General features: G+C 42.4%; 2 protein-coding genes, 2 non-coding genes and 2 pseudogenes across 7 annotated transcripts in view; 3 read left to right on the top strand and 3 right to left on the bottom strand.

Annotated features, from left to right (window-relative positions):
• Window positions 1-80,603: 80,603 nt before the first annotated feature.
• On the top strand, window positions 80,604-80,676 carry Trnas-cga. The gene has a single exon. It is a non-coding gene; the product is annotated as a tRNA-Ser (tRNA).
• A 252,877-nt stretch (window positions 80,677-333,553) lies between these two features.
• Window positions 333,554-986,620, top strand: LOC124721613 (elongation of very long chain fatty acids protein AAEL008004-like). Of its 3 annotated transcripts, XM_047246668.1 has the most exons (10): window positions 333,554-333,646; window positions 460,464-460,511; window positions 659,614-659,681; window positions 712,016-712,206; window positions 813,334-813,414; window positions 867,116-867,172; window positions 939,475-939,580; window positions 976,734-976,870; window positions 982,831-983,010; window positions 984,875-986,616. In XM_047246668.1, the coding sequence occupies exons 3-10, from the start codon at window positions 659,621-659,623 to the stop codon at window positions 985,067-985,069; spliced, it is 1,008 nt and encodes a 335-aa protein (XP_047102624.1). In that variant the 5' UTR covers window positions 333,554-333,646; window positions 460,464-460,511; window positions 659,614-659,620; the 3' UTR covers window positions 985,070-986,616. The 3 variants fall into 3 exon arrangements, with proteins under 3 accessions (XP_047102624.1, XP_047102626.1, XP_047102625.1); XM_047246670.1 differs by lacking the exon at window positions 867,116-867,172 and having other exon boundaries at window positions 984,875-986,620; XM_047246669.1 differs by lacking the exons at window positions 333,554-333,646; window positions 460,464-460,511 and adding an exon at window positions 647,234-647,361 and having other exon boundaries at window positions 984,875-986,620.
• LOC124723357 lies at window positions 381,296-381,413 on the bottom strand (annotated as a pseudogene).
• LOC124723301 lies at window positions 539,371-539,488 on the top strand (annotated as a pseudogene).
• Window positions 701,023-701,095, bottom strand: Trnat-agu. The gene has a single exon. It is a non-coding gene; the product is annotated as a tRNA-Thr (tRNA).
• Window positions 986,621-1,113,608: 126,988 nt separating the features above from the next.
• The window catches only part of LOC124721616 (dynamin), a gene marked incomplete in the record, with an annotated part of 99,947 nt that continues 60,122 nt past the window's right edge, over window positions 1,113,609-1,153,433 (bottom strand). For both annotated transcript variants that reach the window (XM_047246675.1, XM_047246676.1), the window contains 3 exon segments: window positions 1,113,609-1,116,862; window positions 1,138,234-1,138,452; window positions 1,144,928-1,145,106. In XM_047246675.1, coding sequence (XP_047102631.1) covers window positions 1,116,721-1,116,862; window positions 1,138,234-1,138,452; window positions 1,144,928-1,145,106 — 540 coding nt within the window.

Genomic DNA, 1,153,433 nt, shown 5'->3' with positions numbered 1-1,153,433 from the left:
GCAGGAAGTATTATATCCTGAGCCTTTCTCATTTTCTAGAGGATCTCTAAAGAGATATTTTGAGAAATACATTAATAAATCTTTGTATTGGGATTAACCGATTCCTTTGCCGTACATACTTAGAATACTCAAGTCCAGACTACCCACCAGTATAAGGAATCAGCTGTTATGTATACATGATAAGGATATAGACTCATTTATGACTACGCTTGTCGTATTGATATAATTGAGGAGGACAATAAAAGGGCAAGAGAAATGTCATATCAAAGAAGAGCAATAGAAGCGAATCCGAGCTGCAACTCGAGTGGGAATGGCAGTAATGGTAATATTAACAATAATCATAACCAACTACACTCTCCGAGGAGACTTAGCAATGGACAAAATGCAAACAATAATTATTACCATAATGGAAACTTTAGTAATGGTGCAGCGAGGGGCTATTTTAGGAATAGTAGGAATTTTAATCGATATAATCCAATGTATGGCAACACAGGACAGTTCTGCCAACACCAGCAGAACGACAACAATAATTACACGAATCAAGCAAGACAACATAGACAGAATTCACCACAACAACCGATAATCACTGAAGTAGCTGAAGAGACAAATACCAATCGGACCAACAATCCGTCAAACTAAACATGACCGCATCGTGCCCCGGAGGAGCGGTCAGGGGATCTGTTACGGGCGAAACAGTAAAATTACAATTGTTAAGATATAATGATGGTGAGCTGTTGACTGAAGAGTTAACAAAGGATTTAATAACGTGTCATAATGACAGATCGAGTGTTCCGGTATCGGAAGTATTTGTTGAAATAGAGGAAGTTCCAACGAATGTGATATTAGACACCGCCGCTTCCGCCAATGTCATCTCAGGCGCTCTTTTTCGGACAATTATTAGGAAGAAGGATGAACGAATTTTGCCAGTACAGAATTGCAAAATCATCGGAGCTGTTGGAGCACGCTCTCCCAATGTCAAAATACAAACACAATTGGAGATGAAAATAGGAAATGTAGCAATAAAATGCACGCTCCTTGTAGTGGAGAAGTTATTAGTGGACTGTATTCTTGGTATTGGGAGTATGCAAGAGTACGACTGTCAGATTGATTTTTTGGAAGGAATAGTTATATTTAGATTAAATGGAGAAGAGATAGCACTGGATTTAAATAGAAAGGAAACGGTGCATGAGAAATATTGTCGCGGTGCCATAACTCAATTAATCGACACTACAAACGGTCGTTGGAAGGAGCTTTCAAAGGATTTGATACAACAGGAGGACTTTAACCAAACAACAATGATAAAAGCTAGTGAGTCAAATCAGCTTACCGGAGAACAAAGGCAGCAGCTTCATTATTTGTTAGAGGCATATGAAGAGATTTTTGATGAGAAACCAGGAATTATTAAAGGGTATATTTGTCACCTACAAGTGAAGCCACATCAGACTTACTGTTACACGCACTATCCGATCCCCTGTCGTTTAAAACAATCCGTTCAAAGGGAGATAAATAGAATGTTAGAATGGAACTTGACTGAGCCATCAACTAGTCCATATTGTTCTCCACTCTTAGTCGTCCTAAAACCTGGAGGTAACGTTAGATTAGTTCTGGATGCGAGAGAGATTAATAAAATAATAGTACCTGTAAGAACTCATCCGGACAATATAGATGAATTAGTTCAAAATTTCCAGGATGTTTCGCACTTAACTAGTGTTGACTTGAGAAGTTCGTACTGGCAGGTCCAAATGGATGAAGAATCTAGGAAATATACCGCATTTATCTATGCTGGGAGAAGTTACCAATTTAGAGTTGTCCCGTTCGGACTTAATATTAGTGCCGGAATATTTATTTCAGCGTTGGATTATGTTCTTGGACCAGAATTGCGTAGTCGTCTAACTGTGTTTTTTGACGACTTATTAATAGCCACGAAAACATGGGAAGAGCATTTGCATATTTTGGAAAGGATTTTTGCTGTTTTCAAGAAAACCGGAATTACAGTAAACTTACAAAAGTCTCATTTCGCTTTACCACAAATTAAGTTCTTAGGACATATGATACATGCGAAAGGTATCCTGCCTACCGAGAAGAAGATAAGTGCAATTCGAAATTTTCCATCACCACGGAATAAAAGACAGCTGAAGGGATTTATACGTATGGCATCGTTCTTCCGTCGTTTCATAAAGACTCAAGCCATGAATTCTGAGGCATTAAACCGGCTTTTACGGAAGGATGTGCCATGACAATGGACTGAAGAATGTGAACCAGCTTTTCGAGACATTAAAGACCAACTCGTTCACGCATCCTTATTATATCACCCTGATATGAATTGTGAGTTCTGTCTGTCCACGGATTCATCGGATGTTGGATTAGGTGCTTGTCTCTTCCAAATAAGGAAAATAAAAGGGGTACCAACATTCTGTCCGATAGCATTTGCTAGTCGAGTGTTATCGCCCTGTGAAAGAGCCTATACGACCACAGAACTTGAAGCACTTGCGGTTATCTGGGCATTCAAGAAGTTTAACTATTATTTATATGGTTCGAAAACGATTGTGTATTGTGACCAGCAATCACTAACCTTTTTGCAAACATGTAAATTATTACATCCTAGACTGTCACGTTGGACAATGACACTACAACAGCACCAATTTAAAATTACTCATGTGTCTGGCAAAGAAAATATTATTGCGGATGCACTGTCAAGATCCCCAGAAGGTTTAACGCCGGAAATAGAATCAGTATATACTTCGGATTTTCCAGTATTACTGTTGCAGGACAATATCTACAAAACTTATTATGTACATCTTTGTAGAGATATGGGAAATTTACAACGAAAAGACCCTCGATGGAAGAAGATAATTCAGCTAAAGGAACAATAAAATTCAAGGGCTAGTTTAGACCATTATAAATTAGTAAATGGAGTATTATTCTTCAAATGTTGGAAGGACAACAATCCACGGTGGTGTGTATGTATCCCGAAGGAATATGAGGAAAAATTAATTAGGTTTACCCACTTATCATGGTGACATTTTGGTGTAATTAAATGTGCCAATAAAATAGGAGCATACTGTTATTTTCCGAATATTCGGAGAAAAGTGCACCAAACAATACAAAACTGTTTACTCTGTCAAAAGGCAAAACCGGATAATAGAGGTACTAAGCATGTTCTGCATTCAATTATTCTACGAGAGCCAAGGGCGTTAATTTCGTGTGATATCTGCGGCCCTCTCCCACGATCAAGAGGAGGAGTCAAATTCATTGTTGGATTCTTTGACGTGTTTACAAAATATGTAAAACTATATCCATTAAAGTGTGCTACTGCCACAGCTGTTGTAGTGAGATTGGTGCGTGACTATCTTCCGCATGTAGGTTTACCGAAATCCATAATTACAGATAATGCCAGAATTTTAACCGGATTTAAATGGAAGCAAACATTAACACAGCTTGGTATTCGACAAATTTTGACATCATGTTACCATCCACAAGGTAGTCCAATAGAACGAGTTTTCCGAGAATTAAACCGATTTATGCGTACATACTGTCACAGTAAACAAACATCATGGGCTGATTATTTGTCAGAATTTGAACAAATATTTAATAATCTGACACATACCTCAACTAACTTTACTCCAACAGAGCTTATGTTTAGTCAGATTGAAAAGAACTTCTGTATAAACCATCTGCCAAAGTATGAATACCAGAATTTAAAATGGGAGGAAAAGATTCGACTCACACTTGTCAATTTAACTAAAAAGGCAATACAACGGAAATTGAGATATGATAAACGGATTCACCGGATTCAGACGTTTCATCTTGGAGAAAAGGTTTTATTGAGGCGACACATCCATTCCTCGAAACTGATGAAGAACATAAAGAAATGGAATCTTATTTATACCGGACCATATGTTATTGTAAATATACCAAATCCTGGTTCATTGGCATATCCCGAATCGAAAAGAATAAAGGGAGTATTCCCGCCGCATAATGATATTAAGAAATTTTTTGAAGGATCGTTGATCTGTGATACCAAATATGGAGAAGAATTTAGAGTGGAATTTGACTATGAGTCGAATGTGTATATAAATATCAAGAAGTTTATGTTGTCTAGAGGATAAGAGACAGTGAGATTACTCCTGTGATAGGTTAAGAGACAGTGAGATTGCTCCTGTGATAGGTTAAGAGACAGTGAGATTACTCCTGTGATAGGTTAAGAGACAGTGAGATTGCTCCTGTGATAGGTTAAGAGATAGTGAGATTACTCTTGTCAGAGGTTAAGAGACAGTGAGATTACTCCTGTGATAGGTTAAGAGACAGTGAGATTACTCCTGTGATAGGTTAAGAGACAGTGAGATTACTCCTGTGATAGGTTAAGAGACAGTGAGATTACTCCTGTGATAGGTTAAGAGACAGTGAGATTACTTCTGTGATAGTTTAGCACAAAAAATTTTAAGATAGGTAGAAGAATTTGTTAATTACTAGTGTTTGTAAGTGTGGACTATGAGCAGAGGCCACAGTGATATACAATGAAAGTGCATCTACATTTCCTCAAGACACGGCACTTACGTGAGAATTGCGTGTGAAACTTGAACAGTGTGGGATATGTAGGTACATACGCTGTGTATATGATGTGCACTGTTCGCACAAGAAAACAAATGAACTGTGAAATGAAGCAACAGTCGATAATGTCACTGTTGCAAACAATTGAAGAAACTCTCTGGTTGCGCGAGAGAAAATTATTATAGTTTTTAGATTTTTCATTATGCCTTCTTTACCAGGAGAATTAATTTAAGAATTTTAATTAACATTTTAAGAATAGCAGTTTGTGTGTTTCATATTATGGACATAATTGTTGAAATATATTTCCATAAATGTTCATGAGAGGATGAAGAAGATTCTGCGAGTGGATGATTTGTTAAATGATCATACGTCATCATTAATGATATTTATTTGCAAGTGGATCTATAAATCAATTAATTATAACAATAACGAAAATTTTTCAAATTATTCCTTTTGTGGAGTCAGTGTCATATGCCTATGTTTAAAATTTTTCATCAGGTGTAAACTTAAATTTTATCCATAATTTCGTAATTGAAAGCAAACCTCGGACAGATTCAGTGCTCCACTTCCACCTGCACTATAACAAAACGAAGATTAGATTAAAATTTTTTTTGAGAGGAATACGTTCGATATGAGCTACAACAAAATTTAAATGCCCACAGTCTATTTGACAATGTTTTGGACAATCAGCAGTTGTAATGCAAAACAACTTTGGTATTGAAGACAAAAAAAAAAATTCGCGATTGTCAGGACTGATGGATGTTCCAGTCTAGTACAGATGGAAGAATATAAGAATCCACTCCGATTTTGAGTTCAACGATGAAATATGGACTTCGTTGCCTTAATCCACTCTCTTCCAGGGATTTATTCAGTCAGAACCTTTTCTTATTCCACTTTAAACCTGTTTCATGTTCAGGTCCCTGACCATCTGTTCCTGAGATCATCTTCCTGTTTCTACGGCACATACCAGCTTCTATCCTGTACCATAAGCCATCGCCTGTCCTCCGTGCCGCCTCCACCAAACACTGTACGTCGCCTACCCGGTGTCCGTACCCAGTGTTCCTGTTCCATCGACTTCAAAACGAGATCACCGGCTACATCGTCGAAAGAAGAATTTTGAAAATTTTTTGAGCAATATTGTAAATTTTTTTTTTGCTATGAGGCACTTTTCCTTCAATCTAATCTATGGAGCTTCTATATATTTCAAAATTACTGGATTTAGGCTTTCCTATCTTCTTTAATACCTGAGCTGGGGTCTATTCTTCCGAGTTTTCCAGGTTTTCCCTGTGAAGGCCAGATCCCAAATGGGTAGACCTTTTTCGTAATTACACCAATTTACATCTTCCCTGGTTATGTACTCGGGATGCGGGTATACCCCGGTACATCTAAAAGCTACAGCTTAGGTATTCTCGTAACTTATTGTCTTAACATGTTACCCATACTCTCTATAGTAGCCGGCCGAAGTGGCCGTGCGGTTAAAGGCGCTGCAGTCTGGAACCGCAAGACCGCTACGGTCGCAGGTTCGAATCCTGCCTCGGGCTTGGATGTGTGTGATGTCCTTAGGTTAGTTAGGTTTAACTAGTTCTAAGTTCTAGGGGACTAATGACCTCAGCAGTTGAGTCCCATAGTGCTCAGAGCCATTTGAACCATTTCTCTATAGTAAAATTCTACTAATTCAAAATGTTCGTCTTTTGAATAAATAACCCAACAAATTTTTTCTGTTAGTTCGCAAAGTGTATTATCATTAACTTTGCTCGCTGCGAGGGGCAATTGTAATATCTCTTTATATTCGATGAATTATTCTGATACAATTCTACCCTTGAATGACGTTTACTAATTTTCTATCTTCATACTCGCAGAATCCATGTGAAAAGTAGTTCATACAATAGCTATGCCATGAGCGCATAAGTATTCTTTGTAGTACTCTCTCTGGTGGTTGTTAGGAAAAAAAAAAAAAGGGAAAGAGAGCTTCCGAGATTGTGTTCGTGCCGATTAGCCTGAGCTTTGTTTTGAAGAACTGTAATCTGATTATTGAGATTTATCACAGAAGATAACTGATACGAACTGTACGATTAAAAAGGAAATATATATAGATTGCTCCTTCTTACAAAATGTGTGTATTTGACATTTGAGAATTAATGATATTTATTGATATTTTGCGTAGTTGTTAATCAGAAGGGAACTTCCGAAAGACTGGATACGAACCTGCATTTAATAATCCAAGGGCTCCATTACTTCTTCGGAAGGTTAAACTTCATCAAAGCCAAATATCCGCTTGATCTGAGGTTTCCCGACTCATTATACAATTCTCCCAAAATTACGAGGCATTTTGTTTGTACAGATTAACAGACTGCCGCAAAACATAAGCCTACAGAGAAGAAGAATCATCGCCTGATTTCATTCTAACAAGTAAAATTTCAGAATCATTTTGAGTGACTGAGCTATGACTGTGTTTCCTATCATGAATGATTGATTGCTCGAACGAATTGAGAGCTACAGAATTACATAGATAGGAGGAAAAATTACTATCGGAACCAGCCGTCGAGATAAAGTGTGTAAACTGTAGATGTTTTCTCGTCTGGATGTGGCGGACGGTTATGCAATGAAAAAAATTGGGAGATCTCAGCTGCCTTCCTGGAATTTGGAGCTTTTAAAAAATAATTACCTTTTTCCGGGAGAATTCGGGAAATCCGGGGGGATTGGCACCAGTAGCTGTGAGCTGTGTTGGAAATACCTATCACTAAGTATTTCATCCATCTTTGCTTTAGCTTCAATAGTATCAACACACACACGCTTCGCCTAACTGGCTCTAAGCACTATGTGACTTAACATCTGAGGTCATCAATGCCCTAGACTTAGAACTACTTAAACCTAACTAATCTAAAGACATCATAAACATCCATGCCCGAGGAAGGATTCGAACCTGCGGCCACAGCAGCAGCGCGGTTCCGGACTGAAGTGCCTAGAACCACACGGTCACAGCGGCCGGCACTTCCCCTAACTGCGGCGTACATGTCGGGGTTACACCGACGTAATATTTTACGTATACTCCACAATTACTCCACGTTTACACCATACATACCTCATGATGTGGACTCATTGCTCGCTACTTTACTTCGGAGACACAGAGCAGTTGCCAGGTGCGTTACAGCCATGCGATGGTTCCTGCTTAGTCACGAACTTCTCGTCCGCAGCTCATGGTCTAGTGGCTAGCGTTGCTACCTCTAAATCACGATGTCCCGGTTCGAGTCCCGGCCGGGTAGGGGATTTTCTGTTCCCAGGGACTGGGTGTTTGTGTTGTCCTCAGCATTCCATGATCATTCGTGGAAGTGACTAGACTGGACTGTACAGATTGGAAATGTGTGCGGGCACTGATGACAGCGGAGTTGAGCGTCCCACAAACAAAACAACACCATCATCATCACGAAGTCCTTCACACCTGTGCGTTCTGCCAGGGCGCGTCATGGACTACAATTTCTCATAGATGGGTAGAGGGGGGAGGAAATTATTCCGGAAAGAAAACTAATGCCGATGTCATCAATTCCAAGAATTCTGATGCTGACAGCAGCGACCTATGTGCTCGTAACCGTAGTTTCGCTACTAGAAACATTTATAAATATACTACTGTTTTTGGTATGTGTCATTTTTCATCTGTTACTAGAAAGCAATTAAATAGAATGTTCCAAGTATTTATTGTCCATCCATCACAAAGTTGCATTTTACAATAATTTATTTTCCTCTTCTAGCTTCATATACGGAATGTAGTTAACTACCTCAATTTTTACCACAGTTTTTAATAGATTTTGAAAATTCTAGAGTTTCATACACTTTTAAGTATGGTTTGTATGCTGTGCAAAATTCATCGAAGAATCTCCCTTACTTATGAAGAAAACTGTACCTTTAGCAACAAATGCAGCCATTAGTAAGTGAAAAAAAATGATGAAATTTCACATGTAAAAAAAATTACTTCGTTATGTTTTTGAACATCCACTGCTATGAGTGTGAATTCTGAATCCTTCCTGGTCATGCTGACAAAGTTTTATGAATTTATTTGTAAAAGTATAGACCGTGGAAATTAAAATGTCCTGTGGTGCCTCTCCTGCTCCAAGTTGGCCCGTTTGACGTTCTACCCCCCTTAAAGTAACACCATTTGACGCACACACTTAACCAAACTTCTCTCGTACGAAAATTATTTGTCATGTTTAAGATTTTTTAAAAAAATAACCTGTTAGCTATAACAGTAGCCACCTGTAAGAGGAATAAAGGAAACTGTGTCTTCCTTTCATAAGGTATCTGGTTGTAGCTTCAAAGGTTTCTTCACAGATTTAGTTTTTTGATTTCAGTTGTCGAATATTGTCAACACCTAATTGGACAGTACGTAACGCGCTAAGAGAGGTGTACAGCGGAAGCGACGAAATTCATGATCTCGGATATCGTTTGATATGTTAAATATATTGATAATATATTTTCAACATGATGATTAATTATAAGTTAATATGTCGTGTTTCTGTAATCTAATTAATCACGGAGAAACAAACACTATCTCTACTTCAACAAATACAATTATTATGTTTGATTTTGATTCCCAATCTGTAATTCTTGATGAGAGAAATTAGGTGGCATAGTAACTTTGCATGCCTCGCAACAAAATTTCTAATACCTGCACGTGCTTAAAAGTAAGGCCTTTGAATTCTTTTTATATTAAACTTTTTATTTTAAACAAAACAAATGTTATTAACATTATACATCTTTATTATTCATGTCTACATATTTGCAGCCCTGTGCCACTGCGTCACGTAACGATGTGCGTGAGAAACGACGTGCTATAACCGAATTTCTAATTCGAAGAGTTCCATGCCTGTTGAACGTGGTTGGTCAGTACAGGGACGGCTCATGCTTGTTGAAGCTGAAATCGTCGTCCTCAGATATGTGGTCGATTGCAGACAAATCTGGTGATCGAGCACGCCAAGGCAACATGCCGACGCTTTGTAGAGAATGTTGGGTGACAATAGCGCCATGTAGGCGAGCGTTATCTTCTTGGGAAGCACCCCTTGGAATGCTGTTCATGAATGGCAGCACAACAGGTCGAATCACCAGACTGACGTACAAATTTGCAGTCCGGGCGTGTGGGATAACCACGAGAGTGCTCCTGATGTCGTACGAAATCGAACACGAGACCATATCTGGCTCGGAGCTGTTCTCGAAGCAGCCGATTTTTAACAGTTCGTTGTGTCACTGTGGTGCAAACTGCTGCTGCAGACGCAGTACGATGGTCTTCCCTTTCGGTAGTGCCAACTGGCCGTCCAGAGCCCGGTCTTCTTGATATCGTACATTCTGGTGATCACCGCTGCCACAAATCATGTTCAGTGGCTACATTCTTTCAAAGTCTTTCTGCAATATCGCAGAAGAAGCTTCCAGTTTCTCGTAGCCCTATTACACGACTTCGTTCAAACTCAGTGAAGTGTTGATAATGACGTCTTCAAAATGGCTCTGAGCACCATGGGACTCAACTGCTGTGGTCATAAGTCCCCTAGAACTACTTAAACCTAACTAACCTAAGGACATCACACACATCCATGCCCGAGGCAGGATTCGAACCTGCGACCGTAGCAGTCGCACGGTTCCGGACTGCGCGCCTAGAACCGCGAGACCACCGCGGCCGGCAATGACGTCTTCGTCGCCTTAAAGGCACTCTTGACTAACATCATCTCACCACGCCCAATCTGAAAGGTATCTAACGCTCAAGACCGTTATAATATGTATTTAAAGCAAATCTGATTTCCATCCTCATTGTGGCACTAGTAGCGCGTCTCTTATGCGACTGGCACGAAATCTGAATAGACATCGTCTTCCAGATGTAGAAACACGCCTACCAACTTTCGTTTATGTCGCACATCTCTTTGGTGTTGCGATTTCTATTTCGCCAGTGTGTTTTCTCAGCTGAGCTTACTAACTTAAGGTGTGCTTACACCCGCGCGCCTCGCGGCTAGTCGTAGTGCGGCTGTAGCGTGCACCGCACAGAAATAGAGGCACCCAGTGAGAACACAGGTGTAAATGGAATCACTCGCATGCATATATTAAGGAAGAAGCATCCTACAAGCGTGCCTCTGCTTGCGTATAGAGCAGGCACAGTCGCACGGCGAATAGGCGCAAGCCGCTTGGATGAACACACACCTTGATGGAGCATGCACCAAAATGCATTAAGAAAAATACACGTGAATGCGGGATGATGTAAGGCAGACCTGGTTCATGTCCTTCCATATTTATGAGTACTGACAAAAGGCTTCATGAGACTGGAATTACCGCCCTAGAAAACATATTCTGATTTACAATGTTTCGAACGAAGCTGCAGAAACAGACTTCTTGCAACTACGACTCTATGTGAGCCGAGGGAATATTTCTTTCTCCTTCTCAGTGTACAGTATACCCTTAGTCACCTTCAATTCTTTCAGGAAGCCAATGCATTCCATACCATGCGCTGGGTGTCATCCATACAGTTGACTCCGATATCAGCGGCAGTACATGTAGTTCCTTCACCATGAGCAGCCATTCTCCATTTCCAGACGTTACTAATCTCTTGCCTGACATAATGCTTCAATTTTTTATTATTCGAAACAATTACTTTACTTTAATTTAGATGTGCGAAGACCTTATCGAGCTTACGCCTGCCATACAAGGCTCTTACATGTTTGTTTGTCGAGTGCATTGTTTGTTGATTTGATATTCATGTTAATCCTAGCTGTGTCCTTTCAAATGTTATCTCGCTATCACATTCTGGGTCTTCCTCTCATTCCATCTATATCGCCCTGCAAAATACTATTCTAGATCGTATATTCTCCATTATTCCTGCTGTATGACGACCAGCCCTGTTTGTAATTTGACGCGTAAACTGGATAAATCGTAGGCTGATGAAAATATTTTAGAACTTTATTTAAGTGTTGATCTGTTTGGAGGAGGTTTCGGTCCATGGTGGTGGCTGGAAGTTGTGGTGGTAAGTTCCTATGGTACCAATCTGCTGAGGTCATCGGTCTCTAGGCTTACACACTACTTAATCTAACTAAACTAACTTACGCTAAGGACAACACACACACCCATGCCCAAGGGGGGACTCGAACCTCCAACGGGGGGAGCTGCGCAAACCGTGACAAGGGGCCTAGACCGTGCGGCGGTGGCTGGAAGTTCCGCTGGTAAGACCGAGCAAGCAGCAACAAAGGGGGGATTAGAGCAGCTACTCAGAGGGTTTTACCCTAATAGCCGTGGAAGGGGTGCCACCAACTCGTCTGTTCTAAGTGAGTGCCCAACTGCTAATAATTTAAGACTTACCAGAGACGGACATTCTTAAACCCTAAATTTAAATTTAAATAAAATTCTTATATACGTTTACGATCTGCAGTTATTCGTGAAAAGTGGTAGAGCACTTCCAAGCATATCAAAATAATCACCGCAATGCGATCCATCTAGCAAAATGACAGCCACAATTTAATCAGGAAGTGCAGTTTGCACGAAAATTCTATGAGACGAAGCGGCCATATAGATGTACATTAATAGACTTTCTGACGTCTTGATATCACTTTTTGCTGTTTCCAAAACCACCGTCCGCGTTTCGACATTCTGTCATTTTCAAAGGTTTCAAAATACGACTCACAACTGGTATCAGAAGATGTGAAAATATGTTGCATTTCACCATTGGTTACAGACATAGTATAAAGAGTAGAATATGGCTTTCTAGATTACTAGTGTTATGTCAATCATACAAAATTGCTCATTAGGTACGTTGTATTCCGTCAACATTCTCATCACGAGACAAGTGCAAACTGCTACTAAAGGACTAATTGGAAGCGACGTGGATAAAACCGCTAGGCTGCGCTAGATACGTGATCACTCTGCTTTTGTTTCTTTACAACTGCGTTTTCATAGTTACATAGTACAAAACAATTTCGACATTAAAAAACTAGTGGAAAATACTTAATAAAGTTTTACAAAAGATATTCCTTCACAAAACAATCCATAACAGATCTTTTGAGTGGTCGAAAATAATATATTGGAAGGGTACGCTGAGTGGTGCTAGGGTACAGAAGGCCAACTTATCTACTAACAAACAATGTTTATATATACAAGTTACAGCATAAAAATTACTAGTATCAACAAAAGTTTATAAAAGTCATTTAATAAGAATTTACAAATTATATAAATGCCAGTTATGGCATGTAGCACTCACTAACTAGGAACAGATGGCGCCCACACATTGCTGTTTCCGCCAATGGGAGCAAATGCATGTATACAAGAAATTCGACTATTTGAGAAAGTGCAATCTTGGAACCCCATACATCATTTCCGCCGACAGCATATGACAACCATCCCAGATTGCCTTATCGACAATCATTGACCTCCAAACATCAGTTTCATTAAAGCAACATCCAAAATATCATAATGTAAAACCAGTGCAATGTTATTGCTAATGGTACATTGGCAATTGTGCTATGTTACATAGCTTGTTCTCTTTTCTTTATGTTACATGCCACAGTTTATTCGCCGGCCGGTGTGACCGAGCGGTTCTAGGCGCTACAGTCTGGAACCGCGCGACCGCTACGGTCGCAGGTTCGAATCCTGCCTCGGGCATGGATGTATGTGATGTCCTTAGGTTAGTTAGGTTTAAGTAGTTCTAAGTTCTAGGGGACTGATGACCACAGCAATTAAGTACCATAGTGCTCAGAGCGATTTGAACCATTTGAACAGTTTCTTCTCCAGAAATCAAATAGAACCCTTACAGATATAGGTATTGCGATATAACAAACCATAGCTGTTACTGTACGTATGACAGTTAAAACAATGAATAAAAATTATAGAGATTAGTAGAGGGTGAGAAAGGACTAGGTTTAGAAATGGCTTCTATGGCCATCCGTCCAGACGACTGCAGCGTCACCTGGCGAGGAATAACTGCTAGTCAGACACACGCACGGTGCATGTTGTATCAGTGAGCGTGCTGTCTGTGTGTAAAATGGGAAGGCGCGCGCTCTATCTGAGTTTGACCGATGGCAGATTGTGACGGCCCCGAGACTAGGCATGAGCTTTTCGGAAACTGCACGACTTGTCGGATATTCGAGGAGCGCTGCGGCGCATGTATTTATCACGTAGCGAAACTAAGGTGAAACCATATCCAGACGTCGTGGGGTTGGACGGCCACCCCTCATCGCAGATGTCGGACGCCGTAGGCTGAGCAGACGGGTAAAACAGGACAGGTGGCGGACTGTCGCGGACTAATATCAGATTTTAATGCTGGGCAGAGTACACGTTTATCGAACACACAGTGCACCAAACACTCGTGACGAAGAGCTTCCGCAGCCGACGAGCCATGCGTGTGCCAATGTTAATACTACGACATCGGCAACTATGAGTGAAATGGGCATGTGAGCATCGCTACTGGACGTTGGCGCAGTGGTAGAGCGTTTCATGGTCAGATGAATCCTGATATCTCCTTCATCATGCCTCTGGATCACGGAGTCCGGGTTCGATTTCCGGCCGGGTTGGGGATTTTCTCTGCCCGGGGACTAGGTTTTTGTGTTGTCATCATCATTTCATCATCATCATCATCATTAGTGACTGTAGGTAGATCGAACTTTGTTAGAATTGGACTGTGTAAAGATTGGGACTTTGTACAGGTGCTGATGACCGCGCACTTGAGCTCCCCACAAACCGATCATCATCACCATCATCATCATCATCATCACCATGCTGATGGGAGGGCGCGAATCAGTCGCCTTCCAGGGGAACAGCACCTTGGCATGTTACTTCGGGACGGAGACAAGCTGGCGGTAACTCCGTTATGCTCTGGCAAACATTTACGTGGGCATCCATGAGTCCAGTGAGCTGTGTGCTGTCCACATGCCACTCCATATCAGTATCCAGTAGCGCCTATGATCTGAGGATGACACGGCGGCCGGTCGCTACCGTTCGGCCTTCATGGCCTGTTCGGACGGAGTTTAGTATTTTTTTAATTGATGAGTCCAGTCGAGCTCGTGTAAGGCACAATGACGGCCAAGGAGTATTGTACACTAGTTGCAGACCACATACACCCTTTCATGACGATCATGTTTCCCGACATCAGTGGCATTTTTCAGGGAGATAATGCGCCGTGTTACAGGGCCAGGAGTAAGATGGAGTGATTCGAGGAACACAGTGATGTGCTGGCCTTCCATCTCGCCAGATCTGAACACGATCGAACACATCTGGGATATAAGTGAAGGTGGAGTCAGAGCACATCGCCTCCTCCCCGGAACTATCCGAAATTAGGTGACTTGTGTGTGCAGATGTGGTGACAACCCCTTCCAATGAAGTACCAAGCTCTCATTGCTTCTATGCCAACGACGCGTCGCCGCGGTTATCCGTGCCAAAGATAAACACACTGGGTCGTAATGTTCTGGTTGCTCAATATAGTTCTTGCATATTGAGTAGTTTTAAGTATTCTATTATGTAATGTGTCAAACCAGATGAGTCATCCACATTAACACTACAATATGTAGCGGTACGGAGGTTTTCTGTTGAGTATTTTGTTTGTTGTTGTTGTTGTGGTCTTTAGTCCTGAGACTGGTTTGATGCAGCTCTCCATGCTACTCTATCCTGTGCAAGCTTCTTCATCTCCCAGTACTTACTGCAACCTACATCCTTCTGAATCTGTTTATTCATCTCTTGGTCTCCCTCTACGATTTTTACCCTCCACGCTGCCCTCAAATACTAAATTGGTGATCCCTTGAGGCCTCAGAACATGTCCTACCACCCGGTCCCTTCTTCGTGTCAAGTTGTGCCACAAACTCCTCTTCTACCCAATCCTATTCAATACTTCCTCATTAGTTACGTGATCTACCCATCTAATCTTCAGCATTCTTCTGTAGCACCACATTTCAAAGGCTTCTATTCTCTTCTTGTCCAAACTATTTATCGTTCATGTTTCACTTCCATACATGGCTATACTCCATACAAATACTTTCAGAAACGACTTCCTGACATTTAAATCTATACTCGATGTTAACAAATTTATCTTCTTCAGAAACGCTTTCCTTGCCATTACCAGTCTACATTTTATATCCTCTCTACTTGGACCATCATCAGTTACTGTGCTCCCCAAACAGCAAAACTCCTTTACTACTTTAAGTGTCTCATGTCCTAATCTAATTCCCTCAGCGTCGCCCGACTTAATTCGACTACATTCCATTATCCTCGTTTTGCTTTTGTTGATGTTCATCTTATATCCTCCCTTGAAGACACTGTCCATTTCGTTTAACTGCTCTTCCAAGTCCTTTGCTGTCTCTGACAGAATTACAATGTCATCGGCGAACCTCAAAGTTTTTATTTCTTCTCCATGGATTTTAATACCTACTCCGAATTTTTCTTTTGTTTCCTTTACTTCTTGCTCAATATACAGATTGAATAACATCGGGGAGAGGCTACAACCCTGTTCACTCCCTTCCCAACCACTGCTTCCCTTTTATGTCCCTCGACTCTTATAACTGCCATCTGGTTTCTATACAAATTATAAATGGCCTTTCGCTCCCTGTAGTTTGCCCCTGCCACCTTCAGAATTTGAAAGAGATTATTCTAGTCAACATTGTCAAAAGCTTTCTCCAAGTCTACAAATGCTAGAAACGTAGGTTTGTCTTTTCTTAATCTAGCTTCTAAGGTAAGTCGTAGGGTCAGTATTGCCTCACGTGTTCCCATATTTCTACGGAATCCAAACTATCTTCCCCGAGGTCGGCTTCTACCAGTATTTCCATTCGTCTGTACAGAATTCGCGTTAGTATTTTGCAGCCGTGGCTTATTAAACTGATAGTTCGGTAATTTTCACATCTGTCAACACCTGCTTTCTTTGGGATTGGAATTATTATATTCTTCTTGAAGTCTGAGGGTATTTCGACTGTCTCATACATTTTGCTCACCAGGTGGTAGAGTTTTGTCAGGACTGGCTCTCCCAACGCCGTCAGTAGTTCTAATGGAATGTTGTCTACTCCCGGGGCCTTGTTTCGACTTATGTCTTTCAGTGCTCTATCAAATTCTTCACGCAGTATCATGTCTCCCATTTCATCTTCATCTACATTCTCTTCCATTTCCATAATATTGTCCTCAAGAACATCGCCCTTGTATAGTCCGTCTATATACTTCTTCCACCTTTCTGCTTTCCCTTCTTTGCTTAGAACTGGGTTTCCATCTGAGCCCTTGATATTCATACAAGTGGTTCTCTTTTCCCCAAAGGTGATCTTTAATTTTCCTGTAGGCAGTATCTATCTTACCCCTAGTGAGGTAAGCCTCTACATCCTTACATTTGTCCTCTAGCCATGCCTGCTTAGCCAGTTTGCACTTCCTGTCGATCTCATTTTTGAGACGTTTGTATTCCTTTTTGCCTGCTTCATTTACTGCATTTTTATATTTTCTCCTTTCATCAATTACATTCAGTATTTCTTCTGTTACCCAAGGATTTCTAGTAATCCTCGTCTTTTTACCTACTTGATCCTCTGCTGCCTTCACCACTTTATCCCTCAAAGCTATCCATTCTACTTCTACCGTATTTCCTTCCACCATTCTTGTCAATCGTTCCTTTACGCTCTTCCTGAAACGCTCTACAACGTCTGGTTCTTTCAGTTTATCCAGGTCCCATCTCCTCAAATTCCCACCTTTTTGCAGTGTCTTCAGTTTTAATCTACAGTTCATAACCAATAGATTGTGGTCAGCGTCCACATCTGACCCTGGAAATGTCCTACAATTTAAAACCTGGTTCCTAAATCTCTATCCTACCATTATATAATCTATCTGAAACCTGTCAGTATCTCCAGGCTTCTTGCATGTATACAACCGTCTTTCATTAGTCTTGAACCAAGTGTTAGCTATGATTAAGTTGTGCTCTGTGCAAAATTCTACCAGGCGGCTTCCTCTTTCATTTCTTAGCCCCAATCTATATTCATCTACTACGTTTCCTTCTCTTCCTTTTCCTACTATCGAATTCCAGTCACCCATGACTATTAAATTTTCGTCTCCCTTCACTATCTGAATAATTTCTTTTATCTCATCATACATTTCTTCAATTTCTTCGTCATCTGCAGAGCTAGTTGGCATATAGACTTGTACTACTGTTGTAGGCGTGGGCTTCGTGTCTATCTTGGCCACAAATCACAATAATGCGTTCACTATGTTGTTTGTAGTAGCGTACCCGAACTCCTATTTTTTTATTCATTATTAAACCTACTCCTGCATTGCCCCTATTTGATTTTGTATTTATAACCCTGTAGTCACCTGACCAGGAGTCTTGTTCCTCCTGCCACCGAACTTCACTAATTCCCACTATATCTAACTTTAACCTATCCATTTCCCTTTTTAAATTTTCTAACCTACCTGCCCGATTAAGGGATCTGACATTCCACGCTCCGATCCGTAGAATGCCAGTTTTCTTTCTCCTGATAACAACGTCCTCCTGAGTAGTCCCCGCCCGGAGATCCGAATGGGGGACTATTTTACCTCCGGAATATTTTACCTAAGAGGACGCCATCATCATTTATCCATACAGTAAAGCTGCATGCCCTCGGGAAAAATTACGGCCGTAGTTTCCCCTTGCTTTCAGACGTTCGCAGTACCAGCACAGCAAGACCATTTTGGTTAATGTTACAAGGCCAGATCAGTCAATCATCCAGACTGTTGCCCCTGCAACTACTGAAAAGGCTGCTGCCCCTCTTCAGGAACCATACGTTTGTCTGGTCTCTCAACAGATACCCCTCCGTTGTGATTGTACCTACGGTACGGCTATCTGTGTCGCTGAGGCACGCAAGCCTCCCCACCAACGGCAAGATCTATGGGTCATTGGGAGGGGTATTTTGTTTATTATAACATAATAGTTGTTGTTTTATTATAAGTGCATGTGCGCCAATTTTATATGTATTTATTGAAGTCGAAGCGTTTATTTTATGAATATTGTGTTTAGTGTTGTTGGAAACAATACCATGTAAGTTTTTACTTCAAATATGTGTCTAGTTCGTAGGATTTGCAATATAAAAAATGGTGGTACATTTCGTGCACTTTATGACATTGTAAGAAAGCCGTGCCTTACGTGGGATTATCTCCTCACGGATGGAAGCGTTAGGCCATTGGAGCATGCTGAGAGTGAAAGGGCTCCTATGCGCAAGGGATAAACGAGAAGAACATACCTGTGTGGTCCACCAGATGATATGGTAGCAAAGTTTTACTGTGATGTCGAACTGTAGGAAGACATAGGATTGGGTAATTTCTTCATCTGATACAACATATTTGAAAGGGCTTCTGTATGGGCCATTGGAGGAGCCGTTAGCAAAGTTTATTTTGATGTCGTGTTATAGGAGGACGAAGGACTTGGTAGTTTACTCATGCTATAGCAATGTTTTGTGAGTTTCCTGTTCTGTGACATCGGAGATGCACTCATATACTTGGTAAAATTCAGCTACAAGTGGCACTTCTAGCTTTCAAACTGCCAATGAATATTTAAATTATTGGGGACTCTACTACCATTCATACTAATTTAAAGAAATATCAATTACTGTTTAATATTTATTATTTTACATCCTTGTTGAAGTATATTTCGTAGGAGCAAAATTTATGAATCGCATGGCCTTATTTTGTGAATAGATCAAATGGTGTAACTTTAAAATTTTGGTACTGCCTGTATTAATTCGCAAATGCTTCCCAGTTTTATCATTTCTGATCACTGTTCTTAACTGAAATTTATTTTTATTAATTAATTGACATAATTCGCCTGTACTTCATTTATTAGACCATAAGATCACAATTCACTGGAGGTTATTTATCTACCTTAGCTATTGCCCTTAAAGCAGATGCGTTCAGCTCGACCCTACGACATCAGCGAGCCACTTACAAAGAGCCGTACGTAGCCCAATACCGATTCTTATTGCTAACTCACACCAATGAGTGTGTAGGAAGAGTAAGAACCTGGTAAGTCGTAAAAGGGGTTTTTCTCGTCCTGGATGTGGCTTTATGTTCAATACCTTTTCGTATTTGGTAAAAATGTAAATGTCGTGTGACTGGGGCCTAACGTCGGGTAGACCGTTCGCCGGGTGCAAGTCTTTCGATTTGACGCCACTTCTACGACTGGTGCGTCGATGGGGATGAAAATGATGATGATTAGGACAACACAACACCCAGTCCCTGAGCGGAGAAAATCTCCGACCCAGCCGGGAATCGAACTCGAGTTCTTAGGATTGACATTCCATCGTGCTGACCAGTCAGCTACCGGAGGCGGACTTGTATTTGGTGATGTAGGTTATGAAAGCAATGTAGGCATTTTTTCATGTGGGCTCCGAGCTCAGAAGCTGCAGCAGTTGCAGGCGTACAAATGTTGGGGAAAGAAACCTTGGAAGAATCTGAATAAGGAATAAGAATGCAAGGCATAGGCGTGTTGTGCCCGAGACTTCGGCAGCTTCGGGAACGCAGTGGAGCAGACTACGACAGCTGCTAGGGCATCTTGGGGCCACGGTGCAACTCGGAGAACTTCATTTCGGTACCTGCAACGGCTTCAACGGTGGCAAAACCTCCCCCATCGGTGTCAGCAGCACAGTAGAGGCAGGAATTATGGCAGGAAGGTTAAGTACTGGCGGCAGCAGCCTGAACATGTTTGAATTTCGCGGTCAGCCGTCAAAGATGAAAGCTAATGAGATTAAACAGTCGCACAGCGTATGTCAATCGTAGAACATTAGTCTGAAGAAATAAATTTTCCAAAATCAGATGGGATTATTGTTGGGTGCTACTGCAAACGTAAAATCAGAAGTCGGAAAAGTTAAAAACGGTATTGAGAGGATACTTGAGGAAAAGTTAGAAGATAATATTAGGAAAGAGGAGGAAAAAATTTTTAAACGAGTGGGTCTTATGGAATCGAAAATGGAAAAGATGCAGGACAAGTTAAGTGCTGTTGTATGCAGAAGCAATATACCCTTGAGAAACAGACCAATCAAGCGGTTAACTGGTTGTCGGGAAAAGTAGCAGAGTGTATGAAAGAGGTTGGAAGTACTAAACTGAGTGTAGAAGGGATAATACATAACGCAGTTATCTAGCGTGAGCAGCAGATTAAAGAAGTACGAACAGAGTTAAAGATGTCAGCAATGAGACAGGTAACTACAATAATTGACGTACCATGGGTGAATCTAGTAGTGCTAAATGTTTTGAGAATGATGGTAAATACCATCCCGCAAATTTTCTAGCAGCTTGCAGAGACTGTTTCTGGTGGAGAATGTCAAACGAGACAAAATTTAGATTGCTAAAAGACAGTTAGAAAGTGGTGCCCAATCTGGAGCAAACGTGATGAGCGATTCGTTCACGAGCTACGAAATGTTTGAAAAGTGCTTTTTGAGTATATTTTGGAATAAGACGAAACTAGCGCGTTTCCAGAATAGTTTATAAATGGACTTAATTTCAAGAACGGCAGTGTTTCCATATGGGAAACCTGTGAACGCGAGATGACTAAATTAATGTATAACAACCAAATGCTGAGGGTCCAACAGAAATCATGGCTAGCGAAGGATGGCTTCCGGAATTTTTACACTGGGACAGTTAGCATGATTCTATTGACTGATTTTTAGAGATCATCGAAAAACAAGAGCAAGCATTAAAATTTGAGCCCCACAATTCTAATATTCTACAGAAAAGTGGTAACAAAAATATGGATCAAAGTAACTGTCAAGATCACATCTAAAATAATAATTTTAACATAAATAATCCGAGTAACAATTATCAGAGGGGATAAATCGAAATAGGAATTTTCGGAATCGAGGTGGGGGTGGACGACGTGAAGGACTGGCGACTCACGGACCGCAAAACCGAGACAGGAGAGGTCGGGAAACTAGGATTAGCCGCATCTCGGGTCCAGAGGTAGCAAAACAAACCAGCTGAAAAAAGGGCCCTATATATACCAAATCAAAGAGTATTAGGGAAATCGGTAACAGGGTGCACATAATGGAAATGGAGATGGTACGATGAGAAAATAAAGTGTGGAGAGATGAGATGCAGTGTGACGGAAACGAAAAAATGGTTCAAATGGCCCTGAGCACTATGGGACTTAACTTCTGAGGTCATCAGTCCCCCCGAACTTAGAACTACTTAAACCTAACTAACCTAAGGACATCACACACATCCATGTCCGAGGCAGGAGTTGAACCTGCGACCGTAGTGGTGGCGCGGTTACAGACTGTAGTGCCTAGAACCGTTCGGCCACCCCGGCCGGCGACGGAAACGAGAAAGTGATAAAAGATAATACATATTGGATAACGATGAGATGGGGCTGGAAATATTATTCTATTTAGGGGAAGAAGTTGTTAATGATGGCAAAAATTTGGGGGGAAAAACTGGAATCGAAGCCTAAAGCAAATTCAAACTTGGGGGCGATTGAGTGTAGAGTGAAATCAACTGATGTGCGATTCAGCATCGGCGATTCTTGTAATGTTAATTTAAATTATGAATGTTATAATACACCGGCGGATGTTCGTAAAGAAGTTTACGAAAGATCATATAATGTATCTCACGGATGCAGACAATGTTGTTGGGGCAGTTAATAGCATGTCGGCGGAACTGAGCAATTCTTTACTAAAAGTATGTGATTATGATATTGTGGGTGGTAAAGTTCAGTGCCAGAATACTGTTGCTGCTGGATTGGGTACTTCAGAAGATGGAATCAATGCATTCATTTCTGTAGAGTGCGTCGATGGAATCAATGCATTCATTTCTGTAGAGTGCGTCGAGCTGAGAGAGTTCTATGAGGAGAAAAACTTGATTGATGTGTTAAAGACAGGTCAGGGAAATATAGTGAGAGTATGGGAAAACTATCGACTTAGGTTCAGATGTTCATACTGAATGGTATGTGAAGCGTAACTTGAATATGGTATTAATGAAAGGAGATCATATGGAAGATATTAAAAACGTTCTGACATCAGTTGTGGATAAAACGGAAATTTAAAGTGGCAAGAGATCTTGAAGGAATAAAAGAAGAAATGGCTACAACGGAAGCATATGATGATTTATTTGACAGAGATAACGAGACTGAATGTGTATGTACTGTATATTTGATGTATGTGATGTAAACGTGAAATAAAAGGAGGATGGTGTGGAGGTGATTCATTTGGAAAGTCCGTGCGTTAGAAAGAGAGGCTGCGGTAATTCAGAACCTGATGGAAATTGAGGCTACAGAGAATTCCGAGGGTGTCCTTTGCAGTAGCGAGAATGATGCTGATGTTGGCAAAGAAATGTTATTAAGTGATGTCTGTAAAGGTAGCGTAGGTGTAGTCTCGTCAGCTTGAGCTAATATTGTGGTCATGTCGGCGGAAGCAAGCGAATTGTTGATCGACAGAGACGGAGGTATTAATTTAAATAATGAAGTTATATTTGTGGAGGTTGAAGCTACTGGAATTTGTGTGACGAGGCAGGTATCTGCGCTTTTATTTCTGTTGAGGGTGGTGAGCCGCAGGCTCTCGACGAAGACGTAGAGTTAGACTGGAGGTCAAAAGTTCTGGATGAATACACTGTATATGACTGGAGGTTGTGGAACCTAACTTATACAGTGTCCAGTCAAATTAATGTGGCCACCTGTCAAAAGCCGCAATAACCACTTTTCGCAGTGCGGACCACTGTGAGACGTGCAGAAGAAAGTCGTTGAGGTTCTGGATGTATCGACAGGGATATGGAGCCATGCCGACTCAAGTGCCGTGGCTAGCTGCGCTAGGTTTCTCAGTGGGAGATCCATGACACGAAAGGCCTGATCGAGGTGGTCCCACAGATTCTCGTCTGGGTTTAAATCCGGGAGTCTGGTGGCCAGGGGACTACGGTGAACCCATCGTCGTGCTCTTCAAACCACGCACATACACTGTGAGCTGTGTGACACGTTGCATTGCACTACTAGGGGAGACCATCGTCCCGAGGAACAAAAACACTGCTTGCATGGGGTGGACATGGTCCCCAAAGATAGACGCATACTTGTGTTGGTCCATTGTTTTTCCGCAATGACGAGATTACCCAGGGAATGCTCTATGGCCTGAACCCTTCCGACGATTGTTGCATGGTGTTTGCTTTCAGACTTTTCATGCCGTAAATGGCAACGTCCATCTGTTCTATGGAGCATTAAACGTGATTCGTCTGAATTGCCACCTGTCACCACTAGGTGGACGTCCATTTTGTAGCGTGCAAATTCCAGCCTTCATCGCCGATGAACAGCAGTCAGCATGGGTGCATGAACCAAGTACCCGCAGCGGAGGACCATATACAGCAACATTCACTGAACGGTCGTTGAGGAGACACTGTTGGTAGCTCCATGGTTCATCTGAGCAGTCAGTAACTCAGCAACTGCACCTCTATTTGCAGGCACACATCTCCGCAGCCATCATTCACCCCTATGATATGTGGTCCATGGTACACCAAAGTTGCCTCGGCGTCAGCTTTCAATAGCGCCATTTTGCCATGCACGGTATATTTTAACCATGGCAGCACACAAACAGTTTACAACCATAGCCGTTTCGGAAATTCTTTCCTCCTTGGCCAAAAATTCTACGATCATGCCTATTTGGACATCAGATAAATCGTTTCATTTCCGTATTACGACAATGGCCGCGCTGTTTTCCCCGTCGCCTCGGTGCATTTTGTATACCTTCCATTTCTAGTGCTGCCACCTGTCGTCAGTGAGTGGCTATTGCACTTTGATATCAAACATTGACGGTAGTCACGTAAATGTGACGGGACTGTGCAACTGTTATACATCTACGTGCAAGTATGAAACGTGTGAGATAGCTATGGAGCTAGAGAAGAGGTGAGGTGTAGAGGAGGGTGATTGAAATATTTAACCAACTGTTTGAGGAAAAAGATGATATGATAAATTCATCAGTAGTTAACATTTGTGCTATGGAAATGGGAGAGAACGGAACAAAATATGAAAACGATTTATTAAGGGAGTGCTGCATGAAAGGGAACGAAATTAATATTGTGCAGCCTACAGATGTAAAGAGAGATATTTATGAATAAAGAAAGTGTGCGTTACTCGAGCCTAAATGTGGTCAAAAATTTTGTGTGTAAAATTGTGAGTCCGTTGGTGAACGAAGAAAGCGAGCTTGAATTTGAGCAGATAGGAAAGCGCACAAAGGTGAGATTCAGAAGCTACTCTCACTGGAGAGAAAAATGTTATGAGAGGCAATGGTGGCAGAATTGCACCTTGCGAAAAAAGAACGTGGAATAAGTATTGATATAAGTATAAATATAAGTGTGCAATTTAGTAAAATTTTGGTAGGATATTTATGTAGTGCATTACTGAATTGTACCATAAGGTAAATGAATGAGGAAGAACGCATATAGGTTCGTGGGGGTAGGTAAATTACACACATCAAAAAAAGTTTTGCATCACCCCGGTGCCCATAAAATCCTGAAGACAGACACTGAGACGTTGTGGACATTGTATCACAGACACACTCCCTTTGACTGTTGGGAGATGTCACTAAACCCGCCCAAAGATGTTAACAACAATGCATGAGCAACGCCTATTAGACGGAGGGAGTCCGACAGCCGATCAGTTCCAGTCATTCCTCCAGCAAGGAGGTACACGGTCTGTAATTAAACCATGCCTAGACGGTCAATACCGCGGTTCGATCGCGTCCGCATTGTTGCTTTGTGCCAGGAATGGCTCTCAACAAGGGAAATGTCCAGGCGTCTCGGAGTGAACCAAAGCGATTTTGTTCGGACGTGGAGGAGATACAGAGAGTCAGGAACTGTCGATGACATGCCTCGATCAGGCCGCCCAAGGGCTAATGCTGCAGTGGATGACCGCTACCTACGGATTATGGCCCGGAGGAATCCTGACAGCAACGCCACCATGTTGAATAACGCTTTTCGTGCAGCCACAGGACGTCGTGATACGACTCAAACTGTGCGCAATAGGCTGCATGATGCGCAACTTCACTCCCGACGTCTATAGTGAGGTCCATCTATGCAACCACGATACCATGCAGTGCGGTACAGATGGGCCTAATAGCATGCCGAATGGACAGCTCAGGGTTGGCATCACGTTCTCTTCACCGATGAGTATCGCATAGGCCGTCAACCAGACAATCGTCGGAGACGTGTTTGAGGCAGCCCGGTCAGGCTGAACGCGTTAGACACACTGTCCAGCGAGTGCAGCAAGGTGGAGGTTCCCTGCTGTTTTGGCGTGGCATTATGTGGGGCCGTCGTACGCCGCTGGTGGTCATGGAAGGCGCCGTAACGGCTGTACGATACGTGAATGCCATCCTGCGACCGATGGTGCAACGATGTCGGCGGCATATTGGCGAGGCATTCGTCTTCATGGACGACAATTCGCGCTCCCGTCGTGCACATATTCTGAATGACTTCCTTCAGGATAACGAAATCGCTCTACTAGAATGTCCAGACATGAACCATATCGAAGACGCTTGGGATATATTGAAAAGGGTGGTTTATGGACGACGTGACCCACCAACCATTCTGAGGGATCTACGCCGAATCGCCGTTGAGGAATGGGGCAATCTGGACCAGCAGTGCCTTGATGAACTTGCGGGCAATATGCCATCACGAGTACAGGCATCCATCAGTGTTACTGGGCATTAGAGGTACCGGTGTGTACAGCAATCTGAACCACCACCTCTGAAGAACTCACTGTATGGTGATACAACATGCACTTTGTGGTTTTTATGAGCAATAAAAAGGGCGGCAATGATGTTTATGTTAACCTCTGTTCCAATTTTCTGTGCAGGTTCCGGAACTCTCGGAACCGAGGTGATGCAAAACCTTTTTGATGTGTGTATAATGAACAAAATCTGATTTAAGACGATCGACTGATCTATGTCTTTTCTGTTGGGAAAAAAGGTAAATTTCAATATCGCGTGGAGGTAAATCATTCGTGGATAGTTTTTTTAGGGTAACGTTATTCAGACATGTACTATTTTGGAGGGGTTTAATAAGTTAATGTGTACAAATGGATCATTAACGACAGTTTTATTTAGCGGGGAAAATATTGATTTAACTGTATAACTAAGAACGATGTAATATTTATATAACGTAGGCTACATGCTTACATTGTCTGGCGGGAGAAATTCTGGTCAGATATACTTCAGTTGGTTTCGGATTTACGCAGGTGCTATGACTGATGTAGATAAATTTGTTGGTAACTGTGTTTAACGAATCTTTTAACACGAAAGTCATGCTTTCTTATGAAGATGTGTCAGAGGAACTTTCGCACTAAATCAAGGGTATTTTGCCTAAGATTTTAGTTCCTTATTATTGGTATTTTGTCTCAGCATGTGTCGAATCCACTGGGGAGGACGTTCAGAGCCTGATCTATAGTGGCACGTTACAGTGTAATTTGACTGGAAGCTATACCTTAGTCGTATTTCGACAGATTTTACTTCTTCAGTGCTAGCGGTGGCTGCAAAGCAACACGTGTATTGAAGCAATGCATCGCAGTTGAAGCTATGTAGATCCACAGTAGATTTTGGAGCATGGACGAGAATGGGAAACGACGCCAGAACTTCGATAAGGTGGTGTGCACACGTATGAAAGTATGGTGTGACGTGGTATTAAAAGAGTTAAGCAAGAAAATATGCTGACTAGCTCAAGACAAGAAGTTGAATGTGTTAAACATTCTTCCAAATATTATTACAGACAACAAGTTGGTTTTTATTCTCTAAGCAAACATTTATTTTAAATAAGTGCAGTTGTGCAAAAGACTCTGATTTTATAGAAACGTTTTGAGAAATGACTTTTAATTAATATATCAGTTTTATTAATTCTCCATTTAATTTTCTTAAACTACGTTACTTAAGTCAGGTGAAGTTGTTCTGTACCACTGGTGCCGCACCAGTTTCAAATACGACAATATTAACTGCTACTGAAGGTGTCTCTTTACCTAACTAAGTGCCACTTAAGTGCAGGTGTATAACTTCAGGTGTATAATGGATAAATCCTGGCTGATGCAAATGTGTCAGACTAGTATTTAAGAGCTGGACAGGTTTGAGGACCTTTGGGTCCACGGTGGCAGCCGGGAGCTCCGCTGGCAAGACCGAGCGACCAGTGCCAAAGGGAGGATTAACGCAGGTACTCAGCAGGTTTTACCCCAATAACCACGGACGCGGTACCGGCAGCTCGCCTGTTCCAAATGAGTTAATCTAGATACTGGCAAGAATTTAAAACTTACAAAAGACAGACATCCTTAAATAAGTTTACGAGGTGTAATTATTCAAGAAAAAATGAGAGCCAAGCACACCAAAATAATCGCTGGAATGCGAAGCATCTAATAAAATGTCAACAACAGTTTTATCAATAAAAACACTAGAAGATGGCGACCAGTTGGATCGCCGAAATATCGAGTCAAGTTGATTTTAGGATCCAGCAGCAAACCCGAAGAGACTTTCATGACTTATTACGCCGGGAAAGCCTACGTAATCACATCAAGTACCACTTGTTCTGACATAATTGTAACTGTTATATTATAAGTGATGTGTGCTAGATTCACATATATTTATTCAAGTCAAATCGTTGATTTGAAGAATATTGTATTTAGTATAGCTGGAAATGTTAGCAACCAAGCTTTTGCATGAAATACCGGGTGGTTATAATTAAACTTTCCCTATTAAACACGTTATAACACGGGAACTAATTGCCGTACGAGCACCAAACTTAGTAGCATTAATGTCAAGGACATGGGGAAGAGACATAATGCAGAATAAACTCAACTGAAACAGTTTTAATGTGCTGCTACGGTACATCATACCATTACATACCGGTATCAATACTGCTACAAAAGCGGCTCAGTATGGCGCCCATTAGTGTCCAGAAGAGTCTGAAAACGCATGATTGCATTCTGCACAGCAGAACGAAGCAAGTCCGTAGGTATGCCGGCTACCTCTCTTGATATGCTGCACTTTAGATCAGCACATGTTCTCTGCCTCGTGATGACTGGGCGTTGTGTGATGTCCTTAGGTTAGTTAGGTTTAAGTAGTTCTAAGTTCTATGAGACTGATGACCATAGATGTTAAGTCCCATAGTGCTCAGAGCCATTTGAACCAAGATCAGCACATGTGTTAATGTTCCCCTGGCAAACCCCGTCCTTCAGTCGGCCAAGCATTTGGAAACGATCGGCTGATAATTCGATCGTTTCCAAATGTGTTCCGGAGAAGCAGGTGAACTTAACGAGTGATGTGCGGTAGAGACCCATCTTGCATGAAAGCTGTTGAGTTCAATGCGTCTCTCTCCTGTAGGGCGGGTATGACATGCTGACGAGGCACATCGCAGTAACGCTGGTCAGTCACACTGCACGTTTTTTGGTCCCTGAGCGCATCCCTGTTCAAAAAAGAATGGGCCAATGATGAACGTATCCGAGAAGCCACACCATACGGTAACATGTTCACCACACAAAGGAACATCATGCACATTGACTGGAGGTGAAGATCCCCACACTCGCAATTCTGTGTGTTCATCTCAACCATCAGAGAAAAATGAGCTTCGCCTGTCCATAGGATGGTCCAGGGTCAGCCCTGGTCATTTAAATCATTGCGAGAAAGTAGAGAGCGAAATCAACAAGCCGTTGTGCGTCCTGTGGTGCAAGCTGCTGTACTATATGGTCCTTTTACGGATACCATTTGAGAATGGTTCGAAGCACCTTGCGTACAGTGGACCGCGGGATATTCAACTGCCGTGACATAGCACGCACTCTGCCTGACGATTGGGAATTGCGCGCAGCGTCGTCTGCCATAGCAACAACGATTTCATCAACCACCTGTGATGCAACCGGTTATCGGCCTCTTCCCGGAACAACACCCAGTTCTCCAGTCGCTACGAACTCCTCCGTCATGCTCCGCACAGCAGGTGGAGAAACAGGACCCTTCAGCAATCTTTCCAGTCAGCGATATTCTCGAAGTGCAGCTACAGCATTACTGTTGTTTTGATAATACGGCTTCACTAATAATGTCCTCCTTCTTTTGTCCAAGCTCATGTTGACACGTCAACAAGTGCGCTGCGACTGGTCAGGTGTCTGAGACTATGAATCACGATGACTGATCACGGCACGTGGTGGCCATAGTTGGTACTGGACGGAGGCGTTGTGACGCATGGAAATCATGCACCCCATACTCTGGACACTGGTGCTACGAACTTTGGACTCGTACGGTAATTAGTTTCCGTGTTATAACGTGTTGAATAGGGAAAGTTTAATTATAACCACCTGGTATACGTCTAGTTTGCAGGATATTTAGTATTAAAATGATTGTGTGTTTTGTGCGTTTTATGACGTTGTAAGAAAATCGTGCTTTTGGTGCGGGTATCTCTTCATTGATGACAGGGGTCGCTGGAGAATGCTGGAAGTAAAACAGCTCTTGGACGTAAGGGAGAAACGGGAAAGACACTCCTGTGTGGACTATCAGAAGAGACGTTAGCAAAGTTATACTATGATTTCGAGCAATAAGAGGACATAAGACGTTGTAATTTACCTCATGTGTTAGGAAAGTTTTGAAGGGACTACTGTATGGGCCATCGGAGGAGATAGTAACAAAGTTTTACTTTGATGTCATGTTATAGCAGGACAAACGACTTGGTAATTTATTTATGCTACAGCAAAGTTTCATAAGACTTTTTAATTGCTGATAACTGCTTATTACTTCAGTATGTTTTTATTAACTAATTCGCATAACATGTCTGTGCTTAATTTATTAGATCACAATTTACTACATATTATGCAGATGTCTCAGCTATTGGGTGTACAGCAGCTGTGTACGGCTCAGTCCTACGACATTAGCCAGTCACATTTTCAATTAGAGATGTACAAAGTCCAGCACCGTTTCTTGTTGCTAACTCACACTACTGAGTGTGTAGAATGAGTAATAAACCTTTGTAAGTCGCCAAGTTCATGCTTTTGTTCTATAGAACTTCGACGATGTTACAGAGTTTATACATAGTTCTTTATTCTTTTTTGTCCTGAACTCCATGATATTTTCATCACGTGTAAGCCCAGAGATTTTCCTTAGAATTTTCCTTTCGAATATTAATAGCTTTTCTTCATCTTTCTTTCAAAATATTAAAGCTTCACACCAGAATAATGCAACTGGTATAACAATTCATACAATTATAGTCGGTGGTGGCTTCAATCTACCCTCGATATGCTGGAAAAATTATACGTTTAAAGCCGCCGGCAGGCATAAAACGTCATCCGAAATGGTACTGAGTGCTTTCTCGGAAATTATTTTGAATAATTAGTTCATGAGCCCACTCGAAGCGTAAGTGGTTGCGAAAGCATACTTGACCTTTTAGCAACAAATAATCCTGGACAAATAGTGAGTATTGTGACGAATACAGGGATTAGCGACCACAAGGCAGTTGCTGCTAGGCTGAATACCGTAACACCTACAACCATCAAAACGAAACGCAAAGCATATCTATTTAAAAAAATGTGACAAAAATGCTCTTAACTCCTTTTTAAGAGACAGTCTTCACTCCTTCCGATCTGATCATGTAAGTGTAGAAAAGTTGTGGAATGTTTTCAAAGAGACAGTATCGACAGCAATTGAGAGATATATACCACATAAATTAATAAGTGATAGTACTCATTCCCTATGGCACACAAAACGGATCAGATCGCTTTTGCAGAAGCAACAAAAAAAGCATGCCAAATTTAAAAGAACGTAAAATCCCCAAGATTGGCAAAGTTTTATAGAAGTTCGAAATATGGCGCGTACTTCAATGCGATATGCTTTTAATAATTTCCACAACGAAATTCTGTCTCGAAATCTGGCAGAAAACCCAAAGGGATTCTGGTTATACATAAAGCACACCAGTGGCAAGACGCAATCAATATCTTCACTGCGCGACAACAAGGGTGAAGTCACTGATGACAGTGCCACTAAAGCAGAGTTATTAAACACGGTTTTCCGAAACTCCTTCACCATAGAAGACGAAGTAAATTTCCTGAATTCCAATCAAGAACAACTGCCAAGATGAGAAACACAGAAGTAGATATCCTCGGTGTTACGAAGCAGCTTAAATCACTTAATAGGGGCAAGGCTTCCAGTCTCCTTTCCCCTTTTTTATCATACACCCCTGTCCTGATACGAAAAATCTTAAATCATTTCTTACTTAATATACTATTTCGTATTACTCTTATATCTTCTTGCTGCATATTACCTTATATTAGTTGTGATGTTGCATTTGCTTTGCTAATTTAGATATGCCTCAGCCTGCTTGGTCAAATTTCATTTATGTCGTTGTTGTTTGTGTTGATTTTTTTGTGCTGCTGCTTTGCCTCGTTCCCTAGTTTATGTATCTGAGCTCAGTAGATTTAAGTTAGCTTAAGAGGGCTATACTATATAAGAAAATGAGTTATGATGAGTTGAGGAAGAAATGCATTGAGAAGCTGTAAGGAAAAGGTCTGGCCAAAGAGTATTGCATAATGAGGCTTCTGGCTGCTGGCCATCTCTGCAAGGACTACACTGGGTCTGCATCTTCGGTGGCAGACTACTATCATAATCTCTACTAAGACTGCAATGGGCATGCATTGTCGTGACCCACCAATTCTATCAATATTCTTCAAGACTTCGACTGATACTGCTGTGGGTCTGCTCTGTTGTGGCCCATTAACAATCTTACGATACCAACTGAAATCTTCATGTCAAGAGTCAGCACTGTCTTTCCGTGGGGAAGACAACACAACTTCTTCAAGACTGCATGGTTGTCCACTACTTACTTGTGCATTTTCATATATTGCTCATCCTTTGTGCGTAAAACTGGCGTAGACTTCTCTTCTGAAGAATTAGTAGGACTGGCTTTAGGGAGTGTGAGGAGAATTTTTACTTTTTTGATCAACAGCATGTTACTTAACCTTTGAGTGCATCTGATCTATTTGATATTGTTAGTATAAAAATTTTAACAACTTAGTCTTGGCCACTGCCCAAAACATTTCGTAAAATTTTTTGAGGGGAGCCAGGGGGGGGGGGGGTGTATGTAATAGCCTGTTTGTATGCTGGCAGCACTACAGACTATGTTAATATCGGTGACAGCGCTCTGCGCCCTCAGCAAGAGATTATGTGTTTGGACGGACTAGCAGTCAGTCAGCGAGTGGATAGAGAAAGGTATGGACATGTTTTTCTTAGTGGAGACACTGTGTTGTTAGGACATGCATTGTAAACTGAGACGCAAGGAAATGTAGGATGATGAATGTTTGATTGGTAACGTTTGGGCAGTGGAATAATTGACAACTACATAATTTTTAGAACTAGATGTCGCATGAATAAGTTAAATACATTGTTTGCTCTTCAACAAAATCTTTCTTTTGCTAACCATAAGCCTCCTAGTAGTTAGAGTCTATAGTGGTTAGAATATTTTTATTTATCTGGCTGTAGCTGCTGTTTGCTGTAATTGCTATAGTTTGTGTTACGAAGATTTTCTGTGAGGTAAGTGATTTATCAAAAAGTATGGGTTATTGTTACGATTTCTTGCAACACAGGGCCATTCTTTTGTGTTAATTATTGGAAGTCATGCTGTCACTGTATAGCAGTCAGATTGCGTTTGGATTGATTAATGTAGGTAATAAATGAATAGGTTAAGTTTGATTTGTCTTTGTCAGGAAAATGTCTGTAGGTCAGTGTTTAAATCATAAAATTAATTAAAGACTTGGTTTCAGCGGAGGGAAGTCTAGTAACGTTCAACCCCTCTGACTGTATCCACAATGGATTAGTTTTAGTTAATTCTCTATCTATCTTCTCGTACATGAGGTTAAATAAAATATGTGAAATAGTATGCCCTTTGTCTCAGTCTAATGTACACTTTAAAATTTTCTGTATCTCCAGTAGATGACTTTGTACAGCATAAAGTTTCGCCTGTACACATTTTGACTAATATGATTAACTTTGAGGGTATTTAAAATTCCCGCATTACATTTTGGGGTGGCTATCTGTGTGGATGATGGATAAAAATAATAAGTGGATATCTACAAGCCTATTAAATTATCACGCCTTGTCAGTGATTTGCATCAGATAGAGTCAATAATCTAATGGGAACGTATTTCTGCGGAAATCGTATTCGTAATCGCAAGTTAGTTCTCCAGTTATGGGGTTCAGTCTCTTTAATAAGCGAATGGATGGGATTTTATAATTTACATCTAGTATAGCAACTCCTCTGTAGTTATCGCACACAATGAGCTAATTCTTCTTAATAATGTGACATATAATGGCGGTCATCCAGTCTGTAGGTATGGTTTCCGTTTTGTAAATGGTTTCTCTTAAAGTGTGCTGTCCTAATTCCTATTGTGGTCTTTTATTTTTTAATAACTCAGCGTATAACTGGTCTTACTCCTCTGTAGTTATCGCACACAAGGAGCTAATTCTTCTTAATAGTGTGACATATAATGGCGGTCATCCAGTCTGTAGGTATGGTTTCCGTTTTGTAAATGGTTTCTCTTAAAGTGTGCTGTCCTAATTCCTATTGTGGTCTTTTATTTTTTAATAACTCAGCGTATAACTGGTCTTAACAACAAAATGGAAACGATTAAATAATTGAGACTTATGCTTACAGAGATTTGATAACTTAGTGTGGCTGACTGAATAATACACAACAGCAGTGAAAAACCAATAGAAGCATTTAGACATTTAAAGAAATGTTTGCACAGTTCAAGTGATGAAGCAGACACACAGACGGTTAAGAAAGAAAACGATGTTCAGGAAGTAATGAGAAATGAGGTATATACAGTAATTCGGGGTATGAGGGAAGGAAATGCGCCAGGAGGTGACAGTGTATCATTAGAAAAAATTAAAGCTGAAGTAATACGATAGATACCTGCAAATTATTTCCAGAATGTTTACAAAGAAGATAATCCGCCAAGCCTCGAACAATACTGTAAATGCTAGCTTTCACTGGAAAATGAGACAAATGTGACACGGAAAAACTACAGACTTATCATCTTCCTCTCCATATTGCACGAAATATTCACTGACATTACCACTGGGGAGGAAAAAAGAATCCTTGAGTTTGATCAAGCAGGAGAGCAAGCTGGCTGTAGCAGCGGTAGTAGCACAGTGGACCATGTGAATGTAGTGGATGAAATTACAGAACGGTATACTTAGTATCAATCAGCCCACTTGATATATCTTTTCGCTAACCCACCCAACAGAAATGGAAGTGCTTAATAATGTCCATGTTGATGTAAACGTGGGAATGTGTCGCGTAGTAAATGTGAACGGAAAAATATTGGTGTCTATGTATTTGGATAATTGAAGGAGAAAGGAGGTAACGCTACCTGGTGGAACAGTGTCAGCGCGCAAAATGTAGATGTAGCTGTACCATTTCACCTGTGATTCATACATTTCGAGCACGCGTTGACTCAGTTTCAACTAAATCTGTACTGTCTGACCTTACGCCAATATACTGAAGAATTTATACGTTGATTCTTCAACTTCCACTAGACTTCATCAGGATAGAGAGAAATTCAAAACTGAAAAAGATATCAGACTTGGAGATACTATATCACAAAAACTTTTCTCAGCAACTCTAAAGGATTTTTTCACGCCTCTACACAAGGAGAAAGTAGAAATACTTGTTAACCGAATACACACAGAACTGCATACATATAGTTCACACAAGCAACAACGAACTGAATGAGTAACAAAGCAAGTTGGCAGAAGGCCTGAAAGTCAGTTATAACAAAAATAAATCAATTTATAAACAAGATAGCGAGAAGAAAACTGTAGCTACTAACACTGAAGTTAGACGGGGTGAATCACTAACTATTGCCACCAAGAATAGCTCCAAAAGTATGATAGGAGCTGAAAAATTTGTGGGACAAATGTTGCATGGGACAACGGGGTCCATATTATGACAGTTGTTTGTTTCTAGATATGGTCGCTTCAGAGAAATGACGGTCAACTTTGTTCTTTTCTTTTTTTTCTAAATGGGATGCTATAGTATGGTACTTATTTTCTAATAGCGGCTATCGAGACGAATACAATGCTGTGTAACAGTAAGGTCTTTGAAGGTCAACGAAGGTCACAAAAGTTGCATGAACGTCCATTTACAGAAGATGTTCGAAGTGATGACCATTAGTATCAATGCAATCCTCTTATCGTGGACTGAGTGGTATTCCTTATAATATAGGCACTTATCAAAGCACATGCTCTGACAATTCTCTCCCGCATATCTTCAGGTGTAGTTGGAACGTCTTTATAAACAATGTCTTTTATGAATCCCCACAAGAAAAAATTAAGAAGCGTCAAGTCCGGCGAACAAGCCGGCCACGACACATTTCCTCTGCGTGCAATGCAATGATTTTGGAATTGTCTCTGCAACTCATTTCTAACCATCAGCGAAAAATGTACAGGGCACCCATCGTGTTGATACCACATTCTGTGCCTTGTTCCTAAAAGTATTTCTCCCAATAACAGACCTAATGTTTCTTGCCGGAATGTGGTGTACTTCCTACCATTAAGATTTTCTTCGATGAAATAGGGGCCTATAACTCTGTCCTGCAGAATCCCACACCATACATTCGCCGACCACGGATTTTAGTGTGCAACTTGTAGCAGCCAACATGGATTAACAGTTGCCCAGTAATGCACGTTATGTAAATTAACATTTCCATGGTTCGTGAATGCAGCCTTGTCAGCAAATAGAATCAAATTAATAAATGCGTCATCCCTTTGAATGTAAAGTTGAGCCCACCGGCAGAATTCAGTGCGTCGCATACAATCCGTACCACTTAATTCTTGGTAGAGACTGATATCGTAAGGATGATATTTATGGCGGTGTAGAACACGAGCAACACTATTCTGGCTCATGCCAAATTCACTTGCGATTTGAAGCGAACTAATACAAGGATCTCGAACCGCCGTGGCAAGAGTACCAGTTTCCATTTCCTTTTTAGTAACTTTCCTTTGCCGGATTTGTTTCCGATCTGTTAAAGATCCAGTTGTTCTCAATTTATCATACACATGAAACTTCCTGGCAGATTAAAACTTTGTGCCGAACCGAGACTTGAACTCGGTCCCGAAATCGAGTCTCGGTTCGGCACACAGCTATAATCAGTCAGGAAGTTTCATATCAGCGCACACTCCACTGTAGAGTGAAAATTTCATTCTAGAAACTTATCATATACATATTTAAATGTACGACGTGTAGGGTGAGTTCGTTGAGAATATGTTTCAGCGTATAAGTCTTTAGCTCTCACTGAATTTTGTTGATATTCTCCGTAAATGAGAAGCATATCGACTTGTACTTCGAAGGAATACATCATTCACATTCACTTGATTCGACTACACTAGTTTTACCGTTTCTATTAGTGGTGTATTGCGAAACCGTCGAAGGGCGTTTACATGTCAATGGTACGTTGCATGTACATGCCGTATTCGGCGAATATTTACTATTTGCGCGATATACGAGCGAGAATTGTCAGAGCATGTGCTTCGATAAGTGCCGAAGTGATAAGGAATACCACTCAGTCCATGATAAGAAGACTGCAGCACTGCATTGATACCAATGGTCATCACTTCGAACACCTTCTGTAAATGGACGTTCATGCCACCTTTATGACCCCCGTTGAGTTTCAAAGACCTTACTGTTACACATCACTGGATTCGTCTCGATAGCCGCTATCAGAAAATAAGTACTACATTATAGCATCTGACATTAGGCAAGAACTTACAATGTAACAAGCTTCAGATATTATAAGTAACAACGCAAGAAAATAGGGAGATCATGTCCATCTGAGGACAAATCACGGAATTATGAAATGGATCCCGTAGTGCAGCTCCAAATGAAATCTGGATGCAGGGAGTCCAATGAAAAGTTAATGTGATAAACTCTGAAAGGAGACAAACTAATTAATCTAATTCTTCAAGGGATGACAACGTGGGAGTAATTCACAAAACAGAATGTGTGAAATAAGGATGCAGTATTGTGAAGAAATCCTCACACTGAGTCAATAATAAAGAAAGAGTTATCTATCGTCTCACGTGAAGCAACTTGATTAGTTCTAAAAAAATGTGCGGTATCATTAAAAAAACCTTTAGTCGGTTTCATGAGATGCAGAGATAATTGCTTAAAACGTTCGCAGACGACGTTCTCGGCTCAATCCAACAGTGTTTCTGTGACAACTGTGATGGTTTCAATTTTTAACAAATATTTTGCCTCAACAAAAATTTTTCCTCGCGATTTGATCAACACCTCAAGAAGTTTGATGCAAAAACTTTGAAACACCTGGTACATGATGCTGTAGATCGATTTGTAAACAGTGGTTAAGTAAGAGTAAAAACTCCTGTTTGAAAACAAGAAATTTGCACAAGTTATAGAGAAACTGAGGAAACGAATAGAACAGTTCGCACATGACAACGGGAGTGGGAAGTGGACTGAATTATTGGAGTGGTTACGAAATTAATTACTCATCCCTGCGTCCGCTAGCAGTGAAACTGTTATGTGACATTGCGTGCGTCCTATCTTGATAAAGCTTGCCGGCCGGTGTGGCCGAGCGGTTCTGGGCGCTTCTGTTTGGAACCGCGCGACCGCTACGGTCGCAGGTTCGAATCCTGCCTCGGGCATGGATGCGTGTGATGTTCTTAGGTTAGTTAGGTTTAAGTAGTTCTAAGTTGTAGGGGACTGTAAGAATGTCTGACATGAATATTCCGAGTGACTGGAGTAATACCAGGAGACCGGATATATGCCACACTGTGGAAAGTGAACTGACCCGAAGTGCCAACTAACAATGCGCAGCACCTGAAAAGATGTTACTGTGTTTATGGAAGCCATTAAAGGTAATGAATCAACTGTATTGTCTCTCATTTGTTTTGCTTTCTCATTACGTTAGCGTTCACATCAACATTAGCGGGCATCTAGGTGATCAAGTACATTTAATTGCCAGATAATCTGGCAATTGACAAACAAGAGAAACGAATTACAAATAGCAAAAATACTATAACACATAATCAGCTGCCAATGAAATTTGCAGGATTGTTTTCACGATTTCTGTATTTGAAAACGATACACGATAATTCAAATAACTCCTTATCGCTATAAAAAAGAATAAAGATGTATAAAAAAAGCCCTCAGTCATTCGTAGGTAGCATACAAGATTTTCAATAAAACTTTCAACAACCGTCTCAGAAGAAACAAACAAGAATATCATTGACTAACAGAGAAGGAGAACGAATTGGTTTCTGAAGTGGGTACTGCACGTTGAACAATGTGTAAGCTGTATGAAATGGGCGCGCAAAGACGCTGTAAATGTGAGTCTGGGAGATTTAGACAAGTATTTTGTCATTACTTCAGTAAAATCTTTGTTTCAATAAGAGGGCAAAATTTTAAACTGTTAAAATGGTTGTGTCAATCGACTCCTTGTTGCAATTGTCTTTATCCTCGGAGCATCATCATCAACTTACAAAACTGGGATAAAGGTCGAAGTTTTCAATTTATGACCAAGATTGTTTTCCTTGCTTCGACTGTAAAAATGCACAACAATATACTCGAAGAACATACTGATGAACTATGAGGATAGTTCAACACCACTGAAACAAAGAAAATTAAATTAGTAATACGTTATCGAAGTAGCGAGTTCGCGTACTTGTAACAACGACGAGTATTTGTGAGACACGAATCGCATACGGACAGGATGTAAAGAAATTGAAACCTGGTTCTCGGTCAATGAGCTGAAATTTTTAGATAACAACGAGAATGAAAGAAATATAAATACACAATGTGATCAAAAGTATCCGGAGACCCCCAAAAACATACGTTTTTCGCATTAGGTGCATTGTGCTGCCACCTACTGCTAGATACTCCATATCAGCGACATCACTAGTCATTAGACATCGTGCGAGAGCAGAATGGGGCGCCCTGAGAAACTCAATGACTTCGAACGTGGTCAGGTGATTGGGTGTCACTTGTTCATACGTCTGTGCGCGAGATTTTCACACTCATAAATATTCCTAGGTCCACTGTTTCCGATGTGATAGTGAATTGGAAACGTGAAGGGGCACGTACAGCACGAAAGCGTACAGGCTAAACTCGTCTGTTGACTGACAGAAACTGCCGACAGTTGAAGAGGGTCGTAATGTGTAATAAGCAGACATCTATCCAGACCATCACACAGGAATTCCAAACTGCATCAGGATCCACTTCAAGTACTATAACAGTTAGGTGGGACGTAAGAAAACTTGTATTTCATGGTCGAGCAGCTGCTCATAAGCCACACATCACGCCGGTAAATGGCAAACGACGCTTCGCTTGGCGTAAGGAGCGTAAACAATGGACGATTGAATAGTGGAAAAAAGTTCGTGTGGAGTGAAGAATCCCGGTACACAATGTGGCAATCCGATGGCAGGGTGTGAGTATGGCGAATGCCCGGTGAACGTCATCTGCGCCGGCCGCGGTGGTCTCGTGCTTCTAGGCGCGCAGTCCGGAACCGCGCGACTGCTACGGTCGCAGGTTCGAATCTTGCCTCGGGCATGGATGTGTGTGATGTCCTTAGGTTAGTTAGGTTTAAGTAGTTCTAAGTTCTAGGGGACTGATGACCACAGCTGTTAAGTCCCATAGTGCTCAGAGCCATTTGACCCATTTTTTTTTAACGTCATCTGCTAGCGCGTGTAGTGCCAACAGCAAAATTTGGAGGCGGTGGTGTTATGGTGTGGTCGTGTTTTTCATGGAAGGGGCCTCGTTGTTTTGCGTGGCACCTTCTTGCTTCCCACTGTTGAAGAGCAATTCCGGGATGGCGATTGCATCTTTCAACACGATCGAGCACCTGTTCGTAATGCACGGTCTCTGGCGGAGTGGTTGTACGACAATAACATCTCTGTAATGGACTGGCCTGCACAGAGTCCTGACCTGAATCCTATAGAACACCTTTGGGACGTTTTGGAACGCCGACTTCGTGCCAGGCCTCCCGGACCGATACCTCTTCTCAGTGCAGGACTCCTGAAGAATGGGCTGCCATTCCCCAAGAAATCTTTCAGCACCTGATTGAACGTATGGCTGTGAGAGTGGTAGCTACCATTAGGGCTAAGCGTGGGCCAACACCATATTCAATTCAAGCATTACCGATGGAGGGCGCCACGAACTTGTGAGCCATTTTCAGCCAGGTGTCCGGATACTTTTGATGACATAGTGTACTATGGGATGAGAAGTGACTCGTGTGAATCGTCAAGCAACAGTCCTTACAGAACTACACGGACAGGTCGAACAGGCGTGGCATAACGTATCCCAGTACAGTCCCCATCTGTGCTATCGACTGGATACCACAGTCAGCACCTGCATTAGCGCCCGTGGAGGCTACACCACGTGTTTCAGCAGGGGTCGCTATCTGATACCTCAGAACCGGTTGTGCAACTGATCTGTAAATGTAATCATTTCATGCACTCCATGTGCACTGCTGCAACAATGAATCTTGAGTGAATTGGAAACCTCTAAAAAGGTGGGCACTGGCATGAAAATAGAGCTGATGACTGATATTTGTAAGAAAGGTCCTAAGCCATGCTCTATTCTCAACCTTTTCGAAATGTAACTTCCAACTTTGTGAGCAGGTGAAAAATCCTGAAAGTACTATGAACAGTATATTTCCAGTGCCGTTTCTCAGTCAACCTGTAGTGCAGTACCATCGGTATCAAATCAGTGATACATGTATTGTAGATAACCATATAAACGGAGCACAGCATTTGCAGTTTCTGCAGAATCTGCTGCCACAGTAGATGAACCTATGGGAACAAGGGCTGTAATAATCTGGATGGACTGTCTGTGCAGGCAACATGGCCAGCAGTACTGCTCACATTATCGGCCATTTTGAATGACATGCCATTAACGGCGGTGTTTTTGCATATCCAACAAAATCATACAAATTTTCTTCGTTTGATTATTGTTTGTGAGATCTATAAGCAAAATGCGCTAAAAAGCAAGGATTTACTTGCTGGGCATTTTAAACGTTTTTGCCGAAATTAAGGACGTATGTAGCTCCGATTAGCAACACAAACTGCCTAAGTGAGCTGCAAAATTCATTAATGTTGGCATTTATGAAGGTCAACCACAAATGGTAATTGTCAAGAAAAAGCAGCAGGCAATATTGAGTTAACTTACAACCACCTTCCCTGTTTCTCTTCCTGAATGATTTCTGTACCTACACCTTGGAAATCACTGAGAAGATACCTTCATATGATCATTTCCTTTGAGAAGGCTCCGTCTTATTGCTTCTTAACGAATGTCTGATTATTACCAATATATGTTGCATAAACGACTTTTAGGACAATAAAGAGCCATTAGGAAGAGAAACTATAGAGACCCAAGAGCCGTGGTGATTTATGTTAGTCATTCAACGTAGAAGGCTATGGCTGTATCGATTTCACTAAATGTTGGAATAGCAATGTGTGTGGTCCTCGTTCTTTCACACCAGTTAGATTAATTATTCACGAGAATATAACACTGTCAGCTATCTTACACATTTTCACGCTGTAGGTTACATGATTAGGAAAGAAATTCCGACCCTAAATTAGAGAGCAAATTGTTCCCATAATTGCATTATCGTGTAGAATGTCTCTGCTGAAATAAACAATTTAATGGCTAAATCTGTGCAGTTGTTTTCACCGCTGTACCATGATGTCAAATGGTTCAAATGGCTCTGAGCATTATGGGACTTAATATCTTAGGTCATCAGTCCCCTAGAACTTAGAACTACTTAAACCTAACTAACCTAAGGACATCACACACATCCATGGCCGAGGCAGGACTCGAACCTGCGACCGTAGTAGTCGCACGGTTCCGGACTGAGCGCCTAGAACCGCGAGACCACCGCGGCCGGCTACCATGATGTCAGTCACTTCATTATTTGATAGTGGCACTTTTCTGCCATTACTTTCACTCCATTTTACATTAGTTATTTGTGTGTGGTTATATAAGGGGCAGTCCAATGAAAACGAGACAAACGAAAAAGTGAGTAAACTGTTTAATATTTCAAAAGTAATCGCCATAACTGTTTATACATTTATACCACTGTCTTGCGTCTGTTTTCTCCGGCAGTGTCAGTTATACGTTAACAGTAAAACACAGCAGAATGAACGAGTTTACAGATGAAAAGTTAGCCGGTATGCTCCTCGTGTTTGGATTCACTGAATACGATGTAAGAGTGGCAAAGCAATGCTATTCTAAACTTTGCCCGTTGTGACAACATTCAAATCAGAATATGTTTACAGCTGTACACAGGTGCTTGTGTTTTGCGTTATGTGCTATGCTGATTGCTTTTTACTGGTACGTGGATAAAATGGACGTCCAGCGGAAAGAGGTAATGCGAATTATCTCTGAAACATTCAGGGCCACATCATGTGCCTTGTTCCCAGTCCTAGTAAACATAAAGTCTCCTAACATTAGGCGATCATAGTTAGCGACAAGAGAATACAGAAAAATCTTAGACAACCCTGAACTTCCTATACACCAAAACCTAGCACCTACAAACAGACTTAAATCTGGGTCACCTTTATGAAAAATCGGCGAAGAACTGCAAGGCTTCAACTCAAAGCCAGATTGTAAATAACTATGGACCGTAGGTGAAAATAAGAACCGAAATTTGGTAGACGACCCCAACAAGAAGTCGAAGAATTCAACTTCCCGAGGATGCTGTGGACACCTGTGAACCGTATCAGAACAAGTAATGATAGATGTAAGCAACTAATGAACAAATGGGGACTCTCTGACAGTCCTGAATGTGTGGTGAAATCCATTCAGTGGACCATATCCTAGCGTGTGAAGTTCATGGCTATGAGGGTGAAATGAAGGACCTATAGAGACACTCTAACTCAGAATATTTGTGATATAGTCCAAGATGCTACTCCAGGCGGGTGTAAAATGAATGTGCGCAACAGAAAATAAGAAACGCTAAAATGAAGATTTGGCCTTGTCTGACTATCCCCTGAAGCAGATCTTAGGATCTCTTAGTTCCATAAATTACAGTCTAAACATAAATTAATGATGAAGGGAACTAATACTACTAAATGATAAACGTTGTTTCTTATTATACGTTTATTGCAGATTAAAAAGAAAAACACCCTTTCTGACAAATGTCTATATTTCCTAAGTAAAATTATTAATCAATTGCCCAACTCTGCCCCTTTTTATGGCCACGCGATTTAACATAAATAACGCGAAATGACTGACATTGTCTACGTACCAAACACTAGATGACACTACATTCAAAGATGATCTACGGTGGTGTGGAACCTTAGTGGAAATAAACTAACGTGACCACAGCTGTTTAGCTTTTATAGCCCTAATAAGCCGACGCAATTTGCGATATCACCGTATGTACTGCGTCCGGTGAGTCGAAGTGATGGTTCTCGTACACGTCTGCAACGATGGAAGAACTCCAACCACAAATAGACTCTTCCAAACACTCAGACGGCAGAAGGCGGTCCTCTGACTAATATACTCTAATACTGTCTTCTCCTCTCTGTGTTCTACAGACGAGAAACGCGAACTCCCAACCAGAAGGACGGAGTTCAGATAACGTCTCAACATAAGTATAGGCAGAGAAAGTGCTCTCAATTACTGAATGCTGCGTACTCAACGACGACTTCCAACCCGGAGGTGAAGTCCAGAATCGTATAGGTTCAGTTCCTAACTGTTCTAACTATAAACTCTGCTGAGAGCAAAGACAGCAAGTCCGTCTGTACCAACAAAAGCTGATATCGGGTGACCGTCAGACATGGGCGCTCACAACAGAAGACCGCGTCTCTCCATCGCTGCCTTCCCAGCAAGGCTTGGCTCCCCACCATCGCAATTCCGAAAACGAATCATATTCCCGAAACCACGGAGTATTCTCCTTCTCTACAGATTCTTCCGAACGCGGACCAACCATATTTTAGTCTTTTGTCGTCCAGCGCGGAAAGTTTGCGAGGAAAAACCTATACTCGTACAATGGTACGCTTCTGAGTAAAAATCCTTGGAAATAATCCAGCTTGCGTGGTTTCCGAGGAGTCGCTTCTTCGTTCCTCTGACCTGCGTCCAAGATTTTCAGCGTTTCCGAAGTATAATTCTTCTGGTTTGGCTACAAAACCGACCGGTCGCGACTCTATTGTGCTCCAGCGCTTAGGTGCTACGACGTCCGTCATGCTATTTCCTGTGTTTAAGCAGGACCAGCACACTTGTGTGGGCCTTCCACCCAGGGCTTCAATTCCACCAGTCGTTTCATTTCCACTCGCGTTACAACATCTACTAGTATAGGCAATCATTCATTACGCCGTTTTTATAGTAAAGACCCTCCGTCACCTTTCATGCAATAAGAGTTAACAATTATTTATAAGACGTACGTGACAATGTCATTCTCCTTTATATTTTCATATACACGATGTGCAACCTATCGCATGATCCCTAATTGTGTATGTAGATCACGGCAAAGTATTTGGATGGGTGCTTGTAAGGTGCGAAATTATAGCCACCTTACAACAGTACAGAATTATATGAATATTTTTAAAGCATATTGTAATTCAGTGCAGAGCTCTAAGAATACTGTAGATCATTTTGTAAATGCCGAACGAGTAGATAATAAATAATAGGCTTTTTCATTGTTTCGAAGGTCGTAGTGACCCAAAATTGAATGACCACGTAAAACTAATTGTAGATTATTTACTTAAAAAGAAAATTTATTAAAATGCCACTTTCTAAAACTAACTAAAAAGCATAAAACAATTTCTCCTACCCCATACAGATTCCCATACAAATAAAATAACCCTTAAAATCAGCGCTTGTGAATTTTTAATAGCTATGACAATAGTTGTAAAATTTAAAACTAGAAACGCTGGGAGCATGATATAGGTAACTGATGCATGTTCAAAATGTTCAAATGTGTGTGAAATCGTATGGGATTGAACTGCTAAGGTCATCCGTCCCTAAGCTTACACACTACTTAACCTAAATTATCCTAAGGAAAAACACACACACCCATGGCTGAGGGAGGACTCGAACCTCCGCCGGGACTATAACTGATGCATGAATAGTTCACCTGAGGCACTGACAATTTTATTGAACTAAAAATGATTGAAATATTGTGTTGTTTTTCTCAACGACAGCTACTCTCTACACTCATTACTATCCGTTGGATGTGGCCAATGTTTTCCATTGTAAATTCTGTGTGTATTGTCATAGCTATTTAAAATTCACAATCACAAATTCTCAGGGCTATGTATTACACTTTTTAACCTGTCACATCTACATCTACATACGTACTACGCAAGCCACTTTACGGTGTATGGCGGAGGGTACCCTGTACCACAACTAGTCGTTTCTTTTCCCATTCCACTCGCTGATAAAGCGAGGGAAAAATGACAGTCTATATGTCTCCGTACGAGCCCTAATTTTTCGTATCTTATCTTCGAGGTCCTTTCTCGAAATGTATGTTGGCGGCAGTAGGATCGTTCTACAGTCAGCTTCAAACGCCGCTTCTCTAAACTTGCTCAGTAGCGTTCTTCGAAATAAATGTCTTCTTCCCCCCAGGGATTCCTACTTGAGCTCGCGAAGCAGCTCCGTAAAACATGCACGCTGATCGAACCTACCCCACAACTCTATCAGCTAACCTCTGAATTGCTTGTTTTTTTAAAATGTTATATTAACAAGTTTTGTAGTTATACTATTATTTTCTGCTTTTTAGTCTTGTGTGTGTAAAATTTTTCAATTGGTTTCAAATATTTTGACAAGACTGCAACAGAGACATCTGGTAAATTTCTGGCATATTTCAGTTTTTCTTCACTTGACACGACCAACATATTGCTTCCTCCAACGTATACCTCGCGAAAAGACAGTGATGAAAAAATTTAGAGGGAATCGAGCTCACACGGAGGCTAACCAGCAATCGTTCTTACCGCGAAACATTCATGCCTAGAGGAGAGAAAGTATCCTCCGTTACACACCTGACAAGACAACGAGTTAATATTGCATTGCCAGCCACTTCTGAGCAACGTTGAAAGTTTCAAGTCTCTAGCTCATCGTAAAGTGAGTTTAAAACCAATAGCAAAATTTGTACAAAATAGACAAGAAAGTGACCTAATAAAAACGTGTTAAAAAGCAGATGCCAGGCAGAGATTCGGTGGAAGAATCTTAAGGAAACGCAAATTGTCCACGAAAAAAGTGGCTTACAGAGCAATTCTTCCACCGATTTGTGAGTATTGTTTTTTCAGTCTGGGACCCTTATCAAGTACGATTAACAGAATGGAGAGAGAATATACAACGAAGAGCGGTACGGTTGGACGGGGAATTGCTTAGTTAACGCGAGAACGTTACGTGGCAATCGCTAAAAAAGAGGTGTTGCGTATCACCAAGAACGCTAACCAGCGTAGAGAGCTGGAAAACATAATATTAAACGTCTCTCGAAGTGAGAAAACGGAGAAATTAGAGCTCGTCGCTACTTTATAGACAGTCGTTCCTCCCACGCACCATTCACGCATGGAACAAAGAAAAGGAAAAGTGATAGCTCTACCAGGGTACCTTCTGCCACACACTGTAATTTGGCTTGCGGAGTTTAGACGCAGATTTAGATTTCGGAGTAATATATATCTATATGTAGATACCACGCGCCTCTCATACCAAAATACTCTAATAACACGGATCTAGAGAACATCGTTCTTGTGAAACACAACTAGCTCTTTACTCACAGGAAGTGTTGAGTGGTACTGACAAGTGATTTCAAATTGATTCCGTATTTCTAGATTTCCAGAGGGCTTTTGATACTGTACCTCACAAGCGGCTTGTAATCAAATTGTGTGTTTATGGAATATCGTCTCGATTATATGACTATTGACGGAAAGCTATCGAGGAAAACAGAAGTGATTTCTGGAGTTCCGCAGGGTAGTGTTATAGGCCCTCTGCTGCTCCTTATCTATACAAACGATTTAGGAAACAACCTGAGCTGCCGTCTTAGGTTGTTTGTTGTTTGCAGATGATGCTGTCGTTTGTCGTCTAGTTAAGTCAATACAAAGGTGTGAAAATTGGCAATTGACCCTAAATAATGAAAAGTGTGAGGTCATCCACATGAGTGCTAAAAGGAATCCAGTAAATTTCTGTTACACGATAAATCAGTCAAACCTAAAGGCCGTAAATTTAACTAAATACATAAAAATTACAATTACGAACAACTTAAATTGGAAAGAACATGTTGTGGGGAGAGCAAACCAAAGGCAGCGTTTTATCGGCAGAACGCTTAGAAAATGTAACAGATCTACTAAAAACACTGCCTACACTGCGCTTGTCCGTCCTCTTTTAGAGTACTGCTGCGAGGTTTGGCATTCCTACCGGATAGGATTAGCGGAGTACTTCGAGGGAGTTCAAAGAAGAGCAGCACGTTTTGTATTTTCGCGAAATAGTGGAAAGAGAGTCACTGACATGATACAGGATTTGCGGTGCACATATTAAAACAAAGGCGTTTTTTGTTGCGGCGGAATCTTCTCACGAAATTTCAATCACCAACTTTCTCCTTCGAATGCAAAAATATTTTGTTGACGTCGGCATACATAGGGAGAAATTATAATCACAATAAAATAAGGGAAATCAGAGCTCACACGGAAAGATATAGGAGTTCCTTTTTTCCGCACGCCGTTCGAGATTGGAATAAAAGAGAATATTGTGAAGGCGGTTCGACGAACCCTCTGCCAGGCACTTAAGTGTGATTTGCGGAGTATCGATGTAGACGTAGATGTGGATGTAGATGAATAACATTCCCGTACAGCCTTAGAAGTATTGTCAGTGGGACTCGGGTTCACCATATAGAGAAAAGGAGCGTTTCCCGAATGGAGATACTGTACAAAAAACAGCAGGTCAGTATTACGAACGCTCGGCTGGCTGGACGGCAGTTAAGGCGTGACTTGTGAAACAGCGAGCAATTGCTAGAGTCAAGTACCGCTAGGAGACCGAGATCACACGGCCACATTCCTCCGCAGCGACGCAGCGCGCCTAAAAACGGCGGCACAAGGCAGTTCACAAGTAATCGTCGCTGAGGCAAGGCATCCCATCTACACTTTGAAGATACGCGAGTAAGGTAAATAGAGATGAAATTTTGTTTATGGTTTACTAGTGATAGGTACACTATAATGTACGTCGAAGTGGCCGAGCGGTCCTGGGCGCTACAGTCTGGAACCGCGCGACCGCTACGGTAGCAGGTTCGAATCTTGCCTCGTTCATGGATGTTTGTGATGTCCTTAGGTTAGTTAGGTTTAAGTAGTTCTAAGTTCTAGGGGATTGATGACCTCATATGTGAAGTCCTATAGTGCTCAGAGCCATTTGAACCATTCGACGGCTTCTCTAAATGGTCGGATTGTGTACGTTTCAACTAAACAGACATTTTTGCAATACCGTCCAGTGGCAATAACCATGTTTTAATGGGCTTGTTGTCAACAGGAGTTCATTCAAAATTGGCAAAGATTTGTAAGAGACCAACGCCTAAATTTTCAGCAATTAAGAAACAGGCGACCGATTTTAGTTGTGGTCGTACTTATCTTGAAAATGAAACTTTTGAATGGCAGCTGAAAGTCCAGCCATAGATGTTAATGTCGAATGCACAGTTTGGTATGAGATAATTAACGACTAAAGGTGTATCACATAGGCATTTCAGAGAAGAGAGTCCAAGAATTTTCTTAAAGGAAGACACCACCATTTGACTTTTTTAGTGTTTATTTAAGTACAACCCAGGTTTCGGCCTTTTATGCCATTTTCAAGTATTTGCTAAAAGAAAAACCCGCATACAGTAAGACCACGTAAAGTTTCAAAAGATGTAAAATGCCTTAAATAATGAATGTAAGTTGGTGTATGACTACGAAATATGAAGTTACATTTAAATCTTTAACATATATTGTAGGACACTTACCAGGTTGTCAAGCTCAAATTTGTCCATAAAATAAGGAAAATATTGCCTCCGCAAGAAATTCCAGATGTAAAACCGCTTTCATGTAACAGATCAGTAAGTAATCGCTGGAGCACGTTATATTGCATGTAGCGCTGTAGTATTTGAATACGAACAGCGCCTGTGCTATGTCCTCAATACGCTGGAAATGATAGTCTGGGTCAGAACAGTGGTCTGCGCATTGTGAGTGCATTATGTCTGAGTTATGTGAATTGGAACGCGGTCAAACTGTTCTGCTCGTATGGTGTGTACTTCGGTAACGAAGGTAGCCAAAGTGTTTGGTGCTTCAAGACGCACCGTATCGAAGGTTTATACCGCATACAGGGGAAGCGGAAAAACAATATCCTCTAAGCCGCAACGCGGGAGAAGGTGCGTGTTGACTAATCTTGATAGATGCTCATTGAAAAAGATTGTGACGAAAAATAAGAGGACTACAGCTGAAAAATTAACTGCGGAACTGAATGTCGCATTCGTGAACCTTGTCAGCATCAAAACCACGAAGGGAACTCCATGAGCAGGGAATTGCAGGGCTAGCAGGAATTCCAAAAACGATCATCATCGTTACCAGAACTTCCCACTATTTTGCAGGAAGAATGGTATAACATCATTTTAAAAACCAGACAGGACTTGTATTTATACATTCCGAGACGACTGGAAGCTGTTTTGAATGCCAACGGGTTTCCTACACCGTATTAGATTGGTAATGTGTAGTATTTTTCGTGTCTCCATATTTTTGTCCACCCTCTGTGTCATGTGTATTGGATGCTGAGCAAAAGCGAATGAGCAATTTGTAAGCAACATTTATGCCATTTATATTTAACTTCATTCACAGAGTGCCTTGGTTCAACCTATTCAACCAGTGTGCTTCATTATCAATGCCCGAATACTTACGGCTCTTACATTCTGCATGCATGCTTCCCACCACTTACAGTTCGTTTTTCAAGTTTTTTGCCAGTTTTTTGTGTCTCTTGTCTTATTTTTTACCACTAAATTTATCTGGGTTGTTTTTAATGTCGGCGATATGAAGTGGAAATGGAAATGAGCGTTTGGCGTCATTGGCCGGGAGGTCCCTTACGGGGCAGGTCCGGCCGCCTTGGTGCAGGTACATTCGACGCCACATTGGGCGACCTGTGCGCCGGATGGGGATTAAATGACCCAGCCGGGAATCGAACCCGGGCCCCTTAGGACGGCAGTCCATAACGCTGACCACTTTTTTATTATTTTTATTATTTTAAATCTCATTTTTGTTCTTTTTTCGTTCGTTGTATCCGCTCGGGGCGGACGTCGCAAGACACCCGTTTCAGTTCGTTGTTGATCGATTGACTCATTTTTTTTATTACAGACGGCAACTAACCCTCTGACCGAACACGCTGAGCTACCGTGCCGGCACCATTCAGCTATCGGGGCTGACGGCGACGTGAAGCACAGATATGTGAATTCATGGACAACAGCGTGAGACTCTCTCTCGTTGGTGTCTCCGTTTCCAGCTCTCTTCTACAGGTTACAAAGCCAATATGAGTGTTTCTTCGAGTAAATCGGACTGCAAGCAAAGAAAAACTGAAAGCATTCTCTTGGCCGGCAACACATGCCGGTTATGGACATTTAAGTATGTCATGTATGCGTGTATGAGATACAAATTTAAAGAGAAAGAGAGAGAGGGAGAGGGGGAGGGAAGAGGGAGATAGACAAGGGAGGGAGAGAGAGAGAGAGAGAGAGAGAGAGAGAGAGAGAGAGAGAGGGGAGGGAGGGAGTGACAGAAAGAAGGAGAGGGAGAGACAGACGGACAGAGAGAGAGGGAGAGAGAGAGAGAGAGAGAGAGAGGGAGGAAGTGCAGAGAAAGAGGGTAAGAGAGGGACTGAATGAGGGAGGGAGGTGGTGAGGGAAGAAGAGGAGGATGGAGAGGAGAGGGGGATGTCAAGATGATGCAGCGTGTGACAACATATGTCCGCAACCATAGACAGCATACTAACAATATTTAGTTTCGTTTTATATATCTTTTTGACTATAGGTTATGGTGACATCCTGACCTGTTGCGTATCCCGAGGTCTAGGTTAGGTCTGATTGTGAGTTGACAAAGGCAACAAATTTAATGTCGTAAAAGTAAGTGCAGTTCGTGTTATAGAGCGTATTTTATGCGCACTGGATCTCGACGATTGGTTTATGTCGTACGGTTTGTTAACGTCAAGTGTGAAAGAAGGCGGGTGGTATTGTGAGCCTAAATATTTTCCATGTCGTAATCCTCAAATGTATAGTCACGTTTAATTTCAGATGAGGCACTTTGTTAGTTCTTGTATTTGACCCTTCCTTGCTGTAACATGTGAAAAAACTAAACCTGTGTTAATAGTGCTTGAGTTGCTCAGACATTTTAAATATTTATGGGATCTTCGTAACGTATTTACGTTCTTCCCATTCGTTAGGGAAGCTGTCAAATTGTTATATCTTTTACACTGCTTTGAAAATTTCTTTTTTGTTACTTAGTTCCTTTCGTGATATTACGTTGCGCACAAACGTTTATTGATTGTTCTGCCGTCATTTGCAAAAGCCTTAGAGCCACCGAAAATAAATTTAATATTGAACTTACTTATATGGAAAAAAATCATTAAATATAACACACAGTAGGCAACGGCAAACTCTTGTTCTTACCTTAGCTCTTTATGTATACTTTTCATACATTTTTATAGCTGTCGCTGAAACAAAACATTAGTTTTGCGGATTTCTTGGTTTAATTTTGGCGCTTCGCTTTGTTTTCTAACTAATCATTTTGAATGTGTTTAGCGATTGGTTTAGGCATTTGCGTTTCTTTTCATATTTTGAATCGCTGTGTATTAGACTAAGTGTGACTTTTATCCTCAGTTTTGTTAAAAATGTTGTACTGAGTGTCTATTTGATATTGCTAGATTATCGGTTCTTGTACATCCAGTACATTGACTGAAAAAATTCTGTTTCGATTTGCAGTATTGTCTGTACTATATTCATTTACATTTTCAGACAAAGACAAGATGGAAATAAACAAATATTGTGTTTATGCATTGTGTAAGAACGGATCCCAAGTCGAGAGTGCTTTATTTACAAAAGTGGCGGCCGAAGGAACTTCCAGCCAACATCTGAATGATACTTTTCGAAACGGTTGACCAAGATCATAAGTACTTAATCTTCCTAATTTTTATTAACTCTTAACCCACCTCAAGTGTTTACTTCCGCAATTCTGACGACGAGAAGTAAGAGAAGGGACAGGCCTGCTCTCATGTTGCAAGGTCTATTTTTGTGTGAAACATTAAGTGTATCTGAGCTCAGATAACACACATTTTCGTAAATGTCCCTTAGTTGGTGTCATAGAACTACTCATCGTAAATGGTTCATCACATTTTCTCCGAGGTTTGCGGTGACGGACGGACTCCAGCAGTGAGCTGGTTATGGTATCCACAATACATGCGCTGTGAGATCTTTTTGTATTTCTTGCTGCTTTGTTCGGTACTCGTTAAGAAAAAAAAATGAGTAAAAGAGACGCCGAGGATTCAAAGACTGCTTCATACACCACCGTGAGTAAATAATAAACAATATCTTACAAAATAATTCAAGGAAATGTAATAAAAAGCAGCATACACTGAGCTGACGAAAGACATGGGATAGCGATATCCACATATACTGATAGCGGTAGGTTCGCGTACACAAGGTATAAAAGGCCAGTTCATTAGGGGAGCTGTCATTTGTACTCAGGTGATTCATGTGAAAAGTTTTCCGACGTGATTACGGTCGCACGATAGGAATTAACAGACTTTGAATGCGCAATAGTAGTAAGAGCCAGAGGCATCAGGTATTCAGTTTCGGAAATCGTTAGGAAATTCAATATTCCGAGATCCACAACGTCAAGAGAGTGCCGCGAATATCAAATTTCACGCATTACCTCTCACCACGGACAACGCAGAGGCCGACGGCCTTCGTTCAATGACCGAGAGCAGCGACATTTGCGTATAGTTGTTAGTGCTAATAGACAAGCAACACTGCGTGAAATAACGTCAGATATCAATGTGGGACGTACGGCGAACATATCCGTTAGGACAGTGCAGCGAAATTTGGCGTTAATGGGCTATGGCAGCAGACGACCGACGCGAGTGCTTTTGCTACAGCACGACATTGCCTGCAGCGCCTCTCGTGAGCTCGTGATCATATAGGTTGGACCGTAGACGACTGGAAAACCGTAGCTTTCGTCAGATGAGTCCTGATTTCAGTTGGAAAAGCTGATGGCAGGGTTCGAGTGTGGCGCAGACACCACGAAGCAAGTCGTAAACAAGGCAATGTGCAAGCTGGTCGTGGCTCCATAATGGTGTGAACCGATAATTGACTGGAAATGGTTATGTTCGGCTACTTGGAGACTATTCATAGCCATTCATGCATTTAATGTTCCCAGTCAAGATGGAATTTTTGTGGATGACAATGCGCCATGTGGCCGGGCCGCAGTTATTCTCTAATGGTTTGAAGAGCATTCTGGACAATTTGAGCGAATGTTTTGGGCACTTACAAGGGGAGGCCACGACGTTTGGAACGCAGATTTACTGTAAACTTCGTACACTCGTAATACTCCATGAGCACAACAAAATGTGTAAGCAGCAGCGCGTACTTTTCGAGCGTTGCTGAGAAAATCGCAAAATAATGTCAGTCGTCGAATATATATCTGTACGTGGCCATGTCAACCATGAAGCGACGGCACGGCAGCTCAGCGTGTTAGCCGGCACGGTAGCTAGCGTGCTCGGTCAGAGGGTTAGCCGCCCTCTGCAATTAAAAAAAAAACTGAGTTCATAGATCAACAAAGAACTTAAAACTGTGTATTACGACGTCCGCCTCGATCAGATGCAACGAACGAAAACGAACAAAATAAAATTAAAAAAAAAGCGTGTTCGGTCAGAGCGTTAGCTTCCCTTTCTAATAACAAAACTGAGCGAACGGATGAACGATCAAACTGAACGGGTGTCATCGGACGTCCGCCCTGAACAAATCCAGCGAACAATATAGAACAAAACGTATTTTTTTTAAAAAAAGTGGCTGGCGTTCAAGCCGCTGGATCGAGTTCCGTTCGTCTGTTTTTTTTTTTCTCAACACAGTCATTTTCTTTACTATTTATGTTACAACTGATATAATGGGAAAAAATACGTGTAATCGGATGAACTTTTATTAAATTTACAATGTTATTTGGCGGTCTACTAATTTTTATTATCACAAATAATATAATATTCATAACTATCGACTAGTAAACAGCCAAACACATAAAGTGAAGCTGAAAATCTATCCTTGTCCGTATCTTCAAAACTGTTCGTATTTAATCGAAAGAGAACGAGAAATTGCTTCTCGGAAGACGCTATTAAAATACACTCGATACTGCATAACCAATTATCAGCGCCGAATTTTAAGGAAATACTGTGTTATGCATGGTTTGTTTCCAAACCGTCTGAAAGAGAGGTTTTTGAAAATGTTAACAATGTTAGTTTTTCCACAGAAAACGTCAAAAGACCTTGCGTATGCGGAAACATAGCATTTATTCAATGAAGCTGGTGCCGTTTAACTTTATGTTTTCCATGTTTATACGAAAAATACCATCCTGCATCTTGTACTCGTAATGTCTAAAGCGACGATTAATTGTACATCTTTCGAAAGCCGTCTGTGGCGGTCAAAACTTGGAGGTAACAAGTCGTTTCGGGATCCTTCCAGGTATAAGGGATTTCTCAAATCACGGACAAGCATACATTTTCGGTATGACTTTATGCATTTGGTCGTTTACTAGTCGATAGTTATGAATATTACTTTATTTGTGATAGTAAAAATTAGTGGACTGCCAAATAACATTGTAAATTTAATAAAATTTCATCCGATTACACGTATTTTGCCCATAATATCAATTGTAATATAAATAATAAAATGACTGTGTTGAAAAAAAAAGCTACGAACGGAACTCGATCCAGCGGCTTGAACGCCAAACACTTTTTTCTAAAAAAAAAAAATAAACTGTCCTATATTGTTCGTTGAGTTTGTTCAGGGTGGACGTCCGACGACACCCGTTCGGTTGGTTCGATGATCCGTTCGCTCAGTTCTTTTATTATAAAGGGCAGATAACGCTCTGACCGAACACGATTTTTTTTAACTCATTTTGTTCGATTTTGTTCGTTGCATCTGCTCGGGGCGGACGTCGTAAGACATCCGTTTAAGTTCGTTGTTGATCGATTAACTCAGTTTTTTTTATTACAGAGGGAGATAACCCTCTGACCGAACACGCTGAGCTACCGTGCCGGCTTTCTGGTCGTTTACTAGTCGATAGTTATGAATATTACATTATTTGTGATAATAAATTTAGTAGACTGCCAAATAACATTGTAAATTTAATAAAATTTCATCCGATTACACGTATTTTGCCCATAATATCAATTGTAATATAAATAATAAAATGACTGTGTTGAAAAAAAAAGCTACGAACGGAACTCGATCCAGCGGCTTGAACGCCAAACACTTTTTTCTAAAAAAAAAAAATAAACTGTCCTATATTGTTCGTTGAGTTTGTTCAGGGTGGACGTCCGACGACACCCGTTCGGTTGGTTCGATGATCCGTTCGCTCAGTTCTTTTATTATAAAGGGCAGATAACGCTCTGACCGAACACGATTTTTTTTTAACTCATTTTGTTCGATTTTGTTCGTTGCATCTGCTCGGGGCGGACGTCGTAAGACATCCGTTTAAGTTCGTTGTTGATCGATTAACTCAGTTTTTTTTATTACAGAGGGAGATAACCCTCTGACCGAACACGCTGAGCTACCGTGCCGGCTTTCTGGTCGTTTACTAGTCGATAGTTATGAATATTACATTATTTGTGATAATAAATTTAGTAGACTGCCAAATAACATTGTAAATTTAATAAAATTTCATCCGATTACACGTATTTTGCCCATAATATCAATTGTAATATAAATAATAAAATGACTGTGTTGAAAAAAAAAGCTACGAACGGAACTCGATCCAGCGGCTTGAACGCCAAACACTTTTTTCTAAAAAAAAAAAATAAACTGTCCTATATTGTTCGTTGAGTTTGTTCAGGGTGGACGTCCGACGACACCCGTTCGGTTGGTTCGATGATCCGTTCGCTCAGTTCTTTTATTATAAAGGGCAGATAACGCTCTGACCGAACACGATTTTTTTTTAACTCATTTTGTTCGATTTTGTTCGTTGCATCTGCTCGGGGCGGACGTCGTAAGACATCCGTTTAAGTTCGTTGTTGATCGATTAACTCAGTTTTTTTTATTACAGAGGGAGATAACCCTCTGACCGAACACGCTGAGCTACCGTGCCGGCTTTCTGGTCGTTTACTAGTCGATAGTTATGAATATTACATTATTTGTGATAATAAATTTAGTAGACTGCCAAATAACATTGTAAATTTAATAAAATTTCATCCGATTACACGTATTTTGCCCATAATATCAATTGTAATATAAATAATAAAATGACTGTGTTGAAAAAAAAAGCTACGAACGGAACTCGATCCAGCGGCTTGAACGCCAAACACTTTTTTCTAAAAAAAAAAATAAACTGTCCTATATTGTTCGTTGAGTTTGTTCAGGGTGGACGTCCGACGACACCCGTTCGGTTGGTTCGATGATCCGTTCGCTCAGTTCTTTTATTATAAAGGGCAGATAACGCTCTGACCGAACACGATTTTTTTTAACTCATTTTGTTCGATTTTGTTCGTTGCATCTGCTCGGGGCGGACGTCGTAAGACATCCGTTTAAGTTCGTTGTTGATCGATTAACTCAGTTTTTTTTATTACAGAGGGAGATAACCCTCTGACCGAACACGCTGAGCTACCGTGCCGGCTTTCTGGTCGTTTACTAGTCGATAGTTATGAATATTACATTATTTGTGATAATAAATTTAGTAGACTGCCAAATAACATTGTAAATTTAATAAAATTTCATCCGATTACACGTATTTTGCCCATAATATCAATTGTAATATAAATAATAAAATGACTGTGTTGAAAAAAAAAGCTACGAACGGAACTCGATCCAGCGGCTTGAACGCCAAACACTTTTTTCTAAAAAAAAAAAATAAACTGTCCTATATTGTTCGTTGAGTTTGTTCAGGGTGGACGTCCGACGACACCCGTTCGGTTGGTTCGATGATCCGTTCGCTCAGTTCTTTTATTATAAAGGGCAGATAACGCTCTGACCGAACACGATTTTTTTTTAACTCATTTTGTTCGATTTTGTTCGTTGCATCTGCTCGGGGCGGACGTCGTAAGACATCCGTTTAAGTTCGTTGTTGATCGATTAACTCAGTTTTTTTTATTACAGAGGGAGATAACCCTCTGACCGAACACGCTGAGCTACCGTGCCGGCTTTCTGGTCGTTTACTAGTCGATAGTTATGAATATTACATTATTTGTGATAATAAATTTAGTAGACTGCCAAATAACATTGTAAATTTAATAAAATTTCATCCGATTACACGTATTTTGCCCATAATATCAATTGTAATATAAATAATAAAATGACTGTGTTGAAAAAAAAAGCTACGAACGGAACTCGATCCAGCGGCTTGAACGCCAAACACTTTTTTCTAAAAAAAAAAATAAACTGTCCTATATTGTTCGTTGAGTTTGTTCAGGGTGGACGTCCGACGACACCCGTTCGGTTGGTTCGATGATCCGTTCGCTCAGTTCTTTTATTATAAAGGGCAGATAACGCTCTGACCGAACACGATTTTTTTTAACTCATTTTGTTCGATTTTGTTCGTTGCATCTGCTCGGGGCGGACGTCGTAAGACATCCGTTTAAGTTCGTTGTTGATCGATTAACTCAGTTTTTTTTATTACAGAGGGAGATAACCCTCTGACCGAACACGCTGAGCTACCGTGCCGGCTTTCTGGTCGTTTACTAGTCGATAGTTATGAATATTACATTATTTGTGATAATAAATTTAGTAGACTGCCAAATAACATTGTAAATTTAATAAAATTTCATCCGATTACACGTATTTTGCCCATAATATCAATTGTAATATAAATAATAAAATGACTGTGTTGAAAAAAAAAGCTACGAACGGAACTCGATCCAGCGGCTTGAACGCCAAACACTTTTTTCTAAAAAAAAAAAATAAACTGTCCTATATTGTTCGTTGAGTTTGTTCAGGGTGGACGTCCGACGACACCCGTTCGGTTGGTTCGATGATCCGTTCGCTCAGTTCTTTTATTATAAAGGGCAGATAACGCTCTGACCGAACACGATTTTTTTTTAACTCATTTTGTTCGATTTTGTTCGTTGCATCTGCTCGGGGCGGACGTCGTAAGACATCCGTTTAAGTTCGTTGTTGATCGATTAACTCAGTTTTTTTTATTACAGAGGGAGATAACCCTCTGACCGAACACGCTGAGCTACCGTGCCGGCTTTCTGGTCGTTTACTAGTCGATAGTTATGAATATTACATTATTTGTGATAATAAATTTAGTAGACTGCCAAATAACATTGTAAATTTAATAAAATTTCATCCGATTACACGTATTTTGCCCATAATATCAATTGTAATATAAATAATAAAATGACTGTGTTGAAAAAAAAAGCTACGAACGGAACTCGATCCAGCGGCTTGAACGCCAAACACTTTTTTCTAAAAAAAAAAAATAAACTGTCCTATATTGTTCGTTGAGTTTGTTCAGGGTGGACGTCCGACGACACCCGTTCGGTTGGTTCGATGATCCGTTCGCTCAGTTCTTTTATTATAAAGGGCAGATAACGCTCTGACCGAACACGATTTTTTTTTAACTCATTTTGTTCGATTTTGTTCGTTGCATCTGCTCGGGGCGGACGTCGTAAGACATCCGTTTAAGTTCGTTGTTGATCGATTAACTCAGTTTTTTTTATTACAGAGGGAGATAACCCTCTGACCGAACACGCTGAGCTACCGTGCCGGCTTTCTGGTCGTTTACTAGTCGATAGTTATGAATATTACATTATTTGTGATAATAAATTTAGTAGACTGCCAAATAACATTGTAAATTTAATAAAATTTCATCCGATTACACGTATTTTGCCCATAATATCAATTGTAATATAAATAATAAAATGACTGTGTTGAAAAAAAAAGCTACGAACGGAACTCGATCCAGCGGCTTGAACGCCAAACACTTTTTTCTAAAAAAAAAAAATAAACTGTCCTATATTGTTCGTTGAGTTTGTTCAGGGTGGACGTCCGACGACACCCGTTCGGTTGGTTCGATGATCCGTTCGCTCAGTTCTTTTATTATAAAGGGCAGATAACGCTCTGACCGAACACGATTTTTTTTTAACTCATTTTGTTCGATTTTGTTCGTTGCATCTGCTCGGGGCGGACGTCGTAAGACATCCGTTTAAGTTCGTTGTTGATCGATTAACTCAGTTTTTTTTATTACAGAGGGAGATAACCCTCTGACCGAACACGCTGAGCTACCGTGCCGGCTTTCTGGTCGTTTACTAGTCGATAGTTATGAATATTACATTATTTGTGATAATAAATTTAGTAGACTGCCAAATAACATTGTAAATTTAATAAAATTTCATCCGATTACACGTATTTTGCCCATAATATCAATTGTAATATAAATAATAAAATGACTGTGTTGAAAAAAAAAGCTATGAACGGAACTCGATCCAGCGGCTTGAACGCCAAACACTTTTTTCTAAAAAAAAAAAATAAACTGTCCTATATTGTTCGTTGAGTTTGTTCAGGGTGGACGTCCGACGACACCCGTTCGGTTGGTTCGATGATCCGTTCGCTCAGTTCTTTTATTATAAAGGGCAGATAACGCTCTGACCGAACACGATTTTTTTTTAACTCATTTTGTTCGATTTTGTTCGTTGCATCTGCTCGGGGCGGACGTCGTAAGACATCCGTTTAAGTTCGTTGTTGATCGATTAACTCAGTTTTTTTTATTACAGAGGGAGATAACCCTCTGACCGAACACGCTGAGCTACCGTGCCGGCTTTCTGGTCGTTTACTAGTCGATAGTTATGAATATTACATTATTTGTGATAATAAATTTAGTAGACTGCCAAATAACATTGTAAATTTAATAAAATTTCATCCGATTACACGTATTTTGCCCATAATATCAATTGTAATATAAATAATAAAATGACTGTGTTGAAAAAAAAAGCTACGAACGGAACTCGATCCAGCGGCTTGAACGCCAAACACTTTTTTCTAAAAAAAAAAAATAAACTGTCCTATATTGTTCGTTGAGTTTGTTCAGGGTGGACGTCCGACGACACCCGTTCGGTTGGTTCGATGATCCGTTCGCTCAGTTCTTTTATTATAAAGGGCAGATAACGCTCTGACCGAACACGATTTTTTTTAACTCATTTTGTTCGATTTTGTTCGTTGCATCTGCTCGGGGCGGACGTCGTAAGACATCCGTTTAAGTTCGTTGTTGATCGATTAACTCAGTTTTTTTTATTACAGAGGGAGATAACCCTCTGACCGAACACGCTGAGCTACCGTGCCGGCTTTCTGGTCGTTTACTAGTCGATAGTTATGAATATTACATTATTTGTGATAATAAATTTAGTAGACTGCCAAATAACATTGTAAATTTAATAAAATTTCATCCGATTACACGTATTTTGCCCATAATATCAATTGTAATATAAATAATAAAATGACTGTGTTGAAAAAAAAAGCTACGAACGGAACTCGATCCAGCGGCTTGAACGCCAAACACTTTTTTCTAAAAAAAAAAAATAAACTGTCCTATATTGTTCGTTGAGTTTGTTCAGGGTGGACGTCCGACGACACCCGTTCGGTTGGTTCGATGATCCGTTCGCTCAGTTCTTTTATTATAAAGGGCAGATAACGCTCTGACCGAACACGATTTTTTTTTAACTCATTTTGTTCGATTTTGTTCGTTGCATCTGCTCGGGGCGGACGTCGTAAGACATCCGTTTAAGTTCGTTGTTGATCGATTAACTCAGTTTTTTTTATTACAGAGGGAGATAACCCTCTGACCGAACACGCTGAGCTACCGTGCCGGCTTTCTGGTCGTTTACTAGTCGATAGTTATGAATATTACATTATTTGTGATAATAAATTTAGTAGACTGCCAAATAACATTGTAAATTTAATAAAATTTCATCCGATTACACGTATTTTGCCCATAATATCAATTGTAATATAAATAATAAAATGACTGTGTTGAAAAAAAAAGCTACGAACGGAACTCGATCCAGCGGCTTGAACGCCAAACACTTTTTTCTAAAAAAAAAAATAAACTGTCCTATATTGTTCGTTGAGTTTGTTCAGGGTGGACGTCCGACGACACCCGTTCGGTTGGTTCGATGATCCGTTCGCTCAGTTCTTTTATTATAAAGGGCAGATAACGCTCTGACCGAACACGATTTTTTTTTAACTCATTTTGTTCGATTTTGTTCGTTGCATCTGCTCGGGGCGGACGTCGTAAGACATCCGTTTAAGTTCGTTGTTGATCGATTAACTCAGTTTTTTTTATTACAGAGGGAGATAACCCTCTGACCGAACACGCTGAGCTACCGTGCCGGCTTTCTGGTCGTTTACTAGTCGATAGTTATGAATATTACATTATTTGTGATAATAAATTTAGTAGACTGCCAAATAACATTGTAAATTTAATAAAATTTCATCCGATTACACGTATTTTGCCCATAATATCAATTGTAATATAAATAATAAAATGACTGTGTTGAAAAAAAAAGCTACGAACGGAACTCGATCCAGCGGCTTGAACGCCAAACACTTTTTTCTAAAAAAAAAAAATAAACTGTCCTATATTGTTCGTTGAGTTTGTTCAGGGTGGACGTCCGACGACACCCGTTCGGTTGGTTCGATGATCCGTTCGCTCAGTTCTTTTATTATAAAGGGCAGATAACGCTCTGACCGAACACGATTTTTTTTTAACTCATTTTGTTCGATTTTGTTCGTTGCATCTGCTCGGGGCGGACGTCGTAAGACATCCGTTTAAGTTCGTTGTTGATCGATTAACTCAGTTTTTTTTATTACAGAGGGAGATAACCCTCTGACCGAACACGCTGAGCTACCGTGCCGGCTTTCTGGTCGTTTACTAGTCGATAGTTATGAATATTACATTATTTGTGATAATAAATTTAGTAGACTGCCAAATAACATTGTAAATTTAATAAAATTTCATCCGATTACACGTATTTTGCCCATAATATCAATTGTAATATAAATAATAAAATGACTGTGTTGAAAAAAAAAGCTACGAACGGAACTCGATCCAGCGGCTTGAACGCCAAACACTTTTTTCTAAAAAAAAAAAATAAACTGTCCTATATTGTTCGTTGAGTTTGTTCAGGGTGGACGTCCGACGACACCCGTTCGGTTGGTTCGATGATCCGTTCGCTCAGTTCTTTTATTATAAAGGGCAGATAACGCTCTGACCGAACACGATTTTTTTTTAACTCATTTTGTTCGATTTTGTTCGTTGCATCTGCTCGGGGCGGACGTCGTAAGACATCCGTTTAAGTTCGTTGTTGATCGATTAACTCAGTTTTTTTTATTACAGAGGGAGATAACCCTCTGACCGAACACGCTGAGCTACCGTGCCGGCTTTCTGGTCGTTTACTAGTCGATAGTTATGAATATTACATTATTTGTGATAATAAATTTAGTAGACTGCCAAATAACATTGTAAATTTAATAAAATTTCATCCGATTACACGTATTTTGCCCATAATATCAATTGTAATATAAATAATAAAATGACTGTGTTGAAAAAAAAAGCTACGAACGGAACTCGATCCAGCGGCTTGAACGCCAAACACTTTTTTCTAAAAAAAAAAAATAAACTGTCCTATATTGTTCGTTGAGTTTGTTCAGGGTGGACGTCCGACGACACCCGTTCGGTTGGTTCGATGATCCGTTCGCTCAGTTCTTTTATTATAAAGGGCAGATAACGCTCTGACCGAACACGATTTTTTTTTAACTCATTTTGTTCGATTTTGTTCGTTGCATCTGCTCGGGGCGGACGTCGTAAGACATCCGTTTAAGTTCGTTGTTGATCGATTAACTCAGTTTTTTTTATTACAGAGGGAGATAACCCTCTGACCGAACACGCTGAGCTACCGTGCCGGCTTTCTGGTCGTTTACTAGTCGATAGTTATGAATATTACATTATTTGTGATAATAAATTTAGTAGACTGCCAAATAACATTGTAAATTTAATAAAATTTCATCCGATTACACGTATTTTGCCCATAATATCAATTGTAATATAAATAATAAAATGACTGTGTTGAAAAAAAAAGCTACGAACGGAACTCGATCCAGCGGCTTGAACGCCAAACACTTTTTTCTAAAAAAAAAAAATAAACTGTCCTATATTGTTCGTTGAGTTTGTTCAGGGTGGACGTCCGACGACACCCGTTCGGTTGGTTCGATGATCCGTTCGCTCAGTTCTTTTATTATAAAGGGCAGATAACGCTCTGACCGAACACGATTTTTTTTTAACTCATTTTGTTCGATTTTGTTCGTTGCATCTGCTCGGGGCGGACGTCGTAAGACATCCGTTTAAGTTCGTTGTTGATCGATTAACTCAGTTTTTTTTATTACAGAGGGAGATAACCCTCTGACCGAACACGCTGAGCTACCGTGCCGGCTTTCTGGTCGTTTACTAGTCGATAGTTATGAATATTACATTATTTGTGATAATAAATTTAGTAGACTGCCAAATAACATTGTAAATTTAATAAAATTTCATCCGATTACACGTATTTTGCCCATAATATCAATTGTAATATAAATAATAAAATGACTGTGTTGAAAAAAAAAAGCTACGAACGGAACTCGATCCAGCGGCTTGAACGCCAAACACTTTTTTCTAAAAAAAAAAAATAAACTGTCCTATATTGTTCGTTGAGTTTGTTCAGGGTGGACGTCCGACGACACCCGTTCGGTTGGTTCGATGATCCGTTCGCTCAGTTCTTTTATTATAAAGGGCAGATAACGCTCTGACCGAACACGATTTTTTTTTAACTCATTTTGTTCGATTTTGTTCGTTGCATCTGCTCGGGGCGGACGTCGTAAGACATCCGTTTAAGTTCGTTGTTGATCGATTAACTCAGTTTTTTTTATTACAGAGGGAGATAACCCTCTGACCGAACACGCTGAGCTACCGTGCCGGCTTTCTGGTCGTTTACTAGTCGATAGTTATGAATATTACATTATTTGTGATAATAAATTTAGTAGACTGCCAAATAACATTGTAAATTTAATAAAATTTCATCCGATTACACGTATTTTGCCCATAATATCAATTGTAATATAAATAATAAAATGACTGTGTTGACAAAAAAAGCTACGAACGGAACTCGATCCAGCGGCTTGAACGCCAAACACTTTTTTCTAAAAAAAAAAAATAAACTGTCCTATATTGTTCGTTGAGTTTGTTCAGGGTGGACGTCCGACGACACCCGTTCGGTTGGTTCGATGATCCGTTCGCTCAGTTCTTTTATTATAAAGGGCAGATAACGCTCTGACCGAACACGATTTTTTTTTAACTCATTTTGTTCGATTTTGTTCGTTGCATCTGCTCGGGGCGGACGTCGTAAGACATCCGTTTAAGTTCGTTGTTGATCGATTAACTCAGTTTTTTTTATTACAGAGGGAGATAACCCTCTGACCGAACACGCTGAGCTACCGTGCCGGCTTTCTGGTCGTTTACTAGTCGATAGTTATGAATATTACATTATTTGTGATAATAAATTTAGTAGACTGCCAAATAACATTGTAAATTTAATAAAATTTCATCCGATTACACGTATTTTGCCCATAATATCAATTGTAATATAAATAATAAAATGACTGTGTTGAAAAAAAAAGCTACGAACGGAACTCGATCCAGCGGCTTGAACGCCAAACACTTTTTTCTAAAAAAAAAAAATAAACTGTCCTATATTGTTCGTTGAGTTTGTTCAGGGTGGACGTCCGACGACACCCGTTCGGTTGGTTCGATGATCCGTTCGCTCAGTTCTTTTATTATAAAGGGCAGATAACGCTCTGACCGAACACGATTTTTTTTTAACTCATTTTGTTCGATTTTGTTCGTTGCATCTGCTCGGGGCGGACGTCGTAAGACATCCGTTTAAGTTCGTTGTTGATCGATTAACTCAGTTTTTTTTATTACAGAGGGAGATAACCCTCTGACCGAACACGCTGAGCTACCGTGCCGGCTTTCTGGTCGTTTACTAGTCGATAGTTATGAATATTACATTATTTGTGATAATAAATTTAGTAGACTGCCAAATAACATTGTAAATTTAATAAAATTTCATCCGATTACACGTATTTTGCCCATAATATCAATTGTAATATAAATAATAAAATGACTGTGTTGAAAAAAAAAGCTACGAACGGAACTCGATCCAGCGGCTTGAACGCCAAACACTTTTTTCTAAAAAAAAAAAATAAACTGTCCTATATTGTTCGTTGAGTTTGTTCAGGGTGGACGTCCGACGACACCCGTTCGGTTGGTTCGATGATCCGTTCGCTCAGTTCTTTTATTATAAAGGGCAGATAACGCTCTGACCGAACACGATTTTTTTTTAACTCATTTTGTTCGATTTTGTTCGTTGCATCTGCTCGGGGCGGACGTCGTAAGACATCCGTTTAAGTTCGTTGTTGATCGATTAACTCAGTTTTTTTTATTACAGAGGGAGATAACCCTCTGACCGAACACGCTGAGCTACCGTGCCGGCTTTCTGGTCGTTTACTAGTCGATAGTTATGAATATTACATTATTTGTGATAATAAATTTAGTAGACTGCCAAATAACATTGTAAATTTAATAAAATTTCATCCGATTACACGTATTTTGCCCATAATATCAATTGTAATATAAATAATAAAATGACTGTGTTGAAAAAAAAAGCTACGAACGGAACTCGATCCAGCGGCTTGAACGCCAAACACTTTTTTCTAAAAAAAAAAAATAAACTGTCCTATATTGTTCGTTGAGTTTGTTCAGGGTGGACGTCCGACGACACCCGTTCGGTTGGTTCGATGATCCGTTCGCTCAGTTCTTTTATTATAAAGGGCAGATAACGCTCTGACCGAACACGATTTTTTTTTAACTCATTTTGTTCGATTTTGTTCGTTGCATCTGCTCGGGGCGGACGTCGTAAGACATCCGTTTAAGTTCGTTGTTGATCGATTAACTCAGTTTTTTTTATTACAGAGGGAGATAACCCTCTGACCGAACACGCTGAGCTACCGTGCCGGCTTTCTGGTCGTTTACTAGTCGATAGTTATGAATATTACATTATTTGTGATAATAAATTTAGTAGACTGCCAAATAACATTGTAAATTTAATAAAATTTCATCCGATTACACGTATTTTGCCCATAATATCAATTGTAATATAAATAATAAAATGACTGTGTTGAAAAAAAAAGCTACGAACGGAACTCGATCCAGCGGCTTGAACGCCAAACACTTTTTTCTAAAAAAAAAAAATAAACTGTCCTATATTGTTCGTTGAGTTTGTTCAGGGTGGACGTCCGACGACACCCGTTCGGTTGGTTCGATGATCCGTTCGCTCAGTTCTTTTATTATAAAGGGCAGATAACGCTCTGACCGAACACGATTTTTTTTTAACTCATTTTGTTCGATTTTGTTCGTTGCATCTGCTCGGGGCGGACGTCGTAAGACATCCGTTTAAGTTCGTTGTTGATCGATTAACTCAGTTTTTTTTATTACAGAGGGAGATAACCCTCTGACCGAACACGCTGAGCTACCGTGCCGGCTTTCTGGTCGTTTACTAGTCGATAGTTATGAATATTACATTATTTGTGATAATAAATTTAGTAGACTGCCAAATAACATTGTAAATTTAATAAAATTTCATCCGATTACACGTATTTTGCCCATAATATCAATTGTAATATAAATAATAAAATGACTGTGTTGAAAAAAAAAGCTACGAACGGAACTCGATCCAGCGGCTTGAACGCCAAACACTTTTTTCTAAAAAAAAAAAATAAACTGTCCTATATTGTTCGTTGAGTTTGTTCAGGGTGGACGTCCGACGACACCCGTTCGGTTGGTTCGATGATCCGTTCGCTCAGTTCTTTTATTATAAAGGGCAGATAACGCTCTGACCGAACACGATTTTTTTTTAACTCATTTTGTTCGATTTTGTTCGTTGCATCTGCTCGGGGCGGACGTCGTAAGACATCCGTTTAAGTTCGTTGTTGATCGATTAACTCAGTTTTTTTTATTACAGAGGGAGATAACCCTCTGACCGAACACGCTGAGCTACCGTGCCGGCTTTCTGGTCGTTTACTAGTCGATAGTTATGAATATTACATTATTTGTGATAATAAATTTAGTAGACTGCCAAATAACATTGTAAATTTAATAAAATTTCATCCGATTACACGTATTTTGCCCATAATATCAATTGTAATATAAATAATAAAATGACTGTGTTGAAAAAAAAAGCTACGAACGGAACTCGATCCAGCGGCTTGAACGCCAAACACTTTTTTCTAAAAAAAAAAAATAAACTGTCCTATATTGTTCGTTGAGTTTGTTCAGGGTGGACGTCCGACGACACCCGTTCGGTTGGTTCGATGATCCGTTCGCTCAGTTCTTTTATTATAAAGGGCAGATAACGCTCTGACCGAACACGATTTTTTTTTAACTCATTTTGTTCGATTTTGTTCGTTGCATCTGCTCGGGGCGGACGTCGTAAGACATCCGTTTAAGTTCGTTGTTGATCGATTAACTCAGTTTTTTTTATTACAGAGGGAGATAACCCTCTGACCGAACACGCTGAGCTACCGTGCCGGCTTTCTGGTCGTTTACTAGTCGATAGTTATGAATATTACATTATTTGTGATAATAAATTTAGTAGACTGCCAAATAACATTGTAAATTTAATAAAATTTCATCCGATTACACGTATTTTGCCCATAATATCAATTGTAATATAAATAATAAAATGACTGTGTTGAAAAAAAAAGCTACGAACGGAACTCGATCCAGCGGCTTGAACGCCAAACACTTTTTTCTAAAAAAAAAAAATAAACTGTCCTATATTGTTCGTTGAGTTTGTTCAGGGTGGACGTCCGACGACACCCGTTCGGTTGGTTCGATGATCCGTTCGCTCAGTTCTTTTATTATAAAGGGCAGATAACGCTCTGACCGAACACGATTTTTTTTTAACTCATTTTGTTCGATTTTGTTCGTTGCATCTGCTCGGGGCGGACGTCGTAAGACATCCGTTTAAGTTCGTTGTTGATCGATTAACTCAGTTTTTTTTATTACAGAGGGAGATAACCCTCTGACCGAACACGCTGAGCTACCGTGCCGGCTTTCTGGTCGTTTACTAGTCGATAGTTATGAATATTACATTATTTGTGATAATAAATTTAGTAGACTGCCAAATAACATTGTAAATTTAATAAAATTTCATCCGATTACACGTATTTTGCCCATAATATCAATTGTAATATAAATAATAAAATGACTGTGTTGAAAAAAAAAGCTACGAACGGAACTCGATCCAGCGGCTTGAACGCCAAACACTTTTTTCTAAAAAAAAAAAATAAACTGTCCTATATTGTTCGTTGAGTTTGTTCAGGGTGGACGTCCGACGACACCCGTTCGGTTGGTTCGATGATCCGTTCGCTCAGTTCTTTTATTATAAAGGGCAGATAACGCTCTGACCGAACACGATTTTTTTTTAACTCATTTTGTTCGATTTTGTTCGTTGCATCTGCTCGGGGCGGACGTCGTAAGACATCCGTTTAAGTTCGTTGTTGATCGATTAACTCAGTTTTTTTTATTACAGAGGGAGATAACCCTCTGACCGAACACGCTGAGCTACCGTGCCGGCTTTCTGGTCGTTTACTAGTCGATAGTTATGAATATTACATTATTTGTGATAATAAATTTAGTAGACTGCCAAATAACATTGTAAATTTAATAAAATTTCATCCGATTACACGTATTTTGCCCATAATATCAATTGTAATATAAATAATAAAATGACTGTGTTGAAAAAAAAAGCTACGAACGGAACTCGATCCAGCGGCTTGAACGCCAAACACTTTTTTCTAAAAAAAAAAAATAAACTGTCCTATATTGTTCGTTGAGTTTGTTCAGGGTGGACGTCCGACGACACCCGTTCGGTTGGTTCGATGATCCGTTCGCTCAGTTCTTTTATTATAAAGGGCAGATAACGCTCTGACCGAACACGATTTTTTTTTAACTCATTTTGTTCGATTTTGTTCGTTGCATCTGCTCGGGGCGGACGTCGTAAGACATCCGTTTAAGTTCGTTGTTGATCGATTAACTCAGTTTTTTTTATTACAGAGGGAGATAACCCTCTGACCGAACACGCTGAGCTACCGTGCCGGCTTTCTGGTCGTTTACTAGTCGATAGTTATGAATATTACATTATTTGTGATAATAAATTTAGTAGACTGCCAAATAACATTGTAAATTTAATAAAATTTCATCCGATTACACGTATTTTGCCCATTATATCAATTGTAATATAAATAATAAAATGACTGTGATGAAAAAAAAAGCGACGAAAGGAACTCGATCCAGCGATCCAGCGGCTCGAACGCCACACTTTTTTAAAGAAAAAAAAAAGAACATTTTGCTCTATGTTGTTCGTTGAGTTGGTTCAGGGCGGACGTCCGATGACACCCATTCCGTTTGTTCGGTGATACGTATTTTTTTCTTTTGTATTTACTTATTTTAAACTCATTTTGTTCGTTGTTGTTCGTTACATTTGTTCGGGGCGGACGTCTTCTCACATTCGTTGAAGTTCATCGTTGATCCATTCACTCAGTTTTTTTTTATTACAGAGGGCAGTTCCCACTCTGACCTAACACGCTGAGCTACCGCGCCGGCTACCGTTCGCTCCGTTCTTTTATTATAAAGGGTAGCTAACGCTCTGACCGAACACCTCGCCGGCACCATTCGGCTGCGGCCGCTTCATGGTTAAAACGGCCACGCACAGATATATATTCGACGACCGAAATTATCTTGCGATTTTCTCAGTAACGCTAGAGAAGTACGCGCTACTGCTTACACAATTTGTTGTCCTCATGGAGAACTACGATTGTACGAAGTTTGCAGTAAATCCGCGTTCCAAACGTCGTGGCCTCCCTTTGTTAGATTGCCCGAGATGAATCACATAGAACATTTATGGGACACAATCGGGACGTCAGTTCGTGCACAAAACCCTTCACCGGCAACACTTTCGCAGTTATGGACGGCAATAGAGGCAGCATGGCCCAATACTTCTGCAGAGGACTTCCAACGAGCTGCTGAGTCCATGCCACATCGAGTTGCTGCACTGCGACGGGGAAAGGAGGTGCGACACGATATTGGGAGGTGTCCCATGACTTTTTTCGCCTCAGTGCAAATATACTAGTAACCAGCAGAATAATTAGCAGCAACGACGCTGCTTATTTGTGGGGATAATGAGTTGAGAAGGAAATGATAACAACATGGTATCTCCCAGAATAGCTACTCTAAACCCTGATCCGTACGAATTAAAAAAATTAAAATTAATTTCTTGGCTTCTTTTCAGTTCTCTGGCTCATATTGACTAGCGTCCTACTCTGGGTGAATCTCCGTTGTCATGGGTGCATTTCGGTTCTGGCACAATACTGCTCTACGAGAAAATTCAGTAGGTCGGCGTTTGTTTTCGCAAAAGCAAGGTAAGCTATTTCGATACATTTATTTATATCGTTTAAATGAACGACGATAGTAATGTTTTCTTAACCTAAGATGCTATAACCACAACTGACACCTTTCTTTTTATTTCTTTTTAAATTATGCCGTCTGTTGTCGAACAGCCGGCCGGAGTGGCCGTGCGGTTCTAGGCCCTACAGTCTGGAGCCGAGCGACCGCTCCGGTCGCAGGTTCGAATCCTGCCTCGGGCATGGATGTGTGTGCTGTCCTTAGGTTAGTTAGGTTTAATTAGTTCTAAGTTCTAGGCGACTGATGACCTCAGAAGTTAAGTCGCATAGTGCTCAGAGCCATTTGAACCATTTTTTTGTTGTCGAACAAGTAACAACCATCACTATCGTGTGGGTTAGTATTTTGTTCAAATTTTACCTTTCACCCCCCCCCCCCCCAATCATACAGGTATTAATTCTGAGCTAAAAAATGTTGATCAAAATTCAGTTTCAATTTAAAAGTGGAAATGATCGTATGGCATTGTTGGCCGGGAGGCCTCACGAGGGGGAGTTCGGTCGCCGTATTGCAAGTCCTCTTTAGTTGACACCACGACGGCGACTTGTGGGTCAATGATGATGAAAATGATGGACACACAACACCCAGTCCCCTGCCGGGAATCGAACCCGCGCCCCATGTATGGTAGGCGGAAACGCTACCGCTACGCAACGGAGGAGGACAATTTGAAAGTATTTATTAGAAACGGAATTTTATTGCTTTTGCTTCTTAGATGCCAACTGGTAAACGAATTTTGTCCGAAAGTGAAATAATCGGTATCTTGAACGAAACGTCATACGTAAGTGACCTGCCTGAACACAACAACGCAAATTTTGATTGCCCATTACCACTGCAGGCGAGTGATGTAAAAAGGAACATTTTCAGAAAAAATCTGCGGTGAAGACAGTAATCTTCGATCATGTTCAGAACTGTGTGTGATACCAAATGAGTCCGATGAAGAGAATCATCGTCCTTTTAAACGGAAGATGGCACAGTGGTGGTGGTTATGGAATAATAAGGATTTTGTTGAGAAGAGTTTTCTTCCTGCAGGTGCTTCATTACAGTGGTGAAGGTCTTGTAAGTTTATTCTACGTATCTTCTAATATTTGATTGTACATCACATATTTGGAATATATTTTTCTTTCAGGACCTAGTGGTACTGAAAAGTTCCTTACACTGTTGGTCTCAGGGTTTCTCTAAAGATTTCGATACTTGCGCATCAGATTTCAGAAATACGTATTCATTACCAAAAAGTGATAAATCATTACTTAGGAATCATGGTGAGCTTAAGCATTTTTTGGTTTAAATTTAATAATAGATGTGATTCTATATTCTAGAATTTCAGTGTATTAGCAGAAATGATTTAATTACTAATCCCGTTTCATCGATGAACAGATATTTTCTTTTGCAGAAGTGCTACTTACAAATACGTGTCAAAAAAACCTATGCCTGTACATTTGAAAAAAATTGTGATTACATCAACTTTAGGTCTTGTAATGAACTCTGAAATATACCGAGGTGCTTCAACTAATCTGGATGGTATAGATCTGGGAGTTCATCCTTCCGTGGTTCCTCGGCTATTACAGAATATTTCTCCTGGAGGCTTCCCGTATTTTGACAGACATTTTGCTAGAGTTGTCTTGTAGAAGAAATTAGTTGATATGGGAAATCATGAAACAGGAACAATTACGACAGACAAGGTAAGAGGGGTAATCTTCCGTGATACTTCACAACTGAAAAGACTAGAACGAATACAGGCTCTTCGAAGTGATAACACAATAGTTTTAGTACAATGGTAAGATAGCAGTCGGGTTGTGATGGCATCTACATGTTCTGGAATTCACTCAGATCACCAGGTGGAACGCTGGTGATAAAAGGAAAAAAATATATGTATTGAGCTTCCATGTTCCTCTGTTGCATGCACACTTCCAGTCAGTGGGTGTGGTGTACATTAGTGATCGTAAAATGGTGTATTTTCACACTTGGTTTGGGACGAGGAAATAGACTTCGAAGGTTTTCTCCATATCCTCGACTTAACTACAGTGAACAGTTGGACGTAATATAGAATAGCCGCAAAACTAAATAAAATCCGCCAGAACGATATTAAGGACTTGATGAAACTTCGATTAGAAATTGACGAAGCGTTACTGGTAACTCCCGTGAAGGAAATATCTGACGTGGACAAACCTGGGGATGAAACAGACTGAGACACGTAAGGGATCCTATTATTGCCATCCTCATATCGCTGTTACTTGCGATGATAAGCGATAACGTGGTTATGATCATTTCCCTGTTATTGATGATCTAAATTCTCGACGAATGTGTCGGTTAACTTCATATAATAGCAGAACCAAAACCCGTTTCGAAAAATGCAATGCATGTTTATGTCTTTTGAGGCATATAAATCGTTTCAAGCAGTGTCACACACAGAAGTAATGTGCTCTTAGTCTGCTACATTATTCATAGTGATTTTTCAATGGTTGTTTTCCAATGACTTTATTTATTTAAATTTGTATTCTAGTTTAGTCGTGAATGAACAAAAATACTTCAAGCAATTTCAGGTACAGAAGGATTATTACCTTAGAGTGTTACATAATTACTAACGATTTTTAATGAATGTTAACCTACCATTTTAATTAATTATTTCAATTTATATTCCTGTATGCATATAGATGAATAATAAAGTATTTCACTACATTTGTACGAGAAAAATACGCACTTCATCTGTAAATCACAGTCCTATGTACTTGTGAAACAATCTGCACAACTTTTATGTATATATCCCAAGATACTGGGATTGTTTCAGTTCTTTTCTCGTAAACGCAAAGAAAAAATAATTTTTTAGCAGTTTTCATGAGCTATTTGTAGACTACAAATCAAATTGATACCAGGATTTCGTGAAAGTAAAAAAGAAAAATTATCATGGATGAAAGCGCTATTCGCGCTGCATTAAAACTCACTCTCACAACGTTACACCGTCCATTCCGTTTCCATAGTATTCATTTTTTTGTTCCTCAGCGTGGCAACAACAGATATTATGAGAGGCAGTCATAATGCTTTAATTATCAACTCGAAAAAATAGAGTTACGTAATTAATTTTCTGTTTGCGGGTAAATGTCTGCAATGATGGTACACAATGGAATCCCTGCGCTATACTACTGTAGCAAGCTGCTACAGGAACCAGAACAAAACTGCGCAAGGCATTGTTAAAATGGAGTATCGTCCTGTAATTCAGTTTCTCCATTTAAAGGGGAATAATGGTCCAGCAATCCATTCTGAGTTGATGGAAGTGTACAGCAGCAATGCACCAACATATGACGTAGTGTTTACGTGGCGCAGACGTATAAAGTATGGTTAATCAAGAGTGAATGATGGACAACTAAATGGCAGCACATACCTCTGTGAACAACCAGGAACATTAAGAGATGTGCAACACCTGGTGTTCCAAGACCGGCGTATTACAACCGAAGTAATAGTGGAAAAGTGAAAATCAATCGTCGATCAGTTTGCCACATCTTGCACGTCTTTTTGAATGCGGCAAATATCGCCGCCCTCTGTGTTGCGTGACAGTTTACACCCATTCAGTAAATTCACCGAGCCGACGCAGCAGCAGAAATGTTGCAGCTGTGTCAGACCAATCAAGACGGCTCCTTTAAGAGACGGGGTGCTTTTGAATGATATAGAAATCGAAATTTTCTATTATTTTATTAAATTCTATCGTCTTTCCTGATTATATTTATATGCACTTTATTGGGTTAAAATGAAATATTACCGGTATATACTAAATTTTAAATTCATGGTCGTGTACTCTGCCACTCCCCCATTATTTGCATTATAATAAACCATTGATATTTCGCAAAACAACTGAAAAGTTTTTGCTTCCAGCGATACTTTTGCGACATGTTGTATATATCTTGGTATCACTGCTAGTTTCCAGCATCTGTAGGCGAACGTTATTGCTCCTGTTTATTTTAGATTTGTTGGAGCGTTTTGTTTACGTCCTACTGAAACTTTGTTATGTAAGTGCTACGGATATTTGTGATTAGAAACGTTCACTAGTGTGCAATAAATACTAACAATGCCACACATCAAGAAATTCGACAAAAGAAATTTCTGGGGTAACTAGTTTACAAACAATAAATACTAACAATGCCACACATCAAGAAATTCGACAAAAGAAATTTCTGGGGTAACTAGTTTACAAACAAAGCAAATCCATACTATTGAGAAAACCTATATATCAGTTCTTCAGGGATTATTTAAATCTTTGATTTAATAGTGATGGTGTTTATAGTAGATCCTAAACCCTTCCTAGTAGTTTCTTGTTCATTTACTTTCAGGTAATTTTCACCATCGCATTGTTTACATTTCGTCACTTCCTTTATCAAAGAAGATGCATCAGTAATCAATAACTGCTTATGAAATTATATCACAAGACCAGAATTTTGCCTATTATGATGAATTAAATGTGGAATTCTACTGCTAGGCAGATGTAGTTTCTTTTAATCGTTTACGTATTAATTTATGTAAAATATGCTTATCTTCCTAGTGACCTCACGCAACAAAAAGAATTTAAGAGTTATTTTTGCTGAAATGTGTAGACATAAATATAATCAATATTCATTCACAAATGAAGTAGGAAGTGCTAAGAAGAATGCCAAGAGTAGCACTGAAGATGAAATGCTGCAGGATTAAGACTATGCTTCAGTAATGTACTGAGAAACATTTTAATATGACACAAATCTTAATTCGCAATTTCTCACAAGCAGTACTTTTCAGAATTTAGGTACACACATCTCCTAAAATTTATCTAATTTTTTTTCTGTAATTTGCAGTTTCCCACACTTATCTAGCAGACCTAAATTTTGTTGTAGGTTCAACTTAAATACAGAGAAATAACATTTTTAATTATGTAAAACATTATAAAAATTAAAGTATGAGATAAAATTTTTATGTCGACTGATATACTTAATGTGCGAAATTAAATAGGTCTAGTATCTCAACCAGTACGGCATAGATGTATGGCAAAAATTTGGTCTCCTCCATATGTGTGTTACTGGATTAGGTACCTGAATTTGAAGAAGCATTTTAGATAGCCAATTTGTAATAAGTGTTCTTTATACACATCAATAGGTTCTGAATTGTTCAAAATACTTGCAAATTGTTCAGAATGTATTCTGCACAAACTGTGATAAACTACAAAACTGTAAAACATATTAGAGAAATAGTGCATGAAAGAAACAGGTGCTCATTTTCATAAAATATGTAGCCGAAATGTACCCTGTGTCCTTAAACGCCTAATCATTGTGGGCGAGTCTTGGATGCCTCTGTACAACTAACAGACAGAGGAGTAAAGCAAACAAGGGTAATATAGGATTTGCAACCATCGAAAAATATTGGTGCCAGAGATGAAAGAAGCGATAAGTTGCATAATTTGGGTTTCTAGTTTTCGTCATTTAGCCACTATGCCATTCATCTTTGTGACTAATGGCACTGAACTGAATGACTGTTTGTACTAAATTATGGCGACGAAATGGACCTGGACCTAGAAGCAGGAGGTTCGCATGGCGTTGACGGAACTGAGTTGGTCGCTTTCGAAAGGTGAGTGCCTACAACTCCTTTTCACAAGATTCTCTGTAATAGTTCTCGGTTGATTTCCAAATCTGTATCAGTACCTTACGAGGTGTGACTTTAGATGTGTGCTGCCCGTCGTTCTTCTGGCGGATGGAAACTCGATTAGACGCGCTTATCGAGGAAGGAAAGTTGTATGTCAACGCTGGTTTTAGCTTCTCTTTTCCTTTCGTCACAGTACTCAAATAACACTGCTACAGCTCTACGATCAATTTGCTCTTATCAAATTTACCTGCTGCAACTGAAATTCGTGAGGAACCCGTCTACAAGCCACGTTCAGATCCAGCGATGAGTTACACTTACGGATTTCAAATTATTTTTCTAAATCCAATAGAAATATTCTGCAGTTTTCAACATGGCTGTTAACAGCAACTGAGAGTGCCTTCAGTTGATAAAATAAACAGCCAATCAGTTGCGAGAAGTTTGTTTGTTTAAACTTTACCTAGGTCTCGATACTACTTTGAGTATCGTCCATAGAAACATGCAGTTACATTGGTTACATTAGAACATGTTACATGAATCATGAGCTATCCAGCTCAACTCACATGCAGCAACTGTAATCGAAATGTCCATTGAAACTGTAGAAGAGAGATAGGTATGGCTATTGAACAGAGACAAACGTCGATAGGTCGACGATGCCTCGTGGCGAAATAGTTTTGACATTTCACGACAAAAGGTCCATAATGCATATACTACTATACTCTGTTCATCATAAGAATAAACCTGATGCAAACATTACGCCATATATTCTTGCGCGGTTGCTTGAATCTCATTGGATTTCGTTTCACGTGGAGCCGAAGCCAAGCTGTGACCAGTACAGTCAAGTACGATCATAATGATACGTTTTATGCTGTGTTACACGCACACAGACTAGAGATAATGCGGGACAACAGCTTTACCGGTGCATTAAACTTGGACAACACTGGCCAGCCAGCGGTCCAACTAGCCTGCAACGACGTGAGCAGTTGCAGTTCAGACGTAAAAAGAGACGAACGAAGAAACAATATAGTTCCGAATGACATTTAATTTTTAAAGAAAATGAATAACACTCGGAGAAACTCCAGCACTACCACGCGCTTCTTAGGTGACCAGACGGAAATCATACAATACACTGGTTCTCACGTGACTAAGTATTCTAATTACAAACAAGAGTGATGAAACTTTCTAACTTAAACATAGGTTAATTTTTCTGAGCAATCTGTGTGTAATGCAAAATCATACTACAGAGATTTCACCGCACTGTTGAGTACTGATGCCACTGAATGTATTAATGACAGTCAGTCGTCTGGTAATCTCTTAGCTCCTTCATTGTCCGAATCCGAGAAATACATTTCAGTTCTGAACGTGTCACCTACTACTTTGATAACGAGCCTATCAACAACAGAACCCACGAAGCCAGCCAGGCGCCGTATTTTCACTTCTTTTATGACGAGCCGTTCTGTATCCCACCAGCGTTCGGCAGTGACATGTGGAAAAGCTGCATGCGTTGGTTCCAGTACGTCTGGCAGCTTAACAATCTTGTTACTTCTCGGGCCAAATCCCGCAACTTGGCTCCAGATCAGTTCTGTTGGGTTCATATTGTAATGGTACAGTAGCAAATGTAAAAATGCAGTATTTGTTTGATGTGCTCGATGCTGTGAAAATGGTTGTTTTTCATGTTTGTACGATGCTTATCTACCTCTGTAGTATAAAACGATTGACATAGTCCAAATAAAGAGGATTTGATTTTTCATTTTTGTTTAAAAATTAAATTGTTATGTTTTCTTAATTTAAGCAACTTTTATCAACAGTTTTTCATAAAATATCGGTACCTAAGAAAATGTACTTGAAATGAAAACAGGAATTTCACGTCCAAAATGTAATTAGAAACAAGAAGACGTGCATTATTCATAAAAAAATGATGATGAGTTTTATAATTACGAGATGTAGGTATTTCAATTTGAACGCGAAAAAAAAGAAGAAAGCTGGGAGAATGAACCAACAAACCATAAATTCCAGGGAGTGGCATTCCATTACGCTACCAGCTGCGCTGCACGTGTTACATACAGTAACTGGGAAAACTTCAAAGCCGATTATCTCCGTAAATTTATGAAAAAATTAAGAACAGCCTATTTCTCGTCGCTTTTAAACCGTATTCCACACGCGTGTTTCACTACGGAACAGAAAGCAGCCTCAGCCATTTTCGTATGCGCATGTACAGTCTGTGACCATACACGATTTTTTAAATAAAAACTACGTGGCTAAAGCGTGATTAAGGAAAACGTTGATGGTTGTTAATACATTTGAATATCTTAAAGTTAAATTTAACGTAACTTAGTATTAATATATCTAATATGTAAGAAGGACCTACTTCCAAGAGCGAAACAACACTAGTATACGTGTGCTACGGTTTCTGACCAATCATCGCGTTGTGTTTGCTTACATCAGGTTTATTCTTATGGTGAACGGATTATAGTAAACATCCATTGCATGTACTGCCTTTCATCAAACTGGTACCTAATCTATACCGCTTTGTGGCGGGATAGGATAAGACTTCGTTTTGTGAAGATGGTTCATTTCGAGTGGGAGTGCAGCTGTCCCTCGCTTACCATATTTACAATACAAACAATCCACCTGTTATGTAAGATACAATGTTGACCCACAACATTATGACCACCAGCTTCATAGCATGCTGGTCCACCGACCGGTGTGGCCGAGCGGTTCTAGACGCTTCAGTCTGGAACCGTGCGACCGCTACGGTCGCAGGTTCAAATCCTGCCTTGGGTATGGATGTGTGTGGTTTAAGTAGTTCTAAGTTCTAGGGGACTGATGACCTCAGATGTTAAGTCCCATAGTGCTCAGAACCATTTGAACCATGCTGGTCCACCTCCGGAACGCAATACAGCAACTATTCTGTGCGGCATTCATTCGACAAGTTATTGGTGGCTTTTCGGAGGTATGTGGTACCAGAAGTCTACGCACAGGGCACCGAATTGCGTAAAATACGAATAGATGATTTGCGGGGGCGCAGTTGACAGCCGATAGCGTACCAAATGTGTTCCATCGTGTTCAGATCAGGCCATTATTATGGCCAAGATATCAAACTGAGTTCACTGCCAATGTCCTCTAACCACTGTAGCACTATTCTGGCCTTGTGACACGGACAGTTATCCTGCTGGAAGATGACATCGTCATCCGGGGAAGATAGCAAGCAAAAAGTTATGCTCCTGAACACCTGTCCCTGTAACTGTGTTGTACTCGGTCGTCAAATCTGCCACGGATTGCACTCTCTCCTGCTTTACAGAATGGGCAAGCCTCCGACCACCACGTACTGTAAGGAGGTGTGCACGTCCAACACCTCGTCGCTTATGCACGGTTTCACCATCCTTCAACCACTTACCATACATACTCATATCACTAACACGCTAACCGACCACTTTGTCATTTCCGAGATGCTCGTTCCTAGACGCTGGGCCATAAAAATCTGCCCTTTGTCACAGTCGCTTATTTCACCATTTGCGGCCTGCATCGTAGACAGAATTATTCCCGAGTTCGAGTCTTAGTCGGGCACACAGTTTTGATCTGCCAGGAAGCTTCATATCAGCGCACACACCGCTGCAGAGTGAAAATCTCATTCTTGAAACATCCCCCAGGCTGTGGCTAAGCCATGTCTCCGCAATATCCTTTCTTTCAGGAGTGCTAGTTCTGCAAGATTCGCAGGAGAGCTTCTGTAAGGTTTGGAAGGTAGGAGACGAGGTACTGGCGGAAGTAAAGCTGTGAGGACGGGGCGTCAGTCGTGCTTGGGTAGCTCAGTTGGTAGAGCACTTGCCCGCGAAAGGCAAAGGTCCCGAGTTCGAGTCTCGGTCGAGCACACAGTTTTAATCTGCCAGGAAGTTTCATATCAGCGCACACTCCGCTGCAAAGTGAAAATCTCATTCTAGAATTATTCCCCATTCGTCTCTGCTTCGCTAGTGTACTTTCCTTGCCACATGTTCCCGCAACGCTGCCAGGTGGTATTTAATCCTACGATGGCAATGATCATAATATTAAGGCTGATCAGCGTATCATGTGGTTGGCAACACTAGTCGCATGACTTCTAGCAAAAAGACTCAATGTAAAGGGAACTAGGGAAGTTTTTGGATATGAAGCTACAATTGGACAGCTCACATAATGAATGTTTAGACAAGTCACTATGAGAATGAAATTTTCACTCTGCAGCGGAGTGTGCGCTGATATGAAACTTCCTTGCAGATTAAAACTGTGTGCCGGAGCGAGACTCGAACTCGGGACCTTTGGCTATTGCGGGCAAGCGCTCTACCATCATTATTTTTTGTTTTTGTTTGTTAAATCTCGGTTTTGTTCGTTACATTTGCTCGGGGCGGACGTCTCACGACACCCATTCAAGTTCATCGACGATCCATTTACTCAGTTTTTCTATTGCAGATGGCTGCTAACCCTCCGACCGAGAACGCTGAGCTACCGTGCCGGCTCCATCTGAGCTACCCAAACACGACTCACGACGCGTCCTCAGAGCTTTAGTTCCACCAGTACCTCGTCTCCTACCTTCCAAACTTCACAGAATTTCTCTTACGAACATGTAAGACTAGCACTTCTGAAACGAAGGGTATTGCGGAGACATGGCTTATCCACAACATATGGGATATTTCCAGAATGAGATTTCGAGTCATGGTCCGGCACGCAGTTTCAATCCGCCAGGAAGTTTCATATCAGCGCACACTCCGCTGCAGAGTGACAATTTCATTCTGGAAACATCCCCCAGGCTGTGGCTAAGCCACGTCCCCACTGTATCCTTTCTTCCAGAGTTGCTCGTCTTGTAGGCTCGCAGGAGAGCTTCTGTGAAGTTTGGAAGGTAGGAGATGAGGTACTGGCGGAACTACAGATGTGAGGACGGATCGTGAGTCGTGCTTGGGTAGCTCAGATGGTAGAGCAGTTGCCGCGAGAGGGAAAGGTCACGAGTTGGAGTCGCGGTCCGGCATACAGTTTTAATCTGCCAGGAAGTGTAAGGCCACTATGAGCTTACTGTACCTAACGGATCAGCTTCTTGTATCATCCTTGCTCTATGTGTTTATCGGCAATAATGAAGGCATTCTGAACTAGAAAGAAACACTTGTGAAAAGTACCTAGTGTTGCAGTTATTCTGTGGGATTAGAAGTCGATCAGTGCTTCTGCACTGGTGCACAAAACTTAAGGACGAAATAAAATTTCACATGATGAGTCATTATGTAAGTAACATAACTCGATGAGACTTCGACAATATTTAGAAAAAACTGCTGCAGTATAGGACACCTGGTAAATAAAATAAATACGCAGTGAGACGAATAGAAATGATACTTTTATGCAAAGACAATAATTACACTGGACTCACAACGATACATGATGGTGCCCTGGACATCAAAAAAGGTGGGACATGGTTCTTAATAGCGCGTGTGACCACCACGGACGGCAGTGAATGCACTGCAATATGTTGTCATGCTGCCACAAAGATGGTAGGGATTTCCTCGGGTAGGGAGTTCCATTCCTCGCCCACCGGGGTTGGCAGCTGCTGGATGGTCGTCGGTGCAGGTGGACATGCTCCAATAAGTCTCCCCAAAGCATCCCACACGTATCGATGTGATTCAAGTCGGGGGAACAGAGTGGCCCGTCCATTCGCCGGATATCATCTCATCCCTAGTAGCTCTTCCACCTGCGCATTTCGGTGCGGTCGCGCACTGTCATCCGCAAAAATGAAGCCAGGACCGAATGCACCGCTAAAAAGATCCGTATTTGGAAGGAATACAGTGTCGCAATAACACTGACTGCCGAGTGTACCGTGTTCAAATATTGGAGGTCGGTACGCAAATGGAACATTATGCTTCCCCACACCATCAGATCTGGAACACCAAAATGATCATGTTTGACATTGTTTCTGGGTGCATTACGTGTTCCCACCTCTCGCCATGTGAGAGTACGTCCAGTGTTGTAGGACATCACCGAGAAGACCATTAACATAGCTTTATCGTATGAAGTTGGTTCAGAGAGCTCTAGAGGAATATCTTCTGCATCGAGGAAGCTCCTCATTGATATTGCCTTTCTGCATTGGTCACTAAACAGGCTTATATTCGCATATGACAATGGAGCAACCTCGATATATATCAAATACTAGTAATAAAAAGTCAAATATAATCAAAGAAAGGGGAAATGAGTACAGGTTGGGTAACAAACGTCTGCAATTGAGTGACAAGCTGTACCCACAAACCAGATTTGTTTTGTCTGTACAGGTAAGTGGTATTCCCTGTGGTGAATATGCACGTAATTCGTAGATAAGGTAAAGAAGTGCGTTAGACCCATAATACGTACGATGTTCAGAAAGTGTCATTTCATTTCACTGCTCTCGGAGAGTATTGCGAGACGTAGCAAATGGTCGACGAAGAACAGTATAAGATCGACAAAGAATCCATATTTCGCAAAAAGAGGTTCACGATGACACCAAACATTGCCCGCAGCTATTGTATAAGAATTTACGGCTGACTTTGCAGTAGGCGTTTTCGTATGAACTATCAATCAATGAAGAAATTGATGAAATGTATGATGAGATAAAAGAAATTATTCAGGTAGTGAAGGGAGACGAAAATTTAATAGTCATGGGTGACTGGAATTCGAGAGTAGGAAAAGGGAGAGAAGGAAACGTAGTAGGTGAATATGGAGTGGGGGAGAGAAATGAAAGAGGAAGCCGTCTGGTAGAATTTTGCACAGAGCATAACTTAATCATAGCTAACACATGGTTCAAGAATCACGAAAGAAGGTTGTATACATGGAAGAATCCTGCAGATACTAGAAGGTATCAGATAGATTATATAAGGGTAAGACAGAGATTTTGGAACCAGGTTTTAAATTGTAAGACATTTCCAGGGGCAGATGTCGACTCTGGCCACAATCTATTGGTTATGAACTGTAGATTAAAACTGAAGAAACTGTAAAAAGGTGGGAATTTAAAGAGATGGGACCTGGATAAACTGACTAAACCAGAGGTTGTACAGAGTTTCAGGGAGAGCATAAGGGAAACAGAAAGGTGGATAGAGTGTATAGAGGGGATATACAAGGGCGATGTACTTGAGGACAATATTATGGAAATGGAAGAGGATGTAGATGAAGATGAAATAGGAGATACGCTACAGCGTGTGGAGTTTGGCAGAGCACTGAAACACCCGAGTCGAAACAAGGCCCCGGGAGTAGACAACAATCCATTGGAACTACTGACGGCCTTGGGAGAGCCAGTCCTGACAAAATTCTATGAGACAGGCAAAATACCCTCAGACTTCAAGAAGAATATAATAATTCCAATCCCAAAGAAGGCAGGTGTTGACAGATGTGAAAATTACCGAACTATCAGTTTAATAAGTCACAGCTGCAAAATACTAACGCGAATTCTTTACAGACGAATGGAAAAACTGCTAGAAGCCGACCTCGGCGAAGATCAGTTTGGATTCCGCAGAAATATTGGAACACGTGAGGCAATACTGACCCTACGACTTATCTTAGAAAGTAGATTAAGGAAAGGCAAACCTACATTTCTAGCATTTGTAGACTTAGAGAAAGCTTTTGACAATGTTGACTGGAATACTCTCTTTCAAATTCTAAACGTGGCAGGGGTAAAATACAGGGAGCGAAAGGCTATTTACAATTTGTACAGAAACCAGACGGCAGTTATAAGAGTCGAGGGGCATGAAAGGGAAGCAGCGGTTGGGAAAGGAGTGAGACAGGGTTGTAGCCTGTCCCCGATGTTATTCAATCTGTATATTGAGCAAGCAGTAAAGGAAACAAAAGAAAAATTCGGAGTGGGTATTAAAATCCATGGAGAAGAAATAAAAACTTTGAGGTTCGCCGATGACATTGTAATTCAGTCAGAGACGGCAAAGGACTAGGAAGAGCAGTTGAACGGAATGTACAGTGTCTTGAAAGGAGGATATAAGATGAACATCAACAAAAGCAAAACGAGGATCATGGAATGTAGTCGAATTAAGTCGGGTGAAGCTGAGGGAATTAGATTAGGATATGAGACACTTAAAGTAGTAAAGGAGTTTTGCTATTTGGGGAGCAAAATAAGTGATGATGGTCGAAGTAGAGAAGATATAAAATGTAGACTGGCAATGGCAAGGAAAGCGTTTCTGAAGAAGAGAAATTTGTTAACATCGAGTATAGATTTAAGTGTCAGGAAGTCGTTTCTGAAAGTATTTGTATGGAGTGTAGCCATGTATGGAAGTGAAACATGGACGATAACTAGTTTGGACAAGAAGAGAACAGAAGCTTTCGAAATGTGGTGCTACAGAAGAATGCTGAAGATTAGATGGGTAGATCACATAACTAATGAGGAGGTATTGAATAGAATTGGGGAGAAGAGGAGTTTGTGGCACAACTTGACAAGAAGAAGGGACCGGTTGGTTGGACATGTTCTGAGGCATCAAGGGATCACAAATTTAGCATTGGAGGGCAGCGTGGAGGGTAAAAATCGTAGAGGGAGACCAAGAGATGAATACACTAAACAGATTCAGAAGGATGTAGGTTGCAGTAAGTACTGGGAGATGAAGAAGCTTGCACAGGATAGAGTAGCATAGAGAGCTGCATCAAACCAGTCTCAGGACTGAAGACAACAACAACAACATCAATCAGAATTCCAGAGCAGTAGGTCTGTATTCAAGACGAACATCATTGCTCACCCTCCATCACAGCAAATATTGATGAACAGCTCATGAGCCGCAAAGCCAGTAGTGATCCGAGCGAAACAGTTGGTGGTACAGAACAACACAGAAGATAAAATGGCTCTGAGCACTATGAGACTTAACTTCTGAGGTCATCAGTCCCCTAGAACTTAAAACTACTTAAACCTAACTAACCTAAGGACATCACACACATCCATGCCCGAGGCAGGATTCGAACCTGCGACCGTAGCAGTCGCGCGGTTCCGGACTAAGCGCCTTAACCGCGAGACCACCGCGGCCGGCAACACAGAAGATATCGAGGTTTCCTCGCAGTGTTGGAGCAAGCAGCCACCTTAGCTGACAAAAAAATTGAAGATAAATTTTAAATTATATGCATTGAAGTTAAACACGACACATTTTATGTATCAGCAACCATGACTTAATATTTTAAACGAGCACTGTAGTGATGCAGTGGTTTACTCAGACGGCTCCAAGCAAGAGGACATAGTTGATTTTTCCATTGTTTTCCCAGATAGAGTCCTCGATTCAGCGTTTTCGATAGTGACAAGTGGAGGTCACGATGTTGGGATCACAAATTTACGTCAGACTTTGTATAGCTTTAGTAGGCCGTTAAAACAAATATAATGTGCAAACAGTAAGGTGCACTACTTTGGAAATTGTGAGAAAATCTCACTAGAAGTTTTACAGGTATATTATTTGATTGATGTATCTGTGCGCACGCTAGACTTCATGGCAGTCAAGTGGTTTTCCTGCTGTTCTCGGTGGTATTAATATTAATCTTAAAAAAAGAAAAATAAATTAGTGAACCATTTATGTTCATTGTAGCTATTCTCCACGTTCTCTACACTTTACTTGGGTCCTGCAAGATGGGAACGAGATAGGGTGGCCAGGCCTTGGCTTCCGACCGCTGCCTGTTTTGTCCCTACCCCTCTCTCTGGGCGCCAGGAAGGTTCCTAAAAATAAAAAAAATTAAAAAAGAGGTTGGTTGAGCGCTTGCCCACCAAAGGCAAAGGTCGTGGGTCAGAGTCCCGGCATGGCACACAGTTTTAATCTGCCAGAAAGTTTCATATCAGCGTGCACCACACTGCATAGTGAAATCTTCGTTCTGTTTATTTTTTGTTGTATTCGTGTGCATCCACTGGATCTATGACCACATTGTTAATCTGTAATATTTTGTATTCGAAATGTTCGTTATAAAAAAGTGTTTAGCGTTCGAGCTTCGTAAGACTAACGTGTACAAGCAACGGTTCGACCCCCACAGTAACTTAATTTTCAATTTATATTTTTTTCATCACTGATCATTTTATTTTATTTATGTGACATCTGAGAGGTAATCTAATTTTAAAAAACCATGCGTATTTGCATGAGGTTTTAGTGAATTTCATGTTATTTGACTACTTACGATTTTAAGTAAATTTAATTATCACAATAAATGTATTTATAACTATCGACAAGTAAATGAAGAAACGCATAGAGTTTTTCTGAAAAGTATGCTTGTCGGGATTTTCCAAATCCCTTATATATGCAATCTGGTAAGACACTCCAAACTACTGTGTACCTCGACGCTTCAAGCTTCAGACACAGGGTCAGCCCCCATTTGACAGTTAACCTGCGTAGTAGTGAGACGTTGCTAATGCAACAAGAATGAATAGTGTAGCTGCAAATTTTATGACTGTCACAGAATTTACACTTATACTAAAAAAATTAACGTCTGACAAGGGGACCCTCCATACTGTAAATCACCGATTTTGAAGCGCTTCAAATATGTTGTAGAGGCACTTACCCTGAATACCTGGCTATCCGGTTTTTTAGCGACGGACCATGGTTTTTGAGAAAATTGATTTTGAAGTTCATTGCGGGCTTTGTATATTTTTATGTTATTAATATTATATTTAAAAAAATTAATAACTGAATACATCTTTACAATTTCGCACACCTTACACTGTTTGATGACATTCTTTGAAATAAAATTGAAAAATTCGGTCGATTTTGAAAAAAGTACACAAGCAGGATTCGAACACAGTACCTCCAGCGAGGTAGCCGCGCACCTTTACGGCTGCGCTAAGCTGACTTTCTCGAAGTACATTTCATGTTAAGGATATACAAAGCGCGCAATGAACTTCAAAATCAATTTTCTCAAAAACCAAGGCCTGTCGCTTAAAAAACCGGATAGCCAGGTACTCAGTGTAAGTGCCTCTACAACATACACTACTGGCCATTAAAATTCCTACACCAAGAAGAAATTCAGATTATAAACGGGTATTCATTGGCCAAATACCTTGTACTAGAACTTAAATGTGATTACATTTTCATGCAATTTGGGTGCATAGATCCTAAGAAATCAGTACCGAGAACAGCCACCTCTGGCCGTAATAACGGTCTTGATGCGCCTGGGCATTGAGTCAAACAGAGCTTCGATGGCGTGTACAGGTACAGCTGCCCATGTAGCTTCAACACGATACAACAGTTCATCAAGAGAAGTGACTGGCGTATTATGACGAGCCAGTTGCTCGGCCACCATTAACCAGAGGTTTTCAATTTCTAACATTCTCCGTGGTTTCTGTTGTTCTATATCGTGTCTCCCTACCACTTTCGCGCAACGACGCTCTGAGCGTGTTTTTTAGGGAATTGACTAGTTTGAACCTGGGACCTGTTGCTGGTAAGGAGACGCCAGACCACACATGACATGTAGAGTTCAGAAGAGTTCAGTGAGACTAGCGATGATATAACCAAATAATGATTTCAGCGTCAGCTCCACTGCACTCCCTGTAAAAGAATCTTAATACTAACTAAATTTAGTGGAATGGGTTCAAGGCTTTCCTATTTTTAGTTAGCTGGTAAAATAACGTCGAAAAAGCGGTTAAGTTTGCCATTGGAAATTTTATTCTACTCACAAAACATTGTTTTTAAATTGCACTATTGATAAAAGGAAATGTTTTAATACAGGATGATAAAAACCAACTGCGTTCAACAAAATTGTGAACGAATATTCCCTGAATGGGTTTCCAAGTTCTACAATGGATCGAAGGATGACCTATGCCATATCACATCTATAATCTAGGTTTAAATTAAGTTTCACAAAAGAGAAAACTATCAAAATGGTCTACAGTGACCCTCAATTATCTTTAATTACTTATCTAACTTGTCGTAAATTACAGTGGCTGATGTGGCTCCTCAATAACTATATAACAGAAAAATCATCACGTTCCAGATTTTTACTTCAAGTGGCAAATGTGAACACCATGAGCTTTAATTGACGATCGACACTAGTATTACGCGAAAAGGGGGTGTAACAGATGAGACTTCTACAGTTGTGAGTGAAGCTTTATGCGCTGTTATGCGGCATCGCGTGCATTCATTATCTTGCCGGTGTTCGTCAGGGGGCGGCGAGCAGCACAGCTCCGCTCACCTCGCCGTCTCAGAAGCAACTCTCTCCTAACTTCTCCTTACTACAATTTACCGAAGTTGGTTTAAAGAAACTATCTGTCTGTGTTTTCATCTCACCAATCAAGGTCTCAATGTTAACCTTAAGCTTCGCCTACAAAAATTCTGTCTATCCAATGAGAAACGTTATACTTTTCGTGGTGGGGCAATGTTTTTAAAGTTTGCAACGTAACAGAGACGCGAAAAAGTCTCACGCTAAAACTTGCAGCTGGTGTGGTCCTTTTTGTGTTATCGTAAGATCTATACTGTTCTTCTGGAGGGCTCTAGCTTTTAACATGGGCTGGGAGCTGGTCCTGACGTAACAGAGACGCGAAAAAGTCTCACGCTAAGGCTCTAGCTTTTAACATGGGCTGGGGGGTGGTCCTAACGGTTAGCGGACGACGTGGGTGTCCGTCCCTTATCGTAGGGCCTTCTAACTTAACACGGTTCTGCTCTCGGCTTCTGTTCTCGTTTCTCCCCTCGGAACTGCGTCTGTCTCACGGTGGGAAGGTATGACATGCATTTAAGCATTCTTGTGTTAGTCTGTGGTATTCCATTTGCTCACTCGTTACTCGTATAACTTTGGTTAATTTAATGTCACGATTTATTCGGAGCTATGTGACATACTACTGGATTTGCTTATCATGTCAGGGTTTTCATGGAACGTGTTGGATTTGCCTGTCACCTTACAAATTGGTGAGATAATGTGCTCGCCATGGCAGCATTCTAACATTTTCTGTATTCAGAAAGGCCTGTACAGGTCCTGCAACATGCGCTCGTGCATTATCCTGCTGAAATGTAGGGTTTCGCAGGGATCGAATGAAGGATAGAGCCACAGCTCGTAACACTTCTGAAATGTAACGTCCACTGTTCAAAGTGCCGTCAATGCGAACAAGAGGTGATCGAGATGTGTAATCAATGGTACCCCATGCCATCACGTCGGGTGATACGCCAGTATGGCGATGACGAATACACGCTTCAAATGTGCGTTCACCACGATGTCGCCAAACACGGATGCGACCATCATGATGCTGTAAACAGAACCTGGATTCATCCGAAAAAATGACGTTTTGCCATTCGTGCACCCAGGTTCGTCGTTGAGTACACCATCGCAGGCGCTCCTGTCTGAGATGTAGTGTCAAGGGTAACCGCAGCCATGGTCTCTGAGCTGATAGTCCATGCTGCTGCAAACGTGGTCGAACTGCTCGTGCAGATGGTTGTTGTCTTGCAAACGTCCCCATCTGTTGACTCAGGGATCGAGACGTGGCTGCAAGATCCGTTACAGCCATGCGGATAAGATGCCTGCCATCTCGTCTGCTAGTGATACGAGACCGTTGGGATCCAGCACGGCGTTCCGTATTACCCTCCTGAACCCACCGATTCCGTATTCTGCTAACAGTCATTGAATCTCAACCAACGCGAGCAGCAATGTCGCGATACGATAAACCACAATCGCGATAGGCTACAATCTGACCTTTACCAAAGTCGGAAACGTGATGGTACGCATTTCGCCTTCGTACACGAGGCATCACAACAACGTTTCACCAGGCGACGTCGGTCAACTGCTGTTTGTGTATGAGAAATCGGTTGGAAACTTTCCTCATGTCAGCACGTTGTAAGTGTCGCTACCGGCGCCAACCTTGCGTGTATGCTCTGAAAAGCTAATCATCTGCATATCACAACATCTTCTTCCTGTCGGTTAAATTTCGCGTCTGTAAAACTTCATTTTAGTGGTGTAGCAATTATAATGGCCAGTAGTGTACAGGGTTATTACACATGATTGAAGCGATTTCACAGCTCTGCAATAACTTTATTATTTGAGATATTTTCACAATGCTTTGCACACACATACAAAAACTCAAAAATTTTTTTAGGCATTCACAAATGTTCGATATGTGCCCCTTTAGTGATTCGGCAGACATCAAGCCGATAATCAAGTTCCTTCCACACTCGGCGCAACATGTCCCCATCAATGAGTTCGAAAGCATCGTTGATGCGAGCTCGCAGTTCTGGCACGTTTCTTGGTAGAGGAGGTTTAAACACTGAATCTTTCACATAACCCCACAGAAAGAAATCGCATGGGGTTAAGTCGGGAGAGCGTGGAGTCCATGACATGAATTGCTGATCATGATCTCCACCACGACCGGTCCATAGGTTTTCCAATCTCCTGTTTAAGAAATGCCGAACATCATGATGGAAGTGCAGTGGAGCACCATCCTGTTGAAAGATGAAGTCGGCGCTGTCGGTCTCCAGTTGTGGCATGAGCCAGTTTTCCAGCATGTCCAGATACACGTGTCCTGTAACGTTTTTTTTCGCAGAAGAGAAAGGGGCCATAAACTTTAAACCGTGAGATTGCACAAATCACGTTAACTTTTGGTGAATTGCGAATTTGCTGCACGAATGCGTGAGGATTCTCTACCGCCCAGATTCGCACATTGTGTCTGTTCACTTCACCATTAAGAAAAAATGTTGCTTCATCAGTGAAAACAAGTTTCGCACTGAACGCATCCTCTTCCATGAGCTGTTGCAACCGCGCCGAAAATTCAAAGCGTTTGACTTTGTCATCGGGTGTCAGGGCATGTAGCAATTGTAAACGGTAAGACTTCTGCTTTAGCCTTTTCCGTAAGATTTTCCAAACCGTCGGCTGTGGTACGTTTAGCTCCCTGCTTGCTTTATTCGTCGACTTCCGCGGGCTACGCGTGAAACTTGCCCGCACGCGTTCAACCGTTTCTTCGCTCACTGCAGGCCGACCCGCTGATTTCCCCTTACAGAGGCATCCAGAAGCTTTAAACTGCGCATACCATCGCCGAATGGAGTTAGCAGTTGGTGGATCTTTGCTGAACTTCGTCCTGAAGTGTCGTTGCACTGTTATGACTGACTGATGCGAGTGCATTTCAAGCACGACATACGCTTCCTCGGCTCCTGTAGCCATTTTGTCTCACTGCGCTCTCGAGCGCTCCGGCGGCAGAAACCTGAAGTGCGGCTTCAGCCGAACAAAACTTTATGAGTTTTCCTACGTATCTGTAGTGTGTCGTGACCATATGTCAATGAATGGAGCTACAGTGAATTTATGAAATCGCTTCAATCATTTGTAATAGCCCTGTATTTGAAACGCATCAAAATCTGTGAGTACAGTGAGTACAGAGGATCCCCTTGTGAGAGGAGGCGAACCGTCGTCTCATACACGTTCATCTTAAGCAGCTCGGACGCTAACCACTTAACCACCACGAACTCTAGTGTCTGGCATCTACGCACAGAGACACCAGTTATATAATAGACGCGTAAAAAATGGTTCAAATGGCTCTGAGCACTAGGGGACTTAACTTCTAAGGTCATCAGTCCCCTAGAACTTAGAACTACTTAAACCTAACTAACGTAAGGACATCACACACATCCATGCCCGAGGCAGGATTCGAACCTGCAACCGTAGCGCCTAGAACCGCTCGGCCACCCTGGCCGGCAGACGCGAAAACTTCTCTTGCGGTTTTCACGGAATTGTCAGAGTAGTGCACCTCACTAGTTGCAAGTTATGTTGTTTTACTGGCCTACTAAAGCTCACCTGCCGCGACTGCCAGAGCGTTCTGCGAAGCATCCAGAGAATGTTCACCAGCAGAGAACTTTGCCCAGAACACTCTAGCGTCCTGTGGTTGATCTACAGAAGCCGGGTAGCGACGCATCGCTCTGCTGTGTATCGGAGCGCTCTGGAATTCACGGTAGGGAGATCTCGATACATGAAGACTGTGCCACGTGAAATTTGCATCCAGTATTCCCGGAAACTACTCACTATGTCACGGCATACCTGTACCTCGTTAATGAACTGCCCGCAGTGAAGTGCTGTGCCGCTCCATTCAACTGCCCAGCAGCGCAAGCATCCAGTAACCGGATGAGTAACGCCACAATTGGTCGGCTTAACGTACTCCGATATAACCCTTTACATGCGCACATTTCACTGTTTCAGGTTGCTTTAACGCTTACAACCTTCTTTCCCCTTTTTTATGATACATCCCTGTCCTAATACGAAAAATCTTAAATTATTTCTTACTTAATATACGATTTTATGATACTCGTATATCTTCTTCTTGGGAATAACGACAATGTTCCGTAGAATCCATACATTTTATAAAAATGGATGTGCGGATATGTGTATGCATGTGTTTTCCACTGGACCGATTTCAACCAAACTTGGCACACATATCACTTACGTCTGGAGATCATTGCTGTCGAGGTAAGAACCACCTACCGATCAAAGGGGCGGGGAAGGGAGTGAAAAAACAGTGTAACCCATTACCCGGAAATATTCATACTTTATTCATCCACTGATGACCACAGCAGTTGAGTCCCATAGTGCTCAGAGCCATTTTTTTTTTTATTCATCCAGTATTTGATAATGAGAGCACTTAGAGATTTGCAACGAACTTTACACTTAATTTCAAACCTTTATGACACTTTTTCTCTCTGTCAACCTGAACAAAATGATGAAAGGAATAAAGTTTATCGGTTACTAAATTTTCGCTGTTCATGCAGTAAAACTTCCGAATAAAGCATGAGGTTTTAATTTATTACTTCTTTGCTACTAACTGCGTTCGCGGCACATTCCACAGACTGCAGACAGTAAGCACATACCCACTGAAAGTGGCAGAAGAGTTATGTTTTTGCACGACACATACTTCAGGAGATGTCACAAACAATTAGATGCGTGAAGAACTCTCGCATCATGCAAGAGGTGTAATTTTTTTTTACTTCGTTGTTTCCAGCTCTGTTCGCAACACTTTTCGTAGACAGTATCCACATCTGTCGCTGAACGTAGCTGCAAAAATATATCATTGTGCGACACGCAGTTCAGGACGTATGACGTCAAATACAGAATGCATGAAAACTGCCGCTTCTTGCATGACATTTAAATTATTACTTCTTTACTACTAACTCCAATCACAACACATTTCGGAGACAGTAGTCACACATACCATTGTACCTGAAAAATTATATTATTGTACAGCACATTGTTCAGGAGGTGTGATGTCATAAACATTGAGCTGGGTGGGAAACTGAAGCTGCAGGGTGTAATTCGCTAGAGATACGGATGAAATACGTGTACAAATACGAGTGAAATGTGTTATATATGTGTGAAATAAATTTGACATGTGCGTACGTGGGAAAAGCCACAGGTAAAATTCTCATGCTAAACCCCTGGAACGATTTAAATCAAATTAGGTACATGTATTAGTTACAATCTGGAAAGGAATACTGTGGAAATCAGAACCACCAGCCTCCAATTGAGGTGAGTGTGATAAAGTGGAGAAAGACGGGGGATGGGGGGGGGAGGGGGAGGAGGAGACGGACAGACGGTGAGGAGAAAGGAGGCGATAGGCACAGAATATAGGCGGTGATAGGCGGAAGGAGATGGACAGAGAGTGGTGGTGGAGGAAGTAGACAGAGATTTAACAGCGATCCCCCTACTGACATTAAATACAGTTGTGACACTTAATTTTTTCTAACGGATTATTTCGGATCTGAGGCAGGACAATATCAGTAGATTTTGCCAAAATCCATAACGACTAGCTTAGGAACAACAATCTATGCTGTATCTGGCAGTTCGCCGTTAGCATAATAAAATTTGAAGTATTTCGATCTTACAGACTGACAGAGTCATTATTGCCTGATTAGACCACATACTATAATAAAATATCTATGAGCGTGAGCAATAAGCGGCTTAAAATGGAATGACTACAAAAAACGAGCTGTAAGAAAGAAAGAAGCTATATTGAGATTAATTGGTGGAAGAATCGTGAGGGAATGTAATTAATTCATAAATACGATAGCGTAACAAACATTCATTGCGCATCTTGTTGATTATTTATCGTCATCCTGGAGCCCTTGCCAGAAGGGATTGATGGAGAAGATGTATGATAACAAAAGGTATTGTCACGTGTTGCTTCGGTCAGCGAAATAGTATCAGGGATATGCTCACCAACTCCAGCGGCAGCCGCTACTGTTAAACATCACTTAGAGTTTTACCGTTAAAACTTCGAGAACGCATGTCCCAGGGTGAGTCGAAAAGATATTACATGGTCCAGCGTCTAATGAAACAAGTAAAAATCAGAGATATTCAAGTTGAAAGGAATATGTTCAAGTTTCCTTCCTTTCATCATCCCTCACAACATTTCATCGTGATCTTTGAATTACTGCCTCACTAACCTTATGGCAACCAGATCATTGGCGTAATTCGAGGACGTGTTCAAAAGTAATGTCCCCGAATTTTCGTGTCAATACTCTTAGTACTTTTTAAATAAGACAAACATTATTAATATTCAAAGCAAATAAGTCTAGTAAACATGGGCTCCAAAATCCATACCTTAAGAGCTATGATCACTTCTTCGTCTTCGTTACTGAGAAACATCTCTTCTACTGCAATTTGTTTGCTTTCCATATATTTGGAGGAGATAGTGTGGAAAAACACAAGAAAAATTGTCCAGTAAACGTTGGCTTCAAAATGCATACCTTAAGAGCTATCAGCACTTATTCAGTGGAAGAGATGTGTTCCACAGCTGCGCAGAGGAGCAAGTACTCATAGGTCTTAAGGCTAGAAGTAAAAGTGGGTCAGTTTTGAAACACAATGGTTTGTCGAGAGCCCTACTCCCCTCCATATTCATCGCAGGACAAAAGGCTCGTATGACTTTTCATCATTTATTGGATTGTACAACTTACCAAAATTTCATCCCCCTAACCCACCTAGAAGTATGAAAAACTTACCTGTTGTGCCTGATTGTCGGGCGACAGTCTTCTCTCAGTACACCACGTGGAAAATAAAAAAATATCCTTATTATTAATATAATGCATGCTGGATGACAGGTCAATGAGAGTGCTGAGAAGAAACTTCCAGAAACTGTGAAGTTTCATGACTAAACTAAGGGTGGAGTCTATATAGTTGACTAAATGACTAGACTCTACAATATTCGAGCAGGCACCCACCGTTGGCCTGCGCATGTCTTTTGTAACATTCTTGACCTTGTCATGATGAGTGCTCAGACAGGTTTTAAGTTACTTATATCCAAGATTTCACGGCGAGACTTCATCCATCCTCAGAGTAGCAAATGAGCTTGCTGGCCACTAAAAACTGCAGACAGCCCTTGCAAGCACATGGTACCGGCGCTGGCTAACCTGCAAATAGAAAGTGTTGTCAAATTCAGGTTTCCTACAGAGAACAAAATGGGAATAAAACATCGCGCGTATGTTTCAACTACATGAAATATCTGTGCAAAAGCTGCCAAGCCAAAACACTTGTCGAATATCTTAACTCTGAGCCCATCCCAGCTTAGACAAGTTTGACCACTCGTTGCTTCCTAAATATTTTAAAATATTTGTAATTCTATAGTGAAATTATTTCTTCTTATGTTTTTGTTCCTTGCCTGCAGTAAGCAAGAAAACACACAGAGCATTCTAGTCACATACTGCATTTTAGAATCTTTTACAAGTACTCTGTACGTACCTTATTTGTCTGAAAAGTAAAAATACTATTAGTACTCGCTTAAACAGTATGTTTTGACTCTCTATCAATCTTTTTATAAAGAACAACAGTATAAAATTGTTCTACTTGCTTGTTTTAAAGTTTTTTGACGAAATATTGAAGAATTTCTTCCGTAAAAATTAAGAAATTCAGCCTTCAGCTACAAGGTGAAAATTTTATTAGTTTACTTAGGTTTCGATGCCGATAATGGTATCTTCTTCAGAACTATAAATTAACCGATACGGACATACGTTACACATTAAAATACATCATCAATCTAATGATTTCATAGTAAAGAAAACCGTGGTACTTACAAAAATTAAATTATTGTGAGGGCGAAACGTTGGTCATCTCACAGAATAAAATTAAAACACAATAAGAAGCATAATCATAAGATTATGTCTGTCAAAACTAAAAATATTAAGAGAAACGTAGACAGAGCTACGCCGGCCATTAATAAGAGTCACACGTAAGCAACGAGGCTCGGCCAGCGGCCAAGCGCATGCGCGAAGCGCAAGCGCAAGCGCTAGAGACAAGCTGTCTTTAAATTACTTATAGTAAACGTAAATTGTAAACAAATTGTGACGGGAAGCAGTCCTACAAATGGACTCACCTACCTATTGGTACAGTACATTAAACAATTTATCTGAGAACTAGCTACAAAGTCAGGGCATGAACATTTACATTCAAATATTATAATAAGAGGGCGAAGCCCCACTACAGTAACTAATAAATTAGTATTCTAAACACAAGTGTGCGAAGCATAAAATATCTTGAACATAAAACAGGCAAATCAAGAAACACCTTACCAACTAGGTGTCATCACTATTACAATACAAAATATATAGACACACAATGTACAATCGCACTATAATAAAGGCACTTCAGTCTGGAACCACGCTGCTGCTACGGTCGCAGGTTCGAATCCTACCTCTGGCATGGATATGTGAGATATCCTTAGGTTAGTTAGGTTTAATTAGTTCTAAGTTTACGGGATTAATGACCTCAGCTGTTAAGTCTCATAGTGCTTAGAGCCATGCATCAGCCATTCGAAGTAGACTGTGGGTCAACTCCACTGGAGTAAAGGTTGAAATGCTTCGAAATAATTTCTATCTTTAGTTGAAGCTGATCATTAAATAAATTTTCTCTGTCAATAATAAGATGTTTAAAAATTTGCAATTCTTCAAGGGTGTCCAATTTACATCTTTTGACTTCATTATGAAAAAGTTATGCGTCTTTTAGAGAGTATGGACCATTTGGATAAAATGTTCAGCAAATGTAGATCCTCGTGTTCCATCACCGCTTTTAGTCGGCAGATGCTCTTTAAACCTAACAGCCAGGGCACTTCCTGTCTGGCCAATGCAATAATAACGGGGACATTCAACACAAGTGATCTTATACACACCTGACAAAAAACGGTTCAAATGGCTTTGAGCACTATGGGACTTAACATCTGAGGGCATCAGTTCCCTAGACTTAGAACTACATAAACCTAACTAACGTAAGGACATCACACACATCGATGTCCGAGGCAGGATTCGAACCTGCGACAGTAGCGGTCGTGCAGTTCCAGACTGGAGCGCTTAGAACCGCTCGGTCACAAGAGGCGGCGCACACCTGACAGATGATTTATCAGTACCTTTATCAAGAGAATGGACTAAATTCTTTTTAAGGTTGTTGGTGGTAGAGTATGAAATTTTATACCCTAGATTTTTTAATAAATGACCTACCTTATAGGATACGTTACCTATAAAGGGAACTGATATGTATTTCGTTACCTCGTCTTAATTGTGGGTACCTGAACTGGAAAGTGTGGTAGTTTTCTTTCGTGTTTTTTTGTTAAACAACTGTCTCACTATACTGGGTTTATATCCATTATTCTGAGCGATTTTTTCGAGGACCTTTTATTCGTTCTGTAAATTGATTGGCGAAAGCTGAATGGAAAGGGCTCGATGAATACTCGAGTGAAAGAAAGCCGTTTTATGGGCCTCAGGATGGGTGGAATCAGCTGGGATGATGTTGCTGGAATAGGTTGCTTTTCGAAAAATGTTGAAATCTATTTTGTTGCCAATAATGCATAGAATCAGATAGAGGTAGTCTAAGGACCTATCAGCTGTCTCATTTTCTTGCGTGAAGCTGATTTTTTCATGGAGGTTATTTAAAGTGGTAAATAACAGTTATAGGTCTTCATGGGAACCTTCAAACACAAACAGCAAGTTATCTACATATCTCGCATAGAAAAATGGTTCAAATGGCACTGAGCACTATGCGACTTAACTTCTGAGGTCATCAGTCGCCTAGAACTTAGAACAAATTAAACCAAACTAACCTAAGGACGTCACACACATCCATGCCCGAGGCAGGATTCGAACCTGCGACCGTAGCGGTCGCTCGGTTCCAGACTGTAGCGCCCAGAACCGCACGGCCACTCCGGCCGGCTCTCGCATAGAAAATTACATTATTGGCCAAGTCTGGGTAATTCCAAAAACACATCTTCTCCAATGCTCTTGATAAAGATACTGATAAATCATCTCTGTCAGGAGTGTATAAGATCACTTGTGCTGAATGTCCCCGTTATTGCATTGGCCAGACAGGAAGGGCCCTGTCTGTTAGGTTTAAAGATCATCTGCCGTCTAAAAGCGGTGATGGAACACGAGGATCTACATTTGCTGAACATCTTGTCCAAATGGCCCATGCTCCCAAGCCTCTAAGAGATGCAGAACTTTTACATAATAAAGTCAAAGGATGTAAATTAGACACCCTTGAAGAATTGCAAATTTTTAACATCTTATTATTGATAGAGAAAATTTACGTAATGTCAGCTGCAACTAAAAATAGAAATTATTTCGAAGGATTTCAACCCTTTCTCCACTGGAGTTGACCCACAGTCTACTTCGAATGGCCGATGCTGTTTCCTATTTGCTTTGTCCCTTTATTATACCGCGGTTGTACGTTGTGTCTCTATGTATTTTGTATTATATTAGTAATGACACCTAGTTGCTAATGTGTTTCTTAATTTGCCTGTTTTAAGTTCAAGATATTTTATGCTTCACACGCTTGTGTTTCGAATACTAATTTATTAGTTACTGTAGTGGGGCTTCGCCCTCTTACTATAATATTTGAATGTAAATGTTCATGCCCTGACTTTGTAGCTAGTTCTCAGGTAAATTGTTTAATGTACTGTACCAACAGGTAGGTTTGTCCATTTGCAGGACTGCTTCCCGTCACAATTCGTTTACAATTTACGTTTACTCTGAGTAATTTTGAGACAGCTTGTGTCTAGGGCTGCCCCTCGCGCTCGCGCATGCGCCTGGCCGCTGGCCGAGCCTCGCCGCGGAACTGCTTGCGACGCCTAGTTTCCTTGTTGCTTACGTGTGACTCTTGTTACTGGCCGGCGTAGCTCCGTCTGCGTTTGTCTTAATATTTTTAGTTTTGACATACATAATCTTATGATTACGGTTCTTATTCTGTTACAATTTTATTTTGTGAGATGGCCGACGTTTGACCCTCAAAATAATTTAATTTTTGTAAATACCACAATTTTCTTTATTATGAAATCATTAGGTTGGTGATGTATTTCGATGTGTAACATATGTCTGTATCGGTTAATTACTAGGTTCTGAAGAAGATACCATATTGGCATTGAAACCTAGGTATACTAATAAAATTCTACCTTGCAACTGAAGGCTGAATTTCTTAGTTTCTGAACAATTCACGGCTGCTGAAGCGCTGCATTATATTAAAGATTTGTCTTCTGTAAAATTTAGATTTAAATGTTCATTTCTGAAAATTTATTTTTGACAGTGTACTATTCATTTCAGAAACAAAATTACCCCTTGGTAACTTGTTAGAATTTTCCTGAACGTATTGTTAACATGACGACACCCAAAAGCGAAAAGAAACGGTAGTTTCCAACTGTGGGTCAAAAATGACCCACTTGGGACCTCAAGGGGTACGGCGAAGTCCGGCACTTTTAGTGTTAAGGCATGCTCTTTAGAACCTAATGATCATTCCTGACACATCCATGAATAGTGATTACTCCTCCTGGAACACCCTGTATATATTGTGAAAAGATATGGTGGAATACGAACAGAGCGTTTTATTTTTCGTGTCTACATACACTCCTGGAAATGGAAAAAAGAACACATTGACACCGGTGTGTCAGACCCACCATACTTGCTCCGGACACTGCGAGAGGGCTGTACAAGCAATGATCACACGCACGGCACAGCGGACACACCAGGAACCGCGGTGTTGGCCGTCGAATGGCGCTAGCTGCGCAGCATTTGTGCACCGCCGCCGTCAGTGTCAGCCAATTTGCCGTGGCATACGGACCTCCATCGCAGTCTTTAACACTGGTAGCATGCCGCGACAGCGTGGACGTGAACCGTATGTGCAGTTGACGGACTTTGAGCGAGGGCGTATAGTGGGCATGCGGGAGGCCGGGTGGACGTACCGCCGAATTGCTCAACACGTGGGGCGTGAGGTCTCCACAGTACATCGATGTTGTCGCCAGTGGTCGGCGGAAGGTGCACGTGCCCGTCGACCTGGGACCGGACCGCAGCGACGCACGGATGCACGCCAAGACCGTAGGATCCTACGCAGTGCCGTAGGGGACCGCACCGCCACTTCCCAGCAAATTAGGGACACTGTTGCTCCTGGGGTATCGGCGAGGACCATTCGCAACCGTCTCCATGAAGCTGGGCTACGGTCCCGCACACCGTTAGGCCGTCTTCCGCTCACGCCCCAACATCGTGCAGCCCGCCTCCAGTGGTGTCGCGACAGGCGTGAATGGAGGAACGAATGGAGACGTGTCGTCTTCAGCGATGAGAGTCGCTTCTGCCTTTGTGCCAATGATGGTCGTATGCGTGTTTGGCGCCGTGCAGGTGAGCGCCACAATCAGGACTGCATACGACCGAGGCACACAGGGCCAACACCCGGCATCATGGTGTGGGGAGCGATCTCCTACACTGGCCGTACACCACTGGTGATCGTCGAGGGGACACTGAATAGTGCACGGTACATCCAAACCGTCATCGAACCCATCGTTCTACCATTCCTAGACCGGCAAGGGAACTTGCTGTTCCAACAGGACAATGCACGTCCGCATGTATCCCGTGCCACCCAACGTGCTCTAGAAGGTGTAAGTCGACTACCCTGGCCAGCAAGATCTCCGGATCTGTCCCCCATTGAGCATGTTTGGGACTGGATGAAGCGTCGTCTAACGCGGTCTGCACGTCCAGCACGAACGCTGGTCCAACTGAGGCGCCAGGTGGAAATGGCATGGCAAGCCGTTCCACAGGACTATATCCAGCATCTCTACGATCGTCTCCATGGGAGAATAGCAGCCTGCATTGCTGCGAAAGGTGGATATACACTGTACTAGTGCCGACATTGTGCATGCTCTGTTGCCTGTGTCTATGTGCCTGTGGTTCTGTCAGTGTGATCGTGTGATGTATCTGACGCCAGGAATGTGTCAATAAAGTTTCCCCTTTCTGGGACAATGAATTCACGGTGTTCTTATTTCAATTTCCAGGAATGTATTTTCAATCCTCTGCCGCTAGAGGGTTCCGAATTGTGGAGCGTAACATGTCATTGCGTGACGTAACTATGTTGCTGCGTAAGAAATAGCGTGCTCTAATCGAGATTCGAATTCTAAGAGTTCGTCCACACATAGAGCTTCCTCTCCTTCAGTATGACAACGCCATTCCACACACGAGTGCTGTGACATTTAATACAATCCGACATCTTAGGTTCGCTGTCATCCGTCATGGTCCGTACCGTCCCGACTTGGCCCCATCTGACTCTTTTTATCTATTTCCAAAACTTAAAGAACACATTCGAGGGCTTCACTTTGAAAGTGATGAAGAAATACAAACAGATGTGTGGTTGTGGCTCTGTCAACAAAGCCAGACATTCTACACTGACAGTATCAACAAACTGGTCTCAAGAGTTTTCACATAAAAAATTCGGAGACATGGTTTTCTGCACTCCCTCGTGTTATGCACTGTGCTGCCTCATCTGTTAACACCTGTTAGTATATGTGAAACACCTCCTAAGCTGCTATTAAACAATACTTTAATTTCTATAACCAATTTCTTTCACTGAACATCCTCAAACGACTGCTGCCTAGGACGCTGAAAACACACATCTCGCCTAAATCTCCTTATCAGCAATCACATCCCTTAATCCTTTCCTAAAAGCTGATTGGCCGCTTCGGCTAGGATGGTTGCGTCGAGACGTGCAGCCCACGAACTATTTGAGACAGAGCATTTAGTGACTTACAACAATCCTTACACATAATATAATATCTTTAGGAAACCTTTTCTCCTTGACAACCCCCACAAAATGATGAAAGGAAAGAATTTATCGCTTACTATATTTTAGCTGTTTACGCAGTAAATGTACTGTATGAAGAACGACGTTTTAATTTACTTCTCTTACATTACTAACTATATTCGCAAAATATTTGGCAGACATTATTAACATATAGCACTTAATGTAGCACCAAAATTGCGTATTTGTACAACACACAATTCAGGAGATATGACGTCATAAACATTGAGATTCGTGAAAAACTGCCGCATCATGTGCAACGTTAAAAAATTTTTACTTTCATGTTACTATACTACTGACCAGTAAAATTGCTACACCAAGAAGAAATGCAGATGATAAACGGGTATTCATTGGACAACAATATTATACTAGAACTGACAAGTGATCACATTTTCACGCAATTGTACAACCACCTCTGGCCGCAATAACGGCCTTGATACGCCTGGGCATTGAGTCAAACAGAGCGTGGATGGCGTGTACAGGTACAGCTGCCCACGCAGCTTCAACACGATACCGCAGTTCATCAAGAGTAGTGACTGGCGTATTGTGACGAGCCAGTTGCTCGGCCACCATTGACCAGACGTTTTTGCAGTCGAACATTTTCTGTATCCAGAAAGGGCCGTTCGGAACCTGCAACATGCGGTCGTGCATTATCCTGCTGAAATGTAGGGCTTCGCAGGGATCGAATGAAGGGTAGAACCACGGGTTGTAACACATCTGAAATGTAACGTCCACTGTTCAAAGTGCCGTCAATGCGAACAAGAGGTGACCGAGACGTGTAACCAGTGGCACCCCATACCATCACGCCAGTATGGCGATGATATGGCGAAGACGAATACACGCTTCCATTGTGCGTTCACCGCGATGTCGCCAAACACGGATGCGACCATCATGATCCTGTAAACACAACCTGAATTCATCCGAAAAAATGACGTTTTGACATTCGTGCACCCAGGTTCACCGTTGAGTACACCATCGCAGGCGCTCCTTCTGTGTATGCAGCGTCAAGGGTAACCGCAGCTGTGGTCTCCGAGCTGATAGTCAATGCTACTGCAAACGTCGTCGAACTGTTCGTGCAGATGGTTATTGTCTTGCAAACGTCATTGGATCTCGACCAACGCGAGCAGCAATGTCGCGGTACGATAAACCGCAATCGCGATAGGCTACAATTTGACCTTTATCAAAGTCGGAAACGTGATGGTACGCATTTCTCCTCCTCACACGAGGCATCACAACAATGTTTCACCAGGCAACGCCGCTCAACTGCTGTTTGTGTATGAGAAAACGGTTGGAAACTTTCCTGATGTCAACACGTTGTAGGTGTCGCCACCGGCGCCAACCTTGTGTGAATGCTCTAAAAAGCTAATCATTTGCATATTACAGCATCTTCTTCCTGTCGGTTAAATTCCGCGTCTGTAGCACGTCATCTTCATGGTGTAGCAATTTTAATGGACAGTAGTGTAATTTTATTCGCAACACATTTAACAGAAAGTATCCAAGTATGTGGCTGAATGTAAGTGCAAAGATGTAACGTTGTACGACAGATAGCTCAGGAGATACGACGTCATAAACATTTATCTGCGTGAAAGGAAACTGCTGGGTGAAATTCGCTAGAAGTACATGTGAGACATGCGTATAAAAGCGAGTGCAAAATGTTAAATATATGTGAAGCATATTGAAATGAGCGTACGCGGACAAACCCATGTGTGGAAACGACATCTAAAACGCCAGGAACCATTTCAAAGAAATTTGGCACACATTTTAGCTACCATCTGAAAAGATATACTGTTTGGGGTAAGAACCACAAGCCTCCAATTAGAGTGGGGTGATGACATGGAGAGAGAAGGAGAAAGAGGAGATGGACAGAGAAAGGAAACAGAAGGAGACGGACAGAAAGAGGAAGGAGGAGGAGATGGACATAGAGAGGAGGAGTTGGATAGAGAGAAGGTAGAAGAGGAGATGGATGGAGAGGAGGAAGGGGAAATGGACTGATAGAGGATTGGAAAAAATACACACCGGACATTTGTTTAAAGAAATCTGTTTAACAACAGAGTACTCTCTGTGCTCTATTTAAGCCTGAAGATATTATTCCATTAGCCTATTAACATATTCTCAAGTAAAAAAAAATTTCGACTTCTATCTCAAAAACTAATTCTTTGTTTTCATATCTCCTTCCAGCAGGTGGTAATTCTTAATAATTGTAACTGGAAAATGGAATATGGAGAATTAAAAATCAGACATTTTGATTTCTATAAGGGAACTTGATGTCATTTTGATACACGAGAAACAAAAAAAGTGAATAATTATTCTTCGACTCCGACCACTCGAAAACCGTGTGAAAAATAAGTTTCCAGTAGCATTTCCATTATCCGGGATACTGATAGCTACACAGACATCTGCGCATGTGTGGTCATTTAGGTCATGACCCAGACTGAAACCTTTTCTACAACATTCTTGTTTACGTGAGTAGTAAATTCACATCGACGTTCTTTCTTTCTGTCCAATTAGTAGTATTCTCTCAACTACCAACAACTTACTAGCTCATAAGTTATCGGATTTCGAGAAGAGCACCCTTTCAAGTCATTCATGTTGTCTGATGTTGAGATGGGAAATGAAGTATCAAAGTATTTATATGAAATTTATACTCAACACACGGTTCATTTGTTTTCCGACGCGTCGTGCAAGAAACCAAGATTTCGACGAAGACCACGGAAGAGATGGAGAGCAGCTATCGTAGAAGTCGATTTCGATGCGAAACCTGTCTGCTAAATTCAGGCCAATGATTTTGCTCTGGCGTTGGTTGTTTGTACTCTTCGCCGATATTGTTCCTCTCAGATCACAGGTTCATCGATCGTGAGGTCTAGTAGGGGAATGTGTCGTACTTGGGCTAGTTCCCAAGGCGTTTTGAAGGAGAAACGTCGCTTCGGCTGCCTCGCTTACGTTGCGAAATTAAGCAGCTCGGTCGATCCGAACGCCCGTGAAGTAGGCTGTAGGTGTGGGAGGGGTTCCTATCAAATTAACTTACGCCTGACGCTCACCCAGTGAACGGGCCGCCCTCATAAATGCATGTCTTTTCTGCTTACTATGCCACCTCTAACAACCTTCTTGAGGCAGCAATATTAAAGTAGTCTTGTCGTATACAATGACAGGACTTCCACTGTAGTATTTCTTTAGCAAAACTCAACTAGCTTGTGCGTTTGGATAATAAATTCAACCATGAACAGCGGACATCCATCCCTCTGTCGTGACAAAATACGTTAACTCTGTGGAACATCAGCTGCTTCATGGTTTGCATCGTCTCGTTCTGTTTTTCCTTCCACAACGAAATACCACCCCTTACATTCCTTTTACTTAAGAAATGAACTTAAGGATACTATGAATGTTCTTCGGCCGTATATTTATCAAGCACACATAAAAGATCACCTATTCCGTTCACCACTCTGTACGGTCCGATACTTTATTTTATCACAACGTCTGATGTTAGTGGTTTCGTACCAAAACAACTTCTGCTATTGCAAAATTAGTATTCTTCCGTAAGCGTTCATGACATTCTTACCTCTTCAGAGAATTATTCAATCAGACCACTACAGATATAATAGCCACAGTGTCTATTAAAACATTAATACCCCATCAAAATCTCACAAAGCTATACTGAGGCAACGGCATTTCTCTTTTCTCGCGGATTTGCTCTTCTCCGAATGCTTTCTCCAGGCGGTACTGGGTGTAATTCACTTCCCTCTCCTTGGAGGCAGACAGTCATACTGTCGGGTGCGAAGGATCTCTCATGGGAGCATATAAGATCAAATTCTCGTTTTCCGACAAGGGCGTCGGATTCATATTCTGCACTGCCTACGAGTGTTCGGTATTAGGGCCAGCTGAGGATTTATTAAAAGATTGCTCCTTGCCTCTCTCTGCGGCATGCATACACTTACCCCGTACAGACCTCTGTTTGCATGGCGATCTCTACCAGATTCGCTACTTCGGTTCGATTCTCGCCGACGTGCATGTTAACTATGTATTTATGAAGTCTGGGCCCTTATAGGACCTTATTAATCCACTGTGGAGAACTACAACGCCAAAATTAATACGGACTGTGAACAGTTCCAATGAGTCGTCGATACTTCGGAAAGATACCGTAATCAATTGAGGACGCCTCCGCCTTGGTATTCGACAATACTTGTCACATTTCCGACAAGAAAAACTCTGTCAGGATCTCAGAGAAATAGTTATAAAGGGCTCCCATCCCTACTTTTCTTGTTTGTTCATTTTTGCTGGTTTCACATCCAGTACTGATCATGGAACTCACTGCTTGGATCGTGTACATCTTATGAAAACGCTCTGCTGCATCTCACCCTATCCTTTCACAGCATATACATCTATATCTACATCCATACTCCGCAAGCCACCTGACGGTGTGCGGCGGAAGGTACTTTGAGTACCTCTATCGGTTCTCCCTTCTATTCCAGTCTCGTATTGTTCGTGCCTCTGTGTGGGCTCTAATCTCTCTGATTTTATCCTCATGGTCTCTTCGCGAGATATCCGTAGGAGGCACCAATATACTACTTCACTCCTCGGTGAAGGTATGTTCTCGAAACTTCAAGAAAAGCCCGTATCGAGCTACTGAGCGTCTCTCCTGCAGAGTCTTCCACTGGAGTTTATCTATCATCTCCGTAACGCTTTCGCTATTACTAAATGATCCTGTAACGAAGCGCGCTGCTCTCCGTTGGATCTTCTCTATATCTTCTATCAACCCTATCTGGTACGGATCCCTCACTGATGAGCAATATTAAAGCATTGGGTGAACAAGTGTACTGTAACCTATTTCCTTTGTTTTCGGGTTGCGTTTCCTTAGTATTCTTCCAACAAATCCCAGTCTGGCATCTGCTTTACCGACGATCAACTTTATATGATCGTTCCATTTTAAATCACTCCTAGTGCCTACTCCCAGATAATTTATGGAATTAACTGCTTCCAGTTGCTGATCTGCTATATTGTAGCCAAATGATAAAGGATCTTCCTTTCTATGTAGTCGCAGTTCATTACACTTCGCCGCAGATCCTCGTATTTCGGTACAATTCCCCATTGTTACAACCTCTCGATATACCACAACATCATCCACAAAAAGCCCCAGTGAACTTCCGATGTTATCCACAAGGTTATTTATGTATATTGTGAATAGCAACGGTCCTACGACACTCCTCTGCGGCACTCCTGAAATCACTCTTACTTCGGAAGACTTCTCTCCATTGAGAATGACATGCTGCGTTCTGTTATCTACGAACTCTTCAATCCAATCACACAATTGGTCTGATATTCCATATGCTCTTACTTTGTTCATTAAACGACTGTGGGGAAGTGTATCGAACGCCTTGCGGAAGTCAAGAAACACGGCATCTACCTGGGAACCCGTGTCTATGGCCCTCTGAGTCTCGTGCACGAATAGCGCGAGCTGGGTTTAACACGATCGTCTTTTTCGAAACCCATGCTGATTCCTAGAGAGTAGATTTCTAGTCTCCAGAAAAGTCATTATACTCGAACATAATACGTGTTACGAAATTCTACAACTGATCGACGTTCTAGGAGGAATATTAGGTATTCAGGGATATGTCAGCAACGAATAGAAGCAAAAAAGTCTAGTAAACATGGGCTGTAAAATGCATAGCTTGAGAGCTATGAGCACCTGCTTATCTCCGCTACAGTGAAACACATCCTTATACTGAACAAGAGCTCATAGCTTTTAAGGTTTACATTTTAGAGCCCATGTTTAAGAGACCTTTTACTCTGAATGATCGTTCTTGTCAGAACCCTGAATACTGACTGTTCCTCCTGGCAAAAACTGTATAAATCACCTAGTGAATAATGTCGGTAGTTCCGGGGGCTTTTCGCGGAAGATTCTGTTGTATACGGCGAAGTTGCAACGCTAGAAATCTGCAGCGAAATGCTGCGAAACCTGCAGGAAGTGGCAAATTACACTTAACATAAACAAATGTAAGGTATGGCGAATGTATAGACAGAAAAACCATTTATTATATGATTACATGAGTTGAGGAGTACGCGTACGGAGCGATTTAAAGTGGAACGACAAAATAAAATTAACTGCTAGTAAAGCAGATTCCAGACAGAGATTCATTGGAAGGAAATGTAGTCCATCAACAAAAGAAGAAGCTTGTAAAATGCTCTTTTGACCAATACTTGAATATTGCTCATCAGTATGGGATGCATACCAGATAGGACTGATAGAGGAAACAGGGAAGATCCGAATAAGAGCAGCAAATTTCGTTACAGTTCGATTAGTAAGTGCTACAGCGTCACGTAGCGGCTCTACCAACCCCAGTACCAGACGCTGCAATAGAGGCGTCCTCCCTCCCGGTGTAGTTTACTGATAAGGCTCCGAGAGCATACATTCCTATAAGAGTGAGTCAATATATTCCCTCGTCATGTATTTACCGCACATTCGAGCCCACAAACAGTCTTACCAGCAATCGTTCATTCCGCGAACCAGTTGTGATTGTAACAGGAAAATGGGGAGCTGACACTGGTACACAAAGTACTCTCCGCACCACAAATAAGGTAGCTTGCGGAGTACAGACGGAGATGTAGATGTAGATCTTTCCTCCGTATCTGCCGAACTTAAGCACGGCGAACAAAAGTTGTCACCCTCAGGAAACATCACGCTGACATGTGTAGCATTGATAATGGTCTCCACACTCTGAGGCAGAGATTCCACACGTTACTTCAGGTATGACTTATGCAGAATCCAGCTGAGGCCACAGCTGTCTATAAAGATCCTGTAGAACTGCCAAACAGTGGGGACATTAACTGCTGTGTTCCACTCGCTGCGGGCCGGCCGCGGTGGCCGTGGTTCTAGGCACTTCATTCCGGAACCGCGTGACAGCTACGGTCGCCGGTTCGAATCTTGCCTCGGGCATGGATGTGTGTGATGTTCTTAGGTTAGTTAGGTTTACGTAGTTCTAAGTTCTAGGGGACTGATGACCTCAGATGTTGAGTCCCATAGTGCTCAGAGCCGAACCATTTTTTCTACTCGCTGCTCCATGGAGTCCCAGAGAAAGAGATTGAGATCGGATGATTTAGCGCGCAGTCGAGGTGCGATAAGGTAGCAATCTAGAATGAAATTTTCACACTACAGCGGAGTGTGCGCTGATATGAAACTTTCTGGCAGATTAAAACTTTGTGCCGGACCGAGACTCGAACTCGAGACCTTTGCCTTTCGCGGGCAAGTGCTCTACCAACTGAGCTACCCAAGCACGACTCAGGCCCCGTCCTCACAGCTTTAATTCCGCCTGTACCTCGTCTCCTACCTTCCAAACTTCACAGAATCTCTCCTGTGAACCAAAGTGATCATAACGTGCACTCAGCCCTGTGAACATGGCTGTTCTCATCTAGGAGGATGGCAGTGGCCACAGGAACCTCATCATGTAGATGTAGAAGAAAGGGCAACACTTGATCACCGAGAATATTGAAACAAGAAATGATGCTAAGTCTCAGACGTCTATGATGTACACTTCACAGCACAAAAAGCGGGCCATCCCTGAATTCCAATGTGAGGCCAGCACCTAACTGTATGCAACCAACATAGCAGATCTGTGTCGCAGATCCTCTAATCCCTCTGCAGTACAGTCGTCAGACTACACACAACGGGTACCACAAGAGACTACTAGAGAACGCTGCTCAATATGGTAGTCAGTCCAGATGTAAACTAGTACTACCATGAAAAAAATATTAGAAAACACGTTATTAGAGATGATACAGTCCTTGACACTTGTAAATTAAACTTCATTACAATAAGTGACACTCCAGAAATATTATCGCACTCCTTAAACGACATGACGAGCTGTAGTTCGTAAACCAAATTTGAATCCACAGTTAATCAAACATAGCTTGCGTGTCTGATCGACGCTCGACTAGACATAAACAGACGTAAAATATCGAAGTGTTCACCAGTATCTGTTTAGAAGACCTAATCTCCGAACCTGGAAATAAATAACGATACGTTTAGCACTGCCCTGTGAACCCCATGAAGCTTGTGTTGTCCCTGAGAAGTAACCGAGAAAGATATGCAATGATGTGCAGCTCACAAGTGTGAAATGCCATCAAGTAAAGTTGTGGTGATGGATGGGGAGTAGAACCCAGTACTATATGAATCATGAACTGAGTACAATCAGACATGAGATATTAAATATGTTCATTAATAACGTAATATTGGAAAGTGAAACGACGATGCAAATGATTTTTGCTCTGGCAGTGATTGGATCCAAGCACCTTTTGCTATTGTCGTGTAGCTACGAATAGACATGAAATATTTATTGTTCCTTCGCCAGTGGTGAGTTGTGCATATGTTCGGCTAGAAGTAACGCAACGAATAGTTCTGTGCTGCCTTAGACTTCAATCCAGCGCATGTCGTCGTTACTGACCACACACGAAGAGGTGTCAACTATCAAATTCTCTTTCACTAGTAATTAGGATCGCCCAGTTCGTAGACAGGTGGAGGAGTCTGACATCGTAAGGAAACAACGAAATGATAAAACAGTATCATCTCGAAGGGTTCAAAGCCAGAGAAAAATTGGAATCGGAGCTCGAATTCCAGTTCATTGCCAATATTTTAAAAATCTCAAGGTCACCTAAAATAAATATTAAATGTCCTATGACCCTACATGACGACAGGTTGGAGAACTAAAAAACATTACAAATGTAAGAAAGCTTAAGAGAGTCAGAGTTTCTGTAAACAGGGACTTCCGCATCTGATAGCCAAGAATACACTAACTCTGTTCCAGTCAGTAGCGAATGGACATGTTTAACGTTGATCTGGAGCCATAGCACAGTCCTGCGCTCTTTACTTGGAGTTACTAGAGATGAAGAAGGTATGTTTGTGGCTGTTAAAAACTGGTATCCCCAGCGGGAATCGAACTCACGCCTTAGCCATTTCTGGCTAGCCTTAATTTAACTAAGCACCGAATCTCGCATGTGTTAGCAACATCTTTCTGTCATAATTGGGTACACACCACACAGCACAAAAAGTGTTGACTTCTACTTGAGCTGCTGTGAATACCTATTTGTGGTCTAGTAGTGAACGTCATGCAGTGCGAAGATAAAGCCATGCTATCGAAACCATCCTTTTCCTTTCCTTTTTAAGCCGTGTTCCGTCTGTCTGCTAAGAGCATCAAGCTAACAGGAGGTCAGATGCAGTTTCGTTCATTTTCTAATCAAACAGTAACAAAAAAATCTTGCAGAAATATGTCTGCGAAAGGGCTCGTGGGTGTGTCATGGTAAGACCAATTTCAGCGCCATCAGCCACCGGCTACTTGATACAGACCGCAGTCTACTCAAGTGATTGCGGCACATAGAGGCTATGATGTCCACCGAGCTCTTCTGCGCTCAATTTAACAAGTATAATATTATGTAATGTTACGTATGATGTAATTCTATATTTCAGCATGATCTGTGACGATTTTGTATGGCATTTTACATAAGCATATTTAACTATGGTCTTATTTTGTTAAGGTTTGTAGCATGGCTCGTACCATGGGACCTTCAATATTTCTGCTTTTTGACGTTATGAGGAACGTCATTTATGCATCAGAAAACGGAATCTAAAACGGAGTGAAGTCTGACACCAGTAACATTGTGTACTGTTTGTGCTTAAAGGCTGAGAGCGGTGGAGGCAATTCGAAACGCCTATATCCTCTATAGAGTCACTACAATCGAAAAAGTCTAATTGTTTCGTTCCACATACGATCGTTTCAAGATAAATTAATCACCGCATTCAGGAAAACAAACAGCATCGATGAAGGACGTTTATGCGATTTACTACTATGGGCAATGACAGTATATCTGATAACTGGCAAGAGTTATGACCAATTACCCTTTGTGCAGCACTTGCCTTCAGTAGTGAAATTGAGATTAAAAGAAGGGAAGGGGGATTTCGGTACAACGTCTCGTAAAAAACGAGATTAGATGCGAAGCAGAATCTTGAAATGGGAAGGATGGGGTAGGAAGTAGTCTGAGCCCTTTCGAAGGATTGATCCTGGCATTTGCCGTAATAGATTTAAGGAAGTCTCCGTAAACCCAAAACAGTACATCCTGATGGCGATTTAAAGTACTGTATGGCAACTTCATAAGGACAAAATAGTGGGTAAACCATAAGAAACGTTATCTCAAACGATGGCCTGTATGTGTCCACAAAATGTTTTGTTATTGATAATCTGGTGGCACAAATAAAGTGTCTTGTATTGTGAACTGCTTCACAGGGACGTGTCCTTCGCTGTAGATTTTTGTTGCCAACAAATGAGATGCCTTGCAGTCGCAGAGTAGCAGATGCGACCTCGCAGGCAGTAGCAAGGAACTTGGTGGGCAAATACGCCTACCACACATCTTTTAATCTGGCACCCACTTGTGTTTACCTCTCTTGTCCTTTATCTATCAACCACAAAGTAAGGTGGTTTTTGCTTTCTTTTGTTTATTTTGTTTTGGCGATTGTGCTTTAAATGTGGCTTAACTAAAAATCAACAAGTAGCTTCTTGCGTGGAATCGAAAAACTACCTGTGCATCAGCAGACGATTCTTGATAATGAGGTGGACAATTTCCCTCATATTTGTGTTCATTTTGTTGAATAACCTAACGGGATGCGCTAATAACATGCACTACATTAATACAAGTGGTGTCTCATCATAATACCATACAAAGAATGGTTATCTGAATTCAATGTGAAGTATTTTGTCATAGTCAAGTACCTTCACTGGACTACAAAGTAAATGCGAGAATGTGGCTATAAGAGTAGTTGATGCATGTAACATAGTTAACAGAATATTCAGTGATACGATTTCATTAACAGGTAATGTATTTTCCATAGCAGTTCCGCAGTATTTTATGTTTATTATCTCTAGATCTACTGGTTACTGGACGTAACGAGACCTCTTATGATGACGAGATTTCTAAAGTTGCCGTTTCGAGTTCGATATAGCTCTTTGTATCTCTGCTACAGAGGAAATAAAATGATAATCTTGCACCTGTTTGGAACTGAGAGCAACTGCCTCTTTACTCTTTACAGTGCGTCGACATTTTCGTGGAGGAAGCGACGAACTGTAGCGTTCATCGCCTCCTCATTGTCTTATAATAGCTAAATCAGATGATTCGCTATAGAGACATCGAAATCAGTTATAGTTTCTGCATGAAGGTAATCTCCCCTATCTGTAAATGTGTATTTGATAAGTCGATGGCACATTGAAGTGGAATTCATTGAGAATTTTTGATTGGTATACCACAAATATATCGAATGAATCTTGCAAGATAATTCTCTGTCATTACAGTAAGTAACAAAACTATCACAGCGTCACCAGACATGTTCCACTACGTTGTCATGACAGTATCACAGTCGTAGCAGGAGGATTACGTTTCTACAAGCAATGTCTTTCTTGAGTGGACTAACGATTTAGGAGTAAATCTTGTGCATCAATTATGCAGCGGCTTAACTAATTTTCCTACGATCTCATGAGGAGTATTCTAGTATTTATGGTGAAGGAGGAAACTGGAAAGTTGCACAGACCACTGCAATACATACGAAAAAATAACAAACGTAATCCACTGAGTTACGGAACCATTTCATTGATATCAACACGGAGCACGAGGTGTGAACAAAAACTTTGTTCAACATTATGAAATAACCTGAAATATATTACCTATTCACATCAAACCAGCATGGATTTTGAAAGCATCATTCTTGTGAGGCACTGCTGGCACATTAATTGCACAACATGCTGCCTACAGGGGTTCACAAATTAATTCCGTATTTATAGAGTTCCAAAAAAGCTTTTGATATCATTCGCCATAAGCTGCTTCCAACCACATTGATTTCCTATAGTCGTCAGTCTCAGTTGTGCGACTAGATTCGTCGGTTTCCTATCTGTAATGTCACAGTTCACAGTAACTGACGGGATGTCACCGAGTGAAATGGAAGTGGTGAATGTGATATCGCAAGTAAAGTAATGTAGAACCACCGCTACTTCTAATATACACTATGTGATCGCAAGTATCCGGACACCCCCAAAACATACGTTTTTCATATTAGGTGCATTGTGCTGCCACCTGCTGGCAGGTACTCCATATCAGCGACCACAGTAGTCATTAGACATCGTGAGAGAGCAGAATGGGGCGCTCCGCGGAACTCAATGACTTCGAACGTGGTCAGGTGATTGGGTGTCACTTGTGTCATACATCTGTACGTGAGATTTTCACACTCCTAAACACCCCTACGTCCACTGTTTCCGATGTGATAGTGAAGTGCAAACGTGAAGGGACACGTACAGCACAAAAGCGTACAGGCCGACCTCGTCTGTTGACTGACAGAGACCGCCGACGGTTGAAGACCGACCGACATCGATACCTCTCCCCAGTGCAGCTCTCTGTGAAGAATGATCTGCCATTCACCAAGAAACCTTCCAGCACATGATTGAACGTATGCCTGCGAGAGTGGAAGTTGTCACCATGGCTAAGGGTGGGTCAGAACCATATTGAATTTCAGCATTACCGATGGAATGCGCCACGAACTTGTAAGTCATATTGATCCAGGTGTCCGGATACTTTTGATCACATAGTGTATTTACGTGAAAAGGAGGCACAGAGCCAGAGCCATACGCTGCAGCCATGCTGGACCGTCCGTCCCGGGCAGATAGGGGGGGGGGGGGCGGGGGAGGGGTGTTGGCCTTCCACCACCGGCTTCCACACTTCGGTCTCGTCTCGGCACCAGCCTGAACCTCAACAACCAGCCGATCAGCCGTCCAGCCTGGCTGGCCCGTCGCAAGCCGTTCGTGCAGGCTTAGGTTGCAAAGCCATGCTCACCCCTTGAAGTATCAAACGTTTCATACTTGGCTATAACATGAGCTGGCATATCAATTTTTGACGTTTCATCAAATACTTAACGAAAAATAAGTTATAGAATACACCCATGATAAACCTAACTACCATAAAATATTTCAGCAAGCTAGCAATCCCACAATGCAGTAAACTGCATTAAATTTCGCCTTAAGAAAATATATATTCTACCAACGTAACTAAGCGGATTGTAAAAGTGAACAGTTTTTGTGACAACCTTGCCAAATGATTGTGTATATGTAGTATATCATTCATATTTTGAGCACTTTAAAGTGTACTGAATGTCTCTGAAACAATAACTGCAGCATGACAGAAATTACGTTCTGCTGAGGCACTTCACTTACATCGCATTGATACACTATTACTCTGTAATTCACAGTTAATTGTTTCGTGAAGGGTTCACAGAATCGCTACAATTTCCCGGTCGTTCCACTCACATATGAAAATCAAAAAAATGAATACCAAAATCTTTATGTGCTAGTTGTAATTTCTCTTATGTTATTACAGTTGTAGCATGATCATTCGTACAGCGGTGCCAACAGAAACTGTTTGCATTCGGAGGAGAAAGACTTTGGTTGAAATGTTGTGGAAATAATGTGCTGCAGTGTAAAAGCGTTTGTTTTAATACTGCGTCCCCAACTCGCCCCCCTGCCCCCTTTCCCCTCCAACATCGAGGGGAAAAAAAGAAAAAACATCCATGACACTGTCTTCCCTAATTCGCTATACCACAAAATTAACTGCCTTCTGTCAACGTTTTAGAAGTCCTTCGTCAATCCCGTTAGGTAATGATCACACAGAGCTCAGCAATATTCCAGAATAGGTCGAACAACTGTTGTGCTGGCAGTTTCCTTAGTACACTTCTTGGGCCTTCTAAGGGTTGTGTCAATAACCCAACATTTATTTCACCTTCGGCACATCTGATGTTCCCCAGTTACGTTGTTTATATTTGTAAACTCTAAGACTTTCGTTAGATCTATAGCAGTCAAATTTGTTTTCCTTATCGATTTCTCGAAGCCTGACAAGACCTTCTTAGTAATCATGTGCAGAATCGCACACATTTTATTGTTTAGGGCCAACTGTCACATTTTGCACTGTGAAGATATATTTTCAACATCATTTTGCAGTTCGCCTTGCTCTTCTAAGTAGTTTAATAAATAGTAGGACTACCTGCAAAATATCTAAGAGAAATGTTCTGATTGAATGCTAAATAGTTTATATATAGCAGGGGGTCTACATCACTTTACTAGCGGAATCAGACTCATCACTTCCACTTCACTAGGTGACAATCGTCAGTTTCTGTGAACTGTGACCTTTCAGACAGGTGATCACGTATATAATCGCACGACTGAGACGATACACCACAGGAAAGCAACGTGGTTGGAAGCAGCTTATGAGGAATGATATCAAAAGCTTGGCTGGAACTATATAAATATGGAATCAATTTTAGAGCCCCTGTAGGTAGTATGTTGTGCTATAATGTGCCAGCATGTGCCCCACAAGCATGATACTTTCAAAATCCATACTGGATTGATATCAATAGGTAATATACACTCCTGGAAATGGAAAAAAGAACACATTGACACCGGTGTGTCAGACCCACCATACTTGCTCCGGACACTGCGAGAGGGCTGTACAAGCAATGATCACACGCACGGCACAGCGGACACACCAGGAACCGCGGTGTTGGCCGTCGAATGGCGCTAGCTGCGCAGCATTTGTGCACCGCCGCCGTCAGTGTCAGCCAGTTTGCCGTGGCATACGGACCTCCATCGCAGTCTTTAACACTGGTAGCATGCCGCGACAGCGTGGACGTGAACTGTATGTGCAGTTGACGGACTTTGAGCGAGGGCGTATAGTGGGCATGCGGGAGGTCGGGTGGACGTACCGCCGAATTGCTCAACACGTGGGGCGTGAGGTCTCCACAGTACATCGATGTTGCCGCCAGTGGTCGGCGGAAGGTGCACGTGCCCGTCGACCTGGGACCGGACCGCAGCGACGCACGGATGCACGCCAAGACCGTAGGATCCTACGCAGTGCCGTAGGGGACCGCACCGCCACTTCCCAGCAAATTAGGGACACTGTTGCTCCTGGGGTATCGGCGAGGACCATTCGCAACCGTCTCCATGAAGCTGGGCTACGGTCCCGCACACCGTTAGGCCGTCTTCCGCTCACGCCCCAACATCGTGCAGCCCGCCTCCAGTGGTGTCGCGACAGGCGTGAATGGAGGGACGAATGGAGACGTGTCGTCTTCAGCGATGAGAGTCGCTTCTGCCTTGGTGCCAATGATGGTCGTATGCGTGTTTGGCGCCGTGCAGGTGAGCGCCACAATCAGGACTGCATACGACCGAGGCACACAGGGCCAACACCCGGCATCATGGTGTGGGGAGCGATCTCCTACACTGGCCGTACACCACTGGTGATCGTCGAGGGGACACTGAATAGTGCACGGTACATCCAAACCGTCATCGAACCCATCTTTCTACCATTCCTAGACCGGCAAGGGAACTTGCTGTTCCAACAGGACAATGCACGTCCGCATGTATCCCGTGCCACCCAACGTGCTCTAGAAGGTGTAAGTCAACTACCCTGGCCAGCAAGATCTCCGGATCTGTCCCCCATTGAGCATGTTTGGGACTGGATGAAGCGTCGTCTCACGCGGTCTGCACGTCCAGCACGAACGCTGGTCCAACTGAGGCGCCAGGTAGAAATGGCATGGCAAGCCGTTCCACAGGACTACATCCAGGATCTCTACGATCGTCTCCATGGGAGAATAGCAGCCTGCATTGCTGCGAAAGGTGGATATACACTGTACTAGTGCCGACATTGTGCATGCTCTGTTGCCTGTGTCTATGTGCGTGTGGATCTGTCAGTGTGATCATGTGATGTATCTGACCCCAGGAATGTGTCAATAAAGTTTCCCCTTCCTGGGACAATGAATTCACAGTGTTCTTATTTCAATTTCCAGGAGTGTATTTCAGGGTATTTCATAACGTTGGAACAAAGTTTGTTCACACGTCGTGCTCCATGTTGATGTCAATGAAATAGATCCGTAACTCAGTGGATTATGTCTGTTTTCTTTCGTATGTATTGCAGTGGTCTGTGCAACTTTAGTCGGCCGCTGTGTCCGAGCGGTTATAGGCGCTTCAGTCTGGAACCCCGCTGGTGCTACGGTCGCAGGTTCGAATCCTGCGTCGGGCATGGATGTGTGTAATGTCCTTAAGTTAGTTAGGTTTAAGTAGTTCTAAGTCTAGGGGACTGATGACCTCAGATGTTAAGTCCCATAGTGCTTAGAGCCATTTGAACCATTTGTGCAACTTTCCAGTCTTTTCCTTCACCACATGATGTCGTAGGTAAAGTGATTAAGCCGCTGCATCATTGATGCACAAGACGCACTCCTAAACTGTTAGCCCAGTGAAGAAAGACATTGCCTGTAGAAACGCAGTCGTCCTGCTACGACTATGTAGTTGTCATGTCAAACTAGTGGAATATGCCTGGTGACGCTGTGATAGTTTTATTACTAACTGGAATGACACAGAATTATCTTGCAAGATTCATTTGATATATTTGTGGTATACCAATCGAAAATTCTCAATGAATTCCACTTCGATGTGCCATCGACTTATCAAATACACATTTACAGATAGGGGAGATTACCGTCATGCAGAAACTACAACTGATTTCGATGTCTCTATAGCGAATCATCTGATTCAGCTATCATAAGACAATGAGGAAGCGATGAACGCTACAGTTCGTCGCTTCCTTCACGAAAATGTCGACGCACTGTAAGGAGTAAGAGGCAGTAGCTCACAGTTCCAAAGAGGCGTAAGAGTATCCTTTTACCTCCTCTGTGACTGAGCTATAAAGAGCTATATCGAACTCAAAACGACAACTTTAGATATCTTGTCATCATAAGAAGTCTTGCTACATCCAGTAGCCAGTAGACCTACAGGTCAGAACAATAAAATACTGCTGACTGTATACCAGTTCGGTTCCTTTCAAGACGGCCGGAGTGGCCGAGCGGTTCTAGGCGCTACAGTTTGGAACCGCGCGACCGTTACGGTCGCAGGTTCGAATCCTGCCTCGGGCATGGATATGTGTGTGATGTCTTTAGGTTGGTTAGGATTAAGTAGTTCTAAGTTCTAGGGGACTGATGACCTTAGAAGTCAAGTCCCATAGTTGGTTCAAATGGCTCTGAGCACTATGGGACTTAACATCTGAGGTCATCAGTCCCCTAGAACTTAGAACTACTTAAACCTAACTAACCTAAGGACATCACACAACACTCAGTCATCACGAGGCAGAGAAAATCCCTGACCCCGCCGGGAATCGAACCCGGGAACCCGGGCGCGGGAAGCGAGAACGCTACCGCACGACCACGAGCTGCGGACAATTACCTCGAAGAGAACGGTCTATTGACACACAGTGAACACGGACTTAGAAAACATCGTTGTTGTGAAACACAACTAACTCTTTACACACACGAAGTGTTGAGCACTATTGACATGGGATTTCAAAATTACCCCGTATTTCTAGATTTCTGACACTCTACCACACAAGTGGCTTATAGTGAAATAGCGTTCTTATGGAATATCGTCTCAGTTTGTGACTGGATTCGTGATTTCCTGTCAGAGACGTCACAGTTCGCAGTAATTGACGGAAAGTCATCGTGTGAAACAGAAGTGATTTCTGGCGTTCCCCAAGATAGTGTTATACGCACTCTGCTATTCCTTATCTATGCAGACGATTTAAGAGACAATCTGAACAGCCGTCCTAGGTTGTTTGCAGGTGATGCTGTCGTTTATCGTCTAGTGAACTCATCAGAAGATCAAGAAATTTGCATAGAGATTTACAAAAGATATCAGAATGGTGCGAAAATTGGCAATTAACCCTAAATTATGAAAAGTGTGATGTCATCCACATGAGTGCTAAAAGGAATCCGTTAAACTTCAGTTACACGATAAATCAGTCTAATCTAAAGGCCATAAATTCAACTTAATACTTAGAAATTACAATTACGAACAATTTAAATTGGAAAGAACACATAGTAAAATTTGTGGGAAAGGGAAACCACTGGCTGCGTTTTATTGGCGAATACTTAGAAAATGTAACATATCTACTAAAGAGACTGCCTACACTACGCTTGTCAGTCCTCTTCTGGAGTACTGCTGCGCAGTCTTGGATTCTTACCAGATAGGTTTAACGGAGTACATCGAGAAAGTTCGAAGATGGGCAGGACGTTTTGTACTTTCGAGAAGTAGGGGAGAGAGTGTTACGAACATGACATAAAATTTAGGGTTGATTTCATTGAAACAGAGACGTTCGTCGTGGCGGCTGGATTTTCTAACGAAATTTCAGTTACCAACTTCCTCTTCCGAATGTGAAGATATTTTTTCGAGCTGACCTTCATAGGGAGAAACGATCATCATAATAAAAAAAAAGGGGAAATCAGGTCACGGAAAAATACAGGTGTTTGTTTTTCCGCGCGCTGTTCGAGAGTGGTATAATAGAGAATTATTGTGAAGGTGGTTCAATGAACCATCTGCCAGGCACTTAAGTGCGATTTGCAGGGATCCATGTAGATGTAGATGTAAACTGCTACTGAAAATATTAATGAAATTGTAATACTGAATACTCTGCTAACTGTGTTACTTGCAGCAACTACTCTCACAGCCACATTGTCGTATTTATGTTGTAGTCCGGTGAAGCTACTTGAGGATGACAAAAGACTTCACACTGAATTAAGGTAGCCATTCGTTGAATGATATTATGATGAGACACCAGTGGTATTAGAGTAGCGCATTTCCCGTTAATTTATTGAACGAAATATACACAAATATCAGAGAAATTGTCAACAATATTTTCCACTTCAGTATCAGCCACATTTAAATCGCAATCGCCAAAACAAAACAAACAAAACCAAACCAAAGAAACCAAAAACTATCTTTCTTGGAGGTTGATCGATAAGGAGAGAGAAAGGTAAACATATGCGGGGGTCAGATTAGAACATGTGTGGTAGGCGTGTTTGCCCACCTAGCTGCTTGGTACTGCCTTCAAGGACTCATTTGGTACTCTGTGACTGCAAGTCATCTCATTTGTTGGCAACAAATGTTAACTGCGAAGGACACATCCCTGTAAAGCAGTTCGTAACACAAAACACCTTCATTGTGCCACCGGATGTATATCAATAACAGTACATTTTGTGAACGTATACAGGCCGTCATTTCAGATAATATTTCTTATGGCTTACCCACTATCTTCTCCTTATGAAGTTACCAAACGGTACATCAAATCACCATCATCCACGCGGAGTGGCCGCGTGGTTTGAGGCGTCATGCCACGGACTGCGTGGCCCCTCCCGCCGCAGGTTCGAGTCCTCCCTCGGGCACGGGTGTGTGTGTTGTTCTTCACATAAGTTAGTTTATGTTAGTTTAAGTAGTGTGTAAGTCTAGGGACCGATGACCTAAGCAGTTTGGTCCTTTAGGAATTCACACACTTTTAAACAAATCACCATCAGGCCGCACTGTTTTAGGTTTATGCTGACCTACTTAAGTCAATTATGGTAAACGCCAGGATCATTCCTTTGAAAGGGCACAGACGATTTCCTTCCCCATTCTTCCCAGCTCAAGATTTTGATTCACATCTAATCTCATTTTCGAGAAGACGGTGTACCATAATCTTTCCTGCTTTCTTTTAAGCTCAATATGACTGCTGAAGGCACGTGTCGACAAAGGTTATCGCTTGCCAGATATCGCATACACTGTCATTGACCATAGTAGTAAGTCACATAAACGTCCTTCATCAACGGCTGCTTGTCTTCCTGAATGCAGTAATTAGTTTATCTCAAAATGATCCTACGTGGAACGAAACAACTTGACTTCCTCGATTGTAAGCACTCCATACAGGAAATACATGTTTCGAATTGCCTCCACTGCTTTCACCCTTTTATCAAGCACAAACAGAACACACTGTCACTAACTTTAAACTTTACTCCGTTTTAAATTCCGTTTCCTAAAGCATAAACGACGCTCCTCATAATGTCAGAAACAAGAAATATTTACGTTCTCACGGCACGAGCCGTACTACAAACTTGAACAAAATAAGACCATAGCTAAATACGCCTATAGCAACATTTCATACAAAATCATCACAGAGCGTTCTGAAACATACTATTATATCATACACAACGTTACATGATGTTATACTTGCTAATTCGAGCGCAGTAAAGTCCCTTACAGATCATATCCTCTATGCTCGACGCACCGCAATCATTTAGGCTTACGCCGTTCTGTATCAAGCTGCCACTGGTGGACGTCGTTGATATTCGTCTTACCATGACAGATAACCACGAGCCCTTTTGCAATTATATTTCCTCAATATTTTTCTATTACTGGCTGTTTAGGAAATGAGCGAAACCGTCTCTGATCTTCTGTCAGCCTGATGCTCTTAACAGACAGGCGGAATATGGCTTAAAAAGGAAAGGAAAAGGATGGTTTTGATATCTTAGCTTAACGTTCACATTGTGTGACGTTGACTACTAGACCACAAGTAGGTTATTCACAACAACAGCTGAAACCTTCTCGAACCGTGTGCTGCGTACTCCATTATGACAAATATACGATGCTAAGACACGCGAAATTCGGTGGTTGGTTAGACTGAGGCTATCTTGTAATGACTAAGGTTTTACCAGTTTTAACAGCCACGAACATACCCTCCTCACCTCCGGTAGCGCCAGGTTAAGCACGAAGGACTGTACTATGGTTCCAAATCAACATGAAACACGTGAAACGTCTCAGTAGAGCCGTTCCTTAAGTCTGTTGCCTCCTGTGACCCTGTGTCTCCTACTTTTTCACACCGCAAGTTTGCGATTTAGTTCTTTAACTACCCAGGGAGGACTGAGCAATAGATATCACACAAATGCGATGCCCGAATGACATGAATACAAGCAACCTGTGTCTGTATCAGCAATTCAATTGATTATGCTCCATATCTTATGTTCAAACTAGATTCCGAACATTTGTCTGTCATGTCCGTCCTTTATTTTACTGTCTGTGTGTCTAAATGTGAACGAATGAGTATTTTTGTGTATATTTGTGGGTTTGTTGGGTAGCAGTATTTGGGTGCAGTGTCGTCTGCTCGGAGAAGAAGTTGCTTGTCCTGTGCTTTGAGTACATGGTGATCAACCTAGGTCCCTCTTACGTGAACAGAGATGTCTAGCCTTTGTGCACATTGGTTGCTTACTGTTGGGTTGGTGGTGGAAACGGCTCCTTTGCTCAGTTCAGTCTGGTGTAATCTGGGGTAGCTTTGTTCAGAACGGCACTGTTTGTCTGGTCGTCGGCGAGTATGGTCATAGGATTAAGTAGATCTTCTACTGAGTTAGAATATGTTGTTAAACGTCTTTTGTAGAAATCGTTGAAAATATTTAATTTCCTTCAGGTTAGCTGAAGTGCCATATTTATTTTTCAGTTCGTATTTGGATTTTGGAGTAGAATCTGTTTGTTTCGGAGTTTATCAGTGGGCGAAACTTCCCCTGTTCCTTTGGAACAGCGGGGTGGAATATCACCAGTAGTGGTGTATAATGTGAGCCAGTATCTCAAAATATTGTGTGAATGTGGTGTGATTGAATCTACATGCATGTGTACTTTTCTTTTTCTGATTTTCCGTATTTTTCTGTTCGGAATTTGTAATCATGTTTATTGATTCGGTTTCAATTTCAGTTGAGCCGACAGATCATTTGAACTTTCAGATTTGAGTGTTTTATACGAATTTGTGAGAGCTGCCTTATTGAGTGGAGGGCCACGTGTGCCGTGAAACAATTTCAGTATTCAAGGTTAGGTCTCTCATGTGTGGCTCGCGATGATTTGATCTTGTCGTGGTTTTAGTAAACATTCCGATGTTCTTAATGTTTCTACTTTCTCTTTCAGTTTGTTTAAATGTGTATGTTAACTTGCAACGTGGAGGGGTCGTCTCTCCGTTTCGGGCGCGATTCATTATCCGTTAATATTACTTCTGTAAACTATTCTAAACGGGTTAGACCTGTTCGAGGGTTCGTGCATGCACATACTGATCGTAAACTGAGGCTTGATCTGCTCTATCGTGTGAGTGTATGAGCAACTGTTTCCCCCACTTTATCCTCTCGCTCCCTCGCCCAAGTTACAGCATGAAGCCCTTTATGTTATCCTATCATCTTAATGCTTTAGTAGCCAGATGCCAGGTTAGAATGTTAACTGACTATCCCCCGCCACCCATTTTAATGCGTTCTTTCAATGAATAAACTTGATTCGTGAAAGTTAACCTCCTGTTTCGTGTACGCTCATTTACAATTGTGTAAGTACCTTTTCTATTTTCAAAAAATTTGATTTTATACTCCTCTTATATGTTCCCTAAGAAGGCCTGTAACCACATAAATTCATGAGACGAGTATGTTGACCTGCAGAGGAACGGTTGATAATTCAAGCCATTGGCATTTCAATTACACTCATCAATTGGCCCAATGAAACTGATATTTCCCATTGAATTAATTATTCGAGTGATGTTCCAGTTTAGTATTCTTAATACATAGGAAGGACTAGGGCTGGTGGTGACCCTGATTTATTATCACAGTTTTGTCTCTAATAGTGGCTTAACCACGCTAAACTACGGATGCTTGCGTAACTTATACGTGGTAACAAAAAGGAAGCAAACTTACTCATGTTCATTCGCTACTAACTGGAACAGGATTGGATTAGTTTTGGCCGTAAGAAGCGAAAGACACTGTTTGCAGAAACTCTAGCTCTTGGAAGCTTCCTTATAGTAGTAATGTTATTCTAGTTCTCGAACCAGTCGTCATGTAAGTTCATACGACCTTATTTCTCATTTTACGTGACCTCGAGATTTCGAAAACATTGGCTCCGTTCCAATTTTTCTCTAGATTTGAACCCTTCGAGATCATTTCGTTTCCTCACGGTGCCAGACTCCTCCGGGTCTCTACGAATGGCTCGAGCCTAATTACTAGTGAAAGAGTATTTGATAGTTCTCCTCGTGTGGGGTCAACAACGAAGATATGCGTGGTGTTGGAGTCTCAGGCAGCACAGAACTATTCGCTACTGATGAAGGAACAATAAATATTTCGTATCTAGCCGTAGCTATACGAAAAGATCAAGAGGTGCTTGGATTGAATCCTTCCCAAACCATTTGTATTGTCGTTTTACTTTCCAATATTACGTTATCGTGAACATATTTAATATCTGACATCTGAATGTGCTTAGTTAATAATTCATATAGGTACTGGGTTCTACTCTTCGTCTATCACCACAACTTTACCTCGTGGCGTTTCACACTTGTGCGCTGCACATTATTGTATACCTTTCATGGTTAGTTCTCAGGGGCAACATAAGCCTCATGGGGTTTCCAGTTCAGCGCTAAACATATCGTTATTTATTTCCAGGTTCGGACATTCGGCCTTGTAAACTGATACTGATGAACATTTCGATATTTTACGTCTCTTTATGCCTACTCGTGTCTCAATCAGACACGCAGTCTTTGTTTGATTAACCGTTGATTCAAATTCGGATCATGAACAACAACTCGTCATGTCATTTAATGAGTGTGATAAGACTTCTGCAGCGTCACTTATTGAAACGAAATTTAATTTACAAGCGTCAAGGGCTGTCTCATCTCTAATACTGTGTTTTGTCTTGTGGTGACCATTGTGTATAGTCAGACGACTGTACCCCAAAGGGTTTCGGCGTTTAGAGGATCTGTGACACAGCTATGTTATGTTGATTGTATTCAGCAGTGGCTGTCAAGTGTACGTAAGCACACTAAAGCGACGAATGATAATTTTTACCAAGGCCGGGATTTGAACCCACATCTCCTGCTCACAAGGCAGATGTGCTAATCACTACGCCACTCCGATGCAGTGGCTCTGCACAACTACGCAGACTACCCTAGCACGCCTCCCTCCTAAATCAAAATTCCCATAAACTCGAAATCTTTGCAGAGGCTCTTCAACTGTATTGGAACAGCATTTCAGCAGCGAAAGAAGAGTGGTAACCTGCCTGAAACCCAGGTATAGGTGGTTTAATCAAGTGAAGCTATATGGTTCTACAGACGTTTTCAAGTTTCAAACATCTATGATGTATTTATGCAAACTAGAGCGACGAAAGAAAATCATTACCAGTTGATTTGATTAAACCACCCATGCTTGAGTTTCAGGCATGTTCCCCCGTCTCGTTCGATATAAGGTGCTATTTGAATACAGCTGGAGAGCCTCTGCAATGCTTTTCGAGTTAAGGGGGAATACCAAGTGGGATTACGCGAGAATGGGAACTTGGATAGATGAGGGATGCGCGCTAGGGTAGTCCGTGCAGTTGCCCAAAGCCACTATGACAGGGTGGCGTAGTGGTTAGCGTATCAGGAGACCCAGTCTCGAATCCCGACCTTAGTACAAATTTTTATTCGTTACATCATTCTGCGTATATACATCATCGAAATAAATACCGTGGCCCAAACCACGAGACGAAAATCATCCTCAAAACACAACAGATAGGCATCACATCTGAAACGTACCCACTTCATACTGCGGGTTAAACGACTCACTGGGACATCAGTGCATTTGACGCTTTGCATCTTTTGAAAAGAGGAAAAGTTGTGACTCGTCGGACCACACTACATGACTCCAGTCAGATACTGTCCAATTTCCGTGTTGTTAGGACCACTGAAACAACTTTATGTGCTGCTGCGAGCAATGCACCAAATCTCCATTTTATGCAGTTCCCTTCGCAGTGTTTGCTCGGAAGATAGTTGAGGTGGACCTGCATTCAGTGGCAGCAGCTATTTCAAATGTGTGTGAATACCTGAGGGACCAAACTGCTGAGGTCATCGGTCCCTAGCCTTACACACTACTTAAACTTAAACTTATGCTGAGGACAACACACACACCCATGCCCGAGGGAGGGCTCAAACCTTCGGCGGGAGGTTCCGCGCAATCCATGACATGGTGCCTTAAACCACGTGGCCACTCCCCGCGGCAGCAGCTATTTCTGTCAGGTTTTAAAACCATTGTCATTAATAAGGCGTGACGCTTATCTATAGCCCATGTCTATTAGGATCCTTTTATGATCATTTCTCTCATGCCGTATTACATGGCTCCGTATGTTACACCATTTATTGTAAACACGTAGGACAGTCCAAGCTGGTGCACCAACAAATGGGAGAAACTCGTCCACAGTGTGGTCTCTGGATGATCCACAAACCCTTGCTCCATTCTGCCGTTCTGTTACCTCTCGACGTCGAACCATCTTATTGAGGTGACTCTACAAAAACGGCTGATTTCACTGCCATGACTCACGTCATCGGTGAAGGGTCACATGACCGCTTGGTACCACCTCTACTTGCACAACGCTGCGAAGCGACCAGTGTACTCTTTTTAAGAGAGAGGTTAATATTTTGCCCGATGAGCTTACATGTTTCCCGGGTTTTCGTAAGCAGTATTGTGGAAAACTACTTGTGAAAGTATTCTTCAATTTCCATTGAATGTACGTGTGATCCACGACCTTCGGAGATTTCGTATGAGTGAGTCACGTTCACAAATGGAACAGTTAGTAAATGTTGACTCCGATTGCACTAGGACAGGCTGAAACCATAGTGTAGTTACGTACTTAGCTTTTGTGACGATCACTATCACTCACAGCGGCTGTAGCTTACGTTGCAGTCTCGATAGCATGCTGAAGGGACAGATTTCCAGTCTCCCCCGTGTCTTGGTATTCCACCAACCGTTATATTTCTTTCAGAATTCAGAGATCTCCCGACTCATATTCTGTTTTACTTGCACCGACTCATCATGCACATACGTTTTTCTCAGATTCAAGCTAAACATTAAAAATTTGTGATTGGAACATCAACATCTACCTTGATACGAGCAATGTATTCAAGCGTCTCCAATAAATCAGCACCGAAAGTGAGACTCCCGTCCACTAGGATCACGCTTGTATCATAAAAATCTACAATTCTGCTCTGTACATCTCTGGCAAGTGTATCATAACGTTTCTCTCTATTAGCTTTCTGCATTGCAAGCCGACTGTCTACAGTATTCGTCAGCGAAACACGGCCAGATTTCAAGCACGTACCTTGGCCAGTTAGCACAGCAGGAGAAAACTCGCCTCGACACTGCGGAAATGAGGTTCTGGAGGATAATTACAAAAACTGGCTGGAGCGACAGATAAACGACTGAGATAGTTCTGCAAGCAATAAGAGGGAAGAAACACCAACTAAGGCCTACAGCCCTCAATGAGCAAAACTCATTGGACTCTTAATTAGAAACTATATTATTTCACAAAACATTTTCGAAGGGAAGATCGTAGAGCAGAAAAGAGGCAATGACTGAAAACATTTTATTTAAAAGTATATATATTATCAGTGAGATGGGCTGAACTTCATACATAGACAGAAACAGAGTTGCTGATGAGAACCTGTGGCTGCAGCCAGAAGAAGAAGAAGAAGATCTTGGTACAGAAAGTGATTGGTCAAAAGAGAGAAATTTTTTACATGGTGCTAAAAGAAAGAATATTTTTACAAAATAAAATAAAAGGAAAGTACAGACGGTAAGCTGAGTTGCTTAAAGCACAAAACGTTGATTTGTTGGGCGTTTAAAATATTTACTTAGGTGAATTAGGCGATGAATATATACACACATGAAAAAAGTTTTGCATCACCTCGGTTCCGAGAGTTCCGGAACCTGTACAGATAATTGGTATACAGATCAACATAAGCATCATTTCCGCCCTTTTTATTGCTCATGACACTCACACACGATACAGCGAGAACTTCAGAGGTGGTGGTCCAGATTGCTGTACACTGCTGTGGTGTTGGGGAAATGTGTTTGTGTAGACTCGACGGAGTGCTAGAATAGGAGAGCAGGGGTGAAATTAAAATGGTTAGTGTCACATTTGCGGATAATGCAGTATATTCGGAGGTGTTCAATACGGAAGAGAAGGATGGAATTTTTGTAAGTTTTTAGAGGGTTCGTGTAGGAGAGGGTAAGTCGATCCGAAAGGCTACGCGGAGTGCGTGGCGTTCCAGAATCTGTAATGGTGTGGGGTGTGTGCAGTTGGAGTGATATGGGGCCCCTGATACTTCTAGATACGACTCTGACAGGTGATACGTACATAAGCATCCTGTCTGATCACCTGCATCCTTTCAGGTCCATTGTGCATTCCGTCGGACTTGGGTCATTTCAGAATTGCTACAATGAGGCTCCGTGAACACTCTTCTGAGTTTAGACACTTCCGCTGCCCACAAACTCCACAGACATTAATATTATTGAGCGTATCTGTGATGCCTTGAACCGTGCTGTTCAGAAGAGATCTTCACCCCCACGTACCCTTACGGATTTATGGACAGCCCTGCAAGATTCGTGGCGTTAGTTCTCTCCATCACTACTTCAGACATTAGTCGAATCCATGCCACGTCGTGTTGCGGCTTTTCTGCGTGTTCGCGGGGCACTACACGATATTAGGAACACGTACCAGTTTATTTGCCTCTTCAGTGTATAACCACCGTACATATCGCTCTTTGACGAAAATTGCTCGCTCTGAGGCGCAAAGTGACATGCGTAAAGGTGATGACGCATGCACACTCTCTGTCTAACTGCGGGCCAGCGGTGTTAGAATGCAGTGATTCAGATAATAGAATTCGCTGTCGCTAGTCATGGCATTTGCAGTAAAATTTCGACTTTGCAAAGACATTAAAGAAGTCACTAGGTTCTACGTCTTATTAAGTTAAAGGTATTCATTCTTTGATAAGTGAATCTCAGAAAGGTCTTGTCGTGACGACGATTTTCGTTGCACAATAGTAAACTGAAATTTCCGTGGAGATACAATGCTCAGCTGTGACTGACTTCATAGGTTGCGAAGGTCAAGTGTGGTGATCATATTGCACGAAACTTTCATGTATGGTACATGTGGTCTCATGAGCAATGCAGGCTTTGCCATAGAGACGTGGGGTTCAGTAGACTTCAGCTTTCTCCATACCCAGCTCATACTTGGCCACATAATAGCCCATGTCTTTATAGGTGGCCAGAAAATTGCATTAACAAAATGCTTCTTCATGATTATTCCTAAACAAGACGAAATGTTATCCACATATTGGTAAAGCTTTCTCTCATTTGCGTTATTCAAAAATTGAAAATAAAGTTGTCACAGAGACTGAAGTCGGTCGTCACTCGTGATCTCTGCTGTAGCTGTGCTTTTCAGCGAAAATGTCTTTGAGGTAAAGGAAACCTGCTTCTCTTCTCCTGCACGTTGTCTGGCAATATGGACCCAGAGGGAGGCTCCTATTGTGAATCTTTACGAAGGGCACAGAAACTGCTTTTAGAACGAGTCCTGCCACAATTCGCCTTGAAAGCAACCTATCAGAAATGTGTTTCATATTATCCATCACTCGGGAAGTTGCAAGTCACCTGCATTATTAAAAGACTACATTGTCCATGCTTCCATCTGCTAGCACATCCTCATCTTTGGTTATGCAACATATCTACGAGCAATATTTAGAAGGCAGAGCACTGACAATCAATGAGTTCGATAGGCGGTTATATTCGAGTTCGCACATCCCTTGTGTATGCGGACATTGGGCACTCACTCTCTTCTTCTTTCCTTTTTACAGTCAGAGTGGAAGACGCTGCTCCTATAGAAGTGCACGCTGACGATTTAGTAAAAGTTCAGACATGTTGTATTGTGAATGATTGGAGACAGTCATTACTCAACATCAGCTTCCATGAATATTAGTGAGAATGTTCCATGCTTACGCTGCGTTGGTGCGATTAAATTTTATACTTCCTTTGTTCCGGTCGAGGCCTTGTCTGAATATACGATTATTTTCTTTTGTTGTCATTCCTTACGTTTACGAACCATTAGGGTCAGTCGAGCAAGTGCTCGCTTAGCATTTCTTGTGAGAAGTAGCAGGTGCGAGCACAAGTTACTGTAAACGATCAGCCTTCTGCAGAAGCCATGCCACTATAAATTAGCTTCAGCAGATGTAATATTTATTATTTTTCTATGAGATTTTCAACTCAGTTAAGACAACTGGAGACTACCAGATCATCCAGAAGCTTGTGAGAGCCATGAAGATATCGAGACATTACATTTCAGCAATTCATTCTTTTGTTATTAGTCGTTAGACCTCACAAACGGCAGTCCCATGACGCATTCATACTTGTGGTTTGTATTAGGACGGTTGAAAAACTTGGATATACTCTGTCTCACTTTAACGAATGGTAAACTCTCCGTCCGAACAGTCCTTGGAAGGCCCAACGGTACCGACCGGCCCAAAGGAGTCACTGGATGCGGATATAGAGGGGCATGTGGTCAGCACACCGCTCTCCCGGCCGTATGTCAGTTTACGAGACCGGAACCGCTACTTCTCAATCGGATAGGTCCTCAGTTTGCCTCACAAGGCCTGAGTGCACCCAGCTTGCCAACAGCGCTCGGCAGACCGGATGGTCACCAATCCAAGTGCTAGCCCAGTCCGACAGCGCCTAACTTCGGTGATCTGACGGGAACCTGTGTTATTACTGCGGCAAGGCCGTTGGTAACGAATGGTAAAGGTCATTTGTATATTCCGTTCCACTGCGAAAGTTTGCTCGCTACTACACACTTCATTATCACTAATCAGATCGCGTTGTTTGCTGAGTCATTGATCAAAGCTTATGAAAAGGGAAATATTTTCAGGGTATTATTACCGGAGTCATATACACTCTTAAATAACTAGAAACTTTATCTGTCTCGCAGTTGCCGGCCGCTGTGGCCGAGCGGTTCTAGGTGCTTCAGTCTGGAACCGCGCGACTGCTACGGTCGCAGGTTCGAATCCTGCCTCGGGCATGGATGTGTGTGATGTCATTAGGTTAGTTAGGTTTAAGGACTTCTAAGTTATAGGGGACTGATGACCTCAGATGTTGAGTCCCATAGTGCTCAGAGCCATTTGGACCATTTGTCTCGCAGTTCCTCTATCAAGGGAACCCAAACAAAGACACTCAGTTCCGTACAGTCCCGGAACAACCTTACTCGATCCTACTTACAGGCTTGAAACGAGCAGTCAGTCGCTACACTGACGAATGAAGGTTAATCGTGGGCAAGTAGGTGAACAGGGAAAGTCATACTACTATCACAACACCGGGAACAGCAAACATTTGAATAGGTTTTTGAAATTTGTGAGGTTCGGTAGCTCAGTGGGTAAGTGTCAGACTTCACCTTTGGAGGTCTGGGGATTTTTCTGTTACATATCGCTTCTATTACTTTAGGCAATGATTTTCGTATGTGAAACGTTGCACCACGATTCGCAGTCCGTATTAAACTGTAGGCCCTCCCTATAACTGGAACAGCAAATCAGTTCGACGGTAGGACGAAAATCAGGCCATATGATCGTCTACAGGACCACGCTTAATAAGCCAAAGCCGTGATAAACTCAACCTTCGGGTTAAGGACTGCTTCTCTTAATCCAAAAAAGCGAAATTCCTAACCAGCATGTACTAGGTATAGCCGTGTAGCTTATAAATGAAATGTATCGTGCACGAAAGACATAAATCCACTTAAGAACCGCGCGGGATTAGCCGAGGCGAGGCGCTGCAGTCATGGACTATGCGGCTGGTCCCAGCGGAGGTTCGAGTCCTTCCTCGGGCATGGGTGTGTGTGTTTGTCCTTAGGATAATTTAGGTTAAGTAGTGTGTAAGCTTAGGTACTGATGACCTTAGCAGTTAAGTCCCATAAGACTTCACACACATTTGAACATTTTATTTTTTTTTTCACTTATGGAAAGAAATATTTACTACTGAAATCGGAGGAAAACAGTTTGCTATTATTAATCATCAGGTTTACCTGTTTAGCAAAAACGTCATTTTTTAAACGAATAGAATAAATTTATTCGGATATCAAGGAAGGCGCTGTCAAGCTGGAATGAGTGAGACATGTGTGTGCGCGCGCGCGGGCGCGTCCAAACAGTGTGAAGCGACAGTGTAACATAACAGTGTGTTTGCTACGTTGTGGCATCTCAAATTTTTTTTCAGGCTAATACTGGGCCGTTCGTCTTCCGATCACATAAATCAGGAAGACAATTTACGCCTCACGAGGGTATACTTTCTGATCTATATTTGAAGCCCTCGCTACTCCTGAGTGTGTGAGCGCTCGGTACAAGACTGTCGTGAACTTGGAGCCTAACACGAGGTCCATTGTGATAGAGACTTAGTACTCGACGTGGACGAGAAGTGTAGGCTGCTTCATAAAATCAAAGTAATGAATCAATGCTGTTGTTGTTGTTGTGTTCTTCAGTCCTGAGACTGGTTTGATGCAGCTCTCCATGCTACTCTATCCTGTGCAAGCTCCTTCATCTCCCAGTACCTACTGCAACCTACATCCTTCCGAATCTGCTTAGAGTATTCATCTCTTGGTCTCCCTCTACGATTTTTACCCTCCACGCTGCCCTCCAATGCTAAATTTGTCATCCCTTGATGCCTCAGGACACGTCCTACCAACCGATCCCTTCTTCTAGTCAAGTTGTGCCACAAACTTCTCTTCTCCCCAATCCTATTCAGTACCTCCTCATTAGTTACGTGATCTACCCACCTAATCTTCAACATTCTTCTGTAGCACCACATATCGAAAGCTTCTATTCTCTTCTTGTCCAAACTATTTATTGTCCGTGTTTCACTTCCATACATGGCTGCACTCCATACAAATACTTTCAGAAACGACTTCCTGACACTTAAATCTATACTCGATGTTAACAAATTTCTCTTCTTCAGAAACGCTTTCCTTGCCATTGCCAGTCTACATTTTATATCCTCTATACTTCGACCATCATCAGTTATTTTGGTCCCCAAATAGCAAAACTCCTTTACTACTTTAAGTGTCTCATTTCCTAACCTAATTCCCTCAGCATCACCCGACTTAATTCGACTACATTCCGTTATCCTCGTTTTGCTTTTGTTGATGACCATTTTATATCCTCCTTTCAAGACACTGTCCATTTCGTTCAACTGTTCTTCCTAATCCTTTGCTGTCTCTGACAGAATTACAATGTCATCGGCGAACCTCAAAGTTTTTATTTCTTCTCCATGGATTTTAAGCTTCCTCTAAGTCTACAAATGCTAGAAATGTAGGTTTGCCTTTCCTTAATCTTTCTTCTATGATAAGTCGTAAGGTCAGTATTGCCTCACGTGTTCCAACATTTCTACGGAATCCAAACTGATCTTCCCCGAGGTCGGCTTCTAGCAGTTTTTCCATTCGTCTGTAAAGAATTCGCGTTAGTATTTTGCAGCTGTGACTTATTAAACTGATAGTTCGGTAATTTTCACATCTGTCAACACCTGCCTTCTTTAGGATTGGAATTATTATATTCTTCTTGAAGTCTGAGGGTATTTCGCCTGTCTCATACATCTTGCTCACCAGATGGTAGAGTTTTGTCAGGACTGGCTCTCCCAAGGCCGTAAGTAGTTCTAATGGAATTTTGTCTACTCCCGGGGCCTTGTTTCGACTCAGGTCTTTCAGTGCTCTGTCAAACTCTTCACTCAGTATCGTATCTCTCATTTCATCTTCATCTACATCCTCTTCCATTTCCATAATATTGTCCTCAAGTACATCGCCCTTGTATAGACCCTCTATATACTCCTTCCAACTTTCTGCTTTCCCCTCTTTGCTTAGAACTGGGTTTCCATCTGAGCTCTTAATATTCATACAAGTGGCTCTCTTTTCTCCAAAGGTCTCTTTAATTTTCCTGTAGGCAGTATCTATCTTACCCCTAGTGAGATAAGCCCCTACATCCCTACATTTGTCCTCTAGCCATCCCTGCTTAGCCATTTTGCACTTCCTGTCGATCTCATTTTTGAGACGTTTGTATTCCATTTTGCTTGCTTCATTTATTGCATTTTTATAATTTCTCCTTTCATCAATTAAATTCAATATTTCTTCTGTTACCCAAGGATTTCTACTAGCCCTCGTCTTTTTACCTACTTGATCCTCTGCTGCCTTCACTACTTCATCCCTCAGAGCTACCTATTCTTCTTCTACTGTATTTCTTTTCCCCATTCCTGTCAATTGTTCCATTATGCTGTCCCTGAAACTCTGTACAACCTCTGGTTTAGTCAGTTTATCCAGGTCCCATCTCCTTAAATTCCCACCTTTTTGCAATTTCTTCAGTTTTAATCTACGAAATTGCTAACTGTTGAAAATTTGTGCCCGACAGGAACGTGCACCCGGATCTCACGCTTAGTGCGAGCGATCAGCTTACCGCATCGGCCATCCGAGCGCGCATCTCATCCGACCCTAATTCCCAGCCTGTTACACACTACTAGTGTAGCGTCACCTGCCCATGAACCACCCACTCGTCATTTCGGATTCCTGCGAAAGATCGGACGTGGTGTACATCCGCACTGAAAGAGTGGATCTTCGGTCGTAGATCTGCCGGTCTGCCGTTACGTGGTTAGTCTTAAATCGTCAATTACCTCCCTGCAGAGCCAACTCTGCGCTCATGGCGTCGTCCTTCATACAGGGGAATCTAACTGCCAACGCCATCTTTCTGAAAATCAGTTATTAACAACTGAATGGAGTTACAACATAACTAAAGTCATCAAGAAATATTTCCGTACCTAAAGCTAAATATCATCTCATTTTTGTGTCTTTCTCGTCTCCAGATCACACAATAAACCATTATACAATTTTTGGCCCATTATTTGATAATTTTATTGCTAAATAAATTATTACACTTCAATTTTACAAAATGTCCTTGAATATGGGCTACTCCATTTCCTCCCCGTTGAGACCCACGTTACATCTTCAGTGTCATGGAGAGACGAAACTACTGTAAATTTAATCTGTGTTTATAGACTTTCGGTTTCGACTCAGCATTACATCAATGTTTTCCAATTAAAATAAATTTTTAAGGGACAATATCATCGCGACAATGTCCGAAGATAATTTTTCCTCTTTAGCTGCAGCTAATTTTAAGGTCCTTCAATATTCTTTCCATTAGCGTGATATTTCTGTATGATACTTTGCCTTCCTTCTGAAAGCGCTGCCACGGTTAAGGACTGCGATTTTTCTACGGGGAAAGAGCTTCAGGAGGCATAGGATGACGAATTTTATTCATGTCAGATGACACTTCAAAACAGAAAATGAGTATGAGGTACGACGTGGAGACAATTTTCAGATAATAAAATAATAACTGTACAGTACATGAGTTTGTGACGAGTTAATATTACTCTTCGTGTGTGTGTGTGTGTGTGTGTGTGTGTGTGTGTGTGTGTGTGTGTGTGTGTGTACTCAATATTTCACATCTTCCTCTCTTTCCACCTGTGCGATATCATTAAATGTCATCTCGTATGTGTGGCCACATAACATAGTGTAAATTATTGTTGACAGAGTTATGACGCTGGAAAGTGATGAGGGGTGAACTCTGATCAGATTCAGAGCCAAAGTTGGAATGATCCCCTGTTGATCCAACATTCCTGCAGTTCGCGTCTCAAATAAAAGTTTATGTGGGAAGGCGAAAATTTTTCCGCCTGGCAAGGAGACAGCACTGAGTGACTGTAGGAGTATAGAAGATGACTTAGACAAATGTTCTAATTGGCGTCATGAATCTCAGCTAGCTCTGAATGTACAAAAATGTAAATTAATGGGGATGAGTAGCAAAAACGAAGCCGTAGCGTTCGCACACAGCATTAGTAGTGCCCTGCTTGACACAATCACGTCGTTTAAATATCTGGGCGTAACGTTGCAGAGCGATATGAAATGGAACGAGTATGTGAGAATTGTAGCGCGAAAGGCGAATGGTTGGCTTTGGTTTATTGGGAGAAATCTAGGGAAGTGTGGCTTATCTGTAAAGGAGACCGCATATGGGACGAGAGCACGACCCATTGTTGAGTACTACTTGAGTGTTTGGGATCGTTACCAGGTCGGATTAAAGGATGATATCGAAGCAGTTCAGAGGCGGGCTGCTAGATTTGTTACTGGCAAGTGCTATGGGGATGTTTCGGGAACTCAAAATGTAATCCTTGGAGGGAAGGCTACATTCTTTTCGAGGAGAACTCCTGAAAAAATTTTGAGAACCGGCATTTTAAGGTGATAGCAGAAAGATTTCGTTGCCCCCAACATATTTTGCGCGTAAGGATCACGAATACAAGATACGGGCAATTAGGGCTCATTCGGAGGCATATAGGCAGTCGGTTTTCCCTCGCTCGACTTGCGAGTGGAACAGGAAAGAAAATGACTAGTAGTGGTACGGGGTACCCTCCGCCACGTCCCGTAAGGTGGACTGCGGACTATCGATGTAGATGTAGATGTATGTTTAATTAAAAAGGACGCAAACTTAGAGTTTAGCGTCCCGATGACGATGACATTAAGATGTTACTGATACTTTTTAAATTTTGTTGTTGTTATATTATTACTTGCTGTCAAACAATATGAGTCCAGTACAACTACATGTGTGTAAAGATTTTATACCACTTTCTAAAGGACTTGAATGAGTTTAATTCTAACGGGTATCTAGAAACAACATACCGTCATGAAATTCTTTGCTTTGGATTATTTATCTACAACGGAAATTTATAAAAAGTATCTCAAAGTATAGAGGCATGTTGTTCCTTAATTTTTGACAATTAAGAAATAGTTAGCTAAACTCAAATATGAACATGTATTCTGTTAAAGTAGGTACAAGAGAAGGACGTCCCAAAACTGCAAACGCGGATGTAAATGTCGAGAAGATGCATGGTACGATATTGGATGACTGACGAGTAAAGATGTATGAACTTGCTCGCACCATAGGAATATCAAAAGAAAGATTATAATATACTGTGCACGAAGAATGCTGAGCAAAACCGTATGTGTGAATGGATATCTAAAAAATGATTGGACAGCTTTAAAATAATCCAACCGATTTTTCTTCAGGCCAATGCCCCTGCCCCCGAATATACTAAACTATCTCATTTCAAGTACAAATTGTTGGAACGCTATGCAGCAGGTTTGGCATCGTTTTATTTCCACATATTCCCACATCTAAATAAATTTGTGGATGTAAAAGTTTTTCGTCCAGTGAAGAGCTGGATATTTTTACAGATCTTTTAAGAAGTTGGACAAAGTGTAAGAAAAAAAGGGTTACTTCAAAAATTAGGTGCATTTTTATTTATAAACAATCTTTCATTACTTGGGAGAGCAATCTGAACCTTCCGCTCAGACTCCATAAATTACGGCACAGTGACATTGAAACTTTTGCCAGCAAAATATGCTTCACCGCCTCATTGTATGCTCATGTAATACCTGAGAGTCGTGGCGACGCCGTTTTCCGTCACTGTGATGGAATGTGGTTGACTTACATTCACAGTGAGAATTGGAACTACAGTTCATGGGGATGCAACACATTAAAACACGATCCAAGCAGAGCACTTCACCACTAGTGATGATTCACAGTTTCGTCTTACCACACAACGACAGACACATTCTGCCGACATTCCTTAGAGAAATATTTAAGCTCCACAGAAAAACAGCTCATGATAAGTGGTCTGAGGCGTCTTGTCACAGTTCGCGCGGCTCCCCCCGTCGGAAGTTATCCTCCCCAAGGCATGGGTGTGTGTGTTGTCCTTAGTGTAAGTTAGTTTAAGTTAGATTAAGTAGTGTGTAAGCCTAGGGACCAATAACATCAACATTTTGGTTCCATAGGAACATATCAAAAATTTCCAGATTTTCATAATTTAAGTGTTTATAAATGGAAGGTATGATGTAGTAGTTGTCGATTAGTCATCATTCCAGTGCAAACACCATTGGTTACGAGGGCCAAGTCGCCACTTCGTTTCCTTCACAAGACTTACTGTGGTCTGTCGCGAAGAGCCATGTCCCTTCCAACGAAATACATATGGTTAGGACTGTCATGCAGGAAGGCGACAACACAGAAGGAAACATCCTTTTCAGACTCGAATCCTGTCCTCTGCTACATGTGAAAACTAGAAACAGTGTTGACCAGGAAATAGTTTATATTTTCTGCCTTAGGAACAGTTAGAGACAGTCGTTAGTATTCAATGTTTCGTTTTCTTTTAGTTAATACCAAAACTTACAGCAATTTTCGTAGGTGTCTGGAGTTATTTCCAAGGTAAGTTTAGAAATGACTGCATTAGCTTAACGTTGCACTTTATAGACATTCTGTACTGAATATAGAGGGTGACTCAAAAGGTTTCGTACAAACTGAAGGTGCTAATGCAAGAGTTTAAATACAACAGGCTTTTAAATGAGCTCTTATGGCCTTGGAAATAATCCTGAGGCATTACAACATATGGAATGCAAGGAATAACAAAGACAATCAATGTATACGTACGTTAGGTTCAGTAAGCATAATGTTCTGTTTCTAAACAATGTTGTATATTAGAGAAGATTTTCAAAATAGCGGCCAACACATTTAGTACAGGCATACCATGTTTGTAAAAAATTCTGGCGTGTTCTACCAAGTACACAAGGCATTGCATGAACCTCATCAGGCGCCGTAAGTATTCCACAGGTAAGTGTTTCTTCGTCGGGAAGTGGTGTCACTTAAACGAGGCTTTTGATATGAACCTTCCCCCCCCTCTCCTCAAAAAAGAGGTGTCAGATCAGATAAGCGAGGTGATCATGCGATTAGACCTCCCATTCCAATCCAACACCTGGGACATATGGCACTGAGTAAGTAGGTAAGCAGTGCCGTTTCTTGGATAAGGGATGCTGCCCCCTCCCCCTATTGTTCTGTTAACTGGTTTTTCATGTCAGCCCTCTCCCATACTCTTCTGAAATAAAGGTCTATTGTTCTCTAACCTAACTATTGTTCTGTTATGAAGTACTTCATCTCATACCCCCCACCTTTCCTCCTGGGTTTCACAGTTCTAGAACAAAGAGTATTGTCTCCTAAGGCCACCCCTTTGACATAGGCCAATTGTCCTATGTTTAATACAACGGGAAATTCAAAATTAGGTGGAAAATTCAAACAGCCCAATTGTAATAGCCCGTTTCCGCTCCCCCACTCGTATAACGTCCCTGTGAAAGGACAACTCTTGTCCTAAGTATGAGAGTGAATCAAAAAGTTGGTTAAGTGAAGAATTTGAAATTGGCACTATCACACAAAGCTTCTTCTTCAATCCACAGCAGTAGTAACTTTCTGTGTCAACAGATGCGAATTCTGCAGCCACTTGAAAAAAGGCCAACATCGATGTTCATATTAGACAGCGTCCTATGGTAGAAGTCTTGAACGCAGAAGGTGAAATGCCCATTTGCATTCATTTTGAAAAAAAAAAAAGTGTAAGGTAATGCTACAATGGAAATCAGCAACATTACACGATTGGTTTGTCACTTTAATGAAGCTGAAGGGAAAACGCCACTGGCTGACAGAACACAGAGCAGCAGGCTGTTGACAGCAATGACTCAAAAATGCATGATTATCGTTGATTGTTTGGAGCAGGGATGCACAATAAATTCTGCCCAACATGTCAGAAAACTCAGACAGCTTAAACTATGTCTTCAGCAAGTTTGCCTAACAAAATCTATGGTGGGTTTCATCTTTTCCATTAAAGTGCCAGATCACACACCAGTCGTCCCAACACTGAAGAGATTGTGAAAACTGGATGAGAAGTCTTGCCTCATCCGCCGTACAGACCTGACCTAGCATCATCAGTCTTCCATCTGTTTGGGCCACTAAAAGAAGCTATTCATGGGATTCACTTTGAAGGTGAGGAGGCCACGAAAACATCCATGCATAAATGGCTTCAGAAGCAGGTCTCTGCACTTTACCACACTGTAACACACGCCCTTGCTAAAAGAGGAACCAAAACTGTGGAAATGGGTAGAGATTATATTGAACAGTCATAAATTAATCATCAATGTTGTGGTTTTCAACCTGTGTAATTGCATTCTTGACAAATAAGAAAGAAAATAAAAAACAGTCCAAGATGGCAAATTGTCATGTTGGAATTCAAGATAAATGGCCAGGGATACTGACCCAGCCTGCATTGTTGCCAAGGGCAAGGTCACCTCCCCCCCCCCCTATTATCAGTTCTAGGACAGAGGGTGTTTGTTTCCCATGCACTTCCAGGCCTATCTGTTAAACAAAGGATGCCAATCTAGGCCCAAATATGTTTTCCACCCTAAAGGTAGCCACCAGTCTGGTGACCTAATTTCAGCGACATGAAAAACCATATAATATGTTTCCCCCAAATTATTATTCATTCAGATGTGCAGGGTCCTGCAGTCATCGTTGTGAAATCACTTTCTCTAAGTATAGAACTCAAGATGGTGATTGTTCTCACCTGACGTTACCCCCATGAGTCTGACATCATAGTTTAAACAATTAAGTCCTCTGTTATGTTATCCTAAGTTTGGGTCTGATTTGTCTCAAATGTAAGTCAATCTGTGATATCTTTAAACAACTGCTGCTTTTATTTAATCCAACACCACAACTTGGAAAGCCTCCTTTCCACAGTATCCAAGTTCATGATCGTCAGGCCGGTCGAGAAATCTGTCACCGCCCCACTCAGGAGCCTCCGCAGTAGTAGGCTATGAGATGAGTCACCACCCACCACTGCCCACAGGGTCGTGCAGAGCAGTCAGAGGCCGGGCTGCATAAGACATAATAGTCGCGCAGCTGGGAGTCAGCTGATGACAGCTCTGTACACAGCGACGCATACTGCCAATTCGATAACTTAAATCGAAATGGAACTTCTGATACCTAACATAAGTATACTGTTATTATGAGACTGCACCAAACACCACAGACTGCATGACTTGAGTTAAAATGATGAAAAACATGAAACCTTTAACTGACATAATTATTCTGCTTGGAAATTCAAAACTAGAGAGATGTACATTCGTCTTCCTGGTGGTGTACACTTGTTCAGTGGCTCAAAGGCCAAAAAATAGTACTTTCAGCTACTATCCTTGTTAACTTCACCACAAAAATTTTACACATGGAATGTATGGTGGCTATTTCACCAGCAGTAATAACCAGCCATTACAGAGCCATAAGACATGTGAACTTACAAGTACCAGGCATGAACCAACAACATTTCAGGGCTAAACACGTTTATCCCTTTAGTGACCAAATTATTTCCAGAAGTTGTAGACTTTTTATGAACACTTTTTTGGGCTAAGAAACCGTTCATAAAATCATAGTTTAAATCTTGAAAGTGAGAGTTTAGCCTACGAGTATAAAAAAATTTGTGGGAACTATTGTTCCCACCGAACTCTGGAGTAACTTCACTTGCTAATTTAAAAAAATATATTTCCTTTATTTTTTAGAACAAAAACATGTTAAACATTACATTTATATTTGTATTAGTTCATACTGTCCTTTGAGTTCACTAAGGTGATGTACTATGGAACTTAGAGAAGCATGGTGCTACACACAAAGGTACACGACAGTTGCTACACATTATCTTTGTTCTCTTTTCTTTGTTCTTGGTGCTACATTGGCGGCATCTTCTGTTTGTTGTACCTTTTGTAGGGAAATGAGTTCCAACTTTCTTCAGACAAACTTCATCTGGTACTCGAGACACAACTCTTTTTGGTGTTTGAAAATGAACAGGCCTTCCTCTTCTCTTACGACTTGAGAAGTCAGAGATAAGCTGCCTTGCCAAGAACAATCTAAATGTTAGCTGGTCTCCTTCTGTCTTCTGTAGCTTCCAAATAACGTAGGAATTGACAACTGCCAAATCCACAAGAAAGAAAAACAGTTTGTGCCACCACTTCCATGACTGACGGCCTACAGCATACCGTTCACACAGCTGATCACAACTATCCACTCCTCTCATTATTTTATTACACTCTGCCACAGTCAATGGGCAGAATACTTCACTTCTGCTTCCACTAACTTACCTTGTAATATTTATGTAATTTTCAGTCAAATCCAGCAAATATACACGAATACTGTCTCCCTCATAAATATAAAAGTAGATAAATACAGCATAAGTCACTTCACACGCAAAAGGAAAGCACACTATCCAAAAAAACGGTGTAGCGTTCGAAACAGTGGCCAGTTTTCACGTGGGAACTGCGCTTCTGCATTGATTGACTCACAAGGTAGAAATACAACAGATTTCGCCTTACTGTTGACAATCTACACATAGTTAGCACACTCTAACAGAGATGGTAGCACAAGTTTGAAGTGGGAACATGGATTACCACTGAACTTACAGCGAAAACAAATAAGTGGGATCTATAGTTCCCACTGGTCACTAAAGGGTTATATGAAGTGATAAAGTGAATCGTAACTACATCACAACATACACAAAAAATAGTGTAATTACATCCACACATGGAAGGTACGATCGAAAACGCCGCCATCTGGGGTATTTACTCAAAGGTTTTTCCTACTGATCTGGATGTTCGGCTAATCCGTGTTTGACATGTGGGGATCTAATGCAAAATATTATATGTCTGTCTATAGTTTTAATTATTTAACGTCGAAATCGACCACGCAAACTCGTGTTCCTATAAAATTCCACCTCAGGGACAAACAAGCAATTAAAATAATTCAAATCAATGTGAATGAATTGGTCTTGAACACTGTCTGAGTACGAAATATCTGGGAGTGACTCTGGACCTTGTTGTTACATATGAGAAACACTGCCAAAACACGTAACACAAAGTGTCTGCCAGAAACAATACAATGCAGAAACTGATAGGTACCACATGGGGATGTCACCCATGCAACATGAGAACTAGTATTCTAGCAATTTGTAACTCTAATACCACCTTTCACGTGGCCATCAGCCAGCACATCCTCAGGTAAAATCAACAAATAGTTTCTTGGCAACAACTGAAGCTCATAAAGGAACACCACAGCAAGCAAGAATCTCAAAGTGTTGGAAGAAATTTCAACATTTGGAGAAGTGTACGGTTCCGAGGAAATAGCTCCCTCTTGGTCATTCAGAGAAGTCGACAACGTGGAAGGTTCTCAACAGACTAGGCTCTAGTACCACGAGATGCAAGACCAACCTACTGTAGCGGGGCCTATCTACGGAATCAACAATTTTTTGTATGTATGGTGATGCGCTGAGAGACAACCATCTACTACAGTGTTTTTCATCTCCAGCTACAAGCACCAAGAGAGGTATAGGGTGCCACTGGTTATAGCAGTCTATCTCATCGGGCATGTATTAATGGCAATTCGATCAGAAAATGATACTCCAGGAACGTTGTAGAGCCCAAGCTACTACCTATCCATCAGGTAACTGCGCATGCCACGTTTCATCAGAACAATGTCCAACCACACGTGATAAGTGAGAAAATGATACTCCAGGAACGTTCTAGAGCCCAAGCTACTACCTATCCATCAGGTAACTGCGCATGCCGCGTTTCATCAGAACAATGTCCAACCACACGTGATAAGTTGCATGCGCTTCTTCGGAGAACATTAGATACTTCTGCTCTCCTGGCCTAAAAATGTTATCGGGAACATCTGACCTTTATTGCCTTGAAAAAGAGGGATCGCTCTCTTTCCTCAACATATTAGTTAAGAGAAGAATGGATGGGTCCTGGATTACGATGTGTATAGTGACACGACAAATATGGACCTCTATCTCCACGCCTCGAGCCAGCACCGTCAGACAAAGAAATCCATGCTAAAATACACACTTCAAAAAAAGGTTTGCATCACCTCGGTTCCGAGAGTTCCGGGACCTGTACAGAAAATTGGAATAGATATCGACATGAACATCATTTCTGCCATTTTTATTGCTCATGAAAACCACACATTGCATGATGTACCACTATACAGCGAGACCTTCAGAAGTGGTGGTCCAGATTTCTGTACACACCGGTACCTGTAATACCCAGTAGCACATCCACTTGCATTGATACACACCTGTATTCGTCGTGGCATACTACCCTCAAGTTCATCAAGGCACTGTTTGTCCAGATGGTCCCACTCCTCAACGGCGATTCGGCGTGGATCCCTCAAAGTGGTTGGTGGGTCACGTCGTCCATAAACAGCCGTTTTCAATCAATCCGAGGCATATTCGATAGGGTTCATGACTGGAGAACATGCTGGTCACTCTAGTCGAGGGATGTCTTTATCCTGAAGGAAGTCACTCACAAGATGTGCACTATGGGGGCGCGAATTGATGTCCATGAAGACGAATGCCTCGCCTATATGTTGCCGATATGGTTGCACTATCGGTCGGAGGATGGCATTCATGTATCGTACCGTCGTTACGGTGCCTTCCATGACAACCAGCGGCGTACGTCGGCAACACATAATGCCACCCCAAAACTGCTGGGAACCTCCACCTTGCTGCACTCGCTGGACAGTGTGTCTAAGGCGTTCATCCTGACCGGGTTGCCTCTAAACACGTCTCAGACGCTTTTCTGGTTGAAGGCATGTGCGACACTCATCGGTGAAGCGAACGTGATGCCAATCCTGAGCGGTCCATTCGGCATGTTGTTGGGCCCATCTGTACCGCGCTGCATGGTTTCGTGGTTGCAAAGATGGACCTCGTCATGGACGTCAGGAGTGAAGTTACGCATCATGCAGTCTATTGTGCACAGTTTGTGTCGTAACACGACGTCTTGTGGCTGCACGAAAAGCATTATTCGACATGGTGGCGTTGCTGTCAAGGTTCCATCGAGCCATAATCCGTAGGTAGCGATCAACCACTAGAGTAGTAGCTCTTGGGCGGCCTGAGAGAGGCGTGTCATCGACTGTACCTGTCATTCTGTATCCCCCCCCATGTCCGTACAACATCGCTTTGGTTCTCTCCCAGATGCCTGGACACTTCCCTTGTTGAGAGCCCTTCCTGGCACAAAGCAACAATGCGGACACGGTCGAACCGCGGTATTGATCATTTAAGCATGGATGAGCTATAGACAACACGAGGCGTGTACCTCCTTCCTGGTGGAATGACTGGAGCTCATCGGCTGTCGGACCCTCTCCGTCTAATAGGCGCTGCTCATGCATGATTGTTTACATCTTTGGACGGGTTTGTTCAAAAATTTTCCAATGTGTGTGAAATCTTATGGGGCTTAACTGCTAAGGTCATCCGTCCCTAAGCTTACACACTATTTAACCTAAATTATCCTAAGGACAAACACACGCACCCATACCCGAGGGAGGGGGCGGGTTTAGTGGCATCTCTAAACAGTCAAAGGGACTGTGTCTGTTATACAATATTCACAGTCAACGTCTATCTTCAGTAGTTCTGGGAACTGGGGTGATGCAAAACTTTTTTGATATGTGTAATTTAGTCCTTAGAGTTAGGATGTTGATAGACAAGTAGAGCGTCGATGAAGAATTATGACACCTACAAATAGTGTTTGCAATGGAACAGAAACCCAGCTCGGCAAGTTAGGCCAGGACTGCAGTCAAAATCAACAACGTCTAAGGAAGAGGATGGCAGTGAGAAAGAGAAGCAAAAAACTGCTTATGCGCATTAAGCTGACACTGTCTCCAGAAGGACTGGTAGACTCTGAAAGCTGCATGTTATAAATGGCTTTCATTCTGTGTATCAGTGTAGGAATGGCAAATCTCTCGCATGACTCAAAGACTTTATAGTCCACGTTTTCGTCTGCTACACAAGTCTTATCTTTGGCTGAGTCGAGAGCACCGAGTTTCGAGTTCTCTAAGGCAGCATATGTACAAACAAAGCACTAAATCTTCTACTTCAGTTGGTTTGCCCTATGCTGTTGACATTGTACTGCTTGCTGACGATTTGTAAAGAATAGCATTTTGGCTTGTATGTTAATTGAGATTGGCATTTCTAAGCTGCGGCATCTAGGTTTATTGGTGAGATCGTTGCTCAGTTGCGTTGCATTGGCGTAATTCCATATCACACGATTTTTCAGGTTCTTCTGCGGGACATAATTTTGAGATTATTTATCTATATGAGTAAGGTTAGGTCTGTTTTGAGATTGCGTCTTTGTTAGAATATACGAGGGCCAATATTTAATTTTCAGAGAGTTATCTGAGGATATAGATCGTCGTTCACGTTACTTCCTCACTCTCTAAACGGTATTAAGGAGATTGTACACTGGTCAACCAGAACATTATTACCGTGTACCTAATAGCTGGTATGTCCATCTTTGGCACGGACAATAGCGGCGACGTGTAGTGGCATGGAAGCAATGAGGCCTTGGTAGATCGCTGAAGGGAGTTAGCACCACATCTGCACACGCAAGTCACCTGATTCATGTAAATTCCGGCGAGGTGGGGGGGGCGGATGAGCTCTGACGTCACGTTCAATCGCAGCCCAGATATTTTCGATTATATTCAGATCTGGTGAGCTGGAGGGCCAGCACAGCAACTGGAACTTTCCACTTTGTTCCTCGAACCACTCAGTTACACCTGGGCTTGTGGCATGTAACATTATCTTGTGAAAAATGCCACTGCCATCGTAAACATGATCGTCATGGGTGTATGTGGGCTGCAACCAGTGTACGATACTCCTTGGCCGTCATGTTGCCTTGCACGAGTTCCACTGCACACATGTTTGCCACGTGAATGTTCCCCAGAGCGTAACAGAGCTGCCGCTAGGTTGTCTCCGTCTCGTAGCACAGTTGTAAAGGAGCTGTTCCTCTGGAAGACGACAGATTCATGCCGTTCCATTGGCATGATGAAGAAGGTATCGGGATTCGTCGGACGATGTTACGCTCTGCCACTGCGCCAACGTCCAGTAGCGATGGTCAAGTGCCCATTTCAGTCATAGTCGTTGATGTGGTGTTAACATTGGCACATGCATGGATGGTCGGCTGCGGAGACCCCCCGTTAGGAGTGTTCTGTGCACTGTGTCTTCAGATATACATGTACTCTGCCTAGATTAAAGTCTGATATTAGGTCCGCTACAGTTCGCCACTTGTCCTTTGTTAATAGTCTGCCCAGGCTACGACGACTGACATCTGTAATGAGGGGTGATCACTTAATCCTACGATATCTGGAGGTGGGTTCACCTTGGTTTCGCCACGTGTTGGAGATACTACACCACTCCTCGAACACCCGACAAGTCGTGTAGTTTCCGAAATGCTGGTGCTGAGCCTTCGGGCCATCACAATCTGCCTTCGGTAAAACTCAGATAGATCGCATTCTATACACGGACTGCACGCTCACTGATTCTACATTCACCGTACATGTGTCCGACTAGCAGTCATTCCTCACCAGATGGCAGTGTGGTCGCCTGGACGGGTTTTATCGGTAGTAATTCGGTGGTAATAATGTTCTGGCTAATCAGTGTATAGCATTAGGGTTTTTTTCGTAAATGTGTCTTGTTGTACAACCACGTGCTTCATGAGAGGACATTTGCATCTACAGTTCATGAATTTTTGTGTCTGTTTTCTGAATAACTGAAGTGAATTTAAAATCTCTCACTAATTGTTTTCCTCCTAGACTTATTTTTCAATCTTACGAGTTTTCACGTTCATTCGCACATGTACTCACCTTTCCATCGTCCATACAAGCAGCACGTGCGAACACAACATACTTAAACTGCACTCAGCAATTTTCAGCCAAACAAGGTAAATACGAACAGCACGGAACTTCAAGACACCTACTGCAGCATAAATGCATCCAGCCTTTACATTTCAGTGACTCATTTTCTTGTCGTTGAGCATGAGGACAGAAATTGCAGTTAAATCTGAATGGTGCGTGTCTTTTCTACAAAGAGAGATGCATTTACACTGATAGGTTGTATTAAGAAGTTTGAAGACCTTCGCTGGATTTATTTTCTTGTGCTTTATGTTATAGGCCCCTTTATATGTTCCATTGTTCTTCAAAAGTTTGCTTACTACCACATATTTCGTTGATAGTAGTCAGATCGCGTTTTTTTCTCATTTAAGGGGCAAATTTTATACAAAGGGGAATATTTTCAGGGCGCTAGTACCGGAGTCGAAACTTTCTACGCACTCGGGTTAAATTATAACAGGGATCAGTGTTCTTCAACACCTAGGTGAACATGGCGTAGAGTGTATTTCGCTCCCATCAACCAGGATGAAAAGGTTGCTTTGTAACGTTAAAGAAGACCTAGGTCTCCGAGAACTGGGTGAGCGCCGCATCCTATGCGAATTTTGCATTTTTTACGTGGGGCAGATTATCATAACCGTCAAGGGAAGGCCCAACGAAGATCACTGAGACATATGACTAAAACAGTCAAGCACATCAGCTGTCATAGAGCAATTCCTGGATATAAATAAGAAATGAAATACTGCGAGACACAAAGAGAATGTGCGTTTCACAGAATAACATTTTAGGCCCTGCAAAACACATGAGCATCAAAAGGTGAAGTGGGCACCGGTAGTCAAACTCTGCAATAAGTAGCGGCGTGATATTAACAATAATACTTCAGAATCTGACTGGAGTCCAGTCAGAGAGTACACATAACAATACAACTTGCAGAAGCTGAAGAAGACGACTAGAACAGTCGTCGAAATATTGTGCATAAAAATGGAATCAACAGTTCGACTAAACACCTGAAAGTACAGAATTAACTCACACTGAGGAGGACGATGATCCCAGTCCCTGTCGGGTCAGTCATATTTAGGTTTTTTATTCTTTCTCGAAATCGTTCCAGGAGCTCGGATGGTTCCTTTTTAAAGGGCACGGCCAACTTCCTTCCCCATCATTCCATACTAGAGCTATAAAACTACCGTATGCTACCGTAATCTATCATAAGTAACCGTAGACTCCGGCAGCTTTCCTGGTACACTTGATCAGTTAAAATCGTATCCGCATTACCTTTACGTTATGTGTGTTGCATACCTATTGGGCGTTACCTCATTTTGCTCACTCTCTTTGCATATGCGATTAGTGTCTTCATCTAGAAACTGAGTGAGGATATATAAAAGGGCCGTGTAACCTACGGAACATTTTTATTCTACATAGTTATCATCCTGTCTGTTACTTACAAATAAACAGTATTTATAGCAAAATTGAAATTGTCAATATTTCATTCATCATTTATTCAAAAATTATTGGTTTGTAACTTGAAACAGAGGGATATTGCAGTAAAAATAAAAAAACTACAGCTTTATCATATAGCGTTAGAAAGCGGAATTTTCCTATGAAAAAGTAAAATTACAAAAAAAACACAAACAAAAACATATCAAACATCGCTTCAGCACTTCGTCGAGCTTATATAAAACATGTTTGTATTATTTATAAACAACTTCTACACTTGTCAATATTAACGCGAAATTCCTGGCTTTGATCATTATGAAGAACGTTCTATTGATTACAAAATAACAACAATAATTACCTATATCTTTTATAATTGTGTGCGTAAACTGTACTTTCATCAAAAGTAATTGCTTTGGTTTCAAAAAAGAGCAGAAGTTATGCTATCAACTAATTTTTATTACTTATTAAATTCAATATACTTTTTGTAAGAATATAAAGTACACAATGAATAAACACTGAACGATGTGCAAAACAAACAAAAAACTAAGAGAACCCGTCGACTTCCAGTTTCTCTCTCATATATTCATTTATATTTCTTTCCCTACCAATGCTATCAGTACTACTAGTAATCCTACAGATTACTGCATCATTTATGTACTGTACCAAAACTACCGAACCGTAGTTTTCGTGGAGCACAAGTCTATTCCCTACTCCGACCTTGTGCTCCGTCTCTAAATGATCTCGTTCTCAGTGGGATGTTAAACTTCAAATCTCTCTTCCTTCCTACAGAACTAACCAAAACAGTGTTCTGCGAATGCTACATTCCAGCGTATTTCATCCTTTACACACTTCACTCCATTAAAAGCTTCATGGCAATGGCTTTCAAAATCTGTTGCAGTTCTCCGAATTGTGTCTACCACAACTGCAAGATGATGCTGTGTTTCTGTACAAGATTTTGCTTACGAATGAAGCATCATTTACAACCAAAGGCCATTCAGTCTTTTTCAATATGAACTGCTCGTCAGTTGATAATCGACGTTGGCTAAGAGAATTGGATTAACAACGATCTTGGTCTGTCAACGTCGCCTGTGTGATTTACAAGAATCGCTTTAGGTGTGTCTGGCTTATTTGATGGGAATCTAAATACCCACAAGCATATAGAGTTCCTAACAGATTTCCTCCCGAAGCTGTTGGAAGACATCCAACTGGACTTGTAAAACAATCCAAGTGGTACCAACATGACGAATGTCCCGGTCATACCACACGGATAATTGCAGGGTTTCTTAATAAAAAATATTGAGACAGTTGGCGTAGTCGTTCGAGAAACACAATATGGCCTATACCATAACTAAATGTTACACCTCTAAATCTTTATACGTGGAGAAAATTAAAACAAGAAGTGTAAAAGGAAACACCGATGTGCTCCGATAAGTCCAGATGAAATTCCACGTGGAGTGTAGTTTGTTCGGAATCACTTTATAGGGCGTGTCAAAAATCAAGCTCAATGTTTTGAATACTTCATATGATACTCATAACAATAAAAGGCTAACTGCACCTGAACTGTTTGCTTTCATTGGAACCAGTAGGATCGGCTTTTGTAGGACTTCCCTGACAATGGGTTGCCGAGCTGCTATCTTTTTACTATCTGATCAAGTTCCACACCTTAGATTGTTGAACTCCTCTTGAAAGCCCCTTTCCAGTCCCATATAAAAAGTTATATAGTTTTATTTAAGAAAACAAAATTGGTGTCATAATTTGAAAACCGTAAATGTCGAAAATTAGTTTTCTACGCCAGGAAGTTCGGCACATTGTCCCCTACAATTTAGCGAAACTTCCTCTCGATTTATTGATCCGCTCTGGATATATTTGGGATTGCCTGTCTTAGCTGCTTCACATTCTGTTATGAAGGGCGTAATTTTGATTCAAAATCGCTCGTAATATGGTTTACGGTACAATCATACGAGGGAAATTCGGAAAGTAAGTTCCGATTGCTCGAGAAATAGAAACCACTGTGAAAATTTAATAAAGCTTTGCACATATGTGTTAGACAGTGTCTCTAGTATCCCTGTCGGTTGCATCACTTCGTCCTTTTCAGTTCTGAGCGCATGATGGGCACAAAAAGTTGCGTTGAAAATAGTGTCTCCCGGCAAGTCGGCGGTCCTGGTGAGAGATTTCGCCTGACGTTATGCAGCCCACATTACAGAACTGTCATACGGTTCCTGCTTCCTGGCAATTCTCGGTCGGAATCTGCAGGGGCAATGAAAATGCTCCTGCAGCGTTTTCGATGGGAAGTGCTTTATCACCCGCACTACAGCCGGTAACTGGCTTCCTCTGTGTTTCATCTCTGCTCACATTAACTACTGGCTATGAAGACAACATTTTCGCACAGACAACGAGCTATAGATGAGCGTACAGAACTGGCGAGAAGCACTGCCTTCTATGACGAGAGTATTGGGAAGTTGGTATATCGCTGCGACAGATGTCCCACGTGGAGCTGCGACTATGTAGAGAAGTAGCTGGAAGGTGGAGCCAACTGTCGCAAATAAAACATTTCTTATTTTCAATGTAGTTTCCATTTCGCGACTGATCAGAACTTACTTTCTGAACAAGCCTTGTATTTACGACTAAACCAGAATCATGCAAGTATACCTGATCGAATAACGTTTGCGTAAATTTGCTAAGTTCACTGACTGGTTGCGTTTACGTGCAGGTTTTGCAAGTCATGCAAGAGTTGCACATTGTACTGGACTCCGGCCCCCAGAGAGAGAAAGAGGCCGTCGACGTCAGCACGTGCACTTTGCCCAGCAGACACACCAAATTGCTGCTAGCGTCGGAGAAAGCGCAACGCTGACTTTCTCAGGTGAGCTTTGGTCTCGCAAGAGCGAATCAGGAACCGCTTTGCCGTACTCTTCCCGACACGTACCACGGAGCTCGAATAACTTTTCTAAATGTTTCTCTTCCTTTGACAAACTCTCATTGTGCAGAAGGTACGTTAACTTTAAGGAGGGACGTGTGTAAAATTGGTAAAAGATGTTCAATTTTTTTTGGCAGTAGACAGTTCTGTAGCATGTTAAAAATATTGTCTCCAGATTCCACAATTTAATTCGTGCTGCAAATGTTGTAATATCTATTTTGTTTCAACCCCACACCCCCCGCCTTTTCTATACAACTCTTTCCTAGTTTGCGATATTTTGTTATTTCCTGCCATCAGAGAACACATCTGTGGAGTATAAAGCACTGTGAGCCCATTTACGATCTGATTAATCATTATTTAGAAAATAAATAATCAGTTGATTAAACACAAAAGCCGAAAGAAAGCTTTAATAACCTCATTAGAAGAGATGCCCAAAGACAACATTTTGCTCATCTGCAGTTGCTAAAATTTCATTACATAATGCTCGTTTACTGTTCAATGATGGCAACAATGAAAGAATCAGAACCCTTATGAGACTAGAATTTTATTCAGCTTGCTTCACTGAAAAGCTATCGAAGAAGACTGATCACGTGCATATTGCTAGATCGGAAATATCAGTAAAAAATATTTCGAAAAGGTCACATCAGAAGGATCAGATAACAAGGAAAGACCTATGTTGTTGTTGTTGTTGTGGTCTTCAGTCCTGAGACTGGTTTGATGCAGCTCTCCATGCTATTCTATCCTGTGCAAGCTTCTTCATCTCCCAGTACCTACTGCAACCTACATCCTTCTGAATCTGCTTAGTGTATTCATCTCTTGGTCTCCCCCTACGATTTTTACCCTCCACGCTGCCCTCCAATACTAAATTGGTGATCCCTTGATGCCTCAGAACATGTCCTACCAACCGATCCCTTCTTCTGGTCAAGTTGTGCCACAAACTTCTCTTCTCCCCAATCCTATTCAGTACCTCCTCATTAGTTATGTGATCTACCCATCTAATCTTCAGCATTCTTCTGTAGCTCCACATTTCGAAAGCTTCTATTCTCTACTTGTCCAAACTATTTACCGTCCATGTTTCACTTCCATACATGGCTACACTCCATACAAATACTTTCAGAAATGACTTCCTCACACTTAAATCTATACTCGATGTTAATTAATTTCTCTTCTTCAGAAACACTTTCCTTGCCATTGCCAGTCTACATTTTACATCCTCTCTACTTCGACCATCATCACTTATTTTGCTCCCCAAATAGCAAAACTCCTTTACTACTTTAAGTGTCTCATTTCCTAATCTAATACCCTCAACATCACCCGACTTAATTCGACTACATTCCATTATCCTCGTTTTGCTTTTGTTGATGATCATCTTATATCCTCCCTTCAAGACACCATCCATTCCGTTCAACTGCTCTTCCAAGTACTTTGCTGTCTCTGACAGAATTACAATGTCATCGGCGAACCTCAAAGTTTTTATTTCTTCTCCATGGATTTCAATACCTACTCCGAATTTTTCTTTTGTTTGCTTTACTGCTTGCTCAATATACAGATTGAATAACATCGGGGAGAGGCTACAACCCTGTCTTACTCCCTTCCCAACCACTGCTTCTCTTTCATGTCCCTCGACTCTTATAACTGCCATCTGGTTTCTGTACAAATTGTAAATAGCCTTTCGCTCCCTGTATTTTACCCCTGACACCTCCTGAATTTGAAAGAGAGTATTCCAGTCAACATTATCAAAAGCTTTCTCTAAGTCTACAAATGCTAGAAACGTAAGTTTGCCTTTCCTTAATCTTTCTTCTAAGATAAGTCGTAAGGTCAGTATTGCCTCACGTGTTCCAGTATTTCTACGGAATCCAAACTGATCTTCCCCGAGGTCGGCTTCTACTAGTTTTTCCATTCGTCTGTAAAGAATTCGTGTTAGTATTTTGCAGCTGTGGCTTATTAAACTGATTGTTCGGTAATTCTCACATCTGTCAACACCAGCTTTCTTTGGGATTGGAATTATTATATTCTTCTTGAAGTCTGAGGGTATTTCGCCTGTTTCATACATCTTGCTCACCAGATGGTAGAGTTTTGTCAGGACTGGCTCTCCCAAGGCCGTCAGTAGTTCCAATGGAATGTTATCTACTCCGGGGGCCTTGTTTCGACTCAGGTCTTTCAGTGCTCTGTCAAACTCCTCACGCAGTATCGTATCTCCCATTTCATCTTCATCTACATCCTCTTCCATTTCCATAATATTGTCCTCAAGTACATCGCCCTTGTATAGACCCTCTATATACTCTTTCCACCTTTCTGCTTTCCCTTCTTTGCTTAGAACTGGGTTTCTATCAGAGCTCTTGATATTCATACAAGTGGTTCTCTAATCTCCAAAGGTCTCTTTAATTTTCCTGTAGGCAGTATCTATCTTACCCCTAGTGAGATAAGCATCTACATCCTTACATTTGTCCTCTAGCCATCCCTGCTTAGCCATTTTGCACTTCCTGTCGATCTCATTTTTGAGACGTTTGTATTCCTTTTTGCCTGCTTCATTTACTGCATTTTTATATTTTCTCCTTTCATCAATTAAATTCAATATTTCTTCTGTTACCCAAGGATTTCTACTAGCCCTCGCCTTTTTACCTACTTGATCCTCTGCTGCTTTCACTACTTAATCCCTCAAAGCTACCCATTCTTCTTCTACTGTATTTCTTTCCCCCATTCCTGTCAATTGTTCCCTTATGCTCTCCCTGAAACTCTGTACAACCTCTGGTTCTTTCAGTTTATCCAGGTCCCATCTCCTTAAATTCCCACCTTTTTGCAGTTTCTTCAGTTTTAATCTACAGGTCATAACCAATAGATTGTGGTCAGAGTCCGCATCTGCCCCTGGAAATGTCTTACAATTTAAAACCTGGTTCCTAAATCTCTGTCTTACCATTATATAATCTATCTGATACCTTTTAGTATCTCCAGGGTTCTTCCATGTATACAACCTTCTATCATGATTCTTAAACCAAGTGTTAGCTATGATTAAGTTGTGCTCTGTGCTAAATTCTACCAGGCGGATTCCTCTTTCATTTCTTAGCCCCAATCCATATTCACCTACTACATTTCCTTCTCTCCCTTTTCCTACACTCGAATTCCAGTCACCCATGACTATTAAATTTTCGTCTCCCTTCACTATCTGAATAGTTTCTTTTATTTCATCATACATTTCTTCAATTTCTTCGTCATCTGCAGAGCTAGTTGGCATATAAACTTGTACTACTGTAGTAGGTGTTGGCTTCGTATCTATCTTGGCCACAATAATGCGTTCACTAAGCTGTTTGTAGTAGCTTACCCGCGTTCCTATTTTCCTATTCATTATTAAACCTACTCCTGCATTACCCCTATTTGACTTTGTGTTTATAACCCTGTAGTCACCAGAAGTCTTGTTCCTCCTGCCACCGAACTTCACTAATTCCCACTATATCTAACTTTAAGCTATCCATTTCCCTTTTCAAATTTTCTAACCTACCTGCCCGATTAAGGGACCTGATATTCCACGCTCCGATCCGTGGAACGCCAGTTTTCTTTCTCCTGATAACGACATCCTCTTGAGTAGTCCCCGCCAGGAGATCCGAATGGGGGACTATTTTACCTCCGTAATATTTTACCCAAGAGGACGCCATCATCATTTAATCATACAGTAAAGCTGCATGCCCTCGGGAAAAATTACGGCCGTAGTTTCCCCTTGCTTTCAGCCGTTCGCAGTACCAGCACAGCAATGCCGTTTTGGTTATTGTTACAAGGCCAGATCAGTCAATCATCCAGACTGTCCCTTGCAACTACTGAAAAGGCTGCTGCCCCTCTTGAGGAACCACACGTTTGTCTGGCCTCTCAACAGATACCCCTCTGTTGTGGTTGTACCTACGGTACGCCTATCTGTATCGGTGAGGCACGCAAGCCTGCCCACCAACGGCAAGGTCCATGGTTCATGGGGAGGGAAAGACCTATGTGAAGGCAAAAATATATACGAGGGTTGGAGCTTTAATAGTAACAACTATTTATTTACAGCTCGTACAAAATAGATACGTGTTTCAAAGTTTTACTGACCTTCAAAGTAGTCACCATCATTATTTATAACCCGTTGCTAGCGATGTGGAAGCCGTAGGATACTCTTATCAGTGACAGTTGTGTTGACAGTTCGAGCGGCGCGGTCTGTTGCCCGACGAATTTGTAGCAGTTCTGAAGCGAATGCCGAGAAGTATTTCTTTCAGTTTAGAAATCGAGTTCAACTTACGAGGGCTTAAGTCAGGGGTATACCACTTAGCAGCCCCATCAGTCAAACAAATCAGTAACAGCTTGCCCTGTACGTGCTTGAGCATTGCTACGCAAAATGATGGTCAGGTCCAGCAGAAAGTGTCATCACTTCTGTCTCTATGCTGTTCATATATATATATATATATATATATATATATATATATATATATATATATATATATATATGGCCGTGGCGAACATTAAGATACTTGTTCCTGGCATCAATGCGAAATTTTTTCACATTTCCCGCAACTTTCCGTTTTTCAATGCGAAAGGAAAATTTTCTGCTGAAAAACTGCAGATGAGAAGGTGAAATTTGCTAGACTTCGCACATACTATACCGCAACTTCCTGTGGTGTAAAATTTTTCAGAGTGCAGCACTGTCAAATTTATTTAAATTTTTGTGAAATTAAAAATTACTACGAATCGTACAAACAGACTTTAAAAGAATGTTGCGAGAGTTATGACACTAATATTAAGAAACTTGTACACAGAGTTGTTTATCGAATTACTGAGAATAATCTACCAGTGTTTGAAAGTAACAAGCGAAGTAATCATTGAGAAAATGTTTCTCATGTGATATAATATGTTCTTAAAGTATCCAGCAATGTCTTGATCAAATTATTTGACAATAAAATGAAAAATTCCTGTTTATAGCCAGAACCATGGACCTTGCCGTTGGTGGGGAGGCTTGCGTGCCTCAGCGATACAGATAGCCGTACCGTAGGTGCAACCACAACGGAGGGGTATCTGTTGAGAGGCCAGACAAACATGTGGTTCCTGAAGAGGGGCAGCAGCCTTTTCAGTAGTTGCAAGGGCAACAGTCTGGATGATTGACTGATTTGGCCTTGTAACAATAACCAAAACGGCATTGCTGTGCTGGTACTGCGAACGGCTGAAAGCAAGGGGAAACTACAGCCGTAATTTTTCCCGAGGGCATGCAGCTTTACTGTATGATTACATGATGATGGCGTCCTCTTGGGTAAAATATTCCGGAGGTAAAATAGTCCCCCATTCGGATCTCCGGGCGGGGACTACTCAAGAGGATGTCGTTATCAGGAGAAAGAAAACTGGCGTTCTACGGATCGGAGCGTGGAATGTCAGATCACTTAATCGGGCAGGTAGGTTAGAAAATTTAAAAAGGGAAATGGATAGGTTGAAGTTGGATATAGTGGGAATTAGTGAAGTTTGGTGGCAGGAGGAACAAGACTTCTGGTCAGGTGACTACAGGGTTATAAACACAAAATCAAATAGGGGTAATGCAGGAGTAGGTTTAATAATGAGTAGGAAAATAGGAATGCGGGTAAGCTACTACAAACAGCATAGTGAGTATTATTGTGGCCAAGATAGATACGAAGCCCACGCCTACTGCAGTAGTACAAGTTTATATGCCAACTAGCTCTGCAGATGACGAAGAAATTGAAGAAATGTATGATGAAATAAAAGAAATTATTCAGATTGTGAAGGGAGACGAAAATTTAATAGTCATGGGTGACTGGAATTCGAGTGTAGGAAAAGGGAGAGAAGGAAACATAGTAGGTGAATATGGATTGGGGGACAGAAATGAAAGAGGAAGCCGCCTGGTCGAATTTTGCACAGAGCACAACATAATCATAACTAACACTTGGTTTAAGAATCATGAAAGAAGGTTGTATACATGGAAGAACCCTGGAGATACTAAAAGGTATCAGATAGATTATATAATGGTAAGACAGAGATTTAGGAACCAGGTTTTAAATTGTAAGACATTTCCAGGGGCAGATGTGGACTCTGACCACAATCTATTGGTTATGACCTGTAGATTAAAACTGAAGAAACTACAAAAAGGTGGGAATTTAAGGAGATGGGACCTGGATAAACTAAAAGAACCAGAGGTTGTACAGAGATTCAGGGAGAGCATAAGGGAGCAATTGACAGGAATGGGGGAAATAAATACAGTAGAAGAAGAATGGGTAGCTTTGAGGGATGAAGTAGTGAAGGCAGCAGAGGATCTAGTAGATAAAAAGACGAGGGCTAGTAGAAATCCTTGGGTAACAGAAGAAATATTGAATTTAATTGATGAAAGGAGAAAATATAAAAATGCAGTAAGTGAAACAGGCAAAAAGGAATACAAACGTCTCAAAAATGAGATCGACAGGAAGTGCAAAATGGCTAAGCAGGGATGGCTAGAGGACAAATGTAAGGATGTAGAGGCCTATCTCACTAGGGGTAAGATAGATACCGCCTACAGGAAAATTAAAGAGACCTTTGGAGATAAGAGAACGACTTGTATGAATATCAAGAGCTCAGATGGAAACCCAGTTCTAAGCAAAGAAGGGAAAGCAGAAAGGTGCAAGGAGTATATAGAGGGTCTATACAAGGGCGATGTACTTGAGGACAATATTATGGAAATGGAAGACGATGTTGATGAAGATGAAATGGGAGATATGATACTGCGTGAAGAGTTTGACAGAGCACTGAAAGACCTGAGCCGAAACAAGGCCCCCGGAGTAGACAATATTCCATTGGTACTACTGATGGCCGTGGGAGAGCCAGTCCTGACAAAACTCTACCATCTGGTGAGCAAGATGTATGAAACAGTCGAAATACCCTCAGACTTCAAGAAGAATATAATAATTCCAATCCCAAAGAAAGCAGGTGTTGACAGATGTGAAAATTACCGAACTATCAGCTTAATAAGTCACAGCTGCAAAGTACTAACACGAATTTTTTACAGACGAATGGAAAAACTAGTAGAAGCCAACCTCGGGGAAGATCAGTTTGGATTCCGTAGAAACACTGGAACACGTGAGGCAATACTGACCTTACGACTTATCTTAGAAGAAAGATTAAGGAAAGGCAAACCTACGTTTCTAGCATTTGTAGACTTAGAGAAAGCTTTTGACAATGTTGACTGGAATACTCTCTTTCAAATTCAGGAGGTGTCAGGGGTAAAATACAGGGAGCGAAAGGCTATTTACAATTTGTACAGAAACCAGATGGCAGTTATAAGAGTCGAGGGACATGAAAGGGAAGCAGTGGTTGGGAAGGGAGTAAAACAGGGTTGTAGCCTCTCCCCGATGTTGTTCAATCTGTATATTGAGCAAGCATTAAAGGAAACAAAAGAAAAATTCGGAGTAGGTATTAAAATTCATGGAGAAGAAATAAAAACTTTGAGGTTCGCCGATGACATTGTAATTCTGTCAGAGACAGCAAAGGACTTGGAAGAGCAGTTAAATGGAATGGACAGTGTCTTGAAGGGAGGATATAAGATGAACATCAACAAAAGCAAAACAAGGATAATGGAATGTAGTCGAATTAAGTCGGGTGATGTTGAGGGTATTAGATTAGGAAATGAGACACTTAAAGTAGTAAAGGAGTTTTGCTATTTGGGGAGCAAAATAACTGATGATGGTCGAAGTAGAGAGGATATAAAATGTAGGCTGGCAATGGCAAGGAAAGCGTTTCTGAAGAAGAGAAATTTGTTAACATCCAGTATTGATTTAAGTGTCAGGAAGTCATTTCTGAAAGTGTTCGTATGGAGTGTAGCCATGTATGGAAGTGAAACATGGACGATAAATAGTTTGGACAAGAAGAGAATAGAAGCTTTCGAAATGTGGTGCTACAGAAGAATGCTGAAGATTAGATGGGTACATCACATAACTAATGAGGAAGTATTGAATAGGATTGCGGAGAAGAGAAGTTTGTGGCACAACTTGACCAGAAGAAGGGATCGGTTGGTAGGACATGTTCTGAGGCATCAAGGGATCACAAATTTAGTATTGGAGGGCAGCGTGGAGGGTAAAAACCGTAGAGGGAGACCAAGAGATGAATACACTAAGCAGATTCAGAAGGATGTAGGTTGCAGTAGGTACTGGGAGAAGAAAAAGCTTGCACAGGATAGAATAGCATGGAGAGCTGCATCAAACCAGTCTCAGGACTGAAGACCACAACAACAAACATAATGACAACATGTACAAAATTTGGTTCAATTATTTCTCAAACAGTAAATGTTACATTAGCTTATATGTACCCACGTATATTCCCCATGTTCCCCTTAAGTGTAACAACTTGTCAACACCGCGTACATAGGAGCATCATTCAGTTGGGGAAATCAAGCGGGAAGAAGCACCTGTCGACTGTTTTTAGGAACCATTCTGACACTCAACGTAAGTGTTTATGGTAATAATGTGGAGCATGGATTGCTTGAAACATTTGTTTCATTATTGTAGGGGACTTGGAGTCCAACCAAACCACAACGGAAACATTTGAATACCACCTGAGATGAGATACAGAAAAAAAAACTCATAATGGAGGAAGGACGGTTTCTCTCCAATTTTAGCACCCAAATGACTACGAGCGAAGTTTTATCGAAGTCACCTTCACAGTTTACTCTGAGGAGACAGTTAATGTGCGTTCAGAATAACTTCACCAAGAAGTGACAAGGAATACGTCATTCGATGCCCATACATATACCGACTCTTGATCTGTGTTGTTCCACAGCTGAATTCACAGCGACCTTCCGGAAAAAAATGTAGTCATCACAAAGAAATTGACTTTTCCGTGAAATAGCTCACACAAATTGTAAAAGGCTTGCAACCAACACAATTCACCGTTATGTACTCGCTAATGGACGTAGCACGTCAAAACAAGACCATGACAAAGGTCGATCAAAAACTGGCAAATGACCCCAGATATGAATCTAAAAACCCCAGGCTCAGAGACAGAGCATAGGTCACGATTTCATACGACCCGACGAATACATTTCTGGACCAGACTAACATCCAAAGGTCAATCTGGCGATTTCAAGAAGGAACTCAATTTTGCTACAGCTTACCATATAGGGCACTAAATGCATTGGATAGGTCAAGGATTAGAGTGATTCAGTGCAATGATAACCTGAAGTGACGTGAATGTGTAAATGGAGAGCCACTTTGTGAATCAATCAGCAAATCTCAATTACGTGGGCCCATTACGGTTAATATATGATTTCTTTTTTGTCATAATTTGCATCGATTTTGTGTTCTTTTTCCCTTAACGAACCTAGAGAACAGTAACAGTTTATAATAAAGTAGAAGCAAGCTTAGCGTCCCGTCGACGACGAGATCGTTAGAGATGGTGACACATGTTCGGTTTGGAGGAAGGACAGGGAAGAAAAGTGTACATGTTCTTTTCAAAGGAACTATCCCGTCATTTGCCTTAAGTGACTTAGAAGACCACAGAAAACTTAAGTCCGGATGGCTGGACGGAGATTTGAACCGTCGTTCTCGAGAATGCGAGTGCAGTGTCAAAATACTGCGGAACCTCGCTCGGTAACTCAGAACAAGTAAAATGTAACAAAAATTATGACATAAAATTATACAAAACGAGTATAAGATTTCATGTAAACAACATCATATCACAAATAAAAAGACAAAAAGCAGCTAGTATGTTCGTCGGAGACCAGGAGAAGCGTTCCCGGCCGAGTACGTGCAACTGTGTGTGAAGCATCCAACTTCCGTTAAGGTCAGGAGTGTGATGTCCGTGATAGGTCCAGGCAGATCGCACATCGCTGAAGGGGCAATAAGGCAAGAACATTACAAAGAAATTCTTGAAAAGGAACTTTTCTCCCAAATAAATGAGTGGTACCCTAATAAAAATGCCATTTTTATGCATGATGAGGCACCTTGCCACAAAGCGAAAATTGTCTCCAAATATTTAGAAGAAAAGCAACTGAAAGTGTTCCCCAGGCCAGGAAATAGCCTTGATATGAATCTCACTGAAAACATATTGGATATTGTTAAGTAGAGGATAAGGAAATTTACCATAACCACCAAACAAGATCTCACGGACAAACTACAGAAAATCTAGACCATTAAAATGACATGTGAAAAGTTGATAAACACTATGACAAACAGGTTAAAAGTATTTATCAAGAGCAGAGACATGCACACAAAGTGTTGAATGTTCGAATGTAACCTGTACATGGATGTAAATGTGTAATAAATGTAAAATTTGGACAAAAAGTATCTTTAATCTAATGATTTGAACACGTTCATATTTTCAGTATATGTACAGGATGAAGAAAAATGCCGCACTTGGAGGTCGGCATGCGATTCTTTATCCAAATTCAAGACAAAATTTACCTATCAGTATCAGATCGGGTTGCTTTTGAAAAATGTATGAAAACGAGGAGCTGACGACGCTGACACATCGTGCACCGCGTTGTGATGTACAGATGAACGTGCATCACGCTGTAATTCATTACAAGTTCTCGTAGCTCACTCAGCAGACTACTGGGATTACATCCAGCATGGAGCTATGGTTCGAATCCTTGACAGGTTCCTCTTTTTATTTTTTAGACGTCCGTTCCCTAGTTCTCGTCGTTTATTAGCAGGACATCATTTTGTCACTTGACAACAGCCTATCACATGAGAGTGGGATCCATTAAACTGCATGCATGTGTCTACTAACAACGCAGTGCGCTACCATATCTGGTCCTGTCCATATGGCATTCGATATGCTTTTGGTGCTGGGTACATCGGTTAACCAAGCTGCTGCTGCACGTGCATATGCTGCACGAAGGCGTCATCCCGATAACAATGGTTTTCGCCGCCTGGAAAAAATGGTTCAAATGGCTCTGAGCACTATGGGACTTAACTTCTGAGGTCATCAGTCCCCTAGAACTTAGAACTACTTAAACCTAACTAACCTAAGGACATCACACACATCCATGCCCGAGGCAGGATTCGAACCTGCGACCGTAACGGTCGCGGGGTTCCAGACTGTAGCGCCTAGAACCGCTTGGCCACTCCGGCCGGCTCGCCACCTGGAGCAACGGCTTCGAGTAACCAGAAATCTTCGTCCACAAGTGATGGCGAGAGGTCGTCCAAGGACTAGAGGTACTCCACAAACAAAGGACACGATTCCTGAAACCTTTCACTAATTACCTCGGCAAAGTACCCGTGATATTTCAAGGCAGTTCCAGATATCTCGAAGACTGGCTACTGAAATGTTGCACTATGGAGAACTGAATCCATATCAGTACACGTTAACTTAATACAAGCGGCCAGAAGACCGCATTCGATGAGTACAGTTTTCTAAACGGCTTTTGCACCAGGTCGAAGATAACGGATGTTTTATAAATAACGTGATATGGACTGACCAATCTAGCTTAAATCGAGAAAGTATTTTCGACCTCCAGAACAGCCATCATTGGTCGGAACACCTATGACCGTGGCTTTCAGCACACTTTAGCATAAACTAATGGGCTGCAATCGTGGTAGGAGTGCTTTTGGGCCCTTACCTATTGCCGGACAAGTTGAATGCGACGTACCTTTCTTTCCAATACTTTGCCTCACGCGTCAGAAAACGTTCCACTTGGCGTTCGGCGATAGCTATGGTTTCAGCATGATGGTGCTGGCACAACTATGTGCTGTTTTGTTTCTTCCTCACAGTCGGTTTTAACAGAAAACAGGCAAGTTGTATTTATGTTTTATCGGACTATGATTGGAATACTACTATGGAATCTGCGCTATCTGAAACTCTGCAATCCTATCTGTTCACAGATTAAATGCGCGAAATTCTCTCACTGAAGCTAATGTCCTCACAGATCCAGTAGCAGGAACGGTCTCTCATATCCTGTATACCAATGATGCCAACCGATTCACCAAACTATTTTAAGCGACTTTAATTCCTAATCAAGCTTGCGTTGGTAACAATTAGTAAGGCTCGAGGTCAGAGGCAGGGGGGGGGGGGCGGGAGAGGAGATGGATAGAGAGGGGGAGGACGAAATGGCCATGGCGGGAGGGGAAGGAGATTCACAGAGAGAGGGGGGAATACGAGGTGGAGAGAGATAGGTGGGAGGAAGAGATGGACAGAATGTGAGGTGAGGAGATTTCGACGTATATCCAATTACTTTACATATTTACCAACTGCGAAGCATTGCCGGCTCGCTTGTATACAAAAATAAAAAAACACATATGCGAGGGTCATTCAGTAATTAAAGAGGCAAATTGGTCTGGACAAAAAGGCGTTTATTTTTACAAAACAACACTTTTTCCACTTTCCCACATAATCCCCTTGAACATTTATGCACTTGTTCCTAGAGGCTACAAGCTTTTTTATTCCCGCTGCAAAGAACTCTTTATCTTGATGCTTGAACCAGTTTCCCACAAACTTTTTCACGTCGTCGTTGTCCTGGAACCTCTTCCCACATAATGCCTCCTTCAGTGCACCAAACAAATGGAAAGCACTATGTGCTAAATCATGACTGTAAGGGGGGCTGAGGCAGTACTTTCCAGCCCATTTTGTCGGGGGTTTCACGGGTTAGTTGAGTAATACGAGGACGTGCGTTGTCTTGCTGGAGAATATGCTCTCCTCTGAGATCCACGACGTCTCTCTCTCATGGCTGGCTTCGCCTTGTTTAAAAGCAAATCCGAGTAGTATTGGCTGTTCATTGTACAGTGCTCTTAGAGATAATTACAAAAAACTGGACCTTCAGCACCCCAAAACACCGTCAACATGACTTTTCCTGCTGACGCTTGCGTTTTGAATTTTTTCTTCACAGGTGAGTTGGTGTGCTTCGACTCCATGCTTTGTCTTTTTGATTCTTACTCATAATAGTGAACCCAAGTTTCATCACAAGTTAAAATTTTGTTGGGTAAGTGCTCATCTTATTTTTCATAACGTTGCTTTAGCTCTGTGCACACTCTCAACCTTGTTTCCTTGTGTAGCCGCGTCGACTCCCTTGAGACCCATCTTGCACATGTTTTGCGGTACTTCAGCTTGTTACAGATAATGTTATGAACTGTACCAGTACTAACTTGAACCTTATCAACTATTATTTCCACAGTCACTCGGCGGTCGGCACGAATAATGTCATCAATTCGACTTTCAAGTGAGGGAGTTGAAACTGCAACTGGTCGGCCAGAACGGTGTTCGTCAGTCACTGAGTCGCGAACATTTTTGAACTGCTCTGCCCACTTGTAAAAATTTGCGCCATTCATACAAGCTTCACCATAAACTTTCGATATTCTACAGTTTATATTCACAGGTTTCTCGCCTTCAGCAAGTAAAAAACGAATAACAGAACGTTGTTTAACTAATGTTGACGTTTTAAGCGGACTCGCCATCTTCAAATGTATTTTTGAAGTTATAAGCAAAACGATGTTAATACATCAGCTGATCAGGGCTCATCCAAGTGATGCCAGCATAAAGCCACAAAAGTACCAAACTTGCCCTACAAACAGTTTTTTTCCCCAGGCCAATTTGTCTCTTTAATTATTGAATGACCGTCGTAATACAAAATATAATGCTGCCACATCAGTCCTGCCGTATGAACAGCACCTAGAAGCTATGGCAGCTTGCGTTAGGACAAAATAACTCGATAAAATGATACAGATTAATGGAAATTTGGTTGTGGAACTGGCCTAGAAGTTAAACAATTATCTGGGTGCAAAACTGTCGAAATTGTGAAGTTTTTGTAGCAACAATCATAAAATGTCAGATACTGAGACCAGAGAAGAAACAAGAGTAAAATTTTATAAACTTGAATCTTCGAGTACTATTTCATGGTAGTGAATTCTGAGCTCCCATAAAAACAAATTTAGTTAAAAACAAAGGGTGCGAATTACAAAAGTCCACAGCAGCAGCAGCAGCAGTGCCTAGTTCGTATGCAACATTTAGTTTAGTCGTTTACGTACATGCTTTTCAGGAGAAGTGAATAGAAACAATATATTTATCTGTGTTCAGTAACGTGAGCAGACCTTCTAGTGTAACGATAGCAAAGATCAGTGTAAGAGAGTAATCAGATTGGTGACTTCTTGGGTCAGTAGTACTGTACATTTCCTGATGTATAGCTGAGCACACATAGAGAATGATATGGACTGTGACACGGATGCACGGGGAATTAACCACTGTCCATAAATATTTGGAATCTGCGTTGGCCCACGGCCGGCAGACATCAGGCTGCTGCCTGGGCGGCAGTGACGTTGAGGCATGTGGGGCGAAAGCTTTGGCACCTCTACCACGCCTTATGTCGTCCTTGAATCCAGATGTCGCAGCAGCTTCCGATACACGCTGACCTGGCAGGTTCATCTTTACATCAGGTTTAGTGGCGAACACTGGCAGGGTTGCGAATCTTTGGACAGATGGTGGAAACTGGTTCTGCCACCGTTGTCACCTCACGTCTTAAAAACAGGTTTGAAGTCTTACCCATTAATGAGAGAACGACTGAACCTGTGCGGAACTGCTTCTCTCTCGCGACTGGTTCATTCCCATGGAAGGTATCTACAAGCGCAGAGGATGGGTTTCTTGTTCACTGGCACCTCCAACATTAGACAGGGGACGGAATCCCTCAGGAAACTAGTACGCAGGTTGGGAATGTAGGTCAGGGTCCAATCGGCATTTTTGCTGTGGGGTCTCGTCCTAAATGTGGAGGGTGCTCTGACGGTGGCTAGTGAGCGCAATGGATACTCTCGGCTGCAAATAATGGCTCATGTTAGCACGAATGATGCCTGCTCTTTGGTTTCAGATGCAATCCTCTGATCCCATAAGCGGCTGGCTTAAATGGCGACAAAAAACAAGCTTCTCACGCGGAGCAGATACTGAGGTAGCATCGTTCACACTACCGATCGGGGATCTCTGGTTTGGGGGCGCGTGAATGAGTTATACCAGAGTCTCAGAACAACCTGTGACGACCTTGAATGCGAATATCTCAATCTCCACTGTAGGGCAGAGCTCTTTTGCACCCTCTTATTGGGTCTAGAAGCAGCTACTAGGGTGGCAAAGTACGTGTGGTGTACACTTACGGGTTTCTTAGAATAGAGTAAATGCTCCACAGGCCAGATAAATTACGTACTGACTTCATAAAGTTGAGAATAACAGCCCTTTTAATTGGGTCGGGTAGTATTCGTCATTGCAGATACGAGAAAGGTAACGTCACAACAGTGTCAGTCCTATGAAGGAGCGTCCATGCAACGGTTCTAGAACTAATCTTATTGATTAAAACTAAAAATGTCTCCATAGCACTAAAAACAAAAAAATGGGGAATAGTAACTGAATATTAAATTTTTCTTGGACTGTATACCGCAAAATTTGTATGAACACCGATGGTGGAAACCTGCTTACTGCCGTAAATCATATGACAATATCTAGGGGGGGGGGGGGGGGGGGGGGAGTTACTTATACATATTCGGAACGTCTGGATTTAAGTGTTAAAGATGGATTAAACACGATAATCAGGTGTTTCTATAGAGTCACTGCCTCAGTATCCCTAGTGGGGTGTATATCACACAGAAAAACTGGGAGACTCAAGTAACTAGGGACAAGGATTTGTGAAATATTTCTCTAAATGCCTTTAGCAGCTGATAAGAGAACCAACTCGTGAGTGTAACGTCTTAGATCTCCAAGTTAAAAAATAGCTCGAACTTTTATATTCAGTTAACGTAGAACACGGTATCCGTTGACATAAAGCGGCTATAGCGTCACTGGCTACAGGTGTCAATGGGAATGTTATGAAAAGTAGGAAAATATTTTCGGTATATAGAGGCGACAACAAACAAGTTAGATATTTCCTTAACAGTCAGCATCAAACATTAATCTCTGAGACTGAAAAAGTTAAAAATAAATGGACAACATTCAAGAGTATTGTGCAGTGTACATTAGACAGGTATGTGCTAACTAATAATGTGGGGGATGGAAAAGCCCGGCGGTAGTTCAGCAATCATGTTAGAAAATTTCTCCGAAAGTAAGACAGAACTTCACAACCGATTTAAACGTAGCCATTTGTTCTTTGATTAACAAAAAGTGGTTCAAGCCAAAATGAGTACATGGAGAGCCATGCTTAAAACGTTTGACACATTCGAAAGTACAATATTGGCTAACGATATGACAAAAATTCACAAGATGTTATGTTCGTACGTTAAGTCACTAACCGGATCAAAGCCTACTATCCAGTCGCTCAATGACCATACTAGCACCGAAACGAAAGGTGACAGAGAGAACGTCGAAATACTCGTATTAAATTCCGTTTCCCGGTATTTTTCACTGTGGAAGGCCACACTACGATTCCTCGTTTCAATACTCGTACGAACATCATAATGATATACACAGAGGTAAGGAACCGCTTGATATAAAATCAACTCAAATCGTTCAAAAGAGGACAAACGATGGACCTTATGGGATACCTATAGGATTATACATAGATTACGCCGAAGAACCTGCTCCTCTGCTAGTATATGTATCGTAGGCCACTAGAGGACGACGCGTCCCAAGTGATTTGACAAATGCACGAGTCATTTCCGTTTCAATGGCGGATCGTAGAACAGGTGCACAGAACTATAGCCCTTTATCACTGACCTTAATCTGTTGTAGAACTTTGAAATACGTTTTGCGTTTGCCTTCTGTAAAAATCAGTATGAATTTTGTAAACAACTACCTTGTGAAATGCAGCTCGCCCTACTTGTCCACGGAACCCAGAAGGCATTAGATACGGACAGTACCAAGTTTATTATCTTTCGGAAGGCGTTCGGCACAGTTTTGCACTATGGTGTGATGAATAAAAGCAACCGCGGCGAATATCAGACCAGCTATGTTACTGGAATTAGGAGTTCCTGGATAATGTAACACAGCATTTCGTTCTTAACGGAAAGAAACCTTCAACGTAAAAGTCCACGGTCGAACACAATTAAAGAGTCACTTATTTGAAACCCTATAATTGTCTCCCATTGCGAAATAGAAGTTTGAGAATTGGCTCTAAGGTACCTACAACCTTCCTCTGTAGTGGTGTAAAAGCGTGGCACCCTGCGACGTCACTCTCGGGCTCGGCGACACTTCTGACAGCTAGTTATCGACGCATGAGAGAGGAAGCCCAGAGATCAGAAGTTCATGACAGGTGTAAGGTGGGTTATTCATGTCACATTGGCAGTAAATTTCACCACAATTCTACCCAACGCCCAATGGACGTGTCACCCGACGGGATGGTCGTCACTCCCTCCCCCTTCATTTCCCACATCTCACCCCTTATCTTCGCGCCTCTGCGGTTGAGGTCAGAACCACAACGGCTATCGTTGACATCAAATGGTTCAAATGGCTCTGAGCACTATGGGACTTAACTGCTAAGGTCATCAGCCCATAGAACTTAGAACTAATTATACCTAACTAACCTAACGACATCACACACATCCATGCCCGAGGCAGGATCCGACCCTGCGACCGTAGCGGTCGAGCGGTTCCAGATTGTAGCGCCTACAACCGCTCGGCCACTCCGGCCGGCCCGTTGACATCACTTTGTTTCCTTACGGGTGGCCGAAGAAAACATTTAAGACATACCACCGCCCTAAATCGACACGAAAAGGAGATGGCATAAAGCGGATCAATGAAACCATCCCTTCCCTCGGAGCGTTGATTCCCACACATTTGGCGGTCAATAACGATTGTTGACAGATGTGCAAAAGAATGACGTTCATGGCAAATACTGACACTGCTGACACGCCCAAGATGATTCAACCCATCTGTAAGGGCATCGTGGGGCAATAACCCCACTGAACATAGTCGCGCCCCTTTGGAGCGTAGTACGACCGCTGTTTTTGCTCTGGTATACAGGATGCCACTTCTAGGGACTGTTCAAAACCATTCGACGAAATATGAAAGTGATCCAAAGCAGCAAAGGGTGTTTACACTTTTTCTGACTACATGTTTTGCGCGCACCTGTGGTGTGAACATGTGGGACAGGAGGAGATGGAGGGGGGAAGGGAAAGATGCTACAGTGTCATGTGCCTGCAATAAAACTGCAAAGTGTCCCTCTGACACTTCCCAGTTCGGCAACACCCTTGGTACCACTTGCTCACCTTTTTTGAGAACTTTAAAAATGTACTTTTAGAGGGACCTCGACATCCATTCGCCTGAATGGTGCTCCGCTGTTGCTCCACCGCCAGCTGGATGCATGCCGAATCTAAGGAGTGTCAAAGGGGTTGCCTGCCCTCAGGCACTAGAGCAGCAACGGAAAGCGTGTGGATGTCTGAGACAAATGAGATCACGCTCAATGGGGCTGCAACTCTACACGACGTCCTGTTGCTCATCGCACTGCGAACTGTCGTTTTCGAAGACGAAATGTTTGGGGATCAACATCCCAAAGGAAGGGGTCGTTTCACTGACGTCCTTTATGACACCTCCTCAGGCCTGAGACGTAGTGTGTCTGAAATGTTTTTCTCAGCCAGTCGTAAGAAAACCGCTTTATCTCAGCACTGACTGTCGCAGTTTTGACGTCCGTCAAAGAGTTGTCAAAAGAAGGGATTGAAACTGGGTAAGAGGGCGTGTGATGACCTTTTCATTTTGCGTGGCATTGGGAAGAATTGTGGTAAAATTTGGTACCAATTTGACATCATTAACACTCCATATACATCAAATGAACTGAGCTTTGGCCTTTTTCCGCATGTGTCGACACCGCACTGTTTCAAGCGTCGCCTAGCCCGGCGCCACTCTATTACAGAGGATGGTTGTTGGCACCTTTGAATCAAACTTCAAACTTTTGGATCGTAATGGGAGACAATTAAAGGCTGTCAACAAAGTGGCCCTTTAATTGTGCTACGCACTGTAGTTTTCGGTGTACCACAGGGAAGTGTTAATTAATTAGTTAGTTAGTTAGATGTTCCATATAGCATTTGAACAATTCTTTTCTCGAAACGATTTGGAACGAGTCAGTTTACAGGATATGGATATATAATTGGTGTTAACATTAATGAACACATAATCTTTTTTAGTCCTATTCTTCTAACTACAATCAATTAAGTTTCCTTTTTATTTTTTATTTTTATTGGATATCAGATTTTAGGCAGAAATTCTTCAATGGAATAGAAGGAGTTGCCTAAGAGAATTGGTTTAAATTAGATGTAAAACTTGATTCACTGCCTGTAAGGTATTTCATGTTATTGGCTAAATGATCAAAAAATTTTGTTGCTCGTCTCAGAGTCACTGTCACCTTTAACAATGGTCTTTTTTCCTTCTATATGGGATCATTACTGTTTAAAATATACATAACCGAGATTGCAGATAATTTCGGAAGCTGCGTGTGATCGCTGTTGTCTATAGAGGAGCTGCAATGCTATTAATCGTAGCGAAATGCAGGAACACCTGAAGACGATCAAAGTTTGATGCAGTGAGTGGCGGGTGATCCTCAACATAAACGAATTTGACTTATTTCTCACAAATAGGTGGAAACATCTGTCATTTTGTGGTTGCACTATCATCGAATAGTCAATGGAAAGAGATACATTCATTAAATATAGGAGTGTATGACTACAGACGGATTTAAAGAGGAACAACCGCATAAAACTAATCGTAGGAAAGGCAGGTGCCAGACTGACAATGGCTGAAAGAATCCTCAGGAAGTGTAGTCCAACCACGAAGGAGGTAGCTTTAAAATCCCTCGTTCGATCGTAATTTGAGTGTTGGTCCTCAGTCTTGGTCTCTTAAGAGGTTGTATTCACAGAAGAAACAGAGATCCAAAGAACGGCACCGCGTTTCTAACGAATTTGTTTAGAAAGCACGAAATCTTCCCGGAGATGCTCAACAAACTCATGTGGCAAACGCGGCAAAAGAACCGTTGTACATCACCTTGTGATATACTGCTAAAATTCCGAAACTGTACCTTCATAGAAGAGTCAGTGAACATTTTGTTTCCTCCTACATAAAAGGCGTGTCATAATTAATAGCGGAATCTGACACGTGCGAAAGAGCAGAATAAAAAATTTAAATACTTTCCAGTGAACATGTGAACTTTTCGATTACGTTTCCATCTCACTGGGCTAGAATTTCGCCCATGGCACATAGTTGGCGAATGTGGTAAACGTATGCTGCGGCACCGGCACATTTTGTACTGATTTAAGACATCCTCTAATGTACCAATATGACCCAAGATAGATACGTATGTCGAGCAGGACCCGTACCTTGGCCTGCAAGATCACTTGACATCAGTCGACAGCATTTTTTGTTTGGGGTCAACTCAGGAGTATTGTGTAGTGTACAGCATTCCAGCTCATACAGTTCGAAGGACCAGTGAATGTAAAAGGTTACTGCAGAGACGAGTACTGTATTGCACCCAAATATGAGGACAACACGCGGTACACCACTTTGAACAGGATCGCCCATACAGTAAATTGTGACATGTAACGTGGTGATGACGAATGAATTTCCTCTGAAGAGTTACAAGCCGTCTGGCTTACCTCCTTCTATTTATATGCTAAATTCATCTGCCCCTTGTCACGACTGGCAATGGACACTTTACTTTCATCATTCTAAAAGTCTCATGACTTTATTTAATGCTGGAGAATGTATTTTATAAAACTGCAGTGGGTGTCGGTCGAGGCTTGTAGTTCCATTATAAGAATGCGTGAGAACCGCTCAGTTCGCAAACAGCTCTGAAAGCAACAGGGGCGACCACCTGAGATGGCTCACCGACCTCCCCTGTCAATCAAGCTAAGACGGGGTTCGCGGTATTTGGCACGATCGGCCACAGTCTAACATAACAGTCGCGACATTCAGTCTCGGTTTTGTTACAGTGTTTGCATTGCCTCAAGCGGACAGCAAAGGACACTTACGAATAAAATACCGGATGAGTGCGAATACTAACGTTCATATTGATTCGTAACACAGTTTTTACAATGAGCACTGTATGTAATGCCATAAAAATCGATAATAACTAAGAAATTATGCCACATTTGTCATTCTTTAGTTTCCTAAGTACCCTGAGAGGTAGGAAATGATACATTATATGATAGCTTATTTACTATTCTCTACTAACGTACAGATATTGACTTATAATGTCGTTTTCCTTTAATAACAAAAAATTGCTAGCAAACACCAGAAGACCTGACCTTCTGCAGCAAGACATTACGTATCTACCCAACAAAGCAGAGCCCTGTTCGCTACAAATGTTCAAATGGTTCTAAGCTCTATGGGCCTTAACATCTGAGGACATCAGTCCCATAGACTTAGAACTACTTAAACCTAACTAACCTAAAGACACCCCATACATCAATGCCCGAGGCAGGATTCGAACCTGCGACTGTAGCAGCAGCGCGGTTCCGGACTGAAGCACCTAGAACCACTCGGCCACAGCGGCCGGCTGTTCGCTACACTTTCAGCCAAACCAGTGAATGTGGATCATCACACAGGAATTCTAAACTGCATCAGGATCCACTGCAAGTACTATAACAAGTGAGAGATGAGAAAACTTGGATTTCATTGTGGAGCGGCTGTTCGTTAGTCACACATCACGCCGGTAAATGCCAATCGACGCCTCGCTTGCTGTAAGGAGCATTGGACGACTGAAGAGTGGAACAACGTTGTGTGGAGTGACGAATCATGATACACAATGTGGCGATCCGATGGCAGGGTGTGGGTAAGGTAAAATTCGGTGGCGGTGGCGTTATGGTGTGGTCGTGTTTTTCATGGAGGGAGCTTGCCCACCATGTTGTTTCGCGTGGTACTGTCGCAGCACAAGCCTACATTGATGTTTTAAGCACCTTCTTGCTTACCACTCTTCATAATGCGCGGCCTGTGCCGGAGTGGTTACACGACAATAACATCCCTGTAATGGACTGGCCTGCACAGAGTCCTGATCCGAATCCTATAGAACACCTTTGGGATATTTTTGAACGTCGACGGCGTGCCAGGTCTCACCGACCGACATCGATATCTCTCCTCAGTGCAGCACTCCGTGAAGAATGGGCTGCCATTCCCCAAGAAACCTTCCAGCACCTGACTGAACGTAAGCCTGTGGGGGTGGAAGCCGTCATCAAGGCTAAGGGTGGGCCAACACCATATTGAATTCCAGCATTACAGATGAAGGGCGCCACGGACTTGTAAGTCATTTTCAGCCAGGTGTCAGGATACTTTTGATCACATAGTGTAGATAGGGGTACTATGTTTTTGAAGCAATTTTTTCACAATCGTTCAATATGGTAGTAGGCTACTTTTCTAAATGCTTCAGATATGCGTTGAACTAACATGTAAACCGAAGAATAAATAAAAAAAGGATATCTCGATTCGCTAAAACATCAAACATGTGTCTTTTCTGTACTTGAACTTTGGGATGTCAAGCACAAAAATTTCAAACTGCTTTGAATGAGAAAATCAATCTCAGATAGGAAAGAAATGGGAGAAAACGCTTGGAAAAGGAAGAACTACGTAAGGACTGACATGGTGCTGAAGAAATCACTATAGAACGACCTTAATCTCAACATAATCATAGCACCATCATCGTCATTAGAAGACTGACGTAAAGAACAATAAAACTAATTATCGCGATGAACTGAGTTAAGTGCAAGTGACGGGGTTACGACCTCAAAAGTCTACAATTTCAAACGCACACATACGCACGCAATCACACACATACACATACAGGGTGTTACAAAAAGGTACGGCCAAACTTTCAGGAAACATTCCTCACACACAAAGAAAGAAAATATGTTATGTGGACATGTGTCCGGAAACGCTTACTTTCCATGTTAGAGCTGATTTTATTACTTCCCTTCAAATCACATTAATCATGGAATGGAAACACACAGCACCAGAACGTACCAGCGTGACTTCAAACACTTCGTTACAGGAAATGTTCAAAATGTCCTCCGTTAGCGAGGATACATGCATCCACCCTCCGTCGCATGGAATCCCTGATGCGCTGATGCAGCCCTGGAGAATGGCGTATTGTATCACAGCCGTCCACAATACGAGCACGAATAGTCTCTACATTTGGTACCTGGGTTGCGTAGACAAGAGCTTTCAAATGCCCCCATAAATGAAAGTCAAGAGGGTTGAGGTCAGGAGAGCGTGGAGGCCATGGAATTGGTCCGTCTCTACCAATCCATCGGTCACCGAATCTGTTGTTGAGAACCGTACGAACACTTCGACTGAAATGTGCAGGAGCTCCATCGTGCGTGAACCACATGTTGTGTCGTACTTGTAAAGGCACATGTTCTAGCAGCACAGGTAGAGTATCCCGTATGAAATCATGATAACGTGCTCCATTGAGCGTAGGTGGAAGAACATGGGGCCCAATCAAGACATCACCAAGACATCACCAACAATGCCTGCCCAAACGTTGACAGAAAATCTGTGTTGATGACGTGATTGCACAATTGCATGCGGATTCTCGTCAGCCCACACATGTTGATTGTGAAAATTTACAATTTGATCACGTTGGAATGAAGCCTCATCCGTAAAGAGAACATTTGCACTGAAATGAGGATTGACACATTGTTGGATGAACCATTCGCAGAAGTGTTCCCGTGGAGGTCAATCAGCTGCTGATAGTGCCTGCACACGCTGTACATGGTACGGAAACAACTGGTTCTCCCGTAGCACTCTCCATACAGTGACGTGGTCAACGTTACCTTGTACAGCAGCAACTTCTCTGGCGCTGACATAAGGGCTATCGTCAACTGCACGAAGAATTGCCTCGTCCATTGCAGGTGTCCTCGTCGTTCTAGGTCTTCCCCAGTCACGAGTCATAGGCTGGATTGTTCCGTGCTCCCTAAGACGCCGATCAATTGCTTCGAACGGCTTCCTGTCGGTACGCCTTCGTTCTGGAAATCTGTCTCGATACAAACGTAACGCTCCACGGCTATTGCCCCGAGCTAATCCATACATCAAATGGGCATCTGCCAACTCTGCATTTGTAAACATTGCACTGACTGCAAAACCACGTTCGTGATGAACACTAACCTGTTGATGCTACGTACTGATGTGCTTGATGCTAGTACTGTAGAGCAATGAGTCGCATGTCAACACAAGCACCGAAGTCAGCATTACCTTCCTTCATTGGGCCAACTGGCGGTGAATCGAGGAAGTACAGTACATACTGACGAAACTAAAATGAGCTCTAACATGGAATGTAAGCGTTTCCGGACACATGTCCACATAACATCTTTTCTTTATTTGTGTGTGAGGAATGTTCCCTGAAAGTTTGGCCGTACCTTTTTGTTCAAATGGTTCAAATGGCTCTGAGCACTATGCGACTTAACTTCTGAGGTCATCAGTCGCCTAGAACTTAGAACTAATTAAACCTAACTAACCTAAGGACTTCACGCACACCCATGCCTGAGGCAGGATTCGAACCTGCGACCGTAGCGGTCACTCGGCTCCAGACTGTAGCGCCCAGAACCGCACGGCCACTCCGGCCGGCTACCTTTTTGTAACACCCTGTCTACATACACACGGGACTAAAGCGGTCTTAATTTTTTCTTGATGTAACATTTACATTCAGAGGAACGAAGGATACAAACAAATCAAACGTTGAAGTTAATTCTATATTCATTGACGTTTGGTCACTGAAATTTACTCCTAGCACATGAAAAGCTTGACACTTTTAATTTCGGCAGGTGGCCTTAGGGTGCACAGAACTTTGAAGCTATTTCCACAGCCGTATCTCCGTTACTTTAAATACACACTAGGTATTCAGCTAAAAAATATAATTTCGTAAAATATAACTTTCCTCCAAAGGTTGTTGGACTGATGCACTCCCCACGCCGATATGTAGCATTGTACTATGTTAGATCACCGAACAATAGCAACAAAAAACCACATGCGTGTCGAAAGTAACAGTAATAGCAGGTTGTGAGAAAAAAGACTGATAACTATTTGAGTATTGTAAACCAGTGTTGAGATTGTGTTACAGTGCAGTAGCTGGGTCATTTGCCGTATGTTTCATAAGAAGCAAAACCATTGTAACACAGGCAAGCAGCGGTGTTTGCAGTACGGTGTATCCTAGGTCTTCCCGTGAAGGAAGTGTAGGTTTCACACTTCACTGTAAGTTTCCTGGAAGAGAGACAGACATCTGTATGTACCAGGAAAGGCGGCCATAACGCGCGATCACCGCCGGCATCTCTCTCTTAACAGTCTTGGCGCAAGACAATAACAAACGGGGTGAAACTTCCTGGCAGATTAAAACTGTGTGCCTGGCCGTGACTCGAACACGGGACCTTTGCCTTTCGCGGGCAAGTGCTCTACCATCTGAGCTACCGAAGCACGACTCACGCCCGGTCCTCACAGCTTTACTTCTGCCAGTATCTCGTCTCCTACCTTCCAAACTTTCTGAAAAACTCAAATTTATACTTGTACAAGCAGTGAAGAGCTTTTTTTTTTGTTTTTTAATAGAGAGAAAATAAAAGCACACCGATGATCATGAAACTTCAGCGAAACATATGTGGTTAATAGAAGAAAAGTGAAATTTGAGTTTTGTCAAGGTCAACAAAAATGGCTCTGAGCACTATGGGACTTAACTTCTGAGGTCATCAGTCCTCTAGAACTTAGAACTACTTAAACCTAACCAACCTAAGGACATCACACACATCCATGCCCGAGGCAGGATTCGAACCTGCGACCGTAGCGGTCGCACGGTTCCAAACTGTAGCGCCTAGAACCGCTCGGCCACACCGGCCGGCTCAAGGTCAACAACTTCCAAAAAAATTTATTGCATTTTTGTATTGCTGACGTATTTTTTCAGACGTTTTTGGACATGAAAAGAACATTGCGGCATAAAAAACCCAAATTCGAGTCCTACAGGATTGTTTAAATCATATTCAACTGCCTTTACTACACTGTTACCAGCGCTACCGGCAAACTTACTTAAATCATTTAATTGCACATATAAGCAGTTTTCCATTCGTATAACTTTGCATATATTCGCATACTGTTTACCTGACAGCTCTTTTGTGTCATGCGCATTCAATTTTTTTAAACAGATTTGGCGCTTCACATAATTATTATCCAGTTTATCAAAATACTGCCAAATTTCGCTTTAGTAGGCTCCATTCTGTCTGCTGATTCAGTAACTCTTCCGCTTAAAGTTTTTTGAAGAACAATGTAAAAAGAAACAGGTAAGTAGAGAGTCTTCAGGACAGTGGGATTCCAACTGAAGACGAACGAAAGGTTGTCAAGGTTGGGGAAGCGTCGCAAATGTTTTCTTACATTAACTCTGTCGCTCGAACGCACACCGCTCGTTTATTACAGCTGGCCTGTTGGTGTTCGCGCGTTGGGACTGACTCATGCTACCAAAATTTTGGGTAAATGATAAAAATGTAATATATCATTACTGGACCATTCGACATCATGTCGGCTATAAGTTACTGATATGGGTAAAAGCATCAGCTGGAAATTATTAAGTGAAAAAGTATCGGCACTGAGATGAAAGGACTCGATACAGAATAGGTGTTGCTACTTTTTGCGTGTCCCAAGCCACAAGCTACCTGATGCCTTCTACGCTGTGGACTATAATATGCACAGTCGTGGACAAAACGAACGAGACCCCTCGCCTTTTCGTTATGCGGATCCGCACAGCTATAAAGTCTGCTACACAGCATAACAGGCACGGCGACCAAGTGCTACCAACATACTATGCACACGCATGAAATTGAAAAACTATTCGAAAGTGTCAGACTGTTTTCAATCATGTGTAAGACTATATTAATGTTGATTAGTGTGTTAACCACAACACCTAAATATAAAATATAAATGAAAGAAGGAACGCTAATTAGTATGAACTGTACTAATAAAAATGAATTTCAGCTTATCGAGATAAGATAACTGTTTTAGTAAGACAAAGTACCCCAGAGCTTCTTTCCAGTCGCTCGGGACTTTACGCATTCAGCTGCGACATGGTCTGTGTCAACGTTCAGACCAGTCATACTGGATTACCGTTGCTGACCTACCATGAAAGTGTGCAAACTTAGCAATGCGTGAAGATTCATAACGAAATTCAATTAAAAATCATTCAGTGCCACACTTAAATCAATTCAATTATTGACGTAAGCGGAAAAAGTAGGCGTAACAAGTATGAAACTCTACAAGTTTCATATCGACAGCCACAGGGCGCCGGTATAGAATAAAGGTAGCAATAAAACGTATTGGGGGCGCGAGAATTTCTTAAAATTCCTTTACTGATAGTCTATCAGCCTCCATCGAGATTAGAACCGAAAACAAACCAGACCTCCCTTGCAGTAGCAAACACCTTTCGCTACGCTAGCAGACAACCCAGGCAAACAGTCCTCTATTATTACCCCAGACATGAATAAGCCGACAATTTTGCAATGAAAATAGCAAAATGATCTGCAGTTTCTGTTGCATAGAGCTTTCTGGACTCAAAAACATGAATTGTCTACCTTTATGTCACCGCTTATGTGACAATCATTCGGGATGTTTATCGAAATAACTAAAAACTGTTATTAGCGAGTAAATTTAGTAGGATTATTCTGCACCACCCCAGGAAATGAACGGCGACGTAGCTGTCAAACGTATTCTACAATGTTTAGAATTCTCCATTAGACGTGCCCCAGCCAGAAAACGTTCATTAGCCGAAGTGTTCCTTAAGGTAGCTAGCAATGGGAATGCTCGCACATCTAAAACGCGGTGGCATTAATAGTGGGATCTGAATTACTACGTGTATAGGAAAATGGATTTTATTTGCATTCTGTAAACGTGATTTGGATCGAAAGCGTAGCTACGATTAATATGCTGATGTATCGACTGCAACTGGATCATTTTGAATAAAGACTAGGAGAAATTATTATACTGCCCTCATCTTCAGTAACTGTGGTACCTATATTCGTTGTTAGAACTTCGTCACGCAAATCGGTAAAAATAGAACCCTACTAGTCTCACTTTCTTGACCGTCTAACTGTCTACCCAACCCTTAAAACCCGTTTACCTCGAGTACGGGTGGACATAATAAGCGGAAATGTATCGTACTTCCTGCAGTATACGGTCCCTTTGTGGTGTAAAAAAGTGATCTATGTCAACGCAAACTAAAGATACGGCCGTTTATGTAAAGAAAGTTTATGGGAAAGGTCAAAAAATGCCTCTAAGAACTATGTCACCAAACTGCTTCGGTCATCAGTCCCCTAGATCTAGAACTACTTCAACCTACATAACCTAACACACATCCATGCCCGGGGAAGAATTCGAACTGACGGCGCAAGCAGTCGCGCGGTCCGCGATATGACGACGTTGAGCGCACGGCTAACCCGCGCTGGCAAGCTGTTGAAATCATCTGGTGTTACTAAAAAGTTATTCACTTCTGGTGAATGGTTTTCTGCGCAGTTCATTTAAAAAAGAGTAACTAAAATATATTTGATGTTACGGAAGAGGAAGGACGCCTAATTCATTTCCCCTTGTATTTATTCATGATGTTAGATTCGCAATCTGAGCATACGTACTATCCATAATCAAACTTTAGATCCAAGTCATAGTCACAGATATGTGAATACAACACATTGGCTTACACTTGAGGTATTTCGTTTCCCACGAAGTGGTGGCAGACGATGCTGTGGCGTCTTCGAAGCGCGAGTTTCTCCAGTGCTAGCTATCTCAGCACATCAGCTGAGCAAACTTGCATAGCATGTTGGTAGCACTTCGTCGCCTTGCCTATTATACTGTGCGGCTCAGCATAACGAAAAGGCGAGGGGTCTCGCTCGTTTTGTCCACGACTGTACATACTAATTTGTGCAGGCGTCTTCTGTTGGAGAACAAAAGATTAGTCCTGCAACGCCGGCCACCCGTAAGGAAACAAAGTGATGTCAACGGGCCGGCCGGAGTGGCCGAGCGGTTCTAGGCGCTACAGTCTGGAACCGCGCGACCGGTACGGTCGCAGGTTCGAATCCTGCCTCGGGCATGGATGTGTGTGATGTCCTTAGGTTAGTTAGGTTTAAGTAGTTCTAAGTTCTAGGGGACAGAAGTTAAGTTCCATGGTGCTCAGAACCATTTGAACCATTGTCCTACAACAACCTAGTCGACAGTTCAAATTATACCGTCATGATAAATAATATCTTTCGGTGACAACTGGCTGAACTGCTGGTGTTGACAGCTCTTCTTCCTGTTCCGATCTGCTAATGAAAGCGAGCTCCACGAGTCCATTACTTGTGGCACTGCAGCGATATATTTCCTCAGATATTACGTGTGAGTTTCGTCAAAACATTTGTAAAGAAAAGGAAATGAACGACTGTTGCTGTAAAGGTAACGTTTTCCTCCCATTCGCAAAAACAGTCACAGATCGCATCAGCAGAGTACTCAGAAGACGCGATATTGACACAGTGTTTAAACTAACAAGAAAGGTGCGCGAATATTTGAACACTGCAAAGGAGCTACGCCCGCTTTCGACAGCAGGAGTGTATAAAATCTCTTGCGTATACGGTCAAGTGTACATAGGGACTACAAGAATAAGCATTAACACCCATCTTAAGGAACACAAGAGCAGTTGTCGTCTGGGCAACAAAATTTATTTCTCCCATAATAAAGTTTTATCATGATCTTATCAGTACTATGCTAGGATGTACAGAGAGGCCATAGACATGCAAAAGCACAAAAACTAATTTAACAGGAAAGAAGACGGTTCGATTTTGATATGTTAACGGTTGTAGTGCTAAATAAAAGAGACAGTGCCAACACTTTACCTCTGCAAACTCCATAAACTTCGGCTGGGACTCGCGAGCTTAGATAGCTGTCTGATGGCGTTACGAACCGACCGACAGCATAATCAATGCGAAATGCTGAGCTTGTTTGAGACTGTAACAGCTTTCTGAGTCGTTATAGGCTGTGTTGATGTCTTCAGCACTGGATGATAAAATATTATACAGAGAAATACGCCGCGGATTACGGCCTAATACCCATAAAACAAATATCACCAAATCGAAAGCAGCTCTTTTCGAACCATGCCTTGCGTATATTATCAAACTAGAGACAGCATTTTTTGTTTGTGGAAATTTACATCTACATGCATTCTGTGAAAATCATTGTGGAGTGCGCGACAAAAGTGATAATTTCGTAAGGAAGTTGATGGCATTTTATTGATGAATCTTCTCCCACAGTAGGCAACGGCCTTGCCGCAGTGGATACACCGGTTCCCGTGAGATTACCGAAGTTGAGCGCTGTTGGGCGTGGCCGGCACTTGGATGGGTGACCATCCAGGCCGCCATGCGCTGTTGCCATTTCTCGGGGTGCACTCAGCCTCGTGATGCCAATTGAGGAGCTACTCGACCGAATAGTAGCGGCTTCGGTCAAGAATACCAGCATAACGACCAGGAGAGCGGTGTGCTGACCCCACACCCCTCCTATCCGCATCCTCCTCTAAGGACGACGCGGCGGTCGGATAGTCCGGGTAGGCCACTCGTGGCCTGAAGACGCAGTGCTTTTTTTTTCACCCACATTACGCATCAGTCCCTGAAATTCTTCTCTATGAACAGTTCTTTGATGAGAACACTGGCTATCTATCTGGAGCTCAAACGACCCAGTTTCTACTTCCTCCTAATTAAGAGGATTACATGGCAGTCCAAATTCCGTAATAGGTGTCACCAGGGTCTATAATGAACATACTGTCGCTCATCACTCACTTTTAAAAGAAAACGTGTGTTTCACCTGGCCAAATAACACTTTATCATTTCCTCGCAGTCTAGCTTTGATGATGAGACTGTGGCTCATTACAAGGCATAATGCAGAACAGAATGAGAGAAATCTAGACATACAAGAAATTTCGTTATGATAGTCACATCAAGCAATAAAATAGGAGTAATACAGGAGACAATCTAAGAGGAGACTGGTAGAACCATAGGTTCATGACGAAAAAATGTGTTCTACTTTTTGAGTTATTTCATATGTTCAAGGACAACTTAGTATCTATAGAACTAACATGAGTAGCATCTCTACCTAGTTCCAGGGGCATAGTTCAAGTTTCCACCGCTAGTCAGCGCATCTGTCACGCGACTGCACTCACTGGCCATGGTGACAAATTAGAAAGCCGAAGGTGCCGAATGGCGGGAAAGTAAAAAATTCAAAATGGCGTTGGTGTGGAAGATAATCTGGCTGCAGTAACCTGGTTGCCTGAACCAAGAGTCAAAAATGTCCATTTTCAGGACCCCAGAGCTTATGATAGGATATCTACAGTAAGGTGTTGATCAGTAACTAAAATTGCTACTGCAACTGGCACCAGCAGCAACGAATCAGATACGGATTGTTCCTGAAACGGCATATGACTTTTGGAATCATATTAAGACACTCATACAACAAACAAACAAAAATTGGGCATCGCCTCTTTCCCATACGCTCAGGCTGATCAGAAGGATGGAATGAGTCTTTATTTTGGCATGATCTCTGTCACCAGTCCGGGCTACTCCTTTAGAGCAATGGGAAGGCAAGGAAGTTTTATCCCCTAGTTCTATAAACTAGGTAGTGAGTACGCGACAACTTCAGCAATATCGGCGCCCTCCGAGCGTTTATTTTTAAATGTAGACAGTATCTTGTCTAAGTGACGATTAGATTATCTGCTAAAGGAGTGGATAAAACATTATTTTTGAGCGTCATCGCACAGGAAGAATAAAAAGTAATATTTAATTTATTTAGCTTAGAAATTATACACTTGTTTTTCTGCTAATCTGTTCTGTAACTACACATTTCAGGTTCCATTTTTTTTTTATTTTAATCTGCAGTGAAATAAAAAACGTAGCCTGATTTAACATTATATTTTTAAAACTTGTGAAAATCGTCTATCCGTCTCTATTATACATTGCCTGACAAAAGAAGTGAGACACCCACAAGACATGGACGTATGTCAGTGTAACTTGGTATACATACCATCGGCGGCTGTATAAATGATCAGAGCTGTCTGTGACAGGTGGAACGGCAACCAGAATGCAGTAATGTTGTTTGCGTTTAGTGCTGTTACCAGACATGCTGGGGTATATCATTGGTGTGAAGTCACACGATGAGCGATAACTGTGAAGGACACGGAGATACCACATACCCGGATGAGACAGCGTTGTTAACAACTGACAAAGTTTAACAGGGCATTTTTGTGGGTCTCTGTTTGGCCGGCTGGTCGAGTCGTGAATATCCACATTTGTTGGCCATTTGGATGTGACACTGGTCCGATGTTGGATGGCAGGGTAACAAAAGGGTCGGCATACTGGTCGTCAAGGTTCCAGTTGACTACGTCCGACTACCACATAGGAGGATACTTGTACTGTGCACCAAGCACATCGCAACCCCTTCACACCTTCGCCTGCAATCTGAGAACAAGTAATGGACGCTTTGCAACAGTCTGTCATCCCACACCAGTAATCAGAGACTAGCAGCAGCCAGAATAAGGAATTACCATCCCATACATGGGCTGCCGTTAACACCATAACACAAATGGCTGCGTTTGGAGTGGTGCCATTACGGGGAAGTATGGGGCACTAAGGAATGCCATCGCATTGTGTTCATTGACAAATCGCGTTTCTGCACTACCCTGGATGACCACCGTCGGCACGTATGGCGACGACCTTGGGAGGGGTCCTAGTTTTACAATAGTCTACAAATGTACAGCGGTGTTACTTTTATCAAGATGGTGTGGGGAGCCATCAGGTATAACTTCAGATCACGGCTGATAGTGATAGAGGGAACCCTCATGGCACAGCTGTACATCATAGATATCCTGTCTCCTCATGTGTTACCTCTCAGTATCCAGGATGCTAAGGACCAATTACAACACTAGGAGACCAGCTTACCTCAGGAGAGGATAGAAGGACTTTACGACACTCTTCCCAACCGAAACCGAGGATGTATCCAGGTTAGAGCAGGTGCAGCTTCATTCTGATCAACATCTACATCTACATTTAAACTCCGCAAGCCACCCAACGGTGTGTGGCGGAGAGTATTTTACGTGCCACTGTCATTACCTTCCTTTCCTGTTCCAGTCGCGTATGGTTCACGGGAAGAACGACTGTCTGAAAGCCTCCGTGCGCGCTCGAATCTTTCTAATTTTACATTAGTGATCTCCTCGGGAGGTATAAGTAGGGGGAAGCAATATATTCGATACCTCTTCCAGAAACGCACCCTCTCGAAACCTGGACAGCAAGCTATACCGCGATGCAGAACGCCTCTATTGCAGAGTCTGCCACTTGAGTTTGCTAAACATCTCCGTAACGCTATCACGCTTACCAAATAACCCTGTGACGAAACGCGCCGCTCTTCTTTGGATCTTCTCTATCTCCTCCGTCAACCCGATCTGGTACGGATCCCACACTGATGCGCAATACTCAAGTATAGGTCGAACGAGTGTTTTGTAAGCCACCTTCTTTGTTGATGAACTACATTTTCTAAGGGCTCTCCCAATGAATCTCAACCTGGTACCCGCCTTACCAACAATTAATTTTATATTATCATTCCACTTCAAATAATTCCGCACGCATACTCCCAGACATTTTACAGAAGTAACTGCTATCAGTGTTTGTTCCGCTATCATATAATAATACAATAAAGGATCCTTCTTTCTATGTATTCGCAATACATTACATTTGTCTATGTTAAGGGTCAGTTGCCTATCCGCTGCAGATCTTCCTGCATTTCGCTACAATTTTCTAGTGCTGCAACTTCTCTGTATACTACAGCATCATCCACGAAAAGTCGCATGGAACTTCCGACACTATCTACTAGGTCATTATTATATATTGTGAAAATCAAATGGTCCCATAACACTTCCCTGTGGCACGCCAGAGGTTACTTTAACGTCTCTTCAATCCAGCCACACAGCTGGTCTGATATTCTGTAGGCTCTTACTTTGTTTATCAGGCGACAGTGCGGAACTGTATCGAACGCCGAAAAAGTGGGTTACGGACGGAAAAGACCCACCGTGATTTAACAGCGCAATTCGGAGAATGCTCAGGAAGCTCAGGAAGCAGAGACAGTTGCACTCGCGGTACAAGAAAAATCGGGAGAACGAGGACAGGCAAAAGTTAGTAGAGACTCGTGCTGCTGTAAAAAGAGCGATGCGTGAAGCATACAGCTACTACCACCGTCATACCTTAGCAAAAGACCTTGCTGAAAACCCAAGGAAATTCTGGTCTTACGCAAAATCGGTAAGCGGATCGAAGGCTTCCATCCAGTCACTCACTGATCAGTCTGGCCTGGAACGGAAGACAGCAAAACGAAAGCTGAAATTGTAAGTTTAGCATTTGAGAAATCTTTCACGCAGGAGGATCGTACAAACATACCACCATTTGAGTCTCGTACAGATTCCCGTATGGAGGACATAGTGATAGACATCCCTGGGGTTGTGAAGCAGCTGAATGGGTTGAAAATAAATAAATCGCCAGGTCCTGATGGGATTCCAGTTCGGTTTTACAGAGAGTACTCTACTGCATTGGATCCTTACTTAGCTTGCATTTATCGAGAATCTCTTGCCCAACGTAAAGTCCCGAGCGACTGGAAAGAAGCGCAAGTGACACCTGTATATAAGAAGGGTAGAAGGACGGATCCTCAAAATTACAGACCAATATCCTTAACATCGGTTCGTTGCAGGATTCTCGAACATATTCTCAGTTCGAATATAATGAATTCCCTTGAGACAGAGAAGTTGCTGTCCATGCTTCAGCACGGCCTTAGAAAGCATCGCTCCTGCGAAACGCAACTCGCCCTTTTCTCACATGATATCTTGCGAACCATGGATGAAGGGTACCAGACTGATGCCATATTCCTTGACTTCCGGAAAGCGCTTGACTCGGTGCCCCACTGCAGACTCCTGACTAAGGTACGATCATATGGGATTGGTTCCCAAATATGTGAGTGGTTCGAAGACTTCTTAAGTAATAGAACCCAGTACGTTGTCCTCGATGGAGAGTGTTCATCGGGGGTGAGGGTATCATCTGGAGTGCCCCAGGGAAGTGTGGTAGGTCCGCTGTTGTTTTCTATTTACCGGATAGGGTGGATGGCAATGTGCGGCTGTTTGCTGATGATGCTGTGGTGTACGGGAAGGTGTCGTCGTTGAGTGACTGTTGGAGGATACAAGATGGCTTGGACAGGATTTGTGATTGGTATAAAGAATGGCAGCTAACTCTAAATATAGATAAATGTAAATTAATGCAGATGAATAGAAAAAAGAATCCCGTAATGTTTGAATACTCCATTAGTAGTGTAGCGCTTCACACAGTCACGTCGATTAAATATTTGGGCGTAACATTGCAGAGCGATATAAAGTGGGACAAGCAAGTAATGGCAGTTGTGATGAAGGCAGATAGTCGTCTTCGGTTCATTGGTAGAATTTTGGAAAGATGTGGTTCATCTGTAAATGAGACCGCTTATAAAACACTAATACGACCTGAATGAGATTTTCACTCTGCAGCGGAGTGTGCGCTGATATGAAACTTCCTGGCAGATTAAAACTGTGTGCCCGACCGAGAGTCGAACTCGGGACCTTTGCCTTTCGCGGGCAAGTGCTCTACCATCTGAGCTACCGAAGCACGACTCACGCCCGGTACCCACAGCTTTACTTCTGCCAGTACCTCGTCTCCTACCTTCCAAACTTTACAGAAGCTCTCCTGCGAACCATGCAGAACTAGCACTCCTGAAAGAAAGGATATTGCGGAGACATGGCTTAGCCACAGCCTGGGGGATGTTTCCAGAATGAGATTTTCTGCCAGGAAGTTTCACTAATACGACCTATTCTTGAGTACTGCTCGAGCGTTTGGGATCCCTATCAGGTCGGATTGAGGGAGGACATAGAAGCAATTCAGAGGCGGGCTGCTAGATTTGTTACTGGTAGGTTTGATCATCACGAGAGTGTTACGGAAATGCTTAAGGAACTCGGGCGGGAGTTTCTGGAGGAAAGGAGGCGTTCTTTTCGTGAATCGCTAGTGAGGAAATTTAGAGAACCAGCATTTGAAGCTGACTGCAGTAAAATTTTACTGCCGCCAACTTATATTTCGCGGAAAGACCACAAAGATAAGATAAGAGAGATTAGGGCTCGTATAGAGGCATATAGGCAGTCATTTTTTCCTCGTTCTGTTTGGGAGTGGAACAGGGAGAGAAGATGCCAGTTGTGTTACGAGGTACCCTCCGCCACGTACCGTATGGTGGATTGCGGAATATGTATGTAGATGTAGATGTAGATGAAGTCGTCAGTGTTGTCACAACACTGCTTATCAGACTCAAAAATGTCCTGTGTCGTTTGATGTTGTGGCTCCCAACTGCCGTAACTCAACAAAACCCTGCCAGAACAGACTATAGCTGCCCGTTTTCAGCTGAAGCAGTTTCTTTCATTACAGTGATTCGTGGTGTGATTCTTATGTTGTCAACCAAGACCTACATCTGAATTATGAAGTTGCTCGAAATCAAATCATCATTCGTACTATTTCAAATGATACTGGAGACGAATTTTCAGTATAATTTCATGCAAATCAAATTTATAATTTATTGATTGAACCGAGATGACATCGGGCAGAACAAAACAAAAATAACCATAAAAAGGTTTAAAATAAAAATCAAGGAAAATGTAGATAATGTGCATGTACTAAAAGATTGGATTTGATTGCTAGATTACAAATCTTTGATTCTATCAAGGCAAGATAGTTCGTAAGCTCCCGAGGTATTTGTATCAATGTTCTAAATAATTAATATTAATTACAACGTTTTCAGTTGAGCAATGCTCTTATATGAGGCTTCCTAGGATTGTTAAGAGAATGTGACAATCTTTCCCAAGCAGGTTACTGGTTTAAGCTTTTTAATCCAACATTCAGAGATAACCTGAGTAGAAAATCACACAACATTACAGTTAATCGTAACAAAATGGTGTTAAAGGAAATTAGTGGAATAGTAATTACCTAAAAAAGTAGCAAATGTATAAAAGTGGCAACATATTCCCATTTTGTGTTTCCACTCGTTTTGGTCTACAAAAATTTAACTATTCTTGATGTTTTGGTAGAAATTTTGCCGCACATACGTAAGGAATGTGCAAAGATATCACGCTGACCAAACAATAAATGTGGGGGAATCTAACAGCTTCATAAATCTCTGTGTGTGTGTGTGTGTGTGTGTGAGTATACACGCGAAGAGGAATGAGCTAAAAAAATAAAAACATTCAAAAAAAGATACAACAAAAAGGGAAGTTCGAAAATTAAAAATTTAACTTTCTGTATCGTATCAGTTAGTGTGCGAAATACCAATGAATAATCGTATCAACTAGTTTGAGAATTATGAATGTAAGTGCTATTTTGGTTTCGATATCAATAAACATAATGCGCGTAAAACTGTCGAGATACCTTCTGTTTCGATGATAAGTTGACTGATTGATATGTAAAATTGTCAAAAATTTCGGTTTCTGCCAGAGTATTAATTTCCATCCCTTTCTTTGCATGATATAGGATTTGGTGATTATCGTATAAGTTTCAGGACGTATGTTTGTTGGGTATCAGATGCACTTTGAATGCACTTCTGACTATTTTCGTTGGATTTCGTGTGTTGTATCAATCAAATACAAAAATTCCTTCCAATTTGGTCTGTATCATGTCACAAACGTCACGTCCAGATTTATATATTCCTGATTAATTTAATGGCTGTGTCCTACAAGTGACTTGTCTTACAATATTTTTAATTTTGTTTTCGTTGCAAAATCCAGTTTACCTTGTCATAAATTTAAAAGTTTTGTTACTTTATTTGAAATGTTACCACAATACAGAAGAACTACGAAATTCATCTTCTATTTATCTACCTCTCTCTCTAGAGTAATCTCATTGGTGGCTGACTTTGGCTTAAGTTTCGGATTTTTTAAAATACATATTTCAATTATTTGCAATTTAAAATCGTTCATTTTCGCTAAATTTCAAAGAATTACTATTTCTTTGTTAATATCGTACTCATCAAACCAAAAACTTGTCCATATCACTGCATTGAAGTAGTGTTTATGGCTCACTGGGACGCAAGATCAATTAGTGACTTATGTGTCTGTAGTTGTTGGCTTCGAACCAATTCCACATTTGTGTATTGAATCCTTTTCATTTAATGTATCATGGGAAAAGATAATACAGTTACTTATTTCGGCTTGACTGCTTTATATCATCCTATTGCTTATTTTATTTAGTTTTGAATACATATTAGCAATGTCTTCCTCTGTACCATTCAACAGGACAGAGGTGTCACAGACAAAACATTTCTAATAAATGACTTCGTCAACGTTTGTTTATATTCCTCAAAACAATTTTCTTCAATGTGATCACCACTAGATCACCAGCTCCAACATGAATATAATTAATGAATGTGTCAGCTAAGGTTCTTGCTATAGAGTTTCCCATGGCTAAGCCATCTGATTGTATTTATAGCAGTTATAAGAAAGATTAAGCTGCAATAGTTGAATAAGTAAACAGATTTCACTCAGACATAGCTTCTTGTGATTAGTTATATAATTTTAAATTAAATCTATGCTTTCTGTAATGGGAATATTCCTGTGAAGGTCATTAACATGGAAAGAAACCAGTTTACTATTGTTAGGAATACCAGTATTTTTGATTTGGTCAGTTAATCCTTGCATATCCTTTACTTTGTATTTCTTCTCATATATATACATTTTGTTGAGTGAAAAATTGATTTCTTATATAACGTATAGGAGGGGCCATAAATAATATTAACAATAGGTCAGAGAAGCAAGTCTTTTATGGTTTTTTGTTGTGCGCACAATATTGGGACTATGGGGTTCATAATCATGCATTCCCTTACTTTTTTATCAATGAAGAAGAAATTGCGTTTCTTAGGAATTTCTTGATTTGTGGATGAATTTGTTCATAGGATCATCTTGTAGCTTATTCATATATGCCTTTTTAAAAACTTTGTAAATTTTATTTTTATGTACATCATTTTGTATTATAACCAAAGTGTTAATTTTGTCAACTTTTACACCTGTTTCATCATGATCATCTATTTTCGTGTTTAAATATCGCAGTGAGCATTGGTCAGTTCATACTCCGTAATTGTCTTTGTTGTCATACTTCATTTGCACTGACATTATTTTGAGAATTTTAGAAGTAATTTTGTTTTTGTCTGCAATGGATAGTTGTGCCATGTATAAGGCTATTTTTGTATTAACTATTATATTTTTTATCACACTACTCTGTAGTCTTGGAAGGTATATTTATTTGGTTATCTTTATGAGTTCTCTTTATCTGGCTGTGACCTATGAGATTTTCTTTTTTCGTATACCTCCGTCTAACTACCTTATTCCCAACATGCGCATAATCACCGACTAATTTTATTATTATGTAACATTGCAGCTCATAGAAAATTCTGACTAGCTCTAGGTGTATCAGATACAACTGACAGTTGAGCCACATCTTATGCTTTAAGTTTGGTCTAATTTCATGTCTGGACCACATACTTTCACTGTACCTTTTCACTTGTGTAGCGACTATTGATACAAGCTTAATTTCAAGTTCACAGATTTTGAGGTTATTTGAAACTTGAGGCTCTGCTTTTTAAACCTAAGCTATTCAACGGCCTTTAAAAGTTTACTTTTCGTGCACTGGGTTTTATCCATGACTTCATATTCAGTCTGAGTGGGAAGAAAGGGGCATTCATGCAAAGGGTGTAGCGCTGTGGTACCCTCAGTGAAGAAGACTTGTGGAAATAGTAGGTGGAAGCTACCCCTTATTTTGTCACAGCGAATAAGAGGTGCTTCTGGCTGCCAATAAATGTTAACAACACCGCTGACAATTTCTAAAACGAAAATTAAATGCAAAAGCTTGAATCACATGAAGAAAGCCGTTAATGTAAATATAAACAAAAAGTCTTATATGAAAGGAGACGGATAATTTCAATCAATTTTATGTTGGAGCGTTAAGTGTCAATTATGATCTAATGGTATTTACGTTCACTGTCCTTATTCTGTATGCCTGGGTTCGAGTAGCTGTCATCTCCGCATGACGTTAAAATGGCGAAATTTCACCGTATCGATAGTCCCTTTGCACATCCGCAGAGGGTCGCCCGACAGACGTGTCCCTGCGGCATTAGGTTTCTTGAGATGCGGACGGATGCGAGTCCCCACCAATAGAATGGTCCGCATCGGTGATTTCGTCGTCCTGCTCATCCCAGCTGATATTATTGGGGTGCTCCAAATTACCCTGTGCGGCATTGATGTGTGGCATCTGTGGATATTTCGCAGCCTTAGACTCCGCCGCAGAAGGGGTGTCGGGCTCCTGAGCGGATGCGTCGTCTGAACGACATGACATCTTTTCACTGTCCGAATTCATATGGTCAGCGACATCCGAAGCTTGTGGTTCCAACTCAGACAGGTCCATAGTGTTAGACTCATCTGGGGTCCCAAGAGGAGAAGGGAGCGTCTCCGCAGAGTTTAGTCGACACTTCTTGCGGTTCTTTGGCGAGCGTTGTTTGCGGGCCCTAACCTCGGCCTCTGGTGTTGGTGAATCTTGTATCTCCTGCTGCCTCGCCGCCGCCACAACGCCCTGGGGTCGTTCCACTTCAGCTTCCATGCCTAGCGTGATACTGTCATCCTCTATCTGCACCACCTGTAGTGTCCGGGATTGGAGGTTGGTCAGAGCCATTCCTTCTTCAGTGGGGCCCAAAGGCGCCTCTATCAACTACGGTGTTGGTTCGATAATGCGCTCCGACATCGGCGCCACCTCCCCGCGAAGCGCCGTCACGTAAATCATCGGCAGTGACGTTGGTGTAGCCGGATTCTGGAAGTCTCCGCTGGGGAGTTGCACGAGTCTCCTCTGCATACACGCAGATCGAAGATGTCCTTCACCACCACACCCGGAGCATGTCCGGGGCTGTCCATCATAGATGACAATAGCTCTACAGCCGCCGATGTTTATGTACGATGGCACATATTTCGTAAGGGCAATTCGCACCTGTCGGACACCATTGAGCACTGGATACGTGCTAAAACTTGCCCAACGTTCGGCCGTATGACTAATAACTCTGCCGTATGGCTGGAGTGATTCAGTGACCAATGATTCGGGTACCTCGAAAGGCAGCTCGAAGACCCGAATCGTACGCAAGCCCAGGCCCGAATGAGCTATTAAAACTTCGCCAATATGACCAACGGAGTGTCGGAATTGGAATCCTCGTGTGGCGTTTTCAATGATTCTATCGCATGCTGCGTCGTCAATCATATTTACGTAAAGAGTGCTGCTCACAATTGATAAGTTAATTCCAATAATCTCCGTGCAATTAAGATGCACTTCGTCCCTCAAGAAACGTTCGATTTCGAAAGCCTTCGGTCTTGCATACTCGTTACAGAACGTGAACTGTATCGTGGTTTTTCGGAAATTGTGTGCCATTGCGTTCGATTCAAACAGTAACACACGCGAGTGACGACGGTGTAAATACCGCTTCTTCCGCGAACGTTCGCAGCCGGGAGATACACAAGTCCGAGCTGCGCTGCGGCCAAAGGCGGACTGTACCAACTGAGCTACCCATGCACGACTCACGACCAGTCCTCACAATTTTACTTCCGCCAGTACCTCGTCTCCTACCTTCCAAACTTCACAGAAGTTCTCCTGCGAAACTTGGTAGAGCAATTGCCCGCGAAAGGCAAAGGTCCCGAGTTCGAGTCTCGGTCTGGCATACAGTTTTAATCACCAGGAAGTTTCAAAATCAGCGCTCACCCCACTGCAGAGTGAAAATTTCAATCTGGAAACATTCCCCAGGCTGTGGCTAAGCCATGACTCTGCTATATCCTTTCTTCCAGTAGCGCAGTAGCGCTAGTCCTGCAAGTTTCGCAGAACTTCTGTGAAGTTTGGAAGGTAGGAGACGAGGTACTGGCGGAAGTAAAATTGTGAGGACAGGTCATGAGTCGTACTTGGGTAGCTCAGTTGGTAGAGCACTTGCCCGCGAAAGGCAAAGGTCCTGAGTTCGAGTCTCGGTCCGTCACACAGCTTTTATCTGCCAGGAAGTTTCAAAATCAGGGCACACCCCGCTGCACAGTGAAAATTTCATTCCAGAAGCCATTTTCCTTCTGAAGAAATAGATAGGGTATATTTAGAGTGCTTGCTATTGCTGTTTAATTTACGAAAAGAGCGGATGATTCAATACAACTCTATCAAAAATCAATTACGCTTGTTCAGCGTTGTGGTAACAGTTCAGCACTATCATGGAAGAGGAGTGTTCCTCAAACAATTCTGACAGTAAAACTGTATGCCGGAATGGGGCTGCTCCGGTAAACAGTTTCACTCTGCCAAGACGCTTCGAATCAGAGCAAACTATGCTGCAGAGTGAAAAATCATTCTGGAAGTATTCTGGCAATAATGTAACAACAATATGAGATTTTACGTTGTCTTGCTACAGGAAGATCATCTGCGTGCTACAGTAGCGGAAGAAACCGATGCGTATGAATTGACAGTAGGTTCCTGTGGTTCAAATGGTTCAAATGGCTCTGAGCACTATGGGACTTAACATCTTAGGTCATCAGTCCCCTAGAACTTAGAACTACTTAAACCTAACTAACCTAAGGACATCACACACATCCATGCCCGAGGCAGGATTCGAACCTACGACCGTAGCAGTCCCGCGGTTCCGGACTGCAGTCCCTAGAACCGCGAGGCCACCGCGGCCGGCTAGGTTCCTGTGTCTGTCGCTGGTATGAAATGATGTCAGGCCGCCCAGAAGCCCATTTCATAGCATGTAAACATCTCGCACGCGATAATAGATTTGAAATTATGTTTAAAGATTGTTAGATTTCGGTAAGTGCTCTAATACTAAAACACTGATGAGTATAGTCTAGTAAATTTGCGCACTGTTAAGAAAAAGCTAGTTTTTCACGCATCTCAGTGTTTATGAACTGGTATCTCCTAATGTGTGTCGTACAATGACATAATTTTGTAGGTACTTTCAGTGGTATGTGTAGATACTGTCTGAAAAATGCGTTGGGGGTAGGGCTAGTTATAAAGGAGAAATAAATTAAAATGTCATGCCTTATGCTGAAGTTTTGCTGCTCCCAGTATCCAGTCCTCCCGCTGGTGGATCCAGCTCCGAACACAGAACACATCTTCGGACGTAACGCGTGGTTGGTCCACCTGCGAGTCCTATCCCATATGTGACGGGTGGTGGATCGACCTCTGAACGTCGGTCTTGATGTACAGCGCGAGGCGGATCCACACTCGAGCGCTAACTAGGGGCTACTGCGGGTCCTGGGAGCTATCTGCGACATATGCACACACACAGACAAATAAAAAACACAGCAAATGCAGTGAAAATGTGGAATATGTGGGGGGGGAGGCGACTGGATGCAACCAAGTATAGTGCTATTGCTATACTACGTCTCACGATCAGAAAAACAGTAAATTTGCACTAGGTGTTGGCAACTGTACTACATTTACAAGTAGTTTTACAACACAGAACGGGGGGTTATGTCATGATCGCATGGGTAGAAGTGACATAAAGGATCGATAGAACTGCGAAAAATTATGGAAAATACGAATAAATTCAGGGAAAATACTCTGAAATGAGGGGAAATTGACGAATTAATTGTGTGTCTTCTGGTTGGCGAAGAACAAATCTTGTACATGGGAACAAGTATGCGACAGCAAGAGGTATCCGAGAAAACGTCTACATGGAAGCGAAGGGAACCAGGGAAACTGTTACTTTTTTCCGTAGAGGCAGCATTCTACTGTATGTCTATTGGGGTAACAGTGATACATGCGAGTTGACTACAGTAGTTGACGCTTTTAAGGAAAACAGAAGCATCTGCCTCTAAACTTACATTCATCTGCGTTAAAGGATGACAGAGAATGGATGGGGTGATCGATTGAGATGGAGCTGTAACGAGGTAGGATTTAATGGAAGACTGATGATGCATTCTAGAGAGGGAGGGAGATGTTGTCGCAGGTGATCTGATCATTTTTTGCGCTGTTCTGTCAGGATGCATCAGTCACGTGACATAGCCTGTGTTCGACTCGTATGCAACCACGTGTTCTGTATTTGACTTAGAGCACTGTCTACTTGCGATCGTTAACAGCAAAATTCTCCGTCATCAGAGGACTTCCAGCTCATGTGTGATGAAACGTGACCATCCTGTTTCGACACATTCCTCTAAACGAACGAAGATTCACGCGATGTACTCCATTCCCTTGTCGCATCTTGGGTATAAAATGGAGACTTCAGTTTCATAACTAAGATGATTCTTAGTTAGCGATGGGTGTTTGTGAGAAACTGCAATCCCCACGTATACATCTGCTTGACAGATGTTCTGTTTACAGAGTTATTGGCGGCATGACATGTAATTTCACATGTCGGACGCCGCTGCTATGCGTTTATCTGTTTACTTGTAAGAGGTATTCTCCATTACTAACGATCATTTTATATAGGACTGATGCGAGCATAGCACAATTTCTGAACCGTGATCGGAGGTGAACAGTGGACGCTACAATCTCTGGAAAGCTACATTGTGCTCGTTCAAAGAGAATCGATATTTTAAGGAAGTAGTTTTTTATTTTTATTTTACAGTTTGTTACCACAGTTTATTGTAGAGAGACCTGCAGGAAGGATGTATATGTCATGCGTTGAAAATATGTTTCTTACATTGGAATGTTAACAGCGCTGCATTCCACGTGACTGATAGGTCGGAAACTGAAGCGATCTAACATCATAGCCTGTTTTAAGTGCAGAAATGTGTAGTCTTAGGAATACGAGTGTTTATGTTCATTCTTACCAGTACCCTCGTGGTACTGATCCCAGACAATAGAACAACACTTTCAAATTGATGGTGCAGTTGATTTACGTAAAATGCTTCCAACTCCATCCTTCTGTAGCTCCAAATTGCGTAAAAATCACCCGTTTCTTCTTCTTCTTAACCGTCTGCTATTACATCACAGCACTTTCAAATCTAATACAATACACCGATAAGGGGTGCTAACCTCCTCGATATGGGCGCGTCTGGAGAGATCTTGTGCACATGGATGGGCGAGGATTCGACAAGCTCCATTCATTCACGAGACGCGGAATGTAGCCGTCTACTTCTGATGAGCTGCAGATTAAATCGGTACCGATGCTGCAGAGCGGGTTGGCCAAGACAGTGCGAGGGGGTCTTTCAGTCCCCAATTTTATCCTAAGACTGCGAGAATGCTCTGTAACACCCATCCACATAGAGATAGATCGTAAATTATGCACTATACTCGAGGTGCTAGAAATGTGTAGAGTGCTGTCTGGTATACTTTGATGATGTATATGTTCGTGAATTAACAATGAATGGACGTACTGCACAGTTATCTATCTACATTCTCAATTATACTCGCAAAGTAGAGAAGGGACGGTTTAGCCATTATACAGAAATTGGGTAACATGCTGTCGCATTACTGGTCGGTGTTGACATTATTGTACCATTGCTAAAATTGTTCGCACTATCAACTGTGATGTTTATTATTACAGTACATCGACGGCATCTTTTCCACCCCATCTGTCCTCTGGTGCACTGTTGGTCACCACATAATGATTGACTGACATCGCTTGTTTTGAGATGGATAAAGAGTTTTGGTGGAGGGGCAACACCTTCTGGGGATGGCTAGCACCGAAACAGTGATCATGTACATGATTGTAATATGAGCAATCAGTCGAAACGGAACACAGAGCCATCGGCTATTCCGTCACTGTGACAGATGAGTTTAAATGAAGAGGTTGACAAACACCTTCGGACTGCAGTTTGGAAACTCTCCACAACGCGGCCAAACTCTTCCAGTTTCCTTAAGTTGTGACTGTCTTTTATTTAAAATCATCCAGTGTGTGTGATGTGTTGTGGTAGCAGCAGTAACAACATGATTTACACCATGAGACGTCTAGTTTTCTGTGAGAAGCAATGGATCAGAACGTGCTAATATCAGTTTAGAACCTGACACGGACCTTGAAGTCGTGGCGGAAAAACAAAATGTACAAAGCGTGTTACGGCAGAAGAAATCAATGTTTCAAACAACAACACAGGGTCACAGGGAGCGTCTTTTGGGACTTATTGTATAGTTTGTGGGATACGGTTATCCTCATGCAGTAAAGACGGTGCAACTTTACACTGGTCTGTGCAATAGATCAGTACCTGTATAATTAATAGGACTGTCACACGTGCTTGATGTCAGCACGCAGGCGGTATTTGTTTTCGATGTGTGGGAGGAGAGAGATGCTGTAAGAATCTTGTGGAGCTCTATATTGGATGAAGTTAGAGTAGTTTTTATAGTTCGTAATTTTTCTCAGTTGGATGGTACAGGATAACGATGACAGCATATTGGGGTGATAGACGTGAATGGAACCTGAGAGACGCGGATCTACTTTAGACTGCAGTATCTGTATGAAGCTTGGGGACGCTCCACAATGCAGTAGTAAAATCCTCGTCTTTTTCCCAGTTCCCGTACCGTCTTTTGAACTACCTCGTGTTGCAGGAGCAGGCTTCATTTAGCACTGACCTTACACATCGTACACTGTTGGTGGAGCTACGACAGGTTGTTCCCATTTCCACCGAATGGTCAAAACACGGTCTTGTCGCATTAACTCAGGTCATTCTGTTTCCACACGGGTTGCAGAAATTGGTGGATATAGCTCTCTCTGACTTCTAACTTCAATTGGAACGATCACATGCGCAAAGCTGCAGATATGGCAGCAGTTGTAAGAGGTACAGGAACTATCCAAAATTTTACTGTAGCAGATAGGTTCGAAAAAGGTGACTCATTTCGAGATATGAGAGTGCCAGAAATATGACTCACTAGTGGCTGTAATCATTAAAGGAATTCTCCATCGGATAGAACGCAGGTATGTAGTTGAATGGAAAGACTTGATACTAAATTACAGACATCATTTCTACCGGAAAGCTTAGCACTAGAGATCTGGAAAGCTAGTGTGCATTTCTTACGACCTCCATCAGCACACCATCTAATGATTGTGATCCTTCTCAATCAACCATCGCCTATAAACCAGTCGATATATCACCAAAACTCTAACAGTGGCATCGAGACAGAATGTGTTACGAATACTGGAGTAATATCTAGCAGTGGCGTGAGGGAGTTGCAAATACCGGTTTCATACCATGTTCCTTATCCGAATCACTCTAAATTCGGTAAGTTTATTACGACGTTGCACCGTCAGCGACGTGTAACCGCACTGTTGGTCTGATAATATACACTTTGGTCAACACTGTCTATATTCAGTGTGGTGGTATTTGTCTGGAAAAGCCACATCATTCGGAGGTAATGACAAACCTCAATTTATAAAGCCAGTATAGCTTTTAACATGGATACTTGTATGCACCTATAGAACCAAGACCGCCTGTGACAGTAATATAAAGTAAATGTTGCGATCGTGTTTTTTTAACGTCTGGCGGTTTGTAAGACGATTACGCCTCTCTTCCTAAGACACAGTGGTACCACTCGCAAGAAACATTTATGAGACATATCCACCCATCGTTGATTTTTGGTCAGTATTACATCGTATCACCAGCAATCACTTATTGGCCAAGTACACTACTGCCCATTAAAATTGCTACACCACGAAGATGACGAGCTACAGACACGAAATTTAACCGACAGGAAGAAGGTGCTGTGATATGCAACTGATTAGCTTTTCAGAGCATTCATAAAAGGTTGGCGCCGGTGGCGACACCTACAACGTGCTGACATGAGGAAAGTTTCCAACCGATTTCTCATACACAAACAGCAGTTGACCGGCATCGTCTAGTGAAACGTTGTTGTGATGCCTCGTGTAAGGAGGAGAAATGCGTACCATCACGTTTCCGACTCTGATAAAGGTCGGATTGTAGCTTATCGCGATTGCCGTTTACCGTATCGCGACATTGCTGCTCGCGTTGGTCGAGATCCAATGACTGTTAGCAGAATATGGAATCGGTGGGTTCAGGAGGGTAATATGGAACGCCGTGCTGAATCCCAACGGCCTCGTATCACTAGCAGTCGAGATGACAGGCATCTTATCCGCATGGCTGTAACGGATCATGCAGCCACGTCTCGATCCCTGAGTCAACAGATAGGGACGTTTGCAAGACAACAACATTCTGCACGAACAGTTCGACGACGTTTGCAGCAACATGGAGTATCAGCTCGGAGACCAATGGCTGTGGTTACCCTTGACGCTGCATCGCAGACAGGAGCACCTGCGATGGTGTACTCAACGACGAACCTGGATGCACGAATGGCAGAACGTCATTTTTTTCGGATGAATCCAGGTTCTGTTTACAGCATCATGATGGTCGCATCCGTGTTTGGCGACATCGCGGTGAACGCACATTGGAAGCGTGTATTTGTCATCGCCATACTGCCGTCTCACCCAGCGTGGTGGTATGGGGCGCCATTGGTTACACGTCTCGGTCATCTCTTGTTCGCACTGACGGCACTTTCAACAGTGGACGTTATATTTCAACTGTGTTACCACACGTGGCTCTACCCTTCATTCGATCCCTACGAAACCCTACATTTCAGCAGGATAATGCACGACGGCATGTTGCAGGTCATGTAGGGCCTTTCTGGATATAGAAAGTGTTCGACTGCTGCCCTGGCCAGCACATTCTCCATATCTCTCACCAATTGAAAACGTCTGGTCAATGGTGGCCGAGCAACCGGCTCGTCACAATACGCCAGTCACTACTCTTGATGAACTGTGGTATCGTGTTGAAGCTGCACGGGCAGCTGTACCTGTACACACCATCCAAGCTCTGTTTGACTCAATGCCCAGGCGTATCAAGGCCGTTATTACGGCCAGAGGTGGTTGTGCTGGCTACTAATTTCTCAGGATCTATGCACCCAAAATGCGTGAAAATGTAATCACATGTCAGTTCTAGTATAATATATTTGTCCAATGAATACCCGTTTATCATCTGCATTTCTTCTTGGTGTAGCAATTTTAATGGCCAGTAGTGTATATTGCTTCCTAAACCGTTTTAGGCCTGGTAATGTGTTGTGCGTTTGGTGTTTTCATAGTTTTGTCCACCCCCTGAATTACAGTTCCGTTTAGGAATGGATCGTCGGAAAAATGACTGCTTTCAAGCCTATGTAAGAGCTGAGTTAGTCTACTTTTATTCTTGACCGTCTCCACAGGAGGAAAATTTAAAGTTTTCAGGAATACGCGTGGATTCTTACCTGTTCTTGAGTTTCCATAACATTGCGGTAGTCTTTATTCATGCACTTGCCAGTTACTATTTTTCAAAGCATTTGTTATATTCTCGCGAAACGTACACAAATTTACCCCTATTTGTGGTCGTCTGACGCTTTCTGTCTTCGTCACTTCTTCAGCATACTCTGCTATCTAGTCATCTACAGTCGTATTTTATGTATTGAGCGTTTTTACTTGATGTCTGTTGTGTGACAGCTTATCTCGGTATCCATCCTGTCGTCATCCATACGGCGACTCAAAGGTGGAACCGTAATACGTTCTTACCCTATGAAAAAATTTCGGATGATGAAATTCAGTGTTTCCATCTATGCGTCACCGTCTCTCAGTATTAGTATCATCACTGAGTGACTCTAAACGTCCATACGAGAGGCTTAGTAATGTGAAGTTCTCTGAGTTAAGTGCGAATTCTACATTGTCGTTTTCAGGTAGGTAACATGTAACTCAGTTTCCCTCACAACTATATGCAACTTCTAGTTACTGTAAATGCTTATCTGCTTTCTGTTGGGAAAATGTGTTAGTACGAAATGCAAAGTACTAATACTACTATCGCAGCAAATCACTTATCTTTACGTCCCAGTCGTACAGGCGGATCGTCATCAACAATGTATTAGCAGTATTCCGAGGAAGCATACGTGATTCTGTGACATTGTTACAAACTTTCAGGGATGACAGAAAAGCCGGCCAGTGTGGCCGAGCGTTTCTAGGCGCTCCAGTCTGGAACCGCGCGACCGCTACGGTCGCAGGTTCGAATCCTGCCTTGGGCATGGATGTGGGTGATGTCCTTAGGTTAGTTAGGTTTAAGTAGTTCTAAGTTCTAGTGGACTGATGACCTCAGATGTTAAGTCTCATAGTGCTCAGAGCCATTTGAACCAATATATACAAAAACAAGGAAAAAAGTGCAGTATAAGTGGGCTCTAAGGTGCATGCATTAAGAAATATGAGCACTTCTTAATCTTTGTTATTGTGAAACACATCTCTTCTACTGAATAAGTTCTCAGCTCTTAAGGCACGCATTTTAAGGCCCACGTTCACTGGAATTTTTGTTTTGTTTTGGTTCATACTACCTCCTCCCAAAATATGGAAAGCAAAGAGCTTGCAGTAGGAGATGTCCAGTGTCAAAGGTATCAGAACGACTTTCGCTTATAACTTTCTATTCGGTCATTTCCCAACCAGGGTCCCTTAACTCAAAGCGATATATTTACTTTCCTCTCTCACCTGCGATACCCAGATCTGACATATCCGACAATGTGATTTGCGTTCTCAACTCGTATATTGATGACGCAAGGAATGACGTCGAGTTTCACCCACAGAATTTCGGAAATTTTTCGGGGATATTTTCTGTACACGCCATCCAAGCTCTGTTTGACTCAATGCCAGGGCGTATCAAGGCAGTTATTACGGCCAGAGGTAGTTGTTCTGGGTACTGATTTCTCAGGATTTATGCAACCAAATTGTGTGAAAATGTAATCACATGTCAGTTCTAGTATAATATATTTGTCCAATGAATACCCGTTTATCATCTGCATTTCTTCCTGGTGTAGCAATTCTAATGACTGGTAGTGTATTATACTTAGCAGTGGGGGATGCATGAAAGGTTCGCCTTGAGCATCAGGCTTATAAAGTATGTGTTTGTGTTCCGACATGTGCAAAGGAACTGCCTATGTCCAGTCGTAAGGAAGGTATGGATTTGACGTGGAATACAGTGATAGCAAAGGTAAGAGTATGTCGAGCCATAAGAATGGTACAGATATTTCTATTTCCAGAGCCACAGCTGTCGGCAGGGTGTATTTCAGATACTTCACTCATTGTCGAATGTCGTTCAACTGAAACAGCAGTCGTAACATTTACTTGTAAGTACAGCGATCAAATATATATGTGACCGATTTTCTAGGACGATTATGTCTAGGGGTGTGTGGTCCACTGGCGGTGGCTTGTGGTGGGAATGATTCACGTTTTCCATTAACAGCAAGAGCCGTCTGAATGGAAAGACCTGTTGGGATGCAGGAATGTAGTTGACTTAACCATATCATCCTCTATACGGCCGAATAGCGATCTAATACTTAATATGTGTTGGACAGCTTTCGTTATTGTGTGGAAATTTGAGAAGGTTCAGTATGGACATGTGTTTGCGCTGGATCATTATTCCCTTCCATGTAAATTGTCCAATTGACAGCTTTTTCACATTTCCTCGTCTTTGTTTGGTTGAGAGAACATCATCTGTGGTGTGTGTGGAGTGCATCTAGCAGTTGAAAGACGGGTGGAGGACAAGATTGCTGGTTCTCTAGACATGAGAAACACCTTAGTCGACTTTGTAAATTATAAGGATGATTTGGAATCTCTTACATCACCAACATAGGTATTCGTAAGTGGAAATATCAGTTTCCTCTATTTTTTTCGAGGTTTCACGTAAAGTTCTTCACAGACAGGATAAGTTTCTAGTTACTCAGTAATTTACAGCAAGCTCCACTTCGCTAAAGTTTCGGCTTTCTAGAGAATTAATTTCCAGTCTATATCTTCAGAATTATACTGTGCGAGCGATATTTCTGTGTGCTTCATATGGAGAAGTATCGCGAAAATGGAATGATATGCTGGCAAACGAAGTGAAATTACATATGTTTTTGTAATTCTAGAGTCTGGAGTTTGGTGTAGAAAAGCAGGTAAGCAAGCAGGTCAGGACCAGAAACAGTAATGCGTTTGTGCCGAGGGGAGCCGACTTAAAATTTGTAGAACAATTTGGAGAGTGATTTCAGTCCACTGAGGGCACTCTGGTCACGTGTCGGCGGTGGATGGCTGACCAACCTTGCAGGAAACATCTAGTGCAGTGAGTAGTATACGTACAGTGCATGTGCTTATGGTGTCTGTCTTCGCGGTATATGTACGAGAGTTTGACTGTCAATAGCTATATGAATGAAGTAAAAGGGTCCATTTTGTATGGTGCAGGATACGAATAGCATCCTTATTACATCGACACGGTATATGGTCATATATTGCAGGGTTGGAGATCGGTTTCACGCTCTAATACTCAATCTCCCGCCCTCAGTGGCAGAGCAATATTATTGCCACTGAAAGCCTTCTCTGCAGGAAGAAAAAAAAAAAGGCGGGCAGTGCTTCCACACCAGCAACATCAGTAATTTGGCGGGTAAATTTAATGAGAGCCAATCATAATGCTCCATTCATTCACAAGACACTCTTTGTGCTGGGATGTAGGAGCCTCTACATAGTGGTGAGAATGTTTACCATTTCTGATATGTTTGTTGAAAGCAGGTCTTAACGATTTCCAGGAAGCGTAAAACATGATGGATGGGGTGCCATGTTAGGATCATCAGGAGGAATGCATTCGGTGTTATTCTGCGCTATTTTCGTAAGCAGATTCTGTTAGGGCAAGAAGTTCTATGCAGACAACCTGAGACACCACGAAACCTCCTACAAAAGCAACTGTTATCTATTTCTGGGACACTTTACGATTTCTGTGAGGAGCTGATATGTGATGGGCGGCCTCTGTCATTATAAGCATCAGGAAGAATGCATTTGGTGTTATTCTGGACTATTTTTGTTAACAGTTTCTGAAAGCAATGCAGAAGATTTCTTTAGCGCATGCAGAGGGGGACTTGATTGTTATTTACATAGACATGAGACATCAGTATAACTTTTAACTGCACCTGCACATGTGAGCAGCTAAACAGACATCTCTTGGTTGGCTATTAGGCCTGTGCTGGACCGGCAGGTACACATGGTGGCTGGGTAAGCACATCCACAGCCAGAGGCGTCTTGTGTGTCCCATTAGGATTGCTAGGAACAATAAACCCTGAGCTATTCTGGGAAGTATTGGAACAGATTTCTATGGCGCTGGACCCGCAGCTCTGCGTCATTGTGCCAGCAACGGTACCAAGATGAATTCGACAGGAATTTCACAGGTCTCAAGTATGAAAGAGATGCTGCTGTCTGATGCTTGCAGGACCCAAATGGACACCTGTGCCTGGCTTGGCAGCTGACGGTGGTGTCATCACTTTGTGGGGGCCGATGGTGCATCCCCACTCCTGGACGCATGTGCAGAATCAGCGGCGTCAGCATCGAGCTTCAAGTGGCAGGATGTGTTTTTATTAGCAATCTTTTGTTTAAACTATATTCCAACTATATTCCAACTATATTCCGACCAATAGGATGCTGCGAATTAAAAAAAACTACCCCATACATGTGAAGAATATCGATTTCATTAATTTGCATAAATTTTTTATATCAACATGGTGTTAACAGTACAATAGTTATGGGGAGGTTGTGTGTGAGTGGCTGACATGGAGCAGAATGGCAGGTTAAGTCCAGAACATTAGGGTAATTTGCATAATTTTAATGTAAAACGCAGTACAATAGTTTAAGAGGGTGGGTGAGGAGTAATACGCCATAAATGACGTTCAAAAACATCTGAAATTCAAAAAGTGTATGAGAAAATGGTGGAGGGACATAACTAAATACTTAATTTGGTATCAAAGGTGGTACAATAGTTTAAGGAAATGGGGTGACATGGAAAACCACTTAACAGAACAATAGGTTAAGTGCCAAATAAGGGCCAAAACATTAGGTTAAGACACCCAGAGTACAGCACCGAACGTTAAGTTACACAACATGTTTGCCCCATGTAGTTACTTCTTACAAGACCTACATGTTTCCAAACAGCAGAGAATGATGAGCAAGAGAAATCCAACCACCAGAAACTGAATTTTTTTATAAATAAACAATATACCCTTCAATTTCCTGTTGTGAGAGCCTTCCTCTCCACAAAAGAGCCACCAATTTCCATATATTCCATATACTGCGTTGAATCCCCTAAATTGTTTAAATAAACAATATTCCACACACTGTATAAATTGTTTAAACAATATTACATACACAGCAATCGATTTCTTGACAAGTTCCTTAACTAAATCAATAAGTTATATTCCATATACTGCCATAAATAATTAAATAATATTCTATACATTGTATAAATTGTTTAAACAATATTCCACACACTGGAACCAAATTCCCTCCATAGGGCCGATCAACTGAGTCTTTTTCCTGCCAATTTCCAGGAGGGAGGGTGGGAAAGGGTTTACCAGGGGGAGAGAGGTTAATTAATTCATAAATTTAGTTAAGTAGTCAATCAAATTGATAAGAGTGGGATGGGCTATTCCAGTGACTCAGACCTGCAAGTGTACCTGTAGTTAACAAGGGGGGAGGTTTCCTGAGGAGGAGGAGGAGGAGGAGGAGAGGGAGGGGACTGGGGAACCATAGGTTAAGTGCCTGTCAATCAAAAGGATGGATCCTTTTAGCAAAAAAATGGTTCAAATGGCTCTAGGCACTATGGAACTTAACATCTGTGATCACCAGTCCCCTAGACTTAGAACTACTTAAACCTAACTAACCTAAGGACGTCACACACACCCATGCCCGATGCAGGATTCTAACCTGCGACCATAGCAGCAGCGTGGTTCCAGACTGAAGCACCGAGAACCGCTCAGCCACAGCAGCTGGCCGATCATTTTAGCAGAACAGTAGGTCAATCAAAGGAGAACAGTACGTAAAGTACATGTAAACCACAGGAGAACAATAGGTTTGCCCCTGAGTGCATACCTGCCCCTGATGTAGGCAACCCGCACTAACAAAATGCGCTGAAACATAGTTTGGCCTACTACTAGCCGTAACTCGACTTGTGCCCATTTGAAGCCTCTAATCATCAGATATTTTACCATATCGATGCTTATCTGGGTAAAAGTTTTGGTTTTGCTGCTTGTAAGAATGCAGCAACTCATTTCTTGTCCCGGAAGATATTGCCTGCTAGAGTGGTGATGATTTACACGGTGAAGCCAGGAAGTAGACGGGCACGAATTGGATTTTCGTAGAGAACATTGTTGTGAATATTAATATGTACAGCGTCCATTGTGTATATTCAATAGTGTCTTCTTATGGCAGATCCCAGGAATTTCGACCCCACTGGAATAATGACCAGGCATTATGTTAATGAGCAAAGCGGTTTAAAAGGGGTGCTGAAATACTCACATAAATAGATGCAGACCATAGAGACACCGCTCTTCTACAGAAAAGGTAAAAAATAAAAATGATACTCATAGAAAATCCATAACCAAGAGGACATTAATACTCCACTGCCACCATAAGAGGTCACATTTTAATATTCTGCCGCCACTTTGACGCAGGTGTTTTAATAATATTTATTGCATAGCGAAGAACTAAGTATTATAATTCTATGATTTTACTAAACTTTTGTAATTCTTATAAAACGTCGCCACAAATAATAGTGATAGAAAAGATCCAATAAAAAAGTAATTCCGCAAATAAAAAATAAATCACAACCACTTACATATTCAGCTAATTGCACTGAACAAAACAAAAATATGTAGCAATAAATATGTTCTTTAATGCCTCTTCTGCTAACCCCTCCTTGTTATTTCTTGTTTTAAAACTACTGTACGTTTCCTGTAATCTTTCTGGTGTCTTAGGGCTGAACGACAACATTGTTTCACAATCCGTCTCTTTTTAAATCTTCTGTGGTTGAAGGGAAACATTACTCTTCTGTCCAGAATTTAAATGTAATTGAAACCTGGGAAGTGTTTCAATAAATTTTAAGGCAGTTATTAAGAAGCCACAGGTGCATCATGTGCACAATGTGTACAACGCTGGTGTTTTGTTGGAGTATTAAGTTCTTGTTAACGCTTAGGTTTTTATTAAAAAAGGTTGTTTACTTTAATGGCTTTCAAATAATGTAGTTTTTATTTACTGCGATTGCTATTTAGATTTTTACTTCTCATCTTGAGGAAGAAGTCTCAAATAATTTTTTTCTTTTATTATTATTTAATTACCCTCGCCCTATATTGGCAGGGGAGTGGGCTTTGAATCGTACAACATTCAGGACTTCAGCCAAGAGCTTTTAAAAAATATAACAAAGACGAAAACAAACTTTATTAAAAGCTGAAAATTTTACAGCTGGTTTTAAAAACTATACAAATGATGGATTTTGCTAGCGTTTGCATGAAAAGCATTAAGACTATTGTCTTTTTCAAAATTAGAAGACTAAAAGATAAGCAAAATATATACATATACAAACACATCACAGATAGGTCACTCTTGTGGAAAAAAACAGCGCTGCATTTTCATTTAAACGCTAAAGGAACTGCACTGGGAGAAAGAGAAGAGCCAGGCAAGTACGAACGGACTACAAGCCATAACGTACGCAAATAATTGTGTAAGCAGATAATAATCACGTCAGTAACGTATTTCTTATGTTTTCAGGGCCCCATTTGACAGTTCACCAAGAAATGTGACAGGTCTTTAGAATTTTGTGTAATATTCTTTCTAAGCAGCCACATAACTATGTTTAGGTATATTAGCCAACCGCTATACTATTGCACTTGGCTTCTGGTGACCGTTATCGGAAGTACCCGGTGATGTTACAGTAAACGTGTACAGTGGTGACTAAGGAGATCGCATTAATGGCTCTAAGCACTAGGGGACTTAACACCTGAGGTCATCAGTCCCCTAGATTTAGAGCTACTTAAATCTAACTAACCTAAGGACATCACACACGTCCATGCCCTAGGCAGGATTGAAACCTGCGACCGCAGCAGCAGCGCGGTTCCGAACTGAGGCGCCTAGAACCGCTCGGTCACAGCGGCCGGTGAAAACGCATTACTCTGTGAAAGGTTTCAAGACAGTTGTGCATATACTATCGAGTGTTTCGGCGTCTCGCTATAAGCCGACTGCAGTGCCCTCATTCCAACGTGCAGAGATGTTTCACGTACGACGCCTGTCAGAAGCTAGCAGCTTACAAGGCAGATTTACCGCCTGTTGCCCCGCGGCATCTGCCGCAAGACGGCTGTGTGCGCTTCCTCTGACAAGGGAACCTCCCCATCGCACCCCCCTCAGATTTAGTTATAAGTTGGCACAGTGAATAGGCCTTGATAAACTGAACACAGATCAATTGAGAAAACAGGAAGAAGTTGTGTGGAACTGTGAAAAAATAAGCAAAATATACAAACTGAGTAGTCTATGGGACACATAAGCATCATAATGGACAATGTGAGCATATGAGCGCTGTGGTCCCGTGGTAGCGTGAGCAGCTGCAGAACGAGAGGTCCTTGGTTCAAGTCTTCCCTCGACTGAAAATTTTACTTCCTTTATTTTTGCATAGTTATTATCTGTCCGTTCGTTCATTGACATCTCTGTTCACTGTAATAAGTTTAGTGTCTGTGTTTTGCGACCGCATCGCAAAACCGTGCGATTAGTGGACGAAAAGACGTGCCTCTCCAATGGGAACGGAAAACATTTGATCGCAAGGTCATGGGTCAACCGATTCCTCCACAGGAAAACACATCTGATATATTCTATACGACACTGGTGACGGCATGTGCGTCACATGACAGGAATATGTTGTTGACCCACCTAACTTGTACACTTGGCGAATGGGTAAAAGATTCTTCTACCTTGCCCGATTTAGGTTTTCTTGTGGATGTGATAATCAGTCCCAAAAAAGTGATGAAAACATAAGAGTTTGTCACATAAACTGGAAATAACAAATTAAACTTTTCAGTCGATGGAAGAATTGAACCAAGGACCTTTCGTGCCGCAGCTGCTCACGTTACCACGAGACCACAGCGCTCCCGCGTTCCGATCGTCCTTTATGTTGCCTATGTTCCCTTGAACTACTCAGTTTGTATATTTTGCTTATTTTTTCACAGTTCCACACAACTTCTTCCTGTTTTCGCAATTGATCTGTGTTCAGTTTTTCAAGGCCTGTCCACTGTGCCAAGTTATAACTAAATCTGAGGGGGGTGCGATGGGGAGGTTCCCTTGTGAGATGAGCGTAACAATGATGCACTCTGATGAAATTAAGCTCGCCGTTATTTGCAGCAGCTGCTCAAAACGATGTTTTCCCATTGCAAGAGAAGCCTGACACCTTCTGAATCCATTACCAAACATTCGATGGATTTCAGCTGCCAGAATTTGGGAAATGACTAGCCGAAGACTGTCTTCTAACTCTTGGAGTTTATGGGGATTTTTTGCATGTGATGTACCTTCTAACATTCGCTAAGATAAAAATTACATGGATTTAGATTCGGAGAACGAGGATGGCAGTCAACCATCCTATCACCGAAAACATTATGTATTACCTCTGTTGGTCCATCACGACCAGGGGACATCGGCTGGTACGTACTTTTCAGTGTCAATAACCTTTACGAACAGCCGTACTCTTTAAGTTATTTTATTTTATTCTGAAAGCAAACAGTTTCGTCAGTTCATTTTGCCATTTTCAGGCCTCTGCATAATGAATACAAGCAGTAATACACTCCTGGAAATTGAAATAAGAACACCGTGAATTCATTGTCCCAGGAAGGGGAAACTTTATTGACACATTCCTGGGGTCAGATACATCACATGATCACACTGACAGAACCACAGGCACATAGACACAGGCAACAGAGCATGCACAATGTCGGCACTAGTACAGTGTATATCCACCTTTCGCAGCAATGCAGGCTGCTATTCTCCCATGGAGACGATCGTAGACATGCTGGATGTAGTCCTGTGGAACGGCTTGCCATGCCATTTCCACCTGGCGCCTCAGTTGGACCAGCGTTCGTGCTGGACGTGAAGACCGCGTGAGACGACGCTTCATCCAGTCCCAAACATGCTCAATGGGGGACAGATCCGGAGATCTTGCTGGCCAGGGTAGTTGACTTACACCTTCTAGAGCACGTTGGGTGGCACGGGATACATGCGGACGTGCATTGTCCTGTTGGAACAGCAAGTTCCCTTGCCGGTCTAGGAATGGTAGAACGATGGGTTCGATGACGGTTTGGATGTACCGTGCACTATTCAGTGTCCCCTCGACGATCACCAGTGGTGTACGGCCAGTGTAGGAGATCGCTCCCCACACCATGATGCCGGGTGTTGGCCCTGTGTGCCTCGGTCGTATGCAGTCCTGATTGTGGCGCTCACCTGCACGGCGCCAAACACGCATACGACCATCATTGGCACCAAGGCAGAAGCGACTCTCATCGCTGAAGACGACACGTCTCCATTCGTCCCTCCATTCACGCCTGTCGCGACACCACTGGAGGCGGGCTGCACGATGTTGGGGCGTGAGCGGAAGACGGCCTAACGGTGTGCGGGACCGTAGCCCAGCTTCATGGAGACGGTTGCGAATGATCCTCGCCGATACCCCAGGAGCAACAGTGTCCCTAATTTGCTGGGAAGTGGCGGTGTGATCCCCTACGGCACTGCGTAGGATCCTACGGTCTTGGCGTGCATCCGTGCGTCGCTGCGGTCCGGTCCCAGGTCGACGGGCACGTGCACCTTCCGCCGACCACTGGCGACAACATCGATGTACTGTGGAGACCTCACGCCCCACGTGTTGAGCAATTCGGCGGTACGTCCACCCGGCCTGCCGCATGCCCACTATACGCCCTCGCTCAAAGTCCGTCAACTGCACATACGGTTCACGTCCACGCTGTCTCGGCATGCTACCAGTGTTAAAGACTGCGATGGAGCTCCGTATGCCACGGCAAACTGGCTGACACTGACGGCGGTGGTGCACAAATGCTGCGCAGCTAGCGCCATTCGACGGCCAACACCGCGGTTCCTGGTGTGTCCGCTGTGCCGTGCGTGTGATAATTGCTTGTACAGCCCTCTCGCAGTGTCCGGAGCAAATATGGTGGGTCTGACACACCGGTGTCAATGTGTTCTTTTTTCCATTTCCAGGAGTGTATAAGGGTGTACAAATCAAGGTTATAGAAAGTTAATTTGTTTGACTGTGGTAATACCGACCTGTTCAGTGATATAACGGAAACCAAATCATATATTTTATTCCGATTTACTGTATAACATAAGCCACAACAGAGTTGTGAATATTCTTAGTGTTCGCTATGCATGCTATTTTCTCTTAATATGTCGACTGCCGTTGGGTTTAGGTTCAAGTTATTTTTGATGCTGTGACAACTACTTGTCTTAACATCTGTGATATTTCCTTGGCTGTAAATATGCATATTACTGTATTTCATAGCTTACTGTGTGACATTTTACATTAAATGAAGATTGGTACTCATATATTCTAGGCGGTTCCTCATCTAAAAGAACTTTTTGTTGGATTTTATTACAAGAATAAGACGAGCTTTGTTTCTACGGAGCTCTTGATTGTACACTGTCTAGAGCTGATATTTTTAATGAATTTACGTGTTCGCTTGTAAATCTGTGATGTTAAATAATTTTATGACTAACAAATAAGTACACATGTTTTAGCCTATTGTACTGGACATACACAGAGATTTGGTTTAACGCTACTAAGACATGTTATAGTCTATTGTGCTGGTGAATTCCCAATAACAAGTGGGCTTAAACAAGGATGCGTTCTTGCACCTACATTATTTGCATTGTATCTGGCAGCTATGCTTTACGAGACAACCGTAAACAATGCAGGAACAGAACTAAAGTACAGGTTTGATGGAGGATTATTCAACCAGTCCAGACTCCATTCAAAAACGTCCACCAGTACCACTCGTGTGACAGAGCTGCAGTATGCTGATGACAATACCTCTCCAGCTCATTCACCTGCAGAGTTGCAGCTGTCAGTTGATTCCTTCAGCAGGGCGTATGAACGATTTGGTCTCTCCATCAATATTCCAAAGACAAAGGTGATGGCGCAGCCAACTCCTGGCTCCTCCGTTCCTGACTTCAGCATATCCATCTATGATACACTCTTGGAACAAGTGGACCATTTCCTCTACCTGGGAAGCATACTGTCATCCAACTGCTCATCTGGAAAAGATGTGGAGAATAGATTACGTGCTGCACATGTAGCATTTGGTCGTCTTACAAAGCGTGTCTTCCTGAATAAAGACCTAACACTGTACACCAAACTGATGGTGTACAAAGCTGTAGTCATTTCCACCCTGCTATATGGTTGCGAAACCTGGACGTTATATCGCTGCGATCTGAAGAAACTTGAACGCTTCAGCCAACAGAAGCTAAGATATATAATGAACCTGAAATGGGATGACTTCATATCCAACACGGCTGTTCTAGAGAAAGCAAAAATGCATAGCATGGAAGCTCTTATCATTGGGCATCAACTCAGATGGGTCGGACATGTCCAGCGGATGAAAAATGACAGACTTCCACGCCAAATGCTGTACAGCGAAGTGAGCACAGGTAAAAGGCCACGAGGTGCCCCTCTCAAACGTTATAAGGATCAGTACAAGAAAAATCTGAAAAACTTGAACATCGATCCGAGTAACTGGTCCACAATAGCAGAAGACCGAAGTCGCTGGCGCTCAGTTACCTCAAATGCTCTTCAAAACTTTGAGCTGGAACGTCGAAGAATGGAGAATGACAAACGCCAGAGACGTAAACTCCTCCAGGCTCAGCCACGTCCTCCACCTTCCATCAGCTGTAATGTCTCTGGCCGCCTGTTCCACGCTAGGATTGGATTGCTAAGCCATCAACGACACTTCCACGCCTGAACCGAGACAAAGGAAATCTCAGGAGAGAAATGAAAATTCGGATACGAGTATCAGCCGACGACGACACAGAGATTTGATTTAACGCCAGTACTTTCATTTTTAAGCTTAAGCGGTATTATGCTTACCTATTACTTCCCATAAGCTTCAATTGTACACCCTTGTATTAATACACGTATACTCTTTTATTACACAGCGGCCTGAAGATGGCAAAATGAATCGCCGAAACTGGTTGCTTTCAGAATAAAATAAAATATCTTAAAGTGTACGGCTGTTGGTAAAGTTTATTTACATTGAAAACTATATATTACTGTCATAGAAGCATTAGTGGTGTGTGGTCTTGCATTGTCCTTGTCTTTTCGATAGGTGTTTGTTCTCTAAAAATATGGTGCAACATATTTTCCAAATACCTACTGCTAGGTACTACTTCGTACACAATGGTAAGAAAGGCGGGCTACGGAGCGGTGCAGCAGCTATCGTCGTAGGGAAGCTGGACAGTATTAGGGAACATGTAAATAAAGTAAACAAAGGTTTTCCTTATCTTACAGCTTTCTCTAAGAGCTGCGAAGAGACTTCACAAAAGAACAAACGACAATATGGTCCAGCTAGTACAAGGAAACAAACTAAAGAGCGTCGTGCAGTGTGACGCGGTGTCCGGACATTTGCCACGCCGGACATTTGCCACGGATTTACCTGCTCCGAAGGGTTCGGTCCCTTGTCTCCCCTCCCTCTCCTCCTCCTCCTCCTCTTCCTGCTCACCCGCCCGCCCAGTTTGCTTTCGAAGTTCCTAACGTGACCATCAGTATGGAAGTTATTACAACGAACAAGGGCAGGTCTCCTGTTCATTAGAAAGGTTACGTGTATCTTAAACAGAGGGAATCTAAAGAAGGTGTTGTTACATGGATGTGCTTACGCCGAAAAGCGGATCATTGCAAGGGAAAGCTGCTTTCGAGGAACGGAGAAGTGTTGAGCGTATTAGAACATGTCTGTGGACCACCTGACGATGCAGCTCTGAAAGTGGAAAGAGCGAAGAGAAGGTCTCGAGAAGAAACTACACAGTTATAGGAGATATACGCGGATGAAATGGGAAATCTACATAATAAAGTTTATGACTTTGTTACAGTGATGCCGAATTCAGAATCTAGGAAGAGAACAATGCGTCGTCGATGGAGTCAAGAGTGGGGGAAAGCCTAAGAACTCTTATGAAATTGATCTTCATGAAGATCTATTAAAAATGGGAGATGGCAGTAGTTTACTTCTGGAAGACGATAGATTAGAGGTGAGAATAATGATTTTTAGTGGAAGCAAAGTAAAAAGACAGTTTAAAAACATGTTCCCATTTTTTTTATGGGTGGAACATTTAAGAGATGCAGCAAGCAGTTTGCACAGATCTACACCATACACGTAGACTTAGGAGGCCCGATTAAAGAAACAAACATTCTTCCTACCGTATTTGCACTGCTCCCTAATAAGAAGAAAGACACATATGTTCGTCTGTTTCGTCTGATAAAACAGGCAGTCTCTGAGTGGTGTCCTAAACAAGTAAAGATGGACTTTGAGGCAGCTGCGAATCAGCCTTTAACGTAAAAATTAAAAAGCGTTTCAAGCCTCACAAAAGTATCCCTATTGTTGTCACGTTAAGATAACTTTTTTCTACCTTCCAATATTATGGCCATACTATTAAATAATTGTGAGTTCTAAAATAATTTTCTGAAGCTTCAGAATCGCAACTATCACCTAAAATATCATGGTTTGTTAAACTGATAGTATACAATTTCGTAAAAGAAAATGGGAACTGAACCTTTGAATTGCACCTAAAATTGACATCCCAAAACTGATCTGATGCTAAGGTAGACATTTTGGCACGTCAAATATTTTTTATTTAAGTTTAGCTGCAAACATTTATAGTAGATGTAAATCTACTGAAGTACATTTAGGTACAGTCCTTTAAAAATTAAGATTTCTTACTAAATTGTTGATTATCTTTAAACAGGTCAGTAAAAGCAAGGAGCTTACTACTGAAAATTAATTGTTATTAAAGAACATCAGAAACAAATGTATTAGACCTATTTTTATTATTCATTAGAGACTATTTGAAAAGATATTTGATCATTTCCTCTGTCACTGACAGTGTAATTTCAGTTGCTTTGCAACACCAGGGATATCTACTTCTAAATTATGTTTGCAGCTGTTCTCATTTCGAATTCTGGAATATTTACTTCGTCTTCTTTGGTGGAGGGATTTCGGAAAATGCATTTACTAAATCCACTTTAGTGGCACTGTCATCAGTAACATTACCGTCGCTGTCGCGCAGTAAAGGTACTTATTGAGCCTTTCCACTGGTTTACTTAACATGGGACCAGCATCTCTTTGGATTTTCCGCCACATTTCTAGAGCGAGTTTCGTTGTGGAAACTATTAAATGCATCTCACATTGAAATCCGCACCAAACTTCGAGCCTCAGTAAAACTTCACCAATCTTGGAGATTTTGCGTTCGTCTAAATTATACGTGCCTTTTGCGGTGCTTCTGCAACAGCTTTCTGTCGTGTTTTGTGTACCATGGGGGATCAGTTCCGTCTCTTATTAATTTATTTCGTATGAATATCTCGAGTGCTGTTGATACTATTTCTTTGAACTTAAGCCACATATAGTCTCCATTTAAATAGTTTGGAAGGATTGGAGATTATCTCTTAGAAAGACGTAACCCGAATGTTTAGTTGCTTTTATACACTCCTGGAAATGGAAAAAAGAACACATTGACACCGGTGTGTCAGACCCACCATACTTGCTCCGGACACTGCGAGAGGGCTGTACAAGCAATGATCACACGCACGGCACAGCGGACACACCAGGAACCGCGGTGTTGGCCGTCGAATGGCGTTAGCTGCGCAGCATTTGTGCACCGCCGCCGTCAGTGTCAGCCAGTTTGCCGTGGCATACGGAGCTCCATCGCAGTCTTTAACACTGGTAGCATGCCGCGACAGCGTGGACGTGAACCGTATGTGCAGTTGACGGACTTTGAGCGAGGGCGTATAGTGGGCATGCGGGAGGCCGGGTGGACGTACCGCCGAATTGCTCAACACGTGGGGCGTGAGGTCTCCACAGTACATCGATGTTGTCGCCAGTGGTCGGCGGAAGGTGCACGTGCCCGTCGACCTGGGACCGGACCGCAGCGACGCACGGATGCACGCCAAGACCGTAGGATCCTATGCAGTGCCGTAGGGGACCGCACCGCCACTTCCCAGCAAATTAGGGACACTGTTGCTCCCGGGGTATCGGCGAGGACCATTCGCAACCGTCTCCATGAAGCTGGGCTACGGTCCCGCACACCGTTAGGCCGTCTTCCGCTCACGCCCCAACATCGTGCAGCCCGCCTCCAGTGGTGTCGCGACAGGCGTGAATGGAGGGACGAATGGAGACGTGTCGTCTTCAGCGATGAGAGTCGCTTCTGCCTTGGTGCCAATGATGGTCGTATGCGTGTTTGGCGCCGTGCAGGTGAGCGCCACAATCAGGACTGCATACGACCGAGGCACATAGGGCCAACACCCGGCATCATGGTGTGGGGAGCGATCTCCTACACTGGCCGTACACCACTGGTGATCGTCGAGGGGACACTGAATAGTGCACGGTACATCCAAACCGTCATCGAACCCATCGTTCTACCATTCCTAGACCGGCAAGGGAACTTGCTGTTCCAACAGGACAATGCACGTCCGCATGTATCCCGTGCCACCCAACGTGCTCTAGAAGGTGTAAGTCAACTACCTTGGCCAGCAAGATCTCCGGATCTGTCCCCCATTGAGCATGTTTGGGACTGGATGAAGCGTCGTCTCACGCGGTCTGCACGTCCAGCACGAACGCTGGTCCAACTGAGGCGCCAGGTGGAAATGGCATGGCAAGCCGTTCCACAGGACTACATACAGCATCTCTACGATCGTCTCCATGGGAGAATAGCAGCCTGCATTGCTGCGAAAGGTGGATATACACTGTACTAGTGCCGACATTGTGCATGCTCTGTTGCCTGTGTCTATGTGCCTGTGGTTCTGTCAGTGTGATCATGTGATGTATCTGACCCCAGGAATGTGTCAATAAAGTTTCCCCTTCCTGGGACAATGAATTCGCGGTGTTCTTATTTCTATTTCCAGGAGTGTAAATAGATATATTTCGCGTTTAGTTTTGGTGAATTTCTTTGTTACGGAAGTGAGCCTCTCTACGACTTTGTGTTCACTAATCCCTGTATCCGTCGTGATGCTCAGGATTATTTGTGGCTAAGAGGTCAAGTGTGTTTTCGAAACCATTTACAATTTCAATGGCCTCATCAACTAATTGTTAAAAATAATTTTTAAAAAAGCATTTAGAACAATTACGGAAGTTGTTTTCTATTTACAATAGGGTATGAAAATGTATTTTTGTCAACATGGGGAAGGTAGATTGAAGTAACTGCCAACTATAATTGTATGAGTAGGGTACCTACTTGTGATGAGACCCAAGTTTCCTTTGAACTATTCAGCACCTGTTTCATCTGAGACAGGGGGTCGGTAAAAGGAGCCAGTTATTAATTTACTTCGGCTGTCGAATATAACCTCTGCTCATACTAAGTCACAGGAACTATCTGCTTCAAAGTCGATTGTGAGCTCACACTATTTTTCCTTAAGTTGCCCTTCTTGATCTGTTGTAGCGCAGATAATTACAATTACGGCTTTTCCCTCCAGAGCCTAAGATACTTTCTCTGTGACCCTGTAAATACCAGAGCTAAACAATGTAGAACAACAACGTACGTTACAAGCGTAGCATTCTGTATTATTTCATTTTCTTATTTCTAACATTTTAAAATTGTAAGTCGAATTTATATGACATGTCAATCATAGATGTTCTTATCTCTATTTAGTGAACGTGTTTTCAGTTGTTTTGAACATTGTCCCACTACACTTTATTAACTAATGTTTTTAGAGAGTAAATTAATATGGAGTATGTCGTTCTTCTTTTCAAAGATTCACAAACCCATTTATTCTTTCCTTAGTGTCTTTTGGGTATGCAGTTGTAGTAATTAATGTAGGCACAAATGCAGTGATAAAAAAGAAATGATTAGCGTACATTTGCATTCTTGTTTCATCGTTCCTTTCTTGTTGCTCCCATGCCGATGGACTGTTTCTATCGCAACCAGTAAGCGTGAAAGGAAGCTATCGTACAGACAGAGGAATCTATATTTACACTTGGCAGAACTAATTACATGCTGACATAATCGTCGGTATTGCTTTCGTTTCACAAAAGTTATAAATGGTTCAAATGGTTCAAATGGTTCTGAGCACTATGCGACTTAACTTCATAGGTCATCAGTCGCCTAGAACTTAGAACTAATTAAACCTAACTAACCTAAGGACATCACACACATCCATGCCCGAGGCAGGATTCGAACCTGCGACCAGAGCGGTCGTCCGGTTCCAGACTGTAGCGCCTAGAACCGCACGGCCACTCCGGCCAGTTATAAATATTTCGATTTCGGAAAAGAAGCTCTGTATTTGACCAAGATGTCGAAGAAGAAGGTCCCATACGTACTGGTTGTATCAAGTAAGATATGGAGACGGCGGTTTGAAAACGGACAGAGGTAGTGCGGGGAAGGGATCGCTACTCAAGCTACCTGGCGAAGGAGCAAGTGTGGCAAATGTCCGGCGTGGCAAATGTCTGGTGTGGCAAATGTCCGGCATTCGTGTGACACTCCCGCTATTAACACGTGGTTCAGCGGGCGCGCATCATTGGATTAGCCGGTCTACTCACGACCGCTATCGGCGTCTGTCGGATACCTATGTTTCCGTTGTCAGCTGTCAGATGCCGGTAGGGGTGGTATCGATCTACGATGCCATACCTATTAGAAGTTACTGTGTCATGGAAGTAGATTTGTCGAGCAACTCGTCTCGCACTAACTGCACAGCATACTCCTGCTTTCATCTCATGCAGAGGATGTTGACGTAATTGACGAGGATTTTCGGAGCTCCAACGGCAGTTGTTCTGCGATTTTACATACGCTAACAGATGCAACAATGCTTTATAAAAAAAGAGCATTTCAGGATTAACCTCCCCATCATGCACTGGCTCCAACAGCCGGCAGTAATAATGACGTCTAGCAATACTATCTGAGTTAGTGAGTTGTTAAACTGCCGTTATTTTTTGTGGTTTCAATTTGAGTTTGTGCACAGCTCAATGAGTTGATGCTGCCGACACGTCAGTCTGAGGTTCTAAACGGTGCAATGATTTTCTCGCACTATTTTCCTAGGTCTGTCCTACCTCGCCTAATTTATTTTCAGTTAAAACACTGATTTCTCTAAACCTTCACTAATATAGGCGTCGTCGAGTCATTGGAAACGCGCACGCTGGAACATTTTTGTATGTTTGCAAGCCGACATTCCACGCAAGATTATGTTTTGGCAAAGTTCAACACAAGAAACGCTCGTTGACCCTTTGCGTGTACCACACCTGTTTAGGAGGCGGCTGCACAAGCACTAGCGCTCACGCTCACTCACCGCCCGAGTAGTGAGCGCTCACGGTAAAACGCCGCTCACAGGCGTTATTATGTAGCACAGGAAGAACGCAAACTTGCGATGTCTTCGGAGGAGCGACAGCGTCACAGTTGTCCGTAGTTTTAATCGCAATACTATATACTTAATGGAGCAGTGCTTAAAGTCGAGAGTAGATCTTTTAAAGTCGGCGAATAGCAACGTCATGGCCGAGCTAGGAACTTGAAAGCGAAGATCGAACACACCGCTATCAATTTATAACACGTTTATGCAGGATGCCTAGCTACTGCCAGAACTTACGAATCTGGAGTGTGTCAGGCAGCTGAGTGATAAGTTTCATAATAAAACAAGACTCATAGACACGCAAAACAGTTCTTTTTCTATATAAATTTCCAAAACTTCACAAGTTTTCAGCTACGATTATGCCGATGTTTGGACCTATATACACTGACTAAAAGAAAAATCGCGACACCAAAAAAAAGAATAAAAAAAGTAATAATACATGCAGAATAATAAATTTCTACAACACATTTGTCCAGGTTACATATTTAAGTGATTAACAATGCAAGATCATAGGTTAATGTAAGAGGGAGATAGGCCACTGTAATGTTGTTGCCTTCATTTGTTATGAAAGCGGTGCTGATATTCAAGATAAAAGCGGGTTAAAAGTTGTGAGCAGTCTGGGGAAGTCAACCTTGCATTACTGAGCAACTGTTTCACCAGGTATCCAGTCTAGTTTACCAAATTCGCAACCAGACTAACATTAATTATAATCTTTTAATCGTCATACGACAACCGGTGACACACACACACACACACATATATATATATATATATATATACTTAAATAAAAAGAAATAAATCAGTTTATATTTGGAAATTTATTTTAACATTGATCATTGAAATCTCAGCATATTAAACTTGATTCATAACTAAACTGGTGCCTTATTTAGGATTGTGAAAATGTGAGTTTGTAATCTTACGGAACACATCAAATATGGAGCCAAGATTGGGAGACTGTATACAACACTGCATTCATAAAATAACACACGAAGAACGTTGAAACATATGCAAGAGGAAATTAACCACAACCAACCGATTCAATTTTCATCCTAAGAAGTTCCTGTCCGTCATGAAATTACCACACACTGATATACTAAATTCATACTAACTCTCTGTGAAATCTTCCCGAAAAGAATAGCTGATGGCTACTTTGATGATTACACCACATGCTTCACGTGGTCAACTTCGTTTACACAAAGAGTGTAACTCCACAATAACTTTGATGATTAAAATAAATTACCTCGAAACGCAATTTACAAAAGAAAAACCTCAAACTGGTTACTATCGTCTTGCTATTAACCTGATGGGTCAAACAATTGTATAAGCACGTGGTACTGGTCTCACAAAGTACACCCCACATGGGTTGAACATAAAGAAAATTTGCTATATTGAAAAATACTGTCAAGACGAGACATTATAATCTCACGCACATTCGCATTTAAGATTGATGATCTTAGTTAGAGTTACTGATCAACACGTGGTTCCACTTTACTCACAAAGTAGTGACAAAGCAACTACTGGAAGATATTCTGAACTTCACACTCGAAATACACCGCGTTGCAATTTAAGATAATATTAGATATTTTAGATCTAAACCTGAAATAAAGGTGATTAAATTTTCAGTTAGGCTGAACTTAAGAAATCCATTGTCCTACGGACTTAGCAGACAAGCGCTTAGCCGGAGATCTTACCACTTCAGACGCTCGCCGTGGACAGACGGACCTGCTGGGCTCCTACTGAGTGTGCTTCACAAATACAAACGGAAGTGACCAGAGAGGCATCTTCCTATACCAACATGACAAGGGACAGACAAGACCATATTAAGAATAGAAACCTCTTTGCTTCTAGAAAGCGTAGCTACCTGTTCCGATGTTGGTCCTATTGTTCTCTAGCAGACAGGCTTGTCTGCTACCATCAAGCATGCAACTAGAAATACATTTGCTCATTCATTCTTTCACACAGAAGGGAAGGGGGATGACAGTATCTTATCGTATACAGTATAGAAAAGAAAGCAGATGTAGGTTCCGTATGAGACTGTGTGACATGAATTACATATAAACTGTGTTTTAAAGTGTAGTAGTGTGACAGATCGTTCTTGTTTATGTGCAAAAGTATCACGTTTCACTGCTCAGTCTCCTCCCAGATAGTCAGAAACAACACAGTAAATTTAGAAGAGGAATTTATGCCGTAAATTACAACAGATTTAAGAAATTAAGATGAAAGGAATCCAACAGAGACCTTTCAAACCTCCAACACTCCGGGAAAAGACTGTGCAGGGAATTTTCTGTCCATGTTAGGACATTCCCAAGCAGGCTTCTCACACCCAACTTAAACCAAAAATGTAAAGAAAAGGAAAAAGGTCACCAGCTACTTGCTAAAACACAATAATTGCAACATCTCTTTAGGATCTACCAATTTCAAAGAGAAAAAAACAATTGGTGACACCTATTTAAAAGATTGTGTGACCTAATTCGGTCAGCAAGTAAAAACAGTGGGTCCTGTGTCATTAATATGAAAACAATTTCTGGTTATTACCCTTATGGAGTTCACCAGTATTTGCTCATTGCAAGAGCCAGCTGATCACAGGAAAATTTATGACTGTTTATTAACAAGCAAAATTTATGAAAATAGCAAAGGTGCCACAGCAATTTAAAAAAAAAAACATGAAAATAACATCAGTATTATAAAGCAGAACATTACAATGCACAATTTGCGAAAGCAAAAAAATGATAAGAGAAAAAAAACATGTTTTACAAAGTGGTTATCGCAAAAAAATTCTTTATCTTATAAATCCAATAATTTGTAGAACTAAAATAACTTTGTGGCACTAATTTAATCACTCTAATATATTTCAGTTAGTTAGCAAACAATGACCACTGTGTCATTATACTGAAACTACAGTTAATTATGTGATTGTTACCCTTATGGTGTTCCTCCCTATAAATATGCCCCATGCAAAGGCTAATCGATCACAGTCCAAAGAGAATGAATAGCTATCTGACTGATAAACGAAGCAATGCCACAGGAATGAATTTACAAAACAAAATATCACAAATCTAATACATCACACAAGAACAAACATCGATCAATAAAACAGCTCTGAAAGTACAATAGTCAACGTATAAAAAAAAACACTAATAAATAAAACACCTGCAACATACAAGAGTCAGTCTACTAAACACCAATAAATCGAACCCCTGCAAAACACATGAGTCATAGTTTCTCTGACAGAAACAGATGTATATGCATTGGACTAAGAACCATATAATCACTGTTCACTGGCACACTCAGTAGTTCCACTGTTCTGAGGCACAAAATATGTATTATATTCCAACTCTTGGAGAAGTGTCTTAAACGTTTCCACGTCCTCTTTGCATCGTCCCGCAAGAATGACGTGGCGCAAGTGCATCGGCAATTTGGTGATGCATATCCTAATTAGTTCCGCAGGCCCGTATGGGTCGTATAGAAATTGATTTGCCTGCAGCATGTGGTCGAATAGGCGTGCTGGGCTACCGAAACCAGACTAGTTCAAATTTGGCAGCATAATTATGCCATGCTTGACCCTATCTTGTGCCGCTTCCGACCAACAGGAGGACAGAAATGCTTGTAGAAACTCCTGAGTGGAGTTGCAGTGATGTGCTGCCGACCTCATGCGAATCGCCGGTTCGCCTTCCAAATAGCCACACATATATTCTATCTCATGTGAACTTGCCGAGTCGGGGGGAGACGGAACTCAAATTGCTCGAGCCATGCTCGTGGATGTATTCCGTTTTGCGAATTTCGAAATATCTCAAACTTTCTCACCGTAAGGAAATGTTTGAAATCAAATCCCCGCATTTCCTCCCGGCGAGGCTCTTGAATGCTTCTATTTTTCTCATGCCTGCTCCTCAAAATACATTCTTCCCTGTCGTAAAAATCTCCTTCGTGGCCGGAGTCCCTCTCTGCACTGTTTGTACAGCTATTTTTAGTGCTATTGGCGAGTTCGGAATCACACCCCATGTGGCTTTCCAGATGCGCCACGCGTTCTTGTAACTCGCCTGTTACAGCTTTGTGCCACCTGTTCACTTCGAACTATCCCTTCTGAAATCTAAGAAGCGAACTCACTTCTTTGGTCTCTGCGACCGCTGCGGTGTAGTATTGTTATCACTCTCCGTCACATTCATTGTGCCTACGATGTCCGCTAATGCCGCAATCTTATCATGTATTTGTCTGTTGTCTTCCGCCCCAGTCTGCTTCTATTTTTCTACTTGCTGTTCGAGTGCGTGAATCACTTGCCTGTTGTCCGCTACTGTGTTGCTAATGGACGCGGGACAATCCGTTTCCGCCTCCTGAACCCTGGAGAGTACCTGCTGGCGTTCCCTTTGACATTCTTCTCTCAGCGCTTGGAAATTCCTAAGTAACTGTTCCGCTCTCTCTTTCGATTCCGCATCGCACCTCCTCTTGCCTTGTTCTAAGGCTTGCAGACGATCATCGATTTGTTCAAATGTACGGCCTAATTCTTTCATAATATCACTTTTTATTTCACTTGCCAGATTATTTATTCTTCGTGAGATATCATCGGACACTCTCTGCATCGACTTGTCGACTTTATTTGTCTGCTGGATTAGTTTTTCGTCTATTTGTTCGCCTAGCTCGCGGATCGATTTTTCAGATATCTGTGTCATTTGTTCATCTAGCTCGCGGATCGATTTTTCAGATTTCTCTGTGTTTTCTTTATTTTGTTGCAATAAGGTTTTCATGAGTTCTGCCAAATCAATTTGGTTAGTTGGAGGCAAATTAATTTCTGGCTCTGATGTGAGCCCGTTCGTCCTCTTTTGCATTTCCTCTGAAGTATTTCCCAATGCATTTTTGGAACCGTCCGACGCGTTGATATTCGAAATCAAATTATCCCCTTGGTCCATGTTGCTTAAGTTGTTGGACCGCCTACTTTTAGCTTGGTTACGTGTCTGCATTAGTTCAATTTATACCTGGTATGCAACACACTAATCATGATAAATGTATCCCCCAAAAATCACGACAGTCACACGAAAGGTACCCAACCTAGTACGCACTTTTTCACACGCAAAACAAATTTATATCTTTGATCGAGGTCAGTGCAATTTACAAGCGAGAAAAAAAAAACACATACATATAAAACACACAAATATAGAAAATAAAACAAGACAAACAACACAACGCGGCTCAACAACGCCGTGAATCTTTTGAAAGTCTGCTCAGAAACAACGCAGAAGTTGTTTGAGCGCCGCAGGTAAAAAAAATTAAGATTATACAACGCTCGCAATCTAACGTTTCAGAGATTCCAGAGTCTAGCGGAATCACAGACCAGGGTCGCCATGTGTAATGTTGTTGCCTTAATTCGTTATGGAAGCGATGCTGATATTCAAGATAAAAGCGAGTCAAAAGCTGTGAGCTGTCTGGGGAAGTCAACCTTGCATTACTGAGCAACTGTTTCACCAGGTATCCAGTCTAGCTTACCAAATTCGAAACCAGACAACCGGTGATGTGTGTATATATATATATATATATATATATATATATATATATATACATATAACTAGAATTTAAATAAAAAGAAATAAATCAGTTTATATTTGGAAATTTATTTTAACATTGATCATTGAAATTTCAGCATATTAAACTTGATTCATAACTAAACTGGTGGCTTATTTAGGATTGTGAAAATGTGAGTTTGTAATCTTACGGAACACATCAAATATGGAGCCTTGATTGGGAGACTGCATACAACACTGCTTTCATAAAATAACACACGAAGAACGTCGAAACATATGCAAGAGGATATTAACCACAACCAACCGGTTCAATTTTCACCCAAAGAAGTTACGTTCGTAGCGCAATCCTGTCCATCATTAAATTACCACACACTGATATACTAAATTCATACTAACTCTCTGTGAAATCTTCCCGAAAAGAATAGCTGAGGGCTACTTTGATGCTTACACCACATGCTTCACGTGGTCAACTTGGTTTACACAAAGAGTGTAACTCCACAATAACTTTGATAATTAAAATAAATTACATCGAAACGCAATTTACAAAAGAAAAACCTCGAACTGGGTACTATAGTCTTACTATTAACCTGATGGGTCAAACAATTGTATAAGCACGTCGTACTGGTCTCACAAAGTACGCCCCACGTGGGTTGAACATAAAGAAAAGTTGCTATATTGAAAAATATTGTCAAGACGAGACGTTATAATCTCACGCCCATTCGCATTTAAGATTGATGATCTTAGTTAGAGTTACTGATCAACACATGGTTCCACTTTACTCACAAAGTAGTGACAAAGCAACTACTGGAAGATATTCCGAACTTCACACTCGAAATACACTGCGTTGCATTTTAAGATAACATTAGATATTTTAGATCTAAACCTGAAATAAAGGTGATTAAATTTTCAGTTAGGCTGAACTTAAGAAATCCATTGTCCTACGGACTTAGCAGACACGGGCTTAGCCGGAGATCTTACCACTTCAGACGCTCGCCGCGGACAGACTGACCTGCTGGGCTCCTACCGAGTGTACTTAACAGATACAAACGGAAGTGACCAGAGAGGCAGCTCCCTATACCAACATGACAAGGGACGGACAGGACCATACTAAGAATAGAAACCTCTTTGCTTCTAGAAAGCGTAGCTACCTGTTCCGACGTTGGTCCTACTGCTCTCTAGCAGACAGGCTTGTCTGCTACCATCATGCATGCAACTAGAAATACATTTGCTCATTCGTTCTTTCACACAGAAGGGAAGGGGGATGGCAGTATCTTATCATATACAGTATATAAAAGAAAGTGGATGTAGGTTCCGTATGAGACTGTGTGACATGAATTACATATAAACTGTGTTTTAAAGTGTAGTAGTGTGACAGAACGTTCTTGTGAAAGTGTAAAAGTAACACGTTTCACTGCTCAGAGTCCTCCCAGATAGTCAGAAACAACACAGTAAATTTAGAAGAGGAATTTATGCCGTAAATTACAAAAGATTTAAGAAATTAGGATGAAAGGAATCCAACAGAGACCTTTCGCCACTGCAAATGTAAAATACTGGAACCCTAATAATCCGTGTGGACGCCAGGCTGTTGAATGAAAGTATCAAACGCGCGTGTATTGTTGTGCAGGTGCTGGATGTCAGTTTCTGTGATAGAGTTCTACGCCTTTGTACTTGGCCGGCAAATAAAGACACGGTTAATGGTGTTTGTGGATGACGAGTTGTCGTCTGATGATGCCCCATATGTTCTCGATTGGAAAAAGGTCTGGCGAACGATCAGATTAAGGCAACATATCGACTCTCTGTAGAGCAAGTTGGGTTAAAACAGCTGTATGTGGGCGAGAGTTATCCTCTTGGAAATCACCAGCTGTAATACTATTCATGAATGGCAGCACAACAGGTCGAATCACCAGACTGACGCACAAATTTGCTGTCACGGTGTGTGGGATAACCACGAGAGTCCTCTTGTCACACGAAATCGCACCCCAGACCATAACCTCAGGTATAGGTCCATTATGTGTAGCACGCAGACAGGTTGGTTATAGGCCCTCGACTGACATCCTTGTAACCAACACATGGCCATGACTGTCACCGAGGCGGAACCAACTAGCATCAAAAAACACAACAGACCTCGAACGTGCCTCCAATGAGGTCTCGCTTGACACCATTGAAGTCGCAAATGGCGGTGGTTTGGTGTCAGTGGAACGCACTCTATAGGGCGTCTGGCATAGAGCTGTCCTTGAAATAACCGATTTGAAACTGTTCGTTGTGTCACTGTGGTGCCAACTGCTGCAGCTGCAGTACAATGCGCCAGAGTCATACGCCGGACACGATTGTCCTTCCTTTCGGTAGTGACACGTGGAAATTCAGAGCCCGGACTTCTTGCGATCGAACATTCTCGTGACCACCGCTGCCAGAAATCGAGTACAGTGGCTACATTCGTGCCAAGTTGGTTGGTTGGGTTGTTTGGGGGAAGAGACCAAACTGCGAGGTCATCGGTCTCATCGGATTAGGGAAGGACGGGGAAGGAAGTCGGCTGTGCCCTTTCAAAGGAACCATCCCGGCAATTGCCTGGAGCGATTTAGGGAAATCACGGAAAACCTAAATCAAGATGGCCAGACGCGGGATTGAACCGTCGTCCTCCCGAATGTGAGTCCAGTGTGCTTCCTGCCAAGTCTGTGCAGTATCGCAGAAGGAAAATCCAGCTTCTCGTATTCCTCTTCCACGATCTCGTTCAAACTCTGTGAGCTGTTGATAATTCCGCCTTTGTCGCCTTAAACACATTCTTGACTAACACCATCTCACCACGTCCTGTCTCAAAGGTAACTAACGTTCACGAACGTTACAACGTGTATTTAAAGTAAAACTGATTTGTATCCTCACAGTGGGGCTACTAGCGCCAGTCTTATGCGACTGGTGCGGAATTTGAACAGCCATCATCTTTTTAATGTACAAACACACCTACTAACTTTCGTTTGTGTAGCACAACCCTGTTTTGTGTTGCGATGTCTTTCCATCAGTGTATCTGTGCAAGAAACTACTTTCCGGAGTGAAGAGAAAGAAATCCACACACAGAAGCTCACTAAAAGACTTATATTTAAAAGCTTAACTTTAAACTATCAGTGCTCGGAAAGTGATACCAGACAACGATGCTTAAGTGCAAAACAAAATAAGTAGCATTCACTGACCTGCAGATTTTCTTTCTTTAACGTGCGAAAAACTAAGTCACGAAATAAATGTCGACGCCAGTTTAAACTTCGTCTGAAAACAAGTCATCCAGAGGCTGCATCAGTCGTAATAAATATCATGTTTCCAACTTATTACCTCATGGTTTTTTTGCCTCATCAATTAAAAGAAATGTGAGGTTCATTTCATTGTCACTTTTTGTCAATGCAGCAGTTTTAGGGGGCAAATTTGCAACGAAAGCTTTAAGTTGTGAAGCGATACACTCCTCAGAACGATTGGCGGCCGCAGTATGGCCTTGCTGACACATTTCTCATGCCGAGCTGCCTTGCTCGATTCCACCTTCCCTCCGGTCCTCTTCCCGTTCCATCACTCACCGAGAGCTGTCTGGATGCTCACTGGTGAGGCGTGAGCGCAAGCCGGCTCGCACGATGAGATCAGTGAACACTCGTGAATACCATAGTGAATGGAAACTTGACAAAAAACTCAAAGGCAAACACCGTACACTGAGTCTCACAGTATAGGACACAGTGTTACTGTCCGAGGAGCGGGCCCAGCGACATACGGGCTGGAGAAGTCCCAGACTTAGCGCAGGCGTCGTACGTGAAACGCTCGGGGAAAGCGCGCAGCCGCCTTGGTGCAGATGCAGGGGGCAACAGCCGGTTAATATGCCGTACGAGCTGCGGGCTAACCCATGCGCCGTACGTGAAACACCTTGTATTTGAAGCATCTTTTACATGGCGATAAATAAACAGCTGTCACTCACCGAAAGCGCTAGTGTAATTTTTCGACATATGCGTCTAGGAACATCACAACGATGGAATGGTAATTATTGAAATATAGCCAAAGAAGTGTGGTGCATCTGGTATCTCAGTCTGGCGAACCTGAAAACCTCCCAGAGAGCACGGAATCATTAGGTTGGTGCCGAAGTTCGTAGCGTTTATGTTTTACACGTTGGTATTCCGGGGGACGAATCAAGCACCTCCTTTAGGGGATCGTGAGTATTTTCGACTGAATGGCCAATTTACTCGTTGCAACTAGAGACACCGCCATTGCCATATGGAACATCACAGGCATCAAGGGCAAGAAAACAGATAGAGAGCATTTCAGAAACACGCACAACGTCGATGTGTTATTCACAAATGAATCCCACGTCAGGGGAAACGAATATTTCAAATTGTGAAATATGATAAACCTTCGAACATATGCTCGTCTATGTTCCCCGGTATTAGACCCATCCTCCCATATGTTGGTACCGTATGGTAACAGTTCCATTCCCATCCGGATCAACTGACAATCGCTGCAGCTTACAAGGTTACACAGCTGATAACGCCACAGTAGTAGGGTAGCGCGGTTACCACCTCAATTATGATAAAAATTTGATGTTGTTATTGTTGTGGTCTTCAGTCCTGAGACTGGTTTGATGCAGCTCTCCATGCTACTCTATCCTGTGCAAATTTCTTCATATCCCAGTACCTACTGCAGCCTACATCCTTCTGAATCAGCTTAGTGTTTTCATCTCTTGGTCTCCCTCTACTATTTTTACCCTCCACACTGCTCTCCAGTACTAAATTGATGATCCCTTGATGACTCAGAACATGTCCTACCAACCGATCCCTTCTTCTAGTCAATTTGTGCCACAAACTCCTCTTCTCCCCAGTTCTATTCAATACCTCTTCATTAGTTATGTGATCTACCCATCTAATCTTCAGCATTCTTCTGTAGCACCACATGTCGAAAGCTTCTATTCTCTTCTTGTCTAAACTATTTAGGCTAGACTCCATACAAATACTTTCACAAATGACTTCCTGACACTTAAATCAATACTCGATGTTAACAAATTTCTGTTCTTCAGAAACGCTTTCCTTGTCATTGCCAGTATACATTTTATATCCTCTCTACTTCGACCATCATCAGTTATTTTGCTCCACAAATAGCAAAACTCTTTTACTACTTTAAGTGTCTCATTTCCTAATCTAATTCCCTCAGCATCACCCGATTTCATTCCACTACATTCCATTATCCTCGTTTTGCTTTTGTTGATGTTCATCTTATACCCTCCCTTCAAGACACTGTCCATTCCGTTCAACTGCTCTTCCAAGTCCTTTGCTGTCTCTGACAGAATTACAATGTCATCGGCGAACCTCAAAGTTTTTATTTCTTCTCCATGGATTTTAATACCTACTCCAAACTTTTCTTTTGTTTACTTTACTGCTTGCTCAATATACAGATTGAATAGCATCGGGGAGAGGCTACAACCCTGTCTCACTCCCTTCCCAAACACTGCTTCCCTTTCATGTCCCTCACCTCTTATAACTGCCATCTGGTTTCTGTACAAATTGTAAATAGCCTTTCGCTCCCTGTATTTTACCCCTGCCACCTTCAGAATTTGAAAGAGAGTATTCCAGTCAACATTGTCAAAACTTTCTCTAAGTCTACAAATGCTAGAAAGATAGGTTTGCCTTTCCTTAATCTTTTTTCTAAGATAAGTCGTAGGGTCTGTGCTGCCTCACGTGTTCCAACATTTCGACGGAATCCAAACTGATCTTCCCCGAGGTCGGCTTCTACCAGTTTTTCCATTCGTCTGTAAAGAATTCGCGTTAGTATTTTGTAGCTGTGACTTATTAAACTGATAGTTCGGTAATTTTCACATCTCTCAACACCTGCTTTCTTTGGGATTGGAATTATTATATTCTTCTTGAAGTCTGAGGGAATTTCGCCTGTCTCATACATCTAGCTCACCAGATGGTAGAGTTTTGTCAGGGCTGACTCTCCCAAGGCTGTCAGTAGTTCTAATGGAATGTTGTCTACTCCCGGGGCCTTGTTTCGACTTAGGTCTTTCAGTGCTCTGTCAAACTCTTCACGCAGTATCATATCTCCCATTTCATCTTCATGTACCTCCTCTTCCATTTCCACAATATTGTCCTCAAGAACATCGCCCCTGTATAGATCCTCTATATACTCCTTCCACCTTTCTGCTCTCCCTTCTTTGCTTAGATCTGTGATTCCATCTGAGCTCTTGATGTTCATGCAAGTGGTTCTCTATTCTCCAAAGGTCTCTTTAATTTTCCTGTAGGCAGTATCTATCTTACCCGTCGTGAGATAAGTCTCTACATCCTTACATTTGTCCTCTAGGCATCCCTGCTTAGCCATTTTGCACTTCCTGTCGATCTCATTTTTGAGGCGTTTGTATTCCTTTTTGGCTGCTTCACTTACTGCATTTTTGTATTTTCTCCTTTCATCAATTAAATTCAGTATCTCTTCTGTTACCCAAGTATTTCTACTAGCCTTCGTCTTTTTACCTACTTGATCCTCTGCTGCCTTCACTATTTCATTCTTCAAAGCTACCCATTCTTCTTCTACTGTATTTCTTTCCCCCATTCCTGTCAATTGTTCCCTTATGCTCTCCCTGAAACTCTGTACAACCTCTGGTTTAGTCAGTTTATCCAGGTCCCATCTCCTTAAATTCCCACCTTTTTGCAGTTTCTGCAGTTTTAACCAATAGATTGTGGTCAGAGTCCACATCTGCCCCTGGAAATGTCTTACAATTTAAAACCTGGTTCCTAAATATCTGTCTTACCATTATATAATCTATCTGATACCTTCTAGTATCTCCAGGGTTCTTCCATGTATACAACCTTCTTTCATGATTCTTGAACCAAGTGTTAGCTATGATTAAGTTATGCCCTGTGCAAAATTCTACCAGGCCGCTTCCTCTTTCATTTCTTAGCTCCAGTCCATTTTCACCTACTACGTTTCCTTCTCTTCCTTTTCCTACTGTCGAATTCCAGTCACCCATGACTATTAAATTTTCGTCTCCCTTTACTACCTGAATAATTTCTTTTATCTCATCATACATTTCATCAATTTCTTCATCATCTGCAGAGCTAGTTGGCATATAAACTTGTACTACTGTAGCAGGCGTGGGCTTCGTGTCTATCTTGGCCACAATAATGCCTTCACTATTCTGTTTGTAGTAGCTTACCCGCACTCCTATTTTTTTTATTCATTATTAAACCTACTCTTGCATTACCCCTATTTGATTTTGTATTTATAACCCTGTATTCACCTGACCAAAAGTCTTGTTCCTCCTGCCACCGAACTTCACTAATTCCCACTATATCTAACTTTAACCTAGCCATTTCCCTTTTTAAATTTTCTAACCTACCTGCCCGATTAAGGGATCTGACATTCCACGCTCCGATCCGTAGAACGCCAGTTTTCTTTCTCCTGATAACGACGTCCTCTTGAGTAGTCCCCACCCGGAGATCCGGAGATCCGAATGGGGGACTATTTTACCCCCGGAATATTTTACCCAAAAGGACGCCGTCATCATTTAATCATACAGTAGAGCTGCATGCCCTCGGGAAAAATTACGGCTGTAGTTTGCCCTTGCTTTCAGCCGTTCGCAGTGCCACAACAGCAAGGCCGTTTTGGTTAGTGTTACAGGGCCAGATCAGTCAATCATCCAGGTTGTTGCCCCTGCAACTACTGAAAAGGCTGCTGCCTCTCTTCAGGAACCACACGTTCGCCTGACCTCTCAACAGATACCCCTCCGTTGTGGTTGCACCTATGTTACGGCTGTCTGTATCGTTGAGGCACGCAAGCTTCCCCACCAACGGCAAGGTCCATAGTTCATGGGGTGGGGGGGAAATTTGAAATGCAGTTTAATTAAATTTATCAATTAATCATCCCCCGCCCCCGACCACCCCTACCCGCGACCACAGCCACCTCCGCCCCAGACCACCCCACTCCCACCCCCAGATGACGTCATGTGTTTTTCTCAGCCTGCACATCGGCCCCAGCCCCCCCCCTTTCCGCCCTCCCCACCCCGCCCTCGCCCAACCTACCCTATTGGTGAGAATTTCAAATTTTGGAGGAAATTTCGAATTTTGGTGGGAATTTCGAATTTTGGTAGGAATTTCGTTGTCCCAGGGCTGTGCTGACGTGCCCATCCAAGCACAACCAGGGAATAAGCAGGAAATACAAATTTGAGCGGGAACTTTTTTTTCTCCACTCACGTGACCAAAATTGATTGCATACATTCTGACTATGCTCTGCTGTTGTTATGGAAGCATCGTGATGTGTTCAGTCAACGAGATGAATGTGAAAGATAGAGCAGCTTTAAATAGCTGTATTATATGTACACATTCGATGGAGGACTGTAGCCACAGTTCACTACATGGTGAATTGAAGACTATGATAATGGAAAAATGTAGGAGAAAGAAGCAGAGGAATTCAGTTCAGCAGATTGCGACAAGGCAGAGGGATGGAGCCAAGATGCATGTCGTAGCTGATACATGCTCTTGCACACGCGCAAACTGCCGAGATATTCCACATGAAGTATTCACTCTTCCAAAACGGAAGAGGCGGGCAGTTGATGCTAATTCGCTTCAGTAGAAGCATATTAGTATATGTGATATATACCACTGAAGATCTTCAACTTCTCATCCCAATCCAGTTTCCCCTCCACCAACCCATCCTCTCAGCTATGCGGAATGTGTTCTGTCAGGGAGCTGTTGGTGTCTGACTTGGAGGAGTTTAACAGCCATGTTGCCTGTAAGCATACAGCTGAGGACTGCACCCATAGCCTCATACAGGCAGAATGGAAAAGAGTGATAATGGCTGAGTGCCTGAAGAAGAAGACAAATACTGTTCAGCAGATAATGGTTATGCAGCAGAATGGTACCAAGATGCATTCTGCAAGTCCGGCAGACGAATGCTGTTGTTATAGCTGCCAGCCATTTTTGAAATTCACAGTCAGCTTTCCACCTCACAAGAGACATCTGCCTCCTATCTAGAGGACCAAACAACTCGTCTGCTTCACAATTAGACCAACAGAGCATCGAAAATTGGCAGTAGCCAATAGGAACGCAGCATTCGATCACAATGGGGATATAAGGTGAGCCCAGCAGTTGTACAGCCTCAACTGCAGTCAGTCAATCAGTATGAAGAGTCATCTGAGATCATCCCACGCCGCTCAGCCACAGCATCAGCAGACGAATAGGAAGGAGACGTGGAAGAGTAAGTACCCCCTGCTTAATGTCTGTGTTTACTGCCGTGTGAAGGTCTTTGTGCTTCCATCGTCGCTTGTAACAGTTTTTCTTCTTTGTTCATCAGCGGATGCGACGTCTTACAGCCTCTCGGGGTCTGCAATAGCGATGTGTCCCAGCCCGTTGAGACCCGCAGCAATGGCAGCATCCTGGAATCCTGTCGCACAGCTGGTCAACTTGATGTAGCAGGACAATCAGCTGTTACTGTCAGTTGAAGACACCCAGGCAGCTCCTGACTCGCTGAAATGCACCGGGTGTCCTAATCAGCATGACGCAGTTTGGTACTGGCCTCCATCATATGTGCCATCGCAAAACATTCCAGTGATACTGCATGGACAAAGCGAGGATGTTGTGGATGAGAAGATACCATTTAAGTCCTGTGCACCACTACTCTTCTCTTCATTGTGTAATTTAACTGCTAGCGGTTCGATACGTTTACATACTGGTATAGAAGCAACAACCACAGACACAGGTGGCGTATTGTGACAGAGATCGAGAATGCAGCTAAAAGTATTAAAGTGCGATTTATGGAGGTGGAATGGGATGAACTGTGTCGTGCAAAAGTATATATCAAGCAGCAGTTGACCGCCGAGTATCATCCGAGCCGTCCTTCTCCGGACATTTACTGTGCCACCCTAACTCTATCCATTACAACAGTGTACAAAGACTCTGCACTCCACATGAAATCAAGTGACACATCCATTTATCTCAGAACTCCACCGTTTAAAACTTTTTCGATCTACAGATGGTGCTATCCATTGTGTTGGAAAGACTGAATAGATATAGTAGTTGTGTTACAACTGCGTATAGAGACATTGCAGGGTATCTATGTATGAACAGCGTGCATGTAGACTCAGATAAAATACATCAACAGCCATATGGCGACCGAAACAGAAATATCGCCTAATTTGATCTCGGTTTTCCGCAGCAACATCGTCAAACATGAACAGTGTTTAGCTTTACTTTTTCCAGTGAACGGATGTCACTACTCTCACTGAATGTCGTTTATGTCACATCTACACCCTGCAGAATCTCCTCTGGATCAGAGGCAGACTTCTCATGTGTGGTGGAAAACTGACTGAATTTCAGAAGTGGATGGTAGTTATAACAGCAGCATTGGTCTATCTGACTTACAGAATGCATTCTTGTACCATTCCGCTGCATAACCATTATCTGATGAACAGTATTTTTCTTCCAAATAACTTCCAGGAATTCAACCAGGTAACACTTTCAGCGACCGCCGATATTTCGGCGGGAGAACACCTCGCCATTTTCAAGGCAAACTGCAACGGACAGGCACCGTACATGCGAATTTAAAACCTGGGTTCTCGGACTGATGCAGGAAAGATAACACACACACTGAACACTAGTGCCATCAAAGATGACCAAAGGCAGAGATATCGATAGACTACGAACTCGTGGGTGAGGTAGCATTGACTCTGTCCCTCTGTTTTTTTGACAAGGGAGACAGCAGGATTCCAAACAGAGTTTAAACAAAACCCTCCATCCCTGCTAACGAGGCTGCTCGCTAATTTAATTTCAACTGCCTCCTTAATAACACTGTCCCAAATGCTGGAAGTGCATGCCAATATCTCGGTGTTATTATATAACATAGGGTGACCAGTACCCAAGCAACGTTCGGCAATAGAAGATCTACTTGGCTGCTGTGATCGTGTGTGCCGTTTATGCTCAATACATCGCTCCTCCACGGTCCTGATAGTTTGACCAATATATGCCATGCCGCAGCTATAAGGAATGCGATATACACCCGCCTTACGCAGACCAAGATCATCCTTAACAGAACTCAAAAGCACTCTAATTTTAGATGGAGGTCGCAAAACACATTTCACATCGTATTTCCGTAAAATACGACCGATCTCGTTGGAAGTGTTTCCTGCGTAAGGCAAAAAGGCAGTAGACTTAGGTGTCGACTCAGAATTATCATCAGTCAACCGATGCACAATTGGTCGATAGCGCAACGCATCTCTCTGCATTGTCGCAATCTGCTGAACTGAATTCTTCTGCTCCTTTCCCCTACACTGTTCCATTATCATATTCTTCCATTCCCCATCTAATGAACTACAGCTACAGTCCTCTTTCGTATGTGTACATCTAATATAGTTATTGAAAGCTGCGCTATCCCTCACGTTCATCTCGTTGATTGAACACATCACAACGCTTCCACGACAGCTCAGCATAGACTGAACTTATCTGACCAAATTTGGTCACGTGAGTCAAGAAAACAAATTCCCACGCAGATTTCTATTTCCCACCAATTCCCAGGTGGGGGAAGCGAGGGGTAGGGACGCCACCACAGACCTGGGACCATGAAATACCCACCAAAATTCGAAATTTCTGCCAAATTTGAAATTCCCGACAATAAGGTAGGGTAGGGGAGGGATGGAGGGGGGGCTGGGACACATGTTCAGGCTGAGAAAAACACGTGACGTCATCAAGGACTGGGGGTGGGCGTGGTCAGGGGCGGGGGTGGGTGTCGTCGGGGAGGGCGGCGGTGGTAGGGAGTTGATCAATTTAATTAATTTGCATATCAATTTGATATCCAAATTGGGGTGGAAACCCCACTACCAAACTACTCGCCACTTGTTGTTAATAGTCACTTAGCTGGAAGTATTTTCGGTTTGGATGCCTCTTTGTGGTTTGGATTCTCCATCAATAGTAACTATTACAAAATATTTGGCAGTATGAGCCCCTTATCAGAAAGACTTTCCACCCCTCCTGGCCTGGATTCATGCTCTGATTCGTTTGGGAAGGATATTACAAGCCTATTGTGTCTTCTCCTGAGGCAAGTTGGCCCACATCTGTTGTAACTGGATATTGGTACCCTGGGCACTGGCACTGAGGAGGAGTTGACGCGCGAAATGGTACCACATATTTTCTATCATGGAAAGATTTGAGGATCTTGCTTTCCACTGGAACATCTTAACATCAAGTATACAGTGTGTAGAGACACTTTTCAAAATCACACCACGAAACTATCGCACAGGAGCTAACGCATAGGAACCCAGATGCCCAGAACGTATCACTGTACCATCACAGTTCCCTCCATCAATACCAACCGTGATCTGATGTCGTTTTTATTGTGGCGTTAACGGCAGCCTACCCATGGGACGGCAGTTCCCTAGTCTGGCTGCTGCTAGTCTGTGAGCTATGATTCGGGATGACACAGAATGCTGGAGGGAGGCATTACTTTTTGTCAGATGGCAGGTGTTGATGGGAAGGGCTGGCAGACGTGGTTGACCGCAACCTTGATGACGAATATGTCTGCCCTCACGTTTCCATGCAGTCCAACATCAGGCCACTGTCACATCCGAATGTTCGAGAAATTTGGATAGTACATTATTTGACGTTGGTGACCATCCAGGCCGCCATGAGCTGTTGCCATTTTCCAGGGTGCACTCAGCCTCGTGATGCCAATTGAGTAGCTACTCGACCGAATCGTAGCGGCTTCGGTCAAGAATACCATCATAACGACCGGGAGAGAGGTGTGCTGACCCCACGCCCCTCCTATCCACAGCCTCCACTTAGGATGGCATGGCTGTCGGATGGCCCCGGTAGGCCACTCGTGGCCTGAAGAGGGAGTACATTATTTGACGAGCCATCCAAATGGTTACCCAAAACGAGGCCCCTTTCAAATTCCGTCAGTTGTTGCTAAAGCTGTCTTACACGAGTATGTAGCATCTCTTTGTTCCACAGTGTTCATTCACTATCTCACGCTGTTTGCACCTGCTACATCTCTACCAAGTCTGGTGAGAACACTTAAGATGGACAACACTAATGCACATTGGTGGTCGTTCTGAGTGTCACAGAGAACTGCAACTCCAATCATTTACATACCCGCCGATGGAGTGTACGTGTACGAATTTACATTGACATCTGACCGCGTCTGCTGGCTGATTGGTTGTTTTCGTCGGGCAGTGTGTATTCGAAGCTGATCTTGGCTGTGTCAAAGATTTTCAGGCGCATATATCCTTGCAACCAGGTGTGCTGCCCCGTTTCAGTCGAACACAGCCCTTTCCAGTCTCTTTATTAGGCAGCCATTAAGCAGGAACTCAAACGACTCCACGAAGCTTGGGTGACTGAACCAGTTAAAACAAGCGCTTGAGCCACAGCCTGGGTAGTAGTCAAGAAACCCAATAGCTTCCTCCGGCTGTGATGAGATTTTAAATCTAGCTTCCTCCGGCTGTGATGAGATTTTAAATCAAAATCAATGACCAGGAACAATTAGAAACCTACCCTATGCCATGTCCAGAAGAGCTCCTCACAAAGCTTGTCAGAGGAGAATATTTTTCTAATATTTGCCTTGTCGACGCGTATTTGGAAATACCGCTGAATGAAAAGTTGCGTAATAACGTCGTAGTTATCAACGCTCCCTTCCGTTTACAATCATTTGACTTTCGTAGAACACTGTTGGTTCTCGGTCTCCAGTTTCATTGCGTCTCAGATTTTCTCTCGTCATTTTACTCTTTGAACTTTGTTTATCTGTAGCGTCGTCCCAACTTGTACATTTAGTCATTGCTCGTATTTCTGTTCGCACTTGATTATCCGCTGATGACGGCCCTAGACGATTATGTCCTGCGTAATCTGGTTTCATTTGAGTCGTTCCCGACATTCGGTCGAATCTTGGTCATGGTAGTGTACCCGCGACATTCCTGACTTTCAACGAGGTATATACATCCATGTTTACATATACTCTCCACAAACATAGGGTACATCATACCAGTATTATCGACTTTCTTTAATATTCCGTTTGTGTATAGAGCGATGGGAAGTGACTGTGTGTATGCCTTTATATGTTCCCAAATCCTAATCCTCCTTACCTTATCCTCATGATCCCTCCGCGAGATATAAGATGAAAAAAAAACTAAAACTAAACTCCTCCCGAGCAGGCCATGAAGGCCCAAAGGAACAGACCGGCCGCCGTGTCATCCTCAGACCACGGGCGTACTGGATGCGGATATGAAGGGACATGTGGTCAACACACCGCTCTCCCGGCCGTATGTCAGTTTCCGAGACTGGAGCCGCTACTTCTCAATCAAGTAGCCCCTCAGCCTGCCTCACAAGGGCTGAGTACACCCCGCTTGCCAACAGCGCTCGGCAACCGGATGGTCACCCATCCAAGTGCTAGACCAGCCCGACAGCGCTTAACTTCGGTGAACCGGTGTTACCACTGCGGCAAGGCCGTTGGCCTCCACATATACGATGGCGGCAGTATAATGCTCGCTCAGCCTTTTTCTACTTCATATCCTCTAAATTTACCCATCAAGGTTTCGCAAGAACTATGTCTAAATCACGCAAGAATTCTCACTTATGTTCCCTAATGTTTCTGTTACACATCCATATCGGATATACCGACCCAGCACCGCATCTCTGTATTAGTTAGAATTCTGTTGTCATGCCAACTTGGTAGACACACCAAACACGAACAAAGCTCTAAAATTGGTCGTACTAGCGCCTTGTAAGCAATTTCCTTTACAGATGCAGTGCATTTTCCCAGTATCCTTCAAGAAAATCCAACACTTCCATTCACCTTCCATAATACTGACTTTACAGATCGTCTGGTTTTACACTGCGTCTCAGTTTTACCACTAAATACTTATACTATGTGACGTGTTCAAGATGCTCACCATTAATCTTATAATCAGAGCTTTATCTTTTTCCTCAGCATTATCTTACACTTATCCACGTTTAAAGAGACCTGCCATTCATGACACAAAATTAAAATTTTGCATAAGTCTTTTTACAATTCCTTACAATCGTTCAACGATACTTTCCTGTCAGTGAATGATCTTGTAATGCTACTGATTGTGCACTGATAAGTCAAATCATTCTGTCCACTGCCCCCGGGGAAGTTGGATGCCTTCCGGTGGCGTTGCGGGCACGTGACGAGGTAACAAAAATATGTAAACAGATCAGACATGGACTGGGGACTACCCTAGCGAAGATACAGGCTGCAACTGAGGAAATCCACTGAGACAAGCAACTTTGACAAAGGGAAGATTATTGTTACACAGAACATGTGAACAAATATCTCGAAAACGGCGAAGCTTGTCGAATGTTCACGTGCTACTGTTGTGAATATCTACGGAAAGAGGCAGAACTACAGTGAAACTACCACTAGACGCTAAAGGCTGATCATCCATAACTCTTCACAGAAAATGGGCTTGTCTGCTCTTTAGAGCAGGATAGATGGTGATCTGTGGCATCTCTGCCGAAAGAGCACAACGCTGGTACACGCACAAGTGTTTCGGAGCACACAGTTTATTGTACATTGTTGAACATGGAGCCCTGCAGCAGACCACCCATACGTGTTCATACGTCGACCCAGCGACATCGTCAATTACTATTGCAGGAGGCACGAGCCCTCGACCGTCAATCAATGGAATTGTGTCGGCTCTTCGGATGAATGACATTCCTGCTACACTAGGTCGATGGCCATCTCCACAAACGCCGTCGTCAAGGTGAGTGGCGGCTCGAAACACGCAGCGCGCCACGGACTCAGGATGGCGGGAGTAGCTATGGGAGACATTGTCCTGCGCTTGAAATGGACCTGACAGCTGCGAACCACCTGCACCCCTTCATGTTTGATGTCTTCCCCGATGGCGATGACATCTTTCAGAAGTGTAATAGTCCGTGTCTCGGAGCCTTAACCATGCTACAGTGGTTTGCTGAACATATAATGAACTCACGTTGATGTCTCGGTGATCAAATTCGCTTGATGATGATGATGTTTGGATTTTGGGACGCTCAACTTCTTGGTCATCAGCGTCCGTATAAAGTCCCAATTTTTACACAGTCCATTTCTTTTTTTTACATTCCAGTGTAGTCACTGTAACGAATGATGATGATGATGATGATGATGATGAAATGGTGAGGACAGCATAAATATCCAGTCTCCGGGCAGAGAAAATCACCAACACAGCCGGGAATCGAACCAAGTTCGCCTGAGGTAAGTCCTATGGAACCCATCTGGGTCGCTATCGGGTGCCATCACCGCGTACGCAAACCAGCGGCCCGTTATTTACGCGAATTACACGACCTGTGCCTCCACAAACCTACCAACAAACTGTCGGATCCCTGACACTCAGAATCAGTGATATGTTTCGTTCCAAAGTCATACAAATAAGCTATTAAGCAAGTAGTCATAATGTTTTGGCTCATCAGTGTTTATGATATATCATTAACGTATATTGGAAACATACTATGTCCTATTACGCTTCCTTGGGTCATGCGCGATGTTACTTACGTTTCTACCGGAAACTAGTCGTCCAGTGTAACAAATTGTTCAAATGGCTCTGAGCACTATGGGACTTAAAATCTGTGGTCATCAGTCCCCTAGAACTTAGAACTACTTAAACCGAACTAACCTAAGGACATTACACACATCCATGCCCGAGGCAGGATTCGAACCTGCGACCGTAGCGGTCGCGCGGCTCCAGACTGTAGCGCCTAGAACTGCTCGGCCACTTCGGCCGGCTCCAGTGTAACATACTGGATTTCATGAATTAAGGAAGCTGTGTCTCACACGAGTAGATTTTTTCTGAATGCATGTTAATTTTTTTGAGGGAACTGTCTCATTAGATTTCTTCTTTACTTGTGTCAAGGGTTCATCTCGAACAGTTCATATTTGGGACACAATGATGATGCGAACTCAAGTAGATACTATTAGGCATAAAAATGTGCTGCCTAAAAAATCGTGTACCTCAAAGAACACTGAAGTTCTGAACATCAGACCAGCATACGACATGACACTAAAGCTTCGCCTCGTGTGAGACGCATAAATGTACACAGAAATGGCCTACGCTCTTTTTCAGCCGCACTGGACTATTCACATCGCAGTATATACCACCGAGGATGGAATCTAATTCCGTGTTATATTCAACGTAAAAACCAACTGGAATCCTTCCAGGACTTCCGGTCTTGTTCGCTCTAAGCAGTCTTGTTTCTCAGTAACGAGCGTGTTAATACACTACTGGCCATTAAAATTGCTACATCACGAAGTTGACCTGCTACAGACGCGAAATTTAACCGACAGGAAGAAGATGCTGTGGTATGCAAATGATTAGCTTTTAACAGCATTCACACAAGGTTGGCGCCGGTGGCGACACCTACAGCGTGCTGACATGAGGAAAGTTTCCAACCGATTTCTCATACACAAACAGAAGTTGACCGGCGTTGCCTGGTGAAACGTTGTTGTGATGCCTCGTGTAAGGAGGAGAAATGCGTACCATCACGTTTCCGACTTCGATAAACGTCGGATTGCAGCCTATCGCGACTGCGGTTTATCGTATCGCGACATTGCTGCTCGCGTTGGTCGAGATCCAATGACTGTTAGCAGAATATGGAATCGGTGCGTTCAGGAGGGTAATACTGAACGCCGTGCTGGATCCCAACGGCCTCGTATCATTAGCAGTCGAGATGACAGGCATCTTATCCACATGGGTGTAATGGATCGTGCAGCCACGTCTCGATCCCTGAGTCAACAGATGGGGACGTTTGCAAGACAACAACCATCTGCACGAACAGTTCGACGACGTTTGCAGCAGCATGGACTATCAGCTCGGAGACCATGGCTGCGGTTACCCTTGACGCTGCATCACAGACAGGCGTAACAAGGCCAGAGGTGGTTGTTCTGGGTACTAATTTCTCAGGATCTATGCACCCAAACTGCGTGAAAATGTAATCACATGTCAGTTCTAGTATAATATATTTGTCCAATGAATATCCGTTTATCATCTGCATTTCTTCTTAGTGTAGCAATTTTAATGGCCAGTAGTGTATCTACATCCGCCATTTGTACATTTGTGTGGCGATCAAACATTTTTACAATAGTGTTCTCTTACGTGACCACGTTTACAAATGTGGAACTTAAAATTTCGGATCGTTGTGAGTTATCTTTGACTTCAACACCATACGGATCCACGATAGGTTGAATGTAAGATCTGGATCATTTTCTGACTTTACATGTGACCAGAACTTCATAAAAGAAGCCAAAGGTATATTTGGTCGAATATTACAAAAATCTAACTAAGCGTGATCCAAACGATAGTAGAGAAAACATTACCAGCCGTTGTAACTTAGAAATGTTGTATTCTTGTTCCGAAGCAAACGTTTTCCCATGGCGTCACGTGAGTTCTTCCTTATTGATTAATTTGCAGAAATATATTAAAAGAAATATTGACAGCGTAAAGTGACTGGACATTAAACGGAGACACTGTTTTCGTAAGTTGCTATGAAAAGTCAAATTTCGCCGAATCGTAGCCTGTAGCGTAGCGAGTCCATGTGCGGAACACGGAAGTGAAAGCTGCTGCGTGTCCAGTTTTCCGCGTGCAGACGGTGCCGGCGCCCGCTCTACGCTTTACGTAACGCTTGTTTAACCGCAGCTGGTCCCCACGGTCTGCGACTGCTGCTTATCCGTACAGTCCAGAGAGCAGCTACCCTCCGCGTTTCTTCAGCTTTCCTTCCGCGGTTAACGGCAATATGACCTTTATTACACACATTTAGAGGCAACAAAAGAAGCTTGTTCGTTGTATTGATGTCTGTGACTGTGTTCACCATATATCACAAAATAAATTGTCTCCGTTTGATAAAACAAATCTGGTTGTATGCTATTACTGGTTTCTGCCAGCCATGTCCATCTCTGAATGGCTATATTTATGCGTCTCACATGAACCGAAGAGTATGTGCCATGTCGTCTACTGGCGTGATGTTCGAATCTTCAGTGTTCTTCCCGGTACATGAATTTTTAGGAAGCACATTTTAAGTGGCCAGCAATAATACTTGTACTTGCATCATTTTTGTGACTCACATATGAACCCTCCACGTTTTTTTTCATTGTATACACAGTATCAGGCGTGAACTTATGAGGCACGTAAAAAAGGAATGTGACGAAACAGTGATCTTTTGCACTTTATTTAATGATAATTCGGAAATAGTAATGTGTACCGTTCTTTACTAGTTTCCATCACTTTAGGTATTGGATGCAATACTTGCAATTACCTCAACAAGAAGCTAGTGTCTCGACGTCTTCTTCGTACAACTTGTCGTTCTGGTCTGGAGAAACTCATCAAGCCTGTTCTGAAAGCTAAAATACTTAATAGTGTCAGACGCTCATCTGCATCTGATGAGGATCGTGGAGTAGGAAGAATCTACCAGAGTAAGAGGTGTCGTTTTTGAACCATTGGTCTTCAAAATAACTCCTCGCGTTGATGAGACGTGGGCCACTAAGAAACTAAATTTCTATTGACTAATATCATGTAACGTGCATTTTTTTGTAAATTTGACTCACCACAATGCATTAATTCTTAGTTATTTGTAGTTTCTTTCACAAGGAGATATCAACTGCAGACTACACTACCACTAGCCGCCTTAATCTTATACGAAATTAGAATTACATATTAATACCTTCAGCTGCTGACGGACGTTGATATACACTCCTGGAAATTGAAATAAGAACACCGTGAATTCATTGTCCCAGGAAGGGGAAACTTTATTGACACATTCCTGGGGTCAGATACATCACATGATCACACTGACAGAACCACAGGCACATAGACACAGGCAACAGAGCATGCACAATGTCGGCACTAGTACAGTGTATATCCACCTTTCGCAGCAATGCAGGCTGCTATTCTCCCATGGAGACGATCGTAGAGATGCTGGATGTAGTCCTGTGGAACGGCTTGCCATGCCATTTCCACCTGGCGCCTCAGTTGGACCAGCGTTCGTGCTGGACGTGCAGACCGCGTGAGACGACGCTTCATCCAGTCCCAAACATGCTCAATGGGCGACAGATCCGGAGATCTTGCTGGCCAGGGTAGTTGACTTACACCTTCTAGAGCACGTTGGGTGGCACGGGATACATGCCGACGTGCATTGTCCTGTTGGAACAGCAAGTTCCCTTGCCGGTCTAGGAATCGTAGAACGATGGCTTCGATGACGGTTTGGATGTACCGTGCACTATTCAGTGTCCCTCGACGATCACCAGTGGTGTGCGGCCAGTGTAGGAGATCGCTCCCCACACCATGATGCCGCGTGTTGGCCCTGTGTGCCTCGGTCGTATGCAGTCCTGATTGTGGCACTCACCTGCACGGCGCCAAACACGCATACGACCATCATTGGCACCAAGGCAGAAGCGACTCTCATCGCTGAAGACGACACGTCTCCATTCGTCCCTCCATTCACGCCTGTCGCGACACCACTGGAGGCGGGCTGCACGATGTTGGGGCGTGAGCGGAAGACGGCCTAACGGTGTGCGGGACCGTAGCCCAGCTTCATGGAGACGGTTGCGAATGGTCCTCGCCGATACCCCAGGAGCAACAGTGTCCCTAATTTGCTGGGAAGTGGCGGTGCGGTCCCCTACGGCACTGCATAGGATCCTACGGTCTTGGCGTGCATCCGTGCGTCGCTGCGGTCTGGTCCCAGGTCGACGGGCACGTGCACCTTCCGCCGACCACTGGCGACAACATCGATGTACTGTGGAGACCTCACGCCCCACGTGTTGAGCAATTCGGCGGTACGTCCACCCGGCCTCCCGCATGCCCACTATACGCCCTCGCTCAAAGTCTGTCAACTGCACATACGGTTCACGTCCACGCTGTCGCGGCATGCTACCAGTGTTAAAGACTGCGATGGAGCTCCGTATGCCACGGCAAACTGGCTGACACTGACGGCGGCGGTGCACAAATGCTGCGCAGCTAGCGCCATTCGACGGCCAACACCGCGGTTCCTGGTGTGTCCGCTGTGCCGTGCGTGTGATCATTGCTTGTACAGCCCTCTCGCAGTGTCCGGAGCAAGTATGGTGGGTCTGACACACCGGTGTCAATGTGTTCTTTTTTCCATTTCCAGGAGTGTATATCAACGGGAACAGGTGAAAATGTGTGCCCCGAACGGGACTCGAACCCAGGATCCCCTGCTTACGTGGCAGACGCGCTATCTATCTGAGCCACCGAGGGCACAGAGGATAGTACGAGTGCAGACACTATCTCGCGCACGCTTCCCGCGAGACCCACATTCTCACCTTATATGTCCACACACTACATTCGTAGTGTCCCTACCCAACACATTCATTACTCGTGGAAGACATTCTTACCAAGCCCATAAGAGTTCGGGTAATATGTGTGCATCCGCACAGAAGAGGAAGGTCATGGCCAGTATTGCCAGAACTATATACTTATATGGATACGGTGTCTGTTCTTTCGGACGTAGTGTGTGGACATATAAGGCGAGAATGTGGGTCTCGCGAGAAGCGTGCGCGAGATAGTTCCTGCAGTCGCACTATTCTCTGCGCCCTCGGTGTCAGGAGATGCCGGGTTCCCGTCCCGGACGGGGCACCCATTTTCACCTGACCCCGCTGATATATATCAACGTCCGTCAGCAGTTGAAGGTATTAATATATAATTTCGTTCTAGACTGCTGCAGGTGCATATCTTTCGGACATGTCCGAAAGAACAGACACCATATCCATATAAGTATATTAATCTTATACGTGAGACGGGTTTGTACTGAAAAACAGAGTGTCCTTTTTGAAGGAAATGAGAGAAATTCAGTGTCCAAAGGAGACCTAACGATTTGTCCAGTATGCTAACATTAACGTTACACACCAAGATAGTTGTTACCGTAACTGTTCCGAGCCACAGAAATAATGAACTATTACATGTACACTGACACTGCTATGTCTGACTGCTTCAATCTGACTTCACTGAACCGCACAGTTCATCACTGCTGATGGAGATTAACGAAGCATTCCTCGTTTCTCTTCCAAGTTGCATGTCACAATATCGTCCGTAGCATAATTCGTTCACATACAGCACCATGTCCAATTACTCCAAAGATATTCTTAGACCACTCTTATGTGAACCGACTAGGTATAATTAAAACAATTAGTAAGATTGCCGGCCACTGTGGCCGAGCGGTTCTAGGTGCTTCGGTCCGGAACCTCGCTGCTGCTACGGTCGCAGGTTCGAATCCTGCCTCGGGCATGGATGTGTGTAATGTCCTTAGGTTAGTTAGGTTTAAGTAGTTCTAAGTCTAGGGGCCTGATGACCTCCGATGTTAAGTCTCATAGTGCTTGGAGCCATTCTTTCAATTAGTGAGATTAGCTTGTTTGATTTACATCACATACTGTAGAAGCAAGAAAGATATTAACCTAGGTTGTCACGAAAGGTTATCCCTAAGGGTCAAGCAGACCCAGAAGTTATGAATGTAACACTCTAACCTCTACTATACAGACTATATGATAATTTCAACGTAAGAAAATTGGTAGGATATCCAGGTGATGTCATGTTTGTTGTAAGGACATTAGGAGATACACTGATGAGGCAAAGCATCATGACCACTCGCTTCTAGCGTGTTGCTACACTTTTGGAACTAAGTATGGCAGCCATTCTGTGTAGCTCCTATTCGACAAGTTTTTCGTAGGTTTCCGGAGGTATGTGGTACCATATCTCTATTCACACGTCATGCAATTCCCGTAAATTATGGACTCGTGGTTTGTGCGCGCGGAACTGGCACCCGATAGTGTCCTATATGTGTTCGTTAGGGTCAGATCAGGCGAATTTGGTATACGTGAGTTCACTATCAGGCGCATCAAACCACTGTAGCACAATTCTTGTGAAACAGACTGTTATCCCGCTGGAAGACGCCACCGCCATCTGGGAAGATACTACACTTGATGGGATGAAGGCGAATCGCAATAAATTTCATGTGGTCCACTTCTGTCATGGCGCCTTCGGTTATTCCCACAGATAAAATGAAAGCCCAGTTGAATGTCCACTACTGCGTAATAATGCTCCCACTGGCCTGCGTCCGTGGTGCGGTGCATACACTACTGGCCTTTAAAATTGCTACACCACGAAGATGACGTGCTACAGACGCGAAATTTAACCGACAGGAAGAAGATGATGTGATATGAAAATAATTAGCTTTTCAGAGCATTCACACAAGTTTGGCGCCGGTGGCGACACGTACAACGTGCTGACATGAGGAAAGTTTCCAACCGATTTCTCATACACAAACAGCAGCTGACCGGCGTTGCCTGGTGAAACGTTGTTGTGATGCCTCGTGTAAGGAGGACAAATGCGTACCATCACGTTTCCGACTTTGATAAAGGTCCGATTGTAGCCTATCGCAAATGCGGATTATCGTATCGCGACATTGCTGCTCGCGTTGGTCGAGATCCAATGACTGTTAGCAGAATATGGAATAGGGGGGTTCAAGAGGGTAATACGGAACGCCGTAATGGATCCCAACGGCCTCGTATCACTAGCAGTCGAGATGACAGGCATCTTATCCGCATGGCTGCAACGGGTCGTGCAGCCACGTCTCGATCCATGAGTCAACAGATGGGGACGTTTGCAAGACAACAACCATCTGCAGCAACAGTTCGACGACGTTTGCAGCAGCATGGACTATCAGCTCGGAGACTATGGCTGAGGTTACCCTTGACGCTGCATCACGGACAGGAGCGCATGCGATTCTGTACTCAACGGCGAACCTGGGTGCACGAATGGCAAAACGTCATTTTTTCGGATGAGTCCAGGTTCTGTTTACAGCATAATGATGGTCGCATCGGTGTTTGGCGACATCGCCGTGAACACACTGAAAGGTCTCTGTTGGATTCCTTTCATGTTAATTTCTTAAATCTGTTGTCATTTACGGTATAAATTCCTCTTCTAAATTTACTGTGGTGTTTCTGACTATCTGGGAGGAGACTGAGCAGTGAAAGCTGTTACTTTTACCCATAAACAAGAACGATCTGTCACACTACTACACTTTAAAACACAGTTTATATGTAATTCATGTCACACAGTCTCATATGGAACCTACATCCGCTTTCTTTTATATACTGTATACGATAAGATACTGTTATCCCCCTTCCCTTCTGTGTAAGAGGATGAATGAGCAAATGTATTTCTAGTTGCATGCTTGATGGTAGCAGACAAGCCTGTCTGCTAGAGAACAGTAGGACCAACGTCGGAACAGGTAGCTACGCTTTCTAAAAGCAGAGAGGCTTCTATTCTTAGTATGGTCCTGTCCGTCCCCTGTCATGTTGGTATAAGGAGCTGCCTCTGGTCACTTCCGTTTGTATCTGTTAAGCACACTCGGTAGGAGCCCCGGTCAGTCTGTCCACTGCGAGCGTCTGAAGTGGTAAGATCTCCGGCTAAGCCCGTGTCTGCTAAGTCCGTAGGACAATGGATTTCTTAAGTTCAGCCTAACTGAAAATTTAGCACCTTTATTTGTGGTTTACAGCTAAAATATCTAATGTTATCTTAAATTGCAACACAGTGTATTTCGAGTGTGAAGTTCAGAATATCTTCCAGTAGTTGCTTTGTCACTACTTTGTGAGTAAAGTGGAACCACAATCTTAAATACGAATGTGCGTGAGATTATAACGTCTCGTCTTGACAATATTTTTCAATATAGCAACTTTTCTTTACGTTCAACCAACATGGGGTGTACTTTGTGAGACCAGTACCACGTACTTATACAATTGTTTGACCCATCAGGTTAGTAGTAAGATGATAGTAACCAGTTCGAGGTTTTCCTTTTGTAAATTGCTTTTCGATCTAACTTATTTTAATTATCAAAATTATTGTGGTGTTACACTCTTTGTGTAAACGAAGTTGACCACGTGAAGCGTGTGGTGTAATCATCGAAGTAGCCCTCAGCTATTCTTTTCAGGAAGATTTCACAGAGAGTTAGTGTGTATTTAGTATACCAGTGTGTGGTAATTACATGACGGACAGGATTGCGCTATGCACGTAACTTCTTTGGGTGAAAATTGATTCGGTTGGTTGTGGTTAATTTCCTCTTGCATATGTTTCAACGTTCTTCGTGTGTTATTTTATGAATACAGTGTTGTATGCAGTCTCCCAATCTTGGCTCCATATTTGATGTGTTCCATAAGATTACAAACTCACATTTTCACAATCCTAAATAAGGCACCAGTTTAGTTATGAATCAAGTTTAATATGCTGAAATTTCAATGATCAATGTTAAAATAAATTTCCAAATATAAACTGATTTATTTCTTTTTATTTAAATTCTCTTTATATATATATATATATATATATATATATATATATATATTTATTTATTTATTTATATATACATATATCACCGATCACCGGTTGTCGTATGACGATCAAAAGATTATAATTAATGTTAGTCTGGTCGGGAATTTGGTAAGATAGACTGGATGCCTGGTGAAACAGTTGCTCAGTAATTCAAGGTTAACTTCCCCAGACAGCTCACAGCTTTTGACCCGCTTTTATCTTGAATATCAGCACCACTTTCATAACAAATTAAGGCAACAACATTACACATGGCGCTCCTGTTCTGTGATTTCGCTAGACTCTGGAATCTCTGAAACGTTAGATTGCGAGCGTTGTATAATCTTATTTTTTTTTTACCTGCAGCGCTCAAACAACTTCTGCGTTGTTTCTGAGCAGACTTTCAAAAGATTCACGGCGTTGTTGAGCGGCGTTGTGTTGTTTGTCTTGTTTTGTTTTCTATATTTGTGTTTTTTATGTGTGTGTGTATTTTTTTCCCTTGAAATTGCACTGACTTCGATCAAAGACATAAATTTGTTTTGCATGTGAAAAAGTGCGTACTAGGTTGGGTACCTTTCGTGTGACTGTCGTGATTTTTGGGGGATACATTTATTCTGATTAGTATGTTGCGTACCGGGTATAAATTGAACTAATGCAGACACGTAACCAAGCTAAAAGTAGGCGGTCCAACAACTTAAGCAACATGGACCAAGTGGATAATTTGATTTCGAATATCAACGCTTCGGACGGTTCCGAAAATGCAATGGGGAGTACTTCAGAGGAAATGCAAAACAGGACGAATGGGCTCACATCGGAGCCAGAAATTAATTTGCCTCCAACTAAGCAAATTGATTTGGCAGAACTCATGAAAGCCTTATTGCAACAAAATAAAGAAAACGCAGAGAAATCTGAAAAAACGATCCGAGAGCTAGGCGATCAAATGACGCAAAAATCTGAAAAATCGATCCGAGAGCTAGGCGAACAAATGACGCAGAAATCTGAAAAATCGATCCGCGAGCTAGGCAAACAAATAGACAAAAAACTAATCCAGCAGACAAAAACAGTTAACAAGTCGATGCGTAGAGTGTCTGATGATATCTCGCAAAGAATAAACAATCTGGCATGTGAAATAAAAAGTGATATTATGAAAGAATTAGGCCGTACATTCGAACAAATCGATGATCGTCTGCAAGCCTTAGAACAGGGCAAGCGGAGGCGCGATGCGGAATCGAGAGAGAGTGTGGAGCAGCTACTTAGGAATTTCCAAGTGCTGAGAGAAGAATGCCAAAGGGAACGCCAGCAGGTACTCTCCAGGATTCAGGAGGCGGAAACGCATTGTTCCGCGTCTGTTAGCAACACAGTAGCGGACAACAGTCAAGCGATTCATGCACTCGAACAGCAAGTAGAACAATTGAAGCAGACTGGGGCGGAGGACAACAGACAAATACATGATAAGATTGCGGAATTAGTGGACATCGTAGGCACAATGAAGGTGATGGAGCACGATAACAATACTACACCAGCAGCAGTCGCACAGACCGAAGAAGTGAGTTTGCTTCTTAGATTTCAGAAGGGACAGTTCGAAGTGAATAGGCGGCACAAAGCTGTAACAGGCGAGTTACAAGAACGCGTGGCGCATCTGGAACGCCGCATTGGGTGTGATTCCGAACTCGCCAATAGCACTAAAAATAGCTGTACGAACAGTGCAGAGAGGGACTCCAGCCACGAGGGAGATTTTTACGACAGGGAAGAATGTATTTTGAGGAGCAGGCATGAGAAAAATAGAAGCATTCAAGGGCCTCGACGGGAGGAAATACGGGGATTTGATTTCAAACATTTCCTTACGGTGAGAAAGTTTCAGATATTTCGAAATTCGCAAAACGGAATACATCCACGAGCATGGCTCGAGCAATTTGAGTTCTGTCTTCCCCCCGACTGGGCAAGTTCCCATAAGATAGAATATATGTGTGGCTATTTGGAAGGCGAACCGGCGATTCGCATGAGGTCGGCAGCACATCACTGCAACTCCACTCCGGAGTTTCGACAAGCTTTTCTGTCCGCCTATTGGTCGGAAGCGGCACAAGATAGGGTCAAGCATGGCATAATTATGCTGCCAAATTTGAACCAGTCTGGTTTCGGCAGCCCAGCACGCCTATTTGATCACATGCTGCAGGCAAATCAATTTCTATACGACCCATACGGGTCTGCAGAACTAATTAGGATATGCATCACCAAACTGCCGATGCACTTGCGCCACACCATTCTTGCGGGACGATGCAAAGAGGACGTGGAAACGTTTAAGACACTTCTCCAAGAGTTGGAATATAATACAGCAGAATGCCCGCCTATTCAGGCACAAAGTTATTACGGGGCACAGCAGCGCAATCGCAGTCGTGGCCGTAGTACTAATCAACGGCGTGACTGGTCGTCGCGATGCAAACGGAACAATAATCGGAACCGGCCGTATAGAAACTGGGGTAACAGTCGCGAACACAGGTGGAACAACGGAAATGATCGAGGACGTGGACAAGATCGTGAACGCTACAAGTACGGCAACCAGAATCGATACTACGATGAATACGGTGGGAATAGGACTGTAGGCGGAGCACGTCATGATGTTGAAATTCGGCCGGCTAACCCTAGACATAATCCAGCAAATGGAAATCAACAAAACCGGCAATGACAAACGATCAGCGCAGAAGGCGCCCAATCGGAACAAATGAGCGACATGGCAAATGAGTAGAAGGGACAGTGAGAAGTAGAACGGACGGTGAGGAGAAAGAATTGATTAGTTTAAATTTGTGACGTATGCATTCTGAATGTGTTGGTAAAAATAGTGATAAAGATGTTTCTATGTGATTGATTAAAGTGGTGTTTTTAATTTTTTTATCTTTCCTTGTGCAGTTAGGATTTAGGTTGGTTCAAATGTGAAGATAAAAGGTTTCGTTCTGAACGAGTGAAATGCTGTTTTTGGTCTTTTGGTGTAAATTAAAAATAAGTCGCTCCTGAGAGAAGCAAGATCTGTGTTGAATTAATGCAAAACTCAGGGGAATATCCGATCTGTGGATATTATGGGTCTGGCAAACCCAGGTCCCCAGCTGTTAGTAGCCTTGTTTCTGATTTTCTGCTTTCAGTGCTACTATCTATCTATTACTATTCTATATCTGTCAGTATAAATGAGGATCTCTTACTGTAGTATGCGTGCTGTATGAATATTTTAAGATAGGAGAACTCTGAGAAAGGAATGAGTAAGTTTGGAATCTTGTAAACAGGATGCAATAATACAATTGTTTAACCAATGGCTTCCCAATATGCGCTAATATGTTAATATTGATGATATATGTCTTTTTTGTTCTTTATAGCTGAGTACGTAAAGTGCTGTCTCTGGATTTCGTAAGTAGATTGATTCCCTTCAAGGTGAAAGAAGAGTTGTGGTTTGTGTAATTTACGTGGCCCTGAAATAGTATTATGGCAGTCAAATGACGAGCAGTTTTCCAGCAAATGGAGAATGGAACGGAAATATGGATCCTTTTTGTAGTCTTGACTGATGTTGAGCCAGAGCCTAAAAAATTGTTCTGCTTTAATACTTGTCCTAGAAAAGTGACGTTTATGTGTTTTGCTGATGCTGTGAGCATTACAGCTTACTGTTTTCGCTGGTGTGGGATGCACTGCAGCCTATATGAGTTGAACTGAGGAAATGTCCCGCTTGTAGGTGGAGGAAGATTAAATAATTTTGATTATGGGACCGAAGGAAAGCTTGGTTTAATGTAATAAGGATGAAGCAAAACGTTTGTCATTTAAACTACAGGAGGATTCTGATCTTTTGTGTCTGTTGTAAGTTCAATATGTTAAGATGAAACTGTTTTACAGAATAGAGAAGACCACAATTTTGCCATTCATGAGGAATGAATCCAGAATAACCACCACAGGCGAAATAACTGATTTGGAAGCGAAAGGTAACTTAAAGAAGGAACGAAATTGGAGTAAAATGGGTAAGAAAATGTAATATAACCTGTAGGATGAAAATATTTTTACCCTTCTCAGAGTCATCTGTGTGATTAATTCTTGTGATAACGTAATCTTAGATGAAATTGTCTTACTGTTTTATGTATGAAGATATGAGTATGATAAATGTATAATTGCGAGTCTCTTATCAGGTGTGTCAACTAGTATAAATGTTTTGGCGTGTAAATAACCATTTTTCTTTTTACTATGTATGTTTAAGGAAAGTTTCTCCATATTTATCATGTGACAAGACATATACCGCAAGCGTCAAGGAGAGGACGAATTAGAACAATGTTGTAATGGTATAAACACTGTGTTGAAGTAGCATTGAAGTAGCTTGTTGGATTAACTAGTAGTGGATTGAAGTAGAATTTTGAGTAATACACGTTTATGGGTAGCTAGTTTGTAGTATAGACAACAGGTGTGCATGTGTGTGTGTGTGTGTGTAAATAACATGTGAACCTTATGCTGTGCTGACCTATACTTCCACAAGGCATAATCCTATTCATTTTAGTGAATTCATAAGTAGCATTTGATTGGTTAAAACGCAAGTGAACCACATTAGTGATGTGAATTTAGGTATTATATTCTCAGTTCATTTAATTTTTTATTTTTATACTGTGAATTCATTTCACTTTTATTTTTTTTATATTGTCAAGTCATTTAACTTTTATTTTTATATTGTCGATTCATGTAACTTATTTATTTTATTTTTTTAAAAAAAGAATAAGTCTCACTTTTGTTCTTAAAAATTGTGAAAGACAATACCAAGCGGTATTATGTATGACATTTTGTAATCACATAACTATGATGAACAATTTCTGTGAGTGCAGTTGAGAACGTGAAAACGAACTGGCTAAACTCTTACGAGACAGCGGGAGCAGCGAGGAGGAGGATTGGTATTAACAGGCGGGTTTCCCAGCACGACACACTGTCAGCCGGGTTACTTCTGGAGCACGCTCGACAACAAAAGAAGGGTACGCGGCAAGCACTTTCCCTTGCACCCGGAGCTAATGGGCGGCCGCACCAGTGCGACCCTTCGTGGAGGCGATGACATGAGATGGCCGAGCGGTCCACCGCGCGGAAATCCATCTGCTGGCAACGCACCACACGCACGCGACCGTGACGAGACGGCCGCGGTGAAACGACAGAAGACAGGGGATAAAGGGGCGTGGAGCCTTTTGACAGGTACTGTCCAGAGAAATCTGCAGACGTCAATGACGACTATCAACATTTCCTGACGGATGCCCACTGTCAAGCGACAGTAAATCATGGTTCAATGATCTCTGGTTGCTAAGGGTGGCACAAAGAAGAGCCACCAAGTGTCATCCTTGCCCAGGAATATCAAACCGGCGAGCCAATTGAGGATAACTCAGGAATGTAACAACACAAGGGGCGTGGAGCCTTTTGACACCTACTGTTCAGAGAAACTGGCAGACTTCAACGACGCCTATCAACATTTCCTGGCGAATGTCCACTGTCAAGCGACAGTAAATCATAGTTCGATGTTCTCTGGTAGCTAAGGGTGGCACAAAGAAGATCCATTAATTATCATCCTTGCCCAGGAATATCAACCTGGCGTGTCAAACGAGGATACCGCACGAATTTGACAACACAAAGATGAAACCAAATCGAGATGTACGTGACACGGGCCACCAAGAGAAACTTCATGAGAGGGCAGAGACGGCGGGATTGCACGCAACAGATGGACAAAAATCCCTACCGACAGCTGCTGCGACGAACCCCCCCCCCCCCCCCTCTTATATTGTGCCTCGGAATAGTGGAACTACTGAGTGTGCCAGTGAACAGTGATTATATGGTTCTTTATCCAATGCATATATATATGTTCTTTCAGAGAAACTTTGATCGTGTATTTTGCAGGCGTTCGATTTATTGGTGTTTTTTTTTTATTAGACTGACTCTTCTATTTTGCAGGCGTTTTATTTATTGGTGTTTTTTTTAGACGTTGACTACTGTACTTTCAGAGCTGTTTTATTTCTCAATGTTTGGTTTTGTGTGTTGTATTAGATTTGTGATATTGTGTTTCATAAATTCATTCCTGTGGCATTGCTTCGTTTATCAGTCAGACAGCTATTCATGCTCATTGGACTGTGATCGATTTGCCTTTGCATGGGGCGTATTTATAGTGAGGAACCCCTTAAGGGTAACAATCACATAATTAATTGTAGTTTCAGTATAATGACACTGTGATCATTGGAAATGGAAATGTCGTGTGGCTAGGGCCTCCCGTCGGGTAGACCGTTCGCCTGGTGCAGGTCTTTCGATTTGACGCCACTTCGGCGACCTGCGCGTCGAACTGTGATCATTGTTTGCTAACTAACTGAAATATAGTAGTGATTAAATTAGTGCCACAAAATTATTTTAATTCTAAAAAGTATTAGTTTTATAAAATATAGAATCTTTTTGCGATAACCACTTTGTAAAACATGTTTTTTTTCTCTTATCATTTTTTTGCTTTCGCAGATTGTGCATTGTAATGTTCTGCTTTATAATACTGATGCTATTTTCATGTTTTTTTTTTTAAATTGCTGTGGCACCTTTGCTATTTTCATAAATTTTACTTGTTAATAAACAGTCAGTTGGCTCTTGCAATGAGCAAATACTGGGGAACTCCATAAGGGTAACAACCAGAAATTGTTTTCATATTAATGACACAGGACCCATTGTTTTTACTCGCTGACCGAATTAGGTCACACAATCTTTTAAATAGGTGTCACAGATTGTTTTTTTTTTTTCTCTTTGAAATTGGTAGATCCTAAGGATGTGTTGAAATTATTGTGTTTTAGCAAGTAGCTGGTGACTTTTTGCCTTTTCTTTACATTTTTGGTTTAAGTTGGGTGTGAGAAGCCTGCGTGGGAATGTCCTAACATGGACAGAAAATTCCCTGCACAGTCTTTTCCCGGAGCGTTGGGGTTATGAAAGGTTTCTGTTGGATTCCTTTCATGTTAATTTCTTAAATCTGTTGTCATTTACGGCATAAATTCCTCTTCTAAATTTACTGTGGTGTTTCTGACTATCTGGGAGGAGACTGAGCAGTGAAACGTGATACTTTTGCACATAAGCCGGCCGAAGTGGCCGTGCGGTTAAAGGCGCTGCAGTCTGGAACCGCAAGACCACTACGGTCGCAGGTTCGAATCCTGCCTCGGGCATGGATATTTGTGATGTCCTTAGGTTAGTTAGGTTTAACTAGTTCTAAGTTCTAGGGGACTAATGACCTCAGCAGTTGAGTCCCATAGTGCTCAGAGCCATTTGAACCATTTTTTGCACATAAACAAGAACGATCTGTCACACTACTACACTTTAAAACACAGTTTACATGTAATTCATGTCACACAGTCTCATATGGAACCTACATCCGCTTTCTTTTATATACTGTATACGATAAGATACTGTCATCCCCCTTCCCTTCTGTGTGAGAGGATGAATGAGCAAATGTATTTCTAGTTGCATGCTTGATGGTAGCAGACAAGCCTGTCTGCTAGAGAACAGTAGGACCCATGTCGGAACAGGTAGCTATGCTTTCTAGAAGCAGAGAGGTTTCTATTCTTAGTATGGTCCTGTCCGTCCCTTGTCAGGTTGGTATAGGAAGCTGGCTCTCTGGTCACTTCCGTTTGTATCTGTTAAGCACGCTCGGTAGGAGCACAGGTCAGTCTGTCCGCAGCGAGCATCTGAAGTGGTAAGATCTCCGGCTAAGCTCATGTCTGCTAAGTCCGTAGGACAATGGATTTCTTAAGTTCAGCCTAACTGAAAATTTAATCACCTTTATTTCAGGTTTAGATCTAAAATATCTAATGTTATCTTAAATTGCAACACAGTGTATTTCGAGTGTGAAGTTCAGAATATCTTCCAGTAGTTGCTTTGTCACTACTTTGTGAGTAAAGTGGAACCACGTGTTGATCAGTAACTCTAACTAAGATCATCAATCTTAAATGCGAATGTGCGTGAGATTATAATGTCTCGTCTTGACAATATTTTTCAATATAGCAACTTTTCTTTATGTTCAACCCACGTGGGGTGTACTTTGTGAGACCAGTACCACGTGCTTATACAGTTGTTTGACCCATCAGGTTAATAGTAAGACGATAGTAACCAGTTTGATGTTTTTCTTTTGTAAATTGCTTTTCGCTCTAACTTATTTTAATTATCAAAATTATTGTGGAGTTACACTCTTTGTGTAAACCAAGTTGACCACGTGAAGCATGTGGTGTAATCATTTCGGGAAGATTTCACAGAGAGTTAGTATGAATTTAGTATACCAATGTGTGGTAATTACATGAGGGACAGGATTGCGCTACGAACGTAACTTCTTTGGGTGAAAATTGAATCGGTTGGTTGTGGTTAATTTCCTCTTGCATATGTTTCAACGTTCTTTGTGTGTTATTTTATGAATGCAGTGTTGTATGCAGTCTCCCAATCTTGGCTCCATATTTGATGTGTTCCGTAAGATTACAAACTCACATTTTCACAATCCTAAATAAGGCACCAGTTTAGTTATGAATCAAGTTTAATATGCTGAAATTTCAATGATCAATGTTAAAATAAATTTCCAAACATAAACTGATTTATTTCTTTTTATTTAAATTTTCTTTATACAGGGTGAGTCACCTAACGTTACCGCTGGATATATTCCGTAAACCACATCAAATACTGACGAACCGATTCCACAGACCGAACGTGAAGATAGGGACTAGTGTAATTGGTTAATACAAACCATACGAAAATGCACGGAAGTATATTTTTTAACACAAACCTACGTTTTTTTTAAATGGAACCACGTTAGTTTTGTTAGCAGATCTGAACATATAAACAAATACGCAATCAGTGCCGTTTGTTGCATTGTAAAATGTTAATTACATCCGGAGATATTGTAACCTAAAGTTGTCGCTTGAAACCTCCGATGTTCAGTTGCGTGTTGTAGCAAACACGGGCCACGGTCGGCGAGCAGCATCTGCAGGGACATGTTTACGATGACGACCGTGTTTACGAGTGTGGCTGTAGTGCACTGTTGTGGTTTGGTCTAGCTTTCGCAGTGTCCGCATGTAGCGCTTGCTGCTATTGTTATTCTGCATTCGTCTCCGCACGCAGACCAACTGTAGTACACCGTGTTACCAGACGTCTGTGATAGTGTAGTGTTGTAGGATCTGTGACCATGGTGTATTCGAACTCTGAAAAGGCGGAGATGATACTGATCTATGGCGAGTGTCGACGAAATGCAGCTGAAGTTTGCAGGGTGTATGCATAACGGTACCCGGACAGAGAGCATCCAATGTGCCGCACATTGCAAAACATCTACCGCCAACTGTATGCAACAGGTATGGTCGTAGCACGAAAACGTGTCCGTAACAGGCCCATCACAGGAGAAGCGGGTGCAGTTGGTGTGTTAGCTGCTGTTGCCATGAACCCACACATGGGTGCACGGGACATTGCGAGAGCCGGTGGACTGAGTCAAAGTAGTGTCATGCGCATACTGCATCATCACCGCTTTCACCCGTTTCATGTGTCGCTACATCAGCAATTACATGGTGATGACTTTAATCATCGAGTGCAATTCTGTCAATGGGCATTAACAGAGAATGCGTTGCAGTTCTACCTGTTTACCGATGAAGCGGGTTTCACAAACCACGGGGCAGTGAATCTACGGAACATGCATTACTGGTCCGTGGACAATCCTCGCTGGCTCAGACAGGTAGAGCGACAGCGACCGTGGACTGTAAATGTATGGTGCGAAATCATTGGCGACCACCTCATTGGTCCTCACTTCATTGCAGGGGCCCAAAAAGCTGCAACATACATCGTGTTTCTACAGAATGATCTGCCAACGTTGCTCGAAAATGTCCCACTGGAAACGCGTCGACGTATGTGGTATCAGCATGATGGTGCACTTGCACATTTCGCAATTAACACTAGGCCGACCCTTGACAGGATGTTCGACGAGCGTTTCATAGGACGTGGAGGACGCATAAATTGGCCAGCCCGTTCTCCTGATCTTACACCTCTGGACTTTTTTCTGTGGGGTACGTTAAAGGAGAATGTGTACCGTGATGTGCCTACAACCCCAGAGGATATGAAACAACGTATCGTGGCAGCCTGCGGCAACATTACACCAGATGTACTGCGGCGTGTACGACATCCATTACGCCAGAGATTGCAATTGTGTGCAGCAAATGATGGCCACCACATTGAACATCTATTGGCCTGACATGTCGGGACACACTCTATTCCACTCCGTAATTGAAAACGGAAACCACGTGTGTACGTGTACCTCACCCCCTCATGGTAATGTACATGTGCGTCAGTGAAAAAGACCAATAAAAAGGTGTTAGCATGTGGACATAATGTGCTGTTCCAGTCTCTTCTGTACCTAATGTCCATCACCGTTCCCTTTGGATCCCTACGTAATTCGGTGCTCTACGATACACACGATCGAACAGCGGAGGAGTGGTACTCAGGCGTCAACTTTAGGTTACAATATCTCCGGATGTAATTAACATTTTACAATGCAACAAAGGCACTGATTACGTATTTGTTTATATGTTCAGATGTGCTAACAAAACTAACGGGGTTCCATTTAAAAAAACGTAGGTTTCTGTTAAAAAACATACTTCCGTCCATTTTTTTTATGGTTTGTATTAACCAATTGCACTAGCCCCTCTCCTCACGTTCGGTCTGTGGAATCGATTCGTCAGTATTTGATGTGGTTTACGAAATATATCCAGCGGTAATGTTATGTGACTCACCCAGTATATATATATATATATATATATATACACTCCTGGAAATGGAAAAAAGAACACATTGACACCGGTGTGTCAGACCCACCATACTTGCTCCGGACACTGCGAGAGGGCTGTACAAGCAATGATCACACGCACGGCACAGCGGACACACCAGGAACCGCGGTGTTGGCCGTCGAATGGCGCTAGCTGCACAGCATTTGTGCACCGCCGCCGTCAGTGTCAGCCAGTTTGCCGTGGCATACGGAGCTCCATCGCAGTCTTTAACACTGGTAGCATGCCGCGACAGCGTGGACGTGAACCGTATGTGCAGTTGACGGACTTTGAGCGAGGGCGTATAGTGGGCATGCGGGAGGCCGGGTGGACGTACCGCCGAATTGCTCAACACGTGGGGCGTGAGGTCTCCACAGTACATCGATGTTGTCGCCAGTGGTCGGCGGAAGGTGCACGTGCCCGTCGACCTGGGACCGGACCGCAAGGATGCACGCCAAGACCGTAGGAACCTACGCATTGCCGTAGGGGACCGCACCGCCACTTCCCAGCAAATTAGGGACACTGTTGCTCCTGGGGTATCGGCGAGGACCATTCGCAACCGTCTCCATGAAGCTGGGCTACGGTCCCGCACACCGTTAGGCCGTCTTCCGCTCACGCCCCAACATCGTGCAGCCCGCCTCCAGTGGTGACGCGCCAGGCGTGAATGGAGGGACGAATGGAGACGTGTCGTCTTCAGCGATGAGAGTCGCTTCTGCCTTGGTGCCAAGGATGGTCGTATGCGTGTTTGGCGCCGTACAGGTGAGCGCCACAATCAGGACTGCATACGACCGAGGCACACAGGGCCAACACCCGGCATCATGGTGTGGGGAGCGATCTCCTACACTGGCCGTACACCACTGGTGATCGTCGAGGGGACACTGAATAGTGCACGGTACATCCAAACCGTCATCGAACCCATCGTTCTACCATTCCTAGACCGGCAAGGGAACTTGCTGTTCCAACAGGACAATGCACGTCCGCATGTATCCCTTGCCACCCAACGTGCTCTAGAAGGTGTAAGTCAACTACCCTGGCCAGCAAGATCTCCGGATCTGTCCCCCATTGAGCATGTTTGGGACTGGATGAAGCATCGTCTCACGCAGTCTGCACGTCCAGCACGAACGCTGGTCCAACTGAGGCGCCAGGTGGAAATGGCATGGCAAGCCGTTCCACAGGACTACATCCAGCATCTCTACGATCGTCTCCATGGGAGAATAGCAGCCTGCATTGCTGCGAAAGGTGGATATACACTGTACTAGTGCCGACATTGTGCATGCTCTGTTGCCTGTGTCTATGTGCCTGTGGTTCTGTCAGTGTGATCATGTGATGTATCTGACCCCAGGAATGTGTCAATAAAGTTTCCCCTTCCTGGGACAATGAATTCACGGTGTTCTTATTTCAATTTCCAGGAGTATAAATATATATATATATATATATATATATATATATATATATATATATCACCGGTTGTCGTATGACGATTAAGAGATTATAATTAATGTTAGTCTGGTTGGGAATTTGGTAAGATAGACTGGATACCTGGTGAAACAGTTGCTCAGTAATGCATTGTTTACTTCCCCAGACAGCTCACAGCTTTTAACCCGCTTTTATTGTCTATCAGCACCGCTTTCAGAACAAATTAATGCAACAACATTACAACACATTGGAAGCGTGTATTTGTCATCACCATACTGGCGTATCACCCGTCGTGATGGTATGGAGTGCCACTGGTTACACGTCTCGGTCACCTCTTGTTCGCATTGACGGCACTTTGAACAGTGGACGTTACATTTCAGACGTGTTACGACCCGTGGCTCTACCCGTCATTCGATCCCTGCGAAACCCTACATTTGAGCAGGATAATGCACGACCGCAAGTTGTAGGTCCTGTACGGGCCTTTCTGGATACAGAAAATGTTCGACTGCTACCGTGGCCAGCACATTCTCCAGATTTCTCATCAATTGAAAACGTCTGGTCAATGGTGGCCGAGCAACTGGCTCGTCACAATACGCCAGTCACTACTCTTGATGAACTGTGGTATCGTGTTGAAGCTGCATGGACAGCTGTACGTGTACACGCCAAGCTCTATTTGACTCAATACCCAGGCGTATCAAGGCCGTTATTACAGCAAGAGGTGGTTGTTCTGGGTACTGATTTCTCAGGAGCTATGCATCCAAATTGCGTGAAAATGTAATCACACGTCAGTTCTAGTATAATATATTTGTCCAATGAATACCCGTTTATCATCTGCATTTCTTCTTGATGTAGCAGTTTTAATGGCCAGTAGTGTATTTCGAGTAGCCATCCGCCTTAATGACAGCGTATCCGCACACGAGCATCCACCTGATTTAACAAGAAACGTTATTCGTCCGACCAGGCGACACGTTTCTGTTTATCAGTGACCCAATCTGGATGTACCTGTGCACAAAGCAAACGATGTCGTTAGGTCAAAATGGAAACACGTAGGGGTCGTCTGCTGCGAAGTTCCATGTTCGGCATTGCCCACTGAATGGTGAGCCTTAAAACGCTTGTGCCTGAAACAGCATTGTACTTTGTTGCCAGATCTGCCATACGTCGCCTCCTATCTTGCTTTACAGAGCGGACGAGACTCCGGCCCCCACGGTCTGTAATGAGGTGTGGACGTCCAGCATCTTGTTTCCTCTTCGTGGTTACACCGTTCTTCACCCATTTTCCATAGATGCTCATGACAATAACAGGCGAACAGCCGACTAGCCTTGCCGTTTCCGAGAAGCTTGTTCCCAGATGCCTGGCCATAGTACCTGCCCTTTGTAGAAGCGTTTTATGTCAATGGACTTCATTTGCGGCCCCTAACGTCACTAGAATGATTTTACATTCGTCTCTGTTCCGCTTATATACTTTCCTTACCTCACCACGTGTCTTTTAATCTCGTGATGGGCAGTGCTCATAATTTTTTCCCTCATTTGTGTAAGTGGGATGCAGCAAATCGTAAATTATAGGTGTGGTATCAAAGGGTTACACAGTGCCTAGCATAACAAAAATCTGCTTACCTGCTTCTGAAGGGCAAACTATAAAGAAATCCATAAACAAAAATTAAACCATATTGCTGTTAGAAGAAACTAGCCTATAGGACCAGATATCCAGGTGCATTTCTAAAACAACACAGAGGTCTGTACATATTGTGCACAGGAGGCGGACAGAAAAGGAACTAATGTGTCAGATAAATATATAAATGTAGCGAACAGATTGTATCCACAAAACAACCAAGATATGATGCTCTGTTTACGGGTGTTGAGAGCATGTGGGCCAACAGATTAGAGCTTCTGAATCCAGTGCTCACTATTGTGCTAATCGGTATATTCTCAATATCAGTAAACGCTTTCTATTGTACACCAATCGATGAACGGCTAGAAACTTTGGGAACTTGTCCAATGGACCTGAAGGTCGTGAAAGGAGGGGTTTTACATTGGGTCAAGACGGCTGGTCAAACGCAACTGTATAGGATACTTGGAAACGAGGCGAATAACAAGAACGAAACGCTATGGTGTATTACAAATGAAGGAAAATACAGAGCACCACTCAGACATAAGCGTAAGAACATATGAATTTCTCCTAATACTAAGGGAGGGTTAAAACTGAAATTACTTAACCAATCAGGCAGTGTGATTCATTAGCTGACCAGCTACGGAAATATATAACGGGACCAACGACGGCTGAAGACAATCGTTCGACGTGACAGAAGTGCAACCCTTCCGCAAATTACTACAGATTTCAACTCTGGGACACCAAATAGTGTCGGTGTGCGAACCATTTAACGACAAATCATCGAGTTGACTTGCACGACACAAACCTTTACGCCTCGCCTGGGCCCGTCAACGCCTACATTCGACTGTTGATGACTGGAAACATGTTGCCTTGTTGGACGAGTCTCATTTGAAATTGTATTGAGCGGATGGACGTGTACGGTATGGAGACAACCTCATGAATCCATGGACCCTGCATGTCACACCGAAAATGAAGGATGCATGGCACCTGCTACCGATATATAATTTTTTTCTAAATTGTATGTAAATATTTGTAATTTAAATGCTTTCTTTTAATAAGTAAGGACATTGCTTCCCTGTATGTGTAAATTTAGGTAGAAGTCTGTTGACGTTTCATTGTATTTATCTGTGTCTTAATGGGAAACTTATAAGCTCTGCGAAAAAGCCAAAGGAATTGTTATTAGCATCGACTAGCAACAAAAATAGCAGTGCTTGTGCGTTGTAAAATATTTGGGTAGGGAGTTGTTGCGCGGAGCGCGCGAAGACAGAAGGAGACGGGTTCCAGCGCTTGTAGTGTGTTGAAGTGTGGTGTTAACGCTCTCGCAGTAGAGAGTACCATTTTCGGCGATATCATGAAGGCGCGCCGGCCAGATGTCTAGTAGCAGGACTACAGGCAGCGGACGGGCGGAAGAGGCTGTATTAATTACGATTGCCCGTTCCTGTAATTAGCCGTGGCTCCACAAGATGCTACCGTCTTCAACAACAACAGCAGTTCCAGCAACACAGTTTCGTCGTCGGCTCCGAGTTTCGTCGTATGCACAGCACTGAAGTAAGACTGTTCATTGGTAGAAAGTATTAACGGCTAACCCAGCAGCGCAACTGAATGTGATTTTATTGATTTATTTAAATAATAATTAGTTAAACTCAGGGAGATTGTGTCCTCATTGCGCCCAGACATTGTTACCAAGCAGGGTCCTTGTTCCTTTTTTTCCTATATGCTAACCGAGTGTCATAAGAAACAAATTGAATATTTACAGCCAGTTTATTAATGAATAATTTCACTTTTAAGAATTTTAGCCTCAGTCTACTTTCAATTAACTGTTGTACAACAGAGGTTTCAGTACATGAGTAAAGTAAAGCAATTTCATTTTTCAAGTTTGAGAATAAATCACAGGAAAAAATCCAAATCTAAAGAAATGCACAAATGAAGAGTGCGGAAGTTTTATTTATTTTATATATAGCTTGGAGCACATGGCTGTTTGGTTTGGTACGTATTCTAGTGTTTAATTCTGTTCAAGTCATTAAAAAAGCTCAGTTGTTCAGACAATAATATGAAATCCAGTTTGCAAAATAAGTAACAGCAAAGTAAAAAGTGTTGCTTTTTTCTAAATTTCTTTGATGACGTTGTGTTGAGGTCACTGAAAGTCATTGTTCACGTAACGAAGTTCAATACTAACATACAGTTTGATTACATATTTTCAAATCAGTACTCGATTGCCTTTTGCAAAATTTAATGCCAAACATAACGTAAGAGTGACTTCTCAGTTTTCTTTATCATTACGTGTCAAAAAACGTCACAAACTTCAGTTGCCACGTCTGTATTTAATAATACATGTTTTTCTTTCCCATCATCTTGTACAGGATTTCGGATGTAAATTGCCCTAGTGGGCTGGCGACCGTTAAATATTTCCATTTCGTTCATTAATGTAACTTTTGGATTCGTGATCAGTGGTATCCCTTTTCTGTCCAGTGTTGTTCGTGAGTGTATGCACAAAATAACTTTCATTTTCCAAATTATAGCCCTGTTCGGTTTAATTACTTTTTATTTTTAGTAGACTTTCCATCAGAAAGGTCAGTTGTACACTTTCCTCCTACTTATCGGTATCACTTCTTCGGGAAAGATAGCTTTATCCAATTAGAAAAAATCCATTAGGCATACACGTGATTCACGGTCATATTTTATATCGCAAGCAGGATAGGCCGATTAGTAAGAGGGAGGTTACAAGCAGGGGACTGTTCAAGCTTGTGGAGGCTCTGCAATGGTGTGGGGTATGTGCTGTTGGAGTGATATGGGACCCCTGATACGTCTAGATACTTCTCTGACAGGTGACACGTACATAAGTGTCCTGTCTGGTCACCGGCATCCATCCATGGCTATTGTACACTCCGACGGACTTGGGCAATTCCAGCAGGACAATGCGACACCCCAAACGTCCAGAATTGCTATAGAGTGGCTCCGGGAACACTGTTCTGAGTTTTAACACTTCCGCTCGCCACCAAACTCCCCAGACCTGAATATTATTGAGCATATATGGGATGCCTTGCAACGTGCTGTTCAGAAGAGATCCCCCCCTCCCCCCTCGTATTCTTATGGATTTATGGACTGCCCTGCAGGATTCATGGTGTCAATTCAATTCCCTCCAGCACTACTTCAGACATTAGTCCAGTCCATGCTAGGTCGTGTTGCGGCATTTCTGAGTACTCGCATGGGCCCTACAAGTTAATGGGCAGGTGTACCAGTTTCTTTGGCTCTTCAGTGTACGTCGTTGTGTATGAAATTTAGCTAACTGTTCAATATTTCCTTATTCTTGGGTAGAGTTATCTATCTGTCACCAATCTCGAGAAAACTGATGTGATGTAGTACATTCATTTGCGATCGCGCCGTGCCAGCAATAAAGCCAGAGTGAAATATCCGCAACATTCCTCTTATTTCGTAATGGTTTCAGATATCGAAATGAGAATTTTGCAATTGATAACACGCAAAGAGGAGAGTATCTTTATCATGTAAAACGTCATTATCTACCGTGTTATTCCAATAACTACAGACTTTTTCGGTGAAAGAATGTAAGTTTTAAGGGCCATCGATAGCTGATGAAAGGAGAATGCTGTGGGTTTTGGAACAACGTATGTGAAGACATTATACGTTTTTCGTACCGAGGATGTATTTTTTCATAAGCTACTGACTTTACCTTTCCTCAGTTCCTCACTTAATAAACTTAATAAGCACCTGTTTCAGAATTCTCTCGCAGTTGTGTCTACACAACATGTTAGTGAGGTGAGACAGTGTAAACTCCGCTGTGTTTTGGCAGAAGAAGCAAATTTTGACAAGGCAACCAGAGAAATGTATAGGTTTCACTCAATATTCGCCACTCATGACGCTTCTCTGAAAGTTACAAATGGTTAACAAGCCATGCGAAAATAAATCGCTGCATTTTCGCTAGAATTCTTTTTAGATACTAACGAAAGCAGAGGTGACAGTAGATCTTTCTTAATGGTCTCCATACAAGCGTGGGCCTGGAAGGACCCCCCTTAATGTTTACGAAAAATATGAGCGTAAGCGGTACTTCCCCTCCAGCGCTCTGAGCGACCCTCCACCCGTGCCTCTCTCTCCACGCTTCCCCAGCCGACTGTGCATCTAGCAGCCACGGCATTTTGCGCGCACTATAGAACGTCCCGATAGTTTGACACATAACAAGCTGGAAACTCCGGTTTCTGTTATGTTTCCTTCTCCCATGAATAACCAAATTTTATCCCGAATTTTCATATAATTTTCAAGACTGGTGCACACGAAATACAGAAAATGCGCGTTAAATATGTTAGAATGTTATTTCAACAAATTTCCTCTTAAATTAATTGCTCGGCTGGTTTTAGTGAAGTTACTGGTCGCAAGGATGCAATTAGTTTTACGAAAATCGCACATAATTGAAAGTAATAGTGAAAATATTTCGAGCTAAACAACTAAATGGGCAGTAATGTTACCACTCACCTCAAAGCAGACATCTTACTCTTCCCGAGAACATACTTTAAATTACCTGAACCAATTAGCTTACGAAATAACTGATATTGAAAATTCGGACCTTAATAATTTTCATTGTCAGTTTTGCCTTAGTGCTTTCTAGCTTCCGAACTTTGACACGGTCCCTTTGTTACCATTTTTTTCCAATTCACGTAACACCCATTATTAATTAATTAAGCAGCTTGTTAAAATTTTTAATAATTGGTCATTATGTGAAATAATTTTCAAGATGGAGGTCATAGTCTTATTCAGGGTGTTCCCAACGTGTAAACGTAACAGCGTCCTGAATAATTTTATAATTTAATAACATTCTTCGTTTTTCATACGCTGGAAAATAGCAAAATCTACCCTAACCGAATTTCAAAATATTATGGAACTTACGAAATCAACTAATAACTGTACTCCTGTCCTTAAACAGCACACTGCACTCCAAAATAGTCGATCTGCTGTGCGAATTAACTCGAGAAACACCTATTTCTCCAAAAACCTGCACCTAGCTAACACAGAGTTAACATCTTGTTTCAAAGTACGCAACCGGCAAGTAACAGCAGACCATCTTTGTATCTTCAAATCTCGTGCACGATGTTGAACACGCCGTATCAAAATGTTAATGATTCATGCATGTTATTTAATGAATAATTTAATAAATGTTCAAATGCGTGTGAATTCCTAAGGGACCAAACTGCTGAGGTCATCGGTCTTTAGACTTACACACTACTTAAATTAACTTAAACCAACATATGCTAAGAACAACACACACACCGATGCCCGAGGGAGGACTCGAACTTCCGCCGGGAGGTGCCGCGAAATCCGTGACATGGTGCCTCAAACCGCTCGGCCATTACGCACGGCGATTTAATAAATTTTGGTGGCTGTACTGCAAATTATATCGTGTGCACTATGAATTCATATTTCTGTCACTACACGTCATCCGACTGTGAAGTTCAACGTGTCACTGGTTGAAGCCTGGATTTTTTCCCTTCCAAATATGTTGCCGAGGGAAGAGATGCGCGTCTCTTTGCCTGTTTGAACTGTGCTACGGCAAAGCTTGACTGTCCATCAACAACCTTATATTTCTAGAGTCAGTCTACAGCACATTATTTCGGAAAATCGATATGTAAGACTTCGAGATAAGTAGAACCAAGCGCAATACAATTAAACAGGACTTGGTGACAGTGTTGAAAAATAGTTCAAATGGTTCAAATGGCTCTAAGCACTATGGGACTTAACATCTGAGGTCATCACTCCCCTAGACTTAGAACTACTTAAACCTACCTAACCTAAGGACATCACACACATCCATGCCCGAGGCAGGATTCGAACCTGCGACGGCAGCAGCAGCGCGGTTTCGGACTGAAGCGCCTAGAACCGCTCGGCCACCATGGCCGGCATGCCAAAGTAATGTGTATCTTACTTTATGAAGTCCCCCTCGTATATGGTCCATTTTAGTTACCCAGATACTTGCCTGTAATTTTGAAGAAATAAATAAATTTAGACGCATACACTACACTACAATTCAGTTGGACGTTGCCTCACACATTCTTGAGTATACACTCGCAACTGTCCGATGCACTACTACGATTGAGAGTTCACATTATCCCGAAATCGATTTCAGGTATCATGCCACTCTGCATGAAGATTTTCTACAGGGTGGTGGTTAAGACACTGCAGTCAGTCAGGCCATTCAGATTTTGGTTTTCCGTGGTAACCCTAAATAGCTTAAGGCCAGTATGGTTTCTCTGGAAAGTACATAGCCGATTTCCCTACTCTTTTGCACCCAATCGGAGCAAGTGCTCCATCTCTATCGACATCGTCGTCTACAAACAGATTAACCTACATACTTCGCTAGCCCTGTACAGTGCACGGGGGAGGGTACTTCGAAACAGTAATATAGATTTTTCTCTTTTACTCCATTTTTGTATAGAGAGAGAGAAAAATGACTGTCTGTGTACTCACATTAATCTTTCTTACCTTATTCTCATTACCCCACGCGACATGTATGTTGATGGGAAAACAACGGTCGCACAGTATTATTCGTATACAGGTTCTCTAAATTTACCCAACTGCGCTTCGCCAGAACTATATCCTCTTTCTTCCAAGGATTCGCGTTCAAGTTCTCTGAGCATTTCTGTTACACTTTCATATGAGCTGGCAGCACATCTTTGAATTTATCCAATGTCTGTTGTCACGCCTACTTGATAACTTCTTCAAGCATTGGAACAAAACTGTAGAACTGGGTGCAATAGAGTCATGTATGCAGTTTCCTCCAAATATGTGCTACACTGTCTTAGAACCCTTCCAATAAGTGTAAACATTCCATTCGCACTTTCCTGATACATATTTCACATTATCGTCCCAGCGACCCATTTCAAATTACTTCTTAGTACGAGGGTGGCCCAGAAAGAAATGCACCGCATTTTTCTTCTCAGCCGAAAACAATGCTACGAATACGAAACGTTACGTTCGTATTATTTCATTTCTCCTGAGTGAGCATGCCAAGTTTCCGTCACTTCCGACAGATAGCGTAACTGCAGGACAGCTTCAAAATGGCGTCTGTGGTGATGTACGTTACAAGCAACGTGCCGTCATTGAATTTCTTACTGCAGAGAAAGAAACTGTGGGGAATGTTTACAGACGCATGTGCAAAGTCTATAGAGCATCTGTTGTCGGCAGAAGTACAGTTAGTCGCTGGGCACGGAGGATGAGGTCATCAAAAGGCAGTTCGGTGGAGCTCCACGACTTGCAGCGGTCTGGGAGACCATCCACGGCTGTCACACCTGACATGTTGCAGCGGGCTGATGTTGTCATTCACGAGGACAGACGCATTACGACTCGGCAGTTGGTGCTGCGTCTGTCAGTGATGAGGTGATTCACACAATGAAGCACTGGCTCCCCCACCAGGACAAGGATTGGTACCTACAGGGCATCCACGCTCTTGTTTTGCACTGGAAGAAGGCCACAGAACGGGATGGAGATTACGTGGAAAAATAGGGTGTGCAGATAAAATACAATTCTTTCGTGTATGTAAGTCTCATTGTGTTCAATAAAGATATATGGAAGAAAAAATGCGATGCATTACTTTCTGGGCAACCTTCGTATTACCTCTAAGTATTTATACGAAGTAACGTGCTCAAGACATTCACCACTGATCTTGTAATCGGCTACTATCGGACTCTTTCTCTCTCCCTATCTTTCTTTCTTTCTTTTTTTTTTTTATACTGCGAACAGGCCATCTGAGAACCACGTTGTAATTTCAGTTCATTGCCCTATGTTCTTTTCTTTTCTTCCAGTTGCGTTGCTTTTATCCGTTCACTTGTTTCTTCTTTCTGTCTTCAGACCATTCTGAGCCAGTCTTCCTAGCTACCATGCCTTGGAATTCCTCCATTTTCAATACGCTCTCCCGGAAGGCTTCCTCGTTGTCTATATCTTCTGTTTTTATATTGTTCTTTCTAAATCGTTTTTCACTTTGTTGACTCAGTGTGTTGTAGGCTTCTTACCTCACAAATATTTGAAAATCTTATTAGTTAATCTATTCTCTTGCATTCGAAATAAATGTCCAATCCATGAATCTTCTTTTTCTCATCACGTTTGAAATATTTTTGTATATTTCGGTATCACTTCGTAATTTCCAATCTTCAGCTGTTTTTTGTAGCCCTAATATTTTTCTTATAACACGCCTTTCTAGAACTTGTAATTAATCTAAATTATGTTTTAATGCCAGGCATTCGCTTGCATATAGGCATTCTGCCTTTACTAATGTGTTGTAATACTTTGCGTTTTTGGACAGGCATTTTTTATTGTAGAAGTCTTTGGTGATACCATATGCTCTCACCATTTTATGCAACCTTTCCTCTGTTTCAGATTTTTCCAAAGCATTTTCTTGAATTATTTCACCAGATATTTGAATTTGTTTGCCCTCTATGTTTGGCTAACATCTGTTTCCAGGAATTTTGGAACATCCATAACGTTTGTTACAAATTTTGTTTTTTTTTTCTACAGAAATTCTTAAGCCTGTTCTACTGACTATTTCTTCAAGGAGACTTATTTGTGTTATAGCAGATGCCACATTTTCGGAAAGTACAGCAAAATCATCTGCGAATGCAAGACAGCTGATTTCGATTTTTTGCTTCCTCATTCTAACCTTATAGGCGAGATAGTTTTCCTTGTTATAGGCAATATTTTACATTCAACCACATTTAACGAGTTTACACAAAGCGGAAATTTTCTCCAAGTCTTTCTGCAAATCCTTACTATAGTCTAACGACGATACCTTCCCCTATACAACAGCATGATCAGCGCACAAGCTTATGGTGCTGCTGATCCTATTTGAGTAATCGTTTGTGTATATTGATAAAGCGGTATGGATGGCATCTTCGTTGACTGCACCCAGCGCGCCGCTCACTGCTATGCAAGTGACGGCACTGCTAAACTTCTCACAGCGCGCCGCCGGCGAGCTCGCACTTCCATCTTTCGCTGTCTACGGTAGGTAGCGACACACATACATGCTACCAGAGGACGAATAATTCGCGTGAACCCACTGTCTGAGCCATTGCTTGCCTGGCGCTTCTTTCCAAGCAGTCGCATTAATAGCATTGCTCCCAGAAACTCAGTGGATCTACAAACTTATCAAACTTAACAGAAGACTGATGTGAGGGAATTATATCGACGAAGCACGGCGCTGTTGAACATTACTACTATTCAAAGACTATCTGAGTGTATCAACATTAATGACTATTTGTTTCTATCAAGAACATTACTCTTACATATATAAGTCAGCATCACAGAAGGACCCAACAGCACTTAAAAGATACGTCTATTTCAGTTATGAAGTGCACATATTGTAAATAAATGTATTAATTTGTTACCTTTTTGTAGGTGTCTGACTGTCTTTGTTCCCTACCTCAACTACCGACTCATCAGATAATACTAGATCCTATTACGTCACTTCGCACATACACGACATTACTTTCATTTGTGCAGAATATCCGCTGTCCAGTATAGCGTAGTAGATTGTATTAGTCAAATATTCCTCGGATCAGTCACACACACTGACGGAAAAAAATGGCAACACAAAATATTGTTGATGTATAGTAATGAAATATCGGGAATACGTTTGTGTAGGTAATACATTTAAGTGATTAATCTTCGAGACCTCAGGTTAATGTAAGCGCGGTGCTCTTTGTGGATGACGCTGGAGTTTTCGTCCGATGACGTCCCATATGTGCTCGATTGGAAACAGATCTTGTGATCGAGCAGGCTAAGGCAACATATGGACACTCTGTGCAGCATGTTGGGTTAAAACAGCGGTAAGTGGGCGAGCGTTATCCTGTTGCAAAACATCCTCTGGAATACTGTTCATGAATGGGAGCAGGACAGGTCGAATCACCAGACTGACATACAAATTTTCAGCCAGCGTGCGTGGGATAACAACGAGAGTGCTCCTGCTGTTATACGAAATCGCACCCCAGACCAGGTGTACGTCCAGTACGTGCGGCACACAGCCAGGTTGGTTGCACACTCTCAGCTGGCCTCCTTCTAACCAACACACGGCCATCACTGGTACCGACGCAGAACGAGTTTTCATCGGGAAACACAACAGACCTCCGCCCTGCTCTCCAATGAGCTCTCGCTTGACTTCAGTGAAGTCGCAGATGGCGGTGGTTTTGAGTCAGTGGGATGCACGCTGCAGGGCGCCTGACTCGAAGCTGTTCTTGAAGTAACCTATTTGTAACAGTTCTTTGTGTCACTACGATGCCAACCTACGCACATTGCAGCTGCGGATACAGTAGGATGTGCCAGAGCCATACGCCGAACACGATGGTCTTCCCTCTCGGCACTGCCACGTGGCCATCCGCAGCCCGTTCTTCTTACGACTGTACATTCTCTGTACGACTGCTTCCAGCAACCACGTACAGTAGCTGCACTCCTGTCAAGTTTTTCTGCAACAGCACTGAGAGAACGTCCAGCTTCTTGTACCCAGTTTCCATGACCTCGTTCAAACTCAGTGAGGTGTTGGCAATGTCGTCTTTGTCGCCTTAAAGGTATTCTGGACTAACATCAACCGCCACGTCCGGTCTCAATGGTAACTAACACTCACGATTGCTACAGCGAGTATTTAAAGCAAACCTGATTTTTATTCTCATAGTGGCGCTAGTAGCATCACTCTTATTCGACTAGAGTGAAATTTGCCGGCCGTGGTGGCCGAGCGGTTCTAGGCGCTGAGTCCGCTGCTACGGTCGCAGGTAAGAATCCTGCCTCGAGCATGGATGTGTGTGATGTCCTTAGGTTAGTTAGGTTCAAATAGTTCTAAGTTCTAGGGGACTGATGACCTCTGATGTTAAGTCCCATAGTGCTCAGAGCCATTTGAACCATTTGGAGCGAAATTTGTATAGACATCATCCTTCAGGTGAGGAAACACGCCACCAATATTTATGTCGCTCAACTTCTACTTGGTGTTGCGATTTTTTTCCCGTCAATGAATCTGCGACGATACTCCGTATAATCTTATAGATCTTCGTACCTAGCCTTTCAGAAATCTAGGAAGAGGGAATCCACCTGTTCACTTGCATCTGACATGTGCAAGATGTCGTTTATGAATGAAGCAAGTTGTTTCACATGAGTGGTTCTTTTTTCTGAATCTGTGCTGATTGTTTGAGAGAAGCTTGTTTTTCTCCAGGAATATCATAACTTTTGAGCTTAGAATATGCTCGAGGATCCTGCAACAGATAGACGTCAGCGATGTTTGTCTCTAATCCTATGCATCCCATCTCTGGCCCTTTTTGTAATCAGAAATGACCAGCGCCTTTTTCTATTCAAACAGGACTATTCACTGTTCAGGGGAGCCACGATAAATGTGATCTAGGACGCTAAACCGTAATCCTTGTTTTTGATGCACCCTGAGAAATTAAAGCTATGCTCCAGACCGGGACTTGAATCTGGAGATCGGCTTTATGACAGGCTGCATTGTCATGCTGATACAGTCATCGTCTCCGAACTTTTCCTCTACTGTACGCAGCACACAATGCTGTAAGATGTTTTCATATGCTTCAACATTTCGCATTTTCTTAGGCACAATGGGGGACCCCCATCTCAATCACGAAAAACACCCTCCGTACAGTAACATCACCTCCTTTGTAGTCCACACTTGTCACAATACACCGTGGGAAATAACCTCCTTGAGGCATTCGCCAAACTCAAACCTACCCATTGCATTTCCGCAGGATATGGCGCGATTCCTCGCACAGTCATTTTGCCATCTGGAGTGCTGATAGCACTATGGAATTCGCAAGTGATTCCTTCGTGAGGTTCCAAGCGATTTTTTACTACCACCCTCCACAATCCTCGACAATTCCTATCCGTCAGTACATGAGATCTGCCCGGTGTTCTCTTAGCTATGGTTGTTCCTTTGCATTTCCACTTCACAATCGCATCACTAAAAGTTGAAGACCTGAAATACTCCCCGTGTCCTTTTATACTGGCCGGTCCGAATCTTGTGACCTGTAGTGGTCAATTACAAATTACGTAAAGCTGTTGGTTGGTTGATCTGAAGAAGGGCACCAAACAGCGAGGTCATCGGTAGCGTGGTGTTAGGGAAGGAAGGGGAAGAAAGTCGACCGTGCGCTTTCAAAGGAAACATCCCGGCATTTGCCTGAAGCGATCTGAGGAAATCACAGAAACCTAAATCAGGATGGCCGGACGCGGGTTTGAACCATCGTCCTACTGAATGCGAGTCCAGTGTACTAACCACTGCGCCACCTTGCTCGGTACATACAGCTGTCCGGATAGTTTTGATTAGATAGTATATGGAGGGTACACAACACTATAAAAGTAGTGGCTGAAACGAAAACACTGCCCAGTACTAATCAACTGTAATATAATAAACCGTCATAGTACCAGAAAAGGTCAAATAGGTAATATCATTAGCAACCAAGGGCACATTAATACGTTGTTCTCATTCACGTCAAACGAAAAGACGCGAACTGTTTTTAATTTTTTTTTTTTTTTATGCTGGCTGGACAGCTTGATGTCTTGCGCACCTAAGGGAGAGAAGTCGTGTGCGTCATCTGTCTGTGAATCGTCTAAAGTTTGTTCTGTATGTTATGAATTTTAACTGTTTTGTATATCGCATTGTCCGAGGCGGAATTCGGGGATCAGCTCAGTATTTGCCTAAACGAGCGTAGAAAACAGCCTAAAACCATACTGATGCTGGCCATTGTACGAGCCCATGCTCGTCAATCCGCCACACAGATTAGATCCACGTCTGGTTCATATTCCTGTCTCTCAAGCTAGCGTACTCCGCTTTACGCTCCAGGAGCAGGTTTGGTCTTGCACGTTATCTATGGCTTGAAAATGGTATGTCAGCTGAAAGTTGCCAATAGCGGATTTTGTATCCCCACCAGACTCTTGTACACTGGTGTCTAAAATTAAAGCCACAAACCGCTATTTCCCCGTCCCGTGTCTAATTCACGATATAATCATATAATATGTCAACCAGATGTCCGTACGATCGTGTTCTGCACGGAAGATGGCATTCCGGTCAACGAACAACCATGCCAACGATAACGTCAGGGCACCTGTGAAACAACGTAGTGTTTGCTGGGTAGCGCCACATCCACAAAAGTTCGTACACAGACACAGGCGGTGCAATATGGCACAGAGAAGATGCCAACCCGACTCTCTGCGGTGGAGGACCAGACAATGACACAATCAGGGCTGTCGCAAACTGATGTGGCCCGATGGCTTATGTGAATCGATGTGTCGTTTCTCGGATGTGGCGACAGTGTATAGAGACTGAAACTGCATCCCGAAGACCAGAGCAGGACCGACCACGTGTGACTTCAGAAGAGAGGGCCGTTATTTGGCTGTAAGGGCACGACAGTAGCGCTTAGTACTGCCCGGAAACTGGAATTTGAGCTCGCAGAATCCACTGGAAGTCTTGTGTCAAGTCAAACGGTGTGCAGAAGGCTTCGGCAGAGTGGCCTTTATTGTCGGAGACCTGCTGTATGTCTACCTCTGACGTGTCTTCACAGAAGGGAACGTCTAGACTGGGGTCATCAACAAGCAACCTGGACGGTCGAAGAGTGGCCAATGTTGTTTTCACAGATGAGTCCCGATTTAATCTGCAGAGTGACTCTCGATGGATTAGCATCTGGAGGGAACGTGGAATGCAATTTTGGGATCCAGATGTTGTGGAAAGAGATCAATATCGAGGAGGATCCCTAATGATGTGGGCAGAGATTATGTTTACCAGTCGAACCGCTCTTCATGAAATTGTATGGGTGAATCGGCAAGGCTTAACTGCTGTCAGGTATCGTGACGAGATCTTGGGGCGTCATTTGCGGTTGTTGCGAGGTGCTGTGAGCCTAGACTTCGCACCGATGGACGATAATGCTCGACCTCACAAAGCACGGGTGGTTGATATTTTCTTGGAAGCGGGAGATATTGTACACATGGCGTGGCCTGCCCGCTTTCCCAATCTGAATCCAGAAGAGCATGTCTGGGATGCATTAGGAAGACGGTCTGCGTCACGTCAGCATCCACCAACCACTCCCCAAGAGTGCGAGCTGCTCTCCAGGAAGAAAGGGCGTTATTGCCGCAACATGAGAAGGATGACATCATTCACAATACACCCCATCATTGTCAGGCCTGGATTGCTCCCAGAGGTGGTCACACGCCATACTGATCACATTAACCAGTTGTCGGAATGTGTGTGCAGATCCGTTGCAAGTTGGAAAAAACGAAGAACACTTTTGTCTACCGTTATGCTCGTTGCAGTTGCTTACGTTCTGTATTCGTTACATTGTTTCTAGTTTACCTTCACCTGTTTAATAAATAAACGAGACCTGGCAAAATTTCCGTTTGTTGCTTTAATTTTGTACACCAGGGTATGTCAGACGAGAAGTTGTTCGCTGTCGAGAGCCATCAGTGACTGCATCCTAAGCAGCGTGAGTGTCGCGTACATTGGCCAGTTCTTGTGGGGTCTTAGCTTTCCTGGTTCGACCAGGCGGACTCCGAAGTTAGTCGCATGCTAACGCAAGCCCAGATCTTGTTTCATCAGCCCCCACCCGCTCGGCATAAGCGTTAAATTCTTCGCGCTTTGCTCTCATAGTTTCCGTGTTTGTCACTGACCGTGCCTTCAGTCTCTCCGGTCGCGGGTTAGGTTTGTACCCGACGTTTCTCTCGGGCTCCACGCGTCATGGTACTCTGTGCTCATCTCGAGCGTAGCGAGGTAATAGTGGCAACAAGAAACGCTCGAGATGAGCACAGAGTACCATGACGCGTGGAGCCCGCGAGAAACGTCGGGTACAAACCTAACCCGCGACTGGAGAGTAAACAATAATTACAGTCGACGGCGTAAATGTTGTCATTTCACGCGTATTTCATTTGTTAATACGTTTAGCCAATTTATCTGCTATTACTCGTGTACAAAAGGAAGAAGTACTACGCCATTTTCTGCAACTTCATTTCAGATGCAGCCCAGACAACTTTATTAATAATCAAGTAATTAGACACCTAAACGATGACTGTTAATAGAACGCGGCTACTGTTTGTCATGTATACTAGAAATTTCAGTAAATTGCCGACAGTTGTGGCCGAGCGGTTCTAGGCGCATCGGTCCGGAACCGCACTGCTGCTATGGTCGCAGGTTCGAATCCTGCCTCGGGCATGGATGTGTGGGATGTCCTTAGGTTAGTTAGGTTTAGGTAGTTCTAAGTCTAGGGGATTGATGACCTCAGATGTTAAGTCCGATAGTGCTCAGAGCCATTTGAACCATTTTTTCAGTAAATTAACAGGACGGTGGAATCTCTTGACAATAACATTCTTCTTAATCCTTGGTAGATCTTGGCTGTCGCCAAGTTCAGTGGTTCTCGCTAACGCGTCCGTTGGCGAGTCATAGTCTGCCAAAACGAGTCCTGGGACAGAAAGAGCTGCACGTTCCAAATTAGGCAAGAAGGCAGTGGAAGGTAGTGATCTTCACTTTTTTAACATCAGGCGCACTGATGTTGTCTGCGATACTTGCATACTTCCGCAGCATCTCTCCGAGAGATGACATGATACACTGCGTTGTGCCTGGCGCATTATGAATGATCGGAAGGCAGTTATGCATAAACTGTCAAGCGGTTCAACGTATCCTCGTGAAATAACACGATAAAAACTCACGATAAGCCGAGAAAAGTGCCCTCACCCCCATGTGCAATAATACTGTGGTCAACTAATACGTTGCATTCACAGGTCGCTTACATTAGAACTACACTACTGGCCATTAAAACTGCTACACCATGAAGATGACGTGCTACAGAAGCGAAATTTAATCGACAAGTAGAAGATACTGTTATATGCAAATGGTTAGCCTTTCAGAGCATTCACACGAGGTTGGCGCCGGTGACGACACCTACAACGTGCTGACATGAGGAAAGTTTCCAACCGATTTCTCTTACACAAACAGCAGTTGACCGGCGTTGCCTGGTGAAACGTTGTTGTGATGCCTCGTGTAAGGAAGGGAAATTCGTACCATCACGTTTCCGACTGTGATAAAGGTCGGATTGTAGCCTATCGTGATTGCGGTTTATCGTATCGCGACATTGTTGCTCGCGTTGATCGAGATCCAATGACTGTTGGCAGAATATGAAATCGGTGGGTTCGGGAGGGTAATACGGAACGCCGTGCTGGATCCCAACGGTCTCGTATCACTAGCAGTCGAGATGACAGGTATCTTATCCGCATGGCTGTAACGGATCGTGTAGCCACGTCTCGATCCCTCAGTCAACAGATGGGGACGATTGCAAGAGAACAACCATCTGCACGAACAGTTCGACGACGTTTGCAGCAGCATGGACTATCAGCTCGGAGACCATGCCTGCGGTTACCCTTGACGCTGCATCGCAGACAGGAGCGCCTGCGATGGTGTAATCAACGACGAACCTGGGTGCACGAATGGCAAAACGTCAATTTTTCGGATGAATCCAGTTTATGTTTACAGCATCATTATGGTCGCGTCCGTGTCTGGCGACATCGCGGTGAACGCACATTGGAAGCGTGTATTCGTCATCGCCATACTGGCGTATCACCCGGTGTGATGGTATGGGGTGCCATTGGTTACACGTCTCGGTCACCTCTTGTTCGCATTGACGGCACTTTGAACAGTGGACGTTACATTTCAGATGTGTTACGACACGTGGCTCTACCCTTCATTCGATCCCTGCGAAACCTTACATTTCAGCAGGATAATGAACGACCGCATGTTGCAGATCCTGTACAGGCCTTTCTGGATACAGAAAATGTTCGACTCCTGCCCTGCCGGGCACATTATCCAGATGTCTCACCAATTGAAAACGCCTGGGCAATGGTGGCCGAGCAACTGGCTCGTCACAATACGCCAGTCACTACTTTTGATGAACTGTGGTATCGTGTTGAGGCTGCATGGGCAGCTGTACCTGTAGACGCCATCCAAGCTCTGTTTGACTCAATGCCCAGGCGTTTCAAGGCCGTTATTTCGGCCAGAGGTGGTTGTTCTGGGTACTGATTTCTTAGGATGTATGCACCCAAATTGTGTGAAAATGTAATCACATGTCAGTTCTAGTATAATGTATTTGTGGAATGAATACCCATTTATCATGTGCATTTCTTCTTGGTGTAGAAATTTTAATGGTCAGTAGAGTATTAAGACCATTTAGATAGGCCTGAAAAAGGTGTTGTAATATTCATACATATTATGAAAATGTACGTATGTATATATTTATGTATGTTCCACATTTCCACCTAAATCACTGGACCGATTTAAACCAACCTTGGTACACATATTATTTACTGTCTGGAAATCAGGGGTAAGAACAACCTACCCATCAAAGGGATGGGGGTGAAAAAGTAGCGAATACCTTTACATTTGTTAACCAGTATTTGGGAATGAGAGAATTTAGTGACTTACAACAGACTTTACGCATCATTTCATAACTTATCAAAACTTTTTCTCGATGACAACCTCCACAAAATGGTGTAAGGAAAAAAGTTTATCGCTTACTACTTTTTCGATCTTTATGCATTAAAACTGCCGCACGAAGCATGACGTTCTAATTTATTATATCTTTACAACTGACTATATTAACGACAAATTTTGCAGACAGCATTCATATGTACAACTGAGTGTATCCGCAAAATTATGTGATTGTACGACGCATAGTTCAGGAGATATGGTGTCATAAACACTGACCTCAGTGAGAAAGTTCCCAACAATCATGACTTTTTAATTTATTACTTTTTTACTGTAATTATATTTACAATACATTTCGCAGAAAGTAGACACATACACCACTGGATGTACTTTCAAAATTGTATCATTTTACGGCACATGGTTCAGGATACAGGATATCATAAACATTGAGCTGCATGAAAATGAAATTTCAGGGAAAAATTCGCTAGAGATACAGGCGCAGTATGTGTAGAGATATGTGTGAAATGCGTTAAACATATGTGAAACGCAACTGACATCTACGTACGTGGGCTAATACATGGGTAAAAAGCTTGTCCTAAACGCGTTAAACGATTTGAACTAAATTTGGTATATATGTTATTTACGATCCGCAAAGGAAAATGGTGGGGATAATAATAACTAGTCTCCTGTTGGGGCGAGGAAGATAATGTGGACAGAGAAGTGGGGAGGAGGAGATGGATAGGGAGAGGAGGAGGGAAAATTGACTGAGGGGGGAGAGGGGGAGATGGACAGAGAGAGGCGAAGAAAACGATAGGTAGAGAGAGGAGAGGAGCGGAGGGGGAAGGAGTAGATAGATAGAGGGGGAGGAGTAGATATACAGAGAGAAGAGTAGGAGGAGATGGACAGAGGAGCAGGAGGAGATGTACAGGGAGTTGGGGTTGGAGTAAATCGAGAGAGAACAGGTGAAGGAGGAGATGGAAAGAGACAGGGTGCGGAAGGAGATAGACTAATGGAAGATACGAATAAATGCATACAGGGCCAACACCGGCGACTCAGCTCGTAGCGATATAAACGGAAACTCTTTTCACCGCGTACGCCAAACTAGCACGAAATCTTTGAAGAGTGCTGCACGCTGGCTAGTTCTAATCTGGCTTTCCCACAACATACAATCCGACAAAGCAGAGTGTTTCCCTGAGGAAGAGAGAAGCACTTTGAACCATTGTCTTTCGAAAGGAAATAGATTCAAATGTTCGTTTGCACAGGATGTGGCAAAAAAATCACATCACTAAAAGCCACGATCGCATTACTCTACATCTTTGAAAAGAATCACAAAAGAGAAAGGCCAAAAATGCCTTGCGCATATTGGTTCTCCTCGTCCATCCAGGAGCACACACTTTGCTGGGTTGGGCTATACGAATATTCGATTTCTGGGTCACTTTCCTCTTTACATTTTAGCATGCAATATGCAAATAATTCAAAAGCCAACGTACAAGGATGACAGTCTGCATGATTTGTAAACAAGATACTAACTGTCTCAGTTCCTAACATCACTCATCAGTTCCTTTAGTTTGGGTGATATTTCTGCAAGTAATGTTCTCAGTTTCTGGATTTTCAAATTAAAATAAGATTATTTCGTGTCCAGAACATCGAAAAATTCAGTGAAACGACAGTTATATTTCTGATATTCCCCATAATTCTAGTGAAATAATAGCTGTTTGTGTTAAGCAACAATTTACATTCTTGTGTCATTTAACATTGTAGTCGTATCAGAGAGAACGCTCATGGTTATTTATTTATTTATTTTGTCGACAGATGTACGCCTGTCTTCTTGGATTAATTTATTCACATACACACATCAAAAATGTTTTGCATCACCTCGGTTCCGTGAGTTCCTGAACTTGTACAGAAAGTTGGTAGAGAGATCAACATAAACATCATTTCCGCCCTTTTTATTCCTCGTGAAAACCACAAAAGTTGTTCAAATAGCTCTGAGCACTAAGGGACTTAACATCTGAGGTCATCAGTCCCCTAGAACTTAGAACTACTTAAACCTAACTAACCTAAGGACATCACACACATCCATGCCTGAGGCAAGATTCGAATCTGCGACCATAGCAGTCGCGTGGTTCCGGACTGAAGCGCCTAGAACCACTCTTCCACCACGGCCGGCTCAAAGCGACTGTCTCTGCGATACAGTATCCACAGTCAACATCTATCTTCAGGAGTTCTGGGAACCGTGGTGATGCAAAACTATTTTTTGATGTGTTTATATTGACTGAACATTGCCAGTTACATTACAGAAAAAATGTAGGGTAACATTTTTAACTGGAAACTGAATATAAAAATGAAAGTAAAGAGTTTACAGAAACTGCAACGCTTCACTGATAATGCAAATGAACATAAAAACATTTTCTAAAACAGGCTGTACTCTCCAGTTCGTGAAGTCTCGAAACGTACTGTAGGTGTTCCCTGCAAGTGGGCTGCGTAAATTACTATTTCTTATATCATATTATTATACGTAACACATCCTACCGGTATAGTTTTAGTTTCGGGAAAACTCTAGACAGAATTTTAATTAGAAATAGTGTATCTATAAGCAGATATGCAGATACTTGCAATACATGCTTCTAACAGACTGCAACTAAGCCTCTGATGACAGTGTCAAAGGAAACACTCACTCATACTGTATCACACCAGCTTACCAAGTCTAACCATATTCAGGAATATGTAAACATTTTACCTCTGTGCCAAGCAATGCACCATCTCGTATACGGTAGAAGAAAAACAGTCAACGAATTTCATTTCATCTCAGTTGTTAGTTAGGTTCACGTTCGAGAGATAATTCTCATGACTTCTGTTAACATTATGTGGAATCTGTATGCTTACTGGCTACGTATACATGGTTTGCTCGTGGTTGTAGCTACATACTGCCCATTAACTTACTAATAATTAGTACACTCAGGTACATTTAATAAACATGTTTCCATTTGGCGATAATGATGTGACTAGTGAAACGCACTTAAATTTAAGAGTAAACACTTTTGTCTTCTGTAATAAATACTCTACTTGCTTTTAAGATAAATTCGTCTGTAGAACATAAATTGTGCGTCCTCTTTTATTCTTGCGTGATGTGTCAGAAGAATGATTGGCAGTCCGTCTCGTGTACATCCGAATTCTCTTCAATGCCTGATAAAAAGAATCAAGCACCCAGTAGGGAAGGAGTAAACTAAATGAAACTTCAGAGGTTGATATGGTATATGACGTTATTTCAGTGATTACAATATCGAGTAAAATTTGCAAAGAACTTGGCAGAATAATCCCTGGTCCCATAAATGTTCTATCGTGGACAGATCTGGGGTCTTCCTGGCCTCGGGAGTCCCTCAACATCGCTCAAACAGTTCATACAGACGCGAGCCATGTGTGGGTGTGCATTGTCCGTTGAAAAATGTTACTATGTACATAACTGTCGCATCGGAAGTAACACACGACGATGCACAACGTCTGTTACATATCGTTGTTCCCTCAAACCCTACCAGTCAAGACCTCAAGTAATACTCGATGGCTCCCCACACCACGACTCCAGGAGTAACACGACTGAGCTTCTTCTAAACATTGGAAGAATAGACCTCTCCCGAGGTCGCTACCGTACTCGCCGATGATAGCGATTTGGGGTAGCGCGGAACTGCGGTTCATCTCCGAAAAACTGCGACGACATTCGTCAACAGTTCCTGCTTGCCAGACATGGCACCACGCCAACCACGACCGTTTGTGTTGTGGTGTAAACGGCAGCCTGTCTATGGGATGGTATTCTCCTAACCCGTCTGCTGCTAGTCTCTAACCAATGGTGCAGTACGACACAGAACGTTGTACAGAATCAGCAGCAGGGTGGGGAAGTTTGAGCACAGCCTGTATTGTTGCCAGATTTCTGATGACGTCATCGATGATTTACCCTGATGTTGTCATGGATTGTTGCCAAGTTTTCCCAACCTCGTCCCCTCTGATATCAGAGGCCAATTTCCCTATGTATAACATGATGGGAAATTTAAAAAAATGGTGAGAAATTCAAAATAGCCCAATTGCCAAGAAGGCGGACCTGTGCATGGCCCTCTGATGTCAGAGGTCTCTTGTGCTAAATGTAAATTGGCAGAAAAATCAAAAGATGCAAGATGGGCAATTGTCCTATTGGTGAAATTTTCAAAAAAATCTGCATTATTGGCAATCCAAAATGGCGAACCTGTGCACAACTTGTATAGTTGCCAGGTCACTTGTGCAGAAAGAGAATCCAAATTGTCACATCTGGTTATATGGACAAAGTATGCATGGTTACCAGATCGCTTGTGTTAAGTATAGAATCTAATATTATGGACCTGTGTGTACTAACACACCACGCATGGTTACCAGGTCACTTTTGCTAAGTATGGAATCCAAGATGTGGGACCTGGGCATATGACTACCGCCCTCCTGGTTGCCAGTTCAATTTTTCCAAGTATAGAATCCAAGATGGTCACTTACAAATTCTAAGGTGGCCACTGGGTTTTCCCCTTGACGTCAGAGTGAAACTAGGCCAGCTGTCACAAGTATGAAATCCTGGAGCTCAGTTTAAAATGGTGGGAAATTCAATTGTCCCAGATGTCCTAATATTAAGATAACATCTAAAAGATTTTACCCACACCTCTGATGTCACAGTTTACTGCCACAGCTTGCATGTTTAATCAGTTTCCCCCACCCCAGTTACACAAAGTTTAAAATTATGTAGCTCACGTCTGGTGTTTAAAGAATTACCGCTACGTGTAGTAGCATAGGACCAATTGCATCTTTATATAAACGAATGCGGGACTCACTGTAGAGGCCCACCTCACAGCTGGATCCAGCAATGTGCTATACGCGAAGTTCGTAAGAGACAGGCCACTACAACAGCTGCCAACCACCACATCTCCCAGAAAGGTTCACGTGTCTCCATTTGCCTGCAGGTGGGCAAAACGCATCCACAACACCATCTTTCACTGTCATCCAGTGGCCTACTGCTCGCAGTGGGTTCCATGTAGATGCTGCTGGATCGACCATCTGACGCAAAGTATGTGCCATGCTAGGCACTCTACAGGCATCCAGCTGTGTGATGTCACCTGGTGCATGCTGCCAGCTTCATGTCCCATCCACAGCCCCTCAAAAGCACATGAGGCTAGGAGCCATTAGATTACCCGACAGGCTACAGCCTACAGGATTATGTGTCTGGACTGGCCGGTGCTATGTCATGCAGTTTCGAATGTGAACAGGTGCTGATTGCAGGATCACAACTGGTATGCTCTAAGGCATCACTTTCAGATGCATTTCTAAAACTACATAATTCTGACTTACCCATTCCCTAATTTTAGAACTGTACTGTTTCTGGCCTCCTGGTCGTCTGGAATATTTCCAGGAATGTGATGTTATTAATGTTCCAGCACCCAGACCTACTTCTATCTATGCTATTCCTAGCAAGGATTTTCTGTTTATAGCTCCACACACATTGGTCACAAATTTTAATGGGCTGAAACTCCAGTCCAATATTAGCATAGGCACTGCAATGACTGCACACTTTTTTGATGCGTGACAATATTATTCTTTACCTGGCATCGCTTTTTGTTATTGTAGGATTCTGGCGCAGTAGAAATTTGTCAATAGTCATATACGACAACAATTCTAATTGAACTATATGGATAACACAAGTGATGGTCTGCTTAAAAGCGTGTTGGTACACTTTTTAGACCCAGTACACCAGCGACTGTGAGTGACAGATGCCCTTGGTAGATTTGTGGAGGTATATGGCAAAAAATTTTTATGAAATTCCCATCAGATTTCAGGCCCGCAATTTCAATTTTCCAATATTGTGACAGAATGCACAATTACCTCTAAAAGTTAGATAATGGAGAGCTGGACGAAATTAGTAGGTGCAGTTCTGGCAGGTTACAGTAATATCTACTGAATTATTATGTTAAGGGTGTCCCAGGTATTCATGAAGAGGCCCAAAGGACAGATTACACCATCAACATCACTGTCGCTGGTGGAACAACAGCAATGAACATCGCTTCCGAGTTAGACGACATGTTAGCTAAGAGGTCATTTGATAGAAGCATTGTTCACATGTCAGATATCACAATTTAGACATAACAAGGATATAACACCATCCTACAGTCCTTGGGTATATATTTTAAAATAATGTTATCGAAGGACATTTTACTCACAACAGATAGGGAGCTACTTGACAGGAACACTTAGTGTAGCTTCACGCATCGCTCTTTCCAGAAACCATTTTGAACAGCCATTGTACGAACGATTTCCCATAAGAGTTACATTCCCAACCAATGAAATAACATCCATTTGTATGAAAAATTCTTCACACTATATAGAACAACTGTTATGACCTACTTTGCACTCCACATGGTCGCGTAGGATTGTCAACAGATCGAGCATGCTCGCGAAGTGGAACTACGGTGGAATCTTTCGTGCTTCCACAGGTATGTGGTATCACAAGTTTTATGCAAAGTCTAATGACACACCGACATCAGCCAACGATTGTGCTGTGAGGGATGTGATACGAAAAGGTGTGGAAGAACTAAGTATTGAGGGGAGCATCTCAGAATAATATGATAATTTCACATGTCTAGTGGCACTTCATATCATCTACACGGAGTTTAAATATTTATTTCCCGACGTACATTTTGAATCTCTGGAAGTATCTAGAATGATCGTGTAACTTAGCTATACAGCGTTTATGTATTTCAATCCTGTCTTTGGTTTTAACCAATGTCTACCATGAGCTGTAATATTTCATTTGTCACAGTTTGTTATCGATTTTGCTTACGAAATCAGGCTATTATCAATACATATTTCGATAGTCTGCTAACGATTCATATCTTACTGGCCACAGTGACGAAAACAAGCTACTCGGCCTGCCAGCAGCGTTAGAGGTCTGAACTTAATGGTACACAACTGATATTTTACTAACGTTGTGAACAAAAACAGAACACTAGCTCACCCTAGTCTCCGTCTTACAATAACTGTCAAACAAGCGGCTAGCGAAATGTACGCATAGCACTGGCAGAAATTTCCCATTTTTCTGAGAGACTCAAAATCACTACAGTTACGAAGCTAAATGACTTAGTTTACGTCCAAGCCACTTACAAGTACACCAGATGTGACAGAGAAACGGCATAGCTCACTTTAGTTCCTTCATTTGACTGGCTCTAATGTCAATAGGGAGTGAAAATTGATGTTTCAATTTCGTTTTATTACTGAGAACTATGCAAAATCTCAAACCACCGTAGTATGATTGAGAGGATGTACCACAGACAGTTATCATGCTATAAGACAGAACACAGTTCATTATTCCGGATGGTGAATGTCCCACTTCTTAACACGCATTAACAACTCAGCATATACGATCAGCAGCACTATAAGATTGTTCAGCGATGATGCTGTTGCATAGATGAAAGTATCATCATGGGACAATGGCAAGCAGCTGCGGAAAACTGAGGACAAAATAAATGATGTTTCTGTAACATAGGGAAAGAACCTGCACATGACAATTAACCCTGTACATCACCATCCTACAGCAAAATTACAACAAACTGTCCACATTACAGTGAAACTGTAACAAACCGCTCATGTTACAATGAAACTGTAACAAATGGCCAATTTTAGAGCAAAATTGTGATAAATTGCCCAGGTTAGAGCAGAATTGTAATTAACTGCCTCTGTTAAAGCAAAATTGTGATAAACGAACCATGTTACAGCAAAAATATAACAAATTACTCCATACATCACGTCATAGTAATCATTGTAACAAACTACCAATTACATTTCTATGTTTCAAGACAATTCGATGAACTCCTCCTAGTTGTAGAGTACCACGAGAGTTGTGGAGCGAACCACAGACTTACCACAACAGGTTTGTCCAGTTCTGCTTCGCTCACATACTGATAGTACTCATATGGGACCTATTAATAGAGCCATCATCACAGCTTTCACAAGACCTCTTAGCATCCAATTTGAATATCCTATGTGGATTTTCCCTGACGTCACAATAGAAGTAGATCATTCGGGCTAAATTTAGAATCCAAGATGGCCATTAGTCATACTGTGTTTTCCCATGATATCCTCTGATGTGGGAGCTCTTTATAGTTGGCCTACTTTCCTGTGCAACATTACCAGCGAAAAATATGTGTTCCAAATTCCATGACACTGCAGTTGCCTAACCACACCACTCTCCTGCGCTGAAGCAAATTTGGCAGACGTGCTCAGTACACAATAGTGAAATGTTGACTTTCATGAAATGTCATCAGAGATACACACCCCTCAGCCAAATGGTAAATAGGCTCCAACAGTGTAATGTGTATATTAACTACTCTTAATGTTTATTTTCATTATTATTATTATTATTATTTATTGTGTGTATGTGTTTTCAAAGTTTTCATTTATTTCTCCCTCAGTACTACAGCTGCCTGATGCAGCGCCTGACACATTGGAGTGTAAATCAAATCAGCACGCAAAATTGTTTCCAGATTGGCTCCTCGATGAAGTGCCTGATACATTGCAGCGCAAATCAAGTCAGCACACAAAAAACTTGTTTCCAGACTTTGAGTTTCCCTATCTACAATGTCTGCACAGACAGTTGAGCTGCCAGCATTGCATAGTGTATCGATGAAGAATGTGTTGTCGTGCACTACAATGTACAGGGTGGGAGTTTAACATAGTGGTAATTTTTGAAAATTCACAAATTAGTGACATGAAAGTAGTGTTATCAGACTGTGAGTAGTATCAGTTATGCTACAGACAACTGCAGTGTTCAGTGCACAAACACCTGAAATGCTCTAGAGTGCAATATAGAATGTGTTGGGGAATCCCGGAATCAGTTAAAATATGCAACACCGAGAACACCTTACAGTGCACTCAGTTTCAGGAATCTACATTCAGAAACAGCCATGCAGCATGTGGTGGATGTGTGTATTGAGTGAAATCCTTATGTATATAGATTTTATGGAAATGTTTGGTGAAGTCTTATAGAACTTGCCTGTCAGAACACTTCACAAGATCACGAATTCATTGCTACAAATTTCAATGAGTGTTGTGCATGCTAGGCATCAGCATGCAGTATTATGTATGACGTATTAGTATCCTTGTGGATATCGGTGCAGAATTTTGTGCATATTTGAACTTGTATAAATTAACCCAAATTGCAATGAATAGATGACTGTCTCTCACTCTGTGTCTTTGTACCAAACCTCCAACAAATTGAAGAAACCCTTTAAAAAACAGTTATATGAAAAATACTGCAGATTGATGATTGAGAATGATGCTGGAAAGAAAATAATGACATTGTTTTAACAACATTTTAAAACTGGGTTTTCCCTGATGTTATACGATATAACAGTTGTAAGAGCTGTTTAGAGCTCACAAATATTCCATAGTTGGCAGACACTACTACTTAGATTTTTTTGGCGCAACGCAGTTTACTAACTTGTACAAAACTTTTCCACAGTTCATCGGCACTCTTATGCTCCACCTTGTTTTCCATTGATTTGATTGTTCAATATTTTTATCCTTGAATTTGCACCCTGTATGTGATTTACGATGCCGCGCAAAACTGTTAAGGTTGCAGCGAGTAATATCACAATTAAACGTACCGAAATGGACGGTTCTCCGATTTTTGACAACAATGTTGAGAATGATAGTGCGTATTCTGCGGTGCAACAGTGGCAAGGCACCACAGAAAATGTTAGTTCCGTTACCAAAAATAATGTACAGTTTCACCTAATTTACCATCTGCTCTGACGGTCGATTCCGGTACAGCGGGAGATGCTGAGGTAGATATTGCTAACACGCACATGTCAGAACACGATTCTTTACCAAATCAGCTCAATGAACTTCCCAATTCTAGGACAGTCTATCAGAATGCCAACAGTGTGTCAGAGGACACAGTAGTGCAAAGTGCTCAATCTGTTTTTAAAAATCCGTCAGATTCCGTAAAAGGTAATTATGCAGACAATGCAACAGACGAGACGTCCATGATTGTAGATAATGTCTCCTCAGCACAAACCACAACACAGGTGACACCCGTCGCATCAGTTCAAAAGAATACGGAAGCGATGCTTCAAAATCTCATGCAAATGATGATTAAACAGAATAATCAATTGCGAGAACTGCGAGTTGACACCAGCATTCAGTTACGAGAAAAACAAGGTGATGACACCACTCAGTTCAATGAACAATTTTCCAGCATACGTTAGAGCTTAAATCGTACACAGAAGCGGTTGATAACCGTTTTAAACAAGTAGATACAGATATTAAGGTCAGTGGAAAACGTCTTTCCGATAAAATTGAAACCATAGCCAGGCAATGCGTAGACTGTACCAAGCCTCTAAGAGATGTCATTAATGCCTTAAGACATCAATCTAATGAAACCTATAAAAAGCCTACAGATGAAATCCAATCAATTAATGAAAGAATTGATCAACAAGACAGCCGGTTAGACGCACGTCTTCAAGTTCACACTGAGGCCTCAGAAAAGCGATACAAAGACTTTCTCCATAAACACACTGAGGAAAACAATCAGCCGGCCGGAGTGGCCGCGTGGTTCTAGGCGCTACAGTCTGGAGCCGAGCGACCGCTATGGTCGCAAGTTCGAATCCTGCCTCGGGCATGGATGTGTGTGATGTCCTTAGGTTAGTTAGGTTTAATTAGTTCTAAGTTCTAGGCGACTGATGACCTCAGAAGTTAAGTCGCATAGTGCTCAGAGCCACCATTTTTGAAAACAATCAGTTTTTACAGTCATTAGCAGTACAAAGACAGGAAGTAGAACAGCAGTTGCTCACTAGTCTTACAACCCATTTTGACGCGAGCGTAAATTCTGTTACAGACGATGTTAACACAGATCCGATATACCGACCTCGCACAGTCATCCTACACGAAGTGAAAACAGCTCTAATAACACTAAGATTTCTCGAATGTTAGAAATTAATCAGGGTCAAGGGCAATGGGTAGTACAGTCTATTGAAAACATAGAGGCCACGGATAGATAAAGTATGATATCTGCGATAGGTAAGTGCCATGCCGTCCTTGAAACCAACAGCGACGCGGTCGACAATACCGTCGGGCCGCAGTGCGACAAGCCACAGCTTACTTCAAAACAATGTAGAGCTACGCCGACCAAAACAGAACTCGGCTCCGCATATATCAGGCCCACTGACGTCAAAGCTACTTCCTTTTACTCGCCAAACCAGTCTGATTTAACAGCAGTGGAAAGATTCTATGAAATTAATCGCCAAGTCATCAGCAGCAAATCAGTTAACAACAAAGTAACCAAAGTTCAATATCACCAGCAACAAACTGTCAAGTATATTTATTTGAAAACATCGATTTCCAAAACTAATCACATCTACATTCATCTCAAATATATTATGCCAAGCCAAACAGTATATTGCAGTAAGTAAATACAACGTAGTAGATTATGCCATCACATAAATCGCTTTATATACGATTTTATTTTCCCGGACTGCGACGTTACACACTATTTTGACACTGATACACTGAATTTGTCTATTTTTTTACGTCTTTTGTACCTCAATGATATTTATTGTATTTCACTTTCTATCGCATAGAAATTATGAGAAATTACTGAAATTGCAATGTGGTAAGTTTTAGTGCATAGAATATGGCTGCGATTATGAACAAATTTATACGCACGCTTACTTCAGAAGCAAGAACTGGAAAAGAAAATTTTACGGTATTTATTCTGCGAAATTTCTATGTAACCAGCCACTTTATTTACGCTACAGATATGCACCAATCTTGACGAGATAAATTATTTCTTCAGTTCGGCGTTTTGCATTCTGAAGACATTACACCACTGCTATCCATTTTATAACGCTCTTCAGCTTTGTGTAAATTTTTTTGCTGCTTTTCAGGAACTTTGATAGTTGGCATTTGTCTTACGGAAGTCGTTATTTGCATTACCATTAAATCTCAACTTATGCTTATTTTGATTTTACATACCAGTCCACATAACTGTAAAACACATCAAACATTTTCCTTGGCACATTTCCGAAGCTTATACAAATTCTATTGGTACCTTGTTTTCACGATTCCTCGATTATTCAGCATTTCATTAGGCGGCATCTTGCCTGGTATGGAGAATCATGCAGGTCGGTTTTCTTACCGTAAGTATAGGCTTTGCATTTCTTTTCAGTTTTCATACGCATGTGCATGAAAACAACTGAAAGAGACGCCATTTATTTTGACATGTGTCCAGCAGATCACTGCAAACGGTAATTCAAATATTTTTTTCATGATAAGAATTTGTGTCCTTTGGTATATAGCCTCTATATATCTTATGTTCATTTATTTCTGATGCTATTTTGTCTTTACTGATAAAATGTAATGTACTATTTTTTTATGATGCTATGCTGAAATTTACGTTATTGCCTGATGAATTATTACTAAATTTTTTGTTAGGTTAGTCACTCTTTGTCATTTATAATGTTGCTATGTTTCATTTATGCCTAGTCCTGTGCTCTGTATTGTTATATATCTCAGTCAGTTGATGATATTACTAGTTTACCTGCTTTCACCTATGTAGATTTAAGAAATCAATGTATCCTGTAACTCATGTCCATTGCATATACTCATCCATTTTGTATATTCTCCAGAACCAATGTACCGAAGTTTCATTGTATGCAAACGAGCCATTATGCTCATAAACAGAACCACATGAAAGAGTGAAATGTGCCACCTCTAAAGGTGTGCAGGAAACGTATTACATAGGTCATAAGCAACTTTTATGGAATACTAAACACCACTGAAATTCCTCACACTGTTTCCTGGCAGGCCTTTATACACATTTTCCTGTTAGTGTACTAGGTAAATTAGGCAGATTACCTATAAAGATTTAGGATTTAGGATATTTTTTCTCTGCATTTTGTGTTACATATAACACTATTGTTACATGAGTGTTCATGTCCTGAGCTGCACAAATTTTATAGAATAATAATGGAATATTGAAGTTTAATGAGTGTTCATGCCCTGAGCTGCACTCCAATAATGAAGATTATATTGCCATATTGATGATTTTTCTATAACGATTTTGTATGATGTTAATATGTATTTTATGTGTGTTGTGTCCTTTCTAGGAAAATCTGTCTTACATTGTGCCACATAATTGGAGGTGCTTGTGAGAGACTGTGACAGATGCTTTGCACCTAAAAACTTTTTTTTCACCGTTCCTTATGAGATTGCATATGATACTGCCTTCTTATGTTAGCATATATGACTGCATTTTTTTTTCCAGGTTAATAATCACATTTCCAGGTTCCACTGTTTCTGCAATTAATTTGCATCTTTATGTATTTATCTCATAATTTACTGTGGTATGTTACATCTATCTAGTCAGTAAGCTATACTGCACTTAGTACTTGTTCTTTATGCTTGCATGTACTATAATCTCATTTTTTCTTTGTTCTGCCCATAGCAGTTCTTGGCTTTACAGATAAAGTGCACTGCTCTTATTAATCATTTCCATATGCTTTCCTGTAGAAATGCGCATTGTTAGAGATATACGTCATTTAATAGATAGTTTTATGAAGCCCTGAGGGTGCTACACAACCTATAAATATTGTGTCTTTACTCAGATGATACCACACTTTGGTTCTATGATTCTATTTGTTTAATATGTACTCATACAGGTACTTTTATATAATACTGCTATTTATGCACTATGTTCTTGTAAAAACCATGTCGAGTTACGTATTCTCATTATGAATTGTGCATAGATCTCTAGGTTATAGGTAAATGATTTTTTATGATTCTTTCTCAGCTTTTATGTTTATGCTATCTACTACTAGGCCACTTGGAGCCCGAAACATTTTATAGCTACTAATATCAGCACTGATGTACCTAGAAAGGCCACTTGGAGCCTCTGATTGATATTTTTCTCTACAGTTGTTTCAGTTATTAAGATTTACATGTATGCCAAGTAAAAGGCCAGCTGGAGCCATTCAATTATTGATTTTACTGTTAGGTTTTCTTAAGTAATTATGCCTGAATGTTGCATATACAAGGCCACTGAGAGAAACAGTAAAATGTAATTAACCAGTGACGTTGTGCGTAATATTTGGCTATTCTACGTCTAATTGGCACGCTGATGCCATACTTATTGATGTTGTCTTATTCAGAGTTGATTGCTTCATCCAGTCTGCAGTTTCATTAGGATACTGAACTTTTTTTCTGATCAGATAGATTACTCGATGGTGACATAGGTAGAAATGGTTACGTTCCACTACCTTACCTTTGCTACTTTTTTGTATCTTCCATTATCCTGTCTCCTGCCTCTGTTCATGGTACTGGAGCAATTCACTACCGGTATTTATACTTCAACATAAGTACTATGAATGTTGTTTGGATCTCAGAAGAATCTTTACTGTGAAGAGCATTGATGATGCTGCCCATCACGTTACTGATATTATGATAATCGCCAACTGCGGTTGTTGGTAATCTGTTGCCGAGCATCTATTGTATCTCTGCATAACACTGAGGAAAATAATATGGAGTTCAGATGTACTGGTACACTGCATGCAATCCCCATTGGTCACTACTAAGTTGTTCAACCTGTACAAAGCAAAAAGAAATGAGACTTATGATGCAGTCACTTCAACATGCTCATAGGCTTCACCATGATTCTTCCATTCACTTGCCCAATCCTATACCATTATCTTGACGATTAGGATTGTACAATGATTTTGCCTTATATGATTTATCTGTCAGCAAACTTGTTTACGAGACAGTTTACTCGTATTATAACCAGATTATGATTTATACTAATGCACCTCAGCACTATTAATTCTTTCGAGTTTAATACTGAACTTGCAATACATTTTGCTAAAAAAAACCGTGTTAGTAATTCACCATAATCAGTACCGCCTCCCAGTCTGGTCACATATTTTTCAAATTTTTTTTTGTTTTGTTTGTTAAATGTTCTCGCTTATCAGCCAAAGGAATTTCATGTGTATTTCAAAGTCTCATGGCCAGCTCTGCACACTGCTGAGCCTATAGCTAGCACTTATATATATATATTTTTATGAGAAACCAAAATATATCACATTCCACCGTTGCTGCTTTAGAAGTAAGACAATTTATTTGTTACGCGCACTGGGACCAAAGTTAATAGTTTTAAACAGCGTCATAGGATTCAGTGCCTAAGGTGCTGAATGTATTTTGCATTGACTGTATTTCTTTATTGGTATTGTGAGTTGCACTGCCCAATCGATTCGTATAAGTTTTCTCAACAATAACACAGATGAAGTACACCGCTTACAGTTACAACACGCTACACGACAACTCGAGTTTTGTATCCATTGCACAGTTCAGACATTCTTTCAACGTAATATGAAAATAAATATTTTTAAATGAACGTTACAAGGGTGTTTCCGCAAGAGCGGGCAAAAATGTAACAGAACATACAGAATGCTCCACTGAACAATTTGTGGTACGGAACCTGGGTCGGAGAAGCCAGCTTAAGGAGATATGGAAGTAAACTTGCCTGCCGCTTTGTCTGGCATTATAGTATTCCAACTTATTTGCAACTACCATGCGTACCAGTTTACACGTGCTGTGCTGTTTATTTACATGTACATTGTTTATTTCCTGCAATGAAATAAGGAGGACGAGCCTGATTACCAGGAAGTCATGATGCAGGTTTTGTTTACTTTACTTGTCCATACGATGGCTCTGTTGTATCGTACTTACATTGTCCCATGACAGAACGTGCTATGGAACAACGACAGACCCATTCATTGCTCAGTGATATTCAGAGACGTACAGTACAATATTGTGGAGCAGTACTAGTACAGTATTTCCTGGTAACTGGATTGGAAGAGAAGATCCTGTTCAATGGCCTGAGAGGTCAACTGACCTGAATCCTCTTGATTATTTCTGATCACTGGACTGGAAGGTGAGGTCCTATTCCACAGCCTGCGATGTCCCCTGAGTTGAATCACACTGATTATTTCCTATGGGAAAATTTTTGTCGTGCAACCACTCCGCCACAGGCCGTGCATTATGAACAGGTGCTCGATCGTGTTGAAAGATGCAATCACCATCCCAGAATTGCTCTTCAACAGTGGGAAACAAGAAGGTGCGTAAAACATCAATGTAGGCCTGTGCTGTGATAGTGACACGCAAAACAACAGGGGGTGCTAGCACCCTCCATGAAAAACACGACCACACCATTACAAGACTGCCTCCGAATTTTACTTTTGGCACTACACACGCTGGCAGATGACGTTCACCGGGCATTTGCCCTACCCACACCCTGCCATCGGATCGCTACATTGTGTACCGTGATTCATCTCCCTACACAACGTTTTTCCACTGTTCAAACGTCCAATGTTTACGCTCCTTACACCAAGCGAGACGTCGTTTGGCATTTACTAGCCTGATGTGTGGCTTATGAGCAGCCGCTCGACCATGAAATCCAAGTTTTCTCACCTCTCGTCTAACTGTTATAGTACTGGCTGTGGGTCCTGATGCAGTTTGGAATTTCTGTGTGATGGTCTGGATAGATGTCTGCCTATTACATATTACGACTCTCTTCAACTGTCGGCAGTCACTCTCAGTCACCAGACGAGGTCGGCCTGTACGTTTTTGTGCTGTACGTGCCCCTTCACGTTTCCACTTCACTATCACATCGGAAAAAGTGGATCTAGGGATTTTAAGGAGTGTGGAAATCTCGCGTACAGACGTATGACACAAGTGACACCAATTCACCTGACCACGTTCGAAGTCCATGAGTTCCGTGGAACGCCCCATTCTGCTCTCTGACGATGTCTAAAGACTACTGAGGTCGCTGATATGGAGTACCTGGCAGCAGGTTGTAGCACAATGCACCTAATATGAAAAACGTATGTCTTTGGGGGTGTCCGGATACTTTTGATCACATAGTTTATTTAAACCGTCAAGTGTCGTCAACCTCCACGAACGGCTTTGAATGCTGCAATATGGGTTACCATGGACAGGCTCAATTTATGGCAAACAAATGTTAATTCGTTCTTCGATGATGTTGTCGAGTATGTGTTCGAACATAAAGTTCATGACGCGGAAGGGTAAGACAAGTGTATAAGCTTGTATATGTGTTATACCTAAGCATGTTAGTATAAGGGGCAGTCAAATGAAATCCGAACATCAGCCACAACAGTCCCATGGAATGGTTTCATCCAAAATCAGTCACCACAAGCGTTAAGACGTTTATCCCACTGGGAGACGAGACGGTCAATTCCTGTTTCGTAGAACGCGGTCGGCCGCTGACGGATCCACAACCGCACACAATCTTGCATTCCTCGTCCGAGGTCCAGAAACGTCTTTCTCCAACTCGCCAAAGATTTGAAAATCACATGGGGAAAGATACAGTCTTTTGGGAGAATGCTGCTGTGTTTCCCAACTAAATCACTGAAGCATAGCCTTAGCTGGATTGAGTGTGTGGGGCGGACGCTAAAGTACAACAGGATTGTTCTGTCCGACAGCAATCCTGGTCGTTTTGACTTTATTCTGCATGCATGCATGCATGCCTGAAGGACACCGTATAGTACACCGAAACAACACAGGCGCTGCTATATACTGTTTTTTGCCTAAAACGAAGGCCACAACTTTAATAAATTTGTCTCTCCGTGGGCAGGGATCACAGAATATGTGTAAGTACAGGACGTCGACACACGGTGACGTGGTAGTTTGGATCGATCCTGGAAGCGTGCTCGGGTAGCCAAGGAGCATAAGAGGACCGTTCGCGTAAAGCGGAAAATCACGCTGGATTTCACTGTATTCGCAGCTACGAATATTTTTCTGTTTTCATAGTACTGTGAATTGATTTTGGTTCCATTCTCGAGGAGCTCTATGGATAATGAGCCTCTGCAGTCGAAGAATATAATCACGACTTTACCGGAATTTGTATGAGCAGCTTTGAATTTCTTTTGCCGTTTGTCCTCAGGGTGTCCGAATGCTGTCGGACGGCATCATCCAGTTACACGACAATGCCGACCCCACACTACCAATCCAACGAAGGCTACGCTTCAATGATTTGGTTGGGGAACACTGCAACATCCTCCATACCGCCCAGAATTTCGCAATGTGATTTTCACATCTTTGGCAAACTGAAGAAAGACATTTTTGGATGTCGGTTTCAGTCGGACGAGAAAGTGCAAGAGTATGTGTGCAGTTGTGCATTCGTCAGTGGCCGACCGCGTTCTATAAAACAGGAATTTATCGCTTCGTCTCCCAGTGGGATAAATATCGTAACACGTGTGGTGATTACTTTGAATGGAAGCATTCCATGGTCCCGTTGTGCCGGGTGTTCTGTCTGAGAGGTGGTGTACTTGCATCCATTAGTGCTCCACTTGGCATGAATGCAATGCAAGCTTAATTTACAGCGTATAAGAACCAGTTTTTGAAAGCATGTTAGAAACAGTAGCAATCTGTGTCATATTGTAATGAAAATAATGAGTCGTGGCCGTAAGTGATGTTTTACTTCATTACTGGTGACAGATATCAGTCTCAGTAAACAATCTTCAGAGCAAAGGAAACGAGCGGGTTGGCTCAGTGGTTAGCACATTGGACTTGCATTCTGGAGGACGACGGTTCAAACCCGCGTATGGCCATCCTGATTTAAGTTTTCCGTGATTTTCCCTAAATCGCTTTAGGCAAATACTGGGATGGTTCCTTAGAAAGGGCACGGGCAACATCCTTGTCAATCCTTCCCTAATCCGATAGGACTGATGACCTCGTTGTTTGGTTCCCTCCCTTATATCAACCAATCAGGCCTAAGGGTACATAGAAATTTTGTAAAATTTCTATGAGGGAGGTCAGGAACAACGTGACTATACACCTTATGCAGCAATCCATACACAATTAAGTTACAAACGTAGAACATTAAATTATGTATTGGTGACCGATATAGACGATGAGCAGAGCTGATGTACATGCTGGGAGGCGCCGGCTGAGTAGCATGCGAATGCTACGAGTTACAGACGAGAAGCTGGACGCATCATTCCGCACGTGTTCAATAAAGAACCAGTGAGGATTAAAGCACGACAAATATCGCATGTATAACGTCAAACATGGCATAATACGTTTGCAAAACAATAAAAACCAGTCGTAATTGACAAATGCGTTTAAATAATATTTATGTTAATTAAAAAGGGAAAAACGGAAAAGTTTTGAAGAAATGGCTGGGAGAAGAACTTCTCTGTATGGGCAATACGAGGGACGTTCAATAACGAATGCAACACTATTATTCCTCGGTCAATTTAGGTTGAAAAAATACAGAATATGATGGGGAACATAGCGGGATATTCCGGCTTCAGCCCCTACAGCTTCATGAAGCTCCGGTAGGTGGCGGCACAGTACGTAGCCTTCATACTGGTGTCTGTAGCGGAAGTACATTCCAAGCAGAGATGTTTCCTTGAGTTTCTTTTGGTGGAAAACCAGAGCATCGCAGATATTCATAGGCACTTGGTTGGTTGGTTGGTTTGAGGAGTAAAGGTACTAAAATGATTGGTTATCGGTCCCCATAGGAGTTTGCAGAATGTCTACGGAGATCTGACAGTGAAAAAATGCGCTGTGAGTCGCTAAGCGAGGCGTCTGTCATCACCTAAACAAGTTCGCGCACACCTGTCATCTCTGGCGTGCCGGCCGGCCACACACAGCTATGATTTCTACAATGCTGGAACGAGCGGACACTCTCATTCGAGGTGACTGACTTATCGCAATCAAACACCTCGCTCCACAACTGGACGCCTCTGTTGTTAGTGCTGACACACTTGCCCACCAACTGCGGTACCCAAAGGTGTGTGCCCACTTGGTTCCTTGTCGCGTAACAGAAGGCAATAAAAAGCAACGAGTGACCATCTGTTTGGCCAAATGAAGGATGCACTCTGTGGGAATCAGAACGTGGATGATGGAGAGAATATTGATGCAGCAGCGCGTTGGCTCCGACTTCGATTACAAGTGTAGTACCATGCAGGCATACAGACCCTCCCAGTAAGGTGGCGTAAGGCAGTCGCGTTGAACGGAGATTATGTTGAAAAATTGGTTTTTATAACCAAAAGAGTGGAGAATAACGTGGTGTATTGGAATCTTGAATAAAACCAACATGCTTCCATAAAAAAAATGTGTTGCTGTACTTATTGAACGCCCCACGTACATAAAACTAATTGGCCATATATGTCTTGTCAAAGATTATAGTTGTTGTTGTTGTTGTTGTGGTCTTCAGTCCTGAGACTGGTTTGATGCAGCTCTCCATGCTACTCTATCCTGTGCAAGCTTCTTCATCTCCCAGTACCTACTGCAACCTACATCCTTCTGAATCTGCTTAGTGTATTCATCTCTTGGTCTCCCTCTACGATTTTTACCCTCCACGCTGTCCTCCAATGCTAAATTTGTGATCCCTTGATGCCTCAGAACATGTCCTACCAACCGGTCCCATCTTCTTGTCAAGTTGTGCAACAAACTCCTCTTCAACCCAATTCCATTCAATACCTCCTTATTGGTTATGTGATCTACCCATCTAATCGTCAGCATATCTTCAGGCAATATAAACATCGATGTACAGATGGGTCGAAAATGACACTGGTAGTTGCCATGGTGACGGATGGCCTAATGTCCAGCGATGATATGCATCTGGAGCAAAAACGTTGTCTATTCAAAGGTCTACAGCACAGGAACTCCGCCAACTGCCATGGAGGTAGGTGCTATCCAAATCTGTCGTCATGGCGTCAGCGTGCGTCCCTTTTCTCTCCAGTTAAACGACGTATGCATCCCGATGTGATCGCCACGTTTTATAAAAAATTTACATACATTACGACAGTGAATTCATATAGAAATGACAAAAAATCTGAAAATAGAAAGTTATAGGAAGAGAGAATGATGTCTCTTTTTTTGTTATAGAATGTACATTGCGATAAGTACTAGCAATTTGTGAGTGGTGCTAGCACACAAAATTAAGTCAGTGGCAAAAAATAAAATGAAGAGGTATAAATATATTATTTGTGTTTTTACTAAATAGGAAAGTTCTTCGTTGCTAAACATCGTAAGATATCTATAAAAACCAGTACGAAAATTAACTGAGAATTTAAAAATAAAACTTTAAAAACTTCAAAATCTTAAAAAAACAGAAGACCAGTCGGACTTTATAACAGGTCTTAAAAAAGGCCGTGAAAATATTTCTCTTTGAAATCGCGTTGCAGTTCAACGGGTTTCTTTTTGATCGCATCTAATAAAAACCCTTTAGAGACGTTACCTAAAATCTTAAGAATATCATTGACTGAAACTTATGAATGTTTACGTTGTAACAAATGTTGACCGAATAAAAGATTTGCTATATGTATCACCCAATGTATGCTGTTTGAAGTCGTTCATAAAGTTATGACACATTTGACTTATGCATTGCTTATCACAGTTGCTGCAAATAGTATTATAAACGCCGGAATCGTAAAATCTGTACCGTTGACTGCTAATAGTTCAAATGGTTCAAATGGCTCTGAGGACTATGGGACTTAACTTCTAAGGTCATCAGTCCCCTAGAACGTAGAACTACTTAAACCGAACTAACCTAAGGACATCACACACATCCATGCCCGAGGCAGGATTCGAACCTGCGACCGTAGCGGTCGCGCGGTTCCAGACTGTAGCGCCTAGAACCGCACGGTCACCCCGGCCGGCGCTAATAGTGTGTTTGAGTTTTTAAAAAAGAAGCACTAGTAGTAGCTATATTCACTATTTTGACCTTTATTGAATATGGACTGTTGTATAAGGTGTGTAGTTGTGTGCCTCCTGACCTCCCTTATACAAATTTCATAAAATTTCAGTGTCACGTTTTGGCCCGAAGATCTTCTAGTAAGACTGAAACGGGTCACTAGTAATGAAATAAAATATCATTTGCGCTCGAAACTGATTATTTCCATTAATATAAAAACAGTTATTTGTAAAATTTTGCACAGTGATGTTTGGGGATGATACCGAAAAAACAGAATGACAGTGTTTTAACGACAGTGATTTATGTTCCGGCGTAAAAGTGAAGCGTTGGCACGACTGTCAGGAACGGTAGAGCAGAGGGGGCTGTGAAGAAGACGTCAGCCAATAGTCTGACCCTCTCTAGGACGACTCCGAGACAGCAGGGGCCTCTGGGCGGAGAGAACAAGTGCCGCACCGCCTGGCCATGGCCCAGTCGAAGACCAGCCATTCTACGATCTATAGCAGCGACTTAGGAACTGTACTGTTTCACTTGTATTAGGAGTTGTGTATACTGAAGCGATTTTCTTATTTTGACTATCGTCCATTGCTTGCACCACACCATTGTAAATTCTCAGAGTTAAGTATTGTCATTTATCTTACTGTAATAAAAATTCATTAATACGATTTGCTTGAGTTGTTGTCAAGCGATCCGAGAAAGCAGGTTTCCTAGGCATCCCATATTCGACAAGTAGGCAGGACAACAATTTATTTTCACAGTTACCAAATTACAAAAATGTATATCAACAATACAAAAAATGTATGAAAATGTATCTACTAATAAACAATATTTTTACAGAATGAGATTTTCACTCTGCAGCGGAGTGTGTGCTGATATGAAACTTCCTGGCAGATTAAAACTGTGTGCCCGACCGAGACTCGAACTCGGGACCTTTGCCTTTCGCGGGCAAGTGCTCTACCGACTTTTTTTTTAATGAAAATATTAAGCAGTGCACACGTTTTTTTTTATTTTTTTTATTCGCAGCTCCATGAAATAATAGAAAAAAAAAGCTCGCACTCGCTGCCCCTACCACGGTTCTTTTTTCTTTTTCTTTTTCTTTTTTTTTATCAGCCGGGCGGATTCGATCTGGGGCCGGCGCGCCTACACGAGTCCAGGAAGCAGCGCGTTAGCGCGCTTTTTTTTGTTACCCTTTTTTTTCGTATTCCAAGCGGATATTTTTTATCTTTTTTTTGGGAGCAGGAAGGCAGGGTAAACAATCTTTATTCGTACAATTGTACTATCTTAGGGATAAGAAAAGGATCGAGACAGCAAAAACAAAGCAAAAACAATTTGGAAACCAGAAAATCAACGTAAAGGCCGCCCTTTTTTTGTGTAACATGAATAAAGTAAATGACAATCCTAGTCACGGGCGGGAGTGAAAATGAAGTTATCATCTGCATCACAATCCCTGCAGCACACGGTGTCGCATCATAAATCTGGCAGACAGCCATATGATCTTGACCATTTCTGCCTTTGTGGGCGGCATATATTTATGTATTTCTCCTGCGTCGACCATGTAGGGGCCAGTTTTCGTCTCAGTGTGCTGTATGCCAATATAACTGAACCGCGCAGTATTGTCTCTAGTCGTTCTGCTGCAAGAGACTTCTCAGTTCTGGGCGGATTGTGAAAAACACTTCCTAAAAAATTGGAAAAGTAAGTCTTGTATTTCGTATGACTCCGTATGAGCTCGTGTTGTTCTTGTAAATACATCCAATAATCCATCACGAACTTAATATCGTACGAATACAAATATTTCGTCGCATGTCCAGCGATCCAATTGACCGCATACGTCTTGTGTTTGGGAAAAAAGGTCTTGTCCGGTAGAACAAGTACATCCGATGTGATTTCTGTGTAGTTAGTGCGCCGAAGGAAGGCCAATATTAGACGCGTCAGCATCCAGACGTCCCTCGCTGCGCCACACACTAAACCATGTTCTTCCGTTGCTAACAGGCCACAGTTTGTGCAAAGAGGAGAATCGACCATATGAATTGTATGTAATCGACTCCTGGTCACAAGTTTACGGTTTATAAGAATGTACCACATCAATCTCGCTGCTGTTGACAGTAATGGAGTATGCACTGCACACCAAATGTGGTTCCACGTTCTCAACGGGTATTTGAATTCCATTACGTTGCGGGCATGGTGATCCATCAAGCACCTATAGATCTCCCGAGTCGTGGGTATTCTCGTCGAAGGTACTTTCAGACGAACATAACTGTAATCAACAAGAAATGAGGCAATGTGTGCAAGAGAAGGCGAAATATTGCACACCGCAATAGGGGGTTCGTACGAAGGCGGAACAAGTACTTCTATCAGAGCTGACGTTATGGTGTGCTTTCGTTGTTGCCAATTTCGTATCATCGCTCGCATGTAAAGTGCCAGAGCTTTGTTTCGCACGTTTGTGAGGTTGAGGCCACCGTTCCGGAATTGTAGCGTTAACGTGTCATATGTGATCTTAAACAACATCCCAGTACTAACATAGTAACCAAAGGCAGCCATGAGGCGGTCTGTAATACCCTTCGGTATTGGTAGGATCTGCGCTAAATGGGGCAGTCGCGACGCTATGTGAACGTTAGTGTATGCCACACGCTGGATCATGTCAAAGGCTCTCAGTGAGTTGTTGCGTATCGCCAGACGAACATTTTGCAGAAGCCGCCGAGAACTCGCCGCCGCTGACCGCCGTAGTGAACGGGTAAATGTGATCCCCAGACATCTCAGCGATTCCACCGTCTGAAATGGTCCCGGTATGTCTTCCAGACCCCGTCCAATGTGCATAATTTTTGATTTCGTCATGTTAATGACACTGCCTGCTGCCGTCCCGTAAGAGTCTAGATATTCAACAGCGTCATGCACTTCATGACCTGATCTGACAAGAAGGATCAGGTCGTCCGCATATGCGCGACAAACGAAAGAGTTCTCATTAAGCGCTATCCCAGTACGTGAGCGCCTCATAACACACATCAGCGGCTCAAGCGCTATCGCAAACAGCATTATGGAGAGTGAGCACCCTTGTCGGACGGAGCTGTTAATAGGAACCGAGCCCGCTTCCCGAACGTTTACAATCACCTTCGATGTAGCCCCTCGTATTAGCCTCATAATGATGGAGATGAAAACAGGTGGAATCTCCATTCGGCTCATGACTGATGCCAAGAAGTCATGGTTTATCCTGTCGAACGCACGATCGAAGTCCACAGATATCATCGCTGCTCGCATTTTACAAGTTTCCGCAAGGGCGATAACGTCACGGTATTCACTTAACGCCGAGGAGATGTTGCTTCGCACCCCTAGGCAAGCCTGATCAGGGGATATTGTCCTGGATATCGCCAGCTTGAGACGAGACGCTAGTAGCCGTGCAAAAATTTTATAATCGGTGTTTAGCATAGTGAGAGGCCGATATTGATTAACACTGCGACTCCCCGCCATCTTCGGGATGGGAAGAAGAAAGCCCGTCACAAAATCCGACGGTAGGCGCATGTTCGGACTCATCGCCTCATTGTACATCGACACCAACTGTGGCATCATCATGTCCACGAATTCTCGATAAAACTCTAGCGTAATCCCATCCGGCCCCGGTGATTTATGGGCCGCTCCTTTTGTGAGTGCCACCTTTATATCGTCTTTTGTGAGTGCCACCTTTATATCGTGTTTTGTGAGTGGCTCCATAAGCGCTGCCTTATCCGTCTCTGTCAGTGTCGTTTGCAGATGTTGCAGTATCTCTCCCCCTACCTGACGGTCCGTCGGTGTACCGGCATAGAGATGGCGGAAATGCTCTAAAAATTCATTTGCAATGTCCTGTTGTGTTGTCAGTTGACGGCCATCTAAACCGTGGAGCACTGTTACCAATGCCCGGCGGTAACGCTTATGTTCCCGCGACACATGGTGCATCGAGGTACGTTCCCCAGTGATGGTGTCAAGACATCTTGCCCATATTGGGATGCCACCCAGTCGTCGTCGCGTGATCGATAGGATTTGTGTCTTGACACGATGAACTTCCGCATGATGTTCTGCAGACGGCACCTGGAAGGACAGCTCACGAAGCATGGTGTAATAACAATCAAGAGTGTCTCTTTGCCATCTCGTCTTATCAAGACCATACTGTATGAGAGCTCTTCTTATTGCCGGCTTAGTACACTCGAGCCACCATTGAAGCATGGAGGTATATGTTGGTAGACGGCGTTGACATGTGGCCCATATCTCCTCGACTCTCTGACGACATTCGAGGACCGCCAAAAGGGACGAATTGAGCTTCCATGTTCCGCGGCTTCTCCACACACTTTGCCTAGGGAGTGACATGGTACAAATGTAAGCCAGATGATCAGTAAAAGGCAGGTCATCGTTCCGCGTCGACCACCTTATCCTGTAGGCCAACCGAAACATATATTCGATCGAGTCTGCTCGCCGAGTGACTGGTAAAAAAAGTATATCCCTCACGGTTCCTATGAATCATGTCCCAGGTGTCGCTTAACTCCAGATCCCGGCATAGCACATGCAATTCACGACGGGTATTGTAATGTGGTGTCTGGTCTTTTTGGGCTAAAACACAATTGAAGTCACCACCTATAATGAAATGATCGAATCTGCCGGTAAATAAGGGCACAATCCGAATAATATCTCGCACGCGCCCGTCTGTTGTCTGTGCCGGAAGGGGCATAAACATTGAGAATGCGAATTCCATTAACAGTTATCGCCAGTCCTCGTGCCGAAGGTAGATAAGCCAGGTCTCGGACCGAAATCCCGTCCCGGACCAATATCGCCGTTCCACTGTCGTTGTTCGAGTGCGGCGAGGTGTAGGAGATGTATCCATGTACTTCCTGGAACTCAGGGATGTAAATTTCCTGCACCGTCAGTATATCCACATCCGACGCGTATATCATGTCCCTAAACAACTGCTGTTTCACGGGCGATCTAATGGTATTTACATTCACTGTCCCTATTCTGTATGCCTGGGGTCGAGTAGCTGTCATCTCCACATGATGTTAAAATGACAAAATTTCACCGTGTCGATAGTCCCTTTGCACATCCGCCGAGGGTCGCCCGAGGAACGTGTCCCTGCGGCATTAGGTTTCTTGAGATGCGGACGGATGCAAGGCCCCACCAATAGAATGGTCCGCATCGGTGATGTCGTCGTCCTGCTCATACCAGCTGATACTATTGGTGTGCTCCAAATTTTCCTGTGCGGCATTGATGTGTGACATCTGTTGTTCTTTCGCAGCTGTAGACTCCACCGCCAAAGGGGTAGCAGGCCCCTGAGCGGATGCGTCGTCTGAACGATATGACATCATTTCACTGTCCGAATTCATATGATCTGCGACATCCGAAGCTTGTGGTTCCATGTTAGACAGGTCCATAGCATCTTGCATCTCCTGCGTTCCCGCCGCCGCCACAATGCCCTGGGGCCGTTCCACTTCAGCTTCCATGCCTATTGTGATGCTCTCATCCTCTTTCTGCGCCACCTGTAGTGTCTGAGATTGGAGGTTGGTCGGAGCCATTCCTTCTTCAGTGGCGTCCGAAGGCGCCTCAATCAACTGTGGCGTCGGTTCGATGGTGCGCTCCGACCTCGGCGTCACCTCTCCGCGAAGTGCCGTCACGTAAGTCATCGGCAGTGACGTTGGTGTAGTCGGAGTCTGGAAGTCTCCGCTGGGGAGTTGCACGAGTCTCCTCTGCATACACGCTGATCGAAGATGTCCTTCACCACCACACCCGGAGCATGTCCGGGGCTGTCCATCATAGATGACAATAGCTCTACAGCCGCCGATGTTTATGTACGATGGCACATATTTCGTAAGGGCAATTCGCACCTGTCGGACACCATTGAGCACTGGATACGTGCTAAAACTTGCCCAGCGTTCGGCCGTATGACTAACAATTCTGCCATATGGCTGGAGTGATTCAGTGACCAATGATTCGCGTACCTCGAAAGGCACCTCGAAGATTCGAATCGTACGCGCGCCCAGGCCCGAATGAGCGACTAAAACTTCGCCAATATGACCATCGGAGTGTCGGAACTGGAATCCTCGTTTGGTGGCTTCAATGATACTATCACATGCTGCGTCGTCAATCATCTTTACGTAAAGAGTGCTGCTCACGATTGATAAATGAATTCCAATAATCTCTGTGTAATTAAGATGCACTTCGTCCCTCAAGAAACGTTCGATTTCGAAAGCCTTCGGTCTTGCATACTCGTTACAGAACGTGAACTGTATCGTGGTTTTTCGGAAATTGTGTGCCATTGCGTTCGATTCAAACAGTAACACACGCGACTGACGACGGTGTCACACCGCTTCTTCCGCGACCGTTCGCAGCCGAGACGTAAACAAGTCCGAGCTGCTCCGCGGTGAAAGGCGGACTGACTGAGCTACCCAAGCATGACTCACGCCCGGTCCTCACAGCTTTACTTCTGCCAGTATCTCGTCTTCTACCTTCCAAACTTTACAGAAGCTCTCCTGCGAACCTTGCAGAACTAGCACTCCTGATATATCAGCGCACACTCCGCTGCAGAGTGAAAATCTCATTCTGGAAACATCCCCCAGGCTGTGGCTAAGCCATGTCTCCGCAGTATCCTTTCTTTCAGGAGTGCTAGTTCTGCAGGGTTCGCAGGAGAGCTTCTGTAAAGTTTGGAAGGTAGGAGACGAGATACTGGCAGAAGTAGAGCTGTGAGGACCGGGCGTGAGTCGTGCTTCGGTAGCTCAGATGGTAGAGCACTTGCCCGCGAAAGGCAAAGATCCCGAGTTCTAGTCTCGGTCGGGCACACCGTTTTAATCTGCCAGGAAGTTTCAATATTTTTACAAGTGGCAATACACTGATAAGCCAAAACGTTATGACCACTGCCCGCCTCCACGTTGGATGCCGCCTGGTGGTGTTGAGGGAACGTGACGCGGTAACGAAAGTATTTAAGATGAGGAGACACGGGCGGGGTATTACCCTAGCGAGCCCGCCCGGTTGGCCGTGCGGTCTAATTTACGGCTTACCGGGCGGGAAGGAGCGCCTGGTCCCCGGCACGAATCCGCCCGGCGGATTTGTGTCGAGGTCCGGTGAACCGGCCAGTCTGTGGATGGTTTTTAGGTGGTTTTCCATCTGCCTCGGCGAATGCGGGCTGGTTCCCCTTATTCCGCCTCAGTTACAATATGTCGGCGATTGCTGTGCAGACAAGTTCTCCACGTACGCGTACACCACCATTACTCTACCATGCAAACAAAGGGGCTACACTCGACCGGTGTGAGACGTTCCCTGGGGGTCCACCAGGGGCCGAACCGCACAATAATCCTGGGTTCGGTGTGGGGCGGCGGAGGGGTGAAGCGGACTGCCGTAGTCGTGGGGTTGTGGACCACTGCGACTGCCGTGGGGACGGAGCCTCTCCGTCGTTTCTAGGTCCCTGGTTAACAAACAGTACAATACCCTAGCGATGATATGAACTGAAAATTGGAAAATCCATTGAGATAAGCGAGTATGACAAAGGGTAGAGCATTATTACGCAGAACCTGTGAACGACTATCTCGAAAATGGCTAAGCTGGTCGAATGTTGATGTGCTACTGTTGTGAGCGTTTACGGAAAGAGAAAGGAGGACAGTGAGACTACCACTAGACTCTAAATGGTTGGACGACCACGACTATTTGCAGAACGTGGGGTTCGGGGGTTTGTATGGTCTGTAAAGTCTCATCTCTGCCGAAAGAGCACAATGCTGGTGCTCGCACAAGTGTTTCGGAGCACACCGTTCATAGTACATTGTTGAACATGGAATTCCGCAGCAGACTAATTACGATTGCAGTGGGAACGGGCCCATCAGGATTAGACCGTCGATCAGTGGAAACGTGTCGGCTCTGTATTCGAATCACATTTTTGCTACACTTGGTCGATGGTCGTCTCCGTCATCGAGGTGAATTGCGGCCACGGACGCAGGCTGGTGGGAGCAGTACTATGTTACGGGAGACATTCTCCTGCGCTTGCATAGGGCCTGTGGTAGTAATCGAAGACACGCTGACAGCTGCGAACCACCCGCATCCCTTCATGCTTGATTTCTTCCTCGACGGCGATGTCATCTTTCAGCAATATAATTGTCCGTGTCTCGGAGCCAAAACTGTGCTACAATGGTTTGAGCAGCATTACATTGAACTCACGTTGATGGCTCCGCGACCAAATTCGCCTGACGTCATTCTCATGGACTCCATCTGAGTCGCTATCGGGCGTCATCACCGCGTACGCAAATCAGCTGCCTGATATTTACGCGAATTACAGGAGCTGTGGGTAGACATCTAATGCCACATACCTCCACAAATCTAGCAAAAAACTGTCGGATCCTTGGTATGCAGAATCAGTGATGAAACTCGTTTCACAGACGGATAAACAAGCTATTAAGCAGGTGGTCATTATGTTTTAGCTCATCAGTGTGTGTTTTATTCAATCTTACATATTTTCCATGAGGCTTAACACTTGTGTCCTGGATGTGGAAGTCTTAGCAGTTCATACATTCGCAATGCACAGACAGAGACTTAACAGCCAAGTGGTTGTTATGCTGAAGAGATTTAGTACATATTACATAATATAACATTTAATAGTCCAGTTGCTGCAATGTCAGAGAGAGAGAATAAGAGGCTTAATACTTCGTACATTTTCAGATGTTGTTCGACGTAGCAGAATAAACGAAATGTGTGTGGTCATTACAACTCAGCCATTTGGGGGGAATGGTAACCACTTTTTTATGTGAATCTATTTTAATGAATTACTGTCAGTTGAATGGATTTCAATAAACTATTTTTCCCTTAAGAATCTATCAACTTTTTGGCTAAGCTATAACCCTCACACGTCTTTATGACCCTTTATGATTATGTTTCCCCTCCACAGTCGCGAAGTGATCTAAGTAATTACTATTATCAACTTCAAGTTTCGTAATTCACTCACTGCCACTGAATGAAAGTTACCCCTGAGGCAGGCAACCAGAAATTGTCAGTACTCACTGCAGAAACGTGGTTGTCGAAAAATTAAAATATTTACAGGTGAGCCATACAAATGTGTGAGGCTGACAGCCGCCTTCCCTCCCGCCTTCCCCCACCCCATCCCTCGCCCCCATCTAATCTGGGTCTTGTGTCTGGGTATCACGCCGCATGCTGCATAGTCTGGGCAGCACGTCGGGGATATCGCGCCATGCACCACATAACCCGGCTATCGCGTTCGTATACCACACCATATTATCCTGTACGGGTACTACGTTGCACAGTGCACAATCGGGGTAGTGCGTGGGGTACCTCATCGTACTATCCCATACAGTGTTTAAGGCTCATACTGCTACAGTGAATGATAAACATTAATCTACAGTAAAAGCTGCACCCCTCCCCCCATCCGCCCACCAACAATCTCTTCCTAGACCTAGATGACGTTGAGAGACTGGGAATTTCATTCATACAAACAAAATTCTCGTCAAAATCCATGACTGACATTGTATTCTTCACACCATGGACGCAGCGGTCTAGGGCGCTACAGTCATGGACTGAGCGGCTGGTCCCGGCGGAGGTTCGAGTCCTCCCTCGGGCATGGGTGTGTGTGTTTGTCCTTAGGATAATTTAGGTTAAGTAGTGTGTCAGCTTAGGGACTGATGACCTTAGTAGTTTCAAGTCCCATAAGATTTCACCCACATTTGAACACACCATGGACATCACGGCAAGTGGAATATTTGTCATAAAAATTACTCAAGTCTGAAGAGGACAGTGGACACTTTACGCATCGATCTTTTCCACACTTGTCCTTAGGATAATTTAGGTTAAGTAGTGTGTCAGCTTAGGGACTGATGACATTAGTAGTTTCAAGTCCCATAAGATTTCACCCACATTTGAACACACCATGGACATCACGGCAAGTGGAATATTTGTCATAAAAATTACTCAAGTCTGAAGAGGACAGTGGACACTTTACGCATCGATCTTTTCCACACCAGTTTCCAGTCCATCCACTACAACAGCTTCTGCAACATAGGCAAGTTTCTAGCAGCTGGAGGTATTTCATCCCAGATCGTTTTTTTTGGGTCCTCTACCCCTTCCATCAGTGCTATGCTTCGTAGTCAGTTGTATCTCGCCGGCCGGTATGCCCGTGCGGTTCTAGGCGCTTCAGTCTGGAACCGCGTGACTGCTACGCTCGCAGGTTCGAATCCTGCCTCGGGCATGGATGTGTGTGATGTCCTTATGTTATTTAGGTTTAAGCAGTTCTAAGTTCTAGGGGACTGATGACCACAGATGTTAAGTCCCATAGTGTTCAGAGCCATTTTTTGAGTTGTATCTCGATATCTGTTCACGGCATTACCGTTTTCCTTTCCCTTGAGCTATTATACTCATCATTTGAGCAGCATTCCTTGGCCATTTTTTCACATGTTTCAACTGTTAACGCTTTCGAACGTCCTTCACGTCCTGGCTGATGTAGGTGTTCCACGTCTCAACGTAGATGCTGTAATCCGAACTGGAGTAGAGCCATTCATTCTGCAGACAAATCTGTAAAAAGTCTATTACTGCCTATCATATTAATTTAACTTTACACGCCATATCACGGAGTTATTGCAAAAACATGAATACAAAAGAGAATTCTGTATCTTCAGAATAGATTTTTTTTTTTCCTTCAACACAAACTTGAAAGAGTTGAGGGAGCTTTACACTGAAGTGACACAAGTTATGGGGTAGCGATATGCACGTATACAGATGGCGATAGTATCGAGTACACGAGCTATGAAAGGACAGTGTATTGGTTGAATTGTCATCTGAACGCTGGTGATTCATGTGAAAAGGTTTCCGTCGTTATTATGGCCGCACGACAGTAATTAACATACTTGGAACGCGGAATTGTAACTGAAGCCAGATGCATGGGACATTCCATATTGGAAAACGTTAGGAGACTCAATATTCCGAGATCCACATTGTCAAGAGTGTCCCGAGAATACCAATACCAATACCTTTCACCATGGACAACGCAGCGACTAAAGGCCTTCCCTTAACGCCCGAAAGCAACGGCATTTGCATTTAGTTCTCAGTGCTAATAGACAGGCAACACTACGTGAAATGCAGAAATCAATGTGGGGTAACGTACGACGAACGTATCCGTTAGGACAAAGCGGCGAAATTCGGCTGTGAAGAGCTATCGCAGCAAAGCACCAACGTGCCTTTGCCAACAGCGCGGCATCCCCAGCAGCGCTTCTTCTGGGCTCGTGACCACATCGGTTGGACCCTAGACGACTGGAAAACCGTGGCCAGATCAGATGAGTCCCAATTTCGGTTGCTAAATGGAGTCAAGTTCTCAACAAGGCAGTGTGCAAGCTGTTGGTGGCTCCATAATGGAGTGGAGTGTGTTTACATGGAATGGATTGGGTCATCTTGTCCAACTGAACCGATCATTGACTGCAAATGGCTACTTGGAGACGATTTGCTGCCTTTCATGGGCTTCATATTCCTAAACAACGATGGATTTTTTATAGATGACAATGTGCCATGTCACTGGGCCGCAATTGTTTGCAATTCATTTGAAGAACATTCTGGACATTTCGAGTGAGTGATTTGCCCACCCAGATAATCCGACATGAATTCCATGGAACATTTATGGGACATAATCGAGATATCAGTTATTGCACAAAATCTTGTTCCGGCAACACTTTCATAACTATGGACGGCTGTAGAGGCAGCATGGTTCAGTATTTCTGCAGGGGACTTCCAACGGCTTGTCGAGTCGACGCCACGTCGAGTTCCTGCGCCTCGCCGGGTATAAGGAGAGTTGACATGATATTAAGAGGTTCAAAAATGGTTCAAATGGGTCTGAGCACTATGGGACTTAACATCGGAGGTCATCAGTCCCCTAGAAACTTAGAACTACTTAAACCTAACTAACCTAAGGACATAATACACACATTAATGCCCGAGGCAGGATTCGAACCTGCGACCGTAGCGGTCGCGCGGTTCCAGACTGGAGCGCCTAGAACCGGTCGGCCACGCCGACCAGTGTAACAGGTCTCCCATGACTTTTGTCATCTCATTGTACAGAATTTTCTTAAACTGGAGCACTTCATTATGACCTACGGTAGGTAAAAGAGATGATTCAGAATCAAATGGTTGTGATTCAATACAGAAATCTTCTTAGTCTATGTTCTGGTTAGCGGTCCTTAGAAGGGCAGGAAATATTACCATCTACAGGTCACGGTTACGCTTTACTTTCCCAAAAGCTATTCATCGACTCTTAAGTTTTCCATTTCCATTCCTTCCAAATGGATTTATGTCCTCTTCTTCTTACTTCAGACTCGTTTAATACGCCATGTCTAGATATATAACCACGCTTACTGACTCCTGTCACATACCATTAAAGCCGCTAAAGAAAGCTACTGTATTTTTTCTCTTACGCGCACTTGTTTTAGATTTATAACAGGCTGTCATTCGAGGATGATATATTGTCTAAGCCATTCTGAATATACTTACAATTACTGAACGAGGATATTTGTCTAAAGGGTAATCCCTGTCTCCGCCGAAAAAAAAATTACGAGCTTGCACAGGGATATTATGTGAGTGGTTGGCTATAAAGGACTCGTGGTCTCAGCTGGCTCGTTACAGAGTAGTAATATAATTATGATCTATTCCGTTCATCACTTCAACTATCTTTGAGTCTGTGACAACAACGAAAAGCCTGTAACATGCAGTCACGAAAACGTACAACGCGAAACACAGAGACGGAGTAATGTATCGACCCTAAGATCTAAAAGTACTGTGATGTGCTTCCCGTCGCTGCGATAACAGCTCAGCATAGCGTCATTGTGCCGCTATTTCATTGTATTCAATGAAGCCATGCACGATGTGAACGTAGCTCAAACCTTCATCAATAAATCTATCCAAACAGCTTTGCATAGCTGTTAACACACCACAAACACTTCCGGGAAAAACATGTGTTGTAGTTGTGGTCTTCAGTCCTGAGACTGGTTTGATGCAGCTCTTCATGCTACTCTATCCTGTGCAACCTTCTTCATCTCCCAGTACTTACTGCAACCTACATCCTTCTGAATCTGCTTAGTGTATTCGTCCCTTGGTCTCCCTCTACGATTTTTACCCTCCACGCTGCTCTCCAATGCTAAATTTGTGATCCCTTGATGCCTCATAACATGTCCTACCAACTGATCCCTTCTTCTAGTCAAGTTGTGCCACAAACTTCTCTTCTCCCCAATCCTATTCAATACCTCCTCATTAGTTACGTGATCTACCCACCTTATCTTTAGCATTCTTCTATAGCACCACATTTCGAAAGCTTCTATTCTCTTCTTGTCCAAACTAGTTATCGTCCATGTTTCACTTCCATACATGGCTACACTCCACACAAATACTTTCAGAAACGACTTCCTGACACTTATATCTATACTCGATGTTAACAAATTTCTCTTCTTCAGAAACGATTTCCTTGCCATTGCCAGTCTACATTTTATATCCTCTCTACTTCGACCATCATCAGTTATTTTACTACCTAAATAGCAAAACTCCTTTACTACTTTAAGTGTCTCATTTCCTAATCTAATTCCCTCAGGATCACCAGATTTAATTTGACTACATTCCATTATCCTCGTTTTGCTTTTGTTGATGTTCATCTTATATCCTCCTTTCAGGACACTGTCCATTCCGTTCAACTGCTCTTCCAAGTCCTTTGCTGTCTCTGACAGAATTACAATGTCATCGGCGAACCTCAAAGTTTTTACTTCTTCTCCATGAATTTTAATACCTACTCCGAATTTTTCTTTTGTTTCCTTTACTGCTTGCTCAATATACAGATTGAATAACATCGCGGACAGGCTACAACCCTGTCTCACTCCTTTCCCAACCACTGCTTCCCTTTCATGCCCCTCAACTCTTATAACTGCCATCTGGTTTCTGTACAAATTGTAAATAGCCTTTCGCTCCCTGTATTTTACCCCTGCCACCTTCAGAATTTGAAAGAGAGTATTCCAGTTAACATTGTCAAAAGCTTTCTCTAAGTCTACAAATGCTAGAAACGTAGGTTTGCCTTTTCTTAATCTTTCTTCTAAGATAAGTCGTAAGGTTAGTATTGCCTCACGTGTTCCAGCATTTCTACGGAATCCAAACTGATCTTCCCCGAGGTCCGCTTCTACCAGTTTTTCCATTCGTCTGTAAAGAATTCGTGTTAGTATTTTGCAGCTGTGACTTATTAAACTGATAGTTCGGTAATTTTCACATCTGTCAACACCTGCTTTCTTTGGGATTGGAATTATTATATTCTTCTTGAAGTCTGAGGGTATTTCGCCTGTCTCATACATCTTGCTCACCAGATGGTAGAGTTTTGTCATGACTGGCTCTCCCAAGGCCATCAGTAGTTCTAATGGAATGTTGTCTACTCCCGGGGCCTTGTTTCGACTCAGGTCTTTCAGTGCTCTGTCAAACTCTTCACGCAGTATCTTATCTCCCATTTAGTCTTCATCTACATCCTCTTCCATTTCCATAATATTGTCCTCAAGTACATCGCCCTTGTATAAACCTTCTATATACTCCTTCCACCTTTCTGCGTTCCCTTCTTTGCTTAGAACTGGGTTGCCATCTGAGCTCTTGATATTCATACAAGTGATTCTCTTCTCTCCAAAGGTCTCTTTAATTTTCCTGTAGGCAGTATCTATCTTACCCTTGTGAGACAAGCCTCTACATCCTTACATTTGTCCTCTAGCCATCCCTGATTAGCCATTTTGCACTTCCTGTCGATCTCATTTTTGAGACGTTTGTATTCCTTTTTGCCTGCTTCATTTACTGCATTTTTATATTTTCTCCTTTCATCAATTAAATTCAATATTTCTTCTGTTACCCAAGGGTTTCTATTAGCCCTCGTCTTTTTACCTACTTGATCGTCTGCTGCCTTCACTACTTCATCCCTCAGAGCTACCCATTCTTCTTCTACTATATTTCCTTCCCCCATTCCTGTCAATTGTTCCCTTATGCTCTCCCTGAAACTCTGTACAACCTCTGGTTTAGTCAGTTTATCCAGGTCCCATCTCCTTAAATTCCCACCTTTTTGCAGTTTCTTCAGTTTCAATCTGCAGTTCATAACCAATAGATTGTGGTCAGAGTCCACATCTGCCCCTGGAAATGTCTTACAATTTAAAACCTGGTTCCTAAATCTCTGTCTTACCATTATATAATCTATCTGATACCTTTTAGTATCTCCAGGATTCTTCCAGGTATACAACCTTCTTTTATGATTCTTGAACCAGGTGTTAGCTATGATTAAGTTATGCTCTGTGCAAAATTCTACAAGGCGGCTTCCGCTTTCATTTCTTCCCCCCAATCCATATTCACCTACTATGTTTCCTTCTCTCCCTTTTCCTACTGACGAATTCCAGTCGCCCATGACTATTAAATTTTCGTCTCCCTTCACTACCTGAATAATTTCTTTTATCTCGTCATACATTTCATCTATTTCTTCATCATCTGCAGAGCTAGTTGCCATATAAACTTGTACTACTGTAGTAGGTATGGGCTTTGTGTCTATCTTCACCACAATAATGCGTTCACTATGCTGTTTGTAGTAGCTAACCCGCACTCCTATTTTTTTATTCATTATTAAACCTACTCCTGCATTACCCCTATCTGATTTTGTATTTATAACCCTGTAATAACCTGACCAAAAGTCGTGTTCCTCCTGCCACCGAACTTCACTAATTCCCACTATATCTAACTTTAACCTGTCCATTTCCCTTTTTAAATTTTCTAACCTACCTGCCCGATTAAGGGATCTGACATTCCACGCTCCGATCCGTAGAACGCCAGTTTTCTTTCTCCTGATAACGACGTCCTCTTGAGTAGTTCCCGCCCGGAGACCCGAATGGGGGACTATTTTACCTCCGGAATATTTTACCCAAGAGGACGCCATCATCATTTAATCATACAGTAAAGCTGCATGTCCTCGGGAAAAATTACGGCTGTAGTTTCCCCTTGCTTTCAGCCGTTCGCAGTACCAGCACAGCAAGGCCGTTTTGGTTAATGTTACAAGGCCAGATCAGTCAATCATCCAGACTGTTGCCCCTGCAACTACTGAAAAGGCTGCTGCCCCTCTTCAGGAACCACATGTTTGTCTGGCCTCTCAACAGATACCCCTCCGTTGTGGTTGCACCTACGGTACGGCCATCTGTATTGCTGAGGCACGCAAGCCTCCCCACCAACGGCTAGGTTCATGGGGGGGGGGGGGAAACACAATCGACACAAAAACGTGAAGTACTGAGGGCAAGCTTGATGGAAAAGAGAAAAAACGGATATTACTGCTGTCGCCAGCAAGTACTGTTGCTGAATCGACCAAGTTTGTTCCTAAACAAAACACTCAGCACTTAGCGTCGACATTTGGACTGTTGTGCAATATTTTCATGCAATACAAATACAAAAATAAACAGAGGTAGAATTACTCTGTACCGATCCACTGGAGACCATGGGTCCGTTGCACGATAATACTCAGAAAATATCCCCGAAAAATTTCCGAAATTTTGTGGGTGAAACTCGACATCATTCCTTGCGTCATCTTTATACGAGCTGAGAACGCAAATCACATTCTCGGATATGTCAGATGTGGGTATCGCGGGTGAGAGAGGAGAGTAAATATACCGCTTTGAGTTAAGGGACCCTGGTTGGGAAATGACCGAATAGAAAGTTATAAGCGAAAGTCGTTCTGATACCTTTGACAGTGGACATCTCCTACTGCAAGCTCTTTGCTTCCCATGTTTTGGGAGGAGGTAGTATGAACCAAAACCAAACAAAAATTCCAGTGAACGTGGGCCTTAAAATGCGTACCTTAAGAGCTGAGAACTTATTCAGTAGAAGAGATGTGTTTCACAATAACAAAGATTAAGAAGTGCTCATATTTCTTAATGCATGCACCTTATAGCCCACTTATACTGCACTTTTTTCCTTGTTTTTGTACATATTACCAGTTCTCAAAATACGGGAAACAAAGAGCAAGGAACCTCACATTGATACAGTTACCCTTTTCTGTCATCAAATGGTTCAAATGGCTCTGAGCACTATGGTACTTAACTTCTGAGGTCATCAGTCCCCTAGAACTTAGAACTACTTAAACCTAACTAACCTAAAGACATCACACACTTCCATGCCCGAGGCAGGAATCGAACCTGCGACCGTAGCGGTCGCGCGGTTCTAGACTGTAGTGCCTAGAACCGCTCGGCCACACCGGCCGGCTTTTCTGTCATCCTTGAAAGTTTGTGACAATGTCACAGAATCACGTATGCTTCCTTGGAATACTGCAAATATATTGTTGATGACGATACGCCTATACGACTGGGACGTAAGGATAAGTGATTTGCTGCGATAGTAGTATTAGTACTTTGCATTCCGTACTAACACATTTTCCCAATATAGCTGTGAGGGAAACTGAGTTACATGTTACCTACCTGAAAACGACAATGTAGGATTCGCTCTTAACTCAGAGAAATTCACATTACTAAGCTTCTCGTATGGACGTTTAGAGTCACTCAGTGATGATACTAATACTGAGTGACGGTGACGCATAGATGTCGTAAACACTGAATTTCGTTCAAATGGCTCTGAGCACTATCGGACTTAACTACTGTGGTCATCAGTCCCCTAGAACTTAGAACTACTTAAACCTAACTAACCTAAGGACATCACACACATCCATGCCCGAGGCAGGATTCGAACCTGCGATCGTAGCAGTCGCGCGGTTCCGGACTGCGCGCCGAGAACCGCTAGACCACCGCGGCCGGCTGAATTTCGTCATCCGAAATTTTTTCATAGGGTAAGAACGTATTACGGTTCCACCTTTGAGTCGCCGCATGGATGACGAAAGAATGGATATCGAGATAAGCTGTCACACAACAGAAATCAAGTAAAAACGCTCAATACATAAAATACGACTGTAGATGACTAGATAGCAGAGTATGCTGAAGAACTGACGAAGACAGAAAGCGTCAGACGACCACAAATCGGGGTCACTTTGTGTACGTTTCGCGAGAATATAACAAATGCTTTGAAAAATAGTAAGTGGCAAGTGCATGAATAATGACTACCGCAATGTTATGCAAACACAAGAACAGGTAAGAATCCACGCGTATTCCTGAAAACTTTAAATTTTCCTCCTGTGGAGACGGTCAAGATAAAAGTAGACTAACTCAGCTCTTACATAGGCTTGAAAGCAGTCACTTTTCCGACGATCCATTCCTAAACGGAACTGTAAATACAGGAGTCGGACAAAACTATGAAAACATCAAAAGCATAACACATTACCAGGCCTAATACGGTTTAGGAAGCAATATATCATGGGAGGGACCTGATCAGCCAAATTGGTTCATGTACTCCTTTCGATTAATGCAGCCTTGCAAAGTAACCATGGGACGCATGGGATACCATGGTAGCCCAAATCATCACCCGCCATGTTTCAAAAAAATGTTCAAATGTGTGTGAGATCTTATGGGACTTAACTGCTAAGGTCATCAGTCCCTAAGCTTACACTCTACTTAACCTAAATTATCCTAAGGACAAGCACACACACCCATGCCCGAGGGAGGACTCGAACCTCCGCCGTGACCAGCCGCACAGTCCAAAACCGCAGCGCCTAGACCGCTCGGCTAATCCCGCGCTGCGCCATGTTTCATTTTTGGCACGTAAACTAGACCAGAAGTTGCAAACAGTGTGAAGCAAGTCTCATAAGACAAAATGACATTCTTCCATTGCTCCATAGTTCAGGTTTTAGGGCCTTGCTACCAGGTTTTCCCGTTACAACATCTGCATTACGGTTGAGTGGTTCTGGAATTCAAGTTGGCTCTGCAATTTCCTGCTTATGGAGCTACTTTCCTATTGTTTCGATGCTGACAGTGTTTGCGAGTACAACATTTAGTTCTGTAGTGACTTTCAGAGCTGTTGTCCACTTAATTTTGGTCGCAATCATCATCAATAATCGTCCTTTACGATCGTTCAACATACAGTTTCGTTCACGTCTTGACTTAGGGGAGGTGTTTTTCTGCTTCTCCTGTATGCGGGACGAACGAGGTGGCGCAGTGGTTAGCACACTTGACTCGCATTCGGGAGGACGACGGTTCAATCCCGCGTCCGGCCATCCTGATTTAGGTTTTCCGTGGTTTCCCTAAATCGTCCAGGCAAATGCCGGGATGGTTCCTTTCAAAGGGCACGGCCGACTTCCTTTCCCATCCTTCCCTAATCCGATGTGACAGATGACCTCGCTGTCTGGTCTCCTCTCCCAAAACAGCCCAGCCCTGTATGCGGTGTCAATCTTCAATACGGTGCCTCCTGAAACACGAAGCACTTCGACGACCCTGGTTAAGGAGGCACCCATCATGCGAGCACCAACAATTTGCCCACGTTCGCATTCACATAGCTTACAACTGCACAGAACACTGTTCTGACCACGAACGACACTTACAACGAATAGAGAGCATTGCACAAGTGCCATTCGTGGTCAGCTACACCAGTGAAACAAATGTTCAAATGTGTGTGAAATCTTATGGGACTTAACTGCTAAGGTCATCAGTCCCTAACCTTACACACTACTTAACCTAAATTATCCTAAGGACAAACACACACACCCATGCCCGGGGAGGACTCGAACCTCCGCCAGGACCAGCCGCACAGTCCATGACTGCAGCGCGCGAGACCGCTCGGCTAATCCCGCGCGGCACCAGCGAAACACTCAGCCTCGGCTAGCATCTTCAGTTACGTTCAGGCATGCGTTTCTCCCGATATCTCCATATATTTGTCCAAGCCCTGTTGTTTCCATATTTTTGTCCAACCCCTGTTAATATAATTCTTGGTAGAAAGAAAACAGTTCCTGTCTTACAGTTTACGGTTATTCATTAAGAACAGATAACGATGCAGACTTTCAACAATACAGTTGTCACAAGCAAATGCTACAGAGTTACTGAGGATATCAATCTCATGAGCGAGTGACGTTGAATAAGTAACGCAGCACATTTTTATCTCGGCCAGTTTCGGTTGAAAAAATGCGGAATATGACGTGGGACATAGAGAAATATTCCAGCTTCAGCCCCTAGATTTTCATGAAGTTTCTACAGATGGTAGCACTAGCCTTCAAAATGGCGTCTTTAACAAATGGTTCAAATGGCTCTGAGCACTATGCGACATAACTTCTGAGGTCATCAGTCCCCTAGAACTTAGAACGAATTAAACCTAACTAACCTAAGGACATCACACACAGCCATGCCCGAGGCAGGATTCGAACCTGCGACCGTAGCGGTCGCTCGGTTCCAGACTGTAGCGCCTAGAACCGCACGGCCACTCCGGCCGGCCGTCTTTAACAGAGGTTCGCTCCAAGCTGAGAGGTGTCACTGAATTTCATTTGGTGGAAAACCAGAGCATCGTAGATATTCATAGGCGTTTACAGAATGTCTATAGAGACTTAGCAGTGAACAAAAGTACGGTGAATCGTTGGACGAGACGTCTGTCATAATCGCAACAAGGTCGCGAAAACCCGTCCGAACTCCCGCGTGCCTAGCGGCCGCACACAGCTGTGACTGCCGCAATGTTGTAGCGAGCGGACACTCTCATTCGAGGTGACTGACGGATCACAATCACCTCGCTGCAAAACTGGACGCCTCCGCTGGTAGTGCTAATACAAATTGTTCAAATGGCTCTGAGCACTATGGGACGTAACGTCTGAGGTCATCAGTCCCCTAGAACTTAGAACGAATTAAACCTAACTAACCTAAGGACATCACACACATCCATGCCCAAGGGGCAACTCCGGCCGTCAGCACTAGTACATTCATCCACCAGTTGCGGTACCCAAAGGTGTGTGCGCGCTGGCTTCTTCGCCACCTAATAGAAGCCCGTAAAGAGCAGCGAAGGACCATCTGAGCGGTACTGCTTGCGCTTTACGAGGCTGATCGTGACAGTTTTTTGTCGAACATCGTCACAGACGATGAAAAATGGGTCTATCACTCCGAACCAGAAACAAATACGCTAATCCATTACGATAAAACATAACTATCACTACGCACACAACCAGGCATATATAAAATAAGTTTGAGAATTGTGATAAATTCTATATAGGACGGAGAGGCAGAAACTTTGAGATTAGAAACAGAGAACACACAAGAATTAGCGACACAAACCAATCCACGTTCTTCAATCATATAAAAACAGAAAATCATGAAGCTGATCACATAACGAACGCTATGAAAATCTTACATATAATGCCAAAGGGATTTAAAATGAACGTTTTGGAAGAAATTAAAATGTATATTCACTCTCGGACAGACCCTGATAAAACATTGAACGAGCAAAGGGGGCTAAAACACAAAAATTTTCTAGATAAGTTTTCTGAAATCATACAACTCGATTCGGGTTTGTCATAACAAAATAAAAACACAGATGTATATACACTACAAAAATGTAAAGAAGATTATAACACCACGCCACAGATGATTACGATACATAGGCAAATGAATAAACATATTGTAACAATACAGCATCGCTGGATTAGCTGTCAATCGTAGCTGTCAAAACCACAACAGTATATAAAGTGATAAGAGACCTAGCTTACATTTGCGAACAACTGCAAAATGGTTCAAATGGCTCTGAGCACTATGGGACTTAACATCTGAGGTCATCAGTCCCCTAGAACGTATAACTACTTAAACCTTACCAACCTAAGGCCATAACACACTTCCATGCCCGAGGCAGGATTCGAACCTGCGACGTAGCGGTCGCGCGGTCCCAGACTGAAGCGCCTAGAACCGCTCGGCCACAGAGGTCGCCCGGAACAGCAGCAGTTAATAGAGATAATTAAGTTAAATATTTAGATGCAGTGGAACGACCCTATGCAACAATAAGATAATAAGACAGCGACAGCGCAACGATGCAATATGGAAGTAAATACTAGCACACGGTTAAACAAAGTTGTTATTAGATATAAAGAAGCGTGTGTGATTGTAGACAGCCTGAAGATGGCGATAATGCGGAAATAGGCCTATTGATAATGTAAACCGTCTAACAATTAACGATTACAGCAGCATTCTGGTATATTGCCGTTTTTTATTAACTTCTCCTTCTCCATGACAACGCAAGCCCTCGCACAAGCCTGTGCACAGAGGGAGCTTGCAGAAATTAATTGGCCTGGCCTTCCTAATCCATCCTACAGCCCGGATCTCGCACTTCCTGACTTCCATCTGTTTGGCCCAATGAGGGATGCACTCCGCAGGAAGCGACAGCACGTGGATGACGGGGAGGCCACTGACGCAGCTCGACGCTGGCTCCGACTTTGACCAGTACAGTGGTGCCATGCGGGCATACAGGCCCCCAAGTAAGGTGGTGTAAGGCCGTCGCATTAAACGGAGATAGTGTTGAAAAACAGGTTTTTGTGGGCAAAAGAGTGGGGACTAACATGGTGCATTGGAATCCTTTCAGGAAAAAAAACGTGTCGCATTAATTACTGAATGCCCTAGTACTTATCAGAAGCCTCACATTATTATCCAACGACGTTCTATTCGTCAGGCGAGCGATAACATAGCACAATAATGAAATAGAGCGATATTCATTTAAATATTTTAAGCAGCTGAAGGTGCCAACATTGTTGTAACCTTCAAAAATTTCGTCTACTCTATACTGACAATTACACTCCGCGTGCTGATCCCGACAGATCTTACTTCCCTTCGCAAGGGTCCAGAAAATGGCGACCTCTCGTACTCTTATGAAGCTTTCCATTATTCAGAGAAGCTCCACCAGCGTCGTGGGAGGGCCATGGACAAACAAGTCAGACTTACTAACTTCCGTGAAGGCATTCTTATGATACTAGGTCAGTACTCCAAGCTACTTATGGCCAACTTAAGTTCGTCAGCATATTACACTGCTGCTTATTAGAACTGCAACATCGGAAACGGTAGAAAGTGACGAAAATTTATTTATTGTGAGTAGACAGTAATAGTGGAAGAATACTTATTAAAATTGTGTTTTGAAGGCGTACAGGAGGAGAAATTTAATACACAGTGCTGCCATTACTATGAACAACAGGTATAATACGGCTGTGTGTCGAATTGAACTGAAATTGTATGGCAGAGATGGGTCGTTATTCAAAGCTACTTTAACTCTGTGCTAGAATTCATGAATCATGGCGGCTGGCGAGTGATGGAATGCCAGTCTTCCGTCAGTCAGTAGGTGAGAGATCTGGAGAACGTTCTAATCAGGGCAACACCCTCTGCGTCAAGGTACCTCAGGACAGAACGGGCAATATGCGGTCTCCTGTTATCTTGTTGGAAGATAAGATCACAGAAGGTACGAAGATAGCGCACTGCCACCAAACGTAAGAGAATTGTTACCTCTGACATCCAAATTACCGGCTGCACGGATCAAAAGTATCGGCTTGTGTACCCAATAGAATCCTAAACCGTCACGGCACGTGATGGGCCCATATGATGATGGGCACAATACAGTTCTCTTTTTAAGTGAAATGGCACAATACAAGTCCCTTTTTAAGTGATGAACTATGGACCTTGCTGAGATGGGGTAGCCTGCGTGCCTCAACAAAACGGATAGCCGTAGCATAGGTGCAAGCGTAATGGAAGGGGATCAGTGGAGAGGTCAGACTAACCTTTGGTTCCTCGAAAGGGGCAGCAGCCTCGTCAGTACTTGAAGAGACGACAGTGTGGAAGATTGACTGATCTGGCCTTGTAGCATTAGCCAACGTGACCTTGCTATGCTGGTACTGTGAACAGTTGAAAGCTAAGGCAAATTTAATTTTTACCAACGAATTCCTGCTCCACTGAATATTTAGAAGATTATGACACTCTCTGGAAAAAGTAGTTCGATAAAATATTCCGAAGGTAAAATAGATCCTTGTTCGGATCTCTGGCCGTGACTACTCAGCAGGACGCTATAATCATGAAAAACTAAACTGGCATTCTATGAGTCGGAGTGTGGAATTCTAGGTCCCTTAATCGGGTAGGTGCCAACGGCCTTGCCGCAGTGGTAACACCGGTTCCATCAGATCACTGATGTTAAGCGCTGTCGGGTTGGGCTAGCACTTGGATGGGTGACCATCCGGTCTGCCGAGCGCTGTTGGCAAGCGGGGTGCACTCAGCCCTTGTGAGGCAAGCTGAGGAGCTACTTAACTGATAAATAGTGGCTCCGGTCTCGTAAACTGACACCCCACAGCCGGGAGAACGGTGTGCTGACCACATGCCCCGGCATATCCGCATCTAGTGACACCTGTGGGCTGAGGATGACACGGCGGCCGGTTGGTACCGTTGGGTCTTCCAAGGGCTGTTCGGACGGAGTTTTAATCGGGTAGGTAGGTTAGAGATTTTAAAACGGGAAACGGGTACGTAGTTGTAACATGTAGTGAAAATTAGTGAGGTGGGGAATTGGAAGAACAGAACTTAAGGTATTTGTCTGGAGTGTAGCCATGTACGGAAGTGAAACATGAACGATAAGCATTTCAGGAGAGAAGAGAATGGAAGCTTTAGAAATGAGGTTCTGCAGAAGAATGCTGAAGATAAGACGGGTAGATCGAATAAGTAATGGGGAGGTACAGAATGAAATTGGGGAAAAAAGAAATTCATGACAACTTTACTGAAAGAAGGGATGCTGGGGCATCAAAGAATAGTCAATTTTGTAAGGGAGGGGAGTATGGGTATCCTGTAGAGAATGAGATCAATACATGAACAGAGTAAGAAGGTTCAAATGGATGTCGGTTGCAGAAGTCACACAGAGATGAAGAGGCTTTTCGCAAAATCAGTGTATATAAAAACAGTTCGGCTGTACCTGGTAACCACAAATACTAAAAGGATTAATGGTAAAAACAAATTGAGTTCAACAGGTGGCTCTCTGTAAGATCCTCATTGGGATCGTGGAAAATATTGTTCTCATCACCGGCTCTTTGAGCTCCAGAGTAGGTCTATGGGTACTGAGAGCGATCCCCTTGATGCGCGGAGGGAACCTGAAGGATAGTTACCAGGTAGGGAATAAGTGGAATGTCCAACGTAAAGGGGCCCAATAGGTTGAGAATATGTTTCGCAAAGATAAAGAACTATGGCTTGCAATGTAGAACTTCTAAAGGGGCAGCATAACGTGACTGCAACGAGCGAACTTCGCATGTCAGTGTCACAAATAGTGCAGTAACGTAGTTCTTGAGGAATATCGCATTGTTTTGCCGTTTCAGTCACACACTAGAGCATTATGAACTATATTTACGTCAAACAAGGATTTTAAATTTTTATGTAATAAATTTTGTTCAGTACTATACATGGCACCCACGTTACTATCGCCTTTTTTTTTTTTTTACACTGGATAGATTCCACCAGAGATAAATACGATGGCTGTTCAGAAAGTAAGGTCAATCGGTCGCGAAATGGAAACCACAGTCAAAATCAAAATTTTTTTCTTCATAACAGTTCGTCCCACCTTACAGCTACCTCTCTAAATTGTCGCCATTCCGACTTAAGACATTTGTCGTAGCTTTGTACAAACTTTCCAGTACCCTCGTCACAGAAAGCAGCCGCCTATGCTGTCCGCCAATTCTCTACTCTGGTCTGCCTTTCGTTGTTTGTGCCAAAATGTTGTCTTCGTAGCCAGCGGTTCATGTGAGGAGAGGTAAACATCCGAGGGAACCAATGAAGGGCTGTATTGTGCGTGATCAAACACTTCCCATCGAAATCGCTGCAGGAACGTCTTCATTGCCCCTGCAGAATGCGGCTGAGAATTGTCTTGAAGAAAGAGCAGCATGACAGTTATGTTTTATGGGCTGCATAGCTTCAGGCGAAATCTCTCACCAGATCCGCATACTTGGCGGGAGACACTGTTGTATTAGGAATTTTTACGTGAGCACTTTGCACTCTGAACTGAAAAGAGCGACGTGAAGCGATCTACAGGCTCACTGAAGACACTGCGCAACGCATCTGTGCAAAGTTCTATCGGATTTTCACAGTGGTTTCCATTTCGCGCCAAATCGGATCTTTCTTCCCGAGTACGCCTAGAGGATTATAACACGGCTCTGAAACATGGCTCTGCCGTTGTGAACGTAGTGCATGCTGGAATTACGAAGTAAGCCGAAAATAAGGATGAACAGTAATAGAATGACAAGGATGAGCTAATTATTTAATGACTTGCAGTATTTTAACTCATCAAAAATAGTTGCCGTGTGCATTGATTAAGACACTGCACTCACATTCGGAGGTAGTGTTTTTCGGATTCTTGGCCGGCAGTCCAGATTTAGATTTTTCTTCGTTTCACCACAACGATGGTACTTTTGAAGTAGGCACGGTCTATCTCCTTCCCTAATCTTCTTCAGTTCGAGTGTACGCTGCTTCTATAATAATGACCTCGTAATCGACCGAGTTAAACTGTGTTCGTCTTTGCAGCCTTCCTTCTTTTTAAAGAAATATTACACCCCACTCTTATCATTGATATACAAAATTAGTACTAAAGATTCTGATCAGTTGTTCGAGCCTAATTTATTGTCAGAATCAATCTAAATTCCTCTACTTTCACCAACGCTACATCCTCGATATCTACCTATACGAAATTTTCTACGAGTGTGCTGTCAGTATCACTATGCAATGTGATTAATTAGGATTGGTTTAATAGACAAATAAAAATTTCGAGAGGAACTGTCTTCATTTGATTCTATTACTAATCTGACCGATGACTGGGTGTTGTGTGATGTCCTTAGGTTAGTTAGGTTTAAGTAGTTCTAAGTTCTAGGGGACTGATGACCATAGATGTTAAGTCCCATAGTGCTCAGAGCCATTTGAACCATTTGAGCTAATCTGACCACCACACCGCAACATATCTGTTCTTCCTGAACAACGGCAGAGCCATGTTTCAGAGCCGTGTTATAATCCTCTAGGCGTACTCGGGAAGAAAGATCCGATTTGGCGCGAAATGGAAACCACTGTGAAATACTCCTGTGTTCTGTGTGTAGCTAAATAAAGGTTCATGGTTTTTAGTTTGATTACTTTCATACCGAAATAGTAGGCACATTTCATTAGCATTTACTAGCTACATATATATGTATTATTAATATGAATAATAATGCCGCCAGAATTATTCGAATATCTGAAATTACACCATTAATACATGATCAAATCCAGCGTATTCAACGAGATATTAACAAGAAATATTTTTATTCAAATACCTGTATCAGTGAAGTCAGATTCTCACTGAAAATTAAGAATCTGAAACAGAGAAAAAATCAGAACAATGGAGAAAATCCTGTTGGATAGCATTAATTAGGAAAAGGTGCTAATTAATACACCTCATAACGGAGGAACAAAAGAAAACCTTAAAAACAAGGGTATCTACCATCGCGCTCGGGTCTTCGATATAGTAAGGCCGCAGGCAGTCATTACTAGAAATCCTCGAGAATTTTGTAATACCCCATAGTCCGGGAGGGGTAAGTGTTCCCTCTTGCCACCCCCTCCCGTAAGCCCCCTCCCATTGCTCCGGCGCCTATGGATTACGCAGAAAAGTTTCGCCTTTTTTATGTCTTCTGTGTCTGACACTATATTAATAACATAAGATCTATGACATTAAGATTATCATATAGTGTTTGCAAGTGCATCGCTCTTTTACAGTATCTAGTGGTTCTTATACTAGTTACGTGACATTTCATTCGCTCTTAACTGACCAACCTGTTATCGGCACTTGTATGGTATATCCCGGATGCCACTGAAAAAAATATAGTTTTCTCTGCTTATTTATTCTTTTTTCACTCTGCCGCATTCCGTCTGCAGTTCGTAGAGATACGCACGTAGGTCTTCTGGACAGCTGCGAACATCAACATGCTGAGCTAAGCGAAGTGGGCAGTTAGTACTGCCGAGAGCCTACCGCTGGCTGTGACGGTGGCTCAATGTGACGTGTTGTGCGCGAGGAAAGGAAAGGAGACGTGCGTTTTGGGCGCGTGGTTCAGGTAGCCGCGGCACGCAGCGCCTTAGGCACGGCGGAGGGAGGGTGGGGGGCAGTCCGCGCAGCGAGTGGGGGGGGCGAGGGAGGGAGGGAAGTGATGTTTTATACTGAGCCAGCGGGCGCGCGCCTCAGTCAGTCGTTAGCCAGCCGTTGTTGAGGTTGTGTGGACTGTCGCCGGACTGGCTTGCCGTTGCTCTGCTGGGAGGGGCCGCTTTCTTCTCCAGGTACGTGATTATTAACAACAATTTTAATGCTTCGCACGAGCTGGCTTCACCTCTTCCACACATGTTAGAAACGTTGCCCCGTTCCGACTATTTTCTCATTCAAGAATTGTCACCGATTAGCCGGGCTGCAAAAATAGACACTCTCACTACAAATTTCTCCCACGTGTTTTCGTTGCGGGTGCGCTCTCGTGTGTTGGAAATCGTCGCTGTTATCGTGCTGTGATGTTACGAAATTTATTTCCCGACGAGTGTGTCATTTCTATAATATGAACAAAAAAGAGTTATTCAATCCGCTGCTGCAGAAGCCTCTTAGGAATTTTTTAAAGTGTGTTTCAGTAAGGTTGTAAATTGCCGAGTGCAGATGTGTGCGCAAAGGATACAGAGCATGTCTATTTTCGCTTTATCTTCTTCTTTCATCCCGACCACGTGTTCCGCACGCGCTGGCCGGAGTAGGGAATTTGCACGGCCGCCACGCGGCCGTAGAGTAATGCACTCGTAGCAGAAGCGGCCCACGTGCTAAATTTTGCAGGCACGCTGGCATCTGAAATTTGAACGGCCGCGTCAGAGCTGTGTTCTGCGCGCCGCCTTTCCCGCCTTTTTTTGAAGTACGTGAGATTATCTCAGGCGCTGTCTGCCGTTGTAAACAGGCAAGGCGCCTCTGTTAACTACGATGAGCTGGTGAATCACACGCGTGTCTTGCCATTTAAATTACACGCTGGGCTTAGCAGTTACGGATACCAATGTTTTTCGCACGCCTTTTAATGTATTGTCGCTTCTTGACAAGGAGGTAATGCATTTACAGCTGTTGCTCTTTTGAGGAGCTTTTATTATTTTTGTGTGTGGTTGTGATATAGAGATGTTTGCAGCGTAGCGCACATTCTTGAGTTAAGCGGATCGCTCGGAACTTTTAATGCATTTTTCCTCCAGTATTAATTTACGTGTTAGTATTCTTCTGTTGTCATGGAGCTTAACTATCACTTTAAAAAAAAATTACTTTTCGGGAATGAGTGTGCCACTGCGTTTTCTCTTAGAATATTTTTCTTGGCCTAAGGAGAAAACAAGCAGATGCCATAACACGTCAACCCGCTGGTTATCACTTCTTGTTTTATGAAGCACGTTTTCACGGTAAGTCTGGACAATGTATGTTCTGAAGTACTAGTCAGAGCGTGATAGGACAGCTAACCTTTATTATTTCCGACGCCTAACTATTTTCCTTATGCGTTAGTGGCTTATTGCAAATATAGCGTGAAATATATTTGAAATCTTCTTGTACTCGTAGCTCGTTCCTCCGGTGCCGGTCATTGCAACTTCATGACGACTCGTGCGGTAAACAGTATGTTTATGGTGACGTAAGCTCTCCTTCTGTAGTGTTGCATTCCTGCGAGCATTGTTAGTTCTTTGACTGTGGAGTTCTGTTGCCCCTGTTTTCGTTTACAACACAGCGCGAGCTAGTGGATGTTTACACACTGGAGACTGTCAAAATATCATGGGCGGTGACGCTTCGTGAAAGAACCTTTGTACGTTAATGACGAGAATTATATGGAAAGAGAGCGGGCTTGGTTGAATCAGCTGTTTAGCTTACGCGACAGACATGTCTGAATACTTGTTACTCGTACATGGAGGACTTCCTGTGAAGACACACAACGAATAGTAAAGATAAATGCAGACGCTAAAAATATAATGACGCTCTTGCTCATTTTACAGTGTCATAAACGGCAGTAACGATCTATACAGTCACGTATTCATTTTTACGTACCGTTCTCCTGTGGGTCAAGCAATGTTGCCGAGTGGTGTAGGAGTACTTTAATTGTCAAGATAGCAATGCTTATACTGCATCCTTAACGAGTATGGCACGTGGAACAGTAATTACTACTCACTCAGAATTTTCAAACATATTTCGCAAATATCATCTCGGAGAACGGAACGAAAAAGATTTTACTGGCACTACTTTTCGCCCTGTACTAAAGCAGGTTTCAAAACATAACGATAGGCTGAGATATGTTGACGCGGCCGTACTTTTGGCGGAACCAAATGGAAAACAGCACTGTTGACCACCAGCATTTGGTGTTTTGTGCTACCGTGATTTTTGATGGGTGGGAATTGACCCCTCCATCTTTCAGCGACAATAAGTATTGGCAATGGTTGTGATCTAGCTTGTTCAGCCTGTTCCATCTATATGTTTAGAGATAAGGTGACTTGCTTGATGCTATAGACCACTGAAATAAAGATCTTGCATATTCCAACACCGCTTGTCGTTGAGAAGGTCTATGTAGCGTGTAATCCTCTTTGATATGTAAATCTGGTTGCAAGTGTTTGTGAACGGGGTGGGTCATGCAGAGCTTAGTTATCGATCCGGAGTTTGCGTAAAGGAAGAGGGAAGACCGTCTAAAAACCACACTCAGTCTAATGCTCTATCTCACGTAATAAATTCAACTAGACGGACCTTGGAACCACCCTTGCTTTAACGCATGTCATCTACGTTTGAGAAACGAAGTTCGCTATAAATGCAATCGTGTCAGAAAAATGCGTGCGGATTGTTTCCGGAAATTAGCGGTGCACCGTGTATGGGTGAGTACATAGGGTGTAGGAAAGAAGCAGGTGCGAGAGATGCGCGCAGGCGGCCCCACATGGCGTAGCCGCTAGCGGCAGTGCAGGACGGCCGGAAGTCGTGACCCGCGCGGAAACCGCAAGGCGTCCCTTCCAGTTGTCCATTCGGAAGTTGAGTAGCCCCTTCCAGTGACCGCCAAATATAATACAGGCTTGCTGCCATACGCAGGAAGGTGGCCTGGCCATAACTAAACTACATTGGAATTTCCAATCTGAGACAATTTTCGCGGTACAGGTCCGTTGTAATTTCATTAATCTAACGGCAGTAGTCTCCCGGAAGAGCATTTTGCAGTGCTCCGCTGAACTGACCTGTTCGTGGTGCACTCCGCCTCGCATTCCGCATCCGTTTACCTTCTCCCACAAGGATCCTTCACCAAATCATTACCTTCCCGCCTCTCATCACTCACTCTGAACACATCCTAACAACCTACTTCATCCGCAAACTTGCCTCCGATAGTTTTATAGTTTCCCCTCTACTTTCCGATCTCCACATGATGCTGCCGCACCTCGACCACTACATCCCACCAACTCTACACTTTCACACGCTCCACATACTCTCCCAAAGAAATTTACACCGTCTTCCCCTCCCAGATCATCAACTCTGACACGAAATTTACCTCTCCTAGCAACTTTAAATCCACCCCATCTATTCCACTTCATCAGGGCTCCCTCCCCTCCCCATATTTCCGTATCCCTTCCTCCGCTTCCCCCATCTTTCCCTACCCCGTTTTTCTCCTTCAGATTTTGGCTTCACTGATAGCTGTATCTAGTCCTCCCCCTTGCCCATTCTCGTTTCCCAACAACCACTCCTACTCCATCGATACCACGCACCAGTCCTCCATCCTTACCTCCTCCTTGTTAAACATTATCCTCTTCAACATAGGCTCCCAATCCTCGGGCAGGTCCTTCCAGTTTTAGTGGCAAAGAAGTGCTTCTTTTTGAGATCAGTGTTCTTGAAACCGTATTTTAACAGCTTTAAATGTACTCTTGCAGTTTTCCATTTTATCCTTTTATTATTAATGTTTTTATTAAATTTAACATAGAAAACGCCTTGTTTAGTGTACATATTAATATCCCCATTAATTTTCCACCATTCCGAATCTTTTAAATCCATGTAAACATCTCACATTTATATTAGTGATTTTTAATCTAATTTAATATTACTTGCCCAGCTGTCTGAAGAGTGGGTTGACAGCCCACCCCCACCCACAAGGGCCAGGGGGGATGAAGTAACAACAAAGGGAAAAACCTTAATATACTAGGTGCTAGAACACGATCAATTTGAATTTTCGGAGAAAAACACTTCGTTTGCAGGCTCAAATATACAAGAAAACGTAATAAATAAACACTTAGTTTTCGAGTATTTCATTTATCTTGAACACCGAAAATAACCCTTTCCCCAGAAGACAAACAAAGAATGTATAAAGCACATGTTGTTTAGCTGCTAGGGGGACATTACCCAGCACGATTGCCTCCCTTGCAACTTTATTCGTTACTAAAATATGAACATTAACAGTGTACCATTCATGTAAACATTACTTTATCACACTGAAGCACCAAAGAAAGTGGTATAGTCATGCATATTCAGATACAGAGATATGTAAACAGGCAGAATACGGCGCTGCGGTCGGCAACGACTATATAAGACAAGTGCCTTGCGCACTTGTCAGATCGATTACTGCTGCTACAATGGCAGGTTATCAAGGTTTAAGTGACTCTGAACGTGATGTTATAATCGGCGCACGAGCGATGGGATGCAACAACGCGATGAAGTGGGGATTTTCTCGTACGACCATTTCATGAGTGTACCATGAACTTCACGAATCCGGCTAAACATCAAATCTCCGACACCGCTGCGGCCGGAAAAAGATCCTCCAAGGACGGGACCAACGACGACTGAAGAGAATCGTTCATCGTGACAGAAGTGCAATCCTTGCAGCAAATTTCAATGCTGGACCGTCAACATGTGCCACTGTGCGAACCATTCAACCAAACATCATCGATATCGGCTTTCGGAACCTAAGACCCACTCGTGTACCCTTGGTGACTGCACTACACAAAGCTTTACGACCCGCCTAGGCCTATCAACACCAACATTGGACTGTTGATGACTGGAAACATGTTGTCCGGTCGGACGAGTCTCGTTTTGAATTGTATCGAGCGGATGGACGTGTACGGCTATGGAGACAACGTCATGAATCCATGGACCCTTCATGTCAGTAGGGGACTGTTGAAGCTGGTGGAGGCTCTGTAATGGTGTGCAGCGTGTGGAGCTGGAGTGATATGGGACCTCTGATACGTCTAGATACGACTCTGACAGGTGACACGTGCGTAAGCATCCCGTCTGATCACCTGCATCCATTCATGTCCATTGTGCATTCCGACAGGCTTGGGCAATTCCAGCAGCACAATGCGACACCCTACATGTCCAGAATTGCTACAGAGTGGCTCCGGGAATATTCTTCTGAGTTTAAACACTTCCTCTGGCCACCAAACTCCCCACACATGAACATTATTGAGCATATCTGAGACGCCTTGCAACGTGCTGTTCACAAGAAATCTCCACCCAGTCGTCCTCTTACGGATTCATTTTCTCAGTTCCTTCCAGCACTACTTGGGACATTACTCGACTCCATGCTACGTAATGTTGTGGCATTCCTGCGTGCTCACGGGGGCCTTACACGATATTAGGCAGGTTTACTACTTTCTTCTGCTCTTCAGTGTAAAAACGTAACGCAAATTTGACTTTGTCTCTGTTGTAATACCATAAAGTGCAAGTATCCGTGGTAATCTAACTCGTCCATATGGAAATTGAAGGAGAGCACAGCTGGACATTACGCGGAATCAGCGGCGACGAGCGAAAATGTGTACTGGACTGGGAGTCGAACCCGTGATCTCCTGCTTACTAGGCTATTCCGAAAGAACAGACACCGCGCATTCATATAACATGTAACTCGTCACTTGCTGCAATTAACAGTAAACCAATGGAAACAGGAGGAAAATGTACACTGGTTATTACGTCAATCGTCTTCCGTAGAAGGTTTGTGGGAGTCCACTGTATACCAACGAAGAGAAGATAGAAACGGAACTTACCCGTCACCGGCGTGCATTTGCCTTGGGTTTCCATTTCTTTAGTGCCAACTCCTGTAAGTGGACGAGATACGTCTCTAATAATGTAATTTTTTCGTGAAGGGCACTCTGAGATGAGTTTTTGAACAGATCTTGAGAAGAAGAGGAGGAGACTAGTGTTAAACGTCCCGTCGACAACGAGGTCATTAGAGACGGAGCACAAGCTCAGACTAGGAAGGAAATGTCGGCACCATTACATAGTTCGAAAATACGAATTAATTCGTATCAGTCCGTCACCGCGACCAAGGCTCCGTGTTACAGGAGATTTCTTTAATAGCTATTTCAATAAAAAAGTATGCTAGTCCTCTGCGTGTTAATAACAGAACGCTACGATGCGGTAGCAGCAGAAAATCAATGAAGGGCTGTGCACACAGGGAGAGTAATTCATATCATTTTGTTACCGCAATCGAGATTTGTATTTCAGGTTGACATTAATAACATTTTAACATAAAATATGCATATGAGCTACACACAGGGTGTCCCTCCCAAGAATCATCAGGCGCATTTTTTCTGGCGTTTCAGCAGATATTTCCAATTTTGTTCTTGCATTCTGTAGCTGGAGTCAGCCCAAATAAATAGTGCCCTCCACGTCTTTCAGCCAATGTTTACGGAAATTGTCGGTTTGTTTTCTATTTATTTTTATACCGGTATTTCACGAGCCCATTAAATAGAGGGCACTTAAATTAGTCTACTCCGATATCCTTTTTATCGATATGCATTAACAGGGACAATAAAACTCGAAGAATAACCAGCACTCCAGCCGTGGCCCGCTCTGACTGCTACGGCCATGAATACACCTCCACTTAGTCGCTACTGGATTGCTGTTTATTCTTCGGGTTTTACTGTCCCTGTTAATATCTACTGGTAAAACGAATATCGGACTAGACCAATTTAGGAACACTGTATCGAATGGCCACGTAAAATTCCACTTGAAAAACCATTTTGTTTGCAACAGGAAACAAACTGAAGCTTTCTGTCAACACTGGGCGTCTCATGTCAGACGTGATGAGCAGTAATATTTTCAGCTGACTCCTGTTACACAATGTGAAAACGGAATTGCAAATATCTGACGGAACACCAAAGAAAATGCATCTGACTACTCTTTGGAGAGACCCGTTATATACAAAAAGTGTTAACAAATGATACCAAAAAACTTCGAGGGGCTGTAGAGGTTGTCGTGAGGAACAAATTGAGGATACGAACATATGTCCGGAAACGTCATCCAACGAAACTACAGATCGTCGAAATTACAGGGACCGGCGCTTGCTGCTAGGCCACATCTTTGGCAGCAAACGAGACTTGGTATGCTGACAGACCGTAAACGGAACGTCTCGCAGTATTGATTGTTATTAAGTGATCGCCAATGGAGAAGATGGAGCTAGGTGCTACATACACAAGCCTTATCTCCTAGCCGGCCGGTGTGGTCGAGCGGTTCTAGGCGCTTCAGTCTGGATCCACGCGACCGCTACGGTTGCAGGTTCGAATCCTGCCTCGGGCATGGAAGTGTGTGATGCCCTTAGGTTAGGTAGGTTTAAGTAGTTCTAAGTTCTCGGGGACTGATGACCTCCGATGTCCCACAGTGCTCAGAGCCATTTGAACCTTATCTCCTATGAATGTAATGCTCTGCTGCGTCAGTGCATGTTTTGGACACGGGTTTCAGTCTGCAGTTTATTTTTCTCCTGCATAACGATAACACTCGAGATTTTAGAGGATTCCAGGAGAATAATAAGCTGAGGATGGAAACGTACGTCTGAAACCGTCATCCACTGAGGCAACAAAGCATCGCATTCGTAGGAGACAAGGCCTGCCTATGCAGCAGTCAGCTTCCTCTTCTTCACTGGCGATCGTGGCAATCAGTCTTGATCACTAAATAACAAACAACATTGCGAGACGTTCCGCCTACGGTCCGTCAGCGTACAAAGTCATGTTTGCTGGCGAAGGGGTGGCCTAACGGCAGGCTCCGGCGCCTGTAACTTCGACGCTCTGTAACGTCGTTTTATGACGTTTCCAGATACAGGTTCCTACCCTCAATTTGTCCCTCACGACACCCCCTAAAATCCCTCGAATTTTGTCGGTATCGTACTGTAACTCCCTGTGTGTGTATTCATCAATAACAGAAACGTTTACTTGCAGCAAAGGAAGAATATAAAGGAAAAGCCTCCTGCAAAATGTAATTACTTGTATGTGAGCGACATAAAGATGTATCTGACTAACAACTGTTCATTGGCTACCATAAATAATCCTCCCACTGACTCACTCTAATTTGACATGAAGCCGCATAGTCAGCATGTGCTCTATACCGCGAAAAGCTCAACGCATGGACAACACTGTTTACCCCCTTCTGCTAACGGGCTGCGTATTCGCAGTTTGCTATACATACCCTTTTATTTCGCTTCCTAAAAGAAGTTGTAATTTTGTGGTAAGATCTTATGGGACCAAACTGTTTTGGTCATCGGTCCCTAAGCTTACATATTATTTAATCCAACTTAAACTCTGGACGACACAAACACCCATGCCCGAGGGGAGGACTCGAACCTACGACGGGGAGAGCTGCGGGGACCATGACAAGACGCCCTAGACCACGCGTCTACCCCGCCCTATTTCGGTGACTGATGCACTTCCTCCTCATTAACTTACGGATCGAATGAGATGCCGCAATGATGATGATGATGTTTGGTTTGTGGGGCGCTCAATTGCACGGTCATCAGCGCCCGTACAAAGTCCCAGTTTTTTCACAGTTCAATTTTTTTACACATTCCAATCTAGCCACTGTCACAAATGATGATTATGGTGGTGCAATGATGAGGACAACACAGACACCCAGTCCCCGGGACCCCGTTATACAGAGGCGGCAACTAGACCACGAGCTGCGGACAAGAGATGCCGCAGTGGTTAAGTACTCGGTTCCTAAGTGGAAAAATGGCTCTGGGCACTATGGGACTTAACATCTATGGTCATCAGTCCCCTAGAACTTAGAACTACTTAAACCTAACTAACCTAAGGACATCACACAACACCCAGTCATCACGAGGCAGAGAAAATCCCTGGCCCGCCAGGAATCGAACCCGGGAACCCGGGCGCGGGTCCTAAATAGAATCGGCCGTTTGACATCCGCGATCTGCCATATTTGTTTATGTTTCATTCCAATCACACAGGGAGCTAATGGTATGATTTCCTCAAAAAAGTCTGACTGGTTTTTCCACGAAAACTGTGCTGAGCATGTGCTTGCGACATCGCTATTGACTAGTAGTGCAGTCGGTATGAAATCAGTTTGTGGTCCACCCACAGGTGATGTAATGAAATGTTTTCCGCTTGCATTCTTTGAAAGAGTAAGCGGAACAGAAGGTGATTTATCAGACCGAATACACGATCACGTAATGTAAATGTGCAGTTTGAAACACATACTTAAAAATAAATAAAAATAAAAGTGGTGGCCGGCCGGAGTGGCCGTGCGGTTCTAGGCGCTACAGTCTGGAGCCGAGCGACCGCTACGGTCGCAGGTTCGAATCCTGCTTCGGGCATGGATGTGTGTGATGTCATTAGGTTAGTTAGGTTTAATTAGTTCTAAGTTCTAGGTGACTGATGACCTCAGAAGTTACGTCGCAAAGTGCTCAGAGCCATTTGAACCATTTTTAAAAAATGGTACATCTACATACATACTCCGTAAGTCACTGTACGCTGCATGACGGAGGGTACTCTGTATCAGTACCAGTCACCTCCTTTCATGTTTTATTCACAAACAGAAACAAATGTTCAAATATGTGTGAAATCTTATGAGACTCAACTGCTAAGGTCATCAGTCCCTACGCTTACACACTATTTAACCTAAATTATCCTAACGACAAACACACACACCCATGCCCGAGGGAGGACTCGAACCTCCGCCGGGACCAGCCGCACAGTCCATGACTGCAGCGCCTTAAACCGTGCGGCTAATCCCGCGCGGCTCACAAACAGAACGAGGGAAAAATGTCTGTCTATATGCCTTCGTACGAGTCCTAATTTCTCTTGCGTATCTTATCCTCTCCGTAGTCCTTACGCGAAATCTACGCTGGCGACAGTAGATTGTTCTGCAGTCAGCTTCAAATACCAGGTCTCTAAATTTTCTCAATAGTGTTCCTCGAAAAGAACGTCCTCTTTCGTCCAATGGTTCCCATTTGCGTTCCTGAATCATTTCCGCAGAACTTGCACCTTGTTCGAACATACCGGTAACAAGTGGAACAGCCGGCGTCTGAATTGCTTTCATGCCTTCATTGAAGTCGACCTGGTGCGGGTCGCAAACTCTCGAGCAGTACTCAAGAATGTACACTATGGCCATTCAAATTGCTACACCTCGAAGATGTACTACAGACGCGAAATTTAACCAACAGGAAGAAGATGCTGTGATATGCAAATGATTAGCTTTTCAGAGCATTCACACAAGGTTGGCGCCGGTGGCGACACCTACAACGTGCTCACACGAGGAAAGTTTCCAACCGATTTCTCATACACAAACAGCAGTTGACCGGCGTGCCAGGTGAAATGTTGTTGTGATGCCTCGTGTAAGGAGGAGAAATCCGTACCATCACGTTTCCGAATTTGATAAAGTTCGGATTGTAGACTATCGCGATGGCGATTTGTCGTATCGCGACAATGCTGCTCGCGTTGGTCGACATCCAATGACTGTTAGCAGAATATGGAATCGGTGAGTTCAGGAGGGTCATACGGAACGCTGTGCTGGATCCCAACGGCCTCGCATTACTAGCAATCGAGATGACAGGCATCTTATCAGCATGGCTGTAACGGATCGTGCAGCCACGTCTCGAGCCCTGAGTTAACAGATGGGGACGTTTGCAAGACACAACCATCTGCACGAACAGTTCGACGACGTTTGCAGCAGCAGGGACTATCAGCTCGGAGACCACGGCTGCGGTTACCCTCGACGCTGCATCACAGACAGGAGCGCCTGCGATGGTGTACTCAACGACGAACCTGGGTGCACGAATGGCAAAACGTCATTTTTTCGGATGACTATAGGTTCTGTTACAGCATCATGATGGTCGCATCCGGGTTTGGCGACATCGCGGTGAACGCACATTGGAAGCGTGTATTCGTCATCGCCATACTGGCGTATCACCCGGCGTGATGGTATGGGGTGCCATTGGTTACACGTCTCGATCACCTCTTGTTCGCATTGACGGCACTTTGAGCAGTGGACGTTACATTTCAGATGTGTTACGACCCGTGGCTCTACCCCTCATTCGATCCCTGCGAAACCCTACATTTCAGGAGGTTAATGCACGACCGCATGTTGCAGGTCCTGTACGGGCCTTTCTGGATACAGAAAATGTTCGACTGCTGCCCTGGCCAGCACATTCTCCATAACTCTCACCAATTGAAAACGTCTGGTCAATGGTGGCCGAGCAACTGGCTCGTCACAATACGCCAGTCACTATTCTGGATGAACTCTGGTATCGTGTTGAAGCTGCATGGGCAACTGTACCTGTACACGCCATCCAAGCTCTGTTTGACTTAATGCTCAGGCGTATCATGGCCGTTATTACGGCCAGAGGTGGTTGTTCTGGGTACTGATTTCTCAGGATCTATGCACCCAAACTGCGTGAAAATGTAATCACATGTCAGTTCTAGTATAATATATTTGTCCAATGAATACCCGTTTATCATCTGCATTTCTTCTTGGTGTAGGAAAAACCAGTAGTGTATCATAATAGTGTCCTATACAGGGTGTTACAAAAAGGTACAGCCAAACTTTCAGGAAACATTCCTCACACACAAAGAAAGAAAATATGTTATGTGGACATGTGTCCTGAAACGATTACTTTCCATGTTAGAGCTGATTTTATTACTTCTCTTCAAATCACATTAATCATGGAATGGAAACACACAGCAACAGAACGTACCAGCGTGACTTCAAACAATTTGTTACAGGAAATGTTCAAAATGTCCTCCGTTAGCGACGATACATGCATCCACCCTCCGTCGCATGAAATCCCTGATGCGCTGATGCAGCTCTGGAGAATGGCGTATTGTATGACAGTCGTCCACAATACGAGCACGAAGAGTCTCTGCCGGCCGGTGTGGCCGTGCGGTTCTAGGCGCTTCAGTCTGGAACCGCGTGACCGCTACGGTCGCAGGTTCGAATCCTGCCTCGGGCATGGATGTGTGTGATGTCCTTAGGTTAGTTAGGTTTAAGTAGTTCTAAGTTCTAGGGGACTGATGACCACAGATGTTAAGTCCAATAGTGCTCAGAGCCATTTGAAGAGTCTCTACATTTGGTACCGGGGTTGCGTAGAGAAGAGCTTTCAAATGCCCCCATAAATGAAAGTCAAGAGGGTTGAGGTCAGGAGAGCGTGGAAGCCATGGAACTGGTCCGCCTCTACCAATCCATCGGTCACCGAATCTGTTGTTGAGAACCGTACTAACACTTCGACTGAAACGTGCAGGAGCTCCATCGTGCATGAACCACATGTTGTGTCGTACTTGTAAAGGCACATGTTCTAGCAGCACAGGTAGAGTATCCCGTATGAAATCATGATAACGTGCTCCATTGAGCGTAGGTGGAAGAACATGGGGCCCAATCAAGACATCACCAAGACATCACCAACAATGCCTGCCCAAACGTTCACAGAAAATCTGTGTTTATGACGTGATTGCACAATTGCGTGCGGATTCTCGTCAGCCCACACATGTTGATTGTGAAAATTTACAATTTGATCACGTTGGAATGAAGCCTCACCCGTATAGAGAACATCTGCACTGAAATGAGGATTGACACATTGTTGGATGAACCATTCTCAGAAGTATACCCGTGGAGGCCAATCAGCTGCTGATAGTGCCTGCACACGCTGTACATGGTACGGAACAACTGGTTCTCCCGTAGCACTCTCCATACAGTGACGTGGTCAACGTTACCTTGTACAGCAGCAACTTCTCTGACGCTGACATTAGGGTTATCGTCAACTCCACGAAGAATTGCCTCGTCCATTGCAGGTGTCCTCGTCGTTGTAGGTCTTCATCAGTCGCGAGTCATAGGCTGGAATGTTCCGTGCTCCTTAAGACGCCGATCAATTGCTTCGAACGTCTTCCTGTCGGGACACCTTCGTTCTGGAAATCTGTCTCGATACAAACGTACCGCGCCACGGCTATTGCCCCGTCCTAATCCATAAATGAAATGGGCATCTGCCAACTCCGCACTTGTAAACATTGCACTGACTGCAAAACCACGTTCGTGATGGACACTAATCTGTTGATGCTACGTACTGATGTGCTTGATGCTAGTACTGTAGAGCAATGAGTCGCATGTCAATACAAGCACCGAAGTCATCATTACCTTCCTTCAATTGGGCCAACTGGCGGTGAATCGAGGAAGTACAGTACATATTGACGAAACTAAAATGAGCTAAAACATGGAAATTAAGCGTTTCCGGACACATGTCCACATAACATCTTTTCTTTATTTGTGTGTGAGGAATGTTTCCTGAAAGTTTGGCCGTACCTTTTTGTAACACCCTGTATACAGACTCCTTCACAGATGAACCACACGTTCCCAGTAAACCGAAGTATATCATTCGTCTTCCCTACTACAATCGTTACATGCTTTTTCCTTTTCCTATCGTTTTGCAACGTCATGCCTAGATATTTAATCGACGTGGCCGTCAAACAGCACACTACTAATGCTGTATTTCAACATTACATTTGTGGCTGAGGAAAGGAAACAGTAGTTGCTCATATCTTAAGATATGTTAGACCAAAACTCCGTGGATCATAAATTAGATAGGAATATATTAACATAGTGTGCGTGGCATCCTAATATCTTTGGGCAGGTAGGAAATTCCGCGTTTACGCACATCAAAGAACTGCATAGACGTGCGGAAAAGGTGATCAATAAAACACGAGCGAGATCACCAACATTAAAATTCTATCGGATGCAAACCGGCTACGATTCTCCTGCTTTATCTGTGTAGGGCTGTGTGGTTTGGTTTCGATGGTGGACAAAAACGTAATATTACGTGATGCATTTGGAGTCTGGAGTGGCTGCAAAGAAGTTGGTCAGTTCTACCTAAGATATCGGGTTAGGCTTTAATGGATTGAAGGTTCTGGTTGGTGCGTTTTTTCCGGTTAGAATCAGCTTTGTACATGTGAAGAACTGGAGAGATACATGTGCATATTCTTTTATGGCGTTTCCTGTAACTGAAAAAGCTTTTGACAAAACCCAAGAAAGACTCTAGCTTGTCATAAGGTGTCAATAGAGGTACATGTTACTGCGTTTAGCGTTCAGTTTTTATCCTGAAGCGACATTAAAAGCGTCAAAGGCTAATTGAGTTGCGAGGGGTGCGAGGAGTCTATGATGGCTTGTGGCTGCCTTTGTCTTGTGTTGCCTGAAAGTAAAAGTGAAACAGCAAGTTACGCACAGATTCGGCGTAACTGAGTAATGCTTTTGTAGAAGAAGGTTGCAAATAGAATGGACAAGCGAACTATGACACGAAGAGCAGTAGCGTGGAACATGGGAGGATACAAACCAGTGGTAAAACCTCAGCAAAAACAAGTGTCACTTGGTGAGACAGTTTCGATCACTCATTAGATAAATTAAACAGCCTGCAAATACAAAATGTTTAAGAGTGTGAGACTTTTGAATCAGTACAAAGTAAAATACACGGTCCAGTCACATTAACGTGCCTACCGCCCATATTAGATGTCAATGTGCAATAACCACTCACTGACGGCAGGTGGCTCCACTAGCAGAGAAGGATATACACTACTGGCCATTAAAATTGCTACACCAAGAAGAAATGCAGATGATAAACGGGTATTCATTGGACAAATATATTATATAAGAACTGACATGTGATTCCATTTGCACGCAATTTGGGTGCATAGATACTGAGAAATCAGTACCCAGAACTACCACCTCTGGCCGTAATAACGACCTTGATACGCCTTGGAATTGAGTCGAACAGAGCTTGGATGGCGTGTACAGGTACAGTTGCCCATGCAGCTTCAATACGATACCACACTTCATCAGGAGTAGTGACTGGCGTATTGTGACGAGCCAGTTGCTCGGCCACCATTGACCAGACGTTTTCAATTGGTGAGAGATCTGGAGAATGTGCTGGCCAGGGCAGCAGTCGAACATACAGGACCTGCAACATGCGGTCGTGCATTATTCTGCTGAAATGTAGGGTTTCGCAGGGATCGAATGAAGGGTAGAGCCACGTGTCGTAACACATCTGAAATGTAACGTCCACTGTTCAAAGTGCCGTCAATGCGAACAAGAGGTGACCGAGACGTGTAACCAATGGTGCCCCATACCATCACGCATAGTGATACGCCAGTATGGCGATGACGAATACACGCTTCCAATGTGCGTTCACCGCGCTGTCGCCAAACACGGATGCCACTATCATGATGCTGTAAACAGAACCTAGATTCGTCCGAACGAGGGCCTTGGGATCAAGTACGGCGTTCTTTATTATCCTCCTGAACCCACCGATTCCATATTCCGCTAACAGTAATTGGATCTCGACCAACGCGAGCAGCAATGTCGGGATACGATAAACTGTAATTGGGATAGGCTACAATCCGACCCTTATCAAAGTCGGAAACGTGATGGTACGCATTTCTCCTCCTTACATGAGGCATCACAACAACGTTTCACCAGGCAACGCCGGTCAACTACTATTTGTGTATGAGAAATCGGTTGGAAACTTTCCTCATGTCAGGACGTTGTAGGGGTCGCCACCAGCGCCATCTTCGTTTGAATCCTCTGAAAAGCTAATCATTTGCATATCACAGCAACTTCTTCCTAAGTGTGTCGGGGGACGTGGAAAACAGTGCACACGTTACCGTAAAGCGGAAACGATGCGCTTTATCTTATGTCCTGAACGGCATGGTCATTGGCTTTCGGGCCAAGGGTGGAAGCATTTTCGAAACGGCTACGTTTGTTAAAAGTTCGCGTGCCGCGGTGATTGAAATATACCGTGCATGGAAAAAATGGCGCTCTCCAAAACAAGAGCCGATGCAACTATGGTGCACCGTGGGCCATAGACGACAGGGGTTAACGACGCCTGCAGTGATATGTGCGAGCGAACAGATGTGCAACTGTTGAGCAAGTGACCATCCAGATGAACCAAGGGGATATCAACACTGTCCCCTCAATCACTGTGCAGCGAACATTGGTGCGAATGGGCATCCGCGAAGGCGCCTAGTTCATACACTCACGATGACTGCTGTTCATACGCGAGAAAGGCAGGAATTTGCACGCCAATACCGCAATTGTACGTCCGCTGAGGGCGACAGATTGCCTCTTCAGAAGAATCACGTTTTATGTTCGATCGGACAAAAAATAAACACCTGCAACAATCGTCGGAAGGGTCCAGGCCAGAGGAAGGAGCATTGTGCTTTGGGGAATGTTTTCATTGCATACCCTGGGTGATCCTGTAATTCTGGAAAGCTCAGTGGATCAACACAGCTCTGCATCTATCCTTGGGAACCATGTCTACCTCTTCATGCAGTTTGTTTTCCCTCGGCGCGATGATATCTACCAACAGGACAATACAACGTGTCACACCGCTCGCAGTGAACGGGAGTGGCTGGAAGAGCACCGGGGTGCGTTTACCGTACTACCCTGGCCACCAAACTCCCCGAGCGTAAACCCAATCGACAATATGTGGGACCACTTTGATCGAGCTTTTCGCGCCATGGATCCTCAACCGAGAAATCTAGCGCGGCTAGCCACGGAACTTGAGTCGGCATGGCTCCACCTACCTGTTGATACCTTCCAGAACTTCAGGCTTCTGGCAGGTGGTCACATTAATCTGACTGGACAGTGCGTGTAACGAGGTTGACTCAGATTTGGTAGCAATGGTCTGTTCTTGAAACCAACTGAAAAGTCGTCGAAACGCGTTCAAAGGATCTTAATACTGCTGTTACTGGTGATTGCATTGGTTTGGCTGCGCTTGTGATCTTCATGAGAGAACTGTTAGGCTGAAGTAATAGGCAACGTCATTGACGATTACATATGTGGTGTACAGTACGAAATTGTTTCGCATTCTGCGACTATACACTGACGTCGGCTGTGGGTGACACATGAAATTTTTTTGCCGGGCTGGGCGTCCAACTCGAATTTCTCGCTTATCGCGAGCGGTCGCCTTAACCACTTCAGCTACCAGAGCACACCTCCAGGACCGATCTAAGCTCCCATATGTTACGTAGTCATAACGCTTATGCTCGTCGAAGCATGAATATATAATTGATGGCTACAGTGTCTGTGTTTACACATCATCACTATACAATGTCCTTCAGACATGCATGCATGCAGGCTGAAATGACTATACAATATTTGTCTCCCTGTGCGAGAATCGCAAATTGTGCGAGCGTAAGGGTTTTGACTACGTGACATATGAAGCTTGGATCGGTCCCCGAGGCGTACTCGGATAGCCGAAGTGGTTAAGGGGACCGCTCGCGATAAGCGAGAAATACGGTTTCGAGTCCTGGCTCAGCAAACATTTTCTTGTGTCGCAAACAGCTAACGTCAATTCATAGACGCAGAATGTGAAACTATTTCGTAACGAGATTATTTTCTTGACAACTACCTATACAGGAAGAAATGATCGTTTTAATAAAATAAAAGAAATCAGAGCTTGCACGGAGAGATTTTAATGTTCGTTTTTCCACTGCGCTGTTAAAGAGTGGAACGGAACAGAAATAGTGTGAAAGTGGTTTGATGAACCCACTGCCTGGCACTTAAGGTCCGAATTGCAGAGAAGCCATGTAGATGTACTCGTGTAGATGTGGAAGTTCCCCAAACTTTTCTTTTACTCTTTCTTATGGGCTATACCGACCTGATGCGGTTCTAGCAACGAGTATCTGAATTCGTTCGATTTCTCTTGGTACGCCTACTAGATAGGAACTCCAGACGCTGGGACAATACTCTAGAGCTGGTTGTTCTAGCGCCTTGTAAGCTATTTCCTTTACAGATGCACTGCATTTTTTCAGAAGTCCTTCAGCCTCCAGTAATCGAATCCACGTGAAACTTTGGACCACATTTCTGATAAGTACCAGCTATGACCCTCTGACTGTACAGTTTTTAAATTTCCCGCATATCGGTTGTCTGTCACTTGCGCCGCCCACTGCAGCCGGCTAACGTCCGAGCGCGAAGTTCTCTACAGTGGAGTCAGAACCAGAGACCTGCTATTTGCGAAATGTTGAAAGCGAGCTAAGAGGAGAGGGAGGTGGACAGGTCTGCCCAACGTACACTGAAGAGCCAAAGAAACTGGTACACCTGCCTTATATCGTGCAGGGCCCCCGTGAGCCCACAGAAGTGCCGCAACACGACGTGGGATGGACTCGACTAAGGTCTGAAGTGGTGCTGGAGGGAACTGACGCCATGAATCCTGTAGGGCTGTTCATAAGTCCGTAAGAGGACGACTGGGTGGAGATTTCTTGTGAATAGCTCGTTGCAAGGCGTCTCAGATATGCTCAATAATGTTCGTATGTCTAGAGTTTGGTGGCCAGAGGAAGTGTTTAAACTCAGAAGAATATTCCTGGAGCCACTCTGTAGCAATTCTGGACGTGTAGGGTGTCGCATTGTGCTGCTGGAATTGCCCAAGCATGTCGGAATGCACAATGGACACGAATGGATGCAGGTGATCAGACGTGATGCTTACGCACGTGTCACCTGTCAGAGTCGTATCTAGACGTATCAGGGGTCTCATATCACTCCAGCTCCACACGCTCCACACCATTACAGAGCCTCCACCAGTTTCAACAGTCCCCTACTGACATGCAGGGCCCATGGATTCATGACGTTGTCTCCATACCCGTACACGTCCATCCGCTCGATACAATTCGAAACGAGACTCGTCCGACCGGGCAACATGTTTCCAGTCATCAACAGTCCAATGTTGGTGTTGATGGGCCTAGGCGGGTCGTAAAGCTTTGTGTAGTGCAGTCACCAAGGGTACACGAGTGGGTCATAGGTTCCGAAAGCCGATATCGATGATGTTTGGTTGAATGGTTCGCACAGTGACACATGTTGACGGTCCAGCATTGAAATTTGCTGCAAGGATTGCACTTCTGTCACGATGAACGATTCTCTTCAGTCGTCGTTGGTCCCGTTCTTGCAGGATCTTTTTCTGGCCGCAGCTGTGTCGGAGATTTGATGTTTAGCCGGATTTGTGATATTCATGGTACACTCGTGAAACGGTCCTACGGGAAAATCCCCACTTCGTCGCTGCCTCGGAGATGCTGTGTCCCATCGCTCGTGCGCTGTCTATTACACCACGTTCAAACTCACTTAAATCTGGTTAACCCGCCATTGTATTAGCAGTAACCGATCGAAAACTGTGCCAGACACTTGTCTTATATAGGTGTCTTATAAAGGCGTTACCGGCCGCAGCGACGAATTCTACCTGTTTTCATATCTCTGTATTTGCATATGCATGGCTATACCAGTTTCTTTGGCTCTTCAGTGTGTTACGTAGTCCTGTTAGAGAACACATGTTATTCTACGCGTTCTATGTAATTAATGTGAGTACAAAGTACATGAACCTCACTTACATATACATTCAAAATCACTCAATAATACTCTCCTGTTGACAGTACGTAGCTATATATAAGACTCAAAAGCAAAATGAGTAAACCTGAGCAATTGAAGAGTTATTGTGAAATTAAGTTAATGATTTTCAGTGTGATAATATCGCATCTCCTGAAAATGTACCTCACTTTTACATCGTCAGCTTTAAAATCCAAAGAAAATAATGCGAGACAGTGCAGCTAATAAAAAATTATCGCTCCGCTGCTTCTGTAATGACACACTCGTTTCATTCGTTTACACATCATTTGTGAATTGCAACATGAAAAATGTTCAAAGCAAAGAACTCGCTGACACAAGGTGCAGGTTAGAAACCGCGCACTTTGACATAATGAAAAAAGCGTGTTACCAATGTTACACCCGGGTTCCCGGGTTCGATTCCCGGCGGGTCAGGGATTTTCTCTGCCTAGTGATGGCTGGGTGTTGTGTGATGTCCTTAGGTTAGTTAGGTTTAAGTAGTTCTAAGTTCTAGGGGACTGATGACCATAGATGTTAAGTCCCATAGTGCTCAGAGCCATTTGAGCTAATGTTACAGCAGTATTTCACAAACATCTTACTCACTCCGGTACTTTATCGTGCTCGTGCTTTAAGCGGCTGCAGTGGGGCAGAACAATTAACAACACCTGGTGCGCGCAGTGGGTCATAACTGCGTACTATCAGAATTACTGCTCAAATTTTCGCACTGGAACGATTGCTGTGTCTGATGTCTTGCAAGTGTATCTTTTTCTGATTAAAATATGAGGGCAAGTTGGTGATGTTTCCTTGTAAGTCTTCTATTCGTTTTCCCTAACACCGATTTTGCGTGCTCGTCCCTATTCATACCGTTTGTTGGTATCAGCTCTAAACACTTACACTATGTGACGTCGTACAACGCATGAACTATCGCAAAAACATATCACTTTCAGCACACACACACACACACACACACACACACACACACACACACACACACACACACACACACACACACATGCATACATACATACATACACACACAAACACACACACACACACACACACACACACACACACACACACACACACACAAACACTCCAGTGGACAAGATAAGCTTCGAAATTAGGCACCATTTTGGAAGAATACAGAAGTAAGCAGAATCGTGGGAAATGATTTTTACTCCTCGTTCTGATGTCTCTGAGAGAATAGGGCCCACTCCTCTTGTCTACTGAATCTCATAACGTCTGTGAATGGCTGGGGGGCTAGCTCGTCCCTGTCCGCTGGTCGATAAGCCACATCTCAGCTGTGCAAAGTCGGACTTCTGGCACGGAGCTCCGCTGCAGTCGGCCATGTGCAGCTCCCCGGCTCACAACTCTTGCTTCGTGCCGGTCGCTGCAACTTCCTCACCCCCCCCCCCCCCCCCCCTGTGCTCTTGTTCCACATTTTCGTGTTTGCCGTTGTACTTTCCAGGCGAAAGCGGAAGTTGGTCACTATTCTGCGTACACCCTCTTCTTTCTAATCCATGTGCCACAGTAGTGCAGGTAATGGTTGATTAAATTTGTATTCCTTTCATTTATTTGTATTCTGTGTGTATGTTTCGTCGAGTGAGATGTTATTGCAGGTGAATTTCCGTCCTAAGCTAAGGCTGTTCTTAAGACGTGAACACCTTGGTATGAAGCGCGTAAGATATAAATTCGTCTTAATAACATGAAAATCTACCCATGCTTATGTTAGGTTTGTTATGAAACTGGCAATGCCTTACAGTGGTCATTAGAACAGAATAAAACGTACTGCGCATACATAGGAAGAGAAATCCACTACTGTACAGCTACACTATTGATGACAAACAGCTGGGGGCAGCCTCTGCCGTAAAATATCTAGGAGTAACTATCCACAGCGACGTTAAGTGGAATGACCATATCAAACAGATAGTGGGTCGTGGGTGAAGCAGACAACAGACTCAGATTCACCGGTAGAATCTTAAGGAAATGTAACTCATCCACGAAAGAAATGACTTATAAGGCGCTTTTTCGCCCGATTCTTGAGTATTGTTCATCTATCTGGGATCCCTGTCAGGTAGGACTGACAGAGGAGATAGAGCAGATCCAACGAAGAGCGGCGCGTTTCATCACGGGAGCGCTTAGCTGGCGAGAGAGCGTTACGGAGATGCTAAACAAACTGCACTGGCAGACGTTACAAGAGAGGCTTGGTGCGCCAGGGAGAGATTTACCATTGAAATTTCGGGACAGCACTTTTCAGGAGGAGCCGGACAACATATTACTTACCCCCACATACATTTCGCGTATTGACTACGAGGAGAAAATTCGAGAAATTAGAGCCAATACAGAGGCTTACCGACAATCATTCTTCCCACGCACTATTCCCGAGTGGAACAGGGTTAGAGCGATCAGATAGTGGTACCGAAAGTACCCTCCGCCACACACCATTAGGTGGCTTGTGGAATATGATGTAGATATAGATGTAGAACGTACAGGGGGTGGGCAAAAATATGGAAACACAGCGAGAAATGCTTGCTCGGACAATAATGCAGATGCTAGCAAGCCTGTAGGTTGCGCTGTCGTATCTGACCACGAACGGCATCTTGTGCGATGTCATTAACACGTTGCAAGTGTCAGTCGTGGTCAGAACAGTGTTCTGTGTAGGCGCGAGTAAATTATATCGGACCTAAGTGAGTTCGAACGTGGGCAAATTGTTGGTGCTTGCTTCCGTAATCAATATAGTCCAAGTGTTTGGTATTTCAATAGGCACCATACCGAAGATTTCTGCCGCATATAGAGAAGGCGGAAAAACATAATCCGCTAAATAACAACGTGGACGAAAGTGTTTGTTGGAAGATCGTGACAGGCGATCACGGAAGACGACTCTAACGGAAAATAAGAGAACGAGAGCTGCAAAAGTCATTGCAGAACTGAACGTCGCACTTGCGAATCCTGTCAGCACCAACGCAACACCAAGGGAACGCCGTAAGCTGAGATTTACTGTGCGAGTTCAGAGACGTAAATGCCCGTAGCAGGAAAACGTAGTGCCGAAGCCATAGAGCCTGGACTATAGATGGCTCTGAGCACTATGGGACTTAACATCTGTGGTCATCAGTCCCTTAGAACTTAGAACTACTTAAACCTAACTAACCTAAGGACATCACACAACACCCAGCCATCACGATGGACTATAGAGCAATGGAAGAAAGTCACCAGGTCGAAAGAGTATTGATGCACAATATTTCCAACTTCTGGCCGAGTTTACGTCCCAAGAGTGGAACGTGGCGGTCGTTCGGTATTATTTGGAGTTGGGTTGTTTGGGCGAGTAGACCAGACAGCGAGGTCATCGGTCTCATCGGATTAGGAAAGGACGGAGGAGGAAGTCGGCCGTGCCCTTTACAAAGGAACCATCCCGGCATTTGCCTGGAGCGATTTAGGGAAATCACGGAAAACCTAAATCAGGATGGCCGGACGCGGGATTGAACCGTTGTCCTCCCGAATGCGAGTCCAGTGTGCTAATCACTGCGCCACCCCGCTCGGTCTATTATTTAGGCATCCATATCATGGTATTCTGTGGGCCCCACTGGTAATCTGTAAGGTCGCATTTTGGCTGATCAGGTCCATCCCATGGTACAATATTTGCTTCTCAATGGTGATGCTGTATTCCAAGACTGACTTTGTGAGCACAGCTGGTCACCACAGTAACCAGATCTCAATATTACTGAACCTTAGTTATCATCTTTGGAAGCAAGGGTTCGTCATCGCTAACCACCACTATAATCGTTATCTGAACCGCCACTATTTTTCAGGAAGAATGGTCTAAGGTTCCCTGGAAAACCGTGCATAATGTATATTTATCCATTCCGAGACGACTGGAAGCTGTTTTGGACGCCAACGGTTTTCTTATACAGTGTTACCCGCGGTAATGCGTTGTGTTTTTGGTGTTTCCATGTTTATGTCCAGCACCTGTTGCTTATTGGAGGTGATACATAGGATAAGATGTCGTGTAAAAATGTTTTGCGCTATAGTTTGCGTTTTCTTGGTCGGAAACCTCTTTCTCAATAATGCTTTTGACCACAGGTAAACGCTACGTGCTTTCTCAGCCCTGCTCAGTAGAGTGCGCTATATCTCACAGTCAAGAAAAGAACCATATGGCTGATGTGGACTGTAGCCTAAGTAATGCAATTCGACCCCCAGGCAATCTTCGACTTTTCGTCTCCCCTGCCCGCCCCTTCACCAGCGCAGATGGCCATCGCTCTGGAGTCGGCATGCCTGGACATCCTTTTTGGTACATTCTAACGTCTCATTGACACTCCTCTTGCACGTCTCGCAGCGCTCCACGCTGCAAAAGGTGGTTATTCAGTCTTTTGATAGGTGTTCACTTTAATATGACTGGACAGTGTATACTGCAAGATATTGAATTTTACCGGGCAGATTTTGATTTTACAGATTTTACTGATAAGCTCCTTCGAGCAGACTGCCATTATTTGGGTTCTTGTTTTGCTTTTATTCCGCAGCAAAGCTTCTTTTAGTTTCGTAAAGCTTTTTCTTTCTTTTCCTTCTCACACTCGTTTTGGGTAGTTTGTAAAAATATTTAGAAACTGTTACATCGGTCTTTGGCCTACCATGCGAGTGGCATAACATGGACACTTGGGAAGAATCATAGTAAATATGTTGAAAAGTGTCCGAGATGACTTCTTGCCACACTCATCGTCATAATCGTGGGTTTATGGTACATTACGCAGAACTTTACAGGTACCTAATGCATGTAATTATACCTCATGTTTGTCATCTCATTTGCATGGGAATAGTTAAGGAAGGAAAGAAGGAGGGAAGAAAGATTATGGTTTGATTTCCCTTCAACGAAAAGATCATTAGAGATTACAAGCTCCGGGGGGGGGGGGGGGTACAGGGAAAAATGGGCTCTGTCCTTCCCAAACAACCACCCCGGCATTCGCCTTAACCTCATGGTGGACTCTGCACCGCTCAGCCAAGCTGACTTTTTTTGGTATCGTATTTGAATTGTGACCATGCGACTGCATTTAATTTTTGATAATTTTATTCTTGTGATTCAGGACCAAACCCTATGGTGGCAAATATTCTTCCCACTTCCCTTTTTAGCCCAGTCAGCGAAGACCAGAAAAGATCGAATAGGGGAAAAATTTCGTAGTCGCAAGTTTTTGTATAGTGGTAGAAGGCAATTTCACGAACAACTTATTAAAAATTCCGATCAGTAGGGTGTGAGTGTGGGGGTGGGGTGGGGGGGGGGATGTGGCGTTTAGAGGTCACTTTCTTATGTTTTTCTTGAATAACCCCAAAAATGCATTTTCTAGCAAAGTGTTTCCCAATACAAAACTGAACTACGTTACATTTCCTACCAAAAAAAAGATCCTATTCATTTTTTTCTCTGCCACTAATAGTTCCCGCGTTTCAGAGGATGGAAATATTGCAGATTATTGAAATTAGTGTTTTAATGGAATAAAATTAATGTATACTTTATAATGAAGTGAGTTAAGAACAGTTATTACATGTTGTATCACGTCTAAGGGCTGTAGAACCGTATTGCAGGATGAATTGTGTTCTGCGGGTGTAACAAGGTGGAGGGGGCAGGGCCGGAGGGTAGAAGCGCGAGGGAAGATAGGTCGCCGGATTCTGGACATAGTTTTGGAAATAAGAGCCAGCAGGTGAATCCCCACTCTATCTACCCCAATACGTCACAAGGAGCAATTACAGTATGCTTCACAAAGTTATAGCAACTCTCCGCAGCACGATTAATGAATCACTGGCGCCGCACTGCGCAGATATATACCCGGTGGGGGGGGGGGGGGAGGGGAGGGGTGCCTATTTTCCACAAAGAAGATTAACACTACATGGAATACATATATGAGTTATTAACAACAGTAATACAAGAAACGCATAGTGCCAGAATCTACGCAAATCTCTGCACATTGTTCTACATTACTAGAAGTGGATGTAAATATGTCTGATTATCAAACTTCCTGGCAGATTAAAACTGTGTGCCCCACCGAGACTCGAACTGGGGACCTTTGCCTTTCGCGGGCAAGTGATCTACCATCTGAGCTACCGAAGCACGACTCACGCCCGGTCCTCACAGCTTTACTTCTGCCAGTATCTCGTCTCCTACCTCCCAAACTTTTCAGAAGCTCTCCTGCGAGATACTGGCAGAAGTAAAGCTGTGAGGACCGGGCGTGAGTCGTGCTTCGGTAGCTCAGATGTTAGAGCACTTGCCCGCGAAGGGCAAAGGTCCCGAGTTCGAGTCCCGGTCGGGCACACAGTTTTAATCTGCCAGGAAGTTTCATATCAGCGCACACTCCACTGCAGAGTGAAATTCTCATTCGTGTATGTCTGATTATGTTCAAATCTAGAAGAGTAATCTGCTGTAATGCACTGCTTGACTTGTGTTGAAATATATTAAGTTGCATAACCCCTAGCTGCCATACGTCTGTTACAGAAGGAGCAAATTTAAGGCTCTGGAGCTCTGCAGATTTTGGAAAATCAGAGGCTTTGCATTTAATTCCTTCTAGCTGTGAGAAGTATTCCAGCCGTTGATAGTGGAGACAATGAAATCCACATTGTCGAACACATATTGACAGCATGTTACACTTGGGACAAGCTCTCCAGTCTTATAGACAGCTGACAGCTTCAGGTTTTCAACTTTTTTACATAACAGCTCACTTAAAACTGCAAGTAAGTACTCATTTAATAAACAGAAAGTAAGTGCACTATATAAACATGAGCGAAATTATCTTGTCTCTGCCCTCATAAGAGAACTGGACAGGAGATGACGGGGGAGGAGGGTACAGTCTGTCCATAAACTGAAAAGCGAGCAGCGGTCATGATATGGGAAGTTACGTTTCCCGAAAGAACGCTACAGCTGCCAGACGGTATGACTAAGAATCAATTGCCCCTGTAGCAATGTAGGGCAGTGTGCAGAGATTTAGGTAGATTCTGTCCATATGAGTTTCTTGAGTTAATATTATTATTAACTAATATCTGTATTACATGTAGTGTTAAGGCTCTTTGTGAAAAATAAACACCCTTTCCCTCTGGCATATTTGCACACTTTTCCCTCGGGCATATCTGCACACTGTGTCGCTAGCGATCCATAAGGCGCGCTGTAGAGAGTCGGTATAACTTCGTGAAACACCCTGTAGTCACTTTTTGTGACGTAGTGGGGTTAGATAGAGTGGGGAATCATCTGCTCGCTCTTCAGTTTGCTGATCTATGAAGGGGGGGGGGGGAATTGCATGGCCACAATGCGGTGACATACGTTCCCCCACACTTTTACTCTCTCTCCCTCCCCTCTCCCCCACACCGCTTCCTCCAATCTGTTACACTTCCATCAGAACACAATTTATCCCTTAATATTATTCTGCTGCAATTAGATGTGGTCACATATTCAATTTTTCCATTCCCTGCAACGAGGAACCTATTAGTCCTAGAGAAAAAAGTAGGTTCTTTTTGTAGAAATTGTAATGAAATTTAATTTTGTGCTGGGAAACACTTTCGATAGAAGCTGCAGCTTTCGAGCTATTCAAGAAAAGCATAAAAAGTGACCTTTAAACGACATCACTCTCACACCCAACCTCTGAAGATTTTCAGTGCGTTGTCAATTACACTCCTTCCTACCACTGTACAAATATTTACGACTTTGCGATTTTTCTCCCTGATTCTATTTGGCTGACTGGACTATTTGTGAGGTGCCATTGGTCACCATTACACAATCTTCGAAGTTCCTGTGACGCTGAATACCTGTACAAACCGACTCGCTACACCCTGGATTTGAAAATTTGGTGATTTATGCTCGTTCCCACCAGTGTATCAAATGTGTAGCAAGTTACTATTGTATGTTCTGTAGAAACGAAGCAACGTGTTCCGACATCAGAAGTGGGAACAGAAACAGTTATAGCAGTTTTTATACACATGATACAACGTGCTACCACAAGACGTCAGGCACATCCAGAGTTGGTGAGACATATTCCTTTTTGCGTAGTGAAACAGTTAAGTTAGAGATAAGTGTGCCACACGCAGCTCACAGAAAGAAATATTAATTGTGTGGTCAGTATACGTCGCTTGTCTCGTGTAAAAATTACTTTGGTGGTAATCATACTTCCCACTGATCTTAAAAACCTTATATGGTGGTACGTGTTCCTTTACTTCCTACGGCCTCTGAAACTTCACGACAATTAAGGGCTATATTTGACAACAAACAGGAACTACAGTTGGTACAACAAATTACCACTAGATTCCAGAATCGTACAGAGGTGACACGACTTATTCTTACGAACACAGTAAAGAAAATACATATGTGATGTACGTATGCAGATTCAAGCGAGAAATAAAAATTTATACCATGGCTGGGATTCGAACCCAGGCCTCCTATTCACTAGGCGGATGTGCTAACTACAACGCCACCCTGGCACAGTGGCTTTGCACATCTGCACGAACTACCCTAGCATGCTTCCCTCCTCAATCCGAATTTACATTCAAGCTTCAGCCCACTTTGGTACTCCTTCTAAATTTGAACAGCATTGCAGAGGCTCTCCAACTGTATAGGAGTGGAACTTCAGCGTCGAACAACCGAGCGAGGTGGGGCACTGGTTAGCACACTGGACTCGCATTCGGGAGGACGACAGTTCAATCCCGCGTCCGAGAATCCTAATTTAGGTTTTCCATGATTTCCCTAAATCGCTTCAGGCATATACCGGGTTGGTTTCTTTGAAAGAGCATTCGGGAGGACGACAGTTCAATCCCGCGTCCGAGAATCCTAGTTTAGGTTTTCCATGATTTCCCTAAATCGCTTCAGGCAAATACCGGGTTGGTTTCTTTGAAAGAGCATTCGGGAGGACGACAGTTCAATCCGGCGTCCGAGAATCCTAATTTAGGTTTTCCATGATTTCCCTAAATCGCTTCAGGCAAATACCGGTTTTGTTTCTTTGAAAGAGCACTGCCGACTTCCTTCTCTGTCCATGCCTAATCCGATGAGATCGATGACCTCGCTGTTTGGTCTCTTCCACCAAATCAACCCAACTCAACGCTTTAGCGTCGAACCAAAAGGGGGATCCTGTCTGAAACCCAGACATAGGCATTTTATCAAATGAAGCTATATGATTCCAGAGACCTTTCCTATTCCCAAACATACCAAATGCAAAATGAAGCAAATTGTTTAATACGCTTTAGTCCGATTAGAAAACGTGTTATATTAAAAATTCATTTTTGTTTAAATAATTTATTTCACGACGTGTCTCCTACGAAACTAACATGAAGTAAAGTTAGAGAGACTGGTTATGAGCAGCGAAAGAGCGAACTTATTGTTTGTTATTCATTTTCTCGTAAACAATGTTAACGGGCGTCTTAATTGTGCTTTCACAGAATGAGGATGATGGGTTGGTAGGAAAACTCCGGTAGCTAATAGTTCTTGGAAGGCAGGTTACTAAGTACCTCTCTCATGAAGCTGCTTCCATGCAAGACAATGTATTCAGTTGAATCTCGTCCATCTTATTTTGCCCATCTCCAAGTTACCACTTTAACAGAATCGCGAACAGGAATAACTGTTTGATAAAGACCAATGAACAGCTGTTGTTACATACGGTTTCGTGCAGGCGGCCAAGACGCCATTATTCCCATTCCCCCTTGTTTTTATATACGGGGTGGCTACAATTAATCTTCCCCTATTTAACACGCTATATCACGGGAACTAATTACCGTATGAGTTCCAAACTTGACAGCGTTAATGTCCAGAGTATGGGGTGCATGATTTCCGTGCGTCAAAGCGCCACCGTTCAGTTCCTGCTATGGCCACCGTTTGCAATGATCAGTCATTGTGATTCATAGTCCTACACGCATGACCACTAGCAGTGCACTTGTTGACGTCTCAACGTGAGCTTGCGCTAAAGGCATGTTTAATGTTTAATGGCTATGAGCACTATGGGACTTAACTTCTGAGGTCATCAGTCCCCTAGAACTTAGAACTACTTAAGCCTAACTAACCTAAGGACATCACACACAACCTTGCCCGAGGCAGGATTCGAACCTGCGACCGTAGCGGTCGCGCGGTTCCAGACTGTAGCGCCTAGAACCGCTCGGCCACTCTTGCCGGCGTGCTAAAGGAGTAGGGCGTTATTGGTGAAGCTCTGTTATCAAAATAACAGTAATGCTGCAGCTGCACTTCGAGAATATCGCCGGCTGAAAGGATTATGGAAGGGTCCTCTTTCTCCGCCTGCTGTGCGGAGCTTGAGGAAGAAGTTCGAATCGACTGGAGAACTGGGCGTCCCTCCGGGAAGAGGCCGACAACCGGTCGCACCACAGGTGATTGATGAAATCGCTGTTGCTGTGGCAGACAACGCTGCGCGCAATTCCCGATCGTCAGGCACTGCGCGTGCTGTGTCACGACAGTTGAACATCCCGTGGCCCACCGTACGCAAGGTGCTTCGAACCATTCTCAAATGGTATCCGTACAAGATGCATATCGTGCAGCCTACCGTATGAGTTCCAGACTTGACAGCGTTAATGTCCAGAGTAAGGGGTGCATGATTTCCTTGCGTCAAAGCGCCACCGATCAGTTCCAGCTATGGCCACCGTTTGCCATGATCAGTCATTGTGATTCATAATCCTACAGGCCTGACCAGTAGCAGTGCACTTGTTGACGTGTCAACATGAGCTTGTGCTAAAGGAGTAGGCCGTTATTGGTGAAGCTCTGTTATCAAAATAACAGTAATGCTGCTTAACGGAGCCTACACAAAACAATGGCTGGCTAAGTTCATTACGGACATTCTCCAAGTGGGTAACATTCCTCCCTCACTTAAACGAGCAAAGATCATCGCAGTCCTGAAACCTGTTAAACCAGGCGATAGACCAGAGAGTTACCGCCCCATATCCCTTCTCAGTATGGTCTATAAATTACTAGAAAGAATGCTCCTCAACAGAACAGGTCAGACTATACTCAAAAAAATCCCTATCGAACAAGCAGGATTCCGTCCATATCGCTGCTGTACAGATCAAGTCCTATCACTGACAACATATATAGGGGCGGGGTTCCAGAAGAAACATAAAGTAGCTGCAGCATTCATAGACCTAACAGCAGCCTGTGATACAGTTTGGAAACAGGGGCTCATGTACAAATTAATCTGTGTCGTCCCCTGTAAGAAGATAACCAACCTCTTTGATGATACGTTGTCAAATAGAACCTTCCAAGTAATAATGGGGAATAAGAGAAGTAAACGGATGAAACTCAATAATGGACTCCCACAAGGCTCTGTCCTTGCGCCCCTTCTTTTTAGCCTTTACATCGCTGACATGCCTGCAACCAGATCGCGCAAATTTGGTTATGCTGACGACTGGGCTCTAGCAACAGCCCACAGGAATATAGAAACTGCCGAAGATATCCTTATGAGTGACCTAGGGATTCTCAGCGAGTACTTTAGAAAATGGAGGCTACAACCTAGTGCTACAAAGACGGAAGTATCTGCCTTCCATTTGAACAACAAAATGGCCAACAGAGTACTACAAGTCTATCTAGACGGGAAATTACTAAATCACAACAAACACCCAAAGTACCTTGGGGTTACCCTAGATAGGACACTAGCATTCAAAGAAGACCTGACGATAACTGCAGCGAAACTTAAAACACGCAACAAAATATTGCAGAAGCTCTGTGGCACCACTTGGGGCTCCACAGCATCTACCTTAAGTACATCCGCACTTGGCTTGGTGAATCCAGTGGCAGAATACTGTGCCGCAGTGTGGCTCAACAGCAAACACACATACATGGTAGATAGCCAACTTAATGCAACAATGCGTATTATATCAGGCACAATCAGGCCAACTCCTACAGTGTGGTTGCCCGTTCTCAGTAACACAGCCCCTCCTAACCTGCGCTGTGAACACGCTCTGGTTAGAGAATTTCAAAAAATCATGACCAACCCTCAATTACAAATCCATGAAGATACTCACGACATCCAAGGAAACCGACTCCGGTCTAGGCATCCTCCACTAAAGACCGCACAGGCTCTGCATCAAACCAACTTTAAAATAAATGACCGATGGAAAGAGGAATGGGAGAGCAGCACATCAGTAAACTGCCACAGTATGCCATGCATCTTTAGTAAACCAAAAGGATTTGATTGCCCTCGCAAAGTTTGGTCAACTCTTAATCGCATCAGAACCAACTGTGGGAGATGCGCCGACTCCTTACACAGATGGGGTAAACTTCCTTCGGCCGCTGGCGACTGTGGCGCTAAGAGACAGACGGTCAAACACATCGTGCAGGAATGCCCACTAAGGGCATACGAGGGTGACCCACAGGATTTCCTAATGGCGACCCAAAAGGCAATCGACTATTTATTGTCTAAGCTGGACGTCTGCTTGTGATTGCTCTTCTGTGAGTGTAAATTTACAATTGGCGGTGTCCTTATATACAAACTGTTATTTATTGCTCTGTTTATACAGATGTAATTTTTTTTAAAATCGTGTTGTTTCTGTAATTTTTACTGTGATGTTATGAGCCATACGCTAAATAAATAAATAAATAAATCGTACAGCAGCTTGCTCCTCAGGGCACACGACGACTTGTTGACTTCGCTCTCCACTTTCTCGCAAGGACTGAAGTTGGCGAGGGCTGTCCCTGGACCATCCTACTGACAGAGGAAGCTCATTTTTCTCTGACGGGTGAGGTGAACATACAGAATTGCCGGGTGTGGGTATCTTGTGCATGAAGTTCCTCTGTATGGTGAAAGTGTCACCGTACAGTGTGGCTTCACGGCTACGTCCATCATTGGCCTAGTCTTTTTTGACCAGGTTGGCGTCCAATGACCAAAGACGTGCAGTGTGACTGGCCAGAGCTACTGCGATATACTTCGCCAGCATGTCATACCCAGCCTACAGGAGAGAGAGGCATTGAACTCAATAGTTTGTATGCAAAACGGGTTCCAACCCCACATCGCTCGTGAAGTTCTCCTGTTTCTCCGAAACACATTTGGAAACGATCGAATTATCAGCTGAACGTTTCCAAATGCTTGGCCGGCACGATCACCTGATCTCACTCCCTGTGATTTCTAGTTGTGTGGCAACCCGAAGGACAGGGTTTGCCTGGGGAACATTCAGACATGCGCTGTTCTGAAGCGCAGCGTATCAAGAGAGGTAGCCAGCATACCTACGGGCATGTTCCGTTCTGCTGTGCAGAATGCAATCCTGTGCTTTCAGAGTTTTCTGGACACTGATGGACGCCATATTGAGCCCCTTTTGTAGTAGTAATGGTATGATGCACCGTAGTAGCACACTAAAAGTGTTTCAACTGAATTTATTCTGCATTATTTCTCTTCCCCATGTCCTTCACGTTAATGCTACCAAGTTTGGTACTCGTACGGTGATTAGTTTCCGCGTTATAACGTGTTAAATAGGGAAAGTTTAGTTATAACCATTCGGTACTTCGGCTGGAAAGCTTGTAACCATTGTCAAGGTGATTTCGATGACTAATTATACAGTCGCCCGTTTTTTCCCCTTTTTTGTGGTGTTAAGTAACATGCCACATTTGGAGACTTTTGTCTTTCCTTTTCTCTTCGGGAATTTGTTTCAAATGTTCAGATATTATTGTCCCAAGTTGGTGAGGTGCCTGTAAGTTTCTCTAATTAAGTCTTATTTGTCATGTATTATCCAGGACTGTTACTGCCTTTTTGGATGTCCGTTTCCTCGTTGAGTTCACAGTACATGTCCACAAAGTTCATCCAAATTGGTGCGTATATGATTCAGCTAACACATTTGTTTTGCTTCTCCCGTAGTTTTTCCACGTTTGACTGGCGTCAAATATCTCAGAATGTACAAACATGTAATAAGGATAATTTGTGTTATAGAGAATTAGCTTTGTGTTCATATTTGTTAATGTGTGAAATAACATCAATGTAAGATCACCGAATCAAATATATTTCCCCTCCTGTTCCACTCCCAAATAGAATGAGGGAAAAACGACTGTCTGTATCCTCCGTATGAGCCCTGAATTGTCTTATCTTATATTCGTGGTCCTTAGGCGATATCTATGTTGGCGGCAGTAGAATCATTCTGCAGTCAGCTTCAAATTCCGGTTCTCCAAATTTTCTCAACAGCGTTCCTCAAAAACAACGTCGCCTTCTCTCCAGGAATTGCCTTTTGAGTTCCCGAAGCATCTCCGCAATACTTGCTCGCTGATGGAACCTACCGGTAACAAATCTAGCAGCCTGCCTCTGAACTGCTTCGATGTCTTCCTCTGATCAGTCCAGGTGGGGATCCTAAACACTCGAGCAGTACTCAAGAACAGGTCGCTCCAGCATCGTATATGCGATCTCCTTTACAGATTAACCACACCTTCCTAAAATTCTCCCAAGACCAATAAACCGAAGCCTACCATTCGCCATCCCTACCACTGTCCTCACAAGCTCGTTCCATTTCATATCGCTTTGCAACGATCCTCTCAGATATTTAAACGCTGTGACTGTGTCAAGCAGGTCACTACTAATGCTGTATCCGAACATTGTGGGTTTATTTTTCCTACTCATCCGCATTAACTTACATTAGTCTACATTTAGGCTAGCTACCATTCGTCACACCAACTAGAAAGTTTGCTTAAGTCTTCTGTATTCTCCTACAGTTCTTTCGGTCACTTAAAAGAACACACTGGTCGCTTTGGAGCACTTTACACGGTACAGAAATGGTACTAGGCGTCATGTGAGATTCCACTGCTGACGTAATTCATGCCAGTGAAGTGGTGCATACGTGCCAGTCGGTTGTATGGAATCAGCGCAGGAAGGAGGTCGATGTGGGGACGTGACCGCACAACAAAAGAGCTACCGTGTTTGGACGTGCCTATGACCACACACCGTGGATGAAGTCGCTCGATTTGTTAGTGTTGTGTCTACAAGAAAGTGATAGCGTCCCACTCGCAGCCTTGTAATACGGCGTAAGAGCAGTGGTGTTAAAAGTATCCTTACTGATAGGGACCGGAGATGCGTGTGACGCCTTGTCAACGACAGTCGGTTTCAAACCCGGCAGAAACAGCTTCTGAAAGTAAATGCAGAACAATCTCACCCAGATTCCGAGTGAATGTTGCAAATGCAACTGCATGCAAAGGGCATTTTGGGTCGGGTATCTCGAAAAAGGGCATTGCTCACAGCGACAAATAAAGCTGCACGTCTTCAACGGCCCAAACACGGGAACTACACAGTAGCTGGCTGAGTGCAGTGTGGTCGGACGTGTCGCAGCGTTGGCTCTTTTCAGACACAACAAAGCATCTAGTGCACCGACAGCGCAATATGGGGCTTAATCCATAGGGCATGTGGAGAGTATAGTTGAGGCTGGAGGTGGTTCTGAGATGAAACTTCCTGTCAGATAAAAATTGCAAGCCTAACCGAAACTCGAACTCGAGACGTTTGATTTTTCGCCGGTTAATGCTCTGCAACTCAGCTACCTAAGAACGACTCACGATCCGTCCTCACAGCTTCACCACCGCCAGTATCTCCTCTCCTACCATGCTTGTGTAGCCCGGTTGGTAACTTGACAAAAAAAGCAAAAAAAGTGTTAGTTAAATGGTCCTCTTGGCATTTTCGTTATGGTTCCTTTTCAAGTGTATTGTTAGACAGTTTATTTCATTTTTGTGGCCCCGCTTGTCTTTTTTTAATTAAGAAAAAATAAACAAAAATTGTTGCAGGCCACTACTGGAAATGATTTTTTTTTTTCAAGTTTCGGAAACACTGTAGGATTAACTTCAATTTTGTCTTCCTTTTTTCAGTAGCGCGTTGTAAGGTATGAACAAAAAGAAAATAAATACATAAATAAATAAAGAAAGAAGTATAGGCCAGTACGATGTGTGGGACCAGTTCAATGACAGGCGGAGGGTAGGGATCGTGGCCAGGCCAGCGGATTCGACCGCTGCCCACCTTCTCTCCATCCAGCCTTAAGCTGAAAAAACAGCGTCGTGAGCTGTAAGTCGTGAAGACAAATGCAGCAGGTTCGCACCTACTAAAAGAGTAGATGAGTACACCTGTAAGTTATTTTTCGCTCTCAGTTTTTTTATTAAAAAAAAGGGTAGAGCACTTGCTCACGAAAGGTAAAGATCTCGAGTTCGAGTCTCTGTCCGGAACACAGTTTGAATCTGACAGGAAGTTTCATATTAGCGCACACGCGACTGCAGAGTGAAAATTCGTTCTTGTTCTGTGATGTTTTGGGGGAATTTTCTCTGCCATAACAGGTCGATTATTCAGATTACTGTGCACGTGAACCAGGATGCGGAATAATTTTTTGTTCGGTGTGCTTATTGGTATGCTGTTTGCTCATCTGAATAATAAGTAACATTTAGTTTTGTTTAGGAGAAATTCTAGGTATATGGTTCCGTTCTATTAGCGTTCAAAATGGCTCTGAGCACTATGGGACTTAACATCTTAGGTCATAAGTCCACTAGAACTTAGAACTACTTAAACCTAACTAACCTAAGGACATCACACACACCCATGCCCGAGGCAGGATTCGAACCTGCGACCGTAGCAATACCGCGGTTCCGGACTGCAGCGCCAGAACCGCACGGCCACCGCGGCCGGCTTCTATTAGGGAAATGGCGATATTACAGGGTTTCTTCTGGTAAGCGGTCTTTCCTTGGTGTAGTAGACGGCTTTTGAGCCTGACAGTATCAAGTATCCAGGTGTTTGACCGTATTTTCCGATTTTACTGTGCACTCAGGCTGTGTTACCAGCCGCGAGTATAAAGAACCCGGTGTTTCGTCTTGACGAATGTGGTTTTTTTTATTCTTTTTATTTTTTTTATTTTTTTAATTTCATTTTGTTCGTTTTCGTTCGCTGCATCTGACCAGGGTGGACGTCCTAAGACACCCTTTTAAGTTCATTGTTGATCTATTAACTCAGTTTTTTTTTATTACAGAGGGCGGCTAACCCTCTGACCTAGCACGCTGAGCTACCGTGCCGGCATGGCCTCCTGGTTCTTCGCGGCAGAGAAGGCAAGCCTACATTTTGCTGCCCACGCCACCAGGCGTCGTTGGCGTCTGAAAAGTGCATATAGAAAGCCTGACAGTCCCCACTTGCGCTTGCTTCGTCAGCAAACATCACGTGACACCCATAACGAACCACGCGCTGGAGGTATCACTTGTAGGAGGCGGTCATGATAGCGCGACCATACAGTGTATGCGGTAATTGGAAACTCCTGGAGCTAACTCTGTTCCGATACATCCAACACGTGTGATAATATTTCATACGTTTAATCTACGTTTACAGTGTGGTGGGCTTTTCTTTAATGACGTTACCTTGTTATCTCTTGTGGTTAATGCATAACAGAATTTTGTCGCATTCTCTTCGACAACGAGCGCCTTGAGGACAGGCTGGTTGCTAATATTTTGACAACAAACAATATGGCGATGGCCTTGTTGAAGCACTAATTTTTGCAGTACTTTAAAGATTTCCACGATAATCATGTGAACACGTAATTTAATAAGAAGCTCATGGATTTCAACTAGATTACTTCCTCCTAAAAGTTCATTTGCGTACTATTACGTCGAATTGATCGTCGGACGGAATATCGATAATATTAGCACACGTTACGATATTAAAGTACGAATAGCACAGTACTTTTCTGGGAGGCGGAGTATAACTGACGAACGTGGCCTTTTAGAGTTACTGCCTTCGTATCGGTTTTACGTGCCTAGCGTAACCAGTTCCTGGCGATAAAGAAGTCGCAGCGATAGCCGACGGCTAGAAAGTCGGCCGACGGTGGGGGCTTTATTTTAAATTATTCGTTTCTCCGCCGTTATCTACATCATATGATGGAAAAGTGTGATCTTTAGCGGAAATAGTAATGGACTGTTTTACGAACGTGATGATGACTCGCCGAGTGATATGAACAATGCTTAAGGCACAGGAATCGCATTTTGAAGAGGTGGAGTTCAGTTCCTTGTACGGTCATCCCGGTTAAAGGTTTCCAGTGGTTCCCTAAGTTAGTGAAAGCGAATGTGAGGATGCTATCTTACAAATGATGCGATCATTTCCCCTCCCATCCTTTCCACTCTGTCTACAATAACCTCGTCGCTGATCGGACGTTAAAATTTCAATTCTCCTTGTTTTGCTGATTAACCATTCGGTTAGAATGAACAGGCTGATTCACATCAGCATAGTGACAAAGCACGGGAACTGGTCTTTTAAAATGATGTCGATTCTCTTCAGTGTAGGAGGCAACCTATTATGCAGTGCTACTTACAATTTGTTTGAACAATTTCAACATAAAGTTAGAGTGAATTACCCCTCTGGCTGAGATTTATGACTCGCATTTACGAAACGCTGGATTCAAAACCGCTTATGACTTTTCTGCTTACATTTTCTGCAATCTCACTGCATTACTACAGGCGAATTATGGGATAATTCTTGTAACTAACGTTGAACGATTACATTCCCAAACTTTGTCCAGTAGTGTTACTTCTCTATTGATAATGACCTTTCTCTTGGTACTCTATTAAACATTTACCGTTCCAGAATTATTGCAGTAGTAGCACAGTGAATGGTATCTACAGTTTCGTTGCCCCATGTCGATTTCAGCTTCTGAGTCGGTACGAATTTTGTACAACCCTTTATGACTGTAACTAAAGGCAAATTTTTAATTTGTCTGTGACAAAAAAAATATAGATTTCATCAAAGGAGTTGTTCATCGGTGACACGTTAATGTGCCTTACGTATGTACTCGTACCCAAGGTCTCCAACACAGTTGTTCACTGACTAACGGTCGGCGCCTGTGGAATGCGGTCCAACCCCCAACCCTCCACCGTCTTTTATTTATCGATTTTGTTAGCGTGTTCAAAAGGGAAGTGCTAAAGGTCACAATTAAGTATCCCATCGACGTCCAGGTTATTAAATACGTATAACTTCGTCGGTTAAATGTACGGTTTGAGATTTTTCTTGGTGTAAAAGATTAGTTTTCGCTTTTCTAGCCGAGCTGGTGATTTCATTTTAGGCGAAATGTTTCAACAATTGACCTCTTCATCTTCTTTAGGTGCTTGCTAATTAGACTCTAACCAAACAATCTGTATATTGCTCCTGTGCTTAAATGACTATCAGTGCCCTCTTTGAAGAGAAAATCCCAGCATTCCAGTTTTTATCTTTTCTCTTCCAATGTCTACGACTCTCCAGCTAACGATATTGCTCGAATTTGCGTTATTTTGGACAACTGTAAGTTTGCTCTGGAGGAAAAAATGTACTTCATTTTCTCAGTATGTGTACGTAAAGGCAAAATTTTATAAATAGTACCAGTTTAGCCCTCCTTTTATATCCCTCATCAGACATCCTGACTTCATTAGCCGTATTGATCGAAGCCCGGACAGAGTTCTTACAAGCGCATTTTTACGGAATCTCTGTAATATTTTGAGGGACCTGGGAAAAATTTATTAACAACCGTTATGAGAAACGGCTTTGTCATGCCACAAATACACAAGTCATGCAGCCCGATATTGCTGAAGTACTATTTATAGAACACGACTCTCTGCGCAGCAGATTTCAATTTCGCGAGGAGAATGCTCGCTGATGGTGGCGCTAGCTTGTGCCGACAGAGGAACCGCGAAACTGCAGCCGCAAACTCTAGGGACCCTTAATAATGGATCAAAGTACTAAGTTCAACTTCAAGGAACTGTGTGTCGCCTTGTAGGCTGTCAGTTTCTCTATATTCGGCATTTTTGCAACTTCAGTGCTTACGAAAGCCAGACTGCTTATACTGTGTTAGAGGAAGTTACGTATTTAGTCGGGAACAATAGTCCGAAGTTAATGGATCTTCCATCGCTTACCAATATTTATGTGCTACACTCTGATTTTCTCCTTATTATGCAGTCGTCGGTAAACTACTGACTAATGCCCATAAAGACTTCTAACATCTAAGAAAGTCAAATCCTGAAAGCTAAAGATATTACTAAGAGGCCACAATCAATGTTGTATACTTATTATAGAGAGAATACAGAGAAAATTTCAACACTGGGCATAAAATCACAGCTCAAATAATACATTATGCATGGGACGTAAGCTGCACAATGAATTTCCGTACAAATTTCACATATGTGCCTTGGCATAGCTTTGCTTGAGTGGCCACTGCCCGATGTGCTAGGTCCGGGTGCGGCACTTCGTCGGTGATGATCACACGTATTACGCGAATACTGCAATGATTTTCTGATTTTAAGTCTCGTTGAGAAAGGCACATAATGTGTATCAGAAAAGTTACGCCGAAATACACTCCTGGAAATGGAAAAAAGAACACATTGACACCGATGTGTCAGACCCACCATACTTGCTCCGGACACTGCGAGAGGGCTGTACAATCAATGATCACATGCACGGCACAGCGGACACACCAGGAACCGCGGTGTTGGCCGTCGAATGGCGCTAGCTGCGCAGCATTTGTGCACCGCCGCCGTCAGTGTCAGCCAGTTTGCCGTGGCATACGGAGCTCCATCGCAGTCTTTAACACTGGTAGCATGCCGCGACAGCGTGGACGTGAACCGTATGTGCAGTTGACGGACTTTGAGCGAGGGCGTATAGTGGGCATGCGGGAGGCCGGGTGGACGTACCGCCGAATTGCTCAACACGTGGGGCGTGAGGTCTCCACAGTACATCGATGTTGTCGCCAGTGGTCGGCGGAAGGTGCACGTGCCCGTCGACCAGGGACCGGACCGCAGCGACGCACGGATGCACGCCAAGACCGTAGGATCCTACGCAGTGCCGTAGGGGACCGCACCGCCACTTCCCAGCAAATTAGGGACACTGTTGCTCCTGGGGTATCGGCGAGGACCATTCGCAACCGTCTCCATGAAGCTGGGCTACGGTCCCGCACACCGTTAGGCCGTCTTCCGCTCACGCCCCAACATCGTGCAGCCCGCCTCCAGTGGTGTCGCGACAGGCGTGAATGGAGGGACGAATGGAGACGTGTCGTCTTCAGCGATGAGAGTCGCTTCTGCCTTGGTGCCAATGATGGTCGTATGCGTGTTTGGCGCCGTGCAGGTGAGCGCCACAATCAGGACTGCATACGACCGAGGCACACAGGGCCAACACCCGGCATCATGGTGTGGGGAGCGATCTCCTACACTGGCCGTACACCACTGGTGATCGTCGAGGGGACACTGAATAGTGCACGGTACATCCAAACCGTCATCGAACCCATCGTTCTACCATTCCTAGACCGGCAAGGGAACTTGCTGTTCCAACAGGACAATGCACGTCCGCATGTATCCCGTGCCACCCAACGTTCTCTAGAAGGTGTAAGTCAACTACCCTGGCCAGCAAGATCTCCGGATCCGTCCCCCATTGAGCATGTTTGGGACTGGATGAAGCGTCGTCTCACGCGGTCTGCACGTCCAGCACGAACGCTGGTCCAACTGAGGCGCCAGGTGGAAATGGCATGGCAAGCCATTCCACAGGACTACATACAGCATCTCTACGATCGTCTCCATGGGAGAATAGCAGCCTGCATTGCTGCGAAAGGTGGATATACACTGTACTAGTGCCGACATTGTGCATGCTCTGTTGCCTGTGTCTATGTGCCTGTGGTTCTGTCAGTGTGATCATGTGATGTATCTGACCCCAGGAATGTGTCAATAAAGTTTCCCCTTCCTGGGACAATGAATTCACGGTGTTCTTATTTCAATTTCCAGGAGTGTATATTAGGACAGAATAAACAACATAAGCGGTCTGTAATTTAGTTTGGGTTTCTAGTTGCGTTCATAGAAATACCTCTAGCTTAATGTATCTAGGCAACGGCCTTGCAGTGGATACACCGGTTCCCGTGAGATCACCGAAGTTAAGCGCTGTTGAGCGTGGCCGGCACTTAGATGGGTGACCATCCAGCCGCCATGCGCTGTTGCCATTTTTCGGGGTGCACTCAGCCTCGTGATGCCAATTGAGGAGCTACTCGACCAAATAGTAGCGGCTTCGGTCAAGAATACCATCATCACGATCGCGAAAGTGGTGTGCTGACCCCACGCCCCTCCTATCCGCATCCTCCTCTGACGATGACACGGCGGTCGGATGGTCCCGGTAGGCCACTCGAAGCCTGAAGACGGAGTGCTTTAATGTATCTAACATGCTTCTGATATCGTAAGGGATGTTGTCAGTGGAATATGCACAGCAACATGGATGAGGACACTTACGTATAACTGAATGATATTCAAACGCTTCCTGTGAATAAACAGATATGACTGCACGAACTCACTTCTAACGTTTTATGGAACTCCAAGGTTTCCGTCAGTTATTCTATTCACCTGGTGAAAATTGGTACATCGATGAGAGGTATCGGAATATAACATATACATGTACCTAGCATACCAATTCCTGAGCAAGGTAAATTTCTTCTCTAAATCTCCATGTTGCTCCTTTCATTTTGTTGAATCAAGGAGCATCATGCCGTGCTCAGGCGAAGTACCGATTTTTCGTAAATTGTTGCAGTGGTAAGGGTCACATTGCAGAGAAATGAATCAGACTATAAGGTGATGCAGCTGGGGTTTCCTATCGATACTTCCATGTGTATGGGAGACCAGTGCCGGTGTAACTCGATCCCTTGCACTTGTTTGTGTATTTTGCTGGAGCGTTGCTAAAAGATAAACGCATTTCTCCAGCATCACAGCTGTAGACGACCGCAACTTAGATGAGTGATGAAGTTGCCTTTGAGTCGGCTAGTAGTGTTGCACGATGACAAACTCTGTGCACAACTACTGCTAAACATTCAGCAATGCTGTCGCTGACCTGTGCGCATCGAAGTTGATGACGTAGCTTTAAATCTGTCGTTGGGAATCATTTAATAATCCTCGGAACAGCTTAGATCTTAAGCAATGCTGCTTTCACGTTTTAGGAGACCCGAAGAAAGATAATCGTGTACATGATTTTACACAGAACTCACATATCCACGGCTGGTTATGTGTTGTGGGTCAGTTAACGGTTGCTCTTTTCGTTCTTTTGAAACGAGACGTCGTGCGATGCTTGAACAAAGCACTGGAGCCAGACAAAGTGGAGAAAATGCGCTCAGAAAAATTCTCTATTGAATTTCTCGTGGTGAGAAATAACGTAATATAACAAGGATAGAGAAATTAATGGGTTTAAAGAAATTAAAAATTACTTGGTAGAACCAATTGGCGACGCCGAATACTCTGCGCAGCTGAAAATTACTTGATGACGAACACGGAAAGAAATAAATAGGAGAATAGAAAGCTGTGGAGTGCCTTTTAGGAAGATTAATGTTATTTCCAAAAGTAAATTCTATTAGATCTGAAATGAGAAATTTATAATTATTGTGTACTGCCATCTATAACCCAAGGCTAAGAGACACAGAAATTAAGTGCAAGACTAATTCACTGAATCAGCGCTGCCTGTCTGAAGTAAAAAGAAGCTGCAAAAAGTCGAATAAATTAGTTGGAGAAAAAATTGAAAAATTCAAATGTTTCGCGAAATGATTCGTCTGAAAGCAAGAATTAAAACAAAGTAGGGAAACATTTGGTGCGCCTTTGAATGGTGCTCTAAACCAAGGCCACACAACGGCAGAGTGCGCGAGCTACAAAATATACTCTTGTGTTCTTTCAAATGCTGAGTTAAATAGTGTACTTTAAATTCTCTATCAGCAACTCACTTGCTGTACATGATTTCGTCAGAAGTGCGTCAAATGTTTCTCTACTCGGTTTTATGTCTTACTTTCAGACAAATCATTTCACAAAGCACTTCACCGTTTTATTTTTCAACTTTTATAATTTTTTGTTATTTTCCGGTTTTGTTCAGAAAGTATGAAAAATACAATATACTTAAATATCGATCGGTATTCTGCTATTATTAAGAGTATATATTAGAGTAGCTTCAATTTATGCTGTGATTTGAAATTTTGCTGATACTTCATTTATATTGCTAGCAGCAGCTGTTCATGAAATATTAAAGTTTTCTTATTTATTCTGATTACTTGAGAGCGAAATTTAAAAAGAAAAAATGCTATACCTCACGCTGGTAAATGTGATAACTCATTCGCCCATTTCCCACTCTTCATTTAGCTATGAAAATTCGGACAGTAATACGTTGTGTAGTTTCTAGAGAGATTGAGCAAAAAACCACGGAAGTTGAAGATTTTCTAATGACGTTTATGAACTTCATACGGCGTCAGACAAACTGCATAAAATGTGCCGGGAAAAATTGTTTGCTGTATTTCTTGCGATGAGAAATATCGTATTATAATACACACTGATAAATAGAAAATAGGCGATGCATACTTGTCTACTTAAAGAAGTCAGAAGAAGCCTTCATGCGACAATGCATGAAAAATGGCCAAAAATGAAAGTATTGATGTTTTCATTTCTAACACTTTATCTTCACTTACGCTTGCAACGACTCATTCAGATTCACTTGATTGTATCTACTCGTTCGATAGCCTAAACCCAGAGCCAGCCAACTATTTCCTTAATCAGTTGATAATGCCTTACACTGCCAACTTTTATCTGTTGTCGATTAGATCTCGCAGAAATAGAAATTACTGAAAACTTCTGCATGCTCATGTCCTCAGAATCATCAAAACTAAAGTCTGATGAAGCCATTGGAATTTGGGTTATCGGAGGGAAATCCCCTTATTCACTGCAAAGCTCCACACGTAGCGTAATTTTTTGTAAGATTTGATTATCAACAGGGCGTTGAAACTAATATTTATGGTACTGCTGCCTAGAAGGCATAGCAAGGTGTTAAATGCTAACAACTGTTGAAAATGTAAGACTGGCATCAAGGATTGGGAGGGGAATATACATGTCTCCAGATTCGTCGTAATTTCTCGGTAAAGACAGATGACTGCCTGATGAGTTCCGTTATCGGTCAAACAACCCACGTACAAATAATGAAGCATCGCGCCGATTTCCGTTATGGAGATATCGCTTTCGCGGTCGATACTACTCAGCGACCGCTGGCTGAGCCACTGCCAAGCCGCAGCGGTTCACTTTCCCTGTGTGAGTGTGTGTGTGTGTGTGTGTGTGTGTGTGTGTGTGTGTTTGTTTGTTTGTTTGTCCTGTCGTTCGATGGAAACTCATATGATTCCATTATCAAAACACAAGCCAAACGCTTCTACCTGATATTACATTTGTTTTTGTCGTTTGCTTCAGAATCGGACTGTTGTTCTCTTCAAAATCAACATGTCGTCTTTCTTTTCTTGAAATTTGCAAAAACATTATTTGAGGTGTATTCCAAAACATTTCGTGTATCAGTTCATATTTCCTGACCTCTGCATATTTCTATATTCTTTCGTTTGTTGCGGAATGGTGGGGAGAGAAAGGGTGGGGGGAGGCAGAGAGAGGGAGAGAAGGGCAGGGGGATGCATACGCAAACTAGCTGGCCTCTTTAAAATTTCTGTTGCTGGGCACGAAGAAACTACCTGGCACTACGACACTCAATATGTTTATAGTCTCGTTGATTGGTTGTTTAATTTGGAGGAGGGGACCAAACAGCAAGGTCATCGATCGCATCGGATTAGGGAAGGAAGTCGGCCGTGCCCTTTCAAATAAACCATCCCGGCATTTGCCTGAAGCGATTTAGGGAAATCACGGGAAACCTAAATCAGGATGGCCGGACGCTGGTTTGAACCGTCGTCCTCCCGAATTCGAGTCCAGTGTGCTAACCACTGCGCCACCTAGCTCGGTTTACGGACTTGTGTCACCAAAGTATATTTTAGATATTTTTAACTGTGTGATGTAGGCACGGAAACACTCTTGAATAATTTCACTGTATACCTGTTATAGGTGCACTCGTAATGTTAAATAACTTCTTTTTTACTTCCGAAAAGAGGAAATTAACTATAGTCTAAGTGGTAGGTTAGTCTTTGTATAGTTACCATGTCAGAATTTCACGCACATGTATCAGTGAGTACAATGCAAGAAAATTAATCCCTGATTACTACATAAAATGAACACATAAAAATGGCTACAGTAATTCTTTGCGTAAGTATTTTATGAAATATTATTTACAATGCTCGAAGTATTATTTGTTGTATCTACAATTCTTGCTTCGTTGTTCAATATCTCCACAGATTTCATTTTAACATTAATGTGTATTTGCTTTCGCAGACGTTTCAACTTCAGTTTGTAGCGTCATTTGGCATTTGTAAAATAGCGAGAATGATCCAATGCATTCTACTTCGTGAAACTGCAATTTCTCTCTGGGTTTTCATCGGAGAAGTTACTTGATGATAGCTGTAATTGCTTCACATCGATTGACGTGTTCCCGGCGCAGTACTTTTTGTCTTTAATCACGTGTACCAATAAATTAAATTCTTTAAAGTGAAAGAGGTCGTACTTCCCTCAGGATCATTCTTAAGTTCAGTAGTTCATAATTTTCGTACTCTCTTTTGTCAATTCCACGTCGAGCATAATGTTCGCTGGTAGTGAATCTTCACTGCAGATTTATACGTGCATCCATTACAATCATCTACACTTCCCTTTACAAGCACAGTTTCACGCTGTCTTTCTCTTAAATTGTCTTCGTTAAGCAGATACAATAAACGTCGTGGTTAGTGGCAGCACCGTAGTGAAATACGTCTCTGTCCATAGGGTAATAGGGTTCCTGTTTCACGCTGATCTTGATTTGAGCCTTTTATGCGTTCTCTAAGCTCTTAAGCGAAGACAGATCACGACACTTCCTTCCATGACTATTGTTGAAATTCTATTTCTAATTTAATTCAACATCAAGATTCAACATAACAAATGGTTCAAATGGCTCTGAGCACTATGGGACTTAACATCTATGGTCATCAGTCCCCTAGAACTTAGAACTACTTAAACCTAACTAACCTAAGAACATCACACAACACCCAGCCATCACGAGGCAGAGAAAATCCCTGACCCCGCCGGGAATCGAACCCGGGAACCCGGGCGTGGGAAGCGAGAACGCTACCGCACGACCGCGAGATGCGGGCATTCAACATAACAAAGCAATAGAAAACAAAGTAGGAAATAAATTAAGTTTTGTTATAGAATCACCACTTGCTTGATACTCTACAGCGTTATTAAAACGTGTCCTGCCTCCGTAGTCAAGATCGTTAACACACGCCAGTTCGGTGGCGCTGGACTCGGAGGTACGCCGGTTGGAATTCGGTCAGTGAACGAAATTTTCACTGCCAGTATTTGGCCGGCAGTTGGTGGCGTACAGTTCCAGATTATCCGTCTTTGGGTGAAATTCCAAACCTCTCCCCGGTGTGAGTACAAGTGTCACTGTTGAAGGTGATAAGTCTATCAAATGGGGACTTTATGCTTCTGGACCCCCTTCGCGGCCTTTGACAGGAGTAGACTATATGCTGGTACCAGGTTTCGCCCTTCTCTTGTCCCATCATCATCATGATCATCATCATCATCACACAATACTAGCGTAACAGTACACTATACAGATATCCATAACACTCACCTACACTCTACAAATTCACATACGATGCAATTCTCAGCCGGCCGGGGTGGACGAGCGGTTCTAGGCGCTACAGTCTGGAACCGCGCGACCGCTACGGTCGCAGGTTCGAATCCTGCCTCGGGCATGGATGTGTGTGATGCCCTTAGGTTAGTTAGGTTTAAATAGTTCTGAGTTCTAGGGGACTGATGACCTCAGCTGTTAAGTCCCATAGTGCTCAGAGCCATTTGAACCTTTTTTTGTAATTCTCACATTTCCTAATGGAAAGGGTTAATGTGTGCGGAGAAAGAACGCCTTTACCTACTGGCGGCTGAACCCACCCCTTGGAATACCTCAGTCAACAATGCCATACGACATTTATATTTCTTTTCCTTTTAATTAAAATGTGTGAATATCTGCAAGTCCCAAATAATGTGTCACAGCTTCGACTGCATCCTTTGTTCTGGTCTGTCTGTAATTTCCCAAGGAGTTCAACCGATGTACACTGAGGTGATTAAAGACATGGCCTAGCAATATGCACATATACAGATATCGGTAGTGTCAGGAACACAAGGTATAAAACGGCAGAGCATTGGCGGAGCTGTCATTTGTACTCAGATGATTCACGTGCAGAGGTTTCCGACATGATTATGAGGGAATTGACAGACTTTGAACGCGAAATGGTAGTTGGAGCTAGATGCGTTAGGAAATCGTTAGGAAATTCAATATTCCGAAATCCACAGAGTCAAGAGTGTACTGCACCCTCAGCAGCACTCCGTCTTCAGGCCACAAGTGGCCCATCGGGACCATCCGACCGCCGTGTCATCCTCAGCTGAGGATGCGGATAGGAGGGGCGTGTGGTCAGCACACCGCTCTCCCGGTCGTTATGATGGTTTTCTTTGACCGGAGCCGCTACTATTCGGTCGGGTAGCTCCTCAGTTGGCATCACGAGGCCGAGTGCACCCCGAAAAATGGCAACAGAGCATGGCGGCCCGGATGGTCACCCATCCAAGTTCCGGCCACGCCCGACAGCGCTTAACTTCCGTGATCTGACGGGAACCGGCGCGTCCACTGCGGCAAGGCCGTTGCCAAGAGTGTGCCGAGAATTCCAAATTTTAGGCATTGCCTCTCCCCACGGACAATGCAGTGGCCGACGGCCTTCACTTAATGACCGAGAGCAGCGGCGTTGGCGTAGATTCGTCAGAGCTAACAGACAGGCAACATTGCGGAAATAGCCTCAGAAATCAAAGTGGGACGCACGAAAAATATATACAATAGGACAATTCGGTGAAATTTGGCGTTAATGGGCTATGGCAGCAGACGACCGACGCGAGTGCCTTTGCAGACAGCATGACATCGCCTGGAGCGCCTCTCTTGGTCTCGTAACCATATCAGTTGGACAAAAGGCTACTGCAAAACCGTGGCCTAGTCAGACGAGTCCCGATTACAGTTCGTAAGAGCTGTTGGTAGGGTTTGAGTTTGGCGTAGACCCCACGAAACCATGGAACCAAGTTGTCAACAAGACACTGTGCAAGCTGATGGTGGCCCCATAATTCTGTTGGCTGTGTTTACATGGAATGGACTGGGTCCTGTGGTCCAGCTGAACTGATGATTGACTGGAAATGGTTATGTTTTGGTACTTGGAGACCATTTGCATCCATTCATGGACTTCATGTTCCGAAACAGCGATGGAATTTTTATAGATGACAGTGCGCCAGGTCACCAGTTTGAAGAACATTCATATCAGTTCGTGTGAATGATTTGGCCATCCAGATCGCCAGACATGAATCCCATCGAACATTTATGAGACATAATTGAGAGGTCACATCGTGTACATAACCCTGCACCGGCAACACTTTCGCAGTTATGGACGACTACAGAGACAGCATGGCTCAGTATTTCTGCAGGGAACTTTCAACGACCTGTTGAGTCCATGCCACATAGAGTTTTTTGAAAGATTTCTTGATGCCGTCAGCTGCCATTCTCTTTCTTTCATGTACGATTGTACAATTTGGGCCTTAGGCCATTTTCAAGTATCTAAAACGGAAGAATCATACATTGATATACTGGTGACACTTGTGATTTTGATGCAGGAACAAATTATGTCAGTAGATATACTAGTCGCATTATAACTTGCTGTATGGATGATTTTTTAGTAGTAAATAATTTACTACTAACAAATCATCCATAAACTGGAATTTGAAAGACCGGCACCCGGCGAACGGTCTGCCCGACTGGGGGCCCTAATTAAAACTCATTCAGAGCAACAAATCAAAAAACAAAATTATTCGATAACTGACGGAACATAAACATATGAAATTATTTTAATTGCGGATGTGTTGATTTCATTTATGTAGGTACTTAAATTTACTTGGATCAAATGTATTCTTATGTATCGTAAACATAACATGCAATTACATAAAATGAACTATAATTTTATGCAGTAAAAAATCATTCCAAACAATACGGGCACAAACTACTTGATACGACGAAAGGATGTATTGAATGAACAATGAAAGGTATTAGATCACACTTAGCTAGAACAATATCCAATGTGCCTGCATTAGTTCGTTCACAGATGATTCTCAGGTCTCCCAGCATCAACAACGGTGGCTTGCGGAGTATCTATGTAGATGTAGATGAAGATGTAGAGCTCCCTCATTGGAAAAACGTTGCTCAAAAATGCATTTTGACCTAATGCCATGTCACGCAATTTTCAACTTACTTCCGCATAGTTCTAAGTGGAGGATAGGAGCAATCAATGAGAGATCGGTAATTTTCATATAAGGCAAAACATTCAAGATACGTGAGTCTTCTATCACATTGGCACAAAGAAAATCAGACCGCTCATAATTCTAAGGAACTATGTGTCGTCGTATATTAGTAGGTGATCGGTTTTCGTCATAGTACTGTGCCGTTGCACCGCACGAAGTTTCACCAATGACAGTGAGTGGACGTGTTCACGCGCTCCATAAAATGACCCTGCAAATGTGTGTGCTTACCAAATATTTCCAACAAGTAACGGTCACATTCAAAGCAGGACCCTCTTGAGTTCATATGCGTTTAGATTAGTTCCTTTCACTGCTCAGAGCACTGAGCACTGCGTGTCGTATTCTTTGAGGGTTCCAGGCTCCACCGATATTTCATTCCGAGGAACGGCGAAAACACGCATATTAGTAATGGGTGGTTATAATTAATGTGCAGCTACTCGCGGAGGCCCAGTGTGGGCTGTAATCATCGTTCGGCAGTGAAACTTGGTACATGCGCTAATGCGAACAGATTTACACTGGAAAGCAAATTAGTTCCACTTGTGGCCACTAGGCGCATATCTGGCGCTGTGCACTATATGACGGTATGACACCCGCACTGTCATTTGCAGGCCATAGAGTGAGTGAACAGTATGGCTATCGAGAAGAGACTGTGCGCTGTTCTTGAAACTGTTTTATGTGAAAGGCAGCAATTACAGTGTTGCATTGAGAGAGTATCACCAACTAAAAGGACTGAGGAGAGGCCCGATGTCATTAAATTGTCTAAAGAAGATGATAATGAAAGGCTAAAACTCGGGTGAGCTTGGTGTGGCGCGTGCGAGAGGAAGCTATCCCGGTGCAAGTTGTAACTGACCAAGAAGCACGTGCCCCGGGTAGCGCTGTGCTCGTGCATTGTCACGAGAATTGCCCGTCCCATGGTCAACTGTACCGAAAGTTTTGCGGTCTATTTTGCACTGGTACCCGTACAAGATACAGACGGTGCAGCAACTAAAACCTCAAATTCCGCTGCAGTGTTCTGAATTTGCTCTTCGGTTTCTGGCACAGATCGAAGTTGATGACGCGGTCGGGCATTATTCTGTGGAGTGACGAGGCGCATTTTACACCACAGCGCGCAGTGAATACACAGAACTGCCGAATTTGGGGTATTGTTAAACTGCGAGTTGTGCACTCACCGTATGTGACTGTGGATTCACAAGCACCTTTATTCTCGGTCCCTTCTTCTTTGAAGAGAATATACCTAAAGAGCCTGTTAGGTGCACCGTGATGTCTGAACGTTATCGAGACCTCCTTGCACGGCATGTGATTCCTGGTTTTGAAGAATGCAGCTGTGTGGAAACCACTGTTTTCATTTAAGATGGGGCAACACTTCATATCGCTCGCCCAATGAAAGATCTGCTTAATGCAGTCTTCCACGAACGTGTTATATCCTGAGGATTCCCGATGCATGGCCTGATCTGAATCAGTGAGACATCTGGTTTTGCGCGTATCTAAAAGAAGAAGAAGGCACATTCGGTCTCTATCTGTTCTGAAGGGCAGTATAGACTACAGGAACACGTTGCCTAGATTCCACCGGAACTGCTGCTAATAATCGTTGATCACGCCGTTTTACGGATACAGCATTTCGTCAACGTCGGCGATGCTCATACTGGATAAACTGGGCAAGCGGCGATTAATAATAAAATCAACGTTATGCCTTTCTCATTTGTTTGACCTTTCCTGTCACGTCCTGTTCCTAATACATTTCATATGGAAACACTTCTATACGCCTTTCTTGCATTCACAGCACCAGATTTGCACCTGGTGGCCAAAATTGGAAATAATTCTCTTTTCAGCGCATATCGTTTCCGCATTAACGCGTTAGAATATTTATCACGTTTCGCTGCCATGCGATAATTTCAGCACACACTGAATAGCTGCACTTTATAATTATAACCAACCGGTGCTTCATTCCCTTTATATCGATGAAGTATACTTTAAAATATAAATGGCGTTTTAGTTTATCTCTATCTCAAATAAATGCAGTTATGGAAGAGTCAATGCAATATACATTGGCTGCGTGTAGTCTGATGTTCCCTACTTTAAATTCAAATTACCGGCAGCGGTACGGAGTTTAGTTAGATTATTTTGGACCCACGTGGCCTCAAAACTGTGCGGCTAGCGCCGACAGCCAGACAAAAGGCAGACGGTCAGTCGATCGATGCACGGACGTAAGTGGCTCGAAGCGGCACGGAGGCCAACGCGGTAAAGCTGCCAGCGCCCGTCGTTCCAAGATTATGTCTTGCTGGCCCATATTAAGCGCTGCGGACCCGACCTCTATTTCCGCACACTCCCTGCTACTGGGAGCCCAAGGGTAAGTGGCCGCCTTGACCGAAATGCGAACACAATTGTGTAAGTCTCCAGACAAGGGTAACGTGCCGGCGGTAAACCTAGCCGTGTGAAAATACTGATTACGCAACAGCCTCAGCTGTGTACATTTCCAGAGATGAACCAGCTAATTACAATGGCGCGCGTGTCATCTATACGGAACTTTCCACACGCATTTTTTCAGGAAGCGGCTGCCACGGACTTGTTCTGACTGCTGTAACTTTTATTCGTCGTATTTCGGTGAGCCGAAGTCAATTCGGTTAAATCGCATTAAAGACTTTGAAATGAAACGATGGTATGACATTATTGGCCAGGAAATCCCGTATGCGGTTGCGCGGCCGTCTGGTGCGAGTCTTCCTATTTCACGACACTTCGGCGATTTGCGCGAAGTCCCCGACCGAAGGAAATCTTCGACCCGGCCGGTAATCAAACCCAGGACCCTGCTCTCTAGAGGCGTCGAAGCTAACTACCCGACCAATAGCTGCAGATATTAAAGACGTTGACGGGAAGTTACAGCATAAAACAAGACTAACAACGTGTGATTATTTAACTATAGACGCCTGGCACCATATCACGTCCTGGAGCCTGGATAACGCACAGCTAAACGACACAACTCGTAATACAGCCCGTAGCTCATCTAATCCTTGACGGGTCAGGGTAGGGTTTCTTCTCTTACTATTCCGCTGTCAAAGGGATGTTAAAGCCTAAGAAAACTGGAAGACGCAGTCAATAAAAATACCGGTCCGATGTAAACAAGAAGCAATTAAAATCCACATAGCAATCATTATATAAATGTCGTGTGACTAGGGCCTTCCGTCGGGAAGACCGTTCGACTGGTGCAAGTCTTTCGATTTGACGCCACTTCGGCGACTTGCGCGTCGATGGGGATGAAATGATGATGTTGATTAGGATAACACAACACCCACCCCCTGAGCGGAGAAAATCTCCGACCCAACCGGGAATAGAACCCGGGACCTTTTTCTTCCATTTTCTTCGTTGCTGATCGTTGTGTTTGGTCGGTGAGGACGTCACATGACATCCGTTAAAGTTCGTTTGTTGATCCTTCCACTCGGTTTTTTTTATTTTTTTATTTTTTTACTTTTTTTATTTTTTATTTTTTTTTTATTACAGAGGCCAACCAGCTCCGACCGAACACGGGTGAGCTACCGTGCCGGCGGCCCTTAGGATTGACATTCTGTCGCGCTGACCACTCAGCTGCCGGGGGCGGAGAGCAATCATAATGGAGAGGATAACACACTTTTATCCTCTTCGTATGAACATCCAAGATTGCATTTTCGCTACACATTTACGGGGTGGTCACTTGGTCAGTCGGACAATAGTAGGTGGAAGTTTTCAAACTGATCGTCTTTGACATTCTACTCTGTGACGTAAGGAAACCTCCGAAAAACCTAGATGAACATGTGAAACCGCCTCCTGCCGAATACGGGGCAAATGTCTTAACCACTGCACCACCCCGCTCCCCTTTCCACGTAGAACGACACATTTCGGAACGGAATACGACGGTGATGTCGGCGGATCTTGTACTGATCGTCTGCGTTACAGACACCATATGCTCGAGAAACTTCATCTGAAGCCGTTCTCATGCTGGTCGTTTCACGAGTCGCTGTGTCAAAAGGCTGCCGCCACCGGTGTTTACTTGCGCAATCGTTAACGTTTGATTGGTGGGGGTTACTTCAAATGGTTCAAATGGCTCTAAGCACTATGAGACTTAACATCTGAGGTCATCAGTCCCCAAGACTTAGAACTACTTAAACCTAACTAACCTAAGGACAGCAGACACATCTATGCCCGAGGCAGGATTCGAACCCGCGAGCGTAGCAGCCGCGTGGTTCCGGACTGAAGCGCCTAGAACCGTTCGGGCACAGCGGCCGGCGGTGGGGGTTACTGTTGCTGGTTCCGGTTGCATCGCAGCATAGGCGTGGCACGCTGAAGCAGATAGATCTCCAATTCAGTGGTGAAAAACACCTTGAAAGTGATCCTATCACACACAGTTATCACCTCTGTGAGGAGTTTGTACATATCCAACCTCAAAAATACGTCGACTACTCACTCGTTAAAAGGCACTGAGCTTAGCATGCTGACGGGAACACGGAGTCGTGGTGGCAGGGGAAGCGATGCACCCTCTTGAGGTCATTAGTACAATACTATGCTAAACTTAAGGACGAAAGTAAATGTCGCGGGATGTGTCACTGCCAAGTAACATATCTCGTTACAGTACTGCACAGTACAGTATAGTACAGTACAGTTCAGTACACAAAAGTGAGAAATACGAAATGAGACGAACGGAAAAGAAACCTATATTCAAAGACAATACTTACACTGAAAATGGTTGAAATGGCTCTGAGCACTATGGGACTTGACTGCTGAGGCCATCAGTCCTCTAGAACGTAGAACTACTTAAACCTAACTAACCTAAGGATATCACACATATCCACGCCCGAGGCAGGATTCGAACCTGCGACCGTAGCGGTCGCGCGGTTCCAGACTGTAGCGCCTAGAACCGTCAGCCACTGGGGCCGGCACTTAACTGAAGTCACCACGATTTATGACGGTCCCTTGGACATGGCTCTTAATAGGGTGTGTGATGACCAGGGACGACTGTTGATGCTTTGCAGTGTGCTCCCATGCTGGCCAGTTTGGCGGGCTGTTTTTGTGGTAGGGCGGCCCATTTCGCCACTAGTGCAATTGACAACTGCTAGACGATCGTTTGTGCATTTGGACACGCTATAGTACGTCTCCTCAACGCATGCCACACGTTTTCGATGGGATTTAAGTCGGGGCAACGGGCATCCCTGTCCGTTCGCCAAATATCCTCTCGTTCCAAAAGCTCCTCCACCTGCGCTGCGGTTGTGGATTGTAATCCACAAAAACGAAATCAGGACCGAATGCACCCGTGAAAAGACGTACATGACGAATGAGTACAGTGTCACAATAACGTTGACCGGTGAATGTACCGTGTTCAAAGGTTTGGACGTCAATACGCCCATGCCATCCCTCACCACAACACCTGGATTATCAAGAACGATACAGCAAAGAAGGCTGTGAGATGACGTCAGCCAACAGGACGCTGACTAGAACGCCACCACGACAGGAGCGGCATCTACACGAAGAGAATTAAGGTGGATCGCCGCCTAGCCTCGGCCGCACTAGTAGACAGGCACTAGAAGCAAGCTCTCATATTTTGTAAACAAAGATCTTCGTTTACAAAATATGACAGTTTACATCCCCAAAATCGTAACACAACACACTCATATGTCATACTTCCTTTCTTTCTTGGGGCCTTTATCCCGCTTCAACGCGGGGTCGGCCATGTTACTATTGATTTCGCAGTGTGAGTGATAGTGCATGGCAGGATCCCCCCCACCCCAGCTGTCTGTGCTGGAAGAGTGCGAAAGTTTTCAAATGTCGGCGAGTCGTCTAACTGAGGTGTAACGTGGGGACCAGCCCGGTATTCACCTAGTGGGATGTGGAAAACCGCCTAAAAACCACTTCCAGGGTGGCCGGCATACCGGCCCTCGTTAATCCGCCGGGCGGATTCTATCCGGGGCCGGCGCGTCTACCGAGTCCAGGAAGCGGCGCATTAGCGAGCTCGGCTACCCTGGCGGGTCACATTCATACGTTATATTATCACATGTAAATCCACCTGAAGTTGGAGGTTTCAACCATCGAAACGCGTCATGGTCATGGATAAACAGTCACTAGTAACAGTAAGATTTCTGTTTCATTCGAATACATTTCATCTGTTTCTTTAGATCGTGGCTGTGTCTGCTCCTTGTTTCCTACCTTCGGTACAGCCCTGCAACAGGTGAGGTGATACGTCGCTACATTTACGAGGACGTGCTGAAAAGCAATGCCCCCAAATTTTTTGTGTGAAACACCTTAAATGTTTTTACGAGAACGTGCTGAAAAGCAATGCCCCCAAAGTTTTTGTGGGAAACACCTTAAAAGTTTTTAAATAAAGCAAATGTAATTAACATTCTAAATCCTTATTCTTCATGTATACATATTTCCAGCCATCTGCAGCTGCAGGTCTCCCAATAGTGGCGTGTAACATGGCGGTGTGTATAACGTAATTATGTCCGTGAGTGAGAAACAGCTTGCTGTAATCGAGTTTCGAATTCGAAGAGATCATCCACACATGGAGTATTCTTCTTTAGCATGACAATACCAGATCACACACGAGCCTAGCGACATCTGCAATAACCCGACGTCTTGGATTCATTGTCATCGATCACCCTCCATGCAGTCCCGACTTGGCCTCATTCGATTTTCATCTGTTTCCTAAACATGAAGAACACTTTCAAGGACTTCACTTTGATAGTGATGAAACGGTGCAAGCAGAGGTGAGGTTGTGGCTCCGTCACCAAAGTCAAACATTCTACAGTGGCGGTATCAACAAACTGGTCTCTCACTGGGGAAACGTATTCGTCGCCTGGGTGACTATATTGAGAAATAAATATACAGACATGAAGAATAATTATGTTGAATATTAATAACATTCGTTTTATTTAAAAAGCTTTAAAAGTTTTCAGATAAAAAATTCTGAGGCATTACTTTTCAGCACGCCTTCGTACATCTCAAAATTATTTCTTGGAAGGTTTCGTCTTTATGACCATCTGCAAGAAACCGTCACAGATGGCAACTGCACTAGCGGGAAACTTCTACGGTGAAGGTACGAGAAAACAACTCGTATGCTACAAGTCTCAACAATGTAGAAACAGCAGTGGTATACTTACACTATTGTTAAAGAGCGATTTGTGCACGTCAGTTATGGAGTAAAGTATGTAGTCTAATGGTATTGTTAGCTAGGAGACCCTAAGGGGTGGGTTCAGCCGCTTAGTCGGAAAGAATTTCCATCTCGGCGCATCATGGTCGCTTTCGTTGCCGATGTATGACTGGATCGGTGCCAGTGGTGCCTAACCCACATTTGTGTAGTTTTAAGATATATTGAATATATATGACTATAGAATATATATGAATATATAATATATATGAATATAGAAAATAACTAATGAACGCAGAAGTCACATGTTTATTGCAACAGGAAGTGCACATTTCACTTAATTTCAAATCTCAACATAAAAAAATTAGCACTTCAGTATCACCGATATTTGTAATAAACAAAATAGGCAACACTGGCACTGAAAACTAACAGGTTGAAAAAAAAATTATTTCTTAGGCACTTGATCGACTAATTCTTAGAATCCTCATTAACACATTTACCCCATGTACGTCACTGAGTCTTCATCTCTCTTTCATTTTTCTCTTGTGTCACTGTATCTACATTTCTCCCGTTTTGTCCCACGTCATACATCTCCATCTCTCTATCTATGTCCCACTCACGTCACTGTGGCTTCATCACTCTCACTTTGTGCAGGGATTCCTTTCTCTGCTCCTTGAGGAGACATGTAAAACTGATGATGTTGTGGTGGCACAAATTTCAAAAGGTTTTGCAAATCCTTGATTTTTTCCTTTGCTACTCTTCTGCCATTAGGATAGAATAGTTGTAGACTTTCTGGGAATTCGCGGATAGGACGTCCTCGACTCGAATTAATGGCAATGACAAGTATATTGAAACGAACATCTCCGAGGCAGTTGTATGTATAGGGTACCCTTTTTGGATGTTCTTTGTGAGTCTTTAGCCCTCGTATCCTCAACAATTCGACTTTGTCATTATTTCATTTACTTTCTTGTTGGTAATGTTTTCCTCCAAGAGATTTGAACTGAAAAATAAGTCATTAGTCATTCTATGAACCACAAACTTTGGTTGCTTTTTATTTGCATTTTCAGTCACCATAGACCAGGCACATGGGTGAAAAACACAAGGATGTTATTTCTTTTCCGTTTCAGTAATGCCAAAATCTTGATCACAAGTGGAAAAACTAGGAAGAAAAAAAAATTGTTCTATCTCTTGAATTTCAGTTTTTTGTAAAACATAGTTTAACATCAGTGTTATTTTAAAGTTTCTGTTTTGGCCACCGCAACTGTCACTGTAGAGTATTACTTCATTTTTTGGTAAGTGAAGACAATTTCTAAACCGATATAAGAGGCATGAGGCAGCTCCTTGTGACCCACGGGAAGTGGTATGTACATATGAACAGTGTTACTAACTTCATCACGTAATCCTATATTTTAGTCCCATAACTGACCCTTACAATAAGCTACACTCGTTGTTAATACTGGGGTAGGAGGTGTTTTCTATAAACCAAAAACAAGAACTTGTTTTGTACTCTTAGACTGAACTACTTCACTTTCGTCCCTCTTCTTCATCTCTTTCAAAGCTTCTGCTTTCCTTACATGAAATTCATGCCGTGCAACCAATTCATTTTTTTTTTCAGGGCCATTTTGTGAACTCGTCATCTTTGCTTGAAATTCATCGCAAGTTTGGCAGGTGTCCTTTTTTTGGTTGTTTAAAATGCAGGTTGAATCTTGTATTCAAAATATGGCGAAACTGCCCTGTGACTGTTCAAACTGCACTATTCCTTGTAGGGCTTAAACACTATAGCCATATTTGGATCTGGTGATAAATATTTGCATGAGCTATCTCGGAAACAAAAATGGTTCTCGTATGGTGGAAACATGTCAATAAATGTACACACCTGCTCCTCATCAATAGATTCGGTTTTGTTATGCTGCACATGTTTGCCTCTTTTGTCACTTTATGGTGTTCCATCCATCTTATTCCTCTTAAGGGCATTGGTTATACTACCATCGCACACTGATAGCGTTCCCTGCAAAATTGTTTTGCATACTATCTTGTCCTCGCCGGACACTCTTACCTTATTGATCTCCGCTTATCATCTTTTATTTCAACATTCACATTTATAAATGCATTTTTAGAGACCAAGTCATGATATAATCTGTCAAAAATTTGCCGCCTCCTTTACGGAGAAATCATAGTATGACACTGTAACTGGCAACCGCAAGGATCCAAGGATCAATGTTTCTTAGGCACTTTATTACCATGTACGGATATGTATTCTTCACCATGATCTCGTCTGTGCTATCTACTAAACTTTTTGTGAGTTTCCGGTTTTTAAAATCTTTTCCTATTTCTCTTTGGAGTGGTGATCTCAAGGTTATGTTTCTCACGTCTTTTATCTGTAAAAATTCAGAACAAGACTTGCCAAATCAACAAAATGCTTGAATTCACGACTTTGGAAAAGAGATAAGTATGTTAATTTACCTATGGTTAAATAACTACTGTTTCTATTTAAAAAGCGTTCATAAGTAATTCCAAACCAATTATTACAAAATTACAAAGAAAATTATACATTTTATAACTGAGCTCTTGTTTACTAAAATTTATGTAGAGACTGACATGCCTAAACCATTAGAATTTTCGAAGCTATTTTCTAAAATATCAAGTTTATCACATAATGTAAATATTACATACATAATTTTACACAGAGGCGACACAGAAACTAGTATAAGCATGCATATTCAAATACAGAGATATGTAAACAGGCAGAATATGGCGCTGTGGTCGGCAACGACTATATAAGACAACAAGTGTCTGGCGCAGTTATTAGATTGGTTACTACTGCTACAATGGCAGATTATCAAGATGTCAGGGAGTCTGAACGTGGTGTTATAGTCAGCGCACGATCTATGGGGCACAGCATCTCCGAAGTAGCGAAGAAGTGGGTATTTTCCTGTACGATCATTTCACGAGTGTACCGTGAATATCAGGAACCCGGTAAAACACCAAAACTCTGACATAGCTGCTGCCGGAAAAAGATCTTGTAAGAACGAGACCGCCGGCCCGGGTGGCGGAGCGGTTCTAGGCGCTACAGTCTGGAACCGCGCGACCACTACGGTCACAGGTTCGAATCCTGCCTCGGGCATGGAGGTGTGTGATGTCCTTAGGTTAGTTAGGTTTAAGTAGTTCTAAGTTCTAGGGGACTGATGACCTCAGAAGTTAAGTCCCATAGTGCTCAGAGCCATTTGAACCATTTTTGAAGAACGGGACCAACGACGACTGAAGAGAATCGTTCAGTGTGACAGAAGTGCAACACTTCCGCAGATTGCTGCAGATTTCGATGCTGGACCATCAACAAGTGTCAGCCTGCGAACCATTCAACGAAACACCATCGTTATGGGCTCGCGGAGCTGAAGGACTCCTGGTGTACCCTTGATGACTGCACGACACAAAGCTTTACGCCTCGCCTGTCAACAGCGACAAAGCACCGTTTATGACTGGAAATATGTTGCCTGGTCGGAGGAGTCTCGTTTCAAATTGTATCGAGCGGATGGACATGTACGGGTATGGAGACAACCTCATGAATCCATGGACCCTGCATGTCAGCAAGGCAGTGTTCGAGCAGGTGGACGCTCTGTAATGGTGTGGGGCGTGTGCAGTTAGAGTGATACGACTCTGACAGTTGACACGTACGCAAGCATCCTGTCTGATCACCTGCATCCATTCATGTCCATTGTGCATTCCGACGGGCTTGGGCAATTTCGGCAGGATAATGCAACGCCGCACACGTCCAGAATTGCTACAGAATGGCTTCAGGAACATTTGTTTTGAGTTCAGACACGTCAGCTACCAACCAAACTCCCCAGACATGAACATTATTGAGCATATCTGGAATGGTTTGCAACGTGATTTCAGAAGAGATCTCCACCCCCTCATACTCTTACGGATGTAAAGATACCCCTGCAAGATTCGCGGTGTCAATTCCCTCCAGCATTACTTCAACATTAGTCGAGTACATGCGACGTCGTGTTGCGGGAGTTCTGTACGCTCGCGGGAGCCCTACACGATATTAGGCAGGTGTACCAGTTTCTCTGGCTCGTCGGCCGCTGTGATCGAGCGGTTCTAGGGGCTTCTGTCCGGAACCACAAAGCTGCTACGGTCGCAGGTTCGAATCGTGTCTCGGGCATGGATGTGTGTGATGTCCTTAGGTTAGTTAGGTTTACGTAGTTCAAGTCTAGGGGGCTGATGACCTCAGATGTCCCATAGTGCTTAGAGCCATTTTTTTTCTCTGGCTCTTCAGTGTATATTTACCTGAAGATCCAATATCATTAGAATTTGGAACACAATTCGTGCCATCATCACTATTATCAATCAATTCTTGTTCTAGCATTAACTTTGAACATCTTTCATCCGTCATCTTGCTGTTGAGTAGGCAGATATGGCGCTACCATAATGAGTCATCTAGTAGTTACCAAAAATGACGCCAGGTGTTAGCACCAGTTAAACCATGAAAAAGTTGTATGCAAGTTTCGCACGCATTAAGAAGATTATTTCCAGTCCAGTATATCGCACAACATAACTGTTGAGTGTAGATAAGTGTAATGGATGTTTACATGCTGTAGTGTGGTGTTTGTGCTGAATGATAATTATGAAGCAAGCGAGAAGGTGAAACATGGTGTAAGCACAAAACCTACTCCTCTGGAATAGAACCATGGGGGACGCCGGGCCTGACGTTCTCATCTGAAGGACGGATCACCATCAACAGGGTCACACGCCCTCACTTCATGAGAAACTACAAAAATGTTTCGAATTTAATGCAGGGTGTAGGCGCAGAGACTGGTGATCAGGAACTATACAACAACACTTATCTTTCCCTTGCCGGCCAAGACTGGCAGTAAAACTTGTATCCAGCTCCGGGATTCGAACTGTCGTACCTCCGAGTCGACTATCAAAACAGAGGCGTGCGCTAACGATCGCGATTATATGTGACATATAGCTCACAAAACGGTTATGGATACTGAAACAATGTTCCTGACTACATTACGCATACGGTCGACGTTTTCACTGTATTCACTGAAATGAAATGATCGTATGGCATTGTTGGCCCCATGCGGGGAAGTTCGGCCGCCGTATTGCAAGTCTTCTTTAGTTGACGCCACTTCGGCGACTTGCGAGTCAGTGATGATGAAATGATGATGAAGAACACACAACACCCAGTCATCACGAGGCAGAGAAAATCCCTGACCCAGCCGGGAATCGAACCCGGGACCCCGTGCGCCAGAAGCGAGAACGCTACCGCAAGACCACGAGTTGCGGACACTGTATTCACTGTTTGCATAGGAATGGAAGCGAAGCTTCTCTGGCTCTGCTATTCTGTTCCTGACACCCAGAACATACGCTCCTTTCTTTATGGAAACGCTACTGCGAACTCTAACAGACATTATATCATCATAGAATTGTTCTCTAGCCCTTTAATTCCGATGAAAAAAAGTAGCTTCTTCCATTTAAAAAACAGTTGCTCCAAAAAGAGAAATGTAGCGATTATTAACCATACAACAAATACTCATCGGTTCGTGTACTATAACTTCTCAAAAACGTCGCTTCAATGTCTTGAACAGTTTTGAAAGCTTTTGGATTTCCGCGTTATGTGTGACGTGTCGTATCTTCTTTTCATTTTGCCTTTTTCCATTTCTCCAACGGCCTGCATTGTTTTATATCGGTTTTGGGCGTCTTAGTGGAAGTTGGTGGTCGGCTGCTATTCCTGACGTCATCATTCCCCATGGAAGGTTTTTGTGTCCTCCATTTGTCTGCGGATAGTGTAAATCTCACGTTCAAGAGTGATTAAGTTTTCTAAGTGGCTGCGTAGCTTGTATCTGCGGTGAGACGAGGGTACCAGCCCAGTATTTACCAGGCTGACCGGCTTACCAAGTCTCGTCCTCAAACCACGAGGCGAATTCGATCAGGGGCTGGCTATTCTCGCCACGTCCCGGAAGGGGGCGCTTTAGCGTCCTCGGTTATCCGGGCATGTTGTGTGTCATCTCATATTAGGATTGGGAAAAACCGACCGTTTAAAACCGATACCGGTACTTTAGTTCTGAATAACCGGTATTTTTCGGTATCGAGTAAAAAACCGAAACATCAAGTTGCCATAGCGGCGGTACTAAAATTTTTCGTTTTTAAATAAACCTTTTTTTTTTAAAAAAAAAAAAAAGAAAGAGCCATTTTTACTCGTAATATCTGCATTGATTTGAAATACTGAGCTATTGTAGAAAATGGGAAAAGCGATCAGTGGTGTTTTAATGCCAATGCCGACAGAAATCAGCAACAAACACATGGCATAAGAATTGGTATAACATTGCTGTGACAATGATGTCCCTGAAACTTCCTGCCAGGTTAAAACTGTGGGCCGGACCGAGACTCGAGCTCGGGACCTTTGCCTTTCGCGGGCAAGTGCTCTACCAACTGAGCTACCCAAGCACGACTCACGACCCGTCCTCACAGCTTTACTTCCGCCAGTACCTCGTCTCCTACCTCCCAAACTTTACAGAAGTTCTCCTGCGAACCTTACAAGACTAGCAATCCTGAAAGAAAGGACGGGCTGTGAGGAGAGGCGCGTGAGTCGTGCTTGGGTAGCTCAGTTGGTAGAGCACTTTTCCGCGAAAGGCAAAGGTCCCGAGTTCGAGTCTCGGTCCGGCACATAGTTTTAATCTACCAGGAAGTTTCACATCAGCGCACACTCCGCTTCAGAGCGAAAATCTCATTCTGGAATCATGATCCTGTCGCCATGTGTCGTGGCTAAGGTCCCCGTTTACGTGCAATGCGCAAGTCTTGCCCCAACCTGGTCTCTACGGTAGTTTCTCGCTGTTGTCTCCACACATTCGTTGTATTGCATAATGGCACCAACGCTATTCTGGTAATATTTTTATGAAGTTACGTAGCAATGAAGTACAATGCTTCATTTGCTTTAAAAGAGTAAAGATTTGTCAGCCATCTCTATGAAATAATAAAAGAGGAAGGTATTTATGATAAAAGTAATAAATTAAAAACTTAACAAGAGTTCATTATTAGTATGCAATAAAATTAAAGAGTAGCTAATCTGCTGTCTGTGTCTACAAAATACGCCTTTATCTGCCTGTAGCTCTTGAATACGAAAAAATTAACATAAAAATAGAGTTCTTCAACCCTTTAGCACTGACTGTTCGTAATGTCCAAACAGTGGTATGATCCCCGATTAAAACGTGAGTTTTGAGCAGAGTTTCAAAAACTACCATCAATAGGAGAATACTGGTGATTTTTTGTAGTATTCAACTACTTACCACTTTTCGAGAAAAGCAGTAAAAGGTGTACAGTCTAAGTTTTCTTTTATTTGCCTCATTAATTTAATATTTTGACTCTATGTATCTTGAAACTGAGTGAGTCAAATTTTTTCAAACTTTATTTGATTTCTACGTTTATTACAGCAAATAACAGGAATAAAAAACCGAAAGTCGGTTATTTCAGTATCCGGTTATTTTGAGAGATTGTAACAGCCAGGTTAAACTAGTGTAGAAGGAAACGATATAACCGAAAACCGGTTGTTTCAGCGATAACCGCCATCCCTATCTCACACGCCACATTGAAACTTACTGTGTGGTTAACCTCGTAAAGTTACTCCCATTTCTACATCTACATCTACGTGATTACTCCGCTATTCACGTGGAGGAGGGTTCAATGAACCACCTTCAAGCTGTCTCTCTACCCTTTCAGCTCTCGAACGGCGGGCGGAAGAAACTAGCACTTAATTTTTTTCCATGCGGGCCCCGATTTCTCTTATTTGATCGTGATGATCATTTCTCCCCATGTAGGTGGATGCCAACAGAATGTTTTCGCAATCACAGGAGAAAACTGGTGATTGAAATTTCATGAGAGGATCGCGTCACAACGAAAAACGCCTTTTGTTTTAATGCTTGCCACTCCAATTCACGTATCATGTCTGTGGCACTATGTCCCCTATTTTACGATAGTACAAAACGAGCCGCCCCTCTTTGAACTTCTTCGATGTCATCCGTCAGTCCCACCTGATGCGGATCCCACACCGCACAGCAATACTCCAGAATAGGGTGGACAAGCGTGGTGTAAGCAGTCTCTTTAGTAGACCTGTTGCACCTTCTAAGTGTTCTGCCAGTGAATCGCAGTCTTTGGTTTACTCTAGCCACAACATTAGCTATGTGATCGTTCCAATTTAGGTTATTTATAATTGTAATCCCTAAGTATTTAGTTGAATTTACAGCCTTCAGATTTGTGTGGCTTATCGCGTAATCGAAATTTAACGGATTTCTTTTAGTACTCACGTGAAAAACTTCACACTTCTCTTTATTCAGGGTCAATTGCCACTTTTCGCACCATACATATATCTTATCTAAATCATTTTGCAATTCGTTTTGGCCATCTGATGACCTAATAAGACGGTAAATGACAGCATTATCTGCAAGCAATCTAATAGCCCTACTCATATGTCGTTAATTTAGATCAGGAGCAATAGAGGGCCTATAACACTTCCTTGGGGAACGCCGGATATTACTTCTGTTTTGCTAGATGACTTTCCGTCTATTACTACGAACTGTGACCTTTCTGAGAGGAAATCACGAATCCAGTCTCACAACTCAGGCGATATTCCACAGGCACGCAGTTTGGTTAGAAGATACTTGTGAGGAACGGCGGCGAAAGCCTTCTGGAAATCTAAAAATACGGAATCAATTTGACATCCCCTGTCTATAGCACTCATTACTTCTTGATTATAAACAGCTAGTTGTGTTACACGAGAACGATGTTTTCTGAATCCGTGCTGCCTATTACCTATTCTTGGGGCAATAGACGAATAAATTGGTACAATCAAAACGGTGTTTAACGTTCAAATATTGGTTTCCAGTTTACAGGCAGAGGGTTCTGTGGAATTGGGGTTGAAATAGTGGATATTTGCGTTGTACGAGAGTATAATTGCGTGTCATTGTTGTCAGAAATGACTTACGTACTCTTATTTGAACGCACAGCCATTTTCTTCAAAATCTTTTCCATGAGAACGATATTAAGCAGCTACTTGCTGGCAAAATCATCCGCTTTCTATTGTATGCAAAAGAGCTGTTGATTTACATGTTTTAAGAGGTCGGCTCTGCGTAGCTTTAATGCAGCACTCACGCTGTGCTTATTGAGACATAGACGCTGCTGTTATAGACGAGACACAAGAATTAACACTTCAATACTATCCAATGAACGCAGTGTTTTCGTACCAAATCACTGAAGTACGATGTAGCGTACTTGACATATACGGAAGAAGGTAGATTGGCTCTTGTGTTAATAATATACTTGCAAATACTCTTTAAGTGTCACTCCAGAAAATTTTGTTTTTTAAGACGCTTTGTGAATTAGACAACGGACTGAATGCACAGGCAGATCATCAGAAACAGATCCGAATGTAATCCAGATTGCAGCACACGTTATATGTTACTCTGAAGTGTTTTGTTTTGACTTACAGAAGTTGTTTCTTACGTGGTTACCGTACTGCGGCTGTTCTGCCAGATTTAATCGTAGAGACAGCTCGATATTTCAGCATTGTTCGTGCTTTCACGATCTGATGTCTGATAGCGCGTCATGTGATTTCTGTGAATCCATCCGGCAAGACCAAAGCAACATCATCCGAAGCTGATCCCTTGTTTAGTTATCAACAAGCACTTCCACGATCGATGTCGAGAAAGAATTTTGTTTAATACAGGTGAGATTCACCAAGCGAGACTATAGACGTAGCGCCCTGGAACAAAGCATCGGGAAAGATGGGCGATACCTGAAGAATGACGTACTGGTGGCCACATGGAAGAACGTACGACCTGGATGCCATTCAACCGACTCTGTTCTAATGTCACATGGAGCGAAGCTAGTCTGCAGAGGTGGGTCTCATTGTGGAGTTTGTGTTCTGTGAATGTCAGGCAGAGCGGATTCCATCTCACTTCTTGCACTGTCGCCTACCTCAAATCCCGTGCATTGTGGGGAATCTAGCAAAATGGTTCAAATGGCTCTAAGCACTATGGGACTTAACATCTGAGGTCATCAGTCCCCTAGACTTAGAACTACTTAATCCTAACTAACCTAAGGACTTCACACACATCCATGCCCGAGGAAGGATTCGAACCTGCGACCGTAGGAGCAGCGCGGTACCGGACTCAAGCGCCTAGAACCGCTCGGCCACAGAGGCCGGCGGGAATCCAGCAAAAGTTATGATCAGTGTCAGGTTCTTCTCTGTAGTTGTTTAATATTTGTAATGTTTAAACATTGCTACCTGCCTTCAAAGCCGTGCGTGCTAAAACGTCGCTTCCGCAATGGAGAGGCGCGCAGAACCTGATCGAATTCGCCCGGCGCGGCCGATTAACGACGAGGGATGTGGATGTAGGGGTTTCTCACTCACCAATAGGTGAATAACGGGCTGGTACCCAAGCCTCGCCTCAGTGACACTATTTTCAAACATTTAGGAAACTTCTGCTCGCTTTCAGATGAATGACATTACACGCACACATTCCGTCCTGGGGTTAACGGGATGGTGACAGAAAGGGCATCGGGCCACCGCTTAAGCTAACCGTGCCACAGCTGTTAATATCCATGCCGACCCTGCCTGGATGCAAGGCAAAGGCACAAGAAAAAGGAGACGAATGTTTAAACACTGCTGACAATTAACGCTGCAGCACCACGCTGCATGCAACCACCATCAAACTGGCTTAAAGTGTACTACATTTCTGGATATACAGATGATAAGGATTTAAGCACAACTGCACAAAGTACGCAGGAGTAATGACATCTACGAGGGACATTCCTAAATTAATTTTCGTCATTGTTTTTCACGCAGAAACTTTATTACCAATTACATCACAACATCATGAACCATACACCTCGCACTATTTTTCGACTTAGTCGTCACCGACTTTGAGATGTTTAACGTTGCGTGAAATGAGTTGCAGAAATCACTCTGGTAAAACTGTGTGCCTTGGAATGCAATGAATTGTCGCACAGCCTGTTCCATCTCAGCAGTGGTTTGGAAGTGACGTCCGGAGAGTGCGACTTTCAATGCACGGAACAGGCGAAATTCTGATGGGGCAAGATAGGGGCTGTAAGCCTGGTGATCCGATCTCTCCCATTCGAAGCGATGAATCTTATCGTGTGTGAGCCTAGCTGTGTGTGGTTTTGCGTTGTCGTCCAACAGCACGTCACTTTTGCTCAAGAATCATAGCTTGTTTCGTCGAATAGCGGACTAAGTTTGGTGACAGTATCACAGCAGCGTGCCACATTGATGGTCCCTTCCTAGAGGAAATCAGGGAGAGCCACTTACACGCCCTGTAGGCGTTCATGGATGACGAACACACTAGTCCCACGTATCCATACATACCGTATAACGGTACGCACCTCTATTTGCGACCACGTTGTCAGTACACGTCCGTGTGCCATCGTGATGTGTACTCGAATCACCTCAGACACGCTGGTCTGCTGCCACTTTCTCTTCTTCGGCGCTCTGCGCATGCGTTATTCATCCTCTGCTGACACCCCTTCCGTCGATGAACCAGCAACGGATGTGGATTCACATGGCGTTTGTGTGTGTCTCCTGGTGTACCATATTCTCTTTCAAAAACAGTGACAAACTTATTTTCGGAACGTCCCTCCTACATTCTGTATACAGGTGAATATCACGCTGCTCATTTCTTATTCAGAAATCGCACTGAACGTTGGTTCTTAAAGGGAAGATCGTATTATGTCTCATCGAAGAAACAGAAAGATCTATCACCGCGTGTCGTAATTAGACAGGAGCAGGGTCGTAGCCAATCAGGGCTGCGGATTATCATCAGCAATATTGGCCCTAGCGTTTGTCCAGAACCTGCGACTGTTACGCGAATATGGAAGCGATGGGTTCAGGAGGAACGTACGCAACCTCACACGGGATCTCAACGGCCCTGCGCACAGACGTATACACTAATCAACGTACCTAATAGCCGGTATTTCCACCTTTGGCACTCATAACAGCGGCGACACGTTGTGGCATGGAGGGAATGAGGCCTTGGTAGGTCGCTGGAGGCAGTTCGTACCACATCTGAACGCACAAGTCACCTAATTCCCATAAATTGTGGGGAGGGGAGCGATGAACTCTGACGCCACGTTCGATCACGTCCCAAATGTGTATCGTCGGGTTCAGACCTGGCGAGTTGGGGGTTCAGCACATCAATTGGAACTCGCCACTGTATTCCTCGAAGCAGTCAGTCACATTCCTTGCCTTCTGACATGTCGCATTATCTTGGTGAAAAATGCCACTGCAAGCGGGAAACATGATCGTCATGAAGGGGTGTTTGTTGTCTGTAACCAGTGAACAATACTCGTTGGCTGTCTTTGTGCCTTGCACGAGCTCCACTGGACCCATGGATGCCCATGTGAATGTTCCCTAGAGCACAATGGAGCCGCTGCCATCTTGTCTCCGTCCCACAGTACAAGTGTCAACGAGCCGTTCCACTGGAAGACGACGGATTCTGAGCCTGCCATCGGCATGATGAAGGTCGGTTAGGAGATCGAACGTGCGTTAGTCATTGGATGTCACGTGAGTAACAAATCTCTGAGGGGCAGGTGCTCACACGTTTCGATATTATTAAACTCTTGGTTCAGTCGTGGCTGCAAAGTACTGACAAGAACTGTTTGTAGAAAAATTGGATAACTGGCAAAGGCTAACCGCTTGGAAGATCAGCTTGGCTTCTGGAAAATTACAGGAATATGTGAGGCAGTCCCGACCCTACGACTTATCTTAGAACAGGGGTATCCAAAATACGGCCCGCAGGCCGCATCTCACTCGAGAAGGGACTCAATTCGGCCCGCATCTCAACGAATGTTTTTAAACCAGTACGCGATTATTCCCGCTACGTCCATTTCCTTCACTTCTTCATAAATAGCAGAGATGCCACCAGGAGCGAAATGCCTGCAGCTGACTGTGACATCATGGCTGCGTCTGCTGCGTTGTTACTTCAATTTTTCTTTCTTTTGAATACGTGTGCAATATTCTTGTTGAAACTAAAAAGAGAGAAGTTAGTAGTGAGTGTCGTATCTTCAATACAACGCGGGCGTTTTGTAGAAAAACGATAAACCAATGTGTGTTAACCGTAACGAAGTTACTACTCTTCTTAAGTAATACAATGTTCGTCGCCGCTACGAAAAATGCATGGCGCACAGGACAAGAGATGTGAACACAGTTTCATAAAAATGAAACCTTGACTTCGTTTTCAACAAAATGTTGTTAGAAAACGTTTTCCCGAAAGTGAAGCCATTACGAAAGTAAGCTTACGAAATACCAATGACACTGTCAATCAAGGCAAGCCATGGTGGTTTGATAAAGACGTACATTTTAATTACAACTGTATAACTGTTTACCGACAAAATCGAAAAATGTAAAGGAGTTACTCTTTCAACAAATATAACGGCAGTTAGAGTTGACGATGTTATTATGAAAAGGCATCTAAGTTTGCTTCATACTCAGTACCTCTAGCGAATCTACAGACATCTGACACTACTCAATTCTTGTTGCTTTTTCGGTATTAACACAGAGTTCGAAGTTACTAAATAAGTAGAGGATCTGATTTCCTTGCATAGTACACCACCAGGCGAGGATCTCTTTCGAGAGATACAGTTAACATTAGCTGAAAAATACAGCCTTCCTTTTTCTAGGCTGAAACGTGTTAGAATAGATTGGGGGAAGGGAGGGGGGGTATGTGTGACAAATATGCAGGTTTCTTTGGAAGAAGACTAAACTCAGATTATGAAACAACTGCTGCCGCGCGGGGTAGCCGCGCGTTCTAAGGCGTCTTGTCACGGTCCGGGCAGATCCCCACGTCGGAGGTTCGAATCCTCCCTCGGGCATGGGTGTGTGTGTTGTCCTTAGTGTAAGTTAGTTTAAGTTAGATTAAGTAGTGCGTAAGCTTAGGGACCGATGTTCTCAGCAGTTTGGTCCCATAAGACCTTACCACAAATTTCCAATTTCCAAACTACTGATGTAATCAAACACTTGACTGTACACTGCGTTGTGCATCAGGAAGAAATTTGGTAAAGTCAATGGGTATGTCCTGTGCGAAGAAGCCTATTATCTCTGTTATCAGCTTCATTTGATACCGTGGACTCAAACACCGTCGATTCAAGTATTTCGTAGAACAGTAAGAATCTTTGTCAAATAATCTCCCATACCACATTTCAGTGGTCAACCTACGGTAAAATTCTGACAAGCTTCTTTTCTTTGAAAACAGAGATTTAAATATATTTGGACGAGAAAAGCAGTCCTTTTGATGCCCTGTTCGACACCGAAGGGATATGGAAACTAGCCTTCTTGGCTGATGTTGCCCTGCAGTTTACTAAATTGAATCAATAACTTCAAGGAGAGGAAAATACTATTTGTGACCTTCACGCACATATTAAAACTTTCAGGCAGAAACTGGTGCTTTTGAAAACAGCGTCAGACAGAAAATTGTCTCACACTTCGTTGAAGGTTGTACGTGGATCAAGTTTTCCACTCTTGTTTGCGATGGAATTTCTTGGTGGTTTGAAAAACGAGTTCTCTTCCAGGTTCTAAGATTTAGATGCTCATTACAAGGATATCCAAATTTTCTAGAACCCGCTTTCTTGTGAAGCTGAAAATATTCAGACAGGACTGCAAGTGTAAATCATTGATTTGCAAGGTGATAGCATGAAGAACAATATGAAAGAAGGAAGCCTTATTCAGCTTTAAAAGTTTCTGCCAGATGAAAACTACCCCAAGATCAAAGACTTCGCACGATATTCGTTATCTGTTTTTGGTACTACTTGCAGGAGTGAACATTTTCTATTCTGAAATTTACAAAATCTAAACACAGAAGTAACCTAAGTGATGACCATTTACGAAACATTTTTCTCACACAACAGACCAAAGTAGAGCCACAGTTTGAGAAAATTTTGAATTCACAAGACAAATGTCATACCTCTCACTAAGTGTTCTAAAGAGTAATAAAGTGTAGCTGAGGTTTTCACTGAATATTGTGTTTGTGTTAAAAAACGATAAATTTTGTAAAAATTTCCTTCTTTAATTTCTGAGAAAATGTATTATCCGCACTCCGCTGAGATTCGACGCTTCGACACGTGGCCCTTATGGTCTAGTAATTTAGAAGATAGGTTAAATAAAGGCAAACCTACGTTTATAGAATTTGTAGATATGGAGAAAGCATTTGACAGTGCTGACTGGACTACACTCTTTGGAATTCGGAATGTAACTGGGATAAAATACAGGGAGCGTAAAGTTATTTACAACTAGTACAGAAATCAAACTGCGGTTATGAGAGACGAAGGACAGGGAAGGAAGACAGTTATTTGAGAAGGGAGTGAGCAGACTTATACAATATCCCCGATGCAATTCAACTTTACACTGAGATGACAAAGATCATGGGATATCTCCTAATATCCTGTCGGACTTTCATTTGACCGGTGTAGTGTAGTAAATCGACGTGGCATGGACTCAACAAGTCGTTGGAAGTCCCCTGCGGAAATATCGAGCCAGGCTGCCTCTACAGACGTCCATATTTGCGAAACTGCTGCCGGTGCATGATTCTGTGCACGAACTGACTTCTCGATTATATCCCATAAATGTTAGATGGGATTCATGTCGAGCGAACTGTGTGACCAAATCATTCACTCGAATTGTCCAGAATGTTCTTCAAACTGGTGACCTGGCGAACTGTCATCCGTAAAAATTCCATCGTTGTTTGGTAACATGAAGGCCATGAATGACTGCAGGTGGTCTCCAAGTAGCAGAATATAACCATTTCCAGTCAATCATCGTTTCTGCTGGACCAGAGGACCCAGTCCATTCCATGTAAACACAGACCACAGCATTATGGAGCCACCACCACGTTGCACGGTGCCTTGTTGACAACATGGGTCCATGGCTTCGACGAGTCTGCTTCACGCTCGTACCCCATGGTGAGCTTGTCCAACTGAAATCAGGACTCATCTGACTAGGCCAGTTATCTAGGGCCCAACCGATATGGTCACGAGCCCAGGAGAGGCGCTGCAGGCGATGTCATGCTGTTAGCAAAGACACTCGCGTCGGTCGTCTGCTGCCATAGCCCATTAACGCCAGATTTCGCCGCACTGTTCTAACGAATACGTTTGTCGGACGTCCCACAATGATTTCTGTGGTTATTTCACACAGTGTTGCTTGTCTGCTAGCACTGACAAATCTACGATAACGCCGCTGCTCCCGGCCGTTAAGTTAAGGCTGTCGGTCACTGCGTTTTCCATGGTGAGAGGTTGTACCTAAAATTTGGTATTCTCTGTAAACTCTTGACACTGTGGGTCGCAGAATATTGAATTCCCTAACAATTTCCGGAATGGAATGTCACATGCGCCTAGCTCCAACTACCATTCCGCGTTAAAGTCGGTTAATTCCCGTCGTGTGGCCATAATCGCTTTGGAAGTCTTTTCACAAGAATCACCTGAGTACAAATGAAAGTTCTGCCAATGCTCTGCCCTTTTATACCCTGTGTATGCAATACTACCGCCAATTGTATACGTGCATATCGCTAAAAAATGGTTCAAATGGTTCTGAGCACTATGGGACTTAACATCTGGGGTCATCAGTCTCCTAGAACTTAGAACTACTTAAACCTAACTAACATAAGGACATCACACACATCCATGCCCGAGGCAGGATTCGAACCTGCGACGTAACGGTCGCTCGGTTCTGGACTGAAGCGCCTAGAACCGCTCGGCCACACCGGCCGGCGCATATCGCTATCCCATGGCTTCTGTCCCCTCAGTGTACATTGAGCTGGCATTGAGCGAGGAATTCTGTAAAGGGAATTAAAGTTCAGCTAGAAAAACTAAAGATTGAGATAACTTTGTAATCTAGTCAGAGACTGGAAAAGATTTGGAAATGCAATTGAACGGAATGGACAGCGTCTCGAAAAGACGTTGTGAGGTGAACATCAAAAAAATAAAACAGAATAATGGAATGTGGTCCACTTAAATATAGCGATGCAGAGGAAGTTGGATTAGGAAATGAGACATTTAAAGTAGATGACAATTTTCGCTATTTGGGCAGCAAAATATGTTGTTCAAATGGCTCTTAGCACTATGGGACTTAACATCTGTGGTCATCAGTCCCCTAGAACTTAGAACTACTTAAACCTAACTAACCTAAGGACATTACACACATCCATGCCCGAGGCAGGATTCGAACCTGCGACCGTAGCAGTCGCGCAGTTCTGGACTGAGCGCCTAGAACAGCTAGACCACCGCGGCCGGCAAAATATGTTGTGGCGGTCGAAGTAGAGAATATACAGATTGCAGAGTGGCAGTAGCAAGAAAGATATATCTGAGCAAGAGAAATTTGTTAACAGCTAATATATGTTTAAATGTTAGAAACTCTTTTCTGGCAGTAGTAGTCGGGAATGGAGCTTTGTATGGAATTGAAACACCGACGATAAGCAGTTCAGAAACGTGGTGCTACATAGAAATGTTGAAGATTAGTTAACTAATGAGGAGTTAGTGAAGAGAATTAGGGAAAAAAGAAATTTATGGTATAACCTGGCTCACCGTAGCTCGATTCCTATTTATGGTTCGGAGAACCCAGGACATGTTCCGAGACATGAAGGAATCGTCAGTTTGGTGATGAAGGGAAGTGTTGCGGATAAAATGTGTAGAGAAAGCCCAATTCTCTTATACGTTAAGCTAGTTCATATGGTTGTAGGCTACAGTGGTTATGAAGAGGCTTGCACAGCATAGACTAGCGGCGAAGGCTACATCAAACCAGTCTTTTGACAACATCTGGTGACTCTCAGTGAGGAAAGCACATTTGGAAAGGGAGTCAGGCAAGGCTGCTGTCTCTTCCGAATACCGTTAACATATATTTGGAGCATATTATTCAGAAATATATGTGTGGTAGGAGGATAAAATGTATTCGATTTGCGGATGATGTGGCGTTATTGCCAGGGAGTGAAAGGTCTATGACTGGAATGTTAAAAGAAATAAGATCTGTGAGGAATTCCGAACGAGAACGAATACAAAAGACAAAATTTGTGGTGATAAGTGCAAGCAAAATAAGAAAAACTATAAAGTTAGGACTGGAAGATACAGAAAAAGTTAGTGCTTTCAAATATCTGGGAAATATTATTACGGGCGGGATGAGATGTACTAAGGATGTGAAAACACGTATAGCAATTGCAAAGGAGGCGTTTATAAGAAGAGGAGGCTTCTGTGTGGATGCATGGAGAGCTACACTCCTGGAAATTGAAATAAGAACACCGTGAATTCATTGTCCCAGGAAGGGGAAACTTTATTGACACATTCCTGGGGTCAGATACATCACATGATCACACTGACAGAACCACAGGCACATAGACACAGGCAACAGAGCATGCACAATGTCAGCACTAGTACAGTGTATATCCACCTTTCGCAGCAATGCAGGCTGCTATTCTCCCATGGAGACGATCGTAGAGATGCTGGATGTAGTCCTGTGGAACGGCTTGCCATGCCATTTCCACCTGGCGCCTCAGTTGGACCAGCGTTCATGCTGGACGTGCAGACCGTGTGAGACGACGCTTCATCCAGTCCCAAACATGCTCAATGGGGGACAGATCCGGAGATCTTGCTGGCCAGGGTAGTTGACTTACACCTTCTAGAGCACGTTGGGTGGCACGGGATACATGCGGACGTGCATTGTCCTGTTGGAACAGCAAGTTCCCTTGCCGGTCTAGGAATGGTAGAACGATGGGTTTGATGACGGTTTGGATGTACCGTGCACTATTCAGTGTCCCCTCGACGATCACCAGTGGTGTACGGCCAGTGTAGGAGATCGCTCCCCACACCATGATGCCGGGTGTTGGCCCTGTGTGCCTCGGTCGTATGCAGTCCTGATTGTGGCGCTCACCTGCACGGCGCCAAACACGCATACGACCATCATTGGCACCAAGGCAGAAGCGACTCTCATCACTGAAGACGACACGTCTCCATTCGTCCCTCCATTCACGCCTGTCGTGACACCACTGGAGGCGGGCTGCACGATGTTGGGGCGTTAGCGGAAGACGGCCTAACGGTGTGCGGGACCGTAGCCCAGCTTCATGGAGACGGTTGCGAATGGTCCTCGCCGATACCCCAGGAGCAACAGTGTCCCTAATTTGCTGGGAAGTGGCGGTGCGGTCCCCTACGGCACTGCGTAGGATCCTACGGTCTTGGCGTGCATCCGTGCGTCGCTGCGGTCCGGTCCCAGGTCGACGGGCACGTGCACCTTCCGCCGACCACTGGCGACAACATCGATGTACTGTGGAGACCTCACGCCCCACGTGTTGAGCAATTCGGCGGTACGTCCACCCGGCCTCCCGCATGCCCACTATACGCCCTCGCTCAAAGTCCGTCAACTGCACATACGGTTCACGTCCACGCTGTCGCGGCATGCTACCAGTGTTAAAGACTGCGATGGAGCTCCGTATGCCACGGCAAACTGGCTGACACTGACGGCGGCGGTGCACAAATGCTGTGCAGCTAGCGCCATTCGACGGCCAACACCGCGGTTCCTGGTGTGTCCGCTGTGCCGTGCGTGTGATCATTGCTTGTACAGCCCTCTCGCAGTGTCCGGAGCAAGTATGGTGGGTCTGACACACCGGTGTCAATGTGTTCTTTTTTCCATTTCCAGGAGTGTATATGGGAAGACCTGACCCGGGGCAGAACGCTGATGGTGGTGATAATGTGTCTCTCACTGTACACAGCTGATCTTTACTTTGTTGCTGAGACAAGCCTAACTACGAGCATAAAAACTGCAAACGTGATGAGTTCCCCACTTCCTGTTCCCGGTCAGGGAGAGAGAGGGTCTGGCTCACCGTAGCTCGATTCCTGTTTACGGTTCGGAGAAGACGGGGCGACAACCCATTTGCTAGACTGCGCGACGCTTCATACGTGGGTTTCCAGCACCGTTTGGCTCAGTACCAGACAGGTCCGTGTACATAGATTCATCCACACGAATTGAGACACAACAGTAAAACAATAATTTAAACAGAAGCATATGCTCTCTGAAGCCACTTTCGTAATCATGGTCCCTAAAGCTATGAAACGATGGTATTCACCATTAGATAATCGATTCAGATCCTGATGATGGGAAAAACTTCCATCTCCTCAAAACGGCTAAGAAAGGCAGCAAAGATAGCATCGTCTAATTTGTGATTATGTTACTAGCCAACAAACTGTGACAAGTTTCTCACAACCTCTTGAAGTCTTTGTGGAATCTCGACAAAAGACGTTGGCCTTATAGTGGGAATGTTAAGATGGGCGGCCCTCCTAACAATTTTACCGTTTTAGCGTGGAGCAGACTATATGTCGGTGCGAGATTCACCATCTCCCTTTCTTTAGTTCCATATTCAACCAGAATGACTCAGGTATAACACACGCACTTTGACAGATGTGCTAGATCGTCCACTGATTTGAGTAAGGCAAGAGGCTGCCCTGAAAGTTTCCCGCTTTGTCCTCAACGCTCATTAATAAGAAAAGGAATTTGAGAATGTGAAAAACGTGGAGTTTGAAATGTGTTTTCAGTTTCGATGAGCGCCTGTGCTTTACAAAAATTCAGAAGTCATGCTGTTTAGTAATTAAACAGCCTATAAATGATGTAGTTTCACTCGCTAAATAAAAAGCACACTGATGCTCAAACAACTATGTATCAGTACCCTAGCAGCACAGACTGTATCCTGAAGAGACATCCCACATCATTAAACAAGTATAATAAAAAACGTAAAAATCGAGTTAGACTCGAGATTCGGCACAAAATTTTTTCTATCAGAAAGTGCTCCAAGGTTGTTCATCGTTCCTCTGGACAGGATATTTTGTTTCACGTTAAACAACGTGCCACACGAAATAGATCTTAGGTGTCGGTGTCTGGTTAAACAAAAGAAAAACGTGTCGTTTCTTACAAAGATTGTTGTGCCCATCTTTACAGAGTTCAGAAAATACATGACGTTTATACCTTCCATTCACAAGAGACCGCACCTACTCTTCACTGGTTTCGTCCAAATTTATAGTATACGCTGGGCTTGGCGAGAAAGGAAAGTAACAAAAGTGGGAGTGCCAGATAACCAATCATTTAGATAAAAAAATAGTGTTTTAGGGATGGTTGGGCGAGGCACGAGCCATTTATGTTACAGAAGCCCCGGGCAGCGGTTGGCGCAGCAGAAAGAGTACGGAACAACTGTAATCCGAGGTCGTGGGGTCGAGCCCCTAGGCGGAAACATTTTTCTTCTTTTATTTTAAATTTTTACGTTACGTGCACTGCAAAACAACCAAAATTATGCTCAATATTTTGTATTTATTAAAACGTTCATAAAAGGCTTGAAAAGGAAAGGCAAAGGATAATTTTGCGGTATTAATAAATTTCCAAGAAGGAATTGTAATTAAAGTGTCGATCAAATAATGTCACTCGGGGATTCTCATTCGTCACTATCAAAATATTCTACTCAACTTCACGTCCAATAAAATGATTACATTCGTATGTTGTCTTTCCAGGCTGCCAGGACCAATGTTTACAGAATGAAATTTTCACGCAGAAGAGCTTCTGTGCTTGGATAGCTCAGTTGCTAGACCACTTACCCACGAAAGGCAAAGGTCCCGAGTTAATCTTCCAGGAAGATTCATATCAGTGCACACTCAGTTGCAGAGTGAAAATTTCATTCTGGGTACTGCTCCACTGTTTTTATGCTGAAAATCACCCTAGCACATGTATTTATATCATCAACTGTAAAACAAGAAAAGTAACTTTGTATAGGTTGTTCTTGTATACGCATTAGAATACCTTCCTGGAAATTTATTTGCAATCCCAAATTATCCTTAGCCTTTTCTTTTCTTTTCATGCTTTTTATAAAGATATTAACAAATACAACAAATTGGGCATTATTTCAGTTTATTTGCAGTGTAAATAACATAGAAGTTGAAAATAAAAAAAGTTTCCGCATAGAGACTCGACCCCACGCCCTTCTGATTACCATTGTGTACTCTTTCCGCAGCTTCGAAACTACCGTAACATAAATTGGTCATGCCTTGCTCGACCACGCGCGCCAGACATGCTATTTCTTCTAAATGCTTGCCCATCTGAAGCTCCTACACTTCTCATTTTCCTTTCTGGCCATGCCCTGTATATACCATCAATCTGAATAAAATCGATGACTAGTAGGCGCGGTTCCTTTGTAAGTATAATCGGCAGGGGAAATGAGGCAAGGCTGCTGTCCTCTTCAATATATACCTAGAGGAAGTTATTGAGATATTAAGAACTGTAGAAAATGTAGTTTGTGTTGGAGGAAAGAGATGACATTGTGTTATAACCAGGAAGTGAAAATAGCGCTAACAAAATTTTACAAGACCTTAATGAGACTTGCGAACAATATCGTACGAAGCCCAGTAAGAGAAAAACAAAGTGTATTGTGATTGGCAAAGAGGATAAAATAGCTAATATTAAGATAGGCCAAATTAAAATTAGCGAAGTGATAGCCTTCAAGTATCTGGGGAGCATAACAACGGAAGATCTAATGTGCCACCAAAAGATCGAAGCCCGAATTGCGATAGTTAAGCAATCTTTCAATAGAAATAGGAAATTATTATGACATAAGGTAGGTAAGGAACTTGGGAAAAGACAAGCCAAGTGTTCTGTGTGGAGTGTGACTCTCTATGGATATGAAACAAGAGTACTGAGAAGTGAGGTCGAAAGGCGGTTGGAAGCATTTGAAATGTGGGTTTGCAGGAGGATTGGAAGGTTTGATTGGAAAGAGAGAGTGACTAATGGAAAGGTGCTGAAACAGAAGAAGGGGAGAGAAGAAGACTATTGGAAGTTACAAGAAAAATAAAGAAGAATTTGGGTTGGTCGCTTGTTTGACGACATTGTTTGATGGTGACTGCATTGGAAAGATAAGTATGTGGTGGAAGAGAAGGAGGAAATACAATACGGTGAATGACGTTAAAGGAAGTGAGAGTTACTCCGAAATGAAGATCGCAGAAGAAGACAGAAGGTTGAGAGCAACGGTGTGAAGATCGACATTGGGGAAGGGCACATAATAATACTAATTAATATTATTACATATTCAAGACTCGTAGAAGAACCTTAAATCAATATTGTCCTTCGGTAATTCCCAATCTGTGCCTTTTCGGGACTCTATGTCGACACGTTAAACTGATTAGAAAATTCTGACGTTTCAAGTCACTTCCGCTCTTGAGACTCGAACCTCACACAACTGAGATTCGGGACCCGTAATCCAACGGACAATGTGTGACGCCGGCGGAAACACGTTCTTTCGCTGGCCCTGTCGTCATTCATAATGACCGCCCACGGTCTCGGCAATCCGGCGCAGTCGCTCATTCGCGCTCGTGGTTGCTTCTGAAGTGGCAGCGATTACGACAGACAGAGAACAAGGTCGCCAGTATTCCTGAGCCACAGAAACACAGCCGGCGAGGCGGAGATGAACTCTGACTGCGGAATCCAAGCACTCATCTAAGAGGAGAGTCTCACATGTGTTGCGAGGTTAGTAATACACACAGAGGTTTATAGTAGCACTGGGAAACAATATCTACGTGAAGGAAACTGCTTATGGCATTATTGTGATGCGCATTGTCCAATTGTGTCTCAGCCTGTGAGCTCTCATCAGAATATGAAAACGGAGACTCGTAATACGAAGACTGTTCGTATCGTAAGGTCCGATCGGCCGTGAAATTGAAACGACAATGAAAATTCTATGAAGCTTTGTTCAGATGTTTTGGGCAGAGTCTCTAGTATGCCTGTCGATCGCGTCACGTTACTCTTTTCAGTTCTGCGCACACAGTGAACACGTAAAAATGCTTAGAGCAATAGAGCCTCCCGCCAAGTATGGGTGCCCGCTGAGAGCTTTCGCCTGATTTCATGCAACCCTACATAACGTAACTGTCATGCATTTCCTTCTTCATGACAGTTCTCGGCTGCACACCGGAGGGCCAATGAGGACGTCCCTGCAGCGTTTTCAATGGGAAGTGTTTGATCATCCACCATATAGACTGGACTAGGCTTCCTCTGATTTTCATCTCTGCTCACCTGAACCGCTGGCTGTGAACACACCATTTTGGCACAGACAACGAACTCCGAACTAGCGTAGAGACGTGGCGGAAACCACAGGCGGCTGCCTTCTACGACGAGGGTACTGGAAAATTAGTACAATGCTACGACAAACGTCTAAGTCGGAGCGGCGACCATATAGAAAAGTAACTGGAAGGTGTAGCAAACTGTTGCAAATAAAACGTCTTTGACTTTAAATTGCGGCCGATAGGACTTTACTTTCCGAATAGTCCTCGTCGTTTTCGCAAGATTTATCGGTCCCGACGCTGAGTGGGACTAGTTTAACATATTGCTGTTGGCTGTATACTTGTAAATATCAAAATATACAATTTAAATAATTAACTTCCTATTGGCATAAGAAGTCATGTCTTAATTAGACTGATTTAGAAGGCGTTGGTTCTAGTGTTGAAGTTTTAATGGTTCAAATGGCTCTAGGCACTATGGGACTTAACATCTGAGGTCAGCAGTCCCCTAGATTTAGAACTACTTAAACCTAACCAACCTAAGGACATCACACACATCTATGCCCGAGACAGGATTTGAACCTGCGACCATAGCAGCAGCACGGATCCGGACTGAAGCGCCTAGAACCGCTCGGCCACAACGGCCGGCTCGAAGTTTTTACAATAGTGCAACTCCAGTGTGCAGTTTCGTTAGCTTATAGTAATGTCTCAACAGACTGTAATCGTCTAGCACTGTGCTACCCACTTTACGACTTGTGACTCTCTTCCTCTTCTAGGAAGCCCCAGAAGTGGAAATACGCCTTGATAAATGAAGAGCTGTAACAGCTGGTAAATGATCCTTTGTCGAAACGACCGGTTTCGCAGCTGATAGTTACATCCTCAGCTATATATCTGAGTAGAAAAGAAATGGGGGAAATATAATAAACAATACTGTTTCTTAAAAAAAAAAGATGTAGTAAGTAACGGATAAAACTATTCATAATCAATGCACATGAAATCCAGACTGGTATCAAATGGACGACTCAAAATTCTCAGTCAAATCAAAACAAAACTCCGTCCAAATAACGCTAGTCAGGTAACAAAATCGGCAGAACGATGGAGCCGAACACTCCAAATAACAAGGTATCCTACAATAAAAAACAAGAACTGAGAGGGCATAAATCCAGAGTTTGAAAATGTGGAATTAAAATGAAGGTATATTATAAGATGGGAATACAATGAGATAAACTCACAGCTGGGAGAGCAACATACTACGGAATAGACTCGTGTGGCAGTAGCATACGGTGGTATATAAGCAGAAAAACAGATCAGATAACAACCACAATAAACTAATAGTGCCAAGACGGCAAAAAATAGCAAAACGTGTAATATATATAATTTTGATAGAATGTAAAAGACATTACATGCAGCCAGTAGTCATTAGCTTAAAATAATGAACAAAACTCATAGTTAAAGTGGTGAGAGGCGTGAAGAGGATGACCTCCTCTCTTCTTGAAACCCCCTAACATCTCTCACGACTTTAACTATGAGTTTTCATCATTGTTTTAAGCTGGTGACTATTGGCTGTATGTAATGTCTTTTATATTCTGTCAACATTATTCATGTTCCAAGTCTTACTATATTTTGTCATCTTTGTATTATTAGTTTATTCTGGTTGTTATCTTAACAGTTTTTCTGCCTCTATGCCACCGTATGCTTCTGCCACATGAGTCTATTCCGGATTATGTTGCTCTCCCAATGATGAGTTTATCTGATTATATTCCCACCTTATTAATTACCTTCATTTTAGTTCCAACATTTTCAAACTTTGAATTTTGGACCTTATCAGTTCTCTTGGTTTGTATTGTAAAACGCCTTGCTATCTGGGGTGGTCGACTCTATCATTCTGCCGATTTTATTACCTGTCTACAGTTCTTTCGGCGGACATTAAATTTTGATTTTTCTCAGAGCGCTGGGTCGTTCATTTAATCCTGGTCTGATCATATATAAATTAATTGTGAGTGTTTTTATCCGTTATTTACTGCACCTTTTTTTAACTTGTGGTGTAGACAGTATTGTTTATATTTTTTTCTATCGTCTACTCAAATGTATACCTGAGGATGCACCTATAAGCTGCGAAACTGGCCGTATTAATAAAGAATCATTTAATAGCTGTTGCGATTCTTCATTTACAGGGAGTTGTTGTCTGTTGTTCAGGTCTGTCAGCAACCCATGCATCTAACGTACCGACAAGACGTTGGATTCATATTCAGGAGGAAAAGGGCCCAAAACTCGTCTCATCCTACCTATGTAGTTAATTCAAAACATTCCAGATAACCGCCATGTTGGTTCTTAACATAAAATTACGAACGATCTCTACCCTTGTCCGACAAAGCCAACGCTCGCTCTCTGGTGACCCTGATATCGACAGCATTTTAATCTTTAACTATCCTTTTGTTAGCTGGAACTCCCACGCCTGGAAACTGTTGCCTATGGACTGAATATAAAACAGTAAGTTGTATCCGCATACTAGAACTCTAACTCGTTACCTATAATGAGACTGCAAATGTGCAATACATTCCAGAAGTGCGTACTTCGTTCTCGATTGAAAAAACTAGTTCAGGCGCAATCTGGTATGAATTGCAGCAGCGATGGTACATAAACGGTAGAGAATCTGAAGGACAGCAACGGCACAGAAATCCACAGCTGCATTCACAGTGCTTCCTGATCTGGCGGTTACACTGCATTTAAGTAAGAAAGAAAACACTGTTTGTTTCAAAAGCGATGGAATGTTTTGCGAGCGGAATGCAACACTTTCAATGAGAGTGTAACCTACCGTGCTTTCGAGACCTCCTCCATTTAATTTTAAGTATACATTTGAAGCTGTCATCTGACTGTTTACCAGCCGATGCTAAGATTGTCGTGTTTCCTGGAATTTATCAGTTTAAACTGTTTTTTAATACTACTATGTTAAAGGACCACAGATTTTCAACTCACAATATCGTCCACTCTTCAGCCTTTCATTAGCACATTACCCAACACGGCGGACGTTGGGAAAACTGCGTGAGTGTAAACGTAATTACTGTATTCCTTTTAAGTGCAGTTTAATAATAGCAGATATACTGGAATTAAATCTAAATATTTTGAAACGTTTCTTGACAACAGAGACATAGTAGAGACCCACCGATGTCAGAAGAAGCGCCTATTTCTTTACTTCCCCCTCTAACGGTTTTCAGCCGATTACACTGACATACACTGCTTTGGTACGCATCGTGAAAGCTTGTGATTTAGTGATGAGTTACGGCATTTCTAGGCAGTTTCTTTTCTTTTATTTTTTTCTTTTTCATAAAGCTGAAGAAAGTTCCTCTTGAAGCTGTTTCCAGCACTTTGCAGTTTCAACACCTCAGTCAGAATGATGTGAATAAGACCGATATTGACATTAGACGTAATCGCGCTCATTCGTTCTACGTCACATTTAACTCCGGTCGATAGACGACAGAGCACAGAAACTAATAACGTGTTAATATCGATTTCCTCTCTAGTAATCGTGGAAAGCGATTAGGTTCAGTGACCATTTATTTACCATAATATTGTTAACATTTGCAGGCATCTTACCTTATTTGCTATTTATAGTATTTTTATCATCTAAACAAGAAAAATTCCTTCTTTTGTAATCAAATGTTTACTTTATTTTTAACAAAACGTGTTTCGCCTATTCGTGTTAGGCATCATTAGTGATTTTGATTTTTCGATCCTTTTCGCCTCCTGTAGGCACTAGATGCACACAGTGCAGATTTCCAATTGACAGGTCATATTTACACATTTTGCTACACGTAGTCTTCTCTTTACGAACCAATATCTGTTTCGGAAACCATATCGTGTGAAACCCAGCTTACTCTGTTCGTCCACGATGCCCAGAAAGCAGTAAATACAGGCGCCCAGGTAGGTACCGTGTTCCCTGACTTCCGGAAGGCATTCGATACCGTTCCGCACTGCCACCTACTGAACAAAATACGAGCGTATGGAATATCGGAGCAACTGTGTGAATGGATTGAAGAGTTTCTAACAAAAAGAATACAGCATGTTATTCTGAACGAAAGAAGTCTTCAGATGTAAAAGTAACTATGGGTGTGCCTCAGGGGGGTGTTATAGGACCATTACTTCTCACAATAGTTTTTGTTGTTATTGTCTTCAGTCCTGAGACTGGTTTGATGCAGCTCTCCATGCTACTCTATCCCGTGCAAGCTTCTTCATCTCCCAGTACTTACTGCAACCTACATCCTTCTGAATCTGTTTAGTGTATGGTCTCCCTCTACGATTTTTACCCTCCACGCTGCCCTCCAATGCTAAATTTGTGATCCCTTGATGCCTCAGAACATGTCCTACCAGCCGGTCCCTTCCTCTTGTCAAGTTGTGCCACAAACTCCTCATCTCCCCAATTCTATTCAATACCTCCTCATTAGATATGTGATCTACTCATCTGATCTTCAGCATTCTTCTGTAGCACCACATTTCGAAAGCTTCTATTCTCTTCTTGTCCAAACTATTTATCTTCCATACTTCTCACAATATACTGTATATAAATGACCTAGCGGACAACGTCGGAAGTTCCATGGGGCATTTCATAGATGATGCTGTTGTATACAGAGAAGTAGCGACGCTAGAAAACCGTAGCGAAATGCAGGAAGATGTGCAGACTTGTTGTGGGGAGTGGCAACTGACCCTCAATATAAACAAATGTAACTTATTGCGAATACATAGGTATAAATACCCTTTATTGTATGATTACACAATTGCAGAACATTCACTAGAAGCAGTTACATCCATAAAATATCTATATGTATGCGTACGGAGTGATTTGATGTGGAACGACTACATAAAATTAATCGCGAGTAAGGTAGATCCCAAACTGAGATTCACTGAAAGAATCCTCAGGCCGGCCGCTGTGGCCGAATGGTTCTAAGCCCTTCAGCCCGAAACCGCGCTGCTGCTACGATCGCAGGTTCGAATCTTGCCTCGGGCATGGATGTGTGTGATGCCCTTAGGTTAGTTAGGTTTAAATAGTTCTAAGTCTAGTGGACTGCTGACCTCAGATGTCCCATAGTGCTTAGAGCCATTTGAACCATTTGAATCCTGAGGAAATGCAGTCCGTCAACAAAGGAAGTAGTTTATAAAACACTCTTTCGACCAATACTTGAATATTTTCCGTCAGTGTGGGAACAGTACCAAAAAGGAGTGACAGAGGAAATATGAAAATCCAAAGAACAGCAGCATGTTTTATTACAGGTTCATTTAGTGCGCGCGAAAGCGTCACGGAGATGCTCAGCCAGCTGCAGTGGCAGACGCAGCAAGAGAGGTGTACTCCACTGTGGTATGGCCTACAGCTAAGATTCCGAGAGCATAAGCTCCCAGAGGAGTCAGCCAATATATAGCTTACGCCTACATATATCTCGCGAATAGACCATTAAGATAAAATTAGAGATATTCGAGCCCACACAGAGCCTTACCACCAATCTTTCGTCCCGCGAACTGTATGCGACTGGAACAGGAAAAGGTAAAAATGACACTGTTACGCAAAGTACCTTCCGCCAATGGCTTGTCGAGTATAGAGGTAGATGTAACCTTTCCTGTTGCACACGTGGTCTTGCTCACTTGCTGTTGAACTGACTGGGCCAAGCTCTCATGCCTAGCATAAACGAGTGAAGCATGTTCAATTAAATGTTGAATAAACATTCAGTCGCAAGAACATAGAATTTTTCATATCTGCATGATAGACTTAATGTTTGGTGACCGCCAACTCGCTCTCGGTTGTCAGAGTGACGTAATGCAGTGGTAAGACTGACTGATTCGGTATCAAAACTCTGTCCATCCATTCCTATTCGAATTTTTCATTTTTGTTCTAAAATACATTGGCGAGTGCAATAAACTTTCCTTCGTTGTAGTGATAGTGTATCTGCTCCCAAACTGCCGTCCAATTGATCTAGCGTCCAGGTTTTAGTTGCTGCTCTGCTTATACTCTAGTCTCCTGCCGCCCAAATCTGTGGTGGCGTAGGACGCATCTGGCCCCACGCACGTGGCCTCCACGCCCACGAGCTTAATATAAAATTCAATACCAGAGGAGCTCTATCTGCTCGTAAGGTTGAACGCTGCTCGCGCTGTAGTATTGACAACGTTACGCTCGTCCCCGTGCCGCGTTGGACAAGAACACATACTCGGCGTCCTGTATATTGTATCCACAATATGAAACTTACGACTGGGACGGCATTCTTCTGTGAAGTGGTTGGCACAACGCAGAAAGTTGAAACATATTCAGCTGTCGGTCGATATTTGAATTTTTATTGCCCACCTCAGGTAAATAATTGCTTCAAAGCAAGTCGATCTTTCTTGTGCCAAGTCTAGGGTGAGTTCTGCAGTCCCAACCTGTGACAAATGAAAAGGCAATTTCTTTATCGGAATCGTGATTCTGACATCTTTTTTGTTTGCCCGAAAGCTCAGATTCTAAAGCGTTCTTTCACATTCTTTTTACCGCATATTATTCGTGGCTGCTCACGTGTGTAACAGTTAACATATCTTTCAACTTAGACGTGCCATGAGCTTTAAAAAATCAATTCTGTTGTGCTTCAAATCCTTGTTTCACCGTTGGTCGCCTTGCTCGCTGGATTAGCGCGTTTACGCGTCGGACGAAGACGAGCGCATACGACCGCTAACAGGATGATGCATAGTAAATCACGAAAGCACTAAACTACTCATAATAGCTCTCTGGGCTAGAGTCTCTTTACTTGCTTAACTATATAGTTGCAGTTCTATTTTCTTCCGCACACCCGTTACGTTATTGTGGAAGAATTACTTTAATATCTTCTGTTAAATGTGTTAGTTTCAGCTAATTCGGTGGTCAGGATGTGATAAAATTAGCAAATGGAATACCATATAACCTCCGGGAATATGAATCAAATATATTCTAATGTTGTGGATAATCAAAATAAAGTTTTTTTTCATTTATTTACTAAAAGCATATTGAGTGACATAATCTGTTTAAAAATTTAAGATATATATAATTATCTGAGAACTATCTGTAATTAGTTGTCGACCGTATTTTGTTACTCGTCTGTATTGCAGTTTAGCTTTCGTTGTGTATTAATTCCACACATTCCGTACTAATATAAACTGTCTGACAAAAAAATTGGAAACTTCTAAGGACTATGGGACCAAACTGCTGAGGTCATCGGTCGCTAGGCTTAAGCACTACTTAATCTAACTTCAACTAACTTACGCTAAGGACAACACACACACACACCTATGCCCGAGGGAGGACTCGAACCTGTGACGGGGGGAGCCGCGCGAACCGTGACAAGACGCCCCACACCGCGTGGCTACCCCACGCGGCTACTGTCTGACAAAAATGTGAAGACATAGAAGGGGAGGGCGAAACGAAATGAAACGTCACGGGTTGAGAAGATATGTGATGTTATTTCACTGTTTAGAATGTCGAGATGAAATTACAAGGATCTCGGCAACAAGGGCGCCCTTACCTAGGGGCAAGAGCTGGGCGCCCTCAACCCTCCCCCCCCCCCCCCCTTACTCTTTGGGAAAGGAAAAATTATAGTATAGATGTTTGTCTTTAAAAAAAAATGATTTAAAAGTCGGTATAACGAACGTTATTAATAAGGTTGGCTTGCAAAATATTAAACATACTTCATACCCTAGGTCTACACTCCTCCCTAAACTCTCAACAAACTATCACATCAGCGCCCTTGCTTGGCATTATGAGCCAACTTATCAGTCTGATGTTGCACCACTTCTAGCCTCAATGCAAGCATTGATTCAGTTGGGAAGGAAGGAAGGCCGGAAGACTGGGTTGGGTTTAACGTCCCGTCGACATCGAGGTCATTATAGATGGAGCACAAGCTCGGACTGTGTGAAGAATGGGGAAGGAAATCGGCCGTGCCCTTTCAAAGGAACCATCCTAGCATTTGCCTGGAGCAATTTAGGGAAACCACAGAAAACCTAAAAATGAATGGCCGGACGTGATTTTGAACCGTTCTTGGCTCTAGTGTGCTAAACACTGTGCCACTTCACGTGGTTGACTAAGTTGGGAAGGTTATCATAAACTTGTTGTATTCTCTTCTGAGGTAAGCTGGCTGGCAGCTGTTGTAATTGGTTATTGGTATCCTGTATACTGGCACTAGGATGGAGTTGACGGAAAGATCTGGGAATCTAATCTCCGAACAATGGCTCGGCATGACATATGGCGATCCTTTCTTGTGGTGATCAGGCGTGTTCGGCTGGGACCTCGACAACGAGTATGCCTGGCCTCAAGTTCTCATGCAGTTCTACATGGGACCATTGTCACATCCGAATACTCCACAAATCTGGATATTCCACGAGTCGACTAGCCAGCCCAATGAAAACTCTCAATGAGTCAAGTGCCGATAACGCTGTCTCACCCTGGTAAGCGGCATTTCCGTATCCTTCACAGCGATCATTCAGCATCTGACGCTGTTCACGCCCCTTATATACGGTACACAACTGGCCATTAAAATTGCTACACCAAGAACTGCAGATGATAAACGGGTATTCATTGGACAAATATATTATACTAGAACTGACATGTGATTACATTTTCACGCAATTTGCGTGAAGAGATCCTGAGAAATCAGCACCCAGAAGAACCACCTCTGGCCGTAATAACGGCCTTGATACGCCTGGGTATTAGGTCACATAGAGATTGGATGCCGTGTACAGGTACAGCTGCCCATGCAGCTTCAACACGATATCACAATTTATCAAGAGTAGTAACTGGCGTATTGTGACGAGCTAGTTGCTCGGCCACCATTGATCAGACGTTTTCAGTTGGTGAGAGATCTGGAGAATGTGTTGGCCAGGGCAGCAGTCGAACATTTTCTGTATCCAGAAAGGCCCGTACAGGACCTGCAACATGCGGTCGTGCATTATCCTGCTGAAATGTAGGGTTTCGTAGGGATCGAATGAAGGGTAGAGCCACAGGTCGTAACACATCTGAAATGTAACATCCACTGTTCAAAGTGCCGTCAATGCGAACAAGAGGTGACCGAGACATGTAACCAAAGGCATCCCATACCATCACGCCGGGTGGTACGCGAGTATGGCGATGACGAACACACACTTCCAATGTGCGTTCACTACGATGTCGCCAAACACGGATGCGACCATCATGATGCTGTAAACAGAACCTGGATTCATCCGAAAAATTGACGTTTTGCCGTTCGTGCACCCAGGTTCGTCGTTGAGTACACCATCGCAGGCGTTCCCGTCTGTGATGCAGCGTCAAGGGCAACCGCAGCCATGGTCTCCGAGCTGTTAGTCCATGCTGCTGCAAACGTCGTCGAGCTGTTGGTGCAGATGGTTGTTGCCTTGGAAACGTCCCCATATCTTGACTCAGGGCTCGAGATGTAGCTGCACGATCCGTTACAGCCACGCGGATAAGATGCCTGTCATCTCGACTGCTAGTGATACGAGGCCATTGGGATCCAGCACGGCGTTCCGTATCACCCTCCTGAATCCACCGATTCCATAATCTGCTAACAGTCATTGGATCTCGACCAACGTGAGCAGCAATGTCGCGATACGATAAACCGCAATCGCGATAGGCTACAATTCGACCTTTACCAAGTCGGAAACGTGATGGTACGCATTTCTCCCCCTTACACGAAGCATCACAACAACGTTTCACCAGGCAACGCCGGTCAACTGCTGTTTGTGTATGAGAAATCGGTTGGAAACTTTCCGCATGTCAGCACGTTGTAGGTGTCGTCACCGGCGCAAACCTTGTGTGGATGCTCTGAAAAGCTAATCATTTGCATATCACAGCATATTCTTCCTGTCGGTTAAATTTCGCGTCTGTAGCACGTCATCTTCGTTGTGTAGCAATTTTAATGGCCAGTAGTGTACATTAACAACACTAAACACGAACAACACTAGTGCACTCTGGTGTCCAGTCTACTAGCCACAGACAACTGCAACTTTCTTATTTACATACTCACCGTTGATGTGTACCTGTACGAAGTTATACTGACATCGGACCATGCCTTAAAGGTGCTTCACTTCTTTGGCAGGCAGTGTATGCCGAAAACCGATACATAATACACCGCAGCAGTAAGGCTACATATCACACATTAGGTATATACAGAATACTCGGATGTTAGGATTACAGAACTGTTTATGATTTCTGATGTTGAAAATTAGTGGTAGTGTGAGACTCTCACTTTCTGTATTCACAGCTTCTAACTGTCCACGTCATTTGTATGCCAGTTCAAGGAGTCTCAACAATGGGTGTTGGAGTACCGTGGGGAACAAGTTGCCGCCTAACCGTATCTCAGACATGTGCAATGGGCAACAATTTGCGCGAAAGTCAGGTTGTGGGATATTTGCTATAAATCTACAAAGTAAGTTTCTCTAGAACTCAGTTCAAAGGAAGGGCGTTTTAATACTGCAATACGCTCAAAATCAGATAGGTGTATGTTTAAGAAATCACAATTCTAGAGGACCAGGACATTTCCAGCAATAAGTATACGTCACTTTTAGGTAAAATAAATAAACTAAATCAACTAATATAAAGTTCTCCTGCTTCCAGTCAGGTGAGTTTCCTGGAAACGGTAATGATGATGGAAGGGACATCGAAATTACGCACCAATTCGACGAACTAATATGGCCTAAAACCACAGAAAGATAGCGACATCAAGAAGAGGACATTGGGGGATTTGATTCCAGTCTGTAAAACTCGAAAATTCCATAGTTTCGCCATTCGTGTTTTCTTCATATTACGTGATGACACTTACAGGATGACTTCCTAGATAAAGTCACTACCCATTACTTACATCTACGTTTATCAGACACGAATCTTATAATATTTGGAAAATTTCAGTGTTTCTCTTTCAATGAAATTAGGCGAGTGGCTTTATGAACAGAAATGAAATTCGGATTGTTCCAAAACGCTGTATGGTGTAATTTAATTACTGACATATTTGAAATAGAGCGTCTGTGATTTCTGGCCGTAAATATTCTTGAGTGTCATGGTGGGAGTTGGAGTATAAGTAAATGCGTTGAATTTCATTTGACAGTGGTTTTGGAACAATTATAATTAGACCTTGCCCGCCCGGTTAGCCGTGCGGTCTAACGAACGGCTTCCCGGATTGGGAAGGAGCGCCTGGTCCCCGTCACGAATCCGCCCGGCGGACTTGTCACGAGGTCCGGTGAGCTAGCCAGTCTGTGGATGGTTTTTAGGCGGTATTCCATCTGCCTCGGCGAATGTGGGCTGGTTCCCCTTATTCCGCCTCAGCTACACTATGTCTGCGATTGCTGCGCAAACAAGTTCTTCACGTACGCGTACACCACCATTACTCGGGGGGGGGGGGGGGGGGGGGGGCATCGGGGGCCGAACCGCACAATAACTCTGAAAGAGTGGTTCGGTGTTGGGCGGGATGAAGTGGACTGCGGTAGTCGTCATGGGGTTGTGTGGACCATTGCGGCTACGGCGGGGACGTTTCTAGGACCCCGGTTAACATACAAACAATACAATGCAGTAATTAGACCTTTACGGAGTCACAAAAGGTGTGTAACAAACTAAGCGTTATTGATGTGACTTAAAAGGCAAATGAGAAACTAGTTCAACTATTGCTGGCGCTGGGAAATAACGTTGTTGTGCATAGAACGAACCGATAATTTCGAACTGAGAAGCTGTACAGCGACGTCGATACAGTTCCGCACCGTCGTTCTTAATGGTGAGACAGAGAGGGCGAAAGCTTTTCAAGATATTACATTCACCAGCTTTCTCCTCCAAATGTGAATATATTTTCTTCCCACTCTCTACATACGGAGAAATGACCACCATAGTAAAATAAGGAAAATCAGAATTCGCAAGGAATGATTTATGTGTTCGTTTTTCCCGTGTCCTATTCGTGTATGGAACGGCCCAGAAAGAGCCTGAAAATGGATCTGTGAACCTTCTGCCAAACATTTAAGTGTGAATTGTGGAGTAGTCACGCAGATGTTGACGTAGATAAACTCCCAAAAATACATGATATCGTTTGCCTACGCGATCGGTTATGGATCACTGGAATCAGTCACAACCTTTAATTGCCCCAGGGTTTCTGTCCAGAGCGATATGGAGTGGAACAACGACATAAATCTCGTTGTGGGTACGGAACGCAGTTTGATTAGAAGTTACTTCTGAGGGACGGTGTCAAAAATCTTCTGATTTCTAGAAATATACAATCAACTTCTGATCCGCCGTCAATAGCACTCATTACTTCATATTAATAAACAGCCAGTAATATTTCACAAGAACGATATTCTCCAAATCCGTTCTCGTTACGTGCCAATAAATCGTTTTTTTCGAGGAGAGGTATTTCACAACTTTGGAACACAGTATATGTTCCAGACTCCTACTACAAATCGATGTCAAAGATATGGTTCTATAAGTCAACACCTTACTTCAGTTTCTTTTCATATGTTTTGATGTTACCTGTGCAGTTTACCAATCTTTAGGTGCGGACCTTTCGTCTAGCAAGCGGTTGTATATGGTTACTAGAAGTGAAGCTATTTCGCTAGCATATTCCGGAAGGAACTGAATTGGTATGTAATCTGCACCGAAATAATCCTTTATTAAGTGACGAAGGTTGCTTCGCTACATCGAGTGTATGCACATTACATTACTTGTTATGTTTAGAGTCTACTGCCAATGATCTGCTTCAGCTGCTGATTATCTGCAAGTCCTTGTCCATTTCATAACAAGTTTGCACTATCTGTACACTATTGTGTCACTCGCAAACATCCTTATGTATGTACAAACATTGTCCACCAGATCATTAATGTAACCCGTAAAGAGCGGCAGCCGCACCACAGTACGCCAGATGCCACCTACGCGTATACATTAACAACGACGGTGCCGAAATGTAACGGTGGCGCCGTACAGCTTTCAGTTCGAAATTATCGGTTCGTTGTAAGCTCAGTAACCTAATTTTCCAGCGCCAGTAATATTTATATCTACGTTACACTCTATGAACCACTGTGAAGTGCATGGCAGAGCGTACGTCCCACTGTACCAGTAATTAGGGCTTTTTCCCGTTCCATCCATGTGTGCAGCGTGGTAAGAATGATTGTTTTAATGCCTGTGTGCGTGTTGCAGTTAATCTAATCTTGTCCTCACGGTCCCTATGGGAGCGATATGTGGGACGATGATGGAGTATATTCCTAGGGCCGTCATTTAAAGCCGGTTCTTGAAACTTTGTTAGTAGACTTTCTTGGAATAGTTTCCGTCTGTATTGAAGAGTCTGTCAGGTCAGTTCTTTCAACATATCCTTGACACTCTGCCGTTGGTCTGCCAAACCCGTGACAATTCGTGCTGCCCTTCTCTGTACACATTCAATATCCACTTCTACTCCTATTTGGCACCGGCCCCACACACTCCAGCAATATTCTACCATGGGTCGCCCAAGAGATCAGTCCTTTATAGACTGATTGCATTTCCCTAGTATTCTACCAATAAACCGACGTCAGCCACCAGCTTTACCAACGACTGATCATACATGATAGTTCCATTTCATGTCCCCACTAAGTGTTACACCCAGGTATTTGCACGAGTCTTACCGATTCCAACTGTGATTCATTGTGTTTTTTTGTTTTTTTTTTCGTTTTACCAGATGCACAATTTTATACTTCTGACCATTTAAAGCAAGTTTGTAATATTTACATCACTTCGAAATTATATTTTGGTCTAACTGAATATCTGTGCAGCTATGTTCAGACTGTATTTCACTGTAGATAACTGCACCACCTGCGAAGAATCTGAGATTACTATTCATTTTGCCCAGAAGGTCATTATTATGCAACATGAAGAGTAAGGGACCCAACACATTTCGTGGGTTAGACCGGAAGTTACTTCTATATTTGTCGATGACTCTCCATCCAAGATACCATGCTGCGCCATCCCTACCAAGAAATCCTCAATCTAGTCACAAATTTCGCATGATACCCCATACGGTCATACTTTTGATAATAAGCGTAGGTGTGGTACTGGGTCAAATGCTTTTCGGAAATCGAGGAATACTGCATCTACCGGACAGCCTTGGTCCATGTCTTTCAGGATGTCATGTGGGAAAAGTTCGAGTTGACCTGCGCTTCCGAAATCCATGCTGGTTGGCATAGAGGAGGTCGTTCTGTTCGAGACACCTCATTATGTTTAATTTCACAAAACGTTCTAAAATTCCACAACAAATGAATGTCAAGGATATTTGTCGGTAGCTGGGTAACGTAGACAGGAGTGACCTGTGCTTTCTTCCAGCAACTGGGCACGGTTGTTTCTTTGAGGAAGCTAACTCATCCGCAAATTGGGTACATAATGTGACAGGGATGCCATGGGACCCTGGTGCATTGTTCAGTTTTAACTATTTCAGCTGTTTCTCAACGCCACTGACACTAATTTCTGTTTCGCTCATCTTTTCGGTGGTACCAGAATTAAACTGCTGCAGTACTCCTGGGTTTGAACTAGTTGAACTTTTTTCTTGTGTGCTTTTTAAATAACCACAATAATAGTTATTTTGGTACATGCCTTTTGCGACACCATAAAGGTCTAATTATAATTGTTCCAAAACCAATTTCTGACAAAATTCAACATTATTAGTTACATTACTCTAGATCCCACCTTCACAATCAAAATTATTTACAGTAATAAGTCACAGACCTTTTGTTTTAAATTACGTACGTAATTAAATTACATACATTATTGGAAATCACAGACCTTTTGTTTTAAATTACGTACGTAATTAAATTACATACATTATTGGACTAGCATTGTGATATCTTAAGACGTCAAATACACACATCAAATAAAGTTTTGCATCACCTCGGTTCCGAGAGTTCGGGAACCTGTACAGAAAATTGGAATAGAGATCAACATAAACATCATCTCTGCCCTTTTTATTGCCCATGAAAACCACACACTGCATGTTATACCATCCTACAGCGAGACTTTCACAGGTAGTGGTCCAGATTGCTGTACACACCGGTACCTCTAATACGTAGTTCAAGATACTGTTGGTCCAGATTGTCCCACTCCTCAATGGCGATTCGGTGTGGATCCCTCAGAGTGGTTGGTGGGTCACGTCGTCTAAAACGACACTTTTCAATCCATCCCTGGCATGTTTGATAGGGTTCATGTCTGGAGGACATGCTGGCCCCTCTAGTCGAGCGATGTCGTTACCCTGAGGGAAGTCATTCACAAGATGTGCACCATGGAGGCGTGAATTGTAGTCCGTGAAGACGATATGGTTGCACTGTCGGTCGGAGGATGGCATTCACGTGTCATACAGCCGTTACGGCGCCTTCCATGACAACCAGCGGCGTACGTCGGCCCCGCATTGTGCCACCCCAAAACAGCAGGGAACCTCCACCTTGCTGCACTCGCTGTTCAGTGTGTCTAAGACGTTCCACCTGACCCGGTTGCCTCCAGACACGTCTCCGACGATTGTCTGGTTGAAGGCATATGCGACACTCATCGGTGAAGAGAAGGTGATGCCAATCCTGAGCGGTCCATTCGGCATGTTGTTGGGCCCATCTGTATCGCGCTGCATAGTGGCGTGGTTGCAAAGATGGACCTCGCCATGGACGTCGGGAGTGAAGTTCCGCATCGTGCAGCCTATTGCGCACAGTTTGAGTCGTAACACGACGTCCTGTGGCTGCACGAAAAGCATTATTCAACATGGTGGCGTTGCTGTAAGGGTTCCTCCGGGCCATAATCCATGGGTGGCGGTCATCCACTACAGTAGTAGCACTTGGGCGGCCTGAGCGAGGCATGTCGTCAACAATTCCTGTGTCTCTGTATCTCCTCTATGTCCCAACAACATCAATATAGTTCACTCCGAGACGGGTGGACACTTCCCTTGTTGAGAGCCCTTCCTGGCACATAGTAACAATGCGGACGCGATCGAACAGCGGTATTGACCGTCCCACGGTTGAACTAGAGACAATACGAGCCATGTGCCTCCTTCCTGGTGGAATGACTGGAACTGATAGGCTGTCGGATCCCATCCGTCTAATAGGCGTTGCTCATGCATGGTTGTTTACATCTTTGGGCGGGTTTAGTGACGTCTCTGAACAGTCAAAGAGACTGTCTGTGGTACAATATCCACAGTCAACCTCTGTCTTCAGAAGTACTGGAAACCGGGGTGATACAAAACTTTTTTTGATCTGTGTATATGCCTACCTCTAATTTATTCGGATACTGCAGCTGTAAAATATCCTAGCCCTAATCAAGTTCAGTTAAAACTTACTTTGTAGTTTTTAAACACACCGAGAACACATAGTTTGGTTTTGCAAGGAAATTACATATTTGCAGACACTAGTCTACAGTATCATGGCTGGCACAGAGATTATGGGAAGACTAGGACGCCTGTTAGTAAAACAGTGACGATTCCAGCTGTGTTTCGACACATTGTGTACTTTAGTGTAGTCATATCTTGCTTATACTACACTTACAACCGAAGATACATAGCATGAAATGAAGTGATTAATCTGAACACTTCTCATGCATAAATGGGGAGAATTTACTGATAAGTAAACAAAATGTTCTCCGTTTAGAATAAATAAAACTTTCCACTTCGGGTTTTGTGTAATCGGACAATAATTTAAACTATCCTCTGTCTTATTGAACTCTAGTCTAAGCTTCAAGAGTTGTGTATTGTTGAAGTACGTAGCTCACTTCCTTCTTTCTCTCTTTCTTGTTGAAGGAAGACCTAAAGGCTCCGAACTCCGAAAATAACTTTAATCAGCTGAATTCAGTTTCTTACATGTAACTGCAATGTTAAAAAATATCACACTGGGCCCATGAACAGACATAAAAGAGTATTAGACTTTGATGCAAGAAGGAATTAATCACAAAGGGAGTAACCGCTCCATACAAATACCTGTGGATTACAAGGTATGAGAGTGTGGAATGTTTGTAACGCACTACCGACATGTGGGAGTGCCATTAGGCGGTTTCTGAGAAAACGGCGAGCGGCTGGAAGGACCGTCTCATCAAGACTGCGAAAACGGAACACAAACTAGAAAGAACGTACTGAGGGTAATCCAAAACATGAAAACCAAGAATAGTCAACGGCGTACCAACAAACTCAAAATACCAAACCGAGTGAAGTAACCAAGAGCAAGCAAGTAACCGTGCGGAAAGTAACATCTGCGATCGGAAAGCCCCGGTTACATCAACACAACTAGACGAGGAAAGCGCTCGCACTTTCCTCCCAGCTTATACCGCCAGAGGGTCTTGCCAACTGACACGAAGATCACGTCGCCCGCGATGCAGCCGTGAAACCGAACAACTGTGGACGACCAACGCTGGTGAGTTCGTCTTGATATCGATGTCCGAGTCCGGCGATGATACTAAAGGACGGAATGATAACAAACACTAAGTTGTGAGCGATGAAACATGCAAGCTTATTTTCATTCACGAACAGTGTTTCTCAGTGAAAGAGATTGCTTATGGAACTCCTGTAATGACCATTCTTATAATATTGCTGGTGTGCGCAGGATACATGTCCGTTATAATAAAAGAGGATACTGAGTGTCAATGGCTAATGGCAGTACGGATAGTCACAGATATTAACTTACAGTATGGCATCGTAGGAATGGAAGAATGATTCCCATTATGTCGTGAAAATCTACTTATTAAATTTAAAGAAGAATTTCCCACTGAGGGGTAAGCAATCCATATTAATGTCCGTCAATTGTTCTGTGGATATCTAATAATATACTATGGATTAACTGAAGTTATCGGTGAAGCATAAAAATACTTATTGTTTTGTTTTCGAGGGAGTAGCACAGAGTAGAAATTTTTAACGTGTTCTTATTGGCATCAAATTTTCCTTAGAGAGGCTGTTTTTAAAATTCATTCATGTGAAGTGTGTCGTTAAAATGTTCCTTACAGAGTCATTTTTTAGATTTATTCGTATAAAGCGAGTCATAAACGTTAAAATGTATTAAAACCTCGATTTACTGCATAGGGACCTGGTGCATTCGAGCGCTCCAATGCAACCGATGTAATACTGTCTGTAATAGTTACCGACGGAATAGGGTTTTTTTCACGAAGTAAAACGTGAGTGCTTGGAAATAACTAACATACGTATTTGTACGGAGAGAAAAAGTTTGAAAAATAATCCCAGTGTACAAAAAACGCTTCGAGTGGTAAGCGGAAACCAATTAATCGATATAATTTCGTCCAAATGGGAGTGTTTCGACATTATCGAAAAAAGGGCAACTTCACGGTGCTGGCATTTTCTATTAAAGGTTTGTTCGATTTCAGTATTAAAAAACACAAGTTGAAACTTTAAAGGTTAGTTTTTTCAAAACATTTTCTATGTTGACTGGAGCTATAACACATGAAATATACATGCAGTTACATTATACCTTTTTCTAACTTGTCAGTTGACGATTTGTCTGCTGTAGTACATACAATGTTTGCGAGATGATTTAATTTCGATTTTGGTGCACGTTTTTATAACGACTTTTTGTCGAAATAATTGGCTTTTATTTCAGAGTGCCGCCATTTTGTTAAAAACCATTTTTTTTACTATCCCTACGTACTACATTAGACAATATCATCAGTTTCAAAGCAGTCTTTGATATTTTGTTCTAGGCTGCAAACTGAAGCGTTCAGAGCCCCCACCAGCACCAGCACCCCCCGAACTCCGAAAAAGCCTTTCGGCGATTTCGAGTTGTGTACTCTGGACGCAAGTCTTTTACTTTTAAAAAAATACGTAATACAATCTTAATGATGTACAAAAAAAGGTCTAAAGCTCGTTTTGTAATTTGTTTGTTATTTTCTTGAAAAAATCATGCATATCGGTGCCAATATCGTACGTCACCCTGGCCCACCTCCTTAAACGAAAATCCGCATAATACAGAGAGTCGTAAATTAAAGTGGCCCGGAGAACAGAGTTCCAGGGTATGAAGAAACGCAGCAAATGTTGAAAGTGACCACCATTCATCTCTTGGCGGATTCTCCGCTGCCCAGAACCCGTAATTCTGTAAGTTAGCATGATCACTCAGGTGGAACCAGGCTTCATCAGTCATAAAGAACAGATCCATGTCCAAGCCATTCAATGTTACCTCAGTGAGCAGCCACTCACAGAACTGGAGGCACCGAGAAGCATCTGCTGGTTTTAATGCATGAACAACAGACACTCGTTAGTGATGCATGTGCAGATCCAGGTGGAGTATTCATCCGCATGACCAACGTGACATGCCAGTCTCTTGCGACTGGTGTTAGGTTGATTTTGGACTTCGAAGCATTTCTGATATACTGCAGCCACATCTTCCGGTTGCGGTCACGTTTCGTAATGTTTTTTGACTTGTTCAAAACAGATCCTGCCTGGTGCCATTTTCGGACTACGTGTTGCATGGCACTCCCTGCTCACATTTTGACGTCATTAAACTTTTCAGTAAACTGACCACGCCGCTTCCATTAATTTGTTGTCACGTATCTTTCCACAACGAACATCCACTGCTCCATTGCGAGTACCATCGTCCCCTTTGCACTGCTCCACTCACGCTGAGCCGGCCGCGGTGGTCGAACGGTTCTAGGCGCTTCAGTCCGGAACCGCGCGACTGCTACGGTCACAGGTTCGAATCCTGCCTCAGGCATGGATGTGTGTGATGTCCTTAGGTTAGTTAGGTTTAACTAGTTCTAAGTTCATGGGGACTGATGACCTCAGATGTTAAGTCACATAGTGCCCAGAGCCATTTGAACCATTTTGAACCACTCACGCTGACACAGTCCGCAGTACGCTCTGAACTGGTATGGATCACGTGGCGGACGTAAACGTGGTGTGCACTTCACGGGTTGTGGTTACATGCATACATTCACGTCCAATCTTATCCACTCGTCAGGGCCACTTTTATTTGCCCCACCCTGTAGATGGTGATATAATGTATCTCTGTGATACTAACTGCACAGTGATTTGCTGAATACATGTGCAGATGAACCATCAGGATGTGTAACGTCAGTTATCGATCAAAAAAACATTTGCTACCGTACAACGGAAAACTAGAGCTCTGTGGTGATGTGACAACTGAGGACTACGTATGTAACATTGCCGTTAGCAACAGGCTCGCACTGTTTTTATCTTCGCTTTAATGACACAGTCAGTGTTCTGTCCTGCTGGATACAATGCTGGCATTAGGACATTGCGTGAACGCCAATGAATGTATAACACTTCGGCGAACTGTTCCTGAATGTGAATTCTCGTGTCAACAAGATAGAGCAGGTTTCTCTAGCGGCTGACAACACCGTTTAACAATCGTAGACTCCCGTTAGATGCTGATCAGCTCGAAAGATAACAAAAGACGGCATGGGAAAATTTCGTCCAGCTTGGGAGCCGAATGAATTATGAATTGTGATTGTAATTACGCTGCTCGATTTACTAAACAACTCCCTCTCTCTACGCCCAGTGCCCGCAGGACTACTGCGTCATGCACATGCATTGTCCTTGTATGTCTACTACATTCCTCAATTATGTTTTCAGAATTACATACATCAGATAAAAGAGCAAGCGACGAGAAAAGCTTCTGTGTACTTACCGCTGGCACATTATCCTGCACGTTTCCGTCGTTCCTGTGATATCGCAGCAGACAAAGAAATATTCAATCCCTTAAATGCATTTCTCACTGACACGCTGGAATTATATTTCCTTTTTTTTTTTCATTCCCTTGACCGTCAATATGCGGCAAGCTGTATTCAATTGTTGTCTCCCTGAGTTCGCTTTCGTATCCTTCTTGGAAAGCTTCCCCTGCGGTTACCTGCTACGTTCCCGAGGGGTACTTGTACTTGCTTCACTTCGAAAGAACACTACTCCAGGTCTGAACACTCTCTCGACATTTCTGGGGCTCTGTACGTAGCTTGAGAGGAGTACCTTCATTTACACCGAATGCTATAACCCTTTCACTATTGAGTGCGCCATAACAGTGCGCACATCCGCGTGCATTCGGGAAGCTCCCCACGGCAATGCCCGCTGTGGTCGGCACTACATGGCGCTGAGAACCTCAGCGTAGGCATGCCGGTTATCGCTGAAACAACCGGTTTTCGATTATATCGGATCCTTCACACACTATTTTAATCTGACAGTTAAAACCGCTCGAAATAATCGATTTTCAATTTCTTTATTCCTGTCGTTTCCTGTAATAAACGTCGAAATCGAACCAAGATTGAACAATTTTGACTCACTCAGTTTCAAGGTACATATAATAAAAATATTAAATTAAGTAGACAAATAAAGTAAAACTTACTCCGTCCACCGTTCACTGTTTTACTCGAAAACTGATAAGTGATTGAACACCGCAAAAAAATCTGTATTTTTAGAAACTGCTCAAAAATCATGTTGTAATCGATGACCTTACAACTATTTGGGCATTACAAATAATCAATGCTAAAGAGTGGAAACTTATTTTGTCCGTTTTCAAGGGCTACAAGCATATTATGTTGACACAGGCAGCAGATCAACTACCCTCTATTTTTATTATATACTATAAATGAGTCCACAGCTCGTGGTATCGCGGTAGCGAGTACGGGGTGCCAGGTTCGATTCCCGGCGGGATCAGGTCACCTGTTCAAATTGGTCAAATGGCTCTAAGCACTATGGGACTTAACTTCTGAGGTCATCATTCCCCTATAACTTAGAACTACTTAAACCTAACTAGCCTAAGGACATCACACACATCCATGCCTGAGGCAGGATTCGAACCTGCGACCGTAGCGGTCGCGCGGTTCCAGACAGAAGCGCCTAGAACCGCTCGGCTACACCGGCCAGCTATTATTGTTATTATAACCGCCTTTCTCTTGTATTATTTCATAGAAATGGCAGACAAAGCTTTAAACTTATAAAACAAATGAAGCATTATTCGTCACTTCATAGAAAGATTTCCTGACTAGGTTTGGTGCCATTCTGTAATATAAAGGACGTCCGTCGGCGACAGTGAGACACTACCGTGTAGACCAGGTGGAGTCAAGTATTGCACAGTACACGTACACGCGTAGCTTAAGCTGCGACACACGTCAACAGCGATATTATTGTCTCAGCTGTACTTCACTAATTCTTATGCCACGTGTTATTCGTTTCGGTCGGCATTGTTATTAACATAGCACTGATCGCTTTCCTCATTTTCTATAATAATGCAATGTTTCAAACCAATGCAAATTTTACGAATAAAAATTACTCCTTTTTTAAAAAACGAAAAAAATTAGTACTGCCGCTGTGGCTAATTGATAAATCGGTTTTTAATCGATTATTAGTAAAAAAAAGCACTTGCTATAACCGATAGCAAACAAATACCAAAAAAATCCGTTTATTTAGAACTAAAATATCGGTATCGATTTTAACCGATCTGTTTTTCCCATCCCTACCCAGCGCCTGCCGCGCTGAGTCTTTATCGTCGCAGGCTCTTCTGTATTTATTCTTACCAATAAGTTCTTATAAACTGAACTTTGAATATTCTTTATTCTTGAAGTTCCTAAAACTAAATAGCATTACAAAGAAGCACATTTCAGAATTTTCTTGTGTGGTATATTTCGAAACAAGAAAAAGTATACATTTACACATCATATTATTCACAGCAGTAACGCGATTCCTATACTTTCTTGTTCTTGCTGTATATGATACTTCTCCTTGCACGTCCGTGTTGTTTCACCGATGATTCAACGGTGACGTCTTTCTCGAAGCCGCAATGGATTTTCCTTGTATGATCGACGGCTCTCCTGATATTTTTCTTTCTTGTGGTATATCTCTTGTAACGTTCTTTAAAAAATGAAATAATAAACTTCACGATTACGTTGATTGAATGTCTGAACTGTGAAATGGATACGTAACTCGAATTATCGTGTATCCTGTTGTAACTCCATGTGGTGTGCTTATTCTGTGTTATCGTTGGCAAAACTTTATACGAATCGATTCGACAGTGCAACTCCCAATACCAATAAAGAAATACAGTCACTGCAAAATATATTCAGCATTTCGGGCACTGAATCCTATGCCGCTGTTCAAAACTAACAACTTTGGTCCCTATGCACATGAAAAATAAATTGCTTTACCTCTAGAGCAGCAACGGAGTAACGCGATATGTTCGGGTGTCTCGTGAAAAACAAATATATGCTAGGTACCGGCTCATCGATGTGCAGTGCTGGCTGTAATACTTTGAAATGCGCGTGAAATTCTTTTTACTGATAAACGAGTACATTTAATAAAATCCAAATTCTTTAAAAAATATACTGTATGACTTGGACAGGGAGGCGGTACTGATTATGGTGAATTACTAACACTGAGTTTTTTAACAAAATTATATTACAAGTTAAATTTGGCTTTTCAAAAACATCTGACAATTGAGGTTGCATTACTCACAATTGATTCACAAACAATGAGATTTAAACCGCGAGTATTATCTACTTCATTAAACGAACATAAATGCAAATCAACAAATTACATACAGCTCTGTTAACAAATCTTAGAAACATTACAAAAATGAAATATCTAACTAGCCTTTTTATCAAAACACATTACGCACATTCTAGGGTTACTCAACAATTACAGATTATCAGCCAGCGCTTGCAAAAACAGAAATTATAATTATTTAACATCTTTACCTTGGTTGCATGAAGACTTCCTCCTTCATGTTCAACAATATTGGCATACCTATATCAACCTAACACTTGGTGGCTTCACACAGCACACCGCAAAAACTGCCTCCTCCATCGTCTTTCCCTCACACACAGCTACCTACGACTGTGCGCCAAGCGCTCTCTTACTCAAACACTAGCAGTATCTCTGGGTCTGCGATATAAAGCCTATCAAAGACATACATCGTTTCACTCTAAACTCGCACCAATGAGGCTAAGATAAAATTCGGCGGTATGACGCTTGTAAATAACGTGAGAATTAAGCATGCGCACGTCAGAGGAGTGAAAGAGTTTTTGTACCATACCAGTTTTTTGCGAACACATGCCGTTGAGCTTAGTAACATGTCGTATTTGGCCACTGCGCCCATAAAGTCGTTGCAGTCCGACACACACTTTGGTTTAAGTTTTTCGATATTTCTTTGGCAGTCCATTTTCATAGGTGATTTCATTGCAGTTGTACATGACGTCAACATACATACGTCTCTTCTGCCATGCCACTTCAAAGCCATCGTAGTGTCTGTTGACTAAATTCGATCGCACCTCTTTGCAGTTTGGCCTCAATTTTTAGTGTTCCTTTCCTGCTAATGCAAACTGTACCTGCACTGGTTCTTCTTTCATGCGAGTATCGGAAGAGAGATGGACTTCTGTGTCAGTTTTCCTAACATAGCGTGTGTTTTACAACGTGCATTTACAAAGAAAGCATCTAAACGTATATATCAGACGTTAGCACTCCTGGCACGCTCACCTCCTGTCGCATATACACGTCGTCAGCACTGGGGCCACAACGACTGTTCACGGACATATGTATCGCAAGTAATTAAAGAGCTAAGGATGACCATGGCACGGGATACGACTATGTTATCAGCGAAGAGGTCTTTCCTGTCGGAAAGATCGTATTTCATAGTAACTGACGCAAAGTCATCGAGTGAAACAGAAGTGATATCTGGCGTTCCCCATGGAAGTGATATAGGCCCTCCGCTGGTAGTAATCTGTATATACGATTTAAGAGACCATCTGAGCAGCTCCTTGGATTCTTTGCAAATGACACTGCCATTTACCGTCTAGTAAAGTCATCAGAAGACCAAATCCCATTGCAAAATGGTTTAGATAAGATATCTGTATAGTGTGAAAGGTAGCAACTGACTCTAAATAATGAAAAGTGTCAAATTATCCATGTTGTTGTTGTTGTGGTCTTCAGTCCAGAGACTGGTTTGATACAGCTCTCCATGCTATTCTATCCTGTGCAAGCTTCTTCATCTCCAAGTAGCTACGGCAACTGACATCCTTCTGAATCTGCTTAGTGTATTCATCTATTGGTATCCCTGTACGATTTTTACCCTCCACGCTGCCCTCCAATACTAAATTGGTCATCCCTTGATGCCTCAGAACATATCCTACCAACCGGTCCCTTCTTCTAGTCAAATTGTGCCACAATTTCCTCTTCTCGCCAATTCTATTTAGTACCTCCTCATCAGTTACATGATCTACCCACCTACTCCAAATTTTTCTTTTGTTTCTTTTACTGCTTGCTCAATATAAAGATTGAATAACATCGGTGATAACCTACAACCCTGTCTCACTCCCTTCCCAACCACTGCTTCCCTTTCATGCCCCTCGACTCTTATAACCGCCATCTGCTTTCTGTACAAATTGTAAATACCCTTTCGCTCCCTGTATTTGACCCTTGCCACCTTCAGAATTCGCAATAGAGTATTCCAGCATTGCATCACGTGCTCCAACATTTCTAAGGAGTCCAAAATGATCTTCCCCAAGGTCAGCTTCTACCAGTTTTTCCATTCGTCTGTATAAAATTCGTGTTAGTATTTTGCAGCCGTGACTCATTGAACTGATAGTTTGGTAATTTTCACACCTGTCAGTACTTGCTTTCTTTGAGACTGGAATTATTATATTCTTCTTGAAGTCTAAGGGTATTCCGCCTGTCTCATACATATTGCTCACCAGATAGTAGAGTTTTGTCAGAGCTGGTTTTCCCAAGGCTATCAGCAGTTCTAATTGAATGTTATCTACTCCCGAAGCTTTGTTTCGACTGAGGTCTTTCAATGCTCTGTCAAACTCTTCACGCTGTATCATTTCTCCCATTTCATTTTCATCTACATCCTCTTCCATCTCCATAATATTGCCCTCAAGTACATCGCCCTTGTATATACTCCTTCCACCTTTCTGCCTTCCCTTCTTTGCTTAGAACTGGGTTGCCATCTGAGCTCTTGATATTCATACAAGTGGTTCTCTTTTCTCCAAAGGTCTCTTTAATTTTCCTGTAGGCAGTATCTATCTTACCCCTAGTGATATATGCCTCTACATCCTTACATTTATCCTCTAGCCATCCTTGCTTAGCCATTTTGCACTTTCTGTCGATCTCATTTTTGAGACGTTTGTATTCCTTTTTGCCTGCTTCATTTACTGCGCTTTTATATTTTCTCCTTTCATCAATTAAATTCAATATCTCTTCTGTTACCCAAGGATTTCTACTAGGCTTCGTGTTTTTACCTACTTGATCCTCTGCTGCCTTCACTATTTCACCTCTCAAAGCTACCCATTCTTCGTATACTGTACTTCTTTCCCCCGTTCTTATCAACTGTTCCCTAATGCTCTCTCTGAAACTCTCTACAACCTCTGGTTCTTTCAGGTTATCCAGGTCCCATCTCCTTAAGTTCCCACCTTTTTGCAGTTTCTTCAGCTTTAATCTACAGGTCATAACCAATAGATTCTCGTCAGAGTCCACATCTGCCCCTGGAAATGTCTTACAAGTTTAAACCTGGTTCCTGAATCTCTGTCTCACCATTATATTATCTATCTGAAACCTTCCAGTCTCTCAAGGCCTCTTCCACAGATAAAACCTTCTTTCATTATTCTTAAACCAGGTGTTAACTATGATTAAGTTATGCTCTGTGAAAAATTCTACCAGGCTGCTTCCTCTTTCTTTCCTTACCCCCATTCCACATTCACCTACTACTTTTCCTTCTCTTCCTTTTCCTACTATCGAATTCTAGTTCCCCATGACTATTAAATTTTCGTCTCCCTTCACTATCTGAATAATTTCTTTTATCTCATCATGCATTTCTTCAATCTCTTGGTCATCTGCGGAGCTAGTTGGCATATATACTTGTACTACTGTGGGAGGAGTGGGCTTCGTGTCTATCTTGGCTACAACGATGCGTTCATTGTGCTGTTCGTAGTACTTTCCCCGCGCTCCTAATTTTTATTCATTATTAAGCTTACTCCTGCATTACCCCTATTTGATTTTGTATTTATAACTCTGTATTCACCTGACCAGAAGTCTTGTTCCTCCTGCCACCGAACTTCACTAATTCCCATTATATCTAACTTTAACTATTATCCATATGAGTACTAAAACAAATCCACCAAATTTCGGTTACACGATAAATCGCAATAAAACTAAAGGTTGCCAATTCAACTAAATATCTAGGAATTGGAATTACGAACAACTTAAATAATGTTGTGGTGAAGGCAAACCAAAGACTGCGTTTTAAAGGCAGAGCACTTTGAAGATGCAAAAGAGACTGCCTGCTAAAGTTCTCCTCTGCAATATGGGATACTTACCAGGTTGGACTGACGGAGGACATCGGAAAAGTTCAAAGATGGGCGGCTGCCTTTCTGTTATCGACAATAGGGGAGAGAGTGTCACGGATATTATACGTTACGGCGAGGTCTTTTCACAAAAATTCAATCTCCGAATGCGAAAATATTTTGCTGACACCCACCTACATAGGGAAAAATGTTCATTGTAATAAACTAAAAAAAATCAGAGCTCGCTCGAAAAGATTTTAACGTTCGTTTTTCCCGAGCGCTGTTCAAGAGTGGAATGGCAGAGAAATAGTGTGAAGATTGTTCGATGAACCCTCTGCCAGGCACTGTGAATTGCAGAGTAGTCATGTAGATTCAGATTTCGCCTTTATACCAGAACTCGTTATTTACAGCATTGCTGTTTTCCTGTTATCAGGCCACATGGGATCTTTAAATCTGTCTATGATCTGATTCCCTCAGTGCTCTCCACAGCCTCAGTACGATGTACCCGTACCGCCCTTTAGCACAGAGGGTCCAGGAATGTCGTCAGTCGCTCGCTGATGCTGGCAATAAGGTTTCATCCTTATTGGCTCCTGAACGTGTCGGTGTGTAGAGGAATGGGGTTGATGGTGCTGCCAAGGCTGCAACTCTGCTATCCATGCCTCTTAGCGATTCTGTCCCCTCGGACGATCTCAGAGTTGCTGTGGCAGAAACATTTTATCACTCTAGTACGAACACTGGTCGTCCCTTCGTAGGAACAAGCTCAGTCAGATTAAACCCGTCTCTGCGGCTTGTGCAACTTCCCCTTGCCTATCTCATCGTGAGGAGATAATTTAAATCAGACTATGTATTGGGCACTGTCTTTACAGCAATCGTAATGTGTTCAGCGGCGACCCCACATCACTGCGCTCTCACTGTAACGAGCTACTCAGTGCGCACTTTCTAAGCCTATATCAGATTTTTAAGAGCTTACGTCATAGTCATCTGAGCTTTCCGGAGTTCTAGCAGATACAGCAGAGGCTTCAAAATGCCTTCCACTCATTACTCGCTGCACCGACATGGCGATGAAGATTTAATTTTCGACCGTGGCGACCAGTTGGCCTAGAAACTGTTACCACGCAGCCTCTTAAAAAATAAGGAGCGTTCAACTTGTTCGTTTTACCTTTGTGCTGATTTTCTTGCCTTTTAACGAACCTACCTAGGATTTATTACGTATGGTATTTGCGACACTTAAATTCTGTCGACTGCCAGCTCGAAGAGCACAATTTGATTCCTAATTATATACAAAATTCATGTGGCCTGTACCAGATAAGCGTACCCAGCATACTCCGTGACGAGGAATTATATATAGTATGTTCTGTTGTACTCTCTAATGGAGTAAGGGGTATGTTTACATTTGAACACAATCTTCTCCTTCCTATGTCGTTCTTGTGCTACTTCCACGAAGAATACGTCGGAAACTGTAGGTAATCTCGTCGGAAACTGTAGGTTCTCTCAAGAACGACACGTCTCCAAATTTACACAACAGCTTTCACGAGAGTGAAGTCATCTTTTCTCTAATGGTTATCCTACAGCTTACTAAGTCTTTTTCGTACCGTAGTAATAGTTCAAACGACAGCTCTCAACTGTGGTAATACGTCTCGAGTGGGGTTCGAATTCAGGATAGTGTACACACAAAGATACACTAGCTGTTCGGCTACCAAGCTGTTCGAATTCATCGCTAACGGAAAATTTCTGTCAGCATTACAAAGCGTGTGCTTCACAAATGCCAGAGCTATTCTGCATCAGAAAAGATTTACAAGATCTCGATACATTTGTGAATGCACTTAGTACGTAATCATCATTCTCACGTTATCTATCTGATTACTTATTTATTTATTTTTCGACTCATGGTTGTTGTGCCTGAATTACTGAATTGAAATGTCAACGTATGTAGTGTAACTGGTCTGTGTTGAGTTAGGCTATGGGCAGTACTGCGTACGACTGCATTCGTAGTGAGAGCGTGTGATTTCCGGGCTGCCCTTTCTGATTGGAGATTTCCATTGTTTGCTGTCGGCGGTCAGTGACAATAATGAACATGAGCAACGACATTTTCTTCTTTTCTCTTTTCCGGTCTCAGAGGTCAAGTTTGACGTTGTTATGCCATGGCTTGCGTGCGTGCGTCGAGGTATTCGTTCCTCTGTCATCGCATCTGGTCAGGGAAATTTTCTGACATGGTTCTTTATCGGCGGGTAATTTCACACTGCAACATTTTTTACGATTTCGATTCCGTCTGCTGTCTGCGAATGTCCCATTTTTGGGAGTTGTGTTGATTTACAAAAAGAAATCCTGAGTACACATATGTATGAAAGAACTGTTGAAGTTCGATAACACATTCCCACATAACGTAATGTTTCAGTTCTGTTACTAATCTCCATATAAATTTCATGTTTTTAACCCAGATCAGAGGGAATAAAAGAATCTTAGTGACACTTGCTCAATTTCATCAGTGTTAACAAATTATGTGTTGTTACTTTGTCCGTGCTGGAGTTTAAGATCCCTGTGCTGTGGAGAATTGGTATAACGATAATGCCCACCCGAGCCTCTTGAGAGCGCCAGATGCATTCTTCCTCTCACGCCAGAGTGAAGTGCATTCCCGGTAATAGTGGCATAAGTCAAGCGGAAAGGCCACATAGTCGTGTTGTCCTGTGTTGTTTTGCGTTTCATTTACACTCTAAAATCAGAAACGCATTGCAACAGTGCTAGTAAGTATTAGCATTGTTGTCTTTCTTTAGATTTGTAGTATTGCTTGGCTTTACGTATATTTGGGATGAAACTTTCGCATCAAAAGGCTCCCAAGAAGTAGTTTCCTGCCTTCTAAAGCATGTAGAACTCCATACCCATGATGCTCATCACGTAATAGCATACAGTGACGCAGCACCTGGTCAAAATCCAAATTCAAAACTTACGCTAATTTGGATAGAGATTGTATAGAAATCAAGAAATGAAATAAATATGGTGGACCATAAGTTTATGTTATCAGGACACGCCTTCCTGCCAAATGATCGGAGTTTCGCAGTTATCGAGACAAAATCAAGAAGTGCTCTTATTTTCACCCCGGATGATTGGTGTAATGTCATTCAAAAGGCAAGCAGAAAACAACTCTTTGCCGTTTTTAGAATGGCCCTTAATGATTCTGTCTCAACGATGGATCTAGAGGAAAGTGTGACATTTAGAAAGAACAACACTCAAAATGAAAATTTCAGTTAACAGCATGTTCGATAGCTTCGTTTCCAGAAAGACTGCCCACATCTCTTTTATCTCGTTTTATACAAAGAATCTTTTGATGCAGGAATCCCTTCCAAAACTTCGAATATTACAACTTCACATCGTGCTCGCGGCCTTCCTCGCTTGTCTAGTGTTCAACTCATCCCTCTCAGCAAAGCTGCGTGACCTGTCAGCGAGGCAAAAAGAAAAGACATGATGCCACTTCTCCCGTACATCCCTCTGGTGCATTACGCTTTCTTCAACCAACTGACAACTGCAAGTTCGGCTTAGGAATCTGGACCTGGACATGTTTACTCCTTAGCGGAGGAAGATGACGTGGATGGTGAAATCGAGACAGACATGTTCCATTATGAAGCTTCTTCAAATATCAGGATGAGAAAAACTACACTTTTAGAAATTTCGACGTTTAGAAACAATAATTTATTTATAATCCGTAGACGAGGGCACTGCTGATCTATTAGACGAACTCAGTAGGTAACATTCTAGTATTTAACAACGATTATGCAACTATTTTAACTCAGTTTGTGAGAGAAAAATGCATAATGGGAGAATTAAGTACAGATTCATTTACTGTATCACATTATGTTTATGTTTTATGAATAAATTGCTATTAAGGAGATTAAAAGACAGCGTATTCCTTCGCAGGTATTCAACTTCACCAAAACGTTTATAAAAAGAGTGGTACAACTCTTCATTTGTATCACTTTACATTTCACTAGGAGTAAATTGCTGAGGGGAAAAGTGGTGCTCCAACTCTTAGCGACAAAAAAAGGAATTTAAGGAACAAATAACTAAAATGTCTATAGTAAGCGTAATTGTAACATTTCATTTGCACTTTTCATCAAATGAATCACCAATTATAGTAAAGCATGAATTTACATTAAATGAAATGCAAAACGTTTCATTTCTCAGATCTGGGAAGAATTGAGTTATACTATTTTGGCTCTCAGCAGCTCAACTACACTATTTTAAAGTTATCGGATACATCTGTGTGTTAGAAAGGGTGCTTACTAACAGTCAATGAAGCAGATTTGTTGAATCTCGTCTCATTTGTTGGTGTTTTTGTTCGCAACCGTTTATGGGGTACGTAATGGCACGTTGAGTGGGCACATTAGTATCCGTAAAGAAATGGCTAGTTGAATACACGGTGGCTCTTGCCTGTGCCGAGTGAAAGTCACTACATCCCAAAGTTCCTGTCTATTTTGGAGCAAGAAGACAATACTTTAGAAATGGTTCAAATGGCTCTGAGCACTATGGGACGTAACTTCTGAGGTCATCAGTCCCCTAGAACTTAGAACTACTTAAACCTAGCTAACCTAAGGACATCACACACATCCATGCGCGAGGCAGGATCCGAACCTGCGACCATAGCGGTCACGCGGTTCCAGACTGTAGCGCCTAGAACCGCTCGGCCGCCCCTGGCCGGCAGTACTTTAGACACTGAATTCTTACTCGGGAGAAGTGAATTTCATATCTCGTCTGAACGTCTTTTTTTACCCTGTATTACATAAGGTGAATTCTGGCTTGGTTGCTTCAACAGCACAACCATCTATTTCGTTATACGTTTTTGCCCAGTCAGAGATCGTGTTCCCTCTCCAGAACTTTGACATTGGTAGGTTGCTGAAATGTAATCGTATTTTGGTTTCAGAGCTAAACACGATTAACCACTGAACGTATTTGAAATCTGATTTCCAAACAGGAAATACTGCAAGTTTTTCATGGGCTGCAACACAGCGTGCCATGTTCTATCGCTGATTGTGTCTCCTGGAAGAAGGAGAAAAAAAGAAAAATACTGTGTCTGTCAAGAATGGAGTCATGAGATCCGTGGCTTTATTACTGCTATTGTAGAACCTCACTTGCTCACGACAAGACAAATTTATAACTTTAATGTGGGAAGCATCTTTACTACACTCTAAGACAAAATAGAAAACCTCGAACTACGAAGTAATTAGCCGAATGGAACCGAAATCAGGTAATGTGACATACATGTACAAGCAAACAAATGACTACAGTTTCAGAAAAATTGGATGATTAATTCAAGAGAAAGAGCTTCACAAATTAAGCTAGCCGATAACGCGTTGGTCCACCTCTGAACACTTACACAAGCAGTTATTCGGCTTGGCACTGATTAATAGAGTTGCTGGGTGACCTCCTAAGAGATATCGTGTCAAATACTGTCCAACTGACGCGTTAGATCATCAAACTTCGTGATGGTTAAAGGGCCATACCCATACTGCTCCAAACGTTTTACATTGTGGAGAGATCCGGCGACCTTGCTGGCCAATCTAGAGTTTGGTAAGCACGAAGACAAGCAGTAGAAAACTCTCGCTGTATGTGGACAAGCGTTTTCTTGCTGAAATGTAACCCCAGGATGGCTTGCCATGAACGGCAACGAAACGGGGCATAGACTACCATCAACGTACCGTTGTGCTTTAAGGGTAGGGCGGATGCTAACCAAAGGGGTTCCTTCCATGTAAAGAAATGGTACCCCAGGCCATCACTGCTGGTTTTCGGGCCGTATCGCTGGCGGAAAATCAGTTGGTATCCCGCTACTGTCCGGGACGTCTCCAGAAACGTCTTCGTTGGTCATCGGGACACAATTATAAGCAGAACTCAGCCCTGAAGAGAGTTCTACTCCTCTCAGTGAGATTCCAGACCAAAGACTTGTCTTTAGACGCCCTGGACAGTGGTCGAATACCAATCTGACTGTCGCTCGCCATACGGCCTAATGACCAGGAATGATGATCGTCTGCCGGCCGCGGTAGCCGTGCGGTTCTAGGCGCTGCAGTCCGAAACCGCGGGACTGCTACGGTCGCAGGTTCGAATCCTGCCTCGGGCATGGATGAGTGTGATGTCCTTAGGTTAGTTAGGTTTAAGTAGTTCTAAGTTCTAGGGGACTGATGACCTAAGATGTTAAGTCCCATAGTGCTCAGAGCGATTTGATGATCGCCGGCCGGAGTGGCCGAGCGGTTAAAGGCGCTACGGTCTGGAACCGCATGACCGCCACGGTCGCAGGTTCGAATCCTGCCTCGGGCATGGATGTGTGTGATGTCCTTACGTTAGTTAGGTTTAAGTAGTTCTAAGTTCTAGGGGACTTATGACCACAGCAGTTGAGTCCCATAGTGCTCAGAGCCATTTGAACCATTTGATGATCGTCTGGGGGTGCCATTTTTTTTTTTCATAGAATGACCCCTTTGGTTGTGACGATCTAGATCTTACATGATATTCCTCAAGAGGGCATCCAACAAGTCTGTCAATCAATCCCAAGCTGAATTAAAGCTTGCACACGGTCCCTAAGTGGACCAACGTGTTACTGACTTGCTCGATTTATGAATCTCTTTCTCTCGAATAAATCATCCAATTTTTCTGAAATTGTAAACATTTGTTTGTTTGCACATGTACATCACATCAACCAGTTTCCGTCATATTTGGATAATTCCTTCTTGGTAGGTCCTTTTTTTCTTAGTGTAGGATGTGCTTTGTAACTCTCCTACAAAATCAGAGAATTCCTACAATAAGTGGTTTAGATCTATTTATCAGACTCAGTCTATAGCAGTCAACTGCCCCCTTGATTAAAAGCGGATTGTATACTTGACTCACCTTGAAATATACTAGAATTATTTGGCTGTGTTTAGCGCTGTGCAGTTTAAATTATCCTGAAGTTTAACATATCGTACGTTGCGACCAATTAGCTATTACGGTCAACAACATAAGCTCTTAATTTTATTAAGAGAAGCCAGCCGCTATTTAAACATGAGAGTGCTCGGTGCTAGTGGTGAAATATCTGCTATCGAGATTGGCACGTGTATGACCCCGTGAAGAGTGCTCGATCTGTGGAGCGGTTGGAATTCGTCAGCCGAGTGATTTAATGCGGGCGTACGATTATTCCATTGCAGTGAAGTACTGGCAATTAACGCTGGTTACCCTCTTTTCAGGTAACAGTAGCATGCTTTGTTTTTCTGCGTTCGCCAGCACATGTGCATTTAGATGCGTTTTTCCTCGTACTACAGCTAACATTTTTTCTTTTAAAAAATTTTTGTAAGACCTTAGACGTCTTGGCGCAGCCACGTTCGAGGCCCTGGTGGTGGTGTGAAATGATAACGCTACGTAGTTTTCGTAAAAGCGAATCCAGTCAGGTTTATGCACGCAGTTCCCCTCAGCTATATCCATAAAGATATTTTGCTGATTTGTTACATGTCTCGAGTTTATGCGCAGTAACGTTGTAGGTAAGGACTTAAGCCATTTTCGTAAGACATTTCTTCAATGAGGCAAATGACTAAATAGCTGACAGATCTCTAGTTGTCTTACAATGGTTTGTTACGTGCCCTTCAGATTCGAATCTTTTACAATTTACCTTCAGGAGAAGCTCTTCTTTTTGTCAACAGGAAAGTGTGATATCGCAAAGGCTTATGTAAAAGAGATCCGATGAAGGCTGCCCAACCTCCAACCGCCTTCACGAAGTCTAATTTTGCAGAATACATAATTATATTTAGAGCAACACTGCCGTAACGTCTGTCTGATGTCAATGTTGTACTCACAGAGTATGGTCACGAAGTTTTTCATTACTGTTGTTTTGATTATTATGAGATGAGCATCTCTTTCACTATTTGAAAAAGTTCAGGAAAAAAATAGCTGGTGATCCCAATCATATAGTGAGTTTGTTTTTTCGTTTTTTTTTTTCACCCGCAGGTGATGACTTCTTCGGATGATGCAGTTTTGCGGTCAGACTGAAGTCACATGCCGATAAACTGAACTAATTCATTTAAAGTTCCTATTCGCAGGACGCTAATACAGCAACGAATGTGGAAAACTGTATGCTAATATGTTCACTTTACAGTAAACAAGTTTCGACAACCTACAGTATCTTATTTGTAAGCTGAAGCGTGTACCCGTCAGATTTCGCTGTGTATCTGAAAAAAGTACCTATCGTTTTACTATCGTGGAAGACGACGATACGATAGAAGATAGAATAAAAACACGAAACTCCTGATTTCGAAACCATCGAGGTAGCGTAGTCACGGAAACACTGGACCCGTATTCGGTAGGAGCGAGGTGCAAAGTGTCGTTAGACCGTCCTGATATACGTTTTTCGTGTTTCCCCTGGACCGATTAAGATGATTGCCAGGATATTAGTATTCTTAACTGTTCTTTCCCTATAAAAGCTAGTGTTCAGCCTCTAATGATTCAATCATCTACGGGACATTAATCTTCCTTCCTTCACTCTCTCCTTTTCCAGGCTCCGAGAAGTCACCAGAAGTATTTACTAGTACGACTGTACAAATTACAGCAAATGCGATATTTTATTCCATGCAGTTGGACTAATGATAATCTTTCTGTGACATTGTGGTGCTGAAAAAGTGGTATTGCGACATGGGTCATACTAAATTCCTTTACATGACAGTTTGCTGATAACTGAGCAAAACACGCGATTGACCTGCAAGTTCTTTTGGCAAGTTGAGACCATATGAGCTTATTTATTTTACTGTCTTACATTCCTTAGTTTGTGTTTGTTTTTCGTAAGATTGAAATGTGTTCAGTATATGATGATGTGGTGGAGCGCAGAACCTAATATTTACAGAGGAAGATACAACCCGCCTGCTTGCCAGGTGCCGCAGTTTGTTTCGGCGTAAATTTTGCCTACTATCACTGAGCACGGATTCTGTTCTCCAGCAACACATTAAACAGCAGTGGACGTGAGAGTATGTGTGTTGTTGCTTCATGTTGTTCCGTTTGAATGCGAAAGCGGCTTTCACATTCCTTGCAGAAGCAGTGCTATTGCTTCTCTCCGCGATGTCCATCTAGTATATCACATAGAAGTCTGACGTAATAGTTAAAAAGTAAGTCCAGTGCCGTTTCGCTACCGTCTCTCAAAATACGATAAAGCGAAACACGCAGGATTTCATTGTTTTCATGTCCGATTCTTAGCCTAAATCTTGGTTCCGATAATGACTACTGAGTATACAGTGGTCTTTACACTGGAATGAAATTAACGTGCACTTTCTAGATATCCTATTGCAGTTGTTAGCCCACAAAAATGCCATTTCTGTTTTTTTTATTTTTTATTCATTTTTATTTTTTTATAACAAAAACTTACGTTGTAACACGTGAAAAGAATTTTTTCATGAAGGTACGTTTTCTAAACTTTATTCAGACCAGGTACTTAGAATCTTCCTTAAATACAATACCATATACGCTTTGCATTGTTGCGTAGTGGACTACTTTGAAGAAGGAATATTTTGGTTAAAGTCTTTAGAGATGAAACACTAGTCACATTACTGAAATATGAGCAATATGCGGAGGAAATTATTAGCTTCGGCACATAAACTGGAATTTTGAAAAGCACACAAACTGCATATTGCGTACTTGAATTATTTATAAATCGCAAACTGAACTACTGTTGATTTTTTGGAGAGTTAATTTATTGATTAATAGATTGTGGAAAGTTACTGTGCGACATTGTCATTGGGGCAAAAGTTAAGAAAATATATGTTGGGAAGGAAACATGACACAGAACAGAAACAGAGTATGCTTCACTACTTAGAAGAAAGAAATCTCGTTGCTGCCGTCAGAACAAAAGATAGTTGCCTGCAGAAGAATATTTGTGTCTTCCCATGAAGGAGATAAGTCTGTACTGTCATAGCCATAAACAGGCTATACTGCTATAGAATGAAATTTTCACTCTACAGCGGAGTGTGCGCTGATATGAAACTTCCTGGCAGATTAAAACTGTGTGCCGGACCGAGACTCGAACTCGGAACCTTTGCCTTTCGCGGGCAAGTGCTCTACCGACTGAGCTCCCCAAGCACGACTGCCAGTACCTCGTCTCCTACCTTCCAAACTTTACAGCAGCTCTCCTGCGAAACTAGCAGAACTAGCACTCCTGAAAGAAAGGATATTGCGGAGACACGGCTTGGCCACAGCCTGGGGGATGTTTCTAGAATGAAATAAGCCGTGTCCCCGCAATATCCTTTCTTTCAGGAGTACTAGTTCTGCAGGGTTCGCAGGAGAGCTGCTGTAAAGTTTGGAAGGTAGGAGACGAGGTACTGGCAGAAGTAGAGCTGTGAGGACGGGGCGTGAGTCGTGCTTGGGTAGCTCAGTCGGTAGAGCACTTGCCCGCGAAAGGTAAAGGTCCCGAGTTCGAGTCTCGGTCCGGCACACAGTTTTAATCTGCCAGGAAGTTTTATACTGCTATACTCCAAATGACTGGAATACATTTAATCAATAATACGTATGGAAGTATCTGTAATCGTGTATCTTTACAGGTATATTTTCAGAAAGTGGAAACATAATAACCTGTAAGAAAAACCTTAGTTGCTCTAACTACCTTCACGTCCTAAAATTACGCTGAGTTGTCGCTTAATCTTTCGGTCTACCACTGATATATTTTCATTGATTGGTTCGTTTCAGAAAAGCACACATTGCCAACATTCTGACGTTTACACATTTGTGGATCAGAAAGTTATCATATAACTGCTCCCTTTACGTAACTGAAGTCACAGACACTGTAGCGCCAATCCGAACAGTACTAGTTCCAATTCTGGTGAAGTATGAAGTTTTATCAGCAGTACGTGGCGGCAAAAAAATAGAGGTGGTAGCGGACAGTTCTTATTAACATGACTGTACACCACTGGCCTTAGTTAAACTCCAAACCTGTACACACTGACTGAGTGAGTAAAGATCTATGACGTCGTTGATGGCGACCCTTTCCTCGGATGGGCACATAAGGTCAGCGGCCCCTTAATCCTATGCGTGAGGAGTAAGCTGTGTGTCAGCATCGTGTTTCATTCTCTCATTTTCATTTTCGTTTTAAACACACGGGCGCACAGAGAAACAGGAATTTCTGTTGTGGGTATGATATATTCTCACTGGTGGTGTTGGCCTGTCAGGTGCTGTACCACAAAAAATGAACACTAAGCACTAGTGGTTACTGCTATTCCAACGGAGAGCCTCCTAATAGTCGTAGGAAGAGATTGACTGTTGTGGTTACTGCAGAATTTCCTAATTAACTGTGGCTCAGTACTGTAGTCACTTAGAACCTGCAAGTTCTGTGACGAAATCTGAATTCTGAATGGATTGTTTACCATTGTGAAGAGGTGCGAGGTGCGTGCCCTCTTACACACACACACACACACACACACACACACCAAGATAGCTCTTTACTAAACTGCTGTCATTTCTGTTCTTGTTCCGCTAATGTACGTCAGACTGTCAAGTACAGGTGTAATAATCAGCGAAGTCCCTAGAAGAATAAAGTGCGTGCGAAGAATTCGGGGTCATAAAAAAAACTCAGTGAAATACTGGTGTTCCAAATATGCACGACCTACAGGCTGTGCTGTTTTTCACGCTCTAGGGCTGCTATTTTTGACCAACGCGTGGAGAGGTGGAGACACACACACACACACACACACACACACACACACACACAGAGAGAGAGAGAGAGAGAGAGAGGAGAGAGAGAGAGAGAGATACAGCGTTTATGTAGCAGGCAGGTAGGCCAAATGCAATAGCTGTGCTAAGCTTGGTGTGGCGTTTAGGCGTTTCTCCTCGATCCTTCTGACGTCTCTAAAATGGTTCTTTGTTTCCTAGAGATTTGACGTTAAACAGATATTTTTCACAAACGGGCCACGGAAAAAGCCAAATGAAGGATGAACAAATTAATGATTGTCAAATGCGTATAGGGCTATAATAAAAGAAAAAACACTAACGGCGTTAAGAATGGAGAAATCTGGAAATGACGCTCTAAGACGCTCAAGACATCGGTATATGCAAACAGATATGGCAATGAATGACTATGCATCCGGGCACAGTGCCATCTCTCGCCATAAAACTGTGGACAGTTTAGTCAAACGCGTAATAAACTCAGGCGAATACCTGAATGATGTATTACCTTACCAGAAAATATTCAACCGTCATCTTAAAGAGTGCACTATGATCGGCCGCAACAGAAAGTATAATCACTACGGTTTGCCGAATGGAATAGATGCAGACAGTAGATACTCATCAAGATTACATGCGTACGATGCATGCAATTAAACGGCGGTGAATTTCCAAACCGCCTGTTCCGCCTGGAACCAATGGTCTCTCCGATATACGGTTTGTGCAACGAAAAAGTAGATTTTTTCGTGCACTGTATACAAGACACAAACAAAAGATGTTTTATCCGAGTATTTATTAAGGCATTCCCATTAAACATCGCATGTATTCTCGAATTTATTTGTATATCATCTATAATATATTTACATTTTTTTCAGTGGTGCCGTAAAGTGGGGTGAATGGAAACAGTTTTCAACTTTGAAATAAAATAATTGACAACTTTAAAAATAATATTAAAATCAAAATTATATGGTATTATAGGTTCTGTGTCTAATTTAAGGCTTACAATTAGATTTGGTATCAAACTCATGCTTTTATAAATAAAAAAAACAGAAACTTGATGTTTTCGTTCGCCCCACAGAGAGGGATGAATAGATACAGCGCTGCAAATCTTATTATTTTTTATATTTATTGGACTTTGGAGCTAATAGGGACATGACAAAATCTTTTTAGATGCAAGAGAATAAGAAACAAAATTTATCTGGTTAAAAAAAACGCTTATATTCTGTACAAAAACTAAAAATATTGCATGAATGTTAAGTCACTGACATGATGGAAAATAATGTTTTTTCATTTACAAGTCGTACACCCAGAAGTAAGGAAGACCTTTCGAATAGTATTTCCTTGAATGAAACATGACTCCTCCATTATAATGAACGTGTTTCATCGGCCTTTTTTGTTACAATAAACAATCAACATTACCTTCGCCTTCTAATTAACAAATACAACTACACCCGAACGCAATGGTTGAGTAAGTCTGAGACTACGTCAAGCAGAAAGGTGGCTCAAATCCCCATCTAAGTATCCTGCCCTAGATTAGCCGTGGTTTCTCTGAACACTGCAGGCGAATGAATGCCAAGTTCGTTCCTTCTACAAGGCCAAGGGCGATTTCCTTCTTGTGGCGTGTCCAGCTCAGCCTGTGCTCTCTCTCTCTCTCTCTCTCTCTCTCTCTCTCTCTCACTCTCTCTCTCTAGTGACCTCGACGCCGGTGGGACGTTGAACTCCTAACCTTCCCTCGAAACAGCAGACCATGGTGTGCGACAATAGACTGTTATGGAGGGATCGCGTGCCACTAATCGTGATCTCGTACATGTGAGTGCTACGACCTTTCTGTTTTAATTTGAGAACTTCAGAGTTTGATCGTTACTGCGAGACAAGTATGGTGACGGAGATCTTACATTTCCTGGTCAACCACCGATAACTTCACCTGTCCTCTTATATTCTTGTGATTGGACGCTTTCGTGACTTCGTGACATTTCCTTCTCCTAAATCACTGCTTCAGCCCTAGCTACCAAGTCGCGCCTTCTTTTCAGTTCTTTCTGATGGAATTCTGTTACACGTAATCTGGTGCATGTTGGGAGAGGCATAAACGCAAGGTACATCTGTGAAACGCCGGCCGGCCGCGGTGGTCTCGCGGTTTTAGGCGCTCAGTCTGGAACCGTGCGACTGCTACCGTTGCAGGTTCGAATCCTGCCTCGGGCATGGATGTGTGTGATGTCCTTAGGTTAGTTAGGTTTAAGTAGTTCTAAGTTCTGGGGTACTGATGACCTAAGATGTTAAGTCCCATAGTGCTCGGAACCATTTGAACCATTTGAAACGCCGGCCGGGGTGGCCGAGCGGTTCTAGGCCCTTCAGTCCGGAACCGCGCGACTGCTACGGTCGCAGGTTCGAATCCTGTCTCGGGCATGGATGTGTGTTATGTCCTTAGGTTAGTTAGGTTTAAGTAGTTCTAAGTTCTAGGGGACTGATGACCTTAGATGTTAAGTCCCATAGTACTGAGAACCCACATCTGTGAATTACAGACGCTTGCCCACAGACGGAATATTTTTGTATAGCAAAGCGAAAACCACCACCAGCTGACTGCATTCAGCCAGAGCCTAGAATACAGCCCTCACGTGCAGCTCAGGGCAGTTATTACGATCGTAATCCGACGTGTGGCGTACAAGGTGTTTATCGAGCACCGATTGTTTACGGACAAGCAGTAGGAATTGGCGGGAGGGAGTCGTGGGGCACACGTATTAATTCTCCATTAAGAGAGAGTTAACGCAATGTCTTTAAAAAAGATATCCTTCTTTCATTTTGTGCGTGTGGCTTGAACATCTCGTGTTGGGCAATGATAAACTGATTTGATAACTACTTCTGCAGTGTGCCATCTTGACGGTAAGCATTACGGAGTGTATTAAAACGAATATTATTATTTCTTAATCTGAAATTGGATACTCAAATCTTTATAATTACGGTATCCTTCACTTTCTATAATTCCTGTAATACGTCTGATTGGCATATAGCTACGTAGAACCTTTACCACCCACTTCATTTTTACTCTTTGGAAATATTTCACATCTGTAAACACTTTCCAAAATCATTTTCACTCTTCGGTGCCATCCAGAGATGCCTACACTTGTGTGTGTTAATGTTATGCAGATAAACTGATTAATTTTAGCAATGGTGTTTATTCTGCCTGTAGTATTTACGTGACAAGTTAAGGCGGTCCCCGGTTACAGGAATTTGCCGGCAACGTAGCGCAACGTGTTCGGTCAGGCGACTGGCCATTTTCTGAAAAAAATAGAAAGAAATAAAATAAAATCGAGGAAGTTCTCTTCGATGGAATCTGAAACATGACTTGCAACATCCATACGGAACCACTGACGGAGAAAATGACGAAGAAAAAGATCGAAAGAAAGATAAAAAGGAACAGATTTGCATTAACGTGCCAAATCAGTACTTGTCTAGCAAATTTATATAAAGAAAAATATTAGCCTCTTGTAGAAAAATAAATGCAAACATATCGTTTCAAGCTGCGAAAAACAGCAGGTGAATTCACTGTAGTAATGCAGTCGGCCAACGGTTGTTAAATAACAATACTAAACCATATACATGGTGCGATGTACTTGGTGATATACATTTTGATGATCAGAGATAAATAATTAAATATGTGAGATGTACGTTTTCATCTTTGTCGCATTCTGCAGTTACATTTTCATCTTGTTTTCTCGTCATCTCAAGCGAAGTTTGTATCACCATAGCCTAGAGATACAATGACGTGAATATCACTGTTAGTACTTCCTTTTTCTCGTGATTTGTGCTTTATGTGAGAAGGAGTTCCGTTCCAGGTTATTTATGTATACACTGACCTTTGTCCCAGTTACACGTCATTGTTTGAAGCCCCTTGCATTATTTGTAGCTCTTATGATTGAGTGTAAAATACGCTGCTCTGCAAAACTTAAGGACGAGATAGATAAAGTACCATAACATCTGAACTATTTGGTGGAAATAAATGAAAGTACGGAAGCATGTTGCCAGAAGTTCCCCAGTCGTTCACAGAAAATTGGACGTCACATGGCGTGAGGTCAATGTGTCAATAGCGGCAAATGGGGCTGCCCCCGCAACACGGCGCAGTTGAAGGAACCGGATAAGACAGTGTGTGTCAATCAGGGCGCAGTTACGGTGCACTGTGGAGGCGTTCTTCTTTACAACATAGCCCGGAGGCAACATTTGGACGACTTCACACGGGTAATAATCATCGGGAAACTGAAATAAGGACGAAATGCAACGAGTGTAGTCCAGTAGGTTGGTACTGCTCACAGAATTGTTTAACGTACGTGGGGAGCGTTCCGAACCACAACCGCTACTGCCCGAAGAAGGGCAGATGGTCGACCACGGTCAGTTACCAGACGTAACCCACCTCAAACAACGGATACAATTTCAATCACACTTACCAGGACTGCAAGACACGGAATCTCACGCTCCACAGTGGCATAGCAACTACATTGTGGTGGACTCTTTGCCATCCTCACATCGGCGGCGGCCTTCACGATGGAGCCAAGAGCATAGGGACTGGACTAATGAGGAGTGGGGTTGCGTGTTCCACTCGGATGAGACCATATTGGTTCAAATGGCTCTGAGCATTATGGGACTCAACTTCTGAGGTCATCAGTCCCCTAGAACTTAGAACTACTTAAACCTAACTAACCTAAGGACATCAGACACATCCATGCCTGAGGCAGGATTCGAACCTGCGACCTTAGCGGTCTCGCGGTTCCAGACTGTAGCGCCTAGAACCGCACGGCCACTCCGGCCGGCAGACCATATTCAGTCTTTGGTGATTCTGGACATACTCTCACATGGCGAGAGGTGTAAACACGTAATGCCCCCGGGAAAAACGTCGAACATGATCGTTTTGGTGGGCCAGGTGTTATGGTGTGGGGTGGTATCATGTTGCGTGGGTGTACTGACCTCCAGACCTCTGAACACGGTACACTCACCAGACAACATTGCTGTGGCACTGTACTCCTTTCCCATGTGCGTCGTTCCAGGGATCCAATCACCCCTGATTTCATTTGTATGGCTGACAAAGAGTAACAGCGTCGAATAGCTCATGTGGAGGAGCTCTTGGAACGAGAAGGCTTTTCGCGAATGGACTGGCCTGGCCGTTCCTCCTACTTAAATCCCACCGATCACGTGTGGTGTGCGTTGGGGAGGATACTGCAGTGTGTCCACAAACACCAATGACGATGCAGCGACTGTCAGTCGCGCTGGTGGAGGAATGGAACGCTCTGCCACAAGAACTCCTCATCAACCCTGTGACCAGCATGGGAGCTCGTTGCAGAGCAAGCACTGCTGTTCGTGGTTATCTCGCATCCTATTAAGAACCATGTCCCGGCTTTAGTTATATCCAGGCGACCTTCATAAATCTCGGTACTTCAATATAATTTTTGTCCTCGAATAAAAGTGTCATTTCTATTGGTCTCTCTGCGTATTCTCTACAGTCACCTTTTGCACTATGCAGTAACATTTCTTTTTATATATAGTCCGAATTTCGTCGGGCTAAGTTACTTGGCAGTGCAACATAATTGCGAAAGTTACTTTCGTTCTTAAGTCTTGCACACACGTGTAGTTAAGACTAGTTCAAGAAGATGTAAATTAGCATGCAGCACACACTATAGTAGCATGAAAGCAAAGTTACACTGTGTCAGTGACTTGATTTGGAAACAAAGTATTTGTACACTACTGGCCATTAAAATTGCTACACCATGAAGATGACGTGCTACGGACGCGAAATTTAACCGACAGGAAGAAGATGCTGTGATATGCAAATGATTAGCTTTTCAGAGCATTCACACAAGGTTGGCGCCGGTGGCGACACCTACAGCGTGCTACCATGAGGAAAGTTTCCAACTGATTTCTTATACACAAACACCAGTTGACCGGCGTTGCCTGGTGAAACGTTGTTGTGATGCCTCGTGTAAGGAGGAGAAATGCGTACCATCACGTTTCCGACTTTGATAAAGGTCGGATTGTAGCTTACCGCGATTGCGGTTTATCGTATCGCGACGTTTCTGCTCGCGTTGGTCGAGATCCAGTGACTGGTAGCAGAATATGGAATCGGTGGGTTCAGGAGGGTAATACGGAACGTCGTGCTGGATCCCAACGGCCTCGTATCACTAGTAGTCGAGATGACAGGCATTTTATCTGCATGGCTGTAACAGGTCGTGCAGCCACGTCTCGATCCCTGAGTCAACAAATGGGAACGTTTGCAAGACAACAACCATCTGCCCGAACAGTTCGACGACGTTTGCAGCAGCATGGACTATCAGCTAAGAGACCATGGCTGCGGTTACCCTTGACGCTGCATCACAGACAGGAGCGCCTGCGATTGTGTACTCAACGACGAACCTGGCTGCATGAATGACAAAACGTCATTTTTTCGGATAAATCCAGGTCCTGTTTACAGCATCATGATGGGCGCATCCTTGTTTGGCGACATCGCGGTGAACTCACATTGGAAGCACGTATTCTTCATCGCCACACTGGCGTATCACTCGGCGTGATGCTATGGGGTGCCATTGGTTACACGTCTCGGTCACCTCGTGTTCGCATTGACGGCACTTTGAACAGTGGAAGTTACATTTCAGATGTGTTACGACCTGTGGCTCTACCCTTCATTCGATCCCTGCGAAACCCTACATTTCAGCAGGATAATGGATGACCGCATGTTGCAGGTCCTGTACGGGCCTTTCTGGATACAGAAAATGTTCGACTGCTGCCCTGGCCAGCACATTCTCCATATCTCTCACCAAATGGAAACGTCTGGTCAATGGTGACCGAGGAACTGGCTCGTCACAATACGCCAGTCACTACTCTTGATGAAGTGTGGAATCGTGTTGAAGCTGCATGGGCAGCTGTACCTGTAGACGGCATCCAAGCTCTGTTTGACTCAATGCCTAGGCGTATCAAGGCCGTTATTACGGCCAGAGATGGTTGTTCTGGGTACTGATTTCTCAGGATCTATGCACCCAAATTGCGTCAAAATGTAATCACGTGTTAGTTCTAGTATAATATATTTGCCCAATGAATACCCGTTTATGATCTGCATTTCTTCTTGGTGTAGCAATTTTAATGGCCACTAGTGTATTTTGATTCTAAGGTCTTAAGCAGAGATAATATCAGTACTAAACGTCTGCATAAATGTGTAAGTCGTTGGCAATGAGGATACTTCACAAGTGGCGGTGTCGAAAGCTAGCTTACAACCATTTTTCCACGCATAATTTGCTCTTATTGCATTGCAATTTTTCTTTATCTCAGTGCTGATAATGTTTTTTTTTTTTTTTCTTTGTGCAGGGTTTTGCAGTGAGGTGATTCCTGGTGTCAACATTCGGACTATACAAGGTGAGACACGCATATATCGCACGGCGTTAGCTGGCGTGCGTCTTACGTAAGGGACTTTTCCGTAATGCAAGCAGGAGCGACGTGACACAGTTAGAATACATGGCCCCGAAAAGACCGGCTGTCGACGTCACACCAAGGCTAACGGTGTTTTCCGCCTTTTTTCCCCTCACTGGGACGCTGACCTACGACGAAGCGGCCGTCCATCCTGCAGAAGGAACTGGGACGATCCGTTTTGAGCGGTCTTACATTCTCGCTGCGACTTCCTGTCTCGTTGTTTACGCTGACGTTCTCGCGTTTTCAGCCGAGTAATGTCCCCTCCAGTTTCGCACTCGTCATCGTCATGCGATGTAACGTCGTGTCACGCCGCTCTTCCGCTCCTGTTTGAAGTCGAGTACTAAATGAAGTTAAGTAAACCAGTCCTGCTGCGTAGTCAATGAAGTGGATAATTTGTAAAAAGTAGGCATCACTCCTGCACTTGTAACGGTTAATAAATGCCTAGCCGAATTCCAACGTGGCGGTACTACACTTAACTCGCATAGATAACCGTGAAGTCCCAAAAATGATGACAGATGATAACATCTAGAAAGTTACAGCGCGCTATTCGAAGATTAGTGATCAACTTTCCTTTGTTAACGTGGCATTATTTTCACAAGTGGTAGCGTGGGGTCCAGTGGATCCTCATGATGTTTTAATGTTGCTACATACGTCGAATATTAATAACTAGGTTATTTAAAAAGATAGTGTAGAATAATCACATAAATTATGAAACTGAAGCAATTAATGCTTATTTGAAGAAATAATACATTTTATTACATTAGAAAGCAGGTAATAGCTACAGTTACGTTTACACGATATAAACTGGACATTAACTCATTCAACAGTTTTCTTCTGATGACTCTTTACAATTACCTTTCAGACACTGATCACATACAGCAAGCAATTGTTTCATGCACATACGTTTTCCACACTGATGGCAAGCAAATCGAGTTTTTACAACCTTATTTTTAGGGCAAATGGTGCACCTCCTTTTGACAGCTGACACATCTTTTTGTGCTGGTTTGTTATTGTCAGTAGATGTTGATCCACTCATTTTTGTTGCTCTTTGGCGAATTTCTCTGGATAAGTGACCCATAACTGCCCTCTTCTTTAGCTGGTTTGGCACCAAGCCGAATCCAGTTTCCCGAAAAAGAAACCTTCCTTGTCATTTTCTTTTCAGGGTTATTGCTTCTAAAAATTGCAGCTAGATCAATTATGCGAAAGAATATCGTCTATTGCACTTCCTTGCAACTGAATATGTGGTACACAACTTGTCCGCTACATCAATCCCCCACTCCATTTTTTGTCGTTGTGAAATGTGAATATAATTATGTTTGGTTTCTTGTTTACAACGGAAATACGATCTGTTGATGTATCTTCCGGGTGCATAGATTTACAAGTCTTTGCCGATCCCTTTAGTCCAGGAAGATGAATTATGATATTCTAGCTTTGACTCTCTAATTGGCAGGAAGCTACCTCTATTTTGTACTCTTGCCTTCCTATGAAAGAAATTGGACAGGTCTGAATCTGCACCATCGGAATCGCCATACTGCTCACGAGTGGTATTATACTCAGACTCGATACAGTAGTGTCATACAGAATCATAAGACAATCTATCTACACAGGCATCTTCATCCGAAACCTCCTTAGTGAAGTAATTGGAATCGTCTTCTTCCATCATCAGTTACAAAATAAAATCAGTTAATGAGAATTCCAAATTAAAAAACTTCAAACTGACAGGAAAGCGTTACTATCCGAATTTACACCTATTTGCTCGGCACTATCTTGTAACGGAAGTGTTGACGTGGGGGTATAGGAACTGCCCAGCCACTAAATAAGTGTCGAACGCTACCAACAATGAGCAACACAAGAATGACAAACTTATGACGGGAAATAAACAGATGTGAGAGAGAATTGAGAGACAGCAGGCTGTGTTGCCAACTTTGTTCACATAAATTTAGTTAAACTAAATGTACTGGGGATCAGTCGGCCCCCAAGTTAACAATTAAAGGTTAAAGACGTATGAAATATCTAACGTCTTGAGCACATCAGAGGGAAGAGTGCGTTGCATTTTATACGACTAATTAATTACCGGAAAGCTTTATGCAAGATGGGTGCCGCATTTGTTGAAGCTACATCGAAAGCAAACACAAGAAGAAACGTTTCGTTTGTTTCGCCGAGACCAGTTTTCACAGTTTTCCATCTGATTTGTCCAGAAGACTTGCTTAGTATTTGCCAGTTGTTATTTGACCATTTGCAGGGTATTTAGAAAGAAAGTTTCCTTTTTAAATCCCACAAAACAGAGGCCATAGCGTCCCCACAGATAAAATCGAACTTCCCTATTTTGGTAAAAGTCTACCAGCTTCCACACACTGCTGTTTCGTTTGTTGTAGGAAGTGGAGGACGTATACCTCATCCACAAAATCTGTTTAATTCTTTTCAAAACAGTCCAGACGTTGCTGACATAGATATTCTAGTTTTTACTTTTTGTGATCATTCTTGAAATGTGGTACCCGGCTTGCACGAAACTTTCCAATAGTTATTTATTCGTGCAAAATACATCTAAATCCTTGTTCTAGTTGTCTTTCAGATACCTTCAATCTCCGACCTTCGAATACCGTAAATTTATTTTGTAGATTTTTCTGTGATTTGTAACTGGGACGTTCTTCGCGTAGATCATAGAAAAGAGCAGTGCGGTCACGTTTGAATTCAGTAGCTCATTTATTAACTGTTATAAATGCAGCAGTGTAGTTCTTATGAACCTTCAGAAACGTGGGATGAATTTCCACTGAAAAAATAAAAACTGACCCCAACCTACTTAATTTTAACCAGCTGAACGACAGCGCAACACGACTAATTTAAAAAGCTGTACAATCAGAACTGTTCCGCAGAAAAAGCAAAGTTTCATTAATTCGAACGCTGTTTCTGTGGTAGGCCAAAAAATTCTGACTCTTCTCATGCACGTAGCAGCAATCCATCGACAAAAACTGCAACTACGAGTATATCTCGGAGTGGTAATTTCAGTGCCCTGCCAATTTAGCCACGAGAACATTTGTGACGGCCAGACTCAAATCGTCAGTCTGTCGGTATCCGACTTGCCCTGCTATACTCCTGATCCAGTGTACAGTTTTAATGTATCAGAACGTTGCATTCAATTCGTTCAATTCACTACAAAGTTTAAGTTTAGCTCTATAGATAACGAGGTTTATAAGATTCATATCTAGGAATGGGCGTTTGCACTCTAAAGGCGTTAACGTGCTACGAGTCTAGTAGGCTTCGACAAGCCTGTCCCTTGGCAACATAGTTGCATGGTGCTTACAAAAACTTCGAAAATTTATGTAGCTGGGCATATGCATTCCGTACGAATTTGCTGCACATCAAATGAAAGCCCGTCGACAGAATCGCAGAACACAAACGTTCCGGCAGTTCCTCATAATACCTTGAATAAACGTTTTAGCTAAAAAATATCTACCTATTTCAACTTAACCATGTAGTATGGAATTTTCTGAGGCCAGCGATAATAAATTGCCAACAAAAATGGTCAAATTTCAGTACGTAACCTCAGTGGCACACCCCGTATATAATCGTTATCACACTTCAGATTAATGCTATGTACATGTAAATGTAATCTATCTGGTGATGGCAGCGTCCTGCCGAAACGTGTCGTGCGAAAGAAGAAACAATCAAAAGAGGCTTTAAGCGACAATCTCCAGTCCACCTAGAAATCAAGGCAGTTACCAGCAGAAATATTGTTTCAAGGCATATTGATAGTCCAACTGCACCCGAAAGCTCGCCAAACGAACTTTACTGTTTTGAACTGGGTACTAGCATGTCGCCGCTCGGGGTAGCCGTGCGGTCAAGGCGCCTTGCCACGGTTCGCGCCGCTACCCCTGTACGAGGTTCGAATCCTCCCTCGGGCATGAGTGGGTGTGTTGTCCTTAGCCTAAGTTAGTTTAAGTTAGATTAAGTACTGTGTAAGCCTAGGGACCGATGATCTTAGAAGTTTGGTCTCATAGAAACATACACCAAATTTCCAAATTTTACTAGCATGTCACGGAAAGTTGAAACTACACGACACTCTGCGCAGTGGCAAAAGTCTACAAAAATAATCCTCATCTCAGGAAGTTAATTGTAAATGGTGGTTTGTTGTTGGCGTTTTATGTTGTCCACTAATTGTTTTTGGAAACTAATGACACACAACATGTTGACAAATACTATACCTCCATGGATAACATTCATAAAAATACTAATAAAGTGGCATAGATTGGTCAACAGAAAATAAAGTTTGACAATTAACGACATTATTACAACACAAATACTGCAGAGCTCGAGCTATGATATTTACATAACCATCATGCCTATCAGGTTCAAATGGTTCAAATGGCTCTAAGCACTATGGAACTTAACTTCTGAGGTCATCTGTCCACTAGACTTACAACTACTTAAACCTAACTAACCTAAGGACAACACACACATCCATGCCCGAGGCAGGATTCGAACCTGGGACCGTAGCAGCAGCGCGGTTCCCGACTGAAGCCCCTAGAACCGCTCGGCCACACCGGCCTGCTGCCTATCAGGTCTTAGGCAAGGCAACTATCTATTAACGTTCTAGTCGCATATTAACCTTTTTTTTTTTTTAGAGAGAGAGAGAGAGAGAGAGAGAGAAAGAGAGTCACTGTTTATACAGATTAAGGGAAGGCAGACGGGAGAAGTTTAGACCACAGCTGATTTTCGACAGATGCACACCTCGTCATTTTCAAAGCACGAATGCAGCGAGAGAGCATAGTGTATTACAAAATAACCACATACACCATAAAAAAACTAGCGCAATCACCGAATATGAATATTACCTACCAGTGGATAAGGAAGCTGCACTATCTTCACGATATTGCAGTGCATGTGTTATTCTGAATTACGATGCAACGTTCCTTTGGTTATGTCCAAAGGAACGGGCACTCCGGTGACTATAGACGTTATGGGGTACATTAGATGTATTCGCAGTTGTGAATATGGACAACCATCAGCTGTAGAATCGAATGACGACAATGAAAATTTGTGCCGGACCGGGACTCGAAACCCGGTTTCCCGCTTATCGCGAGCTGTCGCCTTAACCGCTTTGGTTATCTGTGCACGAAATACGTCCAGATCCAAACTTAACAACACAGCCGATGCAGTGTCTTCTTTATCCGCCGATACCAGGCAGCGACTTTCAATTAAAATGTCCTCCTCTGTACGGGAATTACATAATGTGTGTTTGAGTACAGTATGTGACGCAGGAACGACGACATATTTAAGTTTGGGTCTGGCCTTGAGTCGCGCACGGGTAGCCGAATCACTTACGGCAACCGCTCGCGTAATGCGGAAAACCCGCGTTCGAGTCGCAGTCTGGCAGATATTTTCATTGTCGTCGTTTCCTTGTACAGCTGATCGTTGTTCGTATTCGTAACTGCGAATACGTCTCATGGATTTCATAAAGGCTGTAGTCGCCGCATTGCCTGTTCCTTCGGATGTGGAGCATGTCCGAAGGAACACTGCATCGCTCTTCTTAACAAACTAGGCGCTGTAGTACCGTATCTTATCGACCCAAGGTTGGTCGACACCGCAACGCACGTCCTATTTGTCTTTCACTATAACCAATCTGCCGAAAGGTGACTTCGAGGTGGTCTAACTCCGCTGTTAAACTTCCAGCGTCTGAGATGACGTGGGCCGTATGAACCAAGGTACAAAGCACCCCTTCACGCTCAGATGGATCAACGTGCCATGGTGTCGGCGGCATTGATACCTGCCTGCTATTTTAGGCTTGTACAAGATACTTTTGTTGTTTGGCCTCTGGAAGTGAGTGTAGTATTTAAACAGACTTTTAGAATATCTCAGTTCAACCGACCCGAATATTTGCATCCGGAGATGGAAAAGGATAATTGCCTTCCCTTTCTTGATGTGTAGAAAAACATGCCGTTTTTAGCAAGCCAACTCACGATGATCTATGGCTTTAGGTTGATAGTTATCATCGTGCGGTTAGACGTGAAGGGGTAGGCCTACTTTGTGCCTTGGTTCACAGAGTCCATGTCAACTCATACTCTGAAAGTTTTGCAGCTGACAAAGAGGAGGCCACGACTTTGTGATAACAGAATTACTTCAAACTTTGTACACCTTTAGTAGGCCATTAAAACAACATAATGCGCCAGTAGTAAGATACACTACTCTGGCAATTCCGAGAAAATCGCAAGAGAAGTTTAGCGCGTGGCGTGGAGGAAAGAGGGGGAGGGGGTCGGGGAGGTCTGGAACGGAATCAGTTCGGTGTCAGGAGGCCAAACGAGACTCACATGAGGGCTGGCAAGCATCCCCGAGGCTGTGGCCAAGCCATGTGTCCGTAATATCCTTTCTTTCAGGAGTGCTAGTTCTGCAATGTTCGCAGGAGAGCTTCTGTAAAGTTTGAAGGTAGGAGGCGAGGTACTGGCAGAAATAAAGCTGTGAGGACAGGGCGTGAGTCGTGCTTGGGAAGCTCAGATGGCAGAGCACTTGGCCGCGAAAGGCAAATGTCCCGAGTTCGAGTCTCGGTCCGGCACACAATTTTAATCTGCTAGGAAGTTTCATATCAGCACACACTCCGCTGCAGAGTGAAAATTTCATTCTGGATACAGACATTCGTTTTTCCTTCTCTCTGTTTTCGAGCGGAACAGGAAAGCAAATGACCAGTCTTGGTGCAGCTTGTGGAGTATGTATGTAGATGCAGGAAGGTGAGTCAGACTCGAGTCGAATCTCCGCGGCGGGTTAACGACCGTGGCTGGTGAACCGGTTAGCGTGAGTTTGGGTTTTAAGCGGTTTCCTACCCTCTTTTAAGAAAACTTTGAGCCGGTCCCCAATTTCCGCCCCAGAAAACGCGGTATGCAGTGAGTTAAGATACGATAGCACGCAGAACGAAATTTACACAGTTCACAGAAGGGTGGCGCACACGACTTCCCTTCCTCTGATAACTGACCATTGCGGCGACAAGAAGGGATTCTGGCAGCAAAGTTAAATGATGTAAATTTGTCAGAACTTGAGTAAAGAGAACCCCATACTAGAAAAATTAATGAAAATTAAAACGAAGAAAATATTCAGGTTAATTTTGTGCTATTGAAGTGCTGTGTCTTTTAATCTATTGTAGAGCTTCGAGGGAAATAATTGCCATGGCGTTCAGATACTCATATTGCTGATGTTCGAAATTCCTAACTCTTCTTCTCCGTGTTTGCAAATTAAACTTAAGTTCTTAAGCTCGGCCTTCTGCAAAACAGACTGGTTTTCTTCGTTTTGGAGGATGCAGAGTCTCAAAACACATTCAATCATGCTGTTATTAACAATCATTTTGACAACATTCAGAGCGTAGAAGCTGCATTGATGCTCTAATATTTTGTTCAGTGAAGTATCTAAAATTATGCCTGTTATCAATGAAAACTATTTGTTTCAACCAAGCTACTGCTGTGTGAAGTTTCAATGCCAAATTCAACTTTCGTACCCGACTGCTGTTCCCTTTACCATATTCACTGGCAAGTTTCCACGTCATCTATAATACCTACACCGATCGAAATTCGGCGTCCAGTGTTTAAATACGTTTCTTGTCAAATTCAACTTTCGTACCCGACTGCTATTCCCCTTACCATATTCACTGGCAAGTTTCCACGTCATCTATAATACCTACACTGATTGAAATTCGGCGTCCAGCGTTTAAATACGTTTATTGTCCCATTTCCACTCTGAGACTCAGTACTATCAGCACTTGATATTTCGTGGAGGACCTGAATCACGCCGGCCGCGGTGGTCTCGCGGTTCTAGGCGCTCAGTCCGGAACCGCGCGACTGCTACGGTCGCAGGTTCGAGTCCTGCCTCGGGCATGGATGTGTGTGATGTCCTTAGGTTAGTTAGGTTTAAGTAGTTCTAAGTTCTAGGGGACTGATGACCACATATGTTAAGTCCCATAGTGGTCAGAGCCATTTGAACCATTTGAACCTGAATCACGTATTTTATTAAAGCGAATATGATTGCAGGCTAAGATTAAATAGAGGAATTGGTAATGTCAAATAGAGTTTGTGAAACATGTTCATATATCATCTAAATTCTTCTTAATTCGAACAGACGAACTGCGGAAAATAAATCGACTTGCCGATGCCAGCCCTCATGTAGAGTCACGTTTGGCCCCCTGAGACAGAACTGATTCCGTTCCAGACCTCCCCGCCCCCCTTTCCTCCACCCCTCCCACACACACACACACACACACACACAGACACACACACACACACACACACACACACACACACACACACACACAGAGAGAGAGAGAGAGAGAGAGAGAGAGAGAGAGAGAGAGAGAGAGAGAGAGAGAGAAATATCAGGTTACCTGGAATCGGACACGTACGTTCCCCAGGCAGCGAATCTAATCACCAGACCACTGAGAGCGACGTCGGGGTTTCAGTCTTCTAAGAACTAAAAATCTAAGTAATTTACTCTTGCTTGCTCTTAAAGCTCAACCCTTTCCAGTCTGAGCCAAAAATGTAAAATTTGTTTGGATGTAAATGTGGTAGGGAATTAAATTTTCGCTTTTGTGGTAGTAATACAAATCTTTATTTCTTACGGTATTTTGGTTGACAGTGGTTTAGCTAACACCGTCTTCGCTTGTCGTTTTTTGCCTGTAATAAGCGAATATATTTGTTTGTGTTATTAATTCCGGAGTTTTTCCAGACCAGATTGTGATAAAACCATGACAACAGAATTAAATATGCTTGTACGAAATTATCTCGTTCTCGGAAGAATCAGTTGCTAAATCGCGCAGCTGTTGATACCGTATTATACTCGGGGCTAGTTCCGTTTGTCAGGTGACAGAATCGTCTGCAATTAGGCCAACGGAACGTGCCTGCAGTCAGCTTGCTGCTGCTGTGTCTGCATTACTATACACGCCGAGCTACGGTGTCGGAATTGTTTGCGAATACACCTCAGCACAAACGGTTGCAGTATATCAATATGGGAAGCAATACAGTGCCATGTTGAATTATCCTTACGCGGGAATTGTACCCGCAATGTTTTTGAGAGTACATCAGCAGCTGCTTAAGCAGACAGTCACATCGGCAGACATCCTTAACAGGTGCCCATCACTGCGCGTGACACCCCTGAACAAACCACGCAGGACGAATTTACACAAGGAATAACAGGATTAAATTCCATTCAGGACTGTAGAGAGATGATGGCCCCGAGTCTTTTTACTTTTGGATGGAAAACTGCTCAATACGCACTCTTAGCTGGGCTAGGGGCATTGTTTTGAATGTAAAAATTAAACAAACACCTTCCAGTACATAATTTCATCTGTATCTTTGTAAAAATTAAAGAACGCCTCCTGTACATAATTTCACAAATATCTTTTCCATCTCCAATATCATAATTGGCAATACAACCACAGCTGTTCTTTGTACTATAATAGTTAACTAACTACTTCAACAACGTGCAAAAATTTCATTATATACTGTTAAGTAAAAGCGTTATTTACACGTTACGATAGTTATTCTGCACGGACAAGAAATATTATGAAGAGTTGTATATGAGTTAATCCTATGGTCAAACAATAAAAATACTATTCTAGCCCTACTAAGATTTTACAGAGAGAATAAATGCGAAAAACGTGGTTTCAGTATTATTAATTAATTATTTCGCTGTGAAAACAGATTCGCGACCACAAACATCCTAGTTTACTAGCAAGGTCATCCATAATATCTCAGGCAGCCATTTTTGTTGGTTTACGTAAAGTAACACTGGACTGAAAACATTCGTAGTAAAATATTGTGAAAATGGTATCTTTGAAATCAACACACAAACACGGAGTGTTGGAGTTGAAGTATTGGTCATGTTCTGTGTTAGCTTGGAACCGTGCCAGTGGTAGCTTCTACTTTATTACGTGTCTCAGAATGGGACCACACTGTAATCGGATTTTTTAATTTTTTTATTTTTATGGTACATGAAGTTTAAAACTCAAATATTAATACCCCCAAAATAATTAGATGCAACTCTCAAAAATTCTCGAGAAAATCGACTCTGAAGTTTTCCGATCGTCTGTAATATGCTAAAGGAAGATTATTTCTTCTCGACAGGTCGTGTGGCAGGTTCGATGACTAGCCTTGCAAAATTTTAAACAAAGTTGTGTCTTCCGCGAAGCTTAAAATACATAAGGATGAAAAAAGATTTCATCTGTAATCTTTTTAATTTAAACAATCTTTTAAAAAGATCAGCAATGAATAATTTATATTTGCAATGAAAATTGGATTTTTGTGTGTAATGTGTAATTAGAAATAAGAAGACAGGCATTTTTCATAAAAATATCAATTATATGTATGTTACTTAGCATATATGTGATGAATTTTATATTTAAATGACGTGGGTATGCGAACTGAACGGAAAAAATGAATAAAATAGTGATCGAAAAGGGAATCGAACCAGCGATTATCAGTCTCGAGCGCCACTGACTTTATTCCATCTTTATTTATTTTAAGCTTCACGGAATTGCTGACAGAACATGCACCTCTATTTAAAAATTTGCAACTGGGAATCGAACCTAAAACCCATAAGGGCAGGCGAGCGTTCTACCACACAGTCACACGACCTGTTAGGAGAAACTTCCCTTAGCATATTAAAGACGTTCGGAAAACTTCAAAGTAGACTTTCTCGAGAATTTTTGAGAGCTGCATTGAACCATTTTTGATGTTTCATATTTGAGTTCTGAACTTCACTTACCATAAACATAAAAAATCCAAAAAATCGGATTTGCCGTGTGGTTCCCTTGTCAGTACTGAATACCACTCTCTGTGCGTTAAGGATTAAGACAGAGCACACGTCAGCAGTTGTAATACTGGAAGTGTTCCTTTTCAGCCTTGCGACGCGAGTACTAATCAGAAAGATTAATTTATATAACTGACTAATTTAGTAACTTAAATTTTTTTGTGCAAGATTTGTTCATATTCTGCTGTAGTTAAATAAAGAACATATGAGGAACGACCTATACTTATTATTTCGACACCAAACGTTCTACTCCAGATTCAGGGGAGATCGTAATTTTTCGACAAACTCTACTATCGACGTTGTACCATCATCATGCGTACCGCTGTTTAAGACAGTCCTCAGATCTAAAACTGGTTACAATATTTACGATGTAAATGTTTCAGAAAATCTGATCGTCTGGAATTGTATGATGCACATTTCTGACGAGCTTAAACATTTTATCGGTGTGGAGTACAGGAACTTTGTTGCTTTTGTGTTATGTATGCTAACTTAAAAAACGGATAGACAATATTATTGAGAGGCCAAGTCAAAATGCAAAATAGCTGTTTAAATGAGAACTTCGGAAGCAAACTACTCAAGACAGCTGCAATCACAGAAGGGACTGAGAATAAAGCAGAAGCTGAAAAACCCAAACTGCTGTAAACCAGAAGTAAGTAACCGATATTGCGCATCGCAGTGAATTACAAAAGGAAGTAACAGATGCTAAAGGAAACTGATATTAAGCCATTAAATGTGCCTTTAGGATTAGATACCTTACAAATATAAATATGACGCGCAGCGTCTGTAGCAAAATTTTCAACACTTGTAAAATGATAGTTCATAAAATCTGGATGATTCACTTTGGGATAGCATTAGCGTCAATATTTTTTAAACCTAGGTTCTGACGATCTGTGTCATGATCGGTACCGATTATGTTGTTCTTTCTTTCATTCTGGACGCGCACGCTTGGAGAAAATGCTATTGCAACGTGCGTCGGAAATGCGTGATGGCATTCGACCGGAGAAAGCATCGCGTCCCCTTGACTCCTAATGTCGTGCATTGTACACGGCCGCCGAAGATCTGCAAGCCAGCATTAAGAATTCGTGCCAGTAATGTTGTAAGAAACCCTTTTAGAAACCCGCGGCTAAATCAGGAAATCTAAAAATAAAGAAGCAAATAAGTATGAAGTGATGAAATATCGTCCATTTTCTTGAATATAACAAACAATGAACTCCGGTTGGAATATTCGTAAATCTGACGGTACTCAACGCCCTGGTTCAGTTACATGGCAATAATAAGGCGAAGCGACGCGAAGAAAGATGGTTATAGTGGTTTTAAAACATAACATGGGAGAGCTGGACAAAATGTGTACGACAACTGCTCATGAAACACAAACACGACCTTGATTATATACCATACGTTATGAAATGACGTAACTGTAGTGGGCTTCATCTGTCCACAAAATCTTCCACACAGGATTTATACTGGGTGTTTATAATTAAACTTCCAAGCCGCTGTAGAAATAACACGACTTGCAATAGATGACGCTGTAAGCATCATAATTTAATAGTGGTCGACTACAAACGACAAATGCATCATACAACAATGCCTAAGCTGTACGTTTGACATTAAACAAACTGTACTACTCAGTGTACATGGGTGTACATTATGTATGCCCGTCCACCACGGCAAGGTCATATCACATCCGATGGGAAAATCGGTTTTTAATTGTCCTGAGGCCAAAAACCGCATAAAAAGGATCAATACAAATCAAATCGGATTATTAATTTCCGTGTAACTGGCTCAAAACATGTTTCATATGCTGTCCACCGTTTTCTGCAACAAGTTGAAATCGAGAAACAGCATCTTCCACAACTGATCGAAATGTTTCCGGGGTCACGTTCAGAATGTGTTGCACAATGCGTGCCTTCAATACAGCTAAGTTTGCACTCGGAACACTGAACAAAACATTTTTCGGATATCCCCACAGCCAGAAGTCACACGAATTTAAGATCAGGTGATCGGGACGGCCAGGCTGTAGGGAAATTGGCGGCCGATAATTCTAGCATTTCCGAAATGGCCCTTCAACAGCTGCTTAACTGGATTTGCAATGTGCGGAGGTGCGCCTTCTTGCATAAAAATGATCCCATTCACACATCCACGCTGTTGGAGAGCTGGAATGGTGTGGTTGCGGAAAAGACACTCATAGCGCTTACCAGTGACGGTACAGGTAACAGGACCGGAAGCACCTGTCTCTTCGAAAAAATATGGCCCTATGACAAATGATGCCGTAAACACGCACCACACAGTGACCTTTTCTGGATGAAGTGTTACTGGTTGATTTGCGTGTGGATTTTCCATTGCCCATAATCGGTAATTCTGTGTATTGACATAACCTGTCAGATGGAAGTGGGCTTCATCTGTCTACAAAATCTTTCACGGCCAATCATTGTCCACTTCCATGCAAGCAAGATATTCTAAAGCAAAGGTCTCTTGCTGGCAGGTCGAGGGGAAGCCACTCGTGCACATACGTGATTTTGAATAGATAGCAAAGAAGGATGTTTCGTAGGATTTTACGCACCTTGCTCACGGGTATGTCCAATGTTCGGACAATTCTCCGTGCACTACACGTTTGCACACCACCACTCGTCTCCTCCTGCATTGCTATGGCCACTGCTTCCACTGAGGTCGAATCAATTCGTTTCCTCCCTCTACCACACCAAAAGAAACCGTGTTTTCGAATTTCAGAATCATTTTCTCCAGACCCAAGGCAGTCATCGGGCCAACGCCTTTTTTCAAACCCTTCAGTGTCCGGAACGTCTGCAGAGCGACGTGTGCACAGTCATCATTCTTGTAACGCAGCTTTACAAGCAGAGCGCGATCCTGCATTGCGACAGTCATGGCGAACGTCGCAGACGTGAAAGGAGGAAAAGCCTTGTAACGGGCGTGTATATACCAACTTCTATGAGTCGTACGTATGACAGGAATTTTCATTTACGTATTCTGACACACAGAGCGCCATCTATTGATCAATTTTCACACTATTTTTTTCTTCTGCTATACGTTTTTCCCCCCGTCTCCGATAATATTCCGTTGCAATTTGACGTCATTGTGACCAGTGGTGTTATTTCTAAAGCGTTTTGAAAGTTTAATTTTAATTATAATCGCGCTGTACTTAAAAACTGCTTTAATGACAATTTGTGGCATGTTTCAACGTTCTTAATGTGTTCAGGACCTTCTGGATCAATCTTAAGCGGATCTTTGTTTATTGATGTATCTTTTTTTGGTCTTAGACCAATCTTAATTGCAATATTATGTAAAATCGTTAATTGATCATTTAAGGGGATGTTAAGGTAACTATAAGAAAGCGTTAGAAAAAATTATCAGAAAGAAATAGCATAACATCCTTCGTGCTAGTAAGTACAACAGCAAATAATATCCTCTTTACCATAACCATGCTCAGGTGGAACTCAAGACTAAAGTCTTGGGACCCGACGGACAGGTATCCACTTTTACATTTTGCACGTCCCTAAAAAATCGTTAATAACGACTATTGGTAGAGCTATACAGAATATCACCCAGAATTACGTGATTCTTAACATAAAGTTACAACAAAAGCGCAGTTCAGTGCTAGTATTTGCGAATAATAATTTCACTGGATTATAGTACGTAACTGTAGTGTCATTCCAGTCATTTTATAAGCAATTGATTTGCACTATTTGATCAAAAGTATACGGACACATATTAGTGAACATAAATACGGGGTGTGTCCACACCCTGCCACTAAGACGGCTTGAACCGTCCTAGGGACTGTCTCAGTGAAGCATCTAAATGTCTGTGGAGGAATGGCAGCCCATTCTTCGTCGAGAACCGACACCAGAGAAGTAAATGATGTTGGACGCTGGGGTCTGGATTGAATTCAACGTTGTAACTCATCCCAAAGGTATTCCGTTTGGTTCAGGTCGAAACTCTTGGAACACCCGTCCATTTCAGGAAAGTTACTGTTCACAAACCATTGCCTCATGAATGATGCTTAATGACAGGTTTCAAAAAAATGGTTCAAATGACTCTGAGCACTATGAGACTTAACATCTATGGTTATCAGTCCCCTAGAACTGAGAACTACTTAAACCTAACCAACCTAAGGACATCACACACATCCATGCCCGAGGCAGGATTCGAACCTGCGACCGTAGCAGTCGCGCGGCTCCGGACTGAGCGCCTAGAACCGCTAGACCACCGCGGCCGGCGACAGATTTCACTCTCATGCTAATACAACATACCATTGCCTCCGAACTGTTCCTCTGTTGTACGCAGCACACAATGTTGTAAAATATGTTCATATTGTTTGTCATTTAACCGCACACCCTAACCACGAAAGGCAACTCCTCCCCCTCTATCGTAACACCACTTCGTTCGCGCTTCACTGTTTGTACCACACATGATGGCAAGTAACGTTCTCCAGGCATTCGCCAAACCTAAACACTTCCATCGGATTGTCACAGGGTATAGCGTGATTCACCACTGCAAGTCGCTCGTTTCCAGTCATCCGTTGTTCAGCGGTGTTGCCGGCCGCTGTGTCCGAGCGGGTCTAGGCACTTCAGTCCAGAACCGCGCTGCTGCTATAATTGCAGGTTCGAATCCTGCCTCGGGCATGGATGTGCGTGATTTCCTTAGGTTAGTTAGGTTTAAGTAGTTCTAAGTCTAGGGAACTGATGACCTCAGATGTTAAGTCCCATAGTGCTCAGAGCCATTTGAATTTTTTTCAGCGGTGTCGCTCTTTATATCACCCCAATCGTCACTTTGCGTTGACTACAGAAATGTGTGGTTTATGAGGAGATGCACGACGCATTTTTTTTTTTTTTAATTTCCAATGCACAGTCATTGAGATAGGTGGACTATCAGTGGCACTGCGGAACTCACGAGTGATTGATTCCGCAGTTTGCGTATAATATTTTAGAACCACCATTCGCAATGCTCGACAGACCCTTTCCATCAGGACAGAAGGTCTGGCTGGTCTTGGTTTGTCTGTGGTTGTTCCTTCGCGTTTCCACTTTACTGTCACATTACCAACAGTTTACTTAGACAGCTTTAGAAAAATTTAAATCTCCGTGATAGATTTGTTACTCCTGTGATATCCAACGGTTAGTCCACTTCGAAGCTGCTGAGCTCCCTGACAGACCCATTCTGCTGCTATTGCTTCTGTGCTAAGAACGCAACAATCCCGGCCTCATTTTATACTGGCGAGTCTGCCTCTCATGAGATTTCGGGGTTAATTCCGCATTATGTATGGGTGTCCGGATGCTTTTGATTAGTGTACTTGGCCTTGACATTATCCGTTGTATGTGTAATTTTTGGAATTGCTGAAAACAACGCATGGTAATATGGGTATACAAATAATGTGTGTCGTGGCCAGCAGGGGAAGCGTATCTCTTTTTCGTTGGCTAATACCAGCAACATCCTCACATGCCACTGACATAGTTCAAATGCTCCCCTCACGAATTATCTGTCATACACACCGTTTTTGCGAATCCGTGGATTGTCGTTCGAAAGACGTAGTGCATAAACAAAATTCGCTTTGATTGCTGAAGTCACTAACATGCGTTAACTTGTCAGCTGATTCGGATACTAGAAGATATATTAATCGCCGGAATTTGTCCGTAACGGAGAAGCGAGGTGGCAACGTACAATTTCCGATTACCCACGAAGGCAGAACACTTCTACAGGAGTACCGCAAGTCCTGAAACAAAGTTGAAACAAAAAGCACAGCAGGGAGACCGGATATAGAAGTCACATTTTTTATTTCAGTTCTTTACGCGGTCACCAGTACAAATATTCCCACTTTTATTCAACTAATATGTAGTCTATATTTTTAAGAATGTTTATAAAAATAATTTATGGCTTCATAACTATTGTGATAAAATTAGCATTGCGTTCTGTTATGCGGCGTTCGTGACTACCATTCCCGGAACTGAGATGGTTGTCTCAGTGATCGGGGTTTCTAATCACGTGTTAATATTACGTGAGTGAAAAATACAGGTGTTTGAAAAAACAAAATCATTCCTGTATTCATATAAATTAATTCAAGCCGCAGTAACATTCACGATTAAAATATAACTATCCTATTTAACACTAATAACATAAAGACAAACAAAATAATTCTGATGATTGTACAAAACATGTTCAGCAATTCAACATACACAAGAATGAAATGACTTAAAAGCTGATATCATAGGCCTATAACAGTAGCCTACTGTGAAAACTGTCCATTGATAACAGCCCTAAAATAAAAATTGTTAGAACTGTGCAAAATTAATCTGAAAAATCAGTCTGGCAATACTGACAAACAAAATGCGCACCTCCTGACGTACATTTCTCATGTGCCCATTTCTCGCAGTCTGTACGTTGCACTCACATTTTCTTTGATGTACTACTGTCAGATGAATCAAGACATAGAATACAAAAACACTCATCATCTTCACTGTCACTGCTTTGAGCTTTCTTTTGTTGTTTCTGTTTTTTAGTTTTATTTACTTATTTCTTTATTTAATCTGGGAAAAGATGCTTCTTGACATCTGTGGAACTTTCCTTTCGAGTTTCTCTTTCACAGCAGCATCTCGTTTGGATGTTATTGTTCCTTTGTTGTTTTCTTTCTACAGCTTTAGGGAAAGGTCTGTATCTTTCGGAGAAGCAATAGTAGGGCTAGACTGAACGTTCTCCAAGCCACTGCAAGAAGGCTGGGACTCAAACAGTATTCCTGTGTCATGAATTTGGTTCTTGGAGCTCTCCAATATTTGAATTTGATTGTCTCCTTCTCCTATCGTGTCAGCACTTAGAGCAGTGGGCCTGTCAGGATTTGGTCGATCTGTTACGAAACCAGGAGCAAAGTCATGGTCACCAAAAACGTCTCTATTGAATAGACAAATTCCACAAGTCTTGAATCCTCCTTGGATATCTGATGGCGTAAACGTAAGAGGATATGCGGGAGTCACTATTTCTGGAATGTCATACAATGTCATCTTGGAACTTGGGTAATTTAGTATCCACGAATCAGTTGCAATATTCACGTACTTCTTCAATGGTCCGTACACCGTCCAATCTAATGGTTGCAATCGATGGGAACAGTGAGGAGTAAATTACAATAAAACAATGCCGTTATCTTTCGAGTAATTGAGAACATTAACCGATGTATGGGATCATGACTATCGAGGAGAAAAAGACGCGGAGTAAGTTTAGGGCATTTTACGTTAGCAACAAAGTGTTTCAAAAATTCGCAGAAATGTTCTTCCATCATTCATTTAGAATTATTACTCGCTCCAGGACAGCCCAGTGGCCCATCACAAATAAAATGTTCTTTGAAGTGCACCCGGGAAACAATGAAGAACGGTGGAATAGAGTTCCCAGTTCAGAAACAGCAACAGCAGCTAAGGTAACTAGGCTACCTCGTTCTTCAGATGTGACCGACACCACTTGCTTGAAACCTTTTCGTGACTCCCTTCGATTTGGCTTTTGGACTGTTGTAATGCCAGTCTCGTTCATGTCCAAAATGTCTTTTGGTTCAAAGTTGTATCGTTTTATTAGAGTAGCCAGGTTATCGAAAAAGGTGCCAACGTTCGTTTTATTGCAGCTAGAAGCTCGGGCTAAGCTGGTAGCTCATGGAATCCTAATAGACCAGTCTTTGTGTTTCTTCACGAACCCCGAAAATCAATCCGCCTCAGCTTCTCGAGTTTCAGTCCATTTTATAGGTACCTCTAGCCCATTAGAAAAACCTAATACGTAACACAACTTTCGTACTTCTTTTAGCCTGAGACCTGAAGTATATATCGGACGCAGCTTTGATATATTCTGCCAATTCCTTTTCAAGAGCAACTGTTAGAATAAGTCTGTTAGGATAGTAGCCTACATGCAGTGATGGGCAAGTCATATCACTTCCTATAACCTCATTAGAAAACATTTTAAAGTAATGAGCCAATGTCCGGCAATTTATACTGTAATCCTTGGCAACAGTGCGTATGGATTTATTTTCCAATTTCACCATTCGAGCCACTTTCAGCATAGTATCTGCGGGGACCTTTATCTGTTTTCCTTTCGAAATTTCTAGACATCGTGATACTGAAAGATATAGGATGGTATAAGAATTTGAAACGAAAATTCTTTCACGGGGATGGTTGCCCCGCACGACAGCCATCCTCCTTGGTTGTGTGACAAGCACAACCGGGATGCCATTTTGAAAACTTTAGCCAGTATCCAGCATTGTGTGTTTCATAAAGATTTAAAAAGACTGCACATATATTGAATTATACCATACATGACTGTGGAATCCGATCATAAGTACAGCAAAAATGCTGTAGTTTAATCGAATGTCAATAATGTTTGAAATTTACTCACCAGCGCTGGTAACAGAAAAATATGGACAACTCCTCACTCACTCGACAAAAACAACTGAAACAGATGCAGATAGTGCTGCCACTCGTAAAGTAATTCCAGTTCAGTGTGACTTCTGGCGGCCAAGTTATTAAGTATGGGACAACCAACCCGTGTGACTACCATACCCGTTTACGTGATGTTCTAATGTTAACATGTCTGTTCGTGTACTGCTCGAAGTGTTTGAAATTTTTTTCAGTTTGCGATTGTTCAGGCCGCGTGTCATACATGCTTACCAACTGAAAGAGTTAATCATAAAATTCACTTAACGTCTTGACAACTGGTATCCATTTCGTGGGTTTTCGAAGAGTGGATAGCGTTCATATATTAGTACTCTCTGGTGTATTTCCAAGAGGAGTTTTTGCATACACATTTCATAGGGCCACGTTTAATAAAATCGCATCGAACGATGTGCCACAGTGTTTGGCACCGGACACGTACTCAGAAAGAGTAAAGCTCAGATTCTCATTTAGGTTTCCCGTGGGTTCCCCAGAACACTTCAGCAAATGATATTATGGTTTGATGCCAAAGAGCACAACAGATTTCTCTCTCTCCCATTCTTAGGCAGTCGGGGTTTGTTCTGTCTCTTATGACTTCAGTGTGAACGGAAAGTTAAATTCTAACCGTCCTGCCTTTTGTGGTCCTGCCTTTTAGCTGGAGCACTCCTCCTGACATTTTGCCTGCGAGATCGCGGATTTTATGAGTCGTAAAGCACAGGCAGTTTTGTGGGAGGAAGTTTCAATAAATCCCTTACAATATGGAGTATAAGGGGGAAAGCTGTTACCGGTGAGAACTAACTGTGAATATTTTGAAGTAAGTCTCTTGTCTTTCAGACAGTTTATCCCGTCGTACAGGTCTCCTATTTTTCGTAATTTGTCAAGTTCATTTTATTTTAATTTTGTGACCGGATGCCCTTCTAGTCGTCTGTTACTCTAAGATAGGGAAAACGTGTGTGCCATCTCTCTGCGAATCACGTAAATTTTCTAAATTGTGTTGTCGTGTTTTAAATGCTTATGTGTCGTACTTTCTGTGACAGATATTGGGGACTAGCCCAGCAGTTGCCCAAACGATCGTGAGAAACCGCCTAAAAACCACACGCAGACCCATACCAACGGTCTATAACCCGACGAGCTGAGTGAGTCCGGATCTGGCTCACCTCATTGTCTCCCAAGCTATCGCACTCCGCGTTAAGCTGTACAAGCAGGTCGAAGGTATTGTAAGGAATTAATTAGTAGCAGCAAATACCGGTCAAGGTTTGACTACCGTGCCAACGCCTCTGTTATAGCTGTTGCGATGTCTTTTTGCAGTCTTCGGTATTTTTAACCAGCCGCGGACCTTCAACGTGCTTCAGATGCAATGCGACTATCGCAGGCTGCGTTACACCTGAACGCAGAAGTCTGACGTTTCTCACGACCTTCATGGAGTCTATGCATACGGCTATGTTGTTATGTAAATTTACATTTACCTCAGTTGCATCTTTTGTACGATGTTTTACAGCGGTATACAGGTGTGAAATCAGCTGAAGATATTTCTGCAGTGAGAAATCGTAGAGCGGTTGTGCAACACACGTGCACCGTCAAAGTGGCAAAGGACATTATACATCTGTCAACCGTCCTGACAGGGAGACCCAGACGGCAATACGACTTTTGTAATTTTTTTATATTTATTGTACGTGTAGTTCAGAACTCAAAAATCACTCACATAAACCACTCGATGCAACTCTCAAGATTTCTCGATAAAGTTTTCCGGGAGCCTTTAATACTCTAAAGTAAAATAAGGTTATTAAGGTAAACTAACGTACAGGCAGCGTGACTCTGTGGTAGAGTGCTTGTCGACAATGGGGGCGGCTCGGGTTTGATTCTCGGCCACGGTAAATTTTTAAACAAGGGTGCATGTTCTACGAGCATTTCCGTAAAGAGTAAAATACACTCCTGGAAATTGAAATAAGAACACCGTGAATTCATTGTCCCAGGAAGAGGAAACTTTATTGACACATTCCTGGGGTCAGATACATCACATGATCACACTGACAGAACCACAGGCACATAGACACAGGCAACAGAGCATGCACAATGTCGGCACTAGTACAGTGTATATCCACCTTTCGCAGCAATGCAGGCTGCTATTCTCCCATGGAGACGATCGTAGAGATGCTGGATGTAGTCCTGTGGAACGGCTTGCCATGCCATTTCCACCTAGCGCCTCAGTTGGACCAGCGTTCGTGCTGGACGTGCAGACCGCGTGAGACGACGCTTCATCCAGTCCCAAACATGCTCAATGGGGGACAGATCCGGAGATCTTGCTGGCCAGGGTAGTTGACTTACACCTTCTAGAGCACGTTGGGTGGCACGGGATACATGCGGACGTGCATTGTCCTGTTGGAACAGCAAGTTCCCTTGCCGGTCTAGGAATGGTAGAACGATGGGTTCGATGACGGTTTGGATGTACCGTGCACTATTCAGTGTCCCCTCGACGATCACCAGTGGTGTATGGCCAGTGTAGGAGATCGCTCCCCACCCCATGATGCCGGGTGTTGGCCCTGTGTGCCTCGGTCGTATGCAGTCCTGATTGTGGCGCTCACCTGTACGGCGCCAAACACGCATACGACCATCATTGGCACCAAGGCAGAAGCGACTCTCATCGCTGAAGACGACACGTCTCCATTCGTCCCTCCATTCACGCCTGTCGCGACACCACTGGAGGCGGGCTGCACGATGTTGGGGCGTGAGCGGAAGACGGCCTAACGGTGTGCGGGACCGTAGCCCAGCTTCATGGAGACGGTTGCGAATGGTCCTCGCCGATACCCCAGGAGCAACAGTGTCCCTAATTTGCTGGGAAGTGGCGGTGCGGTCCCCTACGGCACTGCGTAGGATCCTACGGTCTTGGCGTGCATCCGTGCGTCGCTGCGGTCCGGTCCCAGGTCGACGGGCACGTGCACCTTCCGCCGACCACTGGCGACAACATCGATGTACTGTGGAGACCTCACGCCCCACGTGTTGAGCAATTCGGCGGTACGTCCACCCGGCCTCCCGCATGCCCACTATACGCCCTCGCTCAAAGTCCGTCAACTGTACATACGGTTCACGTCCACGCTGTCGCGGCATGCTACCAGTGTTAAAGACTGCGATGGAGCTCCGTATGCCACGGCAAACTGGCTGACACTGACGGCGGCGGTGCACAAATGCTGCGCAGCTAGCGCCATTCGACGGCCAACACCGCGGTTCCTGGTGTGTCCGCTGTGCCGTGCGTGTGATCATTGCTTGTACAGCCCTCTCGCAGTGTCCGGAGCAAGTATGGTGGGTCTGACACACCGGTGTCAATGTGTTCTTTTTTCCATTTTCAGGAGTGTACATAGAGACGTAAAAAAATTAATTTGCAAAGTTTTCATTCAAACATTCTTTATTAACAATCTTTTGTGAAAGGCCAGAGATTAAGAATTTACACTGATAAGCCAAAATATTATGCCCACTACCTACCGCGACGTTGGATACCGCCTTTGACGTTGCGGCCATGTGACGTTGTAACAAAAGTATGGGCCGGCCGCGGTGGTCTAGCGGTTCTAGGCGCTCAGTCCGGAACCGTGGGACTGCTACGGTCGCAGGTTCGAATCCTGCCTCGGGCACGGATGTGTGTAATGTCCTTAGGTTAGTTAGGTTTAAGTAGTTCTAAGTTCTAGGGGACTGATGACCGCAGATGTTAAGTCCCATAGTGCTCAGAGCCATTTGAACAAAAGTATGAAAGCGGAGCAGACAAGGACGGGTGAAGAGATGAGCTGCAAATGGGGAAATCCGTTGAGCTAAGCGACTTTGAAAAACGGCAGATTATTATGACGCACAGCCTGTGAACGAGTATCTCGAAAACAGCGGGGTTGGTCGAATGTTCGCTTGCTACTGACGTCAGCATCTGTGGAAAGAGGTAGAAGGACAATGGGTGTACCACTAGGCACTAAATGGTTAGATGCCCACGACTCTTCACAGAACATGGGGTTCGGAAGCTTGTCTGCTCTGTAAAGTGTGTTAGATGGTGATCTGTGACATTTCTGCCGAAAGAGCACAACGCTGGTGCACGCACAAGGGTTTCAGAGCACACCGTTCATCATACAATGTTGAACATGGAGCTCCGCAGCCGACCACCCCTACGGGTTCACATGTTGAACCAACCATGTGGTCAGTTACGACTGCAGTGGGCACGAGACCATCGGGAGTCAACCGTCGATCTGTCGAGACGTGTCGGCTTTTCGGGTGAATCACATTTTTGCAACACCACGGCGATGTTTGTCTCCACAAACGCCATCGTCGAGGTGAACAGCGGCTCGAAGCTCGCAGTGCGCCACGGACGTAGGCAGGTGGGAGCAGTGTTATGAGAGACATTCTCCTGCGCTTGCACAGGACCCGTGGCAGTAATCGAAGACACGCTGACAGCTGCGATCCACCTGCAGCCCTTCACGCTTGATTTCTTCCCCGATGGCGATGTCACCTTTCAGCACTACAACTGTCCGTATCTCCGAACTAGAACCGTGTTACAGTGGTTTGAGGAGCATTATAGTGAACTCACGTTGATGTCTTGGGGACCAAATACGCCTGTTGTAAATCCTATAGAACCCATCTGGGTTGCTATCGAGCGCCATCACCTCGTGCACAGATTAGCGGCCCGTTACTTACGAAAATAAATGACCTGTGTGTAGACGTGTAATGTCACATGCCTCCACAAGTCTACCAACAAACTGTCGGATCCCTGATACACAGAATCAATGACGTATTTCGTTCCAAAGACGGACAAACAACCTATTAATCAGGTAATCATAATGTTTTGGCTCATCAGTGTATAGCTGCAACGAAAAAAATGATTTTTCTGTGCAATATGTAATTAGAAATAAGAAGACGCATATTTCATAAACGTGACATTTGTATACGTCTTAGTTGGCGCGTAGTTGATAAGTTTTATATTTAAATGACGCAGGTATTCGAACTGAACCAGCGATCCTGCGGTCACGTCTCGAGCGCTACCGATTTTTTTCCCGTCTTTGTACGTTTTACGCTTCGCGGATATGCTCTTACAACATGAACCTTTGTTTAAAAATTTGCATCAGCCAGGAGTCGAACCAAAGCCAGCCACCTGGGTTAAGCACTGTTGCATAGAGTCACGCAGTCCTTCAATAAAATAAACGTATCTTACAGTGTTAAAGATATTTGTGAAATTTCAAGGTCAATTTTCTCGAGAAGTCTTGGGAGCTGCATTGAAGGACTGATATTTGAGTTCTGAACTATACTACTGTACATATATTATAAACGTAAAAAATTACGAAAGTCCGGTTACCATATGGTCTCCTGCTCAGTAACGAACTCTTCTCTGGTGCCAAGACGGAGAAAGTCGGAAAATATGAATCGCTTTTTCTAAGTGCTAAATAACTAAAATTTTGAACTTCTCAATTATGTACCGCCAAGTCACGATAGGACTGGCACGAATTTTTTTGCCGACGGGAGGCAATGCTCAGCCCAGAAATCAAAGTAATTACGGTAACTATGTACAAAACTAGTCAGACGGAGTGCCACTTAAACCCTGCAGGTCCCATTCGGCAGCACTTATTTGCAATTCATATTGACTAACTTACTTTAAACATAGCAGTGTTGTGCGTAGGTCATATCCGTGCATACTGATAGTCAAGAAGAAGAAGAAGAAGGGGGAAGGAGTAGCCAATCCCTGATTTCACATTTTTAATGAAGCATAACATTTTTCGAGCCTATATTCTAGCCAAATGATGTCCAGTGCCGTCTCCGTTGGCGAGGCAGCTAACGCACGCTTGTGCCGTGACGTCCGTCTCGAAAGCTGTCTGTTCGGATACTGTTCAAAACATTTTCAACTCCATCATTTGGCTGGCAAAAGCAGAAGAAGTGTTAGCGTACAGTTTCTGACCAGTTAATCATGCACCTAATTATTAGATTATACATCAAACTTCTCTGCATTGTCTCATGGAGGGAGGATGTGTGAATTGTTGACAGTGATCCGTCGACCGAAGGGTACGTTAAGCTCGCTAAACACCCTGGATGTTATTCGAGAGGGTGGATACGCGGTTTCTCGCTCTCCTTTCTCTCTTACCGTCATCAGTAACACAAGTTGCACACTAAAACTCCACACGCACTCATCAGTGATCTACACCCAACATGTGCACATGCAAAGCACGCATTTCGCCGAGGAAAGGTGCCAACCCGCGTGAAGAAAAGAAACCTTCCAGTTACATGACTCCATAGTACCCCTTGTGGCGTCCCAACCAACAGTCTCTTAAGTCTCCATTTTTTAAGTGATGTACAAGTTATGAAGTCCATCTTTGGCGTTCTCCTGCTTAAGTTTCCCTTGCAACAACCTATCGAGCTTTCTGTTGTTTACCCAAACCTTCTCGGATATTGGTGGGTGCCAACCTCTACATATTCACTTGATGTATCTTAGTACGATTCTCAATGAGTTACACTAGTCTCAGAAGTTAATTAAGTTGTGTGTTCATCAAGAGAAAAATGTATAGGTTATGGTAGCGGAAACCGAAGCACACGAACTGCATAAAGGTCGCAATAATTTGCACACGACCTGAAGATAGAGCATTCGCCCCAAAGTTAGTTATGAAATATTACAAAAGAGACAAAAGAAACTACTTACGGGTTCCACTGCTCCGATTTACGGTGTTCGTCGTTTGTCTCTCTCGGGAGAGACAGGGTGCCTAGTACGAAAAGTATTTGTATTAGTTTAACCCCTATTCGTGTTTTATTACTCTAATTCACTATTTGCATCTTTCACAACCAATTTTTCTTTCTACCTCTCGCAGTTGTGAATTTTCTCCAACATTATTTCCTCATGGGTGTTGTTCTTCAGTCTAGACTTTAGAGTTTCAGCTTGAGAGTATTGTCTCAGGAAAGGAAGAAAAACTCATTTGTACAGATCGTTATGAAAAGTTACAGTTATTTACTCTTCACCTCAACCACTGGGAACAGTTTCAGCGGCAGCACGTGGAATGGCACTGTAAACATACGCCCGCAGAAAACTGTGCGTAGGCCGTGTCAGTCAGAAACTGACGCGTTCCATCAAGAAGTAACGCGGAGACAAGGCGTGAAGTATGTGTGACAGCGGAAGTGGTGTCCTTTATTTCCGCTGCGGTAATCGGCGCCGAGTCGGCGGCACGCGGCGGTTGCCCCAGTCTGCATCGACTGCGGCCGCCAGCAGCCAATAGTGACGTCACCGTGACGTCATAGCCGCTACGTTGCCTCTCGCCTTGGCACTCGACTGGTGTCGGCCACAGCACCGCCAGTCTCCACCGATCGAGCTCTCGCCATGTTGGCTCGCCGAATTCGGCTGCTACGGAAGACCCACGTGGCCGACGTGCACCGAAGGATTCTGCTGTCCTGCTGCCGAAATCTCAAGCCCAAACATGGGCTAAGTCTGAACTACTTCGATGGGACAGAAGCCTGAGATGTGGCCACTTTGTATACGTGTCTGGATAGAGGGTATTCTCCATCCACTATCACGGGTTGTCGTCTATTTCAAACGAATGGTAATAAAACGAATTTAGGTCTTAGACCACGTCATTGTTAAACACTGAAATAACGAAAATTCCAACGTTTCGATCGACTTTGCAGCGATCTTTCTCGGGGTGACTATCTTACTCTGAAAAGATCCGCTGCAAAGTCGGTCGAAACGTCGGCACTTTAGTCGTTGTAGTGTTTTATAACGACGCGACCTAATACCCAAAAGGATATTGTTCAAATTGACACTGGTCCTGGAAGCCCACGAAATTAGGTTGTTAATATGCATCGCTTTGTATGTGGTAATGAAATTGCTAAAGGTGACCTTGAGTACCAGTCCAGCAATTCTCTGGACGTGTACGGATAACGACTAGACAACGGCGACCAAATGGAACTATACGTCGGTAGACCTATTAATTCATAATGAACGCGCCACGCCATCTCAATAATGGGATCTCGAAGTAAATACGTGAAGCCGACCACATTGGTATTGATAAATTTTACCTTACATTATTGGAAATGTGACTCCTAGCAGAGACACATTTATGGCGTAGAGGGACGTCGAATAGTATCGGACACGTAAGCTTTTTCGAAATTATGATTTTTTTCTGAAGGTTGTATTGTAACATTATTCACAATAAACATTACGTTATTTAATAGAATAGTGTGTGTGTGTGAAATCTTATGGGACTTAACTGCTAAGGTCATCAGTCCCGAAGCTTACACACTACTTAACCTAAATTATCCTAAGGACAAACACACACACCCATGCCCGAAGGAGAACTCGAACCTCCGCCGGGACCAGCCGCACAGTCCATGAGTGCAGCGCCCTAGACTGCACGGCTAATCCCGCGCGGCAATAGAATAGTGAAACTCAATGTCATAATAATACATGTTCGATGGTTTTTTTAATATTTTCCATTCACTGTGCGTTTTGGTCGCTTAAATTTTTAGAGGGCCGTGTCAGTCATGAAAGTATAGCGTGCAAAAGAGTAATTTTTTTTAAAAAACTGTTTTAATTGGACGTTAATTGTTTGTAAATATTAAACTACAGTAAATGGAAATTACACACCGTAGTACTAACATATCGTTGTTAACGCACAACTAATAGTGCCAGCAAAATAAACCCGATACTAGATCACACAGTATTGAACGCAAGCTTGAGGGCGAAGAGTGGAGCGGGACTTACTAAAAATGGCCCTGAGCACTATGGGACTCAACTGCTGTGGTCATCAGTCCCCTAGAACTTAGAACTACTTAAACCTAACTAACCTAAGGACATCACACACATCCATGCCCGAGGCAGGATTCGAACCTGCGACCGTAGCAGTCGCACGGTTCCGGACTGCGCGCCTAGAACCGCGAGACCACCGCGGCCGGCTGGGACTTACTACTGTCAGCAGCTAGAACAGCTAGACTCGAGAGTGAATAAAACACGTTTGCATCCAAACAGGAGACAGCACATACCGTCAACATTTCTACTGTCGTGTAATATTGGCAGTGCAATACAGATACAAAGATAGTGCCATCAAGAAATTAAACGAAATGCATTAACTCTGTAACAAGCTAGCCGGCCGAAGTGGCCGCGCGGTTCTGGCGCTGCAGTCTGGAACCGCGAGACCGCTACGGTCGCAGGTTCGAATCCTGCCTCGGGCATGGATGCGTGTGATGTCCTTAGGTTAGTTAGGTTTAACTAGTTCTAAGTTCTAGGGGACTGATGACCTCAGCAGTTGAGTCCCATAGTGCTCAGAGCCATTTGAACCTTTTTTTTTTTTTTTTTTTGTAACAAGCTGCTGGAGACTGTGGGTCCGTGATACCAAAATTCTCAGGATGCACCCCTGAACAACTTCTGAAAGTTCGTCTGTGGAGTTCTGGCCCACGCTGTAGAATAGCCAAACATCACAAATCAAATTCAAGACGGCTCAAGCTCTGCGCCGTAGTGATGTTGTCTGGATCATTAGCAGTAACGTATACGCTGAACGTGACGCCTTGATGGTCGAATGCAGTTTGCTGAAGCGGATAGATGAATTTTACTGCACTGGTAGACCACAATCCGGATGGAGACTCGTGGCAAAGAGCGAAAACACCGTTGCCCATATAAGGACAAAGGTAAAGAAAAGGTAGAATAAGCGTAGAACAATGTGTCCCAAAAAGGGTTCGTCACATGTGTTGCTGTATCCGTGACAGAATAATTGCCTTTACTGCCGCCTGGGAGCCTGCGCATAAGGTCACCAGGTGAGGTGGCACACAAATTAAAGAACTGGACTTGGATTCGGAAATTAAAACCATATATAGGTTATTCGTAGTTTCAGTAAACAGTTTACTGCAAGTTATAGCTTGTTGTAAATGACACAGCTGATTTTCTGTCAATGTTTATGTTCCGTTTTTAATGAACAAGTCGTGACGGGACCTTCATCCTAATATTCCTTCTTTCATAGCGATAATTCAGTGTTTCTAGGGCGCTTATATACATGTTACTTCTTAAAATCTCGAGCAATTGATCTAAAACATAATCACATATTAATGCATTATGTACTCCCTCAATATCTAGTCCTGAATATGATAAAGATTTTTATATTATTTTACTTTAATTTTTCTATTTTTTTGCGTGTGATACAGTATAATACTTTATACAGTAATTCGTTAGACATTTTAGAGTGTAAGATAATGCAGCAGCCACGCAGGGCATTCATGGTAATTCATGCGGTTGCTGGTCCTTGTGAAACGCTTTACTCGAAAGCAGGAAACAATCTAAAACCCACGCTAACGTTGAAAGACTTGACCCGACCCAAATTCTGTTCGTGGCCACATCGTGCATCACCGTCCGTTATAGCTTAATTTATTTCACAGCAGCTCTGCACTCGTTAATTTCTGTAAAAAAATTTCTGAGAAGCTACTAAAAAACCCAAAGCCTTTTCCAGCTTACTCACGGCCTGCGCGCCGCTATCTTAACATTAAAGGATACAGCTCCTCAGAGGGACACGTCCGCTGCCTCGCTATCGCGGGTACATGTTTCCACGGTGAGCTTGTTATTCATCACAAGCCCCTACGCCAGAGGCACAAGACCTCACACGACATAGTTACATTAAGATAACGTGCAGTTATGCACAATCCTTAATAGCTATTACATGGAAGTGATGTGTGACTAACACAATGCAACCGTTGTACCCCATTCTACATGTATTATTTATTTGTTGTATGCTATCTATCTGCTATCTACGTTCTAAAACAGACGAAATGTTGCAAGTAAAGTTGTATATATGAGCGTAATACAACATCTGTTACCATAAAATTTTAAATATATTACTTTCTGTCAGCGCCATACTGGTTCATTATACATGTAGGTACAAAATAATAAAAAATATTTAACACTGCGTGAAGCTCTTATTCGTAGCGTAATGGATGAATACAGTCTGTAAATGGTTTAAATAAATTTCATTCGCGCTGTGAAATATTACATCTGTCAGCGCCGATTAGACTGGGGATAATCCCGTGATTCCCTGATTTAAAGCAGATTCTTGACTTGCGATTATACAGGGTGGTTATAATGAAACTTCGCTACATGAAAGCCCCCCCCCCCCCCCTCCCATGGAAATCGAGTCATTGTAGAACAATGAAACTTTGTGGAAACATTTTCAAGGATATGTGGGAGAGAAATAACGAATAAATCATTGAAAGAAAAGCATTTTAATTTCCACATGAGAGGGTGACATTCGTAATTTGCGTACCATGTTAAGATTCCAGGTTACAAACGTGGCTCAGTGTGACGAGCAGCCCACCTTGGCCAGACCCATGTTGACTGTCTGCAATTGTAATGCACGCTGATGCTTGTATTTCAACCTACCGTCGCAGTACTTGTAGCGACGCCTAAGAGAAAGTCACGACAGTGACACTACTAATAACGCAAATCCAGCAGGGTACAGCCTAAACATCATTCCTATAGAGCTGAGTGCCCATACGGTAAATAGTTTTCCTTCTGCACTGTCTGAAGTAGCAAAAGTTTAAGTATAACCACCCCGTATTTTAGTTTGCTGATATTCTACACTACTGGCCATTAAAATTGCTACACCACGAAGATGACGTGCTACAGACGCAAAATTTAACCGACAGGAAGAAGATGCTGTGATATGCAAATGATTAGCTTTTCAGAGCATTCACACAAGGTTGGCGCCGGTGGCGACACCTACAACGTGCTGACATTAGGAAAGTTTCCAACCGATTTCTCATACACAAACAGCAGTTGACCAGCGTTGCCTGGTGGAACGTTGTTGTGATGCCTCGTGTAAGGAGGACAAATGCGTATCATCACGTTTCCGACTTTGATAAAGGTCGGATTGTAGCCAATCGCGATTGCGGTTTATCGTATCGCGACGCTGCTGCTCGCGTTGGTCGAGATCCAATGACTGTTAGCAGAATAGGGAATCAGTGGGTTCAGGAGGGTAATACGGAACGCCGTGCTGGATCACAACGGTCTCGTATCACTAGCAGTCGAGATGATAGGCATCTTATACGCATGGCTGTAACGGATCGTGCAGCCACGTCTCGATCCCTGAGTTAACAGATGGGGACGTTTGCAAGAAAACAACCACCTGCACGAACAGTTCGACGACGTTTGCAGCAGCATGGACTATCAGCTCGGAGACCATGGCTGCGGTTACCCTTGACGCTGCATCACAGACAGGAGCGCCTGCGATTGTGTACTCAACGACGAACCTGGGTGCACGAATGGCAAAACGTCATTTTTTCGGATGAATGGAGGTTCTGTTTACAGCATCATGATGGTCGCATCAGTGTTTGGCGACATCGCGGTGAACGCACATTGGAAGCGTGTATTCGTCACCGCCATACTGGCGTGTCACCAGGCGTCATGGTATGGGGTGCAATGGTTACACGTCTCTGTCACATCTTGTTCGCATTGACTGCACTTTGAACAGTGGACGTAACATTTCAGATGTGTTACGACCCGTGGCTCTACCCTTCATTCGATCCCTGCGAAACCCTACATTTCAGCAGGATAATGCACGACCGCATGTTGCAGGACCTGTACGGGCCTTTCTGGATACAGAAAATGTTCGACTGCTGCCCTGGCCAGCACATTCTCCATATCTCTCACCAAATGAAAACGTCTGGTCAATGGTGGCCGAGCAACTGGCTCCTCACAATACGCCAGTTACTACTCTTGATAAATTGTGATATCGTGTTGAAGCTGCATGGGCAGCTGTACCTGTACACGGCATCCAAGCTCTGTTTGACTCAATGCCCAGGCGTATCAAGGCCGTTATAACGGCCAGAGGTGATTGTTCTGAGTACTGATTTCTCAGGATCTGTGCACCCAAATTGCGTGAAAATGTAATCACATGTCAGTTCTAGTATAATATATTTGTCCAATGAATACCCGTTTATCATCTGCATTTCTTCATGGTGTAGCAATTTTAATGGCCAGTAGTGTAGAATGTGACTGTAGAACCACTACCCTATGTTTGTCCGAATTCTAGTTTGGTTTGTTGAATGCAGAATGTGGCGCCGGCCAGAGTGGCCGAGCGGTTCTAGGCGCTACAGTCTGGAACCGCGCGACCGCTACGACGCAGGTTCGAATCCTGCCTCGGGCATGGATGTGTGTGATGCCCTTAGGTTAGTTAGGTTTATGTAGTTCTAAGTTCTAGGGGACGGTTGACCTCAGAAGTTAAGTCCCATAGTGCTCAGAGCCATTTGAACCATTTTTGAGGCCGGCCGAAGTGGCCGCGCGGTTCTGGCGCTGCAGTCTGGAATCGCGAGACCGCTACGGTCGCAGGTTCGAATCCTGCCTCGGGCATGGATGTGTGTGATGTCCTTAGGTTAGTTAGGTTTAACTAGTTCTAAGTTCTAGGGGGCTAATGACCTCAGCAGTTGAGTCCCATAGTGCTCAGAGCCATTTGAACCATTTTTGAAAGTGGCGTTGTAATTATCTGAGTGCCAGTGTATATATATCATTTGTTACTGTACCATATTATATACTAAAGCACCTAGTGAGCATTGAGATTTTCGTTGCGGCGGAATCTTCTCACGAAATGTCAATCACCAACTTTCTCCTCCGAATGAGAAAATAGTTTGTTGATGCCGACCTACATATGGAGAAACGATCACCATAGTAAAACAAGGGAAATCAGAGCTCGCACGGAAATATAGGTGTTCGTTCTTTAAGGGCGCTGTACGACATTGGTATAATAGATAATTATTGTGAAGGAGGCTCGATGAACCCTCTGCCAGGCACTTAAATGTAATTTGCAGAGTATCCATGTAGATGCAGATGCAGAGATGTGTCTTCAAATGATGTCTCGCAGCATTACACCGCCTAACAAAAAAAGTGATTTCGTAATCACTACAATAGCATAACATACCCTCTAAACCTGCTAAGTTTCATTTCGTTTCCTCCCTTCCTTCAGGTTCATCTCTTTATTTGTCAGACAATGTATATACAGAGTGAATTACAGAATTTACTAAATGAATTACAGCAAAGGATTCTACAAGAATGTTACACGACAAGGTGTATCTTTGGTGATGATGTTGGTCCCTAAGATCTTAACTTCCTTGGCCACCACTGCCTTGGGACGGCGTAGCTGTCTCCCAAAGCGAAAACTGGAGTTGCGAGTTGGAGTCTCACTTCATGCTGAGTGTGGCTTATAGATGTGGTGTTCATGTACACACAACCAAATGATAGCAAAAATGGTTCAAATGGCTCTGAGCACTATGGGACTTAACTTCTGAGGTCATCAGTCCCCTAGAATTTAGAACTAGTTAAACCTAACTAACCTAAGGATATCACATACATCCATGACTGGAGGCAGGATTCGAACCTGCGACCTTAGCGGTCGCGCGGCTCCATACTGAAGCGCCTAGAACCGCTCGGCCACACCGGCCGGCAAATGATAACAATTTCAGAAAAATTGGATAATTGATTCAAGAAAAAAAGTTTCATAAATTGAGCAAGTCAGTAACGAGTTGGTACACCTGACCTTTATGCAAGCAGTTATTCCGGCTTGATGTTGATTAATAGAGTTGTTGAATATGGTGCCAAATTCCGTCCAGCTGACGCATTAGGTCGTCAGAATCACGAACTGGTTGGAGGACCTTGCCCATAATGCCCCAAACGTTCTCAGCTGGGGAGAGACCCGGCGACCTTGCTGGCCAATGTAGGGTCTAGCAAGCACGAAGACACGCTACGAGTGCGATCGGGCGTTATCTTGCTGAAATGTAAGCCCAGGATGGTGTAGTGGTTCTTTATTTACGTGACCATTACGGCACTCCAACCCCAGTTCTCGATACCAGTAATATCGTACTACTTTTCTGCGAACTAACAGACATATTTTTGTGACAATATTTACATGTATCGCTATATTACAGTGATATGGTTCTTGTGTGTATTCATTTCTGTGAGACTGTCATAATCTTTGACTTACTTGTAACCGTTTTGGCGCGAATGCGCACAGAGCAGTCTTTGTTTCACTTTGCAGAAGTTAAGTTGTTATTTCGCTTTGTAGAAGAACAGTCAAGTCTTGTGTTTGGTTAAAGTGGAAATTAAATATGTGAAGATTCATACAAAACTGTTTTCTTGATGATGTGACAGTTAAGAAGAAGTATATGTGAATTTACAAGAAGTTTAATAAAAATGTGGATCGCGAACACTAAGTCAAAATTTATTTCTACTATACCATTGTTCTGATCTGGGATTGTTTGATCATTAAGAATTTCCTGAAAAACTCATTTGTTAGGTCTTCAAATATTGCTAAAATACAGATCTGGACCTTATAGCAGTCAAAGTGGAATCACCCCAGAATCAACAAGATGAGCCATAACAACTTCGACGAAATCTACGTGGGAATCCATTCAAGATAAGTGCCAAAATTAATGAGTTTTTTACAGTGACTTCATTATTTCCATTCTGACGATACCACCCACAGTCAATAACTTTGTTGTTGCCCGATAAAGCGGACATATGCTGCGTGAGCAACATTATTAATCTAATTTCTAACCTACTTTGCAAGTGGTGGTATTGTTAGAATGGCTTGCCATGAAGGGCAACAAACTGGGGTGTAGAATGTCGTCGACATACCGCTGTGCAGTAAGGTGCCGCGAATGACGATCAGAGTGGTAATACTATGTAAAGAAATGGCATGCCAGACCATCACCCCAAGTTGTCGGGCCGTATGGTGGGCGACAGTCACGTTGGTAGCCCATCGCAGCCCGGGGCCTCTCCGGACACGTCTTCGCTGGTCATCGTGGCTGGATTCGAAGCAGGACTCATCACTGAAGACAATGCTACTCCAGTCAATGACATTCCAGGCCTCTCGTGACATCTTGTGGTCAATTCCACATAACGTAGGGGTGTCCGGGTACTTTTATCAGATAGGGTATATCCGCACATGTTTACCTTAAATTACATCTTTTACGTATTCTGAGCCGGCCGGAGTGACCGAGCGGTTCTAGGCGCTTCAGTTGGAACCGCGCTGCTGCTACGGTCGCAGGTTCGAGTCCTGCTTCGGTCATGGATGAACGTATTCTGAAACTTATTTTTTGTGCTTCTTAGTATTGATGCTTCTGACACGAATAAAATAAATAAAAGCACTTCCCCGGAATCAGGGTGTCAACTGGTGTCATTAGTCGACAGCCTTCATCCGTTTTCTGTTTTTTTTTCTCTTTTTTTTCCTCTTCGGGTGGATGCGAAAGCGTGTGGTTGGAGTGGAGAGCGAGGTGATGTAGCGACAGTGTCGTCGCCTTAGGTACCTGCCACTGCGTGGAGTGTTTTAGGGAGGCTCCCGGAAACTGATTGGACAGCGAACGGCACTCGGTTGCTGGCAGACAGCAGCGCCTCGTCTGACCTGGATGCTGGATGCGAGCGGCGACATCCGGCAGAGGGCTCGCCGCGTCGCGTGTGGCGCGCAGCCGCAGGAGGGCCCGGTGCAAAAAATAAACTTCCACCTCAACTGGCCGGCCGGCGCCGTCACCGTCTCTGTGAACAACTCGTCGCGGCCGCAGATCGAATGACAGGCTCGCTGGTTGAGTCTCGTACTTGTAGTCCTACCTCACCCACTGTTCAGAGAAGTAATCTATAGTCCAAGCTCCTCGATTTCAAGATCTCTAAACAAATTACCGAATTTCTTTCTCCATTTTCCCTTTCTATTTCAGTCAATAATTAAATGGTATCATGATTGGCGACTGTGTCTGTGTTGATGCAGAAACTGTATTTATTAAAATACGGTGTCCTTCAGACGTGCATGCATTTCTGGAGGAACAGACAAGTATGCATGTCTGCATGAAAGGACATCGTCGCCAATCAAGATATAAGTTTCAGGAAATTCGTGACACCTGGCTGCATTAGAACAATTTATTAATTTGCTACCGGTTTCGGTCGACGACAATCATCTGGCACCGAGCGAGGTGGCGCAGTGGTTAGACACTGGACTCGCATTCGGGAGGACGACGGTTCAATCCCGCGTCCGGCCATCCTGATTTAGGTTTTCCGTGATTTCCCTCAATCACTCCAGTCAAATGCCGGGATGGGCCTCTGAAAGGGCACGGCCGACTTCCTTCCCCATCCTTCCCTAATCCGATGCGACCGATGACCACGCTGTCTGGTCTCCTTCCCCAAACAACCAACCAACCAATCATCTGGCACCTGAAGCGATGTCAGAAACAGAAATGACAACAAAACCACAATGTACGAAACGATATAAAGACACGAAAATGTAAAATAAAGCTGGCAGCAAACTAATAAATTGTTCTAATGCAACCAAGTGTCATGAGTTCCCTGAAACATATATTCACTGCTGACGACCGCGTGTCTAAAACATTTTAATGATGATATAATCACACATGGCAGGGCTAAACTGACGATACAAAACAATAACAAAAGTCTTCCTGTGCTTAGTTTCACGAAAGTGGGAGCATTTGGATTGTGACTGCTTGACATATGGAGGTTTGCACCGGCGCTGCGGAGGTGCTCCGATAGTCAAAGTGGTTAAGGTGACCGCTAATCACTAATGGGAAATCGGAGTTCGAGTCCCGGTCCAGCACAAATTTTCATTTGTCACAAGGAGCTGACGTTAATGTGTAATCACAATACGTGAATCAATTTCAGTTACTAAATGATACTGTTACCAGATGTTAGTTTCTCCGAATTACGTGATTCCAGTTTAACGGCTGCCGTAAATGCAGAATCTAAGTGTTCAGTCTGTTACAAGAAAATCCCAAATCTAATGGCTAAAGCCCAATAAAAATGGTTCTAAAATACAAACACGTCTCTGTTCTTAGGTCATTTACCTGTAAAACCGTGCACTTGTGTACAATCGACGTTTGAAACTTAGCAAATGTAAAGGCTGCAGAAGCTCATGTCGCTGAATATACCGTGCTGTATGACAGGCGGTCACAAGAATCACAAATGAGGAATTATTTAGCAAGAAGGTGATCATTTCCTTGTAACAATACAAGGTGATTTTGTTTTTAAAAAAAAGAGTGGCATGTTCCTACATGAGCTAGTATTGGTCGAAACTAGAAGAAAAGCTCCTAGAAAGATATGTCCGGAAACCAATACCTGCTGAGATCTGCCATCTCATTTTCATCTGTTCGTTACGTGGAAGTGGATAGTGTTGCATATCTTTACTATCCATGTTGTCACATTCTTCAACCCTTCTTCGCAGTGAAGCATGCAGTCCAGCGGATTCAGGTCCGGTAAACAGAGATTTCTCGCTAACGGACCTCCTCCATCAGTCCGCGCCAATGAAATGTGCTGAGGCTCAGTCGCGCGACCGCTACGGTCGCACGTTCGAATCCTGCCTCGGGCATGGATGTGTGTGTTGTCCTTCGGTTGGTTAGGTTTAAGTAGTTCTAAGTTCTAGGGGACTTATGACCTCAGCAGTTGAGTCCCATAGTGCTCAGAGCCATTTGAACCATTTTGAGGCTCAGTCACATGATCAGCAGAAAATGGAATCGTGCCGCATCGCGCATACACACAGCCGCTGTCTTTCTTCAAGGGTACCGTTGTCGACTAGCATTGGTAATTCATCGAGCAGAAATTCACAGCCCCTGATAATTTGTTTGGTAAAGCGCATGGCCTCATGTATCTGTCACTGAAATTCCTGCCCATACATTGATATTGAAGCTTGAGGCTGCTTGAGGATTTGCATTGATTTTACTTGATTGCCCATAATTTCTGTCGGGAAATAATTCCTCCACAACGACATGTTACTATCGATTGCTTCACCTGATAACACATTTCTCGATCTTGTAGTAAAAGGTTAAAAGACTGTTGACTCAGTAATGGAATGAAGCGACTATATTCGGGTTTGAATTAATGTTATTTATTTCGACCACTAACCAGATTCAGACTCTATAAAACATTGTAAAGGGTTAGATGAGAGTTCTCTGCGTTCTGCCCATCTATTGGCTTCCACCCGGAAGTCCATTCTATAAATGCGGTTCATATCACCGCAACACAAAAGATCTGAGTCTCAATAAAAAAAGGTCCGAAAAACCTTAGATATTGTAGAGGAGCGCTGTTGGGTAATTTTTATCTTTCGATGCACAATGTAGTACTTGTTGTATACTGTGTAAGTATGATACATTTGGGATCTTAGATTTGCTTCTGCCGTAGTATGCGAATAATGTGACATATATCACATCAGTGCACTTCTGGTAGGAACGCATGGAAAAAAGCCAGCAAAAGTCTCAAATATTCGAGAGAATTCGATCATCAGTTTTACCGGTCTCCGTGAACTGTCTGCAAGGTTTCTTGAGGAATTAAGACATTATGTGTTTACCATCACAAAGTTAATGAATATCTGTCTGCTCTTCGATGTGAGTAACTCGCGAAACTGCACACTCGTGTAAGTCTGTTGCTGGACAAAATGATCCCTGGTTCGCTGTTGTAAAAAGGAACATTAGTAACCGCGTAAGATGAGGGTAATTGAGCATTTGCGTAGCCTGCCTTCCACGACGTGTTTCAAACAAGAATAGAGAAATCAAAAGCGGTGCATCGAAAATATTGGTTAGTTGATATGACATCGTCATCTGCGTGAAGCCGATAGTTCGCCTGAGTGTGTTGCAGGAATCCTAACTTACACCGTACAATGTACTACATTCATACACTGTCGCAACATTTCTTCTCCTCGATCTGAGTGGAATCTGTGACTGCCGTTCGATCCATACAGCACATCTTTCGCGAAACAGTAGGATTAAATGTTACAAGTGCCGAAGTAAGCATATTTGAAAGCGGTATAAATAGAATCAATATTTGCTGCATTTGAAATATTGGACTTACTTAATTCGTCGTGATTCTCTATACTGTTTAATGTTGTTGTTGTGGTGGTCTTCAGTCCTGAGACTGGTTTGATGCAGCTCTCCAAGCTACTCTATCCTGTGCAAGCTTCTTCATCTCCCAGTACGTACTGCAGCCTACATCCTTCTGAATCTGCTTAGTGTATTCATCTCTTGGTCTCCCTCTACGATTTTTAACCTCCACGCTGCCCAACAATGCTAAATTTGTGATCTCTTGATGACTCAGAACACGTCCTACCAACCGATCCCTTCTTCTAGTCAAGTTGTGCCACAAACTCCTCTTCTCCCCAATTCTATTCAATACCTCCTCATTAGTTATGTGATCTATCCATCTAATCTTCAGCATTCTTCTGTAGCACCACATTTCGAAAGCTGCTATTCTCTTCTTGTCCAAACTATTTATCTCCATGTTTCACTTCCATACATGGCTACACTCCATACAAATACTTTCAGAAATGACCTCCTGCCACTTAAATCTGTACTCGATTTTAACAAATTTCTCTTCTTCAGAAACGCTTTCCTTGTCATTACCAGTCTACATTTTATATCCTCTCTACTTCTACCATCATCAGTTATTTTGCTCCCCAAAAAGCAAGCCGGCCGGTGTGGCCGTGCGGTTAAAGGCGCTAAAGTCTGGAACCGCGTGACCGCTACGGTCGCAGGTTCGAATCCTGCCTCTGGCATGGATATGTGTGATGTCCTTAGGTTAGTTAGGTTTAAGTAGTTCTAAGTTCTAGGGGACTGATGACCACAGATGTTAAGTCCCATAGTGCTCAGAGCCATTTGAACCATTTTGAACCCAAAAAGCAAAACTCCTTTACTACTTTAAGTGTCTCATTTCCTAATCTAATTCCCTCAACATCATCCGACTTAATTCGACTACATTCCATTATCCTCGTTTTGCTTTTGTTGATGTTTAATAGTTCATTCATTTACATCCATGTCTAGTCACAATTGCCTACGTGTACGTTGGTGCATTGAGGTCGTTATAATCTTTTCCCTTTCTAATAACAATTTCTTGCACGGAATCGGAAGCTATCGTGCGCGAATGTCGACGTCTGTATGCATCATATGAACTTCCTCTACCGCTTCGTAAAATTCCTGTCTCTGACTTCGTGTTAATCTGTCTGGAAGTGTCTCTGCAACGCACAACGCATTTTAGATTCTGAACGACGGAAATATAATGAAACTGACTCCCTTTTATGTTTCTCTTGATAGACATTAAAATGACACGCTTTATACTATTCAGTAAGAACAAAAACGCACTTCGAGAGATGATGAATAACTTCCTAAACTGGCTAGTGAATATACTAACGTGATCGGACCAGAAGAAAATGACTTTTTTATCTCGTAGCTCAGGTCTAGTGAATGATTTACGTCAAAACGTACCCACTGATTAATCAGATGCACTAGAAAAACCACACATCACCTTTTAATATGCTGTTATGAGCCGAGAAGAAGATGCGACCAACAGTGGCCAACCATCGGACGAGCAATCTTCGATCATGATGTAATATGAAATAACATGTGAAGAGTTTTATTCTCCAAGTAAGTGATAAAGCTACTGTTCATGTTTTGTGTTTAGTATTCTGCACCACAAATTATGGTGCAGTTTGAGTTTTATGGTCGATGGAAGAGGACGTGATATTGATTTACGAAGAAATAATATATGTCGAATCTATTGCATCTACTTTATTTGATTTATTACATTCGTTATTGATAGCCTTACTAACATTGAACTCGCAGATGGTATTTCGTACCAGTCTGATACAGTGTCGATGAAAAGACTCAGGGTACTACCGAAGAAGGATCAGAATCAGGAGTAGAGAGTTTTATACATACACATCAAAAAAGTTTTGCATCACCCCGGTTCCCAGAACTCCTGAAGATAGGCGTTGACTGTGGTTATTGTATCACAGGCACAATCGCTTTGACTGTTCAGAGATGTCACTAAACCTGCCCAAAGATGTAAGCAACCATACGTCAGCAGCGCCTATTAGACGGAGGGGGTCCGACAGCCGATCAGTTCCAGTCATTCCACCAGGAAGGAGGTACACGGCTCGTGTTGTCTGTAGTTCAACCATGCCTAGACGGTCAATACCGCGGTTCGATCGTGTCCACATTCTTACTTTGCGCCAGGAAGGGCTCTCAACAAGGGAAGTGTCCAGGCGTCTCGGAGTGAGCCAAAGCGATGTTGTTCGGACGTGGAGAACATACAGAGACTTATAAATTATAGAGTGCAGCAATAAGTCGTCGTTTTTCAGATTGTATTACGCAAATCCAGATTTCGACTAGTGGCTAGCCATTCTCAATGCACTATTTTCTATTCTCGATGCATGTAAGTCCAAGTAGTTCGGGCATCAGTCACTTTCTGAAGGTAACCTGAAGAGATACAGAGAAACAGGAACTGTCGACGACATGCCTCGCTCAGGCCTCCCAAGGGCTACTACTGTAGCCACTACCTACGGATTATGGCTCGGAGGAACCCTGACGGCAACGCCACCATGTTGAATAATGCTTTTCGTGTAGCCACAGGACGACATGTTACGACTCAAACTGTGCGCAATAGGCTGATGCGCTCCCGACGTCCATGGCGAGGTCCATCTTTGCAACCACGACACCATGCAGCGCGGTACATATCGGCCCAACAAGATGCCAAATGGACCGCTCTTCACCGATGAGTGTCGTATATGCGTTCAACCAGACAATCGTCTGAGACGTGTTTGGAGGCAACCCGGTCAGACTGAACGCCTTAGACACACTGTCCAGCGAGTGCAGCAAGTTGGAGGCTCCCTGCTGTTTTAGGGTGGCATTATGTGGGGCCGACGTACGCCGCTGGTGGTCATGGAAGGCGCCGTAAAGGCTGTACGACACGTGAATGCCATCCGCCGACCGATAGTGCAACCATATCGGCAGTATATTGGCGAGGCATTCGTCTTCATGGACGACAATTCTCGCCCCCATCGTGCACATCTTGTGAATGGCTTCCTTCAGGATAACGACATCGCTCGACTTGAGTGGCCAGACATGAACCCTATCGAACATGCCAGGAATAGATTGAAAAGGGCTGTTTATGGACGACATGACCCACCAACCACTCTGAGGGATCTACGCCGAATCGCCGTTGAGGAGTGGGACAATCTGGACCAACAGTGCATTGGTGAACTTGTGGATTGCATGCCACGACAAATACAGGCATGCATCAATGCAAGAGGACGTGCTACTGAGTATTAGAGGTACGGGGAGTACAGTAATCTGGACCACCACCTCTGAAGGTCTCGCTCTTTGGTGGTACAACAGGCAATGTGTGGTTTTCATGAGGAATAAGAAGGACGGAAATGATGTTTATGTTGATCTCTATTCCAATTTTCTGTACATGTTCCGGAACTTCCGGAACCGAGGTGATGCAAAACGTTTTTTCATGTGTACTATAAATTATGAACCTCTCCCCCTGTTTTAAGGCTATTTACAAACTCCTCCAAACATATGTTGTATTTAACCACCGATTACATGTTTGTTTCAAAATCAAGGTTAATAGTAGAAATATTTCATGATCATTTTTACTTGGATTCATACTCGTTCAAAATATTCCTCCAGTTAGGCCAATTATGAAAAAGTGGGAAGTATCGAGATATTTTACTAATTATATTGTATAAAATTAAGATGGTTAGACACTACTTCAGTAAAGTATAAATATCGGTATCAGATAGGACGTATTAGAGTGCTTAACGATTTGTGTCATTATTTATTTTATTTACGGACTGCAGATTCCATAACTGGTCGCAATCATTGCACATCATTTCTCAGAAACCATTGTAGACGATATTCTACTTACTATGATTCAGATTTTAACGCCTGTCAGATGCACATAACAGCAAAGAAAATGGTGCATTCCTTTAGTCATGGCACCCAACGCCTGTGAATATCTCAAGAAGGAACCAGAGCAGCATTGATGACTTCTGACGGTGCTATATATATTTGACAGAGCGACTATAGTTAACTCAGCAGGCTGAGTGACTGTTACGCTATCCATCGGTAAATCTTGTCACTAACAGGACCGCAGCTTATTTTACACTTCGTCACATAAATTTTATAATACATAATACTACTTCTGTGATATTCTCTAAAAGATACTGGCCACTGTAATTTAAGTTTTCCATGGCTTTCCAAGTCATTGCCGTAGAAAGCAGAAACGATTCCTATTTGCAACGGCGCTTGATCGTGACCAAGAAACGAAAACCACTTTACAGAATTTCACTCACTATTATCAACCGAATATAGAAGCAGACAATTTTGCTACAAATTTGAATGTTTCGGAGCAGTCGCAAATAGAAACACTGCAGTACGTAAGTTCAACAATATGGTTATATCGATGGTATGATGCGTCAATAGGATAGTTAAATCGACACCTGGTGTCAGAAACTGCCCGATTTGTACCTCCCATGATCTCCGTTCTGCAAGCGATACACCCAGCCAGCAAAGATGATGATGATGTTTCGTTTGTGGGGCGCCCAACTGCGCGGTCATCAGCGCCCGTACAAATTCCCAATGTTTACATAGTCCATTTTCTTTTTCACAATCCAATCTAGTCACTCTGACAAATGATGATGACGACAACACAGACACCTAGTCCTCGGGCAGAGAAAATACCCAACCCGGCCGGGAATCGAACCCGGGACCTGGTGATCCAGAGGCAGAAACGGCAGCAAAGAAAACATTTTCCCGAGAAAGGTATGCTTAGTGTAAGTTTTGTTCCTGCAGCAGCCTTAAAGGCCGCTGTAATGATAACTCGGCATTCCTAGGCCATAATAACAAACACCTTCTTTGTCTCCTGTTAAAACACCACAGAGAGCGTCATTTGCAGCACGCAGTAGATTCTTATCTTTACTCGTCGTGCATGAGTCTAGCGAGGGTGTCGATTGCAACACCGAAGACTGTAACTCTGAAATGACTCTGCTGCGAGCCTTCATGGCCACTGATCAGTTTACAGGTCTGGCATGGTATTTAGAGGACCTTAAATGATGATGTAGATTATTTCTCTAGGATTACTGCTGGTTATAGACTTCGTTGTTAAATAAGCTAACGAGCAACTAAATGAAAAACACGTAGATAACAGCGTGTGTACCCTGTTTCGCCATGAAGACGGTAGCCACACGTTGGGGCATGGACTCCACAAGCTGTGTTCCTGATCAGTGACCGCTAAACATCGTGTCGCAAATCGCGGAGATTGCTCAAAGCTGGGTCTAAGCTGTACACATCTGCCTCGAAAGCGTACCAGGTGTGCTCAGCGGGATTAAGATGATGTTACCTGCTGGAGGGGAGGGGAAGGGAAGGGAGGCACACAAGCACCTTCGTGTGCATGGAGTGTTCATTAGAACGTGTTAAGAGAGTTCGGTAGCGATGGGGCGGTGCGATGTACATTAGCTCATCAAAAGAACTCAGTCATCTATATCTGGTCATAAATATGGGGTGTCTTCACCCTTCGCCTTTATGTCGGCTTGAACTCCGCTGGGGACACTTTCAGTTAGATGTCTGAATCTCTGCTAGGGAATGGTAGGCCAGTCTTCCTCGAGAGGCGAACCAGAAGAGAAGATAGTGATGTTTGACGCTCTGCGACTTGGAGCGAAGTCGACGTTCAGACTCATTCCAAACGAGTTCAGTACGGTTAATGTCATAACTCGGGACAGGTTGCTCCAGTTCATAAATGTTATTGTTCATGAATAATTGCCTCACAAATGCTACTTTATGACATGGTGCATTACTGCCTAATACAAGTTGTCTTTCAAATGTTCCTCTACTGTACGCAATGCAAAATGGTGTAAAGTGCCTTCATATCCTTCCGTATTTAGCGTTTACTTGAGCGCAATAAGGGGACCACACTCTAACCACGAAACACACACCCTTACCGTAACACCGCTTCCTCCGTGGACAGTAACACTCCTGAAATGGACTGGTCTGCCCAGAGTCCTAACATGAACACAATGAAACACCTTTGCGGCGAGTTATAATGATGAATTCGCTGCAGGCACCACCGTACAACATCACTGCCTTTTCAGGTTTCGGCCCTTGAGGAAGAATGAGCTCCCATTCGTACACAGACATTCAGACACCTTACAGAAAGGGTCCCAAGCCGAATTCAAGCCGACATAAGAGTGGACACATCCCATGTTAATATTCACTAGTAAGTGTCCGCATACTTTTGATCAAACACACACGAACTGTTAGTGGCTAATCATATGAACATTTAAATAGACAGAAACAGATATAGTTGTAGAAATATTACAATCGATGTAAAAGAGTAATTTCTTTCTTTTCATTCTGAATACAACTGACAGGTGATGGGCGGATAAAAATATCCCATAAAATAAAAAATTAAAAATTATGTTACGTGAAGCTAAAATATAATAAATATCAGAGTCAAGGTGACATATGTAACTCAAATGTCTAATAACTAGCACAGCAGTGGTTTGGACCCATGATGTACGTGATAATGTGAGAAGCAGAACTGTCAACTAAGTCACATAACAATTGTTCATCACGACAAATATGAAACCCTGTAGCAGGCTGGGGACATAATTCAAGTAATAACATGAAAGAACAGTAATTATAACAGTTTTTCCATTCTTCTGTAATTAATTCTTGGCGGCTGTTTGTAACCATGACTTACTGACATACTAAACTGATCGCTCGGTAACGTTCACACCTGTCAGCAACTGCCATTTTTTGGTAATAGCGTTATTACATTCTGTCTGAAGTCAGAGGATATTTCGTTGTCTCGAACATCCTGCACGCCGGGTGGAATCGTTTTGTCATGGCTCTCATTAATTGTGACGAAATGTCGCCTACTTCAGGGGGCTTGTTTCGAATTAGGTCTTCCAGTGCACTGTCAAATTCTTCTCACAATATCGTATTTCCAGTCTCATCTTCGTCCTCGTCTTCTCCTCTTTATTTTCTATGATATTTTCATCAAATTTATTTTTTGTATAGCCCCTATACACGCTTCTGCAGCGTTTAATTTGTCCTCTAGCCATACTTGCTTAGATATTTTGCACTTTCTGTCAGTGACATTTTTCAGCATCTGTAATCTCTGTTGCTGTTTCATTTGCTGCAGACTCATATTTTCTCCTTTCGCCAATTAAATTCAACGTTACGTGTGTTATCCAACTATTTCTACTATATCTTTTTAGTTTTGCCCGTTTGACTTTCTGCTGCCCTCACTAATTTATCTCTCAAAGCTAACCACTCATCATCCATTATGCCCCTTCCCCCCTTCCCCTATTTGTCAGTCGTACCTAATACTCGCTCACGACAACGTCTGCTTCTTTCAATATATCCACGTCCCATCTCCTTAATTTCCTATCTTTCTTCAATTTCTTCAATTTTAATCTGCAGTTCATCGCCAATAAATTATGGTCAGAGCACACATCTGCCCCTGGTAATGTTTTACAAATATCTCGGTACGAAATGTATCTTACCATAATGTAATCTATCTGAAACCTTCTGGTGTCTGCAGGTTTCTTCATGTGTAGAACCTTCTTCTGTGATTCTTAAAACAAAAACTGGCGGTGGTTACATTGTCCTCTGTACAAAAATCTACCAGCCGACTTCTCCCAGCTCACATTCTCAAACTACATTTTCTGCTCTTCCTTTTCCTGCTATCTAATTCCGGTCCCCCATCACAAATAAATTTTCGTCTCCCCTAACTATTTGAATGATTTGTTTTTGTCTCATCTAGTTTATGTGATGGGAGACGTTGGGTGTCAGGATAATTTAACTTCCTCTATCTGCTAGTGTTGTGTTAATGAGTGTGCGGAACTTGGGACTTCGGTTTAATCCTCCGGTTGTTATTCTTATTGACTCATTCAGAAAGACCCGTAAGGGGCAGCGAATTAACACTGTATTCTGAATTTATATGATTTTAGAAAGTTTTCACCCCCCCCCCCCCCCCTGCGCCCTGTGTAGTCTTAAAATCAGAACCAAGAATTTCTTTTTAAATTTTTCTGGTGAACGGCTGTAGCTAGATTACCACATCAGTATTTAATTTCAGCTTGAGTCAGATCTAACAAAGAATGATTTTTTTAAATTAAAACAGCTTTGTGGTAGCTGTGTTGAATAATAAGAGCCATGCCATAGTCTTTTCTAACACTGACATTGCTAAACTTCGGATCGGGCTGTGTGAAACGCTCGTATAGCTCTGTGGCAGAGCAGTGGCCACGAATTCCAAATATCTGGCTTCCATTCTTGAACATTCTTTTACTCAAATATCCGTTTCGGTCTGTACTCTGACGCGTAATGGAAGATTTCATTCAGCAACGGTTTCTTAGCGCTGCTGCAGTTTTTCTAGATTACCTTAGGTAGACGCAAGAAATTTTTTTTTTTAATCAAAGGACCAATCTTTTGCATGTCCTTGTCGAATCTGCGTAACTGCTGACTTTGCCTGCACGTGACGTTAAAGGATAACAAAAAAAAGGAGACGTGAGAATGTTGGAGGAGACTTGGGAAAATCCCAGTGGAAACCACATTACGCGCAAATTACTGGCTGGAGAGGAGCCTTGACTCAAATGGATCAAAATAAGGTAGTTTCTGATGCAGTGCGATAGCTCCTTTACCTGCTGTTAAACACTTTATCGCCGAAGACATGAAAGAGGTTGTTAGATGTGGTGGTTGGTCGAGGATGGTATCTCGTAATCCCAAGTTTTTAATATTGTTGAGCCTTGAGTATCTGAAAACAACTTATATAATCGATATTAGTTAATACAGCTGGTCGAGAGAACAAGTTCAGCATTTTTAAAATTTGTCGACAGTCGAAGTGTTTAAAACCTGAGTGTATAGGGATGTAAGAAAGCTGCCATAATGTTGCTGTCAGAAACTTAGAACGCCCTGTGTATTGTAATAATAATTATAATTAGAGTACCCCTCTCTTTGATTAGATTACCACCCCAGGACTGGAAATTCATTTGTTCGCAATGATGAATCCGTAGTTGGGGTCCTCAATGGCTAACGACGATATGGAAACGGAACTAGTGCTACTACCTGATCATAATTTATGTTACGCGCGATTCCTTCCCAATAGACACCAAGTGATTTTCTCTCTGCCACTCTCTTCTCTCTCTCTCTCTCTCTCTCTCTCTCTCTCTCCCGATTTCTTTAGAGATTCAGAGAGAGGGATTCTAGAGAGAGAAAGAGAGAGAGAGAGAATCACTTCGTATCTAATGGGATGAATTCGCTTTTGGTATAAATCGTGATCAAATAATAGCACCACTTCTGTTTTCGTGTCGTTGTTAACCACTGCGGACCCCAGTTACGCAGTCATCACTGTACAGAAATGAATTTCCAACCCTGGAGTGGTAATCTAATCTTAAAATTTTCATCCTGAGTTACCAGTGGAGGATACAGCAGTTCTAACAAGTCATAGGTGATAGAAGCGACGAAGCTGATATGTTAACAACTGTTGCTGATACGGTGCAGTCTTTAGTATTTCTCTTGGTCCGAACAGGGCTCGAAAGGCCCAATGGTACCGACCGATCGCCGTTTCATACTCGGCCGATAGGTGTCGCTGTATGCGGATATGAAGGGGCATGTGCTCACCACACCCCGGCCGTTGTCAGTTTTCGTGACCGGAGCCGCCACTTCTCGAACAGGTAGCTAGTGACCGGGCGTCACAAGGGCTGATTACAACCTGCAACCCCCCCCCCCCCCCCTTGCTAACACCGCTCAGCAGACACGGATGGTCATCCATCCAAGTGCTAGCCAAGCCCGACAGTTCTTAACTTAGGTGATCTGACGGAAACCGGTGCCACCACTGTGGCAAGGACGTTGGCAGTCATCTGTATCAGTACAATCAAAATAAACTTGTACAAACTTGTGACATGAAGTGGCATATTAGATATTGAACTATTATTCGGGAAAAACCAGTTTCAAACTCTTATCCAGCGATCTTTATGAAAGTTCATAACACGACCTCGGCCGCCTGCTTAGCTGGGTGGTAACGTGCTTGCCTCCCATGCACGGGGCCAGGGTTCGATTTCCCGGCCGGGTTAGAGATTTTCTCCTCTCGTGGACTGGGTGTTGTGTTATTCTCATCATCATTTCATCCTCATCGCCGGTCGCAAGTCGCCCAATGTGGCGCCGACTGAAATAAGACTTGCACTTGGCGGCCGAACTCGAATGGGACATCCGGGCCAACAATGCCATACGATCATTTCATTTACCACGACCTCTTTTCCTACCAGTCAATATTCCATATAGCTCTATCTTTAGTGGTCTCGGAGTCACCAGCACGTTTCCTCCTTTATTTCTGAAGGTATTCTTAGTTTCCAAATCGTGTGGAATATTTTATGTGAACATAGTACATAATTTAGTCGCCCCTGAATCATTTTTGATGATGGTTACCCTGTAACTGTGTGCCGTTTGGAAGTCTATTTATTCATCAAATTCGGCATTATGTCTCTTCCGACGACAATAGAGAAAAAACCTGTCGTAAACTTTAACACTGCTGTTGTTGTTGTGGTCTTCAGTCCTGAGACTGGTCTGATGCAGCTCTCTATGCTACCCTATCCTGTGCAAGCTTCTTCATCTTCCAGTACTTATTGCAACCTACATCCTTCTGAATCTTCTGAGTGCATTCATCTCTTGGTCTCCCTCTACGATTTTTACCCTCCACGCCGCCCTTGATTTGTGATCCCTTGATGCCTCAGAACATGTCCTACCAACCGGTCCCTTCTTCTTGTCCACTTACGCCACAAACTCCTCTTCTCCCCAATTCTATTCAATACCTCCTCATTACTTATGTGATCTACCCATCTAATCATCAGCATTCTTCTGTAGCACCACATTTCGAAAGCTTCTATTCTCTTCTTGTCCAAATCTCCACGTTTCACTTCTTTACATGGCTACACTCCATACAAATACTTTCAGAAACGACTTCCTGACACTTAAATCTATACTCGATGTTAACAAATTTCTCTTCTTCAGAAACGCTTTCCTTGCCATTGCCAGTCTACACTTTATATCTTCTCTACTTCTACCATCATCAGTTATTTTGCTCCCCAAATAGCAAAACAACAACTGAAGGACGTGATACGCCCTCTAACAACTGAAGATCGTAATACGGCCTCTACCGGCTTAAATAATCCTCATAGGAAAAAATGACATCAGGGAAAAATGTTTGGTTTGATGTCCTCTACAACCTCCCAGTGTTCGTCGGTTTAAAATACTTTTCACCCTGTATATCACGTACATTACAACATGAGTAACACATTGTCAAGAAAGGAAATGTGTGTTTTAGTAGAGATGAGGTAGAATTGTACTCGCGTCAATTTTCGTGAACAAACTGTATGGTCTGCGAGTCAAATAAAGCCGACAACTGCCGCTGGACAGCGCTGACAAGGGAGACTCCACATTGCACCCGCCTCAGATTTAGTGGTAAAATGGCCCACTGAATAGCCCGGCAAAAACGGAACACAGATCAAGCATGAAAACAGGAAAAAAGTCTACTGAACTGTAAAAAAGAAGCAAAATAGAAACAGTTAACGGTCCACGCTCAAGATGTGCAACATCAAGAGAATTTGAATAGCCAAAGCGTTGTGGTTATGTGGTCACGGTGTTGGACTACGAAAGAGGAGACCCGTTTTCATATGTCCCTCACGCCTTTTTTCTTTTCCTCACAAAATTATGAACTGAACATCGGTAACTGACGAGGCTATTCGCTGTATTCAAATTTACGTCTGTGTCGAGGAGTAACGTCCATTTGCAACAGCAAGGTATAAGGAAGGGACCCCCAGACGTACGTACCTCCTACTTGTTCTACACAAGTACCACGTGTTATGACTCTTGCGTTCCGTTTTGGAAGTTTTGACTCTTGAATTCCGTTGTTGAAACATAGTACACATCTTGTCCATTATAATTATCCGGGCTGTTATGCCGTGGTCGGTTGATGAATTCTGTGTCGATTCCCAACGTTTCGTCTCCGTCTGCGGGAGACATTTTCAAGGGGGTCCGTAGGATTATGGATGTGGCCGACTATCGGAGTAAAATTACTGATCTACTGGATCCGCAAGCATATAGGAAGCTGAATAAGGATCCCACTAACAGCGTTCTCAGAACTGTGTCGCGGTTAATAAAAAAGTCCTCCATTGAAGAGAGTGTACAGAAAGGTCTCTGCAATTCGGTTGCGCTACCACCGAGGCTTTATGGATTGCCCAAAATTCATAAAGAAAATGTGCCGTTAAGACCGATACTAAGTGCCATTGGTTCGCCCACCTACTCGTTAGCCAAGTTTTTGACTACGCTGCTAAAACCACATGTGGGCCGTTCGGACCCTTATATAAAGAATTCGACACATTTCATCCGCAGATTGAATAGCATAGTGGTCCAGCCGGAGGACATATTGGTCAGCTTCGATGTGGTATCGCTGTTTACCATGGTTCCACTTAATGATGTATTGGAACAGCTGGATCGAATTTTTCCTGCCGATATTTCAGAACTGTTTAAGTGTTGTTTGACGACCACATACTTCAAGTGGAATGAACAGTTTTATGAGCAAACGGATGGCGTGGCTATGGGAAGCCCCCTAAGTCCCGTAATTGCAAAATTCTTTATGGAGAAATTCGAAGAACAGGCCTTAGGTACTGCCAGCAAAAAACCAAATGTATGGTTCCGATACGTGGATGACACGTTTGTGCTGTGGAGACATGGTAGGGAGGAACTAAGCCGGTTCCACGAACACCTGAACAGTATAAACTCGAGAATTCAGTTTGCAATGGAGGAGGAGGTAGACGGCAAGTTACATTTCCTCGATGTGCTTGTTTTTAGAAACGAAAATGGTAGTTTGGGCCACTCAGTGTACCGCAAACCCACGCACACGGAGCGTTATTTGCACCGGGATTCGAACCACCACCCACAACAGAAGCGGGGTGTTATCAAGACGTTAGCGGACAGAGCTAGAAATATTTGTGAACCTGAGTTGCTCGACGCTGAAATGGAACATCTCCACAATGCACTAACGAAGAACGAATATTCGTCCGCCGAAATAAAACGTGCGTTGAGGCAGCCACGTAGAAATCATACTGACGTACAGTCTACTGCAAAATCTAAGGTTTTTCTGCCGTTTGTTAAAAATGTAACGGAAAGAATAGGGAGGAGCTTGACGAAGCGGAATATTACCGTAATTTACAAGCCCACCAGGAAGATACAGGAACACCTTAAGCCTGCCAAGGACGCTCGCAAACCACTGGAAAAAGCTGGAGTGTATAGGATCCCATGCAGCTGCGGTGATGTTTATGTGGGTAGCACTAAAAGAACTGTTTCTAAACGTTTAGAAGAGCGTAAGGGAAATTGCAGAAGAGGAGAAACGGAACGATCAGCTGTTGCGGAGCATGCTTTCCAGCCAGGGAACCACAATATTCGTTTCGAGGAGACGCAAGTACTAGCGGCCACAAGCGGATATTACGAAAGGCTCTACAGGGAGGCAATCGAAATCGCTAAACACCCAAATAATTTCAACCGTAAGGAGGAGGGTGTGAAATTAAACGGCATGTGGATGCAGGTGTTAAAGAAGATGTGTACCACCCGCCCACTATTGGGTGATGGCAACGGCGATCGACGGCGACGGACAGCGGCCAATTGCACTGACGTTTTCAAAACACATGACGTCACGCCGCGGCGTGGGAGCGCGAGGGCACGGAATTTAGCGGCAGTCAGTAGCGAGCCAGTGGGTGTGTTGGACCTTCCATTGAGCTACGGACCCCCTTGAAGATGTCTCCCGCAGTCGGAGACGAAACGTTGGAAATCGACACAGAATTCATCAACCGACCACGGCATAACAGCCCGGATAATTATAATGGATATGATATTTCCGGCCGTGAAAGTCTACATTTTAGTATAGTACACATCGTGAATTTGTTGTTTTCGTTTCTGTGAGAGGTCTATGCGGCATCTCACCTGCTCTCACCATTCGTCACATTTACTTGCGACGGTAATACATTTTTACCACATGGTACACATTCTATAACCAATGTTCAGTTTGACAATTGCCAAGACTGCAGAAGAGAACAGACACGTCAATGACCGGACGGATAGTTCATAATTTTGTGAAAAAAAAGAGGGCACGAGGGAGTTTTGAACTCCATTCTCCCGCTTTGAGGCCAACACCGTGACCACACAACCATGACACTGTGCTTCTGGTAACGTGCTCGATGTTGCACATCAAGAGCTTGGACCGCTCACAGTTTCTATTTTGCTTCTTTTTTCACAGTTCGGTAAACCTTCACCCTGTTTTCATGCTTGATCTGTGTTTTTGATGGGCCATTTTACCACTAAATCTGAAGGGGGTGCGATGGGGCTTTCCCTTGTGAGAGCGCAAAATTGCGTTTTTCAGCTCTTGCCGTGTGCCGACGGTGACATTGGACGTCCCGTCTGCGTACACGTCAACATTAGCTGCCTCGTTCCGTGTGCCGACGGCTTAACCCTCGCGGGCCCGGACACCGCGCGCCGTGATGGTATTGGCGGAAGACAATGGGAGATGACAGCTGCGAGGCGCGATGTTGCAGCGCTGTCGCTGCTACCGGAGCGGCACGCGCTCGGAGGTTGCGGACCGCTTCCAGAACGGGGTCAGTGGACCGCTGCCAGTGCGAGGTCATTGAACTAATAGATGTCCGTCCCGTTACCCTAACCTCAACCTCCACCTTTTCCAGACACCCTTGCTATTCTCCCCATCCTGTGAATTAACCATATTGAGGCGTTGCGTAAGTCAATCCCAGATGGCCAGTTCTCAGCATCGCTTCTAACGCTGCGGCATGGGATGTGAATAGTTCTCGGCGTGACACAGAGATGACGTTGCCATTAAGTCGAGGGTGAACTTCATGTACGGAGTGCAAGTACTTCTAATGCTCTATAAAGTGGCTGCTGTTTTATTGTGTTGTTCAAACTGGTGAAATGGAAAACCTCGCCGAAATTCAAAAAGAATCGTCCAAGTTCGCAACACTATATCTCCTGTATTAACGAAAATGTAGACTCGGGTGGATTTTAAATAAAGTATAGAACTTTAAAGTTTTTATTTTCAAAATAAAATACAGCCAGCCAATGGATAATATCATAACTCACCAAAAGAATGCAGAAGTTTTACTTAGTAATTCAACGAATATAGTCCGTGGACGTCCTTCTGATTAGGGAGAAACCACGTATGGGGTTTCCCAACGCTCAATCTCAGGTTCACTATTGTTCGCCGCGCGTGATTAGCCGAGCGGTCTTAGGCGCTAGGCGCTGCAGTCATGGACTGTGCAGCTGGTCCCGGCGGAGGTTCGAGTTCTCCCTCGGGCATGGGTATGTGTGTTTGTCCTTAGGATAATTTAGGTTAAGTAGTGTGTAAGCTTAGGGACTGATGATCTTAGCAGTTAAGTCCCATAAGATTTCACACGCATTTGAACATTTTTGAACTATTGTTCCTTATATATGTAAACGACCTTTCATCGAACATACGGCAAGGAGAACTAGTTGTTGTTGTTGTTGTTGTCGTTTTTTTTTTTTTTTTTTTTTTTTTTTTTGCAAATGACATTACTATTGTAATTCATCCAGTCATAGATACAGAAACAAAAGAGTTGATAAACAAAATTCTTAAAAGTATCACTGACCAGTTTTCTGCGAATGGTCACGTCCTCAACTTTAAAAAGACACAACATATTCAGTTCTACACATCTAGGGGTACTACGCCAATGAGAAGAGTAACACATGGTGCGAAAGTTATAAATAGGGTAGTAACTTCAAAATTCTTAGGTGTCCATACCGATGAGAATTTAAACTGGAAAAAGTTCATTTTGGAACTCCTAAAACAAATTAGTTCAGCCTCAGTTGCACTTAGAATCACTGGAAATCTTGGGGACAGACAAATCAGTAAGTTGACATAATTGTATATTTTCATTCAGTAACGTCGGATGGAATAACGTTTTGGAGTAAATTGTCTTTAAGAAAGAAAGTCTTCGTTGCTCAAAAACGTGTTGTAAGAATAATATGTGGTGGTCATCCACGATCGTCGTATAGACATCTGTTTAAGAAGTTGGGCATTCTGAGTACTGCTTCACGCTACATTTATTACCTCATGAAGTTTATTGTAAATAATCCACTACAATTCAAAAAGAGCATCTATGTACACAATTACAATACCGGAAGAAAAAACTACATTTATTACTCTAGATCAATGTTGCCTTTAGCACAAAAAGGGGTGCACACTGCTGCAACAGAAGTTCTTGATCGGTTACTCGTTGATAACTAACAGACAGCAAAGTAAAATTTGAAAAGGAACTGAAAAAGTTTTCCCATGATAACTCCGTCTATTCCGTAGAATAATTTCTATTATTGTAAAGTGTAAAAGGTGCTGGGTAGGAATTACTAACCCTCATCTGTATGTCATTTTTCTTTTTGAAAGAAAGAAACGTTAGTAATGTTCAGAATGTAATCACACGTACAAATTAATTTTCGGTGTGAACGTAAAATGACTCGTTCCACATCATTCCGACTTATCACGTAAAATGATACATGAAACATGAAAGTAACTAACTAACGGTTATGGTGTTAATATCACTCCGGAAGACTGGTGCGTAGCCCTACGTCTACGTTTACGACGAATGATGCTCTCGAACAACAAAACGATATAATGATTTAATATCCAGGGGGGCGCAGCTATTGTGCGATTTTATTATGTATTTGGTATGTGGTGAGTACATCGCGGACGCCGCATCTCTTTAAGGTGGGACGGCGACCGCAGAGAGGAAGTACCACGGTGGGCGTTTGCGTACACTCCGTCGTTCGTCGGCCCAGGTTTGGGTGGCGCGGCAGGCTCGGAATAAATGTCTCAGCCTAAGAATACTGCGAACGATTTGAGAAGACACACCACAACAATGTATCAATGTTCATGTGACGTTCCAGTAGTAAAAAAAGAGTTAATTGTACTTTCATTGAATACGTTGCAAATGTGTCCGAAGAAACTCTTCGTATTTATTTCAAAGAATCTGATATTGTGTTATGCAATATACAGGTGTTGGATAAAAATATGGAAATATGGCTAGATTGAAAATACGTGCAGATGCTAGCCAAGTCTGCAGATTGCGCTGTTGTATTTGATCAGGATGGCAATACCTTGCAAGTGTCAGCCGTGGTCAGAACAGCGACCGGTATGGTTGTGAGTGCATTATGTCGGAGTGAATTCGAACGTGGTCAAATTATTGCTTGTGATCCGTACTTCCGTAATCAATGTAGCCGAAGTGTTTCTTGTTTTAAGAAGCATCATATTGATGTATACCGTATACAGGCACGACCGAAAACCATCATCCGCTAAGCCGGCCGGTGTGGCTGAGCGGTTCTAGGCACTTCAGTCTGGAACTGCGCGACTGCTACGGTCGCAGGTTCGAATCCTGCCTCGGGCATGGATGTGTGTGATGTGCTTAGGTTAGTTAGTTTTTAGTAGTTCTAAGTTCTAGGAGCTGATGACCCCAGATGTTAAGTTCCATAGTGCTCAGAACCATTTGAACCATCATCCGCTAAGTCACGACGTGGTCGAAAGTGTGTGTTGAGTGATCGTGACAGATGGTAATTGAAGATGACTGTGACGAAATACAGGGTGTTTCAGAAGTAATGGTCAGTAATTCACACATGGAGAGTACAGGCCAGAAGTAGCCAAAAGGCTCCAATAAAGACGGGTCTGCAATCATCTGTTGTCGAGGTATCGCATTTATTAGAGTTGGGAACCAACTGTAAACGCCCCTGGATACTGCGGCATTTACCTAGGTATCTCGAGGTTTGGGATTGACTATCTGTTTGTGTACGCATGCGCAACTACTTCTCTCTCCCCCTCCGTGCACTGTGTCGTACCAGCCTCACAATCAGTTACGAACGACAGAGATTACACCAATGAAGAGTACACTGACATGCACTTAATGTATGGCAAAGCGAATGGAAGTGCCCTTGAGGCTGCATGATTATATGAAGAAGCTTTTCCTTCCGTAGGCAGCCCGACAGGCGTACATTTAGCCGGTTACGTCAGCGCCTTAGAGAAACGGGGAGGTTCGCACACCATGTACGAGAAGGTCGACCCAGATCCATAACACCTGATGTTGAAGAAGGAGTATTACGCATTGTTCACGAACGTCTGAGTACTTCAGCTAGGAGTATTGCTACCCCAGAGCGCGTTCTGAGTCTTAGCAGTTTGTGGCGAATTTTACTTAGGAAAATATTCTATCCGTATCATTTCCAGCAAGTGTAAGCTCTCAACAATGCAGACTTCCCTCCTAGAGAGAGTTTCTGCCAATGAGTGTAACAACAGTGTACCCTTAATCCCCGATTTTTAAGCAGTATTCTGTTCAAGGATGAGGCTGGATTTACCCGTAACGGTATTTTAGCTACCATAGCTGTCAATCCTGATGCAACATACGTATCACGATGCAGCGTTATTCGTTGAATGTCTGGGCAGGAGTGCTCGGAAGCCGCATAGTTGAACCACACTTCCTACCACAGAGACTAACCGGACAGCAGTACATGTGGTTCCTGCGGACTGTACTTCCAGACGTACATGATGATGTCCCACTGAACCAACGCCTGAACATGTGGTTCATGCATGACGATGCTCTAGCACATTTTCATTTACGAATGCGCCGGCTTCGAAATCGGACGTATGGTCAACGCTAGATAGGTAGAGGACTCCCTTTCCCATGGCCTGAAGGTCTACTGATTTAAATCCCATGGATTTATGTGTGTGGGGTCATGTCAAAAGGCTGGTCTACTCTACCGAGATCAACTCTCTTGAGGAATTAAGCTTGTGGGTTGAAGCAGCCTTCCTGCACTTACAGAATTTCCCAGGACTACCTGAGAGGATTCACAGTTCATTTCAGAGACGAGTTCAATGTTGCATTCAGACGCATGGGCAACATTTCGAACACCTGCTTTAACGTTTAGAGATGCCATGTGTTCCTAGACACTCATGAACCGCAACAGAAAATGTGTTGCATCTCGACAACGGTTGATTTGTGGACCCATCTTTATTGGAGCTTTTTAGCTAATTTTGGGCTGTACTTTCCATGTGTGAATTATTGACCATCACCTCTGAAACACCCTGTATAGGATGACAACAGTCGCAAAAATCACTGCAGAACTGAATGTCGCATTCGTGAAACCTGTCGGCACCAAAACAACCGAAAGGAGTTCCATATGGCGAGAATTGGAGGGCCAGCTGGAATTCCAAAACCACACGTCATAGTGACGAAGCCATAAAACCTGGACTTTGGAGCAACGGAAGAAAGTCATTTGATCGGATGAGTCTTGTTTCACACAGTTTCCAAATTCTGGCCGAGATTACGTCTCGTGTATCCCGTCCCTAGCCTACGATGCAGACTGATTGCTGCCAAAAGTGAAACACGGTGGAAGTTCGCTGATAATTTGGCCAGTGATATCGTGGTATTCAATGTGGCCCACGATTACTCTGCGAGATCGTATTATTGCCAAGAATTATGTGACCATTTGAGCTGATTATTGCGACCGCGAAGATGTCCTCTGGCCACTACAATGACCAGATCTCAATATTAAAGAGCTTTTGTGGTCTACTTTCGAAAGAAGATAACATGGACGCTATTCAACTGTACCACTGTTACATGAACTTTGAAGACCATACAGAACCAGTATTTATCCATTCCGAGACTACTGGAAACTGTTTTAAGTATCAACGGTTTTCCGAAACCGTATTAGGCATGGTAATACATAGTGTTATTGATGTTTTGATATTTTTGTCCACCCCCTGTAATTGATAGCATTCTTCCAGACTGTATTATCTGGAGGAGAAGAAGCAGTCAACAAAATTCGCACCGTCCCGGTCAAGAACTATAGTGAGTTCAGTAATTATAGCTCAGTTGAAAAACGAAACTTCGAAAAATAAACATATTCAACGTAGGGAACATTACACAATCCGATTTTACCACAGTATATCGTTTACATGCATTCACATGCAACCTTGGAGTGCTCCATGCCAAGCATGGATCCACAGAACTCTACACATTTTTGTTTTTTCACCAAGACGAATGGCTTGTAGCAAATGAATCCTTTATGGTTTGAAGCACAGTAGTTGGTGCAAAATATGCCATCTATACCAGGGAGATTCCGACCGGCAACCACACCAGTCGGCAACTTTCAGCTGGTTTTTCAATCTTTCAGTCCGTCTGTGAAGCAGGTGACGGGCTGCAGTAGAAGGTAAAATTATGCAGATTATCTTCTTTTTTTCTTTTTGCCTTTATCCCGTGTCCTCACGGTGTCGGTACGGCTACTATCGGATTTGGCATTGTTAACTTAGAGGGTGGCAGGATGCCGTTTCTGTAGCAACCACTCTACCCTCGTCCCCAAGACGGAATCTGTGTACCCCAACTGGGTATGGATGTGTGTGATATCCAGAGACTGATGACGTCATTTTTTTCCAAAATCGTGTAACTGAGGCGGGAGGTGGGTACCAGCCCTGTGTTCACCTACTCGTATGTGAGAAACCGCCAAAAAGACAACATCCAGGCTGGCCGAAACACCTGCCCTCATTATTAATCCACCGGGCGTGTTCGATCCGGGCCCGGCGCGCCTGCCCGAAACGCGGAAGGGTCGTGCTAACACTCCCGGGTATCCAGGCGGGTAAACTTTCGCACAACATTTACTAGACATGAATCACAAGCCAGCTACAAGAGCGAAAGACACCTATTAATTATCACATATACGAAACTAAGGGAGAATAGAAACCATTACTATTACTAAATGACAAGTTGAATATGACTACCTACTCGCCGTGCGGAATGGTCACGCGGTTAGAGGCGCCATATCACGAATCGCGCGGCCCCTCCCGCCGGAGGTTTGAGTCCTCCCTCGGGCTTGGGTGTGTGTGTGTGTGTGTGTCGTGGGAGGTTCTGAGCACTATGGGACTTAACATCTGCGGTCATCAGTCCCCTAGAACTTAGAACTACTTAAACCTAACTAACCTAAGGACGTCACACACATCCATGCCCAAGGCAGGATTCGAACCTGCGACCGTAGCAGTCGCGCGGTTCCGGACTGAGCGCCTAGAACCGCGAGACCACCGCGGCCGGCCGTGTGTGTGTGTCGTCCTTAGCATAACCTAGTTTAAGTAGTGAGTAAGTCTAGGGACCAATGACCTCAGCAGTTTGGTCCATTAGGAATTCACACACATTTTTTTAACTACCTACTCGCTGTTTACGTTAATTGATTACATACAGAAATACATCCCAATAGATGATCACAAATTCCATTCCTGTCCTAACACACGCACGAGATTACATCAACACAAACAATGGACAAAATACAAGTGAAAGCAAAATTAGTTACAAAAACAAGTGACACTCTACAAGGAAAAAGTGGCAATTGAAATGTTATGTTACGAAAGTACAGTGATTACGCGAAAAAGTGGAGGCCCTCAACCGGTTTTCTACCTTGGGATAAAGGAGTTGTTTTCATATAGTCATTTTGATGCTTTACAGTAAGTACCTTTCCATTTACTGTAAAAAAAACAACTTCCATGAACTGTTTTTAAATGTGACAACGAAACACTAACGTAATGTTCCAGGACACCCACTGAAGATGCCTTTTAAAAAGGCGAAACGCGTCTGGGTTCATAAATAAGATAAAAAAAATTGTGTGCAATATGCAGAGAGGTATATTTCTTGTATATTTCTGCAATTCATATACAGCCACTGTGAAAAAACTTCGTAAACTTTCAGTTTCGATGCCTCCGTTAAAATTCACCCCAAGATTCCATCTTCATTCATGCGGAAGATAAAATATAGTCTTGCGAAGAGGACAAATTTTTATCAAACATCCAGTATTTATTGTCGATCGGTTTGCTGCCATTGAACTTTGACGCGAACTTAGTGAAGGTTCATAACGAGGTGCTCCGGCAATTCCAACAGTAAAGAAGCTGAATTCAGATGTGGCCACACTTCTTTTGAAGTCTCAAAGCCGCAACCACGGACAAAAACAGAAAGCGTGCAATGTGGTTTTTCCCAGCAATTTTCGGCTGGAAACCTTCCAGCCATTACCAAGGGGAGTCGGTCACAGACATCAGAGTGCCTACACATTAAAAAATAAAATGAAAGCCTTCGGATACAATATGGAATTCAGTGTTTCGAGTTCAGTAAAGAGGGTAGGATAGCATTCGATGCGTATTTTGCACACCTCCAGAATCGCACTCCATACCTACTGGGAGAACGCTCGACTAATTGCATTCTCCTAAAAAGGAACCACAATGAAGTAGTTCTTCTCTGAACTAAAAATCCTTATTTCACCGCAAGAGCAGTAATTTCTCATGTTACTCTAGTAGATGGTAATAAGAAGACTGTTTACGCAATGAGGGCTTTAGCGATTGAACATTAGTTTGTGTATTTGTAGTGATGCTAAGTAAAGTTTTACATAACGAAAAACGCAGAACAAAATACGACTAGTACTTTAGAAAATGATGTCTATCCTTTGAAACAAACGGTAATGTGGAAATTGTCTATTTCCGTGGCTGTTTCAATTGTACAAGTTACCTTTATTTATGAGCGATATACGTATCTTCTGAATTGCCACGTCAAACTGCGGCATTTCTGCGTGCTCGCGGGGGCCTACGCGATATTAGACATGTGTACCAGTTTCTTTAGCTCTTCAGTGTATAATGAATAAGAACAACGTAACTTGGTTTCAATTACCATATTTTAATTCAGTCAGAAAACTTTCTCTTTCACATGAGAAAGTGGCTGAATTGCCACTCCTTAAAGTATAGGAGTTTTTTTCCCAAAGTTTAATCCCACATTACTTGAAATGACACGCTCAATTCGCCATTTAAGTTGTAATTTTATCCACACAACCGGTTACCGGTTTAGATTCAGCTGAGAGTCATGCTGAAGTGTGTTAAGTGGAAAATACAGGGTTACTCGTAAGCTTGTACATCAGCGGTTACAGAAAATGACTGCACAAAACTACATGACATTCAGAAAAATGACACATGTCAGAGGATATAGCATCTCTCAATGTTCGATTTGTAATATGCGCCTTGGCGTAGTTGCTTTGGGGTGTCGGCGTGTTGGAACATGTGGACAAATCATCCATTCCATGTTGTCGCACCGAATTAGTTCGCGCCTGCAGACAGGAAACGCAATGAACAGATTCCTAAAGCGGGCTGCTGTCGCACATTTCCTAGCAGTCCATGTCAGCTACTTCAGTGAATTGCACACATATATTGACGTTTGCGGCATCGCAAATGGTGCCCGTATTGAGCACCTTTAATATGAATTAAAATGTTGCAGAGATTTTCTGTCACTGAAATGCGTCTACTTTCTGCATGCCTTCTGAAACCTTGCAGGCACTTACGAATAACCCTGTATATAACATCGGATGACACGAGTCTTCGTCGTTAGATGTAAAACTATTCATTCTAGCTGCCGTTGCCGCATGTCGTCTGATTTTATACATTTCAGTATGTGACCATGCTTTCATCGACATAACCACTTAATACACTGCCGGAAAGAAATTAGTACACCCTTTTTGAGGCTCCCAATTCACTTAAGATTTATTGTTGCACAATGCATATGGAGTACCTAAAATGTTTACATTTACACATCAACAGCACAAGCAGTTCTCAGGTACCAGGTATTGACCCGTACTGAAACACCCATATTAGCATGTGCTGTAGCTTCCACAGGCGCCAATGCAGGCGTTGACTGGCTGCTGGTCGATCGTACAGATGGTGGAGCCTGTCCTGGGATACGTTATGCATGACTGCTCGACCTGTTCACGTAGTTCTGTAAAGAGTTGTTAGCTGACGAGTCGCTGGAGTCGCTTCTCGTCCTATCATATCCTACACGTGCTCGATTGGAGACAAGTCGGGAGATCGTGCTGGCCAGGGAAGTTGCTGCACGTGTTGCAGAGCACGTTGAGCTTCACGGGCAATGTGTGGGCAAGTATTATCCTGTTGACAGAACACATCACCTTGCTGTTGCTAGAATGGCAAAAGAAAAGGTCTAACGATGCTCTGCATGTACCGAACGCTGGTTAACGCCCTTTGCAGACATACCAAAGGTGAACGAGAATTGGGGTAGGGCCAGTGTGCCCCGGACGAATGCACTCTATGTGACAGCGCTCACCGTGCCTACATCGAACGCTTTCATCGGTGACGACCGCGGAGCACCATTCCATCTTCGAAGCGATCCCCTGACGGCACTAGTCGAGACGTGCACGTTGCTGCCGTGGTGTGAGCGGAAGGCGGGCTAGAGGTGTGCGTGCCCGTAATCCCACCGCTAAAAACTGGTTCTCAACACTATATACTGATACGTCTGGGCTCACAAGCTCTGTTATCTGTGCTGTACGATCTGCCACTGCTGCCCTCACAATACGATGATCCTGATGGGCGTCTACGGTGCGTGGATGTCCATAACCTCATCTGTGGATGTGAGAATGTTCACGTGACCACTGATACCAGCATCGTTGCACAACTGACTCAGCACGTCCAAATTGTTTGGCAATTCTTCGAAAGCACCATCCTGCCGCTCGGAAGACCTCAATTTGACCCCTTTCAAACTCGCTTAGTTGGCTGTAGGAAGCGCAAGTGCGTCTCCATGGCTTGGTTGGCTGCTTGCTTCACACGTTTAGACTAGACTGAACCTTCTGGCTGTGAACATCTCTGTTAAAGGGTAGATACAGATGGCGCTCTGGTAGCCACGCCACTACACAATCTGGAGGCGTACGACGATGAAACCAGTATTAGTATATCTACTACCCTCCAAGGTGGCATATAAAGTCATCGGATCAAAATCGACGTCATCTTTTCATGTGTGCTACTTTTTTTCTGGCAGTATACATTCGATTCGTACCTCAGTTGAAATCGGTTGTTTAAATAAAACAGCTTAGTTTGCTACTGGCCCCTGTTATTTGAAGAAACGCCAGCAGCGAGTTAAAAATTTTAACTTAAGCAAAATATGTCATGGTGTGACGACTTACATACCACCACAATGCTTTCACATATTGAGTAGTCAAAAAAATGTGTTCAAATGTGTGTGAAATCTTATGGGGCTTAACTGCTAAGGTCAGCAGTCCCTAAGCTTACACACTACTTAACCGAAATTATTCTAAGGACATACACACACAACCAGGCCCGAGGGAGGACTCGAACCTCCGCCGGGACCAGCCACACAGTATTGAGTATTCCTTCATTATGTATCGTATTATGTTATCCTTACGGGAGTTAAAGCTTTTTGGCTGTGACCGAAGAATAATAGTTTTGTCCCGATACTGAACAGTGAATTTCTGTATGTAATGGTAAAGAGTAGAAGTTGTCAGCTAGTCCAAACCTAGAACTGAAGGCACCAGATCCGCAACGTGATTCTCAATTGTTTTAAACGTTCCCAGGGAACGATTTAGTACATGTCGGCCGAATTCCTCGAGTTGTAGCGATCAGCATTTGAGGGGCTGCTCTCGCCAATACATTGATCCAAAGCCTCGAGTGAGAGTGACTAATCTAATCCATCGTCATGCTGCCTGAGATAGGTTTCGCAGTTACTTCAATGGAACTCTATAAGAGTCAGATTTATTTCTAGTACTTAACAGTACTCTGGTCTATCTGCAGTGCAACCAGTGCAGGTATTACGAGCTATAGTCTGATGGTAGGTTCTTTTTCATAATATCCCCTATCGACAAATTTTCATTAAATCTGCCACCTAAAAAGTCAAAATATTTTTTTTTAATAGCCTCGAGTGTAACTGACTTCAAACTTTTAACTAAACTATTGTCCTTCCTGGAGGTGCATTACGTTAGTGAACAAATTGTAACAACAGAAATTCGCTGCATAACTTGAACTAAGCAATACTGAAATCAAATAAAGCTTCGATTTCGTATCTCATACATTTATACCAACTTCTCGTGGTTGGTTAATCAGTCAAGGCGTTCTGCCTACGTTCCTTTACAGTGCTGCTGTTGCTATGACAGGAACGTCACCGAGTATAAAAGTTGGATATGTGGGAGGGAACAACAACAATATCCGTGTAGAAGGCCGATGTCATTCTGAGGTTTTCGGAAGAATCCTATGGAAATGTGTTTTAGCCACGAAAGTATTATTTTACAAAACCCTTTTTTCAACAATTCTTTTGTATAGTTCGTCAATCTGGGACTCACATCAATAAGCATTAAAGGAACAGATGAAAAACAGTTAAAAAATTTGAAGAAAGAATTAAGGCTTCGTCATGGTTTATTCAGCTAGATCAATAACGCCACAAAAATGCTGAACAAACTGCAGTGGGAGACACTACAAGAAAGGCACCGTACATTGCGCAGCGCTTTACACTCCAGATTCCAAGAGGCCATGTCACAAACGTCGAGAAACATTTTATTCCTAAAACTTATTGTCTCGCACAGTGACTTCGAGGGAATAGTTAAAGAAATTCTGCCTACACAGAGCGACTATGGCAATCTTTTGAGCTGTGAACCAAACGTGGACTGAATAGGGACGGTACGAATATGATGCTGGTTGGTACACCATGTATCTTTCAGGACGCACCGTACGGTAGCTTGCGGAGTACAGAATTAGGTGTAAGTGAAGTGGGATGATGCCACGGTGATTGGATATAGGCGTTGGTCAATCGATTGCGATTATATTACAGGCAAACTCCAGAGGCTCTAAAGTTTGTGTGTGTTGTATTTGCGTTTTTCGTGCCACTGCTTCACTGGATGCCTATCAAATACTGTAACAGCTGATGTGCGCCTTACATGTTAGTGTACGTCGTTAAAAGTATACTAACACCGCTCTCCTCGGTGATTTAAACACGATAGACTATACAGCATATAGCACTTAAAATCTGTTATTTGCAGATATCAGTTTTCTTTTTTCAAGCTATCGATTGGCTGCATTCATTAGATGTTGATCTCTGATTAAATGAATCTATTTTAACTAACAGTCCTAATTTTATATTATAAATGCTTTCCTTTTAGTATTATTGAGTTATTAATTTTCAGAACTTAAACATTTTAGCTTTGTGCATAAATCCTTAAATGTGTAACTGTAAACTATATGTATTTCTTAACATTTGCTGTTGTCGCCGTACGATAAATAAATACATAAAATTATGTATTGCGAAATATTTCTTGTGAAATCAGGATGCGCTCGTAGATAAATATGTATTTCTAAGTGATGCTTTGAAAATAACTGCATTATGAACATATCTGCCAGTAAGCCAGCGCTCGGACAGCAGTGCACGTGTCACACACTAGCGTTTCGTTTTTATATGATCTGTTGCGTGCTGCATTGGGAGAGAAGAATACTGTAAGTTAGGAACCATTAAATATACAGGGAAACAATGTTATTTTCAAGTTAGAAAGAAAAGGAAAGGAAGGGCAGGGTTTCACGAAGACACCAACGATGAGGTCTCTAAGAGTCAGAGCAACGGTTTGAATCAGACAAGGACTGGAAGGGACTCGGCCACGGTCGTTTTAAAGGAACCATCCTGTCATTCACCTTAATTCACTTAAGGAAAACCTAGATTTGAATGACCGGGCATGACCTGGAACCCCATTCCCCTAGATTACTAATCCGATGTGCTAGCCACTGCACCATTATCCTCGGTACGGTTCAGAACGAGGAAATATTCATACGGTATAAGTTAAACACAGATAACTCCCGGAAATTGTCTCACTTCTTAACAGTCATCGTGTCTGGATGGTTCAGATGGCTCTGAGCACTATGGGACTCAACTGCTGAGGTCGTAAGCCCCCTAGAACTTAGAACTACTTAAACCTAACTAACCTAAGGACATCACACACATCCATGCCCAAGGCAGGATTCGAACCTGCGACCGTAGCGGTCTACTAGGAAGAGAGTTTACTGACACCAGAAGTGGATAGAAGCCAAACCGCAACTCTCGACTGGACTACATACCGAAAGGATTAGCCGACGCCAATGGTAGCCTCACAGTTATTAACATGGAGATCTCTACCATAGCTAATAAGGAGTCCACATAAGAAAAATTTCGAGTGGAAGTACGAGTCAAAGTGAGTCAAAAACAGTTCTTGTAGACCACTTACCTCAGGAACAAGAGTGGCAGAATGACGTGGGTAACCTTGGAGAACGTCGCCCTTAAATTTTCCGATGGTTCTATCTTAGTAAGGAGAGCGTTCAACACACGAGCTATGGGCAAGGGGGCTGGGCAAGAATTACTGCGATATTGTGCAAAACGCCTAAGCGATATCTACCTTGAGGAATTAGAAAACTGACTCGAGAGAATGACGTTTTAGATCTTCTGACAACAAACAGAGCCTAAATATCCATTTTCTTAAGATAAAGAAGAGAATGGGTGAGGATAAGGCTGTATAATTGCCTCTCTCTGTTACAGTAGGTAAGAAAACTCGGTAAATATTTCTGCTTAGCGCTGGGACAAGGAACCTTACGTTCAGATCTGGGTTTGTGGAAGCGGAGTGTCAGCGGTCAAAATTTAAGTCATAGTCACTGAATTCGAAAGTAAATACTTGTCTAACTTTCTGGAGAAAAATCTAAAAGTTTGTTTTATCCATTATGGACTTAGTCTGCACATCGTAACTTTAGAATAACATTTTAGATATTAATATAACACTGAAGTCAGTACTTCCTGTTGTTGTTGTAGTTGTTATTCCAATGCATAACTAGTTTAGAGTGAGTAACATCTTATCTTCATGTGCTCTGAACACGCGCTGACACATACGCAATCGTGCAGATGGAAGACGGGAATACAAACTTAACACGAAACATTTCAGAGATTTAATAATGTACGTTTTCCTCTCTACTGATATACTTGGCACATGATTGTCTAAAGTGTATTGCGTGTTGGCAGTTCTGTGCCGTATCATATATAATGGGATAGTACGATAGAAGAAATAAACGCGGTCTTAAGATAAAATCACTCTCACTTTCTCTCTCAGACACACCCATGATTAGCCGCACAATCACACTAGCTCACATCGTGCAAAATAGCGTCAAAAATGGCCAGATGTTCTAAACTTGGCAATTAAAACACAAGTAAGACGAGAGGAAATCTAAGATAGAATCACAGGAAAATGTGGCTGGCTGATCATTTACAAAAACCCTGGGTGAGCTAGCAAACCTTGTTGCACATCAAAAACGTCGCCCTAAGATTTTAGGGAATAAGTCGGACACTGCACAAAATCTTAAAAGACGTACCATATTCGTGTCCTTCTCGTTCGTTACCTCTGTGCTAAGACCTCACAAGTTTTGATGTTAAAGTATACGTTCCGAGACAAGTCAAACAACATTTTACTTCCTCAGGCATATAACTCGCAAAATGATCGTGACAATAAAATTGGAGAAAGCATAGTTGGTGAGAAGGCTTACAGACAATTTTCTCCCCTTATAACATTCGCGGATGAAACAGGAAATGAGGAAATGACAGTGCTACTCGAAGTACCCTTTACCACAGACACTGTAAATCGGGTTGCTGTACTGTTTACGATATTCCTATTCATACATGTCTGCCTGCTCTATCTTCAACTGGATAACGAACTGGATTAAGTCTATCTTCAGTTTGTCTTGGGTTCCGTTAAAGAATGCAATGTGGTCCTCCGCTGCCGCGACAATGGATGCTGTGGTTCCGTCCTCCGCCATTTGTATTTACTAACTGTGTCTTCCATAATTGGGTTGAGCCATTTCTGAGGACTCTCCTACACAAATATTTATTCTCAAGCTGTTGCACTGTACGGACTCATGCGCTCGACTCCTTTACAGTTGTGATTTATTGTTGTGGCTGACTAACGATACAAAGGCTGGACGACTGCAACTGGGATAGAGCTGTCTTCTAGTCAGCTGACTGACTGAACTATGAACGTGGAAATTGTGGTTACCAGATTGCCTTCCCCTCAGTCGCTTTTCACGTTTAATGTTGCAGCTGTCAGCTCGGAGGTATGTTTGTTGAGACTTCATTATCACAGGGAAGTGCGCTGGAGAAGTTATGACCAAAGTGAGAACTTGAGCAACACAATTAATCATCATTTATCTAGAGCACGTTAATTATCTTCTCACAATTACTCTGTTAGCTAACTATAATTACAGTAGTTCATACTGAATTAAATAAAAACAAAACAAAAACAAATTTCCTGTCTCGTAACTGTTGCTCACTCGTCGGGACTACTGAACTGCACGACTTCTGTTGCTAAATTATTTAGCATGTAACACTTCCAGTTGTGTTCACCGCGCTCTGAGTTGCTAGTCTACCGTCGTTGGCTGCGGTACTTATGTTTGGGCACCGTGTAGTCGAATCGTCCAGTATTGCAGGTTGCTGGTGGACTGCAGCTACGTCTTTCTCACTATTTTTGAAGGTCTTGGCATCTTGAGACGTGGAATACTGTACCTGATTCCACTTTTCTTCATCGACGATGCAATTCTAATGGTGCATGTAAAGATCATATGTTCGATCCCTGATGACTACTTTTGATTTTCTTGCAGTCCCATCAAGTAGAACTCTCTCTCTCTCTCTCTCTCTCTCTCTCTCTCTTTCTTTGTCTCTGTCTCTCTCTCTCTATCTCTCTCTGTTCTTTCAGTCCATATTTGTGGACGATTAATTTTCACTGGTATTATCACCCTCTAAAAATATACTGAAGGTAGAGCTAATGGTGTGAATTGCAACATATATGAAACGGATCTAATGAAGCACTTCGCTTTTATTCTTCTTTTATTTTCTTACTCCTTAATGGAAGCCTTTCTTAATGATGTTTCGACTCAGCACACGAGAAGAAATACATGGTAAATTCCAGTTAATTGTGAGGGCATAGAATATTTACTCGATGCCCATACACAGTCTATTAAGACCGATGACAGTGTATGTAGCACTATCGATTACGAAGACGTTGAATAACATCCAAGAGTGATCCTGCTACTTTAGCGGAAATCCGAATCACTGCTATCTAAGAGTGATTCTGTTATTTAGAGGAAATCCGAATTACTGCTATAAGATGCATATAATTTACAATAATTGTGTGATCTGGTAATCTAAGTAGCGCTCAGTTTCGCGTATGTTCCTGCAAGCTATTTTTGCATTTTAGCATACAGCGTTGCAGAGGGTATTGAAGTGAAGATGGATATCAAAAAGGTTCTTAATCTGTTTTTGATGTATATTTTGATGATTGGGGATTGACTTAAGAGATCCAGCCTTCTTCTCCTTGTCGCACCCCCCCCCCCTTCCCACACACACACATGAAATAATTAATTAATGATATTTCCAAACTGAAGAGGGTTTCAGAGACAGGAGATACATATTTCATCAAGATAATCAGGGTGGAAACCAGGTTTAAAAAAAGAAAAAAAAGGCAGAATGGAATTCAAAAACTCTTAAAAGAATATATGTGTTGTTTGTAGCTTTCTTTCGTGCCCAACGCTCTTAGTGTATTCCCACAGGAAAAGGTCAAGAGGAGTCAGGTCACAGAGTAGCGGGCAGGCCAAGATACGGAGCCTCTTTCAATTAGTCGCCGCTCGAAGGTAATCTGAGGCAATCGCGGATAGCTGACCGAAGTTCGTCGGGGCATACTCGTACGGCACAAGTTCTCGTAGAGTCTTCTAGCGAAAGTGCGATAGGCTTGTCGAACGACGTGCTTCAATCGAATGGACCAATTGGATTATTTAGAATCGTGCCGCTTCGTGCATTTACTTCAAAACTCCTCTGATTCGTACAGAATTTTCCAGTAGCCACTTCATAGGTTTGAAGTTGCGAAGTTTCTTAAGTTTTGTGCTTTGTAAATCGAGAGTCCAAAGGGAACTGTTAATTGTAAAACAGATAGCTAGAATAAGCATCTTAAGAAACGATTGTGATAAAAATTGATCTGAGATAATTTGATTTGGTTGCTTTAACTTAGCGAAAATATTACGTGCTGCACTTCCTAGAATTTATATGCTTCTATTACGTCTTTATTTGTTAGCCGGAAGTCATCCAGAGTTTGGACATAAAGACTGACTTTAGTGGTACCTTGTAGACGGTGTACAATAATCTATTCCATATTCATTTCATAACCACGTTTGCGCGAGTCAGATATAGTAACTGGTATATTTCGTTTTCTCTCGTATTGACTCTCGGAAAATGTACTTTCTTTCAACAAATGATTACAAGAGCATTGACGGAGCCTCTTCTTACGAATGAAAACAAAAAACAAAAAAAAGCAGGTGCTTCATGCATTGCCGAATAGAGCACAATACTGGAGAATGGGACTTACATAAAACTCCATATTTACGCAATTGCCCTTTAGCGCTGTAAAACGTCGAAACACAAATATTTGGAATGATGCTTGTCAATATCACAGGACATAAAACATTCGTTAGTCGAGCTCCAATGTTTCTTCATTTCGATATCTGAATGCTTGCAGAATTTGTTTTCTTCTTATTCCTTGATTAAACTTTGTATGTTCGTTCTTTAAAATTCTTAACTTTCCTGTAAAGCTGATACGTACCAATAAAGCTGAGTGTTTCATGGTCGATGCCCTGAGTACCTTTATTAAGATCCAGATAGCTATCAACCTCTAATGACAAAATATTTGTTACTTTGTGTAATTAAATAAACAAGAAGTGATTTAATTACACACTATTTCCTTGTGTAATGTTTCAGTAGCAACAGGTGTCTAACGTCTATTCTCCCGGAAGAAACACGATTCCCTCTTCTTTTGACAATCGATGGTAGCTAGTGACCACGCATTCACAGTTATCTCACAGACGGCTCGTCTGCGGCTCCATGTTTACTTTTTAGCTCGCACTAACATATGTATTCATTTGTGTTAGTGTTCCCTATGGCTTATGGTATGCCATGTATTTCTTGGTTTGAATCTGTCGATACGATGTACTTTACAATTGATGAAAATTTTTTATCTCCGTGTCACGGATTTTGTTCATACCATCGCTCTCACATAAACAATTGACATCTCTGATACTTCAGAGTACCATCTAAAGAAATGTACTTCCGAAATATCACATTATGTTGTCTGCATCTGAGTCGATTCTGTATTAATCTGTCACCAGTGTTACAGTTATTTTGAAATTAACTGTGTGAGAGCTACATTTTCTTATTTTAAGAAATGCCCACAGCTACAGAGATATCTTCATTTTAAGAAATGCCCGCAATTGTAGAGTGATTAGGAAAGCTACGACTTCGACATATTAGAAGACAGTAGCTGAGATGGGCTGAGATAGGCGCGGTTCCACGGGGGCTGAGGGGTCATGACCGCCTCTCACCTTGCCCTCCCAGCTCCCGCCACACAGAAAATAGTAAAATCGTTTACAGTTATATGTACACAAAATTCTAAATTTCTCAGCTAACTTTCAGAGAATAAAACAGCATGGCAACTAAGTCTCGAAAATTGCGAGGGGTTCAAGATATTACAAGTTCTGTTAAACAGAGGATATTTTTCAATTGTCTGCGTGAGCTTCTCCCCATATGGGTGAGTTTCGATCTGACAGCCTGCAGGGAATATTCCAGCGAAGGAAAAGGGCTCCTTCACTGGCTGACGCAACCTGCTGACAACAGCTAAGCCCACAGGGAGCGCCGCCAAACCACAGGAATGTGACTGAGGATAAACATCAAGGGAAAGATTCTCCACCACGAAAAATAAAATAGCGGAAAGAGTGTCTTCAAGAAGGAAGACGGAAACGAGTCAAAGAAATTGCGTTCCCAACCCAGTGGTTCTCAACCTTTTTTTTTTGATCAAGGACCACTATGATTTATGTGTTGTTAGCAGGTACCACAAAGTTCAAGAAGAATAAAGTGTGTCAATCTAAAAATAACCTTCAATCAAAATGTTTAACATTTTCGTTAAACTTAAGAGTAACATTCGTTAACAGTACTATTATAATAGAAAACACAACATTTTTAGAAGAAAATCAAATTCTGTTTCCATCCATGTGATTTTTGAGCTCGCATCTTCTGTACAAGTTCGGTAATCCTGGAGCTAATATTACCGCTCGAAGCTACACGCATGTCATCACTTCCTTTCGATCGATTCCTGGACGTGCTTCTAACTACCAGCAAATCATAAATAAGTTGTGGAGAAAAGGGTAAGCTAGTGAAATTTCTCGAATTTTACTGTATTAAATAGTATTGTTACATCAAAACCGTTCAAGAGAACCTGATTCAAATGCGTCCTTACAGTTTCTATCATGTCGGAATTCAGTGAGCTCTTCCTGCATTTCTTCTGCAACTTCTCCAGCATCAGTGCTAAAAGGGATTCGAAACAGTGTTTGGTGAACTTCAGCTTATGTTATATTCTGGGAAGTACTGACTGAATTCACCAGTAGACATTTGCAAATGACTCTTGATGTTGTACTTTTTTCATAACTGTGTCAAACGCTTTGTCATCAGCCAGTGCTTCTAACGTCGCGAATGTAGAATAATTGTTTACGCCAATTTTAAAATGTTCAAATGTGTGCGAAATCTTATGGGACTTAACTGCTAAGGTCATTAGTCCCTAAGCTTACACACTACTTAACCTAAATTATCCTAAGGACAAACACACACACCCATGCCCGAGGAGGACTCGAACCTCCGCCGGAACAGCGACACAGTCCATGACTACAGCGCCTTAGACCGACCAATTTTACGTATCCATAATTGAAGTTTGCAGTAAAGCACAAAGTAAAAGCACAAAGATTCCTCTGTTCCCGGAACCTGGCAACTGCACTTTCAACTTATTCAAGTGTGTGCAAATACTGAAAAAATAAACCAAATTCATCTGCAATGCGGGATCAGGATACGGCTCTAGTAAGTCTTTTATTTTTGCTCAGCTTGAAACAACTCAACCTCTCGTCTGAGTTCGTATCATCTGCCGAGCTTGTTACCCTTCGACAGCCAACGAAATTCTATGTGAAAGAGGCGAAGTGCCGAGGGGAGAAGAGCGGTGAGGGGACGGTAGCTTCTCACAGTGTTGGCATTATCATACTTAACGATGCGTAGAATAATTCTTCGCGTCTAGGGGTAACCTAACGTTTACACAAAAAAAAAAAAATTGCTCTGAGCACTATGGGAATTAACATCGGAGATCATCAGTCCCCTAGAACTTAGAACTACCTAAACCTAACTAACCTAAGGACATCACACACATCCATGCCCGAGGCAGGATTCGAACCTGCGACCGTAGCGGTCGCGCGGTTCCAGACTGAAGCGCCTAGAACCGCTAGGCCACTTCTGCCAGCTAACGTTTGCAGCGCACGAAGATAAATCAATATCTTTCAACTAGCGCCGATTTTCTCCGCTTCTGACAGCAACAATTAAATCGGCAAGTTATTGTGCACACTGGCTCATGCCATGCTATGACGTCGATCACTTGCCTTCCTCAGGTTCCACCCGCGCTCACCACTACTCACCGAGTGTGCGGCGCTGCACCGCCCGCGTATCAAGCGATTAATAATTTCAAACGTGTAAAAGCTTGAAATTTTAAACGTTTCGCTAACCATATTTTAGCTCTTGCTGACCATTGGTCGGTAACCAACGGTTTACACGCTCGCCTAGCCGCAGCGTACAGACCTGTGTTCACAATTGTAATGCTAAGTGAAATACTGATAATTGTGAGCGCGTGCTACGGTTTTATATTTTTACTGCTATTATAGTTGTGAAATCAGTTGCGTGACACATGTACTTATCACATTTTAGGGCCGGCCGCGGTGGCCGTGCGGTTCTAGGTGCTCCAGTCCGGAGCCGCGCTGCTGCTACGGTCGCAGGTTCGAATCCTGCCTCGGGCATGGGTGTGTGTGATGTCCTTAGGTTAGTTAGGTTTAAGTAGTTCTAAGTTCTAGGGGACTAATGACCACAGCAGTTGAGTCCCGTAGTGCTCAGAGCCATTTGAACCACATTTTAGGACGAAAGCATTTCAAGTCCTGTATTTTTATGAACTGCAATTTCTTAGAAGTTATGCCGAAAGAGACGTTCTAAGTACTGATGTAAACAAGTAATAATTACTATGACGTGAAAATATTTTAGATACAATAATGTGCAGCACTTAAGGCTGACAGTAACTGTCAAGTAACAAAGCTCGACGAAAAGTGGACCACACATAGAACGAACTGCTACAGTATAGTGCAGAACAGAAATTATAATAATTACACTGAAGTCACAGGTGTGTTTAATAGTCCCGTGGACATTATAAAAAGGAACATGATTGTTGATAGGCTCTGTGATCACCATGGACGGCAGTGCATCCACTGCAACGTGCTCCCTCGCTGGCCGTACGGTTGGTAACGAGTTCTTGTAGGAGATCGTTCAGTTTCTCCACCAACGCGGTTAACGACTGCTGAATGGTCATTGTCGCATGTGAACTACTGCAACACGTCTCCTCAGCCGGTCGTATTGGCCGAGCGGTTCTAGGCGCTACAGTCTGGAACCGCGCGACCGCTACGGTCGCAGGTTCGAATCCTGCTTCGGGCATGGATGTGTGTGATGTCCTTAGGTTAGTTAGGTTTAAGTAGTTCTAAGTTCTAGGGGACTGATGACTTCAGATGTCAAGTCCCATAGTGCTCACAGACATTTAGCCACGTCTCCCCAATGCATTCCATTCGAGTTCGATGGGATTTAAGTTGGGAGAACGGACAGGCCAGTCCATTCGTCGTTTATCCTCTCATTCCGAGAGCTCCTCCGCCGGCGCTGTTCGATGCGCATTGTCATCCATAAAAATGAAGTCAGGGCCGAATGCATCCCACAAAAGAAACACATGAGGAAGGGGTACAGTGTTACAATAACATTGACTAGTGAGTGTTCAAAGATTTGATGGCCAGGACGCCTATACGACATACCCCTCCACATCTTAACACCTGGATCACCTAAATGATTATGTTCGGAAATGCCCCTGCGTGCATTACGTGTTCCCACCTCTCGTCACATAAGGATAGGTTCGGAGTCACACTCAGACTAAACCTGCTCTCATCCGAGAAGAGCAAGTGATTCCGGTCCTCAGTGGTCCAGCACCTCCGCTCTTAGTACCGCAGCAAACGGTGTCGCCGATGTGCGGGTGTTACGTACTGGTTGTCGGGAAATTAGACCATCCCCATGTTGTCGCTGTGCCACTGGTGAAGTGTGAGATGGCGTGCCTTGCAGTCCAGTTGAATGTGGTTGCAATTGCACTCGCTATTTGACGTGGATCTCTTCACTCCTGTGCACAATGTGGCGGTCATCTGCTGCTGTAGTTGACCGCGGTCGAGCACGTCCTCTCCTTCGGGCAGCAGTGCCGTTGGTTCAAAAATGGTTCAAATGGCTCTGAGCACTATGGGACTTAACATCTGAGGTCATCAGTCCCCTAGAACTTAGAATTACTTAAACCTAAATAACGTAAGGACATCACACACATCTATGTCCGAGGCAGGATTCGAACCTGCGACCGTAGAGGTCGAGTGGTTCCAGACTGAAGCGCCTAGAACAGCTAGGCCATAACGGCCGGCTCCTTTGGTTCGGAACGCTGTTCATGCACGTGGGACAATGGTGTGAGAAATACCAAATTCCTGGGCTAGACTCGTCACACTTCGTCTTTCTTCCAGTTTTCTGATGATTCTTCCCCATGTAAAGTCATCCAAACTTTGTCTCCGGAGCATGTTGCAATGAAGAACACAGCCACAGTGCACCGTAACTGACACACACACACACACACACACACACACACACACACACACACACACACATTTTTTTCGTCGATTCAACCTTCAACTGCGTCGTGATGCAGGGTCAGCCCCATTTGGCACTACAGTCACGCCACGTGCCGTCCAGCTTTCTGTGCACGAATGGGAGGCGTCTGCAAAATACGCCCGCACTTCTTTCATTCATTTCTGCTGAATAGTTCGTGTATTATGATACGTGTACTACCTCGTGCTTAAGTTTGGCCTAGCTGTAAATTTTATTGTATTAATCGATGAAGAGAACCGTGCGAATTAACTTGATCACGTGACTGGGTACAGCCACTTTCAGTTCACAGTAGTGTGCATTGTTACATCGCAAGGTAATCATGGAAAGTGATCGTGTAAAATGGCTCCTCAGGCTACCATGCAGGTTTTCTGTTATCGTTATTAGCGTTATTAACGACGAGAAGGAGAAAGAGTGACAGTGATGACGGCAACGGTAACGAAACGTGCAAACAAAATGTTGAAGTTGAGTAAGTCGATGATGTGCAAATTACTGCGAGAAGAACACAACGATGACTGAAATTAGATTCAAGTATCTACCCCAAAGAAGAAGAAGAAGAAGAAAATATTCAAATGTGTGTGAAATCTTATGGGACTTAACTGCTAAGGTCATCAGTCCCTAAGCTTGCATACTATTTAACCTCAATTATCCAAAGGACAAACACACACACCCAAGCCCGAGGGAGGACTCGAACCTCCACCGGGACCAGCCGCACAGCCCATGACTGCAGCGCCTCAGACCGCTCGGCTAATCCCGCTCGGCGAAGAAGAAGAAGAAGAAGATGATGATGATGATGATGAAGACGAAGAAAGGGCACTCAGTGAGTATATCACTGGCGATATTGATAAATATTGTTTTATTAGACCAGCGAGAAAACTCATAAAAATAGTTGTGCCTATGGGATTAAGTTCTAAAAGATACCATAATGAACGAGTAATTACGTGCGAATAAGACAGCAGAATTCCAAAAACGGCGTACGTCATTAACTTTTCACGAATAAATTAAGCATTATAATTAAAGCTGGCAGTGTTTCATTCAGACGAAACATGATTTCTGTTCCGGCGTAACGACAAGCGCCGGCACGAAGATCAAGAACGGAAGATCAGAGAGGGCTGAGAGACGACGTCAGACGATAGTACGCTGACGAACCCGACACCACGACTGGAGCGGCATTTGTACGAGGAGAATAGAAACGCCGCACCGCTTACCCGCGGAGGCAGTGGAATACAAGCCGTCATACAAACGCCATAGCATTGACTTACGAACTGTTTTGTTTGCTTGCATTGATATTGCGTATACCAGAGGACATTGATTATTTGCATGTCGCCATTTGCTTGCAACACACTTCTGTGAATACGCAACGTTAAGTATTGTCAATTTAACTTAATGTAATAAACTCCATTAATATTATTTGCCTGAATTGTTGTCTAGCGATATGAGAACACAGCTTCCTAGGCATCCTATATTAGAGTGTCAGGATACTACAATTTCATACATGTTACACGGTGAATAAATATTGTCACAGCTATCTGTGCAAATAGCGTCAAACAATAGTGGCGGTCGAGGCCTAACTGTTGTGTTATGTAGGACTTTTACGAATCGGTGTGTAGCGTGTGGCAGCGGTGTACTTGTGAGAGTACTGGAGTGTACGCTGTTTTACCTCCACCTCCTGTTTCGCGTACGTAAACACAATGGTATTGCCACCCTGGTAGAGTCTTCAGTCCGCTTTACCGGCTAACATTCAAAATTTATTATTTTAACACTAAATTGTCACTGTGCAGTATGCGCTGATTTGAGACTTCCTGGCAGACCAAAAACGTATTCCGGACCGTGACTCGAACCTGGGACCTTCGCTTTCCATGGGCAAGTGCTCTACCGAGTGAGCTACCCAAGTACAAGTACGACTTGCGACCCCCCTTCCCCCCCTCCTGTAGCTTCACTTCCAGCAGTGTCTCATCTCCTATCTTCGGCAGAGCACTTGTATGCGGAAGGCAGGAGTCCCACACTCGAGTCCCGGTGCACACAGTTTTAACCCGCCAGGAAGTTTAGAAGTTCATAATGATTACATTTTAAAACAAAATATTTTTCTATTATAATTAAGTATTATTATAATTATAAAATATATTATTATAAACATGTGGCAACGGCATTGCCGCAGTGGATACACCGGTTCCCGTGAGATCACCGATGTTAAGCGCTGTCGGACGTGGCCGGCACTTGGATGGGTGACCATCCAGGCCGCCATGTGCTGTTGCCATTTTTCGGGGTGCACTCAGCCCCGTGATGCCAATTGAGGAGCTACTCGACCGAATAGTAGCGGCTTCGGTCAAGAATACCATCATAACGACCGGGAGAGCAGTGTGCTGACCCAACGCCCCTCCTATCCGCACCCTCCTCGGAGGATGACACGGCGGTCGGATGGTCCCGGTAGGCCACTCGTGGCATGAAGACGGGGTGTTTTTTTATTATTATAAACAAATTAACACAATGAAGTATTACGAACAGTTATAGTTAAAACACGCGATGTAATACTAACCCTACAACTTAATTTTGAAGATATATTGAAGAAAGGCGTAGCAGAGACACAGAGACTTAGACATTTAGGGAGGGGGCAGTGAGACAGAGTTTTAGCCTATCCCCAATGATATGAAATCTGTGCATTGAGCACCCAGTAGAGGACATCAAGGAGAAATCTGGAAACGAAACTAAAGATCGGGGAGAAGAAATGCAAGGTCTGAGGTTTTCTGATGACATTTATTTCTGTCCGAGACTGCAAGGTGCTTCGAAGAGCAGTTGAACTGTGTTATGTTCTGTTTAAAACACATCTAGACTTTACTTCTGGACGTATCATTCACATGTCTTGAAGAGAGGTTATAGGAGGAACATCAACAAAAATAAAAATGGCTCTGAGCACTATGGGACTTAGCACCTGAGGTCATCAGTCCCCTAGAACTTAGAACTACTTAAACCTAACTAATCTAAGGACATCACACACATCCATGCCCGAGGCAGGATTCGAACCTGCTACCGTAGCGGTCGCGCGGTTCCAGACTGTAGCGCCTAGAACCGCTCGGCCACTACGGTCGGCAACAAAAGTAAAACAAGGGTAGTGGAATGTAGTGTAAATTAAACAACGAGCAGCTGAGGGAACTGGATTAGGGAACGAGACGATAAAGGTAGTATTTGGGCATAAAAATAACTAATGATGGCTGAAGTAGAGAGGATATAAAATGTAGACTGGCAATAGCGAGAAAAGAGTTTCTGAAGAACAGAAATTTGTTGACATCAAATATAGATTTACGTGTCAGTAAGTCTTTTCTGAAGGTATTTCTCTGGAGTGTAGCCTTGTATGGAATTGAAACGTGGCTCATAAACAGTTCAGAGAAGAGGAGAATAGAATGGCTTGAAGTGTGGCGCTATGGAATAATTCTGGAGCTTACATCCAGTATTCCCTCGGATAGGTGAATGTGTTAAAACGTCCGCTTCCGATACATAGGGAGGCACACCAGTCCTCGATCGAATCCACCCGACGCGTTAACGACTGGTCCGGTGTTCCGGCCAACCTAGCTGTGGTTTTTAGACGGTTTCTCACATTCACGTAGGTGTGTACCTGGCCGGTACGCGCGTGCCACCTGAAGTACACTTTACGCAAACATTTAGAGTATATTCTCACACTTGAACTGCAGACAGATGGGTACACGAATTCTGTCCCGGAGGGAAGTGGTGGCATCGGACCACCACCTCCCACTAACAATGCCAAAACTGAAATGCGTAATAGCAGTGCTTGTGTTATTAAGAATTAAAGTGCAAGCTAAAGCAGGAAATCTGGATTCGAGTCCTGGTCCGGCACAAATATTCATTGTCGTCATTCCAATGTACAGTCGATGGTGGTTCATATTCGTAACTGCGAATACATTTCCTGTATAAAATTGAAATAAGATGCCGACCTAGTACAGACTCGTGGCAAAGTGAAGGAAAAGGATATGGATACATCGAGTAAGTAATGAAGAGACACTGATCCGAACTGGGGAAGAAAGTAATTTACGGCATAAACTAAGAAACTTCGGTTAGTAGGACACATCTTGAAGCACCAAGGTTTTGTTAATTTGGTAATGGAGGGAAAAGGGGGGGGAGAACAAAAATTGTAGGAGGAGGCCAAGAGATGAATACATTAAAGCAATTCAGACGGATGTGGGTTTCAGTAATTATACAGAGATGAATAATGTTGTGTAGGACAGGACAGATTAGCATGGAGAGCCGCATCTAACCACTCTTCGGACTGAAGACCACAATAACAACAACAATTTTTATAGAATAAAAATCCGCTTCAGTGGCTAGTAATTTTCTTACTTTATTCCATGACAGGTTTCGAAGCTTAAAACTTCGTCTTCAGGTGCCATAGAAGCAGCACGACACGTGCCGTGGGTGTGATCCTCAATGACTAACTGACTCGACCACCACTCATTTATGTTTCCATAATTATTTGGTGGCACCTGAAGATGTAGCTTTAAGCTTAGAAACCGGTCGTGGAATAGAGCAAGAAAATTACTAGCCACTGAAGAGAATTTTTATTATATAAATGTGTTCCTCAGTTGTGGATGATCACCGGATCAAATATTTTGAACAACAGCAACAAAAATCGTATTTGTCTGTGGCAAATTAAAAGTGCGTGTGACAGTCATTTGTATTGGAGAGACGGGGACTTGTCACCCCTGCCCCTCTCGAGTCGTGAACCCTGGCTCGGTGCCGGGACACAGAGAGGAGGCGGCAGACGCAGCGCTGGCCACAGCTTCCGCGGCGGTCCGCGTCGCGGCACTGAGTAGCACGGAGCGCCTCCGAGCGCGTGGCCACGGCTCATTCTGCGGCGCATGCGCAGTCGCGGACAACGGGCTGCGCGCCGCTTCTCTCCCGCATTGACTGCCAGCTAGGCAGCTACTACAGGGCAGCGTTCCGTGCCCGCCGCACATCTCCATCCCCCGTCGCGCGGCTGTAGTCAGAGGACGGCGAGAGAGTGCTACCGAAGCGCGCTTACGGCAGTAGCTGAAATGTTCACCATTCGGTTTGTGGCTCCCGTCACTATTTGCGCAAATAATGCCACTTGATACAATAAAGACATTCATGGAGGCCCGTCGCCGATGAGCGATACAGAATGTTTGTAGAGTAAAGCAACAACCAGCTAGAATTTTGTTTTGGTTTGCTTTATTGGAAAAGCACTGTGACCAATGCAGTGCTGGTAAAACTGGATGATGTGAATGAATTAAGTATATAAACTGTCTTATCTGTTAGCACTTCCCTGATAGCAAATAAAAAATTTACCTACAGATCTCCTGTCCTTTGAACACGGAGGCATTCTACCCTACTTACAGGTGTTTCTGTTGCCAGAGTAGAGGTAAAGATACAAACAACGAACAAAAAAAAAGTTCAAATAGCTCTAAGCACTATGGGACTTAACATCTGAGGTCATCAGTCCCCTAGACCTAGCACTACTTAAACCTAACTAACCTAAGGACATCACACACATCCATGCCCGAGGCAGGATTCGAACCTGCGGCCGTAGCAGCAGCGCGGTTCCGGACTGAAGTGCCTAGAACCGCTCGGCCACAACGGCCGGCCATGCAAGGAACAGACTAGCAGCAAATTAACGGAATAAATTAACAACGGTAACCAGAATCCCACCGGCAAGCTTTCAACGGTTGTTCAGGGATTCCTTCTGAGTATTTTAGTGTAAGAGACCCACGGTCTCTGGCGGTTCGTAACAAAGTTGTTGCATTACGTTTGATTTCTTCCCCAACAGTCTTCTATCTGTACTGAACTGAAAATAGTGTTCAACAGCCGCGCGGGATTAGCCGAGCGGTCTAAGGCGTTGCAGTCGTGGACTGTGCGGCTGGTCCCGGCGGAGGTTCGAGTCCTCCCTCGGGCATGGATGTGTGTGTTTGTCCTTAGAATAATTTAGGTTAAGTAGTGTGTAAGCTTAGGGATTGATGACCTTAGCAGTTAAGTCCCATAACATTTCACACACATTTGAACATTTTGAGTGTTCAACAAAAAAAATCGTTCAAATGGCTCTGAGCACTATGGGACTTAACTTCTGCGATCATCAGTCCCCTAGAACTTAGAACTACTTAAGCCTCACTAACCTAAGGACATCACACACATCCATGCCCGAGGCAGGATTCGAACCTGAGACTCTAGCGGTCGCACGGTTCCAGACTGTAGTGCCTAGAACCGCTCGGCCACCTCGGCCGGCAGTGTTCAACAGTGCAAATGTCGACGATATGCGCCGTGTGTCTCGTTTGGTAATTAACTTGTTCCACTCACTTACGGTACTTCCTGTGGATGAAAACAACAATGCCCGCTTTACTCTTCGAAGCCTGCATGCAAGACTGCACAGTTCTGTCTCGGGTTTGTTTTTCCGCTATTCCAACAGTGTTAGTTGTCCGTTAACAGATACACGCGGAAGTAAAGATAGGTTTACTGATAGTTGTGTACGACTTCGTACACAATGGTAAGGAAAGGTGGGCTACAGAGTGGTGCTGCAACTGTCGTCGTAGGAAAGCTGGATAGGAGCAGAAATGATTTGCGAACAAGTTGATATGCACTGAAGAGCCAAGGAAACTGCTATAGGCATGCGTATTCAAATACAGAGATGTGTAAACAGGCAGCATACGGCGCTGCGGTCGGCAACGCCTATACAAGACAAGTGTCTGGCGCAGTTGTTAGATGAGTTACTGCTGCTACAGTGGTAGGTTATCAAGATTTAAGTAAGTTTGAACGTGGTGTTATAGTCGGCGCACGAGCTATGGGACACATCATCTCGGAGGCAGCGATGAAGTGGGAATTTTCCCGGACGACGATTTCACGAGTGTGCCGTGAATCTGAGGAATCTGGTAAAACATCAAATCACCGACATCGCTGCGGCCGGAAATGATCCTGCAAGAACGGCATAAACGACGACTGAAGAGAATCATTCATCGTGACAGAAGTCCAACCCTTCCGCAAATTGCTGCAGATTTCAGTGCTGGGCCATCAACAAGTGCTAGCCTGAAAACCATTCAACGAAACATCGTCGATATGGGCTTTCGGAGCCCAACGCCCACTCGTGTACCCTTGATGACTGCACGCCACAAAGCTTTACGCCTCGCCTGGAACCGTCAGCACCGATTTTGGACTGCTGATGACTGTAAACATGTTGCCTGGTCGGACGAGTCTTGTTTCAAATTGTATCGAGCGAATGGACGTGTATGGGTATGGACACAACCTCATGAATCCATGCCATGAACCCGGCATGTCAGCAGGGAAATGTTCAGGCTGGTGGAGGCTCTGTAATGGTGTGGAGTGTGTACAGTTGGAGTGATATGGAACCCATGATAGTCTAGATGCGACTCTGACATGTGACACGTACGTAAGCATCCTGTCTGATCACCTGCATCCATTCATGTCCACTGTGCATTCCGACGGACTTGGACAATTCCAGCAGGACAATGCAACACTCCACACGTCCAGAATTGCTACAGAGTGGCTCCACAAACACTCTCCTTAGCATAAACACTTCCGCTGGCCACCAAACTCCCCAGACATGAACATTATTGAGCATATATGGAATGCCTTGCAACGTGCTGTTCAGAAGAGATCTCCACCCCATCGTGCTCTTACGGATTTATGGAGAGCCCTGCAGGATTCATGGTGTCAGTTCCCTCCAGCACTACTTCAGACATTAGTCGAGTCCACGCCAAATCGTGTTGCGGTACTTTTGCGTGCTCGCAAGTGCTCCACGCGGTATTAGGCAGGTGTACCAATTTCTTTGGCTCTTCCTTGTAGTAAACAGAAGATTTACTTAACTTCTATTTCTCCAAGCGAACGTGGAAACCTCCTAAAAACCACACTCAGGCTTCCCGATGTACCAACACAGGACCGTTAATCCGCTGCACGGATTCGACCTGGATACGGCTCACCCACCCGTCACGCAAGCTAGCACGCTGTTCCTTATACAATACGAGCAGCTCTTGAACGAAATACACTCAACACAATAATTTCAAAGGCCGTATAAACTGCTCCTCGAAGCTACTCTTGACTTAACTTGTTATGCTACATGCGCGGACTACCAACATTTCTTTAAAAAAGTACGCTGATATTAACTCCATCACATTTTTTACTATGCCCTCGTATATCTACAGAGGAGCGAATTCCACAAGAATTGATTCTTGATCCAATTCCAGATTTATCGTGCGCAGATGATATTGCTAAGCAATGACTTTGTCACTGATATTAAGCCTGAGGGTATAACGCATTCAAAATTATTATGAACAGTTTTATCGTTCTGGCGTAATAGTGGCAAATGAGGCTTCCGGAGTTGGAGCAGCGTGTGAGTGTGCTACCGCTTACCAACGCGGGGCGTGCTGCACGACATCTGGCTGTTACTCGGCACATCCGGCTTCCATCAGATGCGACGGCTCTTCTGAGGCTTACACACATCTCAACTTCACCGAGGGACGTAACGTGCAGCATGTGTTAATGAATTCGTTTACTGTCTGGTAGGAGTACCCTATCAGATGCTGATATTCCCTCTTTTGTGGCTCTGGTAAGATTGCCATATCTGACATTGAATTTCCTCACATTTGTGTACGGAGGAAGATGCCGTACTTTGTAACTCTCGGGCGACAAAGAGACTGTAAGTAAATAAACACAAATTAGCTTGAGGAATATCCTTCAAGTTATCTCTGGAGACCAGGAAAAACCGAAATCTGAATAGCAAGACAGGGAGTGCATTGTTACACCGTTACTTGAACTCGTCTCGAAGTCCCTGTCTGAACTAAAATGTTTATTTCCCAAGTTCACAAACGTCTATCATTAACCCTTTCAGACCCTGTGGTTACAATTGTGTATATTAATTTTCACGACGTCTAAACTGCAATAGAAATATTTTTTCTCAATTTGGAGCTGATGTACACATTTGTGAATGTTCACTCTTTTCACCATGCACAAGTGCTGCCATCTGTTGTGCAGCGCTATAAACATATCAACAGATTAATGTAGCAGTGCAGAGCAGTTTGTGACCTTGAAAGTACCTGGTAGTCTTTGGGAAGCTATAACCCACAGTATGGTTGAGTACCAGTATTGTTGTTTTGCATGAACATCGTAGAATGTTCGATTTATTTATTACAACAATCAATATTTCAAAATCATTTGTTTTAGTCAACAAAAAGAAGTGATGTTTTTCTGTGTGCACAGTTGTAGCCATGAGGTCTCAAGAACAATGTTTTACATAACTTTGAGTATCTTGTGTTTCCTTCATATGAAGTGCTTGTTGGAACAGTTTCTTTTTATCCTGACAATTGTCAGTTTTGACTGGGATTTATTCAAAACATATGACATATATTGTATTACTAGGTATTGTTATGAGCAACAATTAGGAAAATGGACATAGCATTGAAGCTCCAGTTGATGACAATGTCGTTAGGTCTACTGCAAACTATTATTTTAGGGGACTACCACTACTGATATTATTATTTGTGAATATTTCAGTTCTATTGATCATGTCGAAGAAACAGTATTTCAACATTGAGCGAGATGCAGATGCCATTTTAGAAATGCTACTGAATGGAGAGATGTCAGATATCGATTTATCATCGGATGAAGAATCATTTCCTGATGTAGAATCCTACTGTACTTCAAGAGAGAAGGAAGTCAGAGTAGGGGCTGACAAAATAAACAGGGGAGAAGCCAATGATGAGTCAACTGCAAATAATGAAAGTGGTGTGTGCAGTTACAATGATAACAACGATAGTGATATTCAAGACAGTGGTCCACTTACCAACAATGAGCTCAGTGATGTAAAATACATTTTGTCAGAAAAAAAAGACATCAAGTGGCGTCATCATCCTCTCTCTATACTGGATTCATATTACGAATGGGAACAATGTATTGAAGAACAGGAAATAATTTCTCGTTCAACTTATTTCAGCAAGTACTTTACCAGTGATCTGTTCAGTACCATGGCTGATATGACAAACCTATATGACTTGCAGAGTGGAACAATTAGCAATTTCAAACAAACTACACTAGCGAAACTCCAAATCTTGTTTGGGCTTCATATAATTATGGGAACTCTAAAATTTACTAGAGTCCGAATGTATTGGGACACAACATTGAAAATGCAATTATTCTTGGACAGTATGCCCAGAAATAGATTCTTCCAACTGAGAACAAATTTACACCTTGTTAACAACATGGCTATACCAGCAGACAATAAAGACAAGTTTTATAAAGTTCGGCCTATATATACTGCCATCCATGCGGAACTCCAAATCTTGTTTGGGCTTCATATAATTATGGGAACTCTAAAATTTACTAGAGTCCGAATGTATTGGGACACAACATTGAAAATGCAATTATTCTTGGACAGTATGCCCAGAAATAGATTCTTCCAACTGAGAACAAATTTACACCTTGTTAACAACATGGCTATACCAGCAGACAATAAAGACAAGTTTTATAAAGTTCGGCCTATATATACTGCCATCCGTAACAGGATACCTCGAATAGAAAACGAGGCCGACCATCTGCCACACCTCCAGATACACCTGTTCAAAGATGACGAGGCCTCCTGAAGAGATTCAGTTTGATGGAACACAACACTTGCCTCTTCATGAAAGTGGTGCACTGCCTACCAGGTGCAAATTTCCGGGATGCAAGGGATGTTCATAAATACAATGTGAAAAATGTAATGTACATCTTTGTTTATCAAAGGAAAAAAATTGTTTCTGTTCATTTCATGTCAATTAGAACCACATAATGAACATAATTCCTGGCTCATTACATTTTTAATTAAAACTATGGTGAATTTTGCATGTATTTTGTGTGTAAATGATTTCAAATTTATGTGTAATGTTTAAATAAATTAGTTTTGTCTGCTACGATTTCAGTGTTGATTGAGACCCAGTGTACACAAATGTGTACAAATTTTTTTCGAAAATGGTAACATATCTTTTTATAAATGTTGCTTCTAAAATTATTAAAAAATCATCCAAGTCCATTGCAGTATTTAAAAAAATTTTCCTTCCTCCAGAAAAAAAAATCGGGTCTGAAAGGGTTAAATCTCTCCATTTTTGTATTGTAACCATTGATAAACCTGCGTGAAAACCAAACAGTTATCCAGAATACTGCGACAATCCACGTAACAAGACATCGCAGAACAGCTGCCGTTCATTGTGTCATAGATTCTGGGAGTACTTGACAAGTGACTGGAAAACGTAGAACCAGCTGTGTTCACACAATTAACGAAGTTCACGAAGATTACAATGAAGTGGTTCATTAGGTCTGAATTTTCACTTCTTTTCGCAACACAAATGCGATAAAATTGTTACCACATCACAAAGGCTTTGACAAGACGTCAAATAGAATCCTCATCATTATTATCAGTCCGATGTGGTTCCCTTTTATTCGTGTGGGATGGAGAATTATCCTGCTGGAAAACGCCCCGTTTGTCGAGAGAGATATGAGGTATGAAAGGGCGCAAGTGTTCAGCGACAATACTGAAGCAATCAAACATTTTCATGATGCGTTCTATAGTCACAGGTCCCAGGACGCCCATAAGGATAAACCCGTAGCATAACGTAGCTCCCAACAGCGTTACTGTCTATGTGGTGAGTAGGCGATGTCCTGAGATAGCATAACAGGACACGACAATCGTTGTGAAATAATAAGAGAGTTATTTCTCTCACCATGCAACTCGTCTCTACCGTCCGTCTGTAATGACAACCTCGTAGACGGGGAGGAGGCCTCTAACACTCCTTCCTTTCGGTTACATTGTTCCGTGCTCCAGTTTCCACAATGCGGTGCCTCATGGAACAGTAACTGATGTAATTTTGTCAACGAGAATACACACACAAGTCGCCGGCTGTGTAACTCCATTAGCAACAGTGTATAATTAACGGTATCCTCTGAAGAAACATGTCCCTTACCTAGTCTTGTAATTTTCTCACATATGCCACGTACTTATTTTGACTTTACAGAACGACAAACTTCCCACACTAAAACCTCTATGTCCGTCGTCTTCTCCGTTTTACCCTCGCATGTCCTCTTTGGGCCGATGCTAGCGGCGTCAGTACACGAACATTCGAAGAACTTCGCCGTTCTCGTGTTGTCTACCCAAAGCCGTCACAAACGTCCCTTGCCATATTTCCACATTATCTGAACAGAATGATTACCGTCTATCCTCAATAATCAATGTAGGAAACAAAAATAATGGAAAAAGTGTATGATACCGTAAGGATAGGCCATTCTGAAGGGAAAACACAAGACAAATATATCTTGAACTTAAATGCCTAGAACACTTACCCACACATCACTTGCGCAAATGATAATGAGATACGGTTGTCTGGAATTGGAAAAATTGGAGCAGTTTCGTAGTGTAATTCTGTGCGGACATTCTTGTTCCTTATGTAGCGTACACCGCCCTGTAGCTTACGGAATACAAATATAGACGTAGAAGAATTTATAAATCTGTTTCTGTTTTGTTGGGAAATGGTGGTGGGTCAGAAAACAAGGAATGTGAATAATTGCTCCTTTTTAGGCCTTTGAGCTGTTCAAAACACCTCAGCCTAAATTTCCTGCATGTCTGACCTACATAAATACTGAGTAGGAGGATGAGAAGATTTGTGACAAGTTAAAATTGCGTGCCTGTCCGGAATTCGCATCGTGATGGCCTCTATCCGTCTCCTCTCCGTACATTCCAGAGGTTCGCCCAAAATCCTGGGGAACTTACACTCCTACTGGTAAATACATAGCACTTCGACCACAGCCACGTGGACATTCCAGAGGTTATGTAATTTAAATCTTGTATGGACTGGACGCCCCATTGGCCATGTGTTTCCTTCGAATCCAGAGCAACCTCAGTATTGAAAGGAGGAACTCAAGACGTAGTCTACACGCCCGCAGGAGTAGTAGCAATTAATGGTGGAATTACAGAAACAGTTGACAAATTTGTATACTTGAGACGACAGAAAACAATAAGTGAAACTGAATGCTGCATTCAGAAGTAAATACTCCAATGTGCCTTCAACGGGACGTTACTACCAATGCATACTGCCAGTGCTAATATACGAAAGTGAATCGTGGATGTTAAATGTGCAAACAGTTCAAAAATTGAAGGTTGCCCAACGAGTAACGGGAAGGCGCATGTTAACCACAACAAGAAAGGACAGAAAAACTAATGATGTGACAGGAGTTGAGGACGCGATAGTGAAACTGAAATGGAGATGGTAAGAAAAGACCTAGATGACGAACTATTGGAAGATAGCTCGATGACACAAAGAAACAAGCACGACAAAACTGGATGCGGAAAGTTGAAGGTGGTAATGTACGGAAAAGTATGGGAGAGACCTTAATACAGCAGTGGATGATAAATTGCTGCTGCTAATGATGATGTTGCTGCTACCGTAGCTGATGATGATGATAATAATTACGATGCATTACCACAAATTTTTACTGCAGCGTGTACTCAGCTAAAAATTAAATATATTCCATCTTAGACTGACAAGAGTTAAATGTGAATTAATGAATGCAAGAATAGCTTAATTCGTCAGTGACATCATGTTGTGTTCTGTCCACTCATCTAATACAGGGTGCATAGGAAATCTGCTTCCTCGTATCGCTACTCAACACTTCAAGTAAATCGTATTAATAGGTCTTTATTACAGTAAGCTAATTGACAACACTTAACCTTGAGAAATGTAGAATGAGACGTCTCAAGCAAAAGGCGACATGAAACATAAGCAATCTCTTCAGTACATACAACTCCAATACAAGTCCAGTAATACAGTCCCAAGTCACTGCTGTGGCGTTCGTAGATCGGCTAGACTTCGACTCGGGCCGCGGCCAAGCGGCGCCGCGCTTATATTCTCGTCACCTACATGCCGCTCCTGTCTCGGTGTCGTCCTAGAAAGGGGCCGGTAGCGTACTGTTGGCTGACGTCGTCTCACAGCCTCTCTGCTCTAACGTTCCTGGCCATCGTGCCGGCGCTTGTCTTTAGGCCGGAACACATCACTACACGATATTAATAGAGTATAATAGCAACCAGTCACAATCTGGTTTTGGTTTACTGTACTAGAGAAGCAGCGTTACTGGTTTCGAATTTACACATTCATCGTCGGATGACTTGCATACTTCCATCAAAAGTAGTAAGTACTGTTCATGATTTTCTAAGACCCATATTCCGCAAGCCAAAGCCTCCTTATGATGTGTGACGGAGGGTACTTTGCTGGCGAGCCTCCGGGTGGGCTCAAATCTCTCTCATTTGACGTTCGTCGTCTTTTCGCAAGGTTGGAGGAAGTATATTAGTTGAATCTTCTGGAAACTTACGCATCTGGTATTTTAACAGTAATCCACGCCGCAACGCAGAAAGCCTCTCTTGTAGGGACTGCCACTGGAGTTGGCTGAGCATCTACGTGAAGCTTTCGGGATTACTAAATGAACCTGTGAAGAAACGCGCTGCTCTTATTTGGATTTCTCTAATTCCTCTATCCATCCTATCTGGCACGGATCCCAGGATGACGAGCAATATTCAAGTTTTGGTCGAACGAGGGTTTTGTAAGCTTCTTGCTCCCCGTGTGTACAGTTTAAAATGCTCCGAAGGCGTGCTCTTAGATATTTAATGGACGTGACCGCTTCCAGTCATTGTTCTGCAACCATGTAGTCATACAATAAAGGGTCTTTCTGCCTATATATGCGCAATACGCTATATTTGTTTATATCAAGGGCCACTACCAATCCCTGAACCAAGCACTGATCCTCGGCAGGTCTTCCTGCATTTCGGTACAGTTTTTTTAGCGTTACGACTTCTCTGCAAACAACACTACTATCCGCGAAGAGTTTCATGGAACTTTCTACGTCACATTTGAAGGATAATTCTACTGGCGAGTACGTAGCCTACGAAAAGGATATTCCACAGATACACTGTTTTATTTTATTTATCTTTTTATTTCGAAATACCACTTTGGAGGATACGTTAAATAAACATTATTTCTGCTTCTTTGTTTTCAACTGCAGTTTCCTTTGGGCCTACATATATTTCATTCTTCTAGAATGTTTTGCCTTCTCTTCTTGTGTCCGTTCTCTTCAAATTCTTGATCTTTTTCTGTCCTGAAAACCTGCCTTTCCCCTTGCTTCTTTAAAAAGTATTCTGTTTCTTATTATGTCCAAATCGAATCCCATATTTTCGATTTCTCTTCTTAAATCTCGCAGCCAAGCACTTCTGGATTTGTAATTGCGTACTGAGATAAAGGTCTGTTTTAAAAAATGGTTCAAATGGTTCTAAGCACTATGGGACTTAACGTCTGGGGTCATCAGGCCACTAGGCTTAGAACTACTTAAACCTAACTAGCCTAAGGACATCACACGCATCCATGCCCGAGGCAGGATTCGAACCTGCGACCGTAGCAGCAGCGCTGTTCCGAACTGAAGCGCCTAGAACCGCTCGGCCACAACGGGCAGCCTAAAGGTCTGTTTAGCTATTCTGTCATTAATCATCCTACATATGGGTCCATAAAATTTTAATCTCCTTTATCTCTTTACATTTGTTGCCGTTTCAGCTTGCAAGTATACTTGTACAATAAATCTTAATCTGTATTCTAATTCACTGCTGCTTTTGAACCCTAGTATTTTCCTCAGTATTCTTCTTACAGTTTTTTTTAATTCTTCGAGTTCTCCCTTCGTAGTCAGTATAATAGTTTTTTCGACATAGTATATTTCTGGCCTGGTCACTATTTCGTAGTGTTTCAGTTTTGTGTTGCAGTAGTTTTGGACTCGCAAGCCCATTCTAAAGAAATCAGCCAAGCCTTCAGATTAAAATCACTGTTCACCTGCGATGGTGTCAGATTCAAGCCTGACTGCTTAACTGATAGCTGATTGCAAGATTAACTGATTGAGAATGGGGCTACAATCACAAAAATGGTAGCAAAGAACGAAAGATAAAGAAATGAAATACAAATAGTGTAGCTACGGAAGTCTGTTTTCAGAAGAAATGTGCGACGTTGGTCGGCATGTGACTTGCCACGAGACGACCGCTGACTCGCATGTGAACCAACGTAACTATTTGATAGAAGCATGCACGCTGTTGGCGATGTAAAGTTGAAACCGGCGCAAACCTGAGACATCTCCGCTATGTATAACACACGAGGCTGTGTAGTCCAGTCCGTTACACGGGAAGAATACTTAATGACTTGATATTTAATGTTTATAATCACGGATTCATTCTGAAGACTAAATTACAAGTCCTTTGACAGTGACCATAGGCGAACTGCATAATTAATTTACAAGCCTGATAGTTACTACGCAAATTTATATAATCTGTTTTCCTCGGCCTTCTTGACCCAATGACGTGTTGACTAGATACAAGACCATCGGATAATGGGGCGGATATATTTTAATATGAGCCGGTCGATTAATTAAAGAAAGCTACAAGTTGACTTAAAGCCGGGTTTTCCTAGGAGAAGGAATTTTGCGCCGCGTAATACATAATACTCTCGGCGTAGCTCGTCGTCCTTTCTACTGTGACAAAATGGTGAAACTGCTTTCCAACAGAGCGCAATGGCTAATGCGCCAGCGCTTTACGAAAGGTGTAACAGTCAAAATGGTTCTGGACGAGTCTATTGCTTTATAAGTTGCATTCTGGTGAATCACTGCAGCAAATCATGTAAAGTTCGTGTGAAAAATGGCTACAAAGTGTGCTATGAAGCTACAAATGCGTTTCAGTGACGAGGAACATAAACTGTTATTTGACGCAGTGTCAAAACAATACTGCTGACTGTTTTACTGCGCTTCGTATAAGTCTAGAGCAAATAATCTTCTTCTTCACCGTCCATCATATGTTTAGCATTCAGCATACCCAGGAGTTCCCTTTTCTTTCCTCCCACGCGATACATTAATACTGAGCCGTGTATTACCACTTAAGTTAACGTAAGAACATTTTATTTGAACACTTTTCTCAGACAGCACCTATGAACTGAATAGTTAATGCGCCTGTAATTTTATTTTCTGGAAAAATACAAATTTAAGTTTTGTGTCCCTGCCATAGCAAAACACCCTGTCCTGTTCTCTCGGTCCGAAATTCCTGCTGCTAGTTAAGGCATCAGGTAATAACCTCTGTGGCACTAGAGGCAGATGTGGAGGGTAAAAACTGTAGAGGAAGGCGGAGATTGGAATACACCCAAGAAATAGCTGAGCACGTAGGGTCAAGTGCTACTCTGAGATGAAGAGGTTAGAGCAGGAGAGAAATCTGTGGCGAGCCGCATCAAACTATTCAGAAGAATGACGACTCAAAAAAGAAAACCTGGCTTAAGGCGGGACTGTTGGGTTCAAATCTTGGCCTCAGACACGCAAGTGCGGGAGGAGAGGTACTCGCGGGAGTCGATCCTCTAACGTTACCACAAGGTGGCCAACATAAGCGGTAGCACACTGACTTGCTGCTCCAACTCCGGAAGCCTCCTTTGCCACTACTGTGTCAGAACGATAAAACTGTTCGCATTAATTTTGAATGCGTTATACGCTCTAGCTTAATATCAGTGACACGGTAACTGTTTAGGAATATCATCTGGACACGACAAATCTGATATTCGATCAAGAATCTCCCGTCAGAGGTTCGAGTCCTCCCTCGGGCATGGGTGTGTGTGTTTGTTCTTAGGATAATTTAGGTTAAGTAGTGCGTAAGCTTAAGGACTGATGACCACAGCAGCATGGTCCCATAAGACCTTACCACAAACTTTTTGGTAGACCGCACATGTATCATAACAAGGTAAGTCAACAGCAGCTTCGAGGAAGAGTTTATGCGACTTTTTAAATTATTTTTTTGTGTGTATTACGTTCAAGAGCTGCGCGTATTGTACATCGCACAGCGTGCTAGCTTGGGTGACGGGTCGGAGAGCCGTACCCGGATCGAATCCGTGCAGCGGGTTAACGGCCCTGTGTTGGTACATCGGGAAGCGTGAGTGTGATTTTCACGAGGTTTCACGTTCGTTTAGGCAACTGCTGGGCTGGTCTCCAAATCCTACCTCAGAGCGGTAAGACTACGGCGACGCCGTAGTTAGAGACGGACGACTGAGACGAGTTGCATGGCCACAGAAATAACCCCCTGTTATTCCGCATCGATAGTCGTGTCTCGTTACGCAACCTCAGGGTAACGCCTGCTCACCACACGGACAGTGATGCTGTTGAGAGCTATGTTATGTCGTGCGTTTATCCATACGATAACACACAGAACAAAGTTTACTCGATTCATAGAGAGTTGCTCACGACTTCCCTCCCTTAGGTTTCCCTGACGGCTGTGGCGTTAGGAAAGGCATTCGACCGCAAAGTTAGACAATAAAATAAAAATTACCAAATCCTGCAAAGCGGATGACGTCAGGGAGAAGTAGAAAGTGTGTTCCGTTCAAACGGAGAAACTTGAGTACTGTACGGTCAAAATATTCTTCGTTGTGGTCTCTTTACTCCTAACGATAATTTATCTAATAATAGAGAAGACGAGGAGTAAAAAAAAAAAGGAATACTAATCCAAGTTTATAATATGTCTACTACGACATTTTCAGTTGTTAAGAAATGAGTCTGTGTAGTAATGGATGATCGGTGTTTAAAGGTAAATGACGTAGCTGACGCTACAGTAATATTAAAGGAAAGAAGAAGAATACATGAATTCATTATTACATATTTTTATGCTGTTCAAATGGTTCCAATGGCTCTGAGGACTATGGGACTTAACATCTGTGGTCATCAGTCCCCTAGAACTTAGAACTACTTAAATCTAACCAACCCAATGATATAACACACATCCATGCCCGAGGCAGGATTCGAACCTGCGACCGTAGTGGTCACGCGGTTCCAGACTGAAGCGCCAAGAACTGCACGGCCACATCGGCCGGCTTTATACTGTTAAATGCTGACTAAAATAAAGTGTCACAACTAATTTCTTAGAAGTGTTTGGACACTTTTACTGTAAACACAGTTGTTACTGTGAGTGAGACATGGAAGCATTGCTTCCATCATTGAAGAGCAGTCTTGAATACATTCTGAAGCATATTTCCTGAAGTAGCCGACACTGCATTACGTATTCAAGCTCTTAGATCCCCCTGTTTTGTGTACCCTTGACTTTATGTATCCCAAGCGCAAAATCCGACGGCGTCAAATCAGGTGAAAGCGATGACCACAGTCTTGTTAAACTTCTGCCTATCCATCTGCTAGCAAATCATCGATTTTGGTACTCCGTTACTACGAGAGAAAAATGAGATCCAAGAGGAGTTCGTTGTGTGCATTTTGTATCAAATCGAAACACGCAACTCAGCGAACTAAGTAATCTTCGTGGTCCAATTTGTGAAGCACCTGAAGGTGGTACGCTTTTTTCTTTAGCATAAAGTGCAAAACTTTCCATATGATTGATTTTGGCACATCTACCTCGTTGCTTTAACGACGAGTTAATGCATCCGGATTTCCTTTGATTGCTTCTCTGGTTATTCACTGAGGAGTTCTTTGTGGTACCGTTTGTATCCCGGAGTGTGATTGACTGCCAACGTTTCCAGTTGTTTGGAAGTTGTTGACAAGTAACCGGATCTTTGCTCTTGTTGGTGCTGGCTTCTGGAATTTCCGATTGAGTTTCTGTTGTACATCCAGATAAGAAACCGTGCAATCGCGCACTAACGGCAGCTATATGTTCTTCTATAACAATCATTCATCTTCCACATTCCGAGAAAAAGAAGAATAGGCCCAATTTATCACAGGAATCTTTTATAAATATGTATTCTTTAAATATATCTATGTCTTCTAGAAATTTGTAGAGACTTAATGAATGCCCTGTATTAGAGGAAAGTGCCCTAAACTGGACTCCCCCCCCCTCCCCCTCGTCGGTCTCCCTTGATCACTCGGCTCTGCATTCTCCTGGAGGGCAGCAAGTGTAAACAGTAGTTAAGTCTTCTACCATTGCCCGCATCTCGTGGTCGTGCGGTAGCGTTCTCGCTTCCCACGCCCGGGTTCCCGGGTTCGATTCATGGCGGGGTCAGGGATTTTCTCTGCCTCGTGATGGCTGGGTGTTGTGTGCTGTCCTTAGGTTAGTTAGGTTTAAGTAGTTCTAAGTTCTAGGGGACTGATGACCATAGATGTTAAGTCCCATAGTGCTCAGAGCCATTTTCTTCTACCATTCTGTACAAGGACGCACAAGTCGCCCGCTTGTCTTGTTACGTAGCAGTTCACTATTATATGCCTCTACAATGGATTTTTTTTACAGTGTGCTATATTTTTCGTTATTTCTCCTACATACTGGCAGGCAAGCGTTACAACGTACGTGTTTTCTTGGAAAGTAAAGTTCAAGGTTAATTTTTACGACGAAACCACTTTATTTAGATGCTTCGTTAAGAATTTATTCGTGTAACGAAACGTAGGCTCCAGCTGCGGAAACTAAATCCCCTTCAGTTGCCTAAACCGGCCTCTGACTTTTCAAGTTTAAAGCCTGTCTATAATACACACACTTATTTTCTTGGAATTTTGCAGATTTCTAGAGGAAAATGAAGAAGGTTGATCGAAGAGAGCGCTTCTAATATGATTAAAGCTATTAATGCAGTTCAGGAAAAGAAGATGGATTGGGAGAAGATCAGTAAACAATTTAATGTTCCAATAACAACACTTATAAGGTTGTCCAACATGACGTACAGTACACCTGAGAGGGCAGCAAAAATGAAGAGAGAAAGACCCACAATTTTGGTAAAGATCTTGAAGACTAGCTTATTTAATGTTGTCTTGCTATGGGAGCTTTTTTGTTTGGGCTTACCCGTAATGAATGGGGAAGAATGGCCAGATAATTGCCAAAGAGAAATAACACTGAACACCTTATCAAAGACGATAATGCTGGGAAAAATGGGTTAATCCTTTTCTTAAACGCCACAAAGCCAAACTATCAGAAGTAAACCCTACAGGATCATCCTATAGAAGGGCTTTTGGGTTCAGCAAATAAACCATAGATCATCAGCTTTAGCTCTTTCGTACTCAGTTGCAGACTACTGCTGTTCCACCAGGCTAAATAGTGTTCACACTAAAGTAATTGACACATAGCTCAACCAAGCAATGCGCCTTATTGCATGCTGAACTCGTCTCGCAGACACGTCCTGGCTAACGGTCCTTCATAATATTATACCACCACCCATAAGAAGATCACAGTCATTGCTGAACGTGTGGACAGGAATAAAAAGAAAACCTATAATTACTAATTCATTGAGAAATTTCTTTATCAGAACCCCAACAAGTGAGGCCTAGAAAATCATCATGGCACACAACAATCAGCGTGCAGGACAGTAACATAAACATGCACGAAGCCTGGAACAATTATCGGCAGGAGCAGAGTTGCGATCTACGAAAATTACGGCTCGATAGTTTTGGTACACTATATAAATGACGTGGTAAAAGGTGGGATTACCGGTAGTTTTGGTAGAATTGATAGGGAAGGAAACATGAATGAATGTGTAAGAACAGAAATGGGGGCCCACGACATCTCTTTGTTTGGTTTTTTGTTTTGCACGTATCTTGAACCGCACATCATTCAGTGTTAGTCCATTGTGTCTTTTATATCCTTAAGGAATATAAATTTCATTTTATTATTAAATTAATTAGTTGATTGCGTAACTTCTGCGCAATTACTTTTAATGCTAGTACAGTTTATACGCACAAACATAAAAAATCTATTATACCTATTACTGTTGTTTTGTACTGGATAGAATGTTCTTCATCATGATCACAGGCAAGAGTTTTCTGTTATTATAGATAAATGGGAAAGTTGTTTGTGAATACCAAAAATGGTTCAGATGGCTCTAAGCACTGTGGGACTTAACATCAGTCCCCTAGACTTAGAACTACTTAAACCTAACTAACCTAAGGACATCACACATATCCAAGCCCGAGGCAGGATTCGAACCCGCAACCGTAGCACCAGCGCGGTTCTGGACTGAAGCGCCTAGAACCGCTCGGCCACAGCGGCTGGCTTGTGAATGACAGGTTTAACGAAGTACTGAAGCGATGTTAGATATATTTTTGTTTTGCAAATTTTTTTTATTTTACCTTTTTTTGAGGAAATTGCTTTTTCTAGCGCTATATGATAAATCTGTATTTTTTCTTTATCTTTACTACAAAATCCCTCTCTGTCACGTTATAAATCAACAATTTTAAAAATAAAACTTGAATTAATCATTGGTAATACCAGTTTTGCCATAAACAGTGTTTATTCCTAGGTAACACAGAGGAGAATAAATATCAATAATCAAAATATTCCGTAGGTTACCCAGCCATTTATATATCACCGCTCAGTTTCTAGATGGTTCACCACCTCCGATTTTTAGGGGCCTATAGTAAGACATTGCTCGCATATGTAAAAAAAAAAAAAGCGATTGTAATGAGGTAACGTCCCATAGGTATGCAACACACCCAAAGTACAAGTAAAGCGAGTACAACCTTAACTGACCAGAGCTTCTAGGCAGACTACTGTAGTTTCTACCAACTAATGGTAGTCTACGGTAGCCTACGGCAGGCAGGAAGCATCATCAACTAATCAAAACTCCCTTGCGGCCGCCAGCATGTTTTAATCTACTCCGTCGACACTGGTGCACATGAATCGGATCAGACTTGCCCCTAGGCAGTTGCGTAGCGTTTCTACGCCAATGGGGATGGAAGTTTTCCCCTGTAAGTACAGCGAAAGCAGAAAAGCAGCAAACTGTACAACATATAGCATTTGAATGTTCCCTCAGAGCATTCAGAGGGCCAATGTAAGACCTTAACAATTTGTCTGTAGAAGCGTCTTACTGGATTTCAAAACTGGACTTAACAAGGAAACGTCACCAACTCAACCTCATATTTTAAGGAGAAAAAAAAAGTAAACTTGCAAGATATCAGCCCCAGAAATTGATCCCGCTCGAAAATTTGGGCCACAATTCTGACAGTACGCGCTTAATAACCATCAGAATGTACAGCTTTTAAATTTCGCGCGCTGGTTGTTTGTCACTCGCTCCGCCCCACTGCAGCCGCCTAACGTCTGAGCGCGAAGTACTGTAACGCAGAATGACAACCAGAGGAATGTTGTTGGCGAGGGAATAGGAGGGAGGAGGTGACATCTGCAGGACGTGTTCCTAAATCTTGTTCGAGAATACGCGTTATTCTAGGCGAGAAATGGGTAAGTTGTGTGAGCACGGGAGATAATATGTCAGCCTCACGAACATATACTTTTAATATTATCTAACAGCACTATGCCACGCGGGGCAGCCGCGCGGTCTGGGACGCCTCACTACGGTTCGCGCGGCTATCCCCCCCCCCCCCCCCCCCCCTACCCCGTCGGAGCTTCGAGTCCTCCCTTGGGCTTGGGTGTGTGTTGTCCTTAGCGTGCGTTAGGTTAAATTAGATTAAGTAGTGAGTAAGCCTAGGGACCGATGACCTCAGCAGTTTGGTCCCATAGGAACTTACCACCATCACTAATAGCACTCTCGTATTGATATTCTGCAGCTACGTATACGATTCAAAAGCAGAATGCGTTAAACTAAGCGACTGAAGAATTATTATTAAATGAAGTTAATTATTTTTGACTTACAATTTAATCATGTTAGTCACCTTGAACATAGCGCATCTCCTGCATTTGTTCTTCACTTTAAATTGTCAGTTTTAAAATACAAATAAAATAACACACAACAATGGTGTTCATAATGAAATAGCGCTCCACTGCTTCCTTAATGGTACACTGATTCGTTCATTCATTTACACTGCGATTGTGATTCACAGCGTAAAAATGTTCAAAGCAAAGAGATCTGAGGCATAAGCTACAGGTTAGAAATCGCGCACTTTGACATAACGAAAGATACACGTTACCAGTTTTGTAGTAGTATTTAAGAAACCTCTACTGACTCTGCTGTACAGCACTTCGCGATCTGGTATTACACAGCTGCCGGTGGGACGGAGCGAGTGACAAACAACCGGCGCGCGCGTAATTTAAAAGCTATACGTTCGGAAAGTCATTAAGTGCGTAGTGAATTATGACCCAAATTTTCGAGCGGGATCGATTCCTGGGATTGATAGCTTGCAAAAGTGCTTTTTTCAGTATAATAAATGTCTTTATTTGCGCCTATGATCGCAAAGATGTTAGGTACTTAGACTGCCGGTTTCGGTCAGCAATGACAGTCTTCAGATCTGCCGAAAACATGAGAAAAACACGCAAATACAACTAATACATTACCTACATCTTAAAACAATAAAATAGACCATTATGAAATGTATTACTGACGTACATGTGGAAACCATGCAATTTAAATGTGACGAGGCATACCTACTTTATAAACATGGCCTAATTTAAATGAGCCGTAGTGACATCGTCAAAAGATAAACATGGTCAGTTTGGTATTGTCTCACATATTTAACATATGGTACATACTGGGTCACAGTGTCGGCGGAGTCATCTTGTTAACAACGCCACTGTTCACAACGAACTGTTGTACAGCAGCCACAAAATGTTTGTGTCGTAAACTCGTTAGATGTCGCTATTGTAGGCGTATACATATACGTCAATTTGGAAATTTCCGATACAAGCTTCTGTTGTATGTTAACTGGGGACCTAGAAACGAAGGAGAGGCTCCGTCCCCACTGCAGCCGCAGTGCTCCACAACCCCACGACGACTACCGCAGTCCACTTCACCCCTCCGCCACCTCACACCGAACCACTCTTTCAGGGTTACCCCCCCCCCCCCCCCCCCCCCCCTCCCCAGGGAACGTCTCACACCAGACGAGTGTAATCCCTACGTTTACGTGGTAGAGTAACGGTGGTGTGCGCGTACGTGGAAAACTTGCTTGCGCAGCTATCGCCGACATAGTGTATCTGAGGCGGAATAAGGGGAACCAGCCCGCATTCGCCGAGACAGATGGAAAACCGCCTAAAAACCGTCCACAGACTGGCCGGCTCACCGGACCTCGACACAAGCCCGCCGGGCGGATTCGTGCCGGGGACCAGACGCTCCGTTCCGCTCCGGATTGCTTCTATTACTTGCAGAGGAGAGTGAGAACGTAATATTTTGAATAGGAACCCATGTCCGGAAACGTACCGTTTCCGTGCTACAGCCGTTTGAAAACATGTTTGCTAGGTAGGTATACAACAGGGTAGTGATGCTGTCCTTAGCGTGCGTTAGGTTAAATTAGATTAAGTAGTGAGTAAGCCTAGGGACCGATGACCTCAGCAGTTTGGTCCCATAGGAACTTACCACCATCACTAATAGCACTCTCGTATTGATATTCTGCAGCTACGTATACGATTCAAAAGCAGAATGCGTTAAACTAAGCGACTGAAGAATTATTATTAAATGAAGTTAATTATTTTTGACTTACAATTTAATCATGTTAGTCACCTTGAACATAGCGCATCTCCTGATGGGTGGTTACATGGGATCGGCTAATGTCGTTTGACGTCTATCGTAAGTCTGTGACCTGGTTCGAGCCTCGTTCGTGTCTCTGTAAATGACAGAGCAACATGGCCGAGTACACGTTTGTAGCATACACCTATAGGATCCTTTTGAATGGCGAAGCTCACGGTATCGGAAGATCTGCTCGTAGCCTATATCAAGATCGTTCTCCACCACGTCCGACTACACCGCATACGCTTTGCTCCACAATTCCGCAACGACTTCGAGAAAGAGTACCTACACCGTCAGCAGTCGCGATTGTGGTGCTCCAAGGATACGCCGCATACCTGCATTGGAAGAGGCCGAACTGCATCACGTAGAAGAGAACCTGTCGACGAGTGCACGAGAAATTTCTTTGGTTATTAATGAGTGGAACTGTAAGATAAGTGATGCGCTGGGTCACGCCTAATCAATTACTTGTGAAAGTTGGTTGCATTACCAACATATGTGTTCAAATGGTTGTAGAACGAAAACGGTACGTTTCCGGACATGGATTCCAGTTCAAAATATTGTCTACTCGCTTTCCTCTACAAGTCATACAGTTGTAACGAAAATTTCCGAATACCCTGTGTATAATTGTGCGATACGGAATAAAAAGAAGAATTCAATAGGCAAAGTCTATAGCGTGCAATAATTTGTTATGAACAGTAGCGCTCTTAACAATACGACTACACCGTCACTGTGGCCTAGTATTTGCCATATTTTAAATACGTGCGACTATGCTAAGCCGATTGTGTTTATCTTTTGACGATGTCACTATGGCTCTACATTATTATGACATGTTTTTAAAATAGGTATGCCTCGTCATATTTAAGTGCATATTTTCCACACGTATGTCAGTAACACTTTTTATGGTGGCCTATTTTATTGTTCTAAGGTGTATAAAATCCACTAATTATTTTTGTCATTTTTTCCCATGTTTTGCTGCAGATCTGAAGACGGTCATTGCTGACCGAAAACGGTACTCTAAGGGTATAAAAATTTTGTGTTCAGAGACGAAGATAAAAAAAAGTGTTCTACACTTTCTGGATCACTATCCTAGTCGCGACCACGTAGCAGGCTGTGAGTGTTTTTTCCCCCTTCAAAAATGAGGTCGAGTTGGTGATGTTTCCTTTTTAGATCTATGAACTCATTACGAACTTGAGATTTGTTGTAAAGAGTTGTCTAGTATTTCTCCTGTCGTCATAACACAAATAAGTAAAATAAATTATATAACCTTCGGAATGATGTACCCACTTTGAAACATATACATTATGGTTTTTACCCTGTAGGAAATGCTACAACCAGCCACAATTTTTTTTAAATGATTTTATTATACCATTACTAGTTTCGGGCCTGAACCCATCTTCGGATGGTAGTGCTTACTTCTTTGCAAGTTTTACATTTGTGTCCTAAAATACAACAAAGTTTTTGTGATTACACAGTTTTACACTAACATATGGTGAATACAGTGTACTTACTTCCTGAAGAGCTCCCCTTTACATATTATAGAAAAACTTTGCTATATTTTAGGACACAAATGTCAAACTCGCAAGTAAGTCAACGCTATCATCTGAAGATGCGCTCAAGCCCGAAACAATGTTACAATAAAATCATTTCAAAAAGCTTGTGGCTGGTTGCAGTATTTCCTACAGTGCGTTTTACGAAAACAGTTGCGGTGTTCTCCAACCAAAATTGCTAAAGTAATGTACATTATGTTATCTCTCATTTAATATTTTTTTATATATGTGGTTAGTGCTATTTTTATTATTTTTAAAAGGATTTGATTGTAGCAACTATTTTTCAAATTCGCTAAGTGTAAGGTTTTAAAAAATAATTTTTTTAACAATAAATTTTCATAACTTTTTCGAAGAGTGAAATTGAAATGGCGTATAAAATCATAAAGTAAATATTATGCTCTTCCAGAGCATAATTTTTACTGTTTTTTTTTCATCAAAATCAAAATGGGTGTGCAGTTTCCGCAGAACAAATATTTGTTCGTGGAATTATCTCCCATTTCGCCTGTCTTCTCGAAATGTAAGTGGATTACGATTTGAAAGAAATATTCTTTCAGTACTAGGTCGAGAACGTGTCACCTTGCCGGCGTGACACTGCTACAAAAGAGACGTGTCAAGTCACGCATCCGGAGATGAATCGGAAAGGAGGTCACGCCAGCTGAGGACGTGGCGTGTCCCAGTTGTGTCGGGGAATTTGTTTGTTGGCGGGGGCGAGGCTAATATAGAGGAAGTGAGCGGGCTTTAAGCCCCGGAGCATCGATCGCGCTGCGCCCGCGGCGGCCCGCCGCCCGTGTCCGCGCCATCGGCATCGGCAACGCGCCCGCCGGCGCCGCCGCCGCCGCCACCGTATCTGCCGCACGCCGCCTATTATTAGAACCGCCGCCCTCGCTAAAAATCCACCAACGCCACCAACACATTTTGGCAAATGCATTGACGTGGCTCGTTTAGGGACTGACGTACGCCTCTTGTTGGTGGCGCGCGGTTCAAGTCAGCCCTCCTCCGCGGCCAAGGTCTTTAAAGCAGCGGCAACTTGATGGTGGTCATCGTGTGACTAGCTCTGGTTCTTTGGGGTTCTATGTCTCCTGGAATAGTTGTTTGTATTTGGGCATTGTGATCACTAAAATCAGTGTTTACAGTTTGTGTGTTGCAGGTATATTTATCTGTATTTACAAAAACCTGATGAATGGTTGTCGCAGAAGTACTATTTATACGAGCTGGCTCGAATGTAAAAAAAAAAAAAAATGTTCAAAAGCTAGATTATGTGATAGGGCAGCGGTGTCCTTCGCACAAGATTGATCTCTTACCCAGTGGAGAGAGGAAAGCGGGTCACTTTGTTAGGCCGTCTGTCTCACGGAGACGTTTCTGTGGCCAGCACTATGTTCTTTTTCGTGATGTGTAAGCGTTTTAACTGGCAGTATATTTACAATTTGTACAGAAAGCAGATGGCAGTTATAAGAGTCGAGGGGCACGAAAGGGAAGCAGTGGTTGGGAAGGGAGTGAGACAGGGTTGTAGCCTTTCCCCGATGTTATTCAATCTGTATACTGAGCAAACAGTGAAGGAAACAAAAGAAAAATTCGGAGTAGGTATTAAAATCCATGGAGAAGAAATAAAAACTTTGAGGTTCGCCGATGACATTGTAATTCTGTCAGAGACAGCAAAGGACTTGGAAGAGCAGTTGATCGGAATGGACAGTGTCTTGAAATGAGGGTATAAGATGAACATCAACAAAAGCGAAACGAGGATAATGGAATGTAGTCGAATTCAGTCGGGTGATGCTGAGGGAATTAGATTAGGAAATGAGACACTTAAAGTAGTAAAGGAGTTTTGCTATTTGGGGACCAAAATAACTGATGATGGTCGAAGTAGAGAGGATATAAAACGTAGACTGGCAATGGCAAGGAAAGTGTTTCTGAAGAAGAGAAATTTGTTAACATCGAGTATTGATTTAAGTGTCAGGAAGTCATTTCTGAAAGTATTCGTATGGAGTGTAGCCATGTATGGAAGTGAAACACGGACGATAAATAGTTTAGACAAGAAGAGAATAGAAGCTTTCGAAATGTGGTGCTACAGAAGAATGCTGAAGATTAGATGGGTAGATCACATAACTAATGAGGAGATATTGAATAGAATTGGGGAGAAGAGGAGTTTGTGGCACAACTTGACTTGAAGAAGGGATTGGTTGGTAGGACATGCCCTGAGGCATCAAGGGATCACCAATTTGGTACTCGAGGGCAGCGTGGAGGGTAAAAATCGTAGAGGGAGACCAAGAGATGAATACACTAAGCAGATTCAGAAGGATGTAGGCTACAGTAGGTACTGGGAGATGAAGAAGCTTGCACAGGATAGAGTAGCATGGAGAGCTGCATCAAACCAGTCTCAGGACTGAAGACCACAACAACATATTTCATTTTTTCGGGTCTTCCTCCCATTTTTCTGATTGTCCATCGCAACACTGACAGAGGTTTCGTAGGCCTTCAGTGAACTAAACATGCATAATCTGAGGCACAGAATAGCCACTGTCACCTGTAACACGCGAGCAAAATCCCAGAGATAATGTTGTTGAAACTGTGAACAGTTCGCATTCAGCATTGCTATACACTGAGATGACATAAGTCATGGAATAACGACGTGCACATATTCAGAATGGCGGTAATATCACGGACACGAAGTATAAAACGGCAGTGCATTGGTGGAGCTGTCATTTGTACTCAGGTGATTCACATGAAAAGGTTTCCGACGTGATTATGGCCGAGCGACAGGAATTGACAGACTCTGAACGCGGAATGATAGTTGGAGCTGGACGCTTGGGACATTCCATTTCGGAAATGGTTGGGGAATTCAGTACTTCGAGATCCATAGTGTGAAATTTCATGCATCACCACTCACCAGAGCAGCGGCGTTTGCGTAGAGTCGTCAATGCTAACAGATAAACAACTCTGCATGAAACAGCTGCAGACATCAATGTAGGACCTACGACGAATGTATCCGTTAGGACAGTGCGGCGTATTTTGGCGCTAATGGGCTATGGCAGCAGACGACCGACACAAATGCCTTTGCTAACAGCACAACATCGCCTGCAGAACCCTCTCACCCCCACCCCGCACCCCTGGGCTCGTGCCAATATAGACTGGACCCTTGAAAACCATGTCCAGACCAGATGAGTCCCGATTTCAATTGGTAAGAGCTGATGGACGGTTCGATTGTGGCGCAGACCCCACGATGCCATGGACACAAGTTATCAACAAGGCACTGTGCAAGCTGGTGGTCTCTCCATAATGGTGTTGGTTGTTTTTACGTGGAATGGACTAGATCCACTGGTCCAACTGAACCGATCAGTGACTGTAAATGGTTATGTTCGGCTACTTGGAGAAAATATGCAGCCCTTCATAGACTTCATTCTCCCAAACAACAATGGAATTTTTATAGGTGAAAATGTGTCATGTCATCAGGACTCAGTTGTTAGTGACTGGTTTGAAGAATGTTCTTGCCAACTCGAGCGAATGATTTGGCCACCCAGATAGCCCGAGATGAATCCCATCAAAGATTTTTGTAGCATAATCGAGCGGTTCAGTTCGTGCACAAACTTCTACACCGGGAACGCTTTCGGAATTATGCATACGTATAGAGACAGCATGGCTCAATATTTCTGCAGGGGACCTCCAAAGACCTGTTGAGTCCATGCCACGTCGAGTTGCTACACTACGTCGGGTGAAAGGAGGTCCGACGCGATATTAGGAGGGCCGGCCGGTGTGGCCGAGTGGTTCTAGGCGCGTCAGTCTGGACCCGCGCGACTGCTACGGTCGCAGGTTCGAATCCTGCCTCGGGCATGGATGTGTGTGATGTCCTTCGGTTAGTTAGGTTTAAGTAGTGCTAAGTTCTAGGGGACTGATGACCTCAGATGTTAAGTCCCATAGTGCTCAGAGCCATTTTTCGATATTAGGAGGAATCCCATGAATTTTGTCACCTCAGTGTAAACTCTTATGATTAAGCAGAAACGTCTGAATATCTCTCTAGTTACTAGGGCGTGCTGAAAAGTAATGCCTGGAATTTATTTGATAACTCTTAAAGTGTTTCAAATAATGAAACGTTCTTAATATTCTGCATTTTTGTTCTTCGTGTCTACCCATTTATTTCTCAACATAATCACCCTGCCGACGAATACATTTCTCCAAAAAAGAGACCGGTTTGTTGACACCGGTATCGTAGAATGTTTCTCTTTGTTCACGGAAGCCACAACCTCGCCTTTGCATGCACCTCTTTTTCACTATCAAAGTGACGTTCTCGAAGATGCTTCTAAGTTTTGGAAACTGATGAAAATCAAATGTAGTCAAATCTGGACCACACGTAGGAAGATCGATGACAGTGAACGCAAGGTGTCGAGTTCGCAGCACTCGTATGTGGCCTGGCATTTTCATGCTGAAGGACAGTGTGCTCCATGAGTGAACGAACTCTTAGGATTCGAAACTTGATTACAGCACGTGGTTTCTCACATAGAGACATGACATACTGCACACCGCCTTGTTAAACGCTACAGTTCGGACTCCTCCAGCAGAAGAGGGTTGCCAATATGTAGACATGAAAAATAACGATATGGAACGTTAATAATGTTTTTTTTTTATTTACAGTGCATTACGAGTTTTCACAGAAAATATTCGAAGGATTACTACTCAGTACGCCTTTGTAGTTAGTGACATGTTCCATACATCAGTCAAATGATTCTTTTAGCGAAATGATGTGGAAGGAGTCAGTTATAGGATATGTATACATGATTAGTATTAACATAAATGAACATTTTTTAAAGATTGTTTATTGTTGTTGTGATCTTCAGTCCGAAGACTGACTTGATACAACTCTCCACGCTACTGTATCCTGTTCAAGCCTCTTCATCTAGGCATAACTATATTTCCTATCAACCGATGCCTTATTTTAGTCAAGTTAAGAGAGATTTTTCTTTTCTTCCCCAGTTCTGTTTAGTATTTCCTCTTCAGTTACACGACCTACCCCATCTAATCTTTAGCATTCTTCTGTAGCACCACATTTACAGGTTACCAGTATTTAGATAAAAACTCTACCATGGAATAGAAGGAATTATTAAGCAAATGGTCAAAAAAATTTGTTACTGCTTATTAAACGCCTTTCTGAGTTCCTGACACCGTCAAAGTGAAACAATTATTTCTCCGAAAATTGGAAATTTGTTGAAATTTTATTAATTGTAGCGCAGTATTTCTCTTAGGCCATATATAAAAACTATTTTAAATATATCAAATAATAAAAATGAAATAGAGATGAAGTAGAACTAAGAACAGTTTAATTGTGGATGCGGTTAGGGAATTAGCCCTTTTAGCATTAAGGTGATCCTGGAAGAAAATTGGAGGTGAATAGGAAGGCTTTTGTTGCTTACTGCACATGATTCGTTAGGTAATAAGAAAATAGTTTTATTGCGGCACATTTTTACAGTGTGGAATGAGACACACACGACTAATTTTAAAATGTCATATGAACCACACTGTTTCTGAGATCATTTTGACACTGAAGAAGACGTATCAACACAACTATAACCAAATGTCACTGGCTTCGTCGCTAGGCCAAAAACTTTTCGCCTTCCTTCGCATGCCGTTATACTAAATTTACTTATCGTGTACGCAACGTGAAGAAAAAATGAGGATGAGAACAAAATGAGCTTTCGAAGCAGCGCTGGAGAGGGCTGGAAGCGACCTGTGCTGCCGAAAACACAATGCCATTACAAAAAAAGCTATCCAAGCAGCGACGCAAGTCCTGCGCTTGGCTACAGCATTACGCTCCGCTGGATGTACCTGCCTACTGGAACTTTTCAGGGCAAGTCATATTTCAAAGAGCTGTGGTGTAGTGTGCTGTAAGATGACAGATATTTTCCAATTCTTCTTAATTACCTTCAGTTTCAATATTTTGCCATATAATGCGTTTCAAGGAATCGCAACGTATAAACAGTAACTTCTTTTACTTCACCGGCATCGTGTTATATCTTGCACAGGCTCAGTTTGTCGCTTTTACTTCGGTAGTGGCTTGCGTCATTGTTAATGCCCTAGCATCGGAACTATTTCCGTTACTTCGCTAGTTTTTTACATGTCAATAATACACAATAATATTAACGTTTTATTACTGAGGCAATTTACGAGGGTGTACTGAAAAAACCTCCGAATTTTTTATGTGAAAAATCTTAAAGCTTTTTCAGTACGAAAAACGTCATTAACATCCTTCATCTGCGTTCTTCATGTCTTCATATTTATTTCTCAAAAGTCAACCTAGTGACGAACACATTTCTCCCAATGAGAGACCAGCTTATTGATACCGTAACTGCAGAGTGTTTGAGTTTACTGATGAATCCACAACCTCACTTCTGCTTGCACTGCTTCACCAGTGTCAAAGAGAAGCCCTCGACGGTGTTCTTTAGGTTTCAGAAACATATAAAAATCGGATGGGGCCAAGTCTAAACTGTATGAAGGATGATCGATTTCAGTGAACCCAAGCCGTCGGATTGTTGTTGATGCAGGGCCATGTGTGAACGAAGTCTTCTGCTCTTAGAAACTCGATTACAGCACGCTGTTTTCCAATCACCGGCACACACTGACGGAAAAAAAATCGCAACACAAAAAAATAATTAATATAGAATAATGAAATTTAGGGAATAAATTCGTCTAGGTAACATATTTAAGTGATTAACGTTGCGAGATCACAGGTTAATGTAAGCACAAGATAGGCCACTGCAAATGTGAAATGTTGGTACATTAATAACCAGAGTAGCTCTAGAATGTTGAATGCAAGCATGCAAGCGTGCATGCATTGTGTTGTACAGGTGCCGGATATCAATTTGTGGCCGGCCGGAGTGGCCGAGCGGTTAAAGGCGCTACAGTCTGGAACCGCACGACCGCTACAGTCGCAGGTTCGAATCCTGCCTCGGGCATGGATGTGTGTGATGTCCTTAGGTTAGTTAGGTTTAAATAGTTCTAAGTTCTAGGGGACTTATGACCACAGCAGTTGAGTCCCATAGTGCTCAGAGCCATCTGAACCATCAATTTGTGCGCCTATTTCACTTTGTCGGTCAACACAGGGACGATTAATGCTGTTTGTGGATGACGCTACGGCTGTAGTCCGATGATGTCTAGTGCGTGCTCGATTGAACAGAAATCTGGCTATCAAGCAGGTGAAGGCAACATGACGACATTCTGTAGAACATGTTGGGATACATCAGCGGTATGTCGGTGAGCGTTATCCTGTTGGAAAACACCCCTGGAATGCTGTTCATGAATCGCAGCACAACAAGTGGAATCACCAGGTTGACGTACAAATTTGCAGTCAGTGTGCGTGATATAACCACGAGAGTGCTCCTGTTGTCATATGAAACCAACCTCAGAATATAACTCCTGGTGTAGGTCCAGTGTATCTAACAAACAGACAGGTTGGTTGCAGGCCCTCAATTAGCCTCCTTCTAACCAAAACACTGTATCACTGGCACCGAGTCAGAACCAGCTTTCGTCTGAAAACACAACAGACCTTCAGCCTGACCTCCAATGAGCTCTCGCTTGAAACCCCTGAAGTCGCAAATGGCAGTGGTTTGGGGTCAGTGGAAAGCACGCTAAAGGGCGTCTGATTCGGTGTAACCGATTTTTAACAGTTCGTTGTGTCACTGTGGTACCAACTGCTGCTCAAATTGCGGCTGTAGATACTGTACGATGCGCCAAAGCCATACGCCGAACACGGTGGTCTTCCCTCTTGGGAGTGCCACATGTTCGCCCGGAGCCCGGTCTTCTTGCGACCGTACATTCTCGTTATCACCAATACCAGCAGTCATGAACAGTGGTTAAATTCATGCCAAGTGTTTCTGCTCAATCACAGAAGGAACATGCAGCTTCTCGTAGCTCTGTTACATGATCTCGTTCAAATTCAGGGGGGTGTTGATAATGGCGCCTTTGTCGCCTTAAAGGCATTCTGGCAGTAGTGCGGTAGCTTGCGAGACCGGAAGGTGAGCCAGACCTGGACGGTTCAACGACCGCTGGTCTGGTACGCCGGCAGGTCTAGTGAGGCTTATAGGTAGTTTCCCGCGCTCTTTCGGTAACTAATACTCACCACCGTTAGAGCGTGTATTTAAAGTAAGCCTGATTTGCATCCTCGTAGTGGCGCTACTAACGCCACTCTCATGCGATCGATGCGAAATTTTAATTGACGTCATCTTACTGATATAGAAATACGCCTGCGAAGTTCCGTTTATGTCATAATACTCCTTCTTGGTGTTGCGACTTTTTTCAGTGAGTGCAGTTATGTTACACAATGACATGCTACACGCTACAATTCGAAGCCCTGTAGCGGCAGCGGTTTGGAACTGGCGTCAGCCAAGTGGCAAAGTCGACCGAGTAACATACGTGGCATGTAATACTCCAACCGATATTGAGAACAGAATACAAAATTTCAGAGGCATTACTCATCAACACGCCAACGTATACAACAGACGACGAGCGAGTATAGCTCAACGCGCAGGTCCCATAAACTTTGGTTCCTGACACCTTGTGCAGTAAGTATTTCCGAACCATTTTCTTGGTCCCTCGTAGTACTTTGATTCAACTCGAGATATCACGTTCCTCCATATCCCATATTCGCCTATTACTGGGCACTGCACGAAACACAGAAAAGAGGGAGTTTGGAATGGCGTATTTGTTCTTTGGAGACTACATATTCGGTGATCTAAACGACGAGTGCGAATTGTTATTCTAAAAATCAGCAATAGCAAATAAGATGAAAATATAAGCTCTGGAAGCCAGTAGCTTTATTTGAAAACGTCGTCGTTGTCCGAATGCCGCAGGTGTGACTGTTTAGTCTCCGAGCTAACAGATCACACTTTCCTATCGGCATTAACTACAAAGAGAAGTATCTAATTGTGTTTTCGACCTAAATTTGTCATTGTCGGTGAGTGGCATATCGGAAGTAATTACTGCGGCGCCCGTGTATTGGAGTTACAGGCCGCAAAGGGCGCGTTCGCGCGTCGCCCTTAATTAGGCCAGCGGTCGTCAATTGATATTTGTCATGGTTTCAGCGTGAAACAGGGCTATTCTATTTAGCAGCGGAACCACGTGGTATGCTGACTTCTGCAACCGCAATAACGTCGGGCAGCCCACAGGCCAATCTCAACCGGGGGTAGATGATTTACAATATTCTGTGTACTGCAACACTTGAAATGTGTGGAAATATGGTGCTATGGCTGAAGAGTTTCATAAATTAGGATCACAAGATCTACTAGTGTGTGGCGGATTTAACACGTATATGTGTTCCACTCGAGGGAATTGCAACATCATCTCTAATATCAAAATATTTCGACAGAACAGTGATGGGTCGATTCTCTTAGCTTTTCTATCGAATGACAGCTCTTTGAATATAGACATTTTAAAAATAATAATAAATATACGCTCGGAACACTCAGTTGTATTTATTTATGATGCTCATATTTGTATTACGTTATTGACCTCGGAATTGTATAGCTCCAACGTCAACGTGGAGATCGATAAAGAAAGAGTTGTATGACATTTTTGGATCGGAAACCCCGATGGACAGCCTGAAATCGTTTTCTTTCTCCTTGCATAATGTCCCCTTCCCTCGCTGTGTGTATGTTATGCCTTATGTGTATTCGCTGAATGTAAGGGACATCTTTTTTGTGACGACCAGATGGGAGAGGGTGGAAACCAGTGCCGGCACATAGCCTACGCATCTGGAATAGCTCCAAGGGGACCGTCGAGCTTAACTTCCCCATCCGACGGGCAGTTCACCATCAACAATATGAAATGGCCTCACACTGTGAGACGCTGCGGAGAGGTTTGGAATATAATCCAGGACACTGGAGCGAAGTCTGGTCATCAGGAACATTATGTCACCATCTCTCCTACCTTGGCCGGCCAAATGCTAAAGGTGAAAATTTCTCTTACCGCCACTAGGATTCGAACAGGCGACCTCCCAGACGTCTGCTACTGCACAGGCGTGCATTAGCGACTTCGGTTACGTATAACATAATGTCAGTATGAATCGCATGACTAGAGACGGATCAGAGGACAGTGTTATTAGTAAAAGGGCCATAACTGAAATCCCGAGAGGTCTACACGGAAAGAGATATAACACAAAAACGTAACTTATTTCAATGGTTAAGAGATAAAATGTTCCCAGGGTAATTTCCGGGAAGTTAATTCTATAGAAACAATTTCACCAAGTATGTGAAGGGAATTATACCAAGCAGTACACAGGGTTAAGCCATATAATTTGTATAGATTACTGCATATTTCGCATATTAATGTATTCGTTCCTAGCAAATGCTCCAGATAAATAAAATTGTCTGCTGAAGTCACAATTTTAAGATATCCCCCCCCTCTGTTTTTTCTTTTAGTTTTTTAATGTTTCACATTTTAAAGAAAAATATAAAGAACTCCATTACATTCATCCTTTTACAAATTTTTATATAATTTGTAACTTTTTCATCTTTTAATTTATTGTCTTCGTTTTTGTGTATGTATTAAATCTGTGGCCTATAAGCGGGTTGATACTAAAACTGACAGCCGTCCCCTCCTCCCTCTCCCGCTCCCCCCCCCCCCCCTGCGTATATAGGCAGAGGGAGACGAACAACAAAAAAGGAAAAAAAGTCTGATAATAAGGGCAAGTAAATTTTAGTTGTGGGTTAGCCCAAATTTCTTTGCTTATGCAGTCCTAGACATTGCGCTAGATATATCTTTAAGAAATATGTTGTTATGATTGTTTGGTGTCGTTGGAATTCGGAATTGGGAGAGAAAGGCTTTCCGTGATTCACCGTACTTTTTTCACAGTGTATCGCAATGTGAGAATACCGAACATTTCAGTAACGCTCTTGCTCTCATTAAAGTATTCTGTGACGCGTAACTTCGTTGAATTTTATCTATCTCCTCTGTTAATCCGTCATGGTCAGGCAACAGATAATGTTTAAGAACGGGTTGAACGAGGGTACTCTGAGCGATTTCTTACGTGGGTGAAACACATTTCCTGCCGATATATGTCAGGCTGCCATCTGCTTTCCCCAACGCCAGATTTATTTGGTCGTTCCATATTAAATCTTTTCAGATAGTTATTTCCAGATACTTTATGGTTATGGCTGATTCGAGACACTGATCGCCGAATGTTTCGTCCGTCTCTCGCTCAGTACATTACATTTATACCAGCTAAACAAAATTAAATTAAATGAACTGAATTTCAGAGAATTAAATCAAGACATGAAATGATATAAGCGAAATCTATCCTGAAATGCTGAACCTGCAGTTTAATGAGTATGTTTAGCGATGTCCAACGACTAGCACCAATTTTTATTTTTCACAACATATTTATTATACGAGAATGCAGGTCCGCCTGTTCCGCGAACAACTATTGTTTATAAGTACCCAGACATGTCTCAGCACCTTTCAACCATCATCAGAAGAGCGCATTTTTTATTGTCCTGTAAAATACAAACATATTTTAAGCAATTATTCCAAAAAATTTAGCCTTGTAGCAGCTTATGTCTGTTGTGGCTATTACTTTATTTTCTATATTTCTGCGTCCTTTAGGATTCTGTTTACATTATTGTATACTGGTAGCTTGTCACCTGTAGCTAAATGATGTTACTGTGAGATTAATTGCCAAGTAAAAGAAATAATTTTACCTATAAATAATTTTTTATTCCTCGAAAATATTTTGTAGCTATATTTTACGATTACGTAGTTATATTCGAAGTATCCGTCCCATAATTTAGTCTGCAGACAGGGCTGCTGCTAGAGCTTCAAAACCAAAATGATTGTATTCATTATATTTGTTAATTTATGGTTATCTGCCATTCTTTGCATCCGGCACTGCTCGTCTGAAAGTCTCCCTGTAGTCGGAAACAATTTTCTAACGACGTCGCCACCCAGAACCCAACTGCGTCGTTTGTGACTGCCTTACACAGCTAACGGGAATTGTCTACTAGGTCATGTATATACAATATGAACGAAAGCGGTCGTATCTCATTATCTTGTGTTAGCCACCAGAGGAGACAGAGTGCAGCCCATGGCGACACCGTCATACTGTTCAAAACGTTCTTGGTTAAACATAAAATAAATAGAGGAAAGAGCATGTCGAAATAAAGCAGTGATGTCCGATTCAAACTGTCGACCAATCAGCGTCAAGGAATCCGCGAGAGGTACTTTTGTGAAAATAGAAACTACCTCAAACCTCACTAGAAGATTCGAACTACTTAAGTGGAGAGCCCCCAGTCTGATGATAAAATCAACAGAGTATCTGTAGAGTCACTTTAGTCAATGTGAAAGGAACCAACAAAATCAGATGCAGAAATAACGATACTCGATTGGATTTTGTAAAAGCGATTGAATACTTACGTTTAATCATGTGAAATAACGTGTAGAGGTGACTACAGTGCAGGGTATTAGTGAACATTGTTTATCGGATTCTATTAGGCAGACGTGAGGGACGGCACAACAGTAGCATTTTCCTAAGAGCCTTTCCTTATTTACATTCATGTAAACTTGAGATTTTGGAAAAGCCTTTCATTGATGTTTGGATTGCACGTGACAAGCAATTACTGATATCTGAGGGTAATTATTTCGGTTTTAACTGTCAGATTCGCAAAAAATGGCAATAATTCTATGTCGTCTATGGATGAATAAAAAGTCTTATCATATTTAACAATTTCAACCGAACACATCATGTGATTTCGTGACGAACTTCTGACTTCGCTTTGAATCTGTTTCCGTATGTTTCAGACCAAACGCTACCGTGCTGCAGTATATTTTGACTTCCGGCCCGAGGGTGTTCAAATGATGTACATTCATGGAACACCCAATCATCCGCCTAATTAAGTTTACTATCGTCAACCAAATATTTTGATTTCCCTAATCTTTTACTGGAAGAAACGTGTCATGGAAGTTGTATAAGGAACACGTCTGAAAACTTGAACGAAATTTGTGTTTCATAGCTACTGAAATTGAACACGAAATCTTCGACGTAAGAGGAAATCATGGATTCCAGTTCCACAATTAGAAATTAATTTAATGCGCTTAACTGAAAGATATGATTTGATTTAAAAATAGATTTTTCCATCAGTTATTATTGGTTTTTCCGTCTTACGCATATTGCAGTAAGCTTAAGACAGAAAAACCGGTAGTAATTAATTGTAATATCAGTAACGGAAGATGGTCATGCAAACAGAGAATTTCCCGTATTTACTTTACGTGCCTTGTATTTTTCACTGTTTCTGAAGTGAGCAAAGGCATACTAGGTTTTGGATGAGCCACTTCAGTTTTGCGAACATTTATTTCTTTAGTTCAAATAACGCTACTCAGTTCTATTATAAAGACGTATGCGACGGAAGAGTTGTTATTATAGCACAACGTATCGACTATTAGCTGGCGCCAGAGGGAAGTGTGCCAGACCCGGATAGTTGCTGCGATCCGGATTAACAGCCGTCGGTCTGGTATTCCAGCTATATGAATGTAGTTTCTAGTTTGGTTTTCACAGTCCGCCTAGTCAGATGTCAGCCTTGATCCCCACTTCCACCTCAGATATACAGTATTCACACAGTTAGAAACGAAATCAGAGCACAGCTCCTACTGTTCGTAAGTACACGAATTCTCGTATCAGCTTAGTTAAAAATCATGTGTGATAGAAATTGCATAAACCACACAACGCGGTTTTAGATTCCCCATACTCTCGTACAGAATGTAGGTAGTGGGATGGTGGTACGTTGTGCATAAACCACATCCGTTGTGTTTCTGCAAGGATAATTTTTACCAACAGCGTGGGTAATTTGTTGCACAAAAATTGACTATAAACAATACCTTTCAATTTATACAACTACGTGTATGGGCCAATAAGTCTGTCACCAAAATTCCCCACGTTGATACGAAAGCGCATTTAATGCATTGCTTCCACGATCCGTCGAGGGTTTTGCACATACGTAGTTATTAGGTTACATTATTCTAACACTCTGCACTACTGCTACTTCATCCGTAAATAAATTGCTGGCTGTAAATCGTGACTCTTCAGCTTTTCCTCTTACCTTGCTAGAATCCAGTGGTAGAACTGTAATCTGGTTCAAATGGCTCTGAGCACTATGGGACTTAACATCTATGGTCATCAGTCCCCTAGAACTTAGAACTACTTAAACCTAACTAACCTAGGGACATCACACAACACCCAGCCATCACGAGGCAGAGAAAATCCCTGACCCCGCCGGGAATTGAACCCGGGAACCCGGGCGTGGGAAGCGAGAACGCTACCGCACGACCACGAGATGCGGGGCCTGTAATCTGGCATGGTGGTTTTGTAGCCTGAGAGACTGCATATATTAAATGATACGGTTAAAGCACCTACTCGTACAGAAATGACTACGTGCTTTATGCCTTTAGCAGCCCAAATTCTCCACACACTTGTTTCAGGGTCATCTACCATTCGAAGCAACATTCGCTCCTCCACATCTGGCGTGCGAACACTGAACTGTTCATAACAACAGTAGCCCCATTTAACAGATGACTCGGCCGACATTTTCCCTTATTCGTATCATATTTTCAATTATGTTGTCCTAACTGATTTTTTTTGTGCCTCATGACGATGGCTCTGGTTTTTTATATTAGGATTTGCTTTGAAGAGAGCTGAAGATGGTCGGAACTGATCGAAATCTATAGCCTGAGGACAAAATAACATTTGTGGTCGTAGACTGGAATAAGACAAACAAATTTCGCACTTCTTGGATAACCGTTTTTAATTCACGACTGTGTGGCAGCTTGCGTAACTGAAATGTTGGCTTTGGTCTTTTTAACAGATGGACGTTAAACAAATAGTTAGGTTACTCTGTAAGTCACTAGTAAAGAACAAACTTGGACGATCACACTGTCAAGATGCCAGCTCAAACACGCAGTAAGAAGACAAACATCTGAAGCACAGATTCTGTCTTACGATTTTGTTCCATATATTAACTATAACTTCTACCTGAGCTATCCTTATGTAGCCTACTTCTGAAGCCAGTCAGTTTACAAGTTACTAAAATTAATTATTTTAATACTGGGTAATGTTTAAAATATTATGTCAGTCCCCAAAGTTTCGAGCTGGATTAATAAAAAAACAGATAGAGATTAAGATGGGGGTTTTAACGCATCATGTGTTCTATATAATCTCTGCACACTTGAGAACAGCGCACAATCATGTGAAATTGTCAGCAAAGTCCTTCTTTGGAATATCATTAAACACACGCGTCACATTGGCTTGAATGTCGATTCTATCAAGAAAGCGTTGGTCCTTCATTTGAATTTCTGCACTTTGCGGTTTTGTGGTCTTGTGATCCATGATGATTGTTTCCAGAAAAGTGTTGTGCACGTTTTGCATTTTAATCAAGACGCGGCAGGCGTCCATGTTTAGTTTCTATTCGGGAGTCAAGATGTGAGAGACAGACCTCATACACGCTTTTCTCTTCTTCAAAACATTATAGAAAAGTCTTTAGTCCTTGATTGAGAGATGTTGCTCCAATGAGATTTGTGGCACAACAACATTGACACATTAAGGGCGCACGTCCACTACTTAACGCTGCTTGCTCACAACTGACTGGTCGAATGCACATCTGTAGTTTGCAGCTGTTAGTTCAAGCTGCTACCTTAGGTACCGCACAGACGTCGCTAATACATCAGGAATAAAATCAGTCTCGTAACTTTTTGTAGAGACGGTGTATGGACATTACTGGATGTTAAAAACATCTATTGATAATGTCTCAGAGTTCCACTACTGTTAAAAGATATGTATAAATAGATGATTGTGTTATTGTGCTACCCATATGCTGTCAAGATGAGGAAAATAAACAATTGTCTTGTTTTTTTTGAAAAAAATTAAATTAGTCTATACTGTGATTACGTCTATTACAGTAGAAATCTCAATATTTAAAATTACTCGATTCATGTAAGTATATGCCTTCTTTTTGTTCGGAAAGAAACCAATGACAGTTTGCATAGCTGGTATACACATATATACAATACATATATACACATATATACAATAATGCTGAATGCGAGACACAACTCACCGATGATCCTTAATATTTGTGATGCCACTATATTAGTCGATTAATGTTTTGGTGACCTGGCCGCTGTGGCCGAGCGGTTCTAAACGCTTCAGGCCGGAGCCGCGCTGCTGCTACGGTCGCAGGTTCGAATCCTGCCTCGGGCATGGATGTGTGTGATGTCCTTAGGTTAGTTAGGTTTAAGTAGTTCTAAGTCTAGGGGACTGATGACCTCAGATGTTAAGTCCCATTGTATTTAGAGCCATTTGAACCATTTTCTTTTGTTTTGATGAATCTGAACGGAGAGTGGAAATTTTTTTATTCCGCCGTGTATCTTTAGTGACTGTGACTGTCAGAAAATGTAGTTTTTGACAGTCGAAGTTCCTTTATGGCTTAAATGTTCTAAATTTGATAACTGATCCTCATTCACCAATACAAGCATTTGTCGAGTTGTTGTTATGAACATGATCACGAGATGTAGAGGAACAGACCGTCATCTCTGGCTGTTTTCCGTACCCTTTTTATTAGTTCACGTAGAAGATATTGCTGCTTGCTGAAGATATCATTTATCGATATCGAGGCAGTGCTATTGGAATCAGTCTATAGATGGAAAGAACACAACTGTTACATCACATCCTACACACTAATTTCGTCACCAATACTCGTTGTGGGAAAAATGTGTGTGTGTAGGTCATTGAGAACACAAAAAGGGCGGACGAGATGAAGAGGCAGCGTGTAGGTACAGTGGAGGCGCGTGGGAGCCGATAACGACCGCCTCCGCGCTGCTTCCCGTCTCACGGACAGCCACTTCCAGCATTTCCTCCTCCTCCTCCTGCGGCTCCACGCGACCATTGTGATACCGAAGGGCTGGCCTCCGTCACGGATACAGCCAAGTTCGTATGTGATGACAAGTACCCGGCCTGGCACAAAGAAGATGTTGGTATCAATGAAATGTTGCTGGCACGTGTTGCGAAATACTGCTGGTCAAGAGTCAGTTCGGTCAGCAATTTGGTTCGTACGGCGTGTTGAAAGAAGCATTACCGAGATGTTCGACAAACTCCAATGACAGACGCTACAAAAAAGGCGTCGTGTACTTTCGGGGAAGAGTTGGGCGATGTATCACTTCCTCCCACATACCTCTCACGACATGATCACAACGAAAAATTAGACTAATACGTATGTTTACCGACAGTCATTATATCCGCGCACCGTTCGTCAATGGAACAAGGATGGGGGCAAAAAGACGATGGTAACAAAAGCAGTCTCCACCATACGCCGTCAGGTGCCTTGCGAAGTATTCATGTATAATGTGTGTGTGTGTGTGTGTGTGTGTGTGTGTGTGTGTGTGCGCGTGCGTGCGTGCACGATGAAATACGTAATTATCATGTTTTACTGCCAACGAAAATTCACCCATATAGTTGTCAATGTTTATGTAGACACTTTTCTCCTTCATTTCCAATAGTTAAGAAACAGTTGAATTATTTCGGACGTGGCCGTGATTCCCTTGCAAAATGCTGCGCACGAAAAAGTCCAAAAGCGGCATTCAAAGATTAAAATATAGAGAAGTTGCACGATCTGGTATTGTGAGATAGGTGATTTAATGTACAATGTGTATTATCTACCTGATGCCACAGGCGTATCTAAAGAATGTAGAATTAAGACAGAGAAAGGTTTGTGCAAGATGAGCGCCCCATTTGTTGACAAAAAACAAATTTCTTCGTGATGTGTGACCAGATTCAAAAACATATAACGTAGTTGACACAACAAGCATGTCTAAAGAAAGAGCACCCACGTCTGAAATGGAGACTTACGTATGAGAAAAATTTGTGCAAGATGGGTGCTGCATTTGTTCAGTACTTACCATAAGAAAATTTTCTCATTATGTTTGGACTAGTTTTAAAAATGAATCAAACTCATTCTGTACGCTGATTTGTTATTATAGATGAGACGTCGGTCGATTGCTTCACACTAGAGGAAGAAATGCAGTCAATGCATACCGTTGGCAGTCCCCAGAATATGCGAAGTTAGCTTCAACTGCTTATAAGTTTATGCCTGGTGTTATATGGGATGCAAAAGAAATTATTCTTATCGATTACTTTGCAGTGGGTGAAACAACTGACGGATATTATGCAAGACCTCTTAAGAAACTAGGTGAAATAATATGAGAAGAGGCGTGAAATGCACAAAAATTATACTGCGTCAGTACGACGAATCTATCCACATACACGCTTTAGTAATCGACAGACTGAGGCATTAGAACTAAGAATTATTGAATATCCGCAATAATGGAAGAGGTGGGCAAGAGAGACGCTCGCTGTGTCCGTACAGTTTTGCAATCTACCGATGATGGCTGGATCATGAACAGTGGCAATCAACCCGGGGTAGATGACTAGGCTTGGCTGGGTACGGATGTGGAGAACAGGAGGTTACCGAGCTAGAAATTAGTGAGTGCCACCTGTCCACCACTACCATAAAATCGCAACAAGCTTCAGCGACTATTATGCACTGCCGCGACGAAAAATTGTCTCTCACAAGACATAAGAATCTTGACTTAACCACCCATATTTCGAGGATGTTAGAAAACATCTACTAAAACTCTCAAAATTAAGATGTTCTCCCAGCTGAATGGATGTCAAAAGGCGGGAGTGCGGCTGCAGATGTGAAAGAACCATTACCAGGCAACCTCTGTTCGGTTAGAAAAGCTTATAATTTCACATCTTATTGCCTCATATCAGTACTTGACAACGAAGTTATCTTCCCAGTATTAGTCATAGTTATTATGATGTTTCAAATGTAAGTTTTGTAAGCCATTCATAGAGTTTGCATTAAAAAATGTAATCGCCAGCTACCTTACATTTGGTTCGCTTGAGGCCTTACGTTTCTGCGAACGACAGTTGCCAACATGTCGAAGTTACTTTTAAAACTGAAATGACAATCATATATATTTTCAATCTAGAATAAACAGATTTTAAATAGGCCTTATAGTAAAACATCTCCTGCAGTCAGTTTTTATCATATGCCGGCTGACATTCACAAGATTATTACACTGGTCAACAGCATTTTGTCATAAATAATGTGAATGATTTTTATTTTTTAGAGCAGTTAAGTGCCCTGTATTCTGAAACGTAATCAGTTTCTCTTTATCGAGACCAGTTTTCTAGTGACACTTTGCCCTCTATCTATCAAAATCCTGCACTTTAATCGTTCTAATGGGGCTCAATTTAATTATTCTGCATATGTGAACCTCTGAAAAGCAATTCCATTATGTAACAGGAATTATCATAAATCATACATGACCGTTAGCTTGAAAATCCATCTTCAGATAATGATGGATATTTTAGCAGTTTGCAGTCATGGCCACATATATAGTTTACAAGATAATCGGTTTAATCTAGAACGACCATCTTCAGGTCTTTCTTCATCATAAAGTAATGGGATGTAGCTAATTATTACATAAATGAAGAAGTATCCAAAAATAAGTGCAAAAAGAGAAAAAGTAGTTAAAATTATGGTTATTGCACATTATTCAATGATGGATGGTATCGTAGGGTTAGAAGATGGGATGAGTTAACTATATTTGTCCGCCAGTCCTTGCCAACTGGCAATATTGAAGAACATGTTGGTTACAACTGTTCGTTTAATGGAGTGACGCAACCAAGACAAGCTGGCCATCGGTACTCGCGTCTGAAGTTGCTGCTCTGCCTCTAGATAGTCGCCGGATAATAGGCTATATCCTAGTCATCTCTTTGTTCATGTCTGGTTTCCTATCTTCTGTTCTATTAATTCTATATTAGTGTCTCATTGAAACATAGTTAGAATTTATGAATGGTGGGCTCCATGTGGTTCCCAAGTCGTGCAGCGACCGTAAACCATAAAATTATCAAATCTGCAGCAACCAGTCGCAAAATCATGTTTTATTCATTCATTTTTGCAAATCGATTTCAACTGATTAACAGCCATCATCAGTGCTTTCAACCAATATGTGCCCTGAGTAGTAATACTGTCTTAAACAGAGGCCAAACATAAAGTTTGACTTTGCACCGATGATGGATGTTAATCAGTTGAAATCGATTTGCAAAAGTGAATAAATAAAACATGATTTTGCGACTGGTTGCTGCATATTTGGTAATTTTATAGTTAAAATTTACACTTCCTAAATTCGGATGAGAAGTAGTTTTCAGCCGGCTGCGGTGGCCGTGCGCTTCTAGGCACTTCAGTCTGGAACCGCGAGACTGCTACGGTCGCAGGTTCGAATCCTGCCTCGGGCATAGATGTGTGTGATGTCGTTAGGTTAGTCAGGTTTAAGTAGTTGTAAGTTCTAGGGGACTGATGACCTCAGATGTTAAGTCCCATAGTGCTCAGAGCCAGAAGTAGTTTCCCTTACGTTATCTTCAAATGATGAAACAGATTGGAAGTAAGAAAGTAAAACTAATTTCTAGAAAAAAAGTCTCAGTGTGTTTCGAAGATCTTACTTTATACTTCGCTTGTTCTGATAGCTGAACTTCTCATTTGTTTTCTTTTCCTTGATATATGTTCGCTAAGAGGTGATGATAACGATTTATTCTACAAATTATTTACAAAACATGCATTTTGATATTTGTTTGGCTATACGAAAATTATTTTGTGTGGCACTCAAAGCAAAAAAGTTCAACATGAAAGAATGTAACTGATATCAAAAACTTCAACTAAACTATGCATCTTACTCAAACATATTGTCCAGCTGCCTAGGAAGCACTAATTGGTGGATAGCTATAAGGTAAGATGCTTGACAACGTTTCTGCTGTTCTGGGCTTGATTCCTCGATTCGTACACAGTTTTATATAATTACTTTTCGGCGTATTGCAAAAATTCTATCAGGTATACTTCTTTTATCGAACTTTCTTTTGTTACTTTACGCTCACTTTACCTCTTAGATTTATTCGTGGAAGTACAGTTGTTTATTTAGCACTGTATTTTAATTTAGTTATAGTATTTTTGGCCAACCATATAAATTATTTTCAAAATTCGTTACTCTTGACGAGGTCAAATGCTAAAACGTTTTGAATACAGTTGCCTGCTTTGCACTATCTAGAGTTAGTCCCGTTCACATCGTACTATAAAAAGTAAGTTTATCTGACTGTCCAAGATAGTTTGCATTGTGATGTATCTTTGAAGTTACAGTGTTTTTACAGTTTTCCTGAAACGATAAAGGGAGTTACAACGATCCAGTTCGTATTACATCGATTACTCTGTATCACGTAAGATCGACATCAAATTAATAGAATCACTAGTTGCTGATCACATTTTTGTGTATCTCACAAAGTCTTATAATATTTTTCGATCAGTCTTTCATTATTGTCTTCTTCTATCTTTTCTCGTTACCTCAGTGTGATTAACAATCTGTTGTAGTTACACGCAGACACTGACTCTGACAGTCACTTTTGTCATTAACTTTCCACAGTAACGCTGGCTGTCGCCCACTTCCGTGTGACTTCGCGGCGCCTCCACTACCCCTCAGCCTTTCGCTCGTTAATTTGCGAGTCTCGGCGCATGGCGGGCGTACGTTAACAACCGCGATGGCGATAGTTCGCGAAGGTGCACGACCAAACATGGCCACGCACCTGTAAACGTACAACGATTCGAAAAAACATATATGGGTGCCTACCTAACACGGTGTAGGCATGCCTACAATATACAGAACGACCTGAATGCTCCTGGTGTCTGATGTATATAAATTATGAATGGTGTTCATAAACGGTGTGGCAGCATTACCTAGACGACGGATGTTTGAGCATTTCTCATAGCACTGTTTTCGGTGGCCGAGCGGCTCTAGGCGCTTCAATCCGGAACCGCGCGACTGCTACGGTCGCAGGGTCGAATCCTGCCTCGGGCATGGATGTGTGTGATGTCCTTAGGTTAGTTAGGTTTAGGTAGTTATAAGTTCTAGGGGACTCATGACCTCAGATGTTAAATCCCATAGCGCTCACAGCTATTTGAACCATTTGAATCATTATAGCGCTGTTTTGATTAACATTGTGTTCTCCAGACGCTTATTAACCGAGCATGCACTCTAATGGCTATGGTGATCTACTTAGAGATAACAATTCTCCTTAACGTCTCTAACAATTTATTATTTATCTTCAAAATGGTTCAAATGGCTCTGAGCACTATGCGTCTTATCTTCTGAGGTCATCAGTCGCCTAGAACTTAGAACTAATCAAACCCAACTAACCTAAGGACATCACACACATCCATGCCCGAGGCAGGATTCGAACCTGCGACCGTAACGGTCGCTCGGTTCCAGACTGTAGCGCCTAGAACCGCACGGCCATTATTTATCTTCCACTGAGTACTGTAGTTAACGAGAGCTGACTACTGTAGCTTACGAGAGTCTCCTATGTATTATGTGCATTACCATTACACAAGACACAGTAGTTTTAGAAATTAGTTTTTCAACTATTTACATTGATCCATTAATTAATTTTCCCTCATTAAGATTCTTTCAGGTCAACCATGACATTAAACACGATACTACAACTGGTTCTCTGAATACTACCAAAGATGAATAAAAGGAGAAAACTAAATATAATGTCGTGAAGCAAGCGCAAGGATGAAGTCCTTGTAGAGAATTGTCTGCATTATTTAGTTCATCCATGGTTCGCAGAGCGGGATAGCCGCGCAGTCTACGGCGCCTTGTCACGGTTCGCGCGCTCCCCCTGTCTGAGGTTCGAGTCCTTCCTCGGGCATGGGTGTGTGTGTGTGTTGTCCTTAGCGTAAGTTAGCTTAAGTAGTGTTTAAGCCTAGGGACCGATGACCCCCTCAGTTTGGTCCCATAGGAGCCGGCCGAAGTGGCCGCGCGGTTCTGGCGCTGCAGTCTGGAACCGCGAGACCGCTACGGTCGCGGGTTCGAATCCTGCCTCGGGCATGGATGTGTGTGTTGTCCTTGGGTTGGTTGGGTTTAACTAGTTCTAAGTTCTAGGGGACTAATGACCTCAGCAGTTGAGTCCCATAGTGCTCAGAGCCATTTGGTCCCATAGGAACTTACAACAAATTTCCAAATTTCAGCTATGGTTCGTTCTGTTCTTTTATTCTGAATCCAGACGCATTTCTCGATACGGAGAATTGCACTGCATACGCAGTAAATGACGAAAATATGACACGAATGTTAACGTGCACTAATCAGCCAGAACATTACGACCATCGACCTACTAATGATATAAACCCGTGCAGGCGATACCAGCATCATCTGCAGAAGATGACTGCTAGTCAGATCATGCACGGTGCATGTAAGTATTAGTGAGTGTTCTGTCCGTGTGTAGAATGGGGAAGGTGCGCCATTTATTATAGTTTGACCGGGAGCAGATTGTGTTGGCCGGGAGGCTCAGCTCAAGCATTCCGGAAACTGCACGACCCGACCCAGCAGGGGATCGAACCCGGGCCCCTTGGCGTGACAGACCGCCACGCTGGCCACTTAGATATCTTTTTTTTTCAGTTCATTTTTGTCCTTTATCGTTCGTTCCATTTGTTCGGCGCGGACGTCCCATGACACCCGTCGAAGTTCGTCGTTGATCCAGTCACTCAGTTTTTTTTATTACAGAGGACAGCTAACCCTGTGATCGAACGCGCTGAGCTACCGCGCCGGCATTATCGGGATGGACGGATAAAAAGATACCCACAGTTTGTTACCAAAGAGCTTCGTATAGGAAGTGCCACCTGAAATATGTAGATGTATATGATACTAACACAATGGGTGGCCGGCCGGTGTGGCCGTGCGGTTCTAAGCGCGTCAGTTTGGAACCGCGTGACCGCTACGGTCGCAGGTTCGAATCCTGCCTCGGGCATGGATGTGTGTGATGTCCTTAGGTTAGTTAGGTTTAAGTAGTTCTAAGTTCTAGGGGACTGATGACCTCAGTAGTTAAGTCCCATAGTGCTCAGAGCCAGCCAACCAATGGGTGCGCGGCACACTACTCGTTTGTGGCTAGGAAAGCGCTCACCCAGCTTTTCCTCGACGCTGGATAGAACGTGCAGGTGTTATCAATTGGCCTGAACGATCGCTTGATTTGATGCCACTGGTCTATTTTCTGTGCTAATTCGAAGAAGAAGTACCGGGTGATTATAATGAAAGTGCAGCTAGTCACGGAGGTCCAGTGCAGGCTGCAATTATCGCATGGCTGCTAAGCCTGCTAACGCATTAATGTGGAACCGATTTACGAAGGAAAAAAATAGTTTCAATTTTGGACATCAGATGCAAAGCTGGTGCTGTAGAGAATCATGTCGATGTCTCCGGTGTTCATGTTGAACAAATTGTGTAAGCGGCGCTTAATAATTAAATCAATATTATGCCTTTTTCACTTGTTTGACCTTTTCCACCCACGTCCCGTTCTTAATCCATTACATATGAAAACATGTCTATACTACTAGTTTTGCATTCACAGCGCCAGATTTCCATCTAGTGAACAAAATCGGAACTTTTTTTTCCAGCCTAAATTAGAATATCTACCAAGACGGGCTGCCGTACGATAATTATGGCCAATACTGGACTTCTCTGAGTAGCTGCACGTTAATTATAACCACCCGCTATAACCATAAGTTCCGACGATCCTACAAGTTTTAAAGCATCGTGTTGATGCAACATGTGGAATTTTATCAAAGGAGTCTCTTCAATCCGTCCAAACGTTCTTGCACTATCGACTTCAAAGTTATACTGCAGTGGGTGGTGGGCATTTCGAATACTCGATGACACAAATGGAATTTTGAAAGTTGTGTTTAATGCAACATTATTTGCTAATTTCCCTGCCGTTCTTGTTCCTGATGTAATTTTGCAGTGTAAGCGTGTAGCTTCACATGAAACGTACGGCGCGTGGTTATTTTCAACAATATTCACACCTCAATTCTGTTTTACAGTTCCATTCAGTTTTTGAGACGCACTCTACTACCTGCGTCCAGCAATTTTTTTGTCTTCAGACTGCGCACTCTGTTTAGCCAACTAAAACACGTGGTTACAATACAGACTGAACTGTACGAAGAGAATACTTAACTGTATATTTAAAGATATAAGAACTCAAGGTGTCATAATTTTGTCCACCATAAATTGTTAACAAATAGATTTAGGAGTAACTTAGTCGGGTTTGATTTATCAATTGACATCATTTCTGAAATTTCATCATAAGCAAGACACTGCGTCCAGCTGTAACGACATATCGGCTTGACGCAGCAGTTCCGTGTAACAATACGAGTTTCCGCATAAGACAGCAATAGGTTTCATATTCAAAACATGTTCCTCGTGAGTTCTAAATGTTGTAATTTCTCCACAACTATTAATCGTATTCTGAAGAGTGAAACGCAGCTGAAATCGTCTCTTTTAGAGCTACAGTACTCGCAGCAGAAATTGCTATACGAGGAGTTTCATTTGAAAAAAGCGAAATTGATGCCCTTATCTCTATAATTAATATGGCTATGCTAAAAGAGTATGCGTCATTAAATGACGACTTTTTCAAAATTCCTTTGTGTGGAAACAGAATTACGATATCTTAAACGTTTCCCTCAGCTGTATTACCCTTTATACGCGTGCCCCAATTTGCTTTGTTCACAAAAACGTAAAGCTCGGTTTTCATTTCCGCCTATTACGGATGTATCACTTACCGATGCAGTCGCTAGCGTTTTTTTGCTAATGAAAAGTTTAATATTAAGGTATATTAATCAGACTCCGCCGTCTTTGCATCTGACGGGCTACTAAACTCCATATTAAAAATCTATTATGTTCTGGAAGGGATCTTCATCTTTTTAATCCTCTGTCTCTCACATTTGTCGTAGTGTTCCTTTCTGGCACTAGCATACCGCTCCTCTGGAATTTAATTTCACTCACTGGCATTCTGTCTCAGCTCTTCCGCTCATATGCGACGCCTTTTCTGCATAAGTGGACCAACGAAGGGACTTCAAAGTTGGAAACAAGGCACAAGGCACATCGCCACAGGCGATGTCACAATCTTTCTTCGTTTTAGTTCATTTTATTTGGTAATAAAGTGTAGCGTCATAAAAACAGATTATTGTTTTTCAATAATCCTGCATATCTGGTGTAATAAGCGAAGTTCATAAGGCTATTGATGTGTAACTTTCCTCTTCGCATATCAAACTGTGTCTGGAGTTTTGAAAGGAATTGTTTATCTCATTTTTGGAAAGGGATATAATACCTGTTTACTGTGACCTGAGTGTATAATTACGTGGTAGGTAAAAGGTCACATTTCTTCGTTTCCGTCCAAACGTCGGGTTATCGAATCCTGACAGACACATCTAAGTGGTATCCCCACAGGACATAGCTGGATTGGAGTGTCCAGTTAAGTGCGTGAGTTTTGAAAGGGGATGACACGCTGTTACTTTGGATTTGGAAGGGCCTCGTCAAATGCCTTCTTCTGTCAACTACACGCACGTTTCTCGGCTGTGTTTATTGTAATCCGCTTCTGCGCATTGTGAAGGATCGTTTCACAGTGTCGGAAGAAGAAAACCGAGAAAAACATGAGCAATTATATCTGTGTGAATACTTTAAACCGTAAAAAATGAACTTCTGAAGCCCAGTGTCTGATCATCTTCAGGTCATCATGTATTTCAAAACTTTTTTTTTAATTTAATTTAATGCCACCACTATGTATACGACTGTATCAGATCGCTGCGCTGCCGGCGTTATTCATAAAATTATAATTCTCGACGCAAAAAAATAAAGTTACGTAATTAACCTTTTGTGTGTAGGTGCATGACTGCAGTTCTCATATACATTAAAAACCCCGAGCCACAGCACCGCGGTACTCTTCTAGGGGAGAGAAAGCACAATGGTACCTACAATCTCCACTCTGTCAGTGGACTTTGCCATTTTGTTTCGGTTACTCTAGTGGCATGCTGCGGTGCTACACGACGGGACTTCAATGGGTACCCTCACTGCAGACATGTGCACACAAATGAACAAAAAAATTAATTGCTTACCTCTATTGTAAGGGCCTGCTGGAAAGTAGTGCCACCGAATTTTTTACTTGAAAATTTTTAAGGGTGTTCAGATAAAACAAACGTTATTAACATTCTACATCTTTATTTTTCATTTCTACATATTTGCAGCCCTCTGCCGCTAGAGGGTTCCGTATAGTAGAGTGTAACGGGGCGATGTGTAACGTAACTATGTCAGTGGTGAGAAACAGCGTGCTACAATCGAGTTTCGAAATCGAAGAGTTCGTTCAAACATGGATCGCCCTGTCCTTCAGCATTACAATGTCAGACCACACACGAGCGCTGGGACATCTGCAACAGTCCGACACCTTGGATTCGGTGTCATCGATCATCCTCCATGCGATCCCCACTTCGCCTTATCCGATTTTCATCTGTTTCCAGAACTTGAAGAACACCTTCGAGGACTTCACTTTGATAAAGCAGTGCAAGTAGAGGTGAGGTTGTGGCTCTGTCAACATAATCAAACGTCTCTCGTTGGGAGAAAAGTTTTCGTGGCCAAGATGACTATGTTGGGAAATAAATATGTAGCCGTGAAGAATAAAGACGTAGAGTGTTAATAACGTTTGTTTTATTTAAAATGCTTTATGAATTTTCACATATAGAAGTCGGAGGCATTACCTTTCAGCATGTCCTCTTGTTTCGAGGTGTTAATTAAAACTGTATTTTTACCCTCGTACCATGTCATTAATGGGGATCGTGGTAATAACGTTGTAACTGAACTTTCTTGAGATACAGCTTATACATAATGCAGTATTTCACTATTATACTGAAACTGTTAACCACGTTGACTAGAAAGAAAAGATTAAACTTTCTACCGGTTTTTACTGAAACTGCGATATTTGCGATGTCTTAGTGTCTCTACAAGAATTTTTTTAACACATCGTTCAGTCTAAATGAAACGAGAACTAACATATAGACGGTTCGAATGTTCATAGCAGATAGTAATAGACACCTGAGGAACAGCAGTGACATGTCTATGTCCGATTTTCATGCCTGCCGAAGGACATCAGGGCTCGTACGTAAACATGTATTATAGACTGTCGTTTTTTTTACAGCTCCGTTTACGAGGTGGAACAAGAAACGAAATGACTCGCAGTGGTACAGGGTACCAGTCTCGGTCGTGCAGCGTATGCTCGCTTGCGGAGTGTGTACGTAGATGTGCGTGAAAACCTGAAGCTTGTGGGCGCCCCCGAACTGTCGTTTCGTGGATCTTGAAGATTGTGATCCACTTTGTTTAGGCCGAATCGTCGTTTAAAAATGAACATGAACAGTCACAACCGCAATAAACTTTTTTATATGAGGTTACCGGTTTCGGGCTGTTTTAGACGATCTTCAGACCTTACACTGAAATATGTACGTACACCAGAATTAGAGCGATGTAGTAATAAATAAATGCATCTTACATAACAGATAATAAAAGAAGAAATTTTACCCATGATGGTAGACGGTGGCTGTGAACGGAGCAGGTGCTACAACTCCATGAACGTTAACTGCTAAGGAGAGTGGTGCTCAAATACGCGATACTCCTCCCACTGCACACCGAATTACATCAGCGATAGCCAGTCAGGCATGCAGGACATCAAACGGTTGTTACTATAAAGTATATACAAAATCAGGTTACCTTCCATTCGGAAAGTGGCTGCACTCAGCGACTGTTATGTGACTTATAAATTATAGAGTGCAGCAATCAGTCGTCCTTTTTTAGATTTTATTACGCAGATCCAGATTTCGGCTAGTAGTTAGCCATTCTCAATAAACTATTTTCTATTGTCAATGCATGTAAGTCCCTGTTGTTCGGGAGTCAGTCACAGTTCTTTGAATACTATGTACAAAATGGTCACACGAAAGCTAATAACAGACGAAGAAATAGATACCTTAAATTACTGCTACTAATAGCATTACGTCAATCTGTGATAAAAATATATATAAGAGAAGATAACCAATCATAATCTGTTGTGAGAACACCGATAGCCATCTGTGGGCGTTTATCGTAAACTCGTAGACTATATGACAGCAAAGATGGCGGTTGGGCGACGCTGAAGGTTCCCATGGAGACGGCGTGGTCATATCAATATGTGCCATCCAGCAGGAGAGGATCTGAGAACTGTAACAGCTGCTGGATGTCAAATACGTACTAGCATGCCGGTCGACATGTAGAAATGCATGCAAGTGATCGCGTATTGCTCTTAGATCGTAATGCCAGTGAAAATACTGCTTTACCGGCGCCGTTATTTATCATCGAAGAGGCGTGGAAGTGACGATGTGCTCGTTTCGCAGGAACTGATTTCAAAGCTGTGACAGTGACTAGTTGTTACCAACTATTGGTACGCAAATAAGACGACTGTCACAATACCGGTACACTATGTGATCAAAAGTATCCGGACACCTGACAGAAAATGACTTACAAGTTCGTTGTTCCGTCCATCGCTAATGCTGGAATTCCATATGGTGTTGGCCCACCATTAGCTTTGATGACAGCTTCCACTCTCGCAGGCGTACGTTCAATCAGGTGCTGGAAGGTTTCTTGGGGAATGGCAGCCCATTCTTCACGGAGTACTGCACTGAGGAGAGGTATCGATTTTGGTCGCTGAGGCCTCGCATGAAGTCGGCGTTCCAAAACATCCCAGAGGTGTTCTCTAGGTTTCACGTCGGGACTCTGTGCAGGCCAGTCCATTACAGAGATGTTATTGTCGTGTAACCACACCGCCACAGGCCGTGTATTATGATCAGGTGCTCGATCGTGTTGAAATATGCAATCGCCATCCCCAATTGCTCTTCAACTGTGGAAAGGAAGAAGGTGCTTACAACATCAATGAAGGTCTGTGCTGTGATCGTGCCACGCAAAACAACAAGGGGTGCAAGCCCCCTCATTGAGAAACACAATCACACCATAACACCACAGCCTCTGAATTTTACTGTTGGCACTACACACGCTGGCAGATGACGTTCACCGGGCATTCGCCTTACCCACACCCTGCCATCGGATAGCCACATTGTGTACCGTGATTCGTCACTCCACACAACGTTTTCCACTGTTCAATCGTCCAATGTTTACGCTCCTTACACCAAGCGAGGCGTCATTTGGCGTTTACCGTCGTGATGTGTGTCCTATGAGCAGCCGCTCGACCATGAAATCCAAGTTTTCTCCTCTCCCGCCTGTCATAGTACCTACAGTGGATCTTAATGCAATTTGGAATTTCTGTGTGATGGTCTGGATAGATGTCTGTGTATTACACATTACTACTCTCTTCAACTGTCGGTGGTCTCTATCAGTCAACAGATGAGGTCGGCCTGTACGCTTTTGTGCTGAACATGTCCCTTCACTTTTCCAATTCACTATCACATCGGAAACAGTGGACCTAGGGATGTTTATGAGTGTGGAAATCTCGCGTGCAGACGTATGACACTAGTGACATCGAACACCTGACCACGTTCGAAGTCCGTGAGTTCCGCGGAGCGCCCCATTCTGCTCTCTCAAGATGTCTAATGACTACTGAGGTCGCTGATACGGAGTACCTGGCAGTAGGTGGCAGTACAATGCACGTAATATGAAAAACGTATGTTTTTGTGGGTGTCCGGATACTTTGATCACATAGTGTATGTGTCAAATCCTCCATAAGACAGTAATCATGTACCTAATAAGATAACAAACAGAGCAGATATCTAAAGCATTAAAAAGGAAAAAAATACGTAATTCAAAAGACGTGTGGCGCGAAGTCTCATTCACCCATCAAGGTAGCCAAAAACATGCTCACTGTTTTAAGTCTTGTGGTTGATGCAATCTAATTGAAAGTGTAACAGTGCTTCTTATGTATCTTAAATGAGACTATTTAGGAGAAACGCAACAGTGTCTCGTGAAACATTCTTAGGTAAATCAAGAAGAAGGTACTGCAAATATACTGTGCTACACTCCTGCTGGCTCCGTAGAATATCTCACCATGAAACACAAATGTGACAGGACGGGAAGCGATTTATATTAGCGTGCGGTACTCGCCTCCATTACGTCCACGCATTGTACACGACGAGACGCGAATCCATAGCTCATATATTACTGGTAGCCGAGAGAGGAGGCACACTGGTTAAAACACTCGACTTGTATTCTGGATGAGTGGCGTTCAAACATCATCCGGTTTATCCTGCTAACGGTTTTCCTTTGTTTTCCTGCATAACTTCACGTGAATGACAAGTTAACAGTTTACACACACACACACACACACACATATATATATATATATATATATATATACTCCACTGCTAGTGCTGCCATCTGCTGCGAGTGGTTATTGCAGGTTGACGTCGAACATAGCCGGTGATCACATTAATGTGACTGGACCATGTGTACCTGTTCGACGATACCAAGTTAATTTTGTTTTTGTCTTTCTATGTTGCCGTTCTCGCTTAATAATAGTAGGATTAACATAAGGCTTCGTGTGTTTTAATCAGATCTGAATACGGTTATTGTAAACTGAAATCGATAGTCGGACGACAATCTGTGATCGTTGACTGGAATTCAGGGTCAAATCCCGTACTTCCTGGGTCACTGCCTGTATTCGCAGCAATGACGTTGCATGTGATTATAAGTGGTTGCCTTGCGGTAATGGTGTATGCCTAATACGGGGTGTTCAAAAAGTCTCTCCGCAGTGCCGAATGACTGTTAGCCGCACGTGCCCTATACCGCAGTGAATATACCGAAATGAAACTCGGTGAAATACATGTTATTAATTTATTGAATATTCATTTTTACTTACAAATTTTGACACTAAATGTTGAAAGTCCCCCCCCCCCCCCTCCCCCCTGTTGTTGAATATACAATTCAATTCGTCTAATCATGTTTCCAAACACAATCTGTAGCATTTCTTCTGTAAAACAAGCAGTGAAAGTGGATATTGCAGTTTTCAATTCATCGATGGATTTTGGATGGTTTTTACAGACAGTTGCTTTTGCTGCACCCCAGAAGAAAAAGTCAAGCAGTGAAAGTGGATATTGCAGTTTTCAATTCATCGATGGATTTTGGACGGTTTTTACAGACAGTTGCTTTCGTTGCACCCCAGAAGAAAAAGTCAAGTAGTGTTAGGTCAGGCGATCGTGGAGGTGAAAGTCCCTGTGAAATTATCACTAGAAACATCAGCAAGCAGTGACATTGAAATGCGAGCTGTATGCGCGGTTGCACCATCTTGTTGAAAATAATCGTTCAGTATTTCACTTAACACAAGGTCTCCTACGAATGGGCACAGAATATCACTGCAGTATCGTTGTGCGTTTATTGTTTCGTTGAAAAATATGGGACCCACAATCCGACGTCTAGAAATTGCAATCCAAACATCTTTTTTCACAGAATGAAGTGGTGTCTGATGAATACACAATGGATTTGCAGTACTCCACATACGAGAATTTTGCGAGTTCATGTACCCGGATAAATGAAACCACGCCTCATCAGTGAAAAACGTTTCATTAAGAATATCCCTTCTATTTTGTTGAACGAAATTTTTGAACCATTGACAATAATGCAGTCTCTTGCCATGATCAGTATTTTTCAGTTCTTGCACGACTGTCACTTTGTATGGGAAAAGTTCTAATTTTTTCTTACAACTGTGTGGAGCGATCCGACACTAACATCGATTTCCTGGGCGAGTTTTCTTAATGACTTGTTCGGACTCATGAACATTTCATCGGAAATACAGAGCAGTTTATCCTCAGACAAAACGCTAGGACGACCACTGCTCGGTGCATCTGTCACTGAACCCGTACTTCGAAATTTGTTAATCTCGCACAGTATCGCGATGTGGGAGTGTTGTCCCCGGGAAAACTGAATTAAGTGTTTGACGAACTGAAACCGTGTATTTACCGCCAGCTTTGAGCAATTGTTCGACTAAGAACACACGTTCTTCAATGGTTAGCATTTTCACAGCGACAAAAACGAAACAAAGGTACTAGACTTAAACGTTCCCGTCAACATGTAACGACACACACCAACGATACTACTGACGCTGGCTGAGATAAACGAAACAGTGGAATGTTGGGAGATGTCACTTGAAGAGAAGTACCCAGGCAGGCGAACAATCATACGGCACTGCGGAGAGACTTTTTGAACAGCCCGTACAATCGCGACTGAGCAGTATTCGTGGAGTCGCTCTTACAACAGAAGAACTGTCGTTGCGCTGAACAAACATTTATTTTACTAACAGTGAGAGTTGCGTTGCTGTGGTGGCAGATTCTAAACGGCGGGTTTCACTATTAGTGTTATCTACCCCACCAGCTGTCGCTACCGCCGCCTCCCCTCGACTTGGCGTCAGCTGATAGCCGCCGTGTGCCAGTCCTCGGGCTGCGTAGCTGCTATTCGCAACAGGCAAGCAGCACCACGCAAAGCAGTCGCTGCTCCCACTGATGCGTTCTGCCTGCCTGTGCGCTATCTCTCCCATCTCGTGTAACAGTGATTGCGCCTTAAACCGTTATCTTAAAGAGTGCAGTAAAACAAAAGCAGAATGAGAGAAAGAGAATACGGCTGCCAACTGACAGCATGGCACGTCCTTTTTCCCTTCTTCTTCGTTTCCGTCCGAATTGAATTCGCAGCCTCGGACGAGTTTACATTTAACCTGTAGGTTATTACACTTCCGACGGTCAAGAAATCTCGCTTTCATTTAAAAGACTATTTCGCATTTAATTATGTAACTGGCAATAAGCCATAAGAAGGAAGACTAGAGCTTAACGCCCCGTCGACAGCGAGGTCATTATAGACTCAGCACAAGCTCCGATTAAGGAATGGTGGTGAAGGAATTGGGCTGTGCTCTTTTCAAAGGAACCATCCAGGAATTTGCCTGCCGCGATTTAGAGGAATGAGAGCAAGTGGTACGATTTGCGCAGCACACAAGCGCTCACAGAAAATAGCCTTCGGCTTCGTCATCATCTTCTTCTTCAACACCGTCACCATAATCATGAACCACGTGACATCCGATACTGGATAAAGATCACTTGACACTATTCTATGCATTATGTTCTTGAATTGTACACATCCATGTTGTTTCTGCACGTTTTTTAATGTCATCCACTCACCTTCATCGCAGAGTTTCCTTATGTCTGTGAATCTAGGAAATAGGAGTAGATAGTGTCGGAAGTTCCATGCCGCTTTTCGCGGATGATGCTGTAGTATACAGAGAAGTTGCACCATTAGAAAATTGCAACCAAATGCAGGAAGATCTGCAGCGGATAGGCACTTGGTGCAGAGAGTGGCAACTGACCCTCAACATAGACAAATGTAATGTATTGCAAATACATAGAAAGAAGGATCCTTTGTTGTATGATTATGTGATAGCGGAACAAACACTGGTAGCTGTTACTTCTGTAAAATATCTGGGAGTATACGTACGGAACGATTTGAAGTGGAATGATCATATAAAATTAATTGTTGGTAAGGCGGGTGCCAGTTTGAGATTCATTGGGAGAGTCAGTAGAAAATGTAGTCCATCAACAAAGGAGGTAGCTTACAAAACACTCGTTCGACCTATACTTGAGTATTGCTCATCAGTGTGGGATCCGTACGAGGTCGGGTTGACAGAGGAGATAGAGAAGATCCAAAGAAGAGCGGCGCGTTTCGTCACATGGTTATTTGGTAAACGTGATAGCGTTACGGAGATGTTTAGCAAACTCAAGTGGCAGACTCTGCAAGAGAGGCACTCTGCATCGCGGTGTAGCTTGCTGTCCAGGTTTCGAGAGGGTGCGTTTCTGGATGAGGAGGTATCGAATATATTGCTTTCCTCTACTTATACCTCTCGAGGAGATCACGAATGTAAAATTAGAGAGATTCGAGCGCGCACGGAGGCTTTCTGGCAGTCGTTCTTCCCGCTAACCATACGCGACTGGAACAGGAAAGGGAGGTAATGACAGTGGCACGTTAAGTGCCCTCCGCCACACACCGTTGGGTGGCTTGCTGAGTATAAATGTAGATTTACATGTACCGTACATAAGCCTGGGTACATGAGACTCATAAAAGGTAGGTAAACTGATGAGCAAAAACATGATGACCACTGCTCCACGCGGGAATGAATGTCATCTGGTCCGATGTGGTCACGCTACGAGTAAGGTCTGTATACAGGGTGGTGAGAAACAGCCTGAAAACTTGTAAAGGTGCCGCATGGTCGGTTGCGGTGAGAAACAACTGTTAAGAAAAAAATTCTACACGTTGCGCCGTTTCGGAGTTAATTAGCACTGAGGCTAACCAATTGAGTCTTTGCGTGTGCAAATTCAAGCGGGCCGCTAACCAAGGTGTCACCAAAGGTGTTCTTCGTTTGGTATTCTAAAGCCGAACAAGAGACCGATACAAAGGATCGAACCCGAGATATAGGTTGAACAGTCTCGTGCGCTATCATCTACACCATATCGGACCGTTTGAATTTGCGTGTGCAACGGCCTGATTGGCTAACTTCGGTGTTAATTAAATCGGAAACGGCGTAACGTATCGATTTTTTCTTAACAATTACTTCTCAACGCAACCTACCCTACAACAACCTTACAACCTTTTCAGACTGCTTCTGACCACCCAGTATAAACGCAACAGAGACGAACAGGGTATCATTCTCGTGACAATACAGATCGCAGATGGGGAAGGTCAGTGACATAAGCGACTTTGACAAAGGGTAGGTCATTATGGCCCGGCGTTTGGGAACGAGGATCTCGAAATGATCGTTGGCTGCTCGCGTGTAGACGGAAAGGTATTCGTCTCATCAGAGAACGTGGAAGTCGGAGGCTCTCCTGCTTTATAAAGCAGGATAGGCGGCGTTCTGTTGCAGGTCTGAGGGCGTAGTGCAATGCCAGTGCAGGCAAAAGTGTTTGGAAGCGTTCAGTGCATATTGTTGACGTACGGCTCTGCAGCAGACGACCCCTTATTAACCCAACGACATCGTCTATTACTTTTGGAGTAGGAATGGGATCCTAGCGATTGGATAGTGGATCAATGGAAACGTATCGCCTGGTCGTATGAATCACATTTCTTAACATCAGGTCGACGGTCCTGTCTAGATACGCCGTCATCCAGCATACGACTACTCGAAACATGCAACGAAACATGGACGCAGACCGGTAGGGCCAGGGTTATCCTATGGCGGACATTCACCTGTGCTTTCATGAGACTTAATAATCGAACTCACTACGACAGCTGTCGACTGTGTGAACATTATTGCGGAACACTTGCATCCCTTCATGCTTATGTTTCCCCGACGGCGACCGCATCTTGCAGCAGAATAACTAACTTTTTTTTTTCTTGTAGGTGTAAATGTACGTTGTTAACCGCAAGTCTCTTCGCGGTTCACATCCCTAAGATGGGCCTCCTTCGTTTACCACACGTGATTGCTACGTCCGCAGTGAAAGGGTTTTGTGTAAAAGACCATGTGAAGTGCACGTAGAGTGTAGTGATGTGTTTTTGTTGGTGATAATTATGTAAGGGAGAAGGAATGCAGGAAAACAGTCTGCTCCTCTCGGATAACACCTACGGGACTGCAGCGCTCAATCTCTCTATTCAACGGAATATCATAGACAATAATATCACATGCTCTAACGCCTTGAAACACTGCCTTGATTTTGGAATTTAGCTTTGGGTATTTGCACATAATGAGATGAACATGAAGTGAACATTATCACATCTCCTATTCTTACTGGCCAATGAAATTTCATTCAGCGTCAAAATACCCTCATCTCCAAAGTCACATAATAACGAGATCGTTAGAGGGCTTCCAGAGCCGAGTTACTCTGCACTATTAAGGTCTGGGTTAACATGTATCTCGATAAAAGAAAGTACGAATTAACACAAATCAAAGATAGGTTTTCAGGATAACCTTACAGGTCATGTCTAACAAATTCACATGTCAAACTGGCCCAACTTGATAATGACTGGAAGCATTAACTTCACTTTTAATACTTCAGAAGAGTTCATACTTTCTAATTGGCTCCGAAAAGCCGCAATTCAGTAATTCGAACAGAATACATGCAATATTCTCGATGAACATTTATGATCTGGGATCTCTGATAATGATTTGCTTTTGTTTTGTTAGACTTCAACGTCTGTTCCACAGTCACACCATGAAAGAGGAAATACTACTTCAATCGGAATTGGGGAGGAATAAGATTACAGCTAATTTGGAGGTAGTATGGCAGTCTCTTCGCAGGAGTATTTGTACCAACTACTAAACGTTTCCTGACGCAGAAGATAATGCTTGATAACACATCTGTGAGACGGTCGTCGTCGTCTACAGCAGTTTCCTGCTGAGACGATTCACATTCCTAAGAGAGATGTCATTGACTCAAATACCCTGTTTCTTCCCATCAAATGATTCAAATGGCTCTGAGCACTATGGGACTTAACATCTATGGTCATCAGTCCCCTAGAACTTAGAACTACTTAAACCTAACTAACCTAAGGGCATCACACCAACACCCAGTCATCACGAGGCAGAGAAAAATCCCTGACCCGCCGGGAATCGAACCCGGGCGTGGGAAGCGAGAACGTTACCGCACGACCACGAGCTGCGGACTTCTTCCCATTCAAAGGTTGAGAATTCGTCTATCAAAAACACTTCAGAATGTTATCATCACACACACACACACACACACACACACACACTGAAAGCAGAAATGATTTAGTGTTGATACCTCCACATTAGCTGTCGTCTTACAGAGAAACTGTATGGTCGAATCATGCAATGAAGGCTTTCACGACCGGATGGTACTGTTGTTGATAATTCTTCCGGGTTATATGGCCGTGGTCCATGGAATACTTCTATTTCTAGAATAGGTGTATGGTCGAATACAGCGAATTTGAACGCGTAACGATTTTTGGGCTCTTTTTGCAGGTCGCTGAAAGCTGTGAAAGGAAGAGAAATACAAATTATCGCCTGAGTCATTAATAAAATGTGACTTTGAGTTCACTGATGAATCCCATGTGTCAAATGACAGATATGAAATTATTCTCATAGGACCAGGCAAAAATCTTCGATATTTTTACTGAAGATTCAATTAAGCCCATATATTTGCAAACTATTATGGAAACACATCTAAAAACGAGTGTACTGGTTGGTAGCCCTAAGCCCGTGCTACCCAAAAGACTAGCCAGTGTGAAGTTCCAGATATGTTCTGGTCGATTTGCATGGCTATTAACGCAAAAATCAATATGCAGGTTCGCCCTTTCTCCGCCTGACCCCTCTGCGCGTCGCGCTCTCCATATCTGTTGTGACTTATCACAGATGAGACACCTGTATGGCACGCACATCGATATATACAGCAGAGCGTCGATTATCCTAATTCCGAATACTGATGTTCGGAAAACCCGATTATTGGAATAATCGAACTGCATACTTTTATTTAACAATAATAACTACATACATTTATAACGACATGAATCTCTTTTATTATTACAAATTCAAGCATAGTAGGAATGCATGCAGTACAACATAGTAAACAGAAAATATGTGATTCATATTAATTTTGCATGTACAGTACTTATGCATAAAATTAAATCTAAGTCATGCACTTTTCTCAGGGCAGATATGTAATATTCGTCCCTTCCATCTTGAGCTTCATACCATCGCAAGGCCGTATATAAACACTGAAATGCTTCACTAGCAGCCAGTATATTTTCATCTTCATTTTCTGGGCTACTAGATGATGAGATGCTGGCGCTGTCAGCTTTATCAGTGATGAGGCGTACAATTTCGCTGTCGTGCAAGATCTGGTGCCCTGGACCTGCATCATCGACACTCTTTCATTTTTCAACGTCTTCTTCATCACATGCGTTGTAATTGAGTTCTTTTAGGATACTGAGCATTTCAGACGTACCATTCTGTTTACCGTTTTCACTTTTATGATTTCGTGCTTTTCATTTAAGATATCACATGGTGGATGAGTTGGTAGTTTGTCAAGGAGCAGTAATGTTCTCAGTGAAATGACACAGTTTCAGAAAATTTACCGGTCTCATAGAGACATCGATTTATGTATATAGACCGAAGCAGCGAGTGAAAATTTGTACCACTGCCTGGAATCGAACTCGGGTGTTCTGCTTACTAGACAGGTGAGTTAGCCACTAAGCCACCTTGGTGCAACGGTTCACAAAACTGCTCGTATTGCCCTGGCATGCCTTCCTCCTCGGCCCTAATTCTCGCTGTCGCCCCAATGGAGGATCCAGCCTGAAATCCAGGAGCAGGTATTTATACAAATGAAATAACACAGTCTCAGAGGCTTTACTGGCGTTTCACACATGTGATTTTAAGTATGTAGACCGAAGTGACGAATGAAAATTTTGATCGAGGAAGGAGGCGTGCCAGGGTAATCCGTGCAGTTATGTGGACCACTGGGCCAAGATGGTTTAGTAGCTAACGCCCCTGCTTAGTGAACAGGAGACCTAGTTCCGACTCCCGGCCTTGGTACAAATTTTCACTCGGCACATCAACCTATATACATAAAATCAATAATGTTTTCTCCCTTTTGCTGTTCTTTAACTGGTGTACCCTACAGAGGGTACAAAAATTTCAATAATACATGCCTTGAAAATCGTACTATACATCAAGGCGCTCTTTTGTGATGTGTAAACAACAATCATCGTAGACTTTTTAAGGTTCAAAAATGGTTCAAATGGCTCTGAGCACTATGGGACTTAACATCTGAGGTCATCAGTCCCCTAGAACTTAGAACTACTTAAATCTAACTAACCTAAGAACATCACATACATCCATGACCGAGGCAGGATTCGAACCTGCGACCGTAGCAGTCGCGCGGTTCCGGACTGTAGCGCCTAGAACCGCTTGGCCACCGCGGCCGGCAGACTTCAGAAACAGCTAAAAATACAATGCACTAAAAGTAAGCCGGCCGCTGTGACCGAGCGGTTCTAGGCGCTTCAGTCCGGAACCGCGCTGCTGCTACGGTCGCAGGTTCGAATCCTGCCGCGGGCATGGATGTGTGTGATGTCCTTAAGTTTGTTAGGTTTAAGTAGTTCTCAGTTCTAGGGGACTGATGACCTCAGATGTTAAGTCCCATAGTGCTCAGAACCATTTGAACTTATGAAGGTGTTTGAAGCAATGTGGTTCCTTACTTTTACCATTGAGAAGCGCAGGCAGTAGGTGGCTACCAGAAGCATTAGCACAAGCTAAAGCAGTATTACGGTCCTTGGTCTTTTAGGACCAGCTAATTCACGACGTAAAGCAAAGTTTTCGAGAGCATAATGTTCTTCACTCAGTACGTCCCTTAGTTGATTTTAAAGGAAGGAAAAAAGATTAGGTTTAACGTCCCGTCGACATCGAGGTCATTAGAGACGGAGTACAGGTTCGGATTGTATCAAGGATGGGGAAGGAAACAAAGGATGGGGAATGAAACCGGCAATGCCCTTTCAAAGAAATCATCCCGGAATTTGTCTGGAGCGAATTAGGGAAATTACGGAAAACCTAAATATGGATGGTCGGACGCGGGTTTAACCGTCTTCTTCCCGAATTCGAGTCCAGTGTGCTAACAACTGCGCCACCTCGCTCGGTAGCCGATTTTGAAAGAATCGTCAGACAGTTTTTCTCCTTGATTTTGAAGCTCACAAATGCTGTATCTTGACCTAATGCGTTTCAAGCGAGCCGTGCTCGCTTTAAAATCCGACGGCCCTCCAATATTAAATTCACTGCCTTTTCTCCTAGAATTGTATCAGGTATAGGTTCTCCATGGGATCTTTTTTGTGTAAGCCATTTGTAAAGAGTATTATATAGATCCGTGTTCGTGGCGAGTTATTTAGTTTTATGGTTTGTAGATCCATCAGTAAAATCAAACTTACAAAATTTGTGATGCTTTTGCTTTTTTATATCCGTAATTGTCGACCTAACAACCTTGTAAGTTACTCATTAGATAACCTGACTGCAGATGCAACTTCATCTAACCGTTTATTAATCGCGTATTTATCTCTCATAGGAATGACAACACGTTTACGTTTAGGAATTTTATATCACGAGTTTACGTTACGCGGTAGAGTTGACACAAGTGATCGTAACAGCGTAAACGCTCCCTATTGTCAGCCACTCGCCGTTGATGCGGTGGTGGGGAGTTGGGGTGGGAGGGGGCAATAAGACCGTGGTGGGGGACAGCGGCACGCGCCAGCGAGTAACAGTTCGGTTAAGTGGTCGTGCGGTTGACGGGCGTTCGGGTAATCGACGCTCCACTGTGCTTACTAAGAAACTAAGGTACTTCATTCGAATTTGCTACAGTTTTCCTTGACTGATCGAAATTACGTAGCAGTACGTAGTGGGCTCATATTTGAGAGAAACTAGGCTGAAATCTCGGTCCTGTCATTCTGGCGTAACTATTGAGGCCTGTATGAGGCTCTGAGTACTATGGGACTTAACATCTGAAGTCATCAGTCGCCTAGAACGGAGAACTACCTAAACCTAACTAACCTAAGGACATCAAACACATCCATGCCCAAGCAGGATTCGAACCTGCGACCGTAGTGGTCGCGCGGGTCCAGACTGAAACGCCTAGAACCGCTCGGACACACCGGACAGCGGCGTAACTATTCCGTCTACATCTACATCTACGTGATTACTCTGCGATTCACAATAAAGTGCTTGGCAGAGGGTTCACTGAATCACCTTCAGGCTGTCTCTCTGCCGTTCCACTCTCGAACGGCATGCGGGAAAAACGAGCACTTAAATTTTTCTGTACGAGCCCTGATTTCTCTTATTTTATCGTGAGGATCATTTCTCCCTATGTAGGTAGATGCCAACAGAATGTTTTCGCTATCGGAGGAGAAAACTGGTGATTGAAAATTCATGAGGAGATCCCGTCGCAACGAAAAAGTCTTTGTTTTAATGATTGCCACTCCAATTCACGTATCATGTCTGTGACACTATCTCCCCTATTTCGCGATAATACAAAACGAGCTGCCCGTCTTTGTAATTCTTCGATGTCATCCGTCAGTCTCACGTGATGCGGATCCCACACCGCACAGCAATACTCCGGAATAGGGCCGACAAGCATGGTGTAAGTACTCTCTTTAGTAGACCTGTTCCACCTTCTAAGTGTTCTGCCAATGAATCGCAGTCTTTGGTTTGCTCTACCTACAATATTATCTACCTCAGGTCTTAACAACTGGCCGGTTTTGAGCGCGAGTACTCGCGTCTGCTCAGGCACGTGCTCGCGAGCAGGTGTGGAGTAGGGAGGGAGGGGAAATACGCACGCACGTATGAATAGGACCGTGCCTATTGAATTCGCGCCGACTGTGTAACGTTAAAAGTACTACGATCAGCTCTAACAGTCGCTTCGCTGGTTAAGAATCATGTCAAGTCGCCGTTGTGTAATCCCAACCATGCTTTCGCAGTTCAACCCCCATTGGGAGGAATTGTATCCGTTTACGGAAAAAGATGGTGTTGCAAAATGTTTAGTATGTCACAAAACGCTGAATTCTTTTAGGAAATTTACTTTGCAGCGACATTATGTGTCGTACCACGCGAAAGACTACGGAAGTGGAAAATGTGATGGACCAGATCGTGTACAGGAAGTTGTTGTTGTTGTTGCTTTGGTCTTCAGTCCTGAGACTGGTTTGATGCAGCTCTCCATGCTACTCTATCCTGTACAAGCTTTTTCATCTCCCAGTACCTACTGCAACCTACATCCTTCTGAATCTGCTTAGTGTATTCATCTCTTGGTCTCCCCCTACGATTTTTACCCTCCACGCTGCCCTCCAATACTAAATTGGTGATCCCTTGATGCCTCAGAACATGTCCTACCAACCGATCCCTTCTTCTCGTCAAATTGTGCCACAAACTTCTCTTCTCCCCAATCCTATTCAATACTTCCTCATTAGTTATGTGATCCACCCATCTAATCTTCAGCATTCTTCTGTAGCACCACATTTCGAAAGCTTCTATTCTCTTCTTGTCCAAACTATTTATCGTCCATGTTTCACTTCCATACATGGCTACACTCCATACGAATACTTTCAGAAATGACTTCCTGACACTTAAATCAATACTCGATGTTAACAAATTTCTCTTATTCAGAAACGCTTTCCTTGCCATTGCCAGCCTACATTTTATATCCTCTCTACTTCGACCATCATCAGTTATTTTGCTCCCCAAATAGCAAAACTCCTTTACTACTTTAAGTGCCTCATTTTCTAATCTAATTCCCTCAGCATCACCCGACTTAATTAGACTACATTCCATTATCCTTGTTTTGCTTTTGTTGATGTTCATCTTATACCCTCCTTTCAAGACACTGTCCATTCCATTCAACTGCTCTTCCAAGTCCTTTGCTGTCTCTGACAGAATTACAATGTCATCGGCGAACCTCAAAGTTTTTATTTCTTCTCCATGAATTTTAATACCTACTCCGAGTTTTTCTTTTGTTTCCTTTACTGCTTGCTCAATATACAGATTGAACAACATCGGGGAGAGGCTACAACCCTGTCTTACTCCCTTCCCAACCACTGCTTCCCTTTCATGTCCCTCGACTCTTATAACTGCCATCTGGTTTCTGTACAAATTGTAAATAGCCTTTCGCTCCCTGTATTTTACCACTGACACCTTCTGAATTTGAAAGAGAGTATTCCAGTCAACATTGTCAAAAGCTTTCTCTAAGTCTACAAATGCTAGAAACGTAGGTTTGCCTTTCCTTAATCTTTCTTCTAAGATAAGTCGTAAGGTCAGTATTGCCTCACGTGTTCCAGTGTTTCTACGGAATCCAAACTGATCTTCCCCGAGGTTGGCTTCTACTAGTTTTTCCATTCGTCTGTAAAGAATTCGTGTTAGTATTTTGCAGCTGTGACTTATTAAGCTGATAGTTCGGTAATTTTCACATCTCTCAACACCTGCTTTCTCTGGGATTGGAATTATTATATTCTTCTTGAAGTCTGAGGGTATTTCGCCTGTTTCATACATCTTGCTCACCAGATGGTAGAGTTTTGTCAGGACTGGCTCTCCCACGGCCGTCAGTAGTTCCAATGGAATATTGTCTACTCCGGGGGCCTTGTTTCGACTCAGGTCTTTCAGTGCTCTGTCAAACTCTTCACGCAGTATCGTATCTCCCATTTCATCTTCATCTACATCCTCTTCCATTTCCATAATATTGTCCTCAAGTACATCGCCCTTGTATAGACCCTCTATATACTCCTTCCACCTTTCTGCTTTCCCTTCTTTGCTTAGAACTGGGTTTCCATCTGAGCTCTTGATATTCATACAAGTCGTTCTCTTATCTCCAAAGGTCTCTTTAATTTTCCTGTAGGCGGTATCTATATTACCCCTAGTGAGGTAGGCCTCTACATCCTTACATTTGTCCTCTAGCCATCCCTGCTTAGCCATTTTGCACTTCCTGTCGATCTCATTTTTGAGACGTTTGTATTCCTTTTTGCCTGCTTCATTTACTGCATTTTTATATTTTCTCCTTTCATCAATTAAATTCAATATTTCTTCTGTTACCCAAGGATTTCTACTAGCCCTCGTCTTTTTACCTACTTGATCCTCTGCTGCCTTCACTACATCATCCCTCAAAGCTACCCATTCTTCTTCTACTGTATTTATTTCCCCCATTCCTGTCAATTGCTCCCTTATGCTCTCCCTGAATCTCTGTACAAGCTCTGGTTCTTTTAGTTTATCCAGGTCCCATCTCCTTAAATTCCCACCTTTTTGTAGTTTCTTCAGTTTTAATCTACAGGTCATAACCAATAGATTGTGGTCAGAGTCCACATCTGCCCCTGGAAATGTCTTACAATTTAAAACCTGGTTCCTAAATCTCTGTCTTACCATTATATAATCTATCTGATACCTTTTAGTATCTCCAGGGTTCTTCCATGTATACAACTACAGGAAGTTATTAAACTTAAAAGGAAGCTATCCGAAGAAGATCTGGATGACGAAGAAAAATCAACTGAGGCATCTCTCAGAGTGAGCTACAAAATTGCTTTGTTTTTAGCAAAATCCCTGCGCCCCTTCACTGATGGCGATTTAATAAAAGATGTTTGGTAGTTGCAGCGGAACATTTGTGTCCATCTCAAGTTGAACAGTTTCGGATTGTGCCATTATCTGACATGACCATTATGCGTCGCATACAGGACATAGCAGACGACGTCCAGAGCCAGCTTGCAAATATCTATAAAGATTTTATGGCGTATTCTCTAGCTCTGGACGAAAGTGTTGATATCACTGGAACAGCACAGCTTTCCATATTTATTGGAGGTGTTAATAGAGATCTTCAGGTGAGGAAGGAGCTCCTCGATGTAGTAGCCATGAAGAACACTACAACCGGAGGTGATATTTTAAGTAGTGTTGAAGAAAGTGTTGAAAATATAGGATTGTCGTGGAATTCTTTAGTTTCAGTCTCTACAGACGGTGCACCAGCGATGACAGGGAAAAAATTAGGTTTCGTTGCGCTGTTGAAGGAGAAAATGCAAAAACTGACCGTGCCGAATGAAATAAGGGGCGTTCACTGTGTGATCCACCAGGAAAACTTATGTGCAAAGAGTATCACTCTAAAAAATGTGATGAGTGTTGTTGTTCGTACAACCAATTATATAAGGAAGCATGGGCTACAACACAGGCAATTTAAAAGCTGTGCCTTATTACAGCAAGGTCCGCTGGCTTAGTCCTGGCGAATTATTAAATCGATTGTTTTGCCTATTAGATGAGATAAATATGTTCATGAAAATAACTAACATGAGTGTTCCTGAATTGAAAGAGCCTTCATGGAAATGTGATCTCGCGTTCTTAGCAGATTTAACTAGCCATCTGAATGCTTTGAACATTTCACTACAAGGTAAAGATCTGCTAATTACTCATTTCATAGATCAAATACGAGCTTTTAAAATGAAATTGACACTTTGGGTGAGTCAGCTGGAAACAGGAAATCTAGCTCATTTTCCTAAATGATCACCCATGCAAGATGTTCACAAAGACTGTGAACGTTATTCACATAGTTTAGTTGCCCTTAAGGAAGAATTTGATCAACGCTTTCAAGATCTGACAGCACTAGACAGTGATTCTGATCTGTTCTCCTCTCCATATTCAGCGAATATTGAAGAGATTCGTCCTGAGCTGCCACTAGAAATTATTGACCTGCAATGTGACAGAGAATACAGAGACACATTTCAGAACAAGAAAAACATTTTGGAATTTTACAGACACTTCCCTCAGGATAGATTTCCTCATTTGCACAAACTGGCGGCTACAATAATATCAATGTTCGGTTCCACGTATGTTTGTGAATAACTGTTCTCTGCAATGAAATGTAACAAGACGCGCCTGAGAAACGCATTGTCTGAACGAAATTTAAACTGCACGCTGCGCCTACGATGCACAAGAACAATTACTCCGAACATAGACGCAACTGTAAAGGGCAAAAAGTACAAGATAACAGAGAATCCCACACTTCAGTGACACCTTTTATTGTGTAACAGTTCACAAATTAATACGAATGTAGAGGCATACACTAAGCTAATAAAATTATGTGGCACGTGTACATTCTCCTTTATTTGTTTCATTTGTCACAGTAATAATTCGTGAGTGATATCCCTGCAGGTGGCCGCGGATTTACATTGACTGGCGGCAGCTGTTGTGTGCCCCACAAGACTCTCCCCACTCTCCGCTCTGGTCCGGTAGTGGGGGTAGCGTGCTTGCGCTGCTCCGTGCTCGCGCCTTGCTGCTCACAGCTTGCTCCGCGAGCACGTATGTTGTGAAGCCCTGATCTATGTGATCGTTCCAATTTAGGTTATTTGTAATTGTAATCCCTAAGTATTTAGCTGAATTGGTTTCTTACATCATGATAAGTAAGCTCTGTAATCCTTCAACACATTTACCGTACGTATTTCCCACCATTATTCCTAAATTAAGCCACTGGTATATCGTTAATCACTTCATTGTCGATGCTCCGTGGCGCTGTGTGTATTTAACTGTCATGCATATTCCCGTTTCTTGAAAATGATTTACTGTCAGCACGTCGAAATGTAGCATGGTTCATGCATACTGGAATACCCGATAAAATGTTGTGAATTTGTCCATGTGATAGTGGCAACTACGGGAACTCCAATCTGCAGTGTGTCTTTCTATACCGTACGCATTCACTTCTTCAGGATACGGTGACATCGCACGTAAATATACTCATGAGTCAAAAATTATGAGCACTGCCCACCGCGAGATTGAACACCACCTGATCACGTTAGGAGTGCGTGCTATGGTAAGGAAACTACACGGCCCAGTCTCATTAATCTGACCACTGCCCTCGTTCGGAGTCAAACGTGCAATAACTTCTCACAGACGGCAAGTGATAGCATTAGCAGAAAAAAATGTTCAAATGTGTGTGAAATCGTATGGGACTTAACTGCTTAGGTCATCAGTCCCTAAGCTTACACACTACTTAACCTAAATTATCCTAAGGACAAACACACACACCCATGTCCGAGGGAGGACTAGAACCTCCGCCGGGACCAGCCGCACAGTCCATAACTGCAGTGGATGGCACTAGCAGTAGAGGGTATATGAAGCGTGTAGGGAGACGCGGAAAACAGTGTAGGTCATTGTCGTAATGCGCAAACGTGCGAAGTGGTATAATCACTGACTTTCGGGTCAAAGGTGGAAGCATTTCCGGAAGTCTATAAATGGCAAAATGGCGCTATCCATAACCGACGCCGAGGCATCTGTGGTGCACTACGGGCCATAGATGACATGGGAGAACAACGGCTGCGTAGATGTGTACAGTCGAATAGATGCGCAACTGCTGAGCAACTGACGGCCCAGATGAACCAAGGGCTACTAACAGTGTCTCCTCAACGACGGTTGAGCGGACGTCGCTGCGTATGGGCCGTCAAAGCAGACATCATGGCCATGCACCCACTCAGATTGCTGTTCATCTGCGGCAAAGACTGGGATTTGCACGGCAGTACCGCAACTAGACCCCCACTGAGTGGCGACGGGTGACCTTTCCAAAAGTTTTATGCTTCATCAGACAGATGACCGTTGGCGTGTACCACCCTGCAACAACAAATGGAAGGGTTCATGCAGGGGGAGGGAGCGTTATGGTTTGGAGAATGTTTTCATGGCGTTTTCTGGGTGATCTCGTCATTCGGGAAGGCACAATGGAGCAACACAAGTATGCCGCTATACGTGGAGGCACTGTCCCTCCCTATATGTAATTTGTTTTTCCTAGGAACTATGGCATCTGCCAGCAGGATAATGCAAAGCGTCACACGGCTCGCAGTGTACATACGTACGTGGTTCGAAGAGCGCCAGGATGTGTTTACTGTACTCCCCTGGCCACCAAGCCTCCCGAATTTAAACCCAATTGAGAATCTGTGGGACCACCTCACTCAATCGTGCTGTTCGCGCCAAGGATCCTCCACCAAGAAACCTATCGCGGCTGGCTACGGCACTGGAGTCAACGTGGATCCTCATCCCTATAGGTACCTTCCAAAACCTGACTGACTCTCTTCCTGCAAGTTCACGCTGCAAAAGGTGGTTATTGAAGCTTTTGACATGTGGTCAAATTAATGTGTCTGGGCCATGTATATGTGCATAGCAGGGACGAATAGGGAATCATATTAGCGACGATACGGACCAAATGGTTCAAATGCCTCTGAGCACTGTGGGACCATCTGAGATCATCAGTCCCCTAGAACTTAGTCCTTAAACCTAACTAACCTAAGGACATCACACACGTGCATGCCCGAGGCAGGATTCGAACCTGCGACCGTAGCGGTCGCGCGGTTCCAGACTGAAGCGCCTACAACCGCTCCGATACGGACCGCTGATGGGGAAATCCACTGATGTTAGCGACTTTGAAAAACGGCGGATGGTTATGACCTAGTCGAAAAAAACCACGTTTCTTGTTACAACAGGTCCATAGGTCGATGATTGTGTACGGATATGCCGTCATCCAAGCCAATGGCTGTTCGAAACACTCACCGCGCCACGGAGTGTGGTAGTAATCGAAAGTACCATGACAGCTATAAACTACGTGAGCGTTATTGCAAGCCACTTTGATCCCTTCATACATCATGACTTTTCCAACAGCAATGGCATCTTCCAGCAGGATAACTGGCCATCTCACAAGACCAGAATCGTGCTACTGTGATTTGAGGAACATGATAGTGAATTCACATTGATGTCTTGACCACGAAATTCACATAATCTAAACCCCGCTCGTGAAGCGTATCAGCTTCGCTTCATGAAAAATCGATGCCACGTAATATCGCTGCTGTACTGCGCTCCAAATGTGGTCCAACACACTGGGTTATCTTAATGTTTTGACGTATCAGCGTACGTCTACACGCAGTAGAGTTATGGTTCAACGTCGAATTTTAGCCTTCTCCCCGTGCCTCACTATTACAGGAACGGTTATAAACACGAAGTAACAAATGCACACAACATTGAAATTTACGCATAAATTTTCAGATATAAAAGACACAGCAAAGAGGTGAATGAATATGTTTGGGTAAATTAGTGAGGGGAAACTTATGTGTTGGTCAGGTAGCCGAGCTTCATTTGTATCATACGGACCGTTGAAGAGCACCAAAAGTTAAAATATTATCAAGTCAGAATTATGTGAAACGTCGTCCAGTACCAGTTTATAGTTTTACTGAAGTTCGGTAAGCTTCCGTTACCGCGGAAAAACTGTTTTGACAGGCCGAAGAAGTTGGGTTGGGTTGTTTTGGGGGAGAAGACCAGATCGGATTAGGGAAGGACGGGGCCTTGCCCTTTCAAAGGAGCCATCTCGGCATTTGCCTGGAGCGATTTAGGGAAACCACGGAAAACCTAAATCAGGATGGCCGAACGCGGGATTGAAGCCGAAGAAGTGCCACAACATAGCACGAAGAGTTGTTTAAAGGAAGCAAAGGTCGATTCGCTCTGGAAGCAAATTCTCAAAGTCAATTGCGGTCGTCACAGCAATAGGTTCGTAGAAACTATTAGTACAATATTTAGAAGTGTACCTGTAATCACAATTCAGGATGATATACCTCATTTTAATGGTAATACTCATTAGTAACCATCGCGAAAGGTAGGGAAGCTGCGCCATGAACATTAAAGCAGCAGGCTAACTATTAAAGCGGGAACAGGCCCTAAGGCGCTCATATTGGAGTTGAAATGAATTCAAAGCCCGGTGCGGCTATTCATATTTGTGTTTCTAGACCTTCCACAAATCAGCTCACAAGAATGCATAGCTGCAGCTGATTACTTCAGATATTATTGAGAGGGCCGTGTGTGATGGAGTACTGCGCAACATTGTTGTTGAGTACACTACTCGAATTCTTGATGACAAGACTGTACGACAATATCCTGTGTCCCGTGTGACGTTGTGGATGGTAATTAACCTGCCCGTAAGTGAAGCTAAGCTCGGTTGCCGCTTTAGTTCTGCATTTGAAGTGTAGGTCGTGTATCAGCACCGACTTTCACCACTTCTATTTGTTTTATCAATACAAATAATTGATTGTTATACATGCAACTGGTCTGAATCATACGTAACAAACATAATGCAAAAATTTATGTTGAGTAATTAAAACAATGTTGGAAGGGTAGAACAATTTAGCGACTGGGGAAATGTCACAAAGAGCGTTCAACAGACTTTAACCTTGGGTCCACTTTTATTCTTTACTTTTGAGAATTACTTTCCACTTAATATTCAACAGTGTTATAATAAAACACATATCAGACAAAAAGCAATAGAAGATATTGTTAATGTTGTCTGTCAAAGAATTATTAAGTGGTTCTCTGAAAATGAGCTCCCTAAATCCTTTACAACAAATAGTCATACGAACAATTGATGAAACAAATGAACAGGAGTCAGCAAATAGGGTATAATGCTCAAAATTTTTGGGTGTACATACCGATGAAAACTTGAACTGGAATAAACATGTTACTCGGCTTCTCAAACAGTAAAGTTCAGCTACTTTTGCTCTTCGTATAATCGCTTGTCTTGCTAACAAACGAATAAACCACCTGGCATTTTTGCCATACTTCTACTCAGTAATGTATTACGGAATAATTTTCTGGGGTAACTCATCACTTAGGAAGAAATTTTTTATTGCACAAAAGCGAGCAGTATTCTCTAATGAAATTTGTCATAAGTAATCCATTTGAAAAGAACAGTGATGTCCATGTCTACAACACTGGAAGAAAAAGTTACTTTTATTACCCGTATTAAAGCCGTCAGTGGCTCAGAAAGGAGTATGCACCAACAAAAATCTTTGATCATTTACCCAATAACATAAAATGTCTGAAAGGCAGCAAATCAAGTTTTATATCTACCCTAAAATCATTTTCCCTGACCAACTCATTCTGTTCCATGGACTAATTTCTATTTCAAAACTCGTAGTAGGACGTTTTAAGGATAGTATAATAAGTTAGACTAAATATCTATGTGGTCTTTGAACACTAATCAGTCATGTATAGACATCCGGTAAACTGTCTCGTTCCAAGTCATTTCGATAAATGATGTATGGAGCATGTAACAATCGAGCGAGGTGGCGCAGTGGTTAGCACACTGGACTCGCATTCGGGAGGACGACGGTTCAATCTCGCGTCCGGCCGTCCTGAACGCTTCAGGCAAATGCTGGGATAGTTCCTTTGAAAGGGCACGGCCGACTTCCTTCCCCATCCTTCCCTAATCCGATGAGAACGATGACCTCGCTATTTGGTCTCCTCCCCCCCAAATCAACCCCAACCTGGTACAGTACAGAGCGTAACTAATTAAATAACTAACTCCACACACTATACGTATTCGTAGTGCCACTACGATATTAACAGATTCTTTTGGAACACAATCCCAGGATCACGAATGAAGGTACTAATATGCGTGAAGAAAGAAACACTTTCAGGTAGGCAACCTTACAAACCCTTGGATCTCCCAGTCAACAAAGCTATGAGATAATACAATGAGGATTTGTACGAGCGGTGTTTACATCCGTAGTGGTTTTTCTTACATGGACTTCAAGTTTTAGGATACTAACTTTTGTGGACTGGCAACACAGCCAATCCACTAGGACGGGAGGCCGAAGGGCACGCGTTTAAGCTCACGCAGGATGGCGTGAGGTCTGGAACAGGACAAGGTCTTTGTAGTAGCAAAAATAGCACGTAGCTTCTGGAATACTTAACTTTAATCCATAATTGGTGAACATCGGTCTGACGGTACATGCATCACAAGATAAATAGCAATTGATAATGGCGCCTTGCTAGATCGTAGCAAATGACGTAGCTGAAAGCTATGCTAACTATCGTCTCGGCAAATGAGAGCGTAACTTGTCAGTGAACCATCGCTAGCAAAGTCGGCTGTACAACTGGGACGAGTGCTAGGAAGTCTCTCTAGAACTGCCGTGTGGCGGCGCTCGGTCTGCAATCACTGATAGTGGCGACACGCGGGTCCGACGTATACTACCGGACCGCGGCCGATTTAAAGGCTACCACCTAGCAAGTGTGGTGTCTGGCGGTGACACCACACTAACTGTGTCTTTACAGCTTCTGATGTTATCTTCAGCATTAGCAAACGAAAATTTAAGCACAGAATCGAGCATTAGAAGACGACATAATATCCATAAAACAAAAATCACCAAAGCTATAAGATTCTGTCTCGCTAATTTTACGTGGCGGGAAAGTATGGATTTAGTCTCAAAGAATCTCATGAAAGCTTGATACTGTATTTTTTCGCGTGGCCTAACCAAAAATGAGTTACTCAGGTTTTTCGAGGCAAGTTCAGACCATAGTATTAATCTACCTTACCGACGTGTTAAAGCGCTCCGTTCTTCATGACATGATACCAACGAGATGTTAAGCAGTGAAAAGATGCTTCCAGTCATATTCTAAATGTTGGACAAAAAGCCTCTTAATAGTTTATCGGAATCGCATGAGAGGTCGTTACACGTCGCAAGGCCGCACGCCGGCTGGATGGGCGCCAGAGACGCTGATGGCACAGCACGTGGCGCCTGCTTATCGCACGCTGGCCCATTCATTGCGCTCTGCCGGTCCCGCTACTCCACCTACTCACGAGCTGCTGCGTCAAACAGCACTGGCAGTCAGCAACGGACTCCACCCGTTGACAGCCACTTAACCTGTCCACTTCGTTGGTAGATCCTTAAACTAACTGAGTGGTCAATTCTTTCCTCTCCATCGGAATACTCTTTGACTAACTTCCGCGCTACGAGAAAAGTTTAACAAGTCTGGGAGCTCATATATTTGTATTTGTTGTCGTTAGACGTGATGAGTTCGTAAGAAGAATTTACTTCAGTAGCGTCGTTATCTCTCGATGACAACGAGATCAGACACGACGGAATGAATGCGCGCTTGATGTAGCGTTCTTACATGTTATTTTAGAGAAACACAGACGTGATACTGAATCAGTCCACTAGATTTCAGGAATGACTGCAAACAGTTGCTTTTCGTGATGATAGAATTTTTCTTTTCCGTTGAGAACTTCAAGATACCGGTCTTAAGTCACCTAGCGATTCACCGACACCATTACACTTCTGTACCACAAATAACAACTCCCGTGTGCTATACAAGATATAGTAATTTGTTTTTGTTTTCTTTGTATATACGCACATCAAAAAAAGTTTTGCATCACATCTGTTCCAAGAGTTCCAGAACCTGTACGGAAAATTGGAACAGAGATCAACATAAACATCATTTCCGCCCTTTTTATTGCTTATGAAAACCACACGTTGCATGTTGTACCGCCATACAGCGAGATCTTCAGAGGTGGTGGTCCAGATTGCTCTACACACCGGTACCTCTAATACCCAATAGCACGTCCTCTTGCATTGATGCATGCCTGTATTCGTCGTGGCATACTATTCGGCGTAGATTCCTCAGAGTGGTTGGTGGGTTACTTCGTCCATTAATAGCCCATTTCAATCTATACCAGGCATGTTCGATAGGGTTCATGTCTAGAGAACATACTGGCCACTCTAGTCGGGCGATGTCGTTATCCTGAAGGAAGTCATTCACAAGATGTGCACGATGGGGACGCGAATTTTCGTCCATGAAGACGAATTCCCTCACCAATATGCTGCCGATATGGTTACAGTATCGGTCGGAGGATGGCATACACGTAACGTATAGCCGTTACGGCGCCTTCCATGATCACCAAAGGCGTACGTCGGCCCCACATAATGCCACCCCAAAACAGCAGGGAATCTCCATCTTGCTGCACTCGCTGAACAGTGTGTCTAAGGCGTTGAGCCTCACCGGGTTGCCTCCAAACACGTCTCCGACGATTGTCTGGTTGAAGGCATATGCGACACTCATCGGTGACGAGAACGTGATGCCAATCCTGAGCCGTCCATTCGGCATATTGTTGGGCCCTTCTGTACCGCGCTGCATGGTGCTGTGGTTGCAAAGCTGGAACTCGCCATGGACGTCGGGAGTGAAGTTGCGCATCATGCAGCCATTGCGCACAGTTTGTGTCGTAACACGACTTCCTGTGGATGTACTAAAAGCGTTATTCAACATCATGGCGTTGCTTTTAGGGTTCTCTTGAGCCATAAGCCATGGGTGGCGGTCATCCGAAGCAGTAGTAGCCCTTGGGACTGTGTCTGTAATACAATATCCACCGTCAACGTCTATCTTCAGGAGTTCTGGGAACGGGGGTGGTGCAAAACTTTTTTTGATGTGTGTATATTTGTAACCTGTGACAAAAAGTGTGTGTATTGATGTTCTGCCGAACATATACAGTGTGTTCTAAAATGATTTGTGCACGAATCAAATAACATTACACAACGATCCCAACAATGCTATGAAGTCTTACTAAGAATTATACCATCTGATAATGAGTCGCTGGGCGATTTGAATCTGGTATCTGCAATATGCGTGGGAAAATAAAAGTTTCAACAAAGACAAAAAGTGAGTCATCAGATGCAAAAGAAAATCTGTATTTGGTTCACTTTACCGGTTTCAACGTCAAAATAAGAATCGGACGGTAGTGCCCTTTGTTACAGAATCAATAAAATAGAGTGATATCACTAAAAATATATGATATGTGCGATAGTGACAAACAGTGAACTGTCAAATCGCAAATCATACGTAATATATGCGACGAAACTCAACCAGCATAACTGAATATCGGTCTGACTTTCGTTGCATATACTAATTATGGTTTGCGGCTGAACTGTTCATTGTTTGCTACTCATCGCACATTTAATATCTTTTGAGCAATCTTACTATTTTATTGATTCTGTAACAAAGGACAGTACCGTCCGATTATTATTTTGACGGTGGCCTACCACGATGAAACTGGTAAAGTGAACCAAATAAAGGACTTCTTGTGCATCTGACGACTGACTTTTTATATTACTTGGAAATATTCTGTAGCTGCTGAACTACAGCTATTAACAAAACAAAAAAATAAAATTTCTATCATCATGAAAGAAGAGTGGTGGCAGTCATTTCTAGAAACGTTTATAACAGTCGCAGTTTTCTTCATCCACAACGGATAAAAGTTTTAGTGCACCGTTTGCAGAAGTAATAATCAAGTATGAATATCACGTCAATGTATTAAAATATTTTGCGCCCGTTAACAGAAATTAGGTAGTTACAATTAATTAGGAAGTCTTTGGATCGGCACTTGTTGCACAGTCAACGTCTTAGAACCCTCACATCATTTTCCTCAGAAAATATTGTTCTCGCGTTTTCGTCTTAATACGAGTAAGAAAAAAGTAAGGCCGTCATCAACCCGGAGGCTGGTTTAAAGACTGCAGTGCTTCACTAGGCATGATTTTGGTACCGTCGGTATCGAGATGAACGCACCAGCGTTGGCCACCATAGTTATTTGCTTTCACGACCGCAAAGCGGGCAGCGTGAACTCAGCGTCAATTGGCAAGCCAGGAGCAAAGTGCGCGCGCTTTCCTCGTCCATTTGTGTTGACGTAACCGAAGCTTTACGATCGCCGACATTACTTTTCGTACACAGTTGCTCTTCTTGGTTATTTCTTTCATTTTGCTGTTGTGGTTTTGTTCGAATGCTGTTCACGATGCTTGGTTTTTACGTTTGGATCCCTCCCGGTTTGTCGTATCTGATTTGTGTACGGTTTCCCATCGTCGACTCGGTCTTTTCGGCTCTCAGTAATCGCCTTGTGTCATTCCCACACCTTGGTAGAGCGTTAATAAAGTAGTCTTGTTGGAGGCGGTATGATCTTTCCTTTCTCTGACTTTTTAACTGACTTACCCCGTCAATTATTGGGAAACCTACAGTTCAACATGGACTCCAAACCACAGTAGAAATCGGTGCTTTCAGCATTAACTGACATTATCAGTAGTCAAGGAAGTGTGAAGTGACAGATAAAAGTTCTGAGACTGACCAGGTATCTAACCAGAAAACTTTAGATCTGTTGTCTAGCATTTAACAACTGGGCCAACCATGGTCATACAATTAAACAACTTGTTGGTTACTTATGAAAACATTACGTGCATGGCGTTTCAGAATGCGACTAACGATCTGAATTCCACTGCATATGAAATGCAAATGTACAATTCTTTCTTCATTTGCACTTTTTGTTTTGCTTCACTGCTTAATAAACGCCATAAATATTACCATGGAGAATGATAGGCCACTGTACGCACCGAAGAGTCCAGTGGACGGCGTGAGTTTCATAAAGATGTACACTGAAAACAGTTGAGAATAGATCATACTTTAATGTGATTTTCCTCTCGTATGGTCGATACTGTCACCTCTTAACGTGTGTCCGTTCTCCCTAAAAATTAATGTCTTTAGTATATATTGCAGGCAACTAATTTTACATTAAAAGATTTTTAAGTAACAACAACCTAAGTTTGCATGTAAGTTGTGAAATTTAGAATTTATTTATCATTTGACCGATTTCGATCGTAATATTATCATCTTCAGATCATTAACAGTCTGTGAAAACATTAATACCAAGTTTCAGAGGACAAGACTTAAGAATAAACTAACTTAAATAATGTAATTAATTTAAAGTAAGCTTCTATATCTACGTAAACACTGCTGGCTAAAGCATGAGTGCTTGCAGTGAAGTAACGGAAGTTCCACTCACTGTCTTAAACATAAAATCATTTACAGCCAATGGTTATAGAGTATGACATAATTACGTAATAATATTGGAATAAAGTTTAATTATTATAGGTGTAATAGCAAAGAGCATAAAGCCACACGTAGTCCGAAGATGGTTAACAGGGCGCCGAGTGGTTACCTAGGAAACCTGAATCGATACATACAGATATCGATCAGCAATATTATGGAATCGGTGAAGCCTGACGCAAGCTAGAGTAAACAGCAAATGCGAAGCCATCGTATATGAGCGTATGTCATTACTAATAACAACGTTAAAATGTGCGTCAGAATTAGTGATACATCGTAAAATGAGAGTGAAGTTGCATAAGCTAAAATGTGATTTCTAACAAACGAGCAGAAATGCAGGCCACATTCCTCTGTCAGTTTAATAATATATATTTAATGAAGCATACATGAGTATTACAAAATTACGTCATACTATATAACCTTTGGCTGCAAATGACGTTTTGCGGGAGACAGTAAGGGAAGTCTACACTATTTAAGTGTAAGCGTCCATGCACTAGCCAGCAGTGTTTATCGGTGCGGCGTAGCGGGCAGCGCCCCGTCCCCCTCTGTCTAGCCATCATCACGTATAAATATGGGAGCGTACTTTAAATTAGTTTACACTTACGTCTTGTCCTCTGCAACTTTGTATTATTCTTTTCACAGAGTGCTAATGGTCTGGTGATCGTACCGCGATCGAAACCGATAACCTAATTGTTAAACTTTAACAACTTAAATGCAATCTTAGAATGTTTTTATTTAATCCTCCTAATACCATGGGGTCTATAATGACCCCAGGCCGTAATTTTATGTAAAATATACCTTATTTCCTATTCCTAAAAATTATGAAAAATTCAGACTTTTGGGTTCATAATATATTAATATAACTTTTTGAAAATGTTTAGTTTTGCAGAAAATGAAGAGAGAACCATTGAATACCATTGGGGTTAAATGCGACCCCATTTCTCTCTTGCGGTATTATTACCTGATAATGCTGCATTGAGTCCGTAACTGTTGCTGTATTTCCTTTGTTTTATTCTTGTAAATATTGTTGCAACGTGTGATTGTTGCTAATACTTTATAAGCCGACAGTTATTTGTTCCATACAAGTGGAGACTACTATCGTGTGTGTTGCATCTAGTGGAAAATGTCTCATCACCTTTCCGAAGCCGAAGTGCTTGAAATATTACTGCAGGATAATCCTCTATCTGGAGAATCAAAAAGTGATATCAGCGATATAGTTTCTGATGTCTAATGCAGCGATAGAGAAATTGGCGTCTTAGAAGAGAATATTCCTCAATCAGACGGAAGTTCAAAAGAAGATTTGGACAGCGCAGATGTCCAGCCTGAACAGGAAGTTACACATATTTCTGACTGTTATATGTAATAACACATTGTATTTTTGTAAATGTGCGTTAGGGTCTAGCACCAAGATATACCCTTTGTATTTTTATTTTTATTTTGTGTAGATCTAAAAACAATGAAGAATTGTGGCACAAACACGAGCTGAGAAGAGCTCGTGAAAGCGAAGAGAGATGGAACACAATGCGAGTAAAGCAAGTCCAACGAAATAATCAGTGAAAAATGTAGACTCCATAGAATCAGGTTTTCAGTTGTTTCTTAGGAGAAACATTTTTGATGTAATTCTAAAGTGGACTAACAAAGAGGGCAGTCTTGTTTACAGTAGTAAATGGAAACCAGTAGATGCCATTGAACTGAAGTGCTTTATCGGCGTCTTGATCCTAGCAGGTGCTTACAAGCAATTACACATCTGTGGAACAAAGAGGATGGTAGACCCATTTTTAGTGAAGCAATGGCTAGAAATCGCTTTACGCAAATTTCAAGGTGCATCCGATTTGATGACGCAGATATGAGACGTCACAACCGTGCTCCAGACAAGCTGGCTCCCATTAGAGAAATATTTTAAATGTGGGTACACACATTTCAAGAAGCATATGTTCCTCACAGCAACGTAACAATTGATGAACAACTTGTGGCCTTTCGTGGTAGATGTCCATTTCGGCAAAATATTCCTTCAAAACCAGGAAAATATGGGTTGAAATTATGGGCTGTATGTGATAGTGCAACGTCTTTCGTTCTCAATCTCCAAGTTTACACTGGTCGACAAGAAAATGAATCTCGTGAAGTTGGTCAAGACAAGAGAGTTGCTTTAGATATGGTGAAAGGCTTAGAAAACAGTGGCAGAAATGTAACAACTGACAATTTTTTCACTAGCCTTAGTTTGGCGAGAGAACTTCTGAAAATCAATCTCACACTCTTAGGAACAATTAGAAAAAATAAAGGAGAACTAACCACAAGCTTTCACTCAGACCAAAGGTCGAGTCAAATATTCATCTATTTTTGGATCCCAAGAGCATGCTTCAATTGTTTCATATTGTTCGAAAAAGGGAAAAGTTGTAACTTTGCTCAGTACAATGCTTTCAAGGAAGAAAGTGGAAGATCGTGAAGAATGCAAGTCAGTAATGATTCTGGATTATAGTGAAACAAAATCAGGAGTATATACCATGGACAAGCTGGTTAGAACGTACACTACAAAGAGGATGAGCAGAAGGTGGCCAATGGTATTATTTTACAACATGATTGATATCAGTGCATTGAATGCATTTATCATATGGCTACATCTTACCGCAGACTGGGCAGAAAGGATCAACTACAAGAGACGGGCATTTCTCATAGAATTCGGAAAGCAGCTCGTCGGAAGAAAGCCAGATAAAATTATTTCCCCAGTACTTCCATCAACAGTACAAACAAAAAAAGAGGAAGGTGTCCGTTTTGTAAAAGGTCTGAGGATAGAAAATTCACCGATAAATGTTCAAAATGTGGATGTTCTGTGTGTAAAAACCACTCTACAATTTATTTCTGTAAGTGTAATGCGTCATAAATGTCAATTCGGAATTTAATCAAAAATGTTTGTAGTTTCATGAGAATCGTTAGTAAATTTTACGGAAATAAATAATTTAAAGAAATATGCATTTTAATTTAATGTAATGTCACTGACATCATGTTTTAGATTGTGGAAAAAATAAGGAATGTAATTTTATTCTACCATTATTAAAACTATCCTTAATAAGAAATAAATTCCGTTTGGGTCACTAAAGACCCCAATGGTACTCAGTGTAACAAAAAATACTCGGTATTAGAAGGGTTAAAAATACCTTTATATTAATTATGATTGATGTTTTCTCAAGAAAAATGTTCCAAAAGATACTTAATTTAACATTCTTGGAACTTTTTCGCTTTGGAATGTCAAGCCAGTCCAGAAATGAGAAAATCAACGAATGTAAAGAAATAAAAAGAAAAAGCGTTCTGCGCATGACCTAAAATACCACGTGAAATCTAATTTTATAATATTACGGTCGTGTCCCCGTTGTCCTCTGATTTGAAGTGAGGAAGTTAACACAGAACTAATCACGGATTTGATTTGAATACAACGGTATTTCATCAGATATTGTTCCTTCGAGTATATATATATATATATATATATATATATATATATATATATATATATATATATATATATATATGCCATTCTCAGAACTGTGATCCAGCTGATCGAGACAGTTCGGAAAGGCTTATAGTTCGAATCACTAGACTTTTCATGAGATACGAAGTTTTATCGGAGTTGAAAGTCACCTTTAATGTCCAAGGAAATCTTTGGTGCCTTCAGCTTACTGCGTTCGTCGGTTAGATGTAATCGCACTAACAGAAATTAAAATTAGTCACGGGATGCTTAAATTCCCTACCCTATATTGCGATTCAGTAAATAAATAATAAGGTGAATAATGTATGATTACATTTGATTCTACGTGCAGCGGAAAGCACTTATTAACGCATAAATCTTTGATAGGTTGTGAGACGTGGCTTTTATTTCTTTCCCCCACTTCCCTAATAAATGGCGCAGCACGTGGCAGCGGTCAACAGTTGCAATTACACAGAGCGGCAGTTGTAGCAAGAGTAACTCATCACTTATAGAAGCATTTCACCGTGGTGAAGGGTCTGTCCATCGGCCCAAGTCACGAATACACCGAGAACAGAACGTGTTGTGGCTGTAATAGCACGCAGTACGCTCCTCTAAATGAGCGGAACAAGGAGACTGTGTTACAAGCGGCTCAAGCTCCACTAACTGCACACAGCTGCAGCTGCGAGTACACCCACACACCAGTGTAAGGATAACGTTGGATGTTTGTGCGACATGAACCTTTCGCACTCACCCTGATGCAAAAAAGGGGGGAAAACAGAATCCAAGTTTCACTGTGTGTGATCAAATAAACTACTGGCCATTAAAATTGCTACACCAAGAAGAAATGCAGATGATAAACGGGTATTCATTGGACAAATATATCATAATTGAACTGACATGTGATTACATTTTCACGCAATGTGGGTGCATAGATCCTGAGAAATCAGTACCCAGAACAAGTACCTCTGGCCGTAATAACGGCCTTGATACGCCTGAGCATTGAGTTAAACAGAGCTTGGACGGCGTGTACAGGTACAGCTGCCCATGCAGCCCCAACACAATACCACAGTTCATCAAGAGTAGTGACTGGCGTATTGTGACGAACCAGTTGCTCGGCCACCATTGACCGGACATTTTGAGTTGGTGAGAGATTTGGAGAATGTGCTGGCCAGGGCAGCAGTCGAACATTTTCTGTATCCAGAAAGGCCCGTACAGGACCTGCAACATGCGGTCGTGAATTATCCTGCTGAAATGTGGGGTTTCGCAGGCATCGAATGAAGGGTAGAGCCACGGGTCGTAACACATCTGAAATGTAACGTCCACTGTTCAAAGTGCCGTCAATGAGAACAAGAGGTGACCGAGACGTTTAACCAATGGCACCCCATACCACCACGCCGGGTGATACGCCAGTATGGCGATGACGAATACACGTTTCCAATGTGCGTTCACCGCGATGTCGCCAAACACGGATGCGACCATCATGATGCTGTAAACAGAACCTGGATTCATCCGAAAAGATGACGTTTTGCCATTTGTGCACCCAGGTTCGTCGTTGAGTACACCATCGTAGGCGCTCCTGTCTGTGATGCAGCGTCAAGGGTAACCGCAGGCATGGTCTCCGAGCTGATAGTCCATGCTGCTGCAAACGTCGTCGAAGTGTTCGTGCAGATGGTTGTTGTCTTGCAAACGTGCCCATCTGTTGACTCAGGGATCGAGACGTGGCTGCACGATCCGTTAGAGCCATGCGGATAAGATGCCTGTCATCTCGACTGCTAGTGATACGAGGCTGTTGGGATCCAGCACGGCGTTCCGTATTACCCTCCTGAACCCACCGATTCCATATTCTGCTAACAGTCATTGGATCTCGATCAACGTGAGCAGCAATGTCGCGATACGATAAACCGCAATCGCGATAGGCTACAATCCGACCTTTATCAAAGTCGGAAACGTGATGATACGCATTTGTCCTTACACGAGGCATCACAACAACGTTTCACCAGGCAAAGCCAGTCAACTGTTGTTTGTGTATGAGAAATCGGTTGGAAACTTTCCTCATGTCAACACGTTGTAGGTGTCGCCACCGGCGCCAACCTTGTGTGAATGCTCTGAAAAGCTAATCGTTTGCATATCACAGCAAGTTCTTCCTGGCGGTTAAATTTCGCGTCTGTAGTACGACATCTTCGTGGTGTAGCAATTTTAATGGCCAGTAGTGTAGAAGCAATCCGCGTAGCTGTGAACGGATTCCTCTGAAATTAACTTCATGTTTTCATCTATGCAAGTTGTCAAACATATTAACGCTGGAAGTTCCCTCGCCTTTCATGGAGAATGTATGGAAAGACTCAAAATCGTGGAACAGCAGATGAGGAGTTTTGTAGATGATAGAGGTCATACCTAATTTTCGAACTTGCTTTATGTACTTTCGCCTTAGCTCTAAATTTATCTTCAGCATCACATCCATAAGATGTAAGTTACTGTAATTGACAAGAAACTGCTTTTGATTTACAAACTGCTTGATAGCTTCTGTCTCAAGTTCTTCTGCCGACGTTTCTTTGGTAATTTTTGTGACGTTTCGCCAGCACAAGTGGCTGTCATTGTCAAAACTTCACTCTCCACTGTTTTTGGTTTAAGGAATGAAGTAGCTGTGGCATTTGGAAGATCGAAAGACGTACTTGAGTCTGTAACAGCTTTCGAATGCCATGTTCGCCGTGAATATAAGCTCAGATTTTATAGACTGAATCCGATTAGAGTGCTAACTTAGGGTTGCTCAGCGCTAGTGGTCAACTGTCAGTCTCTGATAAAGAGCTCACGGCATCAAAGAGCGAAGATTAATTGGCGTTTAACGACTCGTCTATATAAAAGTAATAGGAGCACTAATTATAGTTAGAGGTTCAGGCTGTCGCCCTATTGAGCGAGTTACACCGGCGTTAATCTTAAGCGGCCTGGGGAAGCCATGAATAAACTAAATCCGCGTGGCTGAAACACTGTTTTAATCTGTCATGAAGTTATGAAACTATTGTTACTGGTGTTGTAAAAACAGGTAATAATGTGACAGTCATAACATTATAGGATTCATCCTACATTTCCCTCTTCTTTTTCTTATGGCTTTAACCCCCTCGGCGCAAGGTCGGCATGGTTATGAACGGGTCTGGCGTCGTTCGTATAACTAAAGAGAGCATAAGTTTTCTAGACGTTTGTGAATCGTGTAACTGAGGTGGGACTGGTATGTTAACCCGCTATTCGCTTAGTGGGATGAGGAAAACCGCCTGAAAAACACAGCCAGGTTGGCTCGCACACCGACCCTTCCCATTAACCCGCGGGGCAGATTCGATTCGGGCCGGCACACCTTCTTGCTCCGGAAGAAGGTGCATTTTAACATGTACGGCTATCAAAGCAAGTTCAACTTCCTCTCCCTAACATAACATCATAGGTTAAAGATATTGAAAAGAAATTTCCAGCAAATGGTGTTATGCAGAGATGCGAGTATTGTGTTGCATGGCTATTGTGTTACAGAAGCAACTGCATTTTTAAAGAAAGGAGGTACATATTTTTTCAAAACTACTCGATACATTCCGAAAATATGACGGTAGTGATACAGGGCATGTTCATATCTACACTTAAAAGTTCCTCAGAAATATGTGGTAAATGTGCTAAAGTGTGACCCAAATCTGCCCGAGCAGTTTAATTTTAATTCTGTTACTCTATTTTTGAAAGAAAATTAAACTGAAATAGCGCTGTGTTATCAGACTTTTAGGCTTTTTCGTTCAATGCTTCACTGGGCAAATTTATGTATTTTGCAAAAGGACAAAACCGTTTCACGTACATGTTTTACAGTTATTACTTGAAAAAGACAACAAGGTCGGAAACTAGCTCGTTATGGTGCAATAAGACAAATGTTCTCAAGAATAAAGCAACGTAAGTGTAAGATGAAATGATTTTATCCTTTACAGGATTTTTGGAAGCTGTGGAGACATCACAAAGTGAGTTCCACAGGTTTCAATTTTGGGTTCACTCCTATGCTGTTATAGAGGGTGAATTATAAAAATGACAGCATCATCAGTTCAAGGCGTCAAAGCGATATTTTTGAGAAATGACAGGAAGCAAAATATATCTTATGTGGCTAACGCATGAAGCTTTATCTAGGAAGATAGCGGTATCGATCAAATCACAGTACTTCTTACGGAATTCAATAATTAACAATGTGATACATGTAACAGAAAGCTAGCAGTATGTTTGAGTGCTGTTCCGTGTCAACAGCGAGATTTTTAGAAGGCGGAGTGTTCCCGCTCGAATTCGACAATTTTCACGAAAGGACCCGGCTGTGGCCTATATTGAGGAGTCGTTCCGGCATTCCTCTGACGAAATTTAGGAGGGTAGACGGAAACCTTAATCCGAACGGCGAGATAGGAAATCGAAGGTGGCTTCGCTTGCTCGGGAATCCAGTCGCCTTGCTCTATTGCGCTCGCGGAAGCCAATAATAGCTATCTCCGGTCCTATTCGGTTCGGCTGAGAGACCAGGGGAAAATGACATCCTACGGGCGTCGTTACGCGCCCTTATCTCTTACCTCATTCAGATGCTTCCCTTACCAATGAGCCAGCAGAATTGTTAGACGGCCCAAAATCCACCGTGGAAGCCCATTTAAAAAGTTCCAAGAACCAGCATTATGTGAGAAATTTAAGAATATACTGCAACCTCGCTCTGTCACCTCGTTGGGGACCGAGAATATAAAATTAGTCTAATTACAGCACGCATAGAGTTATCAACGCAGTCATAGCTTACGCACTCCATATGCGAATCGAATGCGAAAGAGCTCAAATAAATAGTACAATGTGAATTACCCTCTGTCACTCGTTTCACAGCGGCTTGCAAAGTATCGATTTAGATACAGAATACCGTTGTCTAAATTTAACGAAAAAGTTTTTGCGAGAAACATGTTGCTTTCCTTCCAAAGATTCCTATTTACGTCAAATGAACATCTCCACTACACTTACTTATGGACATGTACCGGCCTATTACAATCCTAGCGATGCGTCATAGAATTCCTTCAACGTCTATTTAACAAGGATTTCGTCTGTGGTCTCTTTACACAGGCTGTTTCACAATTTATGTTACACGCTTCTACAGGTTGTAGAGGGGATTCTGTAGATCATGTTTCACATAGGAACCCATTTCCGGTAACGTCATCCAACGACGCTACAGAGCGTTAAAGTTATAGGCGCCGACGTCTGTAAATGCATGTATATAGGGTGAACATTAATAAAACGGGTTGCCACCGAAGACGGCGCTGACGAATGAAAGTTCAAAAAAATGGTTCAAATGGCTCTGAGCACTAAGGGACTTAACTACTTTGGTCATCAGTCCCCTAGAACTTAGAACTACTTAAACCTAACTAACCTAAGGACATCACACACATCCATGCCCGAGGCAGGATTCGAACCTGCGACCGTAGCGGTCGCGCGGTTCCAGACTGTAGCGCGTAGAACCGTTCGGCCACTCTGACCGGCCAATGAAAGTCCCTCTGACCACGTGCCGTGTGTTTCTTGTGTATTGCAGGCTGCGTGATTGACGCAGCGTACTGTAAGTAGCAGAATGGATATAACTAATCGTGTTTTGGCTTACATCACGTTAGCAGGTCACTTGCTTGGAGCTTCTACTAGGATTCGTCTCAGTATCTAGTAGAGCCCGGTCCTCCTGATGTGGTGTCGCACAGTCCGCCACCTCCCTCCACGTTCGTCTCTCTGAAAGGACCCATGACCACACAAACCTCCAAAAAGGGCTTGAAATGTTGTGTGATGTGCTTGGTGTCTGCGAGGGTACTTCTAGTATAGCCGTGCTGCCTCTCGACCGTTTCCATCTACTTGGCCGTACACGAACACCACCTAACCTTATTCCCGACTTGAATACCGGACCATTCTGCTGCTTACAGTACGCTGCGTCAATTATACAACTTGCAACACACAAGTAACAAACAGCATGTGGTCAGAGCAACTTTCATTCGTCAACGCCATCAACAGTGGCAATGATGCAGTTCCGGACACATGTTCATAGGACCCTTTTTCCTCCATTTCCAGTCATTAATCTGTGCCTGCAGTTTGTCTGTTTTATCAATGCTCACCCTGTATATGGGGTTATTCCGTGATGAGGTTAAAAACTTTCAAACTTTCTGGAATGATGGAAGAGGATAAATGTTCAATTTGAGATAATAGTCTATGTGCCGGAAACGAAAGGGTCGAAAATTATAAGCGAAAATCGTTCTGTTACCTCTCACAGTGTAATACACGTACTGGTACTGTTGTTGCTAAGACTGTACGGTATGCAACTTTCAGAGGTGGTAATACAGACCAAAACAAGAAAAAATATGCAGTAAACGTGGGCTGTAAAACTAATACCGTAAAAGCTAAACAAGAGAGGAAATGTGTTTCACAGTAGCGAAGATGAACAAGTGCTCATAGCTCCTCAGGTATGCATTTTAGAATCCATGTTTACTAGACTTTTTTTCCTTATTTTGGTCCGTATTACTACCTCTGAAAGTTGCCTACGCTACGGTCTTAGTAACAACGGTACCGGTACTTGTATTCCGCCGTCAAAGGCATCAGAACGATTTTCGCTTATAACTTTCCACTCGTTCGTTTCCAGTACAGGGCCCTTACCTCAAATTGATACTTAAATCCTTCTCCACCACCGTAGAACGTTTTGTACAAGGGGGAGTTGGAAAATAAGTTTCCCCTGTCGACTGTGGGCGGAGTTGTGTGATATGGGCGAAAGACGACACGGCAGGTGAGCGCGCAAGTGCAAGACACCGGTACACCATTGGTTAGAGGTCGACCGCGATCAAGCAGATGGCGCTATCGCAGTGCCTGCGCAAAGTGGAGGCCATCCGCTCAGTCTTTTCCAGGAGCTATGGAGAGAAGGTGCGTTTTGGAGTCGTGGTCAAAGGCAGAAGTGAAAGCTGTTATCCGCTATGAATGGGCACGTGGAGTATTAGTCACAGAAATTCATAACCGCCTTGTTGAGGTGTATGTGTCAGGTGTGATGTCGAGGCAATTGGTGCGGAGATGGTGCCAGCAATTCAGTGATGGACGTCAGCAAGCGCAGGACATACCGAGACCTGGACGGACGCTCACGGCCACTACAGATGCAAATGTCAGGAAGGTGGATGACATGATTAAAGAGAACCGGCGTATCACCATCGATGGAGCAGCGGCAGAACTTGGAATCGGACAGGAGCGACCTCACAAGTGACTTCCATCTGTTTCCTGCTTTGAAGAAGACTCTCAGCGGAAGGCGCTTTGGTAGCAATGCTGACGTCAAACAAGCCGTTCAACGTTTCTTCCGTATGCAACGCCCTGATTTTTTCCTGGAAGGCTTTTTGAAGCTTATAAAGCGGTATGACAAATGTCTCAATGTACTTGGAAATTATGTAGAAAAATAAAGATATGTCTTATCTTTAATGGCTCTTTTTTTTTCTTTCACACACAACTCTGACCACAGTCGACAGGGGAAACTTATTTTCCAACTCCCCCTCGTAACATCATTACGGAATCACCCCATATACACATACGTTTACAGACGCCGCCGCCTATAAGTTTAACGCTCTGCAGCGTCGTTGGATGATGTTTCCCGCCATGGGTTCCTATGTAAAACTTAATCAACCAAGTCTCCTCTACAACCTCTAGAGGTGTGTAACATGAATTGTGAAACACCCTGTATGCACCCCACTTTCTCAGAATACCCTCAACAAACCATACGTCTTCCATTTGCCACACCTGCTACTGATGACATGTTCTCGTTTCATTTCATATCGTGTCGTGGTGTTAGCCCAAAATATTTACATGTCATAGGCTCTAACAGAGTACCCTTATACTAGAAGTCTAATTCTGTCGAATTCTCTCTCCTTTACATGGGCATTATCTTGCATTAGTACGTGAAACTAAACGAGAAACGAAAACATTTTGAAACTGGAGTTTCAGGAGAGAAACTAAAGTTCTTCGTGTCCATAAATCGCTTTCTTAAAAACAAGGAACGGCATGGCTACTTATCTCTAGACAATCATAATATATGTCGCGTTTGTGTTAATCATTAAACGTAGGGTAGAGGCCTAACATGTGGTCAAGAGAAGTGGCCAAGAGAAGTCTACTAATATCAAATACTGGCCTTAATTTGAGGAAGAAATTTCTGAGGATGTACGTCTGGAGTACAGCATTGTATGGTAGTGAAACATGGACTGTGGGAAAACCGGAGCAGAAGAGAATCGAAGCATTTGAGATGTGGTGCTATAGACGAATGTTGAAAATTAGGTGGACTGATAAGGTAAGGAATGAGGAGGTTCTACGCAGAATCGGAGAGGAAAGGAATATGTGGAAAACACTGATAAGGAGAAGGGACAGGATGATAGGACATCTGCTAAGACATGAGGGAATGACTTCCATGGTACTAGAGGGAGCTGTAGAGGGCAAAAACTGTAGAGGAAGACAGAGATTGGAATACGTCAAGCAAATAATTGAGGACGTAGGTTGCAAGTGCTACTCTGAGATGAAGAGGTTAGCACAGGAAAGGAATTCGTGGCGGGCCGCATCAAACCAGTCAGTAGACTGATGACCAAAAAAAAAAAAAAAAGAGGCCTATATATAGTCGCCACACTGTATTAAAAACAAATGTTCATCCTAATTTATCCTACATACGTGGATGGTCAGCGCGGCTACCTGCCATGCCGAGGAATCGGTTTCGATTTCCGGTACGGTCAGAGATTTTTCCTTGGTGCGAGGGCTGGAACGGGTTTCATTCAGCCTCATAATGCCCACAGAGGAGCTACATGACCGAGTAGTTGTGGCTCTAGGTCGTGAAAACTGAGATCGGCTGGGAGAGCGGTGCGCTGGTGCGCTGACCCAACGTCCCTCCACTGGCAGAGGATGACACGGCGGTCGGTCGGTATCTATGGGCCAGCAGTTGTCTGTGGAAGGAGTTTACGTTACGGTTACGTTTATCCTGTAATTAACTAATGAATTGTGATTCATAAAATATGCCACTGGCCAGCGACTCCTGTAATCAACTGTTCGCAAAGGCATTCTATTCCAATGCTGGCTGGCACTGTTGTTGGTTCGACGTATTGTGGCCGACAACTTCCGCAGCTATAAACTTCATTGCAAATATCTAATGAAGATCAGAACTATAGCTTTCACTGGAGGGTTAGATTATATTTATTTGCCGGTTATTACTAAATGAAAATTTATTAGTACGGGGAGGAATCTGCCGCCATGGTTAATTTTTGTTGAGTGTGATATCTCTTTGCAATCCTTCGCTTTGCATATATCTGTATGGATAAATTAACGGATTTTAGATATTCACAAAAGAACGAGAGGCACGACTGTCTTACATTCACTAAACGCTCCCTGGTAGCTCTATCGCGCGGTACTCAGTGATACTGGAGCGGGGTATACCGGAAAGCCAAGCAGGTGGATTGGATGACAACAGAGAGACACTGTATATGGTGTCCCTCTGTCGATGCCAAACAAAATGCGAAAATAGTATATGTTGGTTGCGGATGTCAGTGCAGATTATCTGAGATTAGACTCAATGTGCACGATGGTGTGCATTTGGTGCTCTGAATGAGGCAATAGCGCTGCGAATTACGGTATTTGTTTTGTGTTGTATGGCTTAAAGTTACGTCTTCGCCGAAACAATTTCAGAGGTAACACTAGTTGTACTGAATAACGGGAAAGGCTCGGCTGTGTCATGAAGAGGAACCACACCGACATTCTTTTGAGCTGGTCTAAGCAATTCGTGCCCTAAACACTCTGATATTATTTATTTGCTTATTGAGTTAGCCTCTAATTTCCTTGTCCTTCGCCGGCCGAAGTGGCCGTGCGGTTAAAGGCGCTGCAGTCTGGAACCGCAGGACCGCTACGGTCGCAGGTTCGAATCCTGCCTCGGGCATGGATGTTTGTGATGTCCTTAGGTTAGTTAGGTTTAACTAGTTCTAAGTTCTAGGGGACTAATGAACTCAGCAGTTGAGTCCCATAGTGCTCAGAGCCATTTGAAGCATTTGAACCTTGCCCTTCATTGCGATTAGTAAAATGAAATAAGGCCTTATGTTCTATACTTACATTTACTATCAATCCTATTTTTTTTAATTTTGTAGTTCAAAGTTTTTGTTCTGACTTGCTATCCTCTTAAGAAGTTCTAAATACTTTATGCCTTATACTAGGAAAATATTTTAATAATGACGTCGACAAGTATGCTTTTCGTCTCCTACTGAAAACCAATAAAGCAATGTAACGCTGCAAAAGGCACAATATTTGATTATGAATTGTATATTATAATCTTCTAGTCTCCACCTACTTTGCTCCGAATATTTCTCTTTCTAGCAGAACTAGTTGCATAGGACTAGTACTCATTATTGAAGATGATGCTCTCTCGTCACGTTGCGTTATTAACATACATGTTGGTTTTTGTCAGCGTACCGTGACTTACTTTAGTTTAAAATAGTTAATCATCCGTCTCGAGGCACAATGATTTTTTTTTCTTTTCATTCATCTTCCTAGACGTTTTCATCATCCTATATGTTTTGGAGGTAAAACACCTGTCTGACTACATTCTGACTTTCACAATTACTTCTGCTTCAGATGCTGGTAGTTATCGGAACACAACGTTTGCCTTTTTTCCGTGTGTTGCGTACCACATGGATATAAGACTGTAGTAAAAATAATTGGAGACTTGACATCCTTTCCTCTTTGATAAATTTTATGATCGTCTAACAACAATACCTTGCAATCAGAACATTTACAAAATTGTCTTCCTAAGTTAAACTTTCCGTTAGGTTAGAAGGATGCGGGCCAATGTGTATGTGGTACAATTTTATTATTTGTTTTTCGATTAAGAGAATATTTTGCTCATGTTTACCGTGCTAGGCAGAGAAAAGGTAAATTATTACAGTCAAAATTCTTTTAAATGTTTCTGTGGCTATGCTGGTGTTGACTAGATCTTTCAATTGTCTTATAAATGAAATTGAATGGTTCAAATGGCTCTGAGCACTATGGGACTTAACATCTGAGGCCATCAGTCTCCTAGAACTTACAACTACTTAAACCTAACTAACCTAAGGACATCACACACATCCATACCCGAGGCAGGATTCGAACCTGCGACCGTAGCAGTCGCGCGGTTCCGGACTGAAGCGCCTAGAACTGCTCTGCCACCACGGCCGGCTAAATCAAATTGAGGACAACTGCATTAAACATAGCTATATGAAGTTACTACGTTGATAAACTACACAAGTACGTTCCTAAACTACATGAACTTGAACAGTGATACAGTGGGACGAATACTGGTATAAGACTGCCTCAGAAAATGTAAATCGTCAGCACATATTTGAGGTTCCTGGCTAGTGCTAGTCTTTAAAAGTGCTTAAATACTCAGGCGTGGCTGTTCGACCAGTTAAATAAGTCTTACATATAAGCTTTAAAGTTAAGATAAAAAAAATAGAAATGAGCGTATGGCATCGTTGGCCGGGGAAGTTCGGCCGCCAAGTGCAAGTCTTATTCCATTCGCCGCCACATTGGGCGACTTTTGCTCCGGTGATGAGGAAGAAATAGTGATGATGAAAACACAACACATAGTCCCCGAGAAAATCTCCAACCCAGCCAGGAATCGAACCTGGGCCCGCTTGCATGGGAGGCGAGCACGTTACCACCCAGCTAAGCAGGCGGACAAAGTTAATATATCATATAGTAATGCGAAGAAGGCCTTAAAATACTGCAGAGATGTTAACAGTTATTTCATAAATTAAATAAAAGAATAAGATCTGTTGTAAAAAAATTGTGAAATATCCACATGTGTGTCGGCCCCAGCTATTTGTGTAGTTGTGTGGTTCATCTATGTAGTATTTTCGTATGTCTATTTTTAATGTAGTTTTTTCTTAATTTTCTGTGCAGACCTATTGAAAATGACTGTAAGGTTGAAAGCAATGTAGAAATATTTGTGCATGTTTCGACTGATGAACTTTGTTGTTACGTACATTCTTTTATGCGTTTGAATCGAGCGTTTGCTACATGTATCTATGACACCAGTTTCCTATTCTTTCGTCTTATTTCCGTTAAGAGCATACTAGAGGCACCGTTCAGAATGTAAAATATGTAGCCTCTTCTGCTGCACAAGTATAGTACAAAAACATTAGGCATAAACAATGATGATAATTTTTTTGGGAAGAGATGCAGTAGTTCTTCTACAAAATACGATACTGTGCGGCAAAACAGGCTACTGGAATTGTATCTCTTGTTCGGGATAAAAGTGCAGCCAGTTGCGTTTCCTGCAGTGATGAGAGGGTACTGAATGCCGGAACAGCGGAAGCAGGCGCTCGCAGCCACGAAATACAACGACTGTTCACACAGTGTACATTGAGGTGATGTCATCGTTACCAACTGTCGAACGTAAAATCAGTCCATTATTTACTGGCACCAGTACTCATTGGTAGGAATGATACAAAAAATACTTTTGGTGACTTCCGTGCAACTGCTGTTGTGCCAGAAACAACAGAGTTGGCATTGTGGTTTTATATAATTTTGGGCAGTCTAAAATTTTTTATAAAAGAAAAATAAACTGTCGGTCTTAGTGTTCTGACTTATACAAAATTTTTGATTTATTTTTGAAATCACTCACGGTATGAGCTGCATAAGAATGTTCTCAATTCTGAAGACTGGTTTGAAGCAGCCCATTACTTAAATGTTCACTGATGCTCCAGGATGCATCCTGTCAAGCTATCCATTATTTAAGTCAATATTTACCATAAATCTCTTTTCTTCAAGATTTAATACAGCGCTATTTCGTTAGTTATCTGATTGACGCATCGAATCTCCAGCATTCTTCTGCAGCACCACACTTTAAAAGGTTCTGTTATCTTCTTGCCTGTACTTTTCATCGTTTACGATTCGCTTCCATGTAAGGCTTCATACCTTAAAAACAGCTTCAGAAAAGACTTTATAACACTTAAATTTTTATTCTATATTAACTTGTTTATCTTTTTAAGAACCCCTCAAAGTGGTAGAAAGTTTCACTTATTTAGGGAGTGAAATATCTAGGGATGGAAGAATAACTAACGAAATTAATAGGAGGTTACAGAAGGGAGGCAATTTCTACCAAACAATAAAACATCTGATTTGGAATAATGAAGTTTCAGAAAGAGCAAAACTCCTTATGTATAAGAATTATTACATCCCTATTGTCACCTATGGTGGAGAAACATGGACAGTGACAGAAAGGGACTGGAGCAGACTGCAAGCAGGGGAAATGAAATTTCTCAGAGCAGTTAAGGGAAAAATAAGAATGGACAGAGTAAGGAATGTAGAGATTAGAAAGGACCTCAAACAAAAAAGTATGAGAGAAGAAATTGAAAGAAAGAGATTAAGATGGTATGGGCATGTTAAGAGGATGCATGGGCAGAGACTCCCCAAAATTATGGAAGAACTAAAGATGGATGGGAAAAGACCTAGAGGGCGCCCAAGAACACGGTGGAAAATGGGAGTGAGAATATCTGTTGAAAGGAGAGGTGTGACCTGGCAGCAAGTGGAGGAAGAAAAGTGGTGGGAGGACCGAGCCAAATGGAGAGGACTCGTCAGCACCCAGACCCGGCAGTAGCTGGAGCGTGATTCGGATATAGATCTTTTTAAGGACAGTTATTCTTCCTATTACCAATCTAAATATCATATACTCTTTAATTCTGCCACCGTCAGTTATTTGCAATACAAATATCAAAATCCTTCTTTTACTTTTAGTGTCTCAGTTTCTAATCTAAATTCGCAGCATTGACTGAGTTTGCTATTTCAGAAAGAGTTACAATATCATCGAGAAACTCTGACGCTTTTATTTTCCTCTCTGGATATTTTAATTCCCTTTACAAATATCTTCTTGGTTTCCTTTCCTTCTTGCTCTGTTTAAATATTTAACAATATCGAGGGTAAACCACAATCTTGTCTCACTTCCTTCTCAAAAGCTGTTCCGCTCTCAGTCCTTCGAATCTTACAACTTGCGAGTAGTATATAACACTGCGTGGCCAGTATTTTATCCCACTTAAAAGATGTTCACAGAAGGCATTACTATAAGTTTCTTTAATTTGGGATTTGCTGAATTCTGGTAACCAGCGTAACAGAGAGTAAAAATAAAGAGGACCAGGCATCAAACCTAAGATAGTTACAGTGTTTTACAGTATCTTAGAATACCTTCTTTAACATGGCACTCTCGGAGGTGGTATGGTCTTGCCCTCCACCAAACTATGAAACGAGGCTCACAGCCAGTTGTGAGAGAAACTTTCAGTTAAATTTGGAGACTAAACCACAGCACAACATTTTTAGTTACGCAGAGGACAGCTTGAAGTAGCAGTTGTATAAGGTGCTAGAAAAATTCGTCGCCTTGAAGGGGATCGAGTTTAAAACATTTGATTTTGGATTCTGACGTTACAACAGAAGACAGTGACCCAGAATTCTTCGACAATTTTTATGGTGGCTAAATAATTCCTCGAAAAAAACCGCGCTGGTCCTTTCAGCCCTCTCCTGCCTTCAAACATTTAATAACATCGACGAGATGTTAAACACTGATCTTCGACTAATTCATCTTCAGAAAGAAGCCATGACTTACCAGTGATAATGACCATAACACCATTTCTTTTAACAAAGCAAGTGTAACATACGAGTGAAGATAGAAATAGATAACTACTTAGGTGATTTAGGAATTGTCTCATAGTAAAGTAATCACAGTAATTTAATGTTCAGTTACTGAGACGTTGTAATTCGGCATTTATTTACTCGCAGCACAAAAAGCAGCATCTGTTTGGCTTTTATACACTATTAACGCAATTTTAGCGTTTTAAAAAACAGATAATTTTCATTAATTATTCGCACAAAATGGACATTCATCGAGCTCTCCAGCGGACGCTTCTCAGCTATCTCTTTCTGCGTCGTTATGCATTTAAATTTTACCTCGTGCTGCAATTCGATTACCGTCGTTTATCCTAACTAGTCACAGAATAATTATTTCACCCACACAGTACATTAAAAATCGTCTACACACCGAATAACATTTTCTTTTACACGTCTGTTTGACATAGAAATGTATAAATTAAAACAGCGTGAACTAAGTTGTGTACTTTCGCTCTGCTTATGACTGAGAATTTATATCGCTCATTCTCAAAATGGCTCTGAGCACTATGGGACTTAACATCTGAGGTCATCAGTCCCCTAGAACTTAGAACTACTTAAACCTAACTAACCTGAGGACATCACACACATCCATGCCCGAGGCAGGATTCGAACCTGCGACCGTAGCAGTCGCGCGGTTCCAGACTGAAGCGCCTAGAACCGCTCGGCCACAACGGCCGGCTTTGGCTCATTTTCCACAGCTATATTTTCTCATATTCTGATATTATCACGATATGGTACTGGGTACGTGATAATCAATGGCGTCCTCAAGAAAATAGTGCTGTAGCGACAAGCCAACTCTAAACAAAAGTTTTCCGTTTTTGCACAAAAGAAAATCTTTTGGTGATCAGAGATCTAGTTCAAGTAACACGTTAAGGTCGATCTAAAGAATACTGGATAAGATATTTTAATTTCTTTTTTTATCTATCAGACGTTTTAATCATATTTTACCAAATCCTGTAATAGGCTCTACAAAACATTGATATTAATTTAATGCGAAAGAAACCGCTCATCCTGCACTCATCATTCTTGGCTTAACTTAAAACATACATTGCGAAACATATTTGACGGGTGCCCTATTAAGAACTAAAACTTTAAAAATGCTTAAGGAGAGTAAAGAAAACGACGCCCATGGGTAACTTAGCGCGGTCCTGTAATTCACGAGATCCAGAGTGTTGTGCTTAGTTGCTGCGCTTCTTAACTTCCCTGACGCTTTAAGAAACATCCGCACTACATTTTGATTCAAGTAGGGTACCTCTTTCGGAATATACAAGTAGGTATACAACATTGACGTCGGGTCATCACGCGTGTGGCTTATTGAAGGAAACATATCCGCATTCTACCGAAGGGATTTAAGGAAATAGCATGACAACTGCGACAGTACCGTCGGTAGGGTACTTCTAGTCAGCTCAGCAATAATTTAAGGGCTAGACCGCTATCGACAAAATATCAGAGTTTGACCGGTGTTGATTGCTGAGTGTTATGTTACAAGGAACCCCTGGTCTCGCGGTTGTTATGATTATCAAAGTTGCTGAAATTGTACGTCGGTTTCCTGGGATTCGTTGCTGTATAATACAGGCGAGGATGCATTAACTAATATTTCCACATGCAATGAAACTGGAGCAATTCGAAAGGCATCACAGAAGTTATATACGAAAACACAGAAAGTTGGCGTTTCTAGAGTGATGCCACTTTTGCCACGCCACTAAAATTTACAGTCGTTTTGTCTTTGTGATGCCGCTATGCTTCGCCATCCGTCTGTTAGTGCCGTCCGACTGCCTCCTGGTTGTTACTTTTCGAAAGACAATCAATTTATCTGTTTTCGCTAGAAGCCACAACAAACACTTTAATGAATGATTTTGTTGACAACATCGTGAGAGACAGTTTGAAGGGAGCTGCTGTGTAGAGTTACACGTAGAGTAGATTATACTTTCAGAAATGATTGTATCACCCTTTCATTTATGTGTACTAGAAAATTATTCAAATACAAGTGAGATTAGTATAGAAGCTGAAGTAATGAATTAAAATTTGTGCCAAGGCCGGGACTTAAAACCGAATCTCCTGCTTACGAGGCAGATCAATAGATGACCTACCCCTGAGGTATAGGAACGATTTCCCCATTATATACAAAGCTGAGGTGCTATTCCAATATCGGAGAGCGTCGACAATACTGACGACAGAAGAAGGAGAAAATGGGCTGAAGCAAGGCGTGAACTGAAGTCTGTGTTAGGGAGGGAATTGCACCATGGTAGTCTGTACAGGGGTCGTAGTTACAATGCACTGAGGGTATACTTGTTAGACATCCGCTTATGGAAATGAAGGAAAGGAAAGTAAGTATGAGACGGCGGCTCATGTATAGCCGGCACGGTAGCTCAGCGTATTCGGTCGGGGGGGGGGGGGGGGGGGGGGGGTTAGCTGCCCTCTGTAATAAAAAATATTAAAAAAAACTGAGCGAACGGATCAACGATGAACCTGAAAAGATGTCATGGAACGTCCGCCCCGAACAAATGCAACGAACAATAATGAACAAAATGAGATCAACAAAAAAAGAGAAGAAAAATACCGGTCTGGTGTCCGAGTTTTAGTTCATTACTTCAGCTTCTATTTTTATCGAAGATAAAGTTGAGACTCATATGTCTCCAAGAAAATGTAATACCATCAGAATAAATGAGATAATTTGTCCGAATTTGATAAATATGTACTTTATTATTACTATTCACAAACAATGTCATGATTTGAGGATTTCATACAGTGCAATAACATCCCAGCAATCGTGACATTAATAAAATAATAGAGCGTACACCAGCACAAGCATGATAATTCTACATTTCACTAACAGTTTACACTTACGAGTTTTGTTATTTCTCTTGTGAGCACACAACAACAACTCTATGTGCTGAATGTATACTAGCTTGATGCAGTCTAATCCATGGAAATTACTTCTTTCTATTTAAATTACTTTGTAGATAAACATGTATAAGTGACTGATTTATGACAGAAGACAATTAGTAGCTTACCAGCTGAGACAGTTCATTACCAAAGTGGAGAAAATTAAAGAGCTAATGTATATCTAATGAGAATCGTTACTTATTTTTATTTTATTTATTTAACATGATGTGATTAGGGTCATCAAACCCTCACATCTTACCAGGGTTTCACACATACAGTACTATCTTTACGTCATAATTACCTAATAAATAACAATTTTAATATGACAAATAATATTACAATCATTTGAGTGTCTATGGAGACAATGTGAGCAAATAATACTGACTGTGAACCAATAAAGATAATACTGCCAGCATTTCTATTACTGTTGCTGGTACCACTAATAATGATATTAATAGTGGCAGATATAAAAAAAATTGTAGGGGTACAACGTAGATGTTTTCTGGTATACCGAGTTCAGAGAAAAGGAAATTTAAGGAGATTGCACGAGCTAGGAGTACTGGGAAATGGGGCAGATCACGTTGGAAAGAAGGATGTACAGAGGTACAGGGACAATGGTAGTCATTATTGTTGCTTCAGTAGATACCTGATTAACTGTCTTCAGAAGCTGGAGATGTTATTCAGTTCTGTACTATAATAAAGGAGGTATTCCACAGTCGGGTTCCTGTTACTGAGAAGGACTTCGAGAAAGTGGTTGAACGATAGAGTGGGACAGAATCTCTGATGGGAACGAGTGTTTCTGCCATGTTGTTCGGACAAGAGCGTTAACGTCGATGAGAGAGATGAGGGAAAGTGCACGTTGATAACAAAGTAGAGGAGACAAAGTATTTGAAAATCTCTGTGCTTGCCTGCATGCAGCCAGGATAGCTGTGCATATGAAGGTGAAATATGATCACAGAGTCCAACATCGCAGACGTAACGAACACAGGCATTCATTAGTAGTTTTTTTCTCTTTTTCCTTTTAATACAGAGTTTGGTCATTACGCAAAATCTGGTTGTAATTTCCCTTAAAGGTCTGTAAATCAGAGCCACAGGAGATCATTCTGCAGCCCAGAGATACAATAATTTCTGTTTTGCGTAAGCTCCTGATTTTGATTCATTAAAGTGACCTGCCTGGATAGCCGCTTCCGGCATTCGGGAGGGCAAGCCTGCCCTGGATAGAATCCGCCCCGCGAATTAACGACGAGGGATCGTGAGCCGGTCAGCTTGGATTTGGTTTCTAGATGGTTTTCCACATCCAAGGAGGTGAATACCGGACTGCTACCCACGTCCTGCCTCAGATGCACGCTACGCAAACATTTTTTTTTAAAAAAAAAAGCATTCTCTCACTTGAACACGACATATAGGCCTAAGCTAGACGCCGACAGATGGAGTACACACATTCCGTCCCACGGGGAGTGGTGGCGTCAGGAAAGGCATTTTGCTACCTAATTTCATTAATATTTTCAAAACCCGCCGACGCTGTAGAGAAATGGGAAAAGGCGAAGCCTACCATCAGCTCCTACCAACCGAAACCGGTGCTCATCTGGCCACGGTGTTCCACTCTTCTAGGGTCCAACCGATATGATCACGAGCCCAGGAGAGGCGATGTCGTGCTGTACTCGCGTCGGTCGTCTGCTACCACAGCCCATTAACGCCACATTTCGCCGCACTGTCCAAACGGATACGTTCGTCGTACGACCCACATTGATTTATGCGCTTATCTCACACCATGTTGTTTGCCTGTTAGCACTGACTACTCCACGCAGACGCCGTTGGCCACTGCGTTGTCCGTGGTGAGAGGTAATGCCTGAAATCTGACACTTTCGGCTCGCTCTTGACACTGTGGATCTCGGAGAACTGAATTCCCTAACGATTTCCGAAATAAAATGTCCCATGCGTCTAGCTCCAACTACCATCCGCGTTCAAAGTCGGTTAATTCCCGTCATGCGGCCATAATCACGTGGGAAACCTTTTCACATAAATCATCTGAGTACAAATGACAGCTCCGCCAATGCACTGCCCTTTTATACCTTGTGTACGCGATAGTACCGCCATGTGTATATGTGCATATCGCTATCCTGTGACTTTTGACACCTCAATGTATTTTCATTAACTTGTTGTTGTTGTGGTCTTCAGTCCTGAGACTGGTTTGATGCAGCTCTCCATGCTACTCTATCCTGTGCAAGCTTTTTCATCTCCCAGTACCTACTGCAACCTACATCCTTCTGAATCTGCTTAGTGTATTCATCTCTTGGTCTCCCTCTACGATTTTTACCCTCCACGCTGCCCTCCAATACTAAATTGGTGATCCCTTGATGCCTCAGAACATGTCCTACCAACCGATCCCTTCTTCTGGTCAAGTTGTGCCACAAACTTCTCTTCTCCCCAATCCTATTCAATACTTCCTCATTAGTTATGTGATCTACCCATCTAATCTTCAGCATTCTTCTGTAGCACCACATTTCGAAAGCTTCTATTCTCTTCTTGTCCAAACTATTTATCGTCCATGTTTCACTTCCATACATGGCTACACTCCATACGAATACTTTCAGAAATGACTTCCTGACACTTAAATCAATACTGGATGTTAACAAATTTCTCTTCTTCAGAAACGCTTTCCTTGCCATTGCCAGCCTACATTTTATATCCTCTCTACTTCGACCATCATCAGTTATTTTGCTCCCCAAATAGCAAAACTCCTTTACTACTTTAAGTGCCTCATTTCCTAATCTAATTCCCTCAGCATTACCCGACTTAATTCGACTACATTCCATTATCCTTGTTTTGCTTTTGTTGATGTTCATCTTATATCCTCCTTTCAAGACACTGTCCATTCCATTCAACTGCTCTTCCAAGTCCTTTGCTGTCTCTGACAGAATTACAATGTCATCGGCGAACCTCAAAGTTTTTATTTCTTCTCCATGAATTTTAATACCTACTCCGAATTTTTCTTTTGTTTCCTTTACTGCTTGCTCAATATACAGATTGAACAACATCGGGGAGAGGCTACAACCCTGTCTTACTCCCTTCCCAACCACTGCTTCCCTTTCATGTCCCTCGACTCTTATAACTGCCATCTGGTTTCTGTACAAATTGTAAATAGCCTTTCGCTCCCTGTATTTTACCCCTGCCACCTTTAGAATTTGAAAGAGAGTATTCCAGTCAACATTGTCAAAAGCTTTCTCTAAGTCTACAAATGCTAGAAACGTAGGTTTGCCTTTCCTTAATCTTTCTTCTAAGATAAGTCGTAAGGTCAGCATTGCCTCAAGTGTTCCAGTGTTTCTACGGAATCCAAACTGATTCTTACATACCTTAAAATTTGGTACACGATGATGGTTGTTTGATATCCATATGTTATTTTTCCTCATCATGTGCTTTTAGACCCATTATTTGTGTTTACTACTCATCTTGTTAAATTCTGTGAGATTTAGTACCATTGTGTTCATTCAGGCAATCACTTCACCTAGCGGGGCTTTGAATATTTTTTAGTTTCTCGGAAAGAAACACTTTATAAATCACAGACAGTAGTACACATCGTGACTATAATAAAAAAAGGTTCGTTGCTTTCTATAAAGCCTACTGAACTGAGACGCTATCCTGTTCACATACCAACATTAATATAAGCGTCATAGCATCCAGTTTCAGAACCATGTGCTTCAGTGGGAACGCTATCAGTCTAAAAGCAGCAGAGAAGATTCCTACTATAAAGGGTGAAATTATCATGTTGTAGGCGTTCAGTGTTGATGAGCAATAAAGTGATTCTAATCCGAATAAACTTACCTACCACTCACCAGCAGCCGATCAATCCATCTGACCACATGAGACGAGGGAATCGAACCTTCAACTTGCTACAGGCTCCGGTGTATTCTTTTCTTTAGCTTAAAATCCTATTGTACGACGTACGATTGAGTGGGCGATCTTCTAGATATCTTCCGCGTAAAGTGCCAAATACGTGCACATTTGTCTAAGACTCGTGTGTCTATTGACTAGATCATATACCATTTGCAGCTCTCAACTGCGATGGTCAATTGTCGTTTCATTCGTTTGGCGCAGAACATGGGCTGCGGACAATAGCGAAAGAAGGAGAAACTATAAACATTTACAAGCGCAGACCATTTTAGCGACGTACAATTTAAAAAGCTACCGGCCTTAAGAGGCCATATTCCAACAAACGTATTCCCACCGACGAAGAAATCATTAGAGATAAGACAACAGCTCAGTGAAACTAAGAGGAACATGGGAGTCGCTTCCAGAGATTTGGAGAAGGGGCAGGAAATTAAGGTCGTGCTGGTCAGTCGGAGATTTGGACCCTGTTTCTCTCGTATGCAAATGAAGTCTATTAAGCACTGGTAACCCACGAAAGGTGGTAGGGCGCGCAGTCAAAGAGTACAGAATGAACCATCGGATATATAGTGGAGACACGGAAGCTCTAAAGCGATGTAACAGAAGCCATATTCTAAATGAAACAGTTTTCATTATTGATTTCACCCTCTATCCGTTTCAATGGTCACATCAGGATCATAATAATAATAGTAATAATAATAATCTTCAAGAGGAGAAATTATATAAATTACAATATATGTGTAATAAAATAGTGAAGGATACAAAAATTCATTCATATAGGACTAATTATCAGTAATAATCCTCACAACGCAGTCTATTACAGTTGCAAAAGTTGTTATAGGTCTATTTGTGGGCAAAGCGGTTTGCAATGAATGAGAATGCATATTCATTGTAAGAGCCCGCGCCGTGTGGAACGACCCCCTCTACATTATACTTCGTGCGCGATGATGTGGAGTTTGTGGTCTGCAGTCGGTTTGATCGCCAAGACCACGTGATGTGACGTCATGCAGTGCGACCAGTGGGTGCAGAGTTGGGCAGCCTACTGAGCATGGTCGCCCGCAGAGTCAGTCGGCTGCGGGCCTCCGATCCGTTAAGGCCACGCCGCTCTTGCATCACCCAATCGAGAGTCAATTACAGCTGTGATCGACTGTCGTTATTGCACACCGCGGGCTACAGCACACGATCGAGTGATAGAGCTTTTCTCCTGTTTCGGTATGTAACAGCAATTTACTTCCACTTCCAAAATATAATCACGAGTGGTGGCACTGTCCGAGCTGTGATGTGATAGGCTTTCGCTAATGTAGAAATGACTGGTGGAAAACATGTAGACTGATTCGAATTAATGAGAATCTTATAGAGTTCGAAGATGTTAAAACTACATTTGTAATAATTCACGCAAGACTTCCGATTTCAATTCTTCCTGGCGGGGTCAGGGATTTTGTCTGCCTCGTGATGACTGGGTGTTGTGTGATGTCCTTAGGTTAGTTAGGTTTAAGTAGTTCTAAGTTCTAGGGGACTGATGACCATAGATGTTAAGTCCCATAGTGCTCAGAGCCATTTCAATTCTTCCTCGGCGCATATTTTGACTCTCGGTGTTCAGTTTTACGCTCCCATTTGCTGACGAGCTACGCAAGGAGATACAGCGCTTCTATGTGGTCAGTTTAAGAGATTGGCCCATGGCTTTTCTATTTTCTGTTTAAATAAGATAAAACTTGTCCTCATCCTGAAGGCTGATCTGAACACGACGATGTTGTACGAAACATATCCCGTTCGAGGTGGTATGTTCGTGTCGTCTTCCTCTCTTTGAACCGACTTAATCAGTCAGTAAGAGGTGAACTGGGAACAAAGGCGCATTGTCACATATAAAAATCATTTTGAGAGGTGAATGAAGCGACAAGTTACTAAGAAGACATCGACCGAAGGAGGATAGAACTTCGAGCCTTTGGGCTATTAGGTTGACAATTTTATACTTTGACACCGAGCCCCAAACCAACGTTTTAAAAAGTCAGTAATTTTTAATCCGTTACTGCAGGCGTTTTCCTCTACTGGATTTTACAGCATTCTGTTACAATTATTCGATCATTTTTGCCTTCTTAGATTTACGGTGAGTGTGTGAGTTTACCTCTGGAGGTTTCCTAATTAGACACTGTTAATTAAATTTCTATTTTCTTGTAATTATCTCTGTGTATTGATAGCTGTTGAGCGCAGTATTTCGTATTTCAGTTTTTTCACATTCATCCAGTTATGAGCTCGTCCTTTCATCCGTTACAGCCCGTAAAGCCAGTAACCCTCCAATCATACAGATAACCATTTCTTCAATCCAAAAATACTATTTGATATCTCTCTCTTGCCTGTCATCCTATCTTAGATGTAATTAGTCCGAATATCATCTTCAGGTTTCGTCATCTGCTTATAACGAACCCGAATGAGATGCATAAGCATTCACTTTGTTCTCTCGGGAACGAGTAAAGAAGAAATAGCTTACAGCTTACACCATGCTTTCAACATGGCGCTTGTTCGACAGCTTGAATGTCAATGTCGCTTCTTGATCATTCAGACAATTTCTCATGCAAATACATCCATTCCAGAATAAATCCGAGATGGTTATCGAATATCAAATCCAGGACCGCCTAGACGGCAAAACGGCTGTCCTGTGTCATGCCGAAGAGGACACTCCAAAATTATGGATTGATTGTAATAATCTGTACTGTAAGAGCAAATGTTCACGGATAGGAGCTTAGTCAGTACTTTTGTCATTAAAAGCCTAACATTCAGGCTCCTTTTCGGGTCTCTCCGGACTCTGTTGCAATTAGTGAAACTGTTCCTCAGACCAAATCGCTTTTGTTTTTCATCTTTTGCTCGAAGTTGGTGCTGATGTTGGCTGCTGTTTGGTATCGCCAAACGGCGCAACGAAGCGCTCTCACCTATGGCTTCAGACGGACAACATTGAGGTCGGTTGCTTATATTAATCTAGGCTGACTAAACAGAATGGCTTTCGATATTATGGATGTTATAAAAATCTGTCGCCTCGTTATAAAAATTTTAAAAAATCAGAATGCGATGAACAGCAAACTGTGTTTCTTCATTCACATGAAGTCTTTCTTCGCCGACTATGAACATATTTCTACTAATGGGAGAGAGATCTGTACACTTCAGTGCGTTAGGACTTTCTTGAACGGCAAAAATCATTCACACTTTTTAGAAGGGTTCCACATTTCAAAGAGAGTGGTTGGAATGTCCTGTTCCGCTGTATATACAAAATATTTAGAATAAAATATCTACTTTAAAATAGTTCTCAACGATACCGCTCTAGAAAAGTTTAGTCCCTCACTTCGTAAGCATCTTATGTCATCTTTCGAGAGAGGCTCGGAAACATGACTGACAATACTTGCGTTTTTATTTCCAAATCATTAATTTATCTTACAAACATTTTGTGGCGTCACGTGCTGTTCATGTAGCAAAATGAGCGAAAACCGACAAACCTACAAAAACTATGGAAGTAATTGAGTTTCCAGACCCAGATAAGCCATGTAACCTACACTGATAGGGCCAGTTTGGACAAAAAAGCGAATGTACCGCATGGGGTATTTACTTTATTTTTTCCCCACAAACTTTTCATTCGGAACACGACCTACGCTCGACGCTTACCACAGCCTCATTTGGAAAATATTCTTCCAACTGTTAAACATGACTCAGAAGAAACGGAAAATGCGTCTGTAGCAGCACCATACTTTCATCTGACATAACATGCACGTATAAATGGACTTATTGAAGAAAACAGACTGGCTTTTGTTTGACTACCACACCCAAAGAGTTTCCTGCCCTACAGAAGAGGGGAGACAGACGTCCCGACCGGGTGCAAATGCATAAATTCAGCTCCACGCTGTTCTACGGCACTAGAAAGAGGACAGAACGTTCAACCTAATACCATCGGTGGACAATCTCCGATAGAACAGAGCTGGGGGGGGGGGGGGGGAATCGGCCTATCCCCGATCTTGGCATTCGACATTCGACTTCATCTCTGGAATCCACAGTAAACCTATACCAGGATAACTGAACGGATATTTCAACTTCTCTCTTCCCGAATGCGTTTCTGATGTGATAACCACGGCACCAACTCGCTCGGTCGATGTCATTAGCGACTAAACACTGACTCAATCGTAATCGTGCAAAGACAGCGAAAGAAATTGGGGATAGTGGTTTATACGAGTTTGTGACACTTGTACGGAGAGGGAATGTGTTGTCATTTGCAAGGAGGCCAGGACACCTCAGGCAGTGGACAGGGTGCTCCGGAAATATGATTCACCAGCCTGCACGCCGCTACCTGCGACGTATTCTGGAGAAGGCAAAATCCCGTTTCCTACAGAATGTTCCCTGTCCGCACACCAGTTCGTAGTGTACATGGCCTTCTCCCAGAGTGCAGTACTGCAGCTGACCTCTGACTGGCAAGGAGTGCTCCGTGTCTTAGTGCTGAGATAACTGAATTCACCGACACCACCAAAGGGAAGGCTTTACTGATTTACAACGGGCATCAGTATGTAGTGGACTATACAAACAGACAAGAAGTGACTTTGGCTTTGTGTAAACTTTAAAAAGAATAAATGCTATATCATGGATGTTATGAAAATCTGTCGCCTCGTTATTAACATTTTAAAAAAATCGGAATGCGATGAACAGCAAACTGTGTTTCTTCGTTCACATGAAGTCTTTCTTGGCCGACTATGAACATATATGAAGGCTATCCACGTTTGTGTTCCAGATGAAGCAGCAAATGAAGTGCGAAAACATTTTGTAAGTGCAAAGAAGCGGGTAAAAGAAACACGCTACAGTCTGATCACTTTACGTTGAAGAAGCAAGGCAGCTCTTCAACTGAGGTTACGACTTAGTAACATCGTTACCACCACACATCGTTACACTGCATTAGGCGAAAATATATGGGAACTAGAAAAGATGCCATCGATTCGGGAGAAATATTCATCCAAGAAAATAATTTACTGATGAATGATGGTATCAATGTTTTACTTGCAGATGATAACAGGGTACCGAATGACAGAATACTCGTGTTTGCAGCAGTAAGAGAGAAGTGTGTTTATCAAACTGCATATCTTTTTTTGTGGATGGAACGTCCAAGAGTTCGACGAAGCATTTTGGGCAATTGTTTCCACTTCACGCGGACCTTAATAGGTCTTGGGAGGAAACTAACAGTATTCCAGTTTTTTACGCTTTGCCACTAAATAAAAAGTGAGAAATGTATGAGCATTTTTAAAAGCTAACGTGCCGGGATGGAACCCTGCATCTCTGATGATGGACTTTGAAATTACCATCGTCCAAACAGTTAACAGTTTATTTCTTGTTGCAATTATCATTTTAATAGCCGGCCGCTGTGGAAGAGTGGCTTAGGCCCTTCAATCCGGAACCACGCTGCTGCTACGGTCGCAGTTTCGAATCCTGCCTCGGGCATGGATGTGCGTGATGTCCTTAGGTTAGTTAGGTTTAAGTAGTTCTCAGTCTAGGGGACTCATGACCTCAGATGTTAAGTCCCATGGTGCTTAGAGCCATTTATCATTTTAATCAGTGTTTGTAGAGACAAGTTCAGTGTTGCGGCCTCGATCCACCCTGTAAGGAAAACGAGAAAATATGCTGTCACATAAGAATGTGTTCTGGTCTAGCTCATCTTCCCTGGAAATATTGGACGATGGTTGTCTGTGTATTTAGGAGAGCACGCCTGAACTTTTATGTCTGTTTTTTGTACCAGTGACTCGATATCGAACACATGCCAAGAGAGACGTGAAATTGTAGTGGAAGGCTCCAGAAGGATGGAACCGAAAAATAAATACATTAGTATTAAAAGTTCAGCCAAATGTTTACTCACTAGTGAAAAATCTTCTAGAAGATGCACAGTACCATGGCCACAAGTTTGACCGGCTAATTTTAAACTTTGATGTGGAAAGACAAAGAGACGGCGATGACGACTGGCGAAACGGTTTCAAAGGCTTTATAGAGACTCCAAACTGATGGAAACTTAAAATTATTTCTGAATTTTGTGGCCTAAGCACAGAAGTTACAATGACGAAGAAAATGTCAGATCCATTGAAAAAGTTGTAAATTTTAAAAAGTAGTTTAATGTAATCGTAGGCAATGTTGTAAATATTGTAAATATGTGTTGTTCCCTGGAAACGACACAAAGTCGGCCAAATGACTCTCGAAATTTGTAAAATATTCCCTAATGAAGACTGACAAGGCTACCTCAAAGGGCAAGCCTTTTCTAAAGAACAGTCGCAGCTTTGACCCTGAGAGGTTCATATAATCAAAATCTGTATGGGCTCACACAGAGTACAAAATCTCTGCAGCGGAAACACGGGCAACTGGCATGCAGTTTCATCCATACTTTTTCCCCTCCGCTAGAAGACGAGCAAACCAGCATGAAACTGGTAAACACAAAATAAATAATTATCATACAAATGTGACTGGTGGCAGTTTTGCATCTTTTCAGCATATGTTAAGACCTGTTTCTATTAACACTTGCCGGAGACTGCAGAAGGCCTGTTGAGGATGCGACTAGGCGAGCAAGGGCCCTCGCCGCCTGGGTTGTTAGCGCTCGCTTCCAAGTGGCGCAGCACGGCCGACTGGTAAGGCAGGGGAAGTGTAGACAATGTGATGCCTCCAGTGCTTAAGGGCGTCTTTCGGTGTGCCATAGCCCCTTACGCAATCCGTATTTCAAACATTTCTTAGACATACTTGTAATTCGTATACAGCCAAATCGTTTAGGGATCTAAGAGTAAACACTCTAAAGGTGTGAACTAGCTATTAATTTTTTTAAATTAAAGTTTTAGTGTGGAATCTCCCCTTAAAATGGAGAGTAGCTCTTTTGAAAGGCGTGAAAAGTAGCATGATGGTCGGAATAGGAATTTCTCAGTGGTCAGACACATCAACGTCAACGTATCCATGCAGAATATACAGTCTATATGTTTACTGTATGTCATATCTTGATACGCTTAGCATTCTATTAACGTGCTTCAAAATTTTAAATACAACGAAAAAATTCAGTTTACTTCAGCATCACGATAGATTCCACCCAAAATATTATGGTCACTTGCAAGATGAATAACGAGAAGCCGATGTGTGGGGGAAAAACAGTTTCATGCGATATGACTGAATAAAGTATTCATTCCAAGGGAGAAAAGAAACAAACTTCTCAATAATTTTCACAACTTTTTCATTAAAAATACATTTTTTTTGTTTTCAGGAAGAGCATTCAATGAATGAATCTGCAGTTAACTCAAGCTACCACACTATTTTTCAGCTTGCAAGGGGTAGCGCAGTTTCACTGATTTCGAGGCTATGTTGGCAGTGTGAAAACTCAGCTACAGCTAGAACTTATACACCCACTGTGTGACGTTTGTGATTAGTTTCACGGCAAAAATAGTCTCGTACACTTCTGTTTCCTTAATGTAAATTTACAGGTCTGCAGACACTATTATGTCGATGTTTATACTTACATGTGCATGCTGCTTTTTCCGCAATGAAGAGAACCAAGTCAACCTACAGAAATTCACTGGCAGACTTCAACTTAAGAACTTGTCTTCGCATTACACTGATCGAAAAGTGGTACCAGACACTGATCCTTTAGCGAATTTTTTTTAATTTGTCAATTTAAATTTCGTCCTAAAACTGCAGTCCCCATAAAGCTGCAACAGTCGTAAGAAATGCAGTGTTCCTTACTTACATGCCCGCAGCTCGTTGTCTCGCGGTAGCGTTCTCACCTCCCGAGCACGGTGTCCCGCGTTCGATTCCCGGCTGGGTCGGGGATTTTCACCTGCCCCGAGATGACTGGGTGTTGTTGTGTCTTCTTCTTCATCATCATCATTCATCCACATTACGGTCGGAGGAAGAGAACGGCAAACCACCTCCATTAGGATGTTTCCTAGTACGGCGGTGCGGGTCTCCCGTATCATTCCCTTACGCTCTGTCAAGAAGCATGGGACTTCAATTCCATTCCATTACTTAGCTGACCTCCTTTCCTTCCAACACCAAAATTTTAAGAGATATTGAATTTCACTGTCAGTTCTCGTTATGTTGAATCTCATTGTCACCTCTAATTAATACAACAGGTTTAAAAATAAATTCGCCACGAAACGCGTTAATGAGCCACCCTGAAGCGATAAGTGGTTGCTCCCTGCTGTGATGTGAGCGCGAGCCCGCTTGCTGTGCTGAACTACTAGACTTCTTAGTGTGGCTGTACCTGCGAAAAGTCAGTTAGCCCGGCAAGAATCCCTGCTCCGTGCAAATGTCACTCCACGCAAGTGGTCCAACTCCGTTTATGCAGGACGTAAAATAAAATTTAGGATTCCCGAATAGCGATGTGATTCACGCTCCTCCCGAATGCGAATAGTTGCTTTACCACCTCGCACGGCGAAGCATTTCATGTTCATTTACAAAAGTACCTGAAACCATAAACACTTTGTTCTAAAAGATGGAAAACGTAGATCATGATTTGTCGGGTAAGACAACAATGCTACCGTAGTGATGATGACTTAAGTGTTACACATTTGCTGTTGTACATAAGAATCACAGTTGTTGCTCTTATAGAAATGACGATTGAAAGTAGCAGTTAGACGGTTACTTAGTTCACGGAACTTGTCGCAGAATGCACCTCAGTATACAAACGCGGTTTCCGAGTTTATAAATGAAATACCATGAGATCCCATTCATCTTGAACATGAAAATAAACTTTAATACTAGCGAAGGAAATGCTATCGACATAGACCAGCACGCTGAATTGTAGAGTTTTAATCAAAAAGAATAATACAGCGTTTTACTGACAGAGTCCTAGAAAACCCCAATAATTTTACGTACTCGCGTCGTTCTGTGTTCATACTAATGCAATATCAACACATTACTCTCTCTTCCATTGCCACTATTAACGTATGGTACTCTGTATTGGTGAAATGTGGATGTGCTGCCTCTCGCAGTAGAAACAAAATTTGCAGTTTGTCATTCGTTCGAGTTTATCGTCCTGCGCATGTCACTGATCCAAAGTGCACGCCGAATCGCTCAGTCAGGTGACAGCAATACTTGTTCAGGTCTGCTGTCAACTTCTCCTGTACAACGGGTGCGGGGCAAAGTCAGGACATGCGGGGACCAAGCAGCAATCGGCATTGTAATTGTAAACTGTCGAAGCTGCGTTGGTGAAGTACCGGAACTTCAAGCGCTAATAGAAAGCACCGAAGCTGAAATCATTATAGGTACAGAAAGCTGGCTGAAGCCAGAGACAAATTCTGCCGAAATTTTTACAAAGGTACAGACGGTGTTTAGAAAGAATAGATTGCATGCAACCGGTGGTGGAGTGTTCGTCGCTGTTAGTAGTAGTTTATCCTGTAGTGAAGTAGAAGTGGATAGTTCCTGTGAATTATTATGGGTGGAGGTTACACTCAACAACCGAGCTAGGTTAATAATTGGCTCCTTTTACCGACCTCCCGACTCAGCAGCATTAGTGGCAGAACAACTGAGAGAAAATTTGGAATACATTTCACATAAATTTTCTCAGCATGTTATAGTCTTAGGTGGAGATTTCAATTTACCAGATATAGACTGGAACTCTCAGATGTTTAGGACGGGTGGTAGTGACAGAGCATCGAGTGACATTGTACTGAGTGCACTATCCGAGAATTACCTCGAGCAATTAAACAGAGAACCGACTCGTGGAGATAACATCTTGGACCTACCGCCAACAAACAGACCCGAACTTTTCGACTCTGTATGTGCAGAACAGGGAGTCAGTGATCATAAGGCCATTGCAGCATCCCTGAATATGGAAGTTAATAGGAGTATAAAAAAAGGGAGGAAGGTTTATCTGTTTAGCAAGAGTAATAGAAGGCAGATTTCAGACTACCTAACAGATCAAAACGAAAATTTCTGTTCCGACAGTGACAATGTTGAGTGTTTATGGAAAAAGTTCAAGACAATCGTAAAATGCGTTTTAGACAGGTACGTGCCGAGTAAAACTGTGAGAGACGGGAAAAACCCACCGTGGTACAACAACAAAGTTAGGAAACTACTGCGAAAGCAAAGAGAGCTTCACTCCAAGTTTAAACGCAGCCAAAACCTCTCAGACAAACAGAAGCTAAACGATGTCAAAGCTAGCGTAAGGAGGGCTATGCGTGAAGCGTTCAGTGAATTCGAAAGTAAAATTCTATGTACCGACTTGACAGAAAATCCTAGGAAGTTCTGGTCTTACGTTAAATCAGTAAGTGGCTCGAAACAGCATATCCACACACTCCGGGATGATGATGGCATTGAAACAGAGGATGACACGCGTAAAGCTGAAATACTAAACACCTTTTTCCAAAGCTGTTTCACAGAGGAAGACCGCACTGCAGTTCCTTCTCTAAATCCTCGCACAAACGAAGAAATGGCTGACATCGAAATAAGTGTCCAAGGAATAGAATGTAGGTGTAGATGTACATTTTCCAGTATTTAGATACTAGCTCAACATCAGATATTAATGTGTATATTCACAGTGTTTGCTTTCTATGTAATTTATGTTTCTGCAGCGTTTGTTGACGATTTCTACGTGACTATGCTTATCGAATCGTTTCGAAATTGTAGAAAACATTAAATGTAATAAGTCTTTAGTTAATCTGTATTTCGTTGATTGGGGGAAAAATGTACAATTCTAGTTAATACTACAGGTTTATGTAGATTATAATAGTGATAAGCACTTTATAATCTGGACGATAAACCTTTAAAATAAAGGAAAAAAGCAAACACCTGAGTTTTAAGGCATTAGGAAACCAACGCAGTCTAGAATTTTACTCCGCTTACATCCAGGCAAGGCAATAAACAGTTAAAAATGTTCAAATGTGTGTGAATTTCTAAGGGACCGAACTGCTTAGGTCATCGGTCCCTAGACTTACATACTACTTAAACTAACTTATGCTAAGAACAACACACACACCCATGCCCGAGGGAGGACTCGAGCCTCCGGCGGAACAAACAGTTAAACAACAGCAAAATGTTAAAAGAAGATCGCTAATAAAGACGATACACGGTTTGTGTCTGACTTGGGGCTGGATTTAATGTACTGAACTTCTTAACGAGAAACTGTCATGTGAAGGAAGATCAAAGTTTAACATCCCGTAGACGACAAGGTCATTATAGGTGGGCTTTCACCTGGGTCTCGACTAATAAAGCATTATATATCTTGTAGTACCGTACTGAACTTGTGTTTATGAAACAGTGCAAAAAATTATCGAATATTTTTCATTTTTCATTTTGATCCTTGAGTCATAACAGATTTGCGTGAGGCTATTCCAGTGTGTCCAGTCACGATATTTTGTTGGCTTTGTTCGGGGAGAGAAAGCGGGTACCACAATTGACACGGACGTGCTGGCAACCACACCCACTGGCTTTGTGCATTAGCCTTGACATCGATCTGTTTCGTTCGGATTAAAAGCGTTATGTTGCTGTTCGGGCAGAGCCCCTAAGCTAAGTATTAAAATAAGAAACTGTTTTCTATTACTAAAGGGTACTGAGTGATCGACGAGCCCTTGATTACGATCATGGGGCTTACGTCACACCGCCCGTTTTTGCAATGCCAGGCAGTTCAACAAGCTCTAGTGCAGTTCTTTCTTAATACCCTGTTTCCAGAAGTAGGTAATTTTGTGCTCTCTTTTTCACTGTCTTTCTTCTTATGCTAAAGGTCGGTCACTGCCTTGCACATATTATTTCACGAACCTTACTTGTGGATACGCATCGACTGCGCAGCTGATGTGGAGTACGATAAACATTTTCTAGAAAAGGAGGAACAGCGCCTTTGTACCGAGCATGGCGGACAGCAATCATAGCTACATGCGACTAATCAAGCATTCCTAACGGCACCGAGTGAGCAGGCACGATGATTTAGGCACTGAATTTGCAATTGGGAGGAGCTCAAGTTAGTCGAATGCCGGGATGTTTCCTTTTAAATGTACAAAATCAGTTTCCTGCCTCATCTTTGTTCAATCAGAGTGTTTTCTCCAACAACTTCGTCGTATATCTGCCGTCAGATCCTAGTTTTCCCTCTCCCTTCTACTGGACGACTACTATTGAATGATTATACTAAAGGAGACTAGCTATATTACCATCGTGTCCACATGTACAGTTATATGAAATAAAAACTAATCTTCAGATTTTATTACAAAATAAATATTGTCCAATTATGGGAGTGGGGATTCTGTTAAACGAGAGTAGACAATTGGTACCGAAGATGTTGTCAGACTGCACTTCTCCAAAGAATTCCAACAATCAACACTCTCAATGCAGTATGAAGTTTGGGTAGATTTGTAAGATATTTCTAGTAGTTAGGTGACATGAATGTGTTTGTAATTTGCAATAACAAAATATGCAACATTTAAGTATTTGGCTTGCCCTGCGGCTTGAAAGGCATATATATCTCAACCCAACATACGCACGATTTGTCATATTCTCTCTCTATCGTCACGAGTTTTATTACCTTCAGTCAGAAAGTAGACAGTGTCATTAATTCTTTTCCATGTTCTTGACTCGTGAATTTAGTGTGTAATCAAGACTGCCCTAATTCTGCTGTTATACGTAGCTGATTCAATGGGCAGTAACAAGTTTTGCAGAAATCCCTGTCAATTAATTTTTTAAATTAAATGTCCTAATTTATGTCCATAATCTGCAATCAACCTGACTGTAAGTAGACCTGAGTGATTGGTACTTAGATGATTTCTCCGTCCCCCTGACACTACATATCCCTAATGATGATGCAAGAAGATAACTAGTGCAGTAAGGGTATGTGTATCTGCTAATTTATCTAACCCTGCCGCGGCGACCCGTGGATGAATGATTTGTACATGGAGGGGGGGGGGGGGGGGAGGCGTGGATGTCTGCATCCACGTGATGAGGAAATCTGTTCCTATAGTCTGTCGCAGGAGTCTACGTAAGGACGTAACCAATAACCACAAGGACATGTCTTTTCCACCTCTGTGAGATGCCACAGCAGCTTTGTAGCATTTCAGTTTAAGAGTACCGAGCTTGCAATGCCGGTTTCATATCCGTTTGTGAGACTTAGTCGGAACAGCTATTCACCAATTCAGGGGAACGTCAGTCGATATGTTTTCTCTATAGTAAAAGAAAATGTACAGCTCCTGTTCTGGCTCGGGTGTAATGGAAGTGAACCTTCTGGTCTAATTCCTTGTGTTTACGTGAAACATGCATCCCGCAAACACAGAGCAGGTGCAATTTCTAAAGTGTATAAAGTAATTAACAGATAGATACTCGTCTGCCAGCAGCATATTAGTTGAGATAAGTCTAGCTCTGTTGCAACCCGTAAGACGTTTGCTACTGATTAAAGTTGGTGAATGGTCACGATATGGAACTTGTGAATAATTTTCTGAACATTGTATTATGTCTTTGAGAAATCTGTTTATTTCTGTTCTAATGACAGATGATTTTTTTCAGGTTCATCATGACGCAATTGGTTCAAGATCTTGTCCACGGTTATAGGGATATTATGGACAACAGGAGTGGTAAGTGAATGTTATATTTAAGTAATGTGTTAGAAAAAATATTGCTGTGGGAAAGCTTCGTTTGTTTGTGAGGTATCAAGGAAATTAACTGATCCACGGGTGCATCTCCTGACCAGATATCTGTTCATTGAAACAAAAAGCGCGCAACTGAGTAGTAGCCTCTACTTTCCACAAACTGTACGTTATTACGTAATTCACCGGATGAACTAATACTTCAACAGCCCATTGCTCAGCTAATACTTCGTTCAACATCCATCTGCTCACAAGTGCGAAATACCGAACATTAGCAACATATTCGCGAAAACAGTATATATGCAGTGACCAGCAGCGATTGTAATATTCACTGACGGGTCGAAACAACCAATCAGCCGTAAGTAGGCAATGTCTTCTTTTATCCTGAACTTACAACAAAACCGTTATATTCTCTTCATCACCGCGCGATTGCTACGGATGCAGGTTCGAATCCTGCCTCGGGCATGGATGTGTGTGATGTAGTTAGGTTTAGGCAGTTCTAAGTTGTAGGGGACTGATGACCTCAGATGTTAAGTCCCATAATGCTCAGAGCCATTTGAACCATTTCTCTTCATCGAAACACATTAGGCAGAGACAGTAGTCATGATGCAAACTCTCAAGTTTCCTAGATTGCTTCAACTGAACTAACGTCCTGATCAAATCTTACTCGTTAAGTTCACTGTCGGCTCTCAGTACTCTAGCAATATGGATGAACAAAAACATTCATCTTATGAACATAAGGTAGGAAGTGGTTGAGATGCAGTTGTGTCTAACTACGGTAAACTGTCTCAGGGTACCAGCGCAACGAGGCGCTAAACAGAACGAGTATGTTGGTCACTACTGGAAAGGAAGCTAAGGTCAACAGCGATTTGATTATCGCGATTTCCCCACGTCCACATACTTCCCGGAACTTAAATTAATGGCATATTGTAAGTAGGCTGTTTATATTTTCTTATTGGCAACGTTACGTAGCGCTCTGTATGAAAATCACTGGCTGTGCTGTGTGCAGTCTGTGGCTAGTTAGCATTGTTGTCTGCCATTGTAGTGTTGGGCAGCGGCAGCGCCGGCCGAAGTGGCCGCGCGGTTCTGGCGCTGCAGTCTGGAACCGCGAGACCGCTACGGTCGCAGGTTCGAATTCTGCCTCGGGCATGGATGTGTATGATGTCCTTAGGTTAGTTAGGTTTAACTAGTTCTAAGTTCTAGGGGACTAATGACCTCAGCAGTTGAGTCCCATAGTGCTCAGAGCCGTTTTTTGAGCAGCGGCAGCTGGATGTGAACAGCGCGTAGCGTTGCGCAGTTGGAGGTGAGCCGCCAGCAGTGGTGGATGTGGAGAGAGAAATGGCGGAGTTTTGATTTTTGTAAGAATAGATGTTATGAACTCCTATATATATTATGACTTTTGATGATATTAAGGTAAATACATTGTTTGTTCTCTATTAATATCTTTCATTTGCTAACTATCCCTATCAGTAGTTAGTGCCTTCCGTAGTTTGAATCTTTTATTTAGCTGGCAGTAGTGGTGCTCGCTGTATTGCAGTAGTTCGAGTAACCAAGATTTTTGTGAGGTAAGTGATTTGTGAAACGTATAGGTTAATGTTAGTCGGGGCCATTCTTTTGTAGAGATTTTTGAAAGTCAGATTGCGTTGTGCTAAAAATATTGTATGTCAGTTTAAGCACAGTCATGTATAATTGTTCAAAACGGGGACGTTTCATATGTCGACCCTTAGCCGAGGATACCTCACTGGAATCTTCTGATTTTTTCCTTGTAGTTTGTGTAAGTAGTGTAGCTATTGTTTATTGCTAGCGTGGAATTATAGAGAGAATTTCCTTTGTAGTTGCAGTCTTTCATTGTTGTACAGTAAAACAGGTGTGACATGCATGTAGATTTGCACCAAGTATTTCGCAGCTGCAATTAACTAGATATTATTTTCAGAGCTATGTTAAGGTGTTCTCTTATTTTTGCTCTTCAAATTGTGCTTTTCTGTGTTATCGTGTGAAATATTGTGACAATAATGGCGTGTGAAAAACATAACACTAGGCTCCAAAGTAAACTGAGAAATAATAGTGACGACGAGTGTAGCTTACCAGCACCGCTGTGTAATGAATTAACAGACATTCAAAGTAGTAATTTGGTAACTGTGCATAGGGAAATGGAGCGGGCGTCAAATAATGGTGTAGACAGTGAAACAGGTAGTGAACAGAGAAGCATTATCGATCGATCGGTCGGCAACAGCTCGCCTCAGGAATCGGGAATGACAGAACACAATATTGCAAATACTGTAGACTCAGGTTTTGGGTTCTCACCGTTTTCTCAAATGAGTCAAGAAACATTTTCTGCTTGTCAAAATGTGAATGTTGCCGGTGCAACATCACTGCCGAAAAGCACTGAGGAACATGTTTCAGACACCAGTGCATTGTTATTACAGTTAATGCAACAAATGGAACAAAGGCTACAAAAATTAGACACAATGGAACAAAATCTTCAAATGTTAGACACAATGGAACAACACCAGAGACAAACACAGCAACAGTTAGACACAGTGGAACAAAATCTCAAAAAGTTAGACACAGTGGAACAAAATCTTAAAAAGTTAGACACAATGGAATAAAATCTTCAAAAGTTAGACACAATGGAACAACAGCAGAGACAAACACAGCAACAGTTAGACACAATGGAACAAAATCTTCAAAAGTTAGACACAATGGAACAAAATCTTCAAAAGTTAGACACAATGGAATAACACCAGAGACAAACACAGCAACAGTTAGACGCAATGGAACAAAATCTTCAAAAGTTAGACACCACGCTTGAACAAACACGTGAAGATTTAACTACTGAGTTACATAACATTGAATCGAAATGTCAAAAAGTCTGTAATGACGTAAAAACACAAATTTGTGAGCATTTTCAACCTATTTTTTCGCGCCATGAAAATGCATTACAGAATCACGAAGCAGCCATAAAAGAACTGCAAACTATTGTTCATGAAAATCATGAGACCTTGCAAGCTAAAATTGACTCAGTTGCATCTATTGATTTGGTTACGCAACTTGCAAAAACTCAGGAAAGCTTAAAGGACACAGTAGATACTCTGAAAATTGGTTCAGAAAGACACATGGGGGAAATCAGTTCATTATCAGCTAAATAATTTGTCTACGAAGGTAGATGATAATCTGAATGACACAAAACCGGTAGTCTTTAATGACATAGAAGAGTGCGAACAAATTAGAAAATTCAAAGAAAATCAAAATCAAATCAATACACAGTACAAAAGAGAAATCCGGGAAGTACAAGATCAGCTGACACAGGTAATACAAGAATTACGTATTTCAGAGGACACTCGCGCCCCAGTACGGGAAGAGGGACATAGAAATACGGAACAGCCACAAAATAATAACACAGGGCATTTCGGAAGTTATGAAAGAAATTGGCAATGTGCACCGAATTTTGAGATGGAACCGCCGACACGACGTAACAATGACCGACATGCGACTCGCCGACATGATGATTTTGACTATAAGCTGTTCATTACTACACGTAAATTCAAAACGTTTAAGAATTCTGGCCACGACATTCATCTGCAAGCGTGGCTTCAACAATTCTCTCATTGTTTTCCTCCCAACTGGTCATTAGAGCACAGATTAGAATTTATGTGTGGCTATTTAGAGAATGAACCAGCTGTAAGAATGCGATCGGTCATTCACGATTGTCACAGTGAAGGAGAATTTTATCATGCCTTCCTCTCAGCATATTGGTCTCAAGCTACACAAGACCGAGTAAAACAGCATCATAATGATGAAACATTTCGAACAATCTGAATTTTCCGGTCTTGTCAAATATTTTGAAGACATGTTGCACAAGAATCAATACCTGTCAAACCCATACAGCCCTTCAGAACTCATCCGCATTTGCTTAATGAAATTGCCTGAACATTTAAGAAATATTATTTTAGCAGGACGTTGCAAAGACGACATTGAAACTTTTCAGGGACTCTTACAAGAATTAGAAATTGACACAGACAGTCACGGGATGTGAAAACAGGAAAACAATCACTACAGGTCACATCCGTCACAATTCCGTGATGACAGAAACAATAACTGGACACGACAAGTATATTCTTACAACGCAAATCGTGACCAAAACAGACACCACCCATATGACAACCACTGGCAGAGTAATAATAGTTACAGAGAAAGATCACATTCCCGTAGTAATGAATATAACAGAGACAACCATAGAAACAGACAATATGGCAACCAGAACTATTATTATCACGGGAGACAGAATAACTTCAGACGCAACGGTCCACTGTGCAGTGATAATTCAGGGAGAAATTCTCTACCACTTAACCGACAAGAAAGGTACTACAGGAACCACCGACATGACAACAGCCGATATAATCGTAACGACAGACTTGAATTGCATCAGAACTGGCGAGATTCAAACAGAGCAGGGCCCTCTCCACAAGGTGAATTTGTAGAAGTTAGGTCTCCTAATCCCAATAACGACGCGCGCCAACAAAGGAACAGACAATGACTTGCACCGCAGGCAGCCGCGTACGCCGGCTGGCTCAGAGAAAAATAACATAGGCGCTAACCTTCAGAAAAATTCCAGTATTCTTTACCGATGTATACCACATGATAATTGCGTTCAAGCTGAAACTCTGCGTACTAGGAAGAGTAAAGGTTTACACCACATTTCACATGTAAAACCGTTTATTGAAAGTTAATCTGCTTTTTAACTTAGTCTTTGCTATAAAATTTTTTCACTTCATATTACTAGTACTCTTTGTCACACTTAGAAACTTCACATGCAACTATGTTTTAAAATTAACTATCCAGTCTAGAACCTAGGGAACATATTTAGACAATAATTACGAATGCATTGTTATAGTGAACAGACGACACAGTGTTATTGTGTGTGTGCATTCTTGTTTGTTAGTTGCACGATTAAGTAACGACTATAAGGCTTACATACTTAGAACATTTACCAGTACTGCTAATGAGATTTTAATGCAACATTTTGGTTTACTTGAAAATACATTCTGGATTTAAAGTACTTTCTGTGGGATACCAGATGGCACAGTGGTTAGTTTATGTGACAGCTACACGATTTTATCACGACGCTACTAATGAGTGACAATATACAATGTTGCTTTTGCAGTGTTTCTGTTTTATTTCTGCACAGTTTTTCTGTATTATTCTGGAAAGTAAAACATGTTTTAGTAGTAACTTTTGTGGTATAGCTACAATGAGACTGCCTTTTCTGTAGCACAACAATACGTTACAGCACAGTACTTTCTTCATCATGGCAATAAGCGTAATAAGTAAGATATCTATACGCAAAGCATTTCACTTTTGTTTATCATGAGGTAAGTACATTGACTTCTGCAGAACTTAGCTTTCGGAGGACGATAACTACGACACTTCCACAGAGATTATCTTACAACAAGACGCACAGTTTAGCGCGACAGTACACGTATTTGAGTGATTGATTTTGTACTTAAAACATTTATTTTTAAAAATATTTGAAGTACAATGATACAAAGTTTTTCTGTGATACATTTTATTCCATTGCAATAATCTGTAACACCTGAGGGTATAATTACATTAATCCTCAGGGGGGGTACACGCTTACTTTGTGTACCATGTGTTTGGCAAGCACAAGGAGCCCTAGCTAATATGGTATTTGCTTATACAACTTCACACATCGGTACCATATTTCTCTAACACAGAATTACACAGCTATCTGATCATTTAACTGAGAGAGACAAATATTTATTTTACTACATCAGTGACAGATGTTTACGTAATTACACAGTTGGATAACTTCACACTTATGAAATTGTATTTTGTCTGTACTTTGTGAAATGCTCATATTTTTCCAGGACCATTGTGATACTATGAGAGCTTTGAATGATGTATTTGGTAAGGAAGCATGATTTTTAAAGTAAGTTTGAGGTAAATGACACTATTGAAATGAGCAGAGAATTTTTTTTAGGTTTTGAAATTATTGGAGAAAGCTACGACGATTTTGAGAGTTGACTGAGGTGTTATGATGTTATTATTACGATGACAATGTGTATTATGCTGCTGAGGTATGTTTATGTTCAATAAGCTGATGCTATATGAGTTATTTGAGTATGCTACGTATCTGTTTTGATGAAATATTGAAGAAGTGTCGACGAATAAGGTAAGGAATAATGAGTAGTGGTTAGGGACTCTGGTTTGTGAAAAAGGAGGTTGGAAACCAAGAATCGTACTTTAAGAGTTATGAAATGTGTGTAAATGCGTGAATGTATCACAATGCCGGCGAAAATTTTTTGGACACTGTTATATTCATAAGATTTTGTATCTACACATTTGCAACGCAAATTCTCGACCCGTCAAATTTTGTATATGAGACCGCCACTGTAGTGCAAACTGGTGTTGTAAATATTTCAGTAAGAAAGGTAAGTGACCTTGACGTAATGCGTTTTGGGCGCCCATCTGAGAGGTAGTCGTCTGACAAAAGAAAGCCATTAGGTGGAGAAAAAAAAAGAGGCCATTAACCTCGCCATTGACATTCCTTTACAGAAAGCATCACAAATACGACACGCTCATTACTTGGAAAGATACTTACATCTGCACACCTGATTATGACAAGCGTCTTTCTACGAGAGTTGAGAGAATTTCTACTAACTTATGAAATGTCACATGACTATTGAATGATACTTTTATGCTTTGCTTTTCATAGTTGCTTATTTCATTTGATATCTAGTTTCCAGCTGTGTTGCAGCATTGGTTTTATAAAATAAAATAAAATGCATTTGCTAATGTGAACACTTTCTGTCAACAGATCTATTAAATAATAATTTTGTGATCCACATTCTTCAAAAAAGGAGCACTTGGAAAGGAGAAAACAATAAGAAGGGACTAGTAACAGTAACTGCATACATAATATTCTTTTCAAGTACATGGTAATATTTTTTTTACAATAAGTTGTTCTGGTGCACCACTTTAATTACATAGACACTAAGATGTGACATAGGTATTAGACATGGCCATTTTTAGTGTAATATTTTTTCTGCTTGAGCTATGTCATGTTTAGATATAAGTTTTTGCATTGCTGCTGCTGCTTGCCAGGCATAGTGTTACTGAATTTGACTTTGTATTACTCCGTGAAGCCAGTTTTACTACTGATTTGTTTTTTTTTTTTGTTTGCTGCACATTGCCTTATATTAGTTGTAATATTGCAATTGCTCTGCTAATTTATTTTACTGCTGCTTGCTTTCACAGTTTCCATTTTTTTTCATTGCTGTTTGTATGAATTGTTTTATGCTGCTGCATTGCCTCGTCCCTTAGTTTAGCATCTGAGCTCAGTAGATTTAAGTTAGCTTAAGAGGGGGTAGACTATATAAGAGAATGAGTTGCAATGAATTGGAAGAAATGCATTGAGAAGTTATACGAAAAAAGTACAGAAAGCAGGTATAGATAGGACTTTTGGGAATAATGATGAACCAAGGGAGATCTCCATGCAAAATACTGCAGTAAAATAAACCCTGTCCTTTCCTTTTGTATTATTTTGCTATGTGTGTATGTACCATTGTGTATTTGTCTTTTTCCTGTCTTTAAGTGTTTAGCTAATAAGATTTATGTTGTAGAATTTTTCAAATACTATGTTATTTATCTTGTAAAGATGCTTAGACATTATTTATTCTGTTTTGTTTTAATACTCATATGTGAAGTTGATGTTTCAAAAGTTATTCTGATCTTTATGTATGTACTTATGTCATAATTCTTGTAACACTGATATGCATGTTTATTTCTATTCTTTTGTAAAGCCTGTACCACAAATGTTATCTGTATTGTTATGTTATTTAATGATGTATTTTGTACCTTTGTTATTGTATTTTTATGTTATAAAATAATTACTATTAAAAACAGTCTTGATCACAATTTATTTTAACAAGGTGACCGGTTTCGACCACTACTGTGGTCATCTTCAGACCTATAAGTTGTATATAAAGCTCAAATTAGAGGGCTACATACATTAAACAGAATACATAAAGTTATAAAGCTATAAAACGTTGAATTACCATTGAGTGGGAACCTCTTTGTTGGAGAATCACTACTGGAGATACCAGTGCATGTCTTACTATATATAATGGAGGCTCCACCCACTTCTGACTGCATGATGTCATTATTAACCAATGGGTTATAAGTCGAATTACAAATTTAAAATTTCTTAGTTAAAAGAACATTGTCAAGAATTAGAAATAAATACACACTAAACTTAGCTTATTAAACAGCTATTGTCAATTAAGAAGCGTTAAAAATATTTAAATATGTAGGAAAATGAACTTCGGTTTGGCAGTACATGGGTTGCCCTCTCGAGGCCTGTCAGTGAACCATTTGGAACCCCTGGTTGCTATGGTGAAGTTAGACGCCGTTGTAAAGATGATGCAGCAGGCTTTCTTCACTGAAGTTGTTGTACAGTCGATAGTCGAACTAGTGGTTGCCATGGTGAGGACAAACACCAGTGCAAAGATGTGGCAGCAGGATTCTTTCCAACGAAGTTGTTGCGAAGTAGAATGGCAAAGACTGTGGCGTCAGACGATGTATTATTGAGTAGCAACTTGTCTTTATTGAAACGAAAAGAGTAAGCTACAATAATCTGTAGCTAGCATGTATACTACATGCTGCCCAAATATGATACGAAGTAGTTGTCCGTATATATGAAATATTATCTATGAAGTTGATATGTAGATTACATGAGCCTTTTTTTTCCTTCCTTTGATGCATTGCTATTCCTCTGTTTATATGCCAGTCATATAAGCAAATAAAAACGAAAGACTTTGAAATTATAAAATTATGAACCAGTGTCAAAAATAAAACGATGCGAATTAGCAATATGCAGTCTAAAAGCACAAAAGCAAAAATTCTAAAACATATAGTCAATCATAAAATAATGTTTGGTAAAAGACAATTACAATGTGAAGCTAAAATATTTGATAAAAGTCTTTACAGTTAAAATATATATGTATATATATATATATATATATATATATATATATTATTTAACCTTTTAAAACAAAGAACAGAAGAGTAAACATTCTAAAGCAGATCATCGAAAAGCTCAAAGAAATGTTTGTCTTTGAACTGAAGTTGTTCGTTTAAAACAGATAATGGATTACTTTTGTGAAGTGAAAAAATTTCAATTTCTTCTAAGGTATTTAGCAGTGGTCCTTTTGGCACGGTATGTAATATTTTCAAATTGCTAGAAATACAACCTTCAGAATGATTGTATCCATCAAGATGTTGACCAAATATTGATTTTATGCGTGCAGCACCAGTAGTATGTTCTTTGAAACGTGTTAAAAAGATTTAATGCATCTTTTTCTTTATAAAGAAAAAGATGCATTAAATCTTGAAATGTACAGTTTACATTTAAAAATTAGCAGTCAGTTGTCACCATTAATATTTTCACAGCTACTTAACTTTACAGATGACAAAATTAATGCAGTGCGAGCAACTATTCTTAATAAGCATAATAAGTAAATGGCAGCCCTTGTTAGTCACCAAAATGTGTGCTCACCAGATGTTTCACCAAATGTACATAACTTTTATCCAAGAGTAACCAATCTAACCAAAATTTCTTTTACTCCTGCTGAGACAACACTTTTAAACAAAGGCCTAAAATATAATTTAGCTCCACAATTGAATAATGCAAATATTAAACGTGTGATCGCTGATGTAAAAATTGCTGCAAAACATGCACAATTTAGTAGGTCTGAAATATGTGACATTGCACGTAAAACTAAGAATGTCATCACTAATGAAAAAGATAAAAATAAACATAATAATGAATTAAAACTTGTAAAGCAAATCAACCAGAGGTTAATAACTAATAAAGCTATTGCAATCAAGGCAGATAAAGGGAATACTCTAGTCATTGTTAGCGAAGATGATTATGTTTCTAAAACTTTACAATTTTTTAACGCTAATGGAATAACTGAGGTTAATAAAGACCCAACTTCAAGATTTCAAACGAAAATTAAAAAGCTGATTGATGATAATGACTCTTTACTTTCACCTAAAGATAAAATAACACTTAGAGTTATGAACCCAACTTTACCTAAGTTGAGATCGCAAATCAAATTACACAAACCAAATTTACCAATTCATCCAATTGTTAATAATACCAACAGTCCCTCTTATAACCTGAACAAGAAGCTCAATCAAATCTTAAAATCCTTCTACGTTTATGATGAAAATTATAGTATTAAAAACAGTTTCGAATTAACTAAGTTAATTTATGATGTGGATATTCCAAAAAACGCAAGGTTCACATCGTTCGACATCACAAATCTTTACACGAATATACCTATTCAAGACACTATCTCTATCATTAATGATAACTTAACACATCACAAAATCATGAGCCCCAAAGAAATAGTAGAATTCATCGAACTGTTAAGAATTACTCTAGATTTTAATTATTTTTCATTTAATAATAAAATATACATACAGGAAGATGGACTTGCAATGGGGAATTCCCTGGCTAGCACTATAGCAGATATCTTCGTCAACTACATTGAAATCCAATTTTTCAAAAATAATCCAGAAATAACAAATAAAATTATATACTACAAAAGATATGTTGACGACACACTGCTATTATATAACGGCTCTACAGAAGAAATTGATGCTTTTGCTAACAACTTAAATAATTTACATCCAAAACTTGTATTTACAGTAGAACACGAAAGTAACAATAGTATTAATTTCCTTGACCTCACAATTACAAATCAGAATGGAAAACATAATATTTCTATTTATAGAAAACCCACATCAACCGACATAATAATAAATGCTACATCATGCCATCCATTAAGATACAAAATGGCATTTTTTAAAACTATGATACATAGGATACTGAAATTACCCCTCCAACATGACGCAATCCAAAAGGAAATTGATACATTAAAACAGATAGCGGTTGCTAACAATTATAATTCCCTTCAGGTTGATCTGTTATATCAAAAATTAAAAGAAAAAAAAATGACGCTCTTATAAATTCCAAGAAGAGATTTACACAAATGACATATATGGGACCTATCTCAGATAAAATAAATAAATTATTTAAGAACACAAGCGTGACAATAGCATTTAAAACTAGTAACCCCCTACAGATGAAACTGAAACACACAATTGGAGACTCAAATAGATACCAAAAGTCAGGCGTTTATAAAATAATACTGTGAGAAACAGTATATTGGCCAAACTGGCCGTAACTTTTTAACACGTTTCAAAGAACATACTACTGGTACTGCACGCATAAAATCAATATTTGGTCAACATCTTGATGGATACAATCATTCTGAAGGTTGTATTTCTAGCAATTTGAAAATATTACATACTGTGCCAAAAGGACCACTGCTAAATACCTTAGAAGAAATTGAAATTTTTTCACTTCACAAAAGTAATCCATTATCTGTTTGAAACGAACAACTTCAGTTCAAAGACAAACATTTCTTTGAGCTTTTCGATGATCTGCTTTAGAATGTTTACTCTTCTGTTCCTTGTTTTAAAAGGTTAAATAATATATATATATATATATATATATATATATATATATATATTAACTATAAAGACTTTTATCAAATATTTTAGCTTCACATTGTAATTGTCTTTTACCAAACATTATTTTATGATTGACTATATGTTTTAGAATTTTTGCTTTTGTGCTTTTAGACTGCATATTGCTAATTCGCATCGTTTTATTTTTGACACTGGTTCATAATTTTATAATTTCAAAGTCTTTCGTTTTTATTTGCTTATATGACTGGCATATAAACAGAGGAATAGCAATGCATCAAAGGAAGGAAAAAAAAGGCTCATGTAATCTACATATCAACTTCATAGATAATATTTCATATATACGGACAACTACTTCGTATCATATTTGGGCAGCATGTAGTATACATGCTAGCTACAGATTATTGTAGCTTACTCTTTTCGTTTCAATAAAGACAAGTTGCTACTCAATAATACATCGTCTGACGCCACAGTCTTTGCCATTCTACTTCGCAACAACTTCGTTGGAAAGAATCCTGCTGCCACATCTTTGCACTGGTGTTTGTCCTCACCATGGCAACCACTAGTTCGACTATCGACTGTACAACAACTTCAGTGAAGAAAGCCTGCTGCATCATCTTTGCAACGGCGTCTAACTTCACCATAGCAACCAGGGGTTCCAAATGGTTCACTGACAGGCCTCGAGAGGGCAACCCATGTACTGCCAAACCGAAGTTCATTTTCCTACATATTTAAATATTTTTAACGCTTCTTAATTGACAATAGCTGTTTAATAAGCTAAGTTTAGTGTGTATTTATTTCTAATTCTTGACAATGTTCTTTTAACTAAGAAATTTTAAATTTGTAATTCGACTTATAACCCATTGGTTAATAATGACATCATGCAGTCAGAAGTGGGTGGAGCCTCCATTATATATAGTAAGACATGCACTGGTATCTCCAGTAGTGATTCTCCAACAAAGAGGTTCCCACTCAATGGTAATTCAACGTTTTATAGCTTTATAACTTTAGGTATTCTGTTTAATGTATGTAGCCCTCTAATTTGAGCTTTGTATACAACTTATAGGTCTGAAGATGACCACAGTAGTGGTCGAAACCGGTCACCTTGTTAAAATAAATTGTGATCAAGACTGTTTTTAATAGTAATTATTTATAAGACATTGATCACTGTTGTTCCCATAATGCATTCAAAAGTAATTTATAAAATTGTAATTGACACCAGTTCATTAAATTAAGTAACTTGTAAGTTACATTTCACTGCACATGTTTCTGTTGGTCGTAGTATATGGACAATATGTGAGAAGTACGGACTGATAGTGTTTGCACGTGTGTTAATAATTCAGCAAGGGACTGGATAAAAGCATTGCTGGTTCTAAGGACAATTCCAAAAACTTTTTGAGTGCACAAGTGGTGGTTATGGACTTGCTATATTATCCGCAAGATTCTTGAATGGTGATTGTGCACCTGCAAAGTCACAACAGATGGCTGCTGGCCATCTCTACAAGGACTACAGTGGGTCTGCATCTTTGATGATCCACCAATACCATTATTTCTACAAGGACTGCAGTGGGTCTGCACCTCTGGTGGCCCACCAATACCACAATCTCTACCAGGACTACAGTGGGTCTGCACCTCTGGTGGCCCACCAATACCATAATCTCTACCAGGACTACAGTGGGTCTGCTCTGTGATGACCTACCTACCAATATTCTTCAACTTCGATTGACTCTGCTGTGGGTTTGCTCTGTTGTGGCCCATTACCTGTCTGCATGTCAAGAGTCAGCGCTGTCTTTCTGTTGGAAGGACAACACTACTTCTTCAAGACTGCATGGAAAGCCACTACTTCCGTGTGCATTTTGTTTTACTGCTCAGACTTTGAGGAAAAAAAACTGCAATTTTTCTGTGATGAACGATCAGGACTGTCTTTATGGACTGTGAGAAAATTTTAGCTTTTGGCCAACATTGTATCAATAAGTGTGTGCATTTGATTTCTTTGTTATTGTAATTATGAAATTTTTTTTTCAAATCTGTATTGGCCACTGCCCAAAACAATTTGTAAAATTTTTTTGTGGGGAGCATGGGGGCTATGTAAGTAGGCTGTTTATATTTTCTTATTGGCAACGTTACGTAGCGCTCTGTATGAAAATCACTGGCTGTGCTGTGTGCAGTCTGTGGCTAGTTAGCATTGTTGTCTGCCATTGTAGTGTTGGGCAGCGGCAGCTGGATGTGAACAGCGCGTAGCGTTGCGCAGTTGGAGGTGAGCCGCCAGCAGTGGTGGATGTGGAGAGAGAAATGGCGGAGTTTTGATTTTTGTAAGAATGGATGTTATGAACTCCTATATATATTATGACTTTTGATGATATTAAGGTAAATACATTGTTTATTCTCTATTAATATCTTTCATTTGCTAACTATCTCTATCAGTAGTTAGTGCCTTCCGTAGTTTGAATCTTTTATTTAGCTGGCAGTAGTGGTGCTCGCTGTATTGCAGTAGTTCGAGTAACCAAGATTTTTGTGAGGTAAGTGATTTGTGAAACGTATAGGTTAATGTTAGTCAGGGCCATTCTTTTGTAGGGATTTTTGAAAGTCAGATTGCGTTGCGCTAAAAGTAGTGTATGTCAGTTTAAGCACAGTCATGTATAAATTGTTCTAAGGGGATGTTTCAATATAACGTGTAGTAAGATGAATCAAAGAAAATAAGACTACACAGAAGCTGCCAGTACCATAATCTGCAACCTGCTTTCCCACAATATCGTGCTTTACGGATTACACATGAGCCAGACTCACCTGCCGTTCTTCATAAAGAAGCATTCCTATCGACTAAACTTCACGTTATCTCGTCAGGCGTCAGACTCCCCAATTTATTCGTACAACTCAGCATCAATATGTGATTTAAATTACTTAATATTTTGGTATACGCGGCATCATGTTCAGCAAGTCACTTTGTGGATGAGACCAAGCATGATGAAACATCGATTTCCCATTGGTACTAACTCTATCCTCCAGACCAGTCATGATTTTTATAAGAGACTGTAATCTGCAAGTATATTTAAGTATATTCCCACTGAGAATGTCTGCACCACGCCAGGGACTGACACGTGATAGTGTTGTATATCTGCGTAATGTTTAGTCTTCACCTAATGGGAACATTTGTATGACCAGAAGACTGTGTTGCAGTACCACTTCCGAACAAACTGCTGTATCTTTGTCGCTCTTTACCTTTTCCCCTCACTAATCTAAATGAACTTTATTTATCGCCAGTTACTAATCTGTTCAAAAATGGCTCGGAGCACTATGGGACTCAACTGCTGTGGTCATCAGTCCCCTAGAACTTAGAACTACTGAAACCTAACTAACCTAAGGACATCACACACACCCATGCCCGAGGCAGGATTCGAACCTGCGACCGTAGCAGCAGCGCGGCTCCGGACTGGAGCGCCTAGAACCGCACGGCCACCGCGGCCGGCTACCAATCTGTTGTGGAGTGGTATGTGTCCTCTATGTCCTTACACATTCCTCTGTTGTTAGGTATGTCACTTACGTAAAACGTTGTTGGATGCACGATGTGGACGCCAAACACTCACTTTAAAAATGTGAAACAATTGTTGATAACAAAATGTACAGAATACTTGGCTTCCGTTGTTCCACAAGATGAACAAACATATAAAACAACAAAATTTCACTAAAATTAACGCCATTTAGTAACTTTTCACTTTGCCCTCGTATGCAGGCAAACATAGTGCTCTGCGAAATTAGATACGGCGATCGTAATCGCCTTAAATGTCTACTACACTATAAAGCAGCGTTTCACGCCTAGTAGGTCAGTGACACAGAACATTTTGCGTTCTCTTATGGTGTCTGTAAATCAGATCAAGCAAGAAGAAAGATTGTTCCTTCAGTGAAAGATAGGAAAATTCCTTGGAATATGGCCCTGCCAGTGGGACAGACACCTGGTATCAGCAGTGGAGCACTGTGACTGAGGAACGTCAGCCACAGAAATAGGCACGTGTGTTGTCCTTAAAAACGCTGGGCCGCGGATTGACTGTGTCAACCGCTTCGATCAACAGCTTGCGTCAAACGCCGGCCTTGATTCCGCTTCTCCATAACAGCAAGCGGACGAGTCAGACCAGGATTCCCAGGAGACTAGTTCCTCCTGTTTGTGAGCGCAGCATAAACACTGCTATGGAAAGGTAGATGGAAAATTCAAGTTTAGCATCCCTCCGGCGGCGAGCTCATTAGAAACGGAGCGTAAGCACAGATTGCGGAAGGATGGTGAAGAAAATCGGGCTTGGCGTTTCCCTTAAGTGATCTGAGGAAACTGGGGAAAACCTAAACTGGGTGGACTGAAAGGGATTCGAACTGCCGTCCTTCCGAATGCAGATATCCGTGTCTAGTATTCCGCCACCTCGCTCGATTGTAGCTTGATGCGATGCGAAGACGTTGCACTGAGAGCTCTCATTCGTCTGCACAGGGATAATCAGCTTGAGAGAAATAGGCAAGATATGAACACACGGGTACCAAGGAATAGCGGCGTGATTTCTCAGGCTTCTTCGGCGTGATAAAGGTGTTCAGTTGGTTTCAAGTTCCAGTTTACGCGCAGTATTTCGGCATCCTATCTTATCGACCTCACCAGGTGCTGTGTGTTGCTCAGATGTGCCCTCCAAATGGACTGTTTACAGTTTACGAGGTACTGTTGGTGTCACGCTGTTGGTTTTACTCCTGACGCTTGCTACACACTTCGCGTTTTTGTTTTTGGGAGCTTGAAGTGATGATGTCTCTCACATCCATCACATTGGTATACACATTGCATGAGACTCCCTTTAACAGCTAGCTGCTACATACACTATCTGATCAACAGTATCCGGACAACTTCAAATGGTTCAAATGACTCTGAGCGCTGTGGGACTTAACATCTGAGGTCATCAGTCCCCTAGAACTTAGAACTACTTAAACCTTACTAACCGAAGGACATCACACACATCCATGCCCGAGGTAGTATTCGAACCTAACCTGCGACCGTAGCGATCGCGCGGTTCCAGACTGAAGCGCCTAGAACCGCTTGGCCACACCGGCCCGCCTCTGGACAACTACTAGTGGCCATTAATATGGAGCCAGTCCACCCTTTGCCTTCATGACAGTTTCACCTCTGCTTGAGGACGTGTCTGAATATCTTTGGAGGGATGGCAGGTCGTTCTTCCGCAAGAGCCGAAACCAGAGAATTTAGTGACGCTGACCGCTGAGGTCTGCAGAGAAGTCGGGATTATAACTCATTCCAAAGATGCCCCCCCCCCCTCCACCCACCACCCCATGCGAGGTTCGAGCCCTCCCTCAGGAATGGTTGTGTGTGTTGTCCTTAGCGTAAGTTAGTTTAAGTTAGAATAAGTAGTGTGTAAATCTAGGGACCGATGACCTCAGCAGTTTGGTTCCATAGGAACTTACCACCACCAAAGATGTTCCATTCAGTTGAGGTCGGGAGTTCAGCAGGCCCGTCCGTTTCAAGAATGTTACTTTCCATATACCAAAGTCTCACAGATGCTGCTTTATGACGCGGTCCACTGTCATGTCGAAACAATCAGTCATCGTCTCCCGGCACTATACTTGATGGCAGGTAACGTTCTCCAGGAATTCGCCAAACCCAAGCGCTTCCATCGGAATGCCACAGGTCACAGCGTGATGCATCACTCTAAATCACCCGTTTCCAGTCGTCCACTGTCCAGTGGCGTCGTTCTTTACGGCACCTCAAACGTCTCTTAGCATTAACTACAGATATATATAGTTTATGAGGAGGTGCTCGATCATTGCACAATATTCCTTTCAACTCCCTGATTCCTTCCGCTAATTTCTTGCTATTTTTTTACAACCATCTTCCGCAAAGCTCGACGGTCCCTGTCCATCGGTACATGAGATCTACCTGGTGTAGCTGTGTTTGTTCCTTCCCTTTTCCACTTCATAATTACATCGCCAACAGTCGACTTAGACAGCTTTAGAAGGTCTAAAATATCCTTCTGTATCTATTACTGAGGAGACATCCAGTGACTAGCCCCCGTGACTAGCCTCTTGACCGGCCCGCTCTGCTGTTACGGCTTCGTTACAACAAAATACTCCCCACCTCCTTTCAAACTGGCGGGTCTGCGTCTCGTGACATCTGTGATCAATTCTGCATTACACAGACGTGTCCGAATACTTTTGTTCAGCTAGTGTTCATTCCAGATAATTCCAACCAAAGCGATTTTCCTCTCGCGACCAGTACTCTCGTCAGGGCTTAGGCTTCCTCGACCCTGGAGCAGTATGGTCGGACCAGTTTACCCTGGTCACAGCAACACATCTCTTTCCGCTTACGTAAAATCTTATTTTAAACTCGGGGTAACTGGAACCAAATCTGAAGCGGACAATGAGCATTACGTGCCCATCGTACAAACTACTTGCAGGGACATATATTGCCAACAGGTGGCAGGGACTGGTGGCAGCTGGAGACAAACTAGTCGAGGAAAACCAGCCGTCAGTTGCACCCCCTTACTCACAATCTCTGAGGCCTTCTCCAGACGTGGCTTAAGAAAGAATGCGGGAGACCTTCGTCACCTTAAGCAACTCTGGTCGCGGGACACATCTGATTTCGACCAGTTTAGCAAGAAGTCGCAGTGTCTCGGGAACTCCAATGCTGATGGGTAAGAATTTGCGAAAGGTGTCCTTCAGACAGCATTGATGCAACTGTGGAGTCAGGAAGAGTATTGGGTTTAGTTTCCTTGTTTTTGGAAATTTATTTTAATTTTTTTATATCAACGTTTCGAAAACCATTGTTGCTGAATATTCACGAATGGTGCGCATTCGTTTGTATTTTCAGTGGGTAAGCCGAATAACATATTACATGACATGTTTTATTGTCCTCTTCCGGGTTGAACATTTAACTTATGCACAACACTCTCAATGGAGTCCAGGATTTGATCATGTACCATTACATCACTTTCAGTTCACTGCGAAGAAAAATAAGATCTGTCGTCAAAATATTGTGCATAAAATTGGAGTCTGTTTTCTATCAATGGCACTGGGAAAATCATAGAAATAATACGTAACACGAAAAACGCATCTTTCTTTTGACCACCGAGTGCTGTTTACCATTGAGAAATAGTTTACCATTGTGCAATATTACACACAGGCAAACACACACACTCACACACACACCAAAGAAACGTAAAAGAAACCAAACTCTATGAATGAAACTCCATGATTCTTTAATAACTGCGTCGTAGATTGAACTATACTTTCTATTTATGAAGTCACTCAGACCCAAGGAAACAAATGATCAGCGTTGTATCTAAGGAAATTTTCATCCTTTTTTTGCAGCAGACGGGCACACGTTTTCGGACGTGTCTCACAGACGTCAGCGTCTTTCGGCTTTGGCGATAGCAGTGACTAATAAAGTATTTAAACTCTTATCGAGATGTGTCAGCATCTATTTTCCGGCATAATAAAATTTCTTCTTAGTGTCTGATATAAGATAACAAATGATTTCGTTCCAAACGCATTGATCTGGACGATAGTCAATTTGTATGGGACGTGAAATATTGATCTTCCTTCCCTTTTTCATAGTCAATGGATTACAGGAAATTTATTGTTACCTCTGCTAGTATATTTATGAACAGGGGCTGCAATGAGATTTATTGAGCAGTTTAGCGTTTTCTACGTGGCTATACTGCCATGGAAAATCAGCATTCGGTCCCATCTGTACCTGAATTTTATACAGTGCTTGATTCGACCCGGAAGATTGCGTTTTTCTCCAGGTACGGGAAAACGTGTTAACAGCTAGCGTCGAGGAAGATGGCCGTTGGTCTTATAACTATCTGTGGAAGAAACAGGAAGGAAAAGTGATTCAATTACGCTGTCCTGTCTGTAGTCTACCCATCAGCAGCTAGCTTGATACCCTTACAGTTCATCATCATCATCATCAACATCAGGTGTATGTCATCTACTGTTGGATATAGGCCACTTTTAGACTTCTCCATACATTACGATCTTCAGTTTTTTGCGTACAAGACATGTTTGTTTATTTCTGTTGCATTACGAGGAATTCAACACGCGTTCTCGTTAGTCCATCTCCCATCATTTCATGTCGCTATAGCACATATGCATTTGGGTTTCGTAACAATGCCTATCTTTTCTTTATGTATTTTTCAATAACGTGATGTAATCTATGAACCCCATGCAAAGTTGTAACTAACTTTCGTTGCTTCTTCCCCTTACTTGATTGATAATCTGTAGATTGGTCCATTGCGATATCCCTATTTCAGTCCTACCGAAGTAATACAAATTAACTGCAGTGCTCAGCTGTTTGCTTCCTACGCTTACCGTAATTACGTACTGAAGTGGTGTAAGAGCTTTGCTTGCTGTGCAGCTTACAGCAGGAAGTTGGAGGAAATATTCTTGAAGTACCATTGTCATTACTTAATACTCCGATGAGCGAGAGAGATGGTGTAAGGGTTAGACAGTATTCGGGAGGAGCAGTGTGCAGATCAACGTCCAGCCATCCTGGTATATTTTTCAGTGCTACTCCTAAACCAATGTGAGCATTTGCTGGTATAATTCAAAGACACAACAGATGTCCTTCATCGTTCTTGTCCACGGACTAGTGCTACATCTCTTCTGACCTTCAGTTTAATGTCGACAAACCGTTAAACTCTAATGTTCATCTCCACCTACATCTACATACATATTCCGCAAGATACCGTGTGGCGCATGGCACAGGGTACTTTGCACCACTTCTAGTCATTTCCTTTCCTGTTCCAATAGCAAACAATGCGAAGGAGAAACGACTGTCTACAGGGTGTTTCAGAAAAGTTGCAACAAACTCCGAGGATTTGTAGAGAGTGTCTTGAGGAACAAATCGAGATAGGAACCTGTGCCCGAAAAACGTCATCCGACGACGCTACAGATCATCGAAGTTATAGGTGCCCACACCTTCTACTAGGCCACCCCTTCGGCAGTAAATGTGACTTTGTATGCTGATGGACCGCAATGTTCTCGCAACTGATTGCCACAATCGCCAGTGGAAAAGCTCGAACTTGCTGCTGCTTAAAAAGACCTTGTCTCATATGACTGCGATGCTTTGTTGCCTTGGCGGATGATGCTTTCATACACCGGTTTCCATTTGCAGTTTATTTTTCTCCTGGAACCCCATAAAATTTGCAACGTTTTTCGGTATGCAGGAGAAAAACAAACGCAGTGCATAAGAACATAGTTGTTAAAGTGTTTGCTATGTTATACTGATTATATACAGATACTTATGTTTGTTGTGCAATAATAAACATCAGCAATAAAACTGTTTCATCCTGCAGCGTACTGTTAAATGACCAAAATTTTATTTTTTACTTCATTCTTTTCAGAGTTAAATAATGATGAATTATTTAGCAGTCTTATGACCGTTTGCATGTGTTTTGCTTAGTTCAAATGGTTCAAATGGCTCTAAGGACTATGGAACTTATCATCTGAGGTCATCAGTGTCCTAGACTTAGAACTACTTAAACCTAACTAACCTAAGGACATCACACACATCCATGCCCAAGGCAGGATTCGAACCTGCGACCGTAGCAGTAGCGCGGTTCCGGACGTTTTGCATAGTAAGTTATGACAAACATAAAAGACAAACATTTCTTTCAGAAGCTTTTTAATTAAAATTCAAATTGGACATAAAAAGTTTTGGAACACAACATGCAGTGGGAATACGTAGTTTTGGAACAGAATGCAAAGCCCATTGCTCAATATCCACGGGACGTGAAGCAGAAAACTGTGTTACCACACGACACAGACTGCCACGAAAATTCTGGAACGTGTGATATCTAGGTTCTCGATTTTTTTGGACAAATTGTGCTTAGAAACTAATCGTCGCCTGGGAAGCTAATCCATATGCTCAGACCTTCGTTAAAAGCATGCAGTCATGGACTGTGCGGCTGGTCCCGGCGGAGGTTCGAGTCCTCCCTCGGGCATGGGTGTGTGTGTGTGTTTGTCCTTAGGATAATTTAGGTTAAGTAGTGTGTAAGCTTAGGGACTGATGACCTTAGCAGTTAAGTCCCATAAGATTTCACACACATTTGTACATTAAAAAAGCATGCAACGGGGCACCGTGTCAAACGCTGTCCCTTCGTCTATACCCGTTTCCCTTCAGCTATGGGTCGCAGGATATCGTGTGAGAAAAGGGCAGGCTGAGATTCATAGAAGCGACGCTTTCTAAATCCGTGCTGATTTGTGGACAGAAGCTTTACCGTTTCAAAGAAATTTATAGTGTTCGAATTTAGAATATTCTAAAGAATTCTGGTCTGTAATCTAGCGGGCCCGTTCTTTTACCCTTGTTACAAGACTCTTGGGACATTGGCTGGGCGGGAGATTCACAGTAAATGCAAGCTAAGTAAGTGCTGTAGAGTACATCTACACCTACGTGAGTACTCCGCAGGTCACAATTAAATGCCTAGCAGAGGGTTCATCGAAGCACCTTCAAGCTATTTCTCTGCCTTTCCACTCTTGAAAAGAGCGCGTGGAAATAGGAATCTTAAGTCTTTCGGTGCGTGCCTTAGTTTCTCGGGAGCCAACAAAATGTTTTCGCATTCGGAGGAAAACGTTGGAGACTCAGCTCTCGTGAAAAGGTCTCGTCGCAACGAAAAAAGCCTTTGTTTTAATGATTGCCACCCGTGACACTCTCTCCCCAATTCCGAGATAATACAAAACGAGCGGCCGTTCTTTAAACTTCTTCGATGTCCACCGTCAGTGGGTATCCCATACCTCGCAGCAATACTTCAGAAGAGGATGAGCAAAATCAGAGTGAACAGTCTCTTTAGTAGGCCTGTTGCATATCACACCTCATTTTCGCTCAATATTCGAATCAGCCTTTATTTCTGTCAGGTGTGTTCGATGCCCACTACATATTTTAAGTACTGCACCTCCGCAACGCTGAGGAATGGATTCTTTCCTAAATTACATCATTTTCTTACCTTTTCCGGAAACATCCCTTTAAAGTTTTGCATTAATTAGGCTACACGGATCGCGAGCATAGGAAGAAGATATTCTGTTGGAAGAAAATTGGAAGCTTCTTGCAAGCATCTAATTCCTTGTATGATCATTGACACTGACAATACTGCATGGTTAGCTGCTGGATGCGTTCGGATCATGTTCTCTGCAAAGACAGACAGTGAAAACGTACGGCACTTAAAGCGCAGAAGTTACTAACAAGGCCGACTAGGCCGTCAACTCACTATTCCACTTCTGACAACTGTGCTAAGTACGTCAACCGCCCAGGTAGTTATCAGTTTATTGGTAGTAAAAACAGTTTTTCTGTTTAGTGTTTCCTCGAATGCCTTTCTGGCAAGAGCCCACTTAGTATGTTAGTGACGTGCGTTAGTTTACCCGTTACGCCCTTCTCGTTGACTGTACGCGGGCGAGGGAAAACAAACTTTGCGAATTATCGGCTGTACACTTTTTTTTTGTACCCGCCTCCTGTTAGCAGATGTTACCACTTAACACCTTCTCCGTCATTGTCGTCTCTGTCGTTTTGTATGTTGTATGGATGAATATGATGATAGCGTTTCTAGAACTAGATACGTATGAATTTCGCTATACCGTATGACGACACTGGACTCTAACAAATATTCAGATCACACATTTCGTTCGTCATTTACTTTAATTGCATAAAAACTTAAAAGGCATCTTTTACGTCGCACCCAAAAATGTCATTCGAAGCTTTAGGGTATCACTGGAAGTTATTAATTATTTTGTTACTTATTTTTGCGTTAATTATTTTGGGTGGTATGTGCCATTCGTTTATTAGTGTATTAGGCACTATGCAGCAGTTGCACTTAAATTATTTGTGTCTTTAGCAAAGGGAACGATAAAATAGACAACATTAGGCGTTTGTACGTAGTCGTCCATGCCCGCCCATACAGGTCATTTTCTGGCGAAAAGAGGGATTGGTATATCTGTGTATAATGATGGAGTCCGTTAAGTGAAGATGTACCGTGCGATTGTGATCAGCACATCGTTCGTAACGTTGTCCGACTGCGATGAACTTATTTTGCCTGGTACTATAATATGTTTCATAATATCATGACCTTTTTCTGCACAGTTAGCTACGAGGGCTATTCGGGAAATAGCCGGATCATTTGCGAAATGCAAACCATTGTGAAAATCAAAGATGTTTTATTTGCAACCGTTAGCTACATCTTCCACCTGCTTGTCTACGTAGTCGCCGCTACGACTTTCGTCGTATAGTTGTGCCAATTTTCCAGTACCCTCATCATAGGAGGCAGCTGCCTGTGCTTTACACCAATTCTCTACACTGCCCTACAGCTCATCGTCTGTGTCAAAATGTTATCTTCATTGCTAGCAGTTCATGTGAGACGAAATTCAGGTGGAGCCAATTGTGGACTGTATTGTGGGTTATCATACATTTACCATCGAAAACGCTGCAAGAGCATCTTCATTGCCCCTGTAGAGTGCAGCCCAGAATTGTCATGAAGAAGGAAACGCATCACAGTTATGTTATGTGGGCTGCATCACACTAGGCGAAATCTCTCACCAGGCCCTCATACTTAGCTGGAAGCACTACAGGGGGTGGTCAAAATAATATGAACACCTGACATATACACAATATTTACTAATTAATAAGGAGTTGGGCCAGCATTGGCTTTGGGAAAAGCTTCACCTCTTCATGGAATAGGTTCTCTCATTCTGGTAGCACAAATATACACCAATTGCTCAAATGATGCAGAGGCATTAAATCTGGTCCTCAGCCTGTGCTCTAAAACTCCCTGTAAGTTTTCAGTGATTTTGAGACATGGCGATTGTGCTGGCCAGGAAATATGTTTGATGTTATTCTGATGCTCCACAAATGATACCTCAACCTTTTCGGCTGTGTGTATGAGTGCATTATCATCTTGGCATATGGCAAGATTCGGCAGCAATATGCTAGTCATACTAAGCACTTCATTGGCGAGGATGTTGTAATATTCATTGGCACTAAACCGGACAGTGAGGGTAATGTTAGGACCAGCTGGATAACTCGATGAAGCCGGCCAAATAGTAATGGAATCTCCCCTATGCTTGACTGTAGGAAACATGCAGGCCAGTTCGCAGGCTTCTTTTGGTGTTCTCCATAAGTAAACCCAGCCGTTTGTGGGAAACAATGTAAACGATGATTCAGCGGACCATACCACATTCTTCCAATCATCAATCGTCCAGGTTTTATGATCTCTTTTTATTATCTACGATAATGATCGAAGCAGACGAAATGAATTAAAATTTGTGCTGCGACCGGGCCTCGTGCGGCGTGGAGCAATATTGACCATGGTACTGCGGTGGTATAATGGTTAGCATTTCTGCGTCGCAAGCAAGAAGACCTGCGTTCGAGGCCCGGCTGCAGCACAAATTTTAATTCATTTCGTCTGCTTCGATGTTTTACCGTGTTTCGTGTATCCTGTCGTTATCGTGAATACTGTCGCTTGTGAAACGTTAAACAGTTCATCCGTTTTGGTCTCAGATGCTCCCGCTAACCATGCACCAACGGGTTGCCGTTTTGGAAGTCTGAGAGATCACACATTTCATTGATTCATTGTGTTCACTGTCACAGAACAAAGTAAATAATACAGTGGAAAGTAACCTCCAAGACTTGTCACGTCAACTGTGGACTGCAGCCGTATCGCAATATTTACTTGCATGGTGTTCACATTATTTTGTCCACACCCTGTATATATCTGGGAGTGTTTACGTGCTCACTGTGCGCTCAGAACTGAAAGGAGCGACGTGACGCGATCTAGCGGCATACTAGAGACACTGTCCAACACATCTGAGCAAATCGTCATCGTTTTGTCACTGTCTTTTGGTTCTCGGTCGGACTTTAATTTCTGAATAGCCCACGTAGATCCACAAAACTTTTGGTGTCTTATATTGTTTATTTTAGCTTAATCCCTTTAAAGTTTACCTGGGATGGTTCCTTTGAATGGGCACGGGGGATATCCTTTCCGATCTTTGAAACAACCCGAGCTTGTACTCCGATTCCTACGACCTCGTTGTCGACTCAACGTTAAATACTAATCTTCCTTCCTTTACAATTCAGTCTTATTCTGATAGAGTGGCGGCTCCCAGTTTCACTCATTATCACATCGACGGATTCCCACAGGGTGAGCAACGCGTGGCGCGTTTTATTAAGCGTATTTTCTCTCTTTGACAAAGCTACTCGGCGACTTGTCTGGATTCGTGGGTCGAAGGCGTTGAGATAGCGCTGAGTAACACACTTAAATTGGCCATCTAATTCTGTGCAATTAATTTATTTACGAATGTTCCTTCTGCCATTTATAAATAACAAAAATCCTACATATTGCTTCACCTCACTTCTTATCTACCCGCCTCAGTAGCCGAAGTCAAAGAGTTCGGCTTGTGAGACATCCGGTCCGAATCATGGTGGTGAAACACATTTTCACATCCAAAATTTTTATGGTAGCCAGAGAAAACGAGATGGCGTATACACTACTTGATCAAAGGTATTGGGACACCCCTATGAAACGCGGAATCGACCACTAGATGACGCGAGAAGCGGACCTTCCAGTGTAAAATAAAAATCGTTATTGCAGCAGAAGTATGGCATATACTGCAGACTTCATAAATTGTTACTCGGATGAGCGAAATCCATATGAATCAAAACTACACTGGTGACCAAAATTTAAGCGTAGTGAACAAATGAAAATCTGCAAGGTTTGTTGTTTCGTAACTATGTCTGTGGATAAGAGTGGGGGGAGAAAAGATTTTACAGCATTACAGGAGAAACAATCCAGGAAAACTGCAGAAAATGTGAATTAAGAGATATGAGAGGATTCAAACTATCATACACAATAACAGAGATTTATTGTGTTTGAACATTTCAGTAATAAGGCACAGAACGCAAAAATCGTTTATCAGCCGAACGTCATACTCTGTGCATATTGCTTTTAACATTTCTGTCATTCTGCCGTATCTTCTATTCGCATTCTCACACATTTCAAATGCTCCATATCTTTCTCTGATAGTGCGTAGAGAAAAGACCTCATTTCAGCAGTTTTATACATCCAGGACTTCTTCGACATAAACTGGTTCGTATGCTTCTGCCGTTGTAGGTATACGACTGCAGCTCCAGGTCCAACTTGATTATAGGAGTTATACGGCCGCTCTGATAAGACTTATCAGCTGTCAAGCGCTTCCTGTAATCGTGCGGAAAGTGGAATTGTGTTCCAAGGTTCCCCCCCCCCCCCCCTCTCTTTCTCTCTCTCTCTCTCTCTCTCTCTCTCTGTGTGTGTGTGTGTGTGTGTGTGTGTGTGTGTGTGTGTGTGTAGCATCTCAGGTATCACCCTCTCTTAAACAGAAGTAACTGTTTCGCAAAGATATGTATTTATTGTGTAATATTTTATGATGTGTTCCTACCTATATAAAATCCTACTGAGCATAAAATGTGGCATCTCTGTTATGGGACTAGTATGTTCACACTGAAACAGCCGCGGTTTTGCCGTACTGGTTCGAAGTTTCGTCATGGGTGTCGTGTCTTACTGAAAAAAAATCTACGTGGCACACTCTTTTCGATGACAAGTGGCCAATTAGATCTCAACGAAACCAAATTATAATTAATAAATAATCCCACCCGACCATGAGTAGCATATTAGACATGCTGCCATAAGTAGACATTACTAGAGTCAGCATAATGGGCCCGAGTTTTTAGCTCAGTGACAAGCATTGACAGCGCTAATATCGATCACGATCACAAATCACTTCAGTTGAATATATACATATTATGATGATGAGCTCCCAGGGTTCTAGATGACTGTGTCGGATCGTGACTCGAACCTGGGCTTTTGTTTATTTCGGCAACTTTTTTACCAAATGAGTTACCCAAAAGTACATCTAGAATTCGGCACAAGGCAAAGATCAGTGTTCAAGTAATGGTCAAGAACACAGTTTTAATGTGTGAATAAGTATCATTACAGTACGTACTGCGCTGCAGAGTGAAAGGTCGGTTGTGCACGCGAACCGTACTCTGTGGCTATTCCATTCTTCTACCATCTTCTTTCCGTCAGAAGTAGCAGTTAATCTAGATACGCAGGGAAGTATATTCACAGTTTGAAATGTGGGAGATTGAGATAGTGGCAGAGTGAAGCTTCGAGTTGAACCGTTAGGTGTGCTTGGATGACCCACATGAACAGCGTGTTTGACCACACGCAAAGCAAAGAGCCTGTTTCGAGACCTGTTTCGGCATACCGTTTTAAGCAGCCACGAAGTTTCTTTGCAGACTTAACTCTTTCGCGCAGTGGATTACTGCTTTAGAAAACTTGACAATGATTGTGACTGGAACTAAAAGATGTATATATTTAATTCATCCTCCCTGCTAGGAGCCACATTCAAGCTTAATCCCTTTATTGTAAACTCACGTGGCCTGTATTGAGAGACGCCCTTCCTCTGTGGGTAACTTTCTCTTCCACTCATTGCGGAAGAGCGTAGTTACACATTTAAAATTGCGTCCTTGACGTCTGTAAAACCCGTACGACACTCTAACCTGACTGATCAGCCAGGTGCCGCTCTCCTGTTGTTTGACGTAGGCTACGAAACAAAAAGCTGTTACTGACGCAGTTTCCAGTTAGGAAACAAGTTTTGCAGGCTCATACTGTCTGTTCTGGAATCCCAGGGAATGTTAGCATCCAATGGAAAGCTACCGTGGCATATCCCGCCTCCTGTTACCGGCAGCAACCTTGGCCACACCGCAAATCCACTGCTGAGCACTTGCTTGGGCTGAAAGATTTTTCTGTCGCACCTGTTATTCGAGTATGTAAAGATCGCCGGAGTTGCTGCTCCTGGTTTCTTGAATTCCGCGTTTAACTACATGAGACCTTCAATTAACGTGAGGAAATCAAGCCGGGAAGGTCGTCGACAATCGCCTATATTTTGACAGGTGCACATCCAGTCATTTCCCAGACAAAAAATTTATGCCTTGAAAATGACAGACTGGTCGCCTGCCAAAATATCGATGGTTGTCGATGACGTCACCCGGGTGCATTAGCGTAAGTTATTTGAACATTGTATACACCGGAAGAAACTCAGGTCTCACAGACCAGTCCTTACTTACCCTGAAATGATGGTTAATGCAATATTTCAATCTTATAATTAAGGCAACTGTATACTGCGTGACACTCCGTTGTAGAACTGTCACATGTCTCACCATATTCGAACGTAAGTTGCGTTTAGTGCCTGGACAAAGTTACCGCCAAATGAATATTTCGCTTTTCCTGAATCCACCCTTGAAAATGCTTAGTTACTTCATCATCTCTAATTATCTGTCACCCGACACTACTTTAAGCATAACAATCTAAGCAAGTGAAGCAAACGTATTTCAGTAGATTCTTTAGCATAATCTTTCCGTACTTGTTCCCTGGTGTCTCTGTGGATAAGTGCCTGCTAAAAAACACAAAAGACTGAGTCATCGCTTTCTCATAGTCCACGTTTCATATTTTTATCTGACACTGAACAGGACTGTCGCCTTTAGCAATGCTCTGGAGAAATGTAGTTGCATTGGGACTTCGATTACATGTTAAGTTGGAGGCGCCACTTCATGCGACTAATCTGTTTCTTAGGTCCGAGAAAGGCAGTGGCATAACATATCTAAATATCACTGGGCTACTCAAAACAATCTAGTGGTCGCTGGTTACTTCATTTTTTTACCCATAAAAATAGCTTATAGTAATACTCCACTAAAGAAAGGCGTTGTAGAACAGTTGACATTACATACATTTTAATATGTTGTCGGATAGCTTATCGCATCAACTACTCTCAACGTCTTGCGTGGAGACTGTTTTGTTACTAGAGATATGCGGTCATTGCAAGCATTAACATAACGAAATATACTTTTACCTTGGCCTCACTGAATTCTTCGCTAAGATGAAAGCATTGGACTCTCGTCATGCGTTGTTGTCGTTGATATCGGTGTAATGTTTCTCGTTTCTAGGTGACTCATTATCCTGCTTTGTCACTATTATCTATGAAAATATTCCAAAGGCTGCATTTCGGATCGACTTTAAGGTTAAATGCGCTGTTAAGAAAATTTGTTTATTTTTATTCCACCAAATGTTTGACTATTTGCTACGATATGTCTGGTCTGTTTCATTCACAAAAATAAGTAACGCAGAGAAAAAGGTTCTGAGCACTGAGACATACATTTGTTAGAAACTGTCTGATCCTGAACTTGCAACATCGAATAAACATAATTTGTCGGTGGTGGCCTCTAACCTCTGAAGCTATAGGCCGAAGAGTTTCATCCAGTTGTCCATCGTGGCATCAGTATCCTTGGAGTGCTCACAACTGAGCATAGCAAGCATTGAGATTCCACTGTGAATATAAATATCTCTCACTATGATTTATGTTTCTTTTTCGGAGATTAAAAAAATTTACGTGGTCTCGAACAGTGGATGTCTTGATGGTTAAGGGCTTCAGAATGTGTCATACTCTTTTTTTGGTGTAAAATATTTTAAAACTGTAAACATTTATTGTGAATTCTGTGGTGTACGTGCCTGTCATGTTTTTATTGATACACGGGAAAAAGATTTGTCTAACTTCGTCTGTCAGGCTATAAAGGCTATATCATTTAAAGACTTCGATGGTTAGCAAGTATCTCATCGAACCACTTTTTCAAAAACTGAAATATCTTATCGCGAGACAGCTGAGAACCACGCCCAGCAGCAGCTTGACACTGATTTACCCCTTAATTAATTGAATTTAGAAAGGCAAAGAAGAACACTGTGGCATAGTGGGAAAACATTTTGGTACGTACTTCCTGCTGTGTGGAATACGGTCAAAAAACCTGATGTGACAGTGGAAGTAATGACCAGTCCTTTTTGAGATAAGTTCATTTTTATTAGTTCACCTTTCCTTTAGTTATCTTATTATGTAATCCTGCATATCTCTACAAAATTTTAATTTATTTTCATACGACCAGGAACTAAAAAACTGTAATTCAGTATTTGGTAATTAACATTTCCATTTGTTAATATCCAGGAATTTAAATCAAAGTAAAAAGAAGTAGCTTGTACTGTGATTCGTGCTGGCGACGTCACTCTTACAAAACTTCTTCTCTACACACTCAGCTACGTTTCTTTGCTTTGTTTTTAACTGCCAACGAATAAGTCTATGAGCAGAAATTATTTTGTTCTTAACGGGGCTTAAATCTTAAACTCTCATATTGCCGATTTATCGAGTTTTTATAAGATTGCTTCGTCTGATTTAGGAAATTAATGTCCGGGCACTGACCTTAAAATACTTTAGGTATGAAGGAAATCCAGGAGTGCCATCCGTAAGGTAAGACAGATGAATACCGTGTTAGCGTCAAACTCAAGTGGGATCAAAAATTTTCCTAATTACAACGAAAACGTTGTTGACCTGAGCGAACGAACAGATTAGAATTGCCTTTAGATTGGTGCCCTGTCATTCAGTCACTTCAAAGGATTTCCAGCTTCGTCTCAAAATCTGAAGCGTTAAAATGATTCAGCACACTGTTTTGATAAATTCATTTAAGTTCGTTTGGAAATATTATTTGGAACAGCTCTCACAAATTATGTATACACAAATTTATATATTTCCATTGATAAGTATTATTTGGAAATGTTCCTTTTAAATGACTGGCAATTTGTTTTCAAAAACAAGCACTAGAATATCAAAATACGAGCTGCAGCGAATCGTTCCTTCTTTTTGATTTCAATGTATAATTACAGCACAGTTGTAAATCATCACTTTTGGGCGCTGAAAGACGTACGGAAGGAACTGGAAGTCGAGTTTTCGAGAACGATTTGAAAGTGAACAAGAACAGTGAAGCCAGCTAATGAAAGGAGGTATAGCTGAACGAAGAACGGTCGAGCTGGAACGAGTGACCCCAAGAAAAAGATCGAGACCGAGACGTCAACGACCATTTCTTAGAAAGTCGTTCGTCGGTCCTGCGATTCTGGACAGTGAACTGTTCCTTTGTACCTGTTTCTTCGCGAACAACCCATCTCTAGTGATGATACAACTCGACTGTGAAGCAAAACGTCTCATTTATGCTGATAGAAACCAGGGCAAGTTCTTATACACGATAGTAGCTGTGCCTGCTTGTGACGGGTCAGGGACAATTGTCCGGGATTACAACACGGCGATCTCCATGTAGAAACTCTTCCATGTTGAGAAAGAATACATTAAATTCTATTTCAATTTTTTTCTAAAAACAGCGACTTTAGTTTTTGGAATCTTCGTGAAATTACACGTCAGAATCTAAAAACTTTTCTCCCCCGCCAAAGAGACCATAGCTTTATCCGATTAACGGTACAGTAAAGTGTAAAGCGAACTAGAACGTTGGAATGTTAGATGCAGTAACAGTTCTGTTCCACCAAGTTCTTTTGCGTCTAGTGATTGTATATCATTAATCTGTTGAACAAATGCTAAAAGTAATAATATCGTTTAGCTGTGGTTACGTGTTCATTCAGTCAGTTAAATATTATCCCCATTATTGTTGATTCCATATCAGAGTGGAAGCACATGAATGAGCAGTAACAACACATTAAAGCCCCCACGCCCTTGTCCGAGGCGAGAATTTGAAGACATGACCATCGTTTTATGAGGTACAACGGAGGCCGGCCTACAGAGAAATGGCAGAGTTGCTACATGATTCCGTTTTTTGATGTTGGAAACACTGTTTTATAACCGATTTTTTGCGGTTTACATTAATTATCATTTATCTGCTTACCGCTTTATTGAAACTACTTGGGTATTCAGGATATTTACGCAATTTGAGTACTTTTTTCAGTAGACGCGGAAATATTGTGATACTGGAACGCTGTTGGCGTCTTTTATACTAAAGTGTATGTCATAACAGCTCGAACTAAGGATGTGTAATATTTATGATTTGCTTTTCTATATCTCAGTTATTTCACTTTCACTTAGCTGGATGGTGCAGAAGCAACGTTCCAATCTTCGTTTAGCCATTCTGGTGTACTTCAACGGCAATTTCTGTAAGTGAGCTGCAACGTGATTACCCGGATATCTCTCCTAACAAGGCTATGTTTAAATTCCTGTCCCACATTTCTCCAACTGAGCTATAGCTTCGCCTCTAATGACCTCGACGCCATAGGGGTGTTAAACGCTTAACAAACTTCCTTCCTTCCAGAGGATCGAAGTTCAGATCCCCATCCGCTCATTCAAGTTAAGATATCGTGTGAATTTCCAGAATCACTTCAAGAACTTACCGAGGTGGTTGTTTGGACATTAACCTACTCGCTTCCGAATTAGTCCTCGCCACTAACAACCTTCGTGTCGCTGTCACGTTAAACTCTGACCGTCTTTCGTTAACCCCAACAGCCCACGTATAGCATCAATCGCTAAGAGGTGAATCATTCCGGACAAAAAATGCGGTGTTCGCTCGTCGCTAGCTGCGAGCCAAAACAAAGCAAAAATAGCCTGTTGAATTGTTTATCGTTTCCATCTACATCCTGTAGTCAGCCAGCGAAGCCGAATATAAGCAGCGATACTTTCGTTTAGTTTCCGCTTTATCTGTTTTCCAGCTTTTTTTCAATGTGAAGTACAGTGATATCGGCAGACGAACCACAACCGCAACGGTAACACTACTACGTATTATGAGGCAGCCATCTCACCTGTGTAGGTGTCGCACATATGCCGCACACCTTTTGTATTTTGTAAACAGATGTACTGAAAAGATATTGTAAACGTGAGCAAACGTTATACAGCTCTGTATCACTTTATACAAGTTCTCGGACGCTGTTTTGTGCAGTCTGATCGTTCCATCAAAATCAGCCACATTTGCATCTGAATTTCGATGGATACGAAAGTTGCCAGTGTTGATACTATAGCAAAGTAATAATCTTCTCTCCTCTTTCACTTTTCCAGGGTGATCCAGCTTAGATATTTCCTGAACTGTCTAAAATGTAATTCTGTTCTCACCCAAATATATTATGCAGAACTCCTCACTAAATGACGTTTAGTCTCTTTTCATACCTAAATTGTTGACACAGATACCTTTATCCACCCTGCTTTTTTAAGTGGTACTATGGTAATTTCTTAGTCCCAAACGAGACTAATTCAACGGCGTTTCATTCTTCAAAATCCAATTAATAGCTTCCGAAAAATATCAGTACTGAAAACTTACAGTTACTTGTTTTCAAATTGGAAGCTTCTGCTGCCTTATGCGGAAGTACGTGTTGTTACACGGAAAAAACTTATACTAATCATACTTGGCTATATGTGGTTGGACCGACACATCAACTCAAGGCTAACGGGCTTGAAATCTAAGGACGATTCACCAATTAACTACGGTAACACTTCTACTCTTGTTTCTACCAGAACCTTGAAAGTTTCATGTCAAAATACAAACTTACATTGCACTGTTACGTCAGTAACACAAAGAATGTGGTCATAAACACTTCCTCAAAATTTCATTTATATTATCAGGTGTTCCAAATGCTCACTGTCCTTTGCAATACATGTTTCCTGTGCTTGTGCCAGGATTTATCGGCAGGTTTACATGCGCTTAGATTGTAGGAAATTATGCATGAACTTCATGTTTCAGTATACCAGAATGAAAAAAAGTCGCCGGCCGGGGTGGCCGAGCGGTTATAGGCGCTACAGTCTGGAACGGTGAGACCGCTACGGTCGCAGGTTCCAATCCTGCCTCGGGCATGGATGTGTGTGATGTCCTTGGGGTAGTTAGGTTTAAGTAGTTCTAAGTTCTAGGGGACTGATGACCTCAGAAGTTAAGTCCCATAGTGCTCAGAGCCATTTGAACCAATTTTGATAAAAAGTCCAGTGGCATCAAAATAGACAGATGTACAGGCGAGCTGGTAACGTCTTCACGTTTTGTCCAGGGACCACGAAAGAGTTGGGTGAGAGCTTTCCTAACCACAAACGAGAAGTGAGTCAGGCACCCATTTATATCTATATCTACAATCTGTAAACCACTGTAAAATGGTGGTAGCACGTACATCTACACATTTAAAGTAGCGCTTTGGTAAGAAACTTTGCATGTTTTTGATCCCTTAAAGTTTCTTCAGTGAAGTAGAACAGTCACGTAGTCTCCTATAATGATGCAGCAAACGCTCACACACCACTGTCTCTGATGTTCAACCTGCCTCACCCAGTATGGATTCTCAGCGGCCCCATAATATGCTTTTCGTATATTTAGCTTTCTGTGATTATTAAAGGTGGCTCCATCGGTAAAAATAATTCTTTGAAGAAAGGAACTATTGCCCTGCTGTAGCAGCCGAACCGAATTACAGAATTCCTTGTGTCCTCTGCAGTCCAGCTGGTTAACCTGCTGGTGAAGTGAACCATGGTACGCGTGGAAGCTGTTTGTGCGCAACACGCGAGAAACAACTGGCTAAATAACTCCAGAGTAACTCCAGAAGGTCTCCAGTTTCTCTGCACCTAACGTGTAGGTTATGAGAAACAACTGTTAGAACATTATTTCGTTCGTTCGGTTCGTTGCTGGCTTCCTTCTGACCATTTGGTATTATTCTAGTGCCCTTCCAGTTACTTTTGCACATTAACTAAATAATTATTCTTGCTGGAAGCTGTCTGTGGGGATACCTTTGAGACAAAGACCTCTAAGACAAAGAAAATGACGCACCATGAAGCAATTATCCTAACGGGACGAAAATCGGTAGATGTGATGTACATGTACACACAAACAAATTATTACAATTTTAGAAAAATGGGATGATACATTCACTAGAAAGAATTTCACAAGAGCAAGTCAATAACATGTTGGTCCACCACTGGCCCTTATGTAAGTAATTACAGGGTAGCGCACGAAATGTGTTACCATTTTGTTTTTGAATATAAACTTTATTGTCAATACAATCTGAAAGGAACATATACTACAATGAAGAGCCGTCCATGGAGATTTGTTCTAACTTAGCACATGCTCAATATGTGCACCATTTCGTTTCCTAACTTCCTTCAAACCAACACTGAAGTTAGTGATTACCCTACGGCACATGTCTTCCGTAATTTCACTGCAAGCTTGAAGAATAAGTCTTCTGAACTCCATTAAATCACGTGGACGTTTCGGGAAAATTTTTTCCTTTAGGTACCCCCAAAGAAAAATTTCACATGGATTGAGGTCTGGACTATTTTTTCCGTCATTGAAGCGACCTGGAAACCTGAGTGAAATGATCCGCATGTCGAAATCCTCGTGTAAAAACTCCAACACAGTGTTTGCAAATGGTTCTAATGGCTCTGAACACTATGGGACTTAACTTCTGAGGTCATCAGTCCTCTAGAACTTAGAACTACTTAAACCTAACTAACCTAAAGACATCACACACATCCATGCCCGTGGCAGGATTCGAAACTGCGACCGTAGCAGTCGCGCGGTACCAGACTGTAGCGCCTAGAACCGCTCGGCCACCCTGGCCGTCCCAGTGTTTGCAGTATGTGGCCTTGCTCCATCTTTCATGAACCACTGCGTGTTGAAGGGCAAGGCAGTAGCAAGAAGCTGTGGAATGATGCTACTGCGAAGCATGCTCCAATAACGCTCGCTGTTCACAGTTTCTTCAAAGAAGCAGGGTCCAATAAGTCTGTGAGTGGAAATTGCTGCCCACGCTGTAATCCTCGGAGCATAATGTTGTAGTTCATGAAGCACTTGTGGGTTTTCAGTAGCCCAAAAGCGTACATTTTGTTTGTTAACCACACCGTCTAAATGAAAATGCGCCTCGTCTGAAAACCAAACGTTGTTAAGAGTTTCTTCCCTGTCCTCGGCCCACTGAGCAAACAGTAGTCTCTGCTGCTTGTGTTCTCCAGTGACCTTCTGTGCACAGATCATCTTGTATGGGTACACATGGAGGTCACTTTTAAGAATGCGTTGAACGGAGCGTCTGGATATTGCCAGTTGCACTGCTGCCTTTCTACACGATTTCCCGGGACTTCTCTGTACAGCAATTCGTACCGCTTCAATATTCTCCGGCGAACAAACATGCTTAGGCCGAGGTCGCTTCGCTTCCAATACTATTCCTTCCTGTACAAATTTATCGTACAACGTGTGGATGGTCTTCTTGCAAGGGACCCATCGTGTGTTAAACTGTTGTCGAAAACGCCTCTGAGTCACAAGGCTTTTCGTTTCAAGAAAAAGTAACACAACTGCCGATCGTTGCTGTGTCGTCAGTCTTCCATTGTTAGCCATTGCTGCTTACTAGTCTCCTAGCGGCAGTATCGTGAATTGCACGTCATTTCGTAACTCATTTGTTTTTCCAAGCTCTGCTGGTACTGCTGTAGAGATCCCAGCGGGATATCTAATGAGCGTCGTAAATTGTGAAACAAACAATTAGTAACACATTTCGTGCACCACCCTGTATTAAGTTTGGCACTGATTGATAGTTGTTCAATGTCCCACTGAAAGATATCGTGCCAAATTCTGTCCAATTGACACGTTAGATCGTCAAAATCTCGAGCTGGTTGGAGGGCCCTGCCCAAAATGCTCCAAACGTTCTCAACTGGGGAGAGATGCGGCGACCTCGCTGGCCAAGGCAAGGTCTGACAAGCACGAACACAAGCAGTAGAAACGCTCGCCGTGAGCGGGCGGGCATTATATCTCTGAAATGTAATCCAGAGATGGCTTGCAACGGAGGGACAACAAAATGCGGCCTAGAAGATCGTCGACGTACCGCTCTGTTGTTAGGTGCCGCGGATGGCAGTCAAAGGCATCCTGCTGTGAAATGAAATGGCAACCCAGACCATCACTCCTGGTTGTTAGGCTAAACGGCGGGTGAGAGTCACGCTGGTAATCCAAACGCTGCCAGAGACATCTGAAGGCACGTCTTCTCTGGTCGTCGGGGCTCAGTTGGAAACGGTACTCGTCGGTGAAGACAATTCTATTCCAGTCAATGAAGTTACAGGCCCCTCTGACCAGCAAAGACGTATCTGTAGACGCCCTCGACAGCGGTTGGGTTACCAACGAGACTGTCACCCGCGATATAGCCCGACAACCAGAGTGATGGTCTTTGTTGTCCTCGCAACTTGATCCGTCGTATATTATGAGCCAGCGTCACATATAAAACATCTCCAGAAGTGTTACAAAAAGTCGTTAAGTAGGAAGATTCATGCGAAAATAGACAACTGGCTCTAATGTCATAATTGTGCATTGTGTCTCTAGCGAGTCTCTATGTTTTGCCCATTACTCTTTGTTAACAATTCCTTTGCTCTATTTTCGTTGAGGAAATATTTTATAAAGGCGTTCCAAACTAAAGACATTTCATTTTCTTATAGTGGACCTGCGGCGTTTAGTAAGTGTTGACTACCACTTGCGTGCATAATTTGTAACCAAGTTAAAAGCCAAACATAATATTTCAAGTGGGTGTGTCTCGTTCGGAACAATAAATTCAGACCGATGACCTCAGCAGTTTGGTCCCTTAAGGATTCACGTCATTTGCTAAACATGGACGAAATCTATAGAAGTACATGTATAAAACTATTTATTAGAATTTAGTTTTATAAGCGGTTTTCGTCCAAGAAAAAGGCTTTCTCAGAGGCAGTATCTATAGTACCCAGAATTGCATGCCAAGGGTGGAATAAGTTTGACAGAGGTACGCATCGGGAGAAGTTATGAGAACTGTAGGAATATGAACCTTTTCTGACATAGCTACAATACATGCAGTATGCGCATCTGCTTGCAGTGAAGTAACAAGACTCGATAATTGATTCATAAGAGCATAGGACGTCGGTGCTTGCAACTCAAGTTGCAACAAATATCCTTCAGGTCGCGTCATCTTCAGTGAATAAAACCTAGTCAGTGCCTAGGTTCCCGTACAGTGTGTCCCACCGAACGTCACCCCTTATAATATACGATAACGTGTGATGATATGTGAAATACATGTAATTTTAAAAACTGTGATATGCAATTGTTATAACGGTGCTAGTGAAATAATTTTGTGACAATACGCTACCTGCGCCATAAGCACAATGACGGTGGCATCACTAGACACAGCTACAGAGAAAAAAAAAAGTGTGTGAAATCTTATGGGACTTAACTGCTAAGGTCATCAGTCCCTAAGTTTACACACTACTTAACCTAAATTATCCTAAGGACAAACACACACACACCCATGCCCGACGGAGGACTCGAACCTCCGCCGGGACCAGCCGCACAGTCCATGACTGCAGCGCCTAAGACCGTTCGGCTAATCCCGCGCGGCAGTCACAGAGACTTGTATACAACTTTCCCCGCCCACACCGAACACCTTCGTATATCCTACACTATCCAGAAACTAGAGTCCAATAACCCCATTGTTTCCCTCTGATACACTGGACTCGCATTCGGGAGGACGACGGTTCAATCCCGTCTCCAGCCATCCTGATTTAGGTTTTCCGTGATTTCCCTAAATCGTTTCAGGCAAATGCCGGGATGGATCCTTTGAAAGGGCACGGCCGATTTCCTTCCCCATCCTTCCCTAACCCGAGCTTGCGCTCCGTCTCTAATGACCTAGTTGTCGACGGGACGTTAAACAACACTAACCTAACCTTTCCCTCTGATCAGCAGTCCGGTATGCCGCGGCGCTTTTCTTAATGTTTTGTTTAAACCCCAACAAAATCACCCATTCGTATAGTTTTAAAGCCATCTCTAAACGCATCACCTTTCAGTAGTATCTGTTTCGTCTTTGTTTATATTTTTAAAACTTTTGGATGAAGAGCAGAATTGTACCGCTGACAGCCCACCGATCTCCCGTGTGGGGCGAGGGCGGAGAAATAACAATAATGAGAAATAAAACGAGTCTTGTGTGCCATCAATGAATTTTGTGTAAGATTACTTGATAATGGTTACCGTAATTGTGTAATCGTAAACCGAATAAAGAAACAATGCTAGCTGAAGGCGGTGTTACATTATTTAAAAAAATATTTCATGTAAACTTAATGATATCGAAACAATTAAAACACGTTACAATACGCAAAAGAGAGAGCATTTTTCTGCATGGTTAATACTTTTCATTTTTCTGTCCATCGAAATGTTTAAAGAACTGTGGTATTTTTAAACGCAACGATGTAACTCTAACGATTTTAGAAAAAATATTACAAATGCCAGTTTAGAGACGGAATTCTTTTTAATGTTAGCACTGACTTTTTCTTTTGCAAAAATGACCAGTTTGTGTGGTAGATGTGACAACCAATGCCACCAACAAAGCGCATTTTCACTTTCATTGCCACGTGAACACCGGATTATGATGTTGTAACTGTTCTGTGTCGGCTGCCGTGACTTTCACAACCAGAGCAATAGCCAGTTACTTTGTGAAAAGTTTAGCGACAGACTGAATGCAGCATTCTATCACACTTCTCCTCTTTCCATGAGCTCTTGAGTGTTTTTAGGGAAGTTACCTCGTTCTACTAAAAGAGATAGTTGTTTCCATGTCTCGGTGGTATAAAATTAATATCTTAATAACACTGAAAAGTACTCGCCCTTAAAAGTACCTGAACTGGTTGGAATGTTCCTCCCGATATTTTAATTATTCTTATTTCCTAAATTGCTTTCAGAAACGTGATTTTTGTTTCTACTTGAGTTCACGACTGTAAACATTGTCCTTAAGTGTAGAGTGACCGTATTGATAAGCATCCTGAGAACAGGTAAGCTGTAAGTTAAGTACTCATGTAATTTTAAGGGCGACTGAAGGGAAAGAAGGTATCTTCCCTCTCTTCGACAACGAGCCTGCGGGAGATGGAACAGTGGCTCAGCTCAGTTACAATGAGGTAGGAAAGCAAATCGGCCATCAAATTTTCGAAGAAATCATCTAACCATTTGCTTTAAAAGATATAGAGAAACCACGAAAAGCCTAATAGAAGATGGCCGAACAAGGATTTGGGAAACAATCCTCTAGAGTACGAGCAGTATGTCTCAATCCCTTTACCACCTCACTAGGCAAAGTATATTTTGAGCTTTCCTTGAAACAAAAAAGGAACCACCTGTATTTTGTGTGTTACTCTACCCTCGTTATTGATACAACAAAGGCTCTTCAAAACTGTAATCATAAATAATTAAAGTAAAGAAGATGACGATTCTGTAAATGTTAGTAGCATCCTATATCCTCAATTATTTGTTGGATGTACTCCAATCTCTGTCTTTCCCTGCAGTTTTTACCTTCTACAGTTCCCTCCAGTACCATGGATATTATATTCTGATGTCTTAACACACGTCCTATCATCCTGTCCCTTCTTCTTGTCAATGTTTCCCGTATGTTCTCATATTTCCCAAAGAAATTTGGTTTCTGGAAACCCGCATCCTATAAAATATAACACAGGTAGTTTTGGTGCCATTGCCAATGTACTAGTGATTCACATCAGTAACTGCAATTGAACAGCGTATTCTACTACACCTGACTCAGTTGGACACGGATGAAGAAGGAAGTAGGCTGTGCCCTATTCAAGGGAATGATCGTTGTGTGTTTTAGGAAATCAATGTAAACCTGAATGTCGATGGCTTCAAGAACGTTTTGACGTTTCTGTTTCTGAATGTGAGTCCAGTGCCTTCATCACGTGACACCTGGCGCTCTTAAGTCCACTATTAAACATCTGATCGCTGTAAAAACAATAGGTCTGATACAATAGATTGTAATCTACCGGAAATTGAAGAAACTGACGGTGCTTCCAAGCAGTGCAGTGATTCTGCTGCTACGATGAATCAATACAGGAAGGAGTTAAGGACATTAGCTGCAAGTTGGCATATTAATGCGGCAAATTGAAAATTCGTGCCAGACCGGGATGTGAACCCAGGACTCCTGTTTACTAGACAGATGCGCTGACCACTGCGCCATCTGGACACGGTGGGCACCACCACCGCACGGTTCAAAATGGCTCTAAGCATTATGGGACTTAACTTCAGAGGTCATCAGTCCCCTAGACTTAGAACTACTTAAACCTAACTAACCTAAGGACATCACACACATCCATGCCCGAGGCAGGTTCGAACCTGCGACCGTAGCAGCAGCGCGGTTCCGAACTGAAGCGCCCAGAACCGCTTGGTCACAGCGGCCGGGCTACCGGACGCACGACCGTAGCACTCCTCCCGTCGGACACAAATTCTCGACTTAGGCTACACACTACGGATGTGGTGCCCCTGCACATTAGCCTCATTACTCGCGGCATCTTGCCGCTTCCCGTACGAGTTCGAGCTCGGCGTGCATCTGCACTATACCCCACACGCCGACATAGTTACGTTACACACTGCCATGTTATACGCTACAGTTCGGAGCCTTCTAGCGACAGAGGGTTGCAACTTCCGTCAGCGAAGCGGGAAAGTCGACCGAGTAATGTGGATGACATTTTATACCTCAACCGATATCGAGAACAGATTAAAAAATTCGGAGGTATTACTTTTCAACACGCTCTCGTATGATTTTTTGCACCCTAGGAGGGAATAAATACGAAACTGCCTAAAACTTATGTGAACGTAGTGTACGCTGAAGCCTAATTTGTAAGTTAGATCGCAGAAACAAACTTCATTAATGACAGGTGGTTGTAGATGTAGGGAAAAATGTTACACGAACGCTAAACTCAGTACAGCAATCATCAACCCGGTTTTAACAACGCAGAGTTTTTCTAGGAAAGACTACTGCACGTATTATATCTTACCCTTCTCTTCGCTCCCTTCGATCTTCCGAAATGCCTTCACAAAAGAAGACGCAGTAAATATTCCAGATTTAGAATCGCGAACAGCTGCCAACATGAGTAACGTAGAAGTAAATATCCTCGGAGTAGTGAAGCAACTCAAATCACTTAATAAAAGCAAGTCTTCTGGTCCAGACTGTATACCAATAAGGTTCCTTTCCAAGTATGCTGATGCTTTATCTCCATACGTAACAATCATATACAACCGTTCCCTCGACGAAAGATCCGTACCCAAAGACTGGAAAGTTGCACAGGTCACACCAATATTCAAGAAAGGTAGTAGGAGTAATCCACTAAATTACAGGCCCATATCGTTGACGTCGATATGCAGCAGGATTTTAGAACATATATTGTGTTCGAAGATTATGAATTACCTCGAAGGAAACGATCTATTGACACACAGTCAACATGGGTTTAGAAAACATCGTTCCTGTGAAACACAACTAGCTCTTTATTCACATGAAGTGCTGAGTGCTATTGACAAGGGATTTCAGATCGATTTCGTATTCCTGGATTTCCGGAAGGCTTTTGACATTGTACCACACAAGCGGCTCGTAGTGAAATTGCGTGCTTATGGAATATCGTATCAGTTATGCGACTGGATTTGCGATTTCCTGTCAGAGAGGTCACAGTTCGTAGTAATTGACGGAAAGTCATTGAGTAAAACAGAAGTGATTTCTGGCATTCCCCAAGGTAGTGTTATAGGCCCTTTGCTGTTCCTTAACTATATAAACGATTTGGGAGACAATCTGAGCAGCCGTCTTCGGTTTTTTGCAGATGACGCTGACTAATAAAGACATCAGAAGATCAAAACAAACTGCAAAACGATTTAGAAGAAATATTGGAATGGTGCGAATAGTGACAGTTGACCTTTAATAACGAAAAGTGTGAGGTCATCCACATGAGTGCTAAAAAGAAGCGTTAAACTTCGGTTACACGATAAATCAGTCTAATTTAAATGCCGTAAATTCAACTAAATACCTATGAATTACAATTACGAGCAATTTAAATTGGAAGGAACACATAGAAACTGTTATGGGGAAGGCTAACCAAAGACTGCGTTTCATTGGCAGCACACTTAGAAAATGTAACAGACCTACTAAGGAGACTGCCTACACTACGCTTGTCCGTCTTCTTTTAGAATACTGTTGCGCGGTGTTGGATCCTTACCAGATAGGACTGACTGAGTACATCGAAAAAGTTCAAAGAAAGGCAGAGCGTTTTGTATTATCGCGAAATATGGGAGAGAGTGTCACAGAAATGATACAGGATTTGGGCTGGAAATCATTAAAAGGAAGGCGTTTTTCGACGGAATCTTCTCACGAAATTCCAATCACCAACTTTCTCCTTCGAATGCGAAAATATTTTTTTGACACCGACCTACATAGGGAGAAACGATCACCACGATAAAATAAGGGAAATCAGAGCTCGTACGGAAAGATATAGGTGTTCATTCTTTCCGTGCTCTATACGAGATTGGAATAATTGGGAATTGTGAAGGTGGTTCGATGAACCCTCTGCCAGGCACTTTAATGTGATTTGCAAAGTATCCATGCAGTTGTAGATGTAGATGATCTGAGAACTGAGCCTGTGTGCTAGATGCTCTTAGGACAGTGGAAGACATGTTGGGTGTTACGGCGTAAAGTTACACGCCGGCACGCCAGTCGGGAACGACAGGGAAGAGAAGGCTGTGAGAAGAGGTCAGCCAATCGTACGCTGACCGACTCCCTTCCAGGACGACAACGCGACAGCAGCGGCCCCTAGTTGAAGAGTACGTAATCGCCGCGCCCGACTGGTGGGGCCGACTTGGTTAGTAGCTTCAATGTTACGCACTTCGACAGCAGCTTCAACGTTAGCGACTTTGTTAGCTAGCTCTACGTAGCACAGCAAGAGAACAGCAGTCACTGCAAAGACTGATTATTTCTTAAGTCGCCCTTTACTTGCGACACATCTGTGTAATTGCCAAAGTTATGTATCTGTAACTTCCTTATTGTAATAAAACTCATTAATACGAGTTGTTTGATTGTTTGTCTAACGAACCGAGTAGGCAGAATTCCTAGACACAACACTGTGCATAACTATGATTACATTTTATGATGAAGGTGACTCCGTATTATTTTGTAGTGCTATTATGCCACGTATCCATATAGAGCCTCCAAAAACGATGGTACGTTTTTGCTCGAGAGAAAAACGTATGTTTATCAGAGTGAAGATGAAATTTTTTGTGAGTTTCATTCTCAAATTTTTCACAATTCTCCAAGGTCAGCCACCTGAAAGAACCTCTTGATCAGCGAGGAATTATGACTTATGAACAGCTGAAAATAATAATCTCCATTTTCAGACGATCTAAAAGACAACGTAAATTTCACACAAGGACTTTGAAATGCTAGATGATTATGTTGAAAAGAGTGTATTATTAATTTTACGTATATCGTCATCAGTAAAGTATCTTGTGATACAGTAAACTGGCCTTTAGGCTTACGACGCAAAACGTGGAGCTTAATGTTAATCTTAGAAAACTATAGTACTGCTTGATTTACCTATATACCTACGCTGCAAAGTGAGAAAAGGAATAGATGTATTTATTTGTTAGCGGCAGTATGTAATTCGCGAGATATTGGTGCACAGTAGACCGGAATATTCCTGCAGCTGTCAAACGCTGTGCTACCTCACACGGGCACGTTTCCCGGAGCGGACGAAATTGCATTAGCAGAGCTTCCGCCCCTAAAGACGTCTCGCGTTTATCACATTTTAGTTTCCGCTTCCTGTGTTAGATTACATAAGTGAGTTCTGTCAAACGTTTCGCGTTATTACATTACATCGGACCCTTAGAGACTCAATGGTGAATCAGTGTGGCGAATGGATGACTGGAGGTGGAAAGTTGATTACCACGCAGTATAGCCTCCTCCTGATTTCGTTTGCTTAACTCGATACGTCTGTCACGTTCTACTGCCGTTCTTCATTTTATACCAGCTGTTTTTATTTTTTGTTTGTTTGTTGAGTGGCAGTTGTTTTATAAACATACGTTCTCGTGAAGACAAGAATGATAACCGAACGACGTGATGCAGCTATTGAGATGTTGGACCCTCATTCGGGCAGAGCACCATTCATAACCCCATCTGGCCACGCGAAGTTGATTTTTTCGCCTAAATAATTAAGGACACGTAACAGATAGGTTCCTTGACGACTCCGAACTTTTACTCCACCTCCAATCACATCTACCTTGAAGGAGCGTTAAATCTTCCCCCCTTTTTTCTTACGAGAGCGATAGTAGGAAACTCCATGTACGTGCAACTAAGGAAATCGCAGTTATTGGTAAGGTATCGTAGAATAAAATACCGTGCGCATTATGATAGAACGTGGTGTGTGTGTGTGTGTGTGTGTGTGTGTGTGCGTGTGTGTGCGTGTGTGTGTGTGTGTGTGTGTGTGTGTGTGTGTGTGAGTCCGCTTTTGCCTATACTTTCCGATCAAAATACACAGGATGTCCAATGCAACGTAGAGGCCACTGATACACTATATCCGGACACCCCCAAAAACATACGTTTTTCATATTAGGTGTATTGTACTGACACCTAAAGTCAGGTACTCCATATCAGCGACCTCAGTAGTCATTACACATCGTGAGAGAGCAGAATGGGGCGTTCCACGTAACTCACGGACTTCGGACGTGGGCAGGTGATTGGGTGTCACTTGTGTCATACGTCTGTACGCGAGATTCCCACACTCCTTAACATCCCTAGGACCACGGTTTCCGATGTGATAATGAGATGGAAACATGAAGGGACACGTACAGCACAAAAGCGTACAGGCCGACCTCGTCTGTTGGCTGACAGAGACCGCCGAAAGTTGAAGAGAGTCGTAATGTGTAATAGGCAGACATCTATCCAGACAATCACACAGGAATTCCAAACTGCATCAGGATCCACTCCAAGTACTATGACAGTGAGAAAACTTGGATTTCATGGTCGAGCGGCTGCTCATAAGCTACACATCACGTCGGTAAATGCCAAACGACGCCTCGCTTGGTGTAAGGTGCTGAAACATTGGACGATTGAACAGAGGAAAAACGTTGTGTGGAGTGACGAATCACGGTACACAATGTGGCGATTCGATGGGAGAATGCCCGATGAACGTCATTTGCCAGCGTGTGTAGCGCCAACAGTAAAATTCGGAGGCGATGATGTTATGGTGTGGTCGTGTTTTTCATGGAGGGGGCTTGTACCAATTGTGGTTTTGCGTGGCACTATCACAGCACAGGCCTACACTGATGTTTTAAGCACCTCCTTGCTTCCGACTGTTGAAGAGCAATTCGGGGATGGCGATTGTAAAGGGTAAATAAAAGTCTCCTCGAAATCTTATTTGGAATAGGTTAGAGTACTGCGCTTGTACTCTCGTTATAATCACATATTTTCTTATATTTGCACCCGAGCATAAGGCAATATTAGAGTTATTACCACTATTACTAAAATTGCATTTGCTGTTTATCAGACTAATGGTGACATAGGCAATCGAGACTTCAAATCAGTTTCTATGAAAGTAGTCGCTGTACATCGGTGAAAAGCACTGCCGTTTTTGTAGAATTTCCTGTGATATTTTGCTTACGCATTTAAGTTTAAAATAATCCGGGGTATTACTGCTTCACACGGACATTAAGAATATTGTCAAATTATACACGTAACTTAATATACTACTAATTTAAGACGTTTTATCTAGCGAATGAAGGTACCAGTTGTAACGGTCGTGAGAAGTTGTCAATAGCGCACGAAGATTTGTGAAAGAATCTACAGAAATGCTCAGAAACTGGTGATACAGAGAATCTGTACAGTAACAAAACATGAAAATTCGTGGGAACGTTGTCGTAAAATGATTGTGAAAAGTATTGACTCAAAAAGTGCTAGATTCGTTGTAAAATACTGATACTTCTTTTTGACAACCTGTTCCTCATTCTCTGAAACATCGGTTTTCGACTCACAATTTCAAAACGTTGAAATCGAAATTTGACCATCAGAGACGTATCATTTCCTGATTTCGTAAGCTCCAAAGAGGCGCAAAGATTCCCTTAGTGCATAACACGCTATTCCCTTCGTTCATTATATACGCTCTAGTTGATACAGCAGGCGGACAAACTGATGCGGACAATCCACAGCGCATACTTCCTCCTACAGGAAAATAGGAAGGAAGTGGTATTCTGCTGCGTACCAGAACATAAAGAAATAGAGGGAAACGACTTAGTTGATGGAACTAAAAATAATACTTCTATGGCATCAGTCGACAGTTATCAGTGATTCCGACAGAGTGTGGGACACCTGTTTCAGTGTCATAGCCCTGAGACCCCTCTGTACTGAACCTTGCAATCAGACACGTGGTTATCCTCACTGAGACAGCTTTCATTACTTCTCGGATTAGTTGGTTCACCCTATATTTTACGTGACCAACCAGCCATATCGTGCTACATTATTATTGTAAACACCCTTACAGACTCTTAACATGTTTGAAACAGTTTAGATGTTTCAGTAACATGTGAATGATAATTCTTGGGTTCATTTCGTATGTTTTGAAGTACACTTGCTCTAATGAGCACATGATTATGTGCTGATGCATCTCGCTGCTGAGCAGAAATCCAGAACCAATACTACTACGTCTTATAGATACACAAGCTTATACACTCCTGGAAATTGAAATAAGAACACCGTGAATTCATTGTCCCAGGAAGGGGAAACTTTATTGACACATTCCTGGGGTCAGATACATCACATGATCACACTGACAGAACCACAGGTACATAGACACAGGCAACAGAGCATGCACAATGTCAGCACTAGTACAGTGTATATCCACCTTTCGCAGCAATGCAGGCTGCTATTCTCCCATGGAGACGATCGTAGAGATGCTGGATGTAGTCCTGTGGAACGGCTTGCCATGCCATTTCCACCTGGCGCCTCAGTTGGACCAGCGTTCGTGCTGGACATGCAGACCGCGTGAGACGACGCTTCATCCAGTCCCAAACATGCTCAATGGGGGACAGATCCGGAGATCTTGCTGGCCAGGGTAGTTGACTTACAACTTCTAGAGCACGTTGGGTGGCACGAGATACATGCGGACGTGCATTGTCCTGTTGGAACAGCAAGTTCCCTTTCCGGTCTAGGAATGGTAGAACGATGGGTTCGATGACGGTTTGGATGTACCGTGCACTATTCAGTGTCCCCTCGACGATCACCAGTGGTGTACGGCCAGTGTAGGAGATCGCTCCCCACACCATGATGCCGGGTGTTGGCCCTGTGTGCCTCGGTCGTATGCAGTCCTGATTGTGGCGCTCACCTGCACGGCGCCAAACACGCATACGACCATCATTGGCACCAAGGCAGAAGCGACTCTCATCGCTGAAGACGACACGTCTCCATTCGTCCCTCCATTCGCGCCTGTCGCGACACCACTGGAGGCGGGCTGCACGATGTTGGGGCGTGAGCGGAAGACGGCCTAACGGTGTGCGGGACCGTAGCCCAGCTTCATGGAGACGGTTGCGAATGGTCCTCGCCGATACCCCAGGAGCAACAGTGTCCCTAATTTGCTGGGAAGTGGCGGTGCGGCCCCTACGGCACTGCGTAGGATCCTACGGTCTTGGCGTGCATCCGTGCGTCGCTGCGGTCCGGTCCCAGGTCGACGGGCACGTGCACCTTCCGCCGACCACTGGCGACAACATCGATGTAATGTGGAGATCTCACGCCCCACGTGTTGAGCAATTCGGCGGTACGTCCACCTGGCCTCCCGCATGCCCACTATACGCCCTCGCTCAAAATCCGTCAACTGCACATACGGTTCACGTCCATGCTGTCGCGGCATGCTACCAGTGTTAAAGACTGCGATGGAGCTCCGTATGCCACGGCAAACTGGCTGACACTGACGGCGGCGGTGCACAAATGCTGCGCAGCTAGCGCCATTCGACGGCCAACACCGCGGTTCCTGGTGTGTCCGCTGTGCCGTGCGTGTGATCATTGCTTGTACAGCCCTCTCGCAGTGTCCGGAGCAAGTATGGTGGGTCTGACACACCGGTGTCAATGTGTTCTTTTTTCCATTTCCAGGAGTGTAGTTGAGAGTGTTGCAAGTTGAAAAATTCGTTTTGGTACTACTGCTGCTCCGGTAGATTTAGAATGTTATGTTCAGCTCCTGCCTCGTCTTAATACGACACATCTTGTTATCTAGGTTAAAAAAAAAAAAAAAAAAAAAAAGAAGAGCGAATGGCTTACATTTTCATTTCGGCTGTGTGCTTATTAACATCTGCATTCATTTGGCAACAAAAGCGTCATGACTCTAATGGCCTCATTGCTACCGAACAAGAAGTAACGTAGGAGCAAACCCGTTAGTCTTCCAAAGGCAACCGTCTCCAGTGCCGACAGGGATGATGACGTCGATGCTCTGCAATGAGGGAAAAAAAATCGTCTTAGTTGTTTGTACGCAGTCTATAAAAAATCATATGAGATTGTAAACACGAGTGTGTGTATCGTTTATTATGTGGTAATATTGGGGAACCAGACCGTAAAGATTGACTAAACTTTTGTGAAAAGCTCATCCTGACTAGAGTATACTAGACAAATGCTCGTTAATCTGGCCCTCTAATTTCATACGGAACTTCTCATCTTCCTCTCTCGCAACCAAGCGCGTACCCTATTACGTCATCTGAGCTGGGATCATCTGTTTCTTTAGGTCGGTGTGCAGTCGGATATTTTTATGTCTTCGCTGCGGCCACTACGTCGCTGATGTATCTAGTGCTGTGCTCACTGCTAAGCGTAGTATTTTTAATTGTCCGTGTAGCGGAAGGATCGACCGGCGTTCCACTGTTGCCCAGGAGGTGCCCGAGAATTTCTCACACATTCCAACATTCCTACGACACATATGCAAAAGTAGCATAACCTAAATCAGTGGATTAATTTCAAAACGGAAGATATTGGGGAGGTGGCTATGTGGCTCTGTACCTGATTACAAATCCAAATGTCCACCCATATGTTGCCCAAGCTGTTTAGACAACGCTACAGATATTTCGCTGAGAAGTCCTTATACATCCTCCATACAGTCCCCATCTCTCCCCATGCGATTTCCATATTTTTGGAACTCTGAAGAAAGACATTCGCGTTCGTCTATTGACTTTGGACGAAGAGGTGCCCGCCTGGGTACAATCACGGTTTCGTAGGCAACCACAATCATTTTTTCTGTAAAGGCATAAAGGCATTAACCGTCTTGTCTCACAGTGGGATTAACGTATTACATTTATGGCGATTAATTTTGAAATAACAATTTACTTACGTTTTCCCATCCATCTCGTTTTCATTTGGCTGTCCCTTATACCTGTTGCTGACTACATTATGACAGGATTTTAAATTTGGTCAGTTTTCTTCTTCTGCACTTTCCTTATTAGGCCAATTGTGGCCTCTTACGATTCCCATCTTTTTCTCGGTCTGCCAGGATCTCTTTTTCCCTTTTGGTTTAAAGTACTTTCCTGATGCGGTAGCCTCTCTGGATCAATTCGTTGTAGATGTTCATCCCATTTATTTTTGTTTTCATCCAGTTTTTCTTTGACACTGCAAATTTTCAGCTCCCTCGAATATCTTAATTTCGTATTTTGTCTATTCCTTTACATCTTTTTACTGCTCTAACGAATCTCATTTCTACTCTTTGTATTTGTTTTCCTTGGGTTTTATCAGTACCGACGATTCGCTTCAATATAATAAGATTGACAAAGCGACAGGTTTATAAATTAGCAGTCTTAATTTCTCTCCGTGGTTTAGGGTTTTAAGTTCTATTGATTGTTACACAGATACTCCCAAATCAGTTCAACTTCGTCTGGATATTTTCTTCGCATTCATATGATACTTTACATCCCGTATAGTTACACTATTTTGCCTACAAGGTTGTGATTTCATCAACTACTGTCTTAGTTCAAATGGCTCTGAGCACTATGGGACTCAACTGCTGAGGTCATAAGTCCCCTAGAACTTAAAACTACTTAAACCTAACTAACCTAAGGACAACACACACATCCATGCCCGAGGCAGGATTCGAACCTGCGACCGTAGCGGTCGCGCGGTTCCAGACTGTAGCGCCAGAACCGCTCGGCCACCAGCGGCCGGCTACTGTCTTAGTTCCCACTAAATATTTTCCACAGAAAGACATTGGCTTTTATTTGCTTGAAGATATTTTCGTATTACGTTCTTTACATATTTTATTTAGTACAAAAATTCCTTTTTGTAAAACGTCTTCTCATGAAAAAAAATCTGTGTACATTCGTCAGCATATGGGAATTATTTTAGCTTTACCAAATGGTTTAGTTGTACCTCAGCGTTTAACCTTAAATTCCATATGCAAAATACATCGTCAATGTAAATATTAAACTGTGTAGGGAATAAACTACAAGCTTTTCTAACCCCTTTATTTATTTTTATAGGTTCTGTATACATGCCTTCTATGTCTGTTAGTACTGATGTTCCCTTGCATTTGCTTTTGGTAGCTGATATAAGCTGTAAAGGGTAACCTCTGTGCTCCATTTTTCTCCATAACTTTTGTCTAACCAAGTTATCAAAAACTTTCTCAGGATCTATAAAAGTAGTGTGTGTCTCTTTGTCAAACTCTCTCTGCTTTTCAACAAGCAGTCATGAAATAAAAACTAAATCAGTCGTTGATGCTCCTTTTCTAAATCCAACCTGTTTCTCCACAAGCAAACATTATGCTATTGTATTTAGTCTTCCGTTTAAAATTCTTGTATTTAGTTTACACGCTGTGTCTAGTAAGCTTAGTCTTCTGAAGTTTTCTCATTTATTTTTTTTCTCCTGTCTTATATATCATTTTGCTTTTGTTTCGGTCTCTAATTATATAAAATACTGAAAATAAAATTTTTGTTGCCCTTGGAAACCCGCAAACAGGCAGCCTGCAACTGAGACCTGGTGTCCGTTTTAGCCACTTAGTAATATACCAGTATATTCCGAACCATAGAAATTATGAGGATTCATGGCGGTGCTCTGTACACATTACAATAAAATCATTGCAACATATTTGTGATGGGTTGTTGTCTTCGTTTGTTTCAGACCCGCGTGTAAACCACTGGCCCATGATGAGCAGTCCGATGCCCACGCTCATCATCTGCCTTATCTACGCTTACTGTTCCAAAGTCGTGGGGCCGAAACTCATGGAGAACCGCAAACCCTTCCAGCTGCGCAACGTGCTGATCGTCTACAACCTCCTCCAGACACTTTTCAGCTCCTGGATATTCTACGAGGTAAGTATCGGATATAACCGACAAGCATGCTCATTAATCTTTTTTTGCTATTCTTCTTCTTCTTCTTATTATTATTATTATTACTACCACCGTTAATTTCCCCATATGACAAGCGCTAAAACACAATCAATTTTCATGGTATTTTTTTATGTTTGTTGCTTTTTTTCTTTCCAAAAACCTCTGACATATTAACCGTACTTCTTCTTCATCTCTCCTTTCCACTTCTTTCCTGTTTTCTTCTCTTCGGGCGTTTGCTGAAATTTCTGTTTTCTGATTTTTTTCTCTGTATTTTTGCCTGTCTGTTGTGCCTTCTGCGGAGACGTTCGGTTTCCTGAGGTCTTCCATGATTTCCCTTACTCAGTTGGGTTTCAATTTATTCCTTGTCACTATGTTAAAAAATTTCTTTGTCAATCTATTTTCGTTTATCTTATGTATGCGTTCGTAACTTTGCCCTTCTTTGTTGTTTGTAATAGTCTATGTCTGTTCGTACAGTCCTTTTGTCGGTCTCCTTATCCAGATCTCCCCTTTCTGAACCGGCGACGAGATCTTTCTCAGTAATTTCCTCTCTTGTTTTTCCATCCCCTTGATTTTCATCCTTCTCTTGATTACTGTTGTTTCTAAGATATGTAAGACTTCTGGTAAGACTATTGTACTACAGCACCTTAATTTGGTACTGGTGGAAATACTCCTTTTATTGTAATGGTTCCATAGAAGTCCGTATGCGTTTTGTAGTTTTGTGACACTTTCTTCATTGGATGTCGAGTTCAGTCCTGTTTTCTGTGTAATCTCTCCCAGAAATTTGAAACCGTCTTACTTGTGTTATCTTCGCATACTTCGTTAACAGTGAGTATTTATCTGTGGATTTTGTGTCCATGTACTGCTTTTTTTCGTATGAGATTTGTAGTCTGTTGTGGCTGAGATTTCGTGTAGTGTCTCTAGAGCTTCTTTGGCTTCTTTTGTGTTATTTGTTATAACGGCTATATAATCGACAAAGGCCAGATATATTATGTTGACGGATCTGTACTTGCGTCTCCCCATGTTTAACCCGTTGACTCCTTTGTCCCATGTCCTGATTATTTTTACCAAAACCGAATTAAATAGAATGGGCGACAGGCCGTCTCCGTGCCTCACTCTTGTCTTGATTTCGAATGGTTCCGAGATCTTTCCTATAAGATTCTCTTTGGAAGATGTATTTGTTAATATTTCCTGGATTAGCTTTCTGGTCTTGTTATCTACACTCATACCTTCCAGATTATTGAAGAATGTTCCTGTATCTATGGAGTCATAGGCTTTCTTGAAATCGAAAAATGTTATTGTGGTGTTCCTGGACTTTCTTCTTATTAATATTGTTCTGAATGATCTTCCCTTCCTGAAACCTCCTTGGTATTCTTCTGTCTGTGGATCTATTTGAGGCTCTAGCTGAATTAACAGGGCTTTGGCTGGAATTTGGTATGCCACAGGCTGTAGTGAAATTCCTCTGTAGTTATGAGGGCCTTTTTCGTCTCCTTCCTTGTGGAGGGGTGTATTAGCACTGACTTCCATTATTCTGGTACCTTTTCTGTTTACCGAATATTTTTGATGGTTCCGTGTATTTTCGGTGTGATATTTTCGTGGTCTAATTTCCAGCTTTCCTCAATCAATCCCTCTTCTCCAGGTGCTCTGCATTTTTCAATGATTTTATTTATTATTTCCACCATCACCTCGTGTGTTGACGGATTGGAATCGAGGTTAGGTTCTGGCTTCACGAACTGTAAAATTTGCGTTGGTTTACCACAGTTTAGTAGTGTATCGAAATATTGCGCGAATATTTCACAACTCTCTTGAGGATTTGTCTCCAATGTTCCGTCTTATCTTTTGAAGATAACCTCGGTGGTTGATACCCTGTTATATTTTCTCTGTATGTTCTGTAAAAATTTCGTGTCATCATCATCATCATCATCATCATCATTTAAAACTGATTATGCCTTTCAGCGTTCAGTCTGGAGCATAGCCCCCCCTTATACAGTTCCTCCATGATCCCCTATTCAGTGCTAACATTGGTGCCTCTTCTGATGTTAAACTTATTACTTCAAAATCATTCTTAACCGAATCCAGATATCTTCTCCTCGGTCTGCCCCGACTTCTCCTACCCTCTACTGCTGAATCCATGAGTCTCTTGGGTAACCTTGCTTCTCCCATGCGTGTAACATGACCCCACCGTCTAAGCCTGTTCGCCCTGACTGCTACATCTATAGAGTTCATTCCCAGTTTTTCTTTGATTTCCTCATTGTGGACACCCTCCTGCCATTGTTCCCATCTACTAGTACCTGCAATCATCCTAGCTACTTTCATATCCGTAACCTCAACCTTGTTGATAAGGTAACCTGAATCCACCCAGCTTTCGCTCCCATACAACTAAGGTGGTCGGAAGATTGAACGGTGCACAGATAACTTAGTCTTGGTACTGACTTCCTTCTTGCAGAAGAGAGTAGATCGTAGCTGAGCGCTCACTGCATTAGCTTTGCTACACTTCGCTTCCAGTTCTTTCACTATGTTGTCATCCTGTGAGAATATGCATCCTAAGTACTTGAAACCGTCCACATGTTCTAATTTTGTTCCTCCTATTTGGCACTCAATCCGTTTATATTTCTTTCCCACTGACATTACTTTCGTTTTGGAGATGCTAATTTTCATACCATAGTCCTTACATTTCTGATCTAGCTCTGAAATATTACTTTGCAAACTTTCAATCGAATCTGCCATCACAACTAAGTCATCCGCATATGCAAGACTGCTTATTTTGTGTTCACACATCTTAATCTCACCCAGCCAGTCTATTGTTTTCAACATATGATCCATAAATAATATGAACAACAGTGGAGACAGGTTGCAGCCTTGTCTTACCCCTGAAACTGCTCTGAACCATGAACTCAATTTACCGTCAACTCTAACTGCTGCCTGACTATCCATGTAAAGACCTTTAATTGCTTGCAAAAGTCTGCCTCCTATTCCATAATCTTGTAGAACAGACAATAACTTCCTCCTAGGAACCCGGTCATATGCCTTTTCTAGATCTATAAAGCATAGATACAATTCCCTGTTCCACTCACAACACTTTTCCATTATTTGCCGTAAGCTAAATATCTGGTCCTGACAACCTCTAAGAGGCCTAAACCCACACTGATTTTCATCCAATTGGTCCTCAACTAATACTCGGACTTTCCTTTCAACAGTACCTGAGAAGATTTTACCCACAACACTGATTAAAGAGATACCTCTGTAGTTGTTACAATCTTTTCTGTTTCCATGTTTAAAGATTGGTGTGATTACTGCTTTTGTCCAGTCTGATGGAACCTGTCCCAACTCCCAGGCCATTTCAATTATCCTGTGTAGCCATTTAAGACCTGACATTCCACTGTATTTGATGAGTGGAATGTTCCGTAAAAATTTCGTGTTTTTTGTTGAAATTCTCTTCTATCTCTTTCACTCTGTTGGTACCCTCTTCTTTCTCCAGGGACTATTTTCGAAGTGGTCTTCCTTACCCTATTGAATTCTTCCCATTTTTCCGATGTTCTATGACTGTTAAATTTCTTCCAGGCTTCTATTCTGTTTTATACGGCTCTGTCACTTGTTATGTTCAACCATCTGTGTTTCCTTTTTCTCTGTGGTTGCCCCAATTTTATCAGTTTCTTCATTTTTTCTGAGAGTTCTGTCCAGTCATTCTGTCGATTATCTTAATTTTTTCGGTAAATTTCTTTCTTGTTTAATTGTAGGTACTCTGGGTCTGTTCTGAAAGTTCTATTGGTTCTCTTGATCTTTCTGTGTGGTATGATGATGTTGACGATCGGATTAGAAAAGTCCATTCCTTGCTCTTACATTCATTATTTCTCTGGTTTTTTTCGTGGATATCACTATGTGGTCTATCTGAAGTTCTCCTACGACATCTTTGGGGGATGTCCAAGTTCGTAGTTTCTTATTTGGTTTCTGGAATTGCGTGGACATGGTCTTGAGGTCGAAATTCCTGCGGAAGTTCATCAGGCCGTGTGTTCTCATGTTGTCTCTTTGAATTTTCTTTCCCTGTCTAATTGGGCATTAAAATCTCCTAGTAACACTTTCACTTGCTTCTTGGGGATTTTGTTGGTGGTTTCTTCCAGATCTTCCCGGAAATCTTCTAGCATCTGTGGGTTTTTCTTGTTGTAGTTATCTGTTGGAGCATCTGCACTGGCTAGTGTACAGGCTTTGTTTCCAGATCGTATCGTGATATTTTTCTGATTTTGTAGCGAAATCTATTACAGAGTCCAAAATCGTGGTATATTAAAAATCCCTTCTTTTAGTGAAGTTAAGCCACAAATTTCTTTTGTACCCAATTCTGTCACTATTTCCTCACAGGTTACGCGATCTATCCTAACGTTCAGCATTCTTCTGTAGTACCATACTTCAAAGGCTTCTATTCTCAACTTGTCTGAACTGATTATAGTAAGGAGGTGAATTACTCATGCATCAGTTATTTACTGCTTGCACCCCACGTTTTTAGTTTCATTTCTTACAAGTATTTTCACAGCTAGTAAAAATTCACAATCACAGATTTTCAGAACTATCTATATAGGGTTAGGAATCTGTATGAGATAAGCAGAAATTATTTTATACTTTTTAGTCCGATTTAAAAACGTGGTATATTAAAAATATATTTTTATTTAGATCATTATTTTCTGCTTTTTAGTCTTTTGTGTATATGAAATTTTTCAATCGAATTCAGATATTTTGATGATATTCTAACTGAGACATGTGGCAGGTTTATTTCAGTTTCTCTTCACCTGACCCAACCAATACATTGCTTCCTCCTATGTATACCCCACAAAAAGGCCACGAAGGTAAAAGTTAGAGAGATTGGAGCTCACACGGAGGCTTTCTAGTAAACATTTTTTCCTGGGAAACATTAGCGACTGGAACAGGAAAAGGGGAAAATGGCAGTGGTACATGAAGTACACTCCGCCACACACCAGACAAGAAAGCGAGTTAATATTGTACTGTCATCCAGCTCTGAGCTATGTTTAAAATGTCAACTCTCTAGCTCATCGGAAAGTTAGTTTAAAATCAATTTGCAAAATTTGTTCCGAACTGACAGACACACAAGGAAGCGACGTAATAAAAACGTAGTAAAAAATCGGTAGAACGCAGCCAATTAAGGATTTGTTCTTTCTACCACTTGAGTTTTTCCACTTCTAGGCGTCACACCTCTAACTGCAGTTTCATCTCTTTTTGCAGTGCAAGGGCATACGTGTTTTTGAGCATGACCAACCTCTGGTCTTTCGTTAGTTATTCTTTTGATCAGGCTCACCTCTGGCTTCAGTGTAAGTCTCACTGACAATTACCTTCGCTGTTGATTGCCATGAGATGCAATTCAAACTTCCAGACAAATCCACTACTCATGTAGTTCTGCACATGTCAGCAGTAAAATTTACTCGTAATTAAGAAACAATATCTTTCATATGGCGTTGCCTCTTGCCAGAGATGGATTATTTTCTGCTTTCAACAGACTCATAAATACTTTCCTTCAGGAGTAAGTGTCTGTTGCCGCAATAACAAAACAAAACACACGAAATGTCTAGATGACAGTGGTTCTTCACAAAACAGAAACGTGAATATATTTAGTGCAATGAAAGTGTTGTGTGCTAAAATCTAGCAAATACATGTTGAAGAACAGGAAGAACGACGTAAACAACAGAAAACCAGACAACTTAAGATGCTTTAGAATGAAGCGAAACGCGTTTGGTCTTAAGAAGACTTCCATCACAGTAGCAAAAAAATGGTATTTAACCTATACAACTTCAGTACATGCAACTGCGGAAAACAAAGGCCGACAAACAAAGAAGACAACATCCATTACGCTTGTTTGAAAGTCTGCAGTTTCTTCTATCATTACGGGACACAAACTAGCTGCGGACAATCTCATAAGCAGCGTTTCAGCCTTCCATTCTGCAGTAGAAGTGTATGGCACATTCATGATGCGACCTCAAGTGCCATATTAATTGGACGGCATACCTCCACTGTTGTGCAGACGCTGCAGCTGGGATGACCGTTCTCAGTAAGTAAGCTTGTTTACCTTCAGTGCAAGTGTTTCTCACTCGGAGAATTACACAGAATTAGCGGCCTAATTTGGTTTAAAACGAAGCAAGCGACTTTAAGTTATAAGTTAGTATTATATACAGATATCAGACAGCTGCACTCACAGCATTACTTTTAAAAACTCGATAACAGGCAGAAGCATAATTCAGAATGATTATCATCATGTGCAGCATTTCTAATGTTAGAGGATGACCGAATGTCCTTCCTGTTGCCATCTCTTTACTCCCCAGGATGGAGTTTCTGCAACCAAGCAGTCTGCATGTAGTGTTACTCATGTGAAAGCGTGCGAACGCTTTCTAAATGATTGTGAACAGTGTAACTGAGGCGGGACGTGAGTAACAGCCTGGTATTCACCTTGTCGCATGTGGAAAACCGCCTAAAAACCACTTCCAGACTCACCAGCACACCAGCCCTCGTCGCTAATCCGCCAGGCGGATTCGATCAATGACCGTCGCGCCTGCCCAAATTCCGGAAGCTGCTGACTTCTATTTGCCAACGACCTTGCCCATTGGTAACACAACTCACCAAAGTTAGACGCTGTCGGGCTGAGCTAGCACTTGGATGGGTTACCATCCAGTCTGCCGAGTGCTGTTTGCAAGCGGGGTGCACTCAGCCCTTGTGAGGCAAACTGAGGAGCTACTTGAATGAGAAGTAGCGGCTCCTGTCTCGTTAACGGACATACGATCGGGAGAGTGGTGTGCTGACCACATGCCCCTCCATCTCCGCATCCAGTGACGCCTGTGGGCTGTGGATGACACGGCGGCCGGTCGGTACCGTTGGGCCTTCCAAGGCCTGTTAGGACGGAGTTTAGTTTTTAGTTATGAGTACTATCTATCATCAATCCAATTGCTTGCAACCAGATTGAGAACATCTAGATTCCGTGGGAACTGCTGATAGTGTGCAGTCATTAGGCGTGTACGAGAGTCAATGTGTTTATGATACTATGTGTGGCAGTTAACAGACTAGAAAGAATATCATTAGCAGGATTATGGTCAGGACAACATCCTAGTTACACAGTCTGAAATTCTTTGGAGAACGACGTAGTAAACTGTCGAAATAGATGAACGGCGCTTTAGTTTACAAAGGTTTTAGTATTAAGTTGACCGTAACACCACTTATGACCGCCGAACTGCTTTCAGTAGACTGTACAACTAGTATTCGATGTACACTCCTGGAAATGGAAAAAAGAACACATTGACACCGGTGTGTCAGACCCACCATACTTGCTCCGGACACTGCGAGAGGGCTGTACAAGCAATGATCACACGCACGGCACAGCGGACACACCAGGAACCGCGGTGTTGGCCGTCGAATGGCGCTAGCTGCGCAGCATTTGTGCACCGCCGCCGTCAGTGTCAGCCAGTTTGCCGTGGCATACGGAGCTCCATCGCAGTCTTTAACACTGGTAGCATGCCGCGACAGCGTGGACGTGAACCGTATGTGCAGTTGACGGACTTTGAGTGAGGGCGTATAGTGGGCATGCGGGAGGCCGGGTGGACGTACCGCCGAATTGCTCAACACGTGGGGCGTGAGGTCTCCACAGTACATCGATGTTGTCGCCAGTGGTCGGCGGAAGGTGCACGTGCCCGTCGACCTGGGACCGGACCGCAGCGACGCACGGATGCACGCCAAGACCGTAGGATCCTACGCAGTGCCGTAGGGGACCGCACCGCCACTTCCCAGCAAATCAGGGACACTGTTGCTCCTGGGGTATCGGCGAGGACCATTCGCAACCGTCTCCATGAAGCTGGGCTACGGTCCCGCACACCGTTAGGCCGTCTTCCGCTCACGCCCCAACATCGTGCAGCCCGCCTCCAGTGGTGTCGCGACAGGCGTGAATGGAGGGACGAATGGAGACGTGTCGTCTTCAGCGATGAGAGTCGCTTCTGCCTGGGTGCCAATGATGGTCGTATGCGTGTTTGGCGCCGTGCAGGTGAGCGCCACAATCAGGACTGCATACGACCGAGGCACACAGGGCCAACACCCGGCATCATGGAGTGGGGAGCGATCTCCTACACTGGCCGTACACCACTGGTGATCGTCGAGGGGACACTGAATAGTGCACGGTACATCCAAACCGTCATCGAACCCATCGTTCTACCATTCCTAGACCGGCAAGGGAACTTGCTGTTCCAACAGGACAATGCACGTCCGCATGTATCCCGTGCCACCCAACGTGCTCTAGAAGGTGTAAGTCAACTACCCTGGCCAGCAAGATCTCCGGATCTGTCCCCCATTGAGCATGTTTGGGACTGGATGAAGCGTCGTCTCACGCGGTCTGCACGTCCAGCACGAACGCTGGTCCAACTGAGGCGCCAGGTGGAAATGGCATGGCAAGCCGTTCCACAGGACTACATCCAGCATCTCTACGATCGTCTCCATGGGAGAATAGCAGCCTGCATTGCTGCGAAACGTGGATATACACTGTACTAGTGCCGACATTGTGCATGCTCTGTTGCCTGTGTCTATGTGCCTGTGGTTCTGTCAGTGTGATCATGTGATGTATCTGACCCCAGGAATGCGTCAATAAAGTTTCCCCTTCCTGGGACAATGAATTCACGGTGTTCTTATTTCAATTTCCAGGAGTGTATGACGCAAGTGAACATGTCACCTATTGAATCAGCTATTAGAATAAAAGGAGACAGGTTAAGAATAAAAATTTACCGTGCTCTATCGTCTTTGTAGAAGGTATAATATCGGAATCATGTCAGTGTGTGGACTACTCCTTTGAAAAAGGTTTGAACATTTCACGTGAAACATACTTCAGAATCGCTTATATTACAAAGCGGTATGCGAATATAAGTATGAAAAATCCTTAGTCGTGTAACCTTGAGTAGTGTGCTTACTGGAAGATGATTAATAATAACTACCTGGCTTGTGAAATGCATCGCTCACTAACATGAACAGATAAGCTTCGCCACCAACTTATTGTTTACCCAGTCGTGACTAACAGGCCACCTAAAAACCTAATTCAGCCTGGTGGCCTAGACAGGATCTCGCTGTATCCGAGCTGCTTGTTTGAAGTTTCACACTATACAGGCAGATCTTTAAATATGTGAATTTATTGTACATTTCGGGTGGTAAGCAGCATAATTAAACGAACAACTATAATGTCTCAATGTTTAGTAACATTATGATAATTTGTTGAGCCAGGGTTCTGAGTATTACGAGTAAAGATGCAGTCGTACTGCAGTGTCGTACTCCATGACTGATTTGAACACGAACGTATGTAATAATATGTAAAGGTAAGACTGTCAAGAAATGAACGGGAGAAGTATCACATTGTTTTCTGGAAAGGGAGAGTGTTTTGTATGAAAGGATTTGGTCCATGATTATTAAGATGTTACACCATTTTATAAGTGCCTGGCAAAGTTCTGTCACACTTAAAGGAGTATCTACCCTAAAAAAATGTCATTTGCACAAATGACACTTTATTGCTGTGGCACGAAGGTAGTTATTTATATTGTGTGTCACGAGGCATATAAATAACATCAGTATTGTTTCATGAGAAACTTTGAATGTGCCCGCTTTGTGCCCTCGTGGAAGCACAACTACTTTGTAAGAAGCAGGACGCTGGTTCAGCACCCATCTCTGACATATATGTGAGTTTTAGGTGCCATTTCTTTGTATGCACTTTTACATCGGGAGCTTGGAACATAAAAAATAATCTCAGAATGAAATATCATCGCAGTTAGAAAGTAGGGTGATTGTGAGTGTGTGTGTATGTGTGTAAAAAAAAAAACTTAAGTTGCACTATGGACTGGATTATAGGTTATATGGTAGAACGATTTCCTTTTCAACTTTTTAAAAAGGGCCTCCATTGCCATTCCAGAAACAATAATATAACCTCTAACGATAAGCTAACACCAAAACGACAAGCTTGGAAGAAGTTAATATTTATCGGAAGATCATCGTCCGATAAATTAACGAAACACTATCATTACTTGTGATCAGACTAAAATGTAAAGAAAGAAATCTTGACTCGACGAATGGTTTTTCAAGAGAATATACTAAAACTAAGAAGGCTTGTGGCCAGAACAAATTTGTGAGCAGTCAGTGTTCCCGAACAAGATTAAATGATGCATAATTGTAAGTGAGAGTTATGTTGGACTGGGGTCTGCGGGCAGATTGAGAGGCAATGCGACGTGGCAAGGTTCCGCATCGTCAGCCCCCACCCGGCCCATCATCCCATCCACCCCTGCGAAACCCCACGCGGAGGTGATTAAGCAGCGTATTGTCCCCCTCACCCGCTTTTTTGTGTTCGCTGCTATTGTTGAAACTTTGGTGGCGCAAAAGGGTGCCTTACGATAGGACTTTCTCAAAGAACTAGCGATGCAGACGTTTTTAACACGTATATTTCAGTATGCGATTCTGGAATAGTTCGTTAAGCAGCTTCTCATTCGTTAACCTGTCAAATTGCTTTACAGCAGTTCGTTCTCGTTTCAGCTGGATGTCGCAAAAATGAGTTTTGCGTCTCCTTTGCCAAGGCTTCTGCTTGTAACACAGACCAAGATTTATTGATCGTATGCCCAGAAACTGCATATTAACTGTATCCTGTATCTTGAAATCGTAAGGTAATCTCACACCATAGCCGATGCAGTTGTGTTCGGCTAGCTTCGTGTTTTAGAGTTTGCGAGTAAAAAAATCTTAATCTGCAGAATTGGATGGGAAGGAGAGAACACTTCATTATCACCAGATCGTATGCCAGTAATCTGTACGAAATTCCAAATGGAGTAAGGGTATAGGATTGTATTGAAAGTGAGTAGTCCAGAGGTAGCACATGAGCTTGACTGTCCCCTAGTCGTACATTACGGGCGGAGCAGCCTGTATGCAATCCCCACGAATAATCTCATCCTAACCTGCCCTCTCCTGTATTTCAGAGTTTCCTTTAGGATTCTGCTAGCACAAGACTACATGTAAAGTAGTGATAACAGTCAATCCATACTCTATACATGCAGTTTCATGCACGAATCAGAAGCAACCAATCACAAACCGCAACTACAAGAACTTTGCATTGTTACATTTATTTGCTATGTGGCTCACTTCTCATTTTGACATTGTGCTTTCATCTCAAGCCAAATTTACCGTTAAATAAGAGGGACATTTATTTTATGACAGTATCATAGTGACACTGGACTTAGCATAAGACGAAAGTATTAAGCTATTCCCTACACACACGCACAGAACTCTACATCACAATACGAACGGTTCTGTTCTGTAACAAGTACTTCACTCTTCTCGAGTTCTTTTAAGGTACAACATAATCAAAATGCAAGCTATTATTGAAGAAGCACCACTTCTATCTTTCAGAAAAAATTTCCACTGTGGAAGAAGAGCATTTACTGTCAGTTGAAATTTGGGTACGTAGAGCTTTGGCCTCGCAGGATTATTTTAGAAATTTAGTCCGCAATATGACGAATCAAATATAGTAATTAGATTCAGCTGTCAAGCCATTCAGTGGCTCTTCACACTGCTTGGACTATACAACGATACTGCAATAGCAGTGCTCTAAACGCACATGAAAAAGCCGTGTCCTTTCTTTAAGGAACCATTCCGAAATTTTCTGCAATTTAGGGACGGGAATTTGAACCGCTGCCGTCCTGAAAACAAGTCCAGTGTCTTGCCACTGCGGCAACTTTCTCGATCGCCTATTTTACAGTTAAAAACGTGCTCATTTTGTTCCATGTCGTTCCCTTTAAGATCAGTAAACTACTTTCTGGGATTTTTTTTTCCGTTGGGCAGATTTTGTCCCAGAAATGTGAATTAGAAGGTCAACCAAAAATCCACCCTCAACTAAAACAGCTTTTCAGCCACGAGTTGCTTCAGATAAGAGCACTGGTGAAAGTCAGAGGGTACCAAACCTGCTGAATGTAGTAGTCCTGCTGCGAAAGTAGGTGTTTTTTTTGTTTTTGTTTTTTTTTAATGTGAACTGTCCTAACGAAAATAGCTTCCTTTATACAATCGAAGAGTGTAGTCATGCAGCATAAGCGCCTCACATCATTGGCCACATTACGCCACAGGAATAAGCCCTGTGTATAACATTTTCATGCTGTAGGTAGAATCTTCAATACTTACACGTATGTCAATCTCACAGTCAGATAGAACATGCAAATTATTTAAAACTTTTGCGATCAACATAAACGTCTCCCTCTGCGTTCCATTTGTGCTCACATGAACCGCTGGTAATGAAAACAACATTTTGGCACAGAAACGAGCTGTAGACCAGCGTTGAGAATTTGCGGGGAGCACTGGCGGCTGCCTTCTACGTCGAGGGTATTGGAAAGTTTGTACAACGTTACGACAAATGTCTAAGTCGGAACGGCGGCTATGTAGATAAGTGGCTGGAAGGTGTAGCTAACTACTGCAAATAAAACATTTTACATTTTCACACTGATCTCCAGCTCGCGACCGATCGGACCATACTTTCCGAACAGCCCTCGTACCACACGGCCTACAGGCAACTCTTGACGATAACGACGAAGGAAGTTGTCGAGAGCTAGAGATTACATTTACCTCTGACGCGAAGCATTTGTCTAGGATCATCTACATCTGCATACATAATCCGCAAGCCACCCACCTTTTTCTGTGCCGCTCGTAAATGGTGCCAGGAAAACAATTGTCTTTACGCCTCTGTACGAGCCGGCATTTTTCATGTTGTCTTCGCGGCCCTTACGTGCAATGTACACTGGTGGCAGCAGAATCGCTCTGAAGTCAGTCACAAATTTTCTCGATAGTGTTCCGCTAAAAGAACGTCTTCTTCCCTCCATGAATTTCCATTTGAGTTAGCGAAGCATCTCCGTAATATTCGAATGTTGATCGAACCGACCGATAATGATTGAAACAACTCGCTTCTGAATTGCTTCAACCTATTGGTTAATCCGACCTGATAGGGATCCCGAACAATCAAACAGTACTCAGTACTGTGCGCTGTCTTCCTTTAAGATGTGACACTCATTTCTAAAATTCTCTCAATAAACCAAAGTCGACCATTCGCCTTCTCAACTACCGACCTTACGTGCTCGTTCATTTCATAGCACTTTGCAACGTTACGGCTAAATATTTAATCGTCGTGACTATGGCCAACCAATAGTGAATTCTGAAATTATACGTTTGTTTTTTCTGCTCATATGCATTAACTTGCATATTTCTACATTTACAGCCAGCTGCCATTCATAACACCAACTACAAATTGTGTCTAAGTCGTCTTGTATCCTACTATAGTCACTCAATGACGACACCTGGTTGTAAACCACAGTATCATCAGCAACCAACCGCAGATAGCTGCCCATTCTGTCCGCCAGGTCAGTTACGCACATAGAAAATAATGTCGGTCCTATCACAATTCCCTGGGGCATTCCAGACAATACCCCTGTCTCTGATGAACACTCGTAGGCCATGACAACATACTGGTTTTTATTACTTAAGAAATCTTCGAGCCTCTCACATATCGGGGAACTCTTCCGTATGATCATACCTTCGTTAAAAGTCTGCTGTGGAGCACCATGTGGAACGCTTTCGGGAAATCTAGGAATGTGGATTCTGCATTTTGCCCTTCATCCGTGGTTCGTGGGATATCACACGAAAAAAAGGGCAAGCTGCGTTTTGTACGAGCAATTCTTTCTAAATTTGTCCTTATTTGTCGAAAGAAATTTTTGTTTCTCAAGGAAGTTTATCATATTCAAACTTGGGATATGCTCAAGAATTCTGCAGCAAACCGATGTTAAGGATATTTGTCTGCAATTTTGTGAGTCCGTTCTTATATAGTCGAGTCACCTACTCTTTTTACAGTTGCTAGGAACTTTGCGCTGGACGAGAGTTTCACAATTAATTCAAACTAAATAAGGAACAATGCCGAAGCATGTTCTCTGCAAAACCGACTTGAGATATCATCCAGTCCTGGCGACTAATTTGTTTCAAACTCTTTCAGTTGTTTCCCAACGCTTGCCTATTTTTGTTTCTTCCACACAGAAGTTCGTGCGACGGTCAAAAGATGGTATGTCTGTACGATTCCCTGTGTGAATGATTTTTTTAAACGTGAAATTTTAAACTTCAGTTTTTGTTTTGCTGTCTTGTGTGGCCACACCAGACTGGTTGACAAGTGACTGGATAGAATCCTTTGATCCGCTTTGTGATAATGCGTAGGAGCAGAGTTTTCTCGGTTTCTCGGCATGATCTTTCTATAAGATGTGACGGTAGAAGTGGTCGTATGCTTCTCGCATCGATCTTTTTTAGACCCATAAATTTTTACTAACTTTGCCTGTCGACTTTTCCGCTTACTTTCCCTTTCTTTATCTGAGGAGCGGCATCTAAAACTGACAGTCGACTAGTATTTCGTCGTCAGTAGACATCCGACGGGGAATAGTCTTGATTCACTTAACCTTCTACTGTACTTCGGAAGCCACCGTGTGGTGTGTAGTGGATGGTATATTGTGTATCTTCAGACCCACCTTTTCTGTTCCACTCGTGAGCGGTTCGGGGAAGAAGACTGTCGGAACCCTTCTGCATGGGCTCTGAATTCTCTAACATTTTCATTACGTGATATGTAATTTAAGGAACATGGGCTCTCGAAATTTTTACACTAAGACTCTCCACAATGCGTAACGTATTGCTTGAAACGTCCACCACCGTTACTTCTTGAGATTATGCTAACTAAGCACAGCATGACACAGCTTCTCTTTGAGTCTTTTGTACCTCTTTTGTTAATTCAATTTGGTAAGGATCCCAGTGTGGCGACTAATAATCAAGAATATGTCGGAGGACGATTTGTAAGCGATCTCTTTCGTGCATGAATTACACTTCCTGAAGACTCACCCAATAAATCTTATGTGTTGTGAAGCCAAAGCACAATTGTGTCGTGATATTACTGCAGACATTATGTCGCACCAGTTGTCCAAATATGTGGTTTATTTAATTTAAAAATACAACGTGTTACTGGAAGACATGATCCCATTTTCAGTTTCTATAAATAAGGAAAACTAAAATCATTATTTCGCATGATTTCACATACGAAAATACATGTAATGGAAATCTGTTTCCCATGTCCTATTACGTACCTAGAAAACATTATGGCATTAGGCACAGTCAAAAATAAGCAATCAGTGATTTAGTTTTTATATTTCTAGTTAGTAATTTATAATTTATGTATATCCAGGCCCGTTTCTTCCCGGCCCAGCCAAAAAATCCTCCAGTTCTTTGGTCATACTGAGACAAGAGATGGATGAAATCTAGAAAAAATAATCATGGAAGGAACGATAGAGGGAACGAAACCGACGGGGAGCACAGCTAGAAGGTAGATAGATCAAATCAAGAAGTTCTCCTGTCTACCTCCTCTGAATCCTGTAAGAGAAGCTGGTAACCGCCCGGAGTGGAGACGCTTGGTTCATGGGATCTCGACGCCCAGAAATAAGTATGATGACTCGTGGCGGTGGTGGTGGTGATTAGTGACCACATTCTGGAACGTTGACAGAGGGCTTATAATAAGGATTCGATTGGATGCCACGGGCAGCCTATGTGGGATGATATATCAGTGAGTATTATGCTCTGTCTAATCGAAATAGATGCAAACATGGTAACAAAGGTGCAAGATTATTTTTCGTTTTGCTATGACATAGACAAACAGACGTTCAAATTTCTGAGTCGCTAGCTGTATCGTTGGTGGCACTGATGTATATTTAGCAAGACATTACGATCGTTGGTAGGTGATTTGCAGTTCTTAAGCAGAGCTCTAAGAGTGTTAAGCGCCACTTTATACCATGAAACGTGTAATGGAAAGTCGTATATGTTTGACAACGCATGTTTTCTGCTTCCTTCTTTGTAACTATATCTAATGGCACAGTACTTTTAAAGTACGTAATACTACACGACAGTATAAAGGGATTTCCGTTATATGTGTGATAGTATGTAAAACAGTGCGAAGTAATGATTTGTGTTTCCCTTGTTTATAGAAATTGATAATAGGATCATGTCTACTCGAAACATGTTGAGTTTGCGGCATAACATAATTTTCGTATTGCAATCTGACTATGGGGTCTGCCTTCTACATGTTTAGATTTATGCGGATGTGAAATCTTAATTAGCTATGGGAGCAACCCCCGCCACTTTCACTGCCTCCCTACTACATTTTCCATGCTCACAGAACGACAGGCAATCGCTTTGGGGAGCTCAATAATTCTGCACACAAAGCTCGTGTTAGCTTCCGCTGGTCTATCGCTGCCTTTGCCTCTTACGAACTACGCTCGAATATGCAGCAGTTATGCTGTCGCTTCCTTCTGCAAGCATCATCATTTTCCTGTCATTTGGCAAATAGTTCAACAATTAAATCTGAAGGGATCTGCGTATGCTAAAGTTGATCACATCCGATTATTTCACTCTAAGTTCCTCAGCATAGATTCCAACGTAAAACAGTAACCCGCTAACAATGATCTTGTTGAAGTATTGTCCACATGCCACGTAGCGTGACTTGTATAAAAAGCGGCTCTTGAAACCATGCATCACCTTCTTCTTCTTTTTCCTGACCTTATTTAGTAGCTTCAAGGGGTGGGTATGCTAATCTCGTTTTGGCAATATTAATGGTAGAGGGTGGCCGAATGGTTCCCTTCCTGTCGTCACCATCCGCTCCCCCCCCCCCCCTCCCATTCCCTCCCCGCCCACGCCGCTCTCCGCTCTCACTCATCCTTCTGCCACTATAGCTCGATCCACGAACGATAGCGGTTCACGCATGTCGAGGCACGGACGAGGATTGCATTGTTGACGATTCCAAGCGACAGTTGCGGTACGCGCATGCGCGTGCTTTACGATCGAAGAAAGCGTGTATACTGCATACTGGGTCTCTTTCTTCCTTATGCGGAATGTGTCACCTCTACCATCAGCGATAACAACGAGCAATAAGTGGAATAAAAATTCACTAAACAGTTTGCTACTATAACGTTTAATGCTCGCATTAGCCACGGCATTCAGAGAAACGCGCTCAGAACACTACTGAACGCTCATCGGCTGTCGGAGAATGCGTGATGTAGTGCACCGAACGAGCCTAAACTCGACTGCCATCGTTCGTAACTCCAACTATAGTCTAGTGCTATCCTACTTGGAAGTGACAGAACGTTAACGTTTTATAAGTTTTTCTGAATCGTATAACTGAGGCGGGACGTAGGTACCAGCCCGGTATTCACCTAGTCGGGTGTGAAAAATCGCCTAAAAACCTAATGCAAGCTAACCGGCTCAGTGACCCTCGTCGTTAATCCGTCGTGCGGATTCTAGCTGGGGCCGGTGTGCCTCCCTGAATCCCGGAAGCGGAGTGCTAACGCTCGTGGATATCCGGACGGGTAGAAACAATGCGTCACCTAACAATTAAACTCTTCCAAAAGCCCGATATGAGTACTGTAGATTATCTCTTTGAAAATAACTGCAAAGTTCGGATGAAGTTTCATGACCTTTTCAGAAGACTACTGCGCTTGTCGCACTGCATTTAAATCGTTGGTGACACTGTCACGAGAGGAACTCAACACATTTTTCGTCTATCCTGAATGAGGACTTCTGTGGTTCCCTTGATTCACGTGAGTCAGTCTTCCAACAACGCCTCTGCTGTCTCCCATTTTCATTTTTGTCTGCTTCTCTGTTTACATCGTTATTGACGGAAAATTTGCCTGTAGCATTCCTTTCTTTGGTCCCTTTTTAAAGTAATACGAGTAAACAGAGAAATTATGATAATGATAATCGCAGAAAAACAACATTCTTGCTGCGTACAGGGGAACAAACCGAAGATAACATAGATCATAAATAATGAGGTAAATAATAACTCCAGGCAAACGAATTCTTTCCTTTATTCACTAACTGTAAATTTTACTTTAACTTAGGAAGGTAAGACAAAAGAAACAGAAAAGTGAATTAAAAATTCAGGAAGTATTGACACTAGCGTGGAGTGGTTCAAGCAGAAATGTGCAGGAGATACATTAATTCTTTTAAGCGATTAAAAATTTCCGCTAGAGTAATGACATTTGTCACAGACAGATGGCATGTCATTTGAGTTAGTAGTGTTTCCTGATAATATGGCGTATTGTCTTGCCCAATGGAGGTGGCGCATTGATGAAGATTGTGGACCCGTATTCGGACGCATCGGTTGTCAGATCCTTGTCCGGCCAACCCGATTTTGGTTTCCAGTGATTTTCTTGATCGCTAAGGACGAATTAAGGTGTGTGTGTGTGTGTGTGTGTGTGTGTGTGTGTAAACAGAATCCTCAACCTTGTCTAATTAGAGATTGTTCTCCGACTGTAATGTCGTTGTCGACGGGGGGTTAAGCCCTAACCGTTCTTGTAAGTATTGAAGTATTCATAAACACACATCTGGCCACACTAATCAAGTGTGTTTCTGTGCAGTATCGTGTCGTCGTCGGTCAAAGTGGTTTCAGAAACTGATGAAAGAAAATGGCTCACCAAACTGAAAAGTTAGTCTGCCGAAATGTAAGAGCTCTTACACACGGTTATAGGAATCAGAGCATAATAATTTTAGATGGATATGACACAGAAGATACTTAACATTTATTAATCAACTTTAATTTTTGTAATACCTAGACTACTGATAATAGGATCTAGAATAAATATACAAATCATTATACATCTGGGTGCGTTGATTCAAATTGTCTGTAGTATTTTACCCTCCTGTATGGTTTTCGGAAGAGAAGAGAAGATGGTAGGAGGCGTCATCTTCTGCGACCTCAATTTCTGAAGTAATTAAACACTGAGACGTCCATAATTCTACACTTAAGATGCTGTGCACACTGTTCCCAATCTGTAAGATATGAAGGTCGCAGACCCCATGAAATAGATGATTCAAATTGTGTCAAGATTTTATTGTAGGAGATTCTAGATTTCACGCCCACAACGTTAGAATGGCAGCAGACGCTCTGAGTTGCTGAGGTATAAAAGAAGGAAAGGTATAGCGTAGCGTTTCGTCTACACCGAGGTCATCAGAAGGACGACGGTTCACATTTCTCGATCTATGTCTTCCGTGTTTCCTCTAACCGTTTGATGCAATGCCAGTTGTGTTCCTTTGAGAAAGACAAGACTGATTTCATTCCCTGTACTTCCCAAATGTGAGCAGATCCTCCGTCTCTAATTACCTCGTCGTCGACGGGACCTTAAACCCTAATTTTCCTTCCATTCGAAAAGAGATTCAAACCCAGCGCTGACGACTGAAGTCCAGCGTCTAACCCTTTTGACACCACTCTCGGTTTAATAATGAAAGACGAAGGGATCAGAGTGAACACGAAGCTCTCGTAACAGACTGGAAACATCACAGACCACCTTCCTCCCGACTTTACGGCCAAAATTTCGTCACCGCGACACTTCCTAGACTTTAAGTAAAAACCGGTTCGCTGCTCACATCCAGCGCGGATGGAATTTGTGCACCTCGTAGCTTATAACAAAAGTGCCGGAAGCAGGCAGGAAGTGCGAAGATACTTGACGAGTAGCGAGATTCAGGTAGGCCACGGTCTTCCATCGCATTACCGGCCCGGAAAGAGGAAGCCGGCAGCTGGAAGCGTCCCGCGGCGAACAAAAGGGGGCACAAAAAGAGGTGAAGTGTGCGCTGCACGGCCCGGAGTGGCTGCGGAGAAAGCCGAAGAAAGTGGCGTGCACGTAACGCTCAGCCGGCCTGCTTTCTTCGCCAGGAATGCCCGCGCCCACTACGTAACTCCGCGAATCTTGCCGATACCCGTAGCCGACTTGCGGGAACAACAAACCTCCTATTTTCAGTAACTGTCACGCACAAATAGCTGCTCCAGCTTTTGACCGCGCAGCGCCTGCACAAATCTATAGGTGTGATAAACATTCAGAAAATTGTAAAATTGTCAGCCTGACAAAAAAACCTGTGCTTTATGAAATGTTCTTTAATTTTTCAATACACCCTACCCCTTTAGGCCAAAAGTTTGCTGCTTTTTCTTATGCCTTTTTCCCGCATCTGCACAGGTCGGATTTGGCTGCGGATCGTATAACAGAGGCGGGACTTGGGTATCAGCGTGGTATTCACCTAGTCTTGTGGGCGAAACCGCCTAAAAACCACATCCAGGTTGGCCGGCATTCCAACTCTCGTTATTAATCTGTCGGGCGGATTCGACGTGTGGCCTGCGTACCTCCCCGTACCAGAAGCAGCGCTTTAACACCTACGGCTATTCGAGAGGGTCCAAAAAGTTTAGAGACTGGATTAATGAAAACAGAAACGTTACGTTGGTGGTTTCGGTCCTTTAGATGTTTTACATAGTCTCAAGTGAGCGTACAACGCACAGCACATTCATATTACTTCGCTAAATTGTCAGAAAAGTCTTTCTTTGGGATGTTGTACAACTTGCGCGTTTCTCGGACTTGAACGTCGTCTGTGTCATCAAAGCGTTGACCATTTACTTGAATTTTTATTTTTGAGAGTAAAAAAAGTCACTCTGCGCCAAATCATGTGAATGTGGAGGGTGGTTGAGAAATGGCAATTGTGTTTCTATGTGGGATTACGCATTGTCGTGGAACAAGAAGAAATCCATCTCTTTCGATAGTTGCAGATGAGTGCAAAGTACAAGTGCACAGTTCTTATACAATTATCTCTGATAAATGTTTAAATGATGCTTTTCTCAGACACCCGAAAATGTATCGGATCAAAGTCGATATTCAACGACTTCCGTTGAAAATGACCGTAGATTGAAAACACGTCCAGTATGGTCTGAAGATGGTGTCACTGAAATAGTTTTAATTTTCTGCGAGGAATGGGTCCTCCAAAACGTCTCCGAAGATATTTCATACATATCTGACCATCAAAACTGCAACACCATGACGATGGCATGCAACGAACGTCGAACTGGCGTGAAGTGTATTACATGGTTGATTATGCCAATGGTTACCTTTTAAGTGCAACCACACGTAGTAGATAGAAGTAACACCTCTACATCCTTCACATAAGGAGGATTTTGCATCGGGTTTCTCATTCAAAAATAGAGTCCGAATATTGTTTATTAGTGAGAATGGCCTGTTATGTCTAGTGTGAGAAGGAAAAACCACCACTCTCAGGTGCCAGAATTCGACGCAGCAGGGTTGTAGCCTGTCTAGATTACTGTTTCGCGTACCGTAATATTGCTGCTCACTTTGGTCTGGATTCCACGACTGTCTTGAGAACATGAAATGGATGTATTCAGAAGCGCCATACTTAATTCCGTGCAAGAGCTTAGCAATGCCACGCAACTAGAGATAGAGAGGACTATCAATTTGTTCGCTGACTGTGTAGGTATCCAAACGGTCGGTGAGACGACGTCTGCAGTTCCCCTTGGTGCGGAAGCAGAGAGAGTTGCGCCCAATCACAACACCGGCCACAGGAGTGCCATAACGTCGTCTTTTCAGACCAGTCCCGGTTCTGCGTACAGAACACACTGCGGCTCCTCCAAGAAAACAAAGTTGACAAATTACATTTGTCGTCGCCATATAGGTCATACAGGGGTACCATTTGGTAAACAACACTTCGTATATCCGATAACTTGAACAGCAGCCGTCACATTACTAGTGCGTTAAAACTAATGGCTATGTTTTCGCAATCTTCATGACGTTACCTTCCAATAATGTAACACAAGACCGCATATGCCCGTACTGCCCTGACCTACATCGGTACAGAGGGTGTTAGACTGGTTCGTTGGTCAGCACGTTATCCTGAGTTCTCACCATTTGACGAAACTTCTGGTTGTTTGTTGTCTAGACTCTAGAGACTGGCACACTACCATCCGCCAGATAGAGTTAGAAAATGATATTTTCCAAGGAATTATTCGGTGGTTTTCTGAAAATGGACTCTCCCTGAATTCTGAAAAAAACATCCTATCATCATCTCTGTACAACAAAATTGACATAGCACATGAACAGAAGTCAGTAAGTATCGTAGAATGCTCCAAACTTTTGGGTGTACGTAATGATCATAACTTGAACTGGGAAAAGCATATTACTGAGCTCCCCAAACAGTTAAGTTCAGCTACTTTTGCTCTTCGTATAATTGTGAATCTTGGAAATAAACGTATCATCCTCCTGAATATTTGGCATATTTCCACTCAATATTGTCGTAAGGAACAATTTTCTGGGGAAAGTCATCACTTAGAAAGGAAGTATTGCTTGCAAAAAATCGAGCAGTAAGAATAATATGTGGTGTTCACACACGGACGCTATGTTGGTACCTCTTCAAGGAGACAGGCATTTTAACTGCGGTGTCTTTATACACATTTTCACTAATGAAATACGTCATAAGTAATATATCACAATTTGGGAAGAACAGTGATGTACATCCCTACAACACTAGAGGGAAAAATGATGTTTATTACCCACTCTTACAGCTGTCAGTGGCTCAGAGAGGAGATCAATGTGCAGCAATAAAAATTTTTGATAATTTGCCCAATAACTTAAAATGTCTGACAGGTAGCGAAGTAAATTTTAAATCTAATTTAAAATCATTTCTCCTGGACAACTCCTTCTATTCCATTGACGAATTCCTACTTAAAGACTGGTAGCAAAAAAAAAAGAAACTTTTTTAAGGTGTATTTGAAAGAGTAAGAATAAAATCGAATGAAACAAGAAGTTTACTGTTACCACTCACTATTTATTTATCTCCACGATGCGTCTCGAAGGTTAAAACATCCATCATCAGGTGGATGTACATTTGCTGGTATGACGTATGTGTGTGTTGTGTTACGATTTTTGGAGGAAGTTGTGGCACTGTCTCCAGTGGTCACAGGTTCCTTTCACTGTCGTAACACATCACATGTAAACGTGACACAACAAACACATATGTCGTAATAACAACTGTAAATGTACCTGATGGAGGTTTAAGCTTTGTTGTTTATTCGATGTCAGTAACATTCACGGAAAGCCTAATCTAAAATGTTCGTATTTAGTAGTAAAATGATAATGTGTTAATATTAATCATGTATACATATCCTGTAAACTGGCTCGTTCCACATCATTTCGATAAAAGAGTCGTTCAAATGATCTATAGAACATGTAACTAACTAACTGTGACTGATGAACTCTGGCACAGCGTGGAAGCTGCACGGAGTTACGTATCCGTATCTGTCACATAAGTTCAGTCCTACTCGATGCCGAGTCTGGTTAGAGCCGGTGTCGCTGTTAGAGATAGCAGCTCTGTGCAATAAATATCACACCCTGTACACCTATAGCTGACGCACAAATGTCATCTTGTATTCTTCCTACTACACTGTATTTATACAATAATTAAAATTTCGTTATTTGTATTGCACTTTCAGTGGCCATCGAGTAGACCTTTTACCTCAGAATAGAATATGCTAGGCTGTGTGTGCGTCCATGAGGTGTCGTATTATGACTCTGCATAGGGCAATAAATTCGTATTCGGCGATCTAATTTATATAATTGTTTTGCAGTAATATGATGCTTTATTACTATATGAAAAATGTAAAGGTTAATTTTTTATCACGCTACAGAAATACTGGTGCGACTGATTGGGTCGAACGAACACTGAGTGGTGTGTGACGAACACTGAGTGAGGTGTGATAATCTTAGGACGTCGCAGGCCAAAATTAGTTTTAAGGTAGCAGGAAGTGAGGCACATGGAAGTATCCCTAGAACCGTATTCCTTGAAGAGAGGTGACAGGAATCAACTGCTAGCAGTGGAATAAATTTTACATCCCACATTCAAATGCAGCAGAAAATGTCATCTATTGGAGAGATTTTCACTCCGATGAAAAGTCGAGGCAGATAGTTTGCTACTTCTCAGTGTATTGTGGCCGCGAACACAAATATACTGCTCTAGCGAAAGTACTTACAGGCTTTAAATGTCAAGTGCAAGTGTGACTATTAAGGAAACGACGTACCAATGTGTTTGTAACGTAATGTCTGCTGTGAGTTTCTTCGGTGAACTTTCTACGAATACATAACGCTAGTTAACCGGTTCTTCTTAGACACGCTTGCGTTTCCTATCATTCAGTAAACTCTTTGACTCATCGAGAAAGTACTGCTGTAGCAGAAAGTGAGATTTCCGGATATAATTCTTGTGCAGCCGGTTAATTAATAGCAATCTCGGTACATTAGGGCATCAGCTTAGCGGAGTGCGATGTTTTGCGTAATCGATAGAATATCTGTCCGAATCTCATATGTATTTGCGGTTTCATTTCTCTTGATCTGTGTAGACAGGTGTGATAATTAATACAGACATCACAACTAAATGAAAATAAAACATATTCCTAGGCGAATCAACATCCCTTATGCAATATTTTCAAACTCGAAACCGCGCCGCAATATTTCTGGAATATTCTTTGTTGTAACGTACATGATATATATCCTGGGCGACCTTTCATTTCAGGGACAGATATTTGCTCGTTATACTTGACGGATCGTGTGAGCTGCAAAAACTGGATCTTTCCCAAGTTTTTAAATGCTGGCGCTGTTGCTATTGCTCTCGTCAAGCAACTAATTACTGTTCTCTGTGATTTTCATAGAGTAAAGAAGGCAGCAATTAACCTACTTTGAAACTGAATTATTACGGGACGCAATGAAGTGACCGTTAAAAGCTTAAGGAGCTGGAAGTAACAATTGTGAGGACCGCTAAATATTTCAGTGCTAGAGAGTATGAATCCATGGACTCCAGATTTTAAGCGGGGTCGGGAAGAATAACAGTTAATTGAACGTGGAATAAAGCACCTGGCGAAGATTTAGGAGGAGTTGTCAATTATCTATCGAACTTTTGTTTACGTTTTTATTCAATTTTGTGCCAAATGAATTTTCAACTCCATCTGAAGTTTAAACTTAGCATGGCGGAGACAAATTTGCGACTGCTTTCAACGTATATATTTAAAAATACCAAAGATGACTCGCTTGCGGCAAACCGAACACGTATTTTTCGAAAGCAGTAAGCTAGAAACCTCACAAAAAAAGATCATGTGTGAGTGTTTTGATGAGTATATCAGATGACTGTATGTAAATCTCGGTAAGGGGGGCAAAGATGAGGCAAGACCCTGATCTGTCAACTAGCTTAGTTCTCTCAAACAGCACCAAGAGCGGCGCTGGGCTAAACTTTCTTATCCGACGGACAGATCACCATCAGAATTATCATTCCCTCATCACACGAGCAACTTTGGTGAGGAATGGAAGGCCGGCCGGGGTGGCCGAGCGGTTCTAGGCACTACAGTCTGGAACCGCAAGACCGCTACGGTCGCAGGTTCGAATCCTGCCTAGGGCGTGGATGTGTGTGATGTCCTTAGGTTAGTTAGGTTTAAGTAGTTCTAAGTTCTAGGGGACTGATGACCTCAGAAGTTAAGTCCCATAGTGCTCAGAGCCATTTGACCCATTTGAGGAATGGAATTAAATTCGAGACACTCACGCACTGAATATTGTTCAGCTTAACTTCCTCTGTATAAAGTATAGTCCACTATTCGAAGCAACGCCAATTGCGGGCTACTATGCAAGAGCGAAAGAGTCCAAATATATTTACTCCTTCTTGTCCAAACATTAAGGGATCTCAGTGATCCAAGAATTATAATTAGTCAGAGCGATCATGTGCACACAAAGATACCCTGACAATACTATTGCACTGGACACAGTAGAACGTATACAATATATAATGGAAACCGGACATGGGTCCTGGCACTATCTGTGTAAGGTCCCCCCGTACAGCGTTAATGTTATACTGAATGTCATCGCAAGACAATACATGATGCACAGTGGATCCACATACTGTATATCTGACCGTCCTGTATGACTTGCAGTGACATCTCCCACTGCTGGATAAATGCGTTCAGGAGGTCAGCAGTGGTTCGTGGTGGCCGTGTTAGGACTGCAGTTTCCGTGCCCCACGAATTTCTATCGACTTCAGCTCCAGACCACGAGCTGACGGCCATCCGTGTTAAATCCAGCCTAGTCGTCAAATATGGGGTGTCTAGGAAACCTGCTTTCTCGGATCGCTAAACAACATTCAAACAAATCGTATTAATGTGTTTTTCCACAAAATGAAAATATGCAATAGTTATCTTTGCGTTACACAGATGTGTCGCAAGCAAAGGGCGACAGACAAAATAAGAAATCTCTTCAGAATAACAATTCCCAAGTCTGTGTTACATAGACAGTGCAAGCAAATGATTATAGTTGACGCTTCTATCCAAGTTGCTAGTCTTGAAGCTGGTGTAGAACTGGCCCGCAACCAGTCGAGTGCGGCGCTTATGTCCTCTTCACCTAAAACCCGCTGCTGTCGCGTTGTCGCCCTGGAGAGGGGTCGGTCAGCGTACTAATGGCTGACTTTTCTCACAGCCATCTCTTCTCTATCGTCCCCGACTGGCGTGCCGGCGCTTTGACTTTACGTCGTAACAATCCGAGACGTGTCCGAGGTACTCGTCCACCGTATCAACCCTGTGTGGTCCGCCATTATCGTCTGTCGGACAGTACTATGTAAGAGAAAAAGTCTCTGGCGCACGAGTTAGATAGGTTACTGCTGCTATAATGGTAGGTTATCAAGATTTAAGTGAGGCTCAATGTAGCGTTATAGTCGGCGCACGAGCGATGGGCCACAGCATCTCAGAGGTAGCATTGAAGTGGGGATTTTCCCAGACGACCATTTCACGTGTGTACTGTGAATATCAGGAATCCGGTAAAACACGAAATCTCCGACATCGCTGCACCCGGCAAAAGATCCCGCAAGAACGGGACCAACGACGACTGAAGAGAATCGTCCAAGATTCAGATGGTTCAAATGGCTCTAAGCACTATGGGACTTAACATCTGAGGTCATCAGTCCCCTAGACTTAGAACTACTTAAACCTAACTAACCTAAGGACATCACACACAACCATGCCCGAGGCAGGATTCGAACCTGCGACCGCAGCAGCAGCGCGGTTCCGGACTGAAGCGCCTAGAACGGCTCGGTCACAGCGGCCGGAAATAGTTCAACGTGACATAAGTGCAACCCTTCCGCAAATTGCTGCAGATTTCAATGCTGGGCCATCGACAAGTGTCAGCGTGCGAACCATTCAACGAAACATCGTCCATATGGTCTTTCGGAGCCGAAAGCCCACTAGTGTACCCTTGACGACTGCACGACACAAAGCTTTACGCCTCACCTGGGCCTGTCAACACCGACATTGGACTGTTGATGACCGGAAACATGGTGCCTGGTCGGACGAGTCTCATTTCAAATTGTAGAGAGCGGATGGACGTATACGGGTATGGAGACAACCTCATGAATCCATGGACCCTGCATGTCAGCAGGGGACTGTTCAGGCTGGTAGAGGCTCTGTAATGGTGTGGAGTGTGTGCAGTTGGAGTGATATGGGGCCCCTGATAGATACGATTCTGACAGGTGACACGTACATAAGCATTCTGTCTGATCAGCTGCATCCATTCATGTCCACTGAGCATTCCAACGGACTTGGGCAATTCCAGCAGGACAATGCGTCAACCCACACGTCCAGAACTGCTACAGAGTTTCTCCAGGAACACTCTCCTAAGTTTAATACTTCCACTGGCCACCAAACTCCCCAAACATGAACATTATTGAGCATATCTGGGATGCGTTGCAACGTGTTATTCAGAAGAGATCTCCACTCCCTCTCACTCTTATGGATTTATGGGCAACCCTGCAGGATAAAAAGTGTCAGTTCCCTCCAGCACTACTTCAGACATTAGTCGAGTCCATGCCACGTCGTATTGCGGCACTTCTGCACCACGTCTTTGGATCTTCAACGTAATAGCAGGTAACGTTACCCCAAACCATTCCATCAGATTTCCACAGGGTATAGCGTGATTCATCATCCCAAATCTCTCGTTGCCAGTCACACAGTGTCCAGTGGTGACTGTCTTCACACCGCCTCAAGGGTCGCTTAGCACTGACTTATTCACTTATAGAATGGTTTGCTTATGAAGAGGTGCTCGACTATTGCACCCCATTCGTTTTAACTCCCTACGCATTGTTACTGTGCTAGACGAACTGCTGGCATCACTTTGGAATTAACGAGCAATTCCTTCCACTGAGTTTATGTGATTTTGTACGACGGTCCCAGTCCCATCAGTACATGAGGTCTGGTTTGTCTTGATTTAGCTGTGGTTGTTCTTCGCGTTTCTACTCCGCCATGAAATCACCAGCAGTTGACCTGAGCAGCTCTAGAAGGGTTGAAATGTCCCTGATGGATTTGTTACTCTGTTTACACTCAATTACAAGGCTGGTTCGAAGTCATTTAGATTCCCTGACCGTCTACTGCTACTGCTTCTCTGTTTACAATGCAACACTCCCAACCTCCTTTTATGCCAATGGGTGCGTTTCTCGTGACGTCTAGTGGTCGATACCACATTACATAAGGGTGTCCTGATACTTTTGTTAGGCTATAGTGTTACTTACGTTACATGCTCTGTTATTGAAAATTCTGCGTTATGTCAGAGATTAAATAAAGACGTTAGATGATCTCGTACAGATTAACGCACAGCGCGATAGCCCTCGAGACAAGGAGCCAGATATTGATCGAAACCGTGCGCTGTATTGACGGCCGTTGGGCTGGTTCGCTGACCGGCATGAGTGTGGTAGTTAGGCTGTTTTCCACGCTCGCTTACACAAATACTGGGTTGGTCTCCAGTCTTCGCCACAGAAAATACGGTAACACATGGAAAAAAGTTGATGTGTTTCGACACCTGAGGCATATGACTTCCCTTCCTTAGATTGAGTGATGACTTGTGATAGGATGGGCATCAGGTTACAAAGTTAAAATAAATTTGCCAAATCACGAAAACAACAGACCCCGGAAACGCCCATAGAGACGAAAGAGAGAGAAAGGTGCACTCGTACCTGGCAGTATGTGATGGACTTTTTGGTCAGAGTCAGTCAGAGCCGTATTTGTTAAAGGCAGTGATCAGCTTTCTAGATGGTGCCGATATTTGTGATCTTATGATGTCAGTAAAATGTTAAATCACACTAACAAATAATCTTGGTGACAGAGGAAGCTGCGGCGGCATACTTGGGCGGAGAGCGTGCGGCGCAACACGTGCGCGGCTGTTAACACAGACGGGGCTTTGTTTGGTCGGTCGCTTGGCTGCAGCTGCGCCACCTCCTGGTTCCGCCTCACTTCCTGCTGTTTCTGCAAGCCTGTCGCCAAGGCTGTGCTTCGCAGCGTGTCGCGATCCACAGGTGTGCCGCCTGTGTCGACTGGTTTGTTTGTTGTTGCCTCCCCTTTGCGGGCTACTGCTACTGCAATGGATACGGCTCTTCGGAATCTCGCACTATTGTAGTCAATGCGTACGGTCGGCTGTTGTTGGCTTCATTCCCTGTGACGCATAGTGAACATGGCGCAGAATTTTGTACAGATGTGCTGCGTAGCGCTTTATTCCTATAGCTCCGCAGTTACCGAGGTTCATTCGCACAGTAATTTCTGTCAGGGTACCATCAGGCTTCGCAACATCCATTTCTAGGTACATACAGGTGCTACCATCGTGATGGCAGAACGCGAAGAAAAGTTAAAATTTTCTCTTACTGAAGGTGAAAGTAGACAGTGCAAGGCTGGACTAAAACTGAATGTCAAGAGAACGAAACCTCATGTAGGAGGAGAGAAAATGGAAGTAGTTCTGTTTTCAGCTATCTCGGCTGCCAGGTTTCTGCTGATGGTTGGCTGTAGCCACGAAATCAAGAGACGCAAAAAGTCAACGACTAACCTGGGCAAAGTTTTTTAGAGCAGAGACATAACTTATTATTAAGGTCAGAAAAATCTGTATAGTAAGGGATATGGTCTTTCCAGTTGTGCTGTATGGCTGTGAGACCTGAACATAAGAAAGGCTGAGTGTGTCAGAATACACTACTTTGAACTGTGGAGGAAACCCCTTAGAGTTCCACAGACTGCAAGGAGAATGAGTAGATCACTATTACTGAAAATAAAACCAGATTGCTCCTTGGAAAGTCTGATACTGGCACATCGTAAGAAACTATGATTCGCTTGAAAGACATAAATGCTGAGGGAAATCGAATGTACAGTGAGAAGAGGGACGCAAATGATGATGGTATCAAAGAACTAATGGATTCCAACATGGAACCGAACAGAGTGGCGCAGTGTTTGGCACACCGCACTATCATTCGGGAGGACGACGGATCAGATCCCCATCAGGCCAACCAGATATAGGTTTTCCGTGATCTTTCCTAAATTGCAAATGCTTGTATGGTTCCTTCGAAAGGACACGGTCGATTTACTTCCTAATGTGAGCTGTCACTCGGTCTCTAACGAGCTCGCTGTAGAGCGAATGTTAAATTCTCATTTTCCTTAATAATTTTCTTTTCAACCTCGAAAGTCTTCAGGAGACAGTGCAGGACAGAAGAAATTGACGTGCTTTAGTTCATGGTGTCACGAGGAGTTGGAATCGAATAAATGACTAGAAAGAGAGAGAGAGAGAGAGAGAGAGAGAGAGAGAGAGAGAGAGTGAGAGAGATGGCCCAGTACTTAAGGTACTCAAGTCGCATTCAAGTGGACTTAGGTCCAAATTCCCTTCCGACTCTCCAGATTTAGATTTGCCAAATTTAGGTTTGCTATGTATTTTCCACAAATCGTTTCACTCAGTCCCAGGAAAATTCCTTTGAAAAGGGCACATCTGATTTTCCTTTGTATCAGTGACCTATACCGGCTTGTGCTCCGTGTCTAATTAACTCGTCGGCGTGGGTCGTTAACCCCTGTCTTCTTTCTTTTCCTTTCTTGCGTGAAAAACAGTATCTTGATCGCACTTTTTCTGCATCTTCCTATAGCATGTAGTATGCCGGGCGCTATTGGTACCTCCAGTTCCTCTCTGTGCCGTGAGAATCACAATATTCAACGTTATGGAAAAATAGAAATCGTCGCGCTATCCATACCGTTGTTTTATCGTGTTTTTGTTGAGCCTTAGACACCGTATTAACAATCTGTGGGCCGGCCGTGGTGGCCGAGCGGTTCTAGGCGCTTCAGTCCGGAACCGCGCGACTGCTATGCTTACAGGTTCGAATGCTGCCTCGGGCATGAATGTGTGTGATGTCTTTAGGGTAGTTAGGTTTAAGTAGTTCTAAGTTCTAGGGGACTGATGACCTCAGATGTTAATTCCCATAGTGCTCAGAGCCATTTTAATCATTTTGAGCCTACATCTCGTGGTCGTGCGGTAGCGTTCTCGCTTCCCACGCCCGGGTTCCCGGGTTCGATTCCCGGCGGGGTCGGGGATTTTCTCTGCCTCGTGATGGCTGGGTGTTGTGTGCTGTCCTTAGGTTAGTTAGGTTCAAGTAGTTCTAAGTTCTAGGGGACTGATGACCATAAATGTTAAGTCCCATAGTGCTCAGAGCCACAGGTTTTTTTAATCATTTTGAATAATTTGTGACGATGGAAAGAATCGCCAACGGTCATATTTTTAGAAATTATTTTCTTCTTGTTCGAACTATAATCGGTTTCGAGTACCTTTGCCAGTCTTTGAAAGGCGGGCATGCACGTGTTCTGCAGCGCACAGCCAGTGCGCGGCATTAGCGACGTATCTACTACTTCGGAGCACTCAAGCTTTCTACTCTACAGTTGTCTTTCGAGCGAGGAGGCGTAGTGTCACGTCACTAGCATCGTATTCCGGCAGAAGGGTGGGTCAAATCTCCGTCCGGCCATAGAAATTTAGGTTTAGTGCGATATCTCCGAGCCGCTTTACGCGAAAGCCAGGATGGTTTCTTTAGTGACGCACTACCCAGGTGGGGGAGTGTCACTGAGTGATTTCTGAGAAATCGGTGAGTGTCCAGAAGGACGGAATGGACGACGGCAAATCGTACACAAATCTGAAAGGACAAATAGAGAGGGTGCAAATGTGAAAGCCAAGAATCGTCAACAGCGTGCGAACAAAGGCACAATGGCGAAGCGAGAAAAATAACAGAGAGCAAGCGTGTAACAGTGTGGAAATAGTGACGCCGGCGGCCGGAAAGCTTCAGTTACAACACAACGGACGAGGAAAGAGCGTTCACTTTCCTCGTGGCTACGTCGCCAGAGGGCCTTGCCTACTGACGCGGCGTCCACGCCGACTTCGTTGCGGCCGTCAAGCCAAACACGTATGAACGGCAAACACTAGTGCGTTCATTTCGATATCGATGTCCAAATCCAGCAGTTTCTTTGAAAGACCACGTTCATTTCCTTCCCTGTCCTTGACCCTACACTGAGCTTGTGGTCCGTCTCTAATGACGACGTCTTTGACAGAACATTAAACCTTACTGCAAAAATGATCGGAATAGGCACACAAAAGCGGTCACAGCTTGAGCAAATAAAAGAATGTTATAAATATTAACGCTTCACTCCACAACAATTGAATTTTGTGAGCTACGACTTAACTGTGATGCAGAATGCACATCAGTATTGGAAGACTTCTTAGCTACTACACTGAATCTGAACATGATTGTAGATTGTTACTGAAACCAGTAATTGTATCTGTAAAACTTGTGATCACCGCCTGATTACATAACATAAAAAATAAACTTACTAAATTTTTTCCTCTCCACTGCAGAAATGGAGAAATCTTCGTTAGTCACAAGCAATTTGGGGTAGCACTTCCAATGTGTACCATTTGCATTTGGTTCAAAAATGGTTCAAATGGCTCTGAGCACTATGGGACTTAGCATCTGAGGTCATCAGTCCCTTAGATCATAGAACTACTTAAACCCAACCAACCTAAGAACATCACACACATCCATGCCCGAGGCAGGATTCGAACCTGCGACCGTAGCGGCCACGCGGTTCCAGACTGTAGCGCCTAGAACCGCTCGGCCACTCCGGCCGGCGAAACTGGTAATGAATTCTCCTTTTCCATTGCGCAGTTGTCGTGGGAAAGCTACTAATTGTGCGAATACAGCGTCATTTTATCGGAAATAAACATTTCTGTTAATTTTCAAGGAACTGTTAAGACTCTTGGGATGCAGACTCAGCCAGAGGTTGGGAACAGTTTAAAAGGGGACTCATCCGACAAAATTACTTTCATCCATTGTTCACTAGTTCATATTTTATGGATTCAGCACCACGTTTTCCTTTTACTGGCGTTTGTATCACTGATGTGTGTTTATTGAATTCCTGTTAACATATGATTATCGCAAGTGGTAACCGCCGCAGATGAATAAACACTTTCGTTTATTGTCTGATGCTACTCTTGGCGTTATAAGAAGGAAGAGTCGTTTGACAGGTAACGGAAATTCAGTCAGCAAATCATTCTAAATCATTTCTGTTTTAATCATTGTAGTTGACACGTACAAGCTTATACTTTAGAACACTGCAGAGTGTTTAAGGGATGGACAAAAATATGGAAAGACCACAAACACAACTCATTACCATCCATAATATTAAGTAGGAAACCCGTTGGCATTCAAAGCAGCTAACAGTCGTCTCGGAATAGATAAATATAGATCCTTTACAGTTTTCAAGAGAACCTTATACCATAATTCCTGCAAAATACTGACAACCTTAGGTAACGATGATGAATGTGGATAGCGATCAAGCTGTAATAACGGCCTTGATACGCCTGGACATTGAGTCAAACAGAGCTTGGGTGGCGTGTACAGGTACAGCTGCCCATGCAGCTCCAACACGATACCACAGTTCATCAAGAGTAGTGACTGGCGTATTGTGACGAGCCAGTTGCTCAGTCACCATTGACCAGACGTTTTCAATTGGTGAGAGATCTGGAGAATGTGCTGGCCAGGGCAGCAGTCGAACATTTTCTGTATTCAGAAAGGCCCGTACAGGACCTGCAACATACGGTCGTGCATTATCCTGCTGAAATGTAGGGTTTCGCAGGGATCGAATGAAGGGTAGAGCCACGGGTCGTAATGTAACGTTCACTGTTCAAAGTGCCATCAATGCGAACAAGAGGTGACCGGGACGTGTAACCAATGGCACCCCACACCATCACGCCGAGTGATACGCCAGTATGGCAGTGACGAATACACGCTTCCAGTGTGCGTTCACCGGATGCGACCATCATGATGCTGTAAATAGAACCTGGATTCATCCGAAAAAATGACGGTGTGTCATTCGTGCACCCAGGTTCGTCGTTGAGTACACCATCGCAGGCGCTCCTGTCTGTGATGCAGCGTCAAAGGTAACCACAGCCATGGTCTCCGAGGTGATAGTCCATGCTGCTGCAAACGTCGTCGAACTGTTCGTGCAGATGGTTGTTGTCTTGCGAACGTCCCCATCTGTTGACTCAGGGGTAGAGACGTGGCTGCACGATCCGTTACAGCCATGCGGATAAGATGCCTGGTCATCTCGACTGCTAGTGATACGAGGCCGTTGGGATCCACCACGGCGATCCGTATTACCCTGCTGAACCCACAGATTCCATATTCTGCTAACAGGCACTGGATCTCGACCAACGCGAACAGCAATGTCGCGATACGATAAACCGCAATCGCGATAGGCTACAATCCGACCTTTATCAAAGTCGGAAACGTGATGATACGCATTTGTCCTCCTTACACGAGGCATCACAACAACGTTTCACCAGGAAACGCCGGTCAACGGCTGTTTTTGTATGTGAAATCGGTTGGTAACTTTCCTCATGTCAGCACCTTGTAGGTGTCGCCACCGGCGCCAATCTTGTGTGAATGCTCTGAAAAGCTAATCATTTGCATATCACAGCATCTTCTTCCAGTCTGTTAAATTTCGCGTCTGTAGCTCGTCATCTTCGTGGTGTAGCAATTTTAACTGCCAGTGGTGTATAACAGCACAACCCACAGGCTCGGCTCTGCATTTATTTTCAAGCATGTGTTTCTAGCCTCGTTTCCGTATTTTGGTCCAACACCTGTATTTGTGATTTAAAACGCCATTTGTTTGCATTTCGACAACTTTTAAGAGTCTTGCATGTGGTTTACATCGGCCATTTATACAAGAGTTAGGCAGAACAATCGTATGTGCCCAAGGTACTTCATTCGTAAACGTATGAACGAACTGACCCGCTACACGAGCAGATGAGGTCAAAGCTGGCCGCCAGCAGTTAAGCTGCGAGGCTTCGTGTCGCGCTGGAGAGCCTCCGCTGTGGTTTAAATTTAGGTGAGCAGGATTGCGGCGCCTTATGCCCCTCCGGTCCCCAACGGAGGATAAACATAGCGCACAATAAATCGGTCGGAAGCCGTGCACCAGGCTGAATATTCCGACGGCGGCATAGTAATTCTGCGAGTCTTGCGCACGAGTACTATTGGGTTCCCGATCCTCTCCCGTTTCACGTTCACTTTTCAGAGTCACTTGCCGTAGAAGCAGCTACGACATTGCAGTTGTTTCAATACTGTAAATAATTCTTGCGTATTACTTCTCTGTTATGTATCCTAATGCTAAACGATTTAAAATTCAGAACAATATGACCAAATCGTTGACACATATTCATGTTTTCTGAAGGGAAAACAAGATGAAGTAAGATGCAATGTCAATCAGACGGCTAACATACTAAAAGAAGCTACAGATACCTGCCAAACCACCAGTAACGAAGTAATCATATTTCAACACTGGCAGATCACACAAGTACAATAAGTGCACAGTACGCACACTTTAATCGACGAAAATACAAGCTAATTTCAAGCAGACCCACAGGAAAGGAAATTACACAGAACAGACACACAAATTCATCTAAAACATAAGATTTGTGAGACCTCGTACGTTCGCAATTCTCTATGCCATAATATACGTACAGACTGGAGCGGAATATAGCACAACCACTGAAATGAGGATAAATAATTAAATGGACCGTAGATCTGTCACCGTACATACGAAAATGGGGAAAACACGAGACAGCGGAACGATGAACAGCAGAATGTGTCTTCGGTTCGTAACTACTGTAAAAACGACGTATATTTCGACAAACCGCTGCCTTCAGTTTTTTAAAACAAATTGTGAAATAGATCCTTTATCACCTTCAGCAGAATTTTTCTGACGATATATTGATACAACATGGGAACCACGCCTGGAGATAATAAATGAATAATTAAGTTACATGCAGATGGTTTTCCTAACTCCTATCACTATAAGCCGAAATGTGGAGTATGGTAATGCACCTAGAGACATGTAACAGAAATATTTGTATTTAGCTACAGACCGAACGAATTAGTACTAGAATTCATACACAGCAGTTTTAATTTTCGGGTGATAAATTCAAACCCCCGTCCGACCGCCCTGATCTAAATTTTCCGCTGTTTTCGTAAAAAACTTCAGGCGAATGCTGGAATGGTTCCAGGGATTGCACCACGCTATATTCCTGACCTATCTTTGTCCCATCGAGCTATGCTTCGCCTCTGAAGAAGCAGCTTCCTATGTCATTCTGACCTAGCAAGACACTAGGCACTGGACTTACATTCTGAAGATGCGGGTTTCAAATGACCGTCCGACCATTCAAAGTTAAGTTTTACGTGATTTCTCGTAAGGTTAATGAAAATGCGGAAATTCTTACTTTGAAAATGATATGTCCGCATTCCAACTCCACTGCGAGCTCTTGCCCCGTGTCTAAGGATTTCGCCACGGATGGGATCCGAAACCCGAAGCTTTCGTCCTTCTTTGGTGTGACCCTGAAGCATTGTCTGTAACGCTGCTTACTTGATATTCCATTATTACTTGACGTTGGAGAGAAATTTCGGCCAGATTTCGGGTAATGCCAAACCTGATAAACTGGGAATGAGAAATGACGCGGAAGCTTTCCGTCAATGTCAGCTTGTACGAAATTTCACGCCGTCTCAAGGATATCAATTCAAGTCTATCAAGTTCGCACACTTCATAACATTATTTCCAGTCTGTCCCCGGTAACAAAGTGAAAATGCCAATCATTGTCGCTGAAGGCACGCAGTAATTAAAATATCGAAGTATTCAAATAGTTTACGTAATATATTATAGGATACCACCAAGCCAATAAATAATTTACCAGTCGCAAGCAAATAACATTTGGTGACCTAACCTTGAGTTTTCATTCCTACGAGGCTAAAAAGACTTCTTCATCTATTTACAAAAACAAAGGTTGTGTGGCACACCACATTTATAGTTACGCAGTAACCAGTCATGCAGAAACACTATCAGTTTCAATGTAATATATATTAAAAATAAACTTGAATGGTCTCTCTATAAAAGTCTGAAAAATCTTTCAACTTTTGGTCTTTAATAAAAATCTGTTTATGGGATCCAGGATATGCTCTGGAATGTTTTACATATGAATTATTTCAAGTGTGTATCTGAAAATCCTTTAGGACGTGTAGAATGCTCTCATTAATACCAGAGGGTTATTTTATACCAGTCACAAAGCTTCATGCTTCTGAAAAGTAGTTCAAACAGATCGCATAGAGGCCTGTTTTTAGGATACATGACGGTGAAATTGACAGTATTCCTGTAAGACGGGTTACCCTGTATCTACGGTTATTGTACGTCATGCAACCCTTGTTTTTATATATAACCAAAAATGTTTTAGCTTGGTAATAACAAAAACTCGGGATTAGGTTCTCAGTTGACATTAGCGTTTACAAACCACTAATCTTGAAATAATAAATAGCGATCGACACACTAAAAAAGTATTTCTTCTTATATCACACATTGAGGTAAAGTGTTTAACCTCGAACAACTAGACCGCTAACAATACATAATAATGTAACTGCTGATATATATGCTGTAGTCTCAAGGTTTTTATTTCATCGTGAAGGCGTTTTGATGGTTAACATTACGTTGTGTAGAAGATGCTTTCACGTCATCATAATGAATAATTGAATGTCGAATCGCGTAGTTCGTGAAATTAAACCCTTATGACTCACGCATAATTTTTTTTTAATTTCAAATGGATCATGTCCAGGGGGGGGGAGGGGGAGGGGCGAGGGAGGAGAGGATAGGACAGTACGTGGCGTTGCCCAGAGTGCTAAGAGAGTTATTTTATGTCAAGACTTCAAAACACACAGACATTTGATGTACTTCTGAGTTTGTCTCCTGACATATATTTTTAGGTCGGTTGACAAGTGATGTTCTCCAACACGTGATAGGTTAGTTAAACAGGTAATTCCGGAAAGAAAGGTACCTACTGTGTAGCGAAGACCTCTGCATTGTGGACGATATAGCTCTAACCTAGCAATACTGTTCTGCTACAGATGCCAATTCGCAAAGAAGCTCTCCCACAATGCTGCAGCGTCTCTGGTAGAAACGTTGAACTCTAAAGCTCTGAGCAGAAAGGGCATATGATTAGTGAGACAAAACAGTTCATATTTCTAGGTGTTCTCATAGACAGTAAACCGCCGTGGAAAGCCCATGTTCAGGAGCTTGTTCACAGACTTAAAGCTGCCATTTTTACTATTAGAACAGTATCTGAAGTAAATGATAGCTTCTAACAATCCTACCACAACAAAGGTCAGCATTAAATAACGATTGTGGTGTTGCTCACGCTGCTAAATACTGCATTTTCGGGCAACAACAGTCATATTATGTGGCAGGTGTCATTAGAGCACAGTTAATAGTCATTTCACGTAATAATGAAAAAACTAGGCACTCATCGTTTTGTGTTTCCCACGCTGGTCTCGTCGTAAAATCATGGCTCAATCGTTGAAAATCTAGGTGGTTATGATTCCAAGCTCGGATGCAAAAAGGCCTAGGTTTTATTCTGCAATATCCAAAAGTTATGTAGATGCGCTTCACAAACCATCCTTGAAGATTACACTTTTGCTGGACAATGGTGATGTAAAAAAATAATCAGCACTCCGAAATTAAGATACACTTCCGTTTAATTGCAATATCACGTCAACACAAAACATCACTTCACAATACAAAACATACTTGAAAACATCTTCCTCACAGTCACTGTTAAAGTTCACATTTTATAAGCGGACTACAATACGCGTCTTTCCTACATGACGTCCAAGACTTAACTTTTTCAACGTCCGACTCTCTAACAACTTAACAACTAACTAACCAATAATCGCTTACGCGCCCAAAAATCAGAGTTACAAGTACGTCAAAGATCATAGTGACAAAAGAAAGAATACACATAAGAATAACATCATTGCAATATAAACATATCGATGTATCAAAAGTGAAATCAAATCTGAATGTTGTTTCAGATATATGTTAAGTAGTTAACAGAAATACAGTAGAATATTACTGATATCGAGAGGTTCAGGTGAGATACCATAATGGTTACGTAATTCAAGCACCATTACAAGCTCGACTCGAAAAGTTGTCTTCTTTGTTCTTTGCTTATTTTGATTCACTTATGACGTATGGTATTATACTTTGTCGTAACTCTTCCCATTCTCAAAGGATATTTTTGGCTCAGAAACGTGCGGTTCGGGCAACAAGCGGTGTTAAGTTCGCGAACCTCTTGTCAACCCCTGTATATTAGTCTGGGTATTCTGACACTGTCCTCTGAATATACATATATTCTTTACTGTCATTTCTTGTTAACAATATCAGCTTATTTCCAAGAATTAGCAGCTTTCATTCGGTTAATACTTGGTAGAAATCCAATCTGCATTTGGTTCGCACTTCCTTGACTCTTGTGCAGAACGACGTGCAGTATTCTGCTGCATCTATTTTCAATAAGCTACCACAAGAATTCAAAAGTCTTAGCAGTAATCCACGCGCTTTCGAGTCTAAACTGAAGAGTTTTCTCATAGATCACTCTTTCTGTTCTGTCCAAGAGTTCCTTGAAAAATTAGGCCTGTTCCTGTGTTACATTGTTGACTGGGTTTGCATAAACTTGTAGCTTGATGTCTTTTTAGGATTCATAAACATTTTATTTTATCTGTTATTACTTTTCTGTTGTATTTTCATATACTCTCACTTTCCATGACCATGGAGATTTGCTCCTCAATTTGAACCTTCGGAACTAGACGTGTTAAAGGAAAAAAAAGCTCGTTGGAGTAGCTCAGCTGATGGAATTTTTCTCATGTAAAACATAGGATCCAGTTCTAGACCTGTTCGGCCACACACTCTCAGCCTACCTATTAGGATAGCATTTTGTGCGTCTGACCAGTTTCAGAGCGTAACAACTTTCTCAGTTCGTCATATCTGTACGCATATTATTGGTTGACATAGGGCTACCAGACATCAGTCATTGCTCACCCAGCGGATACGATGGTGAGACGCTGGGTTCCTAGGCATGGAGCAATGCAACATCGGATTGGATTAAGCTACGAAGGTCGTTCAATAAATAATAATCCACAGTTTTTTTTCTCAGAACATAGTTGGTTTTATGAGATAGAATCTGGTGACAATATCAATGAACACTTCTTTTACATGTAATATTTCTCTACATATTCTCCATCACATTTTATGGCCTTACACCATCGCTGTGCAAGAGTACGTATTACCTGTTGGTAAAGGCTCTTGACCTAAGCTCGAAGCCATGTTTTCACTGCATAAATTCCGCTCTTATCACCTTCAAGGCGTGTCCCACGTAGAGAATATTCCAGTAACACAAACAGATGGCGGTCTGAGGTTGCTAGATCTGGGCTACAGGGCGGATTAGCAATGATGTACAACTACGTGTTCCCGGTTTCTGAGACTTGTGTGTGAGCGTACATCGTCGTTTTGGAGCGAGATTTCTTTTGCATTCTTGTCAGACCGAACACATCGTGTAAGCGATTCTTGAATGTGTTCAGAGACTTAAAATATGCGTCTGAATTAATGAGTGATCATTTTGCTGACACATCCACGAGAATGACACCATCACTAGGCCAAAAGATAACATCACGACTTTGCCATCAGAGAGAGCTGCCTCGAATTCCTTCATTTTTGGTGATGGCGGATGATGGCACTCCAGAAACTGTATTTTTGTTTCCCGACTCAAAGTGATACACTCATATTTCGTTACCTGTAACGATCTGTGACGTAAAGTTCTCTCCATTGGCCTCAAACTGCTTCAACAGTTCACATGAAATGGCTTTTCTTTGTCTTGTGATCTTCGTCGGACCCATTTTGAGCACATTTTTGAATTTCCAAGATTCTCAGTCACTGCACACGCGCTTCCAATGCTTACCGATAGCTGTAGAGCCAATTGCGAAGTTTTGATGCGCCGGATTGCAGAATTATGGCATCCCCGCAATTCAGCATGTCGGGAGCAGTGGATGTGTCAGAACATCATAAAATTAGCGGCTCACGGAGCTCAGTTTGCGAAATTCCTGTCGCTTCAACTTTTTACCAATCTCCCAACGGTACACTGCACACAAAGGTAAGTGGATGCTCGGTATGGTTTCTTTTTTCACAACCAATAATTCACTTACAGGAAGTTGCTTGTAACGACTGTCTTGCGTAGACGCCATTTTCAAGGTTCATTATGGCTCTGCCAGCTGTCGGAATTATTCGAAACTTCGCACACGTCCAGAAAAAACGTCAAACTTGAAGAAACTAAGAGGACGTTTTCCTATATGCATATGTCGTGAGCATTTATGGAAGGTGATATGGTGAAACCACGGTTAGGCGACAACATTCTCACGCGGAGGCTTTTTGAAGGCGTACAACGCACGTAGCAAGTCACTGAAGGCTATCCAGACCAGTGCCTATCATAAGGAAAGAGAGCTAAATAAAGTTAAGTTCATAATTTCCATCACAGATTCGGGTTGCTTGCCAAATTCCGACTTCAGTAATTAAATAAAAAGTCATTAAATTAATCACTTTATGTAACTAAATCAATTTCCCTCATCCAATAGACCCCACTGATGACATGCCTGCATGGAGAACCATCGGTTGGAGAGGGTGAAGTAATTTAAACATTCACCATTTAATTAATTTAGAAAGCTTATGAGATGGCGTAAATTGGTAAAGTTCCGGAGCTGTTACGTTTGAATTTAAGTTGAAGGCACGGCCATCGGCCCGAGACAACAGCAACAGCAACGGCTCCACCTGTCTTCCGTATTATCTTGCAGTTAACCACGGACGCACACTATAGAGTGGCAGCTGAGTTTACAAACAGCGCGTAAAGCCACTCTCCAAGTCCATTCGGTTACAGTTCCTCGACATCTTCACATTGCGGGTCATAGTAGTGCAGTAGTTACTGCCATTTTGATATGCAAGTTGACATCCATTACCTCGGGAGCGCACTTGTGCAAAGACAGTCCAGTTTTGGCCTGCGTGTTCCGCGATAGGAAGCTTGCACTAACTACGTTGGTTACTAACATGCAATCACAATATCTGCAGCGCAAGTATCCGGCATTGCGACTCTACCGATCGTAAGGTGGTAAGCTTTGTCGTTCGGCCCATGCATCTCTCATATCAATTCGGAACACGTGGCTGACGTGTCTCGTTATCTTGTTTTATCTCGGTTAAACAGTTCTCTCTCTCTCTCTCTCTCTCACACTCTCACTCTCTCTCTCTCTCTCTCTCTCTCTCTCTCTCTCTCTCTCTCTCTCTCTCTCTCTCTCTCTCTAGGGACTGGACATATTCTTTTTAGATTCCACTGTGTCTCCATATAGTTTCTGTTCCATTACTTATCCCACAGTAAAGTAGCAGGTCACCAAGTCATTCGCAACTGTGACTGGACTCGTTAAAACGTTGTGACAGGACTACCTCACGTCCGTGTCTTCTTTTGCAAGTTATTGCATTTACTGGCTACTGCTGATCTGCAGCGCTCCCACTGTCCCTTTTTCTTTAATTATAATATCAATTTAGACGACAAAACAGGCGTAGTAAGTGAAACAAACCAACGCCTTCACGGCCCAGGGACGGAAGGTAGCAGGTGAGTAAACTTCCTGACTGATAAGGGAACAGTGATTTGCAGTACAGTTCCCCAGTTTTCATCCGCCGTCGCCACAGAGGTGACTACAGACAAGTTACAGTAACTATCTGGCCCCCTCTCTCTCTTGTCCCTCTATTCGCAACGAGATGATGGACTCCTACCCGCTCTGTAAAGTGCCGATCTGTGGCAGATCTGACGAAAGAGTGCAATGCCGGTGAAGTCTCAAATGTTTCGGGGCTCACTGTTCAGTGTACATTGTTGAATATGGAGCTACGCAGCAGACTATCTCAATGTGTTCCCATGTTGACCCAACGACATCATCAGTTACCATTGCAGTGTGCACGGGATCATCGAGGTTGGACCGTGGATCAATGGAAACGTGTCACCTGATCGGATTAATCCAGTTTCTTGCTAAAGCAGGTTGATGACCGTGCCCAGGTATGCTGTCATTCAGGCAAACGGATATTCGAAACGTACACCACAGGCCGCAGTCCAATGGGGATACTATTATGGTATGGGGGACAATCACTGGGGCTTCCATGGGACCTTTGGTAGTAATTGACACACGCTGACAGCTATGGACTAGGTTAACTTTATTGTGGACCGCTTCCAATCCTTTAGGTTTAATATCTTCCCCGATTGGGATTGCATCTTCCAACAGGATAGCTGTCCTCTCCACAATGCCAGAAACGTGCTGTTGGACGATGATAGGGAAATCGCGTTGACATCTTCGCCACCAAATTATCTTGATCTAAAAACCGACGAAACACACCTGGGACGCTATCGGGCGTCAGCTCCGCACCTTCAAACCACCTGTCCGTAATTTATAGGAACTGCTTGGACTGCACGTAGACATCTGATGCTACACAGCTCTGGAAACCTACCAAAGAATTGTCTAAGCCATGCCACGCAGAATCGCTGCTGTATTGCATCCCAAGGATGGCCCAACATACTGTTTAGAAGGTAGACGTAAAGTTCAGGTTCATTAGTGTTGTTGTGCTATTGTAGTTTGTGCGATGAATTGTAACCAAACTAGAACAAAATGGTACTAGGTAGACCGTTACCTCTGTCCCTGTGTCATAATGTGACAAACTTCTCGTCTGCTATCGGTGGTACTCGGAGGACTACAAGAGATTGCACTCAGCCTCCTGAGGCCAGTTGAGGAGCTATTTGAGTGAGCAGTAGCGGCTCCAGGTCATGAAACTTAGCAACGGCCGGGAGAGCGCTGTGCTAACCCTCGTCCCTCCATACCGCGTCCTATGACGCCATTGACAGAGGATGACACAGCGGTCACGGTACACGACGCGTTGGCTCTTGGTGTTAAGCTTCCACCGGGACGAGGTTTCACTGCAGTAATTCTGAAGCTGGCGACGGAATTACAGCTATTTCGTGAGTTTCCTCTTCATTTTCTAATTGTGTGAGGAATCTGGTTCTTCTTTGTGGAAGTCAGCTTCTCGTTTCTTCTGCTTACACAACCCGTTGTGCTACAGACACCTTGCCTAAATAGTTAATTGGATCGGTCCTTCTGACTGGTTGTAGATAATGGTGCGTAATGAGTTATGAAACCAGAGAAATGTGCAAAAACCTTTATGGATCTCGTCTATGGGCTTTTAACCCTGTAGCCGGCCGTTGTGGCCGGTTCTAGGTGCTTCAGTCTGGAACGTGCGACCGCTACGGTCGCAGGTTCGAATCCTGCCTCGGGCATGGATGTGTGTCAGGTCCTTAAGTTACCCATAGTGCTCAGAGCCATTTTTTAAACCCAATGTCATCAGTGACTATAGATTTATGTTGTGACTTGTCCTAGACACATAGAAACAGAGACATAGGTGAGGATACAGGGACGAAGGGAGGCCGGGCGTCGGGATAATGCATCCCACCCCCCCCCCCCTCCCCTGCCCCCTCCAACAACGCTGGATCAAAGAAGTGGATAAAAACAACGTTCTTGGTGCATCAAAGTTTGCTCCATGCTTTTCACGACACACACGGTTGGTTCCTGTTTTACTGATAGGAATTTAAATACACAGAAGTATCTCGTGTCGCTAAGATACGTTTCTGCCGCATCCCACCGGACATAAGGCTATCAGTGTCGTACCACCATGACAGATGTCACATTCTTGGTGGCCATTCCCACTACTGTCGAAACACTTCGGGACACGAGCAGCGCCTGCTCCAAAAGTGAGGTTAAAGTGACAAACTTTGTTGGTACGTGTACGAGCTTGTTTGACCCATGGATGGAAAAGAGCGTTTTTGACAAACAAGTCCGATCGCGTACAGGGGCCTTAGAATAGGATGTGGTGCAAGCAGAGACATGCAGTGCTTGACTGTACCTGGGTAAGAATGGTTCAGATGTAAAATTTTCCTGTACTTGTACATGAATGGGCAACTACTTTGAAGAGCCAAAGAAACTGGTGCAACTTCCTAACATCGTGTAGGGCCCCCGCAAGTACGCAGAAGTGCCCCAACACGACGTGGTATGGACTCGACCAATGTTTGAAGTAGTGCTAGAGGGAATGGATACCATGAAACCTGCAGGGCTGTCCATAAATCCGTAAGTGTATGAAGGGCTAGAGATCTCTTCTGAACAGCACGTTGTAAGGCATCCCAGATATGCTCAATAATGTTCATGTCTGTGGAGTTTGGTGGCCAGCGGAAGTGTTTAAACTCAGAAGAGTATTCCTGGAGCCACTCTGTAGCAATGCTGGACACGTGGGGTGTCGCATTGTCCTGCTGGAATTGCCCAAGTCCGTCGGAATGCGCGATAGGCATGAATGGATGTAGGTAATCAGACAGGATGCTCAGAGATGCCATATTATTCCAGCTGCACACGCCACACGTCATTACAGAGCCTCCACTAGCTTGAACAGTCAACTGCTAACATGCAGGTTCCATGGATTCATGAGGTTGTCTCCATACCGTACGCGTCCATCCGCTCGATACAATTTGAAACGAGACTCGGCCGACCAGGCAACATGCTTCCAGTCATCAACAGTCCAATGTCGGTGTTGACGGGCCCAGGTGAGGCGTAAGGTTTTGTGTGGTAGAGTCATCAAGGGTACACTAACAGGCCTTTGGCTCCGAAAGCCCATATCGATGATGTTTCGTTGAATGGTTCGCACGCTGACACTAGTTGATGGCCCAGCACTGAAATCTGCATCAATTTGCGGAAGAGTTGCACTTCTGTCACGATGAACGATTCTCTTCAGTCGTCATTGGCCCTGTTCTTGCAGGATCTTTTCCCGGACGCGGATGTTTAATAGGATTCCTGATGTTCAAGGTACACTCGTGAAATGATCGTACGGGCCGGTCGGAGTGGCCGAGCGGTTCTAGGCACTACAATCTGGAACCGCGCGACCGCTGCGGTCGCAGGTTCGAATCCTGCCTCGGGCATGGATGTGTGTGATGTCCTTAGGTTAGTTAGGTTTAAGTAGTTCTAAGTTCTAGGGGACTGATGACCTCAGCAGTTAAGTCCCAATGTACTCAGAGCCATTTGAACCTTTTTCTTTTTTTAATCCTGATAACCTGACATTGTAACAGCAGTAACCGATCTAAGAACTGCGCCAGACACTTGTTGCCTTTTATAGGCGTTGCCGACCGCAGAGCCGTATTCTGACTGTTTACATATCTCTGTATTTGAATACGCATGCCTATACCAATTTCTTTGGCGCTTTAGTGTATTTGTGTAGTTGTAAGAGAAATGATGCAGTAATAAACTTATCGTAAGAATCAGTCAGCTTGGTTTCGTTGCTTCTAGACGGTCAACACGCAGCAGACACACAGGCGGCTGGTGTTGGCTGCGGTCTGTGATGTAATAAGCTCTCACCTTCGGATCCGCTCGGGTAGCGACTACTGGAGACTAAACAGTTTCAGCTCTGTAAGGAGGAAGGGTTACGCTTTAAAAGGAGGAGAGAGAAAATTATGTTGAACTGACGCTCATCTACTATCGAATAACAAAGCTTTTTTGCTGTCATGAACAGCACTAATTCTTATTTACACATTTTTGGTCTGCTGGCATCTCACAACGCAACGTTCACTGCAACTGCTACTTAATGTGTTTTCCAGAAACCGTTGTGGAAGGTGGCAGCCAATTTATTTTATTTCTCTGTCGCTAATTCCGGCATGTTAGTCCGCCGGTGCTCGACCCATAGACATCTAGTTCGCATCCTACCTCTTGGACAGATTTTAGTCACCTGCATTCGGGTGGCAAGGGAAGAATAAGTCAGCGTACAGTTTCTAGCAGCAGACTCTGAGTTTGTCCAGTGTGGAACACCACACCTCTTCGCTGCGTGTCGCCGAGTGAGGCAGTGTGCGTTGTTGATGGTAAGCAGCGTCTTTCTTTTGATTACAACACACAGAACGTTCGTACATCGATGTGAAACTGTAAGAAATGTCCTTCTTTGAGATGTTGTCCAACTCACGTGTCACATTGGATTGAATGTCGATTATGCCGTCAAACCGTTGATCCCTCATGTGAATTTCGCTATTTAGTTGTAGGTACGTATTGATAACACCAAGTGTCATCACCCGTGATGATTTTTTCCCCGGGTTTGGCGTTTCAGTCAAGTCGTGGCAGACGTCCACGGCTCGTTGTTTTTGTTCGGAAGTCAAGGTTTGCGGGACAAAGTTTCCACACACTTTTCTCTTCCCCAAAATATTCTGGAGAATGTCTTGAACACTTGATTTTGAGACGTTGCTCCAATGCGATTTGTGACACAACAACGTTGATGTACTATACTACGGTCGCACGTCCACTACCTAACTGTGCCTGCTCACAACTGTCTGGTTCAATGCACACTTGTTATTTACAGTTAGCTTAAATTTCCATCGTAGCTACTGCGCTAACGTCGCTTATACGCCAGGAATAAAATCAGTCTCCTCGGAGCTTTCTAGGCAGACCGTACACCGTTCATATTTGACATATCATGTTGTATCTGAACATCTCGTTATGTTAGCATAAACATGTCTCTCTATGGTTAACTTCGACCCAATAATCAGACACGTATATTACACGCCACAGATGCTACTGGAGTTAAGATCTCTCTCCTCTCTCCTCTCTCCTCTCTCTCTCTCTCTCTCTCTCTCTCTCTCTTCTCTCTGTCTGGTGAGACTTAAGACACGGAAACATTACTCTGCGTGGTCTGAATTTGTTTACCCATCCAAATGGCTTATTTTTTTCTGTTTGCGTTTATAAACCGAGAAACGCAGGTGATAATCAATACTTTTGTTTCCAAAACCACCCATCGACACAACGTCACCGTCGCTAGTAAGAATTATTGCCCCTCTCACTACTACCACCTCCACTACCGTCACCATTTGTACTGGCACGATTAGATGGCTAATTAAATCATCGCAGACAGTATCATTTCCATCACGATGATGAACTTCCTCCGCTCAGCAGACACCGGAACCAAGTGCAGCACTTTACACTCATGATTAGAATTACCACCACGGGCAGAAACATTCAACGTATTTCACTGGTGCGCAGAACTTAGGTATGAAAGTAAATTTCGCGTAGTATGTCACCACCCACTAACGTATCTCCATGAAACTTGGATCATAACAGAGAAAGAACTGTTCCAATATAGTACAGAAGATAATTGAAAGATGTGAGAGACAATAATTAGGCTGAAATCACCGCTATTTACGGTAGTCCCAGGGCATTATGGTTCTTAATGGAGTGTGTGATCAACAAGGACAGCAATGCATGCTCTGCAACGTGCTTCATTACTGGCCACGTGGTTGACAATGAAATCTTGTGGTACGGTATAACATTCCTCCACCAGTGCGTTTGACAACCGCAGGATGGTCTTTGGTGCATGCGAACTTCTCGCGGTACGTCTCCCCAACGCGGTCCACACGTGCTCGATGGAATTTAAGTCGGGGCAACTGCCAGGCCAATCCATTCACCGAATATCCTCTCGTTCCAAGAGCTCCTCCACCTGTACTATTCGATGCGGTCACACATTGTCATCCATAAAAATGAAATCACACCCGAATGCACCTCTGAAAAGATGTACGTGGAGATAATTAAGCACGTTGCAGAGCATGCGTTGCTGTCCTTGGCGATCCCACACCTTTTTAAGAAACATGTCCCGCCTTCTGTAATGCCCAGGTGACCATCATAAATCTGGGTGATCTCAGTGTAACTATTCTCACAATGACATGTTAATCAGTGGGTGTACCGTGTTCAAACATTTTCTGGTCTTTATGCCCATACAACGTTACGCTTCCCACACCTAACACAACGCTGGACATACCCTCATATGGCGCAGTTAACGCACCCAGAAACTGCCGAACATGATCGTTTTGGTTGTCCAGGTGTCATGGTGTGCGGGGGCATAATGTTGCAAGGGTGAACTCAAAAATGGTTCTGATGGCTCTGAGCACTATGGGACTTAACTTCTGAGGTCATCAGTCCCCTAGAACTTAGAACTACTTAAACCTTACTAACCTAAGGGCATCACACACATCCATGCCCGAGGCAGGATTCGAACCTGCGACTGTAGCAGTCGCGCGGTTCCAGACTGTAGCGCCTAGAACCGCTCGGCCACCCCGGCTTGCCAAGGGTGAACTGACCTCACAATCTTTGCACACGGCGCATTTAACAGTCAACGTTATTGTGACACTGTACGTATTCCCCATTTGCGTTTTCTCAGGTATGCATTCAGCCTTGACTTCATTTTTCTTGATGACAGTGCCCTACCGCATACAACTGGGCGGGCGGAATAGCTCATAGAACGAGAGAATATTCAGCGAGTGGACTCACCTGCCCCTTCCACCAACTCATATCCCATAGAACACATGTGGAATGCATTGTGGAAACGTATTACATCACGTCCACATGCACCAGAAACCATCCTGCAGTTGTAAACCGTGCTGGTGAAGGAATCGTACGCCATACGAAGAAAAACTTACCAACCTTGTGGTCAGTACTGGAGCACGTTGCAGAGCATGCATTTCCATCCATGGTGATCACACACTCTAGTGAGAACCATGTCCCGACTTTTGTAATGCTCGAGGGCTATCATACATAGCGCTGACTTCAGAGGAATTTTCTTTTATTCAAAGTGTTGTTTATGTTCGTCTTACAGTTTATTTCTTTCAACTGCCTTCTGTACTATATTGTAGCAGTTCTTTCTATGTATGGTCAACGTTTTATCGAGCTATCTTATTTGGCAGTGAACATCATGTGTTAGGTATTTTCGCATACGTGTGTAGTATTCAGAATGGCATTTTCACTCTGCAGCGGAGTGTGCGCTGATATGAAACTTCCTGGCAGATTAAAACTGTGTGCCGGACCGAGACTCGAACTCGAGACCTATTGCCTTTCACAGGCAAGTGCTCTACCAACTGAGCTACCCAAGCACGACTCACGCCCCGTCCTCACAGCCTTACTTCCGCCAGTACCTCGTCTCCTACTTTCCAAACTTTATAGAAGCTCTCCTGGTAACCAAGAAGAACTAATACTCTTGAAAGAAAGGATATTACGGAGACACGACTTAGCCACAGCCTGGGGGATGTTTCCAGAATGAGATTTTCACTCTGGAGCGGAGTGTGCGCTGATATGAAACTTCGTGGCAGATTAAAGCTGTGTGCCGTACCGAGACTCGGTTAGCAAGAGAGCTTCTGTAAAGTTTGGAAGGTAGGAGACGAGGTACTGGCAGAAGTAAGGCTGTGAGGACGGGGCGTGAGTCGTGCTTGTGTAGCTCAGTTGGTAGAGCACTTGGCCGCGAAAGGCTAAGGACCCGAGTTCGGGTCTCGGTCCGGCACACAGTTTTAATCTGCCAGGAAGTTTCGTGTATAGTACTGTTTGAACCGATTTACAATAGACTGGTAAATAAGTCCAGTGGCGATTGAATTAATAACTTAACGTGTTAATTCACTAGTTTAATAAAGTGATTCGACTTGACCGAAGTGGACAGCAGACGGTCGAACAGCGTCTTTTACCCAAGTCAATGCATAGCACTGAGCAGATCTAAAAGGAAGGATGGAAGGAAATTAAGGTTTAGCGTCCCGACAACGATGAGAATATTAGAGACTGAACACAGGCTCAGGCAGGTATGTGGTGGGAAAGGAAACTAATTGTTCTTTTGAGTGATTTACGGAAATCGCGGAGGACCTAAATTTGGATGACGGGACGATCGTTTGAATCACTCTCCTCGCAAATAAGAGACCAGTGTGTTACCACTGCGCCATCTCGCTCGGTGCGACAGATTTGAATACAATTTGTTTGGCATTCCCCTCTCTAATATCAGTCGCCTCCGTGTCTTGAGAATTCCCAACGAATCCAATCAGATTGATGATTACACAGGGTGGTCAGAAACAATCTGAAAAACTTGTAAGCGTGTTTCAGGGTAGGATGAGATGTGAAATAATTGTTGCGCGCAAATTCAAGCGGTCCGCCAGAGACTGGGTCGCCAAACGTGTTCTTCGTTTGGTTTCCTAAAACCGAACAAGAGCGCTATACAAAAATTGGACATGGACTGTTGTAAGAATCGAGCACGAGCCAGAGGCTGAGCAATATCATGCGCTATTATCTATGCTATGAGAACAACCGCCACTAAATGTATCTGGCGGGTCGGTTGAATTTATGCGCTCGACGGCCTGATTGGCTAACTTCAACGCTAATTAACTCGGAAACGGCGCAATGTGTCGATTCTTTTCTTAGCAGTTATTTCTCATAACCTACCCTCCAGTAACCTAACAAGCTTTTCAAGCTGTTTCTGATCATCACGTATATACAACAGTTCTTGATCAGGCTTCGTGGAGCGACAGCTCAAACATTCTCTGCCAAACGCTCCATAGGGAGCCGTTATGGAGTCGCTGTAATGCCGGATTTCCCAAATCGGATCTGCTGCTTCTCCTTCAAACAACCCCCCGATTGAGTCCACCGCGTTTGTTCCCATCCAGGAAAAATCTTTGCTAGTACACGGATCCTTTGCGTGGCAGTTAGATGCGCTTATCGTACGGCTACGGTTGCAGATAGTTCAAATGGCTCTAAGCACTATTGGATTTAACATCTGAGGTCATCACTCCCCTAGACTTAGAACTACTTAAACCTAAGTAACCTAGGGATATCACACACATCCATGCCCAAGGCAGGATTCGAACCTGTGACCGTAGCAGCAGCGCGGCTCCGGACTGAAGCGCCTAGAACCGCTCGGCCACAACACGGTTGCAGACCGTAGTGATAATGAGACAGTGAAATTTACTACTGCTTATGTCGAACCGGACTTCTTACCGAATGTAAATTGTCCCCAGCCCAAGGATAGAGCGGCAACGGCAGCCAGAATCTTTAGAAAAGCGATGGAATTATTGGGGTTTCCAGGAAAGGTGATCAAGAAGAGTGCATTTACAGCAAGATACTATATCAACACCTGTAGTTTTCTTTTAATCAAGTGTGGATTCACTTAGATGAGTATCAGTGGGCTAGATTTTAGCCTTTGTAAATATAAACATGTAATTTTCCAACAATCTCTGTGTGGAAAAAATTTTCTGTTTGGTTTTCAATTGTAAGTTCTCTAAAAGGAAAATTGGATGCTCCATACAAATATTAGACCAGTCTTTTTTCTTGTCCTTCAATTCTTCATATTTTTCTTCCTCTCTAAAGGTAGGGTTTACTCAAATTCAAATGGCTCTGAGCACTATGGCACTTAACTTCTGAGGTCATCAGTCCCCTAGAACTTAGAACTACTTAAACCTAACTAACCTAAGGACAACACACACATCCACGCCCGAGGCAGGATTCGAACCTGCGACCTTAGCGGTCTCGCGGTTCCACACTGTAGCCCCTAGAACGGCTCGGCCACTCCGGCCGGAGTAGGATTTACTGCTGGTTTTTGTTACTTGATTTTCTCTCCTTTTCCGGATAATCTTGCTTCGCACGCTCCACGACAATCTGTCCCAGACAACCATTGACACTGCACACAAGCTGCACACTTGCTGTTTTATCGTATAACAGAGATATTAAATCACACTTACTGATGTTATCACTAGTCTCTTGTGAAACAGGTCTTTTGTTGATCACTGTCGTTGATAATACTATAGTCTTTATGGTGAAAGAAGAGCCCCGACAGTTAAAGTGGGCTTGGTGCACACGATTCGCGCGTCTATCACAACGTCTTAGTGTTACCGCAACTGTATAGATGATTGCTGTTTTCACTCACGTAGCTGTCATGGCGCTTCTTTTTCCGAGCGTAGTATAACACTGACACTACCACGGCTAACATTAGTTTTAACTTCCAACGATCGCTAAGCATATTGCTACTGTCTCGAAGCTATATTACCGCTTATGCTACCACCAACAGAACTCCACTATCTGCATGATTTGAACTTCATAAACAAAACTGGCAGGTTGTTTCTTTGAGCCACGGTGGTATTTCCTTAGCGCCGCAGGTGTTACTCGAGCGTCGGTTTGCGTGGCGGAGTGTTGTGATTGCATGGCGCGTCAGTATTGCGCGACCAGCTGTTCGCATTGTCAACAATACGTGGCAAGAGCGTCCTGCTCGTCATTGCATTTGCCTGTAGCATCGCGAGACTCGCGATTTCCAAGGCCGTCGCTGATTTCTCAACCAACTAATACGACGATTCCGATTGCCGGCGCACTGACATGGCTGTCCATTAAAATGTTTTTCCTGGGCGTATGCGACCGATACCATGTCTCTCTCCTCCAATTGAAACACTTGTAATAAAGAACAACGATACTGAAAGTACCACAGAAACTTTATAATTTGAAATTTTGGCTGCAACATTGACTTGCTGCTCTCGAGAATGTATATCGTGTACCGAGAGCGAAACCACCAGGAAAGGAGGGAAAGAGAATACAAGTAAGACGAGGTGTATTACTCACTTCTTAAAATCTAATGAATACAGAGTAATTCACGACTCAGTACTTTGGAAAGATGTTAAAGATTGCCATTGTGCTACTTCTGTTCTGTTAGTTATCCCACCATTGTTCTGGAAGCTGCATGGCCAACGGTGTATTTGCATTAGCAATCTTTGGTGTCGTTCTAGTATATGGGATTCGTGCTAAGCAAGAGCTAATGCTGTTGTGACAGTTTTTCCTTTCGAAAATTCGGATAAGACACAGCTGTTATGAAATGATCTGTCTTCATCGGACTTTTCTTCAGATCTTAACTAAAATCCATATCTGGCGCGTTTCCATGACTCCATCATCACATTATAAAGAATAAAATTTTCTCCCAAAACGTTGTTGTAGCATTAAAGTACAAATCTGACGAGATACTGTTTGCAAATTTTTTCGATAAAATTTTTGTTTTCTATGTTCTGACGACGGAGCTAACGAACCACGTGATGTATGGTTTCTAATACGAGAGAGTGCTAAAAGGCAATGCTGTAGCTCAGGATTTTGTAATGGGAGAACTCTTAAAGCTTTTTAAATAACACGAACGTTATTTACATTCTACGTCTTTATTCTTCATGTCTACATACTCTACTGGCCATTAAAATTGCTACACCACGAAGATGACGTGCTACAGACGCGAAATTTAACCGGTAGGAAGAAGATGCTGTGATATGCAAATGATTAGTTTTTCAGAGCATTCACACAAGGTTGGCGCCGGTGGCGACACCTACAACGTGCAGACATGAGAAAACTTTCCAACCGTTTTCTCATACACAAACACCAGTTGACCGGCGTTGCCTGGTGAAACGTTGTTGTGATGCCTCGTGTAAGGAGGAGAAATGCGTACCATCACGTTTCCGACTTTGATAAAGGTCGGATTGTAACCTATCGTGATTGCGGTTTACCGTATCGCGACATTGCTGCTCGCGTTGGTCGAGACCCAATGACTGTTAGCATAATACGGAATCGGTGGGTTCAGGAGAGTAATACGGAACGCCGAGCTGGATCCTAACGGCCTCGTATCACTAGCAGTCGAGATGACAGGCATCTTATCCGCATGGCTGTAACGGATCGTGCAGCCACGTCTCGATCCCTGAGTCAACAGATGAGGACGTATGCAAGACAACAACCATCTCCACGAACGCTTCGACGACGTTTGCAGCAGCATGGGCTATCAGCTCGGAGACCATGGATGCGGTTACCCTTTACGCTGCATCACAGACAAGAGCGCCTACGATGGTGTACTCAACGACGAACCTGGGTGCACGAATGGCAAAACGTCATCTTTTCGGATGAATCCAGGTTCTGTTTAGAGCTTCATGATGGTCGCATCCGTGTTTGGCGATATCGCGGCTAACGCACATTGGAAGCGTGTATTCGTCATCGCCATACTGGCGTATCACCCGGCGTGATGGTATGGGGTGCCATTGGTTACACGTCTCGGTCACCTCTTGTTCGCATTGACGGCACTTTGAACAGTGGACGTTACATTTCAGATGTGTTACGACCCGTGGATCTACCCTTCATTCGATCCCTGCGAAACCCTACATTTCGGCAGGATAATGCACGACCACATGTTGCAGGTCCTGTACGGGCCTTTCTGGATACAGAAAATGTTCGACTGCTGCCCTGGCCAGCACATTCTCCAGATCTCTCACCATTTGAAAACGTCTTGTCAATGGTGGCCGAGCAACTGGCTCGTCACAATACGCCATTCACTACTCTTGATGAACTGTGGTATCGTGTTGAAGCTGCATGGGCAGCTGTACTACACGCCATCCAAGCTCTGTTTGACTCAATGCCCAGGCGTATCAAGGCCGTTATTACGGCCAGAGGTGGTTGCTCTGGGTACTGATTTCTCATTGTCTATGCACCCAAACTGTGTGAAAATGTAATCACATGTCAGTTCTAGTATAATATATTTGTCCAATGAATACGCGTTTATCATCTGCATTTCTTCTTGGTGTAGCAGTTTTAATGGTCAGTAGTGTATTTACAGCCAGCTGCCGCTAGAGGGCTCCAGTTTGTAGCGTCAAACATGGCGGTGTGTAACGTAACAATGTCGGCGCGTTAAAAACAGCGTCCTGTAATCGAGTTTAGAATTCGTAAAGTTCGTCCACACACGGAGCACCCTTTCTTCCAGCATTACAGTGCCAGACCGCACACGCGCGCTGTGACATCTGCAACAATCCGACGCCTTGGGTTCACATTCTACAGTGAGGCATCAACAAACTGGTCTCTCGTTGGAAGAAATATGTTCCTCGCCAGGGTGACTACGTCGAGAAATAAATACGTAGACATGAAGAATAAAGATTTTCATCTTCTCTTCAGGTATTAGGCAGGAATTGCCTGTTACAGTACCCATCTCTAAGAATAAAGATTTTGAATGTTAATAACTTTTGTTTTATTTTAAAAAGTTCAAGGGTTTACATTAAAAATAAGGAGGCCTCACTTTTCATCACGCACTCGTAATTTTACAAAAATGTGTGATCGAGGCAGAACATTTAATAACTGCCAAAACAACATAGTCTCAGAACTCTGTATGGACTTTTTAGCCTGTACCGTGAGGTACGCTATGGCATGATAAAAGCGTGTTTCAAAAACGTGTCTTCACTGCTTTTTTACTAAGTGAAGGAGTTCATTGTCGTTTGTACTACGTAAGGTTACCTCGTCGTAACTGACCCGCCTATAACGCGGAGCCTGTTTCCTTCTTGGAAACACAAAAAAAATTATGGGTAACCCTCGTTGTCATTCCTAGTTATGCTTTCATCGCTACAGCAGTGCTAGATGTGAAGTGAGGCGTCGGGGCTTGCTTATTAAAATCAGCCGCTCTACCACTGATGACCTCATTTACCGATACGGAAATGAAGGTCGAATCGGCTCGTTTCCATAAATGGGTCAGTCACCGAATTGTAGTGACAAAAAAAGAGACCGATCGTTGCGCACCGGGAAAGTAAAATCGTCATCTTACACATCTTAAGTAACACCTGAACGTTCTGAACAGAGTGGGGAAATCGTTAATTCGAAGTTTCGGACAGTGCTTTTAAAAAACATAAGAAATAATACAAAGCCCCCTGTTAGTGAAACAAACTGGAAGAAAAGGTACGAGTTCACAAAATGCTAGATTAGTTAAAATCTTCAGTGCCGCAAAGATGTATTTGTGAAGGAAGTAAATTTAATGACTATGAATCAAATGGTAAGTCGCTTTTGTACGATGCTATACCAATAGACTGGAAAAGAGAATCTTCACAAAACAATTCTGAATGACGAGAAAAGTGTAATAGTATCGGATTCATCTTTAGCCAAGATAGGGGAAAGTGTATTTACGACGATATTAAGACTAACGACAGTTGACTTACTATTAAAAAGAATGTTTGCAGGAAAATGTTGAAACCGCATTTCAAGTCGACGTCAAAATTCTACAACGTTTCAATACGAAACATGAGAAGTAGGGGTGAGTGTTTCAAAAAAAAAATGGCTCTGAGCTCTATGGGACTCAACTGCTGTGGTCATTAGTCCCCTAGAACTTAGAACTACTTAAACCTAACTAACCTAAGGACATCACACACATCCATGCCCGAGGCAGGATTCGAACCTGCGACCGTAGCAGTCACACGGTTCCGGACTGCGCGCCTAGAACCGCGAGACCACCGCGGCCGGCTGAGTGTTTTACCTGGAGGATAGTGTACGTAAGAACATGCGATGTTTTCTGGTCTGTTTTTGAATCTAGTGACCGATTTTAGAACCACACGGGGGAAGGACTGCGCATCACAGAGCGTCGTAAGTAGTTTCTGTCATTTTCTACTGTTTCGTTGATGTGAGGCATGAGGTTGTGTTTCATGCAACGTTATTAAATATTACAAGTCCTACATATTTAGGCGCTGTATAACATCCTAAAGCTATTTTGAGGATATTGTTAATTCTTCACTTACAGAATTCTGTAGTGACAATTTCCGTGTATTTTAAAACTAGTTTCTCAGCATGTTGACGCTTAAGCCACATTTCGTCAGTCGTACACCATTTTGTACCTTGAAACGGAAGGTCTCTTTTCCGTGGAACATATGATATTTGCAAATGATCTGACTTTCTTTAATGTTTCAACAATTTTCACTGTCTCGAAAATGAAAATTTGTGTTAGTTGCCAACAGCTTCTGTTTCAGAATGTTTCTGACTTGTAATTGCTTTTTGATAATACTTCCTAATCTGATTTCATTTACTGATTATTGGTGTGTAGCAGAGTAATAATGTAACATATGAATACAATATTGACAAGATTTTCTCGGTTGCAACACTTTTAAATTTGAATAGAATATTTGTCCCAGGGTGCCATGTTGTACCTTGGAATTGGCTGTATGGTCTTCAAGCGAAAAGTCAAAATAAATAAATACCTTGGAAAAGTTTTTCACATTTGGAGAAACCTCATTTCTGCAGAGTAATTTTTGTAATTTCGGAATGGGGCTGCAGATTACGTAAATAGAATGCTATCATTTCAAAATGAAATGTATACATTTTATAAAAATGGATGCACATATGAATGTATATATATATATATATATATATATATATATATATATATATATATATATATATATATATATATATATATATGTCCCACACCTCCTCCTAAACCACTGGTTCGTTTTCAACTAAAGCTGGTATACATATTACTTACTATCTGGAAAGACATACAGTGGAGGAAATAGCCAGCAACCAGCTATTGGAGTGGGGGTGGTAACATGGAGACAGAAAGGGGGAAAGAGATGAACAGAAAGGAGGGAAGGAGGAGAAAGAAAGGGCAGGATGAGATGGACTCAGAAAGGAAGGAGCAGGACAGAGGGGGAAGAAACAGGTGGACTGGGGGAGAGGACCAGATGGACAAAGGGGGGGGGGGTAAAGAGCAGATGGACAGTGGGGAGGGGGAAGAAACAGGTGGACAGAGGGGAAGGAGCAGATGGACAATGGGGGGGGGGGGTTATGGAGCAGATCGACAGAAGAGGAAGGAGTAGATGGACAGAGGGGGAACGAACATATGGACAGAGGGGAAGGAACATATGGACAGAGGAGAAAGGAGTAGATGGACAGAGAGAGGAGGGGAGCAGCAGATGGACAGTGAGAGGGTCAGGAGGAGATATTTAGAGAGTAGGAGGTGGAGGAGGTGGACAGAGAGATGGCGTAGAAGGATACGGGCAGAGAGAAGAGCGCATGAGATAGAAAGAAAGGGGAAGGAGGAGATGGGCTAATAGCAACGCCGTGTACTTAGATAGTAAAAATATAAATATCTATTACAGGGCTGCAAAGAGACGAAAGACAGAAAAGTGCTCTAAGATTCAACACTCTACCCTACATAGCGTTTCTGCAGTGATGTATAACTGCCATGATCTTATTGTAACACCTCCACAAATACCATTTTGTAATCCTGTTGATATTAATGGGGAACTGTGGGCATATGCAAAACCAAAGGTAATTTCATCGAGAAAGACCCCTCAGACAAAGTTTATTAAAATAATGGTGTAGCATTCAGTCTGAATGCGAAAAAAGCAAGATGAGCTATTAAGGAGCACTTTGTTGCTATGTGCTAGCATTTTATAGATTTCTTAAAATTTTTTTTTCATGTCTGGGCCACAGCGACATTGATTTTCGTGCTTGAAGCGATTTTTCATTTCAGGTAAATACTTTACTTTATTTCACTCAAGATTACCTAATTTCGCCCTCTTGGGCATTGTCAAATGACATCGCACAAATATTACGTTGTATCCTACTATTCAGTAGTGTGGAAAGAGCAACATGTAATGGCCTCCCTAATAAGAATGCAACACAATTACAGTAGGTATTCGCAGATGTGGAGTTCTATATGTAGAATCAAGAAACTGCAATCCATAAGCATGCCAGTATGCACAATACAATATAAAAGGTGAGAAAACGTTTTGAAATAAAAACATACATGCTGTGTTCAACCACTTGGGGTCAAATAGAATGAACGTCTACGAACTCAAGTGACAGAGCATTAGTGGCAACGATGTATGTTTTCTGATGTATTATATTTGTTTTTAATGTTCTTTATTTTATAGTTCTTGCATGTGAATTGTAGGTACGGAAGATAGAGGTATCGGAAAATCACGTAACTGATTTTTCTATTCGAAAGTAAGAAGGAAAGACATATTTTGAAAATATCATTATCAAAAATGTGGCCAAATACTAGAATGATGCAATTTAGTAATTGAATGGTGTATTAAACCCGTTTTACCCAGAAGGACTGATTACAGCGCAGGTCCTCTTCGAAGAATAAAGCTTACGTCGATTGCAACGTATCGCAGAGAAAGCCCAATAGATGTTGGTATTATTGAACGTTTACAGGTATCCAGTTTTCTTTCGTTACAGTCATAACTGTTTATTGCTCCAGCAGTCTACAGGAGAGCTTAAACTCTCAGATGATTTCGTCGTCTATAAATACGTAGCATACGGCGCGGCAGCTATTATAAAGACCACAACTTGAGCCGCGACGTAAACAAACATGTTCGTCCGTGACAGTGGCGCAACCGTGAGAGTCCTGGTGAGCGTAGGCACTGGTGCCATGTGGTTTTCCCCCAACAATATCTCATTCTTTGCTAATACCTACATACATTTGCTTCGCACCGGTAACGTGTGGAACTGAGAAATGTGAAATTTGAAACTTGTTTCCATCTCCTGAACAAAACGTTTTCTACAAAACATGGCCACCTGTTCTCTTTCTTCAGTGTTTGCTCGTCCATTGCAGGGCACACTTTGCGGATCAGTCACTGAGCCATGATTTTGGAACTACTTATTATTGTTAAACCTACATCTGTATACCTTGCCAGTCCTTGCAGCATTAGGTACGAATAATTTCTTGAAGTTTCAATGTTATTTTCAGTATCATCATTGGCGGTATTTTTTATAGTATTGTTGTTGTTGTGGTCTTCAGTCCTGAGACTGGTTTGATGCAGCTCTCCATGCTACTCTATCCTGTGCAAGCTTTTTCATCTCCCAGTACCTACTGCAACCTACATCCTTCTGAATCTGCTTAGTGTATTCATCTCTTGGTCTCCCTCTACGATTTTTACCCTCCACGCTGCCCTCCAATACTAAATTGGTGATCCCTTGATGCCTCAGAACATGTCCTACCAACCGATCCCTTCTTCTGGTCAAGTTGCGCCACAAACTTCTCTTCTCCCCAATCCTATTCAATACTTCCTCATTAGTTATGTGATCTACCCATCTAATCTTCAGCATTCTTCTGTAGCACCACATTTCGAAAGCTTCTATTCTCTTCTTGTCCAAACTATTTATCGTCCATGTTTCACTTCCATACATGGCTACACTCCATACGAATACTTTCAGAAAATTTTTTATATTGTCGTGGTTCATTTTTCCTTTTCTCAACTTGGATCTCAATATGATCTGTTAGTCAGATTTGAAACCGGTTATCATAAAAAAATGGTGACCCATGTGGTGCTTGTAATTCATTATAAACATTGTTTCTGTATTTATTGTATTTTAACTGTTTCTGTTAGTATGTTTTTAGCGCAGGGTTATGGAAACAGTCCGGCAGTACGTAGATGAATGTGGAAAACCGCCTAAAAACCACTCTCAGACTGGGCGTTGGACCAGACATAGTGCCGTTAATCAGCGCGCGGATTCGATTAGGATCTGGCTCAGCATTCCATCATACAAGCTAGCGCATTAAGCAATGCTACTTCCACATGCTGGATGAACGGGTTTATAATCCTCGTCCAGGATTCTGTTTCGGATCTCCGTGATTTCCGATCCTCGTCCGTCTTTGCCCAACAGAGCTAATGCTCCGTCCCCAACGACAGCGACGTATATTGTCTTTATTCTCTCCCCTTTGTCCTCTTTTATCGTTAACGGGAAACTTCAAGTTATTCATCTCCAATAAACATCGTATACCATATCCATCCTCTAAACTGAGCTTCGTGGCAGTATAGAAACCTCACATTGCTCCCTAGACGTTTGTGAAGTGATTTCATCCTACTTAACTCATCGACGTGTCACTTCTACAGAATTATTACAAATTATTGAAACAACATCCCCAATGTACCGTAGCTGCGACCAAGCAAGGTAGCGGAGTGGTTAGCACACTGGACTCGCACCGTGTCCGGCCATCCTGATTTAGGTTTTACATGATTTCCATAAATCGTTTAAGGCAAATGCCAGGATGGTTTCCTTAAAAGGGCACGGCCGACTTCTTCATCCATCCTTCCCTAATGCGAGCTTTAGCTCCGTCTCTAACGACCTCGTTGTCGACGCGACGTTAAGCACTTACCTTCTCCTCTGTAACTGCGTTTTTTCACATAATTCTGCAGACCTTTCCAGTAATACATACGAGTAGAAACAAAGTATTTGTTATAAATCGTCAATGTGTTCTCCTGCGCCAATTCTGCAGACGTCGACCAAAACGACTAAGTTAATCCGACACTCAATGTAACATATCCATATAAAGTAATTAGAAGACACTGGTAATGTGAGGTCATAGTTCTGGAGAATATGGTGATAAAGTGAGACACACACCAAACATTTTACATAATCCTTCGCACGAACATGAAAAGTGGTTAAGTAGGGTGACCGTGGAGGGCATACAGAATTCCACGTCATTGTCCCCACCACGACCGATCCATCAATTACCCAGTGTTGTGTTTATAGAATTGAACAATGGCAAGTTAGAAGACGGGTGCCACGACATCCTGTTAGCACACTAAATCAAGTCTGTTGATCTCTGGCTGCGGCATGAACCAGTTTTGCAATATCTCAAAAAAACTATTTCCTCTAATTGTTTGTACAGGTAACAGAAAAGTTTACGCTTCTTATGACCACAAGATCGCAAAGAAGAGATTAACTTTTGGTGAGTCGTTGCACGGTAGTGTCTGGATTATCCTGATTCGGTCCATTACAAATGGTTTTTGAAAGCCTGCGACTGTGAAAACAATAGGTTTGTTTATAAATAAATCTTCTGCTAGCAGTCACGATTTTTCTTTATTCATTTTTCGCACGACGCGTTTCGGGAAATGATTCCTATTTTCAAGTGCGTTTTCTGTGTGTATTAAGCCATTTCTTTTAATGGCAATGTGTGAGAGTCTGTTTCATTTTGTTGACTTTTACTGTAATATATATAAGTATTTATCGATTCTTTTGGCGAATATAGTGGCGAAATTTAGAAGAATTTGTACTTACAGTTTCCTAATGGTCCATTTGTGCAGTCTCACACGCACTAAACATCATTTCGGCCTGTTGTACACTTTAAACATCGAAAATATCTTATATAAACAAAAAATGTAACAAAGATCTTATTACAAGTAGTCCACAGAGATAACATTATAGGTCTTCCACAGATTATGTAATGCTTTTGTACAGGGGTTATTTATTTTAAAAATTTGGCTCATAGATAACTTATATCGATTTTACGATTGTGCTTATTTATATGTTTTACTATTTTTATTTAAGTATACTATCGAAACACCTTAAGAAATGCACTGATTCACTTTCAAGTTTTTCGTTTAATTTTTATCTTCATATTTTCTGTAATGTGAGTATATCTCCAGTTCTGGAAATGGTCACTGTCAGCCGACCCACTGAATTCGCATTACAGAAGTATTCTGTAATTATTATAAACTGAGCAAGTTGGTAGTTGCTCTCTTTGTGAAGTCACCCTCTAAAGTTTCACTTTAAAGACTCGTAATGTAATTTAAGAGCACCATTGGTTCTGTCAATTTTGTCACTATCTCTGCTAACTGATTGTTAGCTAGCTTCGGCAGAAGAAAGCGAAAATTGCTGCCAAAAGGACACTATGTTTTGATTTGACTACAAAGCTCCATAAAAATTAGCTGCAGCTAAGTTGTGAAACTGTTTCGGTCATCTACGTTTCTAAAAAAAAATTTAAAACTGTAGTGTCTTTCTGTTTGTCTGTTTGAACACACTAATCTCCAAAATTACTATTCATATTTTCATGGGGTTTTCACAGGTAACTTAAGCGCAGCTTAGGGCTACATATAGGCTCTATTTCATAAAAATTGGATCATGGAAAAAATGCATATAAAGTTAAAGTTTTATCTGAAACCTTCGTGTCTGTCTGTCTGCTTGAACACACTAATCTCCAAAACTATAAGACGGATTTTCATAGGGTTTTCAAAGGTAACATGAGTGTAGATTGGGGTAACATATAGGCTCTATTTCATCAAAATCGAATATCTAAAAAGAAAGTTATTGTGATTTGAAACGTATTTAAAACCTTAATGTCTGTCTGTCGGTTCGAACGCGCTAATCTCCAAAACTACTAGACGAATTTTCGTGGGGTCCTCGCAGCTAACACGAGTGTAGATTGGGGAAACGTATCGGCTCAATTTCATCAAAACTGAATCACAGAAAAATTTATCGTGATTTAAAGTTTTATCTAGAAGCATCATGTCTGTCTGTCTGTTTAAACACGATATTCTTCAAAACTACTAGAGTTTTCACACGTAACATAAGCGTAGCTTCAGGTAAAATATAGGCTTTATTTTATCAAAACTGGATCACTAAAAAAAGACATCGTAATTTAAAGTTTTATGAGTCTGCTAGCTTAGTAGTTTCGTAGCACACCAAAGAACCAATAAATGGCGCTGTTTTCTATGTTTCCTTTTGCCGCAGTGACGGATGTATTTTTGGAAGTTTGTCCCAGTGACAGAATTAAGCGGCTCAATCTTATCGTTACGAATGGAGACTGGCATTGAATTTACTTAACTAGCACACACGGATTTAGTGATTTCACTTTGTTTGTTAGAAACTTTATGAAATTGCTTTCCTTCTTTCGATAGGTTTCTTTTATATTTGACACCTTCGTTAGGAAAAACAATCTTATTGTCAAAGTGATCCTATAAGGGTTACGATTTTACGAATTGAGTTACGGAACCCTAAAAAGGTTCTTCTCTAACTTCCGTTCCGAAGCACGGGCATATAGCTAGTCTGTAATAATGCTGTGCAGTTCTGCGTTGTAGGTATTGAAAAGAGACATGTTAAATAGTAGACTGTAGCATTTGATTACATGAAAATGAATGGAGGGCGTCGAGTCCTGTGGTGAAGGATATCCCGCTCCCCTTGAAAAGCACTAATGGGGCTGCTAGGCTTAGTGTCTCCATTCAGCAGACGAATCATCATCTAAAAAATCGTACGGCCTCATATCTCGAACTCTCTGCAGGGACTCAGGTTTAGCTCAATATATTGGCGCACTGGCTAGGAATCAGAAATTAGACGTAATACACTCGTATCCCCTTCATAGCTACAAGATTCGGCGACGAAGGCTGTTTTCGTTACTAGGATTCCGTCCGGCTACTTCTGGCTGCTTCCTGGTGCGGTTATGCGACCTTGGCCTCGACCGCGATAGTGGATAAAACAAAGCTATTTGGGACGACATGTTATAACGAGATGGCTGCTTGACGAAGGCCGCGCCTTGTCGTTGCCCCTGGCGCGGGCTAATTGCTGCGTCTGTAATGGCTTCGTCGTCATTAAACACAAAAGTACTGCACTGCTTTCCCTGCTCGTTAAGCGCGCACCTAGCTGACTGCCGCAGCCCTCCAGCTCTGCACGCCAAACCCATTAGACACACCACGCTACGGCGTTCTCCCCGATTTCCACTGCTTACACGTTTACAAACAAGGCGCATGTACATCAGTGTGCCGCAGAGCGATTTCGAACCATCAAGCATCCAGACCAAGCCGATTGGTTATGGTAGTCCAGAATGGTGTGTAGGGGCACAGAATCGAATTCAGGAAACGGCATGTTAGCTTGAATAAATGTGGGCAGTCTACGTGTGCATCCCAAAGGCATTACACTACGCCACGATATAGTTTCCGTAAGTTTATGATACATATTCTTAGACCGAAGGTAGTAAATGGGCTGGAAGAGTACACACAAATCCATGAGATCCCTATACTCTGTGTGACGAAGGAAGATCCATCAGCTGGTAGCGCTGTTGCCAGATTTTAAGTGCGAGTTGCAAGAGGATATCGTCGTTGCTTGGTTTAAAGAAGCAAGCGTTTCAGGAATGGAAACGGATGTGGAAGAATTCAGACCGCGCGGCTAAATATGCAGTAGTATGAAATCTAGTATACTGACAAACAGAGTCAGATGGTATCGCATTTGATGTCAGTAGTACAGTAAATAACAAGCTATCAACGATTCAGGTGATACAGGGTGGAACTCAGTATGAAGGCAGTCAATTCTATGTGACGTTAGTGTGTGCATACGTGCCTTTACAGCAGAGAGGAAAGAGGCAACATTACCGACAGTACGTGTTGTGTACATACACCACGATTGTGACAATGCCACACGGACAACAGTTATCATATTATAATTATATATTAATACCTTCAGCTGGTGACGGGCGTTGATATATATCAACGGGGACAGAGGAAAATGTGTGGCCCGACCGGGACTCGAACCCGGGATCTCTTGCTTACATGGCAGACGCTCTATCCATCTGAGCCACCGAGGGCACAGAGGAGGGCGCGACTGCAGGGACTATCTCGCGCACGCCTCCCGCGAGACCAACATTTTCACCTTATATGTCCACGCAGTACATTCGTAGTGTCCCTACCGTACACACTCATTACTCGTGGAAGACATTCTTACCAAGTCCCGTAAGAGTTCGGGTAATATGTGTGCATCCGCACAGAAGAAGGTAGTAATGGCCGGTATTGCCAGAACTATATTTTTATATAGATATGGACATGTCCGAAAGAAGAGACACCATATCCATATAAGTATACAGCTATCATAGGACGAAAAAGCAAACATCGGTATGAACAAGGAAGTGGGATTCTAATCGTCAAATCGCCAAGAAATTTAACCATTGAAGTACAATGATTGATAATTTCGTTAGATTGGACGCACGATATGGACAGAAGGGAAAATATGGGCTAAGTAGAAAATTATTTGAGAAATCGAAACTATTCCTTTTGCACAAAGCAAGGGCAATGAATCGTTATTCTTCTGGATTTGTTGCTGATTTTCAGTTGTCAGTAACTGCCAGACGTGTACGACAAATTTTGTCAATTGACATGCATCTTTTATTCAAGAAACGACTGCTCTAACACACAAACATAAGCAGGCTAAATAGGAGATTGCTGAGAAACGTAAGTCACGTACTTCAGAATAGAATAAAGTGATCTTCAGTTATGAGAATAAGTTAAATTTAGATGGTCCAGACAGATTTCAATGTTATAGGCATGATCTGAGAACAGAGCAGCAGTTAAGAACCAGCAGAAATTTTGGTGGTGTAAGTGTTACGATTTTAGGCAGCCTTCTGCGCTAAAGGTAAATCACACATTGCTTGACTGAACACTAGAACGAACTCTAACTTGTGCACTGAGATACTGGAGACAGAACTGATTAGAATTTATGAGGATTTAGGGCACGAAAGTCTAATGTTTCAACAAGGTAATGCATCTGTGCGTGTTTCTGCGACAACCAAAAAGTGGTTTGAAGATAAAGATAACGATGTCTTGGCCTGGCCTACACGAGCCCAGATATGAACCACGTGGACAACCTTTGGGGAGTACTTGCAAGGCTTGTTTATCGCAGTTTAAGGCCACTCGAGGCCGTATGTGAACCGAAAATTGCGATACGAAAAGAGTGGGCGACAACTTCACTGCAAGAACTACAAACCCTAAAAAAATCAAGGCTGATAAGGATTTTTGTAGTAATTAGGAAGAACAGAGGTTGGACAAAGTAGTAACAATGTAAAAACACAACAAGTCACTGAGTGCTTTTATGTCAATTTCCATCCTGGAAATGCGAATGCCTTATTTTGTTACACGTGATATGATAGAAACTATGTAATTCCGTCATGACTTTTTACGTATCTATTAATTTCATAACAAATGAGATACAGCATGCTACAGACATTGTACTATATTTTAGTAGGAACCCTGCCTTATACTGATTTCCACTGCTAAAAGCATCAATTTCTTCTTCTTCAGCTTCTAGATAGCCACTCCTGGCCTCTTCCAAAGTTTCCATGTTTGCCTTTGATAGATCTAGGTTTCTTTTTCCCCTCGTGTCGTTGGATATCATCTCTCCATCTCGCCAGATGACATCCACCACTTCTCTTTGACTTCCTCGAACGTCACTGCACCGGTGTCTTGGTCCATTTGAAGCTGTTTTACACAATGGTTCTACAGGCATCCTAACTATTTCCGGCACGTGACTTGACTTACTGTACTTAACAAGATGTTCGCTGTCGCTAAGCTAACTACACAGTATGTTGCAAATGACGGCTACGGCCAAGCAAAACTTCGCAGACGTCCCTGGTGGGCTATTCGGTACCGACCAGCTGCCGTGTCATCCTTTTTCAGTGGCGTCATTCAGATGCGGTATAGAGGAGTATGGTGTCTGCACACCGCTGCCCCGACCGCTATCAATTTCGCTGTCCTAATGACAGTTATAGATTCCGTTAAAGTCCAACTGGACTGGATGTGTTGACACAAATTAGCATTGTTGACTATTGAGTAAATGTCTTTAAATTATTGAGTATCGTATGTTTTTCGTTGTTAACCAGAGCTGTCTGGTAGACTCCACAGTGTGCTATGACAGTTGCTGACTTTTAATACAAAGAGTGTTTATTGCTTAAATTTCGATTGAGATAATGGTGCTTAGTTCCACATTTTCGTAAATTTCCTGACTTATCTTGATGAGAGTGAGAAAGCTTGGGTGACCAAGCTGTGTTCTGATCATTGTGTTGTTGTATCTCTTGGGGCCAGAGAATCGTTTTACCTTTCTTGAAAGCACTGTAAGTATTCTAACGATGTGGCAGTTGCTTTTGATCGCAATAGCGTATAACAAAGCGCCAGTCTATGATCAGTCCCACGATTCCCAATAAACAGTACAATAAATAAGAGCGTGGAAACTTTGTTTGTGGCGTTAACAAAAGAGGGTTTCCAGGTAAGACGTTCGTCGATCACTACGACTAAATAAGTTGTCGAATTTCGTGAACGCAAATTACTGTCGCAGTGTAAAGCGGGTCGGTTTCATTTTCCAAATCTTGTATCACTAGGTCTTTTTCCCCTGGAGCGGTATAATTTTCTTATGATCAAAATAAATTTCATGTACTGCAGTTTCGTTAAACCGTAGTGTTCCGCTTGCCTGCATGTTACGGCACATCACTGTGGGTTCTCGTTTTTTCAGTGTAGGTTCTTATTTAGTCATGCGTTTGGCATATAAAAGCGTTTACTGGTGTTTTGTCAAGAGTATCCAGGTCAGAAAATTAAAAACGCTACTGAATCACTGATTTCATACGGTAACAGAGAGAAACTAATCACCTTCGTGAATATTTTGGATTTGATACACACTGTAATAACACGAATTCACTGCGCAGCAATCCAAAGCGAATAAGCAACACAGTCAGACAAGTAATCATGTACATACCACAGTAAAGCATCTGCGTTATCACTCCAAACACTCTTGCTGAAGGAACACATTAGAAACGTGAGAAATGAACTGCTCTCGAGAGGCTACTGAAAGCTTCTATAGAGTGTAAATATGATGTACCACCTACAGCTCTTACGGTATGAAATAGCGGCTCCCGGAGGGTATGGACCCTCGAAGAAACTCTCAGGAAGGAAGGAAGAAAGAAAGAAAACCACATATCACATGCTGAGAGGGCGCTACATCCACGCCGCGCCCGGTTTTCGTGAAATGCCGGAGAATGGGTAGAACGGAAGATGCCGTGTGAGTTCGGTGCCAAGACCACGGCTAGCATAAAACGAAGGTGTTAAAAATAAGCTATCTTACAGAGGACAGGCTGCATTCAGAAGAAACATAGTTTAACCTCATAATAAATGCGAAGCAAGCAAGTGCAGTAATGTTTTAGAGAGCCACCCACCTTGCCTCTCGCTGCTACCACCACACGGAGATCTCGTGCATTGACATAATAAAGGCTGTGTTTGTCAGAGGACACACATCGTCAAGACACCTAATTTTGACAGACATTTAGATATCACGTTCGCGAATTGTTTATGTCACGCATCGCGTGATGTGGATTGGCGAGGGACATGTTTGAGCGCACTAACTGGCTACCAGCACATATTTCACGCACTGTTGTCATGACTAAATGAATTGGTTTATCCCTCTTTCAAGAAATTGTAGAGTTTTCAAACATATCCTATACTTACGCATTATGATGTTTCAGCAGAGCGGAAATCTTCTCTACGAAAACCAACATGGAATTCGTACAAAGATGATGCCAACACAGCTCGCTCTGTTCATCCATGAAATCCAGAGCGCCGTAACTGACGTGTTGCTTCACTTCCGAGGAAAAGGCATTACTGTTCTGCACTGAGTATTTACTCACCAAACGACAGTACAGAACTGTACTGAGATTACCTAGTATATGACCAGATGTGTGACTGCATCCATGACTTTTAAGAATTCAATACGTTATTTTTAACGGGACGATCGACAGATGTAAAGGTACGAGTGGCGTCCAATAAGCAATGTGACACTTTTCTTCTAAAAGCAGGTTAGTTTTATTCAGGATTCCAACACATCATATTATTCCCCCCTCTTTTGAATACAAAACCATATTTTTCAAAATAATCTACGTTCAACGCGACGGCCTAACGCCACCTTACTGGGAGGAGCTGTATGACCGCATGGTACCACGCTACTGATCAACGTTAGAGCTAATGTGTTGCTGCACCGATAACCTCCACATCCTCCACGTGCTTCTTCCCGTGGAGTACAGCCTTCATTTCGCCAACCAGATGGAAGTCGGTAGGTGCGAAATCCGGGCTGTAGGGTGGATGAGGAAGAACACATCTTTGACTGCCCCAGCTCGTGTGTCACCACTACAAACAGAGACGTCCAGTTTAACAGCGAGGTGCTTGAATGTGATCCGTCGATCACCTCGAATGAATGTGTCAGCACGTTCCAACATTGCCGAAGTCACACTTGTGTGCGGCCGGCCAGCACGCGAGAGATCGAACAGGTTCAAATGGTTCAAATGGCTCTGAGCACTATGGGACTCAACTGCTGTGGTCATAAGTCCCCTAGAACTTAGAACTACTTAAACCTAACTAACCTAAGGACATCACACACATCCATGCCCGAGGCAGGATTCGAACCTGCGACCTTAGCGGTCGTGCGGTTCCAGACTTTAGCGCCTTTAACCGCTCGGCCACTCCGGCCGGCAGATCGAACAGGGTTCGTGACCTTGCTACGATGATGACAGACGCCTCGTCCATCTCACCGTGCTTTTGTTCTCTTCCAGGTGTTCGTAGACATTCTAAAAACGCCTGTGAATATCTGCTGTGCTCTTGTTTTCCGCCAAGGGAAACTTAATGACAGGTCTCTGCTTGGAACGCATCTTCGTTACAGACGCCAGTTTGAAAGCTACGTTTACCTCCGCCACCTATAGGAACATCATGGAACTATAGGGGCAATATTCCGCGATGACCCACAACAAATTCCGCGTTTTTATCAACCGAAGTTGGACGAGGAAAAAAATTGGTTGCATTACTTATTGATAGCCACACGTATTTCGGGAGTTCCCCGAAGAAAGTATTATAAACGATCTAGCTTCGGAAGCTCCTACAGGTTGTCAGCGTACGATGCTGTTCTCTGCAGCAAGCTGATAACGCCAGAAGACTTGCAGGAAGACATGGGGAGAATCGATGATTGGTCCAGACAGGATGGCAGGTGACCCTGTATGTTAAAAAATAAAAAAATAAAAAATAAAAAAAGTGACATTGTGCATAAATAGGCGAAGAAATTAGCTACGCGTCGATTGTCCTGTTGGCTACGAATCACAGGAAACAGTAACTAATATAAAATGCCTAGCAGTAAACATTTTGGTCAAAGCGTGTTTGTGCTCCTTTGGAACACAATATAGCGGCTATTCTGCGTCGCAGTAATTTGACAAATCCTTAGTAGGTTTGCGGACCAGATGTCTGTACACAAATCACGCAATTCCATTAAATAACCGACTGTTACTTTGTGGATGTGGAGAACGTGCCCAATTGTGTCCCAGATGTGTTTGGTTCAAATGGTTCAAGTGGCTCTGAGCACTATGGGACTTAACAGCTATGGTCATCAGTCCCCTAGAACTTAGAACTACTTAAACCTAACTAACCTAAGGACATTGCACAACACCCAGTCATCACGAGGCAGAGAAAATCCCTGACCCCGCCGGGAATCGAACCCAAGAACCCGGGCGCGGGAAGCGAGAACGCTACCGCACGACCACGAGCTGCGGACTGCGTGGAGTCGTCAGTGCTAACAGACAAGCAACACTTCGTGAAATAACCACGGAAATCAATAGACGGCATTCATTCTCGCGGTACGCAGTGGTAATTACGTTTTCGCCCATCAGTGTACGTAGCCAGCCTCATAGTTTCAACCTTTTTTTTTTTTTTTTTTTTTTCAACCTTGTCTCTTCGCACGTGTTGCTGTTGTCCAGTTGTTCCAGATCACAAATACAGCATGAAACATTAATTTTTATTGTTTGAAATGTAAAAGACAAAAACCAATCCCCTAAGCTTTCGAGACAATCTTCACCTTTTCCGGTGCAACACCATCAGTTTACGGGAACAGCTTTGATTGCTGTTCCGTTTCCAATCTGAAAGAATTACGCATAAAATGAGTGTTTACTGTTTACAGTAAAACGAAAATGCTCTAGTAGAAAATGTCGGAAGCTCCATAAGGCTATTCGCAGGTGATGCGGTTGTCTACAAGAAGGTAGCAACCACTGAAGGCTGCAGCAATTTCCAAAAGGATCTGCAGAGGATTGATGAATGGTACAGAGACTTGCAGTTGAGCCTGAACGTAAATAAATGTAGCATATTGCACGTACATAGGAGAAGCAATGCACTACTGCACAACTACACCATTGATGATTAATTGCTGGGAACAAATGTTCAGATGTGTGTGAATTTCTAAGGGACCAAACTGCTGAGGCCATCGGTCCCCAGACTTACACACCATTTAAACTGACTTATGCTAAGGACAACAACACACACCCATGCCCGAGGGAGGACTCGAACTTCCGGCGGGAGGGGCCGCGCAGTCAGTGACATGGCGCCTCTAACCGCGCAGCCACTGCTGGAAACAGTATCTACCGTAACATATCTAGGAGTAACCATCTGGAGCTACCTTAAGTGTATTGAGCACACAAAACATGTAGTGGAAAACGAAGATGCTAGTCACATTCATAGAAAGACCCTTACGGAAATGTAAATCTTCCACGAAAGACGTAGCTTATAAAACACTTGTTCGATCCATTCTTGAGTATTACTCAGCACTCTGGTGTCCTTACTAGGTAGGACTAATAGACGAGACAGAGAAGATCCAAAGAAGAGCAGTGCGTTTCATCACACGGTCGTTTAGTCGACATAAGAGCGTTACAGAAATGCCAAACAAACTCCAGTTGCAGACGCCAGAAGAGAGGCGTTGTGCATCACGGAGTGCTTTAGTATTGGAATTCCTAGACAGTACGTTTCGAGCAGAGTCGGACAACATATTACTTTCTCCTAGATACGTCTCGGGAAATAACCTCAATGAGAAAAATCCAGAAATTAGGGCTAATACAGAAGTTTAGCGGCATTCTTCCCACTCGTCATTCGCGAATGGAACAGGGAAGCAGGAGGTCAGATAGTGGTACTTGAAGCATCCTCCGCCACACACCGTCAGGTGGCTTGCGGAGGACTGATGTAGAAAATCAGCAGAATTCTTTTTTAATGGCAGCAACATGCGTTGTATTCAACAAATGCAGCACTCAGCTTGCACTAAACTTTCTCCAAGTTAGTTTTTCATTTGAAATGTAGCATACTCTTCATTTCTTTAGTATTAGTTATTGCACATCGATCAGGTCGTTGAATAACATATAGAGCTCTTTTTGGATGTTTTCAATTGGTATTTTCAGTTTTGGGAGTTCTTATCACGGATCACCCCCAAGATGATTACATCCGTATTTCAATTCAGACACCACGTCGTTGCCGTGGACCGCTACCCTAAATGACACAAATCAAGGAAAGTTATGTAGGTATGGCATATTTTGCCAGGGAATCCCCTTTCGTGGAGTTTGGCCACCCGTTGCAGCTCTTTTTATTTCACGTTACTTCGGCGAATTTCGTGTCGATGATGATGAAATTAAGTTGGGAACAATACAGCAGCCACTCCTAAAACGGGAAAAAAATCTCCTACCCGGTCGGGAATCGAACCTGGGCCATCGCATGGTATTTCTTTTAATATTATTCACTGTACTTTTCTTTCAATCTCATTTTGTTCTATATTCATTAATTAACACTTCCGGGCTGAATTGCCGTGGTCCATATAGAAAACTACTTCTCCTTCCTGACGTTTCGTTGCCTACTGCGGGCAACATCTTCCGAGGTGAGTCGGCAACTGGCTGTTAGGCGCTGGAGGTCCCGCTTATACAGAGCGCTTAGATGGCGCCACCACTCATCACGTGCTTTCGACTTTAAAACTATCTCTGGCTAGTGCCATCTATCTCGATTACAGGTAATCAATTGTCACTTCGTTGGTGCGAAGTCGACCGCCATATCTTGTCTAGTTTTAATCCTTCTTCTTTTTGATTAAAATTATTTTCGTGCTTGTAAATCTCTATAGCTTCTCTATACATGCGGGTATAATAATGTGAGGTCCTAGCTATCACGTCTGTCTCACTAAATTTTATTTTGTGATTGATCACCGTCTTTGAAAACGAGTTCCGCTACAGCTGATTTGTCAATTTGTCCCAATCTACAGTTCCTTTTGTGTTCCGTTAGGAGGGTATTAACACTCCTTTTAGTTGTTCCAATATAAACCATGCCACAGCTACACGGAATTTTATACTCACCTAGGGTGGCTACGGGGTGTCGTGCGTCTTTCACCGATCTTAAACTTTCACTAATTTTCTTGGTAGGTCGAAAGATTGTCTCCACTTGAAACTTGGTCAAAACTTTCCCAATACGGTCCGTGATGTTATGAATAAATGCAAGAAAAACTTTTCCAGCCGACGGTCGTTGTTGTGTATTTTCGGACGCTTTTCTTCTAGGGTGGAGTGCTCGATCTATCTCGTTGTCAGTGTACCCATTTCTCTTGAAGGCCGTTCGCAAATGGCTTAATTCATCTTGCAAATAAACTGGCTCACAGATGTTATTAGCCCTGTCCACTAAAGTTTTTATGACTCCTCTCTTCTGCCTAGGATGATGGTGATTCGAATCCTTATGTAGGTAACAATCGGCGTGTGTGTCTTTCCTATATACCTTGAGCCCTAAAGGCCCATCTGCTCATTTAATAACCAATACATCCAAAAAATTTAGTTGTCCATTACTCTCTTTCTCCATGGTGAATTGTATCTTTGGATTGAAACTGTTTATTTGCACCAAAAAATCACTTAGTTCCTCTTCAGCATGATTCCATATCACAAGGGAGTCATCCACGTATCGATACCATTTCAAACGTCAGGAAGGAGAAGAAGGTTTTATATATGGACCACGGCAATTCAGTCCGGAAGTTTTAATTAATGAAGACGCTGGCCGTGAAAACTTACATGTTATGATTGTTCTATATTGTTCGTTAAATTTTTTCGGGGCGGACGTCCGATGCCACCCGTTCAGGTTGTTCGTTGATCCGTTCACTCAGCCGGCCGGAGGGGCCGTGCGGTTCTAGGCGCTACAGTCTGGAACCGAGCGACCGCTACGGTCGCAGGTTCCAATCCTGCCTCGGGCATGGATGTGTGTGATGTCCTTAGGTTAGTTAGGTTTAATTAGTTCTATGTTCTAGGCGACTGATGACCTCAGAAGTTAAGTCGCATAGTGCTCAGAGCCATTTGAAGCATTTTCTGTTCACTCAGTCTTTATATTACAGAGGGTAGCTAATCCTGTGACTGAACACACTCAGCTACCGTGCCGGGTTCGTATTCAGCCACTCTGACCACTCAGCTACGGAGGCGGACAAACAGTGATTTGACGGCACAGTATTCCTGTGTACCTATTTGAAAGAAATCCAGAAAACATGACTCCTTTAAGAATTTATTTTGCAGAATACGTCGACATTCTGCAATAGTCATTGAGCAGCACGTACCATCCTAACAAAAAGAAATGTTCTTTGATAACAGCACCTTCTCGGTGCCAGACGGAGGAATTTTCTCCTCTAGCTAACAAAATGCACTACAGCTGAACAGAAATACACTTACGGCTGTTACAACACATAGGACTCTAGGCAAGGTCCCTAGCTCCGAGGCCCCGAAACGCATGGCAAGAAAGTGTCCATTAGCGAGCGCTGGAGCAGCTGCGAATGCGGAACCCGAGTTGTTGCTTTCTCCCGGCAGACAGGCTTCGCCGCTCCTCTCTCCCCGGAAGTGCTGCAGACTGCAGACTCCACGCTTTGCGCTCTGAACTCGTCTCCGTCCTAAACCAGTCGCTACTGAATGCCAGCTGAGGCATCGACCGCCCAAGTCCACCGCTGGTGACGAGCAACCGTCTTTTTTCCCCTCCACACTTTTCAAGTTACGGCAAAATCTAGACATTCAGAATCCCAGCCACGAAAGTAAACATCTTAACAAGTGGCTACAGCTGACGATATTTCCAAAGCTTGTTAACATTTGCCGAGCAGTGATATACAATGAAAAGCCAGAAGGAAAAGACGCAGTAATTTGGAACACGTATTTCGGTATGAATTCTGTTTGCGCCAGTCACTTAAGACTTATAAATGGGTTGGCAATTTCATGAAGAGCACAGCTCAAGTAGTTTTCTAAAGTTAAAGCGCTTGATCAAAATCTTACACTCTAAAAGATTATATCTGGACGCCCATGCACTCAATTTAAAATTAAGGAAAATTATGCCGAGATTGCAGTACTGTTATTTAACGTATTAGACATAAAACCAATGAAAATTTTACCTTTAATGATTATAAACAAATTTAACATTTTGCGATCAAAGCAAGGGTAATAATCCATAAACATGACTTAACAGATCTACAGAAAATTTCAAATGTTTAGAAATCCAGCGAACTGATAATTAAGTTACGTGAGGAATAATCAACAGGATTTAAAACTTCCTTGAGTGCTTTTCTTCGTTTGTTATACCACTTAAACTCAGCTCATCTGTACTCGCAATTCGAAGAAGACATACACAGTTTTGCTGGCAGCTGTGAGGCCTGTATTTTGCCAGTGTGGGTCAAATGAAAATTTGTTCGAGTAAATAAGCAGCGAAACAGACACAAAAACTGTAGGTTTAAATGAGAAAGGAAGGCACCGAACTTGGTTATAGTTGTTCGTAAGCTGTTGGTAGTGACAGTCTTCTCCTACTCAACACCAGAATTAGGGAACCATGAGTGATGTACGTACTGTTGAATAGCCCAGTGCAAAGTTCATTCGGAACCTATAATTATCCCACATAATGGTATTACTGATAGTCGACGAAAATTCTAGCATGATGTTTTAGTCAATCATTTCTTTATTTTTCATCATAAAAATAGCCCATTGAGTGGAAGTTATATAAAAAGTCAATCCTTACTGATCTTGTGGATGACTATACAGTAGTCCAGGGGTTGAAATGACGAATCCAAACTTTTTAATACGTCGGTCTGGGTTTTTCAATTAATTATGTCTGAAACACTTTTTTCATTTTTATCTAGATTATTTACTGTACTGTCTTCCAATCAGACACTTCTAAAAATAATCATTTCTTCACAAAGAGAATATTCACAAATGATAATCTTCATTCTCAAATCTTTCCGACAGTTACAACTTTGAACAGTTTCCGTTAAATATGTCCGACACCTTCCATCACACAAAAACACTTCATATATAACAGATAACTAACTGAATTACAAGTATGCCATTTTGGCACGATCACGAATTCAAAGATACCGTTACGCCAAAAATACGTATTTGAACATTTAGATCGAAATAGATGTTCTCTATGTTACACCAGAGTTGTCCGCCGAATCTGTCTTTGTGCAATAATTTAGTTCATTCAGTTATTTTTACTTTACAAAATGTATGGCTGTATCTAACCGAACTCAACATAAATTATGTCAAGGCGAGTTGCTTTCGGGAGTGCACATTTTCTTGCATGGAAAGTATACCGAATGTCCTCATCACTATCAACAAGGAGGAAATAAATAGTAATAAAAGTTAAATGCAATGATTTAAAGCAAAGTTCCCAGTGAAAACCGCTAACAGCGAAAAAATGAACAAAATTGGTATTGTACGTTTCATAGATGGAGAGGCCGATGCCAATTGATTCAGTTTGGAAAAAGCATATGGGCCTAGGCTTGTTACAGGCTGTTGTCCTTGTTACGTGAATCGTCGGAACATAATTCTTTTCGGTGGAAAAAACTGATTCAAAGCAAAATATCGCCGCTGAAATTTCAAACTCAATGCGAATATATCTGCATAAGGATTTGAAACTGACTGAGTACCTGAAGTTGTCCGGGTATATACGTACTCCAGTATTCTGTTAGTCGTGTCCTCTTTCGTCCCCTGTCTATCTCCTCCTCCACCCACTATCTGTCCATCTCCTTGTTCCTTTCTCTCTGTCCATCTGCTCCTCCCCTCATCTCTCTGTCCATCTGGCATCCGGTCCCACCCCTCTCTTTCTCCATCTGGACCTCTCCCTCGCTCTCTTCCCACCACTGGCTTCCCCCCTTCAGGTCCTTCTCCTCTTCCCCTCTATATTCATCTCCTCACCCTCTCTAAGTCAATCTCCTCTTCCCCATTCTCTCTCTCTATCTCCTCCTCCTCCTCCTCACTCTCTCTCTGTCTCCATCTCCTCCTCCCCATCTATTTGTCCATCTCATCCTTTTCCCTTTCTCTGTCCACTTCCTCCTCCACGTCTCTCTGTTCTGTCCACCTCCACTTCTCTCCTTTCACTGTTCATCTCCCCCCCCCCCTCTGTCCCTATCCCTTCCTCACCACCTTCTCCCTCCATGACTAAGTTATCATCCCCATTCCAATAGCAGGCTGGTAATTCTTGTCCTCACAGTATTCTTTTCCAAGTAGTAAGTAATATGTGCACCAAGTTTGGTGAAGTCGATCCAGGACTTCAGGAGCAACATTTTAGCGACGGCTTTGCCATAAATCGCACATGTAAAATATATTTCACATATATTTATCACATTTCACACATATTTGCACACACATTTCACCTGTATCTGTGTCGAATTTCGCTCAGTATTCATGACGTCATATCTTCTGAAATATTTTGCAGTTACACTTGGTGTTGTATGCGAATACTGTATGCAAAATATGTCACGAATACTGTTAATAGTAAAGAAGTAATAAATTAAAACCTCATGAATGATGCCGAAGTTTTACTGCATGAACAGCGAAAATGTAGTAAGGGATAAACTTTTCCCCCTTCATCATTTTGTGGGAGTAGTCATCATTTTGTGGGAGTATAAAGTTTGTTGCACGTAATTAAGTGCTCGTATTCTCAGATAGTGGATGAATAAAGTCTGGATGTTCGCACATCATGGGCCACACTTTTTTTTTTTTTCACCCTAACACCACCTTTCTGATAGGCAAGCCGTTCTTACTTCTCAGTGATTCTTTTCAGACAATAAGTGCTGTGTGTACCTACTTTGAGTGAAATCAGTATAGTGGGTTAGGTGACGTGAAACACACACACACACACACACACACATATATATATACTGATGAGACAAAATATTTTGATCATCTGCTTAATAGCTTGTCTGTCCATCTTTGGAATGAAATGCATCACTGATAATGCATATCAAGGATCCGGCAGTTTGTTGGCAGGTTTGTGGAGGTATGTGGCATTAGATGTCTAAGCATAGGTCATGCAATTTGCATAAATAATGCGTCGCTGATCTGCGTACGCGGTGATAGCTACGCAGACGGTTCCCATAAGATTTACATCAAGCGAATTTGGTCGCCGAGATATCAACATGAGTTTACTATAATGCTCCTCAAAACACTGTAGCATGGTTCCGGCTCCGAGACAAGGGCAGTTATACCGCTGAAGATGACATCGCCGTCGGGGAAGACATGAAGCATGAAGGGAGGCACGTGGTTCGCAGTATTAACGTGTCTTCGATTACTACCACAGGTCCCGCGCAAGAGCAGGAGAATGGCTCCCACAGCGTAATACTGCTCCCACCTGCTTGAGTCCGTGGCGCGGTGCACATATCGAGCCGCCGTTCTCCTAGATGACGGCGTTTGTGGAGACGACCATCAAGCTAGTACAGTGAAAATGTGATGCCCCCGAAGAGCCGACACATTCCCATTGATCGACGGTCGAATCTCGATGGTCCCGAGCCCACTGCCATCATAATTGATGATGTCGTTGGGTCAACATGTGAGCATATCTGTTGCGGAGCTCAATGTTCAACAATGTACGATGAACGGTGTGCTCCGAAACACTTGTGTGTACTCTAGCATTGTGCTCTTTCGGTAGAGATGCCACAGATCACCATCGTTCCTACTTTACAGAGCAAACTAGCCTGCGAACCCCACGTTCTGTGAAGAGTAGTGGACATACAACCATTTAGCGCCTAGTGGTAGTTGTACTGTCTTTCTACCTCCTCTCGTAGATGCACACGACAGTAGGACGTGAACATACGACCAGATTCACCGTTTTCAAGATACTCGTTCACAGACGTTGAGTAATAATAATCTGCCCTTTGTCAAAGTCGCTTGTCTCAACGGATTTTCCCATTTGCAGCCCATACATTCGCGAGGGCGATCCCCTGTCCGTGTCTGCTCCGCTTACATACTTTTGTTATCGCGTCACGTGCCCACAACGCAATCAGGTGTCATCCAACATCGCCGTGGGCAGTAGTCACAATGTTTTGGCTCATTATAATACGTACATATACACATTTTTATAGCATGTATGGATACCAAACCAGAAAAGAGTGGTTCAGAATTACGGAGCGTTTAAGAACCGGACGGCAGACAGCAGATAATTGTCAAAAGGGAAATGACAACAAATAAATAGTGAAATATGCTTCGAAACTGCATCCATTGAATGCATAAACTTCACAGTAATTGATCCAAGCAAGGGCGCCCGACGTACAACTTTTTTTTTGTTTGAATTCGTTTAACAATTCAGAATTATTCTTTCAAAGACTCTTCTGAAATAAGCGTAAAATTTCTTCCGCGCAGCAATATGATTCTCACATATTCATTACGTAATAGCACTGAACATCAATAACAGTACGATTCAGCTCCCAGCCCCTTTCAGATAACCTGCTAACAATTTCGAAAGGAAACGTACTCTTGGACTCTCCATAATTCTTCGGTTAGTGTCGAATCACGTTGTTTCTTCACTGCTACAATCTACCGCTGTAGAAAAAATTACATCGAAATGTACGGACAAAAATTAAGTGGACGCTACAGTGCACTGTTTCACAGGGTCCATTGTATGCCGTAGTTACAGGCACTTCGGCTTCCTCGTCGAAAAAATATTCCGTCCTGCCTGTTTCTGGTAATTGTTTAGCAAAAGAACTGGTAATTGTTTAGCATAAGAACGACAGTAGGACAAAGTGAATTCCAAACTTTTTTAATTAATTTTTCCTACAGCGGCTGCGGATACCCAGAACTTAACTGTAGAGTTATTAACTTAGACAATCTGTTCATTTGTCAAACAATGTCAATCCTGCACAAGAGAAGCACCGTAGTAATGGTAGTAGTAATTAAGAAGTCTCGGCAACAACTTCCTCTGAATCTAAAGATTGCTGCAGGTAAAAACTTTACTTCCAGAAACACAAATTAAATCCCCTTGCACTGTCCTGGCAGTTTGAGTTGATATTTAAATCCTTCCGGCTTTTCTTATTAGTGAATCAACCGTATGACTTTCTCTGTGGAACTTCAAACCAAGGGACGCTAAGCGCGGCGATGGGCCCTTTCTCAGTGGAGCTGTGTCTGCCACAAGCGCAAAGCGTGCGCTCAGCTGTTGAGTGTCAGCTATCTGGAGCTCTTCAAACAGGCTCTGCAAGTGGTCGTGGTCGTGGTCGCTAATAGACTGCTTATAGCTCTTCTTTACGCGCCGTAAAATTTGATTCTCGAATTCGTTTCTTTTGTGGGTTGTGTGCAACTAAATTATAGCTCTAGGGCCGGTAAGGCGTTACAATTTACACACGTTGTCCTTCACAGTTATTTGAGAAAGAGGTAAATTCTCTTTAGGTAGGGGAATTTAAAAGAAGGTACATTTTTTCAAAATCTTACTTAGGACATTTTTAAGTATACCACCAAAAAGCTACTAAAATGTTTATCATGCTGCAACTAGTTGACTATTTATGTCAGCGTCTGATAGATTTTAAACTTCAAATGGTGATTTTTAAACTTTAAAGTCAGCCAGATGATTGCATAAATTGGCAAACTAGTTGCGTCATAAAAAAGATTTCTACAGCTTTTTGGTGTTATAGATAAGGATGTATTTTACCAAAGCTGCGCAGCACAAACTTAAGAATATTTTGTTATTTCATTTCTCTGTTTATCTTTCAGATATCGAGGTCCCTGAAGACTGCATACTTGAGAATGTTCGAGTGTAAAAATGGCCTTATATTCCTGAAATATCAGTACTGACTGCCTTTTTTAGGGAAAGTATTGAAAATCTAAATTAATATGTTACAAAGGTATTCCCGTAAGAGTGCGTTATTTGGGACCGAGCCACATCGTTATTTTGACTTTGGATTGAGTTATATGCAGTTTTCTAATCCTGTCGTAAGCTTATGATTATTATCAATGTCGTTGATGTTATAATAAGGATTGTTAAAAACAGTTTTTGGTATCCCTCCTTGTGTGCTGTAGATTATCCATTGTTATAATAATTTGCTATGAAGAGGCTTTGATCCTTTTTGCAATACACTACTTTCAAACGACTGATATTTTCTTATGTTCTCCTTAAATCTTACAGAGTTAGTTTCCTTCCGTTAGAAACCGTGCACCGTAACGCAGCGGTGAAGCCAATGAACTCTTAGTCACAACAATAAGGATTCAGATTCCCATCTGGACTAGCTCGATTTATATCTTCCTTATATTCTTCCCTATATTATTTCGCATGAATGCTGAAATGATCTCTCGATGATGAAGCCAACGGCGTTTTCTTTGCTATCGTCACTCAAATCACCAGTCGTTTCGCATGTAATGACTTCGAAGTCGACAAGACAAAAATTTCCCCCCAAGAAAGGGCACTGTGTGTTTACTACTGCACATACATGAATAATACGTTAGAACGATTCCTAGGTCAGTGAAACATTAATAGGATCCTGTAAGGCAAGCAAAAAGTTGTTTTCGTACTTGAGCTGCTTCAAAACAGTAATTCCATAATCTCGCGCTTGCGTGCTTTAATTAGCGAGGATTACTTTACAGCAGAAGATTATGCAACTTTTATTGCTTCACACGAAGTTATTCGTAGTTTTTGTTATGTTTCTCCTTACAGTCTAGTCAGACGCAACGCAAAATTCAGTTATACAATTTAAAAAAAGAGCTGAATTACTCCTTGGACGTGTTCAACGGTCTTCCGTGCAGATGACAGCGTGCTGACTGCGTAACACGTGTACCCTGTTGAGAATATCGATTAGCTAGATTTATGTCTTCCATTTTTCTGTCTTCCTCCTTTCAGTGTGTGACTGTCGTAGTCTGATTATTATCTGAAACTGATACGAGTATTTGATTTATTGTACGTCTAGATTGCATGTATTTTCTAAAACTGTGACCGTTTCGCTTCCACACGAACTGTCTTCACATTTGAACACATCGATCGGTTGCAAAAGTAACCCGTCCAATTCATCAACAAGTTTACGTGCTACGTCATATTGTTCTATGACCTTGCACGTAAATTTGTTGACGAACTGGAAGAGTTACCCTTGTAACCGACAATTCAGATCTGAAGAGGTTTCGTGAGGAACAGAAACCGATCCCAATTTTTGAAAATACATGCAATTTAGGCATACAATAAAATCTGTTGTACAGCCACTGATTGTCGATGTTCTCCGAAAAGACCATATGTCAGTTACTGCAAATTATACGCGAATAGTTGAGCCTTACATCATTAGTGTTTCATTAGCCTACGCGACAATTTTAGCTATTATTAAATGAGTTTTCATAGGTTGCTTAATGATCTGGAGCGACCTAAACTAAAACAGTGGCTACAGAAACACGCTGCCTCTGAACGTTTTGGTAATATCCTATTTTAGTCGAGAAATCAAGTGTTTGCTTGAGGTGTTAAAGTAAAAGATGAAAAGAAAAACTAGAAGTCTTATACCATATCCTTCCTTGGCATACCTAATTGAATTAGAACAGCGAATGATAGTGAATCGTTCAAACCACAAACTTCAGTTCAATGGTGAAATGAAGATGTCACCTCATTAGAAACATCTGATACATTTTTGGCTGAGAGGCATTCTAGGACATTTTAGAGTACGACTCTATTTATCCTTTCCGATTTGGGAAGACAGATTCAAATGCCTGTCAAGTCATATTGATGTAGAGTTTCTACACTTGTTCTAAAGTTCTCCAGGCAAGTGTAAGGATAGTGGCTTATAAAAGATCGTGGCCTACTTCGTTTCCGACGCTTAGCCTGCTGGACTTGGACTCCGTCTTTGATGCTCTGGTTGTCACTTACACGTTACCTCCTCATCTCGTTCTTTCTTTCTACCATACACAGCTCCCTTTCCTTTGTGAGATGTAAGTGTACAGTCCTCACGAACAGATCTTCAGAGTAGATGACTATAACAAGTGTGCAAAAAGGATGGAATTGTGTTTGCAACCCGTACGTAACTGATGCGGCTTAAAATAAATAATATTGTTCCGTTTTGAGGTCGTTGCTGAAGCCCGTGGGCAACGCAGCGTTACCCCGATGCGGGTATATAAGAACCGACATGTAAGCAAGGTATTAGTGTGATATTCGTGTCTCTCCGACGTGCGTGCGGTAAATGCGGATACGTGAACTATGGCGACGTTATTACCAAATGCGTCCAAACAGGTCCAACGTGCTGTTATTCTTTTCTTGGCTGCCCAAGGACAAACACTGGTAGGCATCCAACGGATAGTGAAGAATGTGTGTAGGGCAGCATGTCTGTCGAAAACCACCGTTGCACGACAAGGTGTGCTGCTGCTTTATGATAACGCATGTCCCCATATCGCAAATGCCGTAACGCAGAAGTTACACCAACTCATGTGGAAGACACTCAATCACCCGCCCTATAGTCTACTTTATCCCCGTGAGGTTTCCACGCCTTCGGTCCCTTAAAAAAGGCCTTGAAGTGTCGACGATTCGTGTCGGACGAGAGTATTCAGCAGGCGGTTGCAGTCTTCTTTACGCAGCAGGACACGGTGTTTTACAAAACAGGTTTCTTTAATCTGATGTGTCAGTGGTACGATTCTCTCAATGCTCACGGTGATTTTTCCTGATTAGCATATCGATTCTGGACTGTACGGCCTTCAAACGGAAATTTTTTGATCGCCTCCTTACACTTACGCTACTCGGCTCCAGAAATTAAAGTCGGTCATAGGAGTGAATGAGAGCTGGTAGCCCTGCTTGAAAAACGAAGTCGATTCCATTTGATAAAAAGTTGTTTCGAGTATATTAGGGATTTTTCTTAGTTAGTGCCTTGCAGCAGGTAAAACAAGAACTAACGATTATAACGAAGTTCTCTGAATGAAATGGATGAGAAATACATGAGAAACATCCTGAATAGAAAAACAAAAACAAAAAATCTTTTGTCATGACAATAAAAATCAGTTTATCATTGGGCAAACGGAGTGATAGGACGTATGTATTGTTCAAACATTCGCACTTTTCACCCGATTTGAAAATCCTTGACTGCCACATATTCCCACACATAAAGTGACTGGAGAAAGGTTTCTTTCAGCCAATGGGAAGGTGTTCAGAGCATGGGATATATATTTTGCAGACAGGCAGGTAATTTCCCCACTGAAAAACAGTGGACAAATCTATTGACTTAAAAGGAGACAAAGTGGAAAAATGTGCATCTACCTTTTAAAAAAAAACACAGTATATCACTGCCGAGCTGAGATTTTCAGCCTGTTCTTTTGGTTACACGAAACCATAATGATTTTGGTATTGCCGCAACGTAAATCGATGACAACTGCGACAGAGTGAGCGGCTGGGACACCCGACACGTGCGTTGTGCATGAGGCCACCATTGCACGAATTGCGTTCCACCACTATCGATTTTTCCTACTGTCACACTGAGTTGTGGCCATGAGTCAGACAGTCATTAGGCACACGCAAGTCCTACCTGTGCTGTGTGAATGTGTATCTTTACGTCCCCCCTCCCCCCTCCTCCCAGCTGCTGCACACAATTACACTGATGACTGTCTGTTTGGTGTCAGATTTTTTTCTGACGATAGACAGTTTCATGTTTTCTTTCGACGTCTGCTCACTGACTATAATATTCTTCACGTCCTAACATTAATTACTACTCTGAGCTTTACTTTTCTTGACATTTTGTTGTGACAGTTCTGACTAATTATCCGTCACAATTTACTTGAACTGATGGTCTTAACAGTTGGCTACGGAGCTGTAAATCACTCCTCAAAAGGCATTAAATGCTCACTCACACTATCATCGTCAGTCATGGAAATGAAAATCTTTTACTATGCCGGAAACTGTCACAAAACATGTCTGAAGTTTTACTATGTGCTTATCGGAAGGAAAGGAAGGAAGATGGAGTTTAACGTCCCGTCGACATCGAGGTCATTAGAGACTGAGCACATGGTCAGATTCCGTCAAGGATAGGGAAGGAAATCGGCAGTGCCTTTTCAAAGGAACCATCCCGGCATTTGCCTGGAGCGATTAAGGGAAATGAAGGGAAACCTAAATCTGGATGGCCGGACGCGGGTTTCAACCGCCGTCCTCCCGAATGCGTGCTAACCACTGCACCACGTCGCTCGGTATATGTGCTTATCACTACTATTTCAAATAAGTAGCTAGATGATTCGAGCCTCTGCTGATCATCTTGTGACTGTGCAGAATACATGACTCATTACTATAGCAAGAGTAAACTGAGTTTTAGTTGCTCCACCAGATGTCAGCGACAGACTGCAGAATGTTCCATATTTACCGTTTCAATATTTATTAGATTAGTGTAGTAATATTTTAAGATATTTTATTTGTCACCCGATGGTCAGATGGGCCTCGAAACACTAATCCACTTCGTTAACATGGTAAAAAGCTCACGAAATATATATGTAAGCATATCTTATCATTATTACCCTCGCTGAAAAGCTATAATTTTCATTGTAGAGTCTGAAAATATCATGAACTACACGCACTGACTGAAAAAATCACAAAGTCAATATAAATTTAATTTAGAGTATCAAATTTCGGGAACACATTTATTTAAGTAACATATTTATTTGATTACCATTGCATGATAACAGGATGTAAGTGCGAGATAAGTCATAGCAAATATGGAAAGCTGGTACATTAGTAACCCGTGTAACCGCCAGACTGTTAAATGGAAACATGTATGCATTGTGTTGTACAGGTGGCAGATGTCAATTTGTGACATGAAGTTGCATGTCTGTTGCACTTGGTCGGTCAATACAGGGACGGTTAATACTGGTTGTGAATGACGCTAGAGTTGTCGACCGACGATGTCCCATTATGTTCTAGATTGGAGACAGATCTGGCGAACGAACAGGCCTAGGCAAGATGTTGACACTTTGTAGAAAATGTTCGGTTAAAACAGCAGTATGCAGGCGAGCGTTGTCTTGTAAAACACCCACTGGAACGCATCACAACAGGTGGTATCACCAGTCTGACGTACAAATTTGCAGGCTGGGTGTGTGGGAAAACCACGGGAGTGCTCCTGCTGTCATAGGAAATCGCACCCGAGACAATACCGTCAGGTGCAGTTCTAATGTGTCTATCATGGAGACAAGTTGGTTGCAGACAGCTGGCATCCTTCTAACCAACACACTGCCGTCACTGGCACTGAGGCAGAACCAGCTTTCATAATAAAATACAACAGATCTCGATTCTGCACTCCAACGTGTTCTCGCTTGATACCACTGAAGTCGCAAATGTAATGGACGCTGCAGGGCGTCTGGCACGGAGCTGTCCTTGAAGTAACCGATTTGCAACAGTTAGTTGTGTCATTGCCATGACAACTGCTGCCCAGATTGCTGCTGCAGATGTAGTACGATGCACCAGAGCCTTACGCGGAACCCTATGGTTTTCCCTCTTGGTAGTGCCACGAGGCCGTCTGGAACCCGGTGTTCTTGAGACCCTACATTCCCGTGGCCACCTGTGCCAGCAGTTTACGTACGGTGGCTACATTCCGTCCAAGTCTTTCTGCTGTTTCGCAAAAGGAGCGTCCAGCTTCTCGGAGCCTATTACTCGACCTCGTTCAAACTCAGTCAGCTGTTTATAATGCCGTCTTTGTCGTCTTAAAGGCGTTCTTGACTAACACCAACTCACCACCTCCAGTCTCAAAGATAACTAATGCTCACGATCGTTGCAGCGCGTGTTTACAGCAAACCGGATTTTCATTCTCATTGTGGCTCTACTAGCGCCACTCTTATGCGATTGGCTTGAAATTTGAATAGACATCATTTTTCAGTTGTAGAAACATGCTTATCAACTTTCGTTTATGCCACACAACTCATTCTTGGCGTTGAGACTCTTTTCCGTCAGTGTGTAGTGAGTGTATATGTGCAGTAATACGTGGCTGAGTAAGTGAAAATGACGTATATACCGCTACCTGGGCTCCACATATTTAATTCGTTGGACTGGCAGAGGGAGAGAGCCTATTCCACAGCCACCACGGTTGAAACACATTACACCTGTTAATTATTTTGCGTGTAGCATCATGAAAAGCTGTTAAATGGTTTTCCTCTCACATTAGTGGAGTAGCTTATCGCAAGAACCCACGCAGCTGCTGAGGCACCGAGCACATAGGCGCGTAGGTTTCACCGTTAGGAGTGAGTCTTTGCAACGACGACTTTCGCTGTGCAAAGTAAGAGGCGAATCTCTGATCGTCTTTTTCATTTACTGCGCGATATGTTGTTTCTCTTTAGTTTCAAAATGGTTCAAATGGCTCTGAGCACTATGGGACTCAACTGCTGTGGTCATAAGTCCCCTAGAACTTAGAACTACTTAAACCTAACTAACCTAAGGACATCACACACATCCATGCCCGAGGCAGGATTCGAACCTGCGACCGTAGCGGTCCTGCGGTTCCAGACTGTAGCGCCTTTAACCGCTCGGCCACTCCGGCCGGCTCTCTTTAGTTTCCTGACGCATTGTGAAACAGCCACCCACCATGATAAAAATATCTGGGAGTATGCATGCGGAACGATTTGAAGTGGAATGATCATATAAAATTAATTGTTGGTAAGGCGGGTACCAGGTTGAGATTCATTGGGAGAGTCCTTAGAAAATGTAGTCCATCAACAAAGGAGGTGGATTACAAAACACTCGTTCGACCTACACTTGAGTATTGCTCATCAGTGTGGGATCCGTACCAGATCGGGTTGACGGAGGAGATAGAGAAGATCCAAAGAAGAGCGGCGCGTTTCGTCACAGGGTTATTTGGTAACCGTGATAGCGTTACGGAGATGTTTAACGAACTCAAGTGGCAGACTCTGCAAGAGAGGCGCTCTGCATCGCGGTGTAGCTTGCTCGCCAGGTTTCGAGAGGGTGCGTTTCTGGATGAGGTATCGAATATATTGCTTCCCCCTACTTATACCTCCCGAGGAGATCACGAATGTAAAATTAGAGAGATTAGAGCGCGCACGGAGGCTTTCAGACAGTCGTTCTTCCCGCGAACCATACGCGACTGGAACAGGAAAGGGAGGTAATGACAGTGGCACGTAAAGTGCCCTCCGCCACACACCGTTGAGTGGCTTGCGGAGTATAAATGTAGATGTAGATGTAGATACTGTTCTAAAATTCCAACGCCCGGGCCTCCGGAATCATGCTTTTCCGCAGAAGAGATTCGTCTTTAAAAAAGTTCGTAAAGCACAAGTAACTGTGGTTAATGGTCGTTTGACTAACCCCGTCTTTGGTGGACTGTGTCACGCCTTGTAGCAGTGGATTAGTCATCACACAAAACTGTAGTGTCAGATGTGTTGCCGAACCGCCAGGCGCCGAAAGGCCCCGCCTTCCTCATACATAGTTAAGTAGTTTTTTATATTACTTGCATGTTGTTGTTCATTATTTACTTTTTGACGCTTCATATAATGTCTACATGCGATTTTTTATTTAAAAATAGTATTTATGCACGGCTTTTCAGTTTCTGAGTTATCTAAGTTGGACGGCCAACGTTATGTGTTTTTCATCTGTCGGCAGTCCTTACTAACTCAGATTTCAAAACGACGTTGCAGAAGAGGCACGTTATTCGTGATGAGGTTTTTCATCACCAAGAGAGCTTTATACAGTTCATGAACAGATTACAGACAAAAACGAAAAAGGGGTAAAAAAACTACCATTGTTTCTTCAAGGACTCATTTTTTTCCATCTACGTTTCAGCTTTATAATGTTGTTACTAATTAATTCATTCTTGTAAAGATACTTTCGAATATACTTCCATTTAGGAAGTTTAACTGACTTACGAGGATATCTAGTTGCAAGGGTCTAAGACGTTTCTCGGTTTCTGAAATACGTCTTATACAGTGCGAACATTAATAAAAGTGACAAACTGCAGGAACAGATACCTGACTGGAAATGGAGAGAAAAGGTCCTATGAACATGTGTCCGAAAATGGACGGTGTGCAAGCAACGACAACAAACCGTCACAGTACAGAGCTGCATCGCATCCACGTCACAACAGATGTTCAAAGTGGTGTCTGTGGAACTGCAGATGATAGGAACAGTGGCGTTGTCATGCAGGATACACACAATTGTACTTTGGCGTTCACCGTGTTGCTGAGCCACTTGCCTGGAGCTCGTCTCAATATCCTGTAGAAGCCGGTCCTCCAAATCTGGTGTAGCGCAGTCCACCGCCTCTCTGCACGTTCGTCTGTCTGAAAGGATCCACGATCACACAAATGCCCAAAAAGGGCTTGAAATGTTGTGTGATGGGGTTGGTGTCTCTGAGGGTACTTGCTTTGGTATAGCCATACTGCCTTTCGACCATTTCCGTCTGCTTGGCTGTACACAAACACGATCTCGGCTTGTTCCCGATATGAATACCGGGTCTTTCTGCTGCTTACGGTACACTGCGTCAGTCACACATCCTGCAACACGCAAGAAACACACGGCACGTGGTCACGTCAGCGCCAACGACCGTGACAACGATGTACTTCCGGACACATGTTCATAGGCCATTTTTTCTTCCGTTTCCAGTCAGGAACCTGTCCCTGCAGTTTGTCGGTTTTATTAATGTTCACCCTGTATTTAGGTTGTTATTGTTTTCCTACCGTGTGATGAGGCTCAGATGTTCTGGAGAGAGGGCCTTAAAATCCCCTGTTCGGCAATCCTCATTTGGATATTCCATGGTCGCCTTAAAAACACTATGATGCCTTCAGAAGTGGATGGTCTATTCCTTCGCCATCGTTGTCTAAGACGTGGCAATCCTTTGCTTGTTTCGTTGATTGAACGTTGCTTTGAGGTACCCCTTCCTGCTTGTCTGCCCTTTTTCATTCTTTTTTATGTTTTAGATATCCTTTGGACTGAGTTATTAGTTTCTGGTATTCGTTCTCAGACTGTTATGAAATATGTTTAAGTATTTGTTTCAGTTGGCTCCACTAAAGATTATTTATTAAGGTCCAGTTTTCTGTATCTACCACCATTTTTCACAAAAAATGTTCTTGTGACGTGATTTTGCTTTTCCCGGATTTCTGATACTAAACATAAATAAACAAATAAAAATACATACTTAATTACTCATCCACGTCTTTAAACTTTAGAATGCTCCCGTTATATATATATATATATATATATATATATATATATATATATATATATATATATATATATATATTAGGAAATTTCGTTTTCAGTGCCATACGATGAATCTGTATATATGTTTTGTTTTTATTTTTACCACCATATCACCCTGCTGCGTGTTACATATAAAACTTTACGATTATAACTTTAACTAAACATCGACAATTTCAATTTTGATATAAACACTGTTTATTTTTAAGTGACAGACAGGAGGATAACTATGTGGAATAGAAATGTTCCGTAGGTTACGCAGTCCTTAATATATCCTCATTCGGTTTCTAGATGACTCACCACTTCCAGCTTCTAGGAGACTCTAGTAAGACACAGATCGCGTACCCAAATAAAGCGATCGAAATTAATTAAAGCCCGACTGGTACGCAGCACACCTGATATACACGATACGCGGTTACAGTCTTAACTGACGAAAGCTACTAGGAAAACTACCGTAGTCTACGGTAGTTTTAAATCTCTACTCACTTGTCATCAACGGTAACAGCCCGACACAAAATCAGAAGGATTCTTTGTAAAACGATTGAAAACTACTGAGGAAGCATTTTTTCTTATTTGTTACTGGCCACCTTTCAACAACTGCAGCACATATCTTGCATAAAGCTTTCACATAGTTACTTACCGAGCGAGGTGGCGCAGTGGTTAGTACACTGGATTCGCATTCGGGAGGACGACGGTTCAAACGCGTGTCCGGCCATCCCGGTTTAGGTTTTCCGTGATTTCCCTGAATCGCTTCAGGAATGGCCGGGATGGTTCCTTTGAAAGGCCACGGTCGGATTCCTTCAATATGCTTCCCTAATCCTATGGGACCTCGCTGTTTGGCCCCTATAATTACTTCTTGATGCGCAATGTTCGTCGCGCTTCCTTTTGATTTGCTTACCGCATCAGCTATTTCATAAACCTACAACTGTTGATCGTCCAATCTCCTACTGTGCACTTTCTCGATAGTTTTATGACGTTAAGGTAATCAGATTTGTTCATCTGAACGAAACACTCAATACGACTAATACTCAGAGACATACAAGTGAAACTACACTCCTGGAAATGGAAAAAAGAACACATTGACACCGGTGTGTCAGACCCACCATACTTGCTCCGGACACTGCGAGAGGGCTGTACAAGCAATGATCACACGCACGGCACAGCGGACACACCAGGAACCGCGGTGTTGGCCGTCGAATGGCGCTAGCTGCGCAGCATTTGTGCACCGCCGCCGTCAGTGTCAGCCAGTTTGCCGTGGCATACGGAGCTCCATCGCAGTCTTTAACACTGGTAGCATGCCGCGACAGCGTGGACGTGAACCGTATGTGCAGTTGACGGACTTTGAGCGAGGGCGTATAGTGGGCATGCGGGAGGCCGGGTGGACGTACCGCCGAATTGCTCAACACGTGGGGCGTGAGGTCTCCACAGTACATCGATGTTGTCGCCAGTGGTCGGCGGAAGGTGCGCGTGCCCGTCGACCTGGGACCGGACCGCAGCGACGCACGGATGCACGCCAAGACTGTAGGATCCTACGCAGTGCCGTAGGGGACCACACCGCCACTTCCCAGCAAATTAGGGACACTGTTGCTCCTGGGGTATCGGCGAGGACCATTCGCAACCGTCTCCATGAAGCTGGGCTACGGTCCCGCACACCGTTAGGCCGTCTTCCGCTCACGCCCCAACATCGTGCAGCCTGCCTCCAGTGGTGTCGGGACAGGCGTGAATGGAGGGACGAATGGAGACGTGTCGTCTTCAGCGATGAGAGTCGCTTCTGCCTTGGTGCCAATGATGGTCGTATGCGTGTTTGGCGCCGTGCGGGTGAGCGCCACAATCAGGACTGCATACGACCGAGGCACACAGGGCCAACACCCGGCATCATGGTGTGGGGAGCGATCTCCTACACTGGCCGTACACCACTGGTGATCGTCGAGGGGACACTGAATAGTGCACGGTACATCCAAACCGTCATCGAACCCATCGTTCTACCATTCCTAGACCGCCAAGGGAACTTGCTGTTCGAACAGGACAATGCACGTCCGCATGAATCCCGTGCCACCCAACGTGCTCTAGAAGGTGTAAGTCAACTACCCTGGCCAGCAAGATCTCCGGATTTGTCCCCCATTGAGCATGTTTGGGACTGGATGAAGCGTCGTCTCACGCGGTCTGCACGTCCAGCACGAACGCTGGTCCAACTGAGGCGCCAGGTGGAAATGGCATGGCAAGCCGTTCCACAGGACTACATCCAGCATCTCTACGATCGTCTCCATGGGAGAATAGCAGCCTGCATTGCTGCGAAAGGTGGATATACACTGTACTAGTGCCGACTTTGTTCATGCTCTGTTGCCTGTGTCTATGTGCCTGTGGTTCTGTCAGTGTGATCATGTGATGTATCTGACCCCAGGAATGTGTCAATAAAGTTTCCTCTTCCTGGGACAATGAATTCACGGTGTTCTTATTTCAATTTCCAGGAGTGTATTTCGTACATCAAGTTGACCCTCGACTTCAGTTATTGCAAGACAAGTAACAATATTACGAAAACAAAATATCATTGATACCGAAGCCATCTCTGTGCCAGGTCAGGAACTTTTCAGCCTGCTCTAGTAGGACAGCTGTCGAGCTCCGTCGGGTGTCGGCAGAGACCACGGGTCGGCCACTACGGTAGCTTAACTTCGGTTCTTTAATTAACGAGGGGAGCCACGTTAGCTTAGTTGAAACAGCTTTTCTAGGCGCTTCTTTCTGCTGTGACAGATTGCCAGTGACACGGCAGGGGCGGGTTTAATTTTGCAGTGTCCTTGCTCCGGGCAGGCTTCATTACGCGCCGGCCGCACCTGCACTGCGCCACGGGGCTCATTTAGGCGGCATAAAATACGCCCCCATCCAATGAAGAGCGCAATAATCACTTACCTAGCTTCGGTTTTGTCTCTGTGCCTCCGCTTACTCTCGGAAAAGGGCGTCCACTATAAGAGCTCTTGGCATTAGCAGAATATTGTATTCTCTATTACGTTGCAAAAACGTCGTGTACCTTAATAAAAGAGTAATATATATGTTCAAAAGAACCAAGAGAGGCAAAAGACTTGATGAACACCGTGTCGCATATTTAAAGGATTGTTATTTTTGTTTTTAAAATTTTACTATGCATTATCTGTTTTTCAGTAACATAAGATCATAAAAAAGCTATATCGTATTCAAAACTATTTCTAGGAACAAAAATCGTGACAATAAGCATTGAAATTCATTGACGGAAAAAAGGGCAACACCAAGAAGAATTTGTGCGACATAAACGAAAGTTGATAGGCGTGTTTCTACATCTGAAAGATAATGTCTATTCAAATTTCAAGCCAGTCGCATATGAGTGACGATAGTAGCCCCACAGCGAGGACGAAAATCAAGTTTGCTTTAAATGTTCGTACACGCTGTAACGGTCGTGAGCGTTAGTTACCTTTGAGATTGGACATGGTAAATTGATGTTAGTCAAGACTGCCTTTAAGACGACAGGACGCCATTATCAGTAACTCACTGACTTTGAACGAGGTTGTGTAATAGGGCTACGAGAGCTGGATGTTCCTTCTGTGATACCGCAGAAACACTTGGAAGGAATGTAGCCACTGTACACGATTGCGGGCGGCGGTGGTCACGAGAATGTACGGTCTCAAGAAGACCTGACTCCGGACGGGCATGTGGCACCACCGAGAAGGAAGACCATCGTGTTCGGCGTATAGCTCTGGCGCATCATAGTGCATCTACAGCTGCAATCTGAGCAGCAGTTGGCACCACAGTTGCATAACGAAATGTTACAAATCGGTTACTTCAAGGATAACTTGAACCAGACACCATGTAACCTGCATTCCTCTGACCGCAAGCCACCGCCATTTGCGACTTCAGTGGTGTCAAGCGAGAGCTCATTCGACGGCAGGGTGGAGGTTTGTTGTGTTTCCTGGTTCTGCCTTGGTGCCAGTCATGGCCGTGTGTTGGTTAGGAGGAGGCCAACTGAATGTTGCAACCAAACTGTCTGCGTAGGCACACTGGACCTACACCTGGATTTATCGTCTGGGGTGCGATTTCGTATGACAGCAGGAGCACTCTCGTCGTTATCCCACGCACCCTAACTGAAAATTTGTACATCAGTCTGGTGATTCGACCTGTTTTGCTGCCATTCATGAACAGCATTCCAAGGTGTATTTTTCAACAGGATAACGCTCGCCCATATACCGCTGTTGTAACCCAACACGCTCTACAAAGTGTCGAGATGCTGCCTTAGCCTGCTCGATCACCAGATCTGCCAGTCGAGCACATATGGGACATCATCGGTCAACCCCTGCGTCATTCACAACCAGTATTAACCGACCTTGTACTGACCTACCACGTGTAGCAGGCATGGAACTCCATCCCACAAACTGACACCCGGTACCTGTACAACACAACGCATGCACGTTTGAAGGCTTTCATTCAACATTTTGGCGGTTACACCGCTTATTAGTGTCTCGCCATTTCACATTTGCAATGTCCTATCTCGTTCTTACATTAACCACTGATCCCACAAAGTTAATCACTTAAATATGTTGCCTAGACAAAGTATTACGGATACTTCATTACTCTACATTTATTATTTTTGGTGTTTTTATTTCAGTGTATGAAATTTCAGACTGAAAATATCTGTGTAAATGATAATAGTCCAGATGAATTTATTTAATTTTACACATCCTAGGTTGTTGTTGTGGTCTTCAGTCCTGGGACTGGTTTGATGCAGCTCTCCATGCTACTCTATCATGTGCAAGCTTCTTCATATCCCAGTACCTACTGCAGCCTACATCCTTCTGAATCTGCTTAGTGTATTCATCTCTTGGTCTCCTTCTACGATTTTTACTCTCCACGCTGCCCTCCAATACTAAATTGGCGATCCCTCGATGTCTCAGAACATGTCCTACCAACCGATCCCTTCTTCTAGTCAAGTTGTGCACAAGCTCCTCTTCTCCCCAATTCTATTCAATATCTCCTCATTAGTTATGTGATCTACCCATCTAATCTTCAGCGTTTTTCTGTAGCACCACATTTCAAAAGCTTCTATTCTCTTCTTGTCTAAACTATTTATCGTCCACGTTTCACTTCCATACATGGCTACACTCCATACAAATACTTTCGGAAACGACTTCCTGACACTTAAATCTATACTCGATGTTAACAAATTTCTCTTCTTCAGAAACGCTTTCCTTGCCATTGCCAGTCTACATTTTATATGCTCTCTACTTCGACCATCATCAGTTATTTTGGTCCCCAAATAGAAAAACTCCTTTACTACTTTAAGTGTCTCATTTCCTAATCTAATTCCCTCAGCATCACCCGACTTAATTCGACTACATTCCATTATCCTAGGTATGCGACCGGAAATGGGATACAGAAAGTGGTGTCGATCATGGTTTCTTAGTAGCAAACACAACGATAAATTTTGACAACCGTGAAGTATGTTTGCGCAACGAACTGGAAAAAATTTTAAAAATCGGCATTTTTCAGAGGAAAATGTATTTTCGAACACTATCTTTGATGAAACCATTGCAGAAATAACATAAAAATAACTGTTCATGCTCTTGTATGAATATGACATCTGCCTCAGTTGCAGAAGTCTTTGGCATATGTTATCGCTTTAGCACTGGACTTTGAGATAGCCCGTTGAAGTACAGGTAGTGGAAGAAACTTCCAGACTGGTGTTTTGTCGGTAAGAGAGGAGGGAGGCGTTGGTGCAGTGATTCTGGTCACTAGACTGTGTGGCAGCGCCCTAAGTTAAAGCCTAAACTTCTCGTAGAGTGCCGACATATAACACTGTTGCTAGTGACCCACCCGATGTATAAGAACGTCAAACTCGAAGGCACCCTTATTGCTATTCCGGAGGTTAGCTGATGTAGTAACCAGGAGTTTCACCCTCTCCCTTCGCTATCAATAATACAAACGCAACATTCTACATGTGTTCATCATCACGTAAATTATACACTTATGAACAAGTCCCATGTCTCTAGTGTCGGCATCAGAGGAAATTCTTTCCAATTACGCAGTTGCTCAGTCTCCCGGGATTATCCAAATCAAGTGAATTATGCAAATCTTCCTTCCCAGGAGTATGCTCAACCCAAGCAGAAGAAGTAAACTGGATTGTTACGTATAAATTTTGTTCGTCTTCATGGGCGATTTTAACTTTCTTCAGGGTGTCGATCGAGATCTAGGGAAATAAAAGTTCGACTGAGAGACTCAACGTTGTAAGGTCGGCATACTTTCATGGTCGGTACAGACTTTATTTGAAGTGACTCAGTAAGGTGGCGCACTGGTTTCGGCACTGGACTCTAATGAAGAAGAAGCTGCGTTCTAATCTACGCCCTTCCGTCCAGATGTAGGTTTCCCGCGGTTCCCTAAGCAGCTTCAGGTAAAGTTAGGCTGTCTGCATAAATTACGGTACCTATCTTCTATCGTTCTCCATTCCTAAAACATTCTATCGTTCTCCGTTCCTCGACCTGTAAGTAAAGGAGCCATTAAGTTCTGAATTTCTTTAGCATATTGGTCTCTGGAAGTATTAGCCGACTGTACACGATTGATGCGCACAGGAATAACCACCATCTGGAACCATTTGTCCATTTGTGCGTGTGGGTGGTACAGTCTCAGGCTCCAATACACTGAGTCCAGTCGAATCTCACAGAAACGTGCCATGTTAATGTCCTCTCATATTAAATATGTGATAGCTCGCCTCTGGTGTCCTTAAAATTAGTTCGCATTAAGACCCGCTGAAATTCTAATCCAAAGTAACCTCTGTTACGCGAATCTGAATCAACCGTAAACAACAGACTCCAGGTTTCCTAGCGTGCAGGCCACCAATATGAAGACGTCAGAGAACCATACTGCCGGATACTGATCGGTCAATAGTGTTGTCAGCATTTGCATACCTTGATTTGGCTTGACTGTTGAACTACTCAAGGAAATTTGGTCGTCTGTGATTTGCAAAAGATTTTGTAATTACGAGCCACTGCAGTCAGTCTGGCAAATGTTGGCTAGCAGCAGTTTTCGACTGTTTTTGCTCACTAGCGCAAGCCACGAGCGTTTTGTTCAGTAGCTGTGATGAGGAAGCCTACAACGGCTAATACGCTAACCTGTTTCCAGCATCAGTCCTTTCGTACCAGTTATGCCATCGACGTCAGTCAGACCAACCTTCTCTTCCTGTTTCTTAATGTTTGATGCAGTGTGTAATTACATTTGAAAGCACGATGAAATCGCTATCACAATTTTCATTAGGTACAGAGCAACGGGTTTTAAGTGAAACGTGCTTAAAGAGGAGTCCACGGATCTGAAGCTTCACACCCATCCTACGACATGTTCTATTTGTACGTCTGTTTGTCAGGTACAGCTGTTATAATAATTCTCTGTTCTTGATTTTTTGTTATTTTTCCAAGGAAAGTGATATGAACCATCAGATAATGAGTAGCGTCTGGCGCAATATTTTGACAAAATAGTATTTGTTTTTTATGTTTCTCCAATAAAACATGCCAGAAGGTAATCAAAAGATTACTAAGATCAGTGACCGATGCTTCAAATTAAGCAGTGTTAGACAGTGAAGCACCGCAACAAAAGGCGACCAAAAGTATTGACAGATGAACTTCCCTCAGTAACTGTGTTAAAATATTTTATATATCTCCGTGTGTAAAAAGAGATGCCGAAATCTCGAGAGAAATTGATGTTACAGTCTGATACACTACAAAATGTGAGGGTCGCGCAGTCGCCGGAAGCAGGATACAAAACTTTGCTTGTTGGGTGGTTGCTAACATCCGCTTCATAGTTCCAATTAAAGATGGTGTAAGCTATCATCTCCTCTGCCACTTTTTATATGTGTAAATAAAAATAAGTCTATCTGAATTTCCGTGCTATCATTAAGGATAGATTATACACATGCATGCTTATATAGGTTTTATCTCCTATAGGTCGTCAGGAGCAATTTCTCTGGTGTTTCGGCAGGTATTTGCAATTTCGTTTTTGCAATGTGTCGCTGGAGTCAGCCTAAACAAATGCTGCTCATCAAATCTATAAAGCGACGCCCAGTGCTGACAGAAACCGTTGGTTTATTTCCCGTTACGATTAAAATGGTTTAAAACCAATATCGACCTAGGGTAATTTGGGACCCCTCAATCCAATGGGCACGTTAAATTCCGCTTTCAAATCATGTTGATCGTAACGAGAAACAAACCGATGCTTCACGTCGACACTGGGCGTTGCATAAAAGACTTGATGAGCTGTGTTTATGTTTGGTCTGGCTACAGCTACACGTTGCGAAAGCTAAATTGCAAATATCTGCCAAAAGACCAGAGAAAATGCGCCTGAAGACTCTTAGGAGAAACACACTGCTTACATGGGTTGAATCGGGAAGAAAAGCTTAAAAAAAAAAAAAAAAAAAAAAAAAAAAAAAAAAAAAAAAGGGGGGGGGGAACAGGTTGACAGGCCACATTTTCAGTTACCAATTAATAGTCAATATAGAAACAGTCAGTGTTTAGGGCAAACAACGTAGAGGCGGACCAAGGCTTGACTGCAGTGAAGAGATTCGATTGGATGTAGGTTACAATAGTTATTCAGGGACTGAGACTTCCATTTTATAGAGTTGCATGGAGGGCTACATCAAATTATTCTTCGAACTGAAGAAGAAGAAGAATAACAACAATAACAAAAAATGGTTCAAATGGCTCTGAGCACTATGGGACTTAACTACTGTGGTCATCAGTCCCCTAGAACTTAGAACTACTTAAACCTAACTAACCTAAGGACATCACACACACCCATGCCCGAGGCAGGATTCGAACCTGCGACCGTAGCAGTCGCGCGGTTCCGGACTGCGCGCCTAGAACCGCTAGACCACCGCGGCCGGCCAACAATAACAACTTAATACTCATACTGACATATATGACCATTTGCGCACTTAAGGAAATCAGACTAACTATATGTGACTCTAAGGTCGTTTTCATACTTGAGGGTATAATCTTCACATTTATTTAGGAGCACAAAAAGATGAGCAACCCTGGTTGTAGAGCAGAATATATTCAGCTTTCTGGTAGTTAAGGTATATTTAGCATACTGTAGATGCGGAGGTCATTGCTGAGGGACTATTAGCTCAGGTAGAGAGCAATGACGGAAGGTATAGGTCATGATCCTGCACAAGAAATCGTCGAAACACACATCCGTGCTGATGGGGAAAGATAGCTGCCTGACTGGGCTAGCAACCCACAATTTCTGAGAAATAAGATTCCATTCATTGCAGTAACTCGCCCAGTAACAGCCCCGTCCCACCTGTTAAATCATAGTGTAATGGATGTGCAGTCAGTGCAATTAAATTGTGGATTAAACACAACAGAAAAGCAATGATTTTGGTGTTTATCGTGTTCTGTTTGCCACTTGTGCGTTGCTTTCCAGATAAATAGCGAAAATCTTCGTGTCTTACTGTACCAGTCCGTTGGCAATAAGCACAGCCCGTTCAATAGATCTTGTATAAAATGTTATGTTATTAGAATATTTATTCTTTGTAGCATAATACTTCTGTTTACTGTAGTGTGTGTTACTAAAACTCACCCAATCTGTTAAATTGCTTTCATGTATCTGTATGTTTCAGTACCTGCAGAGTGGATGGGCGGGTCACTACAGCTTCCGTTGCCAACCCGTAGATTATTCATACAGCCCAATGGGGCTAAGGGTGAGTAAACTAACTTGGTTTACTTTTTCGTTATAGAAAAGACAAATGTACGTTGTTTAGCTTTCTTTGTATATCACCGACAACTCTTCGTGGATCATCGTACTTGCCGGAGATGCTACACTGTATGTGCATTTTTATTTAAAGAGTCTGGTATAAATATTAATTTTTCTTACTAATTTTCGTGTCGAGAGGAGCAAGAGAGAATGTGTTACTGTCATCGTGGGCCATGTTTCAGTGGAGATGATTTGACGCTACCTTCTCAGTTTAAATTGGTCCTCGGAGCGAGAATGGAACCCAAAGTGAGACATAACACCTGTGGTTCCCAATGCGGTGTCAAATAAAATAAAATAAAACATGAGGTGCCAATTTCTGTGAAATAGTAGTCTCCATTATTGCTGCACATTTTAACCACTTAACTTCGATTGACTTCACTGGTACACGGTTTAAAAAAATGCATGCACTAACTGAAGTTCCAAAATTTTTATTTCTGTAGCATTTGTTTATTAACCCATTTTCTAGAAAGACAACATTAATCAAAATGTGTTATTAGATCACTTTTATGGATTGAAATGGCGGAGTACATAAATATTTCACAAGAAAAACATTAGTAGCCTGTAAGAGTTATCTCTGGAGTGGAAAATAAAACTGGTTTGTTTCGGATTATGTTAGCATAATTCAGATCTGAGAAAGAGATAAACTAGATTTGGTCGCTAAGTATCAGATCATCAATGTCCTGAATTGCTATTAAACGGTCAAGTCCTAAGGAGAGAGACTATCTGGGACGCAGGGTTATATAGAAGTTCCACTTGGTGTTAACCCCTTCTGACTTGACAGTGAAATAGGTGTTTCGAATATTAATAGTTTAAATGAGTATGCGTATTAGAGTGTCTTTCTCGTGAGTATGTGTATGAGTATTAAAAGTCTCTCAAAGCCACATTTGCTCTAATAAGGTCTAGAGCAGAAATTATTGCTTTTGCATAAAATTTCATAGATTTGTCCTCCACGAACTGGCAGACTAATGATTAGCATAAGTGCTGCCAAATATGTAAGCTGACCGTGTACTGGCCAGCACTGGCTTTGCACAAACGGCTTTGTTCTCCAGTGGTTTCAGGTTTTTCAAGTAGCAGTCAGATGCCACTGAACCCGGTCCCGAACTATGATACAGCCGGCAGTATCATGATACGCCAAATGAAGAGTTTTCAGTTGTTTGACTTTGTGCTGATTTTAGAGTAGGTACAGCTTGTTGAAAAGGCAGCAATCTTTGTTTGATCGCACTATTAACGTGCGATCGCAGAGTTAACATTATATCGATCGTGACACCTATATATTTAACCAAGTCCATCGAAGTCTATGTTTCTAATGGACAATATCTGGCTTGGGTCGAAAGCCTTTTCTGTGATGACAAGGTGAAGAGTTCTTGCTCTTTAAGGAAGAGACTATGGTTTCGAGTCTAAAAAAAATCGCTTTATTTCTCGACATAGCCCATTTTTTTGTTCAATACACTGTGTTGAACATTTTTCAGTGAGTTGATTCCATCCCTGAAGACTGATAGTTAGAGATCTGACAAAGACACAATTGCGGCTGTATGATCCTTTGAACGGGAATCAGTCATAAGACCCATTATGCATTTCTTTCCTGCCAAATTCGTTGTTGTTTGCTGCAACGGCGCTGATTTCCGCCCACCTCTTTGACTGCTAATTAGTTCCTAGCAGGGAGTGGTAGATCCGTGCCTGTCCTACAGTTAAGAAATCTGAGAACAAAATCCATGGTTTTATTTTTAAAACAATTGAAACATTGCTAAGAGATTCATTTTTGCTTTTTGTCTTTTGTCAGCTCTCGGTAAACGAGACACCAAACTTTTCTCATAGTTAATTCAAGTAAAATGTACGTTATCCTTTCTTCTTGTGTGAATGGTATCAGCTTTTTATTATGCGCTTAATTACCAATTGTCTAACACCTTGTTGTTCAGTTTCTCGGTGTTTTCATCTGTGACTGCAGTTTCTCAACGTTGGCCACATGCATCTCCTAGGAAAGTTCAGACACGTTTGGATCTGCCACCCATTTCTTAAGTGTCTAGAATGAAGAATCAGTGTACTTATAAATTTTCTTCAACTTTGGACGAATTCCTATTGGTCATGAACTGGCCAAAACATAGAATTTTATGACGACGCAGCGTTCTAGTTTCATCAGTTAAAAAGTCGTATAAACAAAATTATTCTGCAGATCACGTTAATACTCAACTGACGCCATTGTTCAACGTGTCACAGCATAAAACAATAAATTTTGGTTGATATGAATTCCTTCTCTGTGACAAGTCGAGATTATTTCAACTTTTCGCCGGTATTTGTAAAACCACAATACTTGTATTTTAATCACATACTTTATTTTAAAGTCGTATCACAGATGCACAGATGTGCTCCACCAACACACGGACTGTTGGACTCCGAAGCACTCAGTGCTAAACCTGAAGTCCTTTAGGATGAAGATGAGCTGGCAAGGCATCCTTGTTTCTACCCGATTTCGATTTCCGACGCTATGAGAAAAGCAGAGGGAGCAGAGAAATACGGAACGTCGTGGTCAAAGCCGGGAAACAAACGTGCTTATAAAAGGATGTGTGCAACTGGCACTAGGAATCTAACTCTGGTGTAAACAGCAGTGCGTTGCCACCAGTACCTACCATTCTGTTTTTAATTCACACAGCGAGTACGTCTGAAGTCATTCAATACACTACATGACGAAGGCGGTTTCTTCACTATGCACAGACGTATAATCTTTTACGTGATACGACACTTAGAAATACGTTTATTTAACAAATATTTCCTTCTCAGTTCTTTTGTATACAATGTAAGAAACGGGTTCTACAGAATCTGAGATTCCTGGTCTTTCTTACATATTTTCCTCGTCAGAAAAATTATTTATCGCACAGCACCTTAAGTCGGATTATTACAGTAGTGCGAACACATGCGTTGTTACACGCTTCTAGTGCGAACTGAATAGAAATCGCTTTGAACAGGAAACCCTGTACATAAACGTATTGTTTGTGTGCAACGCGAACAAATATGTAAAACAGTATATTCCAGTCTTCCATATCTCTTCGCTGATACTGATAAAAACTGTGACTCTGGAGTACTCTTACTTATACAACCAATTAACTAATGTGGTAACGATTTTCAATAAATGTGTAGTAACTATTTTCAATAAATATGTAATTTTGGAATTCGGCAGCCTAAACTAGGAAGGCTTTATTTATTCACACCCACCAAACACATTTCTTCGCGAAACGCTTTTGTTGTTTCTATGGTGTGTGTGTGTGTGTGTGTGTGTGTGTGTGTGTGTGTGAGAGAGAGAGAGAGAGAGAGAGAGAGAGAGAGAGAGTTTGGGTGCATATAGGAGTATTGTGTCGTGTTTGTGAGGTTGTTGCTGATTATAGAGACAGAAAGGGATGAAACTGGTGCTGTCACATGCGCACCGCCTTTATAATAGCACCATGGGGACCTATGAGTTTAACGTCCGTATTTAGAGGAGGGATCCCAATCAAAAGAGTCTGATGTTCTCACTTCCTGGGGCACAGCGGAGAGACTGCGAATTCGATCCACGATATTGGTGCAAAATCTGATAATAAGAAACTTTACACCACTAACTCTCGTCCACATGTTGACCAAACACTGACGGTGAAAAATTCTTCCAACACCAATATTCGAACCCATTATTCCCGATTATAGCGCCACCATACAGGCGTAGGTTTGCGGCCTCTCACGGTTTCTAGTGCTCTCCACTGAGAGACCAATGAAATACATATCACCCACATGTTACTTTGTAAAATACGTGTGTCTCCTTCCACAGTTGGTTCACATCGTGATCTACAAGAGCAGCGTTTAGAACTGTTAGTTAATTGTTACGAATTCGTAAAGTGTTACAAATGTAAATTGGATTATTCCCGTAGCAAGCAAACGCTATAGTTCCAGATTGAAGCAGGTGTTCAAAAAATCCTCAAAGTGTATTTTGGGGCACATAATCTTAACTGAAAAGCTGTATGCTCGAATACTTATTGCAGGTATCGGAAATGATTATGCTATATTCGACGCAATGTTTGTTTCATTTCCGCTACGGTCGCAGGTTCGAATCCTGCCTCGGGCATGGATGTTTGTGATGTCCTTAGGTTAGTTAGGTTTAACTAGTTCTAAGTTTTAGGGGACTAATGACCTCAGCAGTTGAGTTCCATAGTGCTCAGAGCCATTTGAACCATTTTTTTTTTGTTTATTTCACAGGAGAAATAAAACTAACAGCGTATGAAATTTGAATTTTTCATTCCTGGGGAAGTCTCAAAACCAAAATATTTCAACATCCGAGGCTTTCAGTACTCTCCACACTTGGAGAAGGTTCATCAATCAATGTCAGTCACATATCCCAATTGGCGATGGTTGCTAATGCATGGTCATTTAGTGCAGCGTGAAATGTCATTTTTTTCGAATCTGTTATTTTGGAACTGACTTTGCGTGTCTCTTTCCTCTACTGTATCAAGCTCAAATACCTCGTTTCCATTTCCTAACAACGATGTGAACAAGTTAAAGCGCATAAGAAAGAATTAGGTGTATTTACTTGTTTCTGATTTGTTTTCGCAATCATAGGCACTATCACACGCAGCTAATATCATGCTTCCGCGAAGAGACGTGACCAGCCCCGATGACCGAGCGGTTCTAGGCGCTTCAGTCCGGAACCGCGCGACTGCTACGGTCGCAGGTTCGAGTCCTGCCTCGGGCATGGATGTGTGTGATGTCGTTAGGTTAGTTAGGTTTAAGTAGTTCTAAGTTCTAGGGGACTGATGACCACCGATGTTAAGTCCCATAGTGCTCAGAGCCATTTGAACCATTTGAAGAGACGTGTATCCTTCATTTTCTGACATAATAATACAATCCTGCTTCGTTTGGGAGTATTCAATTAAGGTTGTTCCAAAGTACTGCACTTCACATACTGCGACACTGTACGTACACTCTCACGAAGCGTTTGCATTATCCACTGTAGAATAGGCTACAATTTTAACTTAAATTAGATGAAATTCTTCCGAAATTTTGAGGAATAACTGACCTGACGATAGTGTAGAAAATATTACAAATTACCATTCTGCACTTAATAGAAACAATTTAGTCTGTTATACGCTGAAGCGCCAAAGAAACTGGTATAGGCATGCTTATTCAAATACAAACATACGAAAATAGGCGGAATACGGCGCAGCTGTTGGTAGTGCCTATATGACACTAGAAGTGTCTGGCGCAGTTGTTATATTGGTTACTGCTGCTACAATGGCAAGTTATCAAGATTTTAAGTGAGTTTGAACGTGGTGTTATAGTCGGTGCACGAGCGATGGGACACAGCATCTACGAGGTAGCGATGAAGTTGCGATTTTCTCGTACGACCATTTCACGAGTGTAGCGTGGATTTCAGGAATCCAGTAAAAAATCAAGTCTCCGACATCGCTGCTGCCGGAAAAAAGTCCTGCAAGGATGGGATCAACGATGACTGACGAGAATCGTTCAACGTGATAGAAGTGCAACCTTTCAGCGTGCGAACCATTCAACGAAACGTCATTGATATGGGCTTTCGGAGCCGAAGGCCCACTCGTGTACCCTTGATGACTGCATGACATAAAGCTTTACGCCTCGCCTGGGCCCGTCAACACCAACATTGAACTGTTGATGACTGGAAGCATGTTGCCTGGTCCCTCGAGTATCGAGCAGATGGACGTGTACGGGTATGGAGACTGTTCAAGCTGGTGGAGGCTCTGTAATGGTGGGGGGCGTGAGCAGTTGGAGTGATATGGGACCCCTGATACGTCTAGATACGACTCTGACAGGTGACACGTACGTAAGCATCATGTCTGATCACCTGCACCCGTTCATGTCCATTGTGCATTCCGACGGACTTCGGCAATTCCAGCAGGACAATGCGACACCCCACAGGTCCAGAATTGCTACAGAGTGACTCCAGGAACACCCTTCTGAGTTTAAACACTTCTGCTGGCCAGCAAACTCCCCAGACACGAATATTATTGAGCATATCTGGGATGACTTGCAACGTTCTGTTCAGAAGAGATCTCCACCCTAACATACTCTTAAGGATTTATGGACAGCCCTGGAGGTTTCATGGTGTCAGTTCCCTCCAGCAGTACGTCAGAAATTAGTCGAGTCCATGCCACGTCCTGTTGCCGCACTTCTGCGTGCTCGCAGGGGCTTTACCCGATATTAGTCAGATGTACCAGTTTCTTTGGATCTTCATTTTATTTGCGTTCGAGATGTGGTGCTATACAAGGATGTTGAAAATTAGGTAGACGGATAAGACAATAAATGCGGAAGTTCTAGGAAAAATCGGCTCGAAAAGGAACATATTCAGAAACTGACAAGAAGGGGGAATGGTTGATAGGAACATGTTCTGGCGCATCAGCGTCTAGCTTCCATGATACTAGAGGAAGCTGTCGATGGAAAAAAAAATCTGTTGGGGAAGACAGACATATTACAATGCCCTACAAATAATTGAGGACTTTGAGTGTTACTGCTTCTGGTAAGTGAATAGGTTGGCATGCGAGAGGATGTCTTCGTGGGTCGCATCCAACCAGCCAGAACACTGATGACAAACAAAAATATGTTGCATTGCTAGATTCTTTTTCCTTAAACCATGTGAGTCACCTAAAACAGTAAAATATATTTACGGTAAAGACCAAAAAGGATGCTATGTTTCTCATACTGTCGAATATCTGAATAAATATATTTTGAATCACATTTGAACTGCTTCTCTTAGAATTCGGACATGGTGTTGCAGAAGCCAGCCACAGGACAGAAGTTTGAAAGAACGGGTTTCGAATGACGTTGTCAATTCACGGTCGCCCGATAATTAGAGAAGAGTCCGCTGTAAACAGAGCGTGACTGCTGCCAACGAGGGTCCGCTGTTACAGGCTAGAGGCTGCTACGTAACGCACTAATGCGAAACACCAATCCATTACCTCACCTGTAAGGTATCCTCACAACAGTGATACATCAAATTGGGCTACCTATTGTACTGATCAAATACTTAATGCTATTGTTCATGTCGTCCCACCAATGCACCATTTCTGACACACCTTCTCAATCATTCCGTCCCGCTTCTCACTTCACGTTGTCAGGGAACAACACAATGCGAGCTACAAAGACAGAACACTGGCTCATAAATAAGTTAACCAGCAGACCTAAAACAAAAGTGAACTGTCCTAGTGTACTTATAGCCTTCTACTGTAGCGTTTTACTTTACCTACGAGGGCGAGCGAGAAAGTAATGCATCCGAATTATTTACATCTACATCTAAATTTACACTCCGCAAGCCACCCAACGGTGTGTAGCGGAGGGCACTTCACGTGCCACTGTCATTACCTTCCCTTCCTGTTCCAGTCGCGTATTGTTCGCGGGAAGAACGACTGCCGAAAAGCCTCCTTGCGCGCTCGAATCTCTCTCATTTTACATTCGTGAAATCCTCGGGAGGTATAAGTAGGGGGAAGCAATATATTCGATACCTCATCCAGAAACGCAACCTCTCGAAACCTGGACAGCAAGCTACACCGCGATGCAGAGCGCCTCTCTTGCAGAGTCTGCCACTTGAGTTTGCTAAACATCGCCGTAACGCTATTGCGCTTACCAAATAACCCCGTGACGAAACGCGTCGCTCTTCTTTGGATCTTTTCTATCTCCTCTGTCAACCCGACCTGGTACGGATCCCACACTGATGAGCAATACTCAAGTATAGGTCGACCGAGTGTTTTGTAAGCTACCTCCTTTGTTGATGGACTACATTTTCTAAGGACTCTCCCAATGAATCTCAACCTGGCACCCGCCTTACCAACAATTAATTTTATATGATCATTCCACTTCAAATCATTCCGTACGCATACTCCCAGATATTTTTCAGAAGTAACTGCTACCAGTGTTTGTTCCGCTATCATATAATCATATAATAAAGGATCCTTCGTTCTATGTATTTGCAATACATTACATTTGTCTATGTTAAGGGTCAGTTGCCACTCCCTCCACCAAGTGCCCATCCGCTGCAGATCTTCCTGCATTTCGCTGCAACTTTCTAGTGCTGCAACTTCTCTGTAAACTACAGCATCATCCGCGAAAAGCCGCATGGAACTTCCGACACTATCTACTAGGTCATTTATATATATTGTGGAAAGCAATGGTTCCAAAACACTCCCCTGTGGCACGTCAGAGGTTACTTTAACGTCTGTAGACGTCTCTCCATTGAGAACATCATGCTGTGTTCTGTTTGCTAAAAACTCTTCAATCCAGCCATACAGCTGGTCTGATATTCCGTAGGCTCTTACTTTGTTTATCAGGCGACAGTGTGGAACCTTATCGAACGGCTTCCGGAAGTCAAGGAAAATGGCATCTATCTGGGAGCCTGTATCTAACATTTTCTGGGTCTCATGAGCAAATAAAGCGAGTTGGGTCTCACACAATCGCTGTTTCCGGAATGCATGTTGATTCCTACAGAGTAGATTCTGGGTTTCCAGAAATGACATGATACGGAAGCAAACCTCTTAAAACTTTCTAAATAAAACAAACGTTAGTAACACTCTCCATCTTTATTACTCATGTCTACATACATTTATTAGTCAGAACATTATGACCACCTACCTACTATCGATATAAACCCGCCCGGCGATAGCAGCGTCACCTGGCGACGAAAGACTGCTAGTCAGACACACGCAGACACACGCACTGTGCGTGTAGTAACACTGAGCGTGGTGTCCTTGTGTAGAAATGGCAAGTCGAGATCTATCTGAGTTTGACCGAGGGCTGATTGTGATGGCCCAGAGGCTCGGCACGAGCATTTCGGAAACTGCACGACTTGTCGTGTGCTCTAGGAGCGCTGTAGAGAGCGCCTTCAACACGTGGCGAAACCAAGGTGAAACCACATCCAGGCGTCGTGGGGTTGGGCGGCCACCCCTCATTGCAGATGTTGGATGTTGCAGGCTGGGCAGACTGGTAAAACAGGACAGGCGGCGAACTACGGCGAAATTAACATCAGACTTTCATGCTGGCCAGAGAACAAGCGTATCTGAACACACAGTGCACCGAACACTCCTAACGGTTTACCTCCGCAGCCGACGACTAATGCATGTGCCAAAGTTAACACCACGACATCGGCACCTACGGTTGAAATGGACACGTAACTATTGGCAATGTCCGTTGGAGTAGTGGCAGAGTGGTGCATGGTTTGATGAATCCCGATACCTTCTTCATCATGCCAATGAGAAGGCACGAATCCGTCGTCTTCCAGCGGAACGGTCCTCGACACTTGTGCGGCGGGATGGAGACAAGCTGGCAGCGGCTCCATTACGCTCTGGGGAACATTAACGTAATGATCTGTGGGTCCAGTGGAACTTGTGCAAGGTATCATGACGGCCAAGAAGTATCGTACACTGGTTGCTGACCCCGAACACCCCTTCTTGACGATCATGTTTCCCGGCGCAGTGACGTTTTTTAACAAGATAATGAGTCATATCATAAGGCCGGGTGATGCAGCATTCAAGGAACACAAGTTCCAATTTATGTGCTTCCCCCCCCCCCCTCTCTCTCTCTCTCTCCCACCAGATCTGAACCCAATCGAACACATCTGGGATGTGACTGAACGTGGCGTCAGAACTCATCGCCCCCCTCCCAGGAATTTACGGGAATTAGGTGGCTTGTGGATGCAGATGTAATGCCACTTCCCTCCAGTGACCTACCAAGGCCACGATGCGTCGCTGCTGTGATCCGTGCCAAAGATAGGCGGGGTTCTTTGGGGAAGGAGACCAGACAGCGGGGTCATCGCTCTCATCGGATTAGGGAAGGACGGGGAAGGAAGTCGGCCGTGCCCTTTGAAAGGAACCATCCCGGCATTTGTCTGGAGAGATTTAGGGAAATCACAGAAAACCTAAATCAGGATGGCCGGACGCGGGATTGAACCGTCGTCCTCCAAAGATAGGCATTCCCGCTGTTAGGTAAGTGGTCGTAATGTTCTGACTGGTTAGTGCATTTTTTCTTAACATCGTCACCCTGGCGATGAACGCATTTCTCCCATTGATAGACCAGTTTGCTGATACCGCCACTGTAGAATGTTTGACTTTGTTGAAGGAGCCACAACCTCGCCTCTGCTTGCACCACTTCAGCACTGTCAAAGAGAAGTCCACGAACGTATTCTTTAAGTTTTGGAAACCGATGAAAATCGGACGGGGCCGATTCGGGGTTGTATGGAATATGATCGATGATATTGAAGCCAAGGTGTCGGATTGTTAGAGAAGTCGCAGCATTCGTGTGTGGTCTGGCATTGTCATACTGAAGAAGAGGGTGCTCCTTGGTGGACGAACTCGATTACAACACGCTGTTTCTCACGCACTGACTGAATTACATTACACACCGCCATGTTACACGCTATAATTCTGAGTCCTCTACTTTCAGAGGGCAGATAAATATAGAAATGAAGAATAAAGACTTAGTATCTTAATAATCTCTGTTTTATTGAAAAAGCCTCAAGAGTTTTCACACAAGAAATTCAGAGGCACTACTTTTCAGCACGCCCTCGTACAACGGCCATTTCCAGTCGGCTCAGTAGCCTCGAACCAGAGCGCATGCTAGTGTGGTGAGATGTAAGGGGTCATGGTGGCGTAGAGATTTTGGTTATCATATTGTGCGCCTAGGTTTGGGTTAAATCCCATATCCTATACGGTGTTTCATAGGCAGAAACCATGTGAAACTTGGCAGCGATCCCATAATCGGGACCGAACGAGATGTCATATGGTAAGACACCGGACTCTCGTACGGAAGGTCGCCGTTTCAAGTCTCCTCCACTTGGCCACCCAGATTTAGATTTTTTGTGGTTTCCGTAAAGCGGTTAAGGCAAATTCCGGGTTGGCTTCTGTGAAAAGGGCACAGCCGACTTCCTTCCCCATTCTTTCCAATCTGAACATTTGCTCCGTCTCTAAATGACTTCGTCGTCGACGAAACTGTAAACCCAAGTCTTACTTCTTATCGTCGAGTGCGACACTAATCTAGTTTTCCTCCTTTTGTTCCATTCGAGTGGAGTTACCTTTGTGGCTTCATCGTTCTTAAATCTCTTCTTTAGAAAGGCACAGGAAAATCACTTTAACTGGAACCCTGTAAGGGCAACGGCGGAGTCTTGTTGCCCTGCCCTGAAAGATCACTATTAAGTGTGCGACTGACCTAAATCCAGCTTGATAGCTTCTTCCAGTATCAGACTCCAGAGTGTCGTGCTCTTTGCAATATATGGCACGGTCCTGTAGAAATTTTATCCACATCCTGCATTGAAATAATTTCTTTCGCCTAAATAATTAATATTCCTATTTTTGCGGTACTTACTTTTTAAGTTTAGACTTTCACCCTCACTATTTAGTGCACTGAAACAAATTTAAAGGAATTTAACACTTCCATGAATTTCATTTTCATTTGCTAGTAAACTGCCTGATTTACTTCAAAGATCGTCTCCTGGATAAATTTAAGTTCATTGTATGAATACAAGTTTAGATACGGCAAGTATGCGAAAGGAAATCGACCGCGTTCTTTTAAAAGGAACCGTCTCGACATTCTCCTTAATCAATTTAAAAGAAACCAGAAAGAAAGCTACAACCGAATGTGAGCCACTCTGCCACCTCTCTCGGTGACAGAAATTTACTAGCCACTTACATTTCAGTTGTGCTATTAGTGGCTCCCATTACTACCATCGGTAGTAATTTGTAACAAACGCCCTCATCATGTATCAAATTCTGCATTCAACGTTGGTAATTTTTTAACTGCGTGCCGGCCGATGTGGCCGAGCGGTTCTAGGCTCTTCAGTCTGGAACCGCGCGACCGCTACGGTCGCAAGTTCGAATCCTGCCTCGGGCATGGATGTGTGTGATGTCCTTAGGATAGTTAGGTTTAAGTCGTTTTAAGTTCTAGGGGACTGATGACCTCAGATATTAAGTCCCATAGTGCTCAGAGCCACTTGAACCATTTTTGAACTGCGTAACTGTTATAATTGTCACACAACTCCCATTTTTATTTACAAATAGAAATGCCACCCTTAAACATACACCGCATTATTTTTTATAGTGGGAATGACACTTCAGCTGCATTTATCGCTATTATTTGATTTGCAGTAGATTTCGCTGTTTCATTACACATCTGCAAGCCCCTGACTACAGTAAACACATCTTTGTCATAACTGTATAAAATGTAGTCTCGAACTATCTGTAGTTACTTTTAAAACTGACCATACATCAATTCCATTAAACTAAAACAGTTCCATTTTTCTGGTGTATATGTGACCAGCAAAGTGTTAAAACATTAACAAGAGCCGAGATATATGGGCAGTGACTATGCTCGTCATATTCATAATGATTGCATTAAAATCAGACAGCCTGCGACACAGGTGTATTAATAGGTAAGAGCAGTGAAAAGCACACTCAATGGTTAGAGTTTTTTCAGTAAGGTGTAAAACCATATTTGAGTATATCAGCCTTAGGAGAGCGGCTGTAGCCATTTTGCGTCAGTGGGATAAGAGAGTTTAGAAGATGTGGCGGATAACACGCCACTCCGTGAGTGGGCGCCTTTATAACTGAGCACATACTGTACGTCCTGTACTCGCCATCGACAATACACCGCAAACTCATGCCCCCACTTACATTTAGACACAACTTCATTTAAGGAAATGTTATGCGCTACACAGAAAATGTAATAGACAATTCGGATGGTTAAGTATTGATTCGCGGAGCAAAACACGTCAAATATAGGGCAGAATCATAACAGGTTATACAGGTTATTTATAATGTTCTACCCCATTTCATCTGCATAACGACGTATGTGACCTAGTAAAGGATACTAATAATTCTATATACATGGTAATCCATGAATAAAGTACGTCCTTTCTAATATGTATACATGGAGCATATCGCACACAGTCATCCGACAACTACTACTGCTGGTTCACACGAACGTCGGCGCAGAAGGTTTATTACAAACAGTAAAGCGTATCTTTTAACCATGATACATAGACTTATTGGAAGAGAAGAGGATCTGCTTACCTCTAACATACCAGTAGATCATGTAGATACCGGGCAATCATCATTATACATCTCACAGAGCATACAAAAATCGATGTTCGCTATTCTGAAAGTAAACCTAAAATAGTAAATGAAAATCCAAAATTTTATCAGGCCTATATGTTATAAGTAATTATGAAGTTAGCCACACTATCTGTATACCTTCTTTCCTTTCCTGTAGCGTTAATAGCGGCAGACACATCAACTAGATTGTTGGTAGGAAGTAGAGCCCTAAGTTGACGGAATCAGAGATTCGCGTCATCACCACAGGTACTACCACTATATGCACTAATCTCTCACAGTACCAGTGGGAAAGGGAGCATATGATTTTTTTGTTAAAGTTAATACAATTATAATATGAGATTCATTTCTTTTCGTCATGGTATAATCCAGTGTCCTCTTTCAGCAGGAAACGTTAGCTATACCATAAACTCATCCGACATAAACGTTATCTGGGAATTATAAAATGAAGGAGCCCCTGTTCATATACGAAGAAAGTGGATGTCGCGTTTAAGAAGAACATAACCAAATATGATCAGATCTTTCCGTAAGGTATTATTACTTAACATATATCGAACAGAAACGGAATACACTAAAAGCCAGAGAGAAGGTATATTGGAAGTACTATGGCTAGCTTCAGGATATCGCAAATGTGCCTTTTATACTTTGGATTCTCATGCACTATGTTACGTTTATGTTCAACATAGCAGAAGTCGGCTTTTGTTATCTCTAGGAGTTCTATAATCATGATTACAGTTTATCCACATGATCACCTGGTACCATAGAGATGGGTACAGTCTAATCCCTTCCAATAAATTTAAACTTCATGCCCAAAAGATACATTTTACTGTTTGTACAAGGGCATGTTGGAAAGTAATGCCACTGAACTTCTTATGTGAAAACTCTTAAAACAAATGTCATTAATATTCTACATCTTTATTCCTCATGTCTACGTATTTATTTTTCAACATAGTCACCCTGGTGACGAATACGTTTCTCCCAACGAGAGACCAGTTTGTTGATAACGCGACTGTGGAATGTTTTACTTTGTTGACAGAGCCACTATTTCACCACTGCTTGCACTGCTTCATCCTTATCAAAGTGTAGTCGTTGAAGATGTTCTTGAAGTTTTAGAAACAGGTGAAAATCGGATGGAGCCAAGTCGGGACTGTATGGAGGGTGATTGATGACAGTGAACCCAAGGCGTCGGATTGTTGCAGATGTCGCAGCGCCCGTGTGTAGTCTGGCATTTTCGTGCTAAAGGAGAGAGTACTCTATGTATGGACAACTCTTTGAAATCGAAACTCGATTACAACACGCTATTCCTCATGCACCGACATAGTTACGTTACACACCGCCATGTTGAACGCTACAATTCGGTGCCCTCTAGCGGCAGAGAGTTGCAAATATGTAAACGTCAAGACTAAAGATATAGAATGTTAATTACGTTTCCTTTATTTAAAAAACTTTGCGAGTTTTCAAATAAAGAAATTCTCCGGAATTACTTTTCAGCAAGCCCTCGTAATAAACCGCCTGCACCGACGTTCGTGTGTGCCTGCAGTAGTTTTTCTCGGATGGCATGTGTGCAGCAACCTCAGGCGTTTATACGAGGGATATTCGGAAAGTAAAACCTTCCGTATACGCCTCCCGTCCCCCACGCGGATCCTCTACAACCTGATTCCTTTCTTCCATCTGCTCCTCTTCCTCAAACATATCCGCATCCTCTACACCTCCCGCCACCTTGATCCACCTCATCCCCTAGTTGCTCCTCTCCTCTCCAACCCCCGCCCTCTGCCGCGCCTTCACCGTTGTGTCCCCGCTCCCCTTCACCTCTACACCCTTCATCTCCTTTCCCAAGGTAGCTTCCGTCGACTCCTCCTCCCGGATGATGCCCACTCTTCCTCCATTTATCCCTCCTATCAACTCTGATCCTCACCTCCCCCTCCCTTCCTCTGTCCTTCCCCGGGCTCCCTCTTCCCCCGTTCCAGCCTGTTTTTTCCCCACCTTCCCTCTCTCTCCCTCCTTTCTGTCCCCTGAGTCCTTCTTGCTCTCCCCTCCACTGCCTTTCCCCCTCCTTCTCGCGTTCGCCTACCCCCCCTTTTTTATGTCCCCTCCCTCCATCGGCTTCCCTTTTTTCTTCCTATCCTCCTCCCCCTTTTTCCCCCTCATAGGTCCAGGTCCCCCCCCCCCTCCCCATCTGCCGCTGTGCCACCTCTATAGCGCTGTTATAACTGAGTGTTCAGTGTTGTGCATTCCCTGTCAGTGTTGCGAACATCCACCATACTGTCGTTAGTTGTGTTTTTATCTCGTGCGAACAGAAACCAGATTGTCACCATGTTTTTTTAATTGTGCATGTCTCCTTCCTGTGTGTCTTCATCTGCATTGTCAAAGCCTTGTTTGTATTTTAAGTGTAGCAACTTTCCGCCATTTTACTGTTATTAACAAAGTCACCATTTTATCGCTTTTTTGTCTTGTTTGTTCTCTCACCATTGTTTTGTTTAACTTTCTCTCGGCTGTAGAGCAGCGTATTAAGCTGCTGTCAGCCTGCCCCTCCCCAGGCGGGGGTGGGGGGGAATCGAAAATCAATAGAGAAAAAAAAAATGAAAGTAAGGTGCGATCGGTCACGGAATAGAAATCACTGTGAAAATCAGAAATCTTCTATTTGCAACAGTTAGTTACACCTTCCACCTACTTCTCTAAATAGTCGCCGTTCCGACGCCATTTATCGTAGCGTTGCAACAATTTTCCAGTAACCTCATCATAGAAGACAGCTGCCTGTGCTTTACACCAATTCTCTACGCTGGCCCACAGCTCGTTGTCTGTGTCAAAATGTTATCTTCATTGCTAGCAGTTCATGTGAGTAGAGGTGAAACTTGGGGAGAGCCAATTATGGGCTGCCTGGCAGATTAAAACTGTGTGCCGTACCGAGACTCGAACACGGGACCTTTGCCTTTCGTGGGCAAGTGCTATGGTAGAGCACTTGCGCGTGAAAGGCAAAGGCCCCGAGTTCGAGTCTCGGTCCTGCTCACAGATTTAATTCGCCAGGAAGTTTCGTATCAGCGCACACTCCGCTGCAGAGTGAAAATTTCATTGTGGAATTACGGGCTGCATTGTGGATGACCATACACTTCCCATCGAAAACGCTGCAGGAGTACCTCCATTGGCCCTGCGTTAGTGTGGCAGAGAATTGTCATGAAGAAGGAAACGTATCACAGTTATGTTATGTAGGTGAAATCTTCCACCAGGCCAGAATTGAAAAGAGCGACGTGACGCGATCTGCGAGCACACTAGAGACACTGCCCAACACATCTTTGCAAAGCTTCATCGGATTTTCCCTATGATTTCCATTTCATGCCCGGTCGGACCTTATTTTCTGAATATTCGTCGTACTAGACTGACTTACATAAATAATTATTAATATCTTTTAGTTTTTCTTATGTACATATAGGGTATCATGGGTATAAGTGCAGATATTGTGATCATTGTTACCTTAACATGTACCCACTTCCGTGTGTGTTTTTTCTCTGTTTCTAACAGTTTCCGCAAACACGTCCCATAATTTACTACCTGATGTTTTTTGCATGGTCGTAACTGCACCACTAAATGGACTACACCTGTCGGTATAGAATAACCATATTACGTCCACGCGTCCACACTTCTACACCTGATCTGCTGCCCATGCGAAAATAAGCATGGATGAGTTGCTATTGACACATGTGCTTGGAGGTACTAAACAACCTAAAAACAAACTGCTCGTATCATCTGTCATTGTTAACCTGTAAATGAAGTAAATACTGATGTATACATATGCATTGCCCTCAGTCACCAATAAAAAAAATGCACTTATACCCCAATACCCTGTACAGTTACGTGGATAAAGTGGGGTAGAACATAATAAATAGTCCTGTGTAACCTTTTCCGATTTAGAAGGTGACTCTGTTCTATATTTGACGTGTTTTGCTATGCTAACGAATAGTTTGGTGTTTTAAATGTCTGTTATATTTTCCGTTTTGGTGTTACATCACCTCATAAGAGAACGCGTTGTGAGTAAGTAGGGGCACGCGTTTGCGGTGTGTACAACGCAGTCCATGTTCTCAGTTACAAAGGCGTCCTTCTTTACGGAGTGCCACCCGTACGGGATTGCGCACACCATTTACTAATTCATATATTAGCTTGCTTAGACGAAGTGCGTGGAACACCGTACATAGCCATGTGTAATCTATTATAATGCAACTGATGACTCTGCCCCGCACTGATGGGGTTTTACAGTACGATTTAACTACCTTAGTTGTAAGTGGCGCTTTATGCACCACGCGATCTGAGCTGTGTTATGTCATTGACACGAGAGGATTACCGCCTCTCTGCTAAGGTTGGTGTAGCCCAGCAGATATCCTTGTTTTAAAACAATATTTAGCCAAATCTTACGATTTCCTTCGAATTTCAGTACTTGGGTAACAGTATATATTGCTTCCCTGTACAATTTCACATTTGACAGTTAGTTACTAAGAAACTGTATATTTATTGCTTCAATTCAGTATAATTTTTTCTTATGCTAGGACAAGTATTAGTTTCACTTTATGGAAATTTGCTGTAATCTAGCCAGTTCCGCGAATAAGAAGGAACATTATAATTTAAGATCCCGTTGGCAACGAGGTCATCAGAAGCCAATTAGAAGTTCGCATCAGGGAAGGATGAGGAAGTGAGTTGGCTATACCCTTTCAAAGGAAACACATCGACATTTGCTTTGTATGATTTACGGTAATCACTAAAAGCATAAATGTGACTGGCCGGATGAGGATTTGAACCACTGTCATCCCGAATACGAGTCCAGCAAGCTGACCACATCGCCACCTCGCTCGCTATTCCTATGAATAAATTATGGGACATTATCTGCAGCCTCCCAGACGGCGTATTGTTTTATGTACGTACAAGTAACTTGACTTTGTTCAGTTTGTGATGTGACTCTGTTTCTGAGGCGTACTCACATACTTCAGGTGCTACTACGCTGCTCGAGAAAAGCCGATATCCGGGTGCGAGTTTGTCAGGCACGCCGTCTCAGTCCGTCAAAAAGGTTCAGTTACGGGATGTTTTTCAATGTTATACAGATCATAAACTGCTGTTACGAAAGTATTTAATTCTTCTAAGAAGCTAGTGAAACATGTTGACTTTCGTCACTTGACCGCAGCTTTATCAAGCAAATCATATTGGCATTCGTATCGTGGACTCAATGAAACCACGTAAAAAGTTAAATCGGGAGGCAAGAGTACTCAGTTATTCCCAAACGCTAGTGACGTTTCTTTCCCGGCGCTACACGTCATTCTGTTTCGATCCGGAAACTCCGCACTTGTCTTCATAAAATGTACTTAGGAAGCTAGGTACAGAACTGATAAAATGTATTTCGGAAGCTAGGTGCAGAACTGAATTCGAGATCAGTTGATACTGAAAAGTGGAAGTAGAAAGAGAAGATGGGTAACGTCTCGCGGCTACCAAGGCCATTGGTAATTGCTTAGCTAGATGATTACGATGGAGGCAGTCGACCATAATTTTACCAAACAAATCGCACTGGCCAAACCTGTTGAGACTTTCGTGGTCACTTATTGACATATTACCTGTTCGATTTTGTCTCGGGATTTTCGGCTGACGTTTGTTTAACCATTTTTCTGTGGTTTCGCTAGCCATTAGTGTCCGTGAAACATCAGAAGAATCAGTAAACAAACTCGGCCGAAGGAAAAATGGTTCAAATGGCTTTGAGCACTATGGGACTTAACATCTGAGATCATCAGTCCCCTAGAACTTAGAACTACTTAAACCTAACTAACCTAAGGACATCACACATATCCTTGCCCGAGGCAGGATTCGAACCTGCGACCGTAGCGGTCGCGCGGTTCCAGACTGTAGTGCCTAGAACCGCTCGGCCGGCTCGGCCGAGGATCCCGAGGCAAAAGCCAACAGGCAATATGTCAAATAACATCTACATGACTAATCTGCAATTCAAAGTTAGGTGGCTGGCAGAGTGTTCAGTAAAACGCCTTAGGGTCTTTCTCTACCGTTCCACTGTCGAATGTGTGTGTGTGTGAAATCTTATGGGACTTAACTGCTAAGGTCATCAGTCCCTAAGTTTACACACTACTTAACCTAAATTATCCTAAGGACAAACACACACACACCCATGCCCGAGGGAGGACTCGAACCTCCGCCGGGATCAGCCGCACAGTCCATGACTGCAGCGCCATAGACCGCTCGGCACTCTCGAATAGTGTGGAGGAAAACTAGCATTTAACTGTTTCCATGTGAGCCCTGATTTCTCTTATTTTATTTTAATGATCATTTCTCCCTACGTAGGCTGGCGTCAACAGAATATTTACCCATTCGGAGGAATAAGTTCGTGATTGAAACTTCGTGAAAATATCTCGCCGCAACGAAAAACACCTTTGTTTTAACGATTTCCACCCCAACACGTTTATCATACCCTTGATCACAATAACATAAAACGAGCTGTCCTTCTTTGGACGTTTTTGATGGCCCCCGTCAATCCTGTCTGGTGAGGATCCCATACCGCACAGCAGTACTCTAGTAGAGGACGGGGCAAGCGTAGTGTAGGCAGTCTATTTACTAGACCTGTTGAATTTTTTAAGTGTTCTGACAATAAAACGCAGTATTTTGTTTGCCTTCCTCACAACATTATCTATATGATCGTTCAAATTTAATTTATTAGAAACCATAAGTACTAAGTATTTAGTTGTATTAACAGCCTTCAGAGTTGTATGATTTATCGTGTAAACGATATTTTGCGGATTCTTTTTAGTATTAATGTGGACGACATCACATTGTTCATTAACTAGGGTCTGTTGTCACTTTCGCACAATACAAATACTTTGTTTAAATCATTTTTCAATTGGTTTTGATCTTCTGATGGCTTTACCAGGCGGATGACTGGATCATCTACAAACATTCTAAGAGGGCTGCTCAGATTGGTTCAAATGGCTCTGAGGACCATGGGACTTAACATCTGAGGTCATCAGTCCCCTAGAACTTAGAACTACTGAAACCTAACTAACCTAAGGGCATCACACAAATCCATTCCCGAGGCAGGATTCGAACCTGCGACCATAGCGGTCGCGCGGTTCCAGACTGAAGCGCCTAGAACCGCTCGCCCACAGCGGCCGGCCGCTACTCAGATTGTCTCCTAAAGTGTATATATACAATGTATCTCATAAATGTTCATACAAACTTCGAGGGGCTATAGAGAGTGTCTTGAGGAACAGATCCGAGATAGGAACCCGTGTTCGAAACCGTCATCCATCGGACCAACAGAACATCGCATTCATAGGAGACAAGGCCTTTCTATGCAGCTGCTAGCTCCATCTTCTCCACTAGCGATCGTAGCAATAAACCGCGATCACTGAATAACAAACGACATTGCAAGTAGTTCCTCCTACGGTCCGTCAGCGTACAAACTCACATTTTCTGCCGAAGGGGTGGCCTAGTGGCAGAAACCAGAGCCTGTAAAAAAAATGTGTGTGAATTCCTAAGGGATCAAACTGTTGAGGTCAGCGTCCTTAGACTTACACACTATTTAAACTAACTTATGCTAAGAACAACACACACACCCATGCCCGAGGGAGGACATGAACCTGCGGCGGGAGGGTCCGCGCAATCCGTGACATGACGCTCTGTAGCGTCGTTGGATGACATTTCCGGACGCGGGTTCCTGTCTTCGATTTGTTCATCAAGACACACTCTACAAACACTCAAAATTTGTTGCAACATTTCTGTGACATCCTCCTGTAGATTAGGAACAGAAGACTGCCTATAAAACTTACTTGGGGAATGCCAGATATCATTTTTGTTTTACTCGATGACTCTCCGTCGATTACTACGAACTGTGACCTTTCTGGCAGTAGATCACGAATCTAGTCACATAACTGAGATGACACTCCATAAGCATACAGTTTGATTACAATCCGCTTTTGAGGAATGGTGTCTAAAGCTTTCTGGAAATCTAGAAATATTGAAAATGTTCAAATGTGTGTGAAATTTTATGGGACTTAACTGCTAAGGTCATCAGTCCCTAAGTTTACACACTACTTAACCTAAATTATCCTAAGGACAAACACACACACCCGTGCCCGAGGGAGGACTCGAACCTCCGCCGGGATCAGCAGCACAGTCCATGACTGCAGCGTTTAGACCGCTCGGCTAATACCGCGCGGCTAGAAACATTGAATCAGTTTGAGACCCCCTTCGATAGTACTCATTACATCGTGTGGATATAGAGCTAGTTGCGTTTCACAAGAACGTAGATCGTTTTCTTCGAGGTAATTTATAATTTTCGAACAAATTATATGTTCCAAAATCCAACTGCTAATCGAGGTCATTGATATGGGTCTGGAATGCAGCAGAATACTCCTATTTCCTTTCTTGAATATTGGTGTGACCTGTGCAAATTTCCAGTCTCTCGGTACTGATCTTTCGTCGAGCGAGCTTTTGTATATGATTGCTAAGTATGAAATGTCGAGTATATACGCCTACTCTGGAAGGAACCTAATTAGTATAAAATCTGCTCTGGAAGACTTGCCTTTACTAAGTGGTTTTAGCTGGTTCGTTACACCGAGGGATCTACATCTAAGTAATTCATATTGGCAACTGTTCTTGATTCGAATTCTGGAATATTTACTTCATCTTTGACGAGTTAATTTCGGAAAATTGTGTTTATTAACTGCGCTTTAGTGGCACTGTCATCGGTAACATTACTACTACAATTGCACTGTGAAGGTATTTATTGTGTCTTCCCGGTGGTCATTTAACGTAAGACGGGAATCTCTTTGGTCTGGCAGATTTTGAGACAATCCGTCTCGTGTGATTCACTAAAACCAAGTAAAATGGAAATGAAGATGGACGAATGATACTTTGAACTCCGCAGTTCCCACATGTGAGTAAATTTTCTAAATCACTATTCCACCTCAATCTGTTTTGATGTGGGAGCTTAGTAAGTAATTCCAGATAATTCTCTTTATTATCAAATGTAACAAAGTGGATACATCTTAGAAGCGCGACAGGGCCGCTGATTTGTTTCAAGCACTGTCAGCTCTCAGATTGTTCACTGACGATGATTTATCCGCAGAAATGTGTCTGCTCTTGATGACTACATGGAAAGTCAACCGAAAGTGATGGGGTATCCATTAGGATTTGCCCCGTGGATCTGATTCCGCGATAAACTGTAGGTGTCCATGTAACTGTCTGGATAAGTCAGTTCGAACGTCGGAGGAAGTGCAGGTGTCCATATAACTGTCTGGGTAAGTCAGTTCGAACGTCGGAGGAAGAACACCACTTCCAGTATGAATATATCTATTTAAGCGCTGTGGTGTCACACGAACATTCACGTTGATGACAGCTTCACGATTTTTTACGTATCCGATTTGACTGGATTCTTCACTGGAAACAGATCTTAGTACGTCGTTCCTAACCACCTAGGACCCACAACAATTAATATTAATTGTAGGTTGTTCTCAGTAGAGTATTATTTATAGTTACCAATATGTTGGAGGACAAATGTACAACATTTAGCCTTTTTTTCATTTTTGAGTCCATTTTTACAATGCGTTACACATACGTAACATTGGAATTCAAGGTAACGGTATCGGCATAGGCAACATAAATGTATATTCACAATTTTGCGTTCTGAATCGGTTTATTACAAAATCTCATATCATAATACGACAATAAATGTATTTATATACATTTCTTTTAATAGTAGAACCTTCTGAAGCAGTTGCTTTGTTTAAGCACAGGAAAACTTTGTATTTTTGGCACTGAACAAAATTATTCTGTTTTTTGCCAATTTTGCTCCTTCCTCTTGTGTTATTCCACTAAAGAAAGTGGTCAATTTTGTCGTTTTGCCTTTCTAGCACTGGAGTTCCTGTAGTAGCAATTGTATTGAATTATTTGGAGATATCGTCAGTACTTGACCGTCCCCTCGTGAATTTTCCTTGTACAGCAGATGTCAATGAACTTGCAAGATTAGCTTGCAACTATCTGAGAGAAACATGTTTTTCAGACATGTGTTACAGCCAGCTATTGACAACAGCTATTGTTACTGTATGCCAGAAGATATACAAATACCATCTTCTGGATTTGTATTTCTATACCAATGTCAACATATGATGAAGATCTACTCCTCCAATATTACAATTGTACATTTGAAGAATGGATGGTCTTTGGACAAGAATATGTTCTTTCTTGGTCCTATCCCATCTTTTTGCCATGCCATTTAGCTCTACACCTGTTAAAGAAGATAGCAGTGTAACACATTTGTTATCATACCATTTCACAATGATGAACTTGCCCGTTGTGTCATCTTGTGAAGCTATAGTACCACGTCCTTACGCTTTTATCTGCTTTTCGACGGGAAGAGTACATTGCTTGAATCTTCCAGCACCTATTGTGCCTGTATAATAAGTACCCCTCTTCAGTAGTCTCTCAGCAACATGATACGATGTGAGACAATTGTCTTCATAAACCCTAAAAAAGCGAGTGTCTTCCAATGCTGCAGTTATCTTCATCACAAAATTGTAACCAAGATCTTTTCCAGGTGCATGCTTTGCTGCCTTAGAAGCAGCACCTTGATAAACGTCAAAATCATACAAATATCCTGAGGAACCAGCTCTGGCCCACATTTTGAATCCCCATCTTGTTGGCTTGTTTTGTATATACTGTCGAAGACTACTGTGACCTTTTAAAGGGATCATTATTTCGTCAACACACTAACTCTGCTCAGACAGTTTTCTCAGGCAACCTTGTGAGAACAAAGTAAGCCGAGGTCGAATTTTTCATAGTTTATCTTCTTTCTCTGTTAGTTCAGTAACTTTAAGATTGTCCAGGAAATGCAACAGAGATCTTGGCTTCTGAAAGCGGCTTCGAGCCATTATATCAGAAACCAGATTATACGCTATATGTTTTTCCCAATAACATCGTACACTAGGCATCTGAGCCATGCCCATTTATGAATAAATACCGAAAAGCTGCTCCAACTCAGGTAGGCTAATGTCAATGGTTGTACCCAATATCTGAATACTATAAATATTAGTTTGTTGGACACAGAGTTCCAGCATTTCACGTGTCACAAGAGATCTGAAGTACTGCAAAGGGGTGAGCACTTCTTCAGGTTCGCCTTCTGAAAGCTGCACAAATGGATGAATTTTTGGAATAAAATCACCATCGATCCATGACAACTCTGTAACTTCTGGAACATCCTCAGGATTTACAGAATCAAATACAGCCGTCTCTTGCAACACCTCTGGAGTATAAGTTTCTCCGCCGTCATGATGTATGCTACCATTAGTCCGAATTTCATCATCCTCCTCATGACTAAGTTCAGAAAAATCACTTTCATCGGAATTATTTAGAACCTCAAGACTGTCATCAATCATTAACTGGAAGTAAAAGAAAATGGCTAAACGTCACATTACGAGCATTCATAAACGTAACCCTAAATGTCCATTGGGTTGGGTTGTTTTGGGGGAGGAGACCAGACAGCGAGGTTATCGGTCTCATCGGATGAGGAAAGGACGGGGAAGGAAGTCGGCCGTGCCCTTTCGAAGGAACCATCCCGGAATTTGCCTGGAGCGATTTAAGGAAATCACTGAAAACCTAAATCAGAATGGTTGGACACGGGACTGAACCGTCGTCCTCCCGAATGCGAGTCCAGTGTGCTAGCCACTGCGCCACCTCGCTCGGTCTAAATGTCCATTGTTACGCATATGTAACATGAGTTCATTTCAACATTCCTAGGACATTTCAATACGCAGAACCAAAACAATAGAAATAATTGACCATTAGTACTTATTTAAAGAGAAAATATTTAATATATACTGATTAAAAACATATTATCCACACAAACAGAAGATCCCACATACGTTGCGCAACATGATGGCGACCAACTTCTGCCCTGGAGCACTAAGAAGATACAAACATGGTCAAAGATAATATTTCTATAGTAGTTCCAATTATTTATCACAGAGTGCGCTGCATGGCTTGTACAAATGTGTAAGAGTGGGCATTGGTGAACTAGCATTGGCTAAAGGCCAGTAAAAGCCACATAAAACTTACGTCACACACAGGTGTATGTAACTGGGGGTACTAGAGGGCTAATAGTGAGACATCGCCTGAAGCTATTGTAAAATAGCGTCAGTATACTTTAAGATGTGGTAGAAGCCTTAGTGTACACGATGTACACTGGTTAGAATTATCCAGACACCACTAAGCAATGCGGAACTGAACACTAGATGTCACGAGCCGGCCGCGGTGGTCTAGCGGTTCTAGGCGCTCAGTCCGGAACCGCGCGACTGCTACGGACGCAGGTTCGAATCCTGCCTCGGGCATGGATGTGTGTGATGTCCTTAGGTTAGTTAGGTTTAACTAGTTCTAAGTTCTAGGGGACTAATGACCTCAGAAGTTGAGTCCCATAGTGCTCAGAGCCATTTGAGCCACTAGATGTCACGAGAGGCGGACTCGCCAGTTTGAAAGGACGCAGGTAGTATTCCGTTGGCCGGCCGCGGTGGCCGTGCGGTTCTGGCGCTGCAGTCCGGAACCGCGGGACTGCTACGGTCGCAGGTTCGAATCCTGCCTCGGGCATGGGTGTGTGTGATGTCCTTAGCTTAGTTAGGTTCAAGTAGTTCTAAGTTCTAGGGGACTTATGACCTAAGATGTTGAGTCCCATAGTGCTCAGAGCCATTTGAACCAGTATTGCGTTGTCAGTTGAGAAGCAATAACGGTAGACTGGGTCGATCATGAGAGCTCAGTGACTTCGAACGTGGACTAGCCACTGGATGTCAGCTGAGTGATAGATCCATAAGGGACATTTCAACCGTTCTAAAGCTACCCCTGTCGATTGTTGGTGATGTTATTGTGAGGTGGGAATGCGAAGGAACAACCACGGCTAAACCAAGACGAGACTGACGAGACAGGGACCATTGTAAAAAACATGAAATTATACTCCACAGCCCCACATTTCTGTAGTCAGTGCTAAGCAACGCATGAGATGGCGTCAAGAACGACGCCACTGGACAGTGGATGTCTGGAGACGAGAAATTTGGAGTGACGAATCACGCTATATCCTGTGGCAGTCCGGTTTGGGCTTGGCGGATGCTTCGAGAAGGTTACTCTTGCCATGATGGGTAGTGTCAATAGTGAATTATGGAGGAGGTTACATTATGGTATGGGTTTTTGTCGTGGTTACGGTGTGGTCTCCTCATTGTGCTTAAGAAAAAGTTAAATGCGGAATGATATGAACACATTTTACAGCATTATGTTCTGTGTGCAGGAGAGGAACAGCTCGGAGATGATGATGGTTTGTATCAGCATGACAGTCCATCCTATCATAAAGCAACATTCGTAAGCAATGGGTGGTGGACAATAACATTTATGAAATATACTAGCATTGCCAAAGTCCAGACCTGAGCCCAATGGAACACTTTTTGGATGAATTAGAACGCAGACTTAGCTCCAGGCCTCAGCGTCCAACATCGGTACCTTCTCTGGTTTCAGCTGTTGTGAAGAATGGGCAGCCGTTCATCCACAGACATTCAAACACGTCACTGAACGTGCCCCACTAGATTTCCACACGGATGTTCACTAACAGATGTCCGCATACGTTTGATCAGATAGTGTGTGTAAATCAGTTGAGCCGGCCTTTGTGGCCGTGCGGTTCTAAGCACTTCAGTTTGGAACCGCGTGACCGCTACGGTCGCAGGTTCGAATCCTGCCTCGGGCATGGATGTGTGTGATGTCCTTAGGTTAGTTAGGTTTAAGTAGTTCTAAGTTCTAGGGGACTGATGACCTCAGAAGTTAAGTCCCATAGTGCTCAGAGCCATTTGAACCATTTTTTTTTAAATCAGTTGATAAACAACTTCCCTGCCTCTCTGAGGCTGTTTACGGACAAATCAGTATCTCCGAGTGTCTGACCGGAGCGATTTAAGGTAGAACTACCACGTAAATCTAGAAGTGAAGTAGCCGGTTGACACACTGACATTTAAGGGGGGAAAATTCATTCACGAATGACGTCAGTTTCTATACCTTTGCTCGACCTATGCTTGAATGTTGTTCACCGGCCTCGAACCATTTTCAGGGTGGATGAAAGGAAGAGATTGATCATAGATTTTTTTTAATCAGCGCAAGAATGTCGCATGAATGATACACAAATTCCAGATGCTAAGACAAAATCATTGAACATCGTGAAGACGTTCACTCTAAAAATTTCATAATCTCACGTTCCAAGACTGGTCAAGAAACTTATTACATCCTCCGATGTACGTCTCACATTATCACCACAAGACTAACATTAGAGAAGTTCGTGGTTGTGCAGAGTGTTTCTGGCAATCCCTGTAGCACGTGTGGACTGTGAATGATGGCAGAGTAAGTCTGTTCCATTATTTGCCCTACGTCTCATCATGTACGTTGGCTTTCAGGCTACAGAAGAGCAGATGATAAATATAGAAAGATGCAACTATTATTCCCGCTTTGAATAGTGAATTGCAGCGCGCTCAGATGTGCGGATATGCAAGATAATGCGCACAGACAGAGGAAAATTCCCGTTGTAATCGGCTGCTATATTAGTGTTAGAGTTTGAACTTCAATGAACTTATCAAATATCTGTAAGGGGGAATTCTATCATTACTCACAAAAGTCAAGTAGAAAAATATCTCTCAAGTGGTGAAACAAAAAAATGGTTCAAATGGCTCTGAGCACTATGGGACTTAACATCTGTGGTCATCAGTCCCCTAGAACTTAGAACTACTTAAACCTAACTAACCTAAGGACATCACACACATCCAGGCCCGAGGCAGGATTCGAACCTGCGACCGGAGTGGTCACGCGCTTCCAGACTGAAGCGCCTTTAACCGCACGGCCACACCGGCCGACAGTAGTGAAACAAGGGTGTCCTTTATCACCCACATTATTTAATATATACATAGACAAAGTCATAAAGACAGGGAAGAATAAACTAGTGCATTGTTATAAACTTATAATGAAGGTATAAATACATTGCAGTTTGCAGATAATCTTCAATATCTAAATAAAGTGTATTTTTAATATACTATGTTTTTAAATCGGACTGAAAAGGATAAAATAATTTCTCGTAGTCCCATACAGATTCCTAACCCATACACATAGTACTGAAAATTTGTCATCGTGAATTTTTCGAAAATACTTGAAAAATTTCAAACAAAAACGAGGGGCACATGTAGTAGATAATGGTAACTGCATCGGTTAAAAAGCAGTGTAACAATAAGGAGGTGAACTATTCATGCATCAATTAGGTACTGCATGATTCCCACATTTTTTGTTGTAAATCTTATAACTATTTTCATAGCTATTAAAAATCACAAATTTTTAGGCTATCAGTTTGGGAGTTAGGAATCTGTATGAGGATAGAAGTAATTATATTATACTTTTTATTCTGAATTAAAGACGTGGTAAACTAAGAAGTCTGTTTTATTTAAATAATTATTGTCTGCTCTTTGCTCTTGTGAATGTGAATTTTTTTTTCAGTGTGTTTCAGACGCTTTGATAAGATTACAACAGAGACATGTGGTAAATTTCAGGTTTATTTCGGTTTCTAATAGCCTAAGTCAACCAACATATTGTTTCCTCCTACGAATATCTCACGAAAAGACCATGAAGTAAAAATTAGGTTCTGCCTCACAAGGAGGCTTACCAGCAATCATTCTTCCCGCAGACCATTCGCGAATAGAACAGGAAACTGGGGAAATGGAAGTGGTACACAAAGTACCCTCCGCAACACACCAGTTCTGAGTTGTGTGGAAAGTTTCAAGTCTCGAGCTCTTCATAAAATGAAAGTGGTAAACGAGGTACACTCCTCCACACACTAGAGAAGATAGCGAGTTAATACTGCATAGTCATACACTTCTGAGCCGGCTGCAGTGGCCGAACGAGTCTACGCGCTTCCGTCTGGAGCTGCGTTACCGCTACGGTCGCAGGTTCGAATCCTGCCTCGGGCATGGGTGTGTGGTGTCCTTCGGTTAGTTAGGTTTAAGTAGTTCTAAGTTCTGGGGACTGATGACCTCAGATGTGAAGTCCCATAGTGCTCAGAGCCATTTGAACCATACGCCTCTGAGCTATTTTTCAAATTTCAGTACTCTAGTTCATCGAGAAGTTAGTTTAAAATCAATTTCAAAACTTGTCCGAACAGACAGACAAACAGACACGAAAGCGACCTACTGGGAACATGGTAAAATACTTCGAGTGGATTCAGAAGATAAATTACAGAAAGCAGTTTGTTCATTACACAGGGTAGCAAATGATTACAATATGACATTATTTAAAGCTGAATTTCAAATAATGGCATTCCATGATAAGAAGTATTTAAGAACAAAAATAACAATGGGTGATAAACGGCTAGAACAAATAAATATTTTTAAGTATCTGGTACGTGAGATCTTTGATCAAGAATTCAAACTACAACAATTTCAACAGTTAGCAGGTACTATGAATCGCGCTCTCCTCAAAAAGTTACGAAAGAGACGGTACTAAAACCACACAGGGTGAGTCACTAACTATTGATACCTGGAATAACTCCAATAGTATTATAGTAGCTGAAATGTTTGTGGGAAAAATGTTGCACGGGACAACGGGGACCATAACATGACGTTGGTTTTTTTGTTGCTAGGTGGGGTCGCGTCAGAGATATGAAGGTCAACATTGTTTTTTAAATGGGATGCTACAGTTTGGTACTTATTTTCTGATAGCGGCTTTCGAGACGAATCCAATGATGTGTAACAGTAAGGTCCTTGAAGGTCAACGAAGGTGAAAAAGGTGGCATGAACGTCCATTCACAGAAGGTGTTCGAAGTGATAACCACTGGTATCAATGCAGTGCTGCAGTCTTCTTATCATGGATTAAGTGGTATTCCTGATCACGTCGGCACTTATCGAAGCACAAGCTCTGACAATTCTCTCTCGTATATCGTGCAAATAGTAAATATTCGCCGAATACGGCGTATCCATCTAACGTGCCATTGACACGTAAACACCATTCGACGGTTTCGCATTACAACACTAATAGGAATGGTAAGGCTAGTGTCGTCGAATAAAGCGAATGTGAATGATGTATTCCTTCGAAGAACAAGTCGATATGCTTCTCATTTACGTAGAATGCCAACGAAATTCAGTGAGAGCTACAGACTTATACGCTGAAAGGTATCCTCAACGTACTCACCCTACGCGTCGTACAGTTAAATATGTGTATGATAAATTGAGAACAACTGGATCTTTAACGCATCGGAAACATATCCGGCAAAGGAAAGTTACTAACAAGGAAACAGAAATAGGTACTCTTACCAGTGTGGTTCGAGATCCTTGTGTTAGTTCGCGTCAAATCTCAAGGGAATCTAGCATGAGCCAGAGTAGTGTTGCTCGTGTTCTGCATCACCATAAATATCATCCTTACCATATCAGTCTCCACCAAGAATTAACTGGTACGGACTGTACGCTTCGCATTGAATTCTGCCGATGGGCTCAACTTCAGATTCAGAGGGATAACACATTTATTAATATGATTTTATTTACTGACGAGGCTACATTCACGAACTATGGAAATGTTAATATGCATAGCATGCATTAATGGGCAACTGAAAATCCATGTTGGCTGGGGCAAGTTGCACACCAAAAACCGTGGTCGGTGAATGTTTGGTGTGGGGTTCTGGAGGACAGAATTATAGGCCTCTTTTTCATCGAAGGAAATCTTAATGATAAGAAGTACACCACATTTCTACAAGAAACATTAGGTCTGTTATTGGAAGAAATATCTTTAGGAGCAAGGAACAGAATGTGGTATCAACACGATGGGTGTCCGCACATTTTTCGCTGATGGCTAGAAATGAGTTGCAGAGACAATTCTCAAATCGTTGGATTGGACAGGGAGGAGATGTGTCGTGGCCTGCTCGTTCGCCAGACTTGACGCCTCTGGATTGTTTATTGTGGGGATTCGTAAACGACATTGTTTATAAAGACGTTCCAACTACACCTTAAGATATGCGAGAGATAACTGTCAGAGCATGTGCTTCGATAAGTGCCGAAGTGATAAGGAATACCACTCAGTCCACGATAAGAAGATTGCAGCACTGCATTGATACCAGTGGTTATCACTTCGAACACCTTCTGTGAATGGACGTTCATGCCACCTTTTTCACCTTCGTTGACCTTCAAGGACCTTACTGTTACACATCATTGGATTCGTCTCGAAAGCCGCTATCAGAAAATAAGTACCAAACTATAGCATACCATTAAAAAAAAAAGTTGACCTTCATATCCGTGAAGCGAACCCACCTAGCAACAAAAAACCAACGTCATGTTATAGTTCCCGTTTTCCTATGCAACTTTTGTTCCACAAACTTTTCAGCTCCTATCATACTTTCGGAGTTATTCTTGGTGGCAATAGTTAGTGACTCACTTTGTATAATGTGATGGCAGAGCCTGGTCAGAGACTTGGACTCTAACCACCAGTCAACGGAGGAGAATTGAAGCTGCAGAGATGAGACTCCTAAGACCAGTAGCTGGTTTCAAACTCATAGATCGGCAAAAGAATAGTGAAATTAGAAATGAACTGGGTGTCAAAAGCATATTTCATAAAAATAGATAAACACAGAAACATTCAAAGGACGTCCGATGAACAAATACCTAAATTAATATACGAAGATACACGTCAACGGAAAATAAATGTTGGACGTCCTAAGAAGACATGGAAAGATCAACTGCATTCTGCTTGAAACTGGAGTAGACAAGGATGCCTAAACCAAAGCGGGATATGATGATGACCTCTTGGTAACAACGAAATTCACTGTGGAGCTGATAATTGGAAGTCTTACGAGGTTAGATTTCTTGGGTCACTTCCTGGAAAGGGCAGCGTTCCTACTTATTACAATTAGGACTCGAGTCGTCTGTTTCCTGATCTTCGTCACTTGGACGTGAAAGACGGATCCAAGCACTTCAGAGATAGACTTTCTGCAAGGGTTGCAGTCGGTCGATTTAAAGTAACGAAAAAGTTATTAGGTCTACAAGTTCTGTTGTGTCGTCTTGCAGTAGGTGGCAGGGCCGGAAAGTCATGGAGCAGGTGCTAGGTCGTAAGTGTCATACAATAGGCTTAGCCATTTGTAAACATAACGTCATCAAAATGTTAGTCGCTTTGTGACTGTATCGTAAAGTTATTCTCGATATAATATGTCAATTTTACGAGCCCAATTCTCGACATTTGCGGGAAATTTTAATTTTCTGCTTTAACATGAATGAATCTGCGATTGAGGCTCATTAAATGCTGAGTAATCTGTTAGTGAGGCATCCATTAGTGCAAGAACGTGCGGAGAATGGTTTCAACACTTCAATAACTGTGATTTTGACGTCGAAGACCGGCATGGCGGTGGAACAGAGAAGATTTTCGAAGCTACTGAAAAAGAAGGAAACATTCACAGGAGATCGTTATCTGGAAGCAGTAGATGCGTTTGGGTCGAGGACTGAAAGACAAACGGCCACAATACAGCGCTAGATATGAAAAGGCGATGACAATGCTCCACGCCATGTCGCAAAACCCTTCAAAGGGCAGTCCTAATCCACCAGCCGTATTGTGCAGGCATTGCTTCCTCTAACTACCACCTTTCTCGAACAGTAGTATACGGTCTAGATGACCAGCACTTCCGGTCATACTAACAACTGCAAAATTAGATCGGTTCATGGATATCCTCAAAAGACGGCCAGTTCTTCCGCTGCGGGGTTCGTACGCTGCCCGAAAGATGGGAGAAAGTACTGGCCAGCGGTTGGAGAAAAAATGGCGGAAGCAAAGTTTTAGGCTTAATAGATATGTTCAGATAACTGAAATGGGATTCGGTGATAAATATGCAACTTTGCTCTTGCATAAAGCATTTGAATAAATTTAAATAAACAATATTCCAGACAGACTGCTACTTTTTGTTTCAATTGCGTATTTCCCGTAGAAGCTATAATGACTGCAAGGGCAACAAAAGAGATGGGATCTCGCATGGATACATACTGACAGATGTGGAAATCGCTACAGTAAACCGATTTCGAGACTGGTTTATGAACGGTAAATGAAGACCGGAATTTGCTGGTGTTCAGTTTCGTGGAGGAGAAGCTTCTGCTTTCCTGTAAGGCGTTACGTGCCTTACGAGCTACTGCTCAACAATACCACCCAAGAGGACAACAGCTGTGATACACTATTTTGGGACCTCTTTACGTGACATCCGAAGCCGGAAATTTGTTCGGAAGTTAATTAAGTACCCAATCGAACGCAGGCAGCGGTCGTGACGCCAAGCGCCTTCCCGTACAAGAGACTTGGTGAACATCCTGCTATCTGATAGTTATCTGCTGTCTTATAAGACGCCCCTTTAGTTCTGTAATGAAACCACAGCAGCCTTACAATAACAGTAAAAAATAATAACTTTCATAACTCAGTGTTACATCAAACACAAAACTAAATAAAAATCACCTTCTAAGTTTGTTCTCCTTCCTTTTGTCGAAATACCTTGTTTGCACTGGATCTGCCTAACATTTTGTGAAGAGTTTCTGCATGGTCTTATATTTAAGGTTTACTTTCCAACTGTTTAATATGGAGCACAGTTGAGAAGCGTTAAAAAAAGAGCTACAGAAAAAGAGCAAGTTAACATCCTGTGAAAAGTTTTTGTAAGGTCTTAAATTTGATATTTACGTTCCCATTATCTAATCTGCAGTACTGTTGTGCAGCATTAAAAAAGTACTACAGAAAATGAACAACTTAACACCTCAATGAACCCGTGTTTGCCTAAGTGATGCCTATGTTATTAAGGCTTTAGCTCTTTCCGACGACATAGCCTACACTCTGTCAGAATCTTGAAATGCTTTAGAAAAGTGTTTTATCTACCCGCTGCTGGCCTTTTTTTTTTATCAAACACAGATAATTGTCAACGACGATAAAAGAATTTACAGGCATACGTTTAAAGTTAATAATCTAATTACTCGTAACATTTATCCTAGAGGTAATTACACATAAAATACAGTATATCTTGGCAAAGCAACGCTACATAACTTTTCTGAAAAAAAATTGGAGTAACAGGAAATTTTATTTAGTAGTGTAATCATAAAATTGTTGTATGGTGCACTGAAATCAAGTAAAGCATTCCGATTGGTGAATTTGGACCCCAATAAAAATACGATAGGGGACGATGGTTGGTGTAATATCAAAAATCCTACCGTACTGCGATCTATGTTCTTCCAGCAGACGAGGCTGCAGTTTGAGCAAGCATCCCGATTTTTCAGTTGGAACGTAGAAGGGATGTTCGTCCCTCATAATACGTCATGCCTTAGTAATTCAGCAGCTACACACTTGTATAGCTTTTTTTTTTTTCTTTATTGCATTTCAATCCCCCCCACCGCAGGGGGGATGGGGGGGGGGGGCTGGTAGCAGCTTAATAGGCCGCTCTACAGCCTACAGAAGAGTTAAGAAACAGAATGAGATTATAACAAACAATAAAAACTGGCAATAAAACGGTGACTTTTTAAAAACTGTCAAATGGCAGAAAGTTGTGGAAGTGAAAACAAAAGCACGATGACCGTCTGGATTCTTTTTGCAAGAGTTAAAAAACACACTAGCGACAGTATGGTGTTTGTTCACAACACTGAAAAGGGGACGCACAACACTGAACACTCACTTAACACTGCACTATAGAAGAGACACGACGGCAGATTGGCGGTGGGGGGCGGGGAGGGGGGGGGGGGAATTGGTTTAAACGGTTAGACCTGCTCATATAGCGTTATGCACAGCTAGCTCGCTCGAGACAAGGAGGTGAGCACACACGGATCGTAACTGCGCGACGAGTTAACGATCTTGGGTATAAGCAATAGCCAGCCTGAGTATGGCTTTTAGGCTGTTTTCCAGGCTCATTTAGGTAAATGCTAGGCTGATCCACAAATTCCACCTCAGAGAATATGATATGCGATACCACATAGAACCAAGTTTACACGAATCACAGACAGATGGCGCACACGACTTGCCTCCCTTAAGTTTGACGAGGCATCCGGCCACAGAGTTAAATAATAAGAATAAAATTTGCCAGATACTGAAACAGCCGACACCGAACTAGATGGCATAAACGCTAGGGAGAAGGTGAAGAAAAAAAGAAAAAGAAAGAGCCCTGTATTGTATATATGTGGAAGAACAACATTTATGCGACCTCATTAGATCATTTATGTTTTACCAAACTGTATCCAGAGTACTGTGGATTCCATAAACAAAATAAACAATTGTGGAGGAAACTCTAACTAAAAGCCGTAATAGTGAAGAGAACATTGATTTGCAGTCCCTCGTGATGTTGGCGTGCCCACTGTAAATGTGCCTCCTGTAACGAGCGTTGGATGCGTATCACCTTTAAGAGCAACCATTCTGCCACCATAACTCAGTGATACCACTCTTCTAGAGGCCGCAAAAATTAATGTCATCATCTAAAAGCTACGGAAAGATGAATAATAATCACTTAGCAGTGATTGGCTTGCCCTCAATCCGGCAATGGCACTCCACCGCAGTTCGCCCGCTAAATGAAGCCTCGTCATTCTATCGAGTTGCCTCACTGGCTCATCCATCCGTCTTCTGTCACTCTCACGCAGCGCCCGCTGTAGTAATGACGTAGGCAAACTGCAGTAGAGTTGATAATCATGTGGTAGTTGTGTGCTGGCCCCTACCGTAGTGAGATGCTCGACGTTCGCGTCAAATTCTTTACTTTCCCTTAGATACTGCCACTTCTGTGTTTCGTTTCCATAATTTTCTAGTACCGGAATAGCTCGATTTTTACTTTAGCTAGCTCTTCGCCGACTGAAACCATCTTCTCGCACAATGAAGCGACTCCTATACGCGGCTTACAGGACACAGGAGGACCATCTGTCGGAAACATTGCAGAACTTCTTTTGTGACCGTGCCTGCATTCGTCTTTACACAAGAAGATGGAGCGCAAGAGAAAAAAGCCCACGCGGTCCACCTAAGCCCTCTGCAAACGACATATCTCAAACGGGCAGACGTTCTTAAGAACTAAGCGTGTGTAAAGAAAACGACCACTTTCTCTCTTTGTATATAAGGGAAACCGAGCATCCTTTGATACAAACAGTTGTGTGTCTGTGAGTAATGTAGACGAAGACAGGTCAGTTTTTCCTCAGTCGTAGAACACTTTCTGCAAGTACAGGATGAGGAAGCTATGCTGCTCCACAAGAACAGTGAAGCACCCAGAAGACATGGTCGGATATCAGTGCAACTTCGTACACGTACACACACGTCGTTCAGGGGTATGTAAATGATTAGATGTGCAATTCTCTGTAACACGTAGAACAGTCACCAAATTACGTTACTGTTGTGCATATTTGGTGTTATTGCCCGGCCTGGTAGGGTACACAGAATGTTTTTTTTGACTAGAGACAACTAAATATCTCGAAAACGACGCATCCTACGAAAAAAATGCTCTAAGCGAAAAGTTAATATTAGTAAAGAAGATATCTGCCTGTGCTAAAAATGGCCATCTCCTAAACACCCCTCCTGCGTGACCTGGGTTAATTTTGTATTTTCAAATGGGAACCCCCCACTTTTAGTGCATGTTTGGATTCTACGCCCAAAAATACGTTCGGTATACCAAGCCACGGTTACGCATTTGATTCTACGATGATGTTGTTTGGTTTTGTGGGGCGCTCAACTGCGCAGTTATCAGCGCCCGTACAAATTCCCAACCTCTGCTCAACCCAATCTCGCCACTTTCATGAATGATGATGAAATGATGAGGACAACCCAATCACCCAGTAATCTCGGCCGGCCGTTGTGGCCGAGCGGTTCTAGGCGCTACAGTCTGGAACCGCGCGACCACTACGGTCGCAGGTTCGAATCCTGCCTCGGGCATGGATGTGTGTGATGTCCTTAGGTTAGTTAGGTTTTGTTGTGGATTGGCAAGACAGCCAACCCACTATGAGAGGAAGCCGAAAGGCACGCGTTTTAGCTCACGCAGGCTGGCGTGAAGTCTGGAACAGGTCAAGGAAATGAGACCAACAAAAAACGTACGTAGCTGCTGGAATACCTAACTTTAATCCATAATTGGTGAACATCGCTCTTGAAGGTACATGTTTTACAGCATCAATAGTAACTGGTAATGGCGCCTTGCTAGGTCGTAGCAAATGACGTAGCTGAAGGCTATGCTAACTATCGTCTCGGCAAATGAGAGCGTAATTTGTCAGTGAACCATCGCTAGCAAGGTCGGCTGTACAACTGGGCCGAGTGCTAGGAAGTCTCTCTAGACTTGCCGTGTGGCGGCGCTCAGTCTGCAATCACTGATAGTGGCGACACGCGGGTCCGACGTATACTAACGGTCCGCGGCCAATTTAAAGGCTACCACCTAGCAAGTGTGGTTTCTGGCGGTGACACCACAGGTTTAAGTAGTTCTAAGTTCTAGGGGACTGATGACCTCAGAAGTTAAGTCCCATAGTGCTCAGAGCTATTTTTGAACCCAGTCATCTCGAGGCAGGTGAAAATCCTTGACCCCGCCGGGAATCAAAACCGGGACCCCGTGCTCGGGAAGCGAGAACGCAAGCGCGAGACCACGAGCTGCGGATATATTTGATTCTACATTTCAATTATGATGTAAATATAATCTTTCGTGTTCTAACTGATGATACTGATGTTCAAACGTTACTTGAGTGTTGCAGATATGACTGTAAAGTATGAATAATACGGCTAGACTATGACATTTCCGGCAAAGAAGCTTAGGCTACTTGTACGGTAACGTAGTTTTCCGTTACCTACGGGGTTGATTGCTGTGAGTTCCCAAAACATCGGATTGCTTGATTTCAGTGGCCACCCTCGAAACACGCCCTCAGGGTGACTGATTTCCATGTGTGTTTCCATTCAACCGCCGTAACCCTCGCGCTGGCCACTAGACGGTTACCGTCAGAATACAAACTATAATCATTGTCGTAAGGTAAAATGTCCATGAAGGGATAGCGACAGGCGCACCTTCCATTGATACTCACCGAAATCAAGCACCCCAGTGGTGAAAGGCTAGTGGATTCACCGATATGAAGCACCCCGATTGGAACGGAAACTATGACTTCTATGTTGTTGTTTCTGGATCACGCTGAACGTAGTTTCTGACTAGACGTTGTATCGGCTTATCATATTGTTCTGTACAATTCGCAGCATTAAAGTAAATTTCGGACATACGTACCACCCGTTGGGCCAGATAGGTTTAAATTTACATCGTCAATGAAATATAGAATCTAATGAGTCGGTTCTTAACTGCAGCCGCGCGGGGTAGCCGCGCGGTCTGGGGCGCCTTGCCACGGTTTACGCGGTTCGCCCCGTAGGGGGTTCGAGTCCTCCCTCGGGCATGGGTGTCCTTAGCGTAAGTTAGTTTAAGTTGGATAAGTAGCGTGTAAGCCTAGGGACCGATTACCTCAGCAGTTTAGTCCCATAGGAACTTAACGAAAATTTCCAAGAAAAAATTTCTTAACTGCAAACACAGACACACTTGATATTTATCGATTACAGAGCCATCTACCACGAATGTAAAAAAATAGTTTGAGTAAACAGTACGTATTTTTGGGCGTAGAATCTGAATATGCAATAAAAATGGGGAGGCCTCCCATTTGACCCCGCCAAGGTAGGAGGGACGGTTCGGAGGTGGCCAATTAGAGCACAGACAGATGTCCCTTTTACTGATATTAACTTTTCACCTAGAACTTTTTTTGTCCGATGCGTCGTTTTTGAGATATTTGCTTGTCTCAAGTTAGGACAAACGCCCTGTATAAAGGGCGTGAACAGTGTCAGATGTTGAGTGATCACTGTGAATGACACGGAGATGCCACGTAATCATGTGAGACAGCGTTATTTGCACCTGACAGAGTTTTAAAGGGGTCTACTTGTAGGACTACTTTTGGCCGACTGGTTAAATTGTATATTATCCAGATGTGGGGGCATTCGTACACAACAGTGGTCCATGGTTGGACTGTATGGGAACGTGAGGGTAGGCATACTCGTCTTCAAAGTTCCAGTCGACCACACCTGATCACCACAAGGGAGGATCGCTGTTTTGTACACCAAACACATCGCAACCCCTTCACATCTGCTCCTGCCGTTCGGGAACAAGTAATGGACTTCCTGCAACGTTCTGTCATCCCATACCACTGGTCGGAGACTAACAGCAGCCAGGCAAGGAAATTACAGTCCCATGCGTAGGCTGCAGTTGGCACCACAACACAATAGGCTGCGTTTCGAGAGGTATCGTGGCCGGAAGCAAGACTGCTCATGAATGGCGTCGCGTTGTGATCAGCGATGAATTGCGCTTTGCGCTACTCCTTATGACCATTGTGGGTGACTATGGAGGCGACCTAGGGAGAAGTCCCATTCTTTGAATGTTTTGGAGAGACACAGCGGTGTTACTCCTAGAGTCATGGTGTGGGGAGCCATCGGGTATGGGTGCAAGTCACGGCTGATAGTGACTGGGTGAACTGAACTAAAGGCACAACGATACGTGGCGGACATTCTGCGTTCTCATACGTTGCCTCTCATGCGTAGTGCCATTTTTCGACAGGACAGTGCAAGTTCACACATGGTAAGTGTGTTTATGATGTGCCTGTATGATGTTGAGGTACTTCCGTGGCCAACCAGATCGCTATATCTGTCCTCGATAGAACGTGTTAAGCTCGGACGTCAACTCCATTCCAATGCCATTTAACCTTTATTTCGTTCCGTCCTCCCCTTCTGGGTGCCTCATTTTTTTCAGGCAGTGTAAAACTGATCTGGAAAATGCACTGCTGGACAAAAAAAAAAAAACCTTGTGCACTTGGAAAGGCGACATTGATTTTGATCCGATGATGGCATATTCCACTTGGAGGACAGTAGATGTACTGATAGGGGTTTCAGCATTGTCCACTAACAGAAAGCGTAGTGGGATGGCTACCAGAGCGCCACCTGTGTCTAACTTTTAATAGGGAATGCTCACGATGTGCTGCGTCAGATGTGCAACGAACTCGTATCAGTGGTCACGTGAACATTCTCACACCCGTAGTCGAGGCTCTGGACTTCCACGCAGCACAGACGCCCGTCAGGAACGTCGTTTATAAGGGCAGCGCTGGCAGGTCGTACAGCTACCGCAGCGAGGATAAGAGGGATTTTGAGCCCAGACGTGTAAACACGAATTGTTGCGAACCAGTTATTAGCAGTGGGACTACGTGCACGCACATCTATAGGCTGTCTTCCACTCACACCACAGCCTCGAAGTCCACGGCTCGACTAGTGCTGTCAGAGGATCACGTGTAAGATGGAATGGTGCGCAGTGGTCTTTAGCGATGAAAGCAAATTCTGCCTACACGCAAGTGTTGGTCGTTTGCGCGTACGACGTAGACCTGGTGAGCGCTGTCTCGTCGAGTGCATTTGTATAAGACACCCTGCCCCCCCCCCCCCCGCCCCCCTTACCTTATGGCCTGGGGTGCAATAAGCTACAACTTTGGTTCACCTTTGGTGTTTCTGGAGTGGACGCTAACCAGCGCTAGGTACGTGCAGAGTGAGTGTTGTTAGACCCATTCTTTTGCCGGTTTTGCAACAAGAAGATGATGTGTTGCTCCAACAGGATAATGCTCGCCCACACACTGCCCGTGAAACTCAACATCCTCTGCAAGACGTGCAGCAACTTCCATGTTCAGCGCGATCTCCGGCCTCGTCTCCGAACGAACACGTATGGAATATGATGGGACGAGAAGTGACTCGTGCGACTTGTCAACCAACAACTTTTACAGAACTACCCGAGCAGGTCGAGCAGGTGCGGCCCATCGTGTCCCAGGACATTATTCGCCATCTGCACGATCGACTGGATGCCAGAGACAGCTTCTGCATTGCCACCCGTAGAAGCTGCACCACTTACTAGTGTGACTGTTTCGGCATGGGTCAATACCTGCAAACTCAGAACAGCTTGTGCTACTGCTCTGTAAATGTAATCATTTCATGTACTCCATATTCATCGTTCACTGTATTGATAACACTGACGCTGATATGACCATTTTCAATGAACCGAAGAACTGCCCATCACAGAAAATGCTGGGAACCGTGTTTTCGAAGCACCAATCGGTTGCTGTCACATGTCTGCGCATGCACATATGCGCATGCTCTCTCTCGAGTACTTCGCTGTGTCACTGTGTTTGACGTCTGATCCTATTCGTGTCTAGTGACCTGCTGATTTCAACATAAATTGGTAATCATGAGTGTGCGAAGCACAATTCTTGCAAAACGTGAGTGGAACTGTTTGCGCAGGAGTTCAAGACTGGACGTATTTTGGAAAAGCCACCAGCAAAGTTTGCAATGCAGAAACTAGTGACAGAATTTTGCGAAACGGCTCTGTAGATAATAGACACCATAACTGTCCGATAAGAGTTCGAACACCAAAAGACATTGCTCGATGGGGGAAAATCTGTAACAAAGTCCTGCGAAATCTCAGCGCCACATATATGTGCAAGTGGGTACTAACAAGCGAACCTCCATATCGCACCCTCTCAGATTTAGTGGTAAGAGGGCACAGTGGAGAGCCCGCCAAAAACTGAACACAGATCAAGCATGTAAACAGGAAGAAGGTACACTGAACTGTGAAAAAAAAGCAAAACAGAAACAGTGAACGGTCAATGAACAAAAAAAATGGCTCTGAGCACTATGGGACTTCACATCTGAGGTCATCAGTCCCATAGAACTTAGAACTACTTAAACCTAACTAACCTAAGGACATCACACACATCCATGCCCGAGGCAGAATTCGAACCTGCGACCGTAGCAGTCGCGAGGTTACAGACTGAAGCGCCTAGAACCGCACGGCTGCCACGGCCGGCGGTTAATGAACAAGAAGTGCAATAAAGAGTAGTATAAGACACGAACGGTCTCGTCGGTGAGTGGTCATGCTGTGACGTACCGTTACTAATGCCGTGTATGACACAGCAGACATGTTTTCCGGTGGAGGATTCGGTTGACTTATCGCCTTGTCATCAAACGTTTGCGGTTCCCATTCGAAAGCCACATCGTTTCGGCTGCTAATAGAGTTGTTGTGCAGAATCAACTGTCATTATAAGTCCCTACCTTACACCACAACACAGACACAAATTTGAATAAAGCGAACAGTGGGTAAAAAATGGCTAGCGTGGCAATCCAACGCCGTAATCACTCAACCGCAACGCCATTTCTCTCCTCGCGTGCTCTATATTGCACTTCTTGCTCTTGGGAAGTCCAGTGTTACTATTTTACTTTTCTTTCCACAGTCCAGTACACTTTCTTCCTGTTCTCATGCTTGATATGTGTTCAGTTTTTGACGGGTTGACCACTGGCCCTCTTTAACACTAAATCTGAGGGGGGTACGATGGGGAGTTTCTTCTTGTAAGAGTCGAAACATTATCAAAAAGGATCTCCCTCTCTACCCTTAAAAATTTATTTTTTTGAGTGAGTAAAAGTGTCCAGGCGAACTTCTGCGTGTTGAGTTCTGCGCCATTATGTAGCAGAAAATACCTATAAATTTTGAAAAACCATTGCATAATCTCAAGACTAGTGTTGGGTGCGCAATCTTTCGTGTCCGCAGTCTTATACCATTCTTTCACCAAACCTTTAGTACAAATCGTTATGTCCATAACCTTTGTAATCCGTTTATGAATCCGCTCGCGGGAGATGGACGGCTGCATGGATATTTTCAGCAAGATGGAGCAACAGCACACAGCAACTTGCCATAAGCGAATGAAGTATTCAGCGAGGAGTGGACAATCAACAGAGGCAGTGCAATCTCCTGGGCATCTCGTTCGCCTGATCTCTCTCCCTGTGATCCTTACCTGTGGGGCAAGTTGAAGGGTCTGCTGAATCAAAATACACTGAGTTGACAAAAGTATGGGGCAGCGATATGCACGTATACATATGGCGGTAGCATCGCGTACACAAGGCATAGAAGGGCAGTGCATTGGCAGACCTGTCATTTGTATTCAGGTGACTCATACGAAAAGGTTTCCCACGTGACTGTAGCAGCACGACGGGAATTATTAGACCTCGAACGCGAAATGGTAGTTGAAGCTAGACGCATGGGACATTCAGTTTCGCAAATCATTACAAAATTCAGTATTCCGAGATCCAGAGTGTCAAGAGAGTGCCGAGAATACCACATTTCAGGCATTAGCTCTCACTATGGACAACGTAGTGGCCGGCGGCCTTCACTTAACGACTGACGGCAGTGACGTTTGCGTAGTGTTGTCAGTGCTAACAGACAAGCAACACTGCCTGAATAACAGTAGAAATACGACGAACGTATCCGTTAGGACAGTGCGGCGAAATTTGGCGTTAAAGGGCTATGGCAGCAGACGACCGACGCGAATGCCCTTGCTAACAGCACGACATCGCCTGCAGCACCTCTGCTGGGTCGTGACCATATCTGTTGTACACTAGACGCCTGGAAAACCGTGGACTGGTCAGATGAGCCCCAATTTCAGTTGGTAAGAGCTGATGGTGGGGCCCGAGTGTGGCCCAGACCCCACGGAGCTATGGACTCAGATTGTCAACAAGACACTGTGCAAGCTGGGCTGTGTTTACATGGAATGGACTGGATCCTCTGGCCCAAGTACTTGGAGACCATTTGCAGCCATTCATGGCCTTCATGTTACCAAACAACGATGGAATTGTGTGGATGACAATGCGCCATGTCACTGGACCACAGTTGTTCAAGATTTGGTTGAAGGACATTCTGGACAATTCGAGCGAATGATTTGGCCACCTAGATCGCAGGACCTGAATTCAATCGAAAATTTTTGGGACATAATCAAAAGGTCAACTAGTGCACAAAATCCTGCACCGACAATACTTTCCCAGTTATGGATGGCTATAGAGGCAGCATGGCTCAATATTTCTGGAGGGGACTTCCAATGATTTGTTGAGTCCATGCCGCGTCGACTTGCTGCACTACTCTGGGCAGAAGGCGGTCCGACACGGTATCGGGAGGTATCCCATGACTTTAGTCATCTCAGTGTAATTCTGACACACCTGAAGAGCTATAACAGAACACTGAAAACTCTTTTCCTGTTATCCTTCAGGCAGAGCTGCTACGCATACCTCACTGTTTGATAAATCGAATGAATGACCGGTTTACATTTTCGTTTTGTTTCCATTTGTTTACTGTCAACTCTAGCAACTGGAAAGGTTTCGTTACTGTGCGCTAGTACAGGAGAGTCAAAGTCAGTTTTGCGTAATATTTGAAATAACGTCATGCTTGCGTGAATAGTACATTGAGATACTTTTCTGAACAGGTCTTAAGGAGAGAAAGTGGATTACGAAATAAAAAATACAGGGCACTCTTTAAAAAAAGATGTGCTGTTGTTCATATCTTCGCAAAGAAAAAATATACAAGAAAGGCAGCCTTGCTGGTTATCTTTGCACCAGTAGCCAAACAACATTCTGAAGACTTTTTAACATTACTTCTATAAAACATTTGTTTGTGATGTATATGTAGATGTACACTGTTGTTCTTGATCTTTTGGAATAAGCTAGTGAAACGTATAAGATGAGTCTGTTCATGATTTTGTGTTTATTATTTTATGTTTATTGCGAAGCCGCACAGACATGTGCAGAAAAATTGCACCCATTCTTCGATTGTGCATTTCGTGTTTAGTGACAAAGGAAATATCGACTTTAAATGCATTGAATCATGCGTCATTGTGTGGCCAGTTTTTATCCTTTGTCTTGATATTCTTCATCGAGGCGCATATAATTTGCAATATAGCCGGCAGTTGTCATGCTCAGACGTCCACGTCTCCCTCCGCAAACAGTATGAATGAACTACTTCTCACGTAAGAGAAAGGCAAGGGAACAGAATCATTCCTACAAAGATTTTTTTTTTTAAAAGAAAAAGTCTCTAAGGTAGTAATACTGCTTGCAAAGTTCGAGATGTAGCGAAACTTTCCCCGTACTAATCAAACGAGGATTCTGAGGCTCACAAGAGGAGAGACAAAAAGAGTTGTTCATTATATTCTTAATCGTATTATATGCTCCAGATACAACGCAGCTGCACCGACATTAATAGAGTGCTGCTTGACACAATCACGTCGATTAAATATGTAGGCGCAACATTGCATTGAAATGGAATGAGCGTGTAAGAATTGTAGTTGGGAAGGGAAATGGTCGACTTCTGTTTACTTGGAAAACTGTTGGAAAGAATGGTTGATCTGTAAAGGAGACCGCACATAAGACACTAGTGCGACTCATTGCTGAGTACTGTTCGAGTGTTTGGGATCCGCACCAGGTCGGATTAAAGGAAGACATCGAAGCAGTTCAGAGGCGGGCTGCTATATTTGTTATGAAGATAAGGTTAAGGCTCGAACGGAGGATAAAGACAGTGGTTTTTCCGTCGCTCTGTTTGCGAGTGGAACGGGTAAGGAAATGACTATTTATGGTAAAGGTACCCTCCGCCACGCACCGTTCGGTGGGTCGCGGGGTATGTATGTAGGTGTAGATATAAGAAGGCACACGATGAGAAAACTTACGTTGTGATGCTCAACAGTGTTCTCTGTTTCCTCCTGCTAATCCGTTGGTAATTAGGGGGACAATGAAAGTGGAAATTAACTTGGGATTTGACATGTGCGAAATAAACCATCATTCGATTTATATTTTTTTGCAATGTATCTACGAAACTGCATCGACGGATTACAATCTGATCAATGAAAAGTACACATCGTTTTTCATTTATTCTTGTTAACCTGTCTCAGTCAAATAATCTGTAGATAAAAATGGATTTGGAGGAAATTATGTTTGGAAAAGGCGGCTTGGCCTAGTTCAGGATTAATCTCACAATATAATTCTGCTTGTCGGTAAGCAGGAACTTTACCTTCGAAGAGCTGTTACAGCAATGGCAGATTCATTAGAAAGTAGCTGTTAAATTGCTGCGAAATTGTATAATCGGCACGAAATTAACGCCGCGTGGGATACTTGAAATTAATGTTGTGATGGAGTGGTAATAAAGCGCAAATGAAAGTAGCTCCCGTGTAACTCAGTTATCAGTCAATGTACACCAATTGCTAAACAGCCTTACTATATGACACAATCACATCTTCAGCTGCGAAAGCTCACAATTGCATTTCCATTGACTTTTAGTCCCCTTCCTATTGGTAGGCTGACGGCTAGTGTATTACAATGCAATTCTGGTAAAAGAGTTTTGGAGAAAGAAATTATTTTAATAGAATACTTTTCTACTGATAATGTATATTTGCTACAGAGAAACACTGAAGTCCCGTCCGTTATAGGTGCCAATCCAGTGTGTCATCTTCAGCGATCTCATTTTATTGTTAGCCAAATATAACGATTTTCCTTGTTAGATGATCAGATGAAACGAACTTGAGTAGAAATCGTCTGCGCCATCATTAATATGATTTAATCACGCCACAGTTTCCGCAATTACTTCAATAATAGTTCATTCAGTATAGGAAGTGGTCAGGAACAAATGATAGAGTGGAGGTGATATACCCATAATATATGTGGTGATACAAAAAAGATAGCTGTAGACCACGCTAGAGGTGCAATCATCATTGACGGTGTTTTGGTTGCATCTTTTTGTAACAGATACTGTAGAGAATGCTAATGCCCAAAGTGAAAAATTGACAGGATAAATATTCATTGAGCCCCTGGAAAGCACTGTAGGTTGAAAATAAATAACCAATAACTGCAAATCTTCACGACGATTCATTGTCACAACCTGCCCAAATACCCCCCTCAAACTGAGGTGCTGTCATAACCAGAGCAGTGTGCATTGCGAGCCCCGTTGTGCGGAAGAAATATGCAGTTATTTAAAGTGTCGCTACATGCTTCACTGCAATGCTTCAATTCTGTTGTTTTTGTATGCGAATGCTTGGTCTGGACGTAGAACTCCTAACAACTCAGATCCTTTATTTCCTTTGTGCCCCAGATTTTCCAATTAAATTTAAAGTTTTCCTTGTGCTACACTCGTTTAGTTCTGCGCAGGAACTTGAGATAATAGGGTATCGCAAATCTTATGTTTTCTCGTTTTTACACTGTAAGATAGGAAAAAAAGCACCATGAAGGAATTATTCGAGTGGGACGGAAATCGATATGTGGTGTACATGTACAGACCAAAAAAAAAAATGATTACAATTTCAGAAACAAATTGGATGATTTATTCAACAGAAGGAGCTTCACAAACTGAGTCAGTCAATGAAGCGTTGGTCCACCTGTGGTCCTTATGCAAGCAGTTAATCGGCTTGGCATTGATTGATACAGTTGGTGAGTGTCCTCCGAAGCGATATCGTGCCAAATTCTATCCAATTAGCGCGTTAGATCGTCAAAATTCCTATGTGCTAGGAGGGCCCTGCCCGTAATGCAACAAAGGTTTTCAATTGGGCAGAAATTCGGCGACCTTTCTGTCCAAGGTAGTGTTTGGCAATCACGAAGACAAGCAGTAGAAACTCTCGCCGTGTGTGTGCGGACATCATGTTGCTAAAATGTAGCCCAGGGTGGCTCACCATGAAGGGCAACAAAACAGGGCGTGGAATATCGTCAACTTACCGCTGTGCTCTAATGGTGCCGCAGATGGCAACCAATGGGGTCCTACTCGAAAAAGATATGGCTTCCCGAACCATCACTCCTGATTGTCGGTCATATGACGGGCGACAGTCAGGTTGGTATACTATCGCTGTCCGACTAGTCTCCACACACGTCTCCACTGGCCATTGGGGCGGGACTCATCACTGAACACAATTCTATTCCAGTCTATTCCAGTCAATGAGATTACAGACCGAAGAGATATCTGGAGTCGCCCCAGACAGTGATGGGATATCAACCTGACTGCTGTCCACCATACGGCCCGAAAACCAGGAAAGATGTTCTGGGTGCCATTTCCTTTCATAGCAGGAGCCCTCTGGTAGTCATTCTTACAGCACAGCGGTACGTCGACGATATTCTACGCCCCGTTTTTTACTCTTCGTGGCAAGCCATCCTGGGTTTACATTTCAGCAAGATAATGCCCGCCCGCACACAGAAAGGGTTTCTACTGCTTGTCTTCGTGCTTGTCAAACCTAACCTTCGCCAGCATGGTTTCCGGATGCCTCCCTAACTGAGAGCGTTTGGAACATTATGGTGAAAGTCCCCCAACCAGCTCGGGATTTTGACTATCTAATATGCCAGTTCGGACATAATTTCTTCACGATATCGCTCAGGAGGATGTCCAACAACTCTATCGATCAATGCCAAGCCGAATATCTGCTTGCATAAGAGCCATAGGTGGACTAACACGTTATTTACTTGCTTAATTTGTGAGGCTCTTTCTCTTGAATAAATCACCCAATTTTTCTGAAACCTTAATAATTTTTTTGTCTATACATCTACGTTCTTTCTACCGATTTCCGTCCCATTCTGATAACACCTTCGTGGTGTGTATTTTTTTTTCTTAGAGTGTATTTATATATGTTTTAATTGTTATGAATTATTAGTATCTTACGAATTGTGCAGTGTCTTTTCTTGTGGTTCATATGGCCCCACAGGATAAAATTAAAGTCAATATAGGGTGTTCATAATAGTATGTCCCAGTTTCAAATGAATATTATGACCGTTTAATTTAGGCTATTTACAACAAATCATATATAACATTGAAACTAAACTAACAGAGTTTTTGCTGTAACTGTTCAATATGTGTACCTTCAGGAATGCGGCACACATCCAACGTAAAATATAAACTTCCCGCACTTTGGTTACCAAGTCTGGAGTTATGGAGGCAATAGCTTCTTCAGTTCGGTGTACCAACTATGGAAAGTCAGTAAGCAGTGTCGGAACGTAGCTCCAAAGGAAAAAATCGCCTGGTGTGAGGTCAGGTCGACGTGGAGGCCAGAGGAAAAGAGCTCTGTCGTACTGACCACTACGACCTACCAACGGTCAGGGACCAAGACGTTCAAACACTCTGGTACAAAGAGATGCCAACGGGAGAGGGGTTTCATCTTGGTGCCAAATAAAATTTTCAGGTTCGGCTTCTAGATGGGGAAAGAGCCATGCTTCAACATATCTAGATACGCTACCCTTTTTAATGCAGCTTCAGCGAAAATCAATGTTCCGTACAGTTGATATCGGGACACAGAGCAGAAAACAAGTTCATGAGTATGTTCGGACCCCTAGATACGTACATTATGGGTATTTACTTTCCTACTTAGATGAGCGATTGCCTCATCACTGAATACTACATGATCAAGAAAGTCATCTTCCCATAGCAACTCTTCACTTGAGAAATTATAACGTACACCATAGTCATGTGGCTTTAAAGCAAGTACTAACTACAACCGGTTTGGATGCATGTGTAAACATTTTCTTAAAACTTTTGACACTGTTGTTTTAGGCAACGGAAGTTCAAGATTTGTTTTTCCGAACCAGTTTCTTAGGACTGCGCAGGTAAGATGGTTTGAAATTGTCAACATCCTTTCCAGACACTTTTGGTCGTCCTTTGCTTTTCCCTTTACGCACACATCTGGTCGTTTCGGATTGACTATACCATCAGCGGACGTTTTTGCTACGTGGGGTATCACACTTAAACTGTAAACAAAACGCATGTTGAACTGAAATTAAAGATTCACTCATTGCAAACTGAAGAGCACAAAATGCTTTACGCTCAGGAGTCGCCATTTTGAGTATGTTTCGTATGTGACGTGTCAGCGGGAAAATAACAAAGCAATACTTGCGCATGCGCTTATCTAAAACTGTTTTCAGTTATTCTATAATTGTGGACTTGAACCAACACTCTACGATGCTTACAGTTGATACAACTAAAATTTATAATTAGAGCGTTCTTTTATTGAAATCTTGTAAAATTGGAGCATAAAAACTTGACTAGATATCCTCGTATTTCATTACTTGCAGTATTAAATCTTAAATCTGAATCGCGTATGATCTCCTAACCGTCAGAACTTTCCTGCAAATTTTCTTATTTTATTAACTACCGAAAATCCTAAATCGAATAGTGAATGAAATGTCTGACAACGTAGTTGAAGACTGTTTAGTCCTTTTCATATATCAGTCGGACCACGAATAAATTTATTTGCTACGGCTGCTTCAGTATACTTGAACTATTGCCTCGATGTAATATGCATATTGAATATAAACTGTCGTTCTCTGGAGAAGTAGATGTAGAAACCAGATTCTCACCTACTAGCTTGTTGTAATCAAGTGTGTTCCAAGACCAAGATTTATTTTACTGCTGAGCCTGCCCTCTGTTGGCAGACAAGTTTGCGATGACACAATGGTCTCATTAGTGTTATAAACTGAATGAGACAAGATCTCGTTTAAAGCTGATAAGCTGTCAAAACATTTTTATTAGAATGTAAGAAGCTGTGTAATGAAGTTACAGCTGACTTAATTTGCACATAAGGTGGGAGCAGAATGTAGTCAGCAGAAGGTTAGTTAAGGCAGTGTACAAACATTCTTGCTGAACAGGAATTGCAAAGTGTGCACGTAAGATTGGGGGGAACAGGTAAGCCATTTTGGGTATTCCGGGTACGGATCGGAGTATTAAGGTACGAAATACTACGCCTAGGATGACGTCATAGCATATCACGAACCACACCCTTAATGCAAAGTGGAGGGGTACACTCAAATCAGACGTAGCAGGTTAAATCTTGGTTCTGGAGAGAAGCCCATCATAACAAAGAAAGCACTGGGGCTATGGAGTGTTGAGGTTGACGAAAAAATATTTAAGATACATAAGAAACCAATAGTTCACTTGAAAAAAGAATCTTAGTGTTTGGTTTATGTTGCGGGTCAGCTGCTAGTATTCACAGCATGTCTTAGCTACCTGCAGCTCTCCCCGAATTTTGTAGCACTTTCATTCAATCGATGACCCCTCTTAATACAACTATGTCTTCTGCTTACTATCTCAGCGAGATTGCCCTTTTAACCATGTAATTTGTATACATGATAAATTACAAAGCTCCAATCAGGCATCCTGGAGGCTTGCCCCATGCGACTTCCTCTTCTTACTATGTCTCTCCACTGAAAACGACGTTCTGCGTTCTGTTTGATGAGAAGTTTTCTGCCAAATCAAATTTGTGGGCTGATATTCCATAATCTCGTGTTTTGTTTACTGGGCGGCGGTGCAGAATGGTAAATAATCAGAGACTTTTCTGAAGTCGAGAAACGCGGCATCTGATTGCCTTCTTGGTCAACAAGTTGACTTTCATATGATCGATGTTCAAGAAATAAACATAGATTCTTAGAACTAAATCCTTCGGTCTCCTTAAAGATCATTATATAATAGCACAGCACATGTTCCATAATTCTACAGTAAAATAATGTAAGGTACCACGGTATGTAGATCTATGAATCTGCCTTCTGACCCCTCTTAAATATTGGTACTATTTTATACCAATGTCTTTTTCAGTAGTGTAATTAGTTACTGCGGAGATTAACAGTAGACCGCTATCAGAAGAGGGGCCATTTTTTACATAAAATCGAAGTAGAAACTTGCTAGTGCTTTGAGGCAGATAGGACTTTGCCTTCAGATTCATTGAACAACGTTTCTTGCGTAGTTCTTCGTACATTAACGTGGATACTTTCAGCCTTCATTTATCAGGAAAACTACGGTTTCGTTTCAGTCTGCAGCGAAGTTCTTTCTGATCTCGTAATCACTGAGTAACTAGATGGAAAGTGTTACATAAACTGTGAACAGAAGTAATCACATTTATCATCCTGAGGGTTTTGCGCCCCGCTCTTTAGAGAGGATAAGAGACAGTTATCTTCTCTTGTGTTAGCACGTCAGTCAACCTGCTAGATTTAAACTAAATGTGTTTCTTCCTCTAGCAAAATGAGAGGTTAGCTATACAATGTAAAATATTGCACCTACAGTTCTGTATAGCATGCACACAGCTAAACACAAATGTCCTCGCCGTTAGTAAGCTATTGATGGGGTTGTCACGTACGCGAATAATTTTGAGCATTATAAATAAAATGTTATTTTGCCCTTTAGTTGATGAAATATATAATTTGTTTTTTTTCTTTTTCATGTTTTGTGTAAGTAAAAAAAACGAATAAATCCGAAATTCAGTTAGTGCGCTTTTTGACACGATGGTTCGTACCCTGACAAGTTTCAGAAAGAAAGTTTTACACGGTTGAAATGCTTTTTACCCTCACTTTAATCAGGCTATTAGAGTGGGCATTTTTTTAAACAGAAAAAGTGAAAATTTTATTAATAAGATCAGAATAAGTAACATTGCGTTTCTCTCAGTCATACTGAAAAAATGCAAGCCTAATTTCGAGAAAAACACGTTTAGTTAAAAGAATGTTTCATAAAAAAGCTGTTTTAAGGCGACAGTGACGTAATTCCTTTGACAGGAAAGCAATGTAGACAAAAGAGCTCTGCAGCTGTTCAAAATTTGTGAAGCTGCGAAAGACTGAAAGAGAGATGAAAGCAAACGCCTAATTGCAAATTTCAGACCTTTTGCAATATACTGGTCAGCTTTGCAACCACGCGAAATCAGTTGCAGCACACGTTTATAAGAAGTACACATCTGAGCTGTCAAGTACCCATAAATAAATAAGCTTCGACCTTTGTCCGCCGTGACGTTGTTGTGTATGGAGTTATCTCAGCACGTGTGGAGGCTAATTTCTGTTGAGGAACAAATACAAGAGTCATTGTGCGGTTCGTGAGCGTGTGTCTTTGGTTGTTCACATATCTCGTTTCCGGCACTGTCCTTTTTTTTTTTTTTTTTTGCAGGTTATGCAATGCCTGTGCTGACAAGCAATTACGTAGATGGTGTTTTAGCAGACTTCTGCCTGCTTACGTAAGATGCTTTAATTACGGAACACAGAAAAGTCGTTGCAGGTTGAATGCTTCCTACTTTTTAATCATTTAAACACTCCTCAAAAGCTTCACCTATGGCCATACATGTAATTCGCCATTATTTGATAAAGAAAATTAAAAATCCCTTTAGCCACACTCAAGCCTGTAAAACTCAAATGTTCTGAATATAAGGAGGTTTGCTAGTTGCTTCCGTGGTTTTTGTCTCTCAGTTAATGTAATAATTCACCTCGAAATGAATGTTGGGTTTCCAATAAAGACGAATTTCTAACTAAAATCATATCATTATTGAAGAACAATACTATTTTCGTGAAATACCTTCATATTCACTTATAATAAGAGCGGTTACGACGTATAAACCGTTTTATATCGGAATACACTCTTGTTCTCATATAAATATGCTCTCGGCAAATGGATCAGTTTAATAAAACTGTATATACATACCGTACCCAAGCAACCAGCTAGCAACAAGGCAGTCTACATTTTCAGTGAGTCTACTTCCATTTTTGCAAGTTTTGGTAAATGTCAAGGATGCTCATATCTCACTAACAATTGTAATGACACATTTACTTTCATGTGGTTGCGATATCCTTAGTGGTTTCTTGTGAATTAATTTCTGTTACGCCCCTTACCACTGACCTCGAAACTAAAGCTAGTCCTCCGCGAATAGCATTCTCCAGCATAGTACACCTACCAAATTTCTGATTATATTTCGTTTATGTTTCCAGATGGCGAACACTTGCTGGTGGTACTACATCTCGAAATTTACGGAATTTTTTGATACAGTAAGTTCAACAGTACTTTTTATTAACACGCACTTGTAAATATGCATCCGAGTCTAATAGCGTAAACTGTTGGTACTGTTGTTCCAAGATACATGCATGTTGTGGGTCAAATAACCGAATTACTTGCGTTTGAAAAATCCGCAGCCAAGAAACTATCTTTATTTAGGCACCAGATGCGTTCCCTACCGAACCTTTTCCTGTGCACTGGAAGATTTTTATATTGTTTTTTACATTTATTGTTGCAGCTGTTGTTGGATGCAAAATCAGTTCAAGACTTGTTTCACGCACATGTTCTAGACAGTTCAAGTGGTCAAATCCTGGACCAGTGCTCGTACACACACACACACACACACACACACACACACACACACATATATATATATATATATATTTTACACATACTCCTCTCGCAGAAAGAGAGAGATTTACAGCAAATAACTGTTAAGTAAAGTACTGCAGTAAATACAAAAAGACAATACATTTAACTGCAATGACAAACACGAAAAAACAGGTGTCATGTCTAGTTATAGCTCGGCCAAGGGGGGTATGAAAATACAGAGAACGGTATTCCAAAGTGTAGCAGAAATTTCGACAGCAACGGCTGGCGCACACAGCTACCACAACTGGTAAATACACAAACTGCTTTTGCAATCTTCATCAAGCTGCACTAAATATGTGTAAAACATTACTTATATGCTCCACTGACAATTATTCCATAAAATGCAACACAAAATGCGTCTGGCGCAAAAATAGAGAAAACTTTAGCAGTTGCGTGACAGCGGATTTTTCAGATATACAAATGTTTGCTTCATATGGGAATACAAACCAAAAGACTAACTGGGTGACGGCCTATGCCTGTCTGTTGACAGTACAGGCGTCTTCTACTACCTAATAGGTGAAGGATTCAACAAAAATATTTATCAAAATACGCCTATATTCAGCCATTACTTTTTCATAGCTGTGCTAACCTATTTCACTAACAAAAGCTGCTGCGCTTTTAAGGGATTATTCTGTATAAATTTTACATTGCATATTAATTTTAAAATGCGTATGAAAGCCCCAACCCTGCCTCTTTGCATCCGATGTAGTAATAGCTCTGAATAAGGTAGTAGTCAGAGCGCAAGGCTCTGTTGGTAAATACCTTCTCCTTAATTTTAATTTACCATCCTCTGATGTAATTCTCAGTTTGATTTACAAATGAAATGGTGCCATTTGACATACTTAAAAATGGTCTACACTGGACTCTAAAGTTAATAGACGGATATTTGATTAAATGTGGATGTTAGATTCTTTCCTTTCATTCTGTCGACATTTTTCTGTGGTAAGAGTACTAAAATCTACCCCGCTTTAAGATTTTCACCAAGTTATTTCTCTGGGATACCAGACTACTGTGCAGTTATTGTTCCCCTTTTTTTTCTCTTTTCCTTTGCTGCTGATATTGATTGTTACCTTTTTCCCATTGGAGCCGATTGTAGTGTCTAGATGTATCTGCCTAATGTAATCGGTGTTGGAACGTCTTCTCAATCACCATATGCATATTTGTCTAGTTTTAGATTTAGTATTGTGAATATTGAAATTATCTCTATAAGCTTTTTTACTTCTGCTTTTAGCTCAACCAAAACATCCGCAAAGTGTGGACCAAATGATATCACTTCTTTAAACTATTTCCGATCTTTACTTTAATTTATTCTCATCATAAATTGCTTCTCAGTTCAATTTTTAGTACTACTACATACTCCCTTTACGTTTGACAGGAATAAGTAGACGTCAACTAACTGGATAAGAAGTTGTCCAAACTTATTTGCATGGCCGTGAAGTACTTTCTTTGCCAGCTCTTCAGTTTTTTGGTCTTTCTAACAACTTTGCTCTCGTGCAACGATTAAGCATAATGAAGAATATCGTGAAGCCCTGCTTAAGGAATTGGTTAAAGTTCTGTAGCACGTGCGGAACGAAACAATTGATTGATTTTGTCAGTTTTTGCTTATGGTGAAATCAACTAAGCAGAGCCTAGTGAAACTACAAAGGCTTTCCCGGGAATCTTCTTTCTCATTGTTCCTTCTCGAGTGTGTAAGACATTCCAATGGCACAACATAAATAAATTAGTCTTACAATTCTTCAGCTATAGTCAGCAACCAAAAAGAAGAGAGATTTTTCAAGAAAACTATCATGATGTCGAAGGGGATTAAAGTTATCAGAAGCGTACTTAACCCACCCGTAAACTTGGTCGTTAACGCATATCGTTGCGAAGGACTCAACCCGGAAATTGTTAGAGTCATCGTGGCGGAAGAAATTTTCATCGTCTAGATTTGACCGAAAAAGAGTTGAGAAGTGATCACCAGACTGGGTGCCAGCGTACTGACACGGCTGATGAGTAATAAACTACTGGCCATTAAAATTGCTACACCACGAAGACGACGTGATACAAACGCGAAATTTAACCGACAGGAAGAAGATGCTGTGATATGTAAATGATTATCTTTCCAGAACATTCACACAAGGTTGGCGCCGGTGGCGACACCTACAACGTGCTGACATGAGGAAAGCTTACAACCGATTTCTCATACACAAACAGCAGTTGACCGGCGTTGCCTGGTGAAACGTTGTTGTGATGCCTCGTATAAGGAACAGAAATGCGTACCATCACGTTTACGACTTTGATAAACGTCAGATTGTAGCCTATCGCGATTGCGGTTTATCGTATCGCTACCTTGCTGCTCGCGTTGGTCGAGATCCAATGACTGTTAGCAGAATATGGAATCGGTGGGTTCAGCAGGGTAATACGGAACGCCGTGCTGGATCCCAACGTCCTCATATCACTAGCAGTCGAGATGACAGGCATCTTATCCGCATGGCTGTAACGGATCGTGCAGCCACGTCTCGATCCCTGAGTCAACAGATGGGGACGTTTGCAAGACAACAACCATCTGCACGAACAGTTCGACGAAGTTTGCAGCAGCATGGACTATCAGCTCGGACACCACAGCTGCGGTTACCCTTGACGCTGCATCACAGACAGGAGCGCCTGCGATGGTGTACTCAACGACGAACCTGGGTGCACGAATGGCAAAACGTCATTTTTTCGGATGAATCCACGTTCTGTTTACAGCATCAGGATGGTCGCATCCGTGTTTAGTGACATCGCGGTGAACGCACATTGGAAGCGTGTATTCGTCATCGCCATACTGGCGTATTACACGGCGTGATGGTATGGGGTGCCATTTGTTACACGTCTCGGTCACCACTTGTTCACACTGACGGAGCTTTGAACAGTGGACGTTACATTTCAGATGTGTTATGACCCGTGGCTCTACCCTTCATTCGATCCCTGCGAAACCCTACATTTCAGCAGGATAATGCACGACCGCATGTTGCAGGTCCTGTACGGGCCTTTCTGGATACAGTAAATGTTCGACTGCTGCCCTGGCCAGCACATTCTCCAGATCTCTCACCAACTGAAAACGTCTGGTCAATGGTGGCCTAGCAACTGGCTCGTCACAATACGCCAGTCACTACTCGTGATGAACTGTGGTATCGTGTTGAAGCTGCATGAGCAGCTGTACCTGTACACGCCGTCCAAGCTCTGTTTGACTCAATGCCCAGGCGTATCAAGGCCGTTATTACGGCCAGAGGTGGTTGTTCTGGGTACTGATTTCTCAGGATCTATGCACCCAAATTTCGTGAAAATGTAATCACATGTCAGTTCTAGTATAATATATTTGTCCAATGGATACCCGTTTATCATCTGCATTTCTTCTTAGTGTAGCAATTTTAATGGCCAGTAGTGTACTTCCATCCAACATACGATATGGCTCTGGATCATTGGTCAGCTGTTTCGCAGGGATCAGTTAACAGGTCCAGCTCCCGACACATAGCCTGCTTGACGTGCGCTACTGGTGAGTTGTCACTCATTGTTTTCTATGGTGAATTCCTGATGACAGTTATACAGACAATCGTTTTATGAGAATATGACAGATACGGAGGGAAAGATTACCCTACTAACCCTACAGAACTAAACAGCTGCTGTATATCTGGCGAAACGGAATGTAGAGCTACTGGATATGCCTTCAGTTTCCCTTTACTTTACTTAAAGGGACCCAGACACAGATAAGTTTCACAAATTTTCTGCATCCTCATATTTTATTTCTCACAAAGCAGCATCCAGGTATCTATTTACTTAAAAACAGAAAACAGCACTCTCGTATGCATAGCAGTCCATCTAGGAATTGCGTGCTTGTTATATCAATGTAATGCCGACGTAATCGTATCACAGTATTGGCAATCACACTCGCCTTTTTGTATTTTGATGTAAGCGTCATTGTTACGTTGCCATGGTACCCAAAATCACAATATTCTAATTAAATCGTGATCATAAATATCTGCTGAGCTGAGCCCGATCAAATGTGCGTAGGATCGACCTGGACATTAACTGAACCTATCATCAACTGACGTGATGTCATGGACTTATTATAACGTGTGTGGTTCAGTTAACCTGAAAAGAGGATTAAACAACTGTGGCAGTCCAGCTCCACCTCATCGCAGGTATCAAAACGCGAAACTGTGAACCATTCAATAGGTACGAGATCGTATGCTCAAATTCACAACTCCATTCTGTGTGTAAAAGACCCTCCATGTTCTAATATTCAGCTATAAATTGTTACTTTACGTTTCAACGATTACCTCTTGCTCTTCGACGAGAATGCATCTTACTACTGTCCTAATTGTGCACGTCTACTCAACGATACATTAGCCATGCCGATGACGCCAGAATAACCTAATGACGACGTGTTAGTATGTAATTTTAAGGAGGCGTACACACGTTGACACTAGTCAGCCATCTTCCTGCCGACGAGGAAGAAGGTAATTCTCGAAATGTTGAATGATAATTCGTAAAAAAAACGTCGAATATGTTTGATAGCTTGGTCAGAAATAGCCTGGGAAGTTGTAGAGATGTTGGAGGGTATGTTGTTCTCAGAAATAATTGTTAAGAAAAAAAATCGATACGTTCGTATTGAGATTAGCCAATCAAGCTGTTGCTCGCGCAGTTTCGTGCGGCCCATCAGATACTATTAGTGTCGGGTGTTCTCGTAGTGTAGGTGGCAGCACACGAGACTGCTCAGCCGCTGGGTCGGGTTCAGTCCTTACTACCGTCCAATGTCTAATTTTTGTATCGCTATCTCGTTCAGCTTTGGAAGGCCAAACGAAGAACACGTTTGTGGACACCGTCCCTGGCAGGCCGCTTGTAATTTGAGCGCATAACGGCCTGATCTGCTAACTGCAATGCTAATTAACTCGGAAACGGAGCAACGTATCGTATTTTTTTCTTAACCAACATTTCTCAACATAACCTACCCAGCAACACCCATGCAAGCCTTTCAGACTTTTTCTGACCACCTTGTATAAAGGTACAGCAGTGAAATACTTCGTGGTCATGTAAAACTATCCATTAACGCATGTAGTTTTTATTTACACATGCATTTCTATACTTTACAACTTGTTATTACATACGATGAACCTGAATACCACGGACAAAATTTTAGTGGTTGTTCAGGGTTATTTTATGAATATTTAGGTATAAGGAACCCGTGCTCTCCGGTGGTTCTTCACTGAGTACTTGCATTTGGTTTTATTTATCACCCCCCTTTATCATTGTAATTGTATTGCATTGAAAATGGCGGCACGATAGTGTATTAGTCGAGCTCAGTATTATTGCATCTGAGAATGAGCGTGCTTCGGTTGGCTTATCGTGAGTTTTTGTCGTGATATTTCACGAAGACACGCTGAACCACTTGGTAGTATATGTAAAAGTGTCCTGAAAGCATTCACAGTGCGATGCGTTTTCCTTACTCACAACTGTAGCTGTTCACTGTCCGATGACGACCACGGCAGGCCAAGAGCAATAATATCGTCGAGTAGTAAATGTTGCCGGCCGTGGTGGCCGTGCGGTTCTAGGCGCTCCAGTCCGGAGCCGCGCTGTTGCTACGATCGCAGGTTCGAATCCTGCCTCGGGCATGGGTGTATGTGATGTCCTTAGGTTAGTTAGGTTTAAGTAGTTCTAAGTTCTAGGGGACTGATGACCACAGCAGTTGAGTCCCATAGTGCTCAGAGCCATTTGAACCATTTGAAGTAAATGTTGACGATATCCGTTGTTTGCCTTCTTTGAAAACAAAGTTGTTACTTTCACTCATGGTATTTGCTGTCGATAACAGTAATGCCCACTTTACTCTTCACATTCAAACTTAGTGTGTACTGCTGGGTTCTGTCTCAGGTTTGTGTTGCCAGCGGTGTTAATTGTAAGTTAAAAGTGATACGCAACAGTACTAGTAGATTTACCAATAAAGAATTGACGCATATGCACCTCGTGTATAGTTTAGTGAGTGCAATGGCAGAGCAGCACAACTACGCTATGCTGAGATGTTTCCGCAGCAATGGCAGTCACATCCGTCTGACGGGTGTTCCATTACTCTTTTTTGTGTTGTACGTTTTGGTGATAACATGTTACAAGCTTTTCATTGTTGTGAAGGTATTTTCACAGAAACGTAGGTAAATGAGGAAACAAATGGAATAGATCATAATCACATTTTTACTGTGTGCTGAGACACCAGTGACAAAATGTAGTTAATACTAAAATCTAAAAAAATACCCTTCAGTAACCTTTTTAAGATTTCTACGCGTTCCGTTCTTGGGTGGAATGTACGTAGAATGACTGATTATATGTCTCTGTGCGAACTGTTACTAGCTTAATTTTTTCTTACTAGACCGATCATAGGGGGCTTTATATTAAGATTTCGCTCTGAAAGTAGGTTTACTGAATTTGCTGAGTAGGTTTATCCTGGATATTGGGCACCTTCATTAAGCTCTGCGCTACTTCAAACTATGTTTATGTCCTCGGTCATGGATGTGTGTGATGTCCTTAGGTTAGTTAGGTTTAAGTAGTTCTAAGTTCTAGGCGACTGATGACCTCAGAAGTTAAATCGCATAGTGCTCAGAGCCATTTGAACCATTTTTTATGTCCATGTGTTGTTGCGATGAGGAATCAGAAATCTGTCACATTCTTCTTTTTTTTTGTGCCTTTGTCCTACACCAGCACAGAATCGGCCTGGTTATGTCGCCACTGCGTTACCTCCTGGAATGGAATTATGTACCCCAACAGCTTACGAGATGTGCTATTCATGTGAAATTGAGCGAAAGTCTTCTAAATATTTACGAATCGTGTAACTGAGGGAGGGCGTGGGTAACAGACCGGTATTCACCAAGTGAGATGTGGGAAACCGCCTCAAAGACCACATCCAAGCTGGCCAGCACACTGACCCTCCTATAATCCGTTCATCATAAGAATAAACCTGATTTAAACAAACACAAACGCGATGATTGGTCAGAAGCCGTAGCACACGTACACTGGTGTTGTTACGCTCTTGGAAGTAGGTCCTACTTATGTATTAGATATCTTATTACTAAGTTATGTAACTTTAAGATATTCAAATGTGTTAACAGCCTTCAACGTTTTTCTTAATCACGCTTTAGTTACGTAGTTTTTATTTCAAAAATCGTGTACAGTACAGTCTCTGCATCGTTGTGCTCTGACGTCGCGCTTTTAATGCGCAGTATGGAAATGGCTGAGGCTGCTTTCTGTTCCATAGTGAAACACGCGTGTGGAACACGGTTAAAAAGTGCCGTGAAATAGACTGTAATTGATGTTTTTCATAAATGTATGGGGATAATCGGCTTTGAAGTTTTCCCAGCACTGTATATGATTTAGTTAATAGGTAAATATACATTTAAAGTGTAACATGTAACGGACCATGAACCAAAGGCGGTTGTTCGTGCGTTGGTGCACATCACCCCACTATCATATTTTTTCTCATTCATTTTTAAATATCTACATCTCGTAATTATAAAACTCATCATTTTTTGTGAATAATGCACTCTTTTGTTTCTTATTACATATTGGACGCGAAATTCCTATTTCCATTTCAAATACAAATTCTTAATCATCGATGTTTTATGGAATATTGTTCATAAAAGTTGCTTAAATTCAGAAAAAATAACAATTTAATTTTTAAGTCAAAAATTAAAAACCAAATCCTCTTTATTTGGACTATGTCCATCGTTTTGTACCACAAAGGTAAATAAGTATCGAAAAAACATGAAAAACAGTCATATTCACAGCACCGAGCACATCATAAAATGCTGCATTTTTACATTTGCTACTGTACCATTACAATATGAACCCAACAGAACTGATCTGGAGCCAAGCTGCGGTATTCGGCCCGAGAAGTAACAAGACTGTTAAGGTGCCAGACGAATGGAACTAACGCACGCAGCTTTTTCACACGGCACTGCTGAAGGCTGGCGGGATATAGAACGGCTCATCATGAGAAAATGCTGCGCCCGATTGGCTTCGTGGATTCTGTTGTTGATAGGCTCGTTATCAACGTAGCAGGTGACAGTTCGAGAACTGAAATGTATTTCTCGTAATCGGATAAGGAAAGGGCTAAGAGATTACCAGACGACTGACTGTAAGTAATACTTCAGTGGCTTCAATATTTAACTATATGGTGAAATCATTCAATACTCTCCTACGTTACACACACCTTATGCAGAAAAATTACCCTATGGTTAAGTCAGGACTTTTCATCATTCTTGTTTTTAATTACAATAGTACGTTAGCTAAAAACATAACGTGTTGCGATTTTCGTCTAGTCGTCTAAGGAGCGTATTGTGAGAGATTTGCAGCGTATTATTTCATTCTGCTTAAATATTAAATGACATTCGAAGCAGTATAGCTTCTCTGCTCGTCTCTTTTTACGTGTGAACTGCAGCTGGCCACGTCACTACAGGCTGGCTGTACCAGCTGACCGGCCAGTGCTGTCCAAGTTAAATGCGCCGGTAAAGCTGTTGTCCTGTATTATCGCTAAGTTGATATGCGCGTAAAGCACAGCACAAAACGTACCCTTATCATCGTACTTGACAGTATCGATACAGCTAGGCTGCAGTCCCACGTGAAACTGAAATCCGATGAGGCTCCAGCAAAGGCGGAAGAATACATAGTGCAATCTTTACATCAGGTTTATTCTTTTGATGAACGGATTATAGTTAATCCGCCGGGCTGACTCGATGCGGCGTCGGCTCATATCTCCGCCCCGCCGTAACACGCACGGCCATCCGGTCGGGTAGTAAGAAAGCAGATAGCGCATGGCACAAGTCGTTTTCGATCAATAGACTAATGCAAAAAAAGTAAGTGATTTTTATAAGGTTGATATTTGGACACAGTGATAAATACTTGATCATAGTCCGCAGCTCGTGGTCGTGCGTTAGCGTTCTCGCTTCCCACGCCCGGGTTCCCGGGTTCGATTCCCAGCGGGGTCAGGGATTTTCTCTGCCTCGTGATGACTGGGTGTTGTGTGAAGTCCTTAGGTTAGTTAGGTTTAAGTAGTTCTAAGTTCTAGGGGACTGATGACCACAGATGTTATGTCCCATAGTTCTCAGAGCCATTTGAACCATTTTGAGCTTGATCATAGCGTTGATCAACGGAAAAATGCGGATATGCTCCTGTGAATTACCAGTTGCCTCGTTCTACCGTCGTCAACACATTTAAAAACTTTGGCATGCGAACATATTAGCGCACTTTTTAACATGCAGCTCATGTCTCACTCCCACAAATTCTCATAGCTGTAACTCCATCTCTGTAAGTCACTTATACTCATCCACCCTTTCTTGCCCATTTTCAATCAATCGTTTTGCCAAACTCATTGTTATTATCTCTTTCTGTCTCTCTGTCACTGTCTCTTGTCTCAAAGCGACAGTCTCCATCGTTCTGTCACACTACTATTGTCTCCTTTCACTGTCTCCTTCTTGCTCTGTCTTACTGCTACTACCTTATTCATTCGTTTCCACTGCTGCTCTCTCACCACACAGCCCCTATCTCTCTCGTCCTTGTTGTCGTTGCATTGACTCTCTCTCTCTCATTATCAGTGGCTCTCACAAACCTCCACTTCCTCCTTCTCTGTATTCCTCTCTCACTGGCACTGTCTCCTTCACTCTTTTCTTAACACTGGTATGTCAATGTCAACTATGTTCCTCTGCGATTTGGTCCCTCTCTTTCTCTCACACTGCCATTGTCCCCTTCGCTCTTCCTATACCACAACCACTGTCCATTATCTTCCAATACTTATTACTTACCGTCTCTTTCCCTCTGCCACTGTCTCCTTCTCTTACAGCAAAAAAAAAAAAAAAAAAAAAAAAAAAAAAAAAAAAAAAAAAAAAAACGCGAATATGTTCGCACGCCAAAATTTTGAAGTTGCTGAGGAAGGTAGAATGAGACACCTGCTTCCCCACTTTTCAGTCAGAGTCTTTTAAACAGGAGCGTATTCGCTTTTTTGTGCTCCGATAGGAGCAGTTTTCCGCTGTTTCCCATCTTTTCCCTGCTACAGCACCGCATGTCACTTATATAAAAAGAACTTTATGGATCATTAAATTTTTGATAGTTTACTTATATGAAATTGAAATAACGCAAAACTAATTTTACATCTGAGACCAGATTTTACGTGCACAAAAATTTTTGTATGTGCTTCAGTACAACAACATGGAGTTCCCAGAACTTTTCTGGCGATAAAGGAGGCTCTTTACGGCATATTTCTCCGTGCTACCTTAATTTTAATCGATAAAGATATCACGAAAATTGTCAATATAGATCGAGATCTGAATCTTAGGAATATATCGCAAAAATTACAGCAATTTTTGCGCATAGTCCTCTTTGAATCTGCGGCTTGGTTTTGGTAACCGTATTTTTAGTGTGTTTCTCGATAATGGATAAATGCTTTTGAAAACGGGGAGATGGCACTTCTAGATAAATGCCTAGAGAATATGCCGTTCAAATGCGAGCAGTTTGCTGCGGTTAGTTATTTACACATCCGCTGCAGAAGGCGAAGAAATGGTGAACATAGCTTTGTTCAGGTTTTCTAGGAGCCGCCCATGAATTAAATGGTGCCTCCATAAGCCCCATAAGGCGCACCATACACACCAAACGCAAAAAGGCCCAGCCGATTTGCTCCGTTTGCTTAAGCTGGTGGAAGTGTAGTGTCCGGCCCACTCATCTAATATTCGGTGCCTAGGAAGCTGTTTTCTCGGATAGCTAGACAACAATTCCAGCAAATATTATTAATGGAATTTATTACAGTAAATTGAACTGACAATACTTAACTCAGCGGATTTGCAGTGAGGTGTCGCAAGCAAATGGCGACATGCAAATAATCAATATTCTTCGATATATACACTACTGGCCATTAAAATTGCTACACTAAGAAGAAATGCACATGAGAAACGGGTATTCATTGGACAAATATATTATACTAGAACTGACATATGATTACATCTTCACGCAATTCGGGTGCATAGATCCTGAGAAATCAGTACCCAGAACAACCACCTCTGGCGGTAATAACGGCCTTGATACACCGGGGTATTGAGTCAAACAGAGCTTGGATGGCGTGTACATCTACAACTGCCCATGCGGCTTCAACACGGTACCACAGTTCATCAAGAGTAGTGACTGGCGTATTGTGACGAGCCAGTTGCTCGGCCACCATTGACCAGACGTTTTCAGTTGGTGAGAGATCTGGAGAATGTGCTGGCCAGGGCAGCAGTCGAACATTTTCTGTATCCAGAAAGGCCCGTACAGGACCTGCAACATGCGGTCGTGCATTATCCTAGTGAAATGTAGAGTTTCGCAGGCATCGAATGAAGGGTAGATCCACGGGTCGTAACACATCTTAAATGTAACGTCCACTGTTCAAAGTGCCGGCAATGCGAACAAGAGGTGACCGAGACTTGTAACAAATGGCACCCCATGCCATCACGCCGTGTAATACGCCAGTATGGCGATGACGAATACACGCTTCCAATGTGCGTTCACCGCGATGTCGCCAAACACGGATGCGACCATCATGATGCTCATAACAGAACCTGGATTCATCCGAAAAAATGACATATTGCCATTCGTGCACCCAGGTTCGTCGTTGAGTACACCATCGCAGGCGCTCCTGTCTGTGATGCAGCGTCAAGGGTAACGGCAGCCACGGTCTTCGAGCTGATAGTCCATGCTGCTGCAAACGTCTTCGATCTGTTCGTGCAGATGGTTGTTGTCTTGCAAACGTCCCCATCTGTTGACTCAGGGATCGAGACGTGGCTGCACGATCCGTTACAGCCATGCGGATAAGATGCCTGTCATCTCGACTGCTAGCGATACAAGGCCGTTGGGATCCAGCACGGCGTTCCCTATTACCCTCCTGAACCCACCGATTCCATATTCTACTAACAGTCATTGGATATCGACCAACGCGAGCATCAATGTCGCGATACGATAAACCGCAATCGCGACAGGCTACAATCCGACCTTTATCAAAGTCGGAAACGTGATGGTACGCATTTCTCCTCCTTACACGAGGTATCACAACAACGTTTCACCAGGCAACGCCGGTCAACTGCTGTTTGTGTATGAGAAATCGGTTGGAAACTTTCCTCATGTCAGCACGTTGTAGGCGTCGCCACCGGCGCCAACCTTGCGTGAATGCTCTGAAAAACTAATCATTTGCATATCACAGCATCTTCTTCCTGTCGGTTAAATTTCGCGTTTGTATCACGTCGTCTTCGTGGTGTAGTAATTTTAATGACCAGTAGTGTAAAATTTACAACGCAAGGAAATAATACTGTTCACAAGTCATGGCTCGTATTCTGGTGCGGCGGAGGCTTCTTTTTTTTCCTTTATTGTAATTTTCATACCTATACAGATACATAGGTAGGCTGGCAGCTGCATCGTACGCTGCTCTTCAGCCTTCGATTTTCCAATGAGAAAAAACATTAAGAAGATACATATTAGATAGAGTGACGGGTAAAAAACAGTAGACACACAAAAACACAAAACACGGAGCCGTTCACACTCGATGAAAATTACACTGAAACACGTTGGCACGGCGCACAAGCACTGATGATTCGATGACACTGGTGAACGTAGGAGTGTGACGGTGAACACTAACACAAACACGACGGCACACACACGAGAAACTGATGGCGATGATCTCCGGCGCGCGAATGTCCACGTAACGTGTGCGAGTCCGGGGACCTGCCAAGAGGGGAAGAGGGGTGAGGGGGAGGGAGAGGGGAGAGCAAAGATGCCAATGGCAGAGGAGATGGGAGGAGGAGTAGAGGGACGGGGGTAGGGGAAGCCCGGGGGAGGAGTCGGGAGAAAGGGAGGAGGGAGGGAAGGGGGAGAGAAGGGAGAGAGTGTGCCCAAAGGAAACAAACACAGGAAGAGGGAGGGAGGATCAAAGTTGGTAGGAGGGGTAGATGGAGGGGAGGAGGGCATCATCAGGGAGGGGGAGCTGGCGATAGCCATCTTGGGAGAGGGTGTGGATAGTGGAGAAATGGAGAGTAGGTGGGACATGGAAGTACAGGCGCTGCAGCGGACGGCGGGAGAGGATGGGAGAGACCAGCAGGTGAGGAGGATCGAGTTTGCGGGAGGTGTAGAGGATCCGTATCCATTCGAGGTAAAGGAGGAGGTGGGGAAGGGAATTAGGTCGTACAGGATCCGCATGGGGGAGGAGAGACGGATGTGATAGGCGAGGCGAAGAGCATGGCATTCAAGGATCTGAAGGATTTGTAAAAGGTAGTGGGAGTGGAGATCCAGGCAGTGTGGGCGTAGCAAAGGATAGGGCGAATGAGGGATTTATTGGTATGGAGGATGGTAGAGGGGTCCAGACCCCAAGTTCAGCTGGAGAGGAGTTTGAGGAGACAGAGGTGGGAGCGTGCCTTGGCTTGGATTGTTCGGAGGTGGGTGGTCCAGGAGAGGCGACGGTCAAGGGTGACACCAAGGTACTTAAGGGTGGGGTGAGGGCGATAGGACGGCCATAGATGATGATGTAGAAGTCGAGGAGGCGGAAGGAAGGAGTGGTTTTTGCCTACTATGATCGTCTGGGATTTGGCAGGATTGACCTTAAGCAACCACTGGTTGCACCAAGCGGTGAACCGGTCAAGATGTGATTGGAGAAGGTGTTGGGAGCGCTGCAGGGTGGGGGCAAGGGCAAGGAAGGCAGTGTCATCGGCGCACTGGAGAAGGTGAATGGGGGGTGAAGGCGGCGGCATGTCCGCCTTATACAATAGGTACAGAAGAGGGGAGAGGCTGGAACCCTGGGGCACACCGGTGGAGGGGAAAAAGGTGTAGGAATCCATGTTGTGGATGGTGATGTAGGAAGGACGGTGGGAAAGAAAGGAGCCGATCAGATGGATGTAGTTAAGAGGAAGGGTGAAGGTTTGGAGCTTGAAAAGGAGACCAGAATGCCAGACGCGGTCATAGGCTCGTTCAAGGTCAAGGGAGAGGAAGATAGCGGAACGACGGGAATTAAGCTGTTCGGAGAGGAGATGAGTGAGGTGAAGGAGAAGGTCATCGGAAGAGAAGGACGGTCGAAAGTCACACTGGGTAACGGGAAGGAGGCGGTGCTGGCGGAGATGCTGGTGGATGCGTCGGGTGAGGATGGATTCCAGGACCTTGCTGAAGACCGAGGTAAGGTTGATGGGACGGTAGGAGGAGACAGCGGATGGCGGTTTACCGGGTTTAAGGAACATCAGGATATGGGAGGTTTTCCACAGGTTGGGGTAGTAGCCAGTGGACAGGACCACATTATAGAGCCTGGCCAGGGTGGAGAGGAAAGAGGCAGGAGCTTCACAAAGGTGACGGTAGGTGACACGGTCGTGACCAGGAGCGGTGTTGCGTTTCGTGCGGAGTGTAGCAATGAGATCCTGTGTAGTGATAGGGGCATTGAGTCCTGTGTGTGCAATGTTGTCCAAGTACTGGAAACCAGGGGCGAGGGGAGGGACAGAAGTTTCAGTTCGATCGCGGAGCCGAGGCTTGGCGGAGCGGCGCTTATATTCTCTTCGTATAGGGGCTACTGCTGTCGTGGTGCGGTCATAGTCAGCATACTATTGGCTGACGTCGTCTCTCAGCCTTCTCGGCTGTTACGTTGCAGGGCGACGTGCCGGCGCTTGATGTTACGCCGGAACAGGAAGTATGTAATATTCAAAAATTGACTCTGTACTGTAGAATAATTAAAGTGAGATGATGCTTCTGTTGGGTATACAAATGTTCAATAGACCGAGGACTATTCTGTCACTAAATAATAGAAGCCAAGAGACCAGCCCCGAAAAAATTCTGTTTTTGTAAGAGGCTTTTTGGAACATCGCTAAACATTATTGCTGTCACAGGAGTGTAGCGAATGATGTAATAATAGACAGAGAAACAAAATTGTTTTAAGAAACTAGTAATCCTTCACGGTACTGTACTATCTGCCATAGTTGGAATATTAACAATTTCAGTGTTGAGCTGCACATATTCTAGAACAGTGTACTAGGATAGACTTTGCCGATGTTTTTAAGCAGTCTTCTTCGAAGTCTACATGTAGGTTTGTAGTCTGAAGCCTGCCGCAGTCGCTTACCCACAGCGGAGATGACATTTCAGATACTCGCGCGGTTTCATTTCTTGTTGCTACTGCGACTCATCACACTGCAACTGGAAGCTGAATGTATTAAGAAATAAAATACGCACCCAACGCAAACGTGAAGAAGATTATGCGAATATGTCATGGAACAGAAACACAAAAGTTGTCCTGGTACTGACATCTCGGAAGAATGGGAGAGGAAGATGACATTTCCAAATATGGAACTGAATGCATCTTGCAAGCCGATGAAGAGGAATACCTGAGAGATCAGAATTTAACGTTTCGTACACGTAGAGATACTATGATAGAAGAAGGATTACAGTGTGCGCAAACAAGTAAAGCAAGATTTTACAGTTAAAATAGGATTCATCCGCAACATCACTCGGGATGGAGGTGCCTGCAAATGAAAAATGGGAGAAACTAAACGAAACCACAATTTATAGAAACATTTATTAAGTATTCATTTTGATTACTAATTAAGTAAAGCACTAACGCAAAATAATATAATAGAATTTACCTGTTAATGGAAGTTATAATGAATATACATGGAATCTGCTGAAAGCTTCCAAGCTATTTTCATTATTGATAAATATTATACGTCGGATTAGTTACCAGAAATAGACTTAGAAGTATAACCACAGATCTGAAAGGTTTCCTGATAACTCTGGGTTGGGTTTTGTATGATTAATAGTGCGCTTTCGGGTCTCGCAGCACCCGAAGAAGGTGGCTGGGTCGGTCGTCGTCCATAACATGGAAACAACAGCTAGGCAGAACACCCGAAAACGCATTACTAATCAGTCGCACCCTGAAAGACCACAACTTTTTTACTATGCTTTCGATGCCAGAATTTACATTTTTCACCGACAGAGTATGCAAGTTTGTGCCGTAATTCGCACAGTTCATAGCTGTAACTTATATTCCACTGGATCCACCTCTGAAGCCGCGGCCACTAAAGCGTGTTAGTGGACTTGTGCTCAAACTAGAGGCTACCGGTTCGAAGCCTGGTGGAGTAAGAAACTGTCATCGCCAGTATATGGCTGACGAGGGAAGGAAAGGCGATGGTGTAAAGTTTCTAATCACCAGACCTTGCGCCAAATTTCTTGGCTAAATCTCAAACCTCTGTGCAGTATTTCATACAGTGAGAGAAAGCGACAGGTACTGTTCGAGAAAAAGAGGCTTTCACCCTCTCCTTTACTTTCGTTTAATTTCATTTTGTTACATACTCATCTATAGCAACAGAAATACGAAATTACACTCAAAGAAGACTCATCACTTCATTAAAAATAATGCAATATGAATGAAAATTACTCGTTCCACATCATGGAACATGAAAGTAACTATCTAACTAACTAAGAAACTGGAGGAAGGCAACGGAAAATCGCCTCCACCAGCACGTTTCTAGAAGACCTTACTCAGTGTCTTCATAGAAACCAACACTTCTGTTCGAATAAGGACGGAAACAGCCACGGTACCAAACTTTTCCATCCTAATTTGCTATGCATTGGAGGGCGATGGGCACAATCGCATCATACCTTAAATTTCCACCACAGGTGAATACCACGTCAAGCGTATGTGTAAATCATGGTAGGTACATGGATTCGACGTACATGCCTTGGAGTCTGAAGGCAATCAATTTATCTGCGAGGTTTTCATTCCAACGCAGAGATTTCCGATTTTTCTGGGAGGCGATTGGAGATCCGTTGGTGCCAAGCTTGTACGCCGCTTCCGGGCGGACTTCCAAACTCATCTAGGAGAATGTTCGGCCAGCTTCCAAGTTCCGCCTCAACCACTATGTTGCCAAACAAATCGTGCACGTGCTACATTTCAGCAACTTCGCACCTCTTACGAGCAAACAGTAACAGAAACCCCGTTCCTTACATATGATTGCGTCAATGTGTTCCGAGGGAACAGCAACAGCAGCCCCGTTCCCTACTTGCGATTACGTCAGTGTGTTATCCGACCTGTCTTTCAGAGTTTAACAGTTAAATTAATAAAATCCCGCAAAAACGAACGCGAGTGAAGTCGCGATTCGAAAACAAACGATATGCCTTCTCATAAAAAATTTTCCGCCTACAGTAATTTATCTTTATTATTTGATTGGTGAATATAAGGACTATTAGAGTTACCCTCTTACGGTTAAAGGACTAACGAAACAGCATCTCATAAAATTCTTCACCATCAGACGGACGCTGTACAAAAGACAGGGCTGCAATTGCACCGGGTGAAATGTATATCGTCACACTCTGCCTTCACACAGTAAATGTAACGAGGACATATTTGATCAAAAACGAAATCAATGCTCATTTTCACATACATAAAGCAATGTGTTGTAGTGGTTAAGACAATACACTTCTCTTTGGTTGTAACGGGGCCCAAATCACTGTTCGGTTAATCGTATTTACGTTTGCGTGAATTTCCTAGATTAATTCAAGCGAATTCGGGATGGTTCCCACTCATTTCGTCTTAGCTACTTCTCCCTCTCCCAGTTACATCTATGTTCAGGGTACGTTAAACTTAACCTACCGTCCTTCTTCTCTTTCAGAATTACCTGCCAGACGTTCAGCGTCCCTCGGAGGTTTTACTTGTGACAGATATTGACAGCCAATTTATATCGGAGACCATATCAAAAACTCCATAAGGCATGTGATAAGAATCCAGATGGATTAAAATGTAAATTGCTTATTGATATTGAAGACTCTGGACCAATTGCGTGGTAAGGGAACGGGAGTACATAGCAGTGCACTTCGGACGAGGAATTTTCTGCGGTTGCCCTAGATTAACTGCTATTCCCCGGGTATTGAACATCTCGTATACGGGCATTTCCATTTCATTTCGGGCAGCGGGAAACCTTGCATTTTTTTTTTTTTGGAGGGGGGAGGGGGTTCAGCTGTCTGTCATCTATTTACACGATAAGTTAATATCTTCTGCAAAAAAAAAAAAAAAAAGGTTCAAATGGCTCTGAGCACTATGGGACTTAACATCTGAGGCCATCAGTCCCCTAGAACTTAGAACTACTTAAACCTTACTAACCTAAGGACATCACACACATCCATGCCCGAGGCAGGATTCGAACCTGCGACCGTAGCAGTCGCGCGGTTCCGGACTGCACCGCCTAGAACCACGTGGCCACCGCGGTCGGCTATCTTCTGCAAACTCGCAAGTGTGATGTACAAGTGCTTCCGGGTTTTTTTTTTTTTAAGGATGGAAGTTACCGTAATTTAATAAAAATCACGAAATTCTGAGACTTGTAGCTCAAAAACTATTCAACATAAAATTCTCAAATAAAACTGAAAATGTAAGTAATACTGTATAGTTTGAGGTAGCATTCATGCGATATTCTTAGAACTTAAATTTAATTTCATTTCTCATGCTTTTTGTCAAAACGCCATTCTGGATAGAGTGAAAACAATATTAGTAAACTATCATCTAGTAGCTGTAATGGAGAGCTGTGGAAAAAATAAAATGTAGGTAGTAATAGCGGCAACACCGATGAATCATGACGAGAGTCGATCGCCTGCTGCTTATGTTTCACATCAGCCTCTCTCAACCTGAGTACAGCGAGGGCCTACATACTTATTATTTAACTATTTTTGCCACGTTTCAGACAAGAAACTCCATAAAACCTAAAACTGAAATTGATGTGTAGTAAAAAGATGTTCAAGCGTATGTATTCCTAAGTTTCATCCTTATGAAAATGGTGTTTTTGCCTAATACATGAATACAATGTTTTTAAAACTTACATTAATTATTGTTATGTTCTTGTTATACACCTTCGTCAAGAACAGGCATTCAGCTTCAAAATGAGTCGTAGTTTACTGAAATGCGATGTAAGTTCTCGAGTTACACGTCAGACAAATTGTAACGGTCAGAAAATTACGCAAAATTTACCGAATTTTATCTCGAAAACTAGTAAACATTTAAGAGATGACTTTGTGAATGTTGATTTCTTTTACTGTAATTGGGACATGTAAAAATCATTATTGATGTTAAAAAATACGAGAACAGTTTTCTCAGTTTTCGTCCAATTTGAAACGGAATGGCCCAGATGCGTGTAACGCTTGCGTTATGACCAACGCTGGACATTCCAAATCAGCTCGAGAATTATGGCATAAATCAGCTGTAGCTGGAGTCATTAAGTCTAGAAGCTTCACATCTGGGCATGAACTCTTTAGTTGCAGCAGTTTCCTTTCTGTGTAGTTTACCGCCGTTCGCTCAGGTGCAGACACACAATCATCTTTACCCACTTGAGTCTTTCCTTTTTTACTGACGGAATAGATCAGAAAAATGTCGTTACCTTTGATTTGTGCCCTGTCGACTTATAGGTCACTGAAGACGAATTACTCTTATCCATAACTGCAGTGTATGGAACGGTGGCTCAGTGAGGTCAGAATTCAATTTCAGCTAAGTTCCGAACCTTTTTTAGTCTGAGAATTTATTGGCACTTTACATGACTTTCTGATCTCTCTGTGCTTTACATGAAAGAAATGACAGCCATGTCGTCTACAGAAATCCCTATTAAAAGATCTGCGACATTTTAGTTCAGGAGCTTCACGCCACTATCTCTCCTTTCATTGCCTCACAAATGCTGGCAGTGAAATTTTTTTAGCACCAGGATTCGAACTGGCTTACCTCAGTGTCGAGAGCTGCCGCACAGGCGTGCGTTACCGACCTTGGCTACGAAGACGGGTGTAAAAATTGAATAAATCATCAAATGTCACATTTTCTCATAAATCAGTAAGACAGCCCCGCGAGCGGGATCATATATGTTTCTGTAAGCCATTTTTGCAATTGATTTATATTCTATTTTGCGATATTCATCGTTCATTAAAAATAGTGCCACGAAGAGTTGAATGTCAAGACAGTTGCTGAAAAAATTGACGATACATTTGAATTACCGAATGTTAGATAGCCACTGACTTCGCATTATAGAGTCTTGGCGGTATGTCGTGACAATTGCTTAGATTTGTCGAGCATACCAGAAAAACGCAGGATTCCTTCGAATTGTTGAGGTTACTTCAAAAGACAGGCAATTAGTTCGATTTCTCGAAAAATTCTAATTATCGAGTTTCGAATTGGCAAGAGTCGACAGTACGTAATTTTTTTCAGGCCGTTCTTACATGTATGATGTAAGACGATGTTTGTGTTACACAATGAATCAGAAGAGTATTAAGTAGATGCTTACTCAAAACACTAAACAACGTTTGTTGATTAAAATTCCTTGCAAGTGAACACTATCACAGCTTCCAAAGTGCTTATTCCACTACGGTTGCTGGCAGATAGCAGTGGCTGTGGAAGGGAATGGCGTTTCGCTGCATACGGGGGCAAGGTGCTAAGCATGCAAATCGGCACCTCGCTGGCCAAAGACAGGCGAAGGAGCCGAAGTACTCAGTCACGACACGAGGCCTCCGCGGGAGCATCGACCGCCCGCACCCGTCCAGGTAAACAAAATCTGCGCTCGAACACGGGATTTCCAGTAACAGGGTAACATAGGCCGATGCGAAATCGTCAAATTATGTTACTATGTTCATCTTCAGAAGTGAATGAATTTTACACTACCACTGACCTACATGAGGATTAACGATATTTGCGCTCGAAAGTGCCGTGGCAAACATCGCCACACGTGGCACAGTTATACGGGTACCAGCTGTGTCGGAAAACCGGACGAATGTCATAGGTGGTATTTAACATGTGTGGTGTCGCTCCGCTGATGTTATAGAGATCACTGCACGGTGCATTGCATACACATATCTGCGCAGGGTGTACAACAGATCCCCGTACAGTAACTCTTCTCACAGTCGAAACGTGGCCGTCTGTAGGTCCTACGTACGTGATGTTCTCATACTGGGCGCACTTTCTTAGATATACGAGGGCGTGCAGAAAAATGTCTCCAAATCTTTTATGTGACAACTATTAAAGCTTTTGCAATAAAACAAACGTTATTAACATTTTACATCTTTATTCTTTACGTCTACATACTTATTTCTCGACATAATCACCCTATCAGTCTGGAACCGTGCGACCGCTACGGTCGCAGGTTCGAATCCTGCCTCGGGCATGGATGTGTGTGATGTCCTTTAGTTAGTTAGGTTTACGTAGTTCTAAGTTTTAGGGGACTGATGACCTCCGATGTTTAGTCCCATAGTGCTCAGAGCCATTTTTTAATTCCAATCCGCCCGGGGGGCGGTCCGCCACTGCGTTACATCGTTCTGTTTGGAAGAAGGTAAGACCAGACCACTTCTAATAGAACGATGTCTAGTAAACCACTGTCTTGTTCAGCTCAACTGTGGGATTAATAACAACTTTGCTTTACTGGTCAAGACGGAATGTGCGCTGATGTGAAACTTCCTGGCAGTGTGTGCCGGATCGAGACACGAACACGGGACCTTTTCTTTTCGCAGGCAAGTGTTCTACCGACTTTTTACCGCCTTTTTTCCAAACACGCTACTCTTTTTTTGGTAAGTGCTCTACCGACATATTTAAACTCTCTCCTACTTACTCTTTATTAATTGTCTGAGAGGTTTCTTCAAGTGACAAATTATTTACGATTTCTCAAAGCTGCAAAACAAATAAAGCATCTGTCTTTTTAATAGTTTTTTAATTTGTTTTATTTTTTACTTTTTTTCTTAGTGTCACAGTCAGCTACAGGCTCGAGGAGACAAGGTGGACAGGTTCGAATCCCAAGGCCTGGCCACGATACCTCCCCATTCCTGTCGCTCAGCTGTACCCTCACACGTCTCTTTTTTTCACATTTACTGTATATATCGGAAAAACAAATTAAAACTAGTCCACTCATCCGGAACTCTGAAAACCCCGCAAGGCGATAAAGGATGGCAGGTGGACCGAGTTCTAGGGGTGGGCGTGTCATGTTTCGTTCCGAATCGGGCGGGCATCTGCCACGCCGGGAACGTGACAGCTTAATGGGGGCGTGGTAAAAAAGCTGTTAAGATAATTGGTAAAATACGCGTGACAACAGGAACAGCGCGCAACCTCCACATGTGCAGCCTGCAAGTACTGACAAAAATCGAGGTGCAAGTGTCATCTGAGCTATCCAAGTACGACTCGCGACCCGTCCTCACAGTTTTACTTCCGCCAGGGTCGCAATATTGTCGCAATATCCTTTCTTCCAGGTGTTGTAGCCTTGCAAGTTTCGCAGGGGAGCTTCTGTGAAGTTTGGAAGGTAGGAGACGAGGTAGTAACTGGAATAAAGGAGTGAGGACGGGTCGTGAATCGTGGTTGGGTAAATCAGTCGGTGCCGGCACGGTAGCTCAGCGTGTTCGGTCAGATGGCTGGTCGCCTTCTGTAATAAAAAACTGAGCGAAGGAATCAACGATCGACTTCAGCGGATGCCATGTGACGTCCGCTCAGACAAAACGCGAGGAACAATATCGAACAAAATGAAGAATGAAGGAAAAAAGGCGGTAGAGCACTTATCCGAGAAAGGTTAAGGTCCGGAGTGCTAGTCTCGGTCCAGCAAACAGTTTTCATCTGCCGGGAAGTTATAAAAACAATTCTCTAAACTTCTACCACGCAAGAAATGGGACACGATTAGTGTTTAACGCTCTGTCAGCTTTGAGGCCATAGAAACGAAGCATTTGTAGAGGGATGGGGGAACAAGTTGACATCGCCTTCACATTTAGCGCAGTTCTCGCTTTTCCGCGCATATATACGCAAGAAGTATGTACAGATGTCATATCACTGTGATTTTCGTTTTAACTGCTCTCGGTTGCCATTTTTAGAGTACAAGTCTCCATTCTAAAAACTATACTTTCTTAAATATCTCGGTTAATAAGTGGTTCGATCAGTTACCAGCTACTACATTGTGCACAATCAGTGCTGCAGTTCTTATTTCGTTGTGCTGAATGTTTTACGGAATATTCCGCGTGACCATGGTACATGAGGCATACCGTATATTTTGCACAAACACACGATTACCTCTATTTTCTCTCTCCCTTCGATCTGATATTAACAACTGTTTCAAACTTCCTGGCAGATTAAAACTGTGTGCCCTACCGAGACTCGAACTCGGGACCTTTGCCTTTCGCGGGCAAGTGCCCGCGAAAGGCAAAGGTCCCGAGTTCGAGTCTCGGTCGGGCACACAGTTTTAATCTGCGAGGAAGTTTCATATCAGCGCACACTCCGCTGCAGAGTGAAAATCTCATTCTGGAAACTGTTTCAAAAATATTATTTCACTAACAGTTTCCAACTCCTGTTCCTCATTTAACAACACGTACGAATTGGCTCTTTTCTTCACTTTTCCACTCAGCGCCGACAGAACGCGCATTGCCATATTCGTGTAGAGATAATACTTCTGATCCGTAAAACTAATTTATTAAAAAACTGTATACACGCGAACGCTGCATACTGCGGTAACTAGACACGCACCACTGCGGAACGTAGATAAGAGGTCACTGTCCTTTGCACGTAAAACGTCAGCTCCCCATTTTGTGCCGCAGTGAAAACTCCGTATGCGACTGCGCTTATTTTCCCCTGTTTAGCTTTCTTTCAAATGCCATGATTATCTACGATCATTAATGTAACGGTACACCAGATGTCTTCTTGACCTGTTTCACTAAGCCAGCCGCTGTGACCGAGCGGTTCTAGGCGCTTCAGTCCGGAACCGCGTGACTGCTACGGTCGCAGGTACGACTCCTGCCTCGGGCATGGATGTGTGTGATGTCCTTAGGTTAGTTAGGTTTAAGTAGTTCTAAGTTCTAGGGGACTGATGACCTCAGATGTTAAGTCCCATAGTGCTCAGAGCCATTTGAACCATTTTTTTGTTATGTCCCATAGTACTCATATCCATTTCAACCTTTTTTTTTTTGTTTCACTAACTGCATATCCAGATTTTAAGGCACTTACACCATGAACGTGCTTGTGAACGATCGACTAAGCGGCAGATTGGGAATTTATATGGCGCGCCAGAGAGAAATGTCAATACGGCGACAAGGAGAACATTTCTGTGCTCGACAGCTCTCATTTTACGTCAAAAATAATCTTCAGTGTGCCCTGATTAAGGCCAATGCATTTTATCCATTTGTTTTGTTATTAAGTGGAACTGTGGAAAGACTGCAAAATACCAATCTAGAGGCACCATTACCTATTCATTGGGCTCGAAATGTTCTCTAGCCACAAAACTATCTAGATGAGATTTGACGAATACAGTTTGTATTCCAGCAATTCATATTTTAAATCCCTCAGTAACCCCATTGTTGAAAAGTAACAGAATGCTAATAAACCTTCACTAACTTTGAATGTATTTCCGTTGGTAGTAAAACGTTCAAAGAAAAGAAATTTTTTGTTGACACGATATTCGAGTGTGATATCATTACTTTAGTTCAGTCTTGTTCTGGCCTATGACTAGCATTTACTATGGGTCGCATCTGTCGTCAAAACAGCAATGTACAGTCAAAGATTTTGACACTTCGATTTGTGTCTGGGCTGCTTCAAGGCGTTCTATCATTCTGCCATGCAAAACTGTTCCCCAGTGACGTCCGTTTGCCATTACGTTGTAAATTTCACAAAAAGACTACCCTCTAACCACAATAAAAGTGCAAATACTGCTCTTCATAACCTTTGAATGTACGTCTGTTCGAAGCAGGGAATATTCCTTTCCTATGCAGATACATCTCCGATTTTGGAGAAGTTGAGACATTAATTTACAGTAATTTTCCATCTTTTCTCTGCTCATTTTCACCTCTTAAAACTGATGCTTAATTTTTGGACACTAATGTAGGCACACACAACTGTGTTCCCCTTCTTTCTCTCAATTAATGAAATATCGGGTGTACCGACTGCCGTGTGAAGATAAGGCCATTTTTTCTCAAAAAAGAGTAGCAGTCAATTCTAAGCCTGATTTCCAGACAAGAGTTCTAAATGAGGCCTGATGTTATTAGGGGTGGTATGTTCTTGCTTTCCTACCTGACAAATAGTCACGAAGCCAGATTAATGTGGAATCGGAGCCATGGGTTTGCTTTACCAGAGGTGAAAGGTACAGCCAATATCAGAAAAATTATGTAGTATGACCAATGAAATAATTGTATATTCCGTCATGCATTTGTTGCAATCGATATTGTAGACCATTGCTGGACAATGTCCTTACAACAAATCGCTGATTTCATTCGGGATGTGGGCCATCAACAGTAAATGCATCAAATTCTTTTGTGTGTAGGACATTTGCTGGGAACTGAGGAGTTTATTTGACAAAAAAAAAAAGATGATTTCATGCGCATTATCCAAAGTGACCCTCATTTCGACAAGATGTGGTTCATGCAAGACGGAGTTCGCCCCTATTGAAGCAGCGAAGTGTTTGATGTCTTGGAGGAGCACTTTTGGGACCGCATTCTGGTTCTGGGGTACCCAAAGGCCACTAGCATGGGCCTCGATTGGTCGGGATATGCTCCGGATCTGAACACGTGTGATTCCTTTTTGCTGGACTATATTAGAGAGAAGGTGTACAGCAAAAATCCAAAAATCATTGCTGACCTGAGAACAGCCATTCAGGAGGTCATCGACAGCATCGATGTCCGGATTCTTCAGCGAGTATGCAGAATTTCGGAATTCGTCTGCGCCACATCATCGCCAATTATGGCAGGCGTATCGAACATGTCATAACCTAAAGCCGAATATCTGTAGTGACATTTACATGTTGAATAAACTGTGTGCACGCTGTAGTTTGTAACTAATTTACGTTTTCTTTCATATAGTTCAATAATTGTCACCCTATATTATATTGTGGTAATAAGGTGCATTCTTAAAGAATTTTCTTAGCTCAGTAAAGAGAATCCATCCTGGGCTGACTTTTCAGCAAGATAATGCCCGTCCGCACACGGCGAGAGCTTCAGCTGCATGCCTTGGTGCTTGTAGAACCCCACCTTGTCAAGCATGCAATCCGTTATTCAAAGTACAGAAATTCTAAGGCCTGGCGCATATTGGGACACAGCCGACGAAGGGCAGGGCAGGGAAGCACAGAGAAGAAAATACTAGGCGACACATTGTGTGCGCATGTGGGAGGCAGTTCCCATTGTCGCGCCCACCTGTCGGCACGGTAGCTCACCCGTGTTCGGTCAGAGAGCTGGTTGGCCTCTGTAATAAAAAAACTGAGTTGAAGGATCAAAAAACGAACTTCAACGGATGTCATGTGACGTCCGCAACGACCAAACACAATGATCAACAACGAACAAAATGCCAAAAAAAAGAAAAAAAGAAAAAAAACTCGCGAGAACACCTGGTCTGTATGCCGCCCTAGAGCTGCATGGCGCTCGCGCAGCCAATTGTGTCCCGGACACTGTGCGGCGAATGTGGAAGCAAGCACTGTGCTGCCCTACCCTGCCCTTCGTCAACTGCGTCACAACATGCGGCTGGCCTAACTGTGCCATTCCTGTCGTATACCTCTTATGGGATTTGTTGTTAATAATATACAGTTATTCAAAAGGAAGTGTTGCATTCACTCATTAAAAACACTACACAAAAGCAATGTGCACATGGGTAATAATTCCTTAACTATTGTGCAGAAAGGTATGTACCATTCTGTAGATTCCCTATAGCTCACGAAATTTATCCTGTACAGGTTTTCCTTCTAGTAATTTGGTGCTCTTCGCTGTTATTTATTATTTATTTGTATGTACTATCACAAATCCTACGTTTTACTGATATTTTAAAATCTTCTTCAGATTTTATTTATTTTTAAATTTTGACAGTGTTGCCTGAAAGTCGTAATCACGTTGCCTAGAGAGTGGCTTATACTCGTTTGATCCCACTGGACCCTAGCAGGAGAAAAAAACTCGGAACAAGAAACTAATATGTCGTCTTAATAGAGTTTTGTACAATACCCGAGGCTTAGTATTACCTGAAATACTTCGTAATTTCTGTTGCTTAACGCTACAGCAAGCGACGACTGCAGTTGCGCTTCGATATTGGTTTTTCTATTATAGTTACTAGGTAACTATAGCTATCTTAATACAAGCAAACTTTTCATTCTAGGGTCGACTCAAGAATTTCAAATCTCATGAAATGTTGTATGCAAACATCTACGCTAACAATATCAGTGCTGCATTGCAGTATTGTAGATGCCACAACAACACATTCAGATAATTATTACTGGCCGTTTTTTGGCAGCGAATCATAGTTCACATGACTCTACATTTCGTGTACAGGCTGCTTTTCGTATTGCCGTAGAGGGCGCAAATACTTGCGTTTCACATTCCCCCGCAGACTATACAGCATTTCAAATTGATTAGAAGGTATAAACAAGAACTTGGCTTTCGTGTATTCACATACGAAAGCTGTTACCTAATTTTCTTTTAAATCAGTTTAAACTCAAACTGAGACTTTCGTATCCTCTGCTTCAAACATAAAATCCGAAACCATTAAAAAAATAAAGTTAAAAAATGTAGTTCATTCATCACACTCAACTCAACCCGTCCACTATATCCAGAGATTGGGCAGTGGATTTCTTCACCACCTAGTGCAACTGTCTATGTGGAATAAGTAACTTCTTATGTGACGAAAAAAAAGCAGGCGATAGGAACGCATGTTATAACACTTATTAACATAGTGAACACATAATTTTTATGAGAAATGGAAGGAATTGTAAGACTCCGCAGATATACCCGTTCTGTTATTTTAGTTAACGGTTACACCACTCTCGATATTGGAACGATTAGCAAATACTGAATCACCTGCTCTAACGCAGCGCTGTTAGCCCATAGAATATTTTAACGGTGCGGGTACACGCAAACTCAGGAGCTCTGGTAATCCCCGTTATGCACGCTAGATTTCCTTCCTGTGCTAAGTTAATCGAATAACGACGATCACGGGGCCTCCAACTGTATCCCTCATTAGTTACAGCAATCCACATAAATTAGGGTTTTTGCCTTAAGTATCCTATGGTATTTATCTTTCATTTTTCTAAGGTATTTAATTTTTGCTCGTTTGTTAGCACTGTCGGCACTGGGGAATGATACAAGGATACCGTAAATATCTGTGCAGGACGTGCAGAACTAGATGTTGTGACGTCCACAAGACAGTTATTAGAGACACAGAGGAAAACGTGCATCAAAACTGCTGAATAGTGAATTGAAATGTTTGTTAGAGTTCATTGTCTTCACAATCTTGCTTCTGCACACTCTTAGGACCATTTTCCAAACTGGTATCGGGCTTGTGTTCATCTGCACTGAGAGGATCATTGGTCGTCATCGCCTTAATTATATATGTGTCCGAAAGAACAGACACCCCCCCCCCCCCACACACACACACACACACACACACACACATATGGGAGTTAACAGCTGAGGTCATCAGTCCCATAAACTCAGAACTACTTAAACCTAACTAGCCTAAGGACATCACACACATCCATGACCGAGGCAGGATTCGAACCTGCGACCGTAGCAGCCGCGTGGTTCCGGACTGAAGCGCCTGGAACCGCTCGGTCACAGCGGCCGTCGAGAAATAGAGAGAGGATGGAGCAGTTCAACGTGTCTCGTGGTAGTGTTATCTCCAGGCCAGAAATTGACCATATGCGCTATCAGTGTGTTCCAACGCGGCGAGAACGTGGGTACCCGACGCATGGCACGCTTCGTCTTCAAAGGCCTGTATGCACTGGCCCTTCGCGCGTCGTCACCGTCAACTGTCGTGGATTGGGACAGCTAACAGACAGGTACCAGTGTCGCAAAGTACTCACCAATTCAGCGCTGGACAATAACAACCGGTGTGCAGCCATTCTTCTTATTATGAAGTGCAACAATCACAACCCATTCCGTACACCTCTGCTCACTGCAGCTCACACGGCATAGTGATTAGTGTGGACCCAGGATCTCCACCACTGAATGCCCGGCTAAATGGTCTTCACCGACGAGAGGTGGTATACATTAGTAGGAGTTCGTCGAAAACAAACATGGGGCGAAGAATTGCTATTGCCAGTATGACTATGTCCATGTAGGTGGTAGAGTTATTGTGGTGTGGATGGGATGTGGGTCAGTGGTACGTCTGTCGGATAATATGTATCTTTTTGTTCGCCGACACCACCCTGCTGGTGACTTGTACCTTCGGCTACATAAGGCGCACTCTCATCAATTCCTATTTATGTTAAGAGTTTGAGGAAGACTCCACAGAGGTATGTGCGACGGTCCCCGGGTCACCATGGTTCAGTTATGTTGAGCACATCTAGAACACTCAACTCCAGCCAATATCCTCGAGTTGTGGGTTGCTGTTGAGTGGTCGTGCCTCAGGAGCATTCCCCAACGCCTTTGGTGTGCGCTACGCGTCGTCGACCACTTCAACGAAAACAGGATACTGCACGCCAGGAGGTGGCTGTCTGTATTCAGTTGCTCGTGAGTGTAAAGCGGAGGCTTTAGAATAGAGAGAGGGGGTGGTATAAACACAACAAAAGCTATAGAACCCAGAATTATATAAATTGTGTTAATGAACACTAAATTAAAATGATATAATTTCGCGTCCATAAATTCATTGTACTCCAATATGTCTTAGTCTTGTTTTGGTTCCACTCATCCTCTGAACGATTGTGTTTGCTCTATAATAAGTAAACGCCACTAATTAATGTGTGAAGGTTAATTGTACCATCATGAGTGTCAGCATAAATTTATCCAGTGGGGAGCAAGACTCTGAAATTGCCATTTTTGATATAAATGAATTATTCAGTTTCCACTCACATCATGCCACAGTGACTAAACTTTATAGGTGGCACATGAAACTTTTTATGTCTCAGAGAACTGATGGTTAGCCACTCGTTATTTGTTATAGGCAGAGTGTGTAATGAATACAAACTCTGTACCTCAGATTCGAGGGGGAAGGGACAAGCCAACACCTCCTTATGCCCCCCTCGCAGACGCCTATGTGCAACATATTTCAGAAATACCACCACTAAACAAATCTCAGTATGACATTATCTACTTAAGTTGTCATGAAAGATTGTGTAATTAGTAACATACTCAGCTGTGGGACAAAATGTAATTTCTGTGCTTACTCATCTTAAATGAAATTGACATTCCACGCAGTCCTCCTGTGTCATCAAACAGAAAATATATCTGAATTTTCCTAGACCAGCATCTCTTATTAACGTATGCCAATGATCTTCCACCAGACATAACAGATGATTCCAAAATTTTAGCACAGCGTGATCAAATATTTAGCAAACATTACTATTTTAATGTTTAAAACTGAAGACGGATGAAAAGTTTTCTCTGACGTATGAGATTCAGCATCTTGTACAAGTATCTATTAAAAACGTTTCGTTGTCAATAAGTTTCAAATTGACATTTCGTTTCCGATAGTTCAAATGGCTCTGAGCACTATGGGACTTAACATCTGAGGTGATCAGTCCCCTAGAACTTAGAACTACTTAAACATAAGTAAACTAAGGACATCACACACATCCATGCCCAAGGCAGGATTCGAACCTGCGACCGTAGTGGTCGCGCGGTTCCAGACTGAAGCGCCTAGAACCGCTCGGCCACTCCTGCCGGCATTCCGATAGGTTGAAATTTGTTTTCGGTGCGCTGTATTATGTTTTCTATAGGTCGTATCATGTTTTTGACAGGATTCATTTTGTTGTCGATAAGGTGCACTCACTTTCGATAAGGTACACACAATTTCCATAATTTACACCCTTTGTCTTTTAATCTCAGGCATCACTTATATACTAGCAACGACGACCAATCCTGAAAAAAAGCTTTAGGTATGAGGATATTCAGAAAGTAAGGTCCTATCGATCGCGAAATGGAAACTACAGCGAAAATCCGATGAAGTTTCACATAGATGTGTTGGACAGTGTATGCCCATTGATTGCATCACGTCGCTCTTTTCAATTCTGATCCCACAGTGAGCACATACAGAAGCCTAGAAAATGGTGTGTCCCACCAAGTATGAGTGCCTGTGAGAGATTTCGCCTGATTTCACGCAGACCACACAACGTAACTGTCACGCATTTCCTTCTTCATGACAATCCTCGGGCGCACACTGCAGGGGCAATGAGGTGGCTCCTGCAGCGTTTTCGATGGGAATTGTTTCGTCACCCACTATACAGCCCGGACTTGGGTCCCCGAGAGTTCCCTCTCTGGTCACATGAACCGCTGGATATGAAGACAACATTATGGCACAGACAACAAGCTGCAGATCAACGTAGAGAATTGGTAGCAGGCACAGGCAGGTGCCTTGTGTGACGAGGTTATTGGAAAGTTGGTACAATACTATGAAAAATGTCTCAGTCACAGCGGCGACTGTGTATAAAAGTAGTTGGAAGGTGTAGCTAACTCTTGCAAATAAAACATTTTTTATTTTCGTTGTGATTTCCATTTCGCAACTGATCGGACCTTACTTTCCAAACAGCCCTCGCACCTGACAATTAAAGCGAAAAACCTACAAGTTGTCGCCAGTTGTCAATATCACTTCGTACATGTATACAAAATCGGGGGATATGTCGGCTGACTGAAAGAACGACTGTGATTGAAAGAACGACCACCAGGGTGCATTTTTGTGGTTTTGTTAACAGGTCTGGTGGGATATACAAGAGGCGTTAACAGTGCCAGGCGTTATCACTATGGCCGGTGTGGCCGAGCGGTTCTAGGCGCTACAGTCTGGAACCGCGCGACCGCTACGGTCGCAGGTTCGAATCCTGCCTCGGGCATGGATGTGTGTGATGTCCTTAGGTTATTTAGGTTTAAGTAGTTCTAAGTTCTAGGGGATAATGACCTCAGAAGTTAAGTCCCATAGTGCTCAGAGCCATTTGAACCATTTTTTATCACTATGAAAGAGACGGAGATGCCGCGCGCTTGTGTGAGACTGTGTTATCGCACCTGACACTGTTTGAAATGGGCCGAATTGTGATCTCCATTGGCCCAGCTGGTCGAATCGTGCGATATTAGATTTGTGGGGCATTCGGATGTGACAGTGGCCCAATGTTTGATTGCATGTGAACGTATGGGCATTTATACCTTTTGTCAAAATGTCGGTCGACGACGTCTGACCACCACAAGGGAGGAGTGTCGTATTGTGCACCAAGCGCATCATAGCCCTGTCACACGCGTGACTGCCGTCCGAAAAGAAGTGATGGACTCCTTGCAACATTCTTTGTCATCCAGCGTCATTGGTCGGAGACTAGCAACAGCCGGACTAGGGAATTATCAGCCCACGCGCAGCCTACATCTACATCTACATTTATACTCCGCAAGCCACCCAACGGTGTGTGGCGGAAGGAACTTTACGTGCCACTGTCATTTCCTCCCTTTTCTGTTCCAGTCGTGTATGGCTCGTGGGAAGAACGACTGCCGGAAAGCCTCCGTGCTCGCTTGAATATCTCTAATTTTACATTCGTGATCTCCTCGGGAGGTATAAGTAGGGGGAAGCAATATAGTCGATACCTCATCCAGGCCGGCCGGTGTGGCCGTGCGGTTCTAGGCGCGTCAGTCTGGACCGCGTGACCGCTACGGTCGCAGGTTCGAATCCTTCCTCGGGCATGGATGTGTGTGATGTCCTTAGGTTAGTTAGGTTTAAGTAGTTCTAGGTTCTAGGGGACTGATAACCTCAGAAGTTAAGTCCCATAGTGCTCAGAGCCATTTGAACCATTTGAACCATACCTCATCCAGAAACGCACCCTCTCGAAACCTGGACAGCAAGCTACAACGCGATGCAGAGCGCCTCTGTTGCAGAGTCTGCCACTTGAGTTTGCCAAACATCTCCGTAACGCTATCACGGTTACCAAATAACCCTGTGACGAAATGCGCCGCTCTTCTTTGGATCTTCTCTATCTCCTCTGTCAACCCGACCTGGTACGGATCCCACACTGATGACCAATACTCAAGTATAGGTCGCACGAGTGATTTGTAAGCCACCTCCTTTGTTGATGGACTACATTTTCTAAGGACTCTCCCAATGAATCTCAACCTGGCACCCGCCTTACCAACAATTAATTTTATATGATCATTCCACTTCAAATCGTTCCGCACGCATACTCTCAGATATTTTACAGAAGTAACTGCTACCAGTGTTTGTTCCGCTATCATATAATCATACAAAAAGGATCCTTCTTTCTATGTATTCGCAATACATTACATTTGTCTATGTTAAGGGTCAGTTGCCACTCCCTCCACCAAGTGCCTATCCGCTGCAGATCTTCCTGCATTTCGCTGCAATTTTCTAATGCTGCAACTTCTTTGTATACTACAGCATCATCCCCGAAAAGCCGCATGGAACTTACGACACTATCTACTAGGTCATTTATATATATTGTGAAAAGCAATGGTCCCATAACACTCCCCTGTGGAACGCCAGAGGTTACTTTAACGTCTGTAGACGTCTCTCCATTGAGAACAACATGCTGTGTTCTGTTTGCTAAAAACTCTTCAATCCAGCAACAAAGCTGGTCTGATATTCCGTAGGCCCTTACTTTGTTTATCAGGCGACAGCGCGGAACTGTATCGAACGCCTTCCGGAAGTCAAGGTAAATGGCATCTACCTGGGATCCTGTATCTAATATTTTCTGGGTCTCATGAACAAATAAAGCGAGTTGGGTCTCACACGATCGCTGTTTGCGGAATCCATGTTGATTCCTACAGAGTAGATTCTGGATTTCCAGAAATGACATGATACGCGAGCAAAAAACATGTTCTAAAATTCTACAACAGATCGATGTCAGAGATATAGATCTATAGTTTTGCTCATCTGCTCGACGATCCTTCTTGAAGACTGGGACTACCTGTGCTCTTTTTCAATCATTTGGAACCTTCCGTTCCTCTAGAGACTTGCGGTACACGGCTGTTAGAAGGGGGGCACGTTCTTTCGCGTACTCTGTGTAGAATCGAATTGGTATCCCGTCAGGTCCAGTGGACTTTCCTCTGTTGAATGATTTCAGTTGCTTTTCTATTCCTTGGACACTTATTTCGATGTCAGCCATTTTTTCGTTTGTGCGAGGATTTAGAGAAGGAACTGCAGTGCGGCCTTCCTCTGTGAAACAGCCTGCTGTTAACACTAACGGCTGCATTTCGAGTGGTGCCGTAACCGGGAAGAATGGACTGCCGAAATACGACGTCGCATTGTGATCAGTGATGAATTGCGACTCTGCACTACCCCAGATGACCATTGTCGTCGAGTATGACGGCGACCTGGCTAGGGGTCCCATCCTTCCAATGATTTGGAGAGGCATAGCGGTCTTACTCGTGGCGGCGTGGTGTGGAGAACCATCGAGTGTATCTTCAGGTCACGGCTGGTGGTAACTGAGAGAACTCTGACGGCACAACAGCATGTCACGGCTATTCTGCCCCCCACATCACTTGGGTTACCTCTCATGCAGCAATATTGTGGTGCCATATTTCAACAGAACAATGCTCTTCCATACATGACACTTGTCTCTATGAACTGTTTGCGTGATGTTGAGGTAGCCTCATACTCAGGAAGAGCTAAAGATCTGTCGCCGATATAATATGTGTAGGACCAGCTCGGACGTCAAGTCCATCCCAGTGCCAGCATCCAGGGTGTCGAGGGCCAGCTTGCCTCGGGACAGTATCAGTGCATGCATCCAGGGCAGAGATGGCGCAACGTGATACTGGTAAGTGGGCTTATTGTGCGAAGCTCATTTTAAATTTGACTCGACTGTGTAATCATTCAAATAACATCAGATACCATCTGATCCCATGAAGTTTAATTTCGTTTCCTCCTCTTCTTCTGGGTGCATCACTTTGTTTGTCAAGCGGTGTACGTGCAGTTGGCGTATAAATATTATGCCGAATGATCTGCGCGACATTTGAGGCTGACGGTGGAAAGTGTAGCACGCGTACGCACAAGCTAATATGTTGCGCGCAGGAGATCTGAAGGCTGTTCTGAGTATCCCAACTGTGGCAATAGTGGCAGCAGAGATTTTTCGCGCTTGGCAAGACAGCCAGAAGCTGCAGCGGTGGGAATCAATATGAGCGTCGCCTCTGCTAGCGCCTAACACGCGCCCGCTGCGCCGACCGCAGCCCTCGTCGAAAAACGTGCAGTTCTGACAACCTGCATGCAGCTCCATACCTCGCTTCCATAGCGCGTCCTTTCCATTTCTGTCGCTGCACTATGTTATAGCTAATATTTTTCGTCCTTTCTTTCCTGACATGTGGATTACAATATTAGGAAATACAACAAGAGAGTAAATTAAAATTAGCGAAATTAAAGGAAATACTTAGTCCGAAAATTTAATCCGCTGTAATTAAACATTATTTAAAATAGTGTTAAAATTAGCAAAATTAAAGTAAATATTTAATTCGAAAATTTAATCCACTTTAATTGAAGATGATTTATCATTCATTTATTATACTATGGAATGGAAATAAGTGTGAGCTGATAGATACACTGAAACTAAACAAACGACTGAGCTCAAGTAGTGACTGAATGGTACCTATCGAATGCGACCACAGAAAATGATAGGAACTCGAAAGAAGCCAAGCACAAGAACTTTAAAACATTGTTGGACACATCTTCGTAGAAACTGATGTATGCTCAGATATCATAGTCACGTACACTAATCTCATGGCTGAGATATGACACCAACACGATGAGAAAAGAAACACCAGTTTTCATGAACGGAGAATTTGCAGTTAGGCTAGTGCACAGAATTTTTCACTCTGCAGCCGAGTGTGCACTATTACGAGTTTCCGCTGCAGAATGAAAACTTCATTCTGGAAACAATATCTAGGCCGCAGCTGGGCCATTTCTCCGCGATATCGTTGGTTCCAGTAGTGTTAGTCCAGCAACGAATCGGAATGATTCTATGAAGCTTACAAAGCAAGGCAGATGTGCTGCGAGGATGGGCCGTGAGATGTATCAGGGGAGCTCACACGATTAGACAGTTGCAGCGAAAGGCGGGAACTTTGCTTTGATTACCAGTCCAGAACATAGTTTTGAACTCACCGCCATTGATTACCACTCAGCACTGTTATATGACTTAGGTTTTCTTTATTTACTATCGAAAATGCTTTAGTATCAATAATACCATAGAACCACGAAATCGGTAATGAAGAGATATGAAATTAGTCAACCTTAAGTACTGATTATAAGAATTAAAGTATTTATATACTGTTCAGTCATATTAATGTGACCGCCTGTCAAAAGCCTGAATAACCACCTTTTTGCAGTGAAGACCGTTGCAAAACGTGCAGGAGTAGAGTCAATGAGGTTCTAGAAAGTCCCACAGGGATGTGGAGCCATTCCGACTCCAATGACATGGCCAGCTGCTCTAGATTTCTCGGTTGAGGATCCATGGTGCGAAGAGCCCGATCGAGATGGTCACACAGATTCTCAACTGGGTTTAACCACTTTCCACAGCTGCTCACGACAGCAGCACGCGAGAAGACGACCAGCTACACCATTACCGAGATTCTCGTCCTCAGACATCGGGCCATAACAATCCGCCTGTTGTCCATGACGCTTATGTTAGTGTCTTCCTCATTTTCGGCCTAGAATGATTCCCCATACGTCTCTGCTCCTCTCATATACCATATCAGTCCAAAAAGTTTAGAGACTGGATTAATAAAAAAAAACAGAGAAAAGTTAAAGCTGTAGTTTTAATGGTTCAGGTGTTCTGATAACTCGTGGGGATTTCTTCCAGAGAAGATCCGCGTTTCTTCATTCCAATCAAGTCGCGACAGGCGTCCGCGCACTGTCGTTTTTGTTCTGGAGTTAATGTGTATGGGACAAACTTTGCACACACTTCTCTCTACTTCAAAACATTATGAAGAATGTCTTGACTTAGAGATGTTGCCCCATTGCGATTTTTGACACAACTGTGTTGATACACTATGGCCGCACGTCTACTGTTGAACACTGACTGCTGACAACTGACTGGTTGAATGCGCATCTGTTGTTTACAATTTTAGTTCAAGCTGCTACCGTAGTTAATGCGCTAACGTCGCTTATACCTGAGGAATAAAATCGGACTCGGGCAGAGGTGGGCAAATGCACTATTCCGAGCGCGGGCGCCCGTCAGTACCCACACCGCTCCCCCGTGGGCGCTGTCAGTCAGCAATTCCTCCTCCATCTCTCTGCTAATACAATCAGTTTGTTACCGCTGCGTGCGCGTTATGACGGGCCTGTTTACATCGTGTTGTTAGTGTGGTGGGTGTCGAGGTGTCTTTGGCGTTCACGGTAGGTCAAAATTAGTGAGAGGGAAATGGATGAGGAGTTAAGGTCTTCAAAACGAAAAACAGTCTAAACCCTACGCTTCAGTTCCTAGTGGGAAGAAGATTACTTTCTTACTGAAAGACATACCGGTTCTCAGAGTCTGTTTTGTAATGCTGTTTTGTCGCCGTGGAAAAAGTACTGTCTGATGCGACATTTTCAGCTCCTGCATGATAAATTCATAATTTTTCAAACTAAGGAAAGGAAGGCAAAACTTTTCGAACTAAAACAGGGAAGAGAGAAAGAAGAACATACAGAAGCGCCAAAGAAACTGGTATAGGCATGCGTATTCAAATGCAGAGGTATGTAAACAGACTGAATAGGCCCTGCGATCGGTAAGGCCGATTTACGACTACAAGTATCTGGCGCAGTTGTTAGATCGGTTAGTGCTCCTACAACGGCAGGGTATCAAGATTTAAGTAGGTTTGAACGGGGTGTTGTAGTTCGCGCACGGCCGATGTTGTGGAGATTTTTCCGAACGACCATTTCACAAGTGCACTGCGAATATCAGGAATCTGGTAAAACATCGAATCTCCGACATCGCCGCGGCCGGAAAAAGATCCTGCAATAACGGGACCAACGACGACTGAAAACTATCGTTCAGCGTGACAGAAGTGCAACCCTTTCGCAACTTGCTGCGGATTTCAGTCATGGGCCATCACAAGTGGCAGCATGCGAACCATTCTAGGAGCCATTATCGATATGGACTTTCGGAGCCGAAGGCCCACTCGTGTACCCCTGAAGACAAAGCTTTACGCCTCGCCTGGACCCGTCAACACCGACACTGGGCTGCTGATGACTGGAAACATGTTGTCTGGTCGGACGAAAATAGCTCTGAGCACTATGGGACTTAACATCTGAGGTCACCAGTCCCCTAGAACTTATAACTACTTAAACTTAACTAACCTAAGGACACCATACACATCCATGCCCCCCGCAGGATTCGAACCTGCGACCGTAGCAGTCGCGCGGTTCCGGACTACAGCGCCTAGAACCGCATGGGCACCGCTGCCGGCCTGGTCGGACGAGTCTCGTTTCAAATTGTATCGATCGGATGGACGTGTACGGGTACGGAGACAATCTCATGAATCCGCGAACCCTGCATGTCAGCAGGGAGCTGTTCAAGCTGGTGAAGGCTCTGTAACGATGTGGGGCTTGTGCAGTTGGAGTGATGCGGGACCCCTGATCCGTCTAGATGGGACTCTGACAGGTGACACGTACCTAAGCATCCTTTCTGATCACCTGCATCTATTGATGTCCATTGTGCATTCCGACGGACTTGGGCAATTCCAGCAGGACAATGCGATACCCCTCACGTCCAGAATTTGCTACAGAGTGGCTCCAAGAACACTCTCTGAGTTTAAACACTTCCGCTGCCCACCATACTGGACGCGAACACTATTGAGCATATCTGGGTTGCCTTGCAACGTGCTGTTCGGAAAAGATCTCCACCTCCTCGTACTCTTACGGATTTATGGATAGCCCTGCAGGATCGATGGTGTCAATTCCCTCCAGCACTACTTCAGACATTAGTCGAGTCCATGCCACGTTGTGTTGGGGCACTTCTGCGTGATCGCGGAGGTGCTACAAGATATTAAGCAGGTGTACTAGTTTCTTTGGGTCTTCAGTGTATGTCGTTTCTTGAAAATGTTACTATTAATATTTATAAAGAATTATGTGGTTTTGACTTTGATTTTACCTCTTCCTTTTAACTATCTACATGAAGAGAACCATGTCATCCACAATGATAGCGCAGTTAGAGTGGGGTGTTGCATAGTTGTTAAAGTAGCCAAAGCAGTGCGTCCTTTCAGCGATGGAGAATTTATGAAAGGGTGTTTTACTGCTACCAGAACAATCTTGTGTCCAGAGACTCTTCCGGAGAACAGTTTGAAGACGCACAGAAGAAATGGAAAACGACGTGGAAACGCAACTGAAATATAATACTAAACATTTGGTTTTCTTTCCCTTTGGTTTTGGATGAAGGTATAGATGTAACGGATGTTGCTCAGACTGCTCTGTTAGTGAAAGGTGTTGACGCGGAGTTCAGCTTGATGGAGGAACTCCTTAACTAAGCACTGGTGCACGATACAACTGCGGTTGACGACATATTTTCTTGCTTAGGAAACGTTATTGACAAAATGACCGTTCTTGCGAAAAACTTTCGTTGATTGCAAGTGATGGAGCCACCGCTATGACTGATCAAGACTCTGGTTTTGTTGCTTTCACAAGAAACAGCAAGATTACATGCATTAAGTTAATAGATGTTCAATAAAGAAGCGAGTGTTCTTTGTTTATTACTTTATGTCTGTGTTGTATTTGTGACCAGAGAATTTGTTATTTTTGTAGTGTTGGCAGAAGAGCCAACACTGTTTTTCTAGAGGAGGCCGAAATGCACGCGTTTAATTACACGCTGACTGGTGTGAGGTCTGGAACAGGACAATATCTTGAGAACTGCAAATAAAGTACGTAGTTGATATAATACTTAACTTTAATCCACAATTGCAGAACATCTCTCGTTACGGTACATGCTTCATAATATTAATTATCAATTGAATACGGCGCCTTGCTAGGTCGTAGCAAATGTAGCTGAACGCTATGCTAACTATCGTCCCGGCAAATGAGAGCGTAGTTGTCAGTGAACCATTGCTATGAACGTCGGCTGTACAACTGAGGCGAGTGCCAGGACGTCTCTCTAGACCTGCCGTGTGGTGGCGCTCGGTCTGCAATTACTGACAGTGGCGACACGCGGGTCCGACGTATACTAATGGACCGCGGCCGATTTAAAGGCTACCACCTAGCAAGTGTGGTGTCTGGCGGTGACACCACAATTTTATTTTATTTTCCTTGATTCCTATAGCGTTTCCCCCTCCCCCCCCCCCCCCCCCACCCACCTCACCCACCTGCGCCGTTCTCTACTGAACTGAGCGCTAGATGAACGTTTAGTACTGCTTGTAATTGCTGTCATACTATGCACTGTATTACTTTGTGGCAGTGCAGTATTCACTACGACATTACACAGTGAAAAGATGATTTTTTATTTCGTTGTATTGTGCCCCTATCGAACCGCAAACGACCAACAGCTTTTCTATCGTCTGCTGGTGTCACCGAACGTGTGACCTGCCTTTGGCTTTTCGATTGAAGCTGGAACGACACACGCTCAGAAGAAAGTGGAATGTAAAGTACGAGCTGGCTGCACAGGGAAAAAAATTAGAACAAAATTTTACTCACAGGCAGACATAGGAAAACAGCTCGGCTGTTTTACAACCTAATAATTAACATGCAAGGCCGTATGCGACGAGATGGCGCATAAAACCATGCTCACTAGCTATAATTCATTTGCTTTTCTTCACGACAGAGTTGTTATAAGCTAACTATTACTACTTTTTCACTCGATGACATTTTTGGATAATACGTGACTGGTTTTTAAGGACACTTACGTTGACTGTAACAGATAGAGCTCCTGCAATGATTGGTCAAATACTATGGACATGTTATATTGTGTCGTAAGTATTCGTTGCATTAACGTACTGTTATAATTACAATGCAAAGAATACTAACTTGGCTACAAACTCGAGCGTCAGCTGCTGATCGTGTGTTATCGGTAGTCTTCAGGCTTGTTCGCGAATGAGAGAATGCCAGCTGCACGCGCATCGTGCCCCCATGGCGAAAGAAATGCCCACGTTGCTCGCGGGCAGTTACTGGCACAGCCCCGGTCTCGGAACTTTTTGGACGGACGGTCAACGTTCCTTACATTTGTCACGTGACCACATCGCCACCTACCGGCATTCAGTCTCGCGGCGGACAGTGATCATAGTTTTGCTCAGCAGCGCATATGCCAGGCAGGTATCCGAAAACTGATAGCTGCCTTCAGTAGGCGGCGTTCTACCATCTTCGTTAAGCCGTCAGCACACGGACCGTGCATCCGAACGTTGAGCGTACCGAGTTTCTGACGTCATAGCGTGGAATACGAGGCCTACGAGAAAGACTGGCCGCGGCGCGTAAGCCACGAAGGTAGTCTGCGTTCGCTCGCTCGCTCAAATCAGCAGATTAACTACTTTTCTACACCTGTTAACTCGTAACTAGGTTTGTCCGTACAAACGAAAACTGAATCTTCCACTAGAATCCGCTATTATGGAATCTTACTGTTATTAGTCCCATAATGATGGGAAGTCCATGGGCCTACTTATAATTTGTTACGGCTGTACTGGCGTACAATAAAATAAAATCATGCTAAAATGATAATCAGTTGCATAAGGCACCACTTCCAGCATGTAATGAGTACTGTTAAGCAGAAGAGACTAATTGCTATAAACAAGCCGTTATACCATTTATATCGAGTATTGATCTTAAATTAAATTTTGCTATAGTACTGTTAATCAGTAAGACTTCGTAATACCAGATTCCAGTGGAAGATGCAATTCTGGTTAGTACTTACACGACCAACTGCGAGTTAACAAGTTTAGAAACGCATTTTGTCTGCTGAGCTGAGCGAGCGAGCGAGTTCAGGACTACCTTCGTGACGTACGCGCCGAGGCCTGTCTTTCTCGTGGGCCTCGGTGGAATAGCACGTTCGGGAGTCTTTCCGAACGTGCAGAGCAATATCTAGCGTGTCAGATATCCTGAGCGTGCGCCTGAGCGTTGACCAATCAGATGGCACCTACGTCACATGCACGCCATCTCCCTTCAGCATTGAGCTATGAGACGCCATATTGGCATTTAGTTCAAGCCTACGCGTATATATGTCGTTTCTGAGCACCAGCAAATTGAGAATCATTCGAAAACCTGTTGTTAACTGATTGATTCGTTGCAATAAAATAATGAGACATTATATTCGTAGCAAAAGAATTATTGTAACTTGCGTATTATGAGCGTGTATCACTTGAAGGTAGCGACATACTGAGGATCCACGAAAAACACATTGTTCTTGGTACAATTTGTTACAATTAAATTTCAGTTAGTAACATAGCTACGATTAAAGCTTTTAGCACGTTGCAACATCTTATAAGAGGAGCATATGTAGTTGTTGTCACTTAAGCGTAGCGAATAGCGTGGATGATTAAAGATCAGATATAATGGTTTGCATCTCGCCAAGTCTAAATTTTTTTTTCATAATATTCGCGTATATAATAGGTTCAGATGCTTTTTTATTAGTTTAATGTAAGTATATACTACAATATTTGATGCTATGTAAATATAAGTACACCTCTGTTGAGGAGTGAGTTTGTTCGATTGGCTTAATCTACAGGACTGCTTGCGCTACTTGTATAAAGATATTTTGCTCATTTTTCTTTTGAGTTTCGTGATTTACATGTTGTAAAGTTTTTGCTACTGGGTAGGAACAGTGGTCAAGAAAGAATGACTTTAGGGTTTTACTAAAATGTGGGGAAGATAAAACAGTGTTTATCTTATGTGGAGAACTGTTGCAAAATTTTGTCTCATTGTTTGTAGTAATGGGACTTGTATAAGCCTGTGTCCTTATTGACTGGACATGGTACTTTCCTTTTCGTCTTGAAACATGTACATCGATACTGAAGTTTTTATTTGTGTATATTACATATAGAACAACGTGACTAGTATATGAACAATGGAGGAAATGTGCGTTTTAATGGAGCTAACGTGGGAATTTTACGCAGCCTGTTGAGTAAACATTGTGATTTACGAACTAGAAACATCCCAGAACTGCCGCTGGAGCGCGTTGCGATCGTGTATACCACGATGGGGCTCATGTACCGTATGCACAAGTCGCATCGTTCCTGAGCGTTCAGCAGCACGTTGAACTTGGCACGCTCAACGTTAACGTTCGACAGCACGGTCCGTGCGCCGGTGGCTTTACCCAAGCGCACTTAAAAAAAGCCGCGTCCACATCGGCAGTACCGCTAAAACCAAGGAAAGAGGTTCGGCGCAGCGCGGCCGCTGAATACGTCAAGCCACACCGCTCTGCGCAACGGCGAACGAGTTCTGCACAGTGTCGGCACATCAAAGGAAATGGTTCGTTTGTGCGCAGCTCTTTTTGAACGGCGTTTCTAGTTTCCACATTGTCATTGGCGAGCGCAAGTGCGACTAGTTAAAAACTTTGAATCAGTGAGTAGCGTGTGCCTGGGTAACCCATGCGTGGGTCTGCAGCCTGTGAGAGGCCGGGAATAAGGATTCGTGTCGTGGTCTGCTAGGCAGTTTCACATTCAAGGAAGAAAGGGCGACAGGGTTTAATGTCCCGTCCGTAATGGTTGCGTTAAAGATCGAGCACAAGCAAATATTGCGTAAGAATGAAAAATGTAGTCGGGCGTGACGATTTCAAAGGGGGTGGGAGCTGTTTGGGGAGGAGACCAAACAGCGCGGTCATCGGTCTCATCGGATTAGGGAAGGGCGGGGAAGGAAGTCGGCCGTGCCGTTTCAAAGGAACCATCCCGGCATTTGCCTGGAGCGATTTTATGGAAATTACGGAAAACCTAAATCAGGATGACCGGACGCGGGACTGAACTGCCGTCCTCCCGAATGCGAGTCCAGTGTGCTAGATTTCAAAGGAGCCACTCCGGTATTCAATTGAACTGGCTTAGATAGTCCATGGAAAACTTAGATCAGGGTCCTCCCAAAGGCACGTGCTGTGTCTGAATCACGAAGACACGTCGTATGGTCCGTTGCTGGGCTTGCAGAGACCTACTGAACCTCACCAAAATTCAGAAAGCAGATATATTACTTTGCAGTATGTATCACTTGGTCTACGTGTGTAGCACTGTACCAGCTTTCGTGCCAAAGCTCTCGTCATTCCCCATTTCCTTCAAGACAACAGCTAGACATGGCACCTTCTCTAGCGTAAGATACCAGCAAGACATTTACGGTTACCCCATGATTCGTTGCATTTGACCACCAACGATAGCGTTAATGCTGTAACTTCTCCTGTTCTTCCGCCCTTAGTATTAAATGAAGTCTTCAACGGTGTTCGTTGCGACGCTAATACCTGAGTAGTACGATATTTCGGTGCTATTCCTCCTACTCATCATCACATGCTTCTGACGCACAAATTTTTTGGAGGGCCTCTCCCCAAAAAAGGCGGCGAGGACAGCCGCAGTAAGGGAATGATATCCTTCTCTGCATTAGACAGGTTTTAATTCTGTCGGTGCACATTTCATTTTCATATTGATTGCAATGTATCTCGGTATTCACCTTGCAACTGGGGGACAACCATCTAACATCCGAATCAGGATAGACCTTTGTTGTGTTTTGATTTTTCTTATTGGTTGAAGGTAAAGATACTCAGCTGTTTAGGCAGCTGCTGTTCCCATAATAGCTGCCCTGTACCCAGTCACCTGGTCTTACCGTTTTCCGTCTACTGTCTGCTCTCGGTAGCTCCACTCGAATCAGAGGCTTACCTTTTACTGATAGCGCCTACAGCCATCACCTAGCAGACAGGTATTAAGGTTCAAAAAAATGGCCCTGAGCACTATGGGACTTAACATATGTGGTCATCAGTCCCCTAGAACTTAGAACTACTTAATCCTTACTAATCTAAGGACATAACACACAACCATGCCCGAGGCAGGATTCGCAACTGCGACCGTAGCGATCACGCGGTTCCAGACTGAAGCGCCTAGAACCGCACGGCCACACTGGCCGGCAGGTATTAAGGGACAGTAACTCCCAGTACTACAGGAATGTGAGGTACGTCGCCGAAATGTTGTGACAATCAGGCACTGGCAATAGGACGAAGGTCTGTGGATACTAAAGTCACTCTTAATGTTCCTTCTACTACTCAGATGCTACGGCTTCTGTTTCCGAAGGACATATTTCGGCAACTGGAAATGCAGACATTACTTCTTTGTTTTGGGAGCACATTAACGTACTTGTGATTCACAAATGCTTCAGTTCTTCTACAGAATTTTAATACACTACTGGCTGTAGTGTCGGTAGCTGGACCGACACCGTGATGTGGATTGCTGAAAAGGAATGCTAAACTAAAGCTGTAGCCGATAGTGCACGCACGGCAATAAGCATACGGGCGTGAAGTCTGGAACATAAAAACTTATGAATGAATAAGAAGAAAAGTATGTAGATGCTTTTTACTTAACTTTTAATAATTCCTTGGAATACATCTCTCTTGATTACTCGTAAGCTATAGGCACTGATACAAATGGCTCCTTGCTAGTTCGTAGCCATTAACTTCTGATGGCTATTATGTCTCTCGGCTAATGAGAGAGAAAGGCTTCGTACAACTGGGCGATAGCTAGGTTCGCGTACAACTGGGCGGTAGCTTGGTTCTCGTACAACTGGGTCGAGTCCACTCTCGTATCACGAGACCTGCCTTGGTGGTGGCGCTAGGTCTGCGATCACAGTGGCGACACGCGGGTCCGACATGTACTACATGGACCGCGGCCGATTTAAACTACCACCTAGCAAGTGTGGTGTCTGGCGGTGACACCACACTGGCCATTAAAATTGCTACATCAAGAAGAAATGCAGATGATAAACGGGTATTCATTGGACAAACATATTATACCAGAACTGACATGTGATTACATTTTCACGCAGTTTGGATGCATAGATACTGAGAAATCAGTACCCAAAACAACCACCGCTGGCCGTAATAACAGCCTTGATACGCCTGGACATTGAGTCAAACAGAGCTTGGATGACGTGTACAGGTACAGCTGCCCATGCAGCTTCAACACGATACCAAAGTTCATCAAGATAGTGACTGGCGTACTATGGCGAGCCAGTTGCTCGGCCACCATTGACCAGACGTTTTCAGTTGGTGAGAGATCTGGAGAACGTGCTAGCCAGGGCAACAGTGGAACGTTTTCCGTATCCAGAAAGGCCCGTATAGGACCTGCAACATGCGGTCGTACATTATAGTGCTGAAACGTAGGGTTTCGCAGGAATCGAATGAAGGGTAGAACCACGGGTCGTAACACATCTGAAATGTAACTTCCACTGTTCAAAGTGCCGTCAATGTGAACAAGAGGTGACCGAGACGTGTAACCAATGGCGCCCCATACCATCACGCCGGGTGATACGCCAGTATGGCGATGACGAATACACGCTTCCAATGTGCGTTCACCGCGATGTCGCCAAACACAGATGCGACCGTCATGATGCTATAAACAGAACCTGGATTCATCCGAAAAAATTACGTTTTGCCATTCGTACACCAAGGTTCCTCGTTGAGTACACCATCGCAGGCGCTCCTGTCTATGATGCAGCGTCAAGGGTAACCGCAGGCATGGTCTCCGAGCTGATAGACCATGCTGCTGCAAACGTCGTCGAACTGTTCGTGCAGATGGTTGTTGTCTTGCAAACGTCCCCATCTGTTGACTCAGGGATAGAGGCGTGGCTGCACGATCCGTTACAGCCATGCGGATAAGATGCCTGTCATCTCGACTACTAGTGATACGAGGCCGTTGAGATCCAGCACGGCGTTCCGTATTACCCTCCCGAACCCAGTGATTCCATATTCTGCAGTCATTGGATCTCGACCAACGCGGGCAGCAATGTCGCGATACGATAGACCGCAATCGCGATAGGCCATAATCCGACTTTTATCGAAGTCGGAAACGTGATGGTACGCATTTTTCCTCCTTACACGAGGCATCACAACAACTTAGATATAACAAATGCTGCTCTAGTACGACGCGGTTCTGAATCAATTTCGAGAAGCCGAGGTTTAAAGTTTTACGAGTACGTTGAGCGCTACAGCGACAGCCGTCTAGCAGCTCCATTAGCGCAACGAACTCAGGTGGCAGACCTGTTAATATGCCCGCACTGCGTTGGGCGACGTCATTCTGTTCCTAATCTTCCGTCAAATATACTACTGGCCATTAACATTGCTACACCACGAAGATGACGTGCTACAGACGCGAAATTTAACTGACAGGAAGAAGATGCTGTGATATGCAAATGATTAGCTTTTCAGAGCATTCTCGCAACGTTGGCGCCGGTGGCGACACCTACAACGTGCTGACATGAGGAAAGTTTCCAACCGATTTCTCATACACAAACAGCAGTTGACCGGCGTTGCCTCGTGAAACGTCGTTGTGATGCCTCGTGTAAGGAGGAGAAATGCTTACAATCACGTTTCCGTCTTTGATAAAGGTCGTATTGTAGCCTATCGCGATTGCTGTTTATCGTATCGCGACATTGCTGCTCGCGTTGGTCGAGATCCAATGACTGTTAGCAGAATATGGAATCGGTGGGTTCAGGAGGGTAATACGGAACGCCGTGCTGGATCCCAACGGCCTCGTATCACTAGTAGTCGAGATGACAGGCATCTTATCCGCATGGCTGTAACGGATCGTGCAGCCACGCCTCTATCCCTGAGTCAACAGATGGGGACGTTTGCAAGACAACAACATCTGCGCGAACAGTCGACGACGTTTGCAGCAGCATGGACTATCAGCTCGGAGACCATGGCTGCGGTTACCCTTGACGCTGCATGACAGACAGGAGCGCCTGCGATGGTGTACTCAACGAGGAACCTGGGTGCACGAATGGCAACATCGCGGTGAACGCACTTTGGAAGCGTGTACTCGTCATCGCCATACTGGAGTATCACATGGCGTGATGGTATAGGGTGCCATTGGTTAGACGTCTCGGTCACCTCTTGTTCGCATTGACGGCACTTTGAACAGTGGAAGTTACATTTCAGATGTGTTGCGACCCATGGCTCTACCCTTCATTCGATCCCTGCGAAGCCCTACATTTCAGCAGGATAATGGACGACCGCATGTTGCAGGTCCTGTACAGTCCTTTCTGGATACAGAAAATGTTCGACTGCTACCCTGGCCAGCACATTCTCCAGATCTCTCACCAATTGAAAACGTCTGGCCAATGGTGGCCGGGCAACTGGCTCGTCACAATACGCCAGTCACTACTCTTGATGAACTGTGGTATCGTGTTGAAGCTGCATGGGCAGCTGTACCTGTACACGCCATCCTAGCTTTATTTGACTCAATGCCTAGGCGTATCAAGGCCGTTATTACGGCCAGAGGTGGTTGTTCTGGGTACTGATTTCTCAGGATCTATGCACCCGAACTGCGTGAAAATGTAATCACATGTCAGTTCTAGTATAATATATCTGTCCAATGAATACCCGTTTATCACCTGCATTTCTTCTTGGTGTAGCAATTTTAATGGCCAGTAGTGTACTTGTATCGGAACAACGAATCGCATTTCTTCGGGAAAGAACAATAATAATAATCCAGAATAAAGTTTCACTCTGCAGCGGAGCATGCTCCGATTTGAAACTTCCCGGCAGATTAAAACTGTGTGCTTGTGTGGATAGCTCAGTCCGTAGACCGCTAGCCGCGAAAGGAAAAGGTCCCAGGTTCGAGTCTCTGTCCTGCACATAGTTTCAATCTGCCAGGAAGTTTCAAATCAGTCCACACTACTTTGCAGAATGTAAATTAATTCTGAAAACAATTCCCCATGCTGTGGCTAAGCCACGTTTCCCCAACATATTTTCTTCCAGAAGTGCTAGTCCCGCAGTGTAAGCAGAAGAACTGCTCTGAAGTTTTCAAGATGCGAGATGACGTACTGGTGAAAGTAAAGCTGTGAGGACGGATCGTGAGTATTGCCAGCATTTCTCAGTCGGTAGAGCACTTGCCCGCCAAAGGCAGAAGTTCTAGGTTCGAGTCTGGTCCCTCGCACAGTTTTAATCTGCCAGAATGTTTCAGTAATAATAATAATAATAAGGAATGCAGCTTTAATCTGCTAGGAAGTATCAGTAATAATAATAATATTCATCACACTGGTATACCTATGACGACGTGTAATCGAGGTAAAATAAGGAATCGTAATGAAACGGACATGTATTTATCGATACATTCACGGACGTATAATAAATACGAGTACGGCGTACATTAGCAGGTATGGCCCAGTATGACTACAGTGCGCTACCCTCATGAATGTATTCATAAGTAAATGTTCAGTTCTTCACGATTCCTTATTATAACTTGACTCTACCTCGCCATGAATGTGCTACTGTGTTTATTATTATTGTTACAATTACTATCATTACCATCAGCATTAACTTCATTTTCATTGTTATCTTCATCTTCATTGTTATCTATATTGACATCGTCGTCTTCAGTGTTACCTTCATAGTTATCATTATAATTTCGTCGTTATCGTTATTATTATTATTATTATTGTTGTTGTTGTTGTTATCGTTATTCCGACGGCTATTTTTTTCAACATCCGATCGGTCGCGAAGTGGAAACCATGATGAAAATCAACAATGTTTTATTTGCTACATTTAGCTATATCTTCCAGCTAATTCTCAACATAGTCACCGCTCAAACGTCGACATTTGTCGTAGGGTGGTGCCATATTTCCAATACCGTCGTCACAGAAACAACCGCCTGTGCTTTCCGCCAATTCCCTGCACCGCTTTGCTGACCGTTTTCTGTGACAAAATACTGTCACCGTCAGCGGTTTATGTGAGCAAACAGATGAAAATCGGAGGCAGCCACGTCCAGGCTCTATGGTGGGCCCCCAAACACTTCCCATCGAAAACGCTGCAGGAGCGTCTGTGTTTTCACTGCAGTGTGAGGCCGAGCATTGCAATGAAGACGTTATGTAGGCTGCATGAAAGCTGGCTGAATCTCTCAGCATTCACTTCACACTTGGCGAGAGACACTAATGCTGTAAGCATCTGTTCGTGCTCACTGTGCACCTGGAACTGAAAAGTGCGACGTGGTACGATCGACAGGCATGACACCGATCAACACATCTACGCAAAGTCTCATCGGATTTTCATTGTGATTTTAATCTCGCGACCGCTCGGGGGCCAAAAAAATAGCCCATGTAGTATTATTACGAGGGCGTGCTATTAAGTAACACTTCTGAAAACTCTTAAGGCATTTTAAATAAAACAGAGGTTATTAACGTTCTACATCTATATTATTCGTGGTTACGTATTTATTTCTTAAAATAGTCATCCTGGCCTCGAACACATTTCTACCAAAGAGAGACATTTTGTTCATGTCGTCACTATAGAGTGTTTGATTCCCTGATGGAGCCACAACCTCACCTCTGCTTGCACCGCTTCTTCATTGTCAGAATGAAGTCCTCGAAGATGTTCTTTAAGTTTTGAAAACAGAAGAAAATCGGATGAGCCCAAGACGGGACTGCGTGGAGGATGATCGATGGCAGTGAACCCAAGGCGTCGGATTCTTGCAGATATCGCGGCGCTTGTGTATAGTCTGGTATAGTCATGCTTAAGGACAGGGTGCTGCATTTGTGGACGAAGTCGTCGAATTCTAAAGTAGATTACAGCACGCACCGACATACTTACGTTACACACCGCCATGTTACACGCTGCAATTCGGGTACAGGGCTGCAAATATTTAGACATGAGGAATGAAGATGTAGAACGTTAATAACATTAGCTTTATTTAAAAAGCTTTCAGAGTATTGATACAAAATTTCGAAGGCAATACTTTTCAGCACACCCTCGTGTTATCGTTACCATTTCGTAAGAAATATTATTCGTTGTATCTATACAAGTTTTTGGTGGAAGATTAGAAAAAAAATGGCAAATAGACCTTCCACAACGGCTGGAGCGTATCGGCCGTATTGCGTGGATGCTTCCGCAGTGCGGATGCATTGTTCACGGCGTTCATGGCGATTCGCACTCATGTTGCTCAAAGTTCAAATGCGAGACTTTTGCGCGCTAGTGCGTATGTGTGGCTGTTCCTGGACGTCTCCCGTGCTAAGGAGTCACAGTTCTAGGCCAGTGAACGCGGTTAATGTTACGGTCCTCGTTAAGATGCCCTAGTTCTCCAACAGCTCAGTGTGCCGTTCTTATTCGAGGTACTTCTCATCTCAAGCAAAGGAACTCTTTTTCCCGTCACTAAAAGATCCTTAAAACACTACAGAGCCTCCACCCCTTGCACATAGTCCTTCCTAAAGGCTTTCTGACGTTCGTGAGGAATGCCACGCCATATATCATTCCTGTCAAGACAAAAGGGTGATTCATCTGACCAGGTAACTCATTTCCGTCCGCGGTGGCCCATCTCTGATGCACTTTTCCACTGTAACTGTGGAACTTTGCAGGTGGGATTGAGAAAATGTCTTTTTTGTGTGTATCTGTTCGAAATACAAATGCCATGCAAAACTGCACACCTTTTTCGTTCGGAGCCTGGTTAGGAAGGACTTAACATTGAAATCTTGCAGCAGTTTCTGCCTCCTGTCTGAGCTGAGTCACGTCGTGGTCATTGTTCCTCACGATCGTCTTCCGGCCGTAACGCTGATGTCACAACAGTCCTCGTGGACTGAGTTGCTTGCCACTGCCAATAAACTCGTAGGATAGTACCCAGCGATATCCTGCGAAATACACTCTAAGACAAAGAAAAACCACTCTCCACGAAGAAACTATCTGAATGGGGCGGAAATCGGTATATGTGACGTACATGTGCAGCTAAACAAATGATTACAGCTGCAGAAAAATTTGGCGATCTATTCAAGAGAGGAACTTCACAAATTGAGCAAGTCAATAAGGCGTTGGTCCATCTTTGGCTCTTGTGCAAGCAGCTATTCGGCTTGGCATTGAGTGATACAGTTGTTGGATGTTCTCCTGAGGCGATATCGTTGTTGTCGGGCCATATGGCGAGCGACAGTGAGGTTGGTATCCCACAGCCGCCCAGGGCGTTTAAGATACGTCTTTGACCTGAAACCTCACTGACTGGAGTAGAATAATCTTCAGTGATGAGCCCCGATGACCAGCGAAGACATGCGTGGAGACGCCCAAGACAACGGTGGGGCTGTCGCCCGCCATACGGCCCTACAACCAGGATTGGTGGTCTGGGGTGCCATTTCATTTCATAGCAGGACTCCTTCGTTTGTCATCTGCGGCATCCTTACAGCACAGCAGTTAGTCGACGATATTCTACACCCCGTTTTGTTGCCCTCCTTGGGGTTGCATTCCAGCAAGATAATGCCCACCTGCATACGGCAAGAGTTTCTCTACTGCTTGTCTTCGTGCTTGCCAAACCCTACCATTGATCTGCAAGGTAGCCGGATCTCTCCACATTTGGGACGTTTGGAGCACTATGGGCAGGGGCCCTCCAACCAGCTCGGTATTTGACGATCTAACGCGCCAGTTAGACAGAATTTGCCACGATGTCCTTCAAGATGACATCCAACAACCCTATCAATGGCAAGCCGAATAACTACCCGCATAATGGCCAGAGGTCGACCAATGAGTTACTGATTTGCTCAATTTGTGAAACTCTTTGTCTTGAATAAATCACTCAATTTTTCTGAAATTTTAATCATTTGTTTGTCTGTACACGCACAATACATATACCGATTTCTTCCCATTCGGATTATTCCTTCGTGGTGCGTCGTTGTCTTTTGTCTTGGAGCGTGCGTCACTTCCTGACCAGGGTGGCCAGTTCTTTGTGTGACTTCTCGGCCTGATGCAAGCGCTTCTAATTGGCACTATATCGGTGACTTGTGTGTTAGTTGTCTTAACTGTAATTGGATGGTGTAGGTGGCAATTACGTGTGGATGTAGAGTGTAGCGTCGTGTTTGTGATATTTATGATAATGAGGATATTTATGAGGATGATGGTGACGATTATAATTATACACTCCTGGAAATTGAAATAAGAACACCGTGAATTCATTGTCCCAGGAAGGGGAAACTTTACTGACACATTCCTGGGGTCAGATACATCACATGATCACACTGACAGAACCACAGGCACATAGACACAGGCAACAGAGCATGCACAATGTCGGCACTAGTACAGTGTATATCCACCTTTCGCAGCAATGCAGGCTGCTATTCTCCCATGGAGACGATCGTAGAGATGCTGGATGTAGTCCTGTGGAACGGCTTGCCATGCCATTTCCACCTGGCGCCTCAGTTGGACCAGCGTTCGTGCTGGACGTGCAGACCGCGTGAGACGACGCTTCATCCAGTCCCAAACATGCTCAATGGGGGACAGATCCGGAGATCTTGCTGGCCAGGGTAGTTGACTTACACCTTCTAGAGCACGTTGGGTGGCACGGGATACATGCGGACGCGCATTGTCCTGTTGGAACAGCAAGTTCCCTTGCCGGTCTAGGAATGGTAGAACGATGGGTTCGATGACGGTTTGGATGTACCGTGCACTATTCAGTGTCCCCTCGACGATCACCAGTGGTGTACGGCCAGTGTAGGAGGTGGCTCCGAACACCATGATGCCGGGTGTTGGCCCTGTGTGCCTCAGTCGTATGCAGTCCTGATTGTGGCGCTCACCTGCATGGCGCCAAACACACATACGACCATCATTGGCACCAAGGCAGAAGCGACTCTCATCGCTGAAGACGACACGTCTCCATTCGTCCCTCCATTCACGCCTCTCGTGACACCACTGGAGGCGGGCTGCACGATGTTGGGGCGTGAGCGGAATACGGCCTAACGGTGTGCGGGACCGTAGCCCAGCTTCATGGATACGGTTGCGAATGGTCCTCGCCGATACCCCAGGAGCAACAGTGTCCCTAATTTGCTGGGAAGTGGCGGTGCGGTCCCCTACTGCACTGCGTAGGATCCTACGGCCTTGGAGTGCATCCGTGCGTCGCTGCGGTCCGGTCCCAGGTCGACGGGCACTTGCACCTTCCGCCGACCACTGGCGACAACATCGATGTACTGTGGAGACCTCACGCCCCACGTGTTGAGCAATTCGGCGGTACGTCCACCCGGCCTCCCGCATGCCCACTATATGCCCTCGCTCAAAGACCGTCAACTGCACATACGGTTCACATCCATGCTGTCGCGGCATGCTACCAGTGTTAAAGAGTGCGATGGAGCTCCGTATGCCACGGCAAACTGGCTGACACTGACGGCGGCGGTGCACAAATGCTGTGCAGCTAGCGCCATTCGACGGCCAACACCTTGGTTCCTGGTGTGTCCGCTGTGCCGTGCGTGTGATCATTGCTTGTACAGCCCTCTCGCAGTGTCCGGAGCAAGTATGGTGGGTCTGACACACCGGTGTCAATGTGTTCTTTTTTCCATTTCCAGGAGTGTAGAAGCGAGGCGGTAAAACCGAGTGCCAACCCATAACCTACTCCTGTTGAATAGCATCAAGGTGATCGCCGATCTTCACGGTCCCGTCTCACGGTCGAACCCTCATCGACAGTGCCACATCCTTTCATTCCCTGAGACACTGTGGAGAGATTTGGAATTGAACCCAAGACGCTGGTGGAAAGATTGGTAATCAGGAATTTTACACACCAACAGTTTATTTTATCTCTTGGATTTGAAGCGGTTATCTGCTAGTCCAGAGCTCCCGAAGAAGAATGCCTTAGCGACGTCAGTCACGGTTGCGGGTAGGGTTGAACGGTGGTGCAGGCGAAGGCAGTCATATGTGTATACAGTAACGGAAAAAAAAACCACATCACAAAGCAGGAGTTGTGCGACATAAACGATAGTTGGCAGGCATGTTTCTACATCAGAAAGATGATGTCTATTCAAATTTCGCGCCAGTGGCTAGTAGTGCCACTATGAGGACGCAAATCAGGCTTGCTGTAAGTACGCGCTGTAACGGTCATGAGCGGTAGTTACCTTTCAGATCGGACGAGGTGAGTTGATGTTAGTCAAGAATGCCGTTAAGGCGACAAAGATGCCATAATCGGCACCTCACTGAGTTTGAACGAGGTCGTGAAATAGGACTACGAGAAGCTGGATGTTCCTTCTGCGATACTGCAGAAAGACTTGGCGGGAATGTAGACGTGGTACATGATTGCTGGCAGTGATGGTCGCGAGAATGTACTGTCGGATGAAGACTGACCTCCGGACAGCCACATTGCAGTACCGAGAGGATCGAGCACCGTGTTCGATGTATGGCTAAGACGCATCTCACTGCATCTGCAGCAGCAATTGGAGCAGCAGTTGCCACCACAGCGACATAACGAACTGTCACAAATTGGTTACTTCACGGACAGCTCCAAGCCAGAGGCCCTGTGGCGTTCAATGACCCCAAACCACCGTCATTTGCGACTTCAGTGGTCTCAAGCGAGAGCTCATTGCAGGACACAGTGGAGTTCTGTTGCCTTTTTGATGGTCTGGTTTTGCCACGGCACCAGTGATGCCCGTATGTTTGATAGAAGAAGGCCAGTTGAGGGTCTTTAACCAACCTGTCTGCGTGCTAGACGCACAGGACCTACACCTGGAGTTACAGCCTGCGGTGTGATTTCGTATGACAACAGAAGCACTCTCGCGGTTATCCCACGCAACCAGACTGCAAATTTGTGCGTCAGTCTGGTGATTCGACCTGCTGTGCTGCCATTCGTGAACAGAATACTAGGGGGCGTTTTCCAACAGGGTGACGCTCACCAACATACTACTGTTTTAATCCAACCTGCTCTACCACAGTGTCGACACGCTGCCTTGGCATGCTCGATTAACAGATCTGTCTCCAGTCGTGCACATATGAGGCATCATTGGACGACAACTCCAGCGTCATCCACCAACAGCATTAACCTTCCCTGTATAGACGTAACTCCATCCCACAAACTGACATCTGGTACCTGTACAACACAATGCATGCACGTTTGCACGCTTGCGTTCACCATTCTGGCGGTTACACTTGTTATTAATGTACCAGCGTTTCACATTTTCAGTCTACATCTACATCTACATCTACATCTACATCTACATTGATACTCCGCAAGCCAGCCAACGGTGTGTGGCGGAGGGCACTTTACGTGCCACTGTCATTACCTCCCTTTCCTGTTCCAGTCGCGTATGGTTCGCGGGAAAAACGACTGTCTGAAAGCCTCCGTGCGTGCTCTAATCTCTCTAATTTTACATTCGTGATCTCCTCGGGAGGTATAAGTAGGGGGAAGCAATATATTCGATACCTCATCCAGAAACGCACCCTTTCGAAACCTGGCGAGCAAGCTACACCGCGATGCAGAGCGCCTCTCTTGCAGAGTCTGCCACTTGAGTTTATTAAACATCTCCGTAACGCTATCACGGTTACCAAATAACCCTGTGACGAAACGCGCCGCTCTTCTTTGGATCTTCTCTATCTCCTCCGTCAGACCGATCTGGTACGGATCCCACACTGATGAGCAATACTCAAGTATAGGTCGAACAAGTGTTTTGTAAGCCACCTCCTTTGTTGATGGACTACATTTTCTAAGCACTCTCCCAATGAATCTCAACCTGGTACCCGCCTTACCAACAATTAATTTTATATGATCATTCCACTTCAAATCGTTCCGCACGCATACTCCCAGATATTTTACAGAAGTAACTGCTACCAGTGTTTGTTCCGCTATCATATAATCATACAGTAAAGGATCCTTCTTTCTATGTATTCGCAATACATTACATTTGTCTATGTTAAGGGTCAGTTGCCACTCCCTGCACCAAGTGCCTATCCGCTGCAGATCTTCCTGCATTTCGCTACAATTTTCTAATGCTGCAACTTCTCTGTATACTACAGCATCATCCGCGAAAAGCCGCATGGAACTTCCGACACTATCTACTAAGTCATTTATATATATTGTGAAAAGCAATGGTCCCATAACACTCCCCTGTGGCACGCCAGAGGTTACTTTAACGTCTGTAGACGTCTCTCCATTGATAACAACATGCTGTGTTCTGTTTGCTAAAAACTCTTCAATCCAGCCACACAGCTGGTCTGATATTCCGTAGGCTCTTACTTTGTTTATCAGGCGACAGTGCGGAACTGTATCGAACGCCTTCCGGAAGTCAAGAAAAATAGCATCTACCTGGGAGCCTGTATCTAATATTTTCTGGGTCTCATGAACAAATAAAGCGAGTTGGGTCTCACACGATCGCTGTTTCCGGAATACATGATGATTCCTACATAGTAGATTCTGGGTTTCCAGAAATGACATGATACGCGAGCAAAAAACATGTTCTAAAATTCTACAAGAGATCGACGTAAGAGATATAGGTCTATAGTTTTGCGCATCTGCTCGACGACCCTTCTTGAAGACTGGGACTATTTGCGCTCTTTTCCAATCGTTTGGAACCCTCCGTTCCTCTAGAGACTTGCGGTACACGGCTGTTAGAAGGGGGGCAAGTATCTCGCGCTTACATTAACCTGTGACCTTGTAGTTGACAGCCAAATGTGATTACTTCAGTGCGGATGCACACCAGGTATCGTTTGCTCTCGCAGAAATACCTCAAGCAGAGGTAGGTGTAGACAGGACACAACAAACTTTCAATAGGAAATTGAAAAAGAATGTAGGAAAGTCATCGAAAAGGAAGAAAGTTTTGTTGTTAGGCAGTTCTCATGCCAGAGGTGTAGGCCAACTTCTGCAGGAGGAATTAGGACCAGAATACCAGGTCACAAATTTTTTCAAACCAAGTGCTAGTCTGGATCAGGTGACAGAGGATTTAGGTTCACTCTGTAAAGGATTTACCAGGGAAGACACCGTGGTTATTGTGGGAGGGCCAGGGAACAGCATCGACAGAGATCCTGGGTACAGTGTAGAATGTCACCTAGTAAAGATTGCGTCGGCATCGAAACACACCAATGTTGAATTTGTATCTGTCCTGAGACGCCATGACCGGCCTCATTTGAACTCTTCTGTTGGGAGAGTTAATTTGGAGTTGGAACGGCTGCTTGGGTCGGGTGCGGGGGCTCATATTGGTGTGGTTCCTGTTGATTATCTCAGTAGGTGGGACTATACCAGGCACGGCCTACATCTCAACAGGAAAGGGAAGGGGAAACTGGCTGGGGTAATAGCAGGAAATTTAAGGGGGGGAGGCACTGCCATGAATGGTAAAATACCAGTGGTTACAGGTGTTGGAGCAGCACCTTTTTTAGGTTAGGTAAGACAGAAAGATGTCAAGTTCTACGAGAGGTCAGGATGGAAACAAATCTTCAGTTTAGGAAAGAAATTAAACAGCACAATTCTAGCACATTTGATCACCAATCACAGCTATCAATTATAAATTTTCACCAATCACCAGAAATTTTATCTCCACCAAGTTGTATCTCAGTCCTAGGTAATTGCATTGATGAATTAAAGTCACCCAACCCAGTTGACATAATCTGCCTCTCTGAACACCATGTGACCACTGCTATAGGAACTAGGCCTAAGCACAATGAGAAACTCAGACAGGAGAGTACTGCAAATGTTAGAATAAGGAAAGGTTCTCATAAAAGTATAATTAAAAATGATGTAAGTATATTTCATCAAAATATTGGGAGTTTAAAGAATAAAGTAGATGAGCTTCTGGTTTGTTTAGAAGATTTAGAAGCTGAGAATGAAATAGATATACTATGCCTGTCTGAGCATCACATTGTTACTGATATGGATAAGGTAAATGTAAGTGGTTATAAGCTCTCTGCACATGTAATTAGAGAAAATATGGAGAAAGGAGGAGTTGCTATATATGTCAAAAGTTATCATTGTGCAAAAAGTATAGAAACAAAAAAGTTTTGTGTAGAGAAACATATAGAAGCATGTGCCTGTGAGCTTAAATTAAATAAAGGCACATTTATAATTGTAACTGTATATAGGTCCCCATCAGGAAATTTTCATCTATTTCTGAAAAATTTGGACTCCTTGTTGTGCTATCTGTCAGACAAGGGGAAACAAATTATTATTTGTGGGGACTTCAATGTAGATTCTCTGAAAGAGGGTAATAGGAAAAATGACCTTGAAGTATTACTCGGTTCTTTCAATTTGACACCCATTATTGATTTTCCTACTCGGGTGGTAAAGGATAGCAGCTCACTGATAGATAACTTCTTTATAGACCAAGATAAGTTTAACCAGATAAATGCTCAGCCGGTTGAGAATGGTCTTTCTGATCATGGTGCACAGCTAGTTACAATATATGACATAGCTCCATTCAGCAATACTAAACAGTCCTCCAAAGTAGTATGTTCAGTCAACGATTTAACAATTGCAAATTTCAGGGAAAGCCTACAGCAGTTAGACTGGAATGAGGTGTACCGTGAACCTGATGCCAATTTAAAATATAATTTATTTCATGACATTTTTCTAAATGCATTTGAAAACTGCTTCCCCAAGAAAATAGTTAAATATACTCGTAAGAAACCTTGTAACAAACCATGGCTTACTAAGGGTATAAAAATATCTTGTAACCGGAAAAGGGAAATGTATCTGACAGCAAGAAAGAGTAGTGACCCAGAAACTATCAAAAATTATAAAAACTACTGTGTTATATTAAGAAAAGTTATTAAAAAATCCAGGAGTATGTGTATCATGTCTGAAATCAGCAACTCTGATAATAAAATTAAAACAATTTGGAATATTATTAAAAGAGAAACAGGTCAACCAAGAGCAGAGGAAGACAGTATTACCATCAAATTGAATGAAAACTTTACGAACAAAAAGTCAGAAGTTGAAAATATTTTTAATAATCATTTTTTAAATGTTGTAGATATAGTAGGATCCAGGTGTTCATTAGAAGATGCTAGGCTGTTAATGGAAGAGGCCATACCTATGCAATTTGATACAATTGAAATCTCACCCACTTCTCCCTCTGAAATTAGGAAAATAATAAACTTGCTTAAAAGCAAAAACTCACATGGAATTGATGGCATTTCCAGCAAAATACTAAAAGCTTGTTCTCAACAGATAAGTAAGATTCTCAGCCACCTGTGTAATAGCTCTCTGGAACAGGGCATTTTCCCTGATAGACTGAAATATGCTATTGTTATACCTTTGCATAAAAAGGGGGATAGATCTGATGTCAACAATTACCGTCCAATCTCCCTTCTAACAGCTTTATCCAAAATTTTTGAGAAAGTAATGTATTCAAGAGTAGCTTCACATATCTGTAAAAATGAAGTACCAACAAAATGTCAGTTTGGTTTCCAGAAAGGTTTTTCAACAGAAAATGCCATATATGCTTTCACCAGTCAAATTTTGAATGATCTGAATAACCGAACACCACCCATTGGGATTTTTTGTGATCTCTCAAAGGCTTTTGATTGTGTAAATCATGAAATTCTGCTAGACAAGCTCAAGTACTGTGGCATGAGCGGGACAGTGCACAAATGGTTTAATTCGTACCTAACTGGAAGAGTGCAGAAAGTTGAAATAAGTAGTTCTCGTAACATGCAAAGATCAGCACATTCCTCAAACTGGGGAACTATCAAGAATGGGGTTCCACAAGGGTCAGTCTTGGGTCCTTTGTTGTTCTTATTATATATTAATGACTTGCCATTCTATATTCATGAAGAGGCAAAGTTAGTTCTCTTTGCTGATGATACAAGTATAGTAATCACACCTGACAAACAAGAATTAACTGATGAAATTGTCAATACTGTCTTTCAGAAAATTACTAAGTGGTTCCTTGTAAATGGACTCTCACTGAATTTTGATAAGACACAGTACATACAGTTCCGTACAGGGAATGGTATGACACCATTAATAAATATAGACCTTAATCAGAAGCATATAGCTAAGGTAGAATATTCCAAATTTTTAGGTGTGTCCATTGATGAGAGATTAAATTGGATTCCCGGCGGGGTCAGGGATTTTCTCTGCCTCGTGATGGCTGGGTGTTGTGTGCTGTCCTTAGGTTAGTTAGGTTTAAGTAGTTCTAAGTTCTAGGGGACTGATGACCATAGATGTTAAGTCCCATAGTGCTCAGAGCCATTTGAACCATTAAATTGGAAGAAACACATTGATGATCTGCTGAAACGTTTGAGTTCAGCTACTTATGCAATAAGGGTCATTTCAAATTTTGGTGATAAATATCTTAGTAAATTAGCTTACTACGCCTATTTTCACTCATTGCTTTCATATGGCATCATATTTTGGGGGAATTAATCACAGAGGAATAAAGTATTTATTGCACAAAAGCGTGTAATCAGAATAATAGCTGGAGTCCACCCAAGATCATCCTGCAGACATTTATTTAAGGATCTAGGGATATTCACAGTAGCTTCTCAGTATATATACTCTCTTATGAAATTTGTTATTAACAACCAAACCCAATTCAAAAGTAATAGCAGTGTGCATAACTACAATACTAGGAGAAAGGATGATCTTCACTATTCAAGATTAAATCTAACTTTGGCACAGAAAGGGGAGAATTATACTGCCACTAAAGTCTTTGGTCACTTACCAAATAGTATCAAAAGTCTGACAGTTAACCAACAAGTATTTCAGAAGAAATTAAAAGAATTTCTGAATGACAACTCCTTCTACTCCATAGAGGAATTTTTAGATATAAATTAAGGAAAAAAAATTTAAAAAATAAAAATAAAAAATAAAGAAAAACAAAAAACACAAAAAATAAAGTTGTTATATTAACTTAAGTATGTTGTTAAATTAACCTAATTATGTCATGTATTGGAAAATTCGACTCGTTCCACATCATTACGAAATATCGTATTCATGATCCATGGAACTAGTATTAATCTAATCTAATCTAATCTAATCTAATCTAAAGGTTGTCCTGCGAGAGTTATGGGACGCCCCGTTGACGTACGACGAATTGGGAATTTGGGTGGGCCGGAAAACGTGTTCGGTTGGCGGAGGCGGTTAAGGCAACAGTTCGAGAGCAGCCGGATCGGAGTCCCGGTCCGCACAAATTTTTGACACGCATTATTGATTAAATTCAGTGCCCCAATGCGGTCGCCGTCGGAAAAATTTTCCCAGATATTGCAAAGACAATCACCATGCTTAGCAGCCGGCCGCGGTGGTCTAGCGGTTCTAGGCGCTCAGTCCGGAACCGCACGACTGCTACGGTCGCAGGTTCGAATCCTGCCTTGGGCATGGATGTGTGTGATGTCCTTAGGTTAGTTAGGTTTAAGTAGTTCTAAGTTCTAGGGGACTGATGACTACAGATGTTAAGTCCCATAGTGCTCAGAGCCATTTGAACCATGCTTAGCCACTCCCGTCAGAAACGCCTTACGGGGACCAGTGCTGACGGCGAACGTGGTAAGCTCTGAGTCGCAACTACTTCGTACACATTCGGAACACTAGTCCACATTCCCCAAAGTTCCCTGCACAGCCTTGTTGCGCACTGAGGGCTTTTTAAGTTAATGTCAACGACGACATGCCACGTGACAAAAATTCTTATGCAGTCAGCTTAATTATCCTTCTTAACAAATTTAATTACACGTGTCATTTACACTGGTCAGTCAGAACATTAGCACTGTTCCTCTCCCATAAAAATGAACGAGTTTCATGATGGAATCTACGCGAAGCGGCAAGAAATGTGTATAAACAGTGCCACGGGCACACAGAAACAGGTCGGTCTACTACACGTGTAGCAAGTGAAAAAAGAAGCTAATGTAAGGGGTTTTGCGAAAGGGTATATTACGATGGTTCCTCGGATGTTGACATGCGGTCCTCACTGTCTGTCGAAAATGGGCGAACAACGGCGAAATTGCGCAATAACATAACCTTTTGTTTTTTTACTGTTTGTAGGTATTTGAAATGTTTTTATCCCCTTCGCGGTGGAAAACGATTTCCCTGTAAATCTGCTGATCATGGTTTAGTTACAGTTAGCAGAGATACATTACATACTTCACAACCTTAACTAAATCCTCCGTCAGTGATTGGCAGAATGTGACAATAATATCAAACAACGAAACACTTTCCTGGTGTTCTGCAACAGTTGAAAAACATTCAAATGGTTCAAATGGCTCTGAGCACTATGGGACTTAACATCTGAGGTCATCAGTCCCCTAGAACTTCTTTTTAAATTCTTTATTTTCATAACAATAACGATTATTCATAATGACCCACCACCTTAATGGTTAGTGGGTCTTATATTTCTAGTGTTATAATAGCAGCTTCTACATTCTACTTGACTACAGACAGTACTATATTTATTACTAGGCAGACTACTTCTAATTTTACTAGTGTTAGCATAATTTCTAGTATCTACGAAAGGTTAGTATTAACTGCCTGCAGCGTTACAGTTGTGCCAGTGTTAATAATATAAACCTACTTGGATGCCTCGCTCATGGAGCTAATCCCTATGAGCATGCCCCTGGCACAGGGCAGGCAAGAAGTTATTTATCGCTGCAGGTTCCTAACTTACTATCCTATTCTATTTAACTAAATCTATTACCTATTCTACGTCATAGTTGGTGCGTTGTCTCAGTTCGTGATGTGGATCACCCCAGTCCCCCTAGTCCTGCACGTGGCGGATTCCAACTGTAAAGTCGACCTATCCACGAACAGGCGGTACGGGATTGGGGCAGTGGTCACAATCGGTGATTTCTAGTTATCTAGTCACGAAGATCTCTCAGAAAAGTTGTTAATACTTTTTGTGATACCTCGTTGGCTAGCGTGTTCAGTCTCTGAAAGGTCTCCTCTTAACTTAGAAGGTCATAAGTGTTTGTACTTGGTAGTTGTTGTCTTAGTGTGTCTGCTACATCATCGAAAAGGGGGCACTTGTAAACCACATGGTCAGGAGTACCCTCCGATGCGCCCCAGTCGCACGCGGGCGTTGCCCTTTTCCCAAACCGACATAGATAAGTCGGATAGGGGCCATGACCAGTGAGAAAGTGGAACATTCGCCGAGTTGGCTCGAAGTATTTCATTTTCATTCTTTCCTTAACATCTGGTAGGAACTGAAAGGTTCTTCTACCAGCTTCATCTGACTCCCATATCTCCTGCCATAGATCTTCACCCCTTCCCCGTATTTCCCCTTTTTCCCTAACTGGTGCCCCCATAATTTCCTCTACTTTTGTGATATTATCTTTCTTGGCCCAGTACCATGTGGCCTGTTCCCTTATCTTTATATCCAGGGGACAGAGCCCCATTATGATTAACAGGGCTCCTCCCGGAGATGTTCTGTATGCTCCCACGGACCTTAGTAACATGTTCCTTTCTGCTCTTCTCATCGTCACGGCGGGCACCACCCTCGTGAACCTGTGAGCCCAGACTCCCGAGCCGTAACCCACTATTGACGTCAGTATACTATTATGATAAAGCTTAATTAGATGAGGCGGAAGGTGAAATCTCTTATGTCCGCTGGAAGTCAGGTTATTTAGTAGTTGTAGTGCTTTCTGGGTTACGGTTTCAATGTGCCTTGCGAAGTTCCACCTTTCATCGATGATGATTCCCAAGTAGCGCGTTTCTCGTCTCCGAAGAACCGGCGTACCGTCAATTCTCACGGTCGGATTTCTGATTAGCTGTCCTTTGAGTAATAGATAAGTCGATTTGGTTGGTGAGATAGTCATCTTGGTGTTGCGGTACCATAGTTGTAGTTTGTCTATTGCTCTCTCTATTTTCGGCTCTATATCCTCGCGACTTCGGCCGCCGACCAGCAGGAGGAGGTCATCAGCGTAGGCTATCACCTCTAGCACCTCTTCGCTCTGTTGCAGGCTGTCCAGAAGAGGCTCCATGTGGATGTCCCAGAAAAGGGGACCCAACGCGGAACCCTGGGGGCAACCCTTGGTGATAGTTTTCCCGACTTTCCCGCTAGGGGATGATAGCCATACCTCCCGATCCTCACAATAGCTCCTCAGACAGCCATATAGTAGCCCTGGGCACTCTTTCTCCCGAAGGCAGATTGTCAAAGGCGCCACTGATATCCACCATGATGCCAACAACGTACTTACACGGGGCTGAGCCGCAGACCTCGCCCGCCAAGGCGATTGCATCAGATGCCGATCGCCCCGGCCTGAAATCGAATTGCCTGTTGCTCATCCCATGCAGCATGCGGTGTGCAGTCAGTCTGTCAGCTAATAATTTTTCGAGAAGTTTGCCAAAGCCATCCAGCAGACAAATGGGCCTGTAGGATTTGGTCTCAGCAGGGTCCTTCTCAGAGCCTTTCTTAATGATTACCACATTTGCGGCTTTCCATATTTTTGGAAATCTGCCCTGCCTGAGGCATTCGTTGATGAGATGTGTGAGCGGCGCAACTAGCTGTGGGGCTAAGAACTGCACCACCTCCGCCACAATGCCGTCTGGCCCAGGGGCTTTTCCTTTCTTTAGAGACTTGATGAGAGCGGCAACCTTCTCCTCAGAGAAGGGGAGGACCGCTTCGTCATTTACATACTTAGCAAGGTCTTCATTCCGTAATTGACGCTGCTCTTCAGTGTCGTCGTTCCTGTCATTGTCAGACAACAGGGACCGGAGGAGGACCTCGGCAGTTTCCTGCCAGGATTCCGTTATCCCGTCCCCGTGCCTGATCGTTGATATCATCGTTGGGGAGCGTATCTTCTCCCTCACTAATCTATATGGCACACCCCAAGGGTCGAGGGCCAGCTGGTTGGTTACAAAAGTTTCCCAACTTTTTATTCTGGTCTTCTGTAGCTCTTTTTGGAAGTTATTTTTTGCCTCCCGGTATAACTGCAGCCATCTTTGCTTTCCCCACCAGACGACACTGCGCTGGTAGTGCTTTCTCAGTTTTCTGACAAACTGTCGCAGTTCTTGTAGCTCAGCTGACCATGGTGACGGTGTGGCCGCCATGGCCCTCCTCCTGGTTGGTACGGCCGCCTTAATCACCCTTGTTATTGCGCGTACCAGCCCCTCGGCTCTGTCGTCCACGTTAAAGTCCTGTCGTGCGTCCCCTTCTGGTAATGGAGGAATGTCGCACTCTCTGGCTAGGCGTTCCCAATCTGTTTTCCTAAAGTTTCTTTGCACCTCCCCATTGCCCAGTGGCACTCTCTATTTCCTACAATAAAGGTAATTAAATTGTGATCACTAGTGGTGGCGCTGTCTACCACTCTCCACTCTTGGAGCATATTTACTGCGTTTGGCATGACCAACGTCACATCAATGTTTGTACCCTGACCCCCTCCGGCCACATAGGTGGGGGGATTGCCTGGTCTGCTTGCCATCACTACTTGAAAAGCCATAATCATTTCTTCTGCTTTAGCACCATTTTCATCCCTTGTGCCACTGTACCATAGGGGGGATTTGGCGTTTATGTCAGCAGTTATGATGATTTTGCGTCCCCGCAACGCCGTGGCCACACTCACTAGATGGTCTATGTGCTGTTCGATTCTGTTTCCGTACTGGAAGTACATGTTAATGATAATTACAATTCCAGCAGGAGATTGTATCTCCACGGGGTTGCAGTGACTATTGGAGTACTGTGACAGAGGTGTTACGCGCAGTGCGGTATTTGTTACCAGGATGGCCGCGCTGGGGGTATCCCCGCTGCTGACGGTTTGCCATGTTGCGGCAGTGAACGCAACTTTTCCAGCCAGAGAGTACGGCTCCTGTAAACAGAGTATTTCCAGTCTCTCTTCCACCACTCCCTTACGGAGCTCCTGCATTACTAGTCGACTGTTATGAGTATTGAGTTGTCCTATTTTTATTTTGGTCGTCATGGGAAGTAAGTGTGTATGTGGTCATTTGGCCAGGGTTTGTTCCAGTCATATGCTAGTCGTCCGTTTGCCATCACTGATTGATGGTAGATTTCATCCAGGTCAAATTTTTCTCCTCGTCTTTCAAAAACCTTTTTGAGTAGGTCGCGCAGTGCTCCGAAGTCAGTGGGGAGGTTCACTGACTTTAATTGTATTCTGTCCACAGCCTCCATCACCGAGAAGGTTACCCTCCGTCCGTTCTCATGTCCTACTCGGACCACATGTCGTAAGGCAGTGGTCAGGGTAGTCGGCTGATCCAGCCTAGCTAGTTGCATGGTGTACTCGAGATTCGGGTACACCCTCATCGGATCTACGGGTGGCAACCTGACCACCGAGCTGTCTTTTGTGACGGAGTTGGCGGTGGAGCTTGTTATCTTGTTTTCTTGAAGAGGTCTTGCAGCTTTATCTGTCGCTACCACAGGATGCTCTTGCCGTTCTGGATCTTTAGGTGGCAGCGTATCCCGGCATTGGGAGGAGGGTGCTCTGACCACTAAGGGGAGCTCAGTTTGAATGCCAATGTCCCTAGTGGGGGACTCTGTATTGATTTGTCGACTGTTGGTACGTCAGCGCTGGTAAGCGACTTCAGGAATTTCCTGAATCTGCTTGCTCTCATAGCATCCCTCCTCCTTTTGCTCGGGGATTTATGCTTTGGCATCCTGCTTGGTATGCCGTTTTCAGCCATAATCAATTCGTGATATTAATCTATGTTCGAGCATCCTGAAGGTAGGGCAGTTCCGTCCTGTGGCTCCACAAGACTTTTTGCCACGACTCTTGCAGGGGATGCAGACGCCTGTGGCCCTTCAATCTTTTCGGGTGTGACCACTATCACCGCATTTGGAGCAGGCCGACCCCCTGGTGCAGTGCCTCAGAATGTGGTCCAAGTCGCCGCAATTGTGACAACGAGGTACCACAATGTAGTCTTTTGTGTTTATTGCGTGGAATCCCACGTATAGTCTGCCCATTGCTGTAATTTGCCTCCACATTGTTGCGGAGACCTCGGCTACGTGATGTACGACATCATGGTCCCAAGGACCCGTCTTAAATCTCAATTTGAAGCTGTTTTTGAAATCATTTTCGTTCATGCTCTCAAAGTTTTGCTTCCTAATTGCCTCACATAGTTCCTCATTTGTCATTACTGTAGGTTCAAATGGCTCTGAGCACTATGGGACTTAACATCTGTGGTCATCAGTCCCCTATAACTTAGAACTACTTAAACCTAACTAACCTAAGGACATCACACACATCCAGGCCCGAGGCAGGATTCGAACCTGCGACCCTTGTAGTCCCGCGGTTCCGGACTGAGCGCCTAGAACCGCTAGACCACCGCGGCCGGCATTACTGTAGGAACATCGTACAGTATGACTAAGGGGTTCCTCTTTTTTGGCGGTTCACACTTTACAACTGCGTTTAATTTCGGGTTCTCAAGCAGCTTATTTTTGTCCTCCTCCGACGCAACTTCTACAATCACCGAGTTTCGGCTTGGTTTTACTCGTTTAATCTTTATTTTGTCTTTCACAGGGTCAATCGTGGTGGTTAAAAGTTCCTGGATTCTTTTGACGCTTGTATCTTGTCCAGGCAAGGTCCTGAGAAAGACCGCCGTCTCTTGTTTCTTAGTCACCCTGTCTATGGTCTCTTTCGTGTTGTTTTGTTTAGTGGGGGCTTGTGCAGCCACAGCCGCCCAGGTCTTGCTCGGTTGTTGTTGTTGCTGTCTCAATCGGGTTCAAATGGTTCAAATGGCTCTGAGCACTATGGGACTCAACATCTGAGGTCATCAGTCCCCTAGAACTTAGAACTAATTAAACCTAACTAACCTAAGGACATCACAGACATCCATGCCCGAGGCAGGATTCGAACCTGCGACCGTAGCAGTCACGGGGTTCCGGACTGACGTGCCTAGAACCGCACGGCCACCGCGGCCGGCCCTCAATCGGGTATTCTTTTTCTGTAGCTCCTCTACACGTCCTTCCAGTTTTGCGTGAGCAATTGCCCATGCGGACAATTCATTCTTTATTTGCGAGATTGCTGCCTGGCTTATTTTCCCATTTTTTATGCTTTGCTCCAGGAGCAGCGTAATTTTAGCGTGCCTCTTCATCACTGAGTAATCCTCCTCTGCCTGTCCCACCTCGTCCTGTGGAGAGGGATCAGGCGCAAGAGAAGCTCTCGAAATCGCACTCGTATCACTCGTTTCTGGTGTCGCCAATTTGTACGCGTGATAAAAAGGAGGTGGGAGCCCGTCTCTTACCCCGGACCGGCTCCTCTAGCGTGGGGGAGGGGGGGACTTCTGCAGCTCGCCCACCGCCCTCGCCCCTAGGTCAAGGGCGCCTCCGAACTGCCGGGTTCAGCGCACCGTCCCCAGCACACTGGTCCCCCTCGGTGACTCCGTCATCGACGATTTCACGCGACGCTCCTCGGCAACTGCACCCCGCACTCCGGAGAGGCGGATGCACCTCTCGCCCATCGCCGCCTATTTGCCCGAGTTTCCACCTCTCGGCCAAGGACCCACTCCAACTCAGGTGGCGGGCCGGTCCCCCAGACGTTCGGTGGTCTGGGCCCATCTAACCTGGCCCCGGCGATGTTACCACCACCTGGGTTTGGCAGAACACGCTCCGGTTACCCAGGGGCGCGGCGAAGCACACTTGCCGACTCGCGCCGCGATCCCACGCCGACAAACGAGATCGCCGGCATGCAGAGCACCTGCTGGTCTGTGCCCTGCGAACGGAAAGGGACTGATGTTCGGTCCCACGACACAGCTCCCCCTCTGCCACGCACCCTTCGCTTTCGCATCGGGTTGGGTCGCAGCTCTCCCTTTTGTCACAAGGCAGATTGCCGAGCTTAACGTCTGGCACCACGGGAAGGCGGAAAGAGCCACTTGGGAAGGAGAGGCTAAAGAGACGCGTCACTTCCCCTGTGAGAACTGCCGCGGCACGCCCGACTAGAAGCGATACGCCCCAGTGCGAGCCTCCGTGCCTTACGGCGCGCCGGCAACGGGCAGGGCCGCGCCGAACCCGCCGTCAAGCGACCGACCTCACGCTCCTAGAACTTAGAACTACTTAAACCTAACTAACCTAAGGACATCCACATCCATGCCCGAGGCAGGATTCGAACCTGCGACCATAGTGGTCGCGCGGTTCCAGACTGAAGCGCCGAGGCATCAGGGTAGTGTTTTCTTTTATGTAGGGGAGTTTGTCAACGAATTTGTGAAATACGTACAGCACAGTGAGTTCATACTTTAATCGCACAACATCAAATGTGTCTTTGTGCGTTTCTGTCAACTTTTCAAATGTATGGACGCGAAGCGTGACTAAATATAAGGGGCATTCAAGAGGAAACGAGCCGGAGACATAATTACAGAAACCACTACCTGTATGTTAGAAGTTTTGACCCTGGCTGTTGAGACACTTGTTCCACTGTGACACAAGGCGGTGAATGGCTGTCTCATAGAATTCCCGGGGCTGCGATATTAACCGTACGTACAGCTGGACGTCGTCGTCTGAGGCGAATCGTTTGCCCCTCAGGGCCTTTTTAAGGGGACCAAAAATGGCGTAATCACAGGGGGAGAGGTCCGGCCTATATGGACGGTGGCCGAGAACCTCCCATTTGAATTTCTGCAGGAGTGCCGCGACTGTATTGGCCGTATGAGGCTTTGCATTGTCTTGGAGCAGAATGACCCCACGAGTGAGATTGCCTGGTCGTTTTGAATTGATCGCTTGACGAAGGGTGGTCAATGTTTGCGAGTAACGCTGGGCATTCACTGTTGTCTCGTGCTGCAGGAAGTGAATCAGAGGGAGACCATCTCGGTCAAAGGAGAACGTGAGCATAACCTTTCCTGCGCTCGTGTGGACGGCGAGGTCCAGCTGTACGTGCGGAACTGGTTAGCATCGCATCCCCGGGAATTTTATGAGACAGCCATTCACCTCCTTGTGTCACAGTGGGACAAGTGTCTCAACAGCCAGGGTCAATACTTCTAACATACAGGTAGTGGGATTCTGTAATGGACCATACAGTCATATCAATGTTCTTAACATGATACGCCAGCTTCCAAGAGAGCGCATATTCAAAAAAAGCTCTGCAATAAATACGCAGTCCAACTACTTTTTATCGGAAATATATACCTGGGTCTCCCTGCAGTCGTTGAAGAAGACATCTTGAAGATGCGAACTATGGCAATAATTCTGCAGTCTACTTGCATCCTATTGTTGCTGACATCCGTTTTCTACGAAACACTGAATTTTTCAACAGGACAACTGTTAGTGCTACAAGACTAAAATTGTGCTGTTGTGGTCTGAGGTGCAAGTCAACGAATTCCAACTGATTTCCGGCCCTTAAACTAGCCAGATATCGACACTATTCTATAAAATGCATTTTGGATGGCTTCTAATGACAGTTCAGGGATTGGCATAATTGTTAGCGGACATCTGGTGCCATATGATTACTTTGCAGATATGTGTAGATATAAGAACATTGTGCACAATGATGAATTCCTTGTGAATCTGGACTTGTATGTAACTGTATGCCTGCGTGTAAGAATGAGTCATTGTTTACGTTCTATTGTTAACTTTAATTGTGTTTTTTGTTGTATTAAGTTGGCTGGTCTAACATCATTGTAAAATATGTGGACGAATAACTAACTGACAACTATTTTAGAAATAAAAGAGTGAATCATTGTACTGAATATACGCAGACCATTCGTTAATTAAGGTCTGTTCGGTCGCGGAATGGAAACCACAGTGAAAATACTCAGGAGCTTAGATGTGTTCGGCAGTGTCTCTAGGATGCCCGTCGATCGCGTCACATCGCTCTTTTCAGTTCCGAGCGCTCAGTGACCACCTAAAGATGCTTAGAAAAAAAGTCTCTTCCGCCAAGTATGAGTGCTGCTGAGAGATTTCACCTGATTACATGCAGCCCACGTAACGTAACCGTAATATGCTTCCTTCATCATGACAATTCTCGGCCGCGTACTGCGGGGGCAATGAAGACGCTCCGGCAGCGTTTTCTATGGGAAGTGTCTGATCCACCACACAGCCCGGACTTGGTTCTCTCTGATATTTATCTTTGCTCATATGAACCACTGACTAAGAAGACAAAATTTTGGCACAGACAACAAGTCACAAACAATCGTAGAGAACTGGCGGAAAGCACTGGCGGCTGCCTTCTCAGATGAGGGTGCTGGAAAGATGGCACAACGCTAAAACAAATGCCTAAGCTGGTGCAGTGTCTAGGTAAAGAAGTAGCTAACTATTGCAAATAATAAATTTTTGATTTTTCTCTGTGGTTTACATTTCGAGATCGATGACACCTTAATAAACAAATAGCCCTCGTATTTTGACGTCTGCAAAGAGGTTTGTTTTAAAATTGCTGAATGTGTTCCTTTTTTGCAGCTTTTCTTCATCCTGAGGAAGAAGAACAAACAAGTGTCTAACCTGCACGTGATCCACCACGGGTGTATGCCGATGAGCGTCTGGATGGGTCTTAAGTTTGCACCGGGTAAGACATTACAGATTGCTCTTTGTTCTACACAGGATGTTTCAAAGTCTTTGCGCCAAACATCTACAGATCACGTCATGAGGAACTATTCTTCTTAGAGACTAAGCGATCGCTGATGATTCCCGGTGACGCTAGGTGTCGTTTAAGACTGTGTATGCTCTTCAGAAGTGGCAGGATGTAGTTACTCCGTGGCGTGCATATGCAGTGTGTGTTACGTATCATCCAGTCATCTTCTCCGCTTAAAAGGCGGTAGGATGGACAAAATTAAAGTTTCTAATTCGCTTCTAAAATGTCTTTCTACGCTTAGAAAATTTTTCGTGTTGAAAATCACTCTATCAATTCACTGGGTAGGTATTATATTGCACCCCTGCTATTTCGGTGGAATCTCGTCCTCCCAGGGCTGGCCAATAGTGAAGGACGCGAGCCGTCGAAGAGAAGGGTGAATGAACATTTTGTCTGTAGCAAAAGTTGTTCCCCATGATGTGATTAACCCTAAACGTTTGTAGCAAAGGCTTTAAAACACCCTTTATGAATGGTGACACTGATCATAACAGTTTACAGATGCTTTGAGAAGATATTCCAGTCGCAAGTTACAGGGAATTTATAATGTCACCTAGAAAAAGTTTGACCCTGAATTGGAAGTTATAGCAACCTATCACTCATACAAATAAGTGAAAGTGGCATTTCTTTAAGATTCACAACTTAGCGGAAAATGTTGCTGTGCATGTAATTATTAGATCAGCAACACCTGTTATTCCTATTCGTATCAAACTCTAGCGCCCAACAGCAGCTTCATTTAAGCTTTGAAAGATAATTCGGTACGCGATAGTTTTATTTACTTTCGCATCAATATACAGGGTGTCCCAAAAATGTTGCTACAAACTTCGAAGAGTTGTAGAGGGCGTCCTGAGAACAAATCGAGGATGCGAACCCGTGTCCAAAAACGCCATCCAACGTCGCAACAGAGTTACAGGCGCCGGCGCCTGCCACTAGGAAACCCCTTCGGCAGCAAACGTGAGTTTGTTATTCGGTGATAGCTACTGATTGCCACGATTGACAGTGGAGATGATGGAGCTAACAGCTGCGTAGACAGCACTTGTCTCCTATAAATACGACTAACTGTTGCCTAGATGGGTGACGGTTTCAGACGCGGTTATTCATCTGTAGTTTTTTTTTTTTTTTTCCTGTATACCGAAAAACAGTGGAGGGTTCCAGGAGAAATCGTCTGCTGGTCTTTCTCATTTTGCGACAACTTTCTAATGACGTGACTCAAGTATTTATAGTAGAGTTGGCCGTGAAATGTCTCAGAAAGCGACCGATATTATTTATTGCATCATTTATGCGTGCTCAGAACAGCAAAGGGCCTCTCACGGTATCCCGGGGTGCGTACGATGCTACTTCTACTCCTAATGATTTCTCCGCATTGAGAATTACGTATTAAGTTTTGTTTACCAAGCTATTTTCAGTTAATCACTGACTTAGCCTGGTAATCCGTAAATAGTACCAGAGTCTGAAATTGCCAAGTTTCACCCTCCACTACAATCCACCACTAAACAGTGGGGTTGGCGGGTGAATCTTTGACAATGACAGCAACTCGTGCTGGCGAAACATCGGAAAAACAACCAAACAAATGTCAGCCGAAGATCCCGAGACATGAGCCAACACACAACACGTCAACAACGATATTGCAGTGTATGCATATCCGAAGGAACAGGAACTGCGGCGACTACAGCTGTTATGAAATACATTAGATGTATTCGTAGTTGCGAATGTGGACAACCTTCAGCTGTTCAGTGTCGTCATTCCATTATACAGCTGAAGACTGTATTTCATGTACACGTCAACAACATTAAGTTTTTGGTGCTATCTGACTAAAATCGACGCTCTGCACTCAGCCCGCTCTGGAGACTCTGATAAATGAGAAGGCGACTTTTTCATCTACGGTACTACAGGTGGAATTTTTAAATGATGCATCTAAACTGGTAGGAGCGTTTTGTTCGTAAAAGGAATATTCGGACCAATTTGACGCTCACAGTTTTTTTCTTTTTTCATTTTGAGTAAAACTTGATTGAAAAGTAACAAATTCTAAGTCACTTTCTCGAAACACATGTATGAAAATAAGCGGCTTTCCGAAGGAAATGCAATAAATCTGGCAAAACCTCAGGAGTAAAGGAAGAAAACACTTCTACATTAATTAGCATCGCTTATTCGCTATAATTATTCCTAAATTAATAGAAATTAGCCAGAGGAAAACATACTAGGCGTCTTGTAAATAACATACACTCCTGGAAATTGAAATAAGAACACCGTGAATTCATTGTCCCAGGAAGGGGAAACTTTATTGACACATTCCCGGGGTCAGATACATCACATGATCACACTGACAGAACCACAGGCACATAGACACAGGCGACAGAGCATGCACAATGTCGGCACTAGTACAGTGTATATCCACCTTTCGCAGCAATGCAGGCTGCTATTCTCCCATGGAGACGATCGTAGAGATGCTGGATGTAGTCCTGTGGAACGGCTTGCCATGCCATTTCCACCTGGCGCCTCAGTTGGACCAGCGTTCGTGCTGGACGTGCAGACCGCGTGAGACGACGCTTCATCCAGTCCCAAACATGCTCAATGGGGGACAGATCCGGAGATCTTGCTGGCCAGGGTAGTTGACTTACACCTTCTAGAGCACGTGGGGTGGCACGGGATACATGCGGACGTGCATTGTCCTGTTGGAACAGCAAGTTCCCTTGACGGTCTAGGAATGGTAGAACGATGGGTTCGATGACGGTTTGGATGTACCGTGCACTATTCAGTGTCCCCTCGACGATCACCAGTGGTGTACGGCCAGTGTAGGAGATCGCTCCCCACACCATGATGCCGGGTGTTGGCCCTGTGTGCCTCGGTCGTATGCAGTCCTGATTGTGGCGCTCACCTGCACGGCGCCAAACACGCATACGACCATCATTGGCACCAAGGCAGAAGCGACTCTCATCGCTGAAGACGACACGTCTCCATTCGTCCCTCCATTCACGCCTGTCGCGAGACCACTGGAGGCGGGCTGCACGATGTTGGGGCGTAAGCGGAAGACGGCCTAACGGTGTGCGGGAACGTAGCCCAGCTTCATGGAGACGGTTGCGAATGGTCCTCGCCGATACCCCAGGAGCAACAGTGTCCCTAATTTGCTGGGAAGTGGCGGTGCGGTCCCCTAGGGCACTGCGTAGGATCCTACGGTCTTGGCGTGCATCCGTGCGTCGCTGCGGTCCGGTCCCAGGTCGACGGGCACGTGCACCTTCCGCCGACCACTGGCGACAACATCGATGTACTGTGGAGACCTCACGCCCCACGTGTTGAGCAATTCAGCGGTACGTCCACCCGGCCACTATACGCCCTCGCTCAAAGTCCGTCAACTGCACATACGGTTCACGTCCACGCTGTCGCGGCATGCTACCAGTGTTAAAGACTGCGATGGAGCTCCGTATGCCACGGCAAACTGGCTGACACTGACGGCGGCGGTGCACAAATGCTGCGCAGCTAGCGCCATTCGACGGCCAACATCGCGGTTCCTGGTGTGTCCGCTGTGCCGTGCGTGTGATCATTGCTTGTACAGCCCTCTCGCAGTGTCCGGAGCAAGTATGGTGGGTCTGACACACCGGTGTCAATGTGTTCTTTTTTCCATTTCCAGGAGTGTATATCAGTTTTTAATTTTTTCTTGTATACTTCCTTATTATTACGTTTTAGTAGTGCAGTGTTTCCTTCTTAATTAAGGACGTAAAATAAGTTTAACTTTCATTTTTTGTTTATTGTTGAATGTTCCAAAAAATAACAGAAATGGAGGATACCGTGAAAAGAAATGCGCCACTTTGCAGATCGTTCTTGGAACAGTGGAACTGTTCCTTTAAGAAAGGAGCTTGACGCCACGAGATTGCAAAAAATAACCGCAATTGTCTGTAATGGTTTCGCTTAGAACAGTAGTATATTTTTTACCATTCTGTAGCAATCAATGTTCATTGCCGATTAGGATAGTCGAGGAGGTTCGAAGCACTGTCGCCTGCTGAAATTACGTTTGGGTCAGCGCGACAGTCATCTTTTCGGCAACTCAGAGCATCCGTTTGGTTATTGAACGTTCAAATAACTGATTATCTAAAGAAATTATGCTCACGAAGAGAAACTTATCCCGTGTGCATCTCTTGAAAGATTTTGACTTCTTCCAGGAGATCGCCACCTAGAAGCCTGAAAATACGAGATCGTCTGCTGTAGAGAGTAGTAAACGACAGCGAACACGAAATTTTCAATTATTGAAATTTTTGTATCACGTTCCAAAGTTGGTCGGTATTGAAGATAATTTGTCTCACTCTTAAATATGGATACAGCCGTCGTTATCAGAACGGGAGGAAGTCTTCTGGTTTGGATATAAGTTCTGCGCCTAAACCAGAGACTGAGACGTGTCTGTGAAACTTCTGAGCTGTAGAATTGTCAGACAAAGAACCAGGTTAAAAAATTTCTATCATATCTCATCTTCAACAAAGTAGTTTTTTCTCCCTTATTTTTAACACAGACCGTGTTCTTTCCAATTACAGCGAAATGCGTCAAATTCTATGCGAGTTTTTGTTGCTTCATAGTCACAAAATATAAAATGAACACATACTTCGTCAGTGGCGATAACAGAGCCATTCCTGCGAATTCGTCACGGTTTCGTACAGTCCATACTGAAAATGATACATTCAGTACCGGTACCTAAATCACGGATGATGTCCGTCTATAGCCCCACCCACGACTTACTCATTAACCAGATGAAAACCCAGATCCAAAATGTGTGTCTTGGACTGATAAATGCAAACTACAATGAAAACACTGCACTGCACTGTGTATGACCCCCCTGCGACTACCGAGCGAGGTGGCGCAGTGGTTAGCACACTGGACTCGCATTCGGGAGGACGACGGTTCAATCCCGTCTCCGGCCATCCTGAATTAGGTTTTCCGTGATTTCCCTAAATCGCTTCAGGCAAATGCCGGGATGGTTCCTTTGAAAGGGCACAGCCGATTTCCTTCCCCATCCTTCCCTCAACCTGAGCTTGCGCTCCGTCTCTAATGACCTCGTTGTCGACGGGACGTTAAACAGTAATCTCCTCCTCCTCCCCCTGCGACTGGCCAATTCGGAAGAAGCATGTGTCCGTCGCTCACACTTTGCATGTTAAATCTCTGGCCTCCATGTCGATGTTCATGAAGATACAAGATAAGGTATGTACTACCTATAAATTTTACTGAATATTTACGAAAAATCTACTGTAGTTTCACATTTAGTTGTCATTTGTTTGCTTTGGTTGTCACAGGCTTACTTCAACTAAACTAGGAATCGGTATCTATGGCCAAGTTTTGTTTAAAGTTTTGTCTGATGTTTCGCCAGCATCAGAATCTGGCAGTCCAAAGATTCACCTCCCACTGCAATTCGCTACTAAGCGATAAAAAGGACCTTACAGCTGTGTGTTGGGGTAGGGGGGGGGGGGGGGGAGGGAATGAAACGTCTTCAGTTTTAGTTTTGTATTTCTGTTTACAAATAGTATTCTTCAGAGCAGAGAACAGAGTTCCATTACACAAGAATGACTGTTCATTTAATAGCGAACAAAACTGTTACGTCTTTCGTGGTCACTTATTGACAAATTGTCTGTTGACTTCTGTCTCGGGTTCTTCATTCGATATTTATTAGATGAATTATCTGACTTTTCACCAGCACAAGTGGCTGGCATCGTTAAAGCTTCGCCCTCCATTGCTGGTGATGGACTGGAGTCGATCTCGAGGCCGTAGATTATATGTACCTGGTGCGCCAAAGTCCAAGGACTTTTCTGTGGACCATTTCCGCTGCGTTTCTCCTGCCTACAGTGGCCGTTCGCTGCAGCACGGGCATCCAGTATCCAGAAAAAAGAAAGCCTCAAGGTGAACGGTTCCTGGATTCCGAAATACTTCCGCGAACTACCGTTGCAAGGTAACAAGGGGAGAACCGCAGCGGAAATGGCCGCGGAAAAGCCCTTCGACGTTGGCACGCCAGGTACACATAATGTGCGGCCGCGAAGTCGACTCCAGTCCAACACCAACAATGAGGGATGAAGCTTTGACAATGCCAGGCACTCATGCTGGCGAAACGTGAGAAAAAACATCAAACAAACGTCGGCCGAAAAAACCGAGACAGAAGCTAACAGGCAATTTGTCATAAGGACGTTTTTCCAACCGATTGCTGGATTTTAATGCACGGCGAGCTAACTCATAACTGATAACTTTGATTTTGCCAGTGACGAACAACATATTTGTGTCGACATAGCCACACATTCTGAAAAAAACTAATGTATGTTCCTTGGGAGTCGGTACAGCAATTTTTCTTGTGAGATCAGACATCGCTCAAACCACGAGATGTGTACGTTGTTATTCAGTAGGGACGCTGATGATCATGCTGTTGAGTGGCCTAAACCCATCATCATTTTCTGTTTCATTTTATAATGCACTGTATATCATATGCTCTATACAGGCTGTGTTCTGCATAGGCAAATCTTATATTAAAAATATGTTAAATTAAAAAACAAAAAAGTAAAGACCTAGATTTAAGAAAGTACGATGATAATCGCGAATGATTTCTTCGACTGTATTCTACAAACAATGTAATAAGCATCATTTAGATCCAGCACCATATTAACAGAGTAAATTTGACACAAGTTAAGACATACCGTACCTCTTGTGTAATGAACAGTTTTTAAGTACGGTGAGCAACTATGTGCATGCCATGCCAGTTTAATTGGAATGCTAATGCGTTTCATTAAGAAGTGAGCTGAAGCAATGCAGCGACAAACACGAAACAACAGACTACTGTGGCAGCCAGGAAATATACTCCAGAAAATACTGTAGGACTGTATCAGCTTGCTAAGTATTTCAGGGAGAGAGGGGGGAGGAGCGAGGAGTTGCTCAAGGGAAAGTATGGAGGTTTTTACTGATCATTGGTGTTGAGTAAAGGTTAATCTACGTTTGACTGCATTAAAATATCCCAGTCGTGCATTAATATTATTACATGTAGTCACCTTAATTACGGTGCCGATCAGACAGTAGACTAGAGCATAAATCGAAGAGAAAATTTTTCTGTACTCTAGGGTGCGCAAGCTCGTGTGACGACGAGCACTCTCAAGTCGTTTCTTCAATTTCCTGAATGTAGCCCAATACATTTCAGAGTTGATCATTGTACCATGAGGGAGGACACAAACTGAATAACCCCTTCAGAGCCCCAGAAGTTCGTCACCATGACTTTACTGGTTGAGGGTACAGTTTTGAACTTTATCTTCGGCGGAGAAGGAGTGTGGTGCCACGTCATGGAATGCCGTTTTGTTTCCAGCTAGAAGCGATGAACTCATGTTTCATCGTCTGTAACGATGTTCGACAAAAAACTATCACGATAAGCCTCGTAACGCGCAATCAGTTCCGTACAGATGGTCCTTCGTTGCCCTTTAGGAGGCGAGCAATCCAGAGGGCACAAACGTTTGAGTACCCCAACTGGTGGACGACTTTGTTAGCTCTACCAACAGTGACGTCCTGTTGAGTAACGAGGTGTTTGGCTGTGATCCGTCTGTCAACTAGAAAGAAAGAGTCCGCACGTTCCACCACTGAAGGAGTCATAGCTGTGTGCGACTGGCCGGCACGTGAGAGAATGGACAGGTTTGTGTGACCTTGTTGCGATGACGACAGATGCCTCCCCCAATGATATAAAATTGTTTCATTACTTATTGAACGACCCTCGCATTTGTGATATGTACTCGGTTGTGTAGCCTGTGTTCCTGTTAATGTTCATTGCTTATTTCTTGCTTGTTGTGTTTGTATCCCTCTGTGATGTTGTTTTAGACCTAGCGCCATCAACTATAAAGAGGATGAAACTCATATAGGGACTTCCAGTGAAACGACCTTGATTCGCTGTCAGGTCACTAGGAGCGCTGCAAGTTTATCACTCCATCATCTCGGTTTCTTGTTGGTGGATTAGAAGTCGTCCAAACTTGTTTTCGTTTCGTAGTAAACGCAAGTTGGTTTCATTACGTTGTATTCCTGATTACGGCTTCTGGTGTTCATTGCGCTCTTTGAATTGCATTGCAAATATGTTGCTTGTTTCGTGCTTGATTTTTGCTCGCAAGCTAATATTGGGTGGAGTAAAGGGTCCCATATTTGTTTTTGTTTCATATCAAACTGAAGTTGATTTCGTCACATAGTGTTCTGTGATCATGTTGAGGTTGAAGTTCTTCTGTCCTTGTTTTCTAGCCGGCCGGAGTGGCCGAGCAGTTCTAGGCGCTTCAGCCTGGAACCACGCGACCGCTGCGGTCGCGGGTTCTAATCCTGCCTCGGGCATGGATGTGTTTGATGTCCTTAGGTTAGTTAGGTTTAAGTAGTTCTAAGTTCTAGGGGACTGATGACCTCAGATGTTAAGTCCCATAGTGCTCAGAGCCATTTGAACCATTTGAACCTTGTTTTCTTACAAATAGATTTCTTTTTGGAGGGGTTCCGACGTGAGCAAAACACAGTTTTATCTTTTCTTCTTTTTCCCTCACAATTTTCACTGAAGTTACAGCATCATCTGTGCGTTTTTGTTTTCTTTCTAGTAAACAAGAGAAATGCACGTTATTATCTGTACACATACAAATCTGAGCTTTTCAAAATGATAGATACATCTCACAAAGTTTCTAAACTCCTGCCCGAAACGCAACAACTGTTCAATTGCCCGCCATCTTGCTTTCATGACAGTGAAAGTCACATAGTGCATTTTTCACATTCAAGATAATTGGAAAATCAGAAAACATATTGCAAAAACACAAACAAATACACACACACACACACACGCACGCACGCACGCACGCACACACACACACACACACACACACACACACACATACAATCTTACACATAGAATTGGTTAATGTTAGGCATAACTACAATATTCCAAGCCGTAAAATGTCGAAGTAAATAATTTTTTCTACATTTATGTTCTGTATGGTTGCAGATGACAAACTGTGAAAGAAAACAAGTAAAATAAAAAACGTAAAAACCAGGAAAACCACAGTATGTTGTAACAAGATATATACATAAAAAACTTCATGTTTTTCAAATTTGAAAATACTCTCTTAAAAATTCAAATTTATATGTGAAGAGCATATTTCCTGTTTAATAAAAAAATAAAAGACCACTGATGATGATGTAACTTCAGCGAATCATGTCTGGGAAATAGAAGAAAAGATAAAACTGTGTTTTGCTCAAGTCGACCCCCTCCAAAAACTAATCTAGTTCTGTGAACATTTGTTCCTGCCTATGAATACGTGTGTGAACTACTCGATTTAAATGAGTTGTAAGTATATTGCTCATATTCTACTATCTTATACGAGCATTCATTTTTTGTACTTTCTTGCATCTGATGGAGAACTCCATGTTAGCGGGTTTTGACAGAATTGGTATTCAGCTTTATGGCCTCTTGTCACTGAATGAGTATGTATTTCTGCTTTGAATTGTGTTGCTTCTTGCCACTGAGTGTGCTTTCTAGTATCAGTGATAGTACGTAGTTATTGTGCCGCGTACTATTGTGCAACAAAAATATTCTCCGTCGAAATGCATATTTGTACATGGGATTGTGCAGTCATTTTTAGCGTACTTTAACCAACTGAACGCTACTGCATTTAGTAAACTGTACCTATACAGAATTCAGTAGCACATCCAATGATGAAAGAATGAGAATTCGTATTATTCCCCTTTTAAATTTTCGTTGGAGTGGGAGGTTGACTGCAGTACATTGATGTCTTCTAAAACGTATTATTTGTAGTATCAGTTAATAACGTGTGAACAGATTTGGGTAACCACGGTTGCATTTTAGCAATTGCAAGGAAGAATGCCTTAACGAGGGGGCCGCGCCTACTCCTCATCACTGATTTCGTCCAAATGTGTGGCATATGCAGGGTTCGGCTAGAAGTGAAAGTCACAGAAGCGGGAGCTACAAAGGGCCAAGAGTTTTGAAAAGAAATAGCGTTTTTGACTCGGCTCAGGTGTGGCACACAGCGACTGGTGTAGCGGAAAAATTACGGAGTGATGGCCAGATGGTCGTGGGGTCGAGTCCCCATGCTGAAATTTAACTTTTATCTTCAATTTTTACGTAACTTACAATGCAAATAAACAGAAATAATGCTCAATGTATTATATTTATAAATATTTTCGAAAAAGTTTGAGAACGAAAGGCAAAGGAAAATTTGTGATTTTAAACAAATTCCTAGGAAGGAATTTAAGATATACGCGAGAACTTCGTACATAAAATTAGTAAATTTTATAATTTCACAGTTGATGATTTACACGTGATAGGGTGATATCCATCGTAAAATGAGATGGCTGGTTATGGAATATATTTTGATGCAGTCTTTTCGGGATGTGATTCCTTTTTCTCTCTCTTTGGGCCGATTTTACCTGCACCAGGAACCTATTGTTCGCATGCAGCTGCCGAGGGCTGCTCGAAAGTCAAAATGAGTCTAAAGGAATACTATGTCCTGTATGCTTTAACTACAAAACCTTCTTGTAAAATTAGTTGCAAAATCTTCATGGACGCTGTAACTACAATCTTTTCTAATTTTCCTTCGCCTTTCGTTTTCATGCATTTTTTGAAAATATTAATTAATACAAGATACTGAGCATTATTTCAGCTTATCTGCAGTGCAAGTAAAGTAAAAATTGCAAATAAAAAAATAAAATAATGTTCCTGCATACGGACTCGACCTTATAACCTTCACATTAGCGTTCTGTACCTTTCCCACTGCACGAACCGTTGCCTGGAATCTACGATAACAAACGGCTGACGCCTCGCCCGACCTGCCAAAAATGCCATTTTTTCTAAACGCTTTGCCGTCTGGAGACCCCACTTCTGTCACGTTCACTTTTGGCCGAGTCCTGCATATACCATAAAATTGGACCAACTCGGTGATGACGAGTAGGCGCGGATCCCTTGTAGGACTACGAAGCGTACTTTGCGGCAAGAAGCAACACCACTCACATCAGAAATAGAGACTCATTCTCTGACAAGCTGCAATAAAGTTGAAAACCAATTTGTGCAAATGTTCAAATGTGTGTGAAATCTTATGGGACTTAACTGCTAAGGTCATCAGTCCCTAAGCTTACACACTACTTAACCTAAATTATCCTAAGGACAAACACACACACCCATGCCCCAGGGAGGACTCGAACCTCCGCCGGGACCAGCCGCACAGTCCATGACTGCAGCGCCTCAGACCGCTAGGCTAATCCCGCGCGGCAAAACCAATTTCGTCAAAAGCTGCTAATATGGTGTTGTCGAGAAGGTACAAAAACTGATGCGAACTAAAATAAGTAAATACGAACAACACACTTACAAGACCTTTAAATCGAGCAATTCACACACGGATTCGTAAGCAGGGACAAATTTACAGAGTCGACAGAACACTATGCAACGAAACCAGCTTCTGTTCCATATGAAACAAAAACAACGCATTTAAACAGGGCTGTTCACATACGGATTCATAGGCGGAACAAATGTCCACAGAGCATTCTGCGAAGGAACCGGTTACTGTTTTGTATTAAACAACAAATAAATATAGAATCATTTACTCTGGGATACTACGGGTGCAAGCAAAAACCAAGCAGAATACGAGCATACATTCACAACGCAATCCATGGTGCAATACACACGAGAAGTCGTAATCAGGAACACAATGCGATGAAACCAGCTTCTGTTTACTACGAAACGAAAACAAATACGGACATCTTTAATTCGCCAAATAACAAACCGAGATGATGGATTGATAAACTCATTTACTCCACACAATATTATGCAGGCACGCAAAAATAAAGTAGTGTACGAACAGCACATTTGCAATGCAATTCAAAGAAGTCGTTATCAGAAACACAATCCAATGAAACCAACTTCTGTGTCATGTCAGATGATTTCTAGATTTTGACATGTGCTAAGGCGCGAAATGTTTCTACTTGTTAGCCGCGCGCAGTAGCGGCGTGGTGTAGGCGCCATGTCACGGATTGCCCAGCCCCTCCCACCGGAGGTTCAAGTCATCCCCCAGGCATGGATGTGTGTTTTGTTCTTGGAATAGCATAAGTTAGTTTAAGTAGAGCGTAAGTCTAGGGACCGATGACCTCAGCAGTTTGGTCCCCTAGGAATTCACACACATTTGAACATTTTTCTACCGGTACTTGATAATGGGCACACTGTCCAAATTGCAATATTCCGTTTTACAAATAAATAGTTTTACAGTCAAAAGGCGACGACAGTGTCATTTACAAAGTTTTACATGACTGTGAACCGCAGCTACGAGTAGTTGATCTTGGTTTTTGATTGAGATTGTTCATATACATAGGATGTTGGGGATATAAGTGCAGAAATTTTTGTTGGTCACTGAGGACATTACATCATAGATGTTAGCAGTAGTATGTTTTTTAGGTTGATTAGTGCTGTGGAGAGAGCAAATCATTGAAGCTTATGACCTGCTCTGGGCAGCAGGTCAGGTGTGAAAGCGTGGACGCATGGACGCAAAAGGGTTGTCTATACTGAGAGGCGAAGTCCAGTTAGTGGTGGACAACTGTGCAGAAAACATCAGGTAGTAAATCATCTAAAGTGTTTGCGGGAGGAATGTTAGATACAGATAAAAAACGACAAACACACTGCAGTGAGTACCTGCCAACGTACCAACTGTCACAGTATCTGCAGTAATACCCTTAACACCCGTTATTACATTGCAAGGTCACCAAAACATTTCGGTTTCCAGGCAAGCGCTTTACTACTAGTCTAGGAGGTCCACCCATAGAGTATAAATGAGAAATATTGTCATGTGAATCACGTATTTCGAATTAGAAACATGGATTTTCGCTCCATATTTTCCCGTATTCAGAGGTCTCTGCCAGGCCACTATGAGCACTTTTGTCGTTTTCTGCTTTCGTTTCGTGACATACGCCTTGTACTCTTATATTTTGATATTCCGTAATCAACTGTCTCCTACATCAGCCATGCAGTATGTATCTTTTTGAGGTTATCCTAGAATCAAAACAAAGTTAGTGATTCCGTGAGATGTGAAAGACACAAACAGTGAAATGGCGTCCTAGTATTTCACGCGGGGAAATGCTATGGTGTAGACAGCAGTTTTAATCGACAGACATGTCATGTATGCTGAATAACATCCTGAAAACGTTCCATCTGATAAAAATATTCAGCAAGTTTTTCTAACAAGCTATAGACACAGGATCATTTGCAAAAAAGGACACGGCATTGCCGGCCGGAGTGGCCGAGCGGTTCTAGGCGCTACAGTCTAGAACCGCGCGACCGCTACTGTCGCAGGTTCGAATCCTGCCTCGGACATGGATGTGTGTGATGTCCTTAGGTTAGTTAGGTTTAAGTAGTTCTAAGTTCTAGGGGACTGATGACCTCAGAAGTTAAGTCCCATAGTGCTCAGAGCCATTTGACACGGGATCACAGTAAACTTTGCAACCTCGAACAGTTCGCTCGCCGGAGGTGGAGGAACGAATGTTGCAACGAGTAGATGGTGATCCTGAACTAATTGAGCGAACAGTTGTCTTCATGATAAACAACACTCACCCATGACCATAGCTGTGGGAGGAGGAGTATGAACCCCACCCCCACCCCTAAATAATCATACAGGAATTTTGTGTGTCATATAACCAGTTTACGATATTTTAAAAATCTTGTAGTTTTTATACTTCAGTTTAATACCACTGTAACCTAAGTGAGCTATGCAATGGAACCATGCAGAATAGGCTATTTTCCTGTGTTAAAAATATTGTTCGGATTGTTGTTTTTCCGATTGATTATAATACACACATCAAAAAAAGTTTTGCATCACACTAGTTCCCAGATCTCCGAGAAGACAGACGTTGACTGTGCATATTGTACCACAGACACAATCCCTTTGACTGTTCAGAGATGTCAATAAACCTGCCGAAAGATGTCAACAAAACATGCATGAGCAGCGCCTATTAGACAGAGGGGGTCCGACAGCCGATCAGTTCCAGTCATTCCACCAGGAAGGAGGTACACGGCTCGTGTTGTCTGTAGTTCGCCGGCCGGTGTGACCGAGCGGATCTAGGCGCTACAGTCTGGAACCGCGCGACCGCTACGGTCGCAGGTTCGAAACTGCCACGGGCATGGATGTGTGTGATGTCCTTGGGTTAGTTGGGTTTAAGTAGTTCTAAGTAGTAGGGGACTGATGAGCTCAGAAGTTAAGTCCCGTACTGTTGAGAGCCATTTGAACCATTTGTCTGTAGTTCAACCATGCCTAGACGGTCAATACCGCAGTTCGATCGCGTCCGCATTGTTACTTTGTGCCAGGAAGGGCCCTCAACAAGGGAAGTGTCTAGGTGTCCCGGAGTGAACGAAATCAATGTTGTTCGGACATGGAGGAGATACTGAGAGACAGGAACTGTCGATGACATGCCTAGCTCAGGCCGCCCAAGGGCTACTATTGCAATGGATGACCACTACCTATGGATTATGGCTCGCAGGAACTCTGACGGCAACGCTACCATGTTGAATAATGTTTTTCGTGCAGCCACAGGACGCCGTGTTTCGACTCAAACTGCGCACAATAGGCTGCATGATGCGCCACTTCACTTCCGACGTCCATGGCGATGTCCAACTTTGCAACCACGACATCATACAGCGCGGTACAGATGAGCCCAACAACATGCAGAATGGACCACTCAGGATTAGCATCACCTTCTCTTCACCGATGAGTGTCGCATATGCGTTCAACCAGACAATCGTTGGAGATGTGTTTGGAGGCAACCCAGTCAGGCTGAATGCCTTAAACACACTGTCCAGTGAGTGCAGCAACGCGGAGGTTCCCTGATGTTTTGGGGTGGCATTATGTGGGGCCGACGTACGCCGCTGGTGGTCACGGAAGGCGCCGTAATGGCTGTACGATACGTGAATGCCATCCTCCGACCGACCGTGCAACCATATCGGCAGCATATTGGCGAGGCATTCGTCTTCATGGACGACTATTCCGCCCCCATCGTGCACATTTTGTGAATGACTTCCTTCAGGATAACGACATCGCTCTACTAGAGTAGCCAGACATGAACTCTATCGAACATGCCTGGGATTGATGGAAAAGGGCTGTTTATGGACGACGTGACCCACCAACCACTCTGAGGGATTTACGCTGAATCGCCGTTGAGGAGAGGGACAATTTGGACCAACAGTGCCTTGATGAACTTGTGGATAGTATTCCACGACGAATACAGGCATGCATCAATGCAAGAGGACGTGCTACTGGGTATTAGAGGTACCGGTGTGTGCAGTAATCTGGACAACCACCTCTGAAAGTCTCGCTGTGCATCTACATTTACATTTATACTCCGCAAGCCACCCAACGGTGTGTGGCGGAGGGCACTTTACGTGCCACTGTCATTACCTCCCTTTCCTGTTCCAGTCGCGTATGGTTCGCGGGAAGAACGACTGTCTGAAAGCCTCCGTGCGCGCTCTGATCTCTCTAATTTTACATTCGTGATCTCCTCGGGAGGTATAAGTAGGGGGAAGCAATATATTCGATACCTCATCCAGAAATGCACCCTCTCGAAACCTGGCGAGCAAGCTACACCGCGATGCAGAGCGCCTCTCTTGCAGAGTCTGCCACTTGAGTTTGCCAAACATCTCCGTAACGCTATCACGGTTACCAAATAACCCTGTGACGAAACGCGCCGCTCTTCTTTGGATCTTTTCTATCTCCTCCGTCAACCCGATCTGGTACGGATCCCACACTGATGAGCAATACTCAAGTATAGGTCGAACGAGTGTTTTGCAAGCCACCTCCTTTGTTGATGGACTACATTTCCTAAGGACTCTCCCAATGAATATCTACCTGGTACCCGCCTTACCAACAATTAATTTTATATGATCATTCCACTTCAAATCGTTCCGCAAGCATACTCTCAGATAGTTTACAGAAGTAACTGCTACCAGTGTTTGTTCCGCTAACATATAATCATATAATAAAGGGTCCTTCTTTCTATGTATTCGCAATACATTACATTCGTCTATGTTAAGGGTCAGTTGCCACTCCCTGCACCAAGTGCCTATCCGCTGCAGATCTTCCTGCATTTCGCTACAATTTTCTAATGCTGCAACAACTCTGTATACTACAGCATCATCCGCGAAAAGCCGCATGGAACTTCCGACACTATCAACTAGGCCATTTATATATATTGTAAAAGCAATGGTCCCATAACACTCCCCTGTGGCACGCCAGAGGTTACTTTAACGTCTGTAGACGTCTCTCCATTGATAACAACATGCTGTGTTCTGTTTGCTAACAACTCTTCAATCCAGCCACATAGCCGGTCTGATATTCCGTAGGCTCTTACTTTGTTTATCAGGCGACAGTGCGGAACTGTATCGAATGCCTTCCGGAAGTCAAGGAAAATGGCATCTACCTGGGAGCCTGTATCTAATATTTTCTGGGTCTCATGAACAAATAAGGCGAGTTGGGTCTCACACGATCGCTGTTTGCGGAATCCATGTTGATTCCTACAGAGTAGATTCTGGGTTTCCAAAAACGACATGATACTCGAGCAAAAAACATGTTCTAAAATTCTACAACAGATCGACGTCAGAGATATAGGTCTATAGTTTTGCCCATGTGCTCGACGACCCTTCTTGAAGACTGGGACTACCTGTGCGCTTTTCCAATCATTTGGAACCTTCCGTTCCTCTAGAGACTTGCAGTACACGGCTGTTAGAAGGGGGGCACGTTCATTCGCGTACTCTGTGTAGAATCGAATTGATATCCCGTCAGGTCCAGTGGACTTTCCTCTGTTGGGTGATTCCAGTTGCTTTTCTATTCCTTGGACACTTATTTCGATGTCAGCCATTTTTTCGTTTGTGCGAGGATTTAGAGAAGGAACTGCAGTGCGGTCGTCCTCTGTGAAACAGCTGTGGAAAAGGTGTTTAGTATTTCAGCTTTACGCGTGTCATCCTCTGTTTCAATGCCACCATCATTCCGGAGTGTCTGGATATGCTGTTTCGAGCCACTTACTGATTTAACGTAAGACCAGAACTTCCTAGGATTTTCTGTCAAGACGGTACATAGAATTTTACTTTCGAATTCACTGAGCGCTTCACGCATAGCCCTCCTTACGCTAACTTTGACATCGTTTAGCTTCTGTTTGTCTGAGAGGTTTTGGCTGCGTTTAAATTTGGAATGAAGCTCTCTTTGCTTTCGCAGTAGTTTCCTAACTTTGTTGTTGTACCACGGTGGGTTTTTCCCGTCCCTCACAGTTTTACTCGGCACGTACCTGTCTAAAACGCATTTTACGATTGCCCTGAACTTTTTCCATAAACACTCAACATTGTCACTGTCGGAACAGAAATTTTCGTTTTGATCTGTTAAGTAGTCTGAAATCTGCCTTCTATTACCCTTGCTAAACAGATAAACCTTTCTCCCTTTTTTATATTCCTATTAACTTCCATATTCAGGGATGCTGCAACGGCCCTATGATCACTGATTCCCTGTTCTGCACATACAGAGTCGGAAAGTTCGGGTCTGTTTGTTATCAGTAGGTCCAAGATGTTATCTCCACGAGTCGGTTCTCTGTTTAATTGCTCGAGGTAATTTTCGGATAGTGCACTCAGTATAATGTCACTCGATGCTCTGTCCCTACCACCCGTCCTAAACATCTGAGTGTCCCAGTCTATATCTGGTAAATTGAAATCTCCACCTAAGACTATAACATGCTAAGAAAATTTATGTGAAATGTATTCCAAATTTTCTCTCAGTTGTTCTGCCACTAATGCTGCTGAGTCGGGAGGTCGGTAAAAGGACCCAATTATTAACCTATCTCGGTTATTGAGTGTAACCTCCACCCATAATAATTCACAGGAACTATCCACTTCTACTTTACTACAGGATAAACTACTACTAACAGCGACAAACCCGCCACCACCGGTTGCATGCAGTGTATCCTTTCTAAACACCATCTGTGCCTTTGTAAAAATTTCGGCAGAATTTATCTCTGGCTTCAGGCAGCTTTCTGTACCTATAACCTGTACCTGTATGGTGGTACAACATGCAATGTGTGGTATTCATGAGCAATAAAAAGGGCGGAAATGGTGTTTATGTTACTCTCTATTCCAATTTTCTGTACAGGTTCCGGAACTCTCGGAACCGAGGTGATGCAAAACTTTTTTTGATGTGTGTATTTAAATAGCAAATGGTTCAAATGGCTTTGAGCGCTATGAGACTTAACAGCTGAGGTCATCAATCCCCTAGACTTATAACTACTTATACCTAACTAACCTAAGGACATCACACACATCCATGCTCGAGGCAAGATTCGAACCTGCGACCGTAGCAGCAGCGCGGTTCCGGACTGAAAAGCCTAAAACCACTCGGCCAGCATTAACGGCCAATATTCTCAAAAAAATATCTGTTATTTTTATGTAGTTTAAGTTAAAAAATCCTTAAATATCAAGATCTGGTCACATGATCAAAAACGCTCTGTTATTGGGTTATGCTCTGGTGACGTCACAGGCTAGGAGTACGACGAAGCTATACTTGTGAAATAGGAGCGTTAGCCCAAGTTTCGAGGTTTTTATTCCAAACAGTTTAGCTATTTAGCGATGGAAAACGCCATTACAACTTTTAAGTAACGACAGACAGGAATTTTGTGAACGCTGATAGTGGAATCCTTGAGAAAGTTAATGCGTTTATGTTCCACCAATTTAGAATGACGATATGTGCAACGACGGACATTCTTTTTCCTGCTATCTGCATCATTAAACTAACTCAAAACTGAGGAACTGTAGAACTTTTGCAAATGGGTCCGTATTTTATAACTATATTGTCGACTGTCAGTCATGAGCTACGACCCTAAGTTTGATTACTCTTGGTGAAACTCAGAGCTTATTTCCTTTGTAGAATGCACTCAGCAGGAGATACACGCTAGGCGTTCTGTGGTGCAAAAAGGTTTACCGAAAATATCGTTAGTAAGAACTGATTGTTGCAGTTGTTTCGATAGTGGGATGTATTATATATAGCTTCACATTAGTCTTAGTCTGAGAAACGAACAACAGAGGATGAATGTATTTACTTTGCGAACAAACAATTCACGTTTTTAGAAAGGATTGCTAGTAGTGAAGATTTCGCCAAACGTCGACAGTACAACGAGTTATAGGACGATGAGGTTATGCGGAGAGATATAAAGCGTGTACAACATGCAAGTGACACAAAAGTAAGGGCTGTGATGTTTGTGGGAGTAAACAACGTTAGCGTCTGTAGCAGACTTACTTCACCTTTATGTAAGACGATGAAATTACAAAAGTTTCAACAAGGAGAATCTAGCTAGACAGTACGAAGATAAAAACATTATTTCTAATAACGTAAAAAGTGTGTGGTCACATTAACTAAAAACATCTTTTTGAACGTGACGTTTGCGAACAGCGTCGCAAATGTAAGCTCATGTAAACAGCAAAGAAAATACAATAATGTTCTGTTTCTGATCGATATGGTGAAGTTTTGTAATTGTGATTCTGTTTTCATTCGAGACTGTAGAGTCGTTTTACAAATAAGTTAAAATGTTCTTTTAGGCTGGATTCGAAACAGCAATCTATGGACATCGTCTTATAATATCGACGGTTTAATGCTCTAACAGTTGAGCTACCGAATAATTGAGGTGTAATTAGGTAAAACGACAGTTTTCACTATGACTTTAATTTCGTTGAATGTGGGAGAACATATCTTAGAGATCAATTAATGCTAACTTAACAGTGCAACACATTTTTAATTAAGTTAGTGAACTTGTGCGTCGACGTGGTGGCAATTTGCCAGTACAGTGTAACCACATTTTACGAATCTTCTCATTCTCTGCAACCTTCAGAAACAAATTCACAGGAATTTTTGTAGATGTATTTGTACAGTATGGTACTACATACACCACTTGTGACCCATTTTCAGAAACGGAAATTCCGAAACAAGACATCACTGTGAATTAGCATTATTACAGTACGAGCAGCAAGCTAGCCAGTGACGTCACAGGGATCACGTGACTCGAATGGAGCATTTTAGCGGGCGTTCAAACTATTTGCATTTCATTTCCGTTTTTATAAAAGGATACTGAAATTCAAGAGGAAAAAAAGCATTTTAGGAGCATAAAATGACATAATTATTTAAGACAATTTCCAGAAAACAGTCAAATGCCCTATTATGTGCCATTAATTTCTTTTGCAGAATAAGCAGGCTTTCTGCTCACACCGTAAAATTATTTGAGCAGACTTATGTAATTATGCATCGGAAAACACTCATACAGAGTAGGTATAGCCCTTTCTTAATTCATGAATTGACGAATAATGTAGTATGATTGATTTCTCTGTGCACTTGCCGTTTATTATGAACTAGTGAAATTACGTAAGCACAATCCCCGTCAAGCGCTCATAATTTTGGAAACGCATTGGTGTGAAAGCCAAATATCTTCTAACGTACTGAATATCATTATTTGAGCGAAAGTTGTTTATGTTGGCAGCACCTACCGCTTCCCGTGAATCGGACCCTGTTGTCGCGTTATTACTGACCAACTGAAATGTTTTATCTCCATTGTAGACAACAGTTTGTTCGCTACCTACTGATCTGGAGGTGACGCGAAGTTGTAAAATTAAACGAGTACAGTGTTCAATACTGAACTTAGTTTCTCATGCTGATGAACCAGTCACCTCAACAACTAATTGTATGTAGGCTACTGCTTCTGAATTAACAACAGCGAACCCAAGCTATAAAGTCAAGGTGAATGTTGATGTTGGTGCTTACATAAATCACAGACCTCTTGACCGCGAACTGACAAAGAAGCCTGTCACTGAGCCTTGGATGCCATCTAAATATTTCGCTTTTCCTATCATGGAGCCTAAAAGAAAGTTTCCAGCATAAGTGGCTAAGAGACTGTCTTGGTTGGTGTCCTCATTAAAACTAAATCGGGGCCCTGCGTAAATACTGTGTCCGGTAAACAACAAGCTGGAAAGGGTAGTCACCAATACCTTGGTGCACTTGTATGCAGGCTCCAAGTACTATGGGACTTAACATCTGAGGTCATCGGTTCCCTAGACTTAGAACTACTTAAACTTAGCTAACCTAAGAACATCACGCACATCCATGCCCGAGGCAGGATTCGAACCTGCGACCGTACTAGCAGCGCGGTTCCGGACTGAAGCGCCTAGAACCGCTCGGCCACGGCGGCCAGCTTGTATGCAGGGTATTCACAAAATGGAAACATGCACGTGAAGTGTTTTGGAAACACGAACAAAAATTACAAGACAACAGACAAAGATTTGTGCCCATAGTACAAACCATCCTGCTGTTGGCAAAACAGAAATACGATTTCGGGGAACAAATGGTTCAGGATCTATACAGCTCGACAGCACTGAACCATACTGGAATGACGGCAACTTCCGTTCGATACTAAGAATGCGTGTGAAATATGGGGACGTGGCTCTTGGAAAGCACATAGAAATCGCGCCATTAAGTGCGCTTTACACAAGTCCGAGCACCCCAAATTAAATAATATTCGTGAATGAAATAATATTCGTTTTTGAATCTTTAATTAAAAATAATCAGTAAAAAATAGGTTACCCTTTTTTTTATTTTGACAGATGAAACTGCGATGCCGTATTTTACGGACTATAAGAAGCACCTTGATTTTTAAGCAGTTTTTTTAAAAAATAACATTTGTACCATTTTTATTATTAGACTCTAACGCCAGACTAAAAAACTTCTTTGTTTAATCTCTAAAATTCCTGAAAATCTTCATCTGAACTTTCTTCTTCTCCTTCTTCTTCTTCTTCCTCCTCTTCGTCGTCATCGGTGTCCTCTTCAGCTATAAGACGGTCTTCACTGCCTATGTCGTACCTCTTGAAATATTTAACAATGTCTTCTATCACTCTGGACCACGACTGTTTTATCCAAAGACACACTTGCTTGATTGTGTGTCTTTTTAAATCTCCCTTCGGCCAGAATTCATGTTGGGTTTCAACCATCATCCATTTGTTCCATTCCTCTCTCATAATGACTTTATTTATCGAGAGACAAAGGGATTGCAGTTGTGAAGTAAGTCCTCCCAGAATAACAGCAAGCTCTGTATTTCCCTGTCTCAATTTTTCTCTCACAGATTTTTTCAAATGACTATTAAACTGACCTAGCACAAGAAGAGAACTCTTCTTCAATAAAGCACCTTTCCTTCTCCACACTATGTTAACCCATAATTCCATACCATCTTCGTCCATCCATCCCTTGTCATGTATGTAAACAATAAAACCTGGCGGTATTTCAGAAGGTTTTGCATTGTTTTGCGCTTGAAAATGATCATTGGATTAATTTTTCTACAGTCAGTGCAACATGAAAGAACAACAGTGTAGTGCATTTTTTCATGTCCACTTGTCTTTTTCGTTGCAGTTTTAGCACCTTTCATTGCAACAGTTCTGTTCCTTGGCACATCAGTGTCAGAGGAGTTTCGTCCATGTTCGCTTAACTCCACACCGGTTTTCTTTCGATGTTGAACAACAAAGCGGTGGAAAGACAATATTTTCTCTTCTTACTCTTGTGGCATTGTCTGAGATATTTTGGTTTTGGTTCGCATGCTAAGTCCATGGCACTACGTAAACCTGTAGCACCAACCAACTCCATCCTTAAAGTCTGTTAAGTTCCACTGTAGCGCTAGCTCACGAGAGCGTATTTGACTACTTATTGTACTAATTCCAACGTCATTTTGACGGGTCCTTGAATTCATTTCAGTACGTCATCTTCTAGTTCTGGCCATTTTGAATTCAATCCTCTATTTGTACATTTAGTCTCACTTTTTTTTCAGTTCTTCTTTACTAGCCCGCCAATCGCGAACAGTTTTTTTTTCTGTTGGCGAAGGATTGCAATGCCACTCAGCTCAGACCTGAATCTAGTAGGGCGGGAGGGGGCAATTTCAGAAGGCGCCAAATTCATTTCTTGAAGAAAAAACTTTGTTTCATAAGGCGCCTAGCATCCAGCGCACGCTGGTCTATTGTTCATATGATTCTGAAACGCATCCCAGTTGGTTTTTGAAAATTTTTGAACACATTACAAGTTAATTTCTGAACGAATCATATGTTGATTTTTGAATGCGTGCGTAGTTGTCTACGTGATGTCTCTGCCAGGGGAATCTCAGTCGCATCTATAAACAAAAAAACCTTCCCCGCAGACAAAGGGCGACGGGGCTACAAGAGCTGAGCCGAATAAACCCGAACGGCTGAATGCCAGTCGCTGTTTGATTATGTGGCTGATTGGGTGTGCGTTGTTATAATTAATAGTGAAATCCATGGATCCAAACTACCAGAGTGGAAATAAACGACTAACAGGAATAACAGATGAGGAAGATTACATATTATCTTCTCGGTGTGTCCAAGAAAATGAAATTTTTACAAAAAAAATTTGTCAGATCGCTACATTACCAGTTGTACATAGTCGCCGTTAAGTTCTATTCTCGGAATAGCACGGAGAGCGCGTTGTACGAACAGGTATTAACGCCTAACCGGAGAATAAACCCGGGATAACTGAACCTGTGATTTTGACAGGGTTAGTGAAGTTAACCATAGATTAAGTTTTCACAATCGCAGGAATAGTTACAGAATTAGTGATGACAAGATTGTTTGTTAGAATGAGGAAGCAGAAGAAACGGGGTCATCACACAAGTTATATGGAAGGATATGACGATTCCAAATTTATATAAAAATTTCGTACCACTACTTTTAGATCTCAAGCTTGAGAAACTGGAGCGTATGAATGAAATGAGAAACTATTTCCTAACATAAAACTTTTTGCTTGTAGTAGGCCTAATAGCCACTTGATACTGGTACCTCGTAAATTATGTTCTGTCGTGTTATTTATGTAAATGAAGTACATAAGAATAACCATTTGTGCCAAAACAGTCTCCCTTATTTGGCGTGTGTTACAATTGCTGTAATATTAGAAAGGCCTGTTTCGTTTTATCTGGCAGGCAGTGACACAATAGACGTAATCATATCGAGAAACCACATCAGTCTTGGGTACTATTCGTATTAACAGCTTTTTCAGTATTAGACAACGGCATTTTGATTTTTCATGTAGCAAAACGTTTGACAAACTTTGATGCTTGCCTCTTGTGTCTTTACTGGTTTCATGTTTCCTATATTTAATTTTATGTCACACAAAGGAGAAAGTTATTAGATGATAGGCAATAATGAGTACAAATTTTCTGAGGAGTTCTTAGTCTCCCAGTCACAAATAATCCCACCCACCATTAATTGTGAGTTTTTTTTTAAGTGGGGCTAGGATGTCAAACCGGCCGGCTGGGAGCAGGAGAGGCACCACAAGATATTTTAATTTCCACTGTCCTGAATATAGGTTTGAAGGCTTCCATTACGAAATATACACATTTGAATTCCACAGAGCGAAATACAGTGACGTGCGATAGAAGAATGCTGTATGAAGAGGCGTTGCACTGCACGTTGGTACACTTAGCCGAATAACATGTCTTACATTTCCTCGAACATTTATGTTTTATATGTCAAACTCTTCTTTTAATTTTTGACGTCCTCGTCTCAAACGCTCGAGGGGACGGGGAGGGGGGAGAGGGGGTGGCGCCACGGGCAGGGGGGAGAGGGGGGGGGGGCGCCACTATCAAGTTTTCGCCCCAGTTCGGAAATATCGTAGATCCGGGCTGATTCAAGTGCTCTGTTTCCATGTACTTCTGCATATGGCGTTACTTTCAGTTTAGAGACCGCACCATATGAATACCTATTATTTTTTTCCATTACGAATCTAGTTACGATACTCTATTCGTCATAAGAAGAAACCTGATGTAAACAAACATAAACGCGGTGATTGGTCAGAAGCCGTAGCACACATTCACTGGTGCTGTAGGAAGTAGGTCCTACTTGCGTATTAGATATATTACTACTAAGCTACGTTAAATGAAACTTTAAGATATTCTAATGTATTGACAGCCATCTGAATCACGCTTTAGGTATGTAGTTTTTATTTCAAGAATCGTGTTCATCACAGTCTCTGTACTGCTGTGCTCTGATAATCACCCTGTTAATACGCAGTATGAAAATGGCTGAGGCTGCTTCCTGTGAAACACACCTGTGGAAGACGGTTAAAAAGTGCCGAGAAATAAATTGTTCTTAATGTTTTTCATAAATTTACAGAAAAAAATCGACTTTGAAATTTTCCGAGGGATTGTATTTCATACAGTTGAGATACCATTGCACATTGGATGTATAGTGGACTCGATAGCGTAGAAGATTCGAAACCTAATGTAGTTCATGGACCGCTGGTCCAAGGTTCGCATTAATCGTCATTTTTCCGTTCAATTTGAAGTACCTACATCCCGTAATTGTAAAATTCGTCATAATTTGTTATGAATAATGCGCGTCTTCTTGTTTCTAATTATATATTTCACGCGAAATTACTGTTTTCATTTCAAATATAAATTCGCAATTATCGATATTTTAATGGAAGATTGTTAATAAAGGTTGGTAAATTCAGAAAACATAGCAATTTAATTTCTTAGAGCAAAAATGAAAAACCAAATACTCTTTATTTGGACAATGTCCATCGTTTTATTTCACAGATGTAGTCTCACACGAACCAGAGTGATAAATGTCTTAGAAACATGAGAAACAATCATTTTCACAGCTTCGAGCACACCATAAAATGCTCCATTTTTGCATTTTCGACTGTACCATTATAATATAAACCCAACAGAACTGGTCTGGAGCAAAGTTAACGGATTTGGCCCGAGAAATAACAAGACTGTACTGGAACTAACGCACGCGGCTTTTTCACATGCCACTGCCAAACGCTGGTGAGATATGGAACGGCACGTCATAAAAGAAGAGGAGAAAATACGGCGCTTGGTGGCTCCGCGGATTTTGTTATTGATCGACTCGTTATCAACGTACCAGACGACAGTCCCAGAACTGAAATGTATTTCTCGGGTTCGGATAAGGAAGGAGCTAAGAGATTACCAGATGAGTGACTGTAATTAATACCTTCAGTGGCTGCAGTATTCAACAGTACGGTGAAATCATTGCAGTATTCATTTGCAACACACATAGCTCGCTCAGAAAAATTACCCTGTGTTTAAGTTAGGAATGTTAGGTGAGAACGAGAGCATTTTATGCTTTCCGTCTGGCCATCTAAGAAGCATGCGGTAGTGCTGGAGTTTCACCGAACATTATTTCACCCTGAAACTTCCTGGCAGATTAAAACTGTGTGCCGGACCGAGACTCGAACTCGGGACCTTTGCCTTTCGCGGGCAAGTGCTCTACCAACTGAGCTACCCAAGCACGACTGGCCAGGAAGTTTCACATCAGCGCACACTCCGCTGCAGAGTGAAAATCTCATTCTGGAAACATCCCCCAGGCTGTGGCTAAGCCATGTCTCCGCAATATCCTTTCTTTCAGGCGTGCTAGTTCTGCAGGGTTCGCAGGAGAGCTTCTGTAAAGTTTGGAAGGTAGGAGACGAAGTACTGGCAGAAGTAAAGCTGTGAGGACGGGGCGTGAGTCGTGCTTGGGTAGCTCAGTTGCGACAAATAGTGTGGTCTTGTGGTAACGTGCTTGCTCGCTGTGTTGAGTCGGAGGGGCGCTTGGGTTTGATTCCACGTCGATTCAAATTTTAAAGCCCCCAAGGTAGCTCAGCGTGTTCGGTCAGAGAGCCGGTTGGCCTCTGTAATAAAAAAAAACTGAGTGGAAGGATCAACCACCGAACTTGAATAGGGTGTCTTGCGACGTCCGCAACGACCAAACACAACGAACAAAATAAAATAAAAAGGTTGGTAGAGCACTTGCTCGCGAAAGGCAAAGGTCCCGAGTTCGAGTCTCGGTCCGGCACACAGTTTTAATCTGCCAGGAAGTTTCATATCAGCGCACACTCCGCTGCAGAGTGAAAATCTCATTCTGGGTTATTTCATCCTCTTTAAAAATAAAATGACATTTGAAGCCATATTGTTTCTTTGCCCGTTTCTTTTTACGTCTCAACAGCAGCTGCTCACATCATTGCAGGTTAGCTGTACCAGCTGGCTGGCCAGTGCTGTCCAAGTTTAATGTTGTCCCACATTATTGCCCATTATATGTGCCTGTAACACAGCATAAAACGCATCCTTATGATTGCGCTTGACTGCACTGGACGTAGCTTAGCTTCCGCTTCGCGTGAAACGAAATGCAATGAGATTCAAAGCAAGCGCAGAAGAATACATGATGTAATGTTTACATCAGATTAATTCTTATAATGAACAGAGTATAACTAAAATATTGTGCTGTTACCGACAGCACAAATCACTTTCAAATCAAGTTCACTGGCACCAGATACTGCAATGACGCATCATAGGCTAGACAGTGTTGTGGGTTTGTGATGGCGGGGCGGGAAAGAAACAGCGTTAGCTTGTGAATCCCCACAACTCTGTTCGTCGCGTCGGTGCACTGTTGACGCCAGTCGAATCCATTGTTGCCAGATAGAGTCAGGTTTCCAGCGACATTGAATACATGGTCATTTTTAAGACTGGCGGGAATTTTGTGTCAAACACTGTACATTTTTATATTAATTTCGAGTATAAGATGCATCTGTATTTTTGAGACAGTTTTAGAAGAAAAAAGTGCGTCTTATGGTCTGTAAAATACGGTACATCAGGAACAAAGCCTACCAAAATCGAAGATTCATCAGCCACAATGTTCTCAAAGACTGCTCGTCCTTGCAGATCGGATATGGAAAAGATTAATATAATATTAGTAAACTGCAGGAATATCCAAGGAAAAGTCCCACAATTAGTATCACTTATTGAAGGTTATTAGGAAGTATTAGGAACAGAAAGTTGGTTGAAACCGAAAGTGAATAGCTACGAAACCTTAAGTTCAGATTACAATATCTACATCTACAGACATACTCCGCAATCCACCATACGGTGCGTGGCGGAGGGTACCTCGTACCACAACTAGCATCTTCTCTCCCCGTTCCACTCCCAAACAGAACGAGGGAAAAATGACTGCCTATATGCCTCTGTACGAGCCCTAATCTCTCTTATCTTATCTTTGTGGTCTTTCCGCGAAATATAAGTTGGCGGCAGTAAAATTGTACTGCAATCAGCCTCAAATGCTGGTTTTCTAAATTTCCTCAGTAGCGATTCACGAAAAGAACGCCTCATTTCCTCCAGAGACTCCCAGCCGAGTTCCTGAAGCATTTCCGTAACACTCTCGTGATGATCAAACCTACCAGTAACAAATCTAGCAGCCCGCCTCTGAATTGCTTCTATGTCCTCCCTCAATCCGACCTGGTAGGGATCCCAAACGCTCGAGCAGCACTCAAGAATAGGTCGTATTAGTGTTTTATAAGCGGTCTCCTTTACAGACGAACCACATTCTCCCATAATTCTACCAATGAACCGAAGATGACTATCCGCCTTCCCCACAACTGCCATTACATGCTTGGCCCACTTCATATCGCTCTGCGATGTTACGCCCAAATACACTCCTGGAAATGGAAAAAAGAACACATTGACACCGGTGTGTCAGACCCACCATATTTGCTCCGGACACTGCGAGAGGGCTGTACAAGCAATCATCACACGCACGGCACAGCGGACACACCAGGAACCGCGGTGTTGGCCGTCGAATGGCGCTAGCTGCGCAGCATTTGTGCACCGCCGCCGTCAGTGTCAGCCAGTTTGCCGTGGCATACGGAGCTCCATCGCAGTCTTTAACACTGGTAGCATGCCGCGACAGCGTGGACGTGAACCGTATGTGCAGTTGACGGACTTTGAGCGAGGGCGTATAGTGGGCATGCGGGAGGCCGGGTGGACGTACCGCCGAATTGCTCAACACGTGGGGCGTGAGGTCTCCACAGTACATCGATGTTGTCGCCAGTGGTCGGCGGAAGGTGCACGTGCCCGTCGACCTGGGACCGGACCGCAGCGACGCACGGATGCACGCCAAGACCGTAGGATCCTACGCAGTGCCGTAGGGGACCGCACCGCCACTTCCCAGCAAATTAGGGACACTGTTGCTCCTGGGGTATCGGCGAGGACCATTCGCAACCGTCTCCATGAAGCTGGGCTACGGTCCCGCACACCGTTAGGCCGTCTTCCGCTCACGCCCCAACATCGTGCAGCCCGCCTCCAGTGGCGTCGCGACAGGCGTGAATGGAGGGACGAATGGAGACGTGTCGTCTTCAGCGATGAGAGTCGCTTCTGCCTTGGTGCCAATGATGGTCGTATGCGTGTTTGGCGCCGTGCAGGTGAGCGCCACAATCAGGACTGCATACGACCGAGGCACACAGGGCCAACACCTGGCATCATGGTGTGGGGAGCGATCTCCTACACTGGCCGTACACCACTGGTGATCGTCGAGGGGACACTGAATAGTGCACGGTACATACAAACCGTCATCGTACCCATCGTTCTACCATTCCTAGACCGGCAAGGGAACTTGCTGTTCCAACAGGACAATGCACGTCCGCATGTATCTCGTGCCACCCAACGTGCTCTAGAAGGTGTAAGTCAACTACCCTGGCCATCAAGATCTCCGGATCTGTCCCCCATTGAGCATGTTTGGGACTGGATGAAGCGTCGTCTCACGCGGTCTGCACGTCCAGCACGAACGCTGGTCCAACTGAGGCGCCAGGTGGAAATGGCATGGCAAGCCGTTCCACAGGACTACATCCAGCATCTCTACGATCGTCTCCATGGGAGAATAGCAGCCTGCATTGCTGCGAAAGGTGGATATACACTGTACTAGTGCCGACATTGTGCATGCTCTGTTGCCTGTGTCTATGTGCCTGTGGTTCTGTCAGTGTGATCATGTGATGTATCTGACCCCAGGAATGTGTCAATAAAGTTTCCCCTTCCTGGGACAATGAATTCACGGTGTTCTTATTTCAATTTCCAGGAGTGTATTTAATCGACGTGACTGTGTCAAGCGCTACACTACTAATGGAGTATTCAAACATTACGGGATTCTTTTTCCTATTCATCAGCATTAATGTACATTTATCTATATTTAGAGGTAGCTGCCATTCTTTACACCAATCACAAATCCTGTCCAAGTCATCTTGTATCCGCCTACAGTCACTCAACGACGACACCTTCCTGTACACCACAGCATCATCAGCAAACAGCCGCACATTGCTATCCATCCTATCCAAAAGATCATTTATGTAGATAGAAAACAACAGCGGACCTACCACACTTCCCTGGGGCACTCCAGATGATACCCTCACCTCCGATGAACACTCACCATCGAGGACAACGTACTGGGTTCTATTATTTGAGAAGTCTTCGAGCCACTCACATATTTGGGAACCAATCCCATATGCTCGTACCTTAGTTAGGAGTCTGCAGTGGGGCACCGAGTCAAACGCTTTCCGAAGTCAAGGAATATGGCATCCGTCTGATACCCTCCATCCACGGTTCGCAAGATATCATGTGAAAAAAGGGCGAGTTGCGTTTCGCAAGAACATGTAACGTAAGGATAGGTTAGTCGCCAATGGTGGCTGCGTGTTTATTGCAGTAAATGTGAATTAATCAGTATGAAGTTAAGCATGAAAGGTGGGTCTAAAATAGTTTTCGGGTGCTTTTGTAGATCGCCTGGATCAGGAGCTGTAGTGGTAGAGCACTTCAGGGACAACTTGCAGAATACCGTTAGCAACTTTTCTGACCACACCATTGTAATAGATGGTGACTTCAACTTGCCAGTCATAGATTGGGAGAGTCAAGCTATCAAAACTGCTGCCAAAGACAGGGATTCGTGTAACATTATTCTGAATGTCCTGTCCGAAAATTATTTCGAGCAGATAGAGAACCAACTCGAGAGGGTAGTTTCTTGTACCTCTTGGCGCCGCGCGGGATTAGCCGAGCGGTCTTGGGCGCTGCAGTCATGGACTGTGTGGCTGGTCCCGGCGGAGGTTCGAGTCCTCCCTCGGGCATGGGTGTTTGTGTTCGTTCTTAGGATAATTTAGGTTAAGTAGTGTGTAAGCTTAGGGATTGATGACCTTAGCAGTTAAGTCCAATAAGATTTCACACGCATTTGAACATTTTTTTTACCTCTTGGCAATAAACATAGAAGGTATCAGTGATGATTTGGCTGTGCTAGCAACTACGGGTATTAAAAAGAAAAGAGAGGGAGGAAAATATTTTTTCTTAGAAAGAATAGGCTAACAGGATACAAATTACAGAGTATCTGAGTAGTCAGTGCTGAGGACGAAGATGTGGAGTACAAATTGAAAAAATTCAAAAGCATCGTTCAGAATGGCTTAGACAAGTATTTTCTGAACAAGATATTAATAGCCGAGTTAGAAAACTGTTACGTAAACAAAGAGAACTTCGTCATAGGTTCAAGAGAAATCAAAACCTAGCAGACAAACAAAAGCTGACTGGAGAGAAAATGAGCCGAATGAGAGCTATGAGAGAAGCAATCGATGACTTTGAAAGTAAAATTTTGTCAACCGATCTGAATAAAAACCCTAAGAGGTTTTGCTCTTAGGTAAAATCAGTAAGCGGTTCGAATTCATCCATTCAGTCACTCATTAACCATGCATGCCCCGAAACGGAGGATAACAGAGAGAAGTTCGAAATACTGAATTCAGTCTTCCGTAACTGTTTCACCACGGAAGATCGTAATACGATCCCTCCTTTCAATCGCCGTACGAACGTCGAAATGCAGATACTGAGATAACCGATCGCGGAAAAAAAAAAAACTATCGCTCAGGATTGGAAATGCATCAGGACCAGAGGAGATAACTTAAGATTCTACTAATATTACGCGAAAGCACTTGCTCCCCTTCTACCAGCACTTTATCGTAGTTAGCTAGAGCAACGAAGGGTAGGCCTACCTAGCGACTGGGAAAAAGCCCAGGTCATTCACGTTTTCAAGAAGATTCATAGGACAGATGCAAATAATTATAGGTCTATATGTTTGCCGTCAACCTGTCGTAGAACAATTCAGATTATTATGGAACAAGTTTTATGCTCAAGATTTATGATATTTTTGGAGAACGAAAATCTCCTCTATAAAAATCAACATGGATTCGGTAAACAGAGATGTTGCGAAACTCAGCTCGCTCTGTTTCTCCGTGGGATCCATAGCGCCGTAGACAACTGCGCTCACGTCGATACCGCTTTCCTTGTCCTCAGGAAGGCATTTGACACCGTCCCACACTGCTGATTAGCTAACAAATACCAGCTTAACGAGTATCGGTCCAGATCTGCAACTGTGTTCAAGACTTCCTTGTAGCTGGTACTCAACAAGTCGCTCTTAACGGAACAAAATCGACAGACGTAAAGGTAATTTCTGGATTACCCCAAGGAAGTATGATAAGACCGTTACGAGTCACAAAGTATTTACATTATCTAGGAGAAAGCGTCGGAGGCACTTTAAGATTGTTCACAGATGATTCAGTTGTCTATAAGAAAGTAGCAGCGGCAGAAAACAGTATCGATTTGCAGAATGACCTGCAGAGGATTGATGAATGGTGCAGGCTCTGACAGTTGAACCTGAGCGTAAATAAATGTAACACATATCATACATGTAGGAAAAGAAATCCACTACTGCACAACTACACTACTGACATCAAATTGCTGGAAGCAGTACTTGCCGTAAAATATCTAGGCGTAACTAAACTGTCCAGAGCGACCTTAAGTGGAATAACCACAGAAAACAAATAGAAGGAAAACCAAATGCTACACTGTGATTCAGAGGAGGAATCTTAGGGAAACGTAGCTCATCCACGAAAGACGTGTCTTACAAGGCGCTTGTTCTAACTATTGTTGAGTATTGTTCATCATTTCAAATGGTTCAAATGGCTCTGAGCACTATGGGACTTAACATCTGAAGTCATCAGTCCCCTAGAACTTAGACGTACTTAAACCTAACTAACCTAAGGACATCACACACATCCATGCCCGAGGTAGGATTCGAACCTGCGACCGTAGCGGTCGCACGGTTCCAGACTGAAGCGCCTAGAATCGTGTTCATCAGTCTGGGACTCTTATCAGATAGGACTGTTAGAACAGAAGGAGAGAGGCGAGACAGAAAAGATCCGAGGAAGAGCGGTGCGTTTCATCACAGAGTCGTTTAGTCGGCGCGTGAGCATTACAGAGATGCTCAACACAGCGGCAGTGCCATACGCCACAAGAGAGGCGTTATGCATCACGGAGAGGTCTGCTGTTGAAATTTCTGAAGCGTACTTTCCGGGAAGAGTCGGACAACTTATCACTTCCTCCCACATACATCTCACGAAATGACCACTATCAGGAAATTCGAGGAATTAGAGCTATTACATAGGCCTGATATTCTATTAAGACTGCGAGTGCTGCAGTGTACATATTTATCTCGAGAAAACATTTCACAAATTACAGTCGGGTGATGTTGAGCATCTCTGTAATACTCACACGCCGACTAAACGACTCTGTAATCGTAATGAAACGCACCGCTCTTCTTCGGATCTTTTCTGTCTCTGCCTCTCTCCTTCTGTTCTAACAGCCCTACCTGATAAGGGTCCCAGACTGATAAACAATACTCAACAATCGTTAGAACAAGTGCCTTGTAAGACACGTCTTTCGTGGATGCGCTACGTTTCCCCAAATTCCTCCTGTGAATCACAGTGTAGCATCTGTATTAATTACAACAGAATCTGTATGTTGAGTAAGCAGTAAAGGAAACAAAAGAAAAATTTGGAGTAGCTCGCGCGGTTCCAGACTGAAGCGCTTAGAACCGCTCGGCCACCAACGGCCGGCGAGGAGGTATTGAATAGAATTGGGGAGAAGAGGAGTTTGTGGCAGAACTTGACTAGAAGAAGGGATCGGTTGGTAGGACATGTTCTGAGACATCAAGGGCTCACCAATTTAGTATTGCAGGGCAGCGTGGAGGGTAAAAATCATAGAGGGAGACCAAGAGATGAATACAGATTCAGAAGGATGTAGGTTGCGGTAGGTACTGGGAGATGAAGAAGCTTGCACAGGATAGAGTAGCATGGAGAGCTGCATCAAACCAGTCTCAGGACTGAAGACCACAACAACATGTTCCATTGCTTTAGAAGTTAGAATATATGTTACAATTTACAACTAAGGATTTATTGTCCAATACACCCGCCCCCCCCCCCAAAAAAAAAAAAAAAAAACCTGGCTGCAGCCCTGACAGCACCCTTACATGATCAGTTCTTCGTGAGCAGTTACTTCTTTATCCGTATCACTTACAGCATGTGAGAGTTCCCAGGCACAAGACCATTAAGTCTGATTGCAGTTCTGCTAATGGACTCTAAGATGGAGCACTGAATATCTGTGGTTCACAGCTTGAATTTTATTTACGAATGAGGTAGGGCTTCATGAAAAGCGAGATGATAAATTATCACACTGTGGGCTGTTGCAAATTCTTGAGTGATTATTGAAGCAAGGCATTAGGCTTGCTGTAGTATCAACATATGGGCAGGAATTGTGGGTGACCAATACTTTACCAGATATGGTAAATTAACAGGTGCTATTTATCACCAGTTTTTATGCAGCAAATTAAATCTGCTGTTGGAAAACTTTACCTTATAGAAAGACAATGAATGTGGTTTATGTATGACAGAACAACACCCAATACTTTACCAGATATGGTAAATTAACAGGTGCTATTTATCACGAGTTTTTATGCAGCAAATTAAATCTGCTGTTGGAAAACTTTACCTTATAGAAAGACAATGAATGTGGTTTATGTATGACAGAACAACACCCGTTTCTCTACACCTTCTCCCAATACAAAAGTTAAATAAACGAGGGATTAAAACTTCTTGGCAGATTAAAACTGTGTGCGAGACCTAGACTCGAACTTGGGACCTTTGTCTTTCACGGGCAAGTGCTCTATTATCTGAGCTACCCAACCACGACTCACAACCCTTCCTCACAGGTCTAATTCTGCCAGTACCTCGTCTCCACATTCCAAACTTCACAGAAACTCTCCTGCAGACCTTGCAGAAACAGCACCCCTGGAAGAAAGGATATTGCGGAGACATGGCGTAGCCATGCAAAGTGACAATTTTGTCCTGGAACAATGAACTGGTCGAGGAGATCCAGAAGTATGGCCTGCCTATTCACCACACCCACATTACAGGAGCCAGTGTCCCAAGAATCTGACCAAATTTGAGGGTAGTCAGTTGTGTTTTGAAAAAATAACAGGAATATTTGTTTCTTGGAAAAAAAATATTTATTTGTTTACATAAATGTACTGTTAAAAATAGTTGAATAGATGACATGGCAGCAGATTGAGGAGTCTGGTCAGAATTAGCTGGTTTTGTTTCTGATATACCAAGTGTTCCTTAACAGGGGCCTAGTATAAGCCACCAGTCCTCTGTGCTTTAATGGCTGTTTGATCCATGTGTTAAGTGTCATTTGGAATGTGTATCTTAGCTTAACCATCTGGATAGTAAAGATGGAACAAAACTGTATAAAAATCCCTCATCCACAGTGTAAGGTATGTGCCATTAGTGTGGATAACTGTTGGAACAAAATAGTCATTAGCTGACAACCTCTGTACCATCAGTTGTACTGTAGTTGTGTGAGAATTACTTGAACAAATGACACTTCTATTTCCCCACTTTATCATGGAATGTAAATGGAGACCAATATTTGTAATGAAGTGCTTCTATCAGCCACTCAGCCACCCCCCCCCCCCCTTCTTTTCCCACAGCTCTCAAATGAAGGAAAAAGTTTAGTGAAGTCAGATGTTTTTCTTTCAAGAAAAGGATTTAAAAGTTGGTATTACAAAGGTTTTTAAGATGGTGGGAAATGGACCTTTTCTTGTAGCTACTTAAAAGTGGCCATTCATCTTTGACAATTTTAAAAATACTAAATACCAATAGGTCTCACCCCCTCCTCCCCCCCCCCCCCCACACCCACACATAAACTATTGCATGGTTGCCCTTGGTTCAAATGGGATGCTAAGTAGCACAAATAATCACCCCACCTAGAGAAATTGTGAGTCAGTTTCCCTGGCCTCATTCTAGCAAAAATTAACAGTGTAACAGTTATAAACTACACATGATCTGTTGAATACCTTTCACTAGTAGGGCTAAAGAAGAAGATAAATGAAAAATAAGAAGCTATAGCCTTTCTGCATACAAATTATTTTATATGGGTAGCAGCAAAACCGAGGTTGGTGAAACACCTCAGGCTGCACAAGACTCCTAGTTTTCACCAAGGTGTTACATCATGGATCTCAATACCAGTAAACTGAAGGAAGAATGGGAATCTGATGATGAATTAATGTGTGCTACTGGATACAACCTTTCATCCATTGATTCTGCTCATACAGTATATTTATAACAGCATGATCCACAACAACCATTCTATGATAAACATATTTCCCAGAGATCAATCATTCTGCTGATTTATACCCTGTGACATCATTGAGCCGTACAGGACTTGATTTTGCAGTTTCTCATTGTCTGATGTCTTTTCACTGTCTGCACAATACAGACATTTTTATCACACAAGAGAGGAAACTGCAGCACCACTTTGTACACCTCCTCTTTACAGTCATAATTACATATCATTGAACACTATTCTACACATCCTGTGAGTTTTAATTCATGCAGGCTCTCTGGATTTTACGATCTTCGTAACTGAGACTGGAGGCTTATAGAGGAGCTTTGAATATATAAAATAGGTCTGAAGTCTGTTGGCAAACTTGAGAAACTCATGAGAGTTGTTTTTTGAGTGTTTGGATATTAGAGTGATTTGTTTGGATCATAACACAAAAAGTAATATAGCCTATGCTTTCAGAAACATGTGATGCATATTCACTTTGTCTTAATTTTCCATATACATTTTAACAAATTACAGCGCTGTGTCCAGCACATAAAATGCAGAATACTTCAGCCTAATTTTGACAATAAATGTGTACATCAATAAATAGTGAATGACTTGTATAGTTGAAGCACTGATGCAGGGAGCCTAGCATCTCTCTGATTGTAAAATAAATACCACTTATTTTTCCCATAATAGTTTCTAGGAATATGTTTTCAGTCTTGACTCCATTTAACAAAAATCACCTTCTCATTTCTCAGTAATGTATTATTTTGGTACATTGTTTCAGGTGGTCACAGCACATTCTTTGCTTTGCTCAATACTTTTGTGCACATCGTAATGTACTTCTACTACATGGTATCTGCAATGGGTCCAGAATACCAGAAATACATCTGGTGGAAGAAGTATCTAACTACAATGCAAATGGTAAGCTGATGTCTTATTTGACATCCATGTCATTTGACACAGACATACATGAAGAACTTACTGTCCCCTTCTGCTGCAATGTAATAAGTTAGATCCTAATGAAATGACTCACAGTGGAAAGACTAAACTAACATTTACAATATGTTTTTCACTAAAATGATAAAGATCAAGAAAAGTACAAGAAGGATAACAAAGCGATTGTGAACGTCCTGTCAGAAAGAAATTCAGCATCAATGATTTCATACAGACATATACAGTCACTGTAAAATACATGTGAATATCTTATAAAACACATTAAATGTGTAACATTAAATATTCAAACTCTACAAATAAGGTAAAAATTGTATGATAAATCATGGTAATTATTTACATAAAACTTATTTTAAATTGGATTAAAAAGTATAAAATTATTTCTTCTAGCCCCATACAGATTCCCAATCCCATACAGATAGTTCTGCAAATTTGTGATTGTGCATTTTAATAGCTATAAAAATACTAGTAAGATTTAAAATGAAAAATGTGAGATGCATGCAGCAGATAATAGTGATAATTAGGAATTCAGATGGCAAGATCTGTGATAGGGTCACCCTAATGGAAGGACTGGGGTTCCCACATAACTGCTTCAGCATTCATCATGTTTAATACATCACTTGCCTTTATTAAAGTCAAATGAGTTTTAAAAACAATTAACAGTAATATTGACTGAGCAGACTTTAGAAAAATTACTTTTGAACAGCTATCACTACTTATGAGCCACCAAGCATTAAGTATACACCAAAAGTACAGCATTTTAAAACAATTAACTACTGTTAATAAAATTCACAGAACAGTTTTTTTGTCAACTAAATGGCCTTTGAACAGCTGCCATTAATATGAACCCATTGTAACTCAGTGGACAGGAAAGGTACAGAATTTTAAAAACAATTAATGGTCACTGAAGAGTAAGTTACAGTTAACCAAAATTCCCTAATCAGATCTTAAGCAAATGATTTTTAAACAGCTGTTATTAATAATGAACTCACTGTCATTCAGTAGTCAGCAAAATACAGAATTTAAAAAGTGAAAGTTAACCAAAGTTCACTGATCAAATTATAAGCAAATGATTTTCAAACAGCTGCTATTAATTATGAACCCACTGTCATTCGGTGGACAGCAAAATACAGACTTGTAGAAATGATTAACAGTCATTGAAGAAGCAGCTACAGTTAGCCAAAATTCACTGATCATGTTTTAAACAAAACACATTTAAACAGCTGCTATTAATTATGAACCCACTGTCATTCAGTAGACAGCAGGATACAAAATTTTAGAAAAAATTAACGGTCACTGAATAAGCAGCTACATTTGGCCAAAATTCTCTGATCAGATTTTCAGCAAATGACTTATAAACAGCTGGCATTAATTATGAACCCACTGTGATTCAATATGGACAAAGTACAGAATTGTAAAATCAATTAACAGTCACTGAATAGTCTGATTCACTGATCAGATATGATTTTTAAACAGCTGCTATTAATTATGGGTGTTGGTTACTTAAACCCCACTGGGATTGGGCAGATGGAGGCGAGGGGAGAGCAAGAGGTAAGAACATACACAGAAGTTACATAACTTGGACAGGATGGCCACCATTCTTCCACTCCTTAAACCTGCAAGATACTGGATGCCTTCACTAGTGTCAAACTGTTCACATAACCTCCATGTCACTGGCGTGTTTTGCAAAATATCATGCCCACTCATGGAAACCGCTTTGTAGGGCAAGCAATAACTGACAGTCAAAGCCAGGCTTAATGCAGAAATTGCATTGAAATTCAATTTAAGGGGTCTCATATTTGATTCCATTAGGACAGAGAGGTCTAGGGGCAGACCAAATCCCAATAGAAGCACAGAAAAGTCTGGGAGAACAGGGAACTGATATTCTCAGGGATCTAATGCAGAAGATCTGGAAAAGAGAAAGAATGCCGCATGCGTGGAGAAGCAGTAAACTGATTCCCATATATAAGGGGAAAGGGGTATCCAAAACTGTGACAATTATAGAGGGACAAAACTTATGCCCCCCACAATGAAGATCTGGGAAAGGATAACTGAGAAGAGGTTGCATCTAGAAACTGAAGTATGAGAAGAACAGTTTGGATTTATGCTGGGAAGAGGAACAACCGATGCAATATTTGCACTAAGGCAACTGATGGAGAGGTACAGAGAAGTACAAGCTGGACTGCATATGGCCTTCATCAATCTTGACAAGGCATATGACAGAGTGCCGAGGCAAGAGATATGGAGATGTCTGAGAAGTAAATGCCTGCCAGAGAGTATGTCAGGGTGGTAGAAGACATGTATGAATGTGCAATGACACAAGTCAGGAGCAGTGAAGGTGCAACAAAGGCATTTCCAGTGAGAATAGGACACCAGGGATCTGCTCTCAGCCTGTATCTCTTTGACCTTTTCGTGGATGCACTAGTCAAAAATGTGAAAGAAGAGGCACCTTGGAGCATGATGTTTGCCGATGATGTTGTAATCTGTGAACCCACCCAGGAGGCACTTCAAGACAAGCTTGAACAGTGGAGAAAAGCTCTAGAGGAAAGGGGAATGAGAATTAGCAGGGTGAAAACAGAGTATATGTGTACAAAGGATACCAAAGATCTATACATTAACCTGCAAGGAGAACAACTGATGCTGGTCAAGAAATTTAAATATCTAGGCTCTTACATGCAAAGTGATGGAGGACTGGAGGCCGAAATACAGTCCAAGATAAATAGTGGGTGGATGAACTGGATGAAACTGAAGGAGTTCTGTGTGATAAGAAGGTTAGCTGCAGAATAAAAGGAAAACTTTACAAGTCTGTGGTGTATAGTGCAGAAACTTGGCCAATTACAAAAGCCCAAGAGAAAAAGATGGAAGTGGCAGAAATGAGAATGTTAAGGTGGATGAGTGGGGTGACATGAAAGGATAGACTAAGGAATGAATACATCAGGGGAACAGTGAAAGTGGGGCCCATAGGGAAGCAGATCCAAGAAAGTAGGCTAAGATGGTGTGGACATTTGCAGAGAAGAGGGGAGTACTACGTGGGGAGAAGAGCTGAAGACCTAGAAATCGAAGGGTCAAGGAGAAGAGGAAGACCGAAGCTGAGGTGAAAAGACAAGGTAGCAGGGGACCTATGGGAGAAAGGATGGCTTGGAGAAGAAGGATAGGCATTGATGGAAGAGAAGGATCCAGCATAGCAATGCCGACCCCACATGATGTGGGAAAAAGCTGAGATGATGATGATGATGATGATGATGATGATGAGATCGGCATTCAGTAACTCATATGTGGTATATGTGTGTAAGACCCATAACAGTCATTCTGTTAATGCTACAATATAGTAAATACTCTCCCAATCATCACTATCATATCACTAATTGTATAGTAGATGTTTGCAAATATGTAAGTAAATCACACTGTTCATGTTTCTGGCATATCTGAGTTCATAATTGAGTTAAGTAATGGTATTAATGGGGTGAGAGCATAAATTGTTAATAAGATACCATTCTCGCTGATGTTGGTGCCATGTACATGGTGTGCCTTATGATAATGCAGCCTGGGGTCACAGACATTTTATCCACAAGCAAGTTAAAGGCAATTTCTATTATATACTGTTTGAAGCCTATTAAACCTTTTTATACACCTTTTAAATGGTTGGCTACTGCAGTAGAATAGTGCACCAGCTCATTGGATAATCAATGTCCAAACATATTCTTATAAGCAGGGCTGGCCTGAGAACATTTTTTCCACATGAATTACTTATCATTTGGCACTATCCCCCTCCCTGCTTTTCCCTCAAACATGTTCATCTGTATCAGTGACTGTGAAATACACTGTATACAAATGTTGCACATGGGTACACCTGGCACCCCCCTCACCTTGGCGCCCCAAGTCACCGCTACTAAATGTGATACGTACTGTGTAGAAATCTCACAGTTGTGGCACATCTGGCACCCTCTCAGCTTGTAATTGCTAAATTAATGTCATATAGTCCTTATGTGCTTCATCAAGTTATAGGTACATATCTTGTGATGTTTGTCATGTTGATGTACAGGGTGATTATAACTAAAGTTAAACTTTCAGCACTTTTGAAATAACACCACTGGTCAGAATGATGTCAAATTGCAATGGAGTATCATCCTATAAGGGGGAAAACGTATGGCAGAAGAAAAAAAATAGTGTGAAAATTGATCAATAGATGGTGCTGTATGTGTCACAATATGTAAATAAAAACAGCTGTCATGTGCAAAACCCATTGAAGTTGATATAAACATCCCAGGTACAAGGCTTTTGCTCCTTTCGCATCTGAGTCATTTGTCATGACTGTCTCAATGCAGGATCGCATTCTGTTTGTGAAGCTGTATTGCAAGAATAATGACTGTGCAAACGTTGCTCTGCAGATGTTCCAGACACTTGAGGGTTTGAAAAACAGGCATTGGTCCGTGGATCTGGAGGAAATGATTCAGAAATTTGGAAAGACAGGTTCTTTTGGTGTGCAACCTGGTAGAGGGAGGAAACAAATTGATTCAACGTAAGTGGAAGCATTGGTCACAGCAGGGCAGGAGGAGACAAGTGGTGGTGTGCAAATGTGTAGTGCATGGAGAATTGCCCAAACATTGGACATACCCATGAGGACAGTGTGTAAAATCCTACGAAGCATCCTTCTCTGCTATCCATTCAAAATTACCCATGTGCACTAGTTACTTCCTGTTGGCCTGCCAGCAAGAGAGACTTTTGCTTTAGAATTTCTTGCTCGCATGGAAGTGGACAATGATTGGCTGTGGAAGGATATGTCAATACACAGAATTGTCAAATATGGGCAACAGAAAATCCCCACACAAATCAACTAGTACCACTTCATCCTAAAAAGGTCACTGTGTGGTGTGGGTTTATGGCATCATTTATCATAGGGCTATATTTTTTTGAAGAGACAGGTGCTTCCAGTCCTGTTAGCTGTACCATCACTGATAAGCGCTATGAGTGTCTTTAGTGCAACCACATCATTCCAGCTCTCCAACAGTGTGGATGTATGGATGGGATCATTTTTATGCAAGATGGCACCTGATCTTAATCCATGTGACTTCTGGCTGTGGGGCTATCTGAAAGATGTTCTGTTCAGTGTTCCGATTGCAAACTTAGCTGCATTGAAGGCACACACTGCACAACACATTCCGAACATGAGCGTGGAAACACTTTGATCAGTTGTGGAATGTGCTGTTTCTTGGTTTCAACTTGTTGCAGAAAACGGTGCGCAGCATATTGAATATATTTTGCGCCAGTCACACAGAAATTAATAATCCAATTTGATTTTGATTGATGCTTTTTATGTGGTTTTTGGTCTCAGGACAATTAGAAACCAACGTGATTGAAGCTTTGTATGCTGGTTTTGGCCTCAGGGCAATTAAAAACCAATGTGATTGATGATTTTTATGCGGCTTTTGGACTCAGGACACTTAAAAACCAATGTGAGTGATGCTTTTTATTTGGTTTTTGACCTCAGGATAATTAAAAGCCGATTTTTCCCATCTGATGGGATATGACCTTGCTGTGGTGGATCGGCTTACATAACTAACAGTATCACACTTGCACACCCATACACACTGAGTAGTACAGTTTGTTTAATGTGAAATGTACACCTTAGGCATTGTTGTATGATTCTTTTGTCATTTGTAGTCGACCACTATTAAATTATGATGCTTACAGCACCATCTATTGCTACATTTTGTAACTATTTATTTTTCTTCTGCTAGGCATTTTCCCCCTTCTCCAATAATATTGTGTTGCAATTTGACGTCATTCTGACCAGTGGTGTTATTTCTACAATGGTTTGAAACTTTAACTCTAATTATAATCACCCTGCATATTTAAGACTTATGTAGAGAGAAAAATTCATAAAGCTCTGTTAGTATTTATTATTTATTGTTTCTTTCATTTTGTTTCAGGTGCAGTTTGTACTCATATTTGCACATCAGTTCCAGTTATTGTTCATAGACTGCAATTATCCAAAGGCATTTATGGTTTGGATAGGCCTGCATGGTGTAATGTTCCTCTTCTTGTTCTCTGATTTCTATAGAGCAAGCTACACTAAGAAAGTCAAGGATGAAAATTCTGGAGCCTGCATGGTTAGTATGAAATTTCTAAAACAAATTACAGCTATAGCTTTCCAAAGGTTACGATGTGTTTCACATCCTTTGGATTAAACAAAATATAAAGAAGATTGCGGACTAGACAGAATTATCAACAGTGAACATTTTTCTGGAATATTGTGATGTGATCAAATATGAAAACATAGTTCAATTAATTAAAGTTACTTCAATGATCTGGCAGACAAAAATTATGTAATACGGAAGTGAACCCTACATTTTATGATCACAGTTGTATCTTTGCTTACACATGACTGTGGCAGCTCCCATATAATTTTTTTGACAAAACTTAATAAATGATTCATCCTGATGATCTATTTGACAATAGTTTATTAAACCATAAAAAGAAGGAGAAACCCCCACAATTTAAAAAATCTTTTATAATCAAATCTTTATTTTTCATTCAGAGACGTTTACTGCTCCGTCATCAACATTAAAACAGTGTTCTCATTGTGTACCTTATAATAACTGTGAATGCTAAAGATATGTCATAGACATCACAAATAGTTACCGTCATTGAAATGGTTATACTGATTGCAAAACGGGATAAACACCCTATTAGTTATTATTATGGCCCCTCTTTCTTGTTACATTACATTACTACTTACCAAAGGGGATATTTTGCATATCATTACCAAAAATATAAAAGAGGAAGCATTCTATTACTTTGTTTTCAATTATTATTGTCTTTAACTGAAGCGTAGTTTATGTCCATATCATGATTCCTCCACGCTTTTGACAATCAGATCACTTTCACATTTTTCCTAACTGTAGGAACTATTATATACTTTAGAAATTATTTTTAACTTCTGTCTTAGCACCTACACATCTTGAACCCTTCCACAGCAAGAGTTATTTATAATTTTCAAATATGGCCTTCAGAGAGTTCCCATTCTGTATCATTTGATTGATTATGAATAAAATGTATAAAAATTTAAATTGCTAATACAGTTTTCTTTTATAGTATCCATCAATAATTCAGGACTTCCTCCTGTGTACAAATTATCTACTAATGCACCATGTTATGAAAGTTACTATATGCCTTTTGTGTGATTGAGGCGTATCCTATCATAATAATGAACATGAGGATAACTTTCATCTAGTATTTGTTCAGTTACCAGTTGATATTAGACAGAAGCTATGAAATGCTCAACCCTTCATTAAATCATCTTAAGGAATTCTCTGATATAGACTCTGTCAGAAAAGCACTATTTTTAGCTTAATGTGTTAATGTTTCTTTCTTTTTCGTGGCAATTTCTAACACCAAAATATTGTAACCTTGAGTAAAGCATAAATGAATAAATTTTGTTATTATTATGAAAATGAATTCTTCCAGTCCATATGTGGCATAACAACAAACCAGTGCTTAACAGTATTGGTTAATAACAGTCTTGCTTGCAATTTTAGTTTTTATATTTAAAAAAACTGAAATTGCAACCAAGACTGTTATTAACCAATAGTAATAAAAATGAATCATTCTGTAGAAATCTTTTGCAATGAGTACTGCTTCATCAATGATTAAGTGTGTGAAAGTTGTAACATTTTGAAAATGTTTTTTAACTGTTTTCTTTTCTTTAGAAATTGTTTGTGTGTTTGTTGAAAAAATATTACAACAGCTGCAAACTTTACATAGTATCTTAGAACCATAGTGTTTTCATGTCTACTTCATCACGGTGTGCAACAATACTGAAGCTATAATTGATAATCATCTTTTAGTATATTTAATGCTGCAGTATGGATATATCAATATTTCTCCTACTGAACAGCTATAGTGTTTCCAACAACAATAGCTTCTGTATTATGTAGAATGTGTGCAGAAACAATATATCATTTTTTTTTCTAGCCTCTTGATGATCAGAAGAAGAATACAGACAGCAGTGCAAATGGTATTGCAGTTAACGGAAAAGCCCAGCAGATATCTGATTACGCAAATGAATACTCAAAAGCTTATTCCAACTGTTATTCCAATGGTGTAAACAATGGTTATATGTCAACGGCAAAACAATCGCTAACGCAACGTGCACAAAAAGGAAAATAACAAAACATTTTTGGAATGGTTAGGTTCACAGCTACAGTAGGTCCATGAAGAATCAGCATGTAAGGAACCTCAGTCACCTATTGCCCTTGTGTGAACTTCCTTACTGCCATGCGGAATCTTCCAATAAAAGTGCTCCAGAAAAACATGTGTGAGAAATGAGCAAAGAAGAACCATGTGACTATTAGTTCTGTTATTGCCGAAGACAATGAGCACTTGTTGTTGCTCAGTTGTGCCTACTCAGGGTTTCAAAATAAATATTTTCAGCAGAACAGAGAGAGCAGACTTTGTTGCATGAGTGCCATTTGAAACACTTGCCTTACATGTTGTTTGCTGAAAATGTGGTGTTAATTGTGCCTCAAGAAGAAAAATTATAAAAGATAAAGAGCACTTAAATTGTCCGTTACATTTTGCTATATTTGTCTTTTACAGCTCATAGTTAGAAGCCTAGAATACCTACATTTTGTATGTTACATTTAAATCTCAATTTTTTTAATCTCTGGAGGTTACTTAATTTTTATTCTCATTTCAGAAAATGTTATATGTAATACTTAAAACATAGTGCCCATTGAGCAGTTTCCCATTGAGAGTTGATTGTCAGCAATGTTTAGACAACGAAAGTAGCCTTCAACAGGCATTGTTGTAATCATAATATAAGGATGCTATATTGTTGCTGATTTTAACTGTCTGGGACCAAGAATATCAAGAATAACTTTGAAAGTGTTTCTTGTTGTAATGTTTAAATGAAAGCTTTACATATAACTGGCAGCATTAAAGTGATATTAAAACACTTAATTATACACAACACCTACAGATATGTTATATATTGTTTTCAGCATATTTTGACAATAATTGTCATTATGTCTGTTCAGTTTAATCAGAGAGACTGTTGCAGTATTGATGAAGTTTTCTACAAATGGATTGTTGTGGTCTGTTTTCGCATACATTTTATTAAAATTAGTTGATTACACTAAAGTATTTGATTCTAATGAAAAATGGTTTTCTGCCAGTTTGTATTTGGTAAATGATCCGTAATATTATTTTGTTGTTGACAATGATTGTGTGTGTGTGTGTGTGTGTGTGTGTGTGTGTCTATATATATATATATATATATATATATATATATATATATATATATACATGTTTGTGTGTGTGTGTGTGTGTGTGAGAGAGAGAAAAAGAGAGAGAGAGAGAGAGAGCATCTTTGTCCGAACATATGAAAGGAGAAAGAGAAAAGGGAGTATAAAACTGTGTGTATGTACATAAATATGAACAGATATTTTTGTACATAATTTAGGTTCAAAAGAGTTTTGAAAAAATAAAGCATTATTTACAGTTGTTTGTACCACCAATCATATATTTTAGTCCTGTTGGAAACAGGCTGTTCATAATATTGTCTTTATCTTGTGTCTCATTGTAAAATGTGGAAAGATGCAAAAATGCAGATAAAGCTGTTACCCTGTTCAATAAATTCACGATCAAACTTGTTACTTGCAGTCATATTACTTATAAGCAAATTTCATAATTTTGTCACTGTAGCTTTTGAGGTATGAATTCCTTTTCTTACTTTGCTGACAAAAAATTGTTCCATAATGTGTGAAATGATATTGAAACTACCCATTAAAATAGATTTATTTCAAAATTTTATAGACAAATATGTGTGTTATAAATGGAGAGCAGATAAAATAGGAGAAACTAATAGCAAAGAAAGATAATTCATTGTATATCGGTACTCAGTGCAGATGCCAGAGAAGCTAATACAAGAGAAAAATAGAAAAGGCAGTCATTATTAAAACAGTAGCACCAAGCAAAGGTTACCACAGTATTCAGCATATAAAAAGACATTGACAAGCAAATGTATTCGTAAACATATAATAAAAATGGAAACAGGAGAGAAACAAAGTTGAATGAGATAATGTGGAAGAATGAGACAAGGAGAAAAGGGGGAAACAGTATAGAATGCCAGAGAAAAAGAGTACTGAAGAAGGAAACAAGACTATCTGACTTACGTTTACTACCTCACATAAGAAATTTGTCAAAATAAAATAAATAATCACAAGCATGTGAAAGAAAATAAGTTTTCCTGTTGCTGGCCTTTGCCTGACCTGAAAGTGGCTCACCAGACTAGTTATAGGATGACATATATGTTAACACGGACACCAAATATGGCTAAACTCTATATTATTTTACATACACACATACAATACAATGCTGTGTGATACACAATTAGAAACACAAAATACATAACATGTGAAAAGTCTAATTCCTCATTTAGACATCAAGAGGAAGGTGGAGTGACTGAATCAAGTAGAATGATAAAGACTTTAAGGGTGATATGATGGGTTACAAAAAAACTGAAAACATAGAAATTAAAGTGAAACAGACTGGAGTAACTTAATATGGTTATGTATGTTTGGTCATGTTCTACTACATCTTTCTCTGTAAGGAGTACATTAATTTCAGAGTTTCTTTCATCATATTGAAAAAATAATTATATTCCCAAGGTATGAAGAATAACATTTATGCTCTCATAAATCATCTTTGAAAGGACTAGAAAAACTGTAGTGCATGGGAAAGGACAATGTTTGTAATAGGCTCAGCTACAAATTACATATCTGAGTAATAAGAATCATAATATGATAGGAGCTGACAAGGTGGACTTCCATATGACATACAGTCATCAAACTGTGAGGCTTATGAGGAGTTCAGTAGAGGTACAAAGTAAGGTATTTGTTGTGGTGGTGGCGGAGGGGAGCATCATAAAGGAATTTATTGTTCCATTGGGGGTGTCATGTAATGGAATTTGATACAGTGCTGTGACACAAGATAAGTAGTCTGTGGAGTGTACACACAGTTAGAGCAAGGTCAACATGGGTTAATTTATACCACAAAATGGTGTGTGTTTTGTGATGCAAGTGTGAGTACACATAGTGAACATTCTCAAAAACTGAGATTTAGGTGTTCTTGACAAATATACCATCAGTATCATCACATATGAGAATCACATTTCATGAATTTCTAAAGAACAGCTTAACTATACACAAGACTGAAGACTATGTCTAATCAGAAGTTAAACTCTTCCAAGTTTCAGAACCTCTCCATTAATCTACTCAGTTATGGTTTTCTGTCAAAGCTCTAATTCCACATTATGTTTGTGAATTTGATCCTTCTTACCAAATATGTTTTCTACAACTTTCATTGCAGAATTCTGTTGAACACTCAGTCTTCATGACACGTTGGCAGACTATACGTTATGTTAAACAAACATCATTAAAACAAACATCCATTGGTACTTATCTATGTGATTCTTAACAAATCAATATCCTGACATGTGTTCATTCCCTTGAAGCTCAGTCATTAGAAATACTTTGCAAAGAATCACTTTTTTTGAGATTCAAATGAAATCTTCTCTAGATCATTAGTCTTAACTCTATCAATGTTTATGAATAGCCTTCAGTTACTCTGAGTGAATGTCTTCATGTATGAACATGTCTGAAAATTTCTCGTACAAAGGATCCCCCAACCTTTCCTCCTTTTTACTGCCACATAATCATGAACCATTTTCTAATGCACAGTCACTCCATCTTAGTGAATTTGTGATGTCTCAAGATCCATTACATGGTCGTGCAGCTCCAGAGTGAGGACCTACTGTAACTGGTAAATACTAAGCTCATTGTGTTGCAAGTGGTCTTCCATTCTTCTCAGAGCGTAATGACCCTATGATTCCAAAACTTTCTGTATCACAGCAAAGTAATAAGTGTATTGTGCACTGAATGTGTAAGTATCACACTGGGATTGGCATCATACCAAGAACATCATTTGTTCACTGTATCCAGTAAATTTATATGCACTGTGCCACCTATGAAGTCACTCTTCACCATGTACTTGGATTGAGACAGTTGAATCTCATCATTTGTTAGAAATGCACTGCTGTTTCTTTCTATTCATGCTTGCCTTAACATAAAGCAGTCTTTTCCTAATGTCATTCTTATGTTCTTTTCATACATTTTGTCTCTTCTCCTGAAATTGTTATACCATTGATGTCTGTTAGTTTCTACTATATTTATTTATTTTGATTTTATATGCTTTACATTTAGCTGTCATCTGCTGGCCAATTCATTAATTTTAAATCAGGGTTTCTTGGGTACATTTTATATTATCCCATATGTTTCATATGGTATTTTTTAACCTTACTTGAAGAATGTTCTCACCATTAGGAAATATATTTTTCTGTGGTCAAAACTCAATCTTTCAAACTTTTCTTGGGAGATTTCTTTGTGTGCTCATTTTATTCTGATCAGGCATGAAATATCCATCAGAATTAAATCACTGTGACATAGCCTAGATATATATCTTCTATTTTCCATCTGATATCAGCTAGCTTTGCTTGAAGATTGTTTCATTTTCTGTCATTGAAGTTGAAAATTGTGTAACATGTCCAACATCAAATTATTTCATTCATCATTCATTTGCACTTTGGGATGTTTAACTTGTTTAGCATTAATTAAATTACACATAATATTCAATGAGTTCCATCATGAAGCAGAGCCTTTAGTGACGTGGGATGACTCAAATTATAAATAAATTGGCAAAAGCAGACACTGCAAGCTACTTAGACTAAGTATACATCATGTGATCAAAAGTATCCAGACACTTGGCTGAAAATAACTTACAAGTTTGTGGCGCCCTTCATTGGTAAAGCTGGGATTCAATATGCTGTTGGCCTACCCTCAGCCTTGATGACAGCTTTCACTCTCACAGGCATATGTTCAATCAGATGCTGGAAGGTGTCTTGTGGAATGGCAGCCCATTCTTCATGGATTGCTGTACTGAGGAGAGGTATCAATGTTGGTCCGTGAGGCCAGGCACGAAGTCGGCATTCCAAAACATCCCAAAGGTGTTCTATAGGATCCAGGTCAGGACTCTGTGCAGCCTAGTCCATTACAGGGATGTTATTGTTATGTAACCACTCCACCACAGGCCGTGCATTACGAACAAGTGCTTGATCGTCTTGAAAGATGCAATCGCCATCTCCAAATTGCTCTACAACAGTGGCAAGCAAGAAGGTGCTTAAAACATCAATGTAGGCCTGTGCTGTGATAATGCCATGCAAAACAACAAGGGGTGCAAGCCCCCTACATGAAAAACATGACCATACCAGAACACCACCACCTCCGAATTTTACTGTTGGCACTACACACACTGGCAGATGACATTCACTGGACTTTTGCCATACCCACACCCTGCCATCAGATTGTCACATTGTGTACCATGATTTGTTACTCCACACAACATTTTTCCACTGTTAAATCGTCCAATGTTTATGCTCCTTACACAAAGCGAGGCGTCATTTGGCATTTACCGGCGTGATGTGTGGCTTATGAGCAGCTGCTCAACTATGAAATCCAAGTTTTCTCACCTCCCACCTAACTGTCATAGTACTTGCAGTGGCTCCTGATGCAGTTTGGAATTCCTGTGTGACCGCCTGGATAGATGTCTGCCTATTACACATTACGACCCTCTTCAAGTGTCAGCGGTCTCTGTCAATCAATAGACAAGGTCGGCCTGTATACTTTTGTGCTGTACACGTCCCTTTACATTTCCACTTCACTATCACTTTGGAAACAGTGGACCTAGGGATATTCAGGAGTGTGAAAATCTTGCATACAGACATATGACACAAGTGACACCCAATCACCTGACCACGTTTCAAGTCCATGAGTTCTGCTGAGTGCCCCATTCTGCTCTTCATGATTTCTAATGACTGCTGAGGTCGCTGATATGGAGTACCTGGCAGTAGGTGGCAGCACAATGCACCTAATATGAAAAATGTATGTTTTTGGGGAGTCTGGATACTTTTTATCACATAGTGTACTAACAAGTAATTGCCGATAGTGCTAATCTAGTCACAATGATAACTATGAGAATTAAATCTAGATTACTTTACTATACACATTAAAAGGAAAGCAGCTACTTTGGAAAAAGTACACACCTGGATAGCCACACATGTTAAGACACATGCTTCTGCAACACGAGGAGGTATGCTGGCCCCTTATCGAATTCGCCTTATGGATTAATGACAGGGACCAGTGTGTTGGCCTGCCTCAATGTGGTTTTTAGGTGATTTCTCACATCCACTGATGTAAATACCAGGCTTGTTCCCATTTCCCACCTCAGAAAAATAATGCACAAACCCTCTGAAAAACACTGTCTCAATTGACCATGTGGTTACACCAGACACAAACAGAAGGGGTACAAGGATTCCTTCATGGAAGGGGGGCCGGTGGGATGTGGAATCAATTTTAAAATGTCTTTGGAAGTGGGAAAGGGGAAAGGATAGTAGTGTACAGGCAGGGGCAATGAGGAATACTGTTTAGCAGAGTGTGCAAGGACTAGAATGCCATCTGGTGTTGCATCAGGAGGTTGTGGAATAGGGAGGTGGAGGAAAAAAGGAGTGAAAAAGAGGAGCAGAAAAGACAGGTGGGTGCATTGACAGAGGGTGGCAAACAAAGAGGCTGGGAGACAAGAATGGGGAGGAGATGACAGACAGAGGGGGTGGAAACTGTTGAGTGGAAAGTGTGGTTACAGTATGTCACTGTAGGTTGAGGCCTGGATAATTATGGGAGTGGAGAATGTGTTGCAAAGATAACTCATATCTGTGCAGTTCACAAAAGCTGGTAGTGGAGGGGAGGTTCCAGATGGCCCAGTTAGTGAAGCAGTCACTGAAATCAAGCATGATCTGCCATAGGGTGGTCTACTTTCCTCTTGGCCACAAATTGGTGGTGGCCGTTCATCCTGGGGGATAACTGGTTGGTAGTCATACCAACACAAAAAGGTGTGCAATGGTTGCAGAAGAGCTGGCAAATGATATGGCTGCTTTCATAGGTGGCCTGGACCCTGATAGGGTAGGATAAACCTGTGACTGGACTGGAATAGGAAGTGCTAGGTGGGTGCATTGGGCAGGTCTTGCACCTGGGTCATCCACAGGGATATGATCCTTGTGGCAAGGAGATTGTGAGTGGCTTAGGGATGGACAAGGAAGTTGTGGGGATGGAGTGGGTGACAGAATACTACTTTAGGAGGGGTGGGAAGGATCTCGGGTAGGATGTCCCTCATTTCAGGGCATGATGATAGGTAATCAAAGTCCTGGCAAAGGATGTGGTTCAGTTATTCTGGTCCTAGGTGGTACTAGGTGATGAAGGGGGCACTCCTTTGTGACTGGTTCTTGGGGATGGTGGGTGGATTTGGGGTGTGAAGGGAAATGGCACAGGTGATCTGCTTGCGGACTAGGTCTGGGGGATAGTGCCCATCTGTGCAGGCCTTGGTGAGACCCTCAGCTTAGGAAGCAAGGGAGTGCTTGTCACTGCAGATATGCCATCCCCAGGTGGCCTGGCTGTGTGGGAGGGATTTTTTCATGTGAACATACTGTCCCTACACCCTCAAACCAACAGTTTTCACCCCATCTGTCCTATCATCTCCTTCCCATTCCCATCTCTCAGCATCTCTGTTTGCTACCCTCTGCCAACTCACCCACCCATCTTTCCCCTCTTCTCCCTTTTCGATCATCATTTCCACACCTCCCTGCCCCACAACCTCTTGATACTGTGCCTGTTGGCATTCTAGTCCCTGCAAACTCCACCAGGCAGTGTTCTTCTGTCCCTCCATGTGTACACTACTATCCCTTTCCCCTGCTCCACCCCTCTAGATTTCTGCTGCCATCCCATGTGATAGTTGTGTTCTGGCCTCAGCTACCAGAGTTGGTGGTCATGTGTGTGTGGGGTGTACTTGTTTGTGTGTATGAATGGTGTGTGTTCCTCGGTTTCTCTTTTGCTGATGAAGGCTGTGGCCAAAAACTTTGTGTAGCTGTCTTTTAATTGTACCTGTCTGCAACTTAACCGTAAGTACCAATCTATCTTTTCCTACAATTTTGATATTCCTACATGGATTTTCCTTTGTTTAAGGATATGATTTGTTCATGAAACTGGAGAAGTATCACAGCAGCTTCAACACAGCATTGACTGGATACTAGCACCAGACAGGAAGGAAGGAAGTATCAGCTATCTAGACAGTAGTAAAGTTAAAGCCTGTGTAAAGTGAACATTCACATAAAACTGAATTTACAACTTCCATGTCTGAATATTGTTAAATTGTAGGAGTGGTTAAAAAAATACACTTTTACATCAATTTTGTATGCTGTGGCATTTACAATATCCTGTTTAGTGTTTTGCCAGCAACCTGTTAAAGACTTTTACACTATAATATAAAACTCATTTCTGAAATATAGTATTTGCTTATAGTACTGAGACTGTGAATGTCATAGTTCTTCCTAAAATAACTATTATTATTATTTTCAAACCCATCCATGCAATAAATCTGTTGGAACATAAGTGTAAGAAACTCTTCGCAGTTCACTGAAGAACTCTTTAAATTGTGTTTAGTTCACAACATTTTCTTGATCAGTCTCCAAATTATCTCATTCAAGACATTTGCTGTGGCTACATTCCAATCATCCAAAAGTGTTTAACTTGGCTCCTTAATCCCTGTCCTTTGCAAAACTCTCACTTTTCTCTGATACTAAACCTTTACCAATACAGTTTAGTTTGATCTTGTTGTGGGATTTTTATTGTTAGACAAAAAAAAATTCATCTTTACATAGCTAAAAATTGACTACTCTAAGAGATTTCAAATCTTTATTGCTAACTTATACACTACAAAGGAAATCCTCCTGCCATAAGATAAATCCATAGTTATCATGATCTTTTACTGAATCTGGCATATATTTCATTTCTTAGCAATCCCCACAGCAATGGTAATATTTAAAATGCAGATGGTAACATTAACTGTATACTGTATGGTGGGTAAATGATATGGCAGCATGAAGATTCGTTGGCCTGCATTCTTGGCTAAATATTGCCATGATTTCTTAGACAACTGTACTTTTCAAATTTTGTTATAATGATTGTATCCTTTATGTATGTCAGAAATATTTTAAATATTTCTTGCTGTCCAAGGGTACCTGAATAGCTCAGCCAATATGAGCAATAGCCATGATAAAAAAGGTTTAGGATTCAAGTCCCAGTCCAGTGCGTCACTTGCCAGCCTCCATAGTCGAAAGGTTAGTATGTCTGAGTGTAATGCAAAGAAGCTGTGTTCAGTTCTCAGTACTTCCACTGGTTTTTCTCTTGGTAGAACTGGAATGGGGTGCACTCAGTCTTGTGAAGCAACTTAAGGAATTATATCAACTGCTGGATGGAGTTTAAAACACCAGCTACATTCATTGCTATCACCTATGATAATGGTATGAGGGTCTGAGGATGGTCAAAACCTGACCAAAACTGGTTACCATCAAATTAAATGTTTATGCAGCTGACACTGTTTGTGCCCATTTTTAAAATATTTTTTGGCAGATTGATGTCCTCCACAAGAAATATTCTCAAACATTACTTAAGTATCAGTGTGTGTGACATGATAGCCATTGTCTACTGCCCCATAACACTGTTAATAAGCTTGTTAACTGTATCTATCTATGTCATCTCTTTGTAACCATTACACTGTAGTTAAAATACAACTTACATTTGGCTGTAGTAGAGTAAAAATCTCTGTTTTGCCACCAAAATTCTGTAGTTTCCTTGGTTGCCATGGTCCCAGTTAAAACAAATACTGGCTTCATTTCTCAAAATAGGTCATTTTCACATCTTCCTCATCCTTCCAACTGAGTCAGCGCTCCTTCTCTATTAAAGTTACTGCTAATAAGATTAATTCCTTCTTTAGCTCCTTTCTCGAGAAAAGAATATCTGCTGCCCATGGTATAAGATGCAGCTGGGCATTTTCTGACAACTGAAAACTCAAAAAACTTGAAAATCCCTTTAATATAATAATGTTATCCCTAATTACGCTTCCCAACAGTATTTCTCTTTTAAAACACAGACATATAACCAAATATATGTTCTCCAGTACTTATGTCTGTAAGTGATCTGACATCACTCTCATGCGTTTGAAAACTACTAAACATGCTGGCTGCTAGGAAACAATTAAGACATTATTGGAAGATATTACTAGCAATTCTAAAATCAACATGCCCTCTTGTACTCTTTAGGACAATCACTCACTGAAGATGGTTTTGTGTTATTATTTCTGGTTCACAAGAATCTCTGTACATATGACTCCATCCAAGAAATTGTGATACTGTAAGTGACTGGTATAGATGGCTTGGAGGGGATACCATGTGGTGCCAATTAAACAGCCTGTAATTCCAAATGCTTTATTATGGCACCCCACTGCAGCTCAGTACAGGAAGCAGCAACCGGGCAGCAGCATTGAACAGCCTTCTGCATGTTGTCACTCTGCAATGTCGACAGAGCGCATCATCAACCGGGCAGTAGCCTGTGACACAGCTGCTTCCATCAGCAGTGACTCCAGCTCTCAGTGGCCTCTGCTAGCTGTGACCATGTGGATTTTGCTGTGGCTCATGCACCTTGTTCTATCCAGAAGGTGGCAGGCTGGCGATGAGTCAACAGCCAGCAGACTGCTTCTCAGGGACGGTGCTGGTCCGTTATAGTGGTAGCTCCATGTCCTGCAGTCTAAGAGTGGGTTGCCCTGATACATAGTCAAACTGTGGTCCATGGACAGCATCCCAAGTGGTGGCCAAGCAACACAGCCCCATGGTGATAGAGCTGCAAAAATAATAGAAGTGACTTTAGTATAAAATGGCTAGATACTTATATGCTTTTGAGTTGCACTTGTCTGGGCTTTGCTATGCTTTGCAGTACATATACTAAACATTTTGGTGGCCGCCAGTTTGGAAAGGTTTATGGTATCTACCACTTGGGTACTCCTGTGTCAACTGTTTCCACACTCTACCAGGCTGACTTGCCTTGCAATGTTGCAAAGGCTGCGTTATATTTTGTAAGGCATAATACCTGCACTCTCCTGTGGCTAGCACTTCTCCAGTTCACTTCCTACTTTGTGCATTTGTGACCAAAATTGGTAAGATACATTGGCCTCAGATCACCTTAAATTAAATTACTCTTATGCAACTAGAGTGACACGTTCCCTGTCAGCTGGCCCAGTTGGCTCTATTCTGTTCTTTACTCACTGTTGTTCTTACCCCTAAGTTTCCTTATGCACTACTTATCCTCAGCTTTGACAGTTACTTTTTAGTTTAACTTAACTTGTAGTTATAGTTCTCTCTGCTACCTCTTACTTCCTGGGAATCCAGTCCACTGGCATTTGAATAGTGGCTGGGTCCAAAATTTGCCTCATGTTTTGCTTTGTGATCACATAAACAGGGACTACACTGAGCAGACTAAGTGTTGCTGCAGTACTTATATGACAGTTGCCAATGTTGTTTCTCTCTGGTACTGGTTCTCCCTGTACCAATCCACATGCTGCATTAATATCTCCATAGACATTCATCTATCCTGCTTGTTAGTGAGTTTGTCTATGGACTGAATTAACTTGGGTCCTAAAGTATGGTTCAAAGCTGGTAACACTTTCCACTTCCAGCCAGTACAGCTAAGGATGTGAAATGCTGAGGTGTGTTATTTACAAAATTGTGGTAGGTAGATAGAAAGTATTTCACACTGTTTTGCAAGATGTCGCATTTATTAGTAATCCATTCCTATCTAGTTCCGTCCTTTTTGCAGTTGTGGGCTTCCCCTGTTCATAGCAACTGGTTATTACTACCACTTCACCAAAGGTAGAATACAAGTGTGCCTCAACCTGCTGATGGTACAACTCAAGGATAATCACTTCTTTCATGCAATCATTTCCCATCATTTGACCCAGCAGTAACTTCACTGCACAAGAGTTCTGGCCCTTTCACTGTCATGATTGGACAAATCATACCATCACCCTTGTAACACATGTGTGCCCTTGTCCTCTGCAATTAGCAATAATCACTGCACCCTTACACTAAGAAACTTCTTCAGCAACCCCCATGCAATGAGCTACACACGTACTTAAAAATGGTACCATGCCTACTTTCCTGCTATTGGGAAGGAGACTGAAAGGTACACCTTAGCTCCATCAGTCCTGGCTTCCACTGTGGCTAGTTTGAAATAGAAAGCCAAGTTTTCATGGCTAGGTTCCATGACAAACTTCAATTTGGATGGCAGTTCTTTTTCAATTTTAATAGCTCCTTTCAGGTACTGATCCAGTGACAATAATTTCACTCCCTAAGTTCATTCCCAGTTGTCCTTGCAAAGCCTGCTGCATGGCTTCACACAATTTCGATACATCTCTGCATTCTTCCCACGTACTGTTACCCAAGGACTGCAACCACTTCATTATTACTACTTTCTTATCCAATATCTCCATCTTGGCTTGCAATAGCTTTATCTTACAGTTCACTGATTCTTCCACAGTATTTGCATAGCTCATTGCTTCCACAGTCAGCTGGTGTAATAACTGATTGTTGTTTAAGACACCTTTTTCTAAATTTGCAATCTGCTTTGTGTGCCACTCTCTTGCTGCTTTGTTTCCTTGTACTCACTGTTTCACCACTTTTACCACAGCATTTATCCTCCTGATGTCCTCTTTGGTAGCTATCCTAAATACAGTCTTCAGAAGTCAACTTCTCATGTTGAACCAAACACTCCATCTTCTTGTATGCATTATAATACCCAGAACCTGTGTCATAGCTTAATTTCTCTTAAGTCCACTGTATCCTGATGCATTCCCTCCTAACTCCTTTCATCAGGCTGTGACTCTTTGCACCTTGCCAGAAATTGTCAAATACTTCCTCTAGTCTCCTCACCTTCTTCCACATTTCCCATGCATTAAATACCACCTGCAGTGACTGGTGATTGTCACACCTTCCTGCTATCCAAACAGCATTCCCCCTTCCAGGTGCTGGTCCATAATGCTTTCACTTCAATGACAACCAGCAGCACAGATATGGTTCACAACTTCTCCATCTTGTCTCCTGATGTACCCATCCTGAAGTAATTTGCCCTCCCCATAAAAGTCCTGTGCTGCCTCATAGCAGTTTATCTTATTGTGCTATCTTGCTACATTTGTACACAAGTCAAAGCCTGTTACAGATCATTTTGTAATTGCATTTAGATCATCAGTGCCACACGAACCAGGAGGAATCTCCACAATCTTGCCACCTTCAAGGTGAAGTTTATTGTTCACCTCTGTGATGTTTGGAACACTGCTATAAGTTTCCAGACTGACCAGTGCAATACTCCTGTCACCCTTGGTTAGGTCCATTCAGAGGAAGTAATTTGCACTTAATATAGATGAGCGCTCTTTTATAGTCACAGTAAAAGACGTGGTAAATCAGGCTCAACTGATGTGGTGATGTGCATGCTGCTTGTTTTTATGCATTTGTCAGGGGAAACATTAGATTGAAATGCCCACAGAGGTATGACTCAAAGTCTTGGGAGTATCAAAAGCACATGGGTTTTGGAGAAGTATCAGGACAATTCTTCTGGCATGTGTAAATCCCTGCACAAGTGAAAGTACAGTATGTTATTCCATTTTCGCTTAACATATGCAAGCCACTGTGTTCCAGATCCTCCTAAAATGTCTAAATTTATGATTCCATGCTTGTTGCATCTCCAAATCTTCTTTGGCAAAGTATTTTGCATAAAAACACCATGAAATCTAGGCATTTTGAGTTTCTTGATGAATATAGGTAGATCAGTGTTAGCATGTGGTCTGTCAGGTAGTATAGTTAGGGGATTTTTTGCTAATAAGCAGTCCAAGTCATTTCTTGTATGGTTTTAAATATAGGCCTTTATCAACAGTGACTGCCTTCATCATCCTATTATGCCTTTTAGATTCCTGAGCATTTTGTGCATTCTTCACTGTTCGGCTATGGTGGTAGTGCCAGCTGGCAATGATCCAATGGCTGATAGCCCTGCTAAAACCAAGATACAAATCAGATAATTCCACCAGATGTCTTAGGTATTGGCAGGACCTTGGTCATTAGAATCTGACTTCTCACTTCTTTCTGCTTCTTCTTTGAGATGCATTTTGCTGTTACTGCCACTGATTGAATGCAATTTTTTTAATGCCAGTATGTTCCTTCTTCTTCAGTATCCAATGGGACACATTCATTATTTGTTTGAAATTTATTCCTGCACCCAATTTAAGTTTGGTATGCAATGTTTTATCATCTGTGAATGCTACAATACATTGTTCTATGCCTATATTCCTTCTCAATGTATTGCTTCACATTATCAGCTAAAATTCGATTTTCAGTGTGATGTTCTGCCAAACTTTGATTTACAGTGTACGATAAATCATGCTTCTTGCTTGGTTTGTCAAGTAGATTAATCCCCTCAGTACCACAAGCAAGACTCTTTCTCAGTTTCATTCTAGGTGCATAGAAATTTTGTCCGGGAAGATGAAGCTTGACTGGCAGTTTATCAAGAATGCCACTACCAACTCAGCTGATGTGCTTCCTATCACTCATGGTATGCTTCTGCACTGTCTGAGGTGTGCATACACTATTATCTAGCAAATTGCAAGCATTCGTGCAACTGTTTTGTGATTCTGAAAAGTTAAGCCATTTCACTACTGCTCTGTTCCTGCAGTACCCTATGACATGCTCTACAAGATACACATTCAGTTCTAAACTTTTAATTTAATTCCTCTGTGTGAAAAGTCCCTGTAATTTCTTAACCATTGCCATGCTGTAAGATGTAAGTTATTGGATTTGTCCTCTATACTTTGGGCACTGTAAATGTCTGCATTGACCAGTTAGGAAGTTAAGACTTCTCAAACACAGTTTTGTATTTCTAAATATGCATCAAATTACCTACTTTGAACTTCTGATTGTGTGGATCCACCATCTTAATATGCTTGTATGCAATATTCAGAAGCCCATTTTTGTACATTGATAGGTCTCTTCCTAATCGTGCAATGTTCAGTTCGATTACATTCTGCAATAACTTGTGGGAGAATGTCTAGCCATGTGCATGAGCCATGAAGATTAAACTGCATCCACATACGGTTCTTTATGGTTCTGTTCAGATGCCACCCCTCATCAGTTAATATTTTATTTACAGCATTATGTTCTGCCAAACCTTGATTTGCAACATACACTGAATCATTCTCCTTGCATGAGCCGTACATTTTTTAGTTTTGTTCCAGTCTCACATAAGTTGTATCCAGGTATATGCAGTTCAAGTGGTAACTTATTAGGAAAACAATCTTAATATAATTCTATGCTGTATTCAGAAGACCACTCTCATGTACATCAATAGGTATCTTCCTAATTGTGCAATGTTCAGTTCGAGTATACTCGCCAATAATTTGTGGGAGAATGTCCTGCCATGTGTATGAGTCACAAAGATTAAATTGCATCCACATACAGTTATTAATGTCTCTGTTCAGGCACTTTTATGTGAGAGAATGTTGAACAGTGGTTTATCCCATATTACTCCAGTACTGACTTGAAATCCTAATTGTAAAATCCACTTCTGTGGTTGGTCTCTACATTGTCAGGACACTGATTGCTACCAATCTGAAACAGTTGTTCAAACGAGTGATCCACATCCATTCCACTCTTTTTGTCTTTACAGGAAGGGCTCAGGTGAATTTGAAATACATATTGTGCTGGTGTATGCCTTCACCAGCACATCAGTCAGCACTAGGAAACATTGCATAGCAGGCGTTGAACTAGGCACACCTATTACAAGAGGAGACCAAGACATGCCCCCAGGCTACATGCCGATAATGCCCCAGGCCAGCATGCATAGATTCAAGAAGTAGCACATGTTATTTAATTGCTGTTAACCACAGAACTTCAGACTGGACATCATAGAAGTTAAGAACTCAATTAGTTACTCTAATAAAGTGTATTTTAACTACATGTGCATTATGTGCTGTAGTGGAAGGAAACCGGCCACTCATCTATCATACCACCCTCTTCTCATCCAGCTAGGAACCACAAAACATTACAAGAGGGCACAGCTGCAACACATATCTATGAACATTAAGACATATTAGAAAAATTTTTTCAGTTGTTTTAGGTTGACCAGCATGTTCGTTTTCTGTAACTAACATCAATTTCTCTCTCACTCTGCTCTTTTCCTGTATAAATCAGTTAACAAAATTGTAAGTTTACCAGCACCAAAAATCTCTGTGGATGTGTAATAGCAACATTTTTTTTTTGTTCTTTGGCCTCAGCAACACTTATCTCCATTGTAGCATGTTAAATTGTTCACAAGCTTATAAAATCCTTTTCCCTGTTCCCATAGAGGAACCCCTGATGCTGATCACTTTGTCCACAAAGACACGGTTGAGTCATCGGTTCATAAGGGACAGTGTCATTTAAGAAAATTGTTTGATATGCAATTCAGATTTCCTTAATGTAAAAGTAATTATTAATACACTGAAGCACCAAGAAAGTAGTATAGGCATGTGTATTCAAATACAGAGATATGTAAACAAGCAGAATAGGGCACTCTGGTCAGCAATGCCTATATAAGACAACAAGTGTCTGGTACAGCCGTTAGACTGGTTACTGCTGCTACAGTGGCAGATTTAAGTGAGTTTGAATGTGGTGCTACAATCAGTGCTGGACACAGCATCTTTGAGGTAGTAATGCAGTGGGGATTTTCCTGTATGACTATTTGACGAGTGACTATCAGGAATCCAGTAAAACATCAAATCTCTGACACTACTGTGGCCAGAAAAAGATCCTACAACAACGGGATTAATGATGATTGAAAAGAATTGTGCAATGTGACAGGAGTGTGACCCTTCTGTAAATTGCTGCCGATTTCAGTGCTGGGCCATCAACAAGTGTCAGTGTGCAAACCATTCAACGAAACATCATCGATACGGGCTTTGAGAGCCGAAGGCTCACTCGTGTACTCTTGATGACATCATGACACAGAGCTTTACACCTTGCCTGGGCCTGTCAACACTAACAATGGACTGTTGATGGCTGGAAACATGTTGCCTGGTCAGACAAGTCTCATTTCAAATTGTATTGAGTGGATGGATGTGTACAGGTATGGAGATGACCTCATGAATCTATGGACCCTGCATGTCAGCAGGGGACTGTTCAAGCTGGTGGAGGCTCTGTAATGGTGTGGGCCATGTGCAGTTGAAGGGATGTGGGACCCCTGATATGTCTAGATACAGGTGACACATAAATAAGCATGCTGCCTGATCACCTGCATCCATTCATGTCCACTGTGCATTCTGACAGGCTTGGGCAATTTCAGCAGGAGGATGCAACATCTCACACATTCAGAACTGCTACAGAGTGGCTACAGGAATGCTCTTCTGAGTTTAAACATTCCACTGGCCACTAAATTCCCCAGGTATGAACATTATTGAGTACATCTGGGATGCCTTGCAACATGCTGTTCAGAAGAGATCTCCAATCCCTCATACTCTTACAGATTTATGGACAGCCCTGCAGGATTCATGGTGTCAGTTCCCCCCAGCACTACTTCATACCTTAGTTGAGTCCATGCCATATCATGTTGCGGCACTTCTGCATGCTTGCAGGGGCCTACTAAATATTTGGCAGGTGTACTAGTTTCTTTGGCTCTTCAGTGTAAATCCAAATGTTTGAAGTCAGTGTTTTACTTCAAGCATCCCAGGTCATTTTCAGATGCACCACGCATTACATTAAAAAATGTATGAGATACGGCTAAACATTGCATTTGTCTCCAAAAGGCCATAGTGTGCTGCTTGTGTCCATTGCATTAGGTTAAAGAAACTGATTTACTCGTTTTCATGGCAGAAATTCATCCTACTTTATTTAACCACAGAGTGGCGGTTGCACTTATGGTGTACAACACCTTCACTAGTTTTACCATCTGATCAGTCCATGCTATCAAACTTAAAATCACAGCTAGCATCTTGTATAAATTAAGGTGACCCTACCACTGGGTAGTTCTGTGTGGCACTTCTGATCACACTGTCAGATGATGAATTAAAATTTATTTATGTAAGTAATCTTGTTCCTTAGTTTTCACAAGGCAACTCTGGCTTGCCTGTTTTCTGAGTTCTCTGAACTGAAAAGAAATCAATGTTGCAATTTTTTTATTTGGTTACCAATTTTATTTATTGTTTATAGCTTATCAGAATTTTGAAAGAGGTTACATGACAAAGACAGTAATTGTGTGAGGCAATTACGATTTTGTAGTACTGTCTGGGTTTAATTTAATGATGAGTGTGTCAGTGCAATCACAAGGTATGAGCACTGCTTGTTTGGGCTCAGCTGAAAAGGAAATTTTGCAGGAAGCCATAACAGGTGAAAGTTCATGGAATGCAGGAGGTGAGGTCATTAGCTTGCAGAGTCTGTTAGGCTCCTACCAAAAATGCACTGACATAACATGGGGCATGAAGGGTGGGAAGGCTAAGAGTCTTGGAGATGGCACACAGGTCACAGACCATCCGTTATGTGAGAGAGACTTCTCCAAAATGACAGAGAATGTGGTGGGCTTGAACACACCACAAAATCTCCCTCCAATCTTTGACTTTAGTAGCTTACAAGCTACAGTGTGAAAAATAAAATTTCAAGGCGAAAATGCATCAAAAGAGCTAGTTGAAGCAGCTGCAGCAAAACCAGAGGAACAGCAAAAGAATAACTGAAAGCTAGATGAATATATAGCAGGAAACTGAGACATAGTCAAGAACTTTCAGTTGGAACTTATCAGTGTTAAATCGAGTTTGTATACTATTAAAAAGTGGCATGAAGAGAATGTGACAAATAATGCAAAATTGGTCAAGCACTTCAGACAGCAACTTTCAGCTTTAGAAAGTAACAGCAGATCACAACCTGAAACTATGATGGTTGGTCCAGTTGTTGTGCAGGAGTTTGTGACTGAGGTTAATAAAGAACAAACAGAGATGGTACATGATATCTGTCAGTAAGTAGCTCATCATGAACAGACCTTAAACCAGAAAGGTGGTGTTGTGACGAAAGTGTCCAGTAGAGCAGTACAGCAACCATCAGTATGTGAGGACACTACTACAGACACAACACTGCAAGTCCAGGAAAACCAACCTGAGATCAACAAAAGATATCAAAAAATGTTTGATGAATTGTACAAGGTAACTATAATTGGTGAAAAATCATGGGAACTGCAGGAAAATGACCATTCAGATGCAAAAAAATCAGCACAAATGTGCATACTTCTGAAGGACTGCAAGACATATGCCAAATTTTGTGTAGCCTTCCTGGCAAATTTTGGTCAAAGAGCACACAGGATCAGGTCAAAATGAGCATTTTGATGATGGAAGCCTACAGTGATTCCCATCATCAGAATCCTATCCTTTATTTTAAAGACATGGTACAGTACAACCAATATCTTGATGCACCATATGACCCACCTGAGTTAATTCAGATTTGTGTGGCAAATCTTCCACATCTGTTACAGAGAGAAATTGATTGCAAGATACAGTATGAATGAAATGTCTGGTTTTCAGTCTCTTTTACAGGACATGGTGTATGAATGTAACACTGTACCATAGGCACCGGTGTATCCTGTTAACAATCAATACAGCTATTCCTGTCACACAAATGAGATGCAAAGAGGACTACAGTCATATTATCTGAGATGTAACCATGGTCAAAGAAGTCAAAATGGTTACAGACATCTGAGTACACAATGGAATAGGGCCAATGTTCAAAGAAATGACAACCAGTAAAGGCTAATCCGAAGGGAGAAAGTTGTAGAAAGACAGGCTGTGATGTTCCAAGAAATGGGGGACCAGAGCACTTTAGGAGCTGACTATACATTTTAGTAGAAAGATCTCAGTATGTTTTTTACACAGATTTTGATGACATTAGGGAAACCCTTTTGAAGGAAAAGGATGAAGTAATTGATTGTAGTTATCCTGCTTTATGTGTACAGATAGGGGAAAATACTTTCCAAGGAATTCTAAACACAGATAGCTATGCATCTGTTATCAGAGATGCATCTCTCTTTGCCATTACAAAAGACAAGAATTAGAGGTGCAGTTAACAGGAAAAGTAATACAGTTAGCAGGCAAGCTGAAAAATCCCATTTGTATGCTAGTCTTTGGAATTAAGGGAAAACTTTTTAATTGTTCCATCATTGATGGTGGACCTGATCCTTGGCCTTGACTTCCTTAGGCATTATTCATTGATTGTTTATCTGAATAAGGAAGTAACAGAGGTCCAAGTCAGTGGTGCCATTAAGGAGTTATGATTTGATGACTACCCTGACATCATGACAACTGCAGAGCTGGCCAGTGTTGGGTTAGCGTACCTTATGATTGACAGATCAGATGAGGAAATCAGAGCCATGATAGATGACTAGTTAACTCACATCATTGATACAGTGCAGAGGGAACTGCTAAGGAGCTAGTAAAGCTGTAATGGATCTATTGTAACAAACAATATCAAAGGTGGGACGTATCTCCAAAACTTTCAAGACATTATACATAATCTGCCCCACAGATCTATCAGTATGGCACTGATTCTTGTGCTTAAGAACAAGTCACCATGCAACCAACCCAGGAAAGACATATAGTACCACAATGTGCACAAGAAGAGGCACTAGAAAATAGTGTCACTGATGATTTATTGGATTAAGGGACAAGCTCAGAAGAGGAATGAGCACCAAAAGGGGAGAATAAGGGATTTTAAGTTGTCTGTTAGTCAGAAAGTCTCAGTGAGAATTCATCATTTGTCAATGAAGCACCAATATCTGTGTCACATATTCTTCAACATTTGTGGGAAATCTATTAGGGTCAAGAGGATTGTTCACCTGAATTGTGCTGAAGTGGAAAGTCTACATACTCAAAAATCTAATGGTACATACAACATATAGTTAATCTCAGGAAATTTCAGGAATAAGTGCAGTGTATAAAGTGGGAGATGAGTTCCTAATAATCTGTTCATAGTGTCAATAAAGAGTTGTAATTGAACACTGGTTGTATGATGTGAAGTACTCTAAGCAGTGGTCCTTAGATAGATAGGGTATTGTTGCTTTGTCCCGTTGTGCCACAGCTCAGTTGTTGTGGTTCTTCAAATTTGTAGCATTGGAGGACATATTGATATTGCAGTTGTCATTGGTCTCTTAGAAATAAGCATTAGCTTCTAGAGAAGATTGAGCTAGTGAAATGAGTTTAAGGTTATTTTAATGGTCAAACACGATGGACATAGTTTGGCAATATCCCAGATGCTTGAGAAACACTGAGGATCGATGTGGATCCTATACTTCTGTATAAAGTTTGAGCTCTCTGTTGCAGGAATGAATGAGTGCATGAGAATTGACTGAGGGAGGCCAGTGAGAATTTATGTGCTGCAGCATATGATTATGAATGACAATGGAAGTATGAATCTGATCATGGAAAGAATGAAATGATCAGATCAAAGTGTTATATATACAGCAACAGATACTATGGAAGGTGAGCACTAAGGTACTCAAACAGCTATGTCTCAACCTTCCTATTTATAACTCCTGATTATTCAAAAAAATATCCTGCAATGTTTTTATGTCTAAGGAGTATTATTGATGTTATAGATATGTCTCAGGTATGCAATCCTCATTTGTGACATGATGATAGATGTTGTGCTTGTTCCAGAGGATGAGATAAAGGTGGATCAGGAGATTATTTTCATCTGGTGTACAGCCAACAAGAAACCCAATCATCTTTACTAGGGAGCAGATTCATATACAATGAAGTGACAACAGTCATGTGGTACTCCTAATATCATGAAAGATCACCTTTTTCCTGTTGTAGTACAGCAATTCAACATGACGTGGACTTAACAAGGCATTGGAAGTTCCCCGCAGAAACACTGAGCTGTGCTACACCAATAGCTGTTCATAATTGCAAAAGTGTTGCCAGTGTGGGATGTTGAGCTTGTACTGAGCTCATTATTATGTCCCATAAATGTCGAGTGGTACTCATGGTGAGTGGTCTGTGTGGCCAAACCACTGGCTCAAATTGTCCAGAATGTTCTTCAAACCAGTTGCAAACGATTGTTGTCTGGTGATACAACATTACTGTTTGGGAACATTAAGTCCATGAATGGCTGCAAATAGTCTCCACACAAGTGAACATAACCATTTACAGTCAATGATTCATTCAGTTGGGCAAGGGGACCCAGTCCATTCCATGTAAATACAATCCACACCATTATGGAACCATCACCAGCTTGCATGGTGCCTTGTTGACAGCTTTAGTCCATGACTTTGTGGGGTCTGTGCAACACAGAAACCTTACCATCAGCTCTCACCAATCAAAATTGGGACTTACGTGAGTGGGTAATGGTGTTCCAGTCATCTAGGATACAACCAATATGATTACAAGCCCAGGAGTTCTTGGTTGTTGCACATTACCAGATGGTGTGTAGACAGTGGTTCAGCTCTCCAAAATTTCCTCCCATTCTTATGATCATACAACTTTTTCCAAGCCATGGAAAATACCTTAGTCCCAGATGAATGTTTTTGCAGTTGTGCTCTTAGGTGATGTAAACTGTTAATAAATAAGTTTTATGTTGTTAGATGGATAAGTTAATAAACAAGATCCACCTGGTGAGAATTCAAATGAACTAGATTTTATTTTATTAGTTAAATTTATAAATAAGTTTTACTTTGCTCACTGTGAACAAAAGTTGGTCTACCTATTTTTATTTTTTATTTCTTTTTATTTATTTATTTATTTATTTTTTCAAACATGGGTTTGAGATAGATCTGTACCTACAGATTGGAAAATTGCGCAGGTCGCACCAGTGTTTAAGAAGGGTAGTAGGAGTAATCCATCAAACTACAGACCTATATCATTGACGTCGGTTTGCAGTAGGGTTTTGGAGCATATACTGTATTCAAACATTATGAATCACCTCGAAGGGAATGATCTATTGATACGCAATCAGCATGGTTTCAGAAAACATCGTTCTTGTGCAACACAGCTAGCTCTTTATTCGCACGAAGTAATGGCCGCTATTGACAGGGGATCTCAAGTTGATTCCATATTTCTAGATTTCCGAAAAGCTTTTCACACCGTTCCTCACAAGCGACTTCTAATCAAGCTGCGGGCCTATGGGGTATCATCTCAGTTGTACGACTGGATTTGTGATTTCCTGTCAGGAAGGTTGCAGTTTGTAGTAATAGATGGCAAATCATTGAGTAAAACTGAAGTGATATCAGGTGCTCCCCAGGGAAGCATCCTGGGATCTCTGCTGTTCCTGATCTATATAAATGACCTGGGTGACAATCTGAGCAGTTCTCTTATATTGTTCGCAGATGATGCTGTAATTTACCGTCTAGTAAGGTCATCCGAAGACCAGTATCAGTTGCAAAGCGATTTAGAAAAGATTGCTGTATGGTGTGGCAGGTGGCAGTTGATGCTAAATAATGAAAAGTGTGAGGTGATCCACATGAGTTCCAAAAGAAATCCGTTGGAATTCAATTACTCGATAAATAGTACAATTCTCAAGACTGTCAATTCAACTAAGTACCTGGGTGTTAAAATTATGAACAACTTCAGTTGGAAAGACTACATAGATAATATTGTGGGGAAGGCGAGCCAAAGGTTGCATTTCATTGGCAGGACACTTAGAAGATGCAACAAGTCCACTAAAGAGACAGCTTGCACTACACTCGTTCGTCCTCTGTTAGAATATTGCTGCGCGGTGTGGGATCCTTACCAGGTGGGATTGACGGAGGACATTGAAAGGGTGCAAAAAAGGGCAGCACATTTTGTATTATCACGTAATAGGGGAGAGAATGTGGCAGATATAATATGCAAGTTGGGATGGAAGTCATTAAAGCAAAGATGTTTTTTGTCGCGGCGAGATCTATTTACGAAATTTCAGTCACCAACTTTCTCTTCCGAATGCGAAAATATTTTGTTGAACCCAACCTACATAGGTAGGAATGATCATCAAAATAAAATAAGAAGACTCAGAGCTCGAACAGAAAGGTTTAGCTGTTCGTTTTTCCCATGCACTGTTCAGGACTGGAATGGTAGAGAGATAGTATGATTGTGGTTCGATGAACCCTCTGCCAAGCACTTAAATGTGAACTGCAGAGTAATCATGTAGATGTAGATGAAAATTTATTTAAATATTCTCTCTCATTTTGTAAATTATTGTACAGCCATTTGCCACTAGTGCCACTAATCATGGGAATGGTTAGTGGGATTTCTGTTATTTTATCTGGTAATCATGTTCCATATCATGATGGCGAGTCTTCAGAGATGAATGCTGTGCTGGAATGACTGTTATGTTCTGGTATTGGGCTGGCATGGCATGGCATGCAGTGGAGCCTGCCTGTGAGGTCTGTGCTCTCAGCTGGGCAGGCAACAGCCTTGAGTGGGAGTGGGCAGCTCTGCCCATCAGTGACGCATTGTGCAGGGCCAGTTGAATGACCTTGACTGGACATGCTAGGTCACCCAGGGCAACCCATCCTCCGCACATGTGCTGCTGCTGCCTAACCACCATCTCACAATAGTTCTCCCACAAGATCTCTACAGCGGGTCCTCTTCAGAGAATCCTGCCACCTCCACCATGTTGCTGCCTGCCAATGAAAGCAAAAACTGTGATTCTCGATGGCTTGTTGAGGTTTGTCAACATTATGCAACCAGTCTCATGGAGTTCACCTGCTTGTCTGTTATTGAAGGCCTACCTGTGGTAGTTAATCAAGATGATAGCTCCCTTTGATAGAGATGATTGAGAGAGACTAGTGTTACCTCATTCATTGGACTCACTAAGTGTTATGGTACATATTTGACGCAGCGAGAACCCTCTCAGAAATAGTTGGTGGTGGTTGTCTTCAGCTTACACAACCATAAATACAAATACAGCAATAATCTGAAGGCTTCATTATGTTCCCTTCCCAGAACAGTTGAAACTGTGTCACAACAACATTAGACATGTGAACTCTCTGATTTGTTTGCTTAAAACTGTGTTCCCTTCAAGCCTAACTAGGACATGTGCAATATACATTCACAATGTGAACTTCTGGTCTTGACTGTTAATGTGTGACATGCCCTGGAAGGGCACTGTAGCAGTCACATTTAAATTTAGGCCAGGACAGACTGTTTGTGATCCTATTTAAGTGTTATCATGAACTTATGGACATGTTTTTTCCTTATTTCTGATCATACTGTCATGATTTAACAAAAAGACACTGTGTCAGCAGTAGTGTATGGATTCCATGAGTTGCTTGGTGGGTATTTAGATTAGCATAGTCATTAGGAAACAGGGACTATACAAAATGAAAGAACCCTATGACTACTGGACTTTATTGTTGTAACAGCATTAGCTAAGTAGACTGAATGGTGTTATTAGTCCACTTCCACTTTCTACCCATTAGCACAATGCTGAACACTATAGACACTCATCTTCATGCTGTAAAATGCCCCTTAGGGAGAAGCACTTGCCCAGGACTTATCGAAAGAATGTGGTGAAAATGTAACAGTGAAGTCCTTATGTATATACCTTCTTTGTAGCGTCTACCTTCATGTGAAATTTGTGATTAATGTACTGCGCAGATGAAAGTGTCCTAAATGGACATCCCATTATTTTTTTTCCATTCTACTGGAGGAAAGTTCTGTCCTAGTGATCAGTTTCAGGTCATTACCGCTGGATCTGCATATTCTTAGATGATGATGTTTCTATTTCAGTGTTTTCTTTCTTATTTTTGTTCATCTTTTGTATTGTCTATCTTTGGCTATTCAGTTTCTTAAATGTTTAGAATTATGCATAATATTATTCATATGTATATGTTTTGTTGTTTTGTTTATGCATGCCACAGCTCTTACTGTGTCTGAACAATATTTCAACTCTGAATGCAGTACCACACATTATGATGTTGTATGTCAATATTATATCCCCTGTAACTCACATGTGTTTCATACAACACCCCCTCCCCTAACCCCCTTTTTTTCATACGCATTGTGACTGTGTCTAGTATTAGCACTACAATTGTTGTGTTGCATACAGTCTTTTGAATTTGTGAAGGTGTAAGACTCATATGTTCTCCAACAAAAAAGAGTCTTTTCACTCCTTTAACTGGGCATAGTATGTGCCCTAAATGATACCAGATGTTGAATTGGTTATCTAGGAGTTAGTGTCTCCTCTTCAAGCCATGATTTAGATAATGTTTCTTTTCATTGTCTTTTGGACCCAACTTTCTTTGTTTCTTGTCATCTTATGCAAATGTTGACACCTGCAGAAATTTCTTATGGACACCAATGTGATGAAAGATGCATGTTTATTTGAGTACAGCTTTCATTGAGTATATCCTATCAAATTGGTACAGTATGTTATCATTTTCATATTCCATCTTTATCATATTCTACTAGGACCAATGCCTACAGCAGGGTCGGCCAGAAATTCTGCACGCGTGCAGTGCTCCTGCACATGTGCAACTTCCGGGTCACAGCGTGCACGCCGCAGCCGTCAGCGTTCATGTAGTGCATGTCTCTACGCACAGATGTCGCTTTATCCACTTACTGGGATACTCTGCAGTGGCGCATTCTAGTGCTCTTTCCACAGTTTGCAAGCCAACCATGGGAAGGTATTCCGCGTATTAAACATTTAAAATACTGTCACAGTCTACTCATTGAGACATCTACTTTTATGTTAACAGTTTAACCCAGTAACACAAGTGATACAGTTAACAACCGTGGGTTTTTATTAAGGCAGCTTGACTGACAGCACGTAAATACGAGGAATGTTTTTGATCTAGTATTTAAGAAAGAGAGCACTTAGCGACTCCCAACGAACCTTATTCATGATTTCTAATAACATTAAACTAACGCAAGGTTCCCTATAACTAATTCTCGGTGCCCTCAGTTGCCGGCCATTGTGGCCGAGGGGTTCTAGGCACTTCAGTCCGGAACCGTGCGACTGCTACGGTCGCAGGTTCGAATCCTGCCTCGGGCATGGATGTGTGTGATGTCCTTAGGTTAGTTGGGTTTAACTAGTTCTAAGTTCTAGGGGACTGATGGTCTCAGATGTTAAGTCCCATAGTTCTCAGAGCCATTTGAACCATTTTTTTGAACCAGCCCTCAGTTACACCCACACAATTTCTGTCTCACTGACTTCTGAACAGAATGATAACCGCAGACCTCTCGGTGATCACATGTTATTTCAATACCATTATTGCTATATCTTTCATCAGTTCCATCTGAAATCTGCATAATAACCGACAATTAGATGAATGTTATGTTTTATCGACTTCAGCTGAGCGTAGCCCTTCACACTTTTTAAAAAAAAAAAAAAAAAAAAAAAAAACCTAAATGTAAGTAAACATTGGAACAATCGGTTTAATGACCAATTTTCCTGATAATAATGTAAGATGGAGCAGAATGAGGCAGTAATGCACAGTTAGTAAACAATAATTTTTAATTATGAAAGGCATAAATCCAAACACGTTTATCACTGGTCACGAGAAATGATATAGTTAATATTGGGCACAAAAGCACGGCTCATTGACAAACGCAAGCAGTTGCGAAGATTTTCATCACTTATGCTTGATCTAAACCTTGATTTATTCATTTTCATCACCGAGAAAAATCTTTCACAAACATATGTCGATCCGAACATGGACATAACTCTTGCGGCTTCTCGGTGCAGGCGTGGAAATTCTTGTTGTGAAAAATTTTCGTAGAATTCTTTTGTACTTCGCACTGCAAAGAACTTGTCCTCCAGTCTTGTATTGCACTGTAGGTCGATCAGTTCCATCTGCAGATCATTCGGAGCATCTTCAACCGACGACGAGAACGGTCGAGCAAAGAGGCGAATGACAGGAGACAAACTCGTAACATCAGCAAATCGTGCTCGAAATTGTTCCTTAATTTTTACAATTATTGACACGTATTCTTGAAATCTAGCACTTTCATGCACCAGTCCAAGAGTCGGGAATGTGCGGTGTTATCTGTCAATAGCTGGCTCTCACAAAGCGCAAGCTTCCTTTCAAAGGCTTTTACTTTTTCCAACATGTCAGAAATTACATTATTTTCACCTTGCAAACTGACGTTCAGGCTGTTCATGTGAGACGTAATGTCCACGAGAAATGCAAGGTCTGATATCCAACAAGGGTCTTCCAACATAGGTTCACATTTTCCCTTCTCATGTAAGATGTTACTATGACCAAACGTAAATCAAAAAATATTTTCAGCATTTTACCTCGACTGACCCAGCGTACTTCGGTATAGTAAGGTATGCCGCCGTACTTCGCTCCTAATTCCTCCAAGAGCCGCCGAAAGTGGCGATGCGTAAGCCCATGTGTCTTCAGATAGTTTACAGTATGCACAACAATTTGCATGACGTTTGCTAACGTTACTGATTTTGCACAAAGCGCCTCTCGATGCAGAATGCAGTGAATTCCATACAACGTCTCGTCTGTGTGCCCTAGCTTTTTGCACATCCGTGCTATAAAGTCCTCTCTGATGGCCATGTATTGATGGTGCTCCATCTGTGGTCACTGAGACTAACCGATTCCAGTCCATACCGACACCATCAATCGCTTGCTCCACAGCTTGGAGTAAGTCCACACTTGTAGTAGTCCCTTTCAAAGGTACTAAGTCCAAAACGTCCTCTTTTACACAAAGTGCGTTATCGACACCTCGTATGTATATCACAACCTGGGCTGTATCAGTAAGATCTGTTGCTTCATCGAGAGCAACAGAGAAAGCAACAAAGTCTTTAGCTTTATTTATTAGCTGCCTGTGCACATCGCCGGCCATAGCACTGATACGTCCTGTCACTGTTTGTTTGGACAGACTGATTTCTTGAAACCTGCTTACGTTCGTGGGACACACAAGTTCTGCAGCATCAATCAGACACCCTTTCACAAACTCCCCCTCGGAAAAGAGTTTCCCAGATTGTGCAATTCTTAATGCGATTTTAAAACTTGCTCGAAGTGAAGATTTAGTGTGGTTGTCATTCTGGAAAATTGAAAGCAGTACATTGTACAGCGTACAGTAAAATAGACATAAATGTAACACAAGAAACTAAGAGTTCAAGAAGGATCAGTTACTTTGACGTACAGTAAAATCGAGTTGATGTGTCTCATCCATTTTCTTAAGGACATTTAATTTTGCTTGCCGTTCTTCTCTGTTGAGTACAACAGTCGTCTTTGTGATGTGTATTGTAGTGTCTTTCAATTGAAAACTTACGCTGTCCGCCTATTCTTCGGCGGCACAGCAAACACTGTGAGTCTTCACAAACGGCTACAAAAAAGAATTGCAGTTCCCAGTCATTTTTAAACGACTGAGAACATAGATCTCCCGTCCTTTGCTTTTTCACAGTACCTGCCATTTCTCAGTACTTCTCTGTTAAAGTTACGGTCACCAGGGGTAAACGAGACTGGGTGTGTTGCGCTCTTGCGTGTACCACATAAACAGGGAAGTGGAGCCGCCGCCGTTCATTTATGACACATGTCTAATAACAGATGTCGCTGTCGCGCACATGTGCAGCACTTCCGCACGTCTGCACACTTTGCAGCGTTTGGCCGGTGCTGGCCTACAGCAAGTGATCTGTGTCATATGTGTTTCATATTGTCCTAGCTCCCCTTTATGATCAGCAGCTTCATGAACATTCCCTGTCGGACACGAAATCTATTCTGTTAGTTTGGCTGTGGGCTAAGGCGCATTTTCTGCTCTCTGTAAGCTTAGAAAAAGACAGCTGAACCAATGGAACACATACGACTATAGCAGGGAATAGAAGAACAAGTAGAGGAATAATAGCAGACAACCTTGGCCCTCTCTATCTTTGCATACATGACTTGGAGCGTGCAGGTTGAATGATCTTTACTACTGAATTCATGGGTGAATGTTTCCATTGTTTGCTGGAAGTTCACAGTAGAATCTTCCAGAGCTTTCTAGAAAATCTATCAGTTAAAATTGGTGAATAAGAGATCTGAAGGGTGTACTTTTGATGGGAGACAATTGGATCATTGTGTTGCACCTGGAAGCTAAGCCTGTGATTGACCAGAATGTGCACCAAAATATGTGTCCTGTGAGGGGAGGAGGGGGGGTGAGGGTGTTGAGGAGCAAACAGTAGGCAGTTGAATAAAGGTTGAACTGCAGTCTGGATGTGTTGGATATGCTGTTGGCCAGTGGCGACATGCTGGCTGAGCAACTGTACCATGAGACAATGATGACAAGATGCAATGCAACTGCTTCCTGGATTACTGTTAGTTAGGTCATGATCATAGCTTGTTAGTAGTCACACTTCTGTTCATCAAACTCTTTTCAAATTTCTGAAGCCTTTGCCATATGTGTTGTAAACTAAATTATTTTCACTGCCATGTTTTAGGTTGACCAGTGTGTTCATTCTCTTACTTCAACAACTGTGACCAACATCAATTTCTCTCTTGCTCTGCTCTTGTCCCCTGCAAATCGGTTAATGAAATTGCAAGTTTATCAGCATCACATATCTCTGTGAGTGAGTAATAGTAACTTCCCTCTTTTGGTCTTTGCCCTCAGCAGTGCTTACATCTGTTGAAGGATGTTGCATCATGTACAAGCTTACAAAATCCTTTCCTTTGTTCCCATAGAGGCACCAGCAATGCTGATCACTTTGTCTGTGAAGCTGTAGTCAAGTCTTCATTTCATAACAGATAATAGTATTTAAGAACAATGTTTGCTATGCAATTCAAATTTCCTTCACATAAAAGAAAATGTTAATAAATCTGAAAGTCTGAATTCTGTCTCTTACTTCACACATCCCAAGTCATTTTGAGATGCATTAGGCAGTAGATTAAGAAGTATATGAGGTGTGGCTAAACATTGTGTTTGTCTCCATAAGACCATACAGTGCTGCTTATGTCCACTGTGTTAGGTTAAAGAAATTGTTTTACTTGTTTTCAGGGCAAACAGTCATACTGCTTTAATTAACCACTGTGTGGCTATTGTGCTTGTAGTGATGACACCATCATCAATTTATGTGTTGGAAGGACAACAGGAATTAGTATTTAAGTGTATTGCTCTCACATTTTTGCCTATTTTTGACCAAAAATACAGATTAAGATCACTAGTTTACCATTAGATCACTCTGTGCTACCAAACTTAATGTTGACTCTTCTCTTTCAGCGAATACTACTGAAGGTTTGATGTTTTTAGGAATACTAGCTCCACTAAACCAGGTGTCCATTCAAACTCCACATCTCCAGGATGGATGGTATCCTTTGTTAAGTGTATAGGGAGCTTCCCAAATACATACAGCTGATCACAATGTGCCCCACATCTCACATCTAATTCGCTAACACTATGACATTTGAGGGAATCAGAGATAGAGTATCCTCCTTCTTCTTCATCATCTTCTCTTCTTCATTTTCTTCTTCTTCTACTGGCATCTGATGCCCTCCCTGTGTGTGAGAGCTGTTTAATACTTTCTGTTACAGGTCTAAAGGTTTGAGAGAGAGAGAGAGACTGCTCATGATCCAGATACTTCACAATAAATACCTGTCTGCACCTCTATTATCTTGCATTTCATCAACATTCTGTCACATACTGATCACACTTTGAGACAGTACACATCTTATGTAGTGTTGTACACAGCTTTCTCAAGCTTGTTCATCTTTCCATTTATTGCACTGAGTAACCACTGAAGGGTTTCACTTAGTTCTTACTGAGCTTTTCTTTCTGCAATATTTACAGGAGGGTATTTTTTTTATTTCTTACAATGTTTTTTGAGCCTTTAAAATTGCTATAGACCTTTGTTGATATTTATGTTTGTCATTTTGAAATATGACTGTATTCTATCATTCAACTGCTGCCCCTGAGACTCACCTTTTATAACAGCTGCATTGATAATTCTTTCCAATTCCATTAACCTTGTGTTGATTGCTTTTTCACTTTGCCACATTCTATCATTCAACTGAGATTCATTCAGCTTTTATAGCTGCTGCCTTGACACTGCTGTCCAGTTACACTAATCTTGTACTGATTGTCTCAATTTTTTTTGTTGATGTATAAACATATGTCTGGCTTATGCTTCATCTCAATGGAATGAGCACACTGCACCCTTGCACATTTATCTGTAGCCTACAATATACCGACAGGGTTAAGTTTTCGTACACTGCCTTTCATTCATAATCTCACTGATGTTTAATCTACATTGCTCCTCATTCTGTTTCTTTGTTTGATCAGTAACCACAAAACCGTAATGCTATCCCCACAAATGGTGATGAATTTACTGAATGACTTGTTGGTTCCTACATGAGCTTGGTAAACATGCTTTAAATTCAGATTGTCCTGCTTGAAAGCTATAATACTGTTTGTATTATCCTGGTTCAACTGCTTTGGGATCCTTGAGTGTATGTGGCTCAAATAAAATATATAAAATATATCGACTTGCATATGATGACCAAAACAGAAATATTTTCTGATTTCATCCTGGTTTTCCACTGTGATGTCATCAAATATGAACACACTGTTTGGCTGCACTTTTTTAGGTGGTGGAATATTGCTGCTTTTGTTGAACATCTGGTACTTTATCCTCTCAATGCTGTGCAGTATCTCCTGCAATAATTGATAGTTTGGCTGAAACAGGGATTTTTGTAAAAATATATGCATACTCAGAGTGGACCCTCTCAGGATGCATTAACAGTGTTACAACTAAATTAGTTTTTCCACAACCTAAAGAACCCAACATGAAAGTGTGTATGTTATTGGGAAGTAGTGAGCTATTTTTCTTCTTCCTACTCTGGTTTCCGGCATTATCATTGCAGGACCCATCAGTTTCCACAGGAGTCTTGTGAAGGGGATGTTTCATCCACTCCACCATGATGACAACTAGACACCCATATTGGCCCAGAGGACATTTTGAAGTGACCAAATACTAAACTTCTATAAACACTTACATACTGCAGGGTATATGAAAAGACTTAAATATGAGCTCAATTCAATGCTTATATCTGGCACCCTAGGTTCATACATTTCCACCTCCATTATAATGCAACATGAATCATACAACTGAGCAATGGTTTCTTCTGATGTACACAAAGTTTGGCAAGCAGATTCCAAAAGCTTACTCCACAATGTCTTTTACAATTTGTGTACATATGATTGCCTCCTTAGTCAAAAATCTACAGTATCCTTTATACTATGACTTGTGTATATTAGATTCTTAAACATCTGTGGCCTCTCTGCTCTTAAATATTTTAATTGTCTCTGGAAAGTCTCCTACTGTGACAGTATGATGCCACAGTATTACTGATGGTGAATGAATGTTGCCATGAAACAGTGCAGAAATATGCATTGACATATTACATAGTTGATACCATTCATCCTTGGATAATATCACTTTAATGACAGAAAATTGTGAATTTTCAAATATGACCACCAGATGGAACTCTCAGTCAGATATCATATGTACACTGATATGTTCACAGCCTGTGTTGTTAAAACTGTAGCTAATGTTAAACAACACAATTAGCACATCATGTGTCCTCTTCACCTCACTTGCTGCTGCTATGCGCCTTGACATCTTAGTCCTTTGCCATTGCTGGGTGGGCTATTCATCAATCACTGTTTATATACTTTTTTGCAATATGCACCTCGACATCTTAGTCCTTTGTCATTGCTGGGTGAGCTATTCATCAATCACTGTTTGTATACTTTTTTGCAGTAGTGTCAACAATGTAAATTTTAAAAAAAAATCAATGTATAAGTGATGGATACATTGGCATCTGTGACTAGTTCATCACCAGAATGAACAAGGTAATGTTCATTTGTAGAATGACTATGCTCATCATTATTTCAAGTGATGGCAGTGAGTGTATACTGCAAGTCAGATCTGCTGATGCATTGACCATTACTTTGCTCTTAAGTGACTGCACAACTCTGGTGTATTCAAGAAGGTGATGACTTGACCTATACATTCAGGATATTCCTGAATATGTTATGACTATTCAGCTAGAGGGTTAAGAGTTCCATGAGGATAACAAATGACCTATGACTGCCTATTCCATTTTCAAGTGACTGAAATCACAAAACATTTGTGAAGTGCTTTTGGATGTTTATAGGAAACTTACTGAAAGATGTAACATTTCACACAGATATAAGTTACTACCTCAAGTGTTTAAAAATGATGAACTACTTTCTCTGTATGAATCCTGCTATAAATATTATGATGTGTATGCTGAATGCCAGGTATATGGGCCTACACTGTTAAACTGCACTGTGTTGGTAGATAAAATTTAACATAATAAATGATTATTTTTTTCCTGCTCAGTGGGTATTCCTTTGTACACATTTACCAAGAAAACTATTATTTGACTGAGACAGGTGGACCTCACGTCCTCACTCTGTCTGTTACAGGGGAATGTATGAGCTGCTCACATGGCATGAGCTGTTTATCAGGGCACTGATAAGCTGCCTGCCTACAGTTGTCTCAATGTGCACTTTGTTTCTGACATTCATTCAGTTCTGATCAAATAGGTGACATCAGCCCAGCAGGGAGGATTGTACAGTGGAAACACTGCCCTCTGCCCCCTTTAACAGTGAGGTATGAGGTCCACCCTGTGACCACCTTCCATGACTCTGCAAATTTGTGCTATCACAGTTCCGTTTAGAATGTCCAAAATGCTAACACATCCGACACAGCTGTTCTCTGCAATTTTTCTTCATATAAACTGTACAATCACTTCTGAAACATTTAATATCCACATGTAATACCCCGTATTTCTCCATTGGCTTGGTGACTACATCTGTTTCAGCTAGTGCCACCACAGTTTCTAGTGTTTCATTCAGAGTGTTTGGGAATTACACACAGACCCTAAGTGACATTTATAGCTGTAAACATGATAAAAACACATCAACTGTTCTCTGGTCAGCATCCTGTAAAATGGATTCTTTAGCATTATCATACTCTGTGAGCTTGTATATTAATTTTGCGAATGAATATAGCCTACAAAACTCTTTGATTCCCCATGTTTTTGAAACATTGTTTTAAGATGATCACAGTAGTATCTCAAAGTGTTTTTTTTTCTCAAATATCATTCCACTAGCCCTTCTTGTAATTCATTAAACAACTGTGCTTCCCTCAACTGTTCATGGCATGTAATGTACATCCTAGCATCCATTGCTAGTTTTAGCTTGGCTACACTCAACAATTCCTCATTACTCCATTTTTCCCAAGCTAGTGGGTGTGTCTAAATTATCAAAGGATACAAAGACATCCTTTCCTGATTTTTCTGGAAATGGGTGAACAATTCAGTGGTGTTAGTGTCTTTACATTACTTCTAAAGAGATATACAATACACACACAATATAAATAATATAACATGGAAACACATTTGTGTCTTAATTAAGTAAAAAATCTGGAAAATCTTTGCTCTTAAATTTGTAAAAATTCTTACCCTGATATTTCAAATGAATAAAAATGTGTTAAGGGTAATGGAAGTAAAGATCAATGGGAACACACTAAATGAAAATCTGTATATTAAATGGTAGCAAACTGAGGTCATATCACCACATGTGAAAGTCAGCGAAAAATGATTCCACAAAATTTTGGGTGAACTGCCAAATGTCAGTAACTTACTGCCGTAACATTATGGCATACAGCCTTCTGGCTGTCTTAAGGTGTATACTGGAATAAGTACACCAAGCTTCCCTATTTAATACCCTGCCAACACATGCGTGGTGTACTCAGTTGTCACTGTGCATGCATTGCTTGAGCACATGCACTTCTGCTGCAACTCTGTGCATTGATGAGAGTACCCTCTATGGTGAAAACTCACCTCATTTGTGTCAGAATGATCATCTTTATAGCATCCTGTAGTGATTTTTGGATTCTAAGGCAGAAACTAGAAAATGAAAGACACAACAACAGATAGGTAAAAATTGTTTACTTAGCTTCAGTACATTGCAGTGGGACACAAGTGCAGGTAAATCCAATGCACAATCCAGAAAAATCCAAGTCTTTCATCAAGTCTGTGTTAATGCTGCTGCTTTCTTTCTTTCTTTGTTTTTTCTTCTTCTTCTTTCTATTAATTCTCATATCAGAAACATCACCTAAAACTTGCACTGCAAATATTGCAGAAAAGTCAACTATCTTGACAGATATTTATCCACTTCTTCAACCAGTTACATGAAAGTGGCTGTGTAACATGTAGACAAGGTAACAGAAGGAAACAAGTGATGACAGAAGAGGAGGAAATTAATGTTATAGCTGCTGCTGTAGTTGATCTGCATGTTAGCTCCCACACTATCACACGACGAGGTGTCATGAGTCAGGCAAGTGTCCCACATTTTCTCCATTGACATCAAGAACTGGATAGAAATAATTATGAGAATTGTGTTAACTTCTTTACATGAGCATTATGGCAGGATGCTCCAGATGAATCATGTATTTTGTTTAGCGATGAAGTGACATTTACCAATCATGGTGAGGTAAATTGCCAAAACATGCACTATTGGTCTGTTGACAATCCTTTTTGGCTTTGTCAGTGTCCATGAAATGTAAATGTGTGGTGTGGCATAGCGAACCATCAGCTCATAAGCCCATTTGTCATAGACAGATCACTAAAAGTGCACACTCATGGCAGCCTCCTAATAGACCATATTAAATGGATGCTAGCAGACATTCCTCTGCAGACTAGGAGGAACCTGTGGTACTAACATGATGGCTGTCCAGCCCATAGCACATTAAGTACTACTGGATTTCTTTGAATGCAGAGAACCTGTACCTTCACCAGTCCATTCTCCAGATTTGATAACTGTAGACTTTTTTCTCTGGTGAAAGCTGGAAGACACTGTCTACAAGGACACACCAACAACACCCAATGACGTGTAATGAAGTATTATTGTAGCCTGCTCAAACATCTCCACTGAAACTTTAGCACATGTGCAGCAGTTGCTCCATACAATACTGGAAGCCTGTACTGCCACAGCCAGTGCTCAGTCTGAACAAAACTTATGATGATCAGTTGTCTTGTTACTAGTCAAAATACATACAAATATGTCCTTTAGTGTGTGGTACCACAAGTATTGTGCAAGTGTCAGTGTGGGAACTTTTCAAAATACAAGGTCTCATAAATGACCCACACTGAAACTTGCAACAAACACCATCGACATTGTAATTTACCCTATTTTTAGTTTGTTAACGTCAATAGGCATTTTTACATTTAAAAAGTGTATGTTTGCACAAAAAATACACTTTCTAAATATTACTACAATCTGTTGATTCGCTAAAAATATGAGCCCCTGACAACCTATCCATTCTATGAAAACCACATTTCAATAGCACTTTCCATTTATGAAATATTTTTGGTGGAAGTTTTATGTGATTCACCCTGTATATACAGTTATGACTATATTACTTTTGTGTAGTCCCCTCTCACAAAATTAACCTTCGACCGGTCAACTCCAGATCTCAGTCAGTTCAAAGACCTACAAGTCATCCATTTCTCATCTCAGCCAGAAGGTAGAGTTTCTGAAACTCTATTCCAGCCAGGTGGAGGGTAAGTCATACTCATCCATAGTTGCATCCTAGCTTTTTGAACAGTAGCTCGAAGTTTCGTTGACATTCTTAGGAAACTCATTCTTGATTTCAGTTGCTGTGGGTGTGGTTCATGCCCAGTTCTCTTCTGCTCCACTTTCTTTCTTTTCTCATTCATGGCTATTTCTCTTCGAACAGGGGTTGTGAGGTGGTAAAGCCATTCAACTGGAATTGATTTCATGCAACCCGTTATGATTCTACAGGTTTCACTGACATCTATTTCCAATTATGCCAAACAGGACATGCACACTCTGATGCAGAATGGCATAACGCCATTGCCAAGGTTTGTAGTGTTTCTGATTGACTATCCTCACTGTGACCTGTCAAGTTTCTGAAAGAGATTTCTCCTGGTGGGAACTTTTGACTTGCAGTTCATGTAGTGCTTCTTCAACATAAGAAATCTATAAAGTGTCACTCCTAGATATTTTGGAGTCTCACAGTGTTCCAGTTCAATGACATGGTTGGGTTATGCAGTACATTTAGCAATTTAGGGAAGGATAATGATGAGTGACCATGACTTTGAGCCTCATGAAACTTAGTGCCATAGTGTCTCTAAATCTGCTGTGCATAGCCTTCATCTATATGAGGCAGAGAATTGGCCATTAACACAAACCACTGGTGGTAAAGATTGCGGTAGACTGGATCTCTAGAGCACAAAAGTGAGTGAATGTGGAATACTGTAGTGTGAATGCTGATTATAAATGTATTCCTCAATGTTTAAGAGGATATGAGACCATGGAACAAGCAGGAGTGTTTGTAAAGAGAATTGCCAAGGGCACATGATCTACATCAGGGCTTCACAACATACGTGCTCGCGGAGCAAGCTGTGAGCACGTAGCAGTGCGAGCACGCTACCCCCACTACCGGACCAGAGCGGAGAGTGGGGAGTCACGTGGGGCACACAGCAGCAGCCGCCAGTCAATGTAAATCCGCGGCCACCTGCAGGGATATCACTCACGAATTATTACTGTGACAAATGAAACAAATAAAGGAGAATGTACACGTGCCAAATAATTTTATTAGCTTAGTGTATGCCTCTACATTAGTCTTAATTTGTGAACTGTTACACAATAAAAGGTGTCACTGAAGTGTGGGATTCTCGGTTATCTTGTACTTTTTGCCCTTTACAATTGCGTCTATGTTCGGAGTAATTGTTCTTGTGCATTGTAGGCACAGCATGCAGTTTAAATTTCGATCAGACAATGTGTTTCTCAGGCGCATCTTGTTACATTTCACTGCAGAGAACAGCTGTTCACAAACATACGTGGAACCGAACATTGATATTATTGTAGCCGCCAGTTTGTGCAAATGAGGAAATCTATCCTGAGGGAAGTGTCTGTAGAATTCCAAAATGTTTTTCTTGTTCTGAAATTTGTCTCTATATTCTCTGTCACACTGCAGGTCAATAATTTCTAGTTGCAGCTCAGGACGAATCTCTTCAATATTCGCCGAATATGGAGAGGAGAACAGATCAAAATCACTGTCTAGTGCTGTCAGATCTTGAAAGCGTTGATCAAATTCTTCCTTAAGGGCAACTAAATTATGTGAATAACGTTCACAGTCTTTGTGAACATCTTGCATGGATGATAATTTAGGAAAATAAGCTAGATTTCCTGTTTCCAGCTGACTCACCCAAAGTGTCAATTTCATTTTAAAAGCTCGAATTCAATCTATGAAATGAGTAATTAGCAGATCTTTACCTTGTAGTGAAATGTTCAAAGCATTCAGATGGCTAGTTAAATCTGCTAAGAACGCGAGATCACATTTCCATGAAGGCTCTTTCAATTCAGGAACACTCATGTTATTTATTTCCATGAACATATTTATCTCATCTAATAGGCAAAACAATCGATTTAATAATTCGCCAGGACTAAGCCAGCGGACCTTGCTGTAATAAGGCACAGCTTTTAAATTGCCTGTGTTGTAGCCCATGCTTCCTTATATAATTGGTTGTATGAACAACAACACTCATCACATTTTTTAGAGTGATACTCTTTGCACATAAGTTTTCCTGGAGGATCACACAGTGAACGCCCCTTATTTCATTCGGCACGGTCAGTTTTTGCATTTTCTCCTTCAACAACGCAACGAAACCTGATTTTTTCCCCTGTCATCGCTGGTGCACCGTCTGTAGACACTGAAACTAAAGAATTCCAGGACAATCCTATATTTTCAACACTTTCTTCAACACTACTTAAAAATCACCTCCGGTTGTAGTGCTACTACATCGAGGAGCTTCTCCCTCACCTGAAGATCTCTATTAACACCTCTAATAAATATGGCAAGCTGCGCTGTTCCAGTGATATCAACACTTTTGTCCAGAGCTAGAGAATACGCCATAAAATCTTTACAGATATTTGCAAGCTGGCTCTGGACGTCGTCTGCCATGTCCTGTATGCGACGCATAATGGTCATGTTAGATAATGGCACAATCCGGAACTGTTCAACTTGAGATGGACACAAATGTTCCGCTGCAACTACCAAACATTCTTTTATTAAATCGCCATCAGTGAAGGGGCGCAGGGATTTTGCTAAGCAAAGCAATTTTGTAACTCACTCTGAGAGCTGCCTCAGTTAATTTTTCTTCGTCATCCGGATCTTCTTCAGATAGCTTCCTTTTAAGTTTAATAACTTCCTGTGCACGATCTGGTCCATCACATTTTCCACTTCCGTAGTCTTTCGCGTGGTACGACATATAATGTCGCTGCAAATTAAATTTTCTAAAAGAATTCAGCGATTTGTGACATACTAAACATTTTGCAACACCATCTTTTTCTGTAAACAGATACAATTCCTCCCAATGGGGGTTGAACTGCGAAAGCATGGTTGGGGTTACACAACGGTGACTTGACATGATTCTTAACCAGCGAAGTGACTGTTAGAGCTGATCGTAGTACTTTAAACATTACACAGTCGATGCGAATTCAATAGGCACCCTGCGGCCCTATTCAAACGTGCGCACGCATTTCCCCTCCCTCCCCACCTTCACCACACCACGACCATGCACCTGCTCACGAGCACGTGCCTGACCAGATGCGAGTACTCGCGTTCAAGACCGGCCAGTTGTTAAGCCCTGATCTACATCTACATATACATCTACACATATACTCCGATGTGTGACTTGTACCACCACTAGTCATTTCATTTCCTCTTCCACTCACAAATAGAGTGAGGGAAAAATGACTACATATATGCCTTCATATAAGCCCTAATTTCTGGTATTTTGTCTTTGTGGTCCTCACATGCAATGTATGTTGGTGGCAGTAGAATTGTTCAGCAATCAGCTTCAAATGCCAGTTCTATAAATCTTCTCAATAGTATTTCTCAAAAAGAACATTGCTTTCTCTCCAGGGATTCCCATCTGAGTTCCCAAAGCATCTCCATAAAACTTACATGTTGTTTGAACTATCAGTAACAAATCTAGCCACTCGCCTCTGAATTGCTTCAATATCTTCCTTCAATCTGACCTGATAAGGACCACAAACATTTGGGCAGTACTCAAGAATAGATCACACGAGCATCCTAGATCCGGACTGCTTTACAGGCGAGTCAATCTTTATAAAATTCTCCCAATAAACCAAATTCAATCATTTACCTCCCCTTCCATAGTTCTCACATGGTCATTCCATATCCTATTGCTTTGCAACATTATGTCCAGATATTTAAATGACTTGACTGCATTGAGCAGGACACTAGTAATACTTTATCTGACCATTACAGGTTTGACCTTCCTACTCATCTGTATTAACTTACATTTTTCCACATTTAGGGCTATTCATCATATCAACTAGAAATTTTGTTTAAATCATCTTGTATCTTCCTACAGACACTCAACTTCAACACCTAACTGTACACCACAGCATCATCAGCAAACAACCACAGATTTCTGCCCACCCTGTCTGCCAAATCATTTATGTACATGGAGAACAACAGCGGTCCTATCACACATCCCTAGGGCACTCATGATGATACCCTTCTCTGCTGAGCACTCACCCTTGAGGATAAAATACTGGGTTTTACTACTAAAGATGTCTCCAAGCCACTCACATACCTGTGAACTTATTCCGCATGCTCCTACCTTCGTTAACACCCTGCAATCCATATCCTCCTACCTTCGTTAACACCCTGCAATGGGGCACCATGTCAGCAGCCTTCCAGAAATCTAAAATTATGGCATCTGCCTGTTGCCTTTCATTTATAGTTTGCAGTATATCATGTGAGAAAAGGGTAAGATGAGTTTCAAATGAGCGATGCTTTCTAAATCTATGCTGATTCATGGAGATAAGCTTCTCAGTCTCAAGAAAATTTATTATATTAGAACTGATGTGATGTTGGTTCCAGAGGAACTAATGGACTATTAAGTGGGGTAGTAATAAATAATCTAGTAGAATAAGATGAAACCTAGTAAGGTTTGTAGGTTATGCAGTCTCTGAACCTTGTGGGTTAAGCCATCAAACACTCTAATTATAGAAACTTATTCTTCAAATGTGATATGCTGTTGCAGATCAGTCTTAAGTGAGACCCTGTGGGTTGGGCCTTTATTTGGAGGGGGTTGGTGTAGTGCCACTACCATTTTATGGTCAAACATACACATTAAAAAAAGTTTTGCATCACTCCAGTTCCCAGAACTCCTGAAGATTGATGTTGATTGTGGGTATTTTATCACAGACACAGTCCCTTTTACTGTTCAGAGATGTCACTAAACCCACCCAAAGATGTAAACAACCATGCATGAGCAGCGCCTATTAGACTGAGGGTGTCTGACAGCTGATCAGTTCCAGTCATTCCATCAGAAAGGAGGTACAGGGCTCGTGTTGTCTGTAGTTTAACCATTCCTAGACGGTCAATACCACAGTTCAATCACATCTGCATTGTTATTTTGCGCCAGGAAGGGCTCTCAACAAGGGAAGTGTCCAGGTGTCTCAGAATGAACCAAAGCGATGTTGTTCGGACACGGAGGAGATACAGAGAGACAGGAACTGTCGATGACATGCCTCGCTCAGACCGCCCGAGGGCTACATCTGCAATGGATGAACGCTACCTGTGGATTATGGCTCCACCGGCTGGAGTGGCCGAGCGGTTAAAGGTGCTACAGTCTGGAACCGCACGACCGCTACAGTCGCAGGTTCGAATCCTGCCTCGGGCATGGATGTGTGCGATGTCTTAGGTTAGTTAGGTTTAAGTAGTTCTAAGCTCTAGGGGACTGATGACCACAGCAGTTAAGTCCCATAGTGCTCAGAGCCATTTGAACCATTATGGCTCCGAGGAACCCTGACAGCAATGTCACCATGTTGAATAATGCTTTTTGTGCAGCCACAGGACATTGTGTTATGACTCAAACTGTGTGCAATAGCCTGCATGTTGCACAACTTCGCTCCCGACGTCCATGGCGACATCCATCTTTGCAACCATGACACAATGCAGCATGGTACAGATGGGCCCAACAACATGTTGAATGGACCGCTCGGGATTGGTATCATGTTCTCTACACCGATGAGTGTTGTATATGCCTTCAACCAGACAATCGTCGGAGATGTGTTTGGAGGCAACCCAATCAGGCTGAATGACTTAAACACACTGTCCAGCAAGTGCAGCAAGGTGGAGGTTCCCTGATGTTTTGGGGTGGCATTATGTGGGACCAACGTACACTGCTAGTGGCCATGGAAGGCACCATAATGGCTGTACGATACATGAATGCCATCCTCTGACCAATATTGCAACCATATCAGCAGCATACTGGCAAGCCATTCATCTTCATGGACGACAATTCACACCCCCATTATGCACATTTTATGAATGACTTCCTTCAGGATAACAACATTGCTTGACTAGAGTGCCCAGCATGTTCTCCAGACATGAACCCTATCGAACATGCCTGGGATAGATTTAAGAGGGCTGTTTATGGATGACTTGACCCACCAACCACTCTGAAGAATCTACGCCGAATCACCATTGAGGAGTGGGACAATCTGGACCAACAGTGCCTTGATGAACTTGTTGATAGTATGCCAAAATGAATACAGGCATGCATCAATGCAAGAGGACGTGCCACCTGGTATTAGAGGTACTGGTGTGTACAGCAATCTGGACAACCACCTCTGAAGTCTCACTGTATGGTGGTACAACATGCAATGTGCAGTTTTTATGAGCAATGAAAAGGGCAGAAATGATGTTTATGTTGACCTCTATTCCAATTTCCTCTATAGGTTCTGGAATTCTCGAACCCGAGGTGATGCAAAACTTGTTTTGATGTATGTATGTGAGAATATGTGGTGGAGTATTGCAGCAGTTGCTGGTAGCTGGCAAGTTCAGGGTACTGTCAAACAATTACACTAACATAGCTGTTGCATTATTGTACCAGGATGTGAGCCAGATGAGACAATAAAGAGCCACCTGGAGCAGTCTCAAGTTGTGTCTCAGTCATGGTACCAGCTTCTTGCACTAAGTCTTCCTTCCAGACTTAGCACCATGGTGCCATGGTCCATCCTGTGGACAATCCATCAGGAAGCTAGACTACTGCCCAGGGTGCAGTAAGTCATATCCCATGAGTGGCAACTGCTTTCTGCCATAATGGTGTGTGCACTGCAGTGCTGCACACTAATGGCTACTGAGACAGTCATTCATTGTAGAGCTGATTACAATAGCAAGATACATGACTGTCTTCATGCACCACTGATGCAAGGCTTTTGTGGTGCAACTCACACAATTGTGTCACATGCCACACACTGAGTGCAAGCATCAGCAAAGGTGGGTGCACATGTGTTGCAGCTATCTGGCTGAATGTTGTTTATCATTTCACTGGTCACCCGGTTCTCCCCACATGAAGTGAGGATGTGGTTGCTACCCTGCACCAATATACGAGGGCTATTCTGAAAGTAGGGAACATTTTGGCATTAAAAAAAAACTAAGTACAAGAAATACATTTTATTATATAATCTGAAAGTGCAACTGACATACTACTTTTCCACATAGTCACCAAAGCAATTTGAGGCATGTATCATAGTGGTGGACAAGCTTTGAAAGACCTTCATCATAAAATTCTGCTGCCTGAGACTTGTGGTAGCCTAGCTTTTGAGAGACAATAACAAACAACAAAGTCCCTGAAACTTGTGGAAAAGAAAGCGAAAGCTCTGTTATTGTGAAGCGATGGTTTTCACGAATCATTTCATCAACTTTAGCAACAAGATTGTTAGTCACAATGCTCAGGTGTCCACTCTTCTCTTCATCATGAACATTGGTTTGGCCTTTTTTAAGCTGAATGCACCATTTACAGATGGAACATTCACTCATTACATTGATTCCATACACTTCGCACAGTTCGCAATAAATTTCTATAGGTTTTAGGTTTTTTGGTAGCAAAAACCATACCACAGACCACACCTCACAACTGGCGGGATTTTCGATTGCCATGCACATTTCAAATTCGAATATCAAAAAACCCAGATGTGCAGAGACATTCCTGTTGTCATGGATGGATGTCGACTGAGCTGCCAAGTATGCACATACCAAAATATACACGACTGGTGCGCGTCTAGCAGCATCAGATGGAAATGTTCTCTACTTTCTGAACAGCTCTCCTAGCACAAATTTATGATCAAAATAAAGTGCTGATTTTGACAGCTGAGTTTCTGTGGACCTTCACCAACCTGGTATCCCATTTCAACCCACTGCCACCTGCCAGCCTGTATCATAGCCACCTCTTCACCCTCAGGGTTGATAATGAAAGAAAACCCTGTTCTACTGAGAAATATCTCATCATATTTCTCCCATTTGAGGTCCTGAATTTTCTCACTGCTACAACTTTTTTTTGAAGTTATATGGCCCAATGTACAAACTGAAGGACTTTGAATTTCTTTCCTTCCTGTGAATGATAGCTTGTGACTATCAGTATGAACATTTTTGTCTGTTTGAACCTAGTCCTTGGTATCCTCCTGTTGGTTTTTTCATGAACCTCTTCATGAAGCTTCTCAGTTCTCTCCATAAGGTTTCTGTTATCTTCTTCTAACATTATCATCATTGGATTGACTTGTGGCGTTATGAGAAGCTGGCTTGTGGAACAAGAGGCTTTGGTGAATGCTTTGACAGTTCACAGTGGCTAATCAAGTGGATGAAGAATACATGTAGGCTGGTGGCTGGGCACCAGAATGTTGGATTTTTCCTGAGACCAAAGGGTGTGTGCCTGACTTGGGTGGAGATGACTGAAAGGCAGCTAAGGTGGATGAAATGAAAGAGGAATATTATATTTTGAATCAAAATCTGTGACAGACACTACAACATCATAAGCTAAATCAAGTACACCAGAAAAATTGTGGAAAAGGGAAGAAGCTCATTGCAACTTCAGGCATGATTCTAGGCTAAGTATTAGGATAGATATAAAATTAATTACATCTGAACCACTTGTGTGATAAGATCATGTGAAGTATCAAATAAAAGCTGACAACATCAGTAAACACCATAAGGAGCTACTTTTCAAATCATGCATACCTATAAAGAATTACAGATGAGTTTATTAAAAGCTGATATGCAAATGTATCAGTACTATAAATCCTCCACATTTACACACAGTATGAAGGCAGCATGATATTCCTAGATTCTTACTTGATATTGTGAATGAATGAGTACCCACTATTTACTATTTGATATCCTTTGATTGATTAATAAAATTGTATAAAACCACCATGGGGATATGAATTATAATCAATAAAACATGAAAGTAAAATACATTCCATCTAAGGAGCAGAAGGACATTCAGTCCACAAACTGGCCACACGTATTTATAATTTTACATAAATTTGTCACATTGTAAAACTGGATGGAGGTCTTTTGCTGGCTGGTGGTCACTGGGCATTTGGTGTGTTGGTTGAGAACACTGTGCAGCAGAGAAGCTGTGTGAGTTACATACCTTAACTTTTGTAGAACTTGGTGTAATTTTGTGAATGTGAGTTATGTACTTTTCACTTGGCTTAGATTATTTGACTGTGTTTTGGTGATGATGATGACATTTGGTTCATGGTGTGCTCGCTCACCTGCATGGTTATCAGCACCCGTACAAAGTCCCAAATTTTACACAGCCTAATCTAGCCACTGTCATGAATGATGAAGATGATGGTGATGAAATGAGGAGGACAACACAAACACTCAGTCCCCGGGCAGAGAAAATCCCCAACCTGGTTGGGAATCAAACCTGGGATCCCATGACCCAGAGGCAGCAAGTGTTTTTGGTAACTGAGTTTTGTGTGACTTTACAGACTTAAAGTGTGCTCACAGGATTTCAGGCAGCTGTGAACTGTAATTATTTGCTTTGTTTAATATTTATATTTGTGTGTAATGGACTTGTTGGATGTTTTTGCAATAGTTAGTCAGGATAACAAACTTAAATTTACTTTGCTGTTGATGGTGTGGAAGTGTAGTTTTGAACTACAGTTGTTTGTTGTTGACTTTCATGAATTAATGTGCTTTTAAATGAACATTGGTTGCACATGTTTCTATATTTTATGCTTTGCTCACACTACATACCTTAATTATTGTTTGATTTTTATTTGTATTTTGAATCAAAACTTTATATGAGCCCACTTTTTGGTTCAGAGGGTGAAATATCAATTCTGTAATGAATTTATAGGCTTTAAAGTGATAGTACATAAGCAACCAATATGATATCAAATGAGTCAAACCAACAAATTAGGTTATGAATTACCTACACCAATAGTGATCAATAAAAAGGGGCTTACAATCCAGAATTGAATTACAAATGAGATATCTTAGCCAGTTTTGAACCTTGTGATTCAAATTTCTCTCCATTAAATGACTGTATTTCTGTTTTCTTGTTGATACTTTCTGTTTCAAGATTGGCTATCCCACTAAAGAAGAATCCAAACCTTAAGTAAAATAGGCAGTTAGTGTGGGAACTTGAAAGTTTTATGACATGCAGCAGCAGCATGGACAGTGCAGTTAGGTGTGAAAGCACACATAGTCACAAATGGAGAAGTTCATGTCCAGCCAAAGCAACATAGTGTCACAGCAGACAGCAGAAAAGGCAAGCTGCAACATGTGCAGTCACCCATAACACACCAGACATATACATCATGTCACTCCACATCCGGGTATCAGTCCACAAGGTATCATTGCCCAACAACAGAGGGTGGCACCATATCACATCAGTCATGTGGCGAGTGCAGAGGCAGATGACAGAATGTGCAGGTCCATCCAAATGGCAGCAGATGCACAGACCACATTGCTGCATGTCTAGGAAGCAGTCCATGAGGGACAACTTTGCTTCAAAGCTCAGCATGGCAGCTGGCAACAGTTGCCGGCAGTATCTTCATGTAGCAGGCTGTATGTTCACATGGTGGGCAGATTCTCCACATTAGAAATCGTGGCTTCACATCATAGCAGCAGCAGATGGTGCCATCATATCACACTGGGTACATAGCTGCAGCGGTGGCATACAGTCTGCAAGATTAAGACAAGTACAGGCAGTAGGTGCATTTTAAAATTTGCATTTTACTGGTTATCAGGCATGGTTAATGATGTGGCGCCAATGAGGTTGACACGAGCATCGATATGCGTTCGTCTTTGGACTCTCAGCATCGTCTTTGGACTTTGAGCATTGTCTTTGGGCTGTTCCACCATGTTCCATTCTTTGTGAGCCTTGCATATGTTTAGGTGAATAAATGAACTACTGTTAAATGGTGTTGTTTGGTGTAACCAACCCGAAACACACCATCACTGGTGACCCCGAGTTGTAACGTCTTCCGTTTTTGCCGTTTTACTGTGTCCGAGACCTCCGCATCGGTTATTTTTGCGTGTATTACATCAACACAGCATTCGAACAATGACTTCAGCCCAGTGCCTAACGCCGAATTTTGGGATCGACATGCATCATGTTGCGGGCAATGTACACCCGCCAGGACTGCTGCAACACGATGCCCCTCACTTGACAATTCCGCCAATTTCGCCAGACGTTTTCGGGCCTGCAACAATAAGTGAGGTTAGGAGTGTGCATGACTCCGGCTGTCAAATGCCTTTGTTCCTGCCACATGTGCCCTCCCTCATCGACTGTGCAGTTACCTCTTACGGATCTCCGTGCAGTGCACGACCAATGCCAATTTCTGCAAATGCTTTGTCGGAAAACCTACTACCACCAGGACAACGATTTGCCATGCCGCAATCCATGCCGTACCATGCAAATACCTGCCACGTGGACGGAACTGCTTCGTTCACAGATCTACCTCCTAAGCATCTGACCATGCCCGTGCCTGCCTCAGTTCAGCATCAGCACACGCCTTCCTACTTCGATACCTTGGCCTGCAACAGGAACAATAACTTGTTGTCTGTGCCTGACCTCCACCTCCGTCCCACTGCTACACCTCAGTGTTTTGTGCCACGACATTCACCTTATCCGCACACCATTTTGAGTGGAGTGACTATGAACAGTGAAAATTAACACATTCTGTCCCACATTTGACATCATTTCCCACACTGTGCTTCTAGACAGCCCACACCTATGCAGCCTCCCTGCATCACAGGTGGCCCCAGCTATGATCATAATTCGAGCTTTCCGTGGAATAACATGGGTTCTCAAACTCTGAACTTTATCTCACTTGTCGCCCCCTCGCCGGCTCCAATCGAGCTGTTGCTACCATTCTCGGCACATCCCGGTGCCTCATCCACGTCGGTCTTCCGCAACGCATCAATCTGAACACACCCGCAATGTGTTGAGCTTCCGCAACCGCAATTGACACATTATAGTGTCTCATCCGCGTTGGCCTTCCGCGTCACGACGGATCGTGCTCAACCACAACATGTCACCTTCATGCTGCCACCCAAACAGCTGTCGTTGCCACATCCCCTGGAGGCACACTCTCTTGGAATGTTCTCCCGAACATTCTACAATGCTTACCGACGCTGCCGCTTTTAATCCTGACAGAGCTACAACCTGCTTCAAAATTGTTGATAAAGTGTTCAACCATTACAAACTCGACGAGTCAACCAGGTTTCTGTGACTCATCACCCACCTGCACGACCAGGAGGACTTGATTGCTGACCTGATCGACGCCCCGGACTGATCTCCCCGGTACACTCTAGCCAAAAAGACAGTTCTACGTCGGCTTGCACGCTCAACTGAGGCAGCAATACAGCAAGTGTTCCACGTCGAGCAACTAGGCAATGACAAACCTTCCCAGCTCTGGAGACAGCTATGTGCCCTGGTCAGCGACGATCTATTCTCTGATACAGCTCTCCTCGCCATCTGATCAGATAAACTATCTCCTCACATCCGCTGACCTCTGGCTCAGTGGTCTCCTGAACCTGTCGAGAAAAAAATGACAATTGCTGACAAGCTACACAATGCATCACTGCTCTATTTCACCAGCCACTGCCTGCCTGACAAGTCTCAGGTTCAGGCCTATCGCCCTGTGGCCGGATGTGGCCGGGGCCGCACTGTGCCGACCGTTCCGCTTGCTCCAGGAAGCAGTAAACAAGCAAGTGGAATGCCACTGTCCACAGCCACGCCCCCTCCGGCAACCGAACCTGTTGTGGCCACCGAACTTTGGTCACCGCCACTGGCAACGAACTTTCTGCAGGAAATGGAACCACACTACCCATACTATAACTGCCACACATGGTTTGGTGAGGCGGCACGGAACTGCAGACCACCCTGCTACTTTCCAAACGCCAATGCAGGTAGCTCCCCCTAGTGCTCCATTCTGTCCGGGAATGAGCGGATAATTGCGGACAACTTTACATTAAACACATGTTGTCGGGATACCTGTTCCTTGTGGATATAGGTGCCGATGTTTCGCTGCTGCCTATGTCCTAAGCATCACGAACATCCACCCTCATCATACTTCACTGCAAGCCGTGAATTCAACTAAACTACAATGCTCAGGTTCAACTTCCCACATCGTCTCACTCTCCGCAAACTGCAAACTCAAGTGGACTTTATTAGTGTGCGAAATTGACAAACATATACTAGGCATTGACTTCTTGCGACACCACAAACTTTCACCAGCCCGAGTGCAAAACACCATGTTTCATCGTCCGTCCAAGGCTCACTTCTCACTTCCCCTGTGCTCTGTCGAGCAACGCTCCCCCCCCCCCCCCCCCAACCCCCGTGACACATCTCATCCATACATGCTCCTCTCTGTCGACGACGTTACAAGAAACCACGCACAAGTGCCTTGTCGAGCTCGAACACGTCACTCGCCTATGCAAGGAAAACTTTCAGCTCTGCCTCCGGCTCCACGAAACTCAGTTCCAGCTCTCCGATGCTGCAAAGTAATTACAGACACTACAGCAAGGACAAAGCAGGGTCAGTAAGTGTGCCGAAACTGCTTCCAATCCCAGCAATCGAGCCTCCATGTGTTTACTTCCCGCTACCCCTCACAACTGTGCTATCAAGACTGCCATAACGTGTACTGACAGTTCCGCAGGGCGACACCCTCCTAACATGGCAGTGTTTGACACTCGGCCGGACACAAGTGCGCATGCGCGACGAGCGTCACGTGTTCCCGAACTGACGGCTCCTACCTTACCCCTCGCGGACAGCACCTCAAACTATGCAACTTCGGCTCCTGCACGCCGCCGTGCGACCGCCACTGACAACACAAACAGTGCACTCGCGCCAAGCGTTTCACACACGACAGTGCTGCCACAGGCCGCGCCCTCGGACAATGGACTCAGTAACGGCTCACGAGCTCTACCGAGCTAACCCGACCACGGTGCCACTGCTTCTGGCTGGCGCCCATCCTGTCACATTGACTCCTGGGACACTTTGCCGCCTCGGCTCCCGTCAGATCCGCCGAGTAGCTCCGAACACCACGACCACGCCTCGCCTGCCCCGCCCGCCACACATTGTAAACAAACCGGCTTCCGTGCCGCTGGCAACACTTCTGTCACCACCAACAGCACGGTTCACAAGCTTCACCTCACGACAGGTCTCCCGATCTCCAGTAAACCACGTCGACATTGTACCGAGCGCCTCTCCTACCTTAAAAATCAGATTTATGAACTACTAAGCTCCGGCGTCATTGAACCCTCTGCCAGTAGCTGGTCTACGCCCATACATATGACACCCAAGAAAGATGGGTCCTGGCACATGTGCGGAGACTACCGTCGACTAAATGCACGAACAATTATGGGAACCTACCCCATACCCAACATTGCCGACTTTACCAGTTCCCTCGCAGGTGCGACCACGTTCTCTGTCATTGATTGCAAACGGACCCACCATCAGATACCCATGACACCTGAAGACATCGAGAAGACAGCAATCACCACCCCGATCGGGCTATTTCAGTTTCGATTCTAAAAGACGCAACCCGGACCTGACAACGCTTCATCAACGAAGTGCTATTCGACCTAAAATTCTGCTTTGGATGTCTTGATGACATTCTTATATTCCGCTCCTCCGTCGAGGACAACATTTGACATGTGAAAACTGTTATGAACACTCTCGTGGCAGCAGGCATCGAGACCAACTGGGACAAATTGCAGCTACATCAACCCACTGTCAATTTTCTTGGATTTCGGGTCTCTGCCGATGGCATTTCACCGCCCCCTGAGAAAGTACAAGCAATACTAAACCTACTCAGACCTTCGTCATTCAAAGAGATCCGGCGCTTTCTGGGGACAGTTAATTATTATCGCCGACATCTACCTCGGGCTGCAGAGATTCAGGCTCCACTGATGGACGCCTTGGCAGGCACCAACACTTCTGGATCTCGGCCCGTTCCATGGACCCCTGCTATAACTGACTCTTTCACTGCCCTCAAAAATCTTCTTGCTGAGGCCTGCATCATTGCGCATCCTCATCCCAATGTGCAGCTTTTCATCACCACAGACGCGAGCTATACTGCCATAGGCGCTGTTCTTAGCCAGACAATCGACGGCAAAACTTCGCCCCTGCAGTTCTTCTCTCCCAAGCTCACCAATGCACAAGGGAAACATACCGCGTTTGACAGGGAGTTGTTCGCGGTTAACGAAGCGATTAAGCATTTTAAGACTGACGTTGAGGGACACCCTTTCCATGTGTTAACGGACCACAAACCCCTGGCTGCGGCCATTACAAACCCGCGAGCTGATCCGCATCCTCGCCACTTCATATACATGGACTTCATACATCAGTTCGCCACCGATGTCAGACACATAAAGGGTGCTGACAATATAGTTGCTGATTTCCTTTCACGATTCGACGCCGTCCATTCGCTGTTAGACCTCTCTGAACTGCCTAACCTCCAACCCGCCGACGAGGAAACACAAAACCTGATTTCAAACTCTACTTCTTCACTACACTTCGTCCGCACCACCTTCCCTGACATTTCTGGTGAGATCTGGTGCGACGACAGTATGGGCACGTTATGCACCCTCATCCCAACCACGCTCCATCGAGCAGTCTTTAACACATTGCATAATTTAGCCCACTCCAGTGTTCGTGCGTCCACCCGCCTCGTAGTGGAAAGCTTTGTGTGGAGAAATGGCAACAAGTACTGCCAGCAGTGGCCATGCTCCTGCGTCGAGTGCCAACTCTGCAAAGTACACAAGTGCACTTCACCTCTCCTTGGCACCTTTTTGATCCCTCCTGGGCGTTTCCAGCATATTCATATTGACATTGTCGCCCCTCTCTCCCCCTCTAATGGGTTTCGTTATGTTCTCTCGTCTATCGACCGAACAACTCACTGGGTCGAGGCTGTCCCCCTCCCCAATATTATGGCAGAAACTGTTGCTCGAGCTTTCATTGAGTCATGGGTATCGCGTTTCGGATGTCCAGCTATCATCACGACTGACCAGGACAAACAATTTTAGTCGGCCCTGTTCAACGAGATTTGTAACATTTGTGGCATCCAGCGCATCCATACCACAGCATATCACCCACAAAGTAACGGGCTAGTCGAACGCTGGGACCGCAAAGGCGGCTCTTCAATGCCACGACTCTCTATGGATGGAGGTCCTTCCCCTTGTGCTACTCGGCATTTGTGCGATCTATAAGGAAGACCTCAAAGGCACAATAGCCGATTTCATACACGGCCATAACATTGGTCTCCCTGGCGAACTTGTGAGCCCTTCCGCTTCTCTCCCTCAGTCTGACTTACCTTCCTTCGTGAACCTCGTCAGATGCCACTTCATCAACCTCCATATTCCTCCGTCCACCACCCTTCCCGCCCTAAGGTTCACGTCCCAAAATCTCTGGACAATTGCGAGTACGTCATGCTCCAAGATGACACTGCCAATGCTCCACTCCAACCTCCATATACCGACCCATACCAAGTTCTCCAGTGATCACCAACACCTATGACATCAAGATGAAAGATTCAGCTGTTACAGTCTCTCTCAACAGACTTAAGCCTGTTCATGTCGAGCCTTCTTCTACCCCCCTTGAGGCCACGACCACGCCACTTGCTGTCGTAGCTCACGACGCTCTGACCACTCCCTCCAGCTCCAATCATCGATCTCTCCTCCGATCTCGCCCTCTACTCCGGTCCCACACACTCCATTGAGTGACCACATGCTCCCCACGTTGAGCTTATCTAGGATCACGTCCTAGCCGCTGGGCCCTTCACAGGTCCCTTCGACCTCTCCTCCATCGCCTGCCTCGCCCTGTCGAGGTTTCTCACACACCCCCATCTAGAACATGCCCTTGCAAGAGGTGTTTGTGCCTGTCCCCCCAGACATAATCCATGACATTTCAATAATACTGTGTGATTATACACTGTTCATCGTGTGTTTCTCTTCATCCAGTGCTCATGACACAACCTCCGCCATTCCGTGCCACCTGGTGAAATGTGTTCCCCTCCCGCCCGACATCGACCGGGACTTGCTTCGTGTGTTCGCCATGCCCACCGGAGACATCATCTTCATCGCTCCGTTCCACCCGCAAACTGCCAGCCTACCTGTCGCCGCATGACCAGCGTGCCCAGTGCTACTCCTGGCTCGCTTCAACGAGTTCCAAGTTCGGTGGCCGAACCTTCCTTCATGACATCTACCCACACAGCTCCCCGACGACGCTGTTGATCTGACCATGGTCTGGCTCCCACGGACCACCTCTGTCAGCGCCTTAGTCACCCCCCCCCCCCCTTTCTAAACAGTACCCCATACTGTGGGGGGCGGGGGATGTGTGGCGCCGATGAGGTTGACACCAGCATCAATATGCGTGCGTCTTTGGACTCTGAGCATCGTCTTTGGACACTTAGCATTGTCTTTGGGCTGTTCTGCCATGTTCAGTTCTTTGTGAGCCTTGCATGTCTTTAGGTGAATAAACGAACTACTGCTGAAAGGGTGTTGTTTGGTGTAACCAACCTGAACCACCCCCACTCTGCCATCATATCACACTGGGTGCATAGGTGCAGCGGTGGCATACAGTCTGCAAGATTAAGACAAATACAGGCATTAGTTGCATTTTACAATTTGCATTTTACTGGTTGTCGGGCATGGTTAACGGTATTAAAAAAATTATTGCGTGGTTGTAGTTCTGTCATGTAGGAAATGATTCAGGCAGCCCTAAGTTACAAAGGAAAGAAAGATATATGGAAAGTAAGTCAGTGGTAGGAAATCCAATATCATTAATTTTAAACATTTTGAATGGTTTCATAAAGTAAGTAAAAACAGATTTGTTTGGAATGGAGGGAAGATTTAGGGTAATGAAATATGAATATGGCAGTAATTTTGGGGAAATGAAATCAGACTTTGGAGGTATGAAATTGATGCTTGGCAATACGGAACCAAAATTTGGGGAAATGGAATCTAATTTTGGGGAAGTGAAACTGGTGGTCAGTGAAAAAATAAATGTAGTAAGTAAGAAATTCAATGAATTGGAGGTTAGCTTTCAGGAAATTGAAGTTAAAATTGAATAAAATGTTAAACTGGTTGTGAGAGTTAGTAGGGTTCAGCTGAATTGGGAAAAATTGAATATTTAAAATACTGGCTGTCTTGCATTCATTTTTAATCATAATATTCAAGGAACAAATCACAGGACATATTACCTTTATAATGAAATACATAGGTAATGTATTAAAGTTAACAATTAGGTACCACATGTCCCTATTTACTCTTGCCAATGAAGATGAATCCGAACAGTCACTTAGGTGAATCAGGACACTGTTCAATAACATTTCTTCTTCTTTTAATTGTTATATAATGTATATATTTATTAAGGAGGTGTACTGAGTGCCCCAGGACAGGTTTTGTACTTCTGAATGGTATTTTTAAGTACAGATCTACCGCAAACAAACTTCTTCTTTCCCTCAGTCCCCAAACATTTTTTATGGTACCACTCCTTGCCTCTTCATTGGCACTGAATCCAATTTTGATAATATGTGGTTACTATATTTCACATAACAAAATCCACACATTCTATCTTCTTCTGATTCTGAGGATGATAACTGTGGAAGCAGCCTTTCACCCCCTTTTCTCTCCACATTCCATTTCCGTTCCTCACTTTTTCTCCTTTTAGCATCAATATTTTCAGGAAATGTTAAGAGAACTGCCTATTGCTTTCTTCTCAGTGGATTGTGGCCCATTTGCTTCTTCAGAGATGGGACAAGATCTTCAAACATATCAAAGATACCATGGGTTCTAAGTGGTTTTTCGTGCCAGTTTGTGTCCATTCAGAAGTAAGAGTCATCTTTCAGGAACCCTACTAGCTTGAAAATGATGCAACCATTTCAAAAAAGCCTCTTCATTTATCCAAACTCAGTATGACAGTGTTACTAATGAACCATTAGGAAAACTTTCAGAAAATTCGGAGTGAAACTTTTCAATATTGCCATTGGTGGGATGAAATTTCCAATGATATTTGTGTTAGCAATAATGGTAACAAGTTCACCCCTCTCTACACAAGTCTGTGAATAGACAGCTTTGCAACCTTTTGCTACAAATATTTTCTTGTTTGGTTTATCATTCATCTGATAGCTCAATTCATCAGAGTTATAAATCAACTGTGGCTTATCAAACAAATTAAGTCTTTCATGGTCTTAATAAATAAAGTAAAATATTGCACTACATCATGCTTATTAATGCCCTTGTAATGATATGTGGAGGCCCCTCCTGATTTACTGAATGCTGATTCGAAATTGTGCTTACAAAAAGCAATAACCCAATCAATTCCTGCCATTTGATATCATTTCAAAAACTTGTGTTCAATTCTATTTTGCTCTGCAATGAGAAAACCAACTTTTCTTACATCAGAATCCAATAAAAACCCACAAGCTGACAACTTAAGCATTCATTCTACTAATTGCTTTTCTTGTTCAGTGGTAAATGTAGTTTATCCACCCTTCCTCTTCAGATGATCATCACTTTGTAGATGATGGTGAAGACATGAACAAGGAACCCCAGATAGTTCTGCAGGATGATGTATGTTCCTCCCTTGGCAGAATACAATAATAGCTTTGCACATATCATCATCAGTCCAGCCACATTTATCATTACCCATCTGTGATAGAATATTAAAATAAATCAGCAACATGTGTTGTCCCTATTCCACCTTAATTTAGTGCCCTATTCATCCAAAAATAAGTGTTATTAGTTTACACAGTTGGTAACACTGAAACCATTCCCCATAAAGAAGAGAAGTACCATAATTTCACTTCAGATCTCCAATTTAAAATCTACCACAAACGAATACATAATGAGAGTAGTGATTAACTAATTATAATAAATTTAAAGAAACAAACTACTAGAAATCAAAAGTTTCTGTTCCTCTTACCTTCAACAACTGGTATTTGCTTCTAGAAACTCAGAGCATGACATTAGACTGGCACTCTGATTGGCAGTTTTCTGATACATACAATTTATTTATTTATTCATCCGTGGAATAATAAATATTGTATGGATGTCATCAGATTACAACACATGAGCACACATACATTTACAATTTAACAGGTTTCTCATATTTTGTGTAGTTTTTATAACTAGTCATAGACATATTTATTATTACATAATATTTTGGTGATAATGTCATATGTTGCTAATAATCTACATCTATGTTAAATATTCTTTTACAGTATAACAACTTTTACTTACTAAAAAGGTTTTAAGCTTTTGTCTGAAAGTGAGGGGCTCATTTATTTCTTTAATTTCTTGTGGTAATTTGTTATACAGTTTTATCCCATTATAAAATATACTTTTTTGCGTCTTTGCCTTGTTCTTTCTATCTAGATGGAGGTGGTGACAAGCTCTTGTTTCATGGTCATGTATTAGGCTGTTTGTGTTGTACATGTTGAGATTTTTCTTAATGAACATTATGTTCTGAAAGATATACTCACAAGAAACAGTTAGAATTCCTAGCTTTATAAATAATTCTAGACAGTGGACCCTGTTGTTGCTATTTGTTATTATCCTTATGGCTCTTTTTTGTACTTTGAACACAGTTTGTATGTCACTGGCACTTGTTCCCCAAAACATGATGCCATAGCTGAGGACTCAGTGTAGATATCCATAATATGTTATTTTAAGACAGGTATTATTGCATACCGGTGCAGGGATTCTAAGAGCATAGCATGCTGTGGATAATTTCTTTGCCAAAATGTTGACATGGTTTGTCCATTTCAGTTGGCTGTCTACATTCATCCCTAAGAATTTGGTACTTGTTACACATTCTAATTCATTATTATTAACTTTTATGCTAGTGGCATTGTGTTTTTTTGTTCAATTGGAAGTTGATATAGTTAGTTTTCTTTACATTTAGGGTTACTTTATTTTTTAATGACCAGTTGTGTACATCATTGAGAGCCTCGTTTGCTCTTTCTGACAGTTGTGTTGGATTTTGACCTGTTATTACTACGTTGCTGTCATCAGCAAAACGTATTTTTTCGCCATGTCTGATACTTTGTGGGAAGTCGTTAATGTATATAAGAAACAATATTGGGCCTAATACACTTCCCTGTGGGACGCCTATATTCACATTTTCTGGGTCAGACAGGTGTTTTATAAGGGAATTGTTTGAAACTTGTGATATCTCAACTCGTTGAACTCTGTTTTCCAAGTATGATTTGAACCACTTCTTTGTCACACCTCTTATTCCTATTTACCCTAATATATGAAGTAAGATTTTGTGGTCAACTGTATCAAAGGCCTTGGACAAGTCTAAAAAGATACCATTTACATTTTCACCTTTGTCCAGTGCTTCTAAAATTACTTTAGTGAACTGTGCTATAGCATATTGTGTGCCTTTTCCAGGCCTAAAACCAAATTGGTCATTGGAAAGAAGATTATATTTATTCAGGTAATTTAGCAGTCTCTTTTTGACTAGTATTTCTATTATTTTAGAAATGATAGACAGTATAGAGATCGGCTTGTAGTTCTCTACATTTTCCACGTCTCCGTTTTTAAGGATAGGTATAACTTTTGCTTGTTCTAGGTACTCCGGAAAGTATCCAGATTCGAAAGATTCATTAATAATGTCTGTTAATGGACCCTTTATGGAGTCTATACAATCTTTAATTACGCAGACTGGGATTTCATCAAGTCCTACTGAAGTTTTATTTTTTAGTTGGTGTACTACTAGTGCCACTTCCCTTTCTGTAGTTGGCAAGACCACCATTGAGTTTGTTAGCTGGTTCTGAGTAGGTAAATCATACGTATCTGGAAATTTCTGCTGTAATATTTTTGCAATACTACTGAAATATGAGTTTACAAAATCAGCTAATTTTTTAGGGTTACCTACTGGTACATTTTTGTTTTTAATATGTGAATTGAGGTCCTTTTTAGCAGAGTTAGATGTTTCCTGTTTGATTTCCAGGCTGCTTTGCTCTTGTTTTCAGCTTCAAGTAATATTTTGTTGTTTGAAAGTTTTTTTGCGGCTATCAACACCTTTCTGTAAATTTTCCTGTACTTTTTGTAGGATTGCAGAACTTCTGGGTTAGATTGATTATTTTTTATGGAGTTGAGATATCTAAGAGTTTCTGAGGATTTTTTGATACCTGTAGTCACCCACTGATTTCTCTTTGTAGTTTTAATTTGATAAAGAGTTTTGGGAAACATCTCTTCAAATCTGAGTTTAAAAATTGACATGAACTCGATAAATTTCTGATTTGCGTTGGTTTCTGCATAGACTTCCCTCCAATCTTCATATTCTTGCTGGGATTTAAACTGATGCAGGGCTGATTTGGAGAACATTCTTTTGTATGTACAAAGTTTAGGAGGAGTTTCTACATAAATGTCAGTTTTTAAGATCTGGCAGAGGTGGTCTGCTAGGCCCAGGTTTGGACAACAATATGACATTTTTTACTATCAATATCTGTAGCTACATGATCTATAGATGAGGAGGATTCTTTCATTATTCTAGTTGGACAATTAACGAGGGAGGATATTCCATAACAGCTTAGAATATTCACATATATGTTGCTAGCCTTATCAGGCTTCATCGTATTAATGTTTAAGTCACCACAGATAATTACATTTGCTTTTGGTCCAGAAACCTTGTCTAAGCTTTGATTCAGTTTTGAGAAGAATATATCAATGTCTCCACTGGGAGAGCGGTGCACACAAAATATGACTAATTTTTTTGCTATGCCAGGTCCTATTATTTCAACAGCAGAAAGTTCTAAATGTTTGTCCTCACCTAGTTCTAAAAGATCATATCTTACTTTAAATGACATACCTTTTTTTACATAGATAGATGAACCTCCACCATTCATTGAGATTCTGCTATAGTAACATGCAAGGTCAAATGAGGCTAATGCAATGTGTTCAGTTTGCTTCCCTTTGCAACAGTGTTCAGTGATACACAAAATTTGGCTATCAAATTTTTCCAATTCTACTTCTAGCTGTTGTGCTTTGTTCTTTATGGCTTGAATGTTTTGGTGAAACACTGTTAGGCATTTGTTTTCACTTATCTTGGTGGCGCCTTTCCCTTTAGACCTGATGCTAAAAAATCGTTTAGATGAACTGGTGGCATGGTTATTCTTCTGTTGATGACAGTGGAGGTGAGTCTGTTGCCAGTATGACTTGGAAGTTGGTGTATCTGAAGGTATCTGCCTTATGTTAATCTTGTAACTGAGGCCGGGTACCAAAAATCCTGCAGAGTTGTAAGTTTCCTGGTTCTTGTGCTTCTTCTGTTTGCTTCTGTTACTGCTGATGATGATGAAAAGACAGATGATAATCAGGAGACGGCAGAACCTTCTCATATGCAGTTCATTTCTATTGGGGAATCAATATTCTAAGATAGTTACTATTCAGCCACTGTCCCAATTCAACTGAGTTAGTACTAGCAATGTAGAAGCTGAGGATAGTGATCTTTGCGGACGAATAGAGGCACAAGAGCACCTGACTCAATAATTTTCACAATCAGCAGACGAGATATGGAACACATATCTGATAAACTGCAAAAGGAATATACAACATGGGGTATCAAAATTAATTTTAACAAGACATAGTACATGTGTACTGGTAAACAAGGGATGGATTTAGTTCTTGAGGATGGGAAAATTTTTAAAAAATATGATTTTTTTAAATAATTAGGTTACACCCAGTGACAGAATCTGCAACAAAGAGTAACAATGAGTAATTGTGTGACAAAGTTCCTACATGGAGTGATTTGGAATTATAGTATTAGTCAACAGACTAAAGAAAGGAGGTTCCGTAGAATCACCAAAAATAAAGTTACTTATGTTGCATAAATGTGAGTATGTATTAATAAAAGAAGGGACAAGATTAGGATAGTGGAATTAGGTTTCATGAGAAGATGTCAGCAGCTCACCCATGAAGATAAAATCAAAATATCTAAAATTTGGGAAAAATGAAGAGATACAGCCTATAACCAGCAGACTAGGGAATAAAAGTCTGCAGTGGTTAGGACTTATTAAAAGAATGAACATTGACTGGTGGCCTAAGAAGGTGTTAATGTGGACCCCAGGAAGAACCAAAAAGGGATGGTCACCCTTATCATGGGAATTATACATTGAGTGAGCTATGGATGAGAAGGGATTAAAGGCTTTTGATTTGATTAACCAAGACCACTGAAAGGAGAAAATGACTAATCCATAGTGGGAAAAGTCAAAGAAGAAGTGTGTGTATATAACTGAATGCAATAGAGGGATAAAAAAATAATAATGAAAAGTTAGAAAGAGAGGCAAGAAACTGAGAGAAAAAAATGAATTGAAAGAAACTGTAAATAATTTAGTAGCTGGGCTTGTAGTTTTCCCATGGGGAAAGGCTGTGCACTAAATCTTTGAATAGTGAAGATTTCTTGATTACATGCCAAGATAACTTCATAGCTGACATGAGTGATGCTGCTAAGGTAAAATTTGCAAAGAGTCAGTTAGAAGTGGAAGCTCAAGATTGTGAATTACAAATTGTGGTTTACTAGTCTCATAACATACAGCACCTAAATCATTTGATTCAGGTGCAGCAGAGATGCCAAAATTGTGGTAAAACTTCACCATAAACATAGAACAACTAATGTTAACCTCCACTACATGCACGATCATCCAATACATGCATGCAGACTGTGAGTCTGCATTTCATCTTATACCAGTTGATGAGAAAATTTAATATTGTTGTTATGAAATATAATTTGTTTGAAACTGAATAATATAAATAAAGGACTGAATTCATAAACATAATGTTTTTTAGAAAAAAATGTGTAAATAAATAGTGTTAAGTCACAACTTATCCTCCAACCAATAAGAACATTTACCGTAACAACTGAAATTAATATTCATTCCGTTTTTCACTGTTCTTATGAATACATATTAACCAAAAGTTATTTTCAGGAAAATAGTTCAGAACAATCATTCTTTACAGCCTTGCTGTCAGGTTCAGGCAAATAATTTGTGGTGCTGCTATTTTCACTGCACTCATTGCACAGGTATGCTGTAAGATGTTCCAGGCACACAAATTTATTGCACATATAGCAACAAAACTTTGTTGGTCCGTTTTCCTTCCTATCACAGAGGTACCATCTTCTTTGACTAGTTTCTCATGATTCCCTAGAAGGAAACACAGATTTCGGTAATTCCAAGATTTCTGCAATACAATTCTTGATGTTTGTGGGCATATTTAGTTGACTGACCTTTCTACTCTTACCCTCCTACACATCACTATTAAATTTTTCTTAGTCTCTTCATTATTTTCGAAAGCTTTGAGAGGCATAAGATATACAAAAGAAAACCTTTTTAGTTATCTTCATTTTATCTTGTTGTTGGCTGAAACTCTTGTGTCTAGGGGTACATTCTTGCAGCTGAAATTTTGATTTAATGTTGTGAGTTCCTGATGATTAACTAACTGATGAACATTTGCCTGTATATTTCTTGAATTTTATTCCATTCTTCTATAGAATGCCAACTTTACACTCTCCATTTAAAAAAAAACAATAATTACATTGTTGTAGACAAAATTAAAAAACACATGCATTTCCATCAGATGCATGCCCACTACTACCACATTCTGCAGTACTCACAATATTCCAAAGAGCTTACAAAGCAACAGAATTTATGTACTTCCCTGACAAAAGAGGAATCATTATTTTATAAATGAATCCAGAAATAAATTTAATAATTAGTGTTAGAGTGTGCATTTAATAATATGAATTTTAAGTATGCCAGATATTTCTAAAAGAAAAATAATTTTAGTTGTATTGATTGTAACAACTTAATTTCTTTTTATACATTTTACTCTGAAATATAATACATCATATACAAAATCAAATTAAATTCTTTCAGTGAAACAGCAGAGAATGTTCACCTATACCAGATTTGGGATTAATCCTGGTATCATTTATTTATATAAAAAAGGATATGTTAGAAAAAAATGTCCCATTACACCTTCATTGCCAATTGCTTGGCAAGAAGCTTTAGAGAGTCTTTTCAAGAAAAAAATGAATTTGAATTGCTCTTGTAGATTACATATTCACTAATTCCAACAATATTCAGAGAGGAAAAAATTATAAATGCCCATCCTTTGGTAATTCTTGTCATAAGATATGAAATTTTATCTCATCAACTTTATCCACTCCAGACTTGGTACCATTATAAAAAGTAATAATTTCTGGCTTGGACTTCTCCAAATCACTGTCAATACTATCATCATAATGTAAAGTAGAAAGTGCTAGAAGAACCTTGTTTTTCTTAGGCATACATGAAACAAATGTTGTACTCTTCCTAAATGCAAAAATGCGGGATTCCATAGGACAATTTGTTGCTCCTGTCATAAATGGAGAAATTTCACATTTATTTTCATAAAATGTAGCAACCATTGTCAGTTTGTCATTTTCCAACAAGTCAGCTGCAAGTGGAACTGATGTGACCCAATTATTATGTTATACTTGTGCCAGATTTGGATATGCATTTCATAATTCTTTTGACAATAGCATGTGGCATGTTGTCACAGAGATATGGCCCATCCACATGTTTCCCACAGTATATTTTTAAATGACTAGTATAAAACATCTTTGCAAATGTAAGTGCAAAAAGTTTTTAACCATATTTTGCCCATTTTGATGGAATGTGTTGTAAAAATCCACATCTGCCTCTGAATGCGTCCAGTATTCCATCCAATGTAACGAGTTCTGATAAACTGTAATGAATCTTGCAGTATTTATCGAATTGCTCAATCAAGAATTAAACAGTGGCTAATTTGTCTGTTTCCTTCTGATGAGCTCTGTTTCTGATGTCATCAAACCTCAGACATGTCAGCAAGAAACAAAATTGATTTACTTCCACTGAAAGACTGGAATACTCCACCCCAGTCACATTTGTAGCCCAGAAATCTTGTAAATATGTGTGTGATGTTTTTAGAGCACCCGCCAAGAAAAGAAGTCCTAAACATGCCTTGATTTCTCTAATGTTAGTGCCCACAGCATCCAATTCTCTGGAGTATTTAGAATGAATATGTATGTGTTAGTACGCTAAATAATTTCTTCTAAAATTTCATCTGTGAAGAAAATATGTAAACAATCAGCTGGACACTTGGCATTTTTTCGCTTCACCTGTGACTCCCAGTAAATGCTTAAAAACACTATGTTGAGCTCTTCTTACTCTCTTCTTATGAATTACAGGTTGATGGCTCTATTGCATATGATCTTTACCAACATGTAAATGAAATTTATCAATAGTATCAGTTTCATCCAAAGACTGCTCACTTTCAGAAATCTGGTCACTTTCGAAGATTGATTCTAGATTGCTACAGTCTTCATTAGCAATCTCTTCACCAAACAATTTCAACAGATACTCATCATCTGCCATTCTTTTCAAAATAGTAAAAAATAAAACTTCATTCTGTAATCAATGTTGGTCAATCAAAAGGTTCGTAATTGTATGACAGTTAGGATAAATAAAATTTCTAAATAAAGAAATAGATGCACAACATTTCTAAACATTATCATTTATATTTTGTGATATTACCAAGAAAAATCTGCCTTACTTGCAATATAGTATCGAGGAACTGATGACAGAACTGACTCACAAGAATTCACACACATGAACTGACACTCTGGTCCTCACCAGCCTTTGCTGCTTCAGACAATAATGACTGTCTTCAATAGTTTGCCAGTGATTTGTTAAGGAAGGAGGGGAAGGTAGAAAAAGCTGCTAACAGAAATCTTGAATTTCTAATTAACTGTTGATGAAAAGTTAAAACTGCAGTCTCACATCCTCGCATTCCATGGTGCATTTAATGAAGAGTTAATAAGAGCAGCCTTAAACAAAAAATCTAACACTAAGGTACCTGTTACTCAAATTATCCTCTACAAATTATTCTACCAAATAGTAGCATTTCTCCCACACACTCTGCTGTAGCCTTATTTCTAGAATATCTGGTTTCATATTAAATATGTTTTTGTCCATCATTTTATTACATATTGTCATCCCCACATACTGTGGAGGACATGCATATAATTCCATTTGGTGCATGCATAGCATAAAATCATTTTTATTTCTCATGTTTTTATATGGTTAAAATTATTCTCCTCAGATAATTTTTATTTGCTATGTAGGAATGGGCTAACCAGCATGCTCAGCAATTCACTGGTCATCCAACTTTTGAAGCTATATTTTATGTAAATATTGGGGACACGCCATGCAACTCATGTTGCAAAATGATTTCTTACATGGACCAATTTATAAAAGTGGGTAAAAAGTATGAAAGAATTTTTTGTCAGGGAATTAAATAATCTCATTCTTTAGGACAAACCACTAGGGTCAGTGGCAGAATTTTCCGGTTTAAAGAGAATCCTTCAAGAGTTTTTATAGTGGGAACTTATCCACAGTCCTACTTATTTTGTGGAAGAGTTCCTGAAACTTATTTAAAAGATAGCTCTGTGTTTTAGGTAAAAGTTAGCTGAGCATAAGGAGAATAATAATAAAAGAAATCATGACAGGGTAACAATAATAGATAGCAAGCAGAATACAAGGAATACAAGAATTATGGGGAGGAAACAGACAATTTTCAATAGATAAGATAGGATGACAGGGAAATACCAAGACAAGGGGGTCCAGAAGGTGCAATCCTCCAGGGCACACAGTTGGGAACCTAGCTAGTGCCTCACTTAAAGTCCACAGGGGAACTAATACCTATGAAAAAAACAGAATTAGAAAGGTTTGTAATAATAAGCAGTATACTTGCAACAAATAAGATAAGAGGGAAATTGAAGTGTGCCACATGGATGCCATTAACGGAAATGAAAAGTCATGAGGAGGTTATTTGATTGACTGATTTGGGGAGAAGGGACCAGACAGTAAGGTCATCAGCCCCATCTGATTAGGAAAGGATGGGAGAGGAAGTCAGCCATTCCCTTTCAAAGGAATCATCCTGGCATTTGCCTGAAGTGTTTTAGGAAAATTATGGAAAACCTAAATCAGTATGGGCGGACGCAGGTTTGAACCATTGTCCTCCTGAATGTGAGTCCAGTTTGATGTGGAGCGGCTGGAATATAAGGAATGAATATAATAAATATTAATGAAATAATGGAAGTAATAAAATTTCTAATTATTAAGTTGAGGAATAATATTGTCACAGAAGAAGCTCAGTAACACTGTGGTGTAGTGGTTACGATACTATACTGTTGCATGGAGGGTTGTGAGTTCAAAACTCACCTGGACTGTACAATTTTAACTTCTATATTTGGTTTGAGTAGGTTCTAGAAGTATCCACAAATGTCAAGAATCAATGTACTGGAACGTTCTGTAGCTGTATATACAGGGTGTCCCATTTATCTTGACCACCCTAAATAACTGTTTGTCCAGATGCAAATTACAAACTGTTTCAAGCAAATGGTCTTTAGCCATCAGGGGGACATCAATCAGCGTGATTGCCTTCATTGTAGCTTTGTTTTTTTACAAAGATTTGAATGGTGCTATGACTTTTTTAAATAGCACCCTGTATTTTTTATTCAGTAATTCATTTCCTCTCCTAAAAACCTATTCAAAAATATATCACAGTGTACCATTCACTGAAAGACAATGTTATTGATTACATAACACAACATTGACTTTGAAGCTGGGAGCACAAACTCGTCCACTTGATGGAGTTGTCAGAAAACAAATGAAAACCAAGTAAAAACATAACACAAAATTAAGGTTGACTCTCCTGTACCATTGCCCAGGAGTATAACATTCAAAGGTGCTCAAAGTGGTGACCCTGGACACGGATACACTGGTGCACTCATTGAGTGAAAGAATTATTTACTGCTTCCAGTGTTGCCTGCTGAAGACAATTACAAGCAAGCATGACATGTCCCTGTATGTCCTCTGCAGTTCTTGGAATATCGCGATAAACAACGTCTTTAATGTGTCCCCAAAGAAAAAAGTCCAGAGGATTTAAATCAGGAGACCTAGCAGACTGGTCCTCCTTGACCAATCCATCTGGCAGGATACCTTTGGTTCAGAACATGATGTGCATGAAAGGCATTATGTGCTGGACATCCATTGTGTTGATACCACATAAGCATTCTGGTTCTTAGGGGCACTTCATACAGAAGAGGAGGAAGAATTTGTCTGAGGAAGTTGGCATATGCTGTGCCATTTAGACTACCATTGATGAAATAAGGGCCAATAATTGTAGTACCAAGCGTCCCACACTAGTCATTAACTCTCCATTGACACTGATGTTCCACCTGTCAAGCCATCGTGGGTTGTCGCTGGACCAATAATGCATGTTCCTTGTATTTACCCATCCTTTGTTTGAGAAGGAACATTCATTGGTAAATAGAACACTGGAGAAGAAGTTTGGATTGGCAAGTATTTGCTGCTGTGCCCACTGACAGAGCTGAACATGATTCTGGAAATCATTCCCATGCAGTTCTTGAGGTAGGTGTACATGGTAACGATGGAACCAGTGATTTGTAAGAATATGATGGACACTGGTTTTAGGAATGCCAGTCTCATGTTCAAGCTGATGTGTGCTCACATGTGGATTCATAGCAACAGAAGCAAGAACAATAACTGTGGCAGCTTCGTCTGTGTGAGAGATACAATGATTGCGTTGTCGTGGGATGAAACTTCCCATTTCCTGACACTTCACAACAAGATGAGAAAACATCCATTGGAAAGGTGGGTTCTTGTCAGGATATCGCTCTCTGTACAGTTCCACTGCCTGTGTAGCATTTTGCCTACCTTCAACAACAACAACAATAAAAGAAACATTATTTTGATGCAGTTTGTAGGAAGGACAGCCTTTACTGTCTGCTTACTCTACACAACAGTATTTCAAATGACTAAACTCCTGTACTAAATGTACCTGTACATAAGAAAACAGTATTGCAATTACTGTTCTGCTAACTTATATTCCCCATAGATGAGTAGCATTTCCACCTTCTCTTTGTTGGTGTACATTCTACTCACACAACTCTTCAACTGGCGATGGTTGGAGGAATGATGAGTGTGCATTCTGGTTAAGTTTACATTTGTCCTCTGCCAACTTGAGTGCGTGGATGTGTTCCATTACCCCGAGTACATGCACTAAGCACTGGGAGCGTCAATGTCAGTATTGTGTTATGTAATTAATAAAGGTGTGTTTCAGCGAATGGTACACTGTGATAAATTTTGGACAGGTCTTTAGCAGAGGAAATGAATTACCAAATAAAAAATACAGGGTGCTATTTAAAAAAGTCATACTGCTGTTCATATCTTTGTAAAAAACAAAGCTACAACAAAGGTAATCATGTTGATTGATGTCCCCCTGACGGCTAGAGAACATTTGCTTGAAACATTTTGTAATTTGCATCTGGACATATAGTTATTTAGAGTGGTCAAGATAAATGGGACACCCTGTAAACTGTATGTGTTCTGGCTGGAGGCAGTTCACTCCGTGCTCTTGTATGTGCAAGTGCTGAATAAACCTTCGTTAAGTGAAGTTAGTGTTCATCATTCACCTAATTACAACTTCTTCTATGTGACATTATTCTGGTGGAGACACTGGGAATTGGAACTTGTGGTAGCGAACATTATCAACGATACAGTGGCTCCCATCAGGCCATGACAGAGCCGCCGTTTACATGGCGAGAAACCCGAGTTCGAGCCATATTCAATAGATCGCAATCTATCAGAGACTGAAGAACAAGAGGACGTTACGATGACAGCAACAGTGCACCATCACATGAAACATCCTTCTGGGTTCCCTGGTGATGACGGCCAAGATCCAAACAAGGGGCTGAAGGTATATGAGCGTATAGCCAAATTTAACCAATGAGATGACACCGTGTGTTTGGCTAACGTATTTTTCTACTTGGAGGGCACTGCCAAGCAATGGTATGAGAACAACGAGGAGAAGTTCATAAGCTGGGAAGTATTCGAGGTGGAACAAGTATTTCGGCGACACACAAGAAGTGCTTGGCTGGACATAAATTAAAGTGCAGGGCACAGCACCCAGGAGAAACTACAGCATCCTACATTCAAGACATCTTGGAGCTGTATAAAATAGTGGATCCTAGAATGAAGGAGGAAGATAATGTTGCACATCTCATGAAGGGTGTTGCTGAAGACATGTATCAAGCACTACTCCTGAAGGAGGTCTCGGCAGCAGACGACTTCATAAAATGGTGCCAGTATATCGAGACAATGCATAAAAAAAGAATTACACGCAAGAAGTTTGAACGGCTTCCAAACGTTGTATCGATGTCTATGATGGAGGAAGCAACTGATTTCACAAGTGTTCTTCGTCAGATAGTGAGAGAGGAAGTTCAGAAGGCACTTGGCTTGTACGGCGAGCAAAAGACCGAGACGCTTCAAGAGGTTATAAGGAGGAAGTGGAACAGAAATTGAACCCAATCTCTCGTCCTTCATTTCCCTTTAAAATGGTGAAAAAGTCGAGACCCAAGCGAAGCTACGTTCCTGCAATGTCGCATGAAGAACCTGTTTGGACACCAAGGAAGACTGATGTCTGGAGGACCCAGGATAACCAACCAGTGTGTTTCCAATGCGAACGACCGGGACATGTGATGCGTTATTGTCAAGAAAGGCGACGGATATTTGATGACACCCGCGCCAGAAGACAGCAGACCAATCTTAGCTGACGCCAAGTCCAGGACGACAAAGATGAACAAGAAGATATGGGTGCAGGATGACGTAGGTCACCATCGCCGCAAGCTAGCAGGTAGAGAGGACGCTGCCCAACACGCCGATCAAGGTCTCCATCGTTGTTTAAAAGCTCCAGCCGATCAACTAGCCGCCGCAACCTGGAAAACTAAAGGGTGCGAACTTCCTTGGAGGTGAGGCCGCCAAGCAGAAAAATCTTCTGCCGTCGATGACTACAAAAATGATACGAAACTACGTCGATATCCACATGGAGGGCCAACCAGCTCAAGCTCTTGTGGACTTTGGAGCATCATATTCAGTCACTTCGGAGAAGTACCATCGCCAGTTGCAGAAAACCGAATTCATCAACAGCAAAACATCTCTGCTGAAGGTGGCTAATGGGAAATATATAAGGCCTACAGGAAGATGTACCATGTGTGTGAGTATAAGTGGCCATACACAGCCCTCAGAATTCATCACCTTACAAGAGTGTAGTCATGACGTCATTCTCGGATGGGACGTTTTGAGTGGGTATCAAACGCTGAGCCGTTAAATGAAGAACAGCTGAGCATCTTAAAAACCTCCCATGCCAAGTCTGTGGGCGAAATTAGCGCTGCCACTATGACACAAGATCTTCTAGCTCGACTATCACCAAATCTCACTAAAGAACAGCAGAAGAAGCTACCTGCCATTCTTCAGAAGTTCTCTGAATGCTTCAATCCGCAGGTGACGAGCAAATTAGACAAATCGACAGTGAAGCACCAGATTAGCACTGGAGACCATCAACCAATAAGCCAGAGAGCATACCGTGTGTCAGCAACGGAACGTCGAATAATTCGCGACAAGGTGGAGAAAGTGATGAAGAATGACATCATTTTGCCTTCGCAGAGCCCATGGTCGTCTTCAGTGGTCCTCGTCAGGAAGGAGGATGGGAGTTGGCGCTTTTGTGTTGATTACAGGAAGCTTAATAAAATAACTAAAAAGAACGTTTACCCTCGTCCACGAATTGACAATACACTAGATTGTCTGAAGGGGGCTTAGTTTTTCTCAACCATGGACATGGACTCAGGATACTGGCAAATCGAAGTAGATGATGATCGTGAGAAAACTGCATTCATCACCCCTGAGGGCCTGTATGAGTTTAAAGTAATGCCGTTTGGTTTGTGTAATGTACCAGCAACTTTTGAACAGATGATGGATAATATTCTACGTCATCTGAAGTTAACGAAGTATCTTTGTCATTTAGATGACATTTCAGTGTTCTCAGAGACAGCTGATGAACATATAAAAAGACTGAAGGCCGTTCTTAAGTTTCTCCAACAAGGCGGACTGAATCTTAATCTAAGAAAGTGTCTCTTTGGAGCAAAAGAAATCAAAATACTTAGACACCTTGTGTCAAACGAAGGTGTGCGGCCAGACCCAGAAAAGGTGAGAGCTATAACGGAATTTCCAATTCCTAAAAGTATTAGAGATGTGAGAAGCTTCCTCGGATTATGTTCTTATTACCGTCGTTTTATCAAAGACTTTTGTATCAAAGCCAGGAGTTGTTAAAAGCTGACGTTAAATTTATCTGGGGTGGTGCTCAACAAGAGTCTTTTGATGTGCTGCGAAAAGCTCTGACGACTGCCCTTGTTGTCTGTATGTTGAGAGGGCACCTACAGAACTACACACGGATGCCGTGGGTATGGGATTGGTGCCGTTCTGGTGCAAATTTCGGATGGAAAAGAGAAGGTTATAGCCTATGCTTCTAGGGCACTTACAAAAGCCGAAGGAAACGACTCAACTACAGAAAGAGAATGTCTTGCTGTGATCTGGGCCATGTGTAAATTTCGACAGTATCGCTATGGAAGGCCATTCACAGTTGTTACAGATCATCACCCGCTTTGTTGGTTGACAGGTCTTAAGGATCCAACAGGACGACTCGTCAGGTGGGCACTACGTCTTCAAGAGTATGACGTTACCATAGTGAACAAAAGTGTAAGAAAACACCAAGATGCCGACTGTCTCTCAAGAAAGCCTGTGCAAGACCATCAAGACTTTGATGAAGATAGTGACTGTCTCGCTGCACTCCAGGATCTCTCTGCTGAGCAGAAGAAGGACGCCAAGATATCTCAAATTATGCATGCATTAAATCGGTCAGAGGATGTGAAAGGACAATTTATGGTAGTTGGTGGATTGCTTTGCAAGAAAGACTTTGGTCCGTTTGGAAAGAGGTGGCTACTAGTGATTCCTAAACACATGCGCTTAGATGTTCTAAAGAAATTCCATGAGACACTTGAGGCCAGACATTTAGGATATATTAAGACTTACGATAGAATCGGCAAGAGATTTTTCTGGCCAGGTTTATTTAGCAGTGTCAGTCACTATGTGCTACACTGTCGAGAGTGCCAGAGGAGAATGGCAGTTCCTCAGAAACCACCTGGCCGACTCATACCAATTCCACCAGCTGGTACGCCTTTCTAGCGTTTTGGGATTGACCTCCTCGGACGATTTCCAACGTCTGCTAGTGGCAATAGATGCATTATTGTTTGCACTGATTATCTGACACGCTATGCCATTACAAAAGCCGTGAAAACAGCCGAAGCATTCGACGTAGCAAAATTCATTGTGGAAGACATTGTATTAAAACGCGGTGCCCCAAGGTCGTTAATTATGGATCGAGGGAAAGCTGTTCAATCGGATCTTGTGACAGAGATAAACCGTCTGTGCAACATTACTCATCACATGACGACTGCATACCATCCGCAAACTAATGGACTTGCTGAACACCTTAATAAGACCTTGGCCGACATGCTATCAATGTTCGTCAATGTTGAGCAGAGCAACTGGGATGAGGTGCTACCTTTCGTGAAGTTTGCCTACAACATCGCCAAATTAGACACCACAAGATTTACGCCATTTTTCGTGGTGCATGGGCGTGAAGCGACTACGACGATGGACACTGTGTTTCCGTTACATCCTGATGATGTGGACGACGACTACATCGGCCAGGTGTTAACCAGAGCTGAGGAAGCTCCGCAGTTAGCTCGACTCTGCACGTTGCAGGATCAAGAAAACGATTGCCAAAGGTATGACGTGAGCCACCGCCCTGTTGTCTACCAGCCTGGTGACATCATCTGGATCTTCACTCCTGTTTGGAAGGTTGGTCTCTCTGAGAAGCTCCTAAGGCCCTACTTTGGACCTTATAAGGTTGTCCGATGTTACTTATGAAGTTGAAGATTTCAACCCCCGACACAAGACGACGAAAGATCAGAGATACGGTCCACGTTCTTCAAATGAAGCCCTACAAGGATCCTAGGATCCTGCAACCAAGGGTAAATTCGAAGCTCCAGTGATAGGCAACAAGCAGAAAGGTGACGAAGAGCGTAGTGGGAAAAGAAGTTCTAAGAAGATCACCACCAGAGCGAGCATCAGTCATTGGGAATCAGAGTATGCAGGACCGATTACTCGTTGCTGGACTAGGAGATCATAACACCAAGGCGCTGTTCTCTTAAGGAGGAAGCAATGTCGCAGAAGAAGCTGAGTAGCGCCATGGTGTTGTGGTTATGATACTAAACTGTTGCAGGGAGAGTTGTGGGTTCAAAGTTCACCTGGACTGTATACTATTAACTTCTATATTTGGTTCAAGTAGATTCTAGAAGTATCCACAAATGTCAAGAATCATTGAACTGGAATGTTCTGTAGCTGTACATATACTGTATGTGTTCTGGCTGGAGGCAGTTTGCTCTGCGCTCTTGTATGTGCAAGTGCTGAATAAACCTTTGTTAAGGGAATTTAGTGTTCGTCATTCATTTAATTTCACCTTCTTCTATGTGACAATATGGTTGAAATGGAGGGTAATGAAAACAGTTTGGGACTGGCATCTATTACAATCAATCTGATGTCTGAAAGAGAGGCACTGCTGTTGCTAGAAGTGGACATGTGTATTAATATGGATCTGACAGAAATGCAGTTAAAAGCAATGAAATTATAAGTGAGGAATTAGTTTATGGGGATGCAAAGGTGAATAATAATGTAAAGTAAGGAAGTAATGTTGTTAATAATTTTTTTAAAAATGTAATGCATATAGGTCTTCTGACTATGGGATATTTGCTAAAGTTGTTCATAGTGATAATGTGGTGGGTAATAAGGTGAATATTAATGCTGTACCCATACCATTGTGGGTTGATAATAATGATATAAATGATGAGTTGTTTAGTGAAATGTGAGCTGATAATTGCAATGGAAGTGTTGTTAATGAAATTTTCCCTGATGAAGAAGTAAAAGCACATATTTTTTATGGAAGGTGGAGGTCATATGAATCTGGATGAGAATGTCAGTAGGGACGGGATGGAGAAAGATGAGCAGATCATAATGTAAGTGATTGGATGTCCATGCAAAAGTCCATAAGATCTTAATTCCTGAGGAAAGGGAGGAACAAAAAATGTAAAGTAGTTAGAAGGATAGAGAATTAAAGTGTTGAACAGGATGCTGATGGAATATTTAATGATATATTTAGGTGGTACAAAGAAATTGAGCATGAGACTGTTTGCGTTACAGAGAGGGAAAGCAGGCAGGAGACTGAAGCAGATTTGTTGGAGATAACTGAGTTAAAGAGAGCACCTATTCTAAGAGTTCAGCCTATTATTACTGTGGTAGTGAAAGAAGTGGAAAATATTGCACTTTTAGATTCTCACTCCAGTTTTTCAGCCATATCAGAGTCTTTCTGGCAACAGGAAATTGCTGGAGATACCTATGACTGGCGTAAAAATAAAAACAGCAGCTCAGGCATGAAGCAAGCCAGTTAAGAGACAGATATTGTTATAACTTAAGATCGATGGAAACTGTTTTGCTATTAATTGTCTTGATGTTCCTGGTTTAACTAGGAACATTATTTTGGGAATGGATTTCTTATATTAAGATGTTTGTAACATTATTGTGAAGAATGGAATTGTGGAATTGGATGCTGGGGATTAGGGAAAAATTATGGTTCAAAAGCGAATCATCAGGGGGTGAAATAATTGCACTTTTACAGAATGTCAGAAAATGTGGAAATATGTTCAACAAAGAAAATAAATAATAAAATAGATGAAATGCAACATTTGTCAGAAGATCAGGGAATACAACTTTTTGAACAGTTGTGAGATCATTAGTACACATTCTCTTATAAATCTGGGCAGCTGATTAACTTTGAATACAGTGATACTCTTTGATGTAATAAAAGTAAGACATTTTTTTATGGCCATGACAGGTAAGAAATCAGTCAGGGCCAGAATTCAAAAGATGTCAGATTGGAAAGTAATAGTGCATGGTGGTAGTGAGTATTTCAATCCAATAGTGATTTTTAAAAAGAAAGGTAAAGTAGTAAGGATTGTATTGGATGACAAAAAATGAAACAAAACAATTGTAATGGAAAATTACCAACAATAAAACAAGAATCCTCCCCCCATGAACCATGGACCTTGCTGTTGGTGGGGAGGCTTGCGTGCCTCAGTGATACAGATAGCCACACCATAGATGCAACCACAACAGAGGGGAATCTGTTGAGATGGCCAGACAAATGTGTGGTTCCTGAAGAGGGGCAGCAGCCTTTTCAGTAGTTGCAGGGGCAACAGTCTGGATGATTGACTGATCTGGCCTTGTAACACTAACCAAAATCGCCTTGCTGTGCTGGTACTGCGAACGGCTGAAAGCAAAGGGTAACTACAGCCATAATTTTTCCCGAAGGCATGCAGCTTTACTATATGGTTAAATGATGATGACGTCCTCTTGGGTAAAATATTCCAGAGGTAAAATAGTCCCCAATTCTGCCGGGGACTACTCAGGAGGATGTTGTCATCAGGAGAAAGAAAACTGGTGTTCTACAGATCGGAGCGTGGAATGTCAGATCCCTTAATCGGGCAGGTAAGTTAGAAAATTTAAAAAGGGAAATGGATAGGTTAAAGTTAGAAAATAGTGGGAATTAGTGAAGTTCGGTGGTAGGAGGAACAAGACTTCTGGTCAGGTGAATAAAGCATTATAAACACAAAATCAAATAGGGGTAATGCAGGAGTAGGTTTAATAATGAATAGGAAAATAGGAATGTGGGTAAGCTACTACAAACAGCATAGTGAACACATTATTGTGGCCAAGATAGACATGAAGTCCATGCTTACCACAGTAGTACAAGTTTATACTCCAACTAGCTCCATAGATGACGAAGAGATTGATGAAATGTATGAGGAGATAAAAGAAATTATTCAGATAGTGAAGGGAGATGAAAATTTAATTGTCATGGGTGACTGGAACTCGATAGTAGGAAAAGGAGGAGAGGGAAATGTAGTAGGTGAATATGGAATGGGATTAAGGAATGAAAGAGGAAGCCGCCTGGTAGAATTTTGCACAAAGCATAATTAATCATAGCTAACACTTGGTTCAAGAATCATAAAAGAAGACTGTATATGTTGTGTTGGCAGAAGAGCCAACATTGTGTTACTAGAGGAGGCTGAAATGCATGCGTTTTAACTCGTGCAGGCTGGCGTGAAGAAGGAAGAACTATACTGACGTGAGGTCTGGAACATGACAAGGAATGAGAATTCAGAAAGTGGACATAATTAATTTCATACTTAACTTTAATCCATTAATGATGAACATCGCTCTTGACAGTACATGATTCACAATATTATCTGTTAGTAACTGAATATGGCACCTTGCTAGGTCATAGCAAATTACGTAGCTGAAGGCTATGCTAAACTGTCGTCTCGGCAAATGAGAGTGTAAGTAGACAGTGAACCATCACTAGCAAAGTCGGCTGTACAACTGGGGAGAGTGCAAGGGAGTCTCTAGACTAGACCTGCTGTGTGGTGGCGCTTGGTCTGCAATCACTGATAGTGGCGACACTCGGGTCCGATGTATACTAACGCACCGCGGCTGATTTAAAGGCTACCACCTAGCAAGTGTGGTGTCTGGAGGTGACATCACAGTATACATGGAAGAAGCCTGGAGATACTGGAAGGTCTCAGATAGATTATGCAAAGGTAAGACAGAAATCCAGGAACCAGGTTTTAAACTGTAAGACATTTCCAGGGGCAGATGTGAACACTGACCACAATCTATTGGTTATGAACTGTAGATTAAAACTGAAGAAACTGCAAAAAGGTGGGAATTTGAGGAAATGGGACCTGGATAAACTGACAAAACCAGAGGTTGTACAGAGTTTCAGGGAGAGCATAAGGGAACATTTGACAGGAATGGGGGAAAGAAATACAGTAGAACAAGAATGGGTAAGTGTGAGGAATGAAATAGTGAAGGCAGCAGAGGATCAAGTAGCTAAAAACACGAGGGCTAGTAGAAATCCTTGGGTAACAGAAGAAATATTGAATTTAATTGATGAAAGAAGAAAATATAAAAATGCAGTAAATGCAGCAGGCAAAAAGGAATACAAACATCTCAAAAATGAGATTGACAGGAAGTGCAAAATGGCTAGGCTGGGATGGCTATAGGAAAAATGTAAGGATGTAGAGGCACATATCACTAGGGGTAGGATAGATACTGCCTACAGGAAAATTAAAGAGACCTTTGGAGAAAAGAGAACCACTTGCATGAATATCAAGAGCTCAGATGGAAACCCAGTTCTAAGCAAAGAAGGGAAAGCAGAAAGGGGGAAGAGTATATAGAGGGTCTATACAGGGGTGATGTTCTTGAGGACAATATTATGGAAATGGGAGAGACTGTAGATGAAGATGAAATGGGAGATATGATACTGCGTGAAGAGTTTGACAGAGCACTGAAAGACCTAAGTCGAAACAACGCCCCAGGAGTAGACAACATTCTGTTAGAACTACTGACAGCCTTGGGAGAGCCGGGCCTAACAAAACTCTGCCATCTAGTGAGCAAGATGTATGAGACAAACGAAATACCCTCAGACTTCAAGAAGAATATAATAATTCCAATCCCAAAGAAAGCAGGTGTTGACAGATGTGAAAATTACTGAACTATCAGTTTAATAAGCCACGCCTGAAAATACTAACACGCATTCTTTACAGACAAATGGAAAAACTGGTAGAAACTGACCTCAGGGAAGATCAGTTTGGATTCCGTAGAAATGGTAGAACAGTGAGCCAATACTGACACTAAGACTTATCTTAGAAAATAGATTAAGGAAAGGCAAACCTATATTTCCAGCATTTGTAGACTCAGAGAAAGCTTTTGACAATGTTAACTGGAATACTCTCTTTCAAATTCTGAAGGTGGCAGGGGTAAAATACAGGGATCGAAAGTCTATTTACAATTTGTACAGAAACCAGATTGTAGTTGTGAGAGTCGAGGGACATGAAAGGGAAGCAGTGGTTGGGAAGGGAGTGAGACAGGGTTGTAGCCTATCCCCAATGTTATTCAATCTGTATATTGAGCAAACAGTAAAAGAAACAAAAGAAAAATTCGGAGTAGGAATCAAAATCCATGGAGAAGAAATAAAAACTTTAAGGTTCGCCGATGACATTGTAATTCTGTCAGAGACAGCAAAGGACCTGGAAGAGCAGCTGAACGGAATGGACAGTGTCTTGAAAGGAGGGTATAAGATGAACATCAACAGAAGCAAAACGAGGATAATGGGATGTAGTCGAATTAAATTGGGTGATGCTGCACGAATTAGATTAGGAAATGAGATGCTTAAAGTAGTAACTGAGTTTTGCTATTTGGGGAGCAAAATAACTCATGATGGTCAAAGTAGAGAGGATATAAAATGTAGACTGGCAATGGCAAGTGTTTCTGAAGAAGAGAAATTTGTTAAAATCGAGTATAGATTTAAGTGTCGGGAAGTTGTTTCTAAAAGTATTTGTTTGGAGCATAGCCATGTATGGAAGTGAAACGTGGAAGATAAATAGTTTAGACAAGAAGAGAATAGAAGCTTTAGAAATGTGGTGCTACAGAAGAATGCTGAAGATTAGATGGGTAGATCGCATAACTAATGAGGAGGTATTGAATGGAATTGGAGAGAAGAGAAATTTGTGACACAACTTGATTAGAAGAAGGGATCAGCTGGTAGGGAATATTCTGAGGCAACAAGGGATCACCAATTTAGTATTGGAGGGCAGTGTTGAGGGTAAAAATCGTAGAGGGAGGCCAAGAGATGAATACACTTGTGGCGCTGATGAGGTCAACAGCATCGATACACGTTTGTCTCTAGACTGCGAGCATCGTCTTTGGATGCTGAGCATTGTCTTTGGGCTGTTCCGCCACGTCAGTTCTTTGTGAGCCTATGATGTGTTTAGGTGAATAAATGAACTACTGTTAAATGGTGTTCTTTGGTGTAACCAATCCAAACATCCACCTCACTGGTGACCCCGTGTTGTAACATGTTCCATTTTCGCCGTTTTACTGTGTCTGCACCCTCCCCGTCGGTTACTTTCGCATATATTACATCGAGACAGCATTCAAACAATGACTTTGGCCCAGCACTTAACACGGGATTTTGTGATCGACATGCATCGTGGTGCGGGCGATGCCTCTCACTCGACAATTACACCGATTTCGCCGGACGTTTTCGAGCCTGCAATAATAAGTGAGATTAGGAGTGTGCATAACTCCGGCTATCAAACGCCTTTGTTTCCACCACATGTGCCATCCCTCATCGACTGTGCAGTTACCTATTACGGATCTCCGTGCAGTGCGGGAGCAATGCCGATTTCTGTAAATGCTTCGTTGGACAACCTACCACCGCCATGACAACGATTTGCCACGCTGCAATCCGTGCAGTACCACGCAGAAACCTGCCACGTGGCCGAAACTGCTTCGTTCACAGGTCAACCTCCTCAGTATTAAAACACGCCCACGTCTGCCTCGGTTCAGCATCAGCACATTCCTTCCTACTTCGATACCTCAGCCTGCAACAGGAACAATAACTTGTTATCTGTGCCTGACCTCCACCTCCATCCCACAGCTACGCCTCAGTGCTTTCTGCCACGACATTCACCTTATCCACACACCATTTTGAGTGGAGTGACTATGAACAGTAAACATTCACACATTCCATCCCACGTTCGACATCATTTCCCACACTGTGTTTCTGGACAGCCCACGCCTCCGGAGCCTCACTGCAACACAGGTGGTCCCGGCTCTATTCATACGTCGAGCTTTCCACGGACTATCACGCGTTCTCCAACTTTGAACTTTTTCTCACCTGTCGCCCCCGCGCCAGCTCCAGTCGAGCTTCCGCTACTGTTCTCGAAAAATCTCGGTGCTTCATTCACGTCGGTCTTCCGCAACACGTCAATCCGAACACACCCACAACGTGTTGAGCTTCTGCAACCGCAACCAACACATTACGGTGTCTCACCCGCGTCGGCCTTCTCTGTCGCGACAGATCATACCCAACCACGTGTCATATTCACGCTGCCACCCGAACAGCCGTCGTTGCCACATCCCCTGGAGGCACACTTTCCTGGAATACTACAGCAACAACTGTTCGTTTCAAGCAGTGCCCAGCGATCTCAACTCAACCTGTTCTTCCGAAGATTCTACAACGCTCACCGATATTGCTGCCGTTTAATCCTGACAGGGCTGCAACCTGGTTCAAAATTGCAGACAAAGAGTTCGACCATTACAAACTCGACGAGTCGACCAGGTTTCCGTGCCGCAGCACCCACTTGCACGACCAGGAGGACTTGATTGTTGACCTGATCGACGCCCCTGACTCATCTACCTAGTACACCCTAGCCAAAAAGACAGTTCTACGTCGGCTTGCACGCTCAACTGAGGCAGCAATACGGCAAGTGCTCCACGTCGAGCAACTAGGCAACGACAAACCTTCCCAGCTCTGGAGATGGCTACGTGCCCTGGTCAGCGCCGATCTACTCTCTGACACAGCTCTATTCGCCATCTGGTCAGATAAACTATCTCCTCACATCCGCTTTGCTCTGGCTCAGAGGTCTCCCAAACCTGTCGAGCAAAGAATGACAATTGCTGACAAGCTACACAATGCATCACTGCTCTATTTCGCCAGCCACTGCCTACCTGACAAGTCTCAGGTTCAGGCTCATCGCCCTGTGGCCGGGCGCGGCCAGGCGCTCACTGTGCCGACTATTCCGCTCGCTCCGGGAAGCAGTAAACAAGCTACTGGGGCGCCACCGGATCAGCCCACGGTCACGCCCCCTCCTGCAACCGAGCCTGCTGCAGCCACCGAACCTCGGCCACCACCACTGGCAACGAACGTTCTGCAGGAAATGCAACCGCACTACCCGTACTGTTACTTCCACACACGGTTTGGTGAGGCGGCACGGAACTGCAGACCACCCTGCTACTTCCCAAACGCCAATCACACATAGGTCTGGGTGACACCTCCTGTGCACAACATGACAGGCACTCCCCAGTGTTCCATTCTGTCTGGGAACGACTGGATAATTGCGGATGACTTTACATTAAAGACATTTTGTCAGGATACCTTTTCCTAGTGGACAAGGGCACCGATGTTTCGCTGCTGCCTGCGTCCTTAGTGTCGTCGTACATCCGCCCTCATCATACTTCAATACAGGCCGTGATTTCAACTAAACTACAATGCTCGGGTTCAACTTCCCACGTCATCGCACTCTCCACAAACTGCAAACTCGAGTGGCCTCTCTGGTGTGCGACATTGACGAACCTATACTAGGCATTGACTTCTTGCGACACCACAAACTTTCACCGGACCTAGTGCGAAACACCGTGTTTCATCACTGGTCCAAGACTCACTTCCCCTGTGCTCCGTCGAGGAAACCCCCCATGACACATCGGTCCAGACCCATCTCATCTGTATATGCTCGTCTCTGTGGACTACGTTACAAGAAACAACGCACAAGTGCCTTGTCGAGCTTGAAAACGTCGCTCGCCTACGCAAGGAAAACTTCGAGCTCTCCCTCTGTCTCCACGAAACTCAGCTCCAGCTCTCCAACGCAGCAAAGGAATTACAGACACTACAGCAAGGACAAAGCAAGGTCAGTAAGTGCGCCAAATCTGCTTGCAGTCCCAGCAATCGAGCCTCCGTGTGCTTACCTCCCGCTACCCATCGCAACTGTGCTATCAAGTCTGCCATAGCGTGTACTGACAGTTCCGCAGGGCCACACCCCCCTAACACGGCAGCGTTTGACACTCGGCCAGACACAAGCTCCTATCTCGCCACTCGCGGACAGCACCTCAAACTATGCAACTTTGGCTCCTGCACGCCGCCGTGCGACTGCCACTGACAACACAAACAGTGCACTCGCTCCAAGCACTTTGCCCGCGACCGTGCTGCCACAGGCCGCACCCTCGGACAATGGACTCGGTAACGGCTCACGAGCTCTACCGAGCTAACCCGACCACGGTGCCACTGCTTCGGGCTGGCAGCCATCTTGTAGCATTGACTCCTGGGACACTTTGCCGCCTCGGCTCCTGTCGGATCCACCAAGTGGCTCCGAACACCACGACCACACCTCGCCTGCCCATCCGTCACACATTGTAAACAAACTGCACCCACGCTGCCGGCAACATTTCCGTCGTCACCAACAGCACGGTTCACAAGCTTCGCCTCACGACAGGTCCCCCGATCTCCAGTGAACCACGTCGACTTTGTCCAGAGCTCCTCTCCAACCTTAAAAATCAGATTTCTGAACTACTAAGCTCCGGCGTCATTGAACCCTCTGCCAGTAGCTGGTCTCTGCCCATACATATGACACCCAAGAAAGACGGGTCCTGGTGCATGTGCGGAGACTACCGTCGACTAAACGCACGAACAATTATGGACACCTACCCCATACCCAACATTGCCAACTTTACCAGTTCCCTCGCAGGTGCGACCATGTTCTCTGTCATTGATTGCAAACGGGCCCACCACCACATCCCCATGGCACCTGAAGACATCAAAAAGACAGCAATCACCACCCCGATCGGGTGATTTCAGTTTCGATTCATGCCCTTCGGTCTGAAAAACGCAACCCAGACCTGACAACGCTTCATCAACGAAGTGCTATTCGACCTAAAATTCTGCTTTGGATGTCTTGATGACATTCTTATATTCCGCTCCTCCGTCGAGGACAACATTCGACATGTGCAAACTGTTATGAACACTCTCGTGGCAGCAGGCATTGAGACCAACTGGGACAAATTGCAGCTGCATCAACCCGCTGTCACTTTTCTTGGTTTTCGGGTCTCTGCCGACGGCATTTCACCGCCCCTTGAGAAAGTACAAACAATATTAAGCCTACCAAGACCTTCATCATTCAAAGAGCTCCGGCGCTTTCTGGGGACAGTTAATTATTATCGCCGAAATCTACCTTGGGCTGTGGAGATTCAGGCTCCACTGACGGACGCCTTGGCAGGCACCAACACTTCTGGATCTCGGCCCATTCCATGGACTCCTGCTATAACTGACTCTTTCACTGCCCTCAAAAATCTTCTTGCTGAGGCCTGCACCATCGCGCATCCTCATCCCAATGTGCAGCTTTTCATCACCACAGACGCGAGCTATACTGCCATCGGTGCTGTTCTTAGCCAGACAATCGACGGCAAAACTTCGCCCCTGCAGTTCTTCTCCCACAAGCTCACCAAAGCACAATTGAAATTTTCCGCATTTGTCAGGGAGTTGCTCGCGGTTTACGAAGCGATCAAGCATGTTAAGTCTGACGTTGAGGGACACCCTTTCTATGTTTTAACCTATCTCAAACCCTGGCTGTGGCCATTACAAACCCGCCAGCTGACCCGCCTCCTCGCCACTTCAGATACATGGACTTCATATCTCAGTTCACCAGCGATGCCAGACACATAAAGGGTGCTGACAATATAGTTGCTGATTTCCTTTCACGATTCGACGCCGTCCATTCGCTGTTAGACCTCTCTGAACTGCCTAACCTCCAACCCGCCAACGAGGAAACACAAAACCTGATTTCAAACTCTACTTCTTCACTACACTTCGTCCGCACCACCTCCCCTGGCATTTCTGGTGAGATCTGGTGTGACGACAGTATAGGCATGTTACGCCCCCTCATCCCAACCACGCTCCGTCGAACTGTCTTCAACGCACTGCATAATTTAGCCCACCCCAGTGTTCGTGCGTCCACCCGCCTCGTAGTGGAAAGCTTTGTGTGGAGAAATGTCAACAAGTACTGCCAGCAATGGGCACGCTCCTGCGTCGCGTGCCAACGCTGCAAAGTACACAAGCACACTTCACCACCCTCGTCACCTTTTCAATCCATCCTCGGCGTTTCCAGCATATTCATATTGACATTTTCGGCACTCTCCCTCCCCCCCCCCCCCCCCCCCCACTAACGGCTTTCGGCTGTCGACCAAACAACTCGCTGGGTCGAGGCTGTCCCCCTTACGAATATTACAGCAGAAACTGTTGCTTGAACTTTCATCGAGTCATGGGTATTGCGTTTCGGATGTCCAGCTATCATCAAGTGTGACCAGGGCAGACAATTTGAGTCAGCCCTGTTCAATGAGATTTGTAACATTTGCGGCTTCCGGCGTATCCATACCACAGCATATCACCCGCAAAGTAACGGGCTAGTTAAGCGCTGGCACCACACTTTCAAGGCGGCTCTTCGATGCCAAGACTCTCTATGGACGCAGGTCTATAAGGAAGACCTCAAAGGTACAATAGCCGAGTTCGTATACGGCCAGAACATTGTTCTCCCTGGCGAACTGGTGCGCCCTTCCACTTCTCTCCCTGAGCCTGACTTACCTTCCTTTGTGGACCCCATCAGACGCCACTTCATCAACCTCCATATTCCTCCGTCCACCACCCTTCCCGCCCTAAGGTTCACGTCCCAAAATCTCTGGACAATTGCGAGTATGTCATGCTCCGAGATGACACTGTCCGTGCTCCCATCCAACCTCCATATACCGGCCCGTACCGAGTTCTCCAGCGCTCAGCCAACACCTATGACATCCAAATGAAAGATTCAGCTGTTACAGCCTCTCTCAACAGACTTAAGCCTGTTCATGTTGAGCCTTGTTCTACCCCCCTTCAGGCCACAACCACGCCACTCACTGTCGTGGCTCGCGACGCTCTGACCACTCCCTCCACATCGGACTTACACACTCCATCGAGTGACTTCCAGTTCCAATCGTCGAGCTCTCCTCTCACCTCGTCCTCTACTCTGATCTCACGCACTCCGTCGAGTGACCACATGCTCCCCACATCGAGCTTACCTACGATCACGCCCTCACCACCGGGCCCTTTGCCGGTCCCTTCGACCTCTCCACAATCGCCTGCCTCACCCTCTCGAGGTTTCTCACGCCCCCCCGTCTTGAATGTGCCCTCACTCGAGGTGTTTGTGCCTGTCCCCCCCGGACATAATCCGTGATAGCTCAATAATACTGTGTGATTATACACTGTTTGTCGTGTCTTTCCCTTCATCCAGTGCTCATGACACAACCTCCACCATTCCCTGCCACCTGGTGAAATGTGATCCCCTCTCACCTGACGTCGACCTGGACATGCTTTGTGTGTTCGCCACGCCCACCGGAGACATTGTCTTCGTCGCTCCATTCCACCCGTAAACTGCTGGCCTACCTGTCGCTGCATGACCAGCACACCCAGTACGACGCCCAGCGTGCTTCAACAACTTCCAGGTTCAGTGGTCGAACCTTCCTACATAACAGCTCCCAGCTCCCCGATGACGCTGTCGAGCTGACCGTGGTCTGGCTCCCATGGATCACCCCTATTGACGCCTTAGTCCCCCCCCCCCCCCCCCCGTCCCTCAGCCTCTCAAGTATCCTGTACTGCGGGGGGTGGGCTATGTGGCGCTGATGAGGTCGACACCAGCATCAATATATGTTTGTCTCTAGACTCCAAGCATCGTCTTTGGACGCTGAACATTGTCTTTGGGCTGTCCCACCATGTCAGTTCTTTGTGAGCCTTTGATGTGTTTAGTTGAATAAATGAACTACTGTTAAAATGGTGTTGTTTGGTGTAACCAACTCGAACATCCACCTCACACTAAACAGATGCAGAAGGATGTAGGTTGCAGTAGGTACTGGGAGATGAAGAAGCTTGCACAGGATAGAGTAGCATGGAGAGCTGCATCAAACCAATCTCGGGACCGAAGACCACAACAACAACAAAACAAGAATGAGTTAATTCAGATTTTGTTAATGTAAAAAATTATGTCTAGTGCAGGTGTAACTTTTGGGAATTGGCGGGTACTTCTAGCTGAGGGAAGTATAAAATACACAGCTTTTCTATTTGAAGGAAGAATATTTATGTTTATGGGGGCCTCTTTTGGATTTTCTATATCTGTGGCTGTATTCATAAGGACATTAAATCATGTTCTTGGATCTGAATTAATAAGACAATTAACTGTGAACATTGATGGTATACTGTTAATCAGTAACACATGGACAGAACATTGTCAGCCATTGAAGGAAGTATTCAAAGCATTGCATAATAGGGGGTCAAAATTGAGTGAACTTGGCTTTTTTTGCAGTGGTAGCCAAAACTCGTCCTGTGATCAAAAATGTAAGTGTAACAAGGGCTGTTATTTGATTCCAAGTAATTACCGCAGGAACCTCAAAATCATGTTCCACTTTCTGGACAATAAATTGCAACCAAATGAAGGCAGTTACAGAGTGCAAATACCTCAGGATCAGAAACAGTTACAATCATTTACTGGAATATGTGTCTGTTACCATGAATACTTAAGTGAGTGCAACTTATATTCGCCAAACCTCTGTCACTTAGGTTAAGTCTGGGAGAGTTGGACCACTATTTTCCTTCAGCATAAAATTTGACTTATGTCGATAACTCTGCTCTTTTGATGTGCTTGGGATCACTATACATTTCATTGAGCATTGAAATGGTTGGTTGGCCTGTGTGTCACATTCTGCTCTTCCATTTGTTGCCACACACATATCTTCCAACAAATAAACACGAGTCTTGGCCTGCTGCCTTATTCAGTGTGGTTATTCCACATTCTTTGAAGCTAAGTTTAATTGTGGACCATCCCTCCTGCTTGTTTGGGAGAAATGGACCACTTCGATTTCTGTCTGCAGGTAGCAAAGTTGGTGGCCATTTTAGGTTAGTTTCATGTCTACACATTTGCCAAAATGTGCAGTTAAAAAAACTGCATGAATATTGTACAAACTAAGTTTTAATACTAAAATTTGTAACTACATGATAAAGCTTTTCAGCTTACCAGAACAGTGGATGTGATTTTTCTCCAGAACTAATGTGAAAATAACAGCAACCTTTCCACCATGTTTCTTCACAAAACAGCTTCCTCACAAGAAGTGGCAGCTGTTATTTAGCAGCACATTAGTGAAACCCACCACTGGTCCATCTCACCCAGTGGTCCATCTCTCCCAAACTTACCCTATTGAAAAAGGAACTGGACACCTGAATGCAATGAGGAATTCAATCCCTAAAGGAATAAAAATATCTTGTAACCACAAAAGGGAACTGTATCTAACAACAGGAAAGAGTAATGACCCAGAAACAGCCAAATATTATAAAAACTACTGTGCTACATTAAGAAAGGTTATTAAAAAGTCCCGATTCATGTGCATCATGTCTGAGATTAATACATCTGATAACATAATCAAAACAATTTGGAATATTATTACAATGGAGACAGGACAACCAAGGGTACAGGATGACGGCATCACCATCAAAGTGAATGGAAACTTGATAAACAACAAGCTGGAAGTTGAAAACATTTTGAATAATCATTTTTTAAATGTTGTAGAGAAAATAGGATCTAAATGTTCATTAGAAGAAGCAAGGCAGTTAATGGAAGAGGCCTTACCTACACCATTTGATACAACTGAAATTCCACCCACCTCTCCATCTGAAATTAGGAAGATAATAAACTCTCTTAAGAATAAAAGCTCACATGGGATTGATGGCATTTCCAGCAGGATAATAAAATCTTGTTCCCAAGAAATTAGTGGGATTCTTAGCCACATATGTAATAGCTCTCTGAAGCAGGGTATTTTTCCCAGATACCACTGCATAAAAAAGGGGATACGTCTGATGTCAACAACTACCACCCAGTCTCTCTTCTGACTGCCTTATCCAAAATTCTTGGAAATGTAATGTATTGTAGAGTAGCTCCACACCTTTGTAAAAATAAAGTTTTAACAAAATAACAGTTTGGTTTCCAGAAGGGTTTTTCAACGGAAAATGCTATATATACTTTCACTAATGAAATATTAAATGCTCTGAGTAACCGGAAGTCACCCGTTGGGATTTTTTGTGATTTATCAAAGGCTTTTGATTGTGTAAATCATGGAATACTTCAAGATAAGCTCAAGTATTGTGGTATGAATGGTACAGTGCTCAAATGGTTTAAATCATACCTAACTGGAAGAGTGTAGAAAGTTGAAACAAACAGTTCACATAATATGCAAAAACTGGTGATTTCTCAAACTGGGGAACAATCAAGAATGGGGTGCCACAAGGTTCGGTCTTGGGTCCTCTGCTGTTCTTAATATATATTAATGACTTGCCATTGTATATTCACAAAGATGCAATGCTGGTACTTTTTGCCGATGATACAAGTATAGCTATCACACCCGACAGAACTGGTGAAATTGTAGACGATGTTTTTCAGAAAATCATTAAGTGGTTCTCTGCAAATGGGCTCTCATTAAACTTTGACATAACACAGTATATACAGTTCCACACAGTAACTGGAATGACCCCATTAATAAACATAGACTTCGACCAGAAATCGGTAGCTAAGGTAGAATATTCAAAATTTCTAGGTGTATGCATTGATGAGGGGTTGAACTGGAAAAAAACACACTGAGGATCTGCTGAAACGTTTGAGTTCAGCTACTTATGCTATTAGGGTCATTGCAAATTTTGGTGATATACATCTGAGTAAATTAGCTTACCATGCCTATTTTCATTCTCTGCTTTCGTATGGCATCATATTCTGGAGTAACTCATCATTGAGTAAAAGAGTGTTCATTGCACAAAAGTGTGTAATCAGAATAATTGCTGGAGCTCATCCAAGATCATCCTGCAGACACTTATTTAAAGAGCTAGAAATCTTCACTGTAGCCTCACAATATATATATTCTCTTACAAAATTTCTTATTAACAATCCGAACGAATTCAAAAGTAATAGCAGTGTACATGGCTACAACACTAGGAGAAAGAATGATCTTCACTGCTCAAGGTTAAATCTAACTTTGGCCCAGAAGGGGGTAAACTATGCTGCCACAAAAGTCTTTGGTCACTTACCTAATAGCATCAAAAGTCTGACAGATAGCCATATAGCATTTAAAAGGAAATTAAAAGAATTTCTTAATGGCAACTCCTTCTACTCATTAGATGAATTTTTGGATATAGTAAGTGGGTAATTTCCCAACAAAAAAAAATAAATAAATAAATAAATAAATAAATAAATTATTGAGTGTCATGTTATATTTTGTCTAATGTAATATCTTTTATAGACACCTTTTATTAACCTGACACGTTCCGCATCATTATAAAGTGTCGTATTCATGATCTATGGAACAAGTACTAATCTAAGCTAATCTCTAATCTACCCACCAAGCACAGCTTGTCTAATAGCAGACTGTTAAATTATCCTGACATTTTCCTACATTTTTGTACAGCCTCAGACAGTTTGGATAACTGGGTGGAATCTGTATGGTTTCAGGGGAAAAAGACAAATGGTGTGTTTGAGCACAGGATTATAGCATTTACTAGCCAGATGCTGTCTAAGCATGAGCTCATGTATGACATATCAGGAAAGGAGCTTTATGGTGTGATGTTCAGTTTTCAGAACCTTAGGATATATTTAGAGGGCAGGGAAGTAATTGTCCTTACTAATCACAAGGGTTTAAGCAATCTCGAAGATTGTAAATTGCTGAATGGTATCTTAATGAGATGGGCTATGCTCCTTCAGCAATTTAGGTATGGTGTGAGGTACATAACAGGAACAGAAAACAATGTGGCAAATGCTTTGCTGCATTTACCTTTAGATGACAATGAGTATGTGGAAGAAATTGGAGATAAAAGGAGTTGAGAAAGAAAAGGGGATGAAATTCACTAGAAAGTGCTTCAAAATGGGGATCCATCATTAGAATTTATTAAAGTTAATTACAGATATAAGGGATATGAAAAACTGCATTAGTATTATTATATCTGTAAAGGTGTTCTGCTTTGACAGAAAATTTATGAAAAGGAAGATTGGAAACTATGTTTCCTAAATGATAAAGTAGAAACATTAATCAGTTTTATTCACCTCAGTCATCAATACTACGTGGAACAAAAGTGTTTAGAGATAATTCAAGAGTATGTAATATTTAATAACATGGCAACAAGAGTAAAGACAGTTGGCTGCATGTGACAGATCCAAGAAATAAAATATAGTACAGTGGCTATTCAGGGAGAGATGTAAAATATCATCACCAGCAGGAGAGGAGAGTCACTGAGAATTCATTTCTTTGGAAAACTGTCAGAAGGTTGTGGAGACCTGAAGTACAATTATATCCCTCGGGATATAATTGTCATCCTGAAGACACCATAATATTCCTCACAATATGGATATGCTTGGCAGCATCGAGTCAACCATGCACCTTGTGAAGCATTCCAACCCCACAGGAACACACCGAGTCCCAAACTGACATGGACACGCAGCCACTGAGAGATGACTTGTGGATGTATTTGGGGTCAAAACAGTAACTGTGCAGCCTGTATGCTCGTACATGACCATCACTCACTGAGTAAAATACAAATTCATCAGAAAACATCATGTTCCGCTGTTTGTGATTGATATTGACCTCAGAAAATGCTAATCAGTAGAGTCAATGACCATCACAGAGTATCTCATTTATGGCCACACATTTACTAAATAGTCCGTCCAACCAAAGCTAGTGCTGAACTGTATCCACTAACCCAGGAAAAGCAGTAGTATGTTTCATCCACATCACATTTAAAAAAGAATTTTACTGTGAAATGTTGACAAGTTCATTATCCTGGAAAGGTGTTGTTATATGGCAAAGTCCAGTTTCCAAATGCATAATGGATTCTCCAATATCTTGATAATGTTTTATCCTTCATTATGCAGTGTGTTCAGGAATGCCATACCATGTCCTAGCCTCCAACACCATAAAATTTCCTCTGCCTCCACAAGAGCAATGATGCAGTCACAAATAACCTGCAGATGATGAGGCATGGTGTCTGTGTATTGTTACTCAACTGAAAGTGATGTGGTACAGATATTTCACACTGCTCATGTACTGTCGTTATCTATTACAGAGCAAATGGTGGTGTGCAGATTGAACGCGCCACAACAGACTTTCAGTCTGTTACTATGTCAAATCATCAAAACTGTGTGAATAATTCTCACACATTATGTAAACAGAAAGAGTAAATTTAAGTTTTCCACACCAGGAATGTCATTATACACCAGAAGTGACTCTCATTTATCTATAGCCAAAGTTCCATCACATCTTCCTTAGGAAATTAGCTACACACGATTGAAATGTATTTGATGTAATACAATGGAGGACTTCATAGACAACAAGTTGTTGAACCAGAAGAATGTGTCTCTTATGGTGAAAATAAAAAAAAAATCACATGAATTCAAATATGAGAATTTTATATATAAAGCCTGAATGTTGTTTATTCGGCTACAGTGACTATTTACAGATTTATATCTCAGCAGTTAACATGCACTTCATCTATAGATAATACCAGCATAGCGTACTTACAGAACAGATTTTGTGCCTTCTTTGAACAGATCTGGAACACTGACAAAATCAGCTTTCCTGTAATTTCTGATGTAATATTTCATCTGCATGTTCCTGAGGTATATTGAAAGACATAGTATGTTGCATTTCATCCACATCAGTGTTGTACTGGACTTTAACTGTGGCTATGATTTCCACTAGTCAATTTTTGTCCTGTCAAGTGCACATGTGAGAAGTGTGTACAATGTGTAAGACTTTTTCAACAAGAAACATGTTGCCTGGGTGAACAATGTAAAAGTTGTACTACTGGTTTTTCACCATGTGAGGAAGCCAGAGAATTTAATAGTAGCAAATGTAGAGTTTCCTCTGGATCACATGATAACCCCTCAAGAGAGGGAAATATTGGTCAAGCAGCAGATGTTAAAGAAGGGACTTGAGAGAAAGAAAAGACATGATGCCAGATGTAAGATCATTGAATTTAAATGGGAGGCTAAATGTTTGGTTTGGACAAGAGAAAAGTCAAGTGATATTGGTGGGGAAAGTAAAGAACTGTTTGAATTGTGTCATTGCTCATTTGAAGTAGCTAACTGCCCACACTCCTTTGATTACAGGTGTCCAAGAAATTAGGTCTCTCCAATATAACAGAGCTGAGGCTGTTTGCTGAGAAGCAAAAAGAGAGTGCAGATGTGTAAATTGATCTTGTTTCACATGATTTGTGCTCAAATGTTTATTTGTTTATTGCAGTGTGAAATTTTTAATTGTTTGTTGGAGAAGTTATGTGCAGTTAGGATAGTTTATATATGTTGTGTAATATGATTTGCCTTGCTGTAAATGAGACAAATGTCACAATTTCATCAGAATAAAGGTGGCAGCAGAGAATGCCTTGAATAATTTAATTTGCATTAATAATAAATGTTTGTTTACATCATAAGTGAACATTTAGGGTGATTTCATCACTGATGTACATATGTGGAAGGTAAGATTTGTCAAAAATTTTAATGAATCAACTGTAGGTCCTTGGTGAAACACTTTACATTGTATTAACTAAACAAAATACTTTTTTGCCTTGTTTCACAAATTTTATTATTGCTATATGACAAAGGTTTCTAGTTGCAAGCCCACTTTTTAGTACATAACTGATCCTAAGGATGAGAACCAAGAAAAGATAAATATAAAAGATCAAGAAAAGATAAACATGTCATTTTTGAAATCTATCAATTCTTAACTTAAACTTTGAAAGTTATCCCTGTTGACAATTTTGGCAAATTACATAGGGACTTAAAAAAATCATTAGGGCAGCATTTACACAACTCATTTACAATAACTATGACTAAACATACATTGGAGTAGAGATATGCACAGGAATGGAATATTTTGTTATGTGAATGGAGGCACCATGGTTCTCCTGTGTAGTAGTTGCAATATTGTCTAAAAGAGGTGAATAATTGAACAGGGTTTGTTCCTTAAATAATAAATGTGGGGACACAAACACCTGTTTCTTGATTTCTAACTGAGTGAGCTTTGCACTCTTTCCTTCTATGTGTAGGACTTCCACATCTACTGTGTATTTGTGGTTTCATTTATTCAATGTTCAGCAAAGGATGAATCTGGCTTCCTTAAACTTCAACTTCTATGATGTTCTCTGAGCCTAATGCGGATTGAGCTCCCAGTCTGTCCAGTATAGCAACAGTGACAACTGCTGCAGATGATCTCATAACACCCATTGTTTTATCTTTTGATTTGAAGAGACTTTGACCTACTGTCTGTGGGATATAGAAAAGCACAGAGAAACGCTTTGCTTTTAAAACATATCCTATTTGAAGTTTTACTTATAAAAGGTAAACTGCAACATTCCCTTTTTCAGTCTACCTATAGTGTTCACTTGGTACAGTAGAGATCTGGGTTGATTCTTCAGTTTTTTATTGAGAATTTTGTCAATAATGTTGGAATTAAATTCATTATTTGTGGCTATTGTTTTAGTTTTTAATTGAGAATTTTGTCAATACTGTTAGAATCAAATTCATTCTTTATTAGAATGATGATAATGAGCAAGTATGTAATGAGGAATGGTACCTTTAGCTTTAGTATGGTGCCTCCAGGCGAGATTTGTAATGGAATTTTCATTATAATTTGATCTCTAGTTAATAGGGTTATATTGTTAAATTACACTGAGATGACAATAGTTATGGGATACCTCCTACTATCATGTTGGACACCCTTTTTCCTAGGATAGTCAATAACTAAACATGGCATGGACTCAACAGGTCGTTGGAAGTTCCCTGCAGATATATTGAGCCATGCTGCCTTTATAGCCATCCATAATTGCAAAAGTGTTGCTGGTGCACAATTTTGTGCATGAACTGACCTCTCAATTATGTCCCATAAATGTTCAATGGGATTCATGTTTGATGATCTGGCTGGCCAAATCATTCACTCAAACTGCCCAGAATGTTCTTTGAATCAATTTCAAATAGTTGTGGCCCATTGACACAGTGCATTGTCATCCATAAAAATTCCATCATTGTTTGGGAACATAAAGTCCCTGAATGGCTGCAAATGGTATCCAAGTAGCCCAACATAACCTAGAACCCAATCCATTCCATGTAAACACAGTCCACACCATTATGGAACCACCTCTCACATGCACAGTACCTTGTTGACGACTTAGATCCATGGCTTCATGGGGTCTGTGCCATACTTGAACCATGCCATCAGCTCTTACCAACTGAAACTGTGGCTCATCTGACCAGGCCATAGTTTTCCAGTCATCTAGGATCCACACGATATGATTACAAGCCCAGGAGAGGCACTGCAGGTGATATCATGCTCTCAGCAAAGGCACTGACATTGATTGTGTGCTGCCATAGACCATTAATGCCACATTTTGCCACAGTGTCCTAATGGATATATTTGTCGTATGCCCCACATTGATTTCTGTGGTTATTTCACACAGCGTTACTTGTCTGTTAGCACTGACAACTCTACGCAAATGTTGCTGCTCTTGATCATTAGGTGAAGGCCACCAGCCACTCCATTGTCTGTGGTAAGAGGTAATGCCTGAAATTTGGTATTCTCGGCACACTCTTGACACTATGGATCTCACAATATTGAATTTAGCTAATGATTTCCAAAATGGAATGTCCCATGTGTCTCGCTCCAACTACCTTTCTGCATTCAAAGTCTGTTTATTCATGCCATGCGGCCCTAATCCTGCTGGACAGTTTTTCACATTAATCACCTGAGTATAAATAACAGCTCAGTCAATGCACTGCCTTTTTATAGCTTGTGTATGCAATACTGTCGCCATCTGTAAATGTGCATATAGCTACCACACAACTTTTGTTACCTCAGTGTACTAGCATCTGTGTCAATATGTAAATGGACTGTATTGTGATTTTTCTTACTATCAATGTTGTTGTTAGCTCATGATCTGAGATTAGAGTAGTTTTTGTTATTTATCTGGAGATGAGTCAGGAATTGATTTATTCCTTTGCTTTCATCTTTATTTACACAGTATCATAAGCAAATTTGGTACACAAAATACCAATCATCAGCATTCAGATTCATTAGATCAAAGTATTTATACTTGGGATGCCATGGATATATGTAGCTTACTAAAATTTAAGACAGATAATTGTCATCCTTCCTTTCTGTCTGGTGGCCTTCATCTTGTCAATGCCAGGTCAGTACTGATATGTGACTTCTCCAATTTCAAGGAGAACCAACCATTCCTATATATAGACTATTATTACGATGGGGTCACCACTCTCAAAGGCATTTCAAAGCTACTGCCAGATTCCCACTGAGTAGGCATTTGTGTACCCCTTCTGTCTGCATCCAAAGTAATTACATTGTCAAGGGTGACATGATTTTGCAAAGTATATGCACATCATTTAACTGAGGCAGGACATGGAAAATGGCCTGGTATTTACCTAGATGAATGTGGTAAACTACCTAAAAACCACATCCAAGTTGGCTGGTACACTGTCCTCTGTCATTAATCAGCCAAGCAGATTTGATCCAGGGCCTTCCTACGTCCTGGAAGTAGGCACTTCAACACACTCAGATATCTGAGCAGCTGTAGTTGTCTTGTTTACAGTTTTTATTTTTCTATATATTTGATATCTTGTTGCCTTGATGAATTTCCTTAGAGACTCAAATTCATTGGACACATAGAATAAACACTCTCGTAACAGTTGTTTGTTTGAATATGTAATAAGACATAGTGTGGCTGGTGAGATTTTGCACAGAGCACTGTTGGCTGTACACAGATGTGAGTGTAGGAGGAATAATGGCCATACTGAAAATGGCTGCGTGCAAGAAACTAGTCACAATCAGCTAGCATCATGACACACCACCACCAGCAGTCAAAATCATCACAGTTACAGTGAGACACTGCATGTGTGATCAGGCACAAGCAATAAAAAAAAATCTAAAGATTTCCTTGAATGGTGAAATGCCACCAGTTAAACAGAGTTAAACGGGCAGATATAAAATTCCAAGAGGCTAAAGTTGTTCATTTTAATAAACCCAGAAATGGATCTGTTTTCTTCAAGATTTATTTAATGCTCTATTAACATACTTATCTAGGTTCTAGATTAGACGTATCTACTATATTTAAATCTATGTATATGGGTATTTATGTTTTGTGCTTATTTACTCTTGAAGATTCACTCACCACAAAACTTAGCACATTAGTTTTGGGACAAGATGGGATCTATTACACAAACAGAATTATTACAAGGAAATCTAGTGCTGCCTCACATTGTAATTAACTAGGTGAGCACAATATGAAATGGGGGCCTGTGACATTATCAGAAGTCTACACACACAGAGAGAGGTAATGGTCAGTGCTTTTATAGCTTGAGATAGGTAGCCAAGAGGGTGAGGAATGCAGGTAGGCTGGTGGGAAAGTGCCACAATGCTGCAGCATGTGTGCTTGGCTGAAGGGTGGAGGTGACTCATTGGTTGATGAAATAAAAGATGAATATTAGATTTTTAATGAAAGCATGTTACAGGTGCTGGGCCAAGCTCCTTGAAACTGTAAGCACAATTTTAGGCTATACAAAGAAATTATGTGACTGCATGGTGTCCATTCTTCTGGACATGTCCAAAAGAACAGACACTATGCATTCATGTAATTGATTCACCTTGATGGACAATGGATCAACCTTCTTCAGTGCAGATGCACAAGTATCTGCACTGCAGGAGTCTCGAAGTAGCATGCATGGAGGAAATGGACAGGGACTGTGGATATGTGTCACTTAGTGGGAATGTGGGTCGGCAGTGAAGCATGCTGAGATAGTCTGCACAGTCTCGATAACACTGTGTCCCAGATGGTGTAGTGTTTAACACACCTGCCTAGTAAGCAGGAGATCCCTGTTTGGAGTCCTGGACTGGTACACGTTTTCACTCGTCACCACTGATTCCATATAATGTCCCAATGCAGCTGACGTCAGTAATCCCTTTCTTTTCCTATCCTCTCTTCCCCCCTCCACCTTCAATTTACATATAAAATTTTAAGAAAGTTAAAATTGTTCTAATTATTATAGATTATAACACTAATAACAACTGAACCAGTGGAACAATCTGATCATATGAAGAATTAAATTAAAGTTGACGTCCGTAAACACAACAAAGATACTTTTCAATTTATGTGTGTTTACAAAGAATTACACATGATTTTATTAAAAGCTGATATGCAAATATGACAGTACTATGAATCCTCCACAGTTACAAATAGAATGAAGGCAGCATGAAATTCCTAGATTCTTACCTGATCTTCCAGGTGGATAAGTACCCACAGTTCACTATTTGATAGCGTTGACTGATTTAGTTATGTAAATGACCCTTAATAAAATTGTATAAAACCACCACAGAGGTGTGAATTATAATTAATAAAATGTCAGAGCTAAAGACATTCCAACTAAGGAGCAGAAGGACACTCATTCTACAAACTGGCCATATGTAAATTCTCTCAAACTGTAAAACTGGATGGAGGTATGCTCTGTGGACTTCTTTAATAACTTACTGCCATGTCATTTTAATAAGAGGTTGCAAAATTATCAGAATAATTTATCTGTACTCTCATCCTTTATGTATGTGCGATTAGCTTTAGATATGAATGACGATCATTATTTAAGTATCTAGAATGGATTCAGTAATGTGTGAGGTCAGAGACAGTACTTAAAAGAAAACTGCAGGGCACACATGGCATTGATCTTTAGCTAGTCTGTGGTCATTGTGCTATTGGTGAGTCGCTCGAGAGGACTATGCAGCCATGTGAATTATATACCTTAACTTTTCACTGCACTTCAAATAATGTTGAGAGCGTAAGTTACATACTTTAACTTCTCACAGCACTTAGATTATTGGACTGTGTCTTTGGTGATTGAGTTTCAAGTCACTTTCCAAACATTAACTATGTTTGCAAGATTTGAGGCAGCTGTGAACTGTAATTATTTGTTTCGGTTGATATTTATACTTCTTTGTAATGGACTTGCTGGACGTTTTCGCAGTGGTTAGTTAGTATAACACACTTAAGTTTACTTGGCTGTTGATGGTGTGGATGTGTACTTTTAGACTTTGATTGCTTGCTGTTGATTTTTGCAAATTAATTTGCAGTTAAATGAACTTTGCTTGCACATGCTTCTGTACTCAGTGCTACGCTCACACTACGTACCTTAATTACTGTTTGATTTTTATCTTGAATCCACAATTTATGTGAGGCCACCATTCACACAAGTGAATATTAACCAACACACACACACACACACACACACACACACACACACACACACAAATCTGAAAAACAGTGAAGCACCTAGAAGACACAGTTCAATGTCGATGTAACTTTGCACATGTACACACCACTGGTGGGTATGTAAATTATTAGTGTTACAGTTCTCTGTGACAGGTAGAATGGCAACTAAAGTACATTAGTGTTGCTCGTGTTCACTCACAGTGTTGTTGCCATGCCTCACAGAGTATATAAGGAACATGAACAGCATCTGACATTTAGTGATCATTCTGGGGGAGCAGCCATGTACGCATCTGAGGTAGCATTATCAGCACCTGAAAGAGTTTGAAGGGGTAGAATTGGAAGGAAAAATCAGCATTGGCCCATTGACAACGAGGTCATTAGAGAGAGAGAGCAAAAGCTCAGATTAGGGAAGGATGGAGAAGGAAAGGGCTATGCCCTTTTTAAGGAAGCATCCAAGTATTCACCTTAAGCAATTTAGGGAAATCACAGGAAACCTAAGTCAGGATGGTGGACACAGGTTTCAAGTGTCATCCTCCCAAATGTGAATCCAGTGAACTAATCACTGCGTGAGCCCACTTGGTAATGTTTCAAGGATGGGGAGAAAATCAGCCATGCTCTTTCAAAGGACCCAACCTTTCATTTGCCCAGATTGATTAAGGGAAATCATAGAAAATCTAAATCTGGATAGATGGATGCAGATTTGAAGTGTTGTCCTCCCAGATGAGAGTCTAGTATGCTAACCAATGCACCACCTCACTTGGTCCTCCTTTGTGTTAATTCTCCTCATCCGTGCACTTCGTTGGAGATATACCAATGCTACCATTATCAGTTTGTCATTCTTATCACTTTGGAAACAGACTACACACAATGTCATCTTTCATATTTATAATGGCCTTGGTTTCTCATACAATGTTGTTACTAATCAAAATATCCACCAGTTCAAGTACTGGTATCATAAACATGATCTCATCTATGTAAAGGGGCGTTCAATATGTAATGCAACATATTCCTTTTTTCTGAAAGCAGGTTGGTTTCATTCAGGATTCCAATACACCAAATTATTCGCCACTCCTCTGGCTACAAAACTCATTTTTCAACATAACCTCCATTCAATGTGATGGCATTATACCATCTTACTGGAAGGGCCTGTATGCTTGCATGGTATCACTCTACTGGTCAATGTCGTCTTGCTGCATCAATAACCTCCCCATCACTCACAGATTTCTTCCTGCAGAGTGCATCCTTCACTGGCCCTAGAGATGGAAGTTGGAAAGTGCGAGATCCAGGCTGTAGGATGGATGAGGTAGAACAGACCAATGAAGTGTTGTGAGCTCCTCTTGGGTGCACAGACTTGGCCTCTAAGCAGTACCGATATTTTGCCTCCTGAATACAAACTCTGGGCATGAATCCAGTCTCTCAGTTTTATGGTATTCTAAAATGAATTCTCTGTCGAATACAAGGAAGCTAAAAACTTAAAATGTGTCCTTTTCAAGGGAACCATTACAACATTTCACTTCGTCAAATTAGGGAAACTACGAAAACCTAAATCTGGATGAGGACTTAAACTAGCTTCTCTTTACTACAAATCTGAGAAAAATATTAGGACGTAATATATTATTGTGTGGATTTGGTAGTTGAGAAAAACAGAAATTTACTAATGGTGAAAGTATTTACCATTTTAGATTCCGTCAGTACATTTCAAAGGCATTATAAGTAAACAAAAAATAGTATAAAATAGTCATTTTGAGTCTGCCTTTATGTATGGTATAGTTTTATGCCCCCCATGAACCATGGGCCTTGCCGTTGGTGGGGAGGCTTGCGTGCCTCAGCGATACAGATGGCCGTACCGTAGGTGCAACCACAACGGAGGGGTATCTGTTGAGAGGCCAGACAAACATGTGGTTCCTGAAGAGGGGCAGCAGCCTTTTCAGTAGTTGCAGGGGCAACAGTCTGGATGATTGACTGATCTTAACTTGTAACACTAACCAATATAGCCTTGCTGTGCTGGTACTGCAAACGGCTGAAAGCAAGGGGAACCTACAGCCGTAATTTTTCCCGAGGGCATGCAGCTTTACTGTATGGTTAAATGATGATGGCGTCCTCTTGGGTAAAATATTCCGGAAGTAAAATAGTCCCCAATTCGGATCTCCGGGCAAGAGGACATCGTTATCAGGAGAAAGAAAACTGGCGTTCTACGGATCGGAGCGTGGAATGTCAGATCCCTTAATCGGGCAGGTAGGTTAGAAAATTTAAGAAGGGAAATGGATAGGTTAAAGTTAGATATAGTGGGAATTAGTGAAGTTCGGTGGTAGGAGGAACAAGACTTCTGGTCAGGTGAATACAGGGTTATAAACACAAAATCAAATAGGGGTAATGCAGGAGTAGGTTTAATAATGAATAAAAAAATAGGAGTGCGGGTAAGCTACTACAAACAGCATAGTGAATGCATTATTATGGCCAAGGTCGACACGAAGCCCACGCCTATTACAGCAGTACAAGTTTATATGCCAACTAGCTCTGCAGATGATGAAGAAATTGATGAAATGTATGATGAGATAAAAGAAATTATTAAGGTAGTGAAGGGAGAAGAAAATTTAATAGTCATGGGTGACTGGAATTCGCTGGTGGGAAAAGGGAGAGAAGGAAACATAGTGGGTGAATATGGATTGAGGGTAAGAAATGAAAGAGGAAGCTGTCTGGTAGAATTTTGCACAGAGCATAACTTAATCATAGCTAACACTTGGTTCAAGAATCATAAAAGAAGGTTATATACATGGAAGAAGCTTGGAGATACTAAAAGGTATCAGATAGATTATATAATGGTAAGACAGAGATTTAGGAACCAGGTTTTAAATTGTAAGACATTTCAAGGGCAGATGTGGACTCTGACCACAATCTATTGGTTATGAACTGTAGATTAAAACTGAAGAAGCTGCAAAAAGCTGGGAATTTAAGGAGATGGGTCCTGGATAAACTGACAAAACCAGAGGTTGTACAGAGTTTCAGGGAGAGCATAAGGGAACATTTGACAGGAATGGGGGAAAGAAATACAGTAGAACAAGAATGGGTAAGTGTGAGGAATGAAATAGTGAAGGCAGCAGAGGATCAAGTAGGTAAAAAGACGAGGGCTAATATAAATCCTTGGGTAACAGAAGAAATATTGAATTTAATTGCTGAAAGAAGAAAATATGAAAATGCAGCAAATGCAGCAGGCAAAAAGGAATACAAACGTCTCAAAAATGAGATTGACAGGAAGTGCAAAATAGCTAAGCAGGGGTGGCTAGAGGACAAATGTAAGGATGTAGAGGCTTATCTCACTAGGGGTAAGATAGATACTGCCTACAGGAAAATTAAAGAGACCTTTGGAGAAAAGAGAACCACTTGTATGAATATCAAGAGCTCAGATGGAAACCCAGTTCTAAGTAAAGAAGGGAAAGCAGAAAGGTGGGAGGAGTATACAGAGGGTCTATACAAGGGCAACGTACTTGAAGGAAATGTTATAGAAATGGAAAAGGATGTAGATGAAGATGAAATGGGAGATACAATACTGCGCGAAGAGTCTGACAGAGCACTGAAAGACCTGAGTCAAAACAAGGCCCCGGAAGTAGACAACATTCCAATAGAACTACTGACGGCCATGGGAGAGCCAGTCCTGACAAAACTCTACCATCTGGTGAGCAAGATGTATGAGACAGGAGAAATACCCTCAGACTTCAAGAAGAATATAATAATTCCAATCCCAAAGAAAGCAGGTGTTGACAGATGTGAAAATTACCGAACTATCGGTTTAATAAGTCACAGCTGCAAAATGCTAACACGAATTCTTTACAGAGAAATGGAAAAACTGGTAGAAGCCGACCTCGGGGAAGATCAGTTTGGATTCCGTAGAAATATGGGAACATGTGAGGCAATACTGACCTTACGACTTATTTCAGAAAATAGATTAAGGAAAGGAAAACCTATATTTCCAGCATTTGTAGACTTAGAGAAAGCTTTTGACAATGTTGACTGGAATATTCTCTTTCAAATTCTGAAGGTGGCAAGGGTAAAATACAGGAAGCGAAAGGCTATTTACAATTTGTATGGAAACCAGATGGTGGTTATAAGAGTCGAGGGACATGAGAGGGAAGCAGTGGTTGGGAAGGGAGTGAGACAGGGCTGTAGCCTATACCCGATGTTATTCAATCTGTATATTGAGCAAACAGTAATGGAAACAAAAGAAAAATTCGGAGTAGGAATTAAAATCCATGGAGAAGAAATAAAAACTTTAAGGTTCGCTGATGACATTGTAATTCTGTCAGAGACAGCAAAGGACCTGGAAGAGCAGCTGAACGGAATGGACAGTGTCTTGAAAGGAGGGTATAAGATGAACATCAACAGAAGCAAAACGAGGATAATGGGATGTAGTCGAATTAAATCGGGTGATGCTGCATGAATTAGATTAGGAAATGAGATGCTTAAAGTAGTAAATGAGTTTTGCTATTTGGGGAGCAAAATAACTCATGATGGTCGAAGTAGAGAGAATGTTAAATGTAGACTGGCAATGGCAAGGAAATCTTTTCTGAAGAAAAGAAATTTGTTAACATCGAATATAGATTTAAGTGTCGGGAAGTTGTTTCTGAAAGTATTTATTTGGAGCATACCCATGTATGGAAGTGAAATGTGGACGATAAGTAGTTTAGACAAGAAGAGAATAGAAGCTTTAGAAATGTGGTGCTACAGAAGAATGCTGAAGATTAGATGGGTAGATCGCACAACTAATGAGGAGGTATTTAATAGAATTGAAGAGAAGAGAAATTTGTCGCACAACTTGATTAGAAGAAGGGATCGGTTGGTAGGGCATATTCTGAGGGATCAAGGGATCACAAATTTAGTATTGGAGGGCAGCGTGGAGGGTAAAAATCGGAGAGGGAGACCAAGAGATTTGAATACACTAAGCAGATTCAGAAGGATGTAGGTTGCAGTAAGTACTGGGAGATGAAGAAGCTTGCAACAGGATAGGGTAGCATGGAGAGCTGCATCAAACCAGTCTCAGGACCGAAGACCACAACAATAACAACAACAACAACAACATAGTTTTCTGGCAAAGTTCAAATAGCATATCCAAAATACTAAAGCTGAAGAAGTAAATTGTCAGATACATGTGTACTGCACAGCAAAGATGTTCTTGTTGCCCATTATTTTGGAAACAACAAATAGTAACAGTTACTTCCCTATGTTCTTGCGCTGTAGACAAAAATTATTTGAGGAAAATCATTTTAGCTACACATAAAACATGAGAAACAAACAGAATTTTATGCTTCCCACACACTAACTGAAATTATATGCATAGACTCCACAGTACACAGGGATGAAAATATACAATAAATTCTTAGGTAAAAACATACTTATTATGAAGAAAGGGATACTAAAAACAAGGCTGCAGGCTGTGGGAAAAATGCTACTATGGATGACGCAACAATAGTTACAGCAAGGAGTTTTGTATTACATTTTTTATTCCACTGAAGAGCCACAGAAACTGGTATAGGTATGCGTATTCAAATACAGAGATATGTAAACAGGCAGAATACAACACTGTGGTCGGCAATGCCTATGTAAGACAACAAGTGTCTGGCGCAGTTGTTAGGTCAGTTACCACTGCTACAATGGTAGGTTATCAAGATCTGAGTGAGTCTGAATGTGGTGTTATATTCGGTGCACAAGCAATGGGACACAGCATCTCCAACGTAGTGACGAAGTGGGGATTTTTCCATACGACCTTTTCACAAATGTACTGTGAATATCAGGAATCTGATAAAACATCAAACCTCTGATATCAGTGCGGTTGGGCAAAGATACTGCAAGATAACCGAACATAATTGTTCAATGTGACAGAAGTGCCACTCTTCCGCAAATTGCTGCAGATTTCAATGCTGGGCCATCAACAAGTGTCAGCATATGAACCATTCAACGAAACATCATCAATATAGCCTTTCAAAGCCAAAGGCACACTCATGTACCCTTGATGACTCAATGACACAAAGTTTTATGCCTCATCTGGGCCTGTCATCACTGACATTGGACTGTTGATGACTGGAAACACGTTTTCTGGTCAGATGGGTATTATTTCAAATTGTATTGAGTGGATAGATGTGTACGGGTATGGAGACAACCTCATGATAGGTTGGTTGGTTTAAAGGCGGGAGAAGGGAGCAAACTACAAGGTCATCGGTCCCTTGTTCCTAATAAAGCAATGCCACAAGTGTGAGAATAAAACGGACAAAACATATAACACAAAATGGAAAGAAAGGAAAAGCCACAAGAACAATGGGAAGGCAACGAACACTAAAAGGAACAAAAGAGGACACGGAAACAACAGAGAGATGATAGGAACTGAAGAGAGTAAAACATCAAGGCAGATTACAGTGGCTGGCCAACCACGAGAATAAAAAGGGAAAGCCAGCCACTCTGCAACATATTAAAACCTCCACCCTAAAAGCACTATGGTGTAGGAAACAAAAGGGACGAAGGACATGCGCTAAAACCTAGATAGAAGTATAAAACCCACTCTCACAGATAAAACGTAAAACTAAAGGTGCTGTGGAGGCATTGTTGCCCAACACCAAAGGCAGGGTGATGGGAAAGTTTAAAGTCTGCCACAGAGCGGCTAAAAGTGGGCAATCCAGCAAGAGGTGTACGACTGTCATTTGGGAGCCACAGCGACACTGAGGTGGGTCCTCGGGGTGAAGTAGGTAACCATGCGTTAGCCACGTATGGCCAATACGGAGCCGGCAGAGGACAACTGATTCCCTACAAGAGGTCTGCATGGAAGACTTCCACACATTCACAGTCTCCTTGTTATGCCATTCCGTCTCCCAAAGCCGGAAAACCCTGCGGTGTAAGAGAGAATGCAGGTCAGTTTCGGAGATGCCTATTTCTAGAAGCGGTTTCCGCATCGCCTGTTTGGCCAGCCTGCTGGCAAGTTCGTTGCCGGGGATTCCGACGTGTCCTGGGGTCCACACAAACACCATGGAACGGCGGGACTGCTCCAGGGCATAGATGGACTCCTGAATAGATGCTACCAGAGGGTGGCGAGGGTAGCACTGGTCGATAGCTTGTAGGCTGCTCAATGAGTCAGTACACAGGAGAAATGACTCACCTGGACATGAGCATATGTACTCAAGAGCACAAGATATGGCCGCCAGCTCTGCAGTGAAAACACTGCAGCCAACTAGCAAGGAGTGTTCCTCAATATGTCCTCCATGAACATATGCGAAGCCTATGTGACCATCAGCCATTGAGCCGTCGGTGTAAACCACTTCAGAGCCCCGGAACACGTCAAGAATCGAGAGCAAGCGACAGTGGAGAGCGGCGGGGTTAACGGAGTCCTTAGAGCCATGCAAAAGGTCAACACGAAGCTGTGACCGAGGCGTACACCATGGAAGCATACATGAACAGACCGCAAGTAGAGGTGGTAAAGGGAAGGACTCCAGTTCGGAGAGAAGGGACTGCATGTGAACTGCAATCGTTAGCCCCGATCTGGGCTGCCGATGCAGGAGTTGGACTACCGCAGGCGGGAAAAGGAGACAGTTATTCGGATGCTCAGGGGAACTATGAATGTGTGCTGCATAACAGGAGAGCAGTTGCGCACGTCTCACCTGCAGTGGAGGGACACCAGCCTCCACCAGTACGCTGGTCACCGGAATCGTCCTAAAAGCTCCTGTCGCTAATTGAACCCCACAATGGTGCACAGGGTCGAGTAAATGCAATGCTGAAGGCGCTGCTGAGCCATAAACTACACTCCCACAGTCAATTCGGGATTGGACAAGGGCTCTGTAGAGTTGCAGCAGCGTGCAGCCATCTCCACCCCAATTGCTGCTGCTCAGGCAATGGAGGGCATTGAGGTGCTGCCACCACTTCTACGTAAGCTGACGAAGATGAGGGAGCCAAGTCAATCGAGTGTTGAAAACCAGTCCTAGGAATTGATATGTCTCCACCACAGCGAGTGGGTTGTCATTAAGGTAAAGTGCGGGTTCCAGATGAATGGTACGACGCCGACAGAAGTGCATGAGACACAACTTTGCGGCTGAAAACTGTAAGCTGTGGGCTAGAGCCCATGACTGTGCCTTGTGGATGGCTCCCTGGAGGCGCTGCTCAGCAACAACAGTACTGGAGCAGCAGTATGAAATGCAGAAGTCATCTGCATACAGAGAAGATGAGACGGAGAACCTGACAGCTGCTGCTAGACCATTAATGGCCACTAAAAATAGAGACACGCTCAATACAGAGCCCTGCGGGACTCCATTCTCCAGGATATGGATGGAACTACGGGAGTCACCAACTTGGACATGGAAAGTATGGAGCACAGGAAGTTTTGGATAATAATCGGGAGTGGTGCACGGGGACCCCATTCATACAATGTGGCACGGATATGATGTCGCCAAGTCGTGTGGTGTGCTTTACGTAAGTCAAAAAAGATGGCAATCAGGTGTTACCATCTGGAAAAGGCTGTTTGGATGGCAGACTCAATGGACACAAGATTATCAGTAGTAGAGCGACCCTGACGGAAGCTGCCCTGACATGAAGCCAGCAAGCCACATGACTCCATGACCCAACCCAACCGCTGACATACCATACGTTCCAGCAGCTTACAAAGAATGTTGGTGAGGCTGATGTGCCGACAGCGATCCACATGAAGTGGGCTTTTACCATGTTTGAGCACCGGAATGATGGTGCTCTCCTGCCATTGTGATGGAAAGACACCATCGCACCAGAGTCGGCTGAAGATGATGAGAGGATGTCGATTGTAGTCCGACGAGAGATGTTTAATCATATGGCTGTAGATGCGATCAGGGCCAGGAGCTGTGTAGGGGCATTGTGCAAGGGCACTGAGTAGCTCCCACTCTGTAAATGGGGCATTATAGTATTCAGTGCAGCATGTTGTGAATGAGAAGACGTTCCCTTCCAGCCGCCGTTTGAGTGTGCAAAATGCTGGGGGTGATTCTCCGAAGCAGAGGCTCGAGCAAAGTGCTCGGCAATTGCGTTTGCGTCGGTACACAACTCACCATTTATGGTATCACCGGAGACAGCTGTTGAGGCCTGGTACCCAAAAAGACGTTTGATCTTTGCCCAGATTTGGGAAGGGGAAGGTGACGTGTAGCAGCCAATGGTGGAGACGTATCTCTCTCAACACTCCCCCTTCCGTTGTTTGATAAGGTAGCGAACATAGGCATGGAGCTGTTTAAATGCTATGAAGTGCTCCTTCGGAGGATGCTGCTTATGCTGCTGTAGAGCTCACTGAAGCTCCTTAATTGCTTCAGCGCCTTCTGCCGACCACCTAGAGACTGCCTTGTCTCGAGCACCCTAAAGAGGAAGGGATCAGGTTTTCTGCCGCAGAAACAATTGTGCTAGGCACCTGCTCAACCATCACATTGATGTTACCATGTGGGGGAGATTCAGCAGTGACAGCAGAGATGAAAGTTACCCAGTCCACCTTGTTCAAAGCCCATCTGGGCAGGGGTCCGTGTGCCTGATGTTGGGGCAAGTGACAGGAAGATGAGGAAGAGGTCACTACCACACAGGTCGTCATGTGCTCTCCAGTGGATAGATGGGAGAAGTCCTGGGCAGCAAATTGATAAATCAATGGCCGAGTAACTACCATGGGCCACACTGAAATGTGTGACGGCCCCAGTATTTAAGACACAGAGGTCGAATTGCGACGGTGAAGTTTCGACATCTCTGCCTCGGCCAGTAAGCATGGTACCACCCCACAAGGGGTTATGGGCAGAAGTAGGAAAGGTTTATGGAGTTGATCAATCACTGCAGCTAATACATTCAGGGGTACTGCACCATCTGCAGGAAGATATACATTGCATACAGTTATTTCCTGCATCGTCCTTATTCTGACAGCCAGAGCTTCAAGAGGGGTTTGAAAGGGCACATGTTCACTATAGAACGAGTTTAGGACATAAACGCAAACTCCACCTGACACTCGATTATAGCCGCCATGGTTCCTGTAATATCCCTTATAGCCGCTAAGGGCAGGGCAGGGGTCCGCGTGGCTGGGAACCAGGTTTCCTGGAGGGCAATGCAGACAGCAGGTGTAAGGCTTAACAGTCGCCGTAGCTCAGCCAGGCAGTGGAAAAAACTGCCGCAACTCCACTGGAGGATAACATTGTGAGACTGGGAAGGCATGGAACATTCAATGAGGCAGTTTATGCCTCAGAGTCACCTGCTGCCACCGATTTATTTCCTGAGCAGTCTATATCCATTGTCTCTGAGGGTCTGGCAAGATCTAGGTCCTTAGCAGATGCCAAAATCTTCACCCCATCCTCAGCCCCTGAGCTTGTAGGTATCGGTGGTGTGGGTGCCACCGCAATTTCTTGGTCTTAGGTGCTTTCTTTTTGGATTTCTCTCGCTGCTCCTTGGGTTTCCCTGCCTGGGAGGACTTCACTGGCTCAGTCTCCGGGACTGAGGATGAGCGTGAAGCCCTATGACCAGGTGCTTTTGGGCTCTTCAGCCACTGGCAGGTGTCATCTTTCCCACTAGAAGAAACCTGGGAAGGGAGTGACCAAAGGGACCCCTTCCTAGCGAGAGAAGCCGAAGAAGACTCCGGCTTAGAAGTGGGGACGGGTGTTCCCGATGGTTGGGGGGGGGGGGGGGGGGGTGTTACTTCCGAAGTAGGTGGTGCAGGAGCAACAGAGAGGGAAATGCCCCCCACCATCAAGGGGGCAGGTGTAATCTTCCGGCTCTGAGAGGTGACCTGGATTGGTGGAGCTGATGGTGCTAGAACTGTTGTAGCAGCAGCGTAAGACAATGCATACACACAGGATACAGGCGTTCAAATTTTCTCTTAGACTCAGTGTAGGTCATTCAGTCCAAGGTCTTTTACTCCACGATTTTCCTTTCTTTCTGGAGAATCCTGCAGTCAGGTGAGCGAGGCGAATGGTGCTCTCTGCAGTTGACATAAATGGGAGGCAGGGCACATGGAGTATTGGGATGTGATGGACATCTGCAACCTCGACATGTGACGCTGGAAGTACAGCGGGAAGACATATGGCTGAACTTCCAGCACATAAAGCACCGCATTGGGGGAGGGATATAGCGCTTTACATCACACCGGTAGACCATCACCTTGATCTTCTCGGGCAATGTATCACCCTCAAAGGCCAAGATGAAGACACCGGTGGCAACCTGATTATCCTTCGGACCCCAGTGGACACGCCAGACAAAATGTACACCTCGCACCTCTAAATTGGCACGGAGCTCATCGTCGGACTGCAAAAGAAGGTCTCTGCAAAATATGATACCCTGGACCATATTTAAGCACTTATGTGGTGTGATGATTACAGAAACATCCCCAGCTTCTCACAAGTGACTATCTCCCGTGACTGGGCAGAGGAAGCTGTTTTGATCAAGACTGACCCAGACCTAATTTTGGACAAGCCCTCCACATCCCCGAACTTGGCCTCTAAATGCTGAACAAAAACATAGCCTTTATCGTCATGAAAGATTTCCCATCAGCTCTCAAACATACAAAGTATCGGGAGGAATAAGATCCGCTGCCATCCTTAGCGTGACGTTCCTCCCATGGTGTGACCAGTAAGGGGAACGATTTGGGGTCATACTTTTGTGCGTTGAATTGAGCTCATGATTGCTTAGAGACTGCTGCTGTTTCACCACCAGCAAGAGATGATGGACTACGCTTCATTGCATGTCATCCGCCCTGATGCCGCCCGCTCCGAACAGGGGGGCTCCCCACAGGCACCACCCAGCCACAGCAAAGGCCACCTGGCAGGATGGCCATTGCCGGGAGTCCCGATGCCCCTGGGGGGATGGGCATCTACCCCTTGGCATACATTGGGAGTTAACAGCACAGGCATCAGCAGATGCGATCCCTGTGTGGTCAGGGGGCTACAACCAACAGGGTATATGGCGGCCCCACCACAACGAACTGGGTACCATGCTGGATATCAGGTGCAAAGAAGTCCATGGTCATCGTCAACGCAGCAATCGACACTACATAGTGCATGGTGGAAAACGCACCCAGGAAGGTGTCCTCGCCCAAGAGATGGAGAATGAGCAGGACTGCAATTTGACAACGAGAAAGTGGGTTAAAGATCTCGATGCACGATGCACCTTGTAATGCGCCATTCCCCAACTGGCTCAACCCTTCTGGAAAATTTTGAAGAATGGAGGTTAAACCCTACAGGGGACCACCACATAAAGGCCGAAATGTGTGAAACTCCTTTTAGTTGCCTCGTACGAGAGACCAGCAGTGGACCAACCTCATGAATCCATGGACCCTGCATGTCAGCAGGGGACTGTTCAAGTTGGTGGAGACAGTGTAATGATGTGGGGTGTGTGGGACCCCTGATACTTCTAGATATTACTCGGACAGGTGATACATACATAAGCATCCTCTCTGATCACCTGCATCTATTCATGTCTATTGTGCATTCCAACAGACTTGGGCAATTCCAGCAGGACAATGCTACACCCCAGATGTCCAGAAATGTTATAGAGTGGCTCCAGGAACACACTTTTGAGTTTAAACACTTCCACTGGGCACCAAACTCCCCAGACATGAACATTATTGAGCATATCTGGGATGCCTTGCAATGTGCTGTTCACAAGAGATCTCCATCCCCTCATACTCTTACGGATATATGGACAACCCCGCAGGATTCCTGGGTCAATTCCCTCCAGCACAACCTTAGACATTAGTAGAGTTCATGATACATTGTGTTGCGGCACTTCTGCGTGCTTGCGGCAGTGCTACATGATATTAAGCAGGTGTACTAGTTTCTTTGGCTCTTCAGTGTATATGAATACAATGGTAAGTCAATTGTTATCGGCAATTTAGTTATATTTTTGTTTATTTTGGTAGTACTGTTGTTTTACATTGATGATACATGCTTTGTTTATTTGTTGTTATATCTTTGCAATTTTCAAGCTGCTAGGTTAGTTTCATTATCACTGCCACGCTCTTAATCATGGCTGCTCCGCTGTGTATTTGCACCAAAAAAGAGCAATGTTCCGTGATCCATTTTTTGTGGTTGGAAGGCATATCAGGGGCCAAAATTCATTGAAGACTTTTGGTACAGTATGGGAACAGTGTTTTGCCACAACGGAGTGTCTACGAATGGATTCAAAAATTCCGAAATAGTCGCAAAAGTGTTAAGTACGATGAAGGAGCCGGACGACCATTTACCACCACAAATGAAGAAACCATTGAGCATTCACATGAAATGATTCTCTTAGACAGACAATTAACTACTGACGAAGTGGCGCATTGTCTGCAAATCAGTCACGGTTCTGCCTATGAAATCATCCACAACAGACTTGGGTTTCATAAAGTTCGTGCAAGATGGGTCCCAAAACAACTAACACAACTGCATATACACACGCGCTTGGACATCTGCAAAAAGATTTGAATTGCTATGGTAACAAAGGGGACAACTTCTTAGACAGGATCATTACTGGAGACGAAACATGGATCCATCATTATGAGCCAGAGAGTAAACAGCAGAGTATGGAATGGAAACACCCAAATTTGGCATGCAAGAAAAAGTTCAAGTCCCAACTGTCCGCAGGAAAACTGATGCTTACGGTTCTTTGGGGCACACAAGGTCCAGTACTGGAACATTATGGGGAAAGGGGCACAACAATAAACAGTGTACATTACAGTGAAATGCTTACTGCCAGACTAAAGCCTGCAATTCAAAGCAAATTCCGAGGACTGCCGTCGAAAGGTGTTGTGTTGTTGCACGACAATGCCCGTCCGCATACTGCTGCCCACATTGCTGAACCACTCCAGAAACTCAAATTTGTAGTACTGGATCATCCTCCACATAATTCTGATCTTGCCCCTTCAGACTATCACTTGTTTGGTCCACTCAGACAGACATTAAGAGGCCGTCGATTTGTCTCGGACGAAGCAGCAAAAGAAGTGGTGCATTCCTGGCTCTCAGCTCAACTGAGAACCTTCCTTTATGAGGGCATCAGGAAGCTTGTACAATGATGGACCAAGTGTGTTGAAACATAAGGAGACCATGACAAAAATGATGTTCTTGTAAGTTTCCTATTTGATTACAATAAAATTTTATAGTTATAAAATAACTGACTTACCCTCATATGTGTAACAAAACTGTATTATTATTAGCGTTGATTGTTCTATGTTTATGGTGACGTTTTATGACAAATTTCTTGACATGTCTCCTGTGCCAAAATCAGATGGTTTAGATTGTGTATATTTTGACACTAACACACCACAATTCAGAACACACAAGAGTATGCCAGATACCATCATGTCAAACTGAGCGTTTGGCTACCTATAAAATTTATTTCCATGCCAACTGCTTCTGCCCATACTCCACCTATAGGTATCTACTAGTATCATTTCTTAAACATATAGCACATTCCTGACTTTTATGTTTATATTGTTAAGAATTGCAGAAATAATCTGTTAATGTTAATTTTGAATACAGATGAAGTTCTTACAGTTCCTGTACCACAGACTTGGTGGTAATGTGTTGAGTGATACATAGTTAAACAACTATTCATGCACAGATCACTGTGTTTAATAACTTATAATAAGCTTTAACAAAACTCAAAACATATATATTAACAAAAATATTTATTTTCAAAACTTACATGCATTTCAACTGAGACAGTACATTACATAAAATTATCACATCAGACACATTTCATATTAATTTAAATACATATTTACAATATTCACAAAAAGGTTATGGGAAAAGGTACCATAAATAATGAACTACTGCTTGTGATACTTCAAGTAGTTTCTGTATTACAAAATGCTATTCGTTAAAGCTAAAATAGTACATTAATTCCAATAACTAAATGTTTCCACTCGACATTTTTGTGTTGCTCTCTCTCTCTCTCTCTCTCTCTCTCTCTCTCTCTCTCTCTCTCTCTCACACACACACACACACACACACACACACACACACACACACCAACACACACACACAGATATGTATAAAATAGTATTTACAATATTTACAGATGTAAAACTTAAAAAGTAGAAGGAAGAAGAAGATAAAAAACAATGTGTGTGAATGGTTTTCTTTGTAATTATGGACTATTTTTAAGGATATCTTTTGAAGGACGAATGACAAATGACATCTTTACAGCCAGTAAGGTGTGGCATTCGAGCAATCCCCAATTCTGCACTTTCTTTTAGAATGTAGCTGTTGATATAGATAATGAGGAAATATGAATTTTCTTCTTTTTCTTTAATGGTGTGAACCCATAAAATCTAACGATTAATTTTTAATATTCACATATGTACCCCCTGACATTTACAAATACTGAGAAAATGTTATTTTAGTAATATTTTCATTTTTTAATGTTCTTAATATTAGGGTGCATGACTGATCACCCTGAAGAACAATGCTCATTATCAGGTCACTTACCGCATGAGGGGATCCAGAATAACTAGACATGTGTGGTCAGTATGAAATAAGGATTGTGAACCTGTGCCTACGAACACTTCTTGTCTGAATTATGGCACGTGAATGGAAAGGAAACTCTGATAACCAAAACACTGTTTCATTAACAGTCTTCCAAAACTGTGGGTTTAAGTGTAAATGAAAGGGGCATATGGAGGGAAAGGGATCTACACACAGAGAACAATAGTAACAATAAATAATAATAATAATAATATGACAATAATAATAATGACACATCCACTTGCCCATCTTAGGGTAGAGAGGTTAAAACAATCTACTGAAGATGAACAATTTTATTGAATTATATGATCTCCAAGCTAGAAAGTGCTTGCAGTCATTCACCAATATAGTAATAGTAACTTAAACTTTAAGAGGTGGCCCTATGACGTATGTATTTTTCCAGCAGCATCAAGTGCAGCGAATGCACAAACATTTAACAGGTAGGAGCCTTACAATTAACTGATTTTGAGAATGGTATTGGCCATGAAACACTGTAATTTTTAAAAAAATTCTGTGGTTTATTTACAGGTGACACAAACGTCTGCAAAAACCCCACTGAAAAGTATTACATTATACACCATTTCTACACACAGCTACCCATCTGGGCCAGGACTCATACTATGTATGCTGAACAATGTGACTTATAACTAATGCTGACAATGTATTTTACACCTTTTACTCAATAGCTCTGTAGTATTGACAGTAATGTTCGTGCACATCTGAGCTTCTCATCTTCATCCCTTGTGTTCTAGACACTACAATGAAAGATAGTTAAAGTTACTGCACTATCTCTTTTCTGCTTTCTTTGGGGATCCTTTAAAGAATCTAATTTTTAAACAAAAATACAACTGTCATAAACCCAACTGTTTATTTTAGTATCACAGTACTTTCTTAGTCATCATCCTCTGGTAGGAGGGATGTCACTGTCTTCACCAAAATGATTGTAACAAGCAACAATTACATGTTATACCACACTAATTCCTACAACAAATATTCTTCTTGCACTTTGCAAATTAATACCACCATGATCTGAAAATGTTCTATGGGAAATGAGATGAAACTGTACAACACTGAAACTACCATTACTGAATCATGTCATCTGTGCCATACAAATATATTGAAGGAAATGCTGTACAGTGGTTGAAAAACGTTCCTACATATTGGTTCACAGAACCATATTTTATGTAGAAAACAAACAGAAGGCAATCAGCAAGTGTGACTACCAACTTTCAGAACTTCATATACATCAAACTACACAACAATCTTTATAAACAGCCTGCATATCAGAAATGAATATTTGTCTGCAATGAGTTTTGTTACTGGTAACTGCTAGACCCTGCACTGCGTAAGGAATGGTTCTTATAGACATAAATGTCCCCACTGCAGATTATGTACATGTACACAAAATAATAAACAGAACTCATAATCACAATTGCTACTTCCATTCAGGTACATTTCAAATGACTAATCCAATTTAAAGAGAAGCTGCAGGAAATCCAATGCAAAAGACACTGCCACAGCTCAATGTGTTACTACATCTCTTTTACCCAGAAATATATAATGGAACTTAAGTATAATTTCTTCTAAGCAGTTATACTAATGCATTCCATGAATAGGCATTAATTCTTCGTACATGGATATATTGGGCCTGTTTGTGAAATAAAAACAGAGATACATGACAAACCAATAAAATACTAGTTCACAGTTAAAATCAAAGTCTGACACCCTCTCTGGGATTTATATTTGCTGAAATAAATTTAGAAAATATAGAAATGGTCTCTTACAAAATACTTTTCTACATGACCCAGCATTCAGGTGAGAAATTAAAATAGAAAATTAACAAAGGATTATAAAATTACAATTTAAAACACTTGTAACTCATTTTATTGAATTTCATCAATAATCTTTTCAGTCCAGGGAGCTCTTGGGATACTAGAATGTTCACTGGATTATCGCTCAGGTGCAGACCTTGAGTGTACTTATGAAGCCCACACAAGTAATGGCATTATTAATTTGTTGTCTTCCAGTGGTTGCTCTAATTAGCCTCCTATTACTACCACCTATAAACAAATATAAGTACTGAGCTTTGAAATTTATCTGTTATTCAAGTGGTCAACAATAGCAGTGCCATGAAAGGGAATACAAGAGACAGATTTCTTCTTACAGAAGGGAAACGATTTTTCCCAGATATTTCTTGTTATGTGATGTAAATAACACAAAATTTAGCTGTACATGTACATGTACAGGGAGTTGTCATGGTAACTTGAAAACTTCAAATCATCTCTTAAACTCATATAAACAATATGATTTGTTTACTTTTATCACTGTCTCCCTACCAATCCCCAAGAAAGATAAGCAATTATGCTGTGGTCAGCAAAATTACAATTCAGTACAACAGTTACAGTAGCATAGAACCATACCATAATAAATTTAGCTTGTTTTTGTGTGTTATATACAGAGAGTTAAATGATTTCTGTAGATCTACTGGTAATAAATAATAATTGTGTGTTAATTTATTAAACACAGTCACAAATTAGGTTTTAAAGAACTGTACAAGTACAACTCTATTACGGCCTTTTATGGACAAGAAGAATTACTGAAGTGCTAGGCATGTTAATAATTTCATTCAACAACAAGAAAAAATAGTTCTAAAAATAGTGATTTTCACATACAAGAAATGTTGGTGGTGACAATTTCCCATTTGGAATAAAAAGTAGTAGTTTCAAAGTTCAGTTGTTAACAATCACAATTTCAGCTCTTCAAGAGGTACATAATACAATTGTATATCATAGATCTACACCCTCCTGCATGAAATATCACGTTTGCAAGTTTTTTCCCATTTTCTTAAAGTCCAAAATAGAAAATGGCTTCTGCTGGTATCAATTGCCTTCCACAAAACTCAATATGATAAAGTTAATTCCTTCCATTTACACATAACTTTACAAAAGTTTTCATTCATTTCATTCCAAGATATACACATGGACATGGCTCATTCTGAATTTAACCACTACTGCCTGATGACAGCCATGTGACAATTACGACAATAGAATGTATTTGGAATGGCAAATATCCACAGTTTTGTCAGTGTTTAATAAAATAATTTCCTTTATGTGAACCAATAAACACATCTGGAAAGACAACTAAAAATGTAACTTTTGCAGTTGGCTATTATTAATGGATTTCTGTATTAAGCAACAATACTATCAGAAAATAAATATGTTATGAAATCTATACACACAAAGCCACCACACCTACAGAGCAGTTTTACAAATCACTCACATTCACAAATAACAATTTTTGTGTGCAGCAAGGTGTATACAACAGAGAGCAATAGTTTCACAACAATACATGTGAACTGTTTTAATTGCTAGGAAAATGTCAAAATAAAAATTTCCCCACAAAGAATTTTTTCCAACACTTACAGCCATAAATACGAAACTCTTTTCTTTTATCTCTACAAGGCTTAATAAGTTGGAAAATTGTCTATGATATGCCAGAAGCATCAGTATCTAAAAAGATTAACACTGTTTCGATCATTTTTAGAAAATAGATATGGTACAAACTATAATATATGACATATATGGTATCACAAATAGATAACTATATGGAGTAATCTCTGTTATGGAATAACCCCCTCATAGTCACGACAACTGTTCAGTAAATGTAAATGATATAACATTACTGAAACAAAACAGTACGATGAATCAGTAAACAAAGCATATACTGCATCATTATTAAAATTCATGAACTGCTGTAATTTAAAATGCATTGCACCTATGGTACACGAACCGTATCACTATCAAACATAAATGTGTACAACTACTCAATCAGCAAACTTCTTTCATATTTACATCTGGTTGCCACATTGAAAGGTTACTTACAAAATCATTGTTCATACAAACAATTAATATTTCCACTCAATGGCTTTCTTGCAGACACACACACACACACACACACACACACAAATTGTAAAACAAATTTGATTGTTTCCAGGAGGAAGCATTAAAACAACGCTGACTTATTTCAGTCAATCATGTTTTGATTATTGTAATTAAAATCTGAAAATATGATTTAGATTTATTTTGGAAAATGTTATATAGTACTACAAATGGAGTGTAGTATCTAATATTCCATCTTCATTATATAAACTAAATATTTAGAAATATTAGTAAATAATACGGACTAGAATTCATTATCTGGAGCCACAAGCAGTTAAGCCAATAGTATTAGTTCCTTCAGAATTCTTCAGAACTAAGAATAAATTACTGAATAATTTATTCTGTGTTCAATAGTTATCATAGTGCTGTAGAGCACAAAAGTAAAAACAATTCCTGGGAAATAATATTTTAATGTGGGTATACTTTTAATGTATGTTAATTTGAAAGGTAGCTATGGGAACTGAACATTATTCATACAAATGTTAAAAAGGAAGTGGAAAGTTGTTAGATATTCTACAAGGATTACTTGGTGACTGACCCGCACTCAAACTTGAAAAGTACATTAGTTATAACAACAAAAATGCAGGTACACTGGAAATAATCACACAGTTGCCTTTTGTACAATAGTTCACACTTCATCGCGCTTTAGTCAATATGGGCACATTTTTAGTGTAAAAAGGAGGTCACAGTGATTGTGCATACAAATAATAAAGTATGGTGGAGCAAAAGAATTCTACAGCTGAGCACAATTACTAACTGTGTCCAATTTACAGCAAGGACGTAATGATGACATACCAGCAAAAGATGAGGAATGGTATTTTGGGAAAGCAAAGTGCACAAATACTGTGGAATGAACACAACACTCTGCCACCACTGACCAACTAGCTCACAAATAACAACAATTGTTTTTCACACTTGCCTGACAGCTGACAAAATGAGGGTACCCTCCCTGAAATATCACAAAGTCCTTATGTAAGAACCATAGGCAGGGACTTTTTTTCCCCTGGCACTGGATCTGGAACTTACTGGCTCAAAAAGCAATTTTAAAAAGTTTTCTTGAGAACCAGAATGGAACAAGAAATGAATTTCTCAACACAATTGCAAATGAGGGGTCTGCGACAGGAATACCTCGTCAATGCTGTGGTGGCATGGGAATAGATCTGTTACTATATTTATTAATAAAACTATTCGCACTACTTAAAGGTTGGCTGTCATCTGTGGAACTGCAAAGGGGCTTTTATTATGTAATGCAACAAATAAGGGAAGAAAGTGACAAGAAGACTTATCATAAAAACAGATAAAGATTAGCAGACTGAAACATAGTAAGTGTACTGGACTGCTTCTGAATAGGACTAACAAGTCTGAAGCTCAAGATTTATCATTATCATCATCATCATCATCATCCTCTTAATTTATTTACAGATTCTAACAATTTATTCCGAAAACTGGCAAACTCATTAATCATCTAACACTGTGAAAGCACCAGAGAATCTGTAGAAGATAAACAATCTGCTGCATATCTTTCTGATGTCATTAATCAAGATGGAAAAAGATGAAATGGTAAGAACACACAGCATGTTCCAGGATGTGCATGGTGACTACACTGAAATGTTGGATAAACATTTATGTAATGATAGTACTGACACGTAGCATACGAATTTGTGGACTATACTGCAAAGTAGTTCTCTTTCAATGTACTAGACTGATTAGAGTAATAATTGTGAGTTTTACATTGCAAAAAGTAAATTTCATGCTGAAGGTAACTAGTCACCTAACAATGGGGTGGAGTGGGAAAGAATAAAGACGATAAAGAAGTTAAGGTTTCCCAAGTGACTTTTTATAGTCTCCTCCAGTGGTGTGAGATTATTATACTAAACAGAGAGAATATGAGTCCAAGCTTAGATTTTACTTTATTTCAGAAAATGTATCTCAATTTGTTTTAAAAATATGTTCAAGCATTGTAATTGTCTTGAGGACCATCATATTCAAAGACCAAATTATTGTCATCCGACTCGATGAAACATCAGTTTCACTCAAAACATACGAAGAAAATTGTTTTCTATTCCATGAAATAACTAACAAAACTGCAGGAAGAAAGCATAAAAACAGGAAAGATATTTAAAAACAATTAAAAGAAACCTGCCAGTTAAGTAAAGAAATATAATCCATAAGCACAGCAAGCAAAATACAATACCCTAGTTAACAACACAACATAGGAAATTTTAACACCAACTGTGGAAATTAAATTTCTTGTGTTGGTTTTCAATGGATTAAGTCTTGTGGTGCAATGAATATCACAACAGTGTATAGACAGTAAAGCAGTGAGTAGAACATGACCAGGAGCTATACCACTGAAATGGACATGGGTGTAAGAGCAGTAAGGGAATCTCTCTCTGGCACCCCCCCCCCCCCCCCCCCCCACCACCACCACACACTTCCTCCCTTTCCCTCTACTCCATTTCTCTTGGCTGACCTTTCATAGCTCCACCAATTTCTTTCTTAAGGTGTTTTGTCTGAACATCAGATTGGAGTCATTGTAAAGAAATCAGCATTGGGTTAAGTATTGGAGGGAGAAAAAAAGGGATTCAGGTTTAATCATATCACAATGAGATCGTTAGCGATATAGCACAAGTTTCGATTGGACAGAGATGGGGAAGGGAAATGGCTTCATCAAACAAACCAACCACTGCTACCTTTCCCCTAAGTAATTTTGGAAAATTATTTATTTATTGCCACATTTCACTTTACACAACCTGACATCTTGCAACTAAAGTGAATTTAGGAAAACCAGGGAAACCTTAAAACTGGATAACTACATGGTGATTTCAACCTCTACTCATCACGGATACGAGTCCAGTTTCTTAACCAAAGTTAACCTCGCATTCTGCAGTAGAACTATCTGATGTGACCTCTCAAGCTCTTCATTTCATGCAGTAAAATCATTTACAGTAAACAGAAAACTGCAATAGGAACTCAGCAGATAGCCTGCCAACCTTGTCTAGAGCTATTTTGAGGTCCATATAGTTAAGTAGTCTTCACAGATTACTTCCTAGTATCTGCTGAAACAGAGTGAATGTATACATTTTATGATCAAATGCAAACAGAACACTGTAAGTGTGTCCCTGACTCAGAAATGATCTGTATTTGCATATTGAAAAGAAGAAATGTACTATCTATTATATCAGACAATCAGAAGAATTGAATCTCATTCAATATGAGATATCTATTGCAAAATATGCTACAGTTATTGCACTGATACCCACATTACTAAAAAGAAAATTAAGAGAAATGGGGCACTATCATTATCTTAAAGGGGTGTTTGTAAGTAGAGGCTATTTGACATAAATTATAAATTAATTGTGCTGGACATTCATTTAAAGATCTGTCATTTACATCAAATTACAACCCTTTGTAACTTCTCCTGTATTCAGGTAATTTGGTGAAATATTTCAATGCTATTTCATGAGAGCTGTACATGCTACAGTGTGAAATTTCAACAGTAATGTCATTATGATGCTATTTCATAAAATGGAACTAACTAACAATGCAATATAAAGTCTTAAAGTGTTTGAAGTATCAATTTATCATGGCTGCCAGTCACACATTTTAATGACTTGTATGAAATACCAGTCACACATTTTAATGACTTGCGTGAAAAAAATCAAATTTGCTGACCCATATTGACAGAAAAAAAAGGGGCAGTACATTTAACTGGGTCAGCACTAACAGAGGAACAAACAGGACATGAGTAAAAAAATGACTTATCCATCTCAACTAATGAAATTTGTTTTCTCTATATTACAACAGGTTATTCGACTCTTTACATAACCAAAGTACTTCCACATAGACTCACTTAACTTGCTTCTGAGTGTTGAGTGGTAACATCAAAATTTATATTGGTAAGTGACAGAAACTGATGGTGTTTTATGCTTACAAATGAAATAAGGCGACTTCTCTTCCTTTTTATCACTATGAAGCTATTTTTATAAGAACCATTTCTAACCAATACACAGCCTTAAGGCAGTAACAAGCAATGAGTTAGCTTTCATGTATAAATCAGAAACACGTATAAATCAGAAACAATCACATTTTCACCGCCTGAGAAGTCTTAAAGTTTGCAAAAATGGTGAAGTCTAATTGCAATAGTCATTTATAAAGTACGTAATGGCAATGACTGTACAAGTTGTTCAGAATGACCAATTGAAACAAGTTAAAACTGTGTGCTGAACGGAGACTTGAACTCTGAGAAATGCCTTATTTGAGCAGTGCTCGTTCAGTTGAGTCACCTGAACACATCTCACAGACCAAATGAAAGCTTTTTCTTACCACTAGGTCCTCTGCAATAAGTTAGCTGTTCGTGTAAGCTCAACTGGAAGAGTATTAGCCATAACAGGATTTTATCCTATTAAAGAGTATGTGCTCCTGGGAAAGTATTGAAGTGAAGGTGTAAGAGAGCCATTTGAAAAGAATGTAAAATTCTGACAGACAAAAATGCTAAAACAATATTTAATAAGAAACTACAAGTTAAAATGAATACTATTGGCCTCCTAAAAATTTTGAGTAAATGCAATGAGATAGAAAAGAGCACAATTCTGATGACGTGTGGGGCTCATGTTTGTAGCTATTACAGTAATAATTATAACGAAAACTCTAATTTTCATTAGGTAACACAGTAAGGAATCTGTGCTGGTCCAAAATGACTTTCCACAGTAACAGTAACAAGAAGAATGGAAAGGGAATTTTGAGTAAGCAGTCTACCAATTTACAATGCATCCCCCTGTTTTTTTTCTTTTAAAAAAACCACACACACACACACACACACACACACACACACAGACAGAGAGAGAGAGAGAGAGAGAGAGAGAGAGAGAGAGAGAGAGAGACTGATTCAATCTTTTCATCCCAGCCACATTGCATTTTTAAGATCTAACAGGATTTTTAATACTTTGGCATGATTTGTCAATGTCATCATTAATGTTGTAACCTTTCAAATATGTCATTACTAACACTTATTCTGATTAACTAAATTGAAAATATTGTAAACAGCATTATCATCAGTGCAATACACACACCATAAAGTGGTCTGTGTTTTTGCCATTCTTTGTCTTGCTTTGTTGACTGGTCCTAAGAAAATGTTACCATTTGTCAACAACACTCAATTTTTATCAGTGACTCCACTTTTGGAAGACAGATTTCATTTAAATACAATATCACAATCAAGAATTATCATATCCCTATCACAATTATGCGACTCAGCATGAACAAGGACTATTTAAACTTACAGTAATTCAAGATACAGCCTTCTAAAAGTTAATACTATACACAGTGTTTCTTGGTAAGAACACTGAATGCATATTACCTGGAAATCTGTAAAAAATTAACAACTTATGGTTCATATTTATACAACACACAGACAACAACACATACACAATCCTATCATCTTATTCTCACTTTTAGAACATAAAAACATGTCGGAACACACTCTTATAGTGGGCTTCTTATGAAACATGGAGAAGCACTCTGCATTCACAGCGAAACTTACATCACCACTTTCACAGAAATTGTGTTAAGTATTAAAGCTCTTGAGCCTTTTCCTTTGTAGCTTGTTCCCAATGCCAAGTGATGCCACCATCCACTTTTCCATAGAGTACATCACATCCGAAATGGATTATTGGGCCGTTCCACGACTCTGGGGGGAATGTTTGGTACAGGACGCCTATAAAAAGTAATGTATTTTATGACCTAACAAAATCACTAAAGAAGCATATAAGCCAACAGTCTAGTAAAAATAACATATTGCTACTTCAGTTTTTAAATTTGCTTTGCATTGCGGATTACTAAGTTCTGTTTAAGCACATAATGCATTCTTACAAAAAAAATCACATCCATTAAAACAGTTTAATGCATGTAAAATAGGTGTAAAATAAACATGAAATGCTGTATGTTGAACTGAAGTTTTTATAAGGTTACTACAAACTAATATGCTCCACAAAATAAAACATTCTAGTGGTAAATATGTGTTTACAGATATTTACAGCAATTAAAGCCATCATATATATATATATATATATATATATATATAATATATATATATATATACCATAACCTAGAAAGCAATGAAAACACACATGATATAGCTCCTTAACTATGTGCAGAACAAAAATGATTTTCAATGGATAAAAATCTATTCAGAAAAAATTCAGTGCAAATTAAAATTAGCCATTCAACATTCTAGGTGAAACTTATATGCAACTATGGCACCTATGAATACACACAGTTATAGCCTCAAGTTTTGATTTAATAATACTCCCTTATTAACAGCTGTCATTATGTATGAGCTTTAAGACTAAGTATGCAAAGTGAAAACCCATCATATCAACAAGAATCAGAGAACTTAGTCACGACACCAACACAGCCTGCTAATGTAGAACAAATTCGCTGTTCAAAACTACAAGATAAGTAAACAGCAAGTGTCTTAACATCTGTATGTATTTAATAATTCTGCACTGAGAACTGAATACCTATGTAACTTTTGCAAGCACTACCCAAAAATATACAGTGCACTTTTGTTACTTTACTTTGTTGGGAACAGTGACTCCAGTCAACAATGATTTTTCAGTACCACAAAAAGCAACTGCAAGAAACCAACAATGATTAAGGAACAAAGCAGATTCAATTTCATATTGCATGTGCCTATTTATTTAAGAGTAGAGCAAATTGGTCCAGGTGATTATCCCTACACTAATTTAGGGAACAGTCACAGGCACTAACATTTCAGCATTAAAAGATGTGGAGTGATTTTTCTTCATGAGTAAGTGTTAATTATTAAAATTCTTGCACTAATACATCTGCATTTATCTTGCATGTACTTTTCCTTTTAGAAAAAAAGGGACGTAACTGGAAATGTAAAAATATTACCTGTTTAACACGAACATCTGTATTACAATTGGCAACAAGTTAATACTCATTTAGGAATATATTTATACATTCTCACCACATTTATCAATTAGAGCATGTGCAACTAGTAAAAGGTGCAACTAGTCTGGCATCTCTTACGAGACAAGCTCAGTTTTTGCCTTGTGCATGTGTGATATTTGATAACTGTACCATGCTGTGAAGAAGACAAGCTACCAACTGCGATGGGCAAGGAAGCTGAGCTAAAGCCATCATGCATTAATTAACAAAACATACCTTTCTTATTATTGATTAAAATGTACTAACCATTACCCTTCATTAAGTTAGCTCATCCACTTGGAAGCACAGTGGCAAGTGAATTATTAAAAGTGAGAAAGGTAATATTAAATAGCACTGTCAGAGAAAAAGTTACAAGATAATGTATAACCATATATGTGCAATCTAAATTTTACACTTCCCAACCCCACTTTTCACCAATATGAGATACAGCTAAACATAATTTAACAACAGTGTGCATGGCTGTTGAGTAGCAGGTAGTAGGAATAGCTGAGTCACCTGCCAAAGCTGTAAGGTCTGTGGGAAATAGTACTGGTGGCAAAATGCTGTTTCATGTGCGGGTGTTTGTTGTAATAACTGGGTGGTTTGTCAGCATACAAGAACAACTCTTCCCCACATTCATAAGTGAAAACTGTGAAGATAACTGCATTAATTAAAAGGAATTTTAACCTTACGTTCCAGCTGAGTGCCTCCCCAGTTCACTTCCACTTGTGGTGATGCCCTGCTAGCAGATTATGACACCAGACACCAACAGGACTCCTGATTGGCCAGAGTAGGTAGCATTCAGAGAATCTTAAAAGGAATTAGCACTGGAATTATCACCCAAAAACATGCAAACCTCCTAGCAATCTACAGTGCCTGCTTGGGAGCCATCACACAATCTACCAATTAAACTTCCTGCAAATCTTACTCCTTGTGACACAGGCATAACTGTCACTCCTTCTGCCCTTCTGACGAGTAGTTATTACAGGCAGAGTTCTGCCAAAAGTAGAGATGTGTGAGGAATTCAACAGCATTTTGAAAGCTGACACTCATCTTACCAGATTCTGAGTGGTTCTGTCCTGTTTGAAATTGCTGAAAATCCTTGTTGGGGTCAAAGACAGTGAAGGATAATTATGAGAATAATGTTCAGTACAGTGTGAATGATTTGTTTCTTGAGGCCCAAGTGGGAAGCTAATAGTTTTCTTTAATACTCTGACAATGTGATACATATTCACTATAACAACTCTCTTAAGGGTACAGCTGTATATTTCAGTTCTGTAGGCATTGTGTATCCCTAACAAAATTCAGCATTATGTATTTTCCTCGCTGCTGTGTTTCTTACCAATTCTGTTCTTAAGAGGAACAGTACTTCATATTAGTTATAAACAAAAGATTGTTTGTACTTTGATCATATTTTCTTTATTGGGATATGACAATAGAGCAGATAAAACCGATTTCCTGCACTGAACAGAAAAATACAGATGTAACTATGTGAAATTTCTGTCTAAAATTAGAGATTTCTGGACCCACTGAACACTTTCATTTCAGTATCTAAATTTCATAATAATATCAGTGTAATTTTTGTTTCAAAATGCTTTTGAACTCCTCACATATCTGCATTTATGGCAGAACTCTACCTGTAATAACACCTGTGTCAGAAAGAAGTAAGATTTGCAGGAAGTTTGATTGATTGTGCAATGGCCCCCAAGCACACACTGTTGTCTGATAGGCTTGATGCCAGAAAGGAGCTTTGCATAGTTTTGGGTAATAGTTCTCGTGATAATTTCCTTGTGAGATTCTCTGAACATTATCTGCTCTGGCCAATCAGGAGTCATGTTGGCAGCTGGAATCATAAGCCTGCTCACAGGGTCTCACTGCAAACGCAACCAAACTATGGAGGCACTGTGCTGGAATCTAACCTCAAAGTGCCTTTTAATTATTGTGACTGTCTTCACAGCTTTCATTGATGTGTGCAGGAAAGTGTCATTCTTATACACTGACACAACCCTCAACTGTTACAGAATACACCTGTCCCTGAAACAGTATTTTTTCCACCAATACAACTTAGTACACCTTACAGCTTTGAACAGCTTTGGCAGGGAGGCCAGCTGACCCCACTACCTACCACTCAACAGTCACACACACTGTCAAACAAACTTATGGTGAAACTTGCTCTATGTGGCAGGGGCCTTAGAAAAGGGGGGGGGGGGCAGGGGGGAGGGGGCTTACTATCTCTCTGCTCACCATATCGAGTTTATCTTAATTATAAGCTAAAAAGAACTCTTCAAGCCGAAAATTCAGCAGAGTTAAAGTGTCATTTGAGTAGTTAAACTAACTTTAAACACAATCCCACAAAAGACTTCTTTCCTGTCCTTTTTTTAAAAAATGAAACAGCATTACAAGATTTCCAGAGCCTGTGAGTACTAGCACACAATAATTCTATTCATACACACATATTGAGAAAAACATGAAGCATTTTGACCACACTTTCAAGAGTAAGAGGGAGATGATGAAATATTTTATAGCACTCACAATACTATATCTATTAATTACACTCTGGAGGCTTTTAAGACTCTATTGTAAAAAATTATTCTTGTTGGCATAGTCATATTATTATTATTACTGGCCATGATGATTCATTAACAGTTTTAATATTACTTACACACAAATTAAAATATGTACCTGCTAGGCAAATATTACTTGATAAGGTAGCCATTGCCACAACCAGTATGTCTATAAATCATTCATATCTGGAAATTTTTTAGAATTTATTATGTATGTTAACATTTAAAAGTTAGTAAAAATTGGTAGCAACAACTGTTACTGTTAATATGAGCTTTGAAGGCAATGAGATTTGAGTCCAATTTATCTCTGATCAATGACAGCCTTAGTAATTATCCTCTAGGTATGAGAATAAACTTTTATACATTTATACCAATAACATATGTTGATGCTGTTGAAAGAAATTCGGAAAGTTTTCAAAATACTCAAAATGTCAGATTTCAACAGGCCGTCTCAACAATATAGCTACAAATGTAATTTTCAGTGTGTGTGTGTGTGTGTGTGTGTGTGTGTGTGTGTGAGAGAGAGAGAGAGAGAGAGAGAGAGAGAGAGAGAGAGAGAGAGAGAGAGAGAAAGAGATTGAGGGGGGAGAGGGGACATTTGCACAAGTAAGATTTGCAAAAAAATCTTCAAGACAGTGCATATAAGACTAAATCCACATTAATTTGGGAAACTGGAGACCATACTTAGTTTGGAAAATAACTGTAGGAACTCTTGTAGGTCACCAATCAATCATTTGTCCAACAGAATAGCAAAATAATTGTGAATTTATCGGTTTTAAATATCTTCCACCAGTTTAAAATTCAAATTGTAGACCATCAACACACCAAATTTCTAGTTACACTGGTTAAGCTCCTATACAAATTACTCCCTTCCAACTAAGTGTGCTACACCTTTGAGCTCTGATGTATTCTTACATCAAATAGACAGCCATTGGTCTCATTGTCAATAATCACACAAACATGCATGCACAGCACATTGAAAGTTACTTCACCTCAAATTATGGCTTACTAAACATTGTATTATACATCAGAATATTACAGAAGATATTAAGGCATGTATTCTGTGGTAAAAACTTTAAATGGGATGAATTAAAATCTCTGTCTCCAAACCCCTTTTTCTCATGCACTGTGTACACACTTATCACTGAAAATATTGTATGTGTCTTTTGTAACTGCAGTTGTGTCAGCTTTTTTTTTTTATGCTTATGGTATTACAATACTTATATAGAGGATATACTTTGGTGAAAAATTCTCAGTAATGAATTCTTACCATCCACTGTTTTAGGATTTAAGAGTTTCTCTCATGAGGTTTGCTACTGATTTACCATTTGCCTGACCAGTGTGGCATGTTAAGAAATTATAATCACAGCTCAAGAGGCACAATTTTCAGGCAAATTTTTTATTCATTTAAATGAGAACTACCAACCACATATAGTCTCAACAATTTTCAAAATTACACATGTGACTTTATTTATAACATTGGATAGACATTTAATGCATGTAGTACATTCATTAGTTGTGACAAAGCAACAGTGCAAATCTAGTCTCAATGAAGAACTCTGAGAACATTAATCCTAAATTTACTTTCAACAAACATGTGCTCCAACAACTGTCATCACAACATGACATAAAATATTGTATACCACAATAAACACCTACAGTTCTTATTAATCATATACCACCATTGCTGCTTCAATACCATTCACTTACATGTGTGATTAGACATTTGAGAAGTTTATCTCACATTATTAAACAGTTTTTAAGATTCATTACCAAATCAACAATTACAATTAACTGTTGCCTACGCCTTATTAAAAAGACACACTGGAACATCAACACAGCTCAAAACTTAGACGTACACAGAAGAAGAATGTCTAATATGTTACTACACAAGTTCCAGACATTAATATGATGGATAACTGCACAAGTGTGTGTTCTGTCAAATTATAAGCTTGTTTTGGGGAATAAAAAGAAAAAAAACCTCTATGAAAAGGAACATCAGGTATTTTCTGGAACAAGTGGAAAATAAACTATTTACAAGTAAAAGTATGGTAATTGTACGAATACAGGAAAAGGAAAAGAATACACAAAGGAAAATCTGAGCACTTGTTGTGTCACGCCTGCCATTAAAGTTAGATATCGAAGTATGGAAGCCCACTTGAAACTAATATTTGTGTTGATTTTCACTATATCTAAAGGAAGTTTTCATTCATTTTTCAGACGAAAATAATTCCTACATCTCATAAAAATAACTTTCACCATGATAGAATAAGAGCTCATTTTATACATATGGAACACAGAGTTTAAATAAAATGAATGAATATTGTGCAGAACTGTCCTCAACGAAAGGTCTGCAAACATTCATCAATACTCCAGGCTGTAGGGGTAAGTAAAAATATCACATTACATTTTACTCGTAAATAGAAGCTTCAGGAAAGTGTACTCATCTGCAAAAGCAAGAAAAGAGAGAGTGTGTGTGTGTGTGTGTGTGTGTGTGTGTGTGTGTGTCAACATTTCTATTGCAGACATCTGAGAACACTTTGTAACACCAAGAATATTTAAATCACATAAAACTCGTTGCATTTGTACAGCAAAGTTCATGAATGCTTTGCCAAACTTACAGTGTTACTTTTATTTTGTAAACTGCATCACATAAATGATTAGAAAGACAGTATGTAGTTGTTAAGTTAGCCACATATCTACACAATTTCAGATAGAAAAAAAGGAATAAATTAAAACCTCATAATTATAGATGTCTTTTATTATTACAATGTCTTTATTTAAAGTATTTGATATTAAAATTAGAGCAATATTCTATTTTAAATGGAGCACTTTAGCATGGAAGCATTACATAAAACACTTAAAAATATAAGTTTACAAGACAGCTGCACTCACAAATGGAATTCAGTATTATACCAGATTATATGTGATGTTACTTGAAAAACACAAAAACTATATAAAAGTATATAATTTTTACATTTAATAAATAATATTGGATTTTATGAGAACCTGGCTGCATCTGCAACAGCAAGAACCTCAACACTGAACCATGAATGGAACTTGACCTGAGCAAAATACAATAGTTGAGTCACTATTACCAAACAACAACAACAACAATACCACAATGTCTGTGGAACAGTAAACACATCATGCACATAATTTACATGACACTAAGTTTCATCACTATGAAATAGTTTACTACAGTACTACTTTGCATTATCTGTTACGTAAGAAACTGCTGAGTCTTACAACTTTCAGGCCAATGAAATGTTTCTGAAAGCTTTTCAACAAAACTTAGAAATATGAGATTTCAGTTCATTAAAAGAAAGAACATTTGGCAAGAACAAGAATATGCATCACAACTCTGTAAGAGCTATCCACACACTACAACTTTACACACCTGATACTTAACATAATTTGGTTACACTTCTGGTCCTTTGTGTTTTACACATTTGGAAAGACTGGCAACAAAGTATGTACAAGCTGCTTGCAATTTTCTCCCTGGAGTTTCAGAAATACACAAACCATGTGTGTGTGTGTGTGTGTGTGTGTGTGTGTGTGTGTGTGTGTGTGTGTGTGTGTGTGTGTGCACGCGCATGACCATCACACACTTGTGAATTATGAGGATGACTGAAGAAAAAATACTAATAATTTTTAAAAGTAGGGCTTAAATAACTTTCCTTCACTTTACATGAAGTCTGTACAACTTACTTCCACCACTACATGATGGATGAGGGAACTGAACATGGACTTATTTCGCACTGTGGTGTGTATTAGGTACTAGGCCCAAAACAAAAATAGTTCCAAGCAGTACACCACATACAAAGATGTATTTATTCACTCACTCACTCACTCCCGCACGCGCACACACACACACACACACACACACACACACACACACACACACACACACGGAGAGGAAAGCCATATTTACATAACTGCAAGATAACATTTATCGTCTTTCAGACATCAGTAAGTATATCTAACTTGTGCTACGTCTTAAGTGTCTTTAACAATCTGCAATATGAAAATGCTAGGACTACAGTGCAAATAACCAGTAGTCCATTAGTATTACTTAATGTAATCATAATTCTACTGGAGAGTTTTTTCTTTCTCTCTCTCTTTACATCTATGCATACAAACATTTTTAAATACAAACAAAATCTTTGTACAATTCTTTCATTAATAATATTCTAAGTTGTCATATTACAAAATGGAGTAGGGAACATTACACACTAGCCTGAGTAAACAATGAAAAAACAACAGACTATAACTGTTGGTGGATAAATAACTGAAATTAAAAATAAATGAACACAGATCTCTCCATTATACAGATTAATATCAACATTTTTGTATATGCAGAATGCATCTACAATTTCATCCACATTCTCTTTAAATGTATTACACAAAAAGAAATAATTTGCTGAAAAGTAGATACATTACGTGAGCAACATCTATACTATGAGATCACAATGTAACAGTTCATTAATAGGGAACTCCAAGGTCCCTACTTTGGCATTCGGAAAGCATCTCTTAACTCATTGACAGCCGCCTGTGCTGCAGCCTGGCCGACCGCCTGCTGCACACGGTGGGGGATGGGAGGCATGCCTGTCATGGCTGTCCCCAGAATTCCCCCGCTGCCACCCCGGCTGTGCGCAGACAGCAGACAAGAACAGTTAGATCCCCCGCCCAAAGATTCTAACGACAACCAAAGTATGCTAGAATATACTTATGTAAAATGTATTCGGCATATACCCAATGTCCATAGACACATTATTTATGTATTTGGAAACTCATAAACTACCCTATAACTTAATCTACAAGGATCAACTGTGAACACAGCCAGTGTAATTTCATACTTGCTTGGAAAAAGAAGAAATAAATAAAATTTGAAGTTGTGCATGTGCCAGAATAAATCCTATTGCCAACCTCATTGTTTACAGCCAGAGGGCAACTTCCCAAATAAACAACACTCCATATATGGAAGGGTCTTCTTTAACATGTGCTTATCAGCAGGGAATATTGTTAGGCAGATGTGCCGAGTTCTATACTTTATACATTTCTCTCATGGCAAATGTAGATTCGCTTTCTCTACAACATTAGCTCCAGATAAACAAATGGGTATTGGTTGAATATATTCTGGACAATTTTAGTAAGTATGTAACGGCAAAATTATGGACATAGGTATATGCTTGCCCTTTATGGGTCAAATTCAATACACATTTGCACTGAACTTTGAATGAATCCTTTGGAAGTCTGAAATGCTCAGATTCCAGCAGGCAGTACCATCTCCATTGTTATTAGATAAATCACTTCTAAGAAATACTAACACACATTAAAAGATTAATAAGTCATCAATGAAAATGCTACTGAAACACATGATAATATTAGCAGCATGGCTAAAATATATATGGGGCAACAAATATATGTAACACTGTCTGGACTGGTGCACTAGAAACATTGCTACACCTGCTTCCTTAACAGTGTGTGTGGTTTACCTACACAACTATACACTGGTGTGTGCTCTCACATTTTTACAGTATAAGTCACCCAGCTTTTCAAAATAAATGGTCTATATTAAGTACTGAGTCATCAGTAAGCTTATTAACAATACAATAACATTGTTGTTCTTTTCCCATTTAAAGTGTAATCACTAGACAACCTTTATGGATACCACTGACTAATAACTGCACAGTACAGGGGTGTATAGGTAACATTTTGAAAGTCTACAGAACTGACGTCTTACAATTTGTGTTATAATGAGACCAATCCTGACAAAATCGAGGTTAGTATTTATACAAACACATCACAGTTTGTTAACTGATTGAAGATTTGTGTCATGCAGTTATTTGCAGTTACTGCCTCCGCCTGAAAGAAAAAGGTCAGATATTGCAGAACAAGCGAGCATTTAACACACATGTACCACAATGTGAAAGACCATTTCAGCAACTTTGCATTCAATACTACAGAAATAGTTACAAATAAGCAGTTAATTAAAAACCAAACCCCAATCACTTAATCCACAAAAGCAATTTTTGTAATAGGAAAAATATAACAAAGGGACTAGCCTCTTTGAAATAGCCACTACTCTCTTTTTTCAAAAGTCACCACCATTTGTACCTGATTTTTAACCAATATTAGTATGTTACACACTAGAACATTAGGGGGAGGACAAAAGATGTTAAAGCAGTAAAAACAAATTAAAATCGGAGTACATTTTAACTAAAAAAAAGGGCATTTTTAAAAAAAAAACGTTTTTGTTATTACAAGTGCATAATAGACAACTCAGTTATGTAAAAGAGTAGGAAACCAACTCTTAACTGAAGCAGAAATAAAAGATTACATGAGAAATTAGTAGTACTAGCACATTTTCATGCAGTGACATTTTATATAACTTTCAACAAATGGTAATTTTGCTGAAATGGATCTTTCAGACATAGACGAAAGGAAAACAGCATACTAAAGGTTTCAAAATACATGTTTAAACCACTTAATTTTACACTTATGTGCAGAGATTAAAGCCACTGAAGCATTTCCAAGATACTGTCACTGTAAAAAAGTTAAGCAACCAGAAAGAATGGTTCATTTTGTATACATGCACAAAATCAGTGAATTTTCAGTTATTTGGACTGCCATACTATGTAGAGGCAGAAGGGTGCATTAGTGGTGTCACAATATGGTAGTATCACACATACAGTAGTAAAGTGGAATCAAGAGTTCCAGGTGGTTGGTCTATACCATGAGGATACAGACTGTGTCTCACTAACACACTAGAGTTCCAGGTGGTTGGTCTATACCATGAGGATACAGACTGTGTCTCACTAACACACTACTCAGCAGTAGCTTTGAGAGAAACCACACACACACACACACACACACACACACACACACACACACACACACACACACACACACACAAGTGGATTGGTGCATGAATTACCCAACTGCCAGATGCGTTGACAATTCAAAGTGAAACAAAATGCCAAAGATTCCTTCTCCACCCCCCTGGGTATCCAGATATACTATGGAGTTTCTCAGACATTAAACTGAAGAAAATTAATATATTGTTTGCAACATAATGTACAGACACAACACCTCTGCACCTAATATCTCCATAAAGATAATGTAATAATGAAATTACTAAATGTCATCCTGTACCATTGTCAATTACAAATCCCTTTTTTATGCAGAAGCTGCCAGTACCACCTAAGAAAAGTATGCTTGAATGAATACTGTACCTGGGTATCAGGACAGCATACTGTGAAAAATCTAGGTTAAACAGTATTCTGAACAGCAGGAATACATAACTATGACAGTTTAAAGTGGTGAGGATGAGTTCTAGAATTTAAGGAAGATAGAGACCTGCAGCAAGCTTGACATTATGGTATTCAGATTCCTCAGGTCCAAACAAGTCATCCCTGATACGATTCACGAGCACTGAAGGTACACCACATCCTCAGGTCTTACATTTCACATGGAAACAACTTGGCACTTCCAATGCCTTTTTTGTTCTACACACAGAGTACACACAATAATCAGTTACATAATGCAGAGTTTTTTCAGGAACTAGCCAAAGCCCTCAGTCTGTGGTATCAGATGCCATAGCAGAATAGCTGTTTGAGTTATTGTCAAGACAAAGTGCTTCCACAGACTGTACAAACACTGGACAATTGCCTTCTAGTTCTTCTTAGCACACACATACAGACTAAAAGTGGTCCTACCGGACTGGACCTATCTTAAATCAATACTACCCAATATCTTAGCAGTCTGATGAGAATTTGTTCTTATTTAAAAATTTTCATGACATCCCTCACCAATGTGTATTTTTATTTCAATCCCATTACTCCTTTTTGATGCTTAACTTTCCTGTTCGTGATAGTATGCAGAGTTTCATTTCAGTGTTAAGCAACTAATTTTGTGTAATAATAGACGAAATATTAAAATGAAGTACATAAAAAAGCAGGAACAGGTATATTGCTACATATAAATAGCCTGTGTTCAAGACTCTGTAGGTGACAATGTTGTTGTTGTTGTTGTTGTTGGTGGTGGTGGTGGTATAGTAGTACAGTTGTATCCCCAGCTCCCTACTCTTGTCAAAGCAACAAACCACTACATGACATCCTAAATGCAGTAGGTGCCTTTTCATTCATCAGTAAACTGCTTATGCCAGCTTCTGAAACAATCTGACTTCACAAAACGAACTGTCCTTTACACGACAATACTTGCATCTGAGAAAACCTAAAGTTCTCCATGATCTTCTGTAGGTCCCTGTCCAGCAATAACAACCATTAGATACACAAGGACCGACAATGGTCTCCTGATAAGCAGGAAATTCTGCAACAGTAGGATCATTTCAGATAATTGTATTTGTAGTTATAAGTAAAAAGAAGTCTATCCGACTAACTACTTGGAAGTAGATAAAGCTAATAGCAGAAGAATAGTAGCACAGAACAATGCACAGATACATATTAAATTAATATTTTTTGAAAGCATCTTTTACAGTTCTAACCTACCAAACGTAATCCAAGACACATTATGCTACACAACAGCGCAGATACCGACAAAGTTCGAAGGGAGAAGTAGTTCAGATTGAAAGATTTCGCCACATCAAGCAGAAAATGAAGTGTCTGTACTAAGATGCTACTTAAATTTCAATTTACTGTTGTATCATAAACCACACAGTAAATGGACAAATGATGTTTAGTAGGGCATATTTCTTGTTATGCTGTTCTATAGCCGCAATACATTGTATGTAATGCACACTATTTTCACAAGAGTCTATCACAGTCGCTTTTTTATGTATTTTTTTTTTTTACATTTATTGCTACTGATGAATTCTTCTTGGGTTATCAGCCAAGTGGTGGTATCATCTTGTCGCAACGTTTCAATGTGTTTCATATCCATCACCTTCTGGTGATGTGTCAGGATGCTGTGTTCTGCATATATATGTAGCTGCTTGGCAATCGTCCGCTTTTGTAAGCTGGCCAATCACATTCCTCCGGAAGGGGGTACCATGTCGGTGGTGGTGGGGGGGCCAAAGTGCGGCCCGGCATCGAGATCCGGTGGCTATCCAATCGGTCTGCGGACGCCACTGCCTTCAGATCAGAGCGCTCCTGCCGTATTTCGCCAATTGCGGGACTGAGCTGAAAACCGCTGTCCCTGTTTACTAAATTGTTGTGTAGACGTATCTCCACTGCCTCTTTGAAGATCGAGTCCCAGAAGCCGTTTGCGCTGCACAGCAGCTTCGTTTTTCGAAATCCGAAGGTGTGTCTCTCAATAATGCTATGTTCTGCTACCATGGACTTGTTTGTCTGTTCTAGTCGTACGTTCCCAATGTGTTCAGTACAGTGCTGGGAGGGACATCGTTGTGTCTGCCTGATATATTCCATCCCACATTCACACTCAATACTGTAAATGCCCGGCATCTACAACACCAGCTGGTCTTTGGTTGAGCCAAGTATATCTTTAACATTTAGTGGTGTGCGAAAGATGGTAGTTATTTCATGCTGCTTTAATATTCTTGTGATCTTTGCTGTCGGCGGTCCAGCAAATGGCAGAAACGCCACACGTTTCGCTTCATCTTCTTCTGGTTTCTCCTCCCGCCTCTTGTTTGCACTCAAGGCGCGTCTTATTTGCGTCTCAGTGTTGCCATTCTTTCGGAAGGTTTCCTGCAGGTGTGCTAACTCACACGGCAAACTCTCGCTGTCACAGATTGACCTCACTCTTTGTGCTGAGGTGTTTAGTACAGAGTTATGTTGTGCTGGTTGGTGGCAGGTCCGAGCATTGAGATATAAGTCCATGTGTGTCTTCTTCCTGTAGACCGAGTGTCCCAACCTACAGTCCGGATTTTTCTTGATCAAAATATCAAAGAAGAGAAGGCAGCCATTCTCTTCTACCTCCATGGAGAATTTCATGTTATCGAAACATCTGAAGAAATTCACTGATTCACTTTCAAGTTTTTCACCTTGCCTAAAGAAAATAGAATTTTATAGGAGATATGTAGATGACACACTACTGTTAGTGAAAGGGGATACCAAAGACATCACGGACATTCTAAATCATTTCAATAATCTAAATGAGAAAATCAAATTTACAGTGGAACATGAGCAGAATAAAAGTATCAACTTTCTAGAACTGAATATTACAAGACACAACAACACATGCACATTCAAAATTTATAGGAAAAACTCAATGACTGACACCACAATCCCTGCAACCTCATGTAACCCAAATATCCATAAATAGGCAGCATACAGGTCAATGCTGCAGAGGGCAACAAAAATACCATTGAACCAAGAAGATATGCAACAAGAAATAAACTCAGTGAAAAAGATTGCAGTCGCCAATGGTTACAATGCTTCCATGGTTGACAATCTTAGAGAAAGTGAAGAAAAACCGAGGTACAAACTGCACCACAGAAGAAAAAGAGAAAAAACAAATGTATATCTAGTATCCCATACACAGGCAATGTATCACAGAAGATTGCACATGTTTTCAAAAATCATAGAGTAAAAATTGGATTTTCTACATCTAATAAACTACAACAAAAACTAATATATAATATAAAGTGTAATCATGATCCATATTCAGACTCTGGAATATACAAGGTAACATGCCAGGAGTGCTCAAAGTTCTACGTAGGACAAACAGGCCGAAATTTCAACACCAGGTACACACAGCACATTAGAGCATACACACACACAACAAACACACTACATCAGCAATAGCAACACACATACGTAATACAGGACACCCATTAGGAAAAATAGAGCAAAATGTCAAAGTACTCCACCGACTAAATATAAGGACACAAAATGGATTTACTAGAAGAAATGGAGATATATTCACATTACAGAAAATGTGAAGATAAAATAAAATATTAAATGAAAAACTTGAAAGTGAATCAGTGAATTTCTTCAGATGTTTCGATAACATACTTAAATAAAAATAGTAAAACAAAGCACAATTGTAAAATAAATATAAGTAATTTATGAGCCAAATTGTTAAGATAAATAACCTCTGTACAAAAACATATAATCTGTGGAAGACCTATAATGTTATCTCTGTGGACTACCTGTAAAAAGATCTTTGTAACTGTTTTGTTTACATAAGATATTTCTATGTGTAAAGTGTACAAGTTGTGTGTGATGTTTAGTGTGTGAGAGACTCTGCACAAATGGACCATTAGAAAACTGTAAGTACAAATTCTTCTAAATTTCGCCACTAATTTCACAAAAAGAATTGATACCCAACTAAAAATTCGCCTGTTTCTTATATATTGCAGTAAAAGTCAACGAAATAAAGCGCGCGCGCGCACGCACGCACAACATCTAAAGAAATGGCTTAATACACACAAAAAAACGCACTTGAAAATGGGAATTATTTCTCGAAACGTGTCGTGCGAAAAGTAAAATAAAGAAAAATCGTGACTGGTAGCAGAAGATTTATTTATCAATAAACAAACTTATTAATTATTACGAAATTTCTTCTCTTCTCGGCCAGATTTATCAAAGTAGCTTTTAACTAAATACCTAATATCTAATTTAGTGAAGGGAAATCCCCAATGTGTAGCCCTCAAGATACCTTGCTTCAACATTTCTTCTTCTTCATTTAGCACTGGCTGTCGTCCCATTTTTTTCAGATGTGATCCCTGCACTTTATTTTGTAGGGTTGATTTAGGTATACCATATAAATCACATGCTTTTCTGTATAATTATTTACCACTCTGAATATCACAAACAGCTTTATCTAAAAGTTCCGGGTCACAATTACACTGTACTGTAGCACCTCTCCTGCTCTTATACGTTCTCGGGATTGTCCGAAATCACCCCACACAGTACACAGTTTTACAAAAACCATTGTTATTTTATAACCTTGCACGAGAAACTCGACAAACTTGTACAGAAATTGACTCGATGCTGTTAGCTACTGAGCGAACCAATACTTACGGTTACAATAGCTTCCCACTTGGCGCAACAATAGAAAGTTTCCACTTTACGATAATGCATGGATTTTTAACACAGACTGTTCCTCAATTATTCACCCAGGGAAACAATTGACGCAAAGTAAAAGTTGTGGAAAGCACTAAATGCAATGTTGCGCCTAAAATAAATGGCGCACGGACGTTAAAATAAGTACCTCTTTGTTTCTATGCAGTGGCACAGAGCAAATAAGCCATACTGTCTGAATTTGCCCCAGTGTCCGGAATCACCCCGTTTGATGGTCGAGTTCCCGACACGGTGAGTGCAGCGACATCCGAGTAGTTTTAACAGCTGTGCTAGGTGCTTGGCTACACCATACATCTGAGAATTTATGGTGTTCAATATAGGACGTAGTGGGACATTCTCCTTATGGATCTTCGGGAGGCCATACAGTCGCGGTGGAGCCCGTGCTCGTGGGTAAAGCTTCCTGATGGTGTTTCTGTCACGTCTTGAGCAGTTGAGAAGATCTATGGTCTTGTGCATAACAGAAGCAGTCGCGTCTTTCCCTACTTCTTTGTTTGCTGGATCTTGTAGTAAGGTGTCTATCTTCTGCCAATAATCTTCTGACTTCAGTATGACTGTCACATTCCCTCTGTCTGCTGCTAAGAGCACTATATCCTCGTCATCACGAAGGTTCAACAGTGCCTTGCGCTCTTCTGCTGTAATGTTGTTCTTCGGCATTCTTGCTTTCTCGAGTACCCTGCTTGTCTCCCTACTCACTTCCTTGGCTGCTCTCAGCGGGAGTCTACGTATGGCTTGCTCAACGTCGCTGTTGATGTCACGTTTTGGTAACGTTCTTGGAATTGGAACAAAGTTCAGGCCTTTCGACAGCATGGAGATTGTTGGCTCATCCAGTGCTCTCTCTGTCAGGTTGATGACTGTCTTAATATTGCTGGCTTTCTCCTCCTGTTGACGTCCGCCCGGAAGTCTGAGGAACTTCTCGCAGTTTGTTGGTGGCTTTCTTCTTTTAGAGCTCACTGCTTGCGTACGTGTTACCGTCCATCCACTCCCAGGTGTGTGCTGGGAGATTGGAGGCTAGGTACAGGTGGTAAGTGAGCAAAGTCTTGGCGTTCTTGTCGAGTTCCATTCTGGTAACACATGTGTGTTTCCATACCAAGGCTGAACCAGCCTGTCGTAATATGCATTTTTTCCTCGCTGTGTTGACAGGATGCCACAAGTTTACAAACTGCGGCATCCCTTCCTTATCCCAGCACCTTAGCAAGAAGGCTGCAGAGCAGCTTTCCCTTCTTGGTTCGTAGTTTCTGCAGCATCTTGTAGCTACGCTGGACATCCTCTCCGTAGAGGTGTGATACATGTGATTGCAGTCTTTCTCGGCATATTCCAATCATGAATTCTTCACAGGTTATGAGCTGAGTGGTGTCGTCGTCTCGTCGCAACATTTCTACCAGTTTCGTACCAATCACCATCTTCTGGCGAAGTGTCGGGATGCCGTGTTCTGCAACCAGAAGACGACGAAGCACAACATGTGGCATTTCTGCCGTTTGCTGGACCGCCCCAGCCAAGATCGCAAGAATATTAAAGAAGCATGAAATAACGACCATCTTTCGCGCACCGCAAAAAGTTAATGATATACTTGGCTCAACCAAAGACCAGCTGGGGTTGCAGACGCTGGGAATTTACAGTATTGAGTGTGAATGTGGGATGGAATATATCAGGCAGACACAATGATGTACCTCCCAGCGCAGTACTGAACACATCAGGAATGTACAACTAGAATAGACAAACAAGTCCACAGTCGCAGAACATAGCATTATTGAGGGACACACCTTTGAATTCGAAAAAACGAAGAAGCTGTGCAGTGCCAACGGTTTCTGTGACTATCTTCAAAGAGGTAGCGGAGATACGTCTGCACAACAATTTAGTAAACAGGGACAGCGGTTTTCAGCTCAGTGCAGCATAGAATACCGCAATTGACAAAATATGTCAGGAATACTCTGATTCTGGTGTCAAAGATCAAATGATTTCCATTATATGAAATATATTTTAAGCCACTCCTTGTGTGGACTTGTCTTCATCCTACAAGATCTACCTCGAATCTTCATACAAGTATTTATTTACTGCTGTATTCTGCCTGAAGTATTAGATTTGCAATGACATGCAAAATTTAATAACAAATCAATTTAAAATTTTTCTAAGATAACAAAACTTGAGAAAGGGCTTAATTTGTGATGTGCATGGCCAGTTCTTAACAAATTTATCAAATGTATATACATATCTAAGCCGATCAAATGTCTAACTGCAGCGAAAAAATGTAAAGTTTTGACTACTTATGATCACCGGTTTTCCCTGAGCTCTGTTTCTGTAACTGACATCACTGCACATTGCTTTATGAATGAGGAGAGTAATCTGCATTCAATACAATAACTGCCTCAAAATTATGCAAATGTTTTAGAAGGCAAGTTGATTAAGGAAATTTATTATATAGAAGCATAAAGTGTACTGTAAGTCTGTAGCCTACTGCCATAAAATATATAGCTCTACAGTTCTATAGAACAATTTCACAACCCTTTTAGAGAACAGAATCACAATATGGAATGAGACTCATCCAACCAGGCAACATGTTTCCAGTCACCAACAGTCCAATGTCGGTGTTGACGGGCCCAAGTGAGGTGTAAAGCTTTGTATCATGCAGTCATCAAGGATACACGATTGGGCCTTTGGCTCTGAAAGCCCATATTGATTATGTTTCATTGAATGGCTTGCACACTGACACTTGTTGATGGCCCAACATTGAAATCTGCAGCAATCTGTGGAAGGGTTGCACTTCTGCCACACTGAACAATCCTCTTCAGTAGTCATTGGTCCTGTTCTTGCAGTATCTTATTCTGGCCACAGCGATGTCCGAGAGGTGATGTTTTACTGGATTCCTGATATCCACAGTACACTCTTGGAATGGTTGTTCAGGAAAATCCCCACTTTATCATTACCTTGGAGATGCCATGTCCCATCGCTTGAGCGCCGACTATAACACCATGTTCAAACTGACTTAAATCTTGATAGCCTGCCATTTTAGCAGCAGTAGCTAATCTAACATCTGTGCCAGACACTTGTTGTCATATTGGCTATGACCACAGCCCCGTATTCTGCCTGTTAACATATCTCTGTATTTGAATACACATGCCTATATCAGTTTCTTTGGCACTTCAGAGTACATTCACTACAGCATCTCTTACAGTTAAATGAGAATCCAACATTCTTTTATTTTACACAAATTTACACTGCCTTCATTCAAAATGTTCCCTGACAATGAGAATCCCATTTTTAGACCTGTATTGCCACGCAAAAGTGCAAGTGCATCCTTCACAATTATTTTAATGGTAGGGTATTTCTTTTCTTCAGAGGTATATAAATCTTCTCAAAAAACTGACTCAATACATGTCCACTGGTTTCTTGTCAATAAGTGATTTTTCTTCTTCTAACACCAATAGTTTCCATTCATCAACTAGTGCATGTTCACTGTACTGAACTGGAAGAACTGCACCTATTTCACTATGCTTTTGTATGATCCTTCTCTTAATTTCTTTGTAGGATCCAAACATCAAAGATACCACAACACAGGTTTAACCAAAGAGGACTTTTCTAATGTATGTGTACAAGCGTGTGCACGCGCGCGCACACACACACACACACACACACACACACACACACACACAGAGTGCTTTCTAGCTTACATGGAAATATAGCATCTTTCTTATGTGGTTAGCTTCTTGATATATTCACTTTCTCTATTGTCAAACATATGTTTTTCAACAGCAAGTAATACTTATTACAAAATGCTTCATGACTCAGTGGAGCATCACTAACACAAAATCAATTCATGAGTACTCTGATGAGATTTATGAGCTATTTATATGTTAGATGCATTAAAGGATCTCATTCTGGAAGAAACCAGTGAATATTTCAAGTATGAGCACTTGGATGAGGGAGCATAATTTCTGCTTTGATTGTTTTGTCTTATAACAGTTTAACAATATTCTTGTATTTCAAAGAACTTAACTTGCTTTTGTGCTGGAGTATGAATTGAAGACCAATGTTGTAAAAAGACTCACCAGCTGGTTCGATTGTCTCCTAACTAGAGGAAATGTGTTTCAAAAAAGGATAACCTACATGTTTCATATTTTATTGTATTTTTCAACATCTCCCTAATGAGATGTTTGGCCATAGAGAAAATTGGAGAAACGAGATCATGTCTGAAGCATTTTCTCCAAAATCTTTTAATCCTTTTTGGAATGCATTATGAATGAGATGTATGTTACATGTGCCAACATCAATCAACTCTTTTTTTCCCCTAACAGGATCAAAGACTTACTCTTCAGACTATTCACAGTTTTGTAAACATTGGATCCATCATCAATTGCTTTCAATGAGGGAGCTTATCCATAGCTTCATTTAACTTGGAATAAATATCACTAACAATGGCTTTACCAATGAAGAAAGTATCTAGATGTCTTGTCCTCATCATTTGTTTAGAATCAGACCCAGTAATTCAATTATAGTTTGAAGCTGTGTTCACAGTTTCATTGAAACTAAGAGAGAAATGTGCTGCTCCAATATCATCCACCAACTGCTTTTCAAAAATAAGGAGAAGGCATCACATACTGAACATATTTCCTTGAAAGGGTGAACTCTGAAGGAACACTTCCAGGAAACATTGCCTCAAAAGTTTGACATCTTCACAAGCTCGCTGAACAGCAAAGTTCCCTCCAATCAGTTTGAAACGCCAGATTAACTCTGCCCTTGAAACAGCTTGTCTAGCAGAATAAAGATTAATTGATGGTGTAGCTCCATTACGAAATTACACTATCACTGATACAGCCACAATGAGCTGATGGCAAATGTAGTTGTGAAGAAATCAGTTTCACTTTACATCATTCGCTGTGTTTCCATGTAGAAGCATGCTGCTTGATAGCAATAAAGACAGTAGTAATTTATGTCAACTTTAAAAAAGCATCAGACTCAATTGACAAACTTTATTTAGGGTTTTAGAGGAATTCAGAATTGATAGAAACCTAACTGACACCGTCTCAAAAGTTAAATTTTTTGGAGAAATCTGAGTACTTTGAAATAGACAGAGGTCAGGCAAAGATACAGATTATCCCAAATACTCTCCAATATCCCCCAGGAGAAAATAACGAAAAGCTGGGAAGATGCTCTGCAGCAGGATGGAAGAAATGGAATACACCTTGGAGAAAAAAGGGAATGACTTTGAAATCAGGTATTTTTAAGCACAAAGAATGCTGGAAATCTTGCATGAAATAGCTGGAAAAATGGGTCTCAAAAACTCGTATGAAAAAGAAAATAGAATATACCGAACACAGAAACAAAGGTGAGGAAAGCTTGGAGGTAAAATATGGGAAGATTAAAATGACAGATAAATTCTAATACTTAGGACAGTGGATCCCACCCAATAAATTGGATAAACAGGCAGCCAAAAGTTAGATCTTTCTTACGACCTAATTGAGCAGAAACAACAAATGAGCAATACCCTGCAACGTTAAAATCAGTCGCTTTAATTCTGTTATAAAACTGGAAGGACTCTATGCTTCAGATAATCCTATTTTAAATAAAAAGGTACAGATGGAAAAACTTTGAAGGAAGGAAGGAAGGAGAGAGAAAGAGAGAAAGAATCCTCAGTAAAATTCTGGAACCCAGAAGACTTCTGACGATACTTGGAAGAACAGAAAAAAATGAGGAGATGTACAAGAACGCCAAACCTATTACTGACACTTTACACAACATGATTGAAGTCCGTCTCTACATGGGTAGAACAAATCAAATAAAATGTACAAGAAACTAGTGTTACACTAGACATGATCCAAAAAGAAAAGAATTTAGAAGTAGAGTCAACAGCATAAATTGGTTTGTAGGGAAAACAGTTAAAAGACAGTCCATACCTTACATTTCCTAGGAGGGGAGAAAGAAAAGCTGTGACTGAATGAAGAGTGTCTGGGAAGAGGAAAAAAATGAAAAGCCAAGTCTCATGTTCTCAGACCAAAATTAAAATTACAATCTAAAACGGTCCAATCTGAAAAATACTGACCATTTTCCTGTGTTTGAGATTTTACACAACTCTTCACAATTGAAATCAAACAATGGAAAGTCCAAGTCAGAATATTAACAATTATGAAAGGACCAATCTGGGCCAAAGCAGCTGGAGATAGCAGTCACATGTGCATGAAGTGTACCTGCTTCTCTCTCTCTCTCTCTCTCTCTCTCTCTCTCTCTCTCTCTGTGTGTGTGTGTGTGTGTGTGTGTGTGTGTGTGTGTGTGTGTGTGTGTGTGTGTGTTTTCCCCCTTTCTTTCCTGAAGACACCTTTGGATGAAAGCTCAGTGTTTGTCTTTTCATTGCGCCTGTCTGTAACTCAATGTGTCATCTTTTCACAGTTGCTTTGTTTTCATGAAACTGATAGATACCAATGCATCTAGCACATACAGAATACTAAATCTGAATTTAGGGCAATGCCCCTACATAGTTTCATCATCAGAAATGAATGAGGAGAATGAACTACTCAGTTGTCTACTTGCTTTTACCAGGTTTTCTACACACAAGAACTTTCCTTCCTTTGCTTTTTTTCCTTCCCCAGTCCTTATAACTCGCATAGGCACTGGACCAAACAAGTATGGAAGCTGCATTGAAGAGTTAAAACTTCAGTTGCTTTGCTGTCAAAAAAGATTCCTCTTCTACACATTTACATGGGTGGTAGTTCACATAAACAGTGAAACAACCTGTTATGATATGATTTAACTGAATTCTTTCTGAGCAGTATATGTTTAATGGTGTCACTCAAATACAAGAACATGTATGCTGAAAAGTAATGTCCCCAAACTTTTTATTCTGTTCTCAGTATTGGTTGAGGTATGACATGTTGTGTATTTACTCAGTCAACTTTCCTGTTTTGTTGACACAAGTTGCAACCCTCACTGTAAGAGGGTTCCGAATTTTAGTGTGTAACATGGCAGTGTGTAATGTAACTATCAGTGCGTGAGAAACAGCATGCTGTAATTGAGTTTCTGCCCGCAACTGAAATCAATAGAAGAATGAAAGCTATACATGGTGATCATTCTATTGACATCAGTAACCTGAAACATTTGGTTGTTTATGCTCTTACTGAAAGATATGGTGGTACTAACCTCAACATCCAATTTTCATCTGTTTCCAAAATGGAAAGCACGCCTTCAAGCACTTCACTTTGACAGTGATGAAGCAGTGTAAGCAGAAGTGAGGTCGTAGCTCCATCAATAAAGTCAAACATTCTACAGTTACAGTATCAACAAACTAGTCTCTCGTTGGAAGAAATGCGTTTGTCACCAGGGTGACTATGTTGACAAATATGTAGACATGACCGATAATAATGAGGAAAGTTAATAATGTTTGTTTTATTTAAAAAGCTTTACGAGTTTTTAGATAGAAAAATTGAAGGCATTACTTTACAGCAGATCCTTGTAGTTAACATTCAATTACTTACAAATGATCAGGAGACTTTCATGCTCTCAGTGCTATCACCAGAGTCATTTATGTTCAATGTTCTAACAGAAATCGTCAAATTCATTTCCAAGCCATATCTGATCACAATTTTTATGTACACTCTTTACATTTTGAACCTGTACTGATGTTTCCACAATTACTTGACTTTTTATCGATGACACACGCTATCTTCCCTGGCGAAGAGTGAACTTTTGATACATAAAATAAAAAATTGACTTGAATTTTACATTGCCTCTTAGGTTTCTGCTCTTTTGAAATGGTATACCTTTGTCTTCCCAAATCGCCCAGTCATATTCGGATGGACCTAGGTGTAACACAAAACCTAAACCACACTACATCTCTACATTTTTCACAAACACAAAACTTGCCAAAGGTGCAACTCAAAGTATTGGAAACACAACCTTAAAACTGCTTTGTTGCAGCTGCATACTGTGAAGACAAGATTAGACTTTTTGCAGTTAGATGCGGCTTATAACAATGGGACACCGTTCAGATGTGATGCACCATAAAAATATATGCAATTCTCTATCCGGAGAAGTTTACAAAATAGCAGATTTTGACTATGGAATACAGCAATTAGCCTAAGACACCTACATGACCACACTAAACATGTTCTGTTACTCTAACGAATACGTAAGGCAATAAAATCAGTTCCACAACCAAGACTGTTGGTTTCACCATGTTAAGAGGTACTCATAATTCTGTGCACATAATTTCGAATACTATGTTCTACACTCACTTCTCTATTATGTAAGTCACCTGATGGTGCGTTGTGGAGGGTGCTTCATAAACCACTATCATTCCCCCACCCTCCCTTCCTCCTTCGATTCACAACAATATGCAAGAAGATCGGATAAATCTCTCTGTCGAAGGAAGTGACATGTTTGTCTCTTTTAGCTCTTGGAACTTTAACACAACATTCCCACGATGTACAACTTTTCTACTACTGGTGCTAGACGAGTACGTTCTCGATGTTCTCATACTGTCACTCTTAAAATGAACTCTACCTTGTGTATTAATTCTACCTAGCGCATACACCGATCTGATGAGAAATATTCTTACAGCACTTGAGACCAATGGTAACATTATTAACGTACTTTTACATGTCTAAAAAAATACTTCAATGAAATGACTAAACTCCAGAGGTAATGACAATTCAATGAATTACCTTTTTATAATGTACTTCAAAGTTTTGTATTCCAACTCAAACAAATGTTAATTTACTTCCTGATTTACCGTTTCAGTGATGTAGCTGCAGGTTTTTGCATTAAAACTTCTTGAGTAATGTAACTATCACAGTGATTGATGAAGGTATACATGCCCCAAGATATTTCAGTAAAATCACTCAGAAGAAAGAAAAAAATCTAGAATACTTGGGGGACTTGTACTTGATGATGAGATATTAAGCCTTTAAATTCACCAAATGAAAGTAATTCTCTACACTGCAGGTTGCAGGCTGTAGATTATCTTCACACTTCTGTCTTAATACATTCAGCAAACCTCAGATGTCTACTTTCAAACGGTACTTTCATAAATACGAAAATATGGTGAAACACATTGTATTCATTCATTTTGTTACAGAATGGATCATTCTAATAGTAGTAATCTGCACTGAATTGGAATGAAGACTTCGCAAGACATTCAGTGGTTTATCCATACACAACAGGAAAAATGGCAATGGTTTACCTCTAAACACTGTCATGAAGGAATATGTAATGGAAATGTATTACTATGCATTAAGAGGAAATAATCATTCTTATGTTGGTACAAGTAAAATTAAACAGACAAATACTGTTCTGAGGAAATGAACTGTAGTGTATACTACTAAGAAAGTATAAAAGACATGCACCAGTTTTTAACAAAAACAAGAACAATTCAATACCACTGATGCTGCATGGATGAATCGCATGTGACTGAGGAGAATGCTAATCAACAACAACACTAAAATGATAATATTTTCAATATTGCTATACACAGCTGTACAATGCAAAACTGATTAAAACTAAAATATATGTTTTAACAATTTTTATTTTGATTTCACGAACAATCTATCAATAATACAGAAACAGTTTTAATTACGATGATTCCCAAACGGATTGGGAGAAATGTGGACTAAATTTGTGTGGTTCTTAGTTTTGTCATATCTGATATATTTTTATTTACTATTACAAATTTTATGGCAATTGAGATCCACATCACCTATGTGATTACTACACTCCCCAATATATACCACCACTGTAATGACCAGTCGTTACACATTAAATGTTCAGAGATCCTGAAGCACACATATGTATTCATTAAAATTATGAACTTTTCATGCAGCTACCATACTTAATTCTGTATTATCACACCACCACCACCACCACAACAATCCTGTTTCATCACCAACACGCTGCTGCTTTGAGGAGGAGGACCCCAACTTAAAATGCATGTGACACCATCTGTCTTCAACATAGTGCCACACAATAGAGGCATTAAGCAGTGCATAAGTAAGGAAATAATGTTTAACCATAGCCACCAAAGTATAGTGTTAATGTGGGAGACAGAAAGCAAGTGAGCACAACAAGGTTACTTTTTTAAATTTTCATAATTTTACTGCCAATACCAATTCTATGTAACTAAATGCCACTGTTTGTCAATTTAATATTCCATTACTCAGCCATAAACTTTTTTCTGTCTTTTCTCATCAACAAAGCATGTTCCCTACTGAATCTGAACATAGATCCTTGCTGCTCCCACCCAACACAATACTCCACACAGTTTCTGAAATACTGTGCAATACATTGGAACCTCTCCATGCCCCAACCATCCTCAATGCCATACACACAAAATTTTCATGTCCCAATAATGATTCTTGTCACACAGGCCTCATGCTCCTAGATCAAAGCCTTTACCCTCTAATAACTGTAGGAGCATACTCAATACCGACTGAAAATTTGTCGCGCCTCCAATAACCAGCCTCTCTGCTTCCTGTCTAATCCAGAACTTGCCATACAGCCACTTCGACCTTACATCTCGCAGAGGTTTCAATCCAATGACTTTACCTTCAGCCTCATTATGTTGAGTTTCTCCAAGATCTATTTTCTTTGCCTACTCTGTACAACAAAAATGTTTCTATGCACCAACACTACTAACCAGAACCAACTGAAAGCTGACATCCTACCTTGACTCACCCAATCTGCAGTTTCAACTTACTGTGTAGGCAGAGTACCTAATGTCCTAAAATTGTCAAAGATGGAACACATTTTTTGACAGGATAAGAATGGGGGATGGATATCACCCCACTGACATGGCACATCCTCATCTACAAAAAATTTCATTGTTGTTTGGCTGAAAATGGTCTCCAAGTAGCTGAACATTACCATTTCCAGTCAAGGATCAGTTCAGTTCGACCAGATGCCTCAGTCCATTCTATGTCAACACAGCCCAAACCATTATGTAGCCACCAACAGCTTGCACAGTGTCTTGTTGACAACTTTGGTCCATGGCTTCATGGGGTCTGCACTACACTCTAAAACTACCACCAGGTCTTATCAACTGAAATTGGGACTCATCTGACCAGGCCATGGTTTTCCAGTCACCTAGGGTCCAACCAATACGGTCACGAGCCCAGGAGAGATGCTGCAGGCATGTTGTGTTGTTAGCAAAGTCGCTCACATTGGTCGCCTGCTGCCGCAGCCCATTAACACCAAATTTCAATGCACTGTCCTAACAGGTACATTTGGCATATGTCCCACATTGATTTCTGTGGGTATTTCATGTAGTGTTGCTTGTTGTTTAGTGCAGACTGTTCGCCACTGAACTGCACATAGTGAGAGGAAATGCCTGAAAGTTGGTATTCTCGGCATGCTCTTTACAATGTGGATCTTTGATTACTGAATCCTCAATGATTTCCAAAATGGAATGTCCCATGTGTCTAGCTCAAACTGCCATTCTGCATTCAGCATTTGTTAATACCCGTCACGCGACCATTCTCGTGTCAGAAACCTTTTCACATGAATCACCTGGGCCCAAATGACAGCTTTGCCAATGCACTGCCCTTTTATAGCTTGTGTGCACGAAACTATAGCCATCTGTATATACATGCATATTGCTATCCCATTACTTATCACCTCAGTGTATCCATCCCCACAGCAATGACCTCACTGACATTGAACACTACATTTTGTAATGCTCTGTGTACTGGATCCTATTGTGGCTTTCTTCATTAACACTATCAACTGCATCACCAATTACAATTTTTTCACTGGAGAGTTCACTACATACAAATCTATGGTAAAGCAATAGACAACTATACACATTCCTAATATTAACTTATTCATACGCTATCAGGAGTAATACTCGCTAATAAATCCTGATCACAATGCAGGGTGTAATTCTTGCTAATAATTCCTAATCCTAAAACTCCTCAATGCAATTCAAACTCACTAACATCATCATCATGACACAGACTCAGTGTTAACATTCACCTTCCTCATTTCTATGGAATATCTTATTTTTGTTTCACACGGTTCTATTCTGCACAATGAACTCACTCTCTCTAGGTGCCTACCATCTCTCTAAGGATGAGAAACCACCCTTGCCACACAATAACTCTCTCCTCTACAACCATGTCACATGTGAACACCACATCTGCAATGAGAATAAATATTTCTCACAATACACTAAAGGTATTGCCATAGCATTCATATACAGGGTGCATACGTGACCAAGAAAAAAAAAAAAATCCCAGACTTTTTCCTGGATTTACTGGCAAAAAATACACTTTTTCCTAGGTAAAAATACACTATACCCCTAGTGACAGCACATTCTTTCCATGTTAAATGATAATATACTTTCTCTCAGAGCTGTAAACCTCACCAGCCAATGACAGCAGATATTCAGGGCAGGATGTGTGATGTAGCCAACCAGTCATTGTTAAGTAGCACAAACACACAAACAGGAAAAATTAATGGTTTAAATTAATGTACACAGGGTACAGCGACAAGAAAAGCTAAGCTTTCACTTCAATATGTACTGTAAAAAGTTTTTTTGCTGTTTTTTTACTACAGATGATTAGGCAGGATCCTAAGTGCACAGCTTAAATTGCATCAACTGAATATTTCTGAAAAGCACAATTATAAATTATATTGCTGTGCAATGAACATTTTATGGGTTACCTGGCTAAATAAGTGTTCAGCCCAGCACTTCAATTTTTCAACAGAAAAGTCAATTACATGTGAATGTTTCAAGAACGCACTTTGCACTTTTTTAAGAATAATTATACTTTTTGCCATCATTATTGCATAATTTGTAATCTATAACTAAAATAAATATAAGAAATTAACACTGAACCTTTTTTTTTTCATGGGTGACCTCAACTATTGCTACATGGATCGTACCATTGTAGAAGATACATGTACAAGACTTGCCAAAAATATCCCCCCAACATCTTATAAACCAATATTGACCCAAATAAACTGAAACTTATCAGACGGTAAGTAAATTCAAAAAATTGGAAGGGCAAACTTTTATCATCAAATTACAGAGCATGCTACACTACACAATGGTGTCAATCTCAACATCTGCTCCACAACCATTTTCTCTTAATGGTGCAAGTAGGGACAGTCTCTGCAAACACATCCATTTGTCCAACAAACTTTTCCTCCCATAATTTGTCTAATTGTGAGGTAGGCAATCTTCTAAATACACTCTTCCTTTTCTTCCTTAGACAACAGCTTCGTACTTCTTAACCACTGTCCTCTATCCCGTCACCTGTCAAACACTATCACCCACATCCGAAACCTATTCCTCCATGCTGGGGAGGGGGGGAAGGGGGGGGGGGGAGAGAGAGAGAGGTGTGTGTGTGTGTGTGTGTGTGTGTGTGTGTGTGTGTGTGTGTGTGTAATTTTGGGCACAGAGTTCATGTGTGCCTTGGTGGGAGTAGGGAATAGAGGGAATTACTCTAGTGCATTCTGGTGGAGAAAGCAAGTTTGATAACTCAGTTACCATTAGTACCACATTTGTTTGCTTTATTAGCTGTTTTTCATCAGACATTTATGTGATAAAATGTCTTATCATACTACTGTTATTATTATATCAAAATTTTCCATCGCTGTATTCTTGCCCACACTGGCAGTTTCATAAAACCATGCAAGTCTTGAGACTAACCCCACCTCCCCCACAGCAGTACTAGCATAATTTTTGTTTTATCATTAGTACAATAGTATTAGTAGTAGTAGTAGTAGTAGTAGTAGTAGTAGTAGTAGTAGTTTGACCACCAACATTTACAGGTTGTTTTTTAGTGCACACGCAATGTAGACTTAGAAATGTGAAGTTTATTTACACAGCAGAAACCTACTCACTATATCATTAAATACATGCAGAACCGCAAATACCAAACCTTCCTAATACTGATTGTTATCCACCCGTAAAAATGTGAGGAAGAGTCAAATTTATTTGTTAAGGGGAAGCTAATACAGAAACAGAAGACATGAGCTCAAAAAACTAACAATAAAGTTATCATCAGAACTTCCAAACTGTGTGTACTCACGAAGGAATAAGTGGTGGTGGAAGACCAGCTCCAGACTGAGGTCTTCCAGGCAGTGATGGGGGAGCACGCTGCCCCTGTGCAGCATCTGGACCTGGCCTGTTAGGGATGTTCGGAGCTGGCCTGCTTGTTGCTGGTGGCGGCGGTGGAGCCCTAGAGCCAACAGCAGGAGTTGGCTGCATTGGAGTCCTCCTAGGACCACCAGGAGAAGGTGGTGACAGTCTGCATATCGAAAACAAAACAAATAAAAAAACAAATAAAAAATGTGAATGCATGTCCTTTCCAACAGTTGGCTGCATTATTTTCAGTATGTGATATATGATATTCCCAGTATGATATTCCCAGATGATAAATTTGGGAAACGATACTATTTTCCCTCAACTGGGGATCACACAAAGCACCAGTGTTCTAATATTATGATAGTTTATCATTTAATATAACTCTGGAGTATCTCCCACACCACAGTATTAACATCACAGATTTAAGACAAATGCATAGATCCTATTTTTATGATTAGAAACATTCATCTGCTTTTCATATTCAGACTACTGATAAGCCACGACATTATGGCCATCTGCTTAATACTGCTTCTGCTTGAAATGCAATCCAGCAGCACTTCCGCATGGCAGCGATTTTACAAGTCCTCAGTAGGTTTCTGGAAGTATGTGGTGCCACATATTTACACGCAGGTCGTGCAATTTCTGTACATTATGGGCTAGTGGTTTTTGTGTTCAATTGGGTTCAGCTCAGATGAATATGGCTGCCAAGGCAACAAACTGAATTCACTTTCACATTTCTCAAACTACTGTAGTACTATTTTGGCCTTGTGACATGAACAGTTATCCTGCTGGAAAAGTCACTACCACCAGGAAACACACTGAGCATGAAGGGGCAGATATGATCCAGAATGTCTGCATAGTTCACAGCTGCCAGGGTGCCTTTGATTGCTACATGTGCCACAGAAGCTCATCTGAATGTCACCTACTGCACATTATTCATCTGGCCAAAGGACACATTTCTATTGATCCACAGATCAATCTTTATGGTCCTGTGCTCCTGCAATCTCAATTGATGATGTCAATGAGTCAACTTGGGAAGTCATCTGCTACAGACACTCATGTTCAACAATGTGCACTGAATGTTGATCTCTGCTAAACTTATGCTTGCACCAGCAGTGAACTCTGTCTCCAGACCTATAACAGATCACTGCTTATCCTGCTTTACAGAGTGGGCAAGTCTCCTACCCCCATGTTTTGTGAGGAGGTGCAAATGTCAGACACCTTTCACCTACTCGTGGTTTCGCAGTCTTTTCACCGGTTTCTCTAGATGCACATGACAGTAACACACAAACAGCTTCGCTGTTTCTGAGATACTTTTTCCCAGGCACTGGGGCATAACAATCTACCCTACATGTAAGTCATTTATGTCAATCTATTTCCCAATTTGCAGCCAGTAGAATGATTCACTATTTGTTTCTGCCGCACTTGTATGCTTTCCTTATAGCATTACAGGCCCACAAAGCGTCAGGTAGTGTTCAGTCTTGTGATGTGTGCTGGTCATGATGCTCTGGTTCATCAACTTACATATTCTATCAGGAAAAGTTACATCTGCACTGCACTAGCGGGATGAAAGCAGAGCTCACCATCTGCAGCATCGTCGACAGGACTGACTGCGGACCTTTGGTACAGAGCCAAGTGGAGGGTCTGAATCAGAGGCTGAGACGGTTCTGCGACCGTGTGGGCTGCAGATTCCTCGACTTGCGCCATAGGGTGGTGGGGTTTCGGGTTCCGCTGGATAGGTCAGGAGTCCACTACACGCAACAAGCGGCTACACGGGTAGCAGGGGTTGTGTGGCGTGGGCTGGGCGGTTTTTTAGGTTAGATGGCCTTGGGCAAGTACAGAAAGGGCAACAGCCTCAACGGGTGTGGGGCAAAGTCAGGACATGCGGGGACCAAGCAGAAATCGGTATTGTAATTGTCAACTGTCGAAGCTGCGTTGGTAAAGTACCAGAACTTCAAGCGCTGATAGAAAGCACCGAAGCTGAAATCGTTATAGGTACAGAAAGCTGGCTTAAGCCAGAGAGAAATTCTGCCGAAATTTTTACAAAGGTACAGACGGTGTTTAGAAAGGATAGATTGCATGCAACCGGTGGTGGAGTGTTCGTCGCTGTTAGTAGTAGTTTATCCTGTAGTGAAGTAGAAGTGGATAGTTCCTGTGAATTATTATGGGTGGAGGTTACACTCAACAACCGAACTAGGTTAATAATTGGCTCCTTTTACCGACCTCCCGACTCGGCAGCATTAGTGGCAGAACAACTGAGAGAAAATTTGGAATACATTTCACATAAATTTTCTCAGCATGTTATAGTCTTAGGTGGAGATTTCAATTTACCAGATATAGACTGGGACACTCAGATGTTTAGGACGGGTGGTAGGGACAGAGCATCGAGTGACATTATACTGAGTGCACTATCCGAAAATTACCTCGAGCAATTAAACAGAGAACCGACTCGTGGAGATAACATCTTGGACCTACTGATAACAAACAGACCCGAACTTTTCGACTCTGTATGTGCAGAACAGGGAATCAGTGATCATAGGGCCGTTGCAGCATCCCTGAATATGGAAGTTAATAGGAATATAAAAAAAGGGAGGAAGGTTTATCTGTTTAGCAAGAGTAATAGAAGGCATATTTCAGACTACCTAACAGATCAAAACGAAAATTTCTGTTCCGACACTGACAATGTTGAGTGTTTATGGAAAAAGTTCAAGGCAATCGTAAAATGCGTTTTAGACAGGTACGTGCCGAGTAAAACTGTGAGGGACGGGAAAAACCCACCGTGGTACAACAACAAAGTTAGGAAACTACTGCGAAAGCAAAGAGAGCTCCACTCCAAGTTTAAACGCAGCCAAAACCTCTCAGACAAACAGAAGCTAAACGATGTCAAAGTTAGCGTAAGGAGGGCTATGCGTGAAGCGTTCAGTGAATTCGAAAGTAAAATTCTATGTACCGACTTGACAGAAAATCCTAGGAAGTTCTGGTCTTACGTTAAATCAGTAAGTGGCTCGAAACAGCATATCCAGACACTATGGGATGATGATGGCATTGAAACAGAGGATGACATGCGTAAAGCTGAAATACTAAACACCTTTTTCCAAAGCTGTTTCACAGAGGAAGACCGCACTGCAGTTCCTTCTCTAAATCCTCGCACAAACGAAAAAATGGCTAACATCGAAATAAGTGTCAAAGGAATAGAAAAGCAACTGGAATCACTCAATAGAGGAAAGTCCACTGGACCTGACGGGATACCAATCCGATTCTACACAGAGTACGCGAAAGAACTTGCCCCCCTTCTAACAGCCGTGTACCGCAAGTCTCTAGAGGAACGGAGGGTTCCAAATGATTGGAAAAGAGCACAGATAGTCCCAGTCCTCAAGAAGGGTCGTCGAGCAGATGCGCAAAACTATAGACCTATATCTCTGACGTCAATCTGTTGTAGAATTTTAGAACATGTTTTTTGCTCGAGTATCATGTTGTTTTTGGAAACCCAGAATCTATTATGTAGGAATCAACATGGATTCCGGAAACAGCGATCGTGTGAGACCCAACTCGCTTTATTTGTTGATGAGACCCAGAAAATATTAGATACAGGCTCCCAGGTAGATGCTATTTTTCTTGACTTCCGGAAGGCGTTCGATACAGTTCCGCACTGTCGCCTGATAAATAAAGTAAGAGCCTACGGAATATCAGACCAGCTGTGCGGCTGGATTGAAGAGTTTTTAGCAAACAGAACACAGCATGTAGTTATCAATGGAGAGATGTCTACAGACGTTAAAGTAACCTCTGGCGTACCACAGGGGAGTGTTATGGGACCATTGCTTTTCACAATATATATAAATGACCTAGTAGATAGTGTCGGAAGTTCCATGCGGCTTTTCGCGGATGATGCTGTAGTATACAGAGAAGTTGCAGCATTAGAAAATTGTAGCGAAATGCAGGAAGATCTGCAGCGGATAGGTACTTGGTGCAGGGAGTGGCAACTGACCCTTAACATAGACAAATGTAATGTATTGTGAATACATAGAAAGAAGGATCCTTTATTGTATGATAATATGATAGCGGAACAAACACTGGTAGCAGTTACTTCTGTAAAATATCTGGGAGTATGCGTGCGGAACGATTTGAAGTGGAATGATCATATAAAATTAATTGTTGGTAAGGCGGGTACCAGGTTGAGATTCATTGGGAGAGTGCTTAGAAAATGTAGTGCATCAACAAAAGAGGTGGCTTACAAAACACTCATTCGACCTATACTTGAGTATTGCTCATCAGTGTGGGATCCGTACCAGATCGGTTTGACGGAGGAGATAGAGAAGATCCAAAGAAGAGCGGCGCGTTTCGTCACAAGGTTATTTGGTAACCGTGATAGCGTTACAGAGATGTTTAATGAACTCAAGTGGCAGACTCTGCAAGAGAGGCGCTCTGCATCGCGGTGTAGCTTGCTCGCCAGATTTCGAGAGGGTGCGTTTCTGGACGAGGTATCTAACATATTGCTTCCCCCCTACTTATACCTCCCGAGGAGATCACGAATGTAAAATTAGAGAGATTAGAGCGCGCACGGAGGCTTTCAGACAGTCGTTCTTCCCGCGAACCATACGCGACTGGAACAGGAAAGGGAGGTAATGACAGTGGCACGTAAAGTGCCCTCCGCCACACACCGTTGGCTGGCTTGCGGAGTATAAATGTAGATGTAGATGTAGATACAATTAGGAGCCCATTCTGTTTACTACTACTTAGAAAGATGATAATTCTATCAAGATATCTGTGTCAAAACCCTTAAGTGTCATTAAGATAATTCAGGGACTTTCAAGAAAAATGGCTGTGCGCTGCTGCAAATCCTTTAATCTATTCACACTTAATATAAGTTATTTGATACTTTGTTTCCTGGGTAACACTTGCACTCTATCATGTTGCTGTTGTGTCAGCTAGTTATTTTTGATACATGTTTTATGTCTACATACTGCTCCTGTGTGAAGGAGTGAAGTCATTATTAGTGCATTTTTCCAATGCTTTGGTCATTTCAGACATTTTCAAGATCTTTTTTGCAAAATTTTTGTGTGGCTGTTTTTAAAATTAAGGAGGTTTAACACTGGTTTTTACACAGATGTAAACAATCATTGGTTATGGAAAGTTATTTTCTGCCACTAACATTGTCTACCAAGTTTAACACTTATTATCAAGCAAAATTGTCAGTTGTTCTGATATTAGCTGCTAACTAAATCCAACACATTTTGCAATAAATCCTGAGAGGCAATAATTAATACATAACAGAATGTATACAGCAAAGATTTAGTCAACTGCTGCCTTCTGATTCGTGATGTTTTATTTGATAAAAGGGATATGTGACTGCCATTTTCTCTTTACATCATTAAAAATATTATTTATCATCTAAATGAAAATTTCATACTTCATTTATTAGCAGATGTGTAACAGCCTTATTCCGGTCTTGTTTTTCTTTGCTTCCCTTTTAAGTTACTCATATCAGTGTCATATTCAGGTCTACATGTTTTTTTTATTTTATTTTTTTTATTTTTATTTTCATGTTAATACTTCACTGTAAATTGTACAAATTTTATGTCTGTAACTATAGAATGACTTTGTAGGTAGATTCATTCTCTTTTCTTGCCAGTTTGTTAACAACAGAAGAGAATAAACTTGTCTCTATGCTTTTCCATTATACTGATAAATCTCTCTTCCATTTGGGTCACAATACCTATTTATTGCTAAATGAGGCCACTAACCCCAACTTTTCCTGGTGCATATTACTTCTGCTAAGGTTTGTGTATTATTGGCATCTTCCAGCACCTCATTTACTGAAGTGGATTCTTATGCATATTGTACCTTATGACACTATTTCTTCTTATCCAATGCATGTACATTTTCTTCTGTTTGTCAGTTTAACAGCCTAATATTGAATTCTATATTTTCCTCTAACTCTCCACTTTCATGCTTGTCGCTCATTCATGCACAGGGACTGGAACATGCACTTGAGGTTACATTTAATAAGAACCATCTCACTTATGAGGGATACTTCCAAAATGCTGAATTCTTCTCAGTTAATTTAGAGTAGCTCAACTCCCATTTTGAGTTATTCCTGTCACAGATATGGCAGTCTGGCCACTATTCATACTGAGCACACTTTATCAATAGTACAGGAATTAACGACTTCTAATCTTCTGTTTATTGTATTATTCTGTATTTATTGATTTATTTTTCCCCCTCTGATTGTTTATCTATTTTTCTTCTGTTAACAATTTCCTCAAATATTACTTGCTGTCACTACTATAGTAATACAATAGTTCCAATGCTAATCAATCTAAGCTGCACTAATCACTAATTACTTAGTTGACACACACACACACACACACACACACACACACACACACACACACACACACACAAAAAATAACTCTTACATTAACTATCCAGAAACCCGATGTATTATGAATGAAAAACATATCGCACACTAAAGCATGAAGGACTTTTTGTTATACATTGTAATCAATGTTTACCAAGGTTGCCCAACAACCTGCAAATAGGGGATGTTAAAACTCATAGAAATTATGACACTACACTAAAGTGTCACACATTTTTTCTCCATATTTTACAGTTCACATCAGAAAACATTCCTATGTTACCTTGGGTTTTCCAGGCCAGAAACAAGCCAGTCATTCTTCACAGGAGGGGGAACAGGCGTTGATACAGTTGCCATTGAAACATCTCCTATAATTCTAAGTGCTTCTTTACAGGCATGATACATTCTTAGCATCTCTTCCCGCTTAAGAGCCTCTTCAGGACTCTCTTCCATCATTTGTCCCTGCCAAAATAGGAAAGATTGAAAATATAATATACCATGATTAATGAGCTTAGATAAACACACACAATGTCAGGTCAATTAGTGTCAGCCTCACAATACTAAGTATTGAGGAAGATGAGGAGAAAGCTACCTCCATTTATTGGTTAATAGTTAATCAGACAAGCAAATAAGTGGTGTGTTCAAAAAGTAATGGGAATTTTATAATAGTGTGTATATAAGTGTGTTTTATGCAGTTTTTTAGTTGGTGCATTGGTTAACATATTTGACAAGTTGTACAATTCATTCTCAGACTTCCTGCTGGGTCAATTCAGGGTAAAACCTTGAGGTTTCGACAATTACCTTCATTGTCTTCATAAGAAGCAACTGACTGTCTAAACTGCTGCTTTGGCTCCTGTTCCCGATCGTTGGGTGCAAGTGCCACACAACCGTATAAGTGTGTCCTCCACACCACACTGGACAGTGATGTGCCAAACGCCAAACAACAACAACAACAACAACAACCACAGTAGCGGCAGTGAACAATGCTCCCATCTTGCCCATACTCTTTCATGCAACATGATAGGGCCACGTGCCCTAAGCACTGGGCTACTTGCAGCAACTGTAGGAAAAGAGGACATATAGCATCTGTCATTCCCAGTCCTCTCCTACATATATGGACATGGATGTTAATTGGGTGTCCCCAGCGCTTCTGAATAATAAACTGTCTATTGAATTGTAAGTTATGGACAAAGTGCTTTGACTACACGTGGACTTGGGTGCAGCTGTGACACTGCTCAACACACAAACTTATGCGGACTTGGGATCTCCAGTCTTGTTCACAATTACTCAATGTTTAATGAGTTACAACAACCAGCATATACCAATTTTGGGGCAATTTACAGGTTCCACAGGTTCCACTGTGTGTAGAAAAGATTGCTATATGGTATGGCAGGTGGCAGTTGATGCTAAATAACAAAAAGTGTGAGGTGATACACACAAGTTACAAAAGAAAGCCATTGGAATTCGATTACTCTATAAATAGTACAATTCTCAAGGCTGTCAATTCAGCTAAGTACCTGGGTGTTAAAATTACGAACAACTTCAGTTGGAAAGACCACATAGATAATATTGTGGGGAAGGCGAGCCAAAGGTTGCGTTTCATTGGCAGGACACTTAGAAGATGCAACAAGTTCACTAAAGAGACACCTTACACTACACTCGTTCGTCCTCTGTTAGAATATTGCTGCGCGGTGTGGGATCCTTACCAGTTGGGATTGACGGAGGACTTCGAAAGGGTGCAAAAAAGGGGCAGCTCGTTTTGTATTATCACGCAATAGGGGAGAGAGTGTGGCAGATATGATATGCGAGTTGGGATGCAAGTCATTAAAGCAAAGACGTTTTTCGTCACGGCGAGATCTATTTACAAAATTTCAGTCAGCAACTTTCTCTTCCGAATGCGAAAATATTTTGTTGAGCCCAACCTACATAGGTAGGAATGATCATCAAAATAAAATAAGAGAAATCAGAGCTCGAACAGAAAGGTTTAGGTGTTTGTTTTTTCCCGCGCACTGTTCGGGAGTGGAATGGTAGTGAGATAGTATGATTGTGGTTCGATGAACCCTCTGCCAAGCACTTAAATGTGAATTGCAGAGTAATCATGTAGATGTAGGTGTATAAATCTGTGGTTTGTTACTTGATTTTTCTGGTAGTGGATGGTGCTGGTGCCTACAATTTATTCGGTCTGGATGCTTCAATGCTTTTGGTTTTTCCAATGTGGATACAGTGCACCTTGTTTCCAACCAGGTCCTTCACCAGCAGATAGATTCACTGTGTTCCGAGTTTTAGTCTCTTTCCAGGTGGGTTAGGTTGTGCCACTAACTTTATGGCCCACAAGAACCTGAAACCAATGGTCCAGATGTACTTTTCCCATGCATGTACTATTCCAGTGGCCCTGCACGATCAGGTGAAATCAGAATTGGACAGGCTGATGTCGTTGGGGGGTCAACAACCTATTACGTTCAGTCAGTGGTCTATGTTCCTCTTGATTGTTAAAAAAAACCAAATGGTTAGCTTTGCCTCTGCAGCAACTTTATAGTTTTTCTCTAAAACTGATTTACCTGAAGCCCATTCACAGGTTCTGTTGCATTTACACTAATTATGCTCCTTGTTCCCAAACTTGCATCCTGTGGGGTTGTAGTGCAACTTTGTAATGTCACACCTTTTTCAGCCATCCATTATGTATTTGGGGTCAGAGGTTTCTTGGGATGGTGCAAGGCGTTTTACGTCGTCATGTCACCGTGTCACAGCTCTGTCTCACCCTTCCAATATCGAAGAACCCCTAGCATTTTTACGGAAAATTGCCTACTATCACAAATTCATTCCAGGTGTGGACATGTTGGCCCAACCTCTCCACGAAATGCTTTGCAGTGGACATCGCCCTGTGTGCACGTATTCACATTTTTGAAATCTAAATTGCATTCTGTTCCATGTTTGGCTACCTTCCATTCCAGCCATTGCATGGTCTTGGCTACAGACACCCTCAGTATGGCCTTGGGGCCATTTTTGTACATCGCTATGAACGTCCACTAGCTTAGCGGTCAAAAATGCTATACTCCACTCAGCAACACTACTCCCAAGTCGGAAGGAAGCACTTGCTATCATCTATGCCCTCAAGCACTTTCACATATTCTTGTACGGATTTTTCGAACTCATTATGGACCGCAAGCCTTTAGTTTTGTTGTTTAATCTTCTGCTTCATTGCCACACAAAGCACCACATAGAAAGCCCCCCCCCCCCCCCCAATGGGTCTTGTTTCTGTCTCGCTACAACTATAAAATAAATTAAAATTAATTGTTAGCCTACTATGCAGAAAGCCATTGCCAATGCACTGTCCCGGTGTTGATGGGGCTGGATCCTACTTTTGATCAGAACAATCTCTGTATTTACTTAGATGCTGAGGTGCAACATATAGTGGAAGGGAATCCTTGTATGGGCTCCTGGATTACAGCTACTGATGCTGCTGATATGGTTTTACACCAAGTTGTTCGCCTCGTTCAGTACAGTTGGCCGGACAGGCCTCCAGGCAGTGCTTCTGATCCTTTATGTAACTATTTCACACACTGTCACCATCTTTCAGTATTTGATGGTTGTGTTCTCTTAGCTATGGGTGGGCTATCACCTGAGGTTGTGATCCATGCCGTCCTACAGATGGATGAGCTTCAGCTCCTACATCTGGCACATTGGGGGAGATGGTCCCACACAAAATCACTGGCCCGTCAACACATGTTCTGACCCAGCAGCAATGAGGATGCTGTGCATCTCGTCATGGTCTGCCCTCAGTGAAAGTGCAACAGGCACCACTGCGGGCGACATTATCTCTGTGGCCGGCACTGTAGTATCCTTGGAAATGCGTCCACATTGACTTTGTGAGACCATTCCTAAATTCTTACTCATTGTTAGTTGTCTATGCTTCCCCTAAATTTTTTCAGTAGTTTTTCTCGCAATTCCCTCTGTCCTTCCACATCAACCGCAGCTATGGTTCAGACCCTCTCAAAATTTTTTTCTACTGAAGGATTGCCTTATAGGCTTGTGACGGATAACTGTCTATAGTTTATATCTCCGATTTTAGATCTGCACCCGTCAAGGCATTCACCAAATGACAGCTCCTCCTTTCCACCCCCGGAATGGCTAGCCCACACATTCAAGGATCAAATAAAGAAGTATGTTGCAAACTCTTCCATGGACTATACCTTGACACACTTCTAGAGCTCCTACAGGTTTACCCCAGTGGGGGATCAGAGTCCAGAAAAGATGCTCCATGGTCACCAGCAACGCACCCTGCTCATGCTGCCCCACAAATGTCCATCGGTGTGGCAATTACGCTCCTAGCTATGTGGTCTGCACCCTGGTTATCGGCCACTGACTGACTGGATTCTGTCCATGGTCCACAGCTGCCACAGCCACCACCTCTATATGGTGGGCACAAGCGAGGGGGCTGGTGATGCCCTATCACGATGAGCTGCTTCCTTCTGCCATGGTGAGGGCCATGGGACCATCACCGCCACTGCCACTGCCTTTGCATCGTCCCTCAGCACCCATTCCAGCCTCGTGGAGCATCCCTGTTGCAGAGGGGCAGTCTCTACCTACTTCTGGATTCCGCCATCTCCCGCCTTTCCTTCAGGGTCCAGCGCCCTGACACATAATGATGGACCTTAAGATGCTTCACTGCCACCTGTGCTTCTGGTGCCAGCTGGGCCATCACCGTTGGGTCCTTAACCACGAGGATCTCTGGCACACCCGCACAACTAGCTGGTGCCTCCTGCGTCAGCATAGTTCAACCACACTGACGACCTGGACAATGAGATGCTGCCAGCACCCTTATCGCCAGTCCTCTCTTACAGTAATTCAGAGGAGGGCAGGGGGTACGTCAGCCACCATGTGTGTCTGCTGACGCAATCGTTCCACCCCCACTCACCAGTTCTGACCCAGAATCTGTTTCCGCTGCTGCCACCTTCAAATGCGGCAGCCACCACAGAACCCATGGATGCGTCATCAGTTGCCACAATTCCCACATGGAGCACCCTTTTGCCAAGAGGGGAGGATACTACAACCCTGTACGCAACATCTGGATACACACCATGGCATCAGACCACCAGTGCAATGCATGCAGAATAGTCCGCAAACGGCAGCTGTGTGGGTCAGCCACAAGAGGCTGCCTGTGGTTGGTCACAAGACTAAATCTTCCCACTGGACGCATTCTGGATCATCAAGGCTGAAAAAGCTCTTGAAGTGTGGTCAAATTTGAAGGTTATGGTCACTGTGTTATACAATGTTAGTCGCATTGTGCACCACGACGTTGTACAAAGAATAAGTGTACTACTTACAAGCTAAAAACCATTTCTGTGAAACAATTGCGTGCGTGCGTGTGTGTGTGTGTGTGTGTGTGTGTGTGTGTGTGTGTGTGTGAGAGAGAGAGAGAGAGAGACAGAGAGAGAGAGAGAGAGAGAGAGAGAGAGAGAGAGAGAGAGAGAGAGAGAGAGATGGGGGGGGGGGGGGGAAAGTAGATTTCTGGCCAAACAATTCATCACTTTTGCACGATGATCATGCACCTGCTCAGTTGCTCATTAGTGAATTTATGACCAAAGATAATACTGTTCTCATGGCCCAGCCTCCATATTCACTGGATACAGTTCTATGACTTTCTTCTGTTCCCAAAAATGAAGAAACCCATAAACGGCCACCATTTACAAGAACAGACAAGATTACAAATATATCACTGAGGTAGTTTAAAGCTAATGTAAAGATCTGAGTTCCACAAGTATTTTGAGGATTGGAAAAAAAGCACTGGCATAAGTTTATAATATCTACTGGGGGTCAATTTTTAATGGGTTAATATAGATGTAGATGAATATAACAAATTCTTTCCAAAAACCAAAAATTCCTTTTTTTTTTTTTTTTTTTTTTTTTTTTTTGGAACAAAACTTGGATTTAGTGACAAGAGCAGGAGAATGGTGGTTGTTATTGCTCTCTGGCTAACTTTACAAAATGGAAGGAGAAGCTGAATGATATGGGAACAGCAACTAATGCGACTAGTACATGGAAAGAAGTGACCATGTGGAGTATGAATCTGAAGATTTTTGTGTCATGCCTTGGTCTTGTGTCATGTGTCAGACCATTGTCATTACTTCTGTGTACAGTAGATCTCACTGATAAGGATGATGCCATACCTCATGAGGCTAAACTATGTGGCTGCTACCAACGAAGTGTTGATTTAACTGTTCATCATTTGTACGAAAACAGATCATCAGCAGTATATAACCCAAAATTCACATGGCTAATGATTTAACAGCAGTGGGTACACGATCTACCTATTTTATATCTTCAGATGCCCTAGCTTGTAGCTGTGTATTCAGAATAAAAGTACACAACATTCACTTAATTGTTTCTAGATAGATGACTAGCCACTCTGGGGAGGGGGGGGGGGGGGGTGTAGGAGGGGGAGAGAGAGAGAGAGAGAGAGAGAGAGAGAGAGAGAGAGAGAGAGAGAGAGAGAGAGAGAGTGTGAGTGTTTACTCTCATTTGGCGTGATAAAAATTAACTGTCAGACAACAAGTAAATGTTGACAAAGAGCGAAAAAGCAATATGACCAAAACGTAATTAGTAATTAAGCAATCTCTCATCCCATCACCAATGAAAATAATATATGTTGTACGCAACACACACAGTACATATCACAAACATCGCACTGTTAGAAAAAGAGAGTAAAAGTAAAAATCATAAAGAAGAAACTTTCATTTCATTATCTTAGGTGGGGGTGGGGGGGAGAAACACAAAAGACAATTTTCAACTTTGTCCATGAGGTTATTAGCATGTCATGGAACTCTTCACCCAAGTTCTGGTCTCAGAAGTTCTAATTGTGTGTAATATACGTAATTAAGAAACTAAGTATAGTATGGGTGTTCCTTAACCTTGAAAAATGCTTGTTTAACACTGGAGCCTACACCTGCTACCAATGTTTTAGGAGACATTACCATTTATATTATTAAGACACTATGTCATAAATACTTAATTATCATTCATGTTATTTGTAAAACATCCTGCAAAAACAAAACAGTTTTCCACTGACCTACAAACAAAATACACGAATTAACCAAAAGAGTTTCTTCTAGGTTGGATATTGTGCCTTCACTGATGTTACAAATGCCTTTTAATCAGCAAGACCTGCCAACTGAGCTTCTCATCCTGAGTTCCTAGAACCAGAGGTTCACAAAATATCCCATTTACAACTGTGCACTATTTGTCAAGTCATTTTGTCATGTGATGCTTTGCACTTCCTTTTCTTTCCTTGTCACTTGTCTCTGCTTTGGCATTTTGAGAATGTGTGCATTTCATGGCATTCTACACAGTAGTATTTCCTTCTATAAGGGCATGCTGAAGAAATTCCTCCAAATTTTTTTTATGGGAAAACTCTTAACACTTTTTAAATAGAACAAATGGTATTAACATTCTACATCTTTATTCTTCATGTCTATATATTTATTTATCAACATAAGCACCTTGGCAACAAACACATTTCTTCCAACGAGAGACCAGACTGTCGATACAATCACGGTAGAATATTTGACTTTGTTGACGGAGCCCCAACCTCCTCTCTGGTTGCACTGCTTCACTGCTTACAAAGTGAAATCTTCAAAAGTATTCAATATGTTTTGGAAATGGATGACAATCAGATGGAGCCAAGTCAGGACTGTATGGAGGGTGATTGATAACAGTGATCGCAGTGCACTGGACTGTTGCAGTGCTCATTTGTGGTCTAGCACTGTCGTTCTGAATGAGAGGGTATTCCATGTTTAACTTGATTACAGCATTGTTTCTCACACACCAATGTAGTTACATTAATGCACGCCATGTTACACTCCACAATTCAGAGTCCTCCAGTGACAGAGGGCTACAAATACATAGACACAAAGAATAAAGATGAAGAATGTTAATAACATTTGTTTTACTTAAAAAGCATTAGGAGTTTTCAAATAAAAAATTCATAGGCATTACTTTTCAGCACCCCCCCCCCCTTCATAGTTCAGAAAGTGGATTAATAGTTTAGTGTGAACTAATTTTTGTTTTCTTTCTTTTCAAACATCTCTCAACACATTATGTTTACACTAATTTATTCATCCTCACTATGTTCATCACTACTTTTACATAAATAATTCTATTTCATCAAAATCACAGCAGAGTAAAAAATTATCACTATCATCAACAAACTTATCCTCTCTATCTTTTATAAACCCTGTCCACTCACTTGTGGTCCCACATTAGAATATCGTGAGGAGTATTCATTGAAGATTAAACAAGTTGTACTAAATAAAACAGTGCAATCCAGTACTCGATGTAGTATATGGATCACTCCATGTTAGTTCAACCATAAAGTCATTTTCTCACCCATCTTCTCAGATTCTGACGAAATCTGGCCAATTTGCTCTTCTTTAAGAAGAAAAATAACTGATGATACGAGACATGAATAAGAAACTAGCCTAAAATTTGCAATATAGAAAAAAAATACAGCAAAGGAACAAAAAGACCCACTTATTTTGTTTCCCTATGTGATATCCTATGCTTTGAAGATTATTTTGGGAAGAAAATTTTGAAGATTATCCCCTTCTTTTATACAATACTCAAGGTAATGAACCATTTTTCAAAATACTTTGTAGTAAACAATTACAAAAATTTCACACATATTGGATGATTAAAGAAGAAACTGTAATTTATTTTCAAAATGTTAACAAGAATTATTTCACATTATCACAGTGTTAAAAAATTTTAAAGTTTAAAAAGTTTGAAATGCTAGA

The sequence above is a fragment of the Schistocerca piceifrons genome, chromosome X, assembly GCF_021461385.2.
Source record: "Schistocerca piceifrons isolate TAMUIC-IGC-003096 chromosome X, iqSchPice1.1, whole genome shotgun sequence".
Classification (NCBI taxonomy): domain Eukaryota; kingdom Metazoa; phylum Arthropoda; class Insecta; order Orthoptera; family Acrididae; genus Schistocerca; species Schistocerca piceifrons.
This window is presented reverse-complemented; position numbering and strand designations above follow the sequence as displayed.

Coding starts and splice junctions, on each gene's coding strand:
- LOC124721613 (XM_047246669.1), top strand. CDS start 659,621: ATGACGCAATTGGTTCAAGATCTTGTCCACGGTTATAGGGATATTATG. Junction 813,415..867,115: donor ACAGCCCAATGGGGCTAAGG/GTGAGTAAACTA, acceptor TTATGTTTCCAG/ATGGCGAACACTTGCTGGTG. Junction 939,581..976,733: donor GGGTCTTAAGTTTGCACCGG/GTAAGACATTAC, acceptor ACATTGTTTCAG/GTGGTCACAGCACATTCTTT.